General features: G+C 45.7%; 6 protein-coding genes, 2 long non-coding RNA genes, 5 other non-coding genes and 2 pseudogenes across 47 annotated transcripts; 5 read left to right on the plus strand and 10 right to left on the minus strand.

The window, feature by feature from the left end:
• Positions 1 to 3,438: 3,438 nt before the first annotated feature.
• Positions 3,439 to 90,958, minus strand: SCARB1 (scavenger receptor class B member 1). 11 transcript variants are annotated; one of them, XM_054664701.2, is made up of 14 exons: positions 90,580 to 90,920; positions 89,365 to 89,482; positions 44,932 to 45,089; positions 42,423 to 42,564; positions 41,652 to 41,855; positions 39,321 to 39,416; positions 37,625 to 37,740; positions 35,209 to 35,375; positions 26,591 to 26,709; positions 21,666 to 21,739; positions 13,980 to 14,031; positions 12,930 to 13,076; positions 9,265 to 9,393; positions 3,439 to 5,171 (listed from the first exon to the last, which is right to left on the minus strand). In XM_054664701.2, exons 3-13 carry the CDS (start codon positions 45,051 to 45,053, stop codon positions 9,265 to 9,267), a joined length of 1,368 nt encoding a protein of 455 aa, XP_054520676.1. In that variant the 5' UTR covers positions 45,054 to 45,089; positions 89,365 to 89,482; positions 90,580 to 90,920; the 3' UTR covers positions 3,439 to 5,171. The 11 variants fall into 11 exon arrangements, with proteins under 11 accessions (XP_054520676.1, XP_003314063.1, XP_063641359.1 ...); XM_003314015.7 differs by lacking the exon at positions 89,365 to 89,482 and having other exon boundaries at positions 90,580 to 90,958; XM_063785289.1 differs by lacking the exon at positions 9,265 to 9,393.
• LOC134807422 (uncharacterized) lies at positions 87,772 to 88,744 on the minus strand. Its single transcript, XR_010147868.1, has 2 exons — positions 88,560 to 88,744; positions 87,772 to 88,396 (listed from the first exon to the last, which is right to left on the minus strand). It is a non-coding gene; the product is annotated as an uncharacterized LOC134807422 (long non-coding RNA).
• Positions 90,959 to 92,236: 1,278 nt separating the features above from the next.
• On the minus strand, positions 92,237 to 134,334 carry LOC104001729 (uncharacterized). Of its 3 annotated transcripts, XR_010147865.1 has the most exons (9): positions 134,263 to 134,334; positions 129,489 to 129,553; positions 127,347 to 127,458; positions 117,752 to 117,862; positions 112,796 to 112,872; positions 112,618 to 112,710; positions 101,545 to 101,731; positions 93,964 to 94,112; positions 92,237 to 92,501 (listed from the first exon to the last, which is right to left on the minus strand). It is a non-coding gene; the product is annotated as an uncharacterized LOC104001729 (long non-coding RNA). The 3 variants fall into 3 exon arrangements; XR_010147866.1 differs by lacking the exons at positions 101,545 to 101,731; positions 112,796 to 112,872; XR_010147867.1 differs by lacking the exons at positions 112,796 to 112,872; positions 127,347 to 127,458; positions 129,489 to 129,553; positions 134,263 to 134,334 and having other exon boundaries at positions 117,752 to 117,864.
• On the plus strand, positions 128,567 to 128,663 carry LOC112205112 (U6 spliceosomal RNA; annotated as a pseudogene).
• Positions 134,335 to 138,655: 4,321 nt separating the features above from the next.
• UBC (ubiquitin C) lies at positions 138,656 to 167,213 on the minus strand. 6 transcript variants are annotated; one of them, XM_063784858.1, is made up of 3 exons: positions 166,967 to 167,213; positions 141,826 to 142,001; positions 138,656 to 141,012 (listed from the first exon to the last, which is right to left on the minus strand). In XM_063784858.1, exon 3 carries the CDS (start codon positions 141,007 to 141,009, stop codon positions 138,724 to 138,726), a length of 2,286 nt encoding a protein of 761 aa, XP_063640928.1. In that variant the 5' UTR covers positions 141,010 to 141,012; positions 141,826 to 142,001; positions 166,967 to 167,213; the 3' UTR covers positions 138,656 to 138,723.
• Positions 149,009 to 149,080, minus strand: TRNAA-UGC (transfer RNA alanine (anticodon UGC)). Its single transcript has one exon. It is a non-coding gene; the product is annotated as a tRNA-Ala (tRNA).
• Positions 154,605 to 154,676, minus strand: TRNAD-GUC (transfer RNA aspartic acid (anticodon GUC)). Its single transcript has one exon. It is a non-coding gene; the product is annotated as a tRNA-Asp (tRNA).
• Positions 155,103 to 155,175, minus strand: TRNAF-GAA (transfer RNA phenylalanine (anticodon GAA)). Its single transcript has one exon. It is a non-coding gene; the product is annotated as a tRNA-Phe (tRNA).
• On the minus strand, positions 162,658 to 163,242 carry LOC134807421 (large ribosomal subunit protein eL22-like; annotated as a pseudogene).
• On the minus strand, positions 166,912 to 166,983 carry TRNAD-GUC (transfer RNA aspartic acid (anticodon GUC)). The gene has a single exon. It is a non-coding gene; the product is annotated as a tRNA-Asp (tRNA).
• A 17-nt stretch (positions 167,214 to 167,230) lies between the features above and the next one.
• On the plus strand, positions 167,231 to 167,302 carry TRNAA-UGC (transfer RNA alanine (anticodon UGC)). Its single transcript has one exon. It is a non-coding gene; the product is annotated as a tRNA-Ala (tRNA).
• A 6,784-nt stretch (positions 167,303 to 174,086) lies between these two features.
• Positions 174,087 to 217,108, minus strand: DHX37 (DEAH-box helicase 37). 2 transcript variants are annotated; one of them, XM_016924608.4, is made up of 27 exons: positions 216,868 to 217,108; positions 213,625 to 213,794; positions 210,048 to 210,160; positions 208,038 to 208,374; positions 204,884 to 205,032; positions 202,958 to 203,050; positions 200,017 to 200,113; positions 198,816 to 198,929; positions 196,385 to 196,486; positions 196,053 to 196,167; positions 194,641 to 194,736; positions 194,311 to 194,396; positions 193,185 to 193,329; positions 192,447 to 192,523; positions 191,911 to 192,143; positions 187,997 to 188,108; positions 184,717 to 184,823; positions 184,379 to 184,567; positions 181,348 to 181,472; positions 181,141 to 181,257; positions 179,659 to 179,831; positions 177,952 to 178,066; positions 177,675 to 177,812; positions 177,411 to 177,505; positions 177,248 to 177,321; positions 175,346 to 175,443; positions 174,087 to 175,150 (listed from the first exon to the last, which is right to left on the minus strand). In XM_016924608.4, exons 1-27 carry the CDS (start codon positions 216,971 to 216,973, stop codon positions 175,065 to 175,067), a joined length of 3,462 nt encoding a protein of 1,153 aa, XP_016780097.4. In that variant the 5' UTR covers positions 216,974 to 217,108; the 3' UTR covers positions 174,087 to 175,064. The 2 variants fall into 2 exon arrangements, with proteins under 2 accessions (XP_016780097.4, XP_016780096.4); XM_016924607.4 differs by lacking the exon at positions 174,087 to 175,150 and having other exon boundaries at positions 175,177 to 175,443; positions 216,868 to 217,079.
• Positions 217,109 to 221,599: 4,491 nt separating this feature from the next.
• On the plus strand, positions 221,600 to 261,533 carry BRI3BP (BRI3 binding protein). The gene is made up of 3 exons (XM_016924609.4): positions 221,600 to 221,981; positions 242,938 to 243,040; positions 255,346 to 261,533. The coding sequence occupies exons 1-3, from the start codon at positions 221,769 to 221,771 to the stop codon at positions 255,783 to 255,785; spliced, it is 756 nt and encodes a 251-aa protein (XP_016780098.3). The 5' UTR covers positions 221,600 to 221,768; the 3' UTR covers positions 255,786 to 261,533.
• A 33,678-nt stretch (positions 261,534 to 295,211) lies between these two features.
• Positions 295,212 to 372,175, plus strand: AACS (acetoacetyl-CoA synthetase). Of its 9 annotated transcripts, XM_063785294.1 has the most exons (19): positions 295,225 to 295,568; positions 303,728 to 303,831; positions 306,326 to 306,446; positions 312,079 to 312,196; positions 316,122 to 316,235; positions 321,315 to 321,412; positions 332,568 to 332,682; positions 332,866 to 332,947; positions 336,980 to 337,127; positions 344,344 to 344,424; positions 348,176 to 348,300; positions 353,570 to 353,634; positions 353,767 to 353,889; positions 357,018 to 357,131; positions 358,192 to 358,317; positions 362,857 to 362,926; positions 363,648 to 363,706; positions 365,516 to 365,718; positions 370,949 to 372,175. In XM_063785294.1, the coding sequence occupies exons 2-19, from the start codon at positions 303,737 to 303,739 to the stop codon at positions 371,084 to 371,086; spliced, it is 1,995 nt and encodes a 664-aa protein (XP_063641364.1). In that variant the 5' UTR covers positions 295,225 to 295,568; positions 303,728 to 303,736; the 3' UTR covers positions 371,087 to 372,175. The 9 variants fall into 9 exon arrangements, with proteins under 9 accessions (XP_063641366.1, XP_016780101.1, XP_016780100.1 ...); XM_063785296.1 differs by lacking the exon at positions 365,516 to 365,718 and having other exon boundaries at positions 295,212 to 295,568; XM_016924610.4 differs by lacking the exon at positions 312,079 to 312,196.
• An 8,097-nt stretch (positions 372,176 to 380,272) lies between these two features.
• Positions 380,273 to 885,520, plus strand: TMEM132B (transmembrane protein 132B). 9 transcript variants are annotated; one of them, XM_063785293.1, is made up of 11 exons: positions 380,302 to 380,501; positions 382,771 to 382,975; positions 450,625 to 450,775; positions 580,820 to 581,711; positions 645,255 to 645,401; positions 748,978 to 749,164; positions 813,409 to 813,552; positions 870,946 to 871,151; positions 877,163 to 877,433; positions 878,917 to 879,108; positions 880,041 to 885,520. In XM_063785293.1, exons 4-11 carry the CDS (start codon positions 581,200 to 581,202, stop codon positions 881,184 to 881,186), a joined length of 2,805 nt encoding a protein of 934 aa, XP_063641363.1. In that variant the 5' UTR covers positions 380,302 to 380,501; positions 382,771 to 382,975; positions 450,625 to 450,775; positions 580,820 to 581,199; the 3' UTR covers positions 881,187 to 885,520. The 9 variants fall into 9 exon arrangements, with proteins under 9 accessions (XP_054520678.2, XP_063641363.1, XP_063641362.1 ...); XM_063785292.1 differs by having other exon boundaries at positions 380,318 to 380,653; XM_054664703.2 differs by lacking the exon at positions 450,625 to 450,775 and having other exon boundaries at positions 380,273 to 380,653.
• Positions 885,521 to 1,153,433: the final 267,913 nt, after the last annotated feature.

Consider the following 1,153,433-nt stretch of genomic DNA (forward strand, 5'->3'; position numbering starts at 1 on the left):
GGCTAAGGTCGTTGGCTGGGCTTAAGACCAAGGATGTGTCCAAACGCACACCCTACAAAAAAATCAAACCTCACTCAGAAGCAAGATGTTCACCCAATGAGACACACGGGAGGCTAAGTCCCTCGGGAACACACACACACACACACACACACACACACACACACACACACACACCCCACACAAACACAAGAATGACTTAAGGGCCAGGGCAGTGGCTCATGCCTGTTATCCCAGCACTTTGGGAGGCCGAGGCGGGCAGATCGCTTGAGCCTGGGAGTTGGAGATCAGCCTGGGCGACACGGCGAAACCCCATCTCTACAAAAATATACAAAAAATTAGCCGGGTGTAGTGGCACAGGCCTATAATCCCACCTACTTGGGAGGCTGGCTGAGGTGAGAGGATCGCCTGAGCCTGGGAGGTTGAGGCTGCAGTGAGCAGTGATTGTGCCAGCCTAGGTGACAAAGTGAGACCCTGTCTCCAAAAAAAAAAAAAAAAAAAAAAACCCGAATGCCTTCTGGGGCCTGTCTTTTTTTCTGTTTTATGAGCAGGTAGACTTGAATGCAAGAGTTAAAACTGTCTGTGATGTGTTGCATACACAGATTAAGTCAAAATCCTCACCGTGGCTATCAAATAACCAAAGCTGGGCTCAGCTTCCCAGAGGATCAGACATGGGGAGTTTGAAGGGAACCATCCTCGGGGCCTGGACTCTCTCCTGAGCTTGTCACTCGCCTGCCATTTCCCCGGGCAGGTCACAAGACCCCCCACCCCTCCACTCTACAGCCAACGGGCAAAGCCTCCCTGACCTCCAGCCCCAATCAGAGGGAACTTCCCGGACACAGGTTTCGAGAACCCATCTAAAGATTGGGTAAGAAATGCTTTTGCAAGCCGGTGGTTTCCACTTTGCTGCTTTCTACAAATTTGAAGAAAGGTCAAACGGACCTGTCTGCTGGGAGATCAGTGAAAATCGCTTCCAATGACAGATCGCCGTGTGACATTCGCATACTACCCAGAAGGAGTATAAGAATTCCACTCCCAGTGACTTCCTTATGAAAACAAGGCTTCTCTGCACTTGCAGGGACAAAGAATTGATGGTAAAAATTGGTTTCATTCTAGCAACACGTGGCAGTCATTCACGGATACATGAATTAATTGGGGGTGGAGAGGAAGTCCCAGTCATCCCAGGACAAGAAGTATTTCTAAGCAAATCAAAGCCACAATGAGAAACCACTACGAAGGGCTGAAGTTTTTTAAAACTGAAAACACCAAGATGCTGGTGAGGACGCAGAGCTGATGGGAATGCAGCCTGGTACAGCGACTGTGAAACTGGCAGTCCCCCAAAAGTGAAATGCAGAGCTCCAGTTTGACTCAGCAGCTCCACTCCGAGGTATACACCCCAGGGAAATGAACGTACGCCTTCACACACAAATCTGTACATGAACGTTCACGGCAGCTTTGTTCATAGTTGCTGATATGGTTTGGCTGCGTCCCTGCCCAAATCTCATCTCGAATTGTAGTTCCCATAATTCCCATGTTGTGGGAGGGATCCAGTGGGAGATCATTGAATCATACGGGCGGTTTCCCCCATACTGTTCTCCTGGTGGTGAGTAAGTCTCACAAGATCTGATGGTTTGATCGGGGGTTTCCCCTTTCACTTGGCTCTCATTCTCTCTTCTCTGGTCCCATGTAAGACATGACTTTGCTTCTCCTTTGCCTTCCACCATGATTGTGAGGCCTCCCCAGCCACATGAACTGTGAGTTCATGAAACCTTTTTTCTTTAAAAGTTACCCAGTCTTGGGTATGTCTTTATCAGTGGCGTGAAAACCAACTAATGCAATTGCCAAAGGCTGCAACCACTCTACGTGTCCCTCAATAAGTGAACGGCTGAAAAGCACTGGTGTGTGCACCCCATGGAGTTCTGCTCAGCAGCGAAAAGAAAGGAACTATTGCTACACACAACAACAGGCATGCATCTAGAGACAGTGCTGAGTGAAGGAAGCCAGGCTCAGAGGGTTACAGGCTGTAGATCCCATTTAGAACATTCTGGAAAAGGTAAAAATAGCTAGTGGCCAAGGGCTAAGCATGGGGATGAGGGACTTCCCTACAAAGTGGGAGGAAGGCAGCACAGGTCGCAGGCTGGGTGCAGTGGCTCACGCCTCTAATCCCAGCACTTTGGTAGGTTGAGGTGGGACTAATGCTTGAAGCCAAAAGTTTGAGACCAGCCTGGGCAACAGAGCCAGACCCCCATCTCTACAAAAAAAAATTAGCCAGGTGTGGTGGCACACATCTGTGGTCCCAGCTACTCGGAAGGCTAAGTCAGGAGGCTCTCTTGAGCCTGGGAGGTGAAGGCTGCAGTGAGTCAAGATTGAACCACTGCACTCTAGCCTGGGCAACAGAGCGAGACTCTGTCTCAAAAAAAAAAAAAAAAATTATGGGAGCCCACTGTAAAACAAACAAAAACAAAGGGAAGACATGAGGAAATCTTGGGGGATGATGAAATTGTTTTGTGTCTTGATTGTAGGGGTAATGACTCAACTCTATAAACATGTCAAAATTCATGGAATTGTACACACACTCACACACAACTCTAATCTGTAAATGAAAAAGATATATAAAATGCATACCAAAAGGACATGCATTCCAATAAAATTTTGCTTCTTTGATATGTCACATAAAACATAGTGATATAGTTTTGACCAATTGTGTCCTGAGAGTTGAAAGGCAATCCAGATGGTATAGGCTAAATGTTTGTGTTGACCCAAAATTCCTGTTGAAGCCCTAACCTCCAGTGTGGCTGTGTCTGGAGATGCAGCCTCTAAGAAAATAATTAAATGAGGCCCTGATCTGACAGCATCAGTGTCCTTATAAGAGACACCACAGAGCTCTCGCTCTCCCTCTCTCTTCCCCCTTTCACACCGAGGAAAGGCCGTGTGAGGACACAGAGAAGGCGGCCGTCTGAAGCCAGGAAGAGACGCCTCACCAGAACCCAACCCTGCTGGAACCCTGGTCTCAGACTTCCAGCCTCCAGAGCTGTGAGAAATAAATGGTTTAAGCCACCTATTGATGGTATTTTTTCTTTTTGAGACAGTGTCTCACTCTGTCTCGCAGGCTGGAGTGCAGTGGCATGATCACAGCTCACTGCAGCCTCAACCTCTTGGCTTCCAGCAATCCTACCTCAGCCTCCTGAGTAGTTGGGACCACAGGCGCCCACCACCATGCCTGGCTAATTTTTGTATTTTTTTTGTAGAGATGAGGGTCTCACCATATTACCCAGACTAGTCTTGAACTCCTGGCATCAAGCAATCCTCCGGTCTTGGCCTCCCACAGGGCTGGGATTACAGGCGTGTGCCACCACGCCCGGCCTTGATGGTATTTTGTTATGGCAGCCCCAGACCTAAAAAAATTTACCCTTGATGGTCACAAGAAATAAAAAAAAAAAGTTTGCTTCAACTTATATATTTATGTTGCAGACAAGTATAAGAGTGATTAACAAAAGGTTTAAAAGCATCAAATATAAATATCATTTAGATAAAATTTTAGGAGGGAAGAAGAAAGGAAATACAAGTTTAAGGGGGAAAAGGGCATAACATTTCTGACCATAAAAGAGCTTGTTCGTATATTCTTTGAAATGTTCGGCAGTGAATACCCTCTCCTGTCCTAGTTAGATCCCAGCGGGCACACTTAAATACTGATGAAATGGTCTCATATTCAAACATCAACGATGATGACAATCGGAGAAAATTCCATCCTTTGCAATGATCTACACTTAAGATGAGAACTTTTAGATGGCTCCAATCTGTTCTCTTACCCGCTTCTCTTCTTCACCATTTATGTAACAAGCAGAAAGCAAAGGCCTAGAACAACACGGGGCATGTCCTACGGGCACCAGGATTTGTAGATAAATGCACAGAAACACATCCAGGGGGCCCCATGCAAAAGTGGCAAAAGCGTCTGCACTGGGGGCTGTGGGATGGGACTCAGACCCTGCTGCTTCTAAACAAGGGCGTACTCATGCAGTATTTCTATGAAACTCAACATTGCACAAGGTTGAAATTTGAAAACAACAGGAAGGTAAGCCAGCAGCCCGGCCCTGGGAGAGACGCTCTTGGCAGCCACCAGAAAGGAGCTATTGACCAAGAGAAGAAGAGCCCGGAACTTCCCAGAGGCCCCCACCCCCACGACCTCAGCAAACAAGGCTGTCACAGAGGCAGGCATCCCATTTTTTTAAACGTTTATTACTTCAAGAGTGAATTATTTTTCAAAGATGATAAAACTCATTTCTATTCCAGTAGAAAAGGGTCACAGGTTTGCCCCTGGGTCCAGGAGCGCCCGGAAGGCAGGGCCCCCAGGCCTCTTCACCTCAGCCTGGGCACCTATAATCTGAGGGACCCTGTGAGGGGGTGGGGGCAGCTCGGGGGCACAGCCTGCGGCCACTTCGGCCAGAGAGTGGCCGGCTCAGTCCATAGGATGATGTCAGTTTAGGCTGGAGGAAAAGGGCGCCAGACAACCCGATGCAGTGCCTGTGAAGACTTCGGGGGGATCAAAGTCTGGCCGGGGTGGGCGGAGACCCTCGGGCAGCTGCACAGGGCATCTTGTGCTCACCCCATTGTTTTCCGAGGCCTGTGTAAAGGCGCTTTGCCCGGCCTGGCAGGTAGACCAAGGCCAAAGCTCGTGGCCAGGGCCTGGGCACTGAGTCCCCACTGAATTTGGCACAGGAAGGCAGCACTCCCAGCCTGGCCCGTCCTGCATGGGGAGCCACCACACCGGGACTGCAGTGTTTCACCTTGGAGGGGAGGAAGCCTGGGCCCAACGGCTGAACGGGACAGGCCAGGCTCACCCGAGGAAGGGGACGCAGGACCCACAGCCCCTGTGGTTAGGCCTGTGGGCCACGTGGAGAGAAGGTTCCAGAACAGTGCTTGTTGACGAGCCTCTCCCTACAAGTCCCTTCAGCAGCAGCTCCATCCCTGAGTGTCTGCACAAGCCTGCACGCATGTGTGTATGTGTGCCAGGGCGTGTGTGCAGGTGTGCAACAGGCACATGGCAGCTGGGAGGCTCAGGCTGTGGGGCTGGGGGGCTGTCCGCTGGGAGAGTCTGGGAGAAGCGGGGTGTAGGGGCTGGGGGGCCGGTCAGGCCCAGCGGCCAGGCCTGGCTGGCTCACGGTGTCCTCAGGACCCTGTGGAGAAAGGCAAAGCTGGGTGACCACCCACGCCCTGTCACCAAACCCCACCCTCATCCCCGCCCACCCCGGCCCTGTACCCACATCCCCAGCAGAGACTCCACCCCCGCCACCAGGCTGTCAGAGGTGAGAAGAGACTGGAGTCACCTATAGACTCCTGGAATGACTCCAAGGGCCTCTTCATCTCACTCAACACCCGCCTGGCCTCCCCGACCTCCTTTAGAGATGGAGAAACTGAGGCCCAAAGAGACTTAATACAGTGAGGGGCAGAGCAAGCGGGGCGGCCTGTGTGCAGCACAGTCAACATGGAACAACCGGGGCAAGCTCTGTCCCTCAGGAGGAGAACGTATGTTTATGTGTTGATTTATTTTTTATTTTTTAGAGACGGTCTCTCTCTGTCGCCCAGGCTGGAGTACAGTGGTGCCATCATGGCTCACCATGGCCTTGAACTCCTGGGCTCAAGTGATCCTCCCACCTCGGCCTCCCAAGTGGCCGGGACAATGACACGTGCCACCACCACGCCCGGCTCATTTTTTTAATGTTTTGTAGAGATCAGGTCTATGTTGCCCAGGCTGGTCTCGAACTCCTGGGCTCAGGCGATCCTCTCACCTCAGCCTCCCAAAGCGCTGGGATTCCAGGCGTGAGCCACCATGCCTGGCCTGTGTTTTTAAACCCATGTCACAGGACGGTATTCAGCCTGAACAGCATTCATGAACAGAAGACAGGGAGGAAAGCCAGCCACACAGCAATACACGCAGCAGGATGCAGCTTCGGTCACATTCAAAAAGTGACCTCATGCTCATGGCTGCGCACATGCAGATTCAGAAAAAACAAACCCACGTGCCAAGTTCCTGACCATGGCTGCTCAGGGTATGCGGGGCGTGGGACGTGGGGAGGGGGACGAGGGCCACCCAGGGAACGAGTGAAACTAAGGGCACGAGATGCTGGCCATCTTCAACACTGACAGCTGTCAGCAATGGCTGCGTCTGGGTGAGGGGAACTGGATACTGTCATTTGTCTAGTTTGACAGTTGTAGAAAATTTCTCAACTTAGAAATTAAAAATACAGATAATGCTAATGATAAGAATGTGGGGTGAGCCTTCGTCCCACTAAGCCCCCTGCCTCCCTTGCCCTGAGCAACAGAGGCCTCCCTGCCCCGGTGGCTGGGGCTGGAAACCGCTGCCCACTCCGCCCACCTGTGCTTGCTTCACCACGGGGTAGGAAAATCAAACTCCTGCTCAGGGCAGAGAGCGGGCACAAGGGCCAGGGTCTGCTGCACTGAGCCAGGCACGGGGGAGGTCAGCCCCGCCCCCTACACCACCCACTGAGGCAGCACAGGACACCCACAGGTGGCTAGACCTTAGCCATGTGGGCCCAAAGAGCCGTGACTTGAGAAAGTCTCACTCAGAAGTAGAAAGGGGAAACCACCCCCAGGCTGTAAAAGAACCCCTGGTCTTTCCCAAGGAAGACACGTGCAACAAAACCCGCAGGTGCCAGAGGGTGAAGCAGGTTCCTCCTCCTTCCCCTCCTCCTCCTCTTTGCCACTTGTTTGACTGAGGAACATGGACTTGGCGTGGGAGAAAGATCGGTGAGAAGCTAAGAAAGGTCCAGGAACATACCCCTGAAGGGCCACCTGGACAGTTGTCCAGGCTGTTCACTGCACAAAAGGACCCAGCTGAAGGGTTACAGACCAGTGGACACACAGTTTACCAAGCCCCCTGCCCTACAGCAGGCCTCATCTGCCCAGAGGGGCTTTTTCTTATTTATATAAAAATATCCGTTTTCCCCCTCTCCCAAGCAAGGCAGCCCCTCAGGGCCATCCCCATACCCAGGTACAGGGCAAAGGTGTGGGGCCTTCCCCAGGGACTCAGGCCTGAGACTCAGAACAGGACCCAAGAGGGGGCAGCAGTGGCCTGCAGGGGGACCACCAGCCACCACCCAGGTGCCCACCCCAAGCTGAAGCCAGCCACTGGAGGACACTGCATTCCCCGTTTCACATGCCTAGGGGATCCAGGGCGCTGGGCTGGGCTCCAGACCTTCCAGGAGGCAGGGCAGGAGGGTCTTTTCAAGTCAAACACTTGTCTCATCACCTAAAAATTGGATTCTGTTGGCAAAATAAAGGGGAGACCCCAGTTTTGTTTGGGGGGCAGATGACAGGACATCCTGGTTATGTCCAGGGAGGTGCAGCCATGGGGCCCTGGCCACTCTATCTATGCTAAAAGTGAAAAGCTCCCTGCTCTACACTGACCAGGCTCTGACCAGGCCCTGACCAGCCCCCCACCCCTGCACCCTGGGAATCCCAGGCAAGTTTCTGCAGAAGGGAGCAGTGGCTGGAAGGAGCAGGGACACCGATGGGGCCAAACCGTGCACAGCACTACGGTGTCCTGGAGGAATCCTGGGAGAGAGGAAAGGAAGGGGGTCCGGCCAGAAGGCCTTGCCCCCAAGCCTGGGGACCCTGTCCCAGGGAGGATCCTCTCCTAATATTAACACTCCGCCCCAACATGGTCAGACTCCGCCCCCTACTCCCAGATGGACAGGAAGGGCGCCCCAGAGCTTGACTGGGACACAGGGCTGGCAGCGCCTGCCAACGCCAACAGGCTCCTGCCTGCCCACCCCTTGGCATTTTCTTTTTCATCTCCTTGTCCAGCCCTGGCAAGTGAGATGAGTTAGAGACAGCCAAGTGGCCCCAAAGAGTGGGGCTGCTGCCTCACGTCCCCACAATGTGGCTCCCTGGAAAGCTATTTTCACCCAAGTAGGCCTAGCCTCAGAAGCTCTTGAGGGCAGCACATTTTTCAGAAACTAAAATAACAGCTATTATCAGAGGCACCACCGTAGAGCGACTCACCCCTGCCCAACCCCAAGTTGTAGGGCCTGCGGCTCTGCCCGTCACCTCCCCTGGCAAGGACACCATCCCTGGGCACGGCTCCCCCACGACCTCAGCCCTACAGGAACCTGGCCAAGGAAACGCAGAACCCCCAGGGGCATCAGCCTATGTCCCCAGCAGATAGGGCGGCCACATAAAATCAGAACGCCTAGTTAAATGTGAATTTCAGGTGAACTACAGACAGGTTTTCAGGATACGTGCGTCCTATCATTGCACAGGAACACAATAAAAATTACTTATTGCTTACCAGAAATTCATATTTAACAGGCACCCTTCTGTTGTTTCTTGTGTTTCGTTTGTTTGTTTGTTTGTGCTCAATCTGGCAATCCTGCCCTCAGATCCAGTCCCAGGTATACAGTTGGTGTTCAGTTGATGCCTACATTCTTTGTTCTTGGTCAGTCATCCCAGATGTGTTTATTTATTTATTTATTTTAGTTTTATTTTTTTGAGACGGAGTCTCACTCTGTCACCCAGGCTGGAGTGCAGTGGCACGATCTTGGCTCACTGCAACCTCCATCTCCCGGGTTCAAGCGATTCTCCTGCCTCAGCCTCCTGAGTAGCTGGGATTACAAGCATGCGCCACCACACCCAGCTAATTTTTTTTGTATTTTTAGTAGAGACAGGGTTTCACCATGTTGGCCAGGCTGGTCTTGAACTCCTGACCTCAAATGATCCACCTGCTTCGGCCTCCCAAAGTGCTGGATTACAGGTGTGAGCCACCGCACCTGGCCAGTCATCCCAGATTTAGATCAATGCTTCTCAAACATGTTTCTAAATCAGAATCTCATTAGGGTCCATTAAAATACAGATTCCAGGGTCCCACCATGATCCTATTCCAGAAGGCTAGAAGGCTGCCCAGGGATCTGCATTTCTAGCAGACTTCCCCAGGGGAGTCTATTGCACAAGAGATTCCAGAAGCAGCAGGCCTAAGCCTTGCTCCTGTCTTTCTAATGTGACCTTGCAAATAGGCACCAGCCCACAGAATACAAGTTGCCCTCTGGGATCAAAAAAACTGCTATTCACTCAGAACATAGGAAGGGCAGTTTCTCCAAAAGCAAAATACACAAATATGCATCTTCAGTCTGTAGACACTCCAGGTGAAGTTGAGGCTGAAGGAATGAGCAGGACCCCAAATGTTTTAAGCCGCCAGCATTCTACTTGATATGGGAGGGGGCGGGGAGGCGCACGGCATTACCTGGTACCCACCTACAGTTTTGCTTCCTGCAGCACAGAGCCCTTGGGAGCTGATGTCATCAGGGATTCAGAATAGGCCTGAATGGCCTCCTTATCCTTTGAGCCCTTTTTACTACTACTCCAAAATAAATAGCATTTCTCCTAGAAGATAACCAAGCTAATTTATAGTTGACGTTGAAGCCACATAAAAATGGTTTTACACGGTTCTTCAATTTGCAAAAGGCAAAGAGGAAACAGGAAAGGCACATAAGTTTAGAGTCCAACAACCCTCAACGATTGCAGGTGGCTGAGATGTGGGGAGCTGCCGCTCTTAGACATAAGTACAAGCATCTTCAGGAAACACACCTGGGAGGTGGACAAGCCAAGCTGAAAAGGGCTCGTCCACTTGAAAATTTAAGCCAGCGAGGAAGCAAGGTGGGGAGATGGGCCATGGAGACCGACAACCAGTGGACTTAGCTGGGGGGCTGTTTAAAATCAACGAGGAACAGATTGTTCTGTTAAAATATTTTTGATTTATTTTAAAAGAATGACTTGAGAAGAAAAAATTACTGCTTTTTTTAATTTTTGAGACAGGATCTCACTCTGTTGTCCAGGCTGGAGTGCAATGGTGCGATCATGGCTCACTGCAGCCTCCAACTCCTGGGCTCAAGTGATCCTCCCACCTCAACCTCCCGAGTAGCTCAGATTACAGGCAAGAGCCACCATACCTGGCTCAAGTGGAAAATTTCTCTAAAGAGAAATTAAAATATGTTGAGTTTACCCGCATGTGATTTTTTTTTTTTAAATCAGGACAAATTACATAAAAACTGATAAGGCCGGCCAGGCACAGTGGCTCACACCTGTAATCCCAGAACTTTGGGAGGCCAAGGCAGCAGATCATGAGGTCAGGAGTTCAAGACCAGCCTGGCCAACACGGTGAAACCCCGCCTCTACTAAATATACAAAAATTAGCCAGGCATGGTGGCAGGTGCCTGTAATCCCAGCTGCTCGGGAGGCTGAGGCTGAGGCTCCCGCTTGAACCCGGGAGGTGGAGGTTGCAGTGAGCCCAGATTGTGCCACTGCACTCCAGCCTGGGCAACACAGCAAGACTCCATCTCAAAAAAGAAACCAAAAAAAATAAAAATAAAAAAACAAAAAAAACTGGTAAGGCCCTGCTACATCAAAACACACATAATGGGATAAATTTCACGTACGTGGCCTCCAATGAAACCTGCAGGGAGGGAGCCACACTGCCGATCGTAGCATTCTTACTGGATTTGAGGGTGGGATGCTGATTTGGGGGCTGCGGCAGAGAAAGGGACCCTAGCCACAGCCTAGACCTTCTGTGCTTCCTGACCCTCCTTCCCTGTCCCCATTCTGGTGGACAATTTGGAGACAGACAGAAGGAGACAGAGGGATGAGGCTGTCGTGGCCTCCTCTGGCCCAGCCCCTCAGCCAGTCCCCAGGGACCCCCTCATGTGGCTGTGCGTCGTCGCCTGTGGACACCTATGGTGATGCTCTGCCACGGGAAGGTATTCACGGTCTGGGAGTGTGGATTCTGAGTCCTTCTGTCCTCCCTACATAATTCAGTCTAGAAACTGGAGGGAGTTCCCTTTTGCTCGCTGGAGTCACAGCCCTGCTGGGTCCTGGCTCCCCCTGGGGCAGTAACAGAGAAGGGGGCTCCCAAAAGGGCTGGTTGGACCCAATGGTCATTGTTCATCGGGAGCTCAAACGCTAGAGCAGCAACATGATGACAGCTGGTGTCCAGGCTACCACCTCACATTGTGGAAACCTTTTCCCCCCGAAGGACAGGAATTTTGAAAGGAAGTCGGGTTTCAGGTCTGAAAGCCAAGGTGAAGAACCAAGAATGCTTTATTCTCACCCAGCATGCAAGCATGGAAGCAGGCAAGCCTTCCCTGAGACAGGGGAAGAGGAAGAATCATTCACCAGTGCTAAAGGAAGCAGGTGCTGCAGAGGAGCCAAGACCAGCAGAGCAGCAGGGCAGCCCCAAGGCCCCTCAGAAGGCCTCGGCCTGTGGCCCTAGGATGATGCAGGTGGGGGCCACCTCAGAGAGTGGCTTTCTGGTCCATGCATCCAAAAACAGCCTTTCCTGATGCCCTGCCAGTGGGCAGCATCCCTTCCCCTGCCATGGCAGCCACTCGCCCATCTCCACTGCCCCTTGAGCTCTGTGATCACAGCTCTCCTGTCCTTCGTGTGACTGTAGTAACTTGCCTAAAGGCCTGCCTTGCCCATCTTTGCTGCAGATCTCATGTTCTGGTCATTTCTGCATCCCCTGACCTGTGCAAAGGGCCTTGCAGTGAATGCATGAATGAATAAATAAATGACCCCGAAGCAAGGAGGGACACTGTTATCACCCCTCTTCCTGCTGCTTCTGGAGGTCTGAAGCCCAGGGCTGGAGCTCTTCCCCACTTCCGTTCCCTCCTGATAGCAGCTGCCCCATCCTGTTCGAGCCATCGACTTCCTCACCCACTGGGGCCTCCCCGCTGGGCCCAGGCTTCCACCCCTCCCAGCCCAGGGCCCATTCCCCAGCCAGCAGCTGACCTAGTGATTCCCCTCTTTAAAAGCCTCCAATGGCTCTGTCACTCCCAGAATCAGTTCCAAACTGCTCACTGTGCACCACGAGGCCCTGGGTGGCCCGCCCTGTCCACTCTCAGACACCACCTCCTACCTCTGTCCCTGCCCTCACTCCCCTCCAGCCACCCTGGCCCTACCTGACCGTCCGATGTGCCTTGCCTGTCCCTGCCACAGGGCCTTTGCAGTGGCCGCTCCAGGCAGCATTCCTCATGTGGCTGTGTGCTGAGTGCCTCCCTGGCCTCCATGTCAAAGCTCACTATCTACCTCTTCAGAGAGGCCTTCCTGAAGCTCCATCTGTCCTTGTCCCCACTTGCTCCAGACATGCACTCTCCAGTCTGGAAGCTGCATTCAGTTGGTGAGCCCTTGAAACGGGGCCAGTCCAAAATGAGACCTGCTGCACTTGTATCGTACACACAGGATTTCAAAGACTTCATGCAAAAACACTGCAAAAATATTGATGCCGTTTATACTGATTACATGTTGAAGTGATAATACTTTGCATATATTTGGGTTAAATAAGATTAAAATTAATTCCACCTGTTTCCTTTGACTGTTAAGTGGCTATCAGAAAATTTAAACTGAAAACCTCACACGTGGCTCATGCTGTATTTCTATTTGGCTCTAACCCCTCACAGCTCCTATCATGAGTGAAATTATCTTTTCTGCTGATTTACTTGGTTTTCATCTGTCTCCCCGGCTGGAATGCCAGCCCCCCTCAATCCCCCTGAGCAGGGACCTCAGCTGTCTCCTCCACTGCTGTACGTCCCCTCGCCCCTAACAGAACCTGGCATCCCCGGGTGCTGACTTGATGAATGGATGATGCAAGTACCAGGTCTCATTACTCAAAGCCCACCTGCGCCCCCTCCAAGGGAGGGTCCCAGGCCTTCCAGAACAGGCAGAGTAGTGGCAACGCGGCATGCAAAAGACGCAAGCGTGCTGCGCAGCCCCCCGCAGTGACCGCTCCCACTCCGGCAGAGATGCAGGACTGCTACTGGAGGTGGGCTCCAGGCTGCGGTTGGCCAGAGGGTCCGATCTGAGGCCCCTTTCCCCCAGCAGGCAAGCGAATGGCTGTCAGCCCGGGCCGCCCTCTGGCCAGCACCTACTTGGCTCCGGATTTGGCAGATGACAGGGACCAGCAGCAGGACGCAGCCCAGCGCCAGGAGGACGTACTGGGCATAGTGCATCACCTTGGGCATCAACACCAGCTGGGTGTAGAATGTGTGAAGAGTCTCCCCCTCCATGGCCCCGCTCTGAGGAGACAGAATGACAAACACATGAGCTGGGGCCGCAGGCTGCGGGCTACAGCGCAGATGCCACCCAACACCTTCCTCTGTGCCCGCCTCAGCTTTTCCCCACCTCAAGCTTCCCGGCTAAAGCATGTGTTGGGGCCTGCCAGGGACCTCCTCCCTCCAGGACACAAGGTGAGACTACAATTCCCAGACTCCCTTGCAGTTGGGCAGGGCCATATGATCGTGTCCTGACCAATGGGAGGTGGACCTGGCCTCACGTGACTCTCCATCTCGTTCCCTGCCACTGAATGGAGGCTCTCCAGGACGGCGGGGCCACCGGGGCCCTGGAACCCTAAATGACTGCAGGGAGCAGAGCTCTGCCTCCCCATCAACCCACTTCAGATTCGGCTGTGAGTAGGAAGTAAACTTGACATTCGGAGGCTTGTTTGTCCTGGCCATTAGCTAGCCCTGATTTAAAACGAGGTGGGCAAGAAACAATAAATACAGTAAATAAAATAAAATAAAATAATAAAATAAAACAAGCTAGGCCAGAAGGAATTCTGAAAAGCTGCGAGAGAAGTAAGTTTAAGAGAAAAGCTGATACCTTGGAAACCAACTTCCCCACTTTCAGGAGAAGGGGTCATATGCCTCAACAAAATTATTTTACACCCAGGGCCAGGGACTTTACCTCTTCATGCAGCTTCTGTCTTCCCCATCTCTAGGGATCCCTTTCACCTTGGTGGGATAACTGACATAGGGTGCTTGGACAGTGTGAAGCAGTTTCTGATACGCTGGTCCATGTCACAGTCCGGTTACCCTGGCTCAGCCCTCTCCCTTTCTACAAGCTGCTCCCCGCCTCCTGCCTCAAATGCCCACATTGGCTCTTAACAAAAGCCCCCGACGCTGTGCCCAACGCACCCTTACCTCTGCAAACCAGAGCAGCGGCAGGACCACAGGCTCAATCTTCCCAGTTTGTCTGGAAATAAGCAAGACATAGCTGTGTGAAACAAAGTCTTACACCCAAACTTGATCTAATTCTGCTTGAATACAACATCTAAACAGGTTTAGTATAATTTTGCACACACTAAACCCTCACCACCAAATATAAACAATGAGCTGAAACACTTTAGGAGCCATATGACAAAACTGTCCCCAGGCTGAAGGTCTCAGTCTACAGCCCTCAATAATACTTGTAAATAAGACTAACTTTAAATCTTTAAAAGGCGTTTTGGTTTTTTTTTCTTTAGTTGACAAGGTGAGATGTTTTCCCACAGGGCTGTTTGACATCACACAGCTTTGAACCTGTGATCATAAGCTCTGAGGCCAGGAGGGATTTGATTCTGCAATCTCAGTCATCCCTCCTTATGCCATTTCTTACCCTCAGTACAGTACAATAAGATATTTTGAGGGAGAGACCATGTTCACATAACTTTTATTATAGTATTTGTTATAATTACCCTATTCTTAGTTATTGTTAATTGTGGCTATGCCTAATTTATAAATTAACTTTATCATAGATGTGTGTGTATAGGAAGAAGCATAGTATATGCTATACAGGGTTCAGTACTATCCCCAGCTTCAGGCATCCACTGGGGGTCTTGGAATATACCCCCAGGGATAAGGGGTCCACGGTACTTGATTGGCGTGGGCTGAGGGAACCAGTGTTTCGATGTGCTGCCAGAAGGAATCTCCCCTGGCAAAGAGCTTGACAACTTGATAATAATCTTTTTAAACTAAAAACTCACATCTCCTACAGGGCAGAGACCACCAGTGACCCAGCCAAAATCCATTGGTCCCTTTTAGAAACAGGACCCAAATTTTACTCAGGATGGCAATGCACCCAGTTAAAGACTCCACTTCAGCCTCTCTTGTGGCAAGTGAGGCTCTGTGACCAAGTTCTGGTAATGAGATGTTCGCAGAAGCGTTACGTGGGATGGCCGGGAGGGCTGCTTAAAAAGAAGCTTTCACAGCTGGGAGGTGAACCTTTTTTCCCTCCTCCCTTTCAGATGCCTGAAACGCAGATGCAAGGGCTGGAGCTCTGCAGACACTGGGACCAGAGGTGACCTTGAGGATGGAAGCCATGTGTTGGGAAAATGGAACAGAAAGATGAGTGGAACTTGGACTATGAATGTCTCTTGCCATACTTGGACTGTCTGCCTCCAGACATCCTCTAAAAGAAGATTTTTAAAATAACAATATACCTTTGTCCCATTTGAGCCACAACTGTTGAGTTTACTGATCTATACTGCCAAACCTAATTCCACCAATATACCTCACGACCCAGCAATTACGCTCTTCAGAAACTGCCCTAGAGATGCTCACACATGCACACAGAGGCACAAAGATGTTCAGTGTTGCTTGGACTAGCAAAGACAAACAGACAAACGACAATATGTATCTTCTCTATGGCCACATATATATGAATGTAAATAAGTAGGAAAAGGCCTGGAAGGAAGCACAGCAAATTGATGATGGTGGGTACGGCTGGGGATGGCGGGGAGTCACAGGAAACCATATTCTTCCCCTCAGGAAGATATGTTCTTATTACCTGTGAAATTAAAACTTACACATCAAGTTAAAAAGATAATAAAATCCAAAGGGAGAATAAAAGTTAACTTGACACTGCAGAAACGTCACAGGCATGACCTCATCCAGGCTATCAAGGTCTACATCAACAGTGATACAGTATGTTGACAGAATGTACCCAAGATGCTCTGAAATTGGAACTTTCTCTCTGTGGTCCTCCTCCCAAAACCCATCACCCCAGTCTAATCATGAGAAAAGCACCAGACCAATCCCAGTAGAGGGGCATCCTACAAAATACCGGACCAGTGCTTCTCAAAAGTGTCACTGTCATCAAAATGAAGGAGAGATGAGAGACTGTCACAGCCAAAAGGTGCCTAAGGAGACCGGAAGACCAATGCGACCCCTGGGAAACTGTGACCTGCCACGACGAAGGGGACCGTGCAAACGTGACTGCATCAAGGCTCTCAGATGGGGAGAGCGTCCTGGAATATCTAGGTGGGTCCATGCAGATGTGGTTACATCAAGGTTCTGAGATGGGAAGAGTATCCTGGAATACCTAGGTAGGCCCCAGAGAATCACAGAAGTCCTTAAAGAGAGAAGCGGGAAGTCCTAGCCAGAGCAATCAGGCAAGAGAAAGAAAAACGAAAAAACAAAAACAAATTTTAAAACCCTAAAAAAAGAAAAATTAATTTTTAAAAAGAGGGGCTGGGGCGTGGTGGCTCACGCCTGTCATCCCAGCACTTTGGGAGGCCGAGGCAGGTGGATCACAAGGTCAGGAGATTGAGACCATCCTGGGCAACATGGTGAAACCCCATCTCTACTAAAAATATAAAAATTGGCCGGACGTGGTGGCACATGCCTGTAATCCCAGCTACTCGGGAGGCTGAGGCAGGAGAATCACTTGAACCAGGGAGTCAGAGGTTGCAGTGAGCAGAGATCATGCCATTGCACTCCAGCCTGGCGACAGAGTGAGACTCCGTCTCAAAAAAAAAAAAAAAAAAAAAAAAAAGAGGGAAGCAGGAGGTTAGAGGCAGAGAGAAATTGGACAGTGCTACACTGCTGGCTTTAAAGAGGGAGAGGCCAAGTGCAGTGGTTCACGCCTGTAATCCCAGCACTTTGGGAGGCTGAGGTGGGAGGATTACTTGCACCCTGGAGTTCAAGACCAGCCTGGGCAACATAGTGAGACCCCCGTCTCTACAAAAAAAACACAAAAATTAGCAGGGTATGGTGGCACATGCCTGTATTCCCAGCTACTCAGGAGGCTCAGGTGGGAGGATCGCCTAAGCGCAGGAGGCCAAGGCTGCAGTGAACTATAGATCATGCCACTGTACTCCAGTCTAGATAGCAGAGCGAGACTGTGTCTCAACAACAACAACAACAACAAAACAGGGAGGGCTAGGATTAAGGTCATGAGCTAAGGAAAGTAGGCAGCTTCTAGAAGCTGTAAACGGCAAGGCACAGGTTCTCCCCTGGAGCCTCCGGAAGGAACAAGGCCTGCAGATACCTTGATCTTAGCCTTGTTGTGTTCCTTTCAGACTTCAGACTCCCAACACTGCAAGATAGTTTTTAAAAGTGAGCCATGACATTTGTGGCAAAATTGTGATAGCAGCAAAAGGAAATGAATACAGCAACTCACACTCAGTATGGAGCGGCAGGGTGGGCTGGCTCACCACTTGCCCCACACAGACCCCCCCACAACAGGTGTCTAGCAGAAAAGGCAGTGTGGCGAGGTGGTTAATAGTGCACACTCAAGCGTCGCTGCCTGGGTTTGAATCCCACCTGGGCCGCTGTGCAGGCACGTGCTCACGTGGCAGGCCCGAGCCCTTCCACCCCACACAGGCTGCTGGCAAGGCTGGCCCGGAGCTGGCATCTGGGAGCCTGGATTCGGGAGGCCTCCCATTGCTCCCTAACTGACAAGGATGGCTCACTGTGCCTGAGCAATCTGTACAAGTAATGTGGTTTATACTGACCACCAGCTTGCCTTCTAAGGGTCTGGAATTTCAGTACCTGCCAGGCAGAGGGTGGCCACATGACCAGCCCCTAGTAAAAACCCTGGGCACTCAGTCTCTCTAGCGGGCTTCCCTGGCAGATGACATGTCACGTGGGTTGTCACAACTCCTTGCAGCAAGAATTGGGTGACTCCCCTGGGAGAGGGCTCTGGAAACTGGCACCTGCTTTCCTCTGGACTTGGCCCCGTGTGGCTTTTCCCTTTGCTGATTTGCTTTGAATCCTTTTACCGTAATAAATCATAGCCACGTGTACAACCATATGCTTCGTCCTGAGGCTTCCCAGCAAATCGTCGAGCCTGCGGTGGCCTTGGGACCCCTGACACAGCCACTTACGAGCTCTGTGACCTTGGGCGTGCTACTGAGCCTGTGTCCCTTCTGTATAAGCGAGATATTATAATGTAACTCTTCCTAGGACTCTAGGGAGGATTAAATGCAGTAATACATGTAAAGTGCTTAGAAAATTACCCGGCATATAAAAGTGCTTGGCACATTTATTATTGTTGTTGTTATAATTGTTAAATCCCAGCAAAGAAATGGACACACAAATATTCTGTCACTTTGCCATGCACAGCAGTAGGGAGGGGAGATGGAAGTCACTGAGGGGCGGTGACGAAAGTCAGCACAAAAGGCTCAAATACCACAATCAGAGACCGGGCGCGGTGGCTCACGCCTGTAATCCCAGCACTTTGGGAGGCTGAGGCAGGTGATCACCTGAGGTCAGGAGTTTGAGACCAGCCTGGCCAACACAGTGAAACCCCGTCTCTACTAAAAATACAAAAATTTGCTGGGCGTGGTGGCGGGCACCTGTAATCCCAGCTACGCGGGAGGCTGAGGCAGGAGAATCGCTTGAACCCGAGGCGGAGGTTGCAGTGAGCCGAAATCGCGCCATTGTACTCCAGCCTGGGCGACAAGAGCAAGATCCATCTTAAAAAAAAAAAAAGGCTGAAATCCCCCAATCACAATTATTGGAGGTCTCTCAGGCCACTTGTTAAGTAGGGTATTGCACAGTGAAATGGGCTCACACTATCACCCTACAGAGGACGAAACACGATGGGAAGACAACAGACGGTACCATTTACTTTGGCTGCTTTTCTCTGAAAGACTTTGTAAGAACCAATGGGAACTGTATTCAAGTAACACGCAACCCCACTGCCTTTACCTAGCGAGCAAGGAGCACAGAAGCTTCCCGGACAGGTCACGAGACAGCTCTGCTTCCCGGCAGCTGTGTCTCTAGACTTTTCCCACGGCCATCCCTCGTGGCCCTCCACATCTGCTGTTGAGACCACTTTCCTGGAGTGCCTTGTTCCCAGTCCACAGGGAGGTCAGCAGCTGTGCGGCCCAGAGAGGTTGGGTGACCGGTCCACAGGTCACTGGCAGGCACAATCCAGCTGCCCGCGTGAACTGTTTGTTAAGAATGTGAATTAGGCCCAGCGCAGGGCTCATGCCTATAATCCCAGCACTCTGGGAGGCGGATCACCTGAGGTCACAAGTTCGAGAACAGCCTGGCCAACATGGTGAAATCCTGTCTCCACTAAAAATACAAAAATTAGCTGGGTGTACTGGTGAGCACCTGTAATGCCAGCTACTTGAGAGGCTGAGGCAGGAGAATCGCTGGAACCCGGGAGGCAGAGGTTGCAGTGAGCTGAGATCATGCCACTGCACTCTGGCCTGGGTGACACGGCAAGACTTTGTCTCAAAAAAAAAAAAAAAAAGAATGTGAATTACCTCCCAATAAGTAAAAATTGACAGAGCTCCTGTTAAAATTCAGATTTGGAAGTCCTTTTGAAAAATGCAGAGGATGTGGCCACACTGAGCCCGCATTTCCATGGGGCTACAGTCAGCTGGTGCTGGGAAGGGGCTGTATCCTCGGCCCCAGGTCGCCTCTTCTATCTGGGTCACCCACTTGGCCCCAGATGCATCCCAGTTAGCAGCCCAGGTGCCACGCGGTGGAACCAGAGGGAGGACTTGGGCTGCAAACGCCTGTTCCATGCCTGGGGCTGTTTCCCCACCCACAGATCCATCAAGAACAAATTCCCTAAGTGGCCTCAAAATATAAAAATAAAATGCAAGGGCGGGATGAAGGAAGAGAGCTCACAGTTATTACTCGCTGCCGTGCTCTGACAAAGTGTTATTCTTTCCAGCCGAGAGGCATTTGACAAAGCTGAATAGATGCTCACATTCCTGCAACCCAGGGATTTTTCTAAGAGAATTTTTTTTTAACGAAACTATTTCAGATATGCTAAGAAGTACAGACACTGACATAGCAACAAATCAGTATAATCCCTCACCAAGTTCTAGCAACGTGTAATGTTATAGCAAGTGCTGGTGCGCGTGGGGAGGAACTGGAACCCTGCTGCACTGCTGCTAAGAATGGGGATGGCGCCGGGCACAGTGGCTCACGCCTGTAATCCCAGCACTTTGGGAGCCCGAGGCGGGCGGATCACGAGGTCAGGAGATCGAGACCATCCTGGCTAACATGGTGAAACCCCATCTCTACTAAAAATACAAAAAATTAGCTGGGCGTGGTGGCGGGCGCCTGTAGTCCCAGCTACTTGGGAGGCTGAGGCAGGAGAATGGCATGAACCCTGGAGGCGGAGCTTGCAGTGAGCTGAGATCACGCCACTGCACTCCAGCCTGGGTGACACAGCAAGACTCCGTCTCAAAAAAAAAAAAAAAAGAATGGGGATGGGGCAGAGGCTGTGCAAGTCTGACCGTTCCTCAAACGGTTAAACAAAGAGTTAACATAGGACCCAGCGATTCCACCCCTCGGTACATACCTAAGGAAAACGAGAACAGATGTCCACACTGGGACTGACACAGGAACATTTACAGCTGCATTATGCATAACGGCCAAGGCGTGGAAACAACTCAAATGTCCATCAACCGATAAATAAATGTGGTCTATCCAGACAGTGGAATATTATCCAGCCATAAAATATACTGATCCATGCTACGACATGGATGAACCTTGAAAACGTGATCCTAAATGAAAGAAGCCAGTCGCAAAAGACCACATAGTGTATGATTCCATTTATATGAAATGCCCAGAATAGGTAAGTCCGCAGAGATAGGAAGTGGATGAGCGGTTGCCTGGGGCTGAGGGGACAGGGAAGTGAGTGTTAATGAGTGTGGGGTTTCTTTTGGGGGTGATGAAAATGTTCCAAAATTGATTGTGGTGATAGATACACAATTCTGTGAATATACTACAAATCACTGAATTGTGCATTTTATTGGGGGGGTTATTTTTTTTATTTTGAATTGTGCGTTTTAAAGGGGTGAGTTTTATGGTACATGCATTATATTTCCATAAAGCTGTTTTATTTTAAAAATCAAAAAGAGGAAATCAGTGCTGAAAAATTCTTGTAAAATGAATAGTGAAACGTAAGAATGCTGTTTGGTAAGTTTCCATTTTCAAACATTTGGTTTTGCCAGGCTTTCATTTCTGCCACTCTGTCGTGTAGGAAACAGCTTGGATTGAAGCTCTGGCTAATTGGCGGGGAGGGGGTGAATGTTAAAAAAGAAAAGTGGAGGCCGGGCACAGTGGCTCACGCCTGCAATCCCAGCATGCTGGGAGGCCCAGGTGGGTGGATCACTTGAGGCCAGGAGTTTGAGACCAGCCTGACCAACATGGTGAAACCCCATCTCTACTAAAAATACAAAATTAGCCGGGCGTGGTGGCACATGCCTGTAATCCCAGCTACTCAGGAGGCTGAGTCAGGAGAATCGCTTGAACCTGGGAGGCGGAGGTTGTGGTGAGCCAATATCCCGCCCTTGCACTCCAGCCTGGGCAACAAGAGCGAGACTCCATCTCAAAAACAAAACAAAACAAAACAAAAAAGCGAAAGAAAAGTGGTGTTCTGGGGAAGGAATATCAGGATGCAGGTCAGGACCTGGCTCAAAACCAAGACTCCTCAGGGAGAAGATCCACAGGGACTGGATTCCACCCCCAATAGGACCCTCTCCCCTCCCCATGCCCTGGTTCCTGGGGTATGTCACTGGAGTCTGGGACCACTGGAGCACTGAGCACCTAATCTCTCAATGAGCAATGCAGCCCCAGCTCCCAGTCCCCACTCACCCAATGCCTGCGACAGATTTCATGTAGAGGCTCAGCTGCAGTTTCACAGAGCAGTTCATGGGGATTCCCGTGACCTGCGGCAACAAACACAGTGAGGAGACTGGCCACCCCCAAGCTCCAGGGACACCGTCAACCCTCCTCTCCCTGGTCCCAGTCAAGAGGGTGGGCGTCCCAGCTAACTGCCCAGTGGAGCTTGCTTGTATCTTACCTAAAACAAGCCACAGGCTGGGGGGGTCAACAGTTCTAGAAATGCTGGGCAGGTGCACTGGGATCTCCTCTCCTGATTCTAACCCCTTATAGGGAAACAAGTGCTTCCCACACAGTTATGTTCACAGCCTCAAAGAGGTTCCTTCTATAAAGCAAGGCTGTCTCAGGGTGGAAAATACCTAATCACTTTCACCTGTCCTCCTAAGACAGCGTTTCCCAAAGTGCAGAATGGCAATTTGTCCATGCTCCCTCTCAACCTCCACATTCAATAAAACAGACAAAAGTCCCTTCTCAATTCACTCCCAACTCCTCCTGATCATTTTGAAGAGTAGGTCTCAGCCAGGTGTTTGCATGGTCTTTAATACCCCTCTAATACACCTACACAAAATCTCCACTTCTAACAATGGTGCTGACAGCTGGCCCCAGGTTCACTCCTGCTGACAGACAACAATATTTTACATAGAGCCTAATATTTTTTTCCTTGTTCATTTTTATGGTTGTCTTCTTTTTTTGGAGAATTTTGTAATTTCCTATTTGAGGTAGTAAGAAAAAGCTTCCCTTGTGCAGAAATTTATTTTTATTTCTTTTTGAGACAGAGTCTTACTCAGTCATCTAGGCTGGAGTGCAGGCAACCTCTGCCTCCTGAGTTCAAGCGATTGTCCTGCCTCAGCCTCCCCAGTAGCTGGGACTACAGGTGTGCGCCACCACACTCGGCTAATTTTTGTATTTTTAGTAAAGACAGGGTTTCACCATGTTGACCAGGCTGGTCTCAAACTCCTGGCAGCAAGCGAACTGCCCACCAAAGTGGGATTACAGGCGTGAGCCACCACACCCAGCCTATTTATCATTATTATTTTTGTAGAGACAGAGTTTCACTACGTTGCCCAGGCTGGCGTCAAACTCCTAGCCTCAAGTGATCTTCCTGCCTCAGCCTCCCAAAGCAGTGGAATTACAGCCATGAGCCACTATACCCAGCTCTTTTTAATGAGACTTTTTTTTTTAAGTAAATAACAGAAGTGACACACATGTGTCATCAAAAACAACAGGAAGGTGGTTCCAGAATGAAGTCAGGAAATGATAGTGGAAATAAAACTAGATTTGAGGTCAGAGAACTGCAGTTGGTTCTTCTTAACTGAGAGTCGCTTCCTCATCTGTAAAACAGAGAGAACTCTCCCAACCTGACAGAATTTTTGCAAGAGCAAAAGTAAGGTATGCAAGATAGCCACACGCAGGGCCATAAATGCCTAGGTTATTTTCACGTACACTATAGGGAAAGGATGTTTTCTTCATTATGGCCCAGCATGCTGAGGACCTTCCAGGCCCCTGTGGCAAAGAAGAGCTCATCAAAGGCCTCACTTACGCCCACGACTGGGGAGTGCTTGCCCTCGAGAGCCTGGTGGGATGGGCATGAGATCACCCGTGAGTAGAACAGAGTTCACGCCACAGGCCTGAAGCTGCTCTCCTTAGGAATTCTGCTGGCATCTGGGAACCCAGATTTCAGGAGGGTCCCCACCATCCCCTAACTGATGAGAGTAGTTCACTGGGCCGAAATTATTTGTACAAACAATATGGTTCTTGCTCAGCACCTGCTTTCCTTCCCAGAGCCTAGAATTTTGGTACCTGCCAGGCAGAGGTGCCCACATGACTGGCCCCTAGCAAAACACCATGGGCACTGAATTTCTAATGAGCTTCCCTGCTAGACAACATCTCCTACATGTTGTCACAACTCATTGCTAAAGACATTAAGTGCATCCTGTAGGAACCCCCTGGAAGAGGACTCTGGAAGCTCCAGCCTGGCCTCCCCCGACTTCACCCAAGGTGCTTTTTCCCTTTGCTAATTTTGCTTTGGATTCTGTCATTATAATAAGTCTTAGCTGTGATACCACCATAAGCAGCGTCCTGTTGAGTCCCCCGTCCCCATGCCCTCCCCCAGTTTCAGGAGCAGAAAAGTGGCCACACGGAAGCAGCTTCCAACACACGTTCGTTTTTCAAGGCTAAAGGCCAACAGGCAGCAAGCTGATCTCCTGATCCCCCTCCCCAACGTGCCCAGCTCAAAAAACAAAGAAATAAAGGCCACTTCCTCTCCCCGTCGGCCTCAAGCTCATCTGGAGGTAGAATTGGAAGCAGCAGCTAAAGTGGCTGCGGCAAAACAGCTGTTTGCCTCTCTCTGGGCTCCCAAACTTAACCCCTTCTTTCTTGATGTGAGGGGAAGAAAGAAAATCCGTGCCCTGAAAGGAAAGCGATCACTGAGAGCACACAGGAGACTGTGTTCATGGTGGAATTCTCCGGAAGCCAGCAGAGCAAGAGAGGCTGGAGGAGGAATTAACTAAAAGAGGGAAGGCAGAGACCAGGGCTGGGGCCGGGGCCGAGAGGGTCTAGTCAGCGGCTAAGGAGGCCTGGGAAGACAAAGAAAAATGGTGCAGAACAGCATCCGCCACGGAGCTTCGGGAAGGGCCTAAGGTGCACAGCATTGTGGCAAACGTATGGAGCTTCCTCAGACAACGGAAACCAGAACTACCATCGGATCAGTGATCCCACTGCCGGGCATCCCCCCAGAGGAAATGAAATCAGTGTGTCAAAGAGACAGGGGCACTCCCATGTACGCTGTGGCCAAGATACGGAATCAAGCGAAGTGTCCGTCAGTGAATGAATGGGCAGCACAAACGTGGTGCACACACAGTGGGATACTGTTCAGCGTTTAAAAAGAGGGAAATCCAGCTGGGCACGGCGGCTCACGCCTGGAATCCCAGCACTTTGGGAGGCCGAGGTGGGCGGATCACTTGAGGCCAGGAGCTCCAGACCAGCTTGGTCAAGATGGTGAAATCCCATCTCCACTAAAACTACAAAAATTAGCCAGGTGTGGTGGTGTGTGCCTTTAATCCCAGCTACTCTGGAGGCCGAGGCAGGAGAATTGCTTGAACCCGGGAGGCGGAGGTTGCAGGGAGCCGCGATCATGCCACTGCACTCCAGCCTGGGTGACGCAGCAAGACTCTGTCTCAAAAAATAAATAAATAAAAACAGGGAAATCCTGTTATTTGTGACAACATGACGGACCTGGGGACACTATGCGAAGTAAAGTAGGCCAGGCACAGGAAAGCAAACCCTCCATGACCTCACCTGTATGTGGAATCTAAAAGAGTTGAATTCAGGCCAGGCGCAGTGGCTCACGCCTATAATCCCAGCAACCTGGGAGTCCGAGGCGGGTGGATCACCTGAGGTCACGAGTTCGAGACCAGCGTGGCCAACGTGGCAAAACGCTGTGTCTACTAAAAATACAAAAATCAGCCGGGTGTGGTGGTGTGTGCCTGTAATCCCAGCTACTTGAGAGGCTGAGGCAGGGAGAATTGCTTGAACCTGGGAGGCGGAGGTTGCAGTGAGCCGAGATCATGCCACTGCACTCCAGCCTGGGTAACCAGAGTGAAACTCATCTCAGAAAAAAAAAAAAAAAAAAAAAAAAAAAGTTGAATTCATGGAAGCAGAGGGTAGAATACTGGCTACCAGGGGCAGGGAGGGGGAAGTCCGTCAAAGGATACAAAATTTCAGTTAGACAGGAGGAGTAAGTTTAGGAGATCTACTGGGAAATAGAGCAACAATCACTGTATTGTACTATACAACACAACACAGTGACTAGAGTGAATAGCAATGTATTGTAAGCTTGAAAGTTGCTGACAGTAGATTTTAAATGTTCTCACCACCAATACATCATCAGTATGTGAGGTAATGCGTATGTTAATTGGCTTGATTTAGGTATTCCACAAGTTATATACATACATCATAACATCATGTTGTACACTCAAAAATAGACAGCTTTTCTTTTTCAATTTAGAGAACTAATTTTGGCTGGGCACGGCGGTTCATGCCTGTAATCCCAGTACTTTGGGAGGCCAAGACAGGAGGATCGCTTGAGCCCAAGAGTTCGAGACCAGACTGGGCAACATGGCAAAACCGCGTCTCTACAAAAAATATAAAAATTAGCCAGGCATGGTGGTACATGTCTGTAGTCCTGGCTACTAGGGAGGCTGAGGTGGGAGGATCACCTGAACCCAGGGAGGTCGAGGCTGCAGTGAGCCATGATCATGCCACTGCACCCCAGCCTGGGCAACCGAGTGAGACCCTGTCTCAAAAATAATAATAATTTTGTTAAAGGCCCATGGGATAGACCACAAGTGCCCACCCAGGAAACAGAAAACCACAGATTTCTGAATCAATGGTAGCAGCCACCAAGACCAACTGGGCATATTTTACAGAGAACGGAGGTGCCAAGAGAAGAGGCCACAAGCTGAAGGAGTGTCCTTGGGAGGGCCACATGTCCAGCTCCCTGCTTGTAGACAGAACTTCACACGGGACAAATTCCCTGTGTGATTTATCTGCAAGATACCCCAGGCTCTTCTTGGTACCTGAAGATCTTTATGGTATCTTGACACATCCAGAGGGCTGCCTCCAGCTCACATGTAGGAGACATCCCAGCTGATAAGTTCTAATTAATTTACTGTCTTAGGGCCCATTTATGGAAACCAGTACAGGGATCATAAAACCCTTGAACTACCTTGAACTATGGAGTCGGGGTGAAGTAAGGAACTTTGGTGGCTCGAGATTCTAGAAGCCAGGCTTCCCACCACCCCAGCCCACAGCAGCTCTATGCCTGGGGAGAGAGAAGGCAGCCAGGTGTGCTCCAACCAGGAATCACCCACCCCCCACAGAGGATGGCAGGGGCTCACCGGGTGGATGTCCAGGAACAAGGAGTGTGCCTCCTGGTTAGGGTGCAGGCCAGTCACCGCTTCTGCCAGAACCGGGTCGGCGTTGAGGAAGTGAGGATGGGAGAGAAACAAGGGGGCACCTAGAAGAGGGGCAGGGAGGGGACATCAGACAAGGACAGTATATTGGCAGGTCCTGCCAGGCCGGAGGTCTGCACAGAGCTGTGGTCTGCAGAGCACCCCCGTGGCGATGACAAGATAACCAGAGACAGAGAGGATCCCTTCCTCCATTCTGTAAAAAGCCCCAGGCCCTGTTATGAGGGACAAGCTCTGCGCCAAAGAAGGGGTGAGGCAGGAGCCGCTGATTCTGACAGGAGAGACCAAAAGAAGGAAGAGGCCTCTTCACAGGAGCCAGGTGAAGGATGCCCGGGAAGCGCATTCCAGGTGGAAGGGAAGGCAGAAGCAAGCGTGGGGAGGGGGAAATGCATGGTGCACAAGGGTGCTAGGGAGGCAGGGATGGAAAAGGCGACGCCAGATTTGAACTTGGGTGTGGGGAGGGGAGTCTCAAGCGCAAGCCAAGCAGCCCACACTGTCCCCTGCAGGACACGCAGCAATGATCGGAGCTCAGGTGTGTGCACCTGTGGCCAGATCTCCCTGCATCCACAGGAGTGTGTCCCTGTAGACACACCTGCTACAAATGTGAGCTCAACCTCGCCACTGACCAACCAAACCAGGCAAACACCAGCTCACCCTCGGGACAATGGACAACAGGCCTGAAGGACAAGTTAACAAGGAACAGCGAGCGGGCCTCTCTCAAAAGCTCACGAGGGCCAGGCGCCATGGCTTACACCTGTAATCCCAACACTTTGGGAGGCCTCAGCAGGCAGATGACTTGCACCCAGGAATTGGAGACCAGGCTGGACAATATGGCAAGATCCTATCTCTACAAAAATTAGCCGGGCATGGTGGCACGTGCATGTAGTTCCAGCTACTCAGGAGGCTGAGGCAGGAAAATCACTTGAGCCTCAGAGGTTGAGGCTACAGTGAGCCGTGACCGTGCCACTGCACTCCAGCCTGGGTAACAGAGCAAGATCCTGTCTCAAAAGAAAAACAATTTTTTTTAAAAAAGCTCACAAGGATCCAGACAGTGCTAATCCACAGACAGAGCCAACGGGTGGTGACCAGGGGCTGGGGGAGGGGGCGGGGAGTGACTTCTGATGAGTCTGGGTCTCCTTTTGGGGTGACAGAAATGTTCTGGAACGAGATACAAGTGATGGCTGCACAACCTTGTGACCCTGCTAAATGCCACCGAATCGTTCACTTTAAAATGGTTAATTTTATGTTACAAGAATTTTGCCTCAGTAAGAAAGGAAAACAAAACAAAACAAAAACCTGAATCAGAGGCCAGGCACGGTGGCTCATGCCTGTAATCCCAACTCTTTGGGAGGCCAAGGCGGGTGGATCACCTGAGGTCAGAAGTTCAAGACCAGCCTGATCAACATGGTGAAACCCCGTCTCTACTAAATATACAAAAATTAGCTGGGCGTGGTGGTGGGTGCCTGTAATCCCAGCTACTCAGGAGGCTGAGGCAGAAGAATTGCTTGAACCCGGGAGGCAGAGGTTGCAGTGAACTGAGATTGTGCCATTGTGCACCAGCCTGGGCAACGAGAGCAAAACTTCGTTCCAAAAAAGAAGGCCGGGCGCAGTGGCTCACGTCTGTAATCTCAACACTTGGGGAGGCTGAGGCGGGCAGATCATGAGGTCAGGAATTTGAGACCAGCCTGGCCAACATGGTGAAACCCCGCCTCTACTAAAAATAAAAAATTAGACGGGCGCAGTGGCGGGCACCTGTAATCCCAGCTATTCAGGAGGCTGAGGCAGGAGAATCGCTTGAAACCATAAGGCAGAGGATGCGGTGAGCCGAAATCACGCCACTGCACTCCAGCCTGGATGAAAGAGCAAAACTCCATCTCAAAAAAAAAAAAAAAGAAAGAAAACAAAACCCTCATCAAACTCACACGGTCCCTTCCCACAAAGCATCAGCCGTCCCTCACTGCCGGCCAGGTGACTGACGATCACGCTCACATGCATCTCACAACCTCACACTTCTAAAGTATCTCTGCTTTTCTTAGCAAAGCCAAGCACTGCTTTGAAATAAAAGCTGGGATTATCGATGTTGGGCTTCCTCTTTCTCAGTCCTTGTGCATCCCTGCCCTTAAGGTTTCTCAAGCATCACTCGTCCCAGTAGCTTTTCAATTTCATCACATCTGAATGCCCCCTGCACTGTTATATAATGTGCTGCTCTGAACCAACTGCCAGTGCCTTCCTTAAGTCTCTGTATTTTAAAGGGAAGCTTTACAGCTATGCAAACACTTGCCGCAATTAGAAAGTACATATTTGGGCCGGGCACTGTGGCTCACACCTGTAATCCCAGCACTTTGGGAGGCTGAGGCAGGCGGATCACTTGAGGTCAGAAGTTCAAGACCAGCCTGGGCAACATGGTGAGACCCCGTCTCTACTAAAAATACAAAAATTAGCTGAGCATGGTATGTGCCTGTAATCCCAGCTACTCGGGAGGCTGAGGCAGGAGAATTGCTTGAACCTGGGAGGCAGAGGTTGCGGAGGCTGCAGGGAGCTGAAATCGCATCACTGCACTCCAGCCTGGACAATAGTTTCCGGAGGTTGCAGTAAGCCAAGATTGCACCAATGCACTCCAGCCTCGGCAAAAGAGCAAGAGTGTGTCTCAAAAAAAAATAAAATAAAATAAAGGGCCGGGCGCGGTGGCTCACGCCTGTAATCCCAGCACTTTAGGAGGCCGAGGCGGGTGGATCAGTTGAGGTTGGGAGTTCACGACCAGCCTGACCGATATGGAGAAACCCCGTCTCTACTAAAAATACAAAATTAGCCGGGCCTGGTGGTGCACACCTGTAATCCCAGCTACTCGGGAGGCTGAGGCAGGAGAATCGCTTGAACCCAGGAGGCAGAAGTTGTGGTGAGCCAAGATTGCGCCATTGCACTCCAGCCTTGGCAACAGAGCAAGACTGTGTCTCAAAAAAAAAAAAAAAAAAAAAGGACATAGTTAAAAAATACCATGGAAAATAATGATGTTGTAAGTTCTAACTAGAACCTGTTACTGCATGAGGCTTTAACTGGGAGCCCTGCTCTTTTTCTGTTAAAAGAAAAAACAAAACAAAAAAGGCTGATGAGTGTGGAAGGCTCTTCAAGTCCTCTCAACACCAAGAGACCTTCTCCTGCACATGATGGCAAGGAGGAAAAGAGCATGGACCCAGAAGCTCACTCTCACCTCCTTGGACCTTCTGAAGCCATCCCAAGCACCCGCAGGGACAGTGTCCTCCATGATCTGGAAAACGCTGCCTCTCATGCCTCCTCCGTGGAGGAGGCAGCTACGGAGCCAGACTCCGGAGGAATCTCAAACAAGCCCTGGCCTGCCCACAGCCCCAGGTGGAGACCGAGGTGGGATGGAACAACTTGCCAGCCCCCGCCCTTGCTTCAGAGGCCGAGCCTGCATGGACCCACGCACGTGTTTCTTCCAATGTTATTACCAAACACGCCGAGAGAGATCTTCCAAGCTGTAAGTGGTAATTAATTTATAGCTTTATGGCATATCTAGCCAGACATAATTGCCCAGGATTGCCACCGATGATAATTAGTTGGCTCTGTGAGGCAAGTCGGATGCCCTCACGCAACAGGGAGGTTTGAGATGAGGGAGTTGTCTGAGTCCAACAGATTTCAAGGCCCAGAAAGGCAAAGGCATGGTACCTTTACTCTTTAGATAACATGCCACAGAAACACAGACATAGGTGCACCAAACGACACGTGTGCACCACGGTCATGGTCGAAAAACAGGAACTTGGATGCCTAGGAGCAATGGAAGGAGAAGATGGAGGTGGCGCCCACGATGGAACACCACACAGCAACGGAGAGGAGGAGCTGCTACCACCCACAACGTCACGGACAAATTGCACCAGGGTGCTCGGGTGCACGGGCCAGAAAAGGAGAAAAAGGAGTCTAACATTATGGGTCCATTCACATGAAGATGCAAACCAGCTGAGCTCTGGGGCTGGACGTCAGGGCGGTGGGAGGACCGCGAGTGGCATCCAGGGCCTGTCCTGTCTGTTTCTCAGTCAGGGTGCTGGCCACGGGGTGCGTTGACTTTGTGAAGTTTCAAACTGCAGGTGTCAGCCAGGCGCAGCGGTTCATGCCTGTAATCCCAGCACTTTGGGCGGGAGGATCACTTGAGCCCAGGACTTCAAGACTAGCCTGGGCAATATGGTGAGACCCCGTCTCTAAAAAAAATTTAAAAATTAGCTGGGCATGGTAGCAACCGCTTGTAGTCCCAGCTACTCAGGAGGCTGGGGTAAGAGGATCAATTGAGTGATGGAGGTCAGACTGCTGTGAGCCATGATGGCACCACTGCACTCCAGCCTGGGCGACAGTGATACCCTGTCTCAAAAAACAAAGCAAAAAACCCCAAAAACTGCATGAGTCATCTGGGAACTTCTTTGTATCTATGTATATTTTATTTAGAAGCAAAAACTAAGCCCGGGCAAGACGGCACAACCCCACCTCTACAAAAAAAAAAAAAAATTGAAATAAGATAAAATAAATTAGCCAGGTATGGTGGTGTGTACCTGTGCTCCCAGCTACCTGGGAGGCTGAGGTGGGAGAATCATTTGTGCCCAGGAGGTCAAGGCTGCTGTGAGCTGTGATTGCACCACTGCACTTGAGCCTGGGCAACAGAGAAACCCTGTCTCAAAAATATAAATAAATATAAGAAAAAACTTTATTTAAATAAGGATTTTAAAATTCCCTTGCGCTTTTGAAATTCTTTTGGCAGATGTGCTAAGAGAAGGCGGGACACACCTCGTCCCACGCCCTTGGAGGGGATGGGCATGTCGTTTCTCCCCCTTCTCCTGGTACCTACACCCCTACTTTAAGCCTTCCCTACTTTCAGCCTTGTGCTTGGAGTGGGGCCGGCCCACCCAGGAGCCAGCTGAGCATGTGACACAAGCCTGGCCAATCAGCATAGTCCACCTTGGCTACTGTGATTGGTTTACAGCTGGGCATGGGAGCCAGGCAGACCAATTAGAGCAAACCCTGGAACTTCTGCTGGAGTGAAGGAAACACAGGTGGCCGCCTTTCTGCAGGACTCGGAGCTGGGCGGAGGTGAGTCTGGAGCCTCCACAGGCAGCCAGGAGGGAGAGCCTGCTTGGCAGCAAAGCCAGTCCAGCAGAAAACTGAGCTGGGACTTGGCAGAGGCAGCTTCCAGACAACATCTAAGTTCTGGATTTGTGCCTAATGCAGAGATCTGCCCTGGAATTTTTCATTACGCAAACCAAGAAGTGCCCTTTTGGCCTAAATCAAGTGGAGTCCAGCATCTGCCACTTGCAACAGTTGCTGTAGCACACCTATTGGGTGTGTAACATCCTCAACCTTACGAGCAGAAATCCCCGCCGATACCAGCAAAGAATGAAGCAAGCAGAGGCCAATGCCCAGACAGGCCAGACAGGACCAGGAGACAGCAGCGGGCGTCCCAGGCCCCAGCTCCAAACCATTCGTTCACAGGTTGTTCCATTCTGCCTGAAATAGGGGAAAGCATCCAATCTGTTGACAGCCCCTCCTCCTGACCCCTGTTGCAGACCAGTCCTTTAGAGTTGCCATTGCCAGCTGGAGGACGGGGCTTCAACCAAAAAGGCTCCCAGAAGGCAAGACACAGTCAAATAGAGGGCCGCTTCCGGTCCTACCAACCCTGTGACCTTGGTCGCATCCAGCATCAGGCCTCAATTTCCTAAGTACAGAACGCACTCACCATCCCTATATTCAAATACTGTATGAGTACCCATTACATGCGGGGCACAGTTCTAGAAGCTAAGAATAAAACCAACAAGAGGAGCTTGGGGCCCTGCCTACAGGGATGACAGTGAATGGAAGGGGCAATGAATAAAATCCACAGTCCATGAGTTCAGGGAGCAATGAGCACCAAGACAAGAAGAGGAAGACAAGAAGACCAAGACAAGAAGACAAGAAGAGGAAGCCATAGGGAGCAGCAGATGGGAGAGGGGGCAACTTTAGAACAGGAAATCAGAGGAGGCCTCCCGGAGGAGGTGGCATTTGCATGCAGGCCAAAAGAAGGTGAGGGATGATCCACTCAGAAGTCCAGACAAAGAGCTCTCCAAGCAGGGGAAGCAACCCATGCAAACCACAGCGCAAGGCACTGACCTTGGTATACTTTAGAAAAAGGGCGAAGGCATCAGGGCTGGAGAATAATGAACAGGGGACTTGTAGGGAGAAATGGAGTCAGAGAGGCTGGTAGGGCTGGATCCTTCAGAGAGGCCGGTAGGGGCTGGATCCTGCAGGGCCCAGGGCCATGGTGGGAGTTTGGACTTCACTATGAATGCAGACAGAGCTGCCAGACATTTTAAGAGGACGGCGGCCATCTGCATATTTTTCGAGATGGGTCTTCCTCTGTTGCCCAGGCTGGAGTGCAGTGGGGTGATCACAGCTCACTGCAGCCTTGACCTCTGGGCTTAGGCCATCCTTCCACCCCAGCTTTCCACGTAGCTAGGACTACAGGCATGCACCACCATGCCTAGCTAATTTTTTTTTTTTTTTTTTTGCCAGAGAGAGGTCTTGCTATATTGCCCAGGCTGGTCTCGAACTCTTGGCCTGAAGTGATCCTCCCACCTCGGCCTCCTACAGGGTTGTGATTACAGGCGTGAACCACCACACTCGGCCTGCATTGTTAAAAGATCCCTCGGCTGCTGTCGGGAGTGCTACAGAACTTCCTATGATGATGGAAATGTTCTCTATCTGTGCTATCCAAGACAGTAGCTGCTAGACACACATGGCTTATGAGCATTTAACTTCCGGCCGGTGCAACCAAGGAACTGCCTTTTAATTTGATTTCGTTTAAATCAATTTCAATTTAAACAGCCGCAAGAGGCCAGCAGTGACCGCACTGGATGGTCTAGGGGATGGATGGTAAGGCGGCAACGCTGCATTGAGGGATGGGCTACTGAAAGGGCTGGATCACCAGGAAGGACGTGTCCGTGGCCTGGACAATGAGGCGGGGGTTGGGGTGGGGAGCAAGAGAGAGGAAGGAGTGAGGACTCAACCTGAAGGTAAAGCCATCTGGGCTTGTTGACGCACTGGAAGAGCCGGGTGAGGACAGGGAATCAAACTGACGCCCGAGGGTCCAAATTGAGCAACTCGAGGTGGGGGTGTCTCAGGGACTGGCACACAATTGAGACACACCAACAATGTCAGGGGACCGACGCCAACAGCAGTCATCACATCTGCCTAGCCACCCACACTGCGGAACGAGAGGATGTTACATAACACACAGACCCTCGCCAGACTCATTTCATGTCATTTAGGACACGTACATGCCCTAAGCCCCAGAACCCATGGCTATGTCAGGTCACAGGGTAAACGGGCGCTGGGCCTGCTCAGCAGCTGCCTTGAAGGTCCAGAAATTGGGCCGGGCACAGTGGCTCACACCTGTAATCCCATTGCTTTAACAGGCAGAGGCAGGTGGATCACTTGAGGCCAGGTGTTTGAGACCAGCCTGGGCAACATGGTGAAACAACATCTCTACAAAAACTTTACAAAAATAAAATTAGCTAGGTATCGTGGCCCACACCTGTGGTCCCAGCTACTCAGGAGGCTGAGGCAGGAAGATCGCTTGAGCCCATGAGGTCGAGGCTGCAGTGAGCTATAATCGCACCACTATACTCCAGCTCCAGGCTACAGACTTGTCTCAAAATATAAAAATAGGCTGGGCGCGGTGGCTCACACCTATAATCCCAGCACTTTGGGAGGCCGAGGCAGGCAGATCACTTGAGGTCAGGAGTTCAAGACCAGCCTGGGCAACATGGTGAAACCCCCATCTCTACCAAAAATACAAAAAATTAGCCAGGTGTGGTGGTGCACGCCTGTGGTCCCAACTACTCGGGAGGCTGAGGTGGGAGGATCACTTGAACCTGGGAGGCGGAGGTTGCAGTGAGCTGAAATGGCGCCACTGCACTCCAACCTGGGTAACAGAGTGAGAGTCTGTCTCAAAAATAATAATAATAAACAAGATGGGGAGATTGTCCTGGGGTATCCAGGAGAGCACGATGTGGTCTTAAGGGTCCTTAGAACTGGAAGAGGGGGCAGAAGAGGGAGGAGAGGAAGAGATATGAGGACAGAGTGGATCAGAAGGATGCCATGTTGCTGGCCTCAAAGGTGGAGGAAGGGCCCGGGAGCCAAGAAACACAGAGGGGCCTCTGGAAGCCAGAAAAGGCAGACGCAGCTTCTCCTAGAGCCTCCAGAAGGAACACAGCCGCCTTGTTCTGAGCGCGGTGATACCCACGCAGACTTCTGAACCATAGAACTGCAAGATAACCAGTGTGTGTTGTTCTAAGCCATGAAGTTCATGGCAATTTATTGTGACAGCAACTAATAGACCTGGCATTTCTTCCTTTTCAGATTATCTCCCTGCGGCCTCGTTATCTTCAGCCTAATGGGATTATCAAGAGTACAGAGGCCAGAGATTAAGCAGACAGCACGGGGCAGATAAACCCTCAGCTGGCCCCACCCTCACACCCTCCCGCCATCCCAGCACAGGGGACGGCACGTACTGAACCTGCAGGTGCTGACGTTCTGAATTCCAGACTCCAGGCACGGGCAGAAGCCTTCGTTGGGTGGGTAGATGGACCCGTTGGCAAACAGGGTTTTGGGAGCCACGAAGCGATAGGTGGGGATGCCTTCAAACACCCCTGACTCCTTGTACATTAGCTTCATGGATCTGCAGGGGACAGACAGGATGAGAGGGGACACCCAGACCCGGCGGCCAGAGCCAGGCCCTGCCGAAGGCTGTCCAGATCCAGCCACTTCTCCCCAAGGGCACTACCACCTCCCGGGTCCAAACCGCCCCCATCTCTCACCCACGTAGCTGCAGCGACCTCCTAACAGGCCTCTCCACTCCGACTCTGCCCTCCCCACCCACACCAATGTATTAGCCACGGCCAGATGGAGTTTTACAAAAGAACAGAGGCCAGGCATTATGGCTCACACCTGTAATCCCAGCACTTTGGGAGGCCAAGGTGGGAGGATCACTTGAGCCCAGGAGTGTGAGACCAGCCTGGGGAACATGGTGAGACCCAGTCTCTAAAAATAAAATTGTTTTTGAAAGTTATGAAATTAAAAAAAGAACAGAATATATCATGCCCCTGCTGAAAATCTGTGACCCTTTCTAGTCTAACCTACCATTAGGATTCATTGACCTTATCTAGCCCCTGCATAAGCTCTGCTCAGCCCCGCCCCAACTTCCTGTGCCCAGGGCCTCCCTGCAGTTCCTAAGCACACTCACTCCTGCCCCAGGCCCTTTGCATCACTGCTCCCTCTGCCTAAGAACAGTCTCCTCTGGCATCTTCATCCACCAGACTTCAGCCCTTCAGTCAGATCTCAGTTCAGCTGTAACTTCCTCGGGTGGCAGCACCGTCCCCCACACCCACCCCATCCACCCTCCATCCGTTCATGCTCCTGTACTTTCTCAAAAGCACTTCTGAACTTGAACATGCACTGTGCTACCCACTCTGTCCACGGCGGCCACTCAGCACGCATGGCTGTCCATCCCGCCCTTGACATGGGGTGAGTCCAAATTGGGATGCAAGTATAAAATACATTCCAGATTTCTAATACTTGCTAGCAAAAAAAACAACAAAAAAAAACCTCATCAATAACACTTGAAATGATTCCATTTTTGATATATGAGGTCAAATAAAATACATTATTAAAAATAATTTCACCAATTTCTTGTTACTTGTATTAATGCAGCCACTAAAAAATTTTAAATTGCATGTGTGCCTTGCATATTTTGATTTATAGGAAAGTGCCAGCTTAGATAATAGTATTATGTCAATGCCAAATTTCCTCATTTTGATAACAGCATTATGGTTATGTAAGAAAATGTCCTCGTTTCTGAAAAACACCCACTGAGTATTTGGAGGTAAGGGGGCATACAGCCTCCAACCTACTCTCAGATGGTTCCGGAAAAAGACACTCGGCGAGAAGAGGGGGTGGGGGGCTTAACACGGCTAGTGAACCTGGGTGAAGGGGAGACAGGGGCCACTTGTATTTCTCATGCAACTTTTCTTTAAGTTTAAAATTCAGCTTTTAAAGTCAGCTGGGTACAGTAGCTCACACCTGCAATCCCAGCACTTTGGGAGGCTGAAGCAGGAAGATCCCTTGAGGCTAGGAGTTCAAGACTAGCCTGGGCAACATAGCGAGATCCCCATCTCTAAAAAATTAAATAAATAAATAAGTAAAAACTTAAAATAGTAAAAAGTGGCCACACAGAGCAAAAGCACTGTCACTCTCTGACACTCTAGTGTTCGTGCATTTGCCTGAGTTGCCCTGATAGGACACAGCCTCCTGGGGAACGGAGACTTGGCCCACCCTCTCACTACCGGGCACCTGGCACACAGTAGGGCTTCACAGGGTTTGCTGGGAGGGCAGATAAGTCAAGGTCCACATGAGTGAATTCCTAAGTAAAGGACTTTTCCAGAGTGACCAGAATGGAACACGACACAGCAAGGCCTCCAGAAAAGGGCTGTAAGAGCCACCCACTGTCTACTCTTACCCCACAACTGGGACTATGGGACACAGAGCTGAGCCTGAAGGGGCCAAGCAGAGCCAGCTGATGTCTCAGCACCCAGATGGTCACGGGGGCCACCAGCCAGACGCCAGAGGGAGCCCACCTCTCGCCTCCATGTCATGGCCCCCTGTGACTTGACATGTCCTGCCCCCTCCTCCCAGCCCAGCACCACCTGGCTGCAAACCACCACCAGCAGCCTCTCTTTGGGCTGTGCAGAGGCATTGGCAGCTGGAGTTTGGCTTTTGGTGGTGTGACCAAAGAGAATTCAAGCTGGTTCCAAGGGCTACTGAGTCAAATCCACGATGAGTCAAAATGCTTTCCAAGTGCACAGCCAACACCACAGAATTTGGCCATGAGCTACCCAGGAAACCCAGGAGGCCCCGAGTCCCAGTGATTACCGGCAGGCCTCAGGGCTGTAGAACTCCAGCGAGGACTCAGGAGTCATGAAGGGCGGCCACATTTGCCCAGAAGTTCCATTGATCATGTTGCACTGATCGGAATGCCAGAAGTCAACCTGGGGGGAAGCATCCAGACTAGACCCCTCAGTAGGGCCAAGGCCCCTTAATAAGCCCTCTCAGGTGCTGCACACCTAACTCGCCCTGGTGCACGCATGGCCACTCAATTCCCAATACTGGCACAGTGGGAAGAGGGCAGGCTGTGTAGACACACAGAGAGAATGCCTACCACAGCTTCCCCCTCCCAGACCCCTGAATGTGTAACTTCGCTAGGGACTCAGTTCTTTCATCTGCAAAATGGGCCTATCACCCACATTTCCAGCCTGAATCTGGAAAAGAAGTGTGGTGAGCAGGTGAGGTGAGAGGTGGGGCGCAGCTGTGCTCAGCCCTCAGAGCGGAAGTCAACAGGCACCTCCTGAAAACAATCGGCACACAGGCAAACTACTTAAAATCATAATGGTGGCCACCACCGGGCAACCCCAAAACAGAACCTATCAGGTTAACTGACTCTGGGGAGCGAGACCCAGACTCAACAAAACCAACTGCTCACTTTCCAATCTTCTGTATGATGAGGATGTTTAAAATCACGTGCACATGTAGAGTATATTGGAATATACAAGCCACAATGAATGTGAACTCCATCTATCGTGAATGGCTACTGCCAGTTGCAGATGGTGATTTTTGCCACCCTGGGCACTGGTTGGGGTACGATTTGTCCCTAGCCCTCAGGGTCTTTGCAGTAACTACCACGGGGAGTGGGGAGTGGGAAGTCACACCGTCATTTTCACACATATTGAGAAAAGGTCACGAAGGTGAAAAAAGCAAGTTGCAAAACAATGCACGTAGTATGATTTCATGATGTTCAAAGAAGAAACAATTCCGTACTTCTCTGCGTACATACAGGTGTGCACATGGGTAAAAACGGATGGGAAGATATATCCCAAACTGATAACTGTGGGTTTCCTCTGGGGCAAGGGGTAGGGGTGGAAGGTGATACTAAGGGCACTTATCTCCCTCTCTTGTTTTATTTTGTAATGTGAATCTCTTCTCTTTTTTTTTGGAGACCGAGTTTCACTCTTCTCACCCAGGCTGAAGTGAAATTGCGTGATCTCAGCTCACTGCAACCTTCACCTCCTGGGTTCAAGCGATTCTCCTGCCTCAGCTCATGAGTAGCTGGGATTACAGGCATGCAACACCACACCCAGCTAATTTTTTGTATTTTAGTAGAGACAGGGTTTTGCCATGTTGGCCTGGCTGGTCTCGAACTCCTGACCTCAGGTGATCCCCCCCGCCTCGGCCTCCCAAAGTGCTGGGATTACAGGCATGAACCACCACGCCCGGCCTTCAAAACATTTTTGTAAGTAAAGAATCGAAAGGAAGAAAGCACTCAGTTCCCGGCAGATGCCAGGTGCTCAGTAAGCTCAGTAAGCAATCACTAACCCCACCTGCCCCTCTGGCTGGTCAAGCTTTAACCAAAGGTAAAATCCCTCCTCCAACTTCAAGAGTGTTCATCCTCCCAGCACCCTCTTCACGACAAGGGAAGAAGGAGCTCTGTGGTCCCTGCCATTCCCGAGCAGCCACGGCCCGGCCCACCCTCCCCTCTCCCTGGCGACAGGGGCCCTCGCCTCTCGCCCCTCACCTTGCTCAGCCCGTTCCACTTGTCCACGAGGTGGATCCTGCTGATGTTCTGGACCCCCGTGAACACCGTGAAGAGCCCAGAGTCGGAGTTGTTGAGCTACAGACACAGCAGGGAACAGCATCTTAAGGCTTGGGCCTGCCATTGAGCCGGCCTGGTCTGAACATTCTGGGCTGAGCCCTCCTCCCCCTCCACCAGAAAGACAGGGCCCCCAGCATCTGGTTCACTGCCACATGCCCAGTGTCTGGGGACCGAGAGGAGGCTTGGGAGCTTTCTAGGAGGAATGGTCCCGGGTTCTGTGGCTGCAGTGTCCCACCCTCCCTTCCTAACTCCAGGAGAGTCTGGCTTTCCTCCCAGGTAAATGGCAGATCACCCCCACTACACCCTACTCCAGCATAAAATAAAGCATGGCCAGGTCAGCTCCCTGAGCAATGAAAAAGGAGAAGTGGCATGTCACTTGGGGGGATGCTTTAAGGACTGTGCACACGCCTTTCACCAGGCTCTCTGCCGCTGCTATAGCAGCCAAGGAGGTATGTGTCAAGACAGAGCCTCCCTCAGCCTGGATCCCCAAGTGACCACCACAAGCGCGGGTGCCCCAGTCACCCACACTGGACGTGGAGTGCAAGCAAAGGAATAAGTCTTGGTTGTTCTAAGCCATGGAGATTCCAGGGCTGCTTGTCACAGCAGCAAAACCTGGCCTGTCCTAACCCATCGAGGTTCTTGATAGTGGGGCCCAGGCTTTGGTGCTCCGAGAGCATTTCCCAGAAGCTGGTTTCTAATCCCAAAGACATGCAAAGCACAAAGTGGTATGAGTGACTGAAGGAAATATCTAGAAGTGCTTTGCAGGGTGGAGCACACTGAGGAGCTCCAAGGTTGCCCGGCTGAGTGACTGCACCCATCACAGACCTCCAGAGCAGGACCCAGCACAAGGCCCCAGCCCAGCCTCCCGGGTGTGTCCGTCACTTGCCCATGTGGAGCCAAGAATAACCAGAGCCACTACAAAGGGGAGCATTAAAGGGACTCATGTGCAAAAACGGCCAGGTACAGTGCACCGGACACAGTAAGAGCTCAAAATGATAGTCTTTATTTTCATTATTATTGTTATTATTAATAAATGCTCACCCAATAGGATCCTTAAATGATCATTATAATGGACGGAGAGCATCAGAAACTGCCAGTTACTACCCAAAGCCCAATCTCTCCTTACTCTTTCATACAAAACCCAAACCATACTCAGAGCATCAGCACACCCAGCTAAAAGGCTACCTTTCCAGCTTCCCCTGGAGCTAGGTGTGGCCATGTGACTCAGTTCTGGCCAATAGAAAGGAAGTGGACATTGGTTTTCTTCCTCCCTAAGAGGGAGGAAACTGGGACATGCTGTTTTACTCCCAGTTCCTCCATCTGCTCCCCAAAGCCCCATTATTTTTTCCCTCTTGCTGTGCTGCCTGGAATGTGATGTGATTGCTGACACTCTAGCAGCCAACTTGGACAATGAGGTTATCTTGAGGATGAAAACCACATGCCAAGGATGGCAGAGCAGAGTAGTAGAAGGCTTCCAGATCACTTAAGACCATGAAGCCACCACACCAACACTGAACAGCCCACCGCTAGACTTTTCTTGTGAGGTTTTCATTATATGCAGTCAAACGTAGATTATACTAAACTAGGGACTTTGTAATAACTTTCATTTGCAAAGCACTTCAGGATTTACAAGATGCTTTTACAGCATCATGCCACTTAGCCCAAACTTGCTAATTTACCCACACGACAGGAGCCCGTCACCCTTGACAAAAACGTACTGAGTATCTATCACATGCAGCACCACGATATCCCCCCAGCACTCTACCCTGATCAGCAGAGACCAAAGAGATGGCTGAGGCTGGAGCAGTCCCAAGGACTCAGTGAAACCTGCGGTGAGGGAGCCAAGGTCAGGGTCAGACCCTCCATGGACGAGATGTTGGCTCCGAAGCCCAGTCAGTGACCCTACCAGGTTGCCAGGAGTCAAGATTAAGAGTCAGCTTGTGATCTTTCTCCCCAGCAGCCATGTCCCCTTCCTCCAGCAAAGCCTCCAATTTGCTAAGCTAAGGCCCAGTCACATCATTTGAGCCTGGATCAAGCTGTACCTGAATCCAACCCTAGCATTTTCAGTTCTATGAGCCCCAACATTCCCCATTTCACTCAAGCCGGTTTGAGTCAGGTTCTCAGTCACTTACAACCCACAGTCACTAGATCCCCAGCCAGCTACAAAGCAAGCTGGTGACCAGTGTCCAGGCTGTGTGAGGGGAAGACAGGACACAGGCCTGAATCTTTGGCTTCTCACCAGGCCACACGTACCTCAGCAAATAATCCGAACTTGTCCTTGAAGGGGAACATGCCTGGAAAGTACTTGTTGATGAGGTTCACAAGGGGGTCCTTGTAGCCCCACATGATCTCACCCACAGTGCGGTTCATGAAGGCACGTTCGCCGAGGGTGGTGAATGCCAAGGTCATGATGAGCTTCAGGGTCATGGGCTTATTCTCCATCATCACCGCCGCACCCTGCAAGGCGAAGGGACACTAGTGTCAGAGGCTGGACGTGGCTGGCCCATCCTCCCTTGGCCCCAGCTGGGCCTCACAGCAAAGAGCCCATGAAGGGAAATGCTGGGGTGCAGGAGGCCCCTGGAGTGGCCACGTGGGGCGTCTGGGACACCAGAACCACCCTCTGCTCCTCCAGTGCCAAGGCCACATGTGCTCCCGAGAACCCCTTCTCCCCCTTGCACCCCACTGGACTCAGGCTAAGTGAACTCCAGCCCCAGTCCCAGAGGCGGGCCTGTGGCTCAGCCCTCAACAAGACAGCCCCTTTTGGAGATCTCAAAAATGTAAATTGAAAAGGGAAAAAAAAGTACTTTGGCCAGGACTTCCAAACCAAGACAGATGGACCCACCTGGGAAACTCAGAACCCACTGGGGGTGGTGGAGACAGCACAGGGCCGAAAGCCACCCACCAGGCGTGAGTCCCCATGCTCCGACCACCTCAGGGACTGCTCTCTGCACAAGGGGCAGGCGGGAGGAGAGACAGGGGACGAGGTCAGGGTGCGAGGCGGCGTGGGCCACAGGGCAGCCTCACCAAGACCAGGATGTTGGGCATGACGATGTAGTCGCTCTCCGAGCCGTGGGACTTGGAGGGCTGGAACTGGAAGGTGCGGTACTCGAGGAAGGACACGGTGTCATTGTTGTTGAAGGTGATGTTGCTTTTGTGCCTGAACTCCCTGTAGGGGAAGCCAGTGGGTCAGACGCCCCGCCCCGCTGCATGGGACGTTTCCCTTCTACTCGCCTGCAGTGCCTGCCTGGGAACCAGGGGCCCTGGACGTCTGTGCACACCTCCGGCCCCACAGCCAAAGCTGAGTTCGGCCCCTCCGCCAAGTCTGTCCCTCCCGCCGCCTGCCCACTGCAGGACATGGTGTCGCCGCCCACCCGGCCTCGTTCTGCTCTCCCTCACCCAACACGGCCATCGCCTCTCCATCTACAAAAGGAAGTAATCACAAGCCCTACTTCACAGGGCAGCTGTGGGGATTAAGCAATCAGATACCCGGAAAGCAATCAACACAGCCGCCGGGTGCAGAGAAAGCACGAGGTAAACATCAGCTGCCGTGACTATTGCTGCTGCTGTCCTTATGATCTCTCATCTCTCCAAGCCACTCTCCACCATCCAGAAGAATCTTTGAAAAGTGGAAATCAGATCGGGAACAGTGGCTCATGCCTGTAATCCCAGCACTTTGGGAGGCCAAGGTGGGCAGATCACCTGATGTCAGGAGTTCAAGACCATCCTGCCCAACATGGTGAAACCCTGTCTCTACTAAAAATACAAAAATTAGCTGGGCATGGTGGCAGATGCCTGTAATCCCAGCTACTCGGGAGGCTGAGGCAGGAGAATCGCTTGAACCTGGGGGGCGGAGGTTGCAGTGAGCCGAGATCGCGCCACTGCACTCCAACCTGGGTGAAAGAGAGACTCCGTCTCAAAAAAAAAAAGTAGAAATCAGATCGTGCCATGCTCTGGACCACAACCCCACTTTGCATGCAGGTTAAAATCAGGCTCCTAACGCGACCTCTGAGGCCCTCAGCAAGGCTCAGGCCTCGTCTCTCCACTGTCTCCCTCCCTCGTAACCCCAGCCGCACAGGCCTCTGTTCCCAGCCTTCAGACCTTTGGACGTGCTCTGCCCGGGACTCTCTCTCCCCAGGGCCTCTTCCCACCATGCGGGTCCAGTGAGTGTCCCTTTGCAGAGGTGCTCCCGACCCTCCAGTCAGACCGAGCCCCAAGGCCACCCTCCCTCCTGCACTCCGGCTTCACACTGTTTTGTCTGCACAATACTGATGGCTGCCTGATTTCCCCTTATTTGTCCACTTCTTTACTCTCTCCCCATCAGAACATCAGCTTGGTGAGGCAGGGCCTTGGTCTGCCTGCGCCCCCAGCACACAGGAGGTGCTCAGTCAGTGCTCACAGAATGAAGGAGTATAGAGAGCTTTGGCATTTTTGCCCATTCTGTCCACTGCTGGGTCCCCTGTGCTTAGAACGGCAGCCAACACCTAGCAGGTGCTCAATAAACATCTGTTAAATGAACGAGCGAATGAGTGAATGAGTGAACGGAATGCAGCAGCTGATTCATGTTTCCCACTCCCAAACCTCAGGCACATTTGCTGGGTTTCCATCTTGGCTTTCCCAGAACCAGACCGTGGGTCTCAAACAGCGGGAACACCCTCTGTCCGCCCCATCCCTGGAACACCGTGTGCCGGGGGCAAGTCAGCTCCCCTGTCTGTGAACTGGGAAGCGGGGGTGTGGGGGAGGGGAGGTGCTGTGAAGACGCCAGGAGGTAAGGGAGTTGTAACAGGCACATCCGCCAGCCGTCTCAGAGCTCCGAGTGCATCCTGAGTGTCCCGGTGACCCCATGAAGGGGCTCTTGTGTCTCTCCAGTCTGCAGACGGGCAAACTGAGGCTCAGAGGGATGAAGTCACTTCCCCTAGGCCACAGCCAGGTACAGGACAAGCAGAAAGCAAAGGCACAACTCTGTGGTCCTTGGGCCAGCATGTTCCACAAACAGCTGACCCCTTCCCGTGCTGACCCACCCGGTCCTCTGGCCCAGATAGGGTTTGGGGGGTAGGTCCCTGCTCCTGGTCATGCATGCATGTGTGTGTGTGTGTGTGTATGCATGTGTATGTACGTGTGTATGTGTATGTATGTATGTGTGTGTATGTATGTGTGTAACTCACACATGCACCCTCCACCCAGACCCACACCATTGGTCCCTCCCTGCTCCATAAAGAACCTCTCTAGGCAACGTCTGGTGATTCACACCTGTAATCCCAGCACTTTGAGAAGCTGAGGAGGAGGATCGCTTGAGCCCAGGACTTCAAAACCAGCCTGGGCAACATAGCAAGATCCCATCTCTAAAAAAAAAAACAAAAAAAAAAACCTGAAACAAAAACTTCTCTGGGACTAGCACTTACCCCGACTATGACTTGCCTGCTTCCGGAACAATCTCTGGGGCTCAGTCAGCAGCCTCCCCATCCCGTCCACTCTGAGACCCCTCCCCTGCCCAGCCTCAGCCGGCCCCTCCACCCTCACCTGGACACAGCCTCACCTGTACACGTAGGGCCCGCGCTCCCGCACCTGCGGCTTTTCGCCCTTCAGGATCTCGCTGGGGTTCATGACGTCAAAGAAGTAGACGGAGAGATAGAAGGGGATGGGGATCTCCTTCCACATGTTGAAGGACAGGCTACTGGGGTCGATGCGCACGTTCTGCAGGGGAAGGGACAAGTACGCTTGTGAGGAGAGTGATGAGGGCCCCACGCCCCACCACACGGCTCCGGAACAGCTGCCCGAGCCCGGCCAGGGAAGGGGCTCCTTGGCGGGAGCTTGGGATAGGAGGTGGTGGGAAAGCCCTTCGCACATGAGGCTGTCGCACCTGGAGCTTATGGAATTAAACAGGCAACCTATCCATGCTGTCATAATGCATCTTAAAATATGTCCTAACAGCAACAGGTGACACCAGTCAAGGGACTGTGGTAAACAGGGGCCCATGCACCATCTAAAGGGAGCGCCGGAGCTCAGGGTAGCGGATGGGCTCAGGGCAGGGATAGCCTCATGCAGAAACATGGGCTCCGTGTGGCCAGGTGGATCATTCATTCATTCCACAAGCACGCACTGAGCACTACCACCTGCCAGGCAGGTTCTAAGAGCTGGGGATTGGAGAATGACCAGGACAGACCAAAAGCCCAGCTATGTGGGGCTTTACCATAGCGGAGGAAAGGCAGGCACCAAACAACTCAGGTAAAACGCATGCCACGTGACAGAGCACAGAGAAAACACAGCAGGGATTGGGGAGAGACTGGGATTTGAGACAGAGTCATCACGTAAGTGAAATATAGGCCAGGCGCCGTGGCTCATGCCTGTAATCCCAGAACTTTGGGAGGCCGAGGTAGGAGGATCACCAGAGCCCAAGAGTTTGAGACCAGCCTGGGCAACATAGCAAGACCCTGTCTCTATAAAGAATAATTTTATTTATTTATTTATTTATTTTTTGAGATGGAGTCTCACTCTGTTGCCCAGGCTGGAGTGCAATGGCATGATCTTGGCTCACTGCAACCTCTGCTTCTGTGTTCAAGCGATTCTCCTGCCTTAGCCTCCTGAGTAGCTGGGACTACAGGCCCCCACCATCACACCTGGCTAATTTTTGTATTTTTATTTATTTTTATTTTATTTTATTTTTTTGAGAGGGAGTCTCGCTCTGTGGCCCAGGTTGGACTGCAGTGGCGCGATCTCGGCTCACCGAAACCTCCATATCCCGGGTTCAAGCAGTTCTCCTCCCTCAGCCTCCCGAGTAGCTGGGACTACAGGCACCCACCACCATACCTGGTTAATTTTTGTTTTTGTTTTTGTTTTTTAGTAGAAGTGGGGTTTCACCACGTTGGCCAGGCTGGTCTCCTGACCTCAAGTGATCCGTCTGCCTTGGCCTCCCAAAGTGCCAGGATTACAGGCATGAGCCACTGTGCCTGGCCTATAAAAAATAATTTTTAAAAAAGTAGCTGGGCATGGTGCTGCACACCTGTAGTCCCAGCTACTTGGGGGGCTGAGATGGGAGGGTCACTTGAGCCAAGGAGGTCAAGGCTGCAGTGAGCTGTAATGGCGCCATTGTACTCCAGCCTGGGTGTCCAAGCAATACCCTGTCTCATTAAAAAAAAAAAAAAGAAAGAAAAGAAAAGAAAGAAAGAAAAAGAACACACACAAACACAACCTAGACCCAAAATCAAAACAGAAGGCAGTGAGGAAGGGAGCTCACGAATCTAGAAGGTGGGGTGCAGGGGACATTCCACAGCAACCACAGCCTGTGCAAAGGCCCTGTGGTAGGGAGACGCTGGGAGAGAGCCTCCCTGTGTGGCTGAGTGAGCCAGTCGGAAGATGAGAACACAGAAGTTTTCCATGAAAACCAGAAATAAAGAAATGTATATGAAATCTCCTGATTTAAAAATGTTGCAAAAACATGGTTTTCTTAAAGGGACTATAGGAAACACGCCTGGGGTCCACTTGGACTCCTCTGCCAGCTTTCCTCCTCTAGATCTATAATTCGCTGCCCCAGTGTCACAGGGAGGTCCCCCCCAGTCCACCTGACCCCCACCCTCAACCCAGCCGGGACATATCTCGGGCCCCTCAGTGCCCACACCACGTCAGAGCCTGGCAGCAGTGACCCAGCCCATCAGACTAGAGCTGATGTCGCAAAGCCAGGCGGCTGCGTCACCTTCCACCCTCTTTTGAACATGGCCTTCTAAGACAAGGACAGCCGCCCCCATTGTCCCCAGACAGCCAGAACCAACAGGCAGAGGCTCTACAGGAGGCAGACAGCTGAGCTGGCCAGTCAGGGCCAGCCCCATGTCCCCCAGAAGGAGCAGATTTGGAGGCAGCCAGACTCTGGGTCGCACTCCACGGGGCCACTTCGGCAAGTCAGCCCGTGAACCTCAAGTTTCTCATCTGTACGAAGGAGCTAGTGACACTGTAGCTACAGCTGTGTCTAGTTTGACCTACGTGGCGTGTCAATGAAGAAGCTGAATTCTTTGTCAAGAAACTGGAAGATGTAATGTAAAATCTGGATTTCAGAGTTCTCTTGGAAAAATCAGGAGATCAGAGACTTGCCTTCAAGTGCCATAATTGTTTATTGATAAACGTGTCTTCCTACCCAGCTGCCAGCACCAGAAGGAGCATCTTATGGTCTGAGCAGCCCATAGGTGCAAACGAAGGCACAGAAACTCAATATTAATGAGGTAACAGAAGCGAGCATTTCCGGGGTGCGCCATGAGCCTGGTGATGCTGTTCACTGTGTTCTCATCCTCTGAACAGCACCGTGACTCTTTGAGGCAGCCACCTCCACTATTATTACCCCCATGTTACAGATTAGCAAACTGAGGCACAACTAAGGCTGGAGAGAGATTCAACCAATAGTTGGAGGGCACTGAGGAGTCCGGGAGGTCTTCCTGGGGGAGGTGGTATGTGAGCTGGATCAAAGAGCAGTCCTGCCCCCTCAGTAACACCCTCCCCACCCCATGGCGGCTCCCGCCACCCCATGCGACCACAGCCCACAGGCACCAGCTCCAGCCCCTCCCAGCTCTCAGGCCCCAATCGCCCAGCCCTTCCTTCAGTCCTGGCCTTCACCCAGCCTCAAAGCCCATGCACTGCAGGTCCCTCTGTCTGGGACAGACCCTGCAGCCCTGGGGACCCTGCTCACCACAGGCCAGACCCCTTCTCCAGCCTGGGGGACACATCCAGCTGCTGGTGCTCCCCCCATAGAAAACACAGCATCAAAACCCAGAACCCTGGAAAATGTGTTTGGGGAGTAGAGCACGAACTATATGTTCTCACCACAGAAAACAGTGGGGGGCAGGAGGGAACCGTAGAGGTGACAGGTATGTTCAGCACCTGGATCTCAGGGGCGGGTTTCCCGGTGTGCACACACCAGCCCATCAAACTGCATATATTAAATATGTGCCATTATTTTATATCAATCACACCTTAATAAAGCTGCTTTTTTAAAAAAGCAAAACAAGGCCCAGTGCGGTGGCTCACACCTGTAATCCCAGCACTTTGAGGGGCCGAGGCAGGCAGATCACTTGAGCACAGGAGTTCAAGACCAGCCTGAGCATGGAGACTCCATCTCTACAAAAAATACAAAAATCAGCCATCCATGGTGGCAGGTGCCTATAGTCCCAGCCACTTGGGAGGCTGAGGTGGGAGGATGACTTGAGCCCAGGAAGCAGAGGTTGCAGCGATCTGTGATCACACCACTGCACTCCAGCCTGGGCAACAGAGCGAGACTCCATCTCACACACACACACACGCAGCCTCAATTTCCCTTTGCAGCCTCCCTCTCCCACCTGGTTTCTCAGCAGAGGCTGCTGGGCTGGAGATACCTTTCTCCTTTGGAATCTCACCATGCTTTCCTCCTCCCCTGGCCGCTTGGCCTGGTTCTGAAGATGAATCAGGGCTAAACCAAGAAGTCATGGGATCCGGCCGCGTGTCCATGTCTCAATCTCTCTCTCTCTCTCTCTCTCTCTCTCTCTTTCCCCAAAGAAGAGGCTTTCAGGCCCTGGGTTTCAGCCCATTCATTCAGCACTGCCCAAAGGGAATCTTCAGAGACCCAGCGCAGCCCTGTCCAACTGGGTGATCAGGGATGGGTCACTGACCTTCTCCGAGTCTCAGTTTCCTCAACCATACAATGGGCGTAAGGAGAGTGTCGCCTCATGGGCTGCTGTGAGGTTTGAATGAGTCCATGGAGGTAAAGTGCTTAGAACAAGGTCTGAAGACCCCGGGCACCAGAGGGTCAGCCCTGCAGTCATTAAGTGACCCTTCCTCCTCTGCCCCACCTCCACCCGGGTTAAGGGATGGACTTTGCCCTGCTTTTGATCAGCAGGATGACTTTTTTCCATCACACTAGACCAGGCAGCTGATTAGATAACAGTGATGGGGACACTGTGGCCTTTTGCCTAACATGGCTGATTCTGTGATTCTGTCCCCACCACCCCCAAGGTCAAAGACCATGGCCCTGGAACACAGAGTTGGGGTAGAATGCCAAGGTGAGCCCTTGTTGGACGCCACTCCCTCCCATCCGGCGAAATAGACCCTTTGAGCCCAGGAAGGCTGCCTGGAGGAGGGGACATCTGAGCTGGGAATTTTAAAATAAGCTGGGCTTTGCTAGGAAAAGAAGATGGTGGAGGAGTGCCTGGCAGAGGACACAGCCTGTGCAAAGGCTGGGAAGCCTTTAAGAGCGTGACTTGCCTGAATGTTCACCAAAAACAAATATGGAATGATATATCCATATTTGACAGTTGGAAACAACTCAAATATCCATCAACAGATAAATGAATTGCCACATATCCACACAATGGAATGCTACCTGGCAATCAAAAAGAACCAACCATGGATGAACACCACAACACAGGTGAGCCTCAGAAGCACTACCCCCAGCAAAAAAAAGAAAAGAAGAATCATACTACACAACACCATTTCCGCGACATCGGGGAAAGGGAATACTCTAGAGAGAGAAGCCAGACCAGTGGCTGCCGGGGACCGGGATGGAGGGAGGGGACTGACGTGAACTGGCCCAGCTATCTTGATTTTGGTTGCCATATAGGTGAAGTGTATACATCTGATGCAACTCATCAAATTAGGCCAGGCATGGTGGCTCATGCCTGTAATCCAAGGACTTTGGGAGGCCAAGCCAGGAGAATTTCTTGAAGCCAGGAGTTCAAGAGCAGCCTGGGCAACATGGTGAAACCGTGTCTCTACTAAAAATACAAAAAATATTAGCTGGGCATGGTGGCGCACACCTGTGGTCCACTTGAGCTGGGAGGATCACTTGAGCCCAGGAGTTCAAGGCTGCAGTGAGCCGTGACCATGTGCCTGCACTCCAGTCTGGGCCACAAAGCAAGACCCTGTCTGAAAAAAACAACAGCAACACCACCACCCATGACATGCTATATTTACCGCTATGGAACAATCTCCGGAATATTTTAAGTAAAAAATAATTTAAAAATGAATACTATTACTACCTTTAAAATATAATGCAATCATGTTGATCAAAAGGCAGATATGTGCATACACATATAATCCCATTTATGTGACGTTCTAGAACAGGCAAGACTAACATATCAATAGAAACCAGAACAGGGGTCACCTGGGAGGTTGGGGGATAAGGGGGTGAAAATTCTGTTTCCTGATCTGGTTGCTGGTTACCCGGTACTATGTTCACTGAAAAATGTATGGTGTTATTCCCTTTATATGTGGGCTTTTCTATACATGTGCTACACTTCACTAAAACCCTTTTGAAACTATAATGTGAAATTTTAAAAATAAAAGATTAACTGCAAATGGGCAAAGGACTTGAAAAGACCTTTCTCCAAAGAAAATACACAAATAGCCAACAAGCTCATGAAAAGGTGCTTGACATCATCAGGGAAATCCAAATCAAAGTCACAATGGGCCACCACTTCTCACCCACCAGGATGGCTAGAATTTTTTTTCATGGAAAATAGCAAGTGTTGGCAAGGGTGTGGGAACTGGAACCTTTATGCATTGCCGGCAGAAGTGTAACGTGGAACAGCCACTGTGGAAACCAGTCTGACCGTTCCTCAAACGATCAAACACAAAGTTACCGTATGACCCTGCAACTCCACTCCCCAGAACAGACCCAAGAAGAACTGAAAATGGGTGTAAAAAACAACACGTACAAGAATGTGCACAGCAGCACTGTTCGCAATGGGCGAAAACAACCCAAGAGTCCGTCAACAGATGAATGGCTGAACGCAGTATGGTCTGTACAGACAGCGGCATCTGAATCATTCAGAAAAAGGAATGCATGGGTTGGCTGTTTACTACTGCGTAAAAAAGAAATGTATTTAAAGAGCCAAAAAAAATAATTTTAAAGAAAGGAATGCGGCCGGGTGTGGTGGCTCACATCTGTAATCCCAGCACTTTGGGAGGCTGAGGCAAGTGGACCACCTGAGGTCAGGAGTTCAAGACCAGCCTGGCCAACATGGTGAAACCCCGCCTCTACTAAAAAAAAAAAAAAAAAAAAAAAAACAAAAATTAGCTGGGCATGGTGGCAGCCAACTGTATTCCCAGCTACTCGGGAGGCTGAGGCAGGAGAATCGCTTGAACCCGGGAGGCGGAGGTTGCAGTGAGAGCCAAGATTGCGCCGCTGCACTCCAGCCTGGGTAACAGACCGAGATTTCATCTCAAAAAAAAAAAAAAAAGAGAAAGAAAGAAAGAAAAAGAAAGGAATGCAACACTGACACATGCCATCACATGGACAAACCTCAAAAACCTGACATGGAGTGAAAGAAGCCAGTCAAAAGGCCACACTTAGTGTCTGACCACACTTATGAAATGCCCAGAATAGGCAAATCCAGAGACAGCAGATTGGTGGTTGCCAGGGGCTGGGGGAGAAAGGAATGGTGGGTGACTGCTTAATGGGTACACGGTAATGAGAATGCTTTGGAACTAGATCGTGGTGACGGTTGCGCAACCTTGCGAACGCACTAAATGCCACTAAACTGTACATTTGTAAATGGTTTTGGTGAATTTTATGTTAACTGGATCTTAATCACAATTTCAAAAAGAAAGATTCACTCCAAATTAAAATGAGATATCATTTCCCAGTAGATGAGCAAAAATTAGGACATCCAAGAAAACAACTACAGGCAAAGATGTTTGGAAACAGGACCGCTGTGCACAGCGGGGGTCAGGCCACTGGGGAGTTGGGACAGTTTCTAATCAGGTCAGGTGTGAGCAAAGCCCCATGGTCTGTGGGTTCCCTGTTCAGACATGGTGCAGAGCACCAGCTTCCCAGCTCCTGCCACGCTAGGGCCACGACCTGCACACCCACCAGAAGCCTCATGAGGGAACACGCACCTTCCCAGCATGATGCAACTTACGTTATGACTCCATTATTCGCCCCTCTGATATTCTATCCTATTCCATTCTGTTTTTAAAATGCTGATCCCAGGCCAGGTGCAGTGGCTCACGCCTGTAATCCCAGCACCTTGGGAGGCTGGGGCGGGCGAATTATGAGGTCAGGAGATCAAGATCATCCTGGCCAACACAGTGAAACCCTGTCTCTACTAACAATACAAAAAAATTAGCCGGGCGTGGTGGCAGATGCCTGTAGTCCCAGCTACTCGGGTGGCTGAGGCAGGAGAATCGCTTGAATCCAGGAGGCGGAGGTTGCAGCGAGCCAAAATTGCGCCACTGCACTCCAGCCTGGGCGACAGAGCGAGACTCCATCTCAAAAAAAAAAAAAAAAAAAAAAGCTGATCCCCACCCACCCCACTTATTTCACAACCCACAATCTGATCACATCTGACAGTTTGAAAACTCTGCCCTAGAAAGATTCTCCTAAGTGTGCAAGAAAGCGCCAGAAGAATTGTCAGACCTCAAAAAAAGAACAGAGGGCCAGGCACGGGGGCTCACCTGTGATCCCAACACTTTGGGAGGCCGAGGCGGGTGGATCACTTGAGGTCAGGAGTTCCAGACCAGCCGGGCCAACATGGTGCAACCCCATCTCTACTAAAACTACAAAAATTACCCAAGCACGGTGACATGCACCTGTAGTCCCAGCTACTCGGGAGGCTGAGGTGGGAGAATCGCTTGAGCCCGGGAGGCGGAGGTTGCAGTGAGCCGAGATCACACCATTGCACTCCAGCCTGGGTGACAGAGCGAGACCCTGCCTTGAAAAACAACAGAGAGCCCAGCCAGGTTCTCAGTCAAAGATAAGCTGGGCTTCTGCACACACGGTGGCTGCACGGTGAGTAAACGCCATCAACTTGCAGATATCTCAAAGGCAGAATCTTGACAGAAGGACAAATACTGCAGGACAAATACTTCCAGATTTGTCTTTTAGAGGTGAGGAATCTGAAGACATTGAATACACAGAGAGTTGAATGGTGCTTACGGGGCGGAGGCTGGGGAGGTGGGGAGATGCAGGTCACAGGGCGCAAAGCTGCAGTCATGTGGGATGGGTGGTCTGGAGGTTGCATGCACAACACGAGGACTGTGATTAATACTGTACTGTACACTGGAAGCAGATTTCAGGTGCTCTCACCACTAAAAACAAAGAGGTGGCCGGGACTCATGCCTGTAATCCCAGCACTTTGGGAGGCCGAGGTGGGAGGATCACTTGAGGTCAGGAGTTTGAGAACAACCTGGGCAACATAGGGAGCCCGTCTCTATAAAAAATACAAAAATTAGCCAGGCACAGTGGCACGCACCTGTGGTCCCAGCTACTCAGGAGGCTTAAGTGGGAGGATCACTTGAGCCTGAGAGTTCAAGGCTGCAGTGAACCGTGATCACCCCACTGCACTCTAGCCTGGGTGACAGAGCGAGACCCTGTCTCAAAAAAAAAAAAAAAAAAAAAAGAGGTGACTATATGAGGAGATACATATGTTAATCTGCTTAACCGTAGTAATCATTTCACTATGTGTGTGTATATAGCAAAACAGCATTTGGATGCCTTAAATATACATAATTTTTATTATTTATTTATTTTGAAACAGAGTCTCGCTCAGTTGCCCAGGCTGGAGAGCCTTGACTTCCTGATCTCCCCAGATCAAGCAATCCTCTCACCTCAGCCTCCTGAGTAGCTGGGACTACAAGGCACATACCACCACGCCCGGCTATTTTTTTATTTTTTTATTTTTTTGCTTTTAGTAGAGACAAGGTCTCACTATGTTGCCCAGGCTGGTCTTGAACTCCTGAGCTCAAGTGATCCACTCGCTTCAGCCTCCCAAAGTGCTGGGATTATAGGTGTCAGCCACTGCACCTGGCCTCAATTTTTATTTTTAAAGAAAAAAAAATCTTGAGTGGAGAAAAGGCTAAAGAAAGAAACAATTGACATGGGCCTCTTGATGTGAATTTTCCAAACACATGAAATAATACTCTATATTCTTTCTGAAGACAAACCCATGTGGAAATGTAGAAAAACATTCAGGGAAATGATACCTGCAAACAATCTCAGGAGAGGGCTGGGGGCTGGGGATGTGGGAAAAGCTTTAACTGTCATTGTGAACATGTTATTTCTTGAAAATAACATACGAGCCACCGTCCGAACATTGGCCTACAAGCCCCTCTGCCTGGTCTGGCCCCTGTTTTCTCTCTGGCCCCACATCCAACTGTAGCAGGACAAGTCACAGACAAAACTCCTCAGACACCGGATTAAAGAAGGAAGAGGTTTTTATTCGGCCGGGAGCATCGGCAGACTCGCGTCTTAAGAGCCGAGCTCCCCGAAAAAGAAATTCCTAGCCCTTTTAAGGGCTTACAACTCTAAGGGGTCCATGTGAAAGGGTCATAATAGATCAAGTAAGTGTGAGGAACGTGACCGGGGGCTACATACATCAGCTAACAGAACAGAAAGTTTTACAGTGCTTTCTCATACAACGTCTGGAATTTACAGATAACACCAGTAGTTTTGGTCGGGGGTTAATATTATTATTATTATTATTTTAACCGCCAGGGCCAGGTGGTGGCGCCAAGGTCGTCTAGCTATTTATCTTACTTCTGTTTCTTTCCAACTTTTTGCTTTCTCCCTTTTCTCCTGTCTTATAAACTAGGGAAAAGGGGAGGCTGGGGAGAAGCTGGGAAGGACAACAGGAGAAGCGGTGGTCTCATTCCACAACCACTGTCTGTTACTCAGCCCAGCCCCACAGCCTCCTTGCTATCCTGTCTAAGAGGCCACGCTCCTGCCCCAGGGCCTTTGCACCCACTGCTTCCTCCTAAACACGCGGTCAAATCCCTCACCCCTTCGAATCTCTGCTTACATGCCCCCTTCTCAGAAGGCTCATCCAACCTGCCCCTAAAACTCCTGACCTCCCGACCTGCCGTGTTGTTTCCATGCTGCTTGTGGCCTTCGAGCACACGGTATAATTAGCTTATCAGGTTTATTGCTCTCCATCTGTATCACCTGCCTGGCCATAAACCCACAAGGGCAAGATCCTCAGCTGCTTTGTTTGGCGATGTGTCTGTCCTCAGGGCCTGGGACAGCTCTTGGCACCTTGCAGGAGCTCTGTAAATATTTTCTGGGTGAATGAGCAAAAGTGAGACCTGAAACCATATAATCAACGTGGAAATGTCTACCGGGTGGTAACGCTAGTCCTCCTTTGTGTGTTTTAAACAGCTCATACTTAAGAAGGGATTTTTTTTTTTTTTTTAATACACAGAGAGTGCCGCCTGTTTAGGCCGGGGCAACAACTCGGTAAATGTGTGATGGATGAGATGAAGATTTCATAGATATTAATTATTAGCATTCTCTTCCTACCACCCACAGCACTCTCCCCTGCACCTGGAGAGGCCCCTGACCTCCAAACCTAACACCCCGCTCGCCCAGGTGCCACCTCCTCCATGAAGCCCACTGGAACGACCTCGGCCTACAGTGAGGCTGCTCTGACCTCATTGGGATTGCAGTTCATGCCCTGTACAATCACCCGCCCCATGCTAGATGCTATGCTAGGAATTTAAAGACACAGGGATGAACACGATGGGGCCCCTGCCCTAAGACGCCCCTGCCCTCAGACACCAGGGGAGCAGAATCGTCTGGACAATCTGCCCGGCCCTGTTCAGGTAGCGAAACGCTTCCACCTACTTCACCTCTTAAATTCTCAATGGCTCGTCTCATCGAAGCAGACACTGAGGCTCCAAAGCCAAACGCCTGACCAAGGTCACAGGAGCAGGGAGAGACAGAGCCCCAGGCTCCGTATCCACGTCTAGGCCTGTGCCCTCACGCTTCTCTCCTAGGCCATCCCCGCTGGGCTCCTTGCATGGGAGCTTCACAAATGAATCATTAACTTAACCTGGCCACTGAATTGCAAGGTCTAATTCCTCCTCCTATGAGAAGAGAAAACAGGCTTCCAAGAAACACACCTCTGACCAAATGAGCCAAGAAGCCAGTTTGCCCAGACGAAGCCTAGTTCTGGGACAAGGCCAGGCCCTGCCCACTCTGGACCAGCAGTCAGTGGCTGACTACACTCTCAATCCCAGGGCTCCAGGCATCCCCAGCTCCATGGGGCCTTAAGATGCAGGAACAACTACGACACAGGCTAATCCAATCTGGGACTTGGGAACACCACACCCTTGGCTCATGTTCCAACTTCTTTTGATTTTTAAAGGACTAAGGTAAGAAGACTAAAATAAAAGGTTTTTACAAGAAACCCACGCTTGTAAGTTGCTTAAGCGAAGAGGTTGAGTCATTCGTGAGTCCTCCATTTTCCTCCCACCTAGCACCCTCCATCAGCAAGGCTGGGCTGCTCTCGCTTTAAAGCATGCCTCAAATCCATCCACTTCTCTCCAACACCATCCTGGCCCCCATCCTGGCTTGTATGGATGGGTGCCGTAGTTTCCCCGCTGTTTTCCTGCCTCTGCTCTTGCCCCCCGCCCCGTTCTCCCCACAGAATCCAAGTTATCCTTTTAAGATTAAAGTCAGAGCATGTCATTCTGCTCAAACCTCCCCCATGCCTCCCTATTTATCTCAGAATAGAATCTAAATTCCTGACAGTGACCTATGAGGTCTTGCACAACCCAGCTCCCTGTAGTCACTCCAGTCTCCTCCCCCATTCCTATCTCCCTCGCTCACTCTGCTGCAGCCACACTGGCCTTGCTGTGCTCCTGAGCCACCAGGCAAGTTTCTGCCACAGGGCCTTTGCACTGACTCTTTGCTCCTCCAGGGGCAATCTTTCCCCTGATGCCCACAAAAGTGAACCCCTCACTTCTCAAGTCTAAAGTCACTTTCTCCATGAGACCTTCCCTGAGCACTTTTCAATCCCTTAACCATCTCTATTGAGCCCCACTGTATGGCAGGCTCTGCTCTAGGCCTGGGCACTTCAATAGTGAACAAAATGGATGAAAATACCATTCTTCCTAAAGCAGCCCTTCCCCCATCACATTGTATTCATCACCCTGTTTTGTCTCCCTGACATTATCAATATCTGAAATTTCTATGTAGTTGTTGATAAGTCCCCCTTCCTGCTGCCCGGAATTCAGTCACAATGGATGGAGCTAGAGCAGCCATCTTGGATCATGAGGCACCCTTAAGAATGAAAGCCACACATGAAGAAGGGCGGAGCAGAATAGGAGATAGGAGAAAGGATTCCTGTGACTTCCTGGAGCCACCCACCAGCCCTGGGTGGCTTAGTCATCAGAGAAATGTCCACTGGACTCACAGTGAGATCCCATGCCATACACCAGAATGGCTACAATGAAAAAGACTGACAATAACAAGTGCTGGTGAGGATGTGGAGCAGCCAGAGTGCTCACACATTGCTGGTGGAAGTGCATTAGTGCAGTCACTGTGGAATATACTTCTTCTACCAAAGCTGGACGTTCACCCTACAATATAGCAATCCCACCCCCAGTATTTGTCCCAGAAAAATGAAAGCATGCACCCACACAAAGATTATCCACAAATGCTCATAGCAGCCGTACCCATAACAGCCCAAAACTGGAAACAACACAAATGTCTACAAGCAAGTGAATGCATGACAAATGGGGACACACTCATACCATGGAATGCTACCCAGCGACAAAAGGGAATGACCAATTGAGACACACAATGACAGGGTAAATCACACACAGGGACCACGTGCATGAGTCCATATAAGTGATGTCCCGGGGAATGGCAAAACCAATCCATGGGGATAGAGGTGGGGGCAGCAGGACCTCAGGGGTGGATACTGACAGGGAGGGGTGCGGGGGAGCCGTTTACACTTGGTATAGGGGGTCATTACAAGCGTGCATACCTAGGTGAAAATCCATCAACCTCTAACCGAAATTGTGCACTTTTCTTAATGTATTTGATACTTCAATTTTTAAAAAGAAAAAAAATTAAAGCAAAACAAATTTTTTCTTTTTTCAGACAGAGTCTCACTCTGTCGCCCAGGCTGGAGTGCAGTGGTGTGATCTCAGCTCACTGCAACCTCCACCTCCCAGGTTCAAGCAATTCTCCTGCCTCAGCCTCCAGAATAGCTGGGACTACAGGCATACGCCACCATGCCCAGCTGATTTTTTTTTTTTTTAGACGGAGTTTTGCTCTGTCACCCAGGCTGGAGTGCAGTGGCGCGATCTCGGCTCACTGCAACCTCTGCCTCCCGGGTTCAAGCAATTCTCCTGCCTCAGCCCCCCGAGTAGCTGGGATTACAGATGCCCGCCACCACACCTGGCTAATTTTTGTATTTTTTTAAGTAGAGACGGGGTTTTGCCAAATTGGCCAGGCTGGTCTCAAACTCCTGACCTCAGGTGATCTGCCTGCCTCGGCCTCCCAAAGTGCTAGGATTACAGGCATGAGCCACCGCGCCTGGACTGATTTTTGTATTTTTGACAGAAATGGGGTTTTACCATGTCGGCCAGGCTGAGGTCTCCAACTCCTGACCTCAGGTGATCGGCCCACCTTGGCCTCCCAAAGTGCTGGGATTACAGACGTGAGCCACTGCGCCTGGCCTAAAGCAAAAAATTATTGATCCAGGGGTGGGTACTCTTCAGATGTTCAATACACCCTCAAGTGGTGTCTCTAATAAGAGAGCACCTACAGCCACCAAGGCCCAATCAGGGTCCCAGTGCCCCGTCAAATCTGATTTCTGAAGCAGAGCAGCGAGGCCAGCCAGGAGACCACCAGGGGCCCTGGAGAGACGTGAGAGGTCTGGGGTCCCCTCTTTACCAGCAAAGGGGCTCTGTCCACTCCCTGTCCCCTCAACCCCCTGCCCATCCTCCACCTACCAGCAGGCGCCTGATACAACTTCCTGTGCCTGTTTCTTTACCTGTAACAAGGAATAAAGGATAGGACCCATGCAGCAGGGACAGGTCATGTTGACATAATGTGCTGGGAACAGCCCTTTGTCACTGCGATCTTCCTTCCAAAACCCGGAACTAGGGCCTAATCAATAGAAGAACAATCCAGACAAATCCCAGCAGAGGGGCGTCCTGCAAAATTCCTAGCCGGTGCTCAGGAACGCAATCCAGGTCATCCAAAGCCAGGAAAGTCTGAGAACCCACAGAGACCAGAGGATCCTAAGGCAACGTGAGGGACAAACGCAATGTGGGGCCCTGGATTGGGTCCTGGGACAGAAAATGATACGAAGGAGAAACGAAGGAAACCTGAATCCTGTCTGGATGTTAGTTATTACTGATGTATCAACATTGGTTCATTCGTAGCAACAAATGTATCCCATTCCTTTAAGATGTTAATAGCAGGGGACACTGGCTGTGGGATATGTGGGAACTCAGCACTATCTTCCCAATTTTTCTGAAAGTCGAACTGTTCTAGGCCGGGCGCGGTGGCTCACACCTGTGGAATCCTAGCACTTTGGGAGGCCAAGGCAGGTGGATCACTTGAGGTCAGGAGTTGGAGACTAGCCTGGCCAACATAGTGAAATCCCGTCTCTACTAAAAATACAAAAATTAGCCAGGTGTGGTGTCAGGTACCTGTGGTCCCAGCTACTTGGGAGGCTGAGGAAGGAGAATCACTTGAACCTGGAAGGCGGAGGTTCTAGTGAGCCGAGATTGTGCCACTGCACTCCAGCCTGGGCAACAGAGTGAGACTTGGTCTCAAAAAAAAAAAAAAAAACTGTTCTAAAACAGAAAGTTATTTTAAAACAAGCAGGCTCTGTCGCGGCAATACAGGGAGGGCCAAATCAGTGCCTCACCAAATCATATTACAGCTTCAAGCAAAAGGAAAAAATGTGCACCCCATATTTATACTTTTTCCAGAACATTAAAGTCTTTTTGTAAAAACACTGACAATTTCAAAAGTTCACATATTAACACAACATTATTTTAAGTTTAAATATTTTATTTAAGCCCACCCAAACCAGATTATACTATCATGTTAATGACCTGGCTTTAATGGAAGCATTTTCATTGTATTAGCTTCCCAATGCTGCTGTAAGAATTAACAATTAACACTGGCTCAGATCAATACAAAGTTATTATCTTACAGTTCTCGGGGGGAGAAGTCCAAACTGGGACTGCCCCTGAGATGGGATGAAAGTCACGGTGCAGGCAGGGTGCTTCCTTCCAGAGCTCAGGGGGAATCCATTGCCTTCCGTTTCCCAGCTTCTAAGAGGCCTCCACATTCCTTGGCTCCTGTCCCCTCATCACTCCACCCCCTGCTTCTGCGGTCACATCTCCTACTCTCACCCTCCTGCCTCCCTCTGACAAAGATCCTTGTGAAAGCATCGTGGCCCCTGGGACAATCCAAGTTCATCTCCCATCTCAAGATCCTTAACTTTTTTTTTTTTTTGAGACAGGGTCTCACTCTGTTGCCAGGCTGGAATGCAGTGGTGTGATCACGGCTTACTGCAGCCTCGAACTCCCGGGCTGAAGCAATTCTCCTTCCTCAGCCTCCCACACAACTGGGACCACAAGCACACACCACCACACCTGGCTAATTTTTAAATTTTTTTATAGAGATGGGGTCTCACTATGTTGCCCAAGCTGGTCTTAAACTCCTGGGCTCAAAAATCTCCCACCTTGGCCTCCCAAAGTGCTGGGATTACAGGTGTGAGCCATCATGCCTGGTGTAAGATCCTTAACTTAATCACGCCTACAAAGCCACTTTTGCTGAGGAAGGTCACATATTCACAGGTCCTGGGGATCAGGACGCCAGCACCTTTTGGGGACATTGTTAAGCCTGCCAACCCAGAGACCCCAGAGCATCCTCCCACACAGCCCCCTCCACCCCAGGGAACACCCCTGCACCAGGGAGTGTGACATTTGCCCCGTGCACCCCTTCCTCTCCCCACAGCCCTATCTTGGCCAGAAGGCAGGCTTCACTAGAAACAAGGTGGACCCAGCAGGAAGCCCAGTGTCCTCTTTAATGGGAAGCTCCACGCCCAGGATGCTCACACGTCCCCCGCTTTTGAACCCTGCTGTGTTTCGGCCTGAGCTGTCCTAAGAGAAACCCGGGCCGGGGAATGATCTGCGGAGCAGGACACTCTCCCGCGGCTGCTTTCAAGCAGCTCAGCGGGGGCACTTTGTTCTTGCAGCTGGGATCTGAAAAGCAAGCCCTCTGGGCTGCGGACGTGCCCGTGCTGCCTGCACTGCCTCCTCGTGACTCCCGAGACCTCCTGCCAGTGACACGAGGGTGTCCAGAAACACAAACCGAGGCCCGCCCTGAAAAGGGCTAAGCCAGCTTCATCCTCAGCCACACGGGAGGAAGAATGCAGGCAACAGCCAGCAGGGGCCTGAGGGGCCCTGCAAGGCCAGAGCCAGGGGTCTTGTCAAAAGCAGGCCTCCCAAGCCAGTGAGCTCCCACGGGACACACGGGGGGACAGGGAGGCAGCCAGAGGTCAGAACCACTCCAGGGTCCTCAGGTTCCCAGAAACTTCCAGGCTGGGCTGGGACCAGAAACAGACGTCACCGGTGCCAGTCCCTTGTGCTGGTCCCTGAGCCACAGCCCCTGAGGCCCCCAAAAGGGGCCCAACCAACAAGGGGCTGAGGGTCCAGGCAGAGCCTCCCACTCCAGGCATGAGGTCTCGGGCAATTTCTGAACACTGGAGCAGGTCCACCTTTCAAACCTCATTACTGCCCTACAAACGACTTTTGGTGTGAGCATAGTACTGTGGTCATGCTTGGGGATCTTCTTTTGCTTTATCATTGTGGTGGTGTTTACTAGGTACCCGTTCGGGCAGTGGTTCTTGAAGTGTGGTCCCTGGCTGAGCGTGGTGGCTCACGCCTGTAATCCCAGCACTTTGGAAGGCAAAGATGGGAGGATCACTTGAGCCCAGGAGTTCAACAGTCTGGGCAACATAGCAAGATCTCATCTCTAGAACAAAATTTTTTTACAATAGCCAGGCATGGTGGCATGTACTTGTAGTCCCAGCTACTTGGGAGGCTGAGGCAGGAGGATTGCTTGGGCCCAGGAGGTCGAGGCTGCAGTGAGCTGTGATTGCACCACTACACTCCAGGCTGCACAACAGAGCAAGACCCTGTCCACCCCCCCCAAAAAAAGGCGGTCTCCAAACCAGCAACATCAGCATCACTTGGGAACTCGATAAAAAAGCAGATTCCCAGGCTCCATGCCAGGTCTGCCGACTCAGACACTCAGGGGCTGGGGCCTGGTGATCCGTGTTTTAGTGAGCCCTCCAGCATCCAGACTCCAATGCACCATGAAGTGCCGTGGCTATACTAGAGGCACATGCAGAAGGCAAGACTTGATATCTCCTCAGCAAGTTACAGGGCCCATGACCATCACACCGGTCTATTTTTATGTATGTTTGAATTTTTTTTTTAAGAGACAGGGTCTTGCTCTGTCACCCTGGCTGGAGTGCACTGGTGCAGTCCGAGCTCACTGTAGCCTTGAACTCCTGGGCTCAAACCATCTTCCTGCCTCAGCCTCCTTGTAGCTGGGACCACAGCAGCTTCTGTCACCATACTCAGCTAATTTTTTCATTTTTTGTAGATTTTATTTTTTGTAGGGGTCTCGCTATGTTGCCCAGGCTGGTCTGAAACTCCTGGCCTAAACCAATTCTCCCGCTTCAACCTCCCAAAGAGCTGGATTACGAACGTGAGACACTGCACCCAGCCCTTGAAATTTTTCATAAATTTTTTTTAATTCACTCAAAATTTCTTATCCACCGCATCCTCCCCGCCCCCACTAAAAAAAACACAAACTAGGTCTTGTCTCTTCCTGAACCAGATGCCACAAACTGGGCCCATGGGCCAGATTTGGCCAGTAGATGGGTTTTGAATCACATGATATTTCAAAATATTTGAATCTGTTGACAGTATCTTAAACCAGCAGGTAAATTCCTGCCTTCTGGCTTCTTTTGGGAACCTCGGTGATGTCCAGCTCTGGGCCTGCACGCCACGTGGCCCAGCCTGCTGGAGCAAAGCAGGGGCCGCTTCACAGTTGGGGTGTGCCCTCCAGCTTGCAACGGGCCCCACCACTCCCTATCACCTCATGCCAGGGCCCTTCCCCCATGTATGTTCCTGCACAGTTTGCAATCCCTGTCCTATAGTAACATACGATGAGAACGTGGCATTCATTCATTCATTCATTCACTCAGTCATTCATTCATTTCAACCCTGCCTGAGCATCCAAAGCGGGCGATCAGTGCTACAGGGGTAAAGTTAATCCAACAGGATTCCTGCCCTCGTGGACTGAGCAGGAAGTGGGGAAGAGGACATGCAATTCACAAGTGACTCAGGTACCCAGCAGGAAGAGCTCAGGGACATCACACGTATTCACTGGCACACACTGGCAAGCACCAGAGGTCTCGCGCATGTGTCACTGGCCAGAGTGTCCATCAGTACAACCACCTCGGAGAGCCACTGGGCAAAATCTACTGAGGCAGAGCACGATGTTCTGAACTGCTGAATGCATCTGGAAACCACCACCTCCCATCTCTCAGGAAGCACAACAGTAAACATCTGCATTACAGAAGCCACTGGAGGCAAGTTTTATGTTGTTTCCAGCTCAAAGCATCCCATTTAAAGCAATGCTTTCATTTATTTAAACCTAACAATTAGGCTGGGTGTGGTGGCTCACACCTGTAATCCCAGCACTTTGGGAGGCTGGGGCAGGAGGATCACTGGAGCCCAGGAGTTCGAGACCAGCCTGCACAACACAGTGAGCCCCATCTCTACAAAAAATGTTTAAAAATTTGCCAAGTGTGGTAGTGTATACCTGTAGACCCAGGTACGTGGAAGGCTGAGGCAGGAGGATCCCTTGAGCCCAGGAGATAGAGGCTGCAGTGAGCCATGATCGTGCCACTGTACTCCAGCCTGGGTGACAGAGCAAGACCCTGTCTCAAAATAAAATGAAATAAAATAAAATAGAATACAGCTAATAATTCGTCTCCATTTTACTGATGAAGAAAGTGAAGTACAGGGAGATTAAACCACTCGCTTGCCCAAGAGCACAAACCCAATGGTGGCACAGAGTCTTGACCTTGGGTCTGACACCAAAGGCTGGGCACTGCCTTGGTAAAGGCCCAGCACAGGCGTGGCAAGTAAGGAGCTCAGACCAGCGAAGAGAATGCTGGAAGGTGCATACAGTCCTGGTCCCCGGGCACAGAGATGAATCAAGCACAACCTCTCCTTCCCCGCCAAATCAGGGCCTCATCCTGCTCCCCAGTTGCACCTGCATGACGGGAACTCCAGGCAGCCCACCTCTACTTGCTTTTTTGGACAAAAACAATTTCTACCAGGGCTGATCCCAGCCCCACTGTTTCCACACAAGTCAGACAGTGAATATGCCTTCTTTCAAACACCCCAACCTCAATAAAGCTGGCTGTTTTCAAGCAAAAACATTATTCTTCTCTGTTCTTAGAAAGGTTTCAACAAGCTACAGCCTGTGGACCAAATCCAGCCTGATGCCTATTTCTACTCACCCCACAAGCTAACAATCATTTTGCATTTTCAAATGGAAAGAAGGGAAAGAGGGAAAGAAAGGGAAGAAAGAAAAGAAAGAAAGAAGGAAAGAAAGAAAGAAAGAAAAAAAGAAAAGAAAAGAAAAGAAAGAAAGTCAGCCAGCTGGGTGCAGTGCTGCACGCCTGTAATCCCAGCACTTTGGGAGACCAAGGTGGGAGGGTCACTTGAGGCCAGGAGTTCAAGATGAGCCTGGGCAACATAGTGAGGACCCCCTCTACACACCCACCCACCAACCTATAAAAAAAAAAATGAGCCAGGCGTGGTGGCACATGCCTGTTGTCCCAGCTACTCAGGAGAGTAAGGTGGGAGGATAGCGAGCCCAGGAGGTCTAGGCTGCAGTGAGCCATGATGGTGCCCCTGCCCCCCAGCCTGGGTGACACAGTGAGACCCTGTCTCCAAAAAATATGTTAAAAATAAATAAACAAACAATTGAAAGAAAAATGCCATTTCATGACATGTGAAAGTTATATGAAATTCACATTTCGGTGTTCATAAATGCAGTGGCACTGGCCCACAGCGGCCACCTCGACTTATTTCTGTGTCGTCAATGGCAGCCTCAGCATCACAGCAGCAGGGCTGAGTAGCTGAGACACAACCCGTGCAGCCTGCAGAGCTCAGCATATTGACTCTGTCTCTGTACAGAAAAGCATGCCAACCCCAGCCTAGACCACACAGAAATTCAGGAAGGGCCGTCCCCTGCCAGGCCAGCTTCACGGGTGAGGCCGGATCTGGCCATTAGGGAGAGGGCCAGGGCTGCAGACCTAGTTCTGGCCTCGGCTCAGTCAGCCCCTCCCACCCCGGTCCCCTGATATGCCACATGGAGACGTGACTGCCTCCCCATCCTCCCCGTGGCAGTGCAGAGAGAATGAGATGACCCAGGACATGTGTCTGTTGTGAAGAGGGCACCCGGCTATAAACATGCCTCAGGGAACTATTGTTACAGGAGCCTCCCTGAGCTCACCACTGGCTCCAGTTCAAGAACACGTCATGAAGCCAGCCAAGGTCTTGTAAAATAGGGCAACGGTGGTTTGGGCCTGGAGGAATCAGAAGCTCAGGGCTGCCTGCTTCAAAGGCTAAGTCTTCTGCAACAGGCTCAGCATGTTGGAATTTGACCCTGGCCAACAGGCTGGGCCGTCTGGTCTACCATCTACAAACCAACAGCCCAACCCATTCAAGCAGGAGGGGCCGGTACCATTTCTCCCTTCAGGTTAAACCCTGCCACAGTTTTTAATTTTAATTGGGGTAAACATAAAATTTACCAACTTAGCCTTTTTTTTTTTTTTTTTTTTTTGAGATGGAGTCTCGCTCTGTCACCCAGGCTGGAGTGCAGTGGTGTGATCTCAGCTCACTGCAACCTCTGCCTCCCAGGTTCAAGAAATTCTCTGCCTCAGCCTCCTAAGTAGCTGGGATTACAGGCGCCTGCCACCATGCCAGGCTAATTTTTGTATTTTTAGTAGAGATGGGGTTTCACCATCTTGGCCAGGCTGGTCTTGAACTCCTGACCTCGTGATCCACCCACCTTGGGCTCCAAAAGTACTGGGATTACAGGCATGAGCCACTACGCGCCCAGCCCAACTTAGCCATTTTTAAGTGTACAGTTCAGTGGCATTAAGGACATTTGCAATGTTGTGCAATTATCAGCAACATCCATCTAAAGAACTCTTTCATCTTGCAAAAGTGAAACCCTGTATCCACTGAAAAAGAGCTCTGCACCCCCTCTCCCCCAGCCCCTGGCACCCACCATTCTCTTTTCTGTCTCTGTGGATCTGACTACTCTAGGGAGCTCATGCAAATGGAATCGTACGGTATTTGTCCTGTTGTGGCTTATTTCACTCGCATAACTTCCTCAAGGCCCGTGCATGTCGCAGCATGCGTCCGAACGTCCTTCCTTTTCCAGGCTGAATCCTATTCCAACGTGTGGATGGGCCCCAGCTTCTTACCCACCACCCATCAGCGGACACTCGGGTTGCTCCCACCGTTGGGCCATCGTGAACAGCGCTGCAATGAACGAGGTGGCCAGATTCCTCTTCAAGTTCCCACTTCCATTTCTTTGATACCCAGAAGTGGGGTTGCCCCACCATATGGTAATTCTATGTTAAATTTTGGGGGGGCCTCCACATAGCAGCTGCACCATCCTACATTCCCAACAGCACACATGGCCCCCGATTTCTCTGCACCCTCACCCCAACAGCACACATGGGCCCCGATTTCTCCGCATCCTCACCAATATTTGAGATTTTCTGTTTTCTCAAGTGGCCATCCTAATGGGTATGAGTGTGTCTCACTGATTCTCATTTCCCTAACGATGAGCGAGTGTCGCTGAGCACACTTTCATGTCCCCGTTGGCTATCTGCATTTTTTTTTTTAAGACAGAGTCTTGCTCTGTTGTCCAGGCTGGAGTACAGTCTTGGCTCACTGCAACCTCCACCTCCCAGGTTCAAACGATTCTCCTGCCTCAGCCTCCTGAGTAGCTGGGATTACATACAGGCGCCTGCCACCACACCCGGCTAATTTTTGTATTTTTAGTAGAGACGGGGTTTCGCCATCTTGGCCAGGCTGGCCTCGAACTCCTGACCTTGTGATCCGCCCACCTTGGCCTCCCAAAGTGCTGGGATTACAGGCGTGAGCCACCGCGCCTGGCTGCCTGCATGTCTTCTTTGCAGGTGCTTGGTCCGTGTTTTAATGGGGTTGTCTGACTCTTGTTGTTGAGTTGTCCTCGCTTGATTTTAGGACCAGAGTTAAGGCCCACACTCCATCTGCTCTCAACCTCCCTCCCCCGATCTTCTCGTCTCGGAAAACGGCTCCACCATCTACCAAACTCCTCAAACCGTGAGGAACCACCCTTGATTCCTCTCCTTCCCTCGCACCCCAGTCCACTGACCTATCTTGTTGACTCTCCCTGAAAAAAAACTCGAATATGTTCCCTTCTTTCCATTTAGAAAACTACCCCCACCCTGGCTCAAATCACCATCTTCTCTGCCTCCCCGCTTCCAGCCTGGCCCCCAACACTCCCTTCTCCAGACAGCAGCCAGAGAGCTCTTCAAGACTGAGTCAGGCTGGGCGTGGTGGCTCACACCTGTAATCCCAGCCCTTTGGGAGGCCAAGGCAGGTGGATCACCTGAGGTCAGGGGTTCAAGACCAGCCTGCCCAACATGGTGAAACACCATCTTTACTAAAAATACAAAAATTAGCCGAGTGTAGTGGCACGCACGTGTAATCCCAGCTACTCAGAAGGCTGAAGCAAGAAAATTGCTTGAGGCTGGGCGCGGTGGCTCACGCCTGTAATCCCAGCACTTTGGGAGGCCGAGGTGGGCGGATCACGAGGTCAGGAGATTGAGACCATGCTGGCTAACACGGTGAAACCCCGTATCTACTAAAAATACAAAAAAATTAGCCGGGCGTGGTGGCGGGCGCCTGTAGTCCCAGCTACGCGGGAGGCTGAGGCAGGAGAATGGCATGAACCAGGGAGGCGGAGCTTGCAGTGAGCGGAGATTGCGCCACTGCACTCCCCCGCCTGGGCAACAGAGCAAGACTCTGTCTCAAAAAAAAAAAAAAAGAGAATTGCTTGAACTCGGGAGGCGGAGGTTGCAGTGAGCTGATACCATGCCACTGCACTCCAGCCTGGGCGACAGAGAAAGACTCTGTCTCAAAAAAAAAAAAAAAAAAAAAATACTGAGTCAGATCATGGCTCTTCCCTGCTCAGAACCCTCCACGGAATTGAAAACCAAATCTGAACTCCTCCAGGTGTCCTGCAAGGCCCCCACATGCCTGTCCCCTCTCACCCCCTCCAGTCACTTCTCCCAACCCCACTGGCCTGCTCCCTCTTCCTCCAACACAGCAGGCTCCTTCGCACCTCCGGCCTTTGAACCTGCTGTGCTCTTTGCCGGCTGCTCCCCAGCTCATAGAGCCCCTCCTCTGAGAGGCCCTCCTGACTCCCACATCAGAAGGAGTCCCCTTCCCAGCAGTGGCTCCATGTCAGCTCACCTGCCTTGTCCCCTTCCTAGCTCTTCTCGCCACCCCACCTCTTCCATGTGCTTCTCCATGGCCCATCCCTCCTGCTAAAGCGTAGCTGCCGTGAGCAGGACCAGGTCTCTTTTGTCCACGGCTGTAGCTCCAACACTTGGCACGAGACCTGGCCCACAATTTGTGAGCAGTAAACATGGGCCGAAAGGATGAGTAACCTTCCCTGCCACTTCAGCCCTGGGGGTCCCTCCTCCTCCTCCCACAGTCCTGTGTGCCCCATTCAGGTGGTTCATAAACAGCTGCCCGGAGCAGATTCTCCACTGGGGTTTGTCCCATCTGTAAAATGAGGGTTGTAAATGTGCCCAAACAGCTGGGGATGAATGCAAAGCGCCCCACGCCCCGTGTCACTCCCAGCCAGGAGCAAGAGGGCACCATGCCAGTGCTGCCTCTGGCCCAGGCAGTCACCTGTCCAGGGGAAACAGGCCTCTAAGGCTCCAATGGCCTCACGCACTGGAGTTCATCAATTACACAAGCCGAGAAAGCCCCAGGAAAGCTGGAGACGCTGCCGGAAATTCAAAGCTGCTCATTCTTCCATCCGTCCCAGCTAAAGGGGTTCGAGGAAGCTCCTCCCCACACACCTCCCAGGGTGGAAGGGGACCTCATATCTCAGCGGGGCTCTGGCCCTGGCCCCAGCATCCCAGTCCCTGTCTCTTCTCCCTGCCCCCACCAAGGGCACAGATGCCCAGGCCTGCTGGCAGCTTCATCACACTTATCTGCACTCCCAAGCCACAGATTACAGCTGTCAGGCCCAGAGGAAACGTGGCGGTCACATCAACCCTGACTCTGAAAAAAGCCCTGAAAGACACAGGGGTGTTTCCAGTACAGCAAGGTCTTACTGGAAAGGACCCCTGGACCCCAATGTCCTAGAGGTGTGCCCCACGACCCCACATGCCCCTCTTCACTGCTCTGGCCTTTGGGAAACACAGCCCTGTCCTTTACAAGGTCCTATTTGCAAAGCCTGCTGGGAGACAGAGGCCCAGGGCTGGGATGAGGATGGGTTCCGTGCGGGAACAAGAGATGCCAAGATCCACCTAGGTGCCCCAGCCAAGAGGCAGAAAAGCATGGGAACCGTGTGCCCTTGTGGGACGTGTGCCACGGAAGGGAAGGATACGGGTGTGGGTCCCCCTCTGTGGACGCAAACATGTTTATTGCAGGAAGGAAAAACAAGGAACTATTAACCCAAGTCACCTCTGGAGCAAAGACCAGCTGGGGCCAGGGGAGCAGTGTCGTGCTGTGATCTTTCCAGAAGGCTGACTCTTTTTCCGTACACTTTTAATTTGTTTGATCATATCCCTATTTTACCTTCCTTATTTTTAATGCCAGCCAGGGCTTTCTGGGTAAGAGCTGGGCACACCCAGGGAGAGGCACGTGACCATCCGCAGCTGCTCTCCTTGGCGTCCAGTTTGTTTTGTTTTTGTTTCTTACTTTCTGTGGAGATGGGGGGGGTCTTACTATGTTACCCAGGCTGGTCTTGAACTCCGGGCCTCAGGCGATCCTCCCACCTCTGCCTCGCTAAGTGCTGGGATTACAGGCATGAGCCACTGCGCCTGGCCTTGACTTCTGGTTTGTGAGATGGAAGAACATTGGCCCCATGTGCAGAGGTGGAAATCGGCTTTTAGGAAAAAAGTGAGTTTCCACAGGACCCAAGTAATGGGACCTGGATTTGAACCCAGAGCTCTGCAGATCTGAGGATTGGGCACCTGCACACATAGTGCTGGTCTGAAGCATGTCCCCTGCCAAATTCATGCCCACCTAGAACCTCAGAATGTGGCCTTATTTAAACATAGGGTCTCTACAGATGTTACCAAGTTAAGGATCCCAAGATGAGATCATCCTGGATTTATGAAGGGCCCTACATCCAAGCTGGAGCCCCTCCAAGCCCAAGCTGGTGGGGTCTAGCCCCAGTTTGCTCTGTGACCCTCCAACATGGCCCTCAAAATCTCTGAGCCTCAGACCCCCACCTGAGGACTTATGAAAGGAAGAGACTCAACTTCACACCTCAGAAAAGCACATGAGAACAATGCTGCACCACGTACCCTCACTGAGACCCCAGACATTCTCGAAGGCTAAATCGTCTCAGGTGCTGGAGAGGATGTGAGAGCTGGGAGGGTGAACAGCAGTGGCCCTTCTGGAAGGCATGTTGGGTGAAAATGGCTCCCCCTCTGCCCTACAGCAATTCCACTCCTGCGCATCCCCAGGAAATTCTGGAGAAGTACAAGGCAGCAGGGTCCAGCATATTTGCTGTTTGTGGAGGCAGGAGTCAGACATAACCAAGGTACCCCCATCGCTAAGGGAATAAATACAACAGGATGAACATGAATTAGGGGGTCCAGGCAGCAGAAGGAAGCAATAAGCCTGATACACACATAGGAACACGGATAGATTTTAAACAGGGCAGCACGAGGAATGTTGACACGAGTTACCGTGCATGGCATGGAGAAGCCGCCCTCTCCTCAGACGTGACCCACCACATGAAGGGGGCCTCCCTGTGCCACCCCCAGCTCAAAGCACTTCCACCTCTAGCTCCCTCAGTCCTCACTGAATCCTATAGGAAGGCATGGTTTTAGCCCATTTTATAGGTACCCTACTATTATGAGCTGAACAGTGTCCCCCCAAAATTCCCATGTTGCAGCCCTAACCCTCGGTGCATCAGAATGTGACTGTATTGGGGAGGGGGGAGGGCCTTTAAATCGGTGATGACGTTAAAATGAGGCCAGTGGGGTGAGCCCTAATCCAATCTGACTGACGCCCTTAGAAGAGGAGATTAGGACCCACAGAGAGTCACCGGGGATGTGCGCACACAGGGAGAAGGTGGCGTCTATGAGGCCGGGAGAGGGGTCTCCGGAGACGCCAGCCCTGCCGACATCCTGATCTTAGACTTCCGGCCTCCAGAACTGTACGGGAATACATGGTCTTTGGCCCATGCACCTGTTATGGACATTTTTTTCTTTCTTTCTTTCTTTTTTTTTTTTTTTTTTTTTTGAGACAGAGTCCTGCTCTGTTGCCCAGACTGGAGTGCAGTGGCACGATCTCGGCTCACTGCAACCTCTGCCTCCCATGCAGACTCGGACACCCACCAGAGACCAGAGACTCGAAGAGCCTGTCCATGGTCACACAGCAGCAGGAGGCAGGGCCGGGATCTGGACCCACCCCTGCAGGCTCCGGAATCTGTGCTATCGCCCAGGACTGCACAAGGTCCAAGGACACACTCAGGTTTACAGACGCAGCCACACAGAGGATGGGCGCAGGGGCAGGGCGGGCTGAAGAGCGAGAGGGGTGAGGGGAAGGAGGGCATAAAAGGAGACCACTGAAAGCAGAAGCCAAGCGAGTTCCCGAACATGCGCGCTCCCAGCAGCACCGCTCCCGGCAGCCACCAGCCCAGACGCCCATCCACAGAGGCGCGGAAAAACAGCATGCAGTCCACCCGCACCGTGGAGGCCTGCTCAGCTACAAAAAGGAAAGCAGCACTCCACATGCCACACCACGGATGAACCCCAAAACATGACGCTAAGCGGAAGCAGCCAGGCACTTAAGGCCACACATTGCATGATTTCATTTATAAGAAATGTGCAGGGCTGGGCACGGTGGCTCAGGCCTGTAATCCCAACACTTTGGGACCGAGGCAGGTGTTTGACCTGAGCTCAGGAGTTTGAGACCAGCCTGGCCAACATGGTGAAACCCCGTCTATATTAAAAATACAAAAAAAAAAAAAAATTAGCCGGGCGTGGTGGCGGGCGCCTGTAGTCCCAGCTACTGGGGAGGCTGAGGCAGGAGAATCGCTTGAACCCAGGAGGCGGAGGTTGCAGTGAGTCGAGATCACGCCACTGCATTCCAGCCTGGGTGACACAGCAAGACTCTGTCTCAAAAAAAAAAAGAAATGTCCAGGGCTGGGCACGGTGGCTCAGGCCTGTAATCCCAACACTTTGGGACCAAGGCAGGTGGATGACCTGAGGTCAGGAGTTTGAGACCAGCCTGGCCAACATGGTGAAACCCGTCTCTACTAAAAATACAAAAAAAAAAAAAAAAATTAGCCGGGTGTGGTGACGGGCGCCTGTAGTCCCAGCTACTCAGGAGGCTGAGGCAGAAGAATCGCTTGAACCCGGGAGGCGGAGGTTGCAGTGAGCCAAGATTGCACCACTGCACTCCAGCCTGGGCGACAGAGCAAGACTCTGTCTCAAAAAAAAAAAAAAAAGAAAGAAAGAAATGTCCGTAACAGGTGCATCTGTAGAGACAGAAAGAAAATGAGTGGTTGCCAGGGGCTGGGGAGCTGCAAAGAGTGGAGAATGGGCAATTCTACTTGGGAGGGATGGAAATGTTTTTAAACTAGGTAGAAGTGGTGGTATCACTGAATTATTCGATTTACAAGGATTAATTATATGATATGTGAATTTGAACTCAATAAATTATTAAATGAAAAACAAATGATAGGATTGGAAACGCTGCAACCACTTTGGACAAGAGCTTGGCCCTTCTCCATGCAGGTGAAGACACGCACGCCATGACCAGCCCCCCTACTCCGACTGTCGGGCCCTAGAGGGGTTCAGGCACATGTCCCTTGCAGGCAGGGACACGAGTGTGTCATAACCCAGAAGTGAACACAGTCACCAGCATCAGGATTAAAACAGATGAACTGGCCGGGCGCGGTGGCTCACGCCTGTAATCCCAGCACTTTGGGAGGCCGAGGCAGGCGGATCATGAGGTCAAGAGGTCGAGACCATCCTGGCCAACATAGTGAAACCCCATCTCTACTAAAAATACAAAAATTAGCTGGGCATGGTGGTGCACTTGGGAGGCTGAGGCAGGAGAATTGCTTGAACCCGGGGGGCAGAAGTTGCAGTGAGCTGAGATCGCGCCACTGCACTCTAGCCTGGCCACAGAGCAAGACTCCATCTCAAAAAAAAAAAAAAAAAAAAAAAAAGACAGATGAACTGTGACACTCAGCTTCTTCTGATTAGCATCATGAACTGTGATATGACATGGCCATGAAAATAGAGTGCAGCTTATCGCAGCAATGTGGGTGGATCCCACAAATACGATATGAAGCAACACCAGCAAGACCAAACCAAACAAAAATACTGAGAGTATGCCTGCATCCAAGTTAAGTCCAAAACCAGACCAAACTAATCCCAGTGTTTAGGGATGGCTATGAGGGAGTGATACTATAAAAAGCAAAGCAAGCTGGGACCAAACACAGTGTCTTCTGCAGGGGCTTCAGGGCAGATGAGCTTTCACTCTTCTTCACGTGGGGTGATTGCATGCATGTTCATCTTAGTTACATGTTTGGTTGCATATGTCTTACACTTTCCTCAAAGTGAGCAAATTTCACAAAAAACAGAAATCCAAGACTCTGGGTGGAAAGTGCAAAGCGAGGGGTTGCAGCAGGTGGAGTCCAGGAGCCTGGGAACAGACAGTGGAAGGAAATCCCAAGGACAGGGGAGACTTGGCTGTTCCCAGAGCTGCCAAGGGATCCTGGCTGCAATGGGCTCTCGGCCAAGTAAGGCCAGTTTGACCTCCACCGGCCTGCCAGGAGGCCAGACAGGGCCAAGATGATCTGGCACAAGAATTTCCACAAGGCTCTGAGGCCTGGGCATCTGGGCTAGTGGCTGCCGGGAGGCCCAGGTAGGGAGAGGCAAAACAGGAAAAGCCCCCACCTGCCACTCCATCCAGCCTCCCGTTTCCACCCGACCAGCCCTGAGACCCCAGGGTTTCCACAATCTTTCTGGTCCAGGGGATGAGTCAGGGATCAGATCCGCCATCTCTTCCCATGTGATGGCACCGGGGTGGGCAGAGGCTGGCCGAGGGCCGCTGAAGGATGGACACATCACCACTCAAAGGCAAGGAATGAGAGCCAGGAATTTTAGAAAGCAGGTGGAGGAAGGGGCCAGGAGGAATCACAGGCTTCTTCAACCCAAGAGGTTCAGACTTGCACTGTGACTGCCAGGCTGGGAGCTGGGGGAGGATCCAGGCACCCAACCCCGGCTCATCAGAAACACTCTGCTCCAATCTGATTCACACAATGAGGCTTTTGTGTGGGAGTCTGTGGGAAGACCACGTGCACTCCTGAGAAAGCAATCAGACAGATCCAAATCAAGGGCCATCCTGCCAAAAGCACCCGCCTGGCCCCTTTACAGATGCCAGTGTCCTGAAAGACCCAGCAAAGAGAAAAGGGCTAGAGAACAGGTCTGGATTAAAGAGGAAAAACACATGAGGCAACCAGACACAGGATGCAACCTTGGATTCAAAAAAAAAAATTTTTTTTTTGAGACGGAGACTCACTCTGTCGCCCAGGCTGGAGTGCAGTGGCACGATCTCGGCTCACTGCAACCTCCACCTCCTGGGTTCAAGCAATTCTCCTGCCTCAGCCTCCCGAGTAGCTGGGACTACAGGTGTGCGCCACCATGCCTGGCTAATTTTTTTACTTTTAGTAGAGACAGGGTTTCACCATGCTGCCCAGGATGGTCTCAATCTCTTGACCTTGTGATCCACCTGCCTCGGCCTCCCACAGTGCTGGGATTACAAGCGTGAGCCACCACGCCCAGCCAATTCAAAATTTTTTAATGAACAACTACGACAAAAAGTGTTATTGGGACCGTAAGGGAATCTGAACACAGAATGTCAGATTAAAGGTGTGGATCCTCGTGGCCTTCTTGAGTGGGGCCGTGGTCCACGGCCATGGAGAAGGACGTCCTTGTCCTTAGGATGCACCCAAAAGGCTCAGCAACGAGAGAGAGAGGATGCACATGCAGCAACTTGTACTTTTCTTCCCATTTTTACAAAATAAAATTTTTGAAAATAGAACCTTGGGTGATGTGGTGGTGGAAGAACACACTGGGCTGCTTTATTTTACAAGCTGGATGCCTCCCTCGTGAGAACGGCAGAACGAGCCGAGGTACATCCGCACCGTGGAGCGTTTCCAGCCATCTAGAGAATCAGAGCATGATCATCACCAGAAAATCCCGGCTGACTGAGGACGACATGGAGAAGCGATGACAGCGTGAGAAACCCACGGTGCAGCAAAGCGTGCATAGTAGGGTCCCATTTCAGCAAACTGCTGACAGATGGATCCCTCTCTATGTCTGTGTCTATCAGGTTAAGATGTTGGAAACAGCCAGCCCTTACTTGACACTTGCCGAGCTGCTATTTGAAGTGTGACATGTGCCAATTCTGCCACCTTAAAAGCCCTATGTAGGAGACACTTTTATTAACTTCATTTTACAGAAAAGTAAAAAAGGCACAGAGAGGGTAAGTCACTTGCCTGAAGGCACCCAACTGGGAAGTGGCCAAGCCAGGATTTGAACCTGGGCTGCCTGCCTTCAAAGTCCATATGCTGGGGTCCACCTGAGCTGCTGGAAGCTAAAGCCCTGCCAAAGGCTGGAGAGAAGCCTGGGATGCTGCTGGGACACACTGCAGGGTAAACCCAGTGGCTAGGATTCCAGATCAACTCCTCCGCGGGTGCATCTGGGCAGCTCATCCCCCCCCACCCCTACCTCATCCCCTCTCTGCCCACGGCACACCCCTGCAGCCTCTCACCTTGGGTGGACAAAGCCTGAACTTTGGCACACCAGCCCTGATATCTCCCCCACTTTTTAAAAAACGCCTCGTCCCAGTCCTGCCGCCAGGATGTGAACAGGCAGGGGTATCAATGGGACCCTGGGAACTTTCTGCCTGAAGAACATTCGTTAATGACTTCCTCCTGCACCCACCCAGGCCCCTTCCACCCTTGCTGCCCGGGCCCTCCTGGCCTCCATCCAGCTAGCCTGGGACAGTCGGCCCCACCCAGCACTCGCTGCTAACTATCTCCGTGGCCTTGAGTAAACCTCTGCTACCTACAGAATTTGGTTTCCAAAGGAAAAATAAAAGATAGAACTGAGCTTCGGAACCCAAGTCAGTCCAGATCTAACAATCTGACAGCTGATGAAACTTTCCCCATTAAAGCAATTAGGCCAGGTACAGTGATTCATGAATGTAATCCCAGCACTTTGGAAGACCGAGGTGGGAGGATTGCTTGAGGCCAGGAGTTCAAGACCAGCCTGGGCAACATAGCAAGACCCCTGTCTCTACAAAAAAATCTAAAAATTAGCTGGGCATGGTGGTGCACACCTGTAGTCCCAGTTATTCAGGAGGCCAAGGTAGGAGGATCGATTGAGCCTGAGTGGTTGAAGCTGCAGTGAGCCGTAATCATGCCACTGCACTCCAGCTTGGGTGACAGAGTGAGACCCTGTCTCAAAAAATCTAAATAAATAAATAATAAAGGGTGGGCACTGTGGCATATGCTTATAATCCCAGCACTTTGGGAGGCCAAGGTGGGTGGATCATTTGAGGTCGGGAGTTCCAGACCAGGCTGGCCAACCTGGTGAAACCTCGCCTCTATTAAAAATACAAAAATTAGCCGGGTGTGGTGGCGGGCACCTGTAATCCCAACTACTCAGGAGGCTGAGGCAGGAGAATCACTTGAACCCGGGAGGCGGAGGTTGCAGTGAGCCAAGATCATGCCACTGCACTCCAGCCCGGGCGACAGACTGAGACCATGTCTCAAAAAAATAAATAAATAGGCCGGGCTTCGTGGCTCACACCTGTAATCCCAGCACTTTGGGAGGTCGAGGTGGGCGGATCACCTGAGGTCAGGAGTTCGAGACCAGCCTGGCCAACATGGAGAAACCCTGTCTCTACTAAAAATACAAAATTAGCTGGGCACAGTGGCGCAGCCTGTAATCCCAGCTACTTGGGAGGCTGAGGTGAGAGAATCGCTTGAACCTGGGAGGCAAAGGTTGGCGGTGAGCCGAGATCACACCATTGCACTCCAGCCTGGGCAACAAGAGAGAAACTCTGTCTCAAAATAAATAGGTAAGTAAATATAAGTAAATAAATAAATAATAAACAGCTGGTAAGCTACTACCTCCTCAAGAGGCCTTGGTAAACAAAATAGTCAGCCAAACAAAATAATCTCTAATACTGTAACAGCCAGAGACAGTAAAAGGCAATGCGGGGATGAAGTGGGAAGCTATCTGGGGGCAAAGGGGCTCAGCCCCATTTTTGCTGCCTATGGCCGCCTCGTCCCCCTGACAACAGCCCCTCCTTTTTGCCTTTTGGGAACCACCCCACTCCTACCTGAGTCTCTGTGGGCAAGAACTACTTCCCTCCCTGGCTCCAAATGGGCAGGCGACCCAAGGCTGACCAATCACAGCAGTCCATTACTCGAGCCACAGCAACTGGTCCAAGGATGCACATGTGATCCCAGCTCAGCCAATCACAGCCAATGAGCATTGACTCCATAAGTTGTGCCAGCCACTGAGAAAATTCTTTAATTCTCCTTCAATATCCCTCAGGAAGGTTCCCTTCCAAGAGCTTCTGGGAATTCCAAAGCAGTCAGTTTCTCCCTGACGTGGTGCAGATGCCATTTATTTTCTAAGCGTCAGAGGAAGCCACTGGCAAGTGAGACTGGGGCGTACATATAAAAACATAGGAATCTAATTCTAGAATCGCATTCAGCCTGTCCAGATGCCCTGTCACGGGACCCAGGAAGAACAGCAGGGTCACAAGAAACTCACTCCCTACATTGACACTAACCAAGTCTACTTACGAGGGTCACTGCTGTTTTCCTTTTTTTTCTAATTGAATGCATGTAGATGATTTTGCATGAATGACATGCTTATGGGCCACACCTCCACATTCCTGCACGGAGCAAAATCACAAGCAGAATGGACCTCGGTCTCCTGATTCAGCCTCGCACAATCCTGCTAATGAGAACAAAGTGAAACATAAAGGATTCCATTCTTTTTTTTTTTTTTTTTTTTGAGATGCAGTCTCACTGTCACCCAGGCTGAAGTGCAGTGGCGCGATCTCAGCTCACTGCAACCTCCACCTCCCGAGTTCAAGCAGTCCTCCGCCTCAGCCTCCCAAGTAGCTGGGACTACAGGTGTGTGCCACCATGCCCAGCTAATTTTTGTGTTTTTAGTAGAGATGGGGTTTCACCATGTTGGCCAGGCTGGTCTCGAACTCCTGACTTCAAGTGATCCACCCACCTCAGCCTCCTAAAGTGCTGGGATTACAGGCATGACACCTGTAATCCCAGCACTTTAGGAATAATGTAATAATGGTGCCTGGCCTATAAATGGTTCCATTCTAAATAATGAACCTTGGCTTAAATGCTCAGGGAGAGAAACACTCCCAGCCCCAGCCCCATCCAAGACACCTGATGGGACCAAGATGCCAACAGGAGGATCCCTGCTTCCTCCTGGAGGCAGGAGGTGGCCCCAGAAACAGCCTCCACGCTTCCTGTGGCCCTTCCACCATGACAGGTGCTGTCTCTTTACCCACCATCCACAGACAGTCCTGATGACATCTTTATACACCCGCATCCCTTCCTTCTGGCTACTCCACCTTCATGCTGGGGCAGGAAAGGGGTCAATCAGAAGCCACCAAAGCTCAGACAGGGAAACAGCCCAGCACTGGAACCAGGCAGAAGTCATTGAAATCCAGATGGAGTGTGTTAAGACTCAGGCCTACAATCTGTGGATGCATCCCAGGGACCCAGGCTTTGGGGTGTTCCCCAGGGCGTATGACCTCCCTTACCCCTCGCTACAGCCCGAGGAGGGAGGCCCAGAGAAACACGCCCGGCAGGGTTATGCAACTCACCCACAGCCACAGAGACAGGAAGTGCAAGAGCCACTGCTGAACTCAGGGAGTCTGGTTCCAAAGTCCACGCTGCGGAGGACCCCCACTGGGGCCTCTCTGCCTTAGCCCAAGGTCCTACGCTAGGCGGTTCTCTGCCCTGGACAAGGGTCTCCAACTATGAAATGCAGCCATGAACGAGACAGATAAAGTCTCTGTCCTCATGGAACTCACACAAGTGGACGAGATAATTTCAGAGACTATTAAGGGCTCAGAAGGGAATAGCATGGTGTGGTTATAACACAGATGGCGCAAGCCAGGCGTGGTGGCTCATGCCTGTAATCCAAGCACTTTGGGAAGCTAAGACAGGTGGATCACCTGAGGTCAGGAGTTCGAGACCAGCCTGGCTAACATGGTGAGACCCCATCTCTACTAAAAATACCAAATTAGCTGGGCATAGCAGTGCACGCCTGTAATCCCAGCTACTCAAGAGGCAAGGCTGGAGAGTCGTTTGAACTGGGGAGGAGGAGGTTGCAGTGAGCCGAGATGGGGCCATTGCCCTCCAGCTGAAAAACCACACAGATGGCACAGACAGTGGACGTGGGGGGCAACTGTCCATTGGGTGGGGTGGGCAATCACGGGGTGTCTTCTTCAAAAGGTTACATTTAAGCTTCAAAAGGTTACATTTAAACATAAAAGAGGAACCAAGCATAAGAGCCAGGGAGACAAAAAGACGGTCCAGGCAGAAAGAAAAGCACTTCCAAAGGCCCTGAGGCAGGACAGCATGTGACATGTTGGAGGAAAAGGAAGGCCTGTGAGGTTGCAGTGGGGTGAGAATGCTGAGTTGAGATGGGCAGGGCCCATGAAAATGAGGCTCACAGCTTTGATACCAAATGCAGGAAGATTTTATTCAGCTTCTTGAAATGATCCAGTTTGCATAGTTTTTTTTTTTTTTTTTTTTTTTGGGAGACGGAGTCTCGCTCTGTCACCCAGGCTGGAGTGCAATGGTGCAATCTCGGCTCACTGGAACCTCCACCTCCCAGGTTCAAACAATTCTCCTGCCTCAACCTCCCGAGTAGCTGGAATTACAGGCACATGCCACCACGCCTGGCTAATTTTTGTATTTTTAGTAGAGACGAGGTTTCACCATGTTGGCCAGGCTGGTCTTGAACTCCTGACCTCAGGTGACCCACCCACTTCGGCCTCCCAAAGTGCTGGGATTACAGGCATGAGCCACTGTGCCCGGCCCAATTCGCATGTTTTAAAGAGCATCCTGGCTTTGATGGGGAGAAGTGACAACAGTGTGGTATAAATCAGCAGAGCAAACAGCCCCATGATGACACTCCAGCATCCACTGGGAAACAACGGTGGCAGCTCGGTCTGGGGTGACGGCCACGGCCGGTGGAGGAGTAGGCCCCATTGCCCTGCACAGGACCACAACCTGCCACTGGTCACGAACCATCCTGTGAAACAACCCTTGTCTTTCAAACATCCTTTCAATAAATATTTGAGAACCCGCGATTATGTGCTAGGCATTGTTCCAGGGGCTTGGGTCACGGCAACAAATAACACAAAGGTCCCTGCCCTCACAGTCCGACATTCTCATGGGGAGAAATAGACAATAAACAATCAACATGATACCCAGGGAAGTTCCAGGGTATCTACAGTGGCTGACAGGTCTAAGCAGAGCGGGTAAGGAGGGCTGGCAGCACAGGGGGACAAGGGGGAACCTGCATGATGCACAAACGGAATCAGGGGAGGGTCTCCGTGAGCAAGTGAGAGCTGAACAGAGACCTACGGGAGATGAGAGGGCTTGTGTCAGGAGAGCTAAGGCGATTGGGCCCATGGGGCTGAGGAATGGCCAGGAGGCCATTGTGCAAGGGAAAAGGGAATGGGGACGTCGCCAGAAAAGTGGCAGGGGTGGATGGCACAGGCCCTGGGCCAGGTTAGGACCTGGCTGTGACTCCTAGGGGATGGGTCTGGCCATGTCAGGGCTTTGAGGGGAGGAGGTGCTAAGTGCAATCTTGATGGGCTCCCATGGCTGCTTATTGAGAAACCCCACTGGGGAGCAAGGGTGAGCACAGGGAGGCCAGTGAGGAGGCGGATGCAGGAATCCGGGGGAGAGGTGATGGCGCCTTGGACCAGAGGTGATGGCGCCTCGGGCGTGGTGAGAAGTAGTTGGAATCTGGGTATATTTAGATGATGAAGCCATAAAACTTTCTGACGGGTTCTCTGCGGGAAGTGGAGAGAACAGAGTCAAGGCTGAGTGCAAGATGTTGGCCCGGGCAACTGGAAGATGGGGGGGCTATGATGGAGTGGGAAGCTGGTGGGAGCCACAGGTGTGGCCGAGGGTGATGAGGAGCCAGCCGGGGCGAGCGTGAGCTGCCTTTGACCCCGAGTTGAGATACGGACTCTGCTGTTGGACACTCGGGGGTGGGGTTCAGGGGAAAGGTCTGGGCCCAGGGATACCAATTTGGGAGTGGTCAGGACAGAGATGCCATTCAGGCGCGAGGCTGGAGGAGCCCACCCCAAGGATGAGGGATGAGGAGACACAGAAAGGATGCCTGGAGCTCCACCAGCAGAAGGCGGGAGGCCAGGGAGATGAGGAGGCATCAGCAGGCAAGAAGACAGAGCAGCCAGGAAGGTGGGAGGAAAACCCAGAGAATGGAGATTTAAAGCGCCTCAAGGGTCCTTCTAGAAGCTTCCAGAGGAGGTGTAAGGAACTTCACCCAAAATGCCAGGAAGTGAACAAGGTCAGGCCCCTCCCGTTCCTTCCCCCTCCCCAGCACAGGCAATCAGTGAACAGGAAGAAACAGTGGAGTGGAGGGAAAGAAAACAAGAAAATTAAGACGGCCAGGCCTTGGGCCATGAGGCTTCCTGGAACCCGGGACCTGGGGAGCTTCTGAGCAGGCGGAGTGTCTCCATATCTCACGCAGGCTTTGGGAGGAAAATCACCCCCAACACCCACAGGGAGCCAGCCCCTGGGCCCTTTAAGGCTTCAAAGTCAAGAACGCAGCTTTTTGTGTTGTTTTTGTTTCTCTTTGCAAGACAGCTCCAGCCTGGCCACTTTTGGGCCAGCAGAGCTCAAGATCATGTCCAAACAGGGGGAGGGAGACGAGGTAAATAAAAGGGATTCTCTTTTTGTTTTGCGTTTTTGATTTTTGACTGAGCCCTAGCGTTGAATTCTCCGCACAATTAATGTGTCTGTGGTGTCGGAGCTGCCAGCGCCTCCTGGAGCAGAAGGCCTGGACCGAACTCTCCTCCACAGAATCCTCCAGGCCCAAGATTTAAACCACAAACTCTCTGGGCTCAGCCTTGGGGGGTGTGGCTTATGGCCCCAGGGGCCTCTCTTTTGCTGACCACAGACATGGAATCACCCTCTGGACACTAAGGAACCTCCATGCAGGACCCACGAATGACAGTGCCAACAAGCCTGCAGCAAATCGCCACTGGAACCAAGACTAATCCAGGAAAAACACCTTCATGGAGCAAGCCCTCCATGGGGACTCACTTCCATCCCATTTGCTAGAAACCAAAGGCCAGGGTAAGGCGATTCCAGGTGGCTGAGCTTCGCCACGTTCTAGTTAATCAGGGTGCATCTCCCGGCGGAGGCACAGCAAGTACCGGCCATTCCGGGAAGGGACAGGGAATGTTTCCTGGAAACCCCAGGTGCTGGGCCTGGCCCCAGAAAGGCCAACCACAGCGGGACACATCAACATGTATGTGCAGACACATCAACACACAAGGACATGCATAAACACGTGTGTTCATGTGTGTCCATTTGCATGTACAGACACACCATGTGTGCCTGTGTCAACATATGTGGGCACACATCAACACAGGTGTCTGCATACACATCATCATGTCGTCACACATCAAGGCAGGTGTGTGCATGCCTACACAGGTGTGTGTGTCACTGTTTTCACCATCAGCACGTGTGTACACACACCAACACATGTGTGTGCAAACACACACACACTCATGAAGACAGGGAGAGGCAAATCTACCAGGAGCAAATAAACTAGACTCACGCAAACTAAAAATAGCCCATGTTTTTCAGCCGTCGCCAGGGAGTAAGTTGAAGCTGTCTCTCACATGCTAGAAGGAGTAGGAAGTTCAATGGCAGGAAAGAGGAAGAAAAACAAAACAGAATTGGCACACACCTGTGATCCAAGCTGTCCTCGAGGAGCCCCCTCCCCACCTGTGCCCAGTGATCAGTTCTAGGGCTTTGCCCCACATGTCCAAACAAGGGGGTCCAAAACGCCCGGTAGGTGGAGACACTGGGCCTCCCTCCCAGGTTCCGCAGGGGGGCTGATAAAGGCGCAGCGCGGGGCTGATAAAGGTGCAGAGCGGGCGGCCCCTGCAGGATGGGTGGGAGTCCAGCCCCCGGGGTCACTGGGAGCCCTGGGCTAGGAACAGGTGGCCTCCCCGGGAGCCTCACTTGGTGCCTTTGATTGAAGAACATGTCCCTGGTCTCAGACTACCCCCGGAAGGGAGAGGCCAGGGTGCACTCTGCACCAGCAAAGTTTGGCGGGGTGATGATTAGGACAAAGCCTCGAAGGGACCCTGCTGTTCCCTGGTGATGCACAGAAAAGGAAGGGGCAGCCCAGGAAGAGAATATAAGAAGGGCACCCCCCGCCGCCCGCCTTAAGCATGCAGTCGACCTGCTCAGACACACGGAGAACCAGGAGGACGCAGTGCGCAGAGGCCACCGGGACCAGCTGTGGAGTCGGCCCCCAGACTTGAAATCCTGATTCAACCGCTTGGAGCTATGTGACATGGGGCAAGTTACTTTCCGCCTCTGTGCATCCATTTCCCTCAATAAAATAAGACACAATAGTACCTATTTTAGATACTAAAATGAATAATGCACATAAACACTTGGAACAGTATCCGGCCACAACGAGTGCCCATTGATTGTTATCTCCCATCAACCCCCATCTTTTAACTGATTGACAAAGATTTCCCAAAAGGCACAAACTCAGGGACAGCCGGTGACATCCCTGGCTGGCCCTGGTGCCTGGGCTCCCCAAGGCACACTGTGTGGCTCTGGCTGAGGGAGGCAGGGGTGAGATAAAGAGCCTGAGGCCAGGGCTGGGGGTCGTGCCCGCCTCATTCATTCTGTAACCTGACTGGTGTTGAAGGGGTGGCAAGGAGCTCAGGCGCTGCTATGGCCCTCGGGGACGCTGCAGTGACAGTGATGGGAAAGCCCCTGCCTCAGCAGATACAGGGGTATCAGGAAAAAAGCATGCAGGCAAAGATGACCGAAGGTTTTTGCCTCTACCCCTGGGGAAACAAATGGAGGTGCCGTTTATTGAGACAGGGATCATAGGTGGGGGAAGCCCAGCAGGAGGACAAGGCAACCGAGGTTGAGTCCATCTAGAAAACCAACTTAAAGACAGCAGAGGGGACCCAGGTTCTCTCCTGGACATGGAAGAAGGCCATGAGGCCTATCATTGAAGATGGTGGTCTTGGAAGATGACCCCTTCCCTGCAGCCCAGCAGTAGTGAGGGGCCTCTCCCCACGTCCACCAGCTGGGCCTTCCTTGGAGGACCAGAGACATAAGGGAACTTGGAGGTGTGCCCCCCAGGACCTGAACCAGGCCTTCGTTACTCACCCACATACCTGAGCACAGCTGCATGCCAGGCTCAGATCCAGGGAATGGGAGCAAGAGTCCCCATTCTCATGGCATCTGCCTCTGGGACAGACAGACACCTTCACGCACACACACACACGTGCATGCATGCACGCACACACATACACTAGCGAGGTCACTTGGGGCAAATTACTCTCTTCAGCTTGTCTCCTTAACGGACACTGAAGACAATAAGTCATATGTCACGGCCCTCTGCAGGGACTAAACGAGACAATTTTCACAAAGGTGCTTTGAACCCTGCCCGGTGCACAGTAAGCTGCCCATGAATGGATGCCACGAAGTTCACAATCGCGGCCCTTAGTGTGCCTGTCCAAACACCTCTCTCCAATCCTACCCACTGGCAGAAGGGAAAAGAAATGAGTTGCGCTTCCCCAAAGCCTCTCCAAGCAACCTCGACCACAGGGCCCCTTTGCAGTGTGCCTCATCGGTCTGTGTGGTGCATTCATCTGGCCAGTCTTTGAGGAAAGCTATGTATCTGTTCATTTGTAATTTTTTTTTTAAAAGATGGGATTTTGGCCGGGCGTGGTGGCTCACGCCTGTAATCCCAGCACTTTGGGAGGCCGAGATGGGCGGATCACGAGGTCAGGAGATTGAGACCATCCTGGCTAAAACAGTGAAACCCCGTCTCCACTAAAAATACAAAAAATTAGGTGGGTGTGGTGGCGGGCGCCTGTAGTCCCAGCTACTCAGGAGGCTGAGGCAGGAGAATGGCGTGAACCCGGAAGGTGGAGCTTGCAGTGAGCCGAGATTGCACCACTGCACTCCAGGCTGGGCGACAGAGCCAGACTCCATCTCAAAAAAAAAAGAGATGGGATTTCACTTTGTTGCCCAGGTTGGAGTACAGTGGCACAAACACAGCTCACTGCAGCCTCGAGCTCCTGGGCTCAAGATATCCTCCCACCTCAGCCTCTCAAGTAGCTAGGACTATAGGTGCATGCCACCATGCGCCAGCTTAGTTTTTTGTTGTTGTTGTTGTTGTTTTGTTTTGTAGAGATGGGGGTCTCACTATGTTGCCCAGGCTAGTCTTAAACTCAGGGCTTCAAGTGACCCTCCCACCTCAGCCCCATAAAGCGCTGGGATCGCAAGTTTGAGCCACCATGCTTGGCCTTGTAATTTTTAATCAAACACGTAGCATGTGGATACATTTTCTTTGTTAAAACAAAAATAATGGCCGGGCATGGTGGCTCATGCCTGTAATTCCAGCACTTTGGGAGGCCGAGAGGGGAAGATCACAAGGTCAGGAGATCAAGACCATCCCGGCTAACACGGTGAAACCCCATCTCTACTAAAAATACAAAAAAAAAATTAGCTGGGTGTGGTGGCAGGCACCTGCAGTCCCAGCTCCTCAGGAGGCTGAGGCAGGAGAATGGTGTGAACCCAGGAGGCAGAGGCTGCAGTGAGCCGAGATCGTGCCACTGCACTCCAGCCTGGGCGACAGAGTGAGACTCCATCTCAAAAAAAAAAAAAAATAGCATTACAGATAAAGTATTAGGTTTCCTTTGGCCACACCCCCAGTGTCCTGCCTTCTCTCATTAGAGTAGCCACTTCTGTTAGTCTCACCTTTTCCCAAACTTTAACATATTCTAATATTAAGCCATTGAAAATAATGGCGGGGCGCGGTGGTTCACACCTATCATCCCAGTGTTTTGGAAGGCCAAGGCAGAAGGATCACTTAAGGCCAGGAGTTCGAGACCAGCCTGGGTAACATAGTGAGACCTTGTCTCTACGAAAATAAAAATAAAAATGGAAAGAAAATATAGAATATTGTTTGGTGGGGTTTTTTTTAACATAAATAGCACCAGAGCTTTTTTCAATTAGTAATGTGTTTTTATGGCCTACCCATGCTAAGACATATTTCTAAGTTCCTTCATTTTTTTTTTTTTTTTTGAGATGGAGTCTCACTCTATTACGCAGGCTGGAGGGCAGTGGCGCGATCTCAGTTCACTGCAACCTCAGCCTCCCAGGTTCAAGCTATTCTCCTGCTTCAGCGTCCCAAGTAGCTGGGATTACAGGCATGCACCACCATGTCCAGCTAGTTTTTGTGTTTTTTAGTAGAGACAGGGTTTAGCCATGTTGGCCAGGCTGGTCTCAAACTCCTGACCTCAGGTGATCCGGTGAATAATGAAGACATGGTTCAGATCCCTGGGGGCACACATCCAAGTTCTGTGAAAAGGACATAGACATGAAATGTGGACAAGAAGCCATTCTTAAGAAATTCAGTCTAAAGAAGCAGGCCAAGGGGAAAAAGATGTCAACTAGTCTGACAATATCCACATCTTCACCCCAGCTCATCATTGAAGACGGCAGCCTCGGAAGATGAGCATCCCTTTTTTGCAGCCCAGCTGCAGTGAGGGGCCTCTCCCCCATGTCCAACAGCTGGGCCTTCCTTGGAGGACCAGAGACACATGGGAACTTGGCTACCAAAAAATGGTAATGATAAATCAGTAATTACCAGTGATGGCAGAGATAGGGGAAGTGGCACAGCCCCATACCTTGTGGGTGGATGTAGCAACAGAGCTGTGCAGAAGGGCAATTTGGCCGTAATCATCAAAACTCAAACTGAGCACACCTGCTCCCAAGGCCCCACTTCTAGAAATCCACCCTATGGAAATGTTCATGAACCACACGAAGAGGGATGTGTCGGGATATCGCTGTCATTTGTGACAGAGAAAATGATCAGTCAATGGAGAAACAGGTAAACAAGTCTATAACCATTCAAAGGAATACCAGCAGTGATGAAGGAAAACGCGGGGTAGATTTATTGCTGAGACATGGAAAATTTTTCAGATGGTATCTTTGAATTGAAAAACAAATTGCAAGATAATTATACATGTTCAAGTTCACTTACACTTAGTTCAAGTTATGTAAAATATATATTAATATGTATACATACAGGCTCCTGGTACACAGAAAAGGGTCTAGAAAGATCCACACCAATGATGGTGATAATAGCTCAGGAGGGGAATAAAATGGGGGAAACTTTCTCTCTTTTCCTCCATTTGAACTTTTTTTTACGAGCAAGTATTCATATATTTTATATAAAGTCGTCCCTCAATGTCAGAGGGCAATTGGTTTCAGGACCCCCATAGATACCAAGATCTGCAGATGCTCAAGTCCCCGACATAAAATGCTGTGGTATTTGCATAAAATGCTGTGGTATTTGCATATCACCTACGTGCATCCTCCCGTATTCTTTAAATCATCTCTAGGTTACTTATAATACCTAACACAATGTAAATGCCATGTCAATAGTTGTTATACAGTATTGTTTTTATGTCTTTTTTTAGTTGTATTATTATTTTGGGGGGATTTTTTCTGAAAACTTTTCATCTGCAGTTGATTGAATCCACGGATGCAGAACCTGCAGACACAGAGGGCCAACTGTAGGGACTTCTGTTGTTAACCAAAAAGCATATTAAAAAAAAATAAAATAAAAGCACAAGGCCTCCCATTCAAGTTGCACACAGACTCATGTAGCCAAAGAAAACACCAGCAGGCAGTCCCTGCTTATGCGCGTGTCTCACCCGCCTGGTCCCCTGAACACAGGCTCTCTTCTTCCATGCTAAGGCACTTGGCCGCTGCTCCAGCCTGGGCGGTTCCAGAAGTGGCCGTCTTGGGCTGGGCGTGTCTTCCTGCCTTCACACCACTCGGCCCCAAACCAATCGCCTTTGGGATATCCACAGAAGAATGCTGGGAGGCTCCTGTTCAACTTTAAGCCAGATGCTCCTAGCTCCAGGACAATTGAGGACAATGTGGTTTTCCTCTTTAGAAGCCCAGGAGAGGAGTGGGGAAATTTGGTGGTGCATGCATGTGTGATGCACACACACACACACACACACACCCTACTGACATACTTAACCTGATGACACCCTGAGAAAGAAAACACCTTGAAATAAGCCCCCGAATAACTGAGTTGGCAAGACTCTTTACCTGGCATAAGTCCCCACACTCCCATAGCAAGAGACCAGGTGCTCACTCACAGCACAGGGTCACATGCTTGAACTGCCTGAGTGATAGCCCCTCTAGGGACCCTGCATACACACAGTGGGGTCCTGGCACTGCAGCAGCCACAAGGCTGTCTGTCACTGACACACACGTTTCAGTATGAGTAGGCCACAGAAAAATAAAGCTCCCGCAGTGTAACAGAGAAAGCTTCTGAGCTGTCATGGGGGAGAAGAGGCCATTCTGCTGATTTTCCTGCCATCCCCAGAGACAGTGTCACCATCCACCGGGACCTCTTTGCAGTCAGATTACAGGCTTTGGCGGGACAAGATTTGAAAAATCAAAAATAGACACAACGTGGCTAAGATGCCCTAGACAACTGCTCACCCAGAGACCTTGAGAGAGACCACATGTTGCTCCATCTTTAAGGCCAGCTAGCTGGGTCCCAAGAAGTGTGGCAGCCAGATCTAAGCAGATCCTTCATTCATTCACTCATTCATTCGCTCTGTGAATGAGGGAACAGACATGAAATGTGGACAAGGAACCATTCTTAAGAAACCCAGTCCAAAGAGGCAGGCCAAGGGGAAAAGACGTCCATTAGAGTGACAATGTCCACATCTTCACCCCAGCTCTGCATCTGGCTAGAACTTTGATAAGAGTGAGCCCCAGTTTCCCCTCCCCGCCACTGCATGTGTGGGTTCCAGGGCTTCAAAACTCTAAATGGCTTTTAGTTCAAATGTGACACTCTGCAATCTCCCAGCCCTTCCCTAACTCCAGGCTCATTCAAACAGGCCACCCAGGCACCCAGGGCAGAGTCTGTCCGTCTGCAGACCAGCTGACCGCCTAATCTGTCTCCCTGGTTGAAAGGGCAATGGTATGCAAGGTTAGGATCAGAGGAAAGACCTAAGGCTGCGTGCACTCAGAGGACCTTGGGCTGGTGCCTGCCTCTGCATGAATCTGGGGAGAAAAGCGGCTTATAGCTTCCAGACTGAATCACGGAGGCAGTGAGCAGGGAGAACAGAGTCGGCGCATTCTGCCTCTGGGAAAGGGTTCCTATGGGGAGATTCTGGGCAGTGGAGGATGCTCAGCTGAGCACCTACCATGTGAGCTGGGCACCCACGTGGGCCTCACAGAAGGTTCCTGTCCTCCTGGGCTCACAGGATACAAGCAAAGTGCAGCTCTAATTTTACCGGACCCTGCTACCGGCTGCTGTGAAAGCAGAGGTTCACACACTCCTGGGCTCCTTCGGGCGGCACCACGGAAGCAACCTGTCCACACTCCTGATCCGTCGTGGGCGCCCAGACCCTTTAGGGCGGGTCAGGGGCCCGGGTGGTCTCCCGTCCAGGCCTCCCCAACCCTGGCCTGCGCCTCCAGCAAAGCCCCTGGGTTCCCCCCTAGCCTCAGTCTGGGGCGGTGAGGGTGGTGGGGAGGCGGGCAGCAGCCCCTCCCGAAGCGCCTGGCCTCCCTCGTGCTCTGCGGCGCCAGGCCCGGGCGCCGATTCCGCTGCGGTCGCCCACCCACCGCAACGCGCGGGTCCTCCCGGCGCCCAGCGCCCAACAGCCCGGGTCCGTGCGCGGACCCCCTGGGGGCTCCCTCACCCACCTTAAGGACCTGCTGCTTGATGAGCGACGGCACCATCACGATCATGACAGCGCCCAGCACAGCGCACAGTAGCCCCGCGACGCCCAGCGCCCCGGCAGCCCAGCGCGCTTTGGCGGAGCAGCCCATGTCTGCGCGCCTGGGGCCCACCCGCGGCTCGCAGGGCTCCGCGCCTGGCAGGAGACGGGGACGGCGACAGAGACGACACAGGCGGGGACTCCGGGCACGCAGGCCGCAGAGGCACGGTGGATCCGGGACGGCAGCGCACGCAGGAGCAGCCCGGCAGGTGGCCAGTGGTTTTATGCCCCATCGCCGGCGCCGCCGGACCGCCCCCGAGCAGCCTTGGGCTTCAGGATTCCGGCGGCAGGGGCGGGGCCTGAGCGGGCCCGGGGCGGGGACGGGGCGGAGCGCTGATCGGACGGGCAGGGGGCGGGGCCATGGCCGCCAAGACAAGCCCCGCCATGCTGCCGCTGCCCCCACGGCCTCGCTTCCGTTTTGGGGCGGGAGCTGAGGAGGCCTCGTGGCCGCTGAGCCAAAACGTCTATGGGGCCTGGTGCCCCTCACCCTCTTGCTCCCTTCCCCTTTCTCCTACCCCTTCCCCCACCTATGTCTCCCCTCCTCCCAGCTCTCCCCTCTGAGCCCCTCACCCTTCCCTTTCCCTCCTCCTCCCTCTCCTCCTCTATCGGGACCATCGTCATGGTTGGTCACTGTGAGTAGGACTTCGCCAGCCCACCCAGGAACCCCAGAGCCCTTACAACGGTCCACATGCCCCGCCACCACCTTCTAGACCCTCATCTCCGCAGTCCATCTCCAGCCTCACTGTCCCTGGAAGAAGCCCCGCAGGCTCCAGCCCCAGGGCCTCCATACACCCTGCACAGGCAATTCTGTTCTCCCGGGTATCCGCCTGGCCCTATCCTTCGTAACGCTGGTGCCACCATCACCCTATGACTGAGCACCCCCTGGCAGGTTCACGTTCATTTGCGTCCTTGCATTCTGACCATGTGCTCCAACTGGGATGCCAGCCCGTGAGGCGGGGGCCCCCCCACGCGTCCTGAGCTCTAGAACGTGGCCTGGCAGGGAATGCCTGCTCACAGTAAATATTCTAGAATGAATGACTGAGGAGCCTTCTAGGTGCTGGCCCCTGTCCTGAGTGCTTTGCACACAATGGTTCCATTTTACAGTAAGAAAACTGGGAGGTGGCTCACGCCTGTAATCCCAGCACTTTGGGAGGCCGAGGCGGGTGGACTTCATGGATCACCTGAGGTCGGGAGTTGGAGACCAGCCTGACCAACATGGCGAAACCCCGTCTCTACTAACAATACAAAATTAGCCAGGCGTAGTGGCGCCTGCCTGTAATCTCAGCTACTCAGGAGGCTGAGGCAGGAGAATCGCTTGAACCCGGGAGGCGGAGGTTGTGGCGAGCCGAGATAGCGCCATTGCACTCCAGCCTGGGCAACAAGAGCGAAACTCCAACTCAAAAAAAAAAAAAAAAAAGAAAAGAAAAAGAAAGAAAGAAATGAAAACTGATGCACAGGGAAGCTTAGTTAACCCAAACCAAGTCCCCACTTTCTAATGAAGAGGGAAACCAATGATGAGCACGTGAGCAAATGAATGAAGGATAATTGCAGGCAAGTGCTTCAAGAAAACAGAACAGGCCCGGTGCATGGTGGCCCACAACTGTAATCCCAGCACTTTGGAAGGTCCAGGTGAGGAATCACTTGAGGCCACTAGTTGGAGACCAGCCTGGGCACATAGTGAGACCAGTCTCTACAGAAAATGGAAAGATTAACCAGCCACAGTGGCATGCGCTTGTGGCCCCAGCTACTCAGGAGGCTGAGGCAGAAGGATCCCTTGAGTCCCGGAGTTCAAGGCTGCAGTGAGTCCTGATCTTACCACCGCACTCCAGCCTGGGTGACAGCAAGACCCTGGGGGAAAAAAAAAAAAGAAAAAAAGGAGAGAAGTGGGCTGGCACTAAGTGGCAGTTGCCCTTAGATGGGTGAGTGTATCCCTGAAGCCCTCCATGCCCCCCTGAAGTCCTCCACCACACCCCACCTGGCCTGCCTTCTGGTCCCTGAAGTGCTGGCCAGTCCCCTCATTTTCTGAATGAAGTTACTGAGAAGACGAGACTCCTGGGTTACACAGGGACAGGAGGGTGGTGTCCCCAGCACCTGGGTAAGGCAGGCTCAGTCCTTGAGTGCTCCGAGGGAGGCTTTCTAAACCTCTTATTTAACTCCAGAAGAAAGCAGCCTTCTCGTAGGGCCATCCTTAAGCAACATGTCTTCGCCTGAACCAATATTTACAGAGCACCTGCTATGTTCTGGTTAGACAGCTTTGCCTGGCACTGCCTTCCTCTAAGGAGGCCGAATATGGTCCAGTGCCCCAAGGGGCAGGGCCCAACTCCTGAGGGAGGTCAGAGTGGCTGAGGTGAGACTGTGGTAGCCCCGGGGGACAGGTTCAGAGAAATCCAGGCTCCGGGGTTTCCCACATTGGAGTCCTGGGGCAAGTGGTTTGGGCCTTTCTGTGCCTCAGTCTCCTCATCTACGAAACGGGGATTAGAAGAGCCCCTTTCCAAGGGCTACCATGAGGATTAAACAGGTCAAAAAACGTGCCAGTGCTTAGAACAGTCCCTGGAATGTGTCAGTGCAACTGAGCTGGGGAGTGTCGTCGTTATTTTCCGGACCCACATGAACTGGCGCCTGCCCATCTCTCTGCCTCCATCTCCTGCCCTCTTCCCCATTGTTTCAGTTCATTGAGCATCCCCAGCTTTTTCTTGTGTCAGGAACTTTGCACTTCCTGTTCCTCTGTCTAGGATATGCTTCCCCTAGATCCTTCCATGGCTCCCCACTCTCCTCTTCTGGGCTCAGCTGAAACCCACTCCTCAGAGAAGCCTTTGCTGTTACATCTGTCGAAAACAGGAGTCCCAGCCCACTCTGTCAGGCCACCTTGCTTTGTGTGAAATGGTCTCATCTGTTTCCTTGTTCATCTCCTCCAGCTCCCGAGAGACAGAAGCTGACCCTGTTTTGCTTATCGATGTATCTCCAGCACCTGGAAAAATGCCTGGCACATAGCAGGTACTCAATAAATACTTCACTCAATCAGCTAATTAACTCATTAATTAATCAATCAAGTAACTGATCGATTGATTAATTAATTAATATCACTTCATTGAATTCCTTAAGGCCTTCAACAGCCTTCAGCTATGCAGTTGCCTTTTTTTAAAATGACTTTTGTAGTTCTCGGAAATTAGCCAGTTAACTAAAATCTGTGGTCTGCCTGGCCCTGACACCCTCCTCCACTTCCTTGATACTGACCTGCCTTGACCATCTCACCCAATCTAACTCTGATTCATGACCAAGTCTTCAAGGTCCAAATGTACGTGATGCTTACCCAAGAGGGCTGCAAGGCCATGGCTGGAGAGCCCTCATGTCACGTCATGCTGTCACTCGAGAGAGAAGGGCAGAGATGAAAGGGTGCTGGGACACGTGAGCCACCTTGGCCTTGCTGAGGGGAGTCACTTCCGGTGGCAGGGAGGGCAGCTTAAGAAGGGAAAAAAAGACTTCGTCATGTTTGAGAGAGAGGTCTTGCCCTGGGGAAAGTCGAAGATACAGAAGAAAAGAAAGAGTGCTGATAACAAAATATGATCAACATGGTGTCACAGGGCTCCTGGAAAATCAAGTCAGATGCTTTTCCTCCTCTGCTCAGAGTCCTTTCGTGATCAAAGATGGAGAATGACTGCAGGCAAAGACCTGGAGGAGTTTGAAGCCTCTTGAGGTGCTTGTGGGATTGTAAAATGGTGCAGCCTCAAAAGGTAAACATAGGGGTCCCCTAAGACCCAGCAGTTCCACTCCTGGGTATATGCCCAGGAGAAAGGAAAGAGCATGTCCACACGGAAGCCTGGACGCAAATGTTCACAGCAGCCAAGCAGTGAAAATAACCCACACCCCCATCAGCTGGTGAATAGGTAAATAAAATGTGGCATAACCACACACTGGACTATGACTCAGCATAAAAAGGAATGAAGGGCTGACGCATGCTACACCATGGATGAACCTTGAAAACATTGATAAGTGAAAGAAGCCAGACACAAAGGCCACGTGTATGATTCTGCTTATATAAAATGTCCATAGTAGGCACATCTATGGAGACAAAAAGTAGACCAGTGGTTGCCAGGGGCTGGGGAGAATGAGGAGTGACTGTTACAGGCTTGGGGTTTCATTTTGGAGTGGTGAAAATGTTCTAAAAGTGACGGTAAAAGTGATGGTAATGATGGTTGCACAACTCTGTGAATATACAAAAAACCATCAAATTACACACTTTATTTACTTTTTCTTTTTTTCAAGAGACAGGGTCTCACTCTGTCACCCAGGCTGGAGTGCAGTCTTGAAGTCTTGGGTTCAAACCATCCTCCCGCCTCGGCCTCCTGACTAGCTTGGACAACAAGTATATGCCACTATGCACACCTGATGTTTTCATTTTTGTTGAGACAGGGTCTCACTTTGTTGCCCAGGCTGCTCTCAAAATTCTGGTCATCCTCCCACCCTGGCCTCCCAAAGTGCTGGGATTACAAGTGTGAGCCATCATGCCTGGCCAAATTATATACTTTAAATGGGTGAATGTATGATATGCAAATTATATCTCAATAAAAACTGTTATTTTAAAGAAATGGCCAGGCGTGGTGGCCCATGCCTATAATCCCAGTGCTTTTGGAGGCTGAGGCAGGAGGATCCCTTGAGGCCAGGAGTTCGAGATCAGCCTGGGCAACACAGCCAGACATCATCTCTACAAAAAATAAAAAGTTAGCCAGGTAAAGTGGCACACACCTCTAGTTTCAGCTACTGAGGAGGCTGAGGTGGGAGAATCACGTGAGCCCAGGAAGTCGAGGCTGCAGTGAGTGAGCTATGATTGTGTCACTGCACTCCAGCCTGGGCAACACAGTGAGACCCTGTCTCTCAAGAAAACAAAAAGAAAGAAACCTTTCCGTGGCTCCCACCTCATTCAGCATGAAAGCCAAAGCCCTCACCATGGCCCACAAGATCACCACATCTCATACTAGAGAGACAAAGTCAAAACACACCCAGATGGGCACATCTCCCTGACCTCATCCCCCTCCCTCTCCTTGCCCACTCTGCTCCAGCCACATCCTCCTCCCTGGAGCTCTTCCACCTGCTGCCCGGCTCGTGCCCCAGAACCTTTGCACTCCCTGGTCCCCTCCTGGAATGCTCCTCTCCCTAACACCCAGGAGACTCACCCTCCCTTCCTTCAGGTCCTTGCTCCAATGCCATCTTCTCAGCAATGACTTCCTTCCTGCCCACCCTTTGAAAGTACAAACCACCCACAGGACCCTCCCTATCCCCCTTGGCCGCTTCATTTCTCTCTGTGCACCGACTGCCCTCCAGGGCGGGTGTTTGCTTGTTTGATTGGCTTCCTTCCTCTTCTAGGATAAAAAAAGCTCCACGGGGCAGGAATCTGCCTGTTTCGTCCATTGCTGTGCCCCCGGCTCCCGAACAGCACGTGGCCCACAGTAGGCCCTTGGTCGGTGTGTGTGGATGAACCACATCTACCAGAGTCCAAGGTAAAAGCTTGCCTCTGCCGCCGGAACACGCAGCTGCCTGGCATGGCGGCCTGGGGCAAGTTGCTCAGCCTCTCTGTGCCTCGGCTCCCTTATCGGTGCCTTGGGATTGGTCTGAGTCATGCCTGCACCCTGGGGTGGTCATGAGGATTACATGGGCTCATCTTGGTCATATGCTTAGCAAGGTGCCTGTGTGAGGCGGAGCCAACACCTCCTGCAGGCAGCCACATGCCCTGTGCCCCACCGCAGCCTGGGAAGAATCACGCTCATCCCCAGCGGCAATAGAACACAGTGAATGGAAGTTGAAGGGCTTCCTTAAAGGAGGCACAGCTGGCTCCTGGCGAGCAGAGAGCAGAGATGTGAACCAGTGACTTGCCACACACATGACCACTACGCTGTTTGCTGAGGGAAAGGAAAAAGAGGAAGAAAGTGAAGGAAAGCAAAGAGACGGGTGCGAGAAAGGACAAAATAAAAAGCAAAGGAAGAGGAAACCTTATTTTTTTTTCTTTTGAGGTGGAGACTCGCTCTGTGGCCCAGGCTGGAATACAGTGGTGTGATCTCAGCTCACTGCACCCTCCGCCTCCCGGATTTAAGCAGTTCTCCCTGTCTCAGCCTCCTGAGCAGCTGGGATTACAGGTGCATGCCACACGACTGGCTATTTTTTTTTTTTTTTTTTTAAGAAGAAGTCTTACTCTGTCGCCCAGGCTACAGTGCAATGGTGTAATCTCAGCTCACTGCAACCTTCTCCTGGGTTCAAGCGATTCTCCCGCCTCAGCCTCCTGAGTAGCTGGGATTACAGGCACCTGCCATCATGCCTGGCTAATTTTTGTATTTTTGTAGAGACGGGATTTCACCGTGTTGGCCAGGCTTGTCTTGAACTCCTGACCTCAGGTGGTCCGCCCACCTTGGCCTCCCAAAGTTCTGGGATTACAGGTGTGAGCCACTGCACCCGGCCAATTTTTGTATTTTTAATGGAGATGCAGTTTTACTATGTTGGCCAGGCTGGTCTCGAACTCCTGGGCTCAAGTGATCCACTCGCCGCGGCCTTCCAAAGTGCTGGGATTACAGGTGTGAGCCACCGCGCCCAGCCAGGAAAGCATTGTAGCCACATCTGCCACCTGGATTGCTGCTGGTGAGGGAGGAAAGAGAGCTCACGTGTGCCTGCTGGATTCATTCAGTTCACATTGAGCTCCTACTCTGTGCTGGGCACTATGTTGGGCGTTTGGGGACCCAGCAGGGACCATAAGCAAGCCCCTAGCCTTGCGGGTCCTGTATGTTAATAGACAAGCAATAACAATTAGTGATAAACATCATCATTGGTGGATTTTATAAAATGTTAGAGCTATGGGCACGGTGGCTCACACCTGTAATCCCAGCACTTTGGCCGAGGCAGGCACTTTGCTTGAGCTCAGGAGTTTGAGACCAGCCTGACCAAGATAGCAAAACCCTGTTGCTACAATAAATACAAAAAAAAAAAAAATTAGCTGGGCATGGTGGCACGCACCTGTGGTCCCAGACACTCAGGAGGCTGAGGTGGGAGGATCACTCAAGCTCAGGAGGCAGAGGTTGCAGTGATCCAAGATGGCATCACTGCACTCCAGCCTGGATGACAGAGCAAGACCCCATCTCAAAAAACAAAACAAAAAGATATTAGAGCTGTGCTATCCAATACAGTAGCCACTGGCCCTATGTGGCTATGGGACACTTGACACGGGGCTAGTCTGAATGAGATATGCCATGTCATATACATCCCAGACTTCAAAGGCTTCATATGAAAAGAGCGTAAAACATCTCAATATTCTTATATTGATTACACATTGAAATGACACTATTTGAATATCACCGATAAGGGAGCCGGGGCACAGACAGGCTGAGCAACTTGCCCCAGGCCACCATGCCAGGCAGCTGCGTGGCCCGGCGGCAGAGGCAGGCTTTTTACCTTGGACTCTGGTAGACGTGGTTCATCCACACACACTGACCAAGGGTTGAATAATATTACAAGTTAAATTAATTTCACCTGTTTCTTTTTACTTTTTAAAATATGACCCCTAAAATTCTTTTACCTTTTTTTCTTTTTTCAGAACAGGTTCCTCTGTCATAAAATTTTTAAAATTGTGTGTGTGGTTTGTGCATGCTGCATTTCCATGGGACAGGCAGTTAGAGGACAATGCGTGCTTTAGGGGAAAAACAGAACAGTGTAAATGCTGCTGGGGGAGAGGGGTTGCCATTTAAATGGGGTGTTTGAAGACAGCCTCAGTGAGAAGGTGACATTTGGGCAAAGACCTGCAGGAAGTGCAGGAATGTGTTGAGATCCAGGGAAGAACATTCCAGGCAGAGGGAATAGCCAGGGCAACGACTCTGAGGCAGGAGGTGCCTGCATAGATTTTAATCAGAATGCGAATCTCTCATGTTGCTACAAGTGACTTTTTAGGAGCTGTTTCTCTTCAGTAGGTCAAAATGCCCCCTGCAATATTGTGAATATCAGAGAAGGTCTCCAGAGCCCCCAAACAGCCCCTCCAGAAACTTAGCCTCTGCCCCTGGACTTTAGCCCCTGTGCTAGAGTCTGAATGTGTCCCCTGAAATTTGTACGTTGAAACCTAATTACCATGTGATGGTATTAGGAGGTAGGGCTTTTGGGAAGTGACGAGGTCATGGGGGCAGAGGCCTCATTGATGGGATTAGGGCCCTGACACACGAGGCTCTAGAGAGCTGCATCTCCCCTTCCACCAGGCAAGGACACAGAGAGAAGCTGCCATCTGTGAACCAGGACGCAGGGCCTCACCACCATCAAATCTGCTGGCGCCTTGATCTTGGACTTCCCACCCTCCAGAAATGTGAGAAATAGATGTCCGCCGTCTGTAAGCTCTCCCCGTCTATGGTACTCTGTTTTAGAAGCCTGAGCAGACTGAGATGCCCTGTAAATCCTGTCTTCCTTCAGAATCACGCCTTTCTGAGTCCCCGATCACTGACTTCCCTCCAGGAGTCTTTCCTCTCTGACTCAGGGCTGGCGATCAATCCTCGCCTTTGTCCCTGGCCTTTGGGGACTCTGATATGTCCTCTCTGGCAAGGGCTAACCCTCCAACACAGACGTGCTTTCCAGGACAAAGGTGCAAGTGTGTGGGGAGGACCCAGCTGGCAGCCGCGAGCTAATACGTTGCTCCGTGGGCCAGGTCACTGGAGGACAGAAGTTTCTATCAGCCGCCACTCTCAACAGCAGCTGGAGAAAGGAGGATGATTCCTATCCCAGGACCCAGAAGATTCCTCTGAGACCACCTGGTCCTGTCCTACCTACCAGAGAAGGGACGGACATGCTCATTCATTCATTTATGTGGCAAATACTTGCTGAGCACTCGCTATGTATCAGGCCTACTGTGTGCTAGGGCCTGGGGGTAGATGGGGAAGAAAGCAGGCAGGTCCTCTCTGCCCTGGCCTTACTTTTTTTTGAGACAGGGTATGGTTCTGTCACCCAAGCTGGAGTGCAAAGCTCACTGCAGCCTCCACCCCCTGGGCTCAAGCGATCCCCCCGCCTCAGCCTCCTACAGACATGTGCCACCACACCAGCTAATTTTTTGTTTTGTTTTGTTTTGAGACAAGAGTCTTGCTCTGTCGCCCAGGCTGGAGTGCAGTGGTGTGATGTCAGCTCACTGCAGCCTCTGCCTCCCGGGTTCAAGCGATTCTCCTGCCTCAGCCTCCCTCCCGAGTAGCTGGGACTACAGGCGCCTGCCACCACTCCCAGCTAATTTTTGTATTTTTTAGTAGAAATGGGGTTTCACCATGTTGGCCAGGCTGATCTTGAACTCTTACCTCAAATGATCCACCCACCTTGGCCTCCCAAAGTGCTAGGATTACAGGTGTGAGCCCCTGCACCCAGCCAAGCTAATTTTTTTTAATTTTTATTTTTTTTAATAGAGATGGGTGTCGCACTATGTTGCCCAGGCTAGTCTCGAACTCCTGGAGTCAGGCGATCCTCCCACCTCGACCTCCCAAAGTGCTGGGATTATAGGTGTGAACCACCACGTCTGGTCTGCCCTGGCCTTTTTAGTAAGGGAAAGAGAGAGAGATATTAAAATATATATGGTTTTTAAATTTATCTATAAATATATGTATAAGCAAATAAATAGATAAGGATTATAGATGGTGCTACGTGCTAATGAGAGAAATAAAAAGGTAATGCCACAGGGAGATGGGGGCTGGCGGGGGGAGACCGGAAGGGTGAGAGCTGGGGAGGACCTTTCTGGCAAACAAACCAGCAAGTGCAAAGGCCCTGTGTCAGGGAGGTGCTCAGTGTGCCCAAGGAACAGACAATCAGGGACCACTGCACCTTAGACGGTGCAGTCACCCCGGTTTATACCTCTTGCCCCAATAGTATCATTAATAGCACCTCCAAGTCACTGCATGTGGGGTGGTCTGTGATACCCCAACTGCACTGAACTGAAACACACAGGCTGGCTGCAGCTCTTGAGCAGAGGTCACGGTCCCTGGAAGGCAGCCCTCTCTCGACTCCTCTCTCCTCCCGGGTTCCAGGTGACACTCCCTGCCCTCCTCCCCTCAGCCCCAGGGTGGGGAGCAGCTTCACTCTCCCTTTCGTTTTCCCTGCGCCTTTGTATATATCTTCAAAGTCCCCAATTTTGAGTGTTCTCTCCACTTCCTGCTCAGACTACTACAGGAACTGATTCTGTGGTGGGAAAGGAATTAGAGGAGAGAAAGAGAGGCTCAGAGGCAGTGTCCAACAGCTGCGGTAGAAGCCTGGAGGTAACGGCCAGCGCAGTGGCTCACGCCTGTAATCCCAGCACTCTGGGAGGCTGAGGCGGGAGGATGGCTTGAGGCCAGCAAGTTCAAGACCAGCCTGAGCAACATGGTGAAACCCCATCTCTACTAAAAATACACAAAATTAGCCGGGCGTGGTGGCACATGCCTGTAGTCCCAGCTACTCGGGAGGCTGAGGCGGGAGCATTGCTTGAGCCCAGGAAGTAGAGGCTGCAGTGAGACACGATCATGCCACTGCACTCCAGCCTGGGCAACAAGAGTGAAACCCTGACTCAAAAATAAAGAAAAAAAGAAAGTAGGCTGTCTTTAGGAAGAAAAAAAAAAAAGAAGAAGAAGGCTACTAGTTTTAACTGACTAATAGTTTAAAACAGCAAGTCTGGAGCCAGACAGTCCAGGTTCAAAACCCTGCTCTCCTATGGACACGTTACTTAACTGTCTGGGCCTCGATTGCCCCATCTGTAAAATGGGGCTAATAAGACCCACCTCAGAGGTGTGGAATAAGTGAATCGCTTGAACCTGGGAGGTGCAGGTTGCAGTGAGCTGAGATCATGGCACTGCACTCCAGCCTGGGCGACAGCAAGACTCTGTCTCAAAAAACAAAAAACAACAAAAAGAAATTAACATAGAATTACCATGTGATGCATCAATCTCATTTCTGGGTATCAAAGAAATGAAACTGGGAACTTGAAGAGGAATCTGGCCACCGCGTTCATTGCAGTGCTGTTCACGATGGCCCAACGGTGGGAGCAACCCGAGTGTCCGCTGATGGGTGGTGGGTAAGAAGCTGGGGCCCATCCACACGGTGGAATAGGATTCAGCCTGGAAAAGGAAGGACTTTCTGACGCATGCTGCGACATGCACGGGCCTTGAGGAAGTTATGCGAGTGAAATAAGCCACAACAGGACAAATACCGTACGATTCCATTTGCATGAGCTCCCTAGAGTAGCCAGATCCACAGAGACAGAAAGGAGAATGGTGGATGCCAGGGGCTGGGGGAAGAGGGAAAGGGGAATTATTGATCAATGCATATGCAGTTTCTATTTTGCAAGATGAGAAAGTGCCAGGAGGGATGGTGGTGATGGTTACACAACAATGTGGATGTCCTTAATGCCACTGAAATGTACACTTAGAAATGGTTAAGATGGTAAAAACAAACAAACTACACAACAAAAGGCTGAGCCAGAGAGAGGGTAGGAGCCTCCCACAAAGTGCAAGTTTGGGGTCAAGAAATCTGTTAGGAGACTTGAGGGGACCTGAGCAATGAGGAGCAGCTGTGATCTGTCTTTGATCGAGAACCAGGGAGGCAGAGATAAGATGTGAGTGGGGCGGGCTCAGGGAGGACAGCAGGTCCACCGGGCCCTCTGGAGTGTTCTCTGCGCCTCCAGACAGGGAAATGAGGGGACTCGGGGCCCCCAAACTGTCCCCAAGCCCACTCCTGGGGACTTTCTAACTTTTCCACCCTGTCCTGAGCCACAGAGAAAAGTGCTGGCGAGTGTGACAGGAGTCCGTGTCAGCTTCCCTGAGCAACACAGACTCAGACCCAGGGTCTGTCCCAGAAAGGAGTCCCCACCACACGGGGAGGAGGGATCGGAGCCGCCCAAGAGGGTTTTCGTTATATTCACACTCTGGGCGACACAGACTGGATTTCTAGGCAAGTTGCTCACCTTCTCAAGGCCCTGGCTGCCCCTCTGAGCCCCAGGTATTCCCTCTGAGCTCCAGCTGCCCTTCTCAGCCCACAGTATCCCCTCTGAGTCTTGGGTGCCCCTCTGAGCCCTGGGCCCCCTCTGCACAGTGGGAATGAGAGGTGTACCAAGGTTGGAACAGTGGATACAGCCCCCAGCCTATTCAAACTCGGGTTGCTATTTCTTATCACTGTGCACCGGTAACTCTAAAAAATGTCAGCGATAAAACAATCCTCCTGAAACAATCTTTTATTGGTCTAAGTCTGAACTGGGAGTTGGCAAACTACAGCCCAAAGGCCAAACCTGACCCCCAGCCTGTTTTTGTAAATAAAGTTTTATTGACCTGACCCCCAGCCTGTTTTTGTAAATAAAGTTTTACTGGAACCCAGACACACCTATTCATATAGTTTATGGCTGTGTCCAGGCTACAATGGCAGAGTTGAGGAATTTTAACAGAGGCCCTGTAGTGCAAAAAGTTAAAATAGTTATTATCTGTTGCTTTACAGAAAGAGTTTGTCAATCCTTGGACTAAACAATTGCTGTGGTTGAGTTTTAATAATACATATGTGAGTTTCAGATTAGTACAACCATATTACTTTCCTTTTAATAAATATTGTATTCCTCATGGAGTTTAGTTCAGAGAACTCCACATGCCCCTGCACACACACAGACACACACATTGACACACACAGACACACAAACACATGCAGAGACACACACAAACACAGACACATTGACACACACAGACACATTAACACACTCAGACAAACACATGCAGAGACACACACAAACACAGACACATTGACACACACAGACACACACATTAACACACTCAAACACATGCAGAGACACACACAAACACAGACACATTGACACACACACACATTAACACACTCAGACACAAACACATGCAGAGACACATACAACACACAGACACACAAACACACACACAGACACATTGACACACACACGGAGACACACACATTGGCACACACAGACACACAAACACATGCAGAGACGCACACAACACACACAGCCACACACACAATATTTTACTGAATTTGAATAAATATCTCTTTTTTTCTTTATTTCTACACAACAGGGATATAAAAATAAATATCAGGCTGGTCGGGGTGGCTCACGCCTGTAATCTCAGCACTTTGGGAGGCTGAAGCAGGAGGATAACTTGAGCTCAGGAGTTCAAGACCAACCCTGGCAACACAGTGAGACCCTATCTCGAAAATAATTTTTTCTAATTTAAAAGAAAGGAGAAGTTGGGGGTGGTTCACGGGTACAAAAAAAATCATTTAAAAGAATGACTAAGACCTACTGTTTGCACAATGGGGTGACTAGAGTCAATCATAACTTAATTGTACATAGTAAAATAACTAAAAAAGTAGAATTGGAGGCTGGGTGCGGTGGCTCACACCTGTAATCCCAGCACTTTGGGAGGCCGAGGCGGGCAGATCACAAGGTCAGGAGTTCGAGACCAGCCTGGCCAACATGGTGAAATCCCGTCTCTACTAAAAATACAAAAATTAGCTAGGCATGGTGGTGGGCGCCTGTTTTCCCAGCTACTCAGGAGGCTGAGGCAGGAGAATCACTTGAATCTGAGCGGCGGAGGTTGCAGTGAGCTGAGATCGTACCATTGCACTCCAGCCTGGGCAACAAGAGCAAAACTCCATCTCAAAAAAAAAAAAGAGTAGAATTGGATTGTTTGTAACACAAAGGATGAATGCTTGAGGGGATGAACACGCCATTCTCCATGACATGATTATTACACTTTGCTTGCCCATATCAAAACATGTATCCCATAAATAGATACACCTACCGTGTACCCACAAAAATTTTAAAAATTAAAAAGATGATCCACTCAGAGGTCAAATACGAGATACATGCTGATGGGGACAAGTAATACCTCAGAGGGTTTTTGTGAGGATGAAATTAAATAAGTGTGATGATAGATACCATTGGTGCCTTTCTGAAATTCATTCTTTCTCACCCCTTCTTTCTTGAAGGCAGAGGGTCTATCTGCTTCCCGGCAGTCACAGATGCTCAAAGAGGGGGACCTCATTTTCCCATCTGGAAGAAATCCTGATTATTCTCAGCCATCTTGGTAATACAGTTCCTCTCACTACGATTGGCTTAGGGGTGGACATGTGAGCACATGCTGGTGAAAAACACGAGAGGGGGTGAGCTGGGGGAATTCTTGCAAAGGTTTCATTGCTGATAAAAATGGGCCAAGGAAGAGATGCTTCCTGCATGTGTCCTGTTGGATGAGATGCCCAGACAGAGGCAGCCACTGTGCCCTGCAGAAAATGCCAGAGCAGAGAGATGCAGAGAACCTGGCTCTTCAGGGATCCCCTTAACATTGAAACTGAGAGCCAACTGGGCGCAGTGGCTCACACAGGTAATCCCAGCGCTTTGGGAGGCCGAGGCGGAAGGATTGCTTGAGGCCAGTAGCTCAAGACCAACCTAGCCAACATAGTAAGACCCTGTCTGTATTTTTAAAATACAAATATAAATAAATAAAATTTAAAAAGAAATTGAGAACGCCAGGCCCCGTGGCTCATGCATGTAATCCCAGCACTTTGGGAGGCCAAGGTGGAAATATTGCTTGAGGCCAGTAGTTCAAGTCCAGTCTGGCCAATATAGTGAGACCCTGTCTCTATTTTAAAAATAAAAAGCCTGGGCACAGTGTCTCACACCTGTAATCTTAGCACTTTGGGAGGCCAAGGCAGGTGGATCACCCAAGGTCAGGAGTTCGAGACCAGTCTAGCCAACATGGCTAAACCCCGTCTCTACTAAAAATACAAAAATTAGCCGGGCATGGTGGCACATACGTGTAATCCCAGTTACTCAGGAGGCTGAGACAGGAGAATCGCTTGAACCTGGGAGGTGGAGGTTGCCATGAGCCAAGATCACGCCATTGCACTGCAGCCTGGGCAACAGAGTGAGACCCCATCTCAAAAAAAAAAAAAAAAATGAAATCGAGAACCCCAAAGCTGCCCTATCTCAGGACTTCCCCTTATATGGAAATAATAAATATCTTTATTGTTAAACCTCTTGGGTGCTTTCTAGGACTTTCAGCCAAAAGCAGTCTCAATGGCTACAGATATAAACCCGGCTGGCAAGTAGCCAGCAGCCACAATCAACAGTTTTATTGACTTTGTCCTTCAGTGAGTATTCACGGAGTGCCCTCAGTGCACCAGGACTGGGCACTGCAGCTCATGAAAAGGGATTTCTTTCCTAGAGGCGCACTCCAGAGGCTGCAGACAGACACCAAAGCAAGTCCAGGAATAAGGCATCAAAACAGCTTCAGATAATGTTCAATACTGGCAAGAAACAAAACCCAGCGGTTTGAGAGAGAGCGAGGGAGGGTGTGGGCTCTCTGGAAAGGTGACATCTAACAGAGAACTGAATGAAGAGCCAACCATGGGAAGACCCAGAGACAGCATTCCAGGCGGAGGGCACGGCACACGCAAAGGCCCTGAGGTAGGAGTGAACGTTGTGCGTCGGAGGAACTGAACCGTGGAATGTGAGAGCATCACAATCGTGGCAGCAGCTTTCAAGAAAGTATGTAAAAGCGAACAAAAGGTCCACAGTCCGAATTTCTCGCCTCCCCTTTTTAAATTTTTAAAATTTTTTTTTTTTGAGACAGGGTCTCTCTGTCGCCCAGGCTGGAGTGCAGTGGCGCAAACTTGGCTCACTGCAGCCTCAAACTCCTGGGCTCAGGCAATCCTCCCACACCAGCCTCCAGAATAGCTGGGACTACAGGCACCTGCCACCATGCCTGGCTAGTTTTTGTATTTTTTTTGTAGAGATGAGGGTCTCACTGTGTTGCCCAGGCTGGTTTCAAATTCCTTGGCTGAAGGGATCCACCTGCCTCGTCCTCCCAAAGTGCTGGGATTACAGGCATGAGCCACTGCGCCCAGCCTTCTCCGCTTTTCTTTGGGCTTTTGCTCCCGGGCCCAGTGTTTAAGGGCTCTGCTATGTTGGAATCGGAGATGAGTTTTTGAGGTTCACTTTCTAACTCAAGCACCACCTGACCTCTCACCGTGCATGGGCCTGAAGAACACAGGCTCTTTTTTTTTTTTTTTTTTTTTTTTTTTTTTGAGACAGAGTCTCACTCTGTCACCAGGCTGGAGCGCAATGGCGCAATCTTGCTCACTGCAACCTCCACCCCCCGGGTTCAAGCGATTCTCCTGCCTCAGCCTCCCAAGTAGCTTGGATTACAGGCGCCCGCCACCATATCTGGCTAACTTCTGTATTATTAGTAGAGACGGGGTTTCACCATGTTGGCCAGGCTGGTCTCAAACACCTGACCTCGTGATCCGCCTACCTCAGCCACCCAAAATGCTGGGATTACAAGCATGAGCCACCATGCCTGGCCGAACATAGGCTTTTAAAATGAAAGCCGAAGTTTCATGCTTCAGCCTAACCAAACAGCTCCATGTACAGCTAGTCCCCATCTGTTTTGCCTGTTTTCCTACTGGACCAACATTTTCCTTCCTGCCCAGAAAACTGCAGCTCTTGCCACTGGCCCCTTGTCTCCAACACCCACCCGCTCTGCCCAGGGCCCACTGAGGCCCAGGGATACCGTCCACAGCATCAGAGAGGCCAGCTGCCATGGAGCCAGGCAGGAGGTGCCTCCCTGAAACCAGCGTGGGTACCAAGAACACCGGAGCTTAGGAGATGCCCTTGCCCTTCAACGCAGAACCGCAAAGCTGTCAGTTTCTTTCCTGAGGGGGAGCTGTTCTTAGGCTGCAGGCCGAGGCGTCTGCCAGGGATGGCTGGAGCCCACGGAGAAGCTGGTTCCAAAAATATTCTTTGGGCTGGGCGCAGTAGCTCACGCCTGTAATCCCAACACTGGGAGGCCGAGGCAGGAGGATTGCTTGAGCTCAGGAGTTCAAGACCAGCTTGGGCCACTTGGCGAAACCCCATCTCTACAAAATACAAAAATTAGCTAGGTGTGGTGGCAAACGCATCTGTAGTCCCAGCTACTCCAGAGGCTGACTCAGGAGGATCGCTTGAGCCCCGGAGGTTAAGGCTGCAATGAGTCATGATCACGCCACTGCAGCCCAGCCTGGGTAGCAGAGTGAAACTCTGTCTCAAAAAAAAAAAAAAAAAAAAAAAAGGTGGAGGGGGCCAGGCGTGGTGGTTCATGCCTGTAATCCTAGCACTTTGGGAGGCCGAGGCAGGTGGATCACTTGAGGTCAGGAGTTCGAGACCAGCCTGGACAACATGGTGAAACCCATCTCTAATTAAAATACAAAAATTAGCCAGGCATGGTGGTGGGCACCTGTAATCCCAGCTACTTCGGAGGCTGAGGCAGGAGAATCACTTGAACCCAGTGAGCCAAGATCACACCACTGCACTCCAGCCTGGGAGACAGAGCAAGACTCAGCCTCAAAAAAAAAAAAAAAAAAAGACAAAACAAAAACAAAAACAAAAATATCCTTTGGAAAACAATGGGCAGAAATACCTTTCTGGGCACATCTGGTGGTAGCTGAGGCTCCTGTTTGGGCAGGGATGGGCAGTGCCAAGGAGGACCACTGGATACACACTCACAGGGTCATTTGTCAAACTTCTTTTCAGAGCAAGGTTTGCTCTGTCACCCAGGCTGGAGCGCAGTGGGGTGATCACAGCTCACTGCAGCCTCAAACTCCTGGGCTCAGGTGATCCTCCCTAGTAGCTGAGACAACAGGCACCCGCCACCACACCCAGCTCTGTCAGACTGTGCCGACTGAGCACTTCCTATGGGCAAGGGGGCACGTTAATCACCTTCTCATAAAGATCACACACCAGTGGGACAAAGAGATTCTTCTCACACCAATGAGTCTGCCGTGACACCTGAGAAAAACGCTTTCAGGGAGAGGAATCCACCTCGGTGAGGGCGCATTCCAGGGGCACAGAGTGGACCTTTTTCAAAGCGAGTGGGATTGTGTTACTTCCTGCTTGAACTCTGTTGGTTTCCTGTTGCATAAACTCCAGGTCCTCCCCAGGCCGCCCTCCTCTGCCTCCCTCTCCGCTCTCTGGGATGCAGCCACCCTGGCTTCCCTCAGGTTCTTCTTATGGGATCAGCCTGTGCCCACCGCAGGACCTCAGCACAGGCTCTGAGCCCCGCTTCAAATGCTCCTCTTGTTTAAAAGGGCTCCACGGAGGCTTTTTTGAGGGGCAGCTCCAACATCACCTCCTCAAAGAGGCCTTCCTCAACCAGCCCATCTAAAGTAACCCTCTTCTCTGGCACAGGGCTCGCACCTGTAATCCCAGCACTTTAGGAGGCTGAGGTGGGCCGATCACTTAAGTTCAGGAGTTCGAGACCCTCCTGGCCAATATGGTGAAACCCCATCTCTCCTAAAAATACAAAAATTAGCCAGGTGCGGTGTGCACCTGTAATCCCAGCTACTCGGGAGGCTGAGGCAAGAGAATCACCTGAACACGGGAGGCAGAGGTTGCAGTGAGCCGAGGTTGCACCACTGCACTCCAGCCTGGGCGACAGAGTGGGACTCTGTCTCAAAAAAAAAAAGAAAAAAAATTAACTGGGCGTGATAGGTGTGTCTGTAGTTCCAGCTGCTCCGGAGGCTGAGGCGGGAGGATTGCTTGAGCCTGGGAGTTCAAGGCTGCAGTGAACCATGATTGTACCACTGCACTCCAGTCTGGCCAACAGAGTGATACCCTGTCTCTAATTAATTAATGCTCTTTATGTCGTCGTCCTGTTTTATTTTCATCACACCCTGACATCATCTGTCCTGATTTTTCACCACTTGTTTCCTCCATGTTTCTGTAGAGAAACACCACGAGGGCAAAAACCTTACCTGGCCTCACAGCTGAATCCCCAGCACCAGCACAGGGCCCGGTGCATACAAGGGGCATGATGGTTTGTGGAATGAATGAATGAATGCATGAATGAGGGACCTAACCCCATTGGAGGAAGTCAGGAAAGGCTTGCTGAAGAAGTGGTATCTGAAGTGGCATTGACGGGTGAGAAGGAGTTGGGCTGTGCACCCCGACTTTGGCCAATGATTAGAACTCCCTGGGGGCCAGCGCTTGTACCCCGCCCTCAGCGGTTTCCCAGGGTCTGGGTCAGGCACAGGGGTTGGTGTGTGTTGAAACTCCCTGTGTGATTCTCATATGCACACTAGGCTGAGAACCGTTCATCGTGGGCCTTTGTTCTCCTCCAGGTGTTCTCCAGAGCAGCAGCAGCACCAGGCCACCTGGAAATGTGATAGAAATGCAGGTTCTCAGGCTGGGTGTGGTGGCTCACACCTGTAATCCCAGCACTTTGGGAGGCCAAGGCTGGAAGATAACTTGAGCCCAGGAGTTTGAGGTCAGCCTGGACAACATAGTGAGATCCCATCTTTGCAAAAAAAATTTTTTTTAATTAGCCAGGCACGGTGGCAAGTGCCTCTAGCCCCAGCTACTCAGGTAACTGGGTAGAATTGTGTCCCTCCAAAAAATGATATGTCCAAGTCCTAGGCCCCTGGTCCCTGTGATTGCAGCCTTATTTGGAAATAGGGTCTTTGCAGATGCAATTAAATCAAGAGGAGGGCCTGCAGGATTCGGGCGGGGCCTAATCCAATAGGACAGGGGTCCTTATAAGAAGAGGGACATCGGGCCGGTGGGGGGATCTCTTGAGCCTGGGAGGTGGAGGCTGCAGTGAGCCATGTTCACACCACTGCACTCCAGGCTGAGCAACAAAGCAAGAGCCTGTCTAAGAAAGAAAGAGGAAGGAAGGAAGGCAGATTCTGAGTCAAAGAAAGGAAAATTGATTCTGAGTGAAAGGAAGGGAGGGAGGGAGGAAGGAGGAAGGAAGGAAAGAAAGGAAGGAAGGAAGGAAAAGAAAGAAAGAAAGAGGGAAAGAAAAGGAAGGAAGGAAGGAAGCAAGGAAGGAAGGAAAGAAGGAAAGCAGATTCTGAGTTCTCACCCCAGACCTGTGACTCAGACACTGGGGAGTAAGGCCCAGGAATCTGCATTTTCACAAACCCTCCAGGGGCTTCTGACTCACTCTGGAGTGATGGGTGAAGTGGAATCTTCCAGAAGGACAAATGCTTTCAGCCATGTCTGGTGTCAGAGGCAGGAGCTCCCACACTTATGTGCTGCCTGGCTCCTCACCAAGACAGGTGCTAGACTATCTCTGAGACTATCTTTTCCCTTGAGGCAGCTGAGAGCTGGAGCAGCTTCAGATGCCTCCAGATCCTGGGCCCTTGAACTTCAACTCGAACTTGGCTCTAAAGTGTCGCCCTCAGCAAGAGTCAATGCAATTGGGCCCTGGCTCCGTGAGTGGGTGGACAGGGGCCTTGCTCGCTCCTTCTTCCCCAGCCCTGCCCCATGGGGGAGAGAGAGAGGTCGTCAGGTGAGACGGAGTTTGTTTCAGCAATGTGTTTATGAGTCCCAAGAACTTAGGATAAAGTTTCTGAAATACTAGCCTGAGGATGTCCCTCTTTGAGAAAAAGGGAAAAAGGACACCGCGGTTACCCCAGCTTTGTTATTCATGTAACAACAGCAGGGCATTTGAGTTCCTTCTCTTTTCATCCTACTTCCACTCCCACATCTAATCACTAACATTTCTCTTGTTTTGCTGTTTGTTGCTTCCTTTCATTCTCCCCATCTGAGGTGGGTAGAATTGTGTCCCTCCAAAAAATGATATGTCCAAGTCCTAGGCCCCTGGTCCCTGTGATTGCAGCCCTATTGGGAAATAGGGTCTTTGCAGATGCAAATGCAATTAAATCAAGAGGAGGGCCTGCGGGATTCTGGCGGGCCCTAATCCAATAGGACAGGGGTCCTTATGAGAAGAGGGACATCCGGCCGGGCGCGGTAGCTCACGCCTATAATCCCAGCACTTTGAGAGGCCGAGGTGGGCGGATCACCTGAGGTCAGGAGTTCGAGACCAGCCTGCCCAACGTGGTGAAACCCCGTCTCTACTAAAAATACAACAAATTAGCTGGGCGTGGTGGCGGGCGCCTGTAATCCCAGCTGCTCAGGAGGCTGAGGCAGGAGAATCATTAGAACCCGGGAGGCAGAGGTTGCAGTGAGCCAAGATCGTGCCACTGCACTCCAGCCTGGGCAACAAGAGCGAAACTGCACCTCAAAAAAAAAAAAAACAAAAAAGAAGGAGAAGGACATCTTGTCACAGAGGCACATACAAAATGTCATGTGCCATTGAGGCAGAGATTGCAGTGCTGTATCTGCAAGCCAAGAAATGCCGAGGGCTGCTGGCAGCCACCAGAGGTCGAAGGAGGCAAAGAAGGCTTCTCCCCACCCCAGGCTTCAGAGGGCTCTGCTGATGCCTTCGTTTCTGATTTCTGCCCTCCAGAAAGGTAAGAAATGCATTTTTGTTGTTCTGAGCCACCCAGTTGGTGGCACGTTGTCCCACAGGCCCAAGGGACTTACATACCCTCTCCACCCTCTTCCTTTAGCCCAGCGAGCATTCTTGCGCTTGAGCAAACAGCAGAACCACCTGGAGGTTTAGTGAAACCCAGATGGCTGGCCCCGCCCCTGGAGTGCCTGATTCAGTAGGTCTGGGTGGGCCTGATAACTGCATTTTCAGCAAGTTTCCTGAACACGCTGGTGCTGCTTGTCTGGGGACCACACTTTGAGAACTGCTGATCCAGATCACACCATCTCCTGCCTGGATGACAGCTCCAATCCCCTAACTGGCCGGAACCCTCTCCCCTCCTCCCTTCCCCCTCCACCGGCAGGCAGGCTGAGCTTCCTAAAACACCTAGGAAATTGTCATTCCCCAGTGTAGAATCTCCAGGGGCCTCTCACGGTCTGCAGGACAAAGTCCAAACACCTTCGCAGGCCACTGCAATTGCCTGGTCTCAGCTGAGGTGCTCAACACAGACTCCCCACCCACCCCCAGGCACAGGAAGGAAGGGAGAAAGAGATGCTTTCAAGAATTGTTTTTGTTTTATCAAATAATTGTGAATAGACATAGTGTTAGTTTGCTAGGGTTGCCATGCAAAGCACCACAAACCGGGCCACTTAAAGCAACAGAAAGCTGAGCGCAGTGGCTCATACCTGCAATCCCAGGTCTTGGGGAGGCCGAGGCAGAAGGATCACTTGAGTCCAGGAGTTCGAGAGCAGCCTGGGCAACATGGCGAAACCTTGTCTCTACAAAAAAATACAAAAATTACCTGGGTGTGGTGGTGCCTGGCTGTACTCCCAGCTACTTGGGAGGCTGAGGTGGGAGGATTACCTGAACCCAGGGAAGTTGAGGCTGCAGTGAGCTGAGATTGTGCCAGTGCATTCCAGCCTGGGTGACAGAGTGAGACCCTATCTCAAAAAAATACAAATATATGAATAAACAGAAAGTTTACTCTCTGGAAGTTCTGGAGGCTGGAAGTCTGAGATGGGGATGTCTGCAGGGCCACACTCCCTCTGAAGGCTCCGAGGCTCCTTCCTCACCTCTTCCAGCTTCCAAGGGGCTGGCTGGCAATCCTTGGAGCTCCTTGGCTTGCAGATGCCTCTGCAGTCATGGGGCCATCATGACACCATCTTTCCCTGTACATCTGTGTTGACAAGATGGCTCTGCTCTTACAAGGACACCAGTACTGTTGGATTAGGGGCCCAACCTACTCCAGCAGGATGTCACCTTAACTCATCTGCAATGACCCTACTTCCAAATGAAGTCACATTCTGAGGCATCAGAGGATGGGGCTTCAGCATATCTTTTTGGGGAACACAATTCAACCCACGACAGATTTTATTTTTCTTTTGAGACAGGGTCTGGCTCTGTCACCCAGGCTGGAGTGCGGTGGCACAATCGCAGCTGACTGCAGCCTTGACCTCCTGGGCTCCAGCAATCCTCCCGCCTCAGCCTCCCGAGTAGCTGGGACCACAGGGATGCACACGGTGCCCAGCATTTTTTTTTTTTTTTTTTTTGAGATGGAGTCTTGCTCTGTCGCCCAGGCTGGAGTGCAATGGCGCGATCTCAGCTCACTGCAACCTCTGCCTCCTGGGTTCAAGTGATTCTGCTGTCTCGGCCTCCTGAGTAGCTGGGATTACAGGTACACACCACTACACCCAGCTAATTTTTGGTATTTTTAGTAGAGATGGGGTTTCACCATGTTGGCCAGGCTGGTCTCAAACTCCCCACCTCAGGTGATCCACCCGCCTCGGCCTCCCAAAGTGCTGGGATTATAGGCGTGAGCCACCGTGCCTGGCCTATTTTTTTTATTATTACTTGTAGAGACAGGGTCTCCCTATGTTGCCCAGGCTGGTCTCCAACTCCTGGGCTCAAGTCATCCTCCCACCTCAGCCTCCCAAAGTGCAGGGATTATAGGTATGTGCCACTGCACCCGGCCCCATGGCAGATATTGATCATAATAATAGCTGATATTCATTAAGACTGAACTTCATGCACGGCAGTGTTCTAACTGTTTTACATTTTAGCTCATTGAATCCCACATTCACCTCTGGAGTCAAAACCAATATTATGTCTACTTTTCAGATGAGGAAACTGAGGCATAGAGAAATAAAGTAACTTGTTCAAGGTCACACAGGGACACAGCGGGGGAGTAACCAGGCCCGAATTTGAACCTGAGTTGTCAGATGCTGGAGTCTGAGCTTCACAAAATCCAAGTGAAACAGAAAGAACAGAAAGGTCTATTAGATGAAAACAAGGCCCTCCCTCACCCCCGACACCTGTACTCCTCTTGCAAAGTTTGGAAAACATTTGGTAATTAATGTTCTGCAAAAGCAAAGAGTAGAGAGTACAAGATCATCAAAGCACTGTCAGACCGTCAGACTGGCTTTTACCCACCTCACTGCGCAGTGGGAGGGTTATTTTGAATTCCAGCGGAGCAGCGGGGGCCCTTCCTTATCTTCGGGGGATAAGCTCCAGGATCCCTAGCGGATGCCTGAGACCTGAGATAGCACTGAACCCGGTATAGACTGTTTTTCCCCATGATAAAATTTAATTTATAATTCAGGCACAGTCCGAGATTAACAACAATAACTAATAATAAAATAGGCCATGCGCAGTAGCTCACGCCTGTAATCCCAACACTTTGGGAGGCCAAGGCAGGCAGATCACTTGAGGCCAGGAGTTCAAGATCAGCCTGGCCAACATAGCAAAACCCTGTCTCTACTAAAAATACAAAAATTAGCTGGGTTTAGTGACACATGTACTCGGGAATAGCTTGAACCCAGGAGGCAGAGATTACAGTGAGCTGAGATCATGCCACTGCACTCCAGCCTGGGCAACAGAGCGAGACTCTGTCTCAAAATAAATAAATAAATAAAACCAAGTAAAAAATTGAAATAAATATATATATAGTATGTGTGTGTGTGTATATATATATATATATAATTTTTTTTAGAGATGGGGCCTCGCTCTGCCACCCAGGCTGGAGTGCAATGGTGCAATCATAGCTCACTGCAGCCTCTACATCCTGGGCTCAAGCGATCCTCTCACTTCAGCCTTCGGAGTAGCTAGGACGGGACTACAGGTGCATGCCACCATGCCTGGCTGATTTTTTTTTTTTTTTAAGACAGAGTCTCGCTCTGTCACCCAGGCTAGAGTGCAGTGGAGCGATCTCTGTTCACTGCAACCTCCGCCTCCTGGGTTCAAGCAATCCTTGTGCCTCAATCTCCCAAGTAGCTGGGATTACAGGTGCCTGCTACCACACCGGCTAATATTTCTTTGTATTCTTAGAGACAGGGTTTCACCATGTTGGCCAGGCTGGTCTCAAACTCCTGGCCTCAAGTGATCTACCTACCTTGGCCTCCCAAAGCGCTGAGATTACAGGTGTGAGCTATCATGCCTGCTCTGAGTTTTAAAAATTTTTTGTTGAGATGGGATTTTGCTGTGTTTACCAGGCTGGCCTTGAATTCCTGGCCTGAAGCAATCCTCCCACCTCAGCCTGCCAAAGTGCTGGGATTACTGGCAGGAGCCACAATGCCTGGCCCCCTCGTTATTTTTTATTTCTAGAATTTTCCTGGCAATTTTCCTTCATTCACATCCTTTGATGAACTTTGGCACCATTTTCTCAAATCTCCCAAAAGTTTGTGTTAGTATTTTAATTGGGATTGTATGGATTTCTAGTTAAATTTAGCAAGCTCTTGGCATCTTTCCAAAGCTGATTCTTCCTCTCAAAGAACAAAGATTGTCTTCCCATGAATGCAAGTCTCTTTTTATATTACAACAATAGTAGAATTTTTTTAAAGCTTTTTATGTTTGTATCCTCCACCTTTCTTGGGAAGTTTGCTGTTCAATATTTCATCATTACAGTTGCTATTGTAAACAAGACCTTTTCTTTCATTAGAAGTAAAGTGGCTGGGCGTGCTGGCTCACGCCTGTAATCCTAGCATTTTGGGAGGCCGAGGTGAGCAGATCACGAGGTCAAGAGATCGAGACCATCCTGGCCAACGTGGTGAAACCCCATCTCCACTAAAAATACAAAAATTAGCTGGGTGTGTTGGTGCACACCTGTAATCCCAGCTACTTGGAGGCTGAGACAGGAGAATCACTTGAACTCGGGAGGCAGAGGTTGCGGTGAGCCGAGATTGTGCCTCTGCACTGCAGTCTGGGCAACAGAGCAAGATTCAGTCCCAAAAAAAAAAAAAAAAAAAGGTAAAAATCAAAGTTGTATAAAAAGGGCCAGGCACGGTGGCTCACGCCTGTAATCCCAGCACTTTGGGAGGCCGAGGCGAGTGGATCACGAGGTCAAGAGATCAAGGTTGTAGTGAGTCGACATCGCACTCCACTCCAAGCACCAATGCACTCCAGCCTGGCGACACAGCGAGATTCCGTCTCAAATAAATAAATAAATAAAGTTAGATTTATAAAGTCGGGTCCAAAGATTGATTCCACAGATTTGGGATGAGCCCCTGAGAAAGCTGCATTTTCAACTAATCCATGCCCCAGCCAATCCTAAGGCAAGCTAATGTCCAAGAACCATTCTCACTGCCTACTACTGTCTGGCAGGGGCTGGGATATCATGGGAGACAAAAAGGCACAGTTCCTATTCTCAAAGAATTTCTATTTCAGTGCAAACCACTGTTTAAAAAAGTAAAAATCGGCCGGGCATGGTGGCTCATGCCTGTAATCCCAGCACTTCAAGAGGCCAAGGCGGGCAAATCACCTGAGGTCAAGAGTTTGAGACCAGCCTGGCCAACATGGCGAAACCCTGTCTCTACTAAAAATACAAAAATTAGCTGGGCATGGTGGCGGGCACCTGTAGTCCCAGCTACTTGGGAGGTTGAGACAGGAGAATCACTTGAACCTGGGAGGTGGAGGTTGCAGTGAGCTGAGATCACACCACTACACTCCAGCCTGGGTGACAGAGCAAGACTCTGTCTCAAAAAAAAAAAAACAAAGTTGTATAAAAAGGTGAAAGCCACCTGTGTTAGGGTATACGTTAAGCTGCTAAGAGACCTCAAAATACAGTGACTCTAACAAATTAGAAACGTATTCCTCTCTCCCTTAACATCGCAGAGGTGGCTGCTAGTCCAAGAAGGCAGGAGGTTCGGCTCCACGTGGTCACCCAGGGACCCAGGGACCCCACCTCCTGCTGCTCCACCATCCCCAGGGACAGAGCTGGCTTCTCGAACCCTGTCCACGTTCCAGCTCAAAGGGAGTGGGAAATAGAGGTGGACAACCAGCTTCCCTTCTAACCATCTGGCCTGGAAGTGTTCCCGTCACATCATCCACCTGTATCTTATAGGCCAGAACATAGTCTCGAGGTCACACCTAGCTTCAGTGGAAGCTGGAAAACATCACCTCTGGCTGGGTGACATATGCCCATCTGGAATTTTAGGGACTCTAAAACTAAAAAGAAAAGAGGAATGTGGGCCGGGCATCACGCCTGTAATCCCAGCACTTTGGGAGGCCGAGGCGGGTGGATCACAAGGTCAGGAGTTCGAGACGAGCCTGGCCAAGATGGTGAAACCCCATCTCTACTAAAAATACAAAAATTAGCTGGGCATGGTGGCAGGCGCCTGTAATCCCAGCTACTCGGGAGGCTGAGGCAGAGAATTGCTTGAACCCGGGAGGCGGAGGTTGCAGTGAGCCGAGATTGCGCCGCTGCACTCTAGCCTGGTCTATAGAGCGAGACTCTGTCTCAAAAAGAAAAAAGAAAAGAAAAGAGGAATATGGTAATTGGGGAGCAATTAAAAAATCTCCCCCACACTGTCCCACCTTCAGCCTCACCCTCATCAATAACTGGCACACTGTAGACACAAATTGCAGATGGAAAAATTTTATGATGGGCAGCAGTTCTGGATTCTTCCTGTGGTCTCCTTTCTATGTTCTTTGGAATTTCTGAAAAATAAAGAACTGAAATTAGAGTTTTTCCCAGCATCGAGCTGACAAGAGGAACTGCATTCTTATTAAGTGGAACAAAACAAGAACTCTTGTATTCCCACAGAACAGATGTTGATGCTGTTCAGAGAAAATGGCTTTCTCCTTTAAAAAATAACCTCTTTGGGGCCAGGTTATGGTGGTGCATGCCTGTAATCCCAGCATTTTGGGAGGTCGAGGCGGGAGGATCACTTGAGCCCAGGAGTTTGAGACCAGCCTGGGCAACACAGTGAGACCCCTTCTCTACAAAAAATACAAAATACAAAAATAAGCCGGGTGTGGTGATGCATGCCTGTAGTCCCAGCTACTCAGGAGGCTGAGGTGGGAGGATCACTTGAGCCCAGGAGGTAGAGGTTGCAGCGAGCTATGATCACACCACTGCAATCCAGCCTGGGCGACAGAGCAAGACCCTCTATCAAAAGAATAACAACAACAAAAAGAAATAACCTCTCAAATCAAGACAAAGCCGGCCGCAGTGGCTCACACCTGTAATCCCAGCACTTTGGGAGGCTGAGGCAGGCGGATCACCTGAGGTCAGGAGTTCAAGACCAGCCTGACCAATATGGAGAAACCCCACCTCCACTAAAAATACAAAATTAGCCAGGCGTGGTGGTGCATGCCTGTAATCCCAGCTACCTGGGAGGCTGAGGCTGGAGAATCACTTGAAGCCGGTAGGCAGAGGTTGCAGTGAGCCAAGATCACGCCATCGCACTCCAGCCTGGGCAACAAAGAGCGAAACTCCATCTCAAAAAAAAAAAAAAAAATTTCAAGACAGAGCCTTCATAAACCTTCATGAAAGGAGGCCAAGAAGCGTGGCTGGGCTCTTTCCTGGCATGCAGGCTGTGATCCTCCCAGCAGTCTTTAGGAATTATCCACTCCAACTCCCTTGTCTAACCAATGGGGATACTGAGGCTCCAAGAGACCACTCATAGCCAAGGTTCATTTTGCATAAAAACAAACTGCACAATTGTCTATGGAAATGTTACATTAGAAAACTCAAAGAAAATCTCTGGAAAGCTATACAAGAAACTGATAATAGAGGTTGCCTCTGGGGAGGGCAGTCAAGGCAGGGCAAGACTTACTTTTTGCCAAAACCCCTTTTATATACAGTGATGGCTTTCTTTTCTCTCTCTGTCTCTCTGTCTCTCTCTCTCTCCCTTTTTTTTTTTTTTTTTTTTTTTGAGACGGAGTCTTGCTCTGTCACCCAGGCTGGAGTGCAGTGGCGCGATCTCGGCTCACTGCAAGCTCCGCCTCCCGGGTTCAAGCAATTCTCCTGCCTCAGCCTCCCAAGTAGCTGGAACTACAGGCGCCTGCCACCACGCCTGGCTAATTTTTTGTGTTTTTAGTACAGACAGAGTTTCACCGTGTTAGCCAGGATGGTCTCAATCTCCTGACCTCGTGTTCTGCTCTCTCCCTCTTTTTTTATTTTTATTTTTATTTTATTTTTATTTTTTGAAATGGAGTCTTGCTCTGTTGCCTGGGCTGGAGTGCAGTGGCACGATCTCAGCTCACTGCAACCTCTGCCTCCCAGGTTCAAGCAATTCTCCTGCCTCAGCCTCCTGAGTAGCTGAGACTACAGGCGTATGCCACCACGCCCAGCCAATTTTTTGTATTTTTAGTAGGGACGGGGGTTTCACTATGTTGGCCAGGCTGGTCTCCAACTCCTGACCTTGTGATCCACCCGCCTTAGCCTCCCAAAATGCTGAGATTACAGGCGTAAGCCACCGTGCCCGGCCCTCTCTCCCTCTCTTGAGATAGGGTCTGGCTCTGTCACACAGGCTGGAGTGCAGTGGTGTGATCTTGGGTGTCAATGCAACTTCTGCCTCCCGGGTTCAAGAGATCCTCCCACCTCAGCCTCCCAGGTAGCTGGAACCACAGGTGTTCGCTACCACACCCGGCTTATTTTTTAAAAATTTTTTATAGAGACAGGGTCTTGCCATGTTGCCCAGGCTAGATTCAAACTCCTGGACTCAAGTGATCCTCCTGCTTCAGCCTCCCCAAGTATTGGGATTACAGGCATTAGCCACCGCACCTGGTCAGGGATGGTTTTAAAGCATTTATGAATTCTGTAATCCCAGCACTTTGGGAAACTGAGGTGGGTGGATCACTGAGGTCAGGAGTTCTAGACCAGCCTGGCCAACATGGCGAAACCCTGTCTCTACCAAAACTACAAAAAATCAGCCGGGGGTGGTGGCACACACCTGTAGTCTCAGCTACTTGGGAGGCTGAGGCAGGAGAATTGCTTGAACCTCGGAGGTGGAGGCTGCAGTGAACCAAGATCACACCACTGCCCTCCAGCCTGGGCAACAGAGCAAGACTCCGTTTCAAAAAAAAAAAAAAAAAACAGTTGTGAATTCTTTAAGATTTCTCCATAAAAAGGCAGAGCCTACTATGCATCAAAGGACACAATCAACAGAGTTCCTTCCACACAATGGGAGAAATTATTTGCAAATCATGTATCTAACAAAGGATGAATATGCTAAAACTCACCAACAAATAACCCAATTTTTAAAATGGGCAAAAAGTTTATTGTGATGGCTCATGCCTACAATCCCAGCACTTTGGGAGGCCAAGGTAGACATAGCACTTGATATGAGTTCAAGACCAGACTGGGCAACATAGCAAGAATCCATCTTTCCAAAAAATGAAAAAATTAGCCAGATGTGGTGGTGAGTGCTATAGTCCCAGCTACAGGCTGAGGCAGGAAGATCGCTTGAGCCCAGGAGACTGAAGCTGCAATGAGCCATGAGCACACCACTGCACCCCAGCCTAGATGACAAAGCAAGGCCCTGTCTCAAAAAAAAAAAAAAAAAGTGTCAGGGGCAGGTTGGTGGCTCACACCTCTAATCCCAGCACTTTGGGAGGTTGAGGTGGGAGGAGCGCTTGAGCTCAGGAGTTCAAGACCAGCCTGGCCAACGTAGTGAAAGCCCCATCTCTATAAAAATACAAAGAAAATTAGCTGGGTGTGGTGGCGTGTGCCTGTGGTCCCAGCTACCCAGGAGGCTGAGGTGGAAGTTGCAGTGAGCCAATATCACACCACTGCACTCTAGCCTGGGCAACAGAGCGAGACCTTGACTCACAAAAAAAAAAAAAAAGAAAGAAAAGAAAAAGAAAAAGCAGGAAGGGGCAAAAGACTTGAACAGTCATTTCTACAAAGATGATATACAAATGGCCAATAAGCAAATGAAAAGATGAACGTCACTCATAACCAGAAAAATGCAAATTGAAACCACAGTGAGATATCACCTCACACCCATCCAGAGGGCTGCTTCCAAAAAAAAAAAAAAGCAGGCCAAGTGCAGTGGTTCATGCCTGTAATCCCAGCACTTTGGGAGGCTAAGGTGGGAGGATCACTTGAGGCCAAGAGTTTGAGACCAGCCTGGGCAACATGGCAAGATGCCCTCTGTACCAAAAAAATATAAAAATTAGCCAGGCATGGTGGTATGCACCAGTAGTCCCAGCTACTCGTGAGGCTGAGGCAGGAGGTTCACTTGAACCCAGGAGGTTGAAGCTGCGGTGAACCGAGATGCCATCACTGCACTCCAGCCTGTGCAACAGAGCAAGACCCTGTCTCAAGAAAATAAAAAAAAACCCATAAAATTAAATTACATTAAAAAGTGGCCAAGTGCAATGGCTCACACCTATAATCCTAGCACTTTGGGAAGCCAAGGTGGGAGAATCACTTGAGCCCAGGAGTTTGACACCAGCTTGGCCAACATGGTGAAACCCATCTCTACTAAAAAGACAAAAGTTAGCTGGGCGTGGTGGTGGGCACCTGTAATCCCAGCTACTCGGAGGGCTGAGGCAGGAGAATCACTTGAACCTGGGAGGCAGAGGCTGCAGTGAGCCCAGATCATGCCACTGCACTCCAGCCTGGGCAACAGAGCAAGACTCCATCTCAAAAACAAAAAAATTAATTAAAAAGTGGCATTTACTACACTCACGGTGTTGTATAACCACCACCTCTACCTAGTTCCAGACATTTTTATCACCCCAAAATAAAACCCTGTACCCATTAAATACTCCCTCCTCACTCCCCCTCCTCCAGCCTCTGGCAGCCACTCATCTGCTTTCTGTCTCTGTGCATCTGCCTGTTATGGATATTTCCCATAAAAGGAGTCATACAATATGTGGCCTTTTTGTCTCTTGTATTTAAAAAAATCAACTATTGTTGACATTTGAAAATTTGTTTATGTTCCTACCTAAATACCATTCCTATTACTCCATCTTGAGAACTAATTAAGAATTGTTTGAAGTTAGGAAGGATCCTTTGGGAAGATAAGACTCAAAACTGTAACAGAAACAGCTCACCAAGATAGCAAAAAAATTATTATCCATTCATTATTTAGTCTACACGTATTTATTGAGCACCTACTATTGTCAAGCCCTGTTCTGGGCACCGGGATACAGCAGTGAGACAGACGAGGCCCCTGCTGATGGAGAATGCTGGAGACTTAAGTAAATACCAGGGAGCCAAAAGTGCTAAGTAAAGAAGTAAAACAGATGGGATCAGGCAGGACCGGATGGCAACCTTAGGTTGGGAGGTCAGGGAAGGCCTCTCTGAGTTAAACTAACCTGGAAATGACAAATTAGGCCTGCCACTCAAAGCTGGGAAAAGATTTGCAGGCAGAGGGAACAGTACGTGAAAATGTCAACAGCCCAGGAGACTGAGGCTGCACATCCTTTAACTGGTGGTCAAGGGAAGGGGAGAGAGGGAATGGTGCCCTCAGGGAGGGCAGCAGTGTTTTCTGTAGCCACGACGCCAACAGCAGAGGGAAGCGACCTCTCCCTTGCTGTGGGTAAGGCTGGGAATTGGCAACATGTTTCTGAAGGACAGATTGGCAACAGAGTCAGAAAGTTTTAAAATTTGCAGACTGCTGGGTGTGGTGGCTCACGCCTGTAATCCCAACACTTTGGGAGGCTGATGTGTGGGTGAATTGCTTGAGTCCAGGAGTTTGAAACCAGCCTGGGCAACATGGTGAGACCCTCATCTCTACAAAATATTTAAAAATTAGCCAGGTGTGATGGTGTGTGCTTGTGGTCCCAGCCACTGGGGAGGCTGAGGCTGGAGAGTCACTTGAGCCCAGGGAGGCTGAGGCTGCAGTGAGCCGAGATGACGCCACTGCACTCCAGCCTGGGCGACAGAGTGAGACTCCGTCCCCCCCCCCAAAAAAAGAAAGGAGCGGCTTAGACTCTGCCTGCGGTGGGGCCTGGGTTGGTCAAGGAGCTTTCTGTTAGCTGCTGTAACAAATCATGAACATAGTGACTTAAAACAACACAAATTGATTATCTTCTCATTAACTTTCGTTTCTGGAGGTCAGAAGTCCAAAACGGTTTCACCTGGCTAAAGTCAAGGAGTCTGCAGGGCTGCATCCCTTCTGGAAGCTCTAGGGGACAATCCGTTTCCTCACCTTTCTCAGCTTCTAGAGGTCGCCTGCACTCCTTGGCTCACGGCCCCCTCCTCCACCCGCAAAGCTCATCACTCCAGCCGCTGCCCCTGTGTCCACGTCACCTTCTTCCCCAAGACTGACTCCTGTGTCCCTCTCATAAGGACCCTTGTGGTTACATCAACCCACCAGATAAGCCCCAGATCATCTCCCCATCTCGGCACTTTTAATTTAATTCCAAAGTAACACAGTCACAGGTCCCAGAAAATTAGGATGCAGACATCTTTGGAGGAGCCATTGTTCAGCCTACCACAGAGGGCCTCTTTGATGGGTAAAATCTGAATCGAAACCAAATGATTGAGAAAAAGTCACCCATGAGAGCAGAGCATTCTGGGTAGCGGTGGGCAGCAAGTGCAAAGGGCCTGTGGCAGGAGCTGGTTCGGCAGTTGGAGCACAGACCGTGAGACAGAGAGTGGCACCAGGGATGGGCCCGGGGCAGCTAGACCTTGTGGTCTGCAATGAGGTATCATCCTTCCTTCTGCTCAGGCTGTGATGAGTATGATGAAAAACAAACTCAGGTTCATGTAGAAGACAGAGACGGTGTGGGACGAACAACAGATAGGACAATCTTGGAGTCTCTCCAAGGAACTGACTTTGACCTCAGACCTGAGTGGTCAGGGGGGCAAGGATCGGGAGGCCCTGGTCCTGTAGGGCCTTGTAGCCTTCGCAGAGGAAGTTGCATTTTTTGTGTATGCATTGGGAAGAAACAGTTGATGGGGTTTAAGCAGGGATGGGGCAGGAGTCGTGTACAAGTTTTAAGGCAATCCCTGGCTGCTTTGCAGAGAGATTCAAGGATGAGCTGAAAGTCTCTATATTGAGAAGTTTTGCTCATCATAATCCGAAAGGAAGGGGAAGAAAACAGTTTGGCAGTTCACCAACAAGTTAAACATACAGGGAGTCTCTCTGAACCTATTCTGGTTCAGGGTCTGCTTGATTGAAACAAAAAAACGAAAAGAAAAAGAATCAAGTTATACATAGCATCACTATATGACCCAGGAATTCCACTCCTAGGCATACATCCAAGAGAACTGAAGACAGGCACTCAAACAAACACCTGTTTATGCATGTTCATAGCAGCAGTATTCATAACAGCAAAAAGCAAAAATACACATCACATAATACTCATTCACTTTTAACCATTTAAAAAACTATTTGGGAGACAACTCAAATACCCATCAATGGATGACAAAATGTGGCCTGTCCATACCATGGAATATGATTCAGCCATAAAAAGAAATGAAATATTGGCTGGCCATGGTGGCTTATACCTCTAATCTCAGCACTTTGGGAGTCTGAGGCAGGAGGATCACTTGAGGTCAAGAGTTAGAGACCAGCCTGGCCAACATAGAGAGACCCCATCTCAAAAAAAGAATTTTTTTTTTTAACACTGATACATACTACACCATGGATGAACCTTGAAAACCTGACGCTAAGTGAGAGAATTCAGGGCCAGGCACAATGGCTCACGCCTGTAATCCCAGCACTTTGGGAGGCTGAGGTGGGCAGATCACCTGAGGTCAGGAGTTCAAGACCATCCTGGCCAACATGGCAAAACCCCGTCTCTACTAAAAGTACAAACAAATTAACTAGGCATAGTGGCAGGCGCCTGTAGTCCCAGCTACTCCGGAGGCTGAGGCAAGAGAATCACTTGAACCCGGGAGGCGGAGGCTGCAGTAAGCTGAGATCACACCACTGCACTCCAGCCTGGGCGACAGAGCAAGACTCTGTCTCAAAAAAAAAAAGAAGTGAGAGAAGCCAGATACAAAAGGCCACACAGTGCAAGATTCCATTTATAGGAAATCTCCAGAGTAAGCATATCCATAGACAGAACACAGAGGGGCTCACGCCTGTTATCTCAGCGCTTTGGAAGGCTGAGGCAGGAGGATTGTTTGAGGCCAGAAATTTGAGGCTGCAGTGAGCTATGATTGCACCACTACACTCCAGCCCAGATGGCAGATCAAGACCCTGTCTGAAAAAAAAAGAACAAGAGACAGAAAACAGATTGGTGTTCACCAGGGACTGGGGAGAGGGGGAAATAGGAGGTGACTACTAATGGGTACAGGGGTTTCCTTTGGGAATGAAGGAATGTTCTGGAACTAGATGGAGGAGGTGGTTGCATAACATTGTGAATGTCCTAAATGCCACTGAACTGTACACTCAAAATGGTTAAAATGGTGAATTTTTTTTAATGGCGAGTTCTGTGTTATGAGTATTTTACCACAATTTTTAAAGGACGGAGGAGATGGAGGGGTGCGGAGATGGAGGGGTGCAGGGACGGTGTGGGGAACGGTGGTGCCACCTGCGGGTACCACGCTCGGTGCCCACTTCCTTTAGGTGATGCCAGCACCCGGCTAGGAGCGAGTCACCTCCCCACTCCCCCTTGTGGCTGCCTTATGTTTTTTGTGGTGGCCTTGGAGAGAACTGGGGTACCAGGACAGCCTGCATACGCTTGAGAGATGCTCTGGCTTTTGGCCATGGACTCTCAATTTAGGTTCGGTAACATTTCACCAGGGCCCTTGCCAGCCCCTAACTCAGCGTGGTGCCTGTGAGCACGCACAGAAACCTCCCCACGCTGGGAGGGGGCAGTGCTCCACCATCTGGGAACATTTTAGAAGCCCCCCAAATGGAAGACTCAACAATTGTTTCCTGTTTCTGCCTGCTTTCTAAACATTTTTCCACGTCTTACCACCATGCACATAGTTTTTAACCATTTCATCCATTTGTGTGTGTGACACTAAGGGCATTCACATTGCTGTGCAGCCGTTGCCACCATTCATCTCCAGAACAGTTTCGTCTTCCCAAACTGAAACTCGGTCCCCATTTTCATCCTTCAAAACTACAACTCCATACCCATTAACCCATTTCCTGTTTAGAAAAAAAAAAAGTGCAGTTTGCTGCCAGCACTCATTTAATTTTACATAAACACGCTCTTTGAGGCTGAAGCAAATGTGACTGATTTTCAATGTGAAAATAAAATATAAAAACTGTTCTTGGCTGGGCACAGTGGCTCATGCTTGTAATCACAGCACTTTGGGAGCCCGAGGCTGGTGGATTGCTTGAGGTCAGGAGTTCAAGACCAGCCTGACCAACGTGGTGAAACCCCGTCTCTACTCAAAATACAAAAATTAGCCAGTTGTGGTGGCACATGCCTGTAATCCCAGCTACTCGGGAGGCTAAGGCAGGAGAATTGCTTGAACCCGAGAGGTGGAGGTTGCAGTGAGCTGAGATCGTGCCACTGAATTCCAGCCTGGGTGACAGAGCAAAGAGCTGGGATTACAGGCGTGAGCCACTGTGCCTGGTCTACACTGGTGGACTTTTAGGGTTGTTTTTTAGGGTTGTTTTCTGATTTCGGCTGTGAGCATGGGCACACCATAATTCTTTTTTTTCTTTTTTTTTTTTGGAGACAGAGTCTTGCTCTGTCGCTCAGACTGGAGTACAGTGGTGCGATCTCAGCTCACTGCAACCTCCGCCTCCCGGGTTCAAGCGATCCTCCTGCCCACCACGATGCATGCCACCATGCCCAGCTAATTTTTGTATTTTTAGTAGAGACGGGGTTTCACCATGTTGGGCAGACTGGTCTCAAACTCCTGACCTCGTGATCCACCCACCTCGGCCTCCCAAAGCGCTGGGATTACAGGTGTGAACCACTGCACCCGGCTATAATTATTTTCAATGTTACACGCTTCAGCTAAGTCACGAGGGTTGTCCCTCTGTGGCTGCATGAATCTTAGATTCCAGGAGCAAATCAGTCCATCAGCCACTGAGTTTGGGGCAAGTGAAAAAGGACAGCCCTGCTGGCCGGGTGCAGTAGCTCACACCTGTAATCCCAGCACTTTGGGAGGCCGAGGCAGCAGGATCACTTGAGCCCAGGAGTTCCAGACCAGCCCAGGCAACATAGCAAGACCCCATCTCTACAGTCCCTTATTTGTTAAATGAACAAATAAACAAACTGCACAGTTAAATGAACAAACTGCACAATTACTTTATAACAAAATTACCTTTGAGAAACATTATAATTTTTTAAACAGTGACAGCCAGGCACTCTTGCAGTTTGTCATAGCTTCTGCCATTCCATATCCAATTCCGTCTTTCTCTCTGCATCCACCATAGCTAATAATTAGCAACACAAGCTCAGTGCAAACGAGAGATGAGGCAATCATCACAAACATTAGATGCCCTCCTGGAGGGCAAAGTCTCCGCGTCCCCAGCTGAGATCCCAAGGGCTTCAAGAAGTGTTTTCCACATGGAAAGTGACTTTGTCAAGTGAAATAATCAATGAGGTCCTTATTGTGTGAGGGAACACAGAATAATTTTTAAGGTAAAACTATCACTGGGCATGGTGGCTCATACCTGTAATCCTAGCACTTTGGGAGGCTGAGTCGGGTGGATCACCTGAGGTTAGGAGTTCGAGACCAGCCTGACCAACATGGAGAAACCCCATCTCTACTAAAAATACAAAATTAGCTGGGTGTGGTGGCACATGCCTGTAATCCCAGCTACTCGGGAGGCTGAGGCAGGAGAATCACTTGAACCCGGGAGGCAGAGGTTGCAGTGAGCCAAGATCACGCCATTGCACTCCAGCCTGGGTAACAAGAGTGAAACTCCATCTCAAAAAAAAAAAAAAAAAAAGAAAGAAAACTATCATGAGATACTGTAATTCACCTAGCAGATAAATAAGCAAAGTGTGAGAAGCTCCTTGTGTTGTTAGGGTGTGAGGAAGCAGGCACTGCTGACGGCTGTTGGTAGAAGGGTAAATTTGTGTAACCTCTTTGGAGGGGAATTTGACAAAGCCTGTCTAAATTTAAAATGCATATGGCCTTTGACCCAGCAAGTTCACTTTGAGAAGTTATCTTTCAGATATATATGCACACAAGGGCAAAAATCTATGGATAAAAATAGCCAGCCGGATGCAGTGACTCACATCTGTAATCCCAGCACTTTGGGAGGCTGAGGTGTGCCAATCACTTGAGCTCCAGAGTTTGGGACCAGCCTGGGCAACATAGTGCTACTCCATCTCTATGAAAAATACAAAAATTAGCCAGGCATGGTGGTGCATGCCTGCAGTCCCATCTACTTGGAAGGCTAAGGTAGGAGAAGCACTTGAGCCTGGGAGGTCGAGGCTGCGGTGAGCTGAGATCATGCCACAGCACTCCAGCCTGGGCGACAGAGCAAGACTCTGTCTCAAAAACTAATAATAACAATAATAAATAAAATACCTGTGCTCACTTCGGCAGCACATATGCTAAAATTGGAATGATACAGAGTAGTTTAGCATGGCACCTGTTTAAATTTTAAAAAAGGAAATAGCCTTGGCTGGGTGCTGTGGTTCATGCCTATTACCCCAGCACTGTGGGAGGCCGAGGCAGGCAGATACTTGAGCCCAGGAGTTTGAGATCAGCCTGAGCAACATGGTGAAACCCCGTCTCTACACAAAACACAAAAATTAGCTGGGCATGGTGGCGCATGTCTGTAGTCCCAGCTACTTGGGAGAAAGAAGTCAGAGGAGAATCACTTGAACCCAGGAGGTGGAGGTTGCAGTGAGCTGAGATCGCACCACTGCACTCCAGCCCGGGTGACGGAGCGAGACGCCATGTCAAAAAAAAAAAAAAAAAAAAAAAAGGATGTGTACATTGAGTTTATCCAGAAGACAGATCAAAAGTAGGTGCCCTTAGGTTCCATCACCGCTGCTTTCAGCTGCCTACCCTCAAACCCATATGGCATTCTGATTGTTTTTTCAGGGTGGCGACATATTCAGCTTCAACTAATGGATTATAATTGGTCTAAACCAGTGGTTTACAAGGAGGGAAAATTTTGCCTCCCAGGGAACTTAGAAAATGTCTGGAGACTTTCTGGGTTGTCACAACTAAGGATGACTGAGGTCCACGGGATAGAGGCCAGGGATGCTGCTAAGCATCCTACAATGCACGGGACAGCCCCAAGCAAAGAATTCTCCAGGCCAATACGTCAGTCAATAGTGCTGAGTTAGAGAAACCTTGGTCTAAACCAAACATAAAAACCCTATCCCCTGCTTCACAGCCTCCTTTGCAGCTATTGACAGCCACTGGACCCAGTTCTGACCAACGAGACCTGAAGGAAGTCAGTGAACGCTTTTCTTCATAAAAGAAACTCATGTGGCTGACCCCAATCTTCTCTGCTTCTTCCTTTGAATACAGATGTGTCTGGATTTGTGGCAATAATCTTGCAACTGTGAGAGAAAGAACAACAGAATCACACCCTGACATCAGAGTCCCTTATATCCAAATCCAGATGTCATCTTCTTCCTTTTTTTTTTTTTTTTTTTTTTTTTTGAGACAGCACCTTACTCTGTCTCCCAGGCTGGAGTGCAGTGGTGCACTTATAGCTCACTGCAGCCTTGACCTACCGGGCAACCCTCCTGCCTCAGCCTCCCAAGTAGCTGGGACTACAGGCATGCACCTCTAGGCCCGGCTCTCATTCTTTTTATTGTTGTTGAAACTATAGAATCTATTTTTAAATCAGCCCAGCTAATTTTTTATTTTTTGTAGAGAAAGGGGTCTTGTTATGTTGCCAGGGATGGTCTTAAACTCCTGGCCTCAAGTGATCTTCTCACCTCGACCTCCCAAAGTGCTGAGATTACAGGCATGAGCCACCGTCCCCAGCTAGATTTCTTATGTGAGAAAATTTACATCCCCTTGTTTAAACCTCTGTAGTTTGATTTTTCCTGTAGGGTGTTTAAATACCCTCTTGTTTAAACCTCTGTAGTTTGATTTTTCTGTTTCCTAATCCGTGTACTACCACTTAGTCTAATTCTAGTTGGTGGACCAATGAGATTTCAGTTTCAGTTCTGCTTATAGGCCTGATGCTTCTCTTCTGCAGAGTAAAAAGTTAGGGGCCGGGCGCAGTGGCTGACACTTGTAATCCCAGCACTTTTGGAGGCTGAGGCAGGTGGATCGCTTGAGCCCAGGACTTTGGGACCAGCCTGGGCAACATGGCGAAACCCTGCCTCTACAAAAAATACAAAAATTAGCTGGGCATCGTGGTGCACGCCTATTAGTCCCAGCTACCTGGGAGGCTGAGGTGGGAGGATCACTTGAGCCTGGGGAAGTCGAGGCTGTAGTGAGCCATGATCTCGCCATTGCACTCTGGCCTGGGCAACAGAGTGAGACCCTGTCTCAGAAAATAATAGTAATAATACCAGTCTGGCCAATATGGTGAAACCTCATCTGTACTAAAAATACAAAAATTGGTTGGGTGTGGTGGTGCACACCTGTAATCCCAGCAACTCAGGAGGTTGAAGCATGAGAATCGCTTGAACCTGGGAGGTGGAGGTTGCAGTGAGCCGAGCCACTGCACTCCAACCTAGGTGACAGAGCGAGATTCCGTGTCAAAAAAAAAAAAAAATTAAAAAAAAATTTTAAATAATATGTTTAATTAAAAATATAAATAAAAATTCTCTTCACATTCACTTGTTTCAGGGATGGCAATCCCACCCCCAGGAGAAGATCCTGGCTAACCTTGACCTATCACTGGCCATCCCATTCCCTTTGCCAGTAAATGGTTTAAGAACAAGCATCTGCTTGGTGTCTGGAAGCATGAGAGTGCTGTTATTTCAAACTTTCAATATTTTTCTAATTCATCATTTGAGGAAAGACAACTCTTGTTCTGAGAAAAAAAAATTTAATGATTGTTTTGGCCCAAAGGAAAAGCCAAAATTCTATTTTAATATGATATTAAAAGAAAAGAACCGGCTTGGCGTAGTGGCTCACACCTGTAGTCCCAGCACTTTGGAAAGCCGAGGCGGGCGGATCACCTGAGGTCAGGAGTTTGAGACCAGCCTGACCAACATGGAGAAACCCCGTCTCTACTGAAACTACAAAATTTGCCAGGTGTGGTGGCACATGCCTGTAATCCCAGCTACTCGGGAGGCTGAGGTAGGAGAATAACTTGAACCCGGGAGGCAGAGGTTGTGGTGAGCAGAGATCATGCCACTGCACTCCAACCTGGGCAACAAGAGTGAAACTCTGTTTCATATATATATATATATATATATATATACACACACACATACATACATACATATGCTAAAATTCCTGCAAACTAACGTTAACTTTGTCTTCATTGAGAGCAGAATGGTAATAACATCATCTGGAGGTTATGATGATGTCATCTGGGTGAGAGGTAAATTTTTTTTTTCTCCTTACACTGGGCCCCACAGAAGGGGGTGAGGTTTGGCTCCAGGTTTGGGGGATATAGCTAAGGAAGGATGTCAGCTCTGGGCCAAAGACAGGAATGACCTATCAGATCCCCCAGGGAAGGAGCAGGACCCTGGAGCATTAATATCTGCGGCACACAATTGTGATTTCTCCGCGTTGCAATTTCCTTTCACTACCCCCATGTCTAGCTGTCCTAAGGAAAGAGCCAGATCCCTGAGGCAACCCAGAGAAGCCAAGTCTAAGATGTCAGAGGTCATGGGCAGAATCTCCCAAGGCAGCCAGCTGGCTGAGTGACAAATGACAACAAGCACAGATTTGTGGAGAGTGCAAGCATTCTTCAGAAACTCCCAAAAATACCAGTGAGGAGAAACTGGTAAGTGGACTTCCTCGAGGAGTCACGCACAGTGCAGAACAGACCACTGTCCCACGTGCTTGCAGGGACACGCTGGCCTCTAAACACTGGCCCACACAGCGCTGAGTCACACTTGCCCCTCCCTCTTGCCTACGGTCACTCCCCAGCCACAGTTGATGCTAACGAGCTTCGCCCTTCACTCCCGGGAGTTCGGCAGCTTTTGCACATTTTAAGATCAACTGAGAGTTTATAAATATGCCCTGTTTTTCTATGACCATCGCTATGGGAAGAGATGAATGTGTTCTAACCTGTTTCCCATCAAAACTTGTGTTCTAACCCCAAAAGGAAAAGCAGCAATAAAAACAACCAAAACATTTTTAAAAAATAGGTTCTATAGTTTCAAAAACAATAAAAAGAATAAGAGCCAAGCCTGGAGGTGCGCGCCTGTAGTCCCAGCTACTTAGGAGGCTGAGGCAAGAGGATGGCTTCAGCTGGGGAGGTTGAGGCTGCGGTGAGCTGTGATCACACCACTGCACTCCAGCCTGGGCGACAGAGGGAGACACCGTTTGTAAAAAAAAAAAAATTTTTTTTTTTGAGATGGAGTCTCCCTCTGTCACCCAGGCTGGAGTGCAGTGGCGCAATCTCGGCTCACTGCAACCTCCGCCTCCTGAGTTCAAGCGTTTCTCCTGCCTCAACCTCCCGAGTAGCTGGGATTACAGGTGCATACCACCACGCCTGGCTAATTTTTGTTTTGTTTTGTTTTGTTTCGTTTGTTTGTTTTTTTTTGAGACGGAGTCTCTCTCTGTCTCCCAGGCTGGAGTGCAGTGGTGCAATCTCGGCTCACTGCAAGCTCCGCCTCCCAGGTTCACGCCATTCTCCTGCCTCAGCCTCCCAGGTAGCTGGGACTACAGGCACCTGCCACCACGCCCAGCTAATTTTTTTTTTTTTTTTTTTTTTTGTATTTTTAGTAGAGACGGGGTTTCACCGTGTTAGCCAGGATGGTCTCAATCTCCTGAGCTCATGATCCGCCTGCCTTGGCCTCCCAAAGTGCTGGGATTACAGGCGTGAGCCACCGCTCCCGGCCTCCTCCAGCCCCATCTCTTCACATGCTTTTCCCACCTCAGTTATGCTGGTCTCCTTTCTGTTCCTCAAATATGCCCAAGTCTTCCAGCCCCAGGGCCCCCGTGCTATTTCCTGCCTCTCCACCTTCTGCAAAGCTAAGGCCCATCTTCCAGGTCTCACATAAATACTGTCTTTCCCGAAAGCCTCTTCCAATCATCCACAAGCAGGATCCCAAACTCCTCCCATTCAACCTGACAGCCTCACATAGCTCCTGTCACCATGTGTAATTTTTGCTTACTAGCAGATCAAAGAACAGAAGCAAGCCGTTTGATTGTTTCTTTTTGTTTTGTTTTGTTTTTAGACAGAGTCTCATGAGCCTCCTTACAAAATAGAAAAGTCAATGGGATTTCAGGGAAAATGGATAATCTTCGTTGGGGGCAGTCAAGGAAGGCTTTGTGGAACCTTTGAATTAGATCTTGACATTATATCTTGACAGTACTTTGAATAAATACAAATAATGTTATTTTTTTCTTAAGACTCATGCAACCGCATCTATGTAAATGAATCCGTACATAGTATTCATTCGAGTGTGAAATCAGACTTTGGGATGCTTTAAAATTTAACAATCAGGAACACTTACTCTATTTTATGGACTTAAATTTGTTGAGGTGGCAGGGAACAACTTGAGTGAAGGGTGGGACATGGCAGTGTGTATGTGGGGGAAAAAGGTGGCCAGCAGATAAGGGAAGCAGGGGACAGAGTATTTTGAGGGATTAGACCTGACCAGCTATAACAGGAAATTGAGGCTGTAGATTGAAGGATAGCTACAATGGATGTTATGGAGAAATTCCAAGTGGGGTGGAAACATGTAGCTGCAAAATTGGAAGAGCAGCTTATTCTAGGCAGAAAAGAAGAAAGTAAAAGGCATCTGAGGGGACAGTAAATTAATGCTTACTGATAAGTAAACAAGCCTCTGGAAGTAGAAAGGTAAAAGCATAAATTGCTTGGTCAACCACAACCGCTTGGGAGTGCTGCAGGCTTCATGACTAAACCAAAGTCTGTCCCTGAAGCTCCCTCTTCCGGCAGAAATAAATACTGCACACTAAGCTGGCTGACTCCTTTAATTAAAAGGTGCTTGCCAATCTCTAAACAGTATACCTGTATGGGAGTCATAATTGTAATATCTTGGTGAGGATTTTGTTGTGCTTTCAGGCAAACCATAAAAGGAACACTAATTTAAATAAATACAAACAATGTTATTTTGTTCTTAAGATTCAGGCAACCACATCTATGTAAGTGAATCCTTACATGGTATTCATTCAAGTGTGAAACCAAACTTTGGGATGCTTTAAAATTTAACAATCAGGAACAAGACTCTGTTAAAAAAAAAAAAAAAAAAGAAATGTTAGAAGTCTGTCAAACTATAAAAATATAAAGTGAAATAGCACAGTGCAGACAGACTGTACAGACCAGTGTGCTACCTTTCATGTAAAGGGGAATTACATATATTATAATTTTTTAATTATTTGTGTATATACAGTACTCACTGTATATGCATAAAGTCTGCAAGTACATGCTGGGGGGAAGGGGTGGATGGGAGACAAGGATGGAAGATTTTTTTGTTGTTTTTTTTTGGAGACTGAGTCTCGCTCTGTCACTCAGGCTGGAGGGCAGTGGCACCATCTCAGCTCACTGCAACCTCCACCTCCCAGGTTCAAGAGATTCTCCTGCCTCAGCCTCCCGAGTAGCTGGGACTACAGGCATGCATCACCACACCCAGCTAATTTTTGTATTTTATTAGAGATGAGGTTTTGCCATATATATATATATGAATATATATATATTGGCCAGGCTGGTCTCGAACTCCTGACCTCAGGTGATCTGCCCACCTCAGCCTCCCAAAGTGCTGGGATTACAGGTGTGAGTGGCCTGGAAGATTTTTTATTATATACTGTTTAAAAGTTTTTAAGTAGTTGAAACACATGAAGACATCACCTCAAAAAGTTATATTAACAATTCAAAAATATGCACATTAAGGATTAATTTTTTTGAAAAATTTAAAAATTGTGAAATATCATGGGACAGTAACACAGTAATCATGAAGAATTATAAAAATAAGTGCTGGCCGGGCGCAGTGGCTCAAGCCTATAATCCCAGCACTTTGGGAGGCCGAGGTGGGCAGATCACAAGGTCAGGAGATCAAGACCATCCTGGCTAACACAGTGAAACCCTGTCTCTACTAAAAATACAAAAAAAATTAGACGGGCTTTGTAGCGGGCGCCTGGAGTCCCAGCTACTCGGGAGACTGAGGCAGGAGAATGGTGTGAACCCGGGAGGTGGAGCTTGCAGTGAGCCGAGATCACGCCACTGCACTCCAGCATGGACAACAGAGCGAGACTCCGTCTCAAAAAAAATAAATAAATAAGTGCTAAGGCTGATTATTTTATTAGCCCTAAGAATCCAATTAAAATAGAAATCTTGTATTTATGCTATTCTTTCAAAATCTTTATGTAAAGCAAGCTTTTAATAGGATGTTATAAAAATAGATTTTGCTCCTTGCGTTCAAGTTTCTCCTCTTGAAATTGCACATTTTACATTTTTAAAAAAATTAAAATTAAAAAACAAAATAGTATGATAGTGTTAATTTGGCAGTTCCAACTTTAGTAACCTATCTTACAGAAATATGAATAGACAAAATAAAGACGTGTGAAGATGTACTTTGCAGCAGCATTATAATAGCAAAAACCTGGAAACAAATACTGATGGACAGGTTAAGTAAATCATAGGGCATTCATACAACGGAATACTAGCAAAAATATTAAAAAGAATGAGGTAGATCTAGATATGCTAGTATGGAAAGATGTCCATAATTATCTAGTTCCCCACCTCAAAAAAAAAAACAAAAAAAAAAACCTGAGAATCATTATACTGAGAATGGTCCAATTTGTGTCTGTATGTACATACATATGTACGTAACAAATATAGTATATTTTTACACAGGGGAAAAGTCCAAAAGAATATCAACCTGTAAAAAGTAGTTATCCCAGCTGGGCGCGGTTGCTCATGCCTGTAATCCCAGCACTTTGGGAGGCCGAGGCAGGCAGATCACAAGGTCAGGAGATCGAGACCATCCTGGCTAAGACAGTGAAACCCCATCTCTACTAAAAATACAAAAAATTAGCCAGGTATGGCGACGTGCGCCTGTAGTCCCAGTTGTTGGGGAGGCTGAGGCAGGAGAATAGCGTGAACCGGGGAGGCGGAGCTTGCAGTGAGCCGAGATCGCGCCACTGCACTCCAGCCTGGGCGACACAGCGAGACTCCATCTCAAAAAGAAAAAGTAGTTAGTTATCCCTGGAAAGTAAAATTGAGTAGGAACTTAAATGGGTTACTATCACCTTTGACTTTATAAACCTGCACACAAACACACAAAATGTGTATGTATTTAATTACAAACAGTAAGAGACCTGGCATGGTGCCTCACACCTGTAATCTCAGCACTTTGGGAGGCAGAGGCAGGAGAATCACTTGAGGCCAGGAGTTTGAGACCAACCTAGGCAACAAGCGAAATCCTCCCCCCACCTTTTTTTTTTCCTGAGACGGAGTCTTGCTCTCGTTGCCCAGGCTGGAATGCAGTGACACAATCTCGGCTCACTGCAACCTCCACATCCCGGGTTCCAGCGATTCTCCTGCCTCAGCCTTCTGAGTAGCTGGGATTACAGGCGCCTGCCAACACACCCAGCTATTTTTTTGTATATTTTGTAGAGATGGGATTTTGCCATCCCTCCAACTCCTGACCTCAGGTGATCCGCCCACCTGGGCCTCCCAAAGTGCTGGGATTACAGGCGTGAGCCACCGCACCCGGCCTGAAATCCATTTTTAAAAAAGGTAAATAAACGTATTTTTTTTCCTCTGGGAGTGACCATACATGGAAATTTCACTTTCTACATCACTAATTTTATGAATGTGCTTATGTTGCTCTATACTGCTTTTCAAAACTTTTCTAGTACCTATGCTTGTAATTCGGAATTTCTCACTGAACTTGATAGAAGCACTTTAGTTCAAGGGGCCAAGTGTTCTTCAGTGAGTTTTCAAGTGAGCATCCTCACCTCTACAACATTCACACAGCTTTATTAAATAGACTAATGTTCGCTCACACCAAGATCCTGCCGGCTCTGCACAACGCTGTTAACACCAATGTGACCCAGTTCCATCCCACATCTTCAACAGCTTTAGCAACCATGGCCTTTCTTGTACTTGACTTGATGCAGCTTTGAAGTTTTCAAAAAGCACCTTACACAGATTTATCAATGTTACAATGCCTGACACCAAGTGTACATCTTTAAGACACTATTCAAGGTATTTTTTTCCTTACACTAAGGTCATCCTGATTTTAATGGTAACTAAAATTACACAGAAAGTTGCATACTAACTGGAAGTGATCGCCTGTCTAGTAGTGGTTGAGTTTGTTGGGTTCTTGTAACGTTTCCTGATTCACATGCTCACTTGCATGGGAGGGTCATGGAAATTATACATTGGATGCACTCATAATGAAAACTCACAATGCATTTAAGATTTATGAATTTCTCAAATTTTAGTCCAGTAACCCTAACCCTAAAGCTAAAACTGGTTTAAGCCACCCTCAGTTGCTTTACAATTGCTAGGGAGATGAAACTATTCCACAGCAGCTGTTCATGAATCCCCTAAAACTTTAGGCGAGAGAAGAGGGAGTGATTCTCCTTGGGAAAAACATTCCAAGGCCTTTAATGGGCCTCTGGATGACTGCCTGGTGTCCACCCTTGTACTAAACCACTTTCCCTGCAACTTCCACCTTTGGTTCTAGTCAACATTAACACCTTACCAGGACCATTCGATTGGGCAAATGCTACTATACACTTGGACAAATGCAGAGGTCAATTGTTTCCCCCACTGGTTAGGTTATGTGCCAATCCTCCACCTGTAGTCACATAAAATGTGACATTTTACCAGCAAGAATTGTTTCAAGAACGCAATTGTTTCAACGAATAGCTCACTCTCTAACCACTAATTCCTTTTCCACACCTTGGTAGCTATGCCTTTTTTTACCTTCCACATCCTCTTAAAATTTGATCCCATGACTGTCTATGCAGCTCAATGTGCATTTATATAGACCTATGCACTTAAAGCATCCTTTCAGTTACCCCATCACTCCCACCTTTTAAAATTCCTCTTCCCTGGTGTTCCAGTAATTCTCCCATCCCGTTACCTTACACATCACCCACAAACCAGTACTTTTAAAGTTAACTTATAAGCAAATCTACATATGCAAAATACTTCCATCTCCCTATAACTTTTTGAATCTTGCTGTCACCCCAGCTGGAGTACAGTGGCAGCATCTCAGATCACTGCAACCTCTGCTTCGTAGGTTCAAGGGATTCTCCTGCCTCAGCCTCCCATGTAAGCTGGAATCACCGGCACTCACTGCCACACCTGCCTTTTTTGTATTTTCAGTTGACATAGGGTTTCACCACGTTGGCCAAGCTGGTCTTGAAGCTGGCTTTTATTTGCACCCACCTTCTACAGTTCATACTATATTAAGGCCACCCCCTTCACTGAGATTTCACTGTTACCACAGGAACATTTGTAGACCGAAAACCTTGACCCCCTTCACCCAGTCTAATGCAAAATAAACTTAAAAAAACAAACAAACAAAAAAAAACACCAATTGGGAATGCAACAACTTTATTGAAAGGAAAGTGCAATGAAATTTGTTGAAACCTTAAAAGGGGAAACTTAGACACCCCCCCTCAAGCGCAGGACCAAGTGCAGAGTGGACTCTTTCTGGATGTTGTAGTCAGACAGGGTGCGTCCATCTTCCAGCTGTTTCCCAGCAAAGATCAACCTCTGCTGGTCAGGAGGGATGCCTTCCTTGTCTTGGATCTTTGCCTTGACATTCTCAATGGTGTCACTCGGCTCCACCTCGAGAGTGATGGTCTTACCAGTCAGGGTCTTCACGAAGATCTGCATCCCACCTCTGAGACGGAGCACCAGGTGCAGGGTGGACTCTTTCTGGATGTTGTAGTCAGACAGGGTGCGCCCATCTTCCAGCTGCTTTCCGGCAAAGATCAACCTCTGCTGGTCAGGAGGAATGCCTTCCTTGTCTTGGATCTTTGCTTTGACGTTCTCGATGGTGTCACTGGGCTCGACCTCAAGGGTGATGGTCTTGCCAGTGAGTGTCTTCACAAAGATTTGCATCCCACCTCTGAGACGGAGCACCAGGTGCAAGGTGGACTCTTTCTGGATGTTGTAGTCAGACAGGGTACGACCATCTTCCAGCTGTTTTCCAGCAAAGATCAGCCTCTGCTGGTCAGGAGGGATGCCTTCCTTGTCTTGGATCTTTGCCTTGACATTCTCGATGGTGTCACTGGGCTCCACCTCGAGGGTGATGGTCTTACCAGTCAGGGTCTTCACGAAGATCTGCATCCCACCTCTGAGACGGAGCACCAGGTGCAGGGTAGACTCTTTCTGGATGTTGTAGTCAGACAGGGTACGACCATCTTCCAGCTGTTTTCCAGCAAAGATCAACCTCTGCTGGTCAGGAGGGATGCCTTCCTTGTCTTGGATCTTTGCCTTGACATTCTCGATGGTGTCACTGGGCTCCACCTCGAGGGTGATGGTCTTACCAGTCAGGGTCTTCACGAAGATCTGCATCCCACCTCTGAGACGGAGCACCAGGTGCAGGGTAGACTCTTTCTGGATGTTGTAGTCAGACAGGGTGCGCCCATCTTCCAGCTGCTTTCCGGCAAAGATCAACCTCTGCTGGTCAGGAGGAATGCCTTCCTTGTCTTGGATCTTTGCTTTGACGTTCTCGATGGTGTCACTGGGCTCGACCTCAAGGGTGATGGTCTTGCCAGTGAGTGTCTTCACGAAGATTTGCATCCCACCTCTGAGACGGAGCACCAGGTGCAAGGTGGACTCTTTCTGGATGTTGTAGTCAGACAGGGTACGACCATCTTCCAGCTGTTTTCCGGCAAAGATCAACCTCTGCTGATCAGGAGGAATGCCTTCCTTATCTTGGATCTTTGCCTTGACATTCTCGATGGTGTCACTGGGCTCCACCTCGAGGGTGATGGTCTTACCAGTCAGGGTCTTCACGAAGATCTGCATCCCACCTCTGAGACGGAGCACCAGATGCAGGGTAGACTCTTTCTGGATGTTGTAGTCAGACAGGGTGCGCCCATCTTCCAGCTGCTTTCCGGCAAAGATCAACCTCTGCTGGTCAGGAGGAATGCCTTCCTTGTCTTGGATCTTTGCTTTGACGTTCTCGATGGTGTCACTGGGCTCGACCTCAAGGGTGATGGTCTTGCCAGTGAGTGTCTTCACGAAGATTTGCATCCCACCTCTGAGACGGAGCACCAGGTGCAAGGTGGACTCTTTCTGGATGTTGTAGTCAGACAGGGTACGACCATCTTCCAGCTGTTTTCCAGCAAAGATCAACCTCTGCTGGTCAGGAGGGATGCCTTCCTTATCTTGGATCTTTGCCTTGACATTCTCGATGGTGTCACTGGGCTCCACCTCGAGGGTGATGGTCTTACCAGTCAGGGTCTTCACGAAGATCTGCATCCCACCTCTGAGACGGAGCACCAGGTGCAGGGTAGACTCTTTCTGGATGTTGTAGTCAGACAGGGTGCGCCCATCTTCCAGCTGCTTTCCAGCAAAGATCAACCTCTGCTGGTCAGGAGGAATGCCTTCCTTGTCTTGGATCTTTGCTTTGACGTTCTCGATGGTGTCACTGGGCTCGACCTCAAGGGTGATGGTTTTGCCAGTGAGTGTCTTCACGAAGATCTGCATCCCACCTCTGAGACGGAGCACCAGGTGCAGGGTGGACTCTTTCTGGATGTTGTAGTCAGACAGGGTGCGCCCATCTTCCAGCTGTTTTCCAGCAAAGATCAGCCTCTGCTGGTCAGGAGGGATGCCTTCCTTATCTTGGATCTTTGCCTTGACATTCTCGATGGTGTCACTGGGCTCAACCTCGAGGGTGATGGTCTTACCAGTCAGAGTCTTCACGAAGATCTGCATTGTCTAACAAAAAAGCCAAAAACGGCCAGAATTTAGCGGACAATTTCCTAGTCTAACACTGAAAATTACATATTGACCCAAATGATTACATTCCAAAAGGTGCCTAAAAAACTTCACAAAACACACTCGCCAACCCCGAGCGCATAGTTCAAAACCGAAGCTTCAGCTACTTAAGAACACAGGTACATAAAACCGACCAAAGAAACTGACGCCTCACTTATCCCTCCCCCTCACCAGAGGTCCGGCGCCTGTCGATTCAGGAGAGCCTACCCTAGGCCCGAACCCTGCGTCCTGCGACGGAGAAAAGCCTACCGCACACCTACCGGCAGGTGGCCCCACCCTGCATTATAAGCCAACAGAACGGGTGACGTCACGACACGACGAGGGCGCGCGCTCCCAAAGGTACGGGTGCACTGCCCAACGGCACCGCCATAACTGCCGCCCCCGCAACAGACGACAAACCGAGTTCTCCAGTCAGTGACAAACTTCACGTCGGGGTCCCCAGATGGTGCCCCAGCCCATCTCACCCGAATAAGAGCTTTCCCGCATTAGCGAAGGCCTCAAGGCCTTGGGTTCTTGCCGCCCACCATGCCCCCCACCTTGTTTCAACGACCTCACAGCCCCCCTCACAAGCGTCTTCCATTCAAGACTCGGGAACAGCCGCCATTTTGCTGCGCTCCCCCCAACCCCCAGTTCAGGGCAACCTTGCTCGCGGACCCAGACTACAGCCCTTGGCGGTCTCTCCACACGCCTCCGTCCCACCGAGCGGCCCGGCGGCCACGAAAGCCCCGGCCAGCCCAGCAGCCCGCTACTCACCAAGCGGCGATCACAGCGATCCACAAAGAACAACTGCGGCCCAAATCCCGGCTGCGACGGAACTAGCTGTGCCACACCCGGCGCGTCCTTATATAGTCATCGGCGTTCACCGCCCCACGGAGATCCCTCCGCAGAATCGCCGAGAAGGGACTACTTTTCCTCGCCTGTTCCGCTCTCTGGAAAGAAAACCAGTGCCCTAGAGTCACCCAAGTCCCGTCCTAAAATGTCCTTCTGCTGATACTGGGGTTCTAAGGCCGAGTCTTATGAGCAGCGGGCCGCTGTCCTGAGCGTCCGGGCGGAAGGATCAGGACGCTCGCTGCGCCCTTCGTCATGACGTGGCAGCGCTCGCCGTGAGGAGGGGGGCGCCCGCGGGAGGCGCCAAAACGCGGCGCGGAGGCCGCTGCACCCGGAGCGGGTGGGCGGCCCCTCCCCTCAGCCCCCGCGATCCCCTCGGGTCGCGAACCCCGCGTTCGGCGGACGTGGGGCACGCACCGAGCACCTTCTGCAGAGTCGGGGTCTCCCTCCCCTCCCTCCTGACCCGCCCTGGCCCACCCTGCGAGATGGACGGGTCTTTATTTTTGGGTCACATGTGAGGTAATGACGGGGCTTCCTTTGCTCAGCCCCCTTCAACCTCCCTGAGCCTCCCAGGCCGGTCGCGGGGGGCTCCCGGGGCCGCGCCCATCCCCCGCTGCGGGCCGCGGGACAAGGACAATGACTCGGCAGATCTCAGGGCGGGCGTGGCCCTAAAGCTGGGGAACGCTCGAGAACTTTCCAGGGGAGACACTGCAGAGGAGCTGGGTGTCCAGGTTAAATTTGGAAAAAAGAGGCGGAAACCCCACACAGTTTTATTTTAGCTGGAACCCAAGGCTGAGCGAACGACATCCTTCTAGACTGTTCTTCCACCTTCCTGTACATTCTGAGGGCCAGGTATGGAAAGGTCCTACTTGATGCCAACAGGGAGGCATGGAAATTTCTCTGGTTTCAATGGGTACGATTATTGTAAGCAGGATCCATTCAATAATCGGACCCATTTAAACCGGAGATTTTAAAAGAGAGGAATAGAATCCCAGCCCTATTTCAGTGCAGGGTAGGGTGTCAAATATGAAATGTAATTCTACAGGGCAATTCTATTTTGGTAAAAGAAGTGGGGAGAAAAGCATCACCAGCCAGCTTTTTAAATTTTTACCACAACCTATTTTGTGATCCCTACGTGTCATTTCTTCAGTATATTTTTTAAATGTTTTAAAATATACGAACATGGTGAGATTTTTTAAATGTGTCTTTTTAAAGTGTACAGTGAAAAGTCTCCCTCATGCCCTCAATTTCCCAGCCACTGTTCCTTCTGGACTCTTCTACAAATAGTCCCTGTTTCTACAAATGTATTGGAGGTAGGGAGGCTATTTTGATTTCTACCCTTGAAAGCTTCAAAACAAGAGAAAAAGAGGCTACCAACTGAAAAATATTTTGCCATTAGGAAAAGGCTGCATTCTTGTTTTAAGTTATGAACATTACATTATTTAAACGGCAGACTTAAAATATGCATCAAAGCAAAATGAACCTGCTATATATTTTCTATGGCAACCCATGTTTGTGTGTATTTACGAAAATCCAAGATCTGTGCATTATTCAAAACAGACTTTGACATCTCCAATTTTTAACATTTTAAAGAGAATGAATTCATGTGTTACTGGGAAATTAAAACGAATAATAAAAGTGTCATTTTCCAGGATTGGCAGGATACCCCAGTGATTTCCAATACACATTTCTGCAAAGTTTTTGTTTTTTGTTTTTCCCCTAGATTTCGGGAAGGAGTTTTGAAGGGATTAAAAAGCTGAGATTCTTTCTGAGGTGACCAGGCCTGGCTTTCAACCACGCCCTGGTTGCTTTTGGCTGTTACTCTGCTGCAAGCCTTGTGATTCATGTTGTTTAAAGGCTGAGTCACCAGCTTTGTGACATAGCTTTTTTTCAGAGTCCAAAAGGTACGGAGAAAAAACAGCCCTAACTGCAGAGGCAGGGGAGGGAGAGGAGGACAGGAGGAGGAAAAAGGAAGAAGAGGGGATGAGGGTAGGGTGGGTAATGGGCCAAAGGTTAGCTGCAAAGAGAAACCAATGTTGTCTCTAGCAGAAAAAAATTATTGAAAACATCCCAGCATTCCCTGACTTAAATGGTTATTGAAGCAAACAGAAATAAACCTTTCTCCAAAGTCACTGAGGTGACAGGGAAGAAAATGGCCTCCCAAAACGCAGGTGTCTGATGTTTCTCTACAACAATGGTTCTCAACAAGGAGTGATTTGCTCTTTCAGGGGACATTTGGCAATATCTGGAGATATTCTTGGTTGTCACAACTCAGGGGAGGTTAGGGGGTGCTACTACTAATACTAGCACTGTTGGTAGACACCAGGGATGCCACTGAACATTCTATGAGGGACAGTCCCCCACAACAAAGAATTATCAGACCCAACATATTAATAGTGCTGAAATTAAGAAACCCTGTCCTACAAAGGATTTTTGTTGTTGCAACAACTGCTTTTCTATTTTCCGAAAGGGTTCCCAAAGTCTAAATGTCCCACTTGGACTCAGGAGTCAGGTATCAAGTCACGCTCTTAAAACCTAAACCCTGCTGACCTAGAATGCGATGTGCTAGAATGTGCAAGAATCGGGATGAGTCACTGGATCCGTTTTCAGTTCGTTCCACCCACAGATCCGTCCTTTGCAGGCGCCCCAGAAAAGATTGCTTCAGAGCTGGCACCAATGGAGAAGGGACAGAGGCCCAGCAACAGGGCGGGATTGGCAGGCGGAAGGGAGCGTGTGAGGACCTGAGCTCACAAAGGGCCGGGGTGCTGGGCTGCAGCTGGGGAGGGCGGGGGTGGATCAGCGCCTGCTCCTCCGCCTTCGTTTTTCCCCTCCCCCTAAAGATTCACTTCCCCCTTCTGAAATTCACCACCTTGTATGTGACTTAATCCAGCCCCATGAAACTGTCTGAGAGCATGAGTGAGGGTCAACAAACTTGCTTCCCCCAAGAAAAAGGGTGGAATCAGAGAGGTGGTGGGAAGGGTTTGCCTTGCTTTGTCATCGCTTATATAACCATAAAAGGTTGTCAAGGACGCCTGCAGGTTAGAGGCCTGGCAAACAGGAAGTGAAAAAAAAAAAACCTGGGGAATGTGTTCTTCTTCCTGTTTCTGCTTGTGCTGTATAACTGTGTGGTGGAACACAAACCGCTCCAGCTTAAAAATAACCCATTCATCTCAGCGGTCAAAACCGGACTTAGCTAGTCTCCAAATTTGCCTACTTTAGGAACATTAGGAAGTTATTTAACCTATTTGGGCTTTGTTTGTGTCGTTGTTTGGTTTTGTCTTAAAATTGTGGTAAAATACACATAAAATTTACCATTCTTAAGTGTACATTTCTGTAGCATGAAGTACATTCAGTATTGTGCATCAGCCATCACCACCAAGCCATTTCTGGAGCTCTTTTCGTCTTGCAAAACAAACTCTGTCCCCATGAAAAACTAATTCCCCATTTCTCCCTCCCACCAGCCCCTGGCATCCACCATTCTACTTTCTGTCTCTATGAATTTGACAACTCATGTGACCTTATATAATAAGTTTTGTTTAAGGGTAAAATAAAATTTAATAGTTGAAAAAGCACTTTTTTCAAAGAGTATTTCTAGGAAGCTCCAATTCCTGACACCAACCTTTAACAATAACAACTCCCTGCGGTATTTTTTTTCCTTGTCATGCACTAGTAGAAATATTTGGCTTTGTTTCTTTGTTTTTTGAAACAGTATCTCGCTCTGTCATGCAGTGGTATGATCACGGCTCACTCTGCAGCCTGGATGTTCCGGCTCAGGTGATCCTCCCACCTCAGCCTTCTGTGTAGGTAGGACTACAGGTATGCGCCACCACACCTAATTTTTGCATTTTTTGTAGAGAGGAGGGTTTCGCACTTTGGGAGGCTGAGGCCGGTGGATCACCTGAGGTCAGGTGTTCGAGACCAACCTGTCCAACATGCTGAAACTCCATCTCTACTAAAAATACAAAAATTATCAGGTGTGGTAGCTCACGCCTGTAATCCCAGCTACTCCAGAGGCTGAGGCAGGAGAATCACTTGAGCCCTGAAGGCAGAGGTTGCAGTGAGTCGAGATCGTGCCACTGCACTCCAGCCTGGGTGACAGTGAGACTCTGTCTCCAAAAAATAAAATAAGAGATGGGGGTTTCACCATGTTGCCCAGGCTGGTCTTGAACTCCTGGGCTCAAGTGATCCTTCTGCCCTGGCCTCCCACAGGGCTGGGAATACAGACGTGAGCTAATGTGCCTGGCTGAAATATTTAATTATAAGGTACAAAGTAATGTCATATAAGTGTGGGGTCATAGTAAGAAATAAAAAATAAAAATAAAAAATATTGAAAAAAATAGCCAGGCATGGTGGCCTACACGTGTAATCCCAGCATTTTGGGAGGCCAACGTGAGAGGGTCACTTCAGCCCAGGAGTTAAACACCAGCTGAGCTACATGGTGAAACCCTGTCTCTACCAAAACAAACAAACAAAAATTAGCCAGGCGGTGGTGCATGCCTGTAGTTCCAGCTGCTCAGGAGGATGAGGTGGGAGGATCACTTGAGCCCAGGAGTTTGAGGCTGCAGTGAGCTGTGATTGCACCACAGCACTCCAGCCTGGGCAACAGAAACAGACCCTGTCTCAAGCAAAATAAATAAATAAATAAACAAAAGAAGAAACAAAGTAAAACAGAAGTGAAACTGCCTTTGCAAAAGTCATAACAGAAAATTATTACAGTGAAAGAGATCTGACCTCACTGACTCCATCTCGCGTCTAACCTCCAAACTGTCTTTGTTCATTCCTAGGTGTAGGCTGAACTGACTTTGGAGGAGCTTAGTTTATAGTTTAATTTTGAAACAAAGGTGATAACAGCCTTTTCCTAAAACAAGCCCCCTTCCTGCCTGCGCACTAGACTGCTTTGCAGGACTAACAAATTGGCCACAAGATTACAAATTATGGTTTAGGAGTCACGCAGCTGGAGACTGCAAGATTCTGTCCATGCTGAAATTGCTCCTGAGGATAACATCACTATTGTAAAACCTAAGACCAGTGCTTGAGATATTTTGCATACTCTGCACTCAGTGGGCCGACTGACACCACCCAGATTGATAAACTGGCTCATCTGGTCTTGTGGCCCCCACCTAGGAACTGACTCAGGGCAAAGGGACAGCTTCGACTCCCTGTGATTTCATCTCTGACCCAACCAATCAGTACTCCCGATTTCCCGACCTCCCTACACACCAAATTATCCTTCAAAACTCCAATCCCTGAGTTTTCAGGGAGACTGATTTGACTAATAGTAAAACTCCCGTCTCCCACACTGCCAGCTGTGTGTGAATTAAACGTTCTCTATTATGGCAGGGCGAGGTGGCTTGCGCCTGTAATCCCAGCACTTCGGGAGGCTGAGGTGGGCGGATCACAGTTTCCCTGTCTTAATAAATGGGCTCTGTCTAGGCAGCGGGCAAGGAGAAACTGTTGGGCAGTTACAGAAGCATGTAAGTTTTGTGTTAGGCCTGATGACTTCAGAAATTATCTTCAATGATTTTCCCCTAAAACCTTGTTGACATTTAGGGAGAAATAACCTTTCCTGAAGCTCATTAGAAACAAGCTGTCACCAATGCGTCACCACCTAACTGGTGAGTCAGTTCGCAAGTTTCATTTTCCTCATCTCAAAAATGAAAGCTCTATCTAGATCTAGGATTAGACGCTTTTACCATTTGAAACATGAAGTCAAGTCAAATGAAAGAAAGGGGCTGACAGGTGAGGAATTCATTATAATTGCAAAGAACTGTACCACAGAATGCAGCCGAATCCCTTCTTTCATTCTTATTATTATTTAGAGAGCTGGGAACTGGTTAAACTTTAAAAAATATAATTTATTTTTATGTATTTATTTTTGCCTAAAGATCATTCATGCAAGTAAATCAATCTCCCCTCCCCTCCCCTTCCCCTTTCCCTCCCCCTTTCCTTCCCCTTCCCCTTCCTTTCCTTTCCTTTCCTTTCCGAGCCAAGGTCTCCCTTTGTTGCCCAGGCTGCTTTCAAACTCCTGGCCTCATGCAATTCTCCTGCCTCATGCCTCCCAAAGTGCTGGGATTACAGGCCTGAGCCACCATCTTTTGCTTTCAGTGATAAAATACAGAAACACAGTGGAGGTGAAAGCAACTCCATCTTGGTTGCTAATCCACCAAGATAACTTCTGATTAATGCCTCTTCCAGGAAGGTCTCTAAGATTTCTACTTTACTGTTACCATAAACTCTGCCCTTAGATCAGAACAACCTAGATCATAAATCCTTCCCTTATGCGGATTCACATAACATTCTTGCCTTGCTTGAGGGGTCAACTTCAATTGTCCTACATATATTCCTTCCCTATGGTGTGGAAGCCCTGGGTCGGGGGTTATGGCGCAGCAAACCTTATATCCTCTGATGACCACCCTGAGACTATGGCTTCTGTTGGTAAGTCCCTAATAAATGTTTTTTCCTGAGAAACTGGGTTTGTCAACCCCTTTCTTTGGCCTCTCAGCTCCCTTGGCCTTTGGGGTAGGTTTGCATAGGCCTGCTCACCCCGGAACACAGTGTATGAATATAAATGTAAATTGCACTTGCATTACAGCCGTGGAGACGTGTTGCTGAGGAAGCAGAGAGCAAAGCCCCGCTGGGATGCGAGTTTGCTTTTGGGTTCCTCCCATGCAAATAAGGTGGTTCGTGGCAGTGCAGAGGAGGAGTGAGATGGCAAACAGGGGGGCCCAGACCTTCCAGCAACTTACACACTTGCCCTCTGATGGCCAAGAATGCGTCAACAGCCCTCGAGGCCAGTGCAGTACAATCACAGTGGCACGAGATGTGGTGTACACTCCCCAAATGATCATCCTGCTCACTTTTGCTGTGGTTTCAGTCATCGAGTCAGGTTTTGCCTTAACACTTTGCTGCTGATTACTCCCATCAGCCTCTTCTAACTCATGTGCATTTGAAACATTAGATATTTCAGAATGGGAAGATCACACCTGGTGTGAAAATCTGAGCTCCAAGTAGTGCCTGGAATCACAATACTTATGATAATCACATCCATGGCACTTTAATGATAAAGAACCACGGACCAAAATGAATACAGAAATCAACAAAACTACAATGGAGATGCCGGGGATCGAACCCGGGGCCTCATACATGCAAAGCATGCGCTCTACCACTGAGCTACATCCCCCTCCCTTTTCTGTACTTGCTTTTGGAAGTCCTTGCTATACTCTATTCTTAAAGGCGTTTTTCCTGTTTCCACGTGTCTCATTTGTATTTTTGGTTTTTATTATTGTTTGGACGCATAACAATTGTGCACATTTATGAGGTGTGGTGTGATGTTGTGATCTATGTACACAATTTGTAATGTTCAAATCAGGGCAATGACCACATCCATCCCTTCAAACATGTATCATTTCTCTGTGCTGGGAGACATTAAAAATCCACGCTTCCAGCTATTTGAAAACGTACAATAAGTTGTTGTATTCACTCTATAGGGACACTGGAACTTATTCCTCCTATTCAGCTGTACTTTTGTATCCAGTAACCCCCCTTTGGCTATCCCACCTCCCCCCACCTTCACTACCTGCAGTAACCACTATTCTGTCTGTGAGACCAACTATTTCAGCTTCCGCACGTGAGTGAGATCATGCAGTATTTATCTTTCTGTGCCCGGTTTATTTCACTTTAGGTAATGTCGCCCAAACTTAGCCATGTTTTTATTTTTGTTTCGTAGAGGAAAAATGACAGGATTTCATTTTGTTTTGTATTTTTTTAAGGTCGGATAGTATTCTATTGCGTATGTACACATTTTCTCTATCCATGTATCTGTTGACGGACACACCTAGGCACTTATGAATAAAGCTGCAATACACACGGGAGTGCGAGAGGCTTTTAGTTTTTGGTTGGTTGGTTTGTTTTGAGACAGAGTTTTGCTCTGTCGCCCAGGCTGGAGTGCAGTGGCATGATCTGGGCTCACTGCAACCTCCGCCTCCTGGGTTCAAGCGATTCTCCTGCCTCAGCCTCCCGAGTAGCTGGGACTACAGGCGTGCACCACCACGCCTGCTAATTTCTGTATTTTTAGTAGAGATTGGGGGGGGGGGTTTCAGCATGTTGACCAGGCTGGTCTCGAACTCCTGACCTCAGGTGATCTGCACCCCTTGGCCTCCCAAAGTGCTGGGATTACAGGCGTGAGCCACTGCGCCCAGCCAAGGATATTTTCTAAATTAAACTTTTGTGTGTTTAAGTGAGTGTTAAGAGTTTAGCAAAACCACCACAACAACAAAAAATTGTTTTATGTTTCCCAAGTAGGTTAGCTCTTCATAACCTTGCAACTAAAATTCTAGCGGATACCAGAACCAAGGAACAAATGTAAACTGACCCATTCTTAAATGTTCCTCTTCACAGACAGAAGAGAAGAGAAGGAAAATCGAGTTTCTTTCCAACAAATAAGGGCATTGGCTTGATTGTACCTTCACCCAGAAACCTCTGATTTCTCATCCTTTAAAACCATACCAACCTTCAGTGACTTTGAGGTTTGCATATCAGCTGGAAGACATTTTTTCCTCCCAAAAGAACTATTATGGCCGTGCGCCATGGCTCATGCCTGTAATCCCAGCACTTTGAGAGGTAGAGGTCGGCGGATCACTTGAGGCCAAGAGTTTGAGACCAGCCTGGCCAACATGGCGTGAACGCCGTCTCTACCAAAAATACAAAAAATTAGCCAGATGTGGTGGCGAGCGCTTGTAGTCCCAGCTACTCGGGAGGCTAAGGCGAGAGGATTTTTGGAGCCCAGGAGGCAGTGGTTGCAGTAAGCCAAGATCACCCCACAGCACTCCAGCCTGGGAGACAGAGGGAGACCACATCTAAAAAAAAAAAAAAAATTCCGTCTGAATATAAATATCAGCAAACTGAAAAGAAACATATCCACTTCCCAGAATGAGGGCTTCGGCTTGGAGGAAGGAGTCTCTTTACAATTGCCCACCGAAAAGAGCCATTCTTTTTGTTTGTTTGTTTGTTTTTTTGAGACCGAGTCTCGCTTTGTCGCCCAGGCTAGAGTGCAGTGGCAGGATCTTGGCTCACTGCAGCCACCGCGTCCCGGGTTCAAACGATTCTCCTGCCTCAGGCTCCTGAGTAGCTGGGATTACAGGCGTGCACCACTACGCCCAGCTAATTTTTGTATTTTTAGTAGAGACGGGGTTTCACCATGTTGGTCAAGCTAGTCTCAAACTCCTGACCTCGTTATCCGCCCCCTGCCCCCCTCCCGCCCGCCCCAGCCTCCCAAAGTGCTGGGATTACAGGCGTGAGTCACCGTGTCCGGCCCTAAGAGCCATTCTTTAACTGTGAATTTGCATCTCTCTTCCAGAGGGTTTCTTAAGCACACCAGGGGAGAGAAGTCACAATGTCTGGTGTCCTTCAGGTCATCAAAAAGCTGTTCCTTGGGGAAAGAATGGGTGAGAAGCTAGGAGAGGGCGGAAAACTGAAGGCTATACCTCTTTCCATCAGCCTTGAGATTTCTTGGCTGGAAATAGACACTTATTGTGATAAGGAAAGCTTGCATCAAAAATGTCCTGCCGCCTCGTTCTCCATAGTTCCGTGACAGCTGCTGGCACTTGAAACTCTTCCTAGCCAAAGACCATGCAAAATTGTCAGAAAAGTTAGTAGCCTGGGGGCAATCACAGCAGCTGTGATTGCATCACCTAACCTCTGGGCCTCATCTGTGAAAGAGATTTCAATGTACCTACCTCATCTGGTTATTGTGACAATTTAATGAGTTACACATAAAATATGTATAATAGTGTCTGGTAGAAAGCACAGGCTCTGGGCTGGGTGCAGTGGCTCAGGTCCATAATCCCAGTGCTTTAGGAGGCCGAGGTGGGAGGATTGCTTGAGCCCAGGCGTTCAAGACCTGCCTGGGAAACACAGTGAGACACCCCACCCCACCCCCACTCAGGAGGCTGAGGCAGGAGGATCTCTTGAGTCTGGGAGGTCAAGACTGCAGTGAGCTGAGATTGTATCACTGCACTCCAGCCTGGGCGAAAGAGCAAGACCCTCTCTCAAAAATAAATAAATAAATAAATAAATAAGGCCAGGTGCACTGGCTCGCAACTGTAATCCCTGCACTTTGGAAGGCCGAGATGGGTGGATCACCTGAAGTCAGGGGTTCGAGACCGGCCTGGCCAACATGAGGAAACCCCGTCTCTATTAAAAATACAAAAAATTAGCTGGTCATGGTGGCACGGGTCTGTAATCCCAGCTACCCAGGAGACTGAGGCAGGAGAATCGCTTGAACCCAGGAGGCGGAGGTTGCAGTTAGCCGAGATTGCACCACTGCACTCCAGCCTAGGCAACAAGAGCAAAACTCCGTCTCAAATAAATAAATAAATAAATAAATAAATAGAAGGCAGGAACTGTGAAATGTGGGTCTGGCTTTTATAAATGTGTTCTTATCATAGGACTCTGCTGGAGGGCAGTTGCCTCTTCTATTCAGCCCGGCGTGATGCTTTGCTGACCCGTTTTGGAGAGATGGGGGAGAGCAGGAGGGCAGTGGGGAGGTGAGGAATAGGGACCACCGTGTAAACCATCCTCTGACCTCATTTCCCCAGCCTAAGTGGGAGCCACGGGAGAGAGACCCTGGCAGCAGAAGAGCAGGATGGCGCCATAGGTGGCATCATTTTGGATGTGGTTGAGGAGCAAGCCCACGGGTTGTTCTCAGTCCGCAAGTGCCCCTGCTTCCTCTTGTGCCCACCCACCTGGCTGCCAGAGGGCACTGCTCAAACAAACCTGAATGTTTCTCTCTGCATGAAACTCTCAGAATCAAACCCATACCTCCTGCCCTCCGTATCCCTTCAAGGTACGATGTAATCCGGCCTCTGAGGGCCGCTCTGACTTCACCTCCTTCTGCCCCACTCCTCCGTCCTCCCTCTCCTCTTCCATGGGTGCTTCTGCCACACCAGCTTCCTCACTGTTTCTTCCCACTTCAGGGCCTTTGCACTTGCTGTTCCCTCTGCCTAGAATGCTGTTCCCAGTTCTTTTTTTTTTTTTTTTTTTTTGAGACGGAGTTTTGCTCTTGTTGCCCAGGCTGGAGTGCAATGGCGCGATCTCGGCTCACTGCAACCTCTGCCTCCTGGGTTCAAGCGATTCTCCTGCCTCAGCCTCCTAAGTAGCTGGGATTACAGGCATGTGCCATCACATCCAGCTAATTTTGTATTTTTTAGTAGAGACGGGGTTTCTCCATGTTGGTCAGGCTGGTCTCAAACTTCCGACCTCAGGTGATCCACCCGCCTCTGCCTCTCAAAGTGCTGGGATTGCAGGCGTGGGCCACCGTGCCCGGCCTCCGGCTCTTCTTATGGTTGGCTCTTTCTCATTTTCCTGGTCCTGGTTCAAATGCCACCACCGCAGAAAGGCCTCCCTGACCACCTCTCTAAAGGGGCCTATGAATCCCACTCACTCCCTATCCCATGCCTCTGGTTTGCCTGGTTTTTCTTCATGGCATTTACCCATTTTATCCTATTTGTTCAATGCCAGGTCCTTCACTAGGTGGTAATCTCAACAGGGCAGCACCTTCTCTGTCTTGCTGCCTAGAGCCGTGCCTGGCACATAATAGGTACTCAGTAAATATTTGTAAAATGAATATGGAAAGTTAACAAAAGATAAGCGCCCGGGAAAGGTGATAGCTGTATTCAGGAAGCTGAGTCTGCAACTGCCTAAAGACAAGAAAACGTCTCAAATCTATCAACATTTTCCAAGGGCCCTCCCTCGGGGCTGGAGCAAATCCTAAGACGGAAGCAGAAGGAGCAGTTCCTGGCCTCGGAAGCTGATAATCTTATTCTGAGAAACCATTACATAAACCAAACAGTTTGCAGGAGGGGTGCAAGAAATGGATGAACACGGCCAGACACGGTGGCTCAGGCCTGTAATCCCAGCACTTTGGGAGGCCGAGGCAGGAGGATCACCCGAGGTCAGGAGTTCGAGACCAGCCTGGCCAAAACGGTGAAACCCCATCTCTACCAAATATACAAAAATTAGCTGGGCCTGGTGGCGCATGCCTGTAATCCCAGCTACTCGGGAGGCTGAGGAAGGAGAATCGCTTGAACCCAGGAGGTGGAGGTTGCAGTGAGCTGAGATCACACAACTGCACTCTAGCCTGGTGACAGAGCAAAACTCCGACTTAAAAAAAGAAAGAAAGAAATGGTTTCTAGGCCGGGTGCAATGGCTCACGCCTGTAATCCCAGCACTTTGGGAGGCCGAGGCGGGCAGATCACAAGGTCAGGAGTTCGAGACCAGCCTGGCAACATGGTGAAACCCCGTCTCTACTAAAAATATAAAAATTACTCGGGCGTGGTGGCGGACGCCTGTAGTCCCTGCTGCTTGGGAGGCTGAGGCGGGAGAATCGCTTGAACCCGGAAGGCGGAGGTTACAGTGAGCTGAGATCGGGCCACTGCACTCCAGCCTGGGAGACAGAGCGAGACTCTGTCAGAAAAAAAAAAAAAAAAGAAAAAGAAAAAAAAAAGAAATCGTCTCAAAAAAAAAAAGAAGGAAATGGATGAACACTTCCACATGCGAGCACTGCCTTTTTCTTGCTTTCCTGTAACAGTGTGACACGCAAGGAGGCCAGAGACAACCACAGAACCAGAGTCCCGTTTACCTGCCGGGTTTATTCTTCATAGGAAGAGTAAGGAAAAATACGGAAGAATGGTAAAAACATACGTGGCCTCCCCGTCGGGGAATCGAACCCCGGTCTCCCGCGTGACAGGCGGGGATACTCACCACTATACTAACGAGGACCGCCCGTAAAACGGGCTTTTCAAGTGACTCTTTTAAGGTAAATCTAGCTTTCCCTAAACACTTTCCAAAGAATTAAGTATCTTGTATTTCCCACAAAACAACAGGTCCGACTTGACTTCATGCCATTTTAAGGCGATCGTTTCCAGTTCAGAAAGCAGACGTTAAAAAACAGAAAGCAAAAATGAACAAACAGGCATCAACAAATGTGCATTTGAGACATGAAGGAGGTGGAGACGGGAAAAACTTGACCTTATTTGATTTACCCAAACGGGGAGTGGAGGGGGAGTTTCCTTTCCCTCTGGCTCCTCGCGGACACTGCTCGGGGCTTTGTTAAATATAGAAAGTAAAAGCCTTTGATCAATTGGAAGGAATCGGCTTCGTCTATGCACCTCCTTTTTCCCCCAGGGGGAAGGAAAAAGAGGAACTGCCGAAACCCGGGATCGAACCAGGGACCTTTAGATCTTCAGTCTAACGCTCTCCCAACTGAGCTATTTCGGCAGCTGTTGTAACTACGATGCTCTTTTATCCTCCTGGTCGTTTTGCCGACCCGGGTCTTTGACACAGACGCTGGGAATGCAGGTTCAGCAGGGACTGCGTGCGGTGGCCTGTTCGTCTGTCAAGGCCACGACCTCTGAGAAGCCTTCTCTGATCACATTTCCCGCCATGGCCCAGCCTTTACTATTTATTGTTAACTTTATCATTTTCCTTGTCCGTCTCCCCAGCAAGCATGACAAACACAAGAGGAGCAGGAACCTTGTCTACCTCGGGCACCGCTGTGTCCCTCAGTACCTAGAACAGTGCCTAGCACATTGTGGGGGCTTGACAAATATTTGTTGACTGATTGACTGACTGACTACATGAATGAATGCATGCGTGAATGAATGAATCCCACCTGGTTCAGAGCTCGGGTTTCTCAAGCCCACTTCTCCGCGCAAAGGAAAAAGGTCATCCCCCGGGCGCAGCTCCGCAAGCAGCGCGAGGCGTGGCAGGGATGTTGACCTCGCCAGGGCCTATGGGAGGACGCGTCGGCCGGAACGCAGCGTTCCTCGGGCAGGGAGTGACTCAGATCCGGCCTCCGAGTGTGGCCTCCATGCTTGTGAGCACCTGCTCAGCTTCCAAGCGGGAAGACGTCAACAGGTTGGCATCCAGACTGGGCTCTTCGCTTTGGGAAGTGGGTGGTTGGACGGTGCGGGTGTTGTCCGGGACAGAATCAGGAAGTCCCTCATGACCTGAAGTCATTCAATAAGCATTCGCCGAGCACCTAATAATCGTCTGACCCATCAACAAATACAATTAACAGGCCAGGTGCGGGGGCTCAAGCTAGTAATCCCAGAGCTTTGGGAGGCCCAGGTGAAAGCAGACTCGCTTGTGGGTAGGAGTTCGAGACCAGTCTGGGCAAAATAGTGAGCTCCCTATCTTATTAAAAAAAAAAAAAAAAAAAAAGCCAAATACAATAACAAAATAAGTCCACATAATAGTAAATGCTAAGAAAAATAAAATACCTGCACTGTGGGGGCAGCAAGAGAAGGGAAGATCTGAGAAGACCAGAAGACTGAAGAGCCACGGGAAGACCTGGAGGAAGAGCATCACAGACGGAGGGAACAGCTAGTACAAAGGTCCTGAGGTTGAAACCAGGTTGGCTTGTCAGAGGGACAGAAAGAAGTCATGATGGAAGAGGTGGAGGGGAAGAGGAGTGAGGGGAGGGGGCAAGGTCTGAATGTGGGGCGGAGACCAGATCTCGCCATCTTTGGAGGCCTAGGAGATGAGCCTGGGTGCCCTGGATCTTGGAAAGCCATGGGGGAGTGAGATGATTTCCATCTGCAAAGTCACCCCGGCTGCTGGGTGGAGAATGGACTGGCCAGCCAGAGTGGCAGCAGGAAGTCCAGCGAGGAGGCAGTTGGAGGTGTTGATGAAGGGACGAATTTGAGACTGGCTTCAGAAGGAGGGTGGGAGGACTTGTTGATGGATTTCATATAGGGAAAGGGGAAAGAAAGGGGGGTGAAGGATGACACCCAGCGGCTGTCTGGGCTACTGGACGGATGGTGATGCTCTTGCCCGAGGGCAGGTGCCTCAGAGTGAGTAAGGAAATCAAGACTTCAGTCACAGGCATGTTACGTTTTGAGATGCCCACTACACTTCCAAATGGATGCACTGGGTCAGCCAATTTCCTGAACTTCCTGGAGCAAACCGGAGTCCCCTTAAGAGTCCTCAAACCTGGTGTCATGGGCTGAATTCTATCCCTCCAAAGTCTGTATGTTGAAGCCCTAACACCCAGTTCCTCAGAATGTCACCGTATTTGGAGATAGGGCCTTTAAAGATGTGATTAAGTTAAAATTAGGTCATTAGGGGAAGCCCTAATCCAATGTGACTGTTGTCCTCGAAAGAGGAGGAGATTAGGATTAGGACACAGACACACATGCAGGGGGACGACCATGTGAGGACCCGGCAGGGAGGCAGCCATTCGCAAGCCCAGAAGAGAGGCTTCAGAAGAAACCAAGCCTGCCAGCACCTAGATCTTAGACTTCCAGCCTCCAGAAAAGTGAGAAAATACGTTTCTGTATCTCAAGCCCCGCCAGCCTATGGTATTTTGTTATGGCAGCCTGAGGAGACTAATACACCTTCCACCCTACTCACTGTGGCTGGATTTTCCAAAAGAGTGGAAAGATTTCACATTGTCTCTCTTCTGAAATTCTTCACTCCCTTCCTGTCAAGAATAGAGCCCCTTCTAAAGATCCTCCCACAAGAGCATGGCAAATGGCCTTTGGGGGGGCCCAGCATTGTGTATTCATTTCTGATATGGGTATCAGGTCTGGCTAGATCCAGCTCCAGACAGCTAGGCCAGCAATGCAGCACATCCAGCTCTGAGCCTGTGAGAGAAGGAGTGGGCTTTGGTGTCCATCCGGCTCTTCAGTCTGCAGCAATCCCAAACCAAGGTGTGTGTTCTGAAAATGTGTGTTGCTAAAGAAATTGAGAAGGGAAAACTGGAGTCTCCTGGCAATTTCTAATATTTTTAAAAATGACTTACTCATTTTGTTTTGTTCCCCATAGTTTTTTCTCAAATGATTCAGTTCATACAACCAATGCCCTATTTTTCTCACTTGATAATGTATCAGCTCAGTGCTTTGCATATAGGAGGCTGTCAATGAATATTTGTTGGATAAACAAGTTGCCAGGTCTTAATCACTTAATCACTTAATGGCTTCTAATGCTGCAGTAACAGATCACCACAAACTGAGTGGCTTAAAACAACAGAAATTTATTCTCTCACAGTTCTGAAGACCAGAGTCCAAAATCAAGGGGTCAGCAGTGCTTGTTCCTTCTGGAGGCTCTGGGGAAGAAACTGTCCCATGCCACCTCCCACCCCCAGCTTCTAGTGGTGGCCTTGGTGTCCTTTGTCATGTAGTTTCATCATTGCACTCTCTGCCCACTTTTTCACATAGCCTTCCTCTCCATGCCTCTGTGTACTTTCCCCTTTTCTTTCTTTATGTTTGTTGTTGTTGTTGTTGTTACATTTTTTGTAGAAATGGGGGTCTCAATATGCTGCCCAGGCTGGTCTCCAACTCCCAGGCTCAAGCCATCCTCCCACCTCAGCCTCCAAAAGTTCTGGGATTACAGGTGTCAGCTACCACAAACGGCCTGCTTTTTCCTTTGCTGTCTCCTATAAGGACACATGTCATGGGATTTAGGATCCACCCTAATCCAGGATCAACTCATTTGAGCTCTCTCCCTTAATTATCTCTTTAAAGACACTTGGATTCCAAGTAAGGTCACCTTTTGAGGTTCTGGGCAGATATATCTTGTAAGAGGTCACTATTCATCCCACTACAATTACCAATCACATATTTTTTTATTTTATTTTATTTTATTTTTTTTTGAGATGGAGTCTCGCTCTGTCTTCTGGGCTGGAGTGCAGTAGCAGGATCTTGGCTCACTGAAACCTCTGCCTTCTGGAATTCAAGTGGTTCTCCTGCCTCATCCTCCCGAGTAGCTGGGACTACAGGCGCACATCACCACATCTGGCTAATTTTTGTATTTTTAGTAGAGACGGGGTTTCACTATGTTGGCCAGGCTGGTCTCAAACTCCTGACCTCAGGTGACCGACCTGCCTCAGCCTCCCAAAGTGCTGGGATTACAGGTGTGAGCCACCATGCCCAGCACACATATTTCATTTTCATGAGTTGATTTTTTTTTTAAGCAAAATATGAGGCTGGGTGTGGTGGCTCACACCTGTAATCCCAGCACTTTGAGAGACCAAGGTGGGTGGATCACTTGAGCCCAGGAGTTCAAGACCAGCCTGGGCAACATAGTGAGACCCCGTCTCTAATACAAAAATTAGCCAGGTGTGGTGGCACATGCCGGTAGTCCTAGCACTTTGGGAGGCTGAGGTGGGTGGATCACGAGGTCAGGAGATCGATACCATCGTGGCCAACATGGTGAAACCCTGTCTCTAATAAAAATACAAAAAAATTAGCTGGGCGTGGTGGCCGCGCCTGTAGTCCCAGCTACTCGGGAGGCTGAGGCAGGAGAATCACTTGAACCCGGGAGGTGGAGGTTGCAGTGAGCCGAGATCACACCACTGCGCTCCAGCCTGGTGACAGAGCAAGACTCCATTTAAAAAAAAAAAAAAGCTCAGTATCAAGAATCATAGAAAAGTATGAAGATGTGAACTAATAAGCATCCATATCCTTCTTCTTAGAAATATCCCTCATGGATAGTAATTGAACACCATTCTAAGCCTCTCTGCAGTGGATATATACAGAGAGCATGAGAGATTGGCAGATTGATTGTATTAAAATGGAATCAGATTATATATTTTATTTTTAATCTTTTTTTTTGGGACGGAGTCTCACACTGTCGGCTGGGCTGGAGTGCAATGGCGTGATCTTGACTCACTGCAACCTCCACTTCCTGGGTTCAAGTGATTCTCTTGCCTCAGCCTCCTGAGTAGCTGGGATTACAGGTGCTCACCATCGTGCCCGGCTAATTTTTTGTATTTTTAGTACAGACGGGGTTTCACTATGTTGGCCAGGCTGGTCTCGAACTCCTGGCCTCATGATCTGCCCACCTCAGCCTCCCAAAGTGCTGGGATTATAGGCATGAGCCACCGCACCCAGCTTTATTTTTAACAAAAGGCAGCAACATCAATTTTAGTTTCACAAGAGAATAAGAAATCAGAAATGAAATGGAAGGAATTACTGAACTTAAGATAACTGTTTTGGGGCTGGGCGCGGTGGCTCACGCCTGTAATCCCAGCACTTTGGGAGGCTGAGACGGGGTGGATTAACTGAGGTCCAGAGTTCGAGATCAGCCTGACCAATATGGAGAAACCCCGTCTCTACTAAAAATACAAAATTAGCCAGGCGTGGTGGCGCATGCCTGTAATCCCAGCTATCGGGAGGCTGAGGCAGGAGATCACGCCATTGCACTCCAGGCTGGGCGACAAGAGTGAAACTCCATCTCAAAAAAAAAAAAAAAAAAAAGATAAATGTTTTTTCACCCCCATGAGACAAATTAGTTTGTAATCAATTCCATGTGTTAAGAAAAAAATAAACATTTAGAGGCTTTATTTTTATTTTTGAGATGGAGTTTCCCTCTTGACGCCCAGGCTAGAGTGCAGTGGCACGATCTCCGCTCACTGCAACCTCCGCCTTCCGGTTTCAAGCAATTCTCCTGCCTCAGCCACCCGAGTAGCTGGGATTACAGGTGCCCGTCAGCACGCCAGGCTAATTTTTGTATTTTTAGTAGAGACGGGGTTTCATCACGTTGACCAGGCTGGTCTTGAACACCTGACCTCAGGTGATTCCCGCCCGCCCGCTGCCTACGGCTCCCAAGGTGCTGGGATTACAGGCTTGAGCCACCATGCCCGACACCATTTAGAGGCATTTTAAAAGAAGTCACATTAGTTTGGCCCGGTGCGGCAGCTCAGGCCTGTAATCCCAGCACTTTGGGAGGCCGAGGCGGGCAGATCACGAGGTCAGAAGATCGAGACCATCCTGGCTAACACGGTGAAATCCGTCTCTACTAAAAAACACAAAAAAATTAGCTGGACGTGGTGGCGGGTGCCTGTAGTCCCAGCTACTCGGGAGGCTGAGGCAGGAGAATGGCGTGAACCTGGGAGGCGGAGCTTGCAGTGAGCCAAGATCATGCCACTGCACTCCAGCCTGGGCGACAGAGCGAGACTCTGTCTCAAAAAAACAAAACAAAAAAAATTCACATCAGTTTAAATTGGCACGTGCTATTCATCACCTGATATAGAGCAATTCATTTAACTATCTTCTGATCTGTGGCTATTTAGGTTGTTTCTGCATAGGTTTTTCCTTTTGTATTTAAGATTTGTTCACTAAAGGCAAAATTCCATATATAGATTATGAAGTCCGAGTGTGGGATCTGGAAGCAGTTTCTGAAAAGGCTGAAGCCATTTATAGCTCCATCCTTCCCATTCCATTCTTGTCTTCTCCAAACATGGCTTAGGCTTAGTCTTTTTTTTTTTTTTTTGAGACGGAGTCTCGCTCTGTCACCAGGCTGGAGTGCAGTGGCGTGATCTCGGCTCACTGCAACCTCTGCCTCCCAGGTTCAAGAGATTCTCCTGCCTCAGCCTCCTAAGTAGCTGGGACTGCAGGCCACCCAGCTAATTTCCACCTAGCTAATTGTTTTATTTGTATTTTTAGTAGAGACAGGGTTTCATGTTGGCCAGGATGGTCTCAAACTCCTGACCTCAGGTGATCTGATTGCCTCCGCCTCCCAAAGTGCTGGGATTACGGGCGTGAGCCACTACGCCCGGCCGGTCATTTTTAAAAGTAAATGTTTTTGTTTGTTTGTTTTGTATTGAGGTGAAACTCACATAACATAAAACTAGCCTTAGAGATCGGGTTCTCACTATATCTCAAACTCCTGGCCTCAAGCAATCCCCTCGCCTTGGCTTCCCAAAGTGCGGCAATTACAGGCATGAATCAATGCGCCTGGCCAAAACCAATTATTTTATTTATTTTCTTTTTTTGAGATGGAGTCTCTCTGTTGCCTAGACTGGAGTGCAGTGGCATAGTCTCAGCTCACTGCAGCCTCGGCCTCCCAGGTTCAAGCGATTCTCCTGCCTCAGACTTCCGAGTAGTTGAGATTACAGGCACACGCCACCATGTCTGGCCAATTTTTTAATTTTTAGTACAGACGAGCTTTTTAGTAGAGGCCAGGCTGGTCTCGAACTCTTTACCTCAAGTGATCTGCCTGCTTCAGCCTTACCAAGTGCTGGAATTATAGGCGTGAGCCACTGCACCCGGCCCAAACCAACCATTTTATTTTATTTTTATATATTTTTGTGTGTGTGTTTTTTTTGTTTTTTGTTTTGTTTTGTTTTGTTTTGTTTGTTTGTTTTTGAGACGGAGTTTCGCTCTTGTTGTCCAGGCTGGAGTGCAATGGCGCGACCTCGGCTCACAGCAATCTCTGTCTCCGGGTTCAAGCGATTCTCCTGCCTCAGCCTCACAAGTAGCTGGGATTACAGGGATGCGCAACCACGCCCGGCTAATTTTGTATTTTTATTTTTAGTAGAGACGGGGTTTCTCCATGTTGGTCAGGCTGGTTTCGAGCTACTGACCTCAGGTGATCCGCCCGCCTGGGCCTCCCAAAGTGCTGGGATTACAGGTGTGAGCCACTGCCCCTGGCCAAAGCCAACTCTTTTACAGTGAGCAATTCAGTGGCATTTGGTACATTCGCACTGTTGTGCAACCCCCATCTCTATCTCATTCCAAACATTTTCTTTCTTTTCTTTTTCCTTTTTTTTTTTTTTGATGGAGTCTCAACTTGTTACCCAAGCTGGAGTGCAATGGCGTGATCTCGGCTCAGTGGAACATCCGCCTCCCAGGTTCAAGCAATTCTCCTGCTTCAGCCTCCCGAGTAGCTGGGATTACAAGCGCACGCCACTACACCCGGCTAATTTTTTGTATCTTTAGTAGAGACAGGGTTTTCACCATGTTGGCCAGACTGATCTCGAACTTCTGACCTCGTGATCCACCTGCTTCGGCCTCCCAAAGTGCTGGGATTACAGGCGTGAGCCACCGCGCCCGGCCGATAAATGAAATTTAATCCTCGTTTTCCTCCTCTTCGTCCTGGTTAATTTGGAAGTAACGTAATTCGTAACTCTGTTTGCTGTTAAAACTACGCGCAACCAATCATGTAGATTATTCTTCTTCAGATATTTTTTGGTGAGATATTTCAAATACCTTTTGGAAAAGGGCAGCTTGGATGTCACGCTGGTCTTGCTCTTGCTCCCTTCGATGGTCACTACCCCTCCACCAAAGTTCCCAGCTTTTCCGTTAATTTTGATCCTTTCTTGGAAAAACTGCTCAAAGTTGGCAGCATCCATGATTCCATCTTCTACGGGGTGGGTGCGATCAAGAGTGAACTTTGGAACCTGCTTCCTTTTTTTGGCCCCCCTTTACCACAAGCTTTTTCATGGGCGCCATGGCGGTAGCGGAGGCAGAAAGAAGACAACATGTGTTTGTTTGTTTGTTTTGAGATGGAGTCTCTCCCTGTCACCCAGGCTGGTAGTGCAGTGGTGCAATCTTGGCTCACTGTAACCTCCGCCTCCTGGGTTCAAGCAATTCTCCTGCCTCAGCCTCCCTAGGAGCTGGGACTACAGGCGCCCGCCACCATGCCCAGCTAATGTTTGTATGTTTAGTTGAGACGGGGCTTCACCATGTTGGCCAGGCTGGTCTCGAACTCCTGACCTCGTGATCCTCCCGCCTCGGCCTCCTATAGCGCTGGGATTACAGGCGTGAGCCACCGCGCCCGGCAGGAAGACAAATGTTTTTAAAGGAAAAAAAGGAGGAGGATTACATAATTGTTCTGACATAATTATGGTTGGCTACAAAGATCAATAACAGAGGTGACCGTAGTCTGAGGCTGGACAGGCAGCTGCTTGGCGGATGTCCTTGCAGTAGTCTTTTTTGTGTAAGGTCGCGAAGGCGTTTGTGCAAGGTTGTGGTTTTTCTAGAGTCTTTTATCAGGCCTGCAAGCACGGGAACTCTCTCTTCATGGCCTTCCCTGGTTCTATTTGTCAGGGTTTATTTATTTATTTATTTATTTACTTAACATCCATGACTTCATTTTGATTCTGACAACTTTCACAACATCATGGGTTGAAAGTAGTAACTTGTGTTTTACTTCCATTTATTTAAATACTTCTAAGAGCCAAGCTTTTCTGTAAGTTTTATTAATGAATCATTTTTCCTCTTCTGTAAATTCATTACCTGCTGATTGTGATCTATTGATATTTTTGAATTTTTCTTAGTGATTTAAAAAATTATTTCTATAATAAAGATATTAGGCTGGGCGAGGTGTCTCACACCTGGAATTCTAACACTTTGGGAGGCTAAGGCGGGGGGATTGCTTGAGCTCAGAAGTTTGAGACCGCCCTGGCTCCTCCTAAATGATTGAAAGGACACAACATAATGGATATGCTGTAATTGATAAAGAGACCTTAAAAAAAGTAAAATCAGGAAGATTACCAAATAATTGGTCTGCTCACGCTTGCAAGTTATTCGCACTTAGGCCCTAAAATATTTACAGAACCAGGTAGGAACTATCTATACTGACTCTAAATATGCCTTCAGGGTATCTCATACATTTGGAAAAATTTAGGCTGAGCGAGAACTATTTAACAGTAAAGGTAAGGAACTTGCTCATGAAACACTAGTTGTTCATGTTCTTAATAATCTTCAATTACCGGAAGAAATAGCCATTGTCCATGTTCCAGGACACCAACCTAATTTTTCTTTTAAAAGTCAAGGAAACGGCCGGGCGCGGTGGCTCACGCCTGTAATCCCAGCACTTTGGGAGGCCGAGGCAGGCGCATCACGAGGTCACGAGATCGAGACCATCCTGGCTAACACGGTGAAACCCCGGCTCTACTAAAAATACAAAAAAATTAGCCAGGCGTGGTGGTGGGCGCCTGTAGTCCCAGCTACTAGGGAGGCTGAGCCAGGAGAATGGCGTGAACCTGGGAGGTGGAGCTTGTAGTGAGCTGAGATCGCGCCACTGCACTCCAGACTGGGCGACAGTGCTAGACTCCCTCTCAAAAAGAGGAAAAAAAAAAAAAAAAAAAAAAAAGAAAGAAACTTAACAGAATGCAGTGAGGTCAGGCACTTCCAAGAGCTGACCCATCAGTCAGCCCTTATTCATCCCCGAGTGGGTGTATGGTGGTATTGTGGAGAACCTTTACTGGACACTTTGCCAAATAATTGGAGCGGTACTTGTGCTCTAGTTCAGTTAGCTATCCCTTTTACCCTGGCATTTCATCAACCAGAAAAACAAAAAAACAAAAAAACATGACATCGTAAAACAAGAGAAGCCTCTCTTAGGTCCTTTGACCCCCTTGTTTATTTAGATACAACTGACGTTCCACGAGGTATATCAGATAAATTCAAAGCTAGAAATCAGAGGGCTGTGAGGTTCAAATCCCTTCTCCCACAAATAACAATTAATAAGAATGTAAATTGGATAAACTATATTTATTACTATCAACAACAATTTATTAACTATACTTAAAGATGCTATTAAAGGAATAGCAGAACAGTTAGGATCCACTACTAAAATGGCTTAGGAAAATAAAATGGCTTTAAATGTAGTATTAGCCGAGAAAGGTGGTGTTTGTGTTATAATTGAAACCCAATGTTGTGTACAACCTTCATCCCAAATAACACGACTCCTAGCAGAAGTATAACCAGAACCTTACAAGGTCTCACTGCTTTATCTAAAGAGCTTACTAGAAATTCTAGAATTAATAACCCTATTTCAAATTGGCTAGGACGATGGTTTGGTCAACGGAAGGAAACTATAACCTCAATTCTCACTTCTATTACTACCGTAATAGGTACACTTCTCCTTCTCGGATGTTATACCATGCCTCCGGAAGCTAATGACAAAATTAATAACGACAGTTCTTACCAAAACTACTAAAACCTATCTTAACTCTCCTCCACCTTATTCTAAGAGATTTCTCCTCTTAAAAGCTCAAGTAGAACAATTAAGCCAAAACATGCTAAAACAGTTTAAAAAGGAAAAATTATAAAAATTAAAAGGGAAGGAAATGTAGAAAGCAAAAGTTCCTCTTCAAAGCTTCCCCTTTAAATCATAAATGTTATTGATATCTTTTCTCAGAACTAACTTTCTTCAAATTTCTTATTTTATAGTAATAACTCTCTGTTAAGCCTTAGGTAGCAAATGTAACAGAATAAGCACCCTCTGACTTCGGTATCTGTGTTAAACATGCTCACAGGCACGTAGTACATTCTATGTCCTTGTACCTTTGTCAAAATATTCGTGCTGGACGTGCCCAGGCATGTCCCAGCTGGCAGCCTACACTCTTCCTTATTTAGGAATATTATTACTTTTCTAAGTCCTTTCGTAAGGAACATCCTTTTTTCCTCTGTTCCTCACTGCTTTTACCTATTTAAAAAATTTTTGAACTGTTAGCTAATCGGGTTTTAGTTTAAATTGTGAGGTCTGGCTGCAGCCAATGAAGTCAAAACACAGCAATAGGGACCTCATGCATAAGGAATAAATATTCTTCAGTTGTATCTGACTTTTAAAAATTAGACGTATCATTTTGATAAAAATCGAATAAGAGAGGAAAGAAAAGAAGGGAGAAAAAAAATAGAATTCCAAAAGTCCAGAAAGGTACAGAAATCGAAAGTCAAAAAGTCACTCCTCCCACCCACCACCCGAGTCCTTCTCCCCAAAGGCCCCCTATGTCTACAGTTGATCGTGACTGATGTGACCGCGGGCGGGCCACGGAGCCTCTGTCTGTGCCTGTATTTCATCAGTTTGATGTGGAGAAAACGGCTCGTTGGTAGGATCCTTGAGGATGTAATGCGTGAACACTAAAGCGCTTACCAATACCGCCCCGCACATGTTAAGAACTGTATATTGTTGGCTGCTGCTCCTGCTGCTGTTGTTACCGTGATGCCAATCAGAAACATTAATATACTCACACATTTGTGTGCATATCTATAATTTTTTGACATAAAAATGAACCTATTATGCTCACTGCCGAGCACCCTGTTTTTTCTTCCCTCGAACTCTCCTTGGAGGGAAGGAACCCTCGTAAGGGCCCTAATTCAGTGTTGCAGGCACACCTGCGATGTGCACATCCTCGTATACCTACTTTGTATATTTTGGAACACTGAAAAGCATCGCCAACAAAGTCTCCCCTCTGCATTTCAAAATATGAAGATACTTGGCCTCCCCGTCGGGGAATCGAACCCCGGTCTCCCGCGTGACAGGCGGGGATACTCACCACTATACTAACGAGGACGAGCCATATGGGGTTTCCTGCAGCTCCCTTCTTATGTCCATACCATTCTCTCGCTGTCGTTCCTAACCTTTCCGGGCCATCCAGGCTCCGCGCCGGGCACCCTGGCTGCTGGGCTTATCCAAGGCGGGTAGAAGCCCCTTTGAGTGGCTGGAGGCACTGCACATTCCGAAGCTAAGGCACCTGAACTAGCAGAGCGAAGGGCACTTCCTGTATCACCATCCCCAGAAAAGACCGAGGCAAGAGTAAGGGGATGTAGCTCAGTGGTAGAGCGCATGCTTTGCATGTATGAGGCCCCGGGTTCAATCCCCGGCATCTCCAGACTTTTCCGCCTTTTTCGGGCAAATTAGTCACATGGTTACAAAAGCTTGGAAGAGGACCCAGGCAACCCTCAACAACCTGCCTGCGAAGAAAGCTCCCTTGGAAGGGGCTGCGCCAGCACATTTCCCTGCCCCTAATCACAAATGCCCTGGGCCCCTCCACCGGAGATTCGCGTTCTGTAGGTCAGTGACGGGGCCGGGAATCTGCCACTTGAAACGAATACTCCCAGTTATTTGTTTCATCAAGCAGATAGAAAAACATGGATTCCTTAGAAAGGTTCTGCAACTGACCATTCATTAACTCCTGAGGGCCTCATGTCAGGTTCCGTGCATGCACTGAGCACCTACTGTGTGCCAGGTAAAGTGTACGTCCCCTGGTATCCCTGGATAAGACAGGCCAGGCAAGCTTTCTCAGCCTTTTTGGACTTTATAGTCTAGTCCTGGAGACTTAACAATAAGCAAGTAGCGATACGTTTTATGAAGACAATAATAGCGATGAGATGGAAACTCAGGGGTGCAGGAGTGGGGGTTGCTTTAGATTAGCTGCCAGGGGAGGCCTCTGCAGAAACAGTGCTTCCAGCGAAGGAAACGGCAGGTGCCAAGGCCCTGAGGCTGGAGGAAGGGCGCTCAGTGTTGAAGGGGCAGGAAGAAAGCCATGCCCTGGAGCTTAGTGAATGAGGATGAACTTTATCTTCGAAGACACTGGAAGGCCTGACGCAGGGGAACGCGACCAGATTCAGGTTTAAAAAGGCTCCCTCTGGCTGCCATGCGGAGAACACACCCTGGGCGTGGGTGGATGTGGGGAGATCGGGAAGGAGGTGCAGCCACCGCCCAGGAAGCTGCTGGAGACTTCCTCCAGGGGTGCTGCAGAGGAAGTGCGAGCCTGATGGAGTTCAGGACAAATGCTGGACGTGGTTGCATAGTATTTCCTAACGGAGGGGTAGCACGCTTTATTACCATTCCTCCTAGTGATTCGGGTAATTTTGTTTCCTCTCACTGAAGTCTTGTAGTCAGTGATCTGGTGCATGCGTTTTCCTTGCCTTCTGGCGCCGGTACCTCGATGGGGCAGATGTCCACAGGGAGCAATGCAGGGTCAAAGGGCATGGATACTTTTAAAAACGTACTTCTCTGTCGCCCAGGCTGGAATGCAGTGGTGCGATCATAGCTCACTGCAGCCTCGAAATCCTTGGCTCAAGAGACCTCCCAGCCTCCCCAAAAGCTGAGACTACAGGTATACTTCACCACCTCCAGCAAATATTTTTCTTTTTTTTTGTAGAGACAGGGGTCTCGTTATGTTGTCCAGGCTGGTCTCGAACATCTGGCCTCAAGTGATCCTCTCACCTCAGCCTTCCAAAGTGCTGGGATTACACGCATAAACACCATGCCTGGTTTATTTTAAATATTGCTAGATTTTGGGCCAGGCATGGTGGCTCACACTTGTAATCCCAGCCCTTTGGAAGGGCGAGGTGGGCAGATCACCTGAGGTCAGGAGTTTGAGACCAGCCTGGCCAACATGGTGAAACTTCATCTCTACTAAAAACATAAAAAATTAGCTGGGTGTGGTGGCACACACTTGTAGTCTCAGCTACTCAGGAGGCTGAGGCAGGAGAATCACTTGAACCCAGGAGGCAGAGGTTGCAGTGAGCAGAGATTGCACCACTACACTCCAGCCTGGGCAACAGAGCAAGACTCTGTCTCAGAAAAAATAAATAAATAAAAACAATAAATATTGCTGGATTTTTTTCTAAAGGCTGTGGCAACTTACATATTCAATAACAATGTATGAAGGTGCTCTTTTCCTTATATTCTCAGCACTGGGTGTGGCCATGATTATTAATTTTTCCAATCTGTTGGGTAGGAAGTAGAACTGAATTATTTCTTTGCTTTTTTCCTGCCTACTTTCTAGGGTGTGCATGTTTTCAGGTATCTACCAGCCATGCAGATGCAGGTTTTTGTGTGTTTTTTTCCAGATGGGAATCTCACTCTGTCATCCAGGCTGGAGTGCAGTGGTTGATCTCAAATCTCCACAACCTCCACTTCCTGGGTTCAAATGATTCTCATCCCTCAGGCCCTCGAGTAGCTGGTATTACCGGTGCGCGCCACCATGCCTGGCTAATTTTTGTATTTTTTCATTCAAGACGGTGTTTGGCCATGTTGGCCAGGTTGGTCTCGAACTCCTGGCCTCAGGTGATTTATTTGCCTCGGCCTCCCAAAGTGCTGGGATTATAGGTGTGAGCCACTGCACTCGACCTTAGATGCAGTTTTTTTTGTTTGTTTGTTTTTTTGAGATAGAGTTTAGCTCTTGTTGCCCAGGCTGGAGTGCAGTGGCACAATCTCGGCTCACTGCAACCTCTGCCTTCTGGTTTCAAGTGATTCTCCTGCCTCAGCCTCCCGAGTAGCTGGGATTACAGGTGCTTGCCACCACGCCTGGCTAATTTTTGCATTTTTAGTAGAGATGGGGTTTCACCATGTTGGCCAGGCTGGTCTCGAACTCCTGATCTTGTCTGACCTCGTGATCCGCCAGCCTCGGCCTCCCAAAGTGCTGGGATTACAGGCATGCATGAACCACCACGCCCGGCCTAGATGTAGCAACTAATTTTTTCATGGCCTTTGCCCGTTGTGTTTTTCTCACCAAATTGCAATAGCTCATCCAATAGTATGACGCTGTTTATCATGTTTTGCAGTATTTTTCATCTATTCTTTCATCTTCTAACTTTGTTTATACAATTTACCATGTCAATGTAAGATTTCGATAAGGTAAAATGTCTCCCCTTTCCTTTATAGTTTCTGGGAAGTTTGTTTAACTTTGTTTTTGTTTGTTTTGCTTTGTTTTTTGAGAGAGACAGGGTCTCACTCTGTCGCCCAGGCTGGAGTGCAGTGGCACGATCTTGGCTCACTACAACATCTGTCTTCCGGGTTCAAGTGATTCTTCTGCCTCAGCCTCCCAAGTAGCTGGGATTACGGGCGCCTGCCACCACACCGGCTAATTTTTGTATTTTTAGTAGAGACGGGGTTTCACCATGTTGGCCAGGCTGGTCCTGAACTCCTGGCTTCAAGCGATCCGCCTGGCTTGGCCTCCCAAAGTGCTGGGATTATAGGCATGAGCCACCATGCCTGGCCTTGTTTAATTTGGAAGCTTTTTCCAGTGTTCTTACAAATATTCACTGCAATTTACTTTTTAACATTTGCCCTACCATGTTTTGGGGACCCAGGATGGTAAGCAAGACAGAAGATCTGCTGTCACTGGGCTTGCTGTCCAGAGTGGGTGGCAGGCAGGCCACCCTCCCTAGGGAGGCGTCTAGAGGGGCTTGCCTCTGAAGATGAGAAACCAGAGGGAGCAGGAGTTAGGCTCAGAGCACCACAGGAGAGGGAACGGCACCTGCGGAGGCCAACAGGGCTGCTTCGGGGAAGATGGAAGGAGAGCAGGTTGGCCCTTGGGTGTGGTGTGAGTGGAGTGTCCGTGCAGGTCCAGTCTCAGAGGCCACATTTGAGTTGGCCTTGATCCCTTGGGTAATGGGGACTCTTCATAGGGCTTTAAAGCAGGGCAGTGGCTGGGCGTGGTAGTTCACGCCTGTAATCCCAGCACTTTAGGAGGCCCAGGCGGGCATATCACCTGAGGTCAGGAGTTCGAGACAAGCCTGGCTAACATGGTGAAACCCTGTTTCTACTAAAAATACAAAAAATTAGCTGGGTGTGGTGGCGCTCACCTATAATCCTAGATACTCGGGAGGCTGAGGCAGGAGAATCACTTAAACCTGGGAGGTGGAGGTTGCAGTGAGCTGAGATCACATCATTGCACTCCTGCTTGGGCACCAAGAGCGAAACTCTGTCTCAAAAAAAAAAAAAAAAAAAGAAAAAGAAAACGAACAAAAAATAAAGAAGGCTGGTGACGTGATCTGATCTGGGACACGATTTTCACAGAGGACAACCTAACCATTTCTCTTTTATCTTTTTTTTGAGATGGAGTTTCACTCTTGTCATCCAGGAAAGCAAGAAAAAGGCAGTGCTTGCCTGCGGAAGGGTTCATCCATTTCTTTTTCTTTTTTTTTTTTGAGATGGAATCTCGCTCTGTCGCCAGGCTGGATCTGCCTCAGCCTCCTGAGTAGCTGGGATTACAGGCACCCACCACCACGCCTGGCTAATTTTTGTATTTTTAGTAGAGATGGGGTTTCACCATGTTGGTCAGGCTGGCCTCAAACTTGTGACCTAAAATGATCCACCCACCTTGGCCTCCCAAAATGCTGGGATTGCAGGTGTAAGCCACCACGCTCGGCCACCTAACCATTTTTCAAAGGGAAGAATCCCCAAGTCTCTTGACCTGGCAATCCCACTTCTTGGCATTTGTCTTGTGGATACACACCCAGGTATGAAATGACTTGTCTATAAAGATGCTCAACACATCTTTGCTCATTATAGCAAGGTTAGGAAGTACCCATTGCTGGGACTGATTTTAAAAACAATGGTAGCGCTACCTAGTGTGAAATGTTCTGCAGCTGATAAAAAGGACGGGCCAGGCCAGGTGCAGTGGCTCACGCCTGCAATTCCTGCACTTTGGGAGGGCAATGCAGGAGGATTGCTTGAGCCACGGAGTTCAAGACCATCCAGGGACTGGACACAATGGCTCACACCTGTAATCCTAGCACTTTGGAAGGCTGAGGCAGGTGGATTGCCTGAGCTCAGGAGTTCGAGACCACCCTGGGCAACATGGTGAAACCCTGTCTCTACCAAAAATTAGCTGGGCATGATGGTGGGCGCCAGTAGCCCCAGCTACTCAGGAGGCTGAGGCAGGAGAATCACTTGAACCCGGGAGCTGAGATAGTGCCACTGCACTCCAGCTGGGTGAGAGTTGAGACTTCATCTCCAAAAAAGACCCACCTGGGCAATATAGCGAAACCCTTTCTACCACAAATTTTAAAATTAGCTCGGCGTGATGGCGTGCGCCTGTAGTCCCAGCTCCTCAGGAGGTTGAGGTGGGAGGATTGCTTGATCCTGGGTGGTCGAGGTTGCAGTGAGCTATGATTGTGCCACTGCACTCCAGCCTGGGTGACAGATAATGTCTCTTTTAGAGACAGTAGGGAGGGTCTTTTAGGGTCGCAAGACCATTCGGGGGAAAGAACTGCCTCTTTGACAAATGGCGATGGGACTGAGAACCACATGTAAAAGAATGTTGACCACCTGACCACACCATATATGCAGAAATTAATTCAAATTGGATGAAAGTTTTTTTTTTTTGAGACTTTGTCTCAAAAAAAAAAAAAAAAAAAGAAAAGCTAAATGACATTGGCCAGGCAATGGTGCTCTTGGTTTTTTTTTTTTTTTACTCTTAGGTATATACCCAAGAGAATGGAAAATATACATCCACACAAACAAAAACCTGTACATCAATGTTCACAGCAGCTCTATTCACAATAGCCAAAAGACGGAAACAAATAAAAATGTGGTCTATCCATACAATGGGGTATTATCCAGCCATAGGAAGGAATGAAGTACTTCAGGAGCTCAAGACCAGCCTGGGCAACATAGCAAGAGCTGTCACTACTAAAAATTTTAGCCCAATATGGTGGAGTGTGCCTGTAGTCCCAGCTATTTGGGAGGTAGGAGGATCACTTGAACCCAGGAGATGGAGGCTGCAGTGAACTAGGATCGCACCACTGCACTCCAGCCTGAATGACAGAATAAGATCCTCTTGAAAAAACAAGCAACAAGCCAGGCGCGGTGGCTCACACCTGTAATCCCGGCACTTTGGGAGGCGGAGGCAGGTGGATCACGAGGTCAAGAGCTCGAGACCATCCTGGCCAACATGGTGAAACCCCGTCTCTACTAAAAATACAAAAATTAGCTGGGTGTGGTGGCATGTGCCTATAGTCCCGGCTACTCGGGAGGCTGAAGCAGAAGAATCGCTTGAACCTGGGAGGCAGAGGTTGCAGTGAGCCGAGATTGCGCCACTGCAGTCCAGCCTGGTAACAGAGTGAGACTCCGTCTCAAACAAACAAAAGCAACAAAAGAGATAAATGTCCAGAACGGGCAAATCCAGAGACAGAAAGTGGATTCGTGGGGCTTGGAGCTGGGGAACTGGGAGAAATAGGGGCAGACTGCTGATGGGTACAGGGTATCTTTTTAGAGCTATAAAAATGCTCTGGAATCAGGTCATGGTAATGGTTGCACAACTGTGATATACTAAAAGCAACTGTATACCTTAAAATGGGGAATTTTATGGTGTGTTAATTACATAACATTTTTTAAGAAGAATTGCCTAATTACAACTGTGGATGCTCTGCTGTGGTTGTGGAGTGCAATGAGGAGGCAGGGACGTCCCTGAGGAGGCTGCCTTGGCGCCTGAGACACTGGTGGGAATGATGGCTTCCGCTTTCATCTCAGAATTGCTAGCCCATGTGCGGTGGGATTTTAGGAAAGCTGGAGGTCAGTACTTTCGAGTGGGAAACAGCCCAATTCTACATGTTAGTGAGGAGTTCAAGTCCTCCTCAATCACCGGGCGGGTCAAGCGAAACGTGTCTGCAGGCTGCCCTGGCTCATGGCCCTGCCTTGGGCTCCTGGGGAGGAACATAGAGTGAGAAGGGCCGGGCTGCCATCTCGGCTCTGGGGCAGGTGGGGAGAGGTTGCTGCTTGGGCTTTGAGAGCAGCCAGGGAGGTAAGTAAACCCAGTGAGGAGAGGCCTCCTTAAAGCAGACAGCAGTGCTGGGAAGGCAGGTCGGCCACCAGGCCACGTCCCGGGACAGCACACTGGCCACCTGGGTGTCCTTCCCCAAGTGCATTCCACAACACAATCTGGGTGCAAGGAACATTTTATTCCGTAACTGTCTCCACCGAAGCCGCAGAAGCAAAGCCAGGAGCAGAATCCATTCTGCCAGCGCTGGGCTCTGGGGAGACATCTGTGCCCTCACCATGGAGGACAGAAGGCAGGGGCCTCCCGACTCCTTGGTCCTGCCTGGGGTGCTCCTGTCCCTCTTTCTTGCTGGGGGACCTACCCCACCCTCCCCCTCCCACCTCAGCCACAGAGGAACAAGGGAGACAAACTGAGGGCTCTGCAGTCCCCGTTCAAGGCCAACATAATAGTCGTGTGGCCCCAGCCCAGCTAGGCGCATCCTCTGCGGCATGGCAGCGGTGACCAAGCACAGCCAACGTCAGCTCCGCTCCCTGCCGTCTGAGAGCTGACCACAGGCAGATGAGATGCCCACTCCCTGTTGCCATAACACAGGAAAGGCGTTGGCGGCCACCCTCCCAAGAAGGCATGGAGCCTGGGGGCCCCCAGCCAGGCCCCTCAAGGTCAACACAGAGCTCGGTGGCTCACCTAACATCTGGGACGGCTGTGAGGCCAGGGCTGGGCAGCCCTCTCTGACTCTGGAGAGGGAAGAATTGCAGGAAGGAGGCCCTCCACGTGCCTCCTCGGCCTTCTGGCAGGGCAGGCGGGGAAGGGACTGCAGAGATCTCCAGCCCTGCTGCTCCACAGGGGACTAATGTAGTCCAAAGAGCACACTGAACAGAACAGCGTCCAGCACGTGAGATGAAATCATCATCCACCATATAATAAACAGTTCAAAAAGTCACCCCCAGGCCAGATGGCACGGGCGGCAGCACCCTTCATACGGGATCGAGCTCTCATGGATGAGGGTTCCCAGGGCTTGACCCACTTCCTGAGAGCAGGCCACGAAGCCCATGCCAGGTGGTCACGGTCACACGGTGACAGGCTGCTGCCAGCCCTCCAGTCCCCAAACCAGTCCTCGGCCCTGCAGCCAGGTTTCTGGTCAGTGGACAGTGGTGGGGGGCCAGGCTTTCTCGATATCGGGGTGCATGGCCTGTGGAAGCCACTCACAGTACTCAGCCAGCAGGTCTGCAGGGGAGGGAAGGAGGACAGTGTCAGGGTGACCCTGGCCCAGGGACTCTCCTCAGGTGACAAAAAGCTGGCCAGCAGCTGTGGGGCCAGATCCTTCTGCCAAGCCAGGGCTGACCGTGCACAAAGCACAAAGCCCCTGCCTCAGTGACCCCATCCTGTCTACTCCCACCCCCTGGCCTTGGTCAAACTCACATTTGGGGTTTTTCTTCCAAGCAGCCAGCAAGGCTTCATGGCAGTCAGCCTTCTCTGCAACCAGGGCTCGCAGAAGGCTCTCCGTACGGGGCTGCAGCCTGTGGGGCAGGAATGCAGGTTGGTGGCAGGCAGCCAGGGCACAGACCGGCTGCTGCTGGGGGCCCGAAAGCAGGGCAGGCATCACCACCCCACCAGCCCCACCCAGGAGGGTGAAGAGCTGGCTGGGCATGGTGACATGCACCTGTAGCCCCAGTTACTCAGGAGGCTGAAGTAGGAGGATCCCTTGAGCCTGGGAGTTGGAGGCTGCAGTGAACCATGACTGCACCACTGCACTCCAGCCTGGGCAACAGGGCAAGAACTTGTCTCAAAAACAAACAAACTGGCTGAGCGTGGTGGCTCACGCCTGTAATCCCAGCACTTTGGGAAGCTGAGGCAGGTGGATCACCTGAGGCCAGGAGTTCGAGACCAACCTGGCTAACATGGTGAAACCCTAGCTCTACTAAAAATCCAAAAATATTTGCCGGGCATGGTGGCAGTCACCTGTAATCCCAGCTACTCAGGAGGCTGAGGCAGGAGAATCACTTGAACCCAGGAGGCAGAGGCTGCAGTGAGCCAAGATCACGCCATTGCACTCCAGCCTGGGCAACAAGAACAAAACTCGGTCTCAAACAAACAAGCAAACAAACAAAACTCAAAAGCAAAAAAACATAATTCTCTAGACAGGCCTTCTAAAAAATAAATAATAATAATAAAATAAAAGAGAAGGCAAAGGGTCCCCTTCCCCTAATCATCCCGGGACAGAAGGCTCTAGATCCCACCTCCTCCCATCCACCCTGGCTGCCTCTGGTCCACATTCCTGGCCCACCAAGGCTGCTCTGTGCATGCAACTTGTCTCATCTAGAACCTTCCTCCAGATTTGTGCCCAGCTGCAGCCCTGGCTCCTTTGAATCTGCCCAGTGAGGCTCTCCCCGACCAGCCCAGTCGCACTCCACCCCCTGCCCACCGAGGCCTCACTCATGTCCTGCTCTGTCCCTCTGGGGCCGAGCAATGCCGCTGTGGGACAGAGATCGTGTCTGTATCCCAGCCCCGAGAACATGCCTGGGACAGGGCCACACTGGAAAATGTGAGCTGAGTGACTGACACGGCTCCTGACAGCCCAGCAGCGGGTGCTGTGCCCCACATCCCCTCTCGAGTCCCTGGCACCTGCCTGCACCTTGAGGCCTGCCTCCAGTGCCCCAAGCCCCTGCACCATAGGCCCCACCAGCCCCAGGAAGGGGGAGGTGTCTGTGGGTCTGGACCACAGGCAGGAGGAGAGCAGAAGCAGGAGGCAGAGGGCAAGGGTGAGCCCTGAAGCAGAGGTGGTGGGCGGGATGGGGCAGGGGTCTGCTCAGCTGGGAGGAAGTCCCCAGGGCCAGGAGGGCAGGATGCCTCCCACTGACACCTGGCGGCTCTGTGGGAGCTGCCCAGTGTCTCCCCTATCCCAGATTCATGTCCACCCAGAACATCAGCGTGTGACCTTATATGGAAAGAGGGTCACTGCAAATGTCATGAGTTAAGGAGAGGTCATCCTGGAGTAGGGTGGGCCCTGAATACAATGACTGGTGTCCTTATAAGGAGAACACAGGGAGGGAGACTAAAGACACACAGAGAGATGGCCACGTGAAGATGGAGGCAGAGACTGGAGTGATGTGGCCACAAGCCCAGGAGGCCGACAGAGGCAAGACGGACCCTCCCCGAGAGCCGCTGCACAGACCGTGGCTCTGCAGAGCCTTCAGACCTGAGCACAGACTTCTGATGTTTTAAGCCTCCCTGTGTGTGGTGCTTTGTCCCGGCAGCCCCAGGGAGGTCATTCAGGCCTCGGACCCCTCCTGCCCACTGCGAGGCTCCCACCGAAGGCAGTACCTGGCCCACGTCTTCAGCATGGTGCCGGGGCTGGACAGCAGACAGCTCTGGTATGAGGCCAGCTTGCGGAAGACCTGATGAGAGACCACAGGAAGGGGTGAGGCCCGGGCTGCTGCTGCCCACGGTACCCGAGATGAGGGTCTGGAGCCGCTGTGCCACCTACCTGCCCTTCCAGCAGGAACCGGGCAAAGTGCTTGTAGCGGTCAATCCCCTCTGGAAAATCCACCTCGATGGCGGGGAGAGGCCAGCCCACGCGATCTAGAAGGTGGGAGCCAGTGAGACAGGGACCCTCCTGCAGCTGCCCTCCCGAGTCCCATCCCTGCCCCACCCGAGACACACACGTCCGGGGGCAGGGGACAGGACCGTGTGTCCGAGAAGCCGATGGCTGCAGGAGGCTCAGGTTGCCCAGGACACTGCCCCAACTCACAGAACACGCTGGCCCGGTGACACAGCACCCGCCCCCGCTCGGGGCAGTAGGTAGGGGCTGGTTCCTCCAGGGGCTTGTCAAACTGGCAGTAAGAGGGCAGCAGGGCCGGGATCCACTGGACCTCCACGCTAGAGACGCCTGGGGGCCGGGGGAGGAAGCTGGGGTTACAGCGGCACCCTCCGTGGGAGGGGCTGCCATGCCTCTGCCCCAGGGTCCCAGCCACACCCCCATTAGCGTCACCATCGGGGGACAAGGGGCTGTCCGCAGGCCTCGGCACCTTTCATGTACATCTTGGTGGTCTCCACGATTTCCTGGTAGACCACAAACTCGGGGAGCTCTTTGAAAAGGACGGAGCTGGGGTGGATGAAGACAGGGTCGTCGAGGAGAGGGGTCTGCAGAGAATGGAGAGTGATGTGGTCAGGGAAGAACCCATGCCCAGGGGCTCCGCATACTTTCAACCCAGGAGAAGAATCTGATTATCCACTCCAGCCGCAAAAGTGGGAGAGTGCTCCATCTGCCGGGAAATGCGGCCCATCCACACACTGGAGTCTGATCCAGCCGTGAAAAGGAAGGAAGTGCCGGGTGCGATGGCTCACGCCTGTAATCCCAACACTCTGGGAGGCCGAGGAGGGTGGATCATCTGAGGTCAAGAGTTCGAGACCAGCCTGGCTGGTTTCACCATGTTGGTGAAACCCCATTTCTACTAAAAATACAAAAAATTAACTGGGCATGGTGGCACACACCTGTAATCCCAGCTACTCGGGAGGCTGAGGCAGGAGAATTGCTTGAACCCGGGAGGTGGAGGTTGCAGTGAGCTGAGATCATGCCATTGCACTCCGGCTTGGGCAACAAGAGCAAAACTCCTTCTCAAAAAAAAAAAAAAAGGAAGCACCGACACCTGCCATGGCGTGGATGGGGCTTGAAAGCATCACACTAAGTGAAAGAGGCCAGACATGAAAAGCCATGTATGTTAAGATTCCACTCATGCCAAATGTCCAGAACAGGCAGATCCACAGATGGAAAGCAGGATCATGAAAACGGGGGTGACGGGGAACTGGGGACTCACAGCTTACAGATGTGGGGTTTCTTTGTCGGGTAATAAAAATGTTCTAAAGTTAACTATGATAATGGTTGCAAAACTCTGTGAAAATACTAAAACCCACTGAATTGAACACTTTAAATGGGTTTAAATGCAGGCCAGATGCAGTGGGTCACACTTGTCATCCTAACACTTTGGGAGGCCAAGGTGGAAGGATTCCTAGAGGCCAGGAGTTCAAGACTAGCCTGGGTAACACTGCTTGTAAGCCCAGCGTTTTGGGAGGCCAAGGCGGGCAGATCACTTGAGGCCAGGAGTTCAAGACCAGCCTGGCCAAAATGGTGAAACCCCTTCTCTACTAAAAATACAAAAATTAGCTGGGCATGGTGGCACACACCTGTAATCCTAGCTATTTGGGAGGCTGAGGCAGGAAAATTGCTGGAACCCAGGAGGTGGAGGTTGCAGTGAGCTGAGTTCGCACCACTACACTCTAATCTGGGCAACAGAGTGAGGATCTGTCTCAAAAAAGAAAACAACAACAACAAAATTAGTCGGAGGTGGTGGTGTGCCCCCTGCAGTCCCAACTACTCAGGAGGCTGCGGCGAGAAGGTTATTTGTGCCTGGGAATTCGAGGCTGCAGTGAGCTATGATTGTGCCACTGCACTCTATCCTGGGCAACAGAGCGAGACCTTGTTTCTAGAAAACACAAAAAACCCCAAAAGAGTTTAAATGCTGTGTGAATTCTATCTCCACTAAACTGTTATTAAAAAAAAAAAGTTGGGAGAAACTAACCAAGGAAGATGTGATTCTACTGCAAGCCCCACTTGTTCCTCAGTGGGGACCCACAGCTGAGAGGGAACAAGCCTCCCCAGACCCTGAGGGCCCAGCCCGCCTGCCCCTCGCCAGGTGCCCCAAGCTACCCGGGCAGGGAGGCGGTGGGGGCCGCACCTTGTAGGCGTTCCTCCACTTGTCCTCCAGCATCTCCTCGCTCTGGACCCTGCGGGCCAGGTGGTCCCCCAGGCCGGCCGTCACGATCTGTCGCAGGTAGGTCACCTGGCTCTCGGTGGGCGGCTGCATCTTGGGATCCACGAAGAGCTCAGCCTCGGGGCACACGGCATTGACTGAGGGGAGAACCAAGAGTGAGGTCGGTGGTGGCAAGGCCCGGAGCCAGCTCTGCCCTGACCTCCTAGAAAGTCCCAACCATGCTCAGTGCTCTAGCCTCAGCCACCTGCTTGTCTCAGCCCCTCCCCAGAGGCCACCAGCAGGACCCAAAGCCCCCAGCAGGCAGGATTGCAGCCGCCCCCCCATTCTCTCCTCCTCCCTTGGGACAAAGCCCCACGTCCTGCCTGGGCAGCAGAGCATTCTTCGAGGAGACAGCCCTCCCCTAACACCCAGGTGGCCTCAGACTCAGTTCTGGTCCATGATGTGAAGAAGGAAGTTGCGGCTGGAATTCCTGGGAACGTTCAATACGGGAACAGGACAGCCGGCGGGTGGCCTGGCCTCATCCTTCCCTTCTCTTGCCTGGAAGGCAGAGGTGACTAAGCCTCCAACTACCTCCTCAGCCCAAGAGGTGACCTTAGGATGGAAGGCACAGCGAATGGCAGGAGGATGGCAGCAGAGAAACGCCCTGGGCTGCTGACTCAAGTGACTTCTCTTCCTTGCAACAATAAAGGTCTAATGTCACCAAGCTACTGTAACCAGCGCTGTCTGGAGACTGACTGCAATTCTAAGCTGCTGCACCTGGAATGGGGCTGCTCTGGAAAGCCACAGCCAGAAGGACACAGAGCATGGTGACAGGGCCACCACCATGCACCTGGCGCTGGGAGAAGGATCGGCCGGAAGAGAGCCATCAATTCTGGCATCAAACCCTGGGATCTGCTTAAATGGAAGGCAAATTCTCCACTAGCCTTGGGTGCAAGAACGTGGCCTGCCCAGAAGAGACCCAGTGTCCACGCTGCCCTCTCTACGCATCGTCCTCTTGCCATATGTTGGAGGACATTTCCTTCCTCTCAAGCTTCCCTGGGTGTTGGTGGCAGGAAGTATTTGTGCTGCTGAGCTGAGGTAGAGTCCAGGGCAAGGCCTCATCCTTCTGCATGAGAAGGGTCTGGGGGACATGTGGGAGGGAAGAGGGGTCCAGGCCACAGTGGTGATGGAAAACGGCAGGGGGTATCGCCAGGGAAAAGGTGAAACTGAGCGACGACCTGGTGGGGGAGGGTGCAGGCTGGTGGCTCGAATCTGTTAGTGCCCTGCTCATGTGCACATTCCCTTGTTCCTGGAAAAGCTCCCCAAGTATTGATTTAGGGTTATAAATACATTTTGGTGCGTAGCAAGTTTGCAAACACGGACTCTATGGATCACTTTTTTAAACATTTCAGGTGCCCAGGTCAGGTTGCCCGCCAGGTGCAGCGGCGTGCCGGCGCGGGGCCGTACCTGCGGTGGTCAGCTGGCCCCGCAGGCGCCGGATCTCCATCATGGCTTTGTACCGCAGCCCGTTGGCTTCGCAAAACTGGGGTGTGCAGCCGGCATACTCACAGGCTCCCACGGCACCTGGGGGACGAAGAGGGGGCATGCTCTCTCTCTGACCCATCCCAGACCTGGGTGACCCTCCCGCCACCCTCCAGCGGGCAGGGCACAAACCCAGCAGCACCATGAGGTCGCCGAGCTTCAGAGAAGCCCCCTGCCCTGCCCAGGTCCTCTTCATCTGGGCCACCCGGGCCCGCTTGCTCTTCAGCCTGGCGAGCTCCTCGTCACTGGCCGCTGGTCTGCAAACACACATACATACTGTCTGGGCTGGGGCCTCGGCTGCGCTCAGGGCCTCAGCACGGGGAACTCCTTTATTCATCGGGACAGGCTCAGAGGCCTTGTGGGGTCACTGATGAATGTAATTAAGGTATTAAGGTCCAGCTCAAAATTCACCATTGGCAGCCACCGCTGCACTGTTGTTCTTTTTTTTTTCTTTTTTTTGAGACAGAGTCTCGCTCTGTCGCCCAGTGCAGTGGTGTGGTGTGATCTCGGTTCACTGCAAGTTCCGCCTTCCGGGTTCACACCATTCTCCTGACTCAGCCTCCCGAGTAGCTGGGACTACAGGTGCCCACCACCAGGCCCGGCTAATTTTTTGCATTTTTTGTTTAGTAGAGACGGGGTTTCACCGTGTTAGCCAGAATGGTCTCGATCTCCTGACTTCGTGATCCGCCCGTCTCGGCCTCCCAAAGTGCTGGGATTACAGGCATGAGCCACCGTGCCCGGCCACTGCACCATTTTTAGGTAATAAAAAACTCTGCAAACTGCTTAAATAGCTGCCAAGGGTGGACTGAATAAATGAATGATGCCAGTGGCTTCCAAACCTGAAAATAATACTAACACTTACATATGTGTCAGGCACGGCTCAAGGCACTTTGCTTGTGTTAACTCATTTAATTCTACCAACAATCCAATTATTATCATTATCATCATCCCCATTTTCCAGATGGAGAAAATGAAGCTCAGAGTGGTACAGTCACTTGCCTAAGGTCACACAGCTCAGAATGGCAGAGAGAGATTTGAACCATACCTGAGCTCTCAGTCACCACGCTACAGAGCCTTGACACCAGCATCACGTGGGAGTCTTAGAGATGCTGGGACCAGGAGATCTGGGCAGAGGCCAAGACACCTGGTTTTCAAGACCTTACATGTAATGGTTAATTTTGTGTCCACTTGACTGGGCAAAGGGATGCCCAGATAGCTAATTAAGCCTTATTTCTGGGTGTTTCTTTGAATTGGTGACTGGCATAAAGCTACTGCCCTCCCCCAATGTGGGTGTGGGCCACATCCAATCCACTGAGGGCCCAAGTAGGCAGAGGAGGTGTGACTTCGGGCTCTGCTGACTGTGTGAGCTGGGTCTTCCCTGCCCTCGATGCTCCTGGTTCTTGGGCCTTCAGACCCCGACTGAAACTGACACCACTTTCTGTTTCTCCAGAGAACCCTATTATTCTCCCCCAAGGGATTCTGACGAATAGCTGGGATTACAGGTGTCCATCACCATGCCCGCTTTTTGATTTTTAGTAGAGACAGGGTTTCACCATGTTGGCCAGGCTGGTCTCAAATTCCTGACCTCTCAAGTGATCTGCCTGCCTCGGCCTCCCAAGTGCTGGGATTACAGGCGTGAGCCACCATGCCCGGCTAAAGCTGCTTTTGAAGTTCAGATGCACTGACCCTGAAAAGATACAGGACCATCTGATCTCATTTCCTCAAATTAAAACTCTGTCCGTGCAGAGCACAGGGAAAGGTCTGGAACTCCACTGGCCAATACAGTGGCCACTAGCCACATGTGGCTGTTTAAATTTAAACTATTAAAAATAAGTAAGGTTTTAAGTCAGTTTGTTGCCGTAACTGCCACATTTCACAGGCTGAGGCCACGTGTGGTTAGTGGCTGCGGTATGGAATGGCCCATGCAGTGACGTGGCCTAAAGCAAAGTTCCTGGTTAGGGTGGGTGGGACTGGGGAGGGGAGGTGGTGGAGGATAAACAAAGAAAAACCATCCAGATCTCAACAGATTCCCCAGTGTCCACCTAACTGCCTTCCCAACTAGTGTCTGCTCTGTCATCTGACAAGATGGTCCAAACACAGGCAGATTGACCCTAAGGGAAGCAGCAGGCTTTGCACAAGATGCAGAGGCTCACAGAGTCGATGAAGTGACATTGTGGGCCTGCCTGTACCATTCACAGTGGACGAGAGATGGTGGCAGCAGAAGCCTGGCTCACAGCTGAGGGAGAGATGGTCAAAACTGATGGCGTGAAAGGCGGTTTCAGGAGGAATGATGTGAACGCTGAAGACTTACCAAGCCCTTGAGAAACTCAAGTTGCTTCCAGAAATCTCTGCAGAAATGACCCCTTTTATCATTAAGCTGCCAAAGGCAGATCTACGCAATAGGATGCCAGGAAATTATTAAATAATTGTTCATTCTAAGAATTAGCATGTAGTCATAATCTATAAGTAAATTTTGTTAAATACACAATGCACTAAACATACTTTCAACATACTTTCACAGTCTTAGTGTCACTTTTCTTTTTCTTTTTTTAGAGAAGGGTCTCACTCTGTTGCCCAGGCTAGAGTGCAGTGGCACAATCTCAGCTCACTGCAACCTCTACCTCCTGGGTTCAAATGATTCTTCTACCTCAGCCTCCCGAGTAGCTGGGACTACAGGCATGCACCACCACGCCTGGCTAATTTTTGTATTTTTTTATACAAATGGGGTTTTACCATGTCCAGGCTAGTCTCAAACTCCTGACCTCAAGTCTCAGCCTCCCAGAGTGCTGGGATTACAGGTGTGAGCCACCGCACCTCGCCTTAGTGACACTTTTCAAGGGTACTGCTTTTCCCTATTTTGGTCTATGTTTTAAATGGTTTCACTCAAAGTGTCCTTTTTTGGAATCTATGACCCACTGATGATCGGGGGAATCCCCCCACCTCCTAGTCTATTTGATGTGACCTATAAGGGGCAGCAGACAGGCACCAACACGGCCACTGCAGAGATCAGAATACCGAAGGGCTCAGAGAGAACGAGGGTCTTGCAGGAGGCTACCCAACACGCCGGTGATTCCCTAGGAAGCCGGGGTGCAACTCGGCTCTCAGCCCGGAGCCCCCGTCGGAACTGAGCTTGGCCCTGAGTGCCCAGCCGCCAACCTCGTACCTGTCCAGCTCCTCAAACAGCTCCCGCACCGTCATGCTGGCCACGATGGTGATGGCATAGGGCAGGCAGCCGTGTTGTCGGCTCAGCGCCAGCATCTTAGCGTAGCGGGGTGCCACGGGGAACGTGGCCATTGTCCGGCCCAGCGCAGTGATGGGGCAGCTCAGCCGGTTCTCCTGCAGTTGCTTCACCCTGGAGATGGAGGTGGTGGTGGCAGTGCTCTGAGAGGAGCTCTGGAGCCACAGCTGGGAGGCCCCACGCTTGAGGCAGCTCAGGCCCAGCAAAAGGGAGAAAGGGCCCTGAACGGGGCAGGAACTGGGCTCTGCATCTCTTGGCCTTACCTTTCTGCTTTCTGGGGCGGTTGCAGGGCACCCAGTGCGATCAACAGCTCCTCGGCGGCAAGAAGGGCTTCCACAGAGGGGGGCGTCGGGAAGGGGAAGTTGATGACCTGGGACACAAGGAGACGTGGCAGGGACAGGGTGAATGCCAAGAACAGGTCCGGTGCTCCCTGCTCCGTCTGTGGCAGGCACTCCCTCCAGCCCCTCTCTCCGGACTCAGCTCATGCCAGTGGGGACACAGGGGCCTGGGGCACTCTCAAAGGCCAGGTCCCAATGGAACCCCAAAGCCTCCTTCACTCACTCACCTCATCCATTCACTCAAAAACACGTCCCAAGCACTGGCTAGGCACTGAGGGCTGTGCTTTGCCCCCGCTGGGTGCTTTTTTCGGTTTTTAACAGACTATTATACTCATGAGGACTGAGCGTCATTTGACCAGGAGGGGCCACAGGTAGTTAGTGAGGCATAATATGAATAAATTGGCCTGGTGCGGTGGCTCACGCCTGTAATCCCAGCACTTTGGGAGGCTGAGGCGGGCAGATCACCTGAGGTCAGGAGTTCGAGACCAGCCTGACCAATATGGTGAAACCCCCCATCTCTACTAAAAATACAAAAATTAGCTGGGTGTGGTGGCGCTCGCCTGTAGTCCCAGCTACTTGGGAGGCTGAGACAGGAGAATCACTTGAACCTGGGAGGTGGGGGTTTCAGTGAGCCGAGATCACACCACTGTACTCCAGCCTGGGTGACAGAGTGAGACCCCATCTCAAAATAGTAATAATAATGTGAATAAATTTATCACAATAGCCAAAAGATGGAAGCAACCCGCGCGTCTGAATGGAGGAGCGCATGAACAAAACGTGGGCCACCCATAAAATGGACAATGATTCAGCCGCAAAAAGGAGTGAAGCAGCGACACGCGCTACACCACGGATGGACCTTGAGAACATCATACTTGGGGAAAGACGCCAGGCACAAAGGCCACGCGTTGTAGGATTCCATCTGCATGAAATGTCCCAAACTGGCAAATCCATGGAGAGGAGTGGGCACAGGGGCCAGGGAGCTGGGAGGTGGTGACAGATAAAGGGTACATGCTTCCTTTCTGGGGTGATGAAAATGGCCACAGTGGTGATGTCTGCACAACTTTGTGAACACACTGGAAACTACTGACCCGCACACTTTCAATGGGTGACTGTGGTGCCTGAACTCTATCTCAATAAAGCTAGAGGCGGGGTGGTGAGCCTGCAGCAGGCACGCAGGTAGGGAGGCAATGCTAGGAACCCAGGTCTGGGGGAAGGCAGGAGGGGGCCTGCTCTGGAGCTGACTCAAGAGCCAGGGGAAACCACTGCGGAGTTCCTACAGAGTGGACTTGATGTCACTTGTGGGAGGCACTCCCGACAGTGCTCCCAGCCACACTGAGCTCCCAGCCCAGCCCTGACACTTTTTATCCACGTGACCCACAGTCAGGCCTGTCTCAGTGTCTCAGGCTCCTCATCTGAAAAATGGGGTGATAACACTAGTAACTCCCTCCTAGAGTGGCTGGGAGGATAACCTGAGGTCACACGTGCTGAACACCCAGCACATACTTGGCATCCATGATTCTTTTTTTTTTGTGAGATGGAGTCTTGCTATATCGCCCAGGCTAGAGTGCAACGGCATGATCTCGGCTCACTGCAACCTCTGCCTCTTGGGTTCAAGAATTCTCCTGCCTCAGCCTCCCGAGTAGCTGGAACTACAGGTGCCCACCATCACGTCTGGCTAATTTTTATATTTTTAGTAGAGACGGAGTTTCACCATATTGGCCAGGCTGGTCTCGAGCTCCTGATGTTGTGATCCACCCGCCTCGGCCTCCCAAAGTGCTGTGAGCCAATGCACCCAGCTTTTTTTTTTTTTTTTGGGACGGAGTCTTGCTCTGTCTCCCAGTCTGGAGTGCAACGGCATGATCTTGGCTCACTGCAACCTCTGCCTCCCAGGTTCCAGTGATTCTCCTGCCTCAGCCTCCCAAGTAGCTGGGATTATAGGCACCTGTCACCACACCTGGCTTTTTTTTTTTTTTTTTTTTGAGACGGAGTCTCGCCCTGTCACCCAGGCTGGAGTGCAATGGCGCAATCTCGGCTCATTGCAACCTCCGCCTCCTGGGTTCAAGTGATTATCCTGCCTCAGCCTCCCGAGTAGCTGGGATTACAGGCGTGTGCCACCACACTCAGCTAATTTTTTGTATCTTTACTAGAGACGGGGTTTCACCTTGTTGGCCAAGCTGGTCTTGAACTCCTGACTTTGTGACCCACCTGCCTCGGCCTTCCAAAGTGCTGAGATTACAGGCGTGAGCCACTGCGCCCAGCCTCCCTGGCTAATTTTTTTTTTTTTTTTTGTATTTTTAGTAGAGACGGGGTTTTGCCATGTTAGCCAGGCTGGTCTCAAATTCCTGACCTCAACTAATCCACATGCCTCAGCCTCCCAAAGTGCTAGGATTACAGGTGTGAGCCACCAGGCCCGGCCAGCACCCATGATTTTTATTAGGTGAAAAAATCAAGCCCCCAAAGCAGCATGTAAAATATCAGACAATATTCAGAAAACCACAGGAATAAAGTACAGGATGTTATGTGTTTGGAAACATAACTGGGACACAGGTCACAAATGGTGGACAGTGGGACGGGCTTCACCTTCTCCCCGATGATCTCAAGTATCTGAAGTTTTTATGATTTTGAACATATTAACATCCAGAAAAATCAGTGAGCACAGATGTTTAAAAGGCACTAGGAGACCATGTGGGTTCTGTCACTTACTAGATGTGTGTCCCTGGACAAAAACCTTCACTTCCCTGCCTCCGTTTCCTCATCAGTTAAATGGGGATCTGAATGCCCACAGGACAGCACGCAGCGTGGCACGGGGCACTGCCTGGCTCAGCCTGCCCTGGAGCAGGGGGAGGGAGGGTGACCCTAGAGGGATCCCCCCCTCCACTGGAGGACTGGGTCGGAGAAGGCTGCAGCCAGGAAGAGCCAGCAGCACGTTCTGCACGCCCCACGGACGGATAGTACATGAACAGCGTGCTGGACCCTGCTGCCTCTATTCCAGGCAGCCATCCCCTGGGTGCCCACGGGGGATGCAGCACTGGGGAGGCAGCGGTCACAGGAGCCCAGAAGCCCTGGGAGCACCTGCTGATGCACTGTTGTGTAAGCAGCTGCTGCAGGCCAGGCACCAGCAGACCCAGCTCTGGGCTCCCTGCCTCAGGGAAAGGGAGGTGGTCCACTGGGGTGGCTGAGAGCGGGGCTGGGGGCAGCAACTGACCTTTTCAACGTTGAGTGCCTTCATTTGAAGGATTAAGTCTTCAACAGGCCTCCGGGTGATTTCTGGAGGAGGAAACTGCTCGAAGTCACCAAAAACCGCAGATGAATACAGCCTGGACGGAGAGAAACCGGGACAACAAACACAAAACTCACACCAAAAACCACAGACGAATACAGCCTGGGCAGACAGAAACCGGGACAACAAACAAAACTCAGTCATGCCACTGGGACTGGATCTTGACCTGACAGCAGGCACGGTGCTTTACCGCTTCCTGCCTCATTCTCCTCACCTGTGAAATGCAGCTCAAATTGCCGCTGCCTCGTAAGGAATTGGTGAAAATTAATTAGCTATTATTCCACTGGCTGGGTGTGGCGGCACACACCTGTAATCTCAGCACTTTGGAAGGCTGGGGTGGGCGGATCACTTGAGGTCAGGAGTTCGAGACCAGCCTGGCCAACATGGGGAAACCCCATCTCTACTAAAAATACAAAAATTAGCCAGGCACAGCGGCGTGCATCTGTAGTCCCAGCTACTCGGGAGGCTGAGGCAGGAGAATCACTTGAACCCAGGAGGCAAAGGTTGGGGTGAGCCAGATGGCGCCACTGTACTCCAGCCTGGGCGACAGAGCGAGACTCCATCTCAAAACCAAAAGAAAAGGTATTATTCCATGTAGAGTACTTAAAACAGGGGATGGTGCATAGCACTCTACACTTTAACTACAGTTACTTCTTACTGGTTTTCTTTGTAAATTTTCTAAATTTTCTACTTTTGTAATTAACATGTAGCCCTGACAAAAGGAACAGCAATAAAGCTATTTATTACATACACGTGTGCACGCACACACACACACACACACACACAATTACAGCACACGGATTAGGAGAAAATATTTGTCAATGACACATTTGATTAGGATCTAATATCCAGATTATATTATATAAAGAACTTTTTTTTTTTTTTTGAGATGAAGTCTCGCTCTGTCGCCCAAGCTGGAGTGCAGGGGCATGATCTTGGCTCACTGCAACCTCTGCCTCCCAGGTTCAAGTGATTCTCCTGCCTCAGCCTCCCAAGTAGCTGGGATTACAAGTGCATGCCACCATGCCCAGCTAATTTTTGTATTTTTAGTAGAGACAGGGTTTCACTATGTTGGCCAGGCTGGTCTTGAACTCCTGACCTTGTGATCTGCCCGCCTCATCCTCCCAAAGTGCTGGGATTACAGGCGTGAGCCATGGCGCCTGGCCTAAAGAACTCTTACAGATCAATAATAAAAGGACAAATAACCTAATTAAAAAATGAGCAAAAGATCTGAATAGGCAGTTCCCTAGAAAGATGCATAAAGGGCCAATAAGTACATGAGAAGAGGCCTTCATTAGTCATTAGGGAAACATAAACCGAAGCCACAATGTGATACCACTTCACATCCACTAGGAGAGCTAGGCTCAAAAATACTGAAGCTTTCATATTAAAAAAAAAGTGGGGGTGGGTGAGGTAAGGGCACCTGTTCTCAGGACCAGGGCAGGGCTGTGTGTGACAGGAAATAGTCACACATTAAAACAAAACAAAAAAAAACACCTGAAGCCAGGCACAGTGCCACGTGCCTCTACTCCCAGCTACTTGGGAGGCTGAGGCAGGAAGACTGCTTGAGCCCAGGAGGCGGAGGCTGCAGTGAGCTATACTTGGGCCACTGAACTCCAGCCTGAGCAACAGAGTGAGACTTTGTCTCTCAAATAAAACCCCAGCAAAACAAAAATATTAAAAATAAGTGTTGGTGCTGGCCAGGCATGGTGGTTCATGCCTATAATCCCAGCACTTTGGGAGGCCGAGGCAGGTGTTCAAGACCAGTCTGGCCAACATGGTGAAACCCCGTCTCTACTAAAAATCTAAAAATTGGCTGGGCGCCATGGCTAATGCCTGCAATCCCAGCACTTTGGGAGGCTGAGGCAGGTGGATCACCTGAGGTCAGGAGTTCGAGACCAGCCCGGTCAACATGGTGAACCCCCATCTCTACTAAAAATACAAAAATTAGCTGGGCGTGGTGGTGGGCACCTGTAATCTCAGCTACTTGGGAGGCTGAGGCAGGAGAATTGCTGGAATCCTGGAAGCGGAGGTTGCAGTGAGCTGAGATTGAACCATTGCATTCTAGCCCAGGCCGACAACAGTGAGACTCAGTCTCAAAAACAAAACAAACAAACAAACAAACAAATTATATGCACATGGTGGTGCATGCCTATCATTCCAGCTACTCGGGAGGGTGAGGCAGGAGAACTGCTTGAACCCAGGAGGCGGAGGTTGCAGTGAGCTGAGATTGCACCACTGCACTCCAGCCTGGGTGACATAGCGAGACTCCATCTCAAAAAAAAAAAAATTAAAAAGTGCTGGTGAGGACGTGAAGAAACTGAAACCCTCATTCACTGTTGGTAGGCATGTCAAATGGGGCAGCTGCTGTGGAAAACAGTTTGGTGGTTCCTCGGTAAGTTAAACCCAGAGTTACCATACGGCCCAGCGGTTCTCTTAGGTTCCACTGCAAGAGCAATGAAACCGGAGCCAGACAAATCCTTGCACTTGAGTGTTCAGAGCAGCACTATCCACAATAGACAAGAGGTGAAAACAACCAAACGTCCACCAGCTGATGAACAGACAAACAAAACTCGGCACATCCATATGGTGTGATATCATTCAGCCACAGCCAGGAACAGGGTGCTGACACCTGCCACCCGGGGTGAGCCTTGAAAACTCACCGTGCTGAGCGGCAGAGGCCAGACACGAGGGGCCACACCTTGTATGCCTTTATTGCATTTATCTGAATTGCCCACAACAGGCACATCCCTACAGACAAAAACTAGTGGACTGATGCTTGCCACAGGCTGGGGCGGGGAAGAAGAGGGGTGACTGCAGTGGTCACAGGGTTTCTTTTTGGGTTGATGGGAAGTTCTGACATTGATTGTGGTGATGGTTGCACAACTCTGTGACTGTCCTAAAAACTCCTGGATTGTACGCTTTAAAATTATGTACTTTATGGTATGTGAATTATATCCTGATCAAGCTGTTAACAAACAGCACTCAAGAGCTGGCCCTGACCTCAGTAGCAGAATAAAGAAACAGTGGCCGGGCACAGTGGCTCACGCCTGTGATCCCAACACTTTGGGAGGCCGAGGCGGGTGGATCACGAGGTCAGGAGATCGAGACCATCCTGGCTAACACGGTGAAAACCCATCTCTACTAAAAATACAAAAAAAAAAAAAAAATTAGCCGGGCGTGGTGGCAGGTGCCTGTAGTCCCAGCTACTCGGGAGGCTGAGGCAGGAGAATGGCGTGAACCTGGGAGGTGGAGCTTGCAGTGAGCCAAGATCACGCCACTGCACTCCAGCCTGGGCAACAGAGCGAGACTCGTCTCAAAAAAAAAAAAAAAAAAAAAAAGAAACAGTGCGAGTAGGCCAGGCATGGTGGCTCACCTGAAGTCAGGAGTTCGAGACCAGTCTGGCCAACATGCTGAAACCCCGTCTCTACTAAAAATACAAAAATTAAAATAAATAAATACATATAATAAAAATATAAAAATTAGCTGGGCGTGGTGGCGCACACCTGTAATCCCAGCTATTTGGGAGGCTAAGGCAGGAGAATTGCTTCAACGTAGGAGGTGGAGGTTGCAGTGAGTCGAGATCACGCCATTGCATTCCAGCCTGGGTGACAAGAGTGAAACTCCATCTCAAAAAAAAAAAAAAAAAAAAAAAAAAAGAAATAGTGTGAGTATCTGAAAGCCAGCAAAAGGGCTGGGGAGCACCCCAAAGTCACAGGGGCCCGGCAAGACATGGAACATACTACAGATGGAGGTGGGGGTCAGCATCCTTCCTTTGTTCCTCAGTGGCTACTGCAAGGCGGCACCAACGTCCCTGAGGAGGAGCCTGGGTGACCCACCTGTAGCAGTGGCCGGGCTCTGTCCGTCCTGCTCTGCCCGCTCGCTGGTCAGCTGATGCCTGGGAGACCCAGGTGACACGGAAGGAGGATACGCCGGTGACACGGTCGTAGTAGCGCTTCTTGACCTTCCCACAGTCCACCACGTACTTGATGCCAGGGATGGTAAGAGACGTCTCGGCCACATTGGTGGCCACAACACACAACCGAGTCCCCTCTGGTGGAGGCTTAAAGACCTAGGATTCGCGGAAGGGATGGCAGGAAAACACCAGAATCAGAAAAGAAATCGTGGAATGGAGGCTCAAGGACAAAGCCAGCCAGGATGGTGTGCTGGAGACGTAGCAAGGACAAGCCATCCCATCTGGGGCCCAGTGCCTTGGGGGAGGGTTCCCTATTCTCCAAAACTACCCCAATATTCCTCAAAACTCTGGGGATGCTGATCAAACAGCAGATGGAGAGGACCACCAAGGGCTTGACCAACCCCACTGTAATGCCCTTAAAAGTGCCCCAAAAGCTGGGCACCGGCCCAGCACGGTTACCTGTGCTTGCTTCTCTGGGGCCAGCAGAGAGTACAGCGGGAGCACGTGGAGCGGGAGGGAGGCATCCGGCTGCTCACCTGGAGGGAAAGCAGAGGTCACTGGCACCCAGGCCGGGACAGATGCCCACAGGCAGGAGCTGGCCACAGCGGCCCTGCACCCCCAGGCTTCTCCACCAGAGCTCCTTTCTTTGCCCTGCTGCAGAGGCTCCCCTTGGGACCAGCCAGGCCAAGCCTGGGGGAACTGCTGAGAGGTTCCCAGGGGCTCTCTTGTCTCTGCTGCCCTGAACCGGATCTGAACCCCTGTGCTGCATAATCTCCTCCTCCAAACCCCTGGCATGGATCCCGGGGGCCTGACTCCACTCCTCGTGTCCTGGCAGCATTGTGGTGGGGTCAGGCTGAGCCCGTACTGGGGTACTCTCTGCTGCCCCACTCAGCCCCTGGCTGGGCACAGCAGGGCACTGGGTCTGCCTGCATTCAGGGGGCCCCTGCGAGCACACAGAGCTGGGCAACACCCCCGGGCTCTGGAGGCCTGCGTCCCTCAGCAAGGGGTTGGCAGCCCCCATTACATTCAACATGGCAAATGTTTGAGGCCTCCTCGTGCCAGGCAGTTTCAAGAACTCAGGAAGCATCGGGGACAAAGCTGCTAGAACCCCGGCCCCCGGGGGGCCCACAAGGGCTCTGGGCACATCCTCAGGGCAGAGATAATGAACATGAGCAGGAATCGGTGCTCGGGCCACACCTCCATCTTGCCCGCCATCCCCCAGGTCCAGATCGAGGTCGGAGTCCAGGGCCCCCTCTTCCTCATCCACTTCTGCCTCCCTGTCCTCATCGCCTTCGCCTGCCGGTAACACCGAGTAATGATCCAAGTTGATCTGGGGCAGCACCTACGGCAAACAAGACATAGACACCTGGGCTGCAGGGATCCTGGGTGTGAGGACGTGGCACGTGCAGGAAGACAGGTGCCCTCGCATGGAAGCCCCGGTCCACACCCATGGGCCATGCAACCCGGGGCAGGCCACATAATTCTCTCTTCCTGCCAGAATTTCCCCACCTAAACATTGGGGACTATCATAGACCTTGTCTCCCAGGCTGGTGGGAGGGTTGTGTGAACACACGCGAGGAACCTGGATCGCTGCCTGACACATCGGTAGTGCAACAGGCAAGTCAGAGACGGCTGAGTGCTTACGCTACCATCACGGAGCACAAGACCCACGGTGCCTTCACGCAGAGGCTAGAGGAAAGCCCCTCCCAGCCCAGCCATCCCAGAGTAGCTGGGAGTACAGGTGCACACCACCATGCCTGGCTAATTTTGTATTTTTAGTAGAGACAGGGTTTCGCCATGTTGGTCAGGTTGGACTTGAACTCCTGACCTCAGGTGATCCACCTGCCTCAGTCTCCCAAAGTGCTGGGATTACAAGCGTAGCCACCACGCCTGGCCTTCTTTTCCTTTTCTGAGACAGAGTCTCGCTTTGTTGCCCAGGCTAGAGTGCAGTGGGACCATCACAGCTCACTGCAGCCTTGACCTCCTGGGCTCAGATGGTTCTCCCACCTCAGCCTCTGAGCAGCTGGGACCACAGGCATGCGCCACTGCACTGGATTAACCTAAAAAAATTTTTTGTAGAGACATGGTCTCACCATGTTGCCCAAGCTGGTCTCAAACTCTAGGCCTCAAGCGATCCTCCCACCTTGGCCTCCCAAAGTGCTGGAATTACAGGCATGAGCCACTGTGCCTGACCAGGAACTGGATTTTTAACTTCATTTTATTCCAATTACACTTAAACCTAAGCAGCCACATGGGGCTGGCAGCTGCCATCCTGGACAACGCAGCCTTACTCTCCAGGAGTCCCTGCCAGCCCCTGACGTACCTCAGCCCGCGCCTTCTTGGCCCTGGCCCTTGACTTCTTAAACTTCCGCATTTCCTCCACCGAGTCTTTCTGATCGTCGTCCTTTTCTGGGAGAGGGGCAGGTTGGGGAGAAAGGCGTCTGTGGCCGGCGTGGTCGCCAGCACACTGCTCTTTGTTGTTCAAGGCATGGCCACTCAGTGGTGGCCATTTATTCGGGGGTGAGGTGGGGGATGGCAAAGGTGCTGATGCTTCCAGAGAGAAGCTCAGAGGCGGGAGCTGCACCCCAGCCAGGGAGCGCGAGGCCAAGCCCAGCTGCTCAGGGCAGAGTGCTGGTCGGGGCGTCCTCTTTACCTTGTGGCCGGGCTCTGGAGGGTGGGAAAGCCTTCCTGAGCCTGCGGCACAGCGCATGCACCTCAGCCTGCCCCGTCAGGAACACCAGGATGCCACCTGTGGAAAGAATGGGCCCCTCTGTTATCCATCAGTCACTCACAAACATTTGCTTAGCAAAAGCACCTGCCAAGCCATGCTCTGAGAGGCAAGGTTCCAGGGATAATGGGGGAGGACAGGAGTACACAGACATAGATGAGCAGGGGGCAGCACGCCCAGACTGAAGCAGCTGCCGCCAGGGAGTTCAACAAACACGGCGACTGCACAGCCCAGCAGCATCACTCCCAGGAACAGACCCAAAAGCCCTGAGAAGCGTGCTCACATGGAACCCTGCACACCACACTCACAACAGTGATAGCGCCGCGGCTGCCCTGAGACCTGAGGCTGCAGGAAGGCTCACTGCCCAAGCTCCAGCCTCACCTCCCGCCAGCCCCAGTCTCCCAGAGAATGGATGGGAGCCCCGAAAGGCCGTAAGCAGAGCAAGGACAGAGCATCATGAAGCAGCAACCTCGGCTTCCTTGAAGGACGAGGTCAAGCTTGTTGGGAAGCACCCCCATGGCTCCTTGCCTCCCTAACATGAAGAAAGCCAGCCTTGGGCCCGAATTCGGCACACAAGAGTCTCTGGCTAGGCTGGGTGCAGTGGCTCACACTTGTAATTCCAGCACCTTGGGAGGCTGAGGCAGGCAGCTCACCTGAGGTCAGGAGTTCGAGACCAGCCCGGCCAACATGATGAAACCCCATCTCTACTAAAATACAAAAAATTAGCCGGGCGTGGCAGTGTGCGAACAGTGTGGGACCTGTAATCCCAGCTACTTGGGAGGCTGAGGCAGGAGAATCACTTGAACCCGGGAGGTGGAGGTTGCAGTGAGCCAAGATCCGCCACTGCACTCCAGCCTGGGCAACAAGAGTAAAACTCCGTATGAAAAAAAAAAAAGTCTGGCTGGAAGCGATCACAATCTATTCACACAGAAAGGTCACATCCATTTCAGTAACATGAGGTGGGTAACGGAGCAGGTATGATGGGGACAAGGCAGAACTGTGAAGGGTATCCGTGACTCTCGGGGGGATGTGCCTGTTCCCCTACAATGTCTATGGTCACCTGCCAGCACTGGCCTGGGCCCTGTGGGTTTTTCTGCTTATCAGATGGGGACAGATGGCAAGCTCCACCATCTGGTAGCTGCTGAAGCCTCATAGTATTTTGAGTGGAATAAGGCCAGACAGGTGTCATGAACACTCTGGAATAAGTGAGGAAGCCGAGGCCTGGCAGGGTCAAGGGACTTTTCTGAGCCACTCGGAGATGGGCCCTCCCACACTCGTGCCTTCAGCGAGGGTTTAGGAAGGGAGGCTTCTTTCCCCTGACCTGGCCAGGGCCTCACCTGCAGGCAGCATCCGGTGGATCTTGCAGACCTTCCGGAAGCACTCGCCACTGTAGTCTTCCAGCGGTGTCCGCTTGTTGAAATGCACAGTCACTGGGAACTGCCTAGATTCCACCTGTGGGACGCCCAGGAAGGCATGGGGAGTGGGGGGGCACGAGCTTCGGCCCAGGGCTGCCTTCCCTTTCCCCATTATTCCGAATCAAGGTTTCTAACACCCGCTCCAAGCTGCTGTCAATCCCCCCTGTGACCAAGTGAGGTCTCTCAGGGGGCTCCCGACACCAGGGCGTCCTTGTGCCATCCAAGCTCACAGAGGACATGGGACCCTGTGTTACCTTGATGACCGGGGGCGGCTTGGCGAAGAGCCGCGGGTTCTGGGTGAAGTCCTCCACCCGCAGCGTGGCCGACATGATGAGCAGCTTGAGTGGCAGGTTCCTCTGCAGAAGGACAGGCTCAGTGACCATGGCCCCAGGACCGCAGGTGGGTCTGAAGCCTGGGAAATCGGCATGGGGGTGCCCTGCTGCCCACCCCGTTTCCAGCCCCCACCCTCTGCCCCTTTCTGGATGCCAAAGGCTCCTTGGAGAAAGTGAGTCAATAGTGGGACCTGCCGCTCCCAGGTCGGTGGCTTGTTCCAGGGGGTCATTCAGAGTCAGGCTTTGATGGTAGAATATGAGGCAGGTGGGCTGAGACTGGGGCCCACCCAACCCAGCTCCTACCTGACACCAAGATTGACTGAGTGTCTGTGCCGGGGGCTCAGGGAAGAGCTGCCTGATTCTCTGGGGTCTGTGGGGGGTGGGAGAGAGCTCCCGGGAGCTCCCTGGTCCCCAGGCGCTCAGCAATGCCTAATGGCCTCATGGTGAGCTCTGCTTCAAGCTCTTGCTGCCTTTGCTGCTACGAAACCCCAAACCCAGAAGCTAAGGAGTGGCCAAAGCACCTCTGTGGGAGGCAGGACACCCAGCACAGGCCCCTCTCTTGCCCCACAGTGACCGTCCCTGTCTGCCTCACCCCCGTGCCTTCCGGACCCCACCTCACCCTCTCTGCTTGGCCACTCTAGACTCCCTGATGGCCCCCAAAGACATAAACCAAGGCCACAGTGAGGTGTCACTGTCCACCCACAGGGATGTCTAGAATAACAGAAATGGAAAACGACAAGTGCTGGCAGGATGTGGAGAAACTGGAAGCTCTGACACTGCTGGTGGGGAAGTACCATGGAATTCTGCAGCCGCTGGGGGAAATCATTTGCAAATGGTTACACACAGAGTGACCATGGTCCAGCTTCTTGGGAGGCTGAGGCAAAAGGATTCCTTAAGCCCAGAAGGTCGGGGTTGCAGTGAGCTGTGATTGCACCGCTGCACTCCAGCCTCAGTGACAATGAGACCCTGCCTCGAAAAAAAAAACAAAAACCACCACAACAAAAAACCATAAAAGGCATAGCGTTTCTTTTTGTTTTTGTTTTTCAGATGAAGTCTCGCTTTCTCACCCAGGCTGGAGTGCAGTGGCGCGATCTCGGCTCACTGCAAGCTCCACCTGCTGGGTTCAAGTGAGTGCCTCAGCCTCCTGAGTAGTTGAGATTACAGGTGTGCGCCACCAGGCCTGGCTAATTTTTCGTTTTTTTAGTAGAGACAGGGTTTCACCATGTTGGCCAGGCTGGTCTTGAACTCCTGACCTCAAGTGATCCACCCGCCTCAGCATCCCACAGTGCTGGGATTACAGGCGTGAGCCACCGTGCCCGGCCTAGGGTTTCTTTTTGGATTGATGAGTGACAAAATATAAAACTGTGGTGATGGCTGCACACTCTGTGAACGGACTAAAAACCACTGAATTGTACATTTGAACAGATGAATGATATGAAATGTGAATCACAGCCCAATAAAGCTTGTTACCAAAAGAAAAAAGGCACCAGGCAGACGCCCACCTCAGGACCTTTGCATTGCTCTCCTCCAGTCAGACTTCTCCTCGCTCTGCAATGCACGCCGCTCACTCCCTCCCTCATTCAGCCTTCCACTTGAGCTCAGAGGTCACTTTTCGGGTGAAGCCCTCACTAGCCCTGTGTCCTCCCTCCACTGCCCTCGGCTTTGTGTGTCACTGGCTCACATACTCTGAGTCTGCGTCCTGCCTGCCACCCTTGCTGAAGTGGAGGCCCCAGGAGGGCAGGAACTGTTAGAACAAGACAGCGTCTTGTTCACTGTTGATTTTCAGGGCCTTGAATGTGGCCAGGCTCGTGGCACATGTAGAGCGCAGGCCCCTCTCCCCGCCGAGAGGGTGAGACAGGCCTACTGCATGAAGCCGCGCCCCAGGGTGGCACCCACCAACTCAGCAGGCCCCTGTGTCAGGCTGGGGCAGGGAGATGGAGAAAGAGGCCCTGGGGAGCCCCTCTCAGAGCTCCGGGAGCCTGGCCCTTGGCTGGGCAGGCCCACCCGCTCTGCTGATCCCAGAGGCCCAGAGGCCTCATCAACCAGCCCCATTGCGCCTGGCCAGGCATCAACACTTCTCCTGAGCCTCTTGCTTTGGATGGGGAGAAGGACACCAGTTTATGAGGCTGGCACTGGGGCGGTGGGGAGGGGATCACACAGGGGCTGTTCCAAGATTCATAGCCCTGGCACTAGGCCTAGACCTAGGCCCAGGGAGACCTTGTGCTCGGGGGACCTGCTCATGGCAGCAGCCCAGGGTACAACGGGGAACAGGTGAAGGAAGCCCAAGCCTCTGACAGAGCTGGGGGGGGGCGGCCAGGGCTCGGGGCTCCCCAGCACCCGCCTCCTGCGCTACCTTAGCCCGGAGAGTCACAATGCGGGACAGGAGGCCGATGAGGATGTCCGTGTACACGCTCCTCTCGTGGGCCTCGTCGATGATCACCACCTTGTACCGCAGCAGCAGGAAGTCCTGGGGGGAGGTCCGGGGTGAGGCCCACCCTTCCAGCCTGAGCCCCAAGGGCCGCTTCACGTCCCAGAACTCCCACTTGAGGAGACAGTGTTAGAGGAAGGGCAGCTGCTCTTCATCAGAGGTGAGCTGCTCAACTCAGATGCCCGCGGAGTGGGAGGGCAGGTGGGAAATGGACATGAGATGTGGGGTGGGGCCGTGGGCAGTTGGACAGCAGGTGCCACCCAGACAGGGGCCACCCAGACCCAAACTGCATCCACCGCCACCCCCAGGAGTCCCAGTGGCTTCAAAGCCAGGAGGGCTGGAATCACCTTTGCCATCCCCCTGGGAGAATGGCCCTGCCCAAGGGGACGTCACAGCCAGCACGGAGCACAGCTTCTTCACCAGACAGCAGTCCCCCACCCGGGCCCTGCATGCTCTCTGGACACGCATGCCACCCACTTGACCGAATGGCCGGCTCCCTAGGAAGCATGGGGTGCTTCCCCAAGGCCCAAGTGGGCTGACTAGGGAGGCAGCAGCTGGGGTTCCGATTTACAAACGGAAAGTCCTTGGGACGCAGCTTCTGAGGCCAGGGACCGTGAAGACGCTCAAGGGCAAGCCCCAGCGGCCCCTCCCCTTTCCCTCAGCCTGAGGCTGGTACCCCACTCCGAGTCTGGTGCTGCCCCTCACCAAACGCAACTGGACTCGAAGCTCCCAAGAGGGGGCTGTGTCTGGACCCGCCGCGGGGCAGAGCCTGCACACCACAGGCTTTCAGTACACCCCCGGCAAGGCGTGAACTCTGTGAGTCAGTCACAATAAAAATACAAGTTCACATTTCACGAGCACCTTCTAGGTACGGGCCACTGTGCTAAGCTGTCAGCATGCACTCTACAACTTCCGCTTCAAAATGATTCTCTAAGGAATGCACCAACATACTCATCAAGAAACTGAGCTTGGAGAGGTTAAGTAACTCGCCCAAAGTCACACAGCAGCACCGTGGGAGTGCTGGATCAACAGGTGGCTTGCCGGCTGCTCATATCCCAGGTGACATCCTAGCACCCCACCCCCATGCCCACTGGCCTTGCTCTGTGAGCCAGGATCCGCAACCAACCTTCTGGATTTCTTTGAGCAGCACACCATCCGTCATGAACTTGATTCTGGTCTCCTCTGTCACGTTTCCTTCATACCGGATCTGGTAGGAGACGACCCTGTATGGGCAGAGTTCGGGTTAGGGCAGAGCCGTGCCTGGCTGGGGCTGTCGCCACGGGGCCACTACAAGGCAGGCCGTGGAGCAGGCAGGCGGCTTGAGGGCAGGGCCCGCCAGCAACCTGAAACAAGTCCCAGACATCTCCCCAGTCCACTCTCCCCCTCCAAAATCCTGGTTTCTGAAGGGAAGGGAAGGAGCTGTTAAGGGCAACTGAGGAGCCAGGCCCTGAACACCTCGGCCAGAGCCCTCCTCGGATGGCGACTATGCCAGGAGGCGCTGGGGAGACCTGCACATGGGCTGGAGTGTGTTCCAGAGACTTCACAGACTTGGCAACTGTCATCGGGGTACTGCAGCTGTATGTGTTTCACAAAAAGTCCTTGTCTTAATTCAAAAATTAATCTGGTGTGGTGGTGTGCACCTGTAGTCCCAGCTACTCAGGAGGCTGAGGTGGGAGAATTACTTGTGCCCAAGAGGTTGAGGCTGCACTGAGCAAAGATGGCACCACTGCACTCCAGCCTGGGCAACAGAGCCATCTCAAAAAACAAAAAATGGCTCACGCCTGTAAACCCAGCACTTTGGGAGGCCGAGGTGGGTGGATCACCTGAGGTGAGGAGTTCAAGACCAGCCTGGCCAACATGGTGAGACCCCATCTCTACTAACTACAAAAATTAGCCGGGCACCTGCAATTCCAGCTATTCGGGAGGCTGAGGCAGGAGAATCGTTTGAACCCAGGAGGCAAAGGTTGCAGTGAGCCAAGATCGCACCACTGAACTCCAGCCTGTGTGACAAAGTGAAACTCCGTCTCAAAAAAGAAAAAAAAAAAATTAGTTCTTATCTCTCAGATCTGTACAGCAAAATATTGAGGATAAAATAAGATACCTAAGATTTGCTTCTAAACAGTGGGGGGGAGGGGGGCCAGGAGGAGAGTACAGACCCAACAGGGTAGGGCAAGAGTTGACAATTATTACAACTGGGTCTTGGGTACCTGGGGGCTCATTATACTATCCTTTCTACTTATGTATATGCGCCCCCCCACCCTTTTTTTTTTTTTTTTTTTTGAGATGGAGTCTCACTCTTGTTGTCCAGGCTGAAGTGCAATGGCGTGATCTCGGCTCATGGCAACCTCTGCCTCTCGGGTTCAAGCGATTCTTCTGCCTCACCCTCCTGAATAGCTGGATTATAGGCATGTGCCACCACACCCACCTAATTTTTTTGTATTTTTCGTAGAGATGGGTTTTCTTCATGTTTGTCAGGCTAGTCACAAACTCCCAACCTCTGGTGATCCGCCTGCCTCGGCCTCTCAAAGTCCTGGGATTACAGGCGTGAGCCGCCAAGTCCTGGGATTACAGGCGTGAGCCGCCATGCCCAGTCCCCAAATTTTTTTTTTTTTTCTGAGACGGAGTCTCGCTCTTTCGCCCAGGCCAGACTGCAGTGGTGCTATCTCAATCTCGGTTCACTGCAAGCTCTGCCTCCTGGGTTCACGCCATTCTCCTGCCTCAGCCTCCCGAGTAGCTAGCATTACAGGCACCCGCCACTGCGCACGGCTAATTTTTTGTAGTTTTTTCAAGAGACGGGGTTTCACCGTGTTAGCCAGGATGGTCTCGATCTCCTGACCTCATGATCCACCTGCCTCGGCCTCCCAAAGTGCTGGGATTACAGGCATGAGCCACCACACCTGGCCACCCAGTCCCCAAATTTTTATAATATTTAACAAGTCAAAAAGAGAATGAGGCAGCTTTTTCTAGACGCACGCTGACTATGCACAGAATTGTCCAGGAGGACGTGCAGGAGATGGGCAGTGGTGGCTGCTCCTGGAAAGGAGGCAGGGCATTGGGTGAGAAGGGGCCCCCAGTACTCCATCCCTGCCTTAGCTTCCTCCGAGCCTAACGTACAAAGACAACAAGTCCCCCAACTGGCATGCTGACCCGGGGGCTGGTGGCTCTGTCTGGTCCACCACCACGTCCTGAGAGCCCAGGACGGGCCTGGCACACTAGATGCTGCCTAGTAACATCTGCTGAGTGGGCAGATGAGGCAGGCTCTCACTCTGTGCTCTTTTGTGCCTTCTGGATTTTAGACCATGCTGGACATGTTAGACACAGGCCTCTGCATTATAAACATATGCTCCCAGCCATTGTAAAGCAAGTGCTATATCTGCCTGTTCAAGGCTGCTTTCCAAAGCAAGTCCTACAGACCTACCGCCTGAAGATTTTTTTTTTTTTTGAGACAGAGTATCACTCTTCTTGCCCATGCTGGAGTGCAATGGTGCGATCTTGGCTTACGGCAACCTCTGCCTCCTGGGTTCAAGTGATTCTCCTGCCTTAACCTCCCGAGTAGCTGGGATTACAGGCATGTGCCACCACACCTGGCTCATTTTGTATTTTTAGTAGAGACAGGGTTTCTCCATGTTGGTCAGGTTGGTCTCGAATTCCCGACCTCAGGTGATCTGCCCGCCTTGGCCTCCCAAAGCGCTGGAATTACAGGCGTGAGCCACCACACCCGGCCAAGATTTTGTACTTTAGAACCTTGAGTTTTAGATTAACCCGGCAATGCTAGGTACTAGCTCCGTGACTGCCTGCATCTGGCCCCCTGCTCTGTTCTTGAGCCCCTGGATGGGCCACTCTGTCCCCTCGGCACACTGTGCAGGATGTAAGCTTGCTTGGAGGCCCCCTGCTTGGGCAGGTCCTGGAAAGTTCTCTCCCACAATGATTCCCAGTGCTACATGCAGAGGTGACACTCCACCCAGCACCCTCGGCACAGATGCTGCTCACCTCCTCCTGGGCTTCCCACATCTGGGCAAGGCCACAGGACCACCCCATAGTCCGCCCCAGGGAAGTAGAGCCCTCACCGCTGGGACAGATTCATCTCCTTGGCCACTCGCTGGGACATGGCCACGGCGGCCACTCGGCGGGGCTCCGTGACACCGATGATGCTGTCTTCACTGGAGGAGGAAGAACATGGCCATCAACAGTGTGCAGCCCCACCTGTTCATCCCAAAGCCTCATGCAGTTCCACAGCAAGATTTGCCATACTGACCTGGCGCTCACCCAGGGGCGGTGGGAAACAGTGCCAGGCTGCACTACTTTTAACAGCAAACGGAACAGCCCAAAGGCCAACAACACATAGAAAACGGTTCGACATTCACCATGCAGCCGACACCAGGCAGCCGCTAGAAGGAACGGGGCCTGGGGGAACCAGGCTGGGAGCTCTGTTTACGCCAGTCAAGCATAAGCTCCTCCAGACACAGGAACCCGCCAAGCCAATGGGTGGCTGGTCCCAGCTCTGTGGGAACATTAACGCCACAGACCTGCAGCTGCTCTCCCTCGAAAGGCTGCTGACGGGGCTGGCCCTCGCTGGGTGCCTGAACCTGTACAACAGGAGAGCTCCTTCCATTCCCTGTAAATGCGGGGCCCACTGTGCCCAGCCTGTTTGTGCAAACAGGGTGGTTTATGCCGGACACCTGCTTTCCTTTTAGGCATCTAGGATTTCGTTCCTGCCAGGCAGGGCGGGCTTAGGCGACCCCAGTAACAGCCGTGGACCCTGAATCTCTAACAAGCTTCCCTGGTGGAGGATAGTTCCTGTATGGCCACAGGTGGCTACTGGAGAATCCAGTGCGTCCTGTGTGAGTCCACCAGGAGGGGAATCTGGAAGCTGGAGCTGGGCTTCCCCAGAACACCCCAGGTACCACTGCCCTCTGCTGACCGCGTCCTTCGCTGTAATATACCATAGCCATGTGCAGGGTAACATGCTGAGTCCTGGGAGTCCCCGGTCAATCACCGAACCTGAGCATGGTCTTGGGGACCCCAACACACATGGGTCAAAAGTGCCAATAGCAGGCTACACAGTGAAAATAGTAAGCACAGGCTGGGCGGGGTGGCTCACACCTGTAATCCCAGCACTTTGGGAGATCGAGGTGGGTGGATCACATGAGGTCAGGAGTTTGAGACCAGCCTGACCAACACGGTGAAACTCTGTCTCTTGGCCGGGCACAGTGGCTCATGCCTGTAATCCCAGCACTTTGGGAAGCCGAGGCAGGCGGATCACGAGGTCAGGAGATCGAGACCATCCTGGCTAACATGGTGAAACCCCGTCTCTACTAAAAATACAAAAAAATTAGCTGGGCGTGGTGATGGGCGCCTGTAGTCCCAGCTACTCGGGAGGCTGAGGCAGGAGAATGGTGTGAACCCGGGAGGCGGAGCTTGCAGTGAGCCGAGATCGCGCCACTACACTCCAGCTTGGGCAACAGAGTGAAACTCCGTCTCAAAAAAAATAATAATAAAAAGAAAAAAGAAAAAAAAAAGAAACCCTGTCTCTACTAAAAATACAAAAATTAGCTGGGTGTGGTGGCGGGCGCCTGTAATCCCACCTGTTCAGGAGGCTGAGGCAGGAGAATCGCTTGAACCCGGGAGGCGGAGTTGCAGTGAGCCAAGATCACACCACTGTACTCCAGCCGGGGTGACACAGCGAGACGCTGTCTCAAAAAAAAAAAAAAAAGGAAAAAAGAAAATAGTAAGCACATAGCTCTACGTGCCAGGAATTAAGTGTGCTATGCAAGTTCACTCACTTAATCCACACGACAACCTTGTGAAGTAGGCGCTATTATTCTCATCTCACAGCTGGGGCCCAGAGAGGTTAAGTAGCTTGTCTGAAGTCACACAGCATGCACAGGGCAGATCCAGGATTGGATCCTGGGGAGCCCAGGCTCTTATCGACCTTTCAGGGCATCTCCAGTGTCACTGAGGGACCCAGAGAGAACCCGGTGTCCAGCCCCTACCTGCTGAAGCCTGCTTCATAGAGAAACTGAGGCACCTGTGTGGTCTTCCCGCTGCCGGTCTCACCACACACGATGACGATGGGGTGCTCGGCCACAGCCTCCATGATTACTTGCTCTTCGGAGAGAATTGGGAGCTTCAGCCGTTCCTCCTGGAAGGAGAGGAAGTCAGCACTTAGGGAGCAGCAAGACTATAGACAGTGATGGGACCTCCAGGAAGGTGGCAGCTGACACATGGGTGCTGAACAGATGTGCCTGCTGGGGAACAGAGGCCCTGACAGCTGGGGAGGGGACCAGGAGCCATGGTCCAGGAGAGACAGAGACAGGGATCACATCCTTCAGGACGCCAGGACTGACATCCCCAGGCACAGCTTGGGTGGGGCAGAGCAGTCTCTCAGAGATATGGGAACCCTCGGCTGTTGCTGGCAGGAGTCTCAATTGACGGCCCAGCCACTTCGATAAATAATCTGGTGCAAATTTTCTCAAAGTTAAGATGTGTGGCCCTGCAGTTCCTCTCCTAGGTACATATTCCAGAGCAGGGGCTTTCTACATTTTTTCCTGTGACTCATGGAAAGAAACACATTTTATATCATGACTCAGTACACACACAGGCATGTATATGTATCATATATGGAAGGAACAGTTCTGTGAAACATGGCTCACCCTAAGGTGTATGCAATGGCGCGATCTCGGCTCACTGCAACCTCTGCCTCCCGGGTTCAAGCGATTCTCCCGCCTCAGCCTCCCGAGTAGCTGGGATTACAGGCACATGCCACCACGCCCAGCTAATTTTTGTATTTTTAGTGGAAATGTGGTTTCACCAGGTTGGCCAGGCTGGTCTTGAACTCCTGACCTCAGGTGATCTGCCCACCTCGGCCTCCCAAAGTGCTGGGATTACAGGCATGAGCCACCATGCCTGGCCAACAAGCTCATATTCTTAATTTTTGTTCTATTTCTATTCTATTTTATTCCACTTGTTGTATTTATTTACTTTTTGAGACAGAGTTTCACTCTTGTTGTCCAGGCTGGAGCGCAATAGTGTGATCTTGGCTCACTGCAACCTCCACCTCCTGGGTTCAAGTGATTCTCCTGCCTCAGCCTCCTGAGTAGCTGGGATTACAGGCACCCACCACCATGCCCGGCTAATTTTTGTATTTTCAGTAGAGACGGGGTTTCACCACGTTGGCCAGGCTGGTGTCAAACTCCTGACCTCAGGTGATCCACCCGCCTCGGCCTCCCAAAGTGTTGGGATTACAGGCGTGAGCCATCGTGCCTGGCCTCCATTTGTTTTTTTAAAAAATATGAGGCCAGGCATGATGGCTCACGCCTGTAATCCCAGCAACTTGAGAGGACAAGGCAGAGGATTGCTTGAGGTCAGGAATTCAAGACCAGCCTGGGCAACATAGCCAGACTCTGTCTCTACAAAAACATAAAAATAAAAAAGTTAGCCAGGCATGGTGGCACATATCTGTAGTGCCAGCTACTCAGGAGGCTGAGGTGGGAGGACCGCTTGAGCCCAGGAGGTAGAGGCTGCAGTGAACTGTGATCACACCACTGCACTCCAGCCTGAGTAACAGAACAAGACACTGTCTCAAAAAAAAAAAAAAGAAAAGATTAAAAGCTACTCAATTCATGACCCAGAGATGGCTATCACGTCATTTGCAAACACTGCCCAAGAGAAACTTCTGCACATGCGCTCATAGGAGAGGGACAAGAACGTTTAAAACAGCAGTGAAGGCCAGTCATGTGCTCATGCCTGTAATCCCAGCACTTTAGGAGGCCAAAGTGGGCAGATTGCCTGAGTTTGGGAGTTGCCTGAGCTTGGGAGTTCAAGACCAGCCTGGGCAACATGGCAAAACCCCGTCTCTACAAAAAAAATACAAAGTTAGCCAAGCGTAGTAGCGTGTGCCCACAGTCCCAGGCTCTTTGGGAGGGTGAGGCAGGAAGGTCACTTGAGCCTCGGAGGCGGAGGTTGCAGTCAGCTGAGATCAAACCTCTGCACTTTAGCCTGGGTGACAGAGTGAGACCCTGTTTCAAACGAACAAACAACAAAAACAGCAGTGAAGATAACAGCAAAAAGCTAAAACAACCAACTATCCAGCAACAGAATACTCATCCTGCGCTATATTCACACCGTGGAATACTCGATAGCAGTGGGGAAAAAGTAAATGAGCCTCAGCTGCCTGCATCAACATGGATGTATCCCAAGATATAATGCTGAGTAACAAAAAAGCAAACTGGAATAACGTAAAGGACATGATGCCACTTTTAAATACAGGCAAACCTACGGTATGTATTGCTTAGGAATATGGACAGGATACGAATAGGGAAAAATTCACAAAGAAAAGCAGGAACTGAAGTCCCAAGGGATGGCAGGGACACGGGATGGAGGAGGCCAAGCCCCTGAGTGACCGCGCGGAGCAGAACCCCACACCCTCCTTGCCACCAGATGGCACTGGGTGATGACATCACCTAGAAGCAAACGTTTGTGGTGTGAAGCCACTGGCACTTTGGGGTCATTTGCTAGAGCGGTCAGCTTACCCTGATGAAGACTTATAAAAGCAGAAAAATGTACTTAGAAGCAGGATCCCAATTCCATTCAACAGCCAACATTACTCCTCTAGGGATCCAGAGTTCCTACGTGGGCTGTGGGCTTTCCATGCCCCAAATCCTTTCATTGTCATCACAACCCAGTGAGACACTCATTGTACCAGGAAGGAAACAGGCACAGAGAGGGGGAGCCCCTTCAGTAGCCGGAATATTCCCATTTTACAGATGCGCGGGAAGTGAGCTGGAGAGCAGGGGAATCAGCACTTCATTTCGGGTCAACTGATTCACAGCCCAAACTCTTGTCTGGATCGGGGCAGCCCAGGCCAGGCCCGCTGGTCAGAGGGCAGTGGCGATGAAGCTACTGCCACCGACCTCCAGGGCCCCGAGCCTGCCAGGCGTGCCGCCAGACACCCGCCCTGCACTGTGATCCTCCTCGCGCACCAATCCCTGCCACAGCCTCAAGGGAGGTGCAGTCACTCTCCCCTTTCCCAGATGGGGACATGGAGGCACAGAGAAGGGATGCCCTTGCCCCACTTCACCAGGACGCCCTCTGTGCGCCCCTTGCCCGCTAACCTAGATTCTTAATCACAAACACGGGGTGGCGAACCTGCATTTCCGGGGAGCGGTTCACAGGGATGAAGACGGCGGGCTTAGCCAGGGCCCTGGGCAGTGGTGGGGCTGCAGCTGGAGGAGGAGGAACAGTCATCCCAGCCGGCACGGGCTGACTGCTGGGTGCTGGAGCTGGCGGCAGAGGTGCCACGGTGGTCCCCACACCAGCCTCAGCCGGCTCAGCAGCTGGGTCCTCGTCCAGCTCCGACTCCTCCTCCAGCTCCGATTCCGACTCCTCCTCCTCCTCAGCTGAGGGCCAGCGGCGACGCTTCCGGTGGGCACCGCTGAGGCTGCTGATCTTCTCCTGGCCCGGGGCTACCACCTCGTCAGCCTTCCTGTTGAGATAGCAGAGACTTCAGGCACAGAGGCCCCACCTCAATCCCAGAGGTCAGGACTCCAAGGCCACACCCCTTTCTGCCTCAGGGACTTTGCACCTGCTGTTCCACTCCCTGAAATGCCCTTCCTGCAGATACCTCCTCTCACTCCACTTAAGCCTCTGATTAAGCACTAGCTGTCAGGGAGACTCCCTGACCACACACAGACCCCACATCTCTCCCTTCTCCCTCCACCTCGCTCTTCCCTGCTTCATTTTCTGCTCAGTGCTTCCCAGCGCGGGACACAGATGCACTCACCTGATGACTTCCCACGATTACATCTCCCGCCATGACACTGGGAAGCTCCTTAAGAGAAAGGACTTTATTTCTGTGCACTGCTCTATCCCCAGGGCCTAGCGGAGAGCCTGGGACAGTCTCTGCACTCGATAAACAGTCACTAACTGACAGTGCTCACAGGCACCAGTCAGGCCTCATGTAAATGAGCAGCATAGGCTGAGGAGACCACAGAGTGGGGTGGGACTGGGTGGGAGGGGCACACAGGCCATTTAAGGGTCAGCAGCTTGGTGGGGACACTGCTGGTGTGGCCGGATCGTCCAACTAGTCGAGACTAGGTGGGAACATGAATTCACCTTGTCGCCCAGGACGGAGTGCAGTGGTGCAATCACGGCTCACTGTAGCTTCAACCTCCCAGGCTCAGGTGATCCTCCCACCTCAGCCGCCAGAGTAGCTGAGACCACAGGCATGAGCCATCATGCCCAGCTAATTTTTGTATTTTTAGTGGAGACAGGGTTTCACCATGTTGGCCATGCTAGTCTCAAACTCCTGACCTCAGGTGATCCACCCGCCTCGGCCTCCCAAAGTGCTAGGATTACAGGTATGAGCCACGGCACCCTTCTGGCTTGGTTGTTCTAAGCCACCGCTGTTTGCAGTAATTTGTTATGGCAGCGCCAGGAAGCTAACATATTGGCAAACAGCACTCATGCCTTAAAAAACGACACAAACCAGTCGGGCGCGGTGGCTCACGCCTGTAATCCCAGCACTTTGGGAGGCCGAGGCGGGCAGATCACCCAAGGTTGGGAGTTCGAGACCAGCCTGACCAACATGGAGAAACCCCGTCTCTACTAAAAATACAAAATTAGCCGGGCTTGGTGGTGCATGCCTGTAATCCCAGCTACTTGGGAGGCTGAGGCAGGAGAATCGCTTGAACCTGGGAGGTGGAGGTTGCGGTGAGCTGAGATCACGCCATTGCACTCCAGCCTGGGTGACAAAGCAAGACTCTGTCTCAAAAAAAAAAAAACAAAAAAAAACACAACACAAACCAAACCAAACCCACTGATGGGCCAAATCCAGCCCTTGACCACCTAATGGCAATTTCTGGCCTAATCAGCTGCACAAAAGCTGGAAGAGCTGTAACAAGGGACTCTACACCACAGGAAAACACCGACATCACTGGAGCGAGAAACTTTGCTGTCCTGTGTGTCGCAGAAGGTTCAGCAGCAACTGTGGCCTTTACCCACTAGAGGCATTTAGGATGACAATGAATTTTCAGCCACTCAGGCCACCATAAAGGTATTTTCTCAAATGTTCCACCCCCAGAGGACCCCATAACCTGTGCGCCCTCCCTAGGGGGCCCTGGAGGGAGGGCAGGGTTAGGAAAGGACTGGCCAACTCACTCTTTGGTGTGGTACATGCGGTCCCCAGTGCCTAGCTTGGAAGTGGTATAAAAGAGTCTCATCTCAGCTTCGGAAGCCTGGACTTCACTCAGCTTCTGTAGCATCTCTGCTCGCTGGGAAAGGAAACGAGTGTGTTATGCATTTGCCATCACGACCCTCTCTTAAGAAGGGAAGTGAGACTCTAATAAAATTTCAGCATCATTAACACCTGGAGTCTTTAAAAATCGGCGGTCAAATTGCAATTCTACTGGTGCATGGTGTTCTTCCATCAACAGACACAGCAAGCTGGCTTTTTTAACCCCTTTTACAGAATCTGGGGTTGTATAAATGAGGTTCTCTGCAGCAGGGTATCACAGTAGAAGATTATGGCCCACCAGATGTCCATCAACAGGAGATGAATAAAGCACAGCTCAGTCATGTACAGCAGTGCTCCCTAGCTGCTCTGAGGAAGGAGGCGGCTTTGTGTGTCTGATGTGAATTGGTCCCCGAGCTACCCTGAGCAATGCTGTGTGCAGGGGGTGTACCCAGTTGGCTTCTTTTAGTTGGGTGAGGGTTTCGTGAGTTTTTACTTTATTGTTCTTGTAATTATACATATAGGTTTTATACACACTTCTTTTGAGACAGAGTGTCGCTCTGTCACCCAGGCTGGAGTGCAGTGGTGCGATCTCGGCTCACTGCAAGCTCTGCCTCCCGGGTTCACGCCATTCTCCTGCCTCAGCCTCTCCAAGTAGCTGGGACTACAGACGCCCGCCACCATGCCTGGCTAATTTTTTGTATTTTTAGTAGAGACGGGGTTTCACCGTGGTCTCGATCTCCTGACCTCATGATCCGCCCGCCTCGGCCTCCCAAAGTTCTGGGATTACAAGCATGAGCCACCGCACCCAGCCTACACACTTCTATGTGTGTATTACACACACACACACACACACAGAACAAGGTATAGCACAGCGGGAAAGCACCCTAAATAGGATTTAAAAAGGACACACTGACCAGGCACAGTGGCTCACGCCTGCAATCTCAGCACTTTAGGAGGCCGAGGCGGGTGGATCACCTGAGGTCAGGAGTTCAAGACCAACCTAACCAACATGGTGAAACCATGTGTCTACTAAAAATACAAAAATTAGCCGGGCATGGTGGCGCATGCTTGTGGTACCAGCTACCCGGGAGGCTGAGGCAGGACAATGGCTTGAACCTGGGAGGCAGAGGTTGCAGTGAGCTGAGATCATACCACTGCACTCCAGCCTGGGCAACAGAGCAAGACCTTGTCTCCAAAAAAAAAAAAAAGAACACGCTCACAGGTGAGTAAGTCTTCCCCCTACTAAGGCTCTGGGGACTGCCCATCCACGGCTGCTGGAGAGAGACCCTCAAGCCTCCTGATGTGAAGACACAGCTCCCACGTGCAGTGGCCTCACCAAAAGTCAAACTTGATTCTCATGAAGGCTCCAGGTCAGGGTTCCTCAATCTCAGCACTATTGACATTTAGGGCCAAATAAGTTTTTGTTTTTCTGTGCATTACAGGCTGTTAACAGCATCCCATGGCTCCACCCGCCAGACGCCAGCAGCACTCCCAAGTTGTCACAGCCCAAAATGTCTCAAGACACTGCCAAATGTCCCTGGGGCAGCGGGGGGCGGCGCGCAAAACTGTCCCGGATGACAGTCACTGCTACAGATCCAAATACTAATGTACAAAAAACTCAGATGGCAGAGGAGCATGTTTAAAATAAAATTTTAAGGCTGGGCGCAGTGGCTCACGCCTATAATCCCTGCACTCGGGGAGGCCGAGGCAGGTGGGTCACTTCAGGTTGGGAGTTCAAGACCAGCCTGACCAACATGGAGAAACCCTGTCTCTATTAAAAATAACAAAGTTAGCCGGACGTGGTGGTGCATGCCTGTAATCCCAGCTACTCGGGAGGCTGAGGCAGGAGAATCGCTTGAACCCGGGAGGTGGAGGTTGCGGTGTGCCGAGATCATGCCATTGCACTCCAGCCTGGGCAACAAGAGCAAAACTCCATCTCAAAAAATAATAAAATAAAATAAAAATTTAAAAATCCAGAAGGTAGGAAACTGTAAGACAAACAACAAATAAACTACAATGGGAAAAAAAAACAAGAAAAGGGTGAGGAGTATCCATGAAACAACAGGAAATTTAACCACTTGATAGATGTTTGATATTAAAATAAAAGATTAGGTGTGCTAATGGTATTCTGGTCATTTTTAAAAGTCTCTACTTATAGAGATACAAATTGAAATATTTATGGATATAATGCTATGTATAGTGGGTTAAATGGCAGCCTCCCTCAAAGACGTGTTCGTATCCCAGAACTTGCGAACGTGACCCTATTTGGAAAAAGGTTTTGTAGATGTAATTACGTAATTACGTGAAGGATCTCAAGATGAGATGATCCTGAGTATCTGAGCGCGACCTAAATCCAATGAGAAGCGCCCTTCGAAGAGACACACGGAGGAAAGGCCGAGGGAAGAGGGAGGCAGAGATTGGAGTGACGCAGCCACAAGCCAAGGGAACGCCTGGAGCTGCCAGAAGCAGGAAGAGGCCAGGAATGACCCTCCCCTGAGCCCAGTGAGGAGCACCGCCCTGCCAACACCTTGATCTCGGACTTCTGGCCTCCTAAGCTGGGAAGGAACAAATTTCTATTGTCCTAAGCCCCTCAGTTTGTGGTCATTTGTATGACATCCCCAGGAAACTAGTACAGATTCACTGTATGTGGGATTTGCTTCAAAGTGACCCAGGGGTGGGAAAGTGACCAGCAGTGGAGATAATCCAAGATTGACCAGGGGCTGATCAATGTTGGAGCTGACGATGGGCACATGGGAGTTCATCATACTGTTCTCTTTACTCTTGCAAATGTTTGGATTTCCCTTGCAAATGTTTGAATTTCCCATGACAAACTTTTTTCCTCTATGAAAAAATTAAGGTTGGCCGGGCATGGTGGTTCACGCCTATAATCCCAGCACTTTGGGAGGCCGAGGCGGGCGGATCACGAGGTCAGGATATCAAGATCATCCTGGCTAACATGATGAAACCCCGTCTCTACTAAAAATACAAAAAAAAAAAAAAAAAAATAGCCTGACGTGGTGGCACGCGCCTGTAATCCCAGCTACACAGGAGGCTGAGGCAGGAGAATCACTTGATACCAGGAGAACCCAAGATCATTTCACTGCACTCCAGCCTGGGCAACAGAGCAAGACTCCATCTCAAAAAAAAAATTTTTTTTTAAGGTTTGGTAGAGCCAGAAAAGATGTCGGGGGTGGGGGAACAAAACAAAAAAGAAAAAAAAATTAAATTTAAATTAAAAAAAAAAAAGAAGAAAAAACAAGGAAAAAAGTTTGACATTCTCTCGAATAGTTCAGTTCAGTTCCTCTGCCATAGTAGCTGCATTTCAAGTGCTCAACAGCAATATGTGGTTAGTGGCTACTGCACTGGACCATGCACTGGAATTTTCCTCCTTCCAGAAAGTTCTATTAGTTGCACCACAGAGACACCCTCAGGAGGAGAGAGACCCCCCATCTCTCTCTATGCTAGAGAGCCACTTGCAGACCCTGCCCGAGTGGGGTGTACCTGGCTCTTTTTCTCCTTCTGTTCTAAGATTTTCTGCAGCACTTTCTTCTCCTTCTTGGTCAGAGGCTTCTTCTCCTTCTTCGACAGGGGAGGGGCTTTGGTCTTCTTTTTCTTCTTCCCCGGTAGAACGAGCGCGTTGCTTGCATCAACTCCCTTCAACGTGTCCTTGTCTGAAAGATCACAGTTATTAAGTCCCCATTCTCCTTGAGGTAGCTCTGGTCCCGCCTCCCATAGGCCCCCTGACCTGCATGGGGGCCTCCTGAGCCTGCACACAGGAACAGGGGGAACTGTGAGCTCAAATCTATTTTCATAACAATACTATGATGTTCTCAAGGCCGGGCGCAGGGGCTCATGCCTGTAATCCCAGCACTTTGGCATGCTGAGGCAGGTGGCTCACTTGAGGTCAGGAGCTCGAAACCAGCCTGGCCTATGTGGCAAAACCCTGTCTCTACTAAAAATACAAAAATTAGCCAGGTGTGGTGGTGGGTGCCTGCAATCCCAGCTATTTGGGAGGCTGACAGGAGAATCTCTTGAAACTGGGAGGTGGAGGTTGCAGTGAGCCGAGATCGTGCCACTGCACTCCAGCCTGGGCGACAGAGTGAGACTCCGTCTCAAAAAAAAAAAAACCAAAAAAAAATACTATGATTTTCTCTTGTTTTTTTGAGACGGTGTCTCACTTTGTCCCCCAGACTAGAGTGCAGTGGCGTGATCTCTGCTCACTTCAACCTCCGCCTCCCAGGTTCCAGCAATTCTCCCGCCTCAGCCTCCCGAGTAGCTGGGATTACAGGCATGTACCACCATGCCCCAGCTAATTTTTGTATTTTTAGTAGAGACGGGGTTTTACCATCTTAGACAGGCGGTCTCAAACTCCTGACCCCAAGTTAGCCACCCGCCTCAGCCTCCCAAAGTGCTGGGATTACAGGCGTGAGCCACTGCGCCCAGCCTGATGTTGTAAGAGTGTACGGTGGGGCCGGGCGCGGTGGCGCACGCCTGCAATCCCAGCACTTTGGGAAAATCACCTGAGGCCAGGAGTTGGGGACCAGCCTGGCCAACATGGCAAAACCCTGTCTCTACAAAAAATACAAAAACTAGCCAGGTGTGATGGCATGCACCTATAATCCCAGCTACACGGGAGGCTGAGGCACGAGAACTGCTTGAACCCGGGAGGTGGAGGTTGCAGTGAGCAGAGATCACGCCACTGCACTCCAGCCTAGGCGACAGAACAAGCCTCTATTTCAAAAAAAAAAAAAAGAAAGAAAGTATATAGTGGACTGGGCTAAGTTTCTGTCATATCTATTTCTAAACATAATAGTTTGAAAGTATACAATCTAGACAATTTTAGAAAAATTCAGTTATCACATCACTCCACCAACTGCAGAATCTTAGGTAAGACAGACCTTAGCAAGTACCTGTGTCTGCCTGACGTCTGATGCTGGGGTTTGCTCTCTGGTGTTCCTGTGTGGGGAGGATCTGATTCTTTGATTAACCGTTCGGTTTCTACGTCTTTATGTTACAAAGAGGACAGGTTTTGTGACCCTAATTAATTAAGTACAATGGGCTGGGTGCGGTGGCTCACGCCTGTAATCCCAGCACTTTGGGAGGCCGAGGCAGGCAGATCACCTGAAGTCAAGAGATTGTGCCACTGCACTCCAGCCTGGCGACAGAGCAAGGCTCCATCCCAAATAAATAAATAAATAAAAGAAGGTAATCTGAGTCATGTTCTTATGAGATTCCTCTGGCCCCTGAAAAAGGCAGGGATACATGGAAATGTCCTGTTCTGATGTGAGAAACAACTTTCCCCAAATCTCTGGGTCTGAGAGACCTCAGCCCCTCTGCTCAGGTGGTCCAGTTCCAAGTGTCAGCCCAGTGTCTACGGCTGTCTTTGAGGTGCCATCCTGAATTGTCACTGCCATCATAACGGTTGTCACCTGTCCCGGGAGACACCCCACCTCTGTAACCTTTCTTTATTTTTCAAAGCAACATATTTTCCCAAATTACCATCTCCAAAACTCTGATAGGAGGTAAGACGGCTACTACAGGTTAAATATCCCTTTCCAGAAATGCTAGGAACCAGACGTGTTTTAGATTTAGGAATATCTGTATTCTATTCACTGGTTGAGCATCCCTAATCTAAAAATTTGAAATCTGGAATGCTCCAATGAGCATTTCCTTAAGTGTCATGTTGACACTCAAAAACTTTTGAATTTTGGAGTATTTTGGATTAAGGCTGCTCAACGTGTGCTACTGGTCCCATTCTGCAGATATGAAAACGAAGGCACAGAGATGTTAGGGGATCTGCCTCAACTCCCAGCCTGTCTGTGGAACTTTTTTTTTTTTTTGAGATGGAGTCTCGCTGTCTCACCCAGGCTAGAGTACAGTGGTGCGATCTTGGCTCACTGCAACCTCCGTATCCTGGGTTCAAGCCATTCTCCTGCCTCAGCCTCCCGAGTAGCTGGGACTACAGGTGCCCACCACCACGCCTCCTCTGCTCTAAACGCTCCCATGGCTGCCTTCTCCCATAGAGAAAAAGCCCCAGTCCTCGCCAAGACTGCAGTCCAGGCCCAACCTGCCCTGGGCCCCTGTTTTTTCTCTCATCTCCAGGCAGCCACTCAGGTCTCCTTCAGATCTTGACTCTAACAGAGTGATGTCTTCTCCAGCAACTCTATGGGATGCTGCAACCCACCTAATGGCCTCTTCTGTTTTATCTGCTCACTGTAGCCACAGAAATTTCTATATGTTTATTCTTTGCCTGTCTCCTCCTATACAGCAGGTAAACTCAGGGATTTTCTAAAAATCTCCCTTTCTGCTATGTCTCCAGTGCCTAGAATAGTGCCTGGCATGTAATAAGGGCTACTCCTAAAAAGGGGTCTGAGAGAAATGTCAGCCAGCCTGGAGCTGAGCAGACAAGACTGGGCTGAAAATACACATTTGGGGGTCGCTGGAGATTATAAAGAGATTATAATCGAAGTCATGGGAACGGATGGAACTACTCCTATTTTTTTTGCCAAATTCTCCATGTTACTATTTGAGGGCGAGAGAAATCCCGGGTATTCCATATACACTGTTAAAACTAGGCTGTCACTAAGCCCCTCTCCTTTGGATCATCTGGAATGGGGGTCCCATTCCCCCATTCCAGATGATCCATCCCACCCCTCTGGGATCCCCACCCGAGAGTCCTGGAGGCAGGGCACAGGCCGCCCTGGGAAATCCCCGAAATCCAGCCCCCGTCCGGGGATGTCTTACCCTCCAGTTCCAGCTGCACAGGGGGCGGCTCGGGGGGGCCCTTCGAGGGGCCGGGGCCCGCCTGCTGGCGCCCCTTGATGTTGTAGCGCCGGCGCAGCTTCCCCATGGCGACTAGGCCAGGGTGGGCGCTCCAGCGGGCCGGACGAGCAGAGCAATCCGAAACCCAGCCCACGTGGGTTCCCAGACCACCAACTCCGGCAGTGAGACTTCCGGGTTGCGTTATCGCGAGAGCTGTAACTGACTTTGCCGCTGAGGGGCGGGGTTGCAAGAGAAACCCAGCGAAGAGGAGAGGCGGAGCCGGGCCGGGCAGGGGGCGGGACTATTTAGAGAAGTAGGCGGGGCCTGAGGTCCCAGCGCAGGCCCGAGTTTAAGTCCTGGGCTGTTCTCGCTTGGGGTAGTCTAGGTTTAAATATGAATTATATCTACTGATACTAATTTGGCTGCTTGGGAGTGGAAGTGTTTTGCCACCTTTTAAAATATACCCCTCCCCCAGTACTCCAAACTTCTTCCCCCTAACCCTGGTTTGCGCATCTGTATTTTCTGATATTCCTACAAGAAACGTATTAGTCGTGTACTTTTAAAAAGACACCAGATATTTCCATCACAGGGATAGATGGAAGATCTAAAAGGAGGCCTCTACGGGCGCGGTGGCTCACGCCTGTAATCCCAGCACTTTTGGAGGCCGAGGTGGGTGGATCACGAGGTCAGGATTTCAAGACCAGCCTGGCCAAGATGGTGAAACCCCCGTCTCTACCAAAAATACAAAAAAAAATTAGCTAGGCCTGGTGGCAGGCGTCTGTAATCCCAGCTACTCGGGAGGCTGAGGCAGAGAATTGATTGAACCCGGGAGGTGGACGTTGCAGTGAGCCGAGACTGCACCACTGCACTTCAGCCTGGGCAACAGAGCTAGACTCTGTCTCAAAAAAAAAAAAAATACAGTTGTCTATTAGATAACTTTAAATTCCCATTACCGCATCACATTGTAACACACTGGGAAACAATGCATTATTATTATTATTATTGAGACAAGGTCTGGCTTTGTTGCCCAGGCTGGAGTGTAGTGGAGCAATCTCGGCTCACTACAACCTCTGTCTCCCGGGTTTAAACGATTCTCCTGCCTGCCTCAGCCTTCCGAGTAGCTGGGACTACAGGTGCCCGCCACCACCCCCAGCTAGTTTTTGTATTTTAGTAGAGATGGAGTTTCACCATGTTGGCCAGGCTGGTCTCAAACTCCTGACCTCAGGTGATCTGCCTGCCTCGGCCTCCCAAAGTGCTGGGATTACAGGCGTGAGCCACCGCGCCCGACTTTTTTTTTTTTTTTTTTTTGAGAGATAAGATCTCACCCTGTGGGCCAGGCCAGAGTGCAGTGGTGCAATCACCACTCGCTGCAGCCTTGACCTGTCCTCCCACCTCAGCCTCCTGAGTAGTTAGGACTACAGGCACACACCACCATGACCAGCTAATTTTTCTATTTTTTTGTAGAGATGGTGTCTCCCTATGTTGCTTAGACTGGTCTCAAAATTCTGGGCTCAAGGGATCCGCTTGTCTCGGCCTCCCAAAGTGCTGGAATTACAGGCATAAGCCACAGTGAAGGCCTTAATGAATGACATTTAAAAAAATCATAATTAGCGTATCAAATCTGTGGGGTTTTTTGTTTGTTTGCTTGTTTTTGTTTTTTTGAGACAGAAATCTCCCTCTGACGCCCAGGCTGGAGTGTAGCGGAGCAATCTCGGCTCACTGCAACCTCCACCTCTCGGGTTCAAGCGATTCTCCTGTCTCAGCCTTCCAAGTAGCTGGGATTACAGGCACCCACCAAGATGCCCATCTAATTTTTGTATTTTTAGTAGAGATGGGGTCTCACCATGTTGGCCAGGATGGTCTCAAACTCCTGACATCAAGTGATCGGCCCACCTTGGCCTCTCAAAATGATGAGATTACGGGCCTGAGCCACTGCACCCAGGCTCAAATCTGTGTTTTTATGGATTTTGTTGCTTAGGATGATAGTGATCTAAAGTTTCTTCTTTAAATATGTTTATTTAAATAAACTAAAAGTTTAAGAAACGTTTAAAAAATGTTAAGTGGGTAGTAGTACACTTGCCTATATTTCCTTCTAAAATGTAATATATCAGTGAATTACCTTCCAGAAGGTATAGACCATTCTAGACAGCAAGAAGAAGGCAGATACATAACAGCATGGATGGATCTCACAAATATAAAGTTGAACAAAAGCCGGGCGTGGTGGCTCACGCCTGTAATTCCAGCACTTTGGGAGGCCGAGGCAGGCGGATCACCTGAGGTCAGGAGTTTGAGACCAGCCTGGCCAACATGGCGAAACCTGTCTCCACTAAAAATACAAACATTAGCCGGGTGTGGTGGCGCATGCCTATAGTCCCAGCTACATGGAAGGCTGAGGCAGGAGAATGGCTTGAACCCCGGAGGCGGAGTTTGCAGTGAGCCAAGATCATGCCACTGCACTCCAGCCTGGGCAACAGAGCAAGACTCCGTCTCAAAAAATAAAAAAATAAATTAAAAAAAAAGTTGAACAAAAGAAGCCAACCCCCAGAGTACTGTGTGGTTCCATTTACATAAACTTCAAACACAGGCAAATGAATCCCCTAAATTTTAAGAGGAACATAGTGAATGCGAGGGGACAAAGGGAGGCTTTTGCGGGGGAACTGGTAATGTTTCGTTTCTTGATTTGGGTGCTGGTTACCTTGGGTATTCAGTTTGTGAAAATTCATAAAAATTTATATGATTGTGTATTTTTCTGTATGTTATACCTTAATTAAAAAGTTTATTGTTATTATTATCATTTTTTATAGAGATAGGTTTCACTATGTTGGCCAGGCTGGCCTTGAACTCCTGTGTTCAAGCAATCCTCCTGCCTTGGCCTCCCAAAACAAGCTTGTGCCACTACACCTGGCGTAAAAAAAGGTTTTTGTTTTGTTTTGTTTTGTTTTGTTTTTGGGACGGAGTTTCACTCTTGTTGCCCAGGCTGGAGTGCAGTGGCTTAGTCTCGGCTCACTGCAACCTCCACCTCCCAGGTTTAGGCGGTTCTCCTGCCTCAGCCTCCCGAGTAGCTGGGATTACAAGCAGGCACCACCATAACTGGCTCGTTTTGGTTTTTTTTTTTTTTGAGACGGAGTCTCCCTCTGTTGCCCAGGCTGGAGTGCAGTGGCACGATCTCGGCTCACTGCAACTTCCGCCTCCCGGGTTCATGCCATTCTTCTGCCTCAGGCTCTGAGTAGCTGGGACTACAGGCGCCCGCCGCCACGCCCGGCTAATTTTTTGTATTTTTAGTAGAGACGGGGTTTCACTGTGTTAGCCAGGATGGTCTCGATCTCCTGACCTCGTGATCCGCCCGCCTCGGCCTCCCAAATTGCTGACCTTGTGATCCGCCCGCCTCGGCCTCCCAAAGCGCTGGGATTACAGGCGTGAGCCACGGCGCCTGGCCTCATTTTGTATTTTTAGTAGAGACGGAGGGATTTCTCCATGTTGGTCAAGCTGGTCTCGAACTCCCGACCTCAGGTCGCCCGCCTCAGCCTCCCAAAGTGCTGGAATCACAGGCGTTAACCACCGCACCCGACCTACAAAAAAGTTTTTAAAAAGATAAACAATACAGGAAAAAATGTGTAAAGGACATGAATAGGTAATTCACAGAGAAGTAATTCAAATGGCCAATAAATCTATGAAAATCTTACTAGGAATCCAGAAAATGTAAATTCAAAAATAAGAGCATTTTGTATTCTTTGGATTGGCAAAAATTGAGTTTTATTTTCTTGGTTGTCTAAAAAAAATGTTGGTTAGACTTGATTTGTTTGATTTAGGATGCACACAAGGTCCTTGCATTGCATGGGTTATTATGGCTCTTAAGTCTTTAAAACCAATTATCCTCCTCTTCGCTCACCTTTTATGCCGCTTATTTATTGAACAAACTGGGTCGTTTGTTTGGTAGAATGCCCCACATGCTGGAGTTGGTTGGTTGCTTCTGCTGCTTCTAAGTTTTCCTTACCTGCCATATTTCCTGTAAACTGTAGGTTTGATCTAGAGGCCCCATCAGGTTCATGCTCAACTTGTCTTGGCAAGAATCCATCGCAGGTGGCGCTGGTACTTCCTGGCACTAAGATCGATTGGCGGGACCGGGACTTCGCGGCTTGGCCCCTCCATTTTCAAGTTCCCCGCCAAACCCTCGCCTCTTGGTTTTACCCAATTCTGATGATCATCGCGTGAATCCATCATTCTATTGAGGGGTGCCAAATACTTTTCGGATTCTCTCATTCATCCTCATGTATTAGCTGGACTTTGCTAAAAGAAAGTCCCTCCCCAACTATTTTGGGGCTCTGAAATACAGTTCATTCAGGAAGGGCAGGAGGATGCCTGATGCTTTCTTGTTATTTAAAATTTTCAGGATGAATGAGCTGATGCCCACGAGGGCCAATTTTGGGGTACCATTATAATACATTCAGGGAGATTACATATATGTCTATTTCATGTTTTTCAATCAGTTGCAGTCACTCTCCTGGTTGAAGCTGTTGCAAGTTTTACAGGCACGGGTTGCTTTTCCACGGATAAGTTAAAAAAGAGAATTTTTTTTTTTAAATGATGAGAAGCCGCACCGGGTCGGGGCAGGCTTCCGGGAGGCGGGCGCGGGGCCCCGGCGCCGGGTCGCCTTGGTCCCGCGCCGGGGGCGGGGCGCGGCGTGGGCTGGGCCGTGCGCCTTTGCGCGCGGGGCGGGGCGGGGCGGGTGGCGCAGCGGCGGCGGCGGCGGCGGCGGCGGCGGCTGTGGGTAAAGGCGCGGCGCGCGGTCCCCGAGCGCGCCAACCTTGCCCTAGCCGGAGCCCGCTGCGGCCCTGCGCACGGCCCTCACCCCGCATCGCGACCTCGCGCCCCGCCGGCCGAGCATGGGCGCGCGCGCCTCAGGCGGGCCCCTGGCCCGGGCCGGGCTCCTGCTGCTGCTGCTGCTGCTGCTGCTGCTCGGGCTGCTGGCCCCGGGCGCGCAGGGGGCGCGGGGCCGCGGCGGCGCGGAGAAGAACAGCTACCGCCGCACGGTCAACACCTTCTCCCAGAGCGTCAGCAGCCTGTTCGGCGAGGACAACGTGCGCGCCGCTCAGAAGGTGGGCGCCGGGCCCGCGCCCGCGGTCACCTTGCCCCGGTCGCCACGCACCTGGCTACCGGGGCCGACCTGGGAGGAGCGCGGCCTCCGGGGCTGCCCGCCCGGCCGGCGCGCGGGAAGAGGGGGTCCGGCCTGCGCCTCGGGGCCTGCCGCCTGCGGCCCCCGCCGGGCCTGACCAGTGCGGGTCTGGGCGGCCGGGCCTCGGGGCGCCCTCTCCTCTGCGCCGCGCTTCTCCTTGGACCTTGCCCCCGCGGTCGGCGCAGCCAGAGTCTCTGCCGGCTGCGCTGACGCCTGCCGCGCGTCTCATTCATTCATTCACCGCGTTTGAATGGCTCCTACTGTGAGCCAGGCAGCACACTGGCGCTCTCGGTCCCCACGCGGCTGCGCCCTCCCCAGCTACCCCGGGTTTGTCCTAGCCTCGCATCCCGACCCACTTCCCCTGGGACCTTCTGCCCCACTCCTCCTCCTGCTTTGAAGATACTTGGAGTTGTTTTTACTTTACAGGAAAAGAAGGGAGCAATGCTATTTGCTCGGTGGCTTTGGGAAACCGAGCACCTACTGTGTGCGGGGCCTTTCGCGTGGAGCCTTTTGTTTAGTTTGGGGAGGTCCCGGATCCTGCAGCCTCCTGGGAAGAGTGTTGAGTCCCAGGAGGATCGCAGGGGGTTTTCCCCAATTCCTGCTCTCTGGAGCTAGGTGCGACAGGGGTGCCATTCCGGGCCGAAGTCCGCCGACCAGCTCCTGAGAAGGAGGAAGTTACTGGGGACGGTTGTGTGTGGTATTGCGGTTCCTTTGCTGTTCCCTGGGGAGGAGGGGGCTCTTGCTTGCTGCCAGCCTTCCTGGGGTTTTGGAGTCAGAGAAGTTTGGGTTCAAGTTGGAGCTCTACCAGTTGGATGACTTTGGGGAAGTGACTTCACTTCTTTGAGCCTGTTTCTTTATTTGTTAAATGGGGATAGTAATCATTCCCCTTCATTGCGAGGTTGTAATTATGACTAGTTGGTACCTTCCTGGCCCAGAATCATGGCTAAAAAGTTAAAGTTTTCTGCTCATTGAGAGGGAGTGGGGAATAGAAGGGAATATGAAGGCCGAAATCAGATTGACTGCATGTTCTTACTGGATAACATGAAAGGTTAATTTGTTAGGAAAACGGTAAGTTTTGACCTCCCTCTCCTGTGGGCAGGGGCACCTCTTGCACAGGTGGGTCTGTGTCTTCATACATGTAGGGGAGAGAACGCTTTGTAGGTGGCCAAAGAGGGGCAAAGAAGCAGGGCTGAACGCCTGAATGTGGAAAGGTTGCCCTGGAGTCTGGCGGGGGAAAGGATCAGGGGTGTGAGTGCAGGGAGTCTCACTTACTTCCTCTTGATGCCGTTTCGGAGCTATTTGAAGGCAGAAATCATTTGTTTTAGAGCAAAAATAAGCCTGTCTTTTTCACGCAGGGTGACCACAGGATCCCCATGTCTCAACTGACGGTGGTTCCATGTGACAATCTAAGGCCAACAAACATGAAATACGAGTGGTTATTTAAGACTTTTACTTAAATAAGACAATCTGTATTCTGGCAGAGCATCTCCGAATCTGGGGGTCAGAGCTCTTCCTGCGCTAAACCGGGGTTTGTGCCTTTAATAGAGATACTAATGATTACTAAGTGCTTTTGTAGATAGAATAATCTTATGTAATCCTTAGAATGACCCTGTGCGGTAGGTACTGTTACTGTTCCCATTTGACAGATGAGGAAACTGAGACACAGAGCAGTGAAGTGGCTGGTTTCAGGTCAGATGAGTGGCAGAGCCAGGATGTGAACCTAGGCAGAGTGGACATGGAGCCCACATTAGTATCTCTCGCCTGTTTTCCTGCTTCATGACCCCTTCCCTGTTCCCCGAGTCAGTACAGCATCCAGAGGCTGACCTGACTTCTTTCCTTTTTGTTTTTTTGAGACGGGGGTCTGGCTCTGTTGCTCAGGCTGGAGTGCAGTGGCGTGATCTCGTCTCACTACAACCTCCACCTCCCAGGTTCAAGCGATCTTCCCCACTCACCCTCCCAAGTAGTTGGGATTACAGGTGTCCACCAGCATGCCTGGCTAAGTTTTGTATTTTTAGTAGAAAAGAGGTTTCACCATGTTGACCAGTCTGGTCTCAAACTCCTGACCTCAAGTGATCCTCCCGCCTCGGCCTTCCAAAGTGCTGGGATTACAGGTGTGAGCCATTGCACCTGGCCTGACTTATTTTATTTCCTGCTGAGTGTAGCCCACACTGGCCAGGCTTGGGGATATTGTTTTGTTAATTTTATGGTTTTTTTTAAAATTTAATCAATTAATTTATTTTTTGAGACGGACTCTTACTCTGTCACCCAGGCTGGAGTGCGTTGGCACGATCTTGGCTCACGGCAACGTCTGCCTCCTGGGCAAGCAATTCTCCTGCCTCAGCCTCCTGAGTAGCCGGGATTACAAGTGAGTAGCCGGGATGACAAGTGAGCACCACCACATCCGGCTAATTTTTTATGTTTTTGGTAGAGATGAGGTTTCATCATGTTGGCCAGGCTGGTCTCAAACTCCTGACCTCAAGTGATCTGCCGACCTCAGCCTTCCAAAAGTGCTGGGATTACAGGCGTAAGCCACCGTGCCCAGCCTGTTTTGTGAATTTTAAATAAAGGAAAACTGGGTCTGCTAGCAACTGTAGTTTTCAGCATGCCTGGGTTTACGAATTAGAGCCAAACCTGCTTTGTGAAGTTTAATGGTATTTAAAAAAACACCCCATAGTCTTTCTTTTTTTTTTTTTTCCGAGATGGAGTATTGCTTTGTCACCCAGGCTGGAATGCAGTGGTTCAGTCTTGGCTCATGGCAACCTCTGCCGCCCAGGTTCAAACAATTCTCCTGCCTCAGCCCCCTGAGTAGCTGGGATTACAGGCATGTGTGCCACCATGCCCGGCTAATTTTTGTATTTTTAGTAGAGATGGGGTTTCACCATGTTGGCCAGGCTGGTTTCGAACTCCTGACCTCGTAATCCGCCCTCCTCAGCCTCCCAAAGTGCTATGATTAGAGGCGTGAGCCACCGTGCCCGGCCTCCCATATTCTAATCTAGGACTTGTCTGAAATACCCCTATGACCATCCTGTTTGGAGCATAGGAACAGACATGAGTTTGAATCCTAGCTGTTTCTCACTCGCTCTGTGACCCTGAGCCAGTTGCTTTACTTCTCTTTTTTTTTTTGCTTTACTTCTCTTTTTTTTTTTTTTTGAGATGCAGTCTCGCTTCTTCTCCCAGGCTGGAGTGCAATGGCGAGCTCTCGGCTTACTGCAACCTCCACCTCCCGGATTCACGAAATTCTCCTGCTTCAGCCTCCCTACTAGCTGGGATTACAGGCAGAAGCCACCACGACCAGCTAATTTTTGTATTTTTAGTAGAGACAGGGTTTCACTGTGTTGGCCAGGCTGGTCTCGATCTCATGACTTCAGGTGATCTGCCTGCCTCGGCCTCCCAAAGTGCCGGATTTACAGACGTGAACCACCGTGCACCACCCAGTTGCTTTACTTATCTGTGTCCCATTTGTTCAGAGGAGATAAATTGGGGAATTAAAGGAGATTGGTTGGGCTGCACAATGCAAGGGACTGAATAAGCATTTAGTAAATGGTAGAATATTTCTATATGAAGGGAATTTGTCTGGTAGGAGGTAATAGACTTGTTAATTCCTTTAAAAATTATTAAGTGATGCCCTGGCATGGTGGCTCACACCTGTAATCCCAGCACTTAGGGAGGCCAAGGTGGGCAGCTCATCTGAAGTCAGGAGCTCGAGACCAGCCTGGTCAACATGGCGAAACCCTGTCTCTACTAAAAATACAAAAATTAGGCCAGGTGTGGTGGCTCACGCCTGTAATCCTAGCACTTTGGGAGGCCAAGGCGGATGGATCACCTGAGGTCAGGAGTTCAAGACCAGCCTGACCAACATGGTGAAAGCCCGTCTCTACCAAATACAAAAAATTAGCCAGGCGTGGTGATGCATGCCTGTAATCCCAGCTACTTGGGAGCCTGAGGCAGGAGAATCACTTGAACCCGGGAGGCGGCCGTTGCAGTGAGCCAAGATTGCACCATTGCGCGCGCCAGCCTGGGCAACAAGAGTGAAACTCCGTCTCAAAAAAAAAAAAAAAAAATTAGCTGGGCGTGGTGGTGCAAGACTGTAATCCCAGCTACTTGGGAGGCTGAGGCAGGAGAATAGATTGAGCCCAGGAGGCTGACGTTGCGGTGAGGTTGAGTCGCCCCACTGCACTCAAGCCGGGGGGACAGAGACTCCGTCTCAAAAAAAATTATTAAGCAACTTATACACATGTGTTCATAGCAACACTTTTTACGATAGCTAAAAAGTGGAAATATCCCAAATGTCTTATCAGCTGATGAAGGGATAAAATGTGATGTGTCTGTATAATGAAATATGATTCAGCCATAAAAAGGAATGAAGTATTGCTATATGCTACAACTTGGACGAACCTTGAATAAAAAAATGAGAGAAGCCAGTCACGAAAGGGCACACATTATATGATTCCATTTACAGCATATGAAATATCTGGAATAGGAAGATCCATAGAGACAGAAAGCAGATGGGTGGTTGCCAGGGGCTGGGGGAGGGAGCAATGGGGGAATTACTGCTTAATTGATCTAGGGTTTCCTTTTGGGGTGATGACAGATTGTGGAACTAGATAATAATGGTTGCATGATATTGTGAACGTACTCATGCCACTGAATTGTACACTTTAAAATGGTTAAAATGGCCAACTTTATGTGTATATGACTACAATTTTTTTAAAAAATTGGCCTGGTGCAGTGGCTCACATCTGTAATCCCACCACTTTGGGAGGCCTAGGTGGGAGGATTGCTTGAGCCCAGGAGTTTGAGACCAGCCTGGGCAACATAGTGAGACCCCATCTACGAAAAACCAAAACCTTTGGCTAGGCATGGTGGCGCACACCTGTGGTCCCAGCTACTTGGGAGGTTGCATAGGGAGGATCGCTTGATCCTGGGAGGTTGAGACTACAGTGAGCTGTGATCACACCACTGTACTCCAGCCTCAGGGACAGCACAAAACTCTTTGTCTCCAAAAAAAAAAAAAAAAGAAAAATTTCAAGCACCTACTGTATGTGGAGAAAATGATTCCTCTCAGGCAGAATATAGCTGGACTGATGTGGTGGAAACATCCTGAATGCCAGGTCAAGAAACTAGTACTTTTTTCCCTTGCTCCTTGGTCGTAGTTGCATGGAATACAATTTCATGTAGTTCTGAAGGTTAAGAAACTAACTCCACTTCCCACTACTGACCCGTCTCCCACCCCCTTCCCCGAAGCAGCCAGATATTCTGAACATGTATAAATATATGGATCTATAGATCTGCTCCCTATTGTTGGTTTTTGTTTATTTTGCACTATGCGCACTGTTTTGTATTTTTATTTTATTTTTCCCTGAAACAGAGTCTCCCTCTGTCGCCCAGGCTGGAGTGCAGTAGCTCAATCTTGGCTCACTGCAGTCTCTACCTCCCGGGCTCAAATGATCCTCCTGCATCAGCCTCTCAAGTAGCTGGGATTACAGGTCTGCACCGCCATGCCCTGCTAAGTTTTTTATTTTTCATTTTTATTTATTTATTTATTTATTTTTCTTGAGACAGAGTCTCCCTCTGTCGCCCAGGCTGGAGTGCAGTGGCACAATTTCGGCCCACTGCAAGCTCCACCTCCTGGGTTCATGCCATTCTTCTGCTTCAGCCTCCCAAGTAGCTGGGACTACAGGCGCCTGCCACCACGCCCGGCTAATTTTTTTTTGTATTTTTAGTAGAGACAGGGTTTCACTGTGTTCGCCAGGATGGTCTCGATTTCCTGACCTCGTGATCCGCCTGCCTCGGCCTCCCAAAGTGCTGGGATTACAGGTGTGAGCCACCGCGCCCGGCCTTAAGTTTTTTATTTTTTGTAGAGGTGCGGTTTCACTCTATTGCCCAGGCTGGTCTCTAACTCCTGGCCTCCAGTGATCTACCTGCCTCAGCCTCCCAAAGTGCTGGCATTACGGGTGTGAGCCACTGCACCGGCCCCTGTTTTTAAAAATGAATAAATTTTGGGCTGGGTGCGGTGCCTCATGCCTGTAATCCCAGCACTTTGGGAGGCCGAGGCGGGCAGATCACAAGGTCAGGAGATCGAGACCATCCTGGCGAACACGGTGAAACCCCGTCTCTACTAAAAATACAAAAAATTATCCGAGTGTGGCAGTGTGCACCTGTAGTCCCAGCTACTCAGGAGGCTGAGGCAGGAGGATGGCGTGAACCCGGGAGGCAAAGCTTGTAATGAGCCAAGATCGCGCCACTGCACTCCAGCCTGGGCAACAGAGCAAGACTCTGTCTCAAAAAAAAAGAATAAATTTTGGAGGGCTGGGTACAGTGGCTCACGCCTATAATCCCAGCACTTTGGGAGGCTGAGGCAGGTAGATCACCTGAGGTCAAGAGTTCAAGACCAGCCTGGCCAACATGGTGAAACCCTGTCTCTACTAAAAATACAAAAATTAGCCAGGCCTGGTGGCATGTGCCTGTAGTCCCACCTACTCGGAAGGCTGACACAGGAGAATCGCTTGAACCCCGGAGGTGGAGGTTATAGTGAGTGGAGATCACGCCACTGCACTCCAGCCTGGGCAACAGAGTGAGACTCTCAAAAAAAGGAAGATCAGAACTTATCAGTACATAAACTTTGCTTCCTCCTTGTGAAGGGCTGCAAAGAGCTCATTGCTGTAAGGATGTGCCATCGTTAAACCTGCCCCTGGTAGCTAACATTTGATCCTGTCTCGGGCCATTCTAAACATGGCTGCAGTGTAGGTCTTTCTGTATGTATTGTTTTGTGTGCACCTAGACAAGTTCATCTGTAAATTGTTAGAAATGGAATTGCTGAGTCAAAGGGTCTGTGCATTTAAAAAGAAGTTTTTTTTTTTGAGATGGAGTCTCGCTGTGTCACCAAGGCTGGAGTGCAGTGGCGCGATCTTGGCTCACTGCAAGCTCTGCCTCCCGGGTTCACGCCATTCTCCTGCCTCAGCCTCCCAAGTAGCTGGGACTACAAGCGCCTGCCACCACGCCCTGCTAATTTTTTGTATTTTTAGTAGAGACGGGGTTTCACCGTGTTAGCCAGGATGGTCTCGATCTCCTGATCGCGTGATCCGCCCGCCTTGGCCTCCCAAAGTGCTGGGATTACAGACGTGAGCCACCATGCCCGGCCTTTTTTTTTTTTTTTTTTTTTTTAAGAGATAGGTTCGTGCTCTGTCACCCAGGCTGAAATGCAGTGGTGAAATCATAGCTCACTGAAGCCTTGAACTCCTCACTTCAAGTAGTCCTAACCTCAGCCTCCCAAAGTGCTGGGATTACAGGGGTGAGCCAGCACTCCCTGCTCTTTTACTTTTTTTTTTTTTTTTTTTTTTTGTGTGTGTGAGACGGAGTTTCATTCTTCTTGCCCAGGCTGGAGTGCAATGCCATGATCTCGGCTCACTGCAACCTCTGACTCCTGGGTTCAAGTGATTCTCCTTCCTCAGCCTCCTGAGTAGCTGGGATTACAGGCGCATGCCTCCACACCCAGCTACTTTTGTATTTTTAGTAGAGACAGGGTTTCTCCATGTTGGTCAGGCTGGTGTCGAACTCCTGACCTCAGGTGATCCACCTGCTTTGGCCTCCCAAAGTGCCGGGATTACAGGCGTGAGACACTGCGCTTGGCCTCTTTTACATTTTTCATTGAAATGTAATTGGTATACGTTTTTTGCTTACATCAGTCTATAGCATCATGAATTGTCACACACAGAACACACTCCTTGACCAGCAGATCTAAAAATGGATTGTTCCAGCCTCCAGAAGTCCCTTTCTGCTCCCACATGGTTACTAACCCCCTAAGGTCGCTACTATGTGTGCTACCCATGTGAATTAACTCTGTTTGCTTGAGCCCTTGCATAGTAAGGGCTCTATATGCATTGTTCATATTGCAAAGATACTACTAAATGGTCCTTCAAAGGGTGATAGCAGTTTCTACTCTCACCAGACACGTGTGAAGGCTAGTTCCCAAGCCCTTTCCAACGAAGTGGCTCGTTAATTTTTTTTTTTTTTTTTTTTGAGACCGAGTCTTGCTCTGTCGCCCAGGCTGGAGTGCAGTGGCGCGATCTCGGCTCACTGCAACCTCCGCCTCCCGTGTTGAAGTGATTCTCCTGCCTCATCCTCCCAAGTAGCTGGGATTACAGACATGTGCCACCACGCCCGGCTAATTTTTGTATTTTTAGGAGAGTTTTTCTCCATGTTGGCCAGGCTGGTCTGGAACTTGCGACCTCGTGATTCGCCCAACTCAGCCTCCCAAAGTGCTGGGATTACAGGTGTGAGACACCCGACCCGGCCTCATTAAACTTTTTGGCTTTATTATATATGAGACAGATGGTCTTTTCATTTATTCAGAATCCATCGATATGTTCTGGGAACTGCCTTTTGGTTTTTCTTTTTTTTTTTTTTTTTTTTTTTGCCGTTCTATTGAGCTGTTGGGTTCTTTTGTTTTTGCTTTTTTTTTTTTTTTTTGTAAAGAGGTTTGCATTTTTTGCTGTTTGCAAGAAAGTATTTTGAGCAAAATAACTTTGACACTTTCCAGTCCTTTTTCCCCTACCAACATTTTAACAGCTTTTTTGAGGTGTAATTGCACTACACCTCAATAGACTGTGCGTATTTAAAGTGTACAGGTTGACACCTTTTGACATACACACTTGTGAAAAATTACCACAGTTAAGATAAAGTTTCATATGATTTTTTTTTTTTTTTTTTTGAGAGGGAGTCTCACTCTGCCGCCCAGGCTGGAGTGCAGTGGCGCAATCTCGGCTCACTGCAAGCTCCGCCTCCCGGGTTCACACCTTTCCCCTGCCTCAGCCTCCCGAGTAGCTGGGACTACAGGTGCCCACCACCACGCCCGGCTAATTTTTTGTATTTTTAGTAGAGACGAGGTTTCACCATGTTAGCCAGGATGGTCTCGATCTCCTGACCTCATGATCTGCCTGCCTCGGCCTCCCAAAGTGCTGGGATTACAGGCGTGAGCCACCACGCCCAGCCTGTTTCCTATAATTTTTTATGTTGATAATTTTTCAAAGTACTAAAATGCTGAAAGAACAGAACAAGGAATAGCTGCAAACATCTCCTCTAAAGTCACCAGTTCTTACATTTCCCCTCAAACTTTTTTCTCTACAAACACATCCGATAGACACATACACACATGCACACACATTTATTTTTATTTTTTGGCAGGATCATTTGAAAGTTAGTTGCAGACGTCTTAATACTTTTTCCTACAGAACCACAATACCATTGTCTCAGCCAAGAAACTTAAATATAGTACAGTATTTTGTAACATATAGTCCATATTCAAATTGTCTTTATAGCTCATAAAAAATCCAACACCCAGTCAAGGACTGCTCATGCATTTGGTGTTCATGTCTCTAGTCTGTCAGAGTTTCCTCACTTTTGGTGGAGGAAGGGACTTAATTATGAATTTTTTTTTTTTTTTTTTTTTTTGAGATGGAGTCTTGCTCTGTCACCCAGGCTGGAGTGCAGTGGCGCGATCTCGGCCCACTGCAAGCTCCACCTCCCGTGTTCACGCCATTCTCCTGCCTCAGCCTCCCAAATAGCTGGGACCAAGGGTGCCCGCCACCACGCCCGGCTAATTTTTTTTTGTATTTTTAGTAGAGATGGGGTTTCACCATGTTAGCCAGGATGGTCTGGATCTCCTGACCTCGTGATCTGCCCGGCTCGGCCTCCCAAAGTGCTGGGATTACAGGCGTGAGCCACCGCACCCGGCCCCAATTATGCATTTTTTTTTTTTAGACAGGCTCTCACTCTGTAGCCCAGAATGGAGTGCAGTGGCGCAGTCTCGGCTCAGTGCAACCTCTGCCTCCTGGGTTCAAGCGATCCTCCCACCTTAACCTCCTGAGTAGCTGGGATTACAAGCATGTGCCACCATGCCTATTTATTTATTTATTGTATTTTTCGTAGAGACAGGATTTCTCCTCGAAATCCCTGTGTTGCCCAGGCTGGTCTCTTGACTCCTGGGCTCATGTGATCCTCCCGCCTTGGCCTCCCAAAGTGCTGGGATTATAGGTGTGAGCCACTGCGCCTGGCCCAGTAAGGGACTTTTACAGCATTGACATTTCTGAAGAGTACAGACTAAATGTCTTTTTTTTCTTTTTGAGCTATAATTCATATACCATACAGTTTATTCACTGAAAGCTCAGCGGTTTTTAGTATATTCACAGCGCTGTACAGCTGTCACTACAGTCAGTTTTAGAACATTTGCATTACCCCGAAAAGAAACTCTGTACCCATTAGCAGTCACTACTTTTTTCCTTTGCCCCAACTCCCAGCCTTAAGCAACTGCCAATCTGCTTTCTGTCTCTATTTCTGAGCCTACTGTGGGCTTTTCATAGGAGTGGAGTCCTGTACAGTCTGGCCTTTTGTGTCTGGCTTCTTTCACTTAGCCTCATGTTTTCAAGGTTCATCCATACTGCAGGATCAATACTTTATTCCTCTTTATGGCTTTTTATTTACCTGATCATCAATTGATGCACATTTCGGTTTATGTCACTTTTTGTCTATTGTGAAGGGATGCTGCTGTGAACAGCCATGTGCAAATATTTGTGTGGGCATTGTTTCCAGTATTTTGCGGTGCATACCTAGGAGTCCAATTGCTGGGTCATACAGGAACTTTTTGTTTAACACTTTGGGGAACCGTCACCCTTTTCCAAGGCAGATGTACCGTTTTACCTGCCTACCAGCAAGGTAGGAGGGGCCTGGTTTCCCCACATCCTTGTCAGCACTTGCTATGGTCTACCTTTTTAATTCTAGCCATCTTGGCAGACGTGAAGTAGTATTGCTGTGGTTTTGACAGTCCAGAACTGTTTTTTTTTTTTTTTTTTTTTTTTTTTTTTGAGACAGAGTCTCGCTCTGTTGCCAGGCTGGAGTGCAGTGGCACAATCTCTGCTCACTGCAACCTCCGCCTCCGGGGTTCACGCCATTCTCCTGCCTCAGCCTCCCGAGTAGCTGGGACTACAGGCACCCGCCACCACGCCCAGCTAATTTTTTGTATTTTTAGTAGAGACAGGGTTTCACTGTGCTAGCCAGGATGGTCTCGATCTCCTGACCTCGTGATCCGCTCACCTTGGCCTCCCAAAGTGCTGGGATTACAGGCGTGAGCCACCGCACCCGGCCCCGAACTGTCTTTTGAAATGTCCCACAGTGTGTATTGTATTAGCTGATTATTTCCTCCGGGTTAGGCTCAGACTTAGCTTTCATGGCAAGAATTCTGCAGAAGGCATCATGTGTCCTTGCTGAGGCAGTACCATATCGGGGCTCGTGGTGTCTGTCTGTGCCATCGCATTCTCGTTGGTTGACGCTGAATTTGATCTCTGGGTTGAGGCTGGGCAGGCCCACTGCGCTGGGGGTGCCCTTTCCCCTCTGTGGTTCATACGTGGTCTGTATGTTATGTTCCAGCATTTTCCGTTCATCTGGCTTTTGCATTTCTGTGTGTTCTTCAGATGCTTGGGAAACCTCTGAATGGCAGAATCTCCCGTCCCCTCTCCCTGGCTTGCTTATCAAGATGCCTTTGCCCTCGTGGCCTGATTTTCCATAGGACCCATTTGCATGTGCCTGAGGGTGATGGAGGTAAAGCGAGATTAGGATGCAGGAAGGCCATTGTCACCCAACCCCGGTGTTGGATGTCCCTGGGTGTTGGATGTCCCCCGCCTGACTGCTGCAAGAAGAGGGCTGATGAAATCCCAGGCTTGAAGCAATCTTGTTCCCTCCCACGGAGGCGATGGCTGGGCCTTGTTTGTCTGAGTCCTCAGGCATCCACAGTTTGCTCACCTGGTCCCCTTATTTCAACTTTCCATTCTGAAAATTGTCCAACATAACCAAAGGTAGGGAGAGTACAGTGAACCCTTGTTCACCCAGGTCTTCCCATGTAGCAACTTTCTGCCATTCTGGTTACTTCTTTCCTTCCTAAATTTTTTTGAGGGTGCCTGGAATAATATTTTAAAGCTAATCCAATACATTAGTTCACCTTTGCATATTTCAGTTAGCATCTTTAACAATAAAAATTTTGTGAAAATCAAAACCACAATACCGGCCGGGCATGGTGGCTCATGACTGTAATCCCAGCACTTTGGGAGGCCGAGGCGGGTGGGTCACTAGAGGTCAGGAGTTTGAGACTAGCCTGGCCAACATGGTGAAACCCCATCTCTACTAAAAATATAAAAATTAGCTGGGCGTGGTGGCGCTCACCTATAATCCCAGCTACTCAGGAGGCTGAGGCAGGAGAATTGCTTGAGCCCAGGAGGCGGAGGTTGCAGTGAACCAAGACTGCACCACTGCACTCCAGCTTGGGCGACAGAGCGAGACTCCATCTCAAAAACACACACACACACATACAAAAAAAACCACACAATACCATCATTACAGCTTATAACAATTCCTTAACATCTAATGCAGGTCCATTTTCTGATTTCCCTGGCCCAAAATGTCTTTACAAAACTTTTTGTTTGAATTTGTATCTAAACAAAGTCTACACATGAAGTGTCTTTTAAGTCTCTTTTTTAAATTTTTAAAAAATTTTTTTGAGACAAGGTCTTGCTTTGTCACTCAGACTGGAGTGCAGTGGCACGAACACAGCTCACTTGCAGCCTCAACCTCCCGGGTTCGATGATCCCCCAGCCTTCTCCCGAGTAGCTGGAACCACAGGTACATGCCACCATGCCCAGCTAATTTTTTAATTTTTTGTAGAGACAGTGTCTCGCCATGTTGCCCAGGCTAGTCTCTAACTCCCAGACTCAAACGATCCTCTGGCCTTGGCCTCCCAAAGTGTTGGGATTACAGGCGTTAGCCACTATGCCCAGCCCTAAGCCTTTTTAAAAAAAAAATTAACTTTATTCTTTTTATAAGTAGAGTTTAAAAAACAGTCTTTTCTTTTAGAGTTATAGAAAAATTGTGAAGATAATACAGGGAGTCGCCATATACCCCTCACCCCGTTTCCCCCATTATTAACGTTGTATATTCATGTTCTATTAATGAACCAATATTGGTACATCAATTATTTGCTGAAGTCTGTACTTTATTCAGACTTCTGTAGTTTTTCCTGCCACCCTTTTCTGTCCCAGGATCCTATCTGGGATCCCACCCGATATTTGGTCCTCAGGTCTCCCGAGGTCCTCTCGGCTGGGAGTTTCTCAGGCTCTACTTGTTTTTGATGACCTTGACGGTTTTCAGGAGCATTGATCAGGCCTTTTTCTTTTCTTTTCAAATCTCCCTGTGTCACCCAGGCTGGAGTGAAGTGGTGTGGTCTCTGCTCGCTGCAACCTCTGCCTCCCAGATTCAAGCAATTCTCCTGCCTCAGCCTCCTGAGTAACTGGGACCACAGTTGCATGCCATCACACCCGGCTAAGTTTTGTGTTTTTAGTAGAGTCAAGAGGTTTCACCATGTTGGCCAGGCTGGTCTTGAACTCCTGAACTCAAGTGATCTGCCTGCCATGGCCTCCCAAAATGCTGGGATTACAGGTGTGAGCCACAGCGCCCAGCCGGTCAGGGATTTTGTAGGATGCTCCCAATTGGAATTTGTCTGATGTTTTTCTCATAATGAGACTGGGTGATGGGTTTTGGGGAGGAAGACACAGAGTTAAGGACCATTTTCATCCCATCACATCCAGGGTACAGCAAATCGTCATGATTTAAGTCACTTTTAATTTTAATGCCCCCACCTCATGCTTTTTCTTGGATGCCATCTTATTCTGTGGAGAAACTGGGTCTCACCCCATAGCATCTCCACCATCTGCATCTGGCCGGGTGCATCCTCATGGTGGTGTTTCCCTGTGTCCCATTTCCCAGATCCCCAAGAACCAGTGGTTAGATCTAGAGGCCTGGCCAGGGACGGTGGCTCATGCCTGTAATCCCAGCACTTTGGGAGGCCGAGGCAGGCAGATCACTTGAGGTCAGGAATTCAAGACCAGTTTGGCCAACATGGTTGAAACCCCATCTCTACTAAAAATACAAAAAATTAGCCAGACATGGTGGCTTACGCCTGTAATCCCAGCTACTCGGGAGGCTGAGGCATGAGAATTGCTTGAACCCGTGGGGTGGGGAGCGGAGGTTGCAGTGAGCCGAGATCGCGCCACTGCACTTCAGCCTGGGTGACAGAGCAAGACTGTTTAAAAAAAAAAAAAAAGATCTAGAGGCCCAATAAGATTCAGGCTTGCATTTTCACCGGATTTCTGCTGGAACAGCCTCCAGGCTTTGGGCTTCGCTGTAAGCTCCTGTGTTTGTGTGCACTGCAGCCCAGTCGCCTAAACAGCGGACATACATTTTCTCCCATTCTGGAGGCTGGAAATCTGAGCTCGAGGTGCCAGGGTTGCTTTCTCCTGAGGCCCCTCGTCTTGGCTTGCAGATGGCCACCCTCTCCCTGTGTCTTCGAGTGGTCTTTCCTCTGTTCATCTGGGTCAAACTCTCCTACTTGCATAAGGACACCAGTCGCATCGGATTAGGGCCCACCGTAAATATCTCATTTCAGCTTAATCACCTCTGTAAAGACCCTGTCTCCAAATACAGTCCCATTCTGAGGTCCTGGGGTTTAGGGCTTCCACATAAGCCTTTTGGGGGACACAGTTCAGCCCATATTATTCCCCTTAGGGCTCCTGTGTCTCCATCCACACAAAGTGGGTCAGGGTGTCACACACCAGAGCAGGCAGACCCAGCCCCACAGGGAACAGCAAATTCTCCAGCCAAATGGTTCAACGGCAAGAGATGGGATCCTCCCTGAATTCACCCTCTCCTGCCCGGGGCCAGTTTTCAGGAGGGGAAAGGTGCCGTTCTTTCCACCGTGAGAAAGAACCTCTGACCTACACCTTTCTTAGCACTGCTAGGAGCTCCTCAGGCACGCCAGCTTCTCAGGCATGGCAGTTTTCAGAGCACCTGCCTGTCAGCTTGTGTTACATGGGAGGTGACTGCTCAGCTTGCAGGGAGTTCCAGGTTGCCACCCTGCAACCCATGAATCTGACAAGAACCACCTCAGCCGCTCCGACACGCTGGGCACCTGCCGTGTGCTGGGCGCCGCGCCGAGGTCTTTACAGGTTCTGCTCTTGGATCCTCTCTCAGTCCCATTTCTCCCACAGCAGAGAAAACTGAGGCACAGAGAGGTTCAACAGTGTGAGCAGGAAAGTCTCTTCCTCCCAGAATAATTGCTTCCACGCACCCTTTCCTGGGCACTTGGTGGCATTTTAAAGGCCTGCTACTCTTTTCTCACAAAAACCTTTCTTTTTCCCTCCATTTGAACAAATTATAGAAATTGCTATATATTATCTGGGCGCGGTGGGTCACGCCTGTAATCCCAGCACTTTGGGAGGTCAAGGTGGGTGGATCATCTGAGGTCAGGAGTTTGAGATCAGCTTGGCCAACATGACAAAACCCTGGCTCTACTAAAAATATAAAAATTAGCCGGGTATGGTGGCACATGCCTGTAATCCCAGCTACTTAGGAGGCTGAGGCAGGAGAATTGCTTGAATCCACAAGGCAGAGGTTGCAGTGAGCCGAGGTCGCACCACTGTACTCTAGCCTGGGTGACAGAGTGAGACTCTGTCTCCGCCCCCCCCAAATAAATTGCCATATATTGACAAACATGTACAAGTCACACATACTTTAAATAATTGTAGGTTGAGCGCGGTGGATCACACCTGTAATCCCAGTGCTTTGGGAGGCTGAGGCAGGCAGATCACCTGAGGTTAGAAGTTCGAAACCAGCCTGGCCAACATAGGAAAACCCTGTCTCTACTATTTTACAAAAACTAGCCAGGCTTGGTGGCATGTGTCTGTAATTCCAGTTACTCAGGAGGCTAGGGCAAGAGAATTGCTTGGACCTGGGATGGGGAGGTTGCAGTGAGCTGAGATGGCGCTAATGCACTGTAGCCCAGGTGACAAAGCAAGACTCTGTCTCAGGAAAAAAAAAGTAACAGGAAGAGCTGGGCATGTAGCAGCTGCCTGTGGTCCCAGCTACGTGGGAGGCTGAGGTGGGAGGATTGCTTGAACCCAGGAGTTTGAGACTGCAGTGAGCCGTAATTACCCCCACTGTACTCCAGGCTGGGCAACAGAGCAAGACCCTGTCTCCAAAAAAAAAAAAAAAGAGCGTACATTCTGTAATCTATTTATTTACTCATTATTATTATTTTCTGCTATTTCTCGATGTTGCTGGATATGTCCATCGTTGTTTTTGTTGCTGTGGAATTGGACTCCATTCTGTGAGCAGATCATGTCTTACTACGCGTCTCTTCCGTTGTCCACGTATGTCTGGCCTGCCTGCAGCTTTTTAGTGCAGTGGCGCTCTGAAGGCACATGTGCAACTGCCTCTCTCAATCAAGGTCCTCAACCTGGAGTGTGCCTCAGCATCACCAGGAGGGCTGTGGAAACAGATTGCTGGGCTCCATCCCTGGAGAGTCTGAGGCAGTGGATCTGGGTGGGGCCCTGAGAGTCTGCATTTCTGGCAAGCTCCTGGGTGATGCTGCTGCTGCTAGTCCGGGCACCACCACACTCTGAGAACCACAGAGCTGGGATGTGTACCGTGACATGGAATCTCTGAAAGACCTCTTCATGGGTGTGGTTCTGATTCATGCTGGGCTTCTGCAGGCCCTCCTCCCAGATCCCACCGCCTACCCCCACCCAAGGGAGGGGCAGTCACCCTCCTCTTCTTTCTTTTTTTTTTTTTTTAAATTTTTTTGAGACAGAGTCTCGCTCTGTCGCCCAGGCTGGAGTGCAGTGGCGCCATCTCGGCTCACTGCAAGCTCTGCCTCCCGGGTTCACACCATTCTCCTTCTTCAGCCTCCGGAGTAGCTGGGACTACAGGCGCCCACCACCACGCCTGGCTAATTTTTTGTATTTTTAGTAGAGACGGGGTTTCACCGTGTTAGCCAGGATGGTCTCGATCTCCTGACCTTGTGATCCGCCCACCTCGGCCTCCCAAGTGCTGGGATTACAGGCGTGAGCCACCACGCCTGGCCACCCTCCTCTTCTTTCTAATGCAGCGGTCCTCAACCTTTTTGGCAGCGGGACCGGTTTTGTGGAAGACAGTTTTTCCATGGACTGGGTCGGGGGATGGTTTCGGGATGATTCAGGCGCATTATGTTTATTGTGTACTTTATTTCTATTATCATTACATTGTAATATAGAATGAAATAATTATACAACTCACCATAATGTAGAATCAGTGGGAGCACTGAGCTTGTTTTCCTGCAACTAGACAGTTGCATCTGTTCCATCTGGGGGTGACGCGGACAGTGGCAGATCATCAGGAATTAGGATCTCACAAGGAACATGTAACCTAGATCCCTCGCATGCAGTTCACAATAGGGTTCACACTCCTATGAAAATTTTTTTTTTTTTTTTTGAGACAGAGTCTCGCTCTGTTGCCCAGGTTGGAGTGCAATGGCGTGATCTTGACTCAGTGTAACCTCCACCTCCCAGGTTCAAGCGATTCTCCTGCCTCAGTCTCCCAAGTAGCTGGAATTACAGGCGCACAACACTACACTCAGCTAATTTTTTTTGTATTTTTAGTAGAGATGGGGTTTCAGCATGTTAGTCAGGCTGGTCTCAAACTCCTGACCTCAGGTGATCCACCTGCCTTGGCCTCCCAAAGTGCTGGGATTACAGGTGTGGGCCACCGCACCCAGCCATCTTTTTTTTTTTTTTTTTTTTTTTTTGAGATGCTGTTTCCCTCTATCACCCAGGCTGGAGTGCAGTGGCATGATCTCGGCTCATTGCAACCTCTGCCTCCCAGGTTCAAGCAATTCTCCTGCCTCAGCCTCCCAAGTAGCTGGGATTGCAGGCATGCACCACCACACCCAGCTAATTTTTGTGTTTTTAGTAGAGACAAGGTTTCGCCATGTTGGCCAGGCTGGTCTTGAACTCCTGGCCTCAGGTGATCTACTCGCCTCGGCTTCCCAAATTGCTGAGATTACAGGCGTGAGCCACCAGGCACAGCCTAAAATGTTTTCTTAAGGTAAATTAGAGATGGGGGGGGGTCTCATTTTGTTGCCCAGGCTGGTCTCGAACTCCTGGGCTAAAGCAGTCCTCCCACCTCAGCCTCCCAAAGTGCTGGGATTATAGGTGTGAGCCACCATGCCCAGCCTCTATACTGTTTTTTAGGGCTAAAATGTTGGTGTCCTCACAGGACATCGTGGAGTCAATGCTTCTGTTAGAATATTGGACATCGGCCGGGCATGGTGGCTCATGCTTATAGTCCCAGCACTTTGGGACACCTAGGCAGGCGGGTCACTTGAGGTCAGCAGTTCGAAACCAGCCTGGCCAGCATGGTGAAACCCCATCTCTACTAAAAATACAAAAATTAGCTGGGTATGATGGCAGGCGCCTGTAATTCCAGCTACTCAGGAGGCTGAAGCAGGAGAATCTCTTGAACCCAGGAGGCGAAGGTTGCCTTGAGTTGAGATTGCACCAGTGCACTCCAGCCTGGGTGACAGAGTGAGACCCTGTCTCAAAAAAAAAAAAAGAAGAATATTGGATGTGGATGTCAACAGCAGTCTTGAACACTTACCATGTGCTCAAAGCATTTCACGTGAATATCCCATGTAAAGCTCGCAATAACCAGATGAAGTAGGTACTGTTATCTCCATTGTTAGTGGAAACCCTGCAGCCCCAGAGAGCTTATGAATATATATAATATGCTCATGGACACCCAGCTAGTAAGAGGCAGAGCTGGGATTTGAACCCAGGCAGTCGACAGCCTGGCTTGTGCTTTCTCAGCCACAGTGCTACCTCTGAGGTTATTGGCATTTTCTACTCTCCTGGTCCCTGATTCAGCCCTGCTCTTATCTCCTCTGTCCTGTAGGAACCATCCAGTCAGGATATCCAGTTTAAAATGCTGTAGCTGGCCGGGCATGGTGGCTCATGCCTGTAATCCCAGCACTTTGGGAAGCTGAGATGGGTGGATCACAAGGTCAAGAGATCGAGACCATCCTGGCCAACATGGAGAAACCCCATCTCTACTGAAAATACAAAATTAGCTGGGCATGGTGGCGCATGCCTGTAGTCGCAGCTACTCGAGAGGCTGAGGCAGGAGAATCACTTGAACCTGGGAGGAGGAGGTTGCAGTGAGCCGAGATCGTGCCACTTCCACTCCAGCCTGGTGACAAAGCGAGACTCCAAATAAAATTAAATTAAATTAAAACATAAAATACTGTAGCTGCCCGGGTGTGGTGACTCACGCCTATAATCCCAGCACTTTGGGAGGCCGGGGTGGGCAGATCACCTGAGGTCAGGAGTTCAAGACCAGCCTGGCCAACATGGTGAAACCCCGTCTCTACTAAAAATATGAAAATTACCTGAGTGTGATGGTGCGTGCCTGTAGTACCAGCTACTCGGGAGGCTGAGGTGGGAGGATTGCTTGAACTTGGGAGGTGGAGGCTGCAGTGAGCCGAGATCATACCACTGCACTCCAGCCGGAGTGACAGAGCGAGACCCTGTCTTAAAAAAAAAAAAAAAAAAAAGCAAGCTGTAGCCAATTCACGGAGGCATTTACCCTTCACACGTGAGCCGAGTGGCCCACGTAGGTGGGTTCTATTATGGCAGCACTCTGCGTGATGCAGCCCTGCAGAGTCCCAGCCCCCATAGATACCTTGGTCAGCCCTTACAAGGGAAGGGGCGTGTTTTACTCAGTTTTGCTCAGTTGTTGGGCTGTCATCAATTAGTATCAAGTTCAAGTTAATCCCCTGGGCCAGTAGACCACTTGGTGGCATTCATCATGGGCTCGCTGTTTTTTCCCCTGTAATAGCAAAGGCTGGAAATCATGTAGGTATCCATGAGTATGGGCCTGGCTCCAGGTGTACCATGTTTAAAAAGGATGAGGCAGCTCTGTGTGGTCTGAGTGTGAGTATCTCCAAGACAGAGTGTTGCACGAGCAAAGCAGCTCAGCTGTACACCTGTGCTGCCATTGCAGAAAGAATATGTCCGTGCCATTATTCACCTGGCACGTCTAAGGAAGGGTTCCTCCGGAGGGGGATTCGAGTTGCCAGGAAATGAGAGGGAAGGCTTAGTCTCCACTGAATACCTGTTGGTAGGCTTGAGTTTTATGCTACATGTATACAATATCACTAATTAAAAAAAAAAAAAAGTTAAAATGAGGCTGTACCTTGTATTCATGTTTCTTTAGCCCTGTGTCACCTGGAGGGCAAATAAAGACCTCAGAGGCTCAGGGTCCTTAGAGTTGGATAGAGCATGGGGCTGTATCATTACCAGCTTCCTTGGAGCAGAAACTTCCACTCTTTAAAAATGAGAAACCCGCAGGGTGCGGTGCAGTGTTTCACGCCTATAATCCCAGGACTTTGGGAGGGCCAGGCAGGAGGACTGCTTGAGGCTTAGAGTTTGAGACCAGCCTGGACAACATAGCAAGAGCCCATCTCTACAAAATAATAATAAAGCCTGGTGTGGTGGCTGCACCTATAGCCCTAGCTACTTGGGAAGCTAAGGCAGGATTGCTTGAGCCCGGGAGTTTGAGGGTGCAGTGAGCTATCATTGCACCACTGCACTCCAGCCTGGTCAACAGTGAGACCCTGTCTCTTTAGAGAAATCAGGCAGAGGAAGGTAGAGACCCTGACCCAAGAGGAAGCATGAAAGACAGCAGGAGCAATGGCAAGCGGCGTAACGCGGCCCTGCAGAGAGTCCCAGCCTCCATAGGTGCCTTGTTCAGCCCTTGCAAGGAAGGGGTCGTTTTCACCAGTTTTTCTCAGTTAGGCTGTGATCAGTACCCAGTTCAAGTCAATCCCCTGGGCCAGTAGTCCACGTGTGTGGTATTCATCATGGGCTATTTTTCCCTTCCCAGGTATAAACTCCCAAGCTCCCCGGTTCACTGCTTGACTGATGGAGGAAAACAGTGATTGGGTGATGACCGTTGTCTTGTTTCTGCAGTTCTTGGCCAGGCTGACTGAGAGATTCGTGCTGGGAGTGGATATGTTCGTGGAGACACTGTGGAAAGTCTGGACCGAGCTCTTGGATGTTCTTGGACTTGACGGTAGGTGTGGGGGTGGCATTCACGTAAGGTGTCATTCTATTTTGGTGGTTCTCATAGTGTGGAACTGGTACTCACAGTGAGTAATAAATGAGAAGGTTGCGGAGGGCTGGTCAGTGAGGATATGAGTGAACATTTTTTATTTTAATAGTCTCATATATAGGCCAGGCATGGTGGCTCATGCCTGTAATCCCAGCACTTTGGGAGACCAAGGTGGGAGGGTTGCTTGAACCCAAGAATTCAAGACCAGCCTGGGCAACATGGTGAGATCCCATCTCTATAAAAAAAAGTACAAAAAAATTGCTGGGTGCGGTGATGTGCACCTGTAGTCCCCATCCACTTGGGAGGCTGAGGCAGGAGGATTGCCTGAGATGAGGAATTCGAGGCTGCAGTGAGCTATGATCATGCCACTGTACTCCAGACTGGACGACAGAGCAAGACTCCTCTCAAATAATCATAAAAATAAAAAACAAATGGCCCATCAAAGCTGAGATTTCCCAGATGCCACTTAGGATAAGGTGCGACTGGGTAGTGCCAATTTGTGTGCAAAACACATGGACCAGAGGTATAGTGCTCTGGCTTACTGGCATCCGTGCAAGAAATGACTAGTTATTTAGGCAGAAGGGGATTTCATGAGACAGAGACACTCACAGAACCATCAGAAAGGCTGAGGAAGAGATGCATGGCCTCAGACACTGCCGAACTGGCTGTCCAGGGTTGCAGCTGTTGAAACCGTTGAGTTCGAAGTCACACAACTGTAGTATAATTTGAGGACCAGGAGGCCACTGCTGCCGCCACAACAACTAGACTTTGCATGTAGGTGCAGGGACCCTTGCCATTTCTGGAACCATGCATATCAGCTGCAACACTTCACTTAATTTCCAAAGTCGTGTGTGTATGGGGGAACTGCCAGGTGGAACTTACTTTCTGTCCAGTCCCTAGCTGCAAGGGAGGCAGGCTAATGCGGTTCTTAGCTCTCCAGCTTCTGCCATCCAGGAAGGCAGCCTGGGAGCAGTTGTCACCTAATGCTGCACCAGCCCATCCACCATACCCACCGCACGGGGCAAGAATTTCCAGGGGAGCTGGCCCCTGGTTTTGTGGGCTAGGGGAGGAGGGTAGTGCAGTTTGATAGTGCAGTGCTAGTCACACGTTTATAATCAGGAAGAGAACATTGGTGGGGCACGGCCCCTCCCTTTCTACATGTGGGAGGGGGCACTGATACTGGTCTTGGCGGATGGCAAGGCAGCAACGGTCATGGTAACTGAGCTGGGCACTCCTAGTCCAGTCCTGCAGCCTGTGCTACCCCCAGCCTTACACTCCCCTTCCCAGGTGGCTCTGCCCCACCTCCACCTGCATTCCATCGGGGGGTGACAGGAGCTAACCCGGGCAGAGTGCCCAGGGTGTACAGCTTTTATACCCAGAGGAGACCTTGTCCCTTACCGCCTTAAGAGCTTCAGAGGCATCCCATGCTCTCAGGATGAAGTAACCTTCCCGTTTTCTCTACCGTGCCCCATGGTGTGCCAGGTAAGCAGGGATCTCCTAGCTGCCCCCGCTCCACTGCTCTCCTTCTGTCCACAAGGTGGAGGCCGCTCTTCCCCTGGGCCTTTCCAGAGGAAATTCCCCAGCTGGGCTCTTTCCAGCCCCACCGCCCTGGTCCCTGGTCCCAGCTGCCACCTGTCTCACGGGAAGGTCTGCAGTTGCTGCATGTGGCAGGGTTCCTAAGACCATCTACAGGCTCGCCGGTTCCCTAGGAGCACTGGCAGGATTCAGCATATAGTTGTCCTCACAGCCGTGATTTATTGTGACGGAAGGACGCAAACACCATCAGCAAAGGGAAAAGGTGCGCGAATTCCCGGGCAGGCCAGGCTCAAGCTTCAGAGTCCTCTCCCTGTGGAGTCACACGGGACACACTTAATTCCCCCAGCAGAGGGTGCCCACCAAGGACTCCCTGCCCAGGCTTTTTACTGGGGGCTGGTCATGTAGTCACCCTCTGCTTGACACGTGTCAAAATTCTAGACTCCCAGAGGGAACGCAGGTGTTGTCATAAACCACATCATTTGTGTCAACAGCCTAGGCCTGGCGTCTCCAGGCTGCACTCTGGCCCCAGCTCTGCACCTGGCACAAAGAGGCCCTTTTTGTTTTTGTTTAGGATCTCACTCTGTTGCCCAGGCTGGAGTGCAGTGGCTCAATCACAGCTCACTACAGCCTCAACTTCCTGGGCTCTGATCCTCCCACCTCAGCCTCCCGAGTAGCTGGGACCACAGGCCCATGCTACCACACCTGGCTAATTTTTGAATTTTCTGTAGAGACAGGGTCTTACCATGTTGCCCAGGCTGGTCTCAAACTCTTGGGCTCAAACCATTCTACTGTTTCAGCCTCCCAAAGTGCTGAGATTATAGGCGTGAGCCACCACACCCAGCCCACCCTTGGTTAATAAGAGCAGGAGGGCTGTGGGTCCCACTGCTTAGCCAGTCATGTGGGCTGAAATGTGCTCCTCAAGAATATGTGTTCCAGTCCTAATCCTGGACCTGTGAGTGAGCCCTTGTTTGGGAGTGGGGTCTGCAGATGTGATAAAGTTAAATGAGATCGTCTTGGATTAGGGTGGACCCTCAGTGTAATGATTGCTGTCCTTATAAGAAGTGGGAAATTTGGACACAGAAACACCAAGAAACATAGGGAGAAGACGGCCATGCGAAATGAGAAACAGGGACTGGAGGGACGGAGCCACAAGCCAAGGAACACTGGGACCACCAGAAGCTGGAAGAGGCGAGGAAGGATCCTCCCTTGAACTTTCAGAGGGAGTGTGGCCCCACCAAGACCTTGATTTCAGACTTCCAGCCTCCAGAACCACAAGTGGATGAATTTCTGTTGTAAACCACCCAGTTTGTAGTGGTTTGTTGCGGCAGTCACGGGAAACCATTATACCATAGCCCTGTTACATGCGGAATCTCTCAGCACCGCCCATCGGTGCTTGACACCCACAGACGGGGGAGTGGGGTCCACTGGCCATGATGGGCACGCACACTGGTTCATACCTGTTGACACCCCAGGCCATTCAGAAACGTCTCCAGCCTTAATTCATTGAGTTCAACCTTTAAGAGGCCTTAGGCCAACTCAGTCACCTCACTGCTCAGACAAAGAATCAGAGGCGTCAGCATAGCCAGAGGACACTGTGCACCTGGCAGCCCCCTGGGGCCACTCATGGCCCCTCCAGGGACTTGGCAGAGTTAACGCACCCTCCCCCAGATGCAGCCACCGCGTGCAATCCTCTTAGCTTCCGTATCCACCACCTGCCCGGATTGTCAAACTCTCTGTGTTTTCGTCGCCACCCATTGAACCCTGGAGAAACAAACCTGATTGCAGAAAATCGCACGCAGCTTGGAATGAAAAACTACAGAGTAGGAACAGCCTCCTAATCATATGGAAGAAGCCCAGAATAGAGGCATCGGCAGCGGATCCACGAGCCCTGAATGCCTGCATTCATCAGGGGAGCAGCTGGCGCGTTCCGGAGGCGAAACGAGCTTGCTTCCGTGTCGAAGCTTTTCTAGTTCTGTTTGATGCGTAAGCTTCAAGGCATCCGAAGGCCTTTGGAATTCGTGTCTTATGCGTAGAAGTTTGAGTGCAAAATGCTTTACAGGAAGTCATACACCAACGTTGGATATTCTGGTAAAAAAGGTTTCTGTGAGCACAATTCTATAATTTCTTTCTTCAGTGCTTTTTTTTTTAGAGTCCGGTTAAAATGGGAACTCTGTAGCCCCGAATGGTCTAATAGCAAAAAAATGTGAGCCCCCTAGGTGATGTGAAGTTTTCTAGTAACCATGTCAAAAGAGTAAAAAGAAATGGTGAAATTAATTTTTCTTCCTTTTTTGGGGGGGGGGCGGGGTGGTGGGGAGTGGGGGGTAGGAGGGATGAAGTCTCACTCTGTTGCCCAAGCTGGAGTGCAGTGGCACTATCTCGGCTCACTGCAACCTCTGCCTCCTGGGTTCAAGTGATTCTCCTGCCCCAGCCTCCCAAGTAGCTGGGATTACAGGCATGTGCCACCACACCCGGCTAATTTTTTTGTATTTTTAGTAGAGACAGGGTTTCACTATGTTGGCCAGGCTGGTCCTGAGCTCCTGACCTCGTGATCCGCCCGCCTCAGCCTCCCAAAGTGCTGGGATTACGAGCATGAGCCACTGCGCCCAGCCTTTTTTTGTTTTTTGTTTTTTTTTTTTGAGACAGAGTCTTGCTCTGTTGCCCAGGCTGGAGTGCAGTGGTACAATCCCAGCTCACTGCAGCCTCCACCACCCCAGGCTCAGGTGATCCTCCCACCTCAGCTTCCCAACTAGCTGGGACCACAGGTGTGCGCCACCACGTCTGGCTATTTGTATTATTATTATTATTTTGAGACGGAGTATTGCTCTGTCGCCCAGGCTAGAATGCAGTGGCCGATCTCGTCTCACCACTGCAACCTCCACCTCCCGGGTTCAAGCAATTCTCGTGCCTCAGTCTCCCGAGTAGCTGGGATTACAGGCACCTGCCACCATGCCTGGCTAATTTTTGTATTTTTTTAGTAGAGATGGGGTTTCACCATCTTGGCCAGGGTATTCTCGAACTCCTGACCTCATGATCCACCTGCCTCGGCCTCCCAAAGTGCTAGGATTACAGGCGTGAGCCACCGTGCCCCGCCTAATGTTTGTATTTTTTATAGAGATGGGGTTTTGCCATGTTGCCCAGGGTGGTCTCGAACTCCTGAGCTCCAGTGATCTGCCTGCCTTGGCCTCCCAGAGTGCTGGGATTACAGGCATGTGCCACCATGCCCAGGTGAAATTAATTTTAATAAGATATTTTAGTTAACCCAACATATTAAAAACAACTTATAATTAATAGAAAATTATCAGGTGTCTCACATTTTTTTGGGTAACTAAGGCCTTTGAGACAGTCTCTATTTGACACTTAGAGCGCACATCAGTTCTGACTTGTCACATTTCAAGGGCTCAGCACACGATAGATGGCACAGCCTTTGTCCCCATTCTAGATCTGCTGGCACAGAGCATGTGTCCAGGAGTTGGAAGGATGGCTTAGAAGGATGGATTTAAGGCTCATGTCTTCGTCGTGTTGCTTACTCCTCTGAAGCTGCTGAGGCCACTTCCAACAAAGTTTCCAGTAAACTGGGGAAAATAGGAATCGTGCTTCAGTGATGCGTCGGCACAGGGCAGGGGTTGTGTGGCTCCGGAAACTGGATCCCCTGGTTCCAAATCCCAGCTCTGCCCTGTCCTAGCTGTGGGACCCTGGGCAAGGAGTCCTTGTGTGGAAAATGCTGTTTACCCTATCAGCGAGTCATGAGGACTGGATGACTGTGTGTGTAGGGTGGTGGGATGGCGCCCAGCCCATGGTCGGTATTCAGTAAACACTCGGGGGCTTACAAAGGGGCCCTCCTTCAAAATGTACATCACTGTGCAGTTCTGGGACCTGCCAATCTCACTTCTCCACACTGAGGGGCGGCTGGCCAGCTGCACCCAGAGCCAGCTTCCCCTGCTGCAGCCATCAGGACTTGACGGGTGTGCAGGTGTAAACCTGACCCACGCTGAGGAACAAGTTGGCCACCAAAACATTCACTTTGCTTGAACAGTGCCTGTTAGGAGTTGAATTGTGTCCCCCCGTATTCATCTGTTTTATCTGTCGAAGTCCTAACCCCCAGAGCCTCAGAATGGGGTGCTATTTGGAGATGGGGTCATTGTGGGTGTCATTTGTTAAGATGAGGTCATAGTGGAGTAGGGTGAGTCCCAAATCCAATGTGACCGGTGTCCTTATACGAAGGGGAAATTTAGACACAGACACACGTAGGGAGAAGGCCACGTGAAGGCAGAGTAAGAGAGAGGAGTGTGTCTGGCAGTCACGGAGCGCCAAGGATCACCAGCAACCCGCAGACACTAGGAGAGGCCCGGGCAGATTCACCCTCGAGCCTCTGGAGCCAGCCCTCCTGCTGACACGTTGTTCACAGACTTCCAGCCTCCAAACAAACTGAGAGAATAAACTTCTGTTCTTTTTTTTTTTTTCCTTTCCTTTTCTTGAGATGGAGTCTTGCCCTGTTGCCCAGGCTGAAGTGCAGTGGCGCTATCTCGGCTCACTGCAGCCTCCGCCTCCTGAGTTCAAGCGATTCTAGTACCTCAGCCTCCCGAGTGGCTGAGATTACAGGCACATGCCACCAAATCTGGCTATTTCTGTTTTTGTTTTTGTTTTTGTTTTTTTGAGACAGAATGTTGCTCTGTTGCCCAGGTTGGAGAGCAATGCCGCAATCTTGGCTCACTGCAACCTCCGCCTCCCGGGTTCAAGCGATTCTCCTGCCTCAGCCTCCTGAGTAGCTGGAATTACAGGCACCCACTACCATGCCTGGCTAATTTTTATATTTCAGTAGAGACGGTATTTCACCATGTTGGCCAGGCTGGTCTCGAACTCCTGATCTCAGGTGATCCACCTGCGTTGGCCTCCCAAAGTGTTGGGATTACAGACATGAGCCACTGCGCCCGGCCTTCTACTCCTTTTTAGCTACTTGGCCATGGCAGCGCTAGGGAAGTCAGATGGTGCCCCTTTGCTGTCAGAACGTGCAGGGCCACTCGTGTTTTCTTTAGGATTTTCAGGGCCTCAGGGAGTGACGTTGCTTTGGACCACCTTGGTTTAAAGGACAGCTTTCACTGAAGTCACCGAGGGGTGGAAGGCAGGGGTGGCATTCTCGTCTCTGGGCATCTTTCCTGGCTGATCACTATCTTGGCCCCTTGACGACACGATGCTTCTCAAAGTATGCTCAGAGGAACCCCAGGAGGTCCCTGAGACCCTTTTGGTTAGGAGGGGTGACTGTGAGTTCCTCTCTTCTCCAGTAACATGTCTCTGAGGTCAGGGATTCAGTACGTACTTTAATACTTCCATATATATTGATGCCACGTTAAGATGATGACATTTTAGATAGATTGGATTAAACAAAATATCTTATTAACATTAATTCCACCTTTTTTTTTTTTTTTGCCTTTTTTGCTGTGAGTACTTGAAAATTTTCAGTGACAAACATGACTCACATTTGTGGCTGGTGTTCTGTTCCTCTGAATTCAAAACCAGATTTGGGGGCCAGGTCTCCTCTAAATAGCTAGATAGGAAAGAGACTGGCAAACATTCAAAGCACTGCCACTGTTCTCAGAGTGATTTGTTCTGCTTTAGAAACAGTTGCTTTTCGTGAAAAATATTTTGTGTTAACCTATTGTCTTGGTCAGTTCAGGCTGCTATAACAAAATTCCATAGACTGTGTGGCTTATCAACAACAGACTTTTTTTTTTTTTTTTTTTTGAGATGGAGTCGCTCTCTGTTGCCCAGGCTGGAGTGCAGTGGTGCAACCTCAGCATCCTGAGTAGCTGGGATTACAGGCATGCACCACTATGCCCGGCTAATTTTGTATTTTTTTTAATAGAGACGAGGTTTCGCCATATTGGTCAGGCTGGTCTCGAACTCCTGACTTCAGATGATCTGCCCACCTTGGCCTCCCAAAGAGCTGGGATTACAGGCATGAGCCACTGTGCCTGGCCTAACGGACATTTTCATTTCTTACGGTTTGGAGGCAGGAAGTCCAAAATGAAGGCACTGGCAGATGCAGGCCGTGGGGAGAGCCCTTTCTTGTAGACGATGCCTCACTGTGTCTCACGTGAAGGAACAAGGCAGTTCTCTGGGACCTCTTTATAAGGGCACTAAACCCATTCATGGGGGCTCCACCCCTACGACCTGATCACCTCCCCGGGACCCCACCTCCTAAGACCATCACTTTTGGGGTTAGGATTTCAACATAGGAATTTTGTGGAGGACACAAACACTCAAAGCCTAGCATCTGTAATGGGTTGTTATTTGAAAATGAGTTAATGATAGCAATGTTTTTAAATTATTAACAATGGCTGGACACAGTGGCTCATCTGGTAATCCCAGCACTTTGGGAGGTTGAGGCAGATGGATTGCTTAAGCCCAGGAGTTTGAGACCATCCTTGGCAACACAGTGAGACCCTGTATCTACAAAAAATCAAAACATTAGCTTGGTGGTGCATGCTTGTAGTCTCAGCTACTTGGGAGGCTGAGGTGAGAGGATCGCTTGAGCCCAGGAGGTAGAGGTTGCAATGAGCTAAGATCATGCTACTGAAGTCTAGCCTGGGCTACAGAGCAAGACTCTGTCTCAAATAAATAAATAAATAATAAAATTTAAAAGATAATTAACAACTAATTAAAAACTACCTAATTTTCTGCTATGGAAAATATATCAGTTAGGTAGAACCCACATAAACAAAAGCTCTGGGGACGCTTCAGTAATATTGAAGAGTGCAAATGGTCTTGAGACTGAGAGGTTTGGGAAACACTGGTTTAGCCTCCAGTCTGCATGGGACAGGTGTGAAAGTCAGCTCCCAAGTCAACCACATTTAGTCAAAATGCTCACGATGCCTCAGGAAGGCACAGTGTAGCAAACACACTCTGGCTTCTGGGGAGTCCTGGTGACCCCAAGCCTTTAGTCCCAGAGATGGCTGCTGTTTACAGTGTTGGACTCTAGACACCGGCCAGCTGTGCGGAGTCTGATCATTTTGGGGAACTATGAGATGTTCACACCGTAGGTGTCGTTATTGACCGGAGGAGCTCCGGGGTTGAGGCTTCCCATCTCAGGCCTGCTCTGGATTTGCGCTTGCCCACTCCAGATCGTTGTGTCACACTTTGGTCCTCTTTGGCTGGGCGTGGTGCCTCACACCTATAATCCCAGCACTTAGGGAAGCCAAGGCAGGCAGGTTGCTTGAGCTCAGGAGTTCGAGACCAGCCTGGGCAACAAAGCGAGATCCTATCTGTATTCGCTGGTTTCCACACTGCTATAAAGAACTACCTGAGGCTGTGTAATTTATAAATAAAAGAGATTTAATTGACTCACAGTTCCACATGGCTGGGGAGGCCTCAGGAAACTTGTAATCATGGCGGAAGGCAAAGGGGAAGCAAGGCACGTCTTACATGGTGGCAGGAGAGAGGAAGCAAGAGCGAGGGGTAAACTGCCAAACACTTTTAAACCATCAGATCTCGTGAGACTCACTCACTTTCATGAGAATAGCATGGAGGAAACCACCCCCACGATCCAATCACCTCCTACCAGGTCCCTCCCCGGACACGTGGGGATTACAATTTGAAATTAGATTTGGGTGAGAACACAGAACCAAACCACTTCACTGTCTCTACAAAAAAATACAAAAATTAGCCAGCTGTGGTGGCGCATGCCTATAGTCCTAGCTACTCAGGAGTCTGAGGTGGGAGGATCGCTTGAGCCCAAAAGGTCAAGGCTGCAGTGAGCCGAGATCACACCATCACACTCCAGCCTGGGTGACAGAAAAAGACCCTGTCTTAAAAAAAAAAAAAAAAAAAAAAAAAAAAAGGCCACAGATTCTTGGGCCCACCCAGGACCTACTGAATCAGATGTCCTGGGGGGTGGGGCCCAGCAACCTGTTTTCCTAAGCCCTCCAGGGGATTCCTGGAGGAATCACACAAGTTTGAGAACTGCTTGTGTGAGAAGGCTTAGGATATAACTCTCCTTGAACTCATTAAACCACACTGTCAGGAAACAAACAATTACAGCATGTGGGACCTCCTGCAAGAAAACCATCCTGGAAAAATTAGACTTCAGAATTTCAGTGTTTCTAAAATGTCATGGGTCTCTTCTCAATTAATGGAGACTAAAGTGATGGCAAATGCTGAACGTGAACTGTCGCTGGGTCCTGGTGAGGGTTGGGAGGAAACAGCTATTCCTGGATAACTGAGAAATTCAAGTGATGTTATATGGAATTGTTAATTTATTATTTATTTATTTATTTATTTATTTTTTGAGACAGAGCCTCACTGTGTCTCAGGTTGGAGTGCAGTGGCGCCATCGGCTCACTGCAACCTCTGCCTCCCTGGGTTCAAGCGATTCTCGTGCCTCAGCCTCCCAAGTAGCTCGGATTACAGGTGTGTGCCACCACGCCCAGCTAATTTTTATATTTTTAGTAGAGATGGGGTTTCACCATGTTGGCCAGGCTGGTCTCAAACTCCTGATCTCAGGTGATCCACCCACCTTGGCCTCCCAAATGCTGGCATGAGCCACCGCACCCAGCCTGGAATTGTTAATATTCTTAGAATGATGATAGTATCATGGTTTTGAGGTGAATGATGTCTTTATTCTTAGATGTATGATGAAGTATGATGTGTACATCTTTCAAATGGATTAATCTAAAAAGTATGTAAATGGAGAATGCAACATTCAGAATTTTTAATAATTGTTCAGTCTAGTTGGTTTCAAAAGGAATATTCTACTGTTCTTTTAACTTTTTTGTTTGAATTTCTTCAAGTCAGGCACACAGAAGATGCTACTCTTACATTCCACTGCATTCTTGAGATGGAACTTCGTGTGTGGGTACCAGTTAGGATCAGGTTTGGCTGAAACAGAAATCCAACATAACATTGGCTTAACCAAGATGGACACCTATTTCCCTCTTATATGCAAGTTCTCAGGGAGGTGGTGAGGCAGGTTTGATGGCTCTGATGCATGTGGTGCTCTGGACCAAAGCACCTTCCATTTTATTGTTCCTCCATGAGTGCCTTCCCTGACCTCATGTTCCAAAATGGCTGCTCCAGTTCCAGCCATTGTATCCATGTTCCAGCAGGCAGAAGAGGTAAAGGACACATTCCTGCTACTTTTAGGGAAAACATGGCCAAAGCTTAGTTACGTAGCTGCAAGAGAGGCTAGGAAATGCTTTAATCCTAGGTAGTCGTGTGCCCAGCCTGAAGGTGGGCATTTGTTACTATGGTAATTGAAGGACAATTTGCAGGCTATGCCCCACTTCCAGAGGTGTTTTAGTAAAAGGTGAAAGTTGTTTTTTGAGACAAAGTCTTACTCTGTCACACAGGCTGGAGTGCAGTGGCACATTATGGCTCACTGCAGCCTCTACCTCCCAGCCTCAAGTGATCCTCCCACCTCAGCCTCCTGAGTAGCTGGGACTACAGGTGTGTGCTACCACACCTGTCTAATTTTTTTAAAATTTGTGTTCTCTAGAGATTGGGTCTGTATTAGTCTATTTTCACACTGCTATCAAAACATACCCGAGGCCAGGCGCAGTGGCTCACACTTGTAATCCCAGCACTTTGGGAGGCTGAGGAGGTGGATCACTTGAGGACACTAGTTCAAGACCAGCCTGGCCAACATGGTGAAACCTCATCTCTACTAAAATACAAAGATCAGCTGGGTGTGGTGGCATGTGCCTATAATCCCAGCTACTTGGGAGACTGTGGCAGGAGAATTGCTTGAACCTGGGATGCAGAGGTTGCAACGAGCCAAGATTGTGCCACTGCACTCCAACCTCAAAAACACAAACAAAAAACCCAAAAAACCTGAGACTGGGTAATGTATAAATAAAAGAGGTTTAATTGACTCACAGTTCTGCATGGCTCAGGAAACTTATCATGGCAGAAGGCAAAGGAGAAGCAAGCACCTTCTTCACAAGGCAGCAGGAGAGAAAGAGAGAGCAAAGGGGGCAGCTGCCAAACATTTAAACCATCAGATCTCATGAGACCCCCCCCCTCCACTGTCACAAGAACAGCATGGGGAAACCACCCCCATGATCCAATCACCCCCCACGAGGTTCCTTCCTCCACACGTGAGGATTACAATTCAAGATGAGATTTGTGTGGGAGCACAGAGCCAGTCCATATCAGGGTCTCACTATGTTGCCCAGGCTAAAGGTGAAAGATGTATATGATTTGAAGAGAAACCAGTGTATGGAGAGGTTTTTAAAACTCAACATGGCAGGTCGTCTTAAAGGGCTTCCCTGGCTGGGCATGGTGGCTCATGCCTGTAATCCCAGCACTTTGGGAGGCCGAGGCAGGTGGATCACCTGAGGTCAGGAGTTCGAGACCAGCCTGATTAACATGGAGAAACCCCGTCTCTACTAAAGATACAAAATTAGCCGGGTGTGGTGGCTCATGCCTGTAATCCCAGCTACTCCGGAGGCTGAGACAGGAGAATTGCTTGAACCCAGGAGGCGGAGGTTGTGGTGAACCGAGATCACACCATTGCACTCCAGCCTGGGCAACAGAGCAAGACTCCATCTCAAAAAAGGCTTCCTTGTGTGTCCTCAAGGAGCAAAGTGTGACTATTCACAGAGGAACTTCCTTGAGTTCCTTGGGTTGTTGCAAAGGCCTTTTAAGCCCCACAGGCCAGCTCAGCTATCCAATTCTAGCTTGTTAAGAAACCCCTGGCCCCTGTGTAACGAGCCCTGTTCCTCTTTTCTGTCCCGCAGTCTCCAACCTGTCCCAGTATTTCAGCCCAGCCTCGGTGTCCAGCAGCCCGGCCCGCGCGCTCCTGCTGGTCGGCGTCGTCCTCCTGGCCTACTGGTTCTTGTCCCTGACCCTGGGCTTCACTTTCAGCGTCCTGCACGTGGTGTTCGGCCGCTTCTTCTGGATCGTGCGGGTCGTCCTGTTTTCCATGTCCTGCGTGTACATCCTGCACAAGTACGAGGGCGAGCCGGAGAACGCGGTGCTGCCGCTGTGCTTCGTGGTGGCCGTCTACTTCATGACCGGGCCCATGGGCTTCTACTGGCGAAGCAGTCCCAGCGGCCCCAGCAACCCCAGCAACCCCAGCGTGGAGGAGAAGCTGGAGCACCTGGAGAAGCAGGTCAGACTGCTCAACATCCGTCTCAACCGGGTGCTCGAGAGCCTGGACCGCTCCAAGGACAAGTGAAGGTCAGCCGGCCGGGCGGGTCCACAGTTACCAGCACGCTGTCTCAGAAAACGAAAACGGAGGAAAAAAACCCCAAACCCCAAACAATCTTAATAAACACGACTGAGCAAGAAAGTGGCACTGTGTAAGGCTATTTCCACCCACCCGGCAGCTCTTAGGACACATTCCCAGAAGAGCGGAAAGATCATTGACGTGGAACTACACACGAAGTGTAATTAGTGGGGGAAAAAATATTTTTTAAACAAAGGATATAACCATATTTAGTTGTACAGTAAGAGAAATTTATCTGTGCATAGAGCATAAAGTTAATTTTTTCAAGCATTTAAATACATCTTTTGTAAGGTTTTTTAATAAAGGCAGATTGAGTCAAGTTTATTAAAACTTTACATGGAGGGGAAGAATATGCTAATTTGACATTTGAGAAAAGTTTAAATGCGAGCGTTTGTTTTCGCAGCTTAGGGATTGGTGGGTGAGGTCTGTGTGCGTTATTTTCATGTTCCCAAACTGTGAGCTTTATTTCATGTTATTTTTGGTGGATGTTGACTTAGTTCATGAATGTTGTCACTTCTAAATGTGGACAGTTGGGCTGCAGGATGCAACTCAACCTCTTTTGGATCCTAGAGACCCCTGCCAGGCCCCCATCAGTCCTATTTTTAAATGAAGACATTGCCATTTCTAGAAGACCTGAGATTTTCTTCCCTCTGTGCTTCGATGTATTTTAACCTCAACATTTTGAAATGGAAAATGCAAGGAGGGGCCAAGAAATGTCCTGGGGATTTGATGCCAGGAAGTACCTGGTAAGGATTGGAGATTGCTCCAGAATCTACTGCATGTCCCAATTTGCAGTTTATTCACTAGGGCTATATACAAAAGCTATACCCTTGAGGGGTTTTTTGTTTGTTTTTGCTTTTGATTTCCTCAGGACCTTAGAGGGAAAACAAACAGTAGCAGCTAATATTCTCAAGTGTATTGCTGCTTAGAAAGATCCTCAGGAACAATTAGCAGCAATAAGCAAGCCTTTGAAAAGATCTGAATTCTTTTTCCTGAAATATTTACGATACACAGGTGCTTTTTATCTGAAATCTGTTGTGTCCTCCTTTTAGGCAGTCTCTGTGGGCAGAGAGTGGGACTTGCGAGGTGGACAGCTGTGGGGATCCTGGGCAAGGGAGTTTCAGAAGGTGTGGCTCAGGGGCTGGTAGAAACCCCCCTTTGCTAGGACTTGTTTTTTAAAAAAGGAAGCCCTAGGCCAGGCGCAGTGGCTGATGCCTGTAATCCCAGCGCTTTGGGAGGCCGAGGAGTATGGATCACCTGAGGTCAGGAGTTCAAGACCAGCCTGGCCAACATGGTGAAACCCCTGTCTCTACTAAAAATACAAAAATTAGTCAGGCATGGTGGTGTGTGCCTGTAGTCCAGCTACTCAGGAGGCTGAGGCAGGAGAATTGCTTGAACCTGGGAGGTGGAGGTTGCGGTGAGCCGAGATCACGCCACTGCACTCCAGCCTAGGCAACAGAGCAAGACTTCATCTTAAAAAAAAAAAAAAAAAGCCCAGCATTTTGCAGCTTTGAAGCTGCTGGGGATCACGACTGTCTCTGTGGCCCTTACCTGGCCACAGATGTACCCTGGCAACCCACTCACAGTGCCCTGCGTGCAGGTTTATAGATACCCCTGCCAGACCTGCTACAACCAAGACCTTATGGTCCAGGTCTCAGTTTGGAGAAGATTTAGCTGTCTACCACTTCTTGTGTAGTGTTCCTGTGAAGTTTTATTTTTGGTTGCAAGTATCTGGAAAACAGATGCAGATGTTTTTGTGGATGTTGTTGAGACTTTTGAGACTTCTGTTTCTAAGGTACACATGATGGGACCCAAACTCTCCTGGAGAGTTCCATTCACTTCCTGAAACGTGCACCTGTTTCAGGTGCATGTTTATTCAGTGTGCATGGATATTTAAGATTTGCTGGAGCAGGCTGGGCAGGGTGGCTCACCCCTGTAATCCCAACATTTTGGGAGGCCAAGGCAGGTGGATCACCTGAGGTCAGGAGTTTGAGACCAGCCTGGCCAACAGAGTGAAACCCCGTCTCTACTAAAAATACAAAAATTAGCCAGGCCTGGTGGTGGGCGCCTGTGATCCCAGCTACTTGGGAGGCTGAGGCTGGAGAATCGCTTGAACATGGGAGGCGGAGGTTGCAGTCAGCTGAGATCATACCACCACACTCTAGCCTCAGCAACAGAGTGAGACTCCGTCTCAAAAAAAATTATTTGCTGGATCGAATCTTTTTTTTTTTTTGAGATGGAGTTTCACTGTCAACCAGGCTGGAGTGCAGTGGCACCATCTCGGCTCACTGCAAGCTCCGCCTCCCGGGTTCACGCCATTCTCCTGCCTCAGCCTCCCAAGTAGCCGGGACTACAGGCGCCTACCACCATGCCCGGCTAATTTTTTATATTTTTAGTAGAGACGGGGTTTCACCGTGTTAGCCAGGATGGTCTCGATCTCCTGACCTCGTGATCCGCCCGCCTCGGCCTCCCAAAGTGCTGGGATTACAGGCGTGAGCCACCGCGCTGGGCCTGGATCAAATCTTTATCCATGCACATTGGAACACAGGATTACTGGGTTGAAATCATTCTAGTTTCGTCATTTAGATACTTGTAGATGAATCTATTTTAGCACAAGGTATGAATAACTCGGGAGGTCATCTCTATCTTCTTTCCTTTTGTGCATTTGGCTATACCACGTTTAGGTACTAAAACAGCTTTGCTTATGTTGGCCAGGGGAAAACATGGCATTCTGTGCGCAAAGCTAATGATCGCCAGCCCTGCCTTGGCCCCTCCCTTGTTTATGGTCATTGTAAGATGCCCGCATGTTAAGGCTTAAGCTGTCACTGGGCTGGGTGTAATACCTGCTTCATTCCTCCTCCCACCCTCTTACCCGAAACATGAAGGGCACTGTGCTCTATTGAGATCTCGATAAGATCATCATTTTAACTTGTATTCAACTGAGGGAGGTAACATGATATCTGGGTGCTGGTGGATTGAGACCTCAAGCATCAATTCAAAATTGCTGTCGAAAATATGCACTATTTTTTTTTTCCACTCTGGCTAAGTGTAGGCTCTGAAGCCAGTTTTATAGCTTGATACATTCTGGTGAAAGATGTCTTCATTTTTAATGAAAGAACCTACAGTTAGTAGGTGTCACCTCAGGGTAGAAATTCTGATAGAAATTCTGATTATTTGAAACTCTAATAGAAATCTTAGATGCTAGATTTGAAGAAAACCTGGGTTTTATTGCATAGATTTCACCTTTTCTGGGGCACATCTTACCCCAAAATAATTGGGGATTTTTTGGTTCCTTCTCCATTCCATGGAAGCTTGTAGGGTATTGGGATTGGGCCTCCCCTCGCCACCCGCCACATGTCTTTGTTTTTTTCTCTCTTTTGTATGTGGAAAAATGTATTTTTGTACCATATCTCATACCTGGAGAGAAACCTTTTTTCTATCTTCAGGGCTGTAGAATATATTAGCGTAACACTTCACTGAATGTGATGTAAAAGCATTCTGATGAAAACTGGTTCTGTTATAATTAAGACTCAGTGTTTAAAATATCTTAATCAGTGTTAATTTCCCAGTGTTTCAGTATCACAGTAAATACTTGTTTTACTGAGAACAGAAAATAATCCAGAAAAGGAAAAGGACCAGCCCTCTCTAGATTGCTGGAATTGTATGGATGTGTTGGGGTTGGTTTAGTGATCTCTTCCTTGACACCCTAGCAAAGATGCTTTTGTGGAGTGCAAACCTTTCATAAATATACTTTCCAGGCTGGGTGCAGTGGCTCAAGCTTGTAATCCCAGCACTTTGGGAGGCCAAGGCGGGTGGATCACTTGCGGTCGGGAGTTCGAGACCAGCCTGGCCAACATAGTGAAATCCCGTCTCTACCAAAAAATACAAAAAAAAAAGCCAGGTGTGGTGGTGGGTTCCTGTAGTCCCAGCTACTCAGGAGGCTGAGGTGGGAGAATTGTATGAACCTGGGAGGCAGAGGTTGCAGTGAGCTGAGATCACACCGCTGTACTCCAGTTGAGGCGACAGAGTGAGACCCAGTCTCAAAAAAAAAAAAAAAGTGTGTGTGTATATATATATGTATATATATATATACACACACACACACTTTCCAATACCAGTCGGCATTACCCGCCCTTTGGTTTCTTTTGCTTTGGGTTTCAGCCCCCATATCATTTCTGGTAACAGAGCACAGCAATAGAATTTCTGGGAAGCAGACCTTGTGAATCGTGCCTGTGTCTTAATTCACAAAGGGGAAGTGAATGCCGTTGAAAGGTGTTTCATACACTTACCCCAGAAATGAGAGCCTGTCTCATGCAGGAGTCGGGAGGCAGCGATGTCAGGGAACTGGGACTATGTCTTTATGACTGTGATGGTGGTAACCAAGTGGGGTGGTCCCCTCTGGGGAGCTGAGTAAGAACACAAAGGTTCGGTTCAGTGATTAGGAAGACTATAATATGACTTTTTGCATGCCCGGGAGGGCTGCCTTGTAGAGAGGATGTGAGCAGCTTAGTCGCTCATCTGGCCCTGTGATTCAGCAGGCTTATGGAGCGTTAAGAATAACAGCTGTCAAATGGCCTAGACATGGTTAGTGCAATTTGTTGCTAGTGGAAATCCTGAATTGCTTCCTTTCTGTGATCACTGCTACTTCTTAAGATGCTTTTGATGAATGTCATCTGCCTTACAAGTTGACACCTGATAACTTCTCCCTGATGGGTTTCCGAACTGGCTGACTTAACCAAAAAGCCAGCTCTTGCCATCTATCTTGCATTAAAAGGAATTCCTGAGGCTCCTAAGGGGTCAGCTGCCCCACTCCTGACTTTTTTATTTTTAATGGTCTATACCTTCTGCAACATTTTTGTTTATGGCCATTTGAATAGTTGGACTTTGACTCCTCACTTGTGAATAATAGGAATATATTTTGCAGAATCTAACATAATACCCTTAAAATTCATACTGGACAACCATCAGTATGATGTATAGTATCTGGTGTAAACAAATTTTATTCAGCATATTAAATTATTCTGTGTTTTGCTTTTCCTTGATATGTAGGAGGTGCACCAGTACCAGTTTTTCTCTTGTGGTGGCTTAAAACGCTGATTGCCATTTGCATTGTCTATTGAAAAGCTGTGGCAGTGAGTGGTATTATTGACCATGTGTTCTCATGTCTTTTTGCAGATTTAAAGGTTTTATTGTAGTGTCCATTTAATATCTGCATGTATGTTTAATCTCTGAATACCATGTAATTAAACTGATTAACTTGTGATGGTGATGGTGATTAGCACACACTAAAAACCCAATGAAGCAATTGTCTCCCTCTTCTTAACTGGAAATCACACTTGTGAGGTATGGTATCCCTTATCAACAGTGGATTCATGATCGACTTCATATTTTGTGTATCTGGTTATAAATTTTGTATAGCATTTAATTTGGCACTTAATATAAATCCATTTGATTTGAATAGTGTGTGTGTGTACATGGTGTGTGTGTGTGTGCACTTTAGTTTCGTGAGCCTTGGGAAACTGATTCTACAAATATCTTATATAGAGATAAATGTATCAGGCATTTTTTTGCAAAGCGATATATACATTCCTCTTATTTATTAAATCACTGGCTTTGGTGTTATGTAGAGATATTTGTAGATCTCAGAACAGAATTAAAATATTGTGAAAATTACAGCTTAATAAATGTTTATTGTAATTTTGTTGTATGGACTTTTAAAATCTATCTCATCACTTCTAACCAAACATTTGTGGAGTTTCCCCGGTTTTGATGTGTAACCAGGATTCTATGGTTCTTTTTTTTTTTTTTTTTTTTTTTTTTTTTTTTTTTGAGACGGAGTCTCGCTCTGTCGCCCAGGCTGGAGTGCAGTGGCGCGATCTCGGCTCACTGCAAGCTCCGCCTCCCGGGTTCACGCCATTCTCCTGCCTCAGCCTCCCGAGTAGCTGGGACTACAGGCGCCCGCTACCACGCCCGGCTAATTTTTTTTTGTATTTTTAGTAGAGACGGGGTTTCACCGTGTTAGCCAGGATGGTCTCAATCTCCTGACCTCGTGATCCGCCCGCCTCGGCCTCCCAAAGTGCTGGGATTACAGGCGTGAGCCACCGCGCCCGGCCGATTCTATGGTTCTATTCCTCGATCTGAGAAGGGTCATAAAACCTTGAATTTATGTATTCAGTTGGAGGTAAGGTTGCAAGATAAAATACAGGATGCCCAGTTAAATTTGAATTTCAGATAAACAACCAGTAGTGTTTTAGTATAGTGTAGAAGTGTTGGTTGCTTATCTGAAATTCAAATGTAAGCAAGTTTCCTGTATTTTTAGTTGCCAAATCTGACAGTCCTAGCACAGTGATGCGTGCCTCTCCACCCCACCCCGCATACCCATGCTGCTTTCTCAGGTCCTAACAATCCTTTTCTTTCTTTTTTTTTCTTTTTTTTTTTTTTTTTTGAGATGGAGTCTCACCCAGGCTGGAGTGCAGTGGCGAGATCTCAGCTCACTGCTGCCTCCATCTCCTGGGCTCAAGCGAGCATGTCCGGCCAATTTTTGTATTTTTAGTAGAGATGGGGTTTCACCATGTTGGCCAGGCTGGTCTCCAACTCCTGACCTCAGTGATCCGCCCGTTTCGGCCTCCCAAAGTGCTGGGATAACAGGCGTGAGCCATCATGCCCAGCCCTAAAAATCCTATTCTTAGTAAACATTTAGGAACAAATGTAACAGGAGTATAATTTACCTTGACCAAGTATAATTACTCTTAACCCAAGAGTACTGCTGCTTTTTACGCAAAGACAATCTCACATAGGTCGATAAGGGGACAATTTGAGGCTAGTTATTGTGAAGTTATCTGGGGGCAGCCTGGGTGGCCTGTCACTGGGAAAGCAGGCAGGTGAGCGGGGGCGGTGAGGCACTAGAGGACGTGCAGTAGGTAGTAGTGACAGTAACAGCGTGGGGTGAGAAGGAAACCAGAATGAGGAGGGGCAGCTCATTTGAATAAAGTCAATACCTGCTATTAAAATAATCATTTTGGCCGGGTGCGGTGGCTCATGCCTGTAATCCCAGCACTTTGGGAGGCCGAGGCGGGCGGATCACGAGGTCAAGAGATCTAGACCATCCTGGCTAACATGGTGAAACCCCATCTCTACTAAGAATGCAATTAGCCGGGCGTGGTGGCAAGCGCTTGTAGTCTCAGCTACTCGGGAGGCTAAGGCAGGAGAATTGCTTGAACCCAGGAGGTGGAAGTTGCAGTGAGCTGAAATCGCGCCACTGCACTCCAGCCTGGGCGACAGAGTGAGACTCCGTCTGAAAAACAAACAAACAAAATTACTATTTTGTGGCCGGGTGCAGTGGCTCACGCCTGTCATCCCAGCACTTTGGGAGGCCAAGGCAGGTGAATCGCTCGAGTCCAGGAGTTCGAGACCAGCCTGGGCAACATAGTGAGAACTTGCCTCTACGAAAAGTAAATAAATTAGTTGGGTGCAGTGGCGCCTGCCTGTGCCTGCAGTCCCAGCTACTCGGGAGGCTGACGTGGGAGGATGGCTTGAGCCCAGGTGGTTGAGGCTGCAGTGAGCCATGATTGCACCACTGCATTCCAGCCTGGGGAACAGAGTGAGATCCTATCTCAAAAAATAATCATTTTGTAAGAATGCATTGAAAGCAACATTCGAATTAAACACCATAGGCCGAGGAGGAGGAGGGAGTGGGTTATCGGATGGGGATTAAGAGGAATGCCAAGTACAAGAGGAATGAGACTTCACAGGAGAAGTCACCGAGGGCAGTGTTCCTCGGACCTAGAGGGTGCCGGGAACCCTGCCCCAGCCTGACCAGCTACAGCCTCACCATCTCCCACTGCCCCTTCTGCCCGCTGCCAATCCCGCTGCAGCCCCAGAGCAGCTGGCGGCATTGCTACCAGCCCCTTTGCACCTATGAAGGAAAAATAGAATCTCGGGATCTCAAACTCATTATGCCAAGGGCAAAGTTAAGCTTGGGAACTGAGTCACAAAACAAACAAACAAAAAAAACAAACACAAACTTCCTTCCTTTGCTTCCCAAACAGATAGCTGCCTACTTTATCTTGTGTAAAATGTAGATTTGGGCTGGGTGTAGTGTCTCAAGCCTGTAATCTCAGCACTTTGGGAGGCTGAGGCAGAAGGATCACTTGAGCTCAGGAAGCAGAGGTTGCAGTGGGCCGAGATGGCGCCCCTGCACTCCAACCTGGGCGACGGAGTGAGACTCTGTCTCAGAAAAATAGATAAAAATGAATACATAAATATACATAAAATGTAGATTCATGAGTGCTCGTCAAAGCCGAGTGAGACTCAGCCCTGCCTCACTGCCTACCATTCCCCACATTTTTCTTCCATCCTTCCCCTCCTGCTTGCGCATTCCCCTTTAAATATTTAAGTCCTCAGAACCCTTTTTGGAAACAGCACAGGCCACAGATCCTACTGTGACTTATGTTTCTTTTCCTTGGGCCCGGCGTCAACCTTGACAAAATAAGCCACTAATCCATTGAGACCTGCCCCTGTCACTTTTTGGTTTACACTCCTATTTCTAACCAAGGCCCCCTGTACTGTTTTGTTTTTCTGGTTTTTTTTTTTTTTTTTTTTGAAACAGAGTCTCATTCTGTCACCCAGGCTAGTGTGCAGTGGTGAGATCTCGCCTCACTGCAACCTCCATCTCCACGGTTCAAGCAATCCTCCCACCTCAGCCTCCCTAGTAGTTGAGATTACAGGCGCACACCACCACACCCAGCTAATTTTTGTATTTTTTAGTAGAGATGGGGTTTCACAATGTTGGCCAGGCTGGTCTTGAACCCCTGACCTCAAATGATCTGCCTGCCTCGGCCTCCCAAAGTGTTGGGATTACAGGCGTGAGCCACCGCCCAGGCTGTTTTTGTTTTGTTTTGGTTTGAGGCGGAGTTTCACTCTTGTTGCCCAGGCTGGAGTGCAATGGCACAATCTCAGCTCACCGCAACCTCCGCTTCCTGGGTTCAAGCAATTCTACCGCCTCAGCCTCCCAAGTAGCTGGGATTTCAGGCATGTGCCACCACACCCGGCTAATTTTGTATTTTTAGTAGAGATGGGGTTTCTCCATGTTGGTCAGGCTGTTCTCGAACTACCGACCTCAGGTGATCTGCCCGCCTCGGCTTCCCGAAGTGTTGGGATTACAGACGTGAGCCACTGCACCCAGCCCCTTTTTTTAAAAAAAGAAAAACAAAAAAAACCAGCTTTATCAATGTAAAATTGACATACAATAAACTGCACATGTTTGAATGTAACTTGGATAACGTTTGATATATGCGAACACCATGGACATCAAACTTGCCACAATCAAAATAGCAAACATGTCCATCACCTCAGGGCCCTTTGGGGTCCCTCTCACTGCTCTCCATCCCCAGGCAACCTTTGAGCTGTTCTCTGTCACTAGACATTAGTTTTTTTTTTTTTTTTTTTTTGGGCTGGGGATGGAGTCTCACTCTGTCGCCCAGGCTGGAGTGCAGTGGCGCAATCTTGGCTCAGTGCAACCTCTGCCTCCCAGGTTCAAGCAATTCTCCTGCCTCAGCCTCCCAAGTAGCTGGGACTACAGGCACCTGCCACCACGCCCAGCTAATTTTCGTATTTTTAGTAGAGATGGGGTTTCACCATATTGGCCAGACTAGTCTCGAACTCCTGACCTTGTATTCTGCCCACCTTGGCCTCCCAAAGTGTTGGGATTACAGGCGTGAGCCACCGCGCCCGGCCCTAGTTTGCATTTTCTAGCATTTTATGTAAATGGGATGAAACAGCATGTGTCTCCCCATGCCCACCCCCCAGCTTCTTTCACTTAATATAATTATTTTGAAATGCATCCCAGTTGTTGCCCTTATCAATAGTTCACTCTTTTTCATTGCTGCGTAGTATTCCATTGTATGGATGTACCACAATTTGCTTATCCATTCACCTGTTGATGGACTTTTTGGTTGTTTCCTATTTGGGGCTATTACAAATAAAGCGACTATGAACACTTATGTATAGGACTTTGTATGAACATACTTTTCACTTCTCCCAGGTAAATACTTAGGACCAGAATGGCTGGATTATATTGAGGGTATAGGTTTAACTTTTTAAGACATTGTTTTCCAAAGTGGTTGTAGCATTTTACATTCCTACCCACTGTGTGTGAGAATTCCAGTTCCTCCATAGCCTCACCGACAGTTGGTATGATCAGCTGTTTTCACCCAAAACATTCACTTACTAATAGGTATTGTGTTTTTTTTTTGTTTGTTTGTTTTTGTTTTTTTTTTTTTTTTTTGAGGCAGGATCTTGCTTTGTTGCCCAGGCTGGAGTGCAGTGGTGCAATCACAGCTCACTTTAGCCTTGACCTCCCAGGCTCAGGCAGTTCTCATGCTTCAGTATCCCACCTAAGTGGGACTACAGGTGTGTGCTATCACACCAGGCTAATGCTTTATTTTTTGTAGAGATGGGGTCTCACTATGTTGCCTAGGCTGGTCTTCAACTCCTGGACTCAAGTGATCCTCCCATTTTGGCCTCCCAGGGATTACAGGTGTGAGCCGCCATGCCTGGCCTCTTTTTTTCTTTTTTACTTTTTTTCCATTTTTCATTTTGGGATTACAGATGTGAGCCAGTATGCCCGGCCTGTCAGGTGTAGTCTTAACTGAAGCTAGCCATCTTTCATTAAACAAGGAAATGCTTATTTCTGACAAGTGTAAACAGAATTTCAATAAACAGCTTGTGGAAATTTTATGAATTACATACATTAGCCAACACTTGATCTTCACAGTAGCAAAATATCCACTGAAAAATGATAACATGCATATATCCAAAGCACCTGTTCTGAAGCCCCAAAGAAAAGCAAACCAAGTCAATAGTCGATGGTCAAATCTTTGATGATTAACAAAAAATTAACAAAATGAGTAATCTATAGTTTTTTTTGTTTTGTTTTTATTTTTTGTTTTTTTTGAGATGGAGTTTTGCTCGTCGCCAAGGCTGGAGTGCAATGGCGCGATCTCTGCTCACTGCAACCTCCGCCTCCCAGGTTCAAGCGATTCTCCTGCCTCAGCCTCCCGAGTAGCTGGGATTACAGGCACGTGCCACCATGCCCAGCTATTTTTTTTTTTTTTTTAGACGGAGTCTTGCTCTTTCACCCAGGGTGGAGTGCAATGGCACTATCTCGGCTCACTGCAACCTCCACCTCCTGGGTTCAAGCGATTCTCCTGCCTCAGCCTCCTGGGTAGATGGGATTACAGACACACACCACTACACCCGGCTAATTTTTGTATTTTTAGTAGAGACGGGGGTTTCACCATGTTGGTCAGACTGGTCTCAAACTCCTGACCTTCTGATCCCCCGCCTTGGCCTCCCAAAATGCTGGGATTACAGGCATGAGCCACCGCACCCGGCCTAATTTTTTTTATTTTATTTATTTTTTATTATTATTATTTTTTTTAGTAGAGAGAGGGTTTCACTATGTTGGCCAGGTGATCTATATTTTTTATTTAGTAACTGCTCATCATTGATTATATTGGTGGCTTCAATGTAGATAATGCTAGGTTTAGCTCCAAATATGATCTAAATATATCTTAACCATTGCTAACCATGAAACAACAGCTAGCACAATGTTAACACAGGGCACTATTGGGAGATTTAGTACTCAACATCATGCAAGTCCCTTGTAGAATAATGAAGTTTTGTGAGCTGGTCACGGAGCTACAGAATGAATGTGTGCAGCCCCTCAAAATGTGTATGTTAAATCCCTAATTCCCAATGTGATGGTATTTGGAGACAGGGTCTTTGGGAGGTGATTAGTCTAGATGAGATCCTGAAGGTGGACCCCCATAATGGGACTAGTGGCCTTATAAGAAGAGGAAAAGACCAGATACCCCTCGACTCCACCATGTGCAGACACAACAAGAAGGTGGCTGTTTTTTAACCAGGGAGAAGGCTATCACCAAATACTGAGTATGCTAGTACCTTGCTCTTGAACTTCCCAGCCTCCAGAACTCTGTGAAATAAATATTTAGTCTATAGTATTGTATTACAGCATCCTGACCTTACTAAGACAGATGGTTGTCTTCATATGAAAAAATTAAAATGACAAAAGGCTTTGTTTTGTTTTTTGAGACAAAGTTTTGCTGTTATTGCCCAGGCTGGAGTGCAATGGCACAATCTTTGCTCACTGCAACCCCTGCCTCCTGGGTTCAAATGATTCTCCGGCCTCAGCCTCCTGAGTAGCTGGGATTACAGGCATGTGCCACACGTCTAGCTAATTGTTGGTATTTAGTAGAGACAGGGTTTCACCATGTTGGTTGGGCTGGTCTTGAACTCCTGACCTCAGGTGATCCACCTGCCTTGGCCTCCCAAAGTGCTGGGATTACAGGCGTGAGCCACCACACCCTGCCAAAAAGGCTTTATTTGATCTAGTCCCTAAATCACCCCCAGATAGCAGATTGGCAACCTGTGGACACACTAATTTAGGCATAGCTATAGTAGATGAAATATTCCCTTAATGCCCTGGAGGAGGTCCCATCTGTCAGGAAATTATCTAATTAGTGGAAAGAAACTGGTGCGTGTGGCCAGGCACGGTGGCTCACGCCTGTAATCCCGGCACTTTGGGAGGCCAAGGCGGGCAGATCACGAGGCCAGGAGTTTGAGACCAGCCTGGCCAATATGGTGAAACGCCGTCTCTACTAAAAATACAAAAAATTAGCTGGGTGTGTTACTGTGCGCCTGTAATCCCAACTACTTGGGAGGCTGAGGCAGAAGAATCGCTTGAACCCAGGAGGCAGAGATTGCAGTGAGCTGAGATCAAGCCACTGCACTCCAGCCTGGGCAACAGAGAAAGACTCTGTCTCAAAAAAAAAAAAAGAAAAAGAAAAAGAAACTGGTGCGTGTATACACGTGTGTTGAGCATGCATTTATGTGAGAAAGTGTAAGTACACGTGTGTATGTGCATTTGGAATTTCTAAAAGTGCTGGTTTCTAGGCTTCTAATCAGAAGTGTGGCATCAATTCTCCCTGATTATAGCAGTAGAAGTTCACAATTCTAGCCAGGCACGGTGGCTCATGCGTGTAATCCCAGCACTTTGGGAGGCCAAGGTGAGTGGATCACTTGAGCTCAGGAGTTCAAGACCAGTCTGGGCAACATACCAAAAATACAAAAAATTAGCCAGGCATGGTGGTGTGCATCTGTGTTCCTAGGTCCTTGGGAGGCTGAGGTGGGAGGATCACTTGTGCCTTGGGGGCAGAGTTTGCAGTGAGCCAAGGTTGTGCCCCTGTGCTCCAGCCATCTCAAAAAAAAAAAAAAAAGTTCACCGTTCTGTTCCATCAAAAAACAAGGGAAGGGGATGTGGGATGCCTTTTCTTGGTTATCTTCAAATGGCAGTAATTCTAAGCTCAAAATAAAGCATCCGATGTTTGACACTATATTAAACCTATTCTAAAAGAAATGAGTTCTCAAACTTAAAACTAAGATGCTTGTGGCTTTCAAAGTACTTAATTTTGAATTAAAAATAAAATCCGCCGGGCGTGGTGGCTCATGCCTGTAATCCCAGCACTTTGGGAGGCCAAGGCAGGTGGATCACCTGAGGTCAGGAGTTCAAGACCAGCCTGAGCAACATGGACAAACCCCGTCTCTACTAAAAATACAAAATTATCCAGGCGTGGTGGTGCGTGCCTGTAATTCCAGCTACTCAGGAAGCTGAGGCAGGAGAATTGTTTGAACCTGGGAGGCGGAGGTTGCGGTGAGCCGAGATCGTGCCATTGCACTCCAGCCTGGGTGACAAGAGTGAAACTTCATCTCAAAAAAATTAAAAATAAAAATAAATAGAATAGAATAAAATCCAAGGTGAGGCCTTGGCTCATGCCTGTAATCCCAGCACTTTGGGAGGCCAAGCCAGGCAAATCACCTGAGATCAGGGGTTCAAGACCAGCCTGGCCAACATGGTGAAACCCCGTCTCTACTAAAAATAGAAAAATTAGCCGGGCATGGTGGCCGGCGCCTGTAATCCCAGCTACTTGGGAGGCTGAGGCAGAAGAATCGCTTGAACCTGGGAGGGGGAGGTTGCAGTGAGCTGAGATTGTGCCACTGCACTCCAGCCTGGGCGACAGAGCACAATTCCATCTCAAAAAATAAAAAAACCCCAAAACCAAATTTCTGTTTCGTATAAAGCTCAGAGAGGTCAAGTGACCTGCACAAAATGGAACAGCTAATAAGGAATCATGGAAGTCAGGACTGAAACCCAGCAGCTGTGATTCCAAATTCTGTTTTCTGCTGCACTGCACAGAGAGTGCAAGGCCCACGGGTTCCCTCTGTATTGTGAAAATTTACAGAGTTATCTTTTAATAGTTTTTTTTCAAATGCATGCCTTTGGTCATTCTCAGTCAGTTAAACCAATCTCAGGGGATCCTTTGCTAGGATTCATCTTTTCTGGACACTTTTTGGCCTGCAGGGGTCTGAGTTGCCCATGCAAAGAGGCTATGTTTGACTAGGCTTTAGGAGCTTGTACCAGGCAGGGTTAAACTGTTCTTGCTACTCGTCTTGGGAGGAGATAAAGCAAGTGGACTAATTCTACTCTCATCAACTTCGATTTTGAAAGACTGAAAAATTGCTCCCCTGTTTTTAGATCCTTTCTTCATATTGCACACCCTGTGTGAGTTGTGGAAAATCATTGGAATGTTATTCCAATAGGGTTTTTTTTTTAAGTATAGAAAAATCATGGAGACATGGAGGCTTAAAAGGGTTCGTTCATTCATTCATCTTTTCACTCATTCATTTGCAAAGGTGTGTGGTTCTCGAAGTGTGGTCTGGGTTCCTCCAGTTACATAAAATACTATTAATAACAGGTTATTTATATTTTTCACTTTCATTCTCTCACGAATGTACAATGGAATTTTCTAGAGGCCACGAGATGTGTGCTCTCCAAACAGAATGAATGGAAAAGCTGCAAAAGCGGAGATGAGGGTCCAGCTGTCTTCTCTTTAGCTACATATCAGACATTTGCAAAAATGTAGGACAATGGCTGGGTACGGTGGCTCATGCCTATAATCCCAGCACTTTGGGAGGCCAAGGCAGGCGGATCACAAGGTCAAGAGATTGAGACCATCCTGGCCAACATGGTGAAACCCCATCTCTACTGAAAATACAAAAATTAGCTGGGTGTGGGGGTGCACGCCTGTAGTTCCAGCTACTCAGGAGGCTGAGGCAGGAGAATTGCTTAAACCCAGGAGGTGGAGGTTGCAGTGAGCTGAGATCACACCATTGCACTCCAGCCTGGTGACAGAGCAAGACTCCGTCTCAAAAAAAAAAAAAAAAAAAGTAGGACCATGCCGTTCTCATTAACACTATTTTTTTGTTTTTGTTTTTTCAAAGTATAGGTTCTTTTTGTTTGTTTTTTTGTTTTGACACAGAGTTTTGCTCTTTTTGCCCAGGCTGGAGTGCAATGGCATGATCTCGGCTCACTGCAACCTCCAACTCCCGGGTTCAAGCAATTCTCCTGCCTCAGCCTCCTGAGCAGCTGGGATTACAGGCATGCGCCACCACACCCAGCTAATTTCGTATTTTTAGTAGAGACCGGTTTCTCCATGTTGGTCAGACTGGTCTCGCACCCCCGACTTCAGGTGATCCCCCCACCTTGGCCTCCCAAAGTGCTAGTATTACAGGCGTGAGCCACTGCGCCCCACCTCAAAGTATAGTTATTTTTCATAACAAATACATTGTTTATGGTCACATGGAATGGGTTTATCTTTGTTATTTCATTTTATTTATTTATTTATTCATTTTTTTTTTGAGACAGAGTCTTGCTGTGTTGTCCAGGCTGGAGTGCAGTGGTGTGATCTTGGCTCACTGCAACTTCTGCCTCCCAGATTCGAGTGAGTCTCCTGCCTCAGCCTCCCAAGTAGCCGGGATTACAGGCACGTGCCACCACACCCAGCTAATTTTTGTATTTTTAGTAGAGGTGGGGTTTCTTCATGTTGGCCAGGCTGATCTTGAACTCCTGACCTCAGGTGATCCACCTGCCTCAGCCTCCCAAAGTACTGGGATTACAGGCATGAGCCACCGCGCCTGGCCTATCCTTGTTATTTTTTATTTTTATTTTTTTTTGAGACGGAGTCTCGCTCTGTCGCCCAGGCTGGAGTGCAGTGGCGTGATCTCGGCTCACTGCAAGCCCTGCCTCTCGGGTTCATGCCATTCTCCTGCCTCAGCCTGCCAAGTAGCTGGGACTACAGTCACCTGCCACCACGCCTGGCTAATTTGTGTGTGTGTGTGTGTATTTTTAGTAGAGACGGGGTTTCACCATGTTAGCCAGGGTGGTCTCCATCTCCTGATCTCGTGATCCACCTACCTCGGCCTCCCAAAGTGCTGGGATTACAGGTGTGAGCCACCACGCCCAGCGTTATTTTAAAATGAATTAACACTTACATATTTTTTGGTTTCTTAGTTTTATTTATAATTTGGTAATTATTTCTAGTTGTGTTACTAATTTTAATGGATAGATATAACCCACAGAAACAAAAGCTCTTGGGGTCCTCAGTAAGTTTCAGGACACATGTCCTGAAACCCTGCTGGCAAAGGCAATTCACCACATAGTACACAATTCAAAGCTACATTAGGGTGTTGAATGAACACTGAGTTCCTGCCTGGTCCCCAGATGCTATGTTCTGCTGCCCTAAGGCAACTCCTGTTACCAGTATCTTGTGGCTCCTGTTAGGGATATTCGATGACTACATGAGCAAATAAGTATGTATCTTTTTGTTTTGAAACGGAGTCCTGCTATGTTTGCCTAGTGTGCAGTGGCATGATCACGGCTCACTGTGGCTTCAACTTCTTGGGCTCCAACAATCCTTCCCCCTTAGTCTCCTAAGTGGGACTACAGGCGTGCACTGTCACACCTGGCTAATGTTTTAACTTTTTGGTAGAGATGGGGTCTCACTATGTCGCCTAGGCTGGTCTTGAACTCCTGGGCTAAAGCGATCCTCCTGCCTTGACCTCGCAAAGTGCTGGGATTGCAGGCGTGAGCCACCACATCCGGCCCTTTTGCGTATCACTTTAAAAACACAAATAGCATCTACACTTCTCTAGACCCTAGTTTATCTGAATGGCTACATAATATCCCATTTTACAGATATGCCAGAATTTAGTTAACCATTCCCTTATTGAGGGACATTAAAGCTGTTGGTAAATTTGGTTTTTTAAAACTTTTATTTTAGGTTCAGGGATACGTGTGCAGGTTTGTAATGTAGGTAAATTGTGTGTCTTGGGGGTTTTGTGTAGAGATTATTTCATCACCTGTGTGATAAACACAGTACCTGATAGGTAGTTTTTCAATCTTTACCCTCTTCCCACTTGGTAAATTTGTTGTGATCAACAGCTGCTCTTCCCAAATTACCTTATTTACCCTTTAGTTCCCATGGTGTTTCTATGACTGTTATGCAAGTTGTTGGACTTAGTGCAAATTATAAAACATTAAATGTTCATTTTTGCCTCTAATTCTTTAGGAACTAGGTTGTGAATTTCATCTTTTTTTTTTTTTTTTTTTGAAATGGGATTTTGCTGTGTTGCCCAGGCTTAAGTGCAATAGCACTTTTTTTTTTGAGACGGAGTCTCACTCACTCTGTTGCACAGACTGGAGTGCAGTGGCACGATCTTGGCTCACTGCAACCTCTGCCTCCTGGGTTCAAACGATTCTCCTGCCTCAGCCTCCCGAGTAGCTGGGATTACAGGCACCCACCACCACGCCCAGCTAATTTTTTTGTATTTTTATTAGAGATAGGGTTTCACTGTGTTGGCCAGGCTGGTTTCAAACTCCTGACCTCAAGTGATCTGCCCCTCTTGGCCTCCCAAAGTGCTAGGATTACAGGTGTGAGCCACCGTGCACAGCCCAATAGCAGATTAATAGCTCACTGCAGCCTTGAACTCCTGGCCTCAAGCGATCCTCCTGCCTTGGTCTCCCAAAGTTCTGGAATTGCAGATGTGAGCCACTGTGCCCTGCCTGTTAAAGATGGATTCATTTTATCCATCTTCTATTAATGCAGAAAATTTGAAATCGATTGTATGGTGACTGAATGAAGATATGCATTTATATCATTGGTCTGGTAGTTGAGCTTGATGGGTTAAAAAAAAAAACACTTCACTTGCTCTGTGTGTTTCAGCTGTGAGGCAGTGAGGGGAAGCATTATTAGCCATGGTGAAATAACAATGTGTGGTATTATTTAATCCTGCAATTGTTTTAGGTGGGCCTAAATTCTTTCAGGCCCAGGGATTTGGGGCTCTTCATGATGTTCGTGTCAGGAAGATCGTGTGTGTTCTCCTGAGGCTAAGCGTGCAGGCTCATGTAGTGATGCTGGCTGAACATCTCCTGCTCAATGTCTACCCCAGAATCTTGAGGTGTGCTAACAAGCCAGGCTTTGTTTTCCATTCCCACAGAACCGCTGCACAGTTCCTGCTATGACTAAGGGGCTTTAAACACTTTGTAAAGATTATTTTCTGGCCAGGCGTCGTGGCTTATGCCTATAATCCCAGCACTTTGGAAGGCCAAGGCCCAGGAATTCGAGACCAGCCTGGGCAAGATAATGAGACTTCATCTCTGCCAATTTTTTTTTTTTTTTAATTAGCCAAGCATGGCCGGGTGTGGTGGCGCACCCTGTAATCCCAGCACTTTGGGAGGCCGAGGTGGGCCAATCACCTGAGGTCAGGAGTTCGAGACCAGCCTGGCCAACATGGTGAAACCCCTTCTCTACTAAAAATACAAAAATTAGCCAGTCGTGGTTGTGCGTGTCTGTAATCCCAGCTACCCAGAGGCTGAGGCAGGAGAATTGCTGGAACCCAGGAGGTGGCGGTTGCAATGAGCCAAGATCGCAACACTGCACTGCAGCCTGGGTGAAAGAGTGAGACTCCGTCTCAAAAAATAAAAAGATAAAAATTAGCCAGGCGTGATGGTGCACACCTGTGGTCCCAGCTACTTGGGAGGCTGAGGTGGGAGGATCCCTTGATCCCAGAAGGCAGAGGCTGCAGTGAGCTGTGATCACACCATTGCACTCCAGCCTAGGTGACACAGCAAGACATTTAAAAAAAAGAAAAAAAAAGGAAAGAAAGATTATTTTCTCACAACAGGCAAGTTTACAAGTCTTCAACACAAATTGACGATGTTGGGATTAGAGCTCTTTTGAGATAGGGTCTTTTTTGTTTTGGTTTTGGTTGTTTTTTTGTGTGTTTTTTGAGATGGAGTCTCTCTCTGTCGCCCAGGCTAGAGTGCAGTGGCGCGATCTTGGCTCACTGCAACCGCCGGCTCCCGGGTTCAAGCGATTCTCCTGCCTCAGCCTCCTGAGTAGCTGGGATTACAGGCATGCGCCACCATGCTAGCTAAGTTTTATATTTTAGTAGAGACGGGGTTTCACCATGTTGGTCAGGCTGGTCTCAAACTCCTGACTTCATGATCGGCCTGCCTCAGCCTCCCAAAGTGCTGAGATTACAGGTGTGAGTCACCATGCCCGGCCAATTTTTTTTTTTTTTTTTTTGAGACAGGGTCTTGTTCTGCTGCCCAGACTGGAGTGCAGTGCTCTGATCTTGGCTCACTGTAAACTCTGCCTCCTGGGTTCAAGCTATTCTTCCCCTTCAGCCTCCCAAGTAGCTGGGATACAAGCGTGCGCCACCACACCCAGTTAATTTTTTGTATTTTTAGCAGAGATGGGGTTTCGCCATGTTGGCCAGGCTGGTCTTGAACTCCTGGCCTCAAGTGATCTGTCTGCCTTGGGCTCCCAAAGTGGTGGGATTACAGGTATGAGCCACCGCACCTGTCCCAGGCAGATAATTTTAAAATATACTTTAAAATTTATTGCAGAGACAGAGTCTTACTATGTCACTCAGGCTGATCTTGAACTCCTGGGCTCAAGTGATCCTCCTACCTCAGCCTCCCAAAGCTCTGGGGATTACAGGTGTGAGCCACACTGCACCTGGCCAGACAAGATATTTTATAATAAAGTTTCAACTTATTGTATTTAATATTCAAAACAGTCATCCTAGCCATTCATCCTTATAATTACTAAAGACATAATGCCAGTTACTTCCAATCACTGGTGAATTAAAATTTTTTTCTCATTCTTATATCTATACCTGACTTTAATATCAGAGGGTGGCTATGGATTGGATATTGATTAAATCGTAAAACATAAGGTTTGGGAAAATGCAAAGTGCAGCCTATGAAACTGAAAATTAACAGAACTAGCTAAAAAAACCGCTGCAAAGAACTTAGCACATAAGAGTGTAAAACTGGCATCTAAGGGTCAACCACTTTGAGTAAGAAATGGAACCTTTAGAAAGAATGAAGTGATCAAACCCGTTTAAGTCTAGATAAAAGTCAGAATGGCCCCAGTCAATGCTAAGATGATGTTTTCTTCTTTTTTTTGGACGGAGTCTCACTCTGTCGCCCAGGCTGGAGTGCTGTAGTGCGATCCCGGCTCACTGCAACCTCCGCCTCCCTGGTTCAAGCTATTCTGCCTCAGCCTCCTGAGTAGCTGGGATTACAGGCGCGCATCATCACGCCCGGCTAATTTTTGTATTTTTAGTAGAGACAGGGTTTCATCATGTTTGTCAGGCTGATCTCGAACTCCTGACCTCGTGATCTGCCCGCCTCGGCCTCCCAAAGTGCTGGGATTACAGGCGTGAGCCGCCCCGCCTGGCCTCTAAGATGATGTTTTCTCCCTCAGTGCCTCCCCACCCTTGTGACCTGTCAGACTTATGTGTAAAAATGCATCTGTCAATAACTAAATATTGAGTGCCTACGATTTGCCCTACATTAGGACAATAAATTATCTCCTTTCTTACATTTATTTTTCTGTATCAAAATTTTTCTCAAAGGGTTTTAGTTCAATGGTTGCAGGTCTGTTTAAGGGTTGGTTGAAAAATAATACCATCATTAAAAAGAGCTGATTTGGCTGAACATGGTGACTCACTCCTGTAATCCCAGAAATTTGGGAGGCTGAGGTGGGCAGATCACCTGAGGTCAGGAGTTCAAGACCAGCCTGGCCAACATGGTGAAACCCCATCTCTACTAAAAATACAAAAATTAGCCAGGCGTGGTGGCAGGTGCCTGTAATCCCAGCTACTTGGGAGGCTGAGGCAGGAGAATCACTTGAACCCAGGAGGTGGAGGTTGCAGTGACCTGAGATCACGCCATTGCACTCTAGCCTGAGGGACAAGAACGAGACTTTGTCTCAAAAAAAAAAAAAAAAAACACAAAAAAACTGATTTTAGACAGCTGAGAATCTATATATAACTGACACATAAGTATGCTATACATATCTGTATGTTTAGAAAATGTTTAAAAGAGGCCGGGCGTGGTGGCTCACACCTGTAATCCCAGCACTTTGGGAGGCCTAGGTGGGTGGATCACTTGAGGTCAGGAGTTTGAGACCAGACTTGCCAATATGGTGAAACCCTGTCTCTATTCAAAATACAAAAATTAGCCGGGTCTGGTGGCTCACGCCTGTAGTCCCATCTACTCAGGAAGCTGAGGCAAGAAGCTGCCTCCCAAGAACCTCTGCCTTGGGAGGCAGAGGTTGCAGTGAGCTGAGATCACACCACTGCACTCCAGCCTGGGCAACAGAGTGAGACTCCGTCTTGGAAAAAAAAAATGTTTAAAAGAACAGAACTGGAGAAAATAATAGAAAAGGAAATGGATCTGTATGCAGCCCTACCAGAGCTGGAAGCTGTGAGCTCAGGCTAAATTATCTTTTCATTTCTAGAGTTATATGCTTATAGTATCCTTTTCCTCCATCAGTCGACTTTAGCATTATCAGTCATACGTGCGTGTTTTTACATTTATTTTAATTCGGCTATGGATCTCACATTCACAAAGGTCTCACATAAACTTTAGAACTTATCTCTAAAAATGATTATTCCCACAGTTACAGATTCATTTTTGTTTGTTTGTTTGTTTGTTTTTGGATCAAAACTTTCCTGGAAATCACTGATAGTTTTGAAAGCACACAGTATTCACCATGCAACTTTAAACTTTAAACACAGCCTCTGTTGTAAGCCTGCAATGATTAAAATCTTTAATAAATCCTGAAATTTTTCTCTGAATAGCAAAAAAGACTGCATTGTGGATATGTTCTAACATTGTACATATTTAAATAATTAGAATTAAAAGCATTACTAAATGTAAACATTTAAAACAGGGATTTATAGTGTAACGCAATTTCAGCATTTCTTTACTCTTTTTTTTTTGAGACGGAGTCTTGCTGTCACCCAGCCTGGACTGACTGCAGTGGCGCGATCTCGGCTCACTGCAAGCTCTGCCTCCCGGGTTCACGCCATTCTCCTGCCTCAGCCTCCCAAGTAGCTAGGACTACAGGAGCCCGCCACCACGCCCGGCTAATTTTTTGTATTTTTAGTACAAAAATACTAACTGTATTTTTAGTAATATGGGGTTTCACCATATTAGCCAGGATGGTCTCGATCTCCTGACTTTGTGATCCACCCACCTCCGCCTCCCAAAGTGCTGGGATTACAGGCGTGAGCCACCGCACCCGGCCTTTTTTTTTTTTTTTTCGAGACAGGGTCTTGCTGTCACCCAGGCTGGAGTGCAGTGGTGCAGTGGTGCAGTCAGTATTTTTAGTAGAGACGGGGTTTTGCCATGTTGGCCAGGCTGGTCTGGAACTCCTGACCACAGGTGATCTGCCTGCCTCGGCCTCTTTAAGTGCTGGGATTACAGGCATAAGCCACCACGCCCAGCCCGTTTTATACAGCTTTGATTTTTTTTTTTTTTTTTTGAGACTGAGTCTCGCTTTGTTGCCCAGGCTGTGGTGCAGTGGCACAATCTGGGCTCACTGCAACCTCTGCTTTCCAGGTTCAAGTGATTCTCCTGCCTCAGCCTCCCGAGTAGCTGGGATTACAGGCGCATGCCACCACATCTGGCTAATTTTTGTAGTTTTAGTAGAGATGGAGTTTCACCATGTTGGCCAGGCTGGTCTTGAACCCCTGACCTCAGGTGAACTGCACACCTCGGCCTCCCAAAGTGCTGGGATTACAAGCGTGAGCTACCGTGCCCGGCCTACTTTTTTTCTTATAGTTTAAAAAAAAAAAAGATTTTAAGTGGTCTGGCCCTCTCTTTAAACTTCTGAGTTTGGGTGGATAGTTGAGTTGGGTTGGGTGGTTAGAGAAGAAATGCTCTGGACAGATTGAAAGACTAAATTCCTACAAGGAAAAGTGGTCATTTTTCTGTGGTTTTATCCCAGGGGAGTTGGGGCACACTGTAGTGAAGGGATGTAAACTCTCAAAGATGCAATGCCGCCTCGAAATGCCTGCCTGGCTCATGGGTGTCATGAGATCTGACTAGTCACCATGTGTGTTCCTAAGGTTCCTCAGCTCATCAGATCTCACCCCAAGGTGGCCCAACCTAAGTAAAAGGCAAATCACAACGGACATATCCAGGCCCTGCCCTAAAGAGGCAAGCTGATAGTTACTCATATCCATTTTGTGTTTAGGAGGGGTAATAAGAAATTCGGTTTGCAAACACCGCATGTTCTCACTCATAGATGGGAATTGAACAATGAGAACACATGGACACAGGAAGGGGAACATCACACTCTGGGGACTGTTGTGGGGTGGGGGGAGGGGGGAGGGATAGCATTAGGAGATATACCTAATGCTAAATGACGAGTTAATGGGTGCAGCACACCAGCATGGCACATGTACACATATGTAACTAACCTGCACATTGTGCACACGTACCCTAAAACTTAAAGTATAATAATAATAAAAAAATAATAATTAAAAAAAAAAAAGAAATTCGGTTTGGACCCATTGGAATAGGGAGAGGGAGGAAGACATGGCATTTAGTCCTTGCCCTACAAAAATACCTCTGTTCTAGGAGCCTGCGTTTGTGGGGATTCAGCCTGGGGTTCCCTGCCTCTGCTCACCCCATAGCCAAGTAGAGGGGATGGTGGGGAAATGTCCCTGCCACCGGCCACAAGGTATATGCAAGAGAGCCCAAATTTATTTTTATTTACTTATTTATTTTTCGAGATGGAGTTTCGGCTTTTGTTGCCTAGGCTGGAGTGCAATGGCGCGATCTCGGCTCACTGCAACCTCCACCTCCCGGGTTCAAGCGATTCTCCTCCTGCCTCAGCCTCCCGAGTGGCTGGGATTACAGGTGCCCGCCACCACGCCTAGCTAATTTTTTGTATTTTCAGTAAAGACGGGATTTCACCGTGTTCACCAGGCTGGTCTCGAACTCCTGACCTCAGGTGGGCCACCGCGCCGGGCCAAGAGAGCCCAGATTTAACTCAGACCATCCTATCTATCAAAAGCAGCACCAGCCACTATTCTGTGGTCCTTTTATTATCTCAGGGCACTAATCACTTACTCAGCTGGCGAACGTGTTCCACTTTCTCCCACTGGGCTTAGCTTGGTTCCCTCCTATTCCCCAGCGCACTCATCCTAGGGGCTCATCTGCGTATTTGAATACGCATACGGAAGAATAAACATCCCCCAGGCACTTCAGGCACAACCCTCCTTTGGCAGCGCAGAAGTCAAGCTAGAGGTCATGACCCCCTGGAGTCTCGGTGGTTTCGGGTTGGGGAGCAGAGCGGGTGGGGCAGGACCGACTCGGCAGGGCCAGTCAGGATATCAAGGTGACAGCGCCCGGCACTGGCCTTGGTCGAAGGGTGACTCCGCCCCATTGCTCAGCTCCGATTGGGCACGCCCTTTTCTGGTTCTTCCTCAGGATTGGCTGAGAGGTGCGGCCTATGAACCGGAACGCGTCGCGATTGGTTGGCGCTCAGGCCGATCTTCCAGACGCGGAGGCCTGGGCCGATGTGGCCCAACTCATTGCCAGCCAATCAGCGCTCGGGCTGAGTGTGGCGCGTGAGTGTGTCCGGGATCCCTCCGCCTCCCGGGCGTTGGGGTCGCGGGAAGGGAGGGGACTGGGAGGGGATGGGGGTGGGGACGCGCAGGAGGCCCGTGGGGTTGACTTGGGCGCGGCGGAGAGGACGCGTGTGCTGGCAGATGGAGGAGAACCGAGCGGAGCCGAGCAGCTTTGCCAGGAGTCTTCCACTACTGCTAAGGACCCCTCCTGCAAATTCAGACTCTTGCGTGACACACTAAAGAATAAATTAATAGGCTGGGCGCGGTGGCTCACGCCTGTAATCCCAGCACTTTGGGAGGCTGAGCCGGGCGGATCACGAGGTCACGAGATCGAGACCATCCTGGCCAACATGGCGAAACCCCGTCTCTACTAAAATACAAAAATTAGCTGGGCATGGTGGCGGGCGCCTGTAGTCCCAGCTACTTCAGAGGCTGAGGCAGGAAAATCGCTTAAACCCGGGAGGCAGAGGTTGCAGTGAGCCGAGATCACGCCACTGCCCTCCAGGTTGGGCAACAGAGCGAGACTCCGTCTCAAAAAAAAAAAAAAAGAATAAATTAATAATCAATAAATTTAAAAATTAAAAAGGAACACCACCAAAAGAATCATGAAAACAAATAAAGGCTAATAAAAATAAAAGAAAGGCTTAAAGTGCCCAAAATGTCCAAAAGAAATGCACAATATCGACTTACAGTATAGACAGAAGAGACCTGCAAATTCTGCAGCCTTAATACCTTCAGTCTTTTTGGAAATATTTCAGGAGCTGCTGCTCTGTGCCCTGCCTCGTGCTAGGCGTCGGGGAACCCCCAAGGGAACCACGGGGACCAGAGCCCGGCGGTCATGGCGCTTGCTCTTGGAGGCACATAAAGGGCTTCATTTCAGATGATGAAAGTGCAATGGGGTGATGGAGTGGAGAATGTGGGCGCTCTGAATTTTAACCACGTGCTATGACGTGGGGTGGGGTAAGGCTCCTAATCTAGGAGCAGCCTTCTCGAGGTCTTTAACCATCTGCATAAGAGATAGTATAAAAAAGGAAAGGGACATTTGTGTGTGCGCGCAAGTAAGATTTCTTTGCATCTTATTACAACATCTATTCCCTCCCTTCACCGTATGTGCCAGCTAATACACTAGGGACTTTGTATTTTTCAGGATCCTTTTCTCCAGAAGCCTGGCTACTGAAGAGAGAACTTCACACTTACATAAGAGGAAAAAGAAGCCAGAGGATGGAGTGTCACCTCATCTGGTCACCTTTTCTTGCCCTGTTAGAATCAAGACAGCAGAGCATAGCAAGCTTCAGATGGCTTGTTTGGCTGGTCTGAGTCTCTTTAGGATTAAATGAGGCCTCTGTTGATGGAGATCCTTTGTTTCACTATTAGCATTAGGCTAATAAGTTTCAGTATTTTCTAAACCCCGTTTTAGGGTATGTCACCTGGTTGTTGGTGATGTTGAATTACAGGGTGTCCTACAGAGAGTAGCAGAAATGTAGCTTTGTCTTCCAAGTATTTGCTATGAGTCCTCAGTGGCAGATATCCGTGAGCTGTAGCATAAGATGCATTCATGTAACAAATATCTATTGCGTGCCTGCCGCATGTGAATACAAGTCGAAAGGTCCCTACTTTCATGAAATTTCATTGTATTAATTTCATTGAAAGTAATAATCAATTTCAAATAAGGATGATTTGGCCTTGCACTTGAAAGAAGCAAAACAAGATCATGTTTACAGTGCCTGGGGGTGGAGAGGGGAGGAACATTCTATAGTTGTTGACTGGCTGAGTTGGGGTCAGGTGATCCCAGCAGAAGTGGGCTGATTCATCAAAGATCAATTCATTGAAAGTCATTTTGCCAAATAATCAATTCAGTGATTTAGCAGAATTTTCCAGATTTACCAACTTACCAAAAATGGCATTTTATGGCTTAATCTTCTTGATTTAGATTCAATGAATAAGAATACAGTCATCTGAATTTTTTCGGACATATAAGAAAATACACTTTTTTTTTTTGAGATGGAGTCTCACTGTCACCCAGGCTGGAATGCAGTGATTTGATCTCAGCTCTCTGCAAACTCCGCCTCCTAGGTACAAGTGATTCTTCTGCCTCAGCCTCCCGAGTAGCTGGGAATACACGTGTGTACCACCACGCCTGGCTAATTTTTGTATTTTTAGTAGAGACGGAGTTTTGCTATGTTGACCAGGCTGGTCTTGAATTCCTGACCTCCCACCTTGGCGTCCCAAAGTGCTGGGATTACAGATGTAAGCCACCATGCCCAGCCCCTTCCAGTTCTTTTTCTACACATATACATTAATGTATAGAAAAAAAATATATATGTCAGGCTGGTCGTGGTGTCCCACGCCTGTAATCCCAGCACTTTGGGAGGCCGAGGCGGGCGAATCACGAGGTCAGGAGATTGAGACCATCCTGGCTAACACAGTGAAACCATGTCTCCACTAAAAATACAAAAACTAGCCGGGCGTGGTGGCGGGCACCTGTAGTTCCAGCTACACGGGAGACTGAGGCAGGAGAATGGCGTGAACCCAGGAGGCAGAAGTTGCAGTGAGCCGAGATCGTGCCACTGCACTCCAGCCTGGGCGACAGAGCGAGACTGCGTCTCTTAAAAAATATATATATATATATATATTTATTTATTTATTTATTTTTATATATGTCAACAGAGAAAATTTTAAACGCAAATGTTTTCTTGTATGTATTTTTCTACAACTGTACGTGTCATTCTACAATTTATTCTATCTTCTTCAGCAGTCTCTTTGAGGCTGGGCGTGGTGGCTCATACCTGTAATCCCAGCACTTTGGGAGGTTGAGACAGGAGGATCACTTGAGCCCAGGAGTTTGAGACCATTCTGGATAACATAGGGAGACCCTGTCTCTATTTATGTATTTATTTATTTTTTGAGACAGGGTCTTGCTGTGTCACCCAGGCTGGAGTGCAGTGGCATAATCATAACTCGCTACAGCCTCCACCTCCTGGGCTCAAGTGATCCTCCCACCTCAGCCTCCTGAGTAGCTAGGACCACAGGCACATGTCACTACGCCTGGCTAATTTTTTATTTTTTATTGAGACAAGGTCCCACTATGTTGCCCAGGCTGGTCTTGAACTCCTGGGCTCAAGCAATCCTCCTGCCTCAGCCTCCCAAAGTGCTGGTATTACAGGGGTGAACCACGGTACCCAGCCCCCATCTCTATTAAAAAAAAAAAAAATCTCTTTGAGAACTGTGATGTTTGTAGGTGAATGTGATTGTTTTTAGTGGATGTGCATAGCATTGTACAGTATGGATTATACTATACTTTGCCATTCCCATGTTGAAGGACTTTAGTTTGTTTCTAGTTTTTCACCCTAGGCTTAGTGAAGTAAGACTCACCCAGAGTCTTGGGGCCCTGCTTTTATTAATTGTTTTTATTTTTTTTTTATTTTTTCCAAGGCAGAAGAATTTTTCTTAGTACAGAACAAAATGGAGTCTCCCATGTCTCCTTCTTTCTACACAGACACAGCAACAATCTGATTTCTCTATCTTTCCCCCACCTTTCCCCCTTTTCTATTCCACAAAACCGCCATCGTCATCATGGCGCGTTCTCAATGAGCTGTTGGGTACACCTCCCAGACGGGGTGGTGGCCGGGTAGAGGGGCTCCTCACTTCCCAGAAGGGGCGGCCGGGCAGAGGCGCCCCCCACCTCCCTCCCGGACCGAGATGGCAGCAGTACAGTCCAGCTTCGGCTCGGCATCAGTAGAGATGAGGTTGTGCCATGTTGCCCAGGCTGGTCTTGAACTCCTGGGCTCAAGTGATCTGCCCGCCTCTGCCTCCCAAAGCACTGGGATTACAGGCATGAGCCACTGCGCCCAGCCGGTCCCATCGTTTTCTTATCTTTATTCCTGATGAGGATTTGAAGTTGCGTGGTCATATTTTCTCCTCTGCTTTCCCCTGGGGGCTGGAGAGGAGGTGGGGAAGCTCCACCTTGAGACATCAACTCCGGCACATCTCGTACTTAGTAACTGGCACCAACTTAATATCCACAGCCCCCTGGGCATGCGGGGAGTGTTGATGCAACCACACCATGGAGGCCAGAAAAAGAAATCCTCAAGCAACCCTTTGGCCTGATGGACTCAGGGGACCTGCCTGAGTCTGCAGTTGGAATCACCCCTTTCCCTTTCTTCTGGTCTGACCTTGGGGAGCCACTGTGTCGGCAGCTGCTGTCTGTGCAGATGCTGCAGCTTCCTGTCCCTCTGCTCCTCCAGCCTTTCCTTCCGTCTCTGCACTGTTGCTTTGGTTATGACTTGGGTAAAATCAGAGGCTCGAACTTGTTCTCGTCTAGTCCGGCTCCAAGTACTCATCGAATCCAGCAGCATATCCTGATGGTTCTCCCTTCCAAAATAGTTCTATGTATATAGAAGTATTCACAGATTTATATTTATATAAAAATAAATGTATATATTTACACTATGGGCTGTAGAGCTATCTGAATATAACATGTATGTACAATTTATGAAATAATAAATGCACACCCAGTAGTCACCACCCAGCTTAATAGGGGTGACCAGTATCGTGGAAATCCCTCCCTAAATTCAGCCCCTTTATTTGTCCTATGAGAAACCAGTGCTATATCTATAGCTCTATATACCACTATGTAAGTATATACATTTATTTATTTATTTTTTGAGATAGTTTCACTCTTGTTGCCCAATGGGGAGTGCAGTGGCGTGATCTCGGCTCACTGGATTACAGGCATGTGCCACTGCACCCGGCCATATTTTTTTTTTTTTTTTTTTTGAGATGGAGTCTAGCTCTTATTGCTCAGGCTGGAGTGCAATGGCACGATCTCAGCTCACTGCAACCTCCGCCTCCCAGGTTCAAGTGATTCTCTTGCCTCAGCTTCCCAAGTAGCTGGGATTACAGGCACCCGCCACCACGCCTGGCTAATTTTTGTATTTTTAGTAGAGACGGGGTTTTGCCATGTTGGCCAGGCTGGTCTCGAGCTCCTGACCTCGTGATCCGCCCGCCTCGGCCTCCCAACATGCTGGGATTACAGGCATGAGCCACAGTGCCTGGCCCATAAATTTATTTTTTTTATTTTTTATTTTATTATTATTATTTTTGAGATGGAGTCTCACTCTGTCACTGAGGCTGGAGTGCTGTGGCGTGATCTTGGCTCACTGCAACCTCCGCCCTCCAAGTTCAAGCGATTCTCCTGCCTCAGCCTACCGAGTAGCTGGGATTACAGGTGCCTGCCACCGCGCCCGGCTAATTTTTTGTATTTTTAGTAGAGACGGGGTTTCACCATCTTGGCCAGGCTGGTCTTGAACTCCTGACCTCGTGATCCACCCACCTCGGCCTCCCAAAGTGCTGGGATTACAGGCGTGAGCCACCGCGCCCAGCTAAATTTATTTTTTATACTGTTCCATCCACCCCTCAAACCCAACCACACTCTATGACCACATAACAGACGAATAATCCTTTCAAAATGTATATCATGTCACTTCCCCACTCAAAAGCTGCCAGGTGGCTTCTCATCACACTTTGAATAAAACCCAAAGTACTTACCCCACGGCCTCCCAAGGCCTCATATAGCCACTGCGTCAAGACAGTGCCAAGCAGGCCTCAGGGACTTTGCACATGCTATGCCCTCTGCAAGGCTTTTCCCGAAGATCAGCACTGGGCTGGATGTGTCACTTCATTTAGGTGTATGTGTCACTTCATTTAGGTGTATGTGTCACTTCATTTAGGTGTCAGCTCATGTTACTTCATTAGGGAGGTCCTTCCTTGATCACTTTTTTTTCCTTTTTTTTTTTTGAGACGGAGTTGCGCTCTTATTGCCCAGGCTGGAGTGCAACGGCATGATCTTGTCTCACCGCAACCTTCGCCTCCGGGGTTCAAGCGATTCTCCTGTCTCTGCCTCCCAAGTAGCTGGGACTACAGAGACGAGCCACCATGCCTGGCTAATTTTTGTATTTTTAGTAGAGACGGGGTTTCATCATATTGGTCAGGCCGGTCTCGAACTCCTGACCTCAAGTGATCTGCCCGTCTCAAAAAAAAAAAAAAGTGGCTTTTTTCTGATGTGGTGTGCATTCCTCAATACAGTACATCAAAATTTTATTTTATTCAATCACAACACGGCATATTTATTCCAATTACAGCCAATCCACCTCTTACTTTGATATAAAGTGCTCGTTTTTTATGACCATTTAAGCCTGTGATGAAAATGTCTAGAATTCAACTGAAGTTAGGATACAGACCCTGAGGTTGCGCACAGTCCTGTCAGGAGAGACTCCAAAGTGGGGATTCTTTGGCAAGGAAGACAGGGGTTTCTCACTGAGCAGGCAGCCATCAGTGTCCGCCATGTTGATTTTCTTTACCGACTCTCTCCCTAAGACAGAAATTTTGTATTTTTCCAGCTTCTTCTTAGCACTTTGGCTTTTGTTTTTATGTGTGCAAAGAGATATCAAGCTTTGCGAAGAGAGGAGAAAAGTGAGATTACAATTTCCCAGAGCATATGGACTATCCTCGGGTACTTCTGGTTTCTGTCTCAACTATGGGTGCCATTCCTCTTCCAGACCATCCGTTTGGGACTTTTTGGGAAATATCTTTGCTGTTTCCAAATACTCATGCGTTTTATATGAAACCCCTTTCAACATATTCCAGTATGCGGAGCTTGCAGTGAGCCGAGATTGGGCCACTGTACTCCAGCCTGGGAGACAAAGCCAGACTCTTGTCTCAAAAAAAAAAAAAAAAAAAAGGGGACGTGGGAGAGGAAGCAAGATGGGTCTTGAAAAGACACCTCCGAAGGCCCGTGAGTGTCTGGAAGTATGTCACAGGGGGTGAGGGCTAAGTCTCCAGTCATTCTGGCTGTGGCTCACCTCTGCCTTGGGCTACCTCACAGGTGCTGTGTCTGGTTGGGTGGGCCAAGCTGGAGGAATTAGGAGTGAACCAAGTGGCTGTCAGATATATACATCCAGGCTTTTCCCTGCCCCATGAAAACTGGTCAACCCACTGGTCAAAGTGGATTTCCACATGCATGAGGGCTGGGTCTGTGCTTTACACAGCTGGGTCCCCATTGCCCAACTCACAGCGGGCAACCGCTAGGCACGTGCTGAGGGAATGAATGTTTCTTGAACTCCTACTGTGGGTCAGGCACTGGGGACTGCGTGGTGCACTAGTGAGACAAGGATCCTGCCCCTGTGGAATTTGCATTCTGGTGTTAAAGGAATGAACACAAATACGTAGATCTCTCAAAGATGAATCTCCCTCTGGGTGGAAATGGACTCATGCTTGGCAAATGCAGTAACAGGGAGACAAAGAGCCAGAGGTGGCCCCAGAATTTGGAGGCCAGGGAGGGGGCAACCTAGAAGTCATGTTTATATAGCAAGCACCCTGTTTTAGGTTTGAATCTCTGTTTATATGTGGTGATTGGGAGATGGAAGCTGTTTAAAATTAGGTGGTGGAAGTGGGAGTTTACTTCATAAAATTCCAATACTGGTCAGGCATGGTGGCGCGATCCTGTAATCCCAGCCACTCGAAAGGCTGAGGCAGTAAGATCACTTCAGCCCAGGAGTTCGAGGTTGCAGTGAGCTATGATTGCGCCACTGCACTCCAGCCTGGGCAATACAGCGAAACCTCGTCTGTCTCTAAAAAATAAAAATAAAAACAAATTAAGCTCCAACACTGCAAAAAACTATTTTGGGGGAAGTTGATTGGGTGGCTAAGATAATAAATGAAGACAAACAACTTGGGATGGTCTTTAACACGGAGCCCACAGTAGGGGTATGATAAATAAACCTCCAAAATATACCTGAAGTCCATTTCTTCTCTCCAACTCCACCCTGGTCCAGCCACCATCATCTTTTGCATAATTTCTCCTGCCTTTGCCCCTGAAGACTATTCTCAACTCAGCATCAGGGAGATTCCTATCACAGCCAAAGTCACAGCGGCCCTCTCCGCTCAAAACCTTCCAGTGGTCTCGCCTTAACCCAGGATAAAGGCCAAAGTCTCCACTGGGCTCCAGGACCTACCTGAGCCGCCACCCCTTCCTCTGCTGATTTTATCTTCTACCCCAGGTCTCTCACATCAAAAATCTTGTCCTCCTTACAAAGTTCCCTAAGCACCCCCGGCACTCGCCTGCCTCAAGGTCTGAGCCCTGGCTGTTCCCCCTGCCTGGAGACTGAATTGCTCACTTCTGTTGCCTTCTTCGGGTCACTGGTAGAAGTTGCTTTTTCAAGGGGGCCTTCCCTGCCACCCTATTTAAAGAGAAACACCCCTCCCCCCACATTCTGTACTCTCCCTTGCTTTCTCTCCACAGCACTTAATACCTTTTTTTTTTTTTTTTGAGACAGAGTCTCGCTCTGTTGCCCAGGCTGGAGTGCAGTGGCACGATCTTGGCTCACTACAACCTCTGCCTCCTGGGTTCAAGCAATTCTCCTGCCTTAGCCTCCCAAGTAGCTGGGATTACGGGCATGTGCCACCACATCCAGCTAATTTTTTTTGTATTTTTAATAGAGATGAGGTTTCACCATGTTGGCCAGGCTGGTTTTGAACTCCTGACCTCAAGTGATCTGCCTGCCTTGGCCTTCCAAAGGGCTAGGATTACAAGTGTGAGTCACTGCGCCCAGCATAATACCTTTTATTATACAAATATTATATGCAATATGTATTTCTCTGTAATGTGTGAACCCAGAGAATCTTAGGTCTCAATTGATTTAGAAAGTTAATTTTGCGAAGGTTAAGTACCTGTGCCCACGACACAGACTCAGGAGGTCCTGACATGTGCCCAAGGTGGTCAGAGCAGAGTTTGGTTTTATACCTTCTAGAGAGACATGAGACATCCGTCAGCATATGCAAGATGAACACTGGTTCTGTCTGGAAAGGCGGGACAACTCGAAGCAAAGGTGGGAAGACTTGAAGTGGGGAGGGGGCCTTCCAGGTCACAGGTAGATAAGTGACAAATGCTTGCATTCTTTTCAGTTTCTGATGAGCCTCTCCAAAGAAGACAATCAGATATGCATTTATCTCAGTGAGCAGCGAGGCGACTTTGAATAGCATGAGAGGCAGGTTGGCCCTAAGCAGTTCCCAGCTTGACTTTTCCCTTTAGCTTCATGATTTTGGGGCCCCAAGATTTATTTTTCTATCACACTTTCCCCCTTTTCTTTTTAAAAATCTTTTGGAGAAAGCATTTTTAGAAGAAAATGAGTCTCAGGCCGGGCGTGGTGGCTCACACTTGTAATCCCAGCACTTTGGGAGGCCGAGGCGGGTGGATCACGAGGTCAGGAGATCGAGACCAACCTAACACAGTGAAACCCCATCTCTACTAAAAATACAAAATATTAGCCGGACTTGGTGGTGGGCGCCTGTAGTCCCAGCTACTCGGGAGGCTGAGGCAGGAGAATGGCGTGAACCTGGGAGGCGGAGCTTGCAGTGAGCCGAGATCAGGCCACTGCACTCCAGCCTGGGCGACAGAGCGAGACTCTGTCTCAAGAAAACAAAAAAAAAAAAGAAGAAGAAAATGAGTCTCTGCTCTCAGGTTTCATCTGATCTTTCATGGCTAGAATGGTTTATTCCTAGACAGGTAGGTCCCAAGTTATTAGGAAGGCTCATTTTTAGCAGGTTGTGAAGTCTCATGTCCTATGAAGAGAAAACGGGGGAGGAAGGGAGAAAAGCAATAACAAACAAAAGAACAATCCTGGAAAATTGATATAGGCCACATTACCCTCCAGTCCATACATCAGTAGGCAGGGATGAAAATGTCTTATGTTTGTAAATAGGTTGCTGTTATTTTCTTCTGAAGTTTAAGTTGTCTAGCTTCAGTTTGCAGGGCTTTATGAAAGCATAGCTTAGTTTTTGGTGACTCCAAATTAGAAAAAATGGGAAAAAAGAAGAAAAAAAATTGAAAACGTTATTTTGCAGGCTTGTAGTCACGAAAAATTAGAATTTGGTCCAAACTGTAGACAATAATAAAATTGAAAAACATTAAGCAAGACTAGAATCTAACAACAGGTGTACTATAGTTTTTGAAACATAATTTTTCTCTCTCCAGTTTCCCATTTTTACTAAGGACAAATAATGGTACGACTTATTTGCTTTATTATACTTGGCCTGATTATTTGTATACAATGCTGCAAGAATAATGTATATTTTTTAACATAGGCTTTTAAATTGGCTTTGATGGAACTTTGTTCCATAGAAGGAATCTCAGATGAGACATTTTAAAGCTGAGTCCAGGCATGGATTCGTACCATCAAATACCTATGAATTGGTTGAATCCCTTTCCTCTTGAGGTTCCAAGATAAACCTGGAGTTCTTGGACCTGTCAGAAAGTGACATTGTTTACTTACCACAGGTCAGGAATCCTGTACAGGGACTGTGTAGGCAGAGGTATGAGGCCAGTTTTTCCAAGGGGCTTTTATTTGCTCCATAAGTCAAGTTTGATCCCTTAAAGGAAAGCACACCATTCCAGTCAAAGCCTTGTTTCTCCAACTGTGTCCTGTTACAAATGAAAACAGGTTCTTACTGCACTTATGCAATTAACTGTATTGTTGTAAGTTAAGAATACTCACAAATAGTTTCCAAAATTTTGTAGAAATCAGGTAGAGAGAAACAAATATGCTCCAAATTTTGTTCATAGTCGTATCCTATACTCAATTGTTAAAAGCTATAAATAGCTTAAAAGTTTTCTTTACTCAGAAAAACAAAAAGATCAGCAATGTTTTAAGCAAAAAGTTAAAAAGATTACAGATTATTTCAGACTTCTTTTTTTTTTTTTAGACAGAGTTTCCCTCTTGTTGCCCAGGCTGGAGTGTAATGGTGTGATCTTGGCTCAGTGCAACCTCTGCCTCCTGTGTTCAAGTGATTCTTCTGCCTCGGCCTCCTGAGTAGCTGGGATTATAGGCATGCGCCGCCATGCCCAGCTAATTTTGTATTTTTAGTAGAGACGGGGTTTCTCACTGTTGGTCAGGCTGGTCTTGAACTCCCAACCTCAGGTGATCTGCCTGCCTCGGCCTCCCAAAGTGCTGGGATTACAGGCGTGAGCCACCGCGCCCGGCCAGGACTACCTACCTCTTAACTGGATCTCTGAGCTCTGGGCAGAGCCCACATTGAATCCTGGGTCTCCAAAAAGGGAGAATTATTTTGAAGTTAGACCATGTGATGCTTTTACAGTACACTTAAATTTTTTTTTTTTTTAACAAAGATATTTCTTTTTTTTTTTTTTTTTGAGACAGAGTCTCATTCTGTTGCCCAGGCTGGAGTGCAGTGGCACGATCTCGGCTCACTGCAAGCACCGCTTCCCGGGTTCATGCCATCCTCCTGCCTCAGCCTCCTGAGTAGCTGGGATTGCAGGCACCCGCCACCACGGCTGGCTAATTTTTTGTATTTTTAGTACAGATGGGGTTTCACCGTGTTAGCCAGGATGGTCTCGATCTCCTGACCTTGTGACCCATCCGCCTTGGCCTCTGAAGTGCTGGGATTACAGGCATGAGCCACCGTGCCTGGCCAACAGACATTTCTAAGTGTCTAAACTACACTCTTCCTTAAAAACCCCAGAGTAGCATCTGTTGCAATAGCTGTTAATGAAAAAAACAGAATTCAGTCAACTGAGAAAAACAAAAACAAAAAAACCTTTGCTCTAAAAAAAAAGCATCAGTTCCTAGGAGAGAAAAACAAAAACAAAAACATGATAGCCTTTTAAATACAAACACGAGCACATGCGCACACACATCTTGGATGTTAGCTTTTAATGAAGCTGACTTTTAACCATTGAGCTCCTTTAAAAAAATCTTTTTAAAATCTCATTACTATATTTCTGTTAGGACAAATTGCTGCTATTTCAGAAGTACCAAGTAGCAAACCAGAAAGGACTTGATTTAGGAACTAAATCTAGGCTGTCGTGGTTAGAAAAAGCAGGCAGAGCCTTAGCTATGGAACTGCAGCTTGGGGCAACAGCCATTGCTTTCACTTTGGCCTGGCTAGCAAAAAGGTGGCCTTATGTAAATAAAGCCCCTTTAGTAGTTAAAATCAAACATCTTTCCTCTTTTAATATTTTTCTTTTGCTGGTTGTTTTCTCCCCCTACCAGGCCACGTGTGTGTGTGTGTGTGTGTGTGTGTGTGTGTGTGAATTTAGCCACTTTAGAGTCCTTGTTCCCAGCAATTTGGAACTTTCCTTTTGATTTGATCAAGTCAGATATAGTTGATCAAACCCAATGGGAAAAGACCAAAGCAACAACAAAAACAGAGACAAACAAGCAACCAAAAAAGCATTTAAGCCAAACAAAAAATGGCACAACTTATATGATCACTGAGCACGCTCTAATGGTAAGGATAAATTAATGTTAGAGGAAAGGGGTCCCGATCCAGACACCAAGAGAGAGTTTTTGGATCTCACGCAATAAAGAATTCAAGGCGAGTCTACAGAATAAAGCAAATGCAAGTTCATTAGGAAAGTAGAGGAATAAAAGGATGGCTACTCCATAGACAGAGCACCCTGAGGGGTGCTGGTTGCCCATTTTCATGGTTATTTCTTGATGATATGCTAAACAAGGGGTGGACTATTCATGCCTCCTCTTTTTAGATGATATAGAGTAACTTCCTGACATTGCCATGGCATTTGTAAACTGTCATGGTGCTGATGGGAGTGTAGTAGTGAAGTCAAGCAGAGGTCACTCTCATCACCACCTTGGTTTTGGTAGGATTTAGCCGGCTTTTTTACTGCAACCTGTTTTATCAGCAAGGTGTTTATGACTTGTATTTTGTGCCGACCTCCTGTCTCATCCTGTGACTTAGAATGCCTTCACTGTCTGGGAATGGAGCCTAGTAGATCTCAGCCTCATTTTACCCAGCCCCTACTCAAGATGGAGTTGCTCTGGTTCAAATGCCTCTGACATTAAGACCAGCTGGTTGTTAACCTTAACTTTAGCCAAGACAAACCCCAATTCAGTTACTTACCTAGGGATGGGTCTTAGGCTGTAGACTGTTCTCTACCATTCTAGAAGCAGGAAAAAAGACTTCATCTTCCCTGTTGGAAGCGAGCTCAAACTCCATAAAGGAGTTACCTGCCTTCCATTGTCATGGAAACAGGAAACCTTGCCTTCCTTGTTGGAAGCAAGTAAAACGGCAAAGAAAAGAGTTGTACAGCAAAATAAACTTTAGATCTCCACCAAATTTTGGGAGATCAGAGAGGCTCTGGAGCGGGTGCTCTCAGACCTGGGCTCACTCCTGTAATCCCAGCACTTTGGGAGGCCGAGGCGGGTGGATCACCTGAGGTCAGGACTTCAAGACCAGCCTGGCCAACATGGTGAAATCCCGTCTCTACAAAAATGCAAAAATGAGCCGGGCTCGGTAGCTCACGCCTGTAATTCCAGCACTTTGGGAGGCTGAGGCGGGCGGATCACCTGAGGCCGGGAGTTGGAGACCAGCCTGACCAACATGGAAAAACCCTGTCTCTACTAAAAATACAAAATTAGCCAGGCGTGGTGGCACATGCCTGTAATCCCAGGTACTCGAGAGGCTGAGGCAGGAGAATTGCTTTAACCTGGGAGACGGAGGTTGCCGTGTGCCGAGATCTCGCAATTGCACTCCAGCCTGGGTAACAAGAGCGAAACTCCGTCTCAAAAAACCAAAACAAACAACAACAACAACAACAAAAAACACGAAAAATTAGCTAGGCATCATGGCGTGCGCCTGTAATCCCAGCTACTCAGGAGGCTGAGGCAGGAGAATCGCTTGAACCTGGGAAGCAGAGGTTACAGTGAGCTGAGATTGGGACATTGCACTCCAGCCTGGGCGACTGAGTGAGACTCAAAAAAAAAAAAAAAAAAAAAAAAAAAGCAAAGGCTGGGAGGGGGCCTTCCAGGTCATAGGTAGATAAGGGACAAATGGCTGCATTCTTTTGAGTTTTCAATTAGCCTCTGCAAAGGAGGCAATCAGGTGTGCATTTAACTCAGCAGAGGGGTGACTTTGAATAGAATGGGAGGCAGGTTAGCCCTAAGCAGTTCCCAGCTTTTCTTTTCCCTTTAGCTTAGTAGTGGGGCCCCAAAATTTATTTTCTTTTCACAAATGTGTATTTTAATACCCATTGGCATACTATGTATATTATTGTATTATACTATGACATTATCTTGTGTATGTACACGATGTACTTATTTGTTAATCGTCTCCCGTCCTCCTCACACCTGTACCCCTCCTCTCCTGTTGACAGAGGGCAAGAATTTTGTTTTGTTCGCTGCTGTATCCGCAAAGCTCCCAAAGTCCTCCGAATGCCGCAGGCTCTCAGTAAAGACCTGCAGGAAGAAATAGCGAATGAATGATGTACACGTGTAGGAAACAGCGGGCTCGGACGCCTGGCTTCTCCGGCTGCCCTAACGCCCTCCAGCTCCAGGTGAGGTCGGGGAGCTGGGGCCAAGGCACGTGAGCGCCCCTCACCCCCACGCCCCCCGGCCGCGGGCGCTGGAGCCTGCGGCTGCGAGCACTCCTTTGAGCGGCGCTGCACTCAGCGGAGGGTTACAGGCGGGAGGGCGGGGCCTGGAAGGGGGCGGGGATTCGAGGCGGGGCCTGCGGGGCGGGGCCTGGGCCAAGTGGCCCGCAGGAGGCGGCGGCGGCCGTTCAGTCCCTTGTTCCCCGCCGCCGCCGCCGTCGCTGACCCAGCCCGCCAGGCGCTCCTGACCGTCGCTTCCTCCGGTCCCAGGTCCCCGGCCCTCGCCTCAGCCCCGGCCCCTGGTCCCCAGCCCTCGTCGCAGCCCCGGCCGCCCGCCGCCGCCATGTCCAAGGAGGAGCGCCCCGGTCGGGAGGAGATCCTGGAGTGCCAGGTGATGTGGGAGCCTGACAGTAAGAAGAACACGCAGATGGACCGCTTCCGGGCGGCTGTGGGCGCCGCCTGCGGCCTGGCGCTGGGTGAGAGTCGGGCGCGCGGCCGGGCCTGCGGGGGATGGGCGGGAGCCGTGCAGGGTGGTTGGGTGGTCTCCCCATGGCTAGTTTCACGCTTCTGGGGCTGGAGGAGCCACTTGATGGCGGGGAGGCCTTCTGACTGCGGGGTTCCCCCCAGTCTTGGGGAACATCACCCCTCCACAGCACCTCCTGGCACTTCCTGACTCTGCAGCGTCTCCTCTGCATGTGGGGGTCACCCTCTCCCCGGGAGTGTCACCCCTCGGGAGGGCCAGCTGCCTGTTGACCGTGTGACCCCTTGCTAGGCTTTCCTACCTGTGAGGTGCTCCCTGGAGTCTTCCCCCGGACATAGGGCCTTTTTGACTTGCAGCTCTTCCTCTGTTTGTGGGGGTCCCTTGCCAGTCCCCAGTGCCGTGCACTCTGTCCCCCTGACCTCCCTCATCTCCAGCTGCCCCTGCTGGAGGCCAGCACCTAGCAGGATGGTCAGGCAGGAGGCCCTGTCCACGTGTCTACACTCCCAGCCCCCAAACAGAACCTAGTAAAAGACTCTCTTTCCACCCATCACCTTGAACCTCAGAAACTGCCTCTCTCGGTGCGGGTGGGGCAAAGGCTCCTTCTCCGTGGGGTAACCGCTCCGGGTGCTCTTCCTGAGCTCTAGCTGGCTTGCCCAACTACCAGCTCCACCCCTCCACCCTGCCTCCCCTAGGTATTCCTAGGGGATTTTTTTTTTTTTTTTTTTTTTTTTTTTGAGACAGTTTCTCTCTCGTTGCCCAGGCTGGAGTGCAATGGCGAGATCTCGGCACACTGCAACCTCCGCCTCCCGGGTTCAAGTGATTCTCCTGCCTCAGCCTCCCGAGTAGCTGGGATTACAGGCATACACCACCACGCCTGGCTAATTTTGTATTTTTAGTAGAGACGGAGTTTCTCCATGTTGGTCAGGCTGGTCTCGAACTCCTGACCTCAGGCGATCCGATCGCCTTGGCCTCCCAAAGTGCTGGGATTACAGGTGTGAGTCACGGCGCCCGGCCTCCTAGGGGATTTTTAACTCATGGTCTCCCCTCCTCACCCCCTCCGCTGGCGCAGGGACTCCCTTGTTTCTGTTGGTGGCGTCACTGTTCTTGCTCAGGCTCACAGGGATGGACACCCCAGTCACCTGTGGCACCAGAAGTCTTCTGCCACAGCCCCATGTCGCTCACATCTCCTCCTTTGCAACCCCTTGTCAGGGGTTCTGGGGCCTCCTTTCCTCCTCACCAAACAGTGGTTGGTTTTCCTGCTTCCTGCTTTTCCACCCATTTGCATCCTGCTTGCTTTGCCAGAGTAATCTTGAAGCATACAGGTCTTACTTTGTCACTCCTTGGCTCAGAAGTTCTCAGTGGTTCCTTGTTGACCACAAAATCGCAGACGGCTGCCTGGCAGCTTCCAGGCCCTCCACAGCAGTGGGGAGCTTCCACAGAGTCATTTTCCTAGGCTAACCCAGAGCTGTTCCTCTCCTTCCCTTCCTCTCCCTTGGAGACAGGTGTAGTCTGTTGCCCCAGGGGCTTCTGGACAGCAGTTGGTAAATGAGTATGTGTTGGATTAGGGCAGCCTGGAGACTCCTGGAAGAAGCAGGAGGCTGCCATGTGGGATTATGTTCTTCCTCTGTGTCACCTTGCCTTGATTCCATCTGTTTCCTCTGCCAGCAATAACAGAATGCTGGTCTGGTGCCTGTCTAGCCCTGATGTTATGAAATAATTTCAGATCGGGCAGCCCTGTTAGATGGGTGAAACCACCTTCCTCCGTGGGAAGTGTTGAAGAGAAGGGATTTGTAATCTGACTATCTGGATTTTTTTTTTTTTTTTTTTAAGTCTCGCTTTTCTCCCCCAGGCTGGAGTGCGACGGCGCAATCTCGGCTCATTGCAACCTCTGCCTCCTGGGTTCACGCAGTTCTCCTGCCTCAGCCTCCCGAGTAGCTGGGATTACAGGTGCCTGCCACTATGCCCGGCTAATTTTTGTATTTTTAGTAGAGACGGGGTTTCACCATGTAGGCCAGGCTGGTCTAGAACTCCTGACCTCAGGTGATCCACCTGTCTCGGCCTCCCAAAGTGCTGGGATTACAGGTGTGAGCCACCGTGCTCGGCCGACTACCTGGATTTTGAACTAGCTCTACCACTTACCAGCTGTGTGATCAGTAGGAAGTCATTGGATCTCTTCATGCCTCGTTTCCTCATCTGTAAAATGGGCATAACAGGACCTGAGTTATTGAGTGGGTGTGCAGGTGACAGGAGATGGTCAAGCCCAGTGCTCAGCTCTGCCCTGGGTCCCTGGGGTTGTGGAGTAAACATGAGCAAGTGCTGGGAGGGCCCGAGCATGGCTGCGGAGCTCCTTTCCCTCCTTCAGGGCTCTCAGACTGGTGGCCCATGGGCCAGGTCTCATCTCCAGACACACTGTTGAGTTGCCTGCATTTAAAAGTTAGGAGAGGGGGCTGGGCGTGGTGGCTCACACCTGTAATCCTAGCACTTGGAGAAGCTGAGATGGGTGGATCTTTTGAGCCTAGGAGTTTGAGACCAGCCTGGGCAACATGGTGAAACCCCCATCTCTACGAAAAATACAAAAAATTATCTGGGCGTGGTGGCATGCGCCTGTAGTCCCAGCTACTCTGGAGACTAAGGCGGGAGGGTTGCTGGAGCCCAGGAGGTGGAGGTCGCAGTGAGCCGAGATCTCGCCACTGCACTGCAGCCTGGGCGACAGAGTAAGACTCTGTCTCAAATAAATAAAAGTTGGGAGACCATATATGAAAAGCAAGCTTTCCAACCTCTGAGATCCCCAAGGCCTGTCATGCTGGGTCTGCATTCCCAACGTGGCAGCATTGTCCGGAGCTGAGTGAGGCCCCTCCCTTTAGTTTGGAGGAGGGCATTTAGCACTGTTTTTGTCCTTTTCTCCTCTTACCACTCTTGAAGGTGATTTCCACCTGACTCTCCCCTTTCATATTCCTGGCCCTGGAGGCTTTGGGCTTTGCTTGAAGATCCAGCTCAAATGCTATCTTCTTTTTGATTATTCTCTTTGAATATTTCTGCCTTCCCTCTTCTCTCCAAGCACATGTAATTTGGGCTTTCATTCTGCCCTGCCTTTTTGTGTATTTGTGAGCATTCTTTTTTTTTTTTTGAGATGGAGTCTCGCTCTGTCACCCAGGCTGGAGTGTGGTGGCGCGATCTCGGCTTACTGCAACCTCCGCCTCCCGGGTTCAAGCAATTCTCCTGCCTCAGCCTCCTGATTAGCTGGGATTACAGGCATGCAACACCAAGCCCGGCTAATTTTTTTGTATTTTTAGTAGACACGGGGGTTTCACCATATTGGCCAGGCTGGTCTCGAACTCCTGACCTTGTGATCCACCCACCTCGACCTCCCAAAGTGCTGGGATTACAGGCGTGAGCCACCGTGCCCGGCTGTGAGCATTCTTATTGCTTAAAGACAGTGCCCGCGAACTCGTATCCTCTCCTCTGTGTCCCAGCAGAGGCTCACTTGTAACCTGTATACAGTATGGGGCCATGCTTTGGACTGGATGTCAGTAGAGAGCAAGGCACACATCCTCAGCAGCCTTGCTCCAGCCCTGCAGGCTTCAGGGAGGAAGGGAGGGGCATTCCCCACTCCGGCCGCCTCTCCGTGAGCCCGTCTTCCCAGACCAAGGTTGGCAGGAAGTTTCTATCCCTGCATTTTGGGAGGCTCTGGTAGGGTTACCCACCCTCTTTTCCACTGCCAGAACCACAGGTTGGTTGGTTCTTGTCACTGCTTCCAGCTGAAGCCACCTGTGCACTCCCTGCACATCCACGTGGGGCTCTGGGGTCCTCTGATGCAGACTTCCTTGGGGTCGGCTGCAGCTCCAGCCTGGCATATGTGCCTGTGATTCCAGGCCTCTAGCAAGCTCTGGCAGACATGCTGCATGTACTAGCCCTCTGTAATTAGGAGGCAGGGAGGTGGCACCAGTTTCAAAGGCATGCTCTTTTGGAGGACTGTGCCAAGTGTCCTTCTGTGTACCACAAGCTGCACGTCGGCTCTCTGTGCAAGCGGCTGGGATGGAGTTTGCCAACAAATAGAAGGCTTGGGCCCTGTTCTCAAATAGCTCCGGGTGGCTAGGGGAGAGAGCTCATGTGAAGATAGTGCCACAAGTTAGTGGACGCTGGGCATTCCACGAATGGGGCATTGGTGTTGACATTCTGAGTACTGCACTGTTGTATGACAGATGCACCTGACGGCTGTAACTTCAGAAGAATGTGTGTTCAGAGTTCCAAGCTAAGGAATCTAGGAGTGGCCAACCTGGATTTATTCCTTGTCTATGAGGAACATCTGAACCCCCGGCCCATCCCGTGGAATGCAAGCTCTACAGGGAGATTGAGGCCCTTTCTTTTGGATTAAGTAAAGGTTACCAGGTGGAAGTTGCTAGGGGAGGGTGCTAAGTGAAGGTGCTGTATCAACTGCGTGCATTTTACAATCGGTTGCGGTTCTCCTGTCCAGCCTGCTGCCCCCAGACCATCCCTGTAGGTAAGTTTCCAATAAACCCTGTGTCTGGCTCACTGCTTCCAGATCTCTGGAATCTGGTGCCATCTATTGGAGTTAATAGGGGTCCAGCACAACAGCAGTGTGCTGGGTTTAGCAGAGAATGCGGTTTAGAAGGGCGGATAGCCTGTAATCTCAGCTACTTGGGCAGCAGGGGCAAGAGGATTGCTTGAGTCCAGGACTTAGAGGCTGCAGTGAGCTATGATCATGCCACTGCACTCCAGCCTGGGCAGAAGAGTAAGATCGTGTCTCTAAGAAAATGAATAATAAAAAAGGGGCAGATAAAATCTTCAGCTAAGATTTGAAGGTGTAGGCTGGCCAAGATTCTCGCAGGTGGAGAGGAAGAAGGGCTGAAAATTCAGAAGCCTGTAGGGACCAGACAGGTGCCCAAGATAATAATAGTTACTATTTAGTGAGCTCTCTCTATATGTCGGGCTCCATCTGGCACCTGATATGTATCAACTAATGTAATCCCGTCAGTAATCCTACCAAGTAGGTGGTAGTAGTAGCCCCATTTCACAGCTGAACAAACCAAGGCACGAAGTCTCAGTTAAGACTTTGTAGCTGTAGGCAGTGGAGCTGTAGTCTGCCGTCTGGTTAGTTGTCGTTGCCTCTGGCATTTGCCTGAGGGCCCGATGAGGCAGCTGTTCCCAGTTCTAGCTAATCCTCACTATGTGGTGTGGACAATGCATTTGTTACCTATTGCTGGTGACAAATCAGCCCAAAAGTTAGCGACTTAAAACAAGAATAAACCTTTATCACCTCTGAGTTTCTGTGGGTCAGGACTGGGGAGTGGCTAGTTGGGTGGTTCTGGCTCAGGGTCCCTGAGGGGCTGCAGTGGGAACACACCCGTCCCCAAGAGCTCACTCACATGGCGGTAAGTTAGTGCTGGTGGTGGCAGCAAGGTAGTGCAGGAGACATCTGCCATATGCCACCTAGGACTGCGTGAGCATCCTCACTGGCTTCTCCTGGAGCAGGTGACCCAAGAGAGCCATGTGGCTGCAGTGGCCATTACAACCTGGCCTTGGAACTCACGTTTGGCCACTTCCACAATACCCTGTTGGTGACACAGATCAGCCCTCTCAGGTTGGGAAGGGGATCATAGAGGGCCGTGAATGCCTGGAGGTGACAATTAGTGGCTGATGACCACAGTCAGGTACTCACTCTTCTCAGGAGAAGCCGGAGTTTCATTTAAAAATGGATTTATGTGCTTGCTTTGGCAGCACATATACTAGGTAGAAAAATTTGCATGATCCCTGCACAAGGTGGAGATGCAAATTCACGAAGTAGCCCATAAAAAAGCAAGAACAGGCTTTTAAGTGTGAGCAGCTTGCACAGGCTGAATCAGACCTGGGCTTGTGGTTGCAGCGTCCTCCCTGGTAGAGGCGGGGAGCGTGGGAGCAGAAGAGTGTGTCTGAAGAGTCGCATTTGATGAGAGGGCTGAGTTGCTGACAGTGGGAAAGTTTCCACCTGAAGTCGGCCACTTTTGCTGTCATCTCTCAGGGTCCTTGTGGTGTCAGGAGGCCATTGTGGCTGCATCCTTCCAGATTCATGGGGCTGGCCACGTCTGCCTTCCTTAGTGATGCTGTTGGCGAATGCACTTTTGTGATAGACTTTTTTGTTGTTGTTGTTGTTGACAGAGTTTCGCTCTTGTTGCCCAGGCTGGAGTGCAGTGGCACGATCTCGGCTCACTGCAACCTCCACCTCCTGTGTTCAAGAGATTCTCCTGCCTCAGCCTGCCAGGTAGCTGGGATTATAGGCATGCACCACCACACTTAGCTAATTTTTTGTATTTAGTAGAGATGGGATTTCACCATGTTGGTCAGGCTGGTCTCAAACTCCTGACCTCAAGCAATCCACCCACCTCGGCCTCCCAAAGGGTTGGGATTACAGGCGTGAGCCACCGCTCCTGGCCTTTTTTTTTTTTTTTTTTTTTTTTAAATGGGGTCTCACTCTGTCACCCACCCAGGCTGGAGTGCAGTGGTGGGATCATAGCTCACTGCAGACTTGAGCTTCTGGGCTAAAGCGATCCTCTCAGCTGTCCCTGCCCCAGTTCTTGTGATCCCTCCTTGTCCAACATAACTGAGGACCATTCCTGGACACCACAGTCAGAGGGGACACTGCTGAAGGGCAGGGAGCATCGTGTCTCTTCCTCTCTTCCCCACCGGGGCTGGGAACAGTGAGGTTGGGCAAGCTTGACTTCACTGATGGCAGCGAGATAATTCAGCTCAGCAGTTGTATTATGCCTTTTCCCCCATTCCTGATACCTCATTGGCCATCTTCCTGTTATGTTATTATATCCTTGCCAGTCTCTGCCTTCCTGGAGCCCCAGCAAGGCTGTGCTTTGAAACAGAAGCACTGTATGGCTTCCCTTGGTCCCCGATAGAATAAAATTCTCCTATCCCTAAGGACTGATTGGCTCACTGTGGCCAATCCACTTGGATCCTAGGCAGTTGAGAGGGTAAAGGGTCTTCAGCAAGGCTGGGGTTAGTTTTTCAGTGAAGTCACATTTCCTTTAGGAGTTAAATACATCTCTTTGTGTCAAGTTTCCAGCTCATGTCTTGATGGTGGGGAAAAGTTATTTTGAGTATAACTGAGTGGAATCTGCAAGGGGGAACTCCCCTGGGCATAAAAAGTTAGACTGTTGTGGAATAAAAGGAGGGAGACCTTTTACCATGTAACTTTTTTTTTTTTTTTTTTTTTTTGAGACGGAGTTTCGCTCTGTTGCCCAGGCTAGAGTGCAGTGGCGTGATCTCGGCTCACTTCATCCTCGGCCTCCCAGGTTTAAGCAGTTCTCTGCCTCAGCCTCCCACGTAGCTGGGATTACAGGCACCCACCACCATGCTCGGCTAATTTTTTTTTTATTTTTAGTAGAGATGGGGTTTCACTATTTTGGCCAGGCTGATCTTGAGCTCCTGACCTCGTGATCCACCTGCCTCGGCCTCCCAAAGCACTGGGATTACAGGCGTGAGCCACCGCGTCCGGCCTCCATATAACTTTTTACACTTTCGTAATTTTGAGTCTTGTGAACATATTGCTTATTCAAAAATCGAAATAAGTAGTAACACCCCCCAACGTTATACTGGCCTTGAGAAGTCATCAACAGACTACCAGTTTTGAACTTCTGGGTTTTCCAGTGTATCGACTATAAATTTCCTAAGGTTGTATGGTATAATAATGGTGAACTCCTAATGCCATGGTGGTAATTTCCAAGGCCCTGTTCTAAGCACTTTCTACATGTGCTCATTTAAATCCTCACAACAGCCCTGTGGCTGGAGGGGGATTATTAATTATCCCCATTTTGCACTTGCCTGAGGTCACAAAGCTAATAAGTGGCAGAACCAGGATTTGAACCCAGGCATTCGGGCTCTAGAGTCTATGTTCTTAGGCATGGTAGTTAAGATATAAAATCACTGAAGATGACTCAAAACATCACCGCCTCAGCTTTTGTTCTTTTTGGGGACTAGTGGTGTTGGGTTTGCGTCAATACAAATTAAGCTCCTTCCTCCCCCAGACCATTTCTCCTCAGATGAATTTGGCTCGCTTGGACATGCTCAAGGCTCCTGAGGTGTGTCCATCTTATTAATGGATTGCCAAGATTTCCCTTCTAAGGTTAATCTGAGCGATTTCATTTTTAGAGAGTTACGATGACTTGTACCATTGGTCCGTTGAGTCATATTCAGACTTCTGGGCAGAGTTCTGGAAATTCAGTGGAATTGTCTTCTCATGTGTGTATGATGAGGTAAGTAGAGACTTTCCGTGGATATCATCTCTTTTTGTGGTCGTGCTTCAAAGTGAAATGCTAATTTTGGGGAATACTGAATCGTATCTCCTTTTTACAACCTCATACAGGTGGGAAAAAGTCATTGCCCTAGAGAACTGGCATTAAATTGTCACAGACCTCATCGAGAACTTTGCAGCCTGTTAATCCTCTGTTGTATGGGGACCCCAGGCCCTGTCCTGGGAACTTGAGTGATCCTAAATAGTAGTTTTGTTTGTTTGTTTGTTTTTAATTTTTAAATATTTGGGGCTGGGTGCAGTGGCTCACACCTATAATCCCAGCACTCTGACAGACCAAGATGGGAGGATCCCTTGAGCTCAGGAGTTTGAGTGCAGGCTAGGCAACATAGCAAGACCCCGTCTTCAAAAAAATAAATTAGCTGGTCGTGGTGGTGCATGCCTGTGGTCCCACCTACTCAGGAGGCTGAGGTGGGAGGATCGGTTGAGCCCAGGAGGTTGAGGCTGCAGTGAGCTGTGACTGTGCCACTGCACTCCAGCCTGGGCAATAGAGCCAGACCCTGTCTCAAAAAAAAAGGTTTAATTATGTTAAAATACATATATCATAAACTATTATGTAACCATCTTAACTATTTTAAACTGTACACTTCAGTGATGTTAAGTACATTTACATTGTTGTAGTTTTTTTTTTTTTTTTTGAGATGGAGTCTTGCTCTATTGCCCAGGCTGGAGTGCAGTGGGGCCATCTTAGTATACTGCAACCTCCACCTCCCAGGTTCTAGCAGTTCTCCTGCCTCAGCCTCCTGAGTAACGGATTACAGTCATGCACCACCACGCCTGGCTAATTTTTGTATTTTTAGTAGAGACAGGGTTTTGCCATGTTGCCCAGGCTGGCCTCAAACTCCCAACCTTGGGTGATCCACCCGCCTCAGCCTCTCAAAGTGCTGGGATTACAGGCATTAGCCACCATGCCTGGCCACATTGTCATAGTTTTTTTTTTTTTGAGATGGATTCTTGCTCTTTTGCCAGGCTGGAGTGCAGTGGTGTGATCTCGGCTCACTGCAACCTTCAACTCCCTGGTTCAAGTGATTCTCCTGCCTCACCCTCCCGAGTAGCTGGGATTACAGGCATGCGCCACCACGCCCAGCCAATTTTTGTATTTTTAGTAGAGATGGGGTTTCACCATGTTGGCCAGGATGGTCTCAATCTCCTGACCTCATGATCTGCCCGCCTCAGCCTTCCAAAGTGCTGGGATTACAGGCATGAGCCACCGTGCCTGGCATTAGTTTTTTAAACTATTAGAAGTTTCGTTCTTTATTTTTCTTTGAGACCGAATCTCGCTTTTGTCACCCAGGCTGGAGTGCATCTCGGCTCACTGCAACCTCCACCTCCTGGGTTCAGGTGATTCTCTTGCCTCAGCCTCCTGAGTAGCTGGGATTACAGGCGCCCGCCACCACGCCCGGCTAATTTTTGCATTTTTAGTAGAGATGGGGTTTCACCATGTTGGCCAGGCTGGTCTTAAACTCCTGACCTCAGGTGATCCGCCTGCCTTGGCCTGCCAAAGTGCTGGGATTACAGGTGTGAGCCACTGTGCCCAGCTGGAGTTTTTTTTTTTTTTTGAGATGGAGTCTCGTTCTGTCCCCCAGGCTGGAGTGCAGTGGCGTGATCTTGGCTCACTGCAAGCTCCGCCCCCCGGGTTCACACCATTCTCCTGCCTCAGCCTCCCCAGCAGCTGGGACTACAGGCACACGCTGGCATGCCTGGCTAATTTTTGTATTTTTAGTAGAGATGGAGTTTCACCGTGTTAGCCAGGATGGTCTCGAGCTCCTGACCTTGTGACCCGCCTGCCTCGGCCTCCCAAAGTGCTGGGATTACAGGCGTGAGCCGCTGCACCTGGCTGGAGTTTTGTTATTTTTTTAACCTGCAGCTTAGAAAAAACTTTTCAATTCCTTACACTGTAAATCAATAAATATCGGGAAAAAGGGAGTCCTGCCATTCAAAGTTGAATTCATTGTCTCCTTGGGGCAAACCATTTTGAAATGTTGATCTTTTGGGACTTTGACAATAAAAGTCAAGGTTCCAGCACTCCAAGGAAGGAAGCAAAGGCTGAAACCCCCAAAAGTTGTAGGCAAGGGGCAGGTGGTCCTGGAGCTTGCTCTCCTGGTTTCCATGCGTCTGGGCAGAGCCTGACGTGTTGGGTGTCGTCTTGGTCTCCAGGATCTCTCACTGAGTAGGTGTTTAATGAGTATTTGTGGAACACATATGTTACTGAGGATGGTTGTTTTCCGTTGGCATTAATCCCTACTTTCAGTTTCTAGCTTTTAGGCCAGTTCAGAGTTCAGTCCATAAAATGATTTAAAAATGCTCTGGGCCAATGAGTGAGCTGGTTTCCTGGGAAGCAGAACCACTTTTGCTGATTTGTGACATAGTCTCATGTTTTGCTGATCTGTAGCGTAGTCTCATGTGTGTGCGTCTTGGTTTGTTGTCATTCTCTATAGGTTGTGGACACATCGAAAGGAATCGCAGATGTCCCCGAGTGGTTCAAAGGCAGTCGGCTCAACTATGCAGAAAACCTCCTGCGGCACAAAGAGAATGACAGAGTTGCCCTTTACATTGCAAGTAAGTCCTGATGGCGAGAGCTGGGATTTCCTCCGTGGAAGTTCTAGATGGTGCATGCATGCGGTGCCACATATTTGGAGAGATAGGATTTCCAAACCATATGTTGGCACCTTTCTGATGTAATTAAGATTTCTGTCGACTTTATTTTTGCTGGGGAGGGGAAAGGGCCAGTGTGTGGTCATGCTTTATGGGCAAAATGGAGATACTCAGTATTAAGTAACTAGCTGTGTCACACAGAAAGTTAATGATGGAACTGTAACTAGAATCTCTTCCCATTGGCTTTTCCTTTTAAAATAAAGTTGAGGCTGGGTGCAGAGGCCGGGTGTGGTGGCCCAGGCTGGAGTGCACTGGCATGATCATGGATGGCTCACTGCGGCCTCAATCTCCCAGGCTCAAGCAATCCTCCCACCTCAGCTTCCTGAGTAGTTGGGACTATAGGCACACACCACTATGCATGGCTGATTTTTTTTTTTTTTTTTTTTTTAGTAGAGACGGGGTCTTGCTATGTTGTCCAGGGAGGTCTTGAAATCTTGGGCTCAAGCAGTCCTCTCATCTTGGTTTCCCAGAGTGTTGGGATTTCAGACATGAGCCACTGCACCCGGCCCCTGTGCAGCTTTTAAAAATTTATTATTATTTTTAAATTGTGTGTTCCACTTTGGGAGGCCAAGGTGGGCGGATCACGAGGTCAGGAGATCGAGACTGTCCTGGCTAACATGGTGAAACCCCGTCTCTACTGAAAATACAAAATATTAGCCAGGCGTGGTGGCGGGCGCCTGTAGTCCCAGCTACTCAGGAGGCTGAGGCAGGAGAATGGTGTGAACCCAGGAGGCGGAGCTTGCAGTGAGCTGAGATTGCGCCACTGCACTCCAGGCTGGGCGACAGAGTGAGACTCTGTCTCAAAAAAAAAAAAAAAAAAAATTGTATGTTCAGCAAGAGTTTATTGGACACTCATTGTGTCTAAGACATCTTGTAATGTAAGACTCAGAAATAAACTGAAGTCGTGTTCTGCCTCCAGAATATTACATTCTAATCATGGAAATAAGGCCAACATACACAGAAACAGTTGACAATCTATATTAAATGCCAAAATGAGTCTCCAAGTTGGCAATTTTTTTTTTTTTTTTTGAGATAGAATCTTCCTCTGTTGCCAAGGCTGGAATGCAGTGATCTCAGTTTGCTGCAACCTCTGCCTCCTGAGTTCAGGTGATTCTCCTGCCTCAGCCTCCCAAGTAGCTGGGATTACAGGCGAGCACCACCATGGCTGGCTAATTTTTGTAGTTTTAGTAGAGATGGGGTTTCCCCATGTTGGCCAGGCTGGTCTCGAACTCCTGACCTCAGGTGATTCCCCCCGCCTCGGCCTCCTAAAGTGCTGGGATTACAGGCGTGAGCCACCATGCCCGGCCCCAGTTGGCAATTTTTATTAGAAGCCAGAGAAAGATTAATTCACTGTGGTATAAAATACTCATCAGAAACTTCACTCACTCCCTAGATCAGCACAAGAAATCAAACCACTGGAAACAGGCAGTGAGTGGCCCTGCCCAGGCTACAGAGCAGGGCCTCCCTTCTGCCATCGTGGGAAGGACCAGCAGCCCCTGTGTAGTTGTTAAAGATCATGGCAGTCCAGTTCCCACCGAGACTTACTGGGACACATCTTCCAGGGCTGGGGTCCAGGCTTCCATGTATTTTCAAAGCCCATGGGCACTTCTGATGCACATTCCTGGTGAAGAGCCATGGAGCAATGTCTCGACGTACCATTTGGGGCTGGTCAGTGTTCCATTGCTGTTTTCCTTGGTTCTCAGCCTTGACATGGTCAGGGCAGAGTAGATAGGTGGTCTGGGGTCAGGGCTCTGACTGGCTCTCCCGTGCCCTTTGTGTGCCCACCTGTCTGTTACATCCATTTGTTCCTCAGATCTGTATTAAATGCCTTATTAGGGCTGGGTGCAGTGGCTCACGCCTGTAATCCCAGCACTTTGGGAGGCCGAGGCGGGCAGATCACCTGAAGTCAGGAGTTCGAGACCAGCCTGGCCAACATAGCGAAACCCATTTCTAATAAAAATACAAAAAATTAGCCAGGCGTGGTGGTGGGTGCCCATAATCCCAGCTACTCTGGAGGCTGAGGCAGGAGAATCGCTTGAACCCGGGAGGTGGAGGTTGCAGTGAGCCGAGATTATGCCATTGCCGTCCAGCCTGGGTGACAGAGCAAGACTCCGTCTCAAAAAAAAAAAAAAAAAAAAAAAAAAAAAATGCCTCCTCTGCAAGGAGACAAGCTGCCTGCCCTGGGAGACGCTGATGTTCCGGGGGGCAAAGCGTGGTGGTTTAACAATAAGTAAGAAAACATATGCTTGGAAGAATAAGTAAAGCATTGTGATGGGAAAGGGATGCTGGGGTGGGGTGCAGGGCTGTTTTAGACAGGGCTGCCAGGGAAAGCCTGTTTGGAGGAGTCTACGGAACTTGAAGAAGCCTTCCTCTGGCTGACCCCTGTACCTGGAATCTCCTCCCCGCACCTCTGCAGAAGTCGTGTTCCCAGGCACAGGGAGCAGCCAGAAGAAGGCCCTGGGCTGGAGGAGGCTCTGTGGCTGTGGGGAACAGCCAGGAAGGCTAAGCTGGAGGGCCTCGGTGGTGGGTCCAGGAGTGTGGGGAGGTGTGAGAGGGAGTGGGCCATCCTCAGGGTTCTGAGCAAGGGCTGGGTGATCCCGTGGTGACCTGGCTGCTGGGTGGAGAATGGGAAGGGATTGCATCATGGGAAAGGAGACTTAGGGGACTGCTCCGTGCTCCAGCTCTGCGTCCCCAGGGTCACCCCTCTGACAGGGTCTCACTCTATTGCCTAGGCTGGAGTGCAGTGGCACGATCGTGGCTCACTGCAGCCTCGACTTCCCAGGCTCAAGCGATCCTCCCACCTTAGCCTCCTGAGTAGCTGGGATCACAGGCATGCACCACTGTGTCTGGCTAATTTTTTTTTAAGTTTTATTGTAGAAATGAAGTTTTGCCATGTTACTCAGGCTGGTCTCGAACTCCTGAGCTCAAGCAATCCACCCGCTTTGGCCTCCCAAAGTGCTGGGATTACAGGCATGAGCCACCGCGTCCAGCCAGCTCTTTTCTTCCAAATGGCATATAATTCATATACCACAGAAATACCCTTTTAAAGCCTGCAGCTCAGTGGTTTTTAGCATTTTTCAAGAGGTTATGCAGCCACCACCCCTAGTTCCAGAACATTTCCATTTTCCGAAAGGAAACCCCATACCAATTAACAGTCACTCTCTGTTCCTGCCTCCCCCAGCTCCTGGCACCCACCTCTCTGCTTTCTTTCCTGGGTTTCCCTGTTCTGGACATTTTGTATAATTGGATCATACGATATATGGCCTTTTGTGATTGGCTGCTTTCGCTCAGCACAGTGTTACCAAGGTTCATCCACATTGTAGCATGGATCAGTACTTCATTCCTTTTATGTCCTAGTAATCTGCCACAGTACAGGCAGACCACATTTCGTTGATCCCTAAGAGGCTCCTATGAGACTGGCCTGCCTCAGGCACTGCAGTGCATGTGGGAACCTCCCTAGGGTGCCAACCCAGTCGCCTCTTTCGTAATCCTGAGAAGGAGAACGAGAACGCTGCGTCTCTTTTCTTTTCCTCGTCTCTTTAAATGTGTGTGCTTTAACCCAATGTCTCAGACACTTCATGAGCTCCTGGTTTCTCCTGTAAAGTGGGAACGGTCAAATGTGAATCCTTAAAAAAAACCCAAAAACCCAAAACTAAAAATCTAAACCTAAAAAACTAAAAATATATTGATGCCTAGTGATGAAATAAGCCAGTCTTCCCAGAACTTGTAATACGGGTGTCTGGGTGGAGACTGAACTGGGTGGGGTGTCTCTCTCTCTCTCTCTCTCTCTCTCTCTCTCTCTCTCTCTCTCTCTCTCTCTGTTATAAACAGTATTGGCTGAACCCAGCCAGTTGCCTTTTATTTTTTTAAACCCGGCCCTGTCTCGAGGGTGGGTTAAGGAGGTAGGGTTATAATTCTGTGTCTGTTTCACACCCCCTACCCCTTTACCTTAGCCTGTCTTCTCTTCACTCCCACCATCTCTTCTCTTTTAAGTATTTGAGCCCCCCTTTTTAAAATTATTTTTTATTTATTATTATTAATTTTTTATTTATTTTGAGACAGAGTCTAGCTCTGTCACCCAGGCTGGAGTGCAGTGGCTTGATCTCGGCTCACTGCAACTCTGCCTCCCAGGCTCAAGCGACTCCCCTGCCTCAGCCTCCCGAGTAGCTGGGACTACAGGTGCCCGCCACCACGCCCGGCTAATTTTTTGTATTTTTAGTAGAGATGGGGTTTCACCGTGTTAGCCAGGATGGTCTCGATCTCCTGACCTCGTGATCCACCCGCCTTGGCCTCCCAAAGTGCTGGGATTACAGGCGTGAGTCACTGTGCCTGGCCTTTTTATTTTATTTTATTTTGAGATGGAGTCTCGTTCTGTCACCCAGGCTGGAGTGCAGTGTTGTGATCACGGTTCACTGCAATCTCCACCTCCCCAGTTCAAGCCATCCTTCCACCTCAGCCTCCCGAGCAGCTAGGGTTGCACGTGTGCGCCACCATACTGGCTAATTTTTGTATTTTTAGTAGAGATGAGGTTTCTCACCATGTTGGCCAGGTTGGTCTTGAACTCCTGACCTCAAGTGATCCACCTGCCTCAGCCTCTGAAAGTGTTGGGATTACAGGCGTGAACCACCATGCCTGGCAGAGCCCCTTCTTTTAATGAGCTTTTCCCTTCCTTATACTTGCAGTGGGAATAAGGACCCTTATGCCAGTGATCACAGTTAGTTTACAAATCACATCCCTTACTTAAGCAGGGGCCTAAGCAGCCGATTATTGGCTTGGGGGCTTTAAGATCATTGTGGTTCGTTTTCTGCGTATTTTTCCTGACTTGTTCCTTACCCAGCTGGGTGCAGGTGCTCACGGAGCTCTGCTCCACGCTCACTCAGGCGTTCTCAGCAGAACTCATCTCTCCTATGGGTAATCCCCATCGAGGCCATGCAATGCCCTGCTTAAAAAAATACATACATGTGCACAATTGCCTTCATGCTCCAGCGAGTAGAGCAAACAACATGCATTAGCGCATCCGTGTTGAGATTGTTAGAACAGCTGCCTGCGCAGCACATTTTGCTTTTGAAGAGTAGCTATCAGCTTACCGAGTATTTTCACATGATGGAAAGTTTTCTGGGCTGGGAATGTGGGACAGGTAATGAAAAGGCTACCCCAGGGCAGCAAGGAAAGGATGAAGGGCAGACGCATACAACTCTAGGCAAATAGGAAAAAAAAAAAACGAGTTTTTTTTTGAGGTGGAATTTCACTCTTGTTGCCCAGGCTGGAGTGCAGTGGCGTCATCTTGGCTCACTGCAGCCTCCGCCTCCTGGGTTCAAGATATTCTTCTGTCTCAGCCTCCCAAGTAGCTGGGATGACAGGCACGTGCCAGCATGCCCAGCTAATTTTTGTATTTTTAGTAGAGAGGGGTTCCACCATATTGGCCAGGCTTGTCTTGAACTCCTGACCTCAAGTGATCCTCCCGCCTCCCAAAGTGCTGAGATTACAGGCATGAGCCACTGCGCCCGGCCTGATTTTTTTTTTTTTTTGGAGACAGGGTCTTGATTTGTTGCCCAGATTGGAGTGCAGTGGTGCAGTCACAACTCACTGTAGCCTTGACCTCTTGGGCTCAAGCAAGTCTACCACCTCAGCCTCCCAAGTAACTGGGACCACAGGTACGTGCCACTTTGCCTGGCTATTTCATTTTTTTTTTTTTTTTAAGAGATGGGGTCTCCCCATGTTGCCTAGGCTGGTCTCGAACTCCTGGGCTCAAGTGATCCTCCCATCTCAGCCTCCCAAAGTGCTGGGATTACAGGTGTGAGCTGTAACACCTGGCTGGAAAAAGCCAGATTTATGCCAAAGGGAAATTAGGATGTTTATTCACTTTCTAAAAAAGATAATTCGCCAGCACGGTGGCTCACACCTGTAATCCCAGCACTTTGGGAGCCTGAAGTGGGTGGATCACAAGGTCAGGAGTTCGAGACCAGCCTGGCCAACATGGTGAAAGCCTGTTGCTACTAAAAATACAAAAATTAGCTTGGTGTGGTGGCAGGTGCCTGTAGTACCAGCTACTCGGGAGGCTGAGGCAGGAGAATTGCTTGAACCTGGGAGGCGGAGGTTGCAGTGAGCTGAGATGGTGCCATTGCCCTCCAGCCTGGGCGACAGAGCGAGACTCTGTCTCAAACACACACAGACACACACACACACACACACACACACACACACACACACACACAGAGTTAATTCATGTTATAGAACTGAAAAGCGATGATCAATCAGGAGCAAAATATTTGCATCAAGGGTAATGGTCAAAAGAGTAACTTCTATACTGTAGAAATTATCTTCAAATCATTTTCCTGTACCTTCACAACACTGAGTCTTACTTGTATTAGTTATCTTTCCATGTCATAGATTTCCTGAAAGCCATAGCTTAGAACAAACATTTCTTACCTCCCAGTTTCTGTGGGTTATAAATCCAGCAGTGGCTTAGCTGGGTGATCACTCATCAAGTTGCAGTGAGGATGCTGGCAGGGGTTGCAGGCATCTGAAGGCTTGACTGAGGCTAGAGGAACCACATCCAAGATGGTACGCTCACGTGGCTGTTGGTGGGAGGCCTCGTTCCTCCTCCTGTGGGCTGCCTCCTCCAGAGGCTTCCTCAGTGACCTCACAGCATGGCCGCTGGCATCCCCTAGAGTGAGCCAGATGGGAACTGCAGTGTCTCTTATGACCACAGCTCAGAAGTCATTGTCATTTCCACAGTAACCCATCGATTTCCCAGGTCAGGTGTGAATACCAGCGGGCAGAGGTCACTGGGGGGCCATTGTGGAGGCCGGCTACACACTGTCCCTTCCCATTTGTACAGTCTGTTAGGCGAAAATTGGTATCTTTCTGTTTTAACATACATTTCTTTGATAACTGGGGTGGTTGATCGTTTTATTTTTTTATTTTTTTCTGTACTATCAAAGTTTTTGACAGTAAGCTTGTGTCACTTTTAATCTTCTAAAAAATTATACTACTGAGCAATAAAAGAAGTGAATTTTTTTGTTTGTTTGTTTGTTTGTTTGAGACAGAGTCTCACTCGGTCGCCGAGGCTGGAGTGCAGTAGCACCATGTTGACTCACTGCAACCTCCGTCTCCTGGGTTCAAGCAATTCTCCTGCCTCAGCCTCCTGAGTAGCTGGGATTACAGGCGTCCACCACCACGCCCGGCTAAGTTTTATATTTTTAGTAGAGACGGGGTTTCACCATGTTGGCCAGGCTGGTCTTGAACTCCTGACCTCAGGTGATCCACGTGCCTCAGCCTCCCAAAGTGCTGGGATTACAGGCGTGAGCCACCGCGCCCGGCCTAGAAGTGAATTATTGATGCATGCAATAACTTAAGTGAATTTTAGTGGCATTGCACCAAATGAAAAATGCCAATCTTAAAAGGTCACCTTCTGGCTGGGTGCGGTGGTTCGCGCCTGTAATCTCAGCACATTGGGAGTTCGAGGTGGGTGGATCACCTGAGGTCAGGAGTTTGAGATTAGCCTGACCAACATGGTGAAACCCCGTCTCTACTAAAAATACAAAAATTAGGTGCAGGTGCCTGTAATCCCAGCTAACTGGGAGGCTGAGGCAGGAGAATTGCTTGAACCTGGGAGGTGGAGGGTGCAGTGAGCTGAGATCGCACCACTGCACACCAGCCTGGGCAACAGAGCAAGACTCCGTCTCAAAAAAAAAAAGGATCACTTTCTATATTTCATGGAACATTTCTCCCTCCCTCCCTCACTTCCTCCCCTCCTTTCCTTCTCTCCTTTCCTTTCTTTTCTTTCTTTTTGACAGGGTCTCACTCTGTTGCTCAGGCTGGAGTGCAGCGGTACGAACATAGGTCACTGCAGCTTTAAACCTCTGGGCTCAAGTGATCGTCCCATCTCAGCCTCCCAAGCAGCTAGGGCTACAGGTGTACACCACCACGCCTGGCTAGTTTTTAAATTTTTTTTTTTTTTCCAAGACAGAGTCTCACTCTGTCACCCAGGCTGGAGTGCAGTGGTGTGATCTCAGCTCATGGCAGCCTCAACCTCCTGAGCTCAGGTGATCCTCCCACTTCAGTATCCTGAGTAGATAGGACTATAGGTAAGCACCACCATGCTTGGCTAATTTTTTAAAAATTTTTTTGTAGAGACGAGGTTTTACCAGTTGTCCAGGCTGGTCTCGAACTCCTGAGCTCAAGCAACCTGCCCACCTTGGCCTCCCAAAGTGCTGGCATTACAGGCATGAGCCACCCTGCCTAGCCTTAGTTTTAACATTTTTTGTAGAGTCTCACTATCTTACCCAGGCTGGTCTTGAACTCCTAACCTCATGTGATCTTCCTGCCTTAACCTCTCAAAGAGCAGGGATGATAGACATGAACTACTTCTCTCAGCCTATATAACATTCTTGAAATGGCAGAATTATAGAGCTAGAGTATATGTAAGTGATTGCCCGGGGTGGGGGTGGTGTAGGGGTCAGGGATGACTATAAAGGGGCAACAGGAGGGAAGGGTTTGGGGTGGTGGAAATGTCCTATATCTCAATTGTGGTGGTTGCAGGAAATTCCGTAAGGTGGCAGAGAACCTCGCACGTGCATGTTTCATCCATGTCTATTTCCTGGAACCACACATACGCACATTGCATCCACGTCTGTTTCCTGGAACCACGCACACGCATGTTGCATCCACGTCTGTTTCCTGGAACCACACACGTGCACATTGCATCCATGTCTATTTCGTGGAACCACGCACGTGCACGTCGCATCCACGTCTGTTTCGCGGAACCACGCACTTGCATGTCGCATCCACGTCTGTTTCACGGAACCACGCACGTGCACGTCGCATCCACGTCTGTTTCGCGGAACCACACACATGCATGTTGCATCCATTTCTGTTTCCTGTCTTTGCTGGTGTACTCTGTTTATGGAGGATGTAGCCACTGGGGAAGCTGGGTGAGGGGGACATGGGACCTCTCTGTACTTTCTTTGAAACTTCTTGTGAATCTGTAATTTAAAAAAAAAACCCCACAATTATAATTAAAGGATTCTTCAGTTAATAAAAGCATTCCCAGTAGAAAATCTTATTTATTTATTTATTTTGAGACAGGTTCTTGCACTGTTGCTCAGGCTGGAGGTCAGTGGTGTGATCATGGCTCACGTGATCCTTTGCCTCAGCCTCCCGAGTAGCTGGGACTACAGACGTGTGCCACTATGCCTGGCTAATTTTTACGTTTTTGGTAGAGATGGAGGTCTCACTCTGTTGTCAGGGCTGGTCTTGAACTCCTGGGCTCAAGCAATCCTCCCACCTCAGCCTCCTAAAGTGCTGAGATCACAGGCATGAGCCCCTGCACCCGGCCTAATAGAGAATCTTTACGCAGCACATGTTGTTAGTGTATTTGTTCGGCTGACTCTCGCAGCCTTTCTTCTGTGTGAGGTTAAGTTGACCTGTATCTTGCTTGTGTTCCCTGCGTCTGTTTTCCCTGGGTGTAGATTAATAACCTGCATTGAAACAGGTGGGATTTTTCATTCAGTGTCTGGCTTGCAACTTTTCTTTTTGCGGTGGTCTGTGTACAATTTACCCTTTTTCTCTTCCCAGGGGAAGGCAAAGAGGAAATTGTGAAGGTGACTTTTGAAGAGCTGAGGCAAGAAGTGGCTTTGTTTGCAGCAGCAATGAGGAAAATGGGTGTGAAGAAAGGAGATCGGGTTGTTGGTAAGTATTTTGGGTGCTGGTGATGGTTTGAGGGAGGAGACCAAGGTAGAATGGGTGATGTGAAGGTCAAGACGGCTTTCAAATAAGAGGGAGTCATGTCATATTACATGGAACCTTGTGGGACTTGGACTCTACATGCAAGGCGAAAAAATAGACCAAGGAAAATTGCTGAAAGAATATGCTGCTCTGTGAAGGCAGGAATTTGCTTTGCTTTGTTCCCTGCTTTGTCCCAGAGCCTAAAACAATTCCAGGAACATCAAGGGGGTGCATTCAGTATGGCTTGCTGGAGGGATGAAGGCGCATTCAATACGGGCTTGCTGGAGGGAGGAAGGCGCATTTAGGAGTTAGCCCTGCAGTGAGGCAGGGCAGGAAAGGGCAGTCTGGGCAGCAGAAACGGCCTGTGAAAGGCCTGGAGGCTGCTGAAGGCAGCAAGCAGGAGGCCACAGGCCTGGAGGCAGCGAGCAGGAGGCGTCTACACGGGCATTAGGAGCTCTGTGGGGTGGAACATGGAGGGCAGGAGGTGGGGCAGGTGCCCAGGTCTGATCCCAAAGGCCTCGTCCACTTTCTTCCACTCTGCCTAGAGTTTCCTGAGGTGCTGGTCTGTTCTGACGCCCTTCCCGCCTTGAGCCATAAAGCAAGGGAAGTAGGACCTAAGAGCAGGCCCCATTTGGGGATTGTTCTGGAAGGAGCAGGGGCTGGAATCTGTAGACCTTGAGGCGTGGTTTGTCTTCCCACTCTGGGCCGGGGCTCTCCTTTGTTCCCTGGGATAGCAACTGAGGATTTCCCACGAAGAACTGCTTAGGTATTTTTCTTACAATTTTCCTTTCACCTTGACTTGTGGAAAAAATGTAAAGGCCTGTGCATGGACCTGTTCTTTACCCCAAACATACTTGTTAGTTAATTGAGATGCAGGTAGGTGTGTACATGGGGATGAGCAGGTGCAGACGAAGGAGATTTATCTTCCAGTGCAGCCCTGGTGGTTGGGGCTCCCAACCTCCCTCCCTTTCCCCTCCATGTCATCGGACAAGGACCACAGGGGGCGGGTGGCAGGAAAAGCCACTGGGGAGGGGCTTGGGCTTTGGAGCCTTGGTGTTTGGCACGGGTGTGCCTCTCCCGAGGGAACTTACTGCAAATTGCCGTTCAGCTTGTTTGCAAAGAGGCAGGAGGAACTGGGCGGCCTTGTCATCTATAAGTGCAGTAAGTGGCTGGACCAAGAATCCTGTGCGCCAGGCCCCACTACCCTGCCCCGCCTCCCCCTTGAGTAACAGGACTGGACATGGAGTTAGTGCTCAGCGTTTGGTAGCTGACTAGGAAGGAATCTAGCGATGGGCATGCCGGCTGCCTCCTGTCTCAGCCCTTGGCGGCCTGTTCTCCTTCGGCCTATCCTCAGGGTTCACCCTGGCTTGTCGGGGTTGCCTCCTCAGAGGCCGTTCCTGGTTAGCCTTCGAAAAATGCATCCCACTCTTCCTGCACCTGCTTTCATCATAGTCCTCATGGCTCACCTGAACCTGCAGGGATCTTGGTGTGTTTGTGTGCGTGTGTTCTCCATACTAGAGGGCAGGGGCTTTGTTTTCTCTTCACTGCTGTATCTTCATAGAGAGTGCCTGGCACCTAGCAGCATCTAAGAAGTGTTTATTGAATGAATGACTATGGGTGTTGGGCTGATCATCAGAGCAGACTTTTTTTTTTTTTTTTTTTCTTTTTGAGACAGGGTCTCACTCTGTTGCCCAGGCTGGACTGCAGTGGCGTGATCATGGCTCAACTTCAGCCTCGAACTCCTGGGCTCAAGGGATCCTCCTACCTCAGTCTCCTGAGTAGCTGGGACTACAGGCACGTGCCACCATGCCTGGCTAATTTTTGTATTTTTGGTAAAGACAGGGTCTTGCTATGTTGTCCAGGCTGGTCTCAAACTTCTGGGCTCAAGAGATCCTCCTGCCATGGCCTCCTAAAGTGTTGGGATTACAGGCATGAGCCACTGCGTCTAGTCACAAAGCAGGCATTTTTGAGGCGGAAACCTCACTTTTTGGGTTCTTCTTGGTCGTCTGATTTAATCTGTACACTCTTAAGGTCTTGCAAAGGAATGCAAAATGTTCTATCTCCAGTTTTTTTCTTCCCTCCCAATTCTCATTTAAAAAAATCTTTTGAAGCAAACGTTTCTGAGTGAAGGAGAGACAAAACAGATTATATTGGGGACAGCCAAGGTCCCTGTGAGCTATGCTTTCTTTGAGGAGACGCCTGGCCGCGATGCCCTGGACCCTTCAGAGGTGAGCTGGTTCCTTGTGCCCCAGCCATTTTGTGGGTCTCAGTTGGATACGGATTTGACCTGATCATAGTTACTAGGATTTGGGACTTTGAGTTTTCCAGAAAACAGTAGAAAATGATTAAAATGGGGTTGGATGCTTTAGAGTCTTCAAAAGATGGAGTTAAAGCTGCGCCTAGCTCCGTTTTCCTTTGTCTGTGAAGTGGTTCCCAGGGTTGGCGTCTGATGTACCATGGGAGAAGGGCCAGCTCCTCCTCACTTGTCAGCCACATGGAGTCAGATGGTTAAGTAGCCTCCCCTGGGCACCGAGTCCTGCCCTGACCCTGGGGGTGACAGTGTTGAGATGCTTCAGTTTACACTCATAGCCAAGTCTCATCTTTGCTGCAAACTCAGCAAATGCCAACCATCTGCCGGATGTGGGTGGAACCCCATGGTGGTGTGACCCCTGCCCCTTGGATGCTTATGGCCCAGCAGGGGAGTCACCTGTGAATCCAGACAAACAGAAACACCCACTGCAGGGGGGAGAAGGAGGGAAAAAGGGAGCCAGCTGACTAGGGACCCCTGGGGGCACACCTGGGTAGCTGCACCTTGCTCTGATGAGGCCTTGTTCATGGCCCTTCGTCTCGTGACTGCCTTCTGCCCTACTGTACAGGTCCTTTACTCTGGAATGTGTAGAGTGATCTGGTTAATTGATCATAGTCTCTGTGGCCATGAGGATTCCCTGCCTCTGTTGTCATGAAAGCCAGCCTGCTAGGAGATGGAGGGCCTGAGGACCTCTGCCCCTTATAGGCTTGAATATGGCTCTTGACAGTACTGCTTGTGTTCTTCATTCCCTCTCCTCTCTATCCATCCAACCAACCATCCACCAGTCCACCTGTCTGTGCAGCCATCCATCAACCCATCCATCTGTCCATCCATCTATCCATCCTTCTCTCCACCTACCCATCCATCCGTCATCCATCTATCCATCCATTCATCTATCCTCCACCCATCATCTACCCATTCATCCATCCATCTTCCATTTATCATCCCTCATCCATCATTTATCCATCCATCCATCCATCCATCCTGTCTATACATTCTTCTCTCCATCTACCCATTTACCCATTATCCATCTATCCATCCATTCATCTATCCTCCACCCGTCATCTACCCATTCATCTATCCATCTTCCATTCATCATCCTCATCCACCATCCATCCAACTATCCATCCATCCATCTGTCTATACATTCTTCTCTCCACCTACCCATCCATCCCTTATCCATCTATCCATCCACTCATCTATCCTCCACCCATCATCTACCCATTGATCCATCCATCTTCCATTTATCATCCATCATTCATCCATCCATCTATCCATCCATCCGTCTATACATTCTTCTCTCTACCTACCTATTTACCCATCATCCATACATTCATCTATCTTCCACCCATCATCTACCCTCCACCCATCATCTACCCATTCATCCATCCATCCTCCATTCATCATCCCTCATCCATCATTTATCCAACTATCCATCCATCCGTCTACACATTCTTCTCTCCACCTACCCATCCATCCATCCATTCATCTATCCTCCACCCATCATCTACCCATTCATCCATCCATCTTCCATTTATCATCCCTCATCCATCATTTATCCTACCATCCATCCATCCAACTGTCTATACATTCTTCTCTCCACCTACCCATTTATCCGTCATCCATCTATCCATCCATTCATCTATCCTCCACCCATCATCTACCCATTCATCCATCTTCCATTCATCATCCTCATCCACCATCCATCCAACTATCCATCCAACTGTCTATTCATTCTTCTCTCTACCTACCCATTCACCCATCTTCCATCTCTCCATCTACTCATCTATCCTTCACTCATTATCCATTCATCCATCCATCTTCCATTCATCATCCCTCATACATCATCCATCCAACTGTCTATACATTCTTCTCTCTGCCTACCCATTCACCCATCATCCATCTCTCCATCCATTCATCTATCCTCCATCTGTCATCCGTTCATTCATTCATCCATCCATCTTCCATTCATCATTCCTCATCCATCATCCATCCATCCATCTGCCAGCCATCTGTCCTTTATTCTTTCCTTCCATCTATCCATCCATCCATCTGCCAGCCGGCAAATATATGAGGACCCTTGATGTGCAGGGCATGGTAAAAGGCATTTGGTAAAGCAAAGAACAAGACAGGCAAAGTCCCAGCCCTCATGTGAGAACCAGATACTAGACGGCCAGTTACACAGGTGATTATTCATTTGCAGTTATGCTAAGTTTGGTGAAGGAGAAATACAGTGTGCTTTGCAGGTAACTAGTTGGGGGACCTGAGTTCACCGGGTTGGGGGCAAGACAGCCTTGGAGAAGGCTGCTCTGAGGAAGTTTCATTTGAGTGAAGAGCTGCAGGATGAGCGCACACTGAGTGGAGACTGCTGGTGTGCGTGGAGGAGTGTTCAGCAGATCAGACAGCTGTGCAAAGGCAGGAGGTGATTAGGACAACTGAGGAGTCGGAAGAAGGCTGCTGTGACCAGATCCCAGGGAGGGATGGGGAGCAGAGGGAGGAGAGCCCACGGGGTCATTGTCATCAGAGCATGGAGAATGGATTGCAGGGGGATGGTGGGGAGTGGACAGGCTGGCAGCAGGTGATTCATCTGGGCGGGGGCTGGTGGTCAGGATCCTCAGGCAGTTCAAGGCCAGCCCCCTTCCCACTCTGACCTTGGCTCTCAGAGGAACCTTTTGGACATCTGCTACCTCCCATACACCCTGAACCCAAGGCTTCTTCCTATGTTTTCTCCACAGGTTATTTACCCAACAGTGAGCACGCTGTCGAGGCGATGCTGGCTGCGGCAAGCATTGGTGCCATCTGGAGCTCCACGTCCCCGGACTTCGGTGTGAATGTGAGTCAGGGTCTGTGACAGAGGGGGCACCCCTTGCCCTGTGAGCATCCTGGGCAGGGGCTGTATGGGCTGAATTCCCAGGGGAGCCGGACAGCAGCGTGAGCCCAGCGGGAGGAGGTGGCGTTGCAGCTGCCTCTATGGGGAAAGAAGCCAGAAGGACTCGCGTCTGGTTCTTCCTTTCAAGCAGTCCTGACGTTCCCCCACTCCTCGCCGTGTTCATCGAAGACGTGGGCAGGTGGCGTATGCAGCACCCAGTGTTGTTAAGGTCTAGTAAGGTCGAGCCCTGTCTTCCTCACCTGGGATTTAGTGACCACGTGAGGTTTGCTAAGTGTGTGTCCTCTGAAGAGAGTTCTCTAGATTTTTGTTCTCAAAGTCCTGCCTGCAGAAGTTCCCCAGGACCTCCCTGTGTTGGTTTCTGCTGTTACCAGCCCCTTCCTCTGGACCCGTACTGTGTGGGTGTGCACTCCGGGAGGGTGGTCTCTCTGTCCCCAAACCACCCCAGGGTGTGTCCAGCTGCCCAGAGTGGCCCAGGCAGGGCCGGAAGCATGTGCTGATCCCCACTGGGGCCCCCCAGCCTATAGGTCTTTCCACGGGGCAAATGAAGCAGCCGCAGAGCGGGTCTTCCTGGGGCCCCCACTCCCCAGCCAGGGCCCTCTCCTGGCTGCAGAGCCTTGAGCGTCAGGGACCTTCAGGAGCCATGAGCCCCTGTTACAGGACATGCAGCAACCGTGTCCCTGACCGCTCCTCCTGGTGCCAGCTGCCTCTGTTCTGGGCCAGGCCCTGTGCCGTCCGTTAGTCAGCAGCAGCAGCTGCAGGTGTGGCCGCTGGCCCTTTAAAACCCAGTGCCCGGGGTTGGTGTCTGTGCTTGTCCACAGGTGAGGCTTTTGGGTGTGAGCTTAGAAATCATGTCTACTTAGAGGCTTGCTTTTTCAGTAAGGTTTTGGAGGAGGAGTGTCCTTTCTCCACACCGTGGGAGGAGAGATCAGACACAGGCCCGGAGGACTGAGACTGGCCAGCCGTGCATCGGCCGCAGCACCAGCTGGGCTGATCATGGAGCCCTGCTGGGTTCAGGGAGGGCGTGGCCACCTTGTAGATCTGTACTGTGTGGCTGAATGGCCGTGCCCTGCCTTCTGGAACTTTCCTGTGTTCTTTCCCAGGCCATCTCACCCTAGGACCTCCCCAGGTCAGCAGAGACTGACCTGAGACAGAAATTCAACCTGTGGCCTCTCCTGTCCCTAGGGCCCTCTGTGGGGGCTGCCTGGGCTGCTGGGGCCAATGGTGTCCTTGTGGGAGGGTCTGGAGGGGTGGAGTTCCTGGACTGGACACTCAGACCCCTCAGCCGACCTTGAGCCAGGCTGTCCAGGGCAGAGGGAAGGGCCCCAGGGTGAGACGGCAGGATGGCAGGGTGTGCTCAAGGCCGGGCAGGCTGGCTGCCTCTGCTCCATGTGGCTTCCTTGATCAGTGTCCTTGGGCAAGTGCCCTGGTGTCCCCAGAGGAGAATGGCAGCAGTGTTAGTGCAACTGCACAGATGGCAGGAGCCACGTTTGTGTGGAGCTGGGGACAGGGTGTGACCCTCCAGGCCAGCCCAGTAAGTGTTAGCTACTGTTTGAACTAGTCGGGAGATGGGTGTGTTTTGAGTTAAATTATGACTAACCTTTTGTAAACGGGTTGTGAGAGGCTGGGAGAGCCGTGTGTGGCAGGGGAGTGATCATGGCCTCCCAGAGCTGGAGTGTAGCCTCCTCCCCCTGGAGAGGTGATGTCAGAGCAACTGGAATCGGCCTTTGGTGGTTTGTCTGAGGCCAGGGAGTGGAGAGAGGGAGAGCCTCTGACTCTGCATGGCTGCAGTGGCAGGGCTGGACCCCAGCCTGTCTCACAGCTGCATCCAGCCTCGCTGGGTCATTGTCCTGTGCACGTCACTCCCCGCTGACTCCAGTCCGGCAGGATCTGCCCATCCTGGAAGGACTCAGGAGGGATGCATGGCTCTGTAGCAAACATGGTCTCGGGGACACTGCTTCCTGGCCGGGGTTGGTCCAGGGTTTTCTGGAATCACCGCCTCCCCGAGCCACCTCTGGAGTGGGAAGTGCTGGCCGAGCTGCTGGGCGCACTAGATGGCAGCATGGCTCTGCTCACCCCATGGCTCCCGCAGCTTCTGGGAAGTGAACAGTCCCAGGCCCTGCGGCTACGTCTCAGGTCAGAAAACAGGGCCACCTGCACTCCTGCTGAGACGCTTCTCTCTGTCGCTCATTTTGCTAGTGTCCGAGGTATAGACTCCATCCTGCCGGAGACGGGGCTGTGTGTGACACACGTTACTCGCACTCGAACTGAGATCCAGCCGGTTGGCAGGGAGTCTGTTGGCATTTGGTGGCTTCGTGGCAGACATTATTGGGCAGCACTCCTGGCCGCATGCACCCAGCGTGGGAGGCCCTGCGTGGATGCCATGTTCATAGCGCTTGGTCCCACAGACACCTGGACACCCGCTGTCGGAGCTGAGTAAGGACCTGGCACAGGTCGACTGCGCGAAAGCCTCTGCTCACCCTCCATTTACCATCCTTGTTCAGGGGCTAAAACTAACAGGGATGAATTCCTGGAGTTGCTGATGAGGTGGGGCTGGAACTGAGCCAAGGCTGATGGGTTCTGGGCTCGTGGACAGTTCCTGCATCGGTTTGCAGATCTCTACTTAAAAAAGAGATCCCGTTTTTAATTTCCAGCATCACCATGTTAAACTTCAGACTGTGCCCCGTTTTCAGTAAGGGGCGCTCTTCAGAAACTGCAATGAAGCGTGAATGTCTTCCCTTTGGAATCATGTTTTCTCTTGCTTTGAAATTATATTTCTTTGAATCTCAGAGAATATCGTAAAGGGAAATTGCCACTCTCCTACAAATCCTGTGTTGACTTCTGGTCTCTGTTGATGGAGTCGCACCGTTGGACTCGTGGGTTCACACGCCTGTCCACTGAGAGCTCCTCGGCTGGCTGTGCTGGGTGCTGAAGGGACCCTCTCTGCTGCAGAGCCACAGACCGCAGTGGGCTGTCCAGGGAGTGCTGGGGCATCCGTCTTTACTCGATGACACTGGGGGAACGCGTTTCTGGCCTCCGTCACTCCCCTGTGCTTTACTTCTACCCATTCCAGGCTCTCTCCCACCACTGCCCACCTCCTTCTGCCTGCTCTCTGCTGGCTGCCTGGGCATCTCAGCTTGCCTTACTAATGCTTTTGGGCTCGGAGGGCATCGCCAGGTTGGGGAAGTGCTCTGTTCTAAGGGTTCCCAACCTTTCCAGCCCCAGCAAGATCTCTAGGTCCTGAGTCTTTTGATGGCTTTGGGTTTTTTGTTTCACTGTTTACCTTTGAGCCTTTGCCATTTTCAGAGATGTCAGAGAAGGCCACCCTCTGATCCCTGCACACCAGAGAGCCCAGCCTGTAGCCTGCAGGCCTTGTCCTCCTGAAGTGCCATCAGGTGGCCGTGTGTGTGTGTGTGTGTCTGTGTGTCTGTGTGTGTAAATAGGACAGCCATTCTCGCTCGCTCTGGGTGGCTGTCAGCATGATTCAACACCGGCTGTTGGTTTCAATGCTTGATTGGTTGCTAAGCACCGTATTCAGGTCAGACACATGTTCATAGGTGTGTTTGTTTTGTTGCAACATGAAAGCCGTCCTCGAGCAGCTCTCCTGGGCCAGGACAGGCTGACAGCTGGTTTTGGATGCTCGAGATCTTGATCCCTGCTGGTCCAGCCAGGAAATCTTCAGCTGTGTCAGAGGACCCCTGAGTCTTTTCATGGGGCTAGGGGCCAGACCTCTGATTCAGAAACACTCGTCTTTGTAGCCTGATCACTGTCACTGTGCCTGGGGTCCTGTGGTATTTGAGCCCCAGATCACTGGCAGGCTCAGTCCTTTCACCTTGAGATCCTGGTCACCCTGTACTGGGCTGGTTCTCTGAGATCCCAGTTTCCTTGTGGAAATTCTCTGCCGCCCTCCGGGGCTCTCCCAGGCTGGCTCTCTCTGTTTCTTCCCTGGCCTCAGGCTTCCTGGCAGGTCTTCCTCTGGGCCCCACTCCACCTGCCCCTGGGTGTTGATCTCTATGTCCTCTGTTCAGAACAGCCTCTTCTCCCTCCCGCCTACCCTGTGGGACCTGCTTATTCTTGACGCCGGGCTTTGGAGATGCTGACTCCAGCGGCTTTCTGGGTTTCCTCCTCTTCCTCCTGATTCAGTCTGCTGCAGGATCTCAGCACCCGAATCTGTTCTGCTGTTTTGATTTTCTGTTCCATGTATGGTATTAGTGTTTTCTGAGTGGAGCCAGCACAGTGGTGAGGAGCACCAGCACCCACATCAGACAAGCCAGGCTGCAGCCCAGCCATGCCTCTGGCCAGTTGTGAGGCTTTGGGCAAGTCACTCACCCCGTTCCTGCCTTATCAGGGATAGGGAGTGGATACTATTGCCCCTCTCTTTTTTTTTTTTTTTTTTGAGATGGAGTCTCACTCTGTCTCCCAAGCTGGAGTGCAGTGGTGCGATCTCGGCTCACTGCAAGCTCCGCCTCCTGGGTTCACACCATTCTCCTGCCTTAGCCTCCCAAGTAGCTGGGACTACAGGCGCCTGCCACCATATCCAGCTAATTTTTTGTATTTTTAGTAGAGACGGGGTTTCACCATGTTAGCCAGGCTGGTCTCGATCTCCTGACCTCGTGATGCAAAGTGCTGGGATTACAGGCATGAGCCACTGTGCCTGGCCTTATTGCCCCTCTCTTAAGGCTGTGAAGGGCAGTAAGTGCCTCTAATGAGCTCAGACTGGGGCCTGGCACATAGTAAGCATTCAGTAAATGCTCAATATGTTTTAACTGGCAATCATTTCTTCCCCACTAAACCAAGAACTCTCAGTCCATCTTAGAATCCTGGGCACAGAGAGGGCGCCAGTGTAGACATGCCATTTGTGGTTTGTGTGTTCACCACAGCCAAGGTCTGGACAGGCCCCTTACCTGTGGGTGAGGGAGCTTGGGTGTCAGGAGTGTTGGGACTCACTTTGCATAAGGGGTGGCTGGGGCTGGAGGGAGCCAGGTGCAGGGATACCTTGTCCAGGGCCATGTGGCCAGGAAAGGGAGGAGTAAGGACCATGGCCTTAGAGTAGGTTGAATGTGTTACCTTGATATTTGCATAGAGACAGCGTCAGAAGTAAACAGAGGGACACCCAAGTCCCAGCAGGACATGAAAGAGTCTGAGAAATCGCTGTGCATGCACTTAGTTAAGTGGACGTGGTGTCTTTCCAGGAAGGGCAGGCACTTGCTCTCGGGGGGTGCATCTGGGCACTGAGAATGGGGAAGAGGGGCTTGCCTGGCTGGGGGTGAGCTTCTGTTTAGATGCCTTGTTCCAGTGCCAGTGCCCAGGCGCTGGTCTAGGGGGTGAAGACTTCTCTCCTGGATGCTTCTGTCCCAGTCTCCTGCCCATCAGAAGTGGCTGGGGAGGAGGAAGGGGTGGCATTCTCAGTCCAGGAGGGTTTGGTGCCAGGAAGGGCCATTTCTGGACATGATGTTCTTCTGATGGATTTGGGCAGGGTGTATGATAGCATCAGACCCAAGGAGGGCCAGCCCTGGTGGCCTGTGGAGTAAATGCTGGTGGGACCGGGGTGCCACCTGCCTGCAGACTCGGCCTGTTGCTGCTGGACTCCTGGGGGGCACCATTTTGGGGCTTTCTGCAGCCACCTCTGTGTAGCAGTTTAGAGCAGAAGAAGTAGTAGTAGGAAATAGTCTTTGTCCACCAAGGGCGTCACTGAGGAAGGGGTACCGGGGGTACCCTTGAAATGGAGGAGGGAGGAGGTGGACGGTGACCGAAGGCCTGATGTCCTGAGGCCAGGGGCCAAGTCCCTGTTACCTGTATGTCCCATGCACTTTTTTTAAACTGATGCTGAAGTTGGCCAATGTTTTACTTAATGGTTTTACTTAAAAAAAAAAAAAGTGCGTTGGGGCAGCTCCAAGGGCATCTCTGTAATAATGTCACAGTCATTCCCTTGTCCCCCACCCGCCCGCTGTGAACTTTGCTGAGGGGCAGAGGAAGTGGCGGGAGTAGAGAGAAGCTTGGGTTGGTCTGCGCCTCCTCCTGTGCCTTCCGCAGTGGCCAAGGTGTTCAGCTGGAGGAAGACCCCTCCTTCCTGTCATGACTGTGCATCCTGAGAGCACTTCAGCCTTCCTTCCCCCTGTCCAGTCAGCACTGGCGGGGCTGCCAGAAGTTCTCAAGACTCAGGGAGCCCCAGAGGAGCTCACAAGTCCCCAAGGGGAGCCCCATCTCAGTAACCCCCGCCACTACAACCCTGCCAAACCAGGAGCTCGGGCTGTGCCCCACACCCTTTCACTCCCTTCCCTACCGTTGGCTGTTCTTGCCGCCTCTCCACTGTCCTCCTTCATACGTTTGATTGGGCGGTTCCTCGGTTCCTCCGTGACCCCGGCTAGGCACTGCCATCTCTCACGCGTGCCGTCATAGTAGCTTCCGACCAGTCTCGTTTCTGCTTCTCTCTACTGTACACCTTTTTATCTTTTTCTTTTCTTTCTTTTTTAACTTTCATCACCTTTCTACTATCCAGTACACACCCTTTAACAAGTGGATCCAAACCAGTGTTTGTTTCTGTCTCTCTCCCAGATTAAATATTCTTTAGAGGGCTGGGCTGGGTAGCTTACACCTGTAATCCCAGCACTTTGGGAGGCTGAGGCGGATGGATCACTTGAGTCCCAGAGTTTGAGAGCAGCCTGGGCAACATGGCAAAACTCCATCTCTACAAAAAAGAAATAACTTAGCTGGGTGTGTGGCACACAGCCTGATCCTGAGCCCGGGAGGTTGAGTCTGAGTGAGCTGTGATCTGTCTACTGTACTCTAGCCTGGGTGACAGGGCAGAACCCTGTCTAAAAAAAAAAAAAATCCTTTAGTGACTTTCTCATTTTCTTTTGTTCTGTTTTTCTCATTACCTTTTTTTTTTTTCTGAGACAGAGTCTCAGTCTGTCACCCAGGCTGGAGTGCAGTGGCATGATCTCAGCTCACTGCAACCTCTGCCTCCCAGGTTCAAGTCATTCTCCTGCCTCAGCCTTCCAAGTAGCTGAGACTACAGGCGTGCGCCACCACGCCTGGCCAATTTTTGTATTTTTAGTAGAGATGGGGTTTCACCATGTTGGCCAGGCTGGTCTTGAACTCCTGATCCTCAAGTGATCCACCCGCCTTGGCCTCCCAGTGTTGGGTGTACAGGCATGAGCCACCGCTCCTGGCTCTCATTACCTTTTCAAACTGTATTGCTGGGGTTTAACACCACTATTTATTTTGCTGGATTGAGTTATATGTGGCCACCTTGCCTAACTGATTTGTTCTAGTGGTTTTTCTGGTGACTTTCACAGATTTTGTGTGCAGCTGTTCCCATTGTGTGCAGGGGGCAAACTGTTTCTAGTTCCCACCCCGGGACGTAGGTGGGGGTGTTCGGCACAGGTGCAGGTGGGCTGGGGGTGGGCGTCTTGCATGTCCTTTTCTCACTGGACATCTTATCTTTTACCAAGTGCGAAATGTGCCGTCAAGTGTCTGCCAGATACCTTTTGTCAGTGAGGAAGTATCCTTCAGTTTCCAGCTGATTAAAGCATGGGTTTGGAAAGCATGTTGCCTTTTATCAGAAGCTTCCAAGATAATCATGTGATTTCCCCCTCCGTTAGCCTGTTGCTGTAGTCAATAACATTGGTCTGTAATCTCTCTCTCTTTTGGTTTGTGTGTTTCCTGTCTTTCTCCGACTTCTGTAATGGTTTACGCAGAAGGGATGCTGTAGCTTACAGAGACTTGGTGGTGCTCGCCTGCAGAGCTGCCCACCCTGGTGTCCCTGGAGGAGGTAGACCTTTGTCACTTCAGCTGTGGTGCTGCTTTTTGAATAAATTTTGGTAATTTTTATTTTCTTGAGAAGTCATCCATTCTATCTGGATTTCAAAATCTATTAAACATTGTTTTCTGGCTCATGAATCTTTTATTCTGTAGTCAAGTGTGATTTCTAATTTTGAGAGGCCACATGCTTCAGCTTAGTCACCTGCAATATGAGGGTGATAAGGCCACCCATGTCCAAGGTCATTCTGAGCAGTAAATGAGCGAATATCGGTCCAGTGCTTAGGGCAGCACCTGACACACGGTAAGTGTTCTACAAGGGGTAACTGGAAATGTTAGGTTTCCTTTTTTGTTTGTTTGAGATGGAGTCTCGCTCTATCACCTAGGCCGCATGATCTCAGCTCACTGCAACCTCTGCCTCCCGGGCTCAAGCGATTCTCCTGCCTCAGCCTCCCGAGTAGCAGGGATTATAAGCATGGGCCACCGTGTCTGGCTAATTTTTCTATTTTTAGTAGAGATGAGGTTTCTCAATTTTGGTTAGGCTGGTCTCAAACTCCTGACCTCAAGTGATCTGCCCACCTTGGCCTCCCAAAGTGCTGGGATTATAGGCGTGAGCCACTGTGCCCGGCCGAAATGCATTTTTTCTTCTTGATCAGATTTTTCAAGAAGCTTACTTTTATTTTATTTTAAGACAGGGTCTTTCTCTGTTGCCCAGGCTGGAGTACAGTGCTGCGAACACAGTTCACTGCAGCCTCGAGCTCCTGGGCTCAAGCAATCCTCCCCACTCAGCCTCCCACGTAGCTGGGATTACAGGTGCCCTGCTAATTTAATAAAATAATTCTTTTGTAGCTGTCCAAGCTCGTCTCCCAAAGTGTTGGGATTACAGGCGCGAGCCACCATGCCTGCTAAGAAGCTTATGTTATTGGTTGTTTTGGAAAAATGATTTTTGGTTTTGCTGGTCAAGTCCATCATTAGTTTTTCCTTATGGCTTTAATTCCTTCTCTTTTTTTCTTTCCCTGGCTACCTAATTTTGAGTGTAGTTTACTGAAAACATTGGAAATGGAAAACAATAACATTTGCAATTGTTTTCCTGTTGTGTTTCTGATAGATCGTATGTTCTGGGGAGTGGGAACCCTGTCTGTCTGGTTCCCTGGCACGGTGCCTGGCACCTAGCACATGGAATAAACAAATGCTTTCTACTCCCTACTCTTCTCTGTTAATTCAGCTTCTAGTTGGGGAAATTGGACAGTGTTGAGTAAACTCTGAATCCTAGAACTGTTAGCACAGAAATTGTCAAATTTTATCACACCTCAGGATCATCTGGATGGCTGGTGAGAACAGATTGCTGGGTCTCCTGCAGAGTTTCCGATTCATTAGGTCTGGGGCCCCAGGTGAGGCTGACTGGCTGCCTGGGGGACCACACTTTGAGCTGCCCAGCCTCCCTCCCACAACACTCTGCCCCTTAGACTCCCGCAGAGTCAGCGTTTCTGCTTCCCTGCTAAGAGTCACCAGGGAGCCCTGAAAAGAAATGCCCGCTGCTCCTGACCCGTTAATTAGTTATCCTAATGAGCTTAATTAACTTAATAGTCCCACTGCAGGCGATGCTACCAGGCAGCCAGGGTGGAGAGCCCTGTGCTGTGAAGTCCTTACTCACAGGTTCTGGGGCCACTGTATGTGCCCTGGGGGTAGCCCTAGGTGTTGGTCTTGAACTGCTTGCATCAGGCTCATGTGCGAGGGAATAGCAGCCATCTGGGTGATGGCTACCCATGTTTGCAGATGGCAGTCTCTTAACACAGTGTAACCTTGAGGATGGCCAGGAGGGAAGTGAATAGAAGCCTTGTCTGAGAGTGCTTTAATCTGTTACTAACATTAATAATCTGTTAATAATTAATAATCTGGACTAACAGGGAGTGTCAGTGAATGTTATGAGTTCCAAGAACAAGCCCATGCCTGCATGGGAGGAATCCCCTGTTTCAGGAAAGCAATGCCCTTGGCTGGACTGCAGACTCCACGTGCAGTACAGACCAGAGACATGGGTGTGGCGATCCTGCCTTTCAAGATGGGGCTCATTAACTAGTGTATGCACGTGTAGGCTTATGCCATTGGTTGGCATAAATGCACTGCTTGGAGGATTCAGGTTCCTCTTTAATTGAAGATTCCGAGAACCAAAATATGAGGCCACTTTGCTTTGCTGTTGTGGCCTCTTTGGAAGATGAATCTTCTTTTGTATATACTAGCAGAGCTGTGCTAACAGGCTCTTTCTGTAAAGTGGGGAATCTTTTTGGTAGTGTAAACACACACTCTATACTCTTCCTATTTCAGTATATGTCTGTAAATACTTCTGGTATTTCTTGATATTGATGCCTTCCTTGGCATAGTGGTTGTTCTCAGATATAAGTTGTGCTTTGATCAACTTTTTTTTTTTTTTTTTTGAGATGGAGTCTCACTCTGTCGCCCAGGGTGGAGTGCAGTGGCACTATCTTGGTTCACTGCAACCTCTGCCTCCTGAGTTCAAGCGATTCTCCTGCATTAGCCTCCCGAGTAGCTGGGACTACAGGCACGTGCCACCATGCCTGGGTAATTTTTGTATTTTTAGTAGAGATGGGGTTTCACCATGTTGGTCAGGCTGGTCTTGAACTCCTGACCTCATGATCCGCCCACCTCAGCCTCCCAAAGTGCTGGGATTACAGGTGTAAGCCACCATGCCTGCCTTTTTAAAAAAAAACAAAAAACAACAAAAAACAAAAAAAAAACAGAATCTTGCTCTGTTGCCCAGGCTGGAGTGCAATGGCACGATCTCGGCTCACTGCAGAGCGATTCTCCTGCGTCAGCCTCTGAAGTAGCTGGGGCCACAGGCATGTGCCACCATGCCTGGCTAATTTTTGTATTTTTAGTAGAGATGGGGTTTCACCATATTGGCCAGCTGGTCTTGAACTCCTGACCTCAAGTGATTCACCTGCCTCGGCCTCTCAAAGTGCTTGGATTACAGGTGTGAGCCAGCGCGCCCGGCCTCATTGACTTTCTTTATTGGCTACGGGTGCTGGGGACACAGGGACCTGGTCATGCACTGATGATGTTGCCCTTTCTCTCCCGTGAAATGCAGTGGTCCTATTGGCTACTGAAGGTTTTTGCCATTTTTTTTTTTAGAGACAGGGTCTCACTCGTGCCCAGGCTGGAATGCAGTGGTGCAAGCATAGCTCACTCCAACCTTGAACTCCTGGGCTCAAGCAATCCTCCCACCTCAGCCTCCAGAGTAGCTGGGACTACAGGCACCCACCACCATGCCTGCTGGTTTTTGCCTTTTGGATGATCAATGATGACTTTTTCCTCCTGCTTTCAGGGTGTGCTGGACCGGTTTTCTCAAATTCAGCCAAAGCTCATCTTCTCTGTGGAGGCTGTTGTCTATAATGGCAAAGAGCACAACCACATGGAAAAGCTGCAGCAGGTGGTTAAAGGTGTGTGGCCCTTCCGGCTCCCAGCTGGCATGGCTGGGTGTGTGTGTGGGTACATAAGAGTCTGCCAGGAGTCAACCTGGGTAGTCTCTGCCCCAGATTGTGTTATATTTTGTGGGAAAAAAAAAAAAGCAGCCAAGCATCTTTGTCCTGTAACCTTGTGTTTTCTCCTCTTGCTCCTTCCAGGCCTACCAGACTTGAAGAAAGTGGTGGTGATTCCTTATGTGTCCTCCAGAGAGAACATAGACCTTTCAAAGATTCCAAACAGGTAATGTACCGCATTCTGACCCACAGGTCCGTGTGGACCCACTGGAGCTCCTGCGGGGAAGTAGGCCTCTGCATCTTCCACTTGGGGTCACTCAGAGAATTTTAGAAGTGGAGGAGGTTTTAGTTAAAAGCATCATTTTGTAGATAAGGCACCTGAGGCCCCAGAGCGAATCCCCCAAGGCCACATAGTGAATGAGTGGCGGAAGAGAGATGGTCCCAGGCACCCTCACTCTTCCAATCTGGTGTCCCTTATGTAGGGGGCTCTGATGGGGCCAAGCCCACCTTCCTAGATTGGCCACAGAAATTCTGCATAGGAAATCATGTGTACATGTATGTGCACATGGTGCATGCACTGCACACACATGCACATGACAAGGCACACACATCTACATGTGTACACATGCATGTGCATTTACACAGGTGCATACGTGCACAGGTGCACATGCATGTGTACATGTGTATGTATGGCTATGCATACATAAACACTCGTATATGTATTTTTCACCTTTTAGGACATGCGTGTGTTCCCCGTTGCTGATAACATCTTCCTTGGCTTTTCTGGCATTTATAAAAGAATAAACCACATGTTTTGTGTACCCAATAGGATTGTAAGAATCTTCATTTTTGGCCAGGCATGGTGGCTCACGCCTGTAATCCCAGCACTTTGGGAGGCCGAGGCGGGCGGATCACGAGGTCAGGAGATCGAGACCATCCTGGCTAACACGGTGAAACCCTGTCTCTACTAGAAATACAAAAAATTAGCCAGGTGTGGTGGCTGGCACCTGTAGTCCCAGCTACTCGGGAGGCTGAGGCAGGAGAATGGCGTGAATCCGGGAGGAGGAGCTTGCAGTGAGCCAAGATAGCGCCACTGCACTCCGGCCTGGGCAAAAGAGTGAAACTCCGTCTCAAAAAAAAAAAAAAAAAAAAAAAAAAAATCTTCATTTTGAATAGAGATTAAGGAAATGGATTATGGATTATGGTTTAGTCAAAGTTGAATTCTTCCCAAAGTTCTTGGAGTTATACCTTCCTTTAATTTTTCTTGAAACAGTTGTGGGGAGAGGGTTCTGAGCTCAGGCGTTTACCCCCGCGGGGTAAGCTTTCCCTTGAGCCTTGTGTCTGGGCCACTGGAGGGCACCTTGTACGTGGCTCCTTGAGGCCTGGTGAGGAGGGGCTATGTAAACATGGCAGGGTGTCTTCATACCAGCCACGGGGACCAGAGGTGGAAGAGAGGAGGAGATGGCGGAGGCCTTTTTGTTCCAGCAAGTGGTAGTCGGTGCATGGCTTGTTACCGTCTGTCAGGGTGTTCTCAGGGGCACCACAAGGTACAAATCATGTGTCCTGTCCTCCGGGAGTTGCAGTCTAGTTGGAGAGGCGAGACCCACCTGCAGGGAGGTTGAGCTGTGACCACTAGGAGTGGGAGGGACAGGATGTGCCCAGGGGTTGACAGCAGGGCCTGGGTGCTTCCCTGTAGGATCTGGGGAGGTGGCATCTGGGGGTGGCTTTGAGGTATGAGCAGGGTCTGGGGACAGCTGTGTGTGCAGGGCATATTCTGGAGCCTGGAGGGTGCTGCAGGCAAAATGGTGGCTTGGCGAGGGCCATGGTCTCCAGATCTGACTTGTCAGGTTCAGCTCTCAGCTGTGTGACCCTGTGCAAGTAACCTCTCTGAGCCTTGTGTCTCCATCTGTAAAATGGAGATGAGGTGGTACCTGTATTAGGTCGTTCTTGCCTTGCTATAAAGAAATACCTGAGACTGGGTAATTTATAAGAAAAGAGGTTTAATTGGCTTATGGTTCTGCAGGCTGTGCGAGAGGCATGGTGCCGGCATCTGCTTCTGGGGAGGCTGTATGGAGCTTGTGATCATGGCGGAAGGGAAGTGGAGCGGGCACTTTACATGGGAAAGCAGGAGTGGAGGGGGTCGGGGGGCAGGGTGCCACACACTTTTCAATGACCAGCTCTTGTGTGAACTCAGAGTGAGAACCCATTCATCACCAAGGGGATGGTCCCTGCCATTCAGGAGGAATCCACACTCGTGATGCAAACACCTCCCACCAGGCCCCACCTGCAGATTGGGGGTTACATTTCAACATGAGATGAGGGTGGGGACAAACATCCACACTCTTATCAGCACCATCCTCTCAGGCTGGCTGGGAGGATTAAATATGCTGCTGCTCTGCAAAGCGTGCACAGTCAGCTCTCAGTGATCCTGCCTGTCATTGTGCGGCCGCGGTGGGCTCTGTTGCCTGAAGCACCTGAGTCAGGATGGGCAGATTCTTCACAGGCAGGCCCGGGTGCCTGTCCCGTGGACTGTGGGACCCTGCCGACCTTAATAAATCACAACCAGGTGCCAGAGCGCTGGCTTTCTTTCATGCGACCTCGGATTTTGTGCCCCAGGTGTGTGGATGGAGGCCATGATGCATGGAGGCTAGGAGGAAAACCAGACAGGGTTTACCAGCCCCCTGGTTGGCCTGGCTATTTTTTCTGAATAATATTCATCAGCAGTTGATATAAAATGAGGGCATCCAGCAGAATCATGTTAGCCACTTCATTTAGCCCGACACCCCAGGGGCTGAACTCCCACTGCAGTCCATCCTTTGATTGTGGATGCCACAGATAAAGCAGAAACGGGTACGTGCCCATCTGTGGAGAATTGACGGGGCTGGGGGAGCCACCCTGTGGGCTTTTCATTCTTAGAAGAGCTTTAACAAAGGTAATCATTATGTACTGTGATTTATGGGCCATTTGACAGAAAAGGCTTTTCTCTGTGTGAAGTATCTGATTAGATCCGGCACTTTATAATGGGATTCTTACAGGAGGTAGAGGTGGGATGGGGTTTTCATTGGCTGTAAAGTTCCACAGTGAATAGTTTTCCTGACATGCTGGAGCAGACGGCTTTGTTTGTTTCTTGCTTAGAGTTGAATTATTTTGGATGCCCTTTTAAAACCACCATGTCTTCCCCAGGAGAAACCTTTATATTTAAGGATGCCTTCTCATGCAAGACAGCAAAATTCTTCATTTTAGTCTGTATGGCATTTGTATTTCAGAGTAATTATCCCTAGCAAATGGCTGCAGGCTGCGTTTAGCTGATTCCCACCTCCTTCCCTGAGAGAAAGTCCATTTGTCAGTTGAGTATAGGGCCAATGTTTTGAGATGGATGTTGCTGCTGAATTCACAATAGAAAACCACCTTTTCCCAAGATGGCTTGTGGCTTCTGCGGCTGTTTCTAGTGCAGAAAACAAATCTCCTGTTTGTGTCGCCCCTTTGGTGGTTCTTGGCCACCTACAACAATGCTGCCTGTCAGCTTTGGGGGTAAGCCTAGGCACACTTCCTGGGTGACAGTCAATAGCTGGGATTAATTTTATTTGTTCTTGCACAGATATTTGTATCTTGCTGTTGTAAACCTCAGGATCTAGTAAGTTAGTGACAACACATGATATTTGCTGAGCGGTTCTCTGTCATTGAGCTGTAGTTTAGGAAATTGACCCCACATCTGTAGGAAGGGCTCATTAATCTAGCATCTTCTCCTCTCCCTTCTCCCCACGGGGGAAGCATCTTACTTCAGACCCACTTGGTGAGTGCTTCCTTTTGGGCAATCATTGGAAACAAAGCGTTTGCTAATCAGGTGATCAATAGCAAACAAAGGACATGGGCTCAGAAGACTTCAAGGCCATTTCCAAAGCCTCCTTCAGCCGTGTTGGTACACACATGGCTTGTTCATTGTAAGTGATCCTTCTCCGTGGTGGTTATGAAAACACTTAAAAGATTCTCTAAAAGACAGCCCTTGGCCCTGTCAGCAGTGCTGATTAAGCAACTTGAAACCTTCACTCGTTCAATGAGTTTTCCTTCAATTAGCTTGAATCTCTGAGATCTAACTGCCTCCCCTGGTCCCAGGAAGTTTCCAAATCAGGCCACCGTCCCCCTGGAATCCTGGCTTTTCTGGGGGTAGAAACAGAGGGAAGTGCACGGGTGGAATCAGTGGGTCCGGTCCAGCATTCTGGGACGTTCATGGCGTGTTTCCCTGCGTTTTGGCCCACAGTGTGTTTCTGGATGACTTTCTTGCCACCGGCACCAGTGAGCAGGCCCCACAGCTGGAGTTCGAGCAGCTGCCCTTCAGCCACCCACTGTTCATCATGTTCTCATCGGGCACCACGGGCGCACCCAAGTGCATGGTGCATTCCGCTGGGGTAGGTCTCTGGGGAAGGCTCTGCAGGGCCTCCTGTTGTCTGTTTACTTCAACAGGGCCTCCCAGCTGATGATGGCAGTGTTGGAGTTGTCAAACTGCACCCCATCCCCGGAGAGTCCAACGTGCAGCTTCTCTCCAAGTGGGGTGCTGCACGGAGATCCGGCACTGGGCCCAGGGCAGTGGAGTGCTGCCACTTCAAAGGCTGGGATGGCACCTACCACCATGGCGATAGGCTTGGAGGTCACTGTACAGCGCAGTGTGCCTTGGGGGTGGGGGGTGCGCTGGCTGAACCAGCTACATTCACCCTGCAGGTCTGGACCACCTGGGGGATTGTGAACTCAATAGGTGGGCCCTGCCAGCATTTTAAAAAGAACGAATCAGAATAGACAAGAATAGATAATATTAGCGCAGTGCCAGACGCAATGGCCCACACCTATAACCCCAGCACTTTGGGAACCTGAGGTGGGCAGATTGCTTTGAGCCCAGGAGTTTGAGACCAGCCTGGCCAATATAGCAAAACCCCATTTTTACTAAAAAATACAAAAATTAACTGGACGTGGTGGCACATGCCTGTAGTCTGAGCTACTCGGGAGGCTGAAGTGGGACAATTGCCTGAACCCAGGAGGCGGAGGTTGCAGTGAGCTGAGATCATGCCACTGCACTCCACCTGGCAACAGAGCCAGACCCTGTCTCAAAAAATAAAACTAAAATGAAATATCAGCACAGAATAGGCTCATAAGAGGTACGGGTGGTGTTCTGTGAAGCTGTCGTTACGCGGAGCAGAATGTGTGCGTGTGCTGGGGGCGTTGTAAAACTTAGGTCTGACCGTGGGTTGTGGTCAAATATTTGAAAGCCACTGGTTAGGTTATTAGAAGGCTAGGTTACTAGGTTATTAGGTTATTATTAGAGTCTAATTAACTGAGAAAGAGCCTGCCCGTGCTGTGAGTCTGTTAGGGCTGCCATAACAAAACACCACAGGCTGTGTGGAACACCAAGGTGCTGCACAGTTGCTCTTGTCTGAGGCCTCTTTCCTTGGCTTGTGGACGGCCACCTTCTTGCTGTGTCCTCGTGTGATCTTTCACGTGACACCGCTGGTGTCTCTGTATGGGTCCAAGCTTCTTCTCCTGAGGACCCCAGTCAGATCGGATCTGGGCCTGCTCTGACAGCCTCATTTAAACTCTGTCACCTTTTAAAGGCCCATTTAGTCACATTCTGAGATACTAGGTATTGGGCTTCAACATACGAATTTTGGGGGTACGCAGTTCAGCCCATGACACATGCTTTTAATTTTTCTTATTTCACCGAAAGTCTAACTTTATTAAAGCACCTGAAATAATATGTTACTACTATGCAATAGAATGTATATGTATAGGTTAGTGACTTTTAACCTGTTATTTTATTTTATTTTATTTTATTTTTTTTTGAGATGGAGTCTTGATCTGTTGCCCAGACTGGAGTGCAGTGGTGTAGTCTTGGCTCACTGCAACCTCTGCCTCCTGGGCTTAAGCAATCCTCCCCTCTCAGTCTCCCATGTAGCTGGGATTATAGGCGTGTGCCGCTATGCCCTACTCGTTTTTTTGTTTGTTTGTTTTGTATTTTTGTGGCTTTTTTTTTTTTTTTTTTAAGACCGGGTTTTGCCATGTTACCCAGGCTGGACTCAAACCCCTAGGCTCATATATTCCACCTGCCTTGGCCTCCCAAAGTGCTGGGATTACAGATGTGAGCCACCATGCTCAACCAAACCTTTTATTTTTGAAAAAAATAAAATACCTAGAGAACCTCTAGAAAAGCTGCAAGAATAGTAAGCTCCATGGTACCCTTCAGCTGAATTCTTCCATTGTTGACATTCTGTCTTTAATATTTTCAACGTCCTTTTGTTTTGTTTTGTTTTGAGATAGTTTCTCACTTTGTTGTCCAGGCTGGAGTGCAGTGGCGTGATCATGGCTCACTGCAACCTCTATCTCCTGGGCCCAAGCGATCCTCCCACCTCAGTCTTCCAAGTACCTTGGACTACAGGCACGTGCTACTTTTTTGTTTTTGTAGAGATGGGGTCTTGCTATGTTCCCCAGGCTGGTCATGAACTCTTGGGCTCAAGTGATCCTGTCGCCGTGGCCTCCTGAGTGCTGGAATTACAGGCATGAGCCACTGTGCCTGATGTCAACATCCATTTTTAACACGTCCTAAAAGCCTCTTTCGCCTTCTTTCTCTCTCAGCGTATAACACATGTTGTTGTTTTGCTTTTTGTTGAACCATTTGAGAGTACGTTGGGGCCACAATGATCTTTCACTCTTTAATATTTCAGCACGTATCTCCCAAGAACAGGAGCGTTCTCTTACAGAAGAGTGTGTAGCGCGCTCATCAAATTCAGGAAGGTTGGCGTTGGTGCAGTGCCGCCCCCTCATCTATGGTCCACACTCAGGTCGCCAGTTCCCCAGTAGTGTCCTAGCAGCTCAGGCGGTGGCACGTCAGTCGCCAGGTCTCCTGCATGTCTGGAGCAGCTCCTTGGGCTTCTTCGTCTTTCGTGACACTGACATTTTCGAAGAGCCCAGGCTCCTGGTTTGGCAGAATGGCTCTGTTTGGGTCTGTCTGGTGTCTCCTCGTGGTTAGGTCCAGGTGATGCAGCTTTGGTGGGAACACGCTGGAAATGATGTGGTGTTCTTCTCCGTGCATCTATCGGGGGGATACAACGTTAGTGTATTTCATTTCTGTGATTTCACTAGGCCACTCTTCAGAAATGAAATGCCTGGGTCAATGTGGTGCTTTGCTTTTTTTTTTTTGAGATGGAGTCCCGGCACTGTCACCTGGGCTGGAGTGCAGTGGCTCAATGTTGGCTCACTGCAACCTCTGCCTCCCGGGTTCAAGTGATTCTTGTGCCTCAGCCTCCTGAGTAGCTGGGATTATAGGCACCCACCACCACGGCCGGCTAAGTTTGTGTGTGTGTGTGTGTGTGTGTGTGTGTGTGTGTGTGTGTGTGTGTTTAGTAGAGACGGGGTTTCACTATGTTGGCCAGGCTGGTCTCCAACTCCTGACCTCGTGATCCACCTTCCTTGGCCTCCCAAAGTGCTGGGATTACAGGCGTGAGCCGTCACGCCCAGCTGAATGTAGTGCTTTTCTAATAACTGCTATCACATCTTACTTCCTCTGATCCTCTTCTGCCCCTGGGCTTGATAAGAGAGCTTCTTCCTGACTCGGTTGAATCCTTACCTTGCACTCAGACTTCTCCTGGGCCGGTCTGTGGGAGTCAGGATGCTTGCCACGCCGTGGCTCTCACCCTCACGCTGCTCTAGGCTCTCCTCTGGGCCAGCTCTTCAGCTTTCCCCATAGCTCATTTCCCCATTTCCCTATCAGTTGGCTCAGCCTATAGGGAGGAGAAAAACCCACTGTATCTTGGTCAAACCTTCTGATCACCACTTTTTCCCCCAAACTCAGAAGAAGAGAATTCTCCAAGTGGAGAAACCTTTGCTTGATAAGACAGTGGCATTTGAAAAGGAAATATACAAGTTCCCTTATTCTAGCTCATTTAGCTTTTATAGATGTTCCCTCTACCTAGAAGCAGTTTGAATCCCTTCCATAGAAAGGAAATATTTACATTGGAATCATTTGAAAGCCCTATTAGGCTTTTTACAGAGTATTTTCATCAGAATGTGGAAAGGAGTCAGTGTGGTTTCATCATCACCTAGATCTAGATTCACTGAAGGTCTTGTTGCAGGCTGTGAAATAGATCGAAGGTCCAAGAGCCTGTCCACACACAGCAGGTTAATTCTCAAGAAACCCAGGGGTGGGAGCGAGGGGCTGAGGTCAGGGGTGGGGGGCAAAAGCCTTATTTCTAGCAGTTACACTGGCTCAACTGAGTTCCCTCTTTGCAGGCAGCGAGCTGTCCTGTCGCTCAAATCATCTGATTTTATGAAAGCCAGTCGGGGTGTGTTCACAGACTAAGGTGTATTTGGAATCGCATTTTCCCTGTGAAAGGGCAGCCCTGTTGCACCTGGGTGCAGGTCTGTGAATGAGCCACTGAGATGAGCATTTTTAGAAATCTTGCAGACAAGGGTCGGGGCGGGGGCGGGTGTATGTGGCCAAACAAGACATTTTAGGAAAAATGGAAATGTATAACTGTACTTTTATTTTTAGTGCTCTTTGCATAGTGCATGTCATTTTTTTAAGAGGAGCATAAAAATATATTAGATATAATATAGCTTGCTCATAAAATGATCATGCCTGGTATATTTAGAGTGTGGAAAAATCAGGAAAAATTATATGTACTCCATCTTCACTGGGCTCTTGCATCTCTGGAGAAGTGACTAAGCATCTTGCTCGTTCTCTAGAGTTATCTTGACTACAAACTTGAAAACAGTGAGGCAACATAGGCCAGAGTCCTAGGGCTGCTCATAATCCTCCCGATTGAGTGGGGTGGGGTTGTGTTACTGGTTTGTTGGTTTGCGCTTCCTAAGTCCGTGAAAGGTGTCAGAAAGCGGCTCCCCTTTCTCTTCCTTTACATGAAATTACTCTCCTGCGCTGAGACCCAGGAAACTGTTTATGCTGCCTTACCCTCAGGGAAAGCATTCAGACTTGACCATAAATATTTAAGAATTAAGGGAAAAACGATGGATGTAACTTGTTAAGAGTCACACAGAGAAATTCTTGAGAGAGGAGGAGGGCCCATCATTTGTTTTGTGCCATCTGAGAGAATGAGGCTAATGAACCACTGAACGAAGGTGGGCTCATATCTCTGCTGTGCTCTCAGCAGACCACGTGAGCGAAGCTGTAGAGTTAAGTGCTGATTTTAAGTGAAAAAGAAAATGGGAGAGGGATTTGCCACAGGCTCCTAGAATCCGAGTTCCCTGTCCTTTAAGTGGATTCGTGGAAAGATTTAGTTCATGGAGACAGTTCCTGAAAAGTTTGTCACCCCCAAATTATTGCCTACCCACTGTGCAGGAGAACAGATTGTCATGTAACTTTCTAAGAAGCTTTTGAGTGCCTGGGGAAGGGAAGGGAAGGGGAGGCTGTCTCTTGACCCTGACTGGGGATTCTTGTTAAACTCCACCCTGCAGCTCAGCTTCCAGAGCCCGGAGGCAGCCTTGGGGGACTGCAGAAAAGGGCAGTGTATTGTCTGTTTTCATGCTGCTGATAAAGACATACTGAGGGCTGGGTGTGGTGGCTCATGCTTGTAATCCCAGCATTTTGGGAGGCCAAGGTGGGCAGATCACAAGGTAAAGAGATCGAGACCAGCCTGGCCAACATGGTGAAACCCTGTCTCTCCTGAAACTAAAAAAAATTAGCTGGGCATGGTGGTGTGTGCCTGTAGTCCCAGCTACTTGGGAGGCTGAGGCAGGAGAATCACTTGAACCCAGGAGGTGGAGGTTGCAGTGAGCTGAGATCGCACCACTGCACTCCAGCCTGGTGACAGAGCGAGACTCTGTCTCAAAAAAAAAAAAAGACATACTGAGACTGGGCAATTTATAAAAGAAAGGTTTAATGGACTTAACAGTTCTACGTGGCTGGGGAGGCCTCACAATCATGGCAGAAGGCAAGGAGGAGCAAGTCACATCTTACATGGATGGCAGCAGGCAAAGAGAGAGAATGAGAACCAAATGAAATGGGCTTCCCCTTATCAAACCATCAGATTGCATGAGACTTATTTGCTACCATGAGAATAGTATGGGAGAAACTGCCCCGTGAGTCAATTATCTCCCACCTTGTCCCTCCCACAACATGTGGGAATTATGGGAATACAATTCAAGATGAGATTTGGATGCAGACTTGGAGCCAAACCATATCAGGCAGCGTCTGCCTGTCTGCCTGGCAGTTTCTGGAAGCTTCAGTTGCTGCTGTTTGTGGGCTGGGTGGCGGTTGCCTGTTTGGGATGGACTCTGGAATAGGAGTTTTGGCTCCTGAATGGGAGCCTGTGTTGGATAGGATTGTTCCTGGTGAGCTCTTAAAGGGATCATCTCCTGCAACTGGCTTTTGGAAGCTTTTCCCTTGGGTATAATGAGGGCCTTCATGGCTGGGTTTTAATATATAAGTCCTTGCTTCAGCCTTCTAGGCCCTCCACAACCAGGAACACCTTTGTGATGAGCCAGAGGCTCACATCTGTGGACCAGACTGAAGGGCAGTGGTCACTGAAGGGGCAGCATCCCCGTCTGTCCTCAGGATCTTGTACGAGATCTGTTGGAAAGACAGGAAAACCGAGGCTGGGAGCGTGGAGTGACGGGTGCAGGGGCCGCTGGCTCTGCTCTCTGGGTTGTGCCTGGCGATGGGAAGCTTCCTCTCCTCCCTGCCCCTGCCAGACACACAGAGTTGCTTGGAACAAGTGTGTTCTGGGCAGTGGAAGATTATATAGTTGTAAACAGACATGAGGGAGCTCCCGGCATGCCAAGGAAGAGCTCCCAGGTGTGCTGTTAGGTGGAAAAGGCAAAGTGCGGGACACTGTGTCACAATGAACAAAATGGCATTAATAAATATGTGCCGGCATCAGCAAGAAAGACGTTCACAGGAAACTGCTAGGACTGGCTGCCTCTTGGGAGAACTGGGTACAGGACAGGGAGAGAGGATGGCTTTTCATAGTATCTGCTTCAGAGTTCTGGACCGTGCAAATATATTGCCTATTAAGCACCAAAATTAAAAGGTAATAGGGCATAGTGGGTGGGAGGGAGCGGGTCTGCTTGGGTGTTTTAGCCAGAAGCAGGGTCTTGTGCTGTCCCCTCAGCTGAGGCATTCCTGAAATCCGATCTTGAACGTGAGTCCCAGCTACAGTCTTGCTCTGTTGCCAGTGCCCCACCCCCACCACATCCCCCTCACCCCCCTGTTCCCTGTCCCCCATGAGGCTGGGCTAGCACCCGTCCTGGAAGGGTTAGGCCCTGGTCTTTTGCTCGTTGACTCTCTTCTCAGGAAGGGTCACTTCTCTTCTGCCTGAAGCTGGTGGGCCTCCGTGGTGCCCTTGATGTCCTGGGCACCGAGAGCTTGAGGGCAGACAGGAGTGTCAGGGTTTTCCTCTCCAGACTACAAGCCACGCTCAGCTCTTGGGGGAGAGGGACATGGGGGCATGGCTCATCACAGGGGAGCGGGGGGAACCCTCCAAAGTCTGCTTCTCCCAGGAAAGAAAATGGGGATCTGCTGGGGCTTCTTCCTGGCAGCGTCTGAGCAGCGCGTGGGCCAGGTACCAGATTCCTGGTACTGTATGCCTAACAGAGAGCACCCGCTCCCCCGTGTCTCCCCTGCAGGGCACCCTCATCCAGCATCTGAAGGAACACCTGCTGCACGGCAACATGACCAGCAGTGACATCCTCCTGTGCTACACCACGGTAAGGGCGTGCCCAGGCGCTGGCCTGTGCTTCACCATGGTAAGGGCTTTCCCGGGCGCCGGCCCGTGCTGCGCCGTGGTAGGGGCTTCTCTGGGGCGCTGCCTGTGCTGCACTGTGGTGAGGGCTTCCCCAGCGCACGGTGTCGAGTTGGGCCCGCTCCTCCGCCCACCCTGCCTCAGCAGCATGGAATCCACGCCATGAAACCAGAACTCAACTCAAGGTGTTGGAGGCCTTCCTGCCCTTGTTGAGCACTGAAAGACAGAAGGTTAGGACATGTTAAAGGAAGTGTATTTTACCCCAGAGGAGGAGAACTCAAAACATCAAGAGCTTCCACAGGATCTAGCTACAGGTCCTAGGTGATGCTTCTGTGCTGAGTTTTTTTTTTTTTTTTTTTGAGATGAAGTCTAGCTGTGTCACCCAGGCTGGAGTGCAGTGACTGGATCTTGGCTCACTGCAACCTCCACCTCCTGGGTTCAAGCGATTCTTCTGCCTCAGCCTCCTGAGTAGCTGGGACTACAGGCGTGAGCCACCACGCCCAGCTAATTTTTTGTATTTTTAGTAGAGATGGGGTTTCACCATGTTGAGCAGGCTGGTCTTGAACTCCTGACCTTGTGGTCCGCCCACCTCAGCCTCCCAAAGTGCTGGGATTACAGGCGTGAGCCACCACCCCTGGCCTGCTGAGTCTTTATGCCAAGTGGAATGCAGCAGGCACATGCCTGACCTGTGAGGTCAATGCCCAGGGCCCTTCTGTGCCCCTTATGAGAGACTCCCCACAGATGCAGGAGGGAGGACAGCCCCCCGCACCAGTGACCTCACACAGGTGCAGGAGAGTATCAGACCCCCCACCCATGACCTCACACAGGTGCAGGAGACTGTCAGACCCCTGGGACTGCACACAGATGCAGGAGTGGGGACAGACCCCTGGGACTGCACACAGATGGAGGAGGGGGGACAGACCCCTGGGATTACACAGAGATGCAGAAAGGGTCAGACCCCTGAGACCTCACACATACACCCGTGCAGGGGACAGACCCCTGGGATCTCACACAGGCTCAAGAGTGGTGACCTTGGGTGTGTTTTTGATGTGTGACTGTGGAGAGGCCCCTCCCTGCTCTCTGTGACCAGCTGTGAATTAATAAGGGGCTTGAGACAAATGATTCAGGTTTTTTTTTCTGCAGGGATTTGCTCTACAACCCACCCCTGTCCCCAATCCCTAACGTAGAATACCAGTGCCAGCCCCACCCCCACGATGGACCCTTGTGTGCTGGGTCCTTTCTCAAACATTTCAGGGCGGGAAGCCCGGGCAGCAGCATCAATGCAGTGTCCTTACGGAGGTGCAGAAAGCTCCCAGCAGCTACGATGATGCAGGATTCGGCTGCCTCCCTGGGACATGGCAATTTAAAATGGGAGGGTCTTGTATTGAGAGGAAAGATACAATGGAAAGAACTCAAAAATTTGGAGCAGTTTTCTCAGAGGCATTTCATTTTTACTGGAAGGATCCTGCCCACTAAGAATCAGGCAGTTAGATTTTTCCTGGAGCAGCTTGACCCCACCTGTGTTCTTTTATTTTTATTTTATTTTATTTTTTTATTTTTTGAGACGGAGGCTCACTCTGTCACCCAGGCTGGAGTGCAGTGGCACGATCTTGGCTCTCTGCAAGCTCCGCCTCCCAGGTTCACGCCATTCTCCTGCCTCAGCCTCCCGAGTAGCTGGGACTACAGGCGCCGGCCCCCACGCCTGGCTAATTTTTTTTGTATTTTTAGTAGAGATGGGGTTTCACCGTGTTGGCCAGGATGGTCTCGATGTCCTGACCTCATGATCCGCCTGCCTTGGCCTCCCAAAGTGCTGGGATTACAGGCGTGAGCCCCTGCGCCCAGCCTCCCGACCTGGGTTCTAACAGCAGCCTTGGTGGCAGTTGTTTCATGTCCTGCAGCCCTGGGCCCAGCCTATACTGTGACCCACCCTCCCTCCCTTCCTTCCCCTTCCTTTCCCTCCCTTCCCTTCCCTACCTCTCCCTTCCTTTCCCGTTTTCCCTTTGCCTTTTGTCCCCCTTTTTCCCTTTGCCTTTCTTGTTTTCTTTTGACAGTCTCACTCTGTTGCTCAGGCTAGAGTGCAGTGGTGATCATGGCTCACTGCAGCCTCCAACTCTTGGGCTCAAGTAATCCTTCCACCTCAGCCTCCAAGTAGCTGAGACCACAGGTGCACTCCACCATGCCTGGCTAATTAAAATAATTTTTTTTCTGGAGTCCAGGCACGGTGGCTCATGCCTGTAATCCCAACACTTTGGGAGGATGAGGTAGGTGGATCACTTGAGGTCAGGAGTTTGGGACCAGCCTGGCCAACATGGAAAAACCCTGTCTCTACTAAAAATACAAAAAAGTTAGCCGGGTGTGGTGGTGGGCACCTGTAATCCCAGCTACTTGGGAGACTGGGGTGAGAGGATCACTTGAACCCAGGAGGCAGAGGTTGCAGTGAGCCGAGATTGTGCCACTGCACTACAGCCTAGGTGACACAGTGAGACTCCGTCTCAAAAAAAAAATGTTTCTCCATAGAGACCAGGTCTCACTGTGTTACCCAGGCTGGTCTCAACCTCTTGAGCTCAAGTGATCTTCCCACCTTGACCTCCAAAATGCTGGGATGACAGGTGTGAGCCACCAGGCCTTGATTCAGCTTTTAGCAGCTTTATTGGACAATAAGGTGGCCAGGAATGCTATGCTGCTCGGGGCTTCCAGGCACTGGTTTCCTCTTTGGGGAACAGTTCCTCAATAAAAGAAATTGAACGAGTACATTAAGACCTGTTCAGAAAGCAGCTCAATGGCTAGGTGTGATGGCTTATGCCTGTAATACCAGCACTTTGTGAGGCTGAGGCAGGAGGATCCCTTGAGGCCAGGAGTTCAAGATTAGCCTGGACAACAAAGTGAGACCTCCTCTACAAAAAATAAAAAAATTAGCTGGGCGTGGTGGCTCACATCTGTGGTCCCAGCTACATGGGAGGCTGAGGCAGGAGGATTACTTGAGGTTAGGAGGTCGAGGCTGCAGTGAGCTCTGATTGTGCCACGGCACTCCAGCCTGCGTGACAGAGTGAGACCTTGTCTCAGGGGAAAAAAAAAAAAAGAAAGCACCTCAACTAAATGGAGACCTTTGGCTGTGTCCTTGTGCCCTCTGCCTTTGTGCGTTGGGAGTAGGTGTGGGTGGGCCTTCCAGGGGACGCTGGTTTTGGGTCACTGTAGCCCGCATGATTTGGGGACGGCACTAGGCTGTGGCGGGCGGGAGGCAGGTTCCCGACACCATTCATCATGGATGAACAATGTCTTGGGGATGGTTCCGTGTCAGTCCAGACCTCATTCTGTTTCATGACTGTGCAATGGCAGCTGTCATACTGCTGGGGGTCAGGTGCTGTTCAGAACGCCTCATGTGGGTTCAGTGACTGTGTAGGAGTGTCAGTAGCAAGTGTGCACCTCCTGTGGCCTTGCTTGTGTCGGTAACACCTACATTGCTTTGTCTCTGTCACCAGCAAGGGTGCAACAGACGTTCTGTGACGCATCTTCATGCACATGTGTGAATATGTCTGTGTGATCCATTCTTAGATGTGGAGTTGCTGGGCCAGAGTGTCCTGCATTTGAAATGGGCAGTTAGCACCAACCTGTGGCTCCATCTTAGGTGGTTTCCCAGGGACACAGGAAGCTGAGGGGGCAGCGCTGAGGGGAGCTGCCTAGCGCCTGCTGAAGCCGCACCCCTCCTGTCTTTGCAGGTCGGCTGGATGATGTGGAACTGGATGGTGTCCCTTCTGGCCACAGGAGCGGCCATGGTCTTGTACGATGGCTCCCCCCTGGTGCCCACGCCCAATGTGCTCTGGGACCTGGTTGACAGGATAGGGTAGGTACCAAGATGCTGTGCTCAAAGCAAGGGACAGGCAGCACCAGGAAGGCTCCTTGGGATCAGATGCAGAGCCGTGCCTGCCTTCTACCGTGGTCGGGGCGTCTCTGGCATGCTCTGCCTTTGTGGACGCCCCCTCTCCAAGAGGAGGGCATGGGAGGTGCCAGAAGCAGAAGGTGAAACTGTTAGGAAGGGAGGGACACCAAGGGCCAGGGCTCTTCCCTCCAGAGTGAGGGCTGAGAAAAATCCTACAGGTAGTGTGCAATCTCATTTCTTTTAAGAATCTATTTCTATTTTTAAGATTATTTTTTAGTAAAAATTGTATGTATCGTAAGGCACGTGGCATGGTATTTTGCTGTGTATACATATAGTGAAATGAGTACTGCAGTCAGGCAGATTCGCATTTGCATCTCCTTACACAGTTACCTGTTTGTTTTTAGCAAGGAGAGCACCTGAAATGGACTCTCTTAGCAAAGTTCCAGCACTTATTACATAGGACGGCGTTGTCAGCTGCGGTCATCGTACTGTGCATTCATCTTATTTCTCTACTTGTGGCATTTCCCAGCAAAAGGAGGAAAACTGAGGGTCGCCTAGAGTCCTGTTTCACACAGGTTCTGCAGACTCAGGAGTGAGAGAGTATTCATCCATTTTCCTACTGCTATGAAGAAATGTCTAACAGTGGGTAATTTATAAAGAAAAAGAGGTTGAATGGACTCAGAGTTTCACATGACTGGGGAGGCCTCACAATCATGATGGAAAGTGAATGAGGAGCAAAGGCACGTCTTACATGGCAACAGGCAAGAGAGCGTGTGCAGGAGAACTGTCCTTTATAAAACCATCAGATCTTGTGAGACTTATTCACTATCGAGAGAACAACTCGGGAAAAACCTGCCTCCATGATTCAATTACCTCCCACTGGGTCCCTCCTACGACACATGGGGATTATAGGAGCTACAGTTAAAGATGAGATTTGGGTGGGGACAGCTAAAACATATCAGAGATGAAGTGAGGTGAAGGCTGAACGCACAGGGGAGGTGTGTGGATAAGTTCATGAGGGGTGGGTGCAGAACCTGTGACTGGGGGGCTGCGTGGTGTTTGGATTTCCTGCCACCTTTCTCCTGAGCCCATTGGCAGGAGGAGAACCCTGTTTGTTCCTAGCCGTCCCTTGGGGCTGGTGGCCACCTGTCTTCTAGGGTCTTCCTCACCTCATCATAACTGCACTGACTGCTTCCTGGGGCCCCTGGAGGTGGTCACTTACTTCCTGTGGCCCTGGCTGGATGGTAGACAGGAATCCCATGAGCACAGGCGGGAGCCAGTTGGGTACCCTCCTGGTGCCTGAGAATTATGCAAATGGGGATAGGTGTAGTGGTCCCTGCTCCCCCCCGACCCCAACTCCTTCTCATCATCATCATTAGAAGGCATCATGAGATCCAGTCTCGTCAGCACTTTGCTGATGAATTAATCACAACTGGCTGGCGTGTTCTGGCCACTGTGGTCTTGGTCACCCTTGGCCTAATGACAGTGTTTCCAGAGATAAGAATATAGAAGTTGCCAGAGCTCCAGGGGCCCAGAAACAACCATGCTCTGTCCTAATTACATCTGAATCTGTTCATGGGGGAAACAGGAGCCACTCATGTTTTTAAATCCTTGGCCATTAAACATTTTAAATATAACTTGGCCTGGGTAATATTTAAATCCTGACATTTGGCTCACAATCTTAGTGAGGAAGGCTATTTCCTAATGAGATTGTTTCCAGCAAAAGGTTAATCAAATCCCTGGGAACTTCAGATGGCTTTAGAATCTTTACCCTTTTACCCTTAAGCCAGGCTCCAGGTGGAGGAAATTTTATTGGTGTGTCGGGGAGGCAGGCACTGGGTCGGGGGTTACTGGAGGAGGGGTGGAGAGGGAAATGTACATCAGTGAGGCCCGGTGCTAATGAGATCCAGGGATGAAGCATCCCAGGGAGACCGTGCTCTGTGTGTGCATGGGTGTGAGTCTGCGTGTGTGCACAAAAGTGTATGTGAAAGTGTGTGTGCGCGTGCATGGAGCGTGATCTTGTGAAAGGGAGCGTGGGAGTGCGTATATGCATGAGTGTATGTGCACCTACATGTGTGAGTGCAAGTGAGTGCATGGATGTGTGTGCATGTATAGGTGTCGGGTGTGTGTGCGTGTGCATGCAGCTGTGAATGCTGTACATGTGGATGCATGTGTGCCTTGTGTATGTGTGCATGTACCTGTGTACACGCGTACATGTGCGAGTGTTCACAGCATGGTGGCTGGTTCCGTGCCGTAATCACGGGCCCTGGGTTGGCCAGAGCGCTGAGGCTGATTGAGGTGTGGTCGTGCTGTCGCAGGGCTCCCTCTGGATGTGGCCATCGCCCCGCCTGAGAGAGCCTCCTGCGCCGTTTGGCGAGGCAGGTGTGACTCGGCACCCTGGCAGGGGCTGCGGGTGAGGAGCTTTCGGAAGAATGCAGGCTTTAAACCACTACACTGGTCGCCACCAGCAGTGAGAGGGAGCGGGTGCTGGGCGGGGCAGGACACTTCAGCTCAGTTCTGTCCACCTCCTGGAAACTGAATGTTGTGTAACAGTTGAAAGCAGTCATGGCAAACCCTGTTTTGTGGCAAGAGGCATGCGGGGCAGGCACAGTCCTCGTGATGCTGTCTCAGTGCCTCTGATTAAAACCCACATCTGTTAGTAAATGAGGGGTGAGATCTCTGTTGATTACCAGCATGTCAGCTCTCAGCCTTATTGACACATTCGATCAAAGAGCATTTATTTTGTAGGCACAGACAAGATAATTTGAAAAGATGAATTTTCTTCTTCACAGGGGTGTGTTTCTGGGTTCTAGTGAGGGGACTATTCTGGATAGAATTAGGGCCAGGACCCCGGGGACTTTGTCCAGTTTGCTAGTAGTGGGGCAGGTGTGGACGTTGTCTGGGTTGCCCGGTTTTGCCCGTCTCTGAATGGGACCATTGTCTAAGATGGTTCTAGAGGGCAGGGGCCCCGTGGGCGAGCAGGCTTGTCCTTCTAAGGAAGTGCATGGGTTGGGTAGCACTTTGTCGGGATCTGCACCCCGTGTGTGCTGGACTACGTGCTCCGAGCCAAGCTCCCTGCTGGGTCCTGGGGGTCACTTGAATCCTGGAGGCAGATGTTGCAGTGAGCTGAGATCACCCCACTGTACTCCAGCCTGAGTGACACAGAGAGACTCCATCTCAAAAAAAAAAGGCAGTGTAGCGCCTGAGTGAAGAGAGCATTGCCAAGGCGGGGGTAGGGGCAGAAGCTGAGAGACTCAGGTTGCTGGAGCCCACAGGCGCAGTGGCGACCCTGGAGGGGCTGCCTGTGGGCTGATCCACACTTCCCTCCGCACAGGGCTCCAGGCAGTCTCGGGCACCGGGTCCCAACGGTTTAGGGACCTGAGACTGTCTCATGCTTTGGTGCAGCGACCCCTACAGTACTTGCTAGAAATAAGACGTGGCATGAGTGCCCGCAGGTGGGCTCCCGTGCTTCCAAGAGCTGAATGGTGTTGCATTTCCTAACCATCTTACCTGCACCCTGGAGATAGATGGGGGACTTTGCCGTTTCTTCAGACAAGCAGGACTGTGACTCACAGGCCGGAGAGCATCACCTCTGAGTGCTGGCGGAGCCTCACCAAGATCAGGGTTTGCAGAGTCTTGCCTGCACTTGGACGCGCTGTAGACCCACAGAGAGCCTTCGAGTTTTCTGGGGGTGGGCAGTGGGGGGATTGCACAAAACCCGTGTGTTGTTTGGGCGTGGCTGTTGATTGGAGAGCTTTGTACCTGTAGCTGGAGGTGGTCACTGCTGCTCAGGGCCGGGTGATCACCATTAGAGTCATGAGGTCTCCATCCTCTGTTAGTGATACTTGCAAAGGAAGTGACACCTTAGTCCTTGGCTATGATGTTGAAGTAGTTAATCAAACTCTGAGTTTATGAAAGAAGCATGGGGGATGGTGGGAGGAGCTAGTCTCCCTCCCCCAAAACTCCAGCCATCTCTAGGGTACAGTGGTGGCTTTGTTGGTGGCAGGGTGGGTCTGGGGAAGTAAGAGAACAAAGGTGTGGGAGGTGGAAGGACCATGGTAACCCGCCTCCTTGCGTGGAGGGAGACCTACCCTGCCATTGCCTTAGCCACGCCCAGCCCAGCCAGCCCTGAATTCCGGGATGTTCTGTGCCATGTTGCCTCGTGGCTTCAGACAGCGAATGCTATGACGGTCTTCCGTGGGATGAGTCTCTCCACCGAATGTGCAGGACTGAGGTTCTACTGCCCAGAGTGACCCAGAAGAGTCTGAATCTCACAGCCTCCTCTAGGCCCCGAAGAGAACAATGTTCTTTAGTTGGGCCGACTGAGTTTACATGTGAAGGGCCGCCTGGCTGGAGGAAAAGCTGAGGAAGGAAATAGCATATTAGACAGGGCTGCCCTTGAAAGCGCAGTGAGGTATATTCAGCAGCGTGTGTTGTTCTGTGAGCACAAATGCATAGAACGCTGGATTCTGAACGTTCAAGAAGAGCTGGACTTTTCTAAGTTTCATAAAAATGTGATCTTGTTTAAGAAAAGGGGATGGGTGGAGAGTTTCAAGTATGGCACATGTTTTCACAAATAAAGAATTCTCCCAGCACTTTGGGAGGCCAAAGCAGGAGGAGCACTTGAGCCCAGGAGTTCAAGACCAGCCTGGCAACATAGCAAGACCCTGTCTCTCAGCTGGGCATGGTGGCATACACCAGTAGCTCTAGCTACTTGGGAGGCTGAGGTGGGAAAATCACTTGGGCCCAGGAGTTGGAGACTGCAGTGAGCTGTGATTGCACGACTGCATTCCAGCTTGGGGCAACAGAAGGAGACCCTGTCTAAAAAAAAAATAATAATAATTCTGTAGCCTTCTCTTCATTGGTGAATGAATGTGTGAGGATAGAATTTGAGGGGACTTGATTTTTATGGCCTCCTTTGGTCCCCCAAGATACAATACTCTGCAGTTGGGAAGATAATGGGTTCGGGTGAGCGACTGTTTTATGTGACGCCTCGTGGTAAAGGGAGCTGGCCCTGCGTGCTGAAATCAGTGTAAAGAGCAGTCAGGTGCACCGGTGAGGAAGTCAGGTGCCGTGACTCAGACTCGAGTAAACACGAAGTATGAGTTCAACCCAGAAAACTGCTCTCTCTTGGGTTTTGCAAACTTGTCAGAAATAAATCACTAACTTTAGAAAGCTTTGGTGCAAGAGCCTTGAAGAGTTTCTGGTGTTTTCTTTCCCACCTGCACCCTAGCATCACTGTCCTGGTAACTGGGGCCAAGTGGCTGTCAGTGCTGGAAGAGAAGGCCATGAAGCCGGGTGAGTGTGCCTCTTCAGTACTCATTCCCTGTACTGCCAATCAAGGAAATTAAATCCATCCTATTACCTGCTTGTGAGTGAGGCTTCAGGCACTGGGTTTAGTTTTAATCTTTTGGTGACTCTGCACCCCAGTGGAAACCCACAGTCTCCAGATGCTCCACACGATCCTGTCCACTGGCTCCCCACTGAAAGCCCAGAGCTACGAGTATGTCTACAGGTGCATCAAGAGCAGCATCCTCCTGGGCTCCATCTCAGGTATGGCCCCGGTGGGGACAGTCCTTCCAGCCATCCCCGCCGGCCCCATAAGTATGCACACCTCTGCCCAGTGCTTGGATTCATCCCAAGGACACGGTCCGCTGGGCAGCCAATACGCACAGTCCCTTCTCATGATCTGAGGCAGTGATGTTCCACAAAGTCACTGTGAACACGGAACCCATACGGAACCCTTGCTCCTGGGGGAAATAGATTTATGTACACACACACACCTCTCACATCGATTATAGTCTTAAAATCCAAAACAATACATCTTGGTAGGTTCTACATTTTTTATCTTGCAAAAGAGAAAATGCAGTTCAGAAGCATTCAGTGACTTGCCCAAGGCTGTCCCACCGTCAGGTGCTAGAGCTGGGATGCCACGCCCGGGAAGACAGCACCCTGCCCCACCCTGCCCTGGGCTCCTGTGTGTGAGAGCAAGGCAGGGAGGCTGTGTCGCCTTGTGTGACCTCAGTGGGAATGTGCCTGGGTGACTTAGGGTTTTGACTGCTCTGCAATGTCTGAGAGTGACCACAAAAGCTCCAGAGTATAGATCTGGAGGTGTAACATACCTTTTAGTGAGTAGGCAAATTCCCCAAAATAGAATCTGCAAATAGTGAGAATCCACTGTATGGAAGGACAAATATTGCCACATTGTTTATATAAGTAAAAAATAGACACTACCTATATGCCCAGCAGAAGGAAATTGATTGAATAATTTAGGGTACAGTCTTAATTTATGCAGCCATTAGAAGTGCATGAAATACACTGATGGACATTGAAACATGGCCATCATGAGTGAAAAAATCAGATTGCAGAATTACAAGGTGCGGTCATTTTTGCAGGTGGAAAACAGGTATATATGGATGTGTACATGCACACTCATGTATGTATATATATGGGTGTATTATATGTGGATTCCAAGTGAATTTTTTTTTTTTTTTTTGAGGTAGAGTCTTGCTCTGTCACCCAGGCTGGAGTGCAGTGGGTGCGATCTCAGCTCACTGCAACCTCTACCTTCTGGGTTCAAGCAGTTCTTGTGCCTCAGCCTCCCAAGTGGCTAGGATCACAGGCATGTGCCACCACGCCCAGCTATTTTTTCTATATTTTTAGTAGAGATGAGATTTCACCGTGTTGGTCAGGCTGGTCTCGAGCTCCTGACCTCAGGTGATCCACCCACCTTGGCCTCCCGAAATGCTGGGATTACAGGTGTGAGCCACTGTGTCTGGCCCCCAAGTGCATTTTTTCTCATAACTTTTTTCTTAACATAAAGTTGTGCTTTAGAAAATGGTTCATGCACGTGGTAAAAAATTCAGAGTCCACAAAGGTGTCCTCATGGCTGCCGTCCCCCTTCCCCAAGGAAGCCGACGTCGTTCCCTTCAGAGATGTTCTGTGCATAGGTGAGCGTGTGTGCTTGAGTGTGTGTGAGTGTGTGTAAATGGGGCGAGAGCACCTCATTTTTACACAGATGTAGTTTAGGGTACACACCTCAATTCCCCTTCACATGACTTAAGAGTTGATTCCATTGCTGCCCATAGAAATCTTTGGGTCAGTTTTTTTTTTTTTTTAAAGACAGGGTTTTGCTCTGTTGCCCAGCCTGGAGTGCACAGTGACACGATCATGGCTTACTGCAGCCTCCACCTCCCGGGCTCAAGTGATCCTCCCACCTCAGCCTCCTGAGTAGCTAGGAGCACAGGTGCACGCCACCACGCTCAGTTATGTTTTTTTATTTTTTGTAGAGACGGGGTTCCACCATGTTGCCCAGACTGTTCTTGAACTCCTAACCTCAAGTGATTCTCCCACCTTGGCCTCCCAAAATGATGGGATTACAGGCGTGAGCCACCGTGCCTGGCCTGGGTCACTTTTATTTTATTTTTACATATTTGTAGTTCTGATTTTTCTCCTTGTGATTTAAAAACATACTCTCAAAGCACCTCTTTAAGAGGTGCCATTTATACAAAATTAGCTGGGCATGGTGGCACATGCCTGTAATCCCAGCTACTAGGGAGGCTGAGGCAGGAGAATCGCTTGAACCTGGGAGGTGGAAGTTGCAGTGAGCCGAGATCGTGCCATTGCACTCCAGCCTGGGCAACAAGAGTGAAACTCCGTCTAAAAAAAAAAGGTGCCATTTGCCCGAAGCCTGAGACCGACCCCTCAGCCTTCCTCCCCACCGTTGGTTCCTCGGCCTGAGGTGGGGGGTCTGAGCCATTCCCACCAGCAGAGTGAGCAGCAGGAAGGAGGTCAGGAGCCCTGCTCAACCTTGATGGTGGCAGAAACGAATGTGACTCACTCATTTTCGTGGGACACATCAGTCAGTGACATGAAATGGCAGAGAAGACATCACATTTTATTCTCTGCCTGAAGGAAGAAATAAAATCACACTCCACGATCTTGCAGCTGGGAACTTTTTGTTTTGTTTGTTTGTTTGTTTTGACAGAATCTTGCTCTGTCGCCCAGGCTGGAGTGCAGTGGCACAATCTTGGCTCACTGCAACCTCCGCCTCCCGGGTTCAAGCGATTCTTGTGCCTCCGCCTCCTGAGTAGCTGGGATTACAGGCACATGCCAGCACGCCTGGCTAATTTTTTTGTATTTTTAGTAGAGATGGGGTCTTACCATGTCACCTAGGCTTGTCTCGAACTCCTGAGCTCAGGCAATCTGCCCACCTTGGCCTCCCAAAGTGCTAGGATTATAGACGTCAGCCACCTCGCCCAGCCACATTTCTGTTTTTCCAACCATTAAGTCCGCATAAACCATGGCACTCGAGCCTTCCCATGTGATGGGTCTGTCTAGGCAGTGCCTGCCAGGTATGTATCACAGGCAAAGCTTCCATTTTCTGCGATCCTGAGTCTTGAATTTCAGCATGACCACAGGAGGTCATTTACTTAGCGGATCCTCTGGCAGGAAGGCTCGGCTAAAACGTCAATCACCAGATGTGGGGGGTTCATTCTAATTTCCATATCACCTCTCCCACTGCTCCCTGAAGAGAAGCCCCACCTGTCTGGGATGTTGCAGTGTTTGTCTGGAAGAGTAGATATTTGTCCTCTTGGCACCTTCTTCTTTGTTGCTCACTAATTTAACACAATTTGTCTTGGGCTTCTGAATTTTGAGTCTCCCTTTGCCATTGCTTGCAGGAGGCACCGACATCATCTCCTGCTTCATGGGCCACAATTTTTCTCTTCCTGTGTATAAAGGGGAGATTCAGGCCCGGAACCTGGGCATGGCCGTGGAAGCGTGGAACGAGGAAGGTGATGGCTCTACCAACTGTTTCTTTCTGTGATTAGGCGTGAGTTGGGAGCGTGGGAGCGTTCGGATGTGTAACTTTGCTTGGACATAGTTCTCCAAAACAGCCCTCGGAGGGGAGGCCCCTGTCACTTGCAGTGTGATGTCCTTTCCCCCCAGCTTGGTTTAACACCCGCCGGGCTTCTGGTCCCTAGCCTCTGAGAGGTCAGGGTCGAGCTGGAGGACAGGTGGAGAGATGTGTGCTCGGGAACAGTGGGCAGGTGGGTGGTCGTTGCCCTGCATCCGAACCCTGGTGCTGGATACACAGGCAGCAGCCAGCTCTGAGCTTCTGAGAACCTGGTCATTGAAGGGATAGTCTCCCGCTATGCTGGGCCTGGCAGCTAGAAATCCAGCTGTGCTAGGAGGGGTGAGCAGGGCTCAGTGCACCTGCTCTGCAGAGCAATGTGGGAGGAGTCAGTGAAGCTGAAGATGCATACGTGCCCTGTGATCTGGGAATGCCACTCCCAGAAGACTTACTTGTGATCCATGCAAGAATGTTTGTAGCGCTCCATGATTTGTAATGGAAAACAAAATTGGGAACAATAGAAATGTCCATCTTTGAGAGGAAGAAACTCTGTGATCACATGTGGAGAATGACCAAGTGGTGAATACGAATGAACCAGAGCGAGACCTAGTAGCCCGAACGAGCCCAGATGTCATGCTGAGTGAGCACAGGAAGATGCGGGACACATAGAAGGACAGCGTGTATGTGTTCAAAGGCATGCAGAGTGACGACATATGCTATTTAAGGATGCGTGTGGATGGAGCAGAAATGTTAACACACATGGGAATAACAAATCACTACGTCCGAGACAGCGATTTTGGGGAGCACACAGGGAGGGGACTTCATCTTGGAGGAACGCACTATTAGGCTGCCGTGACAGGTGTGTGGGTGTGGACCATCTCTGTACCTTTGTATATGTCTGGAATATTGCATAATAAGTAATAGCTTAAGAAAGAGAGAGAGACAGCCAGGGTGTGTGGCTGTGGTGTGTGTTGGGCTTATTTTTAATTCTCCCATACCAGGAAAGGCGGTCTGGGGAGAGAGCGGCGAGCTGGTGTGTACTAAGCCGATCCCTTGCCAGCCCACACACTTCTGGAACGATGAGAACGGCAACAAGTACAGGAAGGCGTATTTCTCCAAATTCCCAGGTCGGTTGGAGAGATGCAGACAGAGCTGGCCAGCCTCTGCCTTGGCTGGGCCTTCTGTGTCTAATTCTGTACCATCGTGCCCCTCCCCTCTTCCTTCCCCCACCAGGGCTTGGAGAAGCTGCTTATAGTTCATTCCGCCAGTGGGGGGATAATGAATTTTTGATCAATATCTTGTTGTCTTCAGCTTGAAGCTATCGTGTGCAACTGCAATCTGGTTTAGTTGAATCTCAGCCACCTCTGCCCAGAGCCTCTTGGCCCCAGCCCCTGCTGCTGGGAGCTGGCACGAGCCTCTGGTTTGCATGTGGGAGGGTGGAGGGTGCAGGGCTGAAACAGGGTGATGCCTGCCTGTTCACGAGGAGTGGCATGTGGAAGTGGCGTCTGGCTCGGGTCTCTTCCTTCGTGTCTCTCACCATCATCCAGTCCTCATGGAGATGCTGGAGGAAGAGCGCTTTTGCGGTGGAAGCATTTACAACCCGACACGTCACTCTCACATAGACTGACACCCTTGGGTGTCGTCTTTTGAGTGGTGCCTTGCCCCAAAGCAGGGAAGTCTTTTATTTAAAGCTCTGATCCCTGCCTCCCTCTAATCTTATTTCATAAGCAGTCTTGAGTTATTGCTGCTATATAATTCATCGTTTAGCAAGCCTTCTGTTCCAGAGTTATTTATACTCAGTACTTGCTTTCTGCAGTCTCTCAAAAGGTAATCTGGTTTAGCACAGACCACGTATGGAGAATCAGAAAGCGGTAAGTGGTAGGATTTGCCAGGTATCCTTCCTGCCTTGCGTGTTTGCGTTTCACCGTTAAAGCCATTGTGCCTGGAATAGTGCCTTCCTGCAGCAGCGTGGGGCATCCCCCCAGGGGTGGCTCAGCCTCCACTGCATACCTGCTGCACCTATGCCCCACCTTGGCTCCTGCCGTGAGCAGCTGTGCAGACAGACGAATGCAGAAAAGCAAGAGTGGATGTAGAGAAACACTCATCAGATGACCCTGAAGAGGAGGGTAGGGCCTCCTGCCTTGGGAGGAGAGGCCAAAAGGATTAGAATCTCAGCTTGAGGATCCATCCAAGAAATGATGGCCCTTCATCTTCTGTAACATTGCTCTTTGAAAACTCTCTTTTCTGTCACTTTATTTGTCACATGTGCAAGGGTTCATGTGATAGATGTCTCTCAGGATTAATTTCAGAATAATCTTTTTTTGAAACTGATATTCCTTCTTGGAGAAGACAAGTACTTTGTGATGTGTTATATTTCCATTTTTGCCTTGGCTGCCAGGAAACTCAGAGCTGAAATAATTGCTTTGTTTTTGTAGTCCTCTTACCTTTAGGGTAAGATTTTGCTTCTCTTTGAATAATCCTATCATGAAGTCAGTTTTAAAGGTAGCTTCCTCCAATACTTCCTGAGTGTAGGTGAGAGATATGAATAAATATGGAAAGACAAAGGCAGATCAGATAATGAGATCTGAAGCTGTTTATCATGGACAGGGTGAACATAGGCTGCACTTAGACCCTTCCTCAAGCACCAGCGCTGAGAGATTCTTGGGCTGTATAGGAAATGGCGTGATGGCAAAACCAAGCAACAAGAGCAAGCCTTCCTTCACAACTCGGAGTGGGTTTTTGGACGTCGTTACCTTAAAAAATGATGCCAGGTGAAAATGTAAACAGGCCATGTGCTGGTATGGAAAGATACCCAGGATGTTAGTAAGTGAAAATGAGAGTTTAAGAACAGAGGACATAGCATCCCTTTGGTGTAAATTTTAATTTTTTTATTTTAGAGACAAGGTCTCCGTCTGGCCCCAGGCTGGAGTGCAGTGGTGTGATCTCCACCCACTGCAGCCTTGATCTCCAGGGCTCAAAGGATCCTCCCGCCTCAGCCTCCTAAGTAGCTGGGACTACAGGTGTGTGCTACCATGCCTGGTTAATTTTTGTATTTTTTGTAGAGATGAGGTCTCTCTATGTTGACCAGGCTGGTCTCGAACTCTTGAGCTCAAGCAATCCTTCTGCCTCAGCCTCCTCAAGTGCCAGGATTACTAGCATGAGCCACCACACCCGGCCTTGTGTAAATTTTAAAAAGGAAGTACATATGTGTGATTGTGTGAATAAATGAATAATGAGTATGAATAAGGGGTTATATGAGTGGTGAGATTATGAGCCCATTTTGGTTTTCTTTATGGCTTTTTATTTTTATTTTTTGACACGGTATCTCGCTCTGTTGCCCAGGCTGGGGTGCAGTGGCATGATCTCAGCTTCTCCTGCCTCAGCCTCCTGAGTAGCTGGGATTACAGGCGCGCACCACCACGCCCAGCTAATTTTTGTATTTTTAGCGGAGACGGTGTTTCACCATGTTAGCCAGGCTGGTCTCAAACTCCTGATCTTGTGATCCACCCACCTCGGCCTCCCAAAGTGCTGGGATTACAGGCGTGAGCCACCAGGCCTGACCACTTTTTATTATTTTTAAAAACTTAAAATTTTAAAAGAAAGTAAAAGCAGACTTAAGATTTAGGTAATTGCAGATGCCACATTCCAAACAGGCCTGGTCTGCTATCGGCAGTCACCTGTTCCCACCGTATTTCCACTTTCGCCTCAGCCCCCAGGAGACTCGAAGCTTAAGTCAGTGCCTTGAAGAATGAGAATGATCTAAATCTGTTCAGTCTGCTGTAGAAAGGAAGACATCATTTCTGCGGCTTCGTTTTGCCATCAGGCCACTTCCTCTGTGGTGCCCTGGAGCCAGCCACCAGTGGATTGCTCCTCTCAGCCTGGCTTTGCAAGGGATCAAAGTGTGTCAGGGGGAAGTTTTCACAAAAAACATTTCTTCAGAGTGGATTTAGATCCTCCTTTTTCTCTGCATTTCCGGGGTCTCAGTAATTAGGGCACAGTACTACAGATGGCCCAGAAAACCCAGAAATTTCTCGTCCGATTAAAGGGAGATCTGACTCCAGGCAAACAAGACTGTATGTTGTTGCTGGCACCGAAGTTCCAGAATGAGGCAGGATTCCCAGGTGAGCGGCACAGGCTTGCAGCTCTCATCTTCCAGGGCTGCCATTCATAGACTCAGTTTGCTGAGTAGCCATACAGGCGTGCTCCTGCAGAAGCCAGGCACATCCATTGCAAGCCTAGGAGTGGATTTTTTTTTCCTTATTTGTGTATGTGAATCTTTTAAAAGTCCAATGAGAAAAGAATTGGTTTCATTCTCTAGCTTGGGGAGGCGGGAGGAAAGACCTGAAGACCTGCAGTTCTCTTTTTTTGCATCGGAATAAGTAGCTTTGGGCTCATTTCATTCTCTTCAGCTGCCTCCCAGGGACCATGCACTCCTGTACACAGTCCCCTTGGCCTTTGTCCCCATAGAAGGCTTGGTGGTGGCTTGTGGCAGTGTCTGCTTCATGATGTCACATAAACGCGTGAGTAGACTAGGTAGCTGTTGAGTCATAAGCTGTTTGGGTTAGCTCTTGCCACAGAGTGGAGAAGTGCTAGAGAAGTGTCTCGAGATTTGGGAGGGAGGAGATGCCTTCTGAGGCTGCCGCCCGTCAGTGAAGACACAGAAGCTGGCTTCTTTACTGTTTTCCCTTCCCGGATCGCAGGAAATCTTCGGGGCGTTATTGCAGGAGGCCAGCCTGCTGCTGAGGCAGATGACTTCTGGCATTACAAAGCAGCAGAGATGCGCTTTTGATTACGGCCAGCCAGTTCCCCTCAGTGTGGCTGATCAAGGGCTGGGGGTGGTGTCAGCAGGAGGAGGCCCCCAGCTGGTTAACTGCTCCCTTGGTGACTCTCTTGGCTGTGTGGCTTCTCTTCACTGTTTGGCGCCTGGGTGGAGGATGTGGCCAAGGAACCTCTCTCCTTAGAGGCGGCATCCAAATCTGGGATTTGATCCCTTTGGTCCACCAGCTTCATGGTGCCACCCCAGCGTGCAGGCCTTCTCTGAACAGCTGCACATGAGGCCACTCACGTGGCCTGCTGACACTGTTGCTGTCATCCCTGGCTCTTTCCTCTTCCCTGTCTCCTCATCCCCTGGGTTTTACCTGCTAATCGGCTCTCTGTCCATGTGGCTAATGTTTTGGTTCAAGCCTACATGACTCGGACTGGTGCAGTAGCCTCCTTCCTGGTCACGAGCACGTGTATTCCATTCCAAGATCTGGCCCCAACCTCTGCACACCCTGTGCCCTCCACTGCCCCTGGCCACTCTTGCTTCCCAAGACATGGCTTATTCTTTCCTGTGCTACACTCAGGGTTGTCTCCAGACACTCCTGTTGACCCCCAGTGGCCTGGCCGAGCTTGGTCCTGCCCTCTGTGAATTCCCGGGTCCTTGCTGGTGCCTGAGGAGCTGCGTTCCTCCTCGCCGGCGGTGTCAGAGCTGCCTGGGCAGCAGCCCCGCTAGAGGGCATGTTCCTTGGGGCAGGAACTGTCTGGCTCCCTCTGGCCCCCAGCCCCATGCCAGACCTGCCTCTGGGCCCCAGTGATGTCTGCGGACCTACACCCAGCGTCTGTCCAGGCAGCCTGTCATGGCCCCTTCTCCTCGGGATGACCGGGCACCTCTGCTGTCTTTGCAGGTATCTGGGCTCATGGCGACTACTGCAGAATCAACCCCAAGACCGGGGGCATCATCATGCTTGGCCGGAGGTAAGGGCTGCAGAGTCAGCTTCTCTTTCCTGGAGCCCCACCTTCCAGAGGCATGGGGGTGGGAGAGGAGGTGCTTTCTATAAAAGTCAGTGACCCCCTTCCTGGGCACCCCACTCCACTCCAGCACCAGGGTGTCCACACCACCCACACCTCTGCTGGTGTCTGGGACCCCCCAGCCCCCACCGGCTGGTGCGCCATGTTTCCCCACCCCTGTGCCCGTGCACACACCATCCCTGGGCCTGAAGACCCCCTCTGAGGAAGCATTGTCTGCTCAGTCTGCAACATGGCTGACTGTCCCTCATCTTGGACCCTTCCTGTGTCATTCCTGGGGTGGGGCATCCCTGTGCCAGCTTCCTTCCCGAGGGCTGGGTCTGGGCGTGATCCAAGTCTCCCTGCCCTGTGATGGGGTTCTCGGGTAGGGAGTGTCAGGATGGGGGTTCCACAGCAAAGGCACAGCAGTGTCCACACCTGCAATGGGGGACACGTGTGCAGGTGGGAAGGCAGTGAGGTGACAGATGTTCCTGCCTCCCTCGATGGAGAGCTTTAACCTGAGAGGGAGAAAGAGCCGGGTGGTAGGGCAAGGAGCTGGGGAGCGGAGTGTCCGTGACTAGTCCTGGGGGATGCCATGGGGAAGTGGGGGGTGACTGCCCTCCCGTGGGACCCCTGGGACCTGCCTCACTCCAGAGCTGCGGTGTGGCCCTGACCTCTTCTCTCTTTCCAGTGACGGCACCCTCAACCCCAACGGGGTGCGGTTCGGCAGCTCGGAAATCTATAACATTGGTACGTGCTTCCTCTCCCTGAGCGTTCTCCAGTCTCCAGGAAGGAGGAGGGTCCTGGCGGGAGCCCCAGGGGCCCCACCTTTGGCACAACTCTGGCCCCTTGGTCTCTGGTGTGACAGTGGACATTTGTGAGCCTGACCTCCTTTCCAGAACATACCTTGCCCACACTGCCATCCTCATAAAACCTCAAATGGGGTCTTTAAGGTCCCTTTGCCCATCCCCTTCCTCATTATAGCTCATCCTCCCGGTGAGCTCTGCTGGGTTGGTTACTTGTGTCTATCTACTCTTTTTTTTTTTTTTGGAGACAGAGTCTCGCTGTGTCACCCAGGCTGGAGCGCGATCTTGGCTCACTACAACCTCTGCCTCCTCAGTAGCTGGGATTATAGACATGCACCACCATGCCCAGCTAGTTTTTGTATTTTTAGTAGAGATGGGGTTTCACCGTGTTGGCCAGGCTGGTCTCGAACTCCTGACCTCAAGTGATCTGCCTGCCTCGGCCTCCCAAAGTGCTGGGATTACAGGCATGAGCCACCACGCCCGGCCAACTTGTGTCTACTCTTTATGGTCGAAGAAACCAGAAGCACAGAGAGGGTTCAGGATTGCTGAAGGTCACACAGCATCATGCAGGACACCAAGCACAGAGAGTGTAGGCCTGTGGATCTCACAACTGTACAGTGGAGTCACCTGTGGGCCTTCAAACTTCCCAGCCCAGAGACCCAGACCCAGCCCAGGCCGCAGAGTTGGTCAGATGGCCTCTTATGCTAGTGTTTAGGTCAGAGTCCTAAACTTATGTCAAGGTCGTTTGTGTGGCCAGGGTAGAGAAATCCCGATGTCTGATTCCAGCCTTTTTTCCTCACTCCAGTGGAGTCCCCACCACAGGCACCTGCTTTCTTTTTAAAAAAAAATTTTTTTTGAGACAGGGTCTTACTCTCTTCACAGGCTGGAGTGCAATAGTGTGATCTCAGCTCACTGCAACCTCCGCCTCCTGGGCTCAAGCAATCCTCTCACCTCAGCCTCCTGAGTAGCTGGGTCTACAGGCGTGCACCACCATGCCCAGCTAATTTTTGTATTTTTTGTAGAGATGAGGTTTTGCCATGTTGGCCAGGCTGGTCTCAAACTCCTGAGCTCAAGTAATCAACTCACTTCGGCCTCCCAAAGTGCTGGAATTACAGGTGTGAGCCACTGTGCCCGGCCACCTGCCTCCTTTTTTGGGAGGCCGACAGGGTCTCACTCTGTTGGCCAGGCTGGGGGGCAGTGGCGCAATCATAGCTCACTGTAGCCTCGACCTCCTGGGCTCAGGCGATCCTCCTGCCTCAGCTTCCCAAGTAGCTGTGTCTCCAGGTGTGTGTCACCATGCCTAACTTAGTTTTTGATTTTTTGTAGAGACAAAGTCTCCCTATGTTGTCCAGGCTGGTCTCAATCTCCTGGACTTAAGTGATCCTCTCACCTCAGCCTCCCAGAGTGCTGGGATTATAGGCGTGAGCCACCATGCCCGGCCCTCTTTTTTATCTTGAATTAATTTCTCATTAAGTAAGGCCCATACCTGGCTTCCTGGTAGAACATCACCCATCCTGCCAAACCTGAAGCTCTCTCTGCCTCCCCAGTGATGGGTTTTCTTCCGCTTGTGAAACGGCCTCCTCAGCAAATGTCCCTCCAAGGCCCTTCTCCCGGGTGGACTGGGAGAACACAGGCACCGCTGGAAGGCTTGGGGGACCCAGCCTGCCCCTCCTGCTCTGCCAGGTTGCTGTGAGGCCCGACCCCACACTGAGGGGCCCCCTGCGTGAATGTGCACCCTCTCCTGTCTCCACAGTGGAATCCTTCGAGGAGGTGGAGGACAGCCTGTGTGTCCCCCAGTATAACAAGTACAGGGAGGAGAGGGTGATCCTCTTCCTGAAGATGGCCTCCGGGCACGCCTTCCAGCCTGACTTGGTTAAGAGGATCCGTGACGCCATCCGCATGGGCTTGTCTGCACGACACGTGCCCAGCCTCATCCTGGAAACCAAGGGCATCCCGGTATGGCCATCTCCCGCCAGCGAGGAGACCGCAGCCTTCGCCCCACGAGCCCACACATTGAGGGGCGCTTACATCTGAGCAGCTTGCTGGTGCTTTATATATCGTTTGTCCACGTTGCCTAGCAACGCCATCCTCTCCCTGCCATCCTTTTTCCTACCCTTCCTAAGACTGCATTTAAAGCAACTTCTGCTAAATACCCATGTTCAGAGGGTTAGCAGGCCCAGCCCTGCAGGTCCAACTGGCTTCTCCCTGCTATCCCCTGGTTTTAGTGTATTCTCAAAATTTTTAATGAGAACATTAATTTTAACTTTTTATTTTTTATTTTATTTTTTTGAGACTGAGTCTGTCACCCAGGCTGGAATGCAATGGCTCCATCTCAGCTCACTGCAACCTCCGCTTCCCAGGTTCAAGCAGTTCTCCTGCCTCAGCCTCCTGAGTTAACTGGTAGCTGGGATTACAGTCACATGCCAGCATGCCTGGCTAATTTTTGTATTCTTAGTAGAGATGGGGTTTTGCCATGTTGGCCAGGCTGGTTTCAAACTCCTGACCTCAAGTGTTCCGCCCACCTCAGCCTCCCAAAGTGCTGGGATTACAGGCGTGAGCCTCTCTACCCAGCCAATTTTAACCTTTTAAAGTGCTGCTGGGAGCCGTTGCTCTTGCCTTTTAGTTTTAAGTTCTGCTGGTACAGACAAGACTTGACTCTTTTTAGAGGCAGGTCTTCCTAAGGCTGTGTTGTCATCCCCCAGCCCCTGGCCCCAGTACGCTCTGCTTGATTCCAAGTGGGGGAGGAGGAGGGTCACCCAAATTGGATCACAGCTTTCATTTGCATTGCTTACAAAACGGATACCCCGCAAGCTGACAGAAGCTGCTGTGTGTGTGTGTGTGTGTGTGTGTGTGTACGTGTGTGTGTATGTGAATGTACACAACAATTTAGACAGTGGCAGGCTGTATTTGAAGCCTATGGAATGGCTGTTCGTTAAGGAGAAGATGGGAGCAGACACTCACTGGGTTCCCAGGGGAAGCTGACTTTGATCTTGCCCGGGAGCAGGGCTGATTCTGTGAGGTGTAACTAGAGACAGGATTTACCAGGAGAGGCTGCTTCCTGGAGAATGTTGAAATATCTGATGCCATTTACTTTGAAACCCGTAGATCATTCTCTTTGCCTTAAAAGTTATTTCAACATCTTCAAAACAACCTGTCCTGGAGTGGGGGCTGGGGAGAGCGCTTGCAGCACGGCCACGGTGTGCAATCCCTGATCATCCCTGGAAGACTGACTCCTACTCGGGACCCTGTTCCTCCTCCTCCCGGCGCCTGTCCACATCTTCACTGACTCCCACTCGGGACCCCTGTTCCTCCTCCTCCCGGCGCCTGCCCGCATCTGCAGTGTTGGTTGCTTTTTGTGGTGTCCACACGTTTCCTTTGTGTTCTGGTTCTGCATGGGAAGAGCCCTGCAGCTTGGGGCTTTCCATCCATCTCTTTCTTTTTCTCTTATTTTTGGTTGGTGACTCTTGGCGGCTCTCTGTGGGGACACTGATGCTCTCCAAGAAGGTACTTCTTGAATCAGTGACCCTTATTGTCTTTTTCTGATGAGGGTCTAAGGTTTTCCTTCAGTGAATCAGTGCTGTCTTATCTGGAACATTTTAGGGAACTGGAATTTGCATTTGTCCCCTTGGCTTTATATTATTGAAAAAGAACTTAGGTCTTTTGCTGCCAAAACAGTTGTTACCAAACCATATTTGATCACGAGAGTAGTGGAACAATTTATTATGAAGGGGGAAAACTCAGCACCTTTCTTTCCCTGGTTGTCCTGGCTTTTGTGGGCTTGCGGCCAGGGCACCCAGCTGGGCTCTGGGCTCTTTCTCTCCCCAGATAAGGTCTTCTCCTGGGTGCATTCGGGAAGTTATTTGGAGGGTTCTTCCAGATTTTTGAATGCCCTTAAATTTTCGAGCCCTCACGGCAGGCTTAGGAGAGGATTTACCTCTTTTATTGCTGAGCTAGGGAGGGGCCCAGCCTCCACAGGGAGGTGACACGGTGTGGCCCCAGCCTGCCCATTCAGGAACTGGACCCACTTCAGGGTCAGAAGAGGACAACTGAGGTCTCATCTGCAAAGTCCCGGGGCCTTGCTGAGGCAGGAGAGCCTGTTGCAGGTCTGACCCTTCACATGTTGCTTGTAGGGAGTGGGCTACCCACCCCTCACCACCCCGAGAACAGCCTGAGCCCGGGGCGCATCTCTGTCTCTGTGTGGAGAGACACTGCCGCTTCTGTTCCCTGGGAAGCCAGTGCCATTTTCAGCATTTAGGGGGTTCCTGGTGAGGGCTCAGGAGAGATCTGGGCCCAGAGCCAGCCACACTCCTTGTGTTGAGTAAGACTCATCCCGTCTCTGATCTGTGACACGAGGAGAGGAGCCCCTCACTCACCCGCCACAGCTCAGGGTGGTGATGCGGCACCATTGGAGTGAGCGGCCCCGGGGGACTGGGGAGGCTCTGGCTGGCGTAGTCCTTGCCGCCAGCCTTCACAGCGGGTTCTCTGAGGGTCTTTATGCACAGGGGCTCTGTCACTTAGCCCTGGCCCCCCCTCTGCCCCTGAGGCATGACTTTGGGCAATGCAGCATCCAAGCCTCAGTTTCCCCATGTCTAAGATGAGTTGACAACAGAGCCTCTCTGGTGGGTGCCGTGGGCCACGGGGTGCCCAGAACGCAGTCCCCGTGCCTCTGTTTCTGTGCCGCCTCCACTCACCGTCAGCCTTCATTCAGAGTAGGTGTGCACGCTGTGCAAAGCCCTTCCACACACTTGATCTCAGTTGCTCTCTGTGCAAAAGTCAGAGAGGCTTTCCCTGCATTTCCTGTTTGAACAGTGTCCTGGCCTCCATCTTTAGCTTTGACAGTGTTTACCATGGGGGTGCTGAGGGTGAGTTCTTGTGTATGTTCACATCTTTCTGGTGGAGTGGAGGCCTCTTGAGGACAGGAACCTTGTGGGTCTACCTCCTTTTCTTCGGAGCTCAGCTGACTGCCTGGCAAACAGCAGATGCTTTTGGTGTCTGGTGAGTGAATGGGGGGTGGGGAGCTGGTCCTGTGACCCTGGTGAGCCGGGACAAGCTTGTCTTCCTCACACCCATCTTACTTCCTCTTATGAGGAAACCCAGAGAGATGAGGGGTCTTGCCCAAGGAAGGGGTGTCCATAGTCAGCTCCGCCTTCTGCTCACCCAGAATAAAGACCTGGGGACCCCGCGAGGGTCATGGCCAAGTGGAATGGACTCCTGGCATTTGAGGGCTTCCCGACTGCAGCCCTCAGGCAGCCATGGCTGTCCCAAGTCCAGCGGGCCTTTGCTCGGGTCATGGCTGGGATGTCTGGCCCTTCCTGACAGGAGGCTGCTGGGCTCCTGTCTACTTGGGGAGGCCTCATGCAGGAGCTGGTGTGGGGGTGGGCAGGGGGGCGGTGGCTTCTTCCTTTCTCTTTCCCTTTCCTCTACCTTTCCCCTCTCCCCAGAGGAAATGGTAGCAGGATTTCTTTTAAGAGGATGCTGCTGTATTTTGCCAGTGGGTGGAAGGTGGCGGTATTAGCTCCCGTGAGCTGCACGTGGACCCCTGTGTGAAGCGTAGCAGGGCACAGAGCAGGCGAGATGTTTGCATCTCACAGCGGGAGGGCCGGCGACACCACATGAAGTGACAGGCAGGCCCTTGGAAGCCGGCGCTTAGATCCTTAATTAGTTCACACGTCGACTGAATTTTCAAGTGAATGAATTTTAATTACATCTCAGGTTAAAAAAAAAAAAAGGCGCCAGTGATCGAGGACTCGTTACTGGGCTCTGTTGCTCCTGAAGTTTCCTAGCCCACAACACACCAACACTGCCAAGGGCTCTTCTGGATTCAAGGTGAAACACATGTGCCATGAATCTTGGAGCTCTGAATGTTTGGAAAGGGCCTGACTGTGAGAAGAAGTAACACACCGTCCCGTGCAGATGGCTGGCTCTGAGGAGGAGTTCATGGGAGCTTGGGGACACTCTTGCCTCTAGTTCTAGGAAGCTGGGCCACTTCTGAAGTAATGGCAATATCAATAAAGTAATGGTCTTTATCATAGAATAACGTGATAAAATATATAGAGAAGTAAAAAAGTATAAATAAAAGTAAAATCATCATAAAACATAGTAGCTAGGCACTTCTGAAGCTGTGTGTGCGCTGATTCATTCACCCCGTGACTCACAGCCTTACAGCCTAGGTGCTGGCACCCCCACTTTCATTCGCGGAAGTGAACTCAGGTTCAGGAATTTACCCAGCATCCCCCAGATGGGGTGGCAGGAGCCACATCTTCCCTGAAAACTTTCTTGCCCAGGGTGTCTGCTGGGATTTAGGAATGGTCTATGCCTGCATTTTTATCCTGGTCAGGCTGACCCTGAACCCTGAGAGATACTCTTTTTTATATTCCCATCTGGAATATGCACTGCCGGGGTCAGTGGGGTGTCTGGAGGGCCCTCTCGAGGCCAGCTTGGATGTGACACGTGTGGTGGGTCCCAGCGGGGCCCAGTAGAGTGTGCAGCATTCGAAAAATGAACATGCTCGGCTGGGCGCGGTGGCTCACGCCTGTGATCCTAGCACTTTGGGAGGCCAAGGTGGGTGGATCATGAGGTCAGGAGATCAAGACCATCCTGGCTAACATGAGACCATCCTGGTGAAACCCCATCTCTACTAAAAATACAAAAAATTAGCTGGGCGTGGTGGCAGGTGCCTATGGTCCCAGCTACTCAGGAGGCTGAGGTAGGAGAATGGTGTGAACCTGGGAGGCGGAGCTTGCAGTAAGCGGAGATTGCGCCACTGCACTCCAGCCTGGGTGACAGAGTGCGACTCTGTCTCAAAAAAAAAAAAAAAAAAAAAGAAAAATGAACATGCTCATGGTGACCTCTGGGCAACTTTGAAATAGCCTCAGTTTCTCAACAGCCGTGCCAGGGGGCGGGGGCGGGGTGTGGAGAGTGTTAGAGTTGAGTTTCAGCACCAGTCCTTGAAAGTGCCTTTCAGAAGAACAGGTTTTATCCCCCAAACAGAGAGACAGTGGTCAGTTCACCGTACTTCGGTGCACGTTTGCAGACCTGGTGGGAAGAGGGGCATCTTAGAGCTGAGACCCATTCACTCTTGGCGCTCCAGGTGGAGCTGGGCCTTTGGGGCCTGGATATTTCCAGGGCTGCGGATTTTCCCCCCTTCAGGTTTAAATGTTCTTGTTTTTCTACCTTTCCCTCGCAGTATACGCTCAACGGCAAGAAAGTGGAAGTTGCCGTCAAACAGATCATCGCTGGAAAAGCCGTGGAGCAAGGAGGTGCTTTCTCGAACCCCGAGACCCTGGATCTGTACCGGGACATCCCTGAGCTGCAGGGCTTCTGAGTCAGACTGGCTGGCGTGTCACTCAGCCGCACCCGTGTGCACTGTAACTTTTGTGTGCTCAAGAAATTATACAGAAACCTACAGCTGTTGTAAAAGGATGCTGGCACCAAGTGTTCTGTAGGCTTGGGGAGGGATCGTTTCTCTGTTTTGTTAAATCTGGTGGGTACCTGGATCTTCCACACGAGTGGGATTCTGGCCTTCAGAGACCAGGAGGGAGTGTCTGGGCCGCACGTGTGGCACTGTGGTGAGAGTGTGTGTCTTTGCACACACAGTGCAGCGGGAACGGTGGGGCTGGCTGGTGCTGAAGACAGACACACTCCTGAGCCAAGGTCTTGTCTTCAACCTCCCCGTCCCGTTGTCCCATTTTGCTCTGTGAAGGTGCAAATCCCTTTCTTCCCTTCCCATCTCAGGCTCTCCTGTTTTCCCTCAGGGTCCAGTATGCCTTTGAGCTTTAGCTGTTACAAAGGAACCCCCGTGACTTGACACAGCTTTCACAGCTGGCTGCTAGGACCGGCGGGCTGGGTGTTCACGTGTGTCTGTGTCATGGATGCAATGCAGGCCCTGGAGGACCGTGCGTCACCCGTCAACCAGAGCGTGCCTCCGGGCCAGCTTCCCTCCAAGGAATGAGTGGATTTCATACAGGATCTCTTTATTGCACAGACTTTGAATGGCTTTACATGTTTCTAATGTGAATTAGGCATGTGAAGCAGTGGGTGTCCACCCGTGTCCCTCATGGGTGAGCCCTCCAGCTGTAAGCCCAGGCAGTGTGGTCACCGAGTGAGGACCCTCCTCACCAGGAACCGCATCCCTGTGCTGCCTCCACCTGAGAGTTGCTAGGGGGTTCTTGTCGAGATCATGTCATCAGCACCCCTAAGTCAAGTCACGGGTTTCCATAGCCAGGCAGTTGGTATGTACCATTTAGTTCAGCGTATGAACTTGTATCTCTAATCTGATGTTCATTTTTATATTTTTTGAAACTGAGCACAATGAAATCCTTTCTTGAATCATTTTCCTTTTGGATTATAAAAATACGGGGGAAAGTGCCATGATGAATTTTATGCAATAAATGTATACATGTGTGCACATGCACCCATGCTGTGTGTGCAGTGTGCTGGTGTGTTTTCTCTGGAGGGGGGACCGCATCTGCGTGTGTGAGGCTGGTGGTGCTTGTGCGCCCGCCAACAGCTGTGCCCTGGAGTTGTGTGGTTCGAATTGTTGGGGGGCACTTCCCAGGGCCCTGGTACTTACCCACATTCCCTTGTGACCAACGAGGAGTGCTGCTCAGTGTGAAGCCAGCACCCTGGGCCCCCTCCACCCTGAGATCTCCCAACACCCAGCGCCAGCCAGGTTTCTGGCTCCTTTCTTGTCATCGCAAGAGCTGCATGTCACTTGGGTTGTGTGTGGCTGCATGCCACGGGATCCAGGCTTGGCCCAGCAGCGTTTATGGCTCTCACGTCACAGGAAGTTGGAGGCAGTCCATTCTCCCGGGGCCGGGCAGCAACTCCACAGTGCAGCAGTCCTGGCTCCTGTCTGCTGCACTCTGCTGTCCTCAGGATGTGGCAGTCATCATCTTGGCCCTGCGTGGCTGCCCCACCTCTAGTCTTTCATCCGTGCTGTAGGCAGGAAGAAGGTGGGAGTGAGAAGGGGGCTGGGTAAAGGCAAAAAGCTGCATCTCTGGAGTGTGTCCCTTTTTATCTGCAAAATGATGGCTTTTCTGGAAAGCCAGCAGCATCTGCTGGGCCTCACCAGCCAGCCTGGGGACACGCAGCCGCCTTCGCTGCAAGGGCATCCGGGGGTCTGAGTATTTCAAAGAGGACCTGTTCCCTTTTTTTGTGAGTTTCCAACAGCTGCTGTAACATTTCCACAAAGGCAGTGGCTTAACACAGCCCCAGTTTATTACAGTCCTGGAGGTCAGAAGTCTGCTGTGGGTCTCACTGGGCTGAAATCAGGGTGACAGCAGGGCTGTGTTCCTTCAGGAATCTGCAGGGGAGAATCCATTTCCTTGCCTTCTCCCGCTTCTAGAGGCCACTGTGTTTCTTGTCTGGTGCCCTGTTGTCTTCAGCAATGGCCGGTCACACCTTCCTTCCACTGTAGCTCTCTGACGCTGACACTCCCACCCACCGTGTCCACATGTAAGAACCCCCTGTGATTGCAGCAGGCCCACTTGAATAAGGATAATCTCCCTATTTTGATGTGTGCTGATTAACAACCTTAATTCCATCTGCAGCCCTCACTCCTCCTCACGACGTCGTAGTCCATTTTGTTTTGCTGTAACAGAATACCTGAAGCTGGGTGATTTATAAGTTAATAATTTATTAAGGGGTTCATTTGGTTCATGATTCTGGTGGCTGAAAAGTCCAAGACTGGGCAGCTGCATCTGGTGAGGGCCTCATGCTGCTTCCACTCAGGGCAGAACATGGAGGGGGAGCAGGTGCATGCAGAGATCACGCAGTGAGAGAGGAAACCAGACCATTCAACAACCACGCCCCTGGGAACTAATCTGTTCTCACGAGGCACAAGTGACGGTGAGAACTCACCCCCTACAGAGGGGATTAATGTATTCAGGAGGGATCTGACCCCTCCCAACACTGCTACATTGGGTGTCAATGTCAACATGAGTTTTGGCATATAGACGAGCCACATCCAACCCACAGCACCATGTAACCTAACGCATTCACAGGTTCCAAGGATTAGGATGTGGATATCTTTAGGGGGCTGCTACTCTGCTGACCTCACTTTGCAAACACAGTCTAGGTCCTGCTGGCCGAGGGAGAAGTGGATGGTGGTTGTTGGGAGCAGCAGAGAGCCCTGGTTGATGACACTTGGGCTGGGATTGTCCTCCCCTGTGAGTGGCCCGTGGGCCTTAGGGTTCAGTTCGGGCCTGGGGCCTGCAAGGTCCTCTCCTCTCACTGGGTGCCTGGAGATTCCCTTCATGTTGACAGTGCCTGAGGAGTCATTACAGCTTAATCAGCGTGGCCTTTAGTTCCAGCAAGACGGCCCAGGCTGAATAAGCCCACGCATCCTTATTAATAAGTCCTGCCGGACAACTTCATTAATGAGGGACAGATGGTCTGGAACAACAGCCAGTTGAGTGCACGTGGTGCTGAGCCTGCTTTTGACGTTCCTTGGCCCGAGCATCACTCTAAAGAACCCACCACCTGCCGGCCAGCTGCCTTTTCATCTCTGAGATGGCCGTGGGCTGCACCGTGCCTTCTCGTATTCTTCCAGCTCCCCACCAGGCCTGGCCCATCAGGAGCTTCTGAAGGCATCAGGATCTGCCACACAGCCTGGCTAGGGCTGCCAGGATTCTGCTATCTCCCACGGCCAGCAGGCTTCTGAGCAGCTGGTCCTCCTCCAGGCCCTTCCTGCCCACCTCCAGGAACCTTCTCCAGGCTGGAGGCCTCCTTCTCATGCTTGGGCTGCCCAGCCCCACCTTCTCGCCCAGGAGGATTCTCCTCAACTGGAGCTGAACGATCAACTCCAGCTGCAGTCAGCCACTGAGCTGTCCCCACAGGGGCATCTGAGCCCTCTAGGATAGGGCCCAGGTTGGCTCACTCATCTGTTTCCCAAACAGAAGGCCTGAAACCCACACGCCTTAGAAAAGGCATCTTCCTGATGTCGTACCACCCCTGTCACCATGGCTGTAGGTGAACAGAAGAGCCCCTTCCCTCGAGTCTGCAAATGCCCAGGAGAAGGGCTCATGGGGAACAAAACTCCCTTTGAGGATCCAGCCACAACCTATCCTGTGATGGGCTCAAGCCTTCAGAGGGAATGTCACATGCAGATTTATGGGGGATAATCTGTCACTGGGTTCAAGCTGGGCTGCTCTAACAGGTGCCCCCAAATCTGGCTCAATCAGGAATGTGTCTTCTCTCCTGTCACCGCTCTGAGGTGAATGGGTAGGCCAGGGCGGGTAGGTAGCTTTGTTTTGCAAGGTCACCCAAGGACCTGGGCTTCCAAATGGTTGCTGCCTCCCCTGGTGTGCAGGTCTTGTCCACTTGGAAGATGTTGGCTCACCACAGTCATGGAGGAGGTGACCTAACATTCACCCTCACCCCCTTGGCCACAACCTTGTCACCTGACTGCACTCAGCTGTGTAGGAGGCGGGGAGATGTGCTGCCCAGCAGGGTGACAGGTGCCCTCCCAGAACTCTAGTGGTGGGTGCAGATGGCTCTGTGACAAGGAAGGGTGGGGAATGGTGATGGGGGACAGTCGCAGCCCCTCCCACAGGAATGAAGGAATCTGGCTGCTTCTGTGCCCGACTCCATCTCTCCTGGACGGCTGCTGCTTTGCTTGAGCTGGGATGGGGGTTACCCCGCTGGGTCCTGCCGCCCAGGAGAGATGAAGAATCAGCTGGGGTGGAGCGTGTGTGTGCACGTGTGCGGAGGCGATGCTGCTTGTGTTCGCATCTCTGTATTTTGAAGGGTAGACTGTGAGGTTTGTGAGGCAAATGCATTGGTTTTTACAACACTTTGGCCTTATGTGTGTTTGTGAATGTATGTGTATGTGTGTGTGAACATATGTGTGTGAATATGAGTGTGTGTGTGTGCCCTTAAAGCTGAGATTGCATGCCTATCAAAACCCGAAAGAGCCAGGCACAGTGGCTCACGCCTGTAATCCTAGCACTTTGGGAGGAGGCCAAGGCAGGAGGATTGCTTGAGTCTAGGAGTTTGAGACCTGGTTGGGCAACATGGTGAGGACCTGACTACAAAAAAACTTTTAAAAATTAGCTGGGTGTGGTGGCATGCACCTGTGTTTCTAGCTACTCAGGAGGCTAATACAGGAGGATCGCTTGAGCCTGGGAGGTTGAGGCTACAGTGAGCTGTGATTGCACCACTGCACTCCAGCCTGGGTGACAAGAGCAAGATCCTGTCTCAAAAAAAAAATAAAACCCCAAATCCCCAAACCCCAAAGAACAGAGCTGTGAGGATGTCAGAATGTAGTTTCTATTCTAGTTCAAGTTGAATCCCGAAAGCCCAGTGCCCATTCAGACAGGCAGGCAAGCAGGGTGATTTCCCTGTTCTCATAGAACACTGACCAACTGCGGCTGCTCATGGCCACCGGACCTCAGCCTGTGCCCTCAGTGGTTCTCAGTTCAGTGACAGCTCTACGTCCCAATCAAGTGGCTTTTCTTCAGTGTTCTGCAGAGCCAGGGGACCAGGTACTAACTCATGTGTCCAATGGATACATCTGTGCTTATCCTTGGGCCCACTGATCACCAGGGTAGTTGAGCTCTTTGCACCATAGAGGGTATGCCTCGTGGAGGGGGACAGATGGCCAACAGGAAACAAGAGGAGGTCTGATGGGACAGGATGCTCTTTAGCCACATTGGTCGGGGGGCCTCCCTTAGGTGACACTGAAGCTGTAGCTTGGGAGGCCTGACACTGCCATGTGAAGATCGTAGGATGACCAGCCAGCCAGAGGTCCTGAGAAGGGAATGAACTGAACTACAGGAACAAGAAAGGCTATTTGGAGAATATGGGGGTGTGATGGTTACTACTGAGTGTCAACTTGATTGGACTGAAGGATGCAAAGTATTGATCCTGGGTGTGTCTGTGAGGGTGTTGCCAAAGGAGATTAACATTTGAGTCAGTGGGCCGGGGAAGACAGATCCACCCTTAATCTGGTGGGCACCATCTAATCAGCTGCCAGGCAGAAAAACGTGAAAAGGCGAGACTGGCCTAGCCTCCCAGCCTCCATCTTTCTCCCGTGCTGGATGCTCCCTGCCCTTGAACATCACGCCCAAGTTCTTCAGTTTTGAGACTCGGACTGGCTCTCCTTGCTCCTTAAGCTTGCAGACAGCCTATTGTAGGACCTTGAGATCATGTAAGTTAATACTTAATAAACTCCCCTTTATATCTATCTATGTATCTATCTTTATATCTATCTATCCTCTTAGTTCTATTCCTCTAGGGAACCCTGACTAATACAGGGGGCAAGAGAGTGGGAGAGGAGGTGGGATTGTGGTGCTGGGCATGGAACACATTCTAAGGGCGCCCAGAGCAGTGACATCATTGGATGAGCATTTGGAGGATCGCGCCGAGGGCAGTTCCTTTTGCTGGGCTCAGTAGGGGCAGCAGGTGGGTCTGCATTGGGCGCTGGCTGGTGAAAGCCCAATGGCTCCATGACGTCGGCTCACCAGCTTCCTCCTTCCCTTCTTGCTCTTCTCCTGTCACTGTGCCTGAGCACCATGTGTGCACAAAACACGAGAAGCGTTCTGACCATCCAGCAGACAGGCAGTGAACACATAGCAAAGATGATCAGGAGACTGTCTGATTAGGCCTCAGAAGCCTAAGCTGGCTTTGATGAGCTGAGATTCTTTTTCTCTGAGCCATGACTGCCTTTTAGATTAGTGCAAATGATTTCTAAAAGCTTCCTGCCAATTTGTGTCCAAAGAGAGTCATAAGCAAGTAAAGGCCTGTTAAGAAGGTGTTTAATGGCCAGGCATGGCAGCTCACACCTGTAATCCCAGCACTTTGGGAGGCCAAGGCAGGCAGATCACCTGAGATCATGAGTTTGAGACCAGCCTGGCTAACATGGTGAAACCCCATCTCTACTAAAAATACAAAAAAACCCCCCAAAAAACAAAAACACCCACAAAAATTAGTCAGGCATGGTGGTGCACACCTGTGGTCCCAGCTACTCAGGAGTCTGAGGCAGGAGAATCGCTTGAACCCGGGAGGCGAAGGTTGCAGTGAGCTGAGATCGCTCCACTCTACTCCAGCCTAGGCAACAGAGTGAGACTCCATCTCAAAATAAATAAATAAATAAAAAAGGAAAAATTGTTTTAAAAAAAGGTGTGTAAGGCCCATTACAATTGGAACTCTGGCTTTGTTGTCATGGTTTATCCCGTTGGAGAGCACTCTTGGCCATCACAGTGGTAAATTGATGGTCTAATAATTTCATTAGATGACTTCCAGGGGAGAAACAGGTGTTAGTCAATTCATTATGCTCTGGGACTATTTCCAAAAGATTTCATCTTGGGACTCCCTCCTACTTCTTTCTTTCTTTCCTTGGCTCAAACAGTGAGATCACAAGTCATGTTGGGTTGTTGGGAGAGTCAAAGGGAGTGGTTGTCAAGTGGCACCACGAGACTTGGACCAGTTTCCATTTTGCAGGCTCTGTGCTTATCAGTCTCACCGACCCTGCTCACTATTTACCTGTGGCACCTGGTCTGCTTGTTTTTGGCATCCACTTTTTTGTTTTTTTTTTCAGTCATGACTAAGTATTTTGTTGGCTACTAGTAACAGAAACCCCAACGCCAACTGGCTCAAGCAGAAAAGGGGTAATTGGCTCAACATTTCGAAAACTCCAATGCTAGGATTAGCTTCAGGTGTGGCTGGATCCAGCCGCTCTGATGACATTATCAGTGTTCTCTCTCTCCAGCTCATCTCTGCCTTCCTCTGTGTTGACATTCTCAGATGGACTCTCCTCTCATGATGGCAAGATGGATCCTTTGAGCTCCAGGCTTATGTCCTCACAGTGATAAGAGGGGAAGAAAGATCCCCTCCCCCTTCCCCGTAGTTTCAACGTGAGTCCCCATCTTGAAGCTTATTGGCTATTTGGATCATATGACCAAACCTGAGCCAATCACTGGCCAGGAGGAGGAAATATGTTGATTGAGTAGGCCTGGGTCATATAACCCCTTCAGGTGCGGAACCGGCTGCACACAGTAATAGGACTGAGGGCTGGGGAGGTAGGCCCTGGACGGGCAGGTGGTTTTCTTTAAAAAGCTGGAGGCAGCAACCAGCCCTGTTTCGTTTCCTCTTTTCACAGGTGCTGGCCCCTTCTCTCCTTTCCTCCCATGCCCCTTCTTTCTCTCTGTAGCCTCCCTGTGCCTGTCTCCTGCTCCCACCCCAGCACAACAGAGTCTAGGTCTGTTTTCCGCTGCTAAGTGTGTGGTAATTTATTATGCAGCAATAGAGCACTAACACACTAGGCCAGTGGCCCAGGCCTCAGTGTGTGGCACACTCTACTTAGCACCTCCAGATGTGTGAGTTCTGTCTTCTCAGCCCCACTCCGGTCCTTGAGGGTGGGAATCTTCCTCCTTTATCTCCTCTGTATCTCCCACCCCTTGGTCCCAACTACAGGGTAAGGGTTCAAAAAAGTGCTCATTTGAATTCGGCATAGCACTATGTCAGTCAGAACTCTTCAGAGGCAAGTGACAGAAAGCCATCTCTCATCACTGGCTTCAGGCACAGCAGGATATAGGGCTGGGTCAATGTAATCAGGATTCAACATCTCTCATGGCATCTGTATGGGCAGTAGGGCATAGTGGTTAAGACCATGGGCTCTGGAATTGGGTTGCTGGATAAAATATAGGACACCCAGTTAAATGTAAGTTTCAGAAAAACAATGAATAGCTAGTTTTTCAGTGTAAGAATGTCCCAAATATTTCATAGGATGTGTTTATACCAAAAAAGTATTTATTGTTAATCTGAAATTAAAACATAACCAGGTATCCTGAAGGTTTGTTACATCTGGAACACTATTCTGGAACCAAGTGCCTGGATGTGAGTGATGGCTCTGCCTCTTCCTTTGCGACCATAGACAAGTCACTTAACCTCTCTGAACCTCCTTTCTCCCATCTAGAAATGTGGGGATTAATAATACTATGCATCGTGGCTGGGTGTGGTGGCTCATGCCTGTAATCCCAGCACTTTGGGAGGCCGAGGCGGGCAGATCACCTGAGGTCAGAAGTTCGAGACCAGCCTGGCCAACATGGTGAAACCCCATCTCTACTAAAAATACAAAAATTAGCCGGGCGTGGTGGCAGGCGCCTGTAATCCCAGCTACTCGGGAGGCTGAGGCAGGAGAATCGCTTGAACTCAGGAGGCAGAGGTTGCAGTGAGCCAAGATTGTGCCATTGTACTCCAGCCTGGGTGACACAGTGAGACTCCATCTCCAAAAAAAAAAAAAAAGAAAAAGAAAAAGAAAAAAAAGAATACTATGTATCTCATGGGGCTGTGATGCCAGTGAAATAACCATGTTGCCAATAAAATAGTGCTGGGCACATAGCAGGTGCTCAATAAATGCTATCTCCTATTATCTTATAATCTCTCCTTCCTTCTTCCTTCTGCGTAGGCTTCAGTCTTTGTCTTTTTGCCGAAGTTCCAACAAAAGGCCCGAAGAGGAGTCCCATTGGCCTGGCCCAGGTCATGTGCCTATCTCTGAACCAATCATGGAGACCAGGGGAATGGGAGGTTCTGATTGGCGGCACCTGGATCATGTGACTGCCCTGCGGCAGGAGGAGAGGCCAGGCCAACCGGAGACACGTGACCTGAGCTTGGGCATGGAGGTGCCTCAGGGGAGGATAAGGGCTCTGAGGCTGGAGGGGAGAGGATGAATCTCAGGCATGACAAGCACCTCCACCTAATAGCAGTCATGGGGCTTTTGTGAAGAGGCAGAATTCCAGGTGAGGAAGAAGTGCCGCGGCTGAGTTGTGAGTTTAGGTCACTGCCTCATTCGCTGCCTGACTATGGATGGCTTACCAGGGCTCCCCAAGCCCCGGGCCGTGGACCAGTACCAGTCCAGTGGCCTGCTGGGAACTGCGCCACACAGTGGGAGGTGAGTAGCAGGCAAGGGAGCGTTACCGCCTGACCTCTGCCTCCTGTCAGATCAGCCGTGGCATTCGAGTCTTTTAGGAGCGCAAACTCTATTTTGAACTGCAGGCGTGTCAGGGATCTAGGTTGTGCGCTCCTTATGAGAAGCTAATGCCTTTCATCCTGAAACAATCAGTTCTCCCCATGGAAAAATTGTCTTCCACGAAACAGGTCCCTGGTGCCAAAAAGGTTGGGGACCTTTGCCTCAGGCAATGAGGTCCCCAGTGATGGTGGATGCATGCAAATCGGTAAGACAGGCCTTGTTTCGGGCGGTCGGAGAATTGAAGAATTGCCTGGCTCTGGCCTGGAAGAGTTCCCAATCAGAATTCCAAAAAAAAAAAAAAAAAAAAAGTTCTTCTGGGTCTGCATGTTCACGGGTCATGAAGACAAATGAGGCTTATTTGCACAGAATGCAGATGAAAGAATTGGGTTTTGAGGATCAGTGAGATTTAAGTGGGAGGCCACCTTTTGAGGAGAAGCAACCCCTTCCAAGATAAATCCATCTTATACAATTGTTGTCCTCCTGAACTTTACAGTTACCTCAGGGGTTGTGGCAGTTAAAGAAAAACGGCTGCACAATTTTTGACACTTCTTTTGGTGAGGGGCATGTCTATATCCCCTCCCCACCAATCTAGGTGGGCTGGTGACTGGTTTGTTCTATAAAGTATAGCGGAGGTGACGCTCAGTGACTTACGGGCTGGACCAGGAAAACCAGGTAGCTCTGCCTGGTTCTTTTGGGGATGCTCACTGGCAGGAGCCTGCTACCATTTAAGAAGTCTCATACCCGGGGCACCATGCTGGAAAAGCCACGTGGAGGTACTGTGGCCAGAAGTCCCAGCAGAGCCCAGTCTTCCAGCCATCCCCACCAAGATAGCAGGCATATGAATGGAGCCATCTTTCAGCCTCCAGATCGGCCATCTGCCAGCTGAATATCATTGAGTAACCTCAGTTGACACTGCGTGAAACAGAAGAATCACCCAGTCAAGCCCTGACTGAATTCCTGACCCATAGAATCTGTGAAATATAATAAGATCACTTCTGTTGTATGCTACTAAATTTTTGGATAGTTGTACAGCAGTAGTAACTGGAACAAGGGATTTGGTGATGTAAATACAAGAAGAAGGTCGGGTACAGCCACAGGGAAGCTGAGGACAGCAGGAGCCTGCTCTATCTAAAGGCCATGGATGTTAATGGGAGGCACAAGTGTGAGAGGACTGACCCTGGATCCAACAGTCTGGGTTCAAGTCCTGGCTCAGCCAGCTGGGTCATACTGCAAGTTTTTCGACCACTCAGGGCCTCACCTCTTCCATCTGTAAAATGGGACTAGCCATGAATGGCAAACTTAGCAACAGGGGACAGACGTCTCAACCGAATGGCCAAGGGTTCAAATCCAGCCCTCAGCTGTATCTTGCTTGCTTCTCACAATCACTGTTTATTTGGATCCAATGCCAATTTAGAAATTGGGAGATTTCACAGCTTCCCTTGGAATAAAAGGGAAGATCAGGCAAGGCTGGGCCCACATTCCTTGGGTCCCCGATTGCCAGGTCAAAGTGGCTAAAACGGAATGACCACCAGCATGGGCTGGGCCCTGTTCTAAGGGCTACATGTGCATTGATTCATCAGCCCTCAGACCGCCCTGCGGGGTCTGCATCATCGTCATCCCCAGGCTCTGCCAGAAGGGCCTCCCTGGGTCAATGATTAGATCCAGAGAGCAATGAGGCCACCTCAGTGGGCACCACGGTGGGGAGGTGATAGTGAGAACAGGTCCCCTCCATCTCCTGCTATGGCGAGACACACTCCTGCCCAAATTTAGGCACAACGCTGGGGAAAGAAGGGAAGTCTCACCCATGGCAGATTCACCTCGTATCCCTACGAGAGTGGGAGTTCATAACAGATTAACTTGGGTTACTAAAAAATAGTCATGTTTCTGCAAAGTCTACAGTGTGGGCGGAGCGGAGTGGAAACCACTCCTTGAGCAAACCCTCAGGTTCTCTTAGGCTGTCCTGAGCACGTAAAGCGTCAACTCGTTAACTCACACAAGTATACCGAAAGAAGATGCTTTTATGATCTCTGTTTTTACAGGATGGAAACTGAGGTGCAGAGAGTTTGACCCACCCAGCGTCAGCCAGCCAACAGTAGTGGATTGGGGACTGAAGCCCAGGCAGCCTGGCTGCAGACTCCTTGAGCAGTGTGCTGTGCCACCTGTCTACGTCAATGGCCCATTTCCTCGAAAAATATCTTGGGAGAGCAGAGACGGTGCCCTTCTATGGTCCATCAGAGGCTGCAGGTAGGATGGAAACCTTGAGTGGCCTGGGGCAGGAGTCCCTGGCCTGCAGGCAAGCAGTGCTGAAGGACTGCTGGTGGGAACTGGCACTTGAAAGAAGGCATTTGAAGAGGGAGGTGGTGGGCGCTCATGTCTCACCCAGGCTGGGGCGGAGGGAAATGCAGTTTTGGTAATGACTCCTGGGTCCCCTCTGTGCCTGTTGCTAAAGTTTTTTGTCAGCCTGGGCTGTCTGGTGGCTGAAGGATATGGCTCCTATTGTGTCGTCTGCCGATCTGTCCTTTTGCAACAGGGCCCGAGACCGCTGGCTTCAGGGGCTGGAGTCACAATTGTGTGGGCTTTGGGCTGGGTTCTGCTGAGCCGTTAGGGCTTAGCCACTTGGTGCCAATAATAGCTAACATTGCTCAAGTACATACCATATGCTTGGCACTGTTCCGGGGCCACGATCCTGACTATAACCCTAGGAGGTAGGTGTCATCATTATCCCTATTTTGAAGATGGGGAATAAGGCTCAAGTTAAAGGAACTTGCCCAAGATCCCATGGGCTAGGGCCAGCCCTTTTGGAAAGAGCTCCCAAGAAGGATAGAGAACTCCCTCTTTTGATAACCCTGTTTCTCGTGGTCCTTTCTTTGGGTACTTCCTGAATATCTAGATTGATTAAAAGAAATCATACCCCAGTGAAGAAGATCAATTACATGTACGTTTTCCAAGCGCTTTGACGTTGTCACAAACTCTCATATGCTTGAGCCTCTAATTAGATTTGGAGTGAGAATCATTTCATGTGTCATGAAATTTTAAAAGACAACGTTCCATGAATGGTACTTCCCATTATTCCAGCTTGATTGAAATTGTGTGTTTCTAAAAAGATGCTATTTATACTCTTAAGACAATGGAGCTTTCAAAAGGATTCTGACTCTTAAGTCTTCTTATGTGATTTCTAGGGAAGTGGAAATTTTCAAATTTTCTTAATGAATGTGTCTTTGTGGCTTTCCTTCTTTTCGTTCTTTCTTTCTTTAAATAACCTGACTTGACAGTGTTTCTCTCCCCCTTGATGGGAACCTCAGGTTCTTGCCAAAGTATGTATCACATAATTGCTTTCATGTTCAGACGCGGCAAGAGTGCGTTGTAAATGACCGTGACACAGATGTGACAATTCTATTAGGCCTGGGTTCTTACATGATTGACCTTGCAAATTGAATTCAGGGAAGGCAGCACTTCTGTCTGGCTGCTAGATTTCTTGTTCCCAGTTTGGGGAGAGGCCTGGGGAGGTGTGGGCTGGGATTTCTGTGCCCAGGCAGCCACCCCGGCTTGTCCTGTGCTGCATCCCTCCTTTCCATCTTGGCGTCTTCCTCAGCTCTCCAAACAGAAGGCAGCGGCCCATGATTGATGGGCTCCTGTCCGCTGGGGCATTATTAGCCACTCTGTCAAGGTGACAGTGTCATTTTTAATGTTCCAACTTCAGACTCGAGGTTTATTTTTAGGTAGAGAGTTAGCCAGCCTTGCCAGAGATAGAACCACTAAAAGTTTAGGGCATGGTTCTTGACCCTGGCTGCTGGGGAGCTTGCAACAATACCGATTCTCATGAGGGTACCTTCTGGGGTGCAGGAAATGTTAGATGTCTTTATCCACGTGGTGGTTACTTGAGTTCATATATGTGTACCAAACAGCTGGGCTTTGGTGAGGGTGTGGAGAAACTGGAACCCTGGTGTCTTGCTGGTGGGAATGTAAATTGGGGCAGCTGCTGTGGAAACACGCTGGTGGTTCCTCAAAAAGTTAAACTTATAATTACCCAGTGAGCCAGGAATTGCACTTCTAGGTATATACCCAAAAGAACTGAAAGCCAGGACACAAACAGATGCTTGTATGCTAATGTTTGTAGCAGCGTTATTCACAATCACCAAAAGGCAGAGACAGCCCAAGCTTTTGTCACTGATGAATGATAAACAAAATGTGTTCTATCCCTGCAATAGAATATTGTAGAAGATAGAAGAACTTCATTCCTTTTTATGGCTGAATAATATTCTATTGTAGGGTTAGAACACATTTTATTTCATAATATTATATGAAAAGGAATGAATATTATTTCATAATATGTGAAAAGGAATGAAGTTCTGACACTGTAGTGTACATGAACCTTGAACACGTTATCGTAAGTGACAGACACCGGTCACAAAATGACAAATACTGTATGATTCCATTTCTATGAAGTACCTAGAATAGTCAAATTCATAGGGACAGAAAGTAGACCAGAGCTTATTCAGGGACGGGGAGGGAGAAGGAATGGGGAGAGCATGTTTAATGGGTACATAGTTTTTGTTTAGGATGATGAAAAGGTTCTAGAAATGGATGGTGGTGACTTTTGCGTAACACTGTGAATGTACTTAATGCCACTGAACCGTACACTTAAAAATGGGTAAAGTGGCAAGTTTTATGTTATGTGTATTTTACTGTAATAAAAATATTTGAGATGTACAGTTAAAATTTTTGCTATGGACTATAAATGTATGTTATACCTGAATTGTAAAATACCGATTTCCAGGCCCTACTCCCAGGGATTCTGATTTTTTTTTATTTTTTAGGCAGAGCCTCACTTTGTCGCTCAGGCTGGAGTGCAGTGCTGCGATATTGGCTCACTGCAACCCTCTGCCTCCCAGGTTCAAGTGATTCTTATGCCTCAGTCTCCCGAGTAGCTGGGATTACAGGCGCGCACCAACATGCCTGGCTAATTTTTGTGTTTTTAGTCAAGACGGGGTCTCACCATGTTGCCCAGGCTTGTCTCGGACTCCTGACTTCAGCTGATGATTTGAATAGTTTGGGGAAAAGTCTAGGCATCAGTATCTTTAAAAACTTACCATGAGGAATTTATAGTTGAGGAAAAGGGGCAAAACTTAGGCATGCAGACCCCTCAAGAATAAGAATTGTGGAATCAAGGCTAGGCCCTGTGTTCTATGAAGGCCAATGAGTTGTGAGTGGAAGGGACATGTCATTTCTAGGCCACAGCACTTAATTGCTGATATAAGAGTCTCCAAAGCTCTCTTTTCCCTTTGGTAATGTTTGACATGGGAGCTGCCCTGTCCACCTGGTCCTGAGTGATACAGGTTCTGACATTGGGCCTGGAATGATGAATGGGATTGAAGGATTACAGGAATTGAATGATCCTATGTAACCTCATAAGTGGGGCAACAGTATCAAGGAAACTCGTACATGGGGAAAGCTTTGTGAGTTTCTTGGCCTTTTCCTCATGGTCACAAGATGGCTGCTGCAGCTCCAGCACCACATCCTCACATACTTAAAGCAATGAGGTGGCCAGTGCAGTGAGAATTCTCTTTGAAGCCCATTCTTATTTTACCAGAGGAAAATTTATCCCCAGAAAGATCCTCAGCAGCCTTCTCCTCCATTTCATTGGCTAGAACTGTGTCTCTTGGCCACCACTAGCTCTAGGGGAAACTGGGAAGCAGGTATCTGTATTCCTTTCCTTTCCTTTTTGTGTTTTGACATAATTTCAAATTAAAGAAAAGTTTCAATAATAACATAAACAGTTCTAGATATTCTTCACTCAAACTGCCAAAGTGTTGGCATCATGTGACGTTTGTTTAATCTTTTTCTCTCCCTACATACACACATGTGCATACATACACACGTATGTGTTTTTTTTTTTTTTTTCTTTTTTCTTTTTTATTGATCATTCTTGGGTGTTTCTCGCAGAGGGGGATTTGGCAGGGTCACAGGACAATAGTGGAGGGAAGGTCAGCAGATAAACAAGTGAACAAAGTTCTCTGGTTTTCCTAGGCAGAGGACCCTGCGGCCCTCCGCAGTGTTTGTGTCCCTGGGTACCCGAGATTAGGGAGTGGTGATGACTCTTAACGAACATGCTGCCTTCAAGCATCTGTTCAACAAAGCACATCCTGCACCGCCCTTAATCCATTCAACCCTGAGTGGATACAGCACATGTTTCAGAGAGCACAGGGTTGGGGGCAAGATCACAGATCAACAGCATCCCAAGGCAGAAGAATTTTTCTTAGTACAGAACAAAATGAAAAGTCTCCCATGTCTACCTCTTTCTACACAGACGCGGCAACCATCCGATTTCTCAATCTTTTCCCCACCTTTCCCCCCTTTCTATTCCACAAAACCGCCATTGTCTTCATGGCCCGTTCTCAATGAGCTGTTGAGTACACCTCCCAGACGGGGTGGTGGCCGGGCAGAGGAGCTCCTCACTTCCCAGTAGGGGCGGCCGGGCAGAAGCGCCCCTCACCTCCCGGACGGGGCGGCTGGCCGGGCGGGGGGCTGACACCCCCCACCTCCCTCCTGGATGGGGCGGCTGGCCGGGCGGGGGGCTGACCCCCCACCTCCCTCCCGGACAGGGCGGCTGGCCGGGCAGAGGGGCTCCTCACTTCCCAGTAGGGGCGGCCGGGCAGAGGCGCCCCTCACCTCCCGGACAGGGCGGCTGGCCGGGCAGGGGGCTGATCCCCCCACCTCCCTCCTGGACGGGGCGGCTGGCCAGGCGGGGGGCTGACCCCCCCACCTCCCTCCCGGGCGGGGCAGCTGGCCGGGCGGGGGGCTGACCCCCCCACCTCCCTCCCGGACAGGGCGGCTGGCCGGGCGGGGGGCTGACCCCCCCCACCTCCCTCCCGGACGGGGCGGCTGGCCGGGCGGGGGGCTGACCCCCCCACCTCCCTCCCGGACGGGGCGGCTGGCCGGGCGGGGGGCTGACCCCCCCCACCTCCCTCCCGGACAGGGCGGCTGGCCGGGCGGGGGGCTGACCCCCCCACCTCCCTCCCGGACGGGGCGGCTGGCCGGGCGGGGGCTGACCCCCCCACCTCCCTCCCGGATGGGGCGGCTGGCCGGGCGGGGGGCTGACCCCCCCACCTCCCTCCCAGACAGAGCAGCTGGCTGGGCAGAGGGGCTCCTCACTTCCCAGTAGGGGCGGCCGGGCAGAGGCGCCCCTCACCTCCCGGACGGGGCGGCTGGCCAGGCGGGGGGCTAACCCCCCCCACCTCCCTCCCGGATGGGGCGGCTGGCCGGGCGGGGGGCTGACCCCCCCACCTCCCTCCCAGACAGAGCGGCTGGCCGGGCAGAGGGGCTCCTCACTTCCCAGTAGGGGCGGCCGGGCAGAGGCGCCCCCCACCTCCTCGACAGGGCGGCTGGCCGGGCGGGGGGCTGATCCCCCCACCTCCCTCCCAGACGGGGCGGCTGGCCAGGCGGGGGGCTGATCCCCCCACCTCCCTCCCGGACGGGGCGGCTGGCCGGGCAGAGGGGCTCCTCACTTCCCAGTAGGGGCGGCCGGGCAGAGGCACCCCTCACCTCCCAGATGGGGCGGCTGGCCGGGCGGGGGGCTGACCCCCCCACCTCCCTCCCGGACGGAGCGGCTGGCCAGGCAGAGGGGCTCCTCACTTCCCAGTAGGGGCGGCCGGGCAGAGGTGCCCCTCACCTCCCGGACGGGGCGGCTGGCCGGGCGGGGGGCTGACCCCCCCACCTCCCTTCCGGACGAGGAGGGAGGACGCTCCTCACTTCTCAGACGGGGCGGTTGCCAGGCAGAGGGTCTCCTCACTTCTCAGACAGGGCGGCCGGGCAGAGACGCTCCTCACATCCCGGACGGGGCGGCAGGGCAGAGGTGCTCCCCACATCTCAGACGATGGGCGGCCGGGCAGAGACGCTCCTCACTTCCCAGATGGGATGGCAGCCGGGAAGAGGCGCTCCTCACTTCCTAGATGGGATGGCGGCCGGGCAGAGACGCTCCTCACTTTCCAGACTGGGCAGCCAGGCAGAGGGGCTCCTCACATCCCAGACGATGGGCGGTCAGGCGGAGACGCTCCTCACTTCCCAGACGGGGTGGCTGCCAGGCAGAGGCTGCAATCTCGGCACTTAGGGAGGCCAAGGCAGGCGGCTGGGAGGTGGTTGTAGCGAGCCGAGATCACGCCTCTGCACTCCAGCCTGGGCGCCATTGAGCACTGAGTTAACGAGACTCCGTCTGCAATCCCGGCACCTCGGGAGGCCGAGGCTGGCGGATCACTCGCGGTTAGGAGCTGGAGACCAGCCCGGCCGACACATCGAAACCCCGTCTCCACCAAAAAAATACGAAAACCAGTCAGGCGTGGCGGCCCGCGCCTGCAATCGCAGGCACTCGGCAGGCTGAGGCAGGAGAATCGGGCAGGGAGGTTGTAGTGAGCTGAGATGGCAGCAGTACCGTCCAGCTTCGGCTCGGCATCAGAGGGAGACCGTGGGAAGAGGGGAGAGGGGAGAGGGGAGAGGGAGCTCTATCTACCACACAGTCTTCCCTTAGCCTCCAGAGTGTCGTATGTGTTTTTTTTCCTGAATGGTTTGAGTCAACTGCAGACACAATGTCCCTTTGTCCCTAAATACTCCATTGTGAATTCCTAAAAATGAGGATATTCTCTTACATAGCCATAGCACAATCATCAGGAAATTAACATGGAAACTTCTATTATCTAATCTACTAACCTTTTTCAGATCCTGCCCATTGTCTTAATAATGTCCTTTGGCCGGGCACGGTGGCTCACGCCTGTAATCCCAGCACTTTGGGAGGCCGAGGCGGGCGGATCACGAGGTCAGGAGATCGAGACCATCCTGGCTAACATGGTGAAACCCTGTCTTTACTAAAAATACAAAAAATTAGCAGGCGTGGTGGCGGGCGCCTGTAGTCCCAGCTACTTGGGAGGCTGAGGCAGGAGAATGGCGTGAACCCAGGAGGCGGAGCTTGCAGTGAGGCGAGACGGCGGCCCTGCACTCCAGCCTGGGCAACAGAGAGAGACTCCGTCTCAAAAAAAGAAAACAAAAAAAAAGGTCCTTTATAGCAGAATAAAGGCCCAGATCACACAGTGCACTCTATTGAAACATCTCCTTATTCTCCGTGAATCAGGAGAACTTCCTGGGACTTTCTTTGCCTTCCATGACTTTGATGTTTTCGAGAGGACAGGCCAGTGACTTTGCAGCATGCTCTTCACATTGGGTGGTCTGATGGCTCCTGATGTTTGGATTCAGTTATGAACTTTTGGCAGGACTGTGTGGAGGTGGTGCTGAGGCCTTATTGGTAGGTCATATCAGAGGCCACACATCAGAGTCCCAATAATGGGACTAATGCTCATTATTAATAATGGGACTAATGCTCATTAGTCCCATTATTGGGGATGTTAACTTTGGTTGCTTGGGTAAGGTGGGGCTTCCAGGCCTCGCCACTGTGAAGTTACTATTTAGGTATTGAATTTTTTACCTCGATTGTGGGAATGGCTGTTGGGTTGCCAGCTGCAGAGTCCGCTCTACTCTTGCTGATCTGAGTGTGGGACCTGTGGTTCCTCTATTATTGTTCATCTTGAGTGGCAGGGAAGAAGGTCTTCAGGAAGCAGCAGGTTCAATATTCTCTTTTTAGCTACACTTTCTAAGAACCTCCGGGTGTCAGTCTCCCAGACAAGGCCCCGCAGAATATAGACAGTAATGGATAGCACTGTCTACCCTCAGTGAACTTCCTGCCCAACAGGAGGGAAGGAACAAGTATTTCTTGTTCACCTACTGCCTGCCAAGCCTCGAGTTAGCCACTCACATCCACCATCTCCTTCAAGTTAGTGTATCAGCTCTAGGAGTCCAGTGCTGTTACCTGGGTAATGATTTGCAGGGCTTTATTCCTTTCAAACCAGAGGAACCATTCATAGCTTTCTCCAGTTCCTGGGTCTGCCTCACTTCACCTCACTTGAGTACAGCTTTTTTAAAAAAAGAATCTGAAATTTTTTTTTATATCAAGTGTTTCAAGGACCTAATTATGAACTTCATTATAAGTGTTCATTAGTTATATTTTGTTCAATTACTTTAACAAGTTGCCAAATGGAACACAAAGCTGGCAATTATCATTATGTAATTGTAATGAGACACTCAAATTGGGTTATAGAACGTTGTCTTTGCTGGCGTATTTTTCCTTCAGAGGAAGACAAACCAAAGGCAGCGGCTGGGCCTAGTTCTGCTCACTGACTCCTTCCAAGCTGTGCGGGGTGGAAAGAAGCCTCCTTTGATGTACAAAGGTCAAGTCTGGAAAAACGAAAACGTTTAAGTATGGTACTCAAAATGTTTTAGATGATGAGTATTATATCTCATAATAATATAAATATAAACATAAATATAAATATAAATATAAATTTACCGGACCTCTCTGTGATAGCTGCCGTCAGATTCATGTCAGGGGCTGAAGGCTTTTCTTCCCAGTTCTGCTTCCTCCACCTTTTATCTTTCACAGGAATCACCCCCAGTATCCCTTGTCCTCCTGGCCTCCTCTCAGGGCCTGCTTCTCAGCAACCCAAGAACACTCCAGGGGCATTTTTCAAGAAGCTGGCCTTCTCGGAACCAAGGGTTCCAGCAAAACTCCCAGGCCTGACTCTCATTGGTGGAAATTAGGGTACCCAGCTTGTCCCAAACCCTCCCTGTGAATCTGATTGGCTAGGCTTGGGTCATGTGACCACTCATGGTCGGGAGCATCCCTTTTCAACAACATCCCTTTGTAGTTCACCAAAGGAGAGCTGCCTCCTCCTCTCAGCAGGGAAGGGAACGGCTGCTGTGCAGGCAGAAACTGTGGCTCCACCTTGGCCCCCTTGGCAGGCTGTGAGTGCAGAAGGCCTGGCCCTTAGCCAGCTTGTCACATCACCTTTTGGGACTCAGTGTCCATGTCTAGAAAATGGGGGCACATGGCGAATGGATTCCTGCCCTGGTTCTTCATGGGGCCTTTGTGAGCAGCCTGGGAACAGCCTGCTGAGGCATGGCTCTGGGAGGGGACTCTGTCACAGCGCTCTTCCTGCTCTGGGTCTGACCAGGCTGGAGGAAGGACTTGCTAACTGTCCCAGCCATGGCCGTGTGTGTGTGTGTGTTGGGGGGTGGGTAGGGATGGGGATGGGGGGAGGTGAGAGGGAAAGGGGTTCACCTCCTTGCACTAGAACCTTCTGCCTTCCTCCAAAGGCCCCCGATTCAAGGCCAGCTTCCAATGAGGGAGACGGAAACATGTGCTTCACAGATGCTCCTCTGGAAACCATGGTGACAGCCCCAAATGTGATTTAGTGACACCCTTCTGTTGTCTTAGGTCACCCGCCAGAAATGCCAAGCTGAGGAAGGAGCAGGGGAAGCTGTTGAAGCAAATTGTGCATAATTAGGACTGTTGTCTCCTGCTATGGTCTGAAGATTCATATGTGGAAACCTAATCCCTACCTTGGGGATAGTAAGAGGTGGGGCGTTTGGGAGCTGACGAGGTCATGAGGGCCCCACTGTTATGATTGGGATTAGTGCCCTCATAAAGGAGGCCCAAGGGAGCTTGTTCACCCCTTCCACCAAGCGAAGATGATGCAAGAAGGGGCCACATGTGATGCAGAGGGTGGGCCCTCATGGAATCTGCTGGCACATTGACCTTGGACTGCCCAGCCTCCAGAACTGTGAGCGATAAATTTCTGTTGCTTATAAACGACCCACTAAGGCATTTTGTTGTGGCGTCCTGAATAGACTAACACATCTCCCAAGGGAGAGTTCTTCCTTTAAACTTTTGTTTTTTTGGTTTTTTAAAAACAATATTTTAAAATTCAGTTTCTGTATAGTATTCCATTGTATGAATCTTGTGTAATTTATGCCCCTCCCTTATTCATGGACATTTGCGTGGTTCCTCATTCTTGTTCACCTTTGACACCTTAATGGGAGGGCCCCGCCTTCCTTTGCAAGGCTGGGCGAGAGGGAAGCACAGCCGTGGCTTTATCTGTCCCAGGAACTTTGTCCCAGGGTGCCCTGACACATCCCATCTCTCCTTGTCACGGGGTGTCCTCGACACTGTCTGTCTCTCTTACAGTCCTTGCTACTCAGTTTCTCTCCTTAAAACTCTCTCTTGCTCACTCTCAATCTCTTTCGTTGTCTTTTTGTCTCTCTCTCCCCCTTTCCTCTGTTTCTCTTTCTCACTCTTCTCTGTCTCTCTCTATCTTTCTCTCCTCTTTGATTTCCCTTTTCTTTTTCTTTTCTTTCTTTTTTTTTTTTTGAGACAGAGTCTTGCTCTGTCGCCCAGGTTGGAGTGCAGTGGCATGATCTCGGCTCACTGCAAGCTCCGCCTCCTGGGTTCACGCCATTCTCCTCCTGATTTCCCTTTTCTATAAGTCTGTCTCTGTTTTTCTATTGCTGTCTCTATTTCTCACTATCTCTTTGTCTTTTTCTCCCTTCCCCTCTTTCTACATCTCTCCCTTTCTTTCCCTGTTTCTCTTTGTTTTTCTATTTCTCTCTCTCTGTCTCTCTATTTCTGTCTGTCTCTATTTCTCTCTGTGTCTGCTCTGTCTTTCTCTGTCTCTCCCTCCCTCCCTCTCTGTTGATCTCTGCTCACAGCTCTCCTAACAGCATCCATCTGGGCTCCATGCTGTTCGTGTGAGCCTCTTCCAGATGGTAGGATGGATTTGAGTTGATAGCGTGGTGTGCTAATGACACAGAGCTAATTCTTAATAATGGTGAAATGTGATAAAAAAAAAGAAAACCCTCATCTGGGTCAGCTCAATACCTGGCCATAATGGCACTATCTGCAGCAGTCCTGGCCACTGTCACCTGAACAGATGTGATTGTACTAGGGCTGGGTAGACCTGCAGCCTTGTTCCCCTCCTGGTGTGGCTTCAGAGTTTGGAAAGTCAGGGTTATTCGAATCCAGGGCTGGAGAGCTGCAAAGACCAGAATCCCTCCCACAGAAGCTCGAGTCACAAGGGAGCTTATTGTAAGTGCCGCAGCCACAGATCCGGGTTCACAGACACAGGTGTGCACCAAATGGGACCCATCAGTTGGGATACCTGGGTGTGAGCAACAAAGGCGGACTCCAGCTGACTCAAGTGGAAAAGGAATTGATTGAAACAACACCTGGAGAGCTCGCAGAGTTGTTGAGAAACTGCAAAAATAGACTCCAAAGAGGACGTGCAGACAAAGGGAAGCATGCCACGGAATTCGCCTGATGAGGCCGTCGCTACCACTGCTGCCGGGCAATGGGCGACAGAGCCAGAGAACATCAGAGCTGATCATCACCGCCGCCCTGCTGTCCCTGGATATTCGACATTGTTGCTGACACCGGAATAGCTTCTCCCTGTCTCTGCTTCTTCAGATCAATTGCTCCAGATTCCAAGTCTGGTTGGCCGAGCTCTGTCACAAGCTAATACCCTCATTGGAAGGGTGGCAAGGCATTAAGTGCGTGGATGCTGGAGCCAGACTGGGTTTGAATCCAGGCTCTGCCACATATCTGTGTGAGCCTGGACGCCATGCATGCCTCGGCTTGCTCATCTACAAAACGGGGATAGTGTAGTCATGCCTACCTCTGTGGGGGGAGGGGGCTATGTGAACTAAATAACAGAATATATGTGAAGCGTGTAGAAGAGGTGATGAGTAAGCGTTTTAAGTTTTAGCTATTACCATTATTATTATTATTATCATTATTATTATTTTGAGATGGAGTCTCGCTCTGTCACCAGGCTGGAGTGCAGTGGCATGCTCTCGGCTCATTGCAACCTCCGCCTCCTGGGTTCAAGCGATTCTCCTGCCTCAGCCTCTGGAGTAGCTGGGACTATAGGCGGCGCCACCACGCCCAACTAATTTTTGTATTTTTAGTAGAGACAGGGTTTCGCCATGTTGGCTAGGATGGTCTCGATCTCTTGACCTCATGATCTGCCCGCCTTGGGCTCCCAAAGTGCTGGGATTACAGGCGTGAGCTACCGTGCCCGGCCTACCATTATTATTTTAAAATTATTTGGCATTTATTGTGCGAGGCAGCTGCTGTGTCTCATGAAGACTCAGACAGTGGGGGATTCTCCAAACGTACGGAGGGGGACACACAAGACAGGTGTCTACCGCAGCAATTCCTGTTCCTTTTCCTACCACTCAGATTTATTTCTATTTTGAGCCCTGATTCCTCCGTGATTTCAAAAAATCCCAGTCAATCTGGAGTCCTATACCTGTTCCCTAGTGTTGTTTTTAAAAGATTAAATTGGAACGTCTTGAAGCAGAGCGTTCACTCTCCAGTTTACTGCAGTCTAGTCCACTCCCTATTGCCCTGCACTGGCCCCATTTCACTCACATACGGTAGTTAGCCTGATTCCCATGGACATTTCATTTTATGATTCCAGAACCTAAGAGCTAGGGTCTTTGAAAAACAAAAAGAAGAAGGCCGGGCGCGGTGGCTCACGCCTGTAATCCCAGCACTTTGCAGGGCCGAGGCGGGCAGATCATGAGGTCAGGAGATCGAGACCATCCTGGCTAACATGGTCAAACCCCGTCTCTACTAAAAATATAAAAAAAGCCGCGCATGGTGGCGGATGCCTGTAGTCACAGCTACACGGGAGGCTGAGGCAGGAGAATGGCGTGAACCTGGGAGGCGGAGGTTGCAGTGAGCTGAGATCGTGCCACTTCACTCCAGCCTGGGCAACAGAGTGAGACTCCATCTCAAAAAAAAAAAAAAAAGAAAAAGAAAAAAGGAAGCTGAGCGTGGTGGCTCACACCTGTAATCCCAACACTTTGGGGTGCTGAGGCGGGTGGATCATTTGAGGTCAGGAGTTCGAGACCAGCCTGGCCAACATGGTGAAAACCTGTCTCTACTAAAATACAAAAATTAACTGGGCGTGGTGGTACATGCCTGTAATCCCAGCTACTCAGGAGGCTGAGGCAGGAGAATTGCTTGAACCAGGGAGGTGGAGGTTGCAGTGAGCCGAGATCGCACCACTGCACTCCAGCCTGGGCAACACAGCAAGACTGTATTTCAAAAAAAAAAAAAAAAAAAAAAAGAAAGAAAGAGAAACAGAAGGATGAAACTTAAAGGCTTTTGTATCTGCTTTTGTGAAAGTCACATCCCTGCCCCGAGCCAATAATCACAGATCTATTATCTGCTAGACAGGGGGAAAGAATACAAAGCCCGCATGATACCACCCAGCCTCATGAGGATATCAGGGTCTCACACGGGGCCCCAGGGCAGGACACACAGCTTGGCCTCCTGGGAACTGGACAGTCAACAGTACCTGCTGTCTCTTTGCTGCTTTCTCTGGGGCTGCTGGTTTCTTGCCTCTCCTGTCGTCTGTGCCTCTGACTCTTTTCCTTCTCCTTGAGGTTAATTCTATGGGCCTGAACCCATTGCTCCACTCCCTTTGTTGTGAAATGAGTCCCCAAGCAATACTCTGGCGGGCTTCTCATCTGTTTCAGTCGCAGGGATCTTGGGACAGTTAGTCTCTGCCAAACCTCCTACAGGCCAGGGCTTGCTGACCACAGGCATGTCGTGCGGTCCTTTATGGCGGGTATGCTCGCACTGCGTCTGGAGGTTGGGCACTGCCTTTTGGCTTCTGCTCTTGGGAGCTCATATCAATGGTGGGCACACCCCCGATCCATCATACCTAGCCTATAAAGGAGAAAGCCACAGACCTTCTAAGGATGCAGGTGTTCCCCCCATGAATGTATTTCTCAGCTCCTTCATAGAGAAAGCATTTTCTGGGGTCTCCTGGGGGATGTAGTTGGTGGGTGGGTGTGCAGGTTGCCATGGTAAATCCTTTCAACACTCCAATCTCCCTAAGCCTTTGGATTCCCTCCTCCATAGCATGCCAGGGTAGCTCTGGCATCTCTGCTCACTAAACTTAGGCCACCATGGAGTCCTAGTTCCAGCCACCAACCAAGTAAGCTTTGAGAGCCACCTCCAGCTAAGGAAACTAACACATGATATCCAAAATCTTAGTGCACCTCAGTCAGTGAGTTCAGTCTGCTCCTGTTCTTCTGCCTGCCTTGGTCTGACACCCTCACATACTCCTTAGGTTTCTGCCAATATATATTGGCAAAATCTTGCAGTTCTCTTGGTGTAAAAGCTATCTCATTTGAGGCCATAGTGGGTACTAAAAATCTAAGATTCTACTTATGAGTCTGGTGCCAACAGGTAGTAGTTGTGGTGGGTCTGAAGGAGAATGGGCATCTCCTCATGTGAGATTGTCATACAGTTTTCAAGAAAAGGACAGCTAGTCTCCTTAGACACAACAGAGCAAGCTCCTTCCTTTGGCAACAGAGGCTCAGAGTGACTTGTGGGTTCAAGATTCTCAGTTTCATCTGAGTCCCACCAGATGTCCCCATTCTAAGCTTCAGCATCCCTTTTAATGTCCTACCTTTTTTTTTTTGAGATGGAGTCTTGCTCTATGGCCTAGATTAGAGTGCAATGGCACGATCTCGGCTCACTGCAACCTCTGCCTCCCAGGTTCAAGCGATTCTCCTGCCTCAGCCTCCCAAGTAGCTGGGATTACAGGCACCCACCACCACACCTGGCTAAATTTTGTATTTTTAGTAGAGATGGGGTTTCGCCATGTTGGCCAGGCTGGTCTCAAACTCCTGACCTCAGGTGATCCACCTGCCTCGGCCTCCCAAAGTGCTGGGTTTACAGGCCTGAGCCACTGCGCCTGGCCTTAATGTCCTACCTTTCACATGAGCAATGTGGTGAGGCTGTGAATCCACCTAGTGTAATTCCATAACCCACACAATTCAATTGTGTTTTTTATTTTCAGTAGCACTAGCCCTGGCTAATGTAAATAAGCCAGGCTACAATAAATAAGAATTTTCACTGAGGGCATCAGGGAAGCTCTTTGGCCCTAGGACTGTGCTTTGATATGAGTTAAGGGACCTGAGATTCTATTTTATTTTCCTGTAGATGCTCCAGTGCACACAGAAGCATCCATCCCACACTGCAGCCCTTGAGGGCATCGTCACGGGCATCATGTCAAGTGCCTCAGCCACCTACCTTCCCAAGGCATGTGCTTCAGTCAGCACTTTGTCAGAACCAACCACAGGTGATGATGTGGCTGATTCGCTGTGATGGCACTGCATGCTATGGGTCACTGGTGTCCCATTTCACATGGTCAAAATCCCAGTATGGCACTCAACTCCAAAGGCATGACGAGTCTCCAACTCCCACTCCTGGAGGTCTGTATGTATCTAGAACCACTTTCTTAACTAGTTCTGTATCAGCCAGGGTCCAATCAGGAGACCCTGACTGATTCTACATTGGTAATTTGAACTGGGACAGTCCAATATATAGAATTATTGCTGGGCATGGTGGCTCACACATGTAATCCTAGCACTTTGGGAGGCCAAGGCGGGAGGATCACTTGAAGCCAGGAGTTTGAGACCAGCTTGGGTCTCTACAAAAAATAAAAAAAACAGTTGGGCATGGTGATGCGTGCCTGTAGTCCCAGATACTTGGGAATCTGAGGTGGGAGAATCGCTTGAGCCTAGGAGACTGAGGATGCAGTTAGTTATGATAGCACCACTGCACTCCAGCCTGGGTGACAGAGCAAGACCCTGTCTCAAAAAAAAAAAAAAAAAAAAAAAGACGACAGGGCTGGGTGTGGTGGCTCACACCTGTAATCCCAGCACTTTGGGAGGCCGAGGCAGGTGAATCACCTGAGGTCAGGAGTTTGAGACCAGCCTGGCCAGCATGGCAAAACCTCGTCTCTACTAAAAATACAAAAATTAGCTGGGCGTAGTGGCACCTGTCTGTAGTCCCAGCTACTGGGGAGGCTGAGGCAGGAGAATTGCTTGAACCTGGGAGGCGGAGATTGCAGCGAGCCGAGATAGCACCATTGCACTCCAGCCTGTGTGACAAAGAGAGACTGTCACACACACATACATACACACACACACACACAAAAGACAAGACAACAAAAAAAGAATTATTAACTAGTAAGACGTGCTTAACTTACTAATGGAGTCAAAGAGGACTCTAAGGGGTCTAGAAGTATTAGGTATAAAAAGGTTACTACTGCCAGGTGTGGTGGCTCACACCTGCAATCCCAACACTTTGGGAGGCCGAGGCGGGTGGATCACAAGGTCAGGAGTTCGAGACCAGCCTGGCCAACATGGTGAAACCCCATCTCTACTAAAAATATGAAAACTAGCTGAGTATGGTGGCACATGCCTGTAGTCCCAGCTACTTGGGGGGTTGAGGCAGGAGAATCGCTTGAACCTGGGAGGCAGAGGTTTCGGTGAGCCGAGATTGTACCACTGCACTCTAGCCTGGGTAACAGAGGGAGACTCTGTCTCAAAAAAAAAAAAAAAAGTTATTACTCCCTCTAGACTGAGGGGAAATGGAAAGTGAAGAATATAAAACTATTCTAGTCCCTGAGACCAAGAACCAGCCCTCTCCAAAGAGAATGTAGCTACTACAAGAACATGCAGTTTGCTGGATGAGGACACTGTCAGACGACGAAGCCTGCAGCTGGTCCATATACACCATCTGCTATTGCCAGAGCATGTGAGTGGCCACAGCTGTTCTCTAAGAAATGCCCACCAGGTGGGGAGAGCATGGTTCAAGGGCAGAGTCAAAGGTGGTTGGTTGAAGCTGCTTGCTGGGTGGGGCGAGGATGGCCTGAGGGGATGGCTGGAGCTCCTGCAGAAGTGGCCACTGTGTGGGGACAGTGTAGCTGAGGGTCCCTCAAGGCTACTGTGGAAATGGCCACCAAGTGAGAAGAGCATGGCCTGAGAGGGTCACAGAAGCTGGCCTGAGAGCTGCTGGTAGAAGAGCTGCTTGCAGTAGGAGAGGAAGACAGGAACCCAGAGCGGATGGGCTCTCCTGCTGTATAGCTGCACAGTGTAACCCATGCCTTCTACGGACAAAGCTGAACATTCTACCAGCTGGCAAAGGAGAAATGTTTCCAGGGGTCCGCTCCAGGATCACCAAACATGGCAAAGAAGGATGGGTTTGGAGCTGAGTGACAATAAATTGACAAGTGGAACAGGAAGAAGGACCCAAGAGGCTGGGAGGAGAGGTTTGGGGAGAGTTTGGAGAAATTAGAGGAGGTATGGAGTGTGAAGGACATGGATCAGGGAGGGGAGGAGAATTTTAAGAAATATTTCTGTGGACCATGTGTTGCCTTTATAGCATTCAAGAAATGCAAATAAGGGGCTGGGCGCGATGGCTCAGGCCTGTAATCCCAGCACTTTGGGAGGCCGAGGCGGGCGGATCACGAGGTCAGGAGATCGAGACCATCCTGGCTAACACGGTGAAACCCCGTCTCTACTAAAAATACAAAAAATTAGCCGGGCATGGTGGCAGGCGCCTTTGGTCCCAGCTACTCGGGAGGCTGAGGCAGGAGAATGGCGTGAACCCGGGAGGCGGAGGTTGCAGTGAGTCAAGATCGCACCACTGCACTCTAGCCTGGGCGACAGAGCAAGACCCCATCTCAAAAAAAAAAAAATGCAAATAAGGACCGTAAGTTACGTTGGAGTTCCCTTTTGGCTGAGGGACAGTGTTCATTGACCACAACACTACTTCGAGACTGGAATACTTGGGTCCTGGGTTTCTAAGTGGGTTATGACAGTTTTCTCTTAGCCTAAAGCAGAAATTTACAACGAAAGTTTTTCTTTTTAGGTTTATTAGAGCTGCCCCAGGGATCTTGTTTTATATTATGGGTTCTTGTCTCTCCGTAAGTTGCATTGGAAATTTGGAAGTCCAGGTTTTAGTATTTATTTATTTATTGAGACGAAATCTTGCTCTGCCACCCAGGCTGGGGTGCAGTGGCATGATATAGCTCACAGCAGCCTTAACCTCTTGGGCTCAAGTGATCCTTCTGCCTCAACCTCATAGGTAGCTGGGACCACAAGCATGCACCATCATGCCCAGCTAATTTTTATATATTTTTTGTAAAGAAGGGGTCTCACTATATTGTCCAGACTGGTCTTGAATTCCTGGGTTCAAGTTATCCTCCCACCTTGGCCTCCCAAAGTGCCAGGATAACAGGCGTGAATGCCTGTGCCTGGCCCAGGTTTTAGTTCTGAGTTTCAAGTTTCATTGCATAGTGGTGTGATGCTGGGGCAGGTCACTTAATCTCTCTGAATCTCAGATTTTTTGCCTAACGTGGGGGATATAAAGTCTGCCCATGCAAACTCTCAGGGGATATTGCCATGATGAGGTTGGATAATGGGTATGCAATTGCTTTGGGCAAAAGACAAAGTTTCATTCACTTAAGTGAAGCTATTTGTACCCATACAGTCAGCATATTAGCAAGAAATGTTTTTGCTTGCAAACACCAGGAAACCCCACCACTGTGGAGTAGTTAGGATTTATTTTTCTCATATACCAAGAATTCTAGAGGTGGTTATTTATGGGTAATGATAAAGCTGCTTAGTGACATAAGGACCAAAAATCTCTGTGATTCTCTTGCCCTTCTCCTCATGGTCACAAAATGATTGCTGTGACTCCAGCCATCAAGGCTACATTTAAGCAGGAAAAAGGGATAGGGCCTGGTCAGGCACCGCTGTTCTTTTTTTAGGTAGCCTTGCTGGCTGTCTGCCAGGGCTGCTTTTAGCTTCTAGAGGCCCCCTACGTGTCTTCTCATTGGGCTCCTCCATCTTCAGAGCCAGCAGCAGAGATCCCCAGATGATCTCCAGACTGTTTTATTTCATCTCACGGGACAGAAGTAGAACTGCAAGAGAGTCTGGGGCAGCGGGTATTTAGCTTTCCCACCCCTTCTAGAGCGAGGAGGCAAGGGAGAAAGAAAGAAGTTGGGAATGGGTGTTGGATTAGACAGCTGACAGTGTTGGGAATAGCTGGCAAGTTCTAGATGGCAGCAGCTGAGACTGTTGGGATGGAGGGGAAGCAGCCGCTGGAGGATTTTGACTCCCACCCTTGTAACTGCCGCTCCTGTGTATCCGAGCCCTTTCATGGGGCCTGGCTGCATCTGAATAGCGAACATTTCACTTCGGAGGTGGAATTATATTAAAAATCAGATGCTTGTCATTATGCAAATGGATGTCTCACTATTGCTTAGGATTTTCATTTTTCTATGAATTATTCCTTTTTTCAGTGCTTTTTTTATTCCCCATGGAAGAAATAAAAACAACCACTGGCTGATCAAAGGAATTTTCCAGTCATTCAGTCAACAGATATTTCCTGAGTGTCTGTGCTGGGCCAGGAACTGTTCTAGTCTCAGGGAAATAGTGATGAAAAGACAGTTTCTGCAGCAGTAGAGCTTGTATTCCAGGGGAGGAAATAAGCCATCCAGTGAATTAATAAATCAAATAACTTAGGAGAATGACACATGCTATAAAGACAGTAAAACATGGTAGATCACTAGCTTCATGGGTGGGAGGTCTTCTTTAAATGGGGTGGTCAGACAAGGTCTCAGAGGAGGCAGTATTTCAGCAGAAGCCTTAAAGGTGAGAGGAAGCTAGCCATGCAGCGATCTGGGGGAAGGGTGTTCTGGGTAGAGGGAACAGCGGGTGCAAAGGCCCTGATGTGGGAACAGCATGGTATATTTGGGGAAGAGAAGGATATCCAGGAGGCTCCAGCACAAAGAGAGAGGACAGAACAACAGGAGATGAGGTTGGAGATGGGTGGGGCAAATCACACAGGGCTTTGGAGAGGCGATTGGGTTAAAGATTCTGTCTGCTGGGGCTGGTTTGTTGGCTTGGGCCATTGAAACTTAACCCATTGGCCAGGCATGGTGGCTCATACCTGTAATCCCAGCACTTTGGGAGGCTGAGGTGGGCAGATCACTTGAACCCAGGAGTTCCAGACCAGCCCAGGCAAGATGGCAAAACCCTGTCTCTGCAAAAAATAAAAAAAATTAGTGGGGAGTGGTGACATACACCTATAGTCCCAGCTACTTGGGAGTTTGAGGTGGAAGGATCACGTGAGCCTGGAGTTCAAGGCTGCAGGGAGCTATGATCACGCCACTGCACTCCAGCCTGGGTGACAGAGCAAGACCCTAAAAGGAAAAAGAAACAGCCTGTTAGGCCATTGTCCTGGCATTACCTCCCTCTCACATTATCTTGTGAATTATTGTGTCCATTGTGTATTTCTTGCCCATTGTCCATTTTCCTAATTTGAATGTAAGCTCCATGTAGAAGGAGTCTTGTCTGTCTTGCTCATGGCTATGTCTCCAGCACCTAACACGGCCTGGCATATAGTAGGTGCTCAAAGATATTTAATGAATATGTATTTGTTTTCTGTTGCTATGTAACAAGTTACTCCAAACTTAGCAGCTGAAAACAAAACCCACTTATGAGTTCCCAGTTCTGTAGATAGGGAGTCCAGGCATGGCATTGGCAGGGTGTTCTGCTCAGGGTTTCACGAGGCTGTAATTAAGGGGTTGGCTGGGCTGTGTCCTCATCTGGAGCTTGGGACCCTCTGCTAAGCTCGTGTAGTTGTGTCGTGGGGGTTGAGTTTCTGTGGTGGTCATACTGGGGTCCCCATTTCCTTGCTGGCTGTCTGCCAGGGCTGCTTTTAGCTCCTACAGGCCCCCACATGTCTTCTCATTGGCCTCCTCCATCTTCAAAGCCAGCAGCAGAGAATCTCCCTCAATTTGAATCTCTCACACCTCAAACTGCTGACTTCAGAAAGAGTCCAGTCTCTTTTAAGGGGTCACTCAGGCTAATCTCCCTTTCTCAGGGTCAACTGCACCCTATGACAACCTAATTACAGGTGTAAAATTCATCATATTCACAGCTCCCTGGGGATTAGACAGGGCAGGAATCTTAGGGGCTGCCCTAGAACTCTGCCTACGGAAGAAAGTAGGAATGAATCAGTGCTCATTCTTCTTCCCCATGAGAGCCATTTCCATACCCCAGCCAGCCCAACCACACCTGCTTGTTGGTGGCTACAACTTTTGTCTCACGGTTGCTGGGAGCGCTCTTCTTCTGGCCATGGGTCTTCAGTTGTGCCTCTGTAATGGGTGCATGGTCCCACCTTAGGGCTTTTGCACTTTCTGCTCCCACTGCCCGAGAGCCTCTCCCTGTAGACCCCTGAGTGGCCCCTTCTCTCACTCTCTGCATTTGCTCAAATGTCATCTTTTCAGACTCCCTTCCCTGCTTAAAATCATCCCCTTCCACTCTAAAAATACTCTTTGCCTGTTTGACTTTGCAGTTGTTTTCACCCACCCTGCTCCGTAGTTTACTTATTTATTTGGTTATGGTCTGTCTCCCTGCAGTAGGCTGGCGGCTTCACAAGCACAGGGAATTTTGTGTGTGAGATCCGCTGTCACATCCCCAGTGCCTGTGATAGTGCCTGGCTCACAGTCAGGGCGTAATAAGTTTCTGTCCAGGGAATGAATGAATGAGGTTTAAGGAGAACAGTTTTAACTTTCTTTATCTGATTTTTCTTTTTTCTTTTGGAAAAACCTGAGCAGGCACAAGTCTCCCTTCCCCAGGCAGCCTCGTTATATAATCAGGGCCCTGTTCTGCAAGGAGCTGTCAGCGCTGCTTCAAGCAGTTATATTTAGTGTTTACAGCCTCTCCTTTTAGCTGCATGAGATCTCCCGAAGAGCTCTGGAAATTAGGCCTTGCTTCAATAGGGAGAGGGGGCTCCTGGCCCAGTCCAAGGGGGCCCCAGGGGCTGGTGGGCACTCGGTGGTGGCAGTAGCCAAGCAGCCCTGACCTCAGGGTCAGCCCGTGGCCAGTGTCAGGTTCAGAGCATCCACATCTAGGGATGGAAGGTGAGTTTGTCCTATAAATCACAAAGATAGGAGAAAACAAGGATGGGAGTAGAAAGACTGCTTGGCGTTCAAATCTTGGTTCTGACACTTGTTAGCTGTGTGATCTTAGTCCAGTTACTTAACCTGTCTGGGCCTCACCTTCCTCATTTGCAGAATGGGGATAGATCCAGCATATCTTGATTTGGTGAAATCATTCATGGGCAGTGTCTTGCACAGGATAGGGGCTTCACCAATCAGTTATTTTTAGTTGTGTTCTGAGAGGCCCCTTGCTTGGTTCTGAAGAAGGAACAGGTACATCTGAGATGCCCCTGGTGGTGACTGGATGGCAGACCCACGTCCCTGGGGGTGACTGATGGCAGACCCACACCCCTGGGGGTGACCGGATGGTAGACTCATGCCCTTGGGGGTGACTGATGGCAGACCCATACCCCAGGGGGGTGACTGGATGGCAGACCCATGCCCCAGGTGGGTGACTGACGGCAGACCCACACCCCAGGGGGTGACTGATGGCAGACCCACGCCCCTGGGGGTGACTGACGGCAGACCCATACCCCAGGGTGTGACTGATGGCAGACCCATACCCCAGGGCGTGACTGATGGCAGACCCCCTGGTTTTCTCTGTTCTCCATGCTGTGCTTGCTGCTCCATAACGTCCAGGGAGCTCTCACAGATTTGCTTGGAGGTGTTATTTTGGGATGAGCAGAGCCGTTTCTTAGGCAGGGGCCAGCAGATTCCAGTTCATGGGCCAAGTCCAGCCCATCCCCAGTTTCTGTAAAGGCCCTTGAGCTAAGAATGGTTTTTGTACTTTTAAATGGAAAAAAAGAGAAGAATCTACAACAGAGATGTTGTATGGTTTGCAAAGCCTAAACTATTTCCTATTGTCTGACCCTTTACGGAAAACTTTGCTGACCCATGCCTTAGAGGACGGAGTGCAGTGGGAGTCGGGGGGGTGGGCTGGCGGGGGAAGGGTAAGGCCCAAAGCAAATTCCTGTGTGGGTATCCCTTGCCCCCCACTGTAAAACCCAGTAAGTTAATAATGGCTGCTCCTTACCCAGTACCTAGTATGTGCCAAGCACTTTATCTGTGGACATATTCCAAGCCTCAGCCCAACTCAAGACATAACAGCCATCACCAACCCCATTGTATAAATGGTGAAACTGAGGCTCAGAGAGGCTGAGCTGCCTGCCTGAGATCACACAGCCAGTGAATGGCAGAGCTGGGATTTGAACTGTGATAGTTTCTGACATGGGAGCCTGTGCTGTTTCCCCTTCACCCCAAGGCTTCCCAAGAGGCAGTATCAAAGGACATGGAGAGGGACATCTATGTGACATCCATTGACTTTTCTGCCCCCTCCTCCCCCATCCTGTGGTCACCGCAGAAACTGTTGGAGCAGCGACCCTGTCCCCAGCATACCTGGCCCAGGGAGGCTGGAGTAATCCGTGCCAGACAGGATAATTTGGTTGCAAGTGACAGAAATCAAACTGTGGATAATGGTGGCAAGCTATGGGGAGGCTCACGGAGTCAGCAGGAGACCTGCTGTAAAACTCATCTGTAAAACGGAGAGCCAGGCTGGAAGTGGGTGGTACCAGGTGAGCTTGCTCCTCCTGCCCTATTCCTGCATCCCTGCTTACAATGGATGTGTTTGAAAGGGAGAGTCTCATGGGTCTGACCTGGCTGCATGCCCACCCCTGGCTAGGAGCGTGCAGGGAGCCCCGAGGGAGGTGATTCTCCAAAGGGATTTAGCTCTGATACAGAGATAAGGAGGATGCCACTGGCCAGTCAGGAATGAATGTCCCCTCCAGTGGCCTCCCCAGGACCAAGGGATGGCAGCCTCAGCCTTCTCTTGACCAGAGGGGTGGCTAACTCTGGCCTCTTGCTGGCCGTTTTCTTTGCCACATTGATGGAGACTTAAAGAATGCCCATCTGCATCCAGCGGGAAGACTGGAGAAGCAGAACGGGGCTTTCTGTGCTTCTTACAAAGCCATTCCTGGCTTCCAGGTCACTCCAGAGACCCGGCTGTGCCCATGCCCTTGGGTTTGGTGAAGCAGCCCTGGACTCATGTAATAAATTCCTGTCTTCGCACAGCCTCCCTTCACGGGGCTTCTTTTACTTTGCAAACCAAAGTGTTTTAATTGATGCAATGGCCAAGAGGCAGGTTTGGCGGGGGCAGCCCTACTTACTGGCCTTTGTGACAAAGATTGTTTTCTCCCAATCTTCCTTCTCCTTTTTGCATACGAACAGAAACCTAATTCTAACTGGCCACCCAGAATAAAGAAAGGTACATCTCTCAGCCTTCCTTGCTGTGTAATGTGACCGTGTTCTAAGTTCTGATCTATGGGATGGAAATGAAAGTGTGTGTGTTACCCTCCCAGGAAGTGTTTTTAAATGGAGAAACCGTGCTCTTCTCTACTTGCTTTCCTGGTTGCTGGCATCTGAATGTGATGGCTGGAGCTCAGCAGCCACTTTGGACTATAAAGTGACTTGGGAACTGGAGGCAACAAAATAGAAGGAATCTGGGTTCCTGACACCATGCAGCATCATACCTGCTTTATACTGGCCACCTCTGGACTTTAAGAATTTGAAAGAAACAAAGTTACATCTTGTTTAAGCCTTTTTTTTTTTTCTGGTTACTGATAGCTAAACCAAGTTCTAGCTGCTGCAGCCTTGGTGGTGATTTGCAAGGGATGGTATGGATATGTTTCTGGTAGACTGTGCTGTTGTTCCCAATTCTTCATCTCGCTCTGTATTCACACTCTTTGCCATGTGATATTGCCATTTTTCCTACTAAGGGCAGAATGTCCTTCTTCACCTTGGCTTTGCACTTGCCCATGTGACATGCTTTGGCCAATGGGATATTAGCAGACATGATGCAAGCACACCCTTGAAATCTGGTTGTGTGGTTGGGCTTGCCCTATTGTGTTTCCATCATTGCCTTGAGATGACCCTGCCCTGGCTCATCTGCTGGCCCAAAGAGAAGGAGAAACACCTGTACACTGGAACCAACGCACAGCTCATAGAAAAGCCCAGCTGAGCCTGGCGTGGATCAGTGGATCCTCAGCCAAACTGCAGATGTGTGAGCAAGAATAAGTCATTGTGGAAGCCACTGAATTTCCTGGTGGTCTGTTACACAGCATCACTGTGGCCACAGCTGGCAGATACAGTGTTCTCTCATCCTTTAGTAGAACTAGATGGTAGTGCCTCTCCATTTTCCCCTCCCACTGCTCCTGAGCCTCTGCCCAGCAACTCTCCCTTCTTGTCATCCCTCCTGTCCACAAACTCAAGGTTACATAGAACAACCCTGCCTACTTTCTAGACGCCAGGGCTCCTCGGCCTGGAGTTTCTGTCTGCTGCCTCTGTTACCTCGCTCTTGTCTGAATTCTCTCAGGACTTGTGACTAGAAAGGAAAGAAGTCACGTGTGATGTGACTCTGATGTTCTTCCTTTGCAATGGCCATGAAAGGAAGACAGAGGGTAGAGGAAAGCTCTAGGTGCCTTTCCATCCAGCCCAGGAACCCGGTGATGGTGCATACTAGGGAGACCCTGAGACGATGCTGACGGTTAGCAGAGGCGGGAGCTGGCCTCTGAGAGATGTCACACAATGCTGCGTCCAGGGGCGTGCATGTCCTTGAGTGTCCAGAGCATCTCAATGTACCTTGGGAATTCAGGCAATGCAAGCATGTCCAGCTCAGAGACTCACTCGTGTTTCTGAAATCTGCAGCAGAAATCAGCAAAAGGCGTCACACCTAACAGCATCCACAATCTTGGTGGGAGCCCTTGCACCTGCCTGCACGACCTCCTCGATGAGGGAAGCCACTGGCCTCTCCAAGAGCCATCTCAGCGACCAGCCCAGTCCTCAAATCCCAAGGAGTCACGTGGACAAAGGCTCTTTTCATGGCCAGTTTATTTGAGGTCTACAAACTCAATCTTGTTTGTTTTATTTATTCATCTTTAATATAGACTCTCTTTTATGCAATTAATAAGAGATTTCCATTTCAGGTTAGTTCATTATACATTATGAATTTACAGATGTCAAGGTGATGATCACAATTAAATATAGATGGTGTGGTTTCTAGGATGCTGTACCCAGGGGGACTTCAACAGTTGTGTTTAATAAATGCAGTGGTGTCCCTCGTTCCAGAACAGATGTGAGGTCTGCCTGGGGGCTGATGCAGACCTGAGCACCTTGGCATCTTTAATGCACATGAATTTTCATGGCAGGGATCCCAGTGTTTTCAGCAGGTCCTGGCTTTCCCAGCCAATCCGATTCTGTTCCTGAGGTTCCATCATCAGCTCTAATAGCCTGGTTGTTATTCCCTGTTTGCTTTCAACATGGATGGAGAAAGTTACATAATACTCAGTGGTGAACAACGGTGTGGGCCACACCATGGATACAGCTCCTGCAAGGGCAGCTCCTGAGGGGTGACTGTCACCCAGTGACAGTGCTGTGTCCCTCTGTAGTTGGCTCTGGGTCTTGGCATCTGGAATCCCCTTCTCAAGAGACAGAGGAAGAGCACTGTGGTGGCTCAGAGAGGGCCCTGGGGACAGCTAGGTCTCAGTTCAAATCCTGACTCTGCCATTTGGATGACCTGGGGCAAACTGATTAAACCCTAGAGCCTCAGTTTTCTCATCTGTAAAACGGGGATAAAATACTTCCCTCGGTGTTCCTGGGATGGTTAATGGGTTTGTCACCTTGGAAGATCTTAATAAACAGTAGGACAAAATGATCATAGTCATTTTGTTAGGTGTTAGAGAATATTCACAGTGGGACACCTGCACTGATAATAGTGAGGTTTCCTCCTCCAAGCCAGGGAAGCATAACGACGAGATCTGGACACGCTGGAAGAAAATTCATCAGCTGGGTGAGGTGGTTCATGCCCATCATCCCAGCTACTTGGGACACTGGGGTGGGAGGATCACTTGATTCCAGTAGGTTGAGGCTGCAGTGAACTATGATTGCATTGTTGCATTCCAGCCTGGGCAACGGAGTGAGACCGTGTTGTTGTTGTCGTTGTTGTTGTTTTTTACAACACTTTGGGAGGCCAAGGCAAGTTAATCACTTGAGGTCAGGAGTTTGAGACCAGCCTGGCCAACATGGTGAAACCCCGTCTCTACTAAAAATACACAAATTAGCTGGGCATGGTGGCAGGGGCCTGTAGTCCTAGCTACTCGGGAGACTGAGGCAGGAGAATTGCTTGAACCCAGGAGCTGGAGGTTGCAGTGAGCTGAGATCACATCACTACACTCCAGCCTGGGCAACAGAGTGAGACCCTGTCTCAAAACAAAACAAAACAAAACAAAAAAAGAAACCCAACAACAACAAAATTAGGGTTTACTGAGCTCTAGGACTTGCATTTTGGGAGGGCCACCCTTCCCTACTCTCAGGCTGTGTGGTTCAGATGGGGCTCATCTCCCTCCCAGCCCCAAGGTTGCACATGTAACTCAGGCCTGGGCAATTACCATAGTCCGTCCCCTTGGGCACAGTGATTAGTCCAGGCATAGGCATGTGACCTCACTGTGGCCAATAATATTCCTTTCCTGCCACTTTCCTGCTGAGATTAAATCCTGAGTTTGTTGAGCCCCTGGAACCAGCCAAGCCTGAAGCCACGGAGACTTTGAGTATGTGAGTCAATAAATCCTTTTTGACTTAGGTTTTGTTGTCATCATAAAAACAGAACACTATTCTGAGCCCTGTGGCTCCAGACAAGAAGTAAACTCTTGGCTCCTTGTAGGCTAAATGTAGTGACTTGGCGAGCCAGGCAACTCCAAGGCAGGTCCTCTGAGAGGACGTGCAGGACCACATCCATCAAGCAGCCGTCTCACCTCCCCATGACATTTCTGTAATTCCACTCCATCCTGTCCGTGCCGAAGGGATCACTTCCTGTACCTCCATGGAGCTGTAGTGCTTTGCAACCCTAATTAACATTAATCCTGGTGTGGTTCTAAATGCGCTCCAATTTTCCCACAGGAAGCTCTCCCAGAGGACTAAAGAATAAATGTAATTTGCAAGAGAAATCAAAAATATTTGTAAGCATACAAAGGCAAATGTGGTCAAGAGAAAGAGCTATGCAGATGTGACAACCCACCCATTTTCTCAACAATGGAATAATTATGGCCCTTCACATCTGGACAGATCTCCAGATTTTTAACAAGGGGTAGTGGACTTAAAAGTAGTGTAATAAGGCTGGGTGTGGTGGCTCACGCCTGTAATCCCAGCACCTTGGGAGGCTGAGGCAGGCAGATCACCTGAGGTCAGGAGTTTGAGACCAGCCTGGCCAACATGACGAAACACCATCTCTACTAAAAATACAAAAATTAGCCAGGTGTGGTGGTGCATGCCTGTAGTCCCAGCTACTCGGGAGGCTGAGGCAAGAGAATTGCTTGAATTCAGGAGGTGGAGGTTGCAGTGAGCCAAGATCGCACCACTGTACTACAGTCTGGGTGACAGAGCAAGACTCCGTCTCAAAAAAAAAAAAAAAATGTAATAGGTAACGGTAAAATTACAACTAGTGATGATTTCACTGATTTTCTAAATTTTATTGAATTATCTTGATATTTACCAATTCTTGATATAGAATGAATACCTGAAGTTTTAATCTTTTAATAGTTGCATAACACAGAGAGTGTAGGTTTAAAATGAGTCAATTAACCAGGTTGAGTTTGTAGACCTTGAATAAAGATTTGAGCAAATGGCACTGCCGTACATTCACAGGAATTCGAATCAGCATAAGTTTTTGGAGAGCCAGTTAATGTGAAATTTCTAAACTGCGTATCTTTTCATTTTACAATGCATTTTTAGGAATACAGCCCGAAGAACTCATCTTGCACATGTATAATGGTGCAGGAATAAGACTGTTGCTTTTTAACAGTGAAAAATTGTAAATGATTTCAAATGTTTGGCATCACAAAAATTGGTTAAACAAATTACAGCATATCCAATGATAGGACTGTGCAACATCATTAAAATTATCATATGGAAAAACATTTAAATGCCATGGAAAGATGTTCACAATATATAATTACATATGAAGAGCAATTTAAAACAGTACATATCATGTGAACCCATTTTTAATTAAAAAAACTGTGTCGAGTATGCATAGGAAAGGGACTGGAAAAATACATTAAAATATTAGAAGTGTTTATCTTTTAAAGGTGGCAGTTTTGCTTTTTGAATATTTATATCTTTGAGTTTCTGTGAGGAACAAAGAATTTGAAAAATACTGAGTTATGCCACATCAGAGAACTAATAATAACAATATAACTCTCACAAAGTCAGTTTAAAAGAAATAGAATTTTCTACTTTTTTTTTTTTTTAACCATTTGACTTAAGGTCTCAGGCTATTTTGTTAATGGGATAAATGCATATAACAGTCCACCTGGGGCTTTTCCTGAACCCACCGTGATGGTTGATTTGGCTGTCAACTTGCCTGGATTAAGGGGTGCCCAGATAGCTGGGAAAGCACTATTTATCCTCAATGCTCCTGCAGGGAGTGGGGCTGTCCCTCTTCTGCTGAAAGGGAAGCCCAGGTGGTTTGGTATTTGATTAGGATGATTGGGCTGTCCCAGGTGCGCTTGTGAGGGTGTTTTTGGAGGGGACTGGATGTGAGTCTGTGACCTGAGTACGGAAGCTCCTCTGCTGGCGGGGGTCCAGATGCAGTAAAAAGGTGGAGGGAGGGTGAATGCGTGCTCTCTTCTGCATCTGGGTTGCCCTCCTTCTCCTGACCTTGACATCGAACTCCAGGTTCTCTGGCTTTTGGACTCTGGAACTCACACCGGCCCCCAACCCTGCAGGCTCTCAGGCCTTCAGCTTGGACTGAGAGTTACACCACTGGCTTCCTTGGTTCTGAGGCTTTCGGATTGGGACTGAGCCCCATCACTGGCTTCCCTCAGTCTCCCACTTGTGGATGGCCTCTTATGAGACTTTTTCACCTCCACAATCAAGTGAGCTGATACCCCTAATAAATCCCTTTGCATAGCTTTCGTTCTGTGTATCTTTTTTTAAAAAAATTATTTCTTATTTTTGGTAGAGACAGGGTTTCACCATGTTGGCCAGGGTGGTCTCGAACTCTTGACCTCAGGTGATCTGCCCACCTTGGCCTCCCAAAGTGCTGGGACTTATAGGTTCTCTGTCTTTCTGGAGACTCTGACTAAAACACCACCTTTCTTAATTAGGCTGCTTTTTGCTGAAAGTAACGGATGTCCAAATAGCAGTGTTTAAACAATGCAGTTTATGAGCTCAATGCAGAATATCAGCTCAGTGAATGCCCCTGGCCTTGGGACCGCACTTCTGGGGTGACACATTGGCTCCAGGATGTTGCCAGGATCTGTCTTTCCACTCTCCCACCAGTAGCCATCAGTGGGCACTGTGGTGCCTCATGGGCACAAGAGGCTGCCAGGGCCCTTCCCATCACACTTGTACTCAACAAGCTGCCAAGAAGGAAGAAGGTAGAGGGCAAAAAGGAACTTTGTCTCTCTTGTTTGATCAAGGAAAGTGGTCCTCCTCTAGCTCCTCTTTACATCTCATTGGTCACTCTGACCCCCTTGCCTCTTCCAGAACCGTCCCTGGCTTGAGGGAATGTGGTAGGCTGAGACCTGTTAGGATTCTGACCCCGTCCCCAGGGCTGGGCATGTTGCCACTCAGACAAATAGGGAGCCTCTTGGGAAGGGAGGCAGGGCTGCTTCTAGTTCCTGGGGGTCTTGGGTTGTGCTGAGGCATGGTGGGTGGAGGAGGGATGGTTGGCTTAACTCATCCATCTTGGTTAACAGACCCTGGGGTTGGACTGCTTGGGGTTAAACATGATTCTGCCATTTGCTGGCTGACAGTGCAGCCATGGAAAAATTGCTTCATCTTTCTGTGCTCCAGTTTTCTCAGCCAATAAAATGGTTATGGGATTAAATGAATCAAAACACGCAAGCCCGAAAGAATTGAAAACAGGTGTTCTAACAAAAAATTATACATGAATGTTTACAGCAGCACTATTCATAATAGTGTTTCCAAGGTAGACAGCAACCCAAATGTTCATCAACAGATGATGGACAAACAAACATGTTCTACCCACGTGGTGGAATATTAGTCAGCCATAAAAAGGAGTGAAGCTTTGACAGGGTATGACGTCGATGAACCTTGAAGACACGATGCTAAGTGAAAGAAGCCAGACACAAAAGATCACACACTGTATGATCCCACTTAAATTAGTTAGTGGAGCAGTCAAATTCATAGAGACAGAAAGTAGTCTGGTGGGTGCTAAGGGTGGAAGGGAGGGGAGAATGGGGAGTGATTGGGTACCAGGTTTCTGGTTGGGTGATGAAAAAGTTCTGGAACTGGAGAGTGGTGATGGTTGCATAGCACTGCGAATGTACTAAGTGCCACTGAATTGTACACTTTAAATTGATTAAAATGGTAAATTTCATGTTATGTGCATTTTACCACCATTAAAAAACAACACACGTGCAAACTGCTTCGAGCAGTGTCTGGTATGTATTCAATGATGCATCATTATTTATTATTATCATTATTATTTGTTATTAGTCTTGTTCTGCTCTAGCACACTTTACACTTGCTCCAAAATCCCATCCCGATGGTGCCTTCACCCCTGGCTGCCACCTCACACCCTTCCCAGCCCCTGCTGGTCCAGGAATCATTTTATCCTGGGAAGCCAGGGGTCAGAGCTGTTCAAGGTGCTTTCTGCTCAAACACACCAGGAAGCCATTTCTCCCCTGTGGCCTCCTCCCAGTTGGGAGTGGACCTGGAAGGGAAGTCAAGTCCTTCCTGGTCTGAGTGTTCATGGGCTCACATCCCAGGGCTCAGTGCTTACTGTACTGTCCAGCCCTGAGCTCCTTTCATTCATACATTAATATAACCAGGACTGATTGGGCCACTCTCTGTACATATGATGCTGGGTGGTAGCCACTGTTACGAAGAAGAATAAAGCAGGGGAGGGGACACAGAGTGATATGGATGACTGCAAGTTGCCATAAAGAGGCTCCTTCCTTCCATCATGGGTCCATATGTCCAGGTGTGCAAGTAACTGATTTCTTGAAATTCTTTATTCTTAGTAAATCCTTGATTACCTGTATAAGTGAGCTTGGCTTCTATTTTGAGAGGCCCCTTTCCCCTACCACTCACCTGTGGTGCAAATGCAATCTAAGTCAATTCTGTGTTCCCTGAACATGCCAGAAACATCGATGTGCGCAATGGACAACAAACAGTCCCAGGCTTTGCAAAGAATTTCAACGGGTGGTCACCACGGCAGCAGCTGCCTGCGTGTTGGCGTTCAAGGGCGAAGGGGTCTGTTATTGCCGCTGCCAGTTGGCTGAAGTGGGGAAACCTCTCTGCCTATTCGCCTCCATCTCACCCCTACCAGCACCCCCACCCTGACCTTCCTTCTGCAGCGCCCTCCAGACCTGCAGTTCCAGTTTCAGCCACGAGATGGCAATGTTGCTCTTCGCCGGTAGCCCGGCGGGCGCGTGGGCTGAGCTGCAGCAGAACTGGGGTGCGGGGACGGACCGGGAGCAATCCGTGCTGGAGGCAGTCTCTTGCTGTGCAGGGGGTGGTGCGGCCTGAGGAAGCCTTGCATGGCTATGCTGGGGCTCGAGCTGGCTGTTAGTCGAGTCGGCCTCCCCACACTTACAGATCCAGGAGAAGGACAATTCCTGGACTCAGTATCCCATCTATACTTAGGGGGAGATTCTAGGCTGTGTAATTCTTACGGTCCTGCCCAGGCTATGAGGCCAGCAGGCTGGGGGCGAGAGTCTAGGTAGGAGTAAGAGGAGAATTCCGCTTAGCCCTGGGGTCTCCTCGTTACTGCCGCCAGCCTCTCAGATTCCCCCCCGCCCTTCAGAATCCAGGGAGGCTTTTTTCCCCTGCTTATTTCCTCCAGAAACACCCCCTTTAGAGATACAGGCTTAGGGGCCTGGTTAATATGCAGAAATCCTCATCCAACCACAAGACAGGCTGAGCCAGGCTGGAATTCTCATCCCTACCCCACGTATGAGCTCAGAGAGGATTAGGGGCTTGTCCAGAGTCACACAGCTGGGGCATGGAAAAGCTACCCTCAAAAGGAGATTCCTCTCTTCAGCGTCTGGCTCAACCATCATCAGCATATTTTAATGGGGAAGTGCCCTTCCCCACTAAAAGGTGCTTTCTTGGAGTATGACCAGGTAGTCCTGAGTGTGGGGTTGGGGGGAAGGCAACTGCCATCTGCCATCACACCTGGGACTGTGTGACCACTGGCTTGGGGACTTGCTGGACTGATTTACAACCCTCTCCAAGCACCGCCACTAAAGCCACAGAATGACCCCTTACCCTGCCAGAAAATGACTTTTATCTTTGGCCACAGTCTCCCAGCCTCACTGACCTGCTTCCTGGTCAAACACACGGTTCACCTTGGCACCAGCACCCCGCGGTCACTCCTGCTGTGGCTCTCCCCTGCTGTCGTCCATTCATTTCTGCTTCACCATCCCCTGCAGAGGCCGGCACACAGTAGGTGCTCAGCTCTGCAGATGCTTATGAACAAGTGAACAGGAAAGAGGTGTTGGGGGCAGCCGGGCACAGAGGACCCTAAGAGAGTCCTGACTCCAGGATCATCCTCTTATCTGGGGAAAGGGTCACAGAAAGGGGACAGATGGGCCCCTCGCAAGGCCACCCTAAGCCCGAGGAGACCCCCAATCCCGTCGTCCAGCCTGTTGTATGGCTCTCCACACATTGCAGGCCTTGCCAGGGAGCCCAAAGGGGGCTTGGCCTGGGCATGGGCCCCTTGCAAAGGAAGCCGATTAACAGCCACGGGAAAATCCCTTTACGTCTCCTAATTAACCTGGGCTGGAGACTCACCACCTGCCCCTGGCTTTCTTCCTTCTTTTATCTAGGAAGAACTGAGTGCTGCCTCTGCTAATGAGCTTGTCTGTACTAATCAAGCAGGTGCCCTGTCCCCCATCCCCTCTTGGCAGCCGGGAGTGGGGAGGATTGTCCTTCTGATGTGAGCTCTGGGCCCGCAGAGGAAAATCAGATCTATCATAATAATGGCCATGATGATGAGAATGATAATGTTGACACTGACTCCTTTAAATGAGTTCCGACTTCCTAGGTCAGGGGCTTTGTATGTGTTATTGGGGACACCAGGTGATGTGCAATGCCTTCCATCTCTCAGATGAGAAAACTGAGGCTCAGGGAGGAATAAGGGACTCGCCCCAGCTTGCACAGCTAAGGAGCGGCAGAGCTGGGATTCTCAGCCAAGACTCCATGACTCCAGAGCCTTCCCCAAATCTGTCTTTTCATCACCCCACGCTGCCTTATTGACCATTTTCAAAGAGTTTGACCCACTTTTTCATGGAAAACTGAGATGGCAGAGCAAGTGGCTGGTGTGGTGGGGGCTGGGGCGGAGCCAGGACTCCAAGCCACCCTCCCAGGTGGGCAACCCCCCATATCCCCTGTCCTCCCAGCGTGGTGGGGAAGCTTTCAAGGCATCTGAGCGCTGCTGGAGGCTCCCCCACATGCTCCCAGCATGACTCATTCATTCGGCTTAGCCCCCCGTGGCTTTGCCCTGGTTGGGGGTGGGGCGCCCAGGAGGATCAGTGGTTTCTGGGATAATAGGTACTGGGGCTCCGTGTGACCTGTGACCTCCCTCCGCACTCTGGCTGCGTCCCTGCCCCTGGATGGAAGAATTCGACCACCTAGTACCCGGCCCTGCGCAACACCTCCGCTCCGTCACTGCCTGACCCTGCGCTGGGAACTCATTCCCGGGACCGCCAGGGAATCTGCCCTTCCCAGGAGAACTCCTGGCTGCCTCCGCGTGCTCCTAGGGCCTGCGCGAAATGGGAAGGCGCATCCTCTAGCCTGGGTAAATAAGGGACCCTGCCTCACCCGGGTGGCCATCCCCAGGCCGCCTTCGCTGTGTTTCAGGTGACCGCACCCAGCCTGCGCACCCCTAGCCCCCATCCCGGTGCCGTGCAGAGGCTCTGCACACAGCCTCGGCCTCCCGGAGGCCCTCCCCTCTCTCCTCTCCCCTCTCCCACAGGCGCTCCCTAGCTGTGCCACATTTAACCCGGGACCTCCTGTCCGCACTCAGTCTTGCAGTCTCTGGCCCCGGCAGACACCACCTCTCCAGAGGTCGCTGCCCCATCCCGGTGACCCTCCGCTGGCCTCCTCACCCCTCGACCTTGGCAACTCCTACCGCTGCGCCCCAAGACGCCGGATCTAGCTGGGCATCCCCTCTCTGCATTGCGCACCCCTCCCGCAGCCCCTGTACCCGCGAGCGCCCGCGACCCCCGGCGGGCTCCCGGAGCCTCCCGGCCGGGTGCCCTCCCCCGAACCGCCGAGCAGTGGCGCGTCCCGCCGCCTACTGGCCGGGCTGCCGCCTGTGCCCCGGCTCCCGGGCGGCCCCTCCCCCGGCCGCGGCCCCGCCCTCCGCTCCTCTCCTCCTCCTCCTCCTCCTACTCCTCCTCCTCCTCCTCCCCCCGGCGCTCGCTCGCTCGCTCACTCTCTCGCTGGCTCGAGGGGCGGCCGGCAGCTGGCGGCGGCGGCGGCGCGACCGGGATGGGACGGGCGCTGGGGCGCAGGAGCCGCGGCGGCGGCGGCGGCGGGGGCCGCGCAACTCGGGCCAAGTGCGGGGCAGCCGGCCAGGGCGCGGGGCGCTGAGCCTCGGCCGCCCCAGCTCCCCAGCCACGCACGGCCGAGCCCAGGAGAGCGCGCAGAGGCGCAGCCGAGGAAGCGCCGCCAGCGCCGGCGCCTGCGTCTGGGGAGGAGCGGCGCGCTGGGAGCGAGCCATGCCCGGCGCCCGGGCGTAGCCGCCGGGGGCTGCTCCGGGAGCCGCGGGCCGGGCCGGGCGCGCGAGAGGAGCAGCCCCGCGCCGCGCCCACCGCGCGCCGAGGACCATGCCGCCCCCGGGCCGGGCGCCGCCGCTCGGGCTCCTGCTGGCGCTGACTGCGCTCCAGTGCCCAGGTAACGCGTCCCCGGACCCCATCCCCGACCCCGGCCGCGGCGCACAAAGTTGGGTGAACGGGCGGCTGCCTCCTTCTCAAGTCCCTGGCAGCGCGCATCTCCCGGACTTGGACAGACCTGGGGAGACCTTGGGAACCCAGGAGCCCCCGGCGCGTTCCCCTTTGCCTAGCGCCTGGGGAGAGCCCGCCTGCCTTCTCCCCCAAACCCTTAGCTTCCTTGCGGATCCTTTCGGGACGCACGGGGGCCACAGACCGGGGCACCCAGCCTCTCGAGGCGGGTGGGGACGCGACTGCAGGAATCGAGCCCCCTCCCCGCCCTGCCTTGGGCCAAATCCCCCCCAGGTCCCAGTTCCTCCAGGGGTTTTGCTGGGCGGGGGCGTCGACGCAGCCCTTCTCCAGTGCCTTGCTGCCCGCGGTCGCACAGTGGTGCGTTCCCGGGACACCTGCGGGCCCCGGAGATGTCTCGGCCGGCGCTGTCTGGCTTGTCCACAGCCCCTCCCCACGCCCCGCGGCCCTCCCCTGCTTTCACACTGCCCTCCCCAAGCTACCCACCCTCGCCAAATGGCCTCCTCTTGGCCAAAGAGCAGCCCGCTGCGCGCCTCCTGCAAACGCGGGCTACTCCAGCGCCCTGACCCCAAGGCGGGCGGGAGAGGGTAGCCGCGGCCAAGCAGTCCAGGACGCGCCGGGGAGCCTGGAACGCGGTGCTGTCCAGAGCCATTGCCTGGGCACCGGGGAGCTGGACTCCCTGCTGAACCAGCTCAGCTGTCGCCCAATCCTAGTGAGTGGGAAAAGCAAAATAGTCAGGTATTGTCGGTCTTCGCTGGAGTTTGGAAAGCTTTCTACCCACCTTGGTGTGGCTACATGTTGGTTCTATAGAAAGCGTATCCTAAAATGACAATTCCTCCCCTCCCCCCACCCCATGCAAGCAGTGGAGAAAATCCTAAAGGCTCAGATGAACCCCGGGAACAGTCACGAGCAGCCTTCATGTGCTTTTGAAATCTCAGTTCTCCAAACCTTTTAAAATCAAGACCCATGATTTGGGAACAGGTAGCTTTTGCTTTAGAAAATCTCTCCCCATTTTCTTAACAAACAAATCGCACAGACAGGCAGAATGCAGTAGAAAAATACAACTATAACTTTTCGGCTTTCACTGTCTTGGTAAGGTTGCAGTTAGGAGCAAACCTGGCATGTCAACTTGATGTTCGATGTATTTTATTTGCGTGGAAAAAGTCAGTGTCGGCTTCCTTTGAGATGCCCTTAAGTGACCCAAAATATTTACCAACACCTTCGACTTGAAGAAAACCTTCTATTGGAGATCTCCGTCAGCGTTCGGCTTTGGTTCAGCCTAGAGAATGGCATTGGGCTTAACGTGGATGAATCTTGCCTGCTTGGCTAAGGAGCAGCTATGATAGCTGTTTTGCTTTCGGCATTCCTCTGCGGTCCACGAGAGGGGCTGCTGCTGGGGCCGAGGCTGTTTTCTCTTAGCTGAAGCCCTGGGACCTGTTTGCAAAAGTGCACAGTCCCTCGGACTTGAAAATTGCAGTTTTGTCTCTATTTTGTTTCTCCACGGGGGTCAGCATTTGCCTGGATGTGCTTATAAGTGAATATCGGAAGTCTCTCAGAGAAGCTGCCTGCATAATGCTTTGTAAGAGAATAGGATGGTCCCCCTACCACCCCCCCACCCCCGTCCCCCGCCCTCTCCCCCAGCAACAGAAGAGCCTGTGCCTGGCTCTGGAAGGCCCCATGTTGGGAGGGAAGGTGAGCTCCCACTGAAACCTGCTGCTGGCCGGCTCTTCGCCTGCTCCCCTGCTGTTCTTTGGGAGAGTCTCAGCAGGGCAGCTCGTTCCGACTAATGCCGTCCGGGCAGAGCCCCCGGTGCCATCGCCCCGTCCCTGGAAGCACATGCAAGTCTTTAACTGGTCCCCACCAGGGACATAAAGAGACGACAGTTTGATAACTCTATATTTAGCACTAGTTAGGAGGGATGGCAAAAAAAAGAAAAAAAAAGAAGAAAAAAAGAAATTCCTGAAAGATACTTAGCTGCCTACACTTGGTTTTGAGAGGTTCAGAGGAATTAACCAGAGCTTCCTTCAGGGCTGGTTGGATTTTCTGGGTGATTTCTGCCATGGTTTACCGACCCCCTTTGGCTGAGGCTCTGGAAGAGGGGCTGGAAGAGTTCAGAGGCAAAGATGCGCACACTGTCTCCCATCACACACACGCAGGGACTGGCTTCTTTGTCCCCCACCCCCCTTCCTGCGTGGGTAGCTGCCATGGTAAAGAGTAGGGTGGGTGTACTTCTTTCAGCCTTGCAAGTGCTTAAACATATGGAACGGTACTTGGTAAGAGTCAGCACAAATCCCCCAGCTTAGCGACTAGGGGGCCCCTATTATTCGAGCCACTTTTGTACATGCTGTGGCTTTGCAAATTAGCGACGCAGTTACAGTCCCTGCTGAGGAAAATGAACGAACCTTGCTTCGTTGACTCATTATGCACGGGGGTCTAGGGTCTATGAAATCAGGGTGGGTGGAGCACCCCCACCTGCCCCACGACAGACGGGCCACGTTGAGTGGCAGGGGGGAGCTTTGGCTTTCAGGGCAGAGGCTCTCTTCCTCCTGCCTGGCACCTTGGTGTGGCATGTGGTATATTTCTCATTACAATAGTGATGGGGGCGGTGCCTGTGTGTGGCGCTGCCCTTCAGAGAGGTGGCATTGGGAAGTGGTGGGGAGTGGTATGCAAATGTCGCCTTCTCCAGTGATTTAATGGCTGCACAGTGGAGGTTCCCAGAGTAAATCATTTCATCCCCTCTCCTCCCACCGGATGCAGGGAGTTGGGGAGGCGTGGGGCTTCTGCATGAGCTACTGCACTCAGAGCCAACAATGAGCACGGTGGTTGCCTTGATCCAAGGGAGCAAAAGAAAACCCTCATTTGTTGGCTGGGAGTCTGGGGTGGGGGTGGTCTCTGGGCCAGCAAAGCCCTTTCAGGGGCCTTGTTCCCAGATGCGTCTCCCAGCTCTATGCGGCTGGGTGGCTCCTTTCTTCTCTCCTGTGTCTCTATTTGAATGGGGATGGAGGGGGTCCGTTTCCCCTGAAGCCATGGGATTCAGCAATCACTGTGGCGAGATGGAGGCACCCTGGTACCGTGGGTGACGGGGGTGCTGCCAACTCTTCAGCAGAGTAGGTGGGTTGACTTCTAGAGCAAGAGGGCGCCTCAGAGCCCCTCCTTCAGCAGCCCCCGGCAGATGGGAAGGAGACTTGGGCACAGGGACCGCCTGTTCAGGGTCACACAGTGAATTGGAGGCCTGGGCTCCCCTCTCCTTAACTCCTCACCTACGACTTTCTAACCCTGTACCTGGGAGCTCTTCTGGTAGAGGAGTTCTACCATACAGTCCTTTAGGGAACTGTGACTCCATACAGGGATCCCAAGGTCATGAGAATGACAGCCGCCTGGCCTGGCCAAGACAGCCAGTGTCAAATCCGAAAGTTAGAGAGCAAGTCTTAGTGGTGATGGTGATGGGAAAGGGGTGGTGATGGGGATGGGAAAGGCGTGGTGATGGTGATGGGGAAGGGGTGGTGATGGGGATGGGAAAGGGGTGGTGATGGGAAGGGGTGGTGATGGGGATGGGAAGGGGTGGTGATGGGGATGGGAAAGGGGTGGTGGTGGGAAGGGGTGGTGATGGTGATGGGAAGGGGTGGTGATGGGGATGGGAAAGGGGTGGTGATGGGAAGGGGTGGTGATGGTGATGGGAAGGGGTGGTGATGGTGATGGTGATAGTGATGGTGATAGGGAAGGGGTGATGATGGTGATGATGGGGAAGGGGTGGTGATGGTGATAGTGATGGTGATGGTGATGGTGATGGGGAATGGGTGGTGATGGTGATGGGGAAGGGGTGGTGATGGTGATGGGGAAGGGGTGGTGATGGTGATAGTGATGGTGATAGGGAAGGGGTGATGACGGTGATGATGGGGAAGGGGTGGTGATGGTGATAGTGATGGTGATGGGGAAGGGGTGGTGATGGTGATGGGGAAGGGGTGGTGATGGTGATGGGGAAGGGGTGGTGATGGTGATAGTGATGGTGATAGGGAAGGGGTGATGACGGTGATGATGGGGAAGGGGTGGTGATGGTGATAGTGATGGTGATGGGGAAGGGGTGGTGATGGTGATGGGGAAGGAGTGGTGATGGTGATGGGGAAGGGGTGGTGATGGTGATGGGAAGGGGTGGTGATGGTGATGGGGAGGGGTGGTGATGGGAAGGGGTGGTGATGGTGATGGGAAGGGGTGGTGATGGTGATGGGGAAGGGTGGTGATGGGAAGGGGTGGTGATGTTGATGGGAAGGGGTGGTGATGGTGATGGGGAAGGGGTGGTGATGGTGATGGGGAAGGGTGGTGATGGGGAAGGGGTGGTGATGGTGATGGGGAAGGGGTGGTGGTGGTGATGGTGATGGTGATAGGGAAGGGATGGTGATGGTGATGGGGAAGGGGTGGTGATGGGGAAGGGGTGGTGGTGGTGATGGTGATGGGGAAGGGGTGGTGATGGTGATGGGGAAGGGGTGGTGGTGGTGATGGTGATGGTGATAGGGAAGGGGTGGTGGTGGTGATGGGGAAGGGGTGGTGATGGTGATGGGGAAGGGGTGGCAATGGTGACGGCGAAGGGGTGGTGGTGGTGATGGTGAGAGTGACGGGGAAGGGGTGGTGATGGTGACAGGGAAGGGGTGGTGGTGGTGATGGGGAAGGGGTGGTGATGGTGATGGGGAAGGGGTGGCGATGGTGAAGGGGAAGGGGTGGTGGTGGTGATGGTGACAGTGACGGGGAAGGGGTGGTGATGGTGATGGGGAAGGGGTGGTGGTGGTGATGGTGATGGTGATGGGGAAGGGGTGGTGATGAAAGCAGGTGCTTCTTCCTGTGCTGCAGGCACCATCCAGGCCTTTCCCTGCATGAACTTGATGGGATGCTCACCACTCTGGCAAGTGGACACTCTCATTATTCCTAGTTTACAAGGGAGGATCTGGAGGTCCAGAGATGCTAAGTAACTTGGCTGAGGTCACACAGGATTAGGATCCCAGCCCAGGCACTGGTCTGTGTCTTACCCAGCACCTCACGCAACCAAATTTCACTCTCTAGCCTTGTGCGGAATGGTGTGGCCCGGCCTCTGAACCAGCCAGGCTTATACTCCCAGGTGGTGGGTAGTCGTTAAGCTCCTTTGATGTGCTAGCCTTTGCCGAGTCTTTCACTTCCTTTCTGTTCCCTCTCTCTTTGCAACAAATAAATGTATTAACGCAAACTAAGGCTTAGAGCCGTAGAAATCAAACACATCAGAGTCAACTCTGTAGGCAACTGGGAGTCCTTTCAAATTCTGTGCCCCTGAGTGATTAGATGGCTATGTTGAAGGGCAAGACTTTGGCAGGCCGAATTTTGGTCTCATGCACTGGAATACTGGTTTATCCCCTTGGCCACTGTGAGACTCAGTTTTCCCATCTGTAAAATGGGCCCCAAAATTCTCCCTGGCTGTTCTCATTACAAGGCTGGGGACTTCAGCAAGAAAGAGGTTCGTAAATAACAATGGTGTGCTGATGCGTGAAGCTGTTAGCACAGGGCATGAGTCCCAGGATAGGAAAGGAGGCAAGAAAGGAAGGGCTGATTGGGGACACGTGCTGCAGCTATCACAGCTGCAAAGAGAAGAATCATGAACCTCAGAATTAGTAGTAACACAATAACTAACCCTGCTGTAGGGCACACTGTGTGTTCTTAGCCCTTCGTTAGATTTTATTTCACGGATTCTTCAACAACCCTAATGGGGTAGGGACTTCTGTTTGTCCCATTTTACAGATACGCAAACTGAGGCCCAGAGAGGCAATGTGAGGTTTGCAAAGTCACACAGCCGATAAGTGATGGGGTGCAAGTGTGAACCCTGGTGTGTCTGTCCCAGAGTTGGTTCTCTTAGCTACTACATTCAGTTCACGGGCACTGAAGTTTTGGTGCAATTTATTGGATTTTGAGGCTGATTTGCACCCAAGGGATTAAGGGATGTGTCTTGAGTCAAGGGGAGAGTTGGGTTTTTTGTGAGAAACAGAGTTTGGAGAATTTTGCCCCTCCCCCAACCCCCATTTATTTTAGAAATGAGGTCTTGCTCTGTTTCCAGGCTGGAGTGCATTGGCTCAGTCATAGCACACTGCAGCCTCAGACTCCCAGGCTCAAGACATTCTCTTGCCTTGGCCTCTCAAAGTGCTGGGATTATAGGTGTTGAGCCACCATGCCTGGCTGAAACCTGTCCCTTCTAAAGTCCACCTCCTCATTCGGCAGCCCCGGCCTGCTTCGGCAGGAGGGACTTGGCGTTTGTGGAAACAGCAGATGTGGAAGGCCCCTGGAAGGCGGATGGCTGCAAACTTCTCTTGTTAGTCACCAGGATTTACAAATTCAGAGATGTCAGTGTCACAATCCAGTTTCTGTCTTTGCTCAATAAATTGGGAGATCTTGGAATACTGGTTTAGCCCCTTGGCCTCTGTGAGACTCAGTTTTCCCATCTGTAAAATGGGCGCCGAAATTCTCCCTGGCTGTTCTCATTACAAGGCTGGGTGGTTCAGCAAGAAAGAGGTTTGTAAACAACAACGGCGTGCTGATGCCATTGTTGTGCTAACAACAACAGCCTAACAGCCCTGAGGCTGTTAGCACAGGGCATGAGTCCCAGGACAGGAAAGGAGGCAAGAAAGGAAGGGCTGACTGGGGACACATGCTGCAACCATCACAGCTGCAAAGAGAAGAATCATGAACCATCAGCCGTCTGCCAAGTGGTTTCTCACTTCAGGATTTCATGGGATTCTTGGGCAACTGTTGAGTGAGGGGTAGGATGTGTCCTCAGATGGGGACACTGAGGCTCAGAGGAACCTAGGGACTGACTCAAGATAAGTCAATCCATGAATGGCAGGGTAGGGTCTCCTCCCCAGAGCTCATGACTTCTGCCCCGATGGTGCCTTCTTGTCCTGGAGTTTTGCCTCAATTTCCCTGCCCTCAGGCCTGGGTGCCTGTGATCTCCAGGGCTTGTGTTCTAGGGCAGGTTGGGTGATGATGAGGAGACAAATAAGAAGCTCATAAATACAGCCACAGGAAAATCCCAGACATTAATTTGTGTTTTTCATGGTCAATGCAAGGCGATATGATGAAGAGTGACTGTGCGATCCAGGAAGACTTCTTAGAGGAGGTGGCAGTTTTCTAATTTGAGACCTTAATGACCAGAAAGAGCCAACTGAGAGAAGGGGGTTCCAGGCAGAAGGCATGTGAATCCTTGCACGGTTCTTTGCAGAGTGCCTGGCACACAGCAAGTGCTCAAGAAATGGCAACCAGCTCATTCATTCATTCATTGAACAGAGGTATAAATCGGGGCTAAGCACTTGGGACACAGCAGGGAACAAAAGAGACAAATCCCACACTCTGTCATTCTTGCAGAGCAAGACAACAGTAAAGCAGTGGACAAAGAAATCTGAACTTCAATGTCAAGTGCCATGGGGAGAGAAATGAAGCAGAGGAGCTCAGAGGAGCTGGTCATCGCTTTCCTGCTCCACCAGCTGCATGGCTTTCCATCTTCCCATTCAGGGCAGAATGGACTCTCAATGCCCATTCTCTGCCGGCTGGGGGCAGGAGAGAAAGAAGCCTGGGTTCTTTGGAGTTGAATTCCAGTGCCTTCCCTTGGCTAAATCAGCTGGTTCTGCAGCCAGGGTGCTCCTGTCTCCCTTTCCTGACACCTTGACTCTTAACTGATCAATACCCTCTCCTTATGCTTCGGCCCTAAAATAGTTACATAAAAAATCAATACAGTCCAATTTGATTTGCTGTATTTTATTACTGAGGGTGATAGAGTTGCTCGGTGCTCCGAGCCTGGTCTGAATTAACCCGTTGGGGAGGGGGGGGCTCTTACTCATTGTGGCCACGCCTCCGAGTCCGGGATGCAGTGCCCGGGAGGGGTGACTCAGTAAATCATGCCTCAGATGTCTGCTTTGTGTCCTGAATGCCTCCTGCCGGGGCTCTCAACACATCACAGCAAATGGACACATGAAAATACTGCCGTGGCTGCAGCCGGCACTCCTGGGGTGACTCCCCCGGGCCTTCCAAGGGGTCTTGGCTTTGTTTTTGGAACTCTGGAAGTGGGGCTGGCAGCACCTCATCTCCTGGCTCCCGGAGTCTGCGGCTCTTTGTTTGCTGGGTCCTCTCCGTGTTGTGTACTCTGCCGACGTATTTATGTCTTTGGCTTGGTATTTTTCCTTTCTGTAGTTGTGCCATCTGCTGCTGCAGGCTGCTAGCATTCCTGACGAGCAGAGGGGGCCAGGTCAGTGGGGTTGGGGGACACCTGGGCAGAGAGATGGCAGAGGTGGGAGGGCCGGGTGGGAGGGGAACCTGTTTTTTGCGAGTCTGTAGGTTGGGCAAGGGAAGGGAAGGGGGAGGCGTGGTGTAGATGGAAAATGTTATTTTGCTAGAAAACTTGTCTCTAAGCAGCAGCGAATCAGAACTTTTCCAGGCTGGTGGAGGGCTGCTGGCTGCCTCTGGGCCATATCTGGCCTGCAGACTTTTCTTATTAGTTGCCAACATTTAAAAATTGGGAGCTGTCAATATTACTATACAGGTTTCTGGTTTTTCTCAAGAAATCGGGAATTCTGGGCAGTGTTGGCCTCGCCTCTTGACCTGAGACTCAGTTTCCCTTTCTGTAAAATGGGCTCTGAACTCGCTGTGGCCGGCCTTGTTCCTGGAGACTCCCTCCAATTTGCATCCTCCCTGCCTTCCTGCCTTTGTCTTCTCCGAGACATTTTTATTGTGCACCTGCACTGTGCCAGCCCCTGTCCGTGGTGCTGGGGATATCAGCAGGAAAAAGACAGGCAAAAAACCCTGTCTTTGTGGTTAGCATTAAGGTGGAGAGAGACGGATACTGAACACAATAAATAACTAAACACACTGTTCATTACCTGGTGGTCTGTGCTGTGGGGAAATGGAGTGGGCGAGCAGAGATGGAGGGCTGGGGAGGAAGGAGGGTTTGCGGGTTTTTTTTTTTTTTTTTTTTTTTTGAGATGGAGTTTTACTCTTGTTGCCCAGGCTGGAGTGCAGTGGAGTGATCTTGGCTCACTGCAACCTCTGCCTCCCGGGTTCAAGTGATTCTCCTGCCTCAGCCTCCCAAGTAGCAGTGATTACAGGCTCTCACCACCATGGCTGGCTAATTTTTGTATTTTTAGTAGAGACGGGGTTTCACTGTGTTTGCCCAGGCTGGTCTTGAACTCCTGACCTCAGGCAATCCACCCACCTTGGCCTCCCAAATTGCTGTATTACAGACGTGAGCCACCGCGCCCGGCCAGGTTTGCAGTTTTATACAGCAGAGTCAGGAAGGTGGCATCTGAACAAAGACCTAAAGGGGTAAGGGAGGAGGCCAGGTGGCTATCTTGGGAAGAGTGTTCCAGGCAGAGGGAACAGCAGGTGTAAAGGCCCTGAGGTGGGAATGTGCTTGGCAGGGTCGAGGGACGGAAGGGAGGCCAGTGAGAGCTGTTCCCTCACTCTTTGGGCTGAACGAGTGAGAGAACAGCAGGAGGAAAGGAGGCCAGGGCGGTGAAAGTTCTAACCAAACTAGTCTTTGGTTAGAACTTTGAGTTTTACTCTGAGTGAGATGGGAGCTGTTGGCAGGTTAGAGCCGAGGAGGGATCTGCTTTGACTCACAGGAGCAGAAGCCCTGAGGGGCTACTGCAGTAGTCCAGGCAAGTGACAATGGCTGCTTGGACTGAGTGGTTGCTGCAGAGGAGGTGAGAAGTAGTGAGATGTGGGGTGTATTCTGAAATTTGAGCCACAAGATTTGCTGATGAATTGGGTTCATTTAGTAGATATTTATTGAGTGTCTACTATGTGCTCATTACTGTACTTGGAATTGGGACCAGATCAATATTTCTTAGTGATGAAATTAACAAACAGAACAACAGAACTTCATCCGTGAGTTGGGCCTTTGCCTTTTGTTTGATCTTCCCAAGAGTCCCAGTGGAGGACAGCCTGCATTTTTGCATCTGTAAGATGGAGATATTTTTACATCATTAATGGCTGGGCACGGCGGCTCATGCCTGTAATCCCAGCACTTTGGGAGGCCGAGGTGGGTGGATCACATTAGGCCAGGAATTCAAGACCAACCTGGCCAACATAGCGAAACCCCATCGCTACTGAAAATACAAAAAATTAGCTGGGCATGGTGGTACATGCCTGTGGCCCCAGCTACTCAGGAGGCTGAGGCAGGGGAATTGCTTGAGCCTGGGAGGCAGAGTTGCAGTGAGCCGAGATCATGCCACTGCACTCCAGCCTGGGTGACAGAGCAAGACTCCGTCACAAAAAGAAACAAAACATCATTAAGGAGAATAAAGTTAAGAGGGGTCATGAGATGATAGTTGTGGAATGTTTACTGGCACATAGTAAGTGCTCAGTAAAGAGTGGCAATGATGAATATTGTTAGTATAATGCTGATGATCTTAATAATGATGCTTGACGCGACCAGGGCTCAGTTATGCTGCTTGCCCCGGGAGAAACACAGCTGGAAAGAGCAGAGTTAGGATTTGACTTGTGGTCTGTCAGACTCAGTTTGGTATTCGTTTTTCCTGCTGAAATCACTAAGATTTTTATTTTTAATTAACTTTTATTTTAAGTTCAGGGGTACATGTGCAGGTTTGTTATGTAGGTAAACTTGTGTCGTGGGGGTTTGCTGTACAGATTATTTTATCACCTAAGTATTAAACCTAGTATCCATTAGTTATTTTTTCCTGATTCTCTCCCTCCTCCCACCCTCCACCCTCCTATAGGCCCCAGTGTGTGTTGTTCCCCTCTGTGTGTCCATGGAAATTGCTAAGATTAAAAGAAAAAAATCTTCCTCTGTTCATGATGTGATGATTCTGGCACAGTTTATTGTTCATTTGCTGGTACAGGTGTTTTTGTTTTATTTAGTAGAGGTGTATGTGAAAAGGTCTGTGTCAATCAAATTTTATTTCCTCCGTCAACTTCCAGGACATTTTAGAGATGTGTAAATTCTGTTTGACCCTTAGCCGGCCTCGGCTCCTGACTTGTTGCTTGTTATTTTCTGTACCCTTTAATCCAGGCATCAGCAAGCCATAGGCCATGGACCAAATTTGGCCCTCTACTTGTTTTTTAAATAAAGTTTTATTGGAACACAGCGGTGCCTATTTGTTTACATATTGTCTACAACTACTTCTGTACAACAGTGACAGAATTAAGTAGTTGTGACAGGTATCATATGGCTTGCAAAGCCTATATAACCTGTCTGCTCTCTGGTCTTGTCCTTTTAAAGACAAAATTTGCCTTAAATGTTCAAGTAGGGAATGCTCTGTGAATGTATGTTTATAGGACACTGACAGTGTTCAAAAACAAGCCATCATTTTTAATGTCAGAAAAAATTATCCAGCTCCTCGGTATGAGAATTGTGGGTTTGGTAACTCTCAGTGGAAAAAGAAAAACAGATTGATCGAAAGTTGCCATCAACTTAGTAATGCTTTTGAATGAGTAGGTTTTGGTAATTACAGTAGATTTATGTAACATTTAAAAAATAGTAGCACATGTGTGTGTGAGATATTTTTTACTTTGTAGGCAAAGCTCAGTGGCTCACAGTACAGAAGACCCCTTGTAGGGAGGCTGTGGAGGGAACTGATCAGTGATTTTATACTCAGCGTGATTCCAATCCATAGATCTCTTATAACCTTGTGTTTCTTCATATTGGGTTAAAAGATGGATATAGCCTTCTTTATGTTTAATCTGTGACACCCAGGCTTATGATATTTTAAGTTTCCAATGTGATGCTGCAATGGAGATGATGTGCCAATGCAAGGGTATGTCACTATTTTAGTCTGAATTCTCATAGTTGTAAGGGACAAAAATGGGAATGTAGGCATCCTTGGAGCTGGGAAATTTAAAAGGGAAATGGCTTCAGGTATGGCTGGGTCCAGGGGCTTAACACTCTCCTAATGGGGTCTTCTGCTCTGTCTGCCACTTGGTCTCTTAGTTCTTTTTCTCTCTGTGTTGACTTAATTCTCAGACAGCCTCCCCCCTTCTGATGGCAAAGCTGGCCACAGTTGGCTCCAGCCTGTCCTCCAACCAGCGGAAATAGAATGTTTCTTTCCTAGTCATCCTAGCAAGAACCCCAGGACTGACTTTTACTGGAGTAATTTGGGTCATGTGCTGACCCCTCAGCCAGGGACTGGGACTGTGGGGATGGAATCTGATCGACCACACTTAAGTCCGAAGCTCATTTCTGGAACTGGAATTAGAACCACGTTGCCAGAGAGGAGCAGAGGTTATTTCCCAAAGGAAAATATGGATGCTTGCATCAGAAGGAAGAAAAACTACTACTGCAGCCCACCAAGTAGGGTGGGGAGAACCGGCAGGTCTGGAGAGCACTCACATGTGATTGATGCCTCTGGGGTCCCTATGCCAGGAAAGGAGCTGATGCTGCCTCCCTCCTGCCCCTGGAGGCTGCCCTTTGAGCTGCTTCCAAAGCTCCTCTGGCTTCTTTATTGTGTGTGTGACCTCTGAAACCCCAGCCCAGTGACTTCACACATATTTTGGTTGCTTTGGTTGAGGACGAATACTTGGAAGATAATCTGCCAATATGGATTAGAGTAGCATCTGGTCTTTGACCCAGCAATCCCACTTCTGGGAATTCTATATTGTATAAATAAGAGGATTGCCATGAAACAGGTGTGTGTGCTGTTTCAGAGGCAGCACACAGTGGTAGTGATGGAGTTTGGCTCTTAATCACTGCTGTTTGCTGCCCCTGAAACTGGCACATACATGGCATCGTATGCACTTTTGCATAATTTTACAAGTGTGCAGGAAGGTGTGGGGACCCACGCCAGTGGTTAACCTTACTGACCTCAATGAGGGAATGAAGGGGTGATGCTTGCAGGGCTGATGGAAAAGGAGGGGAGAGAGAGAGGGGGAGGAAACCAAGAATGCGTTGGATATCTTAGCTATGGTAATGCCGATATTTAAGTTGTGAGTCCAGCTCTTAGGGTTTCTGGGTCCCTGTTGGAGCAGGTGGAAACTCTCTGAGTTTGCTGCCATGGTTTGTAGGTTCTGGGGGGCTGTGATACAGTGAGCTCAAGTGACACATTAAGGATGATGCTTGGGGCATCTCTGGGGGAACAAGGAAGCCTAGATTTGATGTACTGTGCATATCTGTTCAGATTGGGTTCATCAGTGAGTGAAGAGACTTAAAATAGTGGTGGCTTAAAACACAGAAGTTTCCAATAAGATTTTGAAGTTATGTAGCCCAGGACTGTTAAGTTGAATCTGTTCCATGAAGTACTTATGGACTCTCCCTCCTTTGTACCATTTCAAGGTTGTGATTTTTGTCCTCATGGCTCAAAATGACAGCTACAGGTGCAGCCATCTCATCTCCATCCCAGGCACCAGGATGAAGGTATAGATTAAAAAAAGGGCAGAGGATACACATCAACTGTCATTTAAGGAAGAGTCCTAGAAGCAGCCCCATGGTGCTGCCTCATGTATCTCATTGGTGAAGACTGAGTCACATGGCTACATCTTGCTGCAAGAGAACCTGAGAAATTCAGTCTTTATCTTAGGTTGCTAAAAATCTGGGTTTCTGTTACCATGGAAGAAGGAAAGAATGGATACCGGGTACAAAGTTGTTAGTTTGTGGTAAATCCCTCGGCAGGAAGTAGGATTGCATTTGGAGAAAGGACTTGAACCACCAGTGTTATAACCACACTTGTCTTAATAGAGTTCGTGTGTGTGTGATTTCATTCTGCCTTCTAAGGTGGGGGCTGGGGACATGTAGTTTTTCTGGGTGCCAGGAGGAAAATAAAAGCAATTTGCTGAATGCATAAATGTATCTCTTTCAAATATATAAAAATGGTTTTAGAAGTATTATAGATAAGCCTGAAGTCCTTTTTGACCAATTTCATATTCTCTCAAGAGGTAATCAATTGCTGGTTTGCCGTGTATTTTTTCCTGTAGGAAGTCTATAGTATCCCATTGTTTTAAGTTTGTTTTTATACATATACCCCTTGTCTCTTCAGTATTCATCTCCATCTTCCAGGTACATACAGAACTACCTCATTTTTTTTGAATTGCTGGCTAGTATTCCATGGCACGCATATAGCAAGGTGTAGCTAGTGAATTTCCTCTGCCTCATGAGATGGGGGATTCCTCAGGCATAGAAAGGGAGTTCAGAAAGATTTGCAAATGTCTATCCCACCCACCAGGAATACTGGGTAGGGATCAGCACCCACTGAAGATCTCTAGACATTTAAGGAAAGTGAGGGTATGATTGTGTGATGGCAGAAGAAAGAACTGACATCTGAGGAGACTGAGTTAACAGAGAAATGTCGAGCCTAGGGGCAGTTGGGAGATGGTGGAAGAAGGGGACTTGTTCTTAGAATCCAGACCTCTTGCCCAAGAGTAGCTTCTTGAGGGCAGGACCCAGCCAGTGCTTCCCAAGTTTCTGTGCCTGGTGGTTCTGGCTGTGGACAATTCTCAGAGGTCTTGGAATGCCAGCCCATCTACTCATGGCATTTCTCCAGATTCTAGGAGCTTTGATCTTAGAATAGGAGCACCATCTAAGTTCTCTGGTCTATGCCTCTGTAGCACCTAGCACAAACACATTTGTTTCTAATGGAAAACTGTCTAAAAAGCACTATGAATTTATGATGGAAATTTTATTTCTTTGATTTTTTTTTCTCTCTCCACCCACCACCCCCCATGCCCAGCCCAGTTAAGTGTTTCTCTCTTAAATGTATGGGCTGAGCTGCTGAGAGGGTCTGCATATTTCAGGGGGAAAAGTATTGGGGGACGAGGTGTCAGCCTTGCTGTTTGCACTGGCATCATTTACACAGGCTCCGAAGCAGCCTCATCTTCTATTTGATCAATTTGCCTGTCATCTCAGGTCATTTCACAAGGGTGACTAAATTCTGCTTCTCTCACACTGTAGCAGAGAGCACAGTATGAGAGAGAAAGGTGCTAGAATTTCTTTCTCAATATTTCTTGTCCTTCAAGTTTTCCTTACTCCTCTTACTCCCTTTCTTTCTTCACGAAAGATTTAAATAAGTGTTTGGGTGAGGGAATGAACTACTACAGCACTTCCTGTCGGCTTTATATCGCTCACTGCTTCGTTATATACTGTTTGCCCCTCTGCTAGCTGCTTATGCTTGCTAACTGAAGTACATCACTGAAATTAAGGGCATGAACTTAGGCAGCAGGCTGCCTGGGTTTGAATCCCAGCTCCACCACTGGCTAGCTCTGTGACCCTGGGTGAATTACTTAATGTCTCTGTGCCATAGCATTTTCATCTGTGAATGGGGAGAAGAGGAACTCCTACCCCTTGAGATGTTGTGAGGATTAAGGGAGATATTGTGTAAGAAAAACTTAACGTAGTTAAGCTTGACATCACATCAGTGTTTAACAAATGTCAGCAACTGCTTTGGTCTGCTTTGCCAGTCGGTGAGTTCAGTGAACACCTACTATGTGCCCTGGTGGTCGTCTCTGTGGTGTTGCTCATCTCTTCTCCCACATTATTTCATATTCAGATTCTGTCATATGATAGTGCTTGTCTGCTTCCTCACCCTGGTGTCACACCCTCATTTTCTTTTGGGGGACCATTTCTCCCTTGCTGTAAATCCCTGTGGCTTGGGTGTTGGTAAACTTTCTCCTCCCCCTCCCATGGGTCAGTTCATGACTTGCACACAACCAATCAGAACGTCCCATCTCTCAGGCCTCAGGGATTGGATCAGGGTTGAGCACATGGCCTAAGCTGGGCCAATGAGGGCCAGCCCTGGGATGTTTGTTGAAAGCGCTGGGGAAGAAGTCTTCCTTTTCTGTTGCAGATGCCAATCTGTTAGGATGTGAGCCTAGAGGTAAGTCATTACTGCTGTGAAATAAATGACTGCAGACTAACAGCTTAAAGCAGCACACATGTGTTATCTCACAGTTCCTGTGGGTCAGGAATCCAGGGACAGCCCCAGGTCCTCTGCCAGAGGTCCGTCCTCTGCCCCAGAAGCTCTCACAAGGCTGCAGTCAAGGTGTTAGCTAAGGTTTGGGTCTCATCTGAAAGCTGGACTGGGGAATGATCTGCTGCTGTGCTCACATGGTGGTTGGTAGGATTCCGTTTTTGTGGGCTTTTGCCCTGAGGGCCACAGTCCCTTGCTGACTGTTGGCCAGAGGCTGCTCTCAGTTCCTGTCCCTGGGGCCCTCTCCATATGGCAGGTTGCTTCATCAGAGACAGTGAGTAACAATCTGTGATCACAGAAGTGATGTCCCTTCAATGTTGAGCCATTCTATCAGTTAGAGGGAAGTTACACAAGGAGGGCTACACAAGACTGTGAACACCATGAGGCCAGATCTTTGGAGGCTGTCCTAGAAGCTATCTACCATTATGGAACTGCCTGAGAATGAAGCAGGATGGAGAAAAACCTGGAGTGCAGGGGGAGTGAGGGAGAGTTTCCTGGTGACCATATTTGAGTGCCCCAAAGTAGCTGTTTCTGATATGAACTTGATCATGAACTTCCCCAGTACATGATCCAACACATTTCTTTTTCTTAATTGGGTTTCTTTCACTTGCAACCAGAGAGTCCTGGTGAAGTCCCATGAAGGCTTCTCAGATCCCGTTGCCTGGCACTGTCTTCTCCTTTGAAAGGCTTTGGCTTGACTGAAATCTAGGTTGGAGAATGTGCAGAAGCTTACGTCTGCCTCTATACTGAGCTCATCAGGGGCAAAGTTGCATGAATATTTTTTTATTTCCTTCCCCGCTTTACTTCCAGTGCCTAGAATGCTGTGAGACACAGAGTGGAAGCCATCTGCCAGTAATTACTGGTACAAGAGGCCCTTCCTTGTCCCCATCCCTTCCCCTGCGATCAAAAATGTTTCAAAAATTATCTCTATCGACTGCACCTGGCTTATGGTTGGAAAGCTGAATGTCAAAGACAAAAATATTGTTGATGCTACCCCCTAGAGGCAGTGCACAGCTGCACACAGAAATCTCAGTGAAAGTGTGAATTTCACAGCTTCGAGAGGATCTTCTTCATAGAAATGACACATCACAAGCAACAGAGCTGATCAGAGGTAGAGCTTACCAATATCTTTAACATTTTATATGTTAATTGGTTACTTCTGTGACCATCTTGACATATACAAACATTTACCTGACACCAGCATATTCATTTTTACTGATAGGATTTTATAATTTTTTTTCTAGAGTTAGTAGAATTTTACTGCCTATCCAGAACTCATGATCTATTGGCTGCCAATATATAAAAAATGTTTTCTCCATAAAGCACTTTAAAATATTTTTCATTAATGCATGATGTAAAGTATAATTTTTTCCTCTTCCTTTGTAAAATTGGGATGTATCATATATACTAGAATTTCTCCTAGGTTGGCAGACATGGATGGAGTATACACTATCTATAGGGCAAAACCCTGGTGCATGCTGTAGCCATATCTGCTGACCTGTGAGAAATTCCAGTATATATGCTGACCTCCACAGAGTACTTTGAACAGGGAAACTTTAATATAAAGAACTATCAACTCCTGTGTATAACAGGGGATTGGAATAAAAAGGGCTGAGAAGTATAGAGAACCTTAAAGGAATAACAGATGCCCAAAGCAGCCTACCTAGGGCTGAGATGGAGCGGTTAGGTCAGTGGACTTGCTGGATTCACTAAATGGCAGTAATCATTATCACTGCAGCCATCTTTCAATGAGGGCTCCATGTGCCAGGCACTGTGCTCAGCCCCTTATGTAGAGTATCTCGTGAATCCTTTCAATGAGGGCTCCATGTACCAGGCACTGTGCTTAGCTCTTTATGTGGAGTATCTCATGAATCCTTTCAATGAGGGCTCCGTGTACCAGGCACCGTGCTTAGCTCTTTATGTGGAGTATCTCGTGAATCCTTTCAATGAGGGCTCCATGTACCAGGCACTGTGCTTAGCTCTTTATGTGGAGTATCTCGTGAATCCTTTCAATGAGGGCTCCATGTACCAGGCACTGTGCTTAGCTCTTTATGTGGAGTATCTCATGAATCCTTTCAATGAAGGCTCCGTGTACCAGGCACTGTGCTTAGCTCTTTATGTGGAGTATCTCATGAATCCTTTCAATGAGGGCTCCGTGTGCCAGGCACTGTGCTTAGCTCTTTATGTGGAGTATCTCATGAATCCTTTCAGTGAGGGCTCCATGTACCAGGCACTGTGCTTAGCCCTTTGTGTGGAGTATCTCATGAATCCTTTCAATGAGGGCTCCGTGTGCCAGGCACTGTGCTTAGCTCTTTATGTGGAGTATCTCATGAATCCTTTCAGTGAGGGCTCCATGTACCAGGCACTGTGCTTAGCTCTTTATGTGGAGTATCTCATGAATCCTTTCAATGAGGGCTCCGTGTACCAGGCACCGTGCTTAGCTCTTTATGTGGAGTATCTCGTGAATCCTTTCAATGAGGGCTCCGTGTACCAGGCACTGTGCTTAGCTCTTTATGTGGAGTATCTCGTGAATCCTTTCAATGAGGGCTCCATGTACCAGGCACTGTGCTTAGCTCTTTATGTGGAGTATCTCATGAATCCTTTCAATGAAGGCTCCGTGTACCAGGCACTGTGCTTAGCTCTTTATGTGGAGTATCTCATGAATCCTTTCAATGAGGGCTCCGTGTGCCAGGCACTGTGCTTAGCTCTTTATGTGGAGTATCTCATGAATCCTTTCAGTGAGGGCTCCATGTACCAGGCACTGTGCTTAGCCCTTTGTGTGGAGTATCTCATGAATCCTTTCAATGAGGGCTCCGTGTACCAGGCACTGTGCTTAGCTCTTTATGTGGAGTATCTCATGAATCCTTTCAGTGAGGGCTCCATTAACCAGGCAGGGTGCTTAGCCCTTTGTGTGGAGTATCTCATGAATCCTTTCAATGAGGGCTCCGTGTACCAGGCACTGTGCTTAGCTCTTTATGTGGAGTATCTCATGAATCCTTTCAGTGAGGGCTCCATTAACCAGGCAGGGTGCTTAGCTCTTTATGTGGAGTATCTCATGAATCCTTTCAATGAGGGCTCCGTGTGCCAGGCAGGGTGCTTAGCCCTTTGTGTGGAATATCTTGTGAATCCTTTTGGTGAGGGCTCCATGTACCCAGGCACTCTGCTTAGCCCTTTATGTGGAGCATCTCATGAATCCTTTCAGTGAGGGCTCCATGTGTCAGGCAGGGTGCTCAGCCCTTTCTTAGTATGAAATATCTCGTGAATCCTTTCAATGAGGGCTCCATGTGTCAGGGACTGTCCTTAGCCCTTTATGTAGAGTATCTTGTGAATCCTTTCAGTGAGGGCACCACGTGCCAGGCAGGGTGTTCAGCCCTTTATGTGGAGTATCTCATGAATCCTTTCAGCAACCCTGTAGACAAGGAGCCTGAGGCTGAGGGAGGGTGTGACTTGGCCAGAGCAGCTGGGGCGGGCATGGCCGGGGCTGCTGGGCCTCTCTGTCTGTCTCCATGTGGTCTCTCCAGCCTGGCAGCTTCAGAGCAGCCCAACTTCTGTGGGCTTCAGTGTGAGTGTCTCAAGACAGAGCCAGCTGGCAGCTGTATGGCCTTTTATGACCCAGCCTTGGAAACCATGTCCATCGCATTTTACTCATTAGCAGCCAGCCCATAATCCAGGGGAGGGGAATTTGGCTCCACCCTTTGATCAGAGGAACGTCAAAGAATTTGTAGACACGCTTTCAAGCCATCACAAATTATTTGGAGAAAGATTGCAGCAGGCGGGACCCTCAATAAGGGTTAATCATTAAGTCACCGAAAATGCCTCTAACCCTCCTGAGTCTGGTCTGGGGAGTGGTGGGGTGGGGAAGAAGGAGCTTCTTAGCTCCTGGATTCTTCAGAAAGGCTGTGAGTGGTGGGATAGAGGGTGGGACTGCCCGACCCCACAGCTAGGAGACAGTGGTCCCATGGCCTTGCTCCCTTAGCTTTTTTCGCTTAGTTTTTTCTGGTGGGATGGTATTCCTTTGGTCTTCCTCAGAGGCACCAGATGCCCCTTTCCTGGTGCTGTGGCTTGGGGGCCTATGATTTTTTTTTTGTTTGTTTGTTTGTTTTGAGACAGAGTCTCACTATGTAGCGCAGGCTGGAGTGCAGTGGTGCAATCTCAGCTCACTGCAACCTCTGCCTCCCGGGTTCACATGATTCTCCTGCCTCCGCCTCCTGGGTAGCTGGATTATAGACATGTGCCTCCACGCCTGGCTAATTTTTGTAGTTTTAGGAGAGACAGGGTTTCACCATGTTGGCCAGGCTGGTCTTGAACTCCTGGTCTCAAGTGATCCACCCACCTCGGCCTCCCAAAGTGTCGGGATTACAGGAGTGAACTACTGCGCCTGGTCTGATTGATATAAACGAGGTCCTCACAGTCTCTGGTCTGGCTCCTGGACAGTGTGCTTGGTGTGGGTGTTTAGTCTTCCTCTGCTCAGCGGCTTGGGAAGAGCCACTAGCCCATTGCTCGGTTGCCTTGTGTCTTGTCCTTGTGGTGGCTTTGGGACCCAGACTTCCCTTCCTCAGAGCCACCTGCCTCCCACTTCCACTTCATTCATTCGCTCTGCTCCTCTACAAGGGATTCATTTCGAGTTGTTAGCATTCTGAGCTGGTGGCAGCCAGCTACCTTCATCAATGTGAGAAACTTGAATTAGAATATTAATTTCACCTGGGGCTTGGACGCATTGTTTCTGTGCTGAGCACATATTTAACAGCGGGGAAAATGCAATTGGCTCGTTCCTCCCATGCTTCTCCCAGAGGCTCCTGGGGGAGGTGATCGGGGTAAGAGCCCTGCCTGTTTCTCTGTGCAGATCTGTGAGCCCTGGCTCCTGATGCATTCGGTGGAAGGAACGTTTACCAACTCCTGTACCACTGGTTATCAACCAGCATCTCGTGGCACATACAGCCCAGGGCATATCTGTTTGGCCAGCCCAGTGCTTTAATAACTTTTGAGCCAATATTTAAGAACTAAAAGATTTAATATGAAAATCTGGATTTTTGGCTTCTCGTTGAAACAGCAGTGGGGCCGGTAGCACTGGGTCCTCTTCCCAGGGAGTGACTATGGACTGCAGGGAGTGGAGGCTGCTCCCTTTAGACACAGCCCCAGTTCACTCCACTGGCATTTAGTTGAACACCTGCTATGTGCCAGGCATGCTTGTTGGTGCTGGCATTGTAGCCCCTGCTGTCAGGGAGCTTACATTCCATTAAGAATGGTCACTAATTTCCGTTGCCTGTTGGAAGCCTCCAGACCGGTGCTATTGGATACATTCTACAGTGATGGAGATCTTCTCTAGCTGCACTGTTCAATATGGTATCCGCGAGCCACATGTTGATGTGGAGCACTGAAATGTGACCACTGTGTCTGAGGAACTGGGTTTTTTTATTGCATTAAACATACATAACAAAATTTACCATCTTAACAATTTTTAAGTGTACAGTTCTGTGGCATCGAGCACATTCTCACTGTTATCCAACCATCGCCACCATCCATCTCTGGAACTTTTTCATTTTGCAAAATGGAAACCCCATACCCATTAATCAGTAACTCCCCTTTCTCCCATCTCCGTTTCCCCAGGCCTCCACCATCTTTCTGTCTCTATTCATTTGAATATAAGTAGAATCATACAGTATTTGTCCTTTTGTGGCGAGCTTATTTCACTTAACATTGTATCTTCGAGGTTCACTCATGTGTAGCATGTGCTAGAATTTCCTCCCTTTTTAAGACGGAATAACATCCCACTAGGGAACTGAATTTTCCATTTCATTTCAATTTAATTAATATATATTTAAAGTTAAGTAAATTTAAATGGCTACCCGTGGCTAGCTAATGGCTACTGTGTTGGACAATGTGGGTCTAGGTATTTGAATTTGCATTCCCCACGCCTCAGTTAATCCAACTTCTTCATTGAACAGTTGGGGAAACTGAGGTACACAGATCACACAGAGCCAGAGCTTGAACCCACATCTCCCTGGTAGCTCACCTGGCATGTCTGGTGTAACTAGTATCAGTTAGGCAATGAATGGAGGGATGGCAGTAGACAGAGTTGGGGAAGGTGGGCAGGGCCATGTGGACTAAGGGAAAGAGTTCAACTTTAAAGAGGACAATTTATTGAGCTTAGATTTACATAACAACCATTTCAAAGTGTACATTCAAGGGCATTTAGTTCATTCACAGTGTTGTGCAGTCATCACCTTTAGCTAGTTACAAAACGTTTTCATCACCCCAAAAAGAAACCCTGTACCTTGCAGGTAGCCACTCCCCACCCCCATTCCTTCAGGCCCTGGAAACCACCCATCTGCTTTCTGTCTCTCCAGATTTGCCTGCTGTGGACACTTCATGTACATGGTATCACATAGCATGTGGCCGTCTGTGTCTGGCTTCTTTCTCATAGCATAACATTTTGAGGTTTATCTCTGCTATTGCATGTGTCCGGACCGCGTAGTGTTTTGTAGTGGAATCGTCTTCCACTGTATGGATAAGGGATTGGGATTTGATCTAAGAGCAGTGGGGAACCCCCTGCAAGGCCTTTGGTGGGGGTCTGTTTCTTGCTGAGATGGCCGCGTGGTAGAAAGGAAGGCCCCTTCCACAGCCCTGTGGTAAACAGGTTTCCTCTCCCTGGGTTCCATGAAGCCCATCTCAGCTTTGTGTCCGGGGTCCAAAGGGACAGGGTTCTTGGCTGCCATAGAAGTGGCTGCCCTCGTGTGCCCCTTCATGCCGTCACCACAGGCACCCTCCTAGGTGCAGAGGATGCTCAGGCCTCGGGCAGGGGCTCTGTAGCTGTGTCCCCTCTGAGTGCTGCGTCCCCTCTGAGTGCTGCGGCCACTCGACTGTCAACTGAGCCCGGGGTTATTGATTTACAGGAGGCAGATTATGTTTGGGAAATTGATTTGACTCAGAAGGGAGCTCCCGCATGGAGGGGAAGGGATTGTACTCTGATGTGGCTCTTGCCTGGGAAGCGGGAGCCAGCAGATGGTGGTGAGAGGCTTGGGGATTAAAGGGAAGAAAAAGAAAAGGGGAAGCGTCTGGCCAGCCTGAGCCTGGGTGCACACGAGGGCCGCTCTCTTTCTGTAAATGAATGTTGGGGAGCCTGGCCTGCTGGGTGAGGCTCACATCTCTAAGTGGGGCAGAGGCTCGCGGATGGACCGCCCCAGGGGATGGTGCAGTGGGCTTGCTGGGTGCCTTTGTCCCAGCCTGGGACAGCAGACGCTAGCAGTGGCAGCAGAGTGGCTGGTCACTGGGACAGTGCTCGACTGGGGGAAGGGGTCTGGCCCCCTTTCTGTCCTGGTCACCCCAGGGGAGAAGGGTGTTGGCTCAGTCAGCCCTGCTTTGCTTGAGGGACTGACGGCAGGGACCCTGCCACCCCGTTTCCTTTGTTCCTGGCCGCTGCGGTGCTGGTCACGCTTGGGAGCATGGAGACACTCGTTCCTTGTCTCTCCAACCCACCGGGCATTGGCCCAGATCACAGGCACCTCTTTGGCAGATGTGGAGTCTGAGTGGCTCAGACAGGCTGCTTTTTTTGTGTGGTGGCCCTTCTTTGTTCCATGAGTTTCCTTTGTTATCCGATGGAATGCAAGGGTTACTAATTTTATTAAAGAACACAATGACACCAGTTGTACCGGTATAGTCTCTCCTTGTGGAACATGAAATTGTTCCCCAATCCTGATTTCTTTTCTCCTTCACTGGAGATAAATACTGTTAGGATGGCCAGAGTGTCTTCCTCGCCTTGTCCTGTGAGTCTCGTAGGTGCCTGCTCATTCGCTTGGTCATTCATTCATTCATTCAACAGGTATTAATGTAATGGAGTCTCCTCTGTGTCAGGCAGCATCCAGACTCTGGGGATGTATAAATGAACAAGGCCATCAAAAATCTCAGCTCTTGTGGGGTGGACAGTCAGATCGGGGAGGCAGATGAGAAGCTAGATAAGTCACTAAAATATTCAGCATGTTCAAAGCAGTAAATGCTGTGGAGAAAAATAAAGCAAGAAGTGAGGTTGGGTGTGGGGTAGGGAGATGCTGTCATAGATTGGGTGGTCTGAGGAGACCTGGGCAGGAAGGTAATGTTTGAACAGAGATCCAGGGAACTTAAAGGGGCAAATCGCAGGGCTATCTGCGGGAAGGAGCGAGTGCAAATGTCCTGGGGCAGAAGCCATCAGGTGTGTTAGAGGAGCAGCAGAGCTGCTCTGGGGGCCAGAGCAGAGGGAGGGGATGTGGACTGCCGATGAGGGTGATCACACGGTGCCGTGGGCCATGGCAGGGCTTTGAACTTTTGCCCTGATTAAAATGGGGATGCTTTGGAGGGTTTCAGCAGTGAAGTGACTGGACCAATTTCCATTTTAAAAGGTTCTCCCTGTTGTGGTACAGCAGGCAGACTCATGTGGGTAGTGTGAGGTGGGGGGTGGGGCAGGAAGGAAGCTACTGCTGTCGTCTGGTGAGCAGTCATGGGAGCTTGGGGTGGCAGGGGAGGTGGAGGGGACAGGGAAGATACTAGCTATATTTTGAAAATAGAGGGCTGGTGTGGTGGCTTATGCCTGTAATTCCAGCACTTTGGGAGGCCGAGGTGGGTAGATCGCTTGAGTCCAGGAGTTTGAGGCCAGCCTGGGCAACATAGTGGATCCTGTCTTTACAAAAGATAAAACAATTAGCTGGGCATGGTGGCATGTGCCTGTAGTCCCAGCTACTTGGGAGGCTGAGACAGGAGGACCACTTGACCCCAGGAAATCAAGGCTGCAGTGAGCTCTGATGGTGCCACTGCACTCTAGCCTGGGTGACAGAACGAAACCCTGTCTCAAAAGAGAAAGTACAGGAGAATCACTTGTGCCCAGGTGACAGAGGTTGCAGTGATCTGAGCTTGTGCCATTGCACTCCAGCCTGGGCAACAGTGAGACTCCATCTCAAAAAAAAAAAATGTGGAAACAAGGGTATTATTTTTTCATGGTTTAGATGTGGAGTATGAAAGAAAGAGGGGAGTCCAGGGATATCCGTGAGGTTTTGGCTTAAGCCAAAACCTTAAAATGGAGTTGCCACCAGCTGAGCTGGGGTGTCTCTGGGTGGAACAGGCTCGACTGTGATTGGAAACTCCAGGTTGGGCAGGTTCAATTTGAGATATTTGTTTCCCATGGAGTTGTTGGGTATGCAGCTGGGTTTATGGGTCTGGAGTTAAGAATTTAAACTGTCTCCTGCCCCCAAATATGTGTTCCCCAGTCATCTTTCTATCATGTTATCTTCCTCTTCCTTGCTACCTCCCCAAAGTCAGCCTCCAACCCTGTGGGCTTCCTGGGGCACAGCCCACTGAGGGGGAGCGAGGCCGCTCCGAGCAGACCAGCTGTCTGCTGCCTGTTTTCTGCACCATCTCCAGGGCATAGAATGTTGGAACAGTGGCCTGGAGGCTGAGTTCTGGTGGGAGGACTCAGTGAGGAGTAGGGTGGGAAACCAGGGGATCCAAAAAATAAAGACTAAAAATAGAAGGCAGCATGCACATTGCGACCGCCCTCATTCCTTCCACCCGCTGCACACGGTTCACCTCCTTAGCACTCAGTCTGGCTTTCTCTGTCACCAAATATAATAAATGCCTTCTCTTCCTGGCTTCTCGCTGGCAGGGATGAGTGAAGGATGCCCTCTCTTTTTCCCATGCCAGCCACCTCTGACCCTGCCTTTAACCATCTTGTCTGGGGAATTGAGCAAGCTCAGCTCCCTGTGGGCAGAGCAGGTCTCAGGGCGTGTAAACACCCTTGTGAATTGCACCAGCTGGGCATTCACTGATGGGCACTAATGGCTTGGAAGGGAGACACAAATGAACCTACAAATCATTTGTTGGTTTGAACAGGATCCAGAATGTGTGGATTTGGTCACCTTTCTTCCCTCTTCAGGGACCATGGCAGCCTTCTGCCATAGGTAGTTTTTCAGTCTGACTCCGGACAGATGTGAGGCTGATCGCCGGCAGCTTGGGTCCTGACATTTGGTGGGCTTTGCTTTGTGTTCTGCTTTCGATGGCAGGGCTTCCTGTCCCAGTGCGGAATTTCTCCACTCTGGCTCCCTGGTAGAATCATTTTTGGGCATGGAGAACCTTTAAGATACTGGTGCCCAGGCAGGATCTAGACCTACTGAACCTCTGGGGATGTGACCTGGGTACTTTTCCTGTTTAGTCGCTCACATATTAACAAATTAACTAATTAATATATATATTTTTTGTAGAGACAGGGTCTTGCTATATTGCACAGTCTGGTCTCAAATTCCTGGGCTTGGCCGGGCGTGGTGGCTCACGCTTGTAATACCAGCACTTTGGGAGGCCGAGGCGGGTGGATCATCTGAGGTCAGGAGTTTGAGACCAGCCCGGCCAGCGTGGTGAAACCCTGTCTCTACTAAAAATACAAAAAATTAGCCAGGTGTGGTGGTGGGCACCCATAATCCCAGCTACTCGGAAGGCTGAGGCAGGAGAATCACTTGAATCCGGGAGGTGGAGGTTGCAGTGAGCCGAGATTGAGCCATTGCACCCCAATCTGGGCTACAAGAGCGAAACTCCGTCTAAAAAAAAAGAAATTCCTGGGCTCAAGTGATCCTCCCACCTCGATCTCCCAAAGTGTTGGGATTATAGGTGTGAGCCACCATGCCCAGCCCTCTTTCACATACTTAGAATCCTGTTTAATGCCTCAATATTTTTTTGTACAAGCCAAAATACAAAAACAAAGGGTTATATAACCTATCATCGACAGGGTCTAACTGGTTCACTTCATTATTATTTTTTTAAGTTTTTCTAAAAACCGAGGATAAGTTCACACAACACACAACCATTTTAAAGTGTACAAGTCCGTGGCATTTGGTACATTTATAGTGTTGCACAAGCACCACCTCTGTTTGGTTCCAGAGCATTTTCATCCTCCCAAATGGAAGTCCCGTACCCACTAGCGGTCACTCCCTACTGCCTTCAACCCCTGGCAAATACGCTTCTACTTTCTATTCTATGGATGTGCTGGTTCTGGCTATTTAATATAAATGCAGTCTTAAAATATGCACCCTTTTGGGTCTGGCTTCTTTCACTTGCACAGTGGTTTTAAGGTTCATCCACGTTGTAGCCTGTGTCAGTGCTATGCTCCTTTTTATGGTTGAATCATCTTCCATTGTCTATCGGATATGCCACCTTTTGTTTATCCGTTCATCTGTTAGTGGGTGTTTGGGTTGCTTCCACCTTTTGGATATTGTGAATAGCACTGCTGAGAACATTTGTGTACAAGTATTTGTTTGAGCACTTGTTTTCATTCTTTCTGGTATACCTGGGTAATTTTTAAAAGCTCCATATATGGTTCTAATGGGAAGCCAACTGGAAAGCTATCAGAATTTTGAGCCCGGAGTTCTGAGCCTGTAAAAGATTCTTTCATTTTTAGTCAAATGGCTTCTAACTGGTCACTCTTTGGCTTCTGATTCAGTGATGGCTTCTCCAGCCTAGACATTCTCTATAAATTACTGTGTGATTTTTCTGTCTAGCACTTATCACTATCTGAATGAATCTCCCTTGTTGCCTGGATAGAGGGTTTACTTGTACATGATCTAGCATCCCTTGCTCTAGATAGAGTGTGATCTCTGTAAGTATAGATCATGACTACCTTGCTTATTCATCCACCTGTACTCCTAGCATCAAGGGAGATTCCTTGTGGCCAGTGCCAGGTTAGAATCTAATTTACAAAAATGGCAGATGCTAGGTTGCCACCACATCTGTCTTTAGGATAACTCATTCATTTATCAATCTATCCAAATGGATGGATTTAGTCATTCGAATATTTATTGATGCTTTTTGTGTGCCAGGGCACATAAGTTTGGGGGATAGAGAGAACAATAGTACCCCTTCGTCAGTGAGCTCTCAGTCTACTGGGGGGATAGGCAGATAAATAATTCCAATACAGTGCAAGGAGTGCTTCTGTGGAGGTCTGAATCGGGAGCAGGAGCCATTAGGGTTAGCTTCAGGAGGAGGTGTTAGGACTCCTTCAGTTGCAAATGACAAAAACCCAAGTCAAACTGGCATAGCTGAAAGAAAACATCTTTTGATTTATGCATCTGGAAAGTCCTCCTAGGCTTCTGATGTGGCTGACCCAGGGCCTTAATTGCCATCATCAAGACCCAGCCTCCCTCTGTCTCTCAGCACTAGTTTCTTCTATAGTGGCTCCATTCTCAGGGCAGCTTCTTCTAAAGCACGGCTGTTGGGTAGACCTCATATCCCACCAGCTGAGCAGCCCAGCAGGAAGAGAACACCTCTTTCCTGATGGTTCTCACAGAAATGGCAGTTCTGACTCTCACTGGCTAGCAGTAGGTCACGTGACAATCCTTGGACCAATCATTGTGACTCGGGCCAAGCCTAGGTCATGTGCCTTCTCCTGGAGCAGGGAGGGAAGGGATCCCTCTGGCTGGACCACGTTATAGAGAGTGGACAGGAGGCCTCCAAAGGAGAAAGGCAGGGCATGGTTTCCAGGGGAAGGGAGAATGGCTGCTGTCAGGCCCAAACAACACATGCCCACTCTAGCAGTCAGGCTGGTGCCAAAAAGAAGATGAGCTGGATATTTCCCAGTTGCCCTCTCCCAGATTCATTCTCCACCCTTCCTTGCCCTTTTCTGTTCCCTGGAAGCTGACCCACAAGGGCTGCAACATCTGGACTTCCCTGCCCTTCAACTTCCAGATGGATTTGGACAATGAGAGACCCGGCTGGAAATGAGAGGGTTGGAAAAGAGACTGAGGGCATTGCTTCCCTGCTCCTCTGTGCTCGGTCACCACATTTCTGCCTGGGGCTTCGCCTCCCTCTGAGACTTCTGTTCTAATGAGGAAGCCTCTTCTCCCAGCTGCAGCCCTCACTGGCTCCATAACACCACTCTCTCCTTGTCCCTTGAGGCTCAAGAAGTAACAGCTTCCCCCTATTGCCAGCCTCTTGGTGCTACACCTACCCTGCCACTCCCTTGATGCTCCTCCACTTCTGTATATAGACCCGTCATTGAAATCTCTTCCTTCGAACCATCATTGAGGGCAAATTCTTTTTCCTGCCAGGATTTCTATAGATATGAAGGAGATATTTGCCACTACCTTAATTTCCTGTGGCTGCTGCAACATAGGGGCTTCAAATGACACAAATTTATTATCTGAAACTTCTGGAGGTCAAAAGTCAGAAATGGGTGTCACCCAGCTAAAATCAAGGTGTCAGCAGGCTGCATTCCTTCTGGAGTTTCTATGGGAGAATCTCTTTTTTCTTGCTTTTACTACCTTCTAGTGGGTACCTGCATTCCTTGGTTTGTGGCCCCTTCTTCATCTTCAAAGCCAGCAGCATAGTATGTTCTCTTTGTCTCTGACCTCTGCTTCCACCCTTGCATTTTCTCTGACTCCAACTCTCCTGCCTCTTTTCTTTGTTTTTTTTTTTTGAGATGGAGTCTTGCTCTGTTGCCCAGGCTGGAGTGCAATGGCACAATCTCAGCTCACCACAACCTCCACCTCCCAGGCTCAAGTGATTCTCCTGCTGCGGCCTCCCAAGTAGCTGGGATTACAGGCATGCGCCACCACGCCTAGAGGATTTTTGTATTTTTAGTAGAGATGGGGTTTCACCATGTTGCCCAGGCTGGTCTTGAACTCCAGACCTCAGGTGATCCACCCGCCTTGGCCTCCCAAAGTGCTGGTATTACAGGCGTGAGCCACTGCGCTGGCCCACCTGGATAACAGAAGGTAATCTCCCCAGCTCAAGAGCCTTAACTTGATCACAGTCTCTATTGCCAGGAGGGCAGTGTTCTAGGGATTAGGACATGCACATCTTTGGGCACCATTATTCTGCTTACCACAGCCATCTTTATCTGCCCCTTCTTAAGAATCTCTCTGCTCTTTGGCCTCTGAACTTGGGCATCCCTGGAGGCCTTGATTCCATCTGCCTCCTGTATTAGTTTGGGCTGCCATAAGAAAATACCACACAGAGTGGTTTAAACAACAGAAATTTCTTTTCTCACAGTTCTGGAGGCTGGAAGTTCAAGGTCAGGGTGCTAGCAAGGTCAGTTTTTGGTGAGGGCTCCCTTCCTGGCTTGCAGATGGCAGCCTCCTCTCTGTGTCCTAAATGGCAGGTAGAGGGTGGGTGGGGAGGCTTGAAGCAGGGGAGAAGCTCTCTCATGTCTCCTCTTAAAAGAACACCAGTCCTGTTGGATCAGGGTCCCACCCTTATGACCTCATGTGACCTTAATTACCTCCATTAAGGCCTGACCTTCAAATATAGTCACCTTGGGCATTGGGGCTTTCACATGTGGCTTGGGGAGGTGAACACAAAACTTCATTTTGTAACACCTCTCTTCCTCTAAGCTTTATTCTCCAGCCCTCAGCCTTGGAGGCCTTTTTTGTGTCTTTGTTGAGAAAGTCAGTGCTGAGATGTCTTTTCAGCCTGGCATTGCCCTTGGAATTACTCCGTTATCGTGGCCTGATTCTCTCTGCTCTGTGAGTGTGGGCAAATTGACAGGATGTTAAAGGATGTTCAAGAAAAGGTCACTGATAACAGGCCTTTGATTAGTTCCTGAGAAAAGGAGTCAGTGATTCCTTTTCTGAGCTGGAGTGGTTGGGGAGTGCAGCCGTGGGGACTTGGAGATCCTTCTTCCTGCCAGAGACTCCACAGATGTCTGGACCCAGGGGCTTGGGTGGGTCCACGGAGGCAGCAAGCTGGCCGGAGGCATCTAGCAGCTCCTCCATTATCCGCATGCCTCCTGCGTGGCTGGGCAGGATGCTGTGGCCACTGGCTGCGATCTTGGCGCTTCACAAGCTGGAGCCGTCAGGCCCTGAGCCACTCGGCCGCGCAGATGCCTTCCCTGTATGCACTGGCTTGTAATTAAAACTCAACTTGCCAGTCTGATTGGACTAAGCAGTTAAATTCATCTGGAAGAGTTTTTCATCTGCATTGTGTAATTAGCAACATACGATGCTTGTGTTAGCTCAATTAAAAGTTATGGTGATTAATATGGGTATCAAAGCAGAACCGTAAATCAACAGATTCAGGGCACTTGGAGTTCATGGGCTGGGAGGCAGAGAGCCAGCTGCAGGCCATACCTCAGTGGCAGCTAGGTGGGAGGGTGGGGAAGAGAGGCCAGGCTGGGGGCCGGGTACATGGCTGGGTCACTCACTCTCCTCTCTGAGCCTCAGTTTCCCATCTTATATATTGGGGTACCAGTACTTTTAGGTCATTCTGAGTTTCAGGGCCTGGGATGGGGTATAGATGTAGAAAGTGTTCTCTTTTGCCTATATACTCCTTCCCTTAATTCTTTGTTTGTTTGTTTTGAGACAGGGTCTTGCTCTGCTGCCCAGGCTGGAGTGCAGTGGCACAATCTCAGTTCATTGCAGCCTTGACCTACCAGGCTTAGGCGATCCTCCCGCCTCAGCCTCCCGAGTAGCTGGGACTACAGGCAGGCACCACCATGCTTGCCTAATTAAAACAATGTTTTTTTATGTAGAGATGGGGGTCTCACCATGTTGCCCAGGCTGGTCTCAAACTCCTGGCCTCAAGTGATCTTCCCTCCTTGGCCTCCCAAAGTGCTGGAATTACAGGTGTGAGCTACCACGCCTGGCCTTCCTTCCTTTAATTCTAAATGTACTGACAGGCATTATGTATCAAAATTAAAACGTCCATGCCTTGAACCCAGCAATTGCACACTGAGATATTTATCACACAGATAAATTTCCACATGTGCAAAATGTCTTAATAATGACTGCAGCAATTGTTCGTAAGAGGAGAGATTTGAGGATAGCCTAAACTGATTAAGCAAATTATGACATATCCATGCAAGGAAATATTTTGCAGCTGTTAAAAAATGAGGCGGGCCGATTTTAAGGGAGATGGAACTGTAAGATGTGCTTTTAATGCATAAAGCAAGATGTAGGGAGTTAGTACTGCCAAGTGTGGACAAGAGAACAATACACATGTATATGTTTGCAAATAGGTGGAGTAACACCCTAAGGAGTCCTATAAGACTGGGGGAGTTGGGTACCTTCTGGGAGGGTAGTGGGTTGCCTGGGGGACAAGGGATGGGAGGTGATAATGTTGTGTGGTGTGCTTTTGTATTCTTCGAATTTCATGCCATGTGCATTTTTTAACTTAAATTATATAATAAAAATATTTTAAAAGAAAAAAAGGCAAGCTCTCAATCATCCTTTCCCCTTAAAATGAGAAAAAAGGGCCTATTTTAGTATTTTCCATAGATTTTGTCTCTTTGTCCTTGTGACCGAGAGCTTCCAGAGCTATTTTTCTTTGCTGTGAAATTGTAATGTTTTGTATCTGGCTTCTAGATTTCCAGTGCAGAAATGAAATCTAAAAATCTCAAACGCCCACGACATGGCATTCTGGGGTAGGAGGGAAGAAACCCCCACCCTGGCTGTATTCTGCATTGTCGGTTGTGACTCGGATTTGGTTGTGGATCAAGATTATGAGTACAAAAAGGTCAGTGTGAACTGTTCCCATCAGCTCCTTTGATTGGGCCACCCAGGATCCCACCATGAACTTGAGGCTGATAAATTCTCTAATCTGCAAGAGAAAAGTACTTGGGATGGGTAGGAGAGAGGGAGGGACATCTTTCTTGTTGAAGCTGTTTTTTTTTTTTTTTTTTAATTGGAATTACCCAGCTATTCTATTCCTAGGTTTATATTCAAAAGAACTGGAAACAGGTGCCCAAACAAAAACCTGCCCATGAATGGGAGGGAAATAGGGAGCGAGCACTTAATGGATACAGGGTCTCCTTTTGGGGTGATGAAAATGTTTTGAAACTAGATAAAGGTGGTGTTTGCACAACAATGTGAATATACTAAATGCCACTGACTTGTACCCTTTAAAATAGTTAATTTTATGCCATGTGAATTTCACCTCAATTTTAAAAAATGAGAGCCATCTGTGGTGAGAGGTCCTGAGCCTCTAGATTAGTCATCCATTGCTCAAGATATATTGCTGGAGTGTTGCAATAAGTTGCACTTTTTTCCCCTTAAATGTATAGCCATGATGGCGGGGTTTCTGGTTGCATCTCAGGGCCACGTGGCAGAGATGCAGAAATGCATTCCCAGGGTTTGGATGAAGATTCTGGATGACACCGACGGCTCGTGATGGTCTCTGCAGAATTCTATTATCTTCCTTGAAGCCCAAGGAGAGCATTTGGGGGACCTAGTGCATTCTGACTAGGAAGTCGTATCTCAATTAGATTTCTTCCTATTAATCAGAAGGTTGCTTAACGATGTGAAAAATCAACTGAAGTGTGCCTGGAGTGGGCAGCTGTTTGTGCTCACCTGGCATCTTGGGGGCACTGTCCTTCCCCTAGGCACAATAAAGGTGTGATGAGGCTGCCTGGATCCCCAGAGCTGGATCGGGGGGTCCTCTTCACACCTCTGTTGTGTGTGTGGGAAGGACCTGGTCTTTCTCAAGACCTGGTCCTCCAACCCTCCCCTCCAGGCTCTGGGCTGCCCATCTCCTTCCATCAGGTCCACTTTGGTTTCGAACAATTCCAAGAGCCCTAGCTGAGACTGGTCTGTGACAGAAGACATTAGGGGCTTATGTCCTGATTTTACCAGCCAGCCCTGGTTTACACCTGGCATAATCAATAACAATCCCTTTCACAGGTGCCTCAGTGGCACTGGATCCATTCAGTGGGCACCCTAGGATCTGTGTATCTGAAGGAGCCACTGTTTCCCCCAGGGGTCCCCCAGCAGCCTTCCCCTGATGGTCCCCTTTGCTGAGGGACCCCCTTTTACATCTCATCAATAGCAACAGCTAACATTTTTGGAAGCCTGCTGTGTGTCAGTATTTGCCGTAAGTATTTACACACACGGACTCATTTGATTCTCATGACAGCCCTATGAAGTAGGCATTCAGCCTTTTCTGTCCCATCCCCTGAGCTCCACAAGGTGACCTTTTAAAGTTCAGCTCTTGTGGATTCTTCTAGAGTTTATTTATATAATATACAAGCAACTACTAATACATGTTTTTATTTTCTCCACTTTTCTTATAGCAAGAGTAGCATATTGCATGCATTGTTTTGTAGCACACTGAAAACCACATCTTGGTCAATGGAGGTATTTCTCATCAGGGTTTGGGAAGGGGCCTCCTTCCTTCCTCAAGCCACCTCGTGTCTGGGCTGAGGTTGTTCTTGCCCCAAACCACATCTGTGAGAACCAGGGGCGACCCAGCCTCACCGCCTGGAGACACGTAACAAAGTCTACGGGATTTTGTTTGGCTGCAAACCTTTAACAAGCTTTCAAGATAATGCTGTTTCTTGGAGGCTCAGCCGCTGCTTAAACAAGTGCAGATTAAATGCTTGTGTATTCTATATTGATTTGATCTGGGCATCCTGCCAGTCTTGGAGAAAGTGACGATAGCGATTCAGGCCCTTCTCTGTCGGCATTTCCAAGAGGTCTGGAATGAGAAGCTGACCAGGCTTGGGTTTTCTCACAGTGGGAGGCAGGCACCACGGAGCTCCTGGTGTTGACGTTCTGTGGTCAGGCAGTCAATCAGCAGGTCCTGGGGCTGCGGTAGCCTCTTAGGTGATCTTCCTGCCTCTACCCTCGTCCTGCTGTGTCTGTTTCCCAGATCGTAGGAGAGTGTACCTCTTAAGCTGCTAAATCAGTTCACATCCCTCCTCTGCTCCAAACCCTTCCACGGCTCCCAGCTCACTCAGAGTAAAACCCACAGTCCTGAGCTTGGCCCACAAGGCCTCTCCTGCCTTACTCACTCTTTGTCAGCCACTGGCCTCCTGTTGTCCCGGAGAGGCCCAGCACCCATTTGCCCCAGGGCCTTTGCACGTGCAATTCTGTTTGGAACACTCTTGCCCAATGTGTGCGTGGCTCACACCCTCAGTTCATGACTTTAGCCACATGTCATCATTTTAGAGGGGCTGTCCCTGAGCACCCCGCCTACAGTAGCGCTCAGCACTCATTTCCTGCTTCATTTGTTTTCATAGCATTTCTGTCCAGCTGATGTGACATATCATTATCTGTTCATCTGTGTTTTACAGTAGGATGTCAGCTTTATGAGAGCAGTGACCTCATCTGTCTAGTTCATAGATATATACCCAGGACCTAGAATGCTGCCTGGCAGATAGTAGGTGCTCAGTAAATACTAATGGAATAATGTTCTGTGAGCACTTACTTTGTTCTCTACTCAGTGCATGAGGATTCAGAGTGGATAACACTTGCCCCTCGTCTTCAAAAGCTTCCCGTCTAGTCGGAGAAATGAGTGGTTATTTTCTCCACTGGGTTCTGTGGGCACAGTGCCTAGGGCTCATGACTATATCCAGGCCCCCGAAAAATGTTTGAGATCTGAAAAAGTTATTGGTTCTAAGATCTGAAAAGAAAATGGTAATATCAAAACAAATGTTCAAACAACCACAGTTTTTCCCAACTCATAATTTTATGTAAGGCAGGTTGTAGGAACATTTCAATATGTTTAGTACAGTGGAAGCCTGTAAAAGAAAGAATGCTTGGGAGCTGGGAAGGTCTTGAAATGGCCTTGGAGATAACTGGCCTACCTAAAACAAAGTGATTAAACAGAGGGTGTAATTCATCCCTGTAGGAACAGGAGACATTCAGAGAAGGGACATTCATGTGGAATTCAGGGAAGGCTTCCTGGAGGAGGTGTGACTTGCGTGGGGCCTTGAAGGTCTGGTAGAACTTGGACAACTTGTGGGAAGGGAGATTGGAAGGAGGAGTAGCTTTCCTGTATTTGTGGGCTGGAGCCCAAGTAGCGTGGTTGGGGCAATCCAGTGAGGCTGGTAAGATGACGCCTGCTCATGGAGCGGTTGTGGAGCCCCAGGACTGCAGTTCAGAAATAGAGGGCTGCTGCAGTCTCCCAAGGTGATGAAACTGGCTTGCTGTAGACCCTTGTAAAATCTTCCCTTTGAGCCTTTGCATAAGAAAAACTGGATTGCTGTCAAGGCCCAAGTATTTCAGGAAGAAGGTGAGATAACAGCCCCACATCACCTTTATTAGAAAGGCGGGAAAGGGAGCAGTGGGTGTTTGTGACTCCCAGGGGACAATAACTTTCTTTGCCTTATTTGCCATATAGTTTAAGCTATGTGTTTGTTGCTTATTTTTATCTCTGTTTTCTTCCCTCAAGGATTCAAGGCAGCAAACGGAAATAAATCAGTATAATAAGATTAAAATGATTAAGACAAAAGGAAAATAAGGGAGAATTGCATAGTTACTATAATGCTGGGGCGGGTCAGCACCAGAAATGTATTCCAAGCCAGGAGATTGTAAATTTGGCCTTGGGTATCCTGGCAGCCAAGGCGACTAAGGAAACCATTGCACAAACCAGGCTCTCCATAAATATAGGGACTCCATACAGCAATATGGGGGATTTTCACTATCTGAACATTTGTTCTTGGAACTGCTTCAGGTATTTGCCTGGGAATTAAATGTCCAAACATGAAAATACTTGCCAATGAACTGACAATTTCTATTCTAAATTTACTTCCCACTCAACATCCCTCTAGACCAAGGGTTCTTAGCCTTGGCATTATTTACATTTTGGGCTGGATAATCTCTGATTGTGGGGCTGTCCTGGGAATTGTAGGATGTTCAGCACCATCCCTGGCCCTTCCATCAGCTAGATGCCAGTAGTACCACCCACCCTGCAGTGTGACAACCAAAAATGTCTCTAGACATTGACAAATGTCCCTGGGGGGCAAGATTGCCCCCATTGGAGAACTCAGTGGTCTAGGGTAAAATATTGATTGTGTCTGTTCTCACTCATCCCATTTTTTTCACTATTCTTTCTTTGAAGGATCAGGCAGGAACTGTAGATTCAATACATTACATAATGAACTGTAAATTCAGTGCAGACCATAAAGTGAAATTGCAAATCTTGCAAGAAATGTAGGATTTCAGGAAGTCGATGAAAGTGATGTTGGCAAATTGCCAGAACCACAGCAAAACCACTGACAAATGAGGAACTCTCTCAGCTAGGGCACTTAGTGCTGGAAGAAAAGGAAATCGACGAAACTAACAGATGCTTCAAAATAAAGTGATCTGAATATCAAAAGAGTAAGAGATGACCTTGAGGAAGTTGATGATGCCTTGAGATATTTTAGCAAAAATGCACTTTTTATGATCATGTTACAGAAGTCAAATGAGAAGGGAAGGAGATTGCATCCTGCTCTTAATGATCTTTTGGACGAATTAAATGACTACCTTCAACAGTTTATTCTTGCTTTAGTCTAAGGATTGACCTGTAGTTGCAACTATAATTTACATTTTGGGAAACATAAAACGACGGAGTTATTTGTAAAATTTTTACTTGATTTTTCAAGAAAAATTTCTAGTCATGCCTTAACTTTTTTGTGGTAAAATACACATAACATAAAATCCATCATATGAAACATTTGAAAGTATATAATTCATTGGCATTTAGAATATTTAAAATATTTTGCAACCATCACCACTAATTCCAGAACATTTTCATCAGCCCAAAATAAAATCACACCGTTTAACAGTTACTCTCTGTCCCGCTACCCCCAGCCCTCGCCAGCCATTAATCTACTTTCTGTACCTGCAAATTTGCCTATTCTGAACATTTACTAGAAATTGTGCAATATGTGGTCTTTTGTGTCTGGCATCTTTCACTTGGTATAATTTTTTTTTTTTTTCAGAGACAGAGTCTTACTCTATTGCCTAGGGTGGCGCGATCTTGGTTCACTGCAATCTCTGCCTCCTGGGTTCAAGTGATTCTCCTGCCTCAGCCTCCCAAATAGCTGGAATTACAGGCGCCTGCCACCACACATAGCTAATTTTTGTATTTTTAGTAGAGAAGGGGTTTCGCCATGTTGGCCAGGCTGGTCTGGAACTCCTGATCTCAGTTGATCCGCCTGCCTCAGCCTCCCAAAGTGCTGGGATTACAGGCGTGAACCACTGTGCCCGACCTAATGTTTTAAGGTTCAACCCCATTGGAGTATGTGTCAGCACTTCATTCCCTTTTATGGCTGGATAATATTTCATTGTATGGATATACCACATTTTTTAATCCATTCATTTGTTGATAGACATTTGGGTTCATGGACATTTGGATCGTTTTTGCTCTTTGGCTATGGTGAATAGTGCTGCCATTAACATCCCTGTATGAGTTTTTGTTTGTACTCCTGTTTCCATTTCTCTTTGGTGTATACCTAGAAGTGGAATTGCCGGGTCATAGGGTAATTCTAGGTTAAAGTCATGTCTTTTTTAATCGTGAAAATTCAGTCTTTGTTTTAAGTGGGTCCACTTTAAGTGGACTTCCCAGGGTGCCGACTGTTTTCTGATATTAAGGACTTCCAGGAGACAGAGAGCTCTCCTTGACCACTGTGCAGTGCTGAAGCACTCATCCCATTGTCCTTAGGTGGGCGACTGTCTTGTATGAGGCAGGACTTCTTGTGCTTCCTGAGGGATTGGAGCTGCCCAGGCAGACCCTTCCCTGCCTGTCTTGGGGCAGCACTTCTGAGGGCAGCTGCTCCAAGGGACGCTTAGAGGTGCACTTAGATGTGTTTTAAGAGGAAGGGCAGAAGAAAAACCCCAACTGAATATCTGATGCCATTTCCTTTAGAAAGGCTTCTTCCTCTCCCTTCCCTGGCCTTTTCTGGCCACTTAAAAAATTGTTTTCTTGAATCGAAGGCAGATACATGGTAAAACTATGCCAACAGTTTAAAAGGGATATCTGTTGAAAAGCAGGTTTTCTGTTCCATCCCTGATCCCAAGACCACAATACCTAAACATGCAAACACACACACACTTTTTTGCATTCTTTCTTTCCTAACAGAGATCTTCTAAAGAATCTTCTAAAGGGGATTGCTGTATCCTAGGAGATGTAGACCTTCCTCGTCCTTTCTGGTGGAGGTGTGGGATACCACATGCAGTGGTTCAGGTGGAATATGGAGTGGAGGGAGGAGGGCACAGACCTGCACACATGTGCACACACATTCACACACCCACAGCGTGGCGAGGTCCAGTTCCCAAATCAATCAGCTGAGGATGAACAAAGTTCTGGTCAAAAGTGAGGTGGCTGCCCAGGGCAGGGGCAGATGCAGTGATTCATGGTGTAACTTCCCTGGGCTCCCAGAGTATATAGCAGGGTGAGAGGTTACTGGCCACGTAAGCAGGACCAGCCGCACCATTTGTAAGGCCCAGTGAGAAATGAAAATGCAGGTTAGAAAACTGTCAAGAATTTCAAGAGGGCGATAGCAGAGCATTAAGTCAAGGATAAGGGCTTTCTGAGATCAGGTCCCTGTGTGACAGCATAGGCCACTCACACACGAAGCCAGTCTTGCACATACGCAAGTTTTGCTAGAGGTGGGAAGTTCATTTCTGGCTGTGCTATGCCTTTTTTATATTTTGGATTTCCATCATGTTTCTGGAAGAACTTAACTCTATCGCAGTGGGCTGACTGCTCTAACAAACAACTCCCACATCTCAGTGGTTTAGTCCAATAGAAGTTTGTTTCTTTTCCATGGAACAGTTCAGTCAGAGTGTGAGGCAAGCCTTCCACATGGGGACTCAGGGTTCTTTCATCTTGCAGCTCACTTACCTCTGCAGGGCTTGCAATTCTGTGCTGGGTCTCTGCATATAGGAAAACAAATTTGCACATTCCCATATATGTGCCAGGTCTGGAAGTAGTGCACCTCCTTCTTACTTGCGTTCCATTAATTCAGGCTCAGTCACATGACCACTCCTAGCTGCAAGGGAGGCTGGGAAATGTAGTCTACCTGTGGGCCCAGGACAAACAGTATGGTCAAATCACCATCCTAGGGGAGCAAGCAGACAGGATCTAGGTTTTCTAGTATAATAATTCTGCTCTTAGCTTCCTATCAACCTACAAATTCCATTTTACCCTCTGATGGACATTTGCACTATTTCTAGTCTTTGCCTTATGCAAAAAAGAATACCGATAGTGTCCTTGTGTGTACCTCTTTGTGGGCTAGTTTCAAGTATACCTGTTTGGTTTTCATTTAAATGCAGCAGCAGCATCAACTCCCCATCCATGTAGTAGCTTGCTCTCAGCTAAAGGTGTCAAATTTGCATACGACAGAGTCACACAGAGTTGTGACAGAGCAAATAAAGGGCCCTGAGTGGGAGTTAGTACCCCAGCTTCCAGCCCCAGCTCCACCTTGGCCCTGCTACTTACCCTCTTTGTTAAGGGTTTGGAGCTGATAATATTAGTTGACATTTCTTGAGCACTGGCTGTGACACTTTCCTACTTGCTAACATCTCTTGAGCAGTGTCCTAAGCTCTATATACACATTCCCACATTTAATCTTCACACAGCAATCCTTCTGAGAAAGGCACTATTGTCTGTCCCATTTTGTAGATGAGGAAACTGAGGCATAAAAATGGTCAGCAAATGCCTAAGATTTTGTGGTTCTCATGTCTACTTCCTTCCAGACAGGGGAATCGGGAGAGTCCATTAAGAAGGCCTCATGGGCACAGTGGTAAGAGGCTAGCTTTAGAATTAGGGATAGGCATAGATTCAAATCTGAGCATTGCTGGTTCCCTTGGGAAAGTCCACTCTTCCTAGGTCCTCAGTTTTCTCATCTGTAAAGTGGGGTAAAATCTACGTGTCAGGGTTTATTGGATTGGTCATTCCTTCATGTATTCATTCAGCCAGTGCTATGCCGGCACTGGGGGGAAAATCAATCTCACCAGGTCCCAGATGTCACATTCTAGAGGGAGAGTTCTCTAGGATTAGAGGTGATGCATGTTTAATGCCTAGCTGTGCCTAGTGCTTTCTAGGCCCTTGGGGACTGGTGGTTATTATAATAGTGGATAATTACATGTGTCATAAACTGTTAAGTGCTGTAACGGTGTTAGGTAGCAATAATATTGAAAATTCCATTTTCACTTAAGGATGTTCCCGGTATGTGAGGCAGTGATGAACAAAAGTGCCAGGAGTGAATGACCTCCAGGAGACCAGCTCCTTGGGGTGGGATGACTCCATAGTGATTTTTGGCACTGTCTCCCAGCATTGCCCAGTGGGACTGCGGCCCAGTTGCCTGCAGTGTTCTGTGCCACAGCACTGTCCTGGCTTGAAAGGGGACAGCGAGAGCCAGGTTCCATGGGGATTTAATACTGGCTGCATTTGTTGAGGTCTTGTGGCAGGAAGCACTTCACATGTATTAACTCATTTAATCCTCACAAAACCCCACGAGAAAGGCACTTCATTATCCCCATTTTATGGATGGGGAAAATGAGGCACAGAGAGGTTGAGGAGCTTAGTCAAGGACACACAGCTCCAGGGTGGCAGAGCTGGGATTCAGACCCAGGTGGTCTGGGTCCATAACCTGTCATTTTAATGACTGTGCTCTGTGGGCTCTTGTGACTGGATCTGGATACTGGGTAGGGTTGGAAATACCTGCCGGGCAGCAAAGGGCAGACTCCCTTGAGTCCAAGAGGGGTGGGGTTGCTGGTGCTTTGGAGATCTATTAGGATGGTTCCCTCTTGATCTCAGTGTCTCCCCTCTCTCAGGATCACATAGAATCAGCAGCTTAGAGACCAAGGCAGATTCAGCATGCTCTCCCTCCCTGCCCTCACCCCCTTGCCATTCTTGTGCAGGTCCAGCATTCCACGATTGACACCTGTGAGTTTCAATGTGGCCATCAGAGCTGCTCTGGTTGTGTGTAGGGCTGAACAAAAGTACCAGGAATGAATGACCTCCAGGAGACCAGCTCCATGGGGTGGGATAACTCTAAAGTGAATCTCCACACTGTGTCCCAGTGTTGCCCAGCGTTGCTCAGCAGGACTGGGCACTAGTTGCCTGCAGTGTTCTGTGCCACAGCACTGTCCTGGCTTGATAACGTACCCTTTGTTGACTTCTTTTTTCTCTCTTTGCATTTCTCTATTCCTCACACGATGCTTCCTGGAATCATCTCCAAATGAAACACCTGTACTCTAATTATTGTCTCAGATCTGCTTCTGGGGGATCCCAAATCGAGACATCAAGAGTAGCTGGAATCTGCCACCTCATTAGCAAAGTTCCTGGGAGCCACTGACATGGAAGACCCCCTGTTTCCGCCTCTCGGTTTCTGAGCCTCAGAAAGATGGACTGTGAGGCCTCAATGAGCTCGGACTGGCCAGAATTCCCTTGGCCTCTGGCTCTTCACCCCGCTGCCCTCGTTAGCACCCCGGGGCTCCAGGACCACGTGTGTGTGAACAATTGCAGATGGTAGGCGAGTGAGGAGGGATTTGGCCCTGGGCTCTTGATTAATGGAGAGTTGTGGAGGTCAGCACCTCTGGGGTGGGAAGGCAGCAGCAACTCTCTTGGCCCAGAAAAGATCTGGGGGAAGAGTCGAACAATTTGGGTTTTGATGCTCTCCTGACCTCAGCATTTCTGCCGTGCTTCTGTTTTGACCAGATTGATTGGAAAACACAGGGAGGATAAAACTCAGTTGCTTCTGCCACAGGGCTGGTGGGCGGAGCTGGACCTGTTCAGGCTTGTTAGGATCAATTCTGTGGGTTGGAACGTGTGGGGACATGGTGCATGGAGGGTTGGATCGAATGCTCTCTGCAGCAGACGTCACTGGTGCCTACCCACAGCGGCCGACCCCCTGTTGGCTGCTAGAATAACATTTTGTTTAGGAGGTGATGGGCCCAGCTCCAGAGAGGGATCCTGATTGGTCCAAACCGATGTATCAATCACTTCCCTCTTTTCCAGTGATTGGGTTAGAAGTGGCCACGTGACCAGGTGCTAGCCCATGAGATAGAAGAGCCTGTGTACTGGGGCTTCTTTGACTAATTCTCTCCCTAAGAGAGGAGTGTAGGAGGAGAAAATCTTCTTTTCCCATCTTTCCTGCCTGGATGCAGACCCTGAGGACCTGACCAACTACAGCTGCATAGCTATGGTGCCGCGGGCGAGGGAGACCTTGCCAGCACACCGAGGAGGGCAGACAGGGAGCTGGAAGGAAGCCTGGGTCCCTCATGACGCAATTGAGTCTCTTAAGCAGCCTGGCCACCACCCACCTCCGAGTTTCTCGTTAAGTAAATAACGCATGTCCTTATGGCTTAAGCTGCTTTTAGTGGGTTTTTCTGTTATTTCAGCCAAATGCGTGCTGATGGATAAGGTCACCATTTTCTAGAAGTCTTTCTGGGGAATTCTTTAATATTTTAACACTTGATCCAGGACTTGCTTTTGAACTCTCGGCACTTTACTACATTAGAGCATACTTATATTTTGTGCCTGTGATTCAGTCAGTGCGGTGAGTCCTGGCGTCAAAGGTCCTTACCGTCACTAGGTTCATTCCTTCTCCATTACCTGACTCTTAGAACACAACGTTTTAATCTGTACTAGTTGAAAATCTTGTGGTTGCCATTAAGAGAAACCCACTGCAACTGGCTAAATACATAAGTAAATTCTATCTACCTACCTATGTATCGATGTATCTATCTATCTGTCATCTATCATTTATCTGTCATCTATCTATAGAAAAATAGTCAAATAATTTATTGACTCAGCATTGAAAAAATCAAGGCACAGATATTCTCGTGTTGCAGCTTCAGGCATAGCTGAATCCAGGGGCTCAAACAGTAACACTGGGAATGTCCTCCGTGACTCCTGGCTTTGCTGGCTTCTGTTGGCTGTGTTTCTGCACAGGTTTTCCTCATGAGATATCAGGATGGCTGCTGATGTTCCCGGCCTTGCATGCTCCCAGTCGCCTAGCTGTGCAATCCCAGTGGAAAGAGAACAGCTATTGCTCGATAGATTAATCATTCCTCTCATAATTTCGTCTAAAGGGTCTCCCTAAGGGCATGTGCCCATTCCAGAACCACTTATTATCGTGCTCAGGAGGATAGAAAATGCCGGGGCAGGAGCAGCCTTAGGTCACATGCTGGGGTGGCACCAATCTCCCTGAAGGACAAGGGCCGGGAACAGGGCGGAGGATGGTTCCTCAAAGGAAAGCTGGGCAAGATGAACAGAAGAAGGAGGACTGGAGCCCGGGCAGGCAAAAACAACAGATGTCTCCTCACAGTCTAAGGTATTTTGGGAGGAGAGGAGACACTGCAGATTTCCTCTAGTTTCTTTTTTTAATTGCTGGTTGTAGAAACTTTTGTTAAAAAACCTTACACGTGAGGCTAACATGTTAAGGAGAAGGAGGTGGTGCTTCTCAGGTTGGCGCTGCGGGGAGGGGTGTGTTGGCATCTCCTCTGTGTGAAGCGGTCGAGCAATGCTGCTTCAAGTGTGGCTCCTGGACTGCAGCAACAGCATCTGGAGACCCGTTAGAAATGCAGGTCCTCAGGCCTCGCCCTGGACCCATGCAACTGGAAGCTCTGTAGGTGGGGCCCAGGCATCTGTGGGTTTTTTTTTCTTATTTTTTTATTTTTTCTGAGACGGAGTCTCACTCTGTTGCCCAGGCTGGAGTGCAGTGGCGTAATCTCGGCTCACTGCAAGCTCCGCCTCCTGGGTTCACGCCATTCTCCTGCCTCAGCCTCCTGAGTAGCTGGGACTACAGGCGCCTGCCACCACGCCCGTCTAATTTTTGTGGTTTTTTTGTATTTTTTTTTTTTTCAGTAGAGACGGGGTTTCACCTTGTTAGCCAGGATGGTCTCGATCTCCTGACCTCATGATCCGCCCGCCTCGGCCTCGCAAAATGCTGGGATTACAGGCGTGAGCCACACATCTGTGTTTTATCAAGTCCTCCAGGTGATGCTGAGCACGCTAGAGTTCAATAACCCCTGCAACAGTGAAGATAAAGGTGAACCTCTCTTGGTCTGGTTGTTGGTTCGTGGCCTGTCCATACTGTTGTTTACACCACCTGTCCCTTTGGTGAGTTATACTAATTTCCTATGGCTGCCATATCAAATTGCCACAAATCTGGTGGCTTAACAAAACAGAAATTTATTATTTTGCGATTCTGGAGGCCAGAATTCAGAAACCAAGTTTTTGGTAGGGCCGTGCTCCCTCCGGAGGCTCTAGGGAAGGCTCCTTCCTTGCCTCTTCCAGCTCCTGGTGGCTTCTGGCAATCCTTGGCATACCTTGGTTGCAGTTGCCTCGCTCCTGTCTCTGCCTCTGTCTTCACGTGGCTGTCTTCCGTGTGTGTGTGTGTGTGTGTGTGTGTGTGTACATATCTGTGTCCTGCTCCTCTTCTCATAAGGACCCCAGTCATTGAATTTAAGGCCCACCCCAATGCAGTATGACCTCATCTTAACTAATGACATCTGCCAAGGCTGTATTTTCTGGGCGGACATGAGTTTTGAGGGGAAGGGGCCACTGTTCAACCTACTGCGTGAGTGACCTTCTGTGGTCCAAGAAATGTGGGGTTTTTGGACTACATTGAGCTCTAAGAACTGGAACTCCAGAGCTTACTTTGGTCCACACAGGAGAATTTGAGCACGTTTGTCTTAATAGAAACGATGTGAATAATCTGGCACATTTATATTGCCCATGTCCCAGTGGATTTTGAAACATATTTTTTAGTGGTGGAACTCTTTTTTCCCTCTAAGAAATATTATGCAGGAACATAGGCTAGAAAACACAGCCGCTCTGATTGGAACCAGGGTAGAAGCTTGCTAAGGCATATTTTTTAAATTCTAGGATTTCACAGAACAGAGTTTGAAAGCAATTGCTTATACATCTTTTTCTTTAAATTAAAAAAACCCCCAAAGGCTTACAATCTTTGTACCGATCCCTATTAATACTTTAAAAAAATGCATGTACTTCGTAAAAACAGTTCAAATAGTAAAGTTACAAAATAAAACTTCTTTTGTGTCCCCCCCCACCAAAACTCAGTCTTTCACTCTAAAAATACCACCTCTCCATAATTCTAGAAAAATATATGCACAAACCAGTCCATGTATGGGTGTGTGTGTGTTTTAAAAATCTATGTGAAGGAAGGCACAGTATACATACTTTTTTGCACTTTGATATAAAATAGTTTATATTCTAGAACTTTACACACTTATGCATATATATATCTACCTTACCCTTTGTAATAGCTGTGTAGTGGTCATCGTCTTCATATATTATAATTTATTTAAAAAAATCTCTCCATTGATGGGAGTTTATGTTGTTTCTAGTTTTTTTCCTCATTATAAACAATGCTGATGTGAACATCTTTGCCTTTCCTTTGTGTTATCACCATCTCATGGTTCTTTGCTTAGATTCTTTTGTTTAATTCTTTTTGGAGCTCTCCAGTAGAGTGTGTCCATTTGAAGAAGATAGAAGTTTGAAAGTGAGGTGGCAGTCCCATATTACAGTCAGTTGATTTCTTAAATATTCTCTTCTAAGAATATCTTCTTGAAAAAAAATAATTTTTTGCTTTTATCACTTTTCACTTACCTTTTTTTTTTGAGACAAATATCTGTAATAGAGAATTCCTGATCATGGAATTTTCCTGATGAATTCCCAGCCAATAAACATCTCCTGATTAGTTGAATTATAAATTGGCATTAGGAGAAAGTCCTGGGCACAAATATAGAATTGACACCTGCTTGCCAGACAGACAGGGATGTGCTATAAATATTGGGACAGGGTTAAATGTACAAAGTCACATTGTGCATTTTTTCTCTCTCATAAATGTGTAAGTAGCTCTCATGTTGTTCCTAAGGACCCAAGCTTCAAGCTTGACTTGTTTGGGCAATTAATTAATTGAGGTGTTCAGTGAAATGGCTATGTTGTTCTTTTCTGTTTTTAGATCTGGCAAAAGTATTATCATGGACTCTTCTAGCTAATAAGAAGATCTTTCTGATGAAAGTTACTTTGGTATAAAAAGCTCTAGCCTGGAGAAGTTGGGAAAATCATTTTTTTTCCCAAGAGTCTCAACTTCTTAATCTGTGAAATGGGTTGGTTGGATCAGATGGTCTTCAAGACCTTTCCAGTTCAGTGATTCCATACCGCTGTGAGTGTCATTGTGACCTGTATATGTGTCTCTGATGTCCCTGGCTTGGGGTGTTTGTTTCCCTAGGTAGGTCAGTGTGTTAATCTTGGCAAAAGGGACTTATCCAGGCCAGGACTAGGATTTTTAACTCACCCCAGTGTCTGAAACAAAGTGGTTACTGGTCCCTCAGCAGTCATGTAGAAGTAGGTTTGGATGTGTGTAGCAGAGAAAACCAAAATAATAAGGGATTATACAGGATAGAAATTAATTTCCATCTCTCACCTCTAATGTGGTGGCTCCATGATGTCAAAAAGACCCAAGATCCTTCTAGTTTCTGCTCTGCCATCTTTGGCTTGTGACTTCCATCCTCATGGTCACCTCATGGTTGAAGATGGCTCCCAGAGTTCTGGCCATCATCTCCACCTTCCAGGCAGGCCCTGGAGGAAGCAGATGTCCCAATAGCCATTTTGACTGTTTTTAAGCTGTCTTCTGAGAAGTCCCACCCCATGCTTTTACTTATATCTCATTGACCAGAAGTCAATGACTCATAGTCAATGGCCACACTTAGCTGCAGGGAAGGACAGAAAAAGAAATTTTCAGCTGCCTCAAATAAACTTGGGGTTCCCTTTTTAACAAGAAAGGGGTGGAAGGATGTTGGCATAGGCAATTGAAAATATCTTCTAGGACCAGGATTTGGCCATTTAGTCTGAATCAAAACAGACTTTTCCACTAGTAGGCTTGGGGCTTCTCCCTTTGATTGGGCTCGTGGATGCAGAGCTTCTCAGCCACTGCTGAATTGATAATGCTTTATGCTAAGGACCCTCTTCCTGGAGCCTGAACCTCCAGGTCAGCGGACTCTCTCTTATTCAACTGCCTCCCCGTAGAGCCTGGCATGGTGCTGGCCCATAGCAGCCGTTTCATGAGCGCTTGTGGTCTGATCATGGAATTTTTTGCTGATTTTATAGGGGATAGGAATTTCTCTTACTGGCTTCTTATTATGAAGATGTGTATAAGAGTTTGTCTTTCCCACTGGACACCAAAGGATTGCTGTAGTCAGGGATGTAGATATTTTTCCTGGGAATCTCATAGCACAGCTCCTGGCAGGCAGTTGGTCTTTGTAAATATTTCCTGGATTATATTCTGTTTCTGGGCAAGTGGCTGTGGCCAGGGATAGTGCTGGGCTGTGTGTGATGTGATGAAGTTCATATGTTTTGCATCCTCCTCTTGTATCTTTGCCTTTCCCCACTTCCTGACTGTTTGCTTTTCCTGATCACACAATTCTTGTTGCTCCAGTTGAAAATGTCCCATCCTGTGACTCCACTGCAAAGGACCCAACCCCCTATTTTCCATGGCGCTTCCTCCCAACCTAATGACTCAGCCCTGTGAACTAGAGAAGGTGAGGTTTTCCCCATCACCTCCCGCTGAAACCAACTCATGATAGACTGCACAGTGGTTCTCCATGTGGGGTCCTGCACTGGCCACATCAGCACTCCCTGGAAGCCTGTTAGAAATGTACATTCTCGGGCCCCACCTGCCGAGTCAGGTGGGACCCAACGATCCGTGTTGTACCAACCCCCCTCGGTCCCTTCAGGTTCTGAGCCTCGCTCAGGAATCTGTATTTTCAGCAAGCAGTACAGGTGATTCTGATGAAGGGGGTTCAGAAGCCACAATCCGAGAGATGTCCTCTGTTCAAGATGGGATCAGATAGGTCCTTGGCGCTGTTCATGAGAAGGTTCTGTGTGTCACCAGACACCAGGATGCACCTAAAATGATAACACCTCCAGATGGACTTCTCTGCTCACTGGGAGGCAAGGCTCTTCCTCTATCCCCTATCTCTTTGTTTAATATTCCAGTTGCTTTATCTTAGGGTGCAGGCTGTTGTGGGGATAAATGGGGTATGGGGAGAGCTGAGGGGGCATTGTGAACAATGTAGTTGTGAGGAAGGGGTCGAACTGACAGATCTCTTTCCAGCGTACTCTTTGCAGCTGATCCTGCTCCTAGAGCCTGTAGCATCATGGGGCTGGTGAATATTCCTAAGCCTCTGCATGCTAGTTTGGCTTCCTTCTTAACTGTGATCCCCCAGTTCCAGGGAGCTGTGCTGCAGCTGCCACTCACTGGTGGTCATGGTGGACTCTGGATGGTGGTGCCCCTGGGAGAGGCTGCATTTGCGTTTCTCACCTATACAATTAGGGGCTTGTGGGAAGTTCAACCCAGGTCAGGCAGCAAATAAAGACAGAGTCCACAAACTCTCACATGATGTCCTGCCAAAGCTGGGACTAGCCTGGGAGTGCCAAATTATGATTTGGAACCTCCAAACTATATCTCAAATGTTACACTTCTCTTCACCTCCATGGATCCCACCTTTGTCCCAGCTGCTGTCATCTCTCCCTCTTCCTTCCAGCTGGCTGATTATCCACCTGTGGGCCCATGGAGGCTCTTGCTGCTGGGTTTTTTTTTTTTTAAGCTGAGGTGAAATTTATATAACATAAAATTAACTGCTTTAAACCGAACCATTCAGTGTTACTTAATACATTCACAACGTTGTGCAACCACCATCTCTACCTACTTCCAAAACACTTTCATCCCCCCAAAGGAAACCCCATACTCATTGAGCAGCCACTCCCCAATCCTCTGCCCCAGCCCCAGCAATCACTGATCCGCTCTCTGTCTTTATGGATTGGCCAAGTTTGGGTATTTTATGTAAATTGACTCGTACAAATATGTGACCCTTTGTGTCTGGCTTCTTTCACATAACATAACAGTTTTGAGGTCTATCTATGTTGTAATGTTTATCAGCACTTCATTCCTTTTTTTTTTTTTTTTTTTGGAGAGAGTCTTGCTCTGTTGCCCAGGCTGGAGTGCAGTGGCACAATCTCGGCTCACTGCAACCTCTGTCTGCTGGGTTAAAGCGATCCTCCTGCCTCAGCCTCCCGAGTAGCTGGGGCCACAGGCGTCCACCACCATGCCCGACTAATGTTGTATTTTTAGTAGAGACAGGATTTCACCATGTTGGCCAGGCTGGTCTTGAACTCCTGACCTCAAGTGATCCGCCCACCTTAGCCTTCCAAAGTGCTGGGATTACAGGCATGAGCCACTGTGCCGGACCAGCACTTCATTCCTTTTAATAGTTGAATTTTTTGTTTGTTTGTTTGTTTTTTTGTTTTTTGAGACGGAATCTCTCTCTATTGTCCAGGGTGGAGTGCAGTGGTGTGATCTTGGCTCACTGCAACCCCCTCCTCCCAGGTTCAAGTGATTCTTGTGCCTCAGCCTCCTGAGTAGCTGGGATTACAGGTGCATACCACCACACCCAGCTAATTTTTTTTGTTTTGTTTTGTTTTTTAGTTGAGATGGGATTTTGCCATGTTAGCCAGGCTGTTCTCAAACTCATGACCTCAAGTGATCCACATACCTTGGCCTCCCAAATTCTTGGGATTACAGGTGTGAGCCACCGCTCCCGGTCAATTCCTTTTTATAGTTTAACCCTATTCCATTGTCGGGGTAGACCACATTCTGCTTATCGGGTATAAGTTTATCTGCCATCCGTTAATGGACACATGAGACCTGTGGAGTCCTTTACAGAGGCAGTTGCATCATGTCTCTTGTCTGTATACAGTGCTACCGTAGAGCCTCCCCACTGCTGCCCCTGGGACAGAGTCCTGGTTCCCCAGGCCAGCTGCAGAAGCCCATCCAGCCTGGCCCCACCTGACGTATCCTGCACCACTTCAAGCTGTCTCCTGCACCCTTCCTGGCCACTTACCCTGGCTTCTCTGTCTTTTGAAAAGCCAAGCTCTTTGCCCTTAGGGCCTTAGATAGGCTCTTTCCTTTTCCATATTTTCATGGTTGTCTGAACTTGGGTCATTCCAAAAGCAGACCCCAAGACAAAGATTTGGGTACCTGTAGTGCATTGGAGAGGTGCTTGCAGGCAGGATGGTGTGGGAGCAGGAGTGGAGCAGGAGAGGGAGGAAAGACAAGCACAGGTGTGTGAGTGAGTGAGCAGGTCACTGCTGTGGGCAGCTGGGGCTCAAGCCCCACTGAGTGTCCTAAAGAGGCAGGAAGGAGCTGGGATATTGATCCATTGGCCTTCCTCCCTTCTCTATTTGGGTTCTACCCAGAGGCATCGACTTGCTGACACTGCCAGCAGCAGGCTTAGAATGCTAATGTGGCCAGAGAGAGAGCCCAGGTAGAGAGAGGTAGGTGTTCCAGGTAGGAGGTTGTTAGCATCCTGGGGCCGTCACCAGTGCCGCAGGTGACCTCCAGGGGGCACCAAGGGGCTGTGGCTTTGCTGCTGCCGCTGGCTCACCCTGGATCCTTTAGCTGTGACGTCAGTGTTCTCACTTCAGACAGGCTTTCCTGCACCGCCCCAGCCCAAGCAGGCCTCCCCTGTTCTCTCTCCTACCACCCTGTTCATTTCCTTCCTAGATGTGATAGCTTGCCAGGATAAGTTGGCAAACTTTTTTATTTTTATTTTTTGAGAAGGGCCCCACTCTGTTGCCCAGGCTGGAGTGCAGTGGCGTGATCTCTGCTCATTGCAACCTCCGCCTCCTGGGTTCAAGCAATTCTCGTGCCTCAGCCTCCCAAGTAGCTGGGATTACCAGCGCCCACTACCACGCCCAGCTAATTTTTGTATTTTTAGTAGAGATGGGGTTTCACTGTGTTGGCTAGGCTTGTCTCGAACTCCTGACCTCAGGTGATCTGCCTGCCTCAGCCTCCCAAAGTGCTGGGATTGCAGGTGTGAGCCACCATGCCCGGCCACGTTGGCGTACTTAAAGTTGCATTTGCCTCCTGGGTGGTGAACTTCACAGCACCAGCACTGATATTTGCAGGCAGTGGCATCCCTTGTGCTTGGTGCTGTTGTGGTACATGGTGGATGCTTGGTTGATGGTGTTGAATGAACAGACCAGGGTTCATCTGCTGTCATGGCCTCCTCCGCTGCTTCCTCAGAGGGGCCATGACTTCAGGAGCAGACTCGATGTCCCAAGACCAAGTCTTTAGTGTATGTCACCAGAGAAGGTCACAAAAGCCCAAGATCCAGGGAGCATAGAGCAGCTGCACTTATTTATTTTTCTAAACCAGACTTGGTTGTATTTGGATTTTGTAGTTCTTCCTCTTCTTCTCCTCTCTTTTTTTTCTAAAGGGCCTGACTTCTGAGGACAAAGATGTTGGGGAAATTTCTGGGAGGTTATTGCATATTTTCTCTCAAGTGGTCACCTCTGTTTGTCAAAACAGTCTCAGATGGTCCCAGCTACTTGGGAGGCTGAGGCAGGAGAATGGCGTGAACCTGGGAGGCGGAGCTTGCAGTGAGCCGAGATCGCACCACTGCACTCCAGCCTGGGTTACAGAGCAAGACTCCGTCTCAAAAAAAAAACAAAAAACAAAAAAAACAAAAAAAAACCCGCTGTCTCAGATGTGGGCTTTGCTTTCTCTGCTGCATGTAATTTGGTTTTCTGTCCCTGTTCCCTTTTCTTCAAGCTTTGGGCTTTTCTGCTGAAGTTAATTCCCGGGAGCATTAGGTGTTGATTTTGTATTTGCTTGTTTATTGCAGTGCATTCAGATGGCTATTTTGATAAGTCTGGTGCTTCTGTTTTCTGGGCTCAATTTTTGAGAAACATTTTGTTCGGAAAGCTCCGAAGGCCAGAGAAATGCACGGAAGAAAAGGCTGAGAAAAGTTGATCCGTGACAGGTGGGGCGGTCAGCACCGACGTTTCACCCACATGGGACGTTTTACAGACCTGTATTGATTTATTTCCTCTCAAAACCCTGGGTGTTTGTATTTAAAAGTGTTGAGAATGCTGAGAAAGAAGGGAATCAGGGTATTGTTAAGAGACAGGGGAGGTGAAGCAGATGGTAGGCCTGAAGGAGATGCATTCATTCCTTTGTTAAGAAAAGATCAGCAGAACCCCACACCAACCCAGTCTCTGACGTGGCGCCTGGAATAGAAGATGAAAGATGTCCTCAAAAGATTTACATTCTCTAGAGGGAGACTGAATTTCAGTCTAATGTGGTAACTATTATGGTAACAACGTGTTCAGGGAAAGCATGGTGAGGGGTGGGGTGGGGCAGAATTGAGATGCCTGGTATGGGAAGGTCAGGGAAAGCTTCCTGGAGGAGGTGATGGATGGACAATTCAGTTTTGGGGTGGGGAAAGAGAGAGAGAAAGAAAGATGAGATGAAGTCCCAGGCTTAGAAACTGTTAGGGAAGAGTGTGAGATTTTGTGGTGTGGATGAGTAGCCAGGCCAGGGGGTTCTGTGATGTTCTGATTTGTTCTGGCATATGTTCCCAAGGATAGGGCTAAGGCTCTCTGGCCTTGGGGATTGAATTATAGTCATAGTCAGGATCTTTTGGTTGCAGGAAACAGAAACTTAAGTCAAACGGCTTTAAGAAAAAAAATTCCCATTTGGTTTCTATAAAGGAAAAGTTTAGGGTTTCTGGCTTCAGGAATGGTTGGATCCAGGAACTTAGGGAGTTCCACTGGATCCTCGTCCCTTTCTTTTCATCTCTTGGCTCTGTATTTGCCTGTGTTGCGTTTGTTCTCAGGTGGTCTTCTCATAGTGATTAGATGGCTGTCTTTTGTTTCAGCCAACATCCTTGCCTTTCCATAGGACCAACAGGATGGCATGCGTCTTCCCTGATGGCACTAGAGTCCCAGAATTGAGTGTGGCAGCCTGGGGGCACTTATGTGAATGCGGAAGGGAGAGGTAAGCCAGGGCTACCCTCTGCTCATCCTCCCGGCGAGCGCTGCCGTGGAGGTGCCCGGCTTTCGCGAGATGGTGTTACCGAGGCCCCACTGCCTGCTCATGGTTTGTTGGGGGGAAGTGGAGAGCAGGCCTTGTGGTACTGGCTTCAAGGGGTGGGATGCCACAGGCATTGGTGCAGTAGGGGTGGCCTGTGGATTATGGCTTTTTCTTGATTGTAGTGGCTGCCTTATTGCAGTGGCTTCCAGATGGTGGTGGTTGGGGCGTGATTTTGGAGCTAGCAGCTGTGGTGACAACATCCCAATTCAGCTGGTGGCATCTTCATCTTACAAGAGAAAACAGCTCCCTTGGTGCCCTGGATCTGCCATGTGGCTTGCAGGGTGATTTCCGGAACGTTGACCTGTAGAGCTCATTCCTTCCACCTTCTGGTGATTATGTAAGGACTTTGCCCCTGGGAAAAACAACTCTGCTTCACCGAACTGGAGTGGATTCTGTTCTCTGCAACAAAACCCTGCCTAACACGTTGAGTGTCTCTGGGCTATGGCTGTCACCCTGGGATGAGGGAGTGAACTGGGGCTGGTTTTGGCCCAAGTCCCTGTCATTTCCATGGCATCCGTGGTAGAACAGCCCTCACAGAAGTGCTATTTGGGTTAATGGCATGTTCCCAGCTACCTACTTCCTTTTGACAGGGCTGTTATTAGAGCTGACATCTTACTGGGACTCAGTAGTGCATTTTATGGGCTCTGCTAAGCTTCCTTGCAAGTAAGCCTCATCTATGGGCAGTTTGAAAAAGTAGAAACAAAAACAAACCCACATGAGCAAAACTTCTGGCCTTAGATGGCCTGGAGTCAGAGGGTAGGAATGAGTCCCAGATACCCCAGCATTGACCTCTTGGTTCAAGCAGAAGTTTTTAAAAAGGACATGCACCTTACTCTTAGACAGGCATGCTCCTAGGGAATGGAATGCAGAGCATGTCAGCTCCAACACTGCTTCCTGGACTCCCATCTCTCTTCTGGACTGCATCCAGTTTCCAGGTGTGAGCTCCCTGTGCCCCCTAAGTTTTGTGTTCACGGAGCTCACTGCAGTGTGTGATTACGGACTCTGTGGTGGGATTAGTTGATAAATGTCTGCTGCTTTTATTAGGCTGCTAGGCTGGAAGCTCCAAAATGCCGGGCCCTCGTCCCATGCCTGACGGAGAGCACGTGCTCAATGCACATTTGTTGAATGAGTGATCGCGTGAGTGAATGGGTGGGCGTGAAAGTCTCCAGTGCCCCAGAAGTGAGTGAACGGTGGTGGGCGGGGGTAGGGCGAGTACCTCCTTTAAAACAACGATTCTTAACCCATTTCGTGCCACGGGTCCTTTTAGTAGTTAGATGAAGTTGTCTGAGAAAAATGTCTTTTAAATGCATATCGTAAAATACAGAGGATGACAAAAGAAACCAATTTTATTGAACTCCAGATATCAAAATATAAGGAAAAAGAAATTTGAGATATGGTAATTTGCTTTTCCAACATGCTTAAATACCAAGATACAGTGGGGTATAAAATAGGCATCATTCTGAGGTCATGGTGAGCATAAATGATATTTCGAGATCTGAAAAAATGGGAATGGGATATAAAAATACCTGTGCTTCTCTTGGAGGCAAGATCACAGGTCCTGCTGACACACATAGGTTTGCTGCTTCAGTTTGTGATGCTCTATTTCAGCTGGGGTTTCATGATGTGAGTTTTTTCCATGCACATTCATGGACCCCTGAATTATGTTCACTCACCCCAGGCCCTGGACCCCCTGTTTAAAGGAGTGTTGTCTGGACTCATCTGGATGTGACTCGTGACTCGAGATTCCCTCTTTCCTCTCACTCTCCTTTCTGTACGACAGTGGGTTTCCAGCATCACCTTCTGTTGAGCCTTCAGAGGAAGCATGGTTCCGCTGGCACCTTGTTGAGCCTTCAGAGGAAGCGTGGTTCTGCTGGCACCTTGGTTTTGGACTTCTGGTCTCCAGGGCCATGAGAAAATACGTTTCTGCTGCTAGAAGCCGTCCAGTCCATGGCGATTTGTCATGGCATCCCTAGGAAACTAACACAGTTTCTAAAGCTCTCCTTGCTATAGATGTGTATGAATAGAGTTTGATGACCAATGTGTATAAGTTTTCTTAGCATTGGCTGCACTTGGTGTATCTGTGGTCCACCTGTTCAAGGGAGGTCTCCTTCCTGCAAATGAAATCAGACTAGAAGGCAGACCCGTGGGGAGCATGGCAAGTCCACTCAGTTCTGGTTTGAAGTTCTGTCCCAGCATGTAGCAGGTCCTCCAAAGATCTGTTGTGAATGAATAGAATAACAACGAGTATTTTCTGAGATACTTAACTATATGCCAAGTCCTGTTCTAAAATACCATAGGAGAGCTCCCTTTTTAATCCTCACATCAACTCCATGAACCCAGTCCTAGTATCACCCCCATTTTTAAAAATTTTGAGTCAGGGTCTCACTTTTTTGCCCAGGCTGGAGTTTAGTGGTGTGCTCATAGCTCACTGTAGCCTCAACCTCCTGGGCTCAAGCAATCCTCCTGCCTCAGCCTTCTGAGTAGCTGAGAATAGAGGTATGTACCACCCTGCCTGGCTAATTTGTTTTATTTGTAGTAGAGATAATGTCTTGCTATGTTTTCCAGGCTGGTCTTGAACTCCTGAACTCAAGCAATCCTCCCACCTCGGTCTCCCAATATCATTCCCATTTTATCCTCGAGGAAACTGAGGCCCAGAGAGGTTGAGTGATTTGTTCCAAATCACATAGCCTATCAGTTGCAGAACCTGGCCTTGAGCCTAGTTGGAACCACTCCAGAACTAAGCTGACTCTAGGTGGAGATGCAAAGCCTGAGGACATTCCAGTGCTAGGATCTCTCGTGTCCCTTTCCCTCTCCACATTCAGCTGGAGGAGGAACCCCGTGCACTTGAGGTGTTTGTCCCTCTAGGGTGTCTGAGGATCACACTGGACAGTTCGGAGCCTGAGCCTGCAGGCCTCCTTTGTCCTTCAAGATCTCCTGTTCTCTGGGGCCAGGGTGCTGCCAAGCAGCAGTTGTCCCCTGGTCCAGCCCCAGAGCCTCCCACTGCCCACCGCTCCATCCTGTTAGTCCGCTTTCTTTTTTAAAATTATGTTAAACACATAACATAACATTTACCATTAGTGCCGTCTGGTGCTCACTTTGCTGTGCAGCCACCACCTCTCTCTAGTCCTAGAACATTTTCTTTTTTTCAATTTTTATTTTAGAATCGGGGTACATGTGCAAGTTTGTGCTCTTTTCTCTTTCTCTCTCTTTCTTCATATATATATATATATATATACACACACACATACATATATACACACACATATACATATATACACATACATATAATACATATATACACATATATATACACATATATATATACACACACACACACACACATATATATATATAATTTTTTTTTGATTGGAATCTCACTCTGTCACCCAGGCTGGAGTGCAGTAGCATGATCTTGGCTCACTGCAACCTCTGCCTCCTGAGTTCAAGGATTCTCCTGCCTCAGCCTCCTGAGTAGCTGGGACTACAGGCACCCGCCACCATGGCTGGCTAATTTTTTTTTTTTTTTTGAGACAGAGTCTCGCTCTGTTGTCTGGGCTGGAGTGCAGTGGCACAGTCTTGGCTCACTGCAACCTCTGCCTCCCGGGTTCCAGCAATTCTCATGCCTCAGCCTCCTGGGTAGCTGGGACTACAGGCGCCCGCCAACATGCCTGGCTAATTTTGCATTTTTAGTAGAGATGGGGTTTGACCATGTTGGCCTGGCTGGTCTCGAACTCCTGACCTCAAGTGATCTGCCTGCCTCGGCCTCTCAAAGTGCTGGGACTACAGGCGTGAGCCACTGTGGCCAGCCACAAAAGTATATTGGATGATGTTGAGGTTTTGAGTACAAATGAGTCTATCACCCAGGTAGGGGGTGTAGTACCCAATAGATAGTTTTTCCAGCCCTTTCCCCCCATCCCTCTTCTGTCATAGTCCCCAATGTCTGTTGTTCCCATTTTTGGGTCTGTGAGTACCCCTGTTTAGCTCCCACTTGTAAGTGTAACCATGCAGTATTTGGTTTTCTGTTTCTGCAGACCTGAACGAATGCAGACCTGCAAATGTAGCCACAACATTTGCCTCACCCTGAATGGAAGCCCCATATGTATTAGCAGTCACCGCCAACGCCCCCTCTCCCCCCAGCCCCTGCCCACCACTAACCTCCTTCCTGTCTGTCTGAGTTTGCCTATTCGGGACGTTTCTTGTCAATGGAATCACACACAATGCAGCCTTTGTGTCTGGCTTCTTTGACTTAGCGTGATGTTTTTGAGGTTCACCCATGTTGTAGCCTGTGTCAGAATGTCATTCTTTTTATGGCTGAATCATATTCTATTGTATGAATATGCTGCATTTTGTGTATTCGTCGGTTGATAGACGTGGGTTGTTTCCATCTTTTGGCTATTGTAAATAATGTTGCCACGAACATGAGTGTGTACATTTTTGCCCGAACACCCATTTTCAGTTCCCTTGGGTCTATGCTCAGGAGTGGAATTGCTGGGTGACAGGGCAGCTCCATCTTCAAGTTATTCAACTTATTGGGGAGCCTCAGTGCTTCTGGAGTGAGAGCAGAGGTGGGTGTGAGGCATGACCGCGCTATGGGGAGAGGATGGCACAGCCCTGTGCAGTGCTGGCCCCTCAGGGAGCTGCTTCTGCCAAACCAGCTTCCGGCCTGGGGACCCAGGGCCCAGACCCCGCTGATGTGGGGCCTTGCTTTCCCAGGCTGCATCTTCCCCAGTGTTCTCTGTTCAACACCTCCTCTCGGCCACTGTCACTGGTATACACCCAAGGGAACTGAAGGTGGGTGTCTGGACAAAAATTTTACCAGCCAAGTGCCAGCGAAGTGGTTCCGACTGTGCTGGCTTATGGTTAGGAGACCTTCCTCCCCTCCCCAGAGAAGGTCAGTTCATTCACATGACAGCGAGACCCCCTTGAACAAAACCTTCAAAGCCATGCGAAGGGATGATGGCTTGTCCTCATCTAGGCAGCCGTTGCAGGATGGCTTTACTATGAAAATTCCCTCCTAGGTGAGAGTGCTGGTGGCAGCTCCTGAGCCACTGAAAGAAGCATGGTGGAGTGGAAATGTCTGGCCAGGGGCCTTTAGGCCACCCCTGCCCCCACCATCTGCGTGAATTCACTTCCCTCTCTCGGCTTCTCCCTCAGTTTTCCCATTTGTGCAATTGGGGCGGGTGGAGCTGGGCAACTGTTTCCCAGACATCAGTCAGCACCGACCATCTCTGCTAGTTTTTCCACTTGAAAGTATTTACCCAGGACGAGAGCAATTCTGAATTACTAGCACTAGTGGAAAGCCCGTATCCCTTGAAATAATTCTAAGGCAACGACAAAAGTACTTTTGTTGGTTTCCTCTCGTTTTATTGGTTGTTATTTTTCTTTTCACTTGGTTTCTTTTCAGAATCATTTTATAAAAAAAGGGCAATGTTGAAAATGAAGAACCTTTCCTTGTTCCCAGATGCCCCCCCCAGGCAGCCCCCACTGCAGTTCAGGAGGGAGGAAAATGACTTGCTACTCTGGCCCCCACCATGCCTGCCAGGAAAAGACCCCCCGCAACCAGGCAACTCTTGCCCCTCCCGCCCACCCCTCTGCAGGTTGATCCTGGTCACAGGTGGCTGAGGTAGGAACTGTTGGGATCAGGTTGGAATTCTGACCCTGGAAGGTCACAGCCAGGGCAGTCTGTGAAGAGCACATTGCCCTCTGACTCCTGGGACAGGCAGGACCCAGGATGGGGGGCTTCGATGGGGCCTGTGCAGTTCTGTGTAGCTAGACTTGGAGGGGCAGCAGCTGCTCCCCGGCAGGAAACAGTGTCAGACCTAGCTGGTCTCATCTGTGAAATGTTTGATGGTTCCAGCACCCCAGCCCCTTGCTCATACAGAATGACGGGGGATGGGGGGGGACTTAGCCCTGGGAACAGGCCTGGCAGCATTGGTTCTTCTGCCAGGTGGGCAGATAGCCCAGGCGGTGCCGGGGGAGTGCTGGGCAGATGTCCCAGACCCTTCCAGCCTCTGGCTTGTCCCACATCACATCCTTGCAGGTGTCCCAGGCTTGTCCCAGTACCCCACACCCCAGCATTCCTCCAGGGTCCAGGCTCTGAAATGGGGTCCCGAGCTCCCAGGTTAGGCCTCCCTTGGGATGCCTGAGTTGATTCACCTGACATCTCTGCAGCCAGATGCAGGCTGGGCTAGTGATAATAACAAGGACCATTTTAACACAAAATGGGACCCTCGTGTACTTCTTCCACTGGCAGGATGGGCAGAGCCATTCCACTGACCAGTGGGGATTGATCTGGGCCCTGGCAGTGACTGGCGCTGCCTCTCCAGTGATCCAGTGATCCTGCTGGCTTTCCGCTTCATGACAGTGATAGCTCTCAGTATTGACTGGACTGGAGGTCGCTCTGTGCCGAGGACAATGTCAAGCCTGTTAGATAATAAAAACCAGCATTGCTGTCAGTGTGAGCTTAGCTGGTGGCCCCTCCTTTCCCCGCCTTCCCTGCCACAGGGAACTCAAGCCGGTTTGGAGTTAGGGAGCAACTTGATCCGTGTAAATAATGCAAAGGATTATGAATATGAATAGGGGACTCGTTCTGTTCTGAGGAAGTCAGCTTCCTGGGCTGCGTCTCTCATCTTGTTTATTAACATGCCATCCCCACTCAGATGCCTTGTTTCGAAACAGCGTGCCGGTGTTATGATTGTGATTACTATTATTATTTGTGCAGTGGCATTTGGAAGCCCTTATTAAGTGATTCCCGTTTGCTTCGGCATGAATGCACAACATGCGAGACTTCAGGACAAGTTCAGCGTCTCCAGCACACACAGTGCCATTTAAAGAGGAAGCCCTGGTTCCAGTGTTGGCTTCAGAGAACAAACAAATACTGATTTTTCCATTTCGGGATCTTTTGTGAAGTGCTTTGATTCTTAAATCGGAGCCGGCTTTCAGGCACCTATCTTCTCACCCTTTGTTCCTGTGGACAGAAGTGATGGATTTTGCAGTCTGGAGGCATCTGTCATTTTGAATCCATCTGCTTGTTAGGCACTTCCAGTGTCTCTGATGTGACACCATTTGGGGTTTCAGCATTTCATCACATTTCCCACCGGGAGAGCCTGGGGTTTGTGGGGGAGGTGGTGGGGGCAGGGGCACAGTCAGGATTTTCCACTTAAGTTATTACTATTTCAGGCTTGAGATAGTATTTTTAGAAGACATTAAATCAAATAAAAGGAATCTGAGAGGGGACCCTCCCCTATGCAGGAATATTTCTTCTGTGTGCTGTTTGGTTGCTTCCAGTAATGACGCACTCACTACCTATAAGGTAACCCATTCCATCAAAGTTCACATCTGACTGTTACGCCTTATTTTCTCCTTTCTTTGTGTCCATAATCACCCACCCCTTTGAACTTCTGGAGTTGTTCAGAACAATCCTAAAAGGCTTCTTACTTGTATGAGACACAAATATCACATCCTATCTTCAGGCTGAAAAAGCTCCATTCTGTCTGCTTTTAGTTTGATGGCAACTTGCATGGGACAGTTTCGTATAACAGGCTCTATCTAGTTTAAAACCTCATAGGAGATAGGTTCTGGGGGATCTTTGGAGGTTCTCCCAAGATTCTGCCTATTCACAGATGATGCGACATGAACCCATCTTTGATGCCCCTGCCAGGCCACTCCCGTCTGTACCCTGTTGAAAGGCATTCCTCGATGATTCTTCAGGCTTGATGTCCATGTTTCCATCCCAGCGATCATATTTGGTTTAGGGGTGGCTGACATATCTTGGCCCCAGGGAGACAAGTGACCAATCAGAGATAACATCCTGGCCAATCAGAGCACAGCCTTCCTATTGGCCAATCAGAACATGGCCCCCTGGCTAATCAGAGCACAGCAGCCCCCTGACCAATTAGAGAATAGCATCCCCCTGGCCAATCAGAGCATAGCATTTCCCCTAGCCGATGTCACCGGCCCTGGGATAGGCCTGACCTATTAGACCTCATTTCAGAACTTTTACTGGGACAGTGTGGGAATGTGCCGCCCCCACCTCCAGATGGCACGAAGTAGGGACTACTCCTTGCTCTCTTTTTTTTATTTTCCAGCCAGTTAACTCACTTTTCACTTAAGCTAGTTTGAGTTGGTTTTCTGTGATTTGCAGCTAAAAAATACCTTGAGACACTTCCTGCTTTGGGGACGCATCCTTCAGTGTGGCTTTGGATTAGCGCATGTGTTCTATGCAGCCAGGCTGCATGGCAGAAGACTTTACATAAAATCCCAGCCACCGTGATTTTTATTCCCAGAAGCAGATCTTGGAGGTGGTGACCAGGAAAGAGAGTCTGAAAAGAGGCTGTAACTGTCACCTGCAGGCATTTTGATACCCACAGCTTGTAGTTTAAAGCGACGGCTCTGCAATTCTGAGGTCCCTGATCTTGTCTTTCTTCAGGAGGAAAAATTAGGAGCTAGCAGGAGATATAGTCAAGAAAAGAGAACCTCAGAAACACCAGAAAAAGCATCTTTATGAGTGTAAACCATATTAATTCAATCTATCCTTATTTAAATATCTTAAAGCTCACAACAGGCTTTTCTCAGAGGAGAAAAAGAAAATGAAATCTCCATATGGAGACTTGAGTTATTGTAATATTTTAGATAGGTTACCAGGGGGCATCAATGATTGCATTGCCATTGGTTTTTTACTACACTAACTTTATTACCTTTATCTGGATTTATATAGCGTTTGATAGAGTTTATATTGCTAGATGTGTAGAAAACCATCTGAATGTGCCTATAGCGTTGTGTCTGAGTGTGCCCCGTGGAAGGCTAATAAATTATAAAGTAATCTATTCCACTTAAAGGCAGAAGTGTAGTTGATTCTGACTGCTTTATTTATGTGTTGGCTTATGCTTTAGGCTAGCATTTTTTGTGGGAAGGAGACTGGGTCAGGGGAGTGGGGTATGGGGAGCATGTGAGGATGTCTGCCCAGTTGTAGTCGATTTTGGGCCTGCACCACAGTTCCCCTTCTCCCTCTGCCCACTGTGGCTGCTTTTTCCCCTTCTGCAGGTGCTGGTCTGAGGGTCCGCACCAACATGTCCTGCTGTCATCTCCATCAGTCTTCTTCCTGGGGAACCCAACCTGTGACACCTTCCTCTTATTAACCACCTGCCAGTCACCCAGACTGGTAACCCCTGGTTTAGGGCAAAGGTCAGGTCTAGGTGCCACTGAGCCCCTTATGAGCATGTGACCTCCAGGTGGAGTGGGGGAGGGCTTCACATACCTCTCTGGACTTGTGTTTCTCATGGTGACTTGGGATCGGTAAGACTTGTCCTAATTTTTCTGATCCTTGGACCACAGGACCTGAAACAATCTTTCAGACAAGTGACAGCTCAGAGGCTTAAATTAGCTCAGTGATTCTCACCCTTGAGTGAGCATAAGATCACCTGGAGGATTTGTTAAATGGCATCTGCTGGGCTCCATCCCAGAGTTTCTGATCAGTAGACCTGTGGTGGGGCCCGAGGATTTGCATTTCTAGCAGGTTCCCAGACGCTGCAGGTGCTGCCGGGTCGAGAACCACGCTCTGAGAACCACCGAGTGAAACAAAAGGAAAATTCTCACAAGGGCAGGAGCCGTTAGGTCTTTCTTTGAACCACATTGCCGAGGAATTATCTAGAAAGTTGATCTATTAGTAGTGATTAGTTTGCGGTGGGACATAGAATCCTCTCCCACAAAACCATCAGCCAGATGCCACAGTGGGTTAACTTTACTATGAGATGGCGATGAAGATGGAGATGATGTAATCATCACTGTGTCATCCAGACTTGCTTTTACAAACGCAGCTGTCTCTGACAGGGGTTCTGCATCACTGAAATTCATACCAAGATGGTAATTACTGGCAATGTCAGGCAGGTCTTGAAGCAATTTGACAGTTGTCATCAAGCTATCATCAAGCACTGGGTGACTGATTAGATGAAGGGATCTGTAAGACCCTTTCAGAGCTCGTGGTCTGACAATGGGAAGGGTGGGACAAGTATCCTTAATCTCATGTCACAGTTAGAAGAAACAGGTTCAGAGAGTCCCCCATCGGGCCACACAGCTCATAAGAAACTCAGTGGGACCTAGACATCACCTTTGCCCTGAATTAGTGGTTACCAGTCTGGGGGACAGGCCAGTGGTTACAAGGCTGAGTTCCCAGGAGGAAGACTCTGAGGCGGAGGCCAGAGTGCAGGGCGTTTTATTGGGAGAATCCCCCATTAAGCAGACATGCCTGTGCTTTTACACCCCTGACTGAGTCAGTTGGCTCTGCGTCACCCTGGGCACGGGCAGGTCAGCTGACAGCTAAGGCCACCCACAGCAGCGTCACAGCAGCTGGGCAAAAAGGCCCACATTGTGGAGGGATCTGGGCGGCACACCCCAGTGCCCAGCACAGCAGGTGGGAAAATGTGAGTGCTGCAGACAAGGTCCCTGGTGAGCTCCTCGTGGTATTTCAGAAGCCTGTGCAAAACTGGCTCATTTACCTGCAATAAGTCCCCATTGCATAAAGAAAATGTCAAGTCACTTTGCTCTTGGCAGAAAGAGTTACCTTGCTGTTCCGTCTTGCACATATCAGGCCTTCTCCAGATTCTTTGACGCCCTCGTGTCTGTGGTCCTCTTGCCTTTGGGACCCTCGTCCTGGCCCTGCTGACCTTTCACCCTCATCGTGTCCCCTTCCCCTCTTGCTCCCACTGCCCCCAGTCCAGGATCCTGCGCAGTCTCCAGCATGGAAACTTCGCTCAGGCTTATCACCAATTCCATCCAATCTTTTGTCTAAACACAGGAGCGCTTAGTGTGCTCCAAGAGGTGCAGGCTTTTGAAACTCAAAAATCGAGCATCCCCTTTGCTTTCCTTGGCTCTCTCTGGGTTCCCCCTTCCCTGAAGCAGTGAGCCCAGAAGACCCAGTGGACTGAGTAGGAGGGGGCTGCAAGTGAGAAAGAATCAGAGCTCAGCAAGCACAGCGATTTATGTTTCAAAAATACCCCATCCACACTCAGGAGCCTGCAGGCCCCTGCCCACGGTCTGCTGGGTAAAAGGAAGTGGCTGTCCCCATCTTTACCTCCTGGAAATCTGAGTCTTCCTCTATTCCCTTAAAAAGCCCAGCACAATGTGCACACAACTGCCAAGGTGACCTTTCAGCATTTCCTCTGCTTCAGTGCCCTGTTCTCCTTATTTGATTTTGTTACATTTAATGAGGTTTCTCTAAAAAGAAGAGATCATTTCCAACTATTGCTAATTTAACAATAAGTGGAAAAGCAGTGCTCAGGAGTGAGTGGTGTCCCCTTTGATTTCTTCAGTTGGACATCATCCTTCAATAGGGCAGAGGTGTCTTCCTGGGCTGGCCTGAGAGATTGAGGATTTAATGGCATGGAGAAGGGATTTGCTTCTCCATACATGGTGCATTTAGCTCAGAAAGTGAGATTATTTTTGAAAATATCAAAAACTATCATTAATTTGGGCTGAACCAGCCAGTTTTAAACATTCAATATTAAATACCATGAAATAGCATTTTAGAAAAAAGAACTGGATGGAAATGTATTTTGCGTCATGAGATTTTTCTTCAAGGATGGGGCTTAAGATGGAGTCATACTTAGGTTCAGCTATATGAGCCTTTAAACCAGGGATTGCAAACTGAAATACCTGCAGGGCTCACACAGGAAATGTATGAGAGGGAAGAAGTCTGGGTTTAAGAAATTCGCTGCTCTCTGCCTATCTTTGAACTCTTTTGATAGGCACTTGATTATAAAGAAATCTTTCTCTAGCATAAGAAAAATAGCATTATAAACTCAACGAGGCAACTGATACCCAGGCTCAGGGTTGCTGAGACAATAGGGAATGGTGTGGACTGTGGCAAACTGGAGACCATGTTCCCCAGATGAAGGGGACAGTGGTAACTCAGTTCTAGTTTTTTGGTTCTGTTTGGGAGTAACGAGCCCAGTGTTGCCAGAGCTGATTTTCCTAGAAAGGCCATTCGTTTGGATTTTCATGTGAAATTTCCCAAGTTTATAACGTTAATAATCATAATTTTAAAAATATCGGGTGGTCAAAACAAAGCAAAAGAACAATACAGCACTTTAGAACACAGTTAGGTGCCACATCTGGCCTGAAGGCCTTTATGCATGATCTGAAGTTATCTAGAATTTGGAGCTGGAAGGATTTCTAGGGTGCACCAATTTCAACCTCCTACCTAACTGGGGAGAGTTGTATGTGAAGCCTTCTTACGAAGAGGTGGTCTTCCTCTAGTATACACTGACACTGGTGCACCCACTACCTAACGTGCTGGGATTGCCACTGTTTCCCAGCAAGAGTTGTAAGAAATTCTCTTGGGTGATAAATAATGACAACCAAGACAAGCCAAAAAGAAGCTCAGGGCAGAATGCAGCTAGTGGGCCTCAGGAAGGGCCCGGAGGAGGCAATGGGAAGCCACCAGAATTCCCCTTTCCTGGGCTTTGCTTCCCTCTGCAACTTGCTTTCCCTCTCCCTTCTCTCTAGTGAGTGCCTTTCTCCAGGCCTCCGGTTCCCACGGTGGCATGTGGTGGCCTCACCGCTTCTTCCGTTAGGCGTGTCTGTTCCAGCCTCCCACGGAGGCCTGCACTCGCTGTCTCTGGTTCTCATTTCCAAGGGTCCAGGAGAGAGAATCTGATTGGCTCACCTACAAGCAGGTGTCATGCGCTGGTCCAATCAGCTATGGCCAGGGGGTGAGATCACACAGAACAAAGATGGCTTCTGAACAAACCTGGCCAACTCCACGGGTGGGAAATGTCATGTGACTCCCACAGTTCACCCGGAACCCCTAGAAGGTGTCCCTGTGATTCTGTTGCATGGACTTTTGTCTCAGAGAAGTCTTCTGCTGTGGCTCCTAATCCTGCCTCCCACAGAACCACACAGACAAGCCCAGGGTCCCTGCCCCATGACCAAGGATGACTGTCTCCCCTGAGGGTGGATCTTCTGGCTCAGTACCCACAGTTCCTCCCCGTTTCCCAGCTGATTAGGTTCCAGAGTCACTCTCCGGTCTGTGCACTCGCTGGGGAAAAGCTCAAATTGGTCAACATTTTCTTGAAACAGGGTACCTGACCTCATCCCAGCCCTCTGGGACAGTTGTAAAAGTGGTGGCATTTCTAAGAACTCAAAGGGGTTAACTGTAAGACGAAAACAACTTTAAAAAATCTGTTTGCTCTGTGTCTGGAGCCCCGTGGAGCCGGGAGGGAATAGCCTTCCTCCTCGAGAGATGCCGAGATGGGAATGTGAGCTGTCTTGTTGTAAGAAATTCATCTGTCACTACAAAGGAGCTTGGCAGAGGAAATGACCCCCTCGTGGAGGCTGCCTCTGACCCCCTCCTCCCCACACAGAATTAAACCCTCTCATCTCTGCATTTTCTCAGCACTTTATCCACCTTGTCATGAGAGCTGGGTCCCTGAGTGTTGCCGTTGGTTCATATTTATGGAAGCTTCACCATGTGCCAGGCACTGCGTTAAGTCCATTAATGAGGACTAGCCAGTTACTCGTCTGTGCAAAATCTGCCAATGAAACAGTAATAATAATAAAGCCTATTTATTGAGCACAGTGCTGAGAACATTTCATACATCTCTTCATTTTCTTTTTTCTTTACTCCCCACTTTTTTTTTTTTTTTTTTGAGACAGGGTCTCACTCTGTCGCCCAGGCTGGAGTGCAGTGGTATAATCATGGCTCCCTGCCACCTCAACCTCCCAGGCTCAAGCAGTCCTCCCACCTCACCCTTCTTAGTAGCTGAGACTACAGGTGTGTACCACCACGCCCAGCTAATCTTTGTATTTTGGGCAGAGATGGGTATTCACCGTATTTCCCAGGCTGGTCTCGAACTCCTGAGCTCAAGTGGTTCTCCTGCCTCAGCCTTCCCAAATGCTGGGATTACAGGCGTGAACCACTGTGCCTGGCCCATCCCTTCATTTTTTATCCTCATAATAACCCCATGAGGCTGTACTGTTATTATCCGTATTCCAGAGCCCAAGAAAGTTACAATAATGTGCTCAAGGTCACCCGGCTAAGAAGCAGAGGGTCAGGTTCTGAACCTGGGTCTGACTTTGGCATTTGCAGGGGGCATCACTCTCTTGAACAATGTTGTGTTTGTCTTTGTTTCTGTGGAGCTTGGCTTTTGCAGAGAGCTCGAAATAAATGGGTGAAGGAGGGAAGGAGCAAGAAAAGCCAAACTAGACCAGGCGCGGTGGCTCATGCCTGTAATCCCAGCACTTTGGGAGGCCGAGGCGGGAGGATTACTTGAGCCCAGGAGTTAGAGACCATCCTGGACAACATAGTGAGACCCCATCTCTACAAAAAATGCAGAAATTAGCTGGGCCTGTGGTGCATGTCTGTGGTCCCAGCTATTCAGAAAGCTGAGGTGGGAGGATCACCGGAGGTCGAAGCTGCAGTGAGCCATGTTTGTGCCATTGCACTCCAGCCTGGGTCACAGAGTGAGATCTTGCCTCAAAAAAAGAAAAAAAAAGAGCAAAACTAACTTTGAGAAGAAGAGCAAAACCAAAAAATTGTAGACAAGACCTGGTGGCATCCTGATCAGGAGAACTCAAGAAAGGAGCTTGGGCGAGGTTCTGTTTGCCTTCGTCAGCCCCCTTAGACTGGGGACTTCAGGAAGCAGCAGCAGATGTTTCCTTGAGGTTTTGCTTGTAAGTTGGTTAGTTTTCTGTCCATCAACCAAGAGAGCCGCAGCTTTGCCTGGGGAGCCTCCTTACCCATCACCTACACAAAGACCCTGTGAGATTGCCTGTATCCCCTCCAGAGACACTTGGATTAGAGATGGAATTGCGTTTTTGTTTAAGTGCAAGGTCCTCTCTCCTGGGACTTAGGAATGGGCCTAGGAGCCTCTTCCTACTTTTTTTTTTTTTTCAGATGGAGTTTCGCTCTTGTCACCCAGGCTGGAGTGCGGTGGCACAATCTCAGCTCACTGCAACCTCCGCCTCCCGAGTTCAAGTGATTCTCCTGCCTCAGCCTCCCAAGTAGCTGGGATTACAGGTGCCTGCCACCACACCCGGCTAATACTTTGTGTTTTTAGTAGAGATGGGGTTTTGCCATGTTGGGCAGGCTGATCTCAAACTCCTGATCTCAGGCAATCCACTCGCCTCAGCCTCCCAAATTGCTGGGATTACAGGTGTGAGCCACTGCGCCCAGCCGCCTCTTCCTACTTTAAACGATGGGGACTGTGACGAGGAGGTTGACAGGGAGCTCTCATCCTCTTTGATTTGATGATATGTGTGGAAATGCGGGGAGCAGCTGAGGGAGGGCGTTGCTTTGCATTTCAGTGGGGGTTGCCGAAATCCACGTGACGTGCCCTTGCCTTTGCCACCCTCCATCCCTAGCTCAGAACCAAGGTAGGGGCTTGCGGGGAGGAGAGGGTAGCAGCTTGCGGAGCAAATTCTCTCTCTTCTCTCTCCTCTCTCTCTCCTCCTCTCTCTCTCTTTCTCTTTCTTTCTCTCTCTCTCTCTCACCCCCCCTCCTCTCTTCTCTCTCTCTCTCTGTATGTGGGCGCGAGGGGGTGGGGGTTGTAGAGCCACAGTTGCCCACGGGGGCGGCATGGTTGTGCTGTAGGCTTTAGGCAATTATCAGTTCTGTCTTTAATTCTGTTCAAGGTGACTGTCAAAAATCCACAGAAGACTTTCCTAATGAAATGGAAAAGTGTGCAAATGTATCCTGCTGCATACAGATGCCTTTTCTTTTTGTCTCCTAAAAATTGCTCCCTTGGGTTCAGCTCCACCATATTAAAGGATCTTTTCTTGTTCAACAATTAGTCAGTACAGTCCACCTAGCGCACCTGCTTGAGCCTGGTCCTTGGAGAGTGCCGGGCAGGGACTGGGGATCTTGGAGCGAGGTCTCTGCCCTTTTCCTTCCTCTCTTAAAATTTTATTTATTTATGTATTTTGATCTCACAGGGGCAGTTGGAATACAAGTGAAATGAGATGTTCTTGAGAGTGGATGTGTCTGAGGGAAAACGACATCTTTCAACAAGTAGAGATGAAAGATGGCTCTGGAAGGACATGTTCTGGTTGAAGTTGTCACAGCGACTGATTGTGGGTTTGATGAAACTGGTATCTGATGCTGAGAAACAATTAGTAAATTCACCTGGGCCCTGTTTTATGCTTCCGTTGTCAACCCTAATCACTGAGTTTTAAGTCATCTGGTTTTGTGTGTCACTTTTTTTTATTTTAAAAAGAAAAACATTTGAATTTCTCATCTCTTGGATTTCACAGAAGCAATTCTGGGTCAGTCAGTGCGTTCATGTCCTGGCCCCTGTCATCAAACCCTGAAGATCTTGCTGCAGCTGAAAATGATTAGCTTCTGCTGGAAAGAGACAGAGGCCAGCTTCAGGAATCTGCTGCACTTTCTTCTCTGACAGCCGTGCTGGAAAACAGGGAGGTGTTTGGAAATTGCAATACAGTCTCTAAAAAAGGGAGTGGGCCACATCACAGGATTCATATATTTTTAATACAGCCTTGCTGAGGGCAACTTAAGAACATCGACTGTGCTGCGAGGAAGGTCAGTCATGGAGGGGTGGTCAGGGGAGCCGGTAAACTTGCTTTCAGGTCTGTTGGTGCTTGTGTTGGAAGGCAAAACTTTAACTTGGAGCTGAGATTTGCAAAGTAGGGTCTTTGGGTCAAATCCGGTCCCCAGCCTGTTTGTTGTAAATAAAGTTTTATTGGAACACAGCCACACCCATTCATTTACATATTATCTGCAGCTGTTTTTGGAGCTACAAAAGCAGAGATGAATAGACGTGACCTGCAAAGCCTGAAATATTCGCCATCTGGCCCTTTACAGAAAACATTTGCCCACACTTTCATTAGAGGGTTCCTCTGCTTTTTAAGTTTGTATTAGGTTGGTGCAAAAAGTAATAGCAGCTTTTGCAATTACTTTCAGTTGCAAAAACCGCAATTACTTTTGCACCAACCTAATATTATAAAAGTGAGATGATGAGGCAACTAAATTGTGCAGTCAGTTCAGGGCTGTTGAGGACTGTCCATTGACCTGCGCTTCACCTCTTCTGGGTAACTTTTCTGTTCATCTAAGGGTGAGCAGTTGAGAGAACAGGGGGCTCTTTACACAGGGATTTCTGCTTCTCAGGAGCAATTCCAACAAGAAGGCTTTTCAGAGAGGAGTTGGAGATCCTTGTTTTCATGAGGCCTGGGATTTATTAGGAATTGCAGTTTTTGTAGGTAAAAAAGATGGTCAAGGCCAGCACGGTGGCTTATGCCTGTAATCCCAACACTTTGGGAGGCTGAGGCAGGAGGACTACTTGAGGCCAGGAGCTTGAGACCCACTGGGAAACATAGCAAGACTCCAACTCTCAGAAACAAAAAAATCTGGTGTGGGGATGTTCGCCTATAGTCCCAGCTACTTGGGAGGTGAAGGTGGGAGGATCACTTGAGCCCAGGAGTTCAAGGCTGCTGGGAGCTATGATCATGCCACTGCACTTCAGGCTGGGCAACAGAGAAAGACCGTGTCTGAAAAAAAAAGTCAAGTAGCAATTTCACCTGGAGGCTCCCTGTTTCTACCGTTGGTCAGTGCAGGGAGAATGAATGACCAAGCAGGCTTTCCTGCGTGCTGTTGAATCTCTGCTGTTGCTCCTCCAAACAGATTCTACGTTTCTGGTTCTGGCTTCTGTCACCAGATGTGGCACTGGCTGAACCCTGTGCATGTGTGGGTGGTGTGTGGGAGCTGCTCTGTTGTCCAGGAGCTGGACCTCCTGTCTTGGATGGTGTGGTAGGCTGAATAAACCTCCTTTCCACCAGGATGACCCCCATTCCTGGAGCCTGTGAATGTCACTTTATATGCCAAAAACTTTATAGACGTGATTATGTTAAGGATTTTGAGATGGGGAGGTTATCCTGGATTTTCCTGGGTGGGCCCTAAATGTAGTCAAAGTGTTAGAGGTGGGCAGATAGAGATTTGACACAGACAGAAGAGAAGGTGATGTGGCGACAGAGGCAGAGACTGGGATGATGTGGCCACAAGCCAAGGAATGCCTGCAGCCATCAGCAGCTGGAGAGACAAGGAATGAATTCTTCCCTAGGGCCTCTGGGGGAGTGAGGCCCTGGCTACACCTTGAATTCAGCCCAGTGTTGCTGATTTTGGACTTCTGGCTTCCAGAACAAAGAGAGTAAATGTGTATTGTCTTAAGCCACCAAGTTCATTTCAGCACAATTTGTTACAGCAGCTATAAGACACTGATGCTATGGTTTTTAAACTGTGCAAGTTTTTGCCATTATTTCCCTCTATATTTGTTCAGGAAATATTTACAGGGAGCCTCTTGTGTGTAGGCACTGTTTAAGGGCTGTGTACAAAGCAGGCATGGTTCCTGCCTTGGAGAAGGCAGACAAATGAGATGGTTTCATGAAGCAGTAAGTGCCGTGTTCCAGGTACTATTGCTGCATAAGAAATTACCCCAAACCTAGTGTCTTACAACCACCATTTTATTATGTTCTCAGGTTCTATGAGTTGGGAATTTGGACAGAGTACAGTGGAGGTGACTTGTTTCTGCTCCACAATGTCTGGGCTTCAGCTGGGAAGGCTCTATGCTGGTGGTGACTCAATAGCTAGGGGCAGGAAGCACCAATGACTTCCTCATTCATATGTCTGGCTCCTGGGCTGGGATGGCTTGAAGATTAGAGCTGCCAATCTGAGTATCTTCATGTGGTTCTGTGTGTGATTGGGTTTCCTTACAACATGTTGGCCTCCAGACTCCAAGTGCAAGGCAAGCTGCATGGCCTTTGAGGATCCTGTCTCCAGAGTCACATAGCATCACTTGTATGGCATCCTGCTGGTCAAAGTCCTCATAAGCCCACCCAGATTGAATGGGAAGGGACATAGACCCCACTTCTTGGTGGGAAGAATGACAAGATGACATTGTAGAAGAGCTTGTGGCATGGGACGTGGTATACTGCTATCTTTAAAAAATGCAATGTGCCACATGCAGAAAAATGATAAAACAGGATAACGGGATCAGGAGTGACTGGGATGTGGGGGCTGTTGTAGATTGGATGATCAGCAAAGGCCTCTCTGCAAGGTGTCATTTAATCTGAATGCTGAATGCGGAGAAGGAGCCATCCTTGGAAAGATCCAGAGAAAGAGTGATCCAGGCAGTGGAGAGGCATTGTATCCTTAGTAGACATACGATATGGCATTGAGCAGTCAGCAACAACACCATGGCCAGTTGGGATGGACGTCAGCTGTGAACTGTGAGGATGACTGTGCCAGTGATATTCCAAGAAGAGGGAAAAAAATGAGGGAAAAGTCTCTGGGTGGGAATGAGTTTAGCTTTCCCAGTCAACCTATCTTATCACCTCATCACCCTGTTTTATTGTCTCTTCTGCATGTAGTTGCTTTCTGAAATTATTTGTCTACTTCTTGATGCTTTGTCTCCCCCACTAGATTAAAATCCTATGAGAACAGGAACTTTGTCTTGAAAACCAGCATTCTCAGTGTGTAACAGGATGCCTGGCATCTATAGGCATCCGATAAAATTCGTTGAATGAATGACTCATGCTTGACTAGGTCTACCTCTTAGCCACAGGGCTGCCTGGCAGAGGGTTTCTCCTTGAGTTTGATGTCTGTCACTTCAGTAATTGTCACAAGATTTAAATAATTAGAGAAAAGCCCAGCAATGTCGTCAGCCTTCTGGATGCTTGAAATTTGTCACCGGGTTGAGTTGGAACCCAGTAGTGACGCTACTCTTAAGGGCCGTTGGGTCTTTTAAATGAAATTCTCTTTCCTGGGTTTGAAAAATGCTCCAAGAATTGGGAGGGAACCCTTCTTAAATGGTTTCTGTAATTAATCCCCTGGGACTCGTCGGCAGTGGCATCCCACTCATTACTTACGCACAGAAATAAAGATAAATGTGTCTGGATAATAGCTCTGGGAAGGTATAAATCTTGCTTGTTTATGGGGGAAGGCAGCACACGAGGACTTAATGCTGCAGTTAAGGTTTTGTTGGATTTATGAGAACGCGCATACTGGTAAGAGCTGAGATTTAGAATCAAGGTTAAAAGAGAGGATGGGTATGGCTGCTGCCCTCGTGGCTTTGGGCTGAGCTCACTGCAGAGTCTTCCAGTCAGCTCTCGGAGACCTTATTTGCCCAGAGGGGTCTCTTCACTCATTTGTGGATTTGGCAGCCATCGTCCTAGGGAAGGGTTTCTCCCAACTGTAGAAATTATGTTTTGCATGGAATGAGCCCATGGATGCAAGCTAACTTGGTAGAAACCACTGGTATCCACACTGAAGAGATTGTGCAAGCCAGGTTGGAGCTTTGAGAGAGAGATCGAAGTGTATGTTGGTACCCAGAGACGTATTTTGTTCTGTCATTTTGCCACCATTCACTTACATGTTTGGTCAACGTTTATGGAGCTTTGGGCTCCTGTCTTGCGCTAGAGCTTGCAGTTTTGGCAAAATGAGTCTTGGTCTCTGGAGTACATCACTACTTGAAATAGTTCCAGGGTTTGCCAAGCTGCCGCTATTTCCTAACCACCATTTAACTGTGTACAAACTCTATTATGACTTATTCATGTATGTTTTTCTATTTTTTAGAGATAGAGTCTTGCTGTGTCAACCATGGTGCAATCATAGCTTACTTTAGCCCCTAACTCCCAGGCTCAAGTGATTCTCCTTCCTCAGCCTTACAAGTAGCTGGGACCATAGGTCTTGCTAAGGTTTACTTTTTTTTTTTTTTTTTTTTTGTAGAAACAAGGTCTTATTATGTTGCCCAGGCTGGTCTCAAACTCCTGGCCTTCTGCCTCAGCTTCCCAAAGTTCTGGGATTACAGATGTGAGCCACTGTGCTTGGTCAATATTTATCTTTAAATTGCCCCACTTGTTTTCAAACTTAATGCCAAGTTTAGCCTTGTCCTAAGGTATAAGTATTACTGGTTTGTTGTGCTGGTTATATTTCTTTCTAACTCATATTAAAATAAATAAAGGCTGGGCATAGTGGCTCACTCCTATAACCCCAAGCACTTTAGGAGGGCGACGTTGGAAGATCACTTAAGCCCGGGAGGTCGAGGATGCCGTGAGCTATGATTTCACCACTGCACTGCAGCCTGGGCATCAGAGCGAGACCCTGTCTCTACAGATTGTGTGTGTGTGTGTGTGTGTGTGTGTGTGTGTGATTAATACAAAATAATTTCCCTTGTCTACCACCCCAAATAACCAAATAATGTGTGTGCCATCCAGTCATCTCCTGCCTCACTGACAGGTAGGCTGTGCGCACACTGGTTGTGTTTACATTGGCTGAATGGCATACCTGCTTTTCCGGTGCAATGAAACTTGCAACTTCCACCCACTTGTCTTCCCGGTGAGAAGTTTCTGGTCCAGGTATTTTAGGGCAAAGATACATCCTGTCTTAAATTCTGTGACTGTTTTCAGTGCCCATTTTTTCTTTCTTTTCCTGCAAAATGATGTAAGGGCACATACAAGAAAGAATCTCTCAGATCACTGTTCATTGACTGCCACAAAATTCAGAGTGAGTCTCCTCAGAGGTCACTTTTCATGGACCTGAAATGTGCTATTATATTCTCTGGCTTCTATCCTAGGGCCTGGGATGGGACTGTGTACCAGGTGGTCTTCGTTGCTCTAATATCGTTGTCTGATTTAAAGATCCAGTGGAATTGATTTTAATGCTTAGCTGAAAGAGAGAGGAATTCTGCACACTGGTGATATTTGGTGAGAGGTGAACTCATGTATACCATGACCATATTTCCTATACCCCAAATCAGGATGTATTATCTGAAACTTATTAATATTCTGTGCTCCACAAGTGCAGAAAATTCAAATTGTCATTAGTAGCTATGTGATTAACCAACGGATTTTATTGAAAGAATAACATTACATGAAAATGTAATGGTTTCAGAATATCTGGAGTGTATGGAGGCTGAATGGAAGATTTATTTAACCAGAGGAAGGCCAGAAAAAGGGGTTATATGTGTCCCTGGACACTGGCATTTGCTTCCATAATCAATGGCCCTTATTTCCCCTAAGCAGGAGATGAAAAATGATGCCCACTTGCTCTGACAGGGTCTCGCTCTGATGCCCAGGCTGCAGTGCAGTGGTGAAATCATAGCTCACTGCATCCTCGACCTCCTGGGCTCAAGTGATCCTCCAACGTCGGCCTCCCAAAGTGCTTGGGGTTACAGGAGTGAGCCACCATGCGCAGCTTATATTTATTTTAATATGAGTCAGAAAGAAATATAACCAGCACAACAAACCAGTAATACCTATACCTCAGGACAAGGCTAAACTTGGCATTAAGTTTAAAAACAAGTGGGTCAATTAAAAGATAAATATTGACTGGGCACAGTGGCTCACATCTGTAATCCCAGAACTTTGGGAAGCTGAGGCAGAAGGATTGCTTAATGGCAGGAGTTTGAGACCAGCCTGGGCAACATAACAAGACCCTGTTTCTACAAAAAAAAAAAAAAAAAAAAAAAAGGAAACCTTAGCCAGACCTGGTGGTATGCACCTTTGGTCCCAGCTTGGATTCAGTCCAAAGACTGAATCTGACCAACAGATATGTTTTGTTTTGCTTAAGAAGTGTCTGAAAAAATAGGGGCCAACATAAAAAAAAATGGACTATTGCTCATAAATAGCTGTATTTTTGGTCTGTCTTGAAACAGAGAAAGCGCTGGCAACATTGGCTGTGCATCCCCACTTAGAAACAGGCTTTTGGAATGGTGCTGATGAGTGTGTGCCCCCTTTAGTTAAGGCGTGGGCTTGCCACTTTGCCACAGTCACCACCACCCCCTCTTGTCTACCCTACATTGAGGCTGTCAGTTACCATTTATAATCATTCTTGAACTATAGTTTTTCTTATGGGAGACAAATATCTCTCTGTTTCCCAGAAAGACGCTGTCAAAAATTAGAGGCTTCCAGAGGGCTGTGTGTTTAGAGAACAATAGGAGAGAACATCTTTGTAGAAGTGAAGATCATTCTCATGTATTTAATATTCAAGCAAAGTGTGTTGGCTGCCTCTGTTCATTTACTGTTGCTGTCTGATCCCTGCAGGCATTTGACTTTCTGACCCTTGGATTCAGCTAAGAGGCCAGGAAGGGCCTCTTCAAGGCAGACCGACTATTGGGGAGCACCTTGCAGAACCTGGTGCCCCCAGATGCAATAAACCAGCCTCCCAGGCCCCTTGAGCATGGAGTGGATTGGAGTCTGTTTCATCCTTAATGAATGAATTGAATAGCTCACAGCAGGGGAAGCTTTTACCCAGCAGTTTTCCACTTAGAACTGCTCGTTCCTTCTCAAGTAATCAACTGAGTTTGCTATTGTCTGTTATCCCGTGGTATTGGCAGTGGTGGTTTTACATCTGTGGGGACAATGATCTCCTGACTTTGAGGTCAGATTTTTCTTATGTAATGTGTCTGTACCCTCCACTTCACCTAACACCGGATGCAGCTCAGAGTGGAATGAACATTTGATGGGAGCAGCTGTTTTTCTGCTGGACAGTATGGAGAGGTACGTGCCTCAAAGCATCATACTGGAAGCAAGACTGCATGTGGCATTGTGCAAGCTGTCTGACCTGGCTGTGCCTCAGTTTCCTCACTTGTCGACTAGGCAGAATAATAACACATTCTCATCAGGGTACTACGATTCTTGATAAGCTCTGACGTGTAAAGTCCTTGGTGCCTGGCACTTGGCAGGGACGTTGTGTTTTTGTTCCCTTCTCTATACCTCAGACTCGGAGTAGTGCCTAGCACATGTGAGGTCTTCGTGCATATTTGTTGTTTCTGGCCGTATCTTCAGCACCCAGGACAGTTCCAGTCCCTTGGTGGTCAATAAATGTATCAAGAATGAATGAAGTGTTTCAAAAATTTTTTCTGAGGTTGGTGTTTATCTGAGATATGGGTATAAAAACATTTTCTCCAAACCGGAAGTCAGATGTGCGGTATAACCAAGGGTTTTGGTGCAAGAGGTGGCCTGGGAGATGTGATTGGATGTGAACTGTTAGTGTCTGTGGCTGTGTTAATGGTTTATGGGTGAAATCCAACCAGATGTAGAAAGTCACAACCATCTGAGGGAATTGTGGAGTAGGTTTGGCCCAGACATAGTCCTGGGTACTGGCTGTTTGGGAAAACTTGTGGTGTTCCATGTATTAATTTTCTATTGCTCCTGTAACACATTATTGGAAATTCAGTGGCTTACACGCACAAATCTATTATCTTACTGTCTAGAGGTTGGAAGTCTGAAATGACTCTTAAGGAATGGAATCAAGGCAGGGCTGTGTCCTTCTGGAAGCTCTAGAGGAAAATATGTTTCCTTGCTTTTTCCAGCTTCTAGAGGCCACTTGCATTCCTTGGCTTGTGGCCCCTTCCTCCGTCTTGAAAGCATGCATTCAACCTGTCTCCATCGTCACATCGCTTCCTCTGCCTCTGCCTCTGCCTCTCCTGCCTCCCTCTGATAAGTGCCTATGAGATGATGTTGCACCCACCATGATAATCCAGGATATCCACCCCATCTCAAGATCCTTAACCTAATCACATGTGCAGAGTCCCATTTGTCTTATAAAGTAACATATTCACAGGTTCTGGGGTTTAGGATATGGACATTTTGGAGGCAATCACTCTACTAAGCTTTTGAGGGTCCCGGGAAGTCAGAAAAGGTAGGGTGTTCTGGGTGGGCTTTGGCAGCCTGGAGGGGCCCAAGCGAAGCAAGGTGGACCATTCTGGGCAGATAGGGCCTGGGGCCCAGTTGCTGGAGTGTTGATGGGGGATGGACTGTTTTGGGTGGGAGGAACATTACCAGTTGTTCCCAGCTCAGGTCTTTAGGGGTCTCAGAAGCAGTTGGGTCTGGGAGAGTGGAGCAGCTCACAGCTGGTGCACAACTGTTGCGTGGCAAGCATGCAGTTCCCTGCAATAAAATGACACACCTTGTTCTCAAACACAATTTAAAGTGGCCTAATTTGTTTTCTGGTCTGCTTCTCCTTCACCCCCCCGATTATAAAGTCCATCTGCATTCTTTTCCCCTTGCATGAATGCAAACACCCAAACGCACGTGCATAGACATGCTCAGCCCATCTTTCCTTATGAAATTCATTTATTTTTTGAAATTTTCATTGAACTATAATACATAGTTATGCATTACTTAATGACAGGGATACCTTCTGAGAAATTTGCTGTTTGGTGATTTTGTCACTGTGCGAACATCACAAAGTATATTTATACAGACCCAGGTGGTAGAGCCTGCTACACACCTAGGCTATTAACCTGTACAGCTTGTTACCGTACTGAATACTGCAGGCAATTGCAGCCCAGGGATAAGCATTTGTGTATGTAAACATCTCTAAACATGTATAGTAAAAATATGGTATTTTAATTCACAGGACCACTATTATATGCATGGTCTGTTGTCGACAGAAATGTCATTTTGTGGTGCATGACTGTATGTAGATATAGTATTCCCCGCTTGTCTGCAGGGGATACATTTCAAGATCCCCAGCGGACGCCTGAAATCACAGATGGTACTAAACCTTATATAGGCTGTTTTTTCTATACATACATACCTATGATAAAGCTCAATTTATAAATTAGACATAGTAAGAGATGAATGACAATAACAAAGCAGCACAATTATAACAATATACTGTGATAAACATTACGTGAATGTGGCCTCTCTCTCTGCCTCTCAACGTATCTCTTTGCTGTACTCATCGATTTTTGGACCCCAGTTGACCATGGGTAACTGAAACCACAGAAAGTGAGAGCAAGGATCAAGGGAGACTACTGTATATACAGAAAAGGGCACAAACATCGCAAGTGTACAGCCTGACAACTTTTGCGAACTGAACACACTCATGAAACCAGGGGCCGCTGCAATCTGCACCTAATCACACAGCACCCTCTTTGACCCCAGGTGACCACCATCCTTCCTCCTACCAGCATAGATGACCTTTACCCTTTACCTGTTTTTTTACTTTCTATAAATAAGTCATGAGACTGGAGCTCTTGCTTGACTCATGTCTGTGCGGTTTATCCACATTGTTACAAGTAGTGACTTCTCATTCATTCTCATTGCTGTAGAACAGAGAGGTTGGCAGAGTATAACCTATGGGCCAAATTGAGCTTGTGAGCTAAGAATAGTTTTTAAGCTTAAAGGATTATATATTAAAAAAAACCCCAGGCCAGGCGTGGTGGCTCACGCCTGGAATCCCAGCACTTTGGGTGGCCGAGGCAGGTGGATCACCTGAGGTCAGGAGTTCAAGACTAGCCTGGACAACATGGTGAAACCCTGTCTCTACTAAAAATACAAAAATTAGCCAGGTGTGGTGGCGGGCACCTGTGATCCCAGCTACTAGGGAGACTGAGGCAGGAGAATTGCTTGAACCCTGGAAGCGGAGGTCTGGGTGAGCTGAGATCGCGCCACTGCACTCCAGCCTGGGTGACAAAGAGAGACCCTAAAAAGAAAAACAAACCCAAAATTAAAAAATTAAACACCAGACAAAGAAGAATATGCAGCAAAGACTAAATGGCCAGTACAACCTAAAATATTTACTCTCTGGCCCTTTATGGAAAACATTTGCCAAGGTCTGCTGTTGAGCATTGACTTATGTGAATCTATCACTGCTTTCCCATTCTATCGCCAGTGGGCACTGGGTATTACCTTCCCTTTAAAATCAATTTATTATAACTGAGCATAATTATAATTAAAATCTTAAGAGTAATATATGCACATGGTCAAAATGGAAACACACAGAATGGCATGGAAGCAAGTCTAGTTGCTCAGGCCAGGCCTGCTCACAGAGATCAAGTAATTGCTCACAGCATTTTCTGTTTTGGAGATTTTTCTGTTTTGGCATGGTTGGGGCTGAGGGTCAGGTTTGGGTTGGGTTAGGCCTTCTCCACACCACACTTGTAAAAAATGTTACCCAAGTTTTCTTTTGATACTTCAATGATTTGAAAGTATTAGATATTTGGAATTTATTTTAGCATCAGGGTGATTTTGGGCTTCTTATCCAAGTCCCAGTAGCTCATGAGATTGTCTGGCTGTGAGTTATCAGTCAAGTCTGTGTTTTCTGACTGCCTTGAAGTCATTTAATTTGAAAGCGAATGTGTCCCATGGCACTCTGGGCTGGGCTGTCCAGTGAGACCACAGTGGTGAGCAAGTCATTGTATTGGACCCAGGATAGTGAGCCTTGGTGAGTTGAGGATGGTGAGCCTTGCTGGTCAAGCAGGCCAGGCATTTGAATGTTAAACACTTGGGAATATGCTTCTTGTTCACAAAGAACCATGCTTTCTCCCATTTTTGGGGACGTGGCAAGCGCTGTATCATGGAGACCTCAACGTGCAGTGGCTCAGACAAGACCATTTTTTCTGTTCTCGTTTAACCATCCCCATGTAGGAGTTGCTCTGATCTCTGAGGTCATCCAGAGACCCAGGGATTTCCATCTGTTTGCTCTGTTACTCCCTAGGCTGGTGTCTGTGTGTCATGATTGGGGTTGCCTCATCTCTATAGGTGTATTCCAGGCTGGGTGGGGAAAGGAGTGAGGAAGTGCAGGGCCGCGAATTTCCTTTTTAAAGGGTGTGGCTTGGAAATTGCATGCATCACTTTGGCTCATGTCCCAAAGTCTGGAAATGAGCCACGCAGGCACTGTCAGCTGCAAGAAGACTGGGAAAGGTAATCTCCGACCTTGTGTGTTGGGGGGTTCCATGAATAAAAGGAAGAAGGGGAGAAAGGAAACTAGAATTAGCCATTTTCTGTCACATCCTCTCTCTTTTTGGTTTGTTCTTCTGATAGGCACATTGTCACACAGAAATGTTTCTCTACTATACAGAAAGTAACACTGCAGTTGGGATGATAAGAGGTAACTGAAACTCGCACTCATGGCTGGGGCATGCAATAGGGAGTGGTGGGGACTGTGGCTCATTACAGAGCTTGAGCATGGGTTAGGGGGGCAGTGGCTCCTAATCTGTGACTGTCACTTATTACTCGGTGAGAATATCAACTTAGAGTTAACAGATTTGATTTCTCGAGAGAAGCTAGAAATCTAGATTTTTTTTTTTAAATGAGAAGTGTCTTGATTTTTTCAATCTTGGTTCGGTGTAAGAAATGCAGTGTGGACCAATCAATATTCGTGTGCAAGTTGCATTTGGCCTGTGGACCTTTGGTTGGTGCTCTCTACTCTAAAGGCTGCTATGAGCCAGGTGAGGTAGTGCCTGCACTACCTGTAATCCCTGTACTTTAGGAGGCTGAGGCAGGAGGATGGCTTGAGCCCAGGAGGTCGAGACCAGCCTGAGCAACTTAGCAAGACTCCATCTCTACAAAAAGAAAAAGAAACAACAACAAAAAATAAAGGCTGCTATGCCAAAGGGAGATGGTGTTATCCCCTGACTGGCAGAGCTCAGGGATCTATCAACTTCATAAATGAGGAAATTGGGACTCGGCTTTTATACACTATGTTAGAAGTGTTGGCTCATCTTCTCTGGAGGGGAGTTTGGCATTATCAGTTAAAATTACAAATGCACACACTTTGACTCATCCAGTTTACTTCTGAGAATTTATCATTCAGAGAGATTGTACCTGTGCAGATTAACCCATGCGTGAGATTATTCACTGCAACCCTGCAGTAGCATAAGGCTAGAGGCAACCTGAATGTCCATCAAGAGGGGCATGGGTAAATAAGTGTTGGTGCATAGCCATACAGTGGAATGCTATACAGCATGAGAAAAATGAAGACAGTGTATATATTGGCTGTAACCATCTCCATAAAAGATTGCTAAGTGAAGAACCAAACCACGTGCAGAACAGTGCGTATAGTATGTGACTATGTTAAAAAGAAAAAGTAATATAGTGTGCGTGTATATGTGCACTTTTATATACACACGATATTTTTGCAAGGTTCATGAGAAACTGATAACGTTGCTTGCTTCTGGGGAGTTGAGTGTAAGACAGAAGGGAGGAGACATTTTATTCTAGAATCGTGTATCTTTTGAAGTTTGAGACATGAAAATGTTTTACCCATTCAAAACATAAATAAAATTAAGATAAAAGACAAGAAAGACTAGCGAGGCTCTGAGAGGGCGTGGGTTTCCCAGGCATCACACAGCAGCTAGGGGCTAGAATCAGCATCCCTGTTTGTGCCTCCCAGCACCGCATCTTGTTACCCCAGCAATCTTACCATGCTGCTAGTTTTTGATCTTAGAGGCTGTTCAGAAGAACTTCTACCTTGTTAACTAGCAAGCTGGAATTTATTTTACCAACTGATATAGTTAATTGGGTTTCTTGCAGGAGCTGCTGTTTTTCTTGGCCTCAATAATAACCGCCCCGAGGCAACACCCTCTTCTGAAGGATCTTGGGTTCCCAGATACACCTCTGATTATATTTGCAGTTACTTTGCAGTTCATCGAGCAGACCTGGGCTGGTTTCCCTTAGGTTTACTTCATCACCTGAGCATTGCCAGTGACTCAGGGGCCAGGTGCTGCCCTGAGTGTTTTTGGAATTCCGGGGACTTGGAGGGTCTCTTTGCTACTTCACCTTCCTCCTGTGGCACCAGGAAAAATAATGATTCCTTGGCTGCAGAAAGCAGGGTGACAAATGCAGGCCCTTTGTGGAGCGAGGCAGACAGCCTTTCTGGTTCTCTGGCAGAGGTGCTGTTTAAATGACATTTTTCTTGAAGATTAGAGAGCTGTTGAGAGCTGCCTTGGGACTCGAGCCTGGTAATTAGCTCTTTACCTGTGTCCTGAGGATTCTCAGCACAGTAGCTTGTCAAGGGAGCTTGGGAGAGGATGTACTGTGTTCTCACCCAGGATGAATAAAAACCTTCTCCTTGTTTAAACAAAACGAGAAATCCCGGTGTCTGGGGATCGTCCTGTCACCTTACATCTCCCTAGTTCAGTAGGATCCAGCACGGAGCATGACTGATCACTTAAATCCTATGTGTTAGGTTGGCTGCAGGGAACTGAGACCTTAAATAACAACGGTTTAAGCAAGACGGAAGTGTATTTCCCTCTCATATACAAGCGCAGAAATAAGTATCCAGAACTGGTATGGCAGCTCCTCTCGGCAAAACCCTCTTTGTTTCCAGTTCCTTCCAGCTCACCATCATTCCTAAGGTGTGGGTCTCTCTTCATGGTCCAAGATAGAGTCCCAGATGTGCCTCCCACATTCCAGGTAGCAGGAAATGGAAAAGAGCAAGGGGATCACTTGAGCCCAGGAGTTCGAGGCTGCACCATTACACTCTAGTCTGGGCAGTAGAACATGACCCTGTCTCTTAAAAAAAAAAACACTACACTTCCCAGGTTCCTTTGCAGCTAAGCATGGCCAGAAAGCTAATGCCACATCTCACATCTTTGTTGTGTTTGTGTGTGTGTGTGTTTTAAGAGACGAGGTCTTGCTCTGTAACCCAGACTGGAGTGCAGTGGTGCAATCACAGCTCACTGCAGCCTCGAACTCCTACGCTCAAGCCGTCCTCCCACCTCAGCCTCCTGAGTAGCAGGAACTCCAGGTGCACCACCATGCATCCTACCCTGCTAAGTTTTATTTTCCCTCTTGTTAGCGTATGATCCTTTGCTCCCTAAGGCCACTTTCCAAGAAGTTGCATGTAGTACCCCACAATATCCCATTTCCTGAACTTATTATGTTAACTTGGGTTCCCTCTAAAAGTGGAAGCTGATAATAAGGGCTTGAATGCAGGTAATTTATTTTGGAAATGTATTCAAAGGAAGTGGAATGGGGCAACTGGGAAGAGGAAGCAGGAGAGGAGGGAAGAATGAATCCAAGGCTGCATGACCCAGGTGGTTACCACTGTAGGCCTTGGGATTCCCTCCTGCTGAGACTGCTTCCAGGAGCAGAGTGAAACACACCTCAGGACTGTTCACCAAAGACACGGATGAGGGGAGTATTTACTCCGTCTGCCAAACCCCATTGGTCAAGGGTTGCTCTCCAGGATGTTGAATCCCTTGCACTCATGGTTTTGAGCTGAACAGGCTCCTGCAGAGACTCTGTGGGGGTTGGGGGGGTGGGTAGGAGGTGCAGTAGAGGTACTTGGGGGCTCCACATGTGCCCAACTTCTTACAGCAAGAGCCAGGGCAAAAAGATGGACTGATAGAAAGTGAGATGGAGCATTAGCTTTATGGCCATGCTTACCTGCAAAGGAACTTGGGAAACATAGTTGTTTTTTTTTTTTTTTTTTTTTTTTTCCCGAAAGAGGGCCTTGCTTTATCACCCAGGCTGGAGTGCAGGGGTGCAAGCCTAGCTTACTGCAGCTTCCAACTCCTGGGCTCAAGTGATCCTCCCACCTCAGCCTCCTGAGTTTCTGGGACTATAGGTGTGCACCACCATGTACCATACATACCCTGCTAATTTTTATTTTTTAATCTTTATTTTTGTAGAGAAGGAGTCTCACTATGTCGCCTACGCTGGTCTCAAACTCTTGGCCTCAAGGGATCCTCCTGCCTCAGCTTCCTAAAGTACTGGGATGGACATGTGGTTTTTATTCACAGTGGCCACAAGTTTGGCAAAAGCCAGGGGATTGATTACTGTTGCAGGGATGTTGGAGAACAAATGGCAGACTCTGGCACACCGTGATCTTTATTCTACCCATTCATTATGATTGATCATGGGAAGGAATTCCGCAATTGTTTGACAGTGTCTGCCATGGGTATGGTGGTGGAGAGGTTTTGTGTTGAGAGTCTGCTATTCTTGACCCTTGGTATTTGTAGCACTCACAATTCATGAGGGTTGAGTAAAAAAATTTTAAAAATTAGAGTGAAATGGGATAAGACCCATCTGAAGGTGGTACTTGGCTTATCCTGAGCTATGCTCACCTCTGGTGCTCTCTCTGGTTGTCTTTTATATTTTCAACAGTCTTGAATTGCAAACCTACTATGTGCACAGCTGGCATGTGCATAGGTAGGAAGAAAGGCTACAATGAAGAGACCATGTTTCCCAAACTTTGTTTTTTTTAATATATTACCTTCATTACCTTTAATATATTACCTTTTTAAATGTATTAGCTTCATATAATATATAATATATATTTGGCCATATCTACAGTATTCTCTGGCTATTTTAAAAAATTTAATACCTATTTTAAAAAATCAACTCAATTTTTACTTAAATGTGTTTATTTTAAAAGCAGACTCTATCACTACCACAAATAGAAAGCCAGTATCACTTGCCATAAATAGCCAGAAACCTTCAAAATAAAGACAATGAAACAAAGCAATGATCTTAAATTCCAGCTAGATACCGCGGCTTGCCAAAGGCTCTCAGACAGAGACCTGCTGTCTCCCGTCTAACAAGGGCCATTAGCCAAATGTTAGAGACTCATTAGCAGAGATGGAGGCTTCCTCTCTTTATGAGAAGGATTGCAGGAGAATTAAGAAAGGAATAGCCTTCTAATGGTGGGATTCCACGTTCCTGAAAACGTTTTTGTAAATGGTCTTCCACATTGCTGGGAGGACTTGGGAAAAGGCTGTGGAGGGCTTTGAATGCCGAGCTAAAGGGATTGTTGCATTTGTTGCATTTGCAGAAAAGCCCTTGGGATACCTTTTGGGGGGTTATTTAGGGGTACAGGAGTAGTTTCTGCAGCAGAATATACTGATGAATAGGGCGTCCCTGTCCCCCAGTGGGTGGGAAATTCCCATTTAGGCAAAAACTCCCTCTTTGGTCCAGCGATTGGCAAGAGGCAGGCATAAGCCTCTGATCCCCTGCGCCCAGGCCTGTCTTTGAACAGGCACTGAATAGCATCCATTCCTCATGAGATGTCCTGCACTGCTCGAGCTCCTGAGAGCTCTTGGATTAAAAAAAAAAAAAAAACTCGAGTTGGCACCACATCCAAGTGGCATGTGGCGCGGGCGGGTGCAGTTGGATTATTTTTATTTATGATAGCTGATTCACAATCATCTCCATGGCAATGGGGGAGCTAAAGGCGGAGGGAAGGAGGGAGTCGTCACATTATTAAATGACCCAATGAAAGAATAAAAACCCTCCAACACATCAGGGATTAATTTAACACTGTGGCCTTGCCTGGCAGGTCATTACCCATCCCTGCTACAGATGTTGGCACTTCCACTTCCAGAGTGTTCTGCGCAGAGCATGGCTCATCTGTTTGCATTTGAATGTCATTCTTCGCTCAAACAGTCAGATGCCGGGGGTCAGGAGGGCCACTGGTGACCTCATCTGGAGATGTTCTCCACACAGAATACTCAGGAACCTATTCATGGTGCCCTTTTGAACACACAAACATCTCTATTTATATTTGTCTGTATATATGTAATTCTGTTTTTTATACTAACTTGAATAGATACAAAATCATCTTTATAAATTACACTTAAGGAATAAAACCGTACAATGAATACCCATGTACCTACTACTTAGTTAAGAAAAATAGTGCCCTTTTGAACACACATATATCTCTATTTATCTCTCTCTATATATGTAATTCTGTTGTTTAAATACTAACTTGAATAGATACAAAATCATCTTTATAAATTACACCTAAAGAATAAAACCATACAATGAATACCCATGTACCTACTACTTAGTTAAGAAAAACAGGCCGGGTGTGGTGGTTCATGCCTGTAATCCCAGCACTTTGGGTGGCCGAGGTGGGAGGATCTCTTGAGTCCAGGAGTTCAAGACCAACCCAGGCAACACAGTGAAACCTCATCTGTACAAAAAATACAAAAATTAGCTGGGCATGGTTGCTCATGCCTGTAGTCCCAGCTACTTGGGAGGCTGAGGTGAGAGGATCTCTTGAGCCTGGGAGGTTGAGGATGCAGTGATCCGTGATCAAAACCACTGCACACAGCCTTGGTGACAGAGTGAGATCCTGTCTCAAAAACAGAAAAGAAAATATTATTTCTTTTACATAGGGTAAAAGGGTGATGTACATACAGTAACAGCATATCTCGATTTCCCCTGACATCCCAATTTTCTCTTGTTGTCACTAAGACAACTAAGGCTAGAGTGCAGTGGTGCGATCTTGGCTCACTGCAAGCTCTGTCTCCCGAGTTCAAGTGATTCTCCCGCCTCAGCTTCCCGAATAGCCTGGATTACAGGCACACACCACCACACAGGCTAATTTTTGTATTTTTGTAGAGATGGGGTTTCACCATGTTGGTCAGGCTGGTCTTGAACTTCTGACCGCAGGTGATCCACCCACCTTGGCCTCCCAAAGTGCTGGGATTAAAGGCTTGAGCCAGTGTGCCTGGACTCTCCTCTACTTTTAAGCGCCCTCTGTGTTCTTCCCCAGTCTCATTCCCTCTCCCCTCAGAAAGAACCTCTCTCCTGAATTCTGTGTTTGTCATTCCTTTGCTGCTCTGTTTGCTCCCTAAATAATACATTATTTTCTTGGGTCTCTTCGTGAGTGGTGTGTAAGTGAAGTTGTACTCTGGGTGTCCTTTGGTGCTGCCCCTCTTTCACTAAACATTGCATTTGGGAGACTCTTTCACACTGAAATGTGTAGCAGTGATTCACCCCTTTCTACAGCTGTATGCTCTTCCATTCTAGGAATGTTCCAGGATTTATCCGTTTTACAGCTGACATTTGGGTTGTTGCCTGTCCTTTGCTCCGATCAACAAGGCTGCTGTGAACATTTTTGTATGTGTATCCCAACACAGACAGGCCTGAATCCTCCAGGTTCAGTGTCTACAATGGCTGAGTCATATGCTCACTGCATCTTCAACTTTGCCAGATGGTGACAAACTGTTTTCCAAAGTGGTTGTCCAGGTTGATCCCCCCTCTGGCGACACAGAGGTGTTCCGACCATGGTGCATTGTTGTCAATGCTCGTTGCCAGACTATTCAGACATTGAGTGCTGCCTGCGACTGTCATTCAGTGCCCAACTTGGGTTCATTTGGGGAAGAACCCCAAAGAGAACAGGCTGCATTCCCCAATATTAATTTCGCGGTAATACAGCTGACATTTTGATCTACATCTGCCTTACATCTTTGTCTATTTTAGTTGGTTGAGAACTTGGGTGCCTCCTAAGGGCGACCTAAAGACCACTAGCTATGCCGTCTCTGATAACTTAAATGCTCACGGCCTCTCATTCACCTGAGATGGGAAGATTACTTGAGCCCAAGAGGTCAAGGTTGCAGTGAGCTATGATGACGCTACTGCATTCCAGCCTGGGTGATGGAGTGAGATCAGACCCTGTCTCCCAAAAAATGAAAAAAATAGCCTAAGGATTCCAAGGATGCAAAATAACAAAATTACAATAATCCCCAAAGCTAGGAAGGTGGGACATGGTTAACTTACCATCTGTTCGACTCCCACTCATCTTTCAAAACCCACTTCAGAATTATCTTTTGTCTGAGCAACTTTACCCAACTTCCTCATTCAAAGCCCCGTCCCAAACCCAGCTAACCCGGAACGTGGGCTGGAGTTTTCTCTCCTTCCACGGAGCTCTGTGATCACCCCAGCTCACAGCTCACTCCAGATTCTGAATTCCTAGGATTTGTTTGTTGATTCAGCTTTTTTTTGTTATTTAATCATATTCTGTTAGCCCATTGTGGAGTGTAAGTCTGGCTTTCTTAATTTGAGGTCATCTTAGGTTTTCTTCTTCGTAGGACCAGTGCAGTGTTTTGCCCTAGCTCATTCTTTCAGGAAGTTATTGGTAGCACCCATTATGTGTCAGGCCTGATGATCATGGCTGAGGAATCAAAGAAACTGAGTCCCTTGCCCTTGATGGAGACATGCTTTTCAGGAGAAATGCAAGAAATAAATGAGAGTGATCTGATGTGGCTTTGATGGGAGGAATATCCAGATTATTAAGGAGAGTTTCTTTGAATGAAGAAGTTGGGTAAAGCTGCTCAAACAAAAGATAATTCTGAAGTGGGTTTTGAAAGGTGAGTGGGAGTTGAACAGATGGTAAGTTGACTATGTCCCACCTTCCTAGCTTTGGAGATTATTGTAATTTTGTTATCTTGCATCCTTGGAAACCTTTGGCTAATGTGTTTTTTTTGGGAGACAGGGTCTCACTCTGTTGCCCAGGCTGGAGTGTGGTGGTGTGATCACAGTTCACTGCAGCCTTGACCTCCTGGGCTCAAGTAATCTCCCCATCTCAGCCTCCTGAATAGCTGGCACTACAGGTACATGCCACCATGCCTGGCTAATTTTTTATGTTTTTGTAGAAATGGGGTCTCCCTATGTTGTGCAGTCTGGTCTTGAACTCCTGGGCTTAAGCAATCCTCCTGCCTCAGCCTCTCAAAGTGCTGGGATTAAAGGTGTGAGCCACTGTGCCCAGCCTAAAATTATTTTTAAAGGTAAATACTAATGAAAATTGACAAACATCTTCTCAGTATCCATTGGTGTTTGACTCTGGCCACTAGAGCATTAGAAATTAGTTGGGAAATCAGTGCCAGTGGTGCCTTTTATTCATTCCTTTGTTTATTTAAATATATAGTTTACATCTGTTGGATATTTGAATAAAGGATAAGGAAAAACAGACAAACCCTATTCTTAGAACTGTGACTGCCCTGGCTTCAGTTCTGACCTCGAAGCGGTCAGACGACTCCAGCTGGTGACAGCAGCTGGTCTCTGCACCACAGAGGTGTGTCTCTGAGCATTTTTCAGCCATTTAGATCAGACCGTGGGTCTGATCACAGTGACCAGAACTGCAGAGAGTTGTTTTGGGCATTTGGCTAATTAGAACAAAGCCATCAGGTGAAAGGAACTATCCATCCCGGACTTTGTTCTAATAATCATTAGATGAGATTTCTGACGAGTAGGCCATGGGCTGTGCTTGATTTCAGGCATCTCAATGCTGTCTGGGGGTGTCCGTCAAGGCTGAATGGCTGGAGTGGAGTTGGGAATGAGAGGATGCTTTTTCTCCATGGGGTAACTTTGAGAGTGCATTTGTGTGGGTGTGAGTCCCTCGTGCCTTTGGGGGCTGCCTGTCTGTTAAGCAGTGCTTGCCTGTGCCCTTGGCCTTGACCTGACCCTTGTTGGTGTGGCTGTCAGTCAAATGGCGGAAGCGCTGGCGTCTCCCCTGACAGCTGGTGCAGTAACAACTGTCAGCGCCGGTGAAGTCAGCTTGCTTTCCAAGAGGCACATGTAATGTTTAAGTCTGAAGAGAGGAATTGATTGAGGGTTTGGACTGTTGAAAGATAGGCAGGGAGAGGTGCAGCCCTTCCCGGCAATCCAATTTGGGCATAACTTTGGATTCTAATCGAACAGTCTTTCATCACACTGTCTTACCACATGCGATTTTAACGTAGAGGTTGCGAGTCAGAAGGCTATGAGCTGGATTTGTGGGTACCGTGGGTTGAATTGTGTCCACCAAAACATATGTCCACTAATACTTGTGAACATGACCTAATTGGGAAAGAGTGTCTTTGCATATGTGGTCAAGTTAGGATGTGGTCATTAGGGTGGGCCCTAATCACATATGACTGGTGTCCTTAGATGAAGAGGGAGAACAGGCCGGGCACGATGGCTCATGCCTGTAGTCCCAGCACTTTGGGAGGCTGAGGCAGGTGGATTACAAGGTCAGGAGTTCAAGACCAGCCTGGCCAACATGGTGAAACCCCGTCTCTACTAAAAATACAAAAATTAGCTGGGCGTGGTGGTGGGCTCCTGTAATCCCAGCTACTCAGGAGGCTGAGGCTGGAGAATCACTTGAACCTGGGAGGCGGAGGTTGCAGTGAGCCAAGATCGTGCCATTGCACTCCAGTGTGGGCAACAGGAGCAAGACTCTGTCTCAAAAAAAAAAAGATGAAGAGGGAGAACACACACACACACACACACACACACACACACACACACACACACACGGGAAGGCCATGTGAAGATGCAGCAGAGATTGGAGTGACGTGCCTACATGCCAGGGAACACCAAGGGTTTCCAGCGACCCCAGAGGCAAAGAGAAAGGCATAGAACCTCTCCAGAGCCTTTGGAGGGAGCAGGGTCCTACCCACACCTTGGTCTTGGACTTCTGGCCCCCAGGACTATGAGAGAATAAATTTCTGTTGTTATAAGCCATCCCATTTGTGGTAATTTGTTGTGGCAGCTCTGGGGAGCTAACAACGATGTTAAAAAAAGTTGGACAAATGGCTACTGTTTAAAAACAGAAATTTTATGTGAAAGCCTGGATTTTTGGCATCTCTAGAAAAATCAGATCTATTCACAGAGGGCCAACATTCTCCAATGGGAAAAGTCTGGAACTCTGCAGTGTGCCCAAGTCACCACCACTTCCAGTTGTCCTAAAACCAGCCTGCTTCTCCCAGTTGTGTTTTGTGTCAAGACTCTCTAGGTTTCTAAGCTTGCAGCCGCTTGTTTCGTGATAGATCTGGGATGGAAGCGTTGGAAAGAGCCTATCTCTGGCTTTCTGGTTTCTAGAGCAGAGGTTAGCAAACTACAGCCGGTGGGTCAAATGTGGCACTCTATGTGTTTTGATAGACAAAGTTTTATTGAAAAGCAGCCATGCCTATTCATATACATATTGTCTACGGTTGCTTTCGCACCGTAACCCCAGGGTTGAGAAGCTTCAATAGAAACCATTTGGCCTGTAAGGTGGAAAACATGTACTTTCTAGCCCTTTACAGAAAGACTGTGCTGACCCTTATTCTGGAGAATCAAGAAATCCAGATTTTTATGTGAATTCTCCTTGTTTTTAAGTGAGGACAACAAACTCATATTGGTTTTTAATTTCAAAAATTTAACTGTCAATCAAGGTCATCTTTCCATGTCAAAAATGGGAATCTCCATCTTTTTTTTTAAAGATAAATGGAGTAATATGAGTCATTCAACCAATTTTTTATTAATGGGTATGCAGGCAGTTATAAGTTTATATAAACTAGTGAAGGCTGGCTAGGTATTGAGCATTGAGCTTCTTTTTGGGGATGGGGTGGGAATGAGCGAGTGGGGTGTTTAACCCAGAGTTTAGAAAGCCAGCAGACTATGCCATTATTTTTATCAAATGTTCATGTTTGGTTTTTAAAGGCAAGATATGAAACACTGGCCTTCCCTGTCCATGGAAGGCTCTGCAAGAAAAAACAGAACTTAAAAATGCAGCAGAAAATAATTGTTTTGGTTGTAAGGAGGTAGCTTTTGTTGCTCAAGGTGGTGAACCCTGGAAAGAGTGACTGAGAGAAACTCTTGAATTTCCCTCTCTGAAGACCCTCTAAGAGGCAATAACTCTGCCCAGGTTGGATGTAACCCAGTGAGGGAAGATCTGTTTGGCCACCTCTGCTCCAGCACAAATGGCTCCCTCTAGCCCGGCACTGAGAAAGCTTCTGTGTCTACCTTGCCCAACAGGAAGAAGTGCCATGCTGGGTACAGACAGGGGTCATTGGTAGTGGAGGTATTTGGGCATTTAACCATACCTTTGCCATCCCTGGATTAGAGACCAGGAGCTGGGTCAGCTGATCACATGTCCTTCTGAGCTCCAGGGTCCTCATCTGTGATTGGCTGACTCCATTAGTCTATACAAGGCCATTGCCAGGTAGGTCCATCCCAGGCTATAGGGCTGTTTGAAGGGTATGCATAGAAAAATAAATGCAGCAGGCCTGAGACTGTTATCCCTAGAAAGGCCTGCGTACAGGGTTGACCTTTGGCTGGTGTTTGGGAGCTTGGCACTTGGACTATTCCCCGAATAAGTGTGTGTCGTGGTTCCTAGACTGTACAAACCATGTGACTTATGGTGAACACTTGCTTTCCTTCTGGGAATCTGGAATATGGGTACATGCTAGGCAGAGGGGTCTATGTGACTAGTCCCCAGTACAAACCCTGGGCACTGAGTCTCTGATGGGCTTCCCTGGACAGAAACAGCATGCATATGTTGCTGTGTTTTTCTTGCTGGAAGAAGAGTGTGCTTTGTGTGACCCTCATGGGAGGAAGAGAGAATATAAGGAAGCTGGTGCATGGATTTCTACAAAATCTGCCTGTGTCTTTTCCCTTGTTGATCCTGTTGTATATCTTTTTGCTGTAATAAGCCTTAGTCTTAAGTCCAACCAAATGCTGAGCTCCATGAGATCTTCTAGTGAATCACTAAACATATGAGAGTGGTCTTGAGAAACCCTCTAACAAGATGGTTCATTGTAAACTCAATTCCACCATTAAAACACTTCAGAGTCCCTGCCTTGATGAAGATGATAATGATACATATATCAGTGATTATATTAATAACTAACACTTAAATTACACAATGTGCCAGGTGCTGTTTTAACACTCTACATAGATTGACTCATTTCATTCTCACAACCATCCTTAGAGGTAGGTATTACTTTTATCCCTCAGTTTACAGATGAGAAAACTGAGACACAGAGAGAGGAAGTGACCTGTCCTTCGTCACCCAGCTCATAGGTGGTGGAGCTGAGAATGAAACTCCCAGGCTGCGAATGGCAGACACTTGGGATCCTCCAAAAACGTAGGACTCTCCGTGGATTGGTAATTGGAGCCAGTGCCTTCTTGGAAACTAGCTTTAGTCTAAAGAAGTTAAATAAGGAGGATATTGAATGTTCCCAACACAAAGAAATAAATGTTTGAGATGATGGATATGCCAATTACCCTGATCTGATCACCATGCATTATTTGTATCAAAACTTCACTATGTACCCCATAAATATGTGCAATTATTATGTGACAATTAAATTAAAAAAAAAGTATTTTTTAAAAAGAGGCTAACTCAATTGGTCTTTGCCTTTTAACGGAGGGTGTATCAGTGAGAATAAGCTGGGATAACGAAGCATGTCAAAATGCCAATGGCTTAAAATAACAAGGTTTATTCCTTGCTCAATCTGAGTGTCCATCGCACCTGGCCATGGGCTGTGCTCCGTGCCTCCCTCCCCTGGACCTAGGCTGCCGGAGGAGCAGCCCGTCTTCACTTGCTGTGGGACGTCAGGGCGCTGGGAGCAGATGCTGCTGCTCCCCTACGCCGGGACAGCTCACGTCTCATTGGCCAGAGTAGTCACATGACCCCACCCAGGCACTGGGAAGCCAGGAAGTGAGACCTACTGTGCGTCCTCAGGGCAGATAGTACAACTCTTCGGTCAGCAGCACGGGGAATGCTCCAGCGAGGATTAGGAAGGAAACCAGACTTTTGATTTCCCTGACTCCAGACTTTGCGGGAAGAATGCTCATTGAAGGAAGATTTGGGAGTTGAGAGGAGGGGGTAGGAGTGAGCTGATTATTATCAAAGGCAGAAGTGAGAAAACGGGGGGCTGATAGTTAAGTCCTTTCAGAGCAAATGAAAGTGATTTCCATGACAACAATTCAATTAGCGACATGAAGTTCTCTGTGAGGGAACGCTGGGGAATTACCACACAATGAACCCTAAGCATTTTGGCCTTGGGGTGGAGAGGGGTGAGAAAGGCCCCAGCAGGGGACCCCCAGCGGTTCCTGGATACAGGGCATGCCTCCCTAGTGGGAAGAGTCACCCCTTCCAGCACCCAGGGGAGGGAGGAGGGAAGAGGTTGGCAGAAATAAGCAAATGCGGAGTGGGTGTGAGCAGGAATGGGCCAGGGCAGGCAGGGAAGCCCGGGGACTGGGGCGGGCGATTGAGGAACCTGTGTTTTGCTTCTGAGGTGGGTTGGCTTGGGATGTGGGTTGCTTGGTAGGGTTGGAGAATAGATGTTGAAGTGTTTCCCCACAGAATTAAAATTCAGACATGGGTGGTGGCGGGAGAAAGTGGGAAGGAGGCCACAGGATGTGGTGGAAAAAAACCAGGCTTCGAAAGCCCACCCCGGTGGCTTTGAATCAGTTTTCCCCTCTTGCTTTCTGTGTTTGAGCTTAAGTTCCCTTAGCCTCAATTTTCTTGACCATAAAACAGAGCTCAGTTTGCCAGTTAGCAGAGCGAGGGTGAGCACTGCATCACGTAGCGTAATATTGGGCACACAGAAGGTGCTCTCTACAATGTCCCTCTACTCCCCTCCCTTGGATTAGGGATGAGGGTAAAGTGATTTCATCTCAGGTGCAAACTCTGAAGCTTCAGCAATGCCTCCCTGGGACCTGTGTTAAGAAGACTTTTGAGGTCGGGCGCGGTGGCTCACGCCTGTAATCCCAGCGCTTTGGGTGGCCGAGGTGGGCGGATCACGAGGTCAGGAGATCGAGACCATCCTGGCTAACACGGTGAAACCCCGTCTCTACTAAATATACAAAAAATTAGCCGGGCGAGGTGGCAGACGCCTGTAGTCCCAGCTACTCGGGAGGCTGAGGCAGGAGAATGGCGTGAACCCGGGAGGCAGAGCTTGCACTGAGCCGAGATCGCGCCATTGCACTCCAGCCTGGGCAACACAGGGAGACTCCGTCTCAAAAAAAAAAAAAAAAAAAAAAAGAGACTTTTGAAGCTTGGTGAGAGTGTGCTCCAATTGCTTATTGGTGCCTGTCACGGACATGGAAGTGGTGTTGTGTGCATCACATTTGCCATCCTTGGTTTGGCCTGTCTTTCCCATCTGAGCTTGCCTTCTTACTACACCCTTCTGTAAACCCTTTGCTGCACTCACTGCCCAGCTCCCTGCCCCCTGCGATGCTGGATGCCGTGTGCTGCCTGCCTGCCTCTGTGCCCTGGTGCCCCCGCCTTTCCTGGCCTGGGACACTCTCCCTCACTCCTCAGCTCATCCAGGCTTGTCCTCTTCTGCAAGGATCAGTTCAGACTGCCCTGCAGGGAAGCTCCTCCAACCCACCCCTGCCCTAACCATTCCACAACCAAAGGATGCCATCTGTTTCTGACTTCTCATAACACTCTCCGCGTCTTCCATGGCCTGCACACACATCTCATGGCACCTCATGTGGGCACTGGTGTCCTTTCCTCATGCCTATTGCTGACCTCTTAGTGACTGTGAGGCCCAAGGGCAGCTATGTTGTCCCCTCCCCTTTGTTGGGGACAAAGGGAATATGATTTTGTGATTTAATTGGCAGAGCTTGGATGTGGCAATCAGAGCTCCTAGCTAGGGCTCCCGGTGCTGCTGCTTGGGGATGTGTGACTGTCCCTAAATCTTTTGACCTCTCTGAGCCTCAGATTCCTCTTCTAATAACACAGAGTCACTGGGAGCACGCAGGGAGATGTGTGTGCCTGGTGCATTCTGAGCTCTGGGTGCATAGTAAGCACTTGGCTTTAATACCTGGTAGTGTTCTCTTTCTTTCCTTCCTGGCCCTGGTTCCTTGAACAACCATTCCAATGTGGTCCTTGCATCTTTCTTTGGGACGGCCCTCCAAGTATTTGTTGGGAGGCCAAGTGGTACAGCCCGAGAGCTTGGTGCAGGAGAAAGAGGATATTCTGTTCACTCATGGAAAGACCCAAAGTTCATGGGAACCCCAGCATCAAAGGCAGCCCCACTTTAGGCAGTAGCTGTGTTCGTGCACAACTGTATGCAATTTCAATTTGATTAGCTTTAACATGAGCCCCCTTTTACAAGTCCTAGGGGACTTGCCAATTAACGATCTGTTTGGCAAATCCTTTTGTAAAATGCAGAGTCACCAAATTGTTCTGCTTTGTGGTTCTGGATTCATATATATTAGGTTTTCTTCAAGTAGGTACTATTTTAGCAGTGAAACCTCCTTATATTCTAGCCAAGTTTTTGAGCCTCAGTAGTCAAAATTGCTATTTATTTAAATCCGTTGAATATGTATTATATTCCGGAAAGCTATTTTCAACTCATGAAAATTAAGTGAGAAAACTGGAGTTACCAGGGTCCGTCTTCTGTTCCTGCTGTGTACCCGACTCTCGCTGGCGGTCCTGGCAGATGTTCAGCTGTCCTTGATAAAGGAACAGGAGTGCTAAAAACCAGGAAGATGCTGAGAACAAGTAATCTGGCCCGGGAAACATGTAATTACCATGAGTGCCAGTCTCTGTAATGAAGCGTTGCTAGGGCCAAGTCCAGAGCATAAATTACCAGGGAAGGGGGCAAGGTAAGATGTCGCGTCCAACAATTTAGCCTCCGAGTAGCTTCCGGCAGCTGTCCTGTAATGCGTCTTGTCTGGTGCAGACCAAGGCAGATGCATTCCAGTGCATTCCACCTCAAAGGGAGATAAGCATGGAAGGAGTCAAGTGAGACTGTTGGTCTGTCTGCCACTCCCTCTGGAGAGATACTAGGAGTTTCAGTAGTGTTTGCTTGTTGTCGCAGAATCCTAGATTTCCAAGACAGACTTTGAGATCAACCCTCTCATTTTACAGATAAAGGAATCGAGGTCCAGGAAGGGGAGTAGAATTACCAAAGCCTCCAAGTGAGTCAGTAGCCATGGTTGGTACTTGAACTTCCATCCTTTGACTTGGTTTACCTTTGCTACCCCACTCAGTTCTACCCCAGGATGGCCAGAGGAGACCAGGCTTGACTGACAGCCCTGTTTCCTAGGGGATGTCACTGTCTAGGTAGAGGTAAGAGATTTTTCCTTCTATGGTAGGTGATTTTTTGTCTTATTATTTGTTTAGTGAATTTTTCTGCATAGATGTACATGTGCATAGCTCAAAATTCAAAAGGGATACACTGATAATTCAGTCTCTCTTCCTCCTACACCTGTTCCCCAGCCTCCCTCACCTCCCTCCCAGATGCAGCCAGTGTTACATGAATCTTTGCAGAGATTTTTCTATGCATGTATGAGCCATCACCTATTTTTGATTCATTCACTCGTTCAGCAACTATTTGTTGAGCACTGTGCATGTGCTGGGCTCTGCTGTAGGCACGGAGCTGTAGCAGTGGACAGAACAAAGACCCCGCTGCCGTGGAGCAGGGGTTAGACCGCAAAGATCTCTCTTCCTCCCCCTGCTCCCTTCTCATACCCCCAGTTCTGTGCTTTTGTTAAACCTGAACTTTATATCTTCAAGGGTCTTCCATGCCAGTTTGCGTAGCATTGTCTCTTTTTAATGATGGTGTTGCATTTCATCACGTGGATATACCATAGTTTCTTTTGCCAGTATCTGGTGGATAGACATTCAAATCGCTTCTGCGTTTTTTAAATTTGCTGTTATAAACGATGCTGCAGTGTTCTTGTATACATTTCCTTTTGCACTTGTGAGAGTAGATCTGACAATTTATTGGCCAATGTAGCTAAAATGTCCAGAGAAGTGGACAGGCAGGGCCATATTCAGGTGCACAAACCATGTCATTTGGACCTGGTCTGTGAGTCCTGCTTTGCTCTGTGTTGGCTTTATTTTCAGAGATAAGAAGGCTTATTAAGTCCTTATTCTATTATATTAACTACACACCTACAATGTGCCACATGTCTTAGATGCTGGAGATATAGCAGGAAGAAAACACACCCAAATCCTGGCCCGCATGGAGCTGACATTGTAAGATACCCCACACCATCAGTCAAAGGTTTGTATTCTCCCAGGTTGGAGGGAAAAAGAAAACCTCCTTCCTCCCCATAGTAACAAGTCTCAGGATTGGATCTCATTGGACCAACTTGTGTCATGTGACAATCTCTGACCCAATCGTTTTGGCTGAGGGCAGGAGTACAATAAACTGATTGGTCAGGCCAGGGCCTCTGGAACCAGAGGGTGGAGTTAACCTTCCTAAGAACCGGGTGGACTGAGGTTGAGTGAGGGATTTCCGCAAAAATGAAGAGTGAAGATTTCCTGGCTGGCACTAATGTTAGCTACAATGGTAGATAGAGTCAGAGGCAAAGACATAGCTAAAGGAACTACAGGAAAGAGCCAGAAGGGAGAGAGGAAGCCAGAGCTGCGTGGTCGTGGCTCAGCGTCCAGGCCCCAGTGAGTAGTCCTGGGCACTCCCAGCTGAAGCCTCCCTTTATTTTGCTGAGCTCTGGGCATCCATCCAGCGCTGGACTGAGCCAGTGAGAGAGGGGATTCACACCATTCAAGCATGATGTGGAGATTTCAAAGCACATGGTGAAATTTCTTTCCCAAAGTGAGTCAGACCCAGTGTTCACCAGGTGAGGCCACCTGGGCACAGGTGGTTCCCACAGAAGGAGTCCTAGTTCCCTTGGGGCTGCTCCCAGGTCTCCTAGCCCCCACCCATACCCCAGATCCCTGGTAGCAACATGAGGGAGACCCCAGGTCTGGCCGCTGCCCCATCATACTCCAGGGCCTGGCCTGGGGCGTCGCCAAGTGGCCAGGGGGCAAAGCCTTTCCCAGCAATTGAGCAGGGCCTGGGGAGGTAGAGGAGAACCTGGGGTGGTGGGGGGCATCATTTAACATTAGAGAAGGTAAACATCCTTGACAGGGAGTTTTAAGGTGCTTTCTGCGCCTAGACACCCTGTGCAAGGGTAAGAGAGGCAAGAGCATTTCACTCAGGGCCTATTTACTGAGGACCAGCCATGGGAAACAACCATGCTCAATTCCCCATTAACTCGAAATGAATCATCCTCATATGTTTATCGAGGTCACCCTAGCGCCAGGTACTTTACATGTATACCTTTCATCCTCACCACAGCCTTCTAAGGTAGGGATTATTTTATCTTTGTTTGGCGGATGAGAAGAGAGAAGCACAGAGAAGTTAATTCACTTGCCCAAGATCACACAGCCAGTAGCGGGAGAACCAGCACATAATCCCAGGCATTCTGCCTCCGGAACTCATGCTCTTGGGTACAGCCTTCTTCTGCCTCTGTGTGTCAGGGAGAGCACTGGCACAGAACTAAGCCCTGCTGCTTGCTCTGACACCAAGTAACTGAATGATCATGGGCAACTGTCATTGAATAGTGCCGTGCCTCAGTTTCTACATATAGAGAATGGGATACCAGCCTGACTCTGGGTTCTTCAAGGATCTGGTGAAGTATTTGGCAGGAACACCTTTTGGTGGGAAAATATAATAAAATAATAAATATTAGTATAATAAAATAATAAATATTAGTTTTATATCACTATAATAAGTTACCACCAATTTAGTGGATTAAAACAACAGAGATAAATTATTTTATATAATAGTTCTGGAGGTCAGAAGCCTGCAGTCAGTTTCACTGGGCTAAAATGAAGGTGTCAGCAGGGCTGTGTTCCTTCTGAGGCTCTAGGAGAGAATTCCTTTTTTTTTTGTTTTGAGATGAGGTCTCACTCTGTCGCCCAGGCTGGAGTGCAGTGGGACAATCCTGGCTCACTGCAACCTCTGCCTCCCGGGTTCAAGTGCTTCTCCTGCCTCAGCCTACCGAGTAGCTGGGACTACAGGTGTGCGCCACCACACCCAGCTAATTTTTTACTTTTAGTAGAGACAAGGTTTCACCATGTTGGCCAGACTGGTCTCACACTCCTGACCTCAGGTGATCCACCTGCCTCGGCCTCCCTAAGTGCTGGGATTACAGGCGTGAGCCACCAGGTCTGGCCAGAATTCCTCTTTTTTTTTCAGCTTTCTGGAGGCTGCTTGCATTCCTTGGCTCATGGTTCCTTCCTCCATTGTTGAGGCCAGCAGGGTAGCATCTTCAAATCAGCCTCCCTCTCCATCTCTCTCTGTCTCTGTCTATCTCCCCGGCCTTGCCCCGACCTTTTCCTCCCTCCCTCCTCTGCTTCTGTGGTCCCGTCTCCTCTGATTTGGACCTCCCACCACCCTCTTATAAGAACCCTTGTGATGACATCATGCCCACCTGGACAATACAGGATCATCTCCCATCTCAAGATCCTTAATTTAATCATATCTGCAAAGTCCCTTTTACCATGTAAGGTAACATCTTCACAGGTTCTGGGAATTGGGACGTGGGCATCTTTTGGGGGAGGCATTTAATTCTGTCTACTACAGTACACATAATTTAAATTATTTCATTCTCTAGCACCTAAGTAACTATTTTTAAAGGTACCATTTCCAAGCTTTTAAAGCACATGTAGATCAATACTCAGATGAAAACAAAAAGGGCCTTAATCTCCCTGCCCAAATAACCTCAAGGGATGAATTTTTTCTGTTTTGACATTTAAACAGAAGATGCAAGTAATATTAGTAGAAGGACAAAAAACGCAAACCACAGAATGATGCAAAACAAAAATGAAACCTCCCTGCATAGTCTCTCCCCAAAGGTAACCACTTTACAGTTCTAGAGGATCGCTTCCAGAACAAACAAATGCACATGCCAGAATAAATGTATCTATTTATACCTTCCCTTCTAAAAAATACTAGGGAAGACACTACTTACACTATTATGCATCTTGCTTTTTTCACATTATTCTATACCTCTTAGATCTTTGTCCCAGCACATCACATAGAGATCCCTTTCTGTCTTTTTTTTGAGACAGGGTCTCACTCTGTCGCCCAGGCTGGAGTGCAATGGCGCGATCTCGGCTCACTGCAACCTCTGCCTCCCGGGTTCAAGCGATTCTCCTGCTTCAGTCTCCTGAGTAGCTGGGACTATAGGTGCCTGGTACCACCATGTTCAGCTAATTTTTTTGGTATTTTTAGTAGAGACGGGGTTTCACCATGTTGGCCAGGCTGGTCTTAAACTCCTGACTTCAGGTGATCCGCCCGCCTCGGCCTCCCAAAGTGCTGGGATTACAGGCGTGAGCCACCGCACCCGGCCTCTTTCTGTTTTAAAGAGCTGCCAGCTACACCTGTAATCCCAGCACTTTAGGAGGCTGAGGTGGGCGGATCACAAACTCAGGAGTTCAAGACCAGCCTAACCAACATGGTGAAACCCCGTCTCTACTAAAAATACAAAAATTAGCCGGGTGTGGTGGTGCACGCCTGTAATCCCAGCTACTCAGGAGGCTGAGGCAGGAGAATAGCTTGAATCCCCGAGGCAGAGGTTGCAGTGAGCCAACATCGCGCCACTGCACTCCAGCCTGGGCGACAGAGCAAGACTCCATCTCAAAAAAAAAAAAAAAGAGCTGCCAGCTTTGCAGCAGGGATGGTGCATCACTTATTCACTTACTTTTGTAACTCATCCCATATTGCTGGTTACTTTGGTTGTTTCCAGCTTTTTTGTTACTATGGGCATGCTGTGTGGGTATTCTTGGAATCACATCTAGGACCATGTTACGCTTCTATTTTTAGGTTTTTTTTCTTGGCATTTGGGGTAAAATAGTTTGTTGTTGTAGGGGGCTGTTCTGCACATCGTGGGATGTTCAGCAGCATCCTGGACTCCTCCCACTAGATGCCGGTACCACTCACTCCCCAAATTCGTGACAACCAGATATTGCCAGATGTCCCCCTGGGGGCAAAATCATCCCTGGTTGAGAACTTTTGTTTTAGGGGTATTCCTCACAGTGGGGTGCTGGGTGGGAGTTTTCTTGTAAATTTACCCCAGGCTGCTGATGGTAGTTGGCTGGTGGGCTGTGGCCAAGCTCAAAGGACAGGCGGGGCCATGCAGAGGCAGCAGGGGACTGTGGCTTGGGGTTGGCTGGTAGGCAACGCTGAGTTTTCTAAACCTTATTGCAAGGAGTTAAGCAGTTACCACACCTTGCCTATTCTTAAGAGAATTTGTCCAAGCTTTGATGGGCTTGACCTGGAGTGTTCTCAGCAATGTGTGTCTTGCACTTCTGGCTCAGGGGTTCTGACCCCTTCCTGGCTGAGGTGGGTTCTGAGTCCCATACTCTCTGCCAAAGGAATCTGAAGTATTTATGTATTTATAATAAGCAAACTCACACAAACACTGAACAATCTGGCCTTTAAAGAAGGTTCTTCTCTTCTTCCTAAAATGAAGATAGAATTGTTATTTCAAAAGTGGTGGCACAAGGCACCCTTCTGGTGCTTTCCTTGTGTTAACTTCTTTAATCTGCACAAGAACCCACCTGCCATGATCATCATCCCCATTTTACAGGAGAGAAAACTGAGGCTCAGGGAGTACACATGATTTGCTCCAGGTTGCATCACTCTTAAGTGGTGAAGCTGGGATTTGAAACCAGGAAGTCTAGTTCTGGCATGGGTTCTACCCACCCCTGTATTTGGAGGTCCACACTATTTCACAATGGAACCCAGACAGAGAATAACAATAGTGGCATGGATCACACACCTGCCACATGCTGGGCTGGTTCTAGCTGCATTACACGTGTTAGCACATTTACTTCTCAGAGCAGATGCATAAGTAGATACTTTCATCAGCCACACTTTGCAGACAGAGTCTGAGGCACAGAGACATCAAGTCACTTGACTGAGGTCACACAGCTAAGAAGTGGCCAAACATGGATCTGAGCCCAAGTGGCTCCAGGGTGCATGGGCTCAACCATGGGGCCACAGTGTCTCTGGACAGAGGGAAGCAGTGTTTCTAATGCTACAGCAGTCTCAAAAGTCCTCACCTTGGGAAGGTTTCCAAGGCTTTTGGACAATTTATCCCCTAGTCATGCTGCTGACATATCTGGGTGCTCTTCAATCCCCCAGTTATAATCCATCATGCTTTATGTCCCCCTTAAATCAAAGATATACCATGTCAACAAGAGGAAGCCTGGATATGCCGTGTGTGTTTTTCTAGTGGTGATTGTTTCTTCATTAGAGCCTACAAAGTCGGTATGTTTTAAAATCCAAAACTGGAACAAAATGAAAGCCGTCCGTGAATCTTGGCTGAGTTTGGGCCGTAATTCATTCAAGTAGCTCATTACGCATCGGAATTACCCAACTGCCGAAGCTTCTGAACAGCAGGCAATTCTAGAGCTTCAGTTTCAACTTTCTGCTCTTATTGATTTATGAAACCTTACTACCTTCAAAATCGTGAAATATTCCAGGCATGCAAAGAGGCACAGAGAATATTTTAATGAATATCGTGAACCCACCACCCAACCGAGGAAATAAAGCCTGACAGTTACAATCGATGCTCCTGTAGACTCCTCCCAGATTTCCTTCCTTCTCACTCTCCCTAGAGATTACCACTGCCTGAATTTAGCAATTTTTCTTAAGTTTGCTATCCATATATGTAATCATAAACTACATGAGGCATTGTGTGTGTTTAAAAACTTTATATAAATGGCATCTTGCTAAACATATCCTTCCGCAATGTGTTCATCTTGCCACGTTGGTGGGACTCGTCTGTGCTGATCTATATTGCTGTAGTTTATTTCACTGCTGCATAGTATTCTGGTATATGAATATATCACGGAATATTCATCTGTCCTCCTGCTGATGGGCATTTAGGCTGCTTGCTGTTTCTTGCCACGGTAAACAATACTATAGTGAGTGTCCTGGTACATCTCCTTGTGTACAAATGCAAAACTTCCTCCAGAGTGTATACTTATGATTGGAATCACTGGAGTTCAAGGCATGTATGGTAGACAGAATTAAAGGTACACATGCCCTGTGTAATCTCCAGGACCGTGGATATGAGGAATATCGCTCCTGAGACTGGATTGTGTTTTATGGCACAGTTGAATTTAAGATAGAGAGAGTGTTAAAGACAGGATAATTGTGTCTCCATACCACTGTAATCCTTCCCCGCCCCCCAGCCAATTCATACGTTGAAATGCTAATCCCCAATGCGGTGGCACTGGAAGGTGGGGACCTTAGGAAGTGATTAGATCATAAGGGTGAACCCCTCATGATGGGACTGGTGCCTTTATGAGAAGAGGTTAGGAAGGCTAGCTAACTCTCTCTCTGCCATGTGAGGACACAGTGAGAAGGTGGCCATCTGCAACCCAGAAGAAGGCCCTCACCAGAACCCGGCCAAGCTGACACCTAACCTTAGACTTTCAACCCTCCAGAATTGTGAGAAATAAGTCCCTGTTGTTTATGAGCCTTGAGTGTGTGGTACTTTGTTATAGCAACCTGAACTAACAAAGTGAGATTGTCCAGATGGGCATGATCTAATCACTGGAGCTCTTTAGATGAAAGTCTGTTGGCCAGAGACTGAGAAGTTAGAGGGGTTTGAAGTGCTAGAGGGAGATTCTCCATGCTGGCTCTGAAGATGGAGGGGGCATGTCACCAAGAATGTGGCTGGTGTCTAAGAGCTGAGAGCAGCCCCTGGCTGACAGTCAGCAAGGGCATGAGGATGTCAGTCCTCCAAGCGCAAGGACCTGTACTCTGCCAGCAACCTGAGTGATCTTGGAAGAGGATCCTGAGCTCCAGATGAGACCACACCTCAGGGCATGCCTTGACTTCATCCTTGCAAGAATCTGAGCAGAGAACCCAGACATGATGTGTCTGGACTTCTGACCTATGGGAACCATGAGACATATTTGCTTTTTTTAAAAAAAAAATTGTGGTGAAATATCCATAACATAAATGTGCCATTTGTAGAGGTACAGTTCAGTGGCCTTAAGTCTATCCACATGATTATGCAACCATCAGCACCATCTATCTCTAGAACCTTTTCATCTTCCCAAATTGAAACTCTGTCTGTATTAAAATTCACATTGTTTTAAGTTGCTAAGTTTGTGGTAATCCATAAATAGCAACAGATAACTAACACAATATCCAAAGCCATATTTTTTCTAACAAATTATTTTATCAGAGTAGTCTCACTCATTTGCCTATGGTGAGTATCACTATTCAAGAATTTCTAGGATACATTTATTACCAACATATCAGAGAAGAACTAAAATAGCTCAACCTTTGTTTCATTCTCCTGTGGAGGTTTCATGCAGGTAGTGACTTCAGAAAGAAATGGGAATAGTTTCTACCTAGATTAAACCTTCTAATTCTCCTCCCCCTCCCCCATTACATATATAATTTGTTGCTTAGAAACACCTTTATTTCCCATTTTATTTTAAAAATTGCAGTGACAGAATGGAAGGGAGGTGTTAGCTTGAAAGGTTTTACACACTGGAACAAATGTGAAATGTTTCCATTTCTCTGGTTTTGGAGCTGGTGGCCTACAGCCAGGGAAGATTTGGTTTGATTAAAAAAACATTTTGTACTGCATTGGTTGAGTTTGGTCATGAAAGTAAGGACTAGAAAGTGACTATAATGAGACAATGTAGCAGCTACAGATCTTCTGTTTGCGAGTGACAGAAACTCAACTCAAAACTGGCTTGCACAAAGAAAGAGATTGGCTCACAAAACTGCAGTATCTGGGAGGGACAGCTTCAGGTATGGCTAAATCCAAGGACTCAAATGAAGACATTAGGACTTGGTCTCTCTCCATTCCTTGCCTGTTTCCAGTTGGCCTCTTTCTCTGGCTACCCCTTCAGGAGTGACCTGTGACAATCCAAATTTATGTCATTCGTATAGCTGGTGATGAAAAGGAGGCTTCTCTTTCTCAGTCGGTTCAGCAGAAATGACAAGACTGAATCTCACTGGATTTCCTTGGATCATGTACCTGCCTCTGAACTCATTCAGTGGCTAGAAGTTTGCACAATGCTGATTGGTCAGGTCAGGGTCACATGACCACCCAAACCATGTGGGCTCAGAGTGGTTTCTCCAAGGAAAATTGAGGTGTTGTTAGCAAATGTATGGGGAATGGTTGCTGGATGTGCAAGAACAATGGATATTTAATTGAGCGAGGAGTTCTTAAGCCCAGGTCATGGGTTGGATTCTTTTGGGAGCTGGGGAGCTCAGTGCTATGGGGCTGGCTCCTTTCAACACATGCCATTGACATAATGGAGACATGGGGATAAATTGATGGCCAGGGATGTGGTACAGTCTCTCCCTGAGACATTGGCACAATTTGTCAGACTCCCTGTTCACCTGTGGTTGCTCACATGGACAAGAGGACCTGCTGCCCTTGTATTACTTTATTGAGTCAATTCTTAGTAAAGCGTATTGCAGCAGTTTTATTTAACTTTATTTTTTATTTCAACATTTAGATTCAGGGGGTACCTGTGCAGGTTTGTTACATGGGTATGTTGTGTGATGCTGAGGTTTGGAGTACGATTGATCTTGTCACCCAGGTTCTAAGCATAGTACCCAGTAGGTAGTTTTTCAGCCATTGTTCCTCTCCTTCCTCCCTTGAATAGGCCCCAGCGTCTATTGTTTTCATCTTTGTGTCCATGTCTACCCAGTGTTTAGCTCCCACTTATAAGTGAAAACATGCAGTATTTGGTTTCTGTTTCTGCATTAATTTGCTGAGGATAATGGTCTCTAGCTGCATCCATGTTGCTGCAAAGGACATGATTTTGTTCTTTTTTATGGCTATGTAATATTCCATGGTGTATATGCATCATGTTTCCTTTATCCAGTCCACCACTAATGGGCACCTAGGTTGATCCCATGTATTTGCTATTGTGAATAGTGCTTATTGCAGCAGTTTTAAAAACCTGTCACAAAGTTTTGACATTCCACCCCTTGAGAGGTGTGGGGGTCTATGTCCCCTCCCCCTGAATTGGGGCTGGCTTGTAACTGCTATGAACTATGGAGTGGCACTGTGTGGCTTCCAAAGCTATGTCCCTAAAGGCCATGCAGCTTGGTTCTCTTAGAATGTTCCCTCTTGAGATACTTTCCTCCTGGAGCCCAGCTGCCATGCTGTGAGGAAGCCCAAGCCACCCTGTTTGACAGCTGAACCCAGCCTTGCAGCCAGCAAGCCTAGAGGTGACCTGTGAGTGAGAAAGCCTCCAGGTGAAAGAAGTCCCAAGCCTCAGAGTCAGCCTTGTCACTGAAGTCTCTTTTGTTGAGGCCTCCACCACTGTGAGCATAGACAGCCCATCCCCTCTGTGCCTGATCTGAATTCCCATTTCCAAGCTTCTGTGAGCTATAATAAACTGGATTTTGTTCTGTATAACTGCCTATATACCACTACATTTGGGGTGGTGTGTTAGGCAGCAGACAACTGGAATAGGCATGCTTGCATTGCTGGCAATATTGGTTAGATGCAACAAGCCAGACCTGGTAGAGATTTAAGAGTTACTCATGCACTGTTGGACCTGGTAATTCCACTGCTGGAAATCTATCAAAAGGAAATAATCTCAAATGGGAAAAGTGGATTAAACATTATGCATGGAGATGTTCATCACAGAACTATTTATAATGGTAAAAAAGTTAAAACAACCTAGTTTTCCAATGATGGGGACATGGTTCCTTGGTAAAATAATTATGGCTGCCACTGAAGGTCTAAATAAGTGCCAGGCACTGCAGTAAGAGCTGCCTATATATCAACTACGAATCTTCCCAACAAACTTTGAGGTTATTATGACCTCAATTCCCTACCATACAAACGAGGAAATTGAAGCTTAGAAAGCTTGTCACTTGCCCAAGGTGGTAAGCAGCCAGTCTGCTGACTCCGAAGTCCTGCTGGTCACAGTATACATGATATTGATTTAAGGCAGGAGAATGATTGAGAAAATCTGTGGAAGAGCCATGCCATGGCATATTAGGTAGTCTTTATAAATAATGTGTATAAAGAATTTTTAATAATAGGAGAAAGTGTTTATGCTAAGTGGCAGAAAAAATGCAGAATGAAAGTGGTGTATACAATAAAATATCAACTTATTGAAACTATGCATAAAGAAAAATGCAGGAAGCATGTACAACCTTAATGGCGGGTGGTAGGATTGTATATGTGTGAGCCACTCTAAGCTTTCCTGTATTTTCAGTTTTTCTACTAGAGGCAAAGGCTGCAGAAGAAAAAAAGCACAAAAAGGAAGTGAACAAAAGTTAACGAGAGTCAGCCATGATTAAACAGCAAAATGACCAAAGAGAACTAAAGTTGCCAGTTAGTTAAAAAGGAAAAAAAGCTCATTAGTGTGATAATTATCTTGTGCTTCTATTCTGACAAGTCACCTGGGAGAGCACTCAGTGGCTGGGCTGGGAGTGGGAGAACCACAGAGCTCTGGGTGGGGCCCCTTCTTCCAGCCAGGGATCTATGAGATGTTCGAGGGAAGGTCTGTGAGCGTCTCCTATGGCCACTCACACAGGGATCCAGCCTGTTGGGGCAGGAGCTGGAAGAGAACGTGGACATGAAATGCTGGAACAGAAACACAGTATGTGGTGGCTTGGAGGAGAGACTCTGGGAAGGTGTGGGTCACATAGGCCAGCTGTCTCTCTTCCATGAAACCTGTGTGTGTGTGTCAATTGGGCACCACCTGCCCTGTTCCCCACTGCTTGTATCACCTTCTGACAAACTGGATAATCTACTTGCTCTGTTTATGATTTGCTGTTGGTCTCCCCCAACAAGAACATCCACCCCATGAGGGCAAGAATGGCTTCTCTGCCGTATCTCAAATGCTCGGCATAGAACCCAGCACCTGGCAGGGGCTCCTAACTGTCCCCTGGGTGAATGAATGCTCCAGTGAGCATTGGCTGCAAAGTGTCTTTCCATCCCACTCCTTTATCACTGTGTGAAGAATCACAGAACCGGGACCAGGCTGTCTGGGCAGGAGGACTCCTCAGGCTCCTTGTGCTATGTTAGGGATTGCAGCAAAAGGAGCCGGGGAAAGCTGTTAAACTGACAGCCGGGGCCTGGTAATCTCTTAACCATGCACAGGAGGCCTGCAGATTCCCAGCTGCTGTGGAAGATGCATGCTTGTCCCTAACAGGTCTGCACGAGCAGCTGTGAGTGAGCTCGTCCATCCGTCCTTCTGAGAGAGCAGAGCAGTGGGAAGAATGGTCTTGGTCTTGCTGGCTCTCTGTTCTCTAGGCTAAGGGGAGGGTGACGGAGCTGGAGGTTGCTGTGCTGGCCACAGGTCCAGAGACTCTGGGTTTCCTTGTGGGGGTCCTGCCTGGGTCAGCATTGGATGGCTTTTCCTACCCAGTGAGACAACAGGGTGGATGGAAGGAGGAGGGAGCCTTCTTCCCCTTGGAAGGGGATCGTCTCATGTCCCGAGGCAGGCACACGGTGGCACATGTTTCAACCTCCCTGCTGCATGGTGTAGACCTGACAGGTGATAGGGTGACAGGTGTGGATGGGCCTCTGAGCATTGTTATTGGCCCACTGTCACCAGAAGCCCTTCTCCTGGCGTGCCCTGTGTGGAGTGTCCTGGGGAAAATGGCCAGCCTTCTGGCTTAGTGCTGTTCCCAACACCATCCATCCTCCAAGTTTTAGAAAGCAGAGCAGGACCACCCTTCAGTGGCCACCTATTGCTGGTGATTCATTCCATCAGCATTTATTGAGCACCTACGATGTGTCATGCATTATGCTCAATACTGGGGCTAAAAGGTGGACCTCACTTCCCTGCAGCTAGGTAAGTGGAAGCAAGAATTGAGATGCTCAAGGGTGAGGTCCTAAATATTCACACCCAGTTCAGTGCAGGTGCTGGCCAAGCAGACTGCTGGTGCTCTAGACCTCCACCTGTGATTTGGAGGAACATGAGCCCTGGGAGGGACAGGGACAGGATCTTCTAGGAGTGAGTGGACCCATAAATGAAGGTGGAGCCCTGGGGTGGCTCATGGGTTACATCCCATTTCCTCCTGCCTACTCCTTCACTCTGCTGTGGTTCTTCCTCCTCTCTCTTTCTCCCACATTATCCATGCTCCCTTCTCCACTGGACCATTCCCAACAGTAAACAAGCATGATTCCCTCCTAAGAAATACCTTTAGGCTTGGCATAATGGCTCATGCTTGTAATCCCAGTGTTTTTGGAGCCTGAGGCAAGAGGATCACTTGAGCCCAGGAGTTCGAGACCAGTCTGGGCAACATAGTGAGGCCACCCCATCTCTACAAAAAAGTTAAAAATCAGTTGGGCACGGTGGCACGAGCCTGTGTTCCCAGATACTCTGGAGGCTGAGGTGGATCACTTGAGCAAGGATTCTAGGCTGCAGTGAGCCATGATTGCGCCACTGCACTCCAGCTTGGGAGACAGAGTGAGACCCTGTCTCCAAAACACAACAAAACAAAACAAAATGAAAACAAAAAAACCCCAATACCATTGACCAGTCCATCTCCCTCCCACCCACCCAGCAGCTACTGCCAGTTTCTCTACTGCATTTTGTAGGAAACGTTCCTCAAGAGTGTTACATCGGCAGGGCATGGTGGCTTACACCTGTAATCCCAGCACTTTGGGAGGCTGAGGTTGGCAGATCACCTGAGATCAGGAGTTCGAGAGCAGCCTGGCCAACGTGGTGAAACCCCGTCTCAAACAAAAATACAAAAATTAGGTTGGTGTGGTGGCGGGTGCCTGTAATCCCAGCTGCTCGGGAGGCTGAGGCAGGAGAATCACTTGAACCTGGGAGGCAGAGTTTGCAGTGAGCCAAGATCGCACCACTGCACTCCAGCCTGGGCGACAGAGTGAAACTCTGTCTCAAAAAAAAAAAAAAAAAAAAAAAAAGTGTTACATCTACTCCCTCCCATCACTTATTTTTCTTTTTTCTTTTTTTTCTTTTTTTTTTTGAGACGGGGTCTCTCTCTGTCACCCAGGCTGGAGTGCCGTGGCGCGATCTCGGCTCACTGCAAGTTCTGCCTCCTGGGTTCATGCCATTCTCCTGCCTCAGCCTCCCGAGTAGCTGGGACTACAGGCGCCCGCCACCACGCACGGCTAATTTTTTGTATTTTTAGTAGAGACGGGGTTTCACCGTGTTAGCCGGGATGGTCTCAATCTCCTGACCTTGTGATCTGCCTGCCTCGGCCTCCCAAAGTGCTGGGATTACAGGCGTGAGCCACCGCGCCCGGCCCATCACTTGTTTTTTAGAGATGAGGTCTTGCTGTGTTGCCCAGGCTGGCCTCAAACTCCGGGCTCAAGCGATCCTCCTGCATAGCTGGGACTATACAGGTGTGCACCCTGGCGCTCTGCTGCCATCCATTCTTTTACCTTGTTCTCTCTTGAACCCGCTTTTATCAGGCTGTACCCCCCACTGTACTATGCAGCAGCTCTTGTCAAAGTCACCCCACTGTCTCTCCAACACTCGGTTCTGTTCCTTTCTCCCTCCCTCCTGGATCTGTGCTTCCCTGGGCCCTGGGACTCATCACTCACTGGCTTACTTCCTGCCTCCCTGGCGGCTCCTCCCAAGCCCCATTGTGGCTCCCCATCCATCTCCCTGACCTTCGGCATCTGGAATGATCCAGGACCTGGTCCTCCAGCCCTTCCCATGTCAATACCTTGGATGGCTGCCTCCAGTCTGCGGCCTTCCAGACCGACTCTGGGCTGATGGCGCCTGCTTCACCCTTCCCTGACCTGCTCAGGAGCTCCCTAGAGCCTTCAGGAGCCACCTCTAGCCCCGTGCAGCCTGTGCATCCTTTGGTCTCCCCATCCCAGAAGCAGCACCTCATTGCTCCAAGTGTAGACCCAAAGCCCTGGGGCCACCCTTGTCACCGCTTTTCCAGACGCATGTCACCACGTCAGTGTCAGTGTTCACATCCTGTCTGATCCACCAGCAGATCCTGCTGGCTCTTCCTCCAAAGGATGCCCCGCATCTGTACCCTTCTCACCCTGGTCTAAGTGACCCCTCCCGCCCTGGTTCACTCTCCTGGACCCGCCTGCGTCCCCGACTTGCCCTGCTGTCTGTCCACACAGAGCTTGTGGGGTTCTGTAAGTTGTCAGTCAGATTATGCCATTTCCCTGCTCTCAACTCCCTGCTGGCTTCCTTCCTCACTCAGAGCAAGAACCCAAGTCCTGCTCATGGCCTGAGGCCCTGCAGGGTCTGGCTCCCAGCTGTTCCTCCCATGCGCCCTGCATGGGCCGCCCCGGGGGCTTTGCACTCGCTGTGCTTGCTGCCTGCAACACCTTCCCCCAGATACCTCCAGGCCTGCTCTCTCCCTTTCTTCACGATCACCCCACCTAAAGGAACCCCTCTCCCTACCCCAGCCATGACCCTTCCTCTTAGCCTGCCCTTTTGTTCTTTTTTTTTTTGGTACATGTAGAGATAAGGTCTCGCTATGCTGCCCAGGGTGGTCTCCAACTCCTGGCCTGAAGCAGTCCTCCCACTTCAGCCTCCCAAAGCATTGGGATTACAGGCATGTGCCACTGCACCTGGTCTCTTTTGTTCTTTATATCCCTTGTTACAGCCCGACCACCTGACACCCTGACAGAGCCAGAGGCTGTAGGGAAGCTGAGCCAGCCCCCAAGTGGCATCAGATGGCACCTTGGCCCCTGTGTGTGGCCCTAGAGAAGTGGCACCTACCTATCTGCCTACATCCAGAGATCATGTCACTGCAACCCTGCGCCCAGCCCTAGATAACACTAAGGCCCTGTCTGAGCAAAGGGGAACATCTTTGTCATAATAACTACCATTTATAGAGTGCCTACTGTATACCAGGACCTGTTCTGAGCACATCAGGTGACTTGACTCATTTAATCCTCATAGCAACTCCATGAGGTAGGAGGAGCCGTCATTAGCTCATTTTATAGATAAGGCAACTAAGACATAGAGAGGTGGAGTAACTTGCCCAAGGCCACACAGCTGGCAAAGGGCATGGCTGGGATCTGAACCCCGGCCACTGTGCCTCCAGAGTCCACACACTTAGGTGCTGCACTGGGTGAGCCTTGTTCCTTCAGCTGCCTGCAAACAGCCTTACCTGTACTATGCCTGCACTGGGGTGCTTTTGTGATGACAGCTTTCTCGGTGACTTCTGAGGATGGGTTCCCATGGCATATAACTTACAAATAATTCAAAAGGAGAATGTTATGAGGTTGCCTCCATTGCTACGTGACTCTGGGAGATATATATATGTATATATATATGTTGGTATACATGTCGGTATTTATTTAAAAAATTTCTTTAGTTGAAATTTCGAGCATTTGACCTAAGTGGCTGATAATATCTCATAAAAGCTGACATTTGTTAGTGGATTATAATGTGTCAGGCTCAGTGCTACCTGCTTTCTGTGGATTATCTCAGAATCCTCGCACTGATCTGTATTTTTCATTTTATAGAGGGATCTATGTGGAGGTGCTGAGTTGTCAAAGGACACTGGCAGAGCTTGATTGCATTCAGGGCTGAATTCCTCTGCTAAAGTGGCGGGGTCTATTTCTCTACCCCTTGAATCTGAGCAGGGCTCGTGCCTTGCTTTGGCCACTAGAATTCAGGGGGATGGCCCGTGCACCAGCCCTGCGCCCAGCTCTGAAGACCCTCTGTGTTTCCTCTTTGCCTCATGCTCTCTGCAGCCATGAGGAGAACACACCCAAGCTACCGGAGGATGGAAGGCAAGTGGAGAAGATCCGAGTCGTGCCACCAAGGCCAGTCTAGATGAGCCAAGAGCTAGCAGACCCCCGGATATTTAAGTGAGTCTGGCTGGGCGCGGTGGCTCATGCCTGTAATTCCAGCACTTTGGGAGGCCGAGGCGGGCAGATCACGAGGTCAGGAGATCGAGACCATCCTGGCTAACGTGGTGAAACCCTATCTCTACTAAAAAATACAAAAAAGTAGCCGGGCGTGGTGGCGGGCACCGGTAGTCCCAGCTACTCGGGAGGCTGAGGCAGGAGAATGGCGTGAACCCGGGAGGTGGAGCTTGCAGTGAGCTGAGATCATGCCACTGCACTCCAGCCTGGGCGACAGAGTGAGACTCCGTCTCAAAACAAAACAAAACAAAACAAAAAAAAAAAGAAAAAATTGGCTGGGTGCGGTGGCTCATGCCTGTAATCCCAGCACTTTAGGAGACCGAGGTGGATGGATCATGAGGTCAAAGAGTTCGAAACCAGCCTGACCAACATGGTGAAACCCTGTCTCTACTAAAAATAAAAGGTTAGTCAGGTGCGGTGGCACGTGCCTATAATCCCAGCTACTCAGGAGGCTGAGGCAGGAGAATTGCTTGAACCTGGGAGGTGGAGGTTGCAGTGAGCTGAGATTGTGCCGCTGCACTCCAGGCTGGTGACAGAGGGAGACTCTGTCTCAAAAATAAATTAAAAAAAAAATTAGGCATGGTGGTGCTCTCCTGTGGTCCCAGCTACTAGGGAGGCTGAGGTGGGAGGATCACCTGATCCCAGGAGGTGGAGGCTGTAGTGAGCTGAGATCATGCCACTGCACTCCAGCCTGGGTGAAAGAATCAGATCCTGTCTAAAAGAAAAAAAAAAGTGAGCCTGGCGGAGACTAAAAGAACTGTCCAGTGAGCCCAGGTGGAATCATCAACCTGCAGAGGGATGTGTTAGACAAATGCTTACTGCTCTAAGCCACTGAGTTTTGGGGTTGTTCGTTATACAGCACTATTGTGGAAAGGGATAGCCAGTACAGACACACAATCTATAACTGGCAGAGCTGGATTTGAACCCAGGCCTGCCCGAATCTAAAGTCTGGGATGGGACTCTGGATTTTTGGTGCTTGCAAAGAGGGCAAAAGGTGTTTTCCCCCTTCTTTAAAATTTATTTTTGTAATATACATAAAATTTGCCACTTTAACCATTTTTAAGTGTAATTCAGTAGCATTAATTGCATTCACCATGAAATGCAACAATCACCTCTGTCTAGTTCCAAAATTTTTAATCATCTGAAATAGAAACTATATCCATTAAGCAGGCTGGGTGCGGTGGCTCATGCCTGTAATCCCAGCACTTTGGAAGGCCTAGGTGGGCGGATCACTTGAGGTTAGGAGATCAAGACCAGCCTGGCCAACATGGTGAAATCCCGTCTCTACTAAAAATACAAAAATTAGCCAGGCATGATGGCAGGCACCTGTAATCCCAGCTACTCAGGAGGCTGAGGCAGGAGAATCGCTTGAACCCAGGAGGCAGAGGTTGCAGTGAGCTGAGATCGCACCACTGCACTCCAGCCTGGGGACAGAGCGAGACTCTGTATATTAAAAAAAAAACAGAAGGGAATTCTGTATCTATTAAGCAAAAACTCCTCATTTCTCCCCTCCTGCCAGCCTCTGATAACCTCAAATCTACTTTTTGTCTCTATAACTTTGCCTATTCTAGATATTTCATATGTAAGTGGAGTCACACAATATTTGTCCTTTTGTGTCCGGCTTCCTATATTTAACATAATGTTTTCCAGGCTCATGCGTGTTACAGCATCTATCAGAACTTCATTCCTTTTTATAATATTCCATTGTGTGGATAGATCACATTTGTTTATTCTTTCATCTGTTGATAGACATTTGGGCTGTTTCCACTTTTTGGATACTATGAGTGATGCTGCTGTGAGCATTCATGGCCAAGTATCTTTGAATATCTGTTTTCAGATCTTTAGGGTCTATAGCTGTGAGTGGAATTGCTGGATCATATGGTAATTCTATGCTTAACTTTTTGATCAACTGCCAAACTGTTTCCTACAGCAGCTGCACCATTTTATATTTTCGCCAGCAATCTGTAAGGGTTCCAATTTCTCCACGTATTTTCCCAGACATTATTTTCCCTTTAAAAAATTGTAGCTATCCTAGTGAGTGTGAAGTGGTATCTCATTGTGGCTTTGATTTGCATTTCCTTAATGAATAATGACGTTGAGAATTTTTTATGTGCTTATTTGCCATTTGTATATCTTCTGTGGAGAAATGTCTATTCAAGTCTTTTGCTCATTTTTTAATTGGGTTGTTTGTCTTTTTGTTGCTAAGTTGTAGAAGTTTCTATTCTCTGGATAGTAAACCCTTATCACATAGGAATTTGAAGATATTTTCTCCCATTCTGTGAGCTGTCTTTTCACTCTCTTGGTATAGTGTCCTTCAATGTAGCAGTCCCCAACATTTTTGGCACCAGGGACTGGTTTCATGGAAGATAATTTTTCCATGGACAGTGATGGGGGATTGTTTTGGGATAAAACTGTTCCACCTCAAATCAGGCATTAGTTAGATTCTTATAAGAAGCACACAACCTAGATCCCTCGCATGCGCAGTTCACAATAGGGTTTGTGCTCCTATGAGAATCTAATGCCACTGATGATCTGATAGGAGGCGGAGCTCAGGTGGTAACGTGAGTGATGGGGAGTGGCGGTAAACACAGATGAAGCTTCGCTTGCCCACCAGCCGGGCTTTCCTCCTGCTTTGTGGCCAAACAGATCACGGACTGGTACTGGTCCACAGCCCAGGGTTTGGGGACCCCTGCTTTAATGCACAAAAATTTTATTTTTAAGAAGTCCAATTTATTTATTTTGGTTGCTTGTATTTTTTTGGTTATATTTATGAAATGATTGCAAAATCCATGAAGATTTGTCCTTCATGGATTTTGCAATGATTTCATAAATGTAACACCCTTGAAAGATCATGAAGATTTTGCCCTTAGGTTTTCTTCTAGGAATTTATAGTTTTAGCTCTTTTAGTTAAGTCTCTAATACATCTTGAGATAGTTTTGGTGTATGGTATAAAGTATAAAGGTCCAGCTTCATTATTTTGCATGTGGATATCCAGTTTTCCAAACACCAGGAACTAGTGTTTAAAAATTTTCTTCTTTAGCAAGGCATGGTGCTGCTTGCCTGTAGTCCCAACTACTTGGGGGGCTGAGGAGGGAGAATCTCTTGAGGCAGGGAGTTCAAGGCTGTAGTGCACCATGTCTGCGCCTGTGAATAGCCACTGCACTCCAGCCTGGGCAACATAGTGAGACCCCATTTCTAAAAAAAAAAATCTTTTCTTCTTTGCTGCTGCTTCACATTCGTAGTGCAGGTATTGACACATTCTTAGCATAGCACTGGTGAGCTTTTTCCTGAGTGTTGGGAGGTCATTGTTCTCTCTGGTAATCACTGTTGGAGCCATCGTCTTGTTGGAAGTAAGACATTTGCTGTGCTGTTTCAGGATATTAGACTTGTTACTTTTTAACTCCCCCGGGGAGGTTGGGCACTCCTTGTCATGGATTGGAGAACTCCCCAGCTACTCTGAATATGTTGGCACACTTCTGAAGCCTTACAAATTTAAATTGCCTTCTTTTCAACCCGTCTCCTACAACTTCTTCAGGAGTGCCATCATGGAGATCAGACGTGGGCGACAGTTTAGATTCAGGGGTTCCCATTCAGCAATAAGAGACCTGTGCGAGTAAATACTGCTGAGACCTTTTAGCTGCAAACCTTGACATACGAGATTCATGCTGGGATTTGCTGTCATGAGGAGGCATCAGCCAGAGCTCGTAACTAAAGTTCTGATGGGAAGTGGGAGTCCAATTTTAATGGCTTATCAGTGTAGTGTGAGATGGCAGCCACATGTCCAAAGCCCAGGGTAGGGGGGGAAGCCTGTCTGTTAAAAGTTAATGATCTAAGAAGTCCTGGCATAAAGTAAAGCCTTGAGTGAAATTCCATGGCATCGCGGACAGTTAATTCTTTATTAGGTTTTCCTAAGATGGAGATAAAAAGCATTTTATCTTTTCTAAGGTTTGTATTAACATGTCATTGCGTTTTATAGACACATTGGTCTTCATTTGGCCAATCTGGGACAGGTAATGAAAATACATGCTTTGTGGGATGGCAAAGAAAACCTCCTAACACTTTGCTGTGATTTATTATTGTTTTGCTGGAGATCTCTAAGTTTAAAAGACAAGGAAATCTTGATTTAGGGAAATGAGAGCCAGATGGACTGTTCGTGTTGCTTCCCACCTGGCTGACGTTGAGTTTCCATCTTTCTCTATTGCTGGGTGTGTTTAACAACTCTGTACTCCAGTGAAGTTAGAGATCATGCTAGGTTATTTTGTCTGCGAGATCCTTGTAATGAGCTTTTTGGGTAGAGAAGGAGGAAAAGTCAGAAGTTCCAGGCTTCACTAGCTTTGTGCTACAGCTGTTGTCTAAGTGGAGATTCATTTCTTAGAGTCTTGTGCCAGGAATGTTACTGATAGGCCCCAGGGGGCCAGGCAGGTAAGGTGATAAGCTTAGCTGGCCAACTGGAAGCTTTGGTTGGCTGCCTGGTCCAAGGAGGTGGACACTGCCCATCTCCAACCAGGAACTGGAGTCTAAAGTTGGCAGATTGTCTAATTTTCCAACCATGACTGGAAATCTGGACTCTTACGAAAAATGTGGGAAATAAATCTAAATTAAAAAATATTATGCAGGCTTAACACAACACACCTGCCGGCCACATTTAGCTCTTGGAGCCTCAGGTTTTAGCAGATGGCAGATGAAGCTTATTCAATCTATCTCCAGCCAGGACTTCTCCCCTGGGCTCCAGACGTCTCTCTCTGACTGTCTACATGACATCTCTACCTGGACGTCTCATTGGTATCTCATACTCACCTGGCCCAAAACCAGACTTCCCACCTTTGCCCTGAATCTGTTCCTCCCACAGCCTTCCCTACTGCTGATGGCAATTCCATCCTTCTAGCTTCTCAGGCTAAAAAACCTACAGCATCCCTGATTCTTCCCCTCTAATTCCTTCCAAGCCTCAGCAAATCTTGTGGCTCTGTCTTCCAAATATATTCAGAAATTAACTCCTTCTCCTTCCCTTCACTGCTCCCAGCCATTATTGTTGCTTGCCTGGACCATTGCAGTGGCCTCCTCCTTTGTCCCTTCTCAATCCTTTCTTCCCACAACAACCAAAGCAGCTTTGCTGCATGTCAATTGCACCATGTTCTTCCTCTGCTTAAAATGCCCCAGTGATGTCCATCTCATTCCAAGTAAAAGCCAGTGTCCTTCAAGTTGATCAGAATGCTCTAAATAATTGCTCATTCCCATTACCTCTATGACTTCGTGTCTGTTTACTTGCTCCAGTCTGGCCACACTGGCCTCCTGCTAGCCTTGGAACACCCTGGGCATGCTCCTGCCACAGGGACTTTGCACCTATTTCCTCTTCTTGGGACCTCCTCCTTTCCCTTTCTGTGCTCCTACCTCTTTAGACCTTTATGATGGTGGCCCTTGGCCTGAGGAGGTTCTTGGCTTCCTACTTAACACTGCAACCACTTGGAGTCCACTCCAGTGTTGCTTATCCTTCTTCATTTTTCTCCATGTCATTTGCAGCTGTCTAGAATCCTATGCATGTTATTATTTATTTCATTGGTGGTCTTTCTTTTTCCCACTAAACCCGTCAGCTCCACAAGACCAGGGATTCTGTCCGGCACATAGAGAGGGCTCATTTTTGAATAAGTGAATGAATGGTGTAGACACTCAGGAAGGTTTCGTGCAGTATCATGACAAACCCATGGATTTAAATACGACTAATGTGTTTCAGTCTGTATGGTTGTGATTCTTTTTGATTTAAGTGATTTTCTTAACCTCTCTGTACTTTGGGATCCTTTCTGTAAAATAGGAATAATAATAGCACTCAACCTCTTAGGACCGTTGTTGGATTGAATGAATGAATGAATGCATGGAAAGCACTTAGAACAGTGCAAATCAGAAAAGCAAGATAGGGTGTGCTATTATTATTATTACTGTTTATCTGTGTGAAAATGAAAACATTACAAATAGGGCTAAAGTCTGTTGTGATCAGCGTCCCAAGCCCCACGTCTCTCTCTACTTTCTCTCCAGAGGTAACCACAGTTATTACACCTTTATTTTCTTTATTTCAGATCATGTCTATGTCTATACTTGTAATATAAGTATATATATGTTATATAAGTATATATATACTTGCAATATAAGTATATATACTTGTAATAAAAGTATGTATATACTTGTATTATAAGTATATATACTTGTAATATAAGTATATGTATATACTTATATTACAAGTATATATACTTATAATACAAGTATATTACAAGTATATATACTTATATTACAAGTATATGTACTTATAATACAAGTATATTACAAGTATATATACTTATATTACAAGTATATATACTTATAATACAAGTATATTACAAGTATATATACTTATATTACAAGTATATATACTTATATTACAAGTATATATATACTTGTAATATAAGTATATGTATATACTTATATTACAAGTATATATACTTATAATACAAGTATATTACAAGTATATATACTTATAATACAAGTATATTACAAGTATATATACTTATATTACAAGTATATGTACTTATAATACAAGTATATTACAAGTATATATACTTATATTACAAGTATATATACTTATAATACAAGTATATTACAAGTATATATACTTATATTACAAGTATATATACTTATAATACAAGTATATATATACTTATATTACAAGTATATATACTTATAATACAAGTATATTACAAGTATATATACTTATAAGTATATATATTTATAATACAAGTATATTACAAGTATATATACTTATATTACAAGTATATATACTTATAATACTTATAAGTATATATACTTATATTAATATATACTTATATATTTATATATACTTATATTACTTATATACTTCTATTACTAAATATATGTATTAAGTATATATACTTATATTACTTAATATATACTTATATTATAAGTATATATATATTAAGTAATATAAGTATATTAAGTAATATAAATATATATAAGTAATATAAGTATATATAAGTAATACAAGTATATATACTTGTAATATACGTATATATGTATAATACAAGTATATATACTTGTAATATACGTATATATGTATAATACAAGTATATATACTTGTAATATACGTATATATGTATAATACAAGCATATTACAAGTATATATACTTATAATACAAGTATATTACAAGTATATATACTTATAATACAAGTATATTACAAGTATATATACTTATAATACAAGTATATTACAAGTATATATACTTATAATACAAGTATATTACAAGTATATATACTTATAATACAAGTATATTACAAGTATATATATACACATAAGTATATACATATACTATATATAGTATAAGTATATATATAGTTATATATATGTGTGTACATATATATTCACCTGTAGAAAAATACAGTATTTTAAAAAAGATATACTTTACATAATATTTTTGCAACTTGCCTATTTTCCCTCAACAATGCATCCTGAAGATGGTTTCACACCACTTCATAGATGTCATCCACTCTGTTCTTTGCTGCTGCTGTATATTGTTCTGGAATATGGAACTGCTCTGGACACCTTAGCTATTCCCCACTTGTGGACATCTAAGCTGTCTCCAAGTGTCTTCCATTACGAGCAATGCTTGGCTAATATCCTGTTATCTGACTGAGTGCTTAGCCTTTCTCCAGGGTGAATATTAAGACATGAGATTGCTGGGCTCAAGGGGTTATGCATTTGCCATTTTAATAAATTATTGTACATTGTGCTTTAAAATGGGGTTGCCAATTACAATTCTACTAGCAGGATGTGAAAAACCTTTCTTTTTTTTTAATTGTAATTTTTATTTTGAGGAATAAAAAAAGTGAAAAGTACAAAGAGTAACATAACAAATATCAGTGTATTCCACACCTAGAAATGTCAGCTGTTCACATTTTGTCACTTTTGCAGCAGGTCTTTTATTATTTTGTAAAAAAAAGGACCCAAACATTACAGAAAACATTGAAGTTCTCTTTTGCACCATCCTCAATTCCATCCCCTCTCCCAGAGGCAAATATGATCATGAATTTAATGTTTTTATATTTTTCCTTATATATGGAACCATGAACAATATATTATTCTTGTGCATTTAATTTTTCATTTAAATGTTATATTGATATAGTATTCTGCAACTTGCTTTTTTTCAGCCAACAATATATTCTGTAGACCTAACCATGTTAGCACATTTACACTTACCTCAATCTTTTTACCTGCTGTGTAATATTCCATCATGTCATGATTTATTTAGCTCTTCTCCACCTGATGGGCTTGTTAACTGATTCTAGTTCTCTGCTATTATGACTAATCCTAAACTGAACATTGTGGTCAGGAGACATTCAGATTCTTTGTTATGTATTTTAATAATGCTTCAATTTTATATGCTATTTGGAATAAGATGCTCTTTATCTTTTCATAGACTCAGAAGCAGCCTTGAAAAGAAAAATATCACTTTATCTGCCTTCCTCTACCTGCCAGATGTTTGTTCTTTTAGGGGTAGTAAGATTAGATCTTTGCAGCTTGCTTTTATTAGTTTGGTTATTGTGGTTACTACTAGTACACATCAGGTGAAAACATTCATTCCCACACTTTAGAATCTTAATTATTTGGTTCTTTTTGTATCTGATGTTCTCATTCATTTGACCGATATTTTCTGAGCACCTACTATGTGCCAGGCTCTGTCCTAGGCAGGGAAAACTCAGATGTGGTCTTTGTCCTCTTGGAATTTCCATTCTCGGGGGAAATGGACAATACAACAGGCAAAAATCAGCACTTCTGCTTCCCCTCCAGGTTCATCACTGAAGAGCTAATGGAGATGTGCTTCCTTGGCAAAGTCTGTCCTCTGGCTGAGCCCTCAAGGAATTTTATAGTGAGCTGTTTGAGTGAGGCTCAAAATTAAAATTTCTAGGAGTTGTGTTCTTATGATCAATTGCTGCATAACAAACTAGCCCAAGACCTGGTGACTTAAAAGAACAATGGCATTTATTTTGCTCACTAGTTTAGAATTGGGACAGGGTGTGGCAGGAACAGCTGTCTTTGGTCCACTTGTTGTCATCATCCTAGGCAGCTCAAAGGAGTCATCTCAGGGCTCACTCGAATGTCTGGGGGTTGATGCTGCTGTCTGCTGGGATCACAGCTTGGCTGTGGCTGGAACACCTCCATGAGCCCCTTCCTGTGGCTGCCTGGCTTCCTTGCAATATGGCAGCTGGTTGCAAGGGTGAGCGTCCCAAGAGGACCAGGAAGGAGCTGCATTTCCTTTTATGACTGCCTCACAAGGCCCATGGAGTCCCTTTCACTGTAGTCCCAGGCCCACCCAGACTCAAAGGGAAGGGACATTGGCCCATCCCTGTAGGAAGGAATGTCATGTGAGATGGATCTACTGGTGTGACCCTCTGGAAGACACCATCCACCACAAGCTGTGCAAAGCAGCTCTTCCTGCACACGTGTCCAGCCAGATCTCCTGGCGGGCAGTGGCATGGCTTGTGGGAGACCCGGACAGAGGTGGTGGTGTGGATGGTGGCTGGGAATTATAGCAGGATTGTTGAGGGCTCCTGTTTGCTAGGCACACTGCCTGTCTCCTTAGATCCCCACTACACCCATGGTCCCTCCCATTTTACAGTTGAGGAAGCTGAGGTGCAGAGCTCTTGAGTAAGCTCCAGGGTTCACACAGTTAGTCAGCAGGGAAACTTGGGTTTGAACCCAGGCCTATAAGTTAGACTGCCCTCTTCAAGTCTACCTAACCACTCCCTACCCCAGGGAGGTAAGACTTCTCTACTCGGAAAGCTCCCAGCCACGGGTCCCCCGTGGGGCTGTCTCTCAGTGGCTGCTTCCTCTGGTAGGCCTCTGGTTACCATGGCAACCGTAGCCAGCCACGCAGAGAAACACTTTGACCTCCCCCCCAACAACACCCCCACGGTGGTTCTGGGTCTTACTGAACAATGAGAGGCACAGTACATTTAGAGGCTTTGGGAGGGCACCTCCCTTTCATCTGCTAACGGGTGTGTTGATGTGAGAAACAGTTTTAGGATGTCTCCTTGACTCAAGGCACAGGCTGAGCAATTATAGAAATCAAATACGATGTCACATCAAGTGGCCCATCACTGAGTACTGGTGTCTGAGGCTGTTCAATTATATGCACCTGTTTCCGGAGCTTCCCAACTCTTCAGTGAAAGACCTTTTGGGGTGGAATATTTCCTGCTTGCTCTTCTGGGCTATTTTAGGAAGATGGGCTGATACACTGTTCACATCTTCTTAGACATAATTGAGCATGACAAAAGGTGGGTGTGTACTGGGGTTTGCAGAAGAATCCTGCAGCAGTGGCCCTTTAAAGGGAGATTCTTTCTTACGGATGCTCCTGGCTCGCTGGCACTCAACCCGTTTGGCATCCCTGTTTGTTAGTCATAGAGAAACCGGGTCACCGTTACAAGAGCGGGTGCCATTTTGATTCTGGGTTATGAGGGGAGGCAGGCAACTGCTGCTTGGGAATGGTGATTTTAAATCAAAGTTAATTGGGATTTCAATTAATTTAAATAGACATGAAAGTCATACTTTCCCAGAACACACGTGGCAGCTGACGGCAATTCCATCCTTCCAGTTTGCTCAGGTTGAAAACCCTGGCGTCATCCCAGCTTCTCTCTTCCTTTTACATCCCACATCCTATCCATCAGTGAGTCGCCACCTCTAGCTTTGAACTCCCAGGGTTCTGGCCCATCTTCTCTCTTCCACCCTGATCCAAGCCCCATGATCTCATTCCTGGAATCTGCTGAAGCTGCTTCTAGCATCTTGCTTCTCTCATGCTTATCTCTTTCCAGTCTATTCTCATCGAGGAGCCAGAATGAGCCTTTGAAAATGCAAATCATAGCCCACTATGCCTCTGCACAGAACCCCAACCAAACAGGGCAGACAGCGGGCAGGCCAGAGGATGTGTGGCAGGGGCAGGGAGGTTGGGTGGGGAATGTGGTCCATCTTTTTTCAGTAGCATGATATTTCCTTCTGATCATGGGCCTTTTGGAAGCAGCCTAGAGAAGCTAGGCCAGATCTGACCTCCAGGAACTGCTAGATGAGGGATGTTCCAGATCAGAAGGATATTTGAGACTGAAGTAGCAGGTACATGGCATAAAGGAGTGAAGCAGGTGCTCATATACAAACAATGAGCACGCTCTCTCCAGTGCAGTAATAGGGAGTGGTGGGGACTGTGGCAAAGTGGAAAGCCTGTGCCCTGCCTACAAGGGACAGCTGCTCCCAGCTCCAGCCAACTGTCATCATATGAGAGTATAGGTCTAATGCTGTCAGATCTTCCAGTTTTTCAAGAGAAGCCGGAAATTCAGCCCGATAGACTCTCCATATGCTCCATTGTTAGTATCACTGTGAACCCATGAATTTTAGTATATTTGATGGGTTTCAACCCATTGAGTCATTAGTTGTTTGGATGCTCTAAATCATCCCATCGTTGCCCAGCAGGCGCTCCTTCCAGCTGCCTCGCATGTCCTTTTGATGCATCCCCATCAGTAAAAGCATTTTCCTACTTCTTGGCACAAGATCCTCCAGATTCGTCTGGTACATGTCTTGCTCTGGACATGGGCTCAGCCGTTTCTTCAAGATGCCTGGGCTTGAACTCCCCATTTTTAAAGGTTAGCAAGAAATTCACATTAAGAATGAAAAGATCTGTTCCTGGGTGGCCCTCTGAGGACCCTTGGGTAGATGTCCCAGCGTCCTCTGGAGAGACCCAGGCTGAGCGCCACCATCTCTGAGGAAGTTGGCCTCTGCTTCTGGAGCCTGCTGGGCTGATGGATGGCACAGCTAATGTATCTGGATGGTTGCATTCCACTCAGGGACAGTCACTGAGAAATGTCTAAAATGTACTCACCCTGAGAGCTGTTCCTACAGGTTTCACCTTGCGGAAATCTGTCAGGATTCAGATGTGAATTCAGAGTTGGCACAGTGGGCTCTGTATACTGTGGCCATTTCCCCATCCTGCTGTCTTCTGTGCTATTGAGGAGTTATGAAAGGACACAGGATGGGGGTGAGGGTGTCTAGAATGGGCCATCCCTAATGAATACACCCTAAACCAATGGAGAGCTCTTCCTTTAACCCTTCTGCCTCCACAGACAACTGGTGCTGGATGTGTCTACCAAAGCACCTGCTTTCCTGGAAGCCTGCACATGCTCAGGATGTGGACCGTGTGCATAATTTTTATTTGACACCTCTCGTGTGAGCTGGGAGTGCGAGTGCCTGGGTTTGAATCCTGGCTTGGCTGCGTACTGAATCTGGAATCTTGGGGCAAGCTGCCTAACCTTTCTGTGCCTCAGTTTCCTCATCTTAAAAATGGGGACATAGAAATACCTAGGTCAGGGGCTCATGATGATGAGTAAGTGAGTCAATACATGTAAATCCCTTAGAACAGTGGCTGACACCTAGCAAGGGTCAGTAAACCTTGGTTTTGAGAATGATTTGAATCTGTGTCCAGTCAGATAGAAGCAATTCCTAGATGGTTAGTTATATGATCCACATATTTCTCTTTTCCTTTTCCTTTCCTTTCTTTCTTGATGCCTCCTTGCTCTTTAACTCTTTTATTCCTTCTTTCCATCCTCTCTCCTCTCCTCTTCTTCCCTTCCTTCCTCCTTTCTTTCTCTCTTCCTTTTTTCCCTTCCTCCCTTCCTCCTTCCCTTTCTCTCTCCCTTCCTTCATTTCCCACCCCCTCCCATTTCCCCCTCCCCTCCCGTTTCCCCCTCCCCTCTCCTTTCCCCTCCCCTCCCCTTTTGCCCTCCCCTCCCCTTTCCCTCTCCCCTCTCCTTTCCCCTCCCCTCTCCTCCCCCACCTTTCCTTTCACGCCTTACCCCTCTCCCCTCCCCTTCCCTCCCCTCCCCCCACCTCCATTGGTTTGGGTTAATTTTCTGTCACATGCAACCGAGGCTGGCTTCACGGACATGGGACTGGAGCAGTTGCAGGGGATGCTATGCTCAGAAGGACCCCAAACTTTGTGTCATGCTCTTGAAATTCTTAATACTTTTTGACCAAAGGCTCCCTGCCTTTTCATTTTGCACCGGGCCCCGCATATGACCTAGCCAGTCCTGTGTGTCGCCAAAGTGTCTGGCCAGCCGTCCTCTCTGTCAGGACATCTCTTTGTGTCTCTGTCTTCTGGCACATGATGGGCTTTCAGCAAATACAGATTGAACTCAAATCATCATCCCCAGGATCAGTGCATCTTTTTTGGTCTCTGTTCTTGTCATCCAGCACCTGCCTGGGCGGCGTGCGAACTCATGTATACCTGTGTGCAGAGAGCTTAGCTGAGTGTGTGCAGGGGACTTGATTACGTTTTGTTTCTGTGAAAGTCTTGCTCCAATTCGAGGTGCAGGCTGCCACGTCCCAGCCTCCAGTCCTATGCAAACCAGCCTTGACTTCTGTGTGGGCGTCTGGAAACAGTAACGAGGGCTCACCTTCTTGGAATGTGGAGATTTTGACAAAGATCAGCAGCGATGGCTCCTCCAGAGTAATTGGAGGTTTTGCCGAGATTCAGTACCAACTCTAGGCAGCAGATGGGAGGCTCTTTCTTTCCTTCTTGCTCAGAAGCCTGGTTTGGAAGGTAACGCTGCCTTCTGCCCTGAAGGCGAGGAACAGGGGAAAAGTGGTCCTGTGGGCCCCAGAGGTGGTGCTGGGCTTCCTGGGTCTCTTGTGCTGCATTGAGGAGGCGCTTCCTGCACCCGGGCTCAGAGGGGCTCAGCTACTACTTCCTGGAAGAGACTGAGCCAGCAGGGCTTGAACGGGGCAAATTCTCTAAGCTGGGAACCGCACAAGAGGTCGCGAACCCTCGCGAGGGAGGCACAAAGATCTTTTCTTCCAGCTCAAATGAGTGAAGTTGCCAGAGGCTGCTGTCATTTTTCAGCTAAGTCTGAGGGGTTAGGAGCGGGGATGAGATGTTTCTTTCTTCAGTGCTAATGACTATCTAGGTTGCCTGGCCTGTTCTTTCAGAAATTAGAATAAAAATTAGCTGAGAAATGTCTTCTTTGTGCAAAGTGCCTCTGGTGGGCACTGGCTGCCATGTGGGAGGTCTGCAGATGCCGCTAGAAATGGGAGACTTGGAGCTGGAGAGGGGAGTCTGGGGGCACTGTCCTGTCTACACTTGCAGGCAGAGTTGGGGCTGGTTAACTGTTCAGGTTTATTTAGTGCTCTGCTCTGGTTTTTTCTTTCCTATGTGATCTAGACAGACTCAAGAAGGCACCCTCCTGGGATTGCAAACTCAACCAATGCCAGGAACCAGGCAGCTTATGCACAGAAGGAAGTAGGTTAGGGGTTAGGGAATCAGCACAGCTGCAAATCCAACTGATGATACTGTGCCTACGTGAAGGTGCATAATAGTAGAAATTGTTTTTTTGTTTTGTTTTGTTTTGAGACAGAGTCTCGCTCTGTCACTCAGGCTGGAGTGCAGTGGGGCAATCTCAGCTCACGGCAACCTTCGTCTCCCAGGCTCAAGTGATTCTCCTGCCTCAGCCTCCCAAGTAGCTGGGATTACAGGCGCCCACCACCACGTCTGGCTAATTTTTGTATTTTTAGTAGAGACGGGGTTTCACCATGTTGGCCAAGCTGGTCTCAAACTCCTGACCTCAAGTGATCCGCCTGCCTCGGCCTCCCAAAGTGCTGAGATTAAAGGCGTGAACCACCATGCCTGGTCAATAATAGGAATTTTTAACACTATTATTATTTTCCAGCCACTGCTCTGAATGCTTGTATGTATCTTAACTCAAGCAATCCTCATGATAGCCCCGATGCCGTGGGTACCATGATCCTTGTTTTACAGATGAGGAAACTGAGGCACAGAACAATGGAGTCACTTGGCCAAGGTCACACAACTAGAAGGCAGTAGAGCTGGGATTGGAGCCTCAGATTCTGTGTCACTTGCCTGTTGGTGGTTAAGGGGTGATGGGACTTGGAGTGAACAGGAGACCCCATTCCCCATCTAAAGATAGCAGTTGCTACTTGGCCAATTGTTGTAATGCACACCAGCAGTTTGCAGCCCTTGACGTCTGCCCAGCAGTGGCTCCAGAGACTGAGGATGCTCTGGAGGTGGTTGTAATGGAGGTACTTAGGACAACAAGCAGGGGACCCTGGGTCACCACCCCCTGGATGTTGCGGAAATGGAAGATCAGCATCCCCCCTCACCTGGCTGGCTTTTCTGGGGACACAGGTGGTCTTAGAGTAGCAGAGTTTGTCCTGGATACTGAGTTCCCTGAATGTTCTCTCCAACAAGCACTCCCTTAGCTTCAAGTTGCCCAGCTCAAAGGAAGAGGGCTCATTACCTCCTCCTCTGTCTTTAGGTGTTGGAACATTCTTTCTACACAGATCCATATCTGCCTCCCCATCAAGTCCATCCTGGATTCCAGGGATTACACAGGATAAATCTAATTCCTCCTCTACAGGACAGTCCTATGGGCAATTGCTGATGTGCTTCAGAGCTGCCTGGCTTGAGACCCCTTTGAGAATAAAATCCAAGCTCCTGGTGGGGGGCAGGAGCAGTGGCTGCATGGCCTGCCCCTGCCCTGATTCTAAGCAGCATCTCTTCCCACTCTTTCTCTTTCTCTATGTCAGGCATTCTAACCTTGCTTTTCCTCAATACATCAAGCTAAAGGGTTCTTTTCTTTCCTTTTTAAAATGTTTTATTTTGAACCAATTTTAAATGTAGAGAAAAGCTGCAGAAAGAGTACAGAGAGGTCCTATGTACCTTTAACCTGGCTTCCATGAAGCTATTTTCTAGAAGGTGGTCAAAGAAGGCAGCACTGAGTAGATGATTTTCAGCTGAGGTCTGAGTAGTGGGAAGGGACTGACTATATAAAGACCTGGGGCAGCTCATTCCGGAAGAGGGGGCAGGAAGTGCAAATGTCCTGTGGCAGAACGGTGCCAGATGTCCACTAGACACAAAGTGGGGGGCTGCAGTGACGTAAGCGAGGGGGACAGAGCAGTGAGAAGGACCATCCCACAAACTGTACTACAGGCTGCCATGAGAACTTGGACTTTTACTCTGAGTCAGATGGGAGCCATGGGAGGTTTGGGAGCAGGGCAGGAGGCCTGATGTGACTCGCCTAAGGTCCCCGATAAATAAGTACATCTCTTTCTCAGCCAGAGCCTTTGGCCAAGCCTCCTCTCCTTGCCTGCCCACCACAACCCACCTACCTCTTGTTCCTGGCAGGGTGGTGAGAGGGCTGGAAGCAGAATGGGGGGCTCCCCATCAAAGGATAGTGCCGCCTTCCCAACTTGGGGACAGAACCCCTTGTTATCCCGATCCTTCTCCATCATCAGCCTGGCAGAGACTCCCACCTGTTGACCTTGGGCAAGTGACTTCCCCTCTCTGTGCCTCAGTTTCCTCCTCAGATGGAGCTGATTGTAGTACCTGGGTTGTTGAGAGGATTAGCATGGGTTGGTATACTCAAAGCGATTGGAAGCACCTGGCCTGGAGTGCGCACTGTGAGACTATTAGGCACGATTGTTTAAATTCACCTGCAGCTTCACATTGCTGCAGGTGCATCTGTGTAAAAGGCTGAGTCTCCCCTGCCCATCAGTCTCTGTTGTTAAAGATCACCTTGCATCCGGAGCATGGATCCACTGCTCTCACCCGACGGTCAGAACTGGGAAGTGGGGGTGCTCCCCTTCAGTCTTTTGTCCTTGCCTTTTCCTGGGCTGGGGGCAGGACTTTGGGCTTTGGTTTTGGCAAGGGGTCCTGGCTTGAGTGAAGGGGACATCATCAAAGGATAGTGCTGCCTTCCCACCATGGGGTCATATCCCCTCATCATCTCTATCCTCCTCCGTCATCAGCTTAGTGGAGTCTCCCGCCTGTTGACCTTGGGCAAGTGACCTCCAGGGCTGGGCTTTCACCTGGAGCCTTCACATTCTGGGGCTGCCAGAAGGGGTGGCCAGTGTGACTTTGAGGGGCCCCAGACCTGCCCTCCTTGCTTCATCTGGGGAGCTCTCAGTGGTTCTCTTCATCATCTTTCTCTGTAAGGGTGTTTTTTCCCCTTAAACAACTCAGAAACTCCACTCCTAGGTAAGTGGAAATGCAAATATAAACACAAAGACGTGTGTGAGAATTGTTTCTTAAAACGTTGTATGTAATCACAGAAGCTTGGAACCAACCTAAACTTCCAGCAGGAGAATGGATCCATATGGTATTTCCATACAATGGGATACCAAATAGTAGCAAAGTGAGTGGGTTACAGCAATGTGTGTCAATAAATGTAACTTTCGTAGACATAATGTTGGGTGGAAAATGCAAGTTGTAGAATCATAGAGTACAATGCTATTTATATAAAATCTAGAAATGATACAACATATCTTACCATATGTAGGCACTATATACGACAATAAAAGTAAAAAAACTCACAACATGGTGAACCCCAAGTTGAGGAAAGGGGTTACCTCTGGGGTCAGGAGGGAACTGTGGTTAGGGAGGGACCACGGAGGACTTCACCTGTGTTTGCAGTGACCTGTTTCTTTCTTTCTTTTTTTTTTTTCAAACAGAGCTTTTAATGAATTTATTTTTCTTCAGCTTTTATTTTTAGTTCTGGGGTACATGTGCAGGGTGTGCAGATTTTTACGTAGGTAAATGTGTGTGATGGTGGTTTGCTGCATCTGTCAGCCCATCACCTAGGTATTAAGCCCAGAATGCATTAGCTATTTTTCCCGATGCTCTCCCTTCCCACCCCCACCCTGACAGGCCCCAGTGTGTGTTGTCCCTGACCCACCATGTCCATGTGTTCTCACCATTCAGCTCCCACTTATAAGTGAGAACATGCAATGTTTGGTTTTCTGTTCCTGTGTTAGTTTGCTGAGGACAATGGCTTCCAGCTCCATCCATATCCCTGCAAAGGACATTTCATTCCTTTTAATGGCTGCATAATATTCCATGGTGTGTATGTACCACATTTTCTTTATCCAGTCTACCATTGATGGGCATTTGGGTTGATTCCATGTGCAGTGACCTGTTTCTTAACTTGGATGGTTGGTCCAGATATGTTCACTGTATTATAAAAATCCTCTTGTAAAAATATTACATAATCAATTAAAAATATGTTGTTTGAATAACAGTTTGTATAGCTAAGGAAAAAATTAGTCTGGAAGTTGCTGGACTGGATGTCCTTGGCCTCTCTTGCTGGTATTGACCCACTGGGGTCCCCTGGTTGTCCCCAGAGGCCATGATAATAATCCTGGGTTTCAGGGCAGGTGGCCCCGTGGTAAGAGCATCAGGTAGAGGTGGCTCAGGTCCTGGTTTTGTCCTGGTGAACCTCGGATAAGAGTTGTGTCCTCTCTGAATGTCAGTTTCCTCAATTGTAAAATGGGAAGAATTTAGTCCCCGTGACTACAGCTCCCGGGGCTGGTGGGAGGATTTGCAGAGATGGTGGCACGTGTAGCGTGTTTAGCTCAGAGCCGGTGGCAGTGTACTATGAACAACACACAGTAGATGCTATTGATGATGATAGTGAACAGTCATTCCATCCACACAGTGAGAGGGACAGGCAGAGGAAGAGGGGAGAAATAACGAGAACTTGGCTCTCCAGTATGGGTCCCAACGCCTCCACATTAACGAGGCTGCCGCCTTGTGTTCAAGCCCCAGGAGGACTGGTTGGTTTTGAGCCACACGGACTGGAAGCCTCTCTTCTGCTGTGGCCACACACCCTGCTGCCCTTCATGTGGCTGCAGACTAACTCTGATCCATCACACATCCACAGCTGATGGTGACCTCAGACTACCCTCCCTATCCTGCTGAGATGGGCACTGACTCTCTGGTTCCCCTCAGGGCTGCGCTGGGCTTCCTTCCTTCTTGTTGACTCAAAACTGGGGTGCAGTTACCAGGAGGGGGATGGATACTGAAGGGTTCAATTATCACATAGGTCCAGTGATCAGAAGGGAGCCACTGGCCAGGTGTAGTGGCTCACACCTGTAATCCCAGCCCTGTGGGAGGCTGAGGTGGGAGGATCAGTTGAGCCCAGGAGTTCAAGATCAGCCTGGGCAATATAGTGAGACCCTGTCTCTATAAAAAATAAACAAAATTAGCCAGGTGTGATGGTTTGTGCCCATAGTTCCAGCCACTTGGGAGGCTGAGGTGGGAGGATTGCTTGCACCTGGGAGGTCGAGGGCTGCAGTGAGCCCTGATTGTGCCATTGCATGCCGGCCTGGGCAATAGAGCAAGACCCTGCCTAAAAAAAAAAAGGGAGCCACCAGTCTAGGGCAGCACAATTCACCTTTTCTACAAGGACTGGCCTCCCTTGCCTGGACTCTCCTGTGATGTCTCTGGGTCCTGCACTGAGCTTTGGCCTTTTGGGGGCTGGCTTGGAGCCTCACCGTCCTGCTGGAGCCCCTCATGTAACTGTATCAACAATGGCCCAGCTGGCGAGGAGGTCTGATCCAGCAGCCTCATTCATGCAGGCACCAGAGAGAAAATAGGAGCAAATAAATTGCTGGCCTACGTTAAATTTAGTCTTATTCTGTTGGAGCTAATTGTAATCTTTATTTGGTCCCAAGTGATTCATTCTTATCGCTCTTATTATAGCTGAGAAAATTAATTTTTATTCTACCATAAAGGTGGCTGTAATAATCTGGGTTCAGGGAGGGGGATTACTTTAATAAGATTTGCCAGCAGGCTTTGAAACAGTCAGCTTTTATTAGCATGTGGAACCGGCCTGTTGCGCTGGAGAGGACATTAGGGGTTCCTGGTGGGATTGCTGGGGTGAGCTTGGCTAGGAGAAGGGACAGGTTTGTTTGCTCTATGAAGAACTCAGGCCTGTTTCCATTCCTGTGTTTAAGTACAGGAACGGCTCCACAAGGGGGGAGCTGAGTCGACCTCAGTCTTTGGCCGACTTAAATGGAAACAAATGCATTTAAATGAATCATGAGCCTGCTCCTGAAACACCACGCACCATAGGGACAAGGGAAAATGCACTGGGGTCAGGCTGGTCTTAGACATTGGGACTGTGGGGAATATGGAAAGCAACACATCTTCCAGAAGGAGCAGATGTTATGCACCCACTATCTCTCTATTTGCAATTCCAGATTCCCAAACCTCTGAGAACCACAATGTTTTTGGTAAATTTTCAGCAGACTCATTGGGTGGTAGAACCTCACCTGAACTCGTTTATAACTTTATTTGTTCCACTTAAGAGGAAGGCTCTTGTCTTTGACTTGGAACCACTGGTGTGTGGATTCAAAGATCCTGCCCCAGGCTCCGCTGAAGGTGCTACTGAGATTCAGCGTATGCATTGGTCTTGCCTGTCTAAATCAGAGAAATTAGGAACTGAGAGTTCTGGAAAAGAGGTGCTGGATCTGGATACATGCAATGTAGACCAAAGAAGTGGTAGATTTTTCTGATTTTGGGGGAGAGAAACCGGAGGTCCTGTTATGTGACATCTCTCAATTTCGATTTGTTTACTGAGTCAAACTTTTACATTTTGTGTTTTGAAGACAGAAAATATCCCCAACATTGTTAGTCATTAGGAAAAGTCAAATTAATACCATAATGAGATACCACTGCACAACCAATGGAATGACTAAAATAAAAAACCTGGCGATATCAAGTTTTTGCAAGGATGTGGAGAAACTGTAATCCTCTATGTGCTGATGGGAATGTAAAATGGTGTAGTCACTTTTGAAAATGATTCTTTTTTTTTTTTTTTTCTTTATGGAGTTTTGTTCCTGTTGCTCAGGCTGGAGTTCAGCGGAGCAATCTCGGCTCACTGCAACTTCCACCTCCCAGGTTCAAGCGATTCCTCTGCCTCAGCCTCCCAAGTAGCTGGGATTCCAGTGTGCACCACCATGCCCGGCTAATTTTTTGTATTTTTGGTAGAGCCAGTGTTTCACTATGTTGGTCAGGCTAGTCTCAAACTCCTGACCTCAGGTGATCCACCCACCTTGGCCTCTCAAAGTGTTGGGATTACAGGTGTGAGCCACCAAGCTCACCTGGTTCATCAGTTTGCTTAAAAGTTAAGATACACCACCATATGACCCAGCAATTCCACTGCTAGATATCTACTTAAAAAAAAAAAGACCTGTTTATAAATGTTTATTCGTCATTGCCCCAAACTGGAAACACCCTAAATGTCCATCAACTAGTGAATGCATGAACACCCTTTAGGACACCCATACAATGGAATAAAAAGGCACAACCTACTGATAAATATAATAACATGGGTGACTTAATTATTATGCCAAATAAAAGAAGTCGGGCACAAAGGTCTTCATACTGTATGTTGATATGGTTTGTCTGTGTCCCCACCCAAATCTCATCTTGAATTATAGCTCTCATAATCCCCACGTGTCATGGGAGGGACCTGGTGAGAGGTAATTGAATCATGGGGCTGGGTTTTTCCTGTGCTGTTCTTGTGATAGTGAATAAATCTCACAACATCTGATGGTTTTATAAAGGGCAGTTCCCCTGCACACACTCTCTTGCCTGCCGCCATGTAAGATGTGCCTTTGTTCCTCCTTCACCTTCCGCCATGATTGTGAGGCCTCCCCAGCCATGTGGAACTGTGAGTCCATTAAACCTCTTTTTCTTTATTAATTACCCAGTCACAGATATGTCTTTATTAGTAGCATGAGAACAGACTAATACATATGTCTACACATGTATATGAATATCTAGAACATTCAAGCCTGCAGAGACAAATGCGGATTAATAGTTGCCAGAGCTGTGAGTGGGAAGAGGGATTACCTGTCAGTGAACACAGGGAGCTTTTGGGGTGTAGGAAGTATTCTAAAACTAAATTGTGGCAATGGTTGCACAACTTTGTAGCTAAACTCATCAAACCATACACTTTAAATGGGTACGTTTTATTGGATGCCAAGTATACCTGAACAAAACTGTTAAAATATTCAAAGACATAATACATTCATATGGTTCAAATTTCAAAAAGTATAAAAGTGATTATAATTAAAAAAATTCCATCTTACCCCTCAGCAATCCAGTTTTCTTTTGCACAGGCAGTCAACATGATTAGCATTTCCCCCCAATGTGTTCAGAGATATTTCATGCATAGAAAAGCATAGAAATGTACTTTTCTATGCATATACATATATGCTGTATATGTTTCCCTATGTATAGTTTGCTTTGCCTTCATAGACAGTAGCAAACCATGAGTACTGTTCGGCACCTTGTTTTTTTCCACTTAACACACAATTTGTCTGGAGAACCTTCTCTGACATAAAGAGCCGCAATTTTTCAAGCACTGTCCTTCCACATTCCATCGTGTGCCTGGCCTATAGCTTATGTTGTCACTCCTTGATTGATGGACACTGGCTTGGTTCTAGTCTTTTGCCACTACGAAAATGACTGGCCAGTGTGCACTGCTTCACACCTGTAATCCCGGCACTTTGGGAGGCCAAGGCGGGCAAATCACCTGAGTTCAGGAGTTCGAGACCAGCCTGGCCAAAATGGTGAAACCCTGTCTCTACTGAAAATACAAATATTAGCCGGGTGTGGTGGCAGGTGCCTGCAGTCTCAGCTATTTGGGAGGCTGAGGCAGAAGAATTGCTTGAACCCGGGAGGCGGAGGTTACACTGAACTGAGATTGCATCATTGCCCTCCAACCTGGGCAACAAAGCGAGACTCTGCCTCAAAAAACAAAAACAAAAACAAACAAAAAACAAAGACTGGCCAAATTCTCTACCCTCTTTCTGCCTCTCAGCTTCTTTGTTTGTTTGTTTGTTTTTTGAGACAGGGTCTCTCTCGGTCACCCAGGCTGGAGTGCAGTGGCACAATCTCAGCTCACTGCAACCTCTGCCTCTGGGGTTCAAGCGATTCTCCTGCTTCAGCCTCCTGAGTAGCTGGGATTACAGGTGCACACCATGATGCCTGGCTAATTTCTGTATTTTCAGTAGAGACAGGGTTTTGCCACGTTGGCCAGGCTGGTCTCCAACTCCTGACCTCAGGTGGTCCGCCTGCCTCGGCCTTCCAAAGTGCTAGGATTACAGGCGTGAGCCACCGTACTGGGCTCCTTGTTTCTTAATGAAGAAAATGGTAGTGCCTACCTACCTCATAGAGTTATAAGGACGAAAGGAGCTCGTGTATATAAAGGCATCCACAGGGCCTGGCACCCAGAAAAATCATGTGAGCATTATAGAAAGAAGCCAGTAAGCCAGAGAGCTCCGACCAAAAAGTTGGAAACAAACCCCCCAACCGTGAAATTTCCTTAGAAACACACACATACACACACACAACGGGGGCAGGGAAAGAATGCAAGAGGTGAACACCTTCTTAACATAAAAATGAGCCAACTTCAGATCAGAAAAATGGAGGCCTCATGTTTCCAGAATTCTCTGCAAAATATCAAATCTCTGATCAATAACTTTCAAATGCCACAATCCGTGCGTTCGAATAATAATTCTTTGAAGGTCTAGTAAATAAATATATTGACAAACAGATTAATTGCTAATCACTTCTCCAATGTTGTCATTACTTCCAAAGAGTTAGATCCAAAACAAGGTGGTCTGCACCAGAAAGGTGCTAGTAGAATTACTGCCTCCATGAAGAACCTTGCAGGTGTGTCACGTCACGCGTGTGCAGGTAGATTCGTAGGATAAGTTCTGAGAAGAAGAATTAATCAAAAGGTATGTGCAGACTAATTTTGGATAGATTTTGCCAAATTATCAATTTTACTCCCTAGAGCAGGGTTCCCCAACCCCTAGGCCACGGACTGGTACTGGTCTGTGGCCTGTTAGGAACCGGACCACACAGCAGCAGGCTAGCGAGCATTACTGCCTGAGCTCTGCCTCCTGTCGGATCAGCGGCAGCATTAGAGCCTCATAGGAGCCCAAACCCTATTGTGAACTGTGCATGCGAGGGACCTAGGTTGCGTTCCCCTTATGATGTGAAACAGTTTCATCCTGAAACTATCCCTGCCCTCCACCATCCATGGAAAACTTGCCTTTCATGAAACTGGTCTCTGGTGCCAAAAAGGTTGGGGACCACTGCCCTAGAGTGACAACTGAGATCGTGTTCCCTTAGCTATCTTAGCTAGACTCCAAAAGTCTGGTCTTTGGATCTTATCAGCTTGAAAGGTGAGATGTGGACGTGGCAATCTCTTATTTTGGGGGCAAACAGTCCAACTTCAATGGGGCTCAAACAAAACTCCTTTGGGCCAGTTCCTGCCCTGGGCCCCTTGGTGTAGACAGTGGTTACCTGCCTGCAACGCAAAACAGAGAGCTCTTCTGGCATTGTTTCCACTGAGATAGCTGATAACAAGGGGTAGATGTAGCCTGAGGCACCAGTTCCATTGTGTTTACAATTTTTGCAAATTGAATAAGTCATGCCAGCGATTTCTCAGGACACATCTGCCAGTTGCTTACATTTTTCACAGGCCCAGAACATATGGGTAAGGTAAAGACGCAAACACACAAAACCCGGAAAAAAGCACAGCATCCCAGCCGACAGGAAACCTTTTGAATTCTCATCAAAACAGGAGCGTTTGATGCCCCTAGAATGCATGGCCGTGGGAGCAGCAGCCTCAAACCAGGCAGGAGCGGAGGACCTTCAAAGCAGCGCCCAGGGGAAATGGGAAGGCTTTCTGGTGCAAACTGCCTTGTTTTGGATCTAACTGTTTGGAAGTAATGACAATATCGGAGAAGTGATTAGCAATTAATCTGTTTGTCAATATATTTATTTACTAAGCCTTCAAAGAATTATTATTTGAACGCACGGATTGTGGCATTTGAAAGTTATTGATCAGAGATTTGACATTTTTGCGGAGAACTCTGGAAACATGGGGCCTCCATTTTTCTGATCTGAAGTTGGCTCATTTTTATGTTAAGAAGGTGTTCACCTCTTGCATTCTTTCCCTGCCTCCCACCCTGTGTGTGTGTGTGTGTGTGTGTGTGTGTGTGTCTGTTTCTAAGAACTTTGTTTTGTTGTCGTTGTTGTTGTTTCCAACTTTTCAGGTGGAGCTCTCTGGCTTACTAGCTTCTAGTGAGAGTTCTTCTTTCTCTGCAGGTCATAGGATCACATGGGATGCTGTGGATTCTCTCTTGTGTCTCATGGAATGAGCTGTGGCTATACAATCATATCAGATGTAGTAGCTTGACCCAAGAGCTTGGACTGTGTGAGGACCGAGTTTCTTTGACTTCCTGGTTTGCTTTTCATGGTGTTGACCCCACTCCAGGGCCCTGCAGCTCTGAGCTCCCCATGTAGCGCAGTGACATTTGGGGGTTTTGGGCCTCCAGCCTCCTACCACGCTGTTCACAGGGAGAGGGGGACACCCCAGGGAGCCTCTGCACAAACCCAGAGTCTCTCTCTCCCCCTTAATGGCCGGCACTAGGTCACATGCCCAGTTATGACCAAATCAAGGTTCTCCACAAAGGGAGAGAAGACTGTAGACACTGGAGAGGCGACCAACAAATGCTTAATAAGAAAAGAACTCTGAGGAGCTCGGCACTTGGCCTGTCCCTGTGCCTTTGAGCTTCAGAAGAGTCATTGTGTGATCTATTGATTGCTTTTGGGGAGGAGAATTACTCTGTTCCGAAGTGACTGGTCTCAGGCTGGACAAGCCCCGTCAGTATTCCAGACTTGGTTGAAAAAGCCACTTGCCCTCCTTGCTGACCTGTTTCCAATGAAGACGATATGAGCTCAAAATGGAGCACATGAGCTCTGACATTCCGTTGTCCTGGCAACCTGTATGGTAAACATCGGCTTAACACTGTTTGATGGGGGGAGGTGGGAATTAGGAACTGGGGGGTGTTGAATAAAGCTGAAGATTTGGTGCCCTCACCTCAGCTCCAGACTCTATGGGAAATGTTTGGTGCAGCATCCAGAATGGACACCACTGCTGTCTGCACCGGGGGAGGTCGGAAGGAAGGGAATGGCCTGGTACAACCAGGACAGGGATGGGACCAGACCCAAGGGGAGGTTTTCCTATGTCCTATTCAGATTCTCCCTTTGCAGCAAACTTCTTGAAAGAGTTGCCTGTTCTCCGTGCACCCCTTCCTCTTGTCCTGCTCACTCATTGTGCTTCTTGCCACCCTGTTACTATTGAAACTGTCCACCGAGGCCGCCAAAGCTATTGCCACATGCAGGGCCACTTCTCCAGGCTTGGCTTTTTTGCAGCTCAGAGGCACTGATGGGAGTGATGCCTCCCTCGTTCTCATCTCCCCAGGGTCTCCCTGCCTTCTCTAACAACACAGGCACCTGCTCTCCCTTCCCTCTCTCTCCCTGGATGCCCCCTGAGCCTTCTCTGCAGGCTTGCCCCCTGCTAGACCTTTCCACCAAAACCTCTCTCCACCAAAGCCTCTCTCCACCAAGGCTCTCTTTCCCTCCTCTTTTTCCCACTCTGCATGTTTCTCTTTGGGCCACTTTTCCCAATGGCTTCTGTCACCACCTCTCTTCTGCTGACACCCAAATCTCCCTCTAGCTCACAGGTCTCTCCTGAGCTCCAGCATCAGCATCTAACTCATTTCTACATGGGGGCCCACAAATATCAAAGACTAAATACGTCCCAAGCAGAGCTCAGCACCTTCTCCCAAATACCCACCCCCCTTGTCCCAGTGACGGGTCCACCCTTGTGCCCAAGACTAAGCTCAAAATGCCTCTTTGTCTTTTCTTCCCTCTCTCAGCACCCTCTCCCCTCCCATCATAGCTAATTGGTGTCCAAGTCCTACCAGTATCTCTTCATTTCCTCTCCATCCTGGTGGCCCTTTCTGCAGTAGAGGCTGCAGTGAGTTTGAGGATTTCAGGCCCGATCAGGAAGAGTGAGCTTTTTTACTTGGGCAGTATGTTGACAGGTTGCATGCGGGGGACATCTCCTATAGCAGGAGAACTTCCAGAGACTGTGGCCATCACCTGGGCCACGAGCCAACCAGGAAGGAAGAAGGAACTCCTGGGGAAAAGGAGAGCTAGAGAGGGGGCTTAAGTGTCCAGGTCACACAGCAGGACCATTGGGTGCCTCTGGGCCAGGGGGCTCCAAGGGGCAGCAGCTGCCTGGGGTCTTCTCTAGCCCAAGGTTTTTAAAAAAAATCTGTGGCTGGCAGATGCTGGGTGCAGTTTCTCAGGATATATAAAGCAGGCGGGCTCTACATAGCTAAGAGTCTGCTTCTTTGGGCTACATTTAAAACAATGGGTTGTGTAAAATTTTGATTTTGGCACCGGGGGGTCTTGGAGAATGGATGGCCCTAGCCTACTCTGAAGAAGTAAACCTGGGGCCAGTCTACAAGGACCGTGTTTGGCCCGTTTGTAAAACAAAGTCACCCTGCCCTTGGGGCTGGGCCATCGCATTCATTTCCCTGTCTTGGCCTTTCCTGCTTTTAGTCCATTCTCCGTAATAGCAGAGTGATGTCTTAACCGTGTTATATCAAGTGGTGCCATGAACCTGGGACCTCAGTCACTCAGGTGGCTTCCCATTACCCTGGGATAAAGTCCAAACACAATGCAGTGGCCTCCGCCAGCCCTGAAGGATGTGCCCTTTCCTCCCTTTCCAGCCCAGCACGGTGCCCTCACTCCTGCCCAGCCACCAGACCCTTGCAGCTGCAGCAGGGTTCTGTGTTCTGCCCACGCTGTTTCCTCTGCTGGGAGCCTTCTTCCCCACCTGGGACCTGGCTATTCCACGTGTCCTTCGGCTACTGTGTTAGTCTCCTGGGGCATCCGTCATACATTTATTCTCTTTTGAAGGGCAGATGTCCAAAATCAAGGTGTTGGCAGAGCCACACTTGCTCTGAAGGCTCTAGGGGAGGGAGGATCCTTCCTGCCTCTTCAGCTTCTGGTGGCTCCAGGCATTCCTTGGCTTGTGGCCCCATCACTCCAGTCTCTCACTTCATTTTCACATGACCTTCCCTGTCTCTATTCTCTCTTCTGCTTCTAAGGTCACCAGTCATTGGATTTAAAGTCTGCCTTTATCCAATATGATCTGCTTACATCATCAAAGACCCTATTTCCAAGTAAGGTTCCAGGTGGATGTGTTTTGGGGGCACCATTCAATGAACTACGGGTGCTGTTTTCTCTGGCTCCTTCAAGACTGCACTGGGGCCTCTCCTCGGTACATGTGCCCTCATGACTCTTGCTTTTCTTTACTGGAATGGCTTGTTCATTCTTCAGCTCCAAACTAGACTAAACTCTGTGAGGACAGGGCTGCTTTGCTCTATCCTCCCTGCAACTTCAGTGCCGGGCACAGGACTGGCTCTTAATGGGTACTGAATGAACACTGTTATGGACTGAATGTTCGCATTCTCCCCCACCCCCAAATGTATTTGCTGAAGCCCTAATCTCCAATGTGATGGTATCAGGAGGTAGAGCCCTCGAGGGGTAATTAGATTTAGGTGAGGTTGCGAGGGTGGGGCCCCCATGAGTGCTTTTATAAGTAGAGAAAGAAGTACCAGTGCTTCCTCCCTCATGCGAGGATACGGCAAGAATGCATGTCCATAAGGAAGAAGGCATGCACCAGACATCAAATCTGCTGGCGCCTTGATCTTGATCTTCCAGCCTCTAGACCTGTGAGAAATGAATATCTGTTGTTGAAGCCTCCCAGCCTATGATGGATTTGTTACAGCTGGCCAAGCTGACTTAGACAAATGAGTGTGCCTGATCCATCCCATTGAATGTGACAGAACCCCAGGAGGCAGATGGTATTCTTGTCTTGCTAAGTAGGGCTGAGTCACTCAGCAGGCAGCCCAGCCAGGCAAGAGGCAGGCTGACTTTCTAGCCCAAGCCTCCTTCTCTAGAACCCAAGCTCCCTCCACCCTTGGGTCTGGGGTCCTATGAGGCACTGACTTGAGGAGGATGATAAGGTCTGAGTGGCTTTTGGCTGGAACGAGATGGGACAATGGGCTGGTTACTTTCCTGGGACTATTCCCTAACAGATGTCTCAGAGCTGTCGTGGCTTTGTCCCCAAGCCACTCATTGTCACTGACACAGGCCGTATTCATCTCTCTTGAGATTGGCCTTTTAAAGTGTTCCCCCAGCCCCGGCCCCTTGACATTCAGGTGGCCAATGAAAGGAAACAACAGGAACAGCTTTCAGGCCAGGGACTAGAGAGATTTTCCCCGTGGAGTGAATACCTCTGAACACAAAGGGAAGAAAAAGCCCTTTCATAAAACTACCCGATCTTCACTGGAAGGAATGCGACAGATACAGGCAAAAATCAGTTCTCCACTTTGTGATTTCTCAGGGTGATGGAAGTGGACAAAGGGAAGGGGAGAGAGGGTTTCAATGCAGTAGCCCTGCTGGCAGCCTGTGGCCATTGTTCGGCGGCCGTCGCTGTGGTCCGACGATCTGTGTCACGCTGGACTGATGGAAAACCCAGGTGTTTCTCCGGGTCACGGGATGCGTGTGGTGTGGGTGCGTCCCCGCTTCCAAATAGAATTTCATGTTCTTCCGGAGCACAGAGAACCCACGGGGTGCTGGCTGCCACTTGTGGTCTCCTCTGTCCAGGCTGATGGTTTGGGGACAGTGACTCCCTTTCTCCCCTAAGCCTATCCTGGTTTGGGTTTGTGTGATTTGCAAACAAAGAATCTGGTCCCATAGAGTAGTCGCGCTTTGTTTAAGGGGTTTCTGTTGGAAAGCAGCAGTGGGCCTTGGTGAAAGTCCCCAGATTGCCCTAAACCGCCCAAATCGGGGTTTCATCTCTGGAAGAGGGGACGGATGCACCACCGGCTCCTCGTGCAGCGCTGGCGGCGGCGGCCACTGGGTGGCGGTGTTGCCCGCGAGGCCCGGGGTCTGCGGAGGAGGGAGCCGGACGGGGAGCGGGGCGGGGACAGCGCCGGGGAGGGCCTGGCCCGGGTGGGCTCAGTCCGGGCTCCTGGGTCGGTCCCCTCCTCCGCGTTGCTGCCCCAGGATTCCGCTTCGTCCTCCGCTGACTCTGAGCGACACAGGACAAGCTCTGAATTGCATTCCAGGAAAAGGGGACTGAGGCTTTGTATTTTTCCTCCGCACCAAGATTCCCAAGGCTGCTGTTAAGGGTTTTTACCCAGGGTGGGGTCCACGGCGGAGCCCTGGGGTCTGTGTGAAGGGGAGGTGCTGTTTCTTTCCCGAGTTCTCCGTGGCTTTTAGTCCACGGGTTTCGAGGTCGCACTGTGGTTAAAAGCAGCACATGAGCCCTTTACTCCGGGTGAAATCTGGAACCAGCTCACATGTGGCTCACCAGGAAGAAGCTGAGTCTCTTCCCCAAGCTGAGGAAGAGGAGCAGGAGCCGTACAGATGCCAGGACCCGGCAGAGCAGGGGTTAAGCCCACACTCTGGGGCCCACTCTTGGCTGCACCCCTTACTGGCTGTGTGACCTTAGGCAAGTTTTTTGACCTCTCTGTGCCTTCATTTTTGAATCTATAAAATGGCTATATTATTACAAGTTATTTATTTGATACATTTGGAGATGCGGTGTTGCTCTGTCGCCCAGGCTGGAGTGTAGTGGCGTAATCTCAGCTCACTGCAGCCTTGACCTCCCGGGCTCTAACGATCCTCCCACCTTAGCCTCCCAAGTAGCTGGGACTACAGACACTTGCTGTCTTGCCTGGTTATTTTTTATTTACATTTTTTTTGTAGAGCTGAGGTCTCACTTGTTGCCCAGGCTTCTCTTTAACTCCTGACCTCAAGCCATCCCAAAGTGCTGGGATTACAGACGTGAGCCGCTGAGCCCTGCCCAAATTTATTTAGGTAATAATTATATAATAGTATTAATATACCATATGAAAATAATACTCTAGCTCATAGGATTGTGTAAAGAATAAATGTCTAAAGAGCTAATAATACATGTTAATACATTTAAAACTTGTTAATCCATGTATCAGAACATGTTACTTAGTATGTTTATACATGTTAATGTAGTTAGAACAGTGACTGGCACTCAGTAGATATGTGACAAATTCCTAGCAATGACTATTATTATTATTATTTTATGTATTGGATGCTACTGATAAGCTTGTGATAACTGCCAGCCAATTATTCATCTCTTCTTCCTCTGAGATCTGGCACCTCTTGTAGCAGGCAAGTGAACAATACATATTTTACTTTCTTTTATTCTTCATCAATTTTTTTCCCACAGACTTTTGTCATATTCTCTCAATTAAGCGCAGCTCCTCAGAAGCAGGCTGTGCCCTCCACCCACTGCATTTCTTCATAGCTCTGCACTTCCTGCGTCACGGGGACCCTTATGTCATCTGAGAAATTAATTCAGAGAGTTGGCTTTTTTTTTTTTTTTTTTTTTTTTTTTTTAAGACAGTAGAGTGCTTTGGTAGGTGGAAAGGAGTTTCCAAGCACTTGGAGATTCAACAGGATTGTAAAAGGGATGTTGAAGGCGTCTGAGGTCATGCTGTTTAAACACGCTAAAAACTCGTCTTACAGATTCACTAAAGTGGCTTCTCTTTGCAACAGCCACTAAGACTGGACAATATTAGTTTTTCCTTTCTCTGGTTACTTTGTGTGTTGGAAAATAATGAACTGCCTTAAAAAACAAAAAACAAAAAACAAGAAAGAGAACAAAGGATATTCTCTGAGCGATTTCGGATTGCCCAGACTAGCCAGGATGAATGATGTTTTGTTGTTTATAATGTGCGTTAGTTTCCTGTGGGTGTTGTAATAAGTTACCACTAACTCAGTGGCTTAAAACAACAGACACTGATTCTCACACATTCTGGAGGCGAAATCAAGGTGTTGCCCTGTTGTTTCCTCTGAAGACTGCGGGAGGCGCTGTCCCAGGCCGGTTTTCCAGCTTTTGGTGTTGCCAGTGATCTTTGGCGTTCCTTGGCTTGTAGACACATCGCCCCAACTCTTCCCGTCTTCATGTGGCCTTCTCCTATGTCTTTGTGTGTCTCAAGTCTCCCTGTCCTTTCTCTTATAAGGACGTCTGTCATTGGTTTTAGGGTGGGTGTCATTGGACTTACGTCATCCAATGAGCTCATCTTGAAAACCTTAACTTAATTGCATTGGCAAAGGCTCTATTTCCAAGTAAGGTGACATTTACAGGTAACCATGGGTTAGAACCTGGAAATATCTTTTTGGGGGGACATTACTTAACCCACTACATAAGGTAAATAGAATTAATTACATTCATGAAGAATAAATGTCTAAGTCTGAAGCTGTTTCAACCTACAATTCTGTCTCCCTCTCCCAGCTCTGCCCTCCTCAGTGTTGGGCTCATTTTTAGAAAGTGGACTGGAGGGCAGGCAGGGGATATATGTGAGTGTGAGAGCTGGAATGGGGCGACAGGGAATGGTGGGGACTGTGGTGAGCTTTAGGATGCAGGTGCTAGCTAAAGAGAGCAGCAGTGACCCTGCTGATCTAGCTGATTACTGCTGGGTAAGAATGCATGCACAGCCTAGTCAAAGCTCATTGTATCTTTAAAGAAAAGCCAGAAATCTGGATTTTTGTGCGATTAATTCAATTTTTAGAAAATCACTGAGTAGGTAAAATAAAAATATGTCTGTGACCCAGATACTGTCCCTGGAGCCTGCTTTTTTAACCTCTGGCCTAAGTGTTGGGAGAAAGTTGGGGATTGTGGCATGGTTATATTTCTGCTGGGTTAACTCACATGTCCTCAGGGCTGGCTACATAATTTGCAGTGCTCAGGGAAAAATGAAAATTCAGCCCCTTCTTCCAAAATCAGGGAAAAAATGCCATGAAAAGTATGAAAATATAAAGCCCTTTTCCTTCCTTCTGGGGCCCCTCTTTCAACTTCTCATGGTGTTTTTACTTGCTATTTAAGGCCATTCTGAAAAAGAAAAATTAAAATCTTAAATCATTAGTATGAATTTTACCATTTATCTTTTTATTATGTGATATCAGTTTTAAATGCAAATATAAGAGCAATTAACACATATGCAGAATCGTCCATTACTCAATCCATATTTCATAGCTCGTGCAAGCATGGGTATATCATTGCTACCAGGACAGTGGAAACGCTGCCCAGAACTACCTCAGCACTTTTCTCATCTCACCTCTTGATACTCCTTCTACCAGACCTCTCCCTTCGCCTCCTGGTGCGCGAGGAAGGACTGAAAGGAGAGGAGCTAGGGGTTTTCTGATCTTCGCTGTTCCTTCTGTGTCTTCCTTTTCAGCGGTTAAGTGGCTGGAAGGAATACAGGAAGTAACAGGAGTAATAAAGGACCTGACAGGGTTCCTTGGTTTGTTGTGTTTTGTAGAATGTCTTTGCCTTTTTTCTGCCTTTGAAGCAAGTTCTGGTTTGAATGGGCAGCCTGGTTCCTCAGAGCTGTCAGTGCCCCTGTTTAGTTGTCATGGATGCAGCACGCTTACCTATACTCGCTTTGAGTCTTGCTGAGCTCCACGCACAATGGATTCACTGGGACCATGATGCTTATGGGGCACTGTGAATGCTATATGCAAATAGTGCAGCAAGGAGCAAACAGCAGACAAGCATATTGCACATTTCTCCTCTGCTTCTGTGCCATGCACGACCTTCTCATTAGACTTCACTTACAAAGCAAAAGTTCAAAGACGCAACTCTTAAGAATTTCAGAGGTGAAGAGCATGGCAGCATAGCATTAAGCAGAGCACAGTTCCTTCTGAGCGTGCGGCCCTGGAATGCACAGTTTGCGTGACATAAAGCCGGCCCTCAGTCTACTTCTGTTTTGTCCCTGCCCACTGAGATCACTTCTGAAGACTTGGGATCCTTGAGTAAACAGATTAGCCGTTCAGCGAATGTTGGTTTATTTTAGGCCCTGGGTTCAGAATCTTCAACTTGTGTTTTGAACACAGTATGTCAAATTGCAAAGGTAACACGTTTCTGCAGGGTAATTGCTCAAATGTCTGGTTTCTGACCCCAGGCATGGTCCTGACTTTTCTTTTTCAACACCTACAGTGTTGAGAGTAGTGCTGGCAGGAAGAAATCACTACTGACTTGGTGTAAATTGTTTTATTTGAAAAATAGAGATTTTTTGTTGTTTCCTACCTAGAATTCCCTTGTTCTTTTTGTTGAAATGACCCCATGATGATTCTTTGGGGAACCACCCCCACCTCTCCTATTCCAGCTAAAGCTGATTCTACCTCCAGGCTCCTGGGGAGGGGCACATGACCCTGGCTGAGCCAATAAGAACAGGCATCCCCCTGGCCACAGTGATTTGTTCAGGGATGGGCAAATGCCCTATCATAGACAGTGAGATGCACTGAGGGTTTCTCCTGTAATTTTGACAAATAGACTTCCACTAGTTCTCATTGGATTTTAGAAGGAGAGTGTGAAACTTGAAAATGCTGATCTCACCGTGACATGGAGAATAAAGTCAGCTTTGTAGAAGACAGAGCAGGGTGATGGGGGAAAATGCATCTTAAAAAATTACTTTAAAATTTATTTTTGGCCAGGCACGGTGGCTCATGCCTGTAATCCCAGCACTTTGGGCAGCTGAGGTGAGAGGATCACTTGAGATCAGGAGTTCAGGACCAGCCTAGCTAACATGGCAAAACCCCGTCTCTACTAAAAATACAAACATTAGCCAGGTGTGGTGGCAGATGCCTGTAATCCCAGCTACTTGGGAGGCTGAGGAAGGAGAATCGCTTGAATCTGGGAGGGGGAGGTGGCAGTGAGCCAAGATCGCGCCACTGCACTCCAGCCTGGGCAACAGAGCAAGACTCTCCCTCAAAGGAAAAAAATTATTTTCAGTACATTTCACCCTTTTTGGTATGGAGCGCTGTTAAGTTTTTGGCAAATGCATAGAGTTGTGTAAGCATCGGCACGGTCAGGACACAGAAGAGCTCCATCACCCCTCTTCCAATTCCCTTGTTTAAAATTTTTGTAGTCAAACTCTTTCCAGCCCCTTCTGTCCGGCAGTCACCGATGTGTTCTTCATCCCTCTGGTTCGATTTTTCTAGAGTGTTATGTAAGTGCACTTGGACAGCATGTGGCTTTCTGAGGTTGCCCTCTTTCACTCAGCATGATGTATTTGGGACTTATCCATGATGCTGCCTGTCCATCATTTGCTCCTCTTTACTGCCGAGTAGTGTTCCACCCAACACTGGTACCGAGGCTTCTTTAACCATTCCCTCAAATGACATTTGTGAAGATGCACAGTGATGACACTGCTTCACTGCTGGATCCAGCCAGACCTGAAGCCAGCCCATGCCAGCTATGACTGACCTTAAATTCCAATTTTGTTTAGACTTGCATGGTTTGCATTCTTTCATTTCATTCTGGGAGATGAAAGAATCATTTTCGATTTCAGTAATGAACAGATGAAGGAGAAACAAGTCTGAATCAGTGAGAAGTCCGCAGAGGCACCACCTGTGACATTCCTATACATGCAGTTGCACGATAACAAGTCACGCCACTGGGTTACCTCATGGTGTGTCCCTGATGCACCTGGCAGCAGGTGACACCCCATTTGACACAGAGGGAAATCGAATGGGAGGATGAAGTGACTTGCCTTGGTACATAAATCGAACTGATGGCAGACCCGGGGCTCCAGCCCAGGTGTCTGTCTGCCTCTTGTAAGCCTCAGCTGCTTCCCAATCACACAGTGGCAGAGCTGTCAAGATTACTCAGTGAATTTTCCTCTCTTATTTAAACAGTCTCCAAGGTGTCCAATTTAGAATAAATATAAATGGAAATGAGAACAAGGTCATCAAAATTTCCTACTGTTTAACAGCTGGTGGTGCCTATAGGAGGTCAAAATTACTGTCACTGAGCAATCTGTATAATCCATTTAATAATGCTCCGCCTGCATCTGGCATGGCATGGAAATCTCTCATGTTGGCTGAACAGCTCTTCACTTTTGTTTCTCTGAGTGTCTTTATCTCCTCCTTGCTCACAAAAACACAGTTTACATAAGGAAGTGCTATGCCATTTGTTTCCACTTTTTAGTAGGGATGGGACCACTGCTGTCCAAATCGTAAGCCTATACCATGTTGGTTTAGTTGGTTGTCACTAGCTGCTGTGACAAATAAACTCCTAGGAGTGGCTTAACACAACAAAAGATTGCTTCCTGCTCACATCTAGTGTGGGTGTTCACATTTGGCAGGCAGCTTTCCTCGCGTGGAGGTTCCAGGGCCGGGGCTCCTTCCAGCTGATGGCTTTGTCATGCCCTAGGGCTTCAGTGTTTCCTGCTTCTCACTGGTGGAAGGTAAAAGCTACCTGTTTTGGCTTTAATGTGATATGTGACACTCCTGCTTCTCTTTCAAGAAGAAGTCTTGTGGCCATACGTGGATACAGGAGAGGCTGGGAAAGTCCCTGCCTGAGCAGCCATATGCAATACGGTCGACGAGGAAGTTTTTGATTTTCCTCTCCTTGACAGGTGGCCATCTCACCCACAGGCCCAATAATGTCTTGTTATCTAGATTAAGGGTGTTCTCCCCTCATCCATATACTCAAATTTCCGGTATTCTGTTCTATGCTATCTTCCCCTGTTTGGCTAGGTTTGGGCTCCTGCACACAAAGGCTTCTCATCCTCAAAGTCATACATGCAGATGGTGAAATTAAAATGGTACAGAATAACTTTGAAAGAATAGCCATAGTCTTCCATTCCTCTATATCCTTGATCTCCTTCCCCAAAGTCCGCCACTTCTAGCCATTTCTGGTTTTAGTTCTTCTGGTGATGACTTCTATAATTATTCATCTACCTTGACTTCTTGAGTTAATAAATATAGACAGCAGCGCTCTCTCTATAAAAGATGAGGATTTAGCTAATGTACACACCTTCTTCCCTTTTTCACATTTTAATTGTTTTTACTTATTTGCATTAAAAATATCAACTTTATTCCATTTATTCATTTATTCTTTCAACACACATTTATTTCCTACTTACTTTGGGCCAGGCACTCTGCCATGTACTTCTCTTTTCTTATTATTTAGGATTGTGTTTGGCTGCAAGTAACAGAAACCCTGGCCACAGTGGCTTAGGCGAGTAGGATTTGATCTTATTTTTTCTTTGATCCCATGCTGTGGCCAGCTCTCTTGTCTTCTCACATTGTGTCCTCAGCGTGTACCTTTGTTCCTCCTGGTTGCACAGTGGCTGCTCTATCACCATCCCTCTCGGGACGCAGCACCAACACCCACACTTGGATGCCTGACATTTCTCTGCAGGGTTAACTCAATGTCGAGGAGTTGCCTTTTGAAGAGCTACTGGGGAGAAGTATGAAGCATTCTGCTTTTTACTGAGGATGGGGGCACTGGAAGGAGGTCTGCCTGGAGTGGGTGTCTCATCTTCAGAATCTAGTTACTCTCCTTTTTTGCAGCTCTAATTTCACACCTGTCCTTACTGTACATGCCAGCAGGTAGCCAGGAGCCCCTCTGGGCTCCAGTGGGCAGAGTAGCCCCTTGATCCTTGGCAGCACATGTAGAATGTTCTAGTCTGAGGTTTCCTCTGCTGTCCTGCCCATCAACACACTTTTATCCGCTTATTCTCTTTCTTAAATTTGTTGAAGTATTTTATTTGCAGATATCCTTCCTCCATTTCTCTTGATAATAGGTTTTTTCCTTTTTGTACTTTCATGCTTTTATTTCATTTGGGTTTCTGTGGAGATGGAGGGAATAAGTGTGCTCAGTCTGCTACTTAAAAGTAAATTCCATATCTTTCTTTTTGAAGGAAGAATGTCAATATTTCTCTTAGATTGAATAAGCAGCACATGTTCATTCTAGAAAACTTGAAAATACGTAGAAAAATATGGCAGGAAGTTGAAAGGCATCCACACTCTCAATGTGTAGATCCTCACCTCCAGCTAACAGTCCATTTGAGTTTTGACGTGGGCAACTTGACCATATGATTCTAAAGTTAACTTGGAAGGTGGAAAGCAGGGAAGTCTAGCTAATAGGATTTTGATAAAGAACAATAATGCCTCTGTATGAATTTGCTAGGGCTGCCATAACAAAGTACCACATATTGGGCCACTTAAACAGCAGAAATTTATTTTCTCACAATTCTGGAGGCTGGAAGTCCAAGACCAAGGTGCCAGCAGGTTTGTTTTCTTCTGAGGCCTCTCTTGGCTTGTAGATGGCCGCCTGCCTTCTGTGCCACCACATGGTCTTCCCTGTGTGTGTCTGTTCTAATTTCCTCATCTTATGAGGATGCCAGTCCAATTGAACTGGGGGCTCTTGACCACATATTGGCAAATAGAGCAAGGACAGCATGAAAAGATCTGCAAGCAAGAGGAGTAACTAAATTCTGAAGATGGGACACCCACTCCAGGCAGACCTCCTTCCAATGCCCCCATCCTCAGTAAAAGGCAGAATGCTTGGTACTTCTCCCCAGTAGCTCTTCAAAAAGGCAACTGCTCTCTAAGGACAATTAACCTTCCAGAGAAATGTCAGGCATCCAAGTGTGGGTGTTGGTGGTGTGTCCTGAGAGGGATGGAGATAGAGCAGCCACTGTGTAGCCAGGAGGAGCAAAGTTACACGCTGAGAACACAATGCAAGAAGACAGAGGAGCTAGCTACAGCGTGGGATAAAAATATTTGCACCCCCAATGGCCTTATTTTAGCTATATTGCCTCTTGAAAGACCCTGTCCCAAAATACAGTCACATTCTGAGGTGCCAAGGGTTAGGACTTGAACATATGAATTTGGGAGGAGGTACACTTCAGTCCATAACACTCCTGCATAATAAACTGTATTGTAAATCCACATTAATTTCAGCTACAATGTATTCATATGAGTGTAGTCACACAGCAAAGAAGTTAAATAAGTAAATCACAAGTAGACTTGAGCATGTTTCAGGTCTTAACAACATAATCAGGAAGCATTAGAAATCATTGGCAGAGAGAGAAATTATACAAACACAGTTTGGAGAAAGTGGCTAGCTATTTGGGAAAGCAATTTCTAAGATCAAGGCTGAGGCACATACCAGAAATGAATGAAAAGAGTAGGTGTAAGTGGGTGTTAGTGAATTAGAGAATAGCGAAAAATGTGTGTGCACCCTGACACAAAGCATTCGAATTCAATTAAAATAAACTCAAACTGCGAAGTCAAATAAAATCTTTCTATTGTCTGAATTCAGTGCGTGCTAATTTTCAACTTTATCAGATTCTCACTTCACATTATACACCAGCAGAGATTTCAGATAGATTCAAGAATTAAGTGTAAAAATGAAGAGACACACCCATCTATACATACCCATGCACAGAAAGCAAGCAGAAGTGTAGGTAGTGTCTATTTGATCCTGGGATATGGAGGAGGACTTTCTCAGTGTAACACAGTGGTGGAAATTATGACAAAAGGTTGGTATTCTCTGTTATATTTCAAATTGTGTGCATTTGCCTTCAACTGTCTCTGTAAAATATTTGTAGCCTCAGAATGTAATCTCAAGTGCTCTGCCACCTGATTCTTTCTAAAAGCCTTGCCTGGTTTGGGAAGAAAGCACATTCAGGAGGAGAGTGTACAACGTCGGGTTTTCTAGAATCACATTCTGGATTTTCTTTTTCTGTTAAGCTAGACTATCCAAAAGCTGTCAGCAGTCTTGGCACACACCGCTGGGCCCTCTGGAAAACTGCTTTTGCTTCGTTGTCCATAGTTGTTATAGGCCCATCTTACATGGAGCCCACCAGAGGAGGCATCCTCGTAAGCTCACAATGTATTGTGGAAATGATGTCATGCCCTGCAGGGGCCAGTTGGGATCACTCACCAGAGGAACTTCTCTTACAGCCAGGAAAAGCTTTGCTTCTTGCTTTCATTTTATGGACAGTGTCCAAATAGTGACCTCATCTTGTGCTTTGAGAGCTGGGCAATTCAGAGCCACATATGCAGTTCCCTTTAGTCACTGATTACGCTCTTACAATGTAGATTTTGCTTACTCGAGCTTTCCTCTGGCAGCAGAACATAATGGCTAATAGTGAGAACTCTGCCTGGAGCTAAACTGCCTGGGTCAAATTCCACCTCTGCCACTTACTAGCTGTGTGATCTTAGGCAAGTCACATAACTGCTCTGTGCCTCAGTTTTCTCATTTATGAGTGGGGGTAAAAACTAAATCCTCATAGTCAAAAGATTATCAGAATTAAGAGTTAATACGTATAAAATGCTTAGAATGGTGTTTGATCTATTACAAGGATTAAGTAACTGATGACTTAATGATGATAACGATTTTAATACCTGCAAAATGCTTAGTATATATAAATGATGATGATAATGATAATTCTATTCTTGTTTTCCCTTTGCCCTTATTTTTAAATATTTTATCTTTTTTGTTGTTTTAATTTATAAAGTTGCCTCTAACGTTTTATGGACTTGCTGGCACATGGTCCAAGACTTGCCCTCAAGGGTGGCTCTCCTTACCCTGACTATTCATTTTTATGAGTATACACAAGCACCTACTGTTTACTCAGTAGTGTCCATGAACCTTTTTCTACTGCTGTTCATTTGAATCATCTGGCAAACATAGAAAAATACTGGGCCCCACTTGAGACCATCTGAAGGAACTCTGAGGGGGCAGGTCCTAAGCATAATGTGTACATTCACCGTGCAGTCAGGGTTGAGAATCCTTGTCTTAGAGAATACAGAGGTAGTTGATGATGTAGCGTGTTGTGTAAAAGGAGCTTACTTTTGTGGGGAGATAAATTAGGGGTCCACTTCCCCTGAATCCCACGATCCCATATTTTCAGCTATCTCTCTACCAATCTTCCCTTTACCTTCACTCAAATGTGTCCAAACTAAATTCCTTCTGTTCCTCCCTCAGACCTGATGTTATGCCTATATTCTCTATTTTGTTGGTAGTTCTGCAAACTATAATACCTAGGTGTTTTTCATGATACTTAAAGCCATTCTGTGGACTCTGATAGAGACAAGCCACTCTGGATTCTGACTTTTTATCTACGATTCCCACCTTTTAGGTTTTTACCTTATACACCTCTCTAGGATCTTCATGTATCCTTCTGGACCAAGAAGAAATTATGGATCATCCTGAAGTTCTGGGAATAAGAATTCTCCCATCAACTTCTTTAATGTGAGGCTGTACGGGGATGGTTAGCAGTGCACATCATAGAGCCAGTTTTCCAGGATTCCTGTCCTGCCACCATCATTTACTAACTGTGTAATTTAACTCCCCTCACCCCGTGCCTCAGTTTCCTCCTCTGTTAAATGGGATGTGTCAGTTATTACATTATAGGCTCTAAGTTTTAAACTTGCTCTTCTATTCTCTGGTGTGTGATGCTAGGGGTGGGTCTCTGCAAAACCACTCTTAGTCAGGTGTTCCTTCTTAGGTCCTGCCTATAAGGGAAGATAGAGGCAACTGCAAGGCTGGAGCTGGGAGCAGGAACTATCTGCTTCTTCCATTTTGTTCTGTGTCTGATTCCTTTCCACTTCCTGTCTCTCACTGTCTGCTTCCCATTTGCTCCTGCTGACTTCCTATTTGCCCTTCATCTGCTTTCTGTCTGCCTCATATCTGCTTCCTGTTCCTGTGAGCCCCAGCTTGTCCAAGCAGGGCTGCCCAGCTTGAGGGGTAAGAAGAATCTTGGGACAAAAGGCAAGTGTCACTCCTGCCTGATGACCAGCTGCCACTGGTGGCCTCTTGCTTGCCTGTCTGTAGTGTCTCTTCTTCTTTCTCAGGCCATGATGTGTTTTATGTAGTTGAGAAAAGTGGAGACTCACCTGACTTCTTGCATCTTGCTTTTATACTGGTGGCCTTGGAATTCAGTAGTCAAGTATTTCCTACCTTTCTTTTTTGATTCTATAATGAATGAATCGTGTTTCAAATGCTGAGGTGTGGAAGGGTCTGTTCTCCAGGGTACAATAAAGGGATACAGCTGGAGGTAGGAGCAAACTGGGAATTTACAGTATCACCCCACCACAGCTGTTATTAATGAACGACCGCCTTAATCCAAGAGCATTTGGCCCAAATTGTTGCATAGGATGTTCCACCTGAGGCTCCAGGATATGTAAGGTGGTTTATAGGTAGTAATGTTTTCCCATCTTTATTAGTGTCTTAAAGGTAGGGATCACTGGCTGTTTTGCTAGCAGCTGGGTTGAGATGCTCTGGGTCAGCTGTACCTATTTTCCTGCTCTACCTGAGATTCCAGGCTGGTAACAGGTACCTGGGATGGGAGATACAGTCACCTGTGACCATGGAGCAATGAAAACCTCATTGGGTGTACAGGGATTGTGTCCATGAACCTGGCCTTGTAAGCATTAAGCTTTGGCTCCTTCAGATGACCTCCAAATGGTTAACTCCTTGGCCTCATTGTAGAACTGCCAGGCCAGGTAGGCCCTCAGGTAATATGAGAAAGTGGAAAGCCTTTGGAATTGGATAGAGCTGGTATGAATTCTAACGTTGACCATGTTCAAATTGCTTAATTTCTCTGTGCCTCAGTTTCATAATTTTTTAAAAACGGTCTAACACAACTTATTTTACAACTGCTATGATAATCAACTGGCATGACTGGTAAATATGCCTAGGTGTGTTGGCCTGTAAATGGTGTGCATCTCCCTTTAAGCGATATTTTCTCCTTCTACTTGAGAATTGCAGCTCTTTGGTTGGCAAACATAGCTGCCAGCTTAGTGACCACAGTGGTGTGATATTTTAGGACCAAATGAATGGAGTGATAGTGTGATGGGCAAATGCTGTGTTAATAAAAACAGTATCTATTAACAACCCTGGGAAGAAGCCAGAGAGAAACTCAGAAGGAACACAGAGAGATTTATTCTCTCAAGCGTTAAACCAAGGCAGTCTTAATTGATGGACATTCATTCAGCAAATATCTATTTAATTTCTCCTGCTAGGTACTGGAGATTGTGCCGTAAACTGGACATCAAAGCCCCTTCTCTCATGGTATCTGAATTTTAGTAGAGAGAATGGATAGTAAACAAGCGAACAAGGAAAAACACAAAGGCTAATTTCAGATGGTGATAGTGGCTTTGAGGGAATATAGCAGGATGGAGTGATGAGTGACTGGATATAGTAGTCATGCTTTAGTCAGGAAAACAAATCACTCTAGTTATTTCTACAGAGGGAATTTAATAAAGGGAATTAGTTACTCCGGTGCTGGAAAATCAGAGAAACCAAATTGGGGATGATAAAGTACCATCTGGGGATGGTAAAGTGATTTAGAAATTAAGAACAGCAGGAGCAGGAAGCTGTTGTCACCTTTCGGGCTAGAGGGAAAAGGGGAAGAGGTTAGGTTGTCAGAACCTAGAAGCTGCTGGGTTAAGCATTAGAACCTGCTACAGGAAACTGGGACCATGGTGGGGGTTTTATATGGGGTTAGAACCACAGAGGAGATGCAGTTTCTGCCAGTGAATGCTGCAGGGAAGAGACACAGGGTGAAATACTCTGGGTTCTCCCCTCTTCCTACCCACCAGTCTTCTACCAGAGCTTCCAATTGGCTGAACACACGCGGAAGGAGAGAGCAAGGGAGCAGGGAACTACATTGGCGTGAGTGGAATGGCTGAAGTTGCTGGTCAGCTCAGAGAAGGCGTCTCTGAGCTAAGAAATCCAGACCAGAAGGAGTCTTCTCTGCTCACATGTGGGTGATGAGCTTCCCCAGCAAGTGCAAGTAAGGGCAAGGAGAACTATGTGAAAACAGCACCAAGTGGAGCTGTGGAAATAGATGGGAGAACTCTGGGTGGAAGACAGCATGGAAGATTTTCTGGTCCATTCCGCCGCCGCCAGAGATGACATTTACTGCACCAACCTGAACTAATATTAATGCTGACAAAGGCCGCCTTCTGGCTCCTGGCTTTCACGACCATGAAATCAGTAAGGGTTGTGATTATTCCCGCGGTACCCAGGTGGTAGTGAATTGTGTCAGTTGTTAGGGCCACATTTTGACAGACCAGTAAGGAGTTTCTCTTCCTGGTGTTTTTCAAAGACCTGGTGACCTGGTCACCTGGCCACCTGGCCCACTGGAAAGAGAGCTTTCCACACCTGGCTCTCTATGCCTGAGTTGTTTTGTGTGAATTAGAGGAGACTCAGCCTCAGAAATGTTGTGGGCCTGTACCCTAAGTGGGTCACCAGTAGCCACAAGACTGGTAAGTTAGCTCCCAGACATGACTGGAGCTAACAGTGAAAGGGACTGATTTCTGAGTGTGTCCCATGTTGTAGCAGGTTCACATTGTACCATCTTGGGGTTCAGGGATTCATGTCCCACCAGTGCTGACTAAGGTCCATGTCCAGGAATGTTTTTTGTGTGCTAAGCACAGCAGTGACATCCACTCACTCAGTTTGGGTCACAGGTTCCCTGCCTGGATTCCCGGCACCCTGTGAGTTGCTTCATTCTAGGAGTAATATTATTAATCTCCTCCCCTCTCTTCCTGCCGAGGCTGTCTTTAGGGCTTCCTTGGAGCCATCTGCCATTGGTATTTTGAGTCGGAGCATCCTTTAGCCACAGAGCATCTGTCTGGTGCACCTTGTGTTCTCTCTGAACCTGAACTTGACTCTCTTCTTGGCTCATAAGGAGGGCAGTGATGAGAAGTTCTTTTCAGCTGGGCCTCATTGCTCCTTCCTCATTTCCTGCTCTCAGGGCCCACCTCGTTCTGTCCCGTGGTAAATACCTCTCCAGGAAATTGGCAGACTGAATAGGGCCTCATTTCACGTTCAGAACGCGGGCCACACGGCCTACCTGCCAATGGGAAAAAGAATGGTGTTACTATGTGACATTTTGGGATTAAAGGGAAGGGTGTTAGCTTTTCAGTGTATTTCTCAGGGCACAGTCCCGTGGCTTCATAAAATGCTCCTAAATTCAGATATTATATTTTGTTGCAATCTGGTTTGAGGACAGAATAAGGCTCTGGTAGCTGACGTTTATGGCTTTCCATATACACTTTCAGACACAATTTGTATTGCATTTTGCTTGAGTTATGGTGGGACAGGAGTGTAAACCTTACACTGCTATTTCAGATTAAATGGAGGCTTTGGCTACAATAAAGAAGAGAAGGTGCAGCTTTACATTTCTTGTAAATCAATTTTTGAGAGGTATAAAATACCTTCTTAAAAGATAAAACAATAAGCCAATCTACAGTGAAAACAGAGCATATTAAAGTTTGCATTTATTTTAATTTCCTTTTCCTTATTTGTAAATAAATCAGAATTTAAGCCTTACGTTGGACTTCCCCTAAATTTTACGAGAAAATTCAAGCCACTCACTTCCAAGTCTGGTGTGCCTGCTTAGCCCAGCTGAAAGATATTGTCATGCTGCACAAGGCAGATGTTCCCTGCTGACGGTGTTCCTGTTGCCAAGTAATTCATGAGCAAATTCACCTGAATTTCACTTCCTGGTTTGGAGAGGGGAAGTAAAACAACCACAAAAAGCACTAATTTAAATTTCATCTGGAGAGGTGCTTCTGCATTGCTCGACATTGTCAAAATACAGATTGCCCCTTGGTGGCGGCAGCAGCTAAAACTTTAGATGAGGCTAATTCTTCAAAATCATTTCTCCCTCCTCTACCTTTTGATCCAAATCCTGCCAAGCCTGTATGGACATCATTCTGGAGGAAACCCAGGTGTATACTATGGAAGGGACTATATTGCGTGTTTAAATAGATTTGAGATAATTTAAAGGAAGTTATGAGGTTGTTTTCAATTAACATATTGTAAGTGTTTTCTCTTGACACTACAGATTTGTTGAAGTCATGGTTTTGATGGCAGTTTAATGTCGCACACATAGTGTGGCTTAAATCACTTATTTGATCATTTCCCTAATGATGTGTTTTTGGGCTGCTTCCAGTGTGTTGCTGTTATAAATCATGCTTGCGATAAACATACTTGCACATTAATCTCCTTCCTGATCTCTTGATTATTTCCTTAGAACAAATTCCTAGGTGAATTCCTGGGATGGGCATTTTTAAGGATCTTAATGCCCAATTTCCGAATTGCTTTCTGAATGTTAGCCGTGTCCTCCAGAGCTTCCGATTGGCTGAACATAGTCTCTAGTTCCTTGGGGGCAGAATTCATGACTGCATTGTCCCTGTAATATTTTTACATGCCACAATGCTGGAAAGATAAGTGAATAATAAGTATATTTAGATAAGTAATTGGAGGAATGAATAAGTAATTACCCTGCTGGAGTAATGAATCTAACAAGGGACTGGCCATGTTGATGACATTTGAGGAGAATTTGCTTTCTGAACGCCTTCTTAGAAAAAGGATGCATCAGCCCCTACGTGGGCTGTATCTTTTTCACAATCTAGTTACAATTTTGTCACCCTCTAGAAAAGGAAAGCTCACCAAGGACAGCCCCAAACAGGCCAAAAAGCGTTTAAATCAATAGAAGCTATATTTTGCAGAATTTGTAATGGCTGCAGAAAAACACGCCACCAGGAGCCAGAGGGAATGGAGTGGGATTTCTCTGCTGTTTCCTCCTCTGGGATGCTGCATTTTAAGCGCCACGGTCAGGTGCCATTTCTTCTTGCACTGGTTGGAAAACAGGACTCCAGTGGTGGAGGTTCATTTTAGGGCAAAAGAAAAAAAAGTCTCTGTCTGCCCTTGGCCTGCTTTGCTGACCCTGGTTCCTGGTGGGCTGTCTTCACTTTGAAAAAGCTTGTTGGGTCTTTGCTGTCTGTGTTTTCCCATTTGAAAGACACATGCTAAGAAACACACATACATGTATGTACTCATGTGTACATGTTTATATGTGCTGTGTGTTTTAATTAACAAAATAATACATGGTTGTAACAAATTAAAAGAAAGCAGAAACATAAATGGTGAAAAACAAAAACTTTCTCCTTTGGGTTCTATAGACACACAAACATAAATATATACATTTACATATACATATGTAGAATTTTAAAACTTTACCAAATAGGATCAAATATGACACATTTGATTTTTGTTTTTTTTACACTTTATTTGTTTTTTTATCCTTAATGTCATATTGTGGCCATCTTTTCAAGTATGTTTATATAGCTCTACCGCATTTTAAGAAATCGTTTCATATTATTCCACTGTAAAATGTTTAGTTTCCTGTTGATCAACCTATTGAATATGGATTAAAATAATAATTGTGGGTGAATATTGACAGCACATTTCTGTGTGCCAGCATTGTTCTATGTGCTTTATTTTATTTTGTTTTTTCTTGAGACAGGGTTTTGTTCTGTCGCCCAGATTGGAGTGCAGTGGTGCAATCCCAGCTCACTGCAATCTCTGCCTCTTGGGTTCAAGATCCTCCTGCCTCAGCCTCCCAAGTAGTTGGGACTACAGGCACATGCCACCATGCCTGGATACTTTTTGTGTGTTTTTTTTTTTTTGTAGAGACAGGGTCTCACTGTTTTGCTCAGGCTGGTTTTGAACTCTTGGGGTCAAGCGAACCACCTGCCTTGGCTTCCCAACGTGCTGGGATTACAGGTGTGAGCCACCACACCTGGCGGTGCTCTGTACTTATTAACTCATTAATCCTTGCGGCAACCCAGTAAGGTAGAATTCATGTTTGTCCTACTTTATGTGAGGACATTTGTGGCACAGAGAGGCTAAGTAACTTGGTGAAGTTTGCTCAGTTAGGAAGTGGCAAAGCCAGGATTCAAATCCAGCCATCCGGCTCAGCACATATGTTCTTAAGTTTGTTTGTTTGCAATTCTAAATGATGGTGTGGTGAACATCCTTGTAGATAGATAAGCCTGTGTGCATTCTCATTGGTATTTCGGAAGGAGAGAGTTCTAGAAGTAGGAAAGCTGAGCGGTAGCTTCACTCTCTTTTCAATAACAATAGTAGAGATGTCATCATGTCCACGTAGATTGCACTTATAGAAGTGATAGAGAGCAGCATAAATATCAAAGTAATAAGGCACTAACGTGTCACATACAATGGTGCAATGCCTGATTGGTAGACTTGGTAGGTACGCAACCTTTTATCTGTGGGGTAGATGAACAACGATGACCATGATCTTTTGAGTTTATGATTTCGCACAAGCAGCAGAAGCAATGTTTTCCCTTTAGAAAGATAACTGTTCACCCCCAAGACTATTGGATCAGTGGTAAATGGGGTTCCTCCCCACTCTGTGCTGTCTTTTTGGGAAGATCCTGAAGACCATACTTTATATAATTACAGGGCTTTCACTGTGATGAGACCTGGGGGAGAAACAGTGGCCAGTGGGTGGTTTGTTGGGGAGGTGGGTGGAGACTGCACTGCATTTATTTCATTACATCTCAGAACACGGTTTTATTCTTTTGCTTTCCTTTCTTGTGCAGTGACAGAGAGTCGAGGGATTGTGGATAGCCTGCAGAAGTTTTCCTCGCTCCCTGCTTACCTCCCCACGAACTTGCACATCTCCAATGCAGAGGAGTCCTTTTTCCTTAAAGAAGCCAACCAAGACCTCACAAGGAACTCCAGTCTGCAGGCCCGGGTGGAGCCATTCTTCATCTACCGAGCCAGGACACCCCCTATTATCAACGCCAGCTATGGCCCATTTTCAGTGGAGAAGATAATCCCCCGGGAGCTTCTGTTGACATCTACAGCCTTTGGAAACTTGGACAAATTTCCCTTCAACTGGAAATTGAAATCCCACATCCTTGACAGCTCCATCTACTCCAACAGACCCAAAGTGCAGACCTTGTTTTATGTCACTGGCATGGGCTGGGATGACAGCGACCTTACGGAAGATCTACCCTGTGTCAAGATGTTTGCTTTCCCTGAGGCCAGGGAAGTGGCAGCCAGCTGTCGGCTGCAAGGGGCCCCAGGGCTGTGTGTGGCTGAGCTGGAGCTGCTGCCCGAGTGGTTCAGCTCAGGCCTGGACCTGGAGCCAGAGGAGGAGATCCCAGCCCTGCTCGGGGGCACCGCGATGGAGCTCTTCTTCACGCTCTACCCAGCTGACAAGGCTGGCCAGTGTCCTCTGGAGGAGGAAGGCAAGTGGGAGAACAATATCCACTCGGGCCTGGAGAGCCCCCAGCAAGCGTTTCCAGCCCGAGAGCGGATTGGGAGTGTGGTGGTCTACCCAACCCAAGATGATCTGAAGTGGTCCCTGCTGAGCTTGGACGAGAATGTGGTCATCTCGGTACCTCTGAATCTAGTCCGGGATGGGGACACGGCCACCTTTTTGGTCTCTCTGACCAGTAGCTCTGTGGCAGACCAGTTCACTCTTAGGTAAGAGGCTTTGCCAGGTGGGATGGAACAGAAGCCAACTCTTAGTAATCAATGAATTGTCAATGAATAAAATGGGTGTTGATCATTTGCTGACTATTGTCAAAAATGAATACAGCTGGTCATTAAAGTGGTGAAAACAGATTTTATTCAGTAACTACGGACAGTAGGTAAAAGAGCTGAGCTTCATTACAATTTATGATTTGTGTGTTTTAAAGGAAGAATGAGGGATGGGGAAGAGTGGAGTCTCCATAGAGCCAGAGAAGCGACAACAAAGGGTTGGGCAGTGTGAGTGCAATGAGGCCAGCTGCGTCTGCTGGCTGGCAGTTATCAAAGTTAGGATTTTATCTTCCCACAGAGGCTGTGAGACAGAGGCATTGTCTTTGCTGATGATTCTGTTTCAGAAGAATGGCTCTCAGGTGCTTGGGAGGATGCGTCTTAGTTGCAAGAGACAGATGTTTACAATTGTAAGCCCTTTCTCATAAATGCTGTAGGAAAGGGAGGTCAGGGGCGTATCATCAGGTGTGCATTGGCTGGAACAAACAGGAAATTTCCCTGGCCATGCTGAACTTTCTTAAGCAGGTACTATAAGAGGTGCAAAAGTGATCCTAGGGAGCTAGCCTTATGCTGCTAGAAGCCATATTAGAGTTTGGTGAAGTTTTTTAGTGCGGGGGTTTGGATGGAGTTGTCATGTGCTGAGAGTTCTGCAGTTCTCAGTATCCAGTAGAGTGAGAGATTCAAAACATTAAATAGAGACCCACACAAGACAATAGACCAGGGGTCAGAAAGCTTCTGGAAAGGGCCACATGGTGAAAAGACATCATGGGCCATGTAGTCTCTCTGGTGATGTCTCAACTCTGCTGTTGCAGCATGCAAGCAGCCATAAATGAATGGGCATGGCTGGGTTCCAATAAAACTTTAGTTACAAAAACAGAAGGTTGAATTTAGCCCAGGGGTCATGGTTTGCCAACCCCTGCAATATATGATCATGTTGAAGCTTGAGTAGTAGAGACCCTAAAGTCTACAGGAATTCACAGATGAGAGTTGTGTGTGTTGCAGTGGGCAGAGAATTTTTCATTTTGAGCTAGATCTTTAAGGATGAGTGGAATATGGGGGCAGACAAAGAAACAGTTCAAAATTAGGGGGAAACAAAGTCCAGCCAAGAGACTGAGACAACATAAGTATATTAAAAGCAAGAATTTAATATAAAGAACCATAAACTATATATAAAGAAATGTTAACTAGGTAATTGAAAAGTCAAGAAGGCAATACTGAGGTACTAGGGAAGAGGCAGCTGCAGAAAGCGGCTATCATCCCTCCAGCTGGGAGAATAAGGGAAGAAATTAAAAGTTTCAAAAACTTGGAGCTTGGAGCAGGGACCCTGTAGAGCAGCAACTAAAACCCCTGAGAAGAGGGCACAGCCTGTGCTGGTGTCACCAGGGCTAGGAGTGGTAAAACTGGTTTTTCAATAGTTGGAAATATTGCAAACTGGATTCATCTGCTATTATGGAAGTGAATTGCAGCTGCTGTCATGAAGCAGCAAGGCTGGGTGCCACTCATCAGAACAAGAAGCAAATAGGAAGCCAACGGAAAGAGGAGAAAATTCTTTCTCCCACCTTCCACCTGCCAGTCTCCCTCTAGCACCCCCTATTGACAGAACAAAACAAGGATCCTGCTGCCATCTATATTTTCTGAAGGCTCCCCCAAGTAAATCTGTTGTGAAACCAGGATTAAATACAACTGTTCTAGAACTCTGCGCTCTAGACTGTGAGGTTCAAGTGCTTCTTCTTCAGGAAGGCTTTTAAGGCTCTCACGTGATAGTCTGGCCCTATCCCTGCCCTGTTTGATGTGTCAGGCAGAATCCTACAATGCTGCATATTAGTGGAAACCTTGTAAATGAATTCCAACTTCTAAATATACGAAAGAGCTTTCTAAGACAATTTCTTTCTCTGCAGTAAATAATTCTTTGTTAAAATGAGTCAGCAGCCTCTATCTGTATGATCAAGATTTGGTTTTAGGATAGCTAAAAGTAGGGGACTTCTACGTGCTGGGGGGACAAGGCTGTCTTTTCCTAATTTTGCTCACAAAAATGGATATCAGTAGGAGACAGTGGTGGCTTTGCCATATACCAGCTGTGTGCCCTTCGGCGAGTCACTTAACGTCTCTGGACCTTAGTTTCCCCATTGGTATGATAGGGATAGTGATGAAATCTATCTCCTGGGGTGGTGGTAAAGATTAAATAATTTAATAAAGTTCTTAGAACAATGCCTGGCAAATTGTGAGTCCTCAGTGAATGTTAGCCTATTGTTGTTTCCCTGGCATTCAGGAACTGGGCATATAAATTCCAACATAAGTGAACCTTGCTTTACAGATGCAAAGAAGGAGAAATGGAGAATTCATTGTGAGTCTAGTGTGCTCCTTCCAATCCTGACTGAGGCTGATCATGCCTTTTTGGAGTTGTGCTTATTCAGATGCCCACCAACAGGATTCCAAGGCTCTGGCAGATCCCAAGTAGGTTTTTTAGCCTGGAAGAAGCCAAGATTCTATTTGGAGCCTCTTGATTTAGCCTTTGGCTGTTACTGATTCAAAACTTGGTGTGGACTGAGCCCTGTGCTAGTCACTCCACTGGAAGGGGTGGGGTGGTCTAAAACCAGTTCTTGGCTCTGATAGAAACTAGAGAAGCCTGAAATCCAACCCCACAGAGGTTCTTTTAGTATAAGGCAGTGTCATATGCTTGCTGTAGACCAAGAATGGCCAAGGGATGGCTTCACTGCCTCTGCCTCTCAGCACTCCCTCTACCATGGCAGACATTACCAATCAACTGCAGCACTTCAGCACTCCCTCTGCCATGGCAGACATTACCAATCAACTGCAGCACTTCAGCACTCCCTCTGCCATGGCAGACATTACCAATCAACTGCAGCACTTCAGCACTCCCTCTGCCATGGAGGACATTGAACCCACCCCTTCAGGCAGCCCCTATCACCGCTGTGGGGGGTTGGCACATAAGACTAAACTTATTTGCTACTCCTGATATAGAGATAATATTTTGGATGGGAAGTTAGAGGAAAAGGAGGGCAGATGGTCTGGTGGTCAGCAAAGCCTTGGAGTCTGTCTGGGAAAGGCATTTCAGGCTGGGCAGTGGCATACACAGCATTAGCTAACATTCATTGAGACTTAGAATGGTTCAGCCCATGTGGTAAGTCCATTACATGAATTAACTGATTAAACTCTGTCAACAGACAACTGAAAGAAGCAAGTGCTATTATTATTCCCATTTTTTTTGAGGCACAGAGAAGTCAAGTAGCGTGTCCAGGGTCACACAGGTAGGGAGTGGTTGGTGTGAACCCCTGTGATCTGACCGTAGAGCTTGTGCCCTTCATCCCCCACAGCTCACTGCCTCTAACAGACAAGGAGGGGCCCAGTCAGGCCAGAGCTAAGGGTTAATTTAGGGAAGAGGAGATTCATTTAGGGATGAGACTAGAAGAGGACTCAACATCCAGACTGTAGAAAGCCTTAGAGTATTATCTTTTTGGTAAGTAGAAACCCCTCAGGTATTTTTCTTTTTTCCCTAAGAAGTTAATTTTAGAGCTGAAATGGACTTTAATTCTGACTTGGCCTTGAAAAATCAAGCAATGAACTGTCAGCCTCCTGGAAATAGCATCCTTGGGGCCTTTGGAATCTGGACTGTGAGTCTGCAGCCCTCCAGCAGCCTCTTCCTTTAGGGAACCCATTAAGATTTTAGATTCTTGGCCTTTGGAGTTAAAGCGACAGGAGAGGGAGAGGACCAGAGGAGGCAGTTCAGCCAAAGGATGTTCTCAAATTCCCAAATCTTTGTTTAAACTTTAGTTGTGGGGACTTGATGCCTACTTAAAGGAAAAACATCTACTCAACAGTTTGTAAAGCTGGTGGCGGTAGCCAAATTCAGCCCATAGAGGTGTGCCTTATTTAGCCCACCTGGCATTCTTTCAAATATTTAAGAGAGTTACCAATCTCTAACAACTGGGAGATTTTATATACCAATTTCTTTGAAAAATTTGAAGATTTAGCAAATTAGAACTAGCTGGTTGTAGTTCACCCCCTTTAGCTGCGTCATAAAGTGTCTAATTCACCCCCGTCCCCACCACTCCCTTCTGTCTCACACCTGGCCCATTTCACTCAGATATGTCACCCATCTGGCTCCTGAGGGTATTTGAATTTTGAAACCCTGATTCAGTACTGGGATAAAAAAGGATGCAATGCTAAAAAGGGAGTTTAGATTTTCATCTATAAAGGCAGGCATTGCCAATTCACTATGCGTGTTTGTGGGAGTCAGAAGTGACCAGTGGGTGCATCACAGGGAGTGAAACCACCCTCCATTATCGCTGGCATTATGGAATGAATTAGTTACTTCATGTAAAGCACTTACAAGAGTGCCTGGCACACTGTAGGCACACCAATTCTCTTTTATGCTATAATTAATATGTGTTAATTGATTCTGTTAATTCATACTTTTAAATTATCATGTGTACTTGTCCCAGGTTCTGCATTTACCCTTTCTATACATTCCCTCACTGTGTTATCACAGCCAGCATACAAGGTAAGTACTAGTCACGTCCATGTTATGGATATGGAAACTGCGACTCTGAGAGGTGAGCGGTTACCTGTCTGAGGTCATGCATTGGGGAAATGGCGGAATTGGGGTGCAGGCCTGCGTGTGTGAGTTGAGAGCCCCCACTTTAAAACACTCTTCTGGGCTCTTCTGCTTGTCTGGTTGGGGACTGATCTTTATTCACTACTAAAGCTCTCTGGGTCAGCATTTAGATTACTTATTAAGCTTTATTTGATGGCCAGAGAAAAATGCATTGAGATTGTGGAAATAAATGAAGACCACCCAAATGAGAACAAACAGAGGAATATTTACTCAGAGCTTACTGTGTCAGTGGGGGTTGGTCACCAGCACTTGCATTAGCAGAGACTCAAAGGCAGGCAGAGGAATGAGAAAGCTTCAGGTGTGCTTGGATTGGAGGGTTTTGGCCTGGAGGAGCTGAAGGCAGGATAGCTAGAAGCAGACATTTTATGTGATGGGCTTGGGAGCACATTTGGCTTTCTCTGGTTGGCCCAGAGTTGGAAGCAGAGGCAGAAAAGAGAAGAGCTGGGAGTCATTGACCAGGCTCTGACTATTCTAGGCTGATTGTTGCAGAGGTTGTGGTTTGACTTCCTGGCTGCTGCACGGTGGAAGATCAGAGTTGTATTGTTATATGTTGTCTGGCCGTTGTCCATTTGTATATTCAGTCTCTCGAAATAAGATACTTTTCTTAGGCCTAAGGAAATGTGTTATTTCCCAGAGTAACTGATTGTCTGTTTTAATCATGTCTCTTATGAATGAGATGTGACACATTTCATTCTGGCTTAGGTGAGGACCCAGATCAAAGCGTGAATGTGCACAAGATTTGCTGAGATCTAATTTCAGAGCTGGAGACACATGGAAAAGAAACAGATGTGTACCATTCCACGTGCCATGCTGCTATTTCAGACTGCACATTGTAGAGGGGCCCATTTGAACAAAAATTAAATCGGTGATTCTCTAATACCAAGATAGATTCTGTGCAGCATTAGCACGTACATCTCACCCGTGCCTTGAAAAAACCTTTCAGCAAAGGGTCATCAAGTGGGGTTTGGAGGGGGCTGGGGGCTGCTGGCAGGGAAGTGCTAGGCTGGAGTTGGGGTAGGACTTTGCTACACTTCCAGGAAAGTTTGAAATATTATGAAATTCTGCCCCCTCCAAATATAATATCTCTGGGGCTGCTGAGAGAGGTCCTGGGAAGCTTTATCTCTGATAAAATAGGGTTTTCTCAGCTCACACAGAGAGCCTCCTGGGCTGACCTTTTCGTCTGTTAGACAGTAGGGCTGAGTCGTTAAGAATGTGAACTCTGAAGCCAGACTGTCTGGGTTTGAATCCTGACTCTGCCACATACCAGCTGTGTGACTTTGGGAAAGTTACTTAACTTTTCTGTGCCACAGTTTCCCAATCTGTAAGTGGGGACAGTTTATGCTTTAAGTGACTATTTATGAAGTGTCAACTTTGTGGTCAGGTCAGACTCTTCCTTTAACTTGGAAGCCACCTTCCTCCTGGGTGTTCAGGCCAAACACCCAGTAACCACGATTGATTCTCCCTATTCTCTGACACTCCACAGCTGAGTCATCAGTAAATTCTGGAGTTCTTCCTCTGAAATATATAGACTCTGTCTACCTCCACTGCTGTGACCCAGGTCTAAGCCAGCATCCCCTCCTGGCTGGACATCTACAGGAGCCCCCTTGAGGTCTCCCTGCCTCCATTTTTGCCCCTGTAGTCTGTTCTGGAGTTAAGGCTCAGGCCGCCATGTTGCCTACAAGGCCCTGCGTGGTCTGGACCTGTTATCTCCCATGACTTTTCCTCTCCCCACTCAGCAACAGCCATGCTGACCCACCCCCTTTTTGGCCTTTAGGCATGCTCCCACCCAGGGCCTCTGCACCGGCTTCAATAACTCACCCTCAGCTTCCTACTTAATCCTGCACTCCCTGCCCCACTGGGCCTCTTGCCCTGTCCTGATTTTTTGACCTACTATATTTGTGTTAACGACGTAAGATATCATTGTTTATTGTCTGCTTTTCCTGCTAGCAAGTCATCTCCATAAGGGCAGGGACCTTTGTCTCCTGTATTTTTGATGTATCTTGAGGATCTAGAACATTGTCTACCACATAGTAAGTGCTCAATAAATACTTGTTGAATGAATGAATGTATCCTAGGTATTGTGAGGCATTGTTCCCAGATAAAGGGAACAATGGCAATGAATGAATGAATGGTCAAGATTGTATGAATTCATGATATAAATAAGTAACAATTTCATAAATATTGAAAGTTAGGACACATAGGGGATGCAATTCTGGCAAAAGTTTCCTCCTACCTGTAATGTGATTACTGATTCATCACCTCTAATCAAATGATGGGCTATGCCAGTGTATCCTAAACTTGAGTAATTCATACACTGGCTTTGAGTTTTTTGGGTCATATCAGATACCATCATGTGCCACCTTCATAAGTTAAATCATGTACCCGTGCCTTCTGTGCAGTTTTTGTTTACTCTTTGTCTTTAAATCATATCACTTTTTTAAACTCATATGAATGCATTTAGAAAGGAAACCTAACATCTGGTACCATAAATGGAAACCAATATTACTTGTTAACATGAAAGGGTATTATAAAAATAAATTAACATAAAATAGCAACAACAAAAAACAATGCCATTAAGTTCTAAGTAGGCACCATCACCTGCCAAAGGCCAGGGACCTGTGGCCTGGTCTCTGTAGAAGAAGAAGAGCATGTGCTGTGGAGAGGCCAGGGCCACACTGAGTCACCACTGGAAGTCATCAGAGGCTTAAAGGAGACCTTGATGGGGATGTTTGTCTCCCTCCAGGACTTGATGTTATTAAAATAGGCCACACCTGTGCATCAGAACCATCTGCAGACTCAGGACTCATATCACGCCCTGGGAAACCTGGCTGGTGTTGACTGTCTTATCCATGAGAAGACAATGCAGCCTTAGTTGCACCCCAGGCATTACCTGCTGGTTAGCCTCAGTCTCCCTCATCCCTGGGTTGGAGGCAGAAATCTGTTGGGTGCGTTCTCCCGGTGCCCTGGAGGCTGCCAGCTCTATGTAGTGGTCTTTGATTGTACAAGTGTTTTGTGGTCGCCTATTATATGTGGCATATCTTTGGTTTGCCTTCTAATTTCCTTGTTTTTTTTTTTAAATCAAGCACCCATGCTCCCATCCCTAATCAAATTCACACTCTCTATGGGGGGAGACAGCAAACACACAAATAAATAGAAATACACACAATTGAAACCCATGCTAAGAGCCATGAAGGAAACCACAGTATGTAAGACATTTTCATTTTGTTTTACTTCTTTTAAAATTTTTTAGCTTTTTATTTTGGAATCCTTTTAGACTTATGGAAAAGTCTAAAACTTCCGTTTCCCTTAATGCTAATATCTTATGTAACCACAATACAAATATCAAAACTAGGACATTAATGTTGGTATATTGTCATTTAACAGACATTCTTAAAAATTGCCAGCTGTCCCACTGGTATCCTTTTTCTGCTCCAGGAACCCCACAGCACAGGGTTGTTATATCTTGCTTGTCTCCTTCATTCTGTTTTTTACACTTCTTTTTATATTTTTTTCTATGACTTTAACACTTTTAAAGACTGCTGGCCAGTTATTTTTGAGAAAGTTCCTCAATTTGGGTCTGTCTGGTGTTTTCTCATGATTGGATTGAGGATGTACCTGTTTGGCCAGAATACCAGTGAAGTGCTCTGTCCTCCTCAGTGCACCATATCAGGAGGTAACTGATGTGTCTTCTCAGCAGTGATGGTTAAGTTGGTGTCTGCCCCGTTTCTTCACTGTAAAGTTGCTGTTTCCCCCTTTGTAGTTAGTAATAATAACACCTGGGAAGATTGTTTGAGATTACACATTTATCTTGTTTTGCATCATCCTTTTGCTTATAACTTTTGGCATCCATTGACGATTCTTGTCTCAAATGCAGTAATTTCTAAGTGAATGACTTAGAAGTGAATATTGTAGAAGAATCTTGGCTCTTCCTGATCACTTCTTATTTGAATTTATTTTGTGAGGCAAAGGAGCAAACATAAAAGCCATGTTTGCTCATTTCTACTTGCCAGCATAATTTCACAAAACTCCTGACTCCATAATGATGTGCAGCTCTCTGGAAGGATGCTTTAAAGACAAAACAGGATCGAGCACGTGGCCCCCACATCTCTTGCTTGAATCACTGCATTTCTTAATAGATAAATGATCCTAGTTCTTGCCTTTTCCTGCACATAAGATAATACCTGACGGGGTGAATGTTTATGCTTCTACAATCTATAACCAGATGTGCTTAGTAATCTCTAACCAGATGTGTTCCTACACCCAATACAATTAATAAAAATTATGCAAATATATAGCGATTTTATTAGTTATGTTTTTTCCAATCTATAATATACTTTAGCACTGTAAATATGTACCATTATATGTAATCTATAATATTCTTATAACAATCCTGTTAAGATGTTATATTGGCTACAAAAAAGACAATGTCAAAAAAACCCCAGATCATATTAGTAAAAAAAAAAGATATGATCCAAATAGTATTTTCTGATAAATAGACAAATATACACTCTGGGCTCAGTGCTCATTCCTTATGGTTACAACTAAAGACCATGAGCTTCCTAAAAAAGTAGCCTCCCTAACTACATGAGACAATCAACACTGATTTTATAAATACCAGCCAGTTGATTTATGAACAAAAGCGAAAACTTGTAAGAAAAATAACAAATGTAAAAAGCCATGTTTGGTCATTTCTACTTGCCAGCAGAAGTTCACGAAACTCCCGACCCTGTGATGACTTACAACTTTTGGGAAAAATACTTTAAAAACAAAACAAGGCCAGGTGCAGTGGTTCACACCTGTAATCCCAGCACTTTGGGAGGCCGAGGCAGGCAGATCCTGAGGTCAAGAGATTGAGACCATCCTGGCCAACATGGTGAAACCCCGTCTCTACTAAAGATACAAAAATTAGCTGGGCGTGGTGGCACGTGCCTGTAGTCCCAGCTACTTGGGAGGCTGAGGCAGGAGAATCACTTGAACCCAGGAGGTGGAGGTTGCAGTGAGCTGAGATCGTGCCACTGTACACCAGCCTGGCGACAGAGCAAGACTCCGTCTCAAAACAAAACAAAACAAAATAGAACACATGGCCCCCACATCTCTTGCCTGAGTCACTACATTTTTTAACAGATAAATAATCCTAGTTCTTGTCTTTTCCTACATGTAAGATAACATCTGACAAAGGGATTTTACTTCTGCAATCTATAACCAGACAAACTTTAATAATCTATAACCCGATTTACTCTTACACCCCAAACCTTGATGTAATTTTACACACATTGAACCTCTACAATCTATATATAAGTTATAAAGTAAAACACTGTTTCAAAACAGTCTGAAACAACCTCTCCAAGAGACTGCTCCTAGACGATGGTCTACAATAAGACTGTAAATGAAACTAATTTTAATTCCTTAAAAACTTAATGTTTTTCTTTAGTCAACAATATGAAGAGGTGAACTGGTAGCAATTAGACATCACATTAGACATCGTTAGACTTTTACTGCCTGGTGCTGAAATGAAGGAAGGTGGTCTGTGTGCTCAGGGGATCTGGAAGGCTTTGAGGAAACAGACATTCTTGACCTGGAGCATTAACTAGCAATGCAAGGTATGGCGTAAGTACCTGAGGAAGTGCTGTGGGTAGGAAGTGACATCAGGTTAAGGTCATCAGGGCAGGCCTCCTGGAGGAGGAGGCTGTGGACGATGGGCAGGTTTTGGATCAATTAAAGGAAAATAGGAGACGGTGTGTGGGTAGGGCAGTATGATCAAAGAATCTGGTATGCCCAGGAAGCTCTCGAGAGGCAAGTTTTCTGAGTGATTAGAATCAGTGAGGCTTGGGGTCAAATCTCAACTCCCCTCCTTACTGTCTGTGTGACTTTGCACATGTCACTCCACCTCTCTGAGCCTTGCCTTCCTCTCCTGTACAGTGAGAGTAGTAATAGCACCAGTCTTTTGGGCTGTGAAGAGTAAATGAGATAAGGAAGCTACCAAGCCTAGCGCCTGGGAGCAATTTGACTGTGATGCTTGGTGCCAGTCTTAGTGGTGTCTAAGTGGATTCTGGAAGCTGCCTCAAAGACACACTACAGGGACACGCCTGCTGCCCAGCCAACCCTCAGCAGTGGCTCCCACCTCCTATGCACCTGTCACATGCAGGGCTTCCTATGAGGTTCTTATGTACATTGTCATCACTCATCCTCAGGACAGCTCTGGAAATGACTGGTTCCTCCATTTAGAGATGAAGAAACAGGCTCAGAAATGCTAAGTCACTTGCCCAAGGGTCACACAGCCAGAAAGTGACAGAACCAGGACCCTAACCCAGATCGGCCCACTTCAAAGCTCATGCCTCTCTCATGATCCCCCATTTCAAAGGTTAATAATCTTAATGCTTAGTTTTTACATTTAAAAAAACAGCCACCTATTTGAGGAACAGTCCCCATGTGGCAACAAAAATTCGGGCTTTATTAGTCTCTTTTCCCAAATAAAACTCAGATTTCCCTTGAGGAAAGTGTGTAGAGACACAGATGCTCTGAAATCTGCAACCTTGGAGCCCAGATCAAGTCGAGAGCTAAGAGCTTAGATTTTGGTAGAGCTTGGAAATGAGGACAGGTGAGTGTTTCCCAAGCTAACTATCACCTGCACATTGTGCTTAGCTGACACTAGTTCCAAATGTTATCTGCTGCATTTAGGGAGCCTGTTTCCATTAATAAGAACATGGTGCTTACCCCCCAAATCTGCCTTGTTTTCTCTCCCAATTGCATTGGAGTCTGTGAGCTCTGATGGAGGCTGGTAAGAAGTGAGTGTAAATTTCAGATGCTTGAAGAGCCTGTGCACAAAAGTGGATTTTTACCTGAGCTGATTACTTTATCTCAGATCACAGCTTTGGAAAATTGGAGTATACCTAGATTATGGTGGTGGCCAATATCTTAGTGAACACTTAGTTTGTACGAAGCCACACTTAGATATGCCATGGCCTTAGCCCCTGCAGTCATGCTACGAGGCTGGAATGATTGTTTTTAAGCCTGTTTTACAGATGAAGAAACAGAGCCTCTGCCTCTGCCTGCCTGCACCTGCTCCCAGGTGTGCAGTATTTGTTGGTAGGGCTACTTGTCTGCAAGTGGCTGGGGCATGACCTTGGCTGACCTTGACACCCAGCATCAAGACCCTTCTTTCCTTCTCCTGCTCAGCGCTTCCCTGTGCCTGGGTGCTGACTCCCTGACTGACATGCTTGCAGAACAAGGCTCTATCACACCCTGATACTGAGTTCTCATTCTTCAATTATGCTCTCCTTGTACTTACATTTTGTTTCTTTTAGGAAGTCTATCCCAGTAATTTTATTTCAAATGACCTGGAATATTGTTTTTTAAAAAAGAAACCCCAAGGAGTTTTATACATGCCCTGGATAAGGTATATTTTTTAACGTGGTAAAAAACAGTTGACATGAAATCGACCCTATTAACACATCTTAAAGTGTACAGTACAGTAGTGTTAACTATATGCGCACTATTGGATAGTAGATTTCTAGAACTTGTTCATCTTGCAGGACTGAAACTACACTCACCACATAGCAATGTCCCATTTCTCCCTGCCCCTTGGCTCCTGGTAGCCACCATTCTACTCTGTATGTCTGTGAGTTGAGTTTGAGTCCTTTAGGTACCTCATAGAATGGAAACCATGCAGTATTTTTCCTTCTATAATTGGCTTATTCATCTATGACTTTTTAAAACTTAACTTTAAAATACACAAGTAATACTGTAAAACAATAATCTGCAACAATACAGACAAGGCCAGCGTCCATGTTGACAACCCCCTTCCAGTCCCGATTGCTTCCAAGGGGTAACCAACCCATTTACAGTTTAGTGTTGAACCCTAAAGAGCACTTTCTCGTGCCCCATTCTTTGTATCTGCTCGAAGAGCTCTATGGTAAGTTGACTAGTCATTCTCCCATCAGTGGGCATTAGTTTGCCTCCAGTTTTTCACTGGCACCTCAAGCAGTGCTGCAGGGGACATCCTTGCCTGCCACGTTGAACACAAACAAGGATTTCTCTGGGGTTGAGGCAGCAGGGTAGAGTGGCTCAGAGCTTGGAGCCTGGAGCCAGTTTGCTGGCTCAAATCCTAACTTTACCATCTATAAAGTACCAGTTTTAAACTTAAGTGTAAATAAAGTTAAAAAATGAAGTCTCAATTGAACAAGGGTCCCCAGAGTTGCCAGCCCCAGGATATTTCACCATCCCTTACTGATCCCCACAACCCTGCCCATACCTCTGTGAATAGTCCCTTCATGAGACCTTCTGAAGCCCTGATGGGTACAGTGGTGTGTTAGCACAGCGGTAAAGAAGGAAGCTGCCTGGATCCAGCCTAAACCACCTTTATGGCTTTGCATGATGTTTCCCAGGCTGAGAGTGAAGGTCTAGGGGCAAGCAGTGTGGGGTCTGCCTCCCCGTTGGAAATTTAACCCTATGAGATAGAGCTGGCAGTTTTCAGTGCCTAGTAGTGTTCTTTGGGCCTGAGTGAAATAGGGTTGGTCGCACCCCTAGGACTTTCTATTCCTTGTGTTTCAGACTCAGAATATTGAATGTGTGTGTGGCAGGCACTTTGCTATGTGCTTTTTATCCGTCCGTCTTATGTACTTCTTTTCAATGATCTTCAGAGGTAGCAGAATGAGCATCCTTACCTGTTACATGAGGAAACTGAGGCTTAGAAAGATAAGTGAGTTCCTCAGATCCACAAAACCAAGAAGCTAGGGTTTGGACTCAGGTCTTTCCATGCCCAGAATCTGAGCATCTCACTACTATGCTAGGCTCAGAGAGGCCACATCTTGAGATGGTTTAATAGAAATAATCATTAGAGGAAAGTGGATAAATGAATAGCTACATATTTATACGGATGAATGCTCTACAGATATGAAAATAAATTCATGTCTCCATTCTTGGATAAATCCCCAAGATTTAAGGCTAAGTGGAAGAACAAAGCAAATTATTAGCTTATACCTACAGTAGCATACAGTTTAAAACATGCAATATATTAATAATTCTATTTGTTGTATATAAACACATTCCTGTTTGGTCAATGCATATATGTGGACATCATAAACACCAATCAAGGGACTGGTTATCTCTGGGGAAGGACAAAGGTTGAAGGGTATCTAGGGAACTTCAACTGTATCTGCATGTTTTATCTGTTAATCTAGTTGGTGGGAGACATGGGTTTTCATTTTATTCCTCTCCATACTCTTTTACATACTGGAAATATTTTATATTTTCCCATATTTCATTTTGAAAAATTTTAAACATGACAAAGTTAAAAGAAATGTGAGAATCCATATACCTACCACTTAGATTCTACCATTAATATTTTACTGTTCTTACTTTACTACATATCTATCAATCTATCTCTTCACCCATCAATCCATCTTATTTTCTGATGTGTTTAAAAGTAGTTTGCAGACATTTGTTCACTTCCTTATAAATAGCTCAGTATGTACATTATTAGCTAGGATTTGATATTTATGTGATTTTTGACTGGAATTACATTGACTATAGAGATCAATTTATGGAGAATTACCATTGTAACAATGTTGGGTCTTCCGATATAAGAACATGGTATATTTCCTCATTTATTTACATCTCCTTTGATTATCTTCAGCTATGCTTTGTAGTTTTCATTGTACAGATCTTGCACATCCCTTGTTAACTTTATTTCTTAGTATTTTATATTTTAATATTATAAATTGACTTGATTTTGTTTTCATTTTAACATGTTTTGTTGATAGGATATAGCAATACAGTTGATTTTTTTGTGTGTACTGAGGTTGTATCCTGTAACCTTGCCAAATTCATTTATCTGTATCTTTATACTTAAAATGTGCCTCTTGTAGATAGCATACACTTGTGTCTTGTATTTTTTATCTGTTTTGATAATCTGTATTTTAATTAGTATGCTTATTCCATTAATATTTAATATGTAATTTCATTAATGTGCTAGTCTATTAATATTTAATGTAATTACTAATGTTACCAGATTTGGGGTTACCACTTTATTATTTGGTTTCTCTTTTTCTTTTTGTTTGGTATTCCTCTGTTCTTCTTTTCCTGCTTTTTTTTTGGGCATTATTTGCATACTTTTAAGAATTCTAGTTTAACTTTTATATAGGCTTTTTAGCTGCACTTTCTTGCATTATATTTTTAGTAGTTGCTTCAGAAATTACCATATACGTGCTTAACTTTTCACAGTCTATTTTGAGATAGACTTTCCATAAAATGTAGATAGTAGGTCCACTTAACCATCCCATGTCCTTTATGTTAAAGTTACTTTGTATAATTACATAGATATATGTTAAAAACCCTCGAAGAGAATATTATAACTTTTACTTTAAATAGTTATATGTATTATAAAGACATTAGGAAGAAAAAGCAATAGTAGCCTTTTGCATTTATCCAGATGTTGCCATTTCTGATGTTCTTCATTCCTTTCTGGGGATCTAAGTTTTCATTTGTTGTTATTTCCCTTCAGCATGTATGACTTCTCTTGGCAATTTTTTGAAGTACATATTTACTGGCAATAAATTCCTTTAGTCTCTTTCATCTGGAAATCCTTTATTTCATTTTTATTCCAGAAGAATTTTTTTTACTATTTGTAGCGTTCTGAGTTGGCAGTTTTTTTCTTTCAGCATTTTAAAGATATTGTTCTACTTGATTTAAAAATTATATTATAGTTGTACATATTTTCGGGCACATGTGATATTTTGATACATGTATAAAATGTGTAATTATCAAATCAGGGTAATTGGCATATCCATCACCTCAAACATTTTTCTTTGTGTTGGGAACATTAGAATTCTTCTCTTCTAGCTATTTGGAAATATATAATAAATTATTGTTAACTATAATTTCCCTACTGTACTATTGAATACTAAAACTGTTTCCTTCCATCTACTGTATTTTTGTATCCGTTAATCAACTTCTCATCCCTCTCCTTCCCACTTCCCTTCCCAGCCTCTGGGAACCTTCATTCTACTCTCTACCTCCAAGAGGCCCACTTTCTTTTTTTTTAAGCTGTCACATGTTAGTGAGAACATGTGATATTTGTCTTTCTGTGCCTGGCTTATTTAACACTTAACATAATGGCTTCCAGTTCCACCCACGTTGCTGCAAATGACAGGATTTCATTCTTTTTATGGCTGAATAATATTGCAGTGTGTGTGTGTGTGTGTGTGTGTGTGTGTGTGTGTGTACACAGCACATTTTCTTTATTCGTTCATCCATTGATGGACACTTAGGTTGATTCCATATTGTGGCTACTGTGAATACTGCTGCAGTAAATGCGGGAGTGCGGATATCTCTTTGATATGATGATTACCCACCAACAATGTACGAGTGTTCCTCTTTCTCAGCATCCTCACCAGCATTTGTTATTTTTTTATTGACTTTTTGATAGTGCCATTTTAACTGGGGTGAGATGGTGAGATGTTTTGATTCACTTGCTTTTGACCTCCATAATTTCTGATAAGAAGTCAGCCATTAATGAATCAGTCACCTGTAGGTGATGTGTTGCCGTTCTTTTGCTGCTTTTAAGATTTGCTCATCATCTTTGCCTTTCAACGGTTTAGCTACAATGTGCAGAGTTATGGACTTTTAAATGTTTATCCTGCCTTGGGTTTGTTGTATAGTTAAAGTTGTACATTTATGTCTTTTATCAAATTTGGGAGAGTTTCAGTCATTATTTATTAAAATATTCATTTCTGCCTCATTTCCTTACTCCTCTGCATCTGGAATGTCAATTACACATACACTAGACTATCTATTATTATCTAACAGGCCTCTGAGTCTCTGTTCATTTTCTTCAGTCTTTTTTCTCACTCATTTTACATTGAATAATTCTATTGATTTATCTTCAAATTCACTGATTTTTTCTCTTGTCATCTTTATTTGGGTATTAAGTCCACCAGTGCAATTTTACTTTTAGCTATTGTAGTTTTCGATCTAGACTTTCCATTTTGTTCTTTTATTGTCATTTTTATTTGTTTGCTGAGTTTTCATGGCTTTTTATTCATTAAGAGCGTATTTTCTTTTACATCACTGATGACAGTTTTAATTAGCAACTTTAAAATGCTCTTCTGATAATTCTAACATCTGGGTCATCCTCAGGTTGGTTTCAGTTGGTTGTCTTTTCACTCTGGAATGGGTCTCATTTTTAAAAATCTTCATATTTGGACAATTTTTTATTGTATCTTGAATATTATGAATGCTAAGTTGTGAAGACTCTGGATTCTTATTTTTGATTTTCCAGTAAGTGTTGTTTCTTTTGTTTCAGCAGGCAATTAATTTTGTTGTAGTCAAACTGCAGATCTCTTTCTTGGATCATAAGTACAATCTCAGTATGGATCTTTTATCTTTAGCTGACATGCTTTGAGACTGATCTGCATATACAAGATTCAATATTCAACCAGAGATATTGACAGGTAGAATTTGAGCATTCTCTCTTTCTCTTCCATGACTCTCTCATCTCTCTTTAGCTGCCATCTTGGACTCAGTCCTGTGGTTCCCTACCTCCCAATCCCAACTGCATTTTTTCCAGGTTGATGCTCTCTCTGCATCCTACAATAATAACTGCATTATTCTCCAGGCTAAATGTGACAAAAATGGGGGAAATTCTTCCTCAGAGTGGGTCTTCCTCTGAGTATGGACTCCCCTCCATGATCTTCCTGTTTCTGTTTACTCTCTAGTGCCTTTGGATAGCTACTTTAAACATTATGTCTAGAGTTTACGTAGGACCAACTCTAGTATCTCACTCAACCATTACCAGAAATAGATTTAGTTCATTTATATTTAATGTAATTATTGATGTGGTTGGAATTAGGTCTGCTATTTTTTATTTTTCTCATCTTAATTTTTTTCTTTATTCCTTCTTTCTTGATTAATCTATTGTGTTATCAAATATTAGTATTTGATTTTAATTAATCTGTTGGCTTTTTAGCTATATCTCTTTGCATGTTTAAGTGATTGCTCTAGGGATCATAGTATATATCTTTAAATTTATCATCATCTAATTAGAATTGACATGTTATTTCTCTAGGTAAGTATAGTTACTTTACCACAGTATAGTCCATTCTCCACATCTTTGTGCTATTTTCATATATTTGATATCTATATATGTTTTGTTTTGGCACTTTTAAGATGACAGGTATTTTGTAGATGGTCTCTTAATTTGGGTTTGTCTGCTGTCTCCTCATGATTAGATTCAGGTTATGCATCTGTTGCATTAATGCCACAGAAATGATACTGTGTTCTTGTTGCATCCTATGAGGTTGTGCATAATTTTAATTTGTCTCATTACTGTTGAGGTTCACTTTAATTACATAATTAAGGTGGTATCTGCCAGTAGTTTCAACTGTGAAGTTACTGCTTTTCTCTTTGCCGTTAATAAGAATTTTGTGGGGTGTCACTATGTGATATTATGTACACATTCCACCCCTCATCAAATTTTTATTTATTCATTGTTTAATTTACATTTGTATGGAGTCATGATTTCCTTTTTTGCATGGATTTGCCCAGTGGGAGGCAGCAGTGGAAGACTAGGATGGGAAAAGGTAGAGAAAGTAGAGAACTTCCCTCTTGCTCTGCTTCCTGATATGTCTCTGTCAGAGGCTGCGTATCCTCCATAGCTTTGTTCCTGTAGGACACATGCTCCTCAGGAATAGACTCTGCCAGGAATTTAGCTCCCACTGGATGGTCCTAGTTTCTGGGCTTTTAGGTAACAACATCTCTTCCCTGTGTCTTGCTTGGAAATACAATTTTTTTTTTACATTCAATTTGTTCCATGACAGGAATAAAACATGTGAGGTGTTGTTCCTGTCATGATTTTTTTAAATTATACTTTAAGTTCTATGGTACATGTGCACAACGTGCAGGTTTGTTACATATGTATACATGTGCCATGTTGGTGTGCTGCACTCATTAACTTGTCATTTACATTAGGTATATCTCCTAATGCTATCCCTCCCCCCTCCCCCGACCCCATGACAGGCCCCGGTGTGTGATGTTCCCCACCCTGTGTCCAAGTGTTCTCATTGTTCATTTCCCACCTGTGAGTGAGAACATGTGGTGTTTGGTTTTCTGTACTTGCGATAGATTGCTGAGAGTGATGGTTTCCAGCTTCATCCGTGTCCCTACAAAGGACATGAACTCATCCTTTTTTATGGCTGCATAGTATTCCATGGTGTACATGTGCCACATTTTCTTAATCTAGTCTATCACTGATGAACATTTGGGTTGGTTCCAAGTTTTTCCTATTGTGAATAGTGCTGCAGTAAACATACGTGTGCATTTGTCTTTATAGCAGCATGATTTATAATCCTTTGGGTATATACCCAGTAATGGGATGGCTGGGTCAAATGGTAGGAAATACAAATTTAGGTGTGTTTGGCAGTTTGATAATAATAACTGAAGCCTTGGAAAGGATGAGATTTTTTTCAGTAAAAATCATGAGAAGAAAAAAGAGCTCTTGAATGAATCCTGAAGGACTCCAACATTTGATAGGTTGATAAATGACAAAGATGAGACTTAAAAATGTCAGCCAGAGAAGTGGAGAAACCAAGTGAATATGATATCACACAAGCCAGTGGAAGAGACTGAAAACCACAGAAAGTCAGCAGAATTGAATCCTGCTGAGAGCTCAAGCAGGGGAAATGAAAATTATTCTTTGCATTTTTACCTATGGAGGTCATTGGTAACTTTAATAAGATATTTAATGGGCCGGGCGTGGTGGCTTATGCCAGTAATCCCAGCACTTTGGAAGGCCGAGGTGGCAGATCACCTGAGGTCAGGAGTTTGAGACCAGCCTGGCCAACATGGTGAAACCCTGTCTCTACTAAAAATACAAAAATCAGCCGGGTGTGGTGGTGGGCACCTGTAATCCCAGCTACTTGGGAGTCTGAGGTAGGAAAATCACTTGAACCAGTGAGGAGGAGGTTGCAGCGAGCCAAGATTGTGCCACTGCATTCCAACCTGGGCGACAGAGCGAGACTCCATCTCAAAAATAAAAAAGATATTTAATGAACTCCTGGAAATAAAAGCCAGACTGGAGGGGCTTGGGGATGAGTGATCTGTGAAGTTAATCCCTGTTGTGGCTTAAGATCGGCTGCATGTGGTAGGAACCCCAAAGAACACTGAGGTCACCAAGACAGGCATCTATTTAAGGAAAGGCAGGAATGTCCACAGGTAGGTATTGGTTTGGTGGATCAAGAATGTTAGAGTATCAAGGATTTTATGATTATCTTGTTCTTTCCCTCACTGTCACAAGATAGCCACTGCAGTTGTAGTCATCACATCTATATTTCACTCAGAAGGGAGAAAGGAGAGAGAGGAGCAAAACATCACGTGCATCCAAGTCTGCCCTTCTTTAAGGAACATTCCTGGAATTGTCAACCAACATCTTTTGACTGTTGCTTAATAGCCAGAACTGTTCTCACAATCAAGGCCATCCTGTAGTGAGGTAGGGAATTGTAGGTATTTAACTGGGCATCTGGGCAGTCCCTTCTCCCCCCATCAGGGTTTTCCTTCTTTCTTTTTTAAATAGACATGGGGGTCTTGCTCTGTCACCCAGGCTGGTCTCTAACTTCTGGACTCAAGCGATCCTCCCGCCTCAGCCTCCCAAAGTGCTGGGATTATAGGCATGAGCTACTGCATCCGGCCTATTTCAGGGTTTTCTTGATAGGGAAGAAATGGGTAATGGATATTGGGTGAGTAATTAGCATTGTCTGACACATGTGAGTTGATGGAAACAGGAAAGGCAATGTCTTTCTACATTGTTCCAATGTTTGGCTGGTGTATTAGGGTTCTCTAGAGGGACAGAACTAATAGGATATATGGATATATGACAGGGAGTTTATGAAGGAGGATTGACTTGCAGATAGGCCATCTGCAAGCTGAGGAGCAAGGAAGCCAGTAGTGGCTTATTCTGAGTCCCAAAGCCTCAAAAGTAGGGAAGCTGATGGTGCACCCTTCAGTCTGTGGCCAGAGGCCTAAGAGCTCCTGGGAAGTCACTGGTGTAAGTCCAAGAGTCCAAAAGCCAAAAATCCTGGAGTCTGATGTTCGAGGGTAGGAAGCATCCAGCACAGGAGACAGATGAAGGCCAGAAGCCTCAGCAAGTCAGCTCCTTCTACCTTCTGCATGCTTTTTCTAGCCACACTGGCAGCTGATTGGATGGTGGCCGCCCACATTGAGGGTGGGTCTTTCTGAGTCCATTGACTCTGACTCAAATGTTAATCTCTTCTAGCAACACCCGGAAACACCCAGATAGATGCAGAGACAATCCTTCAATCAAGTTGATGCTTAATATTAATCATCACAGCTGGGAAGAGACAGGGAGGAAGGAGGGCATCCGAGGGACCCGGGGTGTCAGGGGATTCTTTTCCCTAAAGCTGAGAGAAGCTTGTGCATGTTTAAGTTATAAAGTGATGCTCAGAGTCCCAGTGGTAATGTGGGGCTGCTTTCCAGGGGCTTGAAAACTCTCCTCTGTGTACCTTTTGGGTTTCCAGGACACAATTATGCAACCACCTTACTTTTTACCACCCACTTAAGAGTAACAGAGAATTTTATTTAAAAGAGAAGTATGTAATTGTGTTCACAGTAGATCTGCTGTGTGTAATTAGTTTGTGTGGAGCTAGTTCAGTTTGTCTGGTTGGCATTTTGTCGACCAGTGACTTGTGCAGTAAATAATTATAGGGAAATTCAAGGGGAATTCAAAGGGACAGTATTAGCACTAATCAGAGATGCAAGCTGCACTTTGTGATCTTTTCGTCTTCACTAGCAGGGTATTGTTTGGTTAAGAATTTTGTCAGATTTTATTTTAATACCATAGAAGCATAGCATACCATTTATCTCTCTGTTAGCTCTATTAAAAATATGGCCTCTATCTCCATTATGTTTAAATTGGCTGTCACTCACTTCGGTTAGACAGAATATTTCAGAAAAAATCACTAAAAACCAGGAAAGAAGCAAATGCATTGTGCCAACTGTGATTTTAAGGTTAGATATAATTTTTAATTGCATTTCTTCCTGTCTGTGTGGTCTAAATCCACAACACTTTTTGCAAGAAATTCAACATGTGCTTCTCTTTGGTTTTCGAGAATTTTATTCAAACTTGGAATCTAGCATTTATCCCAGCATATTTTAGCTAACTGAATTTGTGTCAGTCTCTTTGATTATGAGCTTCTTGCAGACAGGGATTGCTGACTTGGCGGAGCCTGTGTCCCCGGCTAGAACTGGCAGTTTGCTAGAGCTCATAAAGTATCCCTTGAGTGGAATTAAACTTGAAATCCAGAATTAGCAAACTTGCCACTTACCTCCAGGATCCCCAAGTAGTGATTTTTCTTCACTTACAGCAATGCAGTTACATCTGCTACTTTAATAAATATATTGGCGGTTTTCCTCTCAATGGGAAATCAAAACCTCTTCCAGTTCTTATGCCCTACTGGGTTTAGCCAAAGGAGCTTTTTGCCTGCCCCTGGGATTGCAATGTCAGATCAATGTTAAGAGATGTTTTTCCAGTGGAAAGAGGTAGAAATAAGGACACCCATTTTGCACTAGTTAGGATTGACATTGGTGATACTTTACACAAAGTATTTGAAATTCTGATTGGGTTGGAAGTAGAAAGGCAGCTGGGAGGTAAAAAGTCCCCTTTCCTGCTACAAATGTGCAGTGGTCTTGACTGTGACCGAAGGCCACAGGGCCTGATGGGAATGAAGTGAGTAAAAGGCCAAGCTGCATGTTCATGACGGACCACCCACCCCACCGATGTCATCTCCCGTAGCGTTCTGGCCACACACACCGTCTTTTCTAGGCTCCTGGATCCCACCAAGCTTACTCCAGTCTCAGGGCATTTTCTTTGTTTCCTTTCCCTGGAATGCTCTTCCCTTACCTGCCTGCAGCGCTGGTCTCTCCTTGCCATTCATGGCTTACCTTGGATGTCCCCTTTTCCCCGACCATCCCTATGTGGTCCTCTTTGGCAATCCTGGCCCCATTATCCAGCTGATTTTCTTCAAAGCACTCATCGCCACCTGAAATGAAGTTATTTATTTGTTCACTTATTTGTCATCTGTTTCCCCCACATTACAAGGTCAGCTCCATGCGGGCAGGGACATGTATCCCCAGTGCCAAGAACTATATGTGGCATGTAGCTGGGACTCAGCAAATGGGAACCACACGCCTTTACATCTCAGATACAGCCATTCACTCATGTGGCTTGATGCCTGCCGTGGGCTGAATCGTGTCCGCCAAAGTTCCTGTGTTGAAGCCCTAACCTCCAGGACCTCAAAATGTGACCGTATTTGGATATAGGGCCTTTAAAGAAGTCAACAAGTTAAAATGAGGTCATTAGGGTGGGCTTTAATCCGATACCTTCTGAGAAAAGGGAGATCCATGTGAAGACACAGGAAGATGATCATCTGCAAGCCAAGGAGAGGTCTCGGAAGAAACCAGCCATGCAAACACCTTCATCTTGGACTTCTGGCCTCCAGAACTGTGAGAAAGTAAATTTCTGCTGTTTAAGGCGCCCCCAGTCTATGGTACTTCGTATGGCAGCCCCAGCTTCCTTTAGCTTCCGTTACAAAGTACCATTGTAGTGCCCTGCAATGGAAAGTAATAAAGAGCCTTTAAAGCCATCAGCTATTAATTCAGAAGTTTCTTAATGTCCCTTACCCTTGCCCCTCCCCTTTCTAACCTGTGTTTTCTGTTCTGTTTCATTATCAGTTTGAGTCTTTTAAGAGCACAGTTGTTTTTTGTTTTGTTTTGTTTTGAAACGGAGTTTCACTCTGTCTCCCAGGCAGGAGTTCAGTGGGGCGATCTTGGCTCACTGCAACCTCCGCCTCCTGGGTTCAAGTGATTCTCATGCCTCAGCCTCCCAGGTAGCTGGGATTACAGGCACACACCACCAAGCCTGGCTAATTTTTCTATTTTTAGTAGAGACGGGCTTTCGCCATGTTAGCCAGACTGGTCTCGAACTCCTGGCCTCAAGTGAACTGTCTGCCTCAGCCTCCCAAAGTTCTGGGATTACAGGTGTGAGCCACCACATCCAGCGAAGAGCATAGGATTTTACTTTTGGGATGGATGTGTTTGTCGGTGCCACTCCTTGGCAGATGTGTGACACACAAGAATCTTGCTCTGCACTTTAGGGATGTTCCTCTTTAGGGATGTTCCTTTGGGATTGAAGCTATGAAGAACACTATTAGTGCAAAAGGAAGGGTTATTGCCAAGACCTCTGACTCTCTGAAGTCCTCTTTCTGGAGGCTCATTCTTCTTAGAGTGGAGATGGCTTTTCCATTTAAATTCTCCGTGGGCACAGAGAATTCTAAAGTATCTGGATTCTCATGGGAGTCTGTATAGTGCAGACCTCAACTCAGCTCACCCACAAACATGTTTTTTTTTGTTTTTCCTTTGTTTAGATATAGAAAGTGGCTGATTTTAACTAGTAATTAGACAGTCCCTTGAGTCCTGGATGTCTCCTGCCACAGTTGAAACGGTGAGGCTCACAGAGAGGGATTTCTTAAGGGTTTCTCTGGGGGTTTCAGCCAAGTCTTCCTAATGCATGTTTCATTGCAGAGATCCCTCTGCCCTGCCCCCCCCGACCCCGCCCCGCCCCGGCTTCTCTATCTTTCTTGCCTAAACTTATTTCTGCTTGGCAACCTTGCATGTTGATCAACTTGTATCCCTTGGTGCTCACTAGCTAATTGCAATTATGTGCTGCTAGAGGAAATAGATAGAAAAAAGAGATCATCTGTGGCTCGAATGAGAAATGAGAAAGAGTGGATATTTCCAATGCTCCATACAGAAAAAAAACCTCAATTTTGGTGGCTTCATGTTGCAGAAAAATGTTGAGAGTTACATTTCATTTTGTAGCAGGGCTAGATTGCACAGCTGAAATCCATAAGATCAGATACAACATTTCCATCACTGAGCAGCTTAATAAAGCCCCTAATAGGATTTGCTGACCATAAGAACTGCAGACCAAGATACAGAAAGGTTTTATTTATTTGCAATCTGTATGTAAATTTTGCTATTATGGAAATTGTGTCAGAAATTGTACTGCAACTGGATAGCACACAATGTACTATAATATTTGAGCTCAGATACAAAAAACAGCCAACCCTTTCGTGTGTGTATGCATATGAATAATCCAGCTCATTGTTGCTGTCTATAAGAAACTCAATCTCAGACTCAGAATCTAACCTGTGATCAAGGTGGATGGACTCATTTGAATATGCAACAGTCTCTAAAGACTCAGGAGATGGAGGCTGAGTTTTCAAGGGAAAAGAAGTGTCCATGCCTTGCCATTTTATTAGCTGCTTTCAGGATCTAGTGCCAATCTGTCCTTCTTCGGTGATTCCCCAGGTGATCGCAAAGAGATACATTTTGTCGCTAAAGGACAAATGTTTTTGGAGTTATGTATAGCTAGTCATGGAGTGGAGGAACACCCATCTTTGCTTTTCATCTTGAAAGAAAGGAAACCAACATGAAAAAGTTACATCAGGATTCAGATATGTGATGTCAGCTACGTTACGTAATTAGTGAGTGTCCTGGATGGGCGAGCAAGTGGCTTATTCTGTGGCTGGTGGCTGCCGGCTCTCTTTGAGGTGCACACATCACACTCTGTCACACCCAGGTAGAAAGTTTGACTTACCACGGCTGCGTGTTTCCATAGTAACATGATGAGGGTTCAGAGAACGTGGTAAACCCACGTTAGTGAGACCAGCACATGAACTAAATCACCTTCTATATTCCTGTGAATTCTTCATTTTGTTACTTCCCTTTCTCTCCAAAAGTTATCAGGTTCTGGAATGACTTTTGTCTTCAAGTCATCTTAGAGGCCACCTAAAATCAGTCTGCACTCACACCTTGGGAACCGCCAGGGAAGGGGAAAAATGGTTTCAGGTGATAACTCAGATGACTGTAGGTATTCCGGTACCACATACTCTTGGTGCTGAGGTAGCACTGAATTACCTGTTGAGAGGTGGTTCCTGCTGCATCCTCTTTGTGTCCTGGTTAAGTCAAGGAGGTAGTGTCTGTCTGAGGCTCCAGTCTCTTGCACCCCCTAACCTCTTGCTAATCTCCTTGTCTGATGGCTTGTTTTTGTTTTAAATGAGAGCCCACATCCCAGGCTGGGAGGCTTTGGCAGGCAGCAGTGTCTGGTTACAATTCAATAACATTGTTTTTTTCCATTGTACTTATTTTAGGGTTTTCTTCTCTTCATGGAAATTGATATTGCTTTTTTTTTCCACTTCAAGTGCTGATATATTGCTTCCTCCCCAGATAAATTTGTGTAAGCCCAGTGAACAGACTTAAATAAAAATATTAAGTAATAATACAGATGGTACCCATGCTAAAGCAAAACAGAGTGACAGGGCACGGGATGCCTGAGGACTGGGAACGTTGGTTGACAGCAGGTGCCGCCTTAAGTGAGGCAGGAGACCAGCCCCGGTGGATGCTCATTTACACTCCTCCCGCCCAGCAGCTCCTCCAGTGGCTAGCTGCCTGGGCTTGGGGCTATTTAAGGTCTTCCTGTCCTTGTTTCCTCATCTCGGAATGGGATAGCACCACTTCCCCACTTCCTGGAGGGATATGAGTCTAGAGGGAGTTTCCTGCAGGGGAGAAGCTCCCAGGTTGAGGGAGGGGTACAAAGAGAGCAAGTTCCCCCTTCCCCTTACAAGGGCTGAGGCCGCCCTATGAAGCCCACTGTCTAAGGGGGAGCTGAGTGTGCCAGGCAGGGACCCTAGGATTCCGTGGCCATGGCACAGACTTGGCACCTGAGCCAGCGCCCCCAGGCACATCACGGTGATCTGAAAGCAGATCTATGTGAAATAAATGCTTGCTCCAGTGTGGGGAGCAGGGAAGAAAACTGTGACTGGCCTTCCAGGTCATCGAGAACCCTCCCGCGGTTTCTCCAAGCATGCTCTGGGATCACTGGCAGTGGGATCCCTTAGCGGGACAGGGCAGGCTGGTAAAATGCAGATCTCTTGGCCATATCCAGACCCACTCAGAGAGGCTCGCTGAGAGTGGGGCCAGCAGCCTGCATTTCCCCAGAGCTGCTGCTATGCAGGTCTGCAAGCTGCTGTCTGTGCACTGCCTCTGAGGCACAGAACACCTGTGCAGGTGGGTAGTGGGGAACATGTGGTTACTGAGGGCTGATTTACTTAAGTTGATGGGGAGCTGCTCCTAGGGGCATGAAATGGAGAGAGTTCCCAGAGCTGGGCTGAGACAGCAGGGACTTTTCCTGAAGGTCAAGGAGCAGCTGAACCAAGGGGAGACCCAGAGAGGAAGCCCGCGTCAGAGGGCAGGGAACTTTGGATTGTGGGCTGGACTGGGGAGAAGGTGGAGGTGAAGTAGAGGTTGGGTAGCAAGACCTTGAGAACAAAGAGTGAGGTTGGATGGTTAGGTTCAGAATTCCTAAATCTTGGACACTTCTCATGCATGTCATGTGCCTCAGTACCCCCTGCTATAAAATGAGGGTAATGATGTCCCCTACTTGAGAGTGCTGTTGTGAGGAATACACAGGTTAATATGTGTTAATATGTGTAAGTAGCTCAGAACAGGGCCTGGCTCAGGGATCTAATTATTATTATTTTCCATGTTGTTATAATTTTTATTCCACTATATAGTTCTGATCTCTCTCATGGGACGTCTGAATATTTTCAAAGGATTCTCTTTGAGTTGGACAGATCCCTTAGGGAAGTGGAATGAACTGTTTTCTTTAAGGAGAATCTCTTTCTAGATCCTGCAACTCTAGCTGCTTGCTATGGGTTCACTTAACAGCTATTCGTGGAGCACCCACCCAGCTGGTGAGATTTAGGAGGCACCAAGGTGACTTGCATGGGGACCTTAGTCACAAAATCTTAAGTTCTTTTGGGGATACAGTGCACACATACGGTCAGATGAGTTCATGTGAAGGGGGTTTCAAGAATGTTTTGAAAGCTAGGTATTTAGGGAGGCTGGACAAGGGGAGGTGTCCCTTGATCTTGGCTGTTAGAAGTTGGTTAAATGAGGATATGGGAATGGGAGGGGAGAAGGCATTCTCACTCTGGTAGAGACGGTGACACTGAGTATGGTGTGATGGGCCGCCCAGCTGGGAGGGATGCTGGTGTTGGGGTCAGGAAGTAGGTGAGACCTGTACATTGAAATACCTGTGGATATAGGGTGGATCTCTTCCTTCGGCTTGTCACTAATTCCAGGAAACTGTGTGGTATCATGGAAAAAGCATGAACAATAAATCCAGGAAGACTGGTTCAGATCCCTATTCTGCCATGGACCAGCTGTGAGCTGATACCAGTTGGAGTGCGTTTGACTGCACGTACCATCAAATCCAATGACAGTGCCTCAATCAAGCAGGGCCTTAGTTTTCTCCCATAAGAAGAATTTACAAGTAAGTAGTCAAGGGTGGAGGTAGCTGTTCTCTGGGCCATCAAAGACTCAGGCTCCGCCTGGCTTCATCTTTAACCCACAGTTTTTATCTTCATGGCTGCTACACCTCTAGGAATCATGTCTGGATTCCAAGAAGCAAGATGGCAGCAGGGCAAGGGAAATAGACACGCACAGCTGGATGTGGCCTTTGCTGTAAGAAACACTTCGTTTTCCTAGAGCTCCCACCCAGAGCTACCTACTTGCATTTCATTGGCCAGAACTGTGCCATGGTCACTTCTAGCTGCAAGGGAGTCTTTGGAGGTGAATGTGTTTAAGTGGACATTTCTGTCCCCACCCCTGCAAACAAGTTTATAGGTCAATAAGGTGAAAGGGGCAAGTTGACAACGGCCAAAGAGCAGTGTGTGCTGCTGCTGGCTTTCACTGAATCTTTAATGTCTCTGAGCCTCATTTGCTCATATGGGGAGAAGGACACTAGAACTGCCTGTTATTGTTGTTGGAGGTTTGAGTGAGGTCTCATGTGTATAGCCCCCACCCCCCCTCAGTCCCCAGCATCTGGTGGACTCTCTACAAAGCACCTATCACTGCCTTGCCTGTCTTGGGAAGAATGCAGCAGGTTGAAATGTGGATCTGCCTACCAAGCCTTCATTTTCAGGTTAAGGAACTCCCTATCAAGAATTTAATTGGAGCTTCCCTGCCTTTGGTAGGCAGAATAATAATGCTCCAAAGATGTCCAAGTCTTAATCACCAGAACCTGTGAATATGTTATGTTACATGGCAAGGGGGAATTGAGGTTGAAGATGGAATTTAGGCTTAATCAGCTGAGTTAAGGAGGGTATCCTGGGTTATCCAGGTGGAACCAGTGTAACCACAGGATCTTCAATGGGATGAGGGAAGCAGAAGTTCACAATCAAAGAGAGAGCACTGAATTCTACAGGGCTGGCTTTGAAGATGCAGGAAGGGGCCACAAGCCAAGGATGCAGCCAGCTTCTAGAAGCTGGAAAAAGCAAAAACCAACCAACCAACAAACAACAGCAGATTCCAGGACAAACAAACGGAAAATCCCCCAAAATAAAGACAAAAAATGGATATTCTCCTTGGCCCTCCTGAAGGATCACAGCCCTGCTAACCCCTTGATTTTAGCTCATCTTGGATTTTTGAACTGTAGAATGATAAGACAATATATTTATGCTACTAAGCTTGTGGTGGTTTGTTACAGTAACATTGGAAAATAATAGAGTCCCCTGACCAGTTAATCCAGAAAGTAGACGGATGGCTTTGCCATTGAGCAGAGCCCATCATGAAAGGGAGGCAGATTGAAAATGCATTGGAGCACCAGAATATTACATGTCCTGTGGAGTAAATGCTCCCAGCTCCAGAGCTGAGATTTTCCATCATGAATGAAGCAAGGACATTTCCAAGTGCTGCCACTACAGGTAGAGGTGTGTGGAATTGAGAGCTTTGAGAGATGAGGGTTTTTCAGATCACAACATTACATTCAGGGTAGATCTGTGAACTTCTATTTTGCTCCTGTCTCTCTGATTCAGCATTTATCTTCAATTTGGAAAGGAGAGAATACTGTGGTGCAGAAAAGAAATGGAGCTGAGGATGGATGTGTTCATTTCCTAGGGCTTTCATAACAAATTACCACAAACTTGATGGCTTAAAATCATAGGGCTTTGTTCTCTCAGAGTTTTGGAGATCAGAAGTCTGAAATCAAGGTGTGGTCAGGGTAGGTTCCTTCTGAGGTTCTGAGGGAGAATATGTCCCGTGGTTCTCTCCTAGCTTCTGGTGGTGGCTGGCAATTCTTGGAGATCCTTGGCTAGTGGTCACATTAGTCCAGTCTCTGCCTCTGTCTTCGCATTGTCTTTCCTCCTGTGTGTCTCTTATAAGTACACTGGCCATTCGATTTGGGACTCACTGTAACCCAGGATGATTTCATCTTGAGATATTTACCTTGCTTACATGCACAAATAAGTTCATATTCACAGGTTCTGGATGGACATATCTTTTGGGGGCCATCATTCAACCCACTGCAATGAGCAAGATGAGTGTATCCTTCCAGCCTCAGATGAATCACCTCCCATGGCACCGAGGAGTTTATGGATAGATTCCAAGCACGTCATTGGAGTGGGGCACGTGATCCCAAGCACGTGATTGGAGCATGGCATATGTTGGTGCTCGGTTCTCACCGTCAGATCCACTAGTTTCTCTTCCTTTTCCAAGGAGGCTGTCCCTGCAGGCTATGGTTTCCAGTTACCCACAACTGGCTTCAGCTGATGGGAGGCACTGGTAGAAGATTGGAAGCAAGAGGAACGCAGCCCTCCCACCCATGGTGTCCATGGTAGCAGCCACATTTCTCCTGCTTAAGAGTCCTCTGTGGTTCCATTGTCCTTTGTGTGACCCTGGTCCCTGGTTCTGAAAACATTACTTCCTTCTGTCCTTCTGGCCTAGGGGTGCTATCAGCTTCCTGCTGCACTAATCTCAGTTGGGCCTTCCAGATGCACTTGAATGCACACCCTCTTCCCTGGATTAATTTTCCTGTCTTAAATGCTCAGAGTTGCTTCTGTCCTGGTCAGATGCTTAATGGTACAAGAGATACAGAGAGAGAAAGGAAGACACCAAATTTGTGTTGGCCTTGCTACTAAGCACACTATATGCATAAAACCAGCCTTAGCCCCATTCCAGCTCTGTGGAGTTACAGGCACGGTGTGTTGAGCCCCTGTGGTTGAGACATTGGGGATTTGATATTCCACACACCTTTCAACCTGCTGGTGGTCCAAGGCCCCACTCTCCCATAGACATCTCATGCTGTACAAGTGCACGCAAGCTGTGCATGTAGACACAAAGCAGACTCCTGACCAGGACCTGGGGCCCAGGTAGTTAATCTGGGAGGTGATACCAGAAAGCAGAAGTGAGAGGATGGGGAGAGTGAGACCAAGGAGGAAGATGAAGGGTCTCTGGGACGTCATACCACTGGGGTGCTCTCTTGGAACGGTGTACAAGGACCCTCAGAATTGTCCCTCAGGAAAATGGGGAGGCTAAAGAGTTTATCTATTGGCCTCCCTTCCCAATTGGTTGAAGGTTGATCTGGGTCAGTAACTTGGAGAAAACAGTGGAGAAGTCAAGACTGCCTTGGTGATAGCGCCTAGCTATGGCACATGGAACTGTCCATTCCAGTGGTTCTGAAATCAGGTGGGCTGAGGGGCAGCAGAGCAGTGCTTCACATGTGTCTACTACTGTGTATGTGTGTGTGTGAATGTATGTATGTGTGTGAATGTACATATGTGTATGCATATGTGCATGAGTGCACATGTATGTGTGTTCACGTAAATCAGGGACTGAATGGGGGCAGAGGTCAGGGTCCCTCCTGCTGGTTGATCCACAGGTGATGTGCATAGGTTACTGGGGAAGATATTCTATGGATGCCAATGGGAAATGCAATTCTATGGGTGCCAGGTATACATGCTGTTTGGTGCCAGCTGAAGTGGAAGCTTGGAGGTGGGGTCTGGTGCTTCTGATCAGATGTTCTCTGTGGAGGTCTTGCCAATTACTTTCCCTGGATCTTAGCCCATTTCTGGGCTTGGGTTTCTAGGCCTCTCCTTCCTATTCTACGAGATGCCCAACATCCCTTTTAGAAATCTTCTCATAAGCTGGCCAGAAAGGATTTCTGTTGTTTGCACACAGGTAACTCTAACTTACATTCTTCCTTGACTGTATGGCATTTTAGGTTACTATCACATGATTTTATGTCAAATATAAATAATTTCCATGGTGCACCCAGTATCTCCAGGCTCCTAAAGTGCAGACAAAAGTAGGATATGGTTCATCTTTTCTTCGAAGGTAAGTGTGATTTCTCAGTGCAGTCATAGTAGCATCTCCATTTTTCTAGTAGGGGTCATGCGATTTTATCTTTTTCATTCCAAGAGATGGTCCTAGGATACAGAATGATGATTCTGAACAGGATGTTTGGTGTAAGAACACAAAGAAGGCATATTCTTACTGCCTTCTTAAGGAGCAGTGACAGGGGATGGTGGAAAGAGGAGAATTGTGGAGTTGGGTGTCTGAGCCTTGTTCTGACTCTTTATGACCTTGCTTGAGCCACTCCATTTCTCTGAGCCTCAGTCTCTTGATGACAGAACCATTAGACAAACTGAGATGTAAACAAGAAACAGAGGCCTTTGAAAAAGTTTAAGAAGTTTAAAAAGAGGCCTTTAAAAAGTGTAAAAGTCTGTGAAAGATGGGTGGTTTGATTGCTGTAATAATTTGATGCCAAGAAATTACATTAAACTCAGTTCAATAACATTGCTCTTGAAATGTGTTTTAGGGTTTAACCACTCATTGAATTATTCCAGATCGGGCTAACTTTGTAAAGTTGTGAGTGTTTTGCTTCTTAAAAATCTGTTTTCTCTGCTTGAAAACTCTTTGTTAATGGCTTTCCATTCTTGGTCACTCTGTGAATTGCTGGTGGTGGAGACATAGGAGACATAGACAGGTAAATGTAGGGGTCCTGTGTTCCACAGAAGAGGGTTTTTTGACAACTGCAGATAGAGTTCTTTTTTAGCAGATTGATTCCTCCTCCAGATATGTTTTCTTTTCTTTCATCTGAGCTGTTGAGCAAACCCAACCTGGAGTGGGTTTCTCAGACTGTGGTACCAGCTGCTGTCATCTTAGCTGAATTGAACTGGACGGTGAGACGGCCTCTTGTTGTAGATAATTGCCTCTTTGATTTGTTGCTCAAAGACCCCCAGGGTGCAGCTGCAGGATTGCAGTAGAGTGTGAGGCTGACTGTGGAAGTCAGTGACAGCCCCAGTCATCTCTGAAGCTGGAGTTATTCATGGACCACCTTCGTGATTTGTGCTCATAGCAACATACCACCCAAACTCTTTCCCCTTTACTATTTTAATTTTGACTGATACACATTTTTTGGGAAGTAAGTTTATCTTAAAAGAAAATTTTCTATCACTCACTAAGGTGGAAAATCAATCTGTTGATTTTCTAGTTTTATTTTTTCCTAGTACACATTAAAATAAATGCATAGCTATTACAGTAGTGGGTTTACTATCTAAACTCATATTACCTTGGCAACTTCTGACTTCAGGGACTGGGAAGTTGGCATTGTCTCTCTTCCATCAGATCTCATTATTTCTTCCATGTGTATGCATCATCATTACTACTGTTCAATCCCTATCTTCTTTAAGTCAGTGCATATTTTTACAAAGGCAAGTTTACCTAAAACAGAAACTTTTGTCTCTTCTTTTGAAAATGCAAAGCCAGCATCACTCATGATAAATAGATGGCAACTATAAATAATAAATATATACAAAGCTAAAGTTATTACATCCAAGCTAGATAGGCGAAGGCTCTAAAATGCCTTGACTTTGAGGCTTATTAGCTCTTTCTGTTAAAAGGGCAGATTTGCAAGTGTTAGAGAAGGTTGAAGACATTAACAACTGCAACTTTCTACTTGATTTAATCAAAAGGGTTGAAAAAGATTAGAAACTCTCTGTATTTCTTTCTTTTTTTCTTTTTTTTAGATGGAGTCTCACTCCATCACCCAGGCTGGAGTGCAGTGGTGTGACCTCAGCTCATTACAACCTCTGCCTCCTGGGTTCAAGCGATTCTCCTGCCTCAGCTTCCCAAGTAGCTGGGATTACAGGCGTGTGCCACCATGTCCGGCTAATTTTTGTATTTTTAGTAGAAATGGGGTTTCACCATGTTGGTCAGGCTGGTCTCAAACTCCTGACCTCAGGGTGATTGCCTCGGCCTCCTCAAGTGCTGGGATTACAGGCGTGAGCCACCACGCCCGGCTGAAACTCTCTGTATTTCTTTTATTCAATATTATTTAATGTTATATCCTTGTCATACCACCTAACGTTTTCTCATGTACCCTTAGGGTATCTGTCCCATATTCTGAAAACACTTATTTCTATCAGTTAAATTTTTGTTTCTATGTTTTAAAATTTATTTTTTATTTAAAAATGTTTATTAAAAATCATTTGTATTTATGGGGTACAATGTGATGTTTTGCTATATGTTTAAAACATGGAATGATTAATTCAGATTAATAAATCCATCACCTCACATACTTATTTTTTGTGGTAAGAATATTTAAAATATACTTTTAGCAATTTTGAAGCATATAATGCATTATTATTTACTATAGCCATCATTCTATGCAGTAGATCACTAAAACTTATTCCTCTAGTCTAACTGAAAGTTTCTTCCTTGTTTTTTTGAGATGGAGTCTTACTCTGTCGCTCAGGCTGGAGTGCGGCAGCATGATCTCGGCTCACTGCAACCTCTGCCTCCGAAGTTCAAGCAATTCTCCTGCCTCAGCCTCCCAAGTAGCTGGGATTACAGGGGCGTGCTACCATGTCTGGCTAATTTTGTGTGTTTTTAGTAGAAATGGGGTTTCACCATGTTGGCCAGGCTGGTCTTGAACTCCAGACCTCAGGTGATCCACCTGCCTCGGCCTCCCAAAGTACTGGGATTACAGGCATGAGCCACCATGCCCAGCCATTTTCTACCCTTTGATCAACACCTCTCCTTTCCCCATCCTCTCAGCTCCCCCAGACCCTGATAACCATCATTCTACTCCCTACTTCTATGAATTCAACTTTGTACAATTCCACATATAAGTGAGATCATGCTGCATTTGCCTCCATGTGCCTGACTTATTTTACTTAAAAAATTTAATGCTGGGCATTTAAAACAAGTTCCTAACATTTTAAAATTAGACAAGATTGTTTTCTTTGATGTAGATTGTTTTCTTTTGCTCTCACAGCAAAAAAAGATTAAAAAACTAGGCAAGATGAAAGTTTGGTTTTTTAATTTATTCCTGTTTCTTCTTGATAATATTTGAAGGGATAAAAAAAAACTGTGTGAGAGTTGGATATCTAGGGTTGGGGGACCTGTCTAGCATCTTTTTGCTCCTCTGATTTTGGGAGGAGGTTAGCTCTGCAGAGCCTCACCATGTCTCTTTGTTTCACATCGTGCCAAGGAGCTTGGCAGCTGGAGGCTGCCTTGTGGACCCTATTGTTGGAGGCGATCAATGCACCTTGGACTTTATGGCCAGAGGGAGCCTTTTTAGTGACAGAACTAAAATGTCCTAGGTCACATGAGAATAGATGCTGACAAAATTTGTGTTGGACAAAGACCTTATGTAACTCTCAGGCTTTAATTTCCCAAGGAAAATAACTTTATTATTGTCACTTTCATGTACTTTATAAGTAGGTTTGGCAACTAAAAGAAACATAATCAATTGATCTAAACAACAGTCTAGTGAATGCCAGGGGCTTAATGTATTTTTTATTGAAACCATGGGAGGTGGATCAGTGTTACGTAATATTTCTCATATGGGATATTCATTAATTTATTAGTTCAACAAATATTTGAGTGTCTTATATTTGCCAGCCATTGCTTTTGCACTGACTAGATAGTTCTCTGATCTAATGAGACTTATATTCTAGTAGGAGAGACACAGAAATCCTTGGTATTTTGGTGTTTATGGTGGCCATTTTTTGTGAATTAAACAAGTAATGAAGTGCTTGTTTGCTTGTTTGTTTGTTTGTTTGTTTTGAGACAGGATCTCACTCTGTTGCCCAGGTTGGAGTGCAGTGGCAAGATCAAGGCTCACTGCAACCTCTGCCTCCCGGGCTCAGGTGATTCTCCCAGCCTCCCAAGTAGCTGGGACTACAGGTGCTCACCACCACTCCCGGCTTGTTTTTGTATTTTTTATAGAGATGGGGTTTCACCATGTCAGCCAGTCTGGTCTTGAACTCTTGGGCTCAAGTGATCTGCCTGCCTCGGTCTTCCAAAGTGCTAGAATTACAGGCATGAAACACTGTGCCCAGCCATTTGTTGATTTTGAATGCAGCAAGAGTCTAGATGGACGCATGGTGGGAGGGAAGTAAGGTCAGATGGCTGTCAAGGAGAAAAAGTGCCTGGTTACGTATGACTATGGTCTAGATGTGGGTCCACATTGGCACCATTGGTGTTTTATGAATTAGGGAGTGGCATACTGTGATTTTGTAGCAATGCCAGCTAATGAAAAATACCTATCACACATGAGCAAATTAGTAGATTCTTTTTGCATTTGCATTTTTTGCTTTTTCACTGGATTTGTTGCATTTTTTCTTCTCTACTTGTTTGTTTGTTACAGTTTAAAATGCCCATGGAGGCAAGACAAGGAGTGAGCAGGCTGAATAAAGTAAGACAGGCATATCCAAAGAGCCGTGGGGAGCTAGAGAGGGAAGAGCAAGTGCAAAGACTCTGAGATGCAAATAATTTTGGCTTTTAGGAGGAATAGAAAGGTTTTTCCTGGATCCAGTGAAATCTGATTGAGTTTCCTGGTATGCAAAGATAAGAACAGTTCACCAAATGCATGCAGCCTGCTGTTTTGATGTCTCACAAAGAAGTGTGATGATCTGGCTAATGTTGCACAAGGACCTGTCAGCTATGTTAGAAATAAATCTCACACTCTCTAAAACCCAGAGCTTCTTTACTTTGTATTCCTCTGGATGTGTGGTACTCATAGTTAGTCTCTAAAGGCTGTTTTTGAAGTGATGACACACAGTTAAGGACACTGAGGTACAGGGGAGATGTTGTCTAAGAAAAGTGGTTCTGAAGATCCCCGGCAGCATTATCCATGATCTTGATTGACCCAGACAGAAAGAAGTCTTCTATCTTAAAAGTATTTGCCTCTGCTTTTTTTGGGGGGTGGGGCGGGGAGATGGTGGGGGGGTGGGTAGATTTGTGATCCATTGCATAGGAAGTCTCTCTTCTGAAAAAAGGGGTAAGAGTTTTTTGCTTTTATTTTCCAAGTCCCTGTCAATAGCACTGTAGCTTAGTCCACAAGCACAGCTAGAAATACTGGACCCTTGAACACAGTAACTCAAATGGGTTGAGTTGTTTGTCCTCTGGTTGTTTATTAATGAAAGAATAGTTGGGTCTCTTATCTGTGTGCAGTGGACAGACTTTGCCCTTGCAGGAAGGTGCATCAAGGCAGTGCCAACTGGAGCTTAGTCTTCTTGGTCTTTTGTGTGTCCCTACATAGACCAGAAGCCCCACTTCACATGTCACAGGTCTGTAGCCAACAGAGTCTTCCCTCCTTCTGTAGGTTGAAAAGCTATTGTGGATACCTTTTATGGGAACAGCATTGGACACAGCTTTTGAGATGTGTAACCCCAGTTTGTAAATACCACCTACCTTGTTGGTAGTCATTTATTGATCTGCTGTACCAGGCTCCAAGTAGGATATTGGAGGTTTAAAATAAGAAATGGTGGTGAATTTTAAGAAGCTTATTACTGAGATGGAGAAACATCTGTCTCCATCTTCCATCCTCCTGTTTATTAATTTATCCGTTATCCATCCATCCATCCTTAACTAACAGCAAAAGGCAATGTAAAGAATTCTGGATACTGAGATGAACAGAGAGTGAATACTAAGGGAATTCAAAAGAAGGAAAAGTCTTCGGGGGTCAGTACTGTTGTGGAATGATCAGAGTCTTTGACTAGAAAGGAGGAGTCTTCTCTACAATCTGCTCTTCTGTCTATGGGTTTGATGTTTGGGTTCTGAAAGGCTGGTAGTGTGGCACAGATGATAATTATACACGAGGCATGGAGGGCTGCATAACACAGGATTTGGTTGTGGGGGAGGTTGTTAAATCTCCTTTTCCAGAGGCATTTTGGAAACATAAAAACCTGTTGTCGCCCGGGTGCTGTGGCTCACTCCTATAATCCCGGCACTTTAGGAGGCCAAGGTGAGTGGATCACTTGAGGTGGGGAGTTCAAGACCAGCCTGACTGACATAGTGAAACCCTATCTCTACTAAAAATACACAAAAGTAGCTGGGTGTGGTGACGCACGTCTGTAATCCCAGCTACTTGGGAGGCTGAGACGGGAGAATTGCTTGAACCCAGGAGGCAGAGGTTGCAGTGAGCCAAGATCCCACCATTGCACTCCAGCCTGGGCAACAAGAGTGAAACTCCATCTTAAAACAAAAACAAAAACAAAACAAAAACCTGTTGTCCCGTGTGGTTTAATTGCCAGCTTCCTTGAACCTGGGCCATAATTTGAGCTGATCACTCTAGTTGGAGCATTGTGTGTTGGTCAACAGTCTGTCCAGGAAATACTCTAGGCCAGGATGGTGAATATGCAGCAGAAAGTGCCAACCCCGGCACTTGCTTATGGCTCATAGAACTAGTCAGAGCATTCTCTTCTGCTGAACCCACAGGCGGCCTCAACATCTTTTCCAGAACAGTGTTCCAGGCACCCAGGGCTGTTTGACTGCATAGATACACAAGGTGAAATGTCTGCCATCCCTGCTCCTCTTCTGGCTCCTGCCCCAGCAGCTATTGCACACATGTGGATATTGTTTCTGAAAATCAGAACTTTTGTGGCATCCTTTTATTCATTCTTATTTTATACTTCATTGCATTTTATCCTCAAACTACAAAAGCAATTCCTACTAGTTACAAGGCAACAACACAGGAATTGAGGAAGGAAAAGCCAAGATCTCTCCCATTCCAGTCTATTGCCCCTCTTTTCTTCCATATTTTCTGTACACACACACACACACACACACACACACACACACACACACACACAAACACACAAGATTGATAAATCTAGTTTTTAAAATTGGGTGTTGAGGATACAGCTATGAGCAAGACAGATAAAAGTCCTCAGGAAGCTTGTATTCTAGCTGGAGATACAAACAAATAAGTAAGCAAATAATTAAAAGAAGTATAATTTCAGGGAGTACTAAGTGTTATGCAAAAATTAAAGCAGGATGTCAGGATAAAGCATAATGGGACATGAAGAGTATTTTAGATGATGTGGGCAGAGAAATTGCAGCTCCTTTCCTCCCCCTCCTCCTCCCTCCCCTCCCCTCCCCTCAACTCCCCTCCCCTTCCCTTCCTTTTCATCCTTTCCTTTGCTTTTCTCCCTTCCTTTCTTCTTCCATCCATCCTTCCATAATTCATCACAGATATCTCTTCCTGCTCTCTAGCCCTAGAGCCACCACACTTCCTGGGCTTGAATGCTGGCTCTGGCTCTTGTTAGCTGTGTGATCTTGGGAAAATTACCTAAACTTTCTGTTCCTCATTTTCCTCATTATTAAAACTGAAGATGGAGTTGTTATGATAATTAAGAGAGATACTATAGAGCCTAGAACAGAGCCTGATACTGGAAAGAACTCAGTAAATATTAGTGGCCATTTTTGGTTGTTATTGTGGCATTCCATCAGTTCCATGCAGCAGCTATAAGCCAGACCTGTGGACATGTGGCAGGGTTTCTTCTAGATACATTGGCAGTCTTTTAGCACCACTGCTCTCATAAGTAGGGCACCTTTGTAAAAAGAGGCCTGATCTCATAGCCCTATGGTACCTTGCATATAATAGGTTCTTCTCAAGTATTTTAAAAGTTTAAAGAAAACTTTATATAGACATATACCCACAGACAGCAAATGCACAGATTCCAATTGCATAGCTCGATGAATTTTTACAAAATGAACAAACCTGTGTAACTGTCACTCCGTTCAAGAATCGTAATGTGACCAGCACCTCATAAGCTCCATATGCTCCTTCCCAGGGACTCCTCTCCTCTCCATGGTTACTACTGTCCTCACAACTAGTACCATTTGGAATATACACAAATCCATGACCCAGCAATTCCACTCCTAGCTAAATATTCAACAGCAATTCACAAATGTGTTCACCAAAAGACACACACAAGAATGCTTATAGTGGCATTATTTATAAAGGCCCCAAACTGGAACAACCCAAGTGTCCATCAACAGTGGAATGGATGAATAAGCCACAGTATATTCATGCAGTGAGAAAACAAACTACTGCTATATGCAATAGCTAGGTTAATATTGGTAAACTTAACGTTGATCCATAGAGACACATGGTTCCTTTTCTGTGAAATTCAAGAACAGGCAAAATGAGTCCATGGTTTTAGTAGAAGTCTCTAAAACCTTTTCATTTGTAGTGGCTTAAAAATACGTCTACAAATTCTTTGATACTCCTCACTTCATGAGGTGAAGCTGAGTTCTCCACTCTGAATGTGGGCTGGATTTGGTGAGTCACTTCTAACATATAAAATACAGCAGACATGAGGTTGTGTGACATCTGAGACCAAGATGTAAAAGCATTGCATCTTTCTCGTTGTTCTGTCTCGGATCATTTTTTCTGGAGGAAGCTGGCTGCCATGTTGAGGATGCTCAAGTAGCATCTAAGGAGAGGGCCACATGGTGAACTGAGGCCAATAGCCATTTGAGTGAGTCACCTTGGAGGTGGATCCTCCAGCCCCAGTCAAGCCTTCAGATGACTGCAGCCCCCATACCATGACTGAAACCTCAAGAGAGAGAGAGAACCACCTGAGTCAGAGCCATCCAGCAAAAATGCTCTTGAATTCTTGAAACTTCAAGAGGAAAAATATTGTTTTGGGGTAGCTAGGGTTTGGAGTGATTTGTCATGCAGCAGGAGGTAACTAACCTATTCCTCTTTATCCTTTTCAACTCTGGGGTCTGCACTAAAGAGTTATTTTTTTTCCACAGCAGGATTAAAACAGATTTACTAAAGAATAGTGTGTGTGTGTGTGTGTGTGTCTCACTATCAATAATTGAACTTTACTATGTCAAATGTGGTGTTAGGAGATTGTGTTCCTGGATGGAGAAGAATGGTCGTGGAGGAGAATTGTTGGGATGGTGAAGGAGCAGAAACTCCTCAGAGAATGCCTTCACAGAGTGCCCTCAGGCTGCAGGTCATCCGCAGTTAAGTTCGTGTCAAGGCATGTTGCCTGCTGGATAGAGCTATACAAATGGAAGCTCTTGTTAGCAGAGAGCACTTCTTTTTTAGGTTGAAAGCAGAGGTGGCTCACAGAGACTTGCCCTTAGATTGGGGCCTGTGGGTGTTAGTTACCAGCTTTCCATAGCCTCTACCTGCTCAGCTACTCACCTTTATATCACTTGCCTGGTCCTGGAGGCACTTGAGGTTACTACCATGGATCTGAGTAGATGGGACATGGGTAGCCTTTTGAAAGCTTTCCTAGCCCCAAGCCTGGCAGCAAAGTAGCAGAGACCCTCCCCTACTCCCCTGCAGACCTGCAGGGGCCATGGGAGCCACCATGTGGATGTCTCAGGGGCAGTCTGTGTGCGTGGACAGTGGAAGTTCTGCTGGCATTCTGCTCCCTCCCATCTTTGTCCCTACACAGAACCCCACAAGTATACCTCCTTCCAAACCCTAAAAGAGAGTACAAAACCTCAGGAGGGATTCCCTCCAGTTAAATTAAATTAAATTAATTAATTAGTTTTTTGAGACAGGGTTTCACTCTGTTGCCCAGGCTGGAGTGCACAGTGACATGATCTCAACTCCCTGCAGCCTCAACCTCCTGGGCTCGTCTGGTCCTGCTGCCTTAGCCTCCTGAGTAGCTGGGACTACAAGCACGCACCACCACACCCAGCTAAAATTTTATTTTTTGTAGAGCTAGGGTTTCTCTGTGTTGCCCAGGCTGGTCTCCCAACTCCTGAGCTCAAGGCATCTGCCTGTCTCAGCCTCTCAAAGTGCGGGGATTACAGGCATCAGCCACTGCGCCCGGCCTTAGTTTTATTTTTAATACCAGCCTGGCCACATAGGACTGAGAATCAAAATTAACTTGGATTTTAGAAAGTAAAGAAAATAATATATTTTTTGAGTTTATAGACTGAGAAATATACCTACTACGTGCTTTCCTCTCCATCCCTGGGTTGGGAGACGAGGGGCAAAGTGGAATAACATTTCCATCTTACCTGAAGGCTGGAAGCTAGTTTAGTGGGGACAATTTAGCTGGTGTGGTTAAAAATGGGTTGGAATAGGAGATATGTATTTAGTGCTTGCCGTATGCCAGGTCAGGCACTGTGCTGTGTCATGGAAATACATTCACTCGCTTAATGCTCAAGGCTGCCATCCAAGTGGGCACTGTTATCCCCACTTTCCAGACACGGAAACTGGGTCTCAAAGAGGCTAAAATAACTAGCGTTGGGCTATGCAGGTAGAAAGTGGCAGCACTTGGCTTTGAACCTAGGCATCGGGGTCTGGAGGTTGTGCTCTTAGCCCCTTCATGATGCTGCCTTTTTGGGTACTTTCAAAGGGACCTCAGTGCGGGGAGGTTTGGGGCACTGCACCTGACCAACAGCCAAGATCATACCAAGAAAACCCACGTGGCTGAGGCCGGCTCACCTCCTGGGAGGAGTTGCAGGCTGGGACCAATAACCACAAGACCACTAGGCCAGCCCTGGCTCTGCACTACACACTTGTGTGATTGTGGATATGTGAATGATTTCTCCGTCGCAGTGTCGCAGGCTTGCATGAGGAACACCTGAGGTAATATGTGTGAAAGTACTTGGCAAGTATTCAAGTGGCAATTGGATGTGAGGTGCTGTTAGTGCTGTTCCTCCTGAGTGATGGGGGAGGGTACATCAGACTGAGCCCTGGGGGCCCCGTGATCCGATGCCAGCTTCCCTCCTGCGTAGTCTGCCTCTGTGCCCACATTTGCAACATGGGCTCCAACACCAAGTTTTACTGGAGACCGTTTGCGACTAGAAGCCATGTCAGTAAAAGAGAGAGGCATAAGCACCTTCCTTCCAGGAACATCTGCCTTAGCTTGAGAAGCCAAAGCAGCTTTGCCTTTGATATCAGTTTGTTGGTTTCTTTCTGTATTGGATAAAGCCTGGCATTTCAATCACAGGGACCTGCTGCATTTTGGGTGTTTGATTGATTAATCTGAGAAGTGCATATTGAGCATTGAGTGGGTACAAAGCATTGTATGAAGTGGGAACGATACAAAAACCGAACAAGATATGTCGTTTCTACTGTTATGGGTCTTAACTGTTTGAGACAACCACAATGTATATGAAAACTTACACAGGTGATTATTTAGTATTAGTTTTGATAAATATGAGGAAGGAAAAATAGAGATGCAATACAAGAAAACAACAACAACAACAACAACAACCTGGTTTTGTGTACCTGGGAAGGCTTCCTGGAGGAGGCATCAATTGAGATGAGAATTGAAAGATGGATAAGATTATCCAGATAATTGGGGGTAAAAGGGCTGGGGGGTGGTGTGAGGTATAAAGGTTTCAGGCATAGCAAACAGTATATGCGAACACCCACATCAGTCGGGGTTCAGGCAGGAACAGCCTGGCACACCTCAAAGAGAACTTAATGAAGGGGCTTTTGATGAAGATGGAGGCACAGTCAAGGAAGCCAGCCAGGAACAAGCAACAGTGGCAAACAGTGATGGCCCTGGCCCAAGGAGGCGGAGACAGGGAAGTGAATTATAGTGATATGGAACAGTGCTTCATGCAGGAACTTCATGGGACAAACCCAGGCACTGTCACAAGAGGAAGAAGCTGGGGATAGAAATATCTCAACCTCTCTTTTCTCACTGTCTAATCTCCTACTGTCCCTCCTATTGGTTGAACCCAACTGGAAGCCAGAGAGAGGACGAAGGAGCCTCTGAGTAATGCTGTTCATAGCTTTCAGCCTCTAATGGTACAGGGCAGGGCAGAAAAGTCTAGACAGTGGATCTGGAGGAGCAAACAGAGAATAACCCATATAGCCAGGTAGGAACTGAGAAAGACCAGTAGGAAAGCCTGGAGCCACAAGCCTAAAGAGAATTCAAACAGCACCCACTAAGTGCTTAAAATTCAGTTCTCAGAGGACATCAGTGAGGTGGCTACTATGATTCCATTTTACTGATCAGAAAACTGAGGCTCAGAGAGGTTAAGTAACTTGGCCAGCAGATAAACAGTAGAGCCAGGATTTGAATCCAGGCAGTCTGGTTCCAGAGTCCATGCTTGACAGATTTTGGACTTCTTCTAACAATAGAAGTGATTAGGGGAGAGCGTTAAGGTGGGCAGCGACAGCTTGGGATTTTGAGCAGACCACCTGGTTGCTGCATGGTTTGCAGCAGTGGTTGCAAATGATACACATGAGGATGATGGCAGTGACATGGAGAGACACTCGGGACTTGTTGATTGACTTGGGTGTCAAGTGGGTGACAGGGTTGATCCTTGGGTTTCTGGCTTGAGTGCTTTGATGTTGGCGGTCTTTCTCAAGGGGGACAAGAGAAGTCATTAGTTTCGTTTTTATTTTGGGTGGGTTGATATCTTGAGTTCAGTTTTTGGACAAAGTAAGTTTGATTTTCCTTTCAACTTCTAAGAGATGATTTCAAGTATTCGTTTGGCTATGAATCTGGGACTTGGAAGAAAGTTCTGTGCTGTAAAAATAAGTTTGGGGATCATCATAATATGGAGGCCATTATCCTAAGTGAAGTAACCCAGAAACAGAAAATCAAATACCATATGTTCTCACTTCCATGTGGGAGCTACAGTGGGTCACATGGATGTAAAGATGGAAATAATAGACACTGGAGACTCCAGGAGTGGGGAGGTTGGAAGGGGGATGAGGGTTGAAAAATTATCAGTTGGGTACAATGTTCACTATTTGAGTGATGGGCACACTAGAAGCCCAAACCTCACCATTATGCAGTGTACCCATGTGACAAACCTGCACAGGTACCTCCTGAGTCTAAATTTTAAGAAAAAAATATAGGTGGCAAATAAAGCTGTGAAAATGGATGTATGTATATGTGCATGTGTGTGCCTGTGTGTTTCTTGGTAGCTGTGAGGACCCAGGCTAGTTGAGCAGTCTTCATGGACAGGAAATATCCAGTACATCAGGGTGAACCGTTGAGTGTGTCTGGGTTGGAGAGGAAGAGGTGAAAAAAATTCATTATGGCTGACAAAATGCTTTAAATTACTGTGATGAAATGGTTATTAGCCACCTGAAAGTTCACATGACCAGACATTTTACAAATAGCAGGTTTGACTTCTGTCAATGAGTTTAATTCCATAAAAGGTCAGGTTATTTTTGAGTTATGAATTGAATTTTTGTATCTTAGCTTTTTAAAATTAATATTTATTACCGAAGTGATGGATATGACAAGAGAGGATCTCTGATTATTTCCATAAATTTCCTTTATTTAATATTTGCTCTCTGTGCTCAGAAGGGCAGTTGAAATATTGAACATCCTTCCACCATCTGTTCTCTTGTCCTTGGATTACAGACGGTAAAGTTATGTGTGTATCTTCTGTGAACTTTGAGAGGGTTTTATCTGGTCCTTGGAGTGGTAGAAATGTCAGAGCCTGATTGTTTTTTGTCAGTGAACTTTTGATTGCAAATAGAAGACACCCAACTCGAAGTGGCTTAAGGGTAATTTCCTGGCTCGTGTAATTGAAAAGTTCGAAGAGAGTCTCAGGTCTGGCTGGATCCAGACGCTGAGATGGAGTGGCCAGAAAGCAAGCTCTTTCCATTAATTGCCTCTGCATTTCTCTGATGGTTTTATTCTTAGGCGGGTGGTAGACTCTTGCAGTGCTTATTGCTTAGTGGAGAGACAGCTGGAATCAGCAATCCCTGACAAATCATGAGTCACTGTCTACTTGTGAGCCAATCAACTGTGGCCAGGGAATGGGAAAGTCTGATTGGCTTGGTTGGGTCAAATGGTTCCTCCTTGGACCAATCACTCTGTCAGGAGGACACAATGCTTTGGTTGGCCACATACATACCAATCTCTGAAGCCAACAGTGGAGTCAGCCCAACCTGAACTACCTGGACTGAGCGTGAGTGTGGCTCCTCAATGGGAAATACAAGCACTGTGTAGGAGTAGGGGCTGGATGCTGGGCAGATTCCATTAATCTTCCTGGTCTTGTGTGTGTGGGACAACCAGGGTTGGGAGTTTGTTGGATGATTCTCACAGTAGTTTTTCTCTAGTTCTCAGTCTTCCCCTGAAGCATTTTAGCACCAAAGGATGATTCTTTTGGATGTCAGCATTTCAGTCTGGGCTGGTTTATGAAGGGGACAGCACTTGGACACTCTTATCACCCACATCATCATCATGAACACTGTATTGTACTAATTATATGCCAGGCTCTGTTCTAAGCACTTTGTATATACTGTCTCCATTTAATCCCTGCAGTGACACTGTGAGGTAGGTACTATTATTTATTTGTTTGTTTGTTTGTTTTTGAAATGGGGTCTTGCTCTGTCAACCAGGCTGGAGCGCAGTGGTGTGATCATGGCTCACTGCAGACTTGACCTCCTGGGCTCAGGTGATCCTCCCACCTCTGAGGTAGCTGGGACTGCAGGCACGTGCCACCACACTTAGTTAATTTTCATACTTTTTCTGGAGATGGGATCTTGCTATGTTTCCCAGGCTGGTCTCAAACTCTTGGGCGCAAGTGATCCACCTGCCTTGCCCTCCCAAAGTGCTTGGATTACAGGCATGAGAGCCACCACACCTGGCCAGTACTGTCATTAATATGCCCAATTTTACAGGTGAGGAAACAGAGGCACAAAGAGGTTACATGACTTTTCCACGTTCACACAGCTAGAGTCTTGAATTCAAGGCAGACATATAGCTTTAACATCACTGTTGTAGAAATTATGCCTACAGTGGTCTTAACTTCACTATTCTTTTTTTTTTTTTTTTTTGAGACAGAGCCTTGATCTGTTGCCCAGGCTGGAGTGCAGTGGCGCGATCTCGGCTCACTGCAATCTCCCCCTCCCAGGTTCAAGCAATTCCCCTGCCTCAGCCTCCCAGTTAGCTGGGACTACAGGCACCCACCACCAGGCCCGGCTAATTTTTTTGTATTTTAGTAGAGATGGGGTTTCATCATGTTGGCCAGGATGGTCTCCATCTCCTGACCTCGTGATCCTCCTGCCTCAGCCTCCAGAAGTGCTGGGATTAGAGAAGTTGTGCCCAGCCAACTTCACTGTTCTGTGTGTCTCTTCAGACTGCCTGTTTCTTTTGCACACAGTAGGTTGACACCTGACAGGTAGCAGATACTTGGCAAATAGACCTTAAATTAAATGGAATGCCTCCCAGACATATTTGAATCCCAAAGCCCTGAGACTCAATCTTCTTTCCAAATCCTTTTCATTTCAAAAGCATTTTTAGTTCTTAATTACTCTCCATTTACAAATCCCAGGTTCCCATTAAACACTGTTACCCTACTAATTGAATCATGAGAAACCCTTTATTGGGCCCTGAGAAAATATCAACTTCCCTACCTCTTGCCAAGTGTTGGTCATGGTGTGTATATATTTGTGTATTTAATGATTTTGCTGTGAGAGACATGCACATTGTCATTAACTTATTTTGTGGAGCATAAGGACCAGAGTCCATGGTTGAGAATGACAGAAGAGAAGACTTTCTGCATTGGGGAACCTCTGTCATGTCAGAATTTAGATGTGATCTGAAGGAGGATTGATTTTCTTGTTAGGAACCAATGCTTGGGGCACCAATGCTTGGAGCTATGAAAAGAAGTGAAGTGGATGAACAAAGCACATTCCTGATAGTGGGACAATAACGGACTTGAAATTGTGGCAGGTGTTGATTTCATGACAGTGACACAGAATACCCAGTGTTTGTAGGAAAGTTGCTTCCTGTTCTGTTTACATGCACTGAGAAAAAGAAGAGTGTGTCCCACATAGTGACAAGGACAGAACAGTTAGGGAGCATCAGCAGCTCAGTTCAGGGTCCAGTTTGCTTGGAAAAGATATCATTGGCATTTGCATTGGGGGCAGGCAGGGGTGGGCATTATCTAGAGAGGGACTGAAAAATCTACCTAGAGTGTTCTCCATGGGAGAACTATTGGCATTGGATGTGGGATGAGACTTTTCTGTGCACTGCAGGGCATTTAGCATCCCTAACCCTAATCCTCTAAATGCTGACAGTTCTTTGTAGCCTCACCTTACCTGCTTCTTGAGTTATTGGGAAATCCCAACTACCCCTACTCATTTTTATATATGTGCCTTCTAGGGGGTGGTATCTCATTGATTGAAAACCATTGCCTATAGGGACCAGGCTGGTAGCATAAATGATCAAAGAAGACCGATGTGAGAAAAGAGTTGACATAGATACAGACACAGAAGTCTTTTCATTTCCTTCTAAGTCAATGCAGAGAAAAAGTGTAGGGTAAACGCAGTAATTAGTAGCAACCAGCAGTCAGCCTCAGTGTCAGGGAGGCAGTAAGGACTGGGGGTGGGGGGGATGTGGTAACTGGAGAGTGGGCCTTGGCTGATGGAGCAGCTGCTGCTCAGCTCAAGCCCATTGTTACTGGGCAGGAATGCAAGTTCAGTGTGTCAAGTTTCAGTAAAGTCAGAAATCTGGGTTTTTATGTGAAATTGTCTGATGCTTACGTATTGGCTATCAAATTGAAAGTTTTAAGACATGGTCTAATTGTTATCTATTGGTGAGTAGCAAAATCACCACAAACTTAAAGGCTTAAAACATCACCCATTTATTATCTCATAGTTTCTGTGGGTTGAGAGTCCAGGCATGGCTCAGCTGGGTCCTCAGCTTTGGATCTCACGGGCTGCAGCCCAGGTGTTGTCTGGGCAGTGTTCTCATCTGGAGGCCCAACTGGTGAAGAATCTGCTTCAAGCTGATTCAGTTGTTGGCAGAATTTATTTCCTTTTTGTGGTATGGCTGAGAGCCCTGGATTTTTGCTGGCTGGTGCCTGGAGGCTGCCCTCTGTTCCTAGAGCCCCACTTCCCCCAGGTTATTGTCACGTAGGTCTTTCAACCTGACTGCCTGTTTCTTCAAAGCCACCCAAGAAGATAGTTCTAGTCAGTCAGCTAGTGAGATGGTCTTATAAACCTAATGTGATCATGGAGTGACATTCCAGTGCCTTTGCATTATTTAATTAGTTACAAGGAAGTCTCAGTTCCTACCCACACTCAAGGGAAACAGATTTACAAAGCTGTAATCATCAGGAGCCAGGGATCGTAGCAGATCATCCTAAAGTTTATATACACATACATATGGCATGTACTGTCACCAAATGAGTGGCTAAGTAAAACATGCCGTAGGCTGGGTCCACTCATTTTTTGCTAGGTTTAGATACTTGGGGCCAAGGCAGAGTTTTGGACTTGCTTATCTTGTTGCTGTGGAAGATGTGAAGAAGGACGTGTGTGTGTGTGTATGTGTGTGTGTGTGTGTGTGTGTGTGTGTGTATTGAGGGATGGGCTATAGGAGAGCCATGGAATGGATTATCTCTCAGAGACTCTAGAAGGAACCCACCCTACCAACACCTTGATTTCAGACTTCTGGCCTCCAGAACTGTGAGAGCATAAGTTTCTCTTGTTTTGAGTCACCAGTTTGTGGTAATTTGTTACAATAGTTCTGGGAAACTAATACAGCTAGCATAGAACAGGAAAGATCCAACAGGCAGCTCTGGGGTAGACTTACTCTGTTATATTGGCTGTGGAAGGTGTTGAGGTTTGAGATTGGCTAAGCGTCTATGAAGCTGGAGTCTGGGAAGAAAATATTGCATTGTAGAAGCTATCATTTGGTTGGGGAAACAACATAATGACTGTCACATTGAGGCATAGGCGAACAGGTTGAGGATCAGATCAGCTTCACAGGCTGGATGGAGCTTCCTGCATACATGAACCTACTGCTGTTTTCACACTCAGAGCTGCCTTGGATGGGGTGGAGCAGACATTTCTACAATTGTAGCTGCGATGATTATTCTTATCTGTAGTTCTCTCTTGCTTTGATGGGCTCCATTGCCTACAAATCACCTCTCCCAGTTGCTGATACCTAGCCATCTCTCAAAAGGTAACACATGAGATCAAGGCAGCTGTTATAGTAGAAGCACTGAAATAACTAAAACCATTCTTTTTCTTGTAAAAATGTGAAATTTCTGATTTGTCCAAAGCTAGACACATAAGTTGCTTAGTATTTGACTTTCTTAGACGAGAGATTAAACTGAGCAATGAGACGGGAGAGTGGCAATAGCTTCTAGAAATCAGCACGTGTTGCCTGGGGAAAGTTCTCACTGGCATGCAGATCCCCCTTCAGGTGTCCTGTTCTCATAGCTGAGTTTCATGATTTCCAGCACTTCTCTCTGGTGGATGTGCTTTTCCAGCACCAGTTGTCTATTTATCCATCAGGATGGCTCCTGTTCTGACTCAGAGGCCCAAAATATCTGGGTTTCCAGCCCCCTGGACAGGAGCATGTAAGACTGGAGACCCCACCTGCTCCGTGGTATCTGGGCAGGCCAGGCTCCTGCCCTCTGTGGATCCCTTGGACTCTCTTTTCCATGCCCTGTAACCTGTTGAAAGGAGCTCTCAGCAGAGTCTGACGTTACCAGCCTCCAGGTGCTTAGTGGGAGATGCAAGCATCTCTGTCTTTGGTTAATTTATCACAGGGAAAGTGGTTTGGTGGGAGAGCCCCAATTATAAGTATCTTTACAGTTTTCCTTAATCACACCCTGAAAATGTTCCTGTGCCCCAGGCTGGGCTTATCTCAGAAAGGGTGTTGAACCTCTTTTGCATGACTCTGCTCGACAGAATGTGATGTCTGAGGTGTGTCCCAAACAGTATTGCCCACAGAGTGTTCTGAGGGGCCCCTGCTTCAGAAGGGCAACTTGTTTAAAAACACAGCACTATGGGTCCTGCCCCCCAGACCTATAGCAGCACAGTCTCTTGAGGTTGGGTCCCAATCTCTGTGCCATGACAAGTGGCACAGGTGATTCTGATATGCTTGAAAGTTTGAGAGCCTTGGTCCACAGGGTTCTGATGCCTTCACGCCCTTCCCTGCCCTTGGAATTTTTTGGTGATGTCTCTTACTGAGCATCTTCAGCCCTTGAAGTCTCATATTCATGGGACATCCAGAGATGGATGACACCTTAGATAAAGACCCTTCATTCGACCAATATTGATTAAGCTCCTCCCATTTGCCAGGCATGGTTCTCAGCACTATGGATAATGCAGGAAACAGAAACTGCAGAATCTTTGCTCTCCTTGGGCTTATATCTAGTGGGAGAGACAGATAATAAACAAGGAAAGCAAAGTGTATGTTGGGTACGGCTTAGTGCTAAGGAGAAAAATAAAGCAGGAGACCGGGGATAGAAGTTGTTGAGGATAAGAGGGATTTGCCATTTTAGATTGGGTGGTCTGGGAAAACTTCACTGAGAGGTGACATTTGTCCAGATCTGAAGGAGATTAGGGAATGAGTCATGGTGGTGTCTGTGGGAGAGGCTTCCCGGCAGAGGGAATGGCAAGTGGAAAGGTTTAGAGACGAGAAGGAATGTGCTGTTTTAGGAACCACGAGGAGCCAGTGTTCTGTTCCCCACCAACATACAATATTAGCATATTTTCACACACATAAATATACATTTTTATGAGCATTGCAATTCAAAGCTAGAAGGGTGTGATGGAGAAATTTTCTTTAAGTATTTTTGGCTAATTAAAATTAATTGACTAAAATTGGGAACCAAAATTTCGTAGAAAATAGTGAGAAAAAACTTGATTGGGATTTTTTTTTCTTCCTTGAGAAATGAAATAAAGATTATAATAAAAGTTTATTTTATCTTGTAGTAAACAAAATTAGGGGTTGGCAATTCCCGATCTGTGCACTTTGAACAAAGACTGCATGTTGATAATTTGTCATTTTTCTTCCAGTTTTCTATAACTATACAATATTGCAGTTCTCATTTCATGTTTGACATTGCTAGTAGGATCACAAAAAGGATCCATTTAGCGGAAATATTTGAGGGCTTCCCCAGTTTCCCCAAGAGCTTCACGATACTCGGCTATTGAAACTGCTGTCTTCTGAAGCACCCATTGTCCTCATTGATTTTCTCCTCTTCAGTTGTTTACTTTCTATCTATCTATCTATCTGTCTATATCTATTTGAGATGGAATCTTGCTCTGTCACCCAGGCTGGAGTGCAGTGGCGTGATCTTGGCTCACTGCAACCTCCACCACCCGGGTTCAAGCAATTCTCCTGCCTCAGCCTCTGGAGTAGGTGGGATTACAGGCAACCACCACCACGCCTGGCTAATTTTTGTATTTTTAGTAGAGACAGGGGCCAGGCTGGTCTTGAACTCCTCACCACAGGTGACCTGCCCACCTTGGGCTTTCAAAGTGTTGGGATTACCAGCATGAGTCACCATGCCTGGCTGGTAAATATATCTTGAAGGGTGATTGTAGACCCTGGCTTCATTCTCTTTGTCAATAGTTTTGCATGCATTTGTCCATCCTCTACTATTACAAGATATGCAATTTCACTTTGCAATGGATTTGCATTGCTTTTGCATTGTATTTATAGTTGGCAGTCAGCAGAATCTGACCAATCAAGATGGCAGAGATGTTGAAGTGTTGGGCAGGGGTAGATGCTGCTGTCATCTAAGGGCCATGTGTGGGCAGGGACTGACATCTGGAAGAGTCCATTCATCAACAAGTGGTTTCTTGTTCTGCCAATTTATCCTTCCTTATGTAATCCCATAATTTCAAGGATTCATACAGCAAATGTTTATGTAATGAAGAACCTATGGAAAATACGTATAATTTTTTTTTCTGTATGTCAGAAATTGGTTATTATGTAAGTGAGATACAAATGGTTCCTGCTCATTGGCCCCTGTGTTGTTTGTTTCTTCACAGCAGGCTGGGACCTGTTAGCTCAAAAGCCTGCTGGCACCAAATTCATATTTTTACACATCCAATTGTTTTAAACATAGCCCAAATAAACAGATTTTTAGCCATTTGGAGCCTGCCTGTTTTGCATACCCTGCAAAACTGAGTCCAATGTCTGTTAGTTGTAAATAAGATAAACCTTTTAGCTATAAAAGAACTCAAGCTGCAACTGCCCTTCAGAGCTCTCTGACCCAGAGACTCCCCACTGAGCTGCTGAGTGACATTATCTAGACATGTGAGCCCCTGTCTTGAATCTACCTCTGCTTGCAGAGTTCTTTCCCTCCTACCCTCTGGCTGGTGGCCCCTCAGGCCACATCCTTTGGACTGTCTCATGCTGTGAGGGGCTTCTTTCATGCAAACCTGTCAAAGCGTTGCCCAAATAAAACTCGTTGTATGCTACTGCCACCTTGTGGTCGTATATTTTTCTATGCTCAGAGCCCAAATCCCGCAAACTCATTACAGTGGTGAGACCATTTATCTTTTCCATGTAGTTTTAGATATTGTAGTTTTTAAGTAACAAGTGCTAAGAATATCACCAAGCCTAAAGATATTTCTCTAAAACAAACTTAATGAATATTCAAGACATAGATGTTCCTGGGCTTAAATTGTTCTAACAAAGATAATCTAAAATTAGGAAGGATTTGGACTAAGGACTGGGATTTAGAAACAATTGTATAACTTGTGTTTAAGAGAGAGGAAAATGTCAATAGTTTGGTTTTCGGTTTGTGTTTTTGATACCCAGCATTCATTTGTTCTGTTGTAACTTGAATTTCCTTTCAGGAGCCACTCCTTGCTAACCTCTCCCATGTGATTAGGAGGGGGTTAACTTCACCCTTAGTGACCAGCTTAGTTGACCAGCTAAGCCCATGAGCATTGTCCCTCTACCCTAGATGCCATAATGATTGGCTCAAGATTGAGCACTCAGTTTAATTTGGCCAATGAAAACCTGGCTCTGGGATGTTTGATCTAAGGGAAAGAATTTTGCTTTTTTGTTGTGGATGAGGATGTGAGATCTGGAGCTGCTGCAGCAACACTGTGACCATGAGAAGAATTGGTGAACAAAGCCCACATGCATGAGAGCTGAACAGGGTCCAGTGCCTAATGGAACTGGGGGTAACATTTGAACCTCTATAGTGAGTTGCATCTGAATTTGGCCCTATCTCTGGACGTTTTCATGGACATGCACCAGAACTGGACTTTTAAAAATCAATTGCAACTGCTATGACATGTCCAGAATTTGTCAGGTGTACAGCAATGTCCTTTGGGCCCAAAGGATTGAGGGCTGGATGTTCTCTAGAGCACCCCTTACGAAATAAATGGATCTACTCTGGCAAACGGAGGCATTTGCCTTGCCTAGGGATGTTAGAGGAATTTTCCGCTAAGGAAGAGGAATAGGATCAGGAAATCATATCTGGAGAAGAAGTGTTTAGAATCCTGGCTGGAGACTTAGGGTAGTTCCAAAGGACATCTCACAAGATAGGAGGCTTAGATGCTTGTGTGTCTGATCTCTGGAGACCGTATGGTAGTTCATTGTTAGGAAATTAATAGTAGCTAATGCTGATCCACGTCTTTGTTCCAGGTGTTCTTCTAAGCACTTAATATACACCAATTCACTTAATCTTCATAATAGCAACACTGTAGGCAGATAGTGTTATTATCCACATTTTACAGATAAGGAAACTGAGGCACAGAAGTTCAATGGTTATCCAAGGCCCCACAGGTAGTCCTTCTTGCAGCTGGAATTAAATTCTGGGAGTCTTGCTCCTAATCCTTCTCTCTCCATCACCTTCCTGACATTCATTCCTGGGTGTGTCCAGCTCTGCTAGGGAGGGAGGAATGCCCAGTGTTTCACTCCAAAGCAAAGATGTCAGAATTTATTTATTTTTATTTTGTCAGTTTATTTTGTTTATATGTAAGCCACTGTTTCCCTAGACAGACTGTCTCACTCCCTTCTTTGATTCACAGATAAAGCGTAACATAATAATAATAAACATGCCTGTAGCACTCCGTCTGTGCCAGCACTTTATATTGTATTAGCTCACTTAACCCTTGCAGCAGCCTCACGAGATGGCCACTGTGTTAGCTTCATGGGGCTGCCACAGCAAATGGCCACAAATGCGATGGTGTAAAACAACAGAAATTTATTCTCTCACAGTTCTAGGAGGCCAGAGCCCAAAATCAAGATGTCAGTAGGGTTGAGAAACCTTCTCTTGCTTTTCTCCTACCTTCTGGTTGTTGCTGGCAGTCCTTCATATTCCTTGGCCCATAGAAGCATAACTGCAGCGCTCTCTCTCTCTCTCTCTGACTTCACATCGCTGCCTTCTCAGGTTCCCTGTCTGTCTCTTATAAAGACACCACTCATTGGATTTACAGCCCACCCTAAATCCAGGATGGTCTCATCTTGAGATACCTAAGTAATTACATCAATGAAGACCCTGTGGCTCAATAAGGTCACATTGTGAGGTTCTGGGTAGATATGAATCCCTGGGGGACGCTATTCAACCCCTTATAGACACTTATTTTTTCATCATTTGAGAGAGGAGGAGTCTGTATTGCCGCAAGAGTCAATGGCAAAGCCAGGACCTGAACCTGGCAGGCTGGTGTGAATACCTGTGCTGTGCGGGTCAGGTATAGTGGCCAGACGGGCAGGCTCAGAAATGAGGACCCCTACACTCCATCCTGCCTCCCCCTTCTGATTTTGTGCCTGTTCCTTAATTGTTTGGTGCCACAGATTTCGCATTTGTAAGTCTAGGATAATGAGACCTACTCATAGTGCTGTAAAGAGGATTAAATATGTTGATACAGGTAAAGCACGAGAAAATTTATGCAAAGCCCTTGGGAAAGTGTCTGGCTCAGGGGAGTGGCCTCAGTAAAGCTCAGCTATTATAATCCACAAATATCCCTGAGTGGCACTAGGATGCACATGGCTGCTGGCATCTTGCAGCCATCAGAGTTTGGACAGGACAGTTTATTATCATCAAGGCATTTGGTAGTATTGTCTTCAGATGGTTGTGAATTCAGGTTGTAGCTTTCCTTGCTTTTTTTTGGAATATTTATTAGTTCAGTTTCCTGAACTAATGAAGAACTAAGTTCTTCCATTGTGGGCTGTTTGGTTAACTCAAACGTTAGTAGACATGCTTAACTAGATCTTTTTGCTAGTGAATTTCCAGTAGACTGTGAGTACCTTTTACTGTCCAAACAGGAATCTTCTTTATCTCCTCTGGTTAAAGCAGAATGCAAAACTTCCCTTCCCTGGTCATACCCACACAATTTGCCTGTCTAGTGATGCTCATCAAGTTTCCTCATGTGGAAAATGGAAGCAGAAGCGATACTACCCCTGCGGGGTTGCACGAGGCATCTGTGTATTAGCAGTGCAAGGTGGAGAACAGTGCCTGGCTTCCAGAAGGGGCTTGAGACATTTCAGCATTTGTGAACAAGTTCTTTTTCTACTGTGAAATGGGTACTGGGGAAAGGTGAGCCACAGTCTCAGTCTGTGGCCAAAACCATCTGAGACTCACTGGTCTGGACTGAGCCATGCTCCTCTTTGCATTTCCAAGTGCTTCATGCGTAGTACCTGAAACTCAAGAAATCCTCTTTAAACGTTGGAGGACTGGGTGGATGATATGGGGTATAAAAATATTTCACAGCCTTGATGGTGTGAGTTCTAATTGCACACTTTCTTCTCCAACCCCCGCCCATGGCAGACAGTGAAAGACTTGACCCACCCACTGGAAAGCTGGGAAGGTCTCAAGACCACCCTCACTTCTGATGCCATCTGCAAGTCCGGAGGGTCCCCAAGACCACCCTCAGGTTCAGTAATTTTCTAGAAGGACTCAAAGAACTCAGAAACGCTGTTGTACTTATAAATATTGTTTATTCTAGTGAAAGGATACAAACTGAGTTCAGCCAAGGGAAGAGGTGCATAGAGTAGGATCCAGTAGAGGTCCAGGGCAAGCTCCCAGTTGACCTTTCCCAGTGGAGTCGTATGGACAGCATTTGCTTCTCCCAGAGCTGATGTGCAACCATAGGCAAGAGTGCTGCCAACTGGGGGAGCTCACCCAAGCTTGGTGTCCAGAGCTTTTTTTGGAACTTGGTCACATAGACATGGCTGACTCTCCAGTCCCTCCAGTGGTCAAGCAGATCCCATGTGGCCCAAGCCTCCCTACCATAAATCATATTGAAGCACAGATTATCTGGCATGGCCCAAGGCCCCAGGTAAACAAAGATACTCTTATCAGGCAAGAAATTCCAAAGGCTTAAAAGTTAGTTCTCAGGAGGTGAAGGCAAAGGCCAGACCTCTCTTCGGGCAAAGTTAATCCTTTACTGCACACCCACTGTGTAGACAACCAAACAAACCCAAAACCCTGTAGAGTTGAGTATTTAGTTCAAAAGTGGCTGGTCTAAGTAGAAGACAGAAAGATGCAGGTGTGTACTCACAGAGCAGGTTTCCTTGTGCCCAGCTAGGTGGTGGATGCTATGGGCTGGGAAAGACATATGGGGAGTGAGATGGAGAAGGTGTGACCCCGTGCCCTGTCTGTCTGTCCCTGCTGGGTAGAGGCTGGCCTGGAGTCCAGTTGTCTTTCTTTTAACTTATCTACAGCAGCTAGAATGTCTCTCTCCCTGGTCCAACCAGGAGGGATGCTCATCTGGACTCAGACTCTTTCCAGCATCCAGTCCTCCATCACAGACAAGGCCAAAGCTCAGGTCACTCTTGTCGCTCAGAGCCAAAGGGACCGCGGACGCCTGGTGGAGGTCTGGGGGAGAAACGCCTCTGTGTGTCTGGGGTGGTGGCATTTGGGTTCACCTGGAGACCTCCCAGTGAACGTGGGCAGTGGTGGAGCCACCATGTCCTCCTGGCTCTGACTTACATCCCTGTTACAATGCACTTGCTTTGTTTTGAACTTCATGTTGAACTGTAACCTACATGCAGAAGAGTCCACATAAGCGAGCACAGACTGATGAGTTCTCACAACCACCAAGTAATCGGCATGCAGAAGGAGAGACAGAGCATGGCAGGGTCCCCAGAAGCCCAGCAGGACTCCACTCAGTGACTGCCTCCACCACAGGGCGGCCACTGTGCAGGCTTTCACCTCGGAGATCTGTGTGCCTGCTTCTGACTTTCCACGAACGGAATTGCACAGTGCGCGCTTTTGGTACCTGGTTTCTTCCACTCAGCTGTGTATTTGGAGGCTCACTGTGTTGTTGTGTGGTGATAGGCTGCTTCCTCGTTACTGCTGTATAGTGTTCCACTGTGAGATGTTACACTTTACCAGTTCCGTTGTCAGTGGGTGCTAGGGTCTGAACGTCTGTATCCCCCACAAATTCGCATGTTGAAATTCTTATCCCCAAGGCAGTGTTATTAGGAGGTGGGGCCTTTTGGGAGATTAGGTCGTCTCCCTAAAGGAATGGGATTAATGCCCTTATAAAAGAGGTTTGAGGGTGCTCTGTCACCCCTTCCACCATGCGAGGACACAGCATGACAGCCCCATCTATAAAAAAGCAAGCTCTTACCCGGCACTGAAACTGCTGACATCTTGCTCTTGGACTTCAGCCTCCAGAACTGTAAGAAATAAATTTCTGTTGTTTATAAGCCTTCAAGTTTGTGGTATTTTGTTAGACTGTCCCGAACAGATTAAGGCAATGAGCATTTTGGGTTGTTTCCATTTTGGGCTGATGGCAGGGCTGTCGTGCACCTTCTTGTATGTGTGTCTTGGGGAACAGGTGCATGTGTTTCTGTTGGGCATAAACCGAGGAGTGGCAATGCTGTTACAGGTTCTACGGAAATTCAGGCTTTGTGGTTATCACCAAATAGCTTTCCAAAGAGGTTGAACCAAATTACACTCATTCCAGCAATGTTCACGAGTCCCAGTCACTCCATGACCACGCCACCATTTGCTTTTTTCTCTCTTTTCAGTTTAGCCATTCTGCTGAGTAAGTGTTTTGACTTTTGTACTGCACAAGGGGATACACCAGAGTGGATTGTTAATAATAATAGTGATAATGATAACTAATAATAATAATAATTGAAAAGTCAAGACAAAGACAGTCCTGGAGTGCATCAACCCTGTCTTGGCTTCAGCTGTTATGGAGAGAATTACTTTGGGACTTATGTGCTCACAGCTACTCTCCTCAGTATGTGTAGAAGCCTGCTGCCTTTACTGCAGTTTTGAGGGCACTTTTGCAGCTTGAAAGTCCACTCTTTGGAGAGTTGCTGGGCCCTAGAATGCCTGCTGAGCCAGCCACAAGGGAAGAGGGACTGAGATAGGCATCTGGTTTCTGGAGACTTCCTCGTGTCCTGGAAATCAACCACACTGGAATTTATGGATCCCCTTATTTTCCAAATTGCAAATGCAGCAAGGGACCCTCTTGGGTGTGGCTTCACTGTGATCCTGGAAGCTACTGGAACCCGAGGAGCCCTGTCCCGTGAGGAGGCATCCGGCGGCAGTGCTTGTGGTGTGCACAGGAGCTGATTGAGTGGGGGCAACACTCCTAAGAGGGGTGGGAAGACTGAGGCGAGCGAGAAAAATAATTGTGTCCCAAGCCTCAGTGCCAAGTGGGGTGCTTGGCTGTGGACAGTGGAGTGGAGTGGAGTGGAGTGGTCAGGGAGTGAAACTGAGACAGGGGACAAAATAGAGATGCCCACACAAGAGCAGAAAACCAAACACCGCATGTTCTCACTCATAAGTGGGAGATGAACAATGTGAATACATGGGCACAGGGAGGGGAACATCACACATTGGGGCCTGTCAGAGGGTGGGGGGGCCTAGGGGAGGGAGAGCATTAGGAGAAATACCTAATGTAGATGACAGGTTGATGGGTGCAGCAAACCACCATGGCATGGGTATACCTATGTAACAAACCTGCACGTTCAGCACATGTACCCCAGAACTTAAAGTATAATAATAATAAAAAAAACCAAACAAAAATAAAAACCGGAGATGCCCAGTTGGCCAAACCTCCAGGGTACGCGTGAGGGGTTCCCTGCCTCTGGGAAGGAAAGTAAATGGATGGCTGCTAGGATGGGCTGTCTTCTGGGCTCCAGTTGACTGGGGGAAAGTAAAGGGTTGGTTGATGTCTTGAGAGCTTAGCAGCAGTTAGCTAGAAATGCGTTTGTGGTGTCATGGGGCCGATCATCCCACCCAGACGGCAACCCGGAGGGGCCACCTTGGTCTTTCCTCTGCTTGTCTTCAAATGTAATAACTTCACTAAGGGGAAGCAGTCCGATGGTCCTGATGTGCAGCCTGCAGGTGCTGGGAAGGCTGTGCTGGTTGACAAAATATTTCAAAATGTTGAAATTTGTTGGCTAATGGTCAACTTGTCTCAAGTCCTGCCTCCCTGCCTTCCTTGGGTCCCCTGGACCTGTTTAGGACCAGCAAGCACTGTGTTTCCTCAGCCCCTGCCAGGGCACCCCCCGTGCTAGGAAATGCTCTATGGAAGATTTGGACTGTCTCCCCGCACTGGACCCTCTGCTTCTCAGACTCTGAGGAAGCGTTTGCCCACTGTGAGAGTCTCTGTCGGGATAAACCAGAGGCCAGAAGCCCCAGTGGAAGAAGCATCGTGCACGGAGTCCCATGAATCAATTCAGAGCTGATGAATGAGGAAGCCCCTGAGGACGAGGGGACCTGTGTCTTAGTTTTGGGTCAGAATAAAAGAAGGAACAAAAATCTCACAGAAGATCCCTCAGTGGGTACGTGTTGTATCTCCAAGACTGAAGGGAGAGAGGCCTGGCAATGAGGGCTCAATTAAGGAGTTAAAGTGTGAGACATTATTGTCCCCAGACTTAACTACTGAGGCATTTGTCAGGCAATAAATGATGCAATGTGTGTCATAAAAGAAATCCTCTGTTAATGGGCCAGTGCAGGAGGGAAAGGAGTGGGGTTTGGAGTGAGGGGATCTGGTTTCAAATCCTGGCTCTGCCAGAACCAGCTGTGTGACCTTCAGCCGGTCACGCGCTATCGGGTGGGAGGGTCTGATTTGTTCATCTGGATGTTGAGAACAACGGTGACAGGCCCGGCTACACGGCTGCTTGGTGAAAGAACTCTGTGGGAGAGTGAGAAAAGATATTATGGTAGCAAGTACCGATAGGAAGGAGGCGGTGTGTGGACAGCGGAAGGGACCCTGTTTCTCTAGATATGGCTCTGGAACATTCTCTGCAGTTTGCCCCTTTGGCAACAAGATGGGATGGCTGGGGGCAGGGACAGAACAGGATGCCTCTATTTGTGGTTTGCATAAATTAATTCCTGGAACATCATGACGGCAAGAAAGAAAGCTTTGTGAAAGTAGCAGATTTGGACCCCAGAATTCAGCGGAAGAATGATCAAGTGAAGGCAAGGCATGGCATCTGAGTCTCCGGGAATGGCGGGCATTGCAGTGACTTTTTGGGGTGTGCGAGAGCAAGCAGAAGGATGTCTTGGAGTCTGTGTAAAGACCTACAGGAAGGGGAGAGAGGGAGGCAGAAACATTTCATTTTCTTTAATGAGATATGCAGACATTTGAATCTCCTAATTCTACCCTTAAGGTTCCTTACGGTGGGTGGTAAAGTTGGGGCTTTCCTCAGGTTCGAGAATCTCTCTCCTGCTTGAACTCTACCATGAGAGGCTGCCTTCCTTGGGTCTTATAGGTGTTTTGATTTGATTTTGATACATTCTATTTTTTTAAAGTTTCAGTCACTCCTGGGAGGGGTGATTTTTCACCTGTGTTTTTTTTTTTCCCCATTTTCTTTTTTGTACTGAGGTAAAATTTACATCACATAAAATTAGCCATTTCACTGGCAATTAGTACATTCGCAGTGCTGTTGGACCACCGTCTTTGTTTACTTCCAAAACACTGTCGTCATCCCAAAAGGAAACTGGGTACCCGTTAGCTAGGCAGCTACTCCCCATTTCCCCCATCCTCACTTTTCCCCAGTCACTGGAAACCACCAGTCTACTTTCTGTCTCTATGGATTTACCTTCTGAATGTTTCATCTGAATGCAGTCATATACTATGTGGCCTTTTGTGTCTGGCTTCTTTCACTCAGCATCACGTTATCGAGGTTCATCACGTAGCATGTGTCAGAACTTCATCCCTTTTTATGGCTGAATAATATTCTATCCTATGGATAGACCACATTTTATTTATCCCTCCATCATAGATGGGCATTTGAGTTCTTTCAGTCTTTTACGTATTGCCCACAGTGCTGCTGTGAACATGAGTGTACAAGTATTTGTTTGAGTGCCTGTTTTCAATTCATTTAGGTATATACCTAGGAGTGGAATTGCTAGACCATATGGTAATTCTATGTTTAACTTTTGGAGAAACTGGAAAACTGTTTTGCACAGTGGTTGTACCACTTTACGTTCCCCAGAGCAGTGTATGAGGGTTCCAATTTCTCTACATCCTCACCAGCACTTAGTATCTGTCTTTTTTATTTTAGCCATCCCAATGGGTATGAAGTGGTATGTCATTGTGGTGTGGATTTGCATTTCCCTGATGACTAATCATGTTGTTGAGGGTATTTTCATGTGTTTATTGGCCACTTATATAACTCTGGAGAAATGTCTAGTCAAGACCTTTGCCGAGTTTTTAATTATGTTATTTGCTTTTGTTGTTGATTTTGTAGGAATACTTTATATATGCTGAATGCTAGGCCCTTATCAGATAGACAATTTGCATATATTTTTTCCCATTCTATAGGTTGTCTTTTTGCTTTCATTCACTTGTTTTTAAATAGTGTCCTAGACCTGCTGCTATGTGTGGATTTGATTAATTAATCTTGGAGGGAATCTTTGCTTCCCATCAATCTTTTCTTGGTGGTGCTGGGATGTCTGGCATAATGCACCTGTCTTTGCTGACACTCCTCTAACTCCTCCACATAATATTTGGCTGCCTTTGGTATCCCTTTTTTGTTCATGGGAGAGGGTGCCCAGGGCATCACTGGGCCTTTCTTGTGGGTCCACAGGCTTCTGGGAAGCAGAGAGGAGCTGGTCACCTTCCCAGCCCAGCCTGCACTGACCTCTGCAGCATTAGTTTGCAGCATTAGTTTACATGCCCAGAAGTCCCAGCGGGCCCTTGTGGTGATACCTATGTTCAGTTACGGCATAGTAAGCAGTGGGCACCCCACGGCCTGCCTTCATCCTGGTGACCCTCCAGATGCATACATAGCATTGGGCCAAGTCCCCAGGTTGCCCTGGGAGAACATGGATGTTGTCCGTGGACTCCCCACTGTTATAGAGGAGATGTTTTCTGGTTAGTAGCAACGTGAGGATCATTTCAGGAGCAGTGTACGAAAAGAAAGAAGCCCAGACTGTGAACTCTCCTTGGCCTTTTCTCAATGGCAACACACCTGGGTCCTTGATTCTTCCTGGTGGAACCGTGTTCTGTGAACATTGTACCAGGCAGCACCTGGCCCTGTTATCCTGTCTGAATGCCACGTTTGTTCTTCAACCACCTGAGGACTGGGTGCTCCCGTCCATTCCTGCTCCCAGAGTGCCCAGTGCAATGGCCTCCTCTTCCATCCCCTGGGCTGTGCGATCTTCTGGCCTTGCACAACCCACCCCGCATCTTAAAGACTCTTCTCCATCTCCAGATGAAGAATAGGCCTTGCAGATCCATCTCTTCTGCCCCGAGGCATCTGTCTCATTTGCATCATGCTGGGATCCCTGGAGCAGCAAGTGATCTGGTTCCCAGCACACTGATTAAACAGAAAATTAACGCACATGGCAAAAGCTGGGGCTCCTACTTCCAGGCACTTGTAAAAATTACAAGACACTTAGTTTTTAAAGGAAAGCCACTTGCCACCACTCTCCCCCACATCTCCCAGAGGAAGGGGGCGATGTTACAGATGCTTTCCCACTGATCTGCTCTCGTGCCATCTTTTACTACCTGTTTCAAACTAAAATGGTTTTATTATGTATAATATCATTGTTTTCCCACCCTACAGAATTAACGCGGCAGCAGGTGTGAAGATAACGGCAGTGAGAGTCAGCAGTGAGGACCAATGGGCAGTCCAGGAGGAAATTGATAATGGCAGCACTCAGACATCGGCCACCCTCACCTGCATGGGCCATCGCCCGGACACGCAGAGCAGGTAAGCGTGGAGATCCCCAAGGCACCTCTGCAGTGGGGAGGAGGGGAGTGGCTGCCAGAGCTGATAGCAAAATAATGTGCGTGTGGATAAAGCGATGCCTCTGCATTTAATGAGAAATGATTTTTGAGGTTGGCAGTCTCAAAAATCACCAGAGTTCACATTTATCACAGCGTCGGGTTTGGTAACTGCGTTTTAAATTTTTATCTTTATTATTACTATTGTTATTGTTTGCAGCAAAGAGTTGAAGAAGGAAATGGGGGAAATAAAAATGATTTAAGAGGCAAGGGGAAAATATACTTAGTAATGAGCAAGCCGAGGGTAGCTTTAGCTATTGGGCATTTGTCCCTTAGTGCTTAAATATAGCTATTTTGCTGATATCACACTTGGGAATTGGCACATGGCCTCAGAATCTTAATTTGAATGAACTTGGCATTGCTGGAAGGCAGCCTGTCTTCTCTCGTTCAGACACCAGCCTTGGGCTTTACAAGGCTGAACTCACCTGGGACCCAGAGAGAGGTGATCACGTGTCACCTCACATCAGGACATCTGGCAGGTAGAAAGAACTCTCACCTGTGTTGCAGCCGCCTTCCCTACACAGTCTCATTGCCTCTGTTTTCTTCTTGTTTCATTAAACACCAGTCTTCTGTGAGATTGCTTCACTGGGAGGGCTAACAAGCTTTGCTGGACATGCGGCCTCCTGCTTTAAAACCTCTGGCTCCTACTTCTCCCAGGAGGGGGCTCAGACTCCTCAGCTGAGCACACGAGCCCCTTCCGAGTTTGTTGCTTCTCACCATATATGGTCACAACCAGTTCTCTTTCTTCCCTAGTCTTTAAACTCTTCAAGGCCTGCAGCATTAGGAATGGCGGAGGCCTTCTGTGAATGAATGAAGGCCTGGGTGGAGGGGAGCATGAGAAATGGAGGGTCTTTTCCAGTGAGTTGCTGGCAAGCGCTGTCTCTTCTTGGGTGACCCCAGCCAACCCCAGCTAGAACTCTCTTCTGCCTGCTTTTGAAGATCTCTTTCAGAGGGTGAGAAGTGACTCAGACAGCGTGGTCCAAAGCATTCCATTAGGAATCACTAACTAAGTAATCTGATGCCTCTTACTCTAAACTCTACGTTCCAGTCATCATTCTCTACGTCTATCGACAGAGTTTTCAGCCCACAACCCCGCTTGACCCATGGTTTCCCTGCAAATTTGTGTCTGCCTGCTAGACACTCCTAAATTCTGAGTTGTTAGTTTCTAGGGAGCCTTGGATTTTTACATTGCTTAGGTGCTTTCAGTTGCAAGTAATAGAACATTTACCTCAAAGTGGCTGCTGCAGCAGGGTTTTGTCATCTCACATAAAAGAAATTGAGAGGTAGATGGTGCCATGGATGGTGAATCCAGCAGCACAACGGTGTCTCCTGGGTGTTTTCTGTCTTCCCACTCCAGTATACCCAGTGCCCTGATTGTCACTCTCCAGCTTGGGTTCCTTATGGTCACAAGATGGCTGCAGCTCTTCCAGGCATCATAGACACATCCAACGATATCCAAAGACTGGAAGGGGGAGGCGGGGGGTCTCTCCTCATGTGTCCCTTTTTACCAGGGAGGAAGACCTTTCCAACAATATCCATGGAAGTCTTCCCTTTAGATCTTATCAATACGCAGTGGGTTTCATGCTTTTGCCCGAGAGGCAGGGTACCCTTGGAAAATGAGTCTCTGGTATTATTTCCAGGCTTTGTAGTGGGAAATGGCCTCTGTTGCCAGGGAATGAGGATGGGAGAATGGGTGCCTACTGGGTGGTCAGCTCACGGTATTTGCCACACTCTTTGAAGCTGGTTTCTGTCAAAGGTTGTAGCTTGATTCTCTACTTTGCCTGGGGGCCCTGTGTGTTTGTATTCCCAGTGGCAGACTCACTCTTGGTTGCTGAGCTTATCAGGTGGGTTTGTGTCCCTGCAGGTAGAGAAGTTTGGGGGTGGCGTGGTACCAGGAATGTAGGGTCAGGTGCTCAACCAGTATCCTTAGCAACCTGTCTCCCTGGTTTGGCTTTTTCTCAGACAGGCCCTTCCCTCCTGGAGGCAAGATGACTGCTAGCAGCTCCCAGCAAACATCTGCTAACTTGGTCACTTCAGGGAGAAAGCTGCTGTCCCCAGATAGGCCAGGCACACGTCCCGGTGCTGGTCACCACTGGCTCTGTTTGGCATAACTTAGATTGTGCACCCACCCTGAACCAATCACTGTAGCCAGCCCTGAACCAGGGGTTTTGACCAGCCCTAATGGAAGAGCTTGGGCAGAGAGTGGGGGAGCGATTGTTGGTGGGCAGCAGATGCTGATGGGGACAGGAGATGGAGTGGGCGCCACCCCAGTTACCTTAGTCTCATGCCTCCTGCTGTTGTGCTACAGGAGTCCAAATGGGATTTTCTGGCCCCTTGCCCTCAGAAATCACTGTCTGGGTACAGAATGGTGATATCCATGGTCTATGCTTAGGAAATTAATTTTGTTGATTTATTTGACTGACCAAGTGGTAATGTTTTAAATTGAAGAGCAACCTGGGCCATGGCTATCACTTTTTGGTTCTGTGAGAATCAGTTTTGCATTCTCTTTAGAAAAGATTAAAAAAAGGTTACAGGGGAAAAAAGTAAAGTAGTTATATAAGCAGAGTTACATAATTATGAGACACTCTCACATCGTCTCATAAAGGAGAAAGAGTGTCCTCTTTCTCCTTCTCTTACTTCACATTTAGTATCTGACCTCCCTTGGGCCCTAAGAAGGGCAGGGATTGTCACTTTGGCATGACAATTTATGCTTACCTAATCTCGCAAAATCCATTCCATCATCTAAATAAATAATTGCTTCTTTTTATCCCTTTTTTTGTTGAATTGTAATATCAAATGAGGTGTGAAGTACAGGCTCGTGGACCGTGCTTGCCAGCTAACAAAGTGAATATATGAATATATCCCCAACAAAACACCCTGCAAAATGCTGTAATCTCTGAATTGTGACAACCTTGAGTGGAATAGAGTTTTTGATAGCATATTATGTACAAACTGCCTGAAATTCTGTGATAAGAATTAAAAATGTGTTGTATGGGAAGACCCGACATGCTCAGTTAGAAAGGCAGTAAAAATCTTAATTTAAAATATTTTAATGAACACTCATTGTGAGGAAATGTGAGTAATAAAGATGAAAACCACAAGATAAAGAGTGGTGTTGCCAAAAGAGGAGAAGGAGATTAGAAAAATAAGCAAATTTGAAAGTGTTCAGAACAGATAACACTGAACCAAGGGAACTGAAAGCTAGATGATGGACTATTTGCATGGAAGCCATGTGCAGCTAGGTAGGTTGAGATGAGGTTGTTCTTTGAATGATTCTTGTCTGGCTGTTGAGACCCAAACCTCAGAGAAAATAAACTGCAACTTTTTATGTGGGCAGAAACCACAATACAGAGCCCATTCTTATCTAAAAATTTGAATAGAGGCAGAGAAAAGCTCAGAGGATAGGCACGCAAAAGCCCTAAAATAGACTTCTTCAAAAAAACAGGCACACCCACGTTGCTGTAACCCAACTCAAGGTGAAGTCAAGATCCAATCCAGCTGTTCACTGTGAAGGGTACTGTATTAGTCTGTTCTCACACTGCTAATTAAGACATACCCAAGACCGGATAATTTATGGAGGAAAGAGGTTTCATTGACTCACAGTTCCACATGGCTGGGGAGGCCTCACAATCATGGCTGAAGGTGAATAAGGAGCAAAGTCACATCTTACATGGTGGCAAGTAAGAGAGCTTGTGTAGGGGAACTCCCTTTTATAAAACCATCAGTTCTCATGAGACTTCTTCACTATCACAAGAATAGCATGAGAAAGACCCACCCCCATGATTCATTTACCTCCCACCGGGTCCCTTCCACATGTGGAAAATATGGGAGCTACAATTTAAGATGAGATTTGGGCGGGGACACAGCCAAACCATATCATTCCACCCCTGGCCCTTCCCAAATCTCATGTCCTCACATTTCAAAACCAGTCATGCCTCCCCAGCAATCCCCCAAAGTCTTAACTCATTTCAGCATTAACTCAAAAGTCCACAGTTCAAAGTCCCATCTGAGACAAGGCGAGCCCCTTCTGCCTGTGAGCCTGTAAAATCAAAAGCAAGTTAGTTACTTCCTAGATACAATGAGGGTACAGGCATGTGGTAAATACAGCCATTCAAAATGGGAGAAATTGGATAAAATGAAGGGACTACAGGCCCCATGGAAGTCTGAAATCCAGTGGGGCACTCAAAGCTCTAAAATGATCTCCTTTGACTCCGTGTCTCACGTCCAGGTCACACTGATGCAAAAGGTAGGTTCCCATGGTCTTGGGCAACTCTGCCTCTGTGGCTTTGCAGGGTACAACCCCCTTCCTGGCTACTTTCATGGGCTGGTGCTGAGTGTCTGCAGCTTTTCCAGGCACACAGTGCAAGCCGTCAGTGGATCTAACATTCTGGGGTCTGGAGGACAGTAGCCCTCTTCTCACAGCTTCACTAGGCAGCGCCTCAGTGGGGACTCTGTGTGGGGGCTTCCATCCCACGTTTCCCTTCTGTACTGCCCTAGCAGAGGTTCTCCATCAGGGCTCTGCCCCTGCAGCACACCTCTGCCTGGGCATCCAGGCATTTCCATATATCCTCTAAAATCTAGGCAGAGGTTCACAGACCTCAATTCTTAACTTCTGTGCACCTTCAGGCCCAACACCACATGTAAGCTGCTAAGGCTTGGGGCTGGCACCCTCTGAAGCCATGATCCGACCTTTACTTTGGCCCCGTTTAGTCATGGCTAGAGTGGCTGGGACACAGCGTACCAAGTCCCTAGGCTGCACAGAGCAGGGGGATCCTGGGCCAGGCCCACTAAAGAAACCATTTTTTCCTCTGGGTTTCTGGGCCTCTGATGGGAGCGACTGCCAGGAAGGTCTGTGACATGCCCTGGAGACATTTTCTCCATTGTCTTGGTGATTAACATTTGACTCCTCATTACATATGCAAGTTTCTGCAGCCAGCTTGATTTTCTCCTCAGAAAGTGGGTTTTTCTTTTCTATCACATCATCAGGCTGCAAATTTTCTGAACTTTTCTGTTCAGCTTCCCTTTTAAACATAAGTTCCAATTCCAAACCATGTCTTTGTGAATACATAAAACTGAATGCTTTTAACAGCATCCAAGTCACCTCTTGAATGCTTTGCTGCTTAGAAATTTCTTCTGCCAGATACCCTAAATAATCTCTCTCAGATTCAAAGTTCCACAAATCTCTAGGGCAGGGGCAAAATGCCACCAGTCTCTTTGCTAAAACATAGCAAGAGTCACCTTTATTCTAGTTCCCAACAAGTTCCTCATCTCCATCTGAGACCACCTTAACTTGGACTTCATTGTCCATATCACTGTCAGTATTTTGGTCAAAGCCATTCAACAAATCTTTAGGAAGTTCCAAACTTTCCCACATCTTCCTGTCCTCTTCTAAGTCCTCCAAACTGTTCCAACCTCTGCCTGTTACCCAGTTGCAAAGTTGCTTCCATATTTTTGGGTATCTTTATAATAGCACTCCACTCTACCTGTACCAACTTACTGTATTAGTCTCTTCTCATGCTGCTAATAAAGACATACCTAAGACTGGGTAATTTATAAAGGAAAGAGGTCTAATTGACTTACAGTTCCACATGGCTGGGGAGACCTCACAATCATGGCTGAAGGTGAATGAGGAGCAAAGTCACATCTTACATGGTGGCAGGCAAAAGAGGTTGTGTGGGGGAACTCCCCTTTATAAAACCATCAGATCTCATGAGACTTATTCACTGTCATGAGAACAGCACAGGAAAGACCCACCTCCATGATTCAGTTACCTCCCACTGGGTCCCTCTCACAACACATGGGAATTATGGGAGCTATAATTCAATATGAGATTTGGGTGAGGACACAGCCAAACCATATCAGCTACCATATTGGAAAATCTGGAAAATCCAATCTTTCAGGAGTTTTTCATTGCCTACTATAGTCTAGAAAAATATTATAACCATTTGAGCAGAGGGAAAGGTCATCCTTTTATTTAACTGAGCTAATTCATTGTTTTTTGTGAAACTTAACATTTGGCCATCAAACAAAAAACAATGTTAACATAAGACAGTTACCATATCAAGTGCCATCGTATGGATTTGTGAAACATGAACCAGCCTAAATTTTTCATTGTGCTGAAGGATTCTTATTCAAGTTTAAGAAAAGAAGGGAGACAGTTGAATGATTATAACAGCTGCCTCTATTTCAACAAAGTAGAAGTAGTTTTTCCTACCTGACCCCATTTGTGTTAGTTTCTTTCCTTCTATAAAATATTTTGCTGAAAGGTAAAAGAACACACAGAACATGTAATATGTCTTTGAGGACAATTTTGTTTGATTCTGTTTGTCCATTTCTTATTTTATTTAAAAAATCTATTGAAAAACCATATGGCTCTTGTTAGGTGCCAGGCACTATATTATGTCTTGTAGGTGAATACAATTTTAAAAATCAGAAATATTAGAACCCTGTAAAGTGGATATGGAATGTTATTATTATTCCCATTTAACAGTTGTGTAAATTGAGACAGTTAAATGATTTCCTGAGGTCTCAGAGCCGGTATGTGGTCAAAGCAGTCCGACTTTAGAGTCCATGCTTAAACCGCCACCCTGGGCTCCTCAGAAGGCATGGCAAGGCGCCTGTGCTGTGAGCTGTGGTCACTTCCTCCTGCTCTTGCCCAGCCAGCTTTCAGCTCTCTTGTTCCCACAGGACTGAAAACTCATTAAAAGCAGTGCCCACAGCACCAGCAGGCCACCTGGCATGTGGAAGTGGGGGAGGTAGGCGGTCAAACCATGCCCCCTCAAAAGACATGTCTATGTCCTCCTCCCCAGAACTTGTGAATGTGACCTTATTTGGCAGAAGGGTCTTTGCAGAGGTCATTAAGTTAAGGATCTTGAGATGAGATCATCCTGGATTAGCTGAGCGGACCCTAAATCCAATGACTGGTGTCGTTTTAAGAGACACACAGAGGAAACAGCCACGTGGTGACAGAGACAGGGATGCGAGTGATGCAGCCACGGCCATGGAAACCAAGGAACGCCTGGAGCCACCAGAAGCTGGGGAGGTGAGACACTGATTGTCCCCTGGAGCCCTCGGTGGGAGCACGTTTCTTTCAACACCTTGACTTTGGATCTCTGGCTGCCAGAAGTGTGAAAGAATAAGTCTCTGTTGTTTTAAGCCAACAAGTCTGAGAGGATTTATAACAGCAGCCCCAGGAAACTAGACCAGGGGCGTAAAGAATACCTGTTGAATAAGCAGGTTGAGGCGGCCCAATCCTGGATGCCCATCAGTCACCTGGGAGTCTTTACAAAGTGCAGACAGTCCTGGATGCAGATTCCCTAGCCCTTACCCCAGTAGGCTACAAGCATTGGCCTTTGAAGAAAAGTCTCCAGGTGATTTTAATGTGCAGCCCGGGCTGAGAATTCCTGGGAGACATGAATGAATGAAAATTCATTTAAGCCCCAGGAGAAGATAAAGATTTTTAGTTTTAAACGATTTTAGGATTTGAAAGCAATGGATTTGAGATACACAATTCTTAGATTTACAGTCGCATTTGCCACTGGACACTTGGAGACCTCTGAGTACCAGCCACTTCAGGAGTTCAAAGCCAGGATCCCATGTAGGGAAATGCGTCATGCGCAGGGCACCCGCCTGTAGGGAGAGCCACACTTAACAGAGAGGAGGGAGGTTTGTTTTTGTTTGTTTTTATTCATGCTAGAAAGTGACAACAGAGTCCTATAAGAAATGGAGGACTCCTCCCTGACCCCTTCAAAAAGGCCAGGCCTGCAGGAGAAAAGAAAAGAAACATTTAAAAACACTCCACTTATTTTTTCTAACCAGTGGGAAGCACTTTGAATTTATGCTGCTGGCCAGTTTCATCTTAAGTATAACACAAGGCTTCTTACTTCAAAAGTAATAGATGGTTCAATTGTAGAAAATTTAGAAAATACAATTGGGTAAAATGGAGGGGATAAAAGTCATCTCCAAATCTATGATTGAAAGGGTAATAACTGTTAATATTTTGAGTATATTGGCATTCTATGTGATCACATCTATATACAGAAATATGTTATTTCTGTGCATATTAGACTTGCTCATTTAGCTTTGAAAACTTGTTTTCTGTACTAATAAAGAATAAATATATAGTAACATCTTTTCATGTCATTGAATATTTAACTATAATGATTATTATCAAGCCCTTTACAAAAATTGGTCAAAGTGGTTAACCCTCTTCCCAGAAAAATGCAAATACACACACATAAACAATTTTTTCCAACAATTTCAAGATTTGTGGAGCCTTTCAATGAATCTGTAATTTTTAAAGTACAATATTCTATTGATATTATAGCAGTATATTCTATTCATTCCCCATATTTCATTTTTTTCCTCTTTTAAACATTGCTACTGGCCATTTTTATGAGGTTGCATCTTTTTCCTGTTAAACGTTCCTTTGAAATATTTTTTCTTTTGAAGCATAAAATGTCTGTCAAATATCTTTGTAGATAAATCTTTAGGAGGGAAAGCTAGACATGAACTGGCAGGTCAAAATACATGATGCGTTTTTAAGTTCTGGATGCTTTGGTGAGCTTGTCCTGCCTGTTTACAGGGCTCTGTGTGTGTCCAGTGCTCACTTCCTTTGCCAACAGTGGGCCTTACCTTAAAAAAAATTAATTTGATAGTTGAAATATGGCTATCTTCTTATGGGCATAATTTGCATCGACATAATTTCTGGTTACATTTAATAACTTTTCCTGTGTTTGTTTGCGAATGTTTTTCCCTACTTGGTTGCCTTAATTTTGGACTATGTTGTTACTTTAGCAAGATTTTAGGTTTGTGCGTTGTCAAATGTAGTCATTGTTTTCTTTAAGGCAAAGACTCTAATCTGGAGAAGGATGGAGCAGGCCTAGCGGAATGCCAGAAAGGCTATGTCAAAATCCATCCATCAGCCTGAGCCCCTCAGTGGTTAGGGAGAACCAGTGGCTGACGCTAGTTAAAGCAGTAAAGGCAGATTTTATTCAGAGACTCTTCCTGCAACAGTGGAAAAGAGACCTCCGTGTGGAGGGGGACTCAATTGTGAACACAGTGGAGACAGCTGGGGATTTATAGCCAAGGAGAGGAGGAGAGGAGGAGGGGAGGAGGGTGAATGAGGGGTAGGCGGATGACAAATTACTAAGAGGAGACAGCAAGGGTAGGGGGATTCTTGCTAAGCCTACTTAGGATTCCTGCTGAAGGCAGCCACATATCAAGGGTGGGAGATTCCCTCTAAACAGACCTAGCAGATTCTTCCTAAAATTGGGATATGCGAGTCCAGCACGGATGGGGAATGGGATGGGGTTGAGACATGGGGAGGAGGTGGTGGAGGGCAGGTTTGAGACCAAGTCAGGGCTCAGAGGTGCCTGACTCAAGCTTGGTTAAAGAGAAGGTTGCAGTGCCCCGTTGCTGGCCTGTCCAGAGCAGGTAGTGCAAGTGAGAACTAAATCTTGGTTGTTTTAAGCCATTGAAGTTATTTGTTACCACAGCATAACATAATCTATCCTGACTTGTACAAAGAATTTTCAATTATACATTTAAAAAAATGTAATAGCCTTCTTTGAGGGGAGCAGTTTTAGGTTTATAGAATTGAGTGGAAAGAAAGTATAGCAAATTGCCACATTACCCTTTACCCCTCCAGTTCCCCTATTATTAACATCTTGCATTAGTGTGGCACATTTGTTACAATTAATTAGTCAATATTGATACATTATTACTTACTAAAGTCCACACTACATATTGGGGTTCACTCCTTGTGTTGTAGGTTTTGCTAATGTATAATGACATTTATGCACCATTACAGTATCACACAGGATAGCTTCACTACCCTAAAACCACCCCCTGTGCTCTACCTACCCTCTCCCTCCTTCTCCCTGAACTCCTGGCAACCACTGATCTTTTTACTGTCTCCATAGTTTTGCCTTTTCCAGAATGTCATATAGTTGGACTCATACAGTGTGTACTCTTTTCAGATTGGCTTCTTTCACTTGGCAATATGCATTTCAGTTTCCTCGCTGTCTTTTCTTGGCTTGATAGCTCATTTCTGTCTATCACTGAATGACATTCCATTGCCTGGATGGACCACAGTTTATACATTCATCTACTGAGGGACATCTTGGTTGCTTCCAAGTTTTAGCAATTATGATTAATGCTACTATAAACGTTCATATTCAGGTTTTTCTGTAGATGTACGGTTTCAACTCATTTGGATAAGTGCCAAGGAGCGCAATTGCTGGATCATATGATAAGAATATGTTTAGTTTTGTAAAAACTGCTAGACTGTCTTCCAAAGCGGATGTAGCATTTTTCATTCCAATCAGCAGTGAATGAGACTTCCTGTGTCTTCACATCCTTGCTAACATTTAGTGTTATCAGTATTTTGGATTTTAGCCATTCTAATAGTTGTGTAGTGGTATCCTCATTTTTAAAAATTTGCAGCTCCCCAATGATACATGATGCTGAATATCCTTTCATGTGCTTATTGCCGTTTATATATCTTCTTTGGTCAGGTGTCTGTTCAAGTCTTTTGCTCATTTTTTAAGTTGGGTTGTTCTTTTTTTTTATTATATGTTTTGCAACTATTTTTATTCTGTGGCTTGTCTTTTCATTCTCATGATTAAATATACATTTTGAGTGGTGATGCCAGTTCCATAATATGTTCATAGATTTCAAGTGACTACCTTTGGATGACTAAAAAGTTCCAAAGTTCTAATTCTCAAGATGGCTGATTTAGAGCAGAAGAAAGCATACTTGGGTGTTCTGGTGTGGTTGTTAAAAAAAAGTCTTATTTTTGGCCCCTGAGTCTTCCTGATGACCAGGAGGTTCTCACTGGCTGAGGGCTATGTCCCTGGCAACATGCAGGTTCATACAGCTCATTCCTGGAATGTCTGTGTGGCCACCTCAAGTGTTTCTGACCGGGTCTTTCCCCACTAATCCATCCAGCTGCTAGTCTAGTCTTCTTAAAACAGCTTTCATCACGACCTAGTGGTCCTGTTGCCTATCTCAGTAAATCTAAGCAATTGGCTGGACTGTTACAGTCCTTTTGAGAATCAGAGTTCGAGATGCTGGAAACCCTAGTGCAAGAGTCAGACGCTGAGACAGTGAATTGAACCAGTAGGCAGCGCTCCCCATAGTCATAGGACAAGAGACCAAGTTTGATGGAACAAAGAGAACACAATGGGTTCCGTATGGAGAGAATCTAAAAAGGCTTCTCAGAGGAGGTGACATTTAAACTGGTCCCTAAAGCATGAGCAAGAGTTTAAAAGTGTTTAGAAATACACATTTTTGGGAAGGTGACCTATTAAACCATTCTGTATGTAATATTAACACTATAATATTCGTCTTGCAAAATGCTCTTAAATGCAAAAATTTGATGTGGCACAGGTGAGGCTTGATAGTGGGGCTGGACGATCTTAGAGTATGGGAGGGTGCATCTGGATGGGTGCCTCTTTGAGCAGTCTATGCAAAGAGGGAGGACTTTTCAGGATTCATTGGAAGCAGACCTTCCTGATGCAACATTTATTGGGCACTACTGTGTGCCAGGTCCTATGCTCTATATTATCCCCTTTAATTATCAAAATAGCCAGTGAAGAAGATACCACTCTTGGCTCCATTATAGATGAGGAAACTGAGGGTCAGAGATGTTAAGAGCCCATAGCCATGTAGCTAGGACTGGTGGACCTGGGATTTGAACCCAGGCTTCAAGACTCCAGAGCAGTGCCTGGCACAGAGTAGGCTCTCAACAAGTATGTGTTGAATGTTTTAAGTCCAACGCTCTTTTCGCAGTATCAGAGTAATCTAAAAACAAGAAGTGGATGGGGCCAAAGAGAAACTTTGCCAAAGGTCAGCACTTTGGTAGGATTTTGATAGCCTCCCCAGATTCCTGATTTCAGTTACATTGCTCGAGGTTACAGGATGCTGGGCCTTAATCACCACATTGCCAGGTTCATGCACTGTAGGTCCTTTGTGAAATGGAAATAGAGGATAGAGTTTCTCTTAGAACTCCAAGTGGCATTGAGATTCCAACACGACCTTTCTTACCAAGTGCAGATGTTATTTCTACTGTAGGATTTAACTGTTGTGATTTCCTTATGCAGGCAAAAATTGAACCAGAGGGAACTGGAGTCTTTCTTTCTATAGGTCTGCTGGCACGATGACTTAAAACCAGAGCCTTTACATCAGATTTCTGATGGGGTGTTGAAGAAACAAACGAAGGATAACTTGCCAAGTACATGCTAATGGAAAGTACTTTTTTTTTTCTGAGGAAGAAGGTCTCTCTGTGTTACCCAGATTGGAATACAGTGGCATGACCATGGCTCACTGAGTTTCTATCTTCTGGGCTCAGTGATCCACCTCAGCCTCCCAGGTAGCTGGGACTACAGGCATGTACCATCATACCTGGCTAATTTTTCAATTATTTTTGTGGATACAGGGTCTTGCTATGTTGCCTAGGCTGGTCTCGAACTGCTGGGTTCAAGTGATCCTCCTGCCTCAGCCTCCCAAAGTACTAGGATTACAGGTGTAAGCCACTGCACCCAGCTGTAAATGACTCTTTATTTGGCCTTTTGTGTTGGTATTTTTTAGAAACCCGGGCCTCTCCATGAAATCATTTTATTCTTATGTCATTATTTTTTATGCATTTATCAATTTATTCATTCATTTATTGTTTTGACCTATTTATTGCCATTATGTCACTATTATAATGACATTATATCATATTGTATCATTATTATATATGTCATTATGAAGCCTTCCTCAGATCTGCTGCAAATCTTTTACAAAAGCAATCAAATGAACCTTTGAGTGGTTGCCTCTGCCCCCAACCCTCCATCTTCCTTTTTCTCCGTTTCCTAGAGAAAATTCTCCATGATTTGAAAGTATTCATTTAACTCAGCCTGCCCCAACCAAGCTCACCTCCTGCACCATGCCTTTAAATCTAGATAAAAGCTAGTGTGCCCAGTTATTGTTCTCTTTTTGGGTGAGAAGAAACCTTCTGTGTCTTTTGAAATGACATTTTATTTGATTTTATCCAATTATGTGGCCAACATCCTATGTTGCTTTTCATAGGTACAGGCACACGTGGTCCCGTGCTATGTTGACCGTGAGCAGTTTGCAGCCTGTAGCTGAGTATGGCTAGTTGGGTAACCTGATGGTGTTTGCAGAAGGGGTGTGCGGTCTTCACCCCTGAAGATATTCCCCTGTCTTATCACATGATCCTCTTTTAAAAATAATAATAGACTTTATTTTTCAGAATGGTTATAGATTTACAGAAAAATTGGGCATATACTACAGGGATTTCTTGTATTAGCTTCCCACTCACTCTATACCCAGTTTTCCCTACCATTAGTATGGTATATTTGTTACAATTAATGAACCAATACTGATATGTTGTCATTAACTAGAGTCCATAGTTTATTCAAATTTCCTTAATTTTTTCCTAATGTCCTCTTTCTTTTTTTTTTTTTTTTTTCGAGAGGGAGTCTCACTCTGTCACCCAGGCTGGAATGCAGTGGCATATCTTGGCTCACTGCAACCTCTGCCTCCAAGGCTCAAGCAATCCTCCTGCCTCAGCCTCCTAAGTCGCTGGGACTACAGGCATGCACCACCATGCCTGGATAATTTTTTTTTTTTGTATTTTTTGTAGAGATGGGGTTTTACCATGTTGGCCAGGCTGGTTTCAAACCCCTGACCTCAGGTGATCCACCTGCCTTGGCCTCCCAAAGTGCTGGGATTACAGGTGTGAGCCACTGTGCCCGGCCCTAATGTCCTCATTCTGTTCTAGGATCCCACATGACATTTAGTCATCGTGTCTCCTGAGGCTCCTCTTGGCTGTGACAGTTTCTCAGCCTTTCCTGTTTTAGATGACCTTGACAGACGGTCTTGAGGAACACTGGTCAGGGGTTGTATTGAAGGCCCCTTTATTGAAACTTGTCCGATTATTTTTAACTTAACTAAACTGAGGTTATAGGTTTTTGGGAGGTAGGCCACAGAGGTAAGGTGCCATTTTCATCATGTCATATCAGGGTACATGCTACTCACATGATTTGTGACTGTCGACCTTGATGGCCTGCCTGATGTCGTGTTGCAAGGTTTCTCCACTGTAAAGTTACTTTTCCCTGCTTCCCCCCTTTCCACACTACTCTTTGCAAGGAGGGCACAGTGCGTGCAGCCCATGCTGAAGGGGTGGGGAGTTATGCTCCCTCCTTAAGGGTGAAGTATATACAGATGTATTTGGAATTCTTCTTGCAGCTCCACTTTAATTTCTGATGCTAATTGCAACTAGTCCTTGAGCTCTGGGAGTGAAGGGACTGTGTTTCCTTCCACAATGAATCACTGTTACCCAGCACTGTACCGTGCCTGACACCATGCCTGACCGTGCCTGACACATATCCTTAATAAAATATTACTAAATGAATGAATAATGCAGGATGATTTGTTTAGGCACACCTGCCCTCTTGTAAATTTCCCTTCCACCCCTTAACAGATTGGACCGTAGCTGTGGGGTTGTCGGGTGAGCACACTGGCCGGGGCTGTCTGCACACTGGAGAGCTAGATGTCACATCATTGATCAGAATTTCACGGTAGCTCATGTAGATAATGATGTGAAATGTGCAGGGAGCTAAAACAGGGTCATGTGATAGAGGGGCCTGGGGCTACTGGAGATAGTGTGGGCAGGAAACCCGGTCTAGGGAAATGCTGTTGGCTCTGAGATGGGAGGAATGAGGAGAAGCCAGCCACTCAGTGACTTGGGGAAGGACTTTCTAGGCAGAGGGAAGAGCATCTGCAAAGGCTCCCAGGGAAGGTGGAGCTGGGTTGGTAGGTTGATGGCCTGGGCAGCACAGAAGTCACAGAATCCAGCTGAGCTTGAACCAGGTCTTCACGACGGTCATCTCTGCATCCAGCGTCCTGTGCTTCAGTTCAGCAGATGTCTATCAAGTGCCGCCCACCTTCTGAGTCCTGTTTTGGGTTCTGGGAAATCAGCTGGGAACAAAACCAGTGAGTCGGTCCTGGCTCTCCTGGAACTTACATCTATAGAAAGGAATATGCAATTGTATGTCAGGTGGTGATAAAAGCTAACAAGAAAAATAAGGCAGGTAAATGGACAGAGTAACTGGGAGGTTCTGCTTCAGATAAGGCGGTCAGGGAGGGCCTCTCTGACGAGCAGAGCCCTGAAGGGAGTGTGGGGAGGAGGCAGGGAGAGATGTGGGAGGAGAGCATCTCCCCAGAGTCCCTGAGGTTGCTGGCCCTGGTATGGTCAGGGGTTGAGCTGGCATGGAGTGAAGCAGGGGGCAGCGGGGACCAGGTCAGCAAGGTGGCCAAGGGCTGAATTATATAGGACTTCATAGGCTCTGAAAAGACTTTGGATTTTATTCTGCATGGGATGAGCAGCTACTGCAGGGCTTTGAGGGAAGTGATGTGATCTACTTTACCTTTTTTGAAAGATCTGCTTGGAGGAGCAAGGGTGGAGCCTGGGAGCCCAGGTGAGGGCTATCGCCATCATCCAGGGGCTGTAATTGAAATGGAACTTGCCTTTCTGCTTGTTGCCTTGGTAATGGGGGGTCCCCTTCGTGTTAATGATGACATGATGAGAAACGCTGCATGTAAGCAAATGATGGTGAACAGACAGAGAAGCAAATGGTCTGGCTAACTCTACTTCGGTGGAAAGACACCAGCCCCCTGGGAAGGATTTATGGAAGGCTTTGAGCATGGGCAGAAGGTGAGAGTGTCAGGAGAGTCTGGGATAAGGACCGAGAAATCGTACTGAGCGACGTGCTTAGGACTAGATTGCTTTGTGTGGATGTCTCAGTATAAATAAACCAGGTCTTCCTGTGGGCCACGGCTGCTTGCTTTTCTTCCCCCTGACTCTACTGCTCTGGGCAGGAAAACCCACGATTGGGAGGAGGCTGTGCTCAGCCTTCCAGGACAGTGGCTTTTGGGTGCTAGCCATGGTGGCAGCCAGCTGCATTGTCCTTGGTGCTCCCAGGTATGTGGAGGGGATCACAGTGAATAGACAGGGAGTCAGTGAATGGCGAGGTGGGACAAGGGGGTGGTTGGCTTGAGATACAATCTGCAATGCAGAAGGCTCGTGGTGGGTGGACAGCCATTGGTCATGGGATTCTTAGGGCTTGCAGTCTGAAGCCTGGGGACTCTTGAGACCTGGATTCTGCTCTGGAAACCTCTGGTGACTTCACTGCAGTGTCCACTTCCTTTCTCTGGCTCTCGCTTTTGCCATGTGTGAAATAGGGGGCTGTGTTTTTAAACGCCCTTTTTCCTGTGCTAGGGAGACAGTTCTGATCCTGGGACATGGATCATGGGTGCTCTGCTGCCATGCTGCTGGGGTGTTGGTGGGGTGTGACAGGGGCTTGATTTTGTATGCACTGTTTGGGGAATTACTCTTGCGAATCCTGTAAGCAAAAGCAAGGTTGGGCAGACGCCATGGTCAGCCAGGTCTGCATGGTCTGCCAGGCTGGTTATAGCTCTGGCATTCAGTCAGGTGCATCTGTCGTTTTATTTTAATTGGAACATAACCACTGTAATCACACAAGCTTGGGAAATTGGAACCTGGAGGAAGCATTCTTTTGTTGAAAGACAATAGTGAATGGGCCAAGGGAATTCCTTGAAAAAAAAAATATATATATATGTATGTATATATATATATGTATGTGTATATATGTATATATATGTTTATATATGTATATATGTATATATATGTGTGTATATATATATGTATATATAGAAAGAGAGAGAGAGAAAGAGAGTGTTAGAATGTGGCCTGCAATGCCCATGGCTTGCTGCCTAGCCAAGGGATGGGGCCTGTTGTTTATGAGCATTACTTTTGCTGGTTGGGAGCATTTTTAGAATTTCATTTTTGATATATCAACTTGCTTACTTAACAAGCAGTGCATTAAAAAGCATGAAAACTGACAAGCACTGGCTCATCCGTCCCTTTGATGGGCCGGCCGTGGTGGAATCGGCATCTGGTATCTGTTGGTGTGATGCTTGGTGCACACATGTCGACACTGTTTGTACTCAGATTAATCTGCTATGTGAGAATGTTTTCCCTTCCCAAGAGTGTTCTAGGCTCCACAGACACACTTCGTAGTTCACTCATTTGGTCTATAAGCAGTGGACAAAAGCACCTCAGAGTGAAATGCCAATTTAGCCAAGAAAAGTGGGAACGAGAAGGAGGCCTTTCCTTAAGCAGCACTTGCATCTTACTTTAAGCAAGTGTCGAAGCAGACACTTTATGTCTTCTAAGAATGCCGCGTGCCCCACGCTGTGCATGGTGAGTCCTGCCAGTAACTTCTGAGTCAGCCCCACAGCCAGGGTCCTTGCGGTGTGCTTATTTTTAAATGTTTTTAATAACTGCAGGTTTACAGGATTTAGACCTGGCCACAAAGATCACCATATCCTTCATTAGTTTTAAAGGACTGGAATGAGTGAAGCTTCCCTAGATGCTTGTAAAGGTATTGGCTGTGGAACATCACAGTCATCGGGGCAATGCTGGAAGCCTTTAGGAAGGAGGTGTCCCCCGACTTGAACTCCAAATGGCTTTATTTCTGGAATGACCCTCTGGTCATTCCTCTTTCAAACACTCTCCGGCTCAACTGGGATTTCTGTGCCACGAGTCTCAGCTGACTGCCCTCCCTAGAACGCTACCCTCAGTCTAGACAATGATATTTTGTATTTTCTATCTTCTGCCTACTCCAAAGCCTTTTTCTTAAAGTTCGCAATGTAATGCCATGTAATTATCTCTTTTCCTTTCATATGTGTTATTTCGCCTTGGAAGGGGGATCTCCAAATTGAGTATTACATATGAGATATTTGTGGGTGTATTAGTTTCCTATTGCTGACATAACAGATTATCAAAAACTTTGTGGTTTCAAAGGATATATGTTTATTCTTTCTTGGTTCTGAAAGTCAGAAGTCTAAAATAAATTTCGCTGGGTGTTAAGTCAAGGCATTGCAGAGTTGCCTCCCTCCTGACAGCTCTCTGGGAGGGTCTGTGTTTTCACCTTTTCCCGCTTGTAGGGGCTGCCCACATTCCTTGGCAGGTGGCCCTGTATCACTCTGACCTCTGCAGCCACGGTCACGTCTCCTTCTCTGACCCTGACGCTCCTGTCCCCCTCTAGTAAGGACCAGTGTGGTCACATCAGGCTTACCTGCTAATCCAGATAATCTCCCCACCCCAGGAACCTTAATCTAACCACACCTGCAAAGTCCCTTTGACCATGTAGGGCACCGTGTTCACAGGTTCTGGGGATTAGGACGTGGCTCTCTTATGGGGCCACCATTCTGCCTATTCACAGTCTGTAATGTGTGTGTCCTTGGCCTGTCCGGGGTCAGCTGGCTTCCATCTGGGTTTGGCCCTTGGGAGGCCATGGTGGGAGATTAGAGGGTGGGAGGGTGGGGGAAGCCGGGGCCTCCCTCCCCATCCCAGCCTCAGTGGCCGCCCTGGCAGTGGCTCCCCACAACACCTGATTCCAGCCCCTATAGGAGGCGCCGGCTGTGGTCAGACGTCACGTTCCATCGAGGGGTCTCCAGGCTCTGGCCACTGCCAGTTCTCCCTTGCCCTTTCAGCCTAGAGGTGGTCGCGACTTATTGCTGTTCTAATCTCTGTGTTTTTTCACCATCCTGTCTGCCTTCTCAGATTTTCCTTTGCTTGGGTAACCAATTCCCTGCACCGAATTCCTTTTATTGTAAACCCCTGAAGTGGTGTGTGTTTCTTGTGTACACTGGTCTGATGCAGCGGGGTCAGGAGCGAAGAGCCCCTCCTCATGCTGACACTTCTTTTCCGTGTAAAACTCAGAGTGCACGAGGAGAGAAGTCTGGGCCTCCTGAACCAGCCCTGTACTCTTTCTTACTAAGCGTTTGGGGAAACCCTCGGGAAAATCCCCTTTGTGGGGGCTCAGGTGTCCTCTCACCCTCCGCACCTCTGCTTTGTACAGATTGTCTCTTCTTAAGGGGAGCAGGGGGAGGAGAAGATTGTGACCACTGTCTCTTGTTCCCTGACAAATCTTGCTCAAGGTGTTCCTTCCAAAATGAAACTGAGGACTGAAATGTGTGACCGTGAAACCCCCATCTCACATCCCTGGCTGGAAAACCCCACTTGCTCTTCTGAATTATGTCTGTATGAATAAACAAGGCAGACCTTTGATCCCTTGATGTCCAAAGAAGGCAGATGAGAGCTGTGGTCAGTTGCCACGAAGGGCCTAGAATTTCTGTCACAGGGACCATAATTAAAGAGAGACTGGGGTGCGGAAGGGGTGGAGCCCTCAGACCTACCCACCCGGGGCTGGGACGGCCCCCAAGTTTTCTGCAGGGGGAGGGGTTAGACACATCCTCCCTGGTCGCCAAGCAAGGACATACCAGCCCCAGCATCCAGGACTGCTTGGAAACATTTATTCCTTCAGCGCATATTACAGAGCCCTCCCAAGAGCCAGGCACTAGTATAGGGGCTGAATTTACCGCACTGAACAAAATGGTCAATGTCCTCCATGAAGTTTATATTCTAGTGGGAGGAAACAGACAATGATAAAGATTTACTAACAGATGGAAGAAAGTCTCAGGGAGAAAAATAAAGCAGGAGATAAGAATGGAGAATGCCGGTGTAGGGAAATCCTTGATTTGGGGGCAGGAAGTCAGGGATGAGCTCACTGTGAAGAGGTGCTGGACTGGAGGCCTGAGAGATGGGAGGGAAGGGACAAGTGGACTCCCCGGGGCAGGAGGAGCTAAGTGGAGGGGACCTCTCCTAACCAGGGCAGCAGGGAGGCCTGTGGAGCTAGAGCAGATGGAGCAGAGGTAGTGTCAGAGGGTCTCAGTGCTGATGTCTGCCTCTCCATCCTGCCCCTCGGTGCCCCACAGGGAGGTCCTCTGCTTCCCTAACAACAGTCTCCTATGAGCTTTGAAGACATCCTTTCCTCCCTTCTGTTCCGAGGCAAAGCATCTGGTGGGCGTTGCGGTCTTTGCCTCTTTCCATCCGGTCCCTGTGCACGGTCATGTTCCAGTGGAAAGTAGAAAGGGTTTGGGCTCCGGAGTCCAACTGTCTGAACTGCATTCTCAGCTAACTGTGTGAGCATGAGCACATTGTATGAAGCTCATTGTTAAAATTAGGATCGTAATGGCTGCACCACAGGTGTCTTGGGATGGCCAAGGGACTGAGTGTGGAAGCTACAAGCCCAGCACACCAGGTGCTCAGTCCATCCCAGCCTCACTGTTTACCACGCTCTCTTCCTGTTATGGAATCGTACCTCTTCCCCTGTACCACACACACAGCCTTATTTGGAAACAGGCTCATGGGAGTTGTAATTATTTAAGAAGAGGTTACACTGGAGTTGGGTGGGACCTAATCCAAGATGACTGGTGTCTTAAAAAAGGGAGAAATTTGGACACAGACATGCACACAGGCAGAACGTCGCGTGAAGAAGGCAGAGGGCGTGATGCATCTGCAAACCAAGGAACATCAAAGATTGCCAGCAACCACCAGAAGCAAAGGGAGACGCACAGGACAGGTTCTCCCTCACAGCTCTCAGAATGGGGAGACCTTGCTAACACCTTCATGTTGGACTTCCAGGCTCCAGAACTTCAAGGGAATAAATTTCTGTGGTTAAAGCCACTCAATTGGTGGTACTTTGTTACGGCAGCCCCAAGAGGCCAATCCACTTGCCTTCATCTTTTTTGGCCCACCTCCCTGGAACATAGACCTATGGCTGAACTATTTATAGTCAAGTGGCTGACATGGTTCCAGCCCATCTTCTCCAAGTCTCAGAAGCATCTCCCCAGAATACGCAAGTCCCTTCTGCCACCTGCAAGTGTCCTCTCTGGATGCCAGGTGACTTTTGACCCTCAAGCCAGGTCATCTCTAGAGCACAGGTGTGTTCAGGTCTATAATTCTAGTGGATGCAGTTTTCAAGGGCCATACCACACCCTTGTTTAGCTGATAGGATTTGGCTATGAGCTTCTACAAGAGAGAGAGACTCAGATAACACCTAAAATTCAATACAGATGTCTTTGCACCCACCATCCACTCAGGAGGGGCTGCCTGGGAGGGAGCATGGGATTGGGGCAGAGTGACCCCGCTCCTCCCAGGTTTGGATCCGCTTTCCCTGGCCTGCTCGTGGTGTGAACATTCCGATGCACTGACTATGATTCTGATGCTGGCGGATCTGAAATCTTAATGTAACATGACTTCAACACAAGGCAGCTACTTTAAACAAAAGGGATGGACTTTTGGGTTGTTTTCATCTGTGATTATTGTGCATAGTGCTGCTATAAACAACCCTGTATAAGTTTTTGTTTGAACACCTGTTTTCAGTGCTTTTGGGTAGGTGCCTAGCAGTGGAATTGCTGGTTCATATGGTAATTCTATGTGTAATTTATTGAGGAACTGCCAAACTGTTTTTCACAGTGGCTGCACCATTTTGCATTCCTACCAGCGATGTAAGAGGGTTTCCATTTCTCCACATGCTCATATGGATAAAGAAAAACGTAGCGTCTCCATATATTGGGATGTTATTCAGCCAAGGAAAGGAATGAAGCAGCAACACAGGCTACAACATGGAAGAACCTTGAAAACATGATGCTGAGTGAAAGAAGCCAGACATCAAGGGCCACATGGTGTGTGATTCCACATATACGAAATGTCCAGAATAAGCAAATCTATAGAGACGGACAGCAGAGTGCCGGGAGCAGGGCTAAGGGGGAGTGGCTGCTTAATGAATATGGGTTTTCCTCTTGGGGTGACGAAAACGTTCTGGAGGTGGGTGGTGATGACTGCACAGCATTGTGAATGCACTTAATGCCGTTGACTTGCTTGCTTTACAATGGTCAATTTTGTGTTCTATTTATTTTACCACAACAAAAAATAAAACAAGAAAAAGGGGGAGAAGATTTTTCTCTGCAAAAGTCTCTTGTAATGTGCTTTATGGCCACTTTAAGGGATATTCAAAGGCTGTTTCTAATGTAGTTTTTCACCTTCCATGTAGTCTTTCAAACTAAACTCCTACAAGAGTCAACTGCATTCTTCTCCCTTTATTGAGACTTTCCAAGAATTAAACATATTTTTAAGAATTCAAAGGTAATATCTAATACCATCAGGGCTGATATGTCCATCTGGGCAGTAACTCTGTAAGGAAGGAGGTTTTTGGAGATTGGCAACGGCTCTGCATTTAATTCCAGAGAGGTGTAACTCTTAAGGACTAAGACTCTTAAAGACTAAGGAAGCAAAGCTAAAGCACCCACTTCTAAGAACCAAAGCAAAACTGGCAACAATAAGCTGGTGCCCACGATCTGCTATACATGCAGGTGCGTGGTATGGCCAGGTCAGCAAATAAGCTAATTGTTTTCTCTTCTTTAAAGGGACAAGTTGTTTTTCTTTTCTTTAAAAAAAGTTAAGACCTATTTCAAGCATACTTAAAACTGTAGAGGATATTGTAGCAAACATCCACCTATCTACCACACAGCTGTGTCACAGTTTAATATTTCCCAAAATATGCTGCAGAGCTGGAAAAAAGAAAGCAAGAACCAAAACTCTCTATTGCATTCTCCTTCCTCCTTCTTCCTTCCTTAAGGTTAACCATTATCCTGATTTAGGTGTTTATCAATCTTATGAATGTTTATATAATTTTACTTCAGAGGTACCTTTCCACAGGCAGTGTTTTTTGGTGTATTTTCAAACTTTATATGAATGGCATTGTCCTAAAAGAATCATTCTGCAATTTGCCTATTTTGCTGAATATAGCATTTCCCAGGTTAATCCCTATTGATACATGTAGTTCTAGTTCTTTTATCCCTTTGCTGTGTAATATTCCATGATACAGACATTCCATAATTTATTTTCCCATTCTTCTGTTGAGTAACATTATTTAAAATTTTTGCTATTATAGATCTTAGTGCCTATTCTTACACACAAAATCTTAAATAATTGTTTTGGTTACCGTAGCCCTGTAGTATATCGTTTGAAGTCAGGTAACGTGATGTCTACAGCTTTGTTCTTTTTGCTTTGGATTGTCTTGGCTGTTCAGGCTCTTTTTTTTTTGGTTTTATATTAATTTTAAAATAGTTTTTTCTAGTTCCGTGAAGAATGTGGTTTGATAGGAATAGCATTGAATAGCATTGAATCTGCACATTGCTCTGGGCAAGGTGGCCAATAATCACCATGATGGTGATTATTCCTATCCATGAGTGTGGAATGTTTTTCCCTTTGTTTGTGTCAGCTCTGATTTCTTTGAGCAGTGTTTTGTAATTCTCATTGTAGACCTCTTTCACCTCCATAGTTAGCTGTATTCTTAGGTATTTCATTCTTTTTGTGGCAATTGTGAATAGGACTGTGTTCCTGATTTGGCTCTTGGCTTGGCTACTGTTGGTATGTAGGAATGCTTGTGATTTTTGCACATTGATTTTGTATCCTGAGACTTTGCTAAAGTTGTTTATCAGCTGAAGGAGCTTTTGGGCTGAGACTATGTTGTTTTCTAGGTATAGAATCATGTCATCTGCAAACAGGGATAGTTTGACTTCCTCTCTTCCTATTTGAATGCCCTTTATTTTTTGTCTTGCCTGATTGCTCTGGCCCAGACTTCCAATTCTGTGTCGAATAGGAGTGGTGAAAGAGTGCATCCTTGTCTTCTGCCAGTTTTCATGGGGGAATGCTTCCAGCTTTTCCCCATTCAATATGATGTTGGCTATGGGTTTGTCATAGATGGCTGTTATTATTTTGAGGTATGTTCCTTCAATACCTAGTTTATTGACAGTTTTGAACATGAATGGATGTTGAATTTTATTGAAAGCATTTTCCTCATCTATTGAGATAATCACGTGGCTTTTGTCTTTAGTTCTATTTATGTGATGAATCACATTTATTGATTTGTGTATGTTGAACCAACCTTGCATCCTGGGGTTGCAGTCTACTTGATCATGGTGGATTAGCTTTTTGATGTGCTGCTGGATTCAGTTTGCAAGTATTTTGTTGAGGATTTTTGCAAAAATCCTTTCATCAAGGATATTGGCCTGAAGTTTTCTTTTTTTGTTGTGTCTCCTCCAGGTTTTAGTATCAGGATATGAAAATGAAAAGATTTTTCTGGAAGCTAGTTGTTGTATTTCTTGTTCTGGATTGGCATTCTTCTGGCTTGATTTCATGGATATGCTGTTGGTGTTTTGTCGGAGAAACACTGACACCATTTAATGTGTCTGCTGTTAAGAGGCAGAATTAAATTATTCCTCTTTTTAAAAGAATGATTTAAGTAGGACATAATGAATGCAAAATGCTGTTGTTAAACATTGGCAGATAAGCTGATGGATTGGTTATCACTTGGATCTTGCTATAAAGGGAAAGAAAGTGATGTTTAATCATTTTCAAAGACTGAAACAGATGATGAATTTGATGCATTTTGATGCTGAGTGACTCATTAGGACCTGCGATTATTTTCCCGTTAATAAATGAACTAGTACCTTGCATCTCCCTCCTGATTAAACAGTTGCTAAGCAAAGAAGTCTTTGCTTCCAAGGAGACACCAGATTTCTTGAACTGTTTAAACATGTGAACTATTGCTGCTCAGTGTTGGTTCAGTTGCAATCTCCAATATGTAGGCAACAAATCAGTGGCCCATAAACCTGTTTCATTTGTTTTGCTAAGTGTTTTTTTCTTTCAGTTTATTTATTTTTATTAAAAATATCAGGAGATCTGACTAAAAATACATATTTCAGGTGTCTCTGGAGAAAACGGAAACTCAGGTCAACCTTGAATGGGCACAACTGCTAGAGCTGACTGTGGCTGCTCAGTGTAGAAGGGGCTATGCTCTCTCGTTTCCCACAATCCCCTCTGCTCCCTGCTGTTCCCCCAAAACTGAAGCTGGGTATTAGTTGGCGTTTATGAAATGCACAGTGGTGTTTTTCTTGTGGCAGAGAAGCATTTCTTGATATCACCACTTACTAGCCATGTGACCTTGAACAAGTTATTTAAAATCCTTTGGCCTTAGTTTCTTCAACCTTAAGATAGGGAGAATTTTGTCTCTACCTGATAGGGTTGTTGTGGGATTAAATGATTTCATCAATGTAAAGTGCTTGCAACATTGTCTGGCACAGAATAAATAACCTGTAATATTGATTGAATTAATATCATTAGCATCCGTGTCTAGATCAAAAGTTGGGGGGAGATAGACAAGGAGTGATGGGTTTTCAGATAAGTGAAAAAGCACATTTCTTTGTAACAAAGAAGAGTATTTCTATATGATTAATGTGCAAACAAAAGGTTTCCAAGTTGAAAGAAACAATGTAAAACACCCATTATAAATAAACCTTAGTACCTCCGTGATAAATACACAGAAAGGATGTATGATGAAACACTTAATGAACCAGTGAAAGGGCTTAGATTTCACCAGGGTTTCTTTCTAAATGCAAATATGGCGAGTTTTGCTTTGGATGCACTTTTGTGTTAAACCTGTGTTGGTCTCACTTTGAAGTTATCTGCTGGCCCCTCCAGGCCCTTAGTTCCCTCCCACCCTATTGGGGTCTGACAGAGTAGCCCAATGTGTTACAGAAAGAAGTGACTCAGATCCAGGGGAAAGAGGCTTTTTAAAAGGCTGGTGTAGCCTGGGATTTGAAGGCAGAGAGCTGGAATCAGTGGTGGCTCTTCCATCTCCGATCGCTCGTGTGAATTTAGTCAGATAACAAACTCTTTCTGAATCTCTTCTGTAAAATGGGGATTTTGTTGCAGGCTTATGGTGGAGATTAAGTGAAATAGAAAATGAAAAGCAACCCAGCCTTTGTAAATGTTCTTTTTGATGGTTTCTTCCCTCAGCAGATATGCTCCCTAAAGACTTAAATCCAAATGCAGTATTTTTGAAAGATTTTTTTCCTCTAAAATTTATATTCTTTTAAAACCCAGAATATACCATTAGGGGAATGAAAATGGATCCGTCAAGAGAATTGCAAGGTACATTCTGTTTTTCTCCCCTCTTTTGGATTCCAGTTTTACCTGTTTCAAAGGCAACAACAAACACAGCAACAGCTTTGCCAGAGGCCTAGGCCATGATTTATTGAGGAGGAGAAAAGGCAGGAGGTTTAGAAGGTGTTCAGGAGAGAACATTGCTGTGAAATCTGCTGTCCGTGTGCTGTTACTGCCTTTGAGGAAATAGAGGCAGGAAATATATGAAATAGGGAACCAACAGATAGTTTAAATTTTATGTCAGCTAGTGACCATAGGATCAGGAATTTGAATATTATCCACTCATTGGGAGATGTTTTGTGATCTCCTGGAATTTGCTAGAGGGAGGCAAATACTACAGTTATTTAAAATTACCATTTTGGGGGTCAGAGCTGAGCTCAAATCCATGCCCTGTCATTTACTAGCTGTGTGGCCTCAGGCAGGTGACTCAGACCCTGTGACTCAGTTTCTCATCTGTGACACAAGGAAGAGAATAATACCTCCTTGGAGGTTTGCTATGGGGATTAAGTAAATAATTTATGTAAAGTAGTATTTAGTATAGTTTACGGGAACAGAACAAGCCCTTATTAAATTACATCCTCAAAAAGATAAGAGAAGATGCTCTATTCAGGACGATGATCAGGTATCAGATAAGGGACTCTACTGCCCTGAGCCAGGATGACGGCAGGTGTGTTTTTCTGTGGCACCTTTTGATCTTGTATAAAATAATAGTCTGTCCTGGAAGTGGAGTTGAGTTTCAGGCACATAGAAATGCATATCTTTGTGTGACATATCTGAGACTTATTTTAGTTTTGACAAATACTGAGCAGGTTAAATGAAGTTGATGTGGTGGTCAGGGTTGCCCCTGGTCGCTAGTCGACAGTTCTAAGATACTAGCCCATCCCTCTGAGTGTGAGAAAGTGGGCTAAACGATGGATGTGGTTCTCCAGTTTCTCCTTATCCCAGGACACATGCAGACTTTCATGTAGAATTATGATTCCCTTACAGCATCTGAGATCTTGAGGGACCTCCCTTGCTGAGAGAGGCATGCTGAGAGCACAGAGTCTCTGAGCAGCATTTTGGGGAGCTGTGTCTGCCTTGGGTGATGCAGCCTGGGGTGCTGCTATTTTTCTTCTCAATTGTAGAAAGTGGCCTTCTGTTGGCTACGCTTTTACTTACACATAGCAGGAGACCCAGGTGTGAGGTGGAGGACTGTTTCTTATGGTTCAGGAGAAGATCACCATCGTAAACTATTGAGGGGAGAAGAGGGCCAGTTGTAATTTTCAGGTCCTTAAATGAAACATTTATGAAGCTTTCTTTGGTGTAAACTTTGGTGCATGGAGGGATTGTAGGATGGCCCCTTTCTCTGTGAACTCCAGCAGAGTCAGAAAACTTCATGAAGATGGGAGTGGGGAGGGCCTTGATTTGGTCTCTCCTGTGATTATGTGTTAGTCCCTCAAAGACTCTTAAGTTGCAGCTCTGGGATGCCTGCTGGGAAGAATTGACGGGATTCTGTGCTTTAAGAGGGTTTTAGGGAGCTGGGTAACAATCACTGCTGTGGGATTTGTTTTCAGTCTGTTTTCTTGGTAACAGTTTCTTAAGATAGAAAGTGAATTTATCTTAAATTGAAATGGAAACATTATAATTAAACATTTACAAGGAGAGCAGATTTATAGCTATGGTAGTTACATTTTTTTCAGTGTCAACAGATGCCATTGTAGCTAAATAACCCATTGAAACTGCAAGAAAAATGTTTTTTTTTTTAAAATATAAAATCTGTTAACAATGGTAGTCTTTATTCTACTTGTTTTCTCTGGTGCCTTAGTGACAATAAAATAGAAAGCAGTCGTGCACCGTGAAATTGAGCTGAATTGGGAAGGGCAGGGGTGATGAAAGTGTATTTTTTTTTTTTCCTGTGGTGATTTATTGAAGTTGCCTTCACAATGGTGGGGAAACATTATATCTATTTGGGAGTGTCTACTGGGTTGAAGGAAGTGTAGTTTCTTAACTATCAGTCCTTTCCTCCTTTCTCTTAAAGGTGAAGTTAGGTCATTGCTCTCATATACATACAAAGAACTGGAATCTGTAACAGGCTAAAACACTCCTAAATATTGGCACGACATCTCACTTTGTAAATTCATGTTTTATAGTTTGCATGGAACATTCTTTATGTTACTTTGTGCAATTTTTAAAGTAATTCAAGGTCATTTTTGAAAAATGGAAAAACATGAAGTTCAAAGAACCATTGTTAACATTTTCCCCCTACTTCCATAGTGTTCTTATTTTCTGAATTTTTTATGTTCTATATAAACAGTTTTCTCTCCTGTCTTTCTTTTGGCTTAATATTTTATTATAGCTGTTTATAACTGTAATTGTAAACTTTTTGTAAATCTTTCAATAGCCTCTTATTACTCTTTCATATAAATGTTACATAATTTAATTTCTCTAATGGAACCAGTAAGGTTGTTTCTAAATATTTTGCTATTATCAATAATCTTTGAATCTTTGTCTTTCAAAGTATTCCCTTAGATGCATTCCAAGAAGTGATGGTACTGGGTATTGATACTTTCAAGATTTATTACATGCTCTGGAAAACTGCTTCCCAGGAAGTATCAGTGAATTCTTGAGATGGTCGGTTTTATGTGTTAACCTGGCTGGGCTGTAGTCCTCAGTTATGCAATCAAACACTAATCTAGGTGTTGCAATGAGGAATACTGCAGATGTGATTAATGTTCATAATCAGTTGACTCTAAGTAAACGAGATTATCCTAGATAATCTGGTGGGCCTGATAGATTAATTGAAAGGCCTTAAGAGCAGAACTGACCTTCTCCAGAAGAAATTCCACTTGTGGAATGCAGCCTTAGCTGCTGCCCGAGAATTTCCACCCAGCTGCCTGCCCCACAACCACGGAAGGCAATTCTTTGCAACAAATCCCCTTAACATATATCCCTACTAGTTCTACATCTCCAGTTGAACCCTTACTGAAACACTGCTCCAAGAAGTATATGAACTGCTCAACTCATCTCATCCTCAGAGTATGGGTCTAAGGACATTAACATTTTTGCTTATTTGATAAGTGTAAAGATACAGTCAATTATTTTCTACATTGATTTTCCTCTCCAATGGAAAAAAAAAACTTTTCAGATATTTATTAATCATTTGTATTTCCACTTTTGGTAATTGTCTTTTCCCACTGATGGAAGTGAAGCTTTGTGGTTGACGAGGTGGGCTCTGGATCTGTGTCCTGACCCTATCACTAGAGACCTTAGGCATAGAACCCCTTGCTGCCCCAGTCTCTTCATTTGTAAATTGGCTATACTAATGTACCTACCTTTCCCAGTTATAAATGTATTACTCCTCAATCTCAAATTCACCCTTCACCACCTGCGATGAGACAATGGGCCAAAGTCTAAGCCTTTCTTCTCTGCAGTGAGTACGGTATTTAAGCTTTGTCAGCAGAGGACACTGGAGGAACATGGCAGGAGGAGGGATCTGCATCTGGAGTGCTGCTCTTTTTTCTTCTTTTTCCTGCCGACATCTGGCTGCAGTGGTGCATGGGCAGGACATCCAGTGTTAGTCACTCCACCCCAGCTGTGAACCCTGAGTGTGTGATCCCTTGGCAAGCTCACAAACTGGCCAGGCCTGGGTACCATCTTGTTGGGGCCTTCCAGTGTGGACACTGTGCACCCCAGGCCTTGTGCTGCCCTGACACCCTCTGCTTACCCCACCAGCCTGCACTGCGGAGAGTTGGCTCCTTTGACTTGGAGACAGACATCTCACACCTCAGGCCATGTGCTACCCTCCTGGGGAGTGGCTCTCAACACTGTGACTCACCCTGCCCACCCACCCACCAGCCTCAATCCTTCATCCCAGGATAGAGTTCCCTCCTTGCCTCTCAGGGAGACAGCTCTGGGGTGGGCATCCCAGTGGAATTCTCTGCTATCCTGGGGGCTGCAACCTCGCTTTCTCCAACAAAGTCTGAATCCCAGTCTTGGGGAGGTCTCTCCAGGCCTCCGCCAAGTTGTTCCTTTCTTGAATACTTTTCATCAGCTCCACAGTATTCTTCTGAGTTCTCTTTTTATCTTGATAAGTTCTTCCCCATTATAGTTAATAGTTATTTGTTTTAAATTTTTTTTTCTTGTTCAAATTACTGACTGGACTCCAGCTGATGCTTGGCCTCACAGAACTGTTGTGAGGTGACTCATACAATGCACTTGTATCACAGACTGCAAATAGTAGGTGCTCAATGAATGCTAGTTATTATTACCTTTGGCATCTTAATATTTTCTTATTGATTTGTATGAGCTATTTATATATTAAGGATGTGAACTTAAAATAGAGCTTTAGAAAGTAATATAATAAAATGGCCTACAGAATATTTAGTTAGAAGACCTAACTTAATGTTCATTAAGAAGTAACCAGGATTAGGCATAACTTTAGAGTAGAAAAAAAACTTGGATTTGAATTCTGGCTCTGTAATTTGCTTATTTTGGGGAAGTCCTTTAGTCTCTTCTAGACTCCTTTTTTCTCATTTGTATAGATGCAAATAAAAATAAATGTATTTTAGGGTTGCTGGGAAGACTACAAGAGATGAAGAATAATAAAGCTTTTTAGGGCAGTTTCTCCTACATAGTAGGCACTCCATAAATGTTTCTTTGCCCTCTCCAGTTCAAGTCATATTCACTTTCACACGTAATGAAGTACCTCATTTGGCATTCTTAACAACCTCAGGAAGCCACCAAGACTGGTATTGCAGCCGAATAAAAACCAAGGCACAAAGTCATTTAACTACTTACCATCACATGCTAGCTAGCAACCATGAAAGGACCAGAGTATTGCATTTTGGATTTGCTTTTACTCTACTTAAGAACTAATGAGTTACCATTACTCAATGAATCCTTGATTAATTTGATCTTTTGTCGCTTTGAAGTGACCCTCTTTATCTATATCTGTGCTTTTTGTCTTAAAATCTACTGCATATTGCTATTTTATACCAGTTTTCTTTTGATTACTATTTATGTGGCATATATATTTTTTCAAACTTTTAATTCCAACCTGTGTTTCAGATATTTTGGATGTCTCTTGTGTTTTAATTATATTTTTGCCAGTCTGTCAGCCTTTGTCTGTTAATTGGCATATGTTGTTTATTTACACTTAATGTGAAGACTAATATATGTGTTTTAATCTGTGGTCTTACTATGTATTTTCCCTTGTTCACTCCTATTCTATTCTGTATTTATTTCTGTTTTTTTTTTGAATTAAATGGAAGGATGAAATAATTAAATAATTAAAAAATTCTCATTAGCTTCAAAGTTATATACCCTTTTATTGCCTTAGTAGCTACCCTAGAGAATTTGTCACTTTTATTTATGAAAATCTAATATTATTTGATAACTTTACCACATATCCAGACAATTCCTTATAATATGTTAATTCCATTTATCATGCTCTGTATACGCCATTATTGTTGTGTAGGTTAATATTCTTTTTCTATAAATGATAAGACATAAGTATTATTTTAATAGTCAACACTCACATATATTACACATGTATTTGCTTCTTTTTTGCCTCTTTCTTTCTTCCTACATCTCTAATCATCTGGGTTCACTTTTCTTCTGCCTTTATAGGTATTCTATTTAGTAGTCTCTGCTACAGGTAAATGGTGTCAGTTTTTATTTGTCTGAAAATGACTTTATTTCATTTTTATTCTGGAATAATATTTTCCCTGGCAGTAGAAATCTAAGTTGGCAGTTATTTTCTCTCAGCACTTTGAATATATCATTATATTGTCTTCTGGCTTACATTGTCTCTGTTGAGAAGTTGCTGTCAGTCTATTTTTACTTTCATGGTAATATTTCTTCTTTCTGTGGCTGCTTTTTTAAGAATCAAAATATTTTGAGGTATAATTTAGATACAATACAACATATCCATTTAAAATGTACATTTTGGCCAGTTGCGGTGGCTCACACCTGTAATTCCAGCACTTTGGAAGGCCAAGGTGCGTGGGTCACCTGAGGTCAGGAGTTTGAGACCAGCCTGGTAAAAGGTGAAACCCCATCTCCACTAAAAATACAAAAATTAGCTGGGCATGATGGTGGGTTCCTGTAATCCCAGCTACTTAGGAGGCTGAGACAGGAGAATTGCTTGAACCCAGGAGGTGAAGGTTGCAACCATTGCACTCCAGCCTGGGCAACAAGAACAAAACTCTGTCTCAAAAAAAAAAATTCATTTTGATGAGTTTTGACAAGTTTATTCACCCAACTAATCACCATCAACTAGATGCAGAATAGTGCCATACTGTCTGATCTTAAGTATTCTTTGTGCTTTATCCCAATCAGACGTTCCTACTCCTCTTCCCAGGCAACCACAGACCTGCTTTTCATTTTTATAGATTGAATGGATCTTTCCTACAGTTTAATAAAGATGAAAAGATGTGTCTGGCATCTTTCGCTCAGCAGAATGCTTTAAGGTTTATCCATGATGCTGTGTATATCAGTATTCAACTTCCCCATCCCAGTAGTATTCCATTGTATAGATATAATTTATTGTCTATTCACCTGTTCATTGACGTTTAGTTTGTTTCCAGTTGCAAGCTATTATGAATAAGGCTGCTATGAACATTCACATACAAATATTTGGGTAAATACTCAGGAATGGGAATTCTGAGTCATATGGTAAGTATATATTGAATTTTATAAGAAACTCCCAAATTGTTTTTCAAAGTGATTGTATGATTTTATGCTTCCTACAGTAATGTATGAGAGTTTCAGTTGCTCCTCATTCTTGTCAACATTTGATATTGTCAGTCTTCAATTTTAGCCATCCTAGTAAGTATATAGGGGTATCTTACTGTGATTTTATTTACATTTCCATAATAACTAAAATTTTGAGCATCTTTTATTGTGCTTATTTGGCATTCATATATCTTTTTTTTTTTTTTTTTTTTTGGGATGGAGTCTTGCTTTGTGCCCCAGGCTGGAGTGCAGTGGCGCAATCTCGGCTCACTGCAAGCTCTGCCTCCTGGGATCACGCCATTCTCCTGCCTCAGCCTCCCGAGTAGCTGGGACTACAGGCGCCCACCATCATGCCCGGCTAAATTTTTTGTATTTTTAGTTGAGATGGGGTTTCACTGTGTTAGCCAGGATGGTCTTGATCCCCTGACCTGGTGATCTGCCTGTCTCGGCCTCCCAAAGTGCTGGGATTACAGGCGTGAGCCACTGCGCCTGGCCCATTCATATATCTTTGAGGAAATATCTGGTCAGTTTATCTATTTTGTCTGGTGTGAGCTTTGGTATTTGTCTTTCAAGGAATTTGCTGAATTAATTTATTTGCATAAAATTGCTTATAACATTCTCTTATTGCCCTTTTAATGTTTGCAGGATCTGTAATACTATTTTATTCCGATATTCATAACTTTTCTATTTTCTGTTTTATTCTTGACTAGTCTGGCTGGAGATTTATCAATTTTTTTAACGTTTCCCAAGAATTAGTTTTTCATTTTATTGCTTTTCTCTATTGTCTATTTTCCATTTCATTGATTTTACTTTTATCTTTATGGTTTCCTCCTTTCTGTTTAATTTGCTCATCTTTCTCTAGTATCTTGGGGAGTATGGTATGACATGGAAGTGTATCAAATTGTGGGGTTTTTTCTTTTTGCTTAAACAATAGAAATTTACTTCTCACAGTTCCAGGCACTAGAAGTCAAAGATTAAAGTATCAGTAGGTTAGAGTGGGCCTTAATTCAAAAATCCTGGTGTCCTTGTAAGTAAATATGTTTTATGCATTGGTAGGGGCATAATAATTCTGAAATAATTTTAGAAGTTTTCAAGAGTAAGCAAATGAGTCAACATTTTAATGTAGTTGGGAGCCAACCAAAGAAAAGACATTTGAATATTAAATGTAGAAATAGTCTTGTGGCATTGAATTGTAACTGGAGGTAGTGGTATGACTTATGATTTCAAAACTGTGTATTCATATTTGTACCTGTATATATGGGTACACATGTATGTTTAACTGTATGTGTATGTGGATTTGTACATGTTATATGTACATATATATTTTTAGCTCTGTTCAGTAGAAGGGCTAAGAATCAATTGCATTTCAGTAGCTATGAGGATAACTTGCAGTCAAATTTTACCATTTTATATTCTTTTGTATTCTTCCCTTTTAAAAGTAGAGAAGAAATGATACCTTGGAGAAATGGCTGACTTCAGTTCTGGTCAGAGTAGATACAAGGTGAACCTGTTGTGTCTTGTTAGTTATGCCAAAAAATTAGGAAGATAAAAAAAAAGATGATGGCATGTCTTAATTACATAGAACAGAGTTTGAAGAGGTTTCCACTGGTTAAATATGGAAGAATTTGAGCACCAAAATAGGCACAGTAATGAATCTAAACTATTGAAAATATAGGAATTCACAAACCCGTGTAGATAATAAAACAAAAATAAATAAGCACATAAATAAATCGTGATAGGAGAGTGACTTTTTGGCTTTCTCTTGTGTACAGTAAGATACTGAGGCCCAATTAAATATGGAGGGAATGCTGGCATTGAAAAAAACCCAGAATTTTAACATCAGCATAAATAAAGATTGTGTCAGGCACAAGTTATTGGCAGATGCTAATCTAGAGGAAAATTTTGATGATTGGCAAATTATTTACATGGTCTCAAAATGTCTCCTAACAGATCGCTTATTAATTATAAGGGGAAAAAATAGTAATTTTACACTGGTGAAACTGAACAATACCTTGACTATGTAGCTGAAATTAATATCACCAATGAGGGGCACATGGACACCCATTGCCCCCAGGTTTGATTCTCTGACAAGGACACAACATCACTTGTGTAAGTATTCCAGCTAGCAATGTGTGATTTAACTGGATTGAATCATGAGGAAACATTAGACAAACCCCAAATCAGGAAAGATCTATTTTTTAAAAGGCAGTGAGGGTGTGTGTGTGTGTGTGTGTGTGTGTGTGTGTGTGTGTGTGTGTATGTTGTACTCTTCAAAAGTATCAATGTCTTAAAAAACAAAGACAGACTGTAGAAGTGTTCCAAATTAAAGGAGACTAAAGGGATATGCAATAACAGACACCATATGAGATCCTGTCCTGGGGAAAAAATTGCTATAAAGGACATTATTAGGTCAATTGATAAAACTGGAATATGAGCAGTTAATTAGATATAAGTATTGTATAAATGTTAAATTTACTGAAATTGATGACTGTACTATGGTTCTGTTCTAGAATATTCCTATTCTTAGGGAATGCACACCGAAGTATTTAGGGGTAAATGGCCATGGCATAAGTAAATTACTTCTAGATGGTTCAGCAAAAGTACAAAAAGTGTATACATACATATGTATATATTGGGGGAGAGAGAGAGACAGAGAATGAAGAGAGTGAGTGCATGTAGATGCACAAGAATAAGAAAACAACAATGAAAATGATAAATAGCATAAAATATTGACAATAAATGAATCTGGGTATTCTTGGTAATATTCTTGCAACTTTTTTGTAAGTTTGAAGTTATTTCTAAATAAGATGTTAAAACATTAAGATTATGCCTGAGAGCTCCAGTATTACATTCCCCTGTGGGTCCAGTTCTGTGGTCTACTGTTTTTTTTTTTTTTTTTACTATTCATGCTTTGGCAGTTACCTCGTCTCCTCGTGTGTGTAGGTATTTTTCATTATGTGTCAGACATTGTGTTTTCAGAAATGTTTGTGGAAATAATTAATTTGAGTCCTTAGATGAAGGCACTTTTCTCCAGAGAGAATTTATGAATAGCATGAATAGTTAGTTTACTTTTGCATGTGCCCAGAGGCACTAGCATTCCAGGATATCAGGAAAAAACTCAGATCACTTTAATTCATGTTCAGGGACTGACTGTCCACGTCTGATTCACTCTTATTCTCATGGTGTGGTTCTTTGGGGTTCCCAAACAAATTAAAGTGTGTTGGGGGAAGGATGTTGAAAGATTTGTGAGGCTTCTTCCACTTTGTGGGCTCTGGATTCTGGTGTCTGTTTTAGGTTTGTGAGGTTGTTGAAAGTTCTTAGCCTCTTAGCTGACCCCCCTCTGGTATTGGCAAATGCCCACAGAAGAAAAGAGGCCCCCAGTTCTGGGCTCATCTTCATGCACCTATCTCATCCCCTGGATTCCAGCTGTGTAATTTTTTACCTTAAAAATTTTTTTTGATGTCTGCTGTAAGTCATATTTATATTTTGACTAGTTTCTCTTGTTGTCCCCAGCAGGAGAATTTCTTGGGGTCACTGAGACTGCCATTACTGAAAGCAAAAGTCTCCCAACTTGATTCTTTTAACTTCTATAAAGTATTTGATAATAGGGCTATATCATAGTTTACTTAGCCATTCTTGCATTGACAGACATTTAGTTTATTTCCAAATTTGTACTGTTTCTAATAATGATGGGTTAATCATACTTGCATGTGTCTCCCTGTGTACATGTAAAAAGTACTTTTCTAGCTATCAGGAAATGGAAATGCTAGGTTATAGCTATTGAACATTTTAAATGGTAGTGGGGCAGCCACAGTTTTCCAAAATGACAGTAGTAGTATATACTCTATCAGTGATGCATAGGAGTTCTCATTTTTCCACAGTCTCCTCAGTGCTTGACATTATATAATCTTTGAAATGTAGCCAATGTGATGAGTGACAAAAATATCCCCTTATTGCTCTAACTTTCATTTTGGTGACTGACAACAACATTGAACATCTTTTCATATGTTTATTGGCCATTTGTATTTCCTTTTCTGTGAAATCCCTTTTCGTGTCATTTGCCCACTAGGTGATTTTTCATTATTGATTTATATGTATTCATTACATATTTTGGATATTCATTCTTTTAAATTTATGTATCAAATATTATCTTTAGTTTGTCACTTCCCTTCACATTTTCATGGAGTCTTTTGCCTTACGTTGTAAGTATTGCGGTAGTTTAATTATCAATCTTATATTTTGTGGCTTTGCACTTTATCTCTTACACTAAAATCTCAAGCTTTGTCTCCTATAATTTAAAAATAATCCTGTTTGTTTTTTGCATTTCAGTAAAACACAGACACACACAGACACACACAAACACACAATCCAACACTTAAATTTTTTTAATTCACTCACATTCTGTGGGCTTTCATTCCTTGTATTTGACTTTCAAATTTTATAATATGAATTTTAAATGAGAGCATTTGGTGACCTTTTTGTAGACTGCAAAAGGAATTGCCTTTTTCCATCATATCTCTTCTTTTTCCTTCTAGTTTTTTTCTCTAATGAGAAAAATGATGATAAGAAGTGTCAGCATGGAATGGTGACGGACGCTGGGCCAAGTATCAGAGGAAAATGGATCGCAGTGTGTCTGTCCATGCACAAACATTTTGTCTCTTTGGGCCTTACTTTTGTCGACCTCAAAGCAAGAGCATTAATCTACAATTATTAAATTCTCTTCTAGGTCTCATACGTTTATAATATTATCGTGATGAAATGTAATCATTGAAAAGATTTGTATCAGTATTGCCTAAGGCCTTTGACTTGAAAGTAAATTATACATTGAAAACCAAGTGCAAAAAAATCACTGAAAACCTTCTTTAGCATAGTTATTTCCTAAATGCCAATTACAGTAGGTTAGTCTGTTTAGAGATGCTCCATGAAACACCAGTGTAAAGGATAGGTGATCCAGTCAGTGTGAGAGCTGCTTCATAGTGCATTTTCTATTCCTATTCCTCTCTTGGAGATTTCCAAACACACATTAGCTTATTAAACCCTGCCATTTTGTAGGGGCAGATGCCTGTCACCAAACCCCAGAACGTGCAGGATGCTCAGCCTGGTGTGTACCGACTCTGCTTGTCACCATGCCACAGCCAATCACGGTGCCTTTTTGGATTGTCCTGCCTTGTTAATTACTGTTTGGGCAGCTTGTCCTAATCCCCTATCCTAGGAACGGGGCCAGACTCAACAGAAGACATCTCTTGTCCTTGCTGAATTTACTATTGTTTTGCTTCTGCACATGGCTCTGGAGAGCTGAATGGAGCTTTCAAGTAGGGCCCGTTTTAACAGAGATTTCTGGGCTCTGGCTTAGACCCACCTATGTAGATGATGCCCTGTGATGAATGCCACATTTCTGTTTTCAGAAAGAGGCAGCAAAGTTATCATTATGACAACTTTACAGTGAAAAAGCACTGTAGCCTGGCTTCAGTCTGGCATCTAAAATAAAATAATAACCAAAATAAGGACACTGGCTTTGAATTTATTCCACCTTTTCTCCCTGGCTCAGTTTTCCATTGTGAACCTATACATGGCAACAGTTATGCAGAAAGATGGCAAAAGGAAGTGCCTGCCTACAGCCAGCCGTGTGTGTGTGTGTGTGTGTGTGTGTGTGTGTGTGTGTGTGTGTGACATTTCTGGCAATTCCTGGCATTTCTCTGCATATGAAGGTGATGAGAATGAACACCCCCTCTGTAATGAAACCAAGTGCTAGCAGATAGCTTGGCCTCTTCAGTAATTTAAGGTCTTCATATAGGCATTTGCAAAGACAGAGCTGTGATAGCAAACATCTTGCTTAGCGCTCAAAAGAGAAAACATTTCTGTCATCCAGAAATCTGCTTATTTATCTCTTAGGAAAGGATTTATAAATATAGTTTTAGGAAGATAGAAACCATTCCATTCTGGATGATCCTGTTAGGTTTCTCCATTTGTTTGCTTTGCATCTGAGGACTTTCCTAGTTCATTGGCTGTTTTTCTCTTTAACAAGTGGATATGATGCCTCGCTTGATGTTTATTTTCAATCATGATAGAAACTGTGAACTATCTCTAGGTTAAGAAGTGAAATTTTAAGTGCTATGCACTGATACTTTTTTGGTCCCGGAGAAGCTAATAAGAGAACTTTAAATGTAGAACTTAAAATTCCTGCACTGAATTGGACTCATTAAAAACTTAAAATACACCTCACCATCCAAGGCCCTCAAGCAATCTGAACAGAAGGTGCTCTGTGTCTTAAAAGAAGAAATACGCAGTTTGAGTTTACTAGAGTGCAACAAACAACCATTGACGATTCAAGGGAATTCTGGAGTGATTCCTAATTGGGGGGTAAGGGAGGGGAGTCTGGAGTGGAGGAGAGGCAACTGCACATTTCAGGAGGGGGAACAATGGGGTGGAGGAAATGAAAGGTGGAAGGAGTAAGAATAAAGACCCGACTAGGGGGAGAGAGAGGAGAGGGAAGGAGAAGAATGCAGGAAACCGTAAAGTACTAGTGGTGAATGCTATCTTGGGAACCGAGGGGCTTAGTTCGAGGCAAGAACAAAGTGCTGATGAGGATAAAGCCTGGCATTTGGGGACATTTGTGGGAATCACAGCCTGTGCTTAGTGATTAAAGTAAATCAGATTTGAAATTCTGCCCAGCCCAGGAAGGCACAGAGGACTTTCCTAAAGAGCTCGAGAGAAATTTGCAAGGAGATGTTGGTGACTGGAGGTTTAAATAAGAAGAAATACTAGTAAGAGAAAGGAACTGTGTGTGATTTGTGTGATTTTGGTGGGGGCAGTGTCTTTATTCTTTCTTTACTATTTTCTGAGTTCCCTGAAAAGGTTGTTGGACCAGATCATTTCTACACATCGTTGTCCAGGGATGGATTATCTTCAAGGGTTGGATTTTTTTTTTTTTAAGTAATCTGAAGGTATGTGTAGTCACTTGTATGTTTCACTAATGATTTGATCACGCCTCCAGCCCCCTTGTGTTTGGGTGGAGCCATGTGATGATTTCTGGCCAGGGAGTTGTAAGTGGAAGTTGTTGCATTTGCTGCTTTTATGCCACAGCGTTTACTTACTGTTGTGGAACTTTCCAGATCTCTTCCTCAGGGTGATTCTGGAGTAAAGAGACGTGGAGTAGACCAGGGACTGGTGCACTTTTTCTGTAAAGGGCCAGATAGTAAATATTTCTGGCTTTGGAAGCCATGTTCTGTTGCAACTACTCTGTTCCACTGTTATGGCACAGAAGCAGTAAATGAATGAGTGTGGCTGTGTTTAATAACATTTTAGTTACAAAAACAAGTGGCAGGCCAAATTTGGCCCATGGGCTGCAGTTTGTGACCCTTAGAGCGGAGCACCCATCCAATTCCCGCTGGACATGTATCAGCATATCCATGAGAAATAAGGTTTTATTTTTAAAGCCACCCAAATATTGCGTTTGCTACCACAGCACCCCCGAGCCTATTTGACTGACACAAGGTGAAAAGGAGCCAACTGTGCTTCTGGTTTTATAAAGGAAGCAGCTTTCCTGGGAAGATGGCCAGGACGAATCCCCAGACCATTACAGTTAAACCTGCATTTATTGATCACCAGCTGTGTGCTGATAACTGTGCATTTTCCCAAAGCTTCCACAACAGGTCCCAGGAAACAGTCTAAAAACGCCTCCTTGCATGAAGGATTCAAGAGGCTGCCAGGGCACTCACTGTTGGGGCCCTGCTTCTGGGAGCTGGGGTCTAGGGGGGTCATCCTGCCTCCGCCCTCTGTGGGGCTTTGCCTGCTGAGGAGCCTTCAGCCCTAAAGGAAAGAGGGAGGTGCAGGGTTTCCGTTGCTTTAAATCTGCCTCGTTACTCTCTTACAGGTTTCTTCTGAGACCTGGGCTGCTCCTGCCTGGCCACCCACAAGGCTGCATCAGGTTCTGCTTATTCCCAGGCCTCCCCACTGCAGTCTCTCTGTGCTCCCTGGAGGCAAAGACTGTGTCTTGTTCGTCTCTGTGTCCTCAGAGGCTGGCACATGGCAGGGGCTTCAGAAAGACCTGTGGACCCCCAAACCTTACATCTGAACTTTGTGAATTTTATTTGTTTTTCTGTAGCAAAATGTATGTTTTCTATTTTTTATGAAAAATCCCCATTCTCTTTTGGCTGGGAACCCTTCTCTGGAGCTCTCCTGTCCCATTTCCTTCGTGATCTTCTCTTTCCCAGCCCTGGAGACACACATGCTGCCCAAATCCCGAGGTCCTCCCCTCTCTGCTGCAGGCAGGTCTGGCTGGAGACGGTCCTGGGTGGGCTCTGCTGCCTGCAACCTGCCCACCTGCCCTTCGAAAGCTCAGGCTCATTCTGTGACTCAGGGGGGCTGTTTATTCACTCGCTCTGATGATAAAGCTGCATGTACAGCAAGTGACAGGAAGCTGATGGACAGGGAGTGACCCAGGAAACGTGTCTCAGCTCTTTCCTTCTCTCCACCTCCTTCTCAGGGATTCCTAGTTTCTCCCCTAAGACTGTCTTTTTTTCTCCTGATTTTGCTTAGTTTGAGGATTTTCTTTCCAATTCATGTTTGCCAATTTAATTCCACCATTTTAGCTCCTAATTGGGGTGGAGGGTGAATCGGTCTCCTGTGCTCAGAGTTGGAATTGGGATCTGCATTCTGGGGTTCCTTGATCTCTTTATTAATCACGGCCAGCTCTTACAGCTCATCTGGGCATAATTAACGTCAGCCAGAATGTGAGCGTTGAGTTTGGATGGGACCCTTGCAGGGGCCTCTAGGGAAACAGACAAAATAAAATGTAATTCCTGTTCTCCATGTGTTTACAACTCTGAGGGGAGAGGCCACTATACACATCCCACTGGGAGGCTGGGGCAGGGGAATAGTTGATTTGGCTGGTGACAGGATCCTACAGGTGACGGTGAAGCTGCCTGGGGCTCTGCAAGGGAAGGGCTGGAAGGAGAGCATCCTGGGGCAGAGGAGACAATGGTGTGCTTGTCTAGCTGAGCATGAAGCATAGGCCTGTGGGTGTGCACATTCAGGTGAGCATGATGCAAAGGCCACAGGTGTACCCGTCTAGGTGAACATGATGCAGAAGGCCACAGGTGTACACGTCCAGGTGAGTGTGACGGGAGCAGCAGGAGCTGGGTCTGGACAGGCAGGTGGAGATGAGGTGACCCAAGTGTCTTCCTAATGGAAAGCAAGGCCTGCTCTGGTCACAATGTGGGGTAGGGATTAAACAGAGCTGCATCAGGATGGGGTGCACATCTCAGGTGATCCCTGGAGAGGTTTGAAGAAGGAGGCAGAGGGTGGTCATGAGGCAAGGTGAGTAAGGTGTGACGAGTGGGAGGAGAAGGCAGATTCCAGAGACAGGTCTGGCTAGAACCAGCAGGACTCAGGGACAGAATCTGTGTGGGGGATGGAGCTGAGTGGGAGGCAGTGGCGTCCCTGAGGCCAAAAGCAAGGGCCTTGGACAAGGCCCTTGTCCAAGGACAAGGGATGGAGCCTGGGACACAAGTCCTAGTCATGTGCGTTTATTATAAAGTGCAGCTCAAGAGCTTGTGTCCATGACAGAGTAATTGGTCAGACTGGTCCCCCACCTCTGCCATAAACAACTTGGAGCTTGAATAGAAACCAGGAAACAGCAGTTTTCAGACACTAAGCAGGCAGCACAGGTCTGTGATTCTAGAGAGAAGGAAACAAAACAGGCTGGGACCCCAGGCAGCCAGCAGGGGTCATTTGGTTTGAGTGGGGCCTTGCAGGTCCTGGGGAGCTGAGGGATGCACAATTCTCAGAGCTCCCTCAGGGCTGGGGGATGGTCATGTTGAGAGCAGCCAGGTGGAGATCAGATCACACGTGGAGCTGGCTCAGGACCCCTGGAAATGAGACTCAACGTCCATGCAGCCAGCGTCCCTGTCCCCTGCCTCTGAGAATGGCCGGGGCTGGGAAGCCAATGGAGATGGTCCCGCCTGCACTGCTGTCACACTGGGTGGCGTTGTCAGGGTGACCCACGTGGACACTCAGCATCTGAGGACAAATGAGAGTAGATGTTGGGGTCCTGTACACAAAAGGCACCACAACAGGAGAATGAGTCCTGTCATCACTTGACCTGGCTGTCTTTATTTTAGTTCCATGCTGTGACACTCCTGACAGCACAGATGTGGCAGTGTGGAATCATGAATGTTATCTGCCCTGTCCAAGTCCATCAGGGAAAGACAAAATAGGTGTGTGGTCATGGAGCTCAGATTCCCTGTGGTCCCCCCATGTGCAATTAGCATCTTTGGGTGACATCACCATTTGTCCACAGCAAAGCCCCTTTCAGAACACCCCTGTCCATCTTATGCCTGAGTGGAGCCAACGAGGCCCCTGAGACTCCCTGCTAATTGCTGTTTTTCATGTGTCCATGCCTGTGTGGTTTGAACACGAGGAGGGGCTGAAACTGGGGCAGCTGGGCAGGCTGCCTCACCTTTCAAATAGTGGGACCCTCTTCTACATGTGGGGAACCGCCAGCATGTCCTTGGCTCAAGTCACTCTGGAGGTCCCAGGAGCATGAACACTGCTGCCTCCCACTGTTATCCTGTCTGCTTGTCTAGGGTCTTGCTGACGAGGACACGTTTTCTAAAACTACCGAGAGAACTGGAGATCATCATGCTAAATGAAATAAGCCAGATACAGAAAGACAAACATTGCTTGTTCTCACTTATTTGTGGGATGTAAAAATCAAAACAATTGAACTCATGGACATAGAGAGTAAAAGGATGGTTACCAGAAGCTGGAAGGGTAGTAGTGGGGGGTGGTAGGGATGTCTAATGGGTACAAAAAATATAGTTACAAAGAATGAATAAGACCTACTATTTGATAGCACAACAGGGTGACTGTAGTCAATAATAATTTAATTGTATGTTTTAAAATAACTAGAAGAGTGTAATTGGATTGTTTGTAACACAAAGGATAAATGCTTGAGAGGATGGATACCCCATGGTATGGTCTGGATGTGTCCCCACCCAAATCTCACCCTGAATTGTAGCTCCCATAATTCCCATGTGTTATGGGAGGGACCTGGTGGGAGATAATTGAATCATGGGGGCAGTTTCCCCCATAGTGTTTTCACGGTAGTGAATAAGTCTCATGAGATCTGATGATTTTATAAGGGGTTTCCCCTTTCTCTTGGCTCTCATTTCCCTCTCTTGCCTGCTGCCATGTAAGACGTGCCTTTCACCTTCCACCATGATTGTGAGGCCTCCCCAGCCATGTGGGAGTGTGAGCCCATGAAACCTCTTTTTCTTTATAAATTACACAGTCTCAGGTATGCCTTTATCAGCAGTGTGCGAACAGACTAATATAACCCATTTTACCTGATGTGATTGTTATGCATTGCATGCCTGTGTCAAAACATCTCATGTACTCCATAAACACATACACCCACTATGTACCCACAAAAGTTAACATAAAAAAATAAAGCTGGCAGGGCACGGTGGCTCACACCTGTAATCCCAGCACTTTGGGAGGCCGAGGTGGGTGGATCACCTGAGGTCCCAGCCTGACCCACATGGTGAAACCCCATCTCTACTGAAAAATACAAGAATTAGCTGGGCATGGTGGTGGGCGCCTGTAATCCCAGCTACTCAGGAGGCTGAGGCAGGACAATTGCTTGAACCCAGGAGGTGGAGGTTGCAGTGAGCCGAGATCATGCCATTGCACTCCAGCCTGGGTGACAGAGCAAGACTCCATCTCAAAAAAATAAAAAGTAAAAAATAAAAAAAAAAAAAGCTACCAAGAATACATCTTAATTTTCGTTCTTAAGCTAAATAAATCATCTCTCCTTCAGTCCAATGCATTTCACTCTTCAACAGTACTGCTCAATCGTTTGAATATCTGTGGCCTTTTCATGGTTCTCAGCCCATAGACCAGAGTCAAAGGATGAAATAAAACAGTTGATTCCAGACCACTGGGGCCAGTGTCATCAGCGTGTGTATGTCATTGGCAGCCACTTCTTTTGAGGACCCACTATTAGCTGCTTATCTACAGGGAAGGTCCTGGAAAATTCTCACAAAATCAAATCTTGGCCTTTCCTTACAATCTTTTACTTCTGCTCTTTTGAAGACAATGAAACATATTGTTTGTTGTCATCATGAAAGTTTTAAAAAAGATCTTTACAATTTTGCTCCTCTCAGAAAGTTATTTTTGTCTTCATATTTTCCCACATGTCCTGTATTCATTAATGAAACAAAGGAAAGGTGCGTGGCTCTCCCCAGTGGGATAATCTGAGTTATGAGAATGTTTATTGCAAAGGGCTTTCTGATGTATTTGAATAATAAAGATGTTCAGGAAGGTGATCTCAGTGAGAAATAATATCAAAGTTAGATTGGAATACTCAGCAGGGGAGGCACTGGCAGTACCCAGGAGAGCCAGAGCTGGGAGCTTATGGAACTTCTTTAGGCGGGGCTGTGAGTCCTCCCTGAATTCAGGGAGATGCATTTGGAGCCTGTGAGTCTGATGGAAGGAGGAGATTATCTTAGTCAGGGTCAGACCCACACATGCTCACTGTCGCCAGGCCGATCACAGGTAATGAGACTGGAGGGCTGGTGCTGGCCCCGGGAGCCCCTGCCCCTCTAACCAGGAGATGCCCTCAGCTTCAGCTGATAGTTGCCGCAGAGGGATGTGGGGCCGGAACCACACCAACTTCTGTTGATTGTTTCAAGAGAAGTCAGACATCTGGATTTGAGGTAGAATCTCTCAATTTTTGAATGTTGACACTTTAGAAACACCATGCAGGGCAACAGAAAACACATCTTCATTCCAGTTTGCAAACTTCATCCTCGAACTGGTTGTAAGCGGCTCTTTCTCATCATCTGCCAAAGGCACTTTGGACTCTGTTGTTTCATTCTCTCATGAACCTCAAATCTCATCCCAGTCCTTACGTCCAGGGCGTTTCCTCCCGGCGCTGCCAGGCCACCCTTGCCTTCTTCCTTTGCATCCCACTGGTCTCCTCACCTTGAGTTAGGAAAGCTGCTCCCTGCCTCGTCCATGAGCCTGGTTCTCGACCTGGCTGTGCTGTTCAATCTTCATAGAGAGCAAACTTTATTTCCCAATGATTTCAGGAAAGTCTCAGCTTGGATCTCATTGGCCCAGGCTGAGTCATGTGCTCATATTTGAACCAGTCACTGTGATTCATGGAATATGCTGATTGGCTGGGCTGGCTCACATGACAGCCCCGGGGATTGCGATGGCAGTCAACTCCATCTGAAGCACGTGGACTAAAAGTGTGGAATGGTATTTTTGCCAGAGGAAATGTGGTGTACTGTTAATCAGAATAAAGGAAATAGATCGCAGGTTGACTAAAATCATATATGTCCCCTACACTTGGATTTCAAACTGATTGACCATTTGGCCTTTAGAATGTATGAACCAGGACTCTTAGCCAATTTGATTCCTAAGTAGGTATTATATTATCTCTTTATTCAAATGAATAATTTTGTTTGTATTCATAGAGGACCAGCTATGTGTGCTATGCCTGGTTGTGCTGAACAGAAAGAACAAGACTGTTTCTGTCTTCATGGAGGGGCGAGTCTGGCAGTGAAGCTAGACCATAAATAAGTACCCAAATAATTAATTATAATTATGAGAAATGCCATGAAAAAGAGAAATATTAGGAGGTTAGAGTGTGTAAAACACAGATATCTGGTATAGCCTGGCAAGTCAAAGGTTGCTTTTCTGAATAGGTGACATCAAATTGAGCCCTGCACGATAAATAGGTGTCCCCGAAGTGAGGCATGGGTGAGCTGAGGTGTGGCTGGACTATGGGCTGGTTGAACTTGGAGTAGATGTTGACATATCTATCAGCCTGCATTCAGTTTCCATAAAGGCTTCTAAATAAAAATGTTTCTATGACCTTCTTGAGGATGATTACTACCAATAAAATTTGGTTCTTCTCTCTGTAAGAAAACTTGACTAATCCACAAGCAGCAACCTGTGAACTTTTGGTCATGCTCTATACAATTATGTTGGCATATTTGTTTGTTTGTTTGAGCCATGCACAAAGCCTCATGACCCAGACCCAAGGGCCCGTGTTAATTTGCTGAGTAGCTAAGCTTAGGATAGAGTTTGGGACCCAAGAATGGAGGTTTCCTCTAGAAAGCTAACTGGTCTCTATGATGTTAAAGCTTTTAACCTTGGCATCATGTTCCAAATGTTCCAATTGTGTGAAAGTTTGCAGGGTAATAATTTATCTCTCAAATATTAAGTAAACTAAAAGCAATTGCAGTACTTCTCTTGAGCTGAATGAAGCCTCCACTCGATACTTCTGATCCTCTCCTGCCAGACTGCTTTACTCAAATTCTACTTGTGAAGCAAATGGGTTTTCATCAGTGGCAGGATATTTTAAAAGTGCAATATTCATAGTCCTCTGTTAGCTGACCATCCCTTGAGACTGAGTAGGAACTCGCATTGTGGTCTGAATTGCTACCTCCTTTTATTGTCACAATAGGGATGAATGGCAGTGGGGTGTGCTGTCAGTGTGATGTGCATTTCAGGGTAGAATTTCTTCTCCCTAAGCTCTCTGTTAGTTGTTTATAGCTTTTCCCCTCTTTGTGCTGATAACTATTCACATTTTTCATTTATAAAATCAATTTTATTTCTATTGCATTTTCTCTGTTTACGATTGTGATTGCCTGGACTGATTGTCTTTGGGACTCCATGACCGTGCATTTGGAGAGAGATTAACAGAAGCAATATATAGTCACCCACTGCAGAGTCCTTGGAATCTCAGCTCTCCCTGGTTTGACAGCAAGCTCTGGGTCATGACCTACCTCCAGCTTCTCATTGCTGGGAGGAATAGAATTAGAGGGATGGTGAATGAAGGGCAAGGTATTCTTTTTCTCCTTGTTCCAGGAAAGGCTCTGTTAATATTCATCCCTATTAGTCCATTTTCACACTGCTCTAAAGATACTACTTGAGACTGGGTAATTTATAAACAAAAGAGGTTTAATTGACTCACAGTTCTGCATGGCTGGAGAGGCCTCAGGAAACTTAGAATCATGGCGGAAGGTGAAGGAGAAGCAGGCACTGTCTTCACAAGGTGGCCCGAGAGAGAGAGCAAGAGCAAGAGCAAGGAAGTGCTACACTTTAAAACCATCAGCTCTCATGAGAATTCCCTCACTATCATGAGAACAGCATGGGAGAAACCACCCCCATGATTCAGTCCCCCCTCTCCAGATCCCTCCCTTGACCCATGGGAATTATGATTTGAGATGAGATTTTGGTGGGGACACAGAGCCAAATCATATCACCATCCATTTAAAAGGTGACCCTAAAACTAATGGTAAAAAATATTAACCTGATAGCAACTGAACTCCCTCTCAGCCAGGGGTCATGTCTTCTTGGAGCAGGATATCAGTGAGCCTTGGGCAGCGGTGGGACAAGAGATGACTGGACTCTGTGGGATTTGCTCTGACTCGGTCTAGAATGCCACATGTCTTCTTGGGGCAGGCCATCTCCCTCTTTAGCTTTTGGGTTGGCAATTGGCAGGCAGTAGCCATGGCTTCCTCTGGGTGTGCCTGTATCTGGTTTAAATGTTGGATGGGTCGAAACTGCTTTAGGCCCTCTCTGATACAGACTGTTGCTTGTCATTTCCCCAAGTAGATTCTGTGCTTCTTAGCAAATGTCCTTGATGGGCTTGTGGGCTTCTCAGGGTTGGGGAGCTGTCACCCTGGTACACACAGCATCTACTGCAGGGCCTGGCCCTGAGCAGGTGCTCAGTGACTGAAGTATTAACAGTAACTTTCTTGTCTTCGTGATTAAAGTCAATCTCTGCATACACTGGCATCATTTGCATTGTGTGGTGTGGGGTGCACCAGGCAACTTTGGTGTTCCATTGTAATTTCTTGAAGTTACTCAATTGCCCTGAGCATGAGTTCTGAAATTGATTTCCAGACCAGACTGTAAGAATATGAATTCAGTGCTCAAATTAGCAATCAGCATCAAGGGCATGGGGTAATCATTTATTTTGCTAAATAACACAGACATGCTCTGGCTTAATTACAGTAGTTTTGCTGTGGAAAAGAATTGTGTTGTTTTCCATGTCATTGTATCTCATTAATGAGACTTTGCACACTTTTATTGGCAATACTCTGCAGTGCCCTTTGGTCTGAAATGATTTTCCAATTTGCTAATGTCACTTGTGAAAGAGGAACATTTCCAAACTATTTTTTGGAGGTATGATAATTGTGTTTTGGAAAAGCCTCAAATGTTAATCCCTCAAAACCCTCAAATGTTAATCCCTCAAAATCCTAGCTCTGCTACTAGGTAGCGGGATGGTATTGGACATGTTATTTAACATTTCTGGACCTGAATTTACTCTGTAAAATAAGTGGGTTCATTCTTTTGTCCTCTCAATGATCAGAAATTACCTAGAAAATATATGGAATTTAAGGCTGTAATTTGCCTATTATTTTCAGTAAGGTCCAATGATGAAAAGTGCTGACACTTCTAACTAGTGTTGATATTATTCTAATTGATGAGATTGATAAGGAGAACAAGACAGTTACTAAATAATTAATGCCTTCATCAGGTAAGGCAATAACTCCTCTTATTAATGCATTATGACTTTGTGTGTCTACCTGGTATCTAGAAATGAACTGCTCAGTGACAATGTCCTATCCAACTCAATCCACTGCTAAAGAGTTAACAGGAAAGTATCTTAGAGTCTGGTTTACATTATTGCAGGCAAGCCTGGACCTGGCTTCCCACTCCCTTGAGAGACACTGGCCTAGGGTGTCCCCCCTGGACGGACAGCCTCTGGCTCTTAGCTGCATCTCCAGTGGACACAATCTTACATACTTTATTGCAATTTTATTGGGCTAATTGCTTAATAGGCCATCTGGTCAATACAGTCTTGTGGAGGGATATCTGGGCAACCCATCAATCAAGACACTTGGTCAGTCATTTTATAAACAATTCTTTATCTTAATTACTGAGTTACATGAGATTTGGTTGTTTAAAATTCTGGGGCCCCCTGCCTCGCTCTCTCTTGCTCCTGCTCTTGCCATATAGCATTCTGGCTCCTCTTCCCCTTCTGCTGTGACTGGAAGCTTCCTGAGTCCCTCACTAGAAGCAGCTGCTGGCACCATGCTTCCTGTACAGCATGCAGAACCATGAGCCACAATAAATCTATTTTCTTTATAAATTACCCAGTCTCAGGTATTCCTTTATAGCAACACAAAATTGGCCTAAGACGCCAGGGTTCAGAAGAGAGGTCTGGCCTGGAGCTACAGCTTCGGGAACCACCAGTGTATAGAGGATATTTAAAGCATGTCATTTCAAGATCATTAGATTTTTAGCATCATCTCCCCAGATTCTCCTTTCCCCACAGTAGCAGGACCACTTCTGGCCATTCCCTCTTTTTTCCCATTCCTTGTCAGACAGGAGATGGAACAAGGGTGCAGCTGCCTAAGGATGGGTGGCCACTGGCATATAATAAAATGCCTGCTGTGAGAAGGCAGCTCAGAGCATGGTGGAAATCACTCTGTTCCCTGATATCGGAGGGGAAGGGAAAATGAAATACAGACCTTTTCAGGTAGTTCTCACCAGGACAACCAAAGCACTAATTGAAGGCTTGAGTGATGGATTTCTATGTGCCCCTCTGTGAGGCTTTCATTCCTGTTGTGAGCATCACTGTTCTGCTATGCAGAGCAACTGACATGATTCACAGACTGTAGATACCTCCATGGCCAGGCTGGCGTTTCTGAATTATGAGTGTTTCACAGGAGAATGACTGGAAGTAGAAAAAGAGGTTCTTTGTAGTTGAGGAGAAAGGAAGAAAATGCTGGAATATCAAAACCTGAGCAATGGAGGGCTCTTATCACTTGGAATGGCAGATGGTCCAGATCCTGGGCCTGTGCTGGGGCTCTGCCTTCTGCAGACACCTGTAGCTTTCCGCCAAGTGTCCAGTTGTTTATGTATTTCTGTGACAATGAGTCATTGAGGGCTTAGTCTGGACCTGGTGTTGGATATCGAGGGGTTTCCACCTTTAAGAGCTCAGAGTCAGGTGGAAGACACACATGTGAACAAACAAATGAAGTTTAAGGCTAATGTAAAGGCACAGTGATGCTCTAAGGAGGATTGGCACACTGTTCGTGATGGATCAAAGAAGACATCTCGGGACTGTCCCTGCACCCATCACAGCAGTTGATGCTGGGATGGGCATATGGTCCAACTGCCAGTGAACATCCCAAGGCTTTTGTTGTACTGCTGGGGAGAAGAACTTCTCCTTCTTTCCCTCTGTCAACCACTACCCTCCCTCTCCTTTATGGATTCAAATAGTCCTGGCAGCCATCCTGCCTCCATGTAGAACCTCAGAATGGAGACAACAAGGAAGAGAATAGAGCTGAGAAATTGAGACACAGATAGACAGATGGAGAGAGATGGTGGGGTTGGGGATGGGGAAGTGGTGAAGCAAAGGTTCTGGGAATATTATTGAAGTTCCTGGGTCCAGCCCTGTTTGAAGCCCTATTAGATACATCATCTCCTTGTCTCCCCTCTCCTCCTCCTCTTTCTCCTCCTTTTTCTCCCCTTCCTCACTTTTCCCCTTCTCCTCCCCCACCCTCTTCTTCTTCTCCTTTGGAAAAAGAGCAGCACTGAGTCTTTGAACCATTCCTGTGGGCAGAGAAATGAGATATGCTTATTGGCTTAGATCCAGGTAATGTGGTTCATGAGTCCTCCTACACATCAGTGAAGAAATGCTTTTGTTTTGTGTAATTTTTAAATTCAGGTAAATGTCACATAACATAGTTAAACATTTTAAAGTGTACAGTTCAGTGGTATTTAGTATATTCACAATGTTGTAGAACCATTTATTCACTCTAATTACAAAACTATTTCGTCACCCTGTAAAAACACCTATATCCAGTAAGTAATCATTCCCCATTCTCCTTTCTCATATTCTCATAACCTCTAATCTGCTTTCTGTCTCTACATATTTGCCTATTCTGGACATTTCATGTAAATGGAATTATAAACTGTGTGAACTTTTGTATCTGGCTTCTTTTGCTTAGCATAATATTTTCAAGGTTCATAATATTTTCTCATAGCATGTATCAGAACTTCATTCCTTTTTATGACCTAATATTATTAATTTTATGGACAGACCACATTTTCTTTATCCATTCTTTTGTTGATGGACATTTGGGTTTTTTCCATCTTTTGGCTATTGTGAATAATGCTGCTGTAAACATTCATGTACAGATTTCTGTGTAGATGTATTCTTTCATTTCTCTTGCATATGCATCTAGGAGTACAATTGCTGGGTCATATGGTAACTCTATGTTTAACTTTTTGATGAACCACCAAATTGTTTTCTGCAGGGCTGCACCATTTTACATTTCCACCAGCTATGTAGGAAGGTTCCAATTTCTCTACATCCTTGTCAACATTTTTTCTTTTCTGTTTTTCTGATCAAACCCATTTAGTGGGTGTGAATGTCTGTTTGTGCTTAAGCCAGTTTGGCTGTATTTTCTGTCACTTGCATTGAATAATTTCATTTGTTGTGTTTTTGAAGGATGAACAGATTTTGACGTGTGGTAATGGTAAGGGAAATAATGTCAGACTGAGGGAACAGCATGAATGAAATCATGGAGGTGGGGAAGCCCAATGTATGTTCCAGGAATTTCACCTTTGGTGAAGAGACTCTTCTTTCCCCATAGTGTATGTGGCTTTGTTTAAGATCATTTGACCAATACGTGAGGGCTTATTTCTGGGCTCTCTAATCTGTTCCATTTGCGCATATGTTTGTGTTTATGGCAGTATCATACTGTTTTGATTACATATTTTGAACTTGTAGATTGTTTGAGCAGTATGGACATTTTAACAATATTAAGTCTTTCAATTCATGAACATGGGATGTCTCTCCATTTAGCCTTCTTTAATTTATTTATTCAATGGTTTTAAAAAAAATTTTCTGCATACAATCCTCTAACCTTCTTGGTTAAGTTTATACCTAAGTATTTTATTATTTTTGATTCTATTGTAAATGGGATTGTTTTAATTTCATTTTCAGATTGTTCATTGTTAGTATGTAGAAACACAACTGATTTTTATACATTGATTTTGCTGAATTAGTTTATTGGTTCCAACAATTTTGTGTGGAATCCTTGGGGTTTTCTACCTATCAAATCATATTACCTGTGAACAGAGATAATTTTATTTTTTCCTTTCCAATTTGGATGCCTTTTATTTCTTTTTCTTGCCTAATTGCTCTGTCTTGGACTCCCAGTACTTTGTTGAATAGAAGTGGTGAGAATGGGCATCTTTACCTTGTTCCAGATCTTGGAGGAAAAGCTTTTAGTTTTTCACCATTGAGTATGATGTTAGCTGTGGGCTTTTCACATATGGGCTATTTTAGATTGAGGTAATTTCCCTCTACTCCTAGTTCTCAAGGCATGTTAAGTTTCGTTTCTGCCATTGTAACCAAAACACTCTTTACAAATATAAGATTATAATTGTTCAAAGTTATAAGTGATGTTATTTTTTCTACCTTAAAAGACCTCATTCTCATTCATACAATTGGTCAATACATATTTAGGGCTTAGCATGTGCCAGCCAACAAACAAATATTATTTATGGTGATTTTGACAAGTATCTCCATTTACAAATGCATGAACATTTGTGTTGTGCTGCCTTGGGAGGGGAGTAGGTGTGCCTGGGTCTTTGATGATGAGGCCAGTGAGAAGTAGAGGACAAGATCACATGAGATCACATGAGGTCACACGAGGCAGGGAAGAGCCTCCACTGGAGCTCAGGTCACCCAGTTTCCAGCCCGGTGTCTTCTCCCCTCAAAATGAAGAGCTTTTAGGTTTCATTTTGTGCCATTTCAGGAGAATTCCTTTAACTGAAACTGCTTGTTGAAACAGTTGCCTGGTAGTTGTTGTGTGTGTTCAGCTGTAACATAAAAGTATTCTTTCTCTGATTTTCATGAGAGGGTTGTGTGCAGAGTGCTGCAATCATGATGAAAGCGTTGTTCCCTATGCCTCACAGCACAAGCCTCATCCATACACCAGATGGTTCTCTGGTGTGTTGTGAAGACAGATTTGCTCTAAGAAATGCTGTTTAGCAGTGGGTCATCACCAAGGCAGGGAGGCTGCATCACTCCCAATATTAAAATACAATTTATTTTGCTTTCCAGTGACCATTTTTGAAAGGCACATGAGGGTTGAAAGTCCCATTTGCTGGTTATAGCTGGGGACATCCATGGCTGAGCTGGACTTCTATGCTGAGGATTGTACAGATAATTCTGAGCCAGCCGTGACGGGCCTGCTTATATCTCCTTTCAAGAGAGAGCTTGTCCTTTGCTGGGAGGAGTGAGCTGCACCAACAGTCTCCAGTGTTCCCACCTCAGCTGCTGAGCTAAGCTAAGGCCCACTCTTTCTCAAGCCCCAACCATCAACTGCAGACAGTGGGGATTCTGGGCCTGGCCATCTCTGGCCCAGGAAAGACTTGTCTACTACAGAATGGTCTTTGCTGCAGAGTCCTGAGCCTGGCTAGGGGAGAATTTTTCAGCTCTGCATTGCGGTTGGAGTCTCTCCCTGCCCTCTCCTGCTACCTCTCCTTTTATTTCTTGCTCTTGATACAACTTTTTACTCCACATTTGTGTCTGTCTTGTGGAGGATCTAAGTGACACATGATCCAAAGTGCAGTCTGTCTTTGTTTAACTGATGCTTTCCACTCTGGAAACCCACTTTCTTTCCACTAAACCCAGTTTCTTTATTAACTGTATCCCAGTGGTATATCTAGTGGGTATTCAAGATTGGGCAAAAAGAAATAGCAAAAAAAATTGTAAAGAAAAGTCCCAAGTTAATATCACTTTGAAAATGAGGCTGGGGACCCAATCCAGACACCAGGGGTCACTCCTGGGGGGTTCGCCTCACTCCTGAGCTCACTGATATGCTCATGGGTCAGAATAAGGACATGGTTTGGCTCCTTTGACACTTTCTAAGTGAACATTCTTCTCTGGGAGTCATTTTTCCCTCCTTCAGCAATCCTGTCTCCCCTGCACTGCCACAAGCGCTCATCCTCACAGAGATCAGGCTCAGGGGAGAAAGACCCCCTTGGCCGGCTGCACCGAAATTACCTCGACCTGACCAGCCCTGGTTAAGCCTGAGGTCGCACCTCAACAACTTCCCTTGCAGCCCTGGGACAGCCGGGAGCTGGCCGGCGCCCATGTGGGGCTGTGCCTCAGCAACTGTGTTGATGTCCCCTGCTTGCTGCAAGGATGGAGCCTCTCCTGGTGTCCCATGAGCTCAATCATTCCAGCCTGTCTGCTGCATTCACTTCAGGGGATTTGCCGAGTGGAACATCTCTCTGTGTGATCTCTCTATGTTTTCAGTCCCATGCGGGACAGAGTCCTTTCTGGTGTGAGGGCCATGGGCTGCTGTGGTCCGGGGGTGTGGTCATATGTGTAGGGGACAGGATGTGTCCTGTTAGAGATGAAATAAAAATGAAACTATGAACACAGACTTTGGCCTTTCACAGAGGTAATTACCAGAGTTGTCATTAAATCTTCCAGCCACACCAGTTCAGGGCCATAACATGTGACCATACCCTTGCTTCCTTCTGGCAGTGAGCATTTGGCTGACTTCTTATTGTGATAATCACAGATGATTTTAAAGTTAGAATGGCCTCTGCATTTTCAGCTCCCACTGTAGTGATGATTCAGACATCCTGTCCCCAGTGGACGTCAGGTTGGTCTTTGCAGGGAGCCACTGACTGAATGTGCTTTGCCTGGGAAGAGCTCTCAGGAGTACAGCGCCCTGCTCAGTCAGGGTTAAACAGTGAGTCTGACATATTGGAGATCTTAGCCTTGCCTTTTAATGAACTGCCTGGAGATGGACCTGAGAGTTGACATTTCCAGAGGACTATCAGAGCTAAGGGCTTTGCATATGTGGTCTCATTCATCTTCAAAATGTCCTGCTGAAGCTGGCATTATTATGATCCCCTTGTCACTGATGGGAAGGTTAAGTGACTTGTCCAAGTCACACAAGGGGCACAGGGTAAAGGCACGATTCATTTCTTGGTCTGATTCCAGATCTTATGGTCTTAACAGCAGTTCTACAGTGCCTTTTGAGAGGGAGGTTCCCTGGGATAGAGTTCAACCTTGTGGTCTTAATACCTGGCAGAGTCTCAGATACATAGTGGGTGCTCGGTAAGCACTCATTGACTTAAGGAATGAATGGCTATTCCAGCATCCTAGCCTCAGGTCCCCAAGGGAGAGAGGAGACTCAGGGAAGCAATTCTAGTAAACTCTTGGGAAGCAAATTGAGGCTGAATCAGCGTCTTGAGATGGGGTGAATAATCCAGATGACTGGAGAAACTTCATGGTTTATATTCTGTGTAGACACAGCCACAGCAGTGCAGGGGGGTACGGCGATCACCCAGCATCTGAGGATGTGTGGTTGGCAAGCTCCTGACTTTGGCTGACTTCTTGTTGTGATAATCACAGATGATTTTAAAGTTAGAATGGCCTCTGCATTTTCAGCTCCCACTGTAGTGATAATTCAGGCATCCTGTCCCCAGTGGATGTCAGGTTGGTCTTTGCAGGGAGCCACGGGTCTGACCTTAATACTTAGGTGTCCTCACAGCCCATTATCTGTGGGGGCTGGAACAGTTTCTTTAGAACCTTGTTCCAGGACCTGCAGTAGAAGGACCTGCTGCTCTATGAGGAGAATGTGTGCTGTGGTCTGAATATCTGTGTTCCCTTCTCCAACTTTCATATGTTGAAAGTTAATTCTTAACGTGATGGTCTTCAGAGGAGGTGATTAGATAATGAGGGCCCCACCCTCATGCATAGTACCAGGGCCTTATAAAAGAGGCCTAAGGGAGCTTGTTCACCCCTTCTGCCATGTAAGGAGGCACTGAGAAGGCACCACCTGTGAGGAACGGGCCCTCTGGAGACACCAAGTCTACTGGTGCCTTGATCTTGGACTTCCCAGCCTCCAGAACTATGAGTGATAAGTTTCTGTTGTTTAGAAATCACCCAGCCTAAAGGGTTTTGTTGTAGTCACGCAAACAAAGTATAGAAATGCAGTGTTTGTGAGTCCAGTTATGTTTTCAGTTCCACGTGTGAGCCTTGACATTCAGCTAAAAGAATACTACCTTGGCTGCTGAGATAAAGTGAATAATACCCATCATCTGTCTTCAGAGTGAATGCCAGCTGCTCCACCATGGCTGATGGTGGCTTGTGTCTGTCCCAGGCTGGAGCCACAGGTTTCTCTGGCACCCTCCTCCTTACTCTCTGTGCTCCAGACACACTGGCTTTCCTTACATTTGCCTCCATGGTCAGCTCATTCTCACCTCAGGGCCTTTGCACTTGCTGTTCCCCCTTCCAAGGATGCATTCCCTGCCCTCTTCACCTGGTGGGTCCCCCTCCTTCTATAGGCCTCTGCTCCGACACCACTTTTCCAAAAGGCCCACCCCCCACCATTAATTTTTCCCAAGTATCTTCTTATAGTCCCACAGCATTTGTTCCTATTTGTAACTGTATATTATTTACTTTCTTTTATTCTTTCTGCAAAGTTTGTCTCCCCAGTTATTCTGTTAGCTCCATGAAGGTAGATGATATGCTTGTTTTGTTTGCCACTGAATTCCCAGCAGCTATCAAAGTGTGTGGCTTATAATAGTGTCTAATACATGTTCAGTGACTTAATTAATGAATCAAACTTTGTGTGTTATAATTGTATAAGTTGAAGTATATTTTCACTCTGTATTGGGCCAGTCAACAGCTCTTTCATGGGACTCTCCTATGGAGTTTCCATTTCCACAGTCCACACCAGCTGCTGCTTCACACATTCCACAAGTAATCTGGGAGGATAGCACTGCCCCACATTCTTTGAGAGATGCCAAGATGGCTTAGAGGTCTTTCCAGCTCTCAAGGGTCCCACAGTTGACTGAAAAGACACAGACACACGATATGGGGTTTATCCAGAAACTTCCTGTTGAAGGAGTTTTTTTTCTTTAAGTTCCCTAAAAGATTTCTTTGCCTTAGCAAAGCCAGGGGATTCAGTCAAGTTTTTTTTTTTTTTCTTCTTTTTGTTAGCTTCGGGAAATAGAGATCCAAGTTTCCTTATCCTGATAGTAGAGAAAAAATAGCAGTGTGTGTTTTTTTAAACTAATTCCAAGATTAAGCTCACCTTTCCTTCCTTCCTTCCTTCCTTCTTTCTTTTTCCTTTCCTTTCCTTCCTTTCTTCCGTCTTTCTGTCATTTTCTTTCCTCTCTCTCTCGCCTTCCTGCCTTCTTTTTCTCTTTCTCTCTTCCTCTCTGCCTGCTTTCCTGCCTTCCTGCCTTCCTTCTTTACTTTTTTCTTTTCATTTCTCTTCTCTTCTCTTTTCTCTCTCCCTTCTTTCTCCCCTCCCCTCCCTCCCCTCCCCTCCCCTCCCCTTCCCTTCCCTCTTCCCTTTCCTTTTTCCACAGGGTCTTGTTCTGTTGCCCAGGCTGAACTGCAGTGGCACAATCATAACTCACTGCAGCCTCAAAACCCTGGGCTCCAGTGATTCTCACACCTCAGCCTTTGCAGTACCTGGGACTACAGGTGTGCCAGCACACCTGGCAAATATTTTATTTGTAGAGAGGGGGTCTCCCAAGTTTCCCAGACTGGTCTTGAACTTCTGGGCTCAGGTAATCCTCCTGCTTCAGTCTCCCAAAGTGCTGGGATTGCAGTCATGGGCCATCATGCCTGGCAGAGCATTTTCTTTATGTCATTATTTTATTTGCTAATCTCTACTGTTCCAGGCCAGATTCTCTTGATGGCAACAGAAAAATCAGTTGAAACTGACCTTAGCACAAAGGGAAATGATTGGCTGATTTAACTGACAAGCGCAGGATGGGCTTTAGGCACAGCTGGATCCAGGGGGACCTGACCTGCTGTCAGGATACATCCTCTGTCCGTCTCTGGGCTCTGCCTACTGTGGATTGGTGTTATGCTGAAGTGGGCTGTCCCCTGCGCCTGGCAGAGGGCTGCCATCAGCTCCAGGCTCACTTCTGGTCTTGCAGCAGTCCCTCTGGGAATGTGCCTATTTTCATGGACTCTAAAGAAAGCCCCAGAAATGGGTGTCATGGGTGCTGATTGTTCATACCTGGGCAGAGATGGGGCCGAGTTAGCCCCACCTGAACCATGTAGACAGAGTGTGGGAAGAAGTGGAGCCCTTAAGGAGAATCAGGTGCTGTAACTAGAAGGGGGAGGTGGATTACAGGTAGATATCACCTTACCCGGGTGACATGTTTAGAGGAAAATTTGAATAAATTAGAAGTGTGTGTGTGTGTGTGTGTGTTGGGGGGAAGAGGACCCAGCACAGTGCCTGACTCGCAAACAATCAATGGACATTGTAATTTAGGTTAGTATCATTAGCATTGTTATTGTCAACATTATTATTTTATTTATAGCAAAACTTAGCAATATGCATATTTTTTCCAAATAGCTGCTGGCCTAAGGAGAGAGATGGAGAAAATAGGCTTGTGATGGTTAATACTGAGTGTCAACTTGATTGGATTGAAGGATGCAAAGTATTGATCCTGGGTGTGTCTGTGAGGGTGTTGCCAAAGGAGATTAACATTTGAGTCAGTGGGTTGGCCAAGGCAGACCCAGCCTTAATCTGGGTGGGCACCATCTAATCAGCTGCCAGCACAGCCAGAATATAAAGCAGGCAGAAGAATGTGAAAAGGCTAGACTGGCTTAACCTCCCAGCCTCCATCTTTCTCCCGTGCTGGATGCTTCCTGCCCTCGAACATCACACTCCAAGTTCTTCAGCTTTGGGACTCAAACTGGCTTCCTTGCTCCTCAGCTTGCAGATGGCCTGTTGTGGGACCTTGTGATCGTGTGAGTTAATACTCCTTAATAAACTCCCCTTTATATATATCTATCCTATTAGTTCCCCTCTAAAGAAATCTGACTAATACAAGGCCAATTCTTCCTATACCTTTCTTTGTGATGGTGAGAAGTAAATGATCTTGTTTCCTGTCTCTAGACCATTATGGAATCATTTGAGACATCAGTTAAACTTTTCTCAGTATTGCTGATATAATTCTTGAGCATAAGGGTGTGAAATTTAGCTTTGTTTTTTTTACATTGGTATTAGTTGGATGTGTAACCCTGCTTTCTGCTTTTGCTCCTTGTAATTAAAACATGATGTGTTTGAGTTAATGTTTGGGGAAGCCGGGTGGCCAAAAAGTGTTAAAAGAAGAAAAATTGGATGTATGAGTCTGTTTGTTCTAAAAATGGAAAGAACTGGCCATTTTGGTAAGGAAAATTATATTTTTCTATTGAGATGAACTAATATAACATGAAATTAACCATTTTAAAGTGAACAATTCAGTGGCATTTAGTACATTTGCAGTGTCGTCCCTCCACCACCTCTATTGAGTTCCAGGACATTTTAAGCAGGTAGGGATTGGCTTTCCATTCCCTGCCCTGCTCTTGATAACCACCAACCTGCATTCTGTGTCTATGGATTTGCTGATTTTAGATATTTCATGTAAATGAGACCATGCAATATGCTTTTGTGTCTGGCTTTTTTTCACTGAGTGTAATGCTTTTGATTTCATCCCTGTAGCAGGGATCAGAACTTCATTCCTTTTAATGTCTGAATAACAGTCTATTGTATGGATAAATCACAATTTGTTTATCCATTCCTGTATCAGTGGACACTTGGGTTGTCTCTACCTCTTAGCTACTGTGAATAGTGCTGAACATTCATGCTTAAGTATCTGAGTGCTAATATGTTTTGGTGGGGTTGAGTTGCTAATATGAGTTGCTAATATGAGTTGGGGGAGAGTACAAACCTAGGCGAAGAATTGCCAGGTCATATGGTAATTCTATGTTTAACTTTTTGAGGAGCTGCCAAACTGTTTCCAGGACTGACTTTTGAAAATCATAGCCACAGATACCTTAGTGCTCAGGCCTGAATGCCAGTTGGATGGCTCTCCTGGGAAGTAGGACTGTGTAAAGCTGGCATTTCTTGGGATGCAGCTCCGTGGGAGATGGGAATGGAATCTGAGCTTTATTCTCATTGATAAGGCTTCAGTGGTGGGCAGTGATTTTTGTGAAACAACACAAAAAATCTTCCTCTCCACCCAGATTGGTAGTTGTTGGTGGACAGCCAACTGTAATATATGGAGTGCTGAGTATACTTTAGTAGAGGATGCTTAGATGCTTATAATCAGGCTCAGGAAAACATTACTGCAATTCTGATTTAATACCAGTTCTATTAGAACCAGGCTCTCATCAGCCCCATGCAAATAATAATTTATGTCTTTATCAACTGCGCATTTTACTTCTCACTGGGTTTTGGATCAAATGTGAATATATATATATATATTCCCTTTTTTAAGAGTACAATATATTTTACTTTCACTTAAAGGTGTCTGAATGGATTATGAAAAGATTCAAACTCAAAACTGATCTTATCATAATTTAAAAAATTTATCAGGAGAAAAAGGAGTGATACAGACAGCCAAGTAATGTAATTATTCTGATTTACTGTGCATGTTCTCTCTCTCTGGCTCAATCCACCTCTTTCCTTATGAGATAATTCTGAAGAGTCCTTTAGCAAAGATAGTTAACTATTTCTTCAACAGATTTTGCTTTCTCAAAGAAAAAATTCCGTAATTTTTTTCCCCAAGAACCTAGATTTTTTTTTTTTCCTACTCTGTGGCACAGTTGTTACATTTTTGGTCTTGAGACCCTTACATTTTTTCAACTTTAGTTAATATTGATCAACTTTTGAGGTCTTGGGGTAAAGTTCAAACATACTTATCTGGGTATTTTGGATTTTTAATTTGCTTCCTTTTAAAGTGTAGATAGAAAAAGTCCCTGTCTGACAGCTCTGAAGAGAGCAGTGGCTCTCCCAGCACTGTGTTTGAGCTCTGAGAATGGATGGACTGCCCCCTCAAGTGGGTCCCTGACCCCCGTGTAACCTAACTGGGAGACACCTCCCAGTAGGGGCCAACTGACACCTCATACAGCCGAGTGCCCCTCTGAGATGAAGCTTCCAGAGGAAGGATCAGGCAGCAATATTTGCTGTTCTGCAATATTTGCTGTTCTGCAATATTTGCTGTTCTGCAATATTTGCTGTTCTGCAGCCTCCACTGTTGGTACCCAGGCAAACAGGGTCTGAAGTGGACCTCCAGCAAACTCCAACAGACCTGCAGCTGAGGGACCTGATTGTTAGAAGGAAAACTAACAAACGGAAAGGAATAGCATCAACATCAACAAAAAGGACATCCACACCAAAACCCCATCTGTAGGTCACCATCATCAAAGACCAAAGGTAGATAAAACCACAAAGATGGGGAGAAACCAGAGCAGAAAAGCTGAAAATTCTAAAAACCAGAGCGCCTCTTCTCCTCCAAAGGATCATAGCTTCTTGCCAGCAATGGAACAAAGCAGGATGGAGAATGACTGACGATTTGACAGAAGTAGGCTTCAGAAAGTCGGTAATAACAAACTTCTCTGAGCTATAGGAGGATGTTCAAACCCATCACAAGGAAGCTAAAAACCTTGAAAAAAGATTAGACGAATGGCTAACTAGAATCAACAGTGTAGAGAAGACCTTAAATGACCTGATGGAGCTGAAAACCATGGCATGAGAACTACGTGATGCATACACAAGCTTCAGTAGCTGATTTGATCAAGTGGAAGAAAGGGTATCAGTGATTGAAGATCAAATTAATGAAGCAAGAAGAGAAGTTTAGAGAAAAAAGAGTAAAAACAAATGAACAAAGCCTCCAAGAAATATGGGACTATATGAAAAGACCAAATCTACGTCTGATTGGTGTATCTGAAAGTGACAGGTAGAATGGAACCAAGCTAGAAAACACTCTTCAGGATATTATCGAGGAGAACTTCCCCAACCTAGCAAGGCAGGCCAACATTCAAATTCAGGAAATACAGAGAACACCACAAAGATACTCCTTGAGAAGAGCAACCCCAAGACACATAATTGTCAGATTCACCAAAGTTGAAATGAAGGAAAAAGTGCTGAGGGCAGCCAGAGAGAAAGGTTGGGTTACCCATAAAGGGAAGCCCATCAGACTAAGAGCAGATCTCTTGGCAGAAACCCTACAAGCCAGAAGAGAGTGGGGGCCAATATTCAACATTCTTAAAGAAAAGAATTTTCAACCCAGAATTTCATATCCAGCCAAACTAAGCTTCATAAGCAAAGGAGAAATAAAATCCTTTACAGACAAACAAATGCTGAGAGATTTTGTCACCACCAGGCCTGCTTTACAAGAGCTCCTGAGGGAAGTACTAAACATGGAAAGGAACAACCGGTACCAGCCACTGCAAAAACATGCCAAATTGTAAAGATCATCGATGCTAGGAAGAAACTGCATCAACTAACGGGAAAAGTAACCAGTTAATGTCACAATGACAGGATCAAATTCACACATAACAGTATTCACCTTATATGTAAATGGGCTAAATGCCCCAATTAAAAGACACAGACTGGCAAATTGGATAAAGAGTCAAGACCCATCAGTGTGCTGTATTCAGGAGACCCATCTCACGTGCAGAGACACACATAGGCTCAAAATAAAGGGATGGAGGAAGATCTACTAAGCAAATGGAAAGCAAAGAAAAGCAGAGGCTGCAATCCTAGTCTCTGATAAAACAGACTTTAAGCCAACAAAGATCAAAAGAGACAAAGAAGGCTATTACATAATGGTAAAGGGATCAATTCAACAAGAAGAGGTAACTGTCCTAAATATATATGCACCCAATACAGGAGCACCCAGATTCATAAAGCAAGTCCTGAGAGACCTAAAAAGAGACTTAGACTCCCACACAATAATAATGGGAGACTTTAACACCCCACTGTCAATATTAGATTAATGAGACAGAAGGTTAACAAGGATATCCAGGACTTGAACTCAGCTCTGCACTGAGCAGACCTAATAGACATCTACAGAACTCTCCACCCCAAATCAACAGAATATACATTCTTCTCAGCACCACATCTCACTTATTCCAAAACTGACCACATGGTTGGAAGTAAAATACTCCTCAGCAAATGTAAAAGAACAGAAATCATAACAAACTGTCTCTCAGACCACAGTGCAATCAAATTAGAACTCAGGGTTAAGAAATTCACTCAAAACCGCACAACTACATGGAAACTGAACAAACTGCTCCTGATTGACTACTGGGTAAATAATGAAATGAAGACAGAAATAAAGATGTTCTTTGAAACTAATGAGAATGAAGACACAACGTACCAGAATCTCTGGGACACATTTAAAGCAGTGTGTAGAGGGAAATTTATAGCACTAAATGCCCACAAGAGAAAGAAGGAAAGATCTAAAATCGACACCCTAACATCACAATTAAAAGAGCTAGAGAAGGAAGAGCAAACAAATTCAAAAGGTAGCAGAAGGCAAGAAATAATTAAGATCGGAGCAGAACTGAAGGAGATAGAGACACAAAAAACCCTTCAAAAAATCAATGAATCCAGGAGCTGGTTTTTTGAAAAGATCAACAAAATTGATAGACCACTAGCAAGACTAGTAAAGAAGAAAAGAGAGAAGAATCAAATAGACACAATAAAAAATGATAAAGAGGATATCACCACCGATCCCACAGAAATACAAACTACTGTCAGAGAATACTATAAACACCTCTATGCAAATAAACTAGAAAATCTAGAAGAAATGGATAAATTCCTGGCCACATACACCCTCCCAAGACTAAACCAGGAAGAAGTTGAATTGCTGAATAGACCAATAACAGGCTCTCAAATTGAGGCAATGATTAATAGCCTACCAACCACAAAAAGTTCAGGACCAGACGGATTCACAGCTGAATTCTACCAGAGGCAGAGGTACAAAGAAGAGCTAGTACCATTCCTTCTGAAACTATTCCAATCAATAGAAAAAGAGGGAATCCTCCCTAACTCATTTTATGAGGCCAGCATCATCCTGATACCAAAGCCTGGCAGATACACAACAAAAAAAGAGAATTTTAGACCAATATCCCTGATGAACATCAATGCGAATATCCTCAATAAAATACTGGCAAACCGAATCCAGCAGCACATTGAGAAGCTTATCCACCAAGATCAAGTGGGCTTCATCCCTGGGATGCAAGGCTGGTTCAACGTATGCAAATCAATAAACATAATCCATCACATAAACAGAACCAAAGACAAAAACCACATGATTATCTCAATAGACACAGAAAAGGCCTTCGATAAAATCTGATAGCCCTTCATGCTAAAAGCTCAATAAACTAGGTATTGATGGAACGTATCTCAAAATGATAAGAGCTATTTATGACAAACCCACTGCCAGTATCATACTGAATAGGCAAAACTGGAAGCATTCCCTTTGAAAACTGGCACAAGACAGGATGCCCTCTTTCACCACTCCTGTTCAACACAGTGTTGGAAGTTCTGGCCAGGGCAATCAGGCAAGAGAAAGAAAGAAAGGGTATTCAATTAGGAAAAGAGGAAGTCAAATTGTCCCTATTTGCAGATGGCATGACTCTATATTTAGAAAACCCCATCATCTCAGCCCAAAATCTCCTTAAGCTGATAAGCTACTTCAGCAAAGTCTCAGGATACAAAATTGATGTGCAAAAATCACAAGCATTCTTATACACCAATAACAGACAGAGAGCCAAATCATGAGTGAACTCCCATTCACAATTGCTACAGAGAGAATAAAATACCTAGGAATCCAACTTACAAGGGATGTGAAGGATCTCTTCAAGGAGAACTACAAACCACTGCTCAACGAAATAAAAGAGGACACAAACAAATGGAAGAACATTCCATGCTTATGGATAGGAAGAATCAATATCGTGAAAATGGCCATACTGCCCAAGGTAATTTATAGATTCAGTGCCATCCCCATCAAGCTACCAATGACTTTCTTCACAGAATTGGAAAAAACTACTTTAAAGTTCATATGGAACCAAAAAAGAGTCCCCATAGCCAAGACAATCCTAAGCCAAAAGAACAAAGCTGGAGGCATCACACTACCTGACTTCAAACTATACTACAAGGCTACAGTAACCAAAACAGCATGATACTAGTACCAAAACAGAGATATAGACCAATGGAACAGAACAGAGGCCTCAGAAATAACACCGCACATCTACAACCATCCGATCTTTGACAAACCTGACAAAAACAAGCAACAGGGAAAGGATTCCCTATTTAATAAATGGTGCTGGGAAAACTGGCTAGCCATATGTAGAAAGCTGAAACTGGATCCCTTCCTTACACACTTATACAAAAATTAATTCAAGATGGATTAAAGACTTAAATGTTAGACCTAAAACCATAAAAGCCCTAGAAGAAAACCTAGGCAATACCATTCAGGACATAGGCATGGACAAGGACTTCATGACTAAAACACCAAAAGCAATGGCAACAAAAGCCAAAATAGACAAATGGGATCTAATTAAACTAAAGAGCTTCTGCACAGCAAAAGAAACTACCATCAGAGTGAACAGGCAACCTACAGAATGGGAGAAAATTTTTGCAATCTACCCATCTGACAAAGGGCTAATATCCAGAATCTACAAAGAACTTAAACGAATTTACAAGAAAAAATCAAAGAACCCCATCAAAAAGTGGGCAAAGGATATGAACAGACACTTTTGAAAAGAAGACATTTATGTAGCCAACAGACACATGGAAAAATGCTCGTCATCAGAGAAATGCAAATCAAAACCACAATGAGATACCATCTCACACCAGTTAGAATGGCGATCATTAAAAAGTCGGGAAACAATAGGTGCTGGAGAGGATGTGGAGAAACAGGAACACTTTTACACTGTTGGTGGGAGTGTAAACTAGTTCAACCATTGTGGAAGACAGTGTGGCGATTCCTCAAGGATCTAGAACTAGAAATACCATTTGTCCCAGTGATCTCATTACTAGGTATATACCCAAAGGATTGTAAATCATGCTAGTATGAAGACACATGCACAAGTATGTTTATTGCGGCACTATTCACAATAGCAAAGACTTGGAACCCACCCAGATGTCCATCAATGATAGACTGGATTAAGAAAATGTGGCACATATACACCATGGAATACTATGCAGCCATAAAAAAGGATGAGTTCATGTCCTTTGTAGCAACATGGATGAAGCTGGAAACCATCATTCTGAGCAAACTATCGCAAGGACAGAAAACCAAACACCGCATGTTCTCACTCATAGGTGGGAATTGAACAATGAGAACACTTGGACACAGGGCGGGGAACATCACACACTGGGGCCTGTCATGGGGTGGGGGGTTGGGGGAGGGATAGCATTAGGAGAAATACCTAATGTAAATGACGAGTTAATGGGTGCAGCAAACCAACACGGCACATGTATACACATGTAACAAACCTGCACGTTGTGCACATGTACCCTAGAACTTAAAGTGTAATAAAAAAACATTAACAGTGAATAGTGAAATATGTGAGAAAAAATAGTGATTGGAAAATATTCTAATAAGATTTATTAGTATTATGCTGTGTTTTAGTGGTTTACAGTCTGTATGTGTATACAGTCAGCCCATCATATCTGTGTGTTCTGAATATGCGGATTAACCAACTGTGGGTCAAAAACATTAAAGAAAAAAACAATGTAACTAAAAAAAAAATAAGGTGTAGATAAAAGCAATTTGGTCTTGTTAATTGGTTGAGTTATTTTTTTGCAAAGAGAAACACCAGGTAATTTGGTATCTGTCTTCCTGTTAGCTGAGGATGGGGTGAACTTTTTGTCTTCAACTAGACAGGGACTATTGCTTTGAGAAGAATAGAAACAGAGGCATGAGCAAGAAGAGAATTTATTAGGAGGATGCTGGATTTGCTCATGAAATCCAGAGATTCAATGAATGAATGGGTATCAGGAAGGAAAAACACCAAGGGTAATTTTAAAGACCTCAGAGGAAGGAATTCCTGGAAACTCACTTTAGGGTTGTGCCTTTAATATTGACTCATTTCTCAATCTTATTCTTTGTGTCTTGAAACTCAGTCTATCAAAAGAAAAATATGATTGGCTTGTTTCCAGCCAATGGATTGGCTTCCTATGGGTCAGAGGTTGATCGGGTCCAATCAGGTATGGCCTGGTTTGGGAGGGAGGAAGGATTAACCTAACATGAACATAATTGCTGGAGTCTAAACCTGCGGGGAGCCTTTCTCAGTGAAGTGGGCCATAAGCTGAGCAGGCACCCCTAAGAAAGTGTTCTTTCATAACTTACCCCTCTTTTTTTGTATTTTTTGTAGAGACAGGGTTTCATCATGTTGGCAAGGTTGGTCTCGAACTCCTGGCCTCAAGTGATCTGCCTGCCTTGGCCCCCCGAAGTGCTGGGATTACAGGCATGAGCCACTGTGCCTTGCTTACACCTTACCCCTCTTGTTGGGTATTATCTGCATAATCTAATGTTCTCCAACTTCAGTGTACACACAATATGTATGAACACATGGATGGTGAGGACATTGTTGGGGCTGGGCCTCTTGGCAACCATATCTGCTTCCTTTAGTAGCGGCTCCTTGATTTCCTTCTAGGGGCTTCTCTTGTCATGAGGGTTGTGGCTGGGGCTGTAAATCAAGGCGTCCTACTCTGCACTGATCAAGGGGTGAGGAGCTGACCGATGGTCAGCCGATCAGATGCTCCCTCCTGGGACTTTGAGTCTTGAGTAGATTGCTGCAGGCTTGGACAAGACAGTATGAGCATATCATTGTATCTCTGGAACTGGTGAGGCTGTTTATTTGTTATGTAACCCAGACTCTGGAGCTGTCCTGGTCTCTGTGTTGTTTCTGAAACTCATTATTATTATTATTTTTGCGACAGGGTCTTGCTTTGTCACCCAGGCTGGAGTGCAGCTGTGTGATCATAGCTCACTGCAGCCTTGATCTCCCAGGCTCAAGCAATCTTCCCCCCTCAGCCTCCATGCCCAGCTAATTTTTAAAACAATTTTTTAGTAGAGATAGGGTCTCACCACGTTGCCCAGGCTGATCTCAAACTCTTTTGCTCAGGCAATCCTTCTACCTTGGGTTCCCAAAGTGCTGGGATTACAGGTGTGACCCACTGCACCCTATTTAGACCTATTTTTTTTTTCCCACCTTTTCTCTTAAACTGGTAGGCTGGTGTCCTCCAAAAACTCAACTTCTGCTCAAGTTAGAATCAGTGCCTGTTGCTTACAACCAAAGATCACTAATGGATTTACTATGGAAAGTCAGGATAATGGCTCTGAAACATGGGATGATGGGGTCCCTTATCACAAGACTGTTTTTACTAAGGCCAAAAGATAGTCTCAGGGCAATGTCTGAAGTTCATGAAAGAAGACACCAAAGACTTCTTTTTTGATTTCCACCTAATGAGAAAATCTGTCTGGTGTCTCTTGCTTGAGCAACTGACTAATTGTGGTTCTATAAATGGCCTTCTATTTTAACTGTATGTTCATATTTTTGACTTCCGCAAAGTGTGATGGTGAAATGAGTCCCATTTGCATGTTGTTTCTTCCCCCTTTCCCCTTGGCAAAGTTCTATTTGTCCTTCACTTTCATTCCACCACCACAACTCCCTGCCAGCAGCATTAATTACTGAGTTTTTGGTGCTACCTACACAGTATCACCACTATTAGAAATATTAGCACACTGTCATGTAATTAGATGGGGCAAATTCTCCTCACGTCCTTATGACCTTCCTTAGTGCCGGAACTCCGTCTAATTCCTCCTCTAACCTGTTATGCCAAGTCCAGGACTTGGCAATTAGTGATACCCAACACCTCTTTATCAAATTGAATTGTTTCTCTCTTCTTTGTACCAAAACCCATACCGGGTATCTCATTTTAGAGCTCTTTGAAGTTACTGTAGTTCCATCCATTAAGTTAACAGTTCTGGGTATATTCTCCGGAAGCTTTGGAATCTGAATATTAAGTGTTCACTGTGATGGGTTAGGCAGGATGGACTGAAAGTAAATACTCTACACAGCTACCATTGGCACCTTGACTTATTCTGCTCACTAGAAATGACATTAAGCTTTTGTTTCTCCCCATCTTTGATTCGAAGAACCAATTAGAGTCCACCTCGATGTCTTTTTCTTTTTATTCCTATTAGCTTTCAACTACAGAATCCACTTACCATGCAGTCTAACTACTGGCAAGAATGTTGGAATTGCCTGAGACCAAGAAAATAATGCATCTCTCTCTCTCTGTATGTGTGTGTGTATTAGGACAGTTGTGGGCAGAGTAGAGGTGGTATAGACACTCATAAGATTACCTCTGGAAGAAATATCACTTATGGCTTCATTATGCTGCATTCGTCTAAGTCCTAGACCTGTTCAGTTAAAATAAATGTATTTGAGCAACAAGATCTTGGTGAAGAGACAGCCAGGATGATTTCTGAGTGAAGAGGGCATGGGTATAAAGGCTGGCATGATCTCTGATTTATTATGGCATATTATCATTTTGTATCATATTATTAGTGTGTTATAGTATTAGTGCCCCATCTTGTTAGTGTCTTATTACATGGTGTTATAGTGTATTGGTTATGAGTAAGGTCTATGGTGTTAAACTGCCTGGGATTAAATCTTGGACCTGCCATTTGTTGGCTGTGTCACCTTGGGTAAGTCAGGATAGTTTGACCAAGAGACATATTTTTGAGATTTTATTAGAACAAGGTGATTGGTCTTACACATTTCTGCTGCAGATGGGAAGTTGTCTGGGTCTAAGGAACAGGGGCTCTCAGTGCATTTTAGTATTATGTTTAAAAGCTTTGAGAATTTATATTGAAGGCCTGAAGGGCTGTGACAATTACTTCTGGCCCACCCCCCGGAATATTATTTTGCCATTGAATGATATTGACTTCTAAATATCAAGTTTCCAGGCACTGCTAGGACCCTCTGAGGGTTCGGTCACTGTAAAATCCTATTTCCCAGTGTCAGGAGACAAATGTGTATGATTGCTGGCTGTCCTAATTATTTTTGACTGACTTAATATCTTCATTGGATTTAATTACCATCTTCCTTTTGGTAGAGCCATTGTTGATAGATGTTAAGCTTCTGTTATTCTCTTAGCTGAAGTTAAGGAGATTGAGTGGGAACTGAACAGTCTGAAGACCTCAAAGAATGTATGCAGACCTGAGTAGCATTGTTCTCTTTCACATTACTGGATTGTTGTTCTTGTAAAATTTGTTCCGAAACCATAAGGAACCTGAAATCTGCTACCTTTGACTGTGGAAGCTCTCATCTGCTTGAGAACAGAAGGTCTCAGTCTGTTCTGCACTTTTTACTTTGAAATACTATTTAGCACATCCTTCATGAACCCATTATTCGATAGCCTTGATAGATGTTTGTTTATTATAACAGGTACATCTCCTTTCACAGGAAATGCAAAAAGGTTATTTCTTCCTTAGCTCCCAAAATGAAGGCTGTCTTGGAAAATGGGAAGCAGAATGCCAGAATTCCAGTCCAATGGGTATAACACAGTGTGGCTTGTCACTAAGAAATTTACTAGGATACTATTGAACTCTTTGACCTCTACTATTATAGCTCGTTGTACTAGTTAGGGTAATTAATGTTAGCTGCTGTAACAAATAACCCTCTATCTCAGTGGTTTAACACAGTGTAATGAGGCTTGGATGGAGTTTCTGAGCCACATCCAAGTAGCTACAAACAAGTCCAAGTAGTAATCAGCGATGCTGGCCACTTCTGTCCTATGTCTATGTCATCTGGAAACTATGCTTGTTGCTATGCCATCCTTGAAGTTTCCATGGAAACCCTGGAAGATCTCACAAGATGTTTTCAAAGGCCAGGACTGGATGTGGCTTATATCACCTCCACCCACATTTCATCCATCAGGCTGCAGATACATGGCTTTAAGAGGGGCTTGGAAATGTATCCTTCCTATGTACCCAGGAAGCAGAAATGGCGAGGTGAACATAGAGGAGTGTCAAACATGTTTTTGCCATTTTCTACACGTCTGCTATTTGTCTCTTGCTGTGCTGTCATCAAAATGCTTTTCACCTACTACATTTTTTTCAAGGCCAGTCTCACATTCTCCTCTGAACTTCTATTGGACTTGAGTTCATATCTTTAATATATATCATGTGATCATATTATATCCTGTATTATGATTAAATGTTTCCTGTGTCTTGGTTTTGTCTCTTCCATTGTAAACCAGTCCTGATATTCCCAAGGTGGTCTGGTTGAAGAAGTTTTCTGTTTGTCTGGAAAAGGCTGTTCCATGCTTAAAGAATGAAAACAGCTTCTATTTTAGCTCTTAATTTATGCAAAAGCTCTTAGCACAGTAGAAATAGAAGGAAACTTCTTAATTTGATAGACAGTATCTTCTAGAACTTTAAAATAAACATTATATTTAATAGGAAATCAAACTTAGGGAAAAGACAAGGAAGGCTATTATTATCATTGTTCTGACATTGTACTGAATGTCTAGCCAAGGCAATAAGACATGGAAAAGAAATGGGTCATAAAGTCTATAAATCAATTTTTGATACAAATCACCCTAAAATGAAGTTTTCTAAGATAACAACCATTTACTTAGCATATGGTATGATTTTGCTGTGTCCCTACCCAAACCTCATCTTGAATTATAACCCTCACAATTATCATGTGTCGTTTGAGGAACCTGGTGGGAGGTGATTGGATTATGGGGGCGGGTCTTTCCTATGCTGTTCTCGTGATAGTGAATGAGTCTCATGAGATCTGATGGTTTTAAAAATGGGAATTGCCCTGCACAAGCTCTCTCTTTGCCTGCCACCATCCATGTAAGACATGACTTGCTCCTCTTTGCCTTCTGCCATGATTGGGAGGCCTCCCCAGCCATGTGGAACTGTAAGTCCATTAAACCTCTTTTTCTTCCCAGTCTTAGGTATGTCTTTATCAGCAGCATGAAAACAGACTAATACAGCATCTAATTATCTGGGTCTGCCATTTGGGCTGAGCTGGGCTGGGAAGGTTTTTCTGGACTTGGCTTAGCCCACTCGTGTACCTATGGCAAACTGCCGGATGGTTGACTGTGGTTTTCAGCCACTGAATTTTGAGGTGCTTCATGACAAAGAGAAACCTAACTGATGCAGATTAGAAAATAAGGGACAAAACTCAACATTCTAGCATTTCATCATAGATGAAATTCTATGGGACAAAACTCAACATTTCATCATAGATGAAATTCTAGCCTATTTTAAAGATCTTAGGAATAAGGCTGAATTGGAAAAATTGGTTTTTATCACATGTAAGTGTATATTTATTTATACCAATCAGCATTTTGTTTTTACCAGATACTGGTCCTGAGAGGCTTTTTCCCTAAAGCAGTACATTTGCAGTTAGCAGTACATTTGCATATGCAATGATCTCTTTAATTTTCTCTGGGTTTGCCTACATAAGCTTTTTAGTTATCCAATCTCAGATATCACCAGCAGATAAATTCAGAGAATTAAGATAGTTAGAGACTGACAAAATATAAGAAATCAGGTATTTAGCACCTTCATTTATGGTTGAGAAAACTGAGGCTGAGAGAAGTTAAGTGATTTGTCCAAGGTCACACAACTCACATATAGCAAAAACCTGTGTTGTTAGTATAAATATTTTTTAATTATTATTTAAAAATTTTTACTTATTTATTTTAGTTTTTTTTTTAATTTACTTATTTATTTAGAGATGGGTGTCTCACTCTTTTGCCCAGGTTGGAGTGCAGTGGCACAATCATAGCTCACTGCAGCCTTGAATAGTCCCAAGTGATCCTCCTGCCTTAGCCTCCAAGCAGGTGGGACTGCAGACGTATGCCACCAAACCCAGCTAATTTTATTTTTTTTCTTTTTGTAGAGATGGGGTCTCGCTATGTTATCTAGGCTGATCTTGAACTCCTAGGCTCAAGTGATTCACCCACCTCAGCCTCCCAAAGTACTGGAATTACAGTCATGATCCACCATGCCAGGCCATTAATTTAAGTATTATTATCACATTAGAAGCTGGGAGTTTTGATATCTGGATCAATTCTCCTGTAATATCACATTAAATATTTTCTGACTTATTTCCATTCAAAGGGAGAGGTAGCCAGTTTGAATGGTCCAAGATGGAAGAGGCCTCAGTATAATTCTCAGTTGGTTCTGGAACCTTCAGAGGCAGAATATACATAAAAACTTCTAAGAATTTTGGACGTTGAATGTGTTGGGACTATCAATGACCTTATATGATGTTGTCATTTGTAGGACACTCTTCAAACTTATCAGTTATCAATTAAAAATAATTATCTATTGTTTAGCTACATAAATTCCACCTATGATGTTTTAGTTATGTTGGGGGGAGTTACTCCAGAGATTAACTCTGTAAAGAATGCTAAATGGTTTTCCTTGCCTCTTAATAGTAACTAAAATACTAACGACGTTAAGTTGAATTCTTACTGTGTGCCAGGTACTGTGTTGAATACTTTACATATATTACTAATTAAATTCTCATATAACTTGGCAATGTAGATGTTATCGTCATTTACAGATGAGGAAACTGAAGCGTGAAGAGACTAAACCCAAGGTAACTAAAGACAGAAGGGGAATTCATACCCGTATCTGCCCAGCCTCAAAGTTCAACTCTTGTTGATGTTTTTTCAGTAGGCCTGTGGCAGTATTCAAACATATGTACAAGTTCTTTGGATACTCCCCTTCAAGAGGTGAAACTTAATTTCTTTTCTTTTATTTATTTATTTATTTTTTGAGACAGAGCCTTGCTCTGTCACCCAGGCTGGAGTGCAGTGGCGCGATCTCAGCTCACTGCAAGCTCTGCCTCCCAGGTTCACACCATTCTCCTGCCTTAGCCTCCCGAGTAGCTGGGACTACAGGCACCCGCCACCTCGCCTGGCTAATTTTTTGTGTGTGTTTTTAGTAGAGATGGGGTTTCACTGTGTTAGCTAGGATGGTCTCGATCTCCTGACCTCGTGATCCGCCTGTCTTGGCCTCCCAAAGTGCTGGGATTACAGGCATGAGCCACCGCGCCCGGCCAATTTCTTTCCTTTTGAGTGTAGGCAGGACTTAGTGACTTACTTCTGTAAAGTACTCTATGGTGAAAGCAATGTGCGACTTCAAAGACTAGGTCACAAAAAGCATTGCACTTTCTTCCTTGCTGTTTCTTGGATCATTCATTCTGGAGGAAGTTAGCTACCATGGTGTAAGGACACTCAAGCAGCTTTATGGAGAGGCCCATGTGGTGAAAGACTGAGGCCTCCTGACAATAGCCATATGGGTGTGCCATCTTGGAAGTGGATCCTCCAGCACCAGTGAAGCCTTTGGATGACTGCAGCCCTGGATGACAGCTTGACTGCAACCTCATGAAAGACCTGAACGAGAACCTCTCGGTTAAGCTGCTCCCAAATTTCCAATCCACCAGAACTGTGAAATAATACATGTTTATTGTTTTAATCTCCTAAATTTTGGGATAATTTGCTATTAGCAAAAGCCCGTGTTATTAATATAAATATTTTTAAATTATTATTTTTAAAATTTTACTTATTTATTTTAATTATTTTTTAATTTTAAAAAATTATTTATTTAGAGATGGGGTCTCACTCTGTTGCCCAGGCTTACTAATCCAAAGCTTTGGATTACTAATTACTAATACAAAGCTTTTTCAAGGTAAAGATAAGCCCAAGTGAACCTATCTGAGTGATCACAGACCCTGAGCTGTTAGGGCCATCATTAACCAAACTTCCTTCAAAGCCACAGCTCACCAAGGGTTTCCTCCATGGCCATGATGTTCACTGCATCTGCAGACAATGCTGCCTGTGTGCCATTGGCATATTCAATTCAAATTACTTCTGCAAGAGCTGAGAACCCTCTACCTACCTTCACTGTCTCAGATATGGCTTCCTGTACAGCAGAGAACCCACTGTGGAGTGGAATATTCTGCTATGATTTGCCGCTGGCCCATGTGAGCCTAATTGCGCTTGGTCCATTAGCCAGGTATGGGCCAACTCACTGGCTCGATGGATCGATAGGCATTTGTTTGTTTGATTCCACCCAGCCGTGCACCCTGGCAAGGGCGGAAAACAGCATCAAAGTGCATCATGTGCTCCAGAGACTGAGGAATTTCTTTTGTGCTTTTACCTGAGGCCACTTTGGATGAAATAAACACAATATTTAAACTGACCAGCTTTAATGAGCAGAAATGGAAATGCCGATATCCTTCTCTGGGAAACACAGTTAGGATAAAGGGAGTTTGCAAAGCCAGCTACTGAGATGGCAATTAAGCCAAGTTCATAAATTGGATTTTCAGGGTATTACTGGAAAAGGGGAAAATTTAATCAAGGAGGATCAATACTGCTTATGTGGAGTGAAAGTGGCCCATGTCATGGGGATCTGGGTTTCTGGGGAAGGGTGAGAGTGCCCTGCTGCCTGCCCCCACCGCTCCTCACCTTGCAGAAATGGGGGACCGGGGCGCATAAAGGGCTCGCTGGCCACTTGTGCAAATGTTTCCTGTGCAAGTTACACCTGCCGTGGCAGCTCAGCCTTCCTCGTCTGTCTCTTGAAGTGACTGTTGCTCACCTTTCCTTAGCGGGCTCTCGCGTGTCCTCCAAACACTGCTGCATGCCATGACACAGCTAATCACATGCATCTGTTGTCTGCAGCTTGGGTGTGAATTTCCCTCTTGAAACCCGAGGGTAAGGGAAGGGGACTGCACGGCTGCTTTGCAGGGGCCCCGGCTGCTCCTTCCTGGGATGTGCCGCCACCTCCCCAGGGCCTTTTCCTACCAGCCTCCCCTGGTGTCCCCAGCCAGCTTCCTGCACAGGGCGGACAGGAGCCAGGACTCCTGGAGGCAGGTGCGTCCAGGGGCCCTGGGTGAGGAGGCTACGGCAGCCTCGGGTCCCAACAGGGCAGGCATGGGGTCTGAGAGGGGCAGGAAGGCAGTGGTGGCCCGGCCTGCGCTCTGCCTCTGGGCTCAGGAGGGCGCACCCTTGGGAGGGTCTGTCCTGTGAAGAACCCTGCATGTTGTCCACTCAGCCACTCAGCCACGCCCGCAGATCTCACTTGGCTCCAAAATGGGCTGGGCCCTATGTCAGGCTCCAGGGATAGACACAGCGCCAACCAAAGGCTCAGTTCCACCCTCAAGAGCTTGCAGTCCAGGAAGGGAGATGAAAATAAACCCGTGAAGATAGATAGCTATCTACGGACGAATGGCAAAGAGCCTTGTGAATGAGAAATACCAGGCACTCTGAGAAAGGGAGGTGACACTCCATATCAGGACTAGTGGAGTTACGGAGTTCCACCCCTGCAGGTGGCATGTCACCTGCGACCTGGAAACCTTTGATAATAAATAACGAGCACCTGCAGGGCAGCGGCCTGGCGCTCCACACCTTAGCTCATGCAGTCCTCAAAACCACACTGGGAGGTCTCACTCCACAATGCTGCTTGCTGGAGCCATGGCCAGACTGCTGGGAGCACTTTGAGGAGGGCATGCCCAGCTAGTGATTGCTCAAGCTAAGGCCAAAAAACATCTAGGGGAAGACATCTTCAATGTGCAAAACCTGCATTGGATTAATATTTCAACATGCCCCCTTCTGCCCTCCAGAATTTCCCAGGAATCTTCTTGTGGCCAACCCTAACGAGAAACACACATGAAAGGGGATATGGGGAAATGTAGTTCAGAGGAGCCAAGTGGTTCCCTGCAGAGTGGAGACAGAGGATGCAGGGGGTGAATCTGGAAGGTAGCTTGGGGTCACACCAGAGGGAACGTCGACTACCCAGCATGTTAGTTTTTCTCCACTGGCCCTCACTTCCACTCACCTTCCTCTCTTTTCTTCCCTGCTGTGTGCTTGGGGTGGGGGTGGTTCATACCAATCCATGGCTTCACCTGGGTTCTCTTGCTGCTGGCTTCTGGCTGGGCGCTGCCAGTGCACTGGCATTGATGGGAGACCAGAGGGCAGGCAGGAGGAGGGGGAGGTAGAGTGAGCCCCTCCTGCTTCTCTGCATGCACATGAGCACAGAAGAGAGGCAGCAGGAAGGATGCACCCTACCTCCCCCTCCTCCCTGGGAATGGCCGTGTCCCTCCTCTCTGTCCTCCCTGGAAATGGCCGCATCCCTCCTCCCCCTCCTCCCTGGAAATGGATGCGTCCCTCCTCCCCCTCCTCCCTGGAAATGGCCATGTCCCTCCTCCTCCTCCTCCCTGGAAATGGCCATGTTCCTCCTTCCCCTCCTCCCTGGAAATGGCCGCATCCCTCCTCCCTCTTCTCCCTGGAAATGGATGCGTCCCTCCTCTCCCTCCTCCCTGAAAATGGATGCGTCCCTCCTCCCCCTCCTCCCTGGAAATGGATGCGTCCCTCCTCTCCTTCCTCCCTGAAAATGGCCGCATCCCTCCTCCCCCTCCTCCCTGGAAATGGATGCATCCCCTCCTCTCCTTCCTCCCTGGAAATGGTCGCGTCCCTCCTCCCCCTCCTCCCTGGAAATGGATGCGTCCCCTCCTCTCCCTCCTCCCTGGAAATGGTCATGTCCCTCCTCCCCCTCCTCCCTGGAAAGGGCCACGCCCCTCCTCCCCCTCCTCACTGGAAAAGGATGCGTCCCTCCGCCCCCTCCTCCCTGGAAATGGGCACCTCCCTCCTCCCCCTCCTCCCCTAAAATGGATGCATCCCTCCTCCCCCTTCTCCCTGGAAATGGGTGCGTCCCCCCTCCCCCTCCTCCCCAAAAATGGATGCGTCCCTCCTCCCCCTCCTCCCTGGAAATGGCCGTGTCCCTGCTCCCCCTCCTCCCTGGAAATGGCTGTGTCCCTCCTCCCTCTCCTCCCTGGAAGAAATGGATGCGTCCCTCCTCCCCCTCCTCCCTGAAAATGGCCGCGTCCCTCCTCCCCCTCCTCCCTGAAAATGGCCATGTCCCTCCTCCTTGGAAATGGATGTGTCCCTCCTCCCCCTCCTCCCTGGAAATGGCCACGCCCCTCCTCCCCCTCCTCCCTGGAAAAGGATGCGTCCCTCTCCCCCCTCCCCCCTGGAAATGGGTGCGTCCCTCTTCCCCCTCTTCCCTGAAAATGGATGCGTCCCTCCTCCCCCTCCTCCCTGGAAATGGCTGTGTCCCTCCTCCCTCTCCTCCCTGGAAGAAATGGATGCGTCCCTCCTCCCCCTCCTCCCTGAAAATGGCCGCGTCCCTCCTCCCCCTCCTCCCTGAAAATGGCCATGTCCCTCCTCCTTGGAAATGGATGTGTCCCTCCTCCCCCTCCTCCCTGGAAATGGCCACGCCCCTCCTCCCCCTCCTCCCTGGAAAAGGATGCGTCCCTCTCCCCCCTCCCCCCTGGAAATGGGTGCGTCCCTCTTCCCCCTCTTCCCTGAAAATGGATGCGTCCCTCCTCCCCCTCCTCCCTGGAAATGGCTGTGTCCCTCCTCCCTCTCCTCCCTGGAAGAAATGGATGCGTCCCTCCTCCCCCTCCTCCCTGAAAATGGCCGCATCCCTCCTCGCCCTCCTCCCTGGAAATGGCCGCATCCCTCCTCCCCCTCCTCCCTGAAAATGGCCATGTCTCTCCTCCCCCTCCTCCCTGAAAATGGCCGTGTCCCTCCTCCCCCTACTCCCTGAAAATGGCCGCGTCCCTCTTCCCCCTCCTCCCTGGTAATGGCCGCGTCCCTCCTCCCCCTCCTCCCTGAAAATGGCCGTGTCCGTCCTCCCCCTCCTCCCTGTAAATGGCTGCGTCCCTCCTCCCCCTCCTCCCTGTAAATGGCTGCGTCCCTCCTCCCCCTCCTCCCTGGAAATGGCTGTGTCCCTCCTCCCCCTCTTCCCTGGAAATGGCCGTGTCCCTCCAAGGCTGTAGCTCCTGTTGGATGGCCCCTCCTCCATGGCTCCAGGCCTCAAGGGACTTTTGTGACCCTATTTCTTCCCCTTGACCCTTCCAACTCAGGGTGATAGCAGCTTTTTGTTGTTGCTCATCTCTGAGTTCTTTGACATCCCTTATTATTTCTCTTATTCATTGACATCCCTTATTATTTCTCTTATTCACACATGCACCTATGCAACAATTACCTTCATCCATTTCTATTCCATTAAACCAGTATAAGTGGAATCCTGGTTCCTGCTGGGATCACTGCAGATTTGCCAGGTTACAGTGCTCAGATTTCTTTGTCTAAACAGTGGACAGAAATGCCTGGGCCTGCTCATCCCTTCATGGCACTAAACCCCTGCTGAGGACACAGGGCAGAATGGATAGACCATCCCTGTGATATCACAAATGCACTGGGATTAGTACATTTGGAATGATGTTGAGGCTGGTAGGACATTGAGCATTCCTTTGGTGGTAGTTCATGAATATGTTTTGGTCTTTTAATATTAAGATCCTTTTAAAAAATTCAGTACTTTACTGCAGTTGTTTAAAGGATATCTGTGAACATTTAATGTGCAAGGTGTTTGAGAGGCTGCTAAAGGAGCTTAATTCATTGAGATTCGCTGAAGTTGTAACACAACACAATGTCATGTCCTCCTGGAATCGCATTATCATCAATCCTGTGGGCTCTTCACTTGGTTGAATCACAGTGGGATGCCAGCCACTTAACTCCAGTTTTTGAAACAGAAAAAACTGGAAAATAGCCTCCCTGGATTTCAAAATAAGCTTATAAAATGGGGCTGAGAGATGTGTAATTGTAAGACTTCATAATTTAGCCATTTCAGGGAGGTTTTATACTGGCATTCCAGTACATTTTCTGGAAAGATTAGGCTACCAATGGAAGAAAGTACTAGGCTTTAAGAAAGGAGGTTTGCCTGGCACTTGACACAATTTATTGCTCTGGCTTTCCCTATACATCAGTTGAAATATGGTTAAATGCCAGTTAAGTCACCACAGTTGAAATTATGAGGCAAGTAAAATAATGCCACTTATGTATCATAAAATACCACATCTCTATCTCATGATAGGCTTTAATGCTCAGACATTAGTATGCCAATTTTTGTTGTTGTTGCAAGCAGTAGACGCTTAAATCAGCTTAACCAAATATTAGAGAGAATACATTGGCTCAAGGACGGGGGCAACCCAGGAGGCAAATGCGGCGCGTTGGCTAGACCTAGGGCTTGATGTGATGGAATCCTCCCTGTCACTCCCTGCCTTTGCCGGCACTGCTGCATGCTCTCTGGCCTTCATTCTCAGGTGCTCTTCACGTGCTGGGAGCTTACCTCCTGCTAGTTCAGAATCCCCTCCAGAAGGAGGTCAAGTGTTCAGTTTCCTCTACCCCCACTTCTTTCTGTAGGCCTTGCGAGGACCACTCTCTGTTAGTGCAGACTTTCTTTAGGTTGTGAACGGTATCATTGATTAGGTTTCAGTGCTTTTCATAACGAGCATATTCTAGTCATGCCTCCCTCATTAGCTTGATGGGACTTGCTGTTGCCCACATTTTTAAACCATGCATTTAGGCAGTCTTGTAGGTCTCTAACATGGTTGATGAAATGCACTGATTAATTTAGAGTCTTACCGGCTTCCTCTTTAAAGGATGGTTACCTTTATTTCAAAGCTCCAGGAGAGGTGGGGTCCCCCTATTACCCAGCCTGGGCTGCCCTAAATCTGCTCTCCTCCAAGGAGACTGAAGCACTTTCCTTCCTCATTCCCCTGCTGTTGACCTACGTGGAAGCACTTGCCAAGCAGTACTTTAAGTGTCTAGGTAAGAAGCACTTCAAATCTCAGCTTGGATGTTCTGCCCAAGTTGGAGAGTGATGCTCTCAATTATTTTCAACTGAAGGATGCCATTCAATGTTATAGCAATCTGGGATTTTCCTTTCATGGCCTGTGCTGGGTGTGGGGTTGGCAGTTTGAGGAATATTTCAGGCCGATTTCATTTAGTGTGGTCTTGACAAGGTATGGGGGCTTTCCTGTCTACATCATTTTATCCTTACAGGCTTCCAAGGTTCCATACTTTATTCCAGGAGATTTATAAAAGTTGTGGACTGTTGAAAAGTGAGTTGGGTGGTGACTGAGTAGAGTCTTGAGCCACAGATACTTATTGTTCCTTTTGAACCCTCGGTAAGTGTTGACTGTGGACTGTCCAGACTGTTTTTATCTGTATCTCTTTCTTTGTGAAGTCATTCGGGCCCTCTTCTTCTGAACCAGGGGTTTCTTCCTCTCTTTACCTAAGCATAAATTGAGCTGCATTATTACTTTAATTGATTTCTGAGATGTTATTGATCAAGCTAGGAGTTTCACTTTGTCTGAAAAACTCATTTATTGATGAAGCTTTAGGTAATCATTTCAAGTAAGAGTTCCCGCTCAGCAGGTGGCCAGGAGTTGGGGTTGAGCAGCCGGTGGCTAACAGGAGCATGCCTGAGGCAGGCATGACTGACAGGTGCAGTGGTGAACAGGAGACCCGTTTACATCTTAGCCATGCTTGATCATGAGTTGGCAAAGGACTCTGCTCGTTGTTGTGAGTTTAGACAAAGCAACCACCATCCTGACTGTCATCCTTCACCACGCCAAAGGGGAAGAGAGCCCTGAAATTCTCCCACTAGCAATTAAATGATCAGTCCAGACCTGACACACGCTGCTTTATTTACCACTCACTGGCCAAAATTGATCCACATGACCCTACAAGCCAGTGTGTTTTAAACTAGAGGCATCCTCTGGTTCTCTCAGGGTGTGTATTTCTATGTCCTGGTCAGAAGGCTGGGAGGATAATGAGAAGAACAGTAAAGGATGATTTAATTTACATGGGAATGCTGAGTTGATGGCTAGGTGTTTTTTCTGTTTAGCATTAGTAGGAATTGCACTGAATATGTGCAATAAATCACTGTGTGTATGTGGATGGTGGGTGAGGGTGTGGAGAAAATCACACACAGCATCCTTTGCTGCCCCCTTCACTTGCAGATCAGTCAAGCAAATAGCTTTTGTTGGCTGGAGACATCTAACCATGTTGTTAGCATGTTTCAGAGACAATATCTGACTTCCTAGCAGAGAAATGTCTGTGATTACATAATAGGACATTGCAGTCCATGTGCCACGTCTTGTTAGCCTGTGTTTTATAAACCAGCCAGGCTGGTCCCCTGGTGGAGGGACTCAGAAAACATAACTCAGGAGACAGGTAAAGAGGATACCCCCTGATTCTAGTTGGAAAGACCAGCTTACACTCCAGGCTGCGGGGTCCTTGGAACACATTTATTTACTTTGAGTTACTAGAGTCCCATGGGGCTTGTTCTAATGTCCTTACAGAGGATACTGGTTAACGGTGTCTCTGGAGGTGACTTCCTAAGAGCTTCTGGCACAGTCTTCCATTGCTTTCATTTCTAGTAAATCAGGTCTCCTGCCCAAAGGGCATGCAGGTTTCCTGTGGGTTATCTTTGGGGAAAGTGACCTGGACCTGTTGGTGGTAAGCTTGGGAATGCTCAGTTAGCAAAATAATAATAATCTCTATAGGATTGTCCTTTGCTTTTGAGATTGCTTTTGAGTAAGTCCCACAACATTAATTGAGCCAATTCATCTGGGAGAAGCAAGGCCTCTACTAGGCCTTTGGTGTGGTTATCATGTTTAATTAAAATACCAGCTGCAAATAAGAAGCTCCTAAAGCTTACCAAAATCACAGACCATCCCCAAAGCATATCTGCTGTCTGTGTAGACATTTGATCTTGTATCTCTAGACATTTGATCTTATATCTCTAGCTAATTGACAGGCCCTAGGAAATTCTAAAATTTTGATAATTTGTTGACCAAATTTAGTATTTCGGCCTTTCAGAGGAGATTGGATTTGAGCAAGACTGATTGAGTTGAGAGCTATAGGGAGACCCCCCTGAGACTATTGCTACGGAATAAAAGATGAAATGCTCCTGATTATTGTAAATACAAAATTGCATGCAGGATTGTGTAAAGACAATGCCAGGTTGGACTGCCAGAATGAGCCAACAGCGCGTGATGTGCTTCCCCCTGCAGAGAGCCTATGACTGGACGTGCAGTCAGGGAGGTTTCACATCACCAAGATTCCTATCCCAGAAGAGCAGATGTTCATAGCTCTGGGAATGGAATGCGACCCTTGTGGAGAGCCTATAAACGGACGCATGGGGGTTGCCTGTCCATACGGATAAGATAGGGCTATAAACGCCATCATCTTGCCACGGCTCTTCTAGGCCTCTTTAGGGTGAAGGCATACTCCCTTCTGAGAATTTCTGGTCTAACTGGTTGTCTAGCTTCACGTCCTGTTTCTGTGGATTGTTTGTAACCAGCTTTTGCTGCAACTGTTACTGCTGATAATATTTTACTAATCATAGGTTATGGAAAGATTGTGTTTCTGTTTTAAGGCTCTGTTAGAAATTACTGACGCACACACTATATTGTAAATTCTTATCTTTGTATACTGTACTTCTGCATACAGATGTCATGTTAAAGAATTACTTCATCCGCATGTGACCATCTCACCTCATAATCAAATGACCCTAAATCCCTCACTAACCTACCCCCGCCCTCACTAAACTTAATAATAAATGCTGGTATATCCAGTGCATTGTTGGCACCGTGGGACCAGAAGGCGGTGATCCCCCGGGACCCAGCTTTCACTATCCTGTGTGTGTCTATTATTTCTCAACCTGCCAGTCCACCTGGGAACAAAGAGAGAGCCCCGTTGCATTGCAGGCTGCTGGCCAGATCCTGCAATAGAGAGCCTCTTTGGTTCTCAAATAGCACTCACTTACAAACACTTGTAAGTTTGAATTATCTAAGCAGAATGTCTCAGCTTTTGACACAATTGGCATTTCAGGCTGGGGGAATCTCTGGTGGGGAATCTCTACAAATCTCTGGGCATTGTAGGATGTGCAGCAGCCTCCTGGCTTCTACCCACTGGATGCTGCTAGTAGGACCTCCCCTAACCCTGGGGTGACAACTGAAAATGTTTGCAGACATTGCTAACTGTTCCCTGGGGGACAAAGTTGGTGCCATTTGAGGACCACTAGTTTCAAGGTGTTTCAAGGAAGCTAGAGGGAGGCAAGAAACATTCCCATTTGAGGACATGATAATCTGAGGTTCCTCTTGCAGAGGGTAAGGCATGGAGAGGTTTATTTGGAATGTCATAAGAATGGATAAAAACATGTGAAATGGAAGGGGAAGGATTTTGTAGGATGTCAATCTAGAAATAGAAAAATACTGGGTATATCAGGGAAGAGTAAGGTCTGAATGGCTTGAGGGGCTGTGAGGTTACGTGGATGTCCTAACTCCAGGTAGCAGGCTTAGGTCAACTTGGTTGCAGCAAATGAGGAGAGTAGATTTTTGTTCTATGGGGTCAAGCGAGAGACTGATAAATGGTGGGTCTCTGATCTCCCTTGTGCTATTGAGTTAGGATCTCCAATGCTTGTCCCTATCTTTGATGTACAAGTAGAGAGAGAGTCGTATAGTAATTGGGAGGGCCTAAGGATAGGAAGGTTTTGAAGGAAGTCCTCAAAGAAACAGAAGACAGGCGAAGACAGTTCAGAACAAGGGTTTTATGTCAGCTTTTGTCAGATCGAATAAAGGGAGAGCCAGTTCAGAAAAGTTAGGAATCCAGTCTCTTGTAAGGTTGAGAAATCCTTCAACTTGTCTTTTGGTAATTGGATGGGAAAGTTCACAAACAGCTTCCTATCTTTGAGAGAAAAGAGACTTTCCATTTTGTGGAGAATTGCCAGATAAAATACAAGATACCCACGTAAATATGAATTTCAGATAAATGAGGAATAATATTTTAGTATACGTATGTTCTATGCAATACTGTTCTCTGTTCCATACAATATTTGGGACATACTTATATTAAAAATTATGTTGTTTACTTGAAATTCAAAATTAACTGGGTATCCCATATATATTTTAATTTTAATTTTAAGTTCCAAGGTACATGTGCAGAATGTGTGGGTTTGTTACATAGGTAAACATGTGCCATGGTGGTTTGCTGCATGTATCAACCCATCACCTAGATATTAAGCCCAGCATGCATTAGCTGTTTTTCCTGATGGTCTCCCTTTCCCCACCCCACCCCCGACAGGCCCCAGTGTGTGTTGTTCCCCTCCCTGTGCCCATGTGTTCTCATTGTTCAGCTCCCACTTGTAAGTGAGAACAGGACATCTCATATTTTTATTTGTTAAATTAGGTCCCAATTTTGTGGGATGCCATGGCTGAATAATGTACTGGGGTCTGACATTTTTGGAGCTCATCTTTGGAGATTTTGTGTCCTTTGTATGCTAATATTGACAGGTGGAGGAGACCATTTTGCAAGACTCTCAGTCTGGAAAGCATGACAGATTATTCATGTACTGTATAGGGCAGAGTGCAGGTGGATGTCTCTAAGGCTAAGTATTTGCAAGATGTAAGAGGACACTTCTGCAAACCCATGAGGAATAACTGTTCAGGTGTAGCATTGATTTTCCAGTTGCGTGAAAATAGGGTACTGTCGTAGTTCATTTTGTGCATGTATGTGCACGTGTGTGTGTATCTGCATGAGTGTGCGTGTGCACATATGCACGCACGAATGCATGTGTGTGCCCATGTGCACATGTGTAGGACCTGTGTGGTTGAGTGGAGCAAACTTACTACACTTTGGGATCTTTGCCCTTGCTGTTCCCCTTGCCTGGAACCCTGATCCTTGTCCTCTGCCACTGAAATCTCAGCTCTCAAATCTCTCCTCTTCGGAAAGTCCTCCTATCACTACTTTATCTAAATGATCTCTCTCCCCATCACTTTATCCTGTTTTATCTTTATCTCTGCATCCAGTAGAATGGGCTATTTTATGATGTGATAACAAACCACCCCCAAATCTCAGTGGTTTAAAACTACAAAGGTTTATTTCTCACTCAAAATATGAGCTCTTCAAGGTTCAGCAGGAGGAATCTGACAACTACAGTGCCTCAGATGGCTGAAGGAGCACCTCATCTTGAAAGTTGCTGGTGGCTGTGGCAGAGGGAAACAGAGATTCATGCTAGTAACTAAGTACGTATTCTGGACTGAAGGGAGATACAGAATGGGTTGGTTGAAACTAGTCACCTGGGCCCACCCAATCCCAAGTGGAGCAGATGTGCAGTACTCTCGCGTGTTCAGAAAATGCGGAGCTGGAAGTATTTGGGAAAGGTCACTGATTATACCAAATTCATGATTGAATAGTTGCCTTATCTATTTTTATTTGCATGTTAACTGTTTCTTTCTACTAGAATATAAACTCCAGAAGAGCTCACGGTTGATCCCAGTGCTGAGAACAGAGCTTGGCACAGAGTAGATGCTCAAAAATATTTCATTGAATGTTTGAATGAATATATCATAATCCATAACTTGGAGACCCAGACAAAGAGTATAAGTTTGTGAAACTCTGGTAGAATTAGGGATTGAGAATGGACAACTCTGTGGCTCCAACTTCTTTTTATGTTTCCTGGCTTCTTTTTGATGTTCTGGGACTGTCCTCACTTTAAACATTTGGTTCCCATTAGAAGCTCACAGATCTCAGACCATGTGTTCTCACTCTGAGTTCAGCAGGTGCGGTCCCAGACTCCTGGGATCTCTCATTAGGGTGCATCGGCTGTCCAACATCAGTGAGAGCAGACGAATTATTGCCTTAAGACGGAGAAGAGTTTTCAGAGAAACTGGCTCTGCAGGTGCTGACCTTGGAGGTTCAGATCTGAGAGAGGATTTACTCTTCGCTTAGTTGTGAGGCCCAAGCCCAGCCCCCTCCCCTCCCCGGGCTGTGCTTTGTCTCCTGGCACCCTGGGGGCCCTCTGTGGTGGCGGTGAGTGTACGGGGGACATAGACATGATGTCAAAGGTCAGCTAGCCGGATGGCCATCACACAGCCACACAGCCTCTCATTAGTGCAGCCTGGCTCAGCCACCAGAACAGGTTTTTGCTTTTTCATCCTATTGTTTCAGGCCAATTAGTGGTCTTTTTTCTCAGAGGGCCTGACATGGTGCTGACTCACCGCTGGATCTCATCGTTATTTGAAATAGTTTTCATTCCTTGAGAACATACACCAGTGGACCCGTTTCTGAAAATAAGATTGATGTGCAGTGAGCATTGGGCAAATTCAAGGAGGTGGTACCTGAATCCTGTGTGAACTCGATGTCCGTTTCCCTGGAATCCAGATAATCAGCTACTTGAGTCACGTACACGAGGCCTTCTCCTGTCCTGGACCATCTTATTATATTTTTGCGTCCTGCAACTGGGTAGATGAGCAGTCTTGTGAGATGAAAGGAAAGAATCCAGCTTCTTACCACCGTTTGCTATAATTGATGTATCAGTCTGGTTCACACTTGCTCCTCAGGCCCAAATTAGTTTCTCTTAATCAAAATATGGCAGGGTAAGAATGGGCTCAGTTCTGTGTAAAGAATTTCAGGAGTGCTTTAAGAGACACAATCAGCAAAGGAGAAGCTAGAGAAGTTACATGCACATAATTTTTTCTATTTGTAGTTGGCTTAAGAGCTAATTTCTTTAGAGTAATTGGCCTATAAGAAAGATTTCGAGGCTGTTGTAATTAATACAATGGGCCAAGTCATAGACGTGATACAATCATTGGGTATTAATTAATTGGTGACAGGAGAATTTCTGTTTCCTGGAGGAGAGCTCTTCACTTAGGGAGATTTACACATTTTGGGATTACAGGAACCTGCAAATCCCTTCCATTGACTTTCTGCTTAGCTGACATTTATTGAAAATCTGCCAGGTGAGTGGAAGGTTACAAGAATTCTAATCTGATTGTTGACCCAGATGGCCTTCAGAGTGTCAAACTATTTGTGGGCTTCTCCCAACTCTGCTAATTTCAAGGTTAATGAGGTTGAAGATTCTGTTTGGATTTGTTTTTCTAATATCTCAAGGTGTTTGTCTGTCTCTCTCCCTCTCTTTCATTTTTTTCCTTTGCTCTGGTGGTGTTGAAATAATCCTTTGTGACTCAGAGGTGCCATGTGTTTTGGGAGTGACTGAATCAAAGGTAGTTACTTTAATTTTAGAGAAAGCTGGTTGTCATTTGTGATACTCCTTGGAAAAGTTGTCTTCATCTTTTACCTGTTACTGAATCTGTTGTAATGGCACCTGCCTGCAAAACATTAGCACTGGTGATTCCTTGTCTAATAATGGTGGAGGAACTGCTACAATGCTAATATTCACACCGATGACAACTATAAACTCAGGAGAAAATGCAAAAAACAGCTATTTAAAGGATACAGAGAGTAACCAAAAGCAGCAGACACTTGCAAGCAGGGAATGGCATTGGATGAGTTTCTCATTTTATGACTTAGACACTGATGGAAGTACCCATGCAGGGAAGCTGAATTGCAGAAAGCTTAGTCTTACCGGCTTGAAGAACCAGAGGCAGTGTTTGGGGCAACCACAACCACTGGAAAATGAGGGGAGAATGCTGGAAAAAAAAAGATCTAGAGAAAGAGAGGCCTCACATTCTGTATACAATCTCTGCCCAAATCTATGGCTGACCCTGGAATCGCACATGCATTATGAAGACTCCAGGAAGCTCAGCTTAACTCCCTATTTAATAAAAAAGTAACAACATGATTCTTCAGACATGTGTAATAGAATCCAGAGTCTCTACAATGCATTGTTCCACAGTGTCCAGGACGTGATCCAAAATTACTTGACATAAGAAGGAACAAGAAAATGAGACTCACACACCAGAGGACAAAAAAAAAAAAAAAAAAACACACACACAAAAAAAACAGTAAGTGGGGACTTGTGCAAAGGTGACCCAGATAATGGAATTATCAGGCTAGGATTATAAGGTAGTTATTATTATTATTATTACATTATAGACATTAAGGAAAATATGCTCCTACTGAAAGGAAAGACATGAAATGGAGAAAAATAGAAACTACAAAAAGAATAAAGTTGAAGTTGTAGAACTGAAACATATAATATCTGAAATAAAAAAGTTTACTGGGGCCGGGCGCGGGGGCTCTTGCCTGTAATCCCAGCACTTTGGGAGGCCAAGGAGGGCGGATCACTTGAGGTCAGGAGTTTGAGACCAGCCTGGTCAGTGTGGTGAAATCCCGTCTCTACTAAAAATACAAAAATTAGCTGGGCCTGGTGGTGCATGCCTGTAATCCCAGCTACTCGGGAGGCTGAGGCAGGAGAATCGCTTGAACCGGGAGGCAGAGGTTGCAGTGAACTGAGATCACACCACTGTGCTCAAGCTTGGACGACAAGAGCAAAACCCCATCTCAGAAAAAAAAAAAAAAATTACTGGGTGGCTTACCAGAGGATTGGAGATGGTGGAAGAAAGAGTCAGTGAACTTTAAGACAGACCAATGGAACTTATTCAGTCTGAAGAACACAGAAGAAAAACATTGACAATGTTAATTAAAAGGGCCTCAGGGCCCTGTGTGACGATAGGAAGTTGTCTATGTGGAATTGAGTCCAAAAAGAAGAAAAAGGAAAAGGGACAGAAAATATATTTGAAGAAGTAATGCTTATAAATTTCCCAATTTTGCGAAAGACCTATACTTGTCATATGACCAAGCAAACTTACTTCTAGGTATTGCATTAAGATAAATGAAAACGTATGTTCATACAAAGAGATATATATGAATGTTTACAACAGCATATTCATTTTCAGTCTAGCCAAGAACTGGAAAGAACTCAAGTGTGCATTAACTGATGAATAGATAAACAAATTGTAAACTTCTGAACAACAGAATCCTACCCAGTTATAGAAAGGAGCTTGCTCCTGATGGGCACACAAACATGGATTAACCATCAAAGCCTCATGTTAAATGAAAGAAGCCGGAGACAAATTATATTCTGTGTGATTCCAATTTATATGAAATTCTAGAGATGGAAAAACTGGAGTGAGAAAAAGTAGATCAGTGGTTGTCAGAGTTGGGGAGTGTGGCAAGCGAGTTGTCTGAAAAGGGTCATAAGAGCACTTTTTCAGGGTGGTGGGAAGATTCTATATCTTGAGTGTAGTGATAGTTACATGACTATGCATTTGTCAGAACTCGTGGTATATTCTTAAAATAGTGGATTTTATCCCATGTAAATTATAGTTATTTTTAATATTATATTTTATAATGGAGTTAAAAGTAAAAAAAATTATATTTCTATGTAACTTATGGCTCTTTCCATGCAACTCTCTTAAGTGGAATATAATTTTTGAAAAAAATACTTTATCAAAATACTTTATCAAATACTAACCAGCTTAATGCACAAAAAAGGATTGAGAGATAGAAGTCATCTCTGACATCAACATGATGAACATATAGCTTCAATACCCTTCTGGGTCTCATGCCAGCCTAAACTTGATAAGCTAAGGTATAACTGTTTGCAAGGACAGGGATTGGGTCTTATATCTTTCTTGTATGCTAGTACTTCATATTTTAAGGTGTTCAATAAAGAGAAAATTGTTGCCTCAGAAGCACTGAGTGCCCAATAAGTTAGGATTCAAATATTATGTTTGTGTTTTTGAGATTCCAGCATATCACGGCTTTGCCATTCCAAACTTCTGCAGGGCAGAGGGAAACTCCTTTGCAGGAAAATTGCCAAACAGAAATTTCCTCATGCTCCTATGGAAGGTAATGCAGAAGCCCATAGATGAATATTGAAATTGGAAGACTGGGAGATGAGTGGTGCCTGTCTAGACCTAGGCAGGGTTGGACACGAATAAGACCTCAGACACAAGGATGAAAACATTACAATCTAGGAAAGCCAAAGGGGTGTCATGTTGAAGTGTCTTTACTTTGAGGTTCACAGATTATGCATGCATTCTTCATTCATCCATCCATGATATGTTTATGAAGTGCCTACTATGGTACTTTCCTAGGCACTGGGGGGTAATATAGGAACGTGCAGACAAAACCCTTGCCCTCACTGGGCTTACAATCTAGTAGACAGAAATAGCCCAAAGAAAGGTAAATAAATAAAATAGAGTATGTTTGATGGTGCTGTTGAGAAACAGCAGGGAGGGTGATAGGGATCACTCTAGTGTAGGAGATGGGTCTTTCAGCAGGCTTATCAAAGAAGACACCACTGAGAAGACAGCTGTTGAGTTTAGTCCTGAAGGCGAGGCCAAGGATGGTATAGCTGTCATAGGGAGGAGTGGCCCAGGTAGAGGCATGAGCTAGTGCAAAGGCCCTGAGGCAGCAGCATGGCTGGAGCTGGGGGAACAGTAAAGGTGCCGTTGTGGCTCAGGCAGAGTGAGCAGGGAGAGAGTGGGGGACAAGTGTTTAGGGAGGTATCTGGCCATAGAGCTAAGGGGCCGGGTATAGATTCTTGTAAGGACTTTGCCTTTTATGTGAATGAGATGAGAATTCCTCAAGGTTTTGAAAAGAAGAGAGAAGAGTATCTGACTTAAGTTCTAACAGAAGCACTCTGGCTGCTGTGTGGAGAGAAGAGAGTGTGGGAGTGGTGGTGAGAGTGGACACAGAGAGATCAGGTAGGAGGTTATTGCAGTTGCCCTGGCAAGAGACGATGGTGACTTGGCCTAGGGCAGAAGCAGTAGATGCAGTTAGAATGAGGTATTTAAAAAGTACATATTTTTAAGGTAGAACCAGCAGGCTTTCTGGACACATTACACGTGCACTATTAAGGAAAGAGAAGAGTTAAGGATGACCAAGATTTTGACCAGAGTAACTGGAAGGATGGATGGAGTTGCCTTTAATGGGGAAGACTGCAATAAACTTCATGATCTTTGCACCTTCTAACTCCATCCTTTAGAGTAGTCAATTCTCCTAGTAAGTACAATCAAATATCTGTGGCCTTTACATTTTGCTCTAGGTGAATGTGAGCACTCTTCTGATCTAGTGTTCTGCAGGAAGTTTATCTTGGGCCTGATCTTTGTAGGTCAGCCACGAACAAAGCCCTGGTCATCTCATTGTTACAGTTCCCTTAACGGAGAGCCCAGTGTAATCCTTTGTGCGTGATGCTGCTCCTGTACCTCAGCAGGGAAGACGCCAGGTCTGGGAAAAAATTGGCACTGATTGCAGTGGCAGCTGCCAACTAGCCCCTGGTAACCAGAGTGGCTTTCAGGGTGTTGGACTTATAGGAGCCCTCCATGGCCGCCTGGGAAAATCTAGCTAACCAGCGTGCATATGGCATGACTCCAGGACCATGGTCTCATTAGCAGATGCTTCCACTTGATGGAGTCAACTTGCCTATTAGGCATGTAGAGGATCCCCACTTAATGAGGCCCTTCCCAGTAGAGATGCAGAGAAATCCTGTGCAACACGACAGGAGAAAAGTTTCTACTCAGAAGCAGACTCTTTGAAAAGTAATTAGAGTTTTCTTTTCTTTTCTTTCTTTCTTTCTTTTTTTTTTTTTGAGACAGAGTCTCACTCTGTCGTCCAGCCTGGAGTGCAGTGGTATGATCTTGGCTCACTGCAACCTCTACCTCCCAGGTTCAGTTCAAGTGATTCTCCTGCCTCAGCCTCCGGAGTAGCTGGGATTACAGGTGCGCACCACCACGCCTGGCTAATTTTTGTAGTTTTGATAGAGACAGGGTTTCACCATGTTGCCCAGGCTGGTCTGGAACTCCTGACCTTAAGTGACCCTCCCGCCTTGGCCTCTCAACATGCTGGGATTACAGGTGTGAGCCATCACACCCAGCCAGTAATTAGAGTTTTCTGTGTGTGACTCTGCTCTTCACTTTTCCCCTGTGGATATATAACAGGCACAGGGCTGGGGACCTAGTGGTCTCTCAGTAAATGTGCATGTATGAGTGCACAAGTGTTACATTCAGTCTTTCTCCGGCATGAACTGTGGCATCAGAGGTGTGGTGGGTCCTGGACGCTCCACTTCGTAGCTGTGTAACCTGCCTGGGCCGGGGCTTCCTGGCGCTCTAGTTATGGGTACCGTTCACCACTTCTCTGCGCATGCGGGAGGATTATCCTTGCTGGTCCTGTGGTCAGATGGGGCCATGTGACTGGTGATTGCTTCCAGGCCAGGGCATTCCATAGTTAATGAGGAGAACAACTAGGCCTCTCTTTTCCCTTTGGGCTGGAGATCAAATGTTCTAGATGCAGAATGGAGTGTATAATGTGCACGTTTGTGTAAAAGTGGGGCAGAGCATCACACTTTTTCATGCCTGTAGGTGCATCGAATATCTCTGCAGGGCTAATAAGGAAAAGAATAACTTGGGTTGGCTGCGGGGAGTGGATTTGGGAGCCTGGGGAGGTAGCAGTAGAAGGAAGACTATTCTCTTCTTTTATACTTTTTGAATTTTACATCTTAGGAATGGATTATCTATTCAAAAGTTAACATTATGTTATGAATCAAAATCAGACCCCCAGTTCCACTCTGAGGTGAAGCTGCGAATGTTTGCCTCGGGAATCAGAAGACAGTAACAAGGTTCAGTCCTGCATCCTCCGTGTCTGGAGTCTGGAGTCTGTCATTCGATTTCTCATGTCTGTCAGCATGGGTTTGCCTCTTCTCTTTAAGGAGACCTGAATAGAAATGGTTTTCACTGAGAAATCCATTGTCCATTTTTTATGTAACAAGCTTTTTCCTCCAGATTGGTAATAGAAAGAAACAGAGACGATTCTGAAAAGTTGTATTTAAGAACGTGGTGTAAGATGATTTCTGAGTCATCATTTGCTAGAAGGGTTTTGGATGTTGTCAGAAAGATAGAGGCAGTGGGGAAAAAATTGTGGCAATTGTCTTAGCTGTCTCTGGGCTTGTCACGGTGATGCTGATAAAATCAGATAAGCTGGAAGTAAGGGTGAGCTGTAGTGTGAGAAATTGTCATGGGTTTGGCAGCCGAGAAAGCGGAGGTGCCTCAAGTGTTTGCTCATTATCAAGATTTGTTGTTTTCAGCTCTGGGAAAATGTTGGTAAGCAAAAATAGGACCACTCATGCCAGTCTGCAAAGTACTTTACACATTTTAAAAACAGAAAAATAAGAAGACTCTAACATCCTTTTCCTGTGTTTGGGAAGTGGGGTAATGGGTTGGCCGACTGATTATGTGCTGACTTAGGAGTCAGATGGAGAGGTTTTGGAGTATTTACAAGGGAAAAATATATTTGAGATTTAAACAAAAGCAGAAGAAACCAAACAAGAGAGAGTTGAAGATGGTGATCTTCTATGTTTACGTAAAATATTTCTTGATTAGAGAAACGTATAGAAAATAATATAACAAACACTCATTCACCTACCCCCAGCTTTATTAACTCTTGCTATTTGGCTTTATTTTCTTCAAATTTTAAAAGAAATATATTTTACAGATATAATTGGAGCCCTCAGTACCTCATTATTTCTCTCCCTTCTCTGAGGTAGGCATTATCATTACCATGCATGTTTTTTTGCAGTTTTTAATATAAACTATAGAAATAATTATTGCATATGTTTCTAATTTTTATAAAAAGTATTATACCATTCATATACATGTGCAACTTGATTTTTACTCTCATTTCCTTCTATTTAAAAACAATTGAGTTATAATGAGCATGCCATGTAATTCATCGTTTTAAAGTGAACAATTCAGTCGTTTTTAGTATATTCAGAAAGTCATGGAATCATTGCATTATGTAATTTCAGAATATTTTTGTCACACTCAAAGAAACTCTGCATCCAGTAGCAGTCACTTCCCATTCCCCCACTTACCCCAGTCCTTGGCAACCACGATTCTACTTTTTGTCTTTATGGATTGACCTACTTTGGACATTTCCTGTCAATGGAGTCATATATCATATCCTCTCTTGTGACTGGCTTCTTTCACTTAGCATTATGCTTTTAAGGTTCATTTGTACTGCAGCATTTCTCAGTAATTCTTTTTATGGCAAAATAATATTCTATTGTATAGAAATACCACATTTTGTTGATCCATTCATTGCTTGATAGAAAATTGGGTTGCTTTTACCTTTTGGTGGGGATGAACCATAAGGATACGAAGGTGTTTCATGGAACCCAAGGAAAGCATTGTAGTCGGTTCCAGGAACTGCAACCAGGAAGTAGAAATTTACCAGAAACTCTGGAAATATTTATTCTAACTTCTACCCTGTCCTTTTCACTCTCATCTCTTTTTTCAGTTCTTAGTCTGCTTGGTAGAAGAGATAACTGCACAGCTGGTTAGAGTTCACATCTCTGCTTGAAAAAGCATCCCAGGCCAGGCACGGTGGCTCATGCCTGTAATCCCAGCGCTTTTTGGGAGGCCGAGGTGGGCGGATCACGAGGTTAGGAGATCGAGAGCATCCTGGCTAACATGGTGAAACCCCGTCTCTACTAAAAATACAAAAAATTAGCCGGGCGTGGTGGCGGGCGCCTGTAGTCCCAGCTACTTGGGAGGCTGAGGCAGGAGAATAGCGTGAACCTGGGAGGCGGAGCTTGCAGTGAGCCGAGATCGCACCACTGCACTCCAGCCTGGGCGACAGAGCGAGACTCTATCTCAAAAAAAAAAAAAAAAAAAAAAAAAAAAAGAAAAAGAAGAAGCATCCCAAATTCCAAATTTCCTAGCTGGAAATCACATTCCTAGGAAGTGTCCCTCATCCAGTTGAGGTGAGGGTTCACCACCAAGTCCAGCTCATGGCTAGAGATTGGGTCTCATAAGGTCATGCCATGTCCCGCCCTATGGACAAGGGTAAGAGTGGAAATAGGTACGTGAATTCTCAGCAGAATGAGGAATCACTGGTGAGCTGGAAACACAGTGCAAAGGTGCCTACTAGGGAGCTCAAAACCAAGTGTGTTTTCTCAGAGATCACAAATGTCCGCAGGGACTTGGGGGACATAATAAGTGAGTAAAGTGGCTCAGGCCTATTGGAAAGTTTCAACCCTAATAAAGGGGACAGTGTTCTGCCCCAACTGGTTATTACCACATGGGAATGTGGAATAGTGTTGCCTAACCTTCTCCAGAGAAGCCAGAATTACTATTTTGGGGGGTATAGATTCTCCATATTTAAAAATATCGCCAGCTGATTCGAATTTTGTAAAACATGATAGTGGGAATGATTAAGCAAAGTATGGCTCTGGCTGTGAGCAGCTCAGTCATATGAAGCTGCAACCTCTGGGATTTCTATTTAATTTTCCCCATCAGCCAGAAATGCCGTAAAGGAACCCAATTTCTTAGAGTATGCCCAGTTGGCACAGTCCTAGATTTTTTTTAAAGTTCTGTGTAGCAATTTGATGATGGGAAGTCAGAAAATCTAACGAGTAATGAGAGAATGTTTTGAGTCCTAAAAGATAAGTCCCTGATTTAGACTAGTGGACCTTAAGTATTTGTAGCCTGTAGACCTTTGACTGCCAACCGCTGCCTGCCTGGTCTTTTTAGAGCATACTCAGAGAAAGCAGAACTGCCCTTGACAAAACGGAAATGAGGAGGTGGTGCCTGGATCCTATGAAACTGCAGAAGTAGATGGTTTGTTTATGCCCCATTCTGAGAGCCAGCCATTAGATCCTGATGAAAAAAAAGGTTGTATGAGAGGCAGAGAGACGAACTAAAGACCTCTAGTCTGTTGAAGAGATCCGTGAGCAGGAATGTGCCCTCTCCTCTCCAGGACATCAGTGTTGGTGGGGACTCAGGGAGTGGGAAGGATGTCAGGAGGGGAAACAGGGGTGATGAGGGGACCCCACACAGTGGGGCTGTGGCAGCTGCCTGTCATCAAGCCCAGTCCTCAAAGCTCAGCCACAGCCCAGCCTCCCCGGGAGCCTTCCCTGGCCTGCCCGCCTATGCAGATCTGTCTCCTCCACTCACCTGCAGCTCAGGGGCTCTGCTGCACTCGGCACATGCTCTTCTGAGACCCGCTCAAACTGTGTTTAACACTCATTCATTCATTCATTCATTCATTCAACAGATGTCTAATGAGCATCTCCTATGTCCCAGACAGCCTTCTAAGTGTGGGGGATACATTCGTGAGCAAAACAGGCACTTACATACTTGTATGTGCGTGTGCCTGTGTGCGTGTGTGTGTGTGAGAGAGAGCGAGAGCGTGCGTGTGCGAGAGAGTATCAACATTATCAATAAATAACAGTATGTTAGAAGATAAAAGCCATGGAAAAGCTAGAGCCGGATAAGGGGGTTGGAATTGTGGAGATGAGAATAGAATTTTAACTGGGGTGATCAGAGGAGGCTTTACTGAGCTGGCAGCCTTCAAACAAAGACTTGAAGGATGCTCTTTTTTGTTTAGCACCTTGTGTTCATGCTGATGGTTTGGGATACAGTTTTCCTATGAATTTTTTAGCTTAAAATAGACTTATTCATTCAGCAAACACTTGTTGAGGATCTGCTTGGTTTCTACTCGCCCTTCAGGTCTCAGCTCAGATGCCAGCTTCTTACTCCAGAACGCCCTTCCACTGTCTTCTGTTGTAATTTATATTCTATTTTGAAATTTAAGGTGACCATTTTTAAATTGTATTTTTTTAATTTTTAAAAATTGAAGAATTTTGTTTAATTCTTAAAACAACTTTCATTCTTCCACTTCGTGTTCATGATAGCATTTGTCATTATGTGGTCTTTTATTTTCCTGACTAGTAAGACAGGAGTCTCATCTGTTTTGTCTACTAATGAATCTCAGTGCCCAGCACACCACAGGGGGTGCCAAATAAATATTAGTGAATAGTGTGCCAGGAACTGCAGTGACTATGGTGTTATAATAGGTTTTGGCTTTTGAGGAACTTACTGTGGTCCAGTAGTGAAGACAGACGTGTCTTCTCTAAGCAGAGTATATAAGCAGACTTACGGCCTGGAAGGAGAATACGGCTCAAGGCTCTGCTGGCTGGTCACTTCTTGTCTCCCAGAATGCAAACGCCACACGCCCCCCACCCCCAACGAGTTTTACAGGGTATCCTATTGGGTCTTTTAAGTATGTTCAAAGAATTAAACAAATACTCATTGAACTCCTACAGTTTTTCAGGCACTGTGTCAGCACTACAGTCAGGGCAGCAGTAGTACAGGCACATCTGTGTCCTCATGGAGGTCATGGTCGAGAGGAGGAGTCAGAGGTCCCCGTCTCCCATTGTATCTCCTGAGAGGCACCAGCAAATCCTATCTTGGGACATTTGTTCAGTGTAATCATCACTCAGTAGTTTACCTTGCTTTTTGGTCATCTTAAAAATTAATGCCTAGAAAAAGTCTCATAAGAAAAAACAGATACCTGAGACCAGAGACAGCTTCTCTTGTCCCATTTTTAGAATTCCCATGTGGGGAAAGTGTTACCATCTCTGCCTGGTAGCTCAGAACCATCCAGACGTTTGCAAAAAATAATCTATGTAAATGACACAACTTGCTGGAGAACAGTTCAAGCTTTCGAACTTGCCCACTCTTCTTCATTTCTTCCTCCCTCCCACCTTTCTGATCCCTCCTTCCCTTCCCTGGTCCTGTGAAGCAGTCACTCTTGTGATCATGAGCGATGCACTGAGGAACAGCCGCATGTGGTCCTGGAGACACACTGCTGGGTTGGGTGCCCCATCCCTCTCTGCTGCCCTGTGTCTCCTCCTCCTCCTCCTCCTCCTCCTCCTGGCTGGCACGACTGAGCTGCAGCCACACTGTGCACTAAAAGGTGCCTCAGCCCCTCCTCAGGGGTCCCAGGGCTCCAGAGAGGAGGCTTAGCTTTTACGGAAGGGGAGGTTTCCATGAGAAACAGGGCTTCTGGGAGGCAAGTCCTTTTGGAAGGTGTGTGCTCTAGCTTGAGGGAGAAACAGCCAAGCAGTGTCGCCACTCCATGGCGGATTCCTCCTAACACACGCAGACACACTCACACAAACACATATGTTCGCACATTCTTTCCCACACTCACACATGCATTCTCTCTCATGCACACTCAAACACACACGTTCACACATTCTCTCACACACACATGCATTCTCACACACACATTCATACATTCACTCACACACAAATTCTCTCACACACTCATACACACTATTCACATGTTCTCTTACAGAAACACGTTAACACATTCTGTCACACTCACACACATTGACACATTCACTCACACCTCTTTCACACATTCTCTCACACAAACACAAACATTTGCTCACACATCCTCTCACACACTCATACACACATTCACACATTCCCTCACAGAAACACATTCACACATTCTGTCACACTCACACACATACATTGACACATTCGCTCACACCCCTTCACACATTCTCACGCTCACACACATTCATTCTCCCACACTCACACACACATTCCCTCACACACTCATACAACACATATTCACACATTTAGTCACACACACATTGACACATTCACACCCCTTCACACATTCTTTCTCACACTCACATTCCCTCCCACACTCACACAACACATATTCACACGTTCTCACACACATTCACACACATTCTCACACATATTCACACATTCTCACACACATTCACACATTCTCACACACATTCACACATCTTTCACATTCACACAAATACACATTCTATCAACACATATTCACACATTCTGTCACACACACACCTCCACACATTCTCCCTGTCACACACACTCATAGACATTCTCACGCACACATTTACACACACAAACACATGTACATATCCTATTTCTCTGTCACACACAGAGCTGCACATTCTCTCTTGTGCCGACACACACACATGCACACATTCTCCTTCTTTCTCCCAGACTCCTATGCACTCCCACACACTCCCACACCCCCACGTTCATGCATTCTCACATATACTCACACAATCACACTCTCACGCTATCTCACACACACACTAACACACACTATGACACACACTATCGCAATCTCACACACACACTCACACACTATCACATTCTCACACACACACTCACATACACTATCGCACTCTCACATGCCTCCTTCCCCACTGCAGGAAAAATTGCCTAATGAATGTCTCATGACTGAAACACCGATCCTGATTCCTGAAAGGCGGTTGTAATTATTAAACTGAGAGAATCATGAAACACTTCTTGATATTTGAAAGGCTTATCAAGACTAGATCAGGAGCAGGTCAAATGACCAGTTATGAACTCATTTTTGTAGAAATGGACTCATTAGCAAGCATGCCCATTGCCTAAAAGTATAAGACCTCTTTCCTCTGGATTGAGAGAAATGACTTAAAAAAAAACCTTTACATAAAAGCGGCTCTGCCTTAATTGTTATTCCATTCATTGCTGGACTTGGGCAGGTTCCTGCAGCTGGTCCAGCTCACAAGCTGGGAAGTTGGAGAGGAGCAGGACGTGCCCACAGTCAGAAGGGCTGATCATCTTATGCAGACCTACCCTCTTTGCCTAAAGACTGGCCACTTCTCTTTCTTTACCCCAGGACCAGAGTATGAATCTAGCAGGATGAAATGGCTGGTGGAAGAGCTCATTTCTCCTCTCACTGGATCTTCACTTCCCTGGCATTAGCTTCTCTGAGGTCTACGGAATGCTGAGAACCCGGGAGGTTTTGGAAGCAGCTTCCTAGTTCTGGTTACAAAGCACAGTGCGGCCCAAAGAGAAATTGAAAATTTGGTCTGACAGGACCAAGCATCTCTTGTAGGAGGTGACTTAACAGATGGATTCGTGGAGAATTTCTGTGACTAGTGAAGAGAAATTAGGCTGGAATATGGTTGATGGGAAATGGCAGGGGTGCAGGTGGGGTGACTCTAGCTGAAAACTGAGCTGAAAGCTCAGCCCTTCATCTATTTCTTTGCCTTTCACTAAAGATACCCAGGTAAATAGGGGTCCCCTGATGGGAAGGGGGGTCCCATGTGTGCACACTTTCAGTCCTCTCATGAGTTCAGAAACTGCTATTCAACACACATTTTCTCTCTCTCTCTCTTTTTTTTTTTGAGACAGTTTCGCACTTTCACCCAGGCTGGAGTGCAGTGGCGTGATCTCAGCTCACTGCAAGCTCCACCTCCTGGGTTCACCCCATTCTCCTGCCTCAGCCTCCTGAGTAGCTGGGACTACAGGCGCCCGCCACCATGCCCTGCTGGTTTTTTTTTTTTTTTTTTTTTTTTTGCATTTTTAGTAGAGACGGGGTTTCACTGTGTTAGCCAGGATGGTCTTGATCTCCTGACCTCGTGATCCACCCGCCTCGGCCTCCCAAAGTGCTGGGATTACAGGCGTGAGCCACCACGCCCAGCCCAACACATATTTTCTTGCAAAACAACTTGTACCAATGGATATTTGAAGATTTATAGATCCCAAGTACCTATGTGCAGCTTAGGCTCAGCTGGGACCACCTGGCTATGTTTGCCCATGGGAGCCCCTAAACTTTTCCACAGCTGTGTGTCTCCTATGATTTTGAGATCATCACAGTATGAATTCATATTACTGGATGGTACATGAAGTGAGTACACACCCATTCCCTCATTCCATCCCCATAATTCTACTGAAAGTAGAAAGACCGATATTATTGTTATTCACTCATTTTTCAGACAAGGAAGCTGATGGCGGAATGGGCATGAATGTCTTTCCCAGGGTACAAAGCAGGTCAGCAGTTGTCTACCTGCCCTGTGCAACATGTCACCAAGGGCCACATGTGGCTGGTGAGCATTTGAAATTAGGATACTGTGACTGAAGAACTGAATTTAAATTTGATTTATTTTTAAATTATTTTAATTTGCATGTAAATGGCCATTTGTGGCTGGTGGCCACAATATTGGGCACTGTGGTAGCAGAGAGTTCCTTAAAATCTTGGCTAAATAGAAAAAAGGTTGCCCATGACCTATTCTATGTGGAGTACAATGTGGTTTCCCTTTGGGTAGAATTTCTTACCAATCACGTCAGTGTGATTTCGTGTTGTCAGTGCTGTGGCTATATTCCAGTGTTCCTCTGATACCTCTTGGCATATACAAGGAAGCAGATGTGGTTTCCCCACCACTGTTCTTGTAGGAGCTCCAGTGCAGGGGAGCTGTCCGTGGTAGGAGAGTCCATTACACAAGCAGCAGGCAGCAGGTTCTTTTTCAAAACTCCGCACAGGTTGTGAGTTTGGGAGCCCAGACTGCAGACCTTGCCTAGGCCCCCAGAGGCAGGAAGGAGACTTCTCAGCCTACATTGGTCCTAGGAGGCTCATTGGCAGAGAAGGAGCTGCTGGTGTGTGTGGCTCAGGCCTTGGGGGAGCTTGCGGATCAGCTGCTCTGCTGTTGCCTTGCTTGTATCTGGGTGGAGCTGGATTCACTGGGATGGAAACAGGCTGATGGATCAGGGTCATTCACAATCCTGTGCTGCATGGCTTTCTGTTTTAACTCTGTTCAGTGACTTCCCTGTCAAGGTGATAGCCTGCAATTTACAAGTCCATGTCAATGACAAGGGGCTCCCTGCACATACAAATACCATAATCACACTAGTCTTTTTCAGTTATGAAGAATTCACCAACTTCATAGCCCCCCCACCTGCAAACACACATATGATCTTGTCATTCCATGAATTAATGCAGGTGGGATGTTTTTACATTACTTCTAATCCCATTTGGTGAAATGAGAAGTCCAGTGTAGTATCTTCTTATGTTGCTCATAGTTTATGTAGTAAACCACGTAGTGTGTGAAGTTCTTTCTCACTCTCAGTCTCCTGATGCTTCCACACACCCATGAGGTCCCCACTATTCTCTGCAAATTCTAAAGCTTGGAGAGTTTTAACAACTGGTCTACAGACCTCAGCTAAGTAGAAGCAGGAATGGCCAAGGTCCAGGGTGTGCTTTGTGATTGGAGGAGCAGTGAAGCTACATGAAATGGCTTGGGGGCCTTTCCTGAGTGTGGAACTTGGACTGTGGCATGCCCATGCCTGGGCTGGGGAGGGGAGAGCTGTGCGTGGCATGCGAAGAGGAGAAATGCTGACCGAGTTACTCATCCAGTGAAAGACAGCCTGCTTTCTGCAACACGGATCCCTAGAGACGGATCGTCAGCCCATTCTGAGGTGTGGGCTGCTGATGGGCAGCTGTGAATTAGGCTCCGACAACACTGCCGTGTGAGTTGTTGAACTTGGCAGTCATTCTTTTGGTTGACAAATAAGAATGTGGCAATTTATTACATTCTTGACATTCTGCTGAGTCTGAGGTTTTAAATGGAACCTTAATATGTGTTTGTTTTCCAGGGTAAATGGATCCTTCTATGAGATCTTGCAAGTGGACTTTGGAATTGATAATAGCAGTGACCTGGCTGGGGCCCAGCAGATTACCTGGCAGGTGGAGTACCCGATTGAGGACTCCATGAGTGAGCTGGTCATCTCCGAGATCTTCGTCAGCCAGACAACCTTCGTGGGCATCGTCCCTCTTGCCATGGTGAGGAATCTGGGGGTTTCAGAGGAAGTGTCACAAAGAAGTTTTCTTTAAACATGATGCACTGTATAATCTGTTATTTTCCACATACCTGATACACTGTTTAAACAAGGAAAATATACTTAAATTGCATTTGATCTACCTGCTTTTCATAATGGCTCCTTGGGAACTATTTAAGGTCTACCATGTAAATCCCTTTTCATTTGTGGATATTGCGGAACTGTTTCCTGGGGAGCCCTTATTCTTTATTTTCTCAATCTGCGTGCATATTAGGACTGAGTGCTGCGCTGAGTGAAAACAGTTTTGTTGAAATGCATCAGGGTTACACGTTGGGAACAGTGGCTCTATATGCCAAGTAACTGACCCCTTGTCAATTGGCTTTGCCCTTAAGTCTCCCAGGTAACTTATGGATTGGAAAACTCTAAAATGCAGATGGACTGAAAGAGTCTTGCTGGGAACTGACCACTTTAAGCTGGGTAGAGCCCCAGAGTCCACAAAACTGTCTGTGTTTCTGCTTCACTGGCCTGGAGGTGATTGGATTTCTTCTCCTGGGCTTGGTTGAAGTTATGTTCATAGTCAAGCTCAGGGGCTACATCTGAGATCAGGGTCATGGGTGAGATTCCAGAGCCTAAATTCCAGAGATTCCACGGAGACAGTAAGTCCATGGGTACTACCTGCTTAATACCCTTTTCCACACTGGAAATGTTCAACCATTTTCTGCACTGCCTTGACTTTCCTGTCTGGTACCACAGTGTGGGATCCATGTCCAGATACTCTAGAAAAATCTGTGGGTGCTTTTGATCATTCATCATGCAAGTTAAACAACAAAGTTGAGACTCCTTTGAACCCTATATCTTAGAATTAATTCTGCCATCCCCGAATCTCGAGTGTCTCAAGTGCGTTGAGTGTGTCTCTCTGCTGGGAACACACTTTCCCTACATCTCCCACGTCTGGGTCCTTTTCCCCACCTCAACTGTTAGGGAGTCACCTTCTCTGACCTTGTTGGCTAAAATTGGCCCTCCCTCCCCTGCCAGCTCATCACCCTCTACCTGTCATCATCCTGTTTTATCTTCTTCCTAGACATTATCACTGGTTGATATTTAGGGTTCATTTTCTGTCTTCCTCCCCAGAAGGTGGGATTCATGACAGTAGGGTTATCCTGGTCAGTTGTGTCCACATCTTTCACCCCTGGACCTAGCACAATGGCTGGCACAGTTAATGTTTGTTGAATGAATGAATGGATCTGTGCTTTAGTCCAAGCTTCCAGGGTCATTTAGTTTTTGAAGATTAGACTGACGGAGATCATTCCTATCATCATTGACCCACATTGTGGTTTGAAGGCAGCCACATCTAGATGGGGAAGTACCTGTTAGGGAACAGAGATGGATGGGTGTGGGTTTTAAGGTGGAATGAAACTGCATCCCTTGTGCCTGGGAACCCATCTATAAATTCTCCAGCTCAGCTAGGTCAGGCTGAGGTTGGGAAATCTCTACTCAATGTCCTTACCACTTTGCTCTATGCTTTATCTGTAGCACTGCATTCACTGTGGGTTTGGAAGCTACCACTGCTGCCACCTCCTCTACTTCCACCTTCTCCTTCCTCCTTCTCTTCCTCTTCCTTCACTTCCCCTCCTTCTCTTTCTCATTCTCCTTCTCCTTCTTTCTCCTTCTCCTTCTTCTCCTCCTTCCTCTTCCCCTTCCCCTTCTCCTTTTCCTTATTCCAAAGCAAGTCATGGAAAGATCAGTGGCAATTAATGCTGGACTGCCCCTGCATGAAGTAAGGGCACTAGGGTACATAGCTACACAATGTACGAAAAATGGGCTCACTATATTCAGAGTCTGATGTGAAGCAGAAATCCCTCTGTAGTTAGAACAGAGCAGCTTTAAATGCAAGGACTTAAGTACACAGGGAATGAAACAGATGAGAAGCGGATGTAGAACAGAAGAGAGCTGGGCACCCTAGTAAGAGTGGGAATCTGCTACTACCCCCAGGCCAGGGGGTGAGGGTGGAGGGGTTATTACCAGAGCCCAGGACCTGGGGCTCACTGCTGCAGCTAGAATCACATTTGAGCAGCCTGGTTAGGGCTGGAGTGTGGGAGAGATTCAACTGTTGCGAAGGATGCTACCTGAGGCAGGGCTGGGAGCGGGGTGAGGAATTACCTGGCTTCTGCCTCCCTCCTCCTGCCAGATCCTGCAAAGTCTTTCACTTAATCTCATTCTGCTGGCTGAGGCATAAGCTTAGGAAGCAGCATCTTCAGGGCTCAACACTGCTATGATCCAGAACTGATCAGAGGAGGGCCAGGAACTGGATTTGAGGGTGACGGGCTCCAGCCAGTGCCATTATCTTGCTTGTTTTATTGCATGATGTGACTCCTGTGAACCAAATCCAGCCTGTCCCTCAGAAGCTTGCATATTCAGAACGTGGCCATGCCAAGTCTCGTTCCTCTCAGGTCTCCTTTTGGCTCCCTCGGCCCAGAATGCTCCATTATGGCTGATTTCTTGTCACTTTTCATTTGAAGGTCAACTCGTGGAGAGGCCTCTCCTGGTTACTCTGGCTAAATTAGTCTCCCCCTTTCTATTTTCACTTATTTGTCCTTGTCTTGTGCAGATCCCATCACAGTCTGTGATCCATGCTTATTTATGAGTGTTTGTGTCCTGTCTGTCTCAGTCTAGGTCCAGCCATAAGAAAGAATCTGAACACGGAAAGTTTAACATAGAGAATTGTTAACTATCACAGAGGACTGGAATAGTGAGGGATTGGTTAGTTAGAAGTGAAGAGAACTCTAAAGAGTATAGGAATGGCAGATACAGGGAGCAGCTGCTAGCCTGAGGGCTGAACTATAATGCTGAAAGAAGAGGTTTCCCTGCCTATCCCCCCAAAGCAACGTTTCTTGAGAGGTTATGGTCACAGCTTACTGAATGGCAGACAAGTTGCTGATGCAGCACTCGAGTAGAGCTTGATGGGAATCTGTCCTCTGTAGTGCTAGGGACAGCTGTTCACAAGTGATGCACTTGCTACCAAACTACTGCAGGTGGACCTTGGGGAAAGCTGCCAGCTGTGAGGTGCTGCTGGCCACCATGAACTGTAGGAGTGGGACACCGAGGAAGCCACCAATGCTGGAGAAGGTCCGTGCATGGCAGGAGCTGCAGAGAGAGGGCCTCAGCATCAGAAAGTCAACCCTTTCCTCCCAAACTGTCTCTCCAGCATGTTCTACTGGCAAAGCCTAATATCGTGCCCATTGGAAAAGCAAAAATATTAAAATAGGGCTCAGATCTATTTTCACAGAGCAGGTAATGAGGGGTGAACTTGGAGCTGAGAGGCCATGAATCGATAACAAGCATACTGCAGGTCTTCCACACTGGATTTCAAGCTCCCTGATGAGAGGAGCCATGCTTGTTTTGCTTGCTGGATGTTTTTTCAGCATGGTGCCGAATATATAGTATTTGCTCAGCAAATGAACAAATGGTTATGCCTACCATCAGAGCCTGAGTCCATTGGCTAGAGAGCTCTTGCTTGCCATATTATTAATTTTCCTGTGCTGCGCTAACAAATTACCATAAACTCAATGACTTTAAAAACCTACAGATTTATTCTCTTAGAGTTCTGGAGGTCAGAAGTCTTAAGTAGGTTCCCTGGGCTAAAGCGAAGTTGTCAGGAGGGCTGGTTCCTTCTGGAAGCTCTAGGGGAGAATTTATTCTGTACCATTTCCAGCTTCTAGAGGCCATCAGCTTTCCTTGGCTCGTGGGTCCACATGACTCTCATCTCTGCTTCCATCATTGTATCACCTTCTCTGAGTCTCCTGCTTTCTCTTCCCTTTTAAGGACCCTTGTGATGACATGGGGCCCACCGAGATAATTCAGGATAATCTCCCCATCTCAAGATCCCTAACTTAATCACACTTGCAGAGATTCCTTTGGCCATGCCAAGTAACATATTCACAGGTTCTGGGATTAGGACGTGGACATCTCTGGAGGGGGCTGTTATTTTCCTACCACACTTGCTTATGCAGGATTCCAGCTCTCTCTAGTTGGAGCTTCCTCAAACTGGGTGCTCAGGGCTCTCCATCTCTTCTCCCATGATCTGCTCTGTCATTGTGTTGTAGCCCCAGGCTGCTGCCTGCACCAGCTTACAGCTTAATGCCTCCCAGGCTGCTGCCTTGGGAGCTCTCTTGGCCTCCATGTCACTCTGGCACCTCTGACAGCTCCAAGATCCTAGGGATACTACTCTCTCCTCATCGGGGATGCACTTTCATTGTGCTTGGCTCTTCCAGAGGACCCCAGAGCAGAGCTTCCAGAGCACCAAGGAGCATGAGTCTCTTAGTTTTCACAGGCATCCTCATCCCCAGGGGGGATGTGGACAGCCACAGGACAGGGGCTGGGTGGGCTCTGGTCACAATTTCACATCACTGTCCTCTAATCCTGGGACTGGGAGGAGGAGACCCGAAGTCAAAGCCCAGCTGGCCTCTCATTCTCCACGTAGCCTCAGGCTGGTCACCTAACCTCCCTTTGCTTTAGTAGCTCATGTGTGAGTTTACAAGCAAGAGTACCTCTTCTGTCTACTTCACAGTGGTGTCAGATGGATAAACTGAGCCATAAAAAATATGAACATGCTTAAACTATCAAAGCAAATATAAAAGTCATGTATGTAAAGGGAAAGTGTCCCAGATAGGGCACTGGATCAGATTCAGCTGGCGTGTGGGATTAACAATCCTCTCTATCCAGCCAGTTTCGTTATCCTATTGATTTGCCTGGGAAAATTTCAATTATGATTACCTTCGAGGTAGGTGGCAGTGAGATATTTTGGTCAAGAGTGAGGGCTATTGGGTCAACCTGCCTAGTTTGAAATTTGAGCTCCAGTTACTAGCTTCATGATATTGGGCAAGTCACTCAATCTTTCTGAAGCTCCAATTCTTTATCTGTAAACTGTAAAAATCACATTGCCTGCCTGATAGTTTTGTGAGGATTAAATGATATACTAAGGTAAAGTGTTTGCCCATTGACCTGGCATACTGCATGCACTCAATAATGTTGAGCTGTTATAATTTTCATCATTGTCATTGTGTTATCTAGCCATCTATAGGTGTAGTTGTCAAACTTTGGGAGAAGGTAAAACAGAAGTTCAACCTCAGGATGGATGATGGTGGGTTCTCCTCTTGGAGAAAAGGAGGAGGAAAGGAGGCTGATTTGCTGAGTCAGACACAGCCAAAGGGTTTAGGGTGGGCACAATATGGGTGCAGAGAGAGAGACAGAATCACAGAGGGTCTGGGAGCTCATGGAGAGCTCCTACTGTTTGAGAGGGTCAGGGAAGAAAGGGGAGGAAGGAATGTGCTATCTAATTCTTGAAGGTGAATGGACATTAGCCAAGTGGAAAGAAGGAAGGTGTTCTAGGCAGATGGAATGATGTGTGTAATGAGTAGGAGCAAGAGCATGGGTGCTTAGAGGGCTGCAGGTGGCTTGGTGGGGCTGGTGTTTGGGCTGAGGGGAGGTGATAAGGGGAACAGAGAAGGGGGCAGCAGAACACTCTAGTAGGCTTGCATGCTAGGCTAGGATGTCTGATCTTTGTTCTGGAGTTACCCTTTATTCATTGGTTTGGATCATTTATTACGGATCACAAAGAATGTATGAATCCACAAGTATTCATTGCAGTTCTGTATGTTGTGGTTTGAATGTGTCCTCTCCAAAATTCACAAGGAAACTCAATCCCCCTTGTGGTGGTGTTACCAGGTGAGGCCTTTTGGAAAGTGATTAGCCATGAGGGCTCTGCCCTCACAAATGGATGGCTTCCTTATAAAAGGGTTGGAGGAAGCTGGCTTAGGCCCCTGTGCCTGTCCCTTCCGCCATGCGAGGACATGGTGTTTCGTCCTCCCTGAAAGATGCAGCAACAAGGCACCATCTTGGAAGCAAAGAGACCAGATCTTCAGCAGACACTGACCTTGCTAGGGTCTCTGTCTTGGCCTTCCAGCATCTAGAACTGTGAGGAAGTAAATTTCTGTTCTTTATAGATGACCCAATCTCAGGTATTTTGTTGTAGCTGCACAGAAGAAGGACCTGTGGTATACTCGGCAGGTGGGGTGGTGGCCAGTGGTGTTCTCTTTGCCAACGGCCACTCCTGCCACCTGCTTCCTTCCCAGCTTTCTTGCTAAAAGGGCCTCGGTTATGATCTTTGCCCCCTGAGTGGCCACATCCTTTGGTCCACTGGGTAAGGTTGGACCCCTCTACAGTCCCAGGGTGGCATCTGGATTGGCCTAAACCATCACGATTTGTTCATCCCCTTCCCTTGTGATTATTGCACCCTGGGGGAAGTTGCCTAGTTGGGCGAGGGGTCTGGAGAAATAATAACTTGTCGTTAAAAAGGATTGAAGCACAGGGCTATTCCTGCTTTCTGTCCCTGAGCGTGACTGTAAGGAGCGGGAGGTGTCACTGTGAGAGGAGCTGCACACACTCTGGGATGGCAGAGCAGAGACAGGGTGGGAGGCTGTGTCCTCGCCAGTGTCACAGGCTGCCCAGCTACCCCGTTACCAGCCTCCCTCCTCTGGGCCTCCTGCCTTGTGACACAGTAAACCTGCCCACTGTAAATCCCCTCTGGCTAGCCCTTAGCTGCAGCTTGGAGGGTTTCAACTGAAGGCTCTTCTTAACCTCCCATCACCTTCCTAGGCCTGCTGGGCTCCTTGCACAGGGGTTGTCACTATCAGGAAGGAAGGGGCAGGGATGCCATCCACTGTGCCATCCCTCATTTCTCCCTGGAGAGGAGACTTATTCCTACAGGCCCCAGTTGGCCGTGGCACCTTCCTTCCCATTGGTTAAAACTGGGTGGCATACACAGATGCTGGGGGAATGAGGGTCTGGCCTTGTAATCTTACCTGTGACAGCCATGGACTGGGCAATTGAAGCATCTGCACTCATGGAATTGCCCACGCAGTGCCTCTAGTGCCCTCTGAGAAGGTGCTGCTGTCCTGGGATTCAACTCCAGACTTATGATTTAGGACTTTGCTGCCACAGATGTGTGATCCTGGATTGTGTTGGTTGCTGTTGACATTTTGGGTAGCAAGTCAGCCTCTACTTCATGAAGATAAATACACAGCTTTTGGGAGAATGCCTGATAGGAAGTGGGAGAGACCCAGTCATGGACACCAGGGTGGGGCTGATGTAGTAGCCAAGCAGGCAGGCTGGCAGAGGGAGGCGGCTGTGGGGAGGTGCTCACTCATTCATTCTTCCCTCCTTCTATTCATCCAGCCATCCACCCATCCAACCACCCATCCACCCTTCCATCCACCCATCCACCCATCCACCCTTCCATTCACCCATTTACCCTTCCATCCACCCATCCACCACCCTTCTATCCACCCATTTACCCTTCCAACCGCCCATCCACCCTTCTATCCAATCATTTACCCTTCCATCCACCCATCCACCCTTCCATCCACCCATCCACCCTTCCATCCACCCATTTACCCTTCTATCCACCCATCCACCCATCCACCCTTCCATCCACCCATCCACACTTCCATCCACCCATTTACCCTTCTATCCACCCACCCACCCATCCACCCTTCCATCCACCCATCCACCCTTCCATCCATCCATCCACCCATCCACCCTTCCATCCACCCATCCACCCTTCCATCCACCCGTTTACCCTTCTATCCACCCATCCACCCTTCCATCCACCCATCCACCCTTCCATCCACCCTCCACTCTTCCATCCACCCATCCACCCATCCAGCCTTCCATCCACCCATTCACCCTTCCATCCACCTATTTACCCTTCCATCCACCCATCCACCCTTCCATCCACCCATCCACCCTTCCATCCACCCATCCACCCTTCCAACCACCTGTCCGCCCTTCCATCCACCCATTTACCTTTCCATGCACCCATCCACCCTTCCAACCACCCATCCACCCTTCCATCCACCCATCCACCCTTCCGTCCACCCATCCACCCATTTACCCTTCCATTCACCCATTCACCCTTCCAACCACCCAGCCATCCTTCCATCCACCCATCCACCCTTCCATCCACCCATTCACCCTTCCATCCACAAATCCACCTTCCATCTACGCATCTACTTTTCCATCCACCCATCCAACCCAGCCACCCATCTAGTCAAACAGTGAACAGCAAACATTTACTTAGCATCACTATGTGCTGGATTCATAGTTTTTTAGTGAATGAAAAGAGAGAAAATGGAATGGATGGAAATTTTGAAGTTGAAATTATTAGGCCTTGGAAACCATTTGTATCTAAGATTTCCATTTCTAGCAGAGCAGCACAGATGGTCAAAAGCTTCAAAAACCCCTTCTTGAAAAGGGTGGTCTAAGGAGAGGGATGCTGCCCCCCAGGGTGACAGTGGTGCTTTCTGCATTATCTTCTACATCTGTATCGTCTTTTTGCCCCCTCTCCGTGGCTAAGAAATGCTAACAAATGTGTCTATTTCTTTTTTTTTTTTTCCTCTGAAGGCACAAATTTGCCTTTTTCCTTCAATGGTGTCCCTTCTTTAGGTTTTCTGCCCAATTACTGAGCTTTGAGCTTAGAGCTTTATTTCCGTGGGTGGCTTGGTGTTGAGGGCTGCAGTCCACCCTTCAACGACTGTTCTTAAAACTAAAAAGCCTGGCTCTGCACATGCAGATAAAAACCACATTATCTTTCAAAAAGATTGGAATAAAAAAATGAGCACACTTGTGAGTTTCTAGGCAACTGGGCACATGGGCTCAGCACAGGCTACAATGAGAGATCATCAGATTCCTTTTTAGTCGTATTGGCCTGAAACCTTACAACAAGGCCTGGACACAAATACTTCTTTATTCCAGACAGCGTTTGTATGCCTCTTCTGTGCCGAGCACTGTTCTGGTGAATGGCGATGAATTAGGCAGACAAGGCCTCAACTCTCATGCTGTCATGCTAGGGGAGGGGACTGGTGAATGCAAGAAACATAAACAGTTGACCTTTGAACAATGCAGGCATTAGGGGCACTGACCCCTCTACAGTCAAAAATCTCAGTATAACTTTTGACTGACTGAAAACTTAACTACTAATAGACTACTGTTGACTAGAAGCCTTACTGACAACATAGTTAATCAACACATGTTTTGCATGTTATATGTGCTATATATCAGCAGTCTCCAACCATTTTTGGCACCAGGGATGGGTTTCATGGAAAACAATTTTTCCATGGACCAGGATGATGAGGGGATGGTTTCAGGATGATTCAGGTGTATTACATTAATTGTGTACTTTATTTCTGTTGTTATTCCTCCTTTCTCCCTCCCCCTCCTCCTTTCTCCCTCCCCCTCCTCCTTTCTCCCTCCCCCTCCTCCTTTCTCCCTCCCCCTCCTCCTTTCTCCCTCCCCCTCCTCCTTTCTCCCTCCCCCTCCTCCTTTCTCCCTCCCCCTCCTCCTTTCTCCCTCCCCCTCCTCCTTTCTCCCTCCCCCTCCTCCTTTCTCCCTCCCCCTCCTCCTTTCTCCCTCCCCCTCCTTCTTTCTCCCTCCCCCTCCTCCTTTCTCCCTCCCCCTCCTCCTTTCTCCCTCCCCCTGCTCCTTTCTCCCTCCCCCTCCTCCTTTCTCCCTCCCCCTCCTCCTTTCTCCCTCCCCCTCCTCCTTTCTCCCTCCCCCTCCTCCTTTCTCCCTCCCCCTCCTCCTTTCTTCCTCCCCCTCCTCCTTTCTCCTTCCTTCTCCTTCTTTCTTCCCCCTTCTTCTTCCTCCCTCCTCCTTCTTCCTTTTTCCTCCTTGTTTCTTCTTCCTTCTCCTCCTTCCTCTTCCTTCTTCTTTTGAGATAAAGTCTCACTCTGTTGCCCAGTTTGGAGTGCAGTGGCACAATCACAGCTCACTGCAGCCTCAGTCTCCCAGGCTCAAGTGATCCTCCTGCCTTAGCCTCCCAAGTAGCTGGGACCACAGGCATGCCACCATGCCTGGTTAAGTTTTTACTTTTTACTTTTTAATTTTTTGTAGAGATGAGGTCTCACCATGTTGCTCAGGCTGGTCTCAAACTCCTGGGCTCAAGCAATCCTTCCACTTTAGCCTCCAAAATTGTTAGGATTGCAGGCATGAGCCACTGTGCCTGGCCTGAAACTTATTAAGTACCCAGGAGGCCTTTTATTTTCTTTGAATGATTCTGCCTGGTGGCCCCAAAGGCCAACAGGGACTTGACTCTTGCAAAGCTCTCCTTCCTGTCAAGAGAGCCTTTCTCTGCCTTCCCACCTCTGTGTGTCCTGTGCTCACTCACTTTGCTGGTCGCTGGGATTCAGACGGGGGTAGCCTCTGTCTGTGGAGTCTCCAGTGCTGAGTAGGGGTGCTTTACCCCAAGGAAGGGCCAGCAGGTGCCACATGGGCCCTTGGGGTCTGTCCCAGCTTTGGGAAGCCGTAAGTAGGAGGGCATTTTAGAAAGGTTTGAAGGCTTCTGGAGCAGTCTATGTCTTGTCTTTCGTCTTTTGTTTTGTGTAAAACTTTAAAATCTAAACAGTGCTTGAATACATCTTCCGAAAACATCACAGATAAGTGCCCGTTGGCTGCTCACTAATTCCTGCTGCCTCACCCAAATGAATGATTGTGTATCATTTTATTTCTTTTAGCCAGAAAGTTATCTTTCTATGTATCTACATTCTCATATATATATGGGGCCGCAGGAGTTCAAGGCTGCAGTGAGCTGTGATTGTGCCACCACACTCCAGCCTGGGCTGCAGAGCGAGACCCTGTCTGTAACAAAACCATGAACAAAATGTATATGGGGCTGCAGAAAATCCATGGTACGGCTTTATGTGTGGTTGCATTTTAAAACAAATGGCATTATGTTGAGTGTAATATTCTTTACAGTCAACAACGTGCTTTGGAGCCCTTTTGTGCTAATATGAATAGAGCTTAATTATTTTCTAAAAACTGTTATATTCTGCAGTAGGTTATTCCATAGTTTTTTTTTTAAAACCATTTCCCTATTGATGAATATTTAGGTTGCTTCCATTTCTTTTCTTTTCTCCTCTCTCTCTCTCTTTCTCTCTGTCTCTCCTGCACTCCCCGACCCCCAACTAGGATGCATCCTGTAAAGCTCCATCTGGTTTGGGGGTGGGAAGTGGGTTTTACATCATGTGCCAAATGGTCGTCTGCTGCAGCGCTATGTTAGGCAGGAAAAACGATGCCAATCAGTAAACAATGTCTGTTTTGGGTGCTATATTAGTTTTCTAGGGCTGCAGTAACAAATTACCACAAACTAGGTGGCTTAAAACAATAGGAATTTATTTTCTCACAGCTCTGGAGGCCAGAAGTCTGAAATCAAGGTGTCAGCAGGGAGGTGCTCCCTCTGACGCCTCCAGGGAAGGAGTCTTCCCTGCCTCTTCCAGCTTCCGCTGGCTCCAGGCATTCCTTAGCCTGTGGCCACCTTGCCCTCATCTCTCCCTTTGTCATCACATAAGCTGTGTGTGTGTGTCTGTGTCTCTGTGTCCTCCCCTTGTAAGGACACCAGTCCTTGCATTGAGGGCTCACCCTAATCCAGTATGACCTCATTTAAACTAATGATGTGCAAAAATTCGATTTCCAAATCAGGTCACATTCTGAGGTTGTCAGTGAACGTGAATTTTAGGGGGACACTAGCTCACTATAGGTATAAGAGGCAGGCGGGGGGCTACATGAGTGCCATTAACCACTTAGATCCGGGGCAGCCCCGTCACTGCACCTTCGCGTGTGCAGTGAGAACTGGAGTTCCAGATAATGACTCTGCCAGGCTGCTAAATCTCCAGCCATTCACTCAGCTACGCAATACTCACACTCAGTCGTGTTGACTGGACTCTGCTAATCAGGACAGGACAGAACTTTTACTGTCTTTGAATGTTATTTTCTTTTTTCTTTTTCTTTTCTTTTTGTTTTGTTTTTGTTTTTGTTTTTGAGACAGAGTCTTGCTCTGCCACTCAGGCTGGAGTGCAGTGGTATGTTCATAGCTCACTGCAGCCTTAACCTCCAAGGCTCAAGTGATCTTCCCACTTCAGGTTCCTGAGGAGCTGGGGCTATTGGCACATGCCACAACACCCGGCTGATTTTTATTTATTTTTTTGTAGAGACAAAGTCTCACTATGTTGCCCAGGCTGTTCTCCAACTCCTGGGCTCGAGTGATCCTCGCACTTTGGCCTTCCAAAGTGCTGGGATTACAGGATCGAGCCACTGTGCCTGGCCTGAGAGTTATTTTTGTGGCACCCTGATGTCATAGCCTACCTAGAAGGTCTGTGTTTCTCCCCCTTCCCACAAAACTACAAGTTTGTCAGTATAATTACTGTTGAGGAAGACACAAAACATTTGGCAGTTGGTATCTAGAATAGACTGAAGGTCTCTGTCTCTTAGGTTCTCTAATATAACAGAATGAGCAAGGTGTTCTGCAAACAGCCGTAACCTCAGTTATATACGCACCATTTCACCTGATTGATCCTACCCTCTCACAGCTGAAAGGAGTAATTTTAAATTGTCAAGGAGAATGCCTGTCCACTGGGTGCACTTTACAAATGGCCACAAGTAACCGTCTTTGTCGGCTGAGCTGAAAGCCATGTGCTTTGTAAATGCCGCCGTAGCACTTGGTGCAGAGTGGGCACCCTACTTGTGGCTCTCCTGGCGCTGCAAGCCAACTACCCACACTGTTATTCCAGCACGTGGTGCCAGGGAGGCCATTTAGTAAACCCCTTGCCGCAGTGGCCCCATAACTGGATTTAGCTGTTATGCCGTTTCCTAACTTACATTAAAAACATAACAATATTACAGGGACTGCTCTTGGAGAGTGAACTGGAGTCAGCTCAGTGGAAAGGAAGGGAAAAGCCCATTAAGATGTTTGGTTCAGTTGACCTGCCTCTATTTGGGAAAACCTTTGCTGATGTATAATTTCTGAAGGCGAAAGGGAAAAATAGACCCAGCTAAGCAAGTTTGGGAAAGAAATGGGTGGTTGTCAGTCAGAGCAACAAAGTAGTGGAATTCCAGGGGCTTCAACGGCAGGGATGAGACATGACAAATTTTTAAAGACTCTGTCAATATCATTAATATCTATGACCTGTCTCACAAGGATGGCTGTCATGCAGCACATCCGTCAGAAAATACTGCCCTGGAATTGTCCTGCTTGTTGGGTGAGCCCCAAATCCCCAAATTGAGAGTGATTATGCAAGGGATTTTATGGTCCTATTTTACAACCCCTTAAAGGTAGTAAAATAATCAGGAAGCTGTATTTTTTTTTTTTTTTTTTTTTTTGAGACAGAGTCTCACTCTGTTGCCCAGGCTGGAGTGCAATGGTGTGATCTTGGCTCACCACAACCTCCGCCTCCTGAGTTCAAGCAATTCTTCTGCCCCAGCCTCTTGAGTAGCTGGGATTATAGGTGTGCGCCACCATGCCCAGCTAATTTTTGTATTTTTAGTAGAGACGGGGTTTCACCATGTTGGCCAGGCTGGTCTTGAACTCCTGACCTCAGGTGATCTGTCCCCCTCGGCCTCCCAAAGTGCTGGGATTACAGGCGTGAACCACCACACCCAGCCTTAGGAACCTGTGTTCTGAGACAATAATTTTCTTTTAAAAAAACAACTCACTGTTGACAGCGAACTAGATTATGTATCACAGTTTGGGGGTTGTGAATATGCAGGCTGTCTCTGAGCACTTTGATGTTGGGGTGCCCGCTGCAAGCCTGATATTTATGTTTGGTAAACCAGAGTTCTTGCTAGCGAGTCACTTTGCCAGCCTCTGTACTGATCAGGAAAGGGCCCCTTCTCTACAGCTGGGGAGATGTGAGATGCATGTGCTTAAGGAAATCAAGCTGCTGTCGTTCAATTCCAGCCTGGCTTAAAGCTGTGTGACCTTCAACACAGTCCCCCTTACCTATCCTGTAAAAAGTGTAATATAATTCCTACCAGAAGCCAGAATAACCTTGTTATCATGAGGATGAAGTGAAGCAGTATTTGCACACTGCTTGTCACATAATACATGTATGATAAATGTTAAGAGTTTGTTTCTTATTTTTGTTTGAAGGTGAAATACTTAAGATAGTGGTGAAATTCAACATATTTAATAGCAGGGTGGTGTGGCCACTGGCCAATCGGAATAGATGCACCTTGTAAATAATTATTACAGCCTCTCCCCTTCCCAGGGCCCTCCAGCTGCACATCAGCCCCGCCTGAGACAAACAGCGAGGGAATGTTCCTAAACGCTTGTTTTCCCTTTGCATAGCTGATTGCAGAGCCCAGCAAGTCTTTCTCTAAATGGCTTTACTTTGACAAGGGGTCGCGATGGCATTTTGATTGGCATCCGCCTCTCCTCCGGGGAAGGACCTCGTGGGCGATGGTCCTGGCGCACCCGCTAGATGGCGCCGCAGACCGGGTTGTACAGGCCGCGCGCCCTCCCCTCCCCGGCGGAGGCTCCTGGAGCCCCTGCCCGGCCTGACTGGCTGCGTCCTCAGGACCTGCGATTTCCAGGGATTCCCGATTTCCCTGAGTGTGAGCAAATAAAGGCTCCTTCCTGCAGCCCGAGCCAGCGCTCAGCGCAGCCCGTGACCCCTGGCACCTGACAACCTGCTTCAGCCAAAATCTTAATAGGCTTTATTATTTTTATTTAAGATGATGCATGCTCATTATAACATTTTTAAACAATATATGGAAAAATCAGAATCTCAGCACCCCCGATAGAGCCAGCAGTAATACTGGAAAATTATTGTTCCATGTATGGAGTCAAAGTCCACGTATGGGCAGAGAGATGACTGTGGCTGGACACGCAAGTGGCCGGCGAACTTCATACTTCACGAAAATGGGAGCATATTCTGTGCGCTGGGTTTTTTCTTTATTAAGGGCTAGGTCCTTCCTTTTACTTACATTTAAGAGAAGACAAATAATCTAATATGAAGTTTCTGAACTTCAAAAAACCATTAATCACTACAAGGAATACTGGTTTTTTAAAAATCACCTTGCTGGCTGGGCACAGTGGCTCACGCCTGTAATCCTAACACTTTGGGAGGCTGAGGCAGGAGGACTGCTTGAGCGCAGGAATTTGAGACCAGCCTGGGAAACATAGTGAGACTCCTATCTCTACAAACATTTAAAAATTGGCCATGCATGGTGACACATGCCTGTAATCCCAGCTACTCGAGAGGCTGAGGTGGGAGGATTGTTTGCACCCAGGAGGTCGAGGCTGCAGTGAGCCATTATCATGCCATTGCACTCCAGCTTGGGTGACAAAGCAAGACCCTGTCTCAAATTTTCCACCCCACAACCAAAACCAAACCAAACCCAGACAACAATAGCAACAACAAAACAGTAAACAAAAATCATCTTACTATGATTAAAGGGAAAAGGTTTATGGTAAAAACAAGTCAGTGATTAGAGTCATTATTTTTATTATTACTATTACTACCATCATTACCACCATTACAGTTACATCCACTTTATTTTTATTATTACTATTACTACCATCACTACTACCATTATAGTTACATCCGCTCTTTCAGATGCCACAATTTACTTTTAGTTTAGAACCTGAAGCTATCCAATATGGTAGCCATTAGCTTCATGTGGCTATTAAAATTAATATTAAATAAAATTAAAAATTCAGTTTCTCAATTGCACGTGCCACATTTCAAGTGCTCAGTGTCCACATGGAGCTAGTGGTTACCACATCTGAAAGCACAGATATAGAATCTTCTAGCAGTGAGGAAAGATCTGTTGGACAGCGCTGCTATTGATTAATTCTCTTCCCTGACAGATGAATAAACAGCACCATGAGACTTCTGCCTAGGTATTTATTAATTGTTTATAACCTATATATCTAATATATGTATTTACACCAAGTTTTATCACATTTATATTTGCTCGTAGAATCCAATGCTTCTACTTAATATTAATTTGTTGTTCATATGCTATAACAGGCATCCCTACTCACTTCATCAGTTACCACCATTGTTCCAGAAAAGACTGATCTCTTTTGTCACTGATGGCCCCTTTGTGTTGAGAATTTTTGACTTTTTCATTCTGTTAGTCTCATTTTAATGAGATCCTGAGCGGGGGAAAAGATGAATCAAGTTTCCAGCCCACTGTGTTTAACTGGGAGTCCCACGGGGCTTGGTAACCTGTGAAATGCTGCTGAGATTTAAAGGGTTGTTTGCCAGTCATTCCTCCCATACCTTGACCAAGGGCCTGTGTGCCAGCACCTGATGAAGGAGGCTCAGTTCTTGCCATCAGGGATTTCAGGAAAGCTTTTTTTGCCAGGAACACAATTCTCCTACTTTTTTGTGAAATTTTTTTTAATGAAGGAGGAAAGATTCTCTGCCACGATTAAAGACCAAGCTGAACTCCTGGGATGAAGGTATTGTGTCTTTCTATAATTAGACTCAGCTGAAGAAGCTGCTGGATTCTTTTCTGAGACAGACAAGGCAAGAGAGTATTTAGAAAAGACCAAGAGAGGGGTTGGGGCAGACTTGCCCACCTTTGCATTTTCTCCAGAACCACCTTTGATTCTGGAAAATGTCCACTTTGCACAGGTGATGGTTGTAAGGTCCCACACTCTTTGCAGGAGAGGGGAGCTTGCAGATAGAGTAAATTTCTACCTGTCCAGGCAGCAAGAAACCAAAGGCGGCTGAACACAGTCTACTTTCCTTGGGAGACTATGCCTCTACTCTGTGATTTTACAACCACATCAGACTTCTGTGACTGTGTCTTGTGGGCTGTTAAGAATTCCCCCATGAAAAGCAGCCACAACAAGCCAGGATTGCTTCTGCAGGGAGGTGGGTTGCATCTGGGCATGGTGGAGCTGCCCCTGTTTTCCACATGCCATGTGTCAGCTGGCCCCAACCTTGCTGTTCCTCTGACCTTTAAGAATGAAGGACAGGGTGTCAGGTCTTTGCTCTGCAAGGTGTGGCTGAATCCGCACATAGTTTCCTTGCAAGGTGGTGACAGACTGCTGCACAGAGTTGGTTGCATGTCAGAGTTAAACAGAGGCTGCTGTCCTTAAGAGGCGCCGTCTCCCAGGGACGATGCCATCCATCTGAATTTCCCAAATGTAAAGCATCAGGAAGCTTCAGTAGGAAGCAACACTGGCTGGCAGATTCTGTTGGCTCCAGGGGTGATCATTCGGTTTTTTGTACCATAAACCTCCTGGGGGGCACAGAGTCTGCTGGCAGATAGCTAGGACTCAAATCCAGCACTTCCATGAACTCACTCGCCAACACTGCACCATCCACTCAATTCAGGTGCATCTCATCTGTAATATGGAGTCAGTGATGGTGCCCACCTCACACACTGGTTGTGAGGATTAAACAAGTTAATATAAGTAAGTGCTTAAAACATTGCCTGGCACATGGTAGATATTCAGTGAATGTTGTTTATTCATCATTATCTAAAGACACCTTCTTTACCAGATGGATCATTTGAAAATAACCAAATCACGCTGTGGGCAAAACCTTATATCCATTGTGGTAGGGAGAATAGTGGCCCTCCAAAGATGCCCACATGTGAATTCCTAGAACCTGTGGATATGTTTCCTCACATGGCAAATAGGGCTTTGCAGCTGTCATTAGGTTAAGGATGTGAATCTGGGGAGATTATCCCGAAAAAAAAAATACCAGTAAATAAATATGCATGCCATACCTTTAAAACCAAGCTAAGAGATATGATATTATCAATACAAGCCTCACTGTTTACTCTTTTTGAGATCTTTTTTTACTCTTTTTGAGAGTTTTTTAAAAAAATCAGAGTGTATCTGATTTGGATGGAAACATTGTTGATCATGTAATTAATGGGATATATGTCCAGCTGTCCCTGGTATCCTTGAGGGATTGATCCCAGGACACCACCATGATACCAAAATCTGTGCATACTCAAGTCCCAAAGTAGACCCTGGGGAACCCACATATACAAAGAGTCGGCCTTCCTCATACACGGGCTTTGCATCCCACAAATCCATGTATAAGTGGAACTGCACAGTCCAAACCCATGTTGTTCAAGGGTATTGCCTTTCAAAAACTGTTTAAGCATTAAAAACATTTCCCATAAAACACTGCAATAGGATAAATTTCCAAAAGCAAAACAAACCAACACACAAAACACAAATGCTTTCAAAGACTCCAGACGGCAGAAAGACTCATTAAAGCCACCTGCTGGCACCTCTTCTGGCTACTTCTACTGTTCCAGGGGCCTTCCTGGGAACTTTGGCTGCCTTATTGTTGGTCTGTGGCCTTCTAAGTCACCTGGGGCAGACATCCATTCTTGACAGTGGCTGCAGTGAGGGGCATCACTGGGAGAGGAAGGAGGACGTGTGTTCGAGAGATATTGATTGATGCCATCCCTGGCTGTTTCCACATGACAAAGGCAGAAGGGAGCAGAGGTAGAAGCTGAGTCAGCTTCTTCCTGGATGGGGACGTCAGGTCCTGTTCTTGTCTTGGCCAGGCTGAGCAGGGAAATCTAGGAGGTGGCATATCAGGGACCACAGATGGCAAAGCTCCTCTAAAGCACAGAGTTAGGAGCATTGGGTCCTAGAGCCAGGCCAACCTGGCTTCAAATATCTGCTCTGCCACTTATTGGCTGTGGGACCTGGGGCAAGTCCCTGGATGTCTCTGAGCCTCAGTGTCCCCACTTGCAACATGGGGATAACAGCACCTCCCCAGAGGCCACTTGACTCCAGAGTCCACACACTCATCCACCACCCCGAAACTCTGCAGATCTCCACACTGTGCCCATCCCCAGCCAGGCCTGCTTCCCCCACGTGCATGCTCGGCTCCTATTGGCGTCAGCATTGCCATCCCCATCTCAAGTCTCCGTCCGCTGTGCTTCGGCAGCTGAAAGCTCACAGAGTGCATCTGATTTGGATGGAAACATTGTTGATCATCTAATTAAGGTCACCCTCCCAGGGAAACTGAGGTATGGGGTGACTCTTCCCAGGTTATTTATATTGTTCTTACCCTGGTTTGGAGAGAGTTTATTTATGATATCCAGCTAGGCAGGGCTGAACTGACCTGAGAATTCACATCTCCCAAGTCTCAGCTTTCTGTGGTGAGGAACAACCGTGTGAGGAATTAGGGTCAGGGTTAGGGTGCAGGTAACTCTGGTCTCTGTTGGGCGGCCATCACCAATTTTAGGGATACTGCTGTTGGCTGTCACATCTCACACAAGACACACAGACCTTCCTCAGTGGCACTCTAGAAAGCACATCTCAAGTGATCAGCTGTTAGACAGTCACTTGGCCAGGGACCACTTGCATTTTCAGCAGGAATTCATTCTTGTTCTGTTGCCAATCAATGAAACTTTCTATTCCTCATCCGTGGGCTGAATGCTTAATGATTCTGATGTGAGTCCAAGTTCAAAGGGCATCATTTGTAACTCTGAGAACAAGCCTCTTATTCAGTGGAATTCCTGTTAATTAACTCTGCCAGAGGCATTCGTTTTTGAAAACCTAATTTGTAAAGGGTTTACTAAGATTTTGGTAATTCCAGGGTTCAGGAGGTTCTTCAAGTCCCATTCTTTGTGTTGACAGAATCTTCCGCCAGTCTTTCCTGTATCAGCAAATGGCACCATCATCACCCTGCTGCTCGGAATAAAAATAGAGGAGTTACCCCGGATGCCTCTCCATTTTCAAGCATCATATTCAGCCCATCAGCAAGTCCTAGGATCTGTAATCTCCAAAATATACCCAGAGTTCAACCATTCACTCCGTCTCCACTGCCAGCACCCGAGCCCAGCCACCACCATCTCCTGCCAGACCGCCTGTCCTGGCCTCCTGCCTGGTCTCCCTGTTCCACTCCCGTGTCATTGTCATCTATTCTCCACACCACAGCCAGGCCCTCTATTTAATTCATTAAACAGATTGTATGAGTCCCCTGATGAAAATCTCTGTTGGCTTCCCATTGCATTGTGAATGATGCCATGACACACACATTCTTAAGTGGCCGAAAGAGGTCTGTGTGCCTTCTCTTGCCCACCCTCTTCCCTCACTTCTCATCCCTTTCCTATACTTTCTGGCCATGCTGGCCTCCTTTCTTTTCTGAAATGGGCCAATCTTGTTCTCACTGCAAGGCCTTGGAACACGTCCTTCTCTCTGACAGGCTGTCTCTGACCCCAAGAGCAGCTCCATCTTCTCCCCGCCCAGGTCTTAGGTCAGATATGTTCCCCTTGATGAGGTAATGGTGCTGTCTCTCAGTGACCCGTTATGACACCCATCTGGTTTCTTTCCTTCGCAGAATGAGCACTCTCCAAAATCCTCTGGTTACACATGTGTTTGGCAACTTATTAGCTCTCTCTTCCTGGGAATGTAAGCTCCATGAGGGCAGGCCCTTGTTCATCTTCACAATTCCTTGATGAGTGGTTGGCTGTCATTTTGAGTGAACTTTGACATGCAGTCATTCATAATATTCCCCTATTATGCTTTTGATATATCTAGACTCTCTAGTGATGTCACCCTTCTTATTCTGGCATTGATTCTTTGTCTTCTTTCTTTTGTTCCTGATCAGTCTGGCTAGAGTTTTATGAATTTTAATAATGATCTCAAATAATCAACTTTTGATTTCATAGATTTTGCATTATATTTTCATATTTCATTAGCTTTTGCTGTCATATTTGTGATTTCTTTTTGTCTGCTTACTTTGGTTTTAGTTTTCTCTTTTTTAGTATATTAAGGTGAAAGCAGAAGTCACTGATGTAGACCTTTCTTTTCTCCCCTATAGACATTTAGTGCTATAAATTTTCCCCTAAATTCTCATACGTTGTATTTTCATTTTTCATTCAGTTCACAATATTCTCTAATTTTGCTTTTCATTTTTTTCTTTGGTCCATAGGTTTTAGAAATGTGTTACAGATTTTCCAATGTTTGGGGGCATTTTCCAGATATCTTTCTATTACTGATTTCTAACTTTTATCCCACTGTGGCTGATAACATACTTTATATGACTTAATTCCTTTTATATTTATTAAGACTTGCTTTATGGTGTAGAGATAATTTCTCTTGATAAATGCTCTGTGCACACTGAGAAATGTATTCTGCTGTTGTTGAGTGGATTATTCTATAAATGTCAGTTGGTCAAGGTGGTTGATTGTTTCGTTCAAGTCTGCTAAGTCCTTGCTGATTCTTTTCCCACTTTTTGATGTCAATTATTGAGAGGGGGTTTTGACATATCCTACTATTGTTGGAGATTTGTCTGTTTTTTGTTGTAGTTCTATCAGATTTTGCTCTATCCATTTTGAAGCTCTGTTATTAGATATATAAAATTTAAGATGGTTATATTACATTGATTAATTGAACCTTCTATCACTATGAGACTAACTTCTTTGTCCATGGTAATATTATGTGCTATGGAATCTACTTTATCTGATACTGTTATAGCCACTGTGGCTATCCAGTCCCTAATCCAGACTTTTCAGGACCTCTACAGTGACTACTGAAGTCCACCAGCATCTCTTGCCTGGTTTGTGGTGTAATCTCTCCTAGTTCTACCCTGGCTCATTACAGTCTGCTCTCCACGCAGCAGCCAGACCTATCATGTCTGACCTCTGATCCATTGTTCCACTGTCATCTTCTCTCACTTAGAAAAACGTCTGAAATCCTTATCATGACCTAGTAGAGCTCACCAGATCTGGCCCCTGGCCACCTTTCTGACTTCACCTCCTAATCACTCTCTGTTTCCTTGGTATCTCCCCTCCAGCCATATTGGCCTTGTTGCTGTTTCTCAGATGTGCCATACGTGGTCTTGCTTTAGGGACTTTGTACTTCCTGTTCCCTCTGCCTGGCCTTCTCTTCCTCCAGATGTCTACAAGACTCATGCTTTCAGTTCAATCTGGTCTCTGCTCAAATATCACCTGGTAAGAGCGGCCTTCCCTGATCACCCTGGAGAGAACGACCAACTCTTTTTATGCTGCTTCAGTTTTCTTGCTTTGTTTTTCTTCATAATAATCATTGTCACAACACATTTTGCTATATCTTTCGCACCTGGAACAGCAGCTGACACATATAGAGAGTCCTCAACAAATATTTGTTATTGAGCAGGAAACTTGAGTTTCAGAAGGAGCCAGGCAGCCTCTTATGCAGGAGCTAGGGCTTGACCCTGGCACCCCTGATTCTGTCTGTCCTGACACTGTCTCTTCTGATATAGCCTCTTGGGGTTTTGCATCACTGGACAGATGTTCACTAAAACAGCCTTCTCTCTCATGTATTTCTTGGCACACAGGATGTGACTGCATGGGCCTTGAAAAATGAGAGGTTGGAGTGTCAAATAAATATGGAAGAAATTTAATTAAATAAAGGTAGGTAGATTTCATTACCACAGGACTTCTTAAGAGCCTTTAATATGCCAAAGTGCTTTATAAATCTCACCCTAAAAGGTGAGAGTGTTCAGCATTCCTCAGCTTCCATAGTGCTATCCTGTCTGAATGACTTCCTCAAATCAAGGGAGGAGACATAGACAGATGCAACCCTGTGAGTCCACCGAGACCTGGTGTTTTAAAGAAGTGAACGCCTTCACGCCTGTAATCCCAGCACTTTGGGAGGCCGAGGCGGATGGATCACGAGGTCGGGAGATCGAGACCATCCTGGCTAACACGGTGAAACCCCATCTCTACTAAAAAATATATATATAAAAAATTAGCCAGGCGTGGTGGCGGGCACCTGTAGTCCCAGCTACTTGGGAGGCTGAGGCAGGAGAATGGCGTGAACCCGGTAGGTGGAGCTTGCAGTGAGCTGAGATCGCACCACTACACTTCAGCCTGGGCGACAGAGCAAAACCCCCGTCTCAAAAAAAAAAAAAAAAAAGAAGTGAACACCTGCTTCCTCAAAGTGGACCTCACCAAAGGTGGTGCAAAGCCACTCTGGGAAGCATAAAATCATGTATGAGTTAGAAACGTTAGCATGAATTTGATTTGCTCTTTGACCTGTACATTAATGCGTACCTCTAACCCAGAGAGAAAACAGCTTGCGTCCATGTTGCTGCTCAACAATGTCTTTCTTCAAGGGTCTGCTAGGGTAGAGGTCAGGATTGTTGGAGGAAAATAATGTCTTTAGATGGTAGATTTGTTTTTTCCTGAAGTTTTTACCGTGGTAAAATATAACAAAACTTACTATCGTCACCATTTTCAAGTGTACAGTTCAGTGTTCTTAAATATATTCATACTGTTATGCAGCCATCACTACCATCCATCTCCAGGACTGTTTTCATCTTACAAAACTCAAACTGTGTACCCATTCAACACTAACTCCCTATTCCCCTTTCCTTTCAGTCCCAGGCACCCACCATGGTGCTTTCTGCCTATGTGATTTTCCTCATATAGGTAGATTCATAGAGTATTTATTATTTTGTGGCTGGCTTACTTTGCATAGCATGTTGTCCTCAAGGCTCATCCATGTAGCATGTGTCAGAATTTCCTTCCTTTTGAAGATTGAATACTATTCCATTATATGTGAGTAGACCACATCTTGCTTATCCATTCATTCATCTGTTGATGGACACTTGGGTTGCTGCCATGTTATAGCTTCTATGAATAACATTGCTGTGAACATGGGTGTTCAAATATCTCTTCAAAGCCTTGCTTTCTGTTCTTTTGAGTATATTGGAGAGCAGGCTTTTAATTATTTTGGTGTCTTATTATACAGGGTGCTAGACGAGCGTCAGCAATGTGGCAGCTGTTGGACTGTGTGATGCCCTCCATTCTGATGATGCTGTTTGCTTTCTCAGGAAATGAGAAATGCACATTTCAGATCTAGGAAGGTGATCCCAGAATATGACCCTTATTCAGTCACTTATTTCAGTTGCATGTAACAGAAAGTCTAACAGTCCAGGGATACTTGGGGTTTTAGAAACAGCTGAATCCAGGGACCCATATATGTCTTTATTCATTTCTAGGCTCTACTTTTCTCAGAAGTCCAGACAGTCTCTGTCAATGTGGTGACCCCTATCATACTTATAGCTTAGAAATTCAGTTATATGATAATGCAGTCATCCCTCCCTATCCCCAGGTTCTGCATTTGTGGATTCAACCAACCATGAATGGAAAATATTAGAAAACTTAACAATAAAAAATAATACAACCATAAACAACAATACAACAATAAACAATACAAATTTAAAAAACCAATGTTGTCTAACAACTATTTACATAAAATTTACATTGTTTTAGGTCTTACGAGTAGTCTAGAGATTATTTAAACTACACAGCAGGATATGAATAGGTATATGCAAATACTGTATCATTTTATATAAGAGATTTGAGCATCCTTCAAGTTCTGGATCCTGGAGCCAATCTTATGCAGATACCTAGGGATGACTGTAGTGCTTTTTAAATACCGTCTGCATATGGGTAGCCAGTTCTCCCAGCACCATTTATTAAATAGGGAATCCTTTCCCGTTGCTTGTTTTTGTCTCACACCAGTTAGAATGGCGATTATTAAGAAGATTATAAACATCAGATGCTGGCGAGGTTGCGGAGAAATAGGAAAGCTTTTACACTGTTTGTGGACACTGTTTGTGGGAATGTCAATTAGTTCAACCATTGTAGAAGACAGTGTGGTGATTTCTCAAAGGTTTAGGACCAGAAATACCATTTGATCCAGCAATCCCATTACTGGGTATATACCCAAAGGAATATAAATCATTCTATTATAAAGATACATGCATGCTTATGTTCACTGCAGCACTATTTGCAATAGCAAAGACATGGAATCAACCCAAATGCCCATCAATGATAGGCTGGATTAAAAAAACTGTGTACATATACACCATGGAATACTATACAGCCATAAAAAGGAACAAGATCATGTTCCTTGCAGGGACATGGATGAAGCTGGAAGCTATTATCCTCGGCAAACTAACACAGAAACAGAAAACCAAACACTGCATGTTCTCACTCATAGGTGGGAGTTGAACAGTGAGAACACATGGAGGGGAACAACAGACACTGGGCCCTGTTGCAGGAGGGTGGTGGGTAGGGAGAGCATCAGGAAAAATACCTAATGCATGCCAGGCTTAAGGTGATGGGTTGATAGGTGCAACAAACCACCATGACACACATTTACCTATGTAACAAACCTGCACATCCTGCCCATGTACCCCGGAACTTAAAAAAAACTTGCAAGTATAGTCACAGATTTAAATTTCATATTTTAACTTGGAATAATCACTGCGTCCAGGGAGATGAAAGAGGTTTATTAGGTGGCCTGGGTCTGGCTCTTCATCCATGGAACTGTGGGATGGGAGAGCTCCCAACTCTCCATGTACCACATTCACTTAGGGTCTAGAAAAGGAGGCTTCCTCCAAGAGATACTAATGAAGGTGCTGATATCAGTAGAAGGGAAAATGGGTAAAGAGTAGACCCCAAAAAACAGATGTTCATGATAAGCTCCCAATTCTCTGTATTTCAGACTTTATTCCACTCATCTCTATGCCATTTTCTACACCTGTCCCGCAGTCAATGCAAGATGGCAAGAAGCCATATAGGATCAGAGTAAAGTGAGCGAAGGGGAGAGTGGTAGGGCTGAGGTCAGAGGAGCAGTGGGTATAGGGTGTGGGCAGATTATGCAGGGCCAAAAAAGTGACCCTGAATGAATGGATGACTTTGCAGACATCTTGGCGTTGCTGTGAATGTGAAATAATATAGTAAGTGTTGAATATCTAGCAGTATTCTTGTCTTTCCAGAAAACAATAGTAATCAAAGCCATGACACTGGGTGAGCAGAACCTATTGTTTAATTGATTACTCCTATGGGTCAAATGGCTGTGTGATTCAGAGAATATAAACTGTAGGCTTGTTTCATGGGGGAGAGAGAGATTACCCAATACTGAGTAAGCGTGACCTCCAGGTCTGTGGGGGCAACCATAATCACAAGGGGAGGAGGCTCAATGTTAGTGGAAATCAAGTGACCCCAGGCTGCTGAACTGGGTCAAGGACTACACAAGTGGCTTGCTCTCCAAGGTTAATGTTTGTATAAATAAAGTGAGTCAGAGACTGCTGAATGTTGTGCTTGCTGCCTGTAAATTAGTTAAGAAGTGCCTTATAGGAACTCTTTGTAGTTTGTGGCTGCGATAAACCTTTCTGGTATTCTGTACAGTAGGAAGGGCCACACAAACCATAGATCATTTAGGATACATCCTTAGAATAGGGCAGGTGGTCACGAAGGCTCAGATTGCTCTTCATTTCCCAACCGGAACACACCAGTGTGGATGTCCACTGTCTCCTGCTCAAGATGAATTCTGTCTTCTTCTGGTCATGGCACCATGATATTCCTTTGGGGAAATACCTTTCCCTGCCACACAGACACGAGATTTGGTGCTGACACCGTCCTGTTTTAGCCGACCAGCATATTGCATCTCCCTGACCACTGTGTGTCACTGTGTACAGTGTGACTGTGATTAAGACGGTTCAACGATAATCAGTCCTTGGTCCTTTGCTAGAACGTTTGAAGGAGCTTCCAGCTGCCATCTTGCCACCATGAAGGGAGAGGCTGCCTAGGAGTGAAATCCTCAAAAATGAAGAAGAGACAAGAGATAATGAGAACAGATTCCTGGTGGGTTCTTTGAATCCCTGGATCCAGTCATACCCAAGCTACATTTGGAATTTTCACTTGCAGGAGTCCATGGGTGACTTTTTTGATTAAGCCAATAAATGTAAGTTTCCTTCACTTGCAGTTCAAAGAGTTCTGGCTTCTAAAGCCTTCAGGAGATTGGGAAAAGGGCATATATTTTTGGTAGAAGCTTTTGTAAGTCATAACTTATATATAATACAATTAATCCTTCTTAAGTATATCATTCAGGGAATTTTAGCAAATGAATGCAATTGTGTAATCGCCACTAAAATAAAGAAACAGAACATACCCATCACCTCCCAAGTTCCCACATATATATAATGTATACATCTTTTGCAATAAATTTCCATCCCCAATCCCAGCTCCAGGCAAGTATTGTCTTTCTTTTCTTTTTTTTTTGAGACAGAGTCTTGCTCTGTCACCCAGGCTGGAGTACAGTGGCACGATCTCAGCTTACTGCAAGCTCCGCATCCTGGGTTCATGCCATTCTCCTGCCTTAGCCTCCCAAGTAGCTGGGACTACAGGCACCCGCCACCACGCCCGGCTAATTTTTTGTATTTTTAGTAGAGACGGGGTTTCACCATGTTAGCTAGGATGATCTCCATCTCCTCACCTAGTGATCCACCTGTCTTGGCCTCCCAAAGTGCTGGGATTACAGGCATGAGCCACCACGCCCGGCTGCAAGTATTGTCTTTCTGATGCTATTGTTTTGCCTTTTCTAGAACTTTATATAAATGGAATCATATTGTATGTAATTTTTGGTCTGGCTTCTTTCACTTAACGATGCTTTTGAAATTCACTTATGTTTTATGTGTATCAGTAATTTGTTCCTCTTTATGGGTGAGTAGTATTCCATTGTATGGATATATGAATTTATTCACTAGTTGAAGGACATTTGGGTTGCTTCCAGTTTTTATTACTAAAGCCATATTAAGATTTGTATAGAGATTCTGAGAATGTAAGTTTTTATTTCTCTTGGGTATATACCTAGGAGTGGAATTGATGGGTACTGTATTAATCTGTTCTCACACTGCTATGAAGAAATACCCAAGACTGCGTAATTTATAAAGGAAAGAGGCTTAATTGACTCACAGTTCTGCATGTCTGGGGAAGCCTCAGGAAACTTAACAATCATGTTGGAAGGCACCTCTTCACAGGGCAGCAGGGGAGAGAATGAGTGCCCAATAAAGGGGGAAGCCCCTTATGAAACCATCAGATCTCGTGAGAACTAATTCACTATCATGAGAACAGGACGGGGGAGACTGCCCCCCATGATTCAATGACCTCTACCTGGTCCCTCCCATGACACTTGGGGATTATGGGAACTACAATTCTAGATGAGATTTGGGTGAGGACACAGCCAAACCATATCAGGTACTATGGTAAACCTATGCTTAATTTTGTAAGAAACGGCCCAACTTTCCCAGAGTAGCTGCACCATTTCCCATTCCCACAGCAATCTATGAGAGTTCCAGGTGCTATACATCTTTGTCAGCACATGATATTGTCATTGTTTTTAATTTTAGCCATTTTTTTGTGGCTGCATAAAAGTAGAGTTATCTTGTGATTTTAATTTGTATTTCTCTGATGACTGAGTATGTTAAGTGTCTTTTCATGTGCTTTTGGGCTATTTGTGTGTTGTCTTTTTTAATATGTCTGTTCAGATCTTTTGCTCGTTATTTTCATAGGTTGTTTTGAAAACTGAGCTTTGTCGATAATATATTGTAGATATTTTGGAATCTGTTTTGTTCCTCTGAGGATTTTTGTCTTTTGTTGTTGTTGTTGTTCTGGTAGGTAGTTAACTTGTCTAGACTTAAACCACAACATTTGCCTCCCTGGTTTTGCTGCTTTTTAAGCCTGGCTCTTTGCAGGTTTCCCTTGATCCTGAGTAGTTTAGTGAGGAACTGAAGCCCCAAAGGGCCTTCCCCAGGGTTACTCAGTACAAGGCAGGATGGATTCAGCTCAGGAATTCTCATCCCCAGGCCAGTGGTCCCTGGCTCCAGGTGCCCAGCAGTGTTTCTGGACCCTGATGTCCAGGAATGCCAAGAAACAGCCAACTCTGTGATCTGTCTGCCTGCTGCCCCATGTGCAGCCCCGAGTTAGCACATGGCCAAGAAGCAATATTTAAAGGAAACTGAGCTGTGCTTTCCTGCTGCTTTTGAGATTCCTTTTTATCTGATATTATCTGGATGATTCCTGGTATTGAGAGCCCTTCAAGAATGAGAGTTACTGTCTATATACTTTCAGCCCATCCTCTGAGCCCACTGTGTCTCCTGGGGCCACAGAGAAGGGAAGGCAGAGAGGTCTGCCCCCACCAAAGGCTCCAGCAATCCCAACTGTCTATGTGGAGTGAATGGGTCACACCTGGAAAAAGAGTTCTGGAGGGTCTTGCCTGGCAATTGAGTGCTTTGGGCTGACAGTCCCACATGTCACTTCTTTTCACAACTCATTGGTATTAACAGTCATAGGTCTCTCCTTCCCAAGCCATTGGAGGGTCAGGAAATACCTCCTATCATGTTGCAGATGTAGGCAGATATCTCAGAATATTTGGTGGCCAAAAATTGATATTAATGACTATAGTGATGACCACAACTCTACTTTTTTTATTAAAAAATGATTGAGTCTACTAAGTTGATTTCCTGACCCATTAATAGATTGTGACTCACAGTTTGAAAAACATACCCTATGAGAAAGTGACCTTTAAGCTAAGGATTGAAGGATAAGATGACAGCCCCTGGTATGAAAAGTGCGTGAAGGCTGAGAGACAGGGAAGGCTCACAGTGTTCCAGGAACAGGCGAAAGGCTGGTGGTCTGGATGTCGTGAGTCCAGGGGACATGGTAAAGATGAGGACAGAGATGTTGGTAGCCTTGCAGGGCCATAGAAGAGAGGGAATGTTTTTCTATGAATGTGGGAAGTCACGGGAGGGTTTGAGCAGAGGAGTTGACATGGTTTATGTTTGAGAAACTATCTGGAAGTCTGACTGCTGTGTGGGAAATGGGCTGAGGGTTACAAGATTGGAGGTTATTGCAAAGGTCCAGGCAAGACACGATGGTGGCTTATGCTAGGAAGGAGGCGCAGAGTTATTAAAAAGTGGAAGTACATAGGCCCTTTTTGATGGGAAGCCCCTGAGCCAGTTTCCCGTGTTACCCTGTGAGAAAATAACTTGGGAGATCTGGGTTGCATCATGAATTAGAAATAAAGTTTTGATACTTAGTCCTATTTACTGTCATCAGAGATCCTCTCTAAAGTTGCCTTTAGCAAGAGAAATGATTGGTCCTAAGGAAGTTTCTAAGAATAAATGATTTGATATAAGCTACATCTGAAAATGTCACTTCATAGGGCAGACTTTGTCAGCTGTTGTGATGTATTGTTTATCATTGTGGAGATAAATTATGCTTATGATAACAAGCAGTGTGTTGAAACAGCCACTAAGCATTTATCAGGTTAATCTCCTTTGTTAATGAAGAAGGCTAATGACTTTCAGTGAGTCCACCTCCTCGGCTCTGTTGAACCCACCCACGCTCCGCGGTCTCTAGAAAACAGCCTCCCTTTCAGATCCTGCTGTGTGAGCTTAAGGGGATCTTTGAGAAGTTGCTAATTCATGGCATCATAGGTAGGAGGTAATGGTGCTTGTTCCTGCTCTATTGAAGAAAGAAGGTAGAAAACATGCACACAGTTCACTCCTTGAAAATGAATTTCAGGTCTCTCTGCTCACTGGGAACACAGCACAAAGCATTTTATAATCTTTCAGGCTTACTCAGTCACCACTCTCTTGATTTAAAGAACTCATGGGAAACACATGTGATGGAAGCTCTTAAGAGCACTGGCCTGGGAGACAAATTTTATTTTTTGTTTTATCCCTACTTTGTTGTGTGATGTTAAGCACATTACTTAACTTCTGTTTTCATTTCCTCCCCTGAAAATTTACATTCTGCAGAAATTAAGAATTGCAACCCTTTATCAAGCCTTTCAAGTATGTTAGTTGTTCACCGATCACAGATTTTGAACACCCAGTAGAGAGAAGAAATTAACACCAGACATTGTGCTGTGAGGTATGATAGGACTCTGCACACAGATGCCCTTGAACCTTCTAGAACGAGCACGTGCCAGTTGTCATTTTGTTGCTGGTCATCTCCTACACCATCCTTCTCTCCCTGCTTTGTGGTCTTGGAGCTGGACCCTGTAAACATTTCTCCTTTGTCAGCTGGTGCAGTACTGGGCCTTTCCAGCAGAGGACGCTAGAGGGACAATGTGGGGCACATCAGGGGAAGGGCTTTTCATCCTGATTTTGGTATCTTCTTCTTTCTGTTCCTGCCACACAGCCCCCAGAGCCTGCAAGGGCCATCCAGTGAGTTTGACTCTGCTTACTAGCTGGGGACCAGCTCTCGCTCAAGACACCCAGCACACTTCCCCACCATCCAGTGGGCTGCAGCCATACCCACTCATGAGGGCCGAACCTCAGGCTGGGGGGCGGGCACACCTTCTGTTTGTTCCTTGGGTACTCTCCCTCAGCCCTAGAGGTGGTAGCTGTTCCTTCCATGGGCTATTTCTATATTCTGTTTTTTTAAAAACTCATTTATAGTTATCCATCTTTTATTAGTTAGTAATTTTTATTTTGAAAATTTCCTGATCAAATTACTGCATTTCTGTGCAGTTACTGGTGCGGTTTCTGTCTCCTGGCTGGACTCTAACTGATACATTACCATAGATAGTTAGGTTCTAACATATGTATTAACATAGCCCTAAAGGGATATTAATTTTCCCATTACCAATTCATATTTTTCTTTCTGTTTAAACAAGTTTCCCCAGGACACCTTCAGACTACTTTTTGGTGAATGAAAGAATATTCTTTTTTAAGCTGATTAGGGTATTACGGATATCTAAGAGTAACAGCACAGCATTTCTTTTAAAAACTCTTGGTAATTTAGGCTGGTGGTTCTTCTTCCCTAGTGGGCTTCAGAATCACTAGGGAAGCTAGTTTATTTATTTATTTATTTGAGATGGAGTTTCACTCTTGTTGCCCAGGATGTAGTGCAATGGTGCGATCTTGGCTCACTGCAACCTCCATCTCCCAGGTTCAAGTGATTCTCCCCCCTCAGCCTCCCAATTAGCTGGGATTACGGTTATGTACCAGCACCCCCAGCTAATTTTTGTATTTTTAGTAGAGACAGAATTTCACCATGTTGGCCAGGCTGGTCTTAAACTCCTGACCTCAGGTGATCCGCCCGCCTCGGCCTCCCGAAGTGTTGGGATTACAGGCATGAGCCACTGTGTCTGGCCCTGGAGCTGGTTTAACGTGTGTATTCTTGGGCCTTGTTGCCAGATGTTGAGTTACTCTGGTTTAATTCATCATTAAATAGCTTTTCTGTATATATTTTTCATACTTAATTCTTACAACAATCCTGTTAGGAGCCTTAACTTCATTTTACTGGTTGGTGGCTTGGAGAAGTACTTGTAGACAGATCAGCAGTGAGTGTGACAGAAACCGAGCCCTGGGCTTTTGACCCCAGATCCTATTTCCTTTCCATTAAATTCTACTTTCTAGCTCTAGCTTACAATAAAACCCTTTTGTTCTGTTTCTTTTGTACCAATGATGCGGAAATTGAAGCTAATAATTTCATTTTTCAAAATTTTTTTCTTAGTCTAGAAAATCTGTGAAACATAGACATTCATAAAGAAGAATAAAATAAAAATAATCTATTGCCTAGAGATGAGTTTTGACACATCTATTTCTGGTTTCTTTTCTCCACATCTATCTTTTTTTTTTTTTTAAACAAGATGATGCTCATTTTAACCTTTTAACCTTTTGCTGTTTTCATTTTATTGTTGTATTGGTTTGCTACTTTTGTATAATAAAATACCCTCAAGTTCAGTGGCTTGGAACAACAGTCTTTTATTCTCTCTTATGCAAGGGCTGGTCAGCTGGGGGCAGTTGAGCCAGGAGGGTTCATCTGGGGTGGCTCAGCTGGGGAACTTCTGTGCCATGGGTCTGTCATTCTTCTTCTAGGATCAAGGATCTAACCTGGCACATTGTTTTCATGGTCCTGGTGGCAACACAAGAGGAGGAGAAGCAGAAACACATGTGATCTCTTATGGTCTAGGCTGAGGACAGTCTCTTCTGCCTATTTGCCATGAGATGACAAATGGTTTCTTTTCGTGTCTCTTACCACAGCCTCCTCCAAGCAAAGAAGAAATAACCTCTCAGTTCCTCCTGAGTTTCTCTCAGTAATAGCTCCTACCATTGTGCATTATATATGAATACTCAAGCTCATTTAAAATACCATCTGATAAAATAACCTGTATAATTTTCTTCACAGATGAACATGAGGAAAAAATAATGATTATGTTATTAGATCGTGGCCCTGTATTTGTAACTGGCTCTAAGCTCCTAAGGAAAATGTTGAATAGCTTGTGCTTCCCACAGGATTGCAAATGAGAAAGAGAACCAAGCTTGTGTTCTTCTGCAGGGTTAATATAGGCTAATGGGTTCCTGAAGGTGTACTGGTCTCCGCCGGTGGCCGCACGTTTTCTAGGCAGAGACAGAGGGGGGTGCCCTGGTGTCTGAGGCATTGGAAGGGCAGGAGCAGAGCTGCCTTAGCCTTGCTCCATTGTCTGTCTAACCGTGTAATGGGGGCACCATGATTTGGAGCTGTCATCTAGACAAAGCAGAGTCCCCAGTCCCCAGAGAGTCACTGTATGATGCAATCCCATTGAAAGAAACCCAAAAGTCGCCTTGCAAAAGCTACCTCATCACACTCCCGGGCCCCTCCCCATGCCTTCCTCAACCAGAAGGGGCTACTTCCGTTTTCTCAGCTAGCTTTTCCAGAATGTCACTGTTTGATTTCTCTGTAAGATTGGTTGTATCAGCTTTTTGCATGATGGTTTGACCGCATGATGTGGATAACTTTCTACATCTCTAGCTTCATTGCTTAATATTTCATTTGAAATCCAGTTTTGTGGCTTTAGAATCTGTAATGTGTCGGTAGATGAAGCCACTCTGCAGTGCATGGGGAATAACAGACACGTCCCTGCACAGGGAGTCAGGAGAGCGGCAGAGGCCTGCTGCCTGGCTGCAGCAGGATCAGCTTCTGTTCTCATTGAGTGGCCTCCCAGCCTAAGCATGTCTAAACACACTTAGGACTGCTGAGTAAGATTGTGCAGGTTGCACACTGCTCATAGCATGTTTAAGGCAATTTTATTCATATTCTAGACATTGTAGATTTAGGATTTTACTAGGACAGTTGTACAACACTTGGCAACAAAGTGCCTTGTACCCAAATTGGTATATTATGACAATTTTGTGAGGGATGGAAGAGGGACCATTTTATAATTTGCATGGGTTCTTTAGGGACTAATAGCTTCTCTGTACTGCATACCCTTTAGGGAATGTACTATTTCCTGCAGTGGCCCAGAACAGTCATTCATTCAGCAGCATTTAATGAATGTTAAATGAGCACCTGGTAGACGCCAGTCCCAGGGCTGGGCTGCAGGATGCAATGGAGAGCAAAAGGAACAAAGAGCCCCGTCCTTGTGATCTGACAGGGAAGGCTGATGTGAAGCAACCAAGAACATACTTGATGATGTGATTGCAGTTGTGGCAAGTGCGCTACCAGGCCTGTCTGGGGTGTTAGGAGAGCACAGAGTAGGGTTATGAGCAGGTCCGCTGGGGCTCAGGGGAGGCTCTGAAGTTCGATGAGGATCATGGCCCTGGAAGTTGGATAGTTCACATTGGGTGGGGTCTGAAGGAGGAAAGTCATCAAGATTGAGTGTAGTGAAGACTCATCCCAGAAGCTATGATGAGTTTACATAGTGCATGAGCTTTGTGTTAAATGAAATGAATCACATAGGGAGAATACTTTAATTCTCTTTCAACATTTCTGATTAGGTCAAGAACAGATTCTACTGTGTTTTTAACAGCTTTCTAATTTGCTAATCTCCCTTTGTAACAGAGAATAACGAGTCCTTTGCCAAAGTCTTGGACAGGCAACAGTATCCAAATGTAATTTAGTACAGTTGCTTTGTTTTAAGTACAGGTGTCCTTGGCTTTGCATGGTAGTGTGGGGCCATGAAAATGACTGTGCAAGCTCAAACTGTTCAATATTAATAATGAATGAAAAAAACTCTGACTGTTCTGTGACCTTTAAAAAGTCTTGTCAGAACATTACAAACTCTCTTCCTGTTGATTATAAATGTACAGGGAAATGAAAAAAATAGTAAAATTGTAATATTTATTTAGCATATTGTAATTTAAAAGATTAGCAACATTGAGAATTAAAATGTTTTCTTTCTTTGTATAAGATTTATCAACAGTAGGCCGGGCGCAGTGGCTCACGCCTGTAATCCCAGCACTTTGGGAGGCTGAGAGGGGCGGATCACGAGGTCAGGAGATTGAGACCATGCTGGCTAACATGGTGAAACCCTGTCTCTACTAAAAATACAAAAAAAATTAGCCTGGCATGGTGGTGGGCGCCTGTAGTCCCAGCTACTTGGGAGGCTGAGGCAGGAGAATGGCGTGAACCTGGGAGATGGAGCTTACAGTGAGCCGAGATAGTGCCACTACACTCCAGCCTGGGTGACAAAGTGAGACTCCATTTCATTAAAAAAAAAAAAAAAAAAAAGATTTATCAACAGTAGTCTAATACTGCTTGAGTTCTTCTAATTGTGTGGCTTATAATATGGAGCGGGCTTTTCTCTGTGTTGGTAGATCATCATGCTCTTTTATAATGTTCAATCAGCCTCCAACATTTTGTTCTTTGCACTTCGAATGCTGTGAAATATCTCCAAGAATCCCTTTAATGTGAGGTTTCTTGGCTGGTGTAACATCCTCTGGAACTTTTCTTCCTCGCAGTTACAACCACTTTTCTCATTTATGTTGCTGAGTTCACTGTCCTCACATTCTCTTGGCTGCATGTCTATAGTGCCCTGAATGGTGGGAGTGTCAACATTTCCTCAGTCAGCTATTTCTTCTACGACTACATTTACAGTTAATTTTAATGTTATTTTCACCATTTAATTTTACTTTGTATTTCTTTGCTGCACTTTCATCTTTGTTGTCGAGTTTCATCTTTTGATTATCAATTTTTCAGTGTGTGTCAGGTGGTTTTATCACTGGGGGACAAGGAGGCAACACAATTATATACTTTGCTGTCTGCGTGTGAATTGAATAATGGACGCACGACAACCAGTCACCAAGAGAATGTGAAATGATTGATGTGACTGGTCGCTCATCATGATGTGCATCTGTTATTTATGTAGTGATTTGTGGGCTGAAGGGCTAGCAATGAGGTTTGTACTTTATATGCTTATAGTTAAGGAAACTTGGAAACTGAAAATTGAACTGTTTTGTTGGGGGGTTGATGTTACTTAACCATCTTATGGTAACTGAAATTCATGCGTATTGGAACCTTGCAAAATGAGGGCTGCCTGTGGATGTAAACTTTAAATAGGTATATTTTATTGTTTGCAAATTAAACCTCATTGAAGTTAATATAAAAACAAGTGATGTAATATTTTGGTTGAAGGCAGGAGGATGTTAAAATGTGGCCCAGGATATCAGCAATAGTAAGATTCTTGAGAATCAGTCTGGAAAAAAAAAAGATTGAACTGGAAAAAAGATTGTCTGGAAAAAAACAATATTGAAACTGTTTCCTTTCAGGTTTAGAGAAAGGAAAGAAAAACAAAAACAAGTGCCCAGTACAGTGTTTTGGAGAGGTTAAGTGCAGGAATAATACCAGCTGAGATAAAGGGCCTGTTATGGGGTGGGGGGTGGGGGGAGGGATAGCATTAGGAGATATACCTAATGTAAATGACGAGTTAATGAGTGCAGCACACCAACATGGCACATGTATACATATGTAACAAACCTGCACGTTGTGCACATGTACCCTAGAACTTAAAGTATAATAAAAACATATATATATAAAAAGAAAAGAGTCATTTCACAGACCCTCACCCCAACTGAGATGTCGAGTTTGCATAAGAAACAGAAAGTAAGACAGTTTCTCCGTTGATGTTTATATATCTAAAATAAGGAATGCTTTTGAGAATACGTATGTGTATTTTGGGGTGGTGTTAAAATGGATGGGGGACCCAAGGATAAGATAAGCTGTCATGCAACTTTGAAAATCAGAGAGATCTACAAAAATAACAGCAACCTGCTGTCTTGGATGTCTGCTGTCAAATGCACATCTGTATCTTTGGAGAAGAGGTCTAACACATATTCTAGTTCATTAAAGAAATCCTATTTTAACTTGGAATAAAAGGCTACCAATTCAGAAATTTTATTCGAGCTGTCAGAATTGGTATCAGTTGTTGCTCATGTCTTACAGTGTTTTCCTGTACCTTCTTTTTGCCACTCATCTCCTCAGTTAACTGATTTTTCATGTTCTTTATCTTTTGTTGCATTTCACAGAATGCTAATGTCCAATTGGTCCCAAGTTCTTTTGTTATCCTGACCTGAACTTCACAAAGCCTCTAACTAGTATATATCATTTATAAATGCTTTTGGCTGCACGTCAAAGACTATGGTTAGAACCCACTGCTTCTGCCCTTGTTCTAAGGCAGAGGGCAAACAAACTAAACATAGTTCATGGGAAGAGCTAAGAGAACAAATACATCAGTTAGACTAACTTCAGACGGTGGTGTATGATTGGAAGAAAAACCCGGGGGATGTGGAAGAGTGTCTTCCACTTGAAGAGCGTGCTAAGAATATAAGAATTATCCCATTTTTAGATGATAAAGTTGAGTCTTTGAGAAAACCAGTTCCGTATGAATAAGAGCTCAAACTAATCGGAGTTTATATTCCCATGTGACAAGATATCTGGAGGTTGTTTCAGCAGCTGTATAGCATCAGGGCGAGCTTCTTCGAGGTTTTCTTGGCCTTTGCCTCATATGTGTAGCCTCATGATAAAAATTAGCCATTGTCACTATAGACATTACATCTGTGTTCCTTTTTTTTTTTTTTTTTTTTTGAGACACAGTCTCGCTCTGTCACCCAGGCTGGAGTGCAGTGCCACGATCTCGGCTCGCTGCAACCTCTGCCTCCCAGGTTCATGCCATTCTCCTGCCTCAGCCTCCTGAGTAGCTGGGACTACAGGCGCCCCCCACCACGCCTGGCTAATTTTTTGTATTTTTAGTAGAGACAGAGTTTCACCGTGTTAGCCAGGACATCTCTGTTCTTGACTGGAAGAAAGACGAAGGAAAAACGACCCTCTCTTTAACAATATTTGACTTACGTGCCTTGTGTGTGGCAGGTTCTTAGAACGGTGCCTGGCACACAGCACTTTGTTACCATATACACACTTACTCCCATATTTAGACATATTTATCTTTATATGCATGCTAATATATACACATATGTTCATATACATATGTGTATATATAGTTATTTTTGTATATTTCCATCCCTTTACCTTAGAAGACTTTCTAAGTAGCCTCCCTTGCACTTATTACCCAGAGTTGAACTACATGCCGGCCCCTGGATGTATCCTTTACCTAGAAGACTGGGGTCTCTGTGACCAATTTACCCCAATCATGATTCATCTGTTGGGGTTGCTATAGGGGTCTGCCTCCCCTGAGATCAGGGCTTCCTGCAATCTGAACAAATGGGTTCTGATAGCATGGAAAGGGGAATGAATGTTGGATGTATAGCATCTATTACATATCATCTGGGTCAATTATCTAATCTATTATCAATCTATCTTATTTATCTATCTATTATCACTAATCTATCTACTATCCATATTAAGTAAAATGCCAATTCAACTGTGCTTTTGTTTAGTAGGATGCATTTAAGGAAGGACTGGACATCTTGCTTCAGGATAGCTTAAATTCATTCATTTATTCACTGGGTATTTACTGAACTCCTATTATGTCCAGGAACTAAGGACATGGCAGAGATAAAAAAAAATAGATAAGTAAATAAGATCGTCTCAGAGACTGATTAGTGGTGTCAAGGGGAGAAAACAGGGTGATGGGTTAGACAGTGACTGGCTGTCCGAGTGGCTAATTTAGGTTGTTGGTCAAAGGAGACAGTCTTTTCTTTCGGGGTGATGTTTGAGTAGATGCTGAGGGGCACCTGGCTTAAGAAGGGCTGGAGATAGTTAGAGTTAGAGAAGGATTACTGGAAAGGGGAAGGGTCACTGATAAAAGGCCCTCCTGTGAGTAGCTTATGGGGCAGATGTATTCTGTGGACTCTGGTTTGTGAGATAACCGGGACTGTTCATGAGCAGGCTGGCTTTCAGACAATTGATTTTACCTGGTATCAGGATCCAATCATCCGTCCTTCCTTTCCTTTTGAGAGGAAAGGCACTGGAAGACAGGCTGAATGTGTCCTCTTGGTGCCTTTCTCAGTGCTCTGAAGTTGGCATCAGAGGTTGTCACTGGATGAGTGAATCTGCTAGGTGACTTGGGGGATTGTCTTTGATGTCTGTTTGCTCTGCCCTGCCATCTGTAACTCAGTGGCCAGTGTGTTCTCTTCTCCCACCTAGAGAAGGGATAAACAGTTCTACTTTGAAGAACTTACGGGTTTCTTAGGTGAACTCTGTAAAGTTGTAAAAGTTTGACCCAAGGCAGAATTCACATTGACATCATCAATTCAATGATTTGGGGAGAAACATGGGTAGAAGCATCTTCGTTCAATGTCTGGAGAATTCTCTATGATCTATGGCTAGTCTGAATTCATGGTATAGGTGAATTCCTTAAATTTAGACTTTTGTGGAGGTGAAAATGCCAGATACATGTACCAAATAACTAGGAAACCTTTATATCACTTCACAAGGCAGACTTTATTCATTGATTTGACAAAGGGCTTCAAAAATTGACTGAAGTACTTATAGAAATAGTACTTAGGAGAGCCAGCACTTTCTTGTATCAGAGAACATCAGCGTTAGAAACAAATGATGTTAGTTCCAAGGCATTATAGATCAAGAAGATGAGTCTAATCAATTGATGTATTAATTAAGCTATCAATTGATCCACCCACTCATCCACCAATCCTTTCTCCAGCAATTACTGTTTCTAGCCATGTTCTAAGGCAAAGGGCAAATGAACTTGACAAACAAGGTTCCTGTCTCACCAACCTCCCCTACAGAAGGAGCTAAGATGACAAATATATTAGTAGGTTAATTTGAGATGATGGTATATGATTGGAAGAAAAAACAGGGTGATGTGGTTTAGAGTATCAGGTTTTTGGAGAATGTACTAAGAATATAAATAAAATTAATCCTGTTTTTAGATGATAAAGTTGAGTCTTTGAGAAAATCTGTTCCTTATGCAAGTCCACTCAGTTAGTGGAAGGCCCAGGATTCCAGGTCAAGAAAGACTGGCCCAAGAAGGAGGATGGCTTGAGGCCAGGAGCTCAAGACCAGCCTGGACAACATGGTGAGACCCCCTCTCTACAAAAAATTAAAAAATTAGTGGAGTGTGGTGGCTCACACCTGTAGTCCTACCACTCAGGAGGCTGAAGTGAGAGGACTGCTTGAACCCAGGAAGTCGAGGCTGCAGTGAGTCATGTTTGTGCCATTGCACTCCAGCCTGGGTGACAGGGTGAGACCTCGTCTTCCCCTCCCCCACAGAAAAAGACCCAAGTTCTTCCCTTTATCACAAAGCCATACTGCAGGTACAGGGTCTGAAAACAACCCTTACTGAGATAAGTAATAAGAAAAATATCCCAGGAGAAATATTTACTGAGAATAGAGAAGATGCGAGTTCTTGCCCTGGGAAGATTTTGTAACCTTGAGCCAGCCAGACGCCCTCCTGGTCTCAGCTTCCTCCTCTGTGTGATGGGGATGGTGGGACCTTTCCTGCTGACCTCCCAGGGATGCTGTGACCCTCTTGACATGAAGGTGGTATGAACGGCGTGGTGGCTGTGGAAGCTGAGTCCTATTACTTTCAGGGTAGGGAGGAGAGTGGCAGGTGTAGTCAGGAGAGGAAATTGCTGAAGTCAGTTATGCAGACTGGGGCTCCAGCTCTGCCATGTGCAGGAAGGCTGGCTTTGTCTCCGATTGACACATGCGTCCTGAATGACAGCTCCATGTTAAATGAGGCGGTGGCTGAATTCAGCCTGTCCTTGTTCCGAGTCCACCTGGAAATTAGATGAGACAGGAACCTGTGGGCAGCTCCACGTGTGATAAGGAAGCCACTGGAAAAGACTGGGAACCCATGGCCCTAAGTTCGAATCCAGCGCTGCCAGCCTCTCTGGGCTCCCGCTTCTTAATGCAAGGAAGTCACTACCAAGCCAGAGGCTGCTGCCAGTGTCAGACCTGGTGTCCACCGAGGGCTTGGGGTCAGGGAGGCTGTGCTTTCCCAGCTACAGAAAGCCCCATCTGATTGGTCCAGCTGCAGTCATGTGCTGGAACGTGAACCAATCACTGGGGCCCAAGGAATGCCAGGTGCTGATTGCCTGCTGGCCTGGGTCACCAAAAGCACCTTGGGAGCTGCGGGTGGGCTCAATTCCAGAATGAAGTGGTCCTAGCGAGGTCAGGGCTGACCTGGACCCAAGAGAGAGCAGATCTGGGGCCAGTGTTTATCTGACCTTAGGTGTCTGGGCATAGTCAGTGTATATCTTCCTGAAATAATAAGTCATTCTGTCCTGTTCTCAAAAGAAGACATTTATGCGGCCAACAAACATATGAAAGAAAGCTCTTCATCACTGGTCATTAGAGAAATGCAAATCAAAACTACAATCAGATAGCATCTCACACCAGTTAGAATAGTGATCATTAAAAAGTCAGGAAACAACAGATGCTGGAGAGGATGTGGAGAAATAGGAACGCTTTTGCACTGTTGGTGAGAGTGTAGATTAGTTCAACCATTGTGGAAGACAGTGTGGCAATTCCTCAAGGATCTAGAACTAGAAATATCATTTGACCCAGTGATCGCATTACCAGTTATATACCCAAAGGATTATAAATCATTCTACTATAAAGACACATGCACACATATGTTTATTGCGGCACTATTCACAATAGCAAAGGCTTGAAACCAACCCAAATGTCCATCAATGATAAACTGGATAAAGAAAATGTGGCACATATACACCATGGAATACTATGCAGCCATGAAAAAGGATGAGTTCATGTGCTTTGCAGGGACGTGGATGAAGCTAGAAACCATCATTCTCAGCAAACTAACACAAGAACAGAAAACCAAACACTGCATGTTCTCACTTGTAAGTGGGAGCTGAACAATGAGAACACATGGACATAGGGAGGGGAACATCACACACCGGGGCCTGTCAGGGGGTGGGGGGCTAGGGGAGGGATAGCATTAGGATAAATACCTAATGTAGATAATGAGTTGATGGCTACAGCAAACCACCATGGCACGTGTATACCTTTGTAACAAACCTGCACATTCTGCACATGTATCCCAGAACTTAAGGTATAATAAAAAAATTAAAAAAAGAAATGCATTTTTTAAATAATAAGACCTGAAAGCCAAAATTACTCCTTGATCAATGGGATGCTGAATGGATGTTGTGTTATCAGGCATGAAAACAATCTCCTTATATCTCCGTCTGAGCTCTTAAGTGACTGTGCGTTATCAATAAGCAGTAATAGTTTTAGAGGAATCTTTTTTTTTTTTTTCTGAGCAGTAGGTCTCAACTGTGTGGTTGAAATATTCAGTAAACCATGCTATAAACAGAGGGGCTATCATCCGGGCTTTGTTGTTTCATTTCTAGAGTATAGGTAAAGTAGATTTAGCATCATTCTTAAGGGCTCTAGGATTTGGGGAATGGTAAATGAGCACTGGCTTCAACTTAAAGTCACCAGCAGCATTAAACAAGAGAGTCAGCCTATCCTGTGAAGCTTCGAAGCCAGGCGTTGGCTTCTCTTCTCTAGCGATCCTAGATAGTATCTTCTTCCAATATAAGAAGATGGAAGTGTTTCATCTACATGGAAGATCTGTTGTTTAAGTATAGCCATCTTCAAAGATCTTAGCTAGATCTTCTGAATAACTTGCTACAGCTTCTCCATCACCACTCACTGCTTCACCTTGTACTTTTATGTTACAAAGACAGTTTATTGACTTAAGCCTTATGAACCAACCTCTGATAGCCTCCAGCTTTTTTTCTGCAGCTTCCTCACCTCTCTAAGCTGTCACAGAATTGAAGAGAGATAGGACCTTGGAATTAGGCTTTGGCTGAAGGGAATGTTGTGGCTGGTTCAAACTTCTATCCAGACCACTGATATTTTCTCCACATAAGAGAATATGGGGATTAAGGATGTTTTGTTTTCTTACCATTTGTGTGTATACTGGAGTTAGCACTTCTGATTCCCTTCAGAAACTTTTCCTTGGCATTCACAACTTGGCTGTTTGGTGCCAAAGGCCTCTCTTTTGGCCTCTCTGCTTTTGACATGCATTCCTCATGAAGCTTAATCATTTCTAGCTTTTGATTTAAAGTGAGAGATGTGGGACTCTTCCGTTCACTTAAACACTTAGAGGCCATTGTAGGTGATATGGTTTGGCTGTGTCCCCACCCAAATCTCATCTTGAATTGTAGCTCTCATAACCCCCACATGTTGTGGGAGGGATCTGGTGGGAGGTAATTGAATCACTACCCCATACTATTCTCATGGTAGTGAATAAGTCTCATGAGATCTGATGGTTCTATAAGGGGAAACCCCTTTTCTTAGTTCTCATTTTTCCTCTTTTCCTGCTGCCATGTAAGACATGCCTTTCACCTTATGCCATGGTGGTGAGGTCTCTCCAGCCACATGAAACTGTGAGTTTCGTTATAAATTACCCAGTCTTGGGTATGTCTTTATCAGCAGCGTGATACCAGACTAATATATTAGGGTTACTAACAGACTTAATTTCAATATTGCATGTCTCTTCTCAGGGAATAGGGAGGCCGAAGGAGAGGGAGAGAGACAGGGGAATGGCTGGTCAGTGGTGCAGTCAGAACACACACACTGTTAAGTTTGCATCTCACATAGGCATCGTTTGTGGCACCCTCAAAAGAATTACAATGGGAACATCAAAGATCAGTGATCACAGGTCACCATAATGCGTAATAATAATAATAATAAAAGTTTGAAATAATTTTGGGAATTACCAAAATGTGACAGAGACTTAAGTGAGCACATGCTGCTGGAAAAATGGTGCTAATAGACTTGCTCGATGAAGAGTTGCCAGAAACCTTCAATTTGTAAAGAACGCAGTATCTGGCCAGGCACGGTGGCTCACGCCTGTAATCCCAGCACTTTGGGAGGCTGAGGTGGGCGGATCACGAGGTCAAGAGATCGAGACTATCCTGGCCAACACAGTGAAACCCTGTCTCTACTAAAAATACAAAAATTAACTGGGCGTGGTGGCATGCACCTGTAGTCCCAGCTACTCGGGAGGCTGAGGCAGGAGAATTGCTTGAATCCGGGAGGCAGAGGTTGCAGTGAGCTGAGATCGCACTGCTGCACTCCAGCCTGGCATCAGAGCGAGACTCTGTCTCAAAAACAAACAAACAAACAAACAAACAAACAAAAAACCCCACAGTATCTGTGAGGTGCAATAAGGTGAAGCCAAGTGAGGTGTTCCCATAGGCCCTTTGAAAAGTGAATAAGAATCCCGAGAAGAGGTCATCCTGCATTTATGGTGGTACCTAAATCCAATAATTGATGTTCTTATCAGAAAAAAGGAGAGGGGGCTTAAGACACACACACAAAGGAGAAATACAGAGAAGAAGGCCATGTGAAGATGCAGGCATCTCGAGATGAAAGTTATGCTACCAGAAGCCAAGGAACTCCTGGAGCCACTAGAAGCTGAAAGAGGCAAGAGAGCTTTCCTCCCTGGAGCCGTTGGAGGAAGTGTGGCCCTGCTGACACCCTGATTTCAGACTTCTGGCCTGCAAAACTGTGAGAGAATAAATTTCCATTGTTTTAAGCCACCAAGTTTGCAGTAATTTGTTAAGGCATCCCTGGGAAACTAATACAAGGCCACTCACGTGTTTGAAGACTTAGGCAAAGAAAGGGTACGGCTAGATTTGATATAATACAGCTGTGAAGACAAAAATAGATTTGCAGCCAGCAGTTTCATTAATTTGAGTCCTGAAACACTATTCATGAGAGCGAGGGCAACACAGCAGTTACTTTGAATGATAATAAAATAGCAAACTGCTTATTTTATATATTAATCAATGCTTATGTATATTAAGGAAACGATGTTGAATAATTTATCACACAGATTGGAAGAATGGCTTCAATACTGACATAACACATTTGCTCTTGGTGCGTTCAATGTGAAAAAATAGAGAATAGGATGTAATTTTCATAGAGTTCTACTCCTTGCTTCCTCCTTTCAGCATTTTCTTGAGATAGCAATTCTAAGATGCACTGAGTGGGAAAAGGGTTGTTTTCTGTTCGGTTTTCTCAGAAGGATGTGCAGCCTTCTCTTCTGTCCATAAGACAGATTGTTCGTGAAGGCTTCTTAATTAGACAAGCTCTTCCGTGGTGAGTTTTGTATTTAAGGGGAATAGGATAGGCCCAGGATTGAAGGGCTTAAGGAACTATTTCGATCTTTTCTTTTCAAGGATGTGACCTCTTGTTTTTTCCTCCTCCTAATTCACCAGCACTTACCACTTTCCTGTGTAGGTTTAGCGGGTTCTATAATATGTTGGTCTTTACTAATTTGTTCAAATGTTCTTCATATTCCCAGACTTGTGCTAGAACCCAGGCGTTCAAAAGCACAAACACAAACATATCTGAGAGACAGCCACGCAAACCCTGCCAGCATATGCTAAGAGGGGGCGTTTACAGAGTGTTATGGGGCATATTTGAGGAAGCGGTTGATTCTGACTGTGAAACAATGTTGTGTGGGAGGTGTGAAGGATGAGTAGGGGTTTTCCATGAAAAACTGAGGTGGGAGGAGGAGGAATACAACCAGTAACTAACCTTTTTTGAGCACGTTCTTTGGGGCCAGGCATTGTTCCAAGTGTTTTAAGTGCATTGCCTTAATTAATACTCCTGACTTCTTGAGGCATGGGTACAGTTGTGATCACCCTCTACAGATAAAGAAAGTAAGTCAGAGGGAGCTTAAATGACTTCTGAAGTGACCGAGCAGGATTTGCACCTGAGGCTTTACCCCCACCCCAAGTCCAGCTGAAACAGGAGAGTTCCCTGTTTCATCCCCCTTGCAGGATGCGAGACAGAATCGTGGCTTGTCTGTTGAGCTGCCATGCATGCTCAAACCCTGTGTGGGAGGGGATACATGCAGATGGGCAGGTGCAGGAGCTGGGGCAAGTGCCTCTGGGCTCCGGCCCCACAGCAGCATCCAGGGGTGGGACCTGTGACTCCTGAAGCCCAAGTGTGCATATGCTACAGTGTGCTCTTTAGCCTTGCCATCTGTGATGGCTTAAGTGTTAACCAGCTCAATGTCCCCTTGGTACCCAGGTGCTTGTCCAGCATCCAGGAAGAATCAGGTCACACATGGACTTGAAGGGTGAATGTGAGGGTTTTATTGAGTGGTGGAAGTGGCTCTCAGCAGGATGGATGGGGAGCTGGAAGGGGGATGGAGTGGGAAGAAGATCTTCCCATGGAGTTTGGCTGTCCAGTGGCCGATGTCCTCTCCGACTGCCCCCAGCTGAACTCCTCTCGGCACACAGATGCTTCTTCTCTTTTCTCTGCTGCACTATTGTGCTATTCTTCTCCTCTTTTGTTCATCTTTTCCTGGAGCCAGGGGTTTGGGGTTTATATGAGTACAGGACAGGGGGGCATGGAAGGCTAAAAGGCAACTTTTGGGTGTGAAAAAAGGAATGCCTGTTCTTATTTAGGGCTGTGTGTTTCCAGGCTTGAGGGTGGGGCCTTTGCCAGGGATCTGCCCTCTTCTACCCAGTATTTCCCTGTTTCTTGTTCATATCACAGCCATGAGCCATTGCACCGTGTTGTTGGCTCTTCTAGGCAGCAGGAGTGCTGTGAGGAAGGTTTGAAACCTATGGCTAGTTAGGGAAATTGTGTAAATTTTATCTACCCCAAAATAATATATGCTACTTACCAGTTCTGCACCATGAGAAAATGACCAAAACCTTTAGTACCTGTGTTTCTTCACTAAATAGGATTAGTGGTAGTGGTACAATGCTTGCATTGGTAAATGAACCCACATAAATTCCCTTCTCCTTCGCTTCCCTTTTGTTTCCTCTGAACAAATATTTATTGAATTGCAGATATTGGGGGTATAGTCCCACACAATTGGAAAATGAGGTCTAATTTCTTATTCTGTTTCCTGTAAAATGCAGATAGTAAGAGTTTCCTCCTCATAGATTTGTTATGAGTATTGAATGAATAAAAATACGTAAGACATAAATAGTGCTCACACATCTTAAATGTTTTCTGATTTTTGCTGATTTTCACTCGTATACCCAACAACATTTCGAGCATTTGCTGGAAAAATCTTCTTAGATGTACCAAGTCTCACCAGGAAGCCTCAGTGGACATGGCGGGGTTGAGAGTTCCCTGTGGGGATCTGTTCTGAGGAGCATTCTGTTCAGCGTTTAGCACCAAATGTGATGCTTTGTGCAGGGGCTGGCTCAATCAGTTTTAGAGAAACAGTTGCCAGATGCCACAGTTGATAGGGCTGGATTGGAACGGCAGGTCCCACTGTGGGCACAGAGAGGCACTTTGGTTTGTTTTAATGGAAATCTCTGTGGCATGCAAGATCTAAGTCTTTTTTCATTCTCTCTTTCTCGATTCCTCCTCCTCCTCCTCCTTCTTCTTCCTCTTCTTCTTCTTTTTCTTTTTTTTTTTAGATGGAGTCTTGCACTGTCGCCCACGCTGGAGTGCAGTGGTGCGGTCTCAGCTCACTGCAACCTCCACCTTCTGGGCTCAAGCAATTCTCCTGCCTCAGCCTCCAGAATAGCTGGGATTACAGGTGCCCACCACCACACTGGCTAATTTTTGTATTTTTTAGTAGAGATGGGGTTTCACCATGTAGGCCAGGCTGGTCTTGAATGACTAACCTCAGGTGATCTGCCTGCCTTGGCCTCCCAAAGTGCTGGGATTACAGGCATGAGCTACTGCACCCGGCTGTCTTTTTGGCTGACAACCACAGCCTGCTTTCACTTGGCTGACTTGCTAGTTCTCATTGTTTGTCTCCCTCCATTTGTCCATGGCCCTCTGCCCTTTTCTCAATTTGTCTCACCCCACCTGTCTTTCTCTGTATCTCTCTCTCACTGTCATTCTCTGTCTATAGAGAGGTCTAATGTCTCTATCTGTATATCTGTGTCTCTTTCTCTCTCTTTAGGACGCTATGCTCTCTCCCCTCTTTCTCTTTTCCTGTCTCCCTTCCTTTCTCCTTCCTCATCTCCTTCTTGCTCTGACCCCTGCCCCACGCATCTCTTTCCCTCCCCGCTTCATCCATCGGTCCATGGGGCCTAACCAAAGGACTGGGGACCAACGGAGCCTCCAGCCAAGGCTCTTCCTGCTCACTGCAGTCACCAAGGCACCAGTCAGCTCACAGGAATGATACAGGAAGGCTTATTCATATTTAAATAAAGTTATGAGTTCGGGCTTGGGTTTTGATAGAGCTAAGTGCTTCCTCGACCATTTCTCTCCATAATGCCATCCACTCAGTTTTAGGTTTTAACTGAACAGGTGCCATTTGCTTGCCGGTCCTGTGACAGCCAGAAGCTGTGTGAAATTTTAATGTAGCTCAAGCTGGATGAGAAGACTTTTTTTTCCCCCCAGGCAACAAAGAAATGTTTTTAACAGGTTACAGTTCTAATTGAAGGAGTGCTAGTATAATAGGTGGTGCAAGGAATTAGAGAATACACACGTAATTATTACTCAGCGCTGGAGCTGGGATGTGTGAATGAACAGGGCCCACCTGGGTTGGTAGAGGCAAAGGGAGGAAGGACACCTCGGAGCCAGCCCAGGGTCTAACCTTGCGTGCGTCTGTCTCTCTCCCTGACCCTCTCATTGTGTCTATAACTCTGGCTTTCTCTGTCTCTAAGCTCCAGCACCCCATCTTTCTAACTCATCTCATTCTCTCTGTCTAGCTTTGTTTAAACATGTGTGTTTTGTCTTCTGTCTTGGTCTGTTTCTCTGTGTTGCATGTAAGCTGTGGGCTCTCTGCTTTTGTCTGTGTATCTGTCTCTCTGTCTCATTCTCCCTCTTCCCTTTTCTTTTTTTACTGTTAATTTTTGTGAGCACATAGTAGGCATATATATTTATGGGGTACATGAGATATTTTGATACAGGCATGCAATGCATAATAATCACATCAAGGTAAATGGGGTATCCATCCCCTCCAGCACTTCTTCCTTGTCTTCTTCTCACTGGGAGGAGGGGGTCTCTCCATGAATCTTCAGCCACTCCCCTTTGGCCCAGAGCCAGAGGTTTTCCCCCATGCAATGCCTGATAGACTCCCGCTCTCAAGGTCAGCCCTTATCAGCCTCGTCAGATGGAGACTGGGGTGCTGAGTGCTAACAGATCGTCACAGCCTCACTCTGCCTCCGTATATTCTGTCAGATACAGAGACTGAGCCATGGATAGAATCTCCTCAAGTGTCGCATACCTTTTCCCCCCCCCTCTGGCTCTTTTGATGGTTCTTGTTTAAATATCCAATACTAATTTCAGAGCTTTTACCACTCACTTTGTAGGTCACAATGGCTTCCATTTGTTGCATATCCTAAAGAAGCGGGTGTGTGGCTGGTCATGATTTGAGTGACCACATTTACTTTGATTAATTATTTGCCCTTTATGTGGGTCTCTTGCTAAATGCAAAATTTACTATGACATGGTACAATTCTACTCTGGTACCAGCAGAGTAAAAACAATCACACTTTATCTCTGACCTCGATGACCACAGCAATTGTATCCTTTTGCAGTGTGATTCCCACCCAGTTCTCTGGGGCAGTGGTCAAGAGCATGTGTTTTGGAGTTGGGCGAGTCCCAACTCAGCAGCTAACTTGGTGGGTGACCTCAAGAGCCTCAGTTTCCTCTTCTGTAAAGTGGGGTAATGACAGTAGCTGCTCTGGGCATTGCTCTTTCTGTCTCAGTGTCTATCTGGGCTGCTCTGCTCATGTCCGTTGCCTGCTTGGCTTTTTTGGGCATTTGTGTTATGCCCCAGCTCTACTGGGGGTTCCCAAGCTGGCATTTCCCCCAGTCACTCAGCAGTATCACCATTGCTTCCCCAAAGCGTCTTCCTATCCCCAGGAAGCTGGTATGCTTGATATTATCGCCCCACCTTACAGAAAAGATTATTGCTGGCCCAGGGTCACCTAGGAAATTGGTAGCAGCATCCAGGTCTTTTGACTCTGAGTTTAGTGCCCGTCACAGTGGCCTCGGACGCCCTCTTAGCACTTATTTGCAGGTTCCTTGAGGGATGGGCTTAAGATCTGGTGTCCATCCACAGCTGGTAAGGTGAAACATTTGTGCAGCTGAGGATGTCCTTTTTACCATGGGCTCCTTTGATCAGTGTCCCACTTACCTTCCCCATGGGACTTAGGATGCAGGGGCATGGATATTTTTAGAGCTCTTGGTTAAGACTCTTCTGGTGGTAACAGAAACCAACTAGGGCTAATGAAAGCATAAAGGAGAATTAATGTTGAGGACACATCCTGGAATCCAAGGGCAGGGAAGGAGCGGGGCACAAGGAATGAACTGGAACCAGCACGGGAGCTCCTTAGGAAGCTTGACCAACCCCCCCATCTCTCTGCTTGCAACTCTTCTGGCAGAAAATGGCCAACAACTGCTTCTTAGTTTATATTCCTTACTTTCTGGAGAGGCGTCAGAGGCTGGAATCTCTTCATTTTCATTCCAAATTCTTTACAGAAAGGACTCATTGGTTCAGCATGGTTCATTACTCATATCTGGACCAATCCATGGTGACTTGAAGGGGGAGGCCATTTTGCATAAAGCAGTGACATGGAGCCTTGTCACTATTATGATAGTGTTGGGGGGGAAGGGAAGGAAGGTTTCCAGAAGATGCTCCTTATGTCACTATTGAATGGTTTTACCTGCATTCAGCCATGTTTGAGATCCTGCTCCACCCCTGGCAGTATGCGAGGCAATGGGAAAAAAGAAACCTGGTCCTTGTCCCCAAGAAGTTTGCAGTCTAGTGACTTTAATGGGTTGAGTTTCCATTTCTTGTAGAACCTCCATATGTACTGAGAGCTGTAGGGCCTTACGTATCTGTAATCTGTTGTTTCAGCAGTGGAGGAACTGTTGTTCCTCCTTCCCTGTGAGGTAAACTTGCCTGTAAGGCCTACTGGATGGCCATCTTCCCTGTGAGTGACCCCCAATCGTGTCAGTTAAGCAGCACTTACCACCTCACTGCTCTTAGTAACTGGTTAATGAACTTACCTGGGCACTGGATAAAGCTCATCCCCAACAGCCTTTGCTTCTTCCATCTGTTGTCACCACCTGGGAGACACAGGTCAGTCCTTAACAGAGCCGCATTTTATTGCTCTCTCTCTGAGTGCTATCCTATTTGAAATAACTGTCTTTGTGTTATTCAGAGACTCAGAAAGAGCTGAATTTTGAAATCACTTTCTGCCTCGTAGATAATAAATGATCTGAGTCTAAAAATAGCCATCAAGTTGGGGGAGCTGGCTGATTTCAGCGTTATATAATACACAACAGTGGGATTGAAAAATCAGTATTTAAATTGGAGCCAACATCCTTGCTTATCTCTGAGTGAAATTTACATCTGCCTTGCAGTTTTAAAAATCAGAAGTCAAGGTGTCTGAGGGCCCAATGTGGTCAGAATTAGATTCCTACTCAGAGGCTGACATTTCTGTGCTAGGGATCAAAGAGTGTAGGTGGCCAGGCCTTGGGGTTGTGGGCCAGAACCTCACAGGCTGGAAGAGCAGCTGGAGTGGAACACACTGGAAGTCACACGTGGTTGTGACTTGGGCCTTTGTGGCGACTTAGCTGTTTCTACTAAAAACTAAGTTTTGTATCTATAAAATATATTTTTAAACATTTCAAATTAAAAAATCTGTATAAAGCTATCTTTTAGGCTGAAAGCTTTCTTTTGAGTTGGGAAAAGAAATGGGATTGTTAGGTTTGTTTTCCAAGTGAGGAGCTGAGAGGAGACCCAGCGCAGCAGCCGGGATCGGGGACTCTGGTGTCAAATGTTTTTGCTCCCATCCTGGCTCTGCAGCTTAGCAGCGGAGTGATTCTGGCCAAATCATGGAATCTTTCAGCTTCAGTTCCCTCATTTGTAAAATGAGGATAAAAATAGTAATGCTTCAGTAGGGATGCTTGAGGATTAAATAAGATGTTAATAAGACCAGTTAGTGTTTATCAGGTACTTACAATATACCAGGCACTGTTGTTGGGCACTTTGTTGGTTATCAGATGTTGATACCTATTGTAGTTTATTGTTATAAATATGCATTATTATTAACAGATAATGCATGTAAATAACTTGGCACAGTGCCTGGAACTTATCTAAGTGTTTAAGAAAAATTAGTTGTCACTAATTATGTTTGTTAGGCACTTACCACATCCTGCATCTTTATGCATTTATTTATTGATTCATCTCTGTTGCCTGTTCTCTTGGTTATATCTTTGAGTCTGAACAAATGTGTTTCCCAAATACCTTCACTAAAATCCCCCAAATGTGCATATTCTCTCTTTCAACACAAAGACACATTGTTGTTATTTTAATGAACTGCTTGAGAGTAAGTTACACACATGATGATCCTTTTTCTGTAAATAGGTTTGTGTAAATTTCCTCAAAACTCTCACGTAAGTAGAGTGAAATGTCAGTATCAGGAAATGAATGTCAATGCAAAGTGTTATCTTGTTCCCAGACCATATTCAAATTTTATCTGTTATTGCACTAATATCCTTTATAGCAAAAGAAAAATACATTTTTCTGTTTGAGGATTCAATTCAGGATCACACATTGCATTTGTTGTGTCCTTTAATCTGGAACAGTTTCCTAGTCTTTGTCTTTTAGGCTGTGACATATTTGAAATGGACAAAATGTGCCATATTGGGGTTTGTCTGATATTTCCTTATTATTAGATTCAGTTTACATGATTTTTGTTGAAAACAGTCCAGAAGTGATGCTATCTCCTTTTCAGGACATACAATGCATATTTATCCCATTGCTAGTGATGTTGTCTTTGATCACATGGAAAAGGGGGTGCTATGGTCTGTGTGTGTCTCCCAAAATCCATGCGTTGGAAACTTAATCCTGAATGCAACAGCATTGGGAGCTGAAGCCTTTTGGGAGGTGTTTATGTCATTAGGGCTCTGCCCTCATGAATGAATTAATGCTATTATAAAAGGGATTGACCAAGAAGTTCATTCCTTTTTGCCCTCTGCCTTCTGCAATCCTCTCCAGAGGCTACGCCGTTCAAGGCACCATCTTGGAAGCAGAGGGCAGCCCTCACCAGATGCAGATGCCTTGATCTTAGACTTCCCAGCTTCTATCACAGTGAGAAAAAAATTTTGTTCTTTATAAATTACCCAGTCTGTGGCATTCTGTTATAGCAGCACAAAATGGACCAAGACAGGTGGTATATGCTAGGTTTAGACACCATAAAGTTACTGTTTTCACTTTGAAATTAATGTTTCTTTCACAGAGATACTTTGGCACTATGAAAATGTCCTGTTTCTTATCATCCTTTCAATCAGTAGTAGAGCCCATTAATGATTCTTGCCTGAAACAATTATAGTAATAAATAGTGATTGCCAGGTGGTGATATTCTAGCTTCATCATTCCTTTTGATATTTATTAGCTGGAATTCTACTCTAAGGATCAATCTTCCTTTCTTCACTGTTTGTTTATAACAATATGGACTCAGAAGCTTATTTTATTCTACAGATTATAATTGACTACTGTGATTATTTACTGTGATGCTAAAATTGTCCCAAACTGGAAGGGGGTGCCCCTTCACTCTGCTTCTTGTGTCCTTTTGACATTTTTTTTGAGCACTTTGTTACTTTCTGCCTCTACAGGATATTTCAGGCTCATGTTCTTGTACTTTCTTTGTCTTGGCACTTAAATCAGCCATTTCTCTAAGGAGCTCTGTTTTCTTTTATTGGAGACTGGTTTTTAGAGCTCCATTCTGGGTACTAGGTGTGCTGATTGCTAAAGGGGTGTTATATCTAAGCCCTCTCAGTGAACAGAACTAGGAAAAAACTATGTACATGTGTACATATATACACACCTACGTTATACATAGGTAGACACATGTATGTCCCTGCTCCTGTGATTTTGTGCTGGTACTTCCCATCCCAGTTCATGATTGCAGAGTTCACTCTAACTCCTTCTCCTTTCCATTTTTAAACTCAGTTTTCTAGCAGTGAGAATCCTGGCTCTCATTACCCAACACATATTGTTTGCTCAATCCTAGAATACTAAAGCAGTTTTAGAATTGCTAACCCATGCTGCTGTGGAAAACAAACCTAACTAGAATTCAATCTGTGTTTACAGTTATTTTTATCTTTAGCCTGAGAGTACATAGTCAAAATAATGTGCCGAAAGTTACTTGCGACTCCTAAATTTTAATAGCTTAAAGCAACAGAGGTTTATTTGTGCTCACACTGCCTGTCTGACACAGATCAGTTGGAGAATTTTGCTCTGGGTCACTTTGGGAGCCAGGATGATGGAGCAGCCACCATCACCATGGCATAGAAAGGGAGAGTGTGAAGTCTTGTGTTCTTAGAGCTTCTGATTCAAATGAGCACATAATTCCACCCGTGTTTCATTGGCAAATTCAAATGGACAGTAAAATACAATCAAACTGTGTGCTCAAAAAGAGTGCTTGTGAGGAAATTTTATTTATTTAATGCCATCCTTATGAATTCTTTGGAAAAAAATTTTTTTATAGCTAAGAAAATGGAAGTACTCCAACTTGTTTTTAACCAATATAGGGTCCAATTCATCATGTTATCTGTTACATAATATTTTATACTGTGGACCTGTACCAAGTTCATTGGGCCATTTCCTAACTAATGGATATTTAGATAGTTTTTATCTTTTCCTATTAGAAACAATGCTTTGATGAATATCCTTCATGAACTGATGACCTTGTTTGGGCATCTCTCTCAGTAAAGATACCCATAGGTGGAGTTACTGAGCAGTCAGTTTTTTTTTTTAAATCAATCAGAGATTCCTTATTTCCTACATTCTTCTCTGTAAAGTGAAAGTAATAATAGAAGCAACCTCATTAATTAATATGAAGCCCTTGTCACAATCCCTAGCACATAGCAGATGCTCTCTTGTATGAGAGCTATTATTATTCTTTTCTCTCAAATGTGGTACCAGATTGTGATGTTCTCTTTTGCCTTTGTATTTTCTGTGGGTAGTTCACCTCGTCCAATGGGGTTTCAGATTCCCAACGTGGAAGGAGTTGCTGCTATCTTTTCTTTGTAAAACAAGGTACTTTAAGGCAATGTGTTCTTCAGTTCTTTCTAGATCTAAGATATCCCTAAGATTCAACTGACTCTACGGATTAGAAGCTAACAGAACTATTGTCACGTAAGGAATCATGACCATTTGAGAAACAAGAAGAGGAAAGGAGAGACTGTCAATATTTAGGGCTGCTCGCTCGCTGATGTAAGAATCCTTCTCATGGCCATAGAGTATGAGGCTGTTGCTCACCCTGGTAAAACTTCAGCAGGTCAAAAAGGGTGTTGAAGATGCCCTGTATTATATCTACTTCTTGGAGTTTATATTCTGCCAAATTTTTTCTCATTGGCAAAATTGTTGTCCATCTTTCACAAAACACTGAATCATCACTGACATTGAGGAGTGGTATGAGCCTTTCTACTGATATCTGTACTGATGTTCCCAACACATGAAATGCCAGGACATATGGCATTACCTCACTATTCAGAATAACATGGAATCTTTTGTTTGTTTGTTTTCACTATGCAGCGGCTTTCAGTTGATCCACAAGGGTTGGCAACCATCAACACTAATTCTAGAATATTTCCATCACTCCTCCAATGAAATCCCAAACCTATTAGCTGTCATTTATATATATATATATATATATATATATTCAGGAGTAGAATTGCTAGGTCATATGGTAATTCTCTGTTTAACCTTTTGAGGAAGCACCAAACTTTTCCACAGCAGTCACACAATTTTACACCCCACAGACAATGTATGAGAGTTCCAATTTCCACACATTCTTGCCAGTCAACACTTGTTATTTTATGTCTTTTTATTTAAAGTTGTCCTAGTCAGTGTGAAGTGGTATCTCTTTTTGGTTTACATTTCCTTAATGAAGTTGAGCATCTTTTCATGTGTTTATTGGCCACTTGTATTAATATATCTTCTTTTGGAAAATGTCTATTCAAATCCTATCCCCTCATTTTTAATTTGGGTATTTGTCTATTTTGTGTGGTATAATACTTCTGCATATATTCCAAACATTAGACCCTTATCAAATATATTATTTGCAAATATTTTCTCCCATTTGTGGATTGTCCTTTTACTTTCTTGGTGGTATCCCTTGAAGCACAAATGTTTTAAATTTCTATAAAGTACAATTTATCTATTTTTCTTTGTTGGTTGTGCTTTAGGTGTCATATCTAAGCAATATTTGCTGAGTGTGAAGTCATGAAGATTTATACCTAAGTTTTCTTTAAAGAGTTTAATGGTTTGAGTGCTTAAATTTATGTCTTTGATATATTTTGAATTAAATTTTGAATGTGGTGTGAGGTATGGATCCAACTTTGTTCTTTTTTATGTGGATATCCGGTTATCCCAGTATCATTTGTTGAAAAAACTATTCTTTCACCATTGAATTATCTTGAAATCCTTGTTGAAAATCAATCTGCTGAAAATGAGAGAATTTATTTCTGGAAAGTCAATTCTAATCAGGAAGTGTGAGCCTTCCAACTGTTATTTATCCAGATTGCTATGGCTATTCTGCCTCTTTCATCTCCATATGAATTTTAGCACTAGCTTGTGTACTTCTGGAAAAAAGGCAGCTGGAATTTTGATAGCAATTACATTGAATCTATGTATTTATTTGGGGAGTGTTGACATCTTAACAATATTAAGTTTTCCAATCTATGAACATAGGATACATTTTATTTATTTATTTAGGTATTTTTAAAATTTTTTCAACAATACTTTGTGAGATATTTAAGTTTAACCAACTACTTTCATTAAACTTATTTCCAAGTAATGTATTAATTTCGATGCTGTTATAAAGATAATTAGTTTCTTAATTTCATTTATGTATTGTTCATTACAGATAAAATTGAGTTTTAGATTTTCATCTTGTATCCTGAAATTTGCTGAACTCCTTTATTAGCTTTAATGGTTTGCTTGTGGATTTCTGGAATTTTCTAGGTATGGGATCATGTCATCTGCAAATGGATATAGTTTTACTTCTTCATTTCCAGTTTGGATTCATTTTAATTAATCCCCTCCACCCCACCCCAATTACCTTGGCTAGAACCTCCAGTACAACACTGGATAGAAGTGGTGAGAGTCATCTTTGTCTTGTTCCTGATCTTAAGAAAGCTTACAGTCTTTTACCACTGTGATATTAGCTGTATGTTCTCCATAGATGGCCTTTATTATGTTGAGGAAGTTCCCATCAATTCCTAATTTATTGAGTAGTTTTATCATTAAAAGGTGTTGGATTTTGTCAAATGCTTTTTTTCACATGTCTTGAGATGATCCAGACATACATTTTGGTCCTTTGTTCTATAATTAAGGTATATTACATTGATTAATTTTCATATGTTGAACCAATCCTGCATCCCTGGGATAATTCCCACTTGTTATGGTGTTTAGTCCTTTAAAAAAATGTTGCTTGCATTTGTTTGCTAGTATTTTGCGTGTGTGTGTGGCAGGGGGGTGGGGTTGGCATCTATAATCATTAGGGATATTGGCCTGTAGTTTTCTTTTCCTGTGATGTCTTTTTTTTTTTTTTTTTTTTAATTAGGGTAATACTGGCCTCACAGAATTAGCTGGGAACTGTTTCATCTTCTAATTTTGTGAAGAATTTCTAAAAATTAATATTACTCTTTCTTCAATCTTTTGTTAGACTTTATTAATGAAGCCATCTGGTCCTGAGCTTTTCTTTGTGGAAAGTTTATTTTTAAATTATTAGTTCAATCTCTTTATCAGTTATAGATATTGAAATTCCAATTTCCTCTTGAGCCAGTTTTGGTAGTTTTTGTCTTTTTATGAATTTGCTCTTTTCATCTAGGTCATCTAGTTTTTGGCATATGCTCTAGTATTCCTCTATAATTTTTTTCCTGTAAGACTGAGCCCCTTTTTAATTCCTTATTTTAGAAATCTGAATCTCCTCTGCACTGCTCCACTCATCAGTCTGGCTAAAGTTTTGTCAGCTTTAAAAATTTTCCAAGTAATTTACTTTTGGTTTCATTGCATTGATTTTCTGTATTATATGTCATTTATTATTTTGTATTAATATATAAATATTATGGAATATAATATCTAATAATATTCAACATAACATTATTTAATAGTAAATACCAATATTTAATATAAATAATGTGATATAATATTTATATTATTATTAAACTATACTTAACATTTTTTCTACTCTATTATTATTGTCTTCCTTGCTCTTGTTCTAGGTTTAGTTTGCTCTTTTTTCTCTAGTTCTCTAAGGTAGAAGGCTAGGTTATTAATTTGAGATATTTAAATTTTCCCATATAGGCATTTACTGCTATACATTTCCCTCTAAATACTACTTTTAATACATCTCATAAGTTTTGGCATGTTGTGTTTTCATTTTTACTCATCTCATAGTATTTTCTGATTTCTCTTGTGATTTATTTTTTGAAACATTGGTTGTTTAAAAGAGGATTGTTTAATTTCCGAATGTTTACAGATATTCTTAATTTCCACCCTATCCTTTTCTAATTTCATTCTATTGATATCAGGTAATTTACTTTGTACAATTTCAGTCCTTTCAAATTTGCTGAGACTTGTTTAATGGCCTGACCTGTGGTATGTCCTAGAGAATGCTCCATGTAAATGCAGTAACAATGTGTATTCTGCTGTTGCTGGCTACTGTGTTCTATAGATGTCTGTTAGGTCTTGTTTCTTTATAGTATTGTTAAAGTCTTCCTTTTCCTTGTTGATCTTATGACTAGTTGTTCTGTTAATTACTGAAAGTGGAACATTGAAGTCTCCAACTCTTATTGTTGGATTTTTTATTTCTTCCTTCAACTGTGTCAGTTTTGACCTCATGTATTTTGGGGATTTGTTGTTAGGTGCATCTGTTTTATAATTGTTATATTTTCTTGTTGATTGACTCATTTTATACAACATTCATCTTTGTCTCTGTTTTTGTCATACAAATTGCATCTTTCTGCAAGATGTGTGTCCATGAACAAACATCTATAATTACTCCTTTATGCAGTTCTCCTTTAAATAAGATAGAAGAAATGTAATGTCCCAAACAAAAATATGTTTGTACTGTCTTTTGTATTTATCAATGTAGTTACATTTACTGGTGCTCTCTATACCTTCATGTGTAATTAAGTTACTGTCTAGTGTCCCTTCATTTGAGCCTAGAGGTCTTCTTTTGGTATTTCTTGTAAGATGAGTCTGTTAGTGAAGAACTCTCTCACTTTCTGTTTTTCTTGGTTTGTGACAATTTCTTCATTTTATTTTGAAAGACAGGTTTTCTGGATATAAAATTCTTGGTTGACAGTCTTTTTTCTTCCACCACATTGAATGTGTCATCCTTCTACCTTTTTGCCTCCAGTTTCTGATAATACAACAGGTCTTAGTCTTATTGAAGATTGCTTGTATATAATGAGGTATTTTTGTCTTGCTGTTTTCAATATTATATGGTATTTTGGTATTTGACAGTTTGATTAAGATGTATCTAGGTGTGGATCTCTCTGAGTTTATTCTATTTTGAGTTCGCTGAACTCTTGGACGTGCAGATTAATGTTTTTAATAAAATCTGGGACACCTTTGCCATTAATTACTCAAATATTGTTTCTTCCTTTTTCTCTGTCTCCTTTTCTTCTGGGACTGCAATTGTGCTTATGCTGGTATGCTTGATGGCATCACAGAAATCTCTGATGCTGTATTTATACTATTTTTGTTCATTCTATTTTCTTTATACTCCTCTCATTTTAATTTTAATTAGCCTATCTTTATGTTCACTGATTCTTTTTTTCTGTCTGCTCAAATCTGCTGTTGAGCCCCATGAGTGAATTTTCCATTTCGGCTATTGCACTTTTCAACTTTAGAATTTCTAACTGATTATTTAAGAAAATAATTTATATCTATTGATATTCTCTCTTTGGTGAGACAGCTTTCTCATACTTGCTTTTTTTTTTTTCTTTGAGATAGAGCCTCGCTCTGTGGCCCAGGCTGGAGTGCAATAGCACGATCTCGGCTCACTGCAATCTCTGCCTCCTGGGTTCAAGCAATTCTCCTGCCTTAGCCTCCAAAGTAGCTGGGATTACAGGTGTGGTGGCACCACGCCTGGCTAATTTTTTATATTTTTAGTAAAGGTGGGGTTACACCATGTGGGCCAGGCTGGTCTCAAACTCCTGACCTCATGATCTGCCTGCGTCAGATCATGCTGCGTCAGTGCTGGGATTACAGGTGTGAGCCACTGCACCTGGCCTCTCATACTTTCTTTTAGTACTTTAGATGTGATTTTATTTCTTTGAATATATTCAAAACATTTAATTAAAAATAATTGTCATCTTTGTGTAGTAGGTCCAATACCTTCGCTTTCTCAGGGAAAATTTGCTTGATTGCTTTTTGTCCTGTGTATGGACCATATTTTCTTGCTTTTTTGCATGTCTCATAAGTTTTTGTTCAAAGCTGGACATTTAAAATAATATAATGTGGCAACTCTTGGAATCAGATTCTCCTTCCCTCCCCAAGTTTGTTTTTGTTGTTTGTTGTAGTAGCTGTTGATTGCTTAGTGACTTTTATAAACTAATTCTGTAAAGTCTATAAAGTCTCTGCTTGGTTAGCTTGGTGGTCAGCCAATGATTAGGCAGAGTTTTCTTTAAATACCTGACACCTGCCTTAGCTTTCACTTCCTTCTTCCACAGAGCCTCAAAATCAACCAGAGGTGAGAGCTTAGGTCTATTCTCTGATCTTTCCTGTGTATGAGCACAGCTCTAGGCATGCACACAGCCCTAAGTATGATTATGATCTTACAGATTCCCAGGAATATGCCATAGCCTTTCAAAGACCCTATGGACATCTCATTCTTCATCTTTTCCTTTGAAGCTTTTTGATTAAACTGTTATCCACTGCTTCAGGCAGCTAAAAGTCAAACAGTTGCCTGGCAAGTATCTCTAGGGAAAGAGCTTTCCATACTGGGTGAACTGAGAGTGAAGCCAAATACCGACAGCCTTGCAAGTGGGTTTTTTCAGGGAACCATTAGACAAGTCGATAAATGACTATTATTTGGGAATGAGGTTTTGAAAGATCTCCAGCCCTGACCTGACCCCTCCAGTGGCTTCTAGACTGCTGGTTTTTACTGTGAATGTAGGCTGTTATTTTTTAAAGATACTACAGCACTAGAAAGTGTGAGATTTAAGCAGGTCAGGTTAAAATGACACAAAGTTCTGTTTTTACCAAGAATTAGCCATTTTTTCTTGAATAAATGATCTCCTGGTTGCCTATAAACCTTTGGTTTATTTCCAGAGTTATAAAAAAGTTGATCTTGACACTGTTTGACAGTTTCCTCATTGCTTTTATGGAGAAGGGAATTTTCTGATGTTTTGACTGCCATTTTCACTGACATCACCCTAACATGCAACATTAATGGAAGCACATAGTCATAAAGGACTATAAATATGCTTCAAGGCATGAAACCTAGAACTCACACAAATAAGAGCAGAATAAAATACTTGGTTTTTTGATAGGTTAGGAATTTTTAGCATCTCTGGGATCAGGGGACGATTTCAATGTAATATTTACCATGCTAAATTGCTTTCGCATTGTGCTAGGTAAGTAGGAATTGCCTTTGGGATTTTTGAGAGACTGTTGATGGAAACAGGATAAAAAGGGTACGAAAATCTCAGCTACCCATGAAAAAGCTGAAGGAGGAAACATGGTTGCAAAGTTATGTGTAATAGAATGATAAATTTGCATCAGTTATGATTTATTATAAAAATTAAAGTCACCTTTCTTGAAACTCAGTTTGGGAAATGTATTGTAATGTCTTCTTTGAAGGCTGTGAGCTTCTACAAGGTAGAGATTGATGTTTAACCTTTTCTCTTTCCCTAGTGTCTAGCCTGTTACCTGTCCTCATGTGTTAAGAATTTTAGTTGCAACTGACAACCCAACTCAAACTAACTTTAGTAAAACAGTTAATTTTGTATACCTACATTTCCAAAGATAACAGACTTCAGGTATAGTTGGATTCAGGAACCTGGAAATCTTTCCCAGGAATATTTCTAGCTCCTACTCTTGTCTGATTTTCTTTGTTTAGGCTTCACTTGAATCTGTCTTTGTAGGCCAAGGGCTGGAATACCTGGATTGACTGTATTTTGGTCATGTGCTTTTCTGCGAAGTCTGACTGGGTGTTCTGGGGTCAGCGCCACCCAGGCCACATTCACTGATGGCAGGAATTGGGTGATACAGAGAGAAAAAAAATGAAACATTGTCACTAAAGAGGAAGGAAGAGGGATGCTCATTAGACAAAATCAATGCCTGCCCACCACACACAAAAAATACCTGTACTGATTTTTTTTTTCAGCTGCATGATTGAGTTGAACTTAGCAGTTTGTTCTGGGACTATGATACAATCTCTGTTCGTTGTATTCATGAGATTACTCCCACTTCCATATCATTACCCCACGTAGGTGAGTTCTCATCTCAACTTCCACAGTGCTTCCAGTCCTATGTGCTTTAATATAAATATATGTAAGTGTGCACAGAATTAAGCTCCCCGGGCAGAGGGGAGTGCTCAGGAACATGGAGTACAGTTCTGTTCTTTTGGACTTATCTCTTTAAAATTTCATCCAGAAGAGGGGACACATGTAAAAAACAAACTTAATTTTTCACATTTCTTAGATTGGGTTGTTATTGTTTTTAGGTATTCATTACAAAGTTGATGTTTTCTGTTAACAAGTAGCTATTATTTGCAGGTTTAATATCAACAAAAAATAAATCATCTATAAAATGGGAATAATATCCGTAACTACCTTGGGAGAGCTGAGAAAACTGAATGAGGATGTAATGACATATAAAACACATAGAACATTTCCTGTTCCATACATAATAGCTAAGTTTTAGCAATTATTATTATTATTATTATTATTATTATTATTATTAAAGGTTGACTCCATCTCTTACTCTATTAAGCCGTCACAATCAAGTTTGGAATAGAGAGTGCGGGGCTGACTGTAGAATCCACTTAGTGCCTGAGCTAAGGTTAGGGACTCCAAATGTGAAAGCAATACTGAAGTAATGATCTCACTGATACAGTCTGGGAGACACTGAAATAATTATCTAGTTGGATAATTCTAGTGAGGCCAATTATGGAATGTTTGGTGAACTCTCATTGCTGGGCTGTGTTGCCCAGGTGTCTACCATCTTCTCTGGTTGACTCTCTTTCTCTTCAGGCAAGTGCGAAGTGGCATCTCTGCCACAGTCCCCTTGTGAATCTACTCAGTGGTTCTTTAATTCACTCATGGAGCAAATACTGTAGAGAACTTACTGTAACAGCTGGATTTATTGCATGCTTGTTGCCCATTATGTACCAGTTCTGTTCTAAGCTTTGTACATTGATTGATTTATTAAATTTTCATAAGGTCCCCATACAGGAGCTGTTTTTATTATCCCCATTTTCCAGATCAGAGAACCCAGGCACAGGGGAAGTACCCTGTGGTAGATGCTGTTGATGGGATGTAAATGGGCTCAACTGTGGTGAGGGACAGAAAGACAGGAGCAGGAGAGAGAGTAAAAGGTGAGAAGGTCAGATCATTCCATGTCCATGAGTTTGGATTTTATCTTAAGAATAGCAGGACACTTTCAAAGAGTTATAATCTAGGAAAGAAATAATCTGCATTATATTGAAACAAAAAGATAATTTTGTTGTAAAGAGAATGAACACAGGGAAACCAGTTGGGGAGGGCATTGTGGTTGTCCAGCTGAGAGAAGATGGCTTGAGTAGGGAAGTTGGCAGTGGGGATGGCAAATATTTGACAGACTGAGATAAACTATGAACATATATTAGAACCTACAGAACTCTGAGGGGATCAATCTACAGAAGAAGTGAGAAACGCACATGTCAGCATTTAAAAATACCTAGGTTTGGAGGGAGATCTCTGGAGATTCTGGAGGTGTCGGGGAGGTGGGGTGTGGCGTTCAGCTTGGGTGTGGAGAGGTTTGTAATGTTCAACTTGTGCTCTTCTGTTGTTTCTGCTGTTGTCTTTCCTAATTTAAAATCACAATGAAGTCTATGTTCACTATGTTAATAAGCCCAGAATGTAGGCATTCACTTCCCAATGATCCTTGAGCCAAGATTTGAAAAATACTGAAAGGAACTCGTGTGCTATGTGTGAGTCTGTGGGACTGAGGGTGGCGGGGATGGAGTAAGGGAGAGGGAGTGGAGGTCAGGGAGAGGGAGAATGACCCTGTACCTGGGGACTGGGAAGACATTCCAACCAACCATCAGGTTTGATTATCTCAGTCTGGGATGAAACACCGATTGGAAACTTCCATTTTGTGTGAGCTTTGTGGCTTTGTCCCTTCAGACAACTGTCTAAATCGCAGAATGAGAATGAAGGCAGTAGGGAGCTTGGTGGACACCCCTCTCCCGCTTGCCCCTGTGGTATGCACGTTTGCTGATCTGAGCCCTCTCCTCTCCTGTTTAGGACACCGAGGTTTTGAACACCGCCATTCTCACTGGAAAACCTGTTTCAGTTCCTGTCAAAGTCGTGGGGGTCCAGGAGGATGGTTCTGTGGTCGATGTGTCTGAGTCTGTGGAATGCAAGTCTGCCGATGAAGACGTCATTAAGGTAAGGGGGGATTTATCTACAGCTGTCCTAAGTGTTCAGAGCTTTTTGTCCTTCCTTCTTTTGTCTCCAAGGTCTTGTTCTGACTGAGCATCCCATGCTCTAAAGGGCTGGAGGCCAGAATGACCTCACGAAGGAGGAAACAGCTGACCGCAGAGACTCCCTGGAATCAGCAGGCGGCTGCAGCAGGTGATGCTGCTTCCCTCTCCCTGGAAAGGGGAATCCCTGACCCTTAGTCTCCAGCAGAAAGAATTTATTCTCCTCCCCTTCTTGTCTCCCCAATTCTTCTCTCTATCTTTCCTCGTAAGACAATATTTTCCTAACTTTAGTAATCCAAATAAGACCTTCTCATTTTTTGCAAACTCACTGTGCCTAATAATATAATTTACTCAATGTATTTTCTTTAAATGCCTTGCTTCTTTGGGGTGGCCAGTTAGCTCAGTGGGTTAGAGTGTGGTGCTAATAAATGCATTACTTTTTCAAACTTAAAAACTAATTTAGCTTCATTATAAGACAATAAAGTCCATGAGCTTGGTGTATTACATTTTTTGTTAATATGCATTAAAATAAATAACTATTCAAATAAAATTAAGTTCACCCATGTGCCACCTAACTGAACTTGAATATAACCAGTGGGATACAGTTTAGGAAATGGGACATTTCTGCTAGATTCTTCACTCAAATTAGCTATGTTTCTGACTCCAAATTCTGCTAGGAACCAGACGATATTTTTTTCATGCTCTCTGAAGGGGTCTTTTTGAACCACCAAATTTAATATTTCTGCCTATTTTTTCTTAGCACATTGGTTGCCATTGCTTTTGCAGCAGAGACCTCAGGGAGAAAGGATTTGAATTTTTAGAATGATTGATCCTTCCTCCTTTAAATTGTTAAGAGAGCCCCAAAGTCCAATCTATTCAGCTATTTTAGAAAAATACAATAACTCAGAGTTCTGCCCTTCCTCACATTCTACCAACTCTTGTTTAGAGGTTACATGAAACTTGGTCTCAGTATTGAAAACTTCGTGGTAGACAGGAAAACCTTTAGGGGTTTCCCTATGGTAGAAAAGGTCTGGGAGGGGTTGATTTCTTCTTGTTGTGACCTACAGGATGCTGTGTCTTAAGCAAGAGACAGTTTCGGAAAAAAGACCGATGTATTCGTGAGGTCTAATTAACAAAGAAATTAATTCCTAGGAAACTCAAGTTTGGCATAGACTCTTTCCTGGACTTGGAATGCTCATTGTCCTTAGATATGGAAGGTGGACTGGCTTAAAACCTGCACACATAGCCCTGCCTGGGGTTCCTGGTGGTCCTTGTATTCCGTAGGCAGGTTTGATTAAATATATGGCCTTAAATATTCAGAGTTTAGAAAGAGCTGAGCCAAGTCACAGGAGATTATCTGCACCAATGACAAATATGGATGATGAACCGCTGTTGGTTGCTATTGACAATGCGCAAGTTTTACACTATTTTTACTATTCCCATGTCATTCTAGAAAGGAGACACTGATAAGAGATGGTATCTGTATGCTTACGTCATAATGGGCTCAAACAAGTGATTCAGTCTGTAGTTTCCTAAGCCTTTTGTTCTGACTTAAGAGCCTGCTATGAAGCCCCATGGGGTGGAATCCTCCTTCTCTTGCCCTGAAGAGCTCTACTCTAGAGGGGCAGGTCCAAGTTCACAGATCCCGTTATTGCCATATACCTGGTTTTCTCCACTCCACACAAATGTACTAAAAGTATCCTCTGCTCATCCTCATAGACATTGTTTTGGAAGATGATACCTTTTTGCTCAGCTGTCACCTATATAGCCTCAGGAGGATGGGGATTCGTCTAACAAATTATTGCCCAGTCTTCAGAGGAACAAAGTGAAACCTGCAGATCGCAAGCTCAGGGCTGTATTCACACTTTTTAAGGGGATTCCAGGACTGTTGCAAATTTGGGGGCTTGTGTCAATTGAGGCGATTTAATTAAATGGCTGTGATGCATTTACTATGGCTTCAGTGTCAATGTTTGTAGTAAATTTTACTATAACTCCAAGTTGAATGGAGTTATCCACAGAGCTATGACCTTGGCATCATCCCAGGGACATCCTCAAATACATGGCACATTCATTAGCACCCTTTGGAGAGATCCTCTGAGTTTGTGGAGTTGTCACGCAGTTATACTTCAGAGTACAGAAAACACTGAATGATTTTTAGGGAGAGTCTTGCAGGGCTCACCAAAGATCTTTGTGCCTTGGAACCATGAGTTAGATAAGGGAAAAACGTGAATTTAGAAAGATGTAAGTTATGGTAATATCCAAACAAATGAACTTGTTTGGCCTGTGATTGTATGACTTTTGGGGGACAGAATCAGAGGACATACATGATTTTGAAAAGCTGGAACCTTGGCCTAATCTGGCAAGATTAAAAGAGATAAATGTAAAATTTCAAGTTGACAACTATAGTAGTCCTTCCTTATGTGTGGTTTCACTTTCCGTGGTTTCATTTCACTGTGGTCAATCACAGTCCAAAAATGTTAAATGAAAATTTTCAGAAAGAAGCAATTCATGTTTTAAATTGTGTACTGTTCTGAGTATCGTGAAGAAATCTTGAGTCTTCCTGCTCCATCCCACCTGGGTTGTAACTCATGACTTTGTCTGGCATATCCATGCTGTAGACACCACCCACCTCTGAGTCATTTAGTAGCTGCCTGGGTGATCAAATAGACTGTCGCGGTATCACAGTGCTTGTGTTCAAGTCGCCCTTATGTTATTTACAAATGACCCCAAAGTACAAGAGTAGTGATGCTGGCAATTCGGCTAGACCAACAAGAAGTCATAAAGTGCTTCTTTTAAGTGAAAAGGTGAGAGTTCTTGACTTAATAAGGAAGGAAAAAGATCATATGCTGGAGTTACTAAGATCTACAGTCAGAGCGAATCTTCTATCCATGAAATCGTGATGAAGGAAAAAACATTCATGGTAGTTTTGCTGTCACATCTCAAATGTGGGGAGGGTCTGCATAGTTAAGGCCACAGTGTGTGATAAATTCTTCATTAAGATGTGAAAAGACATTAAATTTAGGTGGAAGACATGAACAGAAACTTGTTCTGCTGGATAACAATCTGATTCAGTTCTATCTGTGGTTTCAGGCATCCACTGGGGGGTCTTAGAATATATTACCCATGGATGGGAGGAGACTGGGAGACTGCTGTACTTTTAGGTTAAAAAAAAAAAAACAAGTAGAGGATTGTGTGTGTGTGTGTGTGTGTGTGTGTGCGCGCACACACACAAGAAGCCTTAGCGTTTTTATCAGTATTGGGATCCAGTGAGTCAACTGTTTGATAAGGCTGCTACAGGTTGATTTTTATTAGCATGAATGGGTGTGTGACTCAGAGCAGAGGTCACAGGCAGGCAGTCTGCAGACCAGATCTGACCCAGAAGTGTGTGGGGGGTGTGGGGAGGGTCTGCATAGTTTAAAAATTCTTACTTAATTTGTTGCCCCCATGTAAAAATTGGCAAGTTTGCACAGAAATCTGGATTTACAGTTTCTTATGAAAAATCACAGGACCAGGTGGTCCTGGGTCTCCATGATTTCCTGTGAACCTCGTCTGGAGTTGAAGAGAGGATGCTCCTCTGCATAAAACCTGTGTCCTCCAGCTCACTGTAGTCTCCACCACTCCCTTTTGTCTTTCACATGGAGGTTGAAGGATATTTGTCATTTCTGGTCACACTTGTGCTCCTAGTTTTTGATAGTGGATTTCAGAGGAAGGTGAGATATTTTTTGTACTCCAGTCTCTAAAAATAAATAAGCAACAAATGATAGACTTCATTCTCTCACTCTGATGGAGAATTCTGTATCTTTCTAGGCCATAAGAAGAACAATAAAAAATTGGGTTGTGCTCTGCCAAAAAGTGTCTGAGAGGCTGAGGACTCTTGAAATCAAATCACAGGAGAAATGATTGAAGGAAGTGTGAGTGTTAAGCCTATTGATGAGAAGAAAAGGCTCAGGGGTGAGGTGGAGAGGGAGACATGACAGCTTTTTGTAAGTCTTTCAAGGGCCATCATGTGGAAGATGGAGTAGCTTTGTGCTTTTTAGATTCCAAGAATGGAAGTTGAAAGGTACCATTTTTAGCTCAATATAAAGAAAAAGACTGCAGAGGTAGTGAGTTCTTTGGTTGAGCTTCCAGACATGTGATGTTGCTAAAGATCCTGACTCCACCTTCCTCACCGTTTGACCTTGGGCAAATTACTTACCATCTCTGAGCCTAGTTTCCTTATCTATAAAATGGGGATGGTAATGATACAGTGGAAACGTACTTTTCTAGAGATTTGTTCTAAAGTCACAGCAAACGGCAGAACTAACAATAACCAAACTACTCCCTAATCCTTGAAAATCCCCAGTCTCACTGGGTCATCCAGGCTGGAGTGCAGTGGCGTGATCTCGGCTTACTGCAGCCTTGACCTCCCAGGCTCAAGTGATCCTCCCACCTCAGCCTCCCAAGCAGCTGGGACTGCAGGCTCCCACCACTGCGCCAGGCTAATTTTTGTATTTTTTATAGAGACAGTTTTTCCGTGTTGCCTAGGCTGGTCTCCAACTACTAGACTCAAGTGATCCGCCTGCCTCAGCCTCCCAAAGTGCCGAGATTACAGGCATGAGCCACCACGCCCCTCTACACTTGGGTTTTTAGAAATACAAAAGACAGTAGATTTTTTTAAAAAAATGTTTTCCTGGCATTTGAGCTAAGGGCACATTTTCGGGAGCAGTCCAGGGCAAGGTTTTAAAGGGAGTTTTGGGGGAAATCTAGATGAGTAACCTTTGGGCGCATTTGAAGATAAATTTCCCGCTCATTCTCTGCTATTCTTTTATGTCTTCTGGTGGAAATCTTGTCAGATGGTAACCTTAAGTTATTCTATGTACTTGTAATTGAATTGTTAAATCTATGTGTGATAAAAAGCCCAATGTGGAGTTTAGAGGATGATTAAATAAGAACGTATATCTAGAAAAAGTCACATAGTGCTTGACCTGTAATATATTAATACATATTACATCCATACCTATTCACCTGCGTATTTATATACATATGCACATGTGGATATAAATATGCAGGTGAATGGGTATAGATATAATATTTATTGACATATTGAAATATCCAAAATATTGTTTGGATATTTGTCTCCAAGCTATATTTAGATATTTGGGCCTCTGTATTATTTTGTTCTCACAATGCTATAAAGAAATACCTGAGGCCGGGCACGGTGGCTCACGCCTGTAATCCCAGTACTTTGGGAGGCTGAGGTGGGAAGATCACGAGGTCAGGAGATCGAGACCATCCTGGCTAACACGGTGAAACCCTGTCTCTACTAAAAATACAAAAAATTAGCCGGGCGTAGTGGCGGGGGCCTGTAGTCCCAGCTACTCGGGAGGCTGAGGCAGGAGAATGGCGTGAACCCGGGACGCGGAGCTTGCAGTGAGCCAAGATTGCGCCACTGCACCCCAGCCCGGGTGACAGAGCGAGACTCCGTCTCAAAAAAAAAAAAAAAAAAAAAGAAATACCTGAGACCGGGTAACTTATAAAGAAAAGAGGTTTAATTGGCTCATGGTTTCACAAGCTATACAGGAAGCATGGTTCTGATCTGCTCAGCTTCTGGGGAGGCCTTAGGAAACTTACAGCCATATCAGAAGATGAAGGAGGAGCAGACACATCTTACATGGCAGGAGCAGGAGCAAGCAGGGCAGAGGAAGGTGCCACACACTTTTAAATGACCAGATCTCATTAGAAGTCACTCACCATCTATCGTGAGGACAGTACTAAGTGGGATGGTGCTGAATCATTCATGAGAAATCTGCCCCCATGATCCAATCACCTTCTACCAGGCCCCACCTCCAACATTAGGGATTACAATTCAACATGAGATTTGGTGGGGACACAGATCCAAACCATATCAGCCTCCAAATCTCGTGTTGAGATGTAATCCCCAGTGGTGGAGGTGGGGCCTGGTGGGAGGTGTTTGGGTCATAGGTGCGGATCCCTCATGAATGGCTTAGTGCTGTCCCCTTGGTGATGAGTGAGTTCACATGAGACCTGGTTGTTTAAAAGTGTGTGGCACCTCCTCACTCCCTCTCTGACCATGTGGGCCATCTGCTCTCCCTTTGCCTTCTGCCATGATTGTAAGCTTCCTGAGGTCCTCGCCAGAAGCAGATGAGGGTACTGTGAGCCAGTTAAATCACTTTTCTATCTAAATTATCCAGCCTCAGGGATTTCCTTATAGCAATGCAAGAATGGCCTAACACAACGTCCACATTCATATCCATGAATGTTAACTGCTACTTGATTGTAAGGTCCACAATATCTATGATTATGTCTATTTTACTAACTATTCTTTTCCCAGTCCTAAGCACTGTATCTGGAACACAGTAAATATTTGTTGAATATTGAATGAATGAGTGCTAGAGCTTCCCAGAGATGGACCAAGATACTATGCACAAATGGCTGTTACATCTTTATCGGAACATTGTCAGTGTTCTGAATTTTCTGTTACTGAAAATCTTCAAAAAGGTAGAAGGTTCCCTGTAGTCAAAGGGATTTGGCATCGGGTAAAGACTTGGACCTGATCCTATCCAAGTCGTCTTCTGTTCTCATGGGACTTCACAAATACTTCCTAATCATCCACTTGTGGAGGGCAATATATAAACAGCTTTGGGAGATATAAAGGTGTAATGCATATGACTTCTATCCGTAGGAGCTTACTACAGCTAATGAGTATTAATAGGTAACATTTATTGAGCATTTATTAAGTACCAGGTACCATTATAATAAGAGCATTAGAAGTGTTGACCCATTTCATCTTCACAACAAGCTTTTAAGACAGGTAATACTACTATTCGAAGTTTATACATGAGGAAATGGCATCTAGAAGGTGCTGTAGCTCAAGTTCTAGTGGATACAGGGGTCAGAGTTCCCACCTAGGAGGTCAGCCCCAGATCCTATGACCTCAACCTCTGTACATCTAAAATTGTCACTCTTGAAGGTTGTGTAGGGCATTGTGTGTACGCATGCACGCCCGCGTGTGTGTGTGTGTGTTTGTGTGTGTGTGTGTTGCGGTGGGGAGTGGCACGCTGGTGTTTCTATGAGCTAGTAGCCAAATATTGTTCCTATGATTTTCCCATCAGGGAATGAATTGATAGTGGACTTTTTTTGAATTTGCAAAAGATGTATTTTCATTTTTTAATCCGTATCACCTGGAACAACATGTATCTTACAGTTCTGGAGGTCAGAAGTCTAAAATAGGTCAGTACGGCTGCATTCCTTCTGGAAGCTCTAGGGGAGAATCTGTTTCTTTGCCTTTTCCAACTTCTAGAGGCCATGTGTGTTTCTTGGCTGTGAAGCTGTGAACCCTTCCTCAATTTTCAAAGCCAGCAGCATAGCATCTCCAACTCTCTCTCTCTTCCCCACATGGCTAATTCCATCATCACATCGCCTTCTCTGACTCTGACCCTGCTGCCTCCCTCTTACAAGGACCCTTGTGATTACTTTGGGGGCCACAAGATAATCCATATCAAGATCCTTAACTTAATGACATCTGTGATGTCCTTTTGACAAAGGTATTAGTTTCCTAGAACTGTTACCACAAACTTGATGGCTTAAACCAATAGAAATTTGTCCTTTCGCAGTTCTGGAGGCCAGAAATCTGAAATCAAGGTGTCAGCAGGACTCCAGTCCCTCTAAAGGCTCTAGAGGAGAATCGTTCCTTGCCTCTTCCAGCTTCTGGTGGCCCTGGGTGTTCCTTGGCTTGTGGCAGCATCACTGTAATCTCTGCCTCTGTGGTTGCATGGTCTCACCCCTGTGTCTCTGTATGACCCTCTTTTCTTATAAGGGTACCTGTCATTGGATTTAGGGGCCGTCCTAATTCAGGATGGTCTCTTCTTGAGATCATTGAAATTGCATCTGCAAATACCCTTTTTCTAAATAAGATCACATTCACAGGTGCTGGGGGTTTCGACTTGGCCATATCTTTTTTTGGGGCCACAATTCAACCCACCCTACTGTGTAAGGTAGATGTTTTCAAGTTCTGGGGTTTAGGGCAGAGATATCTTCTGGGAGGAGGTGACTTTATGCTGCCTGCCACAGTGTGTATTCTTTTCTTTGCTGAGTCTTTTTTAAGATCTTTGGAAAAAGAAAGAAAAGGCAATGTTCATACTGTAATTATGATTTAATCTTTATGTGTCTATCTTTTTTACTTCAGGATGGCTTCATGTTTTCATGCATTTGCAGTTGTATTGTTTGTAAATGAATTGTGGTTTTCAGAACCACAGAAGCCAGTCATGCCTCTTCAGTGGGGGATGAACTCTTTCACGCTTGCAGATAAATAAGTATAAGCTCACATGGATCTTGAAGATGGTGCTTTCCAACTTATGGCTGCAATAATTAAGTTTCCGGCCTTCCAGTATCACTGGACTTGAAATAATGAGATGTTAAATGGCTAAAAAAGGGACATTAATATTTTAAAGCCTTCCCTGTCCCAGGGAAGGACTTTGTTTCCAAACTTGGTCTGTGAGGGGTAAGGTAAGGTAGTGGATGTCAGAAAAAAAAAAAGCTAAAGTTTTTGCTGTTTGCTGAGCAGTGTGTGGGGAGCTGGTCACTAGATAAAGCCTGATGGAAAACATCAGCAGTCTGGAAAACATCAGCATCTTCCAGAGAGTGGCTGCATTTCTTGGGGTAATGTGCAGCAGCACCTACAAAACTCTAAATGATCAAAGTTTCCTTAAGTAGTTGTGTTTACAGAGAGGGTGAGATGGAATGTGGATGTGTGCTGAATGTGGTCCTTAGAGAGGCGCACCTGAGCTGATGTCACTGAGCAACATACATGACTATTCAGGTAGAGGAGACTGAACAAGTGTGGTAGGTAGTGGAATCTAAGGCAGGAACAAGTGGAATTTCTGCATTGGTGCGTATTGGTTTTGTTTTTGTTGTAGCAAGTCACAGAAACCCAAATCCAGCTGCCTAAGACTAATCCGAATTTTACTTAGAAGAACATACAGAAAAATTCAAAAGAGATTTAAGGCTATTTCTTTCCCCTTTAGCAACGCTTGACAAAAATTTATGTAAAAACACCATTATTCTATTTCTGGGCATGAATTTCCTTTCCTTTGCCCATCACTGGGAGCTGCACAGCTAAGAATAAGTTGTCAGGCAGTTTGGATGTTATTGCCTAATTTTGTCCTTCTTTATGCTGGTAATTTGGACTTTTATTGTTCTGTTCTAATTGGAGATGTGTCATATATTTCCTGTTGGCCTGGGATAGATATTGCTGCATTCTCAACCTTTTGTTCCTGTCAGCCTCATTATGATTGCAGTATTAATTAGATCATTTGTTCATTTCTGTCTTTGGCATCTCTAATTAAGAACCAACACTCTGGAATTGTTTCTGCATAATTCAGGGAAATCTTGGAATGAGCCAGTGTAAACCTGCAAGCCTCCCAGCTCCACCTGCCCAGTAAACATGGCCATGTGCTTCCTTCTCTTCTCTTCTAGAAGCCTTTCATCTAGTCTTCTCCATCCAGGCCCTGCTTAGGTCTGAGGTTAGGGGATTACTAGAGAATTGGCGTGTGAAAGTGTCTGGGATATCAGGCCTGATCCAATATGGCTCTAGGGTCCTCTATTTCCCAGAGACATACTTATTTTGTGTTAACTAGGAGGGAAGGGGACTCTCATTCATGTTTGGGTACTTGGTTCGCAATTTAGACTCCTGCCCTGCAGCTTTGATGCTTGAAAAAATGTCAGCTTCATATTCAAGTTCATTTGGTTTCCTGAAGAAACTCAAATTAAACAAACTTTATAAATTAAGTAGATCACATAATTATAAGATGTAGACACCGGTATGAATGGATCTAGGTACAAAGGCAATGTGTGAGGCTACTGCCACCTCTACTATTTTTCTTTGTAACAGCTTTATAGAGGTGTAACAGTCAGTAAACTTCACATATTAAAGTCTGCAATTTGATTAGTTTTGACGATTTCACGAGTGTGAAATTATCACCAAAATCAAAATAGTGAACATATCCTTAACTTCTGAACTTTCTTCATGTCCCTTTATAATCTCCTCTCTTCTGCCCCTCTCCACTTGTTCCCAGATAACCACTCATCTTCTCTTTCTCACTGAAGATTTTCATTTTATAAAGTCTGAGGCAAATAGAATCATAATGTATGCTCCCTGTCTTTCCTTATTTGCTCTTGCTTCTTCCATCCAGTTAATTTGACATTCACCCATGTTATGTGTAACAATAATTCATTCCTTTTTATTACTGAGTAGTATTCCACTGTTTGAATATATCACTGTTTATCAATCTATTGATGGACATCTGGGTTGTTTCTAATTTGGGGATCTTACAACTAATGCTGCGATAAACATTGAAGCCAGCCTTTGTCTGGACATAGCTTTCATTTCTTAGGAACAGAAAGGTTGTATCATATTAAGTGTATTTTTAACTTTTTAAGAAGCTGCCAAACTGTTTTCTAAAGTGGTTACACCATTTTACTTTCCCACTATCAGGATTTGAGAGTCCTGTTACCTCCACATCTTGGCCAGCACTTAGTATGATCAGTCTTTTTAATATTAGCCTTCCTATTGGATTTATAGAGGTTTGTAATTTTGGTTTTAATTTGCATATCCCTAGCGATTACTGATGTTGAGCATCTTTTCAGTGTGCCATTTTGCCATCTACTGATTTTGGTGAAGTTGCTGTTTAAATCTTTTAAATTAGGTTATTGTAAAAACATTATTGAGTCTTGAGAGTTGTTTTTATATTCTGGATACAAGTTCATTATCCAATATGTGATTTGAAAATACGTTATATTTGAAAATATGTTATTCCAGATTGTGGTTTGTGTTTTCATACTCTAATAGGGTCTTTAGAGGAGCAGAAGTTTTTCATTTTGATGAGGTTGAATTTATCAATTTTTTTTCAACCTCATCAGCTCCCACTCTGCCTGTTGAGCTCAGTGTTCTCAGGAAATGTCAGCTAGAAGAATGAATGGGTGCCATTCCCATGGACAAACAAAAGGCATGACGGGAACTCACTGTAGATCAGCCTTTCCTTAGAGTCAACATCTTCCTACTCAGTTCTCTCCCACATGCATGTATTGAGCAAGTGCTATTGAGAGGCAGTTTTGATGTCATGGCAGATGTATTATAATGTGCTGGTTTATTGCCCTGTTGAGCTTTCTTTGCCCTTAGCTGGCAGCTCCATGAAGGGGGAGGGACCTATTGCTCTTCCTCATTAGTTCTTCCCGTCACTAGCACTGCACCTGGCATGAGTTAGGTGCTCTATGAATAGACTTGAATGTAGGCTAATGGTGGAGCTTATTGGTGCCAGCAATTAATGTCGCTGCTCATGGAAAGGGGGCTTCAGAGTCCAGTGGATGTGGCATTTAAACCTACCTCAGCCATCACTTTCCGGGGGATTTGGGGCAATTTGCTTTTCAAAATGAACCTCAGAGACAGGCTTTGTATGTGATAATAACTAGCATTTATTGAGCACTTGCTATGTGCTCAGCACCTAAGCTCTTCACTTGTATCAATTCATATATTAGGTTGGTGCAAAAGTAACTGTGGTTTCTGCTATCAAAAAAAGGCAAAAATTGCAATTACGTTTGCACCAACCAATGATACTCAAAATAATCCTGTGAGGCCTGACTCTGAGGATCCACATTTTACAGACAAGATATCTGATGCACAGGGAAGTTAATCACTATCACCTAAATGGAGATCACCTAGCTGGTAAGTGCTAGGGCTGGGATTTGAGCCTTGGTAGCTCTTACAAAAGAGTCCAGCAGATTCTAGACCACTGCATTAAAGAGAGTGAAATTTCACATTGAACCCAGCCCCTTTGGAGCAATTTCATGCTTATTTCTCAGGGTGGCTTTTTTTTTTTTTTTCTCCCTACTCTTGGACTATCCACAAACTAGCTTTACCCTGAGTGGTTAAGATTACTTTTCACAGACAAACACATGTCCTCTTTTTTCTCTTAAATATTTCAAATGTCCACAGAGAAACTCACTCATGTCAGGAACTAATGAACATGAAAAGAATGAAACAGGAGGTAGAACTCCTTTTCCAGCCAAGAGTTACTTGTACTAACAGAGATGTGATGGGCATAGATAAGAAACTCTTAGAGTCTCCCATGTTCTCCCCAGATACTCAGGGGGTTTAGAATGAGCAGTTTATTAGTGTTTTATTGATTTATATCACTAAACGGATATGGACTTTCAGAAGTTCACACTGCCTTTTGCAGCTGGTGGCAATAAAGATTCTGTCTCAGCTGAAAACAATGGGATGAGCCTTCTCAGGGGGTAGACGAAGTGGATTACACAGCCTCCTATTAAACAAATGTGTGCTTCTCTTTTCCATTCCATTGTCAAGAGGGGTGGGCTTCCAGAAGCAAAAGATCATTTCTACTCATATACCCAATTTATTCCTTCTGTTCCGACTACATTTTCTAAACTGCTCTTTATTTGCCATCCAGACATTCAACATTTAACTTGAAATGCTGAGAGAAAAATCTTAGCTCTTAAATCACTTTGTCTGATTTTCTGTTCCTCCTTGCAATGTTGGATTAGCCTTAAAGGGCCCCTCCTCAAAATGTTTCCTGTGTTTATTACCACTTCCAAGGTCCAGTTTAACAAGCCTTTTTTTAAAGAGTAAAGGCCTCAGCCCCAAGTGATTGCCATGATAAAATAATCTTTTGATGTCCTGAACTACTGAACACTTTCTGTCCTCAAGAATGTCAACCGTGTCACTCCCAAGAGTATATGTTTCCGAGAACAGAGGGTTGAATAAGTATTTCACACAATTTCTTGACATCCTTTGTGTCTAACAAATGACAAACATTTGAGTTACAGTCTGACTTCTTTTCATAGAAGCACAGTTGTAGGCAGAGCCCTAGATGGCTATGTGCTGAGACATCTATGTCTGAAGGCCACATGTAGGGACAGTGACTTCCCATGTGCTTTTACTGAAAGTGTCCCTAGGTGACAAAATAACACTGAAGACCCTGCAGCAGTTGCCAGCTCTGATACTAGAGCATGCACCATGGCTCTGGCTGGGAGAGATGGGAATTTGGCCAGGTACATGGAGTGAAAGAATTTTGGTTTCATAAATAAGTCATGTATAATAAAGAAGACAGCATATTTAAAATTCCTGGTAGAGTTTCTGGCACAGAATATGCAATCAATAATTGTTAATATTCATCGTTACAATTATTACTTGGTCTTAAAGTATCTTCTAATTGTTTTCATGTTAAATATATTGTGTTCCCAAAAGAAAAATTGATAAAAAACCCACTGGCTGGGCATCTGAAGGCTGGGTTTCAGCTCCTACCTTGCCATTTTCGTGCTGTGTTACATAGCTGAGTGCTTAATGTGCCTGGCTTCAGGTTGTTCATCTCTTGGATAGGTGTGGAGGCACTTGGCCTGCCTCCCTCAAAAAGACACTTGTAATTTCTAACTCTCTTAGAACTGCAAGGAGAATTCCTCTTCAAACCTATCAATGCATGTTGTGTAACAATAAATCAGCATGAGCAAGCAGGCACTGTATCTATCTTTGTATGTTACAGCACTGGGCTCATTGTATGTATTCAAAAATACTAAATTCATGAGTGATTTTTTCATTTTTAAAGAAATCACTCAATGAGAGCTCTCAAAGTTTTACAGATTGTTCTTTCTTTTCAGCAGCTTCATAAGAGACAGAGATGGAGAATTCAGATTTGTCCAGTGCCTGCCGGGTGCCTGCCATTCCCCTCCAGTGTCCTTTGCACTGGCCATTTCAAGTAGATGTCACAGTGGCCTCTTCAGATAACAGAAATATTTTCTCCATTGCTAAGGTTTAGAGAGTTAGGTGTCCAAGGTCATGCAGGTATGAATCAAGGCACATGGAGCTTGAGTCCAGGTTCACTTTATTCCACAATCTGTATTTTCCTGTGTGCTGCCACCATAAATGTGATCTGTAGAGTTTAGTAAAGACTTAATGAATCCTAAGGATTCAGAATTGGCAATGGGAGCATTTGTGGTGTGTAGGATGTGGGAGGATTACGGAGATTAAGGCTGACATGAATTGTACAAGTAAAGCTAGAGAACTGCTGTGATGAAGGAAGCTGTGGTTGATCAGAACCCTAGAAGGAAACCCTGGCCCTCTAGAAATGTCGATAGCACTGCATAAACAAACTGAAATCATTGCCTTGACACAGCAATCACATGCCATTATTTTAATGAAGATGAAGTGAACACACAGAACAATACAGATGGGATACATTGAGGAAAGGAAGTCTTTCACTGCTAATAAAGATTTCCCTTCAGACTGATCTGTAAGAGGTGACACCTGTTCATTGAACATGGAATGTGGAATCATTGAAAAATTAACCTGCCCCAATCCACAAAAGTTCAGGGACCACAGCCTGTGAGACAATCGAGGCAGCAACAAAGTCATGATACTATCACTGAGGAAGGGTCTTTCAGTGTAAATCAATATGCCATCTGCAACTTGCCTAAAACATGAATTCTTTACAGAGTTGTCTCAGTAAGTTGGGGCTAATAGCCCCAAGAGTGCCAAGAGTTAATCAAAGATGGGACTGGGACACCTAGAAGAATAGAAACAAATCAATATAGAAAAGGTGCCAATGAAAACTAATGTGCAAATGAAAATCATTTCTTTCAGATGAAAACTTTCCTTTAGTAGGATGGATGTTTTGTGGGGTTGACATGCAAACCTTACATGATCCATTGCCACATGCAAAGGGGCTGAGCATTGTGCCTCAGAGTCTGAGGTAAAGATGTGTTAATCATGACTCCTGGTTATGAGTGCTGAGGTTGAACTACCTCAAATTCCCCTAATAGAGGGGGTGTGCTGGTTCTTAGAAGCAACTTAGGGGAAGGCTGGGGTCTTGGGGATGGCAGGAACCAGAAAACGGATCTATGTCAGGATACTTTGTGTTTCTTGTTTCCATGCATCAATTTCCTTCTTGCAGACCAGCTTATCCTCAAAGCAGTGATCACAGTCATAATCAGCTTCAAGTCACATCTGTAGATCTTTGTAGTGAGGGAGCAACATAGTTTGGCTGTGTCCCCACCCAAATCTCATCTTGAATTATAGCTCCCATAATCCTCATGTGTCATAGGAGGGACCTAGTGGGAGGTAACTGAATCAGGGGTGTGGGTTTTTCCCATGCTCTTCTGGTGATACTGAATAAGTCTCACGAGATCTGATTGTTTTATAAAGGGCAGTTCCCCTGCACACTTCTCTTGCGTGCTGCCATGTAAGATGTGCCTTTGCTCCTTCTTCACCTTCTGCCGTGATTGTGAGGCCTCCCCAGCCATGTGGAACTGTGAGTCCATTAAACCTCTTTTTCTTTATAAATTACCCAGTCTCAGGTATGTCTTTGTTAGCAGTGTGAGAATGGATTAATACAGGGAGGAAAAAATCTTTCCAACCATCTTTGTTGAAAAACTTTTGGGGAAGGGCCCTAGCCAGCTTAACATAAATCTGACTCTTACGCTCTCTGTGTGGCCTATGGTGAGAATTGAGGGTGGGGATGGGCTGGTGAGTGGTGTGGGGTGTGTGGGAGCTGAACGATCATGCTTGGGTCCCATGCTCATTCTGTGGCAGGGATTCAGGACAAAATAAAGAAGTAGTAGAAGTTGCTTGGGAAATCAATGAAGCAAGATCCCTTCTGCAGGAGTTTTTGTTTTAGATGTTAAAGGTTCGAATGTGTTCTCAAACTTAACCATTGAGTCTGGGAAATCTGGAAAAAGAGACATGGTCTGAGTTACCTGGGCCTTTTTTTCAGAATTCAGCTGTGGAAGGGAAGTAAGCTTAGCGCCCGGAATGACTATACTCTATTTGGTGAGTGGGGAAAACTTACTGTTGGTCTTGATGATTACATAGCAGTTCATCAGGTAGTCAATTGAAAGAAATGTCCTCTTGGCAGAAGTCAACAAAAGCACAGCTCTCTGGCAGAGGTGCATAGGTAATAAGGGATGAGTTAGGAGGCAACAATGGGTGGACAGGTGGGGGCTAGATTGTGATGGTTATTTCAGCCAAGGCAAGGAGTTTGGGTTTTATGCTATCATCATTGGAGGATTTTATTTTATAGAGTGAGAATTTTAGAAAATTAACTGAAAATAAATGTGATTTTGGCAACAGTGTGAGGGATGAATTGGAGGGAGGAAAGAGCCCTTGAAGAATTCTCTTCTGTCTATCCAAGACACAGAAAACACTGGACTAATTAAGGGAGCCCAATAAGAAACATGAGACAATGTAGTTGAAAAGACTCAGCAGAAATAGAAGCATATCATCATCCATCACAAGTCCACTCTTTCCTTCACCTCTGGCCAGTCCCTGCTTTGACTCTCTCCATTCCACTTTTCCATTTCTTTTGTACCACCTGCCACTGGCTGACATTACTATACTGTGTTTATTTATTGACTTGTTTACATGTTGCTCCGTTTGCTTGTCAACTTGTTATTTGTTTATCTGTCTCTCACAGTAGAAAGTGAGACCCATGAGGGCAGGGTCCATTGTTTATATCTGCATCCACAGCATCTAATCCTGGGCATATTAACTGAGTAAATGAATAAATGTGAATCTTTTTGCCTGTTGATTGATTCATTCAATTTTTCAAGGCAGCATTTAATGAATGCCCACTTTGTTCAATGTAGGAAATCGAACTTTCATATTTGGTGTTTGGGCATTTTCTGTCTCATGTTCCACATCATTATGTGAAATGACATCGTGTCTAAATTGATGAGGAACAAAATAAAGGGATGGAGGAAAATTTACCAAGCAAATGGAAAGAAATAAAAGCAGGGGTTGCAATCCTAGTCTCCGACAAAACAGACTTCAAACCAACAAAGATAAAAAAAAAAAGACAAAGAAGGGCATTACATCATGGTAAAGGGATCAATTTGACAAGAAGAGCTAACTATCCTAAATATATATGCACCCAATACAGGAGCACCCAGATTCATAAAACAAGTTCTTAAGACCTACAAAGAGATTTAGACTCCCACACAATAATAGTGGGAGACTTTAACACCCCACTGTCAATAATAAACAGATCAACGAGACAGAAAGTTAAAAAGGATATGCAGGACTTGAACTCAGCTCTGGATCAAGTGGAGCTAATAAACATCTACAGAACTCTCCACCCCAAATCAACAGAATATACATTCTTCTCAGTGCCACATAGCACTTATTATAAAATCAACCACATAATTGGAAGTAAAACACTCCTCAGCAAATGCAAATGAACTGAAATCTTAACAGTCTCTCAGACCACAGTGAAATCAAATTAGAACTAAGGATTAAGAAACTCACTCAAAACCACACACAACTACATGGAAATTGAACAGCCTGCTCCTGAATGACTCCTGGGAAATAATGAAATAAAGATAGAAATCAAGAAGTTTTTTGAAACCAATTAGAACAAAGAGACAATGTACCAGGATCTCTGGGACACAGCTAAAGGAGTGTTAAAAGGGAAATTTATAGCACTAAATTCCCACATTAGAAACCTAGAAAGATCTCAAATCAAAACCCTAACATCACACTTAAAAGAGCTAGAGAAGTAAGAGCAAACAAATCCAAAAGCTAGCAGAAGACAGGAAATAACTAAGATCAGAGCAGAACTGAAGGAGATAGAGACATGAATAACCCTTCAAAAAATCAATGAATCCAGGAGCTTGATTTTTGAAAAAAATTAAATTAGATAGACAACTAGCTAGACTAATAAAGAAGAAAAGAGAGAAGAATCAAATAGACACAATAAAAAATGATAAAGGGTATATCACCACTGACCCCACAGAAATACAAACTACCATCAGAGAATACTATAAACACTTCCATGCAAATAAACTAGAAAATCTGGGAGAAATGGATAAATTCCTGGATACATACACCCTCCCAAGACTAAACCAGAAAGAAGTCAAATCCCTGAATAGACCAATAACAAGTTCTGAAATTGAGGCAGTAATCAATAGCCTATCAGCCAATAAAAGCCCAGAACCAGACAGATTCACAGCCGAATTCTACCAGAGATACAAAGAGGAGCTGGTCCCATTCCTTCTGAAACTATTCCAAACAATTGAAAAGGAGGGACTCCTCCCTAACTCATTTAATGAGGCCAGGATCGTCCTGATACCCAAACCTGGCAGAGACACAACAATAAAAGAAAATTTCAGGCTAATATCCCTGATGAACATCGATGCGAAAATCCTCAATAAAATACTGGCAAACCGAATCTAGCAGCACATCAAAAAGCTTATCTACCGTGATCAAGTCGGCTTCATCCTTGGGATGCAAGGCTGGTTCAACATATGCAAATCAATAAACATAATACATTACATAAACAGAACCAATGACAAAAACTACATGATCATCTCAATAGATGCAGAAAATGCCTTCGATAAAACTCAGCACTCCTTCGTGTTAAAAACTCTCAATAAACTAGGTATTGATGAAACATATCTCAAAATAATAAGAGCTATTTATGACAAACCCACAGCCAGTATCATACGGAATGGGCAAAAGCTGGAAGCATTCCCTTTGAAAACCAGCACAAGACAAGAATGCCCTCTCTCACCACTCCTATTTAACATAGTGTTGGAAGTTCTGGCCAGGGCAATCACGCAAAAGAAAGAAATAAAGCGTATTCAAATAGGAAGAGAGGAAGTCAAATTGTCTCTGTTTGTAGACGACATGATTCTATATTTTTAGAAAACCCCAGCATCTCAGCCCCAAAACTCCTTAAGCTGATAAGCAACTTCAGCAAAGTCTCAGGATACAAAATCAATATGCAAAAATCACAGGCATCCCTATATACCAACAATAGACAGAGAGCCAAATCATGAATGAACTCCCATTCACAGTTACTACAAAGAGAATAAAATACATAGGAATACAGCTGAAAAGGGATGTGAAGGACCTCTTCAAGGAGAACTACAAACCACTGCTCAAGGAAATAAGAGTACACAAAGGGAAAAACATTTCATCCTCATGGATAGAGAGAAACAATATCGTGAAAATGGCCATACTGCCCAAAGTAATTTATCGATTTAATTCTATTTGCATCAAACTACCATTTACATTCTTCACAGAATTAGCAAAAACTACTTTAAATTTCATATGGAACCAAAAAAGAGCCTGTATAGCCAAGAAAATCTTAAGTGAAGAGAACAAAGCTGGAGGCATCATGCTACCTGACTTCAAACTATACTACAAGGCTGCAGTAACTGAAACAGCATGGTACTGGTACCAAAACAGTCATATAGACCAATGGAGTAGAATAGAGACCTCAGAAATAACACCACATCTACAACCATCTGATCTTTGACAAACCTGACAAAAGCAATGGGGAAAGGATTCCCCATTTAATAAATGGTGCTGTGAAAACTGGCTAGCCATATGCAGAAAACTAAAACTGGATCCCTTCCTTACACCTTATACAAAAATTAACTCAAGATGGATTAAAGACTTACATGTGAAACCCCAAACCATAAAAACCCCACAAGAAAACCTAGGCAATACCATTCAGGACATAGGCATGGGCAAAGACTTCACGATGAAAACACCAAAAGCAATTGCAACAAAAACAAAAATTGACAAATGGGATCTAATTAAACTAAAGAGCTTCTTCACAGCGAAAGAAACTATCATCAGAGTGAACAGGCAACCTACAGAATGGGATAAACTTTTTGCAATCTACCCATCTGACAAAGATCTAATATCCAGAATCTTCAGAACTTAATCAAATTTACAAGAAAAAAACAACCCTATTGAAAAGTCGGCAAAGGATATGAACAGACACTTCTCCAAAGAGGACATTTATGCAGCCAACAAATATATGAAGAAAAGCTCAACATCACTGATCATTAGAGAAATGCAAATCAAAACCACAATGAGATACCATCTCATGCTAGTCAGAATGGCAATTCTTAAAAAGTCAAGAAACAATGGAGACTGGCGAGGCTGTGAAGAATTAAGAACAATTTTACACTGTTGGTGGGAATGTAAATTAGTTCAATCATTGTGGAAGACAGTGCTGTGATTCCTCAAGGATCTAGAACCAGAAATACCATTTGACCCAGCAATCCCATTACTGGGTATATACCCAAAGGAATGTAAATCATTCTACTATAAAGACACATGCACACATATGTTTATTGCAGCACTATTTACAATAGCAAAGAGATGGAACCAACCAAAATGTGGCACATATACACCATGGAATACTATGCAGCCATAAAAGGGAATGAGACTGTGTCCTTTTCAGGGACATGGATGAAGCTGGAAGCCATCGTCTTCAGTAAACAAACACAGAAACAGAAAACCAAACACCATATGTTTTCACTCATAAGTGGGAGTTGAACAGTGAGAACACATGGATACAGGGAGAGGAACAACACACACCGGGGCCAGTTGGGGGGTTGTGGGGGAGGGGAGGGAGAGCATTGGGACGAATAGCTAATGCATGCAGGGCTTAAAACCTAGATGACAGGTTGATAGGTGCAGCAAAGCACCATGGCACACATATACCTATGTAACAAACCTGCACGTTCTGCACTTGTATCCCGGAACTTAAAGTAAAATAAAAAAAATAAATAAATTGATGAGCAAATGTTTGAGCATGTTTCCACAAGGTGCAATATGAAGCCAAGAGCTCCTTGGATGTGGTGGAGCATATTCCCCTGTAGAGGATTTTTTCGTTTTTGTAGGCAACCAAAGGAAGGAACACTTTCTGAAATCTTTGTTTGTGAATAGGGAAGATAACTCTGGAATGTAGTGCCTGGCACTTTGTGGCGGACAATTTGCTTTCAAAATCATGGCTGATTAAGTTCTCATAGGCATGTAGCCAGGTTCCATGAGGGAGATTCTATGACAGACAACCATAGAATTTCAAGCCATCTGACCCGCTTTAGTGCACAGGGAAAGAAAGTTTGTGCACAAAACTGTTTGGGGGTGACAGAAGAGGTGGTGGTTATTAAAGAGTGGAAGTTTGGACTAAGAAACACAAAAGGAAAAACTGTTGCTTGGGTGATTCTTGGCCCATATGAATGTGAATATGGCATCAATCATCACTAATGAGAAAGCAGCCAGTTTGAAAATCGTGTTCACTTAATTATATCAACACAGCAGACACCTTCTGGGCAGTCTTCCCACGTTGAGATAATTACCTTTCTTTTTTCCCTTTCTTCCTGATAATTGCTTCCTCTCATCTCTGCTCACACATGTGAGTGGGTGGTTAGCAATCATCTTTATATCGGGTCACATTCCCTTGGTACTGATTGGACAGTTAACCGACTGAGCTGGACCAATCAGACTCTATGATTTGAAATAAGTTAGTGTTGGTGGCAACTGCAACAAGTCTCTATATTGTGTCTGCCATGTGCATGGAAGAGCAGAATTAATCATTCCACAGAGTGAGAAAAAGAAAGCAAAGAGAGGAGCAGAGCTGAGAGGCAGAGAGACAGGCCTGGTTACCTGTTTCCTGGTTCCAGTCATTGGTGAGGTTCTAGCACTGTCAGCATGTCAGTTGAGCAGAATTCCCTATATTAGTATGAAAAATCTCTCCTCTTAATTTTCAGTGGGCGTCCGTACTCTGTAAGTAGAGTCATTACTAACAATTTCAACATACTACTTAATTGTTATTGAGCCCTACACTTTCTTAAGTACTTTTCATGCAAGACAAGCTTATATGTTAGGGGTTCTGATCTCCACATTACAGATATGGCAGCTGAGGCAAAGAGAATAAGGATGTTGGTTCACCATCCCCCAGGTTTTAGGTTTCAGATCCAAGCAGACTGACTGAAGAAGATGAGAGAGGAAATTATTTTGTATTGAGAAGATGAACCAAAGAAATTGGAAGAATTAGATATGGGCAGCAAAGACTGATGATGTATGATACATTGTGAAAGCTGGCATCAGAAACAAGAGGGTAAAAATGATGGCAGTATTTTGGTGGAAATGGATAATGTGTGACAGTAAATTTGAACATTGAGGGAGAGATATGAAAAGCTGAAGGGAACAATATATTGTATGTTGTATATTTTGCTGAAATACAATTAAAGGGTAGAAAGTGGGTGGGGATAGAAAGGGTTGGTGACCCGAGAGATATTGTGTCCTCTATGTGGAATCTAACATAGGGAAAATATGAACAGTTCAGATTTCAGTCAATGGAGAACATGACTCTCCATGAGTTAAAATATGAATGAAAAGGTGAAGACTCTTTTTATTGTAGATGACAGGAATTCAACTAAAATTAGCAGGGCAAGGACTGATTTCTTTCCTTTTCTTTTTTTTTTTTTTGCTCATGCGACAGGGAAAGATGATGTGTGCATATGTGTGTACACGTATTAGTGTGATTATAGGTATGAATGTATGTGTGAATATGTGTGCACACATGAGCATACAGCTGTGTGCATGCTAGCTACTATGTAGATAATGTGGGTGCATGTATATGTGTGGGCCAGAATGCACATGTGTGCATGTGTGCCAGCACATGTGAGTGTATGCATGTTTGTATGTGTGCTTATATATGTGAGCATGCACACGTTGTGTGCTAGTGTGTGCATCTGTGCACATACAGGTATACTCCAGCATCAGGCATTTCGGTATCTGGGGCTTCCATAACCAATGTTGTCAGAGCTCTTATCCCTCCCCTGCTACCCATCAGAAGTGGGTCTTCTCTTTGACCTCCTGCCTCCTCCTCAGGCAGCAACAGCTCCAGTCCCGGTGACCTGGGACCACTGAGCCCAGAGCAGCACTGAACTTAGAGCGGCAGGTGCTACTCGGCCTTAAATTCTGCAGGAAGGCAGGGAGGAGCTTCTGTCCCAGAAGACCTGAGCAAATATCCTCACAGCTCATTGGCCAGAACTGAGTCACTTGATTATCCCTGAACCAATCAGTGTGGTGTGGGAGATGGGATGTGCTGATTGGCTTGTAAAGGCCCACCCAGTCAGCTTCCTGGAAGTCCCTGGACTATTGCTAGGAGTAGTCTTGGACACCCGGGAGTCCCACTGCAGAGGTTTATTCCCAGTCTCTTGCAGGGTGAGCTCCGGTACAGCCTGCGTATGCTCTGATTCTGTCCATAGAGGGTTGACCTGGATCCAGTCAGGTGGTACAGCATACAGAGAACACAATTTTGGAAAGTGTAGAGACAAACATTTTTAGTGTAATACCCTTCAATGTGTTTAACTTATGTTAAAATAAAAATTTTAGATGATTAAATGTCACATAGTTTAATTGAGCAAAGAATAGTTTGTGAATTGAGCAGCTCACAGAACGAAAAGAGGTTTAGAGACCTTTGCTCCGAAATGTGAGCAGATAGCATTTATGGACAGAAAATGGAACGAGGTATAGAAACAGTTTATTGATTAGTTTGCTTTATCTGAACCTAGACTGATCAGTTGGCTGCCTGTGATTGACTGAAGCTCGGTTGCTGTGGTTGGTTGAGACACAGCTATTTGTTACTAAAATACCTGAAGTTAGGGTTTCAGTTAGTTTAATTACAGTTGTTCATGTGGAGACTCAAAGCATAGAGGTATCCTCAGACCAAATTTAGTTTAACACTCATAACAATACAAAATTAGCATATAAAATATGGACTGTCATCAAGAGTTTGGTTGAGAAAAATGTAGACATCAATGTAAAGTCAGCTCTATTACCACAAACACTTTAAGAATATTTTCATCACCCCCATATTAAATCCCATACCCATTAGCAGTTATTCCTCATTTTCTCCAACCCTTCCCAGCTCTAGGCAACCACTAACCTACTTTTGAGCTCCATTTATTTGTCTATTCTGGACATTTCATATAAACGGAATCATACAATATTTTGGTCTTTAAAGTCTGACGTTTCACATAGCATAATAGTTTCAAGGTTCATTTACACAGTAGCAAGTATCAGTTTATTCCTTTTTATAACCCAATAATATTTCATTTGAAATTTTACTCATCCATCAATAGGTGGACAATTGGGTTGATTTCACTTTTTGAGTTTTATGAATAAAGTCACTATGGACATCTGTAAACATGTTTTTGTGTGGGCATATGCTTTCATTTCTTTTGAGCATATACTTAGGAGTGGAATTTCTGGGTCATTTGGTAAATCCAATATTTTACATTTTGAAAAACTGTTGAACTCTTTTCCACAGCGGTTGCACCATTTTACATAGCCATGAGCCATGAATGAAGGTTCCAGTTTCTTCATATCCTCTCCAAAATTTATTATCTTTTAAATTATAGCCATTCCAGTCTGTGTCAAGGGGCATCAAATTGTAATTTTGACTTGTATTTCTCTAATGGCTAATGATATTAAGCATTTGTGGATTTTTATGAAAAATATAACTTGGAAAAATGTCTATTGAGGTCCTTGCCCATTTTAAAATTGAATTATCTTTTGATTTCTCAGTTTTGAGGTCTCTTTATATATTCTAGATATAAATCTTTATCAGGTATATGATTAGCAAATATTTTCTCCCATCCCGTGGGTTGTCCTTTCATTTTTCTGATAGTATTCCTTGAAGAACAAAGGTTTTCAGTTTTGATCAAGTCTAAATTTAACCAATTAACTTTTTATTCAATTGTACTTTTGATGTAATATCTGTGAAACCATTGGTTAATCAAAAGTCATAAAGTTTTACACATTTTCTTCTAATATTTTATAGTTTTAGCTCTTATATTTAGATCTTTAATCATTTAGAATTAGTTTTTATGTATGGTTTGAATAAAGATAACTTCATTTTCTTTGCCAATGGCTACATAATTGTCCCATCACCACTTGTTGAAAAGGCAGTTCTTTTCTCCCATTGCATTGCTGTGGCACCTTTGAAAAAAAAAAATCAATGGACCATGAATTAGTCTGTTCTCATGCTGCTATGAAGAAATACTAGAGACTGGGTAATTTATAAAGAAAAGATATTTAATTGACTCACAGTTCCTCATGGCTGAGGAGGCCTCAGGCAACTTACAATCATGGTGGAAGGCACCTTTTCACAGAGCAGCAGGGGAGAAAAATGAGAGCCAGCAGGGGAAATGCCAGATGCTTATAAAACCATCAGTCTCCTGAGACTCACTCATTGTCTCGAGAACATCATGGGGGAAACCACCCCCATCATTCAATTACTTCCACTTGGTCCCGCCCTTGACTCGTGAGGATTATGGGGATTACAATTCAAGGTGATATTTGGGTGGGGACAGAGTGAAACCATATCAGACCAAAAATGTGTTTGTTTATTTAATTTCTATTCCATTGAATCATATGTCTATCTTATGTCAACATCACACTCTCTTGATTTAGAAAGTTTTGAAATCAGAAAGTATGAGTTTCAACTTTGTTCTTTTTCAAGGTTATTTGGCTATTCTGGGTCCGCTGCATTTCCTTATGAATAATAGAATTAGCTTACCAATTTCTGTTAGAAAAGCTGGAATTTTGATAGAAATTGCATTGAATTTGTAGGTAATTTTTTTGGGGGTGGTATTGCCACCTTAAGAATATTGGATCTTTTGGGCCGGGCGTGGTAGCTCATGCTTGTAATCCCAGCACTTTGGGAGGCCGAGGCGGGCAGACCATGAGGTCAGGAGATCCAGACCATCCTGGCCAACACGGTGACACCCCGTCTCTACTAAAAAAATATAAAAAATTAGCCGGGCGTGGTGGCGGGCGCCTGTAGTCCCAGCTACTTGGGAGGCTGAAGCAGGAGAAAGGCGTGAACCTGGGAGGCGGAGGTTGCAGTGAGCCGAGATTGCGCCACTGCGCTCCAGCCTGGGCGACAGAGTGAGACTCTGTCTCAAAAAAAAAAAAAAAAAAAAAAAAAAGAATATTGGATGTTTTGAACTTTGATTCTGAGGTGTATTTTCATTTGCTTATGTATTCTTTCATTTATTTCAACAATGGTTTGGTTTTCAGAGCATGTTTTGTACCTCTTTCTTAGTTCATTCCTAAGTATTTTTTTTCTCTTTTCGTGCTTTTGTAAATGCAATTATTTTCTTAATTTAATTTTCTAACTTTCATTGCTATTCTATAGAAATACTGTTTATATTTGTATATTGATCTTGTATCTTGCATGCTTGCTGAATTTGTTCATTGGTTCTAATGGTTATTAGTGGGTTCCATAGGATTTTCTATATATATAATAGCATGTCATATGTAACGAGAGATAATTCACTTTTTCCTTTCTAATCTAGGTACCTTTTATTTCATTTTCTTCCCTAATTTTCTTGGCTAGAACTTCCTGTACAATGTTGAATAGAAATGGTGAGAGAAGATATCCTGTCTTCTTGCTAATCTCATGGTGGCATAAGATCATCGTTAGTGACAAACTTTCACTGTTAAGCTTGATGTTAGCTGTGGGCTTTGGTAGATGCCATTTATCACAATGAAGAGTTTCTCTTCTATTCCTAGTTTGTTGATAGTTTTTAACATGGACTGGTTGTATATTTTGTCACGTGCTTTTTCTGTGTCCATTGAGTTGTTCATGTGTTTTTGTTCTTTATTGATATGCTCATTTTGCTAATTGATTTTCTGATGTCAAACTAACCCTACATTCCTGGGATACTGGGATAAATCTCATTAGGTTATGGTGTAAAATCTCTCTCTCTCTCTCTCTCTCTCTGTGTATGTGTGTGTGTGTGTGTATGTGTGTGTGTATATATGTTTTATTTAACCATTGTTGGTTTTATTATATAAACCAATGGCAATGCAATGGGAGAAAAGAATTGCCTTTTCAACAAATGGTTAAAAAAATAAATATATGAAGCTATATATCGTTGGATTGTTTTTCTATTATTTTCTTGAGGAATTTTGCATCTATATTCATAGGATATACTGATCTGGAATTTTCCTTTTATATGACTTCTTTGGTTTTGATACCAGGATAAAATTGGCCTTATAGAATGATCCAGGAAGATTTCCCTTCTCTGTTATTATTTGGAAGAGTTTGTCAAGGGTTGGTGTTAATTCTTCTTTAAATATTTTGTGGGATTTACCAGTGAAGATATCTAGACCTTGGCTTTTCTTTGTAGGTTTTTCTTCTTCTTATTTTTGATTACTAATCTAATCTGTTTACTTGTCATAGGCCTATTCGGACTTTGTATTTCTTTCTCAGTCAGTTTCACCAATTTTTATTTGTCTTTTTAGGGATTTGACCATTTCCTCTTAGGTTACGCAATCTGTTTGCATACAAGTGTTCATAACATTTATCTACAACTGATTTTTATTTCTGTAAAGTTAGTCAGAATGTCCCTTCTTTCATTACTGACTTTTATAACTACTTGGGTTTTTTTCTCCCTTTTCCTTGGTGAGTCCAGGTAAAGGTTTATCAATTTTGTTGATACTTTAAAAAAACCAATTTTTGGTTTTGCTGATTTTTCTCTATTTTTTTCTATGATATATTTCATTAATTCAGCTCTAATGTTTATTTTATCCTTTCTTATGATGCTTTAGGTTTAGTTTGCTTTTCTTTTCCACCGTCTTAAGGTAGAGCATTAGGTTATTAATTTGAGAACTTATATTTTTATATAAGCATTAACTACTTATATTCTTACTGTTTCCATGTAAACACTATATTAGCTACATCCCATAATTTTGGTGTACTGTGTCTTCATTTTCATTAACCTCATAATGTTTTCTAATTTCCCTTGTTATTTATTGGCTGACTGATTGGTTATTTAGTAGTGTATTAATTTCAAAATATTTGTTAATTTCTCAAGTTTATTTACATTTTCTAAATTTCTTATTTAAGTCTATCATGATCTGACAACATTATTGGTATGATTTTAACTTATTTAAATTAACTGTGGCTTGATTTATGGCCTAGAATATGGTCTATAATGGAGCATTTTCCTTGTACACTTAAGGAGAATATGTATTTTGTTGTTGTTTTGTGGAGTATTTTATAGGTATGTTAGGTCAAATTGGTTTATAATGTGGTTTGAGTCTTCTATTTCCATGTTGATCTTCTTTCTAGTTGTCCTACTCATCATGAAAGTTGGGAATTTAAGACTCCCACTAGTATTGTTGAATTTTCTATTTATTCTCTCAGTTCTGTCCATTTTTGCTTCATAGATTTGGGGCTCTATTTTTCGGTGAACATATATTTATAATTGTTATTTCTTCCTAATATATTGGCCACTTCATCATTAAAAAAGGTCCCTTTTAATTTTTAAAAAAATGACCAATAAGGCCAGGCACGGTGGCTCACGCCTATAATCCCAGCACTTTGGGAGGCCAAGGCAGGTGGATCTCAAGGTCGGGAGTTTGAGACGAGCCTGACCAACTTGGTGAAACCCTGCCTCTACTAGAAATACAAAAATTAGCCAGGCGTGGTGGTGCATGCCTGTAATCCTAGCTACTCAGGAGGCTGAAGCAGGAGAATCGCTTGAACTCGGGAGGTGGAGGTTGCAGTGAGCTGAGATCGCACCACTGCACTCCTGCCTGGGCACCAGAGCGAGACTCCATATCAAAAATAAATAAATAAACAATAAAATAAAAATAAAAAAATGACCAATACAATTGTGTGTATTTATTTTGTACAACATGATGTTTTGAAGTATATATATATATATAATATATATATAGAAGTATATATATAACATATATATATACTTCAAACAGTATATATTTTTAATGTTACTAGACAACAGTCTATATATATATATATATATATATATAGACTGTTGTCATACTGTTGTCTAGTAACATTAAAAAATCCATCTTATGTTTATGTAGCCACTCTGGCTTTCTTATGGTTGTTATTTGTATGATACATGTCCCTCTGTCCTTTTCCTTTCAATCTAATTTATCTTTAAAAATATATTTTTTTAATTTTTAATTTTTGTTTATATATATAGTGGGTGTTTATATATAATATATTATATATTATATAATATATATTATATATTATATAATATATAATATATAATTATAATATATAATATATAATATAATATATAATATATAATATATAAATATATAATATATATTATATATATTTATATATATTATACACCCACTATATTATATATATATAATATAGTGGGTATTTATATTTATGAGGTACATGAGATACTTTCATATGGGCATACATGTGTAGTAATCACATCAGAGTAAATGGGATATCCACAACCGAATTTATCTTTGAATTCAAAATATTTCTCCTGTAGACAACATAGTTGGATCTTCCATTTTAATCCAGTCTGTTAATCTGCCTATTTGTTGAATTGTTAAATTAGTTAACATGAATGTTATTATTGCTATGTTTGAATTTACATTTTCTACTTTACTGTGTTTCCTGTATGTCTCATATCACTTAAATTTTCTAGTGTAACATTTTAATTTCTTTAATGATATCTTCACTATTTTTGAGTTATTTTCTTAATAGTTGTTAAGAGGTTTACCATATATCTTATCAGATAAACTTCAGATTTTATAACTTAAGTCCAGTGAGATACAGAGGCATTAATTTTATATAACTCCTTCCTATTACCCATTTGTGCTATATTTGTTATAGATATTACATGTCTATATGTTATAAAGACAATAATGCATTATTATAATTAGACTTTATATAATGTTATGTCTCAGAAGCATAGAGAAGAGGTAGAACAAGTACATATTTATATAGTTTGTTTATTAACTTCCTCAGGTACCATTTCTGGCTTGCTCATTTTATTTGATTCTGTGAATCAGAGTTTCCATTTGATGTCATTTTCTTAGTCTCATACAGTTTTGCTCCCACCTACATTCTTTTTGCTGTTATTGTTAAATATATTACATTTATTCATGTTATTGGCCCAACAATATAATTGTATACATACTGTTTTATATTATTGATTTTAAAGCAGTTAAGAAAGGAGGAAAAAGAAATATACTTTCATACTGTCGCTTACAATTATGTAATTTCTTTTACTGGTACTCTTCTAATTTCAACATTTTTTTTTAGAAATGTGAGTACATGTGCATATTTTTTACATGGGAATATTTCATGGTGCTGAGACATGGAGTGTGGATCCTGTCACCCAGGTAGTGAGAATAGTGCCTGATGGTTTTTTAACCCATCCTCTCACCCTCTACTCTATAGTAGTCCACAGTGTCTGTTCTCTTACTTATGTCCACGTGTGCTCAATGTTTAGTTCCCACTTATAAGTGAGAACATGCAGTGTTTACTTTTTGGTTCTTGTGTTAATTTGCTTAGGATTATGGCCTCCAGCTCCATCCATGTTGCTGCAAAGGACATGATTTCATTCTTTTTTTATGGCTGCATAGTACTCCATGGTGTATATATCCCACATTTCTTTATCCAGTCTACCACTGATGGGCACCTGGGTAGATTCCATGTTTTTGCTATTGTGAACAGTACAGCAGTGAACATATGAGTTCATGTGTCTTTTTGGTAGAATTACTTATTAAAAATTTGAAAAACAACAAATGCTGGCAAAGCTGTAGAAAAAAGAGAACACTTTTAGTGGGAATGTAAATTAGTCCAGCCCTTGTGGAAAGCAGTCTGAAATTTTCTGAAAGAACTTAAAACAGAGCTACCATTAGACCCAGCAATCCCATTATGGATATATGCTTTTTAAAAAATGTGGATTCAGATTACTGTCTAGGTAACTTGCTTTCAGTTTGAAGAACTTCCTTTACCATTTCTTGTAAGGTGGGGCTGCTAGCAACTCTTTCTCTTAGTTTCTGTTTATCAAGAATATATTAATTTCCCCTCATTTTTGAAAGATAGTTTTGCCAGTTGTAGGATTCTTGGTTGACAGTTTACTTTTTGAGCCTTTTGAATGTTATCCTGCTGTCCTCAGGTTTTATTATTTCTGATGAGAAGTCAGCTATTAATTTTATTGAGTTTCTCTTATACAAGATGAGTCATTTTTCTTTTGCTGTTTTAAGTATTTTCTCTGTGTCTTTGTCTTTCATGATTTTTACTGTGATGTGTCTGAGTGTGAATCTGTCTCTATTCTACTTGAAGTCTGAACTTCTTAGATGTGTAGACTAAAATTTTTATTAAATTTGGGGATGTTTTCAATCATTATTTCTTGAAATATTTTTTCTACTCCTTTCTCTTTCTACTCTTCCTAGAATTCTCATCATTCATATATATATATATATATGATATCTGTCTATCTATCTATCTATCTATCTATCTATCTATCTATCTATCTATCTAGATGCTTAATGATGACCACATTTCTCTTAAGCTCTGTTCACTTGTATTGATTCTTTTTTCTCCTTTGTTCCTTGGATTGCATAATCTCTATCAGTCTATCCTCAGTTTTGCTGCTTATTTCTTCTTCCACCTCAAATCTATTTTGAGCTAATCTAGCAAATTTTTCATTTAAGTTTTTCTGCTTTTCAACTCTGCAATTTTCATTTGGTATTTTTTAAAATTTCTTTTTCTGATATTGTCTATTTATTGGTACATTGTCATAGTGCCTTCTTTTACTTCTTTATGCTAATTCTGAACATATTTATGTCTTTAAAGATATTTCTACATTGTTTAGAAATATTTATACTGGCTGCTTTCAACTCTTTGTTACGTTGAACATCTGTGCTCTCTCATAGGCAGTATCTGGTACCTGTTTTGTTTTTTACCACTGTGAGTGGTGTAGGGGCCAAGGCTAAACTTCCACTTTGCCTTCTAAAGACTTGCTGAAAAATCAACTGACAAAAGGCAGATTAATAGGAGAAAACTCATACACATTTATTAATGTGCAAAGAAGTCACATAAAGAATTCAAAGAAATAGCTTAATGGTTGACACTTTTTTTATTATACTTTAAGTTTTAGGGTACATGTGCACAACATGCAGGTTACGTATGTATACATGTGCCATGCTGGTGTGCTGCACCCATTAACTCGTCATTTAACATTAGGTGTATCTCATAATGCTATCCCTCCCCCCTCCCCCCACCCCACAATAGGCCCCAGTGTGTGATGTTCCCCTTCCTGTGTCCACGTGTTCTCATTGTTCAATTCCCACCTATGAGTGAGAACATGCGGTGTTTGGTTTTTTGTCCTTGCGATAGTTTGCTGAGAATGATGGTTTCCAGCTTCATCCATGTCCCTACAAAGGACATGAAATCATCATTTTTTATGGTTGCATAGTATTCCATGGTGTATATGACACTTTTGTACCATCTCGAGGTTACAGAAAAAATGGAGGCTTGGACTATGGCAAAAGAGGTTATAGGAGAGGCAGAAGAGGAAGCCTGGCTGGCAAAGGTGGTCTTGCCATGTAGCTGAAACCCCACAAGGAGCAGCCCTCAGAGAAGAGATAGTAAATGTGTCTTTCAGGCCTTTAAAGTTGTCAGGCTTATTTCCTCGATCTGCACAAGGGAGGGTCCTCAGAGAAAGCTTAGCCATATCAATGCAGAGTATCTACAGATGCAAATTTGCTCCACAAAAGACAACTTTGCAAAGCTACTTCTGTTTTCAGGTCCTCTGAACAGCCGTCTAAAAATATATTGAAATATATTTTAAGAATGAAATATTTAGTTTCCTTCAGTGGGTTACACTTTTCTGTTATGAACTTAATTTTGTGTTCCCCCACCCAATCCACGTGTTGCCGCCCTAACGACCAACATGATGGTTTTTGGAGATGTGGCCTTTGGGAGGTAGTTAAGTTGAGATTAGTCATGAGGATGGGACTCTGTGATGGGATTAGTGCCCTTATAAGAAGAGAAAGACAGAGACATCATTTCTCCTTGTGCATTAAGAATGGCCATGTGAGCACACAGTGAGAAAGCTGCTGTCTACAAGCCAGAAAGTGGTCATCCACTAATAACCAAGTCTGCTAGCATCTTTATCGTAGACTTCCCATCTTCCAGAACCATGAGAAATAAATTTCTGTTGTTTAAACTACCCAGTGTATGGTATTTTGTTGTAACAGACCAAGCTGACAGACAACATTTCTTTTCATGTTTGTGATTTTTTATTGTTTTTGAAAGCTTTTACCACTCTGGGTACTGATCTCTACGCCCATGGCTTTTTGTTGTTTGCTTATTTGTTCGTTTAGCAACCTGACTGATAAATTTAATTAAAGTCTATTTCCCTTCCAATGTGAGCACCTTATGTCACTTCTCAGAAGGCACATCCTTGGGCATGCTGATAGTCACCCTGCTATGACAGTGATTTTAGTAGGGCTCTTTCACTGCCCTTTTTTTTTTTTTTTTTGAGACGGAATTTCACTCTTATTGCCCAGGCTGGAGTGCAGTGGCGCCATCTCGGCTCACCACAACCTCCACCTCCTGGATTCGAGCAATTCTCCTGCCTCTGCCTCCCAAGTAGCTGGGATTACAGGCATGCGCCACCACACCTGGCCAATTTTGTATTTTTAGTAGAGACGGGGTTTCTCCATGTTGATCAAGCTGGTCTCAAACTCCTGACCTCAGGTGATCCGCCCCCCTCGGCCTCCCAAAGTGCTGGGATTACAGGCATGAGCCACCATGCCTGGCCTTCACTGCCTCTTACATGATATTTCTGTTAAATTGTTCACTTCTGTTGGTATCATACCAAGGTGTTAGGCTCCACTACTTTCCAGCTTATCCCTCTATTGTTTCTAATAATGCCCCGGGGCATAAGTTGTTCCACAGTCTGATACATTAAATTCAGACCTCTTTGAGGGGTAGTGTTTGAGGCGTCTCTGAGGTTTGTCCAGACCCCAGGAGAGCTCTTTATCTGATTCTTTCTGGGAAACTGACTTTGAGTTTATATATTAATAGTTGCTCACCTGCAGCTGCCAGTCCCCTTTTAATTGCTTACTACAAAAAAAAAAACTCCATTATTTTTGAGAATACCCTTAGGTTTGAACTTCCTCACACTCTGGTCCATAAAGACTGAGTTCCTTTAGGGAGAGCTTGGGAGCTCTTTGTTCTTACGACCTGCTCCTCTTCCTTCTTAAAAATCTGAGACACCAGGTGCAGTGGTCCACTTTTCTCTGGGTGACATCTTTATTTTAAAAGCAGGGTGCTGGGTGGGGACACTAGCCTCTAGTATTCTCAGCCTGCCTCTCCCAAATTGGAACTTATGGCCTATGAGTGAGCTGACGTGAGGGTTATTCGGCCATAGTAGTCTCAGCTTGCCATGCATGGAGTGGGGCATCGGACCTGCAAGTAGGGCTGGGTGGAGGAAGGGAGCCTGTGTCTCTCTTAGTCACACTGACCTGGTATTTAGACTCTGCCACATGGAGCTAGAGTGGAGATGAGGAATGTTGGTAGCCTGCCTCCCCTTGGGAAATAACACAGCTACACCTGGCGTATGGGGGTGGTAAGAGCCCCATCTTTGACCACATCTGTCTGAAATAGAGATTCTGTTATTCTTAGCTGAGTAGTGTGGAAGAAGGAAGTGGGTTCTGGCTCATGTGCCACTTGCTCTTCTTTCTGAGATTTCAGAGATTTTCTTAAATCGATGCCTCCTTATTTGATGTCTGCCCTTAGGATGGTTTCCATTTAAATGGTTAAACCAGTATCCTTTAAATGTTTTTTTTTAAAGAATACAAATTTTCTCCAATTATGATTGTTTTGGTGGAGAGTGGGTCCACAGAGCTCCTTAGAGAGCCAAGTCATCTCCAAAGTCAGCACTTCAGAATATTATGTTAATAATGTTATAGGTGATATGTAAATATACAAATCTTAAAGGTAGTATGCAATTGACTCCAGTTTGGTAATCACTGAAGAAACATACTTGAAGTACCCTAAACTGTCAAGTTTATCAATATTAGTTATTATTTTTAAATTTATGGTAATTTCTGAGATTACTGAAATCTATAAGGAAGTAAGGCAGTTGGAAGTGCAGTGCTGGGCAGCAAGCATTCTGCTCCTGGCTGACCTTGAAAATTTGGTAGTGGTAGAGGCAGTGGGAAGTTAGTTTTTGATTGAGTTATCTCTGCAAAGGTATCAAATGGCTATGTTTATGTTGCCCCAATGATTTTCTTCTGGCTGTTTTTGAAACAGCTAAATGTGTACTTGCTGGATAAAGGGAGCAGCACTTGGATTGGTACTCGGAATCTCTGTACACAAAAATCCAGGCAAAGAGTCAGCACCTGGCTTCCCAAGAAGCTCTGCTCATCTGTGTTCTGCAGGCTATTCTGGGCCTTGAAAGTGCCCTGGACCACCTGCCTGCTGTGGCATTTATTTATATTTATTTATTTATTTATTTATTTATTTATTGAGACAGAGTCTCACTCTGTCACCCAGGCTGGCATGCACTGACACGATCTCGGCTCACTGCAACTTCTGCCTCCCGGGTTCAAGCAATTCTTTTGCCTCAGCCTCCCAAGTAACAGGGATTACAGGTGTGTGCCACCACGCCCGGCTAATTTTTATACTTTCAGTAGAGACAGGGTTTCACCATGTTAGCCCGGCTGGTCTTGAACTCCTGACCTCAGGTGATCCACCCACCTTAGCCTCCCAAAGTGCTGGGATTACAGGCGTGAGCCACCATGCCCGGCCCTGCTGTGGCATTTAACTGGGCATGTGGTCTCTGTGGCAGGCAGGATTTATAGTCTATTCTGAAGAGCCTGACCACAGGCTGCTGGACAGGGGGATCCATATCCTTAAAAATACACAATTATTAGAATATTGTAAGCATTGCATCTTCCTGCAAGACAAGAGAGAGTCAGGTGACTCATCCCATTTTGTGAAAGGAAAGGGAGGCTTCTGTGGCCATAAATCTGTTTTGAAACAAGCACCCTCTGTATGAGGAGTTGCCAACAGTGATTTAGGGAAGACAATGGAGCATCAGACTCTTCAACTGAGTTATAATATCCATCTTGAGTGAGTAGGAGGTGCTGTCATTCTGGGACTTCTGTTTAGTCATCAGTAAGATGGGCATCTTAATGGCATCTTCAAATGAGATTTATAAATCATAGTTGCGATGTGTCAGCAGAGCCTTTCAATTGTGCCTACTGTGTGCTTTCAGGAAATACATCTCTTTCTTCAGCATTTCTTCAAACACGGCACATGTGCCACTGGGGATGTATCAAATGAGGCTTGGTGGCACATAGACATACCTTTCAAGATTTTTAATATCTATACATTTATTTTAATGTACTTTAGACAATAATGTCATTATCACAAAGAATTACAGATATATTCTTGCTTGGGACAAAGCTGAGTAGGCAGAGCTGAATTGGCCTTTCCCAAACTGTGTGAATTTGAAGGACAGTGGCCAGTCATGCCTATGAAAGTTATAAATCTTCAGCAAGTGAGCCTCCTTCCACAAGTTAATGGAAGGATGGAGAGATCAGATGTTATAGATCACCCACAAAATATGCATATTATCACTTCAAACCAGCTTAATGTGCTGTCTTTCTCCAATGATAAAACAAACTAGTTTAAGATCTGAAGACATGACAAAAGCTGTAAGAGTCCCACACTATAATAGTCCGTTCTCACACTGCTAATAAAGACACACCTGAGACTGGGTAATTTATAAAGGAAAGAGTTTTAATTGACACACAGTTCAGCATGCCTGGGGAGGCCTCAGGAAACTTACAATAATGGTGGAAGGGGAAGCAAACAAATCCTTCTTCACATGGTGGCAGGAAGGAGAAGTAACAAGCAAAAAGGGAAAAAAGCCCTTTATAAAACCATCAGATCTTGTGAGAACTCACTTACTTTCACAAGAATAGCAGCATGAAAGTAACTGCCCCAGTGATTCCATTGCCTCCCACTGAGTCCCTCCAATGACATGTGGGGATTATGGGAACTACAATTCAAGTTGAGATTTGGTTGGGGACACAGCCAAACCATATCACACAGACAACTGAACTTTGGGAGACTTGGCCCAAGATATGCTATTGATTCAAACCTCATAAGAAGTTAAATCACCATTAATAAATAAATTCCATTAATCCATAAATACATTTTGAGTCTGTTGTGGTGCCAGGTGTGCCAGAGACACATAGATAATTAAGACCTGATTTATGACCTTGAATGGGTCACGTTTATAAATCCTCCTGTAAACATGGGTAAAATGTAAAAGTAAAATGGGGGCACATGAGTGTTACGATTGGAGAGACAGGGAAGACTTTATGGAGAAGGTGATGTTTGAGCTGTGTCTTGAGGGGTGCACAGGAGGCAGACAAGAATGATGAGGGCATTTCAGACAGAGAAGAACATAAGAGCAAGAATTATAAAAGCAAGGTGAATGTAAGGAATGATGATCTCTTTGAGTAGAGGGAAGGGGGAGTTTGAGTGTTAGGTGCATGTTGGTGGGAGTATGGGAGCAGGGCTTGAGGTTAGAAAGACAGATGGAGATTTGAAGACCATCAAAACTCTGCTAAGGTATGTGGACCAAATTTATGGATCTCAGTGGCAGATATAAGACATGCATGTGGTAAGACACTGCTCCCTAGCATGTGGCCATAGTAGACATCATTAATCAATCCCAGCACTCCTTCATGCTGGAGCCCAGATTCCTTCTCAAGCAGAACTCCCTTGAGTAACAACTATGACTTGATTTGCATTGGCCAGCAAGATGAACCTATTTCTTACCTCTGGTAGAGTCTGTGGGGAACCAGCAAAAGTTTTTAATAAGGAATGGAGAGCATGATGTTAATGAGGACAAGATATGGACCTCGAAGGGTGACATACTTTCCTACCTTTCCTCTGGCATCATGCTATACATATCAGGATGATGTGATCATAAAATGACAGGCCTTGAGACAAATATTTCCCAAAGACACGCTCTATTTGTCTAGAAAAGTACTTTAAAACTATATATAACTTAGATGCCAATATTGTATCACTGAGAGTCTAGATTTCCCATTTCTCTTGAAGAATCAGAATCTCTCTGAACATAGTCCTTGCATTCCCACATGGCAGCAGTGGGCTCAGCTGAGGTTCCTTTCAGCAGGGCTTGGGGTGTGCTCCCCGCAGTCCCATGTCCTGTCATTCACAGCAGACCCACCTTCCTCATTTAGCTCACCTCCCTGTTCTCAACAGGGATTTAGTTGTTGAGTTAACTCCCACCAGACCTCCTTAAAGTTCCATCCCAGGCCAATTGTGCTGAAAAATATGGCTTAATTACATGTTTAAACTGAATTCTATTACAGATATGTTAGATGAGATTACCTGCATTAGATAAGTTACTCTGGAATAGTATGTTAGATGTGATTATCTTAATTTATTGCTAATGTAAATCAAAGGTTTCCACAAAGCAGAGTCTTTTAAAGTAAGAATCACAATAAGTCACCATGGGAGCCAGGTCTGAGGCCACACAGAAGTAGAACTTTCATAGCCAGGTTTCCAACCAGCCTTTCCTGTGCTGGAAAGGACTCACAGTCAAGAAAGGTGTAGATCCTGTAGACTGCGTGGAGGCCATGCTTTCACATCAAGCCTTCCTCGGTGACTTGCTCAGCCTGACTGTGTTCTTATTTGCTGGGTCTCTCTCTGGAAATCTCCACTTTGAGTGTGAGTTTAGGTGTCCAGCCTTCTCTTGGTAGCACTGAACAGATCTGAACCTCTGCCATGTCTTTTCAGCTTGGGCCTTTCCAGAAACCTTTTTTCTGCTCTCATTCTGGAGCAAGTGGTGGGGAGGACATCATTTGTATTTACTTTTCCCTTTTCTCAAAGTCTCAGAGACAAAACTGCTCAGCTAACAATTTTTATACCTTGAGTTCACAATTCAGAGCATTCATTTTATAAACATTTCTTTTCTAAAATAAATTTTTATAGTTTCAAAACAAGTTTAGAAAACACAAGCCCTGCAGTTCTCTCTTTCTCCCCTGAGAATATGCTTATTCTGCCAAAATGTTTATCTTTTCTTTGACTAATTTTTGTGCAGACCCTGAACACCTAAGCTTGTGGCTTGAGCACCTGTGCCAATGGCACCTAATTAACAGCGCTTTTCTCCAGTAGGTTCGGGGAGTGCAGTCAGAACTGGGGCTGGGCAGCATGATATGCTGGGATTTCACCAGATCATCAACGCCCAATCTCTTCTCAGGCACCATTTGATGAATTGTAAGCCTAGATATTTTCCTAGGCTTACAAATGTTGGTGGTGCTTTTTAAATCTCCCTATGCCATGAAATAAATGCCAAAATCAAAACATCCTACAGATAAACATATGCTAAACTTTGTAATCAAATCATAATCTTGGGCCTGCATTGCTTGTATAGTCTTGATAAGGGGCAACATTTTGGTAACACTTGACTATAAAGGTAGAATCAAACCTTGTTCCATGTGGTTTGGACAGGGCTTTTTCTCCTTGGGTAAGAATATTTTGTTGTCTTCATATGGGAGTCCTACCAAGCAGATTCCAGAGATTGTCTGTGCTCTATGCTGGTGCCATCTAATAGGGAGTGAGATAAGGTCAGGTTGTGGGGGTCATTGAGGCCTGTTGGAACAGAGATGTCCTGGGAATCTCAAATTAAGATGGGTATCAGTCCCTTCTTGTAGTTGGGTTGGGCTGAACGCAGCCACTGAGTCCTGGCATCTTATAAGCACTGTGCAAACCCTACTGTCCTAATCATTGTATTTTACAATATTTTGCAGATGAGTCAGTCTCCTTCACTTAGTTGGGCTTCCTGCAGGGCATCGCCTCTCTGACTCACTTTGTGTCCCCAGAGTCCTGCCCAGAGCCCACCATATAACATTGCTGGCCCCAAGGCAGGTCTGAATTTTAACCTCACATTCAGTGTGAACTCTATGCCTTTAAGACAGTGACTTGTCCTCTCTGGGTTACATCTCCACTAAGTGGGCACAGATCAGACCTCTGAGTTCTCATTCAGTGCCAAGATGTTAAGATTCTATGATGAAAGTGTGTTGAATGAGATGGAAAGAGAAAGCAGTGCAGTGATCCCCATTCTGCCCACCCTGCCCCAAGGCCCACACTGGCTGGGAGGCCTGGACATTCAGTCAGTTACAGGCTGAACGCTGAGCAAACCAACAGAGAGAGATAAAGAAATGTCACATCCCAGCCAAGGTCCAATCATGGAGGCCAGATGAACCTGCGTGAAATGAATTGATAAAAAGAAATGTAGCTAAGTGCAAAGCATCATGATCAGATCTTGAAGGGCTGAGCTAGGGAGATCTTTTGGAAGTGGGGGCTGAGAGTGACTTCCAGTGCTGGTGAGGGGCAGAGAGGGGCTCCCAGGACCTGCCAGTTGCCAGCTGTATGATCCTGGACAGCCCACTTCATCTCATTTACTCTGCACCATTCTTGCATGTCTACAATGTTCCAGGCCCCATCCATGAACTTAGGGTGCAGAAAATGAAATAAGGCAACAACCTTGTCTTCAAAGGACTTATATCACCATCCAATAAGGGCAGAGAAGTGTTAACAGGGTAGGTCTTAGTGTGAGAAGATACAAAGGTGACTGGGGATTCCTCAAACCCCAAGGTTCGTGGACTTATTGTCCTCGAGCTCACTGTGATAATTATTTGACTTTGCATACTCATTTCTAAAATAATCTTTAAAAACATCATCCTATACCATTGACAGTAGACTGAAAAATTGCTACTCAAATTTAGTTATGATGCTTGCGTTTGTGTTCACGATCTTACTAGAGTCCAGGGTTTGTGTGCGGTCCTTTTTGTCTTCAGCCATATCTGGTCAGAGCAATGTTTTCCAGAGTTACTTAGGTCAGTGCCTTTCTCCCCCACCCACTTCAGTGAGATCCTCCAAACATCGTGGTCGATGTTTTGATTAATATGTACAGAGTAAAATGTGCTTTTTGTGTAGAACTCTATGCAGTTCTATGGGTTTTCATGCATGGTCATATACTCACTACCACAGTAACCCGAAGAACAGTTCTGTCGCACCCTCACCAAATTCTGTTATGCTGTCCCTTTTAGTTAACATCACTCTCACCTCTCTCAACCACTGATTCATTTTGTGTTCTTACAGTTTGGTTTCTTCCAGGACAGGACATAAGTGGAATAATGTAATATGTAGTCTTTTGGATTTGACTTTTTTTTTTTTTTTTTTTGAGATGGAGCCTCGCTCTGTCGCCCAGGCTGGAGTCCAGTGGCTCGATCTCGGCTCACTGCAAGCTCTGCCTCCCGGGTTCACGCCATTCTCCTGCCTCAGCTTCCTGAGTAGCTGGGACTACAGGCGCCCGCCACCACGCCCAGCTAATTTTTTTATATTTTTAGTAGAGACGGGGTTTCACTGTGTTAGCCAGGATGGTCTCTATCTCGTGACCTCATGATCCGCCCACCTCGGCCTCCCAAAGTGCTGGGATTACAGGCGTGAGCCACCGCGCCCGGTCGGATTTGACTTCTTTCCCTAAAACATGCATTGAAAGTTCGTCTATGTTATTGTGTGAATTGATAGTGGGTTTCTTTTTATTGCTGTGTAGGATTCCATTGTATTGATTTACCACAGTTTATCTATTTGCCTGTTGAAGGACATCTGGCTGTTTCTAATTTTTGACACTTCTGAACACATCTGCTATAAACATTCACATAAGAATTTTTGTGCAAATGTGTTCTCAGTTCACCTAGGTGTGAGATTAATGGATCATTTAGTAAACTGGATGTTTAACTTTATAATAAATTGCCAGACTGTTTTCAAAGGCAGTTGTACAACTTTTCATTTCTACCAAAAATGAATGAGAATTCCTGTTGCTGTTCCACACTCTCAACAACATATGGTATTGAAATATTTTTCTTTTGCCATTCTAATGAGCTTGTAGTGTTATCTCTTAGTGGTTTTAATTGGTATTTCCTTGATAATTCTTGCTGTTATGCATTTTTTTCTGTGCTTATTTGCTATCTGTAAATCCTCTTCCCTAATGAAATGTTTTTAAGTCTTTTGCCAGTAAAATATGGTTGTGCTATTTTGGTATCTTTTATTTTTACTTTTGTTACTAATATTAACACACAATGCATTGTTACTAGTTTTGCTTTAGATAATTAGCTATTTTTTCAGAACAATTATAACTCTGAAAAAATGAATTTTATTCTTCCTTAAATTATTCCATTCTTAAGTGTAGATCTAGATTTCCAACTGACACCTTCTTTTTTTCTGCCTGAAGGACTTTCTTTAATATGTCTTATATATTCCTTTTGGTTTTCACCAGTTTAAGTATTACATGCCTAGGTGTTTGTTTCCATTCATCTGTTGATGGACACTGAGGTTGCTTCCAAGTCTTGGCTACTGTGAACAGTGCTTCAACAAACATAGGAGTGCAGATATCTCTTCAATATACTGATTTCCTTTCCTTTGGGAATATACCTAGCAGTGGGATTGCTGGATCATATGGTAGTTCAATTCTTAGGTTTTTGAGAGACTCCCAAGCTTTTCTCCATAGTGGTTGTACTAAGGTAGTTAGCAATTCTCTTAAGCTTTTGTCTAAAAAAATTAGTTCACCTTCATTTTTGATAGATTTTTTTTGGCTGGGTATAGAACTATAGGGCAATAGTTATTTATTTCGGAATCTTCATGATGCCATCCTATTGTCTTATTGCTTGCCTGATTTCCAACAAGAAGTCTGCCGTAATTGTTATCCATCTTCTTCTGTAGCTAATGTCTTATTTCTCTGGCTCCCTACAGGATTTTCTCTTTGCTTTTGGTTTTCAGCAGTTTGCATATTACATGCCTAAGTGTTTGTTTTGTTTATAATTGTCCTCTTTGGTTTCACATGACCTTCTTGGATCTGTGGTTTGGTGACTGCCAGTAATTCTGGAAAAATCTTGGTTATATAGTTTTTTCAAATATTTTTTGAGCCCTGTTTTATCTCTCTTTTTGGGATTCCAATTACATGTACATTAGACCATTTGACCCTCTCACAGCTCTTGGATGCCCTTTTCCTTTTCTTTGTCACTCTTATTCCCTTTGTGTTTCAGTTGGGGTAATTCCTATTGATTACCTTCAAATTCACTGCTTCTTTCCTTGGCTCTGCCTAGTCTACTGATGAGTAAATCAAGACATCAAGATCTTTGCTACTATGCGTTTTTATTTCTAGAATTTCCATTTTATTATTCCTTATTGTTTTATCCTCTTCTGAAATTACCCATCTTCTCCTTTATGTTGCCTATCATTTCCTCTAGAGCCTTTAACATATTCATCATAATTATTTGAAATTTCCTGTCTGATAGTCCAAACAACTGAATCATATCTGAGTCTAGTTCTAATTATTGATTTTTTTTCTCCCTGGGGGTGTGTTTTGTCTTGACTTTTGGTATGCTTTGTACTTTTCATTTAAAGATGGACATTTTGTATATCATATTTCATCTCAGAAGATACTGAGATGAATCCTTTTTATGATTAGAGTTGTGTATACCTTTCTTTCTAATAGGCCTATAATGTTGGGATTTCTGTTAATATAGTCAGAAGTTGGGCTAAGTTTGAGGGTTTTTTAACATTTTTTTAATTTTTAATTTTTATGGTACATATTTATAGGGTACATGAGATGTTTTGATACAGGCATGTGATGTGTAATAATCACATCATGGAGAATGGGATGCCCATCCCCTCAAGCCTTGTAAAATGAATTTGGAGGTATTCCCTCCTCCTCTGTTTTTTGGAATAGTTTGAATAAGATTGGTATTAATTCTTCTTTAAATAGTTGGTATAATTTAGCAATAAAGCCCTCAGGTCCCAGGCTTTTCTTTATTGGGAGACTTTTTGTTATGGCTTGGATCTCATTACTTGTTATTGGTCTCTTCAGGTTTTGAATTTCTTCATGATTCAATCATGGTGGGTTAAATGTGTCTAGGAATTTGTCCATTTCTTCTAGAGTTTCCAATTTATTTATGTATAGTTGCTTATGGTAGCCACTAATAATCCTTTGAATTTCTGCAGTGTCAGTTGTAATGTCTCCTTTTTCATCCCTGCTTTTGTTTATTTGGATCTTATCTCTTTTTTTCTTAGTTATTCTAGCTAAAAGTTTGTCAATTTTGTTTAACTTTTCAAAAAACCAATTTTAGAACAATTTTATTTTAGGTTCAGGGGTATATGTGCAGGTTTGTTATATAGGTAAACTCATGTCATGGGTGCTTATTGTATAGATTATTTTGTCACCCAGATACTAAGCCTAGTACCCAATATTTTTTCTGCTCCTCTTCCTCCTCCCATCCTCCATCCTCAATTAGGCCCCACTGTCTGTTGTTCCCTTCTTTGCATACATAAGTTCTCATCATTTAGCTGCCACTTATAAGTGAGAACATGTGGTATTTGGCTTTCTCTTCCTGCGTTAGTTTGGTAAGGATAATGGCCTGCAGATTCATCCATGTTCACACAAAAGACATGATCTCATTCTTAGAAAAAAACAACTTTTTGTTTCATTGATCTTTTGTATTGTTTTATTTAATTTAAATTCATTTATTTCTGCTCCAATCTTTATTTCTATTCTCTACTAACTTTGGGTTTGGTTTGCTGTTGCTTTTCTAGTTCTTTAAGATGAATCATTACATTGTTTATTTGAAGTTTTTCTTCTTTTTTTGATGTAGGCATTTACAGCTATATACTTCCCTTAGGATTTCTTTTGCTGTATGCCATAGGTTTTCTTATGTTGTGTTTCCATTAACATTAGTTTTAAGAAATTTTTCAATTTTTTTTTCTTAATTTGTTCATTGATCCAATGGTCATTCAGGAGCATGTTGTTTAATTTCCATGTATTTGCATAGTTTCCAAAATTCCTCTTGTTATTGATTTCTAGTTTTATTCCATTGTGGTCTGAGAAGATATTTAATATTGTTTCAAAATTTTTAAAGTGTTTTAAGACTTGTTTTGTGACCTAACATATTGTCTGTCCTTGAGAATAATTCACATGCTCAGGAGAAGAATGTATATTCTGCAGGCTTTGGATAAAATGTTCTGTAAATATCTATTAAATCCATTTGGTCTATAGTGCAGATTAAGTCCACTGTTTCTTCGTTGATTTTCTGTCTGAAAGATCTGTCCAATGTTGAAAGTGGGATGTTGAAGTGTCCAGCTATTATTGTATTGGAGTCTGTCTCTTTAGTTCTAATAGTGTTTGCTTTATATATCTGAGTGCTCCAGTGTTGGGAGCATATTTAGTTAAAATTGTTATATCCTTTTGCTGAATTAACTCATTTATCATTATATAGTGTCCTTCTTTGTCTCTTAGAGTTTTGTCTTGAAGTCAATTTGTCAGATATAAGCACAGCTACTCCTGTTCTTTTTTGGCTTCTGTTGGCATGGAATATCTTTTTCCATCCGTTTATTTTCAGTCTATGTGTGTCTTTATAGGTGAAATGTGTTTCTTGTAGGCAACACATCAATGGGTCTTTTTAAAAAATCCATTTAGCCACTCTGTTTTTTTATTGAAGAGTTTAATCAGTTTACATTCACTGTTATTATTAAGTAAGGACTTACTTCTTCCATTTTGTTACTAGTTTTCTGGTTGTTTTGTACTCTTCTCTTCCTTCTTGCTTTCCTTCTTATTTTCTTTCTTGTGAAGGTGATTTTTTTTGGTGATACAATTTACTTTCTTGCTTTTTTATATTTTATATGTTTGTTACATGTTTTTTAGTTTGAGATTACCGTGCGGCTTGCGAATACTATCTTATAACCCATTATTTTAAACTGATAACAACTTAACATGGTTTGCATAAACAAATAAGCAAAAAGAAAACTAATACAAACTCTACACATTAACATCATCCCCCCACTTTTAAACTTTTTGTTGTTTCTGTTTATATTTTTTTGTACTATGTCCTGAAGAGTTGTTACAGTTATTATTTTTGATTGGTTCATCATTAAGTCTCTCTACTTAGGATAAGAGTAGTTTACCCATCCCACTTATAGTGTTATAATATTCTGTATTTTTCTGTGTCCTTACTATTACTAGTGAGTTTTGCACCTTCAGGTGATTACTTATTGCTCATTAATGTCCTTTTCTTTCTGATTGAAATACTCCCTTTAGCATTTCTTACAGGACAGGCCTGATGATGAAATCCCTCAGCTTTTGCTTGTCTGGGAAAGTCTTTATTTTTCCTTTATGTTTGAAGGATATTTTGGCCAAGATATACTATTCTAGTGTCAAAGTTTTTTTTTCCTCCTTCAGCACTTTAAATATGTCATGCCACTCTCTTCTGGCCTTTAAGGTTTTTACTGAAAATTCTGTTGCTAGATGTATTGAGGCTCCATTGTATGTTATTTGTTTCTTTTCTCTTGCTATTTTTAGGATCTATTCTTTATCTTTGATATTGGAGAGTTTATTAAATGCCTTGTGGTAATCTTCTTTGGGTTAAATCTTCTTGGTGTTTTATAACCTTCTTGTACTTGGATAGTGACTTTTTTTTGTAGGTTTGAGAAGTTCTCTGTTATTATCTCTCTAAATAAAGTTTCTACCTGTCTCTTACTCTACCTCCTCTTCGAAGCCAATAACTCTCAGGTTTGTCCTTTTGAGGCTATTTTCTTGTAGGTGTGCTACAAGAAAATAGATTTTGTAGGTGTGCTTGCTTGATTTTTATTCTTTTTTTAAATTTTGTCTCCTCTGGAGATATATTTTCAAATAACTTGTCTTCAAGCTCACTGATTCTTTCTTGAATCTCCTTGTTCAATTCTGCTAGTAAGTGACTGGTGCGTTCTTCAGTATGTCAATTGCATTTTTCAGCTCAAGAATTTCTGCTTGTTTTTAATTATTTCAATCTCTTTGTTAAATTGATCTGATAGAATTCTGAATTCCTTCTCTGTGTTATCTTGAATTTCTTTGAGTTTCCTCAAGACAGCTATTTTGAATTCTGTGTCTGAATGGTCACATATCTCTCTTTCTCCAGGACTGGTCTCTTGTGCTTTATTTAGTTTATTTGGTGAGGACATGTTTTCATGGATTGCCTTGATACTTGTAGATGTTTAAATGTGTCTGGGCATTGAAGAGTTAGGTATTTATTATAGTCTTTACTGCCTGGGCATGTTTGTACCTGTTCTTTTTGGGAAGGCTTTCCAGGTATTCAAAAGGACTTAGGTGTTGTGATCTAAGCTGTATCTGCTTTAGGGGGCACCCCAAGCCCAGTAATGCTGTGTTTCTTGCAGACGCATAGTGGTACCCCCTTGATGGTTTTAGTCAAGATCTGGGAGAATTCTCTGGTTTATTAGACAGAGATTCTTATTCTCTTCCCTTACTTTCTTCCGAACAAATGGAGTCTCTCTCTCTCTCTGTTCTGAGCCACCTGAAGCTGAGAGTGGAGTGACATAAGCACCCCTGTGGCCACTCCCACTATGACTGTGCTGGGTCAGACCTGAAGCCAGCACAGCACTGGGTCTCATCCAAGGCTTGCTGTAACCATTCCCTGGCTACCAGTTATGTTTGCTCAAGGCCCTGGGGCTCTACAATCAGCAGGTGGCAAAGTCAGCCAGGTTGGTGCCCTTCCCTTCAGGGTGGTGAGTTTCCTCAGGCTCTGGGTAGGTCCAGAGGTGCTGTCTGGGAGCCAGGGACTAGATTCAAAAACCTTGGAAGTCTACCTGGTGTTCTATTGCATTGTAGCTAAGATGGCACTCAAACCACTAGACGCAGTCCTTCCCCCTCTTCCTTCGCCTTTCCAAATGCAGAGAAGCCTCACCCTGGGGCCACCACCACCACAGGCCCACAGAGTACTGCCAGACTACTGCCAATGTTCCCTTAAGGTACAAGATCTCTTCAGTCAGCTTGTAGTGAAGGCTACCTGGCCTGAGACTCACCCTGCAGGGCAGTGGGCTCCCCTCTGGCCCAAAGCAGGCCCAAAAATGCCATCCAAGAGCAAGTCTTCTAATTGAGGGCCCCAAGAGCCCACTTGGTGCTCTACCCATGTGTGGTCAAGCTGGTACCTAAGGTGCAAGAAATATTCTTTACTTTTCCCTCTGCTTTTCTTAAGCAGGAGTCTTGTCCTGTAACCATCACAGTTGGGAATGTGCTGAGTTTCACCTGAAGCCAGCAAATCTCAGAGGCTCAGCCATGGCCCTTGATGTAGTACCAGGATATTGCCGCTGGTTTTTCGAGACCCAAGGATTCTTCAGCTAGTAGGTAATAAATGCTGCCAGGACTGGCTCCTTTCCTTCAAGGCAGTGGGTTCCCTTCTGGCCCAGGGTATGTCTAGTAATGTTATCTGGGAGCTAGAGCATGGAAAGCAGGCCTCAGGACTCTGATCAGTGCCCTATTCTGTTGTGTCTGAGTTGCTATCCAAGATGCAAGACAAAGTTCTCCCCATTCTTCCTTCTCTCCTCAAGTGGAGGGAAGGGGTCTTTTGTGGTACTGTAAGCTGTACAGCCTGGGGGTGGGGAAGGGTGATGCCAGCACTCCTTTAGCTGCCCCAGCTGGTGTCTCAGTAGGTCATGTGCCCCCAGGTCCACTGGCCCTGGGCCCAGTTCAGCACTAGGACTTGCCTAGGTGTTGTAATCCTTGTGGACTAGACTGCCTTTCAAGTTTATTTAGGAACACAGAGCACTTTAGCCCACAGTGGTAAGGATTGCAGAAATTCAAGTTTGGACTGCTGGGATTGGAGATTCCTCTCTGCCTAGGGCTGGATTTATTTAATTTATTTATTTATACTTTAAACTCTGGGGTACATGTGCAGAACGTGCAAGTTTGTTACATAGGTATACATGTGCCATGTTGGCTTGCTGCACCCATCAACCCGTCATCTACATGAGGTATTTCTCCTAATGCTATCCCTCCCCTAGCCCCCACCCCCAACAGGCCCAGTGTGTGATGTTCCCCTCCCTGTGTCCATGTATGCTCATTGTTCAACTCCCACTTATGAGTGAGAACATGCAGTGTTTGGTTTTCTGTTCCTGTGTTAGTTTGCTGAGAATGATGGTTTCTAGCTTCATCCATATCCCTTCAATGGACACAAACTCATCCTTTTTTATGCCTTCATAGTATTCCATGGTGTATATGTGCCACATTTTCTTTATCCAGTCTATCATTGATGGGCATTTGGGTTGGTTCCAAGTCTTTGCTATTGTGAACAGTGCCACAGTAAACACAGGTGTGCATGTGTCTTTATAGCAGCATGATTTATAATCCTTTGGGTATGTACCCAGTAATGGGATTGCTGGGTCAAGTGGCATTTCTGGTTCTAGATCCTTGAGAAATCACCACACTGTCTTCCACAATGGTTGAACTAATTTACACTCCCACCAACAGTGTAAAAGCATTCCTATTTCTCCACATCCTCTCCAGCATCTGTTGCTTCCTGAGATACCGTCTCATGCCAGTTAGAATGGCGATCATTAAAAAGTTAGGGCTGCTTTAAATGCTCCCTCTGTAGGTGGGTGTCAGCAAATTTGGTATGGTTTCTCTTTCTGCTATAATAGGGTGGCACTGAGTTCAATGCCTCACAATTGCGGTGCTCTCCCTCCCCCAGTGCACTGAAATGCTCTCTGCAGCACACTGCCACTGCTGGGAGTGGGTGTGGGTGGTGTTGGTGATTCGAGACTCCCTTTTCTACCTCTTCAGTGCCTCTTTCAGTGATATTAAGTTAAAGCCAAGTACTGTTAGTGCTCCCCTGAGTTTTGGTTCCCATGAAGGTGCTTTTTTGGTGTGTAGATAGTTGTTAAATTGATGTCCTTGTGGTGGGGACGGTCGATGGAGCCTTCTATTTTACCATCTTGCTTTCCTCCTCCCCAGGTTTGATTGCTATATGGTTACACTCAGTGCACCATCGGCTTGAAATTCCTTTAGTGATTCCTTGCACTTAGAATGTGAGCTAATTTTCCAGAGGTTATTTTCTCAGTGTCCACTTCCTTCTTGGCTTTGAATATTTCCAATGTGCTCAAGAGAGAATCTGTTTCTTGTAGCTCTCCTAATTGTATTCCCTATTATTTTTACTTGGTGCTTCTTAGCCTAGTGGAGGACCAGGGCCAAATTCTCTGATGTTCTGATTAAGCATTAGGCTTAGTAGACACTGTATCACTTAGCCTCTAGTGTATGGCTTTCAAAGGTGCTCCTACCTCTCTTCAAGCTGTAGTGTGTCTAGCATGTTTCTCATCCCTCCCTCCGGGTAGAGCTTTCTGTTTCCTTCCCTTTAGATGCAATGAGTTTCCACAGTATCCTGATTGACAGTTTTTATTATACTTCTGCCTGAAGACTAAGACTTTTGTCCCGTAGGGGAAATAGAAGAGATGAAACTGCAGAAATTTAGCACTGACTGCCGTTTCTCTCTGCTGCCAGGATCATGAAGGAAGCTGTCTTGAGATTATCTCACATCTTCTCTCTAAGTGTCTGGTGAGATTCTTAGAACCTGCAAGAGGGTGCAAACTCCCCTGTATTTACAGTCCCCAGGGTCTTTACACTCTCACAATAGTCCACATTTGTTCTGTAGACATGTATCTAAAAGTTTTGCTTGAATCCTTCTTATCAGCTTATGTGGCTTTCAGCAATGTCTACCCCAGGGAAGCAAATGCTTAATATATATTTCTCCCTGAAGGATCATGTCTTTCTCTAGATTGCAGGTTAGTTTGTTACCCTGCAGCCACAGTTCTCAGACAAACTTAATAAAAATTATTAATTTGTAGTTTGATAAGGGTGGGAGAAATGCTTTTCAGTGCTCTACATTTCTGAGTTGAAACTGGGGACCTGGCTGTCTTGATTTTGTCTCCGATTTTTATCAGAGATAATCCAGGCTGCTTTAAATACACAAAAACTAAGAATGAACTCAACATATAGCGGGGATCAGAGGATACTCAACATAGAGAGGGGATCGGAGATCTGAACTTATTTCTTTAGCTTTATGAACCCTGAATATCTGAGACAAATCCCAGTCAACTTAGAAAGTTTATTTTGCCAAGGTTAAGGACATGCGCCTGTGTCACAGGCTCAGGCGGTCCTGATGACATGTGCCCAAGGTGGTAGGGCACAGCTTGGTTTTATACATTTTAGGGAGGCATGAGACATCAATCAATATATGTAAGATGAACATTGGTTCCATCCGGAAAGGTGGGACAACTGGAAGCAAAGTGGGGGGGCAACTTGAAGCGGGTAGGGGACTTCCAGGTCATAGGTAAATAAGAGAAAAAATGTTGCATTTCCATCATTGTGGCTGAAAGCAACCAGGGAAAAGAGCCTGGGGTAACCACTGACACAAGTAACAATAAGGATGACTCTCAGAATCATCATACTTGTGAAAAAAGCCGGACATAAAGAGTGCAGATTGTGATTCCGTTTATATAAAATTCTAGAAAATAAAAACCAATCTGTGGTGATGAAAAGCACATCAGTGGTTGCCTGGGGCCAGGAGAAGAGGGAGCCATGGACTGAAAAGACGCATTAGGATCTGTTTTTGGGGTGACAGAATGTTCTGTCTGTGTAGTGTTTTCATGGGTGGACACTGCCAAACTCATTGAACTTTATCCTTTAAATGGATACACTGTATTCCACATAAATTATAATTCAATCTGGTTGATAAAAAGTACTGATGTGTGTATTTAGGTCTTGCCTTTCCCAATCGGCCTGTGGTCCTCTGGAGGAAGGGCCATGTTGTCCTTGCCTGGGCTGCACTGAAGCAGTAACACAGTGCTGAGGAGGCCTCTGGCACAGAGAGACTGAGTGGGAAACATGCTCTGCCTTTCACCAGCTGTGATTCCTTAACTAGCAGCCTCTCCTTGGCCTCAGTCTACCCTCCATAATATAGAGACAAAAATGTAATGTACAGAGTATTTGGAGAGGTTAACGGGTATAATTCTACATAAAATTTTGAAAACAACGCAGGGTTCATAGTAAGAACTTAATACATGATATATATTATTATTCCTTTTGGCATTTATTATTAGTTAAAAACTCAAGGTAAAAGGAATATTTTTGAGTACCTACTGCGCCTCAGACACAGTACACTTCACTAAACTCAGTAATACATACAAAGTGATTCAGATGATAAGTGAATATCTAAGGTTTTTCTCTACATAGTTTTGATTCTTTTTGCCTCTTTTAATATAGAATTTCAGCATTGTTTGTACGTTTGTGAGAAACATACTACCTGATTCTGTAGCATTTTTTTTTTCTTCTAACATAGCAGCACATGTCTCGGGTTGGCAGAGGGGTCATGAGGGAAGCCCAACGTGCAGTCAGCCTCCCATCAGGGCAGGCAGGTGGGTCAACAGTGTGGCAAACACAGAGGGTGGCTGATGCACAGATTAAATTCTTGCTTCTTTTTAAAATAGAACATGAAGTAAATGATGTGTCTTACAAGATACCCAAAGGAAACATATTCACATCTGGAGAGCCCCTTTTAGCCTCTTTTATTATAAAGCAATGTAGTTGCAAAAGTGTAATTTGACAGTAAAAATATTAACCTCTAAAGGCAACTTTCCCAGGATGACGTTTAGAAGCCACCTCACACGTGCTCACAGATTAACATGACACAAATCATCTGTTTTCAATCTGCATGTTCCTGCCCTCAGCTCTTCTTATATTAGGATTCACAGCATTTGGTTTTTGATGTTCCTCTTGAGGCTCAGAGAGCCCTGAAGGTATCATTTAGATGAATGATGGGAATCTGGCTCTGATCTTTATTTTGCTATGTCTTCCTGTCATCTCCCCACATCCCTCCTTCTCCTGCCAATAAAACACACATGTACCTCATACATAGAGATCTTAATTCCGAGTTAAAAGGCCAAATTGACCACTGGGAATCCAAGGCCTCACATTTATCAGCTTTGTTCCTTCTGGTCTGTCTTCTCTCATAATATATGAAATCACTTTCACTTTTCTTAATGTCATTACCATGATAACCTTGTGTAAGTCACCTTCTTTGCCTTCTTACAGATACACACACTACTGATGATGGTGTACAGAAATGAATGGGTCTCAGAGGAAACAGTTGTGACATATTCATTCACACACTCAGCATCTATTTATTGAATAACTTCTATGTGCCCAGCACTGGGCTATTAGCAGAGACAGCAGGGAAAAGGAGAAAGGTCCATGTTCTGAAGCAGATTACCATCAGGTGGGGAAGATAGATAAGAAACAACCAGGAGCATTAGGAGAGTGGTAATTATTGTGAAGAAGTACATTATATAACAGAGCAATCTGGTGCAATTAATACAGTGTAAGTGACATGATATAAGCAATAGGAAGAGTCTAAGTAATGGAGCAATGTTGTAAATTCAGTGTACACAGTAGCACACACAGCAAATTAGATACAGGAAAATAGTGAGCAGAGGCGGGTGCCAAGTTTAAATTAGGAGTGGCTCCGGGAACGCATTCTGAGGGGTGGCATTTGAGATGCAGTCCTATGTCATTTATAATCCTTTTGGTGGCAAGTAACAAAACCACATAGACCAAGATGGCTTTAGCCACAAGAACGACAATCACCTGATAAAACGCCTCAAAGTCGGGGGGTCCAGGTGGGCTGGTCCAGCGGCTCCTCTAGGTCGTCAAGGGCCCGGGTTCCTTAGCTTCCAGGGTCAGTCTGGGCCACGGCTGGCTCCCTCAGGGCTCTGAGATCCCTGCAGCAGTTCCTGTCGTCAGTTCCCACAGGACAACATGCGGTGGGAGGAGGAGGCGCCACTTTCGGTGAGTCTCTTTGATCAAGGAGATGTTTCCCAGAAGCCCCAGTAGCCTTCTCACAGCTCACTGGCCAGAGTAATAGCACGTGCTTTCCCCTAAACCAATCATTGGCAAAGCGGATGCGGGTTTAATGATGGAGTTAGGGAGGCCTGTGGTGAATGGAGGGCAGTGGATTTCCTGAAGAAAACCTTATTAGTATTAGAAAAGAGGAAAGTGTATGTGTGTCGGGCAGAGGTGCTGGTGCATAGTTGACTGGCCAGTAGAAAACCACTTATGAAGGACATCAGATCATATCCTCAGAAGACCATGGCATGGCCTTGGGATGGGGCTAAGCCTAGGAGAGCTCAGGGGAGCAGTGAAGACACGTGAAGAGGGGCCTGTGCCGGGTAGGGAGGGCGTGCAAGGTGAGGCCAGAGAAGGAGGCAGGTCCAGGGCATTAGGGCCTGGTAGGCCCCTGTAAGGTGTTTGGATTGTATCTGGTATAGCAGAAGTTCCTGGAGAGGACAGAGGTGATCCAAGCAGAGGAGACAGCCCTGGGCCAGCAGTCAGCAGTCAGGTGCCGGCTCACAGTGTTAGATACACGCAAAATGCTGTGCAAGAGGCGGTCCCTTTCTCTATGCTGGATTCAGTACAGGTAAAATGAGGCTCATGGCACCCACCTCGTGGCATTACCGTGGGACTTACTGCATTGAAAGGAGAGTGTTGCGGCAATGAGGTCCTGTACAAGTATGAGCTGTCTTGTTCTCATTATTTGAGATAGTTATAAAATCCCTGTGAATACTGAATTAGCGAGTACTGAACCTTTGCTTGTAGGAGAAATAGACACACACACACACACACACACACACACACACACATTTCTAATAGTCTATAATCTTCTATTACAAAAGAAATATTGAAGTTTGGAAGTGTTAGGTGACTTGTCTGAGGCTGCCTCACTAACAGGTGCCAGAGTAGGGATTCAGATTCTGTCCCACTGGATCCAGCGCCCAAGCTGAAGCTTCCCACACGGTGCTCCACTGCCCCCTATATTGTCCATGCTCTGGTCTTTGTATGAGAGCTGAGACAAGAAGGCAGAGCGAGTACTTGCTTGACCTCAACTGGGGATGTGTGCATGGCAGGTGGTTCAAAATTTTCCCCTCTCTGTGCAATTCCACAAATGACCAAAAAGGTACTGCAAGTACTGACTTTGGGGTTACAAATAACTTTTAGGGAGTAGATGAGTTTGCAAATATGGAATCCACAAATAATGAGGGTCATCTGTAATTGGTGAGACCATGAAGTGAGAAACTGTGGTTTCTGTATATCTAATATATCCTTTGTACGTTGTTAGATACCTCAAGTCTTAGTACTCAATATGATTAGCCTTATTTGTGCTGTTTTAATTGAATTACTTAAAATGGAGGCATACACTTTTTTAAGGGTATGCATGTCCCAGGAGAAAAAACTCGAAAGATAGTCAACATAAAGAATTGCTAAGCCCTCTTACTTTGTTATGTTTTTAATTAATTTATTTTTCCCATATGAGCTATACATCACTTCCTAAAAGATGGGGCAGGTTTAAGACTGTAGTGCTCCACAAGGATGCAGACAGTTACATTATTTCATTCCTTATGAACATAGAAAGGGCCTCACAGTTTCCAAAACTGGTGTGTTCTCTCCAGTGGGATGTGATTCAGAGTGATTTGAAGTGTGATTGGGGGTGGCTGGGTAGCAGTAAACAAGGGAGAACCATAATTTTCCACAAATGCAAGAGGGTTGAGGTCTGCACTACAGAACATTGGACTGAGAAAGTTCTGGCAATAGGTGATAACCACCTGAGCTAGGGAGAAGTGAGAGCAGAACTCCCCAGTGTATCCACTGCAGGTTTCTAAATCATAGGGGACCTCAATCTCTTTTTTTCTGAGCAGGGTTGGGGGGACTTCCTTCTCTCGAGGTAGTCTGCATGCCACAGGCAGAACAAGCAGTGAGTTCAGGGGAAATCAGAGGTCTTACTGAGCCTTCACCTTCTCCTAGTGCAATGCTTCCTTGGGAAGGCAGATATTTCTCTATAATGGGGCTTCCACACCTTGAGTACCTAAATGGATGGCAGTCAGGCTCAGCATTGTGTCAGCATCTATTAAAAATAAGAATATGACCCTCCACTCCATTTTCTTCTCTGAATGGAGATCTTGTTCTGATTATTCTCTTTACAGTCCTGGGCACAATGAAGCAGATTTAACTGCCTCAAACATGCTCTAAAATACAGCTAATTTGCTTGCTTCATTGTTGTTCTTCTCTCTCTTTTTACAAAATAAAGCAAAGAGAGGGATAGAAGTAGATTTTCTTTTTTTAATTTGAAAAGTTAAAGAAATGCCATATTCAGCTCCCTATGGAATTTTGGGGATGAGAGACACATTAGCTATCAGGCCTAATGGTAGCTCTATCTACTACCATCTTAGGCCTGGAAGGAAAAAGACTTTAGACTGCTAAGTTCTGACAGGATAGGAAAGGGGCTCCAAAAATGAACTTAGCCAGACTCCAGTAACTCTTCAGCAATCCTTGTTCATTGCTTTGTGGACTGGGATTATCAAGTCAAAGTCTCAGTGATTTCAGCAGATCTCCCAATGGGTAGCCTATGTTAATTATACTTAAGGATTCCTAAAGACGTCATGGGTGTTGAGAAGTGGAAGTGACAAGGATCCATCCCTGTGACTGGGGATGCAGGGTGAGTCTTAAGTGTCCCATTAGCTATTTTCTCCTTGGTTTCCATGTCGAGCTATAGTGTAGAGCTGTTGGGTGGCAAAAGGCTGATTTCATTTCCAAGGAAGCACATTCATATTAGTGCTATTTTTTTTGGCGGGGTGGGTGGGGAGGTGGTAATTTATCTCAAACCACTTGGAAGTTTACTCTTTAAGTTTGGAAGTGGGCACTTCTGACATTGTTCTTGAGCCATTCACTTGACCATGTCAAATAGGCAGTTGGGCATGTGTGTCTGGGGCTCAGAAGGGAGGCCTGAGTTGTAGTTACAGATTCGAGTGAGGAAGAGAAGCAACAAGAATAAGTCGTCCTAGTTTCTGGCTTGCAAAAGTGGGGCTGTGGTGGCTCCACTGGTTGAGGTGGGGGCCCTGCCAGCAGCACAGGCTTGACACTGCCCCTCAGCAGTATGAATGCAAAGGTTGCACAATACTTTTTATTTTCTGTCCTCTGCTCATGAAATGATTTGTGATCCCTTTTTCTTCTCTCTACCTAGATACATAAATACATTTTCCTGATTGTCCAGGAGAGAAAGTCAGCAACAATTTATTTGCTTATCCTGAAAATGTGAAGTAAAATGGGGACTTAAATGGTCTAATGCTCAACCTACTGAAGCATGCACATTAGAGAGGCCACCCCCAAGTGCTGAGTCAAAAGACCACGGTGAAATGCCACATTCGTTCTGCAAAATTATAGCTGAATGGGGCAAAAATAATTATATCCATGTTTCTAATGCATTTCACAACTATTTTGCCTACCAGGATTTTAATCTAGTGCAAAGCTTTCCTGATTTTTCAGAGAACCTCAGTATGACTTGAATAATGTGCTTTTTCAGTAACATAAAAACCTTTTATGCATCTTCAGATATGGTGCAAGAGTGAACTATGAGGCACCTGGGGTTTGATTAGTGATCGTTTGAGTACATAAAAAAGGTAAGATAAAGAAAAACACACATACACACAAAAGGCAACAGAGGTTATATAACTCCATTAAATTATGTTAATGGTTTTACTTGTCAGTATTTTGTAATACAAAATAGTTTTCCTGGAGTCTATTTGTCAGTGTTTGTCACTAATTAGTGCCTACAAATTACCTTTTGTACAAGTTCTGTTCATTGGGTTGTTTTGGTGTCTAATAAATCAGAGCTGCTGCAGTTCATGAACTTTCACTGTTGTTGTTTTTTCCTTGTGCTTTTCCTACTGATGCATCTCAAGGTTCTACCTCCTTCCCAAAGGTTTCCAACAACTGTGATTCCATTTTTGTGAATGGGAAGGAAATGAAGAGCAAAGTGGACACGATTGTGAACTTCACCCACCAGCACTTCACCTCCCAGTTCGAGGTCACTGTCTGGGCACCCAGGCTCCCCCTGCAGATTGAGATCTCAGACACCGAGCTGAGCCAGATCAAGGGCTGGAGGATCCCGGTTGCTGCCAACAGAAGGTGAGGAATCAAAGAGAAGGCTGTGGATCCGATTGTCCTGGAGCCCAGATCTTTGTGGGAGGCAAACTTGCCCTCAGGGACTCAAGCCGTTGGGAAGCAACATCCACAGCGGGAAGCGTGGTCTGGGCTTTGGGTTCAGATGGATCTGACTTGAGTACTTAGTAGCACCTTGACATGAGGAAATTATAATGAAGATGATAATAGTAACAACCTCATAGAACAGTTGCTAGGATTCAGGAAAACGAATGCAATACATAACAAGCACCTAGCAGAAGATGTGGCATTTAGGACATAGCTATTTTCTATTCCTTACTCACTTCTTTATTGTTCATTCCTATGTTATTCACTCTCAGTTCCCCTGCTTGTAAATGTCAGCCTTCCTCCATGGAGCACAGTACAGTGGTTAAGACCGTGGGCTGTGGGATAAGGCTGCCTGAGTTGTTCCCCGCCACCATCCCGCACCGGGCAAGACTCTTCCTTTTTTTGCCTGAATTTTAACCCCAGCTTTACAACTTGTACCTGTGTGACATTGGACATGTGATTTAACCTATCTCTTTCTCAGTTTCCTCATCTATCAATTAGGGATGATAACATTACTGAAGGGTTGTCCCCAGAACTCAGTGAATGGATATATACTATAGTAGACAGTTCTAAAGACGACTCTCGCCTGTAATCCCAGCACTTTGGGAGGCCAAGGCAGGCGGATCACGAGGTCAGGAGATCGACACCATCCTGGCTAACATGGTGAAACCCCGTCTCTACTAAAAATCCAAAAAAAATAGCTGGGTGTGGTGGTGGGCGCCTATAGTCCCAGCTACTGGGGAAGCTGAGGCAGGAGAATGGCCTGAACCCGGAAGGCGGAGCTTGCAGTGAGCCGAGATCTTGCCACTGCACTCCAGCCTGGGTGACAGAGCGAGACTCCGTCTCAAAAAAAAAAAAAAAAAAAAAAAAAGATAACTCTCCCTCCGCATGATCCCCATCTCCTGTTTCTTCAAACCCTAATCTGGTAGTGCTGGGAGGGGATTTTACAGATGTAACTACAATCCCAAATCAATGGACCTTAAAATACAGAGATTAGCCAGGTGGTGGGACCCAACAGATAAGCCCTCTGCAAGCAGAGAGTTCCTGCCAACTGGTAGCAGAAGGGGAAGTTGGGAAGATTTGAGGATGAGAATGACTTGCTGATGTACTGCTGGCTTTGAAGGTGGATTGAGCCACTTGCTGAGGAATGTGGATTAAGCCACTTGCTGAGGAATGTGGGTAATCTTTAGTAGCTGAGAGCAGCCTCCAAATGACAACCAGCCAGGAAATAGGGCCTCAGTTCTATAACCTTAGGAACAGAATTCTGTCAACAACGTGGCTGATCTTAGAAGTGGATTCTTCCTTAGCACTTCCAGATAAGAGACCAGCCCAGCTGACGCCTTAATATTGAACTTGTGAATCTCTGTGTAGAGACTTAAGTTGAGCCTGCCTGGATTACTGGCTTGCAGAACTGTGAGTGTGTTCGTGTGGGCATTGCTTTAAACCATGAAGTTTGTGGTCATTTGTTATGCAGCAATAGAAAACTAATACAGAGCCTGTTGCCCAGGGGTGGAATGTAGCCGTAACTCATACCTCAAATGTGAGCGTGCCTTTGGCATCAGGCAGTGAGTGGAGGCTGGAAGATTTTGAGGAGCATAATGGAGAAAGCCTCAACTGCCTTGAACAGATTGTTAGTAGAAACGTGGGTGTTAAAGACATTGTGCATGATGCATGAGGATCATTGTAGAGAAATCCCAAGTCACCTTACAGAAAGCCGAGATCATTGTGGACAAATGGGAAGTAGAAATCTGAACTTCAAAAACGCTGCCAGTGAGGGTTCAGGGGGAGGTGAGGAGCATGGATTCTGGTTAGGTGGTGACAGAGTGCTTAGCAAGGTTGTTCCCTGCAGGTGTGTGGAAAGCAAGTGAGGTCAGATAGTTAGCTGAGGAGAAGTCCAGGCAAACTACTGAATGTGCACTTGGATTCATCTTGCTGCTAATAGCAGAATGCAAGAGGATAGAGAAAATTTTGGAAGGGCTATGAGACAAAAAGAAACAGGGACCTGATGATGTTGAAATTTTCAGTATTTCCAGACAGCAAATGATGAAGAAATTTTAAGAGATTCATTGTCAGGAAAGTGTGCTTTAAACAAAAGGCCAAGGTGGATCTCGAAAACCCTTGCCGAAACTTGAAGGGCCGCTGGGGGAAGTGATACTGCCCTGCCTGCCTGACATCTTCCAGCCTCCACCCAGCCCAGGGAACTGCCCTCGTCTCCTATGGGCAAACCCAGAGGGATTCAAGTGGGATTCCTGCTTCACTGTGGGAATCCACAGTGCCAGGGGAACAAAACAGACCAGAATAGCACCTGAGGGCTCTCAAGCCAAATTTTCATTAGAACCTAAGTGCACAAAAGTAGGCTAGGACGTAGGCACTAAACAAAGCAAATTTAACTACAATAGATTTCAGCTGCACCCAGGGTTTCCTGTCATAATGTACAGAACGTCCAGAATATAACTGAAAAAATTCATTTGTCATACCAAGAATTAGATAAACCACAACTTGAATGAGAAAAGGTGATCAACTGATGGCAGTGCCCAGATAAATCAGATGTTAGAATATCTGACAAGGATTTTAAAGCAGCCATACCAAAGGAAAAAAGAAAAGCTTTCAGTAGGAAATTACAAATAGCCTTGGAACCAATTAAAATGGGAAATATCTCAGCAAGGAAAGATAACTTATAAAAAAGAACCAGATGTAAATTATAGAAAATATAGGAAAGAGGGAGAACAAAAGCCCTCAATAGGCTCGGCAGTACAGTGGAGATGACAGAGGATAAAATCAATGAACCTGAGGACAGACAATGCAATTTACTTAATCTCAATAACAGAGAAAATAGGCTTGGGGGAAAAAGGGAACAGAGCATCAGGGACTTGTGGGACCATAACAAAAGATCTAGGATTCCCGTAATTAGAATCCGAGAACAAGAGGAGAAAAGGTGTCGGGCTCAAACAGTATTTGCAGAAATAATGGCTGAAAACCTCTCCAATTTGTCAAGAGACATAAACACATAGTTTCAAAAAGCTTGGGAAACCACAAACATGATAAACCCAAAGAAATCCGTGTGAAGACACATTGTAATTAAACTTCTGAAAATTAAAGACAAAGAAAGTCTTAAAAACATCCAGAGAGAGGTTATACCAATTTGAATGGCAATGAATTTCTTGCCTGAAACCACGGAGGCCAGAAGGATTTGGCACATTTTTCAGGCGCTAAAAGAAAGGAACTGTCAGCCTCAAATTCTTTACCTGGCAAAAGTATCCTTTAGGAATGAAACGAGAATAAAGACATTCTTAAATGAACAAAAGTTGGAGAGTTTGTTTCAGGAGACCTACCTTTAAAGCGTGGCTAATGGAACAGAAAAAATTGTAATGGAAAAGGATTTGGAACTTCAGAAAGGAAAGAAGAATGATAGAATGAGTAAAAACACTGTTGAATAGGATAGACTTTCCTTCGCATCAATTTTTTACATCATGTTTGGTATTCAAAGGGAAAATTATGACATTATCTGATGTGGTACTTAGGATAGACAGAAAAACATACTTAAAACAATTGTATTCTTAAAAGCGGTCAGGGTAATGGGACTTACAGGGAACTAAGGTATCTACACTCAAAGTAGCAAAGCTTTGGTATCATTAGACTGTAATAAGTTATGCTTGTATGTTAATAAGCTCTATGTATACCATTGCCAATTTCCTGGTTTTGATATTTTCCTATAGTTAGGAAGATGCTAACTTCAGGGAATTGCGTAAAGAGTGTATAAGATCTCCTGTTTTTTTTTTTTTTTTTTTTTTTTTTTCTGTTGTTGTTGTTTTAGCTTTTAGTGAATTTCTAATTATTTTGAAATTAAAAGTTTAAATAAATGAATAGGATACAATCTGTCCTAAAATAACAGGATTATTTTGTTTCATTACTACAGGATTTATAACATCTGATGTATTCATTGACCATTGTTATGATACTGCCACATTTTAGTGAAACACAAGCCTAGTGGTGTTCTTCTTAAATTTTACCCATTAATTTAAAGGAAACTTCCCATTGCTAGCACAAATGGTCAACTAGTGTCATTTATCATAAAATAAATTTAACCTAAAATTATTGCAAAGAAAATTAAACAATGTTGTTAGATTCTGAGTAGACACTATTGCCTGCCTATGTGAGCTTGTCTTTATTAACTAAAGGAAAGTAGTTAGTTCCGAGAAGCTTTAAAGACATCCTAGCACAGAACAGAGACATTCCCTGTGACATATTCAGAAGGACTGGAAAATAAAATGGGAATAACTTTTCAGTATGTTATTCAATTTTTTTAATTGAATGCTATGTTTCTTTGCCACCTAACACCATCTCTCTTACTCACGGAGATACTCATTTCTTACTTTGGGAAACCAAAATTGTTACGCTATTGTGCTGGTGAAAATTTTTCTATCATTTTCTAAATGGTTCTCAGACCTTTCAGGGAGGCGGAATGTCATATAGTAAAGAAGGTGGGTTTCAGAAGTCAAATGGAGCTGTATCCAGACCTGCTAATTGCCAGCTATCTGGGCTACATATTCACCACTCTGAGCCTGGTTTCTTTATGCAAAAATAAGAACATGTTTCATAGCTGTTGTGAAGATGAATGGACTTAGCTATAGAAAGGAAGAGGACTCACATGATGGGGCAGCTGGTCTGGCTGTGTGGGCCCTGCCTCGGGAGACAACCAGCTGTGTGGCCCTGGCTGAGTGGCCGCACAAACCGTGTCTTGGTTTCCTCATTGGTAAGATCAGGGAAATAATTCAACCTTGCTCTTTGGGGGTGTGTGAAGATTACATGAATTAAATATGCACGGCTGTTGTGTGCTGCGTGGGCGATGGATGTCCGCTCTCATCATTATGTAAGCACGTGGAAGAAGACACACAGTAGGTCTGATTCAGCATGCATGAGTCGCTCCCCTTCCCCCCTTCTCCCCTGACAGAATCCCCAGGCACTGAGGGCACAGACTGGTCAGTAGTCACCAAACAAAGCACTCTCATAAAGGGACACAGGACTGCTACTTCTTGAGGGGAATGTTCTGGAATTGCAGAGCCAGAGAGACTTTCTCAGGGTGGATTGTGGACAGGTGGAGGTTAGAGGATAACAGGTGCCAGGGAGAGAGGAAGGGCCAGAGCCATAAGGAAGGAAGGGAGAAGCCAGGATGGGCAACAGGAGAGACACATTTCAGATGTTTTAGCAGTAGCTTGAGCAGGTTTGCTCACAGAGCAGTGATTTTAGATTACGGTAGGACGGTGGAAGGAGAGGATCCTTTGGCAAACTTTAGGGCCATAAGCTCAGGAAGTTGCTTCTTTCTGTACAGACTCAAGGGCCTCAGCTGATGAGGAGGTCGGGTGTTAGAACCGTCCACTGCTGATGGTTCCTGGTTGGTCTGGGGTTCCTAAAGGGCCATTTCTGAGGTGTCATCATATCTTGACCTACTTGGTCCTCATGTGGAACTACGAGAGAGGAAAGGGGCCAGCTGTTCCTATGTTCATTTCCAAGGGGAGGTAGCTGAGCCTGTGAGAGGGTAGAGAACTTGGCATGAGGTCCAATGGGAGGGGTCAAAATGAATCCAAACAGCAGTTCTGACTCATATCTTAGGTTCCTCCATCCCACAGGGGAATGATTTTAAAATTACCAGTTTCCAGGACACCAAGACCAGAGCCTCAGCCTCTGTCTGGGTCAGGAAGGCAGGAGCTGCCCTTGCCATTCTTGTTGCAAGCAGAAAGCACATCATCCTCATCAAAGTGTGCTTGCGGAATGAGTGAATGAACAGGGAGTGGATAGATGGCTGAGCAGGTCCTGCAGGAGAAGGACCATTTCATTTCATTCTGTGGGCTCACCTAGAATCTGAAAAACAAGGGCATGCAGAACTTCTTAACAATGAGGACTTTGTTCTGTTTTGATTCCTTGTGCTCCAGGCCTACCCGGGAAAGCGATGACGAGGACGATGAGGAGAAGAAGGGACGAGGCTGCTCCCTGCAGTACCAGCACGCCACAGTGCGTGTTCTCACCCAGTTTGTGGCCGAGTCACCTGACTTAGGGCAGCTGACCTACATGCTGGGCCCCGACTGGCAGTTTGACATCACTGACCTTGTGACCGAGTTCATGAAGGTGGAGGAGGCGAAAATCGCTCAGTTACAGGATGGCAGGACCCTGGCTGGTCGGGAGCCGGGAATAACCACGGTGCAGGTACACGCCGCCATGCCTTGCCCAACAGCAGTCTGTGTTGATGAGTGGCCAGGTAGATGCTGTTGTGCAGCTGTGTGTCTGTGTGCACATGTGCATGTGGACATGTATATCAACGTGTGTCAATGTGCATGTATTGCCTCTGTTTGTAAGAGAATCCTGGGAAGCAATAGAGCATTCACCAATTTTAATAACCTAAACTCAGATTAATTTTTGTATTTTAGAGGCTTTAGAAAAATATCTAATCCCTTTTACCAAGAAGGCTAAATGAAACATGTAGTGTAAATAATCTTTTCCCCAACATCATATTCTCCATTTTGTATATCACCAATAGAAGGTGGTTATACTGCTGAAAGCTAGTTTTTTTCCTCCTAACCTTGAATTTTAACCTTTTAGTTCTATCATACCTTGTAAAGTAGACAAAAGTTTTTAAAAATATAATAATCCATAGCTATTCTTTATCACAGTGATAGTTAAATTATTTTCTAGCCAATTTGACAGGATAATTATGCAGAAATGGTGCAGAATATTTCCTTATACAAACTTAAAATGTTTCCGCTCAGAGTTAACTAAGTCAGATTTTATTGTAGCCAAAGCTATATTTTTGGCAAAGCTGGATGAAACATGGTATGTTCTGTGTTTTCTATTTTTGTGTGACAAATTACCACAAACTAGCAGCTTAAAAAACACCCGTTAGTCAGCTAATATTTCTGCAGGTCAGGCATCTGTGTGGGCCTGCTGTATTCTGTGCTCAGGGCACCATGAGGCTGAACTCCAGGTCTCGGCTGGCCTGGGCTCTTATCTGGGAGTTTGGGGAAAGACTTGGCTTCCAAGCTCCTTCAGGCTGTTGGCAGAACTTAGTTCTCTGTGATTTTAGGACTGACCGAAGTCCCTGTTTCCTTGCACTCTGTCAGCCAGGGGTCACCAGGGGTCACTCTGCTCCAAGGCCACCTGTATTCCTTGTCACGTGGTCCCTTCCGCCTTCAGTAATGGCTGGATGGAGTCCTTCTCACACTGTGAATCTCTGGCTTCCCCTTCTGCCCCCAGCCAGGAAAAGGTCTCTGCTTTTAAGGACTCATGTGATTACATTGGGTCCACCTAAGTAATACAGGATGCCTGCCCTGTTTTAAGGCCAGCTGTGCCATTCTAAATATTAGTTGTTGGGAAAATGTTGCTCTTTGAGTACCTAATATCAATGGACAGTTTTTTATTATTGCCTGTAAGTTAAATCAAGATTCTTTCAGAAAATACACTGCTGTTATCATGACATAAATCAGAGGAAAGTAAATAGACCAAGATGATCTTTATAAAACTCCTGTAATTGTGAAGTGTGATTGAACAACAGCATAACACTTCCCTAACCGATTCCCACAAATGCATGCATTGAGCCAAGGGCTGGGAGAGCACTTTGTTGGGAGCCCCAGTTAAGGGATTCATGGTGCTCATGAGGAGCAGAGATGCATGAGTCTCCTCGCTGACTTTTCAGGTCCTCTCGCCGTTGTCTGACTCCATCCTGGCTGAGAAGACGGTGATTGTCCTGGATGACCGAGTCACCATCGCGGAGCTGGGAGTGCAGCTCGTAGCTGGCATGTCTCTCTCCCTGCAGCCACACCGAGCAGACAAAAGGGCCATCGTCTCCACAGCCGCTGCCCTGGATGTTCTTCAGTCCCCACAGCAGGTGAGCGTTCCAGGGACCCTGCGTCCTTGGTCAGTGGGGATGACTTCTCTCTCAGTTAGCACATCCTGCGAAGGAGAGCAGGAGAGCCCTCACGCCTAGGACTGGGGATTCCTGAAGCTTCTTGCTTCTTATCCAGGCCACCCTGTCTCTGAGAAAAGTATTCAGTGGCTTAGACACATTTCCTGTTGTGTGCTTTTCCACGCCGACCACATCCTTATACGCCATTTGCTTTCCCCTGGGCTTATCTGTGACAGGCACAGCCTGCTGCCAGACCATGACCAAAGGATCACGTGTTTTCACTTTTGCCAAAGCAGGTGGTTTTTGATACTTGGAAATTCCATTTCAGCTACTTAAGCATGGCTAACAGGCACCAAATTGCTACTGTTTACAATAAGTATGGTCAACTCTAAAATGTCCTCCCATCTCTAAACTTCTATAAATTATTTCTAAAGATACCAGAGCCACTGTGCCATTCAAGCCAGCCAGCCTCACAATGCACCTTCCCGAGTCCTTCCAGCCAGTGCATGTTTTGCCCCATCACCACTGGCTTCTTAATGAAGAGTGTTCAAAGTGATATTATCTTGAGCAGTAGCCTGATTTGTTGCACCTGAAATTGATTCAGATAAATTGCCTGACCTTTCAAAATGTTTTTAAAAAGGTCAAAGTCAAATTCTATTGTATGTATGCAATAAATTAATTTATAGTTTAATGCAGTCATTAAAGTATATTATTTATTCCTTGTACCAGTGAGGCTACAGCACATTATTGATGCCGGTTCAACCAGTTCAAGGCATAACAAGAACTGTTCAAGATTATAAAACTATAGAAATCTTCTCCTTATATTTAAACAATTTATATAGGAAATTATACTTATGTTTTCAAATTTGAAGGAATCTGATTATAACATAATGCTTTGGTTTCATTTTCCTCAGGAAGCAATAGTAAGTTCTTGGATTTTGTTCAGTGATGGTTCGGTGACACCTTTAGACATTTACGATCCTAAGGATTATTCTGTTACTGTCTCATCATTGGATGAAATGGTGGTGTCTGTCCAGGCAAACCTTGAGTCCAAATGGCCAATTGTGGTTGCAGAGGGTGAAGGACAAGGGCCTTTGATTAAGTTAGAAATGATGATAAGTGAACCTTGTCAGAAGACCAAGAGGAAGAGTGTTCTTGCCGTGGGTAAAGGAAATGTCAAGGTCAAATTCGAACCAAGTAGTGATGAGCACCAAGGAGGCAGCAATGATATTGAGGGCATAAATCGGGAATATAAAGACCACCTCAGTAATTCCATAGAGCGCGAAGGAAACCAGGAGAGAGCAGTCCAGGAATGGTTCCACCGTGGCACACCTGTTGGCCAAGAGGAAAGTACCAACAAAAGCACAACTCCCCAGTCTCCCATGGAAGGGAAGAATAAGTTACTCAAAAGTGGTGGTCCAGATGCCTTTACAAGCTTCCCCACTCAAGGGAAGTCACCGGACCCCAATAATCCTAGTGACCTCACAGTGACCTCAAGGGGGCTAACGGACTTGGAGATTGGCATGTATGCCTTGCTCTGTGTCTTCTGTCTGGCCATTCTGGTCTTCTTGATCAACTGCGTGGCGTTTGCCTGGAAATACAGACACAAAAGGTTTGCTGTGAGTGAGCAGGGCAACATCCCCCATTCCCACGACTGGGTCTGGCTTGGGAATGAAGTGGAACTTTTGGAGAACCCTGTTGACATTACACTCCCATCAGAGGAGTGCACAACCATGATAGACAGGGGCCTGCAGTTCGAGGAGAGGAACTTCCTTCTGAATGGCAGTTCCCAGAAGACTTTTCATAGTCAACTACTCAGACCCTCTGACTATGTCTATGAGAAAGAAATTAAAAATGAACCTATGAATTCTTCGGGCCCAAAGAGGAAGAGAGTCAAGTTCACTTCCTACACCACCATCCTCCCAGAGGACGGCGGCCCATACACCAACTCCATCCTGTTTGACAGCGATGATAACATCAAGTGGGTCTGCCAAGATATGGGGCTGGGGGATTCACAGGACTTTAGAGACTATATGGAAAGACTGCAAGACCAGATGTAAACTCCTTTCTTATGTTTGTATTCACCTTTATGCCTTCTGTTTTTTGAATGCTGGAGCAGTGAGTTTGATCAGCAATAGGGGATGATTTAACAAAGTTTGATTTGTGGAGGTCTGGTGGGATTCATTTCTAAGCAGGTAAAAGAGGTTTGGAGAGCTATAGAAGCTGGGTTTTAAGTCTGGAAATGCCTCTAAAACAGCCACATGTGGGGACTGGAGAAATTCTAAGACAACAGTTTTATGGACTGCCTGGTACGAGCTCAGTGCAAATGTATTAAACCTGACCCCACAGACATTGTTAGTCATCTCGTGACAAATGGCCATGTGGAATTAGAAAAGATTTGGGTGTTGATTTTTCTATTTCTAGACCTTTTAAAGCACAGTGGACACTTATTGCCCCTTGGCCTGAGTTTAGACATACATGAAAGATGACTGAATGTAGCTATCCTGATTTGTCATGAGCGCTGCTCATTATTTTTATATACATTTGCACCTGCACCTGTTCCTTTGACCTCTGGAATTCTTTTTGAAACATGAAGAGAAGAAATTTCAGTCTTTTCCTTGAGCTCTGTTTGATTTACACATGAGTTTTCTTCCCTGGGATTTGCCATGCCATGTTATTTCCTGGGTCTCCATGCAGGATGTCAGGTTTTTCCAGTTTTCCACACTTCATCATCTAGGGATGGTATCCAAGAAGCTTATTCTCACTTTGTTTTTTCCTTCCTTTTGTTGTTGAACTTTCTTGTATAACACTGGGACAAAGGGTTTTACTTAAAATGTTAATATACAGTGAGGGAGGGCCATCTCTTTACAGTTTTCTATGTGAAGTTTCAAACATTTGGAGAAAAGTTGTCAATCACAAACATTTATTTTTATTCTCTGCTTGTTGAAAACTCATGGGGAACTCCTGGAGTGCATTTCTGAGGGTAAAAAGGCCCCAACATAGCTGTATTTATACAAGTGCTTTGTGGCCAACACAATTTACTATCCAAACTGAAGTCTTAAAGTAGAATTGACCTACACAGAAAGGAAATTGCCTAGGAAATAGATGCAGATTACACTTTCCATTTTACCAGAACAAAAGTTTTTTTTTTTTTAAATAAGTAGAATGACAGTTCAAGTTAGCAATATATAGAAATCCATCCATACAATGACCAAAAAAAATAAATAAATAAAACTCAATCATGACTTTGGCAGAGATAAAACATTGACAAGGGTGTGCATTTGTGGAGAGAAGCAGTGGGTTTCCCCCCAAAATCCATACAAATAAATGACTATTCCAGAACTCAAGAAGCAGCTATTATAGAAAAAAAAATTAAAAACCACAGCTATTGAAAAATCAAAACGGCAAGAGAAAAAAAGAAACAACTCCTGCATAATGTTTAAATAAAAATGTTATTTTAATAGCATCATGAATGGTCTTAAGGCAAAAATTTCAGATTAGCAAAATGTGATGACATATTTGTTAAGATTGTATTATTGGAAATGTAGACACTGGACTAGTATGCCTCATTATGAGCTTTACTGAGCCATTTGCATCTCTAAGAAATATGATTTTAAAGGCCCAAAGTAGGAAGGATCTGCAGGGGGTCACCTGAAGCAGTGCCCTGACTCCAAATGGCTGATAACTGAGCTAATCCAAGGAGAGGCGTTCAGTTGTTCTCTTATTATAGATTTCCTTGGGTAGGAGCATGACAACCCCGCCTCCTCTAGCCATGACGTGGCAGCCAAAAAGTTCTTCCTGTATCTCTGGCCCACAGGACTGTAGTGTGTTTGGGAACAGTGCTGAAATTGCAAGTGATGTAGGCCTGACCTCCAGAGCCCAGCGTTCAGTTAGTTGTATAAAATGGGGCTTAGGAACTGAAGCTGATCAAGTTCCAAAAGTAGTTCAGTTTGATGGGATAAGGAAGCAAGGAGAGCCAGGCATTAGCTGCAAAAGGAGCTTGCAGAGAGATGGCTGACACTTTATGGGAAGATTCCTCAGTCAGCCAAAAGCTTTTCAAAGAGTTTGGTGCAGAGGTAGCTCAGAGCCAACCATCCAGGACCGAAGAAAGCTCATGTGCTGATTGACACATAGCTATCCAGGTGAGTCGGCTCCTTCTATGAGGCTTTTCAATCGTCTCTCCCTTTGGATCTCTGGCATTCCAGAAAGACTGGGAATTCATTTCTGAAAATGATGAACCTCCGCTGAAACGGGGAGGAAATCTCTTACACACATACAGCAGGGTCCTGCCCACTGGTAAAGTGAGACGTTGGGTAGGGGGTATAACTGGGGAGGAGGTGAAGGAAATTATCCCTGCCATGGGGAGTGTTATTCAGGAACATAAAAATTAGAGCATTCCCTCTGATGGCAGTGCTTGATGGGGTGCAGGGAACAAACTGGGGAGCGTTCAAACATGCCAGTGGTTTCTCAGCAGGGCTGGAAACTGGCCGCAGTCCTGAAGATGCTTCTTGTGATAACTTAGAGTCACCGGGAGTGATACAGCTCCTGTGTAGCCACCTTTGCTCCTTTGTGTTAAAACCCAGTCAGTTCAAAATAACAATCAAATGGAAGGCCATGGGGGAAGGGTTCCTTCCACCATATAGCCCACACCCAGATGTATATAAACACATATACATACATATACCCGTGTGTGTGTGTGTGTGTGTGTGTGTGTGAATACTGAAGAGCCAGACAACAAACTATTTAGTAAGAATCAACAGTGACTGTCAATTGTTCTCAGATTTGGCATGGATACTATTTCTCATGAAAGAATGTCATTAAAGCATTTCCTCCTCTAAATATTTCCTGAAGATTATAAACCATGGGTTATAGCACCTTGTTTTCCAGCTAGTCAATATACAACTATTAGGTGCTGTGCCCCAAAATATCTAAAATGGGGGTAAAGATATAAACCATTAAGCCATGAAATCTAATTTTCTGGGGACCATGCATTTGCCTGGATTTTCCAGGATTTTATGGCTGATAGACCCAAATTATTAGTCTTGATAAACAACCTGAACCAAACATTTATAAAAGTCCCTTCCTCTCCCATGGGAATGGAATGCTCAGACTCCTGCTGAGGGAGACACCAGCAAGCCTCTTGAGAAGGCACCAGACAGTGAACTCTGTGGTCACATGAAGGGAGGTTCAGACGCTAGACGACCAGCGTATGACCTGGAACCATTGAGGATTGCAACCGCTGCCTCCAGGGTCCAGATGTGCTGCAGTAGAGGGCAGAGCACAGGAATCAAGAAGCAGCTGCCACACCAAAGAACTGATGCTTAAACACACAGGTGTGTTGCATTTGAGAGAAGGCAAGAAGAAAAGACAATAGAAGGTTACCCTGGAAAAACAGCACCTAGCAAACCTCAGAATACTCCATGTGTCCCAAGAGAAGGAATAATTGTCTTCCTAGCTGTTGTATATTGCACACTGGCCAGGATAAATTCCCAGACTATAATAATCCTGACTATGTAGACGGAAGTTTCTATTTATAAAGTCATGCAGGGGGAAAGTTGATTAATTTTTGTCCCATTGCCACATCTGTAGACTAAGTAATTTGTAACTTGCTAACTTTTAAGTTTTAGAATGTCCACCTTTGTGCATTTTGGTAGCATTCTTGTTTCATTATTTTAGAAAGGGGTCTTCCCATTACTGGGATGTCGGGGCCCTGTCAGAGAACTATTAAGGCTCTGTGAGGGAACTATTCAGTCTCACAGCAAGGACCACAGAGCGTGGTTTCATCTGAACCCTACAAGTCAGGGACACCAGTGTGTTTTCTACTCGAGTTACCTAAAAATGGTCTCAATTTTCCATTTCATTCTCTGTAAATGACACAATAGATGGTTTATAGACTCAGCAACCCTCACCTTTTATTAAAATTATATATGTGTGATGTAATGCATATCACCTGTCATGTAAAGGGACGGTATGGATGGTGGAAAAGTTATGCTAAAATATGGATTGCAGATATTTTTGTATGTAATATAGGCAATATAATGAAACACCGAGTTTTTTAAAGTGAAAGCATGCAAAATCGTAGCTTTTAAATGTACAGACATCCCACTCAAAAATATCTAAACTGATAGTGGGAAAAACATTTGAGACCTAATAACATCATGAAATGCACTGAATTTGGAATTCTGGCCTAGAAAGGCTGTGGCTTATGTTGGGATTGATGATGGAATCTGCCAGAACATTTTCATCTTATTCTTCTTGACTTTTGGATTTTTTTCTTTTCTTTTTTTCTGGAAATATTTCGGAAATAAAGTGACTTCATTTTTCAGCATAAAAGTATATTCTAACCACAGGGTAACACATCGTTTTTAACATGAAAATAAACATTTAAACATTCTTCAGTTGTTTCATTATTTTATCTGCATGTTCCATAAAGCAGCTGTATGGTTGGCTATAATATAGATTTATTTTTTCTTTTCAGCCAGAGATTTTAATACCCTTGATGCAGTAATAAATGGACATCAAAAGAAAATATTTCTTAAAAGTTGCCAATGTATTTTACCTTGAAAACATTTCTTATTTGTTATCCTAGTAGGCTGGGGAAAGCTTCTCTCCAGATGTCTCAGAAAAAGATCTCGTTTCTCATGGCCCCGTCCAGGGTCAAACCATGTTGAAAGTCAGTGCTGAAATGCATGATGCTGCGGGTGTTTGAGAGCCTTTGACCTCTGTCCACCCTTTGGTCTTTGCTCGTCAATGGCTTGGTCTTGTATATGTATCTGGGGCAGGGGCTTTGTACTGGGCCCAGGGTGCTGAGCTTTCCAGAACAGGCAGAGCTCTAGAGACCTAAGAAAACCACAGGACAGGCGGGGATTCTTTTTGAGAGGCTGAAGTAGATGTTTCAGCTGAAAGACGGGTGGTACACTTGCCAAGTGCCTAGAGGGGCTAGAGGCTCTCTGTTGGTGTGTGTGTATTTCTTGAAACTGCAGAGTCATTTTTGGCATGCTGGCAAATGCTACTCCTTGCTTTTAGGATGAATAGGGATGCCTCTTTGGCGATAATTTGACGTGTCATAATAAATGCCCAATACCAAACCTAGTCTTTCTCCAGGCCCTTCAGACATCATTCAGGTAACTGGGTGTAAACACAGGAGTTGGCTTTGTGAAACTGAGGCAGGATTTCCTGCCTCTAAACTATTGGCAGCAAAAGAGCCAAAAATGTGCTCCCAGGTGCAAAACCCCAGCCCCATCAGAATTGCTTCTCAGCACTTTGGGTAACTGTTTTGCACTAACAGCTTCCTCCTTGTCTTTTCCCTGGGAACATGGGAGCACTGACACAGAACTCAACTGGTCCAGCCCTTTGGGAGGCCCAGGTGGGCAGATCACCTGAAGTCAGGAGTTTGAGACCAGCCTGGGCAACATGGTGAAACCCTGTCTCTACTAAAAATACAAAAATTATCCAGTCGTGGTGGTGCATGCCTGTAGTCCCAGCTACTCTGGAGGCTGAGGCAGGAGAATCACTTGAACCTGAGAGGTGAAGGTTGTAGCGAGCCAAGATCGTACCACTGCACTCCAGCATGGGCAATAAGAGTGAGACTTTGTCTCAAACAGAAACAAAACAAGAAAAACAAAAAGAACTTAACCAGTTCTCCCCAGATCTCAGCGTGCATGCATATATAGAGTTTAGTAAAATATGTTTCAAAAAAAGAAGGATAAAAGAAAGTTTGAAATAAGATTTGTAAAAGAATGAACACTTTAGGTTTTGTGTGTGAGTGCAAAATGTAAACACAGCATTTGAAATTTTTTGGTATTGAAATCCTTAATGCCTGTTAGTTTCTTTATGGTTTTATACAATTGAGATAGGTTCTGAAGTTTTTTTGTTGTTTGCTTTTAGAAATTTTTAAAAATACAAAAAAAAAAGCGCAGAAACATTTTCATCTGGGTTACTGTGTTTATAGACTATTCTATGACTCAAGACAACTAGGACACCATCATTTTCCAGATAAGAAATAACAGTTCAAGTTCATTAGGGAAATTATCTTCCCAGTCCAAGCAAGCAATAATGTTATCAGCTTACAATATAGGACAATCTTCATATTCTATGAGATGCCTTTAAAATTTCTTTGGATTTAATGCTGCTCTTGGTCAGTTGTTCAAATGAAACATTGTAATTTCATGTTAACGACAAGAGTCTCACGGGAGTCTCTTTAGATGCTGCAGGAACTGAGAGGATAGAAGACCTCTCTATACATCTGCATTGCCCATTGAAGTAAAGCACTTTACAGAGAGATGGATGCCGCTTTGGGATTTGGGGTCTATGTAATGCTGATTTTTTTCAAACCTGTTTGGAAATATTACTTCTTTGGGATGGCTGAAATAACTTTTGACCTGACACATCTTTCTGTACTTCCGGTGGCCAAAAAAGCAAGTGAGACTTTCTGTTTCCCATTATAAGGCTGGAGCTGAAATAGTCTGCCACGTTATTGTTATCTCCTTTGTAAGAATTTGACTTTCTGAATGAAATAACAGAATGCCAGTGTCAACACTGACCATATGATATAGTTATTTCACTTAGAGATGCTTCCTCAAAGAGCGTGCCTTTTTCCTCCATCATAACCGCTTTAGGATCTCTGTTTTATCCATGTGTTTCCCACATAGTAGAAGCATTTTCCATTTCCATGAATATTACAGGCTGAGAAGGAGCACACATCTGGCACTGATAAGCACACTGGCCCAGGCACTCAGCCTTCTCATTTCATTAATCTGGTTGGCGACCGTTTCCATCGGGAACACCTGGAAATGTCCATCGGACCTATTGCCATCTCAGTTGCTGCAGTGCAGTGAATTACCCCAGAGCCACCAGTTCACATGCCCAAAGATGAACTGGCCCATGGAGGGACTTGATCGCCAAGTAACTTCCTTTCTGTAGTTATCCTCTGCTGTGACCCTTATTTTGGACTTCTAGCAAGGGCATTCAGTGTGGATTCCAAGAACAAAACCAATTGTCCAGCCTCCATTACAGGGGTCTTCTAGGTATTCCCCACACATTATTTGTGGGCATAAGCAAACACCATAACTATGAAAGGCTGAGAGTGGAGAATTAAGTCATAAGGAAATGATCAAACCTAGGGAAAAATAAGTGGCTATAAAACACTGAAAGATAGTCACATCCACATAGCGTGTATCATGCAACAGACCCGTGCTCTTAGAGGGAGGTAGTGTCTGTCTTCCCATGGCAAATAATTTTTACAATACTGCTCATGTTTAATGTGTGTCTACAGGGCATGCTGTTGTCTCAAAATTGAAATGTGCATCTTAGGTATCAGTTCCCAGCCTCAGACTCTTCTCAGGCAGGTGGACCGGATCTCAGCTGCAGAACATAGTGAGTGGCCAAACCTACACAGCCCAGCCAGTAGTGTGCTTTGGGGTGATTGCAAGGCAGCAAACAGTGGGGACAAGTTTTGTCTGGCATTTGAAAAGGTGTTATCCCTTACTTTCCACATTTCTGAATTGGATTCTTGTTCCCTGGTAAACACCAGATATTATAAACAGAGCATGCTGTTATGACATTGTGCTTCTATATACCTTTTTGTATAATGTATCTATCTCATTATATTACCTATGGTTTCAGTATGATCTGTTGTGTATGTTCCACCGTATATTTAATGTCTCTGTAAAGGCACTTCCAAACATTTTGAAAATGAAGAAATAAAACATGTTGGATGATTCCTTGTTATAGTAAAACAATTAATTGGTAGGTTCCAGGAAATAATCTTTTCTTCAAATAGGTGTTCAGAGGTAGATATTTAGATGTCCTTAAGTCTGGCATAGAGGAAGCTATGTCTTCAGGTTCTTGATGGCAGTTATGGGCTGAGACCTTGAGAATAAAGGAAAACAATGGCTTATTTAAGCATAAGGGCAAGATTCCCAGAGAAATGGGCTGGCTCTTGAGCCCCAAAGAAAATACTTTGGCAAAACATCATGTTGGACCCTTGTCTACATTAGGAAGGGACCATCCAGAAAGAAGACAGTGGTGCCCCATGAATGTCTATAGCTAAGACATGCAAACTCAACTCTTGGAAAAGGGGAAGAAAAGTCAATTTTTCTTTAAAGCCGACGAAGTTGAGTTTTAATGAGAGAAAAAGCTTTATTCAGATATATCTCTGCCTGTAGGGAGAAGTTTGAAGTGGCAGGAAAGTATTTATGAGGTCTGAGTGGCAGGAAAGCTCATTCAGGCACCAAAAATTCCAGTTCATGTTCATAGTCTTGGGATGTGTTACATTTAACTCCATAACAACTAAAATATTTCAATGTGTTGAGTCTCCACTGCTCTGCAAATATTAACCAGGAAAAGGACCTCTACCATGCCATACCTCTACCCTCTCCAGACAATTGGCTTTAATGGCTATGTTGCCTGAACTAAAGTCTGCCATTGCTAACTAAAGTCTCTTAGAATTCAGCTTTAGAAATGCAAATACCTGCCCATGACAGTGTCACGTTGGCTTTCTCAGATAACCATGGCAGTCTTAAGCCAACATCCATGCTCCCTGTGATAGTTACATGGGTCTGTGGCAGTTTCTTAACCAATAGCATGGTCAGCAGTACTCTAGACATAAAGAGTTGTTTACAGAAATCCCTTCCCTTCATGCAAAGGGCAATAACTTTATAAACAGAATATGGCTGAGATACAACCATTTCTTCGATGCCTTGACACTTCCTTTAAACAACGATGTAAAACAGAACTCAAGAAGGCAGCATCTCCAAGACCTCTGACGCCACCTTGGCGCACAGTTAATCTACAGGTGAGTTTCCATGGTGGATTGGACACAAACTTGGCTTGAGCTACACACCATAGAGAACCTTGCTTGGTGCTACAGATTATTATGGGTCAATGCTGTTGAAAATTGATCTTTTAGTATTCTAAATATTTAAATAATACTTGTCCTAAAAATTGTTAGCATGAACTTGTACATTGTATATTCAGGTATTCTTGTTTTAAACCTGCAAGATTAATGACAATACTGACATTGACATTACCTAATATTAATAGTTTTTTTTTTCATACAAAGCAGGGGGGAGCTTATATTTCCAATTTCAGTGTTTTTTACTTTATTTCACAAAATCTCAAAGACCTTCTATGACCTAGGAGCCTTCCAGTGCCCTTTTCAGCAGGAATAAGAATGCATATTAGGGCCGGGCGTGATGGCTCATGCCTGTAATCCCAGCATTTTGGGAGGCCGAGGCAGGAAGATGACTTGAGGTCAGGAGTTCGAGACCAGCCTGGCCAACATGTTTAGTGAAACCCTGTCTGTACTAAAAACGCAGAAATTAGCCAGGTGTGGTGGAGCACGCCTGTAGTCCCAGCTACTCAGGAGGCTGAGGCAGGAGAATCACTGGAACCCGGTAGGCAGAGGTTGCAGTGAGCCGAGATCACGCCATTGTACTCCAGCCTGGGGGACAGAGTGAGGAAAAAAAAAGAATGTATATTTGGATTTTTATACATTATAGTGTCTGTTAACTGGATGACTAGTGTCCCTTTCTGTGTCTATTGAGAAGGTGATCAGAGATGAAGGAGGAAAAATTGGGAAAGCGATGTTAACCAAGAGCCAATTCAGGGAGCATATTATTGTTCATCATTGTCACTTTATATGAGTCACATCTGTCCTTGGGTTGGGAGGGTTCCTTCCTATTTAATTAGGAAATGTTAGCCCTTAAAGCTCATCTAGGGAGCATGATGAAATAACTGCTGCAAGTCTGAAGCTGCTGTACCTGGAGGATCTATAAACTAAAGAGCTCTTTGGTCCTAACCTTTCTCTTCTTCTCAAGGAGCCTCTAAACTTCCTGTCTTTCCTTACATGATCTGAAATCGAGTTCTGATGTTTGGAGACCTCTGTCAGCCCTGTGGCAGTTCCAACTCCATATCCAGACTCTCAAATGCAAAGGGGAAACTACCAAACCTAAAATGACTGCAGATTATGTTTAAATGCCTACAAGACTTAATATTATGCCAACTTCATCACTGCTAAGTTTAGAACCCATGAAATTTTCATGACGTTTGAAAACAATCCATGGTGGGACTTCCTAACTTTCCAAGAATTTTCAAATGCTTACAGTGAATACCAGTAAATTGTAGCCTATTGAAAATGATAAAGAGTATTTAAAACCAGATAATTTCATAGGCAAAACAATAATTTTACCAAAGAAATGCATGTCATATTTACATGTGGTTTTACCATAAACGTTAGATATGCCTTGTAGTGGAAACTTCAGATGGAAGAGCATATGTGGGGTCTGCAGCGGCCCTGAGAGATCGCTCTGGTTCCAGGAATCACCTGATGTTGTCTTCATCCTGGTGATGAGAAGTGTGTTCAGAGAAGGCACAGGAAATAGGAGACCTATTGGTAAATTATGGAACCAAGGGCGCTGTTCACTTTATTTTATCTATTTATAACAACGAGTATGTGGTTGAAATAAGAGTATGAGAAGTGAAATACTTTTTAAAAACCTCACATTACCCAAGTCTTCAATATTCTAGATTTTAAAACCACCAATATGCTTTATTTAACATAAAATTATAGGGCAAAACAGGAAAACAGCTTGTTTTTCATGTTGAGAGGAACACTTTCATATGAAATGGGAAATAATGATCCAAAAAACCACTAATTTGATTAATGTGACAATAAAAGGTAAAAAAACATCTACCTTGTTACCAGGTTTATGGATCTGGCAAAGGGGCAATGAAAACCCATGACTGCAGTGAGCTGATACTTTGAGGAAGAGAGAATTCTGGCAGTAGTGATTGGGTATAAATTCTTTATGGTCAGATAAAAGTCAAAATCATATCCCAGGCTAAGGAAGCAGCACACACACAGGTATGGAGTTCCATGTTCTTGAAATGTAAGGGACAGGAGCTCATTAGAGCCTGGCTGAGTCAGGGAACCTCGCTGTGGAGCTTAGACTTTGTATTGTGATTCCTCTGGGAAGGGGGTGAGCAGGCCACCAGCAGGAAGGAGAGGTGACCTGAGTTATATTTGAAAAACAAACCTACAGCATATCAGCCATGTACAGGGCTCTAGATTTGGGTCTGAGGTGTTAAGGTGTTTCTTACTCCAAAGAGTGTATGATCATCTAGGAGATGGGTGCCTGGGAACATGTCCTGAATTCTGTTCAGTTCTTAAATGGGGGGAAAAAAGAGTTTAAAGGTGTTGATGGAGCACGTGAACTGAGTAGGCAGATTTGAAGTAAAATATGTTTGGGTCATACTGTAGTGAACTCTTTAGCATGATATTTCTCCAAGGGTGTTATAATTAAGCTTGGCCAGATTAGACGATGAAAAAAAAGAAACAAATCACTAAAAAATATAATTCTGTGAACACATTCTGTTTTTGGGAATGCTTTTTAATCTTCTCCCATGAAGATTTTCAGGCCATATTTAAGACTTTGAGAAATATGGCTGTGAAAAAAAACATTTTAAGCATTCCTTAACTCTGAATTTTCTATACATTACCCACTTTTATTTTCTTTTTCATTTTCCCCATTTAAATTAATTATTTATTAATTAGATTTGTTATTTGCTTATTTTCATCTAAACCTATTTAAATCCTCATGGACTGCATTGCACACTTTGGGGAATGCTCCTGTAGAGTGTTCTGTCAATATTGCTAAAAATTCAAATTCTACTTTATTTTTAGTTTCAGCAGTGTTTTTAGGAAATGAAAGTACCCATGGAGAGAGAGGATGGGAGAATGGAGAGGAGGTGGATACTGAGTGATTTTAGAACAACTGTTTGATCCTACGGATTATTTGCTGTGCTTAAATACATACCTGGAATCAGTAAAGCTTTGGGATTCAACACAAACCACAAAACCCATCCAAGAGTGACAAGTGGGGCAGGAAGGCAGGTACCTGCTCAGTTCGAGAAACTGTGAGCCCTTTTGAGGCTAAGCAAGGTAAATAAGCTAAATGCTTTTATAAAAATATATTTTTTACAAGAACTAATCTGTCTCGTATCAGCTCAAACACTAATGAGACATTCACACTAGAAAATCAAAATCAGCTACTTTTGCTTGGGTTTACTTTGTTTTTCTAATTAGACCTTATTTTTTAGAGCACTTTTTGATTTATAGCAAAATTGAGCTGGAGGTTCAGAGATTTCCCACATACGTCCTGCACCCACACCCACACGTGTGTGTAGGAGATTGAGTTCACCTTTCATTTGTTAACAGGCATATTGAGATATACTTCGCATACAAAACAATTTAAAGTATAGAGTTCTGTAGCTTTTAGTATATTCATACCTTTACCACAATCAATTTTAGAATATGTTCATTTTGCCTAAAAGAAACCCTGTACTTGATAGCAGTCAGTCCATTTTCCTCAACCCACTAGATCTAGAAAGCCACAAATTTGTTTTCTGTATCTGTAGATTTGCATTTTTTTCCGAACATCTCATATGAATAGAATCACAAAATTTGTGTATTTTGTGCCAAACTTCTTTCACTTAGCATACTGATTTCAAAGTTGATCCAACTTATAGCATATATCAGTACTTTATTCCTTTTTAGGGCAAAGAAATCTTCTATTACACGGATACCCCACATTTTATTTCTCTACCCATCACTTGCTGGGCATGAGTTGTTTGTGACAAATATTCATATACATATTCTTGTGTGGACATATGTTTTCGCTTCTCTTGGGTATATATCTAGGAGTAGGATTGCTGGGTCATATGGTAAGTCTCTATTTAATGGTTTAGACTCAGTACTTTGTTTTCTGCCTTTCCACAGCTCAGTTTCATAAAGAGGCAGGAGCCTTTTGTTCAGGGCTCCTTGGCAGTGAGGTAATTTCTTCTTCTGCATTGTATCCAGCTGACCCTTGCTCAGTGCTGTTCTTTGGGGGAAAGATGGAATGCTGGGAAGCCAGCACCTCTTATTCCTTCTAGCTAACACTTTTACAGTGACGGATGTAATAGATATCTTCAACTAGTATTGTTGAATTATCTCCCTGATGCTGTCCAATTTTGCTTCATATATTTTGGGGCTCTTATTAGGTATGCGTATATAGTCATTATTGTTATATCTTTGTGGTGGTGTGGCCTTTTTATTATTTTAGCACTTTTATATCTTTACCTCTAATAACGTTTTTAAAAATTGAACACTGATTTTGTCTGATGTTCGTACAACCACTTCAGCTTCTTTGTAGTTGCTGTTTGCATGACATATCTTTCTCCATTCTTTTACTTTCAATCTATTTGTATCTCTGGGTCTAAAATGTGTAGATAGCACATAGTTGAATCTTTTAAAAAATACATTTTACAATCTCTGATTTTTATTGGAATGTTTAATCCATCCACATTTAATGTTACGATTGATGTAGCTGGACTTATTTCTGCCATTTTACATTGTGTTTTTAAAATATCTCATGACATTTTTATTCCTGTATTTCTATTGTACTTTTTTGCATGAAGAAACATTTTCCAATGTAACATTTTAATTCAATTGATAGATTTTTCACTATTTGTTGAGTTATTTTTGAGTGGTTGTGCTTGAGCTTGCCATCTATGTCTTAACTTCAGATTTGTACTAACTTAATTCCAGGGAGATATAGAAGCATTATTCCTACATAGCTCTATATCAGCTCCCTTTTCCTGTGGTATTATTGTTATACAAGGTACACCATATATGTTACAAATACAATTATTTATAGTTATAATTATTACTTTAAATATATCATTTATGTCTATTAAAGAAGCTGAGAGCAGAGAGGAGATAAAGTATATATTTATAGAATTTGTTATATTAAGCTTCTTATTTGTCATTCTGATTCTCTTTGTTCTGGTGGACTTGAGTAAATATGTGATGTTATTTCATTATGCACACACAGCTTTGCTCCTTGTCATTTTATTTATGCTGTCTTTCTCAAGTATATTGCATTTAAATACATTATAGGACCAACAATTCAAATATATTTATGTTGTGTTATACAATTGCTTTTTAAAATCAGTTAAGATAGATGGGATATGCACTGATAGTATGGTTTTTAAAATTATACTTTAAGTTCTGGGTTACATATGCAGAACGTGCTGTTTTGTTACATAGGTATACACGTGCCATGGTGGTTTGCTGCACCCATCAACCCACCACCTACATTAGGTATTTCTCCTAATGTTATCCGTCCTCTAGCCTCCAACCCCCCGACATGCCCCAGTGTGTGATGTTCCCCTCCCTGTGTCCATGTGTTCTCATTGTTCAACTCCCACTTATGAGTGAGAACATGTGGTGTTTGGTTTTCTGATCTTGTGATAGTTTCCTGAGAATGATGGTTTCCAGCTTCATCCATGTCCCTGAAAAAGATATGAACTCATCCTAGACAATAATTCAAACACACACACACACACACACACACACACACACAAATGGCACTAGTATTTCTACAATGTTTTATAATTACATTACTGTCTTTGCCAGTGCCATTTGTGTGTATGTGTGTGTGTGTGTGTATTTGAATTACTGTCTGGGGTCACTTACTTTCAGCCTGAAGAACTTCTTTTAGTATTTCTTATAAGAAAAGTCTGCTAGCAACGAATTCTCTCAGTGTTAGTTTATCTGGGAGTATCTTTAGTTTTCCTTTTTGAAAAATAATTTTTCTAGCTATAGGACTTTTGGTTGATAGTTTTGATCTTCCATCATTTTGAATATGTTATTCCACTGCCTTCTGGCCTCCATTGTTTCTGATGCAAAGGCAACTATTAATCTTGTTATGATTTCCTTGTGTGTGATGAGTTGTTTTTCTTTTTCTACTTTCAGGATTTTCTCTGTCTTCCAACATTGTTATTATTATGTCTTAATGTACATCTCTTTGAATTTACTCAATTTGGACTGTGTTGAGCTTCCTGGATGAATAGATAATGTTTTTCATCAAGTTTAGGACATTTTTAGCCATTACTTAAAAAAATTTATTCTGTTTCTTTCTGTCTTTTCCCTCCTTTTTGTACCCCCCTTTTCCATATATTGGTGTATTGAATGGTTTCCCACAATTTCTCAGGGACTTGTTCATTTTTCTTTGTTCTTTTTTTCCTCCATGTTCTTTATATTCTTTGGATGCATAATCTCTATCAATCTTTCTTGTTCACTGATTCTTTCTTCTGTCAATTCAAGCTTACTATTAGGCCCCTTTCATGGATACACACACACACAGGCAGACATACACACACACATATATGTGTGTGTATATATATTTTTATTCATATATACATACACATATATGTAAAGTAATAATGCAAAGCACAAGAAGGATTAAATTGAGGTACACTGCTAAGGTTTTACATTATACATGAAGTGCTCAATATTAATTCATGGTAGAAAGTGATAAATAGTTATCTAGGAAAAGACTAAAAGTGGAGAGATATCGCTAATAAGGCAGTAGAGGAGATAAATTGCAGTGTCAAGTTATACTTGCTATAAAGGTATTCAGGAAGGAATAAAAAAGTGAAAAAGAACAGATGACAAATAGAAAGAAAAAACAAGATGGTAGACTCAAATTCAACATATCAGTACTGTCAGACTAGACCAAGAGGAAGACCCAATCATATGTAATCTACAAGAGGTTATATATAAAGAGGTTAAAAGTAAAAATTTGGGTAAAGGTATATGCAAAACAAATCACAAAAGACCCAGAATGGCTAGGTTAAGTATCAGATAAAGCATACTAAAACAGAATATGATCAAAGATGAATTACATCATCATCAGCATCATCACAACAACAATAACACTGCAGTCAATTTATCAAGAAGACATGAAAATCCTAAATGGCAGTGCACCTAAAAGTAGAGCCTCAAAATAATAAGCAAAAAATAACAGAACTAAATGAAAATTTAGAAAAATCTATCTCTATGGTGGAAGATTTCAATACTCTTCTTTCAGAACTGATACAAGTATAAAAACAAAAAAGATATAGTTAATTGGAACTATAATGTCAATCAATTTAAATACATAAAACACTACATTCAATAACTGAACATGTTTTTCAAATACCCGTAGAACATTCACCAAGATAGAACCTATATTGGGCCATGAAACTACTCTTAATAAACTTTAAAAGATTGAATTCCTATAGTACATGTACTCTGATCACAACAAAATTAAATTAGAAATCAACTGGAAAAATGTTATCTTGAAAAATCTCCAAATATTAGAAATTAAGCAACACAATTCTATAGAACTCATGGTTAAGAAAGAAATCACAATAATCAGGAACATTTTGAACTGAATGATAATTTGAATAGCTCTAACAGAGATTGTATTGTCCACAAAATCTCAAATATTTTATAATCTGGCCTTTTTTAGAAACAGAGTTTGCCACCCCTTGATCTAAATGATCACCTAAGGAGTATGTAAAAAAACAAATTAATACCAAAATAGGTAGGAAGAAGGCATAAATAATAATCAGACATAAATAAAATAGAAAAACAATAGAAAAAATGAGGTAACAATTTGTTTCCTTAAAAGTAATAAAATCAATAAATTCCTAGTAAGATGAATGAAATAAAAAATGCAAATTACCAATATCAGCCAAAAAAGAGGAAATTACTACAACTGTACAGATATAAAATGGTTAATAATGAAATATTATGAATAACTTTGCCAATAAAATAGACAATTTAGATAAAATGGTCCTTGAAAGGCAAAACTGAGATGAGAAAGAATCAAAATATGTATGGATTCATGTCAAATGAATACATTCAAAGATTTTCCACAAAGAAAACTTAAGGTCTAGGTGGCTTTACTCATGAATTATGTCAAATATGTAAGAAAGAAATAATATTATTTTTAAAGAAAAGCTGTCAAAATACAGAGGAGGAGCAACAGCCCAACTTATGAATCCATCATTAATGTTGATACCAAAAACAGACAACAAACAATATTAAAAGCAAGGTCATGGCCAGGAGCAGTGGCTCATGCCTGTAATCCCAGCAATTTGGGAGGCCGAGGTGGGCAGATCACAAGGTCAGGAGTTTGAGACCAGCCTGGCCAACATGGTGAAACCCCATCTCTACTAAAAATACAAAAATTAGCTGGGTGTGATGGCGCATGCCTCTAATCCTAGCTACTCAGGAGGCTGAGGCAGAATTGACTGAACCCGGGAGGCAGAGGTTGCATTGAGCCAAGATCGTGCCATTGCACTCCAGCCTCGGCGACAGAGTGAGACTTCATCTCAGAAAGAAAAAAAAAAAAGCAAGGTCATGGGATACAAGGCCTGTACATAATAATTCACTGTTATTTCTATATCCTAGAAATTAAAATTTATACAGTAAAATTAAAGAATAATACAATTTATAATATCCAGAAATATAAAATACTTAAGAATAAATACCTAATGCTAGATGACGAGTTAGTGGGTGCAGCGCACCAGCATGGCACATGTATACATATGTAACTAACCTGCACAGTGTGCACATGTACCCTAAAACTTAAAGTATAATAAAAAAAAAAATAAAAATAAAAATAAAAAAAGTAAAAAAAAAAAAAAAAAAGAATAAATATAACAAGTGTTTGCAAGTCCTCTCTAGTAACAATACAAAATATTGCTGAAAGAAGTTGAAGACACAATAAATGGAGAGATGTTTCTGGATTGAAAGACTCAACATTGTTAAGATGTTGATTTTCCCAATGTGATCTATTGATTGAAAACAATCCCAATAAAAATCCCAGCCTTCCTTGTCATGGAAATTGACAAGCTGATTCTAAAATTTTAATTGGAAATGCAAAGTACTTAGAATAGCCAAAACAATCTTGAAAACAAACAATCTTTGAAGACTTAGATTACCCAATTTCAAGACATATTAAAAGCTACAGTAATTAAATATAATTTAGTATTGATATAAGGATATGTAAATAAATCATTGAAACAGAATATTGTCCTGAAATAAATTCATTCTTTTATAATTGTTTGATTTTTGAACACAGGAGTCTGAGGAATTCAATGGAGTAAAGAAAGTCTTTTCATGAAATAGTGAGAAAACTTGATATATATATGTAAAGAAAAATGAAATTCAGTCCTACCTCATACCACACAAAAGTCTAGATTCAATTACAGACCTAAATGTAAAAACTAAAATTTATAACATTAGTTGAAAATTCGACTAAATTGAAATTACAACTTTAGTTGTTTGAAGAAAACATGAGAGAACATTTTTCTTTCAATCCTGGGGTAAGAAAAGATTTCTTAATTAAGGCCCCAAATCACTTCGCCTCAAAAAGCAAATTAATAAATTATACTTTATAAAAATAAAAAACCTATGTTTTTCAAAAGGCATCATTATTCAAATAACTAAGCAATCCACAGAGTAGAGGAAAGTATTCTCAATCTAAGAGTTGTGTCTAGAATATGTGAGGAGCGACTGACTCAATAAAAAGACAAACATCACAATTTAAAATGGGGAGTATATTTGAATAGAAACTTCCGAAAAGAAGATCTATGAATGGCACAAGAAAGAATACCTTATACCATTTGCCATCAAGGAAATGCAAATTTAAACCATAATAAAATACTACTAAACACCATCTATCATGGCTGATATTCACAATAGCAAAGACATGGAATCAACCTAAATGTCCATCAATGATAGACTGGATAAAGAAAATGTGGTACAGATACACTATGGAATACTATGCAGCCATAAAAAAGAATGAGATCATGTCTTTTGCAAGTACATGGATGGAGCTGGAGGCCATTATACTTAGCAAAGTGACACCAGGAACAGAAAACCAAATGCTGCATGTTCTCACTTACAAGTGGGAACTAGTTGATGACAACACATGGACAGATAGAGGGGAACAACAGACACTGGTGCCTATTGGAAGGTGGAGGGTGGGAGGAGGGAGAGGATCAGGAAAAATAACAAATGAGTAATAGGCTTAATACCTGGGTGATGAAATAATCTGCCCAACGAACCTCCATGGCACAAGTTTACCTATGTAACAAACCTGCATAAGTATTTCTGAACTTAAAATAAATGTTTAAAAAAAAGATGGAAACACCTATTGTTGGCAAAGATGTGGAGGAAACATAATTTTTAGACTTTGTTGGCAGGGCTGTAAAATACTATCATCATTTTGGATAATATTTTGCCAATGGCTTGTTAAGTTAACCATACACTTAACCATATTGCCTAAGAATCACATTCTTTGGTATTTATTCAGAAGGAATAAGAATATGATTCCACATGAAGACACGAATAAGAATGTTCATAGCAACTTTATTCATAATAGACAAAAACCGGAATCAACCAAAATAGCCATCAACAGGGGACTGGGTGAACCGTTATCTCTTCATCCAACAGTGGCGTGCTCCTCAGAACTAAAAAGGAACAAGCTACTGATTATGCAACTCCATGAACCAAGTGAGTGAAATAAGAGAAGGTAAACCCAAAAAAGCATATACTATATTATTCTATTTACGTGACATTCAACTGTAGGCAGATTTATTTATGGGGCTGGACAGCAAAGCAGTGTTTGCCTTCACACGGGGAGCATATTGACCAGAAAAGGACTTAACTAGGGTGATGGAAATGTTCTTTATCTTGATCAAGGACTGGATTACATTGGTAAAAGCCTTTTTAAAAATTCACCGAACTGGCCAGGTGCGGTGGCTCACGCCTGTAATCCCAGCACTTTGGGAGGCTGAGGCAGGTGGGTCACGAGGTCAGGAGTTTGAGACCAGCCTGACCAACATGGTGAAACCCCGTCTCTACTAAAAATACAAAAATTAGCATGTGTGGTGGTGCATGCCTGTAATCCCAGCTACTCAGGAGGCTGAGGCAGGAGAATCGCTTGAACCCGGGTGGCAGAGGTTGCAGTGAGCCAAGATCGCGCCACTGCACTCCAGCCGGGGCAACAGAGTGAGACTCCATCTCAAAAAAAAAAAATCACAGAACCGTATGCTTAAGATCTGTCTGTTGCACTTTATTCAGTTCTACATAAAATAGGTAATGTCATGAGAAAAACTATTATCTTCCAAAACAAAGAAAGCAAGTAAAAACCGACTCTTCTTGGTAAGGCCCTTATTGCTTCTGTTCCTGCACTTGTGGCCAGATTCCCTGCGATCTTAGAATCGTTCTCTTCCTCCACCTCCTGCCCCTGCAGAAAAGAAAACAAAACTAGGCAGGAAGACATGGAGAGGAAGATTCCTGTGCCTTTGTAGACAGGGCCAGGCTGCTGGGCTGCCAGAGAAAAGTTTAAATGGAGAGGAAGGAGCAGCAGAGGATGACAAGGCAGGCACCCCTCCCGCTGCAGGAGGCCCAGCCTTGATGCCAGAAACCACAGGCACGGAGAACAGGCAACCAGCTTAACTTTGATTCTCTTAGTGTTTTGTGGGACCTGCTGGGGTCTAGAATAGCTAGAGTCATAGGCCGCCTACCTGTGGCTTCAAACACACATATCCAACTCCACCTTATCTACACAAGTGTTCTCATTATCTGTGTTCCTTGACAGAATGGTTTGACAATTCTTCCTTATTAAACCTGGCCCCCACGTCGTCAGCTCTACGGATGCTCTTCCCTGGTTGTCAGGCTGCTGCTTGGGTTCCCAGTGGAGCACTCTGCAGGGTTCTGTATGGCCTGTTGTGATCTGCGGGGTCCTGCAGTGCTGAATGCTACACCGTGCCACTTCCAGCTCAACCGGAGAAGCTGGGCAGGACGTTGGTGGTGGTGTCTGAAGGTTTGAGATAAGGCCCACGTTGCTACGGGCTTTCCTTGAGAGAGGGTGGCAACTACTTCTGTGTTTGTTTTTATAGTAAATATTCAGCTGACTCTAAGGAGGGGACAATGGTGGCCCAAAGATTTTTCTGCACATGTTAAAACATTTCATGGTGTTCGTGACAATCCTCGCCTGCTTACAAAGCTTATGGAGACCTTGAGTCACCTTCAGTTGAGGCACGCACTTTGGACAAGTTACAGATACTTATTTTGGCACCAAGGAATACAAATCTGAGCAAATATATCTTTGGCTGAGAGCAAAGTTCTCCTCCAAGAACTGGAAAAAGAGCCCCTAACCTTTCATTTCAACGGTTTGTGGCTCATATTCAAAGGTAGCTTTTGTTAAAAAAATAAAAAGCACTCCAATCCCAAGTGGTTTAAGCCAAAAAGTGCCTTAGGGTTCTCTCAGATGAACTTCAACTTCAGATATCACCAATAGGTAGCTTTGGCAAAAATACTCATCTTCTTCTGAAGTCTAGCTTGCTTTCATAGGAAACAGAAAAGGGAAGGAAGAGAGAAGGACCTGAATGAGTAGAAAACATCTTACGCATGCAGGGATCACGTTCGAAGAGTCAGGGTCAGCTTATGACTCTGATAGAAAGCAGCTGAAGGTGACAGATTTTCCAGCCGTCCTTTGAGAAGGTGCAGGAGGATGGCAACTTGGAATTGGCTATAAAGAGTGAATCAGAAAGTGGAGACGACCTGGACTGTTAGGTAAAAGCTGCTTTGTAGAAACTGATTTGCACAACAAAGTTAAATGCACGGAGAATGTTAGAATATATGCAAGCTATCTGGAGAAAATAAAATAAAGCACTCAACATTTCAAATAAATTCTCCAAAATGGGCTAGCATCTCTGTGGTTAGAAAATTCTGTCAGAAAAGGACAACGTAAAACTTGAGTAGAAACTTAAAATATGGCCTGAATTATACAACAACTATATCTAACAAAACACAGAAAATGACCTTCAATAGTTAAGGAGGCGATTAACCACTTGGGGATAGGAAAGAGCTTTCCAAAGTGTGTAAAATAATCAGTCACACCTCTCAGAAGATGCAAGGGAAGCATTAGGAAGGGAGCACTTTCTTTTATTAAAGCCAGATTAGCTAAGAGAAAAGTTTCAAGTATTTGGCCTGTCGACTGCACTGAGAGAAAGCTCAGTGACACAGGAAAAGCAAGTATTCTCAACAGACATGAATAAGCTGGAGCAGTTTAAATATGAGATTTTGTCAAAAGATTCTTACACCTCTTTACTGTTCCCTGTACAGACCTCAGCAGAAGGCTAGGGGAGCTGGGGAGGGCTGGATTATCAGATACAACGAAGGAGGAGGGATGACAAGGCTGAAAAGCTGAGCTGACTAGATTAGTTTCCTTTCTTCACTGCCCAAACTTAGAACAATATCACCATTCATGAGAAGAATTTGTAGACATGCTATTTTATGCCTTTTAAACAAGTTTGATGTTGGGGTGGGGGCAGGGTAAAGTAACATTTTAAAAGCATGGCACTTTTTCTGTGTTTGCTAAGATAAACACTTTGTCTGTGTTTATCTAAGCATTTTTTTGTAGCCCTCTCCCTAACCAGGTTCCAAGAAACTGAAGCTGTCAGGTAGCTTGTGGAGGACAAACACAACTACTGCCCAAGCAATCCACAACATGTCCAGATTCTCAAGAATACAGAATTAATCACTTCCAGATGACTGCTTGGAGTTTTCTCTTTCTTTGGGTGGTGAGCGCCAAGAAACAGAGACCAGTGCCCGGTACAGAAGAGTTCTTGAGAACTATTTGATGAATGAACATTTGAATGGATGAATTGTGTACTTGTCAGGATTCTTTTGATTGACAGCTGAAATCCATTAAACAAATACAAAACCAAGGAATTTATTGGCACTTGTAAGTGAAAAGTCAACGTTGTCAGTTCAGGTATAGCTTGATACAGCTGCTCAATCTATACACTTAGCAATTCTCTCTCCATGTCTCACATATATTATCCTCTGTGTTGACTTCATTTTCAGATAATCTTTTCTCACATAGTAACACATAAGGATAGAAGTTGATCTATACCTACAACCTACCAGCTCAAACTCCATAAACACACATATACTTGGAAAAAAGATACATGAATGAGGAAGCTTGCAGAGTCTCACCTTACGAACTATTTCACCATGGCATTTCTTTATGGGGATTTGTTGGTTAAAGCTAGCTTCTTAAAGGCCTGGGAGAAGAGACGCTTTAAGCTGACTTGTCAGGTGCCTCCAACAATTGAAGGCCAAGGAGGTATAAAAATAAGATAGCTTAAAAGTCAAAGTGATATCTTCTCAAAAATGTAGCCCATTTTGGAAATTTCCTTGGTAAGTTGCTTTGGAGAATATTTCTGTTTTGTAAAGTGAGTTCATTTCTGCATTTTGGGTCTGAGTTTTAATCTGTAAAAATCTGAGGTCCCATCATCCCTTCCCCTGACAGCCCCCCTTGTCACATTGCTGGGCACCTCATCTAAGCTAGCTACATGTGAGTCATAACATCCTTGAGATAAAATGTGAGACACCAAATAGACCAGAAACAACAAATAAAAGAAGAAATGAATATTCTACAGTGGGCACATTCATGTGGCTATCACAGACTGTTTCAATCATTTTGGGCTCATGATATGATGATGATGATGATGGTGATGATGTGATGGTTATGGTGATGATACTGATGGTGATGATGATGTAATGATGATGATGTTAAGGATGATGATGTGATGACAGTAGTGATGATGATGATGGAGATAACGATGATATGATGATGGTGGTGATGATGATAACGTGATGATGGCGATAATATGATGATGATGCTGATGTGATGATGACGGTGATGGTGTGATGATGATGATTTGATGATAATGGTGATGTGATGATGTGGTGATGATGATAATGATATGATGATGATGATATGATGATGGTGATAATCATGATGTGATGATGATAATGTGATAATGATGATGTGATGATGATGTAATGATAATGGTGATGATGTGATGATGGTAATGATAATGATATGAAGATGATGATGTGATGATGGTGATAATGTGATGATGATGGTGATGATGGTGATGAGGATGAGGTGATGATGGTGATGATGTGATGATGATGGTAATGATGGTGATGAGGATCAGGTGATGATGGTGATAATGCCATGATGATGGTGATGATGGTGATGAGGATGAGGTGATGATGGTGATGATGTGATGATGATCTTAATGATAATGATATGAAGATGATGATGTGATGATGGTGATAATGCGATGATGATGGTGATGATGATGATGAGGATCAGGTGATGATGGTGATAATGTGATGAATATGGTGATAATGGTGATAAGGATGATGTGATGATGGTGATGATGTGATGATGATGATTTGATGATAATGGTGATGATGACGTGATGATGATGTAATGATAATGGTGATGATGTGATGATGATATGATGATGTAATGATGGTGATAAGTTGATGGTGATGGTGATGATTTGATTATAATGGTGATGATGATGATTTGATAATGGTGATGATGATTTGATGATAATGGTGATGATGATGATGTAATGATAATGGTGATGATGTGATGCTGATGGTGATGATGACGGTGATGATGGTGATGTGATGATGATGGTGGTGATGATGTGATGATGTCAGTAATGATGGTGTCAGTAATGGTGATATGATGATGTCAGTAATGATGATGTGATGATGGTGAAAGTGTGATGATGATGGTGATGATGATGATGTGATGATATGATAAGATGACATGATGATGATGATGGTTGCTGCTAGCTTCTGAGGTGGATTGGATTATTTGCTCTCTCTCATCAGGTGGTGTATAGCCCCACTCTATTGTTTTTGGATTTGTTCATGTGGCTTACTTCAACCAGCTGAAGGAGAACAGAAAGGACAGAAGATTCTTCAGGAAATATAGTGGGTTTCCACTGGCACTCCTTTGTGTGCTGTCCACCATGAGAACAGCAGATCTCAGACTGAATCTTCAGCCTATGTCCTGAAATGAGAAGACATGTGGAGCTCACCTGAGCCCAGGAATGGCCAGCAAAGTTGCAGACAACCCACAGCTGACCCACAGCTGATCCCCAGAGAAGGGAATGTTAATGTTAGCACAAGCAATTGAGATCTGGTGTTATTTGTTGCCAGAGCAAAAGCTACTGGTATGGCTGACAATATTCACTGGGGTCCTATGCTGGATCATGCTGTTCTATATACTAGATAAGGATTATGTTGTTCAATCCTCACAGAAGCCTTTTGGAATGGAAGCTATTAGTATCCCCATCTTACTGAGGCACAGAGAGGCCACATAATTGGTCCAGGGTCCCTAACTAGCATGTGGTAGCACCAGGACTTGAATCCTCGTAGCATAAAATGATGGGAAGAACTGGCTTTTACAATGGAGCATGTTATACTCACATCAGTCTCAGGATGTGGGTGGGACAGAGGCTCCCCACTCAATGTTGTTGAAAAGGAAACAGGTTCAGAGAATATTACATCATGAACTTTAACATCAGTGTGTGGTGTAGTTTGGGGTCTCCTCTCCTCCTCCTTTTCTTCTCAATCTGTTTTCAACGTTGCAGTAATGAGTCTGTTAAAACCTAAGTCAGATCACATTTGCTTCTAACCATATACACTCCCGTTTCACTCAGAGTAAAAGACAAAGTTCTCACCATGACCCATAAAGATGTCTGTGATATTCCTTCTTCCTTACTCTGACCTCACTTGCTCCTTCTCACTTGGTCTGCTCCAGCCACTGACTACCATACCTTCCTCAAACCTCACACTCTCCTGTCTCAGGGCCTTTGCACTTCTTGTTCCTTCTGCCTTCAACATTATATCCTCAGGTAACTGCATGTCTCCCTCCCTCTCCTCCTGGAGGTAATGCATGTCTCCCTCTCTCACCTCCCAGAGGTAGCGCCTGGCTTCTCCCTTACCTCCCAGAGGTAGCACCTGGCTTCTGTCTCACCTCCCAGAGGTAGTGCCTGGCTTCTCCCTCACCTCCCCGAGGTAGCGCCTGGCTCCTCTCTTACCTCCCAGAGGTACTTCCATGGCTTCTCTCTCACCTCCCAGAGGTAGCGCCTGGCTCCTCCTTCACCCCCCAGAGGTAGTGCCTGGCTCCTCCCTCACTTCCCAGAGGTAGCGCCTGGCTCCTCCCTCACCCCCCAGAGGTAGCGCCTGGCTTCTCTCTCACCTCCCAGAGGTACTTCCATGGCTCCTCTCTCACCCCCCAGAGGGAGCGCCTGGCTCCTCCCTCACCCCCCAGAGGGAGCGCCTGGCTCCTCCCTCACCCCCCAGAGGGAGCGCCTGGCTCCTCCCTCACCCCCCAGAGGGAGCGCCTGGCTCCTCCCTCACCCCCCAGAGGGAGCGCCTGGCTCCTCCCTCACCCCCCAGAGGTAGCGCCTGGCTCCTCCCTCACCCCCCAGAGGTAGCGCCTGGCTCCTCCCTCACCCCCCAGAGGGAGCGCCTGGCTCCTCCCTCACTTCCCAGAGGTACTTCCATGGCTCCTCTCTCACCTCCCAGAGGTAGTGCCTGGCTCCTCCCTCACCTCCTGGAGCTCATTGCTCTTCCCTTGGCCACAGTGTCATTCCTCATACCCCTAGCACTCCTTGTCTCCCTTCTCTGGTCTACTTTTCTTCAGGGCACTCATCTCAGGCACCATTCCATTTCCTGCTTTACATGTTTTTCTCAGTGTCCCCTTTATGGAATATCAGCCTCTGGAATACCTGTCTCAGTCATGGCTGTGTCCTAAGCTCCTAGATGCACCTGACACACAGGAGGGTGGACTGGAGATGAAAATCCATGTGCCCAGACTCCTGGCTTGGTTCTCTTTCTATTCTATATGATAAATGGCTGACAATAGTGCATGGCCCAAGGGTAAGATCTGTGCACAGAAAACACCTACCAATAGATTGATACCCCATTGTCAATTAATGCTTAGGGAGCTAAGATTGGTACTAAGATGCAAAAATAATAGCCATACAAACCTCATCTATCAGTCATTATAACAGATATGAGCAATTTGCAATTTTAGTTTTGGCAGTCTTAACAATCATCTGCAAACTGGGATCACCATCCCTGTTCAGAGATGAAATAATGGAAGTTCAAAGAGGTGACATCTCTTTGTAATGCCGCACAGAGGTGAAACCAGCTCAGAAGATGTCTCATGTGTAGGTCAGGACCCCTGCAGAGGACAAGACCCTGTGAGCTGTCATTGTGATCACCATGAACAATCCTGTTTATGGAAGAATTTCTCTGAGATGGGCTCTGAGATGGGATGTGGAAGGGGAAATGGTGGGGTCAGATTCAGTCTGCACAGACTTTATTTGACCCTTGTGGCATTTATTCATAAACTTTAGGTTTAATGGCTAATATTTGAAAAGTCAGGCTTTACATGTGAAAAATCCAGTACACTGGTTTCTCTTGAAAACATGCGCATTAAATCCCAAATCTCCAAAAACAAGTTTGGATAGAGAAAGGGAGGCCAAGTCATCAAGCTGGCATGTGTGTGGAGTTTGTATGTTTGATGTTTATTCATTCTTTGTTCCAACAAATATTTATTGGTCACCTAATATATGATGGTCTTTGTTTTAGGCATTGGAGAGAGACGATAAACAGAACTTATATTTTTGAAAGAGGAGACAGGCAGTAAACAAGCACATCAGTAAATACAGAGTCGGTCATGTGGGGTAAAGAGCTATGGAGAAAAATAAAGCAGGAGAGATGCACAGTGTGGTTGGTGGTAGAGACAAAAGTTGAAAAGTGAATAGTCAGCAAAGCCCACTGACAAGCTGACATCCAAGCATGGACCTAAAAGGAGTGGGTGGGAAGGGCAGGGGATATTTGGGGGAAGGGAGTGCTCCAGAGACTGAAGAGGAATAGTGAAACTTAAGTGGGGAGCATGGCTGATGCATTGGAGGTCTGACAAGACCACCCAGGGTCAGTAGTGGGTGATGACATCAGGAAAGTCCAGGCAGGGGCTTCAGGTCATGCAAGGGTTGGCTTGGACCTTGCTGAACAGAGTACAGGTGACATGAACAGCTGGGTTTTCCCCTGTCCCCCATGGATTTCCCTTCCCAACCACACTCACTTCTTCTGCTCATAGCCCATTGGAATCACAGGGCCTGTCATCTGACCCACCAAAAGAGAAGCGGTTGAGAGTGATAATCCTATCATGTTCTTGGTCAAACAGTAACCTGAAAATATTTGGTAGGCAGGATAACAGCTACTGTAATAATTGTTATTTTGTGGACGTGTGTCTAAACACATAGGGATAAAGGTGCACAATAAAAACTCTTTGGAGAACACTACCCTAGATAAATCGTATAGTCATTCCAGCACTAGAATTTTGCAGGCAGGTAATAATTTCCAGCATTCCTTCTGTGATTGGTGTTGAACTTTGGGGAATTCTGAAGTGACTTTTAATCTATTGATGGACTTGGCAGCAGGAAGGGTGGTTGTCATTAAGCCTCACTGAAATGGAGAATGCATCATAAGTGATGGATGTGGTATTCCCACTTGTGCGGTTAACCTTTGGTTCTCTAAGTTGTATCTTTCTCTAACACTGAACAGGCTTTCATACAGAAACTCATTATATCATCTTTTTCCCAATGACTAGAGGCTCAACTTAAGTCCAGAAGTCAAACCAACAGTCGTTTCAGCCACAGAGAAACAATAATGATGAATTCTTTATATACACAAATATATTCCAAATGATACTTTGGAGTTATAAGATGCTGGAAGAAAACAAAATTAATATTTTAAATATCATGCCCTATTTAAATGACAGTTAAGCTTTTGGCTGGATCAGGAATCAGCACATCGTTTCACTCAGTTAGGTAAATGCCAGGCTGCAATGACATACTGTAATTACTTAGGGCTTGGGAGAAAAGTACAATTTCCTTTGCTACCTGTAGCTTTAGGTCATGATGTTCTTGTGGCCAACTAGGAGAAACCCTCTGATCACAGAAAGTCCCTTTACTACCAGGTGGGTTGTTGGAGCAGCTGAAAACAGCTTTTCTTAGCTCAGGGTTAGAATCTAATTCTAGACTTGGGTAATTGGATCAACAGCCAGATCTAATTGCCAACAAATAACAGAGTAAAGTTTAGGCTGATTAGCTGGGCAAAGCTATTATTTGGTTTAATGAAAAGTGCAAAATTTGTTCACAGAGCCCTGCGTGGGTGCTCACCATGTCTCTACCAGGCACTCTGTGTGCTACCTGCAGGTGCAGAATCTCATTTAATCCTCACTCCAACCCTATGACTTAGGCGCGCTCATTATCCCCATTTTAGGGGTGGAGGGAACTGAGGTTCAGAGCGTGAATTCCCTTGTCCAGGATTGCACAGTGAAGGGCAGAGCTGAGATTCAAATTCAGGGATTCCTGTCTCTAAGACATCCTGAGAAATGATTTTGCAACGATTACTGGACCCTTTGCAACACTGCCTCCCAAACTGCCTTAAAAAAAGCAAAAGTACCCTCAGGATTTGTAAGAGGTGAGATGTCTTCCGCCTGTGCACAGAGCAATCCTCCCTCCAGCCTCGCCCACTGCCCCAGGGGTTGGCAGAGTGGCTCCACCTGCACCTGCACAGGTGGCCCCGCGCCTCTCACACAGGTTCAGCTCCCGCCGGTCCCTGTGCAGAGCGCCCCCTGCCGGTCCCTCTTGGAGGCTGGGCCAGCGTTGCGAGTCTTGCCAGGGACGCGCGCTCTAGCGCCGGAGGCTGGGAACGCACCGCGGTGCCACCGCGTCCTGCAGGGGCGGGGCGCGCACCTGGGGATGCACCTGTCCTAGACCCCCTGCGCCTATTCCTCGCCCGCCCCATCCTTCCCCTTTTCACTTTCCCTGTTCTGCCCTTTCCCTCTATTTATAATAATTTAATTCAATTAGCAGACCCTCTCGCCAAAACATGTACGCGACCACAGAATTCAGCTCGAAGTTTCAAAATTCAGTACATCACAGGCACTTTTTGCAGGTCATCCACCAGCGTTCTGGCCTATTTGGGCCTCAGCAGGGCTTTTCTGATTTAAAGAGAGGAACAGACCACTTCATTTTTTCCCATTTTTTTTACTTAATATAAATGAATAAATAAAGCCAACATGTAGTTTCCAAATATGTGATATAGTTTAAATGTTCACATTTGAAGATGTAAATGCCTTTAAGTTGCAGAAGGTATAATGCATAACTCACAAGATGCCTACAAGATTTGGGAACATCATTCCCAGTGCAGTAAAGAAATGTGGTCAGAAGTTTTCAGTGGTGTATTGAGGATCTGCTTTGCACAATGGTGACAGCTTGGCTGTCACTGGTCATGTAGCTTTCTTTGAACATGACACCAAAGGGCCCAAGTTGATTGCTGTCAAGAACGTGGGGCCTGAGAACTCAGTTTGCCCTCCTTTGCCTGCTAAGACCACCTGATGGAAGCTTTGGCTTCTGTCTCCTGTTTCCAGTACGTGGGGATGCCTGTGTGCATTTGTGTGCATGTGTGTGTGCGGTGTCTGTCTTACTGAGTGTCCTTGGTGGTCTGGACTTTCTCTCATAGCAGCCTTTGAAGGAGATGCAATGCTTAACTCCCTTCTTGGAGGAGGGGAGGGAGGAGCACAGAATGCAGGTACAAGCATTGGAGGGTAAGAACCTGAGCCCAGGGATGTCTGAGTCAGGAGTACTCACTAGGCTGTTCCAATGCTGCATGAGTGATACAAGAGAAAACTAGGAATTGCGGTGAGGAACAGAACAGCTAAACAGTAGGGGAGCAAATAAAGACTGGTCGGGCGCAGATCCACCTCTTCTAGAGCCCAAGTTCTGGCAGTTGTTTTATAAGATTCAAAGGTCCTGTTTTTGGTGAGACAGAACACAGTGACAGAAAGATAAAAGGCAGAACTCTGTTGCTTACAGTTCCAAAAGAGAGGGAACTTCCAGGCGGGACTATGCAGACGGCTGCGTTGTGGGTGAAGGCTGCATCATGGTCAGGGAAGGCTGCGTCATGGGCAGTGAGGGCTGCGTCATGGTCAGGGAAGGCTGTGTCATGGGCAGTGAGGGCTGCGTCACGGGCAGTGAGGGCTGTGTCATGGTCAGGGAAGGCTGCAGCATGGGCAGTGAAGGCTGCGTCATGGTCAGGGAAGGCTGCGTCATGATCAGGGAAGGCTGCGTCATGGTCAGGAAAGGCTGCGTCATGGTCAGGGAAGGCTGCGTCATGGGCAGTGAGGGCTGCGTCATGGGCAGTGAGGGCTGCATCATGGGCAGTGAAGGTTGCAGGGCACATAATGTGTGGCGAGTGCAGTGGCTTGGTTAACTTTCCAGGGCTCCCTGTGGACTGGCAATTTGAGGACTTTCTTGGGCTCTTGGGCTCAGAGCTGTCTCTAGTTGTTTGACACCCAGCCCTAGAGCACTAAGGGAGATGCATAGTGGCTTGGAGTGTGGAAACCCATAAGGGAAGTGGTGGGGGACATGGACTTAATCAGATACTGAAGAAGGGGAACTGCCCCTGCCTTTTGCCAGAAGCCTCAAAAGTGGATCAGGACAGCATCAGACAAAGAAACGAACAAACTATATTATACAGCCAATAACTTCAGGGAATGGTGGACTGTTTACAATGAGAAATGCCTCCCCTCTTTCCCAGGCCAGTTCCCCCAGGACATCTGTGTCTTGCAGAACCAACTGAAACAGTGAACTAGAGAAATTCCTCTTTTTCTCAGTAGAGGAAACGGAGCCACTGAAAGTTGGAATGATGATTGCAAAACATGCCGACAAGCAGGGCCAGCCCTAGGCCTGTGTGTCTTTTCTCCCAGCTTCCTTTGCTGGCAGTTTTATTGGTAAAACCATCAGTCTTGTTAGCACTCGTGATTCAGTACTGATGACCAGGCATTTTTTTTTTCTGTGTTGTGATTATTCTAACATAATTACTATGGGAAACATGTGTTGTTGAACAAAGCGCTGTAGGCATAGCCATGCCTGATTGGTTTCTATTAATTCCATTCATAAATCGTGGATTAAAGTGGATGCAGAAGTGGAGAGGGAGGTGAAAGGAGCTGTGGAATGGTGAGCCAGCCCCTGCAAATTTCCCTTCTGGGGAAGGTGCTGGAAATTTGTCCATCTCCCTGTTGGCTGCTTTCTCTTCTCCCCAAGCCCTCCCTTTACGTGCATTTCCCCTTCAGATCCCCAGCTGTTAAAAATCACAGACAATTGATCCAGGTGTGTTCCTGGAGGATGTTTTTCCAGCCATCACTGTGATCTGCCAAGATGTGTCCAAATGCTGTATTCTGAGTTCTGCTGGGAGGGACCCCCTTCATACAAGCCTTCCTCGTCTGTATTTAGCTTCGTGATGCAACGTCACACCCAGTGTCCCAGTTCATCCTCGCAACCCTGCTGAGAGGGTACCATAGCATGGAAAAAAGCTTGCAGCAGAGAATTTAATGTCTTTTGAAGAGCATCTCTGGCATGCCGTTGGGCCCTGGCAGAAATGGAAACCTTGATGTGGGTGAGGTACTGAGTGACCAGTGATTGTGCCTCTGGAAACGTCTTTCATGAGCTGGATTCTTTAGGATCCTCCAAGTCATAACGTTAGGTCGGCTGAGTATGGTCCACTGGAAGACGGAAATGATAAGTCCAGCCCTGAGCCTGAGCAGGATCAGAGGGCACCAGGAAGCTGCATGGGCAGAATCCAGGCCCCAGGTTACCCACCACTGTTGAACCCATCATCCCTCAGTGTACACCTGTGGCCGGATGACCCCATGTTGCCCACCACTGTTGCAACCCACCATCCCTCAGTACATACCTGTGGCCATATTGAGGGTCTCTGACACCTGGAGGAGGGGGAACACACTGGAGCTTAGTCTAAAGATGAACCCACCAACATGTGGATGTGAGACCAAAATGGTCAGCTGCTGTATCATAGCCATACCCAGGTGTGGCCTCGAAAGGCAGTGGAGAGGAAAGATCTTTACACTGGGCAGAACCTTGAATAGAGCCCTGTACAACCACTTTGTGTGGAAGGGGACATGGCTTGAAGTGAGAATTTATATGATCTCATGGGCAGTAATGGGTGGCCTGGTGGGCTAATCATGGATCTGAGAGATTGAGGACAAGGAGTTCTGGGGATGAAACACTGGATGATCACCTGGTATTGGACACAAAGTGAAAATCCTTCTGTTGAATGTTAATGTGTTAGCACTCACCCAGACACATCCATCACAGGCGAGGCATTCAACAATGAGTAGACAAGGAGGCCCAGCCCATTGACGTTAGCTGATCTGTCATTGGCCAACCCAAACTGGAGCAATGATCACATGCCCAGAGGGGCCATGGCAGCAGAGACTGAGGAGACACAGCCCCAGCAGTGTGGACTTCACTGCTCAAGGCTGGTTCAGCAGCAGCCACCTCTGAGTGTCCAGCCTGCCAGCTGCAAGAGCAATGCTGTGCCCTGTGATGGCAATGTCCTCGTGGAGGCTGTGCCAGTGCAGGGTCTCTGGGAAGCAGACACCAGGGTGGAGCTGGAAGTACAGGAGATGCCCACTCAGGGAAGGGGAGAGAGGGTGCAGAGGAAGGCAAGGGGAGCCCTCGGACGATGATGCATGTCTGGCACCTGTGAAAATGAGGAGGAAGGAAAGGGTTTAGCAAAGAAGGAGCCCAGATCATAGGGCAGCTTGGAGAAGGCCTCAGCCCACCCACGGGGGAGCTCCCATGCAAGGATGGCCATGGAGGAGCCTCACACCAGCAATGTGGAGCTGTTGTACCCCCGCGGTGCTCACTGGCTGGGAGCATCCCAGGAAAAGCATGTCCTTGGCTCAGATGCTGAGGCCGAGCCTGAGGTGCCCACAGCTAGAAGCTGTCAGCTCTCTGCACTCTGTGGGGTGGGCTCCCTCTAGGAGAGGGACCTCAGAGGGCACATCACTGACTGCCTCAGAGACCAGCCCATCTCTCGAGGCCAGCCAGGCTTCCTGGGGCCCTTCTGTACTGGAAGGGCCAGGAGCTTGTTCCCACTGAAACGTGCACCTGCGCTGGAAGGGGTTTGCCCCTCTTGGCTGCAAGGTCCCAGCCAGCATCTCTCCCCAGGGGGTTCTGGGGTGACTGATGCACAGGCGTTGAATCCCACGCAGCATAGCATCAGGGGAGCCACTGCACAGAAAGGAGGTGCTGGTGTGGGCTGGAGCATGATGCACGTTGGTCATCTCACGTGCTGGACCTTACGGAGCTGCCTGCCTGACAATGCAGGGGAGTGGTGTGGAACCATGCTGCTGAAACACCAGCTCCGTAACAGCTTCTGTGAGAAGGGGATGCTGCCCCCCAACCTAGGGAGAATCAGACCTCTATGTGGTGCTATGTCCCCAACAGGAAGACCACACAGGACCAGGACTCAAGGAGCAGAAGCAGGAGTGGCCCCACTTCCCATAGTCCCCAGGTCCTCAGGGGGAGTTTGTGTTGACATAGTCACAACTCTGGGCTCTGTGTGCTGGAGGTTATGGCTGAATGTGGGGTGCCTGCTTTCTGGGGGACAGAGAAAGGGTCTTGTTAAAGTGCAAGCTATGGCCACTGCCTGGGCTCCTGGACTCCTGCATGTGAGGACCAGCAGCAAGGGAGTCATGTGGCCATTTATCCAGGGCACCTAAAACTATGGTCACACATGAAGGGAAGGAGGAATGAGCGTGGAGCTCAGGTAACCCCCATGGGTGCCTCTTGCCCCATTGTGACTGTGAGTGGACATGGGCGGCACTCCAGCCTCTGGAGGGCATGGCCACCAGGGCTTGGGGGCCCCAGGGAGGGAGGTTTGGTCCTACTAGCATGTGAGCCACCAGGACCAGTGGAGGGGAGGGTTGGTGGGAGAATCTGGAATGGACATTGGCAAGGAAACCATGAACAGCAGAGGTGGCCTTGAGATCAACTGCACGGTTGGGGCCTCCATAGCCGGGCGCGGTGGTATGTATCTGTAATCCCAGCTACTCGGGAGGCTGAGCTGAGAGGATCACTTGAACCCAGGAGCTCAAGGATGCAGTGAGCTGATAGCTGTGATTCTGCCTGTGAATAGCTAGCGTGCTTCAGCCTGGGCAATGCAGAGAGACTCGTCTCCTAAAAACAACCCAAAAAGGCTGGATGTGGTGGTGCTCACATCTGTAATCCCAGAGCTCTGGGAAGCTGAGGCGAGAGGATTGCTTGAGCCCAGGAGTTTGAGAGTAGCCTGGGCAACATAGTGAGACCTCGTTTCTACTAAAAATTAAAAAAATTAGCCAGGGATGTTGGCGTGCACTTGTAGACCAACCAACTCAGGAGGCTGAGGCGGGAGGATCGCTTGAGCCCAGGAGTTTTAGACTACAGTGAGCCATGATCGCACCACTGCACCACTGCACCCCAGCCTGGGCAACAGAAGGAGATCCTGTCTCAAAAAAAAAAAAAAAAAAAAGAAAAAAAGAAAATCCCCAAAGCTCCCTGACTGCCTGAGAGACCAGCCCATCTCTCGAGGGAGCTGCTTGTTGCTGCTGCCTGGGGCTGGGGCTGGCTCGGTGGAAGTTGCAGTGGTCCTGAAGGTATACTGCTTGGATGTCCCCTCAGGCAACAGCTCAACCTCCCGCATCAAGTATGTGGCCTCTGGAGTCTTTCCAGATCTGCCCGTGGTCTGAGCTCTCGCAGCGCGACCCTGCTTCCTCCCCTTCACAGGCTTTCCCCTCAGGGAACTCTCACTCCTCCAACCTTGTTTCAGCATCCACTTCCCTAAGGACCCATCCCACGTAGGAAGGGGCCACTATTATCCTCAGCCTGCATACGAGGGAGTTGAGGCCAGAGTCAGAGAACACGCCCAGGGGTGCTTGGAGGCCGAGCCAGGACTGATCCCAGAGCTGCAGATCCAGAGTCCCATCTGTGGTTGAGGGTGGCCACGAGGAAACAGGACTGAGGGTGCTGGGGAGAGGATCAGGCCTCTTGGTGAATTCTCCCAAACTCCTTGGCCCAGGGACTGTGGTTATTGTTTGGGAGCGTGGGTCAGGAGAGAAGCCATCATCTCTGATATCTTTCAGACCGTTCACTGCATCCCTGGCCTCCTGTGGTTCCCACTCACATTTCCTAAAGAATGAATGGCGTCAGCTTCAGAGAGCGGCTTCCTCCTGTTTATTCAGTGCAGCACGGGCAGGTCCCAGGCAGACACTGTGGCACTTTCGGGGCGGTCATCCCTTTTGCCTCCCTTTCCCCACCCCCAATAGGTGAGTTCAGAAGTTGAGTCTTTGCCAGCCCAGAGGCAGCTGGCACTGCAGACAGTCACCTGGAAGGCACCACACAGCTCTGGGTGAGGGAGGGAAACTCAGGCTTCTGAGGACCCTTAGCGGGCAGGGATCCCAGGAAGCCCCTGGCCATGATGGGGTTGGTGCCCTGTGAGTGAGTGTTTTCTCCACCGCATGTCCGCTGCTACATGGCCAGCATGTACCGGGAGGCAAATATTTTCCTCTAATATTTAGATTTGGGAACACTTTTTTCCTCCAGTTGCTCTTGAAACATGTAACCTTGGCAGGAGAAAAATGTACTTTTTTTTTTTTCTCACTTAATTCAGATTCTACCAGTCTCATTTTTAGCTCACGGGATTGAATGCTGTCTAAATGGTTTTTCACCCAATGGCCCCGCTCAGGAGCATTTTTCCATAAGGAGGCATTTAATGATAAGCACAATAGCAATTGCGGTGTTTTTCTCTGACTGTGGTATCTGTCAGTAAATAACCAGAATGATACTAATGAGCATTTTATTCAGTGGTCCCAGGGTCCGCCCTGGCCGTGAAGACGTGCTGAACCCATCCGTGGGGCTCAGTGACGACCTCCCCTCTCTGCAGGATGGAGGGAGCTGAAATGTTCCTGGTCTGGGTGCTGCTGCTGGTTTGCTTTGCGACATTGCACTGGTCATGATGCTCTCTGAACTTTGGTTTCACAACTGTAATAGGAGGGGATTAGCTCAAATCAGGGCTGCAAATCCATTTTCATGAGCTGAATGCATTTTTTGGAATCATCATTTTCCCCTTTCTTTCTTCGGGATGTTTCCAACTCACACAAAGCAGAAAGACTAGTATGGTGAAATTCCACATTCCCATACTCCAGACTCTACAATTATGAACACACAGCTGGTTTTATTTCAACCCTATTTCTACCCTCTACCCACCTTCCTCTTGGATTATTATATCAAAGCAAAATGCAGACGTCTTATAATTTTGTGTGCATTTCTAAAAAAAAAAAAAAAAGACACGGCCAGGCATGGTGGCTTATGCCTGTAATCCAAGCACTTTGGAAGGCCAAGGCAGGTGGATCGCGAGGTCAAGAGATCGAGACCACCCTGGCTAACATAGTGAAACCCTGTCTCTACTAAAAATACAAAAATTAGCTGGGTTTGGTGGCGCACGCCTGAAGTCCCAGGTACTTGGGAGGCTGAGGCAGGAGAATTGCTTGAACCCGGGAGGCAGAGGTTGCAGTGAGCCAAGATCGCACCACTGCACACCAGCCTGGCAACAGAGCGAGACTCTGTCTCAAAACAAAACAAAACAAAACAAATAAAACCTCATTTTTAATATTGTCATAATACCGTAAACTGATTAAAATTTAACACTATCCTCAAACATCCAGTCTGTGTTCAAATTTCCCCAATTGCCTCGTAAGTGTCTTCTTTTCCTCCTCCTTCCTTCAAAATTTTGCATTCCTATGGGCAATGTGTGTGAGCACCGGCTTCCCCACAGCCTGGCCAGCAGGACATGCTGTTAAACTTTTGGATTTTGCCAATTTAATGAGCAAGAAATGATACTTTACGCAGGTTTAATTTATATATTATTATGGGTGAGGATAAACATCTTATATGTTTATTATCCATTTGCATTTATTTTTGGCAAAATTCTTGTTCATGTCTCTTGCCCATTTTTCTGTGATTTTGAGTCATATTGAGGAACTTTTACCTTTTCTTAAGTTGTAAAGGAATTCATCCATGTTTTGCTCTAATATCCACATAGTTGTATTCTTGCCGTCTTTCTTTCCTTTTTGTGTTTATTCCTTTAAGAAAACATCTTACCTGTTTGGAATTCATCTTGGTATAGCAGATTTAGGTTTTGTAACCTTCCCATATTGCTCACCAGTTACTCCAAAACCATTTAGTCGGCTGGGCACAGTGGCTCACGCCTGTAATCCCAGCACTTTGGGAGGCTGACGCAGGCAGATCACTTGAGGCCTGGAGTTCAAGAGCAGCCTGGCCAACATTGGTGAAACCCTGTCTCTACTAAACATACAAAAATTAGCCGGGCGTGGTGGAGCATGCCTGTAATCTCAGCTACCGCAGAGGATGAGGTGGGAGAATCGCTGGAACTGGGGAGGTGGAGGCTGCAATGAGCTGAGATCTCGCCACTGCACTCCAGCCTGGGTGACAGAGCAAGACTCCATCTCAAAATAAATAAATAAATGAATAAATATAATAAAACCATTTAGTCTACTCCATTGGTCTACCTATCTAAACAGTCATACACTCTGTTTAATGTCAGAGGTTTGGATCTATTGACATCCTTCCCACTACCTGGCATTTTTGGAGATACTTGCTTATCTTTCCAAATTAAATTTCTAAAATTAAGATGTTTTAGCTTCAGGGAAAATTATTTTTATTGGAATCATATTACATTTATAAATTAAATTATGAAGACATGACATTTTTCTGAGGCTGCATTTTTTTCATACAAGAACAGGATATTTTTCCATTTTTTTGAGTCTACTTTCATATTTACCAGGATCGTTTAACAACTTTCTTCATATAATTGTGGACAAATTTTGCTAATATTTTCACCTAGGTGTTCTATTATCATTACTTACTCTTCTATTATGTCATCTGACTCCTTTTCATTGTATATGGGAAGCTTATTAAGTTTTTATGTTGACATTTTACGTGCTAATTCCCCAAGTTCTCTTCATATTTGTAGTTTTTTCATTCTTTGGGATTTTCTAGGTATGTAGTTACATCATCTACAAATATTTTTTATTTGTAATTTTATCTCTAGAGGTAGATATAAGAATAGTTTCATCTCTACCTTTTCAATTTTTATTCCCCATTTATATTCTCTTTTTTAATTACATTGACTTCCAACACAATCCCAAATCAAATAGTAATGGGGAGATTGGGCAATGCAGAGATTCTAGGATTTCCATTAAGTAAAGTGCTGGTGTTCAGCTGAGATGCATGTGTGTGTGTCTGTGTGTACGTGTGTGTGTGTATACATACCCATATACACATAAAAAGTATGCATCAATCCATTTTTTAATACATGTGTAGAATTTCATTAAATGCAATGCATTTGTGGGCATAATCTAATGATTTTTCTCCTTAGCTCTTTTAATATAAGGTTTGCAATACATTAATGCATTTTAAAATATTCAACCACTCCGCATTTGAAGAATAAATCCCAACTAGCCGTTCTGTGATTTTTAAAAACATGCTAGTGGGTTTTCTTTGTTAATTTTGACTGTACAATTTTTGCATCAATATCATTGAATTCATCAAGTTTCCATTTTTGGCAAGTCATTTGTCAGCTCTTGGAATTGATTTTATATTTGATTCATTAAAAAAAAAAACAAAACTGGAGGCTGGGCATGGTGGCTCGCACCTGTAATCCCAATATTTTGGGAGGCCAAGGAGGGCAGATCACTTGAGGCCAGGAGTTTGAGACCAGCCTGGGAAACATGGTGAAACTCATCTCTACCAAAAATACAAAAATTAGCCAGGCATGGTGATGTGTACCTGTTATCCCCCTACTTGGGAAGCTCAGGCACAAGAATCGCTTTAGCCCTGGAGGTGGAGGTTGCCATGAACCAAGATTGTGCCACTGCATTCCAGCCTGGAAAACAGAGTGGGACTCCACCAAAAAACAAAAACAAACAAACAACCCCAAAACCAAAACCAAAAACAAACAAACTGGAATTTTTAAAAATCCATGCTGGGGCATGGTTTTAAGTAGCTTTGGGGGTCATGTGATTTTTTTCATGTTTAATGAAATTATGCTTTTTGCTTTGAAATAGGGAATTATTTGCTAGAAAAGATTTCTCATAAAATCTAAATGTTATAGAAAACAATAAAAAATCGGAAAAATTATTGACCCTTGTCTCACGTTCATACCGTAGCTAACACATTCATGCTTTCATTTATTTGTGCAGCAACTAACTGACTGAAGCTGAGTTCTCATTGCTCCAAAGCCTTCTCTAGGTTGCTAGAATTCCTGTCTAGCCTGCCTCAGCCCTTTGTAACATTCCCTGGACAACTGCCATAGTGACCATCCTATTTCCTGGCAAAACACCCACCCTGATAGAATTGAGCTCTTCACTCTTGGGCACCCACATCCTGCTGCTGACCTGGCAACGTCCATCCTTGCTGACTGTTCTCACTGACAGCCAGGTGGGTTCTTGTGCGGCCTGACGATCCACTCACCCGCTTTCCTGGTGACTATTCCATACCGATATGGTTTGGCTCTGTGTCCCCACCCAAATCTCATCTCGAATTGTAATCCCCATAATTCCCACGTATCAAGGGAGGGACCCAGTGGGAGGTGATTGGATCCTGGGGGCAGTTTCTTCCATGCTTTTCCACCATAGCGAGTGAGTTCTCACGAGATCTCATGGTTTCATAAGTGTTTGGAAGTTCCTCCTTTGCTCTTCTCTCTCCTGTCGCCTTGTGAAGAAAGTGCCTGCCTTGAAGAAGGTTTCATGAAGCCTCCCCAGCCATGTGGAACTGTGAGTCAATTAAACCTCTTCCCTTTACAAATTGCCCAGTCTGGTGTATTTCCTTATAGCAGTGTTAAAATGACTAACACGTGTACTTTGGCCTTTTATCCCCACACCTACAACACTCTTCCTCCCATTCTCATGCTCAGCTGATGTCCAAGCTTCCAATTTCACAAAGGAAATAAAAGCAAGCAGAAGAAACCTTCAACAACCTCTCCTCCCAACGCAGTCTGGGTCTATGGCATTAAAATCTGCCCTCCTTCCTATGCTATGGACAGACCACCTAAGGCAGCCCCTCCTGGCTGCACTAAGTCCCATCTGCTCTTGCCTTCTGGGGACATAGCTCCAGCCATTCTCCCCTCTCCCAGCTCATCCTTGACTATGTCCCACAAGCTCCTTGCTCAGGGCCTCTCCCCAGCTGTCCTCTTTTGCCTGAACCTGTTTCCTACAGGAACCTGCATGCACCTTCCTCACCTTCAGCTCCTTGCTATGCTGTCCCCTTCTCAGTAAGGTCTCTTGCCCATCCTATTGATAATGACACCCCACAGAGTTTCTATCCTCCTCCTGCTTTCTAGGCCCCCGGATTTCTATATGACCGCTTACTTGTTATCTCATTTTCCATGTGTCAGCTCCATGAGGGCAGGGGTTCTGCTCTTCTGTTTTCTGCTCTATTTTCATTTTTAACAACAGCTCCTGGATCACAGGGGATGCTCAATAAATCCTCAGCATGAGAGGAAATTGGTTGTCATTATTCATTGGTTTTGTTAAGGCTACAGTCTTTTGCTTTTGCACCATCTTAGTGACGTACTAAAAGGAGCCACAGCTGAGAAGCTGCAATATCACAAACATTGGTATCTTAGTCTACTTGGGCTGCTGGAATGGAATACCCAGACTGGGTGGCTTAAACAACAGGCATTTACTTTTCACAGTTCTGGAGGCTGGGAAATCCAAGATTAAGGTGCTGACAGATCTGGTGTCTAGGGAGGGCACTCTTTCTGGCATGCAGATGGCTGTTTTCTAGTTGTATCTTCACATGGTGAGGAAAGAAAAGAAGAAAACTCTTTCCTGTCTCTTCTTATGAGGACACTAATCTCATCATGACAACTCTACCCTGGGGGCCTCCTCTAAACCTAATCACCTCCCAAGATCCAACCTCCTAATACCATCACATTGAGGTTAGGATCTCAACATATGAAGTTTAGGGGAAAACAAAGATGTAGTCCATGGCAACTGGATGAAGAGTGACAAAGTAGTCAGCCAATCCAGATTACTGGCCAGATCAGTCTCAAGTTTCAGTCTATGACGGAAAACACTTGGATGTCCTGGGTGTTCCTAGCGAACTTCCAGCTGTCTTTGTCTCTGCATCTGCCCCAATGTGTCACCTCTCACAGGCCTGGTTCTTAGGAGCCAGACTATCCTGCCTATTGTCATGGAAAGACATTGATGGGCCTCCTCCTCTGTACCTTTTGTTCTTAGACGGGTTCATTCTCTCTCTCTCTCTCTCTCTCCTTCTCACTCTCACTCTGGTTAGAGGACAGTGACCAGAAATGTATGTTCAGCTTTTTCTTGAAAACCCAGTTTTTTCCTTATGATACTAACTTTCAAATCCTTTATTTATTAATTAAACATTTACCATGTGCAGGGTATAGCTGCTAGCTGAGAAGGGGAGCTAACAGCTATATTAAACATTTACCATGTGCAGGTATAGCTGCTAGCTGAGAAGGAGAGGCAGCGTGGTAGCTTTGAGGAGAGAAGACAAAAGCTACTGCAGAGAACAGGAGAGGAAAATTCTTGCCCTCAGGTAGGGCACCCTAGTGGAGGGAGATCATCTGTAAACAAGGCCATAGTGTAAAATGATTTCAATACCAATGGCTGCTAATAGTAAAATAACATGGGATAATAAGTGTAGAGAGTGACTGGAATAGGGACTTTGATCTAGGAGACCAGGGGAAGCCTCACTGTGGGACGTGAACTGCAAGGAGGTGAAGAGTGTCAGCCATATGAAGAGTGTCAGCTTGGAGGGGCATGGGCTTGGGGTGTTTCAGGGACAGAGGAGGGAAGAATTGCAGGAGGATTGATCTCTATCTTGGAGAGAATATTTTGATGACAATATTAACTGGATTCACGGCCTTACTTAACCAAGTAATATGGTTTCTCTCTGTGCCCTCACCCAATCTCATGGTGACCTGTAATCTCCCAGTGTTGGAGGTGGGGCTTGGTGGGAGGTAATTGGATCATGGATGCAGTTTCTAATGGTGTAGCACCATCCCCCTACAGCTGTCTCATGGTAGAGTTCTCAAGAGATCTGGTTCTTTAAAAGTGTGTAGCATCTCCCCCTTCACTCTCTCTTCTGCCGCCATGTGAAGATGTGTTTCCCCTTTGCCCTTCTGCCATGATTGTAAGTTTCCTGAGGCCTCCCCAGCCATGCTTCTTGTGGAACTGTGAGCCAATTAAACCTCTTTTCTTTATAAATTATCCAGTTTCACGTTGTTCTTTATAGCAATGTAAGAACAGATTAATACACCATGGGATAGGCCATTATTTAACAGTGAGCAGAAAAGCCATAGGATCTGCTAGAATTTTCATACAGGGATGGGGGAAATGCCAATTCATAAATTTGAAAGGGGCAGGAAGAGACCAAGTAACATTATGTTTTGATCCCATTGTGACAATTATATATTCAATGCATCAGATGCACTTGGACTTAGGAAGAACTAGAAGATATTGTATTATGGACTAAGTCACAATTGCAAAATTATGGTATGATCAGTGTTTCTTCCTCTGTACCATCTGCTCTCAGAGTCCCTCCCCACCTTCCCCAGTGAGGCTGCAGCCACGTTGAGCTGGGCGCTGCCTTCTCTGTGGACTCCACAGTCCCAGGCTCATGATCATGAGGAGGGGAGGATGTGATGAGGGTCAGGAATGTGGAGTCACCACTCCATGTGCTTCTAACTGTTCACAGTGGTCACTCACCTCACTTCAGGTGCTTTATGCAGCAGGTAGGTCAGGTGTCCTTTATTTTACAGGAGGGGAAATGAAGCAGGTAGAATCCGTGCAATGGCAGTGTGAGCTGGAGGAAGATTTGGGGTCAAGTTCTGTCCTCTGACCCCAGGGGCATTATTTCTCACCCTAGTTCTCACAAGGGGATGATTCCTGGCTACCCTTGGGGCAAGAGAGCAATGCTGTGATGTGTGAGGTTGAGGACTACAGACAATTCAGCATCACTGGCTGTGCCATTCATGAAATGCTTTGGCTGGAGTAAGGGCTGGAGTCATTTTCAAGTATGCAAATTAAAGAAAACGCTCCCTGTGACTGGGTCTCTTCCCATGCAGCTCTGATACTCTTATAAAAACCATCAATTTCACTCCAACAAGGAAGGAGGGGAAGAGGCCCTGGAATTGGGACGGAGGGTTGTGATATTTCAGCAGGTTCTGAAACCACAGAGTCAACCACCACCCTGCACTCATGCATTTTCATCCCATAGACGCTGTTAGATGCAGTCCATTTAGCATGACATCACAAGCTGGAGGAAGAAGAGCCCAGAGAGCTCATTATCAGAAGCTGTCCAGGAAGGTGTGGGAACAAGTTCTGAATTAATTAAACTTTCATTTGAATAATGAGTGCATGCTATTTACTTTATTTTTGAGCTGCTCCAAGATAAGCAAGGAGGCTCCCTCCTGTGGAATGCCTGGCATTGGGGGGCCTGCCGTTCTTTGCTTGGGGGAAGTGAGAGAGTTCTTTTTAACTCCCTGTTATTGGAAGAAATGCACATAACTGGAACATTGTGGGAGTGACTATCAACTGTTCACCTGAGAAATGGCCTGGGGTCAGCTATCCATTATTTTCTATCCATTTTGACACTGCTCATTGCTGTATACACCTTGGGCATCTACAATAAGGTCCATTTAATCTCCCTAAATTGTATTATCTCAGTCTGTCATGGAATCATGGTTTAATGCAATCTCTGCTTTTACCAGGCAGTAAAACTGAGATGGATGGCATTCTGATGGGTGCAGTAGCCTATGGTGGGTGCAGTAGGAGACCCAGCAGAAGGAAGGGAGTTCTAACCCACAAAATGTCTAGACATGTTTGATGTCAGCCTGGGCTCTGAGAAAGGATGGACGTTTCTGAACCAGAAAACAATTTGTATTCACAGTTGGCTAATGGGTCTTGGAGCTTTATAAGGGTTTGCTAACCAGGCTGACAATAGAAAATTTAACTTGTATATTTTCCCTGTGAACGTCTGGCAGGTGGTGGTATAGAGTAATTGCACTTCTCATGCAGGAGGAAAGAAATCAGCCAGATTCCCACACCCCGATAATTAAATTCCACACACCCATGGTTTTGGCTGTATCTCTGGTAGTCTTTCTTCATTGAAACTGCCCACTTCATAAATTCAGGTCAGAACTCTGAACTCATCAAAAACATCAGAGGTGATGGCCTACTTTTGTGAGTTTGTGTCATGAGAACACACACCAGCACTCACAAAGATTCACAGAAGCAGGAAAGGGCATTTGGCAACTGCACCAGGAAAGATAGCACTATGGTGCTCAGATCAATTTTATACTTCTGTGACTTGAATCGTGCTCTATATTTTATATTTTTAGGGCACTGGGGAAGGATACTCCCAACACCAGAAGATCTTCATGTGTTTATAATGGGTCTTGGAACTTCACAATTAGAATCGTAAGTTTCTTTGGAATCTTTAATGCTACCTGGTATTAGTGCCATGTAGCAGAATGTTGAACTAGAAAGACTTTAAACAAGAGAGGCGATTATCTCAGACACCAGAAAGCCTAAAGCTGGGCGGTTTTAGGGTTGTCTCTGGATCTCTTCCATGTCCTCCTCAGTGTACTGACTGGTTCTCAGTGTTGTTCCCTCATGGTTACAGAATGGCTGTCAGGGCTCTGAGCATCACATCCTAACCCATCCACATACACAAGTAGGAAGAAGGCGTGTGTGTGTGTGTGTGTGTTTGTGTGTGTGTGTTGATTTCTTATGTAATGTAAAACCCAGCAATTAGCATTTCAGGATGGGTGCAGCCAGATGATACCATGGTCTCTCAGCTGTGTCCTCAGCCTGGGACTTTCATTGCCTTGGCCTATTTTATAGGAAAGAAGGGATGAGGCAGAGGGCAAAAGGTGAAGAGAAAATGCCCAATGGTGTCTCTCTTTCTGTGGTGTCTCTTAGAAGCCACACCTGGGGACCTCTGTCTAATTTTATTTGGCTGGAACGGTAGGACTTGTCTACTCAAGGAAAGCTGGGAGGAGTCTATACATTTTATCCCAACTGCCAACTTGAGCAAAATTCGGGTTTCTTAAGAAGGAATAGCTATTGGGACAGTAACCAGCTGTATCTGCCTGTATCCCCATTATATAGATGAGAAGACTGAGGTATGCAAAAACTTAGCTATTTTTCCAAAGCCACATAGGGGCAGTTAATCCTGATCTTTTGTGGTCCTTGAGGATGGACTTCTCCCAATAGGTGTAAGTGGGATGTCAGGGCTAATGACACTCCAGACACTAAGAGAATTGGAGAGAAAGTGTATTACTCACTCGAGGGAGCCCTGTGGAGGGCAGGTAGCACAAGCAGGGTCAGACTGGCTTAAGCAAGACAGAGAAAATGGTTTGGGCCCTTCTGGTGGGTAGAGGTGGGGCTGGGGAGAAGTTCCCATGCAGCTGGGGGATCGCATGGTTTGAATTTGCCCCTGGTGCCAAAGGAGGCAGCAGCACTGGCTTTCTTGTGTCTTGCCTGGATGGGAGGCAGAAGAGGAGGAGGGAGTCGGGGAAGGTGGGGTTTGAAAGTCTCATGGGGCTAATGTGAACAATGGAGTCAGACTCTTGATCACACCTGTGCCTGTTTGCCCCTCAGCTTCTGAGCCCTGGCTGAGAAACCTGGTATTAGAGAGAGATTTGAAACACCAGCTTCAGCCTCTGGGCTCTCAAGTTGAATGTGGTCTGATGCTAGGTAGGATATCTCAGGGCCCTGATAGTTCTTCTTGGGAGAAGAAAGGGGCATCAGTGGGTCTGGGAAGAGGGAGACTGGAGGATGAGGGGCCATGGCACCCTTGTGCCCAATATAATGCCTCCTGTCTATGGGATTGCGGGGTAGGTGGCGGGCATCTGTGAAGGGTCATGGTTGTCTGCCTCATGGTGGTTGTGATGACAAATGGGAGATGTAGCAACCTTCTCAGCACAGTGTGGGAGGCGTGGTCAGTGCTCAGAACAGCAGCCATGAGTTGGCTGTGGTTTTCTTCAACTATAACAGAGAAAATCCTTTTTCTGTGATTTACTGTCCGTGTCCAATTCCACAAACGCTGCTAATTCAGATGTCCTTAATTTGAAAGTCATGATAATTGGGACAAGGCAAATTGACAGGTCATTATGAAAATATTCGGTGAGCCAAGAAAAAGTGCCCAAGTTAACATCACAAATACGGGTAATGAGCAGGATTATTGCAGCCTCTTAAAGGAAAACAACTACAACGAGCAACAACAAAACTCTCTGGCCACATTTATACCGGCCTGATAAGCTAATAGCTATACATTATTATTTATTTATTTAAAATGGTTGAGCCTTGATGTTTGTCACTGTTTCTTAAATTATCTTTGATCTGAGTTGGGTGGTAATACCATTATATTTATTTTTCTCATTTCTCAAACTTCAGACTTTTAAACCAGCATAGACTGAGTGTTCTCCTACTAATTCAAGATGGAAGAAGTTTGATGCATTTCTACCCTTGGTGCTCAATAGAGTTTGCTTTGAAAAAGAGAAAATAAACATTCACCAGAAAAGGAAATTAGAACGTGCTTTCATTAGTGGGCACTTACCACATTCTGCTTTCTAGAGGCCTGCCAGCTCTTTTGAAGAATCCATCATTACTCTTTTGCTTTAAACCTTAGGTCCAAACTTAAGAAAGTCATAACGCGATGATGGCTAATCTAAGAGGGGAACGCTTGTGCTGTAAGCTGTCCTGGCTACAAAAAGTGAGCACTCTTGTTTTGTTTAATGTGCTTGTTTTTTGATGTACTTCACAAGTTCATTTCACCCCCTCTGTTACACACTATAATACCCAGGATCCTCTGTCTTAGTCTGTTCAGTGCTCAGGGTTGGTGCTAAAACAAAAATTCCATAGACTGGGTGGCTTATGAGCAACAGAAATTTATTTCTCACAGACTGGAGGCCGGAAGTCCAAGATCAAGGTGCCGGCAGATTTGGTGTCTGGTGAGGAGCTGCTTCCAGTTCATAGATGGCGGCTTCCCCCTGTGTCCCCACCAGGTGGAGGGAATGAAGGAGCTCTCTGGGATTTCTTTTTCTTCTCTTTCTTTCTTTTTTCTTTTCTTTTTGAGACAGAGTCTCGCTCTGTCATCCAGGCTGGAGTGCAGTGGCGCGATCTCGGCTCACTGCAAGCTCCGCTTCCCGGGTTCACACCATTCTCCTGCCTCAGCCTCCCGAGTAGCTGGGACTACAGGCGCCGCCACCACGCCTGGCTATTTTTTTTGTATTTTTAGTAGAGACGGGGTTTCACCGTGTTCGCCAGGATGGTCTCAATCTCCTGACCTCGTGATCTGCCCCCCTCAGCCTCCCAAAGTGCTGGGATTACAGGCGTGAGCCACTGCGCTCGGCCTGGGATTTCTTTTATAAGGGCACTAATTCCATTCATGAGGGCTCCACACTCACGACCTAATCACTTCCCCAAATCTCCACCATCTAATTCCATTGTCATAGGAATTAGGAGTTCAACATATGAATCTTGAGGACACCAACTTTCAAACCATAGCAGGCTCTAAATATCAAAGAGGTTCTTCCCTAGCTAGGACGGATTCAGTAGGTTTCTGTGTGGAGACAGGAGAATGGGTAAGATAGATAACAAGTTCCTCACACATGTCTCCTCAGCCCTGGGATTCTGCTCAAACAGGGTCTGGACCCCTGCACAAATTGCCTTGCCATGCACTAGAGCTCAGATTTTCCTACATGTCAGTCATTTAGGAGTCATCCTTATGACTTTAAAAATCTGCTTGTCACCACACACCATCTCATACCGACTTTGTACAAGTTAGCATTTTTCTTTAACTCCACTTACTGCTTTAAGAAACATCATCTAAAGATAAATCACATATCACTGACATAAATGTATTAGCCCATGGTTTTCTCTGTCATTATAATTCTAAATTTTAGGACAAAAATCAATGTATTTTGAATCATGACCTTGCATACTTCAGGTTGTTTTCAGAAACCATTGTAACTGTGGCAGCGATCAATGGGGAATGCCAATGTGTTATTCAGTGAATGATACAGCAGCCCACTATCTGGCCATACGTGAATCCGCACCAGCCGGGAAACTGTTTGGGGATTTATCAGGAGTGGCAAGATGGCATCAGAAGGAAATAAGCTTAGCTTTCTTAACTATGAAATAAGCTGACATAAGCCTAGATTTCTGTTGATTTTGCCTTAAATTAATGAGGATGCAATTTTCAGTTTTCCCTAATACATAATGGGTTATCTTGAAGGACCTTGAGAGATCCCTAAACTTTCTCTTCCAGGACTCTCCACCCAGAGTTTCCCAACTTTCAATCTCTTTTTTTTTTTTTTTTTTTTAGACAGAGTCTTGCTCTGTCACCCAGCCTGGAGTGCAGTGGTGCAATCTTGGCTCACTGCAACCTCTGCCTCCTGGGTTCAGGTGATTCTCATGCCTCAGCCTCCTGAGTAGCTGGGATTACAGGTGTGTGCCACCATGCCCAGCTAATGTTTTTGTATTTTTAGTAGAGATGGGGTTTCGCCATGTTGGCCAGGCTGGTCTCAAACTCCTGACCTCAAGTGATCCACCTGCCTCGGCCTCCCAAAGTGCTGGGATTACAGGGGTGAGCCACCATGCCCGGCCCAACTTTCAGTCTTTGTGCAGCTTTTTAAATAATATTTTTCATACTATTTGCATTGTTAATTACTTCATATTTTTATTTTAAAATATGTTCCTTATATACAAATGTTTAACATGGAAACCACATGAACAGTATGAATAGAAAACCAACATAATTTGTTTATAATAGAAAATAATTATGAAAATAGAGACAAAAAGAAAACAGAAATGAGCCTGATGCCTCCTTCCTATTCACTGTAAAGGGAGAACAGTGTCTGTTAAGGAGGAGAGGAATTAAAGGTTGCTGGGTATTCCCCCAGCAGCCATCGCCAGTTTTGTTCAGATATTAGGTGGCAGCGTTTGCCTATCCTCTAGTCCAGGGCATAGATCATGATTGTTCTATCATGCCAGTTATGGTGGTTCTATTACTCTGTGGCTGTCAATGGTGTTGGATGCATCGTTTGACCCACTGAGACATACTTAGAAGCAGTCTTCTGGCATCTTCCAAAAAAAATTTCTCTCTGATAAAAGTGAAAGTAATGCAAAAAAACAAAACAAAACAAAACAAAACCAAAAAACCCATTCCTATCCCTTTTACTCCCTTTTACTTTTGGGGGCTGCACTATGAGGGTGTGATGTCTGGATATGTGGCAGCCATATTGTTACCATGAGGTACACCCCTGCACATTAAAGTCAATCAGCTGACGGTGAGAGATGAGCCTGGAGCCCTGATGACATAGCTGAGCTGTTGAACCCTTTCTCCATGCATTTCAATGCTTCTTGCTAATCATATCTCTGTGGTTTAACAAAGTATTAATGTGCTCTCTATTACTGTGGCTGCACTCGTTCCTAACAGACATTCATCCTATATTACTCCTAGTTAGGCCATAGTTATTTCCAGCCTTTGGCTTTTACTCATCCAGCCCCTGCCATTCTACGTCCTTCCTGCCCTTGACCTGTCCGTATCGCAGCCATTTCTCTAGTCCCTGCTTAATATTTAGCTCCAAGGTATTGGAATCAGTGTAGATGTCAAAGAATTACAGTCTTTTTGGAGGTGTCTCTGAAAATAATTAATTATTAAATAATTAGTAATTAAGTTAATGTAGATTAGTATTAATAATTAGATTAATAATAGTAAGCATTAATAATTAGATAATTAATAATTATTTAATAATTAAATAATTAAAACAAATATTTTATATGGAACAGTAACAACAAAGTTATTTAGGATGTGTATGGACAAAAAGAGAGGGCAAACAAAATAAATTTTAAGTGACTTTTCTTTCTTTTTTCATTCATCTGTTAAATATTTAATAATTATCTACTAAATGCCTGGCACTTTCCTGCACCAAACAAGATAGACATTTTTCTTGTTTTTATTGTTGTTATTGATGGTGGTGTTTCTTCATTATTCCTGGCTGGCTGCCTAAAGGTATCTTTGCTTCCTCTGAGGCATAGAATGCACAGACTTTCTGAAAGCTGCTTTGTACTTTTAAATGCAAATTACTGTCTCGATGAGCCGAATGAGGCCTTGGAGCAGATGAAACAATGAAAAGGAAGAAAATGAACTTACCTTTCTTTCTTATTTTTGGTTAGTCCACTTATGACCTATTGTCTCTTTCCTAGACGTTAGACTCCAGTGGATCCAACGTCTTTCTTTCATCAGAAATGCCTCCTCAAGATGGTGCCCAACATGGGTGGTTATGGAAAAATGGTCATCAGAAGTGAAGAGGTGGCCTCCTATTTGAATTTTTCTTTCTTGGGGCTGTCACTTCACACTCTTAGTTAGCACAGTGACCCCAGCCAGCTTGTCCTGTTGAGAAAGCGCAGGCCCTGCACTTTGATGATGATTTTCCAGGAGCAAATGTATCATCAGTCTGGGTGTTAGTTCAGATTCGACTGTGGCAGAGGATGGCAGGGAAAAGTGCAGTGAGAACAACACTTCTCCAAGTGCGAATGGAGGAGGAGGGTGAATACCATGCTCAGGCAGGATTTTCAAGTTTTCTGCAATGGTTTTATAGTTTTGACTTATTCACTTTAGCTGCAAAGGTTTACATTTTAATTAAACTGAGTAATCAGCAGCTCACCTGCTATAAACTGAAGTTTAAACCTGATGAATTGGGACTGTTAAAGGTTTTTTATTTTAAAAGGATCATGATACACAGGGAATTGGAGGGAAGAACATAACGAAAAAGAATAATCGTGAATGAAAATTGCTGAAGACGAGTGGCCCTTGTCGTGTGTGGGGCTAGGTATTGAACTTAACTGGAACCTGTAATGCTTATTCTGTATTGAGGTATGTCAGAAATCTCTGTACAGTTGCTCCTTTCTTCCTTCTTCTGGAAGTGCCAGGAGAATCCTGCCAGTCAGAACCAGAAATTAATATCATATATGTATTATAAGAGAAGAGAAACAAAGGCTGGGGGAGAGATGAAGACAGTGAAGACATTTGGTCTCAGAATAATACCTCTTTGATGGAGTTAAGAGTATCTGACTCGAGACTCCTAGCACAAAATGGAAGCACATACAATAGCTGAATGCGGAAGAGAGAGAGAGGGGGGAAGAGAGAGAGAGGAGGGAGAGAGAGAGAGAGGGAGAGAGAGAGAGAGACCAGGTGGACCAGATTCAGATGCCCAGGTTCTTGGGTTAGGTTGTAAAGACCCCAGACATGTGTATGGATTTTGATACACTGAAATAGATATATATTATATATATTTCTGGCTTACAGGAGGGGATTTCCATAGGCTGCAACTGAATTTATAACCAAAGCTAAAATTTCTTTAAGGTTGACATGCCAACATATGTATTCCTAAATACCTATTTTGAAATAGTTACAGATTCCTAGGAAGTTGCAAAGAAACATGCAGGAAGATGCCGTGAATGCTTGAGCAACCTCCTACAGAGTTAATATCTCACATGACTGTAGTTCAATATCAAACTAAGAAATTGATGTTGGTACAATCCACAGTGCTCATTCATGTTTTGCCAGTTATACATGAACTCTTGTGTGTGTGTGCGTGTGTGTTTGTATGTGCTTACTTTATAGCTCCATGCAATTTTATCACATGGATAGTTTTTTTGTTTTTGTTTGTTTTGTTTTTTTTTGAGTTGGAGATTCAGTCTTGTGGCCCAGGCTGGAATGCGGTGGCATGATCTCAGCTCACTGCAACCTCCGCCTCCCAGGTTCAAGCGATTCTCCTGCCTCAGCCTCCCAAGTAGCTAGGATTACAGGTGTGTGCCACGATACCCTGCTAATTTTGTGTTTTTGGTAGAGACAAGGTTTCACCATGTTGGCCAGGCTGGTCTTGAACTCCTGACCTGAGGTGATCCACCCACCTTGGCCTCCCAAAGTGCTGGGATTAAAGGTGTGCACCACCACACCTGGCCACATAGACAGTTTTGTGTAACCACCACAATCAAGATACGTAACTGTACCCTCACCCTACAACTCCTTAGTGCTACCCTTCTAGAGCCTCAGTCTCTTCTCCCCAAGCCCCTACTTCCTAGTAACCATTAGTCTGTTCTCATCTGTATCATTATGTTATTTCCCAAACTTAATTCAAATGGAGTCGTGTCACATGTACTTTTTTGAGACTGGCTTTTCTTTCCCTCAGTACAACGCCCCTGATATTTATCCAGGTTGCTGTGTGTATCACTAGTTTACTCATTGCTAGCAGGTAGGATTCCATGATCTGCCTACACCGCAGTTGTTTAACCATTGACCCATTAAAGGGCATGTTGGTAGTTTCCTGGGGGCCATTTTGGGCCTTACAGATAAATCGTGTAATGTCTCTCTCCATAGCATTTAAAGAAGTATCTGGCATTGAGCTATCTCACGTCCATCCAACCACACTCACACAAATGGGATGGGTCCACAGCCTTCGGACATGATTGCCTAACTCTGGCAATAGAGAGATGAAGAAGATAGAGAGATGAAGAAGAAAGACATACAGGTAATTGCCAGACAGAGAGATGGAGAAGAAACACATACAGGTAATTAGCTTAAAAGCACATTCTGTGTTTGTGAGGCGGAAAGAGTGGAAACTGGGGCAAGTCCATTACAGAAAAATAGGTAAACATTCACGTGAACCCCACAATGCACCAAAGAGAGACTGCTTCTCCCCAACATCAGATCCAATTAAAAATGGCAGCTGGGGTGTCCCCAGTCTAAACTCTGCAGAGTTTCCCTGAGTGGAAACTTGTGAAATGGCATTGTTTGCCTGAAGTCTTTATTCCATAAAATATGTTATAAACATTAAACAGAAAAATAAAATTAAAGTTGTGAGAAAGATTAAAGCCATCTTGTACTAACGAGAGACATCTGTTTGTTCCTGTTTTGTAAATGTGCATTTACCCAATAGACAGGAGTTTTTTTAAAAAAAAAGTTGGAAATAAAAGTTAAAAAAAGTAAAACAAGCTAGAGATGGTTGCTGGTCCTCTGGGGAAATTGACAGAATCAAGGCCACATTTGGAAAAGTTGTGTTTAGAGAAAGGCTCTGCAGCATGATTTCACAGTTTCTGATAAACATATTTGAATTTTAATCTTGCAAATGCTTAGTATCATATGCATCCATACTGTTCCTCATTTGTCTGTTTGGCAGGTGTTAACTGAGCATCTTCTACAAGCTGGCACCTGCTAGTGCCGAGAACGCATTGGCAACTAAATCAAATATGGTCACTGTCCTTAGGGAGACTGTGCTAGAGGTGAGACAGGTGTGAATCAATAACATTTAGTGGCTAATGCTCACCTATCTTTTGTGATGCAACCGGCAGTCTTCTAAGGGCTGTGCAAATATATTAGGTTTTCAAATTCTTCTGATAATTCTAAGACAGAGTAAGTCTTATTTTTGTGCCGTCCATTTCTGTTGCTTTCTGCAGGCGGTGTTGACGTGGACTTAGGATTGCTATGAGCGTTTTCATTAGTGGCTCATTCTTGCTCATGGCTCATTGCTCTTCCCAGCTCTGCCTTTTCTCTGGGAAGCTGGTGTCTGGGTTTGCCCTTCATCCTCACTCCTTGTCTTTAGTCCAGGACAGGAGGCAGGGGAGAGAGTGTCTCTGGCTGGAGCAGGAAGGTGGAATCACAGGTAAATTGACTGTGGACCTGCCTCCTCCCCAGATATAAAGCCTCCCAGGCCTCGCCCTTTCCTCACAAGGCTGCCTCCCTGCAACCATTTCTTTGCCTGCTTCAGAGGTTACAGCCCCTCTTGCCAAGCCTGAGTGAAGTCACGGATTAAATATCCAGAACCCAGGTGAGATCCCTTCTTTTGTTTCCAAACAGCTTACAGGTGGGCTCAGATTTGGACGCTAACTGCTTAGAGAAGTTCACCAGGAAACCCTCTCTGCCTGGCACATGATCTCCATTTAAACCTTTTTCAGTTCAAGCAATCAGAAGAAACTTACTGGAGAGAATGAGTTTTTGCAATGACTGAATTGTAGGAAATGTAAAAAAGAAATGCATACTTGGGGCTTTCAGATGTCCACCTTAAACTACAGACATGTCGATATGGCTGGGTGTTTTCAAAGGTGTGCAAGGGGCCGGGCGCGGTGGCTTATGCCTGTAATCCCAGCACTTTGGGAGGCTGAGGTGGGCGGATCATGAGGTCAAGAGATCGAGACCATCTTGGCCAACATCTTGAAACCCTGTCTCTACTAAAAATACAAAAATTAGCTGGGCATGGTGGCATGCGCCTGTTGTCCCAGCTACTCGGGAGGCTGAGGCAGGAGCATTGCTTGAACCTGGGAGGCAGAGGTTGCAGTGAGCCAAGATCGTGCCACTGCACTCCAGCCTGATAACAGACCAAGGCTCCATCTCAAAAAAAAAAAAAAAAAAAGAAGTGTGCAAAAAGGTGTGCAAGGACCTGGCCTGTGGTGGCCAGAAGTGCACTCTTGAGAGGGTGAGCACACTGTCACCTTTCTAGCTTTCCTCATTGTGTAACTCATGAGCAGTATTTCCATGTCCACCAAGCACTGAATAGTTCTTTGGAAGTCCTCCTTTGAGCTTTCAGTGTGAAAGCATGACGCCCTCCTCCCACTCAGGCCTTTGCTGTGTGCTGCAGATTTTAAGAAAGAGACAAGGAGGAGGGCTCCTCTGCTGACTCAGGAGTGAGCACGAACTCTGAGCAATCTTGGGGGCTTTCTCATATCTTTGCTGTCGGCACCACACACCTGCCCTGGCCGACTCTCCATCCTTACCAAAGCCCTCTGGGAAATAATGCTTGTGGTAGGCAGAACAAGGGTCCAAAAGATGTCCACATCCTAATCCCTGGACCCGTGAATATGTGACCTTACATGGCAAAAGGGACTTTGCAGATGGGATTAAGTTAAGAGCTTGAGATAGGTAGATTATCTTGGATGACCCAGGTGTGCACAATGTAATCACAGGGGTTTTTATAGAAAGGGAGGAAGGATGGTGGGAGTCAGAGAAGGCGACGTGGTGATGGAAGCAAAGGTCAGAGGCAGGGGTGGTCACAGGCCCAGGGAGGCGGGCAGCCTCTAGTAGCAGGAAAAGGCAAGGAAACGATTTTTTCTCTTGAATGTCCAAAGAAACACAGCCTGCAGACCCACTCCCGACTTCTGACCTCTGTAACTTTAAGATAATAAATGTGTTGCTTTAAGCACTTGGCTTATGGCAATTGTCATAGCAGTGACAGGAAATGAATAGACTGCCCATTGATCAGTGGGGACAAAGGGCTGCATCTTCCAGGGCATCTTCTGCCTTCAAGGTGGCAATGTGGGCCCTGGATGCTTAGATTCTGGCTTTTCTCCATTGCTCAGCAGTGAGGACCTGCCTGGACCTCCTTGCTGTGAGTGAACCCCAACACTCTTGTGCTGTGCTGCCCCCAGGACTTCGGAGTAGCCAAGGAAGGGCAGTTGTCTGAGACTGTCAGGTGTGTGGGCTGTGGGGTTAGCCTTTCTGCATGTGAGAGGCCCTTTTGCTCTGGGCTGGGCAGAGAAGGGAAAAGGAGGGGCAGAGGACAGAAAAGGGAAAAGGGAAAGAGCCTGGGAACCACAGGCTGGTCTTCCCCATATTTTCTGGTGTAAAACTCAGTGAAGTTTGAGAAGTTTAATCCAAACTTGGCTTTTAAAAAAGTGGTTATAAAGGTTAAAATTAAAGTAGAGGGACAGAACGTGCTTTAAGGATTGTTTACTGGATTTTAACTTTGAGCTTTTAGGTGTAGGGTACATGGTGCTCCGTTTCCCTTATTCGCTAGACTCTGTAGATATTAGAGGTTGGCCTGCAGGAGAGACATTGCCTTTGCAAACATTTCATTCAGGCTTGGAGGAAATGGATCTAGGTCTACACACATGAGAGTGGAATACTGGAACAGTTCTCTAGCAGTTCCAGCAGGGGAGTGTGTGGATCCCGAGGTGTGTGACTCAGTGTACCCAGTGGCCCCATGGCACACCCTGAGGCCACCCAGAAGGAGGTGGGGATACAACTCCAGGGCTGAGTAGGGTCCTTCCTCTGGCACCTGCCCTTCTTGCTAGTGAGAGACACAGCTCATTACCTGAATAGGGTCCTGAGCATGGCAGGAACAATCCCTGGGGCTGTTTATGTGGAAACTGGAGTTTTAAGAGAAAAAAACTGGGTGGGATGGGGTGAGATGAGGCATTGATGAGTATTAAATGGTAGAACCCTACCAGGCAGCTTCTAGCCACTTTAGATTTACAGATCTTGGCCTTGATGTTTTTGGTTTTTTGTTGTTTATTTTTTCTATGTGCAATTTGATGATTTGTTTTCATTTGGTGCAATTCAATTCAATTCAATTGGAAACAATAATGAGAATCTACCTACACTTCACCTTGTTTTGTGCTGGGTGCTGGGAACACAGTGGGTGGTAAGATCCTCTTGTGGATTCAGTTGCGTTCCCACAAGATGATATGTTAAATCCCAACCCTGGGCACCTACCAGTGTGACCTTATTTGGAAATAGGGTCCTTGCAGATGTAATAGAATTAAGATAAGGTCATACTGGATTAGGGTAGGCTAATGACTAGTCTGGGTTAGTCACTGAGCTAAATCCAATGACTAGTGCGCTTATACGAAATCCATGTGAAGACTCTGAAAGAGAGAGGAGAGAGCCTTGTGAAGACGGAGGCAGAGACTGGAGTGACGTGTCCTCAAGCCAAACAATACCTAAGATTGTGGCAACCAAAGGAAGCTAGGGGAGAGACAGAGAAGAATTCTTACCTAGAAAATTCAGAGGGAGAATGGCCCTGCCAACACCTTGATTTCTGACTTGTGACCTCCAGAACTGAGAGACAATGGATTTCTGTTGCAAGATACCCAGTTTGTGGATATTTATTAGGACAACCCAAGGAAACTAACATAAGCTTCCTCTCTGCCCTTAAGTTGCCCAAAGTCCAGGAGAAGAAGTGGCCACATAGGTAGGGAAGTACCTTGTCTTGAAAAGCCCACAGATTGGGAGTTGTCAATGGCTTTCCAGCTTTGGTATTTCCTTGGGAACACATTTAGGGAAGAGGAAAGCCGCCACATGTGAGCGAGCCTTGATGTGAATTGAGCCTGATGTGAATTGAGCATTCCTCAATTCACAGCAGGCTGTCAAGTGCTGGGGCCACTGCTGTGGGCTTCTCCTTGGACATTGGCATAGTTTATAATTAATTACAGCCCCTTTACCCAAAGAATCCACTTTAGAAATAAAATAAAATAAGCTGTTTATATTGCATTCTCTGTTTACTGTGAATTTTTCTTTCTTCCCTTCTCTCTGTTTCTAGCCTTCTGAGAACTCGGTGTGGATCTTTGTGTGCAAAATTCTAATTACTGTTCCCAAGACTGGCACATCTCTTTTTCCTCTTGTATCTCCTCAAAAGTTTCATTTCTGGGTTATTGTCTATTATTTCAGCACAGAAAATAAAAAGAATGCTCTTGGCATGCGCTGTGCATTAATTATCATTGGGAGCTTGCCAGAGCTGCTTGAAGGGGCATTTAGAGAGTTGGTTGCCTTTTAAGTTCAAAGGTGCAAACATACAGAAGAGAAGAATGAAGAAAGCACTGCCTGGGTCTTAGAGCAGCTGACTCTATGGAATGGCTTTTTAAACAGGTTGCTTTCTGTTTGGGGTTAAGGATAAATCGGGATGTACTTTGCCTGGGAATTATGATTTTGTCTAATTGCAGAAATAGTCCTGAGCAGAGAGTGGCTCTCTGAAGACTCAGCTGTGGATCCTTTGGGAGAATTAGTTCATGGGTTAAAATGAAACCAAGCTACTTCTTTTGAAAAGTGATGACGGTAAGTCTCTGACTGCCTGTGTGAGGGCTTGGAAATGATTTTTCCTCTCTGGACCTCCAATTTCTCTTCCTGCAAAATGAGATGGTTGTGCAAGGTTCATGATTCTGTTTTTCACGGAACATCCTTAAGAGAAGTGCTTCTGGGAAAACAAAAGCTGTTTCAGAGTCAAATAATACTGAGGAACCTTGAAAACTGTATCTTATTTTTAAGTGATTCACAAGGTACCACAGAATATAAAAGATTGAGATGTCCAGCAATAAAAAAGCCTGTTAAATTTTGCCACACTCTTTTGTTTATTCCTCCATTTCTTCTCAATTATTCAATAGGACTATAACTTAAAAGGATCATAAAATAATGTATGAAATGTACTTATTTAAGTGACATTCATATCTCTATGTATTTTTCAAGGTATCTTCTGTGTCTCTACATTTCCTTCCATTTTCCCCAGTCCTATTTTATTTTGCCATTTTATCCTGTTTATCCTATTTTGTTTTATTCTGCCCACTTTTACTGGAGTTGTCACTCTTAACACCTCTTGCATGAACTGTGCCTTCTAACTGGACTTCCCACGTCCCCTCTTGCACCCTCAAATCCATTCTCTACATTACAACCAGTGGGATCATTTAAAATGGGAATCTCCTTCTATTTCCTTTTTCTATAAAATCCTCCTCTTTCCCACAGGCTTTAACCCTTTCCCCGTTTCCAATAAAGCCAGGCTTCTTCTGGACTCCTTCTGATTTTCCATCTTGGTCACACTAGGGTTCTCCATGCTCCTCCATGACCCATTCCTGCTGGCCTTTCCCTTAGTTCACAATTTCCCCTCTGCTAGGATCAGTCTTTACCTGTCGTTACCTGGTTAGCCAGTCACCTTCCAGGTTATCAGTTCAAACATTACACTCCTAGGGAAGCCATCTTTGATTCTGCAAGAGCAGGTCAAATCACACAATTTTATATTCTGTTGGATTTTGTCTGTAGCTCTTACCCCATCACGCTCCTTCCACACTAGCACGACCATGTAGATTGGCCCTGTAGCTCTCTGCTTGTGGTCATTTGACATAAGTTTGTGTGAAGACTTGATTGTTTTCCCACTGGAACTGAGACCTCCCGGGGCTGGGGCAGGTCTGGTTTTGCCCGCCTGATATGGCTTAGATCTGTGTCCCCTCCAAGTCTCATATTAAAATGTGATCCCCATTGTTGGAGGTTGGGCCTAGTGGGAGGTATTTGGGTCATGGGCGCAGATCCCTCATGAATGGCTTAGCACTGTCCTTTTACTGATGAGTGAATTCTTGCTCAGTGAGTTCACACAGGATCTGGTTGTTTTAAAAGAGGGTGGCACCTCCCCAACCTTGCTCCTTGTCTCGCCATGTCATGCACTGGCTACCAGTTCACCTTCTGCCATGATTGTAAGCTTCCTGAGGACCTCACCAGAAGCAGATGCTAGCACCATGGTGCTTCTGCAGCCTGCAGAACTGTGTGCCAGTTAAATCTCTTTTCTTTATAAATTACCCAGCCTTAGGTATTCCTTTATGGCAACAAAGACAGACTAACACATCACCCTTATGTTTCCAGCTGTTACCTTGGGAGCAGTTACTGTGGGCATGGAATTGCGTTTGTTAAATGGATGAATGAATGAATATCCCAGGCCCTATACTACATACTTGAGATAGAGGGACGGATAAGTTATGATCAGTGCCCTCAAGAAAATTAATAAGTAATTAAAATAAAGTGTATATTGGCAGGTATGTGTGAAAAATATGAGTATATAAAATAGAAATGGTGAAACTTCGTGAGAATGAGGAAATAACCAGGAAAATCTTCCCAGTGGATGTTTCATCTGAGCTCAGCAGAAAGAAATAAGCAGGAGTTACTGTCAGCATATTTGTTTGTTTCCATGGGCAGTATTTCTTCCTGATTCTTCTGGTAACCCCTCAGTGTTTATTTTTAGTTCATGTAGTTATGATAGGGCAGACCTAGGATACCAGATAAGTGATCAACCAATCCCAGACGCTTTTATGAGTAAGATGAACACTAGATTTTTTGCAGGAATAAAGGACTGTGCAGGCAAAGCAGAATGTGCTGTGCTCTAGGGAGGGCCAAGGGACCAAGATCTGAGTGATCAGAGCCCTCCCTTACTGAGGCTACAGGGAATTCATGGCTAGGCATGTTACTCTGTTTTTGGCCAATAAGAATAATTTAAAAGGGTTTCAAAAGATGCAGGGGTGTGTGTGTGTGTGTGTGTGTGTGTGTGTGTTGGGGGGTGTGCTTGAAGTTGGTAGGATGTTAACCAACATAACAAGGAAGGAGAGCAAAAGAGAGTCTGATTATTCCTGGATCCAGCCACATCTGAAGTTAGTCAACTGTCAAAGACAAAAACAAGGCTGGCTCATGCCTGTAATCTCAGCACTTTGGGAGGGCAAGGTTGGAGGATTGCTTGCTTGAGGCCAGGAGCTGGAGACCAACCTTGGCAACATGGTGAAATTTGTGTCTCTTGCAAAAAAAAAAAAAAGCTGTGCATGGTGTGGCATGCCTATAGTCCCAACTACTCAGGAGGCTGAGGTGGGACGATCACGTAAGCCCAGGAGCTGAAGGCTGCAGTGAGCTATGATCACTTCACTGCACTACAGCCTGGATGACAGAGCAAGACTCGGTCTCAAAAAAAAAAAAAAAAAAAAAAAAAAGACGAAAACCAGACAAGATTGATTTTATCCAACCAATTGCAATAGGAATAACACTGAAAATCTAAAACTGAGTGTGTCTCCATAGAGTGGTTTTGTCTTATTAAACATTTACAGGGAGGGTACGCAAGTTTCAGATGGGAATATTTACAGTTGAGTTATTCTACAAGCAGGGGAAGTCTCCATCAGCTAAACAGGAAATGTTCTGTGGTTAGCTCATTTCAGAGGGGCAAGCAGTTCTAATCTCAGCTAATCATTCATGAGACACAGAATGAGAAATTGGTTGGGAATGAGGCAGGTTCAGATGAAGGGAAGGGTCTGTGAAGGATAGTGAAGTGGTGGGAGGTGCCACACACTTTTAAATGACCAGATCTTATGAGAACTCACTTACTATCGCAAAGTTGGCACCCAGCCATGAGGGGTCCACTCCCATGATCCAAACACCTCCCATCAAGCCTGCCTCCAGCACTGGGGATTATGATTCAACATGAGATGTGGGCAGGGACAAATATGCAAACCATATCACTTGGGTGAGCCAATAAACTTTCTCTTTTGTTTAAGGCAGTTTGGATTGGGTTGATGATATGGTTTGGCTATGTCCCCACCCAAATCTAATCTTGAATTGTAGCTCCCATAATTCCCAAATGTCATGGGAGGGACCCAGTGGGAGGTAATTGAATCATGGGGGTGGTTCTTTCTCATGCTGTTCTCCTAATAGTAAATAAGTCTCATGAGGCCTGAGGGTTTTATAAAGGCGAGTTCCCCTGCACATGCTCTCTTGCCTGCCACATGTAAGATATGACTTTGCTCCTCCTTTGCCTGCTGCCATGATTGTGAGGTCACCCCAGCCATGTGAATGTGAGTCCATTAAACCTCTTTCCTTTATAAATAACCCAGTCTCGGGTATGTCTTTATTTGCAGCATGAGAACTGATGGATACCGTTGGATTTCTATCACAAAAACCCCCATTCTTATTGGTGCCAGAGCCTTCTGGGCAGAAAACTTGGGAATGGACTTTTATAGGATCATTCCAAGCTGAGGCAAGGGGCACAGCAGAGCGAAGGCCAGGAGGCCCCTGTGGCTGGGGCGCAGGCAGAGGGAAGGCAAGTGCACTGATTTGCTGGGGCTGCCTTAAGAAATCATCACAAGCAGCTGGGCGCAGTGGCTCATGCCTGTAATCCCAGCACTTTGGGAGGCTGGGGCGGGCGGATCACAAGGTCAGGAGATCGAGACTATCCTGGCCAACATGGTGAAACCCCGTCTCTACTAAAACTACAAACATTAGCTGGGCACCGTGGCTCATGCCTGTAATCCCAACTACTCAGGAGGCTGAGGCAGGAGAATCACTTGAACCAGGGAGTCAGAGGTTGCAGTGAACCGAGATCATGCCATTGCACTCCAGCCTGGTGACAGAACGAAACTCTGTCTCAAAAAAAAAAAAAAAATCATCACAAGCTGAATGGCTCAAATGACATAAGTATATTGTCTCATAGTTCCAGAGCTCAGAAGTCTGAAGTCAAGGTGTGGGCGGGGCAGGCGCTTTCTGGAGGCTGTGAGGGAGAATCTGTTCCGTGTCTCTCTTGCTACTGGTGGTTTGCTGGCAATCTTTGGCATTTCTTGGCTAGTAGAAGAAACTAATCTCTTCCTTTATCTTCATGTGATGTTCTACCTGTGTGTGTGTCTACCTTCAAATTTCCCCTCTTCATCAGCACACCTGTCCTGTTGGATTAGAGGCCCACCCTTCTCCAGTATGGCTTCTTCTTAACTAATTCCACCTGCAGTGACCCTGTTTCCAAATACGGTTACGTCTGTTGTACTGGGGGTTATGACTCCAGCATATGAATGGGGATGGGTACAATTGACAGGAAGGTTAATAGGAGGCTTTGGCAGTCTTCTGAGGAGTTCATGTTTTATGCTGCAGAAAACATAGTCCCTGAATTTTCAGGTGTATCAAATCACCTAAAACCACTCTGTATTTCCTCTAAGAAAACAGGCAGTTTGATGTCCTTACTTTGTCCTGCTCCCACCCCCAACATCCACAAAACCTTAAGACTGGTGTCCTGCTTGAACCCTTAGCATTGCTGCTTTTAGATGGAAATGTCCTCACTCTTGACACAACTCGGCAGGTGGAAGTGACTCTAGACTGGATTTTTCTGGGCTGCTGAGCTTCAACGGACCTGCCATTGGCTGCCATTGCCACATACCCCTTCACTCTTCCCTCCAGACTGCTTGAAGTCCTGTTTTCTTCCTGGGATTCAGATTGTGATGGGGGCAGTACAATGGCTCCCATTTGTCTGGGGAATCTTCACCACAAGGCAAGGGCAGAGCTCACCAGAGCTCCTGGAAGTGGTCATTGCAAGGCTCAAGTCCCAACCTGGTGTCCAGCAGCCAACATGGACCTCTAAGTATGTTTCAATCTTCCCAGAGTGTTGTGTTTCCTTTAAGAAATGGAAACAGATGCTCACATTAAAAATGAGCAGATTTGATATGAAAATGCAGATTCTTCATTTCTTTTTAAAAATCAGAAGCTTTGGCATCATTGGGAGTGGATTTCTGCATGCACTGTCCTGCAGGATCTGAGGCAATGCTTCCCACTTTATCTCACATGCCACTTCACTCCTACCCTTTATGCCATCAGACTGGCCCCTGTGGGCTTTTTTTTTTAAATTTTATTATTATTATACTTTAAGTTTTAGGGTACATGTGCACAATGTGCAGGTTTTGTTACATATGTATACATGTGCCCTGTGGGCTTTTGAGTTTGAGACCTGGGTTACCTGTTTAAGGGAGAGAGCCTTGGATTCAGACAGAATTAGTAGAGTCCTAACTCTGATACTTAATACCTATGGATGCTAGGGCAAGCTGTTTGATCTCTTTGAGCCTCAGTTTTCTCATCTATAAAGGGGGGGGACAAGGATAATACCAACCCATTGGGCGGTAGTGGAGAATACATTAGGCAAATTCTGCAACTGGCTCAGCAGGGGCCTGGGTCACTATGATTGCCCCTTCAATGGTAGAAGTCAGTGTCTTAGGAGTGGCAGCAATAGTAGAGTTGGCAGTCATATTAATAGCATCTTTGTACCCCTGGTGCTTTGCTCACTGAAGCAACCCTGGCTCGGAAAACTGGCAGGTACAAGAGAGGCAGGCTGATAGGCTGCAGCCAAGATCTTGTCAGAAGCCCAACATGGCAACCTGGTTTTAGGTCATTCCATCAATCCAGAACCTGCTGGACACTTGTGCAAGGTGGGGAGCTTTGGTTGGAAGTAACAGAAACCACATGAGTGTTGATGCTGCAAACAATAGACCTCACCATCTTGCCACTAGTCTTGTCTCTGCATGGCTTTCTCTGAGTTCAGGTCCAGAGGAGGAAATCCATGCACCAAGGCTAGGTTTCCTCTGTGTGCCTGAGTTAGAGGAAGGCTGGACTAGAAAGTCTAATCCTCTTAGTAGTGAAGCCATGAAAAGTCACACAATGGCCTTACCACTAGTCAAGGTACCTGACTATTGGACAACTCTTGCCCCCACACTGATGATGTTTCTTTGCTTCAAGACTACAAGCAATATTTTGTGGCTGTCATAGTCTTCATGCAACCAATAAAATCATTCCATATAGCATGGCTTTCCAGAGTGACATATGATTGGACCAAAATTAAGACATGTAAATGTGGCTATTACAGGAAATCGTCTTCTTTCTTCTACATAGAGAAAGCCAATCTTACCTCCCAAAGGAAAGACTTCTTGCATACAAGACAATCCTACCCATAAAAAGAGATGTAAAATGTTTCCTAGCATCAGAAATGTTACTCAAAGGGGTTCTGCTCTGGGTGAATTGAATTAGAAAATTAAAAAAAGAATTTCTCTAGTTCTAAGATTCCTTATGTTAAAACATGTTTGGAACAAGAATCTATGGGGTACTATATTCCAAGCAATTTAAATTTTCAGAGAGACCATCTAGGCATCTTGGCAAATTCATTTTTGCTCTGGTTTTAACTTCATTGACTGGATTAATCTGGTTTGAAGTTCACAGGACTGCTGGATATTTTTGTAAGGCGGGACCTTTGGTCACAAGTGACAAGAATCACCTTGAGCTAGCTGAATCAGAAGTGGGTATCTATTAAAAGAAACAGAGTTGTCTCGTGGAATGCAAGAGAAAAGCTGAAATTGGGTGTCAGAAACTAGGACCTGGAAAGACATCGGAGTCTGAGGGGTCCTCTTTTTCCTGGCTTCTTATGTCTTCTGCAACCTCGCTGGTCCACAGATTGGTTTTCTCTGTGGCAGACAGAAGATGGTTTCCTATAATAACTACATTTACACATCTTAATTTTGGCCAGATCATACTTCACTCTGCATCTATATGGAATAATTTTATTGGTTGCATGAAGACTATACCAACCACAAAATATTGCTTCTAGTTTTGAAGTAAGAAAAAAAAATCTTCAGTATTGGAGCAAGAGTTGTCCAATATTTAGGTACCTTGACTAGTGCTTAGGACTTCTTAGGAACCACAGTTCCTATTTCAAAGCTTATCAAGGTTTGCACCAAATTATAGTCACTAATTGTTAAAACCGCATTTTCACAATAACAAAAGTGATGTTTTCTTATTTTCTACCAAATTGAAACTAACACCTCCATTATGTATCACATTTAAAATTATTTGATATACAGTTCCAACCTGTGAAGGAAAGTGGAGGATTTTGAAATCTGTTTTCATATCTGTGCCAAAATGTTAGGTTTGTCTCCCGTGGGGAAGTCATGAGCACGCGCTCTTAAAAATAGATGGCGTTTTGGTTTGGAAAAAACTTCAGGTTTGTTCTATAGTACATTCACTTAAATATCACATTTAATTTTTTTTTTTAAAAACATAGGGATCTTACTTTGTCATCCAGGCTGGAGCGCAGTGATGTGATCATAGCTCATTGCAGCCTCAAACTCCTGGTCTCAAGTGATCCTCTCACCTTAGCCTCCCAAATAGCTGGGATTACTGGCATGAGCCCCCACATCCAGCTTACATCTCACATTTTTAAAGGAAAAGCTTTAGGGATGGCCTTTAGATTAAAACTCCTTACAATGTACCCTAGATGGCTTGCAATATTTCTATGCTGAATATTGAAAGGAGTCAAATGCTGGGTTGAAAAAAAAAGCCACACAGGTTGAGGTTTTTTTGCGTGTGTGTGCATATGTGTGTGACTGTGTGTGTGTGCATGTGTGTATATGTGCGTGCACATGTGTGTATGTGCGTATATGTGTGTACACATGTGTGCATGTGTGTATGTGTATATGTGTGCACGTGTGTATGTGTGTGCCTGTATGTATATGTGTGTGCATGAGTCTATGTGTATATGCATGTGCACGTGTGTGCATGTGTGTATGTGTGTGCATATGCGTGTGTGTGCATGTGTATATATATTTGCATGTGTGTGTATGTGTGTGCACGTGTGTGTGTGTGCATGTGTGTGTGTGTGTACTAGTGAGTCTTGATCCGCCCTAGGTGCCTAGCTTTGCTTTTCCTATATTATACTAGATGGAGCTCAGCGGCTTCTGATACTGGGAGGAAATGGTGAGCAGAAAGTGTATATGATTGCAGAGCAGTGATCCCAGTAAAGGACACATATTTGTATGATGTTTTAGGAACAGTTACAAAGACCTTCAATTCAGAGTTTGATAAAATGAGGCAGAAAGGAGAGTATGATATGAAGTTTCAAGAGGAAAAAAAAGGTGGAAAGGGGTAAGAAAAGGAAGGAGGAAAGAAGAGTAGGGTGTTGTCAGCTTATTAAATTAATTAGAGGCAAATTAAGTAAGTTGACTGTGCAATAGTTCTGAGAGAGAAGGGTTGTGTTTCTAGTAGGCTCTTTGCACAGGTTCAGGTGCCAGAGAGAAGACAAAGCTGCCAATACTTTTCGCACCTGAATCCAGGAAAGTCAGGCCACTATCAGCATGCAACTCTCCCTGAAAGGCAGCCTCACGCCTCTTCTGGGGCCCTGGGTATTCTGGGGAGTCCTCAAGATAGGAAGGTGTGACAGTGCCATTGATGGGGTGGTTCTTGTTTAATCTGAAAGCAGAGCACCCTTTGATTTCTACCGTGATCCCTTATTTAGGTGCCAGGGTAGGAAAACCCTTTAGTTTTTCTCTTGTCCCTTGGTGCTCTCATGTTGAGGTCCCTGACCGTGCTCCCTGGAGACACTGGTGTGCCATATGTTAGTGTCAAAAGAGATGAACCTGCTCCTGGACAAGCTGATGGGCAGAAACCTGACTCTGTAGGTACTGTAATTCAGATAAACATCTGAACTTTTGAATGCTTATTATATAGACCTTTACCATTGATTTCGGCATGGGGAGGCATAATCTATTGCTACATCTAAATTTATAAAGCAGAGACCATTATCTTTCTGCTCCAGGTTTCAAATAATGGTTGTACAATGATTTTCATTCCTGCACTGCACTTGGAGAGAAAAACTTTTCAGCAGATTTTATTAAAAGGCTTTTAATCCATGAAAGCTTAACCAGCTCAAGTGGGTTTAAAGCACCGCTGCTACTTCACAGAGGATACACGAAGCCTAGTTGTCTAATAACCACCACTTGCTATAATAAAGATTTTGGATCAGAGCTGATGAATTACAATGTTTCTTAAATCCGTTTCTGCCAATATCTCTAGACATTCATAACCTCATTTATTGCCTTCTCCTCCTTTGGGAGCTGAAGGGAGGGATGTTCTGTTACATCCTAAGTCCCTACAGCACCTGAATTGAGTTCCATTTTTTCCTCCATATATAAAGATACTTTCAGCCTAATCCCACAGGAATGGTTTAGGGTTTGTGGGAAACAAAACCTCTTGGTTTTAAGCTCCATTGTATGTTCAGAGAGGTCTGAGCTTTTACATAACACATTTTCTTATCCATGTTTCTCCAAAAAATAGTATTGAACAATTTTGCGCCCATTTTTCTTTCCAGGAGGAACACTTACCTCCCAGGCTCTTGGCCTTTACCAAAAGGGGCTCATACACAACTTCTCTGAAATGACAACACACTATTAGTGATAATAACGGGCACTTGACCTTGTTTGCAAATATTTTTAGATCTAATTCACACATCTAATAGAAAAATTACTAATATTTATTAATCATAAGCCAGGCATAGGGCTCAGCGCTGCCCTTGCATTCTCTCATTCGGTTGCACCAACAATATTCAAGGGTGGGTGATGTTACTGTAGCAGAGACTGGCTGGCTGGTTTCCAAACATTGCCTTGCCTCTGGGGCTTTAGCTGAATGGCATTTTCCAGCATCCATCAGTTGTATTCTGGCTCATGGAATGGGATGTGCACGTTTGTAGCTCTCTCCATGTAGCCTCCTGCTCAGTCCTTTACACACTGCCTTCCCTAGTCTCTTGGCCAGATGCAGAGGATCTGAGTAAAGGTCCTGAGGCCCTACATCCTTGCCTAGCTACAGGATGGTAAGGCTTGAGGGGGAGGAAGCCTGAGTCCCTGAATGACTGCATGAAGCCTCCCTAGGAAGATGAGCAGGGACATCGTCCGCCTGTGAGCCCAGCTGATTCGTTGGCTCAGACTGCCATAACAAAGTGCCACAGACCCTGGATCCCAGCTTTACAACCTCATTTAACCTTATCCACTTCTTTAAAGGCCCTGTCTCCAAAGTCAGTTCTGTTTGGGGTTAGGACTTCAACATTTGAATTTGAGGAGAAAACAGTTCACCGTAACAACCAGTGCAGTCCAGCCTTGGATAATGACTCTTCTGTGTGACTACACAGGAGAGAAATTGATTATCAAATTTACTGGAAATATATTAGGACTTGTCAACTTGTCATTGTCTTGTGTTCACTAAAACTGCTGAATTCTATGTATTTGAGCATTTGAGAGAGATATAGATATACACACATATATATACACATATATACATACATACGTGTGTGCATATACATCTATATATATCTATATCTATATCTATATCTATCTGTATAGAATGCATAGAATTCAGCTCCCTGGAGTGGGTTCTCTTGAAGGGAGATGTGAGAAGAACATCTATGTGGTAACCCAACGTGTGACCATGTTTGTCCACAAACAGGAGGTGTTTGACCATGAAACACCTTTATTTTATATTTTGATAGTTTTATAACAAACGAGTCATTTTCAAGGAGTCATGCCTCACTAATTTATAGATTCCAGATGCATTTAACACACACAGTCCTAGACAGTCCAGGTTTATCCTGCTAATAGGTAAGGCTTCTCCTGCTAGAAAATACCTTCACTGTGTTTGCTGGAAGGTCTCCCAATAAAGATGCCAGATTGAACAAATAAAACCATAAGATGCCTAATTAAATTTGAATTTCTATGTAGAATTATTTCAGTATAAGTATGCCCCATGCAGTAATGGGTACATACAGCTACTAAAAAAAGCACCGTAGTTTATCTGAAAGTCAGATTTAACTGGATATTCTGTATTTCATCTGGCAACACTATCTTCTAATAGCTAGTTTATTAGGACATGTGAGTGGGGTGGGGGGTGTTTTTTTCTTCCTCCCAGGGGTGGACCTAGTAAAGGAAGAGGATGAATTGCAAGCTTGCAACTAACCTTTTGCTTCATAATGGATATTTGAGTGTGGAAAAGATGCTTTCTCTTTACCCATTATCCATGCCTTTCTCACCCAGCCATTAATACGTATAGACTGGGCAGGCTTTATAACCAAAGAATGCTTAGGGAGGGTTTTGAGTGTGGGAAGGGGCTCTCTGGGCAGAAATAAAATAAGAAACTAGGCAAGAAGCCCAGGGAAGTGGCCAATCTGTGAGATAGCATTTTCTTTTCTTTCCTTCTTTCTTTTTCTTTTCTTTCTTTTTTTTTTTTTTTTTTTGAGACAGGTCTTGCTCAGTCACTCAGGCTGGAGTGCAGTGGGATGATCATGGCTCACTGCAGCCTCAACCTCCTAGGCTCAAGCAATCTTCCCACCTCAGCCTCCTGAGTAGCTGGGACTACAGGTATATGCCACAATTCCTGGCTAATTTTTAAACAAATTTTGTAGAAATGGGGGTCTCACTATGTTGCCCAGGCTGGTCTCAATCTCCTAGGCCCAAGTGATCCTCCTGCCTTAGCCTCCCAAAATACTGGGATTACAGGTATGAGCCACCACACCTGGCCAGCATTTTCTTATGTTGTGTGTTTGCAACCTTTGGGCTTACACCTTACACTATTTTTTTTTTAGCAAGTCTTTTTCTTTTTTTATTGGGGAAAAGCTGAGTGTTGGGAAAAAAGCTGAGGCAGGGTTTGTATATCTGACATAATGTAAAAGACTCTTGGAACATGTTCCAAGGTCCAGGGTCTAAAACCCCTCATGGCCTTTGGAACACCAAGCTCTGTGCCAAAGGGTGGAAGGCTACCCTGCCCCACCACAGTCTAAGCCCAGGGCATAAAACCCCTCGTGGCTTGGAAGGAATCCAGGGCTTAGGGCATAAAACCGCTTGTGGCCTCTGGAATGTGTCTAGACTTGCCGGCTTCTTGCTTCTAGCACTCCCAGGCTCATAGATCGATTGTATCTTAAACTAGAAGAACATGTTTCCCATTATCTCAAGGAGCAGAACATGTTCCATATGCTTCAAAGAAAATGCCAAACCGTCATAGCTGTAGATCATGCTCTTGATACACTGCTTTCTTTCAACCCCCACATCCTCACCACCTTCTTCTTTGTTTGATCACCAATAAATAATGCAGGCTTCCAGAGCTCAGGGCCTTCTCAGCCTCCATACTAGTGTTGGCCTCCTGGTCCCACTTTATGCACTCTTGTCTTGTCTCATTCCTTTAACTCTGCCGGACTTCATAGCTCCCATGGCCTGATGTTGGGGCTGATCACCCCAACAGTTTTTCACTTTTTTTCTTGTTCCTCCTCTCTCTGCAATAAGCAAGGCCTAAAGTTCAGCACATTGCATCATGTGACATGAACAGAAAATGCATGCTGCATTTTGCAGCAAGACCCATGGCCATTCATCTGAAGAGTCTAAATCTGGAAGAAAGGCCAAATGCTGTTGGATGTTGTATTAGGCTGTTTTCACACTGCTGATAAAGACATATCTGAGACTGTGTAATTTGTAAAGAAAAAGAGGTTTAACAGACTCACAGTTCCATGTGGCTGGGGAGGCCTCACGATCATGGCAGAAGGTGAGGGAAGAACAAAGGCATGTCTTACATGGCACCAGGGAAAGAAAGAATGACAGCCAAGTGAAAAAGGGAAACCCCTTATACAATTATCAGATCTCATGAGACTTATTCACTATCACGAGAAAAGTATGGGGGGAAACTGCCCCCATTGTTCAATTATTTCCCACGGGGTCCCTCACATGACACGTGAGAATTACGGGAGCTACAATTCAAGATGAGATTTCAGTGGGTACACAGCCAAACCATATCAGATGTGGACTTAGTAGGTTAGGACTTAGTAGGTTACTTTTGGTGACACACAACATTGTTATCAGTCTGTCCTAAACAACAGAGAGAATTTATTGGTTCACGTAAATGTAAAAGAACTGTAGCAGCGGGCCTTCAGGCAAAGCTGCATCAGAGTTCTTATTTAATTTCTCCACAAAACTACAAGCTGAATTTCTCTTAACTTTACCCTTCTCATGTGGCCTTCAACCTCACAGCCACTGTAATTCTACTGCAGTAAATTTCCTAAGGTAACAACCCAAGTGTGTAAGATGTGGAGCCTAGATTTACACCCATGCCATCTAAATCCAGAACCTGCGCTCATGGCAGGTATGTTGCATCCAGGCTGGGTATGACTGTTTTCTACAGGCATGCCTCGTTTCATTGAACTTCTCTTGACTGCTTCATAGACACTGTGTTTTTTAAAAATTGATGGTTTCTGGCAACTTTGTGTTGAACATCTGTCAGTGCCATTTTTCCAGCATCATGTGCTCACTTTGTGCTTCTGTATCACAATTTGGTAATTCCTGCAATACTTTAAGCTTTTTCTTTTCTTTTGAGACAGAGTCTCACTCTGTTGCCAGGCTGGAGTGCAGTGGCATGATCTCTGTTCACTGCAACCTCTGCCTCCAGGGTTCAAGTGATTGTCTTGCCTCAGCCGCCCGAGTAGCTGGAACTACAGGCCTGCCCCACCACACCTGGCTAATTTTTGTATTTTTGGTAGAGATGGGGTTTCACCATGTTGGCCAGGATGGTCTCGATCTCCTGACCTTGTGATCCTTCTTCGTTGGCCTCCCAAAGTACTGGGATTACAGGCGTGAGCCACTGCACCCAGCCCAAGCTTTTTCTTCATTATTGTATCTGTTATGGTTATCTGTGATCAGCCATCTTTGATGTTACTAGTGTAATTATTTTGGGTTGCCATGAACCATGCCCATATAAGATGACAAACTTAATTTGATACATGTGGTATGTGCCCTGACTGCTCTACCAACTAGCTGTTCACCTATCTCTCTCCCTCTCCTAGGGCCTCTTTATCCCCTGAGACACATCAGTATTGAAATTAGGCCAATTAGTAACTCTGCAATGGCCTCTAAGTGTTCAAATGAAAGAAAGGGTCACACATCTCTCACTTTAAATAAAATACAAGAAATAATTAAGCTTAGTGAGGAAGATGTGTTGAAGGTGGAGACAGGCTGAAAACTAGTTAGGCCTTTTGTGCCGAACAGTTAACCAAGTTGTGATTTCAAAGGAAAAATTCCTCGTTTCATTGAACTTCTCTTTACTGTGTGTTATAGACACTGTGGTTTTTACAAATTGAAGGTTTGTGGAAACTCTATGTTGAGCAAGTTTATTGATGCCATTTTTCCAACAAGTTGTGATTGCAAGGGAAACATTCTTTAAGGGAAATTAAAAGTGCTACTCCAGTGTACATATGAATGATAAGAAAGCAAAACAGCCTTAGTGCTGATATGGAGGAAGTTTAAGCAGTCTGGAAAGAAGATCAAATGAGCCTCAATATTTCCTTAAGGCAAAGCCTAATTCAGAGCAAGGCCCTAACTCCCTTCAATTCTATGAAGGCTGAGATCGTCGAGAAAGCTACAGAAGAAAAGTTTGAAGCTAGAAGAGGTTGGTTCATGATGTATAAGGAAAGACCTTGTCTCTATAACATAAAAGTGCAAGATGGGCCGGGCGTGGTGGTTCATGTCTATAATCCCAGCACTTTGGGAGGCCCAGGCGGGCAGATTATGAGGTCAGAAGTTCAAGACCAGCCTGGCCAATATAGTGAAACCCCATCTCTACTAAAAATACAAAAAAATTAGCTGGGTGTGGTAGTGGGCACCTGTAATCTCAGCTACTCAGGAGGCTGAGGCAGGAGAATCACTTGAACCCAGGAGGCAGAGGTTGCCGTGAGCTGAGATCATGCCATTGCACTCCAGCCAGGGCAACAGTGCAAAACTCCATCTAAAAAAAAAAGTGCAAGGTGAAACAGCAAGTGCTGATGGAGAAGCTGCAGCAAGTTACACAGAAGATCTAGCTAACATCATCGATGAGGCTGACTACACTAGACAACAGATTTTCAATGTAGAGGAAACAGCCTTCTGCTGGAAGAAGATGTCATCTAGGACATTCACAGCAGGAGGGGAGAAGTCAATGCCTGGCTTCCAAACAGGGGACAGGCTAACTATCTTGTTAAGGGCTAATGCAGCTGGTGGATTTAAGTTGGAGCCAATGCTCCTTTATCATTTGGAAAATCCTAGGGCCCTGAAGAATTGTGCTAACTCTTCTCTGCCTGTGCTCTATAAATGAAACAAGAAGCCCAGATGACAGCACACCTGTATACAGTATGGTTTGCAGAATATTTTAAGCCCACTGTTGAGACCTACCTGTCAGAAAAAAATATTCCTTTCAAAGCATTGTTGCTCCTTGACAATGCACCTGGTCATCCAAGAGCTCTGATGGAGATGTACAAGGAGATTAATACTGTTTCATGCCTGCTAACACAACGTCCATTCTGTAGCCCATGGTTCAAGGAGTAATTTTGACTGTCATGTCTTATAATTTAAGAAATACATTTCATAATGTTAGCTGCCATACATAGTGATTCCTCTGATGGATTTGGGCAAAGTAAATCAAACATGTTTGGGAATGAATGCACCATTTTAGATGTCATTAAGAACACTGGTGATTCATAGGTGAGGTCAAAGTGTCAATATTAACAGGACTTCCAACACTTATGGCTGACTTTGAGAAGTTCAAGACTTCAGTGGAGGAAGGCACTGCGGATGTGGAGATGGCAAAAGAATTAGAATTAGAAGTAGAGCCTGAAGATGTGACTGAATTGCTGCCATCTTATGATCAAACTAAAGTGGATAAAGAGTTGTTGCTTATGGATGAGCCACGAAAGTGGTTGATTGAGATATAATCTACTCATGGAGAAAATGCTGTGAACATTGTTGAAATGACAACAAAGGATTTATAATATTTTATAAATTCAGCTGATAAAGCAGGAGCAGGGTTTGAGAGAATGTATTCCAATTTGGAAAGAAGTTCGACTATGGGAATCCTCTCTAACTCATTTTATGAGGCCAGCATCATCCTGATACCAAAGCTGGGCAGAGACACAACCAAAAAAGAGAATTTTAGACCAATATCCTTGATGAACATTGATGCAAAAATCCTCAATAAAATACTGGCAAACCAAATCCAGCAGCACATCAAAAAGCTTATCCACCATGATCAAGTGGGCTTCATCCCTGGGATGCAAGGCTGGTTCAATATACGCAAACCAATAAATGTAATCCAGCATATAAACAGAACCAAAGACAAAAACCAAATGATGATCTCAATAGATGCAGAAAAGGCCTTTGACAAAATTCAACAACACTTCATGCTAAAAACTCTCAATAAATTAGGTATTGGTGGGACGTATCTCAAAATAATAAGAGCTATCTATGACAAACCCACAGCCAATATCATACTGAATGGGCAAAAACTGGAAGCATTCCCTTTGAAAACTTGCACAAGACAGGGATGCCCTCTCTCACCACTCCTATTCAACATAGTGTTGGAAGTTCTGGCCAGGGCAATTAGGCAGGAGAAGGAAATAAAGGGTATTCAATTAGGAAAAGAGGAAGTCAACTTGTCCCTGTTTGCAGATGACATGATTGTATATCTAGAAAACCCCATTGTCTCAGCCCAAAATCTCCTTAAGCTGATAAGCAACTTCAGCAAAGTCTCAGGATACAAAATCAATGTACGAAAGTCACAAACATTCTTATACACCAGTAACAGACAAACAGAGCCAAATCATGAGTGAACTCCCATTCACAATAGCTTCAAAGAGAATAAAATACCTAGGAATCCAACTTAAAGGGACGTGAAGGACCTCTTCAAGGAGAACTACAAACCACTGCTCAATGAAATAAAAGAGGATACAAACAAATGGAAGAACATTCCATGCTCATGGGTAGGAAGAATCAATATCGTGAAAATGACCATACTGCCCAAGGTAATTTATAGATTAAATGCCATCCCCATCAAGCTACCAATGACTTTCTTCACAGAATTGGAAAGAACTACTTTAAAGTTCATATGGCACCAAAAAAGAGCCTGCATCGCCAAGTCAATCCTAAGCCAAAAGAACAAAGCTGGATGCATCACGCTACCTGACTTCAAACTATACTACAAGGCTACAGTAACCAAAACAGCATGGTACTGGTACCAAAACAGAGATATAGATCAATGGAAGAGAACAGAGCCCTCAGAAATAACACCACATATCTACAACTATCTGATCTTTGACAAACCTGAGAAAAACAAGCAATGGGGAAAGGATTCCCTATTTAATAAATGGTGCTGGGAAAACTGGCTAGCCATATGTAGAAAGCTGAAACTGGATCCCTTCCTTATACCTTATACAAAAATTAATTCAAGATGGATTAAAGACTTAAACGTTAGACCTAAAACCATAAAAACCCTAGAAGAAAACCTAGGCATTACCATTCAGGACATAGGCATGGACAAGGACTTCATGTCCAAAACACCAAAAGCAATGGCAACAAAAGCCAAAATAGACAAATGGGATCTAATTAAACTAAAGAGCTTCTGCACAGCAAAAGAAACTACCATCAGAGTGAACAGGCAACCTACAAAATGGGAGAAAATTTTTGCAACCTACTCATCTGACAAAGGGCTAATATCCAGAATCTACAATGAACTCAAACAAATTTACAAGAAAAAATCAAACAACTCCATCAAAAAGTGGGCGAAGGACATGAACAGACATTTCTCAAAAGAAGACATTTATGCAGCCAAAAAACACATGAAAAAATGCTCACCATCACTGGCTATCAGAGAAATGCAAATCAAAGCCACAGTGAGATACCATCTCACACCAGTTAGAATGGCAATCATTAAAAAGTCAGGAAACAACAGGTGCTGGAGAGGATGTGGAGAAATAGGAACACTTTTACACTGTTGGTGGGACTGTAAACTAGTTCAACCATTGTGGAAGTCAGAGTGGCAATTCCTCAGGGATCTAGAACTAGAAATACCATTTGACCCAGCCATCCCATTACTGCGTATATACCCAAAGGACTATAAATCATGCTGCTATAAAGACACATGCACACGTATGTTTATTGCGGCACTATTCACAATAGCAAAGACTTGGAACCAACCCAAATGTCCAGCAATGATAGACTGGATTAAGAAAATGTGGCACATATACACCATGGAATACTATGCAGCCATAAAAAATGATGAGTTCATGTCCTTTGTAGGGACATGGATGAAATTGGAAATCATCATTCTCAGTAAACTATCGTAAGAACAAAACACCAAACACCGCATATTCTCACTCATAAGTGGGAATTGAACAATGAGAGCACATGGACACAGGAAGGGGAACATCACACTCTGGGGACTGTTGTGGGGTGGGGGGAGGGTGGAGGGATAGCTTTAGGAGATATACCTAATGCTAAATGACGAGTTAATGGGTGCAGCACACCAGCATGGCACATGAATACATATGTAACTAACCTGCACATTGTGCACATGTACCCTAAAAGTTAAAGGATAATAATAATAAAATAAAATAAAAAATTAAAAAAAAAGAAGTTCGACTATGGGTAAAATATTATCAAACAGCGTCTTATGCAACAGAAAATATTTTCATGAAAGGAAGAGTCCATTGATGCAGCAAACTTCATTGTTGTCTTATTTTAATAAATTGCCACAGCCACCCTAAACTTCAGCAGCTGCCACCTTGATCAGTCAGCAGCCATCAACATTGAGGCAAGATACTCCACCAGCAAAAAATTTACTGAATTATTTTGAAAACTGACTGAAGGCTCAGATGATCATCAGCATTTTTTAAGCAATAAAGAATTTTTAAATTAAGGTATGTACCTTGTTATTTTAGACATAATGCTATTGCAGACTCAATAGACTGCAGTATAGTGTAAACATAACTTTTATATGCACTTGGAAACCAAAACATTCAGGTGGCTTGCTTTATTGCAGTGGTCTGGAGGGGAACCTGCAATAGCTCTAAGGTTTGCCTGTATGCTTTTATGTGATAGTCAGGTACGGGCACAAGAGGAGACCAGGGAGAAGCTCAGGAAAATGTTTGCACACTTGTATGTCCTAAAGACAGGAGGCAGGTTATGCCCTTTGTCACAGGGACATGTGGGAAAGACATCAAGATGGTCAGGAGGCAGAAGACAGGAGTGGGGGGAAAGCATTAGGTTAGAGCCTTTATTGGAGTTTCTGTGGGAAAAGCAAGTCAGGGCAGGATTGGCTAGTTTGAATGATTTCAGCAGGCTCTGAGCTATAGGTGGTCCCTAGTTGTGGGGTCCTGGGTCTTGGAATGATAATGGCAGAGTAATATTGCCTCCTGAGGTGTCTGGGCTGGATGGAGGATGTCTGGCTCTGGATTGGGTTATTTGCATATCAAATGCTCCTGGCTGAGTTCCTTGGCTATTTTTAAGAACTGGCTAGCCCCTGGAGAGGCAGCATGTCTTCAGTCATAAAGGATTTTATTAAAAAATATACATCATTAAGATAACATCATAATATAAATATATATATACATACAATTATGTATTGTACACTTAAACTGTCACCTCCCTCAACACAAAGGATCAGTGATTAGAAGAGTAAAGAAAATTAAATGTAGTAATTCTCTAGGTTATACAAGATCCCATTCTTATAAATGTTAATATTAATTGCAAAGATAATTTTAGCCAATTTTTCAATCTTTCAATATTTTTATTTTGGATACTAAAATATCGTAAGAGATTAGTATATGGATTATAATGACAGTAACTGAATTAGAAATTTCATCCACAGAGAAGGATCAATTATAAAGCTATATTAACAAACTTCCCTGTAGCCTGTAGGAGAGAAACACTTTCGCTTGTGGTTATAGGAAAAAAATATATATCTAAGACTCATGCATGTGTATATTAAATCACATATTAGAATAAATGTCAGATCAATTTTTCTCTTGTTGGCTTAATACATAATAAAGTAAATGGCCCATAACAAAGAAAGAAAAGGTTTTCTTTAACAAGAAAGAAATAAATACGCAAACATTTTGATAGTTAATAGAGCAGGTAATAAAATGAGCGTGATGCATATCTCAACAGAGTGTTTACAAGGCTTTTATAAGAATTTTGGTTAGTTATTGTGTTTAATATTTTATTCCTTTTGTCACCAGTTTGTCTGACTATTCTTACTATGTTAGTATTAACATTCTTATAAATATTAGAGGTTGTTGCAATCAAGACTGAATGCCAGGAACTTTAAAAACACAATGACTAGAAGTTATAGATAATGGAATTATCCTTTTAATGATGTCTTGAGTTAAAAATATATATCTATTTTAAGTCAGGCCCAGTGGCTCATGCCTGTAATCCCAGCACTTTGGGAGGCCAAGGTAGGCAGATCACCTGAGATCACCTAAGGTTGAGACCAGCCTGGCCAACATGGTGAAACCCTGTCTGTACTAAAAATAGAAAAAATTAGCTAGACGTGGTGGTGGGCGCCTGTAATCCCAGCTACTTGAGAGGCTGAGGCAGGAGAATCACTTGAACCTGGGAGGCGGAGGTTGCAGTGAGCCAAGATCGCACCACTGCACTCCAACCTGGGCGACAGAGTGAGACTCCATCTCCAAATAAATAAATAAGATACAAAATTTATTTTTAGAGTAGAAACTGAATTTTGTTTTGAAGACATCCTGTTTCTGCAGAGATATCTATCAATTATTCACGGCTGCCCTGTGTCTGTTAAAATAATATTAGCTGCAGCAACAGAGAACCTCAAAATCTCAGTGGCTTGACTTAATAGAAGTTTATTCCAGTGAAGTTTATTTATCACTTAAGTTTAATGCAATCAGCTGGTGGTGGGAGGGGCGTCAGGCAGTCACTCAGAGACCCAGGTTTCTTCCACCTTGTGGCTCTGTCTTCCCTCAAGAGCTTAGAGTCTTCTGATGACTTTGGCCAGTAGATGGGGTAAGAGAACCAATGCAGGGGAAAAGGTAGGTTTTTATGGGTCATCTAGTTGACTCTGTGGCAGAATCTGCTAGTGTTCACCAATATCTGCTTTCCTCTCTTCTTCCTGGGCACACTTCTCACCTCTTTTGCAAATCCACTGAGACCATGAGACTATTTCTTGCACATGGTGTAAAAGCAGACATGATGTGTGTAACCTTTCAGAGGATGTGGTTGAGGGCAAGCCTGCCTTATCCTCACTCTTTCTCTTACTCTTCCGTTGGTTGATTGTAGAGACGTTTGAGGCTTAAGAGGGTGGCAGGGCCACAGTATGCAAGGAGCTCAGGTCCCTGAATGACTGCATGGAGCACAAATCCCCTACCATTGTGTCTTTGTAGGTGACTTGTTCTTTAGGTTTCAGAGGTCCACAGATGAGTAGAATTTTACCCCAGGGTGGACCTTACCCTAAGTCTAACCCATAACTAATATAGATGAAATTTTTGATGCTGGAATGGATTAAAGCTTTGAGGGCTATTGCAATATGGTACATGACTCTGGGAAGAGCATACATTTTGGAGGGCTAGAGGGTAGGCTTTTAGGAACTGAATTATGTCCTTCCCCAAAAGATATGTTGATGTCCTAAGAATGTCCTTAGAATGTGAATTTATTTGGAAATAGTTATTGCAGAGGTAATTAGTTACGTTCACATGAGGTCATACTAAAGTAGTGTGGGCCCCTAATTCAATATAGCTGGTGTCCTTGTAAGAAGATGACCATGTGGGCCGGGCATGGTGGCTCATGCCTGTAATCCTAGCACTTTGGGAGGCCAAGGTTGGCGGATCACCTGAGGTCAGGAGTTTGAGACCAGCCTGGCCAACATGGTGAAACCCTGTCTCTACTAAAAATACAAAAATTAGCTGGGCGTAGTGGTGGGCGATTGTAATCCCAGCCACTTGGGAGGCTGAGGCACGAGAATGGCTTGAACTGATGAGGTGGAGATTGCAGTGAGCTGAGATCATACCACTGCACTCTAGCCTGGGTGACAGAGCTAGACTCTGTTGTGGAGCTACAAGCAAAAGAATGACAAAGACTGCTGGCAACTCCTGGAAGCTAGGAAGATACAAGGAAGGATTTCCCTACAAATATGTAGAAACAGTGTGGTCCTGCTGATGCCTTGATTTTAGACTTCTGGCCTCCAGAGCTGTAAGATAATAAATTGCTGTTGTTTTAGGCTGCAGAGTTTGTGGTACAGTAGTCTCCTCTTATTCACAGTTTTGCTTTCTGTGGTTTCAGTTATCCAAGGTCAACCAGGATCTGAAAATATTAAATGGAAAATTCCAGAAATTCACATGTTTTAAAATTACATGACTTTGTATTCATGGATGGAGCTGGAGGCCATTATCCTTAGTAGACTAACACAGAAATAGAAAACCAAATGCCACAGGTTCTCACTTGTAAGTGGGAGTTAAATGATGAGAACACATGGACACATAGAGGGAAACAGCACACATTGGGTCCTATTAAAGGGTGGAGGGTGGGAGGAGGGAGAGGATCAGGATAAATAACTAATGAGTACTAGGCTTAATACCTGGGTAATGAAATAACCTGTATGGCAAACCCCCATGACACAGGTTTACCTATGTAACAAACCTGCACATGTATGCCTGAACTTAAAATAAAAGTTAACATAAAATTGCACACCATTCTGAGTAGTGTGATGAAGTCTCACACCATCCTGCTCTGTCCTGCCTGGGATGTGAATCATTCCTTTTTCCAGCAGATCCAGGCTGTGTACACTGCCTGCCAGGTAGTCACGTACTAACTGACTCAGTTGTCAGATGGAAAACACATAGTTTGTGTAGGGTTCAGCTCTATCTACAGTTTCAAACAACCACTGGGGGTCTTGGAACGTATCCCCCAAGGATAATGAGGGGCAGCTTCTGTATTAGTCTGTTCTCAAGCTGCTGATAAAGACATACCTGAGACTGGGTAATTTATAAAGAAAAAAAGGTTTAATGGACTCACAGTTCCATGTGACTGGAGAGGCCTCACAATCATGGTGGAAGGCAAAAGGCACTTCTTACATGGCAGCTGGCAAAGAGAGAGAATTCGAGCCAAGTGAAAGGGGTTCCTGTTTATAAAACCGTCAGAGCTCGTGAGACTTACTACCACGAGAACGGTATGGGGGAAACTGGTCCCATGATTCAATTACCTCCCACCAGGTCCCTCTCACACCACGTGGGAATTATGGGAGCTACAATTCAAGGTGGGATTTGGGTGGGGACACAGCCAAACCATATCAGCCACTTTGTTATGGTAGCCACAGGAATCTAATACAGAATTTTCATTCACTGGTGCCAAGGGGTGTTCGGAAGCAGAAATGCAGCCTGGATTTCTGAAGGGTTCCCTTTGGCAAGCGGTCTCATAAAATACATTCTGAATCATAATAGTAGCCCACATGCAAAACCAACTATTTCACATAAAAATTTGAATTTTGATATTTCCTGAAAAAATTGGCAAACACGGAGATCCATTTTCACCTGGCTCAAAAATGATCAGTGTCTTAGTAGAAGCTGTTTAACATTCTGAAATTATTATATGGCATGCTTATAAAGACTGCCTTCAGCTAGACTTCCTGCCTACATCTTCCAGCAGTTGCTTTCTACATAGCAGTGCTGTCTTGCCCCGTAGTTAATGCAACAATGACCAGAAATTTGCAAAAAGGTTTTGTACAGAGATTACGTAGCTACAATGAGCTCATCCCAATGTGAGGCGGGCCCAATCCAATATGACTGTGATCATGTTTATTCATTGTCCCTTTCGTTAGAATGTAGAACCTCCGCCCTGGTGTAATTGGGTTTATTTCAGTATATTTCCAAATAGGAATCTATGGAAAGGTTGTTGGGGTTTGATACGATTGGTTTTCACTTTGTTTTTATCCTTTAATAGGAAGCTGAAGATTGTTTATATTTGGTAAACGTTTCTTTGATCTCTTTTCCATATCCGCATGTCTGAATATTGGCCTCTTCAGAGGCAAAGCATGGCTAAACATTTCAGATCTTTAAAAATAAGTTTTGTCTTTATGCATCCTATGTTCTGTTTTACTTTTCCCTGTGTAACTAAAATATTCCCCCAAAACCTACAAAACACGATTCCAGAACTATGGGAGATTCCTTCACTTTTAATGGCTGGCTTTTCCTCTATGAAAATGGAAGGTTTCATGCTTTGAATTGAGCTGTTTTTTCTTTTTTTTTTTTGCGCGGGGGGGTTGTTTGTCCCTGCACATGCAGTAATTGTACATTTCCCAGAAAAAGCAAGATCTGTCAGCTTCACTATTGTGGCTTTTCTGGATATCCAAACCCTCAAAAAGCCCAGGTTTCAGAGAGAAACTGGAACAATAACCCTCATCTCCCGGGGACAACTTCCTATGAGGTGGGAGAATTGTCTGTTCTGGAGTATAAATATCCTTTGTAGTGGATTGCAAATGAGGCCTGAGCATGGAATCTAATTCAGTATTAATTATTTTAGAAATGGTTTTTCTAGTGTATCCATTTAGAACAGACTTGTTTATCAAAATCCACTGGTCTGTGTAATTCACCATCCAATTAAAATTAGTTAAATTACTTTCTTTCAAAATAGTAAGAGTTTTAAAGGTGGTTATTTAATTACAAAAGTGCCTACCCATGGGAGACACGGATAAGCCTAATAGACTATTTTATTTCGTGGGTGATGCCACCTGGGGCACAAGAAGACATTTTTTTTTTTTTGGTGGAGATTATAAGGCCATCCATTTACAGCCTTCCTCTTTCTCAGGTCGGCTGTTCAACTTAAACTTTCACTCTGACTCCCACCTCTCCCTCCCCCTCCCCCTCCCTCCCTCCCTCCCTCCCTCCCTTCCTTCCTTCCTTCCTTCCTTCCTCTTCAGTGTCTGCTTTACTTTAGATGCTATTCTACAAAGCAGGAAGGCCAAAATTAACAACACATGGTCCTGAAATTGTGAACTATAACTGTTTGGCCTCTTACATTTGCAAGTGACAGAAAATCTAATTCAAATTGGCTTAAGCAACAAAAAAGGTACAGTTTGTGTAGGTAAAGTACTTGGGGCAGAATGGGCTTCAGGTCTAGCTGAATCCAGGGGTTCCTCAGGATATAGTTTATATGGAACTTCATTTCTTGCCTTCTGCTGTATGCGTTCCATTGTCATACAAGATCTTCGTAGGTGGAGGCAGCATGGGCTGCTGCAGTTCCAGCCTCATGTCCCTCCAGGTTTACATCTACCAGAAAATAATGTGTCTTTTCTCAGCAGCTTTCACCAAGTCCTGGATGCATTCTGATTGCAGCCTGGGTAGATGTGGAGGTTCTGGGCTGAGACTTCTGGAACTCACCCCCTCTTAGACATTGAGATGATGGTTTCTGTTCACAGAAAAAACACTATGCATAGTTGCAAAGCAGCTGGGCCAGGGTAGCATCCAGTCCTCTCTGAGTTATCTGTAGACAACATAGTAAGATGGCACTGCTAGTGCACTTTCTATACTGGCAGCGCCATCTTACTGTGTAGATCCAGGCAATGTGTCTAGCTGATGGCAGCTTGTTTTTTTATTTTTATTTATTTTATTTTATTATTTTATTATTTTTGAGATGGAGTCTCACTCTGTTGCCCAGGCTGGAGTGCAGTGGTGTGATCTCGGCTCACTGCAACCTTTGCCTCCCGGGTTCAAGCTATTCTCCTGCCTCAGCCTCCTGAGTAGCTGGGATTATAGGTGCATGCCAGCATGCTTGGCTAACTTTTGTATTTTTAGTAGAGATGGAATTTCACCATGTTGGTCAGGCTGGTCTCGAACTCCTGACCTCTTGATCCATCTCAGCCTCCCAAAGTGCTGGGATTACAGGTGTGAGCCACCGTGCCTGGCTGGCAGCTTTTATAAATGTATCAGGTAATCATTTCAGAGTATTAGAATATCACTGGGGAAATAAGAAATGCAGTAAGCCCTTACTTACCAATCTGACAGGGACTCAACACGAACAGGCAGATGTCATCACCAAACACCTCTAGGCTGGTGTCTCCTGAAACATGTGTATTTTGTGCTTCTTGCAGTTATTTTTAAATTCTGTAAAAATTATGCATTGAGTTTCCACTCCCTGCAGGCTACTAACCTTGTTGTCTGTGAGACTATGAAGGTCACCTGTTAATCCCCAAATGACTGCCATTGTTGGAAGCATGTGAATGACTCACCAGCTTAGCCCTCTTTTTGATTTCCACAACGCATACTCACATAAAGAATCTACAAAAGTAGAATGGTGCAGCCACTATAGAAACAGTATGGAGATTCCTCAGAAAATTAAAAATAGAACTACTATTAATACAATCTAGCAACCCCACTTCTGGTATATATTCAAAGAAAATGAAATCAGTATGTCAAAGAGATATCTATACTCCCATGTTCATTGCAGTGCTATCTGCCAGAGCCAAGATACGGAAACAACGTAATTATCCATTGATGGATGAATTGATAAAGCAAATATGTATCTACATATGCATACTATGGAATATTATTCAACGTGAAAAAGGAAAAAAATCTTTTCATTTGTGACAACATGGATGAACCTAGAGGACATTATGCTAAGTGAACAAGCCAGTTACAGAATGACAAATACTGCATGATTTCACTTATATACAGAATTTTTAAAAGTCAACTGCATAGAAGAAGAGAATAGAACAATGGTTTTCAGAGACTGGGGGAAGAGAAAATGGGGAGAGGTGAGTCAATGAGTATAACATTTCATTTATGCAAGATAAATAAGATCTAGAGATTTGCTGTACCTGTAGTACCTGAAGTTAGTGATATGGTGTCATGCACTTTAAAATACATTAAGAGGACAGAGCTCATGTTAAGTGGTCTTAAAACAAAATGAAGGAAGAAAGCACACAAAAGAACACAAGGAAGTTCTTGGGGGTGATGCATATGTCTAGTGCCTCAGTTGTGGGGATGATATCAAGGTGTACGCATATGTCCACCTCATCAAGATGTATACATTAAATATGTGCAATTGCTTGTATATCAATTATACCTCAATAAAGCTTAAAAAAGAATTCATATGTTCAAGAGACTATTGAATGTGCCAAGTACTTGGAGCAACAAAAGCAGGGATTATAACTTCAATGGAGCAATGTAGACAACTTCACAGAGAACATAAGCATCCTGCTTCTAAGCCTGTGCTTCAGTGAACTTGGCTCCTTGGGCATGGGGTCATGTCCTCAGAGCCCATTTCTCCCTATCAGTTAGAGGCCTCCCTCTTGACCTTGACCATAGCCTATAGATGTACAAGGTGTGCAGCTCACAGAGACTCCTGGTAAAGGGGTGCGGGGGCCTGGCACGTAGCCCTCGCTCTGCCCACCAAGCCTTGCATCCTGGCAGGAGCAGAGGAAGGGACTCCTCTGAATGCACACAAAGGTGTCCTGTGGACCAGCTGCCCCCTGCCCCTCTCTTGCCCATCTCTGCTCCTTTGCTCACTTTTTGTCATTTTTATAATGAGTAGATTAGTCACAAATTTCTCTCATTTTTTCATGAAGAAGAGCTTAAAAATCTTTTTGATTGTTTTTCCTTTTTGCTTATACTTTCACTCTCAAGAGCTCTGTTTTTACCCAAAATTGCCTATCCCTGTATTTTCTAAAGCATGAGGTTTCCTTCCTAACAGATTTTAGGCTGCCTGATGTTAAGACAATAGACATTTTAGTTTGTTGATCTTGCTTCTCCTATGCCTATATTTTTCCTTTCTTTCCTGCATTATTTGAGTTGGGTTATCCTTCTTTTTCTCTGTTAACTGGTTTGGGCATTTTCCATTCTGTTGCATTTTTTCAAGTGGCTGAAATTTCAGTTAGTTATGCCTATTTGTAAACATATTTTCTGAAAATACTTCATTGGTTGTTATACCTTTTATGAGGTCCCTGAAATCCTTCTGGAGCAGAGACAATTGCAGGGGATTTCCCCATGTTCCCAGCAACAGGCAACCCTCCTATTTTCCAAGGCATCCTCTGCTTCATTTCTAGTCCTCTCCTTGGCCATCCCAGCTGGCAACATGTGGGCTCTGCCACACACCTTCTTTAGCGTCATCAGCATGATTTTTGGTTTCAGGGATATTTTTGAAAAGTCCCTGTGAAGAAACTTCCTTTGTTTCCCCCGAGACAGATGCTTCAATTTATGCCTTTAAATAAACTATGAAAAGCTTAAGACTAAACTGTATGGTTATTTTTATAATAGCTTCTTGACAGCACCTTACAGAGAGGGAAGAAACAATTCTACTTTGGCTTCAATTTGAATAATTTCTGGTAATAATATTTTTTAAAGTTTTGATGCTTTAGAATGTTGTATCCAGAGCAACTTCCATTATAATTAAATATTTTGTTTGTACAAAGTATCATACTGCTTTGAGAATTGGCATTAATATTTAAGTTTTTGTATAATTAATTTTATATCTTGATGTAACACACTGATGTTTCGTCATTTGAAATTATTTTGCACTTGGTTTTTTGCATTTCATACAGGTAGTGAGAGCACACTGTCTCGCTGTCTGTAGAGGTTTTACGATTTCCCTTTCTAATCTTTGGACTATCTTCTGATGATCCTTGGCTTGCATGAGTCCAAATTAGCTACCTAAGGGTGGGAATTGATAACAGGAAGAGAGATGGCTCAAGCTATTGTGTCTCATACCCAGGCCTTGCCCAGGGGGTCTGCAGGTCATGCAGGTCATGCCTACACTGCTCCATTCTATAAGACACTTTTTATACCGTAGTTTATGTTAATGAAATTTACTGATTTGAGCAGTGTGCAACTTGTGAAACTGTACTGGTAGCCCACTAAAACCCCAATCCCAAGCCTTTGATTTAGAGGCTCATCTTACCCCTCAGTTGAGTTGTCTTCCCCCCGGCCCAAAAAAATGGTTACTGAGAAGCTGCTCTGCCTTCTTCTCTGTGCTGGATCCTAGCGTTCTAACCAGGAATACAACATTGTCTCTGCCTTCAAATATTCACTGTCCAGGGAGAGAGGCAGACTTGTAAATATGCACCTCAGAATGATGAATTGGAAGTGAAGATGGAAGAGCGAAAAAGGCATCGAAACCAAATACCAGTGCGAGGTGTGAGGGAGACCACTATGAGACATTTCAAAGCTGATTAGATGATTCATCTCCATTGAGGGTATTTATGGATCGGATTCTTGGGGGAGGGATGTCTGTGGAGCTTGACCTGAATCCTTGCAGTTAGGTGGGCGTGAACGGCTGGTGCTGACTCACATCAGAGACAGCTAAACCCATCTGTGACAGCAGAGTAGAGGGCTGCATGGGGAGAACAGGAGGAAAAAAATATACTTTTCTGTTTGTTTGCTTGTTTGTTTGTTTGTTTTTGAGACGGAGACTCGCTCTGTTGCCTAGGCTGGAGTGCAGCCTCCTGGGTTCAAGCAATTCTCCTGTCTCAGCTTCCTGAGTAGCTGGGATTTCAGGTGCACGCCACCATGCCTGGTTAATTTTTATATTTTTAGTAGAGACAGGGTTTCACAATATTGGTCAGGCTGGTCTTGAACTCCTGACCTCACGTGATCCACCCACCTCGGCCTGCCAAAGTGCTGGGATTACAGGAGTGAGCCATCGTGCCCGGCCTAAAAAAAAAGTTATGCTTTTTCTTTGCTAATGGGATACAATTGTGTGAATCCTAGTGACCTATTATAGAACCTACAGTGGATATATTGGTCTGGAGATGTTTTAAAAGGGTAGCCAACCATGGCACTACGTTAAACAATATGGCATTGTATACTTTACAAACCGTGAAGCTCTACAACTTAATCATCTGCATAACTGAAACTTTACACCTATTAGAACGCAATATTTAAAAAATAGTTTTAGGTTTTTAAAAAATTGAACAGAAAAAAACAGAGTACCCATACAACACTCCTCCCCCAACATGCAGCTTCCCCATTGGTAACATCTTACATTTGTGCAGTTCATGTATTCCAACTAATGAATCAAGATGAATGCATTATTATTAACTAAAGTATAAATTCTTTCAGATTTCCTTAGATTTTTACCTAATGTCCTTTTTCTACTCCAGGATCCCATCCAGAATACTGCATTTTGTTGTCTCGTCTAATCAAGGTAATTTTTAATTTTGTTTTTGAAATACAGTCTTGCTCTGTCGTTCAGGCTGGAATGCAGTGACATGATCTCAGCTCACTGCAACCTCCGCCTCCTGGGTTCAGGCAATTCTCCTGGCTCAGCCTCCCAAGTAACTGGGATTACAGGCTCCTGCCACCATGCCCAGCTAATTTTTGTATTTTTAGTAGAGACAGGATTTCACTATGTTGGCCAGGTTGATCTCGAACTCCTGACCTTAAGTGATCCACCCACCACGGCCTCCCAAAGTGCTGGGATTACAGGCATGAGCCACCATGCCTGGCCAAATCAATGTAATTTTTAATTTCAAATTGAGACTAGGTTTATCATAAGGTTATATAGTCATGTGCCACATATCCATGTTACAGTCAACAATGACTGCATATACGATGGTGGTCCCCTAAGATTATAGTGGGAACTGTCTATACACATGTGTCATTTTTACTGTTATACATTATTTTCACTGTACCTTTTCTGTGTTTAGATACACAAATACCACTGTTCTATAATTGCCTAGAGTATTTAGTATAATAACCTGCTGTACAGATTTGTAGCCTAGGAGTCATAAGCCCTACCATATAGCCTAGGTGTGTAGGAGGCTATATCATCTAGTTTGTGTAAGTACTCTCTACGATGGTCACACAATGACAGCATACCCTAATGATGCATTTCTTAGAATGTGTCCCCATTAAGAGACACATGCCCGTATATTATCTGTGTGACAGTTAAGGTAACAGTAGCTGTTATCACAAAGAAATCCCAAATCTTAGTGGATGAACACAAGGTAATACTTGTCCATTTTTTCCACCTAGCAGATGTAGGACCTGGAAGACCTTGGCATCCAGCCAACAAACAGGGGCGGGAGAGGGACAGAGATGGCAAACCCACTTCTTAAGCACCTTGGCCCAGGAATGACACCCCTCATTTCCACTCTCATTCCATGGGAGCACCAGCTGCGTGGCTGAACCTGGGGGGCAGCGGGGCTGGGAGACGTTACCCCAGGCTCTTCAGTGGCCGGCCATTCTCCACTGTGAGAAAGGGGAACTGGAATAAGGGAAGCCCTCTCTGCTGCAAAGTGTGAGCCAAAGGTCTGTGGAATTGACCGAGTTTTTACCCAGCGGAAAGGATGAGGAAGGGATAAGGGACTTCCAGGCAGGGGTGCCCTCCTGTGAAAGGCTTAGAGGTGAGAGAGTGTGGTGTGTTATGGGGGCCTGGGGAGTGAATTATAGGGTTTAACAGTATTGGAGGGAGGGCCCTGGTAGGGCTTCGGTATTAGGCAGATACCAAATTGTGATGGGTTTTGTATCCTTGGAGTTTGGGATTTATCCTCAGGGCGACAAGGCAACATTAGAGGGTTTTAAATTGGGAATGATGTAATTAGTTTTTTACTTAAGAAATATAGTCAAAGGGTACAAACCTTCACTTATAAGGTGAACAAATACTGGAATCCTGGGGTTCAGCATGGTGACTATAGTTATTAACAATGTATTCTCTGTTTTAAATTTACCAAGAGTAGATCTCAAGTGTTCTCAACACACACACACACAAAGTAACCATGTGAGGTGATGGATATGTTAACAAAGTTGATTATGGTAATGACTTTGCAATGTATATGCATATCAAAACATCATGTTTTGCATGGCCTAATAGATATGCAATTTTTTATTTGATGATTATACCTCAATAAAGCTGGAAGAAAGATAAACATAGAACATCGGGGCCACAGTGAGAGAACCGACTGGACAGGATGCAAAGAGAAGAGAGTAGCTCAATCGGGATAGGCCACATAGGAGAGAATGGTGGCTTGAACAAAATCAGATGCTGCTCTGAGGGTGAAGGGAAGTGGATGCCTCGACGGGAGTGTCAGGAGATATCTCTGCTTTCCCTTTGCCCAAGCACTGAAGAGGCACAAGTCCAAGTCCTGCCTCCTCCAGGAGCTCCACCCTCCTTGGTTCCTAGAGGTCTTAGGATCAGGATCAAATAATTTAACCTTTCATTAACATATTTTCTTTAAGCTAAAACTCCCTCAATTGTACAATGCACCAATATTATTTTGTACCACTAAGAAAGAACGAAGGATGCTAACTGAAAATTTAAGGTGTTGTTAGATAGAAAATGCATTTCACTTTTAGGAATATTAAAATGTGAAAGAATGTTCATTAAATAACTTATTATAATAATTCATTAAATAACTAATTATAATATAGTTCATTAAATAACTAATTATAATACAGAATGTAAATTCTGTAGTTTTTTTATGTCTGTCTTAAGCTAGTCTGAGTTCTCTGAGGACATGGACTGTAGTTTACATTTCTGCAAAATCTTTGGGACCCATATTTAATCCAGGAAGATAACAGTTGGCTGGGCATAGTGGCTCGTGCTTGTAATCCCAGCACTTTGGGAGGACGAGACAGGCGGATCACCTGAGGTCAGGAGTTCAAGACCAGCCTGGCCAACTTCGTGAAACCCTGCCTCTACTAAAAATACAAAAATTAGCCTGGTGTGGTGGTGCGCACCTGTAATCCTAGCTACTCAGGAGGCTGAGGCAGGAGAATCACTTGAACCCAGGAGGCAGAGGTTGCAGTGAGCCAAGATCGCACCACTGCACTGTGGAGGAGGTGGGAGTTTTATCTATAAGCCCCTGAATGGGGCTGCTGCCTTTCTTTTAGAGATGCCCTGCCAAGAGAGGAGGAATCTAGAGAAGTGGTCTGGCTACAGTGGCTTTGCCAAGCTGTGGTGGGCTTCTCTCAGTTTGAACTTCCCAGTGGCTTTGTTTCCACTGTGTGGGGTAAAACCGCCTACTCAAGTCTCAGTAGTGGCGGACGCCCCTCCTCGCACCAAGCTTGAGCATCCCAGGCTGACTTCAGACTGCTGTGTTGGCAGCAAGAATTTCAAGCCAGTGTATCTTAGCTTGCTGGGCTCCGTGGGGGTGGGATCCACTGAGCTAGACCACTTGGCTCCCTGGCTTCAGCCCCCTTTCCAGGGGAGTGAGCAGCTCTGTCTTGCTGGTGTTCTAGGCCCACTGGGGTATGAAAAAAAGACTCCTGTAGCTGCCTCGGTGTTTGCCCAAACGGCTGCCCAATTTTGCGCTTGAAACCTAGGGCCCTAGTGGTGTAGGCACCAGAGGGAATCTCCTGGTTTGCGGGTTGTGAAGACCATGGAAAAAGCGTAGTATCTGGGCCGGAGTGAACTGTCCCTCACGACACAGTCCCTCACGCCTTCCCTTGGCTACAGGAGGGAGTTCCCCGACCCCCTGTGCTTCCCGGGTGAGGGTGATGCCCCACCCTGCTTCAGCTTGCCTTCATTGGGCTGCACCCACTGTCTAGCCAGTCCCAACGAGATGAGCCGGGTACCTCAGTTAAGAATGCAGAAATCGCCCACCTTCTGCATTGATCTTGCTGGGAGCTGCTGACCAGAGCTGTTCCTATTTGGCCATCTTGCCAGCCACTCTGGCATTTATCTTAAATCTGAATATATTTTAATTTTTTAGAGTCTTTTCTCATCTTTCATGACTTTGATTCTTTTGAACCATTCTGGTCAGTGATTTTGAAGACTGACTCTCAATTTGGATGTGTATTGCATTTTCTCGTGGTTTAACTGAAGTCATGATTGTTGGATAGCATATCACAGAAGTGGGGGAGCCTCCTTATCACACTGTAATCAGGGGGTGTAAATGTCAACATGACATCACTGGTGTTGTTAACCTAGATCATTTGGCTGAAATCCTGTCAGCCAGGATTATCCACTGTAAGGTTACTATTTTTCTCTTTATAATAACTATAAATTTTGAGAGATATTCTTTAAGACTCTGCAAATATCCTGCATCTGCTTAAATTTTCAAACATTAATATTAACATCTCTGGGTAAATGTTGTCTGTAGTGATTATAACTTAGGTATTCTAGCAGTGGTTTTCCATTTCCCTCATTTTTTTTACAATCACTAATTGGAATTTTCTGTAGGGAAGGGTATCTGAGACAGTAACATCTCCCACATTGAGTTTTTTCAGTTATTGGGTTCTATATAAGCATGAACTTAAGGAAATTGATGTTATTCTCTTGTTTACTATTCAATAGAATTTTTATTTATGTTGTTGCTAAAATTGTCTCAACTTTTGCTCCTAGCATCTCTTTCAGGTTGGTCTCCTGTCACTTTGATGTGTGTGTGTGTATGTGTAGTATTTCCTTACTGGTGTTACAAGATGCTCCAGCTCATCTTGTATTTTCTCTATCCAGCCCTAGAATTTACAAGTTCTCCAAGGAGTCCTGGTGTCTTTTATTGATGAATGGTTGATATGGTTTGGCTATGTGTCCCCACCCAAATCTCATCTCCAGTTGTAATTCCCACATGTTGAGGGAGGGTCCCAGTGGGAGGTGATTGGATCATATAGTAAGGGGATTCTCATGAAATCTCATTGTTTGATAAGTGTCTGACACTTCCCCGTTCTCTCTATATCTCTTTTGCCACCTTGTGAAGAGGGTGTTTGTTTCCCCTTCACCTTCTGTCATGATGTAAGTTTCCCGAGGCCTCCCCAGCCATGTGGAACTGTGAGTCAATTATGCCTCTTTTATTTATAAGTTACCCAGTCTCAGGTATTCCTTATAGCAGTGTGAAAATGGACTAATACAGGAAACTGGTACTGAGATAGTGGGGCATTACTATAACATACCTGAGAATGTGGAAATGACTTCGAAACTAGGTAACAGGGAAAGGTTGGAACAGATTGGAGGGCTCAGAAGACAGAAAGATATGGGAAAGTTTAGACCTTCTTAGAGACTTGGTGAATGGTTTTGACAAAAATGCTGATAGTGATAGGGACAATTATGTCCAGGCTGAGGTGGTTTCAGATGGAGATGAGGAACTTATTGGGAACTGGAGTAAAGATCACTCACGCTATGCTTTAGCAAAGAGACTGGTGGCATTTTCCCCTGCCCTAGAGATCTGTGGAAACTTGAACTTGAGAGAGATGATTTAGGGTATCTGGTGAAGAAATTTCTAAGCAGCAAAGCATTTAAAATGTGACCTGAAAGTGTTCCATTATATGCGTTCACAAAGGGATGGTTTGAAATTGGAACTTATGTTTAAAAGGCAAGCAGAGCATAAAGGTTTGGAAAATTTGTAACCTGACCATGTGGTAAAGAAAAACCCATTTTCTGGGGAGGAATTCAAGCCCACTGCAGAAATTTGCATAAGTAACAAGGAGCAGAATGTTAATAGCCAAGACAATGGGGAAAATGTCTCCAGGGCATATCAGCAATCTTGGCAGCAGCATCTTCCATCACAGGTCCAGAGGCCAAGGAGGGGAAAATGGTTTCATGGGCCAGACCCAGGGCCCCACTGCTCTGTGCAGCCCTGGGACATGGCACCCTGCATTCCAGCCACTCTAGCTATGGTTAAAAGGAACCAAGATGCAGCTAAGGCCATTGCTTCAGAGGGTGCAAGCCCCAAGCCTTGGTGGCTTCTGCATGGTGTTGGGCCTGTGGGTGCACAGAAGACAAGAGTTGAGTCTTGGGAGCCTCCACTTAGACTTCAGATGATGTATGGAAATGCCTGGATGTCCAGGCAGAAGTCTGTTACAAGGGCAGAGCTCTCATAGAGAACCTCTACTAGGTCAATGCAGAGGGGAAATGAGGGATTGGAGCCTTCACACAGAGTCCCCAGTGGGGCACTGCCTAGTGGAGCTGTGAAAAGAGGGCCACCATCTTCCAGACCCCAGAATGGTAGATCCACCAACAGCTTGCACCATGCACTTGGAAAAGTGATTGGCACTCAATACCAGCCCAGGAAAGCAGCTTTGGGGGCTGTACCCTGCAGAGGCACAGGGGTAGAGCTGCTCAAGGCCTTGGGAGCCCACCCCTTGCATTGGTGTGCCCTGGATGTGAGACTTGGAGTCAAAGGAGATTATTGTGGTGCTTTAAGATTTAATGAGTACCCTGCCAGTTTGTGGACTTGTATGGGGTCTGTGGCCCCTTTCTCTTGGCCAATTTCTCCTATTTGGAATGGGAACATTTACCCAATACCAGTACCCCAATTGTATCCTGGAAGTAACTAATTTGTTTTTTATTTTACAGGCTCACAGGCGAAAGGGACTTGTCTCAGATGACACTTTGGATTGGACTTTTCAGTTAATGCTGGAATGAGTTAAGACTTCAGGGGACTGTCAGAAAGGCATGATTGGTTTTGAAATGTGAAAAGAACATGAGATTTGGGAGGCACCAGGATGGAATAATATGGTTTGGCTCTGTGTCCCCACCCAAATTTCATCTCAAATTGTAATCCCCACACGTTGAGGGAGGAATCTGGTGGGAGGTGACTGGATCATGGGGGTAGTTTCCGCCTTGTTCTCATGATAGCGAGGGAGTTCTCACAAGATCTGGTATTTGATAAGGGTCTGGTGCTTCCCCTTTCTCTGTCTCTCTCTCTCTCCTGCCACCTTGTGAAGATGATGCTTGCTTCTCCTTCTGCTATGATTGTAAGTTTCCTGAGGCCTCCTCAACCATGGGGAACTGTGAATCAATTAAATCTCTTTTATTTATAAATGACCCAGCCTCAGGTATTCTTTATAGCAGTGTGAAAATGGACTAATACAATCGAATTTAGAAATCAAGACCTGGGTGCTAGCTGTACTCATTCCTGCTGGGGTGTCACTGCTTCTAACCCATCTTCGTGGAGGGAGCTAGGAGATATGTATACATACTAACATTCTTTGCATGTTAATAGCAAATATATGCATTTACATTACAAAGATTCACATGGTTCACCAAGGCTTTTTACAAAAAGTAGCAGTTCTCATTTCCCTCCTTCCAGAGGCAATCCCTGCCATTTTATTATTTTCCACCATTTATTATTTTTATATTTATTGCCATTTTATTATTTTCTATTTTAAACAAAATAAATATTTCTATTTTATTATTTATCTCTATGTACTTCAATAACAAACCTATATTGCTATTTTTGTCCTTATTTGGAGATTTTTTTTTCTTCCTGTAGCATCTCCATTTCCTCCAATTTGCTATTTGTTTTGGAATCTATTTTATTTTTTTTTATTTTTTGAGATGGAGTCTCGCTCTGTCACCCAGGCTGGAGTGCAGTGGCGTGATCTCGGCTCACTGCAACCTCTGCCTCCTGGGTTCACACCATTCTCCTGCCTCAGCCTCCTGAGTAGCTGGGACTACAGGTGCCCACCACCACGCCCAGCTAGTTTTTATTTTTAGTATTTTTATTAGTATTTTATATATATTTTATATATATTTATTTTAGTATTTAATTTGTAGTTTTAGTAGAGATGGGGTTTCACCGTGTTAGCCAGGATGGTCTCCATCTCCTGACCTCGTGATCCACCCGCCTCAGCCTCCCAAAGTGCTGGGATTACAGGCGTGAGCTACTGCGCCTGGCCTTGGAATCTATTTTTTATGCAAGAAGGTCTCTCTGTCCCAGTCTCTCTCTCTCTCTCTCTCTCTCTCTCTGTGTGTGTGTGTGTGTGTGTGTGTGTATTTCCTATGTCCTTAGTTTTCTGCTCAGATCAAAGAGTGGGGAACATCACAGTTCAGCATGTCATGGGGCTTGTCTTTGGTGGGCTTCACTGTAGATGGTCAGGTGGGCTACTTCAATTAGGAAGCTCTAATGCCAATACACTTAGACTTATCCACATGGGCTGGTCAAATTTTCTAGACAGTTTTCAAACTCCTTTCTGGAGGGTGGAGCCCTAGTTGTAAGAATGTAGACCCCAACTGGAGAATGGTTTTATGTCTCTGTGTTCTGGATATTTACATGTAAACTGGGCCTGGTTTACACGTAGATATCCAGATACCCATGCTCAGTCCAGGGGTTGTTTACTTAAAAGGATGAATATCAGCGTTTTTTAGAAGGGCTAAAAATGTCTTAACTCTGTTTCTACTCTCATGTTTAGAGGCACCTGGTGCTAAATTTTCCTGAGTATTTGGGGGTTTCTGTAGCACGAATTGAATTGACTCCTGATTTCCCAGACTGTGAATGATTCATCGTTCTTGATCTACTGCTGGAATTAAGCATCCAAAAGTTTATGTCCATGGTTTCTGCTCCTAAATTCTTTGTCACTGTGGTTTAAACAAGAAGATATCTCTCTGTCCCAGTCTCTGCCTCTGCCTCAGTGTCTCTCTCTCTCTATTTCCTATCTCCTTAGTTTTAAAGGCTTTATGCCTTTAAAAATTGATTTATGCTTCCTTTAGTGCTGTCTTGAAAACAAGTAAAAGTAACTGCTTATGTTAATCTATAATATTTAACACAAGCAGATTCACTGAATTTTTAATTATTCATTTAATTACTTCATTATATACGGACAAAATTATAATGTGGTATGAAATTCAAACTTGTGAAACTAAGGAATTCAATTTTAAGTCACATTTAGTCCCTTAAATTATTCTTTGGTTTTTGGTGCCTTCTAGTTAGTTAAAAACAAATAAACGATCATGGATTGGTGATGATAAATATGTTTCTTTTTTCTTTTCTTATTTTAGTAGTTTTGAGTGAAAGCTAAGAATTTTGTGGAATTAGAGAAAGGTGGAATAAAGGAAACAAGAAAGTAAAGACCTATAAACAGTTTTTGTTTTTTCTGTTATGATTTCCTTTTACCATTCAATTTTTCAGATTAAAAATAAAATCTCAGTCAAAACACCTACATAACTGCTCTTTGCAGTTCCATAGAACAGAGACAAAAGGTAATAAGGTATTCATAACTTAAGTTTTCCCTTTAAAAGCTACATTGATTGGGTCAATAGATTTTTGTGCCAAATAATGACGAGTGATCCCTAGGTTTTAGCTCTGTAACACCACATGATTCATGATACCTGTGATCAATAGGTTTTTTTTTTTTTTTTTTTTTTTTGAGACAGAGTCTTGCTCTGTCGCCCAGGCTGGAGTGCAGTGGTGCGATCTCAGCTCACTGCAAGCTCCGCCTTCCGGGTTCACGCCATTCTCCTGCCTCAGCCTCCCGAGTAGCTGGGACTACAGGCGCCCGCCACCACGCCCGGCTAAATTTTTTGTGTTTTTAGTAGAGACGGGGTTTCACCGTGTTAGCCAGAATGGTCTCGATCTCCTGATCTCGTGATCTGCCCGCCTCGGCCTCCCAAAGTGCTGGGATTACAGGCGTGAGCCACTGCACCTGGCCGATCAATAGGTATTATTAGCTTTTTTTTCCTACAAAATCAACCCAGTAAGGGAGTAATAGAGAGTATCTCATCTTTATCTTAGCTAGTGAATAAAGAATCTTTTTACATTTGCAATTCAAATTATTACTATATACCTGAATCCTCTTTGTATTTTATCTTTATTTCCATGATGATCATATTAACTGTCATTCACTTCGTAGACAATGGCATATTCTCTGCATCATACAGTAATTGGGGTATAATTTGCAAGTCAAAGACTAAATCAATTCATCCTATAGAATGCTATCCTTTCTTTTATCAAGATTGAAATTAAAATATTTTTAGAAAGTATTTATATATTTTTTCTTGCTTGGTTTAACTTACACTTCAGTATTTGCGTTCTTTTGTGATGGTGGTGGGAGAGAGAGACCTCGAAGGAATGAAATATACCATTAGGTGCAGTAAACTTATCCCTTGATTCATAAAGCAGCTATTGGCTCTAATTTTATATTTAGTATTTGAATTCATTAAAGTCATAAAGGGTTTCATTTCATATACTTTATCCTTTTCCTAAACCTAATAATCTTAACTTTATTTTCTTAAAAGTCACATTTTATGTTTTATTAGAAAGTCAAAACTTTTTCTTACTTTTTTTTTTTTTTTGAGACAGCGTCTTGCTTTGTCACCCAGGCTGGAGTGCAGTGGCGTGATCTTGGCTCACTGCACACTCCGCCTCCTGGGTTTATGCCATTCTCCTGCCTCAGCCTCCCAAGTAGCTGGGACTACAGGCGCCCGTCAGCTCACCTGGCTAATTTTTTTGTATTTTTAGTAGAGACGGGGTTTCACCGTGTCAGCCAGGATGGTCTTGATCTCCTGACCTCGTGATCCGCCTGCCTCAGTCTCCCAAAGTGCTGGGATTACAGGCGTGAGCCACCGCGCCCGGCCCAACTTTTTCTTACTTTTAAAATGATTGTTCATAAAGTTAAAGAAATGAAGAAAAATATCAGCTGACTAAGAAAAGATGTTGAAATGACACACAAGGAAGACAGATTTGCCGCTAGGCTGGAGAACGTGGGTGAAGCGTGAGATGACCCACCCTCCAGAACGAGGAGGCACCAGGGACAGTGGTTCTGTCATGTTGAATGTCTTGCTATTTATTAACACTATCATTCCTAGGACTGGTGAAATGTGCGCTTTTTATATGGATATTTAAGTGTATTCCAGGGGCAGCTTCATCCTTTCTCAATTTCATGATTTTTAGAAGTAGCAAGAAGGTTGGATGCGGTGGCTCATGCCTGTAATCCCAGCACTTTAGGAGGCCAAGGCAGGTGGATCACTTGAGGTCAGGAGTTCAAGACCAGCCTGGCTAACATGGTGAAACCCCATCTCTACAAAAATACAAAAAAATTAGCTGAGCGCGGTGGCACACACCTTTAATCCCAGCTACTTGGGAGGCTGAGACAGGAGAATCCCTTGAACCCAGGAGGCAGAGGTTGCAGTGAGCTGACATCGTGCCATTGCACTCCAGCCTGGGCTACAAAGCGAGACTTCATCTCAGAAAAAAAAAATGCAAGAAATGCTGCAGAAAGTTAAGTGTTATTTTGCAAATTGCAGTGGTGGGTCTCTTCCATATCATAGTTGTCTATGGATTTTAATTCCAGAACTCCTTCATAGATAAACTTTGGTGTTTAACTCATCCTAGGACTTAAAGGGTTCTTTCCCCATCTAAAGATTCCATACAGAAATGATTTTCTTTTTGAGACCGAGTCTCACTCTGTCGCCTAGGCTGGAGTGGAGTGGCACGATCTCAGCTCACTGCAACATTTGCCTCCCGGGTTCAAGGGATTCACCTGCCTCAGCCTCCTGAGTAGCAGGGTTACAGGCATGTGCCACCACGCCTGGCTAATTTTTATATTTTTAGTGGAGATGGGGTTTCACCATGTTGGCCAGGCTGGTCTTGAACTCCTGACCTCAAGTGATCCACCTGCCTTGACCTCCCAAAGTGCTGGGATTACAGGTGTGAGCCACTGCGTTCAGCCTGATTTGTTCTTAGAAATAAATCTAGTGACTTTAATTTCTGGATGGAATCTTATTTGCCACAGTTTGCTAATAAAATTTCCAATTCCTCTCCTTTGGACATCTGTCCTTGGAAATGTATCCTTTAGTACACCAAAATTTTCTTCTATTTATAAACTTATTTTGAAGTGTCATCAGAACCTCAATGACTTCTTCACCTTTAGGAAGAGGCCTCTTCCAAATGTATCTTGTTCTTTTCCCAAAAGAGTCCGGGTGACCCCAGTGGCATGACGGATGGAGTCAGAACTAGTGATTCCCATGGGCTCTGGCTCTCAGCCCGCTGGATTTGTGTGCAAGCCGGAGGGTGTGTCTTAGACCCTTGACCCTATGTTCTTCTTCATAAACTAAGTGTTGTTTCTGATCTCACAGTGGGCCTTCTACAGTCTCCTTTTTGATTTTTACAGTTTCTCTCCTCACACTTCCTACCAGTCACTCTCACATTTCACACCTCTTAGAGTATCCTCCTATAGTGGGGTCCCAAGATTTCAAATTTGCTTCTTGGGAAAAAATATTTTTCGCCTTAGAAACCATCTCACCTGTAGACCTGTGCTGTCCAATACGGTAGCCTAGCCATCTGTGTCTATTTAAATTAATGAAACTAGTTTCTCATTTGCACTAGCTACGTTTCAAGTGCTTAGTAGGCACGCGTAGCTAGTGGTGACTCCATTGGGTGGTGCTGATATGAGCCATTTCCAGCACTGTGCTCTATTGGGCAGTGCTGATATCAGCCATTTTCCAGCACTGTGTTCTATTGGGCAGTGTTTATATAAGTCATTTCCAGCTCTGTGTTCTATTGGGTGGTGCTGATATAAGCCATTTTCCAGCACTGTGTTTCTAGGCAGAATTCATATAAGTCATTTCCAGTATTATATTGGACAGTGCTGATATAAGCCATTTCCAGCAAGGTGGACAGTTCCATTGGGTGGCGCTGTTATCTAGAGCTCAAGCTTCAGGAAGGAAGACTCTTGTTTCGTTTGCTCACCCAGCACCTAGCAACACTGCTGGTCTGCGACAACTGTTCATTTATTTATTTAGTTATCAAGCTATATGTAGGTATTTGCAAATTGGCTACTTCTTTTATGTTTCCCCCAAAGTGCATGAGCTTAAATTCATAGACCCATTGGGTGTATCTCAGCCTCTATGAAGTTTTATAAATGTCTTCCTAGTTACTAAAAGTAGAACTACTATATGATTCAGCAACCCCGCTACTGGGTATCATCCAAAGGAAAAGAAATCAGTATATCAAAGAGATACCTGGACTCGCGTGTTTTTTGCAGCACTATTCACAATAACAAAGATGTGGAGTCAATCTAAGCACCTATCAATGGACGAATGGATAAAGAAAAATGTGGTTTACGTACACGATGGAACACTATCTGGCCACAATAAAGAGTGGAATGTCATTTGCAGCAATATGGATGAAACTGGAGGTCATGATGTTAAGTGAAATAAGCTAGGCACAAAAGGGCAAATATCTCATGTTCTCACTCATATGGGGGAGCTATAATGGCTGATCTCAGGAAGGTAGAGAGCAGAATAACAGATACCAGAGGCTGGGAAGGGGGAACGCATGAATGGTGGGTGTGAAGAGAGGTCAGTTAATGGGTACAAACATACAGTTAGATGGAAGATACAAGTTCTAATGTTCTATAGCAGAGTAGGGTGACTATAGTTAGCAATAATGTATTGGATATTTTTTAAGTAGCTAGAAGAGAGGGCTTGAAATATTCCCAACCAACACGTAGAAATGATAGATACTTAAGGTGATGAACACCCCAAATACCCTAACTTGATCATTTCATGTTCTATGCATGTAATAAAATATCACATGTACTTCATAAATATGCAACATGTTATGTATCAACAAAAAAAGTCCTCAGTTCTCAGCTGAGTCGCTGATGGATGCGTTACACCGTGTCATTACTCTGTGATTACTCTGTTACATTGATTTTCCATCTGTCCTGGCTGTATATTCTGGAGAACTTCCTTCTACAACCAGTAGTTTCAGAAGTTGTCAAGGGTTAGCACTGGGAGACACTGAGTCAGGTGCTTTACTTGAGTTTTACTGTGTGTCCAGGCCCAGTGGACAAACTCATCAGAAAGAACCACAATCACTTCTCCCATTGCTTTTTCTTGCCCTTGCTTACTTCTCACTTCTTGAAATTCTTTGAGTGCTATCCTGTTGCATTGGCAGCTGTTTGTATCCATTTAAATCTCTCCAAATCAGCAAGTTCAACTTGCCTTTTCCTTGGTAATTAACTGACACAGATGTTATCATGTGTGGTACTTGTTTGGAGAATCAATATAAGCACTGGCATTTTTTCCCATCTACCCTGAGCACCACTTTTTAAAAAATTTTACATTAAAGGGAGGAAGTTGACAGAGATATGTTCTCATTTTGTTCATCTTAGTGGGAAGAGTCGACCTTTCATGTTCTTCATACGATGACGGGAGTGGCCCCGCTAATTCACACTCTGACCACAGTGATGCAAACGGCCACATTTCTGTTGCCACAGGGAAGGGCACCCTAAAATATTTTTGCCTAATGGAAATCACATTATTTCTTTTGTTCAATATAATTTTGCAACTTTGGAAATCTTTTAAAACTAATAAGGTGTTGAGGATTCCCCAGATGTTCCTTATCCTCCACACATCTTTGCCCTTTTGAAAGCAGAGTGTCTCTATAAGCATTGTTAGCAAATGCTTTTGGTTATACATTTCCACAAAAGAATGCTACCTTTTGCAATTTTGTACCAGCATTTTATTTCTTGAGACTGGAAATATCAAATACTGCATAAAATATTAGTACTTCAAAAATATATTACCTCCTCCTAAATTTAAATGTTCAACACTGGTACATATTAAAGAAAGTGAATATGACTTTTGCATTGGCATTTGGATTATGCATGTCATTTACTGTTTGAGGGATTTTTCCCCTTTGTGACCTGAGGTTCAAGTAATCAATGTAGAAAGGCATTATTTAACATATTTCCCTCCGACCTCATTATTTATCAGCTGAGATTTCTAAATATGAAGAAGAGCATAAAATAAAATGGGAATAACTGCAGACACTGAACCCACATCTCACAGGAAAAGAAGGAGGAAGAAGTGTGTGTTGGGGGTAGAATTATCATTATACCAAGTAACAATGCAGGATCCACGGTTAAATTTGAAGTTCAGATAAATGATGAACAGTTTTTAGTATCAGTATATTCAGAGCAATATTTGGGATATACTTATACTATAAATTTATAATTTATCTGAAACTAAAATGTAGTTGGATGTTCTATACATTACCAGACAACCCTATGTATGAAGGAGTTGACGGAGAGGAAAGTGTGTGGAAAATAAAATAATAGCTTAATATATTTTACATATATAGGGGCTCAACCAGATAGTTCAGAAGCATAAAATTGCTCTGTGAGAACAAGGAATATTTTTAAAAATCATGGTAGAGAAAGAGTCAATGTCCCAAGTTGATGACTGTGCTTTTTTATTTTTTATTTTTATTTTTGACAACAGTCCTACTCTGTCGCCCAGGCTGGAATGCAGTGGCATGATCTCAAGTGATTCTCCTGTCTCAGCCTCATGAGTAGCTGGAATTATAGGCACGCGTCACCATGCCCAGCTAATTTTTGTATTTTTAGTAGAGATGGGGCTTTGCCATGTTGGCCAGGCTAATCTTGAACTCCTGACCTCAGTGGTCCGCCCGCCTCTGCCTCCCAAAGTGCTGGGATAACAGGCATGAGCCACCGTGCCCGGCTGATGATTGTGTTTTTATTATTGCATAACATTTTCTTCGCTTAGGATCTGGGCATCCTGACATTATAGATACTGTGTTGCTAGTGTGTTGCTGACCTTGCTGGGATATACACTAGGAGGTAGTGAGGTGTGGTAGGAAGAGCATTCATTCAGATTCAGGAACAGCAGGCTTTGGTCTTGTCCGAGCCCAGTACTGGCCATGAGCCCTAACTTGCTGGGCTTCAGCTGTCACACCTAGAAATTGAAAAAATGGCCTTTGTTTTGTCTACTTTCCAGGAATGTTGTAGGAATCAAATGACTAGATGAATGTGAGTGAAGACTGTGAGTGGATATACTTATTTATATCTTTTAAACTGTAAGTTCTAGATCATCGGTTGGATCTGTCTTGTTCACTATTTCATCCATAGCTCCTAGCAAGTACATAATCCACAGTCAGATTTAAGAACAAAAAAAAATGTGTTGAGGGAATGGATGAATACCAGTACATACACTGATAACTAGTCATGCAGAATACAGAAATACCCATTGTGTGTGTGTGTGTGTTTGTGTGTGGTTGTGTCCCATTAATGTAATGATGGCTGGTGTTACAAATTCCAGAATACATACAGGCTCAAACATAATTGATGATTAATTCTTTTTCGACAAATCCCAAATGCTTGTTCCAGATCACATGGTGGCTCTCTTGCGAGCAGCAATTAGAGGGACTCAGGCCCTTGTGTCTTGTGGCTTTTGCGTTTTCACCAGGTGGCTTCCTAGATGGATGGAAGAATCTGTGACAAGGTGGCAAGAAAGGCACAGAGAAGTGGAGAAAGCTCACCTGCACCATAAGCTCCCTGGGCCCCGTGTACTACATGTCACTCCTGCTGGCCTTGCATTGGCAAGATTCACTTACATGGCCCTTACATGGCCCCACAAAGAGGCAAAGGCCTCTGGGAAATGTGATCTTGGGCTGGGAAGTTTCTTTCTAGCTAGAACCCCGCACCTTGGAAGGAGATGACATCTTTGAAGGAGACTTGGTCATGTCCACCCTAGTGTGTGTCTATTTACCAAACCCAGTGTGGTGGGCAGCTTTCTGCAGGACTCCCAATCACCCCTGCCTCTTGATACTCATGCCTGCAGGTAACCCTTCCTCTTGAATGTGGGTTCAGTCTAATGTGTTCCTTCTAATGTACAGATTGTCACGAAAGTGCTTAAATGTCACTTCTTGATTGGTTATGAAAGACTGTGACTTCCGGTGGCTGGGTGTTCTCCCTCTGCTTCTTGACCCATGTTTGTTCTGATGGAGAGGGCAACACAGCAAGGATCTGATCTTTGACCAACAGCCAGCAAAGAGCTCAAGCCTCAGTCCAACAGCCTAGGAGGTACTGAGTCATTTTCCAGAAACCACTGGATGAGTTTGGAAGCAGATCCTGCCCCAGCTCAACCTTGAGATGGCGGCAACCTCCGCTGTTGCCTTGGTTGGAGCCTTGTGAGGAGCCGTGGGCTGGAACCTTGATTACAGCCTTCGGAGACAGCATGAAGCAGAGCGCTTGGCCACGCTAAGCTGGGATGTCAGAGCCACAGAAATTGTGAGATAAGTGTGTGCTGTTTTACATCTCTACGTTTTGGGGTAATTTGTTACACAGCAATAGATAACTAATTGCATACAGATTCTAGCTTAGGAATGGGCAGTCCAAGACAGCTCAAGAAGGTAGGAAGTTGGAACCTCATCATCAGTCTCTTAGCATAAAAGTATATAGGCCAGGCACCATGGCTCATGCCTGTAATCCCAGTACTTTGGGAGGCCGAGGTGGGGATCACTTGAGGTAGGGAGTTAGAGACCAGCCTGGCCAATATGGTGAAAACCCGTCTTTACTACAAATACAAAAATTAGCCAGGTGTGGTGGTGGGCACCAGTACTCCCAGCTACTAGAGAGGCTGAGGCGGGAGAATCGCTTGAACCCGGGAGGCAGAGGTTGCAGGGAGCCGAGATTGTGCCACTGCACTCCAGCCTGGGTGACACATCGAGACCCCGTCTCAAAAAAAAAAAAAGGTATATAGAAAGCAAAACTTTATTGTATGATACAGAACTTGAACCATTTTTAGGTTCTTTGTTCCTCTAAGCACAAAGGATTTCTCATTGGTCTGCCTTGGGTTATGTGATTACTCCTCACAGAAGAGAATGGGGCATTCTTGCAGCTTCACATACTGTTGCTTTAATCAACTCCTATTCACCTCATTGGTGAGGGAAGAATTGCTGCCCTAATGTGAGGAGGATAACCAAACACACAACACCTGACACTGGACAAATGAGATTTATTAATCACGTATACTCAGCCCAGGGGAGAAGGACACAGGACACCCTGGAAGGCCACTGTGGGTTGCACTCATTAGTAGCTGACACTTCATGTGGATGATTTTACATAAGAAAAATGATGCAGCCCCTGAAACAGGGGCGGTGGGAGGCAGGCTTTGTAGTATAAAGAGGCCAGGGTGACCCTCATTCTCACAGGAAGATACGATTGGCTTGTTGGAATAATTCCACTGGTTGGCAAAAAACTAAAGGCTGCTTCTCAGGACCAAGAGCTGTGCCTGGTCTGTTTGATAAGGAAGGTTTTTGAGCCAGGGGATCTTATCTGTGAGAGCAGGTGGGTAGTGGAACTTGGGCTTAATCAATTTGAGTTTCTCCTGATTCCTCCAGATGTCAAGGGAGCACATAATATTGGGCCTTCATTTTAGAACTTACTCCAAAACTGTTCAATGAATAAAAAATAATTTTAGCCTAATAAATAGGATGATATTAAGAAAAGAAACTGGAAAGGTACATAAAAAATAAATCAAATAGGGAATATCCACCTCATTTGGTAGTGCAGTTTTTTTTCTTATCTTTCATCTCTCAGTGGTGAACATTATTTGCATAACAAGGCTCCAATCAACCATCAGTCCTGTGCAAACCAAAGGAATTTTAACCCATTTTTTTTCTGGTTGATTATTCATATTGGCATTACTTGTCTATATGTAAGCACGTTCCTACATCTTGATTTAGTTCAAAGCATAAGAACTATTGATGTGCAATTAATTACTATTCATCATGTGATAAAATAGAAGCCAACATGATTGAGCCAATTGTTAGCAGGAGCTGAAGATTTCCATTTAATAAAAAAGTGAGAAATTTAAGCCTAATAAAAGCCTAAAATACCAAATTAAGCCTTTATTTTTCATTTTCTCAGCATTTTTAGATGCGTGTTCTCTGTTACAAAGAACTTAGAGAGGGAGAGGGTTACGTGTGGACCGATGATCAATTATGAATCCAACCAAGGCTTCTTCTGCACATTTAGCTGAAAGCCTGTGCAGGAAAAATATGTATTATTTTGTGCAATACCTTTGTAATAAAGAATAAAGCCCATAATCTATTCAGTTTTTCCTTCTCCACACTGAGATCATTTTACTCTGCGTTGGCATTCTTAGCCAGATTGCTTTTTAAACCAGATTCCAATGTACTCACTTTAAAAAAAGTACCCACATTGCTTTCTCCCATCCCAGTGGAAACTTTTAGGTTATTTTAGGTCATTTTTATCTTTTGGAGTCTTCTGTTTCTCCCGTGCCTGTTTCATGCTCAGGGGATTGTTTGGTCTGTGGAAACAGTCTCCAGGTTCTGGTATAATCTGTATGTCTCAGACTCTCTTCTATACCTGGGGTGCACGTGTTCTAGGTATCAGATCATATCTCCTCTGTTCACAACACGTTTTAACACATGAGGGCATGCCACAGTCATTTGTAATATCACTGGCTTCCTTGACCCTATATCTGGTCCCTTTTCTTACCTTTTTTTTTTGTTTTGAGACAGGGTCTCACTCTGCTGTCCAGGCTAGAGTGCAGTGGTGTGATCGCGGCTCACTGCAACCTCTGCCTCCTGGGTTCAAGCGATTCTCCTGCCTCAGTCTCCTGAGTAGCTGGGATTACAGGAGTGTGTGACCATGCCTGGCTCACTTTTTTGTATTTTTAGTAGAGACCAGGCTTCACCATGTTGTCCAGGCTGGTCTCAAACTCCTGACCTCAAGTGATCTGCCCACCTCGGCCTCCCGAAGTGCTGGGATTACAGACGTGAGCCACCACGCCTGGCCCCTTATTTTATTCTTTGAATTAGCTCCCTAATCTTTCTGGGGTCAGTTGCTTCCTTTCTTTTTGTGACATGAATCATTATCTGGAACTGGGCTTTCTGATGATCTCCTCATCGATCCCCTCACCTTCATTTTTATCTGCCGCAGTTCACCGTATTCACTTCCAAGTAAATGAATTTCTCTTCCTAGGATAGATCTCTTTTAGTTCTGTGTGTATGTATGAATACAAATAAAACTGGGTGACTCTGTATATAAATAGATTTACATATGGATGGGGGATTGAAACAGCCTCTCTCCTCACCCACTAGGGTACAACCAGATGCCTGACATGCAAAAGGGCTATGGACAAGTAAAGTTTTTTTTTTTAATTGCTTGTGAGCTATACTTTAGTAAAGCTGACATAAAACATAAATCTGTATGTATATAAATTTACCCAGATTTATTTGTACTCGTATATATAGTTGGTTAGAAGCTACTCACAGGTCCTGCCTATACTCTATACATAATAGAAACTTAAATTTTTTTTTTAATTATACTGTAAGTTCTGGGATACAAGTGCCGAACATTAAGGTTTGTTACATAGGTATACGCGTGCCATGATGGTTTGCTGCATCCATCAACCCATCATCTACATTAGGTATTTCTCCTAATGCTATCCCTCCCACTCCCTGACAGGCCCCGGTGCGTGTGATGTTCCCCTCCCTGTGTCCATTTGTTCTCATTGTTCAACTCCCACTTACGAGTGAGAACATGCAGTGTTTGGTTTTCCGTGCTTTTGTTAGTTTGCTGAGAATGATGGTTTCCAGCTTCATCCATGTCCCTGCAAAGGACATGAACTCCTCCTTTTTTATGGCTGCATAGTATTCCATGGTGTATATGTGACACATTCTCTATCCAGTCTATCACTGATGGGCATTTGGGTTGGTTCCAAGTCTTTGCTATTGTGAACAGTGCCACAGTAAACATATGTGTGCATGTGTCTTTGCACATTGCATGATTTATAATACTTTGGGTATATACCCTGTAAGATTCATAATAGAAACTTAAAACAACAATATACATACAGATTTACCCAGTTTTATTTGTAGTCATGTGTGTGTGTCCCTGGTTTTCTTTTTCTATTGTGATAAAATAAGCAAAACCCAGAGTTAACCATTTTAACCATTTTTAAGTGTAAAGTTCAGCGGCATTGAGAATATTCACAATGTTGTGTAACCATCATCAATCATCAAGCTCCAGAACTTTTTCATCATCCCATACTAAAACTCCTTGCCCATTAAACAATACCTCCCCAGTCACTGAGATCCACATTCATGAAGATGGAGAGTGATTTTTATAATCTCCAGGGATGATCCACAATCTCCTGTGGATGAGAGAGTTGAGACACACATTCTTTAAATTATCCATCAGATAATATCAGCCAGCCCTGCTGGCTCCCAAATGGCTTCCTGTGGTTGCCTTAAAATGCCTGGCTGCAGCCAGGCGTGGCGGCTCATGGCTGTAATCCCAGCACTTTGGGAGGCCAAGGCGGGTGGATCACAGGTTCAGGAGATCGAGACCATCCTGGCCAACATGGTGAAACCCCATCTTTACTAAAAATACAAAAAACTAGCTGGGCATGGTGGTGCATGCCTTTAGCCCCAGCTACTTGGGAGGCTGAAGCAGGAGAATCGCTTGAGCCCAGGAGGCAGAGGTTGCAGTGAGCCAAGATCTCACCACTGCACTCCAGCCTAGCGACAGAGTGAGACTCCGTTAAAAAAAAAAAAAAAGGCCTGGTTGCTGGGAATCAGTATTTTTAGCCTTTTTCGTGTGTATTTTACTTGCCGTTCACCCTTTCGCATTTCAGGAATCTGGCTGTGCCCTAGTGGGTGAGGAAGAAGAGGCTGTTCCACTCCCCTATCCACAGGTGGGAAGACTGAGGCCAAGGGCTCACACATCAGCATCACGAGCATCACTTGCAGGGCTTGGAAACCACACATCAACGGTCCCCATCCTTCTGCACACCTGAGGATCCTTACAAATTAATGCTATCTTGTTCCACCCCAAACAGGTGCTTTAATTGGCGCTTGGCATGACGTGGGCACTGGGGGACGGGGAATTAAAGTCTTCCCAGTTAATGCTAATACGCAGCAAAGTCGTATCGTGCAGACTTAGGGTGTCATCCCCACCCCAGAGTTGCTGGGCTGAAGCCTGGGAATTTGCAATTGTAACATGTTCCCAGGTGGCGCTGACGTTGCTGGTCTGGAGGCCATACGTTGATAGCCTCTGGGCAAGGGCGCCCTGGCAGAGGTTGGAGGGAATCTGGTCTCCTGGTCTCATGTGAGGGGTGTGGTCATCAGTGATGCAGCTTGAATGGGGGCAGGTCTGGAACTTTGATGTAAGAAAAACCACAATTCACTTTTCAAGCCTTCTCCTGGAAGGTGCAATCTTTAGAATAGACTCTAACGTTTCAAAATGATCACAAGAGACAGGTTTGGCAAGCACGTTTGTTTTCTTGGTGGAGAGACAGATTTCTGGTGCTTCCTACTTTGCTCTTTTCCCTAACATCACTTCTATATTTTTAATATACTTAAATACTATATTAATCGATGGAGAAGGAGTATAAAAAGGAGGGAAGCTAGAAATTTGCTAAAAATCATTTAGTTATACACTTCAATGGACTGGATATTTTGGTATGTAAATTTCACCTCAATAAAACTGTTAAGAAACTTTGCCAACTGTGATGATAGTCACATGACAGTGTACATTTGTCAAAACACTTCTAATGGTAAATTTTAAATGGATGAATTCTATTGCTTGCGAGCTATACTTTAGTACAACTGACATAAAACAATGAAAGAATAATCCCAGCACTTTGGGAGGCCAAGGTGGGTGGGTCACTTGAGGTCAGGAGTTTGAGACCAGCCTGGCCAACATGGTGAAACCTCATCTCTACAGAACATACAAAAATTAGCCCGGCGTGGTGGTGTGCACCAGTAATCCCAGCTACTCAGGAGGCAGAGGCAGGAGAATCATTTGAACCCCAGAGGCGGAGTTTGCAGTGAGCCGAGATTGCTCCAGTGTACTCCAGCCTGGGCAAAAGAGCAAGCCTTCATCTTAAAACCAAAGCCAAACCAAAACAAACAAACAAACAAACCAAAACAATGAAACAAAGGCTTATTTCCCTGAAAACTAAGTTAAATGCATTGGACATCTTTATGTGAGTTCCTTTAAAAGTACTTTCATACTTAGTGTATCACTTATCAATTGCTGTATAGCACATTACCACACGAGGAAGATGAAAACAACACATATTTATTATCTCACAGATTCGGTCAGGAGTCTGGGCATAGCTTAGCTTGGTCCTCTGTATTATGGTCTCTCACAGGGCTGCAATCAAAGTGCCAGCCAAGGCTGAGATCTCATGGGAAGGTGTGACCAGGGAAAGATCAGCTTCCAAGCTCATGTGATTGCTGGCAGAATTCAGTTTCTTTCAGACTCTTGGCTGAAAGCTACTCTCCAGTCTCGACACGTGAGCCTCTCCAGCATGGTCACTTGCTACATCAATATGTGCAAACCAAAAAGGTAACAGAGTCAGCCAGCAAGATGACAGCCAGAGCTTAGGCAATTTCATCAGATAAATGGCATTCCATCACTTCTGCTAAATCCGGTCGGTTAGAAGCCATTCACAGGTCCTGCCTATACTCAAAGGGAAAGGATTACATAATGGTGTGAAATTCCAAAACACGTCGGTGGGTCAGCATCTTAGAGGCTTCCTGCCGTATTAGGTATAAACAAGATATTCTAAAAATTAGATAAAATTTTAAAAATTGAGGCTTATTCACACAGATTCCTTATGTTCTTTCTTCGTGATAAGAAAATTGGCTGGGTGCAGTGACTCACACCTGTAATCCCAGCACTTTTGGAGGCCAAGGCGGGAGGATTGGTTCAGTCTCGGAGTTTGAGACCAGCCTGGTCAAGATAGTGAGACCCTGTCTCTAAAAACAAACAAACAAATATATATATATCTGTGCCTGGCATGGTGGTGTGTTCCTGTAGTCCCGGCTACTTAGGAGGCTGAGTTGGGGGGATTGCTTGGGCCCAGGAGGTTGAGGCTACAGTGAGCCATGATCCCCACACTGAATTCCAGTCTGGGTGACAGAGTGAGATTCTGTCTCAGAAAAAAAAAGAAAATTAAAGATGGACACTATAGTAGGTGATAACATGATGGGAGTGGTTTACATAAAGATGATGCAGAGCTTCAGTCTGCAAAATGAAAACTAGAGAAAAGTTCTTATTCCTTGTCTTAGTTTAGGTTCCTCTGAAATCAGAGCCTGGGAAAGAGCTTGGGATAATGTAGCTTATTAGAAAGTAATTCCAGGAAACCGAAGTCAGGGAGTAGGAAAGGTGAGACAAGGATGGGAGAAAAGTGAATAAGGGGTGTATTAATATCCTAAATACCACTGTATCAGTGAGTGTGTTCTAAGGAACTTCTCCCACAATAGAAACTTAAAGCACTAATTATTTATCTCAAGGTTTTGTGGGTCAGCAATTTTGGTTGGGTTTTGGATGAACTACTCATATATCAAAGGTGACTCTGTTGGACTGAAGGGGTGTGCTAGTCCTGGGTAGCTCTTGTCATGTGTCTGTCACTTGGGTGATTATTGGCAGTGGACAAAGACATGTAGGGCATGTGACTGCCCTCATCCATTAGCCTAGCTTGAGTTTATTCATACGGAACTGGTAGGACTCCAAATACTGCAATTGCAGAAGCTGCAAAAATTCATGAACCTGAGGCTTAGAACTCATACAAAGATGTAAGTTCCACATTCTGTTGGTCATAGCAAATTATAAGATCAGCTGGACTGGAAAGGTTTGGAAAGTAACTACTTTCCAAATTATATTCAGACACTTAATATAAATACAAAATGTCCAGCATTAAATAAAAAACTACTAGGCATGTAATACTACTGGAAAAAAAGTGTGACCTATACACAGAAGAAAATTCAGCCAGTAACAGCATACCCAGAAATGACCAAGGGTGAAAATAGCAGACAAGAATGTGAAACAGCTCCTATAAATATGTACAAGGAAAACATGAAGCTAATAGAGAAATGAAATGTTAAAAATACAAATAAAACTTTTGGACATGAAAATACAGTATCTGAGCTGAAATATTGCGGATGTAATAAATACTAGTTTAGACGTCAAAGAAGAAAGGATCAGTGAATTTGCAATATCACCAGCAATGTATGAGAGTTACAGTTGCTCGACATCCTCACTAGCCGTTGTTACAGTCAGTTGTTTTTGGTTTAGCCATTCTAATAGATGTAATTGTATGGTTTTATCCTTTTTTTATTTTTATGTATTTATTTTTTTCGAGACAAGGTCTCACTCTGTCACCCACGCTGGAGTGCAGTGGTGTGATCACAGCTCACTGCAGCCTCAAACTTCTGGGCTCAAGCCATCCTCCTGCCTCAGCCTCCCAAAGTACTGGGATTACAGGTGTGAACCACCAAGCCTGGTCCACAAATAATATTTAGAATATTTTCATGGACTTATTAGACACTCATATTATTTATTTGTGAAATGTCTGCTCAAATCTTTTTCACATTTATCATGCTTGTCTTCTTATGATTGAACTATAAGAGCTATTAAATTATTATTATGATAAGAGTAATTATTATTGAGTTCCAGTATATTCTGGATACACATTCTTTGTTGGGTACATATTTTATAAATATTTTATTGAAGTCTGTAGTTTGCCTTTTCCATTTTTCGATGATGTCTTTCATAGAGCAGAAGTTTTAATTTTCATAAAAATGAATTATTTTTATTTTTTGTTCATGCTTTTTTGGGGAGATGTTCCATATAAGAAATATTTTCCCACATGAAGTTTTTAAAGATTTCTCCTAAGTTTTCTTATGGATGTTTTTAAATTTTGTCTCTTACATTAAGGTCTAGGTACCATTTCAAGTAATTTTATTTATGGTGTAAGGAAATAAAGTTCATTTTTCTTTTAGAAAATCTAGTTCTTCCAGCAATATGTGTTGAAATATTATCCTTTTCCTCACTGAATTGCATTGGCACCTTGGTTGGAAATCAATGAGTCATATGTGTTGATCTGTTTTTAAACTCTATTCTGTTCCATTGGTGCTCATCTCTGTGTACACCAAAAATACACTGAATTGATTACTGCATTGATTCCTGTAACTTTATAGTAAGCTTTAAACTTACTATTCAGTAAATTGTTTGGCCATTATAAATACATATGCAGTGTTCAATGTCAATATACAATTCTTCCATGTGGGCTTACCTGGTCTCCTCGGACATCCCCAACCTGGAGTCCTCTGACTCAGCTGTCTTGATGTGGGTACTGCTTCTCTGTCTACTCATGACTTGCCCTTCAGCCTGTTGAGTTACCATGACTCAACCTGTGCAGCCTCTGTTTGCTGTAGTTCCTTTGCCCTCCCTTGGACAATTTTCACAGTAAAATCCTTAAAAATGTTCCCAAGCCAATTCTCTCTCACAAAGAAGAGCAGAGTCACATGTCATCCCCAGAAAACACACACCTTCGCCATTGGTAGGAGTGACACTCACCCTCCATGCCTCCTCCTTCTGTCTTCGCCTGTCGTCAGATTGTCAGTTACAACCAAAATTCTTCACTTTTAAATTTCTTCTGGTGGGGCTTATATTCTCTTCATTTTCGCAACTCCCAAGTATCTTATGTTACATTTTGTTTTTCTCTTGAAAACTCCAACTTAGTTTGATGCAAGGAAGGCACCCCACACTGTCCCCCATGAATATCAGAAAATACAGTCTGCCTCAGCAACCCTATTAAAAGACTTCATAGCTTTTGGCCTTTGACTTAACCCCTCACTCTGGAAAGAGGCAAGTGATGGGTAGTGTCTGAGAGCCCCTCTAAGGCTCTCTTGGAGTATCCTGCCCGTACAGGTTCAGCAGATGACCAGCGATGCTGAAGCCCTGGCACTCTGACTCAGCATATACTGCCTGGGTGGTTCAGCTGATCACTGAAGCTGCAGGATGAGGAGGCAGTTGACCTGCCTGTTTTAACCTTGGCATTTTGGGACCAGCCAAACCAAGATAGAGTCCCATTTCAACATCCTGTTACTTGTGTGCTTTCCTTATAAGAGATTCACAGCTTTCGTCATATTATCCAAAAAGCTTATGTCATCCAAAAGAGGTTAAGAACTACTATATACCCTAAAACTTAAAGTATAATAATAATAATAATAATAAAAAGAAATCAAGAAACCAAGATTTTCATATAAAAAAAGGAACTACTATATAGACAATATTTGCTCACCTGAATTTTAATAAATGTATTCATCACAGTTGTGCAGCAATTTTTTTTCCTGCTCAATACTGGGACTCAAAAAAAAAAATCCATCCAAAGTTTGTGTGACTGCCATAGTCCAAAACTAAAGTCTGGATTAAATACCTGTGATCAAGGGACATTTTGTGCTGGAATTAATCTTATTTTTTGAGCTTTACTTCATGGTACTACCACTAGCAAAAAATTGTTTTTGAAGTCTTGTGGTGTTCTGGATTTGGCTTTCAAGGGCTGATTGTATGCATCTCTCTCTAATTCTAGGTTTGAGTTTCCCTGAAATTGGCCACTGTGGGTGTATTTACACCAAGGAAATTGGCAAACACTAAAAATTCAGGGTTTATTTTCAGAGATCCAGTTGTTAAATCTTTATCATGTATCATTAGACAAGCCTCTCATCTGGAAAGATGTTGCTTGATCCAGAGAAACAAACATTAATTTTTTTAAAAAAAATTTGAGACACATATCAATCCTGCAGAAAAGTATAGAGAATAATATAACAAACATTTGTGTTCCCATCACTAGGCATTTTTAAATCTTTATTTTGCCATTTGGTTTTAGGAGGGAGGGAAAAAGATGACAGAGAGAGTGTGTGTGTGTGTGTGTGAGAGAGAGAGAGAGAGAGAAAATGCATGAGAGTGTGCTTTTTGTTTTGATAATGGAAAAAAATATAATTTTTCAATTCTGCAGTAAGCTAAAACTATTGCATTAATTTAGTTAGGGGTGGAACTAAACTAAAATTTTGTATATAATCTGATTAGATAATTATAGGTATGTTGCTGTGCCAGCTAACTATTTTTAAAGGCAGAATATGAAATGTCTGCTTACTTTTGGTTCTCTGAGCCCATGTTTCCAATACTCACTAAACCTCATCTTCATAAATAGTGCTGTGCTAGGACCAGTGACTGGAAAGATATCAGTCCTTCATCTTCAGAAATTCATAGCAAAATTGCAGAGTAAAACTTATTATTAATAAACATTTCTATTTGGAAAAAGAATAATAATGTTATTTTATAATTAATAATGATAGTTATTATTAACTGAGAAGTAGACTTAAAAGGTAGTAGTGGTGTTGATTACTTCACATCTAGTATCTCATTTTCTCCCTAACCACCCAATGAACCAGGTACTCTAATTTTTCACATTTTATGGATTTAAAAGTTGGATTTGCCTAAAATATAACTTTTTATACATAGCAAGTATCAGTTTCAGGAATGGAACCCATTCCTCTCTGATTCTAAATCCATGTTCCTCACCACTGAAGACTGATCAACTCAAGTGGATGTTTCATGGTGGGGGGTGGGGGTGTGACTGGCGGATGCTTGTCAGGCCATTTGCGTGGGCCCTTTGTGTTAGGCTGTTCTCATATTGCTGTAAAGAAATACCTGAGACTGGGTCATTTATAAAGAAAAGAGGTTTAATTGGCTTACAGTTCTGCAGGCTGTACAAGCATGGTGCCAGCATCTGCTCTGTTTCTGGGGAGACCTCAGGCAGCTTTTACTCATGGCAGAAGGTGAAATGGGAGCAGGCACCATACATGGAAAGAGTGGGAGCAGGAGAGAGTGAGGCTGGAGGTGCCACACACTTAAACAACCAGATCTTGCAGCTACTCACTCACTATTGCAAGGACAGCACCAGGCCATGAGGGATCCATTCCCATGACCCAAACACCTGCCATCAGGCTCCACCTCCAACGATGGGGATTACATTCCGACAAGAGATTTGCGTGTGGACAAGTATCCAAACTATATTATACGGAATTCCTCATTGACCTCAGGTGAATTCTTTAGAGTGATCTGCAAGGAAAGCTGCGGCACTAAGAGAGTGCCATTGAAGGATGGGAAGAAGACAGTCCTTGAACAACTTGAAGCTTACATCTTATTTCCCCAATACGAATTTGCAGTTGCTGTAAATTAACATTTTAACAAATGCCATAATTACAAGTGACTACTACAATTATGTTACAATGCTTTTGCATGTGTTGACAGTATTTATTTAGAAAATGTCGATATTAATATATGCCACAGTTTCTGTCAACTTGTGTTGACATCGCTCTTTAAAAGAAAAAGAGGAATTTGCTGGGCTTCTCTTGTCTTTAGATGGACCCATATCTTGTAAATAAATTGTTGCTGGTTTTTAAAAAAAAATCCATGTGTATAAGTGATAAGAGATGTTCCTGACACGGGAAGGGTTCCACACAGTGGAAGGAGTGAATATGATAATTGCCAGTGTTTGTTTATCCAAGTACAATTTTTCTTAATCAAACAAAAACACACAAACCCAGGAAAATTAGCACTTTCCTCGAACGCCAAATGTCCTCATCTTTTCTTGGAGATGTGTTTTCTATGCTGAGGCAGCCTTGACCTCAGGTGAAAGGGAAAAGCCTCCCTCCACCTGATTAGAGAAAATGATGGGTAAGGAAGCCATCACACCTGCCCATGCAGCTGAGCGGCAGCACAGGGTGAGCATGGCAAATGAGCAAGGAGAGTGGCCATGGCCTCTACTTCATGATTCTGCAGCCACGGCCTCAGGAGGCTGCACTTCCAGGGGTGGGGAAAAGCACAGCTGCCCAGCTGTTGTGGTTTTCTGGCTCTGAGACACCTGTTGAGCCAGCATGAACACAGCTCACTCTGGCCATTGGTCCTCAGCAGGTGCCACTGATGCAGCCCTGTATTCATTTTCCATGGAACCTTTCAGTGTCTCTTATCACAGAAATCAATACACATTGTGAGCCCCATTTTAACAAGAAAGGCAATTGTCAGGGCAATGATCACTACTGCAAAATAAAGTATTTTCTAGAGCATGTTTCCACAGTACCAATTTAACCTGGATAAAGAAGAATTTGCTGAAAATTTGACATTTTCGTGGTATTACATTAGTTATATTTTTAGGATATTATTTCCTAATTGAGTGAACTGTCTAGATTTTCCAATAGCTCCCAAATACTAAAAGCGTTACAAAACTTTAGTGTGGATTCTGATATTTTCTCAGTAAAACCTTACTGTCTGGGACTATATAGCTCCAAAGTCTTTAATAAACGTAATTTTCCCAAATAAAATTTTCCAGCAGCCCAAATTCTTTCTCTGGAAGGGGAGCTTTAGCTTTGGCGTCAAATGCTTGTTGCATGATCTTTGGCTTAAATGGGCTGACTTGGCACCCACGTGTTTTAAAGGCGTTTCCATTGACCTTCGAGGACACTCAGTGCCCCCTAGTGGATCACACGTGCAGCCTCCACCAACACCCAGCACGTCGGTGACGTCAATTCCCGCCCCGCAGTCGGGCTGAGGAGTAACTCCTTCAGAAAAGGAAGGGCAGGGAGCCCTTACACCCCATTTTTTCCAAAGTCACACCCAGAGACTGACAGCAGACAAATAGTTTCCCATAGCCTCCAACATCCCTGTCTGGAGACCAAAAATAAACTTAAATGCCTCACCAAGATGTTTTGATTACTTGAATCACATACTGTCACAATCAAAGAAACCAAACGTCTATATTTTTGCTGAAACAGGCGGCTTAGAGCTTTCTGTGTCCCCAACACATATTTTGGTTATTTTTCTAACTCTGCTCTTCCCCTGAGTCCTTTCTTGAGTCCTTCTCCATATTAAAATTGGTGCTAGCAATGCGGAGACCATGGACTGAATAGTATGCCGAAATTAGCTTGATGAAAACCTCTAATTAAAGGGGAATCATTTTTTATTCAAACAAACCCTGTGCTTCACAGGATTAAATATCTTACATTTAAGTCAATGTTAATTGTGAATTACGGATCCTTTGCAAGAAACAATGCAAAATTGGCTACTGGGCCTGTTTCCAAAGTTAGGGAAAATTTATGACAAACTTGATATTGACCAATAATATTTTAACAGCTTTTAAAATTACTAGCATTGCTGCTTACAAGGAATTTATTAGATGAGATGAAGTAAAATATATTGAAATAGATATCTTTTTGAAATATTAGTAGACCGTATACTAAATCACAGCAAATATAAAACTTCTCCTTTATGTGTATTCCTACTCGAAATTATAAACAGTGCTTTTAAGTTTTCATGCCAAGAAGTACCCAAAGTTAAAAGAATAGCCCCACAAATAGTGGTTTCCATGGAGGAATTAAAATTAGGGATTTATAATTTAGAGATTTCATAAATTATATTCACAATTTTCATCCCTAAAGTACTGAGCACATGATTATTTGCTATATTATGCTTTATACCTGCAACAACATATTGCAAAAGTATTCTTTTTGTCTTAACGAAGGATAACTGCCTGGAGTTCACAAGTTCTACAATGAGGTGCGGACCACAATGGGAAAAGGGCACCTGGAGATTTTGAGGTAGATGTTGCAAGCAATATAATTGCCTCATCCCCATAATTGTCCAGATCTTAATTCTCATGCTATGGTTTGGATATGTTCCCCAAAGATTATGTGTTAGAAACTTAACCCCGAATGCAGCAGTGTTGAGAGGTGGGGCCTATAAAAAATGATTAGGTCATGAAGGCTCTGCCCTCATGAATACATTAATGCCATTATTATGAGGGTGGGTTTCTTATAAAATTTCCTTTCTCTCTCACCCATGTGATGCTTTCCGCCATCTTATGACGGAGCAAAAAGGTCGTCACCAGACACGATTCCTCAATCCTGGACTTTCTAGCCTCTGGAATTGTGAGACAAATACATTTCTGTTCATTATAAATGACCCAGACTGTGGTATTCCTTATAGCAACACAAAACGGACTAAGACACCCCAGAACCAGTAAATATGATAGGTTACATGGCAAGGGGAAATTTAGGTAGCCAATAGAATTAACGTTGCTAAGAAGCTGATCTTGAGATGGGAAGATTAGCCTGGGTTATATGAATGAGCTCAATGCTATTACCAGGGTTCTTAGAAGTGACACAGGAGGCAGAAGATGGAGACTGTTAGGTTGGAGTTACATAGCATGAGAAAGTCTTAACCAGCCATTGCTGGTCTTGGAGATTAAAGACGGCCACAAGGTGAGCAATTGGAAAGCCTCTAGAGTTTGCAAAAGATGAGAAAACGGGTTCTACCCTAGGGGATCTAGGAAGGGACCCTTAATTCTAGCCCGGAGACACCCATTTCAGACTTCTCTCTTTCCAAAATAGAAAATAAACTTGTATTGTTTTAAGCCACTAAGTTTGTGATAATTTGTTACAGAAGCAATAGTAAACTAACATGGTATAAAAGTGTTGACATTTGGGTGAGGGGCCCAAGAAGCAGCACAGTCTAGGAAGCCTCTTTGTCCTTGTGGGCTGGAGACTCCTTTCTTCTGCCCAGAGACATTAGGCTAATTGAAGGACTCTGGTAAGGGGATCCCACCGCCAAACCCCCTCCCTTCTGAAAGACACCTACCAGTCTGGCCTGGAGAAATCCCTTTTAGCCCCTTAGGCAAAGCCAGCAGGGATCCATGAGAGCTCTAGTGCCACTAGATAAACCAAGCAGACCAAAATAATATCACAAGGGCTCTGAAAATTAAGCTCTCTTTGGAACCATAGTCCACAAAACTGACCAAGACCCACATGCTAAACATCAACAGGGTAACTGCCTAGTTAAAAAAAAAAAACTGAATGAAAGCAAGTTTTCACACTTCAGCTGTTGTGATAAAATGTTGACACCAGTAGATTGCAATGCATCACACAAGCATATTGCGACACACCCGGAACAACCACAACCAAACATACACAAAAATATGTGCTGTAAAACACTAAATAAATCAGAATGGAATCCTAACAAAGTTCAAATAACCTGTGGCATTGTAAGAGAAGAAAAATAGGAATGAGAATCATAAAAGTAGTCTCCTAAGATAATTGACAAATTTTAGAGAATCAGATAGAAATTACCATATCAGGATGCCAAAAAATCACAACTTGAATGAAAAAAAAAATCAACTGATGCCAATGCTAAGATGAATAAGATATTGGAATTATCTAAAAGCGGGCATCAGAAAATGGTGTCTCAACAATCAATTACAAAATCTTTCTAAACAAAAGAAAATATAAAATCTCAGTGAAATAGTAAATGCTATTTAAAAAACCAAGTGGAATTTTTATAACTAAAAAATACAGTAACAACGTGAGCTCAATAATGGAATGGAGATAACAGAGGACAGAAGCACTGAATGTAAGTAAAGAAAAAGAAAATTTACCCAGTTTGAATAGCAGAGAGAGAATAGACTGAAATAAATAAATAAATAGAGCTTCAGTGACTTGTGAGACAATACGAAAAGACTCAATGTTTGTATCATTGCATTTCCAAAAGGAGAGGAGTAAGAAAGCAGCTGAAAGATTGTTTTAAGAAAGAATAGCTTAAAACATCCTAAATTTGGTGAAAGATACAAACCTACATATCCCAGAAGCTGAGAAAACTCCAAACAGGACACATGCAAAAAATGCATGCCAGATTGTTTCATAATTAAACTTTTGAAAAGTGACCAAAAAGTAAAAAATGTGAAAGCACCAAAGCGAAATGATAAATTGTCTTTAGGGAAACACAATTTAAAGAACAGTGGATTTCTCCTCTGAACCACAGAAGATAGGAAGAAGTGATATAATATTTTCAAGTGCTGAAAGAAAAGAACCATGAATTCTATATCTGGTGAAACTATTCATCAGAAATAAAGGAAAACTAAAAGAATTTGCTGTAGACCTACCATTAAAAATTGTTAAAATAAGAAACAGAAAGAAAATGAAAGAGCTTAGATGCATCAGGAATTACGAAGGACAAATAAAAAGAACAGAAATGATATGTCCAATAGACTACTTTTTGCTTCATGAGTTTTGAAAATCATATTTGATTATTGAAACAAAAAGTACCATCTAAAACTCAAGACAATGACATTTAAAAGCAGGAAAGCAAAAATAACCTAAATGGCAGTGAAGTTTTCATGCTTTACTTGTGGTAAAATGTTGACACTAGTGATTGTAATACATCATATAAGCATATTTGGGACACATCCAGAGCAACCACTACCAAACCTACACAAAAATATACACTCTAAAATGCCAAAAACCAATCAAAATGGATCCTAAAAAAAGTTCAAATAACCTGCAGGAATGTAAGAGAAGAGAAACAAGAATGGAAAACCATAGAAAGGAAATTTTAAAGTGACAGATTTAAAAACAAAAAAAATCTATATTTACCTTATATGAATATATAAATAATGTAAATACACCAATCAAAAGACAGAGATTAGCAGAGAGGATAAAAATAGTGTGATTCTACTGTATGTTACTTAAAAGAGACTCACTTCAAATTCAATGACATCAGTAGGTTGAATGCAAAAGGATGGAAAAAGATATGAAATGCCATCATTAAAAAAATGAGCTGGAGTAGCTGTATTAGTATATGGTAAAGTAGACATCAGAGCAAAGCAAATTACTAAAGAGAAATGAGAACACTGCATAATGATAAAAGGATAAATCAACCAGAAAGACAATAATCCTTTATATGTGCACACCAAACACCAGAACCTCAAAATGCATGAAATAAAAACTAATAGATCTGAAAAAGAGAAACAGAAAATCCACAGTTAAAGTTGGAGACATCAATAAACTCAACAACCGATAGAACAACTACTCAGAAAATTAACAAGGATATAGAAAATGTGAACAACACAATCAATTGACAGGATCTAATTGACATTCATTCCAACAACAGAGGAATGCTCATTTTTTTAAGTACCCATGCAATATTCAACCAAGGTAGACCATATTAAGGACCATATAACTAAGCTCAACAAATCTAGAAAAATTAAAATCATGCAGAATGTGTTTTCTCACTATAATAAAATCAAAGTAGAAATTAATAACAGAAAGACAACAGGACACCCCCCAAATATGTGGAAATTAAACCACATGCTTATGAACAATTTATGTGTAAAAAAGGAGGTCTTGAAGGCACTAAAGTACATAACACTGAATGAAAATGAAAACACCATATATCAAAATGTATGGGATGCAACTAAGTGGTGCTAAGATGAAACTTTACAGCACTAAATCTTTTTATTAGAAACGAAGAAACAAAGATCTCAAATCAACAACCTAAGTTTCTACCTGAAGATACCAGAAAATAAGGAGAAAGATAAAACCAAAACAAGTAAAAGTAGGAAATGATGAAAATATGAGTAGGAAACTATCAAATTGGAGATAGAGGCTAGGCCTGGTGGCTCACACCTGTAATCCCAACAGTTTGGGAGGCTGTAGCAGGTGGATCTGTTGAGGTCAGGCGTTCGAGACCAGCCTGGCCAATGTGGTGAAACCCCCATCTCTACTAAAAATACAAAAATTAGCTGGGTTTTTTGGCACACACCTGTAATCCCAGCTACTCAAGAGGCTGAGGCACAAGAATCGCTTGAACCCAGAAGGCGGACATTGCCGTGAGCCAAGATCACGTCACTGCATACTAGCCTGGGTGGCAGAGTGAGTGAGACTCCATTTCAAAAAAAAAAAAAAAAAAAGAAGAAAGAAAAATAACAATAACAACAAAACCCCCAAATTGAAGGTACGAAACTAATACAGAAAATCAATAAAATAAAAGTTGATTCTTAATCAAGGAACATTACTTGTGTGACCTTAAACAGATCAGGATCTCAGAAAAAGTAGACCCTTTCAGCTTTTGGAGTGTTTGAAACAGTTCCATATTTTAGAGTTTTTGCATAATACCAAGCTTATTACTACAGAGAAAAAAGCAATTTAAAAATTATTCATAATTAAAACTTTCACGTTAGTGACATTTTTCAAATTTGACATGTCACTTTTATAACGTATTTAACATCAGAAAAGATTTTAGGCATTGCCATATGGGAATTAGGTAATGCTGAAATGGAAATAAAATATTGTGTTCTCGGCTGGGTGCGGTGGCTCACGCCTGTAATCCCAGCACTTTGGGAGGCCGAGGCGGGCAGGTCACGAGGTCAGGAGATCGAGACCATCCTGGCTAACATGGTGAAACCCTGTCTCTACTAAAAATACAAAAAATTAGCCGGTCGAGGTGGCGGGCGCCTGTGGTCCCAACTACTCGGGAGGCTGAGGCGGGAGAATGGCGTGAACCCGGGAGGCGGAGCCTGCAGTGAGCCGAGATCGCGCCACTGCACTCCAGCCTGGGCGACAGCGAGACCCCGTGTAAAAAAAAAAAAAAAAAAAAAAAAAAAAAAAATATATATATATATATATATATATGTATATATTGTGTTCTCAAGACAGAATCAAGTGGACAATATTGTTTATAAGAAAACCAGCTTGCATCATAAGTAAGAGTCGCAGTATTTTAAATTCTCTGGAGGCATTTTTCTCATCTTTGAACTAACTCTTTAGACAGTTACATCAACTGTGTTCAATTTTTTCTATGAAAATAAAAGCAGAACTGCCTATCACACTTCAGGGATGGCCAGGAAATACGGAGGGCCTGGCTGGCTAACAAATTGAGTCTCTAAGTCAATATTCTAAAAAATATAATTCAACATTAATTTAGAGGAAAGGAAGAAGTGTGTAAGAAAAAAGAGAACAAAAATAAACATTATTCCGTCTTAGTCTTATTATAAGCAGCTCAACAACGGCCCTCGTTTGCATACTTCATTCAACAACACAACAAGAGCAACAAACAAATGCACTAAGATGTTAATCAGGAGCATCCTCCTTAGCAGACGGACTCCTCTACACAGTAAAGACTTAGCAAAGATTCTTCTCTCTCCTTATGACCCCACAAGTGTTGACTTTTGAGTGGTTGTCCGTCTTGATCACGTCTTCATCATAACTTTGTTATGTCACGTATACATAACAAAGTTGGTTATGTATAAAAACCGAAAGAAAGATGGGACTGGTAGTATCAAGATTTGGACTTGGGAGAGACTTGGAGGCACTGTTTTCAGTGTAATTTGCATATGGTAGGAAGTGAATGCTTTCTTCCAAGGGAAGGCCAATATATTTATTAAACTTACACCCATCTCCCCTTAATTTACATTGTCTGCTCTATAATTTATCAAATATCCACGCGTATTTCGTTTAGTTTCTTGGTATCCCAATTTATTCCATTGGTCTATTTTGTCAGCCTGGAGTTTTGGCCTGGCCAAGTAGATCCCTGTGTCCGGTCCTGGTCCCAGGCAACTATTGTTTTCTTCTAACATGCATTGCACATTGGAACCTCTGCTAAGTATTTTGCAGTATACCCAGCATTGAGGCCATGCCATGAAGGTGGCTGGAAGTGTGGGCTTGGTAACTTTGCCACTTATCAGCTAAGTGTTTTGGGAAAATTACCTACCCTCTAAGCATCCTTTTCTTCATGTGTAAATTAGTGTACAGATAGTGCCCACTCACCTGTTTTCTGTAAGATTAAAATTAGAAAAGTATATCTAAGTCCTCAGCCCATTAATTGTAACATAAAAAGTGCTTAATCAGTGCCATTATTTACATTAGCCATTGCACTATAAATTATAGTACCTGGAACACAATAGCTTTATAATGATTACAATAGTTAGTGTAAGTAAAACACCTGGTACAAAGTAATGCCTTCCACATATTATATGGCTAATAAATGTTAATTTCTTCCCTAATACCTCTCCACTTATTTCGTTCCCTAATGCATCTCCTTCTCTGCACACGCATTTGGTATCATTAAGATTGAATTTGGGGAGAAATGTGTAAAAATACTATGAAACAGCGCAGGAATATATTTTTAAAAACTCTTTAATAGCCATCTTTCCAAAGCGTCAATAAATAACATATCCTGGGGTAGGTGTTTAGGGTCTTATTTTATTTTTAAGCATTTTCTGCCATGGACAAATTGTTGAACACGGAGATTTGGAATAAGTCAGCGTGTTGCAGTGTTCTACATGTGTGAAAATATAAAAAAAATTAACAGAGAACTTCTATTTAGATACAAGAAGTGACTTTTCTCTAGTAATTTTCCCTTTATTTCACTCCATCCAGATCCCTTTTTAAAATCTCTGTCTGAATTAAGCATCTGCTACTAATTATGACAGCATTTCAAATCAGAAGGAGTGAAAAAATACTACAAAAAGGGAAAGATCTATTTTTGAAAAAAAAAAATAATTCTTTTTTATTCTGCAACTAGGGCTCCATTTTAATGCTCCAGAAATTCCGCAAGCATTAAGTAAAACTGAAAAAGGAGGGTGTGAGTTGGGAATGACTGCTTGGCTTCGTGCTAAGAAAGGGATGTGTGTGTGGCCATGATGAATGTGCTGCTATATGTACTTAGGCTGGTCTCAATTACATGAATGTTTGTCTCTATATGGAAACACCAACAAGGTGATACAATGAAGAATGTTTGCAGAGTACACAATTCTGATGGGCTGTGCAAATCCCTACATATATGAAAACATCCGTGTCACACTGGCTGCATATATTCTGCGTGCACATAAGTAAGACTTTACATCTTACATATATGCAAACATACATAGCACACTAACTACACATGTTCTATGTATGTATAAAATATTATATATCTTGTCTATGTACAAGCTTCAATTTACACTAACTGCATATATATGTTTATAAAGTTGTACATATCAAATGTACAAAATACCAATATAACACTATCTCCATATAATATGAATGTATATAAAATCATTGTACATTTATACAAGCCTATACTAAAGGGTTGTATAAGTCCCTTTAATAAATTAGATCACCCAACTGAAAAAATAAATGCAACTGTTTTGAAAGTGGTTTGTGGGTTTATACTCCCTACTGAAACCCAAGTGCCACTTCTAGTATTACTGTCTTCTCTGCCATGTGTAGCCTGAGATTAAGACATGCATTGATTATAAGACCAGTTAGTCAAGGGCTAAATATAATAGCAATCGAACTCCTTGATTGTATCTAAAGCTTATGTGTTTTATATGCATTCTATGAAAGCCTGTGACCTCTGGGTTCTTAAAATTGCTCCAATCTTATGTAGCAGGAGGTATATTGCAAGACTAGATTTTGAACTTTTGTAGTAAAAATCCTTAACGAATTCAGACAAGCATGTGTTGCGCAGTACACTCTAGTGGCAAAATGCTCACTATCTCTGCTTATCAGGTTTAATCAGACTTATAATGATTAAATTATTATTAATGATTATTGTGAAGTTGTTATTATTAATTGACTCCATTAAGTCTGCCATAGTCTTGACTAAATATCTCTAATATATGTATATGTCTATGTGTGGGTATATTAGTACATTTTGCATGTTTAAATTTGCTAAAGCTTGCTAATGCTTATTCTGCATTTTTATTTTTTAAGTTTCTTAATGGGGTAAGTACCAGAACACCATATCAAAACAGTTTACACCTAAAAAAGGAATTTACTAGCCCATGTAGTCAGGAATTTAAGGCTTGGCTGGATCTAGAGGCCATTGCATCTCTTTACTTTTCTTTCATTTGGTGAACTCAGCTTCTGCTCTGCTGTTGACATTTTAATTTTCTTTTTTCTTTTTTTGAGACAGAGTCTCACTCTGTTGCCCAAGCTGGAGTGCAGTGGCACGATCTCTGCTCACTGCAACCTCTGCTTCCCGGGTTCAAGCAATTCTTCTGCCTCAGCCTCCCAAGTAGCTGGGACTATAGGCACATGCCACCACACCTGGCTAATTTAGTAGAGACAGGGTTTCACCATGTTGCCCAGGGTGGTCGCAAACTCCTGAGCTCAGGCAATCCACCTGCCTCGGCCTCCCAAAGTGCTGGGATTACAGATGTGAGCCACCGCGCCTGGCCTGCTGTTGACATTTATCTCAGGCAGCTTCTCTCCACAAGCTGAAAAGATACTCCCCAGCAGTTCCAGGCTTGTGTCTCCCTTATAAGTAGCAGTCTCAGAGTAAATAGAGTGATGTTCTCTCCCCGAGTAGCAGGTCAATCCTTGCAATAGAAACTATCTGGAGCTGCAAACTTATATTCCAACTCCAGCTGAGTGCTCGTTTCTAAGGGCTGGGGAAACATAACTGGCCAGGCTGAATTATAGCTTACATGCTAGACATGGACTTGCATGGTATAGATAAGTAGTTATAGACAAATAGTTATGTTCAGATCTAGAGTTGGATGCCTGTTCTCAAATCCCTACTCAGCCGCTTAATAACTATGTAAATTTCAGCAAGTCTTATGACCTTCTCTGTAAGTTTCCTTACCTGTAAAATAAATACAATCATACCTAATATATAGGGTTGTTCTGAGGATTAAATGAATTATTGTCTGTAGAGGATTTAAAACAGTGACTAGCATGTAGTAGGCACTACATACTACATACGTGTTACTGATTAATGAAGCTGCAGATTTGAAAACCCCAACAGGAGCCCATGGAATTGGATGGAGGAAGTTCTTAAAAGGAAAAGATACAGGGCACACACACACATGTACAAGGGATTGTTGACCGCTCCTTAATTTTGCTTATTGCTGATTTAATTAGCATAGCAGCTATACGAAGAAGACGCTGTTATTATGTCTATTTTAGAGACGAGAAAGCTGAGGCTCAGGAAGTTTAAGAAAATTGACCAAAGTCACCTCGTTACCAAGTGGCAAGGCAGGTACCTGAATCCAGATCTGCTGTAAACCAAGTCCGTGCTCCAAATCCCACTTCAAACTGCTCATCCCTGCTTACACCCATGCCTCAGAGAAATTTTATATGGATTTATAAAGAAAAACCTCAATTAAAATGACAAACTGAAAACAAGCACCTCCCCTGTCCTTATTGGTGCCATATTAATAGGATAAGTATCTCCGTGAGCAAAGCTAGTTATCTTGGCTCCACAGAGCCCAGGAGCAGCACAGACCCTCAAAGGGTACACAGCCCTGGGGTCACTGTCAGCACAAACTCTGTCATTATTTCTCCTTTGGGAAAACCAAGCTTCATAGCACCAGTGGAGAAACCAATGAGGATCCAAAATGACAGTTGGTAACTTTTTATATGGTCCACCCATTCTACAGTCCAATACAAGAATGTGTAGAGAACATGAAAACTATGAATTCTAAGGAATATCTTAAACAAAAATTTTCATATTATAAGATCTTAACATTAGAAGATTTTTCAGGCTGGGCGTGGTGGCTCATGCCTGTAATCCCAGCACTTTGGGAGGGTAAGGCGGGTGGTTCACCTAAGGTCAGGAATTGGAGACCAGCTTGGCCAACACAGTGAAACCCTGTCTCTACTAAAAAAATACAAAAAATTAGCTGGGCGTGGTGGTGGGCACCTGTAATCCCCACTACTCGGGAGGCTGAGGCAGGAGAATCTCTGGAACCTGGGAGATGAAGGTTGCAGTGAGCCGAGATTGTGCCACTGCACTCCAGCCTGGGCAGCAGAGTGAGACTCTGTCTCAAAAAAATAAATACATCAAACAAATAAAATAAAATAAAATAAATAGAAGAGTTTTCAAATGTTCCTAGCTCAAATTTGTAGCTTCCCTCACCTCGAGCATAGCTATTCTTTAAGCGAGAGTTTTTTTTTTTTTTTTTTTTTTCTTGAGATGGAGTCTCACTCTGTCTCCCAGGCTGGAGTGCAGTGGTGTGATCTCAGCTCACTACAGCCTCTGCCTCCTAGGTTCAAGCAATTCTCCTACCTCAGCCTTCTGAATAGCTGGAATTACAGGTGTGTGGCATCACATCCAGATAATTTTTGTATTTTTAGTAGAGAAGGTGTTTCGCCATGTTGGCCAGGCTGGTCTCGAACTCCTGACCTCAGGTGATCCGCCCACGTGGCCCTCCCAAAGTGCTGGGATTGCAGGTGTGAGCCATTGTGCCCAGCCTAAGTGAGAGTACTTCTAAAGTGAGATGAAATAGTAGACACTGAATAAAAATTAGCTTATATTATGAAAAACATACCTAAGACGTATGCTTTCAAATACACTGTTAAAAATAAATTTCTGGAACAACAGAAAAAGGAGAATCAGATGCTGAATTAAAGAAAATCTTAATACCTTCAGTCCTTGTCTTAATGAAGCTATGCAGTTGGCTTATTCAAGAATGATTCCACACATGAAATTAGAGATAGTAAATGACACAATGAACTGTTTTATTTACATGAAATGTGGGTTTATTGGCATCCAGATTGGTGTAATTTTTTTTTAAGTGTTAGAAATGGTTTGGGGAAATTATCTTTGCTTTTCTTTAAGTCCAAGAGTTAAAGACCCAATGTCAAATAGTGGGTCTTCTTTCCCCCAAATTAGTAATGTTCTTGATGGTGTCTATTCTGTTCATTATTTTGGCCATTTCCTTGTCCTGTAGTCAGACATTCATTACTGTACTAGAAATGGTTGCAAACTTCCTTTTACAAAGGACAGGCTGAGGAAGATGTCCATTAACATCAGAGGTCCCAAGAGCATGACTCTTCGAGACCTCCTCTACCTCTCTTTCTGTCTCCTTAAATACAGAATTATAGGAGGAACATCTGTCATTCTGAATGAACAAATTCTAACAGAAATTCCTGATATATGATTATGGTTATTATTTTCTATTTTGCTTCCCAGAAACCAACATTTTAGCTTAACACAAACCGGCAACAGAATAGGTATAAAGATCTATTTATATGGGATTTTGTCTCATCTGTCTTAATAAATATATTGGGGCTTATAGCCTATGAAGCTGCAAACCTTGGTCATTTTAGACCTTTCCCTCTTCCTCATGGTTTGAAAAAATTTTCTTCAGCTCAAATCCCAGAAAACAAAAAGTTCTTGATGTCAAGACAATTGAGAGATGGTGCTCTCAAAGCGGTAATAACTGTGTGTGTGTGCGCGTGAGCTTCTCACCTGAAAAAAAAGAACTAACATTTTTCCTCTCACTTGAATCAGAAGCAAACATATGTGGGTCACAGCATCTCTTTCACATATGAGTAAAGTTGCCTCTTCATATGAGGGAGAGTTGAAACCAACCATGTGCCCTTGGGCAAAGCAAGAACAAGGACTCCTGTGGCTCTCCACTACTCTTATTTGTGTCACCTGGACCTTTGACAAGATGTGGCCAACTCTCTGGGCCTTAGTATCTCCAGCTACAAGAGAGATACAATAATAATGCTGCCTGAGTAGGATGCACTGTGAGGATGCCCAGGAGACGGGAAGGAGATTTACTGCTGGTGATATCCTTTGACCTTGAAATCACTGCTTCCTGCTCAGGAATTTAAGTCTGTCTTCTGCAGTGAAGGAGGAACGAATCATCTTCTAAGCCAGACCTTTTGCTAGTGAGAAGGAAATATTGGCTTTCCCAGAAATGTTACCTTCCCTGCTTCCAAAATCTAATATTTTGCTGAGGCTCTACTATATAAACAGTTCTGGTTGGAAAATCTGAGTTTCAATACTAATGTTACCATCAGCCTTCTGTGTGATTCATCTTCAGTAACTTCTAACCTCAATTGTTTTCACAAGGGATTATTAATATGTTCTTCATCTAGTGTGGAAATAGATAATCAATTTTTGTTTATTTGAATCCCTGGAAGCATTAAGCATTCATTAAGAAATGAGCATGTGAGGACATTTTATAAAACGATTGTGAAAGTTCTAATCTATCTCCAGGGACAGTCTTCTCTAATTTTCTTCTCTTTCTTTCTTTTCTTTTTTTTCTTTTTTTTTTTTTTTTTAAGGAAGTCAGTATCCAAGAGAAGGCAAATGGCTTCCCTGAGTACAGACCTCCCACCCCTGAAGTCTTAACCCCTAGTACCCCTTAATTGAAAATAGGATTGTTGCAGATGTAGTTAGCTAAGATGGGGTCATATTGGAGTATGGCGGACCCCTAATCAAATATGACTGGTGACCTTGTCACAAAGAAAATTTGGACACAGGGACAGTCATGTATGCAGGGAGAATGCCAGGTGAAGGCTGGAGTTACGCTGCTGCAAACTAAGGAGTACCTAGAATTGGGAGATAGGCCTGGGACAGACTCTTCCCTGGAAACTTCAGAGGGAACGTGGCCCTGCCTATGCCTTAATATCAGACTCCTAAACTCCAGAAGTGTGAGACATACATTTCTATAGTATTAAGCCACCCAGTTTGTGGTGCTTTTTATGGAAGCCCCAGGAAATGAATACAGCTGGTCTAGTCAATGATCACACGCTTCCTGGCCCGTCTGCCTGCTTTCATTTGTGACCAAGAATTCTTTCCAACACACTTCTCTAGGGAACCAATTTGAGCTGACCTGTGAGAGATCAATCTGCCGCAGTCTTTGCATCGGGGAGCTGTATTATATAAAAGCATGGACTTTGGAGTGGAGGAACTTGGATTTGGGCTGTGGTCACTACTTACCATTATCACATGACTTGGAGAAAATAATTTATCATCTCCAAGCCTCAGTTTCCTCTTCTGAAAAATGGGAGTAATAGACCTACCTCACTGGATTGTTGTAAGCATTGAATGGAATGATGCTGAGAAGCACTAGGGCAGAGGGCCTGGTTCAAGTAAAAAGCAGCTGTTATGATTACACTTTAAGCTCCTTGAGATCTGAAGAGTATTACTTTTTTTCTTCACTATTACTCATTGGAATAATTAGGACACTTGTTTGTTCCCTCTCCAGTAAAACTGAGTTGGTTTGGCAGCTGCCATTAATCGTCAACTAAGTGGCCTCATTAATCCAAAGTCACAAGGGACCTGGACTCTTTCTCTTTTGTTGCTTGGCCGTTCCTGGGATGTTATCCACTTGGTCCCAGGTGGTTCAACACATCCCAGTACAACCAGCAGGAAGGAGATAAGGGGAAACAGAATCATGCCTTGGAAAAGGCCCATCATTCCATTGGCCTGGGCACAGTAACGTTGCTACATCTTCCTACAAGGGGTGCTGGAAAGTGTGGCCCTGATCCTAAGAAGCTGGTGAAAAGTGGGTATTCTATTACTCGCTGAAAGAAGAGGAGGATGGGTTTGAGGGCAACTGCTTGTCTCCATCCCAACTATACATCAGCACATAGATGGCAGTCAAACAATATATGGTTAATGCATTATTATATTTGTTACTATTTTGATGATGAATATCTGACATCAAAGAATGTCTCTTGTCTTAAACAACTAGAGAACAATTTTTATTCCATCAATTAAAGATCGTCTAGGACCACTGTATTTTTAAAAAGTTAATCAACTTGCATTATAATTTATTTTACAAATATGAGGAAATTGTTATCCTTGGTTTCTAGATATTTGTGTGATGATTTCTTTTTTTTCCTCTCCTTTTTTTTTTTTTGAGACGGAGTCTCGCTCTGTCGCCCAGGCTGGAGTGCAGTGGCATGATCTCGGCTCACTGCAAGCTCTGCCTCCCGGGTTCACGCCATTCTCCTGCCTCAGCCTCCCGAGTAGCTGGGACTACAGGCACCCGCCACCTCGCCCGGCTAATTTTTTGTATTTTTAGTAGAGACGGGGTTTCACCGTGTTAGCCAGGATGGTCTCAATCTCCTGACCTAGTGATCCGCCCAGCTCGGCCTCCCAAAGTGCTGGGATTACAGGCGTGAGCCACCGCGCCCGGCCCAGAGTAACATTTTTTATAGGCTGCATGGTGCTAAAGGAAAAAGAAAGTTGGAAGTATTTGGGCATTTTTAGCTTTGGGTGAGCTGGTGAATTTAATTTCCCAATTTGTTGCTGAGAAACACAATTTTTCTGTATGGGTAATTACATAGTTGTATTGTTAAATTGCATTCAGAGTTGACAATAGTTAAACAACAACAACACTTTAACACAATAGTTAAAGAATAACAACACAAAGAGCCTATAGCAGCAGAGATGGAGAGAGGGGGAAAAATTCTCTGCTGCTCTTGGAGGGTGGATCTAAGTGTTATGAGTCTTGGAGACATATTACAACACAGTCAACAGTCAAAATATTGGTATGGGGATATTTTAAAAGATGGCAGTGGGCTGCAGCAAGGAACCCCATACTGAAAGGGGCTGTGCTATTCTGCATGGAACAGAAGCTCAGGGGTCATGAGGACTCAGAAACATCTAGCAGGAAAGATGGGACTCGTCTGTACCAAGGAGATTTTGCATGGGTAGATTCAGCAGATATAGCAGCTTCTCCAGAGGAGGGTCTTGGGAGGACCCGTGGATGTATATGTATAAGAAAAAGGGTCAAATTTTAACACCTTAGGGCCAGGCATGGTGGTGCACACCTGTAATCCCAGAACGTCGGGAGGCTGAGGCAGGCAGACTGCCTGAGCTCAGGAGTTCGAGACCACCCTGGGCAATACGGTGAAACCCTGTCTCGACTAAAATATAAAAAATTAGCCAGGCATGGTGGCATGCACCTGTAGTTCCAGCTACTAGGGAGGCTGAGGCAGGAGAATCTCTTGAACCTGGGAGGCGGAGGTTGCAGTGAGCTGAGATCGTACCACTGCACTCCAGCCTGGGTAACAGAAGGAGAACTTGTCTCCAAAAAAAAAAAAAAAAAAAAAAAATTAACACCTTCCATGTCTGGGGGATGCAAAGCCACCTTACTTAATACTAATCAAAGAAGAATAGGTTTGCTTGATTTACATGCCACCCTTGGGATCAAAAACCTTAGCTAGTGCTATAGATGGAATGTTGTGTCCCCCTCCCTAATTCATAAGTTGAAATCTTAACACCCAGTGTGATGGTATGAGGAACTGGGGCCTTTGGGAGGTGATTAGATCATGAGGATGGAGCCCACATTAATGGGATTAGTGCCTGATATGGTTTGGCTGTGTCCCCAACCAAATTTTATTTTGAATTGTAATAATCCTCATGTGTCATGGGAGGGGCCCAGTGGGAGGTAATTGAATCATGGGGGCAGGTCTTTCCCATGCTGTTCTCATGATAGTGAATAAATCTCATGAGATCTGATGGTTTTATATAGGGGAGTTCCCCTGCACATGCTCTCTTGCCTGCCACCATGTAAGATGTGACTTTGCTCCTCCTTCACCTTCCTCCATTACTGTGAGGCCACCCCAGCTATGTGGAACTGTGAACCCATTAAACCTCTTTCCTTTATAGATTACCTAGTCTAGGATATGTCTTTATTAGCAGCGTGAAAACAGACTAATACAGTATCCTTAAAAAAGTGATCCCAGAGAGCTCCCTCATCCCTTCTACTGCATGAAGACAAGGAGGCAGTGGGTCCTCACCAGACACTGAATCTTTAGAGCCTTCACTTTGGACTTTTTAGCCTGCAGAACTGTGAGAGATAAACTGTTGTCAATAAGCCACCCAGGCTATTGCACTTTGTTGCAGAAGCCCCAATAGACAAAGGCAGCTAGCAGATATGGGGGAGAAGGAACAATGTTCAGTGGGGAGGGAGTCATACTTAAACAGGGAGGACATTTTACTTATAGCAAGCTTATAAAATTTTGATTTATGTAATTAATATAATTTTCAAATAACACATCGAGACTATATGATCTTAAGGATATTATAAGACTGATTATAGGGGAATACAATAGAATAGCAGTAACCAGAATACCAAATAAATCCCCAAATCTCAATGGACAGACACAAGAGAATTATGTCCCCCTTAAATCTGGCTAGTGGAAGTCCTTCTGAAACCAGCCTAAGAGTCCCATAGAGAGTTGCTTTTGGATAAACATAGAAATTGACCCTTGTGCTGTTAAAGCTTGAAGTGTATATTTGTTTTATCTGAGTTCCTTTCTCAGGAAACGACCTCATGCTTCTCACAAAAAATATCAAAGAAGGGAAACTAGATCACCACACCAGATGCTGGACCCCTCATTCACCATGATGGCTTCCTCGTCCTTCCCAAGTTCCTGTTTCCTTACACATTGTTACATTTCTTGCCTGCTATATAAAGCCCTGGTTTTAGTCAGTCAGGGATATGGATTTGAGACTGAGCTCCCATCTCCTCAGCTGCAGCAACCAATTAAAGCCTTCTTCCTTGGCAATACTCGGCGTCTCAGTGATTTGCTTTCTATGCAGTAAGCAGTAGGACTCAGACCAAACCCCTGGTGTTTCAGTAACAACTTCCAGGTGCTGCTGAGAACCCGGCTATTTCCATTTTGCATATTTGTATTTGGATAGGGGAAGAGAAAGTACAAAGCTGACACTCTCTATTCCTACTCACCTTGGCTCAGAAGCAACACATCACCACTGCTCCCACGCTATTGGTGACAACTAGCCACACACCCCCAACTATATGTCATGGTGGCAAATGTTATTCCCAGCTGGACAGCTGCTTCCCTGTGACAGCTCTGCATGTTGGAAGAGGGAGTGACACATTGTTGGATAACAACCTTTCTGTGTCAGAACTTGTGAGCTGTAAACCCTCCTAGTCATTATTCATGGGGAAGACAAAGGGTCATCCCTCTAAGTGGTAGAAAGGGAAGGAAAAGACAAAACCAGAATTGTTTCTAGATTATTTGCCTTGCATCCTGAGGGTTCAGTGCAACAGCTACTTATGGCATAGGGCTCCAGTGGGGACACAAGATACCACAGGAAGCCACAGCAGAGATGTTGAACCCACACTTGAGAGGATCGAACAAATTAAATGTTTAAACAGGAAACTTAGAGTTGAGGAGGAGCTAGCCAAACACGAATGGGGGTTAGGGAATGTCCAGGCAAGCACGGCACCCAGAAAAGCCTCAGAAGTGGGAGAGCATGATGCATTCTTGGGACTGAATGGTCGAGTGGGGTGTGAAGGGTAAAAGGGATGGGGCTGAAGGGTTGGCAGCCACCAAATGGGGACACATATTGTTACCCACCAGGCATTTGGGGAGCCCTTGGAACGTCTTCAGGAGGAAGTGGGGTAATTCGATTTACATTTCAGGAAGATCCCTGGGGCTGCAGGGGGAAAAGCCTGAGGGAGCAGAATTGAAGGGGTCAGCCCACATGGCACTGGTGATCTGGGGGTAAGAAAACTGTGGCTTAAAGGAAGGCAGAAGCCCTGGGTGTGAAGCAAGTGGGCAAATTTGAGAGATGGTTAGGAGGCAAGACCTCACTTCTCTGTATCTAAACATGATGCTCAAATCCTGCTTCCTCTAAAGAGTTTTCCCCGCATGCTCCATCTTTGCACTCACACAACAATTAGAGTCTGTTTTGAATAACTTAACCTTTAGTTACATATTCCATAAACAGACAACCTCGAAACTGTATAGATTAAAAGATATTATTTTATATAGCACTAAGAAGCAAACATCATATATTGTAAGACACAATCGATGGTAAGATGGTTTCTAAATTAAGTGATATGAAACTGAAAAAATGTCATGTAAGAATTTATGAAATACTCAAAGTCACTTTACTCTTTTATGTCTTCCCAATTTCTTTCTCTAGTGAGCTTGTGGATTCTTTAAGTATAGACTATGATTTATACTTCCATAAAGTATAAGACCTATCTTTGAATCACTTATACAGTGAGTGGTAAATGCATGCATAGAAATGAACTACAAAATGTCAGACCATTTGAAGAAGAAATCAAAAGTTCCAACGGGTTATGAAATAGTCTCATCTTTAAGTGAAGAAATTGGACATTTGGGAGAAAAACTACATAGAAAACTTACAAAAATTCACTGCACTTTTAATAAAACAAAGTTATACATTACATAATTTAAAGATTCAATTATTTCAACCGGATTTGTTAAAAATCCAAACCAAACCGAGCCAAAACAGTCCCCTACTATTTGCCTAATTCCCCTGAGTGACAGGCAACCACTTTAAACTGTTTTGATAATTTTTGTGGCACTTTGCCTTATAATTCCAGGTGATATATTTTCGGCTTTTGTTCTTAGAGGACTTCCTGCTGTTGAGCCTGAGAATTCAGTTTCAATGCAGCTCTAATTCTCTTTTTGACACACTGAAATATATTCAGCTTTTGTGCCCCATCACCTATGAGTTACATTGTTATCTAGATTAGATCATATAATTTTTACATATTTAGGATGGTGAAACATGATTCACATGTAAACCATGTGAATTACTAGATTACATTTTATTTTATGTTACTTTTTGTTTTACCTGGAGTTAGTAATTGTGTTAGGCCCTTTTTGCATTGCTCTAAAGAAATACCTGAGACTGGGTAATTTATAAGAAAAGAGGTTTCATTGGTTCATGATTCTGTAGGGTGTACAGGAAGCATAGCGACGTTTGTTTCTGGCGAGACCTCAGGAAGCTTTCAAGCATGGCGGAAGGCAAGTGGGGAGCAGGCACACCACATGGCGAAAGCAGGAGCAAGAGAGAGAGTAGGAGGGGAGGTGCCACACACTTTTAAATGACCAGATCTTGTGTGAACTCAGAGCCGGAGCTCACTTATCACCAAGGGGATGGCCCAAGCCATTCACAAGGGACCCGCTCCCAAGATCCAAACACTTCCCACCAGGACACACCTCCAGCACTGGGCATTACGTTTCAACATAATGGGTGGGGACAAATATCCAAACTATATCAGTAATTGTCCTGGTACTTTATTTTATTTTATATTTTTAAGAAACTCATCATTAACAACCCCATATTCTCCACTAGTTGTCTAAACCTCCTATCAATATATTCCATCAATTTTGTTTTTTTGATGGTCATCTCTCCTAGAGTCTTTTGACCTACTCCAGCATGGGCAAGTTGCTGTCTACACCTAGTGAGCAGCTCCCATCTTTGATCTTCCTTTAGCAGCATCCCAAGGATTCTGTTTGCTTCTTTTATGTGTTAGTCTTCCTTCTTCTTGACTCGCTTCCTAATCTTTGTGGTTTATGTCATTACTGGCTCTCCAAAAGACCTAGAATATATGGGAATGTTTTTGTTTTCCTGTCATACTTTAATTTGTGTAGGTATGGAATTCTTGGTTAAAAATGTTTTTTTCTTTAGAATATTGAAAGCGTTTCTCTATAGTCTTCTAATTTCCTGGGTTGTTGTTGAGAGGTTTGAAGCTCTCCTGGGATAAACCAATGATTAGGAAACAGAAGCTCTCAGCCAACGTTTTTCAATCTCAGCATCATTGGCATTTTGGATTTTATAATTCTGTGTTGTAGAAAGTGTCCTGTGCATGCTAAGGTGCTGATCAGCATTCCAGGACTCTGCCCACCAGCTGTCAGTAGCACCCCCTGTCCAAGTGTGACAATCAACAATAAATGTCTCCAGACACTGCCCCTGGGGAAGGTGGAGAGCAAAATCACCTCCAGTTGAGAATCACTGCTCTCAACTTCAGTTCAGATGTAGCCTTGCTAGATGTTTGACCATGGGAATGTTGTTGAGAGTCTGGTTTCATACTTGGAAATGGAGTTAATGATCTCTGCCTTGCCTACACTAAGGAAATGTGAGAACCACATGAGTTAGTAGATGTGAAAAATGACTTTATATATTAATGTGTTACATAAATGGAAAGCCATATTATTACTTGATTAAATATTTTAAGCTACGTATTCTAGGATGTTGGAAACTCGACAGACCTGGTTTGAATTATATTTGCAAATCCTAACAGAATACTTAGCAAATGATAGGATTTCAGCTAATATTTGTTCGCTGAATAAAATTGTCTAAAACAAAGCAGTCATGTAAAATATAGAAATTTCTATTGTGTGTGTGTATCTGAGTGTGCTGTTTAGGATAATACTGGTTGCTATGACAAATAAATCTAAAAATGCAAAATGGCTCAAACACAATAGATGTTTATTTCTTACTGCTAGAACCCTCCGAATGGTTGCTCTGAATCATTAGATGAATCACTTTTCAGCAGTGATTAGTTCTATACATGACTCTGCCAACTTCAACACATGGCTTCCAAAATGGATGTGATAACCCATGACAAGATGGCAACAAAGGAAAAAAAAAACAAGTAGAGAAAACACAGCTGCATCTTAAGACACATCAACACACACTGCTTCTGTTCATATTTCCTGAGTGGATTCTAGTCATATGATCCCATCTAGGTTCTGGGAAAGGGGATACTAGGGAATGTAGCTGTGGGACAAGCCTTAGTTGCCTTCCAGCAAGTGCACGGGGAAAGTGTATTTGATGAACAGGTGGCCATGCCCATTACCAGGTATTAATATGTATCCTCACCAGCCCGGGTATTCTAGCTCAGTTCCAATGCTAGAAATCATTGAATTGCTAGAAATCAGATCAATGCAGATCCAAAGCTCCAATGTTTAGAGTTTTCTGTGCCTTTATTAAAGTCTCTCTCTGTGTGTGTGCTTATAATGCAAACATGAATCTTTGTTTCAAAGTGTAAAGGTATATCCAGCATTTTCCACATTGTGGAAATTTCTTCCTCCCTCTTTTTCTTTCTTTTTTTCTCTCTTTTTTTTTTTTGAGGTGGAGTCTCGCTCTATCACCCAGGCTGGAGTGTAGTGGTGTGATCTCGGCTCACTGCAACCTCTGCCTCCTGGGTTCAAGCGACTCTCCTGCCTCAGCCTCCAGAGTAGCTGGGGCTACAGGTGCATGCCACTATGCCCAGCTAATTCTTGTATTTTTTTAGTAGGGATGGGGTTTCACCATGTTGGCCAGGATGGTCTCGATCTCTTGACCTCATGATCCACCTGCCTCAGCCTCCCAAAGTGCTGGGATTACAGTTTTGAGCCACCGCGCCCGGCCCCCTCCTTCTGTTTCTTTACTGAAACCTTCCCAGTTCATATGCATGGTCTATCGGGGGATTTCTTGAGGTTTTGGGGGCAGGGATTGTACAGATCTTTCAGAGTGCTAAGCTAAACTCTGGGCACTTAATTGCTACTCAATAGATATATTAGTAAATCAATAATATTTTAAAAATATGTAGATATATGGTCTAGAATTCTTTGCAAGCAAAAAGAAATCAACTTGGCACAAGGTGATTTATTGAACAGAGATAAGGGTGATGGAGAGTGTGTGCCCCTGGAACTAGCGGGAAGCTCAGTATTGGCCTGGGTGGCCCAAGGCAGCCCCGGAAGACACTGGGAACCTCATCAGTGCTCCCTAGATACAAAGGGATTAGAGGACAAGCCATCTTTCAAATGAAATTGAACATAAGCTCCTTTCAATTATTTGTCCCTCTGTTTAAAAAGGGATGCCTAGTTGACCTACCTTGGTGGAGGTAACCACCGGAATAGATCATGTCTAACATGAAAGAGGTAATTCCAATTTAAATAGAGTGTTGTTAGGAAAGAGAATAAATAAATAAACAAGAAATGTTCACCACATTTGGTGCTATTCTTTTTTTATTCTCAAAGCACATAGTCCTCTGAGTGGTGAAGATTCATTTGCATCACGAGACTCCAATCACCCATTATTTGAGAAGAAGCCGAAGGAATTTTGACCTCTCTTTGCTATTTAGTTTTCAATATTGACATACTTGAGGTTGGGTAAACATGTTACTACATCTCAATTTTAGTTCAAAGCTCAGAAACAGTTAACTGGCCATTAGTACTGATTTGCCATAAATTGCTTTTCATTATGGGCTCAAGTAGAAACCATCCAGATTGAGTCAATTGCAGCAAGACCTGAGATTAAGTTTCAAGCATTTATGGCCTCATTATAGAAATGAAATTCAATTACAGAAAACTCTCTCTGTCTCTTTCTTTCTGTAACACATTTTAAAAAATACCCTTATATGTAGAGAGAGAAGGTGACACGAAGGGTTGATATAGCATGAATGTGCAAATTTACATCTATAAAGTAAGAAGAGATTTAATTTTGCTTTTCTTGGTCCTGCAGCGTCTTTTTAAAAACTGCCTTGACATAATAGCAAGAGACCTTCATTTATTTTCCATTAGTGCAGTGGCTGCTCACACAATCAGTCACAGGATGCGTGAAATCATCAATAACCAAAGCAGGATAGTCATTGAATATATCTGTTCATGGAAGCCAAATTCATCTGTAACGCCACTCAAGGTCTTACATCCCACTGGAGTCCCCGTATTAACTGCAAAAGGCAACAAGAGCATGACTCTGCACTTTCCCTTTCCAGCTGGAATCCCAGGCTCTTGAGTTTGTGGGACAAGCTGTTTCCTTCATCTCAGTCTTACTCCATCAAGCGTCCTTCGACCACATCTAGTGACAGCAGAAATGTTTCACAGGAGCCTTGGTTGTCTTGGCCATTGAGTGCAGTAGAGAGCAGCAGGGCAGGGCAGCCCTGCTCTACTGCTGGCTTCTCACATGAAGCAACTGAATGGCTCATCTTTGTGAGAATGGGGAATGTGTACTGAAGGAAGGCATGGCAGTCACTGCTGCTGAAGGATTTGAAGGACAAATGTTGAACCCTAATGACTGGCGGCGGCAAAAGGAACGTACGGGAATTGTCATGTGATTGTCAAATTAGTGTGGCCAAGGCATATTCATATTGGGGTCTTGAGATGTTATTGTTCGTATTGTGCATGTTAGCTCTGGCATATTTTATATAATTAGAAAATAAAGACCTGTTATTACACACACACAAACACACACATCCACATCCACATGCTGTAGTTTACACATTTGTATTTAGGGTAAAATTAAGCTAATTTTGACTTGAGGAATTTGTGGTATGTGTAATATTCATAACCGTGGTTGATAGGTTACAAAGCTAAACTTAGTGATAAGTAAAACAAAATAACTTTCAAATTCCTATGTGCAAGAAGGAAAAGATTGGCCCATAGGGTTAGTCATTGAGCATATACTTAAAACTATGACCATGGGGAGTCAACGTACTGGAAACCCCTTAGGTCAACTTAGTTTTTTGTAAGCAATAATGGAGAGAATCCTGTGAAATTCTCTCTAGACTGTATTCCCAAAGTGATTCATTCTCTGAAAATGACCACCATCCAATGTATTTTACTCTGCTTCCTCTGATCCTGTGGTCTCGTCAACTGAGCCCATTTTCTGATTCTCTTAGGGCATGCTAGGCAGTCACAGCTTAATTATAAAATAACTCTTAATCATTAACTCAAGAAATCTTTGCTGGGCACTAAATATGTTTAGGCCTTATTTCCAGGACTGAAGAGACACAGATGAATAACATTGTCCCTGCTCTCAAGAAGCTTTTAGTTCACTGGAAAAGATCTGAGTTTGTGCTGTACTGACCTTGAGGGTTATCATGTAGTTGGATCATAAGAATGCAGACTCCAGTACCAAATTTCAGCCCCATCCTGCTCTGGCTGTGTGGTCTCAGGCCAGTTACATGCCTTCTCTGGGCATCCATTGCCTTATGCGTGAGTTGGGTGCACTAACCACATCCCACGTCCTAGGGTTGTGGTGGGGATTAAATGAGGTGATATATGCACAGCACAGTTGAGCTCCTATTGAGTGCTCAGGGACGCTAGTTATGATTCCCATTCCTCCAGGGGACTCTGAGACTTAGTGATTGACAAGGGAGTGGGAGCAGATCAAGATCTCTGAGGGAGAGTCATCTATGTCTTAGCAATTCACGATTACAATTTTTTTCTTTTTTTTCTGAGACAGGGTCTCACTCGGTTGCCCGGGCTGCAGTGCAGTGGCACCACCTCAGCTTACTGCAACCTCCACCTCAAGGGCTCAAGCGACTCCCCCAACAGCTTCCTGAGTAGCTGGAACTACAGGAACATGCCTGCATGGCCAGTGCACCATGCCTGGCTAATTTTTTTTTTTTTGTAGAGACAGGGTTTCTCTGTGTTACCCAGGCTGGTCTTGAACATCTGGGCTCAGGTGATCTGCCCACCTCAGCCTCTCAAAGTGGTGGGATTACAGGCATGAACCACCATGCCCAGCTTACAAAGTCTTTAAATAATAAGATATATTTAACAAAAAACCTGGTGTTGTTTTTAGCCTAAATGTTAGAGTTTATTTCCTGAAGTGTTTTTTTCATTGTTACAATCAATTTTCACACATAAATTGGGTTATATTTTCATGAGCAACTCTACTTGATATGCTAACATAAATCAACGGAGAGTAGCATTATTGTGTTTGTGTTCCATAATGGAAAAAAAATATAAATTGTGCGAGTCCTGCTTTTTTATTTAAATCTTTATGCAATTATAGACACTTAATAATACATTTTGCAATATATTGGTAATCTTGGTCCCAAATAAATAGCAAATAGCTTAATGTAAAGAGAATCAATATAATCATTTAAGAGAAATCATTAGTAAGAATGTGTTGACTATCTTATGTCAGGCACTGTCTTCACAGAATTTGTTTCATCTTGCATCTTTTTGCTTTGTAGTTTCAGAAGTTAACAAGATAAATCTGTGAAATAAAATTTTACGATTTGATGAAAACAAAACAAATTTGACTCTCTCAATGAGGGCTGTTTGGAAAAAAAATAGAAAATGTGCTAGTATGCTGAGGAAATATCAAGACCCAAAATAATCTGCCCAGAGTTTATTTTTATTTTTTTTTATTGTACATCTTTCTGGTGCACAATATGATGTTTTGATAATTCATCCATGGTGAAATGGTTACTGTAGTCAAGCAAATGAACATACCCGTCATCTCACATAGTTAGGTTTTTATGTGTGGCAAGAGCCCCTAAAACCTGCTCTCAACAAAAATCTCTAATACAGTAAAACAAAAACCTTGTTTCTGTAATACAATCCGGAGAAGGCAGCACTCAGCACATACTTGGTGGGCAAATGAAGAATGCAGCAATGGTTTTTGATGGAAAGAGTAGAGAAAGAGGAAGATTCTCCAGCTCTGCCCCAACTCCATGGTGGAGGCAGAATGGACTATCAAAACATGTAAATTTTTTGGAAAAGAAGGAATGAGTTAAATAAAAAAAATTTGAAAACTCCAGCCTAAATCCACTTGGATCAAGAAAGTCCTTAGGAATAAAGTTAGTGGTGGTGGTTTTTGATAATGTCACTGAACAAAGAAACCAGATTTAGGGAAAAACATTTTGGAAACTCCAGTCTAAATCCGCTTGGATCAAGAAAGTCCTTAGGAATAAAGTTAGTGGTGGTGGTTTTTGACAATGTCACTGAACAAAGAAACCAGATTTAGGGAAAAACATTTTGGAAACTCCAGTCTAAATCCGCTTGGATCAAGAAAGTCCTTAGGAATAAAGTTACTGGTGGCAATTTTTGACAATGCCGCTGAACAAAGAAACCAGATTAGAGATACTTGAACAGCTCTGTCCTATGGTGGGGGGTCTTCTGCAGGGGGATAAGGCTGCTCTTGAGAGCTGGGGGACACGGTTATCAGGATAAATGAAACAGGAGTACCTCCTTCCACCACAGACAAAGCCTCTGGCAATAGGTGGCCAAGCCTGGGCTGATCATATCCAGGTTGTACCATTTGCTACGCTGTGTGGGGTGCAGTGAAGGTCTGTAGGTTGAGCCTGAAGAACTCATGTTGGCCAAACCAAAATGACATTTAATACTTGGACTTGCTGGTGCTTGCTGTGTAAAGAGTCCTTACAGAAGGTGGCACACACAGAGATGACACAGAGAAAGAGGAGCCTGGTGCTACCAAGTCAGGCAGTCTTGTTTCTTGTCTTCCTGTACTCTGTACCTCTTGGAGGTGATGAAGGCCAAAGAGACCCTTGGGAGTAGCCTCACTTTCCATGCTAATCTGCATGCACGAGAATGACATCAGTGAGTACTGCTGACATTAACAAAACAAAATAATAAAGTTTTGAAATATGCATCCCCCTTATGAACTGGACCCACATAATGCCCAAATATGCTTTGTGTTGATTTTGCTTTTGGTCCAATTAGTGTTTCTCAAGCCTGGCTGCACAATGGAATAAATAATCTTAGGTGCTTTAAAACATAATCATGCCCAGGATTCATCCCCAAAGATTCAGATTCAATTGTTTTGAGATGAGACCCTATCAATGTTATTATTTTAATTAATTGATTTTGAGACAGAGTCTTGCTCTATCGCCCAGGCTGGAGTGCAGTGGTGTGATCTCGGCTCACTGTAACCTCTGCCTCCTGGGTTCAAGCAATTCTCCTGCCTCAGCCTCTCAAGTAGCTGCGACTACAGGCGCGTGCCACCAAGCCTGGCTAATTTTTGTATTTTTAGTAGAGATGGGGTTTCACCATGTTGGCCAGGGTGGTCTCGATCTCTTGACCTCGTGATCTGCCTGTCTCAGCCTCCCAAAGTGCTGGGATTACAGGCGTGGGCCACCGTGCCTGGCCTGGATGATACTACTAAAAAGCTTCTCCAGTGATTGTAGTGTGAAGCTGGAGCTGAGAATCCCTAGCTCAGGGCTGAAATCTTTGCAAGGAAGGTTTATCATGTGGATTGGAATGTACGTTAGGGCAGCTTCATGTCCTGACAGACTGTGGGGGATTTCTTTTGCGTTAAAGGATGACAATGACAAAGACTTGAGATGCATTCTGTGACAACCATTTGTCATGAACATCACCACACATATCACCTCTTATGACTGGAGGTGGAAGGTCCTTCAGAATTAGGATCTAGGAGGATGCATTTCTTTTCTTTTTCTTTTTTTAGAGACAGAGTCTCACTCTATTGCCCAGGCGGGAGTACATGGTGCCATCATAGCTCACTGCAGCCTCAAACTCCTGAGCTCAGGTGGTCCTCTCACCCAAATCTCCCGAATAGCTGGGATTACAGGCGTGTGCCACCTCATCCTACTAATTTTGTATTTTTTGTACAGATGAGGTCTTGCTCTGTTGCCCAGGCTGGTCTCAAACTCCTGGCCTCAAGCAATCCTCCTGCCTGGGCCTCCCAAAGTGATGGGATTACAGGCATGAACCACTGTGCTCAAAGAGTGGGGGTGTATTTCTATTTATAAAATAAATATTCTAATGTCAACGCCATTTCACGGCATAGGTTAGTGAGTTGCATCTCTGGTTTAAGTTTAACAAAGGGTAAAATAAGGCAGAAGGTTTGTGGAGCATAATTTTCCCAATTTGCTGGCCTGGAGTTGCTGTGGGAAACCATGGAGAAATCATAAGTACTTCCTAACTTAGAGTGCCGCCTGTCTTAGGGTTCCTCTGATCTCTTGCGGCCAAGATGTGCAGTAACTTAGAAACTCACAACAGAGGAGTTGTCACGACTTTTAAGAAAAATGATGGTAGATATAAAAATATCTATTAGACCTGCTTTTAAGTGTTTTTGTAATGTGGCTTTATTGAGCTATAATTCACATAACATAAAACTTATCCTTTAAAAGTATACAATTCAGCTGCTTTTCGTGCATTCTCAGAATTGAACAGCCATCACCACTATCTGATTCTGGAACATTTTCATCACTCCATTAGCAGTCACTCCTCATTCCCTCAAACACTGGCCCCCGGCAACCACCACTCTGTCTTCATGGATTTTGTCATTACAGATATTTCATATAAATGGAATCATATGATGTATGACCTTTTGTGTCTGACTTCTTTCACTTTGTATAGTGTGTTTAAGATTTATCTATGTTAGTTCATGTATCAGTACTTCCTTTCTTTTTATAGCATGGATAAACACATTTTGTTTATCAATACATCAGTTGAGAGATATTTGGTTTGAATTCTTGGTATTACGAATAATGCCAATGTGGGCATTTGTGTACATATCTTTGCATGAACATTTGTTTTCAATTCTATTGGGAAGAAATTTGAAGCGGAACTTCTGGATCATATAGTAACTTTATGTTTAACTTTTTTTTTTTTTTTTTTTTTTGAGATGGAGTCTCACTCTGTCTCCCAGGCTGGAGTGCAGTGGCCTGATCGCGGTTCACTGCAAGCTCTGCCTCCTGGGTTCACAGCCATTCTCCTGCCTTAGCCTCTGGAGTAGCTGGGACTACAGGCGCCTGCCACCACCCCCGGCTAATTTTTAGTATTTTTAGTAGAGACGGGGTTTCACCGTGTTAGCCAGGATGGTCTCGATCTCCTGACCTCGTGATCCACCCACTTCGGCCTCCCAAAATGCTGGGATTACAGGCATGAGCTACCGTGCCCGGCCTGTTTAACTTTTTGGGGAATTGCTAAAATGTTTTCCAAAGGGACTGTGCAATTTTACATTTCTACCGGCAATTTTCTAGTTTTTAAAAATATCTTCACCAATTCATGGGCATTAGGCCATTCTTGCATTGCTATAAAGGAGTACCTGAGGCTGGTTATTTTGTGAAGGAAAGAGGTTTAACTGGCTCACAGCTCTGTGGGCTGTACAGACATGGCACCAACATCTGCTTGGCTTCTGGTGAGGGCCTCAGGAAGCTTGCAATCATGGTGGAAAGCAAAGTGGGAGCAGGTGCGTCACATGGCGAGAGCAGAAGCGAGAGAGAGAGAAGGAAGGCCCCATATTCTTTTAAACAACCAGATCTTGTGTGAATTAACTGAGTGAGAACCCATTCACCACCAAGGGGATGGTGCTAAGCCATTTGGAGGGACCCACACACATGATCCAATCACCTCCCACCAGGCTCCACCTCCAACACTGGGGGCCACATTTCAAAATGAGATTTTGTGGGGACACACATCCAACCCTTATCAACATGGTACTGTCTAACTTTTGGGTTCTAGTCGTCCTAGTGGGCTTGAAATGATATCTCATTGTGGTTTTGATTTGCATTTCCCTAAGGACTATGGTGTTGAATACACGTTTTAGTCTCTTTGTAAGAGAAATGTCTATTAATTCTTTCTGCCTGTTTTTTGGTCGGGTTGTGTGTATTTCGATTGTTGAGTTGTAAGAGTACTTTATATAGGCCGGGTGCGGTGGCTCACATCTGTAATCTCAGCACTTTGGGAAGCCGAGGTGGGCAGATCACGAGGTCAGGAGAACAAGACCATCCTGGCCAACATGGTGAAACCCCGTCTCTACTAAAAATACAAAAATTAGCTGGGTGTGATGGCACATGCCTGTAGTCCCAGCTATTCGGGAGGCTGAGGCACAAGAATTTCTTGAACCTGGGAGGTGGAGGTTGCAGTGAAACCAGATCGCACCACTGCACTCCAGCCTGGTGACAGAACAAGACTCTGTCAAAAAAAAAAAAAAAAAAAAAAAAAAGTACTTTATATATCCTGGATATAAATTCCATGTCGGATATATGGTTTTCAAATATTTTCTCCCTGTAGCAAAATCTCCACTCACATTTACAAAATTCCTGAACAGCTGTATGGTGCATTACTACTAATATAAAGAGACCTTCAAGAATTACCTGAGAGTGGCGGGGCGCGGTGGCTCACGCCTGTAATCCCAGCACTTTGGGAGGCCGAGGCGGGCGGATCACGAGATCAGGAAATCGAGATCATCCTGGCTAACACGGTGAAACCCCACCTCTACTAAAAAACACAAAAAATTAGCCAGGCGTGGTGGCAGGTGCCTGTAGTCCCAGCTACTCGGGAGGCTGAGGCAGCAGAATGGCGTGAACCCGGGAGGCGGAGCTTGCAGTGAGCCAAGATCCCGCCACTGCACTCCAGGCTGGGCGACAGAGTGAGACTTCGTCTCAAAAAAAAAAAAAAAAAAAAAAAAAAAAAGAATTACCTGAGAGTTCAGGAAAGCCTACATTAAAACATAGAGGCTATACTAAACCAACAGACAAAAGGAACTTGGAGGAAACAGAGAATACAGGGAGAGGACACTTAAAAAAAAGATATGGATCCTCTAAAATAAGAAGCTGTAAAAGAGAAATGTTAGAGGAAAAGATAACTTTTAGAAATAGTGGATGATCTTTGATTCTTCGCATAGCATCTGATTCTAGAATTAGAAATTTCAAGATGCCCTTTGCCTTGATTGTCCAAGAAATAAGTTTGTGTAATGAAGCTAACTATTCACACCTTTCTTTAACACTGATCTTGATTAATTCATTAAGCAAATACTTACTAAGCACCTGCTATGTATCAAGCATAGTTCTAGCTGGCTGGAATAGGGCACTGGAACAAAATCTATGAAAGTTCTCATCTTGATGGTATTGACGATCTAGCTGGGTGAGGCAGACAATAAAATTAAAAATGGTAAGTGCTAGAGAAATTTAATATAGCCGGGTAAAAATCACTGAGGCAGCCTGCTAGTGGTGGCAGTAGTGGGGACAAATAGTTTAAATTACATCAGTGTTGGCCATTCTGATAAGAGAACATTGGAAAGAAGCTTGAATGAGGTGAAGGACTGAGCCTGGATTTTATTTTATTTATTATTGTTATTTTTTGAGATGGACTCTTGTCGCCCAGGCTGGAGTGTAATTGTGCGATCTTGGCTCACTACAACCTCTGGCTCTCGGGTTCAAGAGATTCTCCTGCCTCAGCCTCCTGAGTAGCTGGGATTACAGGCATGCACCATGCCTTGTTAATTTTTTAATTTTAGTAGAGACGAGACAGGGTTTCTCCATGTTGGTCAGGCTGGTCTCGAACTCCCAGCCTCAGGTGATCTGTTCCAAAGTGCTGGGATTACAGGTGTGAGCCACTGCACCTGGCCTGAGCCTGGATATTGATGTGAGGTTCCTCCTGGCTGAAACTCCAGCCAGTGCAAATGCACAGAAGACAGAGGTACATTGATGGAACAGTGGGAAGTCGAGTGTGGCTGTAGAGGAGTGAGCAAGGGTACCCCATCGGGGAGAATAGCCCATAGGGCTTTGCAATACTGGTGCATACTTGGATTCTCAACTTCAAGTGGAATGGAAGCCATGGGAGGGTTTTGAACAGAAGAGAAGCTCAGTGTGACTTACGCTTTAACGAGGTTACTCTGGTTGCTGATGGAGAACAAATTGCAGGAGGCAGCACAGGTGCAAAGCAAAAAGAGCCATTAGGAGATAGAGTGATAACACAGAAGAGGGATGGTGGCACAGGGCAGGCTGGCGGCAATCCAGGCAGGCCCAGCAGGAGTTTTGAAATATTGGATGTGGGGCATGAAGATAAAAAGAGGAGTCAAGGATGGTTCTAAGACTTCTGCCCTGAGCAACTCACAGGTGGAGGGATACTTAATGGGACGGAGAAGGCGAACTCTGTGTGTGTGTGTGTGTGTGTGTGTGTGTGTGTGTGTGTGTAGAACTGCAGTTCAGCTTTTGACATATTCAGTTTGAGATATTTATGAGACATCCGATACTGATCAAAGGGTAGGCAATGGGGTAACAACTCATCCTTACGAACTAACTCAGTGTTGCTGGACTTATCACTGGGAAGAAGAAACGGGAGCCCTTCATGGTTGCCAGGAGGGTCTCAAGTACAAGAACTGCTCACCTCCAGCTGGACACTACAGAATCCTTCTCTGAGAGTCGATAATCTTGCACTTAGATGTGGGACATGAGGATAAAAAGAGGAGTCATAGATAGTTCTAAGACTTCTGCATTGGCAGAAGGTGAGGGGACCACAGCCTTAAATATAAGTCTCTCGAATGACTTTAGGCAGTTCCTTGTCCCTTCCTCTTTCCTTTCCTTAGGCTTTCTTTCTGTCCCTCCTTTCTTCCTTAGTCTGTGCATTCTCCTCACTCATTCTGTAAATATTTCCTGAGTGCACAACAAATGCCTGCTACTTCCACAGGAAACCAGCACAGAACCAGTCCCTCCTCTCTTAGCTTTTTTTTTTTTTTTTTGAGACGGAGTCCTGCTCTGTCGCCCAGGCCGGAGTGCAGTGGCGCGATCTCAGCTCACTGCAAGCTCCGCCTCCCAGGTTCACGCCATTCTCCTGCCTCAGCCTCCCGAGTAGCTGGGACTACAGGCGCCCGCTACCACGCCCGGCTAATTTTTTGTATTTTCAGTAGAGACGGGGTTTCACCGTGTTAGCCAGGATGGTCTCGATCTCCTGACCTCGTGATCCACCCGCTTCGGCCTCCCAAAGTGCTGGGATTACAGGTGTGAGCCACCGCGCCCGGCCCTCTCTTAGTTCTTTTGGCCCAATGCAAGAGTCAGATACTAAACACATAATTACACATGGGGCTATAATCACAAAATAAACACATAATTACACATGGGGCTAAGGTATGGTAGGACCATCCAAGGTACTGTAAGAAAGATGTAAGAGATGAGTTAGCTTTGATTCAGGCTAGGAATTCTTCGACTGAACAAGTCAACATCAAATTAAAATGTGAAGAATTAGAAACTGGCAACCAAGTTAAGAATGAACAAAGAGCATTTCAGGCAGAGGGAACCACGTATGTGTGGGGGCACAAGCACAGGGAGAAGATTGGCAGGTCCCTAAGAATCTCATTCAACTTTCTTTCAGGGTTTGTCCCAGATATTTTAAGTAGTTTATGTACCTTCAGAGAAAAAAGTGGGATTCAAGACATAGTGGAATTCAATTGGGAAAAATAATTATTTGTAAAATCTGGATTATTGACCTCTTTTTTTTCCCTTAAATTTTAAATTCTGATTCATTTGCAAATTTACATGGAAGTTTCAAGGGCAGTACAAAGAATTCCTGAATAAGATCACTCAGACTTATTAACATTTTTTCTCATATGTTTTATATCTCTCTTTCTCCATATAGGTAGGTGTGTGCACATGTGTATGTTTGTATATGTATATTCTGACCCATTTAGTAGCAAGTTGCAAAAAGCATACTTCAGTATGTGTTTTCTAAGCACAAGGGTATAATTTTCCCTAACCACACTGTAACAACCAAAATCAGGAAGAATACGCATATTACCAAATTAGACACTGACTTTAGGCTGATAGGATGGTGTTACCACGGATAAGTGTTTTGTAAATGTCTCACCTCACTTTTCTTCTCTCTACGGCCAGTGGGGAGCCTGCTGGTGGGAGAGGTGGCGATTCTTAGGGCCTCAGATTCCATCTGCACATCCTCTGCAGCCTGAGCCTGCCTCTTACGCTTGTCTGCAATGGGCTGTTACCAGGTGGAATACATCCCTTCCCCATGAACTATCTCCTTTTCCTTCTACAGGATAAAGGATGGAAGCATTTAAATAAATCTTTTGGGTACCAGTGGGACTGAGGAACCTGTGATGACAGGCTTGGTGGATGCTGAGCTGCTCCTGACCAATTGGGATTTTGCTTTTAACTTAACCAAGGGGATAAGGCCAATTAAGTTCTTTTCTGTCCCTGTCTGCGTCTCTGTCTCTGTCTCTACTACTGTGTGTGTGTGTGTGTGTGTGTATGTGTGTTTGTGTGTCCTGTCTTCTTTGTTTACCCTTAATTTGGGAAAGAAAGTATTATTACATTGCCCATTTTTCTCTCTCTACATCCCACAAAAATTTAGTTGCATGAAGACTGGGGTTCCATGCACTTTGCTCACTGCATATTCTCAGGGCCTGTCACCTAATACAAGCCCAATAGATGATTGTTGAATGACTATATAAATGAATAAGCACATGGCATTCTATTCGAAGAGTTGCTTTTGCTCTTTGTAGAGGGTGCAGGGGTTGAAGGAATAAGGGCAAGACAGTTGGTGCCCATTGTCCAGGTACTCTCCTGGCTGGTGAACCCCATGACACAGGAAATGACGGGTGATGGAGGCTGTTCCTGGACATTGCATGAGTCAGAGGACTCCTGCCAAGTGCTCCTCTCTATCTTAGGTGCACTGCTTATGTTTTTATTTAATTATTACTAGGTTTTTTGAGATGGAGTCTCGCTCTGTCACCCAGGCTGGAGTGCAGTGGCATGATCTCTTCTCACTTCAACCTCCGCCTCCCAGGTTCAAGCGATTCTCCTGCCTCAGCCTCTGGAGTAGCTGGGATTACAGGTGTGCACTACCACATCAGGCTAATTTTTTTATTTTTTGTAGAAACAGGGTTTCACTATGTTGGCCAGGCTGGTCTCGAACTCCTAACCTTAAGTCATTCACCCACCTCAGCCTCCCAAAGTGCTGGGATTACAGGTGTGAGCCACTGCTCCAGGCCTGCTCATGGCTTTTAAAGCAACTCCACATGATGCAATGCTTCCTTCCCAGATGAATGTCGTTTTAAAAGCTTCTTTCCTGCTTCATGTGGATAGAGATTTGCATTCATCCCTCCTCATATTAATTTTGCATTATGGGTGGGGGTGAGGAAGAGCATCATCCCTAAAGCGAGTGTCTTCAATCTGTTTATAATTCATCTCTCAGCCAGGGAGCAGCGTCCGTGTCACCTGAAGAGGCAGATGCTCCCCTGCCCTGGTGTCTGGAGGGAAGACGGCGCCAAGGCGGAGGCACGGGAGCATCTTTCATTCCTCCCCCCATGCTTGCTGCTTCATCAACATCAACGTCCTGCTGCCAGGGCTGATGAATGGCTCAGGAGCGTCACAGCTCGGTGGCTCTTATGCCACGTGCGCTGGCAGCTGTCACTGCCGTCCTACCTGTGACCCACACGTGTCTTCCTGAAATGACTGAAAACAAGCGTTCCCCTCATATTTTGCTATCTTCTCAGAGTCAATCAGCAATGCTAATCAAATCTGTGTGCTAAGCTAGGATTTTGGACCTTCTTACATGAAGGCGTCTGAAATGAGGTCCCCTTTCCTGAAGGCTGACTGTTGTTTTGTCTCCAATGAGTAACCCCAAGACTGTGCATAGTGAGCAAGAGGAAGGGGCAGAAGATGGAGGGTGGAGGTGGCATGTGAGCTGGGGTCCATCACACACTCAGGATTCTCTGTATGCAAATTTCATTCCCAATGCAATGGGTGTTGTTGAAGACTTTGAAGTTCAGGGGCAAAGTCTGATTTACTCTGTAAGGGGATTACTCTGGCAGAGGCTTGGGAGGATCTGGGGGCAATTGGGAGCTCTTGGAATTGTCAAGATAGGAGGAGATAGATGGTGGTGTGGACCAGGTTAACAGACATGGGGGGATGTGGACAAACCTGCTGATTATGAGTCTACAGTCTGCATTAGTAGCTGTGGGATTTGTCCCCCTTGCTGTTCATGGCTCTGCTGATCCTTTGGGTAATAGAGCTGATGGGACTTTTGTGGTTCAATCTCCTTGAGGAGCCCTTAGTAATCATTTGGCTTCTAGTAAGTTAACTCCAAATATTCCCAGATTATTCACACAACTGTGTATGGCCAGAGAAAAATGGCTTCTGCTGATGAAAACTGGAGTGTGAGCAGATTGAAGAAAACCTGCCCATTATCGAGTATTAATGACTGGAAAATAATGGAAACAGAAGCCTTGGGGATGCTGAAAGGAGACAACAGTTCCTAAATCCCCCAAACTAGCTTTCTTAAAAGCAAAAGTATTCTAAAATTTTTGATAATAGTTATAGCTAGCATTTATAGATTGCCTCCTGTCTACTAGGCACACTGCTTGTTTTTTCAGGTGGAAGAAAGTGATTATTAGGTCATTGTCTTAAGGCAACTTACTGTCTTACTCCTTTGTCTTTGATTGCCTTTAGTTGTAGTGGCCAATTTCTAGTGAATGAGAAACAAGTAGAATTATTCTGTGGGGATTTGGGAAAGCATTTGATTTGCTGGTAATGCTATCCTTTTTTCTTCCCCCTTCTTCTTGCCTTGAATACAGCAATGATGGCTGGGTTACAGCAGCCATCTTGTGACCACGAGTCAAAGGGCCAAAAATCGAAAGTCTTGGTCCAGACATCACTGAGCCCCTGAGCCAACGCTAAAGTCTTTTGTTCCTAGACATCTTACTATATAAGGAAACTAGGCCGGGTGTGGTGGCTCACGCCTATAATCCCTGCACTTTAGGAGGCCGAGGTGGGCAGATCACAAGGACAAGAGATCAAGAGCAGCCTGGCCAACACAGTGAAACCCCGTCTGTACTATAAATACAAAAATTAGCTGGGCATGGTGGTGCGTGCCTGTAGTCCCAGCTACTTGGGAGGCAGGAGAATTGCTTGAACCGGGAGGTGGAGGTTGCAGTGAGCCGAGATCATGCCACTACACTCCAGCCTGGGTGACAGAGCAAGACTCTGTCACAAAAAAAAAAAAAAAAAAAAAAGGAAACTAAACCTGTTTGTTGTTTAAGCTGTTGCTGTCAGGTTTTATTACCCATAGCCAAAAGTATTCTTAACTGATGCACAAATGTTATCCCATTTAATCCACAAGTAAAACTTCCTTTGTCACAGAGGTGGGAATTGATGGTATTTACCATGGTTCAGCTTGTGAGTGGTAGAGCCACAATCTGTGCCCAGGTAAGACTAATCATTTTCATTTTACCATGTGGCCTCTCAAAAAAATGTCAGTCTCAGAGAATAAGTCCTTAATATAGCATGTTGTGGATTATTTAGAAAACTAGTCTAAAATGAAATAGAAATTAGCCATAATCCCACCTCCCAGAATTATGGACTATAATTATTTTGGGGGTAGACATAATCTTTTATATTTTTCTTATGTCAAGCTTAATATGGTGAGCTTATAGCACACACACAAACAGACACAGGCACATACACACATGAACACACGCACACACTTAGCCCTCATAATTCTCTTGCAAGAGACAGCAATCATATTTATATGCATCCCCAAATTACAACGAGTCCTAGTCCCTACCTAGTCACATAAGAATTTAGCCACTTTATACTTTAAGTTCTAGGGTACATGTGCACAACGTGCAGGTTTGTTACATATAGTATAATAATAATAAAAAAAGAACTTAGCCACTTTAGATTTCCAGGGTTTTCTTTCTACAAAATCTCAGTGGGGCATCTCACCTGAGCCCACAAACTAGCCTTTATCACTTACCAGCCACCATCCAGGAAGAGCCCACCACAGTCCCTGCTGACAGTGCCCATTATGAAAATACCAATGACTACACTTTTCTCCAAAGTTGTCAAGCTGCCTGTACATAGGATGCCCGAAGGGTGTTTGGGTCCTTCATAGAGACAGAGTCCCGAGCCCCCTCCCCAGCTTTCTACCACACTTGGACATCTCTTAGCAGATAGAGTCTCTATCCTTTCAGTTGCTCAGGTTATGAGCCTCCTGGTCACCTGGGACTCACTGCTTTTCCTTAGCCCACATCCATCCTGTCAGAATAACCTTTGGCTCTGCCTTCAAAGTATGTGTAGACTCTGACCATGCCTGTCGTAGGCCAAAAATGACCCTCCAAAAATGTCCCTCCAAAAATGTCTGTCATAACCCACAGAACGTGTGAATATATTACCTTCTATGAAAAAAGGAGATTTGCAGATGTGATGAAGATCCTTGATATGGGCACAGTATCCTGTATTATCCAGGTGACCCAATGTAATCCCTAGTGTCCTTAGGGGAGGAAGGCAGGAGGGTCAAAGTCAGAGAAGGTGATGTGATGATAGAAACATAAGAGAGAGAGATGAGGGCAAGAATTAGAAGGTGCTATCCTGCTGGCTTTGACGATGGAGGAGGGAGCCATAAACCAAGGGATGCAGGCAGTCTCTTGTCTCTAGAAACTGGAAAAGGACAGAAAACAGATATTTCTTTAGAGCCTCTGGAGGGAATACAACCCTCCCAGCACCTTGCCTTTAGGACTTCTTACCTCCAGAAATTTAATAGGAAATATTTGCATTGTTTTCAGCCACTGCTGGTGGGATTTCTTATAGCAGCAATAGGTCACTAATACAACATCTTACCCCTGCAACCACCACCACCTGGTCTGAATCCATCATCTCTCACTTGGATTCTGCGGCAGCCTCATAACTGATCTACTTTCTTCTACTTTTCCCCTTTTCAGGGACAACGCAGCAGCCAGAATGATGCTTTGGAAATGGAAGTCTGATTATATCTTGCCTCTCTTCTGCTCAAACCTAATGGCTCCCCATTTTACTCTGAGTAAAAGGCAGCATCCTTATCTTTGCTTCATAGGTGTTGCATCTCCCGTGGGCTGTACCTGCCTTCCCTTCCACCTGCCCTTGCCCTAAATGACTCCACTCCAGCCTTGCCAGCCTTCCAGCACTTTCTGGAATACACTAGGGTTTCTTCCATAGCACAGTCTTGAAATTTAACTTTCCCTTTGCAAGACCAATAAATTCCCTCCGCAAAATCAAGTCTTAGCTAAATGTCATCTTTTCAATTAGGTTTTTCTCTACCCTGTTATTTAAAAATCCCTCAAATGCTATCAACACCGCTTCTCCCTGCCTTACTTCCTATTTTTATAGCACTTGTCACTTTCTAATATCCCTTAGAATTTAGTTGCTTATGCTGTATCATTTTCTTTCCATCAGAATATTCACAAGAGAGATCTTTGTTTTTTTAACTAGCACATTCACATAAATGTATTGGATAAATAGCAGTCCTGTTTGTTCCCACAGCCACACAAAGTGTTTGATGAAAACTGGCCTGTTTGCTTTCTTGAAATAATTGGATTCCTGAGTAAATGGAATGTAATTAATATATGCACATATCTTAGAACATATGTCCAGCACATGGTTACTGCACAATAAAAGTTAACTGTCATCTCTGTATTATTATAAAACGGGTCCTCTCTCTTCTAAATAGAGAAACTAAATTTAGTCCAGAGTCAGTTGGGAAACGCATGCCAGCCCAGCCCCTCTCTATTATTGCACTGCCTCTGCCTGTCTTCCCTGCATCCAACCAAACAGCATCCTCCAGTTGCAAAAGGAAATCCGCAAAACGTGCATGTTCATGGGTGCAAGTGTTGCCACTTCCGTGCAGCATTTGCAGAGCAAGGCTGCCTATGCCTACCCCAGCGGGAGCAAGCTTCCAAGGAGAATATTATTCCAGCTTTATTATTTGTAGTATTATATAAAACCCATTTTACTGCAGCTATTAAAACAATCTGTGTAAACATAATTTTTACAGCTGAATGATACTCTAGCATATGGCTACACCATCATTTACTTATTTCTTTGTTGTTGAACATTTAGGATGTTCCTCGTTTTTTGTTATTATGAGCGGGGTGATGATATTCCTCCTTGAACATAAAATAGAAAGTCCTCCTGAGGGGAACTTTGATGATGACATAAAAAGACTAAACTCGGCCATAACCATCTGTAGTAAAATGATTTGGCATAGCTGCGATGACAGGTATCTTTTTAGGGGAAGGGCTTCACCAGGGTGCTGGGAATGAAGTCCTGGCCCCTCAAGGCCAGGTGTGACTGCACTTAGATCCATGGAAAAGATGGCTTGGGAGATGGCATGTGGTGCAAGAGGGCAATCATCTCTTGGGTATGTCCACAGAGGCTTATTAATAATCAGGAGACACCATAAAGCCTTCATTCATGTATCTGTTTTACAAATATTTATTAAGCACCTACTATGGCCAACAGTAGTTCATGTGGTTGTTCTAGAAGTGTGATCCCTAGACCAGAAGCATCGATATCACCAGGGAACTTGCTAGAAATGAAAATTCTTGGGTACCACCTCAGACCTACTACATCAGAAACCCTAGGGATGGGGGCCTGACAATCTCTATTTTAACAAAGCTTCCAGGGGATTCTGATACATGCTGAGGGTTTGAGGACAGTGGTTGTAAAATGTCCTGGGATTGGGCGTGGTGGCTCACGCCTGCAATCCCAGCACTTTGGGAGGCCTAGTTGGGTGGATAACCTGAGGTCAGGGAGTTTGAGACCAGCCTGGCCAACATGGTGAAACCCGGTCTCTACTAAAAATACAAAACTTAGCCAGGTGTGGTGGCGGGCACTTGTAATCCCAGCTACTTGGGAGACTGAGGCAGGAGAATCACTTCAACCCCGGGAGGTGGAGGTTGCAGTGAGACGAGATTGCACCACTGCACTCCAGCCTGGGGGACAAGAGCAAAACTCCATCTCCAAAAAAAAAAAAAAGTTCCAGGATTACACCAGTGGATAAGATCCCTGCTTTCTTCGAACTTACTTTCTAAGGAAAGGAGATAGAGAATAAGCATGTATTTGAGTACATTCTAGTATATTGAGTGGTAAGTTTGAAGGAACAAAATAAAGCAGGGGTGTTTGAATGGATACATGGAGAAGAGGAAGGAGCAAGCCATTGGAAGAGAGGCCACAGCAAGCACTGAGGCATGCATAGATGGGATGGGTTGGCCAAATTCTGTGTCTCCACGTTGGACAATGGACTAGAGAGCTGGTTTGTCACCTTAGTGCTGCTGGTGGAGCAACCTGCAATGGAGGGTGGGGACCCAGAGGTGGAGGGGGACCATGAGTAGGGTGGGTCCTGGAGGAAGTCCCAGGAGGAGGGCACGGAACAGGTGTGTGCGTGTGTGTGTATGTGTGTGTGTGCGCTTAATATTATTCTAACATTCCCAGGGAACTATGCATTAGCTCTCAGATCTGAAAACATTCTGAAAATATAAGCAGCATTATGAGTAGATGAGCTTCTTCCCATGCTCCTCTTTTCTCTTCTTACTCAGCAACCTCTCTCAGGAAGAGAATGAAGAAGGGTGAGAAAGCTCTGAAAAGCTCTGCTTAGCAGGATTAAAATAATTGATGATGTTTGAAATAGAGTCCAATTTACATCGTCATCAAAGAACCCAAGACGACCACTGTCTCTGCCTGCAGTTGTCAGGCGATGCAAGGACATTTTGTGACTGTTCCCAATGTTGCCTCTTTCAGAGATCCTTTTTTTAAACGCCAAGAAGATGCTCATTAACGTGAGAATCTTCCCTCAGCATTCGGTCAATCCATTAACACTTACGGAACATATTACCCCCAAAACTCTTCTCTATTACCAAGCTGTCATCTTGGGAATGGAAGAGAGGCGACATGAGGGTACAAGCCACCACATGGAAATGTTTTGATGTGTGAAGGAGTTGCAACAAAAGTCTGAACGATATCAACTCATTTCTTTGGAAGGCACTACTATTTTGGCTTTCTGTTAGAGTCTTGCTTTGATTGGCAGGGATGTGTGTATGTCAATAAGTAGCATTTTGGAAAGGAAGGGAGATAATTGAGTACTTGAGGGTCATCCCCTGTGACTTCTCAAGTGTGAAGTGGTGAATTCTAACCTGGGACTGTCAAAGCATCTGCATTTGGTGGTGGGAGGAACCACCTACCTGGTTTCCATTAGACCAGAACACTGTAGCAAGTAAGGGTCTTATCCTGTAAGCTTACAGCTAAAACTATATGGAAATAATTGACATTTCAGTTTTCCATGCAGAGAGACTCTATGTGTGATCATATCTTTATATTTGGAAAAGGGAAAACAAAATCCCTTTCATTTTGATGTTGAATTTGGTCACTTTACACGGGCCTTGGACAGAATTTAAAAGGTGCTAGATATTGGCCGGGTGCGGTGGCTCACGCATGTAATCCCAGCACTTTGGGAGGCTGAGGCGGGTGGATTATGAGGTCAAGAGATCGAGACCTGGCTAACACAGTGAAATCCCGTCTCTACTAAAAATACAAAAAATTAGCCGGGCGTGGTGGCGGGTGCCTGTAGTCCCAGCTACTCGGGAGGTTGAGGCAAGAGAATGGTGTGAACCTGGGAGGCGGAGCTTTCAGTGAGCTGAGATCGTGCCACTGCACTGCAGACTGGGCGACAGAGTAAGACTCTGTCTCAAAAAAAAAAAAAAAAATGTGCTAGATGTCTCCCATGAAACTGTATCTGGAAAACACTTTGTGACACCTGTTAACATAAATGCTTCACTGTTAACTGATTCCAGGAGTGTCCCTGAAACCTCCATGCCAAATAGGAGGATGGTGTAATGGAAAGTGATAATATGATGATTATTTGTCCCATCCCACCCTGTAGGTTACAACAAAAAGAGAGGGCCGAGTCTCCTTCTGATTTGTCTATGAGTTAGTCACAGACAGATGTTTACAAAAACAGTGTGTTCTGTGGCCTTCATACTCTAGGGAAAGATGCTACAATTTTAATTTAATGATAATTTATTTTTTAAGATTCTGGTTTCAATCAGCGTTTTTGAGATGGCATATATTTGACTGGAATGACTCAACATGAGTCTTGGCTAGGCAACTGAATTTTCCAGAGTGTACTATTAGGGTAGGAGAGAAGGAAGGTGGGGAAGACATGTTTAAGCAGGTATAAAACTCAAATAAGGCCTCACATATAGTCACTTAACTTTATCTCAAAAGACCATCATTATATTTTGGAGCATATGCTTTTAAAAATGCAATAATTAATTAAGCATATTAATTTGTTAAATGTAAGCACTTAAAATATTACATATTTTTTTGTTAGCTTTCTCAGATTTTAATGGATACAGAGACTTATAATAAAGCCCTGGTAGGGTTGTTTTGAGATAAGGCCCAGCCCTCTTTTCTGGAACTCTCACCTTTCCCAGTCTCTCTCCTATACCTAAAATACTTCAATTAACCATATCCTTCCTGGAGCTGAACTACCAAACTCAATGCTGGTGGAGTGGCGGGCTCCTTTACAGGTCACTAATAGTTTAATGCCCATTTCTGCCTTTAGGTTGTGAGCTCATTCTGTTCGGGGATCACATGTCAATTTCTTCATTACTGTGTCTCAGCATCTCTTATAAGACTGGCTCTGACATACGGTCATCTTTGAAAGTGGATTCATAAGATCGAAGCACAGTCAAATTGAAAATTTTGGCATGATGCATCTTTGCAATCAATACAAATGAAAATGCAAATAGAAAAAATGACCATGCACAACATGGTATGTTGTTAAGTCAATTTATTCTGTTCATTTGTGGCCAGCAGGCAACAGAAAAATAAGTGAGCTTCAACAGTAGCAGTTCCAGTTCCTTACAAAGATTTCTGAATAAAAATCTAAGCTTTGTTTGCTGGCTAAAAAAATGGAATCTTCTGTACTTGAAGGATGTTTTTAAGGAATTCTCCCTGTGCTCCCCTCATTTTTCCCTCTTGCAGGAACTCGTCCCTGCTGCTTCAGACCATGTTGACTCCTCCTTTATCTTAGCTCCTCTGCCAGCACTCAGATGGTAAAAGCTCTGGATTATCTCAAGGTGTTAACTCCAGGGTCTCAAGGGTCTCCAGGGACCCAGCAGTTGATGTGAAATGTAACTGGGGACAGCTGCTCCTCATCCAGCTGAGAGCTGCCTTGTGGAGGTGCAGGGCTGGTGTCAGAGATCTCCAGTTTTTTTTTTTTCTTTGAGATGGAGTCTTGCTCTGTCACCGGGCTGGAGTGCAGTGGCATGATCTTGGCTGCAACCTCTGCCTTCTGGGTTCAAGCAATTCCCCTGCCTCAGCCTCCTGAGTAGTTGGGACTACAAGCATGCACCACCACATCCGGCTAATTTTTTGTATTTTTTTAGTAGAGACGGGGTTTTACCATGTTGGCCAGGATGGTCTCAATCTCCTGACCTCGTGATCCTCCCGCCTCGGCCTCCCAAAGTGCTGGGATTACAGGCATAAGCCACCGTACCCAGCCCACAGATCTCCAGTTTTTGAAGAGAAGTTAGAAATAAGGGTTAACTCAAGCAGACCTTTGTTGTCCAAACCCTGAACATTTCAAAGTGGGGTTTGGTCCTTGACCTGCCTTGGGCCACACCAGACAGTCTATGTTAATAATGTGATTTACGGCATCAGTTTGATCTTTGGAGGGGCTAAAGACTGAGTAACTAGGGTCAGCCACATGCATGCTTATGTGGCCAACCTCCAATAAAAACTCTGAACACCAAGGATCAGCTGTGCTTCCTTGGTTGGCAATATTTCATGTGCATTGCCTTACATCATTGCTGAGCGTGGTTGAAGCTGGTGTGTGGTCTCTTCTAGACTCTATCCTATATGCCTTTCACTTTTCCTGATTTTAATCAGCATCATTTTGCTATAGTAAACCATAGTTATGAATACAATAGCTTTTTTTTGAGTTTTGTGCATCCTTCTAGCAAATTATTGAACCTGAGGGTAATCTTGAGGACCACTGACCACAATTTTTAAAAATTCTATATCAGATCAATACAACTTGTCCCTTCATAGGCATCAGCCCTTGAGCCACCTTTTCATTATCTCATTTATAGCCTTAATTTGTTTTCCATTTCTTTATGGTGAATCCAAGCAGAGTGAGCTCATTAAAGGCTGAAGCAGGCTCTCATTGCCTCTGAGCATTTTGTACGTTCCCTCCCTCTCCACACAACTGCATCTTGACCTGGGCCAAGCACAGGAGGTTAATAGGTACTGATTAGTTGGTTGATTGTTTCATTAAAAAGATAGTGCAGATGCTGCAACCTGGCAGCCCTTGAGGTGCCCTCAAATCATAGTCATGTTTCATCTGATCTGCACACAGCACAGGTGGCCCCTTGAATAGATTTGCAGTTTGTTAGTCCATGACAGTTTCCATTTTCATTCACTTATTTGTTCATTCATTTTTTCCACCAATATTCATTAGTTATCTCCCAAGTTTCAGGAACTGGTCTAATCTCTGAGACAGAGCAGTGAACATAAAAGATCCTTGCCCCTAGAAGCTTCCATTCTAGAAGGGAGAAAACAGATGATAAATGCTTAAACAAATGCTATGTTTCAGGTGTTCATAAGTCCCAAGGCAAAAAAAAAAATAGTAGGTTTACCACTAAACTTACTATCTCTCCCCAAGGAGAGATAGAAACACCCGAGCATAACTCATATTTCATAAGGATGTGTCTCTCTGGGTGGACAAGGGCTCCAGATGAAAGAAAGAATGAATGTAACGGCCCTTAGTAGGAACAATTCTGGCTCATTCTAGGGATGGTGAAGGGCCAATGACTGGAGTTAGAAATAAGGGTTAACTCAGCAAGCCTGTGTTGTCCAAACCCTGCACATTTCAAAGTTTGGCCCTTGACCTACCTTGGACCACACCAGATAGTCTATGTTAATAATACAATTTATGGCAATGGTTTGATCTTTGGAGGGGCTAAAGACTGAGTAAGTAGAGTACAGCGGGTAGGGCTGAAAGGTGGGGGGAAGTGGAAGGAAATCGGACAAGTTAGAAGTTAAGATGGGGAGGGGATCAGAGCAGGTCAGGTCTAATTTTTGGCCCTTATAAATAATTTGATTGCTTTTACCCTAAATGATATGAGAGGCCATGGAGGGTTTTGAGCAGAGCATAACACAATCTGCATCAAACTTTCATAGGAATTCTCTTCCAACAGTGCCCATGACATCAGGGTCAGGTATGCAACTGGCCCTGCACCATCACGCTCTGCTGTTGTTTCTAAACCAGGATTACATCTGTCATGGACATCACCTGCCTGGCCCATGCAGTCATTCTGTTGCACAACCCCCAGTTGATAGCAAAAGTGCAGGATTGAAAGAGGCAAAGGTATTTGGAGGTGAAAAAGAAGGCCCATATATTTTAGGTTACACTCTGTCTTAGTTTGTGCCCCTATAACAAAATAACTGAGACTGTGTAATTTGCAAAGAACAGAAATGTATTTCTCATAGTTCTGGAGGCTGGGAAGTCCAACATCAAAGTGCCAGCAGGTTTGGTGTCTGGTGAGGACCCCAGTCTCTGCTTCTAAGATGGTACCTTGAACACTGTGTCCTCCAGAGGGGATGAATGTTGTGTTCTCACATGTGAGAAAAACAGAAAGGCAAAGGGGCTGAATGCTGTGTGAAACCTTTTTAAAATAAGGGCCCTTTGGGAAGCTGAGGTGGGTGGATCACTAGGTCAGGAGTTCAAGACCAGCCTGGCCAACATGGTGAAACTCCGTCTCTACTAAAAATATGAAAATTGGCCGGGCATGGTGGCACGCACCTGTAATCTCAGCTACTCAGGAGGTTGAGGCAGAAGAATTGCTTGAACCTGAGAGGTGGAGGTTGCAGTGAGCCAAGATCGTGCCACTGCATTCCAGCCTGGGCGACAGTGCGAGACACCATCTCAAAAACAAAACAAAACAAAACAAATACAGCCTTAATCCCACTCATGAGAGAGAAGCCCTCATGAACTAATGACCTCCTAAGAGCGCCACATCTTAATATTATTGCACTGGGGATCAAGTTTCAATATGAGTTTTGGAGATAAACTATAGCACATTCTTAGAGCTTATAATGGTTAATTTTGCAGGTCAACTTGACTGGGCGATCAGGTGCTCAGGTATTTGGTGAAACATCATTCTGGGTGTGCTCAGGAGGGTGTTTCTGAATGCGATTAAAATTTGAACTGATGGCCGGGCGCAGTGGCTCAAGCGTGTAGTCCCAGCACTTTGGGAGGCCGAGGTGGGAGGATCACAAGGTCAGGAAATCCAGACCATCCTGGCTAACATGGTGAAATCCCGTCTCTACTAAAAATACAAAAAAAATTTGCTGGGCATGGTGGAGGGCGCCTGTAGTCCCAGCTACTCAGGAGGCTGAGGCAGGAGAATGGCATGAACCCAGGAGGCGGAGCTTGCAGTGAGCCGAGATTGCGCCACTGCACTCCAGCCTGGGCGCCAGAGTGCGACTCCATCTCAAAACAAAACAAAACAAAGGGGCACGCATAAAACACCGTTATTATTTTAAACTCAGGCCTTGAGAATTTTAACTTAAAGGCTGATAAGCAAACCATCAGGGTCAAACCAATCATTGGAAAGTTTCTAACGTCTCCAATGTTATTTAGGTAAATACATCTGATAATCCTTTAAAGGTCGGAAAAGGTTACGGGTCAGGTGCCCTTACTTAGGCTTTCCAGTAATATGGAACTAAACTGCGCAAACGTTTGTGATCACGTTTATTAGAGTTTACTAGAACTACAGTTGATCATCTGGTGGGACCATTTACTGAGCAAGCGGTGTGCATGAAACTGCTCTCCTGGTGCTTATTGGGTCTTCAAGGGTAAGAATCTGACTTCCCCTCGCATTCTGTACTGTTCCCACCCAACAGCCCTTGTAGAGCAATGATGGTACTGTCTAGGTTAATTCTGAGACCCTGATGCGGACTGGGCTTTCTCTAAGCTAATGAACCAGGTTGGAAATTGCAGGCTGTATGACTGTGTCTAGATGTGCCTTTTCATTTCCCTTTGCCCCAAGATTGGCTAAAGTAACCCCTGGCTTTTGTGCACCAATCACACTGGTTTCTTCCCATCTCTCCAGCCTCAGGGCCTTTGCACCTGCTCTAATTCTTTGGGTATGGAATCTTCTTTCCCCAGATCTTGGCATGGCTGACTCCTTCTCAGCATCAGGCCTCCTCTCAGACACATGATCCTCTCTAAGCAGCCTTCCAGTCCAACTTGTTCCACAGAGTCATTTCCTACCACATCACCCTTTAACTTCCTTCATAGCATGTGCCTTGATTGGAAATTATTGTGTCTATTTCTTCGTTGATTGCTTATTGCCCTTTCCATCCCATTATGAGATAAGCTCCAAGAGAGAAGAAATCATATCGGTTTTGTTCAGAGTAGTAACTCTGATGACAGGAACTATTCCTGATTCCTAATAGGCCCCCAATAAAAATCTTTCAAATGAATGAATAAGGCCATCGTTACCACACAAGTCAATATTCATCATTTCTGCTGAATGGCTAATGTTGCTTTCTGCAAAGACCTGCTCCAACTGTATTTCCTTAAACTAATGCAGCAATGAATATCCTTGGGCCTATAGTGTTGGTTGCTATTGAAAAATATAAATTGGATATGTCCTTGAAGGTGGATTAGTATACACTTTAAAGTTATAAATATTGTTAAAAGGTTTTCACAAAGTTAGGTCAATTTCCCACCAGAATGGTGAGATGGAATCTGTTTTCCTATCCCCTAAGCAAAATTGGATAGTACCAATATCTTGACCATTAGAATGGAGTTTGAAAGTGTGAAAAGATGTTCTCCTCCTAGAGACCTCCCTCAGATATAAGTCTCAGTGACCCATCAGCAACTGAAGAGGATTACACTTGTCAAAATGCATGGGCATATGTTTGTAGGTGTGTGTGTTGGAAGAGGCTAAGCTACTGCTCAGGGACCTCAGAAGCTGTAGGGAGTGCCATGTTGATGCTAAGTGAACTTTCTTCAGGTAAGATGAGCGGGATTATGTAGGTTCTAAAATTGTCCTGAACTCTCCCAAAATTCAGATTTGTTTCCAGGCCCCCATTAGCCTGTATGAACAAGGAAATTCAAGGGCCTCACCCTCGGGAACACGGTTCCATGACTGCCTATGCAAGAAGAAAAGTTCTTCCAAGTTTAGGGGCAGCTTGGAAAACATTTTAGAAGCTTAACGTATGCTTCTTTGAAATTTAAATAAAAGCCTCTGGAAAAGTTAGGCAGAAACTCAGATTTAATACAGAATTTGATATTTGGTGTAAAGCTGAACTTTGATAATAACAATATATACAAACATATTAATAAAATATCACTTGTGCCCAATTTACAAATAGCAGTTATTCAACATATAATGACTCATTACAAATGTAGAGCTTTAAAATGTACAGATTCAGTTGTTATAGTGGTTATGTTAGTTTGACTAATAAAAGGCTACACCTGCTACTCTTTATGAGGAATAAACTAGGATTATGCAATTTTTAAATTATTTTTGATTTTCTGGAATTTATTCTTTTCAGAAAATAAGCTTACTCTCTATTAAAAGCATATCACAAACACAAAAGCCTTGGTATTCCCTGCCTTGCATAAGCACTGAATGGTTTTAAAATAGCATTGGTTCATTGCAAAACAGATGAAGGGGCTAGAAGTAAATGAACATTTTAAAACCCACATAATATAATATATTTTTACTGAATACTAAAGATGTAAGTACTCCGTGTGTCAAGGAAATATTTTAAATGCTTTACAGGCTTTTATCTGATTTAATACTCACGAGAGTCCTAGAGGTAAACACTATTACTTTTCCCCATTTTAGTGGTGAAGACACCAAGGCTTACAGAGGTTAAGTACTTTCCCTACATTTGTACTATCAGTGAGTCATAGGGCTAGTTCTTGAATCAGCCCCAAGCAAAGACCTACCCTATTCCTTTCCCCCAAAAGAACAACAATGACAAGGAAAGAATAGAAAAGAAAAGAAAAGAAAAGAAAATCCTCTGTGGGAAGGGAAGAAAAGTCTATTATAGTCCAGGTGTGTGCGGTAGCTCCTAGCACTTTGGGAGGCCAAGGCATGCAGATCGCCTGAGCTCAGGAGTTCAAGACCAGCCTGGGCAACACAGTGAAACCCTGTCTCTACTAAAATACAAAAAATGAGTCAGGCATGGCGGCGGGCACCTGTAATCCCAGCCACTCAGGAGGCTGAGAAAGGACAATCTCTTGAGCCCGGGAGGCGGAAGTGGCAGTGAGCTGAGATTGTGCCACTGCACTCCAGCCTGGGAGACAGAGTGAGACTCCATCTCAAAAAAAAAAAAAGTCTATTATACCCAGGACACAGGTAAAGAACTTTTGTGCTTGGGAAATATCAATGAAAAGATTCTCTAGCCTTGAGGGAGAGAAGGAAACCACCCTGGGTCGAAACATTAGACATCTATAACACTGAGAGTATTAGTTAGCTCAGGATGACATAACAAAACCCCATAGGCTGTTGGTTTAAATAACAGAAATTTATTTTCTTGCAGTTCTAGAGGCTGGAAAGTCTAGGTTCAAGATCCAGCATGGCTGTTGTGTGGGGAGGGTTCTCTTCCTGTCTTTCAGGCAGCCACCTTCTCACTGTGTTGTCACATGGCATAGAGAGAGAGGGAGCTCCGATCTCTCTTTTTTTTTCTCACAGTGACAATAATCTCATCATGGAAGTTCCAACCTCATGACCTCATCTAACCCTAATTATCTTCCAGATGTCCCATCTCCTAATGCCATGTTATTAGGAGTGAAGACATCAATATATGAATTTGGGGAGGGGGGACAAAAACATTCAATCCATAACACAGAAAGAAAAAGCAAATGACCGAGGAAGCTCCTCTTTCAAACTTGAGAATGAAGAGAACGTGTAAGTCTGAGGCTAGATCAGAAGGACAAGGACTCTCTCACCTCCAACTACCAGCAGTAACAGCAATAATTACTCTCCCTTACTGTTGGGGAAGAGACCAGAACATGGGTAGAGACAAACTAAGTGGTTGGGTGCACAGGGAATGACTAAAGCTTAGGGCGGAGAAGGAATGCTGAGAAAAATCCTTTGGCAAACAAATCCCCACAATAAGTACTGGCTAACACCTTAAAAATTTGAAGCCAGTGATAACTACAGCAACAGGAAAACCCAAACCCAGCTTAACTCCTGATTAGATTTACTCAACCTGACCCTAAGCAGCAGAAGAAATGCCCTCATTTGTAAGTATAGATAATAATTAATCAATCCCTACAGTCCCACAAATGATGTCCAGCTTTTAACCAAAAATGATGAGACATATAGAAAACCAGTGCAAACAAAAACAGCCCACTATAAAGAGACAAACCAGTCAACAAAACCAGACTCAGAATTAACTTATGTGCTGAAATTATTTAAAAATTAAAAATAAATATGATTAATGTGCTGAAGTCTGTAATAATAGAAGTGGACAACAAACATGAACATATAGAGAGTTTCAGCATAATATGGAAACTATAAAAGTCAGATATACATCCTAGAGATATTTTTAAAAAGGTAACAGATGAAGACTGCCTTTAACAGTTCTATCATTAGACTTATACAGCCAAAAAAAGAATCAGTGAACTCAAAGCTAGATCAATAGAAATTGCTCATACTAAAACACAAATAGGAAAAAGAGAGGGGTGAGTATTAGAGTACCTAAGAGGTGTGTGACAAAAATCATATTTAAGAATTGCTTGAAACAAAAATAAAGATAATCAGAGGAAAAGACAGATTACATATGAAACAATGTTCTGTATCAAAGCAGACTGCTCATCATAAACTATACAAACAAGTAAACAATGGCTTGAGATCTTTAAAATTTGGGGATAGGGGAGGGGAGGGGAGAAGCTGTCAGTTCCAGAATTTTATGTGCAGATAAAACATCTTTTAAAACATAAAATAATAACTTTTTAAAAGAAAACTATAGAATTATTAGCATATCTGCAATACAAGAAAGGTTGAAGGAAATTATTCAGATAAAAGGAATAAGATATCAGACAGAAATGTACACAAAGAAATGGATACCTCTGATAATAGTTAATAAAGGCTAATATACAAGACCTTTTCTTTAATTTGAATTGTGCTAAACAATAAGTTACTGTCTAGAGAGAAATACTAGTAAGGAATTGCTGGTATTCTGCTAGCACATATAAAGGTAAATTGAATGACAATGCTATGAAAGGTGAGAGAAAGCAACTAAGAGTGTGCTGTTGTGAGGCTCTTACACAACATGGGAAGTGGTATATTATTTAAAGATGGCCTGCAATTAATTACATATCTGTATTGTAGATCTTATGGAAAACACAAACATACATTTTAAAAGGATATAATAACATGCATTTTAAAACATAAATTTTGAAACAGCCAATAGTGAACATGAAAAGTATATAAAAAATAGTATTTTACCGAAGCGCAGACTCAAGAAAATGAGGAATGAAGAAACAAATTAAAGATAGAATATACATAGCAAGATGGTAGATATTAAGCTAACCATGTCAATAATTACACAAAACGTAAATGGTCTAAAAATACAAATTAAAAGACAGATTTTCAGATTGGATAAAAAGGCAATTACATGTTATCTACAAGAAAGCCACTTTAAACATACAGATTTAGGTAGATTAAAGGTAGAAAGACAAAAAGAAAAAATATGCAGTTAAAATACAGGTGAAATGAAAGCCAGAACCACAGTGGTAATGTCAGACAAACTGAAATTCACAAGAAATATTTCCAGCGGTAGAATAACATTAGACAATTATAAAGGTGTGTATTCACCAAGGGGATGTAACGATCTTAAATGAGCACGTTCCTAAAAACTGACTTTCCAAACATATAAAGCACCAGTAATAGAACTGAAAAGAGGAATAATTGGAGAAATGCAAAGTCCACAGCTATACTTGCAATTTAATACTCCTCTTTCAGTTATTGAAAGAAAAAGTAGATAGGAAATTAGTAAGGATTTACAATCATTAATAATTATTGAGCAATGCTATCAACCACCTTGATGCAATTGATATTTATCTAACATTTCACTCAACAACAGCTATTCATTTCTTTTAAGGTGCAAGTGAAGTATTCAGCATGATAAACCATATTTTGGGAAATTATGCAAACCTCATCGTCCCTCATGAACACAGAAGCAAAAAACCCTCACCAAAATTGTGATCCATAGAATTCAGGAATATACAAAAATAGTAATACATCATGATCACGTTGGCTATACCCAAGAGTAAAGGGTTGTTTTAGTACTCAAAAATCAATTATTGTAATTTATCACACCAAAAAAGAAAAAAGCATTTGATTACCCAAACAGATTGAAAAAACAATCTGTTCATGATAAAAAAATTACAACCTAGGAATAGAAAAAAGTCCCATAGTCTTATAAAAGTCATCTAAAATAACCTACAGCTAACATTGATCTTAAAGGTGAAAGGCTGAATGCTCTCCTCATAAAATCCAGAACAAAGCGAGTGTTCACTGTAATCAGTGTTCAACATCACATTGGAGAACTTGGTGCAATGAGGCAAGAAAGAGAAATATATCACACACTTACTGGAAAGGAAGAAAAAAACCCCACTGTTCACAAATTACATGATTGTTTACATAGAAAATATCAGAGAATCTCCAAAAAGCAACTGAACTTGTAAATGAGTTTAATTTGGTCACAGCATACAAGGAAAATACACAAAGATCGCAAAGATTAAGTATATTCCTTTATTCTAACAATGAATATTGAAAATAGAAATTAACCAAACAATTCCTTTTACGATAGCAAAGGATAGTGAAATTCCTAGGTATAAACCTAGAAAATATGAGCAGGCTCTACAAGCTGAAAACTTTAAAACATTAACGAAAAAGTAAAACCAAAATATTGAGGTATATACCATGTTCACAAACTTTTGAAATGTTAATTCTCCCTTATATAATCTGTATATATAATGCAATCAGAATCAATATACTGGCATTTTTTTGCAATATCTACAAGATAGATCTGAAATTTATATTAAAAGGCAAGAAATGGAATAGCCAAAACAATTTTTAAAAGAAGAACAAAGTTGGAGCAGTCACACTATCTGATTTTAAGACTCACTATGTAGCTCTAATAATTAAGGCAGAGTAGCATTTGCAAACTAATGCACATATTTGTCAATAGAATGAAATGGAGTTCAGAAATGACTTACACATGTATGATAAACTGATTTTTGTCAAAGCTTCAAATGCAATTCAAAGTATAAAGAATGGTCTTTTCAACAAATGGTTGCAGAATAAATAAACATTCATAGAAAGAAATGTACCTTAACCCTTATTTTACACCTTATAAAAATTCAAAATGGATCCTAGACCTAAGTTTACAATGTAGAAATATAAAACTTCCAGAAGGAAACATAAGAAAATGTCTTTAGGTTAGGCAAAGATTTTTTTCACATATGACACCAAAATATAAAAAATACAGATTGGACTTCATTAAATTTTAAAACTTCTCCTTTTCTAAAGATTCTATTGAAAGAATGTTGAAATGATACTGACTAGGACAAAATATTTATTAAACAGGTATATGATAAAGGACTTGATTGAAAATATATATGAAACTTCCCACCCTACAATAAGAAAATAAATAACCCAATTTAAAAATGGGAAGAATATTTGAATAGACATTTCATCAAAGAAGATATACCGACTGATGATGGTAAATAAACAAATGAAACGTTGTTCAACGTCACTGGTCACTACAGAAACGGAAATAATTTCACAGTGAGCTACCACCACGTACCTATTCGAATGGCTATTAGTTTTTAATGTGTGAATGGCCAGGGCTGTCAGTGGAAATATCATGTGTTGCTAGTGGGGTTTAAATGGAACAGCCACCTAGGGAAGCAGTTGGGCAATTTCTTAGAAAGTTAAACATAATCTTGGCCAGGCGCGGTGGCTCACGCCTGTAATCCCAGCACTCTGAGAGGCCGAGCCTGGCGGATCACGAGGTCAGGAGATCGAGACTATCCTGGCTAACGCGGTGAAACCCTGTCTCTACTAAAAGTACAAAAAATTAGCCCGGCATGGTGGCAGGCACCTGTAGTCCCAGCTACTCGGGAGGCTGAGACAAGAGAATGGGGTGAACCCGGGAGGCGGAGCTTGCAGTGAGCCGAGATCACGCCACTGCGCTCGAGCCTGGGCGACAGAGCAAGACTCCGTCTCAAAACAAAAAAAAAGAAAGAAAAGAAAGTTAAACATATTCTCAACCATATGACCCATCACCACCATTCCTAGGTATTTACCTACAAGAAATAAAAGAAATACAAGCTGAAGTTCACATTAAAATTAATAATTACCAAAAAATGAAAGTGCCACAAATGAGTGTGTGTGTGTGTGTGTGTGTGCGCGCGCGCATGGGCGTGTATATGCACATATATGCATGTGTACATGTATACACGTTTGTGTCCATCTGCATGTGCATATGCATGTATATGTATATATGTGCATGTGTGTGTGTATGTGTGTAAGTTTTCATGTGTGCATGTGTATGGTGGTTGCTGCTTTTCATTACTTGCCTGTCTGAAAGGTTCAGTTTTTGCCTGGAGGAATAATCCTTTAACTCTCCCATGTAGTTGGAGTTTCCTTGTAAAAATCTCTGGCCTGCAGCCTCAGAAGTAATTCAGCTGCCTTGTGATTATGGTATATCCTATGAGACTTGAGCTATTTTATTTTTTTATTACTCTGAAATCCACTTGGTCTCAGTTTTCCTTGCAAATGAAAGCTTCTGGGCATATGGGTAACTTCTCAGGCTGAATTTGTTGTCCAGAGGCCAGTTTTGGCACTAAGAAGCTGTCATTTTTCTTCATTTTCTTCAAAACAAGTTACATTTTATTGTTACATTGTTGGGGTAATCAATGTTACCTCATACCTCAAAGTCCTAAACAAGACCAAATTGGATTGGGTAAATCAGGGAGTGTTGGGTGAAGTGGAAGACTGTGGATGTAATTTCCTAATTATGGTTTCAATCTTGTCCTAAGTATTTACATTTAGTTTCAGGGCTTATTTTCAGCTCCCTATGCTGTAGGTTACAAATTGCTGAATAGAAGGAGAAAAAAATAAATGTATCAGGTAAGTGGGAATGTTCCTAATGCGAAGATGGGAAGATTCGGGGAAGCTGGTTACACACACGCTGCTTCAGCTCATTGATGGAGATGTAGGGGTGGGCTTATTCCCATTCTCATAATTGTCTGCAGAGAATCACAAGCTTGGGCATGATGGTCCTCTCAGGTGGCTACCTGGCTGCATAGCTCCAAACTTCCTGTCATGACCTCTGAGCAGAATTTGGGGCACTTACCACTTTTCCTTCTTTAAAATCTTCCCCAGATTTCTGTGACATTAGTCGCTTTTGATTCTCACCCTAGCTCCTTGTATTCTTGTGGTTAGCCTCTGAATAAAGAGCTCAGAAAATCTCAAGAAGAACAGTATATATGGTAGTCTTGGAGAAACCAGAGGCTGGAAAACAATTTTGATTCTTGAGACTCTCCAATTAAGATTCAAATTCTACGAATCCAATGGGTTTTGCCTGAGTCATATTCTTGTCTTCAAGGATGGTTCTACGAAGGCTAAATGCAATTGGGTGGGAGGGAAGCGGAAGGTGGTTCCTCCAGAGAAAATTAGGGGATCTAGTTCTAAAGGAAGTAGCTAAAGATATGGAGGGAAAGAAAAAAAATTAAAGCAATTGATGGCGTCTATTCTACCTTGGAGTATAAAAAATTGAGATTTACCTTTTCATACAAAGCAGAATACATTAATCTATAAAAAAATTCCCTGGAATATTTTTTAGAGGAAGAAAGAAAAACATGGAATTGTGGTTGAAGAGTCTGGGAATTCACTGAGTATGGCCCTGTTGCAATCAACAATTATTACTAATGGATTATTAGCAGTGGTGGTAATATTGAATTACTGCAGTATTTTGTTTTCCTCATAAGTTTCTTTGGGGTTTGGTTAAAAAAAAAGATATGTGTCATTTAATATTTGTGGTATGGCCAAATAAATAAATAAACAATAAAAGAACCTCTCATTTGTTTAAACACTAGAAACAAAGCCTAAAGATCACAGAAAATCTTTGATCTTTGTTATTAGGCAGATTTAAGTTTACTGACTCGTTGCAACAGCAGAGAACACACCCGATGGGGGTCCTTCGGGCTTCTCAATATGAAAATGCTGAAAGGGGCAAATTACAGGATTTGAGGTCGTGTGAAGTACTTTTGGGGAATGTTAAAAGAATTGAGGCTTTGGTTCGGATTAGATGCCTTCAGAAAGTGGAGGTAACGCCATGAGAAGACATCTCAGTTTTGCCTTTATTTGAAGAAGTCATCACATATTCCAGGCCAACAGGAAAAGAGATATCTCAGGAAGCCAGTAACATACTTTAATAAAATAGAAACCATTTTCCCCTTTCTCCAGGTTGGAATGCACACAGACTGTTAAATATTATTTCTTACTAAGCGCAAACACACTTTTTCACTTTTGTCAAAATTAGAATGCATATTTTTGATGATATTATTTCACAATCACCTTCTTGAACAGCATATTCTGCTAAAAAAATTCTAAAAAAATACTTTTATATTTGTCACTTTTTCCTGAACGGTGCAGTGGCCAAGTGACACATTCTGAAATATCTCATATTTTCATCACCTGGGCTGAAAGAAGCTATCAGCCACATGAGTGCGTTTCTATTTCATGTTGTATGCTTCCTGTTTCTTAAATATGGATGATAAGCATGAAGCTGGAGCTGCAAGATGTTTCTCTAATTCATTTCTCTGGAACCAATAGAAATCAATGTGTACTTTATGTATGAAGTCACCTTCTACTTTGTATTAGTTATCTATTGCATTGCAAAACTTAATGCTTTAAAATAACAGGCATTTATTATCTCACAGTTATTATGGGTCAGGGAACTGGCACAGCTTAACTAGGAGCCTCTGACACAGAATCTCTAATGAGGCTGCACTTAAGGTGTCAGTTGGGCTGCAGCAATCTGAAGGCTCAACTGGAGAAGAGGCAGTGTAACCTCACTCATGTGGCTGTGGACAGAACTCAGGTCCTCGCTGGTTGTGGGACAGAAGCATCAATTCCTTGCTGGATTTTTCCACAAGTCAGATCACAACGCAGCAGCCGGCGTTTGTCAGAGCAGATGAGAGAAAGCAAGAGAGGCTGGGCGCAGTGGCTCATGCCTGTGATCCCACCACTTTGGGAGGCTAAGGCAGGCAGATCATGAGGTCAGGAGATCGAGACAATCCTGGCTAACACATGAAACCCTGTCTCTACTAAAAATACAAAAGATTAGCCAGGTCTGGTGGCGGGCGCCTGTGGTCCCAGCTGCTCAGGAGGCTGAGGCAGGAGAATCAGCTTGAATCCAGGAGGCAGAGGTTGCACTGAGCCAAGATCGCACCACTGCACTCCAGCCTGGGCGACAGAGTGAGAGCCCGTCTCAAAAAAAAAAAAAAAAAAAAAAAAAAAAGAAAAAGAAAGCAAGAGAAGGCAAGTAAGGAAAGCTATACATTCTTTTTGTAACCTAGCCTTGGAAGTGACATCTCATTGCTTTTGCTATGTCCTACTTGTTAAGAGTCAGTCCCTAGATCAAATCTACACTGAAGGAGATGAGATTACTTAAGGACTGCATAACAGAAGAGAGGAGTCTTTGGGATCTTCTTAGAGATTGTCAACCATACCCTTTAAGAAGGAGAACGTGAGAATCTCAGTGACCTTATAATTTTGCTTTTGTATAAGTAAGAGTTCATATTTGATTCCTTGGTTGACATGAGAGAGAACATCTTTTCAACTGAAACAAAACAAAACAAAACCATGATGGCCATTTGAGAGCCCCCTGGGAAACGATTCTTTTCATGCATATACAGCATGGCAAAGACTCTTGGATGTTCTCAGCATCTGGGCAAAACCATATACCATTTACTCACTGAACAGTCAAATTGGAATGGACATCTTGTCTTTGGGGGTCTATTGATGTTCTTGCGTTTCTCCTATTAGATTCAGAATCCTCCAAGTTCCCAAACATCATCCCTTAGAGACATAGCAGATGCATTTTCAATTTTGTCTTGTGAATTATTCTGGGATGTACTTTTCCAGAAATATCAGTAAAGGAACTGTGAAAGATGATGTCATAATACTGATCCTCAGTTAATCATCCACTTGCCAGAAAGGTGCCAGAGAGATGTGACGGATGTGCAAGCTTTGATCTTCACGACATTATAAAGTTCACAGATCAATGAGAATATTTTTTTAATTTTATTATTATTATACTTTACCTAATGCTAAATGACGAGTCAATGAGAATTTTAAGAGGCAATTCAGAAGCAACGCCATATCTTGGGGCACTGGTAAGTAGGAGGTGCTTAGCCCATTACAGTGAAGGTTCTCCAAAGCTATGGGGATCAACAGGAAACTTTAATTTAGGTCATATTGGTACAGAATCATATTTCACCCAAATACCCTCTTACTCCTTACCAAATAAGTAAGTAGATTAATATCATACTCATTTCTTGCCAGTACATTTTAGACACTGCAGGGTCTGCATGAAACCTATAAAGTGCAATGTTTGAGCTCTAGGAGCTCACAGCCTAATTAGGGAAATGAAAGATTAGAATTAAGATAGTATTCCACTGTGATTAGTAGACAGTCTGGCAAACAGAACATTCAACAAGTCCGAATGTGCCAAAATCCATCAGAGGTACAAAGTGGTCAAGGTAGGTATGATGGTTCCAGGATGCCACAAGGGGTACAGGATCTTTCCAGCTTTCTTCTTTGTCATCTGTAGCTTATCCTATTGTTTGCTTATGCTACTGTGAGCTTATCCCATTGTTTGTTTTCTCAGTCACAGGATGGTCACTCTACTCTAGCATCACAACCACAGTCCAAAAGAGGGAAGGATAAACAAAGAGCAGAACGAAGTCAGTTGATAGGCTCACCCTTTAAAAAGCTTCCCTGGTAAGCCCCTCCAAGCAACACCTGCTTATATCCATTTGGCCAAAACTGTGTTGTGGATGTTATTGGCTGCAGAGAGGCTAGGGAGTGTGATTTTTTAAACCTGAAATAAACTTAGAAGGTATACTTTGGATATCTGTCTCCTCCAAATCTCATGTTGAAATTTGGTCCTCAGTGTTAGAGGTGGGGCCTGGTAGGAGGAGTTTGGGTCATGGGGCAGATTCTTCATGAAAGGCTTGGTGCTGTCCTCAAGGTAATGACTGACTTCTCACTCTATTAGTTCCTGTGAGCTCTGTTGTTAATAAGAGTCTGGTCACTCTTTCCCCTCTCTCTTTCCTCCTCTCTGCTTCCTGCTCTTGTCATGTGGCTGCTTCCCCTTCCCTTTCCACCATGATTGGAAGCTTTAAGCAGCCCTCATCAGAAACATGCCAGCTCCATGCTTCTTGTACAGCCTGAAGAACCATGAGACAAATAAACTTCTTTTCTTTATAAATTGCCCAGGCTCAGGTATTCCTTTATAGCAACTGAAAATAGACTAAAACATTAGAGTTATTAAGCAGGAAATACTAAATATGGGAAGACAACTAAAAGTGTTTGGTAGGAGCATAAAACAAAAACAGCAAGGTTACAATTAGTGAAAGGCAGCAAATACAGTTACCCACAAAATGTTTGGATCGTAATGCCTGCAAAAATTAAAACCCAGTATTCAAAGACAGAATATTGGGTATGATATAGCCTATAAGAAATTTTCCCTGTTAGAAATTTCTGAAACTAATGCTAGAGAATAGAAACTTTTTTGTTTTGGGTTGTTGGAACTGGTGGTCATTAGCTTTTTGCCTTGAGTAATGAAGAGGACGTGAAGTGGTGGTATTCCATTTTTAGTAAACTCAGTGTCCCAATTCTATTTCCTTTTTGTCTATAAGAACACCTCCTTAATCAACTTTCAGTTACTTATCTTATAACCCATCCATAAAATCCTCTCGGATCCTTATGGATAAGTGGGATTCTTCCTGGCTATACTCTAGAATCTTACGAGTTTTTAGAAATTTTACATCCAGGGGCCAGGCATGGTAGCTCATGCCTGTAATCCCAGCACTTTGGGAGGCCGAGGCAGGCAGATCACAAGGTCAAGAGATCAAAACCATCCTGGCCAAAATGGTGAAACTCCATCTCTACTAAAAATACAAAAAAATTTGCCAGGCGCAGTGGCACGTGCCTGTAATCCCAGCTACTCGAGAGGCTGAGGCAGGAGAATCACTTGAACCCAGGAGGTGGAGGATGCAGTGAGCCGAGATCCCACCACTGCACTTCAGCCTGGGAGACAGAGCCAGACTCTGTCTCAAAAAAAAAAAAAAAAAATTTACATCCAGACTACACTCCAGAGAAATTAAATAGCAGTGTATTGAGAGCATTGCCATTGTTTAAAAGCAAGTACTGAGAACCACTAGTCTAGAACAAGGATCAGAAAACTATGAACTGCAGACCAAATATGGTCCATCTTCTATTTTTGTCAGTACAGTCACAGTTTGCTTAAGGACAGGGACACATTTGGAGAAATGAATCGTTAGGTGATTTTTGTCATCGTGTGATCATAGAGTGTTCTTACACAGACATAGATGGCATGGCCTACTACACACCTAGGCCATATGGCATAGCCTATTGCTCTTATCACTTTCATATTTGCAGTTCATTTGACCAAAACATGGTTATGGGTGCATGACTGTAGTAAGGTTTTACTGGAATGCAGCCATATATCATCACTGGCTGTTTTTACACTTCAAGGGTAAAGTTGAGTGATTGTGACCAAGAACTAATGGCTATTAATTCCTAAAATACTTACTCTCTGGTTCTCTCCATAAATAGTTTTCCAACCCTTGCTCTAGGTCATAGAATTATATATAGTTCATTAGAATTTATCAGAAAATACCTCAAGATAATCAATGTAATCCTCTCATTTTACAAATAAGAGAGGGGTTATGATTGACCCAAGGTCACATGGGAAGGTTATGACCTCCAGGCCAGGCATCTACTCATGACATCAGGCATGCAGAAGGTTCCTGTATGCAACATATGTAGTTTCCCCTATTATTATTACCATTATTATTATTATTATTATTATTATTATTATTATTTGAGCAGACTCTGGCTCTGTCGCCCAGGCTGGAGTGCAGTGGTGCGATCTTGGCTCACTGCAGCCTCCGCCTCCTGGGTTTCAGCGATTCTCCTGCCTCAGCCTCTCGAGTAGCTGGGATTACAGGCCTGCACCCCCACACCAGGCCGATTTTTGTATTTTTCGTAGAGATGGGGTTTCGCTGTGTTGGCCAGGCTGGTCTCCAACTCCTGACCTCTGGTGATCCACATCCGCTTCAGCCTCCCAAAGTGCTGTGATTACAAAGTGTGAGCCACCACGCCTGGCCGGTTTCCCCTATTAATATTGTATGTCAGTATGGTACATTTGACGAAATGAATGAAGCAACACTGACATGTCATTATTAACTAAAGTCCATTCTTTATTTGGACTTCTTTGGTTTTTATCTAATGTCCTTTTTCTGTTCTGGGATCTCATTCAAGACACATTACATCTGGTCATGGGGTCTCCTTAGGCTCCTCTTGGCTGTGATGGTTTCTCAGACTTCATTTTTGATGACCTTGGCAGTTTTGAGAATTATTGGTCAGGAATTTCATAGAATATCCCTTGATTTGAGTTTCCTAGATGTTTTCCTCATCATTTGTTTGGGGGCTATAAGTGGGTTTGGGGAAGTAAAATAACACTTTCATCACACTGAATGAAGGCTGTATACTATGAACATGACTCATCACTGTTGATGTTGACCTTGATTACTTGTCTAATGTAGTGTTTGTCAGATTTGTCCACCATAAAGTTACTGTTTTTCTTCCTTTGCATCCTTTCCTCTTTGGGATAAATTCACTATGCACAGCCCACACTTAAGGAGTTGGGAGTTATGCTCTTTCTTGAGGATGCTGTATTTATATAAATTATTCCTCTGAAAGAGAGATATGTCACTTCTCCCTCATTTATTTATTCAGTCATTTATTGCTTTTATTTATCAATTTTATCAATCATTTATTACATACAATATATACTTGTATTTCAACATTCATCAAGTCATCAAACATTTATGGAGCATGATCTCTGGGCCGTGCACTATGCCCAGAGGCAGAGAGTTACAGCAGCAACACAGAAAATAGCACCTGGCCTCAAATAACTCAGGTTAGTAGTCCCAGGGTCAAACAATAAAATCTATGACACAGAGTGAAAGTTGTAGTGTGCACAAGGTGCTGTGTGCAGGTGCTACTGAAACCAAACTGTGTGATTAACTCACTAATTCTTCACAATATTCCTACCAAATGGATATTATTGAAATCTTATGGATTAGGAAGTGATACACAGAGAGGTTAAGTAACTTACCCAAGATTGCATAGCCATGTACAGAGAGGTTAAGTAACTTACCCAAGGTTGCACAGCCATTAAATGGCAGAAACACTTGGATCAGGATCAAGTTAGGGCTTTTAATCATGGCATTAAATTATTTCTTATGTGTGGTGGTGTACGTAAGTAAAGGGACCCACAAAACACTCGTGCAACCCAGTTTTAGGGGTGGGAGGGTAGGGACAGGAACTCTTCTAGGAAGTATTGACAATGCAGCTGAAAGAAATAATGACCCCCAAATTGTAATACCTCTGAAGAAAGCTCTCCTGAGAATTCTGGTGGGCTAGGGTCAGGAACCTTCTCTTAAGGTACAGAAGAAGTGTAGGAAGCTTGGGTTCTTTGACTAAAATGTTTAGGACTTTCTTTCCCACTCATCTGTCCCAAATGACTTCCTTTTGAATAAGAATTACTGTCTCTTTCTGTGAGTGAGTGACAGGCTATCTCCTGGGTCCCCTTTTCTCTCTCTTAATAACAGCATGTTTGGATATTGATGCTAAGTGCAGAAGAGCTGGTGCTCCTAGGCTGGCAGTAATGAAAATATTTTTAAAAGGATGTCTGCTCCTCTATGTTTCCCTCAGTCTTGACTGCCTTCAAAGGCTGAGGAAGGTCACAAGAAGGCTCCTATAACTATAGTATGGTGTTGTCCAAAAAGGAAAAATGAAAAAGTTAAGAGCTTTAACAATCTTTCCTCTCTTGCTGCTGTTGCCAAGATGCTGAACATCCTGCCACCCATCCTCTAACAGGTTTTTACAGGAGAGTGGCAGACTCCGCCCACTTCATGGTGAAGGTCAGGAAGTTAAAGGGTAAGGCAACAAGCTGGGGGCGTGAGGGAAAAGGAGGGAGGAGGATGTTTTGTGGACAGGGCCCTGGAAGAAAGCAGAGGGTGTAAAGAAAGTTACACGGCAATTTCTGTGCTATTTAGCAACTATATATTGAGTCTAGGATTGTAGGGGCTGCAGATACAAAGATGATTGGATGACTCTGACAGCTGCCACACCTTAAGTGACTCGCTGTCCATTGGAACTGCACAAGGTCTTGGGATCCCTGGGGAGGGGTCCACTGGCCCATCCAGGAGGAGCCATGGAAGAGCAAGCATTCAGCTTGAAGAAAGGCTTAGAATTCACCCAACTGAACAAGGGAAAGGGCATTTTATGAATAGGGTACAGCATACTTAAAGGCACAAGAGCAAGACAGAGTGTGAACTGGGAGAAAATGATGAGGGAGATGGGAGGCAGAGTGTGTGTTGAGTGCAGTTATCAAGACTCTTTTAGTTGCAAGTGACAGAGACCCAACTCATGTTGGGTTGCATTTTTAAAAAATTAATTATTATTATTATTACTTTTGAGATGGAGTCTTGCTCTGTCGTCCAGGCTGGAGTGCAGCGGTGTGATCTCAGCTCACTGCAAGCTCTGCCTCCCAAGTTTAAGCAATTCTTTGCCTCAGCCTCCCAAGTAGCTGGGATTACAGGCGCACACCACCACACCCAGCTAATTTTTGTATTTTTAGTAGAGATGGGGGTTTCACCATCTTGGCCAGGCTAGTCTTGAACTCCTGACCTTGTGATCCACTCACCTTGGCCTCCCAAAGTGCTGGGATTACAGGTGTGAGCCACTGCGCCTGACCGGGTTGCATTTTATTGAAAAGGATTAAATTATACTGGCTAGGTCTAGGACTCAAACAGTGCCCCTCATCTTCAATCTCTGTCTCTCCTTTCTTCTGAATTGGCCTTTCTCTCAGACAGAACTTCCTCAAGTGGGGTCAAAGAGGGCCTCCAACTCCCATCCTGGAAGCTAAGAAACCTAAGTGAAGGAAAACTGTTTCCCCAGTAGGCCACTGAGAGTCCCAGGTAGGGCTCATTGGCTTGCGCCCTTGTCTCTGAAATGATTCTAGGGCCCATGCACTGAGATGCTTTGATTGGCCAGGTCTAGAACTAGGGCCTTCCCTGCAGTCTGGGGGTGAGTCCACCCAAATGGAACCAGATATGTGAAGAGTAGGGGAGGACTATTACCCCTAAAGAAACCATGTGTTGTTACAAAAAGGTATTTCCCCTTTTCTCTCTGCTGAACCAGAGAGAAGAATCAAATGTCCATTATAACGAGGGGTTGGAAGATGAAATTGGAAAGTAATTTCAGGCTGCCTTGTGATCTGAGTTGAAAGCTAAAGAAACGTGGCTTTAGAGGGGAGAAACAAGATGTCCAAGGGTCAGAGAAATAGTTCTCTTGGTATTTTGCTGTATTAGGAAAATAAATAAACTGTTGAAGCAATTTAAGAAACCATATTTTTTTTCTCTTTGGAACAGAACTCTAGCTTGGCTCAGAGATATCATTTTTATTGTCTTCCCACTGTTTGCAGTACTGCAAGAACAGGAACATAAAACAGTGTTATTAAAATGAAATAGAAAGTTTTTATGTTTCCCGACATTCATAGAAGGGAGAAGACTTTGGGTGGATGGATGGATGAGGAGACTTGAGTATGAAGTTTAAAAGAGAAAGAGAGAGGGAAAAAACCCCACTTCTCCCTCCATCCATTCAGACCTATCGTCTTTGAAGGGGTGAAGGCGTGGGTACGCCGAGGTGGTGTTCTGCCTGTCTTTTGAATAGCCAGGATGGAACAGTCCGTGTGGGAGGTGGGAGAGTGCCACTCCATGGATAAGCTGGTCCTGCTCTTGGGTTTGTGTCAAGTTCCAGGAAAGTATTATTTCATTAAAGGAAAAACAGGAAAGCAAGCCAGTGAGCCATTGGTTTGAAATATATTTGTGGGTTCTCTCGACACATCCCATCCTTCCTGCTCTGGATGGGAAGGGAGTGTAGAATCACTTTCTCTTGTGTAGCTGCATCTCAGGTGTGAGAAAGTATGAAGGATGTCGGGTGCCCTGTGCCTGCTGACCGGTGCTGTATTTCACACAAGGCTGAAATAATCCTATCCTTGGTGTAAAAAGGGGATGCTGGAAAATGTCATTTTCTCATTAGTCAACATCACAATTGCTTAATTCTGATGAATACTAAGGAAAAGGGGAAGTTTTCACATAACCAATTTATCAGAAATTCAACTGCTTTATCCCGCTAAGGATTTATAATACTTTGCCAATTTTTTTTCTTAGGGCCAATGTTTAGAGAGTTTCCTCAGTCCATTTCTCTCCCCAGAGTTAATAATTCCACCTACTATAACCTAAGATTTATTTTAAAAAGAGCGATGTTTTCTTCTGTCATAAGTTTTCCTTGGCTCTGTGTCCACTGCTTGTGAATAGTGTGGCCTTCATGGGGATAAGATGGTTCTGTAAGTAGATCGTCAGTTGCTAGCATTTCAAACGGTTGAGTCCAAAGTCCACTCACTTCAAATAGCGGTTACTTCATTAAAACTGCATATTTTTATTCATTTTGATAACACAATGTAGTGTTTAGTAAAAACCAGTCTACAATGAACTACTGTTATGCTAACTGAAGTACCCTTACCCTTTAAATATTATCAGGATGAGCATCTGATGTAATACTCAAAATTTCTGTATCAGGGATTTAAAAAAAATTTAAGTATTATGGACTCATAATACTTATATATTTATGGAAGTACATGTGATGCTTTGATACAGGCATAAAAATAGGGTGGCTATAGTTAACAATAATTTGTTTCAGAATTTTTTGGGGGGTCTGATATATTTAGTCTCCACCCACAGTTTTAGCAAACATTCCTGGATGAAATCTTTTTGGCTCAGCTTTGGTTACATGACCATCCCTGAACCAATCACCATGTTCAGGGAGATGGGGTGCTCTGATTGGCCAGTGGGACTCACTCCTGAGCTGGAGCCAGAGACTGGAGTCCAGGGCCACACTCAGCACAGAGGGGCTACCAGTGTTGGGTGGTAACTGCGTCTGTCTCCAAAACTGCCCCTTTTTTTTTTTTTTTGAGACAGAGTCTTGCACAGTCACCCAGGCTGGAGTGCAGTGGCGTGATCTCAGCTCACTGCAAACTCAGCCTCCTGGGTTCAAATGATTCTCCTGCCTTAGCCTCCTGAGTAGCTGGGATTACAGGTGCACACCACCACTCCCGGATAATTTTTGTATTTTCCATAGAGACGGGGTTTCACCATGTTGGTCAGGCTGGTCTCAAACCCCTGACCTCATGATCCACCCACCTCAGCCTCCCAAAGAGCTGAGATTACAGGCATAGCCACTGCGCCTGGCCAGATAGAGGTATTAGGAGGGCAATGAGCTAATGCTGCGGAATGAAATTCACAATCTTTTGACATGTCCTACTGTTACCAAAACATCAGATGTTCAGTCTAGGTCCTGCTACTCACTGCACAGAAAGGCAATCACTGAGACCATGCGTATTGTCAGGAAAGAAGGCTTTATTCAGATGCTGCAGTGGAGGAGATGGGAGCTCAGTCTCAATTCCCTCTCCCTGACCAACTAAAATCAGGGGTTTATGTAGCAGGGAAGAGATGTAACCATATGTGGTAAACAGGAATGAGGGACAGGGAAGGAAGGGGAGTTGATCAACTGGAAGCAGGTGTCTGGTTAGACAGTCATGATGGGTGAGGGGTCTGGTGTGTCATTGTCCAAGTGCAGTAACCTGGTGAGTTTCACTGCCTTGATACTCCCTGGGAGGCCTGATGGTTTGTTTCCTGAGAAAGGAACTCAGATGAGACAAATGGAACTTTCTCAAATTTCAAGACTGAGAGGATCAGTTTCTATCTTTATTCAAAGAAACCATTAGGCCGGGCACATCGGCTCAAGCCTGCAATCTCAGCACTTTGGAAGGCCTAGGCGGGTGAATTGCTTGAGGTCAGGAGTTTGAGACCAGCCTAACCAACATGGTGAAACGCTATTTCTACTAAAAATATAAAAATTAGCTGGGCATGGTGGTGCGTGCCTCTGATCCCAGCTACTTGGGAGGCTGAGGCAAAGAATCACTTGAACCTGGGAGGTAGAAGTTGTAGTGAGCTGAGATCATGCCACTGCACTCCATCCTGGGCAACAGAGCAAGACTCTGTTTCAAAAAAAAATAAAATAAAACCCCAAACCAAAAAACCAAAGAAACCATTAAACACCAGTTCTATGGACAGGTGGGTGGGTTTCACTATCTAGGGGTCAAGCAGCTCATTTTATAATCTCAGGAACCCTTGCCGCCTATTTCATGGTTCGCACTAAGAATTGACTAAAAAGGAACCCATGGTTATACCTTTTACACCCAGTGTCTCCAGGTGGCTTCTTCCATCCTCTCACACTCTCTCTCCTCGGAACTCCTAAGTCCTTTCCACATGAGCCATGCCAGTCATGAGTATTATAGCTTCTGGAGCTTGTCTCCTTAGGGACTTTGGTATAACAGACCCCAATTTCTGTTTTTAATAGGGGTAGGTCAGTACAGGCAATTCCTTTCCTCAAACTCATTCTGGAGCCTGGAGAATTCTCAGGTATTCCATGAAGCTCAGAATCAAAGCTGGCCACCCCAGCTTTAGGACCCACCTGGCAACTGACTTCTCCTCTGAGTAGAGCCCTCAGGTCCCCTGTCTCCATCAAGGCCTCAGGGGCTGCAGCACAGGGAGAACTTACAAGCTAACAACAGCTCCATGCATGCGGCTGATGGAAGCCGTGGGTAACAGTGGGGATGGCGATGTGTTGGAAACAGCACAGCTTTCCTGCGGGAATGGGTGTCCAGTTGCAAGAAGGGACATCCTCCCGGGACAGCTGGTCTTGCAGCTGTTGTGTCCACCTCTTTCTGTCGAACCCTTCTTGGAAGATGCTTCATCCTAAAGCATTGTCCTTGTCATGGACAGCTGTGTGACTATGCTGGCCTCACTTCTTTCCCCTACAGCTCACAACCACTGTGCCCTGCTGATCTGTTGCAGCAGCAGCACTTGATGCCGGGCCGAAATGCTCATTTCCTGTCATTAGGGTCACTCAGGGACACTGTCAGGTAGGGACATGCCAGTCATGGAAAAGTCCTCTGGTTAAATAAGACCTGCCTCTCTCATTTCTTCTTCAGCCTCTACAGTGTTGATGGCAATGTCCTGTCCACATATTTGATACCCATTCCCTTAAAAAATATAGAATATGTGAGACTGTGGGCCCATTTTCAGCATTGTATCATGATTTAAAATAGTTTACCATTTGACTGACAAATGTAGAGGGAGAGACAAGGAAGCTATAATAGGTACCTAGATGGGAGAGGGGCCTCTCTAATGCCTACTTGAAGTCATCATCGTCATCATTCTTATTATTATTTGGATACAGGGGTTGTCACCCAGGCTAGAGTGTGGTAGTACCACCATAGCCCATGAAGCCTCAAACTCCTAGGCTCAAGCAATCCTCCTGCCTCAGCCTCTGGAGTAACAGGGACTACAGGCATGTGTCACCATGCCTGGCTAATTCTTGTAATTTTTTGTAGAAATGGGGTCTCACTATGTTGTCCAGGCTGGTCTGGAACTCCTGGCTTCAAGCAACCCTCCCACATTGGCCTCCCAAAGTATTGGAGTTACAGATGACAGTCATTAAAAATCATGATGATTAATTATGGTAAGGCCCATAGGAGAGCAGTGGCTAATGTACAGACTGTTTCATAATTTTGTCTTCAGGAGACCTCTACATTATTTCTGCTTTCTGAGAAGGACAATGAACCTGTGTCTATAGTTTTGCTCCAGCCCCCAGCCTACCTAGGCTGCTATGAAATTTGCAGCTACTGAGCTCCCTGTAGAAGATAATGTCCCATAGTACACAGCTATGCAGCATCTTATATTCCAGGGCCAGACTCACGGCAATTCTCGCAGCTCTGCTTGGCAACAAAACTAAACAAATGCACACCAGCATTCTTTCTGCTAAAGTTCAAAGTATTGACATATTTTAGCATATTTTAGTCTCTGTCAAACCAGAGGGTCGTTTTTCTCTTTGGAACATTAGAAACAAAGATGAACTTGAGCTATTTGGAGAGAATATTTAGATTTTTCTGTTAACTTTATTTCACCCCAAGGAGCATTTTCATGGTTCTATGAAAGTGCTTAGATTGATCTCTGAAAAGGAAGACACAGCATGTCTTAAATTTGACTGTTTTAAAACCAATTAAGGTCCCTGCTCTCAGCCAACAGTGCAACAGGGGAGCCTGAAAAAGCACACTTTGTTCCATTATGCGTGACTTAAGTGTGCAGGTGGATGCATGCAGTACCCTTTCAGAAAATGCAGACCCCCCAGAGAGTTGCAGCGAGTACCCCAAACATATAAACTCAGGGTCATTTGCGAGAGGATTATTAGAATTTTGATAGATATTTTTACAAAGTAGGGAAGCTGTAAAGACTGAATCCCAAACACTGTGTTTGTGGATTTCTTTTCCTTTATTTTTTGTTTCTTTTTTAAAGGATATTTACTCTCTGAAGCAAAGCAGAGGCCATAAGAATGGACATTTGGGGACACAGAAATAGGATAGAAACTCAAAATAAAGTGGTGAGGAAAAGATCGATTGCTCAGGCAGAATTATCAGGATTTCCATTGAGATCAAGTAATGAAGAATGGTTGGGCAGGCTTCCCTCCTCTGACTCACACAGCATAGATGGTATCCAGGCTACTTTGCAGTCAGCTAAGAGTAATAGCTGTGATATACAATATTTTAACAAGAACAATGGCCACTGCAGTTTAGAGTCAGGAGAAAAAACCTTTCCGTAATAAACACTCTTGATGAGCTAAAGTCAATAGTGTGTTGAGATGCAATCACTTTGGAGGTAGAGCTGCTTTGGTCAGGATCTATGGAAGCTAAACCTACACTTACCTTGTAATCCAGTAATTACACTCCTAGGTATACACTCAAGAGAAATGAACATATATGCCCAGCACAAGACATGTGCATTTATCTCCATAGCAGATTTATTAATAATAGCCCAGACTAGAAACAATGTGATGGAATATTATACAACTAAAATAACTGACTTAACTTGCATTTTTGAATGAGATAATGGGGACTGGATTTATCTTCTCATCAGAAACAACAAGTAAAATAAAATGGACAAAAGTATGAAGCAATGTATTTTCAAAACATTGTACACCAGGCAACAGAACAGAGTGATCCCTGAGAGGCAGAAACAAACATGAAACCTACAGTTGCACTCTAAGTGCTTTGAGAGAGTTTTCAGGACAGATGCGGGATGAAGCCTAAGATTTCCTGGCTGGAGGAGGTGGAGCTGAAAGTCCCAGGAGACTAGGTAGTTGGAGTTTGCACCACTAGGTGCCCATGAGAGGAGAGCTGAGAGAGGGAAGCTGGGAGATCTGCAGGCGCTTCCCTTGGAGTGCTCCTCAGTGCATGCCTGTGGACAACTCAAGAGGGCTGAGGGTAAGAACCACCCCAAAGCTTAAGGAGCAGTGCCTGCTACTCACAGCGGGCCTCCCCACCTAGATCCCTCTGCACTTTGTTTTTTCTCAGATCCTTCCAGTTGCAGAGTCCAGCCCTCCCAGATTACACTGGAAACTGACTTAAGGAGACACATATTCAAGATTTAGGTAGTTGACTGTATTTTATTGAATTGTGTAGAGTTTCTCATTTTTAGCTTGGTTTTCTTCGCCTCCTCCATTTCTACCTCTGAGCTCCAACCTTAGAGATGCTCCCCTCCCACCACCCCAGGCATTCTAAATTCTCTAGTTATCCTCTCCTCCAGAAGGAAGCTTTGCCATTAGATATCCATCCTACACCAAGCTGTTCATTAATGTAATCCTTTCACATGGAATCCCATATACACCACACTCAGTTCCCCTATTATTAACATCTTGCTAGTATGGTATACTTATTACAATTAATGAACCAATATTGACACATTGTTATCAAGTCCAGAATTTGTTCCAATTTTCTAGGTTTTCACCTGATGTCCCTTTCCCAGTCCATGATCCCATTTTAGATGTTATGTGGCACGTGCTTAGGTCTCCTTAGGTTCCACTTGGCTATGGCAGTTCTCCAGCTTTCCTTATTTTTGATGACTTTGACAGTTTGAGGAATTCTTCAAAAAGGTATTTTGTAGGATGCCAACCCCCTTACTGCTGAAATTCGTCTGATGTTTTTCTCATGATTACATGAGGGGGGATGATGGTGTTTTGGGAGAGAGACCATAGATACTGACTTTGATTACCTGGGTGAGGTAGTGTTTGCCAGGTTTTCTCCACTGTAAAGTTACTCTTTTTTCTCCTGCTTTCACTGGTTGAAGGCAGAATATCCATGCAAATTATTTGGGATTCTTGTTGCATGGAAGATTTGTCCCTTCTCCCTCATTTATGAATTTATTCAATCATTTATTTCTATCAGTATAAACTCATAAACATTTATTATCAACATTTCTCCAAAGAATCTTGGCTCCTATTATTGGAGAATGACATTAGAAACCAAAATCTGACTAGGCGTGCTCATTGCTACTGGATAACATTTTTTATTTTTATTTTTTAGAGACAGGGTCTTGCTATGTTGCCAGGGCTAGAGTGCAGTGGCCATTAACAGATGTGATCATAGTGTACTACAGACTGAAACTCCTGGGCTCAAGTGATCTACCAACATCAATACAGGGATGCACCACTGTGCCTGCTTTAAAAAATTATATATATATATATATATATATATATGAATCATTTATTTTAGGCCCTTTTAGCTAACTGAGCAAGGAAATATATGTGTGTATACTAACCCATGCATATACATGTATCTATAGCTATTTCCATATGTAGTCATCTCTGTTAAGGTAAACAAATTCATGTTGATGTTCCCAACTCTAATTCATTATCACATGGATAGTTCTAGGTTCCTCTTGGTTACCTATAAATGTCTACTCCAATCGCAAGAAATATACATCCCACCATGCACCATCCATTTACTGAATAATGGAGTTCAATCCTACATGGGTGCTATTTCATTTTATTTTATTGTGAAATAATTTTAGACTCACCTAAAAGTAAAAATAGCCCTGAGAGTTCCTGGGTACACTTCCCTCTGCTTCCTCCAGTGATAACATCTTACATCACCATAATACAATTATCAAAACAAACCAGAAAATTAATGTTGGTACAACACTACTAATTTATTCAGATTTTACCAGTTTTTACATGCATTTATTTATTTATTTATTTTTTGGTGAATAGTTGTAGGAAATTTTATCACCCATATAGATTCACTTAACCACTGCCCCCAAACAGGAAACAAAAATATCCCATCCTCCTAAAAAAACCCCCTTACGCTGCCTCCTCACAGTTTCATCTTCTCCCCAGCTCTGCCTCCTACGCTTCATCATGATAACTTGTTCATTCACATGAGATGGTACATGACCTCTCAATTGCTTTTCTTCATTCACCATCATACTCTTGTGATCCATTCAATTTGTTTATCAATAGTTCATTTCTTTTTCTTGCTAAGTGAGTATTCCACCCTAAGGATGTACCACAGCTTACTTGTCCTTTTGAAACCAGCCCAATTGTCCCATAGAACTGATGGTTTATTTATGATTTCTTTTGAATAAATGTAGAAGTGGAACCTTCCAGTCTTGAAATGTGAGAAAGTTACATTTTTCCTATCTGATTTTTTTTTTCAGGAAACTGACCATCAGGCCTCCCAGAGAGTATCAAGGAGCTGAAACTCACCAGGTCACTGCACCTGCACAATGAGATGCCAAGCCCCTCACCCGTCATGACTTCCTCACTGACTGCCTGCTTCCTGTTGACCAACTCCTCTTCCTTACCCCTCCCTAATTCCTGTTTTCCTGTACATGGTGGCATACCTTCCTTGCTATATGAACCCTTAATTTTAGTTGGTTGAGGAGATAGATTTGAGAATGATCTCCCATTTCCTTGGAGCACCTGATTAAAGCCTTCTAGCACCCAATTAAAGCCTTCTTCCTTGGAAATACTCCTGGTCTCGGTGATTGGCTTTCTGTGCAGCCAGCAACAGGATCTAGATGGAACCCCTGGTGTGTTGGTAACATTTTCACCTTTTGAAAGACATTTGGGTTATTTCTGGCTTCTGGCTATTATAATTAAGACAGCTATGAACATTTGTGCACAGGTTTATGTGTGAACAGAAGTTTTACTTTCTCTAGGATAAATACCCAGGAGTTGTTGGAATACAGATGTGGTAACTGAGATACAAAGCGATTAGGAGACATGTCCAAACTCACCCAGTTTGTAAGAGGAAACTCAAGATTTAAGCATGAGAACTCTAACTCCAGACCCTGTTTTTATAACCACTATGCTATGGTGCTCCTTAATAACCAAAATTATAATAATGTTAACATTACATTAACTTATCACTTAACATATCTGGGCCAACATGAAGTTCTGCATTATAATCATCTTTAATATTCACAGCCTGCCCCTGTGAGGGAGGGTCTGGCATGGGTCTTCATTACAGATGAAGGACTGAGGCTTAAGGAAGTTATGTAATTTGCTGAGGAGCAGACTAATATTTGATGGTGACAGACAAGACCCAGGGTCAAGGCAACTGCTCTCTCTGGAAGGGGAGGGGGCGGAGACTTTGTCCTTGGCTGGTGGTGTTTACCATGTGCATAATGGTGGCTACTCCTGGCTCCATGATGAGATAGAGCCACATCTCTGTCAGTGAGAACTGGGACCGTGAACATTCTAGGACAGTACATCCCTCTAAGACTCCGACAGGGCCAGCTCATTCCTGTGGGTGGCATATTAGATTGCAATGGCTTCTGTGCCGATTCTGTGTTTGCTTTTCAGGGTTTTAGGGCTAGTTTATTAGCATGTTGATAATTCAATTTGCCATACTTCCATGAGATATTTGAGCCATGAAATGTCTAATAAAGATTTAGGACTGGGGATATTTTTATTTTAAGCAAATGATAGAAGTATTTGCTCTAAGCAATAAGCTTCTTTGGTCCAAGCAACAGAAATCATCTCTGGCTATCTCAAGCAATAAGAAAAGTAACCAGGAGAGCATCAGGTGGCTCCAAGAATCAACCAGAAGTCTGGAGAACAGGCCGCACAAGAGGAAGCTCCAGGGACCCAGGTACAAGAAAATATCCCACATTTTCTTTAGTCAGTTGTTGCCAAAGGAAGCTCCAAACATTTCCAGCTTCCTGCATTTATGAGACCTGCTCTGGGTTTCCACTCCCACTTACTTATAAGTGAATGTAGAGTCACATTCTCTTCCCAGGAGCTATTTACAGCTTTACCCTAGCTTCCAGATATAGTTTGAAAACGTCTACTTTTCCCAGACTCAAGGAGGCTTTTTTCCCCTCTCCATTTGTGAACAAATGGGAATTGCTTTTCTAGGCAGGGGGCCTCCTTCCACATTTAAAATCTTGCTACTTAGGCCCCCTCCCCAGGTGCTGGTATTGAATTACAATATTAGTTTCCCACATAAGTGAGAAAGTTTTTTCCCCAGGAAAAGGGGAAAGGTAAAGTCCCTGCAGAATCAAAGCAAACACAGGCTTTCGTCACCAATGACAACCTTGGCTAAGGCCATCCTTACCACTTCAGGAAGATGATCCCTCTGTTGTGTTCCACAGGTTCAAATATACCCTCCTCCTCAAATGAGACGAAGCCATTGTTCACTCAGAGATCAAAGTGAGCTACTGTGCTGGACTCTGACTCAAAGCCTGGGTGGTGAATGGCACTGCATGAGAGTGGCAAAAGAGTATCCGAGTTTATTATAAGAACCAAAGCCTTAATTCTTCGACTTTTAAGCCCATTTTGCCCACCCATTGTATATAGTGAAGGCCTATCTGACATGGTTTGGATTTGTATTGCCACCCAGATCTCATGTTGAATTGTAATCTGCAGTGTTGGAGGAAGGGCTTGTTGGGAGGTGATTAGATCATGGGGGTGGATTTCTCCCTGGCTATTCTTGTGATAGTGAGTGAGTTCTCATGAGATCTGGTTGTTTAAAAGTGTTGTGATAGCAAGTGAGTTCTCATGAAATCTGGTTGTTTAAAAGTGTGTAGCACCTCTGCACTCTCCCTCTTTCTCCTGCTCCAGCCATATATGACATACCTGCTTCCTCTTTGCCTTCCACAGATGATTGTAAGTTTCCTGAGGCCTCCCCAGCCATGCTTCCTATAAAGCCTGCAGAACCATGAGCCAATTAAACCTCTTTCTTCATAAATTACCCAGTCTCAGGTAGTTCTTTATAGCAATGCAAGAATGGACTAATACACTATCCCTGCACCGACAGCCTCAAGGCTACCTCATTCCACCGCTGTTCTCTGCATTCAAGTCATGGAGCCTGATCTTTTCACCAAGAAAAAATAAATTTTCCAGAAGGCTTGTGTTTTCACCTGCCTTTCAGCTGAGGGAAAATTCATCCCAAAGGAGCCAGCACTTTGCCTGGTGAGCTCTGTGTACTTACTTTCCTCCCACTAATATTTCCATTTTTTGCCTGAAGAATGTTGTTGGGCACTTCTAAAAAGAGTAGGAAAAGCTATACTATAATAGAGTTTGTGTCTGCTTATTGAAGTGTTATGTGCCGAACTGACCTATAATGGGAAAAATAGAAAATTGTTTTATTTATTTAATCAACTGGATTAGAGTGTAGGAATTGAGTTTTATATAAAATCCTACATGGTGTCTGGTTAGTAATAGACACTTATCAGTGTAAAGAGACAGTGGAATATCTACCTTCTTTTTGTTGCCCTAGCATATATTTCAAGCTTCATTTCATTGGGTTCTAGATTTTCTGAAGCTAAAACCTTGACCCCCATACCTATCTTTCAGGGAGACCGTATGAGATAGAGGTGAAAAGATCTGGTGTGTAATAATAGCTGACATTAATTTTGCACTTGATGTATAACTGACATTAATTATGCACTTGATGTATTTCAAGAACCTTTCTAAGTCCCCATTTGTTTTCATAAAATCTTCACAGTAGCTCTCCAAATGAATGAAATATTTGTTTCTATTTTGCAAATAAAAAGTTTTATTTAATGTTTGTAGTTTTGTAGTTTTCAGTATACAAGTTTTTCACCACTTTGGCTAAATTTATTCCTGTGTATTTCATTCGTTTTTGATGCTATTGTAAATAGTATTCTTTCTCTAATTTCCTTTTTGGATAGTTTCTTGTTAGTGGATAGAAGTGGAACTGATAGTTGTATGTTCATTTTGTAATTTGCAATTTTATTGAAGGAATTTACTTATTCATTCTAACAGAACTTTTTTGTGTAGTCATTTGAGTTCTTGCCATGTGTCATCTGCCAACAGAGATCATTTTACTTCTTCCTTTGTGATTTGCATGTCTTTGTTTATTTTTCTTGACTAATTGCTGTGGCTAAAGCTTCCAATACTATGTTTAATACAAGTGTTAAGAGTGGGCATCCTTGCTTTGTTCTGGATGTTAGAGGAAAAGCTTTCAGGTTTTCACCAATGAGTACGATGTTAGTTGTTAGTTGCTATTCATATATAGCCTTTATTATGTTAAGTAAATTCCTTTTTTCGGGTGAGAGCAGAGTATCACTCTGTCATCCAGGCTGGAATGCAGTGGCTTGATCTCAGCTTACTGCAACCTCTGCCTCCTGGGTTCAAACAATTCTCCTGCCTTGGTTTCCCAAGTAGTTGGGATTACAGGTGTGTGCCACCAGGCCCAGCTAATTTTTGTACTTTTACTAGAGATGGGGTTTTGCCATGTTGGCCAGGCTGGTCCCAAACTCCTGACCTCAAATGATCCAGCAGCCTCAGCCTCCCAAAGTGTTGGGATTACAGGTGTGAGCTACTTCGCCCGGCCTAAATTCCTTCTGTACCTATTTTGTTGAGAGTTTTTATTATAAAAGAGTTGAATTTTGTCACATTTTTTTTCTGCACTGAGGTGATCATGTGATTTTTATCTTTCATTCTGTTAATACAGTATATCACATTAATTGGTTTGCATATGTTGAAAAACCTTTGCATCTCAGTAACAAATTTCACTTGGTCATGGTGAATGATCCTTTTAATATGCCATTCAATATCATTTGCTAGCGTTTTGTTGAGGATTTTTTTCTCTCTGTTTCTGAGGGATATTGGCCTGTAATTTTGTTTTCTCGTAGTATCATTGTCTGTCTTTGGTATTGGACTAATGTTAGCCTCATAAGAACAGTTTGGAAGTGTTGCTTCTTCAATTTTTTGAATCCCCAAAGTAAAAAGCAAAAGCAAAAATAAAACTGTTGTTTTTCTTTTTCCATCATGCCTTATCTTCCCTGAAGCAATAAACATGCAATACTCTAGCTGTTTCCTAAATGGGAAGAAAAATTACAGGATAAAATTTAATACATGAGCTCCCATTAAAAAATATTATTCCACCACATATGCCATGTTTTAAAAGATATATTATGTTCCCTAGTGGAATGGAGGTGTATGCAAAGGAAGCTGGTATATGAGGCTGAGATCTTATCACTTGTTTGTTCCTTTCTGTGCTGTTATTTTGTTATCTCTCAGTGACTCAATAGTTCCCAGAAAGTATGATTATATGCTTGAGACACTGTTCCCAAGCCCAGTGCTTTTGCTCTGTTCCATCGGCTGATGGCACAAACGTGCATGCACATCATGACTATGGTGATGCGTTACACTCAAACCATCTGCCTCATCTCATCAGTCCCACCCTTGAGGAATATTTTTTCCTCTTGGATCCCTCCTCATGCCTCTTTAGTAGTTTTTCTTTATTTCCCCAAGTATCAATGCCAGAGAGCGCCCAGGCTCAGTCTTGGACCTCTTCTCCATCTACATTCTCATGGAGTCTTGTGGCTTTAAACATCATCTATACACCAATGTTTCTCAAATGTATATATCCAGCCGGAGGCATCCCTCTGACTCTAGAGTCATATATCCAAATTTCTTCTTGATATTTTCTATTGGATGTATGAAATATTTCTCAAATTGAGCACATCCAAAATTAATCCTCATCTTCCTAGTGCATTTATTACAGTTTTATCTCATTAAATGGCACCATCATTCATGCAGTTGCTCAGGCCAAAATCTTTGCAATTGTTCTTGAATCTTCTCTTTTTCTTATAACTGACAGCAAGTCTATCAGTAAATCCCATCAGCTCTACTTTTAAATAACCGGAATCTGATCAATTCTGGTGACGTCAATGCTACCTGGTCCAAACCACCATTATGTCTCTTGACTGAATTACACAACAGCCTCCTGACTGATCCCCCTATTTCTGCTTTATTTTCTCTATAAAAGTGAGGACAGTGAGGGTAGAACCTAGAGTTTATGCACTTCTGAATCCCCAGTGTCTACAAGATTGTGAACATGTATCATGAGCTCAAAAAAATATTTGATGGGATGGTCATGGTGGCTCACGCTTCTAACCCCAGCACTTTGGGAGGTTGAGGTGAGTGGATCACTTGAGCCCAGGAGTTGGAGACCAGTCTAGGTGACTTGACGAAATGCTGTCTCTGCAGAAAATACAAAAATTAGCAGGCATGATGATGCATGCCTGTAGTCCCAACTAAGTGGGAGGCTGAGGTGGGAGGGTTGTCTGAACTCAGGCGGCAGAGGTTGCAATAAACTGAGATCCTGCTACTGCACTCCTGCCTGGGTGACAAAGCCAGACCCTGTATGAAAAAAAAACCCATATATATATATATATATATATATATATATATATATATATAAAACTACATAATGGAATATATATATATATAAATATAAAATGAATGAATCCTTTATGTAGCCTTTCACTTTAAATATTTTCTTCTAAAAATTTTTTGAAGAAATAAGGATATTGAAACATTATTGTTTTAAATCAAAATTCCTGCTTGAAGATTCAAGAGAATTTGTGTGTTTGGGGAAAAGGAGTGTCTGACATTTTGAGCTTCCATTACCCTGGTTCTCAGGCACCAAAAGGCTTGGAAAGCTGATGCAGGATAAATTCTGGGGAAAGAGACATTTGAGTGGATAATTTATATCATAACCTTGTTTACAAGCACAAAGAGAAGGCTGAACTTAGGACATGCTCTTTACAAAACTTTCCAATTGGAATCAAATCTAGATCCTAAGTTTTCTGTTGTCTGAAGGGACAGCACAGTATGCTCAACCAAAAATACACTGTTCCCTTGAAAGCTGTTGTCATCATAAAACACTGTTTAAGAACACAGGTGCCACCTCATATTTTTAGCTCTTGGTTTTGGATGAGAGCAGCGATGAGAGATTTATGTGCCTGTCAAACAAGGACAAGATAAAGCATATTCTCCTGGTGCCTCATATATTTTCCTCATATATTTTTAGTTACATATTTTGCTCATGGTGCTGGTGATATCTCCTTTTTTTTGGAGTCTGTCTTCTCACTCTGCTTCGATTCATATTAATTACTAGGAGACAAAGATGTCATTGCTGTGAGCAAGACTGAAAGAAATTTAGAAGTGAAGGAGAACATCACTTCCTAGGATGCGGACTTCTCTTTCTTATACAATCAATTATCAAAATGTAGCCTATGTATGACAGACATAGAGATATGCAATGCAGGTGAAATTACTGTGCACAATCTCTGGCTTTTTAACACCTGGAAAGTTTAAAAGAAATGGCTTTTGTTATTTATTATTGAGTATTCCTAATGATTCAATAGCAGTCAGAGTTGATGAATACCTGGACTCCAAGTCTCTCAGCAGCTAAATGTTTGATTTGCATTGTGCCTGAGCTTTGGAGAGCTGGAAAAGATTTCAGCACCTAGAGGATAAGTTGGGCTATGAATTTATGTGTTTGTTGCTATGGTAATTTATATTGGCGTCATTTCAATACCCTCCTCAAACTTGGGCATTTCATGACAATGCGACACCTTTACATAATTTAACAACAAGCTGTGTGCATGAGAACTTAAAAATCCATTTGAAATATTCCAGAAAATATTAAATCAAGTGGGAATAAATCATTTCAAGCTTGAGATGTATAACCATTTGAACTATGAGAGTGGACATTCCCTGAAAGTGATTTTATAAATGTAAGCATTACTTTTTTGATTTTTTTGTTGAGATGGTGTCTCACTCTGTCACCCAAGCTGGATGGAGTGCAGTGGTGCGATCTCCACTCACTGCAAGCTCCGCCTCCCGGGTTCACGCCATTCTCCTGCCTCAGACTCCCAAGTAGCTGGGACTTCAGGCGCCCACCACCACGCCCGGCTAATTTTTTGTATTTTTAGTAGAGATGGGGTTTCACCATGTTAGCCAGGATGGTCTCAATCTGACCGTGTGATTCACCCGCCTTGGCCTCCCAAGGTGCTGGGATTACAGATGTGAGCCACTGCACCCAGCCGCATTACTTCTGATACATGATGTAAAACTGTGATTTTTCTGTAAAGGGAATACCTTTGCATCCAGACCAGATTCCCCCTCCCCACTTTCAAGTAGGCAAAAGAAAACACATATTTGCTAATGATTAGGACATGTGGCAGGAAGAACTTTTTCACAGGCTTCAGTGATATATTCATAATCACTGACCACAAGACCACGGGACACTAGTTTTTGGCATGGATACTGCTTATTTAAAGATGTAATTACTACAGACTGAATTTGTGTCCAAAATGCTGCCAATAGGTTAAATTGACAATGGTGTTAGTCCTGATCATGATTAAATTATTTACATTCCTGTATATTCTTTTTATCCTCTTTTTAACTCAAACGTTTTTTGTTAAGAAAACAACATCAGTATTATTCCCTGGTGTGTCATTTTTCACTGGGATGAATGGCATAGTTTACATTTGTCATTATTCTGATTTTATTCTAATGCTATTAGTATTTTCTTGCATCAAAGAGAAATATGTTTATATAACCAAGATAAACCTTGATTAACGCAGGGTTGAAATTAATTTGAGTTAGGAGAAAATGTCAGCTGCGCACCACGCTGTAAACAGGTTTCCCCAAGTGTCATGCTCCCATTCAGGACCATACAACCAGGCCATCAGTGATGTCCTTCATGCAAGCATCATATTTTGTTTTCAGAGCTGAGCCTAAAAGATGATTTGAAATAATGAATACATCGATAAAGCCTTTATAGATACAAGTCAGAATTGTTCTCTCCTTAATTTCTACATACTGTTTAACCTTTTGACTGTACCACACATTAAGCTGTGCCTTGTGTTAGAGTTAAAGTGAGCATTTCTAACCTTTTCAATGCTGAACACCTGGAAAAATAGTTTATTGCTCAACTCTTGTGTCCCAGTAACCTAGCCCAACTCTTCACTGTACATAGTAGGTTCACAGTCAACATTTTTGAAATTACCTCTTGGAATTCTAAGCCTCTTGGCGTTTCAAGGATGAGATTTGTATGCCTTTTCTTCAGGAGATGTGAATAAGCATGACAGGAGAACAATAAATACTTACCATCTTGTCTTAAAATCTTGAGTAAGTGAGTACTTCCATACGCATCAAATTACTGGGGTCTATGAGAGATATATTTAAATATCAACCCAGTAAATTCTTTTCTGTTTCCTTTTCGTTAAGAACAGGAAAAATATAAACACACATTTCTAGGAGTTACTGGCTAGTTCCTTCCTTGATATACATGATGTCATCTTCAGATGACTGGCTGGCAGCCATGCTGGAGGATACACAATGCTGTCAGGACTTTTGGCTGCCTCTTCAGGTAAGTGAGACCCCATGGACTAGTTTTAAGCTTAACTAGCCCTGTGTGGCATTTCATGTTAATCCTGGGTCTCGAGACACCCTTGCAAAGTTAGAAATGCTAAGGGCATGGTGCTGTGTATTTGTACTGCACAATTTTTTATTATTCCCTTTGCCTGTCTAGCCTGGCTGCTTCCATAGAGTCTCCTGCCTCATGCTTTGCTGAGTGGATGACAGGTGTAGTGACGCTGGCTGGCATTAAGATGATTAGATCAAAGTGAAGGCTTAGGCCACAGCTGGACCTATCAGAATCTGTTTCCTGCAAATATAGACTTAGAGATTTACTATTCAGTCTCTGTTTGACATTTGCAAGAAAAAGCCAGGGTCGAGGTGGCCAGGTTTGAGTCATATGCAATGGGATCAGAGAAAGCTTGTCTGCACAGAGAGAAAAGAATGAGGAGGAGAATCACAGAGAAACAGAGGAAGAAAGAGATCAGGAATCTCTAGAAACAAGGATGGACAAAGAACTGTCTTGTTTATTGGGAGTTATTACTTTCTAAATCCTAGCTCTTCTGAGGTCCAGTCACACTTTTTTTTTAGGAAGTGTAATACACATATTTCTAATAAACCCCCTTTCTATGCAGCAAGCCAAAGCAGGTTCTATTCCTTGAAAACAAATCAACTCCTAGCCAAGTCAAATCAATTTCTAAGCTAAACCTCTGCAGTGTGTCTCTTCCCTCCTCAGTAAGCCTCAAGTGAACTCTGATGCCCTCTCAAGGATTCTCTCTGCAGGAGACGTGTCTCCAGTTGTCTGCCTGTCTGCTTTGATATCTGGAGCTATGAGATCCTGGTTTTAGAGATCTTCAATCCAGAGAAATTGAATACTTTCTGTTTGGTTGATGGCTAATGGCAGAACATTTTAACAAATATATAGACGGTCCCCAGCTTACAACGTCTCCGCTTAATGATTTTTTGACTTTATGATGATGTGAAAGCAATATGTATTCAGTAGAAATTGTACTTTGAGTACCTGTACAACCATTTTATTTTTCACTTTCAGTACAGTATTCAATAAATTTCATGAGATATTCAACACTTTATTATAAAATATGCTTGTTAGATGGTTTTACCCAACTGTAGGCTAAAGTAAGTGTTCTGAGCATGTTTTAGGTCAGCTAGGCTAAGATATTTGGTAAGTTAGGCATATTAAATGCATTTTCTACTTACAACGAGTTTATTGGGACATAGCCCCATTGTAAGTCATGAAGCTCGGTACTGATCTAATCATCAGGTGATCCATCTTCTAGAACATTAATGAATGAGCCACATATGTGCTTACTTATTGGAAAGCATGACACATATTGATTAATGCACACGAGTCCGTTTCATGATTAGGGGTTGTATGGTTTGGATCTGTGTCCCCACCAAATCTCATGTGAAATTGTGATCCTGTGTTGAAGGTGGGGCATGGTGGGAGGTGACTGGATCCTGGGGGTGGAGTTCTCATGAATAGTTTAGCATCATCCCCTTGGTGCTGTTCTTGCGAGAGTGAGTGAGTTATCATGAGATCTGGTTGTTTAAAAGTGTATATAGCACCTCCCCTCTCTCGCTCTGCCTCCTGCTCCAGCCATGTAAGATGTGCCTGCTTTCCTTTTGCCTTCTGTCATGTTCGTAAGTTTCTTGAGGCCTCCCCGGAAGCAAAAGCTGCTATGCTTCCTGTAGAGCCTGCAGATCCATGAGCCAATTAAACCTGTTTTCTTTATAAATTACTCAGTCTCAGGCATTTCTTTTTTTTTTTTTTTTTTTTTAGACGGAGTCTCACTCTGTCGCCCAGGCTGGAGTGCAGCGGCATGATCTCCACTCACTGCAAGCTCTGCCTCCCGAGTTCATGCAATTCTCCTGCCTCAGCCCCCTGAGTAGCTGGGACTACAGGCACCCACCACCACACCCGGCTAATTTTTTTGTATTTTTAGTAGAGACGGGGTTTCACCGTGTTAGCCAGGATGGTCTTGATCTCCTGACCTTGTGATCTGCCCACCTCGGCCTCCCAATGTGCTGGGATTACAGGCATGAGACACCGCACCTGGCCAGTCTCAGGCATTTCTTTATAGTAGTGTGAGAACTAATACATGGGGTTAATCATGTAAACATCACATACAGTAGAATACTCATTATTTATCCATATTTAATATTCCTTTAATGATAATGTATTTTGTTATTTTACAGATATGGCTGTATAGAATTTTTCACTAAGAGTTATGGATGCTGGAACTTACCCAGGTTTGATTTCCTGCTCTGCCATTCATTAATTGTCTGACTTGGGCAAGGCAAGTCACTTAACCCATGCCTGTTTCCTAATGTGTAAATTAGGACAATAACATCTAGTTCATAGGGTTTTTTTGTTGTCCATTGCTTCTTTTTTACCTTTAAATGAGTTATTATGTTTAAAGCACACTAAACACTGCCTGGCACATAGTGTTTGATAACTATTAACTATATTGTTGTCAGGTTACATGATTAAGTCACAAAACTAGTAAGTGGCAGATTTAAATAAACAGTTTAACCATAATAATCTTTTGCACTTTTATTGTATTTTAGAAATATCCAAGGACTCTCATATTAATTAATCCCTTGTAGCCCCAAACAGTTTTTGGCTATAGAGACTAAGCCCCATATTACAGTTGAGGATATGGAAGTTGAGAGAAATAAAAAGATGGCTCAAGTTTATATAAGTAGTATATATCAAAAACCTTCATGTTTTTTTCCAGTCTCCTAGTGCAATGTTGATTCTGCTTTACCACATATGTATTTTAGAAAGATGTCAGCTTTGTTGCTTAATTACAATATATAGAAGGTAGGGATCCTCTTTTATTTAAGCATTCCAGTGAACTTTAATAACAGAAATGCTGAGAGAAGGGTTTGTTCTAGCGAACTGAGAATTAAGAAGAAAAGTCCTGCATTGTTAGACCTTAATGAAGTAAAGTTTAAATGAGATAGGTCCATTTCCTGTGGTAGGGAGTAGAGGATAACTCATCATAACTCGCTGTCTTTGATACCCCATGATCATCATTTTGAAGACTGCAGTTCTCATCTCATAGGCCTGCAGATAGTAATGTAGAAACAAGAGATGAAATAATTGTGCCCTGAACCATTTGTTCCCAAAATTCTCTTATAAACAAGTCACCTTATGTCACCCTATATACTTTATAAATGTCTCCTCTTCTAAAAATGGAATTAATGGCCTTGGCTAGTCATGACTTCACTCTGCTGTCCTGTGAGGCCCAGACCTGTATAACACCAGGCTTGTCCACACCCAGCACGAAGTGAGTTATATGTGTAGATATCTGCCCCTCACTCACAGCTATAGGAGGAGTTCCTGTTTATAGAGTAGGAAGTGGTTTGGAAGAAGCAGAGCACAGACTTATTAATTTCAATAAATATTGAATCATCCCATCTATCCATCATCCCATATAGCCCAGCACATGGTAATGATAATTCTTTCAACAAATACTTACCAAGAATGTGCTCTATTTTAAGAGTTGTGCTAGCAATGGATGCTGGGAATAGAGCAAGTAACTTGTTTGAAATGTGAAGGATGTACAGGAGTCAGCTATATACAAGAGAAAAGAGGTAGAGCTTATAATTCAAGTGATATTTAAACTGAAACTAGTTGACTGATATGATCCCATAGTTAAGTGTGCTTTATGGTTTGAGTCCTAGTTGAGTTTAATGATTTTGGTTTGAATCCTAGTTGAGTTTAATGATTTTGCCCTTTTTTCCAGAGCTGGATAAAAAGAGGAGAGCTAGAAATATCTTGACATTGGGAGAGATTCATAAATTCTGTGAATGTAGAATAATAAATTCTCTTTTATCCACAATCCTATTTTAAGCATCACAACTCTATTTCTTTCATTGCTGGATAATTATGGCACAGGCTAATACAGCAAAGGCAATACATGGGCACTTCCTTTCTGCCCATTGCAAGTCTGAGTGTTCCCCATTCTTTAGAGCAGGCGAGTGACTCCAAAATTACGCGTAAGTAAAGCTCTTTGAAAGTTCCTGAAGGACTTCATTGTTTTATTGAGAAAACAAAAGCATTGGCTATTTCTGGTATTTTTGCTCAATAATGTCTATACGTGCAAATGTGAGATATTTCATATAAACATGTACGTATGTTAAGTATGTATATGTTTATGGGCATGTGTGTATATAATTGAAAACGTGAGTTTTGTTTTCAATGTATCAACGAAACTTTAAGATCTCTAAGAACAGGAAAGAGTTCATTTCTGCAAGTCATATGAAGAGAAATACTGAAAATTTACATGTTTCAGATTTCCCACCTTCTAGGAGTACTACACGCAGAGTTATTTCTATAAAGTAAATTAAAAGCTCCTCTTCCCTAAGTAAGCTCCGCTTCCCTAAGAAAGCTCAGTTCAAACAAGCGACCAGGTCCTCTTCCATAAGGGTTCTTGGATGACGTCAATCGTCAAATACTAGGGAGAAACATCAGGAACAAACGGGTAACAGAAATGTGGCAGAAGCAATTTTCTCCCTATCATTAGAACCCGCCATTGTTATCACAGCAGGAGTATTTTTCAGAAGATGAATCTCGTTTGGGGTTTTCTAATTGTCTGAGCTTGAGGAGTTTTTCCATACATCTATGGTTGTGTTTCCCAGCAGGGGTGTCAGGTATGCTTGTGCTTAAATATGCTAATGGGAGCACCCCAGCAGGGAGGGGATGCTGCAGGTGCAGAGAAGCGGAGGGGGACCCGCTGGAGCTGGTCCTGGAGCAAACGGAGGTGTGAGGTCACATCTCAGGTAGAGAGGAGGCTGCACACGGAGCTCGGTGCTGGAGGAGGAAACACTGAGCAGGAGAGCACAGATGCAGTGGGCGAGGCTTCTGGAAAACCTTGGCTACCTCAATATTCTCTGAAATGAGAAGCAATTGGCGTGGATCCAGAACCGGGTCAGCGAATCCCTAGGGTCCCACCTTGGCTTGACGTTCACGGAATTCCCAGGTAGGCCTCAAGAGGAACGGATCCTGCATCCTGAGCTCTGGGACTCGCGGGCTCTGGAGCTCCGTTGCGTTCAGGCCCCGGGTGCTGGGGCGGGTGCACTCCTAAGCAGGGAGAGGGGTGGCCGCCGTCTCCGAAGCCCGTTTCTTGCCGGGATGCCTGGAGGAAGTGGTTTCTGGGTCTGAATCCGGTGAGCGCGGCCTCGTCCTCTTCCCGCCAACTCCCCACCCTCGAGGAGCGCCCGCCTCCCACCAGGGGCCAGGTCTCCCTCGGGACGCCCCGCGACTCCGGGCCGCGGGTTTCTGGAATCCATGGGGGCACGGCCTACTCCCGGACGCTCCTTCCCCGCCCCCAGCCCCAACCCCGGCGTCCCCGCAGCGGCTGCATGTGCAGTTGGAGGGAGCGGGTCAAAGCCTGGCAGGACGCGCTCCCAATCCCGCCATTCTCTGCAGCACTCGCGATAGGACCAAGAGGATCCTGCGCAGGCGCAGAGCGGAGGCCGGGTGGCGGTGACGCAGGGCCCAGCGCTCCCTGAAGGGTCAAAGCTCAATCCGAGCGCAGGCGCAGAGCGGAGGCCGAGGTGGCCGCGGGGCGGGGCAGAAGGGCTCGTGTGGGGCCCAGATAGTTTCCTCGCGCAGGTGCAGAAGCCAGGCTGCGGTGCTGGAGTGGCGGGTTGCGGGCTCAGGAATCTTCTGGGAGCAGCTGGGGTGGATTGTTACAGTTTTTTAAAAGTGGCTTTGAACGTTTTTACAGATGTTGGCCTTAAGAAACAGCAGTTTGTGCAAACAAAGTATTCCCTTTTCACAGTAGCCAAGCCGGGTATTACCTAGGCCGGAAGGCTGGGGAAGGAGTTGTAGATACCTGGGCAAATCGGCTTTCTGCTTTATTTTTATGTTAATTTCAAGTAATTCTTGATTGGGTCTCAGCTTAAACTGCTCCACCATTTTTTTACGTTTTGGTAACATTTAAGTACTCATTTCCAACATGGAAGGTTTCCAGTTTTGGGGAGAGTGTTAGAATTGAAAACAAAATCGCCTCCCTACTCAGATAACCTCTCTACAAAAATAGTGGAGAAAGAAAACAGAATAGAGAAAAAACAAAACAAACAAAAAACAGGAAAAAATAGAGAAAACAATTTTATTATAGAATAAGCATTCAATCAGCATGTGATGTGCACCACGTGCAATTTGTTACCAGAAAGGAGTCCTGATCCAGATCCCAAGAGAAGGTTCTTGGGCCTCATGGAAGAGTCAGAAAGTGAAGGAATGTGTGGTGGCTCACGCCTGTAATCCCGGCACTTTGGGAGGCCGAGGCAGGCAGATCGCTTGAGCTCAAGAGTTCAAGACCAGTCTGGGCAACATGGAGAGACCCCATCTCTACAAAAAATATAAAAATTAGCCAGGTGTGGTCGTGTGCATCTGTAGTCCCAGCTCCTCGGAAAGCTGAGGCAAGAGAATCACTTTAGCCTGAGAGGCGGAGGTTGCAGTGAGTTGACATCCTGCGGCTGCTCTCCAGCCTGAGTGATAGAACTAGACCTTGTCCCTTCACCAAAAAAGTAAAGGAATAAAGAATGGCCACTCCATGGCAGAGCAGCAGCATGGGCTGCTGGACTAAGGATACTTGTAGTTATTTCTTGATAATATACTAAACAAGGGGTAGATAAGTTTTCCAGGAAAGGAGTGGGCAATTCCCCAAACTGAAGGTTCCTCCCCCTTTTAGACCCATATAGGGTAACTTCCTGACATTGCCATGGCATTTGTGAACTGTCATGACGCTGGAGGGAGTGCCTCTTAGCATGCTAATGTTACAGGACCCCACCACTTAGCCTTTGGGTCGGGGGTTTCTGCACTCTAGTCCCTTCTGTGGTTGCCAGGAAGATATTACGGGAAAGGGGTCCCAATCCAGAGCCCAAGAGAGTGTTCTTGGATCCAAGAAAGAATTCAAGGCAGGTCCATAGAGTAAAGTGAAAGCAAGTTAAGAAAGCAGTGGAATCAAAGAATGGCTACTCCATAGACAGAGCAGCTCCAAGGGCTCCTGGTTGCCCATTTTTTACAGTTATTTCTTGATGATGTGCTATATAAAGTGTGGATTCTTCATGCTTCCCCTTTTTAGACCATATAGAGTAACTTCCTGCCATTGCCATGGCATTTGTAAACTGTCATGGCACTGGTGGGAGTGTGGTAAGTGAGGATGACCAGAGGTGACTCTCGTCATCATCTTGTTTTTGGTGGATTTTCTCTGGCTTCTTTACTGCGACCTGTTTTATCAGTAAGGTCTTTATGACCTGTGTCTTGTCCTGACCTTCTGTCTCATCCTGTGACTTAGAATGCCTTAACAGTCTGGGAATGCAGCCCAGTAGGTTTCAGCCTCATTTTACCTAGCCCCATTCAAGATGGAGTTGCTCTGGTTCACATGCCTCTGACACTAATGTATTCTAATTAGTGTATAATGAACAGTGAGGTTGACCAGAGGCCGTTTTTGTCAATATCTTGATTTTGGTGAGTTTTGGTGGGCTTCTTTACCACAACCTGTTTTATCAGCAAGGGTTTTGTGACCTGTATCTTGTGCTGACCTCTATCTCATTCTGTGACTAAGAATGCCTGTTCTCCTGGGAATGCAGCCTAGTAGGTCTCAGCCTATTTTACCCAGCGTCTGTTCAAGATGGAGTCGCTCTGGTTCAAATGCCTCTGACACAATCAGCTAAGAGGCTGCAAAGGTAATCTTATTCTTTTGTACAGCCAAGAAGGTACAGCCATATGCATGTGTTCAAGACACGTAATTACTAGTGAGAGGGTGTTCCAGCACCATTTGCTTATAGTTCATCTTAAATTCGCCAGGCGATTGGGGTGGCCATCTGTGTTAGCTCATCAGCCTTATCTAGAGAAGAAATACACTTTTCATATCTTTTTGAATCCACTTTTGCAAAAATTATAACAGTGAGAAATTTATGGCAGTGAAAGGGATCTGATTTAAACCAACCCCCCAATCTTGCCTTTCCCTTAATTATTCCTGGGCTTGTGGGCTGAGCTAACTTTGGAAGACATTTAGTTTATGGTTTAAATGATAATAGCCTTCTCCCAAAACTCAACTGCTTTTGTAAAACTAATGAAAGGCCATCAGGTTGGGTGAGGAGAGGAATCTGAATTCTACTAAGGTGTAGACATAAATGATTGCCAGTCATTCCTGCAAATAACGTCAGTATTGCAGATTAGCCTTTTGAGATATCTTTTCAGGTTTTTTTTTTTTTTTTATTTCCTGTCTGACACCCATGGCTCCACCTGAACCTGACCATCTGGCTTCTGAGAACCCACCCAGAAGCAATTCAGCTCAAGAGGACAGTTTCCATCCCCTGCCTCCATGATTTCATCTCTGCCCTAACCAATCAGCAGCAAGCACCCATTACCTGGCCATCCCCACCCCTTCCCCTAAGCTGCTTTTGAAAAACCCCTAACAATGGGCCTTTGGGGAGACTGATTTGAGTACTAACTCTGTCTCCTGCATATTGTAGCTGGCCTTGTGTCCATTAAACTCTTTCTCTTCTGCAATGCCATGGTCTTTATGTGTGGAGTGGCAGAAAGAACCCATGGGCCAGTTACTTTTTTTTGGAGGTGGGGACAAAGTCTCACTCTGTCACCCAGGCTGGAAAGCAATGGCGCAATCTCAGCTCACTGCAACCTCCACCTCCCAGGTTCAAGCAATTCTCGTGCCTCAGCCTCCGAAGTTATCGGAGGAACCAGCTCCCAATATTTCAACGTAGGTTCTTTTCTATTTTCCCTAAGTGTTGGCTGGTCTGAGAAATAAAGAGTACAAGAGAGAAATTTTACAGCTGGGCCTCTGGGGGTGTCATCACATATTGGTAGGACCGTGATGGCGACCTCGAGCCACAAAACCAGCAAGTTTTTATTAGGGATTTTGAAAGGGGAAGGGATGTATGAACAGGGAGTAAGTCACAAAGATCACATGCTTCAAAGGGCAATAAAAGATCACAAGGCAAGGGCAAAATTAGAATTACTGATGAGGGTCTGTGTCCTGCTGTGCACGCATTGTCTTGATGAACATCTTAACAGGAAACAGGGTTTGAGAGCAGACAACCGGTCTGACTAGAATCTACCAGACTGGAATTTCTCAATCCTAGTAAGCCTGAGGGCACGGCAGGAGAGCAGGGTGTATTTCAGTCCTTTTCTCAACTGCATAAGACAGACACTCCCAGAGCGGCCATCTATAGACCTACCCCTGGGAATGCATTCCTTTCCAAGGGTATTAATTATTAATATTGCTTTCTGGGAAAAGAATTCAGCGATATTCTCTTACTCACATGTCCATCGATAGGCTGTCTGCAAGAAGAAAAATATGGCTCTATTTTGCCCAACCCCGTAGGCAGTCAGACCTTAGGGTTTTCTTCCCTCATTCCCTGAAAATCACTGTTATGCTGTTCTTTTTCAGGGTACCCTGATTTCATATCATATTGTTCAAACACACATGTTTTACAAACAATTTGTACAGTTAACGCAATCATCACAGGGTCTTGAGGCGGCATACATTCTCAGCTTACAAAGATGATGGGATTAAAAGATTAAAGTAAAGACAGGCATAAGAAATTATAAGAGTATTGATTGGGGAAGTGATAAATGTCCATGAAATCTTCACAATTTATGTTCAGAGATTGCAGTAAAGACAGGCATAAGAAATTATAAAAGTATTAATTTTGGGAACTGATAAATGTCCATGAAATCTTCACAATTTATGTTCTTCTATCGCAGTTTCAGCTGGTCCCTCCGTTCAGAGTCCCTGACTTCCCACAACACTGAGTAGCTAGGATTCCAGATTTCTGCTATTGTGCCTGGCTAATTTTTGAATTTTTAGTAGAGACAGGGATTCACCATGTTGGCCAGGCTGGTCTCAAACTCCTGACCTCAGGTGATCCACCTGCCTCAGCCTGGCAGTTACATTTTTGACAGGAGGCAGTTCTGCAACTGGAGGGAGAGGCCTGTGGAAGTTAGGCTCTCACCCTTCCTCAGAAGCTGGGAGAGGGGTGCTATTCTTCCTGATGATTACATTTCAAAGAGATGGGTCCCATGTCCTTGAGAAACACATTCCTAAGTCATAAAGCTGACAAATGGCCTCTTTAGTCTTTAGGAGGATTAATGTACAATTCAAAAGTTCTCTGAGAAAAAGAAGGAGAGGGCAGTCTCTTCCCTTATTTTCAACACGGAGAATTAAGCCTCTTATTTTTAATAGGTATTTGTCCTTTCAGGGACAATGGACAGGGAGCTGGGAGAATTCCCCATGTTACAAATATATCTTAAATTGTACTTGGTATTTTAACTTGAATGCAGACAGCCAAGGTAAAGCTTCACCCTATTCTAGCTGTTATGGAAAACAATTTTGTTACAGGAAAGGGGTCCTGATCCAGACCCCAAGAGAGGGTTGTTGGATATCAAGCAAGAAAGAATTCATGGCGAGTCCACAGTGCAAAGTGAAAGCAAGTTTATTAAGAAAATAAAGTGGTGAAAGGACAGATACTCCATAGACAGAGTAGGATGTTCCCGAAAGTAAGAAGAGGAAGGCCTCCAGCCTAGGTACAATGCTTGTATATATGAGGAGATGCATTCTGCTATAAGGGTTTGTGATAAAGAATTAATTTTCTTAATTACTATATTTTGCAAGAGTCAGTATTATTATCTTTAAAGCAAAATTAGGAATGCCTTTGTTATCCAGATAGCAGGATTATCTGGACACTTCCAAGTCTGGGTCTGTTTTAGTAAACATTATTAATTTGTTCCCTTAACCATAAACATCTAGAGGCTAGGAATGCCTAACTTTCTGAGAACGCAGCCCAGCAAGTGCCAGCCTCATTTTCTTAGCCCTCACTCAAGATGGAGTTGCTCTGGTTCGAGCACTTCTGAAAATTTCACATTTAAATGTTTATCAGTCGATGCTTAGCAAATATTTTTCAAGCACCAGCTGCACTCCTGGAGCTGGGGATAAGGTGGTAGAAGAGACAAAGTGGAGGCCTCCTGGAACTCACATTCTAAAGCAGAGCTGTCCAATGTAAGCCACGTCTGTAAGTTTAAGGTACATACTTAAAACAAGTTAAATTAATCTTATAATATAATTTATTTAACTTATATTGTAACTGTCCAAGGCATTCACCTTGCCCACTGCCTCGACAGAGCTGATTCATCAAGACGGGGGAATTGCAATAGAGAAAGAGTAATTCATACAAACCTGGCTATGCAGGAGACTGGAGTTTTACTATTATTCAAATCAGCCCCTTGGAGCATTCAGGAAGCAGAGTTTTTAAGGGCAACTTGGTGAGTGGGGGGAAAGCCAGTGAACCAGTAATTCTGATTGGTCAGGGATGAAATCATAGGGATTTGAAGCTGTCTTCTTGTACGGAGTCAGTTCCTGGGTGGGGGTCTCAAGATCATATGAGCCAGTTTATCCATCTGGGTGGTGCCAGTTGATCCATCAAGGGCAGTCTGCAAAATGTCTCAAGCATTGATCTTAGGAGCAGTTTAGGGGAGGTCAGAATCTTGTGTCCTCCAGTTGCATGACTGCTAAACCATAATTTCTAATCTTATGGCTAATATTAGTCCTACAAAGGCAATCTAGTCCTCAGGCAAGAAGGAGGTCTGCTTTGGAAAGGGGCTGTTATCGTCTTTGTTTTAAACTATAAACTACAAACTAAGTTTCTTCCAAAGTTAGTTCAGTGTACACCCAGGAATGAACAAGGACAACTTGGAGGTTAGAAGCAAGATGGAGTCAATTAACTTAGATCTCTTTCACTGTGGCAGTCATAATTTTGCAAAGGCGGTTTCAATATATCTAAAATATTTTCATTTAAACATGTAATTATATAAATTATTAATAATATATTTTAATTTTTTTCTTTTTCATACTAAACTTGGAAAGTTGGTGTGTGTATTTTATACATACAGCAACTCCCAATTTGGACTAGACCCATTTGAAGTGCTCGATAGCCCCATGTGGTTTATGGTGACCATGTTATACAATGATGATCTAGAGTGTGAGGCAGAGTACAAACCAGAAAACAAAGAAATATTTGATTAGATTTCAGATGGTGGCATATGTAGCACTTGTTGTTGAGGGATAGTGTCTGAGAAGGGAATTCTCTTTAAGACAGGCTACTGCAGAGACACTCTAAGAAGAAGTAACATTTTGGCCGGGTGTGATGACTCACTCCAGTAATACCAGCACTTTGGGAGGCCGAGGTGGGCAGATCACAAGGTCAAGAGATCGAGACCATCCTGGCCATCCAACATGGTAAAACCTTGTCTCTACTAAAAATACAAAAATTAGCTGGGTGTAGTGGCACATGCCTGTAGTCCCAGCTAATCCGGAGGCTGAAGCACAAGAATCGCTTGAACCCAGGAGGTGGAAGTTACAGTGAGCTGAGATCGTGTCAATGAACTCCAGTCTGGGCAACAGAGTGAGACTCTGTCTCAAAAAAAAAAAAAAAAAAGAAGAAGAAGAAGCAATATTTTGACATAGCTGCAAGTGAAATGGGAGAGTCACCAGCTCCGGAGACCTGTGCCTTACAGGCCAAATATCTTCCCCACCTGATGTGAGCTGTTAGAGGTCTCAATAAACAGATGGAGCTCTTCCCCAGTGCCTTGACACTCAGATTCTGCAACCATGGCAAAAATCTTTCATTGGGGTTTTCTTAGTTTGTTTGGACTAAGAAACAAACTAAGTAACAAAATATCCAAACTGAGTAGCTTATAAAGAGAAACATTTACTATATTTTTTCTGGTTCTGGAGGCTGGGAAGTCCAAGATCAAGGCACTGGCAGATTCAGTGTCTGGTGAGGGCCTATTCCTTATAGGTGGCAACTTCTCAATGGGTCCTCATGAGGTAGATAGGGAACGCAGGGCAAGGAACCCTCCCCACTTTTTTTGCATGCTGTGCTGACTACAGCTGCACCCAGATCCATAGCTGTCAGCCACTGACACTCCCTCTCATAAAATCAATTAATCAGACTTAAAAGAAATAGAGCACTTTAACCACAAACATCTTGGCCATCAGCATAGGGACTTTCCAATAGACCCTCCCCAAATACACATGTGCTGTAGGGTTTTAGCTTGCCCTACCCTAACCTTTGCATCATTTTAATAATAAAAATTATACCCCTGGGTGGATATTTCAGATGCTAATAAGAGATGGGGTGTATGAAGAAGCATGAAGACAGACTGCACAGGTGCAGCCAAGGGGCCACCTCAAATATTTGATGATGTTACCTGGATGAGGCCCAAAGAAGAATAAAAACTGAGACTAGCTTGCTTTCAGTGAGCCAGCTGCAGGTTTTCCTCCTTTGCTGTTTTTCTTTCTGCTGAAGTTGAAAATCCCAATAAACTGCCTTTCTCAAGCTCTTATTAGATTCTTGGTCAGTTTAGTTTCTGAGGCTCAAGAAGCCACTGGCCATTCATGGTGGAAGACACAAGCAAGCTCTTTAGGGGCTCTTTAATAAGGGAACTGATTCCATTCATGAGGATTTTGTGACCTAATCACCTTCTAAACTCTCCATTACTGCATTGGTGATTAGGTTTCAACATACAAATTTCTCAGAACACAAAATTTCAGACCATAGCATGGGTGGACTCCCCCTAAAAAGTCAGAAGTTAAAACTCCTGGTATGGTTTGGCTGTGTTCCCACTCCAATCTGATCTTAAATTGTAGTTCCCCTAATCCCCATGTGTTGAAGGAGGGACCCAGTGGGAGGTAATTTAATTGTAGGGGCAGTTACCTTCATGCTGTTCTTGTGATATTGAGTGAGTTCTCACGAGATCTGACGGCTTTATAAAGGCTTTTCCCTCTTTTTGCTTGACACTTCTCCTTGCTGCCACCACGTGAAGAAGGATGTGTTTGCTTCCCTTTCTGCCAAAATTGTAAGTTTCCTGAGGCCTCTCCAGCCATGCTGATCTGTGAGTCAATTGTACCTATTTCTTTTATAAATTATTACAAATTACCCAGTCTCTGGGTATGTCTTTATTAGCAGCTTGAGAACGGACTAATACAATTCCCAACATGTGAAGCAATGACATGAGGTCCCATCTACTACTGGTAGAAACATAAATTGGTACAACTTCTTAAGAAATCAGCTTGGAATTGCCATGCATAGTTGAAAATGTGCATATATCATGACTCAGTATTTTCATCTGTAGGTATATAACCTAGAGTAATACTTGCACAAGTAGAAGAGGAAGCACGCATAGGGAAATTTACAGCAGCCTAATGCTGGAAAGAGTGTTAGTGACTAAGGAGGAAGAATAAGTAAGTGTAAATAAGAGTCAATGAAAGAATGAACTAAGAAGTGTAAATAAGAATTCAGCAGTAAATAGGAATGAACTAGAGCTACACTTATCAACATAGGTAAAGCAAAATAAAACAAGCAGAGCAGGATAACTAATCAAGAACAAAATGGTTCATTTATATATCAGACAAACTAAATATACATGTATACACATATGCATATGTATCCCATAGGAGATAAGTAATAGGAAATAAAGGAAGTTTTAAAATAATGAATGAAAATGGTTACTGCTGGGAGGGAGATGAAGATGCAGTCTGTGAGGAATACATAGCAGTCATCTACCTAGTCATGCTCTAGTTGTAACTTGATGGTGGGGGTCAATGTGAGGAATTCATGACTATTTGCTGCTCTTGGAATAAGTGATATATTTTATCAGTTCAGAAAATCTCACCAACCCAACCAGGAGAGGGATTTTGAATTTTAGCAATGAAAAAAACATAGTTCTTCATCCTGATCATTTGAGAAAGTGTGATCAGTGATTCCTACCTGCTACATGAAAATGTGCAAAACAACAACAAAAAGAAAATAAAACAACAAACAAAGCCATCACTCGATCCCTAGTGTTTAGTCCTATGTTCAGAATTTATCCTGTCCTGGAGTGGCGGTCTAATTTTACTGTGAGTCTGATGCATTCTGGACCTCTGGGTTCATCTTGACACTCACTCTGTCAGTATCCTGGTGGGTTAGTCTCAGAGAAAAACTGAGGGTCTAGGATACATGATTTAGAGATGTGCTGAATATCCAGGTTGTGGTGGGAGGGAGAGGTTCTTGGGGTGTTGGGTGGGACAGGATGAAGTGAAGCAAGAAGTGCACAGAGGCAGCAAGGCAGCAGGTCAGAGGGGAGGGACGGAGGCTGAGAGAGTGTTTAGTAGCTGTCCCAAGTGGGAAAGATGGGAGAGAAGGAGAGAGACTGAATAAATATTGTACGTTATATCCTGTCATATAAACTTTTACACACGCACATGCACACACACACACATACACACAAACTACACAAACTGCATTGCTTTCTAAGGCTTTGCTGAGTGGATCTCTGTCTCTTTGCGACTCTGCTTTAAGGCTGGCTTAAAACTTACACAGTGGCTGCCTCATGTTGATGGAATTGTTCCTTTTCCCAGAGGAATCTAAGGCACACAATGGACCTTCTGAATGCCGGGAAAAGCCAACTATCAATTGATAAAGGTGTACCTAGTGCCAGGCGCTGTGAAATGGTTGCTTTTAGTTCCTGCTCTCAAGAAACATTTGAAGTAAATATGACTGGTACCCCATTTTGCAGATGAGGACACAAGAGATTAAGTAACTTGTCTCAGTTGCACAGGTGGCACATGAGACAGCCAGGGCTTGTCTCCAGACCTTGTATTTTATCCTTGCTACCAAGCTGCCCCATGAGCCCTCAAAGAGTTGATGTGAGCTCCCTGGCTCAGGGGGAGGCCATGGAGCCCTGGATGGGGCACACCATGAGTGTGTGCCAGGAACAAAACAGATATGCTATGGTCAGCCTCTTGGCACTGTCACTCAGTGCCACTGTCTCTGGCAGCAATTCCACTAATATTAATAGTTCCAGGAATTCCTGTGACCAGAGTCTGTTTGTGAAGAAGGAAGTCAGCATGATTACCAAGATGAGCTTAATCACTCAGGCCTTATGACTGTGTCCACTTTAGTCTTCCGTAGGTGATAAAATTGAAGCCTGGGGTGATGCTTTGGTCTGAATGTTTGTGTCCTTTCAACATTCATATGTTGAAATTCTGACCCCCAGTGTGTCAGGGGGTGGGGCCTCTGGGAGGTGATTAGGTCTTGAGAACAGAGCCTGCATGGATGGGATGAGTGTGCTTATAAAAGAGGGCCCAGGCTGGGCGCGGTGGCTCATGCCTGTAATCCCAACACTTTGGGAGGCCGAGATGGGCAGATCACCTGAGGTCTGGAGTTCGAGACCATCCTGGCCAACATGGAGAAACCCCATTTCTACTAAAAATACAAAAATTAGCTGGGCGTGTAATCCCAGCTACTTGGGAGGCTGAGGCAGGAGAATCTCTTGAACCGGGGAGGCAGAGGTTGCAGTGAGCCAAGATTGCGCCATTGTACTCCAGCCTGGGCAGAAAGAGTGAAACTCTGTCTCAATAAATAAATAAATAAATAAAAGAAAAAAATGAGAGCCCAGAGAGCTGCTTTGCCCCTTCCACCATGTGAGGACACAGCGAGAAGACACCATCTGTAAGCCAGGAAGCAGGCCCTCAAACCCGACCAAACATCTTAGATCCTGGACTTTCCAATCTCCATAGCTGTGAGAAATAAATTTCTGCTGTGTATAGATTATTCATTTTATGTTACTTTGTTATATTACCCTTAATGAAGTAAGAAAGATGGTCACTGACTTGAATGTCCAGAAGGTGTTTCGAGTGACTTCAGCTCCCTGGGTGGAGGGAGGAGAGAGTAAAGAGGTTAGGTCACTGACTTCTGCAGTAGCAAGATCTGAGTGGGATTCCAGGCTCTGCCACTTACAGGCATTGTGGCCTTGGGCAATGACTTCATTTCCCTGAATTTTCATTTCCTGGTCTGCAAAATGAAGGTAATATGAATTCCTGCCACAGAAGGCTATTGTAAACGTTAAATGAAATAAATGGGACTGTTGGCCAGAGGGACTCCAAAGGCCACAAGTGAGTCACTATGCTAGACCCATCATCATCCTTAGCTGGGAGAAGCAGCGCTGAGTAAGTTTCTGAAATCACTGCGTGCATTCTGCTGCAACTACCTCAATGCATCATAATAATTTATAATTTTCATGCTCATTATGTAATATTTGATACATCCAAAGGAATACATGTAAAGTATTTTAGTTTGAAAATGTATGAAAAGTAGCATGGGGCTTTTGTTTGTCTTTCTTTCACTCTGGGTCCTGGGCTGAGGGATGAACCATCATGGGGGACATGGCTGGTGATATGGTTTGGCTGTGACCCCACCCAAATCTCATCTTGAATTGTAGCTCCCATAATTCCCAAGTGTTGTGGGAGGGACCCGGTGGGAGATAATTAACCTATGGGGGCGGTTTCCCCCATATTGTGTCGTGGTCGTGAATAAGTCTCACAAGATCTGATAGTTTTATAAGGGGAAACCCTTTTCACTTGGTCTTCGTTCTCTCTCTTTGCCTGCTGCCATGTGAGAAGTCCCTTTGCTCTTCCTTCGTCTTTCGCCATGATTGTGAGGCCTCCCCAGCCATGTGGACCCGAGAGTGAATTAAACCTCTTTCCTTTATAAATGACCCAGTCTTGGGTATGTCTTTATCAGCAGTGTGAAGATGGACTAATACAGCCAGTCATTGTGACAAGGTAGAAGAGGGAATGTGGTGGAGCACTGCCTGTCAGTAAATGCTCCCTCCCACAGGTGAGATGCTGCTTGTGCTCGCATTTCACAGGCTATATAGCAAATCATATGACCACACTTACCCTCAGGCTGGTGGGTGTCTTAGCTTAGGCTGCTATAACAAAATACCATATAGTGGATGGTTATTCATTTTATGTTACTTTGTTATATTAGCCTTAAAGAACTAAGACATTTATGTCTCACAGTTCTGGGGGCTGAGAAGTCTAAGATCAAGGTTCCACTGATTCAGTTCCAGGTGTGGGCCTGCTTCCTGGCATGCAGATGTATGCCTTTGCACTGTGTCCTCACATGGTGGAGAGACAGTGAGAGAAGGAGCAAGCTCTCTGGTGCCTCTTCTTATAAGGGCACTAATGCCATTAAAAGGGTTCCACCCTCATGAACGTTTATGAACATAAGTACCTCCATAAAGGCCCTGTCTCCAAATACCATCACACTGGGGTTAAGTCACCAATATATGAATTTTGGGGAATACAAAGATTCAGTCCATGACAGTGGGCTTAGGCGCAGAAGACAAAATATGTGTGAAATGTCCTGGTGACTGTCATACTTGTTTAAATGGTCTATCCACCAAGGATGGTCAATTGCTCCCCAGAGAAGACTCTCCGTATCTGACTCTTCCCCTGTCCTGGCAGGTGAGACTGTTACCAATGATGACTGATTGCTCACAATGGAGGGGCTGCAGTGAGAAACTGGAGCAAGAGGGGGCATTTCCAGGGTTGATTCTCAGGGTCCCTGGACCCTGCCACCCATGTAGCTGCAGTTCATGATCACATATGATCACACCAACCCTATATTCAATAGAAGACACTGAAAATAGCCTCCCACAAATAATAGTCCACAAAGCCAGCAGCTGTAAGGTCAGCAAAAGAGGCTGCTATGGAACTTGGGATGGAGAAAGGAATCCAGGCCCTCATGTTGGCAAATGATGGACAAAGTTTGGGAACTGTCACTGTGGAGCATGAGATACTAATTAGGGAGAGCATCTGGCATCTGTGCATTACAGAGACAAACCTTTGAGCTGCATTTGATGAGGAAAGAAAGGAAATGCTCCATCAGCAAAATAGAGCCATTGCTCATGAAGTGAGTGCAAATGTGATATTATCCCCTTTCATCATCATCCGATGCCTTGCTAATCAGTAATAAAAAAGATTCTGATAAATTAGGCCTGATGTTCTGCTCTAAAATTAAGTGGGAAGAAAAATAAATTGGGAATATGTTAATTTTGTCTGTGGCACCTTAGGAATAAGTATATGTCCTATTGCATCCAAATCCTGAATATCCTGTCATGCCACTTGTGTTGCATGAAAAGTGTCCTAGCACAGGTCTATACTGTGGCTGACATGCAGACGGCCAATTGAAAGTGCCAGTTACATTTCTGCATAGTCAGATATCACTAGGTCAAGAAATTTTATTTGCTATTGAAGGCAACATAATTATTTTATTTTTATTTTATTTTTTATTTTTTTGAGATGGAGTCTCGCTCTGTCACCCAGGCTGGAGTGCAGTGGTGCAATCCCAGCTCACTGCAACCTTCGCCTCCTGGGTTCAAGCAATTCTCCTGCCTCAGCCTCCTGAGTAGCTGGGATTACAGGCCTGTGCCACCACACCTGGTGAATTTTTGTATTTTTAGTAGAGACAGGGTTTCACCATGTTGACCAGGCTGGTCTCGAACTCTTGACTTCGTGATCCACCCGCCTCGGCCTCCGAAAGTGCTGGATTACAGGCATGAGCCACCGGGCCCGCCCCTGAAGGCATCATAATTATAAAAGCCTATTGCTTATTATAGGAATAAAAAAGACACTAAAGAAAAACAAAAAGAAGAAAAGAAATATTACCTCTACTCCCAATAGAAATAACCATGATTAGTATTTTGATTTATTTACTGTTAGTGCTTAGTTTAGGCATAAAAGAAAGAAAGAAATACATATATTCATAAATAATGTTCATGAACTTTTAGAAATGGATTTTATTTTTCTGAGGTTTTCATAATTAGACTCATTCTGCTTTTCAAACTTGGCATATTTTAAGCATCTCCCCATGTTATTAAATATTTTTAGAAAACACGAGGTTTTAAAATTATCTCAATAACTTTAAAAATGCAACTTGCTCTTCTTCTCTTTTGTATATTTTAATAGTTGGTTTTTGGCATATGTACCACTAATCCCAGAATTATTACACTTAGGATTATCCTTAGCAAACTATTTCAGGAACAGAAAACCAAATACTGCCTGTTCTCACTTGTAAGTGGGAGCTGAATGATGGGAACACATGGACACATAGAGGAGAACAACACACACTGGGGTCTTTCAGAGGGTGGAGGGTGGGAGGAGGGAGAGGATCAGGAAAAATAACTAATGGGTACTAGTCTTAACACCTGGGTGATGAAATAATCTGTACAACAAACACCCACGATACAAGTTTACCAGTGTAGCAAACCTACACATGTACCCCTGAATTTAGAATAAAAGTTAAAAAAAATAAAAATTTACAGATCGCCAGGTTGGGTAGAACCTTAGAAGTGGCTTTGATAGATCTCTGTTCAACACACCCTCTACAAAAGGGTTAGAAAGAGTTGGGTTCAAAAACTTAATAACAGTAACAGCAATAATAGTTGTATTTGAGCCCATAATGTATACAGGCTTTGTTCTGAGTTATTTGCATGTATTTAAAAAATATATATATATTTTATTATACTTTAAGTTCTAGGGTACATGTGCACAATGCGCAGGTTTGTTACATATGTATACATGTGCCATGTTGGTGTGCTGCACCCATTAACTCGTCATTTACATTAGGTGTATCTTCTAAGGTTATCCCTCCCACCTCCCCCCACCCACAACAGGCCCCAGTGTGTGATGTTCCCCTGCCTGTGTCCAAGTGTTCTCATTGTTCAATTCCCACCTATGAATGAGAACATGCGGTTTGGTTTTTTTGGCCTTGCGATAGTTTGTTGAGAATGATGGTTTCCAGCTTCATCCATGTCCCCACAAAGGACATGAAATCATCATTTTTTATGGCTGCATAGCATTCCATGATGTATATGTGCCACATTTTCTTAATCCAGTCTATCGTTGTTGGACATTTGGGTTGGTTCCAAGTCTTTGCTATTGTGAGTAGTGCCACAATAAACATATGTGTGCATGTATCTTTATAGCAGCATGATTTATATTCCTTTGGGTATATACCCAGTAATGAGATGGCTGGATCAAATGGTATTTCTAGCTCTAGATCCCTGAGGAATCACCACACTGTCTTCCACAATGGTTGAACTAGTTTACAGTCCCACCAATAGTGTAAAAGTGTTCCTATTTCTCCACATCCTCTCCAGCACCTGTTGTTTCCTGACTTTTTAATGATCGCCATTCTAACTGGTGTGAGATGATATCTCATTGTGGTTTTGATTTGCCTTTCTCTGATGGCCAGTGATGATGAGCATTTTTTCATTTGTCTGTTGGCTACAACTCTGATCTTTGACAAACCTGACAAAAACAAGAAATGGGGAAAGGATTCCCTATTTAACAAATGGTGCTGGGAAAACTGGCTAGCCATATGTAGAAAGCTGAAACTGGATCCCTTCCTTACACCTTATACTAAAATTAATTTGAGATGGATTAAAGACTTAAACGTTAGACCTAAAACCATAAAAACCCTAGAAGAAAACCTAGACCATACCATTCGGGACTTAGGCATGGGCAAGGACTTCATGTCTAAAACACCAAAAACCATGGCAACAAAAGCCAAAATTGACAAATGGGATCTAATTAAACTAAAGAGCTTCTGCACAGCAAAAGAAACTGCCATCAGAGTGAACAGCAACCTACAGAATGGGAGAAAATTTTTGCAATCTAGTCATCTGACAAAGGGCTAATATCCAGAATCTACAAAGAACTCAAACAAATTTGCAAGAAAAAAACAAACAACCCCATCAAAAAGTGGGCAAAGGATATGAACAGCCACTTCTCAAAAGGAGACAGTTATTTGCATGTATTATCTCATCTAATCATAACCAGCCCTATGAAAGATGGGTATTATTATCCCTTTTTTGTAAAATGATTAGCGTAGGGCACGGGGAGCTTTAATTGGCCATCATTAACACAGCTAACTAGGATGGAGAAGAATAGGGGTATGAACCTCACTTGACTGATTTCAGAAGGAACCCTCTTTAATTACTCCTTCACTTACTGTCTCTCAGCAGTTGAGTGACTGTCAATAATTGGTTAAGTTGTGAATAGCATGCGTATAATGTTCCTTTGAAGAAAGGAACACTCATACAGCCCGACAGACATGTTTCATGTTAGGTTGTGTCTGAAAGATACACAGACATGTCTCCAAGCCCCACTGAGCATCACTGGGAGGACACTGCCTTTTCCATATGACTCCACAATGAACATTCAGAATAAAAGTTACAAGGTTAAAAACAACAAAACTTTTCCCTATCTTCTCACTGGGGTCTTCATGCATATGTGTTCACATTTATTCAACAAATATTTATCGAGCACTCTCTGGGAGCCAGTTGTAGGTTAACAGCTCTGCCATGGTGCCTTGCTCATGTCCACATAGTCTCTGCAGGCAAGGCTTGAACCCCAGCAAAGCTGAGTCTCAGCAGAAAGCCTTCTGATCCTCCTGTTTAAAAACAAACAAACAAAATCTCCCACTAACGTCTCTGTCTCCAGTAGAGGCTGCCAGAATCCATCATCTCCTGGTTTCTGATAAGGCATGAGGCTTTTCTCCCTGTCACACTCAGAACAGATGTGATAAGACTACAAACTCGCCTAGCTGCCATCTAGACCTGGCTCTTTGGCAGTGGTGGATCCCACAATTCACATTGCAGCTTTGGTGTTCTTTTTGAGGTGTGTGACAAGAACCATGGGGAGCAAGCACCTTTGGCTGCTCTTTCTTTCTCTATGTAAGAAATAAACTGTCTGCATTTAAAAGTGGCAAACTATATCTTTACTGCTCAAACTAGCCCTGCCTTGTGTGTGCTTAATACCATTTTCTTTACAGGTGCAGAATCAACACACTGAATAACGCAGACATGCTTCTTACACTCAGATTGTGTGTGTGAAATTACAAATTGTTATAAAATAAAGTAACTGAATTCTAAGCAGTTGAAAACACAATCCTTAGCAAACTATCACAGCAACAGAAAACCAAATCCTGCATGTTCTCACTTATAAGTGGGAGCTAATTGATGAGAACACATGGACCCACATAGAGGGGAACGACAGACAGTGGGGCCTATTGGAGGGTGGAGGGTGGGAGGAGTGAGAGGATTAGGAAAAATAACTAATGGGCACTAGGCTTAATAGTGATGCAATAATCTGTACAACAAACCCCTAAACACAAGCGCACCTTTGTAGGAAACCTGCACACGTACCTCTGAACTTAAAATAACACTTAAATTAAAAAAAATGAGAGCCCAGGCCAGGCGCAGTGGCTCACGCCTGTAATCCCAGCACTTTGGGGGACCGAGGTGGGCCGATCACCTGAGGTCAGGAGTTCAAGACCAGCCTGGCCAACATGGTGAAACCCTGTCTCTACTAAAAATACAAAAAGTAGCCAGGTGTGGTGTCACATGCCTGTAATCTCAGCTACTTGGGAGGCTGACTCAGGAGAATCGCTTGAACCCAGGAGGTGGAGGTTGCAGTGAGCCAAGATTGTGCCTTTGCACTCCAGCCTGGGGACTCCGTCTCAAAAAAAAAAAAAAAGAAAAAAAAAAAAAGAGCTCAAGAGCAAAAAATCCCATCCATGCAAACAGCTTGAGAGATACTGTCTCCTCATAAGCATTTTTTTTTAAGTGCAAGGAAAGGGAGAGTGTTTTTTCCTTTAAGTTTCTGTAGTTATGTAAAAACAACAGAAGTCATTTTTTTCTAGCCAAAAAATAAAAATAAAAAAAAGGAAAACACAATCTGAAGACAACTTGAAATGTCTGGAATAGATAAGTTAGAAATGGGATAATGCAATTTGCCCTATTCTTCCTGGGTATCTACCATTTAAACCACACGCACCATCGAAGTGTGGGAAACTGTGAAACTCTTCATTCTAACACTGGTCCTTCCCAATACCCACTGGAGTAAGCAAACCTCACTTTGCTGCTATCAGGGGAGAAACAAGACTCCTTGGAGCTACTAGGGATCTTGAATCAGCAGTTAGGCTCCTCTGGGAGGGATAATTAAGATCTAGAAAAGTCTTCATCACTTCGTGAACTCAACTATTGAGCTGTTTGGGGGCAGAGTGTATCTTATATCTGACACAGAATGGCACAAGAACCAAAAGCCAGGTGAGGAAAGCCCAAATGCACTAATGAGATACTAATTATTGGAATAAAACAAAAGACAAGGTGAGGTCAGGAAAGCCCACAGATTAATTAGCTTTCTTCTAGGAAATTCAGGAAGCAGTTAGAGGCACCAACTCTGAACTTTCAGTTGCAGCGGTTACTAAAGTCTCATTAGAAGAACAGCTCCAGGCAATAGGCATAAAAGTAAGCTATTAGAAGGAAGAATAAGGTTGATCCATTGCATTCTCTGAAACTATTCTTTTCATGTGTGCTTTCTTGCTTTACTCTGCTCAGAATAACTAATACAATAGGATAATGTGAAGCCCAAACAGAACAGACTGGAAGACTGAGAAGTACAGTTCCTAATGGAAAGAAGAAAGGTCCTCTCCAGACATTGACTGTTCCAACTGAGAAATGGGAGCTAAGCTATGAGGATGGAAAGGCACAAGAGCGATACAATGGACTTTGAGAAATTGGGGAAAGGGTGAAAGGGGTGAGAGGGATAAAAGACTACAAATTGGATTCAGTGTATACTGCCCTGGTCATGGGTGCACGAAAATCTCACAAATCACCACTAAATAACTTACTCATGTAACCAAATACCACCTGTTCCCCCAAAATCTATGGAAATAAAAAGATTTTTTTAAAAAAGAATGCACTTCAATGAGACCCAAAACATCTGGGGGTGTGTAGCAGAGGAATTTGTACAGATCAAATGTCTCATGTTCTTCCCTTAAATTTCCCAGCTTTCCTTGCAGTAATGTTGAGGTCATGTGACCAATTCTGGCTAATGAGCTGTAAATGCAAGTAATATGCATCACTTCTGGGCTGGAGTAGTTAAGAGCTGATGGGGCCTCTCCTTAAGTTCCTCATCCTGCTTCAATGTTCTTTGAGGCCACATGCTCCAGATGATGCAGCTGTAAGACACACGAGAGATGACCGACCCACATCATGCTTACCTACATTTCAATAAAATGTATTAAGCTTCTGAGATTTGGGGATTTGTCTCTGTTGTAAGGTATCCTGATGAATACAGACTTCCCCGTTCCCTAAAACTTCTCAGAGCCAATGCAGGCATGACAATTTTCAGTTAGAGGCATCCTAGAATAGGATATCTGTGCTTGAGCCAGAAGATGCCATGGACTTAGGAGGTCTGTACGTTCCCAGACCCTAAAAAGTCTTTACACCTTCTGAGTGGCGTTACACACAGCTCCAAGAGAAAACTGGGCTCCTTGGGTTAGTGGTGATAAATTATGTTCACATGGAGTAAGAAGATTTAATTAATCTTACAATAAATTTTCCAATGGTGACTGCACTATGAGTTGAACTGGAACCAGAAGTCTGATATTCTATTTTAAATCAAGCATACTAGGTGATATGGTTTGGATGTTTCTCTGCTCCAAATCTCATGTTGAAATGTAATCCTCAGTGTTGGAGGTGGGGCCTGGTGGGAGGTGTTGGGACCATGAGAATGGATCTCTTGTGAATGGCTTAGTGCCATCCTCTTGGTGCTGAGTTCTCATTTTGAGTTCATATGAGGTCTGTTTGTTTGAAAGTGTGGGGCACCTCTCCCTTCACTCTCTTGCTCCCACTCTCACCATGAGAGCTGCCTCCTCCCCCTTTGCCTTCCACCATGAAGGCAAAGGCCTTCCTGAGTCCTCCCCAGAAGCAGATCCTGGCACCATGCTGGTTCCAGTGCAGTCTGCAGAGCCAGGAGCCAGATAAACTTATTTTCTTTATAAATCACCCAGTCTCAGGAGTTTCCTTATAGCAATGCAAGGACAGACAAATACACTAAGTACAGCCTAATATACGAAGGTTTTGGTCTTTTATGCAGTAAATTAAATAAAATATTAGAACCAAAGGATATTTTAGAAACAACTGGTTTACGTCTTTCAGTTTAGCTCACATATTGAATGATGGCTGCTAGGTTCCTAGCATTCTTCAGTTCACTGGGAAGTCAGAGATAATGCAACTCAATTCCTCTGTGGTGCATTCTCGACTGGGCATCTGCAGTGGAGCTCATTCTCCTGCCAAGCACACAAGTGAGTCTGGTTTGCTGGAAACCATGGCAACAGCTACCTCAATAGCTTTGCCTCATCCCTGCTGTTCAGTTGCCTGAGGACAAACTGTCCAGAAGGAGGAGGTGAGAGATGAAGAGGTCAATGACAAGGCTTTAACAGGTGGACATATCACAACCAGCGATGCACTGCTGAGGAACATGGAATTTATACTTAAGTGGTTTGGAAGCAGCCTTAGAAAGAGGAGATTTATTTAAGGTCACATTATTAGATTTGCCTAGACCAAGACTAGAAATACATTATGTCTTCCTGATTGAGGGCAATATATTCCCTTTCATACCTTCCTTCCTAATTTTCACCCTCATAAGCTATCCTTTTATTCTTTTATTGATATCCTCTTATAGAAAATCCAAATACTAGTATGTTTCTCATCTTCTGAAAACAGAAAATTATGAAAAGATTATGAAGGGCATAAAAAACAGGTTGAAAGGGAAAAGACTTTCCTGAACATAGAAGGCAAGGTGGTCTGAGAAGCCAATAATATGTCCCTTATAGGAGGGAAAATTTTCAGGATGGCCGAGTGAGTTTTGAAAAGGAGGGTTGTATGCATCAAAAATTCAGTTCAGATTAGATATGGCTTTCTAAATGTACTTTTCAGCTTACAATATGTATGAACTGAGATTTTCCCAAACATTCTTAATAAAATACTGACTACTGCCAATCTCTGTAGATAATTAGTAGGTTATGAAGGAGATTGAAACCAGATCCAAAACCCAGAAGATGTGATCTATGTTGGGTTGGGACTTGGAAAGGCACAGCACATAGGAAAAATGTACCAAGGAATAATAGATGTTCCCACGTTTAGGATGACGCAGATGACTTCCTCACAAACTCTTGGAATAAAGAAGAATCATGACTGGTTTAATAGTCATATAACATAATCTTAAATAGTCTAGGCTTTGGAGTGAGATTTTTGTCCTCCTATTGCCAGTTTCTATCTTGGCAAACTTGGGCATATTCCTTCGTGTCTCTAAGTCTCAGGTCAATATTTAAAATGAGGATTATACATGGGGTTTTGCCTTAGAGTTTTATGAGGGTTAAATGGGAAGATTATGGAGAGAAGCAGAGTCCATCCTGAGCAAAAGCTGAGATACTCTATGAAGACCAGAGACTGCCCCTTGCCATTCAAGGGGGCACACATCTGTGGCTGAGACTATTTGGTGAGTGGTTCCCCAAACCTGCATCCCCTCCTTCCTGAACACATATCTAGGTGACATTTCCCAGCCTCCCTAACCAGTTAGTTGTGGCTGGGCATCTGAGTATTAGCCAATGCAATGAGAGCAGAATTAAAGTGTGTGACATCCAGTTGTAGCTTTTAAAAACTCTCACGTGCAATCCTGTGCTGCTACTCCTTACACTGTTTGTCTCAGCTGAGCACAGCACACTTGAAGCTACTTATTGAAGATGTGGAGCTTTAAGCTGGAAGGAGACTGCATCAGCTCCCTGATTCAGTACTTGGAAGAGAGAACTCACTGAACAAAAACACCTATTCTGATTCTACATGAAATGATAAATATATTTATTTGTATTATAGTTACTATATATGTTTCAAAGTGTTTGCAACAACAGTTAGCTCAGCACCTCAGCAATGCAGCACCATGTTACCCTGACTGAGAAGCATAGGTGATTATTTTTCTCATTGTTGGGTGAGGCCTTCCTCATGTGTCCACTAGTGTCTGTGGATGATCAGGCCTGTACCCTTACACTTTGCTAGTTCCAATGCAAAATTCAATTTCAACTGCTCAGGATAAGTCTAAGCCACAGCACCCCCCAAAAGTTGAAATTCTCAGTTCCTTAAAGATTAGTAGTATAGAAGGCAAAGCAGCAGCCCTATGATATGGTTTGGCTTTGTGTCCCCACCCAAATCTCATCTTGAATTGTAATCCCATAATCCCCACATATTGTGGGAGGGACCTGATGGGAGGTAATTGAATCATGGGGGTGGTTTCCCCCATGCTGTTTTCGTGATAGTGAGTGATGGTTTTATAAGTGTCTGGCATTTCCCCAGCTGGCACTCATTCTCTCTCCTGCCACCCTGTGAAGAGGTCCCTTCCACCATGATTGTAAGTTTCCTGAGGCCTCCCCAGCCATGTGGAACTACGTGTCAATTAAACCTCTTTTCTTTATAAATTACCCAGTCTTGGGTATTAATAGCAATGTAAGAACAGACTAATACACTATGACTGAACTTTGAGAATGGACAGCAATATGACCTACCCCAGTTAAACTTACTGTAAATCATCAACCCCATCATCTTACCATCACTATCACCATCATCGCCATTGCCATCATCACCATTATCTTACCATTGTCACCATCACCATTATCATCACCACCACCATCACCATCACCATCATAATCCACATCATCACCATCATTACCACAACCATTATGACCATCACTATCATCAACCATTATCACCATCACTATTATCAGCAGTACCATTGTGTTATTTTTATTTTTATTTTGGTATAGATGAGGTCTCATTATGTTGCCCAGGCTGGTCTTCAACTACTGAACTCAGGTGGTTTTCCCACTTTGGCCTCCCAAAGTTCTGGGATTACAGGTGTGAACCATCATGCCCAGCCTAGCACCGTTATCATCCTTATCACCATCATCATTTTTTGTTGTTGTTTTAGAGACAAGGTTTACCCTGTCAACTAGGCTGGAGTACAGTGGCTTGATCACAGCTCACTACAACCTTGAATCCTGGGCTCAAGCAATCCTCCTTCCTCAGCTTCCTGTCACCATTATTATCATTACCGTCATCATCATTATTGTCATTGTAAGTAAATCTGTGCACTCATGTGTTTACTCACTACATAGGTATTGAGCAGCTACCAGCTGCAAAGACTGGGTCTGTTTTCTGGTGGAGCCTACATTATGAAGTGAAAGAAGACAATAAACACAGAATCAGTGAATGTAGAATGCAATCTTTTATTGTAATAAGTGCTATAAAGAAAGAAGAATATGGATACTGTGGAGGAGTATTTTAAAATACTATTATTTTAAAAAAGGTGATCAGGTAAGTTATCTATGAGTGGAGATCTGGGACAGAGTAAAGTAAATTATAGTATAAAATTGCAACCAGTGTATTAAAATTAATACAGTCAAGATGCAGAAAATTTTATCACCACAAGTTGAGCATTTTAATTATGTCTTGAATTTTCCAAATGTCTTTCCCCCCCTTTTAAACAGATTTTAATTTTCAGGACCATTTTAACTTTACAGCAAAATTGAACAGAAAATACAGAGATGTCCCATATACTCCCTGCCCCCAAACATACGCAGCATTCCCCCATATACTCCCTGCCCCCAAACATACACAGCATTCCCCGCCAGTGCTGTAGGTTTGTTACAACTAATGAACCAACATTTACATGTTATTGTCACCCAAAGTCCACAGTTTACATTAAGATTAACTCTTCGGGCTAGGCATGGTGGCTCAGGCCTGTAATCCCAGCACTTTGGGAGGCCGAGGCAGGTGGATCACGAGGTCAAGAGATCGAGACCATCCTGGCCAACCAACATGGTGAAACCCCATCTCTACTAAAAATACAAAAATTAGCTGGGCGTGGTGGTGCACGCCTGTAGACCCAGCTACTTGGGAGGCTGAGGCAGGAGAATTGCTTGAACCCAGGAGGCGGAGGTTGCAGTGAGCCAAGATTGCACCACTGCCGTCCAGCCCAGGTGACAGAGCGAGATTCTCAGAAAAAAAAAAAAAAAAAAAAGATTAACTCTCCATGTTGTACATTCTATGGGTTTTGACAAATGTATAATGACATGTAGCTACCATTATAGTGTCTTATAGAATATATTACGGTATGATACTATACATACAGTATATGTGGAGTCTACAATACTATAGTTTCAGTGCCCTAAAAGTCCTTTGTGCTTCACCTAGTCATCCCTCCCTCCCCTCAACTCCTAGAAATCACTGATCATTTTACTATTTCCATAGTTTTGTCTTCTCCAGGATGTCATAGGGTTGAAATCATACAGTATGTGGCATTTTCAGATTGGCTTCTTTCTTTCTTTCTTTTTTTTTTTTTGAGATGGAGTCTCGCTCTGTCTCCCAGGCTAGAGTGCAGTGGTGCGATCTCGGCTCACTGCAAGCTCTGCCTCCCGGGTTCAGGCCGTTCTCCTGCCTCAGCCTCCTGAGTAGCTGGGACTACCGGCGCCCGCCACCATGCCCGGCTAATTTTTTTTTTGGTATTTTTAGTAGAGACGGGGTTTCACCGTGTTAGCCAGGATGGTCTCAATCTCCTGACTTCGTGATCCACCCGCCTCGGCCTCCCAAAAGTGCTGGGATTACAGGCGTGAGCCACTGCGACCGGCCAGCTTCTTTCACTTACTAATATGCATTTAAGTTTCCTCCATGTCCTTCCATGGCTTGATAGTTCATTTCTTTTTATCGCTGAATAAAATTTCATTGTCTAAATATAACATTGTTTATTTATCCATTTACCTTTCATGTTTTGGAAATTGTGTTTCTATAAATATCTGTGTATGGGATTTTGGGTGGGCTTAAGTTTTGAACTCATTTGGGTAAAAACCAAGGAACATGATTGCTGGATTTTGTGATAAGACTATGGTTTTGTAAGAAACTGTCAAACTGTCCTCCAGGGTGGCTGCACCATTATGTGTCACCAGCAATAAATGACATGCTGGTGTTCCTGTTGCTCCACATGCTCACCAGCATTTGGTGGTGTCAGTGTTCTGGATTTGGGCCATTTTAATTGGTGTATGGTGATATCTCATCGATATTTTAATTTCCTAATGCCATGTGATGTGGAGCATCTTTTCATATGCTTATTTGCCATCTGTATATGTTCTTTGATGAGGCATCTTTTCTGGTCTTTTGCCCAATTTTTAATTGGATTGTTCCTTTTCTTATTGTTGAATTTTGAGCTGTCTGTTTTGAGTAACAGTGTTTTATTAGGTATACATATTTTTTCAAATATTTTCTCCCAGGCTATACCTTTTATTCTCATTCTACCGGCAGTGCCTTTTGTAGAGCAGAAGATTTAAATTTTAATGAAGTCCAGTTTATCAATTGTTTCTTTCATGAATCATGCGTATGGTGTTGTATCTAAAAAGTCATCACCGTGCCCAAGGTAGTCTAGAATTTTTTGCTGTTCTCTCCTAGTAGTTTTATAGTTTCTCATTTTATATTTAGGTTTATAATCCATTTTGAGTTAATTTTTATAAAGGGTATAAGGCCTGTTGGTCGACCTTTAAAAATATGCATATCCTGTTATTCCAGCACCATTTATTGAAAAGATTTTCATCTTTTCCCCATCGTACTGCCTTTGCTCCTTTTTTTTTTTTTTGAAACGGAGTCTGGCTGTGTCACCCAGGCTGGAGTGCAGTGGCATGATCTGAGCTCACTGCAAGCTTCGCCTCCCGGGTTCACACCATTCTCCTGCCTCAGCCTCCTGAGTAGCTGGGACTGCACCCGCCACCATGCCCGGCTAATTTTTTTGTATGTTTAGTAGAGATGGGGTTTCACCGTGTTAGCCAGGATGGTATCAATCTCCTGACCTCGTGATTCACCCGCCTCGGCCTCCCAAAGTGCTGGGATTACAGGAGTGAGCCACTGGGCCCAGCCCACCTTTGCTCCTTTTCAAAGATTGACTATATCTACATGGGTCTATATTCATGCTCTTTCACCTATTCCATTCATCTCTTGTCTATTCTTTTAACAGTGCTATACTCTTTTGATTACTGTAGCTTTATGGTAAATCTTGAAGTTGGGTAGTGTCGGTCCTCTGACTTTGCTTTTCTTTTTTTATTTATCTTTTATTATGTTGGCTATTCTAGGTCTTTTGTCTCTCCATATAAACCTTAGCATAAGTTTGTCAATATCCACAAAATAACTTGTTGGGATTTTGATTTGAATTGTGTTGAATCTAGAGGTCTAACTGAAAATAACCAACGTCTTGACAGTATTGAATCTTTCTACTCATGAACATGGAATATCTCTCCATTTATATAGTTATATGATTTTTTAAATCAGAATTTTGTAGTTTTTCTTATGTAAATCTTGTGCATACATTGTTAGATTTATAGTTAAGTATTTCAGTTTTGGGGATGCTAATGTAAATGGTATTGTGTTTTTAAGTTTCACTTGTCCTTTGCTGGTATATAGGAAAGTGATTGAATTTTGTACATTAACCTTATATCTGGCAACTGTTGAATGGTAAAGACCTTTCCTTGGTTATACAGCTAATGTGTGGTGTTGGTAGGATGTGAATCCAGGTTAGTCTGACATCCAGGTTCTCTAAACCATTATTAGCTTTCTTTTCTGGAATTCCCTTCACCCATTTATCCCCATTTGTGATCCCTGTTTAACATTCTGTGCACTAAAAGGACTCAGCTATGCCCCTACTGACTCTAAAGAGCTTTTGCAGCTGCCTTTTGCCCCACCCCAAAGAAGGTTGAGGGCCACTATTACTTATTTGTATTTTTTTCATTCTAACCCTTCGTTCCTTTAGGGAAGAATCTAGCTAATTTATCCCTGTAATCCCAGAGCTTAGAACAAGGGTTGACCCAGAGATATCAGTGAGTAGATATTGTTTTAAATAAATTACTATATGTTAATGTCTGGTCCATGTGGGGTGGGAAAGGCCTGGAGAAAATTAGGTGTTTAGAATTAAAATCCTATGCTTAGGCAGACTACCAGGTCTGCATGTTTACTGAGGCATCAGGGATCTTGTGGTTTCCTTCAAGAAAATCCCAAGCATGTAGATTTTTTCCTCTCCTCACATTGTGGCTTGAGAAAATTGAGATGAAGCCTGTAAACATAATTTAAGAGTAATTTAAGTAGTGAACCAAAACCAAGAACAGAGGCATGCTTTCCTTGATTTACATGAGTGTCAAAGTATTTCTCATGCAAACATTACTTCATCCAAATTCACTTATTAACTAAAAAGATGGCTGAGCAGAGACAATGGTTAGGAAAAAACACTAGTGGAAAATTAAATGCTCTTTGATTTACTTTTTTCCCTTTTTTATTTGAAGTATCATCAGTTGCAAAAGCAAACTAAAAATTCCTCTACTTCTTCCATGAAATCAAATAAAATTAAATCTGGACTATAACATATAAATAGAACATAACCCTAAAGTAAGATTCGGAACACAACTATTTGCTTAAAAAATGTCGTTTGCTTTCCCTTCTGATTGCTAAATAAGAATGCATTTCAAAGCCTTTGGGACGGTAAAACAGGCTTTCTGAAGATTGTTAGAATTTCCAAGTTGAGAAGGTGTTTTCTCAAACCGATTAGGAAGCAATGAAAGCCTCAACCTCCCTGACTACGGTAAAATGAGGCATCTCCCAAATCTATGAAGAGCCCGTTAGAGTAGTGCTTCAGGTTCCTCTCGAGAAAGCTGGGCGAGAGCTCCCACTAAGGCGAAGATCATTCACAGGTGAAGGGAGACAGAGCAGGCGATGGGCAAATTGGCAGAGAATGCTGCCCTGGGATTTTGCCCACTGTTTTAGCCTCAGAGCTCTCCACACAAACCCTGGAAGCGTCTAATGCTGGGACAGCTCACAGTGGGACACTAGAACAAAGTCTGCCTTTAAATGTGGGAATTATTCCTAAAATGTCTTTGTTGACAGCTGGTGAGGCACAAAATAAACACAGGCCTATTTGCAAGTAAGCGAGAATTAGCATAATCAGCAGCTGCAGCCTTACCCACGGACACAGAACCATAAAGAACCTCATGCCTTCTGAAACAAAGTTAGGGAAGGGGCCTGCTTGGAATAATAGTCACCACCTGCCAATGTCCCCAAACCAGAGCAAGGAAGAGCTGTTTGCTACTGGCCTAAGCATCCTCTAGAGTTTTCTAATTAAAACAGAAACGAATCTTCTGTTAATAATATGACACTCGAGTATTTAGAAATAAGTTTCCTTTGCAGATGAGGCTTTAAAAAAATAGCTTTTATTCTCCACCATCCAAAATGTAACAGATAATCTTCAGAGTCATCTATGAAGATGGTTTATGTAAAATCTCTTCCATTTTGTCATCCTAGAGGATGATCAAAATACAAGAGAAAACAAGGAGGAATCTGAGAAAAGAATGGTTTTATGTTTTGCTGGATGAATGCCACCAATGTGCCCATGGAGACTTTGTTTTCCAAACCTGTGGAAAGTTAGTCTCCGTGTCCATAATTAGAAATGGAACATCGGGTTACATCATGGTCAGATTTTCTGCACAGCCCCAGCTCCTACTTTCTTCTGGTGTTTGAGTGGCTGAAATGAAATTATTTGCACACTCAAGACAAATATGTACTCTCTTCTTAACAGCGGTGGAAGAATTCTTAAGAAAATAGCTTTTTATTGATCGAAATCTGTGATAGCGAATGGCATATAGAGGGTGGACAGAACTGTAATCAATCAGTCATGCACGTGCCCTACGTCCCTCTCTCTCCTTCTCCTTCAAAAACGTCATTTCTTAATGCACAAACTGGTATGTATACCTTTGGGCTGCATATTTCTGAGTTTTGAAGCTTATCATTGTCACTTTATTCAGGACAAACTTTGGTGAGGTCCAATTTGTTATATCAGATTTCATTAAAATAAAAGGGCTTCCCTAAAATCTCTCTCTCAACTCATTTCTACTAAAACAGTGTTGTGACTGTGTTTCCTCGGCCACGGCCTGCTGCGATTTACCTTTGTGCACATCACAAAGCTTCCAGAGCTGCTGGGATCACAGTCCCCGAGGCCCGACCTTTCCTTGTGCCCATGTCTTCCGCAGCTCTGCTGCCTTTCTCCCTGACGCTGCAAAGGCAACTTGCCCTTATAGATTCCTTCCCACTTCAGTCATGGAATGTAGGTCAGTTTTAAAAATAAACACAAGTGGGTAGCCCTGATCCCAGGAAGTGCTGGATGTGGAGAGCAGCCCTAGGCATAGCTCTGGAGTAAGGAAGCAGACAGGTAGTAGTGTTACTTAGTGATTTTATTTCCAAATGTGTAGCTCTTTTCAGGTGCAAGAGACTTAAAAAATAAAAATAAAAAAACCCAACGACTCAAAGTTGCTTAGTTTTTTAAAAGGGAAAATTTGTCAGCCGATGTGTAAGTCCAGCGTATCAGGCTTGACTAGTTCTTGGGCCTCAAATAATGTAAACAGGGTGATATGGTTAGGCTTTGTGTCCCCACTCAAATCTCATCTTGAATTGTAATCCCCGTAATCCCCAGGTGTCAAGAGAGAGACCAGGTGGAGGTAATTGAATCATGGGGGCGGTTTCCCACATGCTGTTCTCGTGATAGTGAGTGAGTTCTCATGAGATCTGATGGTTTCATAAAAGAGCTCTTCCAGCTGGGCGCAGTGGCTCACGCCTGTAATCCCAGCACTTTGGGAAGCCGAGGTGGGCGGATCACCTGAGGTCGGGAGTTCAAGAGGAGCCTGACCAACATAGAGAAATCCTTCTCTACTAAAAATACAAAACTAGCCGGGTGTAGTGGAGTATGCCTGTAATCCCAGCTACTTGGGAGGCTGAGGCAGGAGAATTGCTTGAACCCAGGAGGTGGAGGTTGCAGTGAGCTGAGATTGCACCTTTGCACTCCAGCCTGGGCAACAAGAGAGAAACTCTGTCTCAAAACAAAAAACAAAACAAAATAAATAAATAAATAAATAAATAAATAAATAAAGAGGCTCTTCCCTGCTTGGCTCAGCACTTCTCCTTCTTGCCGCCGTTTGAAGAAGTGCCTCGCTTCCCCTTCACCTTCTGCCATGATTGTAAGTTTCCTAAGGCCTCCCTACCGATGCTGAACTGTAAGTCAATTAAACCTCTTTCCTTTATAAATTACCCAGTCTCGGGCAGTTCTTTATAGTATTGTGAGAACAGACTAATACCCAGGGCTTCATTGTCTTACTTTGTCTTAATTTTTGTCCTATTGCAGAAGTAACACTTCTTAACATAAGAGATTGGAAAATATGGGTAATTGCAGAGAAGAAAATAAAATTTGTAAGTTATTTCAAATTCAGAGGAAACAAGGGTCATAATTTTGGCACATTTTTGATGTTTCATTTGATTTTTAGACTTTTGTTCTTTGCAAAATGCATTTAGACTGTGGTAGCCAGAATTCTAGGTTGGACTCTGAATCATACCCCTTGGTATGTTTGTTCTTCTTCAGTGTGGGTGGAACCTATGGATATGTTACACTCTATAATAAAAGAAAAGGAATTTTGTAGATGTAATTAAGTTTTCTAATCAGTTGACTTTGAGTTAATTAAAAAAAAAGAATGTCGGCTGGGCATGGTGGCTCACACCTGTTTTCCCAGCACTTTGGGAGGCTGAGGCAGGCAGATCACTTGAGGTCAGGAGTTCGAGACCAGTCTGGCCAAAATGGTGAAACCCTGTCTCTACTAAAAATACAAAGATTGGCTGGATGTGGTGGCTCATGTCTGTAATCCCAGCACTTTGGGAGGCCGAGGTGGGCAGATCACGAGGTCAGGAGATCGAGACTGTCCTGGCTAACATGGTGAAACCCTGTCTCTACTAAAAATACAAAAAATTAGCTGGGCGTGGTGGTAGTTGCCTATAGTCCCAGCTAATTGGGAGGCTGAGGAAGGAGAATGGTGTGAACCTGGGAGGCAGAGCTTGCAGTGAGCTGAGATCGCACCACTGCCCTCTAGCCTGGGCGACAGAGTGAGACTCCGTCTCAAAAAAATAAATAGTCCATGGTGGGCCTGACCTAATCAGGCAAGCTCTTCATAAGGGGACTTCAGGCTTTCCTGTGGCCAGAGACCTGAAGCAGCAATGAGACACATTCTTGCTGGCCTTGAAGAATCAAGTAATCATGAGCTCTACAGCTGCAAGAGAGGAATTCTGCCCATAATCAGATGAGCTTGGAAGAGAACCCCAGCTTTTAAATGAGACTGCTGCCCTGGCTGATGCTGTGCAGCCTTCTGAGACTCTGAGCAGAGTGCTTCATGAAGCTGTGCCTGGACTCCTGACCCTCTGTGAGATAAACTTGTGCTGTCTCAAGCCATTTACTTTGTGATTTGTTAAGCAACATTAAACAAAACAAAAACCTAACACAGATCAGGCATGATGGCTCACACCTGTAATTCCAGTGCTTTGGGAGGCTGAGGCAGAGTCACTTGAGCCCAGGAGTTCAAGACCAGCCTGAGCAATATAGTGAGGCCCTGTCTTTGCAAAAAAAATTAGCCAGGCATGGTGCCTCACGTCTGTAGTCCCAGCTACCTGGGAGGCTGTGGCAGGAAGATCACTGGAGCCTAGGAGCTGGAGGATACAGTGAGCTGTGTTCATGCTACTGCACTCCAGCCTGGGCAACAGAGCAAGACCCTGTCTCAAAACACACACACACACACACACACACACACACACACACACACACGGAGACATGCAAATAAAGGAATCATGTACATATTACGTAACTTGTAACATTTATTACATGGTTTAATGAATGACTAGTGTTCCATCATATGGATGCATTGTTGGCTACTTCATTCCAGTGTCATAAACACAATGCTTATAGGATTCTGACAGGAATCTATAAAATTTTACCTTCTTACAGTCATGATGTAATAAGTGTTAGAGAACCAGACAACGCATGGCCAGGCTAAAGGGGACATTTATTACTTAGCTGCAGCCAAAGGATTTTTTTAATTTTTAAATTTAGTTATTCTTATTGTTTCACACTGGAATAGACTATTCCATGTCTTTCTATGTTTTTTTTAAGAGGAGCTAGAACTCTGGAATTCTATATGGGAAATGATTTTTACAAATACTGTCATCTAATTCAAATTTTTTTTGTTTGTTTGTTTTTGAGATGGAGTCTTGCTCTGTCACCCAGGCTGGAGTGCCGTGGTGCAATCTCAGCTCACTGCAAGCTCCGCCTCCCCGGTTCACGCCATTCTCCTGCCTCAGCCTCCCGAGTAGCTGGGACTACAGGCACCTGCCACCATGCCTGGCTAATTTTTTGTATTTTTAGTAGAGACGGGGTTTCATCGTGTTAGCCAGGAAACTCATTCAAATTTAATTTAGCTCAGTGGGCGGGCCAAATGAAAATTGTTGGCTTCTGATATTTAACTCATAGGTTTCTAATTTACAGCTTATGATAGAACCAATTCAGTATTGTTAGACACAGACTGTCCCCAACCTTTCAGGATTATAAACAACGTATAAGTGAACATATTTGAACTAAATCATTGCTTGCATTCTGTGATTTATTCTATAGGGTAAATATCATGGTGTGGAAAATATGGGTTAAATTGTATGTATATACTTAAGGTTCTTAATGCATACTGTAAACCCCAATAAGTTTGCAAAAATTCCTCAGAAGCAAACACAATTATCAGTCCCTTGATACTTTTTTTTTTTTTGAGGCAGAGTCTTAGTATGTCACCCAGGCTGGAGTGCAATGGCGCAGTCTCCACTCACTGGAACCTCTGCCTCCTGGGTTCAAGTGGTTCTCATGCCTCAGGTTCCTGAATAACTGGGACTATAGGCATGTACCATCATGCCTGGCTAATTTTTGTAATTTTTGGAGAGACAGGGTTTCACCATGTTGGTCTCAAACTCCTGACCTCAAGTGATCCACCCGCCTCGGCTTCCCAAAGTGCTGGGATTACGGGTGTGAGCCACTGCACCAGGCCAGTCTCTTGATACTTATTTGACATTTAGATACTATTTTTTTTTACATATATATTTTAAATTTCATCAGTGTAGTTAACATCGTGTAATTCGTAAGTGTTTATTATTGGTGAGGTTGAACATTTTCCATCTATTTATTGCTCATTTATATTTTTTATTTGATGGATCATCTTTTCATATTCTTTGTTTAATTTTAGAGGTCTTATATATTAGGAAATTTGCATAGAGTTTCAATTCCGTATCATATTGAAGCTGTGAAAAAACTTTATCCTAACAAAAATTAATATTTAACCATATGGAAATAATACATCTTAGAATGATTTTCTCCTGATTGAAGTATTCCAGTATTTGAAACAAGAAATTCTTAGACTCAAGTTTATTGCATGACAACGGGGCCATCCTTCTAAGATCTGATTCACACTCTGGTCTATGCATAGGTTTTGCCATTGGAGCAAGGTAATATATCATGTTTCAACAATAAGAGGAAGCAAGAGCAGAAGCATTAAAAAGCAAAGAACTAAGAAGAAATAAGTTCAGCTTTCCCTCCGGCTTAAGCTTTAGAAAGTAGTAAAGAACATCACTCCTGTTCTAGTAACAAGAGAAACCTGGGTCACCTACAGAATCACACATTTTCTTGTGCCCATGAGAGAGCTGAGATTTCAAGGCCACCAAATAAACAATTCCAGAGAAGGACCGGACCTTCCAGAGAGAGGACACTCAGACTCTTTTACCCTTGCCAGAGTATGGGACAGGAGACGGTTGCCACACCGGCGAGTAAGAAGAAATTAGATAAAGTTTTCATGAATTGTTTCGGACCACATATGAGTCAGGCTGGAGTCTGGAGTAGCTGGGGGCCCCAGACACAAGGAGAGTTCAATGCATGTGGAAGGTCTTTTCCTGGACTTTGCTCAGGAGAAAGACTGGAGGTAGGGCAGGTCTTACCTAAGAGAGACTCCAGGGTGCCTTGGCTATGCAGATGGTGATCTGTGGCTTCCGAGGGAAGGACGCAAAGCCCCATCTGCTTCCCAGATGTCTTTCTTCAACTAACCAAAGCGTTTTGTTGCTGGGGGAGAGGAAGCACGCCCTTTAGCCCACAGGACAGTGGCAAAAACCTATTGCTTCTCCAGAAGCAGTAGGAGATAAACCTTCATACCTAAGAGAGACAACAATCTCTTTAAATTCCCAAGACACGGGCTAAGATGCTTTGCTGCTGGTAGAGGCATAGAAACAAGAATTCTCCACCTCTGGGGAGGACAGGAAACCATGTGGGAGAAAGAGTCCACAGACACAAGGCAGAGTTTGACTGTCAATGTAGGGTAATCTCAAAAACCCAAAACACTAACATCCTATGCTGGAATGAATCCCAGGTACTGAATTCCATTTCTGAATCCTCAGTCCCTGAGTAGGGCTGAGATAGAATCAAAACGACAGTGAAATTCCCTGTTCTTATAGCCAGCCAATGATAAAGTGACAGCATGTGTACAGACTTTTTTTAAATGACATATACATACAAAGGAATAATACTCAATAATAGCAAGAAACTAATTATAAATGTAGCAACACTCATGAATCTCAATATCATTATGCTGAAGGAAAACCAGACATAAAATAATCCTTATTCTCTAACTCCATTTATTTTAGTTTTCTGGAAATGGAAAACTAATTTATTGTGTCAAAAAGGATATTATGGTAGCCTAAGGGCCAGGGGCAGAAGAAAGGATGGACTGTAAAGGGATACAGTCCCTTTTGATGAAGAATCTTTTGGGGATGATGACATTGTTCTGTATCTTAATTGTGGGAGTGGTTTCCAGAATATATACCAACATCAAAGCTCATAGAATTTTACGCTTTGAATGGATGCAGTCTGTGTGGTTTTTAACACATACATCATACTCTATATGGGTTGACAAGAAAAAAGTCAGCTTGATTCGGAATGGAAGATGCCTGTTCTAAAACTGGACCATGAATAGAATCAAATGCACATGCGTGTGGTTCTGTTGATGCATAAAATCGGACTTGGGTGAGATCCCATCTCTTTCTCTTTCTCCACGTGTGATCGTGACTGCCACACTTCGGCGCCCTGTGTTTCCATGGTTTCACATTGGGAATCCATGTCACACCCAGTGCATGAAGTTGACATGAGGGGTCGATCAGTCGTTTAGTCAATATTCACTGAACTCATAATATGTTTTATGCACAACACTGAGTCCTAGAGATATACAGGGGAAAGGCAGACAGTCCCTGCACACACGGAGATTAAATTCCAGCAGCGAGACAAAGAAAATGAACCAATAAATAATAAGAAAATGCCAGCCAGTTATATGTGCTGTGAAGAATTCAAAATATGCATGCTATGTTATGAACTATAACTGGGGTGCTACTTCGGATTGGTGTTTAAGGAAGACCTCTCTGAGAATGAGTCTTAACCAGAGAGACCTGAATGGCAGAGAGAAACCAGCAATGCAAAGACCAGACATGGAGATTTCCAGGTGGGGGAGAACGTTCTTGAAAAAAATCTAAGGCAGAAAGGAAGGTGATGCTTTAATGGAGAGGATGGGGCCTGCATCTGGTGGGTAGTGAGAGGGGGAAGCGGGAGAAGATTGGACATGGAATTTGGGTGGGGCTCCATCCCAGATGTGTACTAAGATCGTGGTATGCTCAATGGTACAAGTAAAGTTTGTGTTTATTCCTGTCCTGACAACTCCCTATGAAGAACCAGGCATCATAAGATTCTAATCCTTAGTGAGAAGGGAAAGCATTCACAGTCACAGTTCTCTTCCCACAGTGTCATCGAATTTCCCTGGCTAAATGCTCATCTTGCTGGTTAAAAGGATGCTTCCTTTTTATTAAATTGCTCTTCCCATGTTGAATGTCCAGACCAGATGTGACACTGTCCTCAGCAGGAGTGTGGAGTCAATGGGGCCTGTAGGCAAAGATTTTGTGATGGCCAAAGGACTCAGCTGCCCACGGGAAATGCTGAACTGGTGGATGAGGATGGGAAACAGACATGGCCTTCCCGAGAAACTCCAGGCGGTACTGAAGACTATTCCTCAGATGATTGTTTATGGTATGAGATAATAGCTTGGTAACGAACTATGTGACTACTGTGATCAGGGAAGAGGGAGGTCCCTGTGGCTGCAGAAGCCTGGAGCTTGGGTCCAATCAACACTTAGGAAGGATCATTAACACTCAGGAGCAGAGGGGACTCTTTGGCTGATGAATTTGGTCTTAGTAAGAAAATCTGGGCTGGGCATGGTGGCTCACGCCTGTGGTCCCAGCACTTTGGGAGGCTGAGGCGGGCAGATCACTTGAGGTCAGGAATTCGAGACCAGCCTGGCCAACATGGTGAAACCCTGTCTCTACTAAAAATACAAAAAATTAGCTGGACGTGGTGGCGTGTGCTTGTAATCCCAGCTACTTGGGAGGCTGAGGCAGGAGAATCTCTTGAACCCAGGAGGTGGAGGTTGCAGTGAGCTGAGATCGTGCCATTGCGCTCCAGCCTTGGTGACAAGAGTGAGACTCCATCTCAAAGAAAAAAAAGAAAAAGAATAAGAAAATCCTGGCTCCACAGACAGGGCTTCTCAGAAAACTTCCAAGGGAAATTACTCCAGTGTGACTTGGTGGAGGGCCTAAAGAAGACCTCACCTTAGGCAGAGTAAGAGGGGACTCCCTCTTTTCCCACAGTGCTGGTCTTGGGGATGCCTTTCACTAACACTAAGGAGGGGGTTACAATTCAGAGGCCCATGCTGTGTTCCTGGACAGGGGAGAAGCCCAGATTTTTCCAGAGGCCCTGGGAAGACTTCAGTGGTGGTGATACTACTGCATGCTTGTTTGAGCAGTGATATTAGTTTAAATCTCATCCACCACTCTGGATGCTCTTTTTCAGGGAATCCCACTCTCACCTCCAAACCATTTATTTTTCTGAAGCTTTTGTCTGCCTGGCATTTATTCTGGGTATTTTTTTTTCTAGTAATCACACCTTAATTTTTGATTGGGAAATCCTGATTCTATTATCTTTATTTTTTATTTTTTATTATTATTTTATTGAGACAGGGTCTGTCTCTAGTGCCCAGGCTGGAGTACAGCGGCACAATCTTGGCTCACTGCAACCTCCGCTTCCCAGGTTCAAGAAATTCTCCTGCCTCAGCCTCCCGAGTAACTGGGATTACAGGTGCCCACCACCATGCCCAGCTAATTTTTGTATTTTTGGTAGAGACAGGGTTTCACCTCTTGGCCAGGCTGGTCTCAAACTCCCGACTTCAGGTGATCCATCCACCTCGGCCTCCCAAAGTGCTGGGATTAGATGTGTGAGCCGCTGCACCTGGCCTATTATCTTTTATTTTGTGGTCCACACTGGTGTCAACTCATCCCATCACATTGGCCTGGATCATCAGCATGTCCTTTGCCTCTGACCACAGTGATTGTTTCAGTGACAGCCGTGTGGCTAAACATAAATCAGTAAGAGCCAGCCACAGATTTGGCCTGGAACTGTTGGAAAAACAGCCTCTCTCTGAGTGTACGGGTGCTTGTGAGGTTTGAGCACCTAGTACCAATTTGCTACATTATAAGCCTGGAGCAGCCCAATTTGCTATGATACATGGAGAAGCCTACCTGTAAATATATAAGTCCAACCCAGAAACATATATGAGAAATGAAGCTATTTCTATGGACACAAATTGAGCACCTAGATCAAGCTACATCTGAAGTCACTGTTCATTCATTCATTCTTCAGACAGCTGGTAGGCACTGCCCTATACCAGGTTCTCTGCTGGGAGCTGAGCCCTGCCTCCTTAGAGCTTGCCACCCAGAGGAAGAGGGTGCTCCCAGTGACTCTCTGAAAGATATAAAGCCTGGGAAGCCACTGACCTTTGGTCTGAGCAGTAGAAAAGACACTATCCCTCAAACTGGCATCATCCCAATTGTCCATAGTCTGCCTGTTAGTATTTTTTTATTGTTTTTCCAAATTGTCTTCCTTCCTTCCTTTTGCTTTTCCTTTCCTCTCTCTGTCCTTCTCCCTCTCTCCCCTTCTGTGTTCCCTCCTCTCTGTCTCTCTTTCTCCTTCCTTCTCTCTCTCAATCTCTCTTGCTTTTGCTCCTTTCAAAAATGGTAAAAGAAGTGAGAAGATGTTAAATTCTTAATGTGTTAAGCACAGACATGGCTATTGTCATAAAATATGACTTCTTCCTGCCCCTCCACAAATAATAAAAAGCATAAAATTATACATTCATAAGATTTTTCAAGAAATGAGGTGATTTCTGGTAAACCTGAGCAGCAGAGACAGGATACAGACTGAGTTTTATTACTCAGTGGCCCACCTCTGCTTGCTCAGACTCTGACCTTAGAGCCCGATCTTCCAAGGGATCCCCGAGGTGGTCCTGACACCTGCCCAGGGCTGAGTCTGGGGCAGCAGGGCCACAAGAGTGAGTCAATAAAAGCTGATATGTAGAGTCTTCTTCAGGTAATTAGTGACTGTCATGCACATCACCTTTTCTTAAGTTACTAAGCTTTTTCTCAGTGGACATCACTGACAGCCAATGTTTGCAAGTTTCTTCCCCATAGGAGAAAATCTGGCATTGATGAAAAAAAAAAGTGATACATTCAAGCACTTTGGCCAGCTTTGGGTCATCTCGAGGTACTTAGGGGGCATGGCTGACGTTTTCACGTACTTCAGAAAATGTCTTCTCATTCTATAAGTGGTAAATTTCTTCCTCAAGTAATTTGCTTTGGCGTTTTGTTATATGTTCCCAATATATTTCAGATGATATTTTGAATTTCTGCTGAAGCTTTTGAATTTCACTTTCTGATTGTACATTTTCTGACTGCAAAGATGCTTGCTCAATTTGGAAATTTTAATTTGAACTCAGATCACTTCAATTATTTGCTTTTCCTTCAGATGTCTTGTTGTCTATATCCTGTCTTTCTTCTTCCTGGGATATTTAAAGAAGCAGTGAACTTAGCAGCAGAGTCTGGTTTCTGCAAAAATGACTTGTGCCTGACTGTTCAGGTCGTTTCTACTTTTGGATTCACTTGGTATGCAATTCCCAGTCACTGCCATCCACATTCCCCTCTGGGAGGACAGCTGTCTTCTGCAGGTGTCCATCAGAGAAGTGAATGAACTCACTTTTATTATTTAGGACTTGGGCCATGTCTTTGTTCAAGACTCAAAGATAGGATTTTTTGAAAATTCATTCATGTTCCCCACTCTTTCATTTTTCAGCTTCTAGTGAAAACAGTTTTAGACTTTTCCTGAACTGCAGCATTTTCATTCAAACTATCCATTGGCTTCATTAGGTTGTTCTTCATTCTTCTAGAATGGATATGAGGTTTTTGGGCTTAAACACTTGTATTTGAGAGCTTTTAATTTGTCTTCTAGTGACCATTTCCATCTTTAAATATAAACCGAAACCATGCCTAAAATGAAAGCTAAGGGCCCTCTTTCTAGGTCTTCTTTGAGAAGGTCTATTTCATCTTCAAGTGGGAGATGAACCTGGTCAGATTTTTAATACTTGTTGCTAAATATAGGGTAAATATGAGCCCAAACCATGCTCCAAATGAAAGCTAGGGACTTTCTCTTTAGTTATTCTTGCAGATGGTCTATTTTATCCCCAAGTAAAGATGTAGAACTCGTCAGATTGTGATTCTTAAGTTTACAATGTGTTGAAAGAGCTGGCTTCCACTGAAGGTGACTTTCATGGTCTCTGTGGGCTTTGGCAATCAGGCTAAGTTTGTCATGGGTTTACAGTTCTTTTACTCAATCAGAAAACCTTTGACTATCTCTTTTCCCATCCTTGAATTCAGTAGGCATTGTGCTATAAAAGCGATTGCTTACCACCATTCTCTTTTTTTTTAAAATTATACTTTAAGTTCTATGGTACATGTGCACAACATGCAGGTTAGTTACATATGTATACATGTGCCATGTTGGTGTGCTGCACCCATTAATTCGTCATTTACATTAGGTGTATCTCCTAATGCTATCCCTCCTCCCTCCCCCCACCCCACGACAGGCCCTGGTGTGTGATGTTCCGCTTCCTGTGTCTAAGTGTTCTCATTGTTCAATTCCCACCTATGAGTGAGAACATGCAGTGTTTGGTTTTTTGTCCCTGCGATAGTTTGCTGAGAATGATGGTTTCCAGCTTCATCCATGTCCCTACAAAGGACATGAACTCATCCTTTTTTATCACTGCATAGTATTCCGTGGTGTATATGTGCCACATTTTCTTAATCCAGTCTATCATTGATGGACATTTGGGTTGGTTCCAAGTCTTTGCTATTGTGAATAGTGCTGCAATAAACATATGTGTGCATGTGTCTTTATAGCAGCGTGATTTATAATACTTTGGGTATATACCACCATTCTCAAGGAAACCCAGAATAACCTAAACCTTGGCTGTGGTCTTCAGAAAACACTGCCCAAACCTGCCCAGTGTCTCCAGAATGAGTTGGAAGTGATGAGTTATCACGGTCAGCACTGAAAGACGCTGCAGAATGGCCTGTGGTTGCCAGTACCTTGCAGGACCTCAGTAGGCCACACGGAACCCAATGGAGAGTTCCACTTAGAACCAAACAAGCACCTGGAAACCAGCAATGACCATCAGAGGGGACAGGGAAGGGGAGGACTGATTGAATAAAGACGTGCTTCTCAACCTTCTATGGTCAAGATGAACATATAGATAATGATAACATTTGTATAATGCATGGGAGGAAATGGATGAGGACACTTGAAGTCAGAGGTGACTAGTCTAGGAGCTCTGGCTGCCCCAGGGCCCAACCTGGAAAATGAAGAAAATTAAAGTTAATCCATGCCTGTTTCCCATTCTCTACACTTGAGTGTGGCAGGTGCCAGGCGAGATGCTCTGCTTGTAGAGGGCAAAGGTGCCCACTGTTTCTTCTCCTCTTCAGTTAGATTCTTCCTCCTGTAGCTGTGAAGCTTAACACTGCCTCCAAAGATCACATAAATATTCCCCCCTGCGGCTACCCCTCTAGTTTTATTTGGGGAGAAGGGTGTCTGGCCATAAGTGAAGGGTCTTTTACCGAAGGTATTTATTTGTCTTTGTTTTTGATGATAACTGTTCTCCTATGACACAGCTTCTTTGAAGTATAATTTACATAGAATTCTTCAGGGTAGAGTTCTGAAATGTTTTAGTCATGCCCGCACCCATGCAACCCACATCCTCATCAAGATAAATAACATTTCCATCATTCCAGAAAAACTCCTTGTGCAAATTTTCAGTCAATGCAATCCCCAGAGGCAAACATGGTTGTGATATCTGTCTATCACCATGGTTGTTTTGTCTACTCTTGCATTTTAATTATATGGAATTACATGTTTGGTGCTCTGTGTTTGACTTCTTTTACTCCTCACCATTTTTTGAGTTTCACCCAGGTTTTTGCATAAATATTAGGTTAGAGCAAAAGTAATTACTTTTATTTTTAGAATAAAATAAACAGGCTATTCCTTTTTTATTGCTGAGCAATATTCTATTGCATGGATAAAATACTTTTTAAAATTCATACACGATATGCATTTAGATTATTTCCATTTCTTGGATATCATAAAAAATCTTTAATGACATTTTTGTACAGTTGTGAAGAAATGTGTTATTTTTTTGTCCACAACAAAAATGTTTTTATATTATTATACATTAATTTATAGGGGGACTGTGACAGTTTTGATTTTATATGTCAGCTTGACTAGGCCATGAGGTGTCCAGACATTTGGCCAAACATTATTCTGTGTGTGTGTATGCACATGTGTGCGTACACGTGTGTGTATGAAGGTATTTCTGGATGAGATTAACATTTGAATTGTTAGACTGAGTAAAGATGATTGGCATGTGTGTATGTGAAGGTATTTCTTGATGAGATTAACATTTGAATTGGTAGACCAAGTAAAGATGATTTTCTTCCCTAATGTGCGTAGGCCTCATCCAATCAGCTGGAGACTTGACTAAAACAAAAAGGGCTAAGTAAGAGGGGAATTCCTCCTGCCCGACTGCTTGAGCTGGGATGCTGGTCTTTATTCAGCCTTAGACTCAGACCAAAACATTAACTCTTCTTTTGTATTGAGGCTGCCAACTTTTGGACTGGAACTTACACAGTCAGTTCTCCTGGTTTTCAGGCCTTGAGACCAGACTGGAACTACACATTGGCTCTTCTGGGCTTCCAGCTTTCTGACTGCAGATCTCAGGACTCTTCAGGCTCCCTAACAGCATAAGCACATTCCTTATCATCAGTGCCTTTCTCTCCCTCCATATACATGTCCTGTTGGTTCTGTTTCTCTGGAGAACCCTGACTAATACAGAGGTAATTATCCATATGTCAATAAAAGCCATGACATTTTGGATACATCTCTATTTATGTCTACATCAATATGCCTATATCTATATCAGTACGGATATGTATGCATACATATTGTAGCTATAAATATGCATATAGTTATCTCTATATTTCTAGATCTGTCTCTTTCTGTGTGTTTTTCTCTCTATCGAAAGAAAACACTGAGAATCAACCTATAAAGTCCCTTCTGAGAAAACAGTGCTAGGAATGCAAATTGGAGGACATTCTATAAATTCCAGGGCTATTATAGGAGTTATCAGATAAAGGATTTTTTTTTTTTTAACTTCAGGTACTGGAAGGAATAGAGATAATGAGAGCCTGGAACTAGAGTCTGGTGGTTCTACCAGAAGAGGAAGCCAACACTGCAGATGGCAGAGTTAAGAGGAGAGAAACGGAATTGTGATGACTTCCTTGAGTCCATAAATCCACACAGAGTCAGTTATTCCCTTGCACATTTTATTTACACTGATTACACTGAGCCACTTTTTGCTAAAGCCAGTTTGAGTGGGGTTTCCTAATACCTGCAAACAGCAGAACGACCATCGGCATGGAGATTCTGGAAGAAGCCACCATCCAGTCCTAATATGCAGGTAAAGGCATAAAAAGTGGGCAGATCATGGGGCAGGTGAGCCCACATCACCGGGAAGTCTTTGTGGGATCAACAGGCTGTATAGCAACACTGATGGGAAGCCCAAGCATGGGCAGCTCTGATACCGAGCTGGGGCCAGGGAAGGGTGGCCAGACTTCACCCAGAAAAAGCAGTCCAACGGTGAGGCTGGGCCTGGCCATTGGGTCTGTTCAACACAGAGGGCAACCAAACAGAAAGACAGGCATAGACAGCTGAACACTACTGCAGTGAAACCACCAAGCCTGAAGAGGACACATCACAGATGAAACTCTCCTCTTCCAGGACCACCTTGAACCTTGGATCCTTTTCTACCTCCCAGGCCACTGAGTTCCTGGACATTTATCCTTATGAAACCCTACCAATGAATTCAACATCAGTCAGTGAGGGGATTTAAGAACAGTCTGCCCACTCTGTTACTCATATGAATACATATGAATAAATATCTTGGAATGAGTAAATATCAAATAAAATCATGGACCTATTTACTCCTTCAAGGATGAGTCAACAGAACACACACACTTGCAGGCACACATGCACACACATGTTTACACAGCGTGTAGCTTATAAAAATAAGTTTAATAAAATTGGAAGAATGCAGCCTTGAGATACAGACGGAAGAGGCTCCTTTTAATAAAGATTCACTAAAGGGAGATAGACATAAATTTCAGACAGCATCTGCTCTGGGTCCACAAATAAGGCTTGTCCTGGTGGGCAGAAGTGAAAGAGAGTTATAATTCTTTCCACTGAAGCAGCTATCTAGATTAGTTGTAAATATTGCCTTTGGCCATCATCTATCTTGAGAAACTAAAGGAATTAAGTACAGGAACCTGGAGAGAGTGAGAAAGAGAAACAGCAAGCTGAGTGGTCATCCTCCATGTCCGTGATTCCCCGTGTTTTAATAAAAGTGGACAGTGAAGATGGATGTGTCACTCACCAGGACAGGCCTACAAGGCTCCCCACCCCTCAGCTGACCCTGCTTTCAACAGCAAATACATTACCTAATGTATCAGTCCTTTTTCACACTGCTGATTCACACTGCTGATAAAGACATACCTGATACTGGGAAATTTACAAAAGCAAGAAACTTAATGGACTCATAGTTCCACGTGGCTGGGGAGGCCTCACAATCATGGCAGAAGGTGAAAGACACGTCTCACATGGTGGCAGACAAGAGAAGAGAATTTGTGCAGGGAAACCCCCCTTTATAAAACCATCAGATCATGTGAGACTTATTCACTGTCGTGAGACTAGCAAGGGAAAGACCTGCCCCCATGATTCAATTATCTCCCACCGGGTCCATCCCATGACACGTGGGAATTATGGGAGCTACAATTCAAGATGAGATTTGGGTGGGGACACAGCCAAACCATATCACCTTATGGTCCCTTACTCTGTCAGCTGATTTTCTAAATGCAGCAATGATTGTGCCATGGAGCAAAAGAAGTAACAAAGCCCTTGGATGCAACCAGTTTCTCACAGATGAGGAGAGCTGAGGTTGCCCCCTAAGGAAGGAACATGAATCTGGAGATGCCCTACATTGTTCTTATGATGGAGGTTTAGGAATTTCAACAGTAAATAACTCAATGCGCAGGTCTGAGGGCAGGCATGCAGATTTTTTCCTTCCTCATAATGGTGTCTATTATTCTAGAGAAGCAAAAAAAAAAAAAAAAAAAAAATTGGAGGGGTCCTAAGGACAAAGTAGTTTCTCTATCTTAACATAATACCCTGCCATGTCATGTTGGCAGTGCAGACAGATGTATTTATTAATGGCCCCATAAATATTTAGAATGGCAAAGCAGGCACCAAAGGGGAACCCTAACCAAAAGTTGTGTGGCTGCTGCACTCACTCTTAGAGTTTTTCTAGTGAGATGATTTATTTTATCATCAAAGAGACAAATTTTTAAATAAGTCATAAATGAAGACTGGGTCAGGTGCAGTGGCTCTCACCTGTAATCTCAGCACTTTGGGAGGCTAAGGTGGGAGGAACGCTTGAGCCCAGGAATTTGAGAGCAGCTTGGGCAACATGGTGAGACACCATGTCTACAAAAAATCCAAAAATTAGCCGGGCAGGTTAGCACACTTCTGTGGTCCCAGCTACTTGGGAGGCTGAGGTGAGAGGATTGCTTGAACTCAGGAGGTCAAGGCTACAGTGAACCGTGGTTGTACTACTGCACTCCAGCCAGGGTGACAGAGCAAGGCCCTGTCTCAAAAAAAAAATTAAATTTTAAAAAGTAAGACTATATTTTATATAAATGTATACTTTGTATTGAAAAAATATATTATATGTGACTATACATATTTTATAAAAATAATGTAAAAATAGCATTATATATCATGTTTTTATATATACTATTATTTTTACATTATTCTATATATATTGCCTATATATTTTAGAGAAGTAATGTAAGAAGTAACATTATATATAAAACACTCACTTATGTGTTATACATGTAATATATGGTAGGAGAAATCATGCATTCCAGGGGTGAGTTTCTGACACCCAGTTGGTTTTCTACTGTTCTTCTTGCTGAGTGCACCCCCGCCTGCTTAATTATTATCTCCTTTTCTGCTCTCTGCAGCCACTGGTGCAGAACTCCCCAGCAATTAGTAACCTGCCTGTCACATTTTTCTATCTGTAGAAATGCAACCTCATCTGACTGCTTTGAGGTCCAATTTTAATTTAGATGCAAACTATTCCCAGAGTACCAATAGTCTAAAAGGAACCTCAGGCTGACTGTAATTACAGAGGGCCGGAGTTTTCCCTGTGATGAGAATGTCGTTGTTGCTCCTGCGGACATCACTCAGGAGCCTCATGGACTCCAGCATTTTTATCTCCTCCTCCCTGTCTTCTAGACCCTAGGACACCTGTTTATCACCTGTGATTCGCCAGTCTCTTTGGTTGTTCGCTTATTTAAATGTCTGGAAGCAACGTAGTCCAAACAAAGGCAAGGCATTTATAAGCATACTTAAATAAATATATATGTACATGTGTTTGTGCTGTATGTGTTTATATATATGCATATAGCTTTGAGAGACAAAATATATTAACTTTGTCCACATACACAGATAGGTTTAACTCCAAAGACAGTCTACTACTTTGTAAGCTGCAAGATCTCTAGGACTTGCTCTGTTCTCCTACAAAACCCTAGGCAGGCAGCATTGGACTTAGCATTAAGACTGCCAGGAAACAGTTGTTAAATTTAGTTGGAAAGGAAGTAACAGGGGCTTGGTCAAACAGAAATTAACATTGTGTGTGTGATTGTGTGTATGTGATTGTGTGTGTGTGTGTGTGTGAAGTTTTTACCAGTTTTTATCTGGTATTTGAATAATAAGTCAGCTGTCTCAGAACAGATTTTTTAATGCTTCTCACCTGAATTAATGTCCCTTTTGGTGTGGTGAGCAGGCAACTATTGTGGGAAGGGGTAGTGGTTTGGGGCAATGGGAGTTGGGGGAGGAGCTTCAGTGGCTCTCAAAAGCTGCTTCTGCCTGTACTCACTGGTTTCTAGGGAGAACCCTTTCCCGTTTAAAGTTCAATGGTATTATTTTATGTCTGATGGATTTAATGGTTGTAATTGATCAGAAATAATGTCAAGGAACCTGAAAATAAACACACCATAAGCCAAGCTGAATTAAGGCCAGAACTTAGTATATTGATTTAGGAAAGCAATTTTCAAACTCAATTGTACGTAAAAATTACCTCAAGGACTTATAAAAAATGTGGACTCTTTTAAAAATATATATTATTATTTTTGACACAGGGTCTTGCTGTGTTGTCCAAGCTGGAGTGCAGTAGTGATCGTAGCTCACTACAGCCTCAAACTTCTGGGCTCAGGCAATCTTCCCATCTCAGCCTCCTGAGTAGCTGGGAAAGCCTACACCACCATACTTGGCTGACTTTTTAATTTTCTGTAGAGATAGCAGGGTCTCGCTATGTTGCCCAGGCTGGTTTCAAATTCCTGGCCTCAAGCTATCCTTCCACCTTGGCCTCCCAAAGTGCCGGGGTTACAGGTATGAGCCACTGTGTGCCCAGCCAAAAAATGTGGATTCTTGACAACTGATATGATTTGGTTGTGTCCCCACTCAAATCTCATCTTGAATTATAGTTCCCATAATCCCCATGTATTGTGGGAGGGACCCAGTGGGAGGTAATTGAATCATGGAGGCGGTTACCTTCATGCTGTTCTCATGATAGTGAGTGAGTTCTCATGAGATCTGACTGCTTTATAAGGGGCGTTACCCCTTTTACTCATTCTTCTTCTCCCTGCCGCCAAGTGAAGAAGGACATATTGCTTCCCCTTCTGCCTTGACTGTTAGTTTCCTGAGGCCTCCTCAGCCATGCTGAACTGTTAGTCAATTAAACCTCTTTCCTTTACAAATTACCCACTCTCAGGTATGTCTTCATAGCAGTGTGAAAATGGACTAATACAACTCCACTTCTGAGATTCCGATTCAGTGGGTATGGTAGGCCCAATAACTGTCCCCCAGAGATGACCAAGTCCTAAATCTCATAACCTGTAAATATATTGCCTTATATTGCAGAAAGGCCTTTGCAGATGCCATGAAGGGTCTTGAGATGGGGAGACTGTACTGGAGAGTCTGTAATCACCCACTGTAATCACAGGGTCTTCATAAGAGAGAGGCGGGGTGTTTAGCCTTAGCAGCAGGAAATGTGATGTCAGAGGCAAAACATGGGAGTGACATGAGGAAGGGGCCGCTAGCCAGGGAATGCAGGTGTGCTTTAGATGCTATAAAAGCAATAAAATGGATTTCCCCTTCAGGTCTCCAAAAAGAATGTAGCCCTGCTGACTCCTTGATTTTAGAATGTTGACTTTCGGAACTCTAAGAATAATTTTGCTTTGGTTTAAGCCACTACGTTTCTGGTGATTTGTTACCGAAGAAATAGGAAATGAATACAGTAGATATCTCAGGTAGGGTTTCCAGGAAATAGACTCCGGAATAGAGTTAAGCTTACATATGCAGGGCTCAGCACAGTGCTCTAGGAACGGATTTCCTAGATTCTAGAAGAGTCGCTTGAGGTCTCCTTTGTAAACATGTTTATTAAGAAGTCCCTCATCACCAATGCAGGGAAGGAAAGGAAGCAGGAGAGGGCAGAAGAAGAAGTCAAGGCCATTGTAGGTGCAACTGCACCCATGGGGTGCTCTGGCACCAGGAAGAAACTTCAGAGGTGCTCAAAATCAGACAGAGATGGCCAGACCTTTATGGGGCTGAATACATCAGTCACTGGATGAAGTATGCTCTGGGAAAGGTGTACCTTGGGGAAGGTAGCTTCTGCGGTCTTGGGCTATAGCTTAAGGCTATTTTCTGACATCCCTGCCATCATCTGTGCAATAGGTGTTGTGCTGAAGGAGGATCTGGGCAGCCCTTCACAGTATCCCCCACAGGAAGTCCAGCATAGACCCCAAAGGGCTACATTTTTAAGGACCCCAGGGGATTTGATGGCCACACTTTCAGCAACTTGGATTCATGCAAGAGACATTATTCTAGTGGGTGCAAAAATAATGAATTAAAAAACAGAAAGGGTGTGAGCATATTTGTACCTGGGATAGGTAGGCTGAATAATGGCCCACAAAAGATGTTTACATCTGTATTAGGGTTCTCCAGTGAAACAAAACCAGTAGGACACACACACACACACACACACACACGTATATATGTACACACACGCATGTATATATGCACACATACATGCATGTGTACACATAACTACTACACACATACTTGTGTATATATAAATATATATAAATATATATACACACATATGCCTGTGTAAATATATATACATAAACACACACGAGATTTATGGCAAGGAATTGGCTTATACAATTATGGAGGCTGCCAAGCCCTAAGATCTGCAGGCTGAGCTGGCAAGATGGAGATACAAGAGAGCCAATGGTTTTGTTCTTGTTCCAGTCCAGAGGTCTGAGGACCAGGAGAGGGAATGCTGCAATTCCAGCTCCAAGGTTGACTGGCTTGAGATTCAAGAAGAGTCAATATTTCATTTTAAGTCTAAAGGGAGGAGAAAGCCAATGTCCTGATTGAAGGTCAAAAGGCTGGATAATTCTGTCTTACTCAGGGAAATCAGCCTTTTTGTTCTATTCAGGCCTTCAATGGATTGGATAAGCATAGACAATCTGCTTTACATAGTTTACCAATTTAAGAGTTAATTTTACCTAACAACACTCACACAGACACACTCAGAATAATGTGGATCAAATAACTGAGCACCCCATAGACTAGTCAAGGTGACACATAAAATGAACCATTACTGTGTCCTAATCCCTGGAATCAGTGAATGTGTTACTGTACATGACAAAAGGTATTTTGCAAATCCTGACATTGGCTATTATCTGGATATTTCAGGATTTATTTAAGGAGGGTTAGCCTCAAAGAAGGAAATGTGATGATGAAGCAGAGGTCATGGAGGAGAGAAGATAGCTACACGGCTGGCTTTGAAGATTGTGGGAAAGGCCGTGGGACAAGAAATTTCTGTGTTTTCTGGAAGCTAGACAAGATATGGAAACATATGATCATCTAGAGCCTGCAAGAGGAATGCAGACCTGGAGATCAAGGTTGATACCTTGATTCAAGACTTCAGACCTCTAGAACCATAAGATAATAAATCTGTGTTGTTTTAAGCCACTGAGTTTGTAGTAATCTATTGTAGTAGTGACAGGAAATTAACACAGTATCTTCAACTCTTAATGCAGAACAGGTAATAAAAGCTATAATCATCTACCCTAATTCAGATTTTTATTTATCAAATCTTTTGGGACATTGATATACATCGACTTTACTTACAATTCATTTACAATTAATTATCTTGGGAATTATGTAGTGGGACCAATTATCAGGTTTTTTTTTTTTTGTTGTTGTTGTTGTTTAGACAGAATCTCACTCTGTCACCAGGCTGGAGTGCAGTGGGGCGATCACAGCTCATTGCAACCTCTGTCTCCTGGGTTCAAGTGATTCTCCTGCCTCAGCCTCCTGAATAGCTGGGACTACAGGTGTGTGCCACCACGCCCAGCTAATTTTTGTATCAGGTATTTTTATCTGTGGCCAAAGTATTTCTGGTGACACATTAATAACCAAGCTCTTTTGAGAAGGATCCAAGTTGAACTATCCCTTTCCCTAATTTTTTTTTTTTTGGTAGAGATCGGGGTCTCACTGTGTTGCCCAGGCTGGGTGGATTACAAGCCTAATTCTTCTTTATGTTAAATAGGGTCAGACCAGATTTTCCAGGTGAGTAGGTGGGAGGGTAGCGTAATGGTTAAACACACACACACTGAAGCTGGACTTACTGTTTCACTGTGTGACCTTGAGCAAGTAATTTAGTCTTCTAATACCGTGGTGTCCTCACATGTAAAATGAAGATAATCATGCACAGCTTATAGGTTACTGTGCAATTACCTGGGCCAATATGTGCAAAGTGCTTAGAATAGTTTTGACTTACTGTACGTGCTCAATAAATTTTTGCTGTCATTAAAATACATGTATGCATTAAAAACAGCCCTTTCTGGCGAGAATGTGAAGCTTGGCCTTCTCCTGATGTGGTTTGTTTAGGACTCACTGATCCAGAATCATTTGAGTTTCCATGCAGAGTACCTAGCAATAATTGTGAATACACAACAAACTACTGGACCACTTCATTCTGGCAGAAATTTTGGGTTTTGAGAAAAATGCTCTCATTTACTGAAATCAGGTTGGGAGCATACAATGTTAATGATTTCTACACAAGTATCAACTCTTCAGATATTAGCTTTGTAGTAATAACGCTTTGGGTTTAAGAATTGTAAAAATTTCCCATTGCCAATATAAATTACTTTTTTGTTGTTGTTAGGAGAAGCAGTATAATATAGTGGCTAAATATCAGACTTGGGAAGTGAAAAGTTGCTGATATGGGTTGGCTCTGTCCCCAACCAAATCTCATCTTGAATTGTAGTTCCCATAATCCCCACATGTGTCAAGAAAGGGACCAGGTGGGAGGTAATTGAATAAGGGAGGCAGTTATCCTCACGCTGTTCTCATGATAGTGAGTGAGTTCTCACAAGATCTGATGGCTTTATAAGGGGCTATTCCCCCTTTGCTCAGCACTTCTCCTTCCTGCCACCATGTGAAGAAGGACAGGTTTGCTTCCCCTTCCTCCATGATTGTTAAGTTTCCTGAGACCTCCCCAGCCATAATGAACTGTGAGTCAATTACACCTCTTTCCCTTATAAATTACCCAGTCTTGGGTGTATCTTTATTAGCAGCGTGAGACTGGACTAATATAGTTGCATTTGAAGTTCAGATCCACTGCCTACCACTGAGAAATCACTGGCTAGATATGCAAACTCCATGAGCCTCAGTTTCTTTACCTGTTATAGGAACAAGAACAGCACATGCCCCATGGGGTGGTTAGGGGATTAAATGACACCCTTTGCACAGAGCCCTCCATGTGGCAAGAGCCTTGTAGCTATGAGTCATTGTCCTTATTTAGGGACCATCAGACCCTTCCTTTAATTAACAATAAAAAAGAGCTTCTCATCAGCATGATTGGTTCCTTCCTTATCAGGGTGGACGAGGCCTCTTGGTGGAGACCATGCATATGTGGCTCCCTGTATGTCCTTCCCCAGTCACACTCCCATTCTGTCCCCCCAACCCATTCCTTAGCTCCTCAGGCATCCAGCTCCTTCTTGCCATCGTGGCTTTGGTACACTGCTTCAGCCTGGAGTGCTCTTTTCCCATCTTGTTTTTGGGACAGCCTCACCCTTCAAGACCCCACTCAGGTGTGATCTCTGCTGTGAAGCTTTTCTGATCTCCTCCCTGACCCCCTGCCACAGGGTAGAGTTCATCAGCACATTCTCTAAACTTCTTTGGTCCCTGGCAGTTCTCCTTTTTGCACTCCTCTCTTGATGGACTCTGTTGGGTGAGAAGTCTGTTTCTTGCAAAACCTGCGAGCTCTCAGGGGAATATTCACATCTTAGTCCTCCTTGGCTTCTGAGCAGATGGCAGTGCCTGCCATGTGTCGATACTACAATGCCTATTGAATGAATGACATTAGGCTCCATTTGATTTTTCCCCTATCTCTTAGTCCATGTTATTTTCTTTTTAATACATTTATGGCACTATAATTTACATACCCTAAGATTCAACTGTTAAACTATACCAATCAATGGCTTTTAGTTTTCACAGAATTGGGCAACTTTCACTATAATACATTTTAGAACATTTTTGTCACTGAAAAAGAAACTCTGTACCTGTTAGCAGTTCCTCCTCCATTCTGTCTCCTCCAAGCCCTAGGAAACTACTCATTGATTAGGTCTCTATAGATTTGCCTGTGATGGAAATTTTATATAAATAGACTCACACAATACTTGGCCTTTTGTGTCTGTCTTCTGTCACTCAGCATCATGTTTTCAAGGTTCATCTGCATTGTAGCATGGATCAGTACCTCATTCCTTTATATGGGTGAATAATATTCTGTCATATAGATCACATTTTATTTATTCATTCATAAGTTGATGGACATGGGATGCTTCCACTTTTTGGCTTTTTTTTTTTTTTTTTTGATGGAGTCTTGCTCTGTCATCCAGGTTGGAGTGCAGTGGTGTGATCTTGGCTCACTGCAACCTCCACCTCCCAGGTTCAAGCAATTCTCCTGCTCAGCCTCCTGGGTAGCTGGGATTACAGGCATGCACCACCATTTCCAGCTAATTTATGCATTTTTTTGCAAAGACAGGGTTTCACCATGTTGGCCATGCTGGTCTCAAACTCCTCGCCTCAAGTGATCTGCCTGCCTCGACCTCCCAAAGTGCTTGGATTACAGGTGTGAACCACCATGCCCGACCACTTTTTGGCTATTTTAGATAATGCTTCTATTGAACACTGATATGTAGGTTTTTATATGGCCATATGCTTTCAATTTTTCTGAGTATATACCTAGGGCTTGAAGGTGCTGTTAGATTTTATTTTAATTTTATTTTGTCTTCTCAGAAAACTTTCCTTTTCCCACTTTTCTGATAAAGAGGTTATGAATTCCCTCCCCTGGCCAAAGAGGGCACATGGCGCTACTGGGGCCAATCATGTAGGCATGAGACCCAGGCCTGGCCTCTCTGAGTCTTTCTCTGGGACTTTATGGTTGCAATTGTACTTTTGGAGTCATAGGCTAGAAGGAGGGAGCTGGGGCCTCTGGGCATTGGGTCTACCTCATGGTAAATGTCTGGCTGTTGTGAGAAAGAGAGAGGCCACACAGAGGCCAGCAGTGAAGCACTGGACCTGCAAAGATAGGACAGCTCTGAATCCCTCTCCCATATCCAGGGTGCTGGTCCCATGGCTCCCCTTCTTCTCCCCAAGTCCATGAAAATCCCTAGTTTTCCTCCAAGACACATGTGCTCAAAGCCACCTCTTAGGTTCTTAGTGGCTTCTGACTCCGTTTCTGTCCCTTACAACGGAACAAACTAGAAAATTAGAATGAAGTTGAACCAACATCTTAGTGTTAACAATTTTCAAGGTGGTGTGTAAGCCGATTGTGGTGATCAGAAAATGAACAAGACGTGCCTCCTGGTACTCATAGGACTTCGAATGAACTGTACCCATCTCCAAAGTCTAGTCTTCCTAGAATGCGTCCTTGAGGAAGCCCTGAAGTCTGCTGCCACTAAGAGGTGGGACCGGTGATCAGAAAATGAACAAGACGTGCCTCCTGGTACTCATAGGACTTCGAATGAACTGTACCCATCTCCAAAGTGTAGTCTTTCTAGGATGCGTCCTTGATGAAGCCCTGAAGTCTGCTGCCACTTAGAGGCGGGACCGCGATCTGGCTCCTTTTCCAGGTGACATCATTTCACAACCAGATGCTTTAAGAAAATACAAAAGGGACCTTTCAGGCAGAGGTGTAGGAAGACCAGGACTATTAATGCACGGCTGGCATTTGCACATATTCAATATGTCTGAAGAAAAGTGGTCTGCACATTCAGTTTAGGGGAACATTTCTACTCAAAGCAAAAGTCAAAGTGAATAAATGAGAGCGTTTCAGGAAATGTTTGAACTTTTAAAGAAAGGAGGTAAGAAAGCTGGGGTTTATCACAATTGTGTTCCTTCCACAGCAGGATCTCTTCATTCCTCTACAAATCTCTTTTGAAAGGAAGAGTAAAGGAGGAAGGAACACGTATAGTGGTTCTGTGGATGGGCCAGCCCCTGGAATGCAATCAATATGTGTTCAGAGGGGTAACCCTCCCCTGTCCCTGGTTTAAAATGTTAGCCAGCCCGGGACCAGCCACCTCAATATTGGGTTAAAAAAAAAGAGTCCAGTGGTCTTTCCTAAATTAAAACAGCACGTCTGTGATGTTTGGTATCAGATGTCAACTTGATTGGCTTGAAGGATGCCTAGATGGCTGGCAGAGTATTGTTTCTGGGTGTGTCTGGGAGGGTGTTGCCAGAGGAGATGGACATTTGAGTCAGTGGACTGGGAGAGGAAGACCCTCCCTCAATGTGGGTGGGCACCATCCACTCAGCTGCCAGCATGGCTGGAACAAGGCAGGTGGAGGAGGATGGGATGACCTTGCTTGTTGGGTCCCCTGGTTTCCTTCGTTCTTCTGTGTTGGATGCTTCCTCCCAATCCTCCTGCCCTTGGATATCAGATTCCAGGTTCTAAGGCCTTTGGACTCTGGGACTTGTACCAGTGGCTTCCCAGGGGTTTTCAGGCCTTCTGCCACAGACTGAAGGTGGCACTGTCAGCTTCCCTAGTTTTGAGGCTTTCTGACACTAACTGAGCCACTATTGGCTTCTCTCATCCCCAGATTGCAGACAGCCTATGCTGGGACTTTGCCTTGTGATCCTGTGATCCTGAGAGCCAATTCTCCATAATAAACTCCCTTGCATATGTACATATATCCTATTAGTTCTGTCCCTCCGGAGAACCCTAATACACCATTAAACTATTAATCAAAATTCTAAATATTATGAAATATCAAGTGATTATCTTCAGGCTGGAAATCTGCAGTGAAAAGGATTTCTTCTCTCTTTCTGCTCTCACTCAGCCCCAGCCTGCCAGCCAGGTTCTGATACTGCAGACTGGAATAGAGAGATGGAAGGAAAGTGGCAGGAAAGATGACAAGTAAACCCCTCACCTTCTCAAGCTGGCTGCATTCTCTGGGCCCTGGCAGAAGTTTCCTCCTTCTCTGGGCCTTGCGAAGGTTCCCTGCTCACATTTCAGTGGGTAGAATTCTCTGCAAGCTCTTGAATCAATTAATGAGACTTTCACAGCCCCAGAGAGAATCATGTCCTGAGATTAGCACCTTCACCCAGGAAGCTGAATTGGAGCTAGGTAGAAACAAAAGGACTGCATGCTGGGGGAAGTTCCAGGGTGAGGGATGAGTGCAATGGACTGAATATTTGTGTCCCTTCAACTTTCCTATGTCAAAATCCTGATGCCTGGTTTGATGGTATAAAGGACTGGGGCCTCGGGAGGTAATGAGGCCATGAGGGTAGAGCCCTCATGAATAGGATTAGTGAGTGCCCTTCAAAAGGGAACCCCAGACAGCTCTCTAGCCCTCTTTCCACCATTTGAGGACACAGGGACAAGCTGGCAACCCAGACAAGGACCCTTTCAGAACCTGATCACACAGGCAACTTGATCTCAGCCCTCCATTCTCCAGAAGCATGAGAAATACATTTCTGCTGTTTATAAGCCACCCAGTCCACAGGACTTTGTTGTAACTGCCCCAAATGACTGAGACAGTATTCCCCATCATGGGTTACACTGGCTTACTCCTGACCGTGACGCCCGGTGCCACTGGAGACAGCATCTTTGGGAAAGGGTTCTGCAAGGAGGTGGCATGTGAGTGGAGAGAGACCTGAAAGAGAATCAAATAAAGAATAGAGAGGGGAAGATGTCCTGAGGCAGGAGGGGTGGAAGCGCTGGGCCTGCATCCTGGACAGGCTTAGGCACAGGGCTGATTTAATATGACCACAGCTTCTCATGTTGGGACTGTTCTATGTATTTTATTAATAGAATCACGTTGGGCCGGGCGAGATGGCTCACACCCATAATCCCAGCACTTTGGGAGGCTGAGGTGGTGGATCACGAGGTCAGGAGTTTGAGACTAGCCTGGCCAATATGGTGAAATCCCGCCTCTACTAAAAATACAAAAAATTAGCTGGACGTGGTGGTGCACACCTGTAGTCCCAGCTACTCAAGAGGCTGTGGCAGGAGAATTGCTTGAACACGGGAAGTGGAGGTTGCAGTGAGCCGAGACTGCGCCACTGTACTCCAGCCTGGGTGACAGAGTGAGACTGTCTCATAAAAAAAAAAAAAAAGAAAGAGAGAAAAGAAAAGAATTACATCAATTTTAATTCTTCTTTTGCTGGCCAATGTAAAGAAAATAATAACACCAAAGAGTTCCTTTGCATTTCAGTTTCAAAAATATTTCCTATGTGGGCGAGAAATGGTGGTCAGAGGCAGCCGGTTTATATTCAGGTTTTCCACAGTTTTCGTATGCAGGTCTTATATGTGGGTACAAGTTCATGGGTTCTCAAAATTAGCTTCTGGGCTGTTCTTTCACACCGGAGGAAGTATATTGATTGGCCACGAAATTAACACCTGGAGAATTGGAAATGTGTCCTGGAATTCTTCCTGTCTGATTTTAAATCCTACCGAGTCAACTAGTATATTTATATTTATTAGAGTTTAGTCACATCTATCTCAGGAGGGCCCTGTGGTCTTGGCTTCTGGAGACAAGTGGAAGCAGAGCCCTGGCACACGCCGAACATGAATGAAGACCATCTATCCAACCTCTTCCAAAGCTTTCAGGTTGACTCACATTTATCTCCCACCATCCATTCTCCACAGAGCAGGCGGAGAAATCTTTCAGAACATCGTTTATATCATGTCACTTCCCTGCCAAATCCCTCACCATTGGAGGCTCAGAGGAACATCTGAGACCCTCATCGTGACCCACAGAACCCCACAAGACCCTACCTGCCCCCCACCTACCACCGTCGCCAGCACTTGGCTACACTGGCTTGCTCCTGACCATGACACCCTAAGCCTCTGTAGACAGCATTGTCGGGAAACAGTTCAGCAAGGAGGTGACATGTGAGCTCAGAGAGACCTGAGGGAGAAGAAGATAAAGAAGAGAGATGGAGCAGATGTCCCAAGGCAGGAGCAGTGGAAACGCTGGGCCTGCATCCTCATGTCCACTGCACTGTAAGATCGTTCTGTTTCCTGTCCTTCAAAACACTCCTTACAATCTGAAATAATAGTGAGGATATATTTATTTGCTTTCTGTCTCACTCACTAACATGTAAGTTTCCTGAGCAGAGAGACCTTGCTGGCTGCTGATGCAGGACCTAGAAGCCAGCACGACACAGCCTAGGTCCTCAGGCATGTTTGTGGAATGAATGAGGGGTACACAGGCCACTCACCAGCGACTACCCCTCAAAGAGACAGCCCTGTGTGTTCACCAGAGCCCTGGCATTCTTTCTGCCCGGAAGCGCCCTCTGTGTCATCTTTTGCATCATCTGCAAAGCCAAGCTTGCTTTGATTCCAACCCCCTGCCCTTTCTCCAAACTGGCTGGCTCCTTATAAACTCCCCCAACAACAGATGGGGACCTCTACTACCAGCTCTTGGCTGTGGAACTGACTTGCTGAATTTGAATCCTAGCTCTGCCACTTTGTAACCCTCCCATGGAGAGCTTAAAACTTGGGAGCACCATGGATGGTGACATGGATGGTGACACCCAGGAAGTCTGCAGGTCTCTGGGGGGGGGCAGTCTACCTGTCCAGGTGGCAGGGCTGCTGGGGGTTGCTCTATGGGAAGAGGCTACATGACCGGAGTGTGTTGTAGCTGAGGATGTTGAGTGTCTCTGTTAGCAGGTGTGGACCATGCTAGTGCAACTGTGTACTTTATTCTCCAAACAGGGATGCTTTTATGAATAAAACAGTTACTATTACTAATTATCCCACAACTGCCCTGGGCAAACAGGGGCTTGTGGTCATCTGCCCATGCAGGATGGAGAGCCGGCCTGGAACCTTTTCGAGGGCAGTGCAGAGGGGGCCCTGCTGGGAACAATGTCACCCTAACACTGACAGCGTACTGGGGCAGCCAGCAGGATGAATAGAAGCTGGATGAGAGCTCGGGAAAAGTCAGCGGAAGCAAAATGTGCCTGAGGCAGGACGTGATTCTCTCAGTTGGCACAGGTCTCATTAATTAATGCAGCAGCTTGTGGGGAATTCTGCCCGTTATAACAGGAGCCCCTTGACCTGTATCCCTCGGAGAGAGAGAAAAATCTATAGCCCTTCCACATTCTGGTGTTTAAATGGTCCTAACATTTCACATTATAATCTTTTGTGACTATTTCCCTATATATGCTCTTCCAGGTGTTGGCTGTCACCTGCTTAAGTGGCTCAAAAGCTGCTGGCAGAAAATACACGATTCCGACAGATGCACGGTATCGAGCCCTGCAGCCAATTGTGTTAGAGCAACAGAACCATGTGCTGTTTATGACTCAGTCATACAAGGCGCTGGGGCTCGCTGGCAAATTTGCACTTATAAGTGGATATTTAGAGCTAAACAGAAACGCCTAATAGCTATGCAGTCTTCTAAATTCGTCTCAAGGAAATAGCCCCCGGGGGTATCAGATGTTTCTAAATGGAGGAGATTAGGCAGTTTGATTGAATGAGAAGCCTCGGTTTAGGTGACTGCTCAGAGGATGCTTTCGGACTATTTTACTTGAGCAAAACCAAGGTCAGGGTCAGGGCGAATATTTGAAGATGAAGTAAGTTTTGGAATCCGATTTGAAGAGAGTGTACATGAATTATATTAATGTGGATTTTAGTCAATATTTGGGTGGCTCTATCTGTTTAGTTTGGTGACTCTTACTAAATTGGCCCACGTGAAATGGCTGATATCTGATCACTTTCACCGATACGATTACAATGTCATATGACTAAGCATGATAGACGGATGTAATTTGTGTTCAATACACTTCTTGGGATGACTTTGTGATAAAAAATGTGACTGTTATAAATTTTGGGTCTTGTTATATAGTGATCTAAGTTTAGATTAAATTAGAGTTAGTAAATTAGAGTTAAACTTTAATTCCTTCACAGGACAAAATTACTACAGTTCTCCATGCAAAGATAAGAATCTCTTATGAGAATCTTCCTTTTAACTCCGCAATCAATTATTGTTTTTTGCCCTCAATCAATTATTGTTTTTTGCTAGAGCCTAAAATAGAGTGAAATGTTTTCACTCACTCAGCTCCCGTTCTTTTTTCTCCAATTCACTCCTCCCAGCCTTCTTCCACCCTAGTGACCTGAACACTGGATAGAACTTTCCAAAATCTAATGTATCCAGTAGAACCCTCCCCGACTCCATCCACCCGCTCCGTCCCTCACCCTCCCAGCCCCACCCCCAAGGAATGGCCATGCCCTGACCAATTTGACTACGGGCTTTGCAGACCTGACCTCATTTGGTCCTTATAGAAGTCAGGGAGGGTGTTGCTGCTATTACTATCTCCATTTGGCTATCGTTGAAACTGACGCACAGAGTGCGAGGATCCTGCTCATGGTCACACAGTTCCTCAGTGGCACAGGAAGAAGACATCTCATTCTGGTGTATCTGATCCCAACCCCTGTCTCATCCTCTGTGCAGAGCCATGTTTTCTTTCTGCATGCCCCATCGCAGGGGTCCTGTGTACATCTCCCTTGAAGAGTGAAGTGGGGCCTTCAAGAAAGTAAAGATGTGGGGCCTGTTCTCCAGGGTCTTTCAGGCAGGTTACAGCCAGGAGAGACCAGAAAGTAATGCTCAAACAGCACAGAGGTAGGATGACCGCAGAGGATTTGCATGTACAAACCAGAAGAATTTTTATCTTTCAAAGGCTTAGGAACTTCAGAGATGAGTCTAAAATCAGCTTGTAAAAATAAGAATATTTTCAAAAGGCTGCACTATTTCTGATAATGAAAGTTAAGACATATAATTTAAAGAACCTAGGCTGGGCATGGTGACTATTTCCCTATATATGTTCTTCTAGGTGTCAGCTGTCACCTGCTTAAGTGGCTCAAAAGCTGCTGGCAGAAAATACATGATTCCAACAGGAGTCATGCCTGTAATCCCACACTTTGGGAGGCTGAGGTGGGTGGATGGCTTGAGGTCAGGAGTTTGAGACCAGCCTGGCCAACATGGTGAAACCCCATCTTTACTAAAAATAACAAAATTTAGCCGGGTGTGATGGCAGGCCCCTGTAATCCCAACTCCTCAGGAGACTGAGGCAAGAGAATCGCTTGAACCCGGGAGGAGGAGGTTGCAGTGAGCCAAGATCATACCACTGTACTGCATGTAGCTTGGGCAACAGAGGGAGACTGTCAAACAAACAAACAAAAACAAAAAACCTGGAAGTTTGTTATAACACAGGGTTTTGTAAACTACTTTTTGTCATTAACTCAACATATTGTTTGCCATTTATATCTTGATTTCTAATAATACAGGTGGCTTAATGTACTGAAGGAAGGGCATTCAATTCTGTATTTTAGAATATGGTTTGTGCATAAGCTCTGGAAGTTATTGCTATGTAGTATGTCCACTGAGCTATCCAAAAGGCTTAGCAGGTCTCATCTGGTATTTTAAGTGCCCGGCATCTTGTAACTGCTCAGTAAATAGCTGTGAAAAGAATGTGCTCAATAATATTTGCTGACTACAGCAAATTGCTCCAGGAATTCAGGATGCAGCTGTGAAAAAAAAAAGTTCCTCCTCTAAGGAGCTTAGATAGTAACGATGAGGAATAAATGCAATAAGCAAATTAACATATTAAAATAAAATAGGTGGTAGTAAATGCTGTGAAGAGAAATGAAACGTTCTTCATACCGAGTCGGGGAGGGTGACCACTCACAGAGAGAGGCCTGAATGAAGGGAGTGAAATAAAAGTTTTCTTCCTACAAATAAGTGGGAGAAAGAAAGAGGGAGAGGGAGAGGGAGAGAGGTGGAGAGGGCAGGGGAGAGAGAGAGAGGGATAATTTATTAGCAAGTAGGCATTACTTACTAATTCTCATGCATGTAAAAGTACCTTGAATATGTGTACAGGGTCTGGACAGAATTTCATTCAACTTTGTATAATAAAGTGGAAGAGAGAACAATGAAAAATTCTCTTCTTTTTAAGAGATAAAAAGATGTACTCTGGGATTGTTTCTGGTATTCCCTGTGGGAGACACCTGAGCTAATTCCAGAGGCACGTCCCCACAGCTCCAAGGTCAGGAGCTCGCGATCCTTGGGTTGTGAAATCAAAAGACCTGGCGCCTCCTGGACAGATGATATTTCAAGGAGATGCCCTCAGGAGGGTGGGGAGGCAGTTCCTTTCTCATTAAAGATAATTTCACCATTTTACTTTTACACAGGCAGAGGGATCAACGACCCCTGCACAGGCTAGGAGGTGGGAGTGCATTTTGTGTGTCTGAAAAGCATCAGGGAAGCCAGAGTGGGAGGGAAGGAAAGAAAGGAGGGAGGACGGGAAGAAGGAGAGAAGAGTGTTACAGAAGGAGGGAGCAGAGAGGAAAGGAGCGGGGGGCATACAGGAGAGAAAGAAGAGGGAAAAAGAAGAGAGAAAGAGAGGGAGAAGAGATGATGGATGGAGGAGGACAAGGAAGGAAGGAAAAGGGAGAGGTGAAGGGAGGGAGAGGAGAAGGGACAGAGGAAGATATGGGGCAGAAGAGAGAAAGAAGAGAAGAGAAAAGAAGAGAGGAACCAAGGATGAAATGGAAGAAAGAACAGAAAGAGGAAATGATGGAGGGAAGGAGAGAGAAAAGATGGAAAGTAGGGAGGGGGAGTGTGTGTTTGTTCCTTTTTAATCCTTTTTAATCCTGAGTAATAGTCCATGCTGTGGATGTGTTGCAGTTTGTTTAACCATTTTTTTCCCTTGAAGGACATCTGATCTATTTCCAGGTTTTGGCAATTATCAATAAAGCTGCTGATACTGTTTGGATGTCCCCTCCAAGTCTCATATTGAAATGTAACCCCCAGTGTTGGAGGTGGGGCCTGGTGGGAGGTGATTGGGTCATAGGGGTGGTTTTCTCGTGAGCGGTTTAGCACCATCCTCTTGGTGCTGTTCTGGAGAGAGTGAGTGAGCTCTTGGAGACCTGGTTGTTTACTTGCGTGAAGCACCTCCCTCTCCTGCTCTGTTGCTTCTGCTCTCACCCTGTGACATGCCTGCTTTCGTTTTCCCTTTCAATGTGAGTAAAAGCTCCCTGAGGCCTCCCAGAAGCCAAGCAGATGCCTAGCGTCATACTTGTACAACCTGCAGAACCATGAGCCAGTAAAGACTCTTTGCTTAATACATTACTTAGTTTCAGGTCTTTCTTTTTCTTTCTTTCTTCCTTCCTTTCCTTCCTTCCTTCCCTTTCCTTCCTTCCTTCCTTCCTTCCTTCCTTCCTTCCTTCCTTCCTTCCTTCCTTCCTTCCTTCCCTTTCCTTCCTTCCTTCCTTCCTTCCTTCCTTCCTTCCTTCCTTCCTTCCTTCCTTCCTCCCTTCCTTCCTTTCTTTTCTTTCTTTCTTTTTCTTCCTTTCTTTCTTCCCATCCTTCTTTCTTTCTTTCAGACAGAGATTCGCTGTATCACCAGGCTGGAGTGCACTGGCGCGATCTCAGCTCACTGCAACCTCCACACATCCCAGGTTCAAGCGATTCTCCTGCCTCAGCCTCCTGAGTAGCTGGGATTATAGGCACCCACCACCACACCCAGCTAATTTTTGTGTTTTTAGTAGAGATGGGGTTTCACCATGTTGGCCAGGATGATCTCGATCTCTTGACCTCCTGATCCGTCCACCTCGGCCTCCCAAAGTGCTGAGATTACAGGCGTGAGCCACCATGCCCAGCCAGGTATTTCTTTATAGCAGTGCAAGAACGAACCAACATAGTTGCTATGAAAATTTATACACAGGTTTGTGTGTGAACCTGTTTTCATTTCTCTGGAATAAATACCCAGGGGTGCAATTGGTAAGGCACATGGTAAGTACATACATTACTCATTTTTAATTTTACACCAACACACTTTATAATTGTATTTTATCATACATATATTTTAATCACAAATCAGCTTGAAATAATATATTTGAATTTTAGTTTTTTACTGATACTTAGTATTTTATAAATAATGCTTGATGGAAACTCTGCCACGTTGCTGCAATTGACTGTAAACCCTTCTGAACATGATTTTCCTCCCACAGTGAGAGAAAAATAATTTTCAGATAATTTTGTTGGGCCGGGAGTAGTGGCTCACACCTGTAATCCCAACACTTTGGGTGGCCGAGGTTGGTGCATCATTTGAGTTCAGGAGTTCGAGACCAGCCTGGCCAACATGGTGAAACCCCATCTCTACTAAAAATACAAAAATTAGCCAGGCGTGGTGGCGGCCACCTGTAATCGCAGCTACTTGGGAGGCTGAGACAGAGAATTGCTTGAATCTGGGAGACGGAGGTTTCCGTGAGCCAGGATTGTGCCACTGCACTCCAACCTGGGTGGCAGAGCGAGACTTTGTCTCGAAAAAAAAAAAAAAATTTGTGTGTACTGATTAATGTGCAAACATACACAAATATACACATACTACATTTTTGTTGAATAAAATAATGTATACATGTTTTTACCAGGTGATAGCAGATGTTGCCAATAATAGTGTCCATTTATATGTCTTTAAAGATGTCACAAAAGGAAATGCACCCTGGGTAGTGGAGTTTCTGTGTCTTGGCTAAAGTTTTTGAAGACTTCCAGCAGTTTTCCCTGACACTTGTCATAAGCACATCATGAGCACGGTGCCTCAGTTATTTGGAGTGGCTCTTGTCTCTGAAACCTAGGGCTGCAACTTTTCTTGATACGTGTACTTTTAAATTGGCATTTACTCAGAAGGCTGTGTTGGCAGGCTTTATTCAATAATTTCATATATTTATTTGCTATGTATCTGCTCTGCCTTATGTGTTATCTACTTACTTTTTCTTATTTAAGGTATAAAACTTGGGAAAACAGGAAACATGGGGAAAGATAACATGGTTATGAGTTAAGAGAGGTGCTCCTCCTGCTGCTCCCTCCTGGGCTCACCGCATCGGGCTTCTCTCTCAAATGTAGACATTGTCTGAAGGTTCACATTGTCATGGGGATCCAGAGAATGAAGACAGTAAATCCTTGGCTTTTAATTTTAACAACTTTAATTCATCTAAGTATAAAATAGGAAAGTTCCAGAAGATATGTGGCCTGGAACTGTTTTGAGTTTTCTTTTTCCCAGAAAATTTTAAAAATCTAGTTTTTATGAACTGAGGGAAGGACAGTTGCAAGGCATCATGTGGACAGGAGACACATTTATTGTGAAAGACCCCTAAGCTCTGTCAAAGTATGTGGCATCCACTGTCAGTTTCAAAGATGTGTAGAAGCTAACTCGGTCTCTGATAACTTCCTCTTCTCCATTCCAGTGAACACATGGATCAACCTATACCAAGAACCAACTTTAGCTGTTTGTTTTTATGCCATCTGGTAGAACTGCCCAACAAAAAGACCAATGCATTGACCATAAGTGATTCTCAATTGCAGAGCATACCGCATCCCTAAGGAGCATTTGTAAGGGTGTGGGGGCATTTCTAGTCACAGTGAATGGAGGGTGTTGTGGCATCTACTGTCTATGGAACCAAGGGATGTTAAATCCCCTATAATATGTTGGACTTTTCCATAATGTAAAGAACCACCCATCCAAGTGCCAGGAATTTCCCTTTAATTGCTCTGCCAGTAGGTATTGGTATCTTCGTATTGTTTGGTAAATTACATGCATCCAACCTACAAAAGGACACATTGCATTTGTTTAGCTTCATTAAATCTTCCTTGAAGGTGTTTAATAGCCCCTTTTTATTTTTAATAACTTGGATGAGAAGCATTGAAAGTACTGGAACAGAAGTAGTGAAGAATACATTATTAACTCACATTTACATAAAAAGTAGATTGAAATGTAGGAAGGAGAGTAAATACTTCGTCAGGTGAAACCATTACATATCCTGCGATGTGGGCTTCAAGCACTCTAATGTTTTCCTTGTAGCACGTGTC

This window comes from Pan troglodytes, chromosome 10, assembly GCF_028858775.2.
Source record: "Pan troglodytes isolate AG18354 chromosome 10, NHGRI_mPanTro3-v2.0_pri, whole genome shotgun sequence".
Lineage (NCBI taxonomy): Eukaryota > Metazoa > Chordata > Mammalia > Primates > Hominidae > Pan > Pan troglodytes.

Excerpts from the sequence above, each read along its gene's own strand:
- SCARB1 (XM_009426552.5), bottom strand. The coding sequence starts at position 90,705 with ATGGGCTGCTCCGCCAAAGCGCGCTGGGCTGCCGGGGCGCTGGGCGTC. Across the intron at positions 39,417-41,651 it reads AGTTCGGATTATTTGCTGAG|CTCAACAACTCCGACTCTGG; the intron begins GTACGTGTGGCC and ends CTGTGTCTGTAG. Across the intron at positions 37,741-39,320 it reads AGTGGAACGGGCTGAGCAAG|GTTGACTTCTGGCATTCCGA; the intron begins GTGAGGGGCGAG and ends GCTTCCCCCCAG.
- UBC (XM_063784858.1), bottom strand. The coding sequence starts at position 141,009 with ATGCAGATCTTCGTGAAGACTCTGACTGGTAAGACCATCACCCTCGAG.
- DHX37 (XM_016924607.4), bottom strand. The coding sequence starts at position 216,973 with ATGGGGAAGCTGCGCCGGCGCTACAACATCAAGGGGCGCCAGCAGGCG. Across the intron at positions 188,109-191,910 it reads GAGCCCGGCCACTGCTACAG|GCTGTATTCATCTGCGGTTT; the intron begins GTGGGTCACCCA and ends CTCTCCGTCCAG. Across the intron at positions 179,832-181,140 it reads GGGCCAGCTGACCACCGCAG|TCAATGCCGTGTGCCCCGAG; the intron begins GTACGGCCCCGC and ends TTCTCCCCTCAG.
- BRI3BP (XM_016924609.4), top strand. The coding sequence starts at position 221,769 with ATGGGCGCGCGCGCCTCAGGCGGGCCCCTGGCCCGGGCCGGGCTCCTG. Across the intron at positions 221,982-242,937 it reads ACGTGCGCGCCGCTCAGAAG|TTCTTGGCCAGGCTGACTGA; the intron begins GTGGGCGCCGGG and ends TTGTTTCTGCAG. Across the intron at positions 243,041-255,345 it reads GGATGTTCTTGGACTTGACG|TCTCCAACCTGTCCCAGTAT; the intron begins GTAGGTGTGGGG and ends TCTGTCCCGCAG.
- AACS (XM_016924610.4), top strand. The coding sequence starts at position 295,436 with ATGTCCAAGGAGGAGCGCCCCGGTCGGGAGGAGATCCTGGAGTGCCAG. Across the intron at positions 295,569-303,727 it reads CGCCTGCGGCCTGGCGCTGG|AGAGTTACGATGACTTGTAC; the intron begins GTGAGAGTCGGG and ends TTTCATTTTTAG. Across the intron at positions 332,948-336,979 it reads CTTTCAAAGATTCCAAACAG|TGTGTTTCTGGATGACTTTC; the intron begins GTAATGTACCGC and ends TTTGGCCCACAG.
- TMEM132B (XM_054664703.2), top strand. The coding sequence starts at position 382,903 with ATGGCCCATTTCCTCGAAAAATATCTTGGGAGAGCAGAGACGGTGCCC. Across the intron at positions 581,712-645,254 it reads GCAGACCAGTTCACTCTTAG|AATTAACGCGGCAGCAGGTG; the intron begins GTAAGAGGCTTT and ends CCCACCCTACAG. Across the intron at positions 645,402-748,977 it reads CGCCCGGACACGCAGAGCAG|GGTAAATGGATCCTTCTATG; the intron begins GTAAGCGTGGAG and ends TTTGTTTTCCAG.